The sequence below is a fragment of the Plectropomus leopardus genome, chromosome 17, assembly GCF_026936395.1.
Source record: "Plectropomus leopardus strain MGB_pleo_1.0 chromosome 17, ASM2693639v1, whole genome shotgun sequence".
Taxonomy (NCBI): Eukaryota; Metazoa; Chordata; class Actinopteri; order Perciformes; family Serranidae; genus Plectropomus; species Plectropomus leopardus.
The window spans coordinates 17,875,389-19,028,821 of NC_142192.1; the positions used below are offsets into that span (position 1 = coordinate 17,875,389).

The following is a 1,153,433-nucleotide window of genomic DNA, read 5'->3' on the forward strand; positions in this document are numbered from 1 at the left end:
GCACCCATTAAGTGAAAACTCCCAATTCTGCAAAATTACCAGCATGAATTTTTGAAAATGTCTCCTTCCCCATTAAAAACTTTTCAAACTAGTAGGACTAAACGAAGCAACATCAAGAACTGATTGAAAACAATAATTGGAGGGCGTCCGGTGGATCAGTGGATAATGCAGGTGCCCCATATATGAAGGCAGCGTCCTTGCCTTGCCGCGGGTTTGATTCCAGCTTGCGGCCCTTTGCACGTCATCCCCTCTCTCTCCCCCTTTCACGCTATCAATCTTCTGTCCTATCTAATAAAGGCAAACTGCCCAAAAAGTATTTTTTTAAAAAAAAACAACAATAATTGGAATACTGTAATTTTGCCTAATTCTAATTTGGCTGAATTTGAAAAACTCTCTTTGGTTGAACAGGTAAATTTTTATACTCTCAAAAACACACACAACACTCACCCAAACAGTAGGCAAGCACAAATCCATTATTCCTTGCACACTGAAATACAGTACAATGAGCTCATTGCTCTTTTAGGAAAAGCAAAAAAAGGGGCTAAATTTAATGCGACATAATCCTGACAAGCTCAGTTTTCCCTGTGAGAGGTGCAAAGAGCTCCCAGTTTCTTTAGTAGGCATGTGTCTATGTTAAATAGCATAGGCCTAACAACAAAAACTAAAACAAGAGCTCAAATATCAGACATGAAAACATTATAACCGTCCCAGTCATAGTAAAGAAATTATGTTTGAACTCCTTAACACAAAAACAGAGCCACTCGAGCTGGTTCATCATATCATGGGGTTTTGCCAAGGCACTATAATGAACATAAAGTGCTTATTGGAGACTGGAGGAGGTTAAAAAAACAACAACACAAACATGAAAAATGTATGGCCCTTTAAAACCATTTCTGAACTTCTTGAGATGGAGCCCTTGTTGGTGAAAACAATCATAGATGTGTGAGCTTATGCTCCTGTATTATGTTTGTCCAAATCGACAGTCTTAATCTAGTCAAATAGGATCCGTTCCATCAAGGGAATGGGGGGGCATCATGTCCTATTGCACCAGCTAATCACATTTGTTTCCTTAATACTCAACGCAGCTTAATAAAGTGTTCGGGTAAAGTGTGCTAAACACTGCCATGGGAGGAATGAATGAAGAGGGAAAGACCACTTCAAAGAGGCCTTAACGAAAACTAACTGGAATGTAATGAAGCTATTGACTTTGCTGAGATATTAGGAGCAATTTCAGAACAAAAAAATAAATAAATGAAATGCACAATGCAACAGCCACATAAAACTATGAGAACCGAGTAACAATGCCTTCAAGATAATGCCAGTGCAACTGCTCCTCTCCCCATGAAATCTCTGGGGTAATTCAATCGTTTCCTTTTCCATCAATTCACGACCAGAGCAGGCAAGGGGCAATATTCTATCTGTACTGTCGAGATAAGCGAGAGCTTTAAAAGTAATAAAATTGTAAAAGCAATTACCGACCCACAGCGAAACTAATTGAAGGAACAATACAGTGATTGGTTTCAAAGGCCTGGATTTCTGAGGGAAATTATCTACTGTAGGTGACTTTAAAGACTTCATTAAAAAACCTGTTGGTTTAAAGGTTGATTTTGACTGTAAATACATATATAATGTACACGCTAATGCACCAAAACAAATCCATGCAAGTCAAATTTTCCTCCTAAGTTCTAAAAAAGAAAAAGTACATAGTAAATCAAAGAGCCATGGATGTTTCAGACTGCTTTTTTTTTTGTCAGACACGACATAATTGAGGGTCTGTCCTGTCAATGATAATGGTGAGGTGAATTCAGGATTCGATATGGGTTCGACAATGAAGCAAGGCTAAATTAGAGCAAATTGCATGTAATGGCTCAATTTGCTGAAGTGAAATTCGAGCACTATTCACCCTACTCAGCATCCACAGGATACATAGGTATGGGGATAGTAAGTGGTAAGTAGCCGGGAGCAGGGGGTTTGAAATCCAGTATTCCTACGACTCATACACATTTTACACACACATTATAGGGGTCACAAAAGCATTAATATTTTAAATCCTGTCTTCTCATCAGGCATGTCATTGACCAGCCAAGGCAGCACCCTGCTGTTATAGCTGATGACAGCTCCCTCCTGAATCTCACTTTCACAGCAGTATTTTCGGTATATCACTCCTCGGTTGCCACAGATTTGAGGAGCGTTGGCATTCAAGGCATGAACACTTTTTTTCTTGATCACATTTATCATTTCCAATTTAATGCATGGGAGTAATCAGTATGCCAGCAGCTCCCCTGCTGTCACAGCTCTGAAGAAGCCTTTTGCAACATTTCCATGACGAGCATAGACAAAACAAAAGCAACGCTACTGCATTTTTAAAAAAAGATGGAGCTGTCAGAAGTTAACTTTGAGGAAAAGGCCTGAATGTAATCCAGAAAGAACACATCACTGACTCATCCATTCTTCAGACTCGAGCGCCTTCAGTTGAACATTTTCGAGGGAGTTCAAACATGACCACACTTTGATCTTTCGCTTTCCTAAGGCCAAGTTTAGGGAGCTCATACTGCAACTTGATCTCGAAGTAAAATACAGTACGAACCACCTTCAAGCTGTAGAAACGTGTGATCCAGGATTAAAAAGAAAGCCAAAAGCGGAGAATTTGACATCAGACTTGGAGAACAAAAATGCGCCATTGTTGGTGCTACAGCTTTGTTCAGGTTTTTGAAAATGAAGGAGGTAAAAAAAAAAAAGAAAAAAGATGTGGTCCCAAGGCATTAATATATCCGTGGAAATATACTGCATCACAGTAGCCATCCCTGCTTTGACCCAGCCAATGTCTTTTTCTCCTCAAGTGCCTCAGAGCGACAGCGGCAGGAAAGTCGTAACTGATGCTCATGTGAAGCAAATTCGAGTATTGCCTCTTGTTTGACATTTGATGTTGGTGCATCAGTTAGAGAGGTGGCTTGGTCTATCCACATGTTCTTTTCAGTCTCTCCCAGACACAAAAATGTAAAGTGATTGCACAGAATTTCTAGAAACAAAGAGAAAGCGGATGAAAGTTGGAACTAAAGACTGCCTTTAGTTTTCTCAGTGGATCTTTACATTGTCTGCATTTGTTCTGGATTGCCTTTTATTTTCTTGATGTCCACACATCCAAGTAAGGTGATAATCCTAAAACCAATCCTCAGAATTCCTTAAAATAAAGCAAATGTGAAGACATTTTGTCAACTTATCTGTCATGTGTTGAATGGTGAAATCTTTGGGGCCAAAACAGACAGGAGATATTTTGGGTAGATTGAAGAAGCAGCCACCAACAATGTGTGCAGAGATACACACACATGCACACGCTTTCTCTCACTCACATTTACACATAAATTCTCCGTACAACCTCACTAAGTGCTTTTTTTCAGCGGCCCTAGCTACTTTTTCACCCCTGCTCTGGACGAAGCTGCCTCAGCAAGCAGAATGTCACCCCTGCTTCAAAAAAAGAAAGAGAGACAAGCTGAAAATGTAATCATATAATGTGTGTCTCCAACATGGTCTTCGAAACTTACTGAATTTTTAATTCATCCTCAGCCAGAGACTTGGGGCCACTGATGAAACCTTTCAACAGCCTCAGGAGCAGACGGTTGGGGAAAAACAGGGTTCCCAATTACTCATCACAGAAAGCAAGCAGCGTATAAAAAGAAAACAAAAAAAGCAAATGAAAACAGAGAGAAGAGTGAATCGAAACAGTCCAGAGTGTCTCTCTGTGACTCACACAGGCCAACACGGAGCTGTCCGCCATACAGTTAACTTGCACAGAGATCTCTGTTAGCTACAGGTCAATTTCTTGACTTAAAGTTGACCATAAAATTCCCTTTGGGTTTAGGCGGAGGGCGGTGAGAAAAGTCATCACAGCATTGCTTCCAGCATTACTCCTGCCTGCTGCAGTTTCAGGTGGAAGCTTTTCCTCAAAATATGGAAAATGATCAAGAAACCATGTAAAGTTACAAAAAGCATTTTGTTGGCATTTGTTACAGTCATTGTTGTCTTCACATGGTTTCTTTTTTTTTTCTCGTCTCCTGCAGGTAGGAGCTTTTGCCACTGGAGATGTTTCTTGAATGTATTTCAGCGAATAAAATAATCTTTGTCTTGCCCTCTGCTCAAGGAACTATGGATGTCCTCTGTTGGCAGGCAAGCGAAGATGTGGTGCACTTCTCCTCCCCTAACTGAATCAAGGATGAATGCATGGATGTAAGGGGTGAAAGGTGTGTTGGAAAGGGACAAGAGATGGTAAACAAAAGGCAGGGAAAAGAGGAATGAAAGAAAATACGCATGGAAAAGCAAAAAGAAAGATGGTTAAAGGGGAAACAAAGAAAACAAGGTAAGCAAAAACCGAAAAAATGGAGATAAAGATAAGTGAAATCACAGAGGAGACAAGATAAAAGCATTTATGTAATATTTTCTTCAGAGTTTAGATAAAAACAAATACATATTCTCTATATACAGCAGAAAAAAACTCAAATTTTCTGTCTTCATAAAATTCTTGAGGGATGGTGTAAAATGTTTCGTTTGGATTCTGAGAACCTGGGTCTTGTTGCCTCAGCAGTTTTGATGCCTTGGGTGTGTGATTAGCTCAAGCCGGCTAAAGGGTGATAACTTTATCTACTTTCAGAGGAATGTGGATCCAAAGAAGCCTAAAAATCTACATCCTTTCTTAGTCAAAAAGCCTGATGACCTGCTAGCGTTTGATTCTTACCTCTGGAGGAAGCGGTTGCTATACAGCTGTGCACACTGTGCTGACTGTGAACTCTGTCTCGTTGGCCATGATGTCAGTGGGTTGGATGTTGCGGTCATACATAGGATTCTCAAATGTAGCTCGTCCATTAGTGTTCTCATGGCCCACGTACCCATTGAAGGGGACTTTGGGTCTTCTTCTGAAATGACATATATAAATATGATAAACAATGAGATCAGTTCACATCAGGGGTGAACAAAGAATACCATGTATACAGTAGAGATATGTGGAATAGGACTGCAACTAATGAATATTTTCAGTATTTGTTAATCTATTAGTTTGTTTGCTCTTTCAATTAACTGATGAATTTTTTAGTTTATAAAATATCTGCAAATAGTGAAAAACCATGATGTAACATCTTTAAATAATTAAGCAGTCCCTCCAGGATTTCATGGGCAGTTATTGGGATTGTTGTAGCCTGAAATGACTCATGTTAAGCAGCTTTTCTAAATAGTTGAAAAGCATGTTGCAATGTTTATAGATGGGTTTTTTCTCAAAAATAGTTGTGATGCTGTCACGAATTCAGAGCTTATTACTATGAGCATTCAGTGTTTCCCACAGAAATAAATTAAATTTGTGATTGTGTGTGTGTGTGTGTGTGTGTGTGTGTGTGTGGGGGGGGTAGCGACAGATGATCGCTGTCAATCAAAAGCAGCGTTGACAGACCATCCTAATGAGCCGCACTCCTGCTCTCTTTGCCCAGTGATCACGAGCTAACACTGCACAACATAATCTTATCCTTACTCATTATATTGTGCCGCTTAGTCTAACTCCCCGCAGCAGTGGTTAACATCCCACACTAGGCTGTTAATTTCCCACCAACAACGGAACAGATCGACTCTACCATTAAAACCTGTTAATAACCACTAGGTAACGTTAAGTAACGTTGTGACGCTAACAATTCGCCCTGTCACTGTGTGTGCCACTCTGTCTCAGGCACAGACCTCCAGTCCTGCAGCAGAAGTCTCACAATAAACAAAGAGAGGGGCTGAGTGTATCAATACACTGCACACAGCTCTACAATGAAATCAGATTTGACCAATATTAAATGATCAAATTTGCAATAAAGTTGCTGTGATCTGACAAAATTGCAAGGTTGTGCAGAATGCGTAGGGATTGGCTGAATTTGCGTGACTATTGTGATTGCAACATCATTGCATCGTCTAGTTTTGCCTGACAAACAGTACGAAACTCAAAAATACTAAATTAGAAATGACATAAAACAACTAAAAGATCAGAAAATAAACCCATCTGACAAGCTAGAAAGGGGCAAATTAAACCTTGAATAAATATACTTCCTTGTAAATATCAGCACAAGTTATAGTATGTTGCTTGCAGATGATGAGTATTGTAACATATATCAATGGTGTGAACCTTACCTGTGTTTGTAGAGGTACAGAGCGAAGCCTGCAATGATCATGGCTATAAAAGGCACTAGAATGGCTGCCGCCACTGAACTGCTGTTTGATGCAAAGTTGTAGCCTGGGTTGTCTCTGCTGGGATCTAAACTCTCTGGAGGAAAAAGAGAAAAGACATCGAGCCCTTGCTTTAGTGTCACTTCAGTGCAATAGGACTCCAGCAGTAGACATTATAATTAAATCCCATAAATACCACAATTAAAAGAAACAAAAGGGAAATTATCCTCCTCACCTTCTGCCAAGAAGTTGTGATAAAAGTTTAGGGCAAATAAACAGAAACAGCAGAAGAGTGAAATTAAAGGAAGTGTAATAGCTGAGGAGGGCTGCCAGGAACGCGGGCTGCCACTTATACATAATAGACTGAGCAGATAAGTGACTTTTTTTTTCTTTATTACCCCCTCCCCCCCCAACAAACGTCAAATTCCATTATTCTAACAATGACTCTTAATTATTGACATCAAAGGCCGACAGCTATTAAGTCATTTCAGATTCATCCTCTAATTTATGGAGGTGTGTGTCTCTGCTATAGCAACAGTGAGGGGAGTGACAGCCCACCTGTTTGCCACAGAAAGCCAAAAAAGCTCCAATAAAGGACGAGTGACAAACAAGAAGGAATTCAATTAGTGGGTTCTGTGCTGTTTGCCAATCAACCCCCTGCTGCATGAGTGCGAGCACGCAAACAGATGCACAAACACACTCGCAGTTACACCACTGAGTTAAAACAAAACTGGAAAACCTCAACAAATTGAGTAGGATTATTTCCAAGACGTCAAATCCCCCCTCCCATCGAGTTTCTCATACACACTTAAACACACAGACACATGAACGCCTTGGCACCAGCCCCAGCCCTCTGTATTAATAAAGAGCTGTTTGCTCAATCAGTGTGTTGTGGCAGAGGGGGGTGGAGGGGGAGGAGGGTCTGCACCTGCTGTTCAAGCACCTCTCTCATTACAGCAGATTTTCACATCCACTTTCGCTATACTCACATAACTTTCAGTGCGTATCAACACACTTTATCTGTGTTAACACCAATTCCAACTTGGTCAATTCCATATCTGATCTATTTTTATACCTACACTTCTGCTCTCCAGTCTGTCTTGCAGCCAATATGGAAGCCACTCCAATCTGGGCTTTCTAAAAGCTGCTAAATTCCTGTGAAATCTGTCACCCTTGCCAGCATTAGTGAAAAAAAAAAAAAACAGCAAAAGCAGCAGTATGAGCATTATCTGCTCAACTGTTTGCATGGATACAATCTATGTCACCTATGGAATAGAGGATAAAAAGTCAAAAAGTAGATTATAGCTTAATTTAAATTTAACTTTAGTAATATCTCACATAAACATGACAGATTTTTCCATTTTCCTTCATGTATAACATGCCAACCTGAACACAGTGTGCCACAGGGACTTAGTGAGGGTCCAAGGCTGTCAAGGCTACATGAAAAATGACATTTTTAATTAACCATCACTGATGGCTGACGAAGGCTTTCATACACATGAGTACATATTCAATCTAATGAATATTAGAGTACTCCACAAGCTTGTGTGTCCACTTAGGAGTGAGATTAAGTTTGGGATCTCAGTGAAAAACTATAGATTGATGGGGTGCCCGGTAGATCAGTTGGTAAAGTGGGCACCCCATGTACAGAGGCTTTGTCCTCACTGCAGCAGCTGCAGGTTCAGGTGCAAATCTGGCCCTTTGCTGCATATCATCCCCTCCTCTCCACCTTTCATGCCTAAATTGTCCTCACAAATAAGAACAAAAAGAACAACAAAAAGGAAAAAGAAAAGCTATAGACTGATGATAAAGATGGAGAAGACAGGACCTCAGTGCATCATGGTATTATTTTGCAGATTTGCAGCTAATGTTTTACACAGATCAATTAGCATGTTTTCTCCAGTTAAAATTACCATGGATGTTTTTAACTGGATTGTAACAGTGGGTGGCAGCAGTAAACCAATGTTGTGAACTGACAAAAATTATACAAAAACAATCAAATCCTTTTATATTTTTTTGTCAAAATTCCAGAGTTTAAAATGTACCAAATAAATGCATATCAACATAGGAAGATTAAACCTATAGAACATATTCTATACGTGTCATATATCATGTCTCTCCTCCATGTGTGCCCTATTTATTTCAAACAGAAGAGTGGGCAGTGTTTGCAGTTGCAGGTGCATCAAACCATGAGGCTAAAAAAAGAAATCACACACACACAACTGCCTGACTGCAGCAGCCATTCACATCCATAGAGTCAGGGTGTAAGGATTTGCTGGATACAGACAGTAGCAAAGAGGATCATATGGGTGGGATTTCTAGGTCACAAACATGAAGCAGAATATATGGATAGCTGCAGCCTTTTGAAAAAAAAAAAAAAAGTTCTGTATCTATGACAGCATAGCTGCAGTCGCTGAAGGAACCAAAGATCGACATGCAGCAAAGAATGGGTAATATTTAATGAATCAAAACTGTGAGATGTGGGGTTACTTGATATGGCACAGACTCCATTGGCATCAACACACATAATCGCAAACTCCTGAGGGACAGATTTTGCATAGCTGCAGTGTTTGTGATTGTAGTGTGGTGTGCCATTTTCTGAGTATTAATTCATGTTTGTGAGCAGCTTCTTTATGCTGGATTCACTGCCGCATTCTCCAAACGCATTTCCACATTTGTAAAAGTCAATAAATGATAAATCCTACAGAGGATATGACATGCTGAGAAACACCTTGCACCTTATGGACGCTACACATTTTTTAAGTGAAAGATTTCTGTGATAGAAATCTAGACAGGGAAAAAAAACCCACAGGCATACAGTTTTCCTCCCAGGAGACCACTTGGTCACACTGGTTTCTATGACCGAATGGACAGCTCACTCACCCAGTCTCTGGAGACCAAATTGGCCAAAGCCTTTTCCTCTGACAAATCCCTGGTACACAAAGGAGTTGGATGAAGAGATGTAGGACACCTAGGGAGAGAGAGGAATGGAAGACAGACACTTTATGTGTCACATCCAGGCTTTACAAAGGAGAGTATCATCAAAGTGTCAGCGGCTGGTGCACGCGGAAAATGAAATATCATGTCAAAGGAGCTGAGAGGCGCTCTTATAGCTGACATTTAATATGACGTTTTTCTGCTCAAGAGCACAAACATAAACACACTCAGCCACGCTTCTCACACACAAGCATGTTTCACAAGAGGAATACTCCACTCTGCTCAGCATGCTCGTACGCAAACACTCAAGTGCAGTGAGGCTTAGGAGACATGCGCATAAAAACCCACACGGTGGCACACACACATATACTGTGACCTGCTTTTTTAATTATATCTGGAGTGGGTGTGAATTAGAGGTGCCTGCGGTTGGTGGATAATGTGGGGGAGAGGAGTGGAGGGGGTCTGTCGAGTCCTGATTACCAGGCAATGATTTAACTGACATTTTAATTAAAGAGAAAACTCTTGGTGGGCCCTCCATCTCCCCAGAGTGACAAGGTTAGTGTGTACGTGTGCTCGTGCATATTTCACAATAAAGGGGTGTGTGTAAGTGATGTTACATATTTGCAGTTACAAAGAGCTGCTGTATTGAACCTGACTCGGGACTTGAACTTACATGTCCGTCTAGGGCCCAGTTGTCAATTTTGAACTTGTTGACAAAGATCTCCACAGGGCCTCTGATCTGGTGGACCTGCAGCAGCAGCTGAGCTTCCTCCTTCTTGTATGTACCTACAAGACAAAAAGGGTCGAAAGTTATTTGGCGCAACAGTCCCACTCAGACTAACTGAAAATGATTCTGTTATGTGGATATGTGACACTAGCAGCCCTGCTTTGTTACCTATAATGGAAAGTATTACTTAGTCTTGAGTGAAACTCAAAAGTACAACTTCTGTGGCAATACAGGTGCAGAAATTCAAGACATCTAGATCATGTTAATTTATTTGTCTATGGACTAAATATAAAGATGACACATCCCTACTTCCTTCACCATGGACAACATTTCGAAACTTTTCCAAGACTTTTTAAGGACCAAAAATATTTATTTTTTTGCCCCACTTGTCTTGCATTTTTCAAACTGGAAAATGAATAAATGTATGTGATGGTAAACAAAATGTCCCCCCCACACACACAGCAATGTTACGTTGATAATTTCAGTAATTAAATTTGTCATTACACACAAAAATTGCATGACTTTTCCAAAACTTTCAATGGTTTTTACTAATTCCATGACTTTTCTAGGCTTTTCATGTACGTGGGGACCCTGGCTGCCATCTTGCGGTGGTGACATCATTTGGAGCTAAAGTCTACACACCAGTAATCAAGGCTATTCAAAGGCGGCTGGGACATGCTATTTGACCCCCCGGGAGCTATAGGGTATGACGCATGGCATAAGTGGTACCCTTGGAAGGATGGCGCTCAATACATTATAGAATGTTTTTATAAAGAAAACATTTTGGTTTTGGTCTTTTTATAAGGATGTCTACAATAAAGGCAGAATTGTAATTCTTATCCATATCTTTCTAAGTGTATACCGACCCAAGGCCGACTGCGAACGCCTCAGTGAAATGAATCAATCATTCCTCGTGTTCTATGATTGTGCGCCAGCTATTGAGCCTTTTCAGAAAGCGCAGACCAGATTTTACTTCGCATGTGCTTTACCCCAATGATATGACACAATCTGATGCTATGACTTCACCTCTTTTCACCTCCTTGGTAGAAGTAAGGAATTTGAGCCGTGGTATTGAGTTCAAGCTCGTCCAACCCAATCATAAGCAGTGCCATTGATCGCAAGCACACTGACAGATACGGCTGTCAATCATGACGTCACACCAGCTTTTTATGGCATTAAATGACTAATTAAAAAAACTTACTTCACGTGACAGAAATCATCAATGTTCACTTGACATATACTTTGATCTTTAAGTTTGGCCTATGTTCCATCAGCTAACATTGAAGGGTGCGGGGTTCACAGCCTATGCTGAAGCTAGCCTCAATGGATCGATTGAGATGTTTTACTTTTACTTTTAGGGAACTACCATGTTGTCCATGTTTATATACAGTTATTGGTTTAATTGTACACAGTCACAAATCCGTGACTGTATTTCACCTTGTGGCTGCTCCATGTTTGCTAACTTCAGTAAAACTTTGCTAATGACTATCACAGAGGATAACCAAAGACTTAAATCTATTACATGACAATTTGTCAGTTGCTGGAATGAACCTTGTGGACTTACAAAGTAAAATGAAAGGATGATGCATGATACCAAAATGTATAATAAATGTATTGTATCCTATTTAACTTCTTTATTTACTAAATTAGTAATATGTCACCCAGTTCAGTAGTGTGGTTCATTGATGTGTCTTTGAGATCTTTGGACGAGTTTTTTGGACAAGAGTGAAGCTCTGTGGCACAGAGGAAAAGATAGGCTTTGTCTACAAATGGAATACTTGTTAGGATTCATCCCATGTTGGTTTTGGTCTTTTCATCCACATTTAGACAACTGTCGAGTATCATGGGACGTATCTTTTAAACAAAAAAATGTACTAAAGCAGCATCTGCAGAATCTGTATTTGTGAGACACAATAACAATAACAAGTTATTAAAGGCTTGTGAAAACGCTGAATTGTTTATCTGAGACTATTGTTTTATTCATAGAACATATTTTGGGGGAAAATTTGATGTGCAGATTCATACTGAATGATTTTACAATATTGTTATGTAAGTTGTATTTTGTGTGAACACAACAATAATCTAAAAGTCTGAACCAGCCATGTTACTTTCACGGGATAGTGAGGCAATTTGTAGCTGCAGAAAATAATTTTCACTGCACTGTGATAAAGATTGATGGCACCCAGGTACAGAGGAGTGAAGTGTCCAAGCCGTTACAGATGCAAATTTGTGTCTTAATGATCACAGCTGCAGAGTGATTATGCCACAGGGAAAAAAAAACTAAAATGTCTGCTGTTCTATAACAGCAGCAATGATCTACTCCATGCAGGGACCGCACTGTTTTCTTGTTCTTGTCCTCACTGGAATTTATCTGACACTGTCTGTTTGGATGAAACCCAACACAGTGGGTCTCTGGTATGATGAAGTCATGCATGAATGTGTGAGGTTTTTTTTTAAGGTTCTGACAATGACTTCTGCTTTTGGTGTACCAACCGGCCAGTTTGAGTTCCACTCCGCTGTGATCGATGAGTGTCCCGTTGACCCGGTTGCTGAAGGGTTCAAAGGCAGTGATGCTGAGCATAGCCGGCTGCTTCTTCCCCAGGTACTCGTAGGATCCCCTCCAGAGAGAGTTCTTGGCAAAAACACCACCAGGGACTGAGAAAGGCAGAAAGTGGAGTTAGACGGGACAAAGTAAAGCACAGATTAGTTTTTGTCAACAGCAAAAGCACCATTTGTCAGATGGCTTTACTAGTAAGTATACCTGTATGCTAAGAAAGCTAAGTAGAACACCAGTAAAATCAGAACATAAGTGAAGTAGGTAGTAAAGCAAAATCAAAGGGGACCTATTATGCTTTTCCATATTTTCCATCATGATATATATATATATGGGATCCTCTTAGCACTTTCTTGTTAAATAAGATCTATTTTGATGCTGTTTTATGCATTTTGGCACCTTACTAAAAGAAAAAAAAATCCCTGTGTGAATTGCTTTGTTTTTATTGTGAATCAGAAAATGGGTGGAGGGGGGGCATCTGGCACCATATGTGGGGCCAGATCTGACCTGCCGGCCATATGTTGAGTATCACTTCTCTAAACCATCTTCAAATTTCTGCTGAGAACCACAGACAAGCCAGATAACAACGTATGCAATACAACTTAAAGCATCTTAAAATGTAAAAAGGAGCAGCCTTACCTGGTAATTTGGACGGTGGCTCCTGCACTGTCCCCACTGGGCTCTTACCACTTGGGCGATTATCAGCTGAAGAGCACAACAAAACAGAATTAATTCAAACAATTTACAAGATTTTCCTGGAAACAGTTACAGTGTGTACCTCAGGAAGTGAAAATAGAAGAAACAATTTCCTCTTTTAACATCCCTAAAGGTAAGTGCAGTTGGAGGGTGTCACCATCAGCACTTCCTGTCTACCTCCATGACAAAAAAAACACAGTGTTGGACAGAGTGAAGGCTGCTTGCGACAGGACTTGACTCGTGCGTCAAAGAGCGGCCTAGTTGTCCCTGTGAGGCTACGGCTAAGTCAGAGACACAGTTTCACAGCTTCAAGGGAAGCACTTTAATAATGCCTTACTGCTCACACGGGGTCGCAGGACTACACCACAGTAGTAAACATACACCCACACAGGCAAACAGAGCGAAGAGGGCTTTACACGCAACTACAAACAAAGACAGGTATACTGATGGTAGTTTATGAGCACAAACATCACCTCAGATAAATGTATACAGACACAAACAAACACACATGCGCATACACACACACCCACAGCCTTGTACTTTATTAGCTGCCAGTCTTTTGAGCTTCCCTTCCATCACTGCACCCACAGGCGCTGTTAATATCCTGTATGTGCTAAGGCCAGTGCTCCTTCTTTCCTTCACTCTTAATGGCATGGCCTTAAAAATACCCATCACCCTCTATATTTCAGCAACGGCTTGGCATGGAATCTATCACACGGCTCTCTACTCTCTACTGCGTCTTTCTCTTTAAGCTATTAGCATTCGTCTACCCTAGATAATTGTGTGTCGATGACTCTATTTTTTTCCCTATATGTATTTAGGCCATTGCTTGGGGGTGTCTTAATAGCACTCTATTTGTCTGCTAGACCTTGTTAACACTGCCTCGCCATTTATAAGAGGTACTTCTGCTAACCTAATCAATGGGATGCATTGGCCTAATCAGGTTCTGCACCCTTGTTAATGTTTTAAAGCTTGTGTGTGTGTGTGTGTGTGTGTGTGTGTGTGTGTGTGTGTGTGTGTTGAAGTCTCTCTGTGTGCAATTCCATGTAGTGTAATTGTGTGATGGATGGGCCATCCTTCCCTGGCATGTGTCTGAGAATAAGCAAGTGTTAACACAGCTATTCATCAACATTAGCTAAATCCCCAATTTCCCAAGCGTAGTCACCAGTGAATCCCACGTCACCACAGACCCCAGTGGTTTCAGTAGAGATGGCTAATGGAAACTGCACATTGCAAATTTGAGGTGAAGTGTTTTAAGTGCTTAATACATTATGTGTGTACCTGTAGAGTGACTGTGTACACATGAGAAGCCTGTTGCACCAACTGGTCTTAAATAAGACTGGTCCTAACTGCTTAATCGGTGTTCATTAAGACCAGTCTTTAGAACAGGCTTAAGGTCGGTTGCACCAACCACACTTTAGTCTAGTCTTAACTAGCGTTGCTAGGATATAACATTCTCCAGCTGTCTTGCTAATGTAAAGCATATCATTTATTATGTGTAGCAATGTTATTATGGAGGATCCGAGAAAAAGAAAGAAGAAGAGAAAGAATTTCACTGACATCGAGATACAAAGATTTCATAGAGCTTTTTGACTGACAGCAGCAGGCGTGTGGAGCTCCGCGTGAAAGGAGAGAAAAGAGTAAGGACCAAAAGAGCGTCTGAATGGACCAAAATGACATATGCTGGTAAGTTTATATAACGTTACTGTCGCTTAATAAGCTGCTGCTGACCAGCTAATTAGCTTGCTATCTTGCTTGATAAAGGACATTAGTGAAGCACATTTCACTGGTCAGCGTTTGGTCACTCATTCATCAAGCTGAGGTGAAGGACAAGAGGGTGTTTGTATGTTAGCTCGAAAAAAGGACACTTTGGCAGGAAAGCTAACGTGGGTAGCTGTTCAACATTTGTGGCGTCCTGCTCCTGACTGGCACAAAATTTACACCTGGTCTTAGTGAGAAGAAGGCTTAAGCCCTGTAGGTGCATCCAGTGTAACTAGGAGTTCGGACTTAAAACGGCAAGTTACAACCCAGACCAGGCCTATGTCCTGTTGGTGCAACCAGCCTGTTGTCTTTTGAGGTTCGGGAAAAGCATCTATGTGCATGTTTGTACCCAAGCTCAAAGTCAAATGATGACCTATGCATTGGCATTCTCTCTGGTTTTGTAAGTAATGTTGTAGAAATGTAGCAGCTGCAAAAACAAAAGTGGTGCATGTGTGTCCCTGTATTTGCATATTTAATAACAGGCATTTCTCCATGTTCCCTTATGGATGTATTGTGACCATGTTTATACCTGCACAGAGTGGCGGTTTTCCTGTCCAACTCCCATCGGATCTGCAGGTCCTATGCTCTGATCCTCCAGCCAAGTAGAAGCCAGGCTGACATGTATAGATCAGCGTGTAGCCAAGGGATGGCAGTTCAATGGCTCTCACATCAGACTGGGCTGGCAGCTCTGGCTGGCTGCAGTGGTGGGCTGGAGAAAGGAAGAGAGAGAGGGATTAAAGAGAGCAAAGAAGAGGAGAGCGAGAAACAGGTTAAAGTTGGGATGAGAAGATGAACAGGGAGAGGGATAAGAGGGGCAAAAGATAAGAAAGAGAAAAATATAGTGGAAGAGAAAAGGTGAAGAAGAGAGCCAAGGTAGAGGTGTGGGGTCACTATATGGGAAGTGTAAGCATCTAATGCAAACTTTTGCTCAAGGTTACGTTTTCCACTTAATACATGTGTTTTTGCAATAAACCCAGACTATATACTTACCAATGCACTCAGGTTGAAAGCCACTCCAAGTGAGATTGGGCAGACAAGTGCGAGAAATGGAGCCCTGAAGTAGGTAGCCCTTTCTACAGCTGAAGAACACAGTGCTGCTGATCTGTAAGAGGACACACAGGAGTGTGTGAAGATGAGGACTGGACAATGAGCGTACATGTTGTGAATGACAACAAGCAGATTTTGCAAAAAGAATTCATGAAATAAGATTCTGAATATAAAATTAGATATTTTTTTGCTGTTGTTAAAATTAATTTATCAACTGTGTTTTTACTCTCTTAAAACTGTATTTTTATTTCATTATTATAAAGTTGCAGAACAACACAGCAGATGGCATCCTCTTCACACACTTATGTGTAGAGCTGAATCGATGAGCTGATTCATTAATTTGTCACAGAAAAAAAAATCTACAGCTATTAAGGGTAAATGGTTTATCGTTTCAGTCAGTTTTAAATTAGAAATACTGAAAACAATTGTCTGGTAGCTTTTGCTGTCCCTTATCATTATAAACTTTAGGTTGGTGAAAATAAGAATAAAAAAAAACAAACAAAAAAAACCTATAAAATGATCAATTTCTTAACTGAAAAAATAAACTAAAAAATGCTGCGGACCACCGACTGTGTCAAGTTTTCACTAAGTAAAGAATTAAAGCTAGAAGGGAGAAATAAAGCTAGTAGGGATGCACGATTTTTGCCGATATCTGATATATCGATATATAACAACTCATTTGGCCAATCACCATTATCGAGATATCATTATTTATCGAGATATCTGTTTTTTTCCCCACCTAATTTTAGTGATCATCAAAGTCTTAGTGAAATCAACATCAACTTATGCATACTCTTATCATGATGGCCCATCAGCAGATGAAGACATAAATACAACGTTTTTCAGTGTATGTAACATTCATTCATTGTGCAAAATAAGTAAAATACTTCAACTTAGAGCTGATACATGTTCACTAGCAGAACAGAACTAGCCAGCAGAAATCAGTCTGTTGGCTGATACCAGTACTTAATTTTAAAGCTGATATCGGCCGATACTGACAAGATGCTGATATTATGGTGCATCCCTAGTAGCTAGAATACTTTCTCCCAAGTAAAGGTAGTATTTGTTGTCTTTAAAGTTAATGTTATATATATCACAATATGAGTTTTTGTAAAAGCGGATTTGAAACAGTAATTTGTAATTAACTAACTATGGCTTAAGAAAAAAATATAAATATTGCTTCATGCAACTGTTTACAGTATGGTCATTAATCATAAGTGGCAATCTAACACAGTCTTTTTGACCATTCAAGAGAGGAGCTTGAGAATGGACAGAATAAAACCTGAAATGCTGCATAGAAATTAACTTTATAAATGAGCCTAAAAGAGGAACACATAATAAAGATGCTTTATGGTATCTTAAGAAAGACGGCTTTGAGCTGAGTGGTGCTGTACTTTCCCATTACATCAATACTGAGGTGGCCATTGATTCAACCTCGCAGTCCACATTGTGGTTAATTGTAAGATACAGTAATAATGGAATAAATAGACATTAGAGTACATAGATTAAAAGAAAACACACTTTCAGGCTTTAATGAAAAGTTTTGAAGGATTTTTTCTGTTCAATACATGACTTTTATTTCCTCTGTGACAAAGTATTCACACCTGATAGCCTTGGCTGTTGTTCTGATTTCCAAAGAGAGGAGTGCCAGGGTCTCCGCAGGTGGTGTGAGTGGGATCTGAAACACACACACAGCAGTTCCGTAAAAACTACTTTCACGTTAAAGCCGATCCCATCTAATATACATGTCACTCACAACAAATATATATATCACCTTAGAGACATTGTATGGGAAATGACATTTTCACAGATCTGGTGTGAAATACTGATTGTAGGAGCGAAGGCCGTAGATTACTGTAAGCAGACAACCATACGCATATACACATGCACACATGCACATTCATGTGAGCGAACATGCATCCACACACACTCACACAAATCCAACAGTCTTTTCTTGTGATCTGAACCTGCTCGCTACCCCACCTCAGACCAGGTTGTCCCACAATGACAGACTTCCTCATGAGTCATCATTCCCTGTTATCAGTCAAAAATTTTGCAAGAATGTGTTTCTTTACATGAACTCTTAATTTTCATGACTCTTAAAGGAATACTTCGCCTGCAAAATGGTGACATGCTTAGCAAAAACTCACGAATGAAGAATCCAAAAAAGCCCAATATTCTTGATGAATTTAACTGAAGGGGACTGCATTTAACAACAGCAAAACTACGTCAAAACTTCAGTTTATAAACTCTCACAGAATCCAAGTCTCATTTATCCAGTCGAATGCTCGGTACTTCTTAAACACATGCATTTTTGCAAAAGGTTACAGTATGAAACACTTGCATGCATGTCTCATGCAAGGACAAGTAGCGTGCCTGGTACTGGTATATGACTGATAAATGAGACCTGGATTATACACGAGCTGTGTGAGTTCGTAAACAGATGTTTTGATATAGTTTTGCTGTTATTGAATAGGGATGGCATTGACTTGTTTCATCATTTTTTTTGGATTCTCCATTCACCGTGGAGGTATGTGAGAAAGAAATATTCTTTTTTTTTTAACTTTCTGTTTTTTGCAGGTGAAGTATTAAAAGGTAACCCGCTGTGTCAGTTTTTCTTTGCAGCCTACAGTGGGGTTAGGACAAGCAAGGTAGTTTTATTCAGCTATAATCATTTAAAAAAAGTTAATTAAACTGAATTTAATGTTATTTCTGCACAATTTGCTTTAGAGGGGTTTACAACATAAAATAGCCTTCTTTCCTTCTGGCCAAGGTTAAAGGCAACATTTCGTACAAAATAAGTTTAAGAATGAATGAAATTGGTTATATTGGTTTCTACCAGAAAGTCATAGTCAAATCTAGAAGTTAAACATTAAGCCATAAAAGGCCATTTTTTTCAATGAGTTTATTGCAACAAAGAGGTGTTTCATAATAAAATGTAAAGCAACATCAGGGGTAGCTACATACTGTAAATTTACAACACAGGATCTCTTTCTTATAGATTACATTTCACTAAATCTTAGTTTAACCTTTCCCACATGGCAGGCACTATGGCTTTTCAGCAGTGGCCTAACAAAGTGGCTGATAAATGATGCACAGGCAGTGGAGTTAATGGTGACTTTTGGCTATAATGAATTAATGTTTAAACTAACGGTTATTAGGTCAAAGGCTCGGCATGAGTGCATATTTTACAGCACATCAAATACCACAATGGACCTAAGGGCTGGAACAATACATTTTACTTTATTTGCAATTTGTTTCTGACCACAGTGTGATTTCCTTGAGTGCTTCTAACTGCAGCATCCAAATTTATACCTTGTAACACAAATGGTATTACTCCTACTCGTTTAAAGAAGTTTATTGCTTAGGGGATGTTTATTGCTGCAGCGAACAATATTTCTGATGACACAGGGGCAAAACAAAAGTGTGATGTTTGATACTGGAGTCAGTTTCAGAAAAATGTTTTTGCGAGCGGTGCTTACATGCAGGTTGCAGTTTCACATTTCAAAACTGTTTGTCACTTGCAAATTGTAGATTGTATCCATGCATGGGTCACAAGTGCTGTGTTTGCTATGATAAGTTAAGTATGTAACAATTAACAAGAGACAAACTGATCTCATGTTGCAAGTCACGTCTTGCATGTTGCAAATTTGGTGAAATGGGCCTCTGGTGCAGTCTACACTACAGTTTATCCACATTATGCCTACATCCATGTTTATTCTGAAATAGTTGAAATAAATGTTTTGTTTTGGTTTAATTAATTACAACGATCAAAATGGAAAAACAGAATCAATATAGCTTGTTAGCTGGGTCAAATGGGTTTTGCATACATTATTCCTTGATTGCAAAAGGCAATTGGGACTGCAGGGGAGAACACGAGAGAGCAGAATGCAAGCCTGCCAACGGGAAGCTTCTCTCACACTGATTGTGGTGTCACAGCGCTAAATAAACGTAAAAGACATGTAGTACTCAATGTTCTGAGCTCTCGTTATAGAACAAGGCCACAGGGCATGCACACTGCAGCCAACAACCACCATAGCCCCTGCCTGTATGTCTTCGCTTTGATTATTACATCAAGTACTGTGGGAAGCTTTGCAGTGTGTGGAACCAGCCTTACGCTTTGACTAAAGTCAGCACAAAGATGTCATCACCAATTGCCTTGCCTTTATGTCTATGATTGTATTTATTATCTCACACTGATGGACTTTTTATGTATTGTGCTGTTTTATGTGGTGTTTATTCTCTTCTGTTGTTGTTGTTGTTTTTTGTCTACCTGCCCAGGGACAACAGATGCAAATTAGCTGCTAGCTAACTCTGGTGCGATTACTTTTAATTGTTGCTGCAAAAATAAAAAACAAAATAAAAAAAAAAAATAATTTTCACATATTCAATATGTTAGGAGGAATAAACAAGTAGCTCACCTATACAAGAGGGTTGTGTGCCACTCCAGGTGCCATCATATTGACAATATCTCCGAGTGGAGCCCACCAGGACGAGGGGAGGGTAGCAGGAGAAGGAGACCGAGGAGAGGTAGGTGAATCCTCGGTCCTCTCTCCTCCCCTGAGCCGGCATCCCTGGGTCTCCACAGAACACAGCTGTAAAGATGAAGAGGGAGGACAGAGAGAAACAGGGTGATGTGAGGTGACCTACTAACCATATTGTGTCTTAATTCAATTTTTTCCAAAGAGGGGTGAAATGTCACACAAGGGACATTGATAATGTACGTGCTTGGGTGAGAAAATTGTCAGAATGGCATGACATGTAATGTAATTATGCTTTCCAGCATGGTGCCACTTACGGAAGCACTGGGGTTTCTCTCCACTCCAGTTGCCGTTGCCCTGACATGTTAACACAGTGGGCAGGGACAGCTGGTAACCTTGGTTGCAAGAGTAGCTGATGCTTGATCCCCAGGTGAAGTCTGAGCCGACTACCTGTCCATTAGGGATGACAGGTGGTGGACCACATACGATCGCTACAAGGAGACAGGGAAATAGTGCAGGACTTAATGAATTGTGTTTATTTGTTTATATAATGTGATGCTTTTCAGTCTAAGTAAGTATTAGTGTCATGTAATGTTGTAAAACTATTGATACTTTGATCCTTTTTGATAGTTTTTTGATGCCACTTGTTTAAAACGATATCCATTTATTGTCTTTAAACAGGTTTCCCCCACATTTTCATGGACAAAATTTCAAAATTTTCCATGATTTTTAAAGAACGTGTAATTTTTTTTTCTTGCCAAATTTGCCTGGCATTTTTCAAACATATCCGATTAAAACTCTATTCAAACATAATTTCAGCTAGCTGCATACATTATTGGAGAGACAAAATTCAGGAAGGAAATTAAGAAACTTATGTGATAGTTAACAAAACATTGTAACACAACGACATATGTTAGATCTACGTTACGGCAGCTACAGCAGAAACATGTTACATGACACATACGGTTATCCTAAACTACATGACTTTTTCAAAATTTTTTAATGATTTTGACTATTTCATGAAATTTCCAGGCCTGGCCCGTTTTCCATGACCATGGGAACCCTATCTAAAATTATTTTTAAGTTCCTTAATTTGTAAATCCACAAAATGGAAATGGAAATGTAGCTCTTTACGTATTCCCCTGCAAAGATGAAACAACAGGGAGGAGAATAACCTGGGCCTAAACCTGTGGCTGTTACGGCAGTCTCTCCCCCTATGAACCCCCCGCATGACTGGAGGCAGAGGCACAGGCAGGCAGAATAATAATAATAACTTTTTAAAAAAGAATTCAATTATCTTATTTTGTGTGGCTAGGATTTTTTTTTTGTTGCCATTGTATCAAAAGAGAAATGTAGTATTCTTCTTTCCGACACGTATTATATTAAAGTAAAAATTCTCTGTTGTGTTTGAAAAATACCTGTAACATTCATTTCTAGCCTTACATAATGAAGGCAAGGCGGTCTTATTTATAAATTTCAAAGACAGAAGTAGGTTCAAGGTGCTGTGTTGAAAACAACATAATACAAAAGAACAACTCAACTGAATGTTAAAATAACACAATTCAAATTTAAAACAATATAATGTAAAAATGAGAGATAGAGAGATAAAACAGTTAAAGAATGAGCAAAAATAATATAAAAGGTTTAAATAATATAATGATAATAAGACTTTGGGTGTTAAAAACAGTTCAAAGCGCTTAAGAATAATAAGGTTTTCAGTTTCAATCCCTTCTTCATTTCCTGTAGCCTGTGCAATCATCTAGATTTATCTCATCACTCATTCACATCATCTTACACAACTTTACCTTTACAGTGCGGTTTGGTGCCATTCCAGGTGCGGTCCTTGGTGCAGATGAGAGCAGAGGCCCGGTCCGCATCCATGGTGAAACCAGGAGAACACTGGAAACTAACTGTGTGGTTGTAGGTGAAGTCATTGCCCAACCTCACCCCGTTGGCTGGCACCCCAGGGTCACCACAGTTGATTACTGCAGAAACAAAACAAGGTAAAGAACAGATGAATATGGGTAATATAATTCCACAAAAAAGACAAGCACAGTGGATAACATAAGGAACATTGTTTAGTCTCAGCAAACAAATATAAATCAAAAGAAAAGTTGGTACAGCTTGCTATTTCATCATGTCTGAGCTATGCTATTTGATTATTTAATTTGTTTGACATTTGATTGTACTCGTTAAAGCAGATCAATGTCACACCGTTAGGATGTAATACAAGCAAGTAAACAAACTATTTAACATGCACACTGAATAGAGTCTCAGAGTTAATGAACCGTTTTATGCACTTGACACCAGCAATTCACCTCACAAACAAAACTTAACAATCTAAAAAGCAATACAGTTGATTTGTCTTCACAGGTAATTAGCACTCCATTTATGGACAACCACTTTTGGATGATTTATATATTCTGTTTATATGCATATAAATATTACATCACTGACAGTGTTGTTTAATGTGTTTTATCTGTAAAAAAAAAAAAAAAGCCTAAACTGTCCCTGTACTTTGATGTCTCCAGTTTAGGGCTTTTAAGGTGCAGAGAGACTAAATCTTGAAATTGGTATCCCTCCACATAAGCTCCCCAAAGCTCCAAAAATGAACCACATTTCTTCTTGATCATACTTTTACATCCTGCGGGGGAAACAGTGTGATGGAGTAACAACAGTGAGAATTCCACAGTGTGACTCAGCAGCATCATAGCCCAGCTCTGCTGCAAATGTCTGAGAAAGAGAAATCCAGGGCACAGAAGGACAACTTGCGCTAAGTTGTCATGGGAAAAAAAAGGAATTATGAAATGCATCTGTACAATATTCCAGCAAAATTCCCAGTATGGTAAAGAAACTGGGTCCTTCTGAGTGTCTCCTCTTGACTGAGGCTGGTAAGATTGGGTTGCCGGGAGCCACAATGTCTATCTAGGACTGCATACCCTGTAACAATACCTACTGTAAAGGGCTGAGAAACAGTCAGATCACATCTCTCCTCTTGCATAACACTATTCTTAAGGCACTTTCACACCTGTAGTTAGGTTCATTTGGTCCAGACCAAGACGGGAAAAATGATACACCGTTGCATTTTAGTTCTTGTTCGATTCCTGTTCACATTGACTTTTTAAAAACCACCCAAGAGACATAAACATGATATTCTACTGACTGACAGGTAACTTGGACAGTTTTGGCATTTATCATTCTGTATCATCAGCACATCATCAGAGACCATGTGGGAAAATCAAAATCCAGTGACTGACAAAACTTAATGTAGCAGCACTTATAAAGTGTTTATATTTATGTTCTTTGGTGTCACAAAGAGTTCACAGAGAAATAACTGATTGTAGGCGTTATTAGTCAGCTGTTATTGGATTGAAAACCAATCACGTTATCAGGGCTGCTGCTGGCTATGTCTGTTCCCACAGCATATTGCTTCAGACATTCCTGTCCCATTTTTGAAGCAGGTATGTTTTAAGAAGCTTACATCATGAAAAAATTGGCTCAGCAGAGGCAACTGACTGGATTAGTAATTGTAATAATGTAAATGTAATGTCTCTGGCCTTCATCAGCATCAATTACGACATCGTGGACAGATTTCACAATCAGCAGGTGGATTTATTATTGGTTAACCTGTAGAAATCACAAAGGAACCGCACCAGAGTCTGTTTGGAAATGGACTGAGAGCCATCTTTTCAGGCCGTCTCAGTCCAGCTGTTTGGTCTGCACCAGGGTTTGATTGACAGCTTTCACACCAGCCCAAACAAACCGGGAGAACTCTATAGTGAAGTATGTGGACCACACCACCATCATTGACCGTATTACAAACAACGATGAAAGTTCATACTGGGAGGAAATCAACAATCTTGCAGAGTGATGCACAGAGAACAACCTACTGCTCAGCGTCAGTAAAACCAAGGAGCTGATTGTTGATTTTAGAAAGAAGGAGGCAAAGACACACACCCCTATCACCCAGGTTAAATCTAAGGAAGGCTAAAATCCAGAGCAAGATCCTGGTTAACTTCTACAGAGGAGCAATAGAAAGCACACTGAATGGAAATGCCACTAACTGGCATGGTTTGTGCACAGCCCAGGACAGGAGGGCTTGACAGCAGGTGATTAAAACTGCCCAGAACATAACTGGTTCCCATTCACAGACCAGTGACCTTGGTGAAGTGAGGTGTCTGCACAGAGCCCAAAGGATACTGAAAGACAGCAGCCACCCCAGCCACAGTCTGTTCACCCGGCTGCCATGTGGAAAAAGATACAGAGGTATCAGCTGCAGAACCACCAGACTACGGAGCAGCTTCATTGTCCAGGCTGTGAGACTCCTTAACTCCTCCTTCAACGCCAAAAAGATGTAGCAGGATTTAGGGTCAACTTTAATTTCTTCTTAAACCTGAAGTAAAATGACTAATAAATCTACCTTGTACCTTGTATATAAATCTGAGTTTAACTGCACCACACAGGTTCGGAGTGAAAGCACACAGTAAGTTATAGCTAAAATGCAAAGAGGAAACTACCAAAACTGGCAGGAATGTCAGGTAAATCTCTTTTTAGCACACAGTTTTTAACATATCAAAGGAAATCATTCAACTAAAAGTGGTCCTGTTCATGTCCTTCCCTCACTAAAGATGTTCTACAGAAGTGAGTCAACATGTACCCTTTCACTGCAATGGATTACTGAGTTCTGAAATCTATAATGGTGCTGCTTAAGGTTTATCCTCTCCATTCAGAAGAAACTGGTCCTCTTAGTGACCTCTATTTGCTGGGGTCTCCTGGCTCTGTACAGCAGCTGTGTGTCTTTTGTAAAGTCATGATAAAAGGCTGTCAGTCACGCTTGTGCCTTTTGAGTGGACCATGCCTCGAACCACTTTCTTCACACTAGCCCAGGGATCCTCGAGTTTGTTACAAAATGAAAATAAAATATTGTGTTATAAGATATTAGCATGACTTCCAGGCTTTCCTCCATTTCTTGCATAACATTAAATACACTGCTAAATATCTAGCTTTCCCCTCTGCTACATGGTCTGGATATGTATTCTGCTGGAAGTCAACAAGGTAACAGCTCAGAAACTTGTATAAGCCAAAGAAACAGTAAAGTGTCCTCCAACTGAAGCATGAATTTCAATTTAAATGTGGACGAAAAGATAAGCACAGAGCATAGATACACTGAGGCTCCATCTCTGTTAATTACCAGAGCACTCAGGCATGTTGCCGGTCCAGGTCCCGTTCACAGTGCAGTGTCGGGTAAGCAGGCCAGTAGAGTAGTAGCCCTCCCTGCAGGCATAAGTAATGGATCTGGAAAACGTCAGACCATCATGGATCAGGATCTGGGAATTCCTGGGAGTCCCTGGGTTGCCACAGGAGATCACTGAAAACAAGTGAGAAAAAGAGGGAAATTAGTTTATTCACTGCCTAATCCTGAGCAACCAGAGGAGAAAGTGTGTTTCAGATGTATGTGTGTGTGGTGTGGATTGGGAAGAAGGGTGGGGGTTAATTAGTGTGTTGGCACAGTACCACAGCACCCTTTGCTTCATCTAAGCATTTTTTGGAAAAAAAAAAATAGAGCGTAAAGCCTGAATTATAGATGAAAGGTTTTCCACACTCTTATTACTCTTTTCTCATTGCACTCCATTTTTCCATCTACTTTTCTCTCTATTTGAAAGGACAGTTCAATCCCAAGTTAAAAATACACTTTTTCCCTCTTAACTGTAGTGCTATTTATAAATCTAGATTATTCTGATAAGTAGCAAGTGTAGGAGATATTGACCACATAAATGAAAATAATGAAACCCAATCAATTGGCTTCTGGTGCTCCAGCTAAAATACATAAATGCAGGCTACATTTCATGTAATTATTTCATTTTAACTGAACTACACCTGCCATCTGTATCCCCACACAGAAGGAAGCGTGCATCAACAGCTGGCTCAACAAGCACCACTGAGCTAGCTTACATTACAGCTCAGCCGAGGAGGATACCATTAATGTTTACATCTCATGCAGTCACAAGCCTCCCGTCCATTAGTAGATATAAGCTTCCTTGTATGCTGAAATGAAGTTGGTGGGTGTAGTTATGTTAGAGAGAAAAGAAATCCTTCATGAAACTGCTCACAACAAGGTCTGTGGATTATCTTGAGTAACTGTCATGATTTCTGAATAGACATTGCTGTTGCATTTTTCAAATGTATTTTTTGGCACTTTGAGCACCATAACCTGAGTGCCATCTAGTTCCATTTTATTTGAGAGAAGATGGACATCTCTACGGCTAATATCTCCAACACCTGGCAACTCACTCCAAAACAAGCCTGATTGATTAATAGCGCTAGTGGTAAGAGGAAATGTATTTACTTTTGATTTGAGGTTTAAATATCCCTCTAACATTTCCAGCTACCAACTCAAATGCCCAAACGTCAAATTAAGTATTCAAACCCAGTAATGTAGAAGTAAATAAAATTGTTAAAAGTCATGCATACACCTTAATCAATGATCACTAAAAGGCATTAAACCACAAATGGAAATCTTTCGTTTTTCTGGTAAATATGAAGGTAAAGTTTCTCAAAACGCATTGATTAAGACTTTTGCACTGTTCTTTACATGTATTTAAATAAGACTTGTCCTGTAAATTAAACAAAATCTGGGCTGGTTCCCTTCATACTCCTTGATGTGTTTGATATTAGTTCCTCACTTGGTTTGTTTGCCCTTTCCTTCTGCTCTTCATCCGCCCACCCTACCACCATCCTCATCTTCCCCCGCGTCCTACTTCATAAGTAACTCTGCTTTGATGGACGCATCCTTTGCTCACAAAGTCCCTTGGTGTCTGTCCGGCCGCCAGCGATGGTTCTGTTCATTACAGTCTCCAGCTTGCCCCGGGCCCTCAGAGCCCTGTGGGCTTCGCCCTTTCGTAATGACCAGATGTGGCCTGGCCCTTGAAGTCTGTGCCAACCGAGAACAGGTGGGCAACCTCAGCTACTGGGCATACCACACACAGTAAGAGGGGATGAGACTGAGTGAGGCGAGGGAGGTGCCGGTGTGCCGAGAGGGGTGTGTGTGTGTGTGTGTAAGGGGTGTTAAGAGCACAGGTGAAAACAGTCTGGCAGACAGGATGAAGCTTCTGGAAATAAAACACTGTATGCAACGATGAGGGAAGAAGAGGGGCTGTGTGTTCATGGGGAGTAAGAAAAGGGCAAAAAATTAAAAACAATGTAAGTGCAGATAGAGCTTCATCTGCAACTTTGTGAATGCTAATTATTTTCGTGTTGCTGAAAGATAAGGAAAAATCCTTGGACACACCCTGCTGGCTATTTATGCAATAAAAAAATTGCAGATTAAAACACAAATACCAATTAAAAAAACTCACAATATTACTACTTATAAAGTTGATGTTGATATGAAAGGAAAATGGACAGGAAACATAATCCAAAAATAAACAAACTCTACACACTACTGATAGTAACTGATTTGATGATAATCTAGATCAAGTTGATCTCTTGTGATCATGAGACGGTGTCTTTCTATTATACTCTTTCTATTTGCTGCTGCATGCAAGATATTTGACAGTAGAAAAAGCAGTGCACTCTTTAGTTTTTTCACAGTTTGTAATGTCTTTGTCCTTTCTCTGCAATAATAATGGATAGTGTGGGGCCTGTAAGACCCAGATCGATCGGACGGATGCAAACACATTTTCAGAGAATCTGCTTTTTTAGGTGTCAGCAGCAGACTGGATGTTGCAAAAAGAAAAATAAATAAATAAAAGCCTTATGGTGTTTAATCAATAGAGAAAAGCATTCGCTGTTATGTCCTCTATTCTCTCTTGCTCAATCACTGTTTCCCATTTTTGCAAACACGCACAAAACACATGCAAATTTGCGATGAGCCTTTCATTCAATTTGCAAAGGCAGCAGCTAATTATACAATCATTGACTACAGTATGCGTCACACTCTATGGCTTAAAATGTGCAATTCAGTGGTAGGGTTTGTTGATTTGCTCTGAAAAGACATCAAAATGTAGAGAAGATGAAATATAAACAGTCACTTAGAAAAGCAACCACATTCTAAAACCTTTACTGAAGCCCCAATGAACTCCAAGTGAGGAAAATTATTTGGGTGTCTAGTAGCCCTGAAATTATTAGTTATCTAGAATTATTATATATTTATGGGAGTGATTAAGCAAACTTGTGAGGAAAGGAAGACGAAAGGAACTTTTTAAAAAAGGATACACTAAAGGAAAGACATCCTTAGAAATACAAGTTACTGAATTGAAATGTAGATGTCTTAATCACTGTCACGGTGCATTAGAAGTTCAGTGAAAATCAGCCTCAGTTACTGCACAGTCATAACTTAACAGCTGGCTTCTTTTTGTGTTACTAGATGGTCAAATATTGTGTTCATCCATCACTGCTCCTCAAAAGTCGGTCAAACCATTCATCCATTAATTTCCCACCAGTTATCCAGGTTTAGGTTGCAGTGCTAGCAATGTAATTAGTAGCCCAAGCATGACTTTCCCAGACAATGTCCTCCAGCTCCTCATAAGGAATCCCGAGGCGTTCCCAGGCCAGATGGGATATGTAATCCCTCCATAGTCTTCTGGGTCTGCTCCGAGGTCTCCAGTTGGACGTGTCCAGAATATTTCCATGGTGCACAGGGGAAGGCATCCTGATCAGATTCCTGAACAGCCTCAACTGGCTGTTTTCAACGCAAAAGAGCAGCTGTTCTACTCTTCACCGATATCCAAGCTGTTTACCCTCTCCCTAAAGGGTTGTACCCTTTTGGCCAATACCCAAAGCTCACAGCCACACGTAAAAGGCCTTTGCACACTGAGTTCGGTTTTTTAGATATGTTTTTTTCATACGTCATCCCAGAAAAAAAAAACCAAAACATTATGCAAAGAAACATTGCACACCAAGTCTGATGCATTTTATTATTCTATTTGTTGCGAAAATTTGCAATACGAGACAAAATGTAAAGACACATTTCCCTTTTATAAGAAAATCAAAGCAGTTCCAAAAATATTTAATGACTGATGAATGTTTTGGAGTCAGTGTGCAAATGTGATTGAAACAATGAGAGGTTGCATAAATTTTTAGATGCATGACAATTCTGGGCAAAACAATGGACCCAATGTGCAAAAGCCTTGACAGCTGGAACCTACACTGACTTCCGATTTGAGAGCTTCACCTTCGAGCTCAGCTCCCTCATCACCACAAATTGGCCGATGCCATCACAATCAGTCTATTGATCTTATCTTACCCCCACCTTACCAGACCCTAACATAAACTTCTTCTCTTGGGGCAAAAGCCTTGAGATTATAAAAATCACTTGATTGATGATAACACAGGCTCTGTAGCGTTAAACGCCCACTGTCAGTGTGCTTGTCTTGCCACCAAGTATGCGTACATGGGTCCCGCTTGGGTTACGTAAGGACCACAAAGTCAGAACCACTGATCTCAGTACCTCATGTTCCCACAGCCACCAACACAGAAAATACACCTGAAACCAGAGTCTGACAAATGGTCTGAGTCTCCTTCCTAGTGCACCGATAGAAACATTTCTGTGCAGCATGACCTGACCAGACCATGTTTGCCAGAGAAGAAGAAACAGTAAATACAGGTATACGTACCATGACACTCAGGTTGGGTTCCGAGCCACGTTCCATTGGCTAGACAAGTTCTCTCTGGCGAACCCTTCAGCATGAAGCCGGGCTCACAGCTAAAGCGTACAACGCTGCCCACTGTAAACTCTTCCCCCAGACGGATACCGTGCACGGGAATGCCTGGATCTCCACACAGCCCAGCAGAATCACCTGGAAAGTTAAAATAAAAACAAACAAAATGTGACAAATATAGCGAAAAAAGCTCATATTTTTGAAAATATGAGACTATCACTAATGTGGCGACACATTAGAAATGTACTCTCCACATTTTAACAACAATACCAACAGTAATAATAATAATGATGATAACAATAATAATAATAATTATTATTATTGTTATTATTACTATTCTTGTAATGGGATTACAAAAGGAACACAGACACTTGCATCCCCCCGACTGCCATCCGATAGGACATCACATCCCTCACATCACATTACGTTTCATTGTATCTGTTTGTTCAACATGCAGAAAATGTGCAACAGGATGTCATTTTTCATTCCACTGACCCGACATACATTTTGCTACTTGCTTCATAATTTCACGTCTTCCGTTTAAAAAAATCACAAACCATTTAGAACTGCTGTGTACTGCTCTTGCTCCTCATTTTACAAGGTGCTGGTGCACATCACTCCGATAGTGCATCGCTAAGAAAGTCGGGCAAATCTTTATAAAAAGGTTGTGTTTATTGCCCGTTGAGAGAACACTAGCAATCCCCGGAATATATGAATGTCATGAATTGTGACATTAAACTGTCAGCATGCCATTTTATTGCCAGCTTGTGGGTCTGCTGTGTGTGCCAGTTTGTGTTTCTGTCACTGTCTGTGTTTGCATATGTTGTGTCACACCTTTGTGATTGTGTTTGTATTGATGCCATGCACATTTGCATGTGTGGAGTGGACACCCCCGTGGCTTTTCTCATGTGTGTTAAGTATACTAGGAGGACCTCTGAGGCGAATCGCTGTAGGGGGACAGAGAGTATGAAGGCTGATGTCTTTATAGTGCTTCATAACCCTGCCGAGGTGTGGGCGTCCCTGTTCCTCAGTTAATATGAGCAGATTAAAGCAGTTTTATAGAGGACACTCTCTCTGCCCTTGAGGCCTATGGAGCAGACAGGCAGCTCCATCTTTGCTCTACCTACTTTGCTCATTACCTGCTAACAGCTGCCACCTAAACTCTTTATTTGTAAGCCTGGCATTACAGGGGCATTGGTGTGGCTGAGTGGTGGTATTACATCGGAATTAATCAATTATTAACAGCAGGGAGTTACAAAGAGAATAAGAAAAGGCTCTACACCAGCTGATAGATGTAAATATTATAGCCTGAATGTGTTAGTCCCCATCTTTTAATTCAAGTAGATCTTAAACAACTTAGAAAGCTTAAAAAACAGTGTAATTTTCAGTTTTATCTTTCCAAACTGTCAGACAGTCAATCTGGGTGTAGTTTTCCATACCGGAGCAGTGTGGCGGCGAGCCGCTCCACTGGCCGTCCAGCTGGCACATTCGCGTCGTGTTGCCGATGATGGTACGCTGGCCGATGCAGCTGTAGCGGATGACTGAGCCTACTGTCCGACGGTCGCCGGAGATCTGGGCATAGGGAGGCATGCTGGGGCGGTCACACAGCACCACTGTCCAATCAGAGCAGAGAGATGAGAGGAAGAGGCCAATGAGGAAGTGGAGCAACCCTAATGGTGAATAACTGATAAATACACCACATACTGAACAGATTGCCTTATTTAAGTAAAACCGTTCATTGTGATAATGTTGGGTGACATTCAATTTGTGTTTGTTAGCACTACATTTCACAGAATCAGACCCCAATTTATCAAAGAAACTTTCCAGACAATTAAGAGACTTTGTTCCATCAGACTGCTTTGTCAATTTATCACACGGAGTCTGTTTAGATTACAAATGCCAAAGATTTCCTGCACTGAATGGATGTAAACCCAGTAGGTATGGAAATGCTAGTTCGTTCATTGAGCAGGGGCTCAAAGAGTTAAAAAAAACAAACAATTTTCAACAGTTGTGATCAATTAATCAATTTTGTCTCTCTTTAAGGAAAATGCAAAACATCTGCTGTTTCCAGCTCTTTGAATTCTTTGTTTATAATATTACGGTTATATTTATTGGATATGAACTCTTGGCTAGACAAAATAAGTTATTTGATGACTTCGATTTCGGCTAAGAGAAACTGATGGGCATTTACCACTATTTTATTTTAATATGAAGGCTAAAACAGCAGGAAAAAAAGACTTTTGCTTTATGGAAATCAGTTTCTTATTACTTTTTTGCTTTTTGTTTTATTTAATGATGATTTTTTTTCAGGTTGGAGTGGTAGGTGTTGTCAGGCAAGATCACAGTTTTAGTGTCCTCTTCTTCAGTATATACTGTACAAAATATTGGAACTCATGCAGCGCCACTAACAACCAACCCCTGAAGTACTCACACAGGCACTTGGGCAGGGAGCGATCCCAGGTACCGTCCCCCTGACAGGAGATGGAGCTGGTGCCCAGCAGGTAGTAGCCCGGGTTACAGCGGTACGACACGGTGGTCTGGAAGCTGTAGCGATGAGGCCCGCTGGGCAGTACCTGTCTGATGCTGTTCTCTACATGACCCGGCTCTGTGCAGTTCACAACTGAAGAGAGGGATGCAGAGAAGGTGTAAGGAGCCAGAGAAAAAAAAGGCAATCTTGTGTAAGCATTTAGTTTCAATTAAATAAGGTTTTCGACTCGGACATTATGATTTACTGTTCTTTGATGATTATATGTAAAATGTTGCTGTCAGGAATGACAAGTGGGGACCTTTGATTGTGATAATACGCCACTTATTTTGATATAAATAAATGACATTCTGTCACACAGAGGCAACATGCCCAATTTACAAGCAGAGTTTTTGCTCTTGCTTTGACTCCTTTGTCCATGCCTTTCCTCATTTACTACTTCCACCCATCCAGCATCTATCCATCCACCCCAATCCAAATGAAGTAGGAGGCAGGCTCCGGAAATAAACATTTGCTTCATTAGAGCCAGTCTCCTGCTGGCCGCCATGGTGCAGAGATGGTGATGGATGGGGAGCTCACAGGAGAAGAGGCACCATGTCAGTTTAGCACCAGATGGAGAGAGTTAGGGAAGGGGAGAATGAGGGATGAGTGAGGAGCGAGGGACAGTGAGGGGGGCTGCTGTACAGAGTGAGACAGGAAGAGGCCCTGATGGTGCAGAATATATTAAAATTCATGACAGAATGTCAGGCTACGACTGCTACCCGCACCCATCCATCTTGAAGAGTCTCAGATACAAGACGCAAACCAAAACCTTACAAGGCTTCAACAAAGTCAGAGCACAGTGAGTAACACTTGCTGTCTAGTCTACACTGTGAACCACAACTAAGTATGTACTATGATGCCAGAAACTCTAATGGCTTCTAAAACACTATCCACACAACCATTATGCCCCAGTTTGCCTTGCTAGTGTTGCCCCGTGAGCGTGCCTTTGCCACAGCCAAAATGAACCCATTGTATGCTAATGTGCCTAAAAGCTTGCTCATTTTCATGCTCCCAAGCCGGCCAGCACAGCTAAATCACCCCCCAAATACCTATTATAATGTATTCCTTCCAGTAGAGTGCTGACCCATGGTGCCATCATTTACAACTTACCGCATAATAACACTACAAAGTGTATTTGAAGCAGTGGAGCTGCTTCAGCACGAGACTTTCCAAGCTTGGAATTCAGTTTTGAATAAATGTGCCCAGGCAACATGGGCTCAAAAGCGATCCAACAGTCATCTAAAACGACTGACCTCCTGGTGCATTTCTGTGTGTGGCCCAGTGGGCAGGCAGGGAGGAAGTAAAAGGATGAAAGGAAAAGAAGAATAAAAGTGAGAGGGGAAGAAGGGCTGAGGTAATTCATCTCTGTTCCACTCAGAAGTGGAGACCCCAGTCACCCTATCCTCCTCATGGCCGCCAAGTAACGGCCCTGTAAGTGGTGTGTCAGAGAGGGTTTTTTTTTTGTCCTGTGTCTCTTGCCTTTTATCCCTGAAAGACAAATAAACACACACGAATCATCCAAAGAAGGTGTTGTTGTGGCTTTGTTGCTGTGACTCAAATTGGTGGTGATTACAGAGGGATGGCAGACTGGCTGGGCCGGCGGTGCTCTCCTTCTCCCTGCATTATTGATGGAGCCTAAAGACTCTCGTAGTTAAAATCCGGACTGTGGAAATCATTACCTTTGTTTGATTGACTTCTAACCCACCCTTACCTTTTTTTTCCTGCCTGCTGTATTTATCCACAACAAATCTCCATCTGAAACTAGTTAACGCCACACCGTTGTATGCCTCTGCGCTCCAGTCAAGTAGCACTTAACAGTTTACAAAACATGAATGCTCCAAACACATCTTCCCCGTGGGCAGCACGGAAGACCTTTACAATTAGCACAGTTTCAAGGTGGGCACCCAAGGTTCTTGAGTTATGGCTAAAAACATTTTTTATAAGGTCACCATGACCTTGATCTTCAACCAGCAGATTCTAATCAGTTCATTCATTTGGACATTTGTGCCAAATTTGAGGAAACTCCCTCAGTGCTATCTTAAGATACTGCGTTCACGAAAATGAGATGGATTCAAAGTCACAGTGAACATGACCTTTGAATGCCTTATTCTTACCAGCTCAACGTTCAGTCTACTTGAATGCTTACATCAAATTTCCTCAAGGTGTTCTTGAGTTATCATGTTAACAAGAATGAGACAAACACCAGGTCACCATGACCTTAACCACTGACCACCAAAATGTAATTGGTTCATCTTTGAGTCAACTGAACATTTGAGCCAAATTTGAAGAAAATCCCTAAAGGTGTTCTTGAGATATTGTGTTCACAAGAATGAGACTGACAAGGTCACCGTGACCTTCACCTTTGGTGACCAAAATCAAGTCAGTAAATTGTTGAGTCAAAGTTAATTTCTGTGTCAAAATTGAAGAAATTCCCTCTGGGCATTCTTGAGATATGGCATTCACAAGAATGTTCCCGACAGACAGATGGACAACCCGAAAACATAATGCGCCGGCAAGGAGGCTTAAAAATGCAGATGGTTCGGCTTAGCTAAGGTGAGATGGACAAAGTGGATGTCATCCCAGCACGTATAGTTTTCCACTTAGAGGAGGAAGTACACGACAGACAGGAGAGCGTGCCTCACCAAATGTCTAGAATGCTGTAATTAAGGTGATAAATCTGATTGACAAAAAGACCTCTGAGGTACTTATGTCTCCACATCAACAGTGGGGATAATGTGCTATCAAAACAGATGCCCATACTCACCCACACACACAGTCTCACACAAAATGCATCTCAGAGTCAGCATCTGCATGGAAACAAGGCCAATGCTAATATGATGCCACTACTAGAGCGGAGCGATTTAAGACGTACGTCTGGCAGAAAAATCTTGCCTGCTTATGCATGCAGCAGTCAAATGTACTCCTATCTTTTTTTAACAACTGAAGGATTCCTGTGGGACTCGCAGCCTCCTCATCCCTTCATAAACGTCTAAAAAAAATCCCCTCTCTCCTCATTTAAAACAAACTCATAAGTCAATCCGTCACTGATTCTGTCACCGCCTTGTCACATACAGGGCCCGACCTTGCGAGCGGCCTCTTTCTGTGCCTGTCACAAAGCCCTCAGTTAGTGGGGACTAAGAGACAGACGTGGGTGCCGAGATACATTGCTTGTCGCGAAAACACTGCCAAATTAAAAGTCCTTGCCTCACTTCAAAGCAGAGCAGGGTACTTCTTATTCTGAGCAAAAAGCCAGGATGCTGGTCTCCAAAGGCTGCTGTCTTTCACACAAGCTCAAGGATCCTGTGATTGTTTTTGGCTGCCTCTGCCTGGTTATTAACTAGGTTTGTTTCCCTGACACACAGGTGAGCCTTAGGGTGGAACAGAGGTAGCTAGGGTAAGAGGAAATAACATCAAATGTAAATATTATCCGGAACCTCCACGGACCAAGTGGTTGAGACCGTGGTAATTAAATAATCCAGGGTTCTCTTTGGTTTTTCATTTCAATTTCCCCTAATATGCGTCATTTAAAACTCTTTCTCCCTCCGGGTGTCTCAGCGCTTCATCTCCGCTCTCTCTATGATTGGGGTCATCTGTGGTGGCAGAAGATATGACCTTGTACAATACAGAAGGTAATTTAATACATACTTACGCAAATGGATGAGAACAGAAAAAAAACATACCTCTACAGGGGAAGCACGTGGAAAGGAGCACATTTTTTGACAGTGTCATCACTGTGCATTAGCAATGTGTGTGATGTGTGTCATAACACGTGTGATGCTTAAAAATGTATATAAAAAGGTTTCCGCAGATTTTTACAGACAAAATTTCAAACTTTTCTATGACTTTTTAAGGAATGATATTTCTTGCATTTTTCAAACATATCAGATTTAAACTCTTTTCAGACTAAATTTGAGCTAGCTGGCATACATGAAGGGAGAGACGGAACACAGGAAGAAAACTGAGAAATGTACTTGATGATAAACAAAACCTCATGGATCGACACATAGAGCTACGTTACGTCATTCGCCATTAGTTTACATTATGTGGAAGGTTATCTGCAGAAGATTACTGTAACAATTTCATTGCACACAACAAAATTCCACGAACTTTCCAAAACTTTCAATGATTTTTACTAATTCTATGACTTTTCTAAGCCTGGGAAATGTGACTGTGAAATTCCATGAATTGTCCAGCTTTTCCATGGCCATGGGAACCCTGTGTATAGCAACATGTCACTGTGCTGTGATCATAAATGCATTTCAGCGATGATTTATGTCTAACTGCCTTCTGCATCAAAAGGTACAAACAATCAGGCACATACATTCAGTCTGTGCTGACTCTTTGCATTCATCATTCATTTGTAGGCATGAGGTTCTCCAAAAATCACACATGCATTATCCCTCTGGACCAACAGATTAGCTTGTGCATCTACTTGACACTTACTTTTACACCTGGGGAGGGTGTGGCTCCACTGCCCATTGGCCTGGCAGGAAGATTTCACAGCCCCCTGCAGAACATATCCAATATTGCAGACAAAGCGCACGGCATCATTTAAGTTGAACTGGGTTCCTTGGGTCATACCAAAGGTGGGGTTACCAGGGTGACCACATGTGATGGCTAAAAAAAAAAAGGAGAAAGAAAATCATGGTTATACATTTGCAAAGAAGTTCAATTAAATCTAAAGGTTTAATATCAAACACCTGAATAAAGAAGGGCTGGATTTAAAAAGGTATTGTTGCAATAACAACAACAATGCTGTACAGACACAGCACTGAATGTAGACGGTGTGTAAAGATCCAAATTCTTTTTGCTTAAAACATTCTTGGATGGTAATTTGTTTCACAGAGAAATACAGTGTTTATTTTGGAATAATTACCCCATCTTTAGAAATGTCATGGTAAAACTTAGGCATGAGACACAGGTGGAGTTAAGAGTGTAATTTAAGCAGAAACTTTCTGTAAAACTGTTCAATAACAGGAGTTAATGGGTGATCAGTACCAGATGCCTCAGTTCCAATCACACTAAATTAGCGATTGGTATCAGCCTGATAAGAGCATCCCTAGGTAATAGATGTCTGCAGTGATTACAAATCATCGATCAGCAATAGTCTCGGAAGGTATTTCTTTTTTTACACCCCCATACCTGCCTGACATTTCACAAGGGGATAAGGTACATGGTGACATTTGCATTAGAACAGACAAAAAGTAAAAGCTGAACTGTTGATGATAGATCTTTACTTTTTTAGTCTAACAAATTCATTTTAAAAAGTCACCAGTCAAATGTCTCGATACCTTTGTTTTTTCTTTATTACCAGCCTAACTTGTTAGTCTAAAGCCCAAATCTGTTCATCTAAGCAGGTGAGAAGTCAAACTATACACTGTACCATACACATACACTGTTTTACTAATAACCAACTGCTGGCACTTACGGACACAGACAGGAGTACGTCCTGACCACCGGTGATCCTGTTCACAGATTCGCACCGACACCCCAATGAGACGAAATCCTGGGTTACACTGGTACACAACGCTGCCTCGATAGTTATAATTCTCCCCAATGATCTGTCCGTTCACAATGGGCTCCGGGGTGCCACAATGGCCAGCTATTGATGAATGAAGAAGAAAAGTCAAGGTCAAGGTCAGACGCTGGTGTTAACTTCTGAAGCAAACTAAACAGACTTTTTGATGTTATAATCATTTATGGGTGCTGAAGATCTCACCTAGACACTGGACCTGTGTTCCACTCCAAAGCCCATTAGACATACACTCTCGTACCCGAGAACCCACCAATGTATATCCTGTGTTGCAGGAGAAAATGGCAGTGGCTCCATAAACAGTCAGTGTTCCAATCTTGTTACCATTTGGTGGTGTCCCAAGGTCCCCGCAGGAGATGACTGAAATGAGAAAACAATATCATGTGTTACAATCCCATACGGACAAAAATAATCAACAACACTAATTTGTTTTGTGTGGAAAATGGTTTTGTTGGCTTTCATTCATTTTGTTTTGGTTAGAAGATTTGTGACTGTTTAGTTATGTTCTTTTTCGTAATGTCACAGTGGAATACCATACATTTGGATGCAATTATTTTTCATCCTTGTCAAATTACTTTTTTCCTGGCAAAGGTTTTTCTCTATTTCTTAGTGCAAATGAGGGCATTAACTCTTGAAACTGTTGGAAATTAGATCATTATGTGCAAGTTACACTTACTGTCGCAGACTGGCCGTGGATCTGGGTAGTTCCAGGTGCTGTTGGCCTGGCAGCGAATAACCCTTTGACCCCTGTAGTAATACCCTGGGTCGCATATGAGCATCATTATAGCATCATATTGGTTTTGGGTACCATAGATCAGCCTCCATCTCCCATGTTCCACAGCTGAGTGGCCGATATCAGGGCAGGTTACCGCTGGAAGGTCAGAGGATAAACAAATGTCATTAACTCAAATAGCTGTTTATGTTTGGTGCCGACAAATGACAAATGGGTTTTAATCTCAAACCTGCAGAAAATGTTTGGAACTCGGTGTAGGTTTTAAAACTTTAAATATGTCAAGGTTTAAGACTTCTGGTGGTAATACTGCAACTAAATAAAGTGAAAGCAAGAGATGTACTCACGAATACATCTGGGCGGGGCCTCAATGGGACTCCATCTCCCAGATTCCTGACAGATCACAGATGTGGTGACAGGCCCGGCGAGACGAAATCCTGAATTACACTGGTATGTGGCCCTGGCTCCTAAAGAGAAGTCCTGGCCTACAATACTGCCATTGACCGGAGGCACTGGCATTCCACAGGACATGACTAGAGGATAACGAGGAATGTAGAGGGAAGAAAAAACATAAAAAATGTGTTTGGTAGACTGAAAGCAAAGGTAGTGGAGTGTATTTAAATACCAATTTTGTATGCAGAGTGTCAGCTCACAATAGGCTTCCTCTGCAAACACAGTCTCAGAGTCATCATTGATGTGCAGTAAACATTAGCTCAGGCAGCCATCTGCACAATTGTAAACAATCAAGTCTAGAGGGAGCACATGCAATTCAGGTAGAGATTACACCTGAGGCAGACTTGACCAGGCACTGAATGGCTGCCCTGCTGCTCTCAGTTTTTGCTTCAGCTGGTATTATTAAATCAAATTGCTAACTTTTTGTCATAGTTGCTGAAACTGTTACTATATACACATATTTATACGTGAGACAGAGGATCTGTGAAAAATATATTATTCTGGTCCCTCGAATTGCTTCTAATCGCCTTACCTCATGTGAACGAAACAAGCGATCGATCAGAGCCAAGGAGTGTTTAACGCACCTGTCAATCATGTCATTCACTGCTCAGGAACTGCGGCAAAACTGTCAAACTAGGCAGCACGGATCGAATATGAATCAAGATTCTGTTACTGCACTGAACATTTCTCACCTCAAATGTTTTCATAATCATATTTCAGTGTACTGTTTAGTTATAAAAAGAGAACGTTTACTCGGGGTGGTGGGCAGAGCACTGTTTCGGCTCAGCCATTTCCAACATGGTGGCTCAGTCAAAACTTTCTTATTTTACATCTAAAGAATGCACTAAAATGTTTCTTGAAGCAAGAAATGTGCAATGGAGTGACAGAATGTTGATTCATATTTAATCAGCGCTGTGTGACAGACATGATTGACAGCTGCACTACAGACTCCTTAGCTCTGACCAGCTGTTTTTGGTGCACCGTGGCTGATTCGAGTAAATGCCATCAAAGGCAGCAGGAGAAATAATGTGATTTTTTCCGACTATCTGTCTCATTTAATACTTTGTAGATGTTGTGACAGTTTCAGCAGTTACGACTATAGTTATTTTTATACAAGTTATCAAGTATAGCTTCAATAACTCTGGTTGAAAATTAGACTCTGGAAGAAGATCTTTCAGATTTAAGCGTTTGTGATGGAATATAACAGAATATCTGAACCCAAACCAATGGAGAACTCACTTAATATGTAAATCAATGAATGGCGCAACAGCATCACAGTGTTGTAAAATCTAAAATAACATTTTGTACAAGTTGTATGTTAAAGTGGATACATCTTGCCTTAATAGCTATGATTTTATATATACTTTTAACTTTGCTAATTTCTTGTGTCAGTCTCAGTTGAAAGAACCTAAATGCTATTGTTCTTTCAATCACTGAAAAAAGTGAGAGCTGTGACAAGCAGATAACTGTGACTATAATCCATAAGACTGACATATCAAACAATTCAGCTCAGGTAAACCAAATATCATTAATCTGATGCAATGTTATCTTCAAAGTGATTCTGAGGAATGGTGAAGTGAGCTTCCTTGAAGCATGCCTAAGGCTGAGGGGCTGTTGGTGATGGCACACTGTCAGCTGAAATCATACTTTGATCCAAAGCAAATGGATTCAGTGATCGTTTTTTCAATCAACTTAAATCAGAATGACTGAACTTACAAAATCCATTTTGCTACAGACATGTTTTTTTAGCTTAGTTTGGCATGAATGTTAAACTCTTGTTTTCAAGGTTCATTTCATCCCTTTTAAGATGTGCAACTAAATGCCAAATGAGCTCAGTCACAATGATATCAACAAAATGTGACTTAAGGAAAATTCTTGACAAGCTGAGCAGCATTAGCCATGTGAAACTGTCCTGCCAAACTCACCTAAATCAAAGGAGCACCTAACCCCCAAATGACCATTTGTGCATCAATTACTCACCCTGTATAACATTGTATTTGGGAAGAAAACTTATTTTTTCTCACATGCCTCAGGTGAACAAAGACTTCATAAATGGAGAAAATTCTTGATGAATTTGAGTGTTAGGGGCCATGTTTAACAACAACAAAGCTACATGAATACATCCATTTCAAAACTCTTACAGAACATGTGCAATATAATCCAAGTACTTGTATGTTTAGTACTTCCCAAAAGTGGCTTTTTGAAGGGGAACTCTTTTTAAAGCCAAACCCTACTGGTAAAAAACAAAATTGAACCTTACTGAACACAGGAGCTGCTGGTTTATTGTATTACTTTGGTGTTTTGAAAGGTTAGTTTGGATCACCAAAGTCACACAATAACACAAACAAATTAGACATCTAGGTAGTGGTAGACCAGCCGCCTCAGTTCAGTGAGGCAAAATTACTGTTTTAATCGACGGAATCTGGCTTTGAAGAGAGCATAGATAAGTTTCACTCTCAGTTCCCCATTGGAAAGGGCTGTCTGTTTGGGAAGTACTGAACATACAACTGAATAAAGGAGACCTGGATTATAATGCACACGTTTTGTGATAGTTTTTTAACAGATGTTTTGATATACGTAGTTTTGATGATGCCAAGCATGAACCCCTACAACTCAAGTATTTTCTCCTTTTTTGGATCCTACATTCATTGTGAAGGCATTCCAGAAAAAAAAAAAAAATTCACAAATTCAATGTCACACTGGGTGAGAAACTGATATGCAAATGATCATTTATGGAGTGAAATATTCCTTTAAGAAAACTTTCTGTGTCTATGTTTTTCTTCACAACTTCCAACCCTCTCTGCCTCCCTCATGATCTGCTACTATGATTGCAACCTTACCTTGGCAAAGGGGCACTGGTGCATTCCACTGGTAGGTCCCCTGTGCAGTCCGGGTGCATGTGGAACTGCTCTGACCAATAAGGCGGAAGCCTTGGTCACAGTTGAAGCGAAGTGTGCTGCCCAGCTTAGTGCCGGTCAGACTGTGCACTGTGCCATTCACAGGGTTGTTCGGAGGGCTGCAGTAGGCCGCTATAAAAAAAGAAAAGGTGAAGATATAAATAAGAGTACCAATAAAATCAAGAGCAACAAGCATAAAAACCCAATAATGATGCAAGATGATGCAAGTTTGTGTTGAGGAGGTGAAGGATTAATGCGCCCTCAGTAACACAGAGCCCCCAATCTCTTTTGCATCTGTCTTCTCTGCCTGGCGTGGTAAAGGAGGATATGTATTAATACAAGCGCTACAACACAATCTCTTTAAGGCAAAAACTGCAGACTAGAGACAAGGAAAATTGATTAAAGGAAACTAATGTGCTGCAAAGCGAAACTGGAGTTTGTCAGCAGCAGCAGAGGAGGATCGTAAAAGTGATGGATATATAATAACAGGAACAAAGTATCTGTTTTTGTTTGTTGGCTAAATTGGCCGCTGCAATAATCGTTTATCATCCCAAATGGTGGCAGCAACAGGTCCATGGTTTTCAAAGAAAGGGACACTCTGAGGCCTGAATTGCATTTTGTAGATCTTAAGATAACATGACATCACCACACACCTACTGGAAAATAAATAAGAACACACACTGTGAAAAAAGAAAACATTGTGATGCAACAGTACGTGGTTATGAGACATAAAATGGTTCTCATTGTGAGAAGAGATTAGGACTGAAGTGCATTATCCATTACACTTAATCACTATGACCACATTACAGTTCTATAAAAACGCAGATTCAGAGTCAAGCCACTCACATGTGGCAATGAAAACGGCCTCCCTTTTTAAGTCAGCGGGAATTTTTAGCACCATGCAATCAGATAAAACTCCTGTTCAGTATAAAAACTTACAGCCATGTCAGCGGTGCAATATGTATTCAGCGTTTTATGGGATGTTGCTGTCTCACACAAATTGTTCCAACGAGACAGAGAATGTGAGACTTTTCAAGTGAGCTGACAGTTCATTTTGTGGAACTGAAGTTAGATAAAACAGACTTTAGGTGGAATATGACACTGAGGTTCACCAAAAAAGAAGTTAGATTTTTTGGTAGATAAAACACAGTAGCTGTACTTGATGCTTTTGCCATTTTTTTTAAGTGTAGCATTCAAGTTTGAAGCACATGTCCACTCCAGAATCATCAAGGGATGAATTCTCATTAATGCCCCCCCTTGGTGGCTACGTGGGTAAAGAATTTAACACCCTTAAACTCAATGCTTCAATCCAATGATATTAAATACACCAACTGAGCTACTATATGTTTCCTGGCAAGGCCTTCTCCTGTCAATCACTGTGACAGAGCCACCCTTGAGTTCAATTCTTCACTTCTGTCTGTGTCTAACTCATTTGCTCCTCTCTCTGTGTTCCTCGCTCCTTCCCTCTCTGCCTGTTATAGTACATAGCTCGTCTCACTGCAATCAGCCTTGCAGCTCAGAGGACTAAGATCTACATTGGCAGGTGACTGGATTGGAATAGATAATAGAGAGGAGGAGAATAAAGGAGGGAGGGGGGTAGTGATACAGACAAAGGGAAGGACATATGAGCATAAGGAGACACTAAGGAAGATAGTGACAGAGCCAGACTTTGAGTGAGACGACAGAGGAACAGTGAGAGAGGCTACGGATGGAGTGAAAGAAGTGAAATGGCCAGTTGCTAGAGGAGGTGTCTGCAACTTGGTGATGGAAGACCGGTCCATGGAGAGAAAAAGACAGACTGATGAAGAACACAGACAAAAACATGACTCTGCCTGTGCCATCTGCTTCTTTCTCCCCACCAAGGTACTACAGAAGGCGACTCCATATTGACCACGGCAACTTGTGAGTTGTCAGCCATCACTAAGCCTGCTATGGCAAAATCCATCATGGCAAAAAAAAAAAGTAAGAGAGGCAGGAGAGGAAAAAAAAGGGCAGAAAATGACAGAACATCCGGTTTGGGAGACAGAGAGCTCCACTGAGAGGAGGAGGGAGACAATTAGTCAATCTGGCTGAGTGGTGTTGATATAGAACGGAGGGAGCCTTTTAAATATTTACACAGTCATAATTCAGAGCGAGTTATGCAGGTGTCGTATACCAACAGATCTTTCTTGGGAACAGGACAGAACAGAAGAATAATAAGCAATACAAGGAACAGCGTTCACTAATTCCCAGGCCCGAGCAGCACAGCGAGGAGTGCTGCAGATGTCTGCCGCCCCCGGTAGGTTGTCATGGAGATGGGTCATATTTCTAGCCATTTCAGCTGCGGTTGGCAGCCCAAATGTTTGTCTTGTTGACACAGTATGCTAAAGGCACCTCTGATGAGACTGAACATGCAACCATGTCTGGAAGTAACAATGTTCTTCTGGTAATCAATCCTAAATGAAATCACATTTTATAAAAATCTTCAGGCTGGTGTGTGCCTGGTCTTGACTCACCTGAGTAGCGTATGCGAAAGCCTTTGTGGCTGGTAGTGTGATCGAAGGACCAGTGCAGGTAGACTTTGTTACTGGAGCTGGTGATGCTCAGCGGGTTGGAATAGTTACCACTGAGAGTAATCAGGAGAGGGCTCTGTCTGGATGGACCTGAGGTGAGAAAGAAAGAGAGAAAAAACAAAAATATGAAGAAGAATCGATCTTGAAAAGTCTCATAAATGTGTCCATGCATTTGTTTACAGTATGCTTGACTACTGTAACAGTGTCTTTACAAATCTCCCTAAAAAAAATCAATCAGACGATTCAGAACGCTGCTGCTGCTCGAGTACTCACTAAGACCAAGAAAGTGGATCACATCACTCAAGTTCAGAGGTCTTTAACACTAGCTTCCTGTCTCTCAGAGAACTGATTTCAAAATACTGCTGTTGGTTTTACAAAGAACTTACGTGTTTAGGGCCCAAAATACATTTTTGACCTTCTGTGAATCCTCTCAGGTTGATGTATCTGTTTGTGCTTTACATGGATATGTAGTAGGCACATGTATACATATATACAGTATATGCGTACAAGTGATACATTTATTAGTGCGAATACTATTATTATCTGAGTAAAGCATTCTTTTTTTATTATTTATTATTTATTATTATTTTATTATTATTATTATTCATTTTCCTGTCTTACTTATTTCTGTATTTTTTTGGCCTTTTTTTTCTCTATTTATTGTACGACTTAGACATCACAGGTCATCCTAAGCGAGCCAGCGTGGGGAGGGGAGGGAAGGATTAGACAATATGTTAATTGTCCTCTTGGGGTTTCAATACCTGCAAAATTTGTAAAACATGTTGACACATTTGGATGAGATGCTGCTATGTCTATATATGATTTTTATTTAGTTTCTCTGCAGAGTATTAATAATAAATTCTGCAAAGAAACTAAATAAAAATTTGATCACAAAAATAGGAATCCTCTCAGGTTATCTGGGACGGGTCCGCTCTGTCTCCAGAGAGTCAAGACTAGACATGGAGAAGCAACATTTGCTTTATGTGCACCCCATATCTGACACAAGCTCGCAGAAAATTGCAAGTCTGCTGCAACTCTAAGAAAACTTCTCTGATTTCTGCTGTCTTTTTATTAAATCCAAAACTTAACGTTTTTAAACCGCACTGTAACTTTTATTCTTGTATGTCATACCTGTGATAATAGATTTTATAATTTGTTTTTATTTTCTATTCTCTAGCTCTTTAATGGCAATTTAACTGCATTTCAATGTCCTTTAAAATGTCTTCCTTTTGCACTTAGTCTCAGTGCTTTTGATGTTTTATGTAAAACACTTTGAATCGCCTTGTTGCCGAAATGTGCTTTAGAAATAAACTTGCCTTACCCAAAAAGAAAAGCGATAATACTTTTGTATAAACCACAACAAGCACTGGGTCTTCAAAAAAACAGTGTGTGTGTTCAATCATGTACACACTTAAATCTGAACACTAATTTGAATAGCATTTTCCTAGTGAATGCAAATTGATAGAATAGAGAATATCATTTATAAAAAAAAACTCATTTTGCACAGATTTATTTTTTTAAGTCTAAATTTTAAAATGAATATCATTTTCCCTAGCTGTGGCTTTTTGAAGGATTGAGCATTTTGTTACACTTGCAGTAAAATCAAAAGTTGCTAAGCCTAATTGTGGATAAAAGATTTCTTTCCATAATTGGCTTGGCAGCCCCAAGGTTAGCAAATGTCTGTTCCCCTCCACTCGGCACAAGATAAAAAGCACTAATCAGGAACACTAGTGTGTACGTCCGCCATTTTCTCAGAGCAGCCTGGCAGAGTTGCTGACTGTGCCTCTAATCACATGCAAATATACAAGGCAGATGTAGATGTTCTGTCACCATGAAAGGGAGCCTGTGTGTGATTCTCTGTTAGTAGATGCAGAGAGCTTTGTTAGGGACGGAATATTCAGCTGTCCGGCGTATTTCAGCCTTTAATTGTGGATATTTGTGAAAATTAGTCTTTGGCAATGGAAGTGTGAGGGGAGGTGGGACACATGGACATTGGGTCAATAGAAGAGAGAATTGTTGATGTAGTGGGCATCACTCAGACCAGGAGCTCGATGCATAAATGACCTGTGCACACAAAAACCGTGCACACTCTTTTCCCCTTACATTAACTGTTTTTTTTATAAAGGAGGAATGTGCGGTGAGAATGTGTGCACCTTATGCATACTTCAGAGCAGGCGTATACACAATTTTTACCGAGCTGCAGGTTAGATGTTAGATTAAATATAAATCGAGAGATGGACGACATTGTTTTTAGGATGTTTGCTAATTTCACTGACTGTGTTATTATTTTTGAAAGTTACACTCTGTTCTGTAAAATGTGTATCAAGTGCACATTTGTAGATTCAATTTTAAATTATTTTTGAGTGATTCATTTTATCATTATTTCTATTTACACCATTGCAGAAACTTGGTGATTCGACGCAGTTGCTGAAATTGCTCTCTCTTTACAGTATTTCTCACTGATAGGTCTGATGAGTGGTGAGGGGGCACAAGTATCAAGAAGCAAATGTATGTTTAAGGATGTTTCTGCATCCCTTCATGGGACGCAGTGATGAACATTTATAAACCAGAATGAGGCGTACACATCTTTGTAAATCTGATGAAAAGAATGTGTATGCACTTTTCTGCCTTTGTGTGTACACACGGTTTTAGTCGTGAATCTACACAGACTTCTATGCATCTGGCTACTGCAATGTAACAGGATGCTCAGTTCAACTCTTACTAATAAAGAAAAGTAAAATGTAAAATAATCATTATGCTGCATAATTAAAATACATGATACTGATGCTGAACAGATGAAGGGACTCACCATCAAAGATTTCAAGCTCATCAAACTGACGGCTGGTCTGGAAATGCTCTATAGTGAAGGTGATGTTGTAGCCAGGTTCCACTTTGACGACCCAGGAGCAGGACTCAAAGTGAGGGAAACCGCTGCCTGGTGACTGGCTCATGATGACACCTGTGGAAGCTGTTAGCACCTCATTCATTGGACAAGTCACTGTTGAGAGAAATAAGAGGCAGAGACCAAACAAAATCCAATTAATTGGAATTGTAAAAACAATGGTTTGTTGATGTTTTGCTGTTCTATGTTGTTTCATAATTGCACACAACCTCTAATTCTTTTTAGTGAATTTAATTTACCTTGAAGCATAAATTGGATTGGTTAGACCCATGCTGTTGCTGGAGGGCAACTCAATATGACTAAAAGCATAGCTAAGTTAATTGTCATCCTGGTCCTGATGCTGTTGCAGGAAACAAAGCTGTCCACACTAAGTCAGTCCAGAAATGACTTATGTATTGTATAACATTATTGAATTGCCATGAGCATATTCCCTCCTCCTTGCCCATTGTCAGTTTGTGACAGATGTGATGTTAACTTGCTGGCTAACACTCACATCTGCCTGAAAGTCCTATTACTGTAGCACGTCTGGGCGGACCACATCCATCCACTCGCCAAATTTACTCTGTGACATCCTTTGACATTTCCTAGTGGTTTCAGTCTGTATTATCAGACGTTACACAGCGCTCCTGTCTGTTGCGTTTTTGCCGCGATGCTGTGAAGCCAGCCTCTTAATCTGCCAGAGCTGTCTGCATACACAGTGGAAACCCCAAAAAACAAACTGCAACATGAAAGGAAGCCAATGCTGCAACGACGACACAATGCAACTGCTGCACAGTTTTTTCCTTCCCATTGTTTTTGCGGCTCACTTAATGGGGCTGAGGAGATGGACTGTGAAATAACTCTTTCCACAGCAGGGGAAGATACACGTTTGCTCTTTTTGTAGCTAAAATAGATAACATTTACTTACATGAAGTAAATTTTCTGTCTTAAAAAATTAACTGTTTTGTACTGTATATCACTCAGGGTTCCCACACATGTCCATAGACAAAATTTCCATGACTTTTCCAGGTTGTCCATGACCTTTGGAACCCTGATCACTACTTCCCATAAGGAAAAGAGTCCTAAGGGCCTACTCTGACATACATTATAGTATGAACTGTTTTGATATTGAAACCGTGCTGGAAGTCAACGCAACAGCTTGCTAAAGAGCTCTACAGTTAACAAAAGATCATTTCAGAAAAAAACTTTTATTTATCTTGTTAAACACCAGCCAGGGGCTTTACTTATTTTAATAGTAGAAACAACAGAACACACAATAAGATGCTGCAAATGTGATTAATGCCGCTTCAAAATGCATGTGACCAGGTGTTTTTGGCATGCATGTGCATTTTGTGTGCGTGTGTTTGTCAACCAAATATGGCAGAAAATCTAGTCAGGGGTATAAATGCCCCTGTTGTTTGCCACAATTTGAATACTGGAGCCTGTTCTGCCTCAGGTTAAGGCAGCACTTGGCACTTGCAGGTCCTTCATTACAGTGGTGAAAAAAATACTGAACGTTCGCAATCACATTCAAGCAGCACCTCCTTTGTGGGACAAAGTGTAAACTTGCTTTTGTGTATGTAGTTTGGGCCGTGTGTTTTTGTCAATGCACTGGTGTGTGTGTGTGTGTGTGTTTGTGTGTGTCTTGGCTTGTTCAACCTCCTCTCTGTGTGCTCATAGGGGAAGAGATTATTAAATTCACAGGAAAAACATTGTGGCACACAGCCTAGGTTAAACAGCATTTGCAAATAACTCTTAGCTTTGTTATTTTTACCTTGCTTGGTGTGTCAACTAGGTGGATTTACTGCCTCAGGAAATTTCAGATAATGTCAGGTTAGCTGTCACTCACAAGGTATGTTAAAATGAGGTATGTTTCTGTCAAATGCTTTCGCCGCATCTTTTCGCTGTTCATTGTATTTGTATTAACTGCAAATCCCAAACAAATATTGTCACAAGACAAACAAACACTAAATATCAGCTAATGATGGTCAAGACACTTTTATCTTAGTGGCTTTTATGCCTATATTAAAAAGTGAACAGTAGAAAGATCACAGTTAATGAGGGGAGAGAAAAATGGTGAATGACATGCAACAAAGGTCCCCAACTGGGATCAAACCCCTTGGGCACCAAGATGCCCCATGAAACAGTAGCTGTTTCTCAAAACATCTATTGCTTGCATATAATACAATTTTCATAGCACGCACAGTAATAATACTGTAGTACCATCTAGGGCTAACACCTTCTGTTCGGATGGTTGATTGGTTGGTTTATTGATATTGTTTTGTCAAATGAAATCTCATTGGTCAGACAATTGCTGGTATTGGTTCCATAAAGACATGTTTCCCCCAAAGTGTGTTTTTTGTTTGTTTGTGGTTCAGTACATTTGTGTGACATTTGTGGTTATGCCTCGCCTCTGCTCCCCTGTGTGAAGTGACAGTGACGAGTGCTTTGCTTTACAATGAGTCGCTGAACATTTTTCAAATCTGATTTTTTTAATAGGAAAAATTCATAAAAATTCACTGAAGACATTCAATGTTGGATTTATCATTGTGGATTTATTTTTACAAAGTCTTGAAAAAGACATCGTAATTCAAGACTGGATTACAAAGCATCTGAAAGGGTCAAGATCGCACCGGAACCCATGCTGAAGCTACATGATGGCTAACGTTTGCTTCTGGGTTGAAAAAATGAAAGTCTCTTGCACCCAGGAATATTTAACGTTGCTGTCTGTAGGTCCTTTCTGACAATGCAGACCACAAAGTGATCTTCTACAATGCCAAGTATTTCAAATTTTTTGATGCTTTGTGGCAAAACAGACTTGCCCACACAGATCAGCAGAAAAATACTTCGCTTCAGCAATGATGTACACAGTTTATTTTTTATATAACGTTACATTACACGTCCCATTTATTTTAACCTTTTGGACCGCTGCATAAGGCATTCCACTTCCCCAAACACAGACTTTACTTGCCCTGGGCAAATGTTAATGTTGAGCCCTGTAAAAATGCTTTGGTGGACACTCAACTCAATCAGGTAGAGTGCACTCAGTGCACTGTGGTGGATTTAGTTAATCTGGATATAATGTGCAGAATTTCTACCCGCCATCGACCAATCGATTGGTTGAGGAGTCCATGGAATTTAAGTCGACCAAGTTTTTCTTTGGTTGATAACAGCCCTAGTGCCATCATGTTGAATATGCAGGAACTACAAATATACGCTTTTATTGTCTTACTTTGGAAGCAGAAGTGACAGTAATCTATTCTCATCCCAATTCCAAGAAGTCTGTGAAATCATTTATAACCTGAAGCACCTCTGTGGATGTGAGTCAAAAAGCTTAAATCCATCACTGATAGTGAAACTGATTGTGCTGGAAAGTAGGACATAAAATCTGAGAGTGAAGTTCATTAACCAATCAATTTCCTGAGGATGAGATGTGTGTTGTCAGTGACCTTTCAGAAAGCTCCAACATGTTTTCAAAACTGCCTTCAGCTCGTCTTGGAGCTGATGGAGACAGACAGGCACGGGCTCTTATCGATAGGCTGCTACTTATTAAACTAATCCACTTTGAAATGAAGCATAACTCTGTTTGGCTGTAAACAAAAGGGTATTAGGGGACAAATCTGACAGCTGGAAAAAAAAAGGCAACTTCAACACGCAAGGTGAGATCAACATTGATAGGGCTCAAAATGAAATTTCCCTTTAATGAGACAGGGAATGGAATAAACTGGGAGCAGGAGTGGCAATCTGTGAGACATCCTCTCCGTTTGTGTATAAATTGCTTATGGTATGCAACAGCCAGCCTCCCAATAAAATAAGATGCTGTGGAAGGCTTCTGTTCAGCGACGAGCACAGATGCACACACATTTGCATTTGTACATGTACATGTGTATACTCCAGTATGGATGAGCACATGCATAAAGACCCAATACGTCAAGCTTACATCGCTGTTGAGACGACTTGACTCATGTTGGTATTTAATTAGCATAAGCCGTGGAGCGATAACGAGCTGATTGAAGGGGATGGGCCACAACATAAGCATTAGCGTGGATCAGGACCTAACAACTCTGAGAAGTCAGGAAGGACAATGAAGATGTAAAAAGGGGCAGCTGTAATCCATTCAGTGGGACTAAAAGAAAGGAGCTGGGGCAAAAAAATAATAATCTAGGGAACAAAAAGGAGACAGGCGGAGAGTCGAGGGAGGGCGAAAGGACCGAGTGGGATGAAGAAAGCGAGTTAGCTGGGAAACTAATGTGATGGGTGATTATGCAGGTTTTAACCAGAACTCTGTCTGGGGGATAAACACAGGGATTTTGGATCATCAGAGCTCATTGTGTTTCATTAATAAATTCAAGCAACACTTTGTACCAATGCCGTTGCTTTGTGTGTGTGTGTTTGTGTGATGCTGGAACTCCCCGTGGTCTCAGCCGACAGCAGATGCAGTCGAGGGCTGTTGGTCCAATATAACCATTTTTAATCAAATGGAAGGCAAATCAAATAATGCGCAAACCAACTGGTTGCTCCAAAGGCAGGAAACACAAGAGAGGCTAAACCCATTTGCCGTTGTGACTGGCAACATTTCTCCGTATTAAATAAAGAAAAAAAAGTGTCTGTCTGTGTGTGTATGGTGGTGGATTTTATCTAGTGTGTGTCAGTGATGGGAGAAAGCTGGGACAGAGAAAGACAGATCTGGGTATTGATAGACACCTGTGGGTAAAAGTGACAATACATTGCACTGTGTTGTTGTGTTTTGAACCCGCCTCAGAGAAAGACAAAAACAAAAAGACAACAGGGAATAAAGGGGAATGTGTGTTACATAAGAACAGAAGCTAGTGAGTCAGGGGAGGGAAGTGGTGAGTGAAAGGGGGGGGGATGCAGAGGATGAGAGGATACTGGAGCTGAGGGGCAAGCAACACTGCAGAACCGCCTGTAGGATCCAGTGCTGCTCTCTGGTAGACTATCACAATGACAGCAGCCACTGCTGTGTAACCCAAACACACACCAGACCAGTGTGTATGTTTATACAGTAAATGTGCAATGTGTGGAATTGAATGTGTATGCGTGTGGGGGGACAGCTAGACATGCCGGGAGGGCTGTCAGAGCTAGAAGTGGTGATTTGATAGGTGCAGCTGCAGCCGGCATGTCCCCTGCATTTCAATGAGCTGCGCACTTCGTCTCTTCGTTGCCCTCCAACTAAGTCTCACCCTGTCTCTCTTTCTCGCCTCCCCTTTTAACTCCTGTCCTACTCTCACTTACTCGCCATCCCTCTGCTCATTTAGCAGTCTCTTGGCTACCCTTCCAGACAGGCTTTTTCCTCAAGAATCCTGCTCATTCAGACTAATCTCAAACTTATCTCTTCTCTATCATACGCGCCAGTCTTCTCCTCTTCCTTCACATTAGCATCGGTCTGTTGTCTCACTGTCCTCTCTGCACTCAACTTCCTCTCACTCAGCTCCTTCAGCTTCTCCTCTCTATCACCCTGCTCTGTCTATGCAGGCAAAATGACAGCTTGCAGGCAGAAGGAGCATGGTGGAACTGTTTGTCCCCAGTACAAGAGTCTCTCTCCGCATAAGAGAAACAATTAACGGGCTACACAAGCCGTGAACAAAAAGTGCAGAACTGCAAGTAAATGCATTTAAATGTTACTGAATTACACTTGGACTTTTCAAGACACAGATTTGTTTCTCGTTGCAAGTCAAAGCTGTAAGCATGAAATTTTCAGAAATTCAAATACAAGGCAATGTCAGTGGATGTTTTCACTTGTCTCAACTGCAGATCTCTCCAGGTGCAGTGAAGGGTTAGCAGGCAAAAGGCAGAACTTCATAGAGTGAGAATGAACACACATACACACAAAAGATTTCCCTTATTGCTTTTTTTTCTCACTTCAGTTTCGATACTCTCAGCCGCCTCTGTATCCTGGTTACTTTGTTCCAAGTCTTTTATTAAGCTTCTCTTTCCCTTTCAATGTCCTCTTTCTTTCACCAACTCTTCTTCCTTTTTCCATCTCATGCTAAGAGCATTTGAATATTTTTCCTATTTAGCACTCCAAATTAGTTGCATTCATCAAAATCCGCCTACTCTCCTTCGTCCACCAGATAACCCAAACATACAAAACCACAATGACAAAGCAAGACAGAGGGAAAAAAGAATGAAGATGGTTTGACAAAAAGAAAGCAAGAGAGTCAACGATACATGGTTATGTGATATTTTGACGCAGAGAAAAAAAACTTAGGGACCCCTCTATAAACCCAGTCTCTTGCCCAGAGGAAAAGTGTTGCACATAACATACAGTATGATGATGATGCAGTGTGCTGGGAACACTGCACTCATTGATTCCTCTGGGAGGATGATATCTCAGCATGTAGAGAGCGCCACAGCAGCCATCCTCAGCCTCATGGGAGCCAAGTATCATCCACAGAGATGGAGAGTGCTACCAAACTGATATGTGGTTGCAGCTCCATGACTACAGGCAGAAAGAGCACCCACGGGAGCCAGAAATAAAGCAAAACTCAAACTACTGCATGAGACTGTGATTACAGAGAAATTATATTGGCTACCTATAACCCTGCTGAAAATAAACTCACAGGGTAGCTGTTTGGCAGAGGGACACAGTGTGTCACCTGTGTTGTGATATATTTGTGAAACACAATGACTTGTCAGGACTTGAAAATTAGATGATACATCTCAAGGACCTTATTCTGCAAACAATAAAATGTACTGACTATGTAGTATAGAGACAAAGTTGCTACTGTTTTTGGAAAGAGTGCATATGCAGCACTATATGGCAAGCCCATACAAACAGCCTTTATCCTGTGAGTAAGACTCATCTTTTAGTAATATTTAACAGCTGTATCTACTGTTTCTATGCTGGAGCACACAGCGGCCTGTACGTTTTGGACTTTTAAAGAGCCCGTTTGCTACTTTTTGATCAGCTACAATGCATTTGCAAGGAAGTTCAGCCACAGAGATGATACAGATTCACTTGAATACTTTGAATAATGGTTATTCTGTGCCATCCTGTTGCCCAGAGAGATACGAACAAAAGCTCTGAATTATTTTTAAACACGTTCCACTGTTCATTTTACTTTAAATGATGGCTGAGCATAATTTACAATATCTATCTTTACATATGTCTGGCCATAATTTTCTATTAATAACCATTAATTACTACTACTATTAAAACGTTGGAGCTATTGGGAAATTCAAACATTTTAGAGTTAGTTTCAGTTGTCAAACAGCAAAGTTTTAAATTAAAGAAAATATTCAAATTCACCATTTTTGTGAGATCATTTTGCTAATTTTTGGCTTTTTTTTGGACATCACACAAAATTGTTGCCCAGCAGCGGAAGGATATATGCACCAGCACATGGACAAACTACCTTTTAAGACTTTTGGGCTAAAAATACAAAAACACCAGTATTCATTTAGCATTCAACTACTTCTCACAGAGGACTTAAACTCAACACACAGATATTTCGCAACCTTTTTACAGTATTTGAATATTCTATTGATTTTTGGGAAGATCATAATAAAAACACAGCAGGAGGAGAAAAACATGTTAAATGTAACTTGGAGGGAATGCAGTGACAACATGCAAAAAGGGAAAGCTTATGACTGAAAGCATTGCAGGTTTGATCTCTGCACCAGCTGAAAATGGGGGGCAAAAGAGCAGTGCTTGCCTCTCCTTCACTACCACCACTGAGATGCTTTTGAACAAGGTCCTTAACCCCCATCTGTTCAAGTGGAGCTACTCCATGACCAACTGTATGATTGTGAATATGGCCTTCCTGAAAAAAAAACAAACAAACAAAAAACATGCCTTCCCTTGGATTCAAGTTTTCTAGCCGCAGGCAGTCACTTACCATCACATGAGGGTGGAGGCCCCTCAAACTCCAAGTGTGTCCCCAAACGGCAGGTCAGGATGCTATTTCCATTTAACTGGTAGCCTGGGAGACATCGGTAGCGTACTATATCACCTAAACAGAGAGAAATGGAGGAGGAAGAGATGGTGGAAACATCAATATGACTGTTACAAGCAAAAATGTCTTCATACACCAATCAGTGCTCCTTAGCCAGGACACTGATATAATGCAGAAGTAATCATGACCCATTGTGTGTCTCAGTGAAAGAAAACGTTAACAGTGGAAAAAACAGTAGCATAATAAATCCCCACTGGGGCTCCTATAGATGAAACACTATGTCAATGTTGCTTCCTTTGTGTCTCTGAATAATAATGCATCAAGGAGCTATGCAAATAAACAGATAAGGAGAATTAATCTCCATTGTCTTCTACTGGGGAAAATGAGAGCACCTGCCTCAAATCCCTCTGGCTTCTGATTATTTTGTCATAATCATTCATTTATGCTGCTGCCTCAAAATCCCCTGGGTTATGTTGTTTGGGGTGAGTGTGCATTGCCTTATGGGATGTGTAGTCAGTGAACACAGGGCAATGCAGACGGTCAAAGCCAGAATGTGAACTGACAGTGGGATTAACTATTAAATAGGCTACATTCCACAAGTCAGGATGGGACGGAGATCTAATGGGAAAAAAGTCAGCAGTGTCTAGAAAGCAGTGAGCGTGCGTGTCTGTATGTGTATGAATGTGCCTTTTTGTGGCAGCATTTCCACATACCGATTTTAAACTCTTTGCTTGCCATCAGGATCTCTGCATTAGGAATGATGGGGGGTGGCAGGCAGAACTGCAGTCTGTAAGCTTTATTGAGAGCATCAAAGACATGAAAGGAGTCAAACACAGAATGTGCCAAAAATAAAAATAACCATCAAGTAAGAATAGAGTAATATACATACCTTGATAGCTGATACGAAATAATCCACCTTTCTCTGTGTTACTACGGAAGCGAATCAGCACCTGATTGGACGTGCTGCTGGGTGGGTCATTGGGTTCTCCATCTGTAAACACTCCCAGTTTCCTGGCTGTCTCCTGTGGACCATCCCTAAAAGGAAAGAAAAAGGTCAACTATATCTTCTAATATAACTATACGCCGGAGTAAAGCGACGATAATTAACCATTGGGATTTTCTGTCAGCAGAATCTGCTCAAATGCTCACTCGGTCTCTAAACATAAAGTACCTCCAGGCTCTGTGACGCATATTTGTGAGAAAACCAAACAAAGCCACATGCCAGATTATTGTCAAGCAGCTTCCAGCAGGAGAGTATAACCAAGCTGCTCTCACTTCATCATACCCAAAGCAATTACTCTGGGCTGCTCTGGGTGATTATGTTGAAATAAGGTAAAAATTACAGATAAGCGTGGAATGACAGGTCTGGATTGCGCTATTCCTGCTAACTGCCATCCAATGGGAGTGTCTCTGGAAGCTGCGGCCCAGCCTTGGCAGTCCCCTGGCGTGGGCATGGCCGATTAAGCCAGCTCCCAGATTCCTGCCACAACCATTCAGCTTAAAAACCATCTGTCTTTGGCTGTCAGACTGGGCATGGGAGATTACAAGCAGCTCTGGAAACGGCTGGCTAGGGACTGCTGCCTGACAGCACTCTGGCCAAGCCGCCATTACGAGGCCCATTTCCTTGGCTCAGTAGTTCAGTGGATAGATACACAGCGGTGGTAACTGGAAACTGGGGAACATGATAGTCCCCATCTTGGCTCTGCATGAGCTTGTTGGGAAAGATCAGCACAGCGGGGTCCGTTTACAGAAGAGCAACAATACGCTAAAAAGTGGACATTTTGGCTCACTATAGCCATGTCAATTAGGTCATATAAACTTTCCATGCACTAAAAAAATCTTCACCCAAAATTCTACAAGCAGCCCAATCCTTAAAACATAGATGTCACCCCACGCCATGTGGACTTTTCATGTGGTCGTCAAGTTGCCAGGTTGGCTGGCAGTCAGATCTCCGGTCTCACTGAGAGCTGGGACCTTTGGAGCTTGTCTCAGGGAGAGGGGATCAACTGGGACTGGCAACCATCATGCATGCAAAATCCTGTCTTTGGTCGCACATATGGCAGGCCCAGTCGTGCAGTATGGAGGTGATGAAAGGAAGCTTTACCCCTCGGTTCTCAGTCAGGCAAAAAGACACACACCTACCGCTTAAATGTCCTGAACAAACATAAACACACACATTTCCACCTGCCAAAACCTACTCTCTGCCTCCCTTTTTCTAATACACACATATTTACGGAGGTGGAAACTGTGTTCCACCTACTGCTCTGATGATCCTCCATGGCTGAATACATTTATTACATGCCAGTGTTTGGTATTCAGGAAATATGAAATAAAACATATATTTTTCTTGCGCACATGAAAAGCCAAAACCCACAGAAGTATTTATCACAATCAGCGGTTTCTGGTGATGCACTGTAGGTTCGACATACATTTTAAAAAAAGGTTGAAGGGATTTAATGATTGAAAGAATACATTCAAAAGAACTCCCTGTGTTTCAGGAGGAGGGCACACAAGCAGGGAATGGTGGGCATGAAGAGAGCAGTAAGGACATGAAGGAAAAAGGGATAAAGGCAGAGGTGAGCTTCAAATCTGCAGCTCTTTGTGCCACTGTAATGGATGATAAAGATGAGGTACACATGTGCTGGAAAGCCATGCTCTACTTGTTAGATAGACAACAAGCTGCGGAGTCACATCAGGAGGGCAGAGAATAAAAAGAAAGGAGGGGGTACTAGAGATTAGCTAACAGGAGTTTTGTCAAGCAACACAGCAGAGGCAGATATGGGAAAAATGGGGGTGTAACAGGTTGAAAAGTAGGAGTGTGTGACAAGGAGCTGAAGAAAATGCAATATGGAGGTGATGATAATGAGAGAACTGAACTGCAAACAAATAAATAAACAAGGCAACATTTCAATGACACTTAAGAACATCATAAAAACAGGGTTCCCACACATTCTTACCAATGAATTTTCAAAACTTTCCCTTTAACTTTTCTATATCTTATCCAATTTTCATGACTTTAAGTACTTTAAAATAGGTAGGCCTACCGCAATGCAGCCATTCATTATTATACACATTTACCAGGCATTTGCGAATAAGCAAACTGCTTGTGACTGCAAACTCAACTTGCTTGTTAAACCTTCCTGCTACCAACTAGCTGCAAATGCCAATTGACCTGAAGGGCACATACATGTACCTCACAAAACATGAAAACCATGCCTCTTTTTTGGGGGATAGAAAACCGAAGAACCTACAATATGACACATTTGGATTTTAATTTTGACAAGTTTGATGCATTTATTTATTTTTAAACAAACATTGGGTGTATGGACATATCTAAGAATTGTTTTTGCGACCTTGCCTGATCCAGAGTGTCTGCGATACTGCAGACTTTGCAGTGGCATGATGCCGGTCTGCTCTATGCGTGTCACATGATAGTAGTGATGTCTGAGCTGGCATGCATAGGACTACATTTTTCAATTAGTAACACAAGGATTGATTTTACTTAATGTTAGACATCTTTGGGGATTTTTATGAAAATATTCAAACAATAGCCAAAACAATGTATATATTAAAAATGTTTTCATAACATTTTATTCATTGCAAACCATTTCCAGGCCTGGAAATTCGTTTTTCTAATTTCATAACTTTTCCAGTTTCATGAGCGTGGGAACCCTGTGAAAAGGTGTTTATACACATCTGCAGCAGCTGGAAGCAGTCATTTCTTACCAGACAGTGATGAAGTCGTGCGGCCCATGAACCTGCAGCAGAGTGAAGTTGATTTTGATGCCAAAACCATGCGCCACAGTAATCAGCCAGGAGCAGTCAGCTGAGCTCGGGTATTCCTCTGGGTAACCCGGGGAGAAGATGGTGCCATTTTCTGATGTGATGTTCCCACCACAAGGCACTGAGGGAGGGAAGGAAGAAAGGGAGTAAATATATTTATATCAGTGGGCCAGGAATATAACAGGAATGATCCATAATTCAGCTGCAATAGGTGGAAAAAGGGGATTTTTCATCCCCTTCTTCTTCTGCTTCCCTTCTCAGTGTCTCTCTTCCCCTCTCCTTCACTCTTCGTCTAGTGCCCAGGCGCTTGTCTGAGCTAAAGATTAGCCAGTAAAGCCTGTTAGCAAGTGGGGACTTGGATGGAGTGTTTTGCTAAGATAAGGCCTCAACCCTTTCCCACTGGGGGTGAACACAGAGAGTGTGGAGATGAGGCGAGGGGTTAGTGTGGACTGTGCTTTTTGAGGTGTGTGTATACAGTATGTGGATATGCATGTGTGTGTGTAAACTTGTTTGTGTTTGAGTGACAGCAAAGGTTAAAACAGCATGTCTATGTGAAAGCTGACAGCACTTGTTCCTCACATGCCTCGTATCCTTAGGTTAAAAATATCCTGCACAGCTTGACAAATACAGTAACACTCAGTCATACGCATGCAAACTAGTCTGCAGCCAGCCTCAAATCTGCATGCAAAGAATTTGTAACTATATTTCAAACATTCCTCGGGAACTCGGGAGGTTCTAACCAACTTGGCGATTAGGAAGCTTAACATTCCCGCTGGTGCCCTTAGAGAAACCCCATATTCACTGCGGTGGTGCAGGGAAAATCAGGAAGGAGTGGTAATCGCAGTAGTACAGGCATCTAAAGCAGCCCAGACAGGGTGTTCAGCTTAACGGCACACCCTTCGATGCCTGTGGGTATATGATCATTCCCAAAGCAGAGATTGCGTGTTTATCCTTCTGTCTCTCTCTCAGGATGTGTGTATTCATGTTATACAGCTGCCTGCTTTGGCCCTGTGGCTGATAGGCCCCTCTGCTGCTGGCTCACCTGTTAAATGAGCTATCGATCAGACCGATTGATTAAACCTGAACACTCTATGGAGATGTGTATCTGGCTGACGCCATCAACTAGCAAGCTACTTAAGCTTCATGTGTAAAAAGAGTGTTTGTTTGCTTAGGTGATAACAGAAAACTTTCACATTTTTATATCCTTTGCTAACAGCACCATCTTTGTTACATCACTTTATTTTAAAATTTACTTGCAGGATTGTTCTAATAAACAGATTCATCACCTTCTTAATCATCACTTATGACCCACTAGAAGTGTGTGGTGGTGTATTTATCTGCAGAAACTCTGCCCTCTGCCTGTATTTTATTAGTATTTTTCCGTGTTCAGGATGCTTTTGGGCTACACATTTTTGGCAGTGGGTGTGTAGCCCCCAGCCCATCAAAGCATGCAGGTGGAGTCTAAGTCTTATAAGAGGCTCAACTGAACAGGCTGAGAAATTCTTCTGTTCCTCAGTCTGTCAACCTATTAAATCAGACTGTGGCTTCTAAGTAACCTTGGTATACCTTAGTCCAACACTAAATGTAAAAGGTAATGAGTAATATGTTGCACTTCATCCACTTTTTGTAATGTCTGTGGTGATTTCTAGTGTTTATTGTATGATTTTGTTGTTTGGTTTAGTGTTTTTTGTACTTTTGTATTTGACAGTTGACGTTCTGGGACGCAAGACAAATTACAGAATTATGTCTGATAATAAAGTGAAATTAATTTAATCTAATCTACAAATGTAACATTCCTACAATAGAGCAGTAGCTTGCAGTGAATATACAATGCAAGCAGTGTAGGGAGGAGGAGCTTAGTTTGAATTTTTAGTTTATAAACAGTAGTTGACAATTCCTGCATTCCTGCCCCATCAACTATTGGTCTGACAACTATAAGCCTCTGGAAGCGAAGGTTAATATTTCGGGGGTATACGAGCCAAGACATTGTTTTCCATGTGCTGGTCAATCAGACTAATCTTGATAAACAAATATCTGCATATGAAAGCAAATATGTTTTCAAAAAAAGCTATTATGAAGCCAACCTGCAGTCAGACAACAGCTGATGGCTTCCCAGATTGCATTTGTACCAATGCGTCTCGCCTTTCTACAAGGATTGTTAACCTGCCGCTCAAACGTGATCAGTCAATACTATTTAGACTACAAACGCAAACCAGAGCACTTGCGTACCAAAATCTTGTATCGTCGCCTGCGGATTCTGCATACATATGCAGAATCTGATAACAAAGATTAGGTATTCAATGATCCAGAAATATACATTTGCACTGATCGCATTCTGAATTAAATAGTGCGGATATGCTGGTTTCAAAAGTATTGCATTACCACGATCTATTTCCCTGTGGAAGCCCTTGACAATTTGAGTCGTCACTACTTCCTTATTTGTAGCCTTTCCTTCTGCCACAGAGAGCAGGGAACTGAAAGTGGTACTTACTCCCCGGATAACCATATACATATAATACTCATCACAGAAATATATTTCTATCAAAACTGTTATATAAATATATAGGCAATGGAAAAGTGATGATGTAGTGGGAAGAGACGAGACAGTGAAGGTTAAGTGCAGAGAGAAGTGGAAACAAACAAATAAAGAAGGAGAGGGGACAGTGTCAGCATTTTATAGACACAACATGGTATTATGATAATGCCAAGACAAGTAGGTAAGTGGAGGCAAGGTAACAAAAATCAATGTCTCTCATCCGCCTCAGAGGAAATCTGTGCAAATACTGGAATGACAGTGAGAATGAAGAGCAAGTTGTATTGAGCTTTACTTGGTCATGTGGAGATGGTGCAACATGGTTCGCTGCCATGAAATAACAGCTATGTATTAGCTCAGGAGATTAGCAAAAAGGATCATTATATTTACTCTGCAATAAAAGACTGAAGTATGTTTTTTTCCCGTGTGCTTGCATGCAATAATCTGCAAATTAAAATAGCATTTAGCATTAATAGGGCAACTTTACTGTCCAAGATTTCTTTGTCCCTGTAACTGGGTAACTGACCAACCTGTGCAGAACATCACATGTGCATGGACGCACTTGTGCACACACACGTGCGGGCGCGCGCGTGCGCACACACACACACACACACACACAGGTATAATTTTCTAAGATAATAATTTTCCAGCTTTGATCTCCATGTGAATATTGAAAATCCCTATACAAAAAAATGTATCTCCCTGCTCGCCGATTCAAAGTTCCAGTGTCATGGCCATCACCCCTGTCTGTCATTTTGCCTGCCTTATTAAATAATCGACAGCTTGAGCGTGAGAATGTCGGTCAAGGACGAGGAAAGAGCACCCATTACTTTTCTTTTCAGTTCAGCCCCTCTTTTATTTGCCTCCATTTGTCTTTCGCGCAGTATTGATTTTTATTGAGGAGTACTTTGCTTTATTAATGGGGGATGATAATTCAGTTTCATTGCATTATTCATAATAGATAATCATTATCTCCCTAGCCGCACTTCGCACTAATGATGCTCAATATGTTCTAAACAGGAAGTTACCATGATATGCTTTGGAAAACCATTTAGTGGTCAGACTAATTTATTGTGTCATTAACTGTGTTAAATTTGCAAATCTCACATCCCTTACCTTCGCAGCGAGGAAAAGGGTGATCCCAGTTGCGGGTGGTGCCATGCTCACAGGTGAGGATGGAATATCCCATCAGCTGATACCCTGGCAGACACTCAAAGGAAATAGACTGGCCCACGTTGAAGCCAGCACCCACTACCACTCCATAACGGAAAGGCTCAGGATCGGGGCACTCCTGTAGCTCATAAGCTGAGGGAGAGAACAGCACGAACATCATTTTTATTCAAATAAGAATTCATTTTGCAATATGGCTGGATACTTTTATTCAGCCACTTTTCAACAGTCATATATTATTATGACAAAATAAAAAAACATCAAAACATACTGTAATCATAAAACATTAAATAGCATGTTTACATGCCTGTGCCCCTATATGCTCATTCCTTGTTCCTTCCTAAAGCAAGCAGCAAGCAGCAAGCAGCAATCAGTTCACACAACTGATTTGTTTCAGTATATAATTGCTCTGCTCACAGACATTGTTAGTATTACAATGCAGCAACCATCGAATTTGATGCACTTGGTGGATTTCTGTCATTTGTGCAATTGTTGCATTAGGCTAACGTGAAGGCCCTGTCTCACAATCAGCACAGCAGAGTAGTGGGAGAGGCGCTGCCAAAACTGCCGAAGAGGAAGAAGAGAGCTGTCTGTTTTTGGACCACAGCAAAGCGGGGACAAGGCCTTTAAAAGGGGAATTCAGTCACTGATTGACTGACTGAATGACTTATAAAATGACACCATTGGCTAGTAGGATATTGGTGTTTTCTTATTGGTCATCTCTCTTGCAAAATAACTGAGTGACTGAGTGAAGTGTTTCAACTGATAACAATTTTGCGACCAAAAGCAAACAAATAAATACATAAATAAATGATTTTTTTTTTTCTAAATAACCAAAGAAAACTAAACATTGCCACCAATCATATGGAACATGTAACGCCAATGAGGCCATTATTAGTTTCATTTTCCCTGCTGTTCAGTGGTTTTATATAGTTTTGCATCGCCAGCTGCTGTTTCAAAAATGCAGTTGCAAATAGGAGTTGGTGTTTATGAACATTACTCTGTGCGGCGGCATATTGCCTGAATGCTCACAACAACACCGGTGTGCGTCTGTTTACATAGGTGAAATGTACGGAAATTAAAGTTTATTTTATGTTCAAAAATTTTTTTGTTCAACTGACTTTCCTTCCTTTTTCTGTGTCAAATACAAAAACGCATACGTAGAACATGATATTACTTCATTACCATACATCTGAGAACATGGGTGCCAAAACACTAACAAAAAAAATATTTAAATAAATTATGACATAAAAAGGTTTAATAAGCTTTTCTATAAAGGTGTCTTGTAATTCGTCTTTAAATTCATTTTTTTTTCATTTTCAAAAACAGGAGATATATATTTGTGTAAATAATACTTTGCCAGCAGAATGAACTTGTTTTACAAAATAAAAGGTATATCATTATTTATGATCATGTTCTCAATTTCAAGGGATAGCTAAGCCATGTCATGGGATTTGTGACTTTAGTACACTTTGACAATAATACAACTGGGACCACAACAGAAAAGTGCAGATTAGCATTAAATATCCAGTGATTCACATTATAGACACCACCGACTCTCCCTGTAACAATTTGTTAAATAAGCTCACCGACCAGCTACTGTGCAGCGATACCAGGTTTCAACCTACTCTTATTTCCATACAGCAAAAATGTTTTAGGCTATATCCTGGCATTTTGTGGTTGTTCAAAGAAGTAAATATTGTTTTTTTTTGCATCCAAACACATTCAACTTCTGACAAAGGTTTCGTGAATTAACACTACATCCCATCAGTGTAATGCTGCTGTCACAAAGTAATGATTCATGTTACTGACCAGATGCTGTAAATTTGTCATTTCTCAAAGTATTGCACAACCACAAGAACAGGGCATCTTATTTTTTAATAAATATGTTTAAAATCATAATTTTATTAGATCATATTATTAATTATTAGAAACAAACATAAGTTGCTTGTAAAAAAACAAAGCCAGTTCAAGGCACGGTAAACCTGCATGTGTGTGCACATTATCAGAATGGCACCACCTCGGCAACATCTTGAGCCAGAAAACCCAAGGAGGGGAACTTTCTCTATTTTTATTTTCCGAATTTAATTCCCCTTCCACATCTATCTGTTGTTCTTCTTCCCTGTGCTCAACCTCCCACTTACTCCTCCGCCTCCTCCTCCGACAGGAGTTTTCAGAGGGAAAGAAAATGCCAGGGGCGGGTTTGACTTGTGCTGGAGGAGTATGATGCAGTCATCAGAGGTAGTGTGGGTAAATAATTCTTATTTCTCCTCTTGGATACAAAGGCAAAGCAGGCAGTGAACCTTGAAGAGCCAGGATATAAATATGACTAAAGAAATTGATTTCTATGGATCACAGCTTCCCTTTGTGGGAGATAACTCATGCAAATGCTGAAAAAGGGGGGTATTTGCAAATATAATGCTTGATTTCTATGCTAATGTACACATAATTATGTAAATGCACAATGCTACCTTTCGATTTGCCGGCTCGTTTGTTGAATCGCAAAATACAAACTTTGTGTGCCTGTTGTATTTGCAGACAAGTGCAATTTAGTCCTTGCAGCCATGCCGATATGCAGTGAAGCCTTTTATTGGCACATGCTGAGGAAATCCTTAAGTGATCAACAGTTTATATACAAAGATTTATAGATGTGGGGACTTTACTGGCTCTGTGGGCTGATTAGTGTGACACAGTCACTTCTAGGGCTAATTCAGTGATGTTATGGCTTTCCATGCACACACCTCGCAGTAAATTGACACTAATGGTACATAAGTCAGCACGAAGAAAAAAGGTAACACTCCCGCACATTATTATGTATCATTCCGCTTTTTAAAAGCATAATTCATCTCTGTGACTTTCTTTTTTATAGTGTACTCTGTGATTCGGTCACAGAGCATAGCCCTGACCATTATAGATGCATTCTCTGCAGATTGGTGAGCCACATTTCAGTAACAGCAAAGAAGGTTTGAAGCAGCCAAAAAGCTTCAGCCACACTGAAATAATTACTAGTTTGATCAAGCTCTGCAGAGGAAAGTAACTCATAATACTAATACTGGCTCAGCTCTGCAAGCCTTGGTGATTATCATCATTATTATAAACATATATTAGCAAAGTCTATTTTTGTCTGACACAATCCTGAGGCTGATCATAATTCGCTGTTTCAGTCTGCTGCATCTTTTACTGGGAGTACACTTACCCTGGTACTCGAATCTGAACCCCGGCTTGTTCTGCGAGTGGTCACTATGGAAATACACTGTGGTCTCATGGGAGGTGGTGAGAAGGGAGGACGGGATATCCTGGCCACTAAATCGGCCAATCACTGCGCTTGTGTCAAGGGGACCATTGCGAATCTCAAGGAAATCATGGTTGGCCTCAGTGGAGAAGTTGAGAAACTGAAGGTGGGCTCCTGGGAAAAGAAGAAAGAAGACATTTTGAGACAGAGATGGCAGGAAATTGAAAAAGAGAGACCATGCTCTTCCCAAGGTCCCCCTGCACAGACTCTCAGATCTCTATGAGTTACACCATATGAATCTACAACTGTAAATTCCACAATCCAGCCATACAAGTTGTGTAATTAAGAGTGTGGAGTGTGGAAAAGCTGTAAAAAGCCTTTTGTTAATGCTCACCATAACCAACTGGCAGGTAGATTCTCCAGGTACAGTCACTGTTGCTAGGGTAGTTGCCAGGGAAACCAGGGCTGAGAATCATGCCCTCCATCTCTTCCCGGATTCCTCCACATTGAGCTGGCAGAGGGCAGACGAGGCATTTTATTAGCATCTGCAAACGGTGATTCTCCCAGATTAAAATGAGTCTTTGTCTGTGATAGTGGGAGTCTTGAACAGCTATTATTCAAATACAAAGTACTTAGTGTTTTTATATGAGGAAAAAAGTGTGGTATAATGTCAGTAGGTTCATTTTGTTACACAACAAAGCAGAGGGGAACTATTTAGTCATTTTAAACCTGAATCCCAAATACCGTAAGGCTGAAGTTTTAACTAAAGAGTAAAGGGGAATGAAAATCCTCAAGTAACATTAAATATGTTTCAGGTTATATTGATTGAAGGGAATGTGTGATTGTTTTTAATGAAGGTTTATTTGCTCCAATACCTTCTTTGGGTCTGTATCCACATTGCGTTTTTTTTTCTCAGTGCCGGCATCTTTTTTCAAGTATTCCCTGTGAGGTTATTCCCTCCTGCTTTGAGGAGTGGGCATATAAAGCCTTCTGCAGCTTCCCAGGGAGAAAAAGCGCAACATCTTTTTCAGAGTGCTCCACCTTTTTTATGCGGATGCTCAGAGCACTTTTAGTTGAAATTCTATGAACTCTTCAGAAAGGTGCTGCTGACATCAGTGCCACTTTTTTAGCTAAGATTCTGTCAACCATCACAACAAACACAGAAAAGCCCATCTTTTGGGAGCAAATCGCCCAGCGGACACTGAATGTTCTGGTGATGAGTGTTGTGCTTCCATCACCATTTCCTTTGTAAGCTTATTGTTAATTGTGTAGTCAACCCTCTGTTAACACAGGAGTTATGTGAGTAACCTACCTAATGTTAGTGTCAAGATATTGTTATTATAGAAACATATTCATGTGTAACAGGTCATTTAAAAAAAATGGGTGTGCTTTTTTATGAAGCGCTGTGATGAAGCCCTCCCAAGCACCCTGTAACTGCTTTTCTGCTGAAGAAAAACACCATGTGGACACAAGCCCTTAATCGCAAATAAGCACATTCCCCGTACACACTAATCCTTAACTTTACACTAAATAATGTCATTATTCCATAGCCATTACACTAAGTAATCAGCATTTACATCATTATGATTTACAGGCAAAAACTAGTCTATTTCCACTTTAACAAAAGTTTTATCATTGCAAATGAAATTGTAACTATATTGATTTGATAAAAAAGAAGCCATCAGTGTTAAGATAGGTTCCTTATAAGCGTTGCTGTCACTATGCAATTCTGTCTGCCATCGGGCACAACCCCCTGGTAAAATGAAGGCTGGATTTACAACACAAACAAAGTCCTCCAACTACTGTGCAACCAAAATAAAAGAGAATAGTGCTTTTGTTTTCTCTGGTAGTTAAGTGGTAACTATCACCACTTACCAAAGAAAAAACTGGAAGCTATTTTGTTGAGTTGCCCCTTAGCGAAATGCTGGTGAATTTAAGTTTCCTCTGGTAAATAGTGACACAGTGTATAATTCTAGGGATTTTATTATGAGGTAAGACCGAAAGGAGTGAATCTGCATGAGCTGCCATTGACATTGTGCAGAGTAGTAAAGAGTTAGCCGTCACTGCAAAGCTTCTATGTTGTTATTTTATTGCTTAACTCAATCGTCTTTGCAACAGCAGCTTTAACAAAAATACCACATGACAAGGCCATAGGGAGAGGGGTAGATCTGTTGTCTGTTTCCAGAGTAAATTCAATGCAAAATTACCAAAATTGGAAAACTAATTAAATAGTTTAAATCAGTGGTTCCTAACTGGTGGGTCGTGGTCCAAAAGCGGGTCACGAATCCATTCTGAGTGGACCGCAAGTGACTTGTGAACATATAAAGTTTGCAAAAACACATTTTATTTTGAAGTGACAGTAAATCTCTGGCACACAGCTTTTTTTTTGTTCAAGTGCTGTTTCTGTTTAGTCTTGCAATATGTTTTATTTTTTTGAGTTCTATGCCAACATGTTGTCTACATTTTGTGAAATAAAATTGAATATGTGGTCATTTATCTAATGTGTGGACCGTGAAGTAACAACTAAGGAGAAATCTGGACCTCGTGGCTAGATCAGTTGGGAATCACTGGTTTAAAATGACATACAAAGATACGGCATCTCCACATGGCATTGTCTCTAATGGACAATTTATCTCACCACTAACCAGGAACCAGGAACTCTGGTTTAGCTCTTTTCTTATACCTGGGGTATTGAGGTTGCAAATGCTATTTGTTTTTTGCTGCTCTTTATCCTTCCCTTTTTATCTTAAAACCACAGATGAATAAATGTTTTCTTGACTAAAACAGCAGAAATGAAAAAATAAAATAAAATATGGAAACACTGAGCAAAAGCGATGACTGGAATCGAGAAAGATGAAAAGAGCAAGAAATCCTGACACCAAAATTAAAAAGATGAAAGGATGCTCAAAGTAATGCTGAAATAATTAGCTGACTAAAGGAAAAAAAAAAAAGAAAACTGAGGTACTGCACGGAAAACAGCGTAGAGGATTAAGAAATAAATGGGACAAACAGCCGACATCAGTCAGAGGAGAAATAAGCGAGGGGTTAAATGTTATCCTGTAGCAGCACCGAAAGCCTGAGGTAATCAGGAAACTGCTGATGCCTGTGAACACGATGAATCTTCCCTCGACTTCAACCAATCACGGTCTGAGATGGAACTAATTAGGCAATAGAAGGTTTTTCCAATAAGTGGGACCCGTTTGTCAGAGGCTCTCACAGGGAGGAAGACTGGAGGTGTTATATAGAGAGGGAAGCTAATGCTGTTTCATTCAGTGTGTGCACTCAGCTTTCAAGGTAGAAATATCAAACTCATTTAAAAGTGCAGGAGCTCTCATAAACTGAAACAAAAACTATTGAAATATAACCTTTGCTTTATTTGTTTAAATCTCCTATTTATTTTCTGATGGATTCAAGAGCTGAGTTTATGTCTACCATATCAAGAATTGCTGTGTGTAAGGTGTGAAACAGTATTGGAAAGGTATCCTTGTCACCTATAGCATGCAGCGATATGGTAATTCAATTCTGCTTTCATTCAAAGGCTGGTGAGGGAAGCGTCTTTGCACACAACAAGTCTTTATATGAGAGTTGCTCAGTATATAGGTAGCTGGTGTGCTTTTTGAGAAAAAAGGATCTCCAAGAACGTAGAAAGATGCAGATATTAAATAGATGGATGGCAGGACAAGGAAACAAATAAAAAGAGGATATTTTTACCTATGCAGAGAGGAGGTGGGTAGTTCCATCGTCTGACAGTTCCAGGCATACAGGTGATATGCGAGTTCCCCTGCAAGCAGCATCCATGCACCGATGTGTGCGCGCGCACACACACACACACACGCAAAGAGAAAAGAAAAACAAAGAAGAGGCGATGAATTAATTTGTTCCCCCCTCTGTCACTCATCTGTTGTTCCAATTATTTGAACCTGCTGCCTGTCTCCACATGACTTCATGTGGTGACTAAATGACTAAATCCATCTCAAGTGACAGAGAACAATAGAGGGGGAGCGTTGCAGGCATATTAAGATGATCACATTTTTGCACTACCAAAATAAGCAACGCACATTTTTTCTGAAAACTCGAAAGTTGAGTTTCAAAGCCAACTTGCCATAAAGATTTAAGTTTTATTATAAAAAAAAAATCTAATGTCAGAACATAATGGACTGACTAAGCTAACTTTCAAGAAAATGTGTCTATAATCACAAGCGGAGACAGCCTGGCACCCCCTTAAATCAGTCCATTACAGTCTCTACAACCCATATTTACGTTTATTGTTAGGTGACCTCTAGAGCAAAAAGGGAAGTCAGGTGATGCAATATAAAGAATGACAAAGTCTATATAGGGAGGAGATCGGGTTGGATGTGTGGGTCAAACAAACGCAGGACCTTCATCCAGGAGGCCACTGTTTGTGTCCTGTGTAAAACGAAAAAACAGCATTGAGTTATTTTAACTCATATGTAAATTGGCCTTTTTAAAAAAAAAAAAAAAAAAAAAAAAAAACTATGTTAATTGATGTATGAGTTTGTGCGCCTGTCACCGATACATGTCAATGGTTTTGGGGAGTCATTAGCTAACGACCTATTCTGTCATTTAGACATGAGGACATGCTAATGGGACAACATGGTGGTGAAGCCTTTTTAGCTGTTGTAAAGTACTTTCATGTCTCATTGATTGAGGACTGAAACTACAATGGTTTATAATGACTTCTGACATTTTTAAGATTAAGTTATGATATTTTCCCTCTTTGCCCTATCTACCTATAGCTGCAATCTGAATTTAGGACAAAGACTTTATTTATATGTGGGCACATTTAAATAATTCTCTTAAATAGCACCTCTACTGTAAATACCGGAAGCAAAAGCAATAATCTTGCCATTTAATGGCTGCAGGACAGTAGCACAAATTAGCAGTAATGGTATAAATTATCATTTGATTATTCAGAGGAAAAGGTTAGTTGACCTTAAAGCAAACTGACAGTATATATTTGAACAATTTTGATTATCTGGAAAGAAACATACAATTGGAGTAATTCCCTCAAACTTTTTTCTTTTTCAATAAAACTTGCTTCTTGTCCTGCTGCTATCAATCTTCGCCAAAACTCTTTGTCAAAGCAATTGGACAAGTCCTGATGGACTTGTGCAGCACGGAGTGGAGTGGGAACTTTCAAATCAAATTTGTGTGAACTACTGCATCTAGTGTGTTGTACAGATGTCACCATCTGTCTCATGAAGCCCAGTTGACTGGAGTGGATGCTCTGGAGGATGCGCAGCACACAGTCAACTTGGAGGCTTTGCAGAATTCTGAGTCTCCAGCACATCATCCTATAAATTATGGGCAGCAGATAGGATACCTGTCCTGATACCTAAATGTACTTTGGCTGTTTGAATTTGACCAACATAAGGGGAAAATTGTCATACATCCTAACGTCCTTGGTGGATAACAGAGATTTATCAAAACAATTATCCCTTAATCTATAAAACCACATAAACAATTTTTGCAAGGAACACTGAGCTCAGCACACACGTAATTTGGTCACAGGAGGAGAGATGCAAATGAGGCATATATATTCTCTAACAAGAGTCTATTAATGCCGAAGTTATTCGACTTACTGAAGTTACTATGTTTACACTGATTTAATGACATAATAAAAGCATACAGTTCACAGGGGCTGATAAGTGAACAGATAATTTGTAATTAAACCTAAAAATGAACGTAAATGTCTGTGTACATGATCCAGTCCATCCAGTTTATCCACTGCTTCAAAGTATGATCATTTCTTGAGGAGATAACTAAAAAGAGGGACAGGAGTGACACTGACACAAGCCAGTAAAGGATAAGCATCAATATGGTTTTATGATAACTTATGACTGATCTAGAGCTGCAACAATTAATCGGTTAGTTGTCAACTACTAAATCAATGGCCAACTAATTTTATAATTGTTGAATCAGTTTGAGTAAGTTTCTATGACATCTAGTGGTTTACTTAATCCTCTAAATTGAACTTCCTTGGGATTTTGACAAAAAAAAAAAAACAATTGGGGATTTAATTTGGGAAACAGATCAACATTTTCAAAACTTTCTGAGATTTTATAGTTTAAATAACTAATCAATTAATACAGAAAATAATGGACAGATTAATTGCCAATCAAAATAATAATTAGTTGTGGCCTTCTACTGAACAATATCTAAATCTGGGAGATGTTACCTGTAAAGTGTATCCAGGTTCACACTGGAAAGACACCACATTATTCATCTGAAGTCGTTCCCCAACCTTAATGCCATTCATAGGAACCACAGGCTCTGGACAGTTGGTCAGAGACACCGCTAAGAAATGGGTGAAAAAGATGGCAGGGACAGAACAAAAAAAAGGCAATTTAATAATTATGCAGAAACATAACAGAAAGGATTTAAAATCTGAAATTATAATACCAAACATGACTAAAACATTGCAGGAGAGACATTTTATCCTTGGAGAGACACAGACAACCAGCAGGTCTTTATAAGAAATGCACTCGTATTTGATTTAATACCTGTCCTCAGGGTGTTGATACTTAACATCAAGTGGGATGAACTGTTTTTTTCACTTACTTTTGTATTCCAGCCTGAATCCGGCTGCAGACACACTAATATCAGAGAAAAAGTGGAGGTAGAGTTGGTTGGAGGTGCTGTTGAGGAGAGCTGGGACCGTGGTGCCTTGGGGAGAAGATTAATAGTGGAGTTTAGCAGTGCTATCTCCTGCATAGGCCGACCATAACTAACTGTATAAGCTACTGGCAAATAGCTGAAAAGCTTGTTCTTTTTTACCTTTGCCAAGCATGTGTGTGTGTGTGTGTTTGTGTGTGCATGCAGCAAAAATGCATGCATGAATCATTGTGTATAGGTGTATTAGAATATTTGGGGACGTAGATACATAATAGTGTGACCTACTCGCTTTAACGAGACAAAATAAAGAGCTGTTTGTTTCTTTCAGTGTGTGGGTATGCACTCAGCTGATAATAAAGAAAACAAAAATCCATCCAAAAAAACAAACAAAACATAAACAATAAAAAATAGTATCACTTAATAAAATTGTATGATGTATAGAAACGGTCTGACCTAAAGTTGGTCTTTTAATAACTTAAAATTGTGAGCCTGGCATTTCTCTTTCATCTCTTTACTTCAGGGTACATTTAACATTTACTTCTGGTCAAGTTCCAAGCACAAACAAAGGGAGAATTCCCTGCTGCTGTATTGTTGCTATGAGAGGAGTAACACAGATACGCTAAACAAATGTTCACAAGTCCTCACAGAAAAGTCTAACCTTTGCAGAATTGGACTTTCCAGGGAAACCTCAAAGAGTTTGGAATTTTAAAACTTTTTCATGATGACACCAGGTGTGTTTGAATTTAATTTAGCAATGTTAAAACACCAGCTGTGCCCCATTTTTAGCAGTGTCCATACATATTAATTAAATACAGTGTGTGTACCAGGTTAAATGCTGATCTGTGAGAACTGATTAGGCTATTATGTTGCTTCGAGTATTCTTTTCTGGCAAGTATAGATGAGTGATTTTTAGTGACTGATTTTTTTATATGAAAAAACATGATTAAATACATGAAAGAAAATAAATGCACACATACAAACACACCACAGCAATACCTGAGAAGCTGCCAAGCATGGTGTCGGTGTTGTCTCCTCCGTCAAACACCTCCAGCGAGTCCCAGTTCTGCTCTGTGACAAAGCTGATTACCTGGATCTGAGGCAGGGAAGGGACAGACAAAAACAAGGATGGGATTTAGGAGGCAGAGCAGTAACAGCAGGGTCAACAGTGTGTATGCGTAGGGAAATAAGAAATGAGGTTGACGGGTTGAAGATGAATGAGTGGGAAAACACAACACGTTTTTGTTAAAATGGTCCTGAGACAATCAATAAATCAATATGTTTGTCGTTTTCCATGGAGGCATGCAAGATAAGGTTTTCTTCATAAACTAAAGGTAACACAGCATAACTACTGATTTACAAGTCGCCATTTTGTGGGTAAAATACTCCTTTAAGAGTAGCAGTTTGTCTCAGCCCTGACACAGAAAACTCCTTGTCAAAATGTCACCTACGTACATGCTATCCCCAGCATGACAACGCTATTTTTGTGAACAAAACAACATCCCAAAAGTCATCAATCTTTACTTCTGTAATCATTCAGTGTTTCACAGAACTAAAATAATTTAAATTATATTTTACATAGTTTGGCAGGATGCACTCAATTGTCTGAAGGGACCAGACAATTCCATTTCAACAACATTTCAGCTCTTGACCATCACTTATGACCCACTGGAAGTGTATGGTGAAGTATTTGTCTACACAGGCCCTCTCATCTGCACGCATTTTGTTATTTTCTTCTTATTTCGCTCTGTTCGAGAGGGTTCTGGGCTGCGCTCCTTGGGCAGTAGTTTGAAGCTCCCAGCCAATACCAGTGTGCAAGTGAGGTCAGGACTTTATACAGAGGTAGTGACCAGGAAGTAGCAGTGCACATTCATGAGAAAGCTACGGAAATTGCAGACGTGGTGCTGAAAAGACTTAAATATAGCAAAGCAATAAGCCAAGCAAACCAATCTTGTTCCAAAGCGACAGAGAACCTGGGATTGGCTTCCACTTTCACTTGGTGAGCGCTGAGTGAGACGATAAAGAGCGACGCATAGTTGACTTGTTTTGTGTTGGACAGGTTGCAGTTATTTTCTAGCTTGAAGTATTGGCTTTTCCACTACAACAAGTGTAACATACTTTCAGTAGCTTGCAGTGTACATACAAGCAGTATGGGAAGGAGCGGCAGGGTTTGAATGTTGTTTTTACAAACAGTAAGCAACCATTTCTGCATAGTGTAGGTAAAGATGCAAAGAGTTAAATGAACTTTTTTATTCTTTTGAAGCACAGAGTGAAAACATTATCAAAACCACGGAGCAATTCACAAATAGCAAAGTTCAGAATTCTCATTAGAAAAGAACAATAGTCATTTGTGCAATATAGTATGTCTTTGCTTTCTTTTCCTTATTTCAAACACCATTTTGGAAGGCTGTATTTAAGTGGTGGGAAATGGATTTGAAATTAAGAAAACTGTCTGACAGCTGCAGAGAACACTGGATATTCTTCAAAGTAATGCAGACTGTGACTCCTTACTCAGTGTGTCCGTGTCCTCCAACAGCAGTTACCACTGCTAATGAAAAAAAAGATATCACATACTGTAAGAATAGCTTTCTGCATGCCCAAAAAGATTGCTTAAATTATGGATTTTAAAACATATTTTGCTGTTGAATGCTAACCAAAGGAAGTGGGAGGCTTACCCCAATACAGAAAATTGCCAGAGCACTAAAAGATTAAAGTGAATGTGTGAAAGGGGCTACACTGTGCCATCTACTTTATCTTTGTTCTCTGTCTTCAGATAAAATTCGTCTATTTCTTCAACATTCTTTGTGTTATCAATTCTTGTACTCTCTCCAAGCCACCCGTTCTGTTCCCTCTCAAATCTATTCCTCAGCCCTCTCCTCTGCCTCTGATGGTTATAGATCGGATACGAGCCAATTAAAGGGGCGGTAGGGGCTCTGGCGCATCCCGGGGAGACGACGCAGATCACAGATTGATCTTTCATTAGGAGGGCCACGGCAAATGTGCCGGCAAGGCACCTCACTCCTTTAAGTTCTCTTCTGGATCGTGACACTCCAATCTAATGTGTCTCTGCTAGCTGGTAGATGGAGAGCAACAGAGAGAAAGACGATGACGGTGTGAATGAGATGAGGAGGCCTGGGAGAAGTAGGGATGAGGAGAAATCAGCCATAGTGAGTGTAGACACAGGGCACCAAACCCTCAACAGTCAGCATGTCACAGTGTGGTTTCACAGGCACTGACCCCTTCAGCAAACAAGGAAGTGTGTGTGTCTCTGGCTGTGCAGTGGTGGTCCAAAGAACTCTCCTACATCATTACCAAAATATACACGTCAGTCAGGTATATATACGTTCCACTGTCACGCTGTTTGCCTTTCAGAGCATGTGCACGCAGCCAGCTTTCTGTTCTTATTCTTGGTCTATTTCACCTCCAAGCTATTGCCATGTTAGTGTGTAGTGCAGCATGCTAAGTGTGCCTGTGGGCCATCTTGTGTATTTGACCTGCAAGGACAGTCAGCTGAGGTGGAGGAGCTAATAGCTGAGGGACTGCACTGAGGTCATTAACCACAGAGGCTGAAGCGTAAGCCTAAAACTTTCCATCAGGCGGATCCACAGGGACCCTGCACAGGCTCCTGGTGGACTTCCATCACACACGCATCAACGAATAAGAATATGCAAACTGAATTAACTCCCAAGAACAAAAAAGGAAAGTAACTGAAGGGGCAATTATATACAAATGTAGTTCAAATTGTGCAATCTTAAGTTTCTGGTATAGTGATCTGCCAAATTAAATTCGGAGCCTCTGAAAAATCTGAAGACTTCATCATTTAGCAGCTTTCCTGTACCCTGAGAACTGTAAATGCTATAACTCGATATACTGTGGGTTGCTGTTAATTAGCCCTGGGTAAGATGAAAACATATCACCACAGAGGAGCTTGTTGTCAATGCCATGCAGAGCTGTAAAGGCTACAAGCAAAAGGTAAATAAAATAAATGAATTCCTTTAATAGTCTGACCAGAGACCCTTTTAAGTGAACAGACACTCTTAATGTTTTAAGTGAACAGATACTGCAGGTCACTGCAGCTATGAAGTTCAGAATAAAGATGAAAAGCTAACAGTTCTTTAAATTATTCATCCAAATCTCCTGCCATTATATTGCATTCCTGTAAGTCAACAATAAACTGCATTAAGAAGAGCATTTTTTTTTTAAATTCTCTCTTTCTTTGGTTTTACTTACTAGCAACAGTCACATAGTCATCATTAGTTAAGCACATTTACAAAGTGAATAATTTTTTTTACAAAGTAGGAACACTAAAAAACAAAGAAACAGAACATTGGGTGTTTTACATTTGAGATAAATCAAAATAAAAACAAAGCGCTGAATAAACATAATCAAACAAAGGAAGGGCATTTTGGGGAAATATACATTTTCCACTTTTTTCCTAATTTCCTCAAATTTAGTTTCCTGAAGACTCTCTGAAAAAGGTAAATAATCTCACTTTCATATCAGGACAGTATGTCGATATGTCACATTTTTATATTTCCGAAGTCCACCTGCCAAAACTGGATTTCTCTTTCCCTTCCAAAAACAAAAAAATTGGATGTAAATGGCATCCTGTCTTTCCATATTTATGGACTACTAACGGAGAGTTACATCCTTGGGTTCCATGTGGTTTGGAAATATAGAATTGGATTTTGAATGAGTTTGAGGGCGCAATGTATTTACACTCTGATGAAGTGGAATCTGTCTCAGATTTACTCGGGGATCTAATCTGATTATCACAATTCTACCACCCGGGAAGGGTGCGGATGCCAAGGAGAAACTACAAACCTGGATCCCTGATCCTTCAGGAACAGTGATCTTCCAGACACAGTTGAGACTGTTGAGGTACGGCTCAGGAAAGCCAGGAGATAAGATGGTGCCAGTTCGGTGGGTCAGGTTGCCTCCACATGGAACTGCAGTAAAAAAGGATGAAAAGGGATGAGCAAGATGAAATGTACCAAATGTATCATAGCTACAGACTGGATGTACAAAGATGCAAGGATTGTAAGATTAGGTAGATGCGAACAAACACGCACAAATTGACACGCTGAAATACTACTTAAAATATGTTAACATTTCTTAATCTTCTTCCTTAATCTTTTTCTTCAAACACAGATGTAATTCTGCTGGTGGGATTAAAGAATTTTCTTTAAACAAGATTAACTCAACACTTTTTGCAAGCGGACAGAGGATCACACAACAGGTTAAGCAAAAGATAGGAAAAAAATCATTGCAAATAATTAATTACAGGATTAAGATTTTACTGATTACATACTACACTGCTCACTTTATCTATGTTTTCATTATTTATTTGATAGCCCAGTGGTATATTTATTCTAATATTATCATTTAATGATCACTGAGGCCTAAGTACAATAAAGAATCCTTGATCCTTAAGAAGTTTCTAACTTGATACATTTTTAGCTTGTTTAAATTAAAATCAGATAGACTCACTAGACTAAAATCCTAAACCCTTTTGAAACCTGAGCAAATTGGCTTGATTTCTTTCAAAAACATAGGAAGAAGGCAATGATCAGCTTAACAAGAAATGACCCAAATATTATCAAGACATCAGTAATAAATCTTTAAAAGTACAAGAAACTTACTTAAGAATTCTGTAATTCTGTTATGTAAAAATATATTTTTCCCTATCTCATTTTTAATACTTTTCTAAATCTACTAATTTCTTGCAATTTGTCAGACATTTTTTGCTGAATTCCTTATTCCCTTTATGCTTTTTGTTACCATGTTCCAGAAAGAAGTCAAACCCAACACAAGTATAGTGATCCTGCTCGATCCAGCATCCAGGTTTGAAAGGATGAACTATAACTAGAATGGAGTCTTAAATGCCTGGCCATACTAGCGCATACACACATGCACATTATACTACATCCACTGTGGCACTTATTAGGAGTGTTCACAGTCTAAAAACACTTCCCAGCTTGTTCTGCACATTTACACATCTGGTGACAGCACAGGAGCATCTGCTACAGCTGAATGTAGAGTGTGTGACAGTGCGCTTTTGTATATGCATGTGGATATCCCCATATGAGCACATGTGTATGTCTGTGTGTAGTTGTGACCCTCAGCAGGGCCTGCCACCTGTGCGCTGCATGGCTAAATCTCTCTGTATCGCTACAGGCAATGGCTGGCAGCCCGCATCTGTGTCGTAGTAACGAGAGTTTGACACTTGAGGCATCAAGTGGAAGAGACACAGAGTCAGAAGGGGAGATGGAAATAAAAGAGAATGAAGAAATAAAGAAACAAACAAATGAAGAAAGGAGCCAAGAAAGAAAGCAAGACAAACAAATAAACATGCTGACTGAGTGTTTGTGTCTGTGTTGGTGACTCTGTTGTTGGAGGTTCATTCCCTACCTATACAGCTGGGGATGGAGCTGTTCCATTGTGCCAGGGCATTGGGAACTGTCAAGCATTCAATGGCACTTGATCCCTCCAGCATATAACCTGGACTGCATTCAAAACGGATCACGGCGCCAACAGCAAAGTTGTTACCCATGCGGCGGCCATTGCGGGGCTCAGGAACTGAGCTGCACTGGGTGGCACTGGTTCGTGGCACAGCTTTAGAGAAACAGAGTGAAAAACAGGGTGATTACAGGTGTTGATTTGAAGTCACTATCTGTGACATTTCCAAGAAAATATAAGGCTGTTTCTCTCTTCTCCATTGGTGATTATAGCCAGTTCATGATAGATTTTACAATTAGTTCTCCAAACACGTTTTTCTAGGCTTTTCTAAAAATCTTAACACTTGATCAATGAAGTTATTTGTAAGAAAAGTTGCTATGGGTGTCATAGTCAGAATGATCACACTGTGTCCCAAATAAATAATACAAAATATGGTATTCGGCTTCTCTTTGCCTTGTGGTTCCTTCAGCTTACTTACAATAAAATACAAAACCTAAATTATTTATTCATTAAACTTTCTCAAGAGCTGCTATTGCCTTTGGATATCTGCAGCAAATGTCATTTCTGGTACAGTGCATTGTTTAAGGAAAAATAACAATTCAAGAGAAAAGTCCCTCTTAGGGGAATAGAAGAGCAGGGGAGTTTAAACACAACCTTTTTCAACAGACTGCTATACTTCTACAGTTTTAATGCTCCAGAGCACACACTTCTGCTGACACACACACACACACACACGCAAACACACACACACAAACACATCACAGCTCAAACTGTGGCTGAAGGTGAATCCTTTCGAAATAACTCAACAAGTTATCTATTATGGAGGGGAATTGGGCTGTTACAACAGAGAGGATCCAAAAGAAACAAGACAGCAGGATCTGTTAGTGTGCATTTATGTGTGTGACTGTTTGTTACACACTTACCCTGGTAGACCAGGTGGAATCCTCTAGAGCTGGATTGGCCTTTGGAGGTGAAGCGGATCAGGATTTGGTTGGAGGTTGCTAGTGGCAACGACTCGCCTGAGATGAGGAAGAGTGAAAGACACAGTTTGCAATCTTTTTAGCAAGGTGCAACCTTAAATTTACAGTAGTGTGAGAAAGTCTCAGGCCACCTTAAACTTTGTTATTTTAGCAAGGTTATAATAACCATACATATTTTTTTCTCAGTAGTTTCCTCAATAAAATACAACCACAACAAACAGGAACTATGTATACAGTATTAAAAACACAATATTGGAAGCTCGCTGCTACTGTACATATTTCCTGCATGTTCAGGTTGTAATTTAGTAAAGAGACTACAGAGAAATAAAAATGCATGATCATTACAACCTTGCTAAAATAATAAAGAATAGAGTGGCTTAAGACTTTTGCACAGTACTTTTTTTTTGTGTGTGGATGCATTAGCATTGTTTCTAACTACCAAACTGCCATCTGATCACCTACGCAGTTCCAACATCCGTCTGGTAAAATACAATTTAGGTGTAAATTTTAGCAGCTATTTTAGGGACTCAATCTGTGTGTCCAGCATGAAACTCCAGAAATTGCACATATAAGGAAATCTGCTACTGACTGTGTGAAAAAGGGCAAACTGAACATGGATAAATTTAGAAACTGAATTCACTTCCCGCAAGTGCAAAGAAACCTGACGTCAATGAAAATCAGCTATTTATTCCAAAGCAATGCTAGGCGACATTAGGCTTTCACTTGAGGACCTACTGTCAACATACTTATTGAGGCTATTAGAGACATACTGAGCATACCACAACATGTAAATACATAGTGATTATTAAGATTATACTAGTATTTTACTGTCATACAAGATTACGCCTGTCTGCTATGCTGACTGGATAGCAAACAATTTCCTTAACCCCCCGTGACTAAATGGAGGTCCTGATTATTGGCAGTGATAACATTGTGCCACATGTACAGCTGAGCCTCTGACCACAGCCTGCCTACATCAATTCATGTTCTGGGAGCTTAGAGGCTACTTTTGATTCACTACAAGCCTCAAAAAACATGTTAGCTCACTGTCATGTTTTTCCCAGCTCAGAAATATTATAATTTACGGTTAATTTCTTTGTGTTGTCCCAGCTGGACTATTGTGACTCTCTGTTCACATCCCCAATTAACAAATCATTACTGGAGAATCTGCAGCTGGTTTAAAATGGTGCAGCATGTCTCCTAAGTGCTGTCGAACAAGCTGCAGAGATCACAGCTCCCATCCATCCATCCATCCATCCATTTGCTACAGCTTATCCGGGGTCGGGTCGCGGCTCCCTTGACTTTATTTTATTGTCTGCTTGTGAAATACAGAATCAAATTCAAGGTTGGTTTTGTCACCTGCAGTGCAGTGCAGTGCATTTAGAGTCTAAACTGCATACTGTGCAGGCAGGACCCTAAGGTCACCCAACTGGGGCTTAGTGCCTGTCAATCCGTCAAAAATTCAAAGGATGATAAGCTTTTGTCATGTAAATCCCAGGTTTTTGGAAAAGTAAACCTGGTCAGTTGTATTTTTTTTTAAATGGCATGTGAAAACATCTTTGTGCAGACCTCAGAGACTATTCCTTGTCTGGATTTGGACTCTATAGTTAGTCTAGGGAGACTCAAGACTAGCCACTGGCCATAATTCTCTCAACTGTTTATAATAGTTATGTTCCCCTTTGTTAAGTTTTGTTGTCCTTGTTTTAACTGCGTGTCTATTTCTGTGCAAATTGTAATAACTTGTATTTTTGTATAGTCAGCACACTTACTTGGCTGTGAAAATTGATTTTGATTAACTGAAATGTAATTTGTTTCTGAGGTACACTGTACAAGATGCCATATCCATAAACTAAACATTGCATTGTGGATGGTATACTGGAAAATGTAAGGGTTGAATACTTGGGGCTGCTATATGTTAATAATGAATTAATTTCTCAAATTACATTAATCTCTGGCAAAATGTCAAATCTCTGACTATAAATCAGATCCTCATATTTCATCACTGAGGTTACTGCTATGATCACCTGTTATTCTCATCAGCTCATAGTGTAATTAAACTCAAGGAAACCCCCCTGATGTATCTACTGTGGTGGAAAACAGTTTGTTGACTGACGTAGAACATGATACAAAGTGTGAGCATCTCTGCCTTCCCTCTCTGTCTGTCTCTCAGTGTGCCGCTGACTGGCTCTCTGCAGTGGATCTCATTACTCTGTGTCTGCTTGCTGTCACACTGTAGTGGGAGGCAGACGTGCTTAACCCCGGAGGCAACATCTGTGTGTTTGTGTCAGTGAGTCTATCCTGTGCATGCATGTTTAGCTCACGTTTTAGAGTGTGTGAATATTTCTGCGCCTTTAAATGCAGTGTCCTGAGATAGCTCCAATGGCACAGTTTCTTAATGCGACACCGCCATGATTGCTCAAGTTCCACCGTCGGATCCCCAAGGCATGCTGGGTAGTTTATTAGAAGACGCCCTTGCTGCTGCTGTCGTGGTGACAGTGTTTCATAATTTGCTGTGCGGGGCAGGTATTCATCCAGACAGATCAAACATGTGTCAGCACGTAACTTATCAACCCTTTGGCCACTTTCCAGCTCCAAACCACTTTGCCCTTATAATGATCCTCTGTGCTGGCATATGGAAAACTTACAAGGACGGATATGACTTTGGCTGGAAGTCAGTAGTGCAAATTCAGTGGCTGTTGTCAGTGTGCATTGTTTTGGTATAGCAGTCATGGGGATCAGTGTTAGAATTTAACAATCCAGCTGTTAAACCACAACTCAAACAGGTTTAGAAATGAACATATATAATTGCCTCTTGGTTGTATGCCTCCACAAACCTCTCAAATTGTACTTAGAGCCATTATTGGGAAAACATGGATGCTTCACACATATGGACCTGCACTTATATAGCGCTTTTCTAGTCATTCGACTACTCAAAGTGCTTTCTCACTGCATGTCACATTCACCCATTCACACACATTCACATACTGGTGGCCAAGGCTACTGTACAAGGTGCCACCTGCTATTCTGAGGAAACTAGAATAATAAACTAGAAAAATAAATGAGAATAAAACTGAAGCAAGGTCACAGTGAGCTTGACTTTTGACTTCAAAAATCTAATGCATTCATCCCTGAGTCCAAGTTAATGTTTGTGCCAAATTTATTTTTTTAAATCCTTCAAACTGTCCTTGAGATATCATGCTCCCAAAAATGAGACAGACAAGCTCACAGTGACCCCTGATGATGTTTGTGCCAAATTTGGCACAAACGTCCAATTTGTGCCAAAACACCCCCTACTTTATGAATAACTATTTTAAACACCTTGCTTCTAGTGAAACAAAAGTAGCAAAAATTGGTCAGAGTAAAATGTAGCTGAAATGGACTCACTGGTCACACTTAAAATGATGGCCAAGAGAATGACAATTCAACCAATCATTCATTTCTTGACCCAGTCTTTTTGTCCTTTGCCTATGTGCTGTCTCCTTCTCTTTTCCAATTCTCACCTGTTATCATTCACTTATTCAACTCCCCCTTTCCTCTCATTTTATTCTGTCTGTCACCACTCCCTCAGAGCAGTCACAATTATTACCTTTTCTGGTGTGATTTGCCTCACCAGACATGACAGTAATGACAACACACTGCTGAATGCTATCCGAGAGTTTAATGTAATATGCTTTTCAGGGTCAGGATAATCATAGCAAACAGCCTTATGTTTTGAAAACTGTGATTTACCATGCTTGACAAATAATATCCCACCGACCACTAAAATACTCATTACCCAGCTATATTTTTGTGCACATAATGACAGCTTGTATATTTAGTCTGAATGGGTGAATTTCCAGCTTTATAAGCTTGCAGATGTGGATGTTTGTCAATTTATGAGCTAGCGTTTCTCTGTTTGGCAGATGAAGTTACACACTTCTAGGTTATGCCTAATTCATGCTAGTTATGCCTGTGTGCACTAGTTTTTCAGCGGCACCGTCTGTGTGGGCTAAAAGTCTCTCTTCCCTTGCCAAAGTGTGTCAGCTCTTTTTTGCCATGCCTGGTTAGAGAGCTCTGTGAATCTGCCGCCAGGAGTCCTCAGTTAATATAGCGGCCTGTTTATTGAGCCGTAAACTGGATTTTCAGAGGCTGCCCAGGACACAAACCAAAGTAATCATTTTGCTTTTGTCAAGCCACGGGGGGAGATCAGGTGGAGATGGAGGGCTGCCCTAAAGTCACACACCTTTACACTTCACCCCTCTTGAAAGGCTGAGAGTCCCCTTTTCAAGTTATTTCTTATGTTGCTCATCAATACAGTGGTGGCATTTATCACAAGCATCCACAATTTTACAACATAGCTACAACAGAAATCGTTTGTCCTCCTTCACCTCCTCACTTTTATCCTTACAGTAGTTATCCTTTTTGCTTTTTTTCGTTTTCACACATAACTGCTCCATTGAATTCTTCCATCTCTGTACGTGAAGTGTAAATCTTTTGAAAATCTATTAAAAAAAGAAGGTTTCAAAATGAGGGCTATTTGGGACACCCAAACTTCAACTAGGGACTAGTTTAGATTTAGGTTTAGGATTAAGGACAACATTTCTATTAGGATTACCCTTAAAAAAAAAAAAACATCAAAAGTTAGTTTTGGGTTGGGTTTTGAAGCTAGTGTGACAATTAGATTTTATCTAATCTCATTTCCCCGGCTTAAACCTGACACACAAGTGTTTGTGTGAGCACACTGGTTTGCCCACATAACTGCACTCGCATATATCATAAGGGTTGACATGTATTTGTAAAATACCAATTTAGGAGTATATGCATGCAAGTCTTCCTGAGCCTGCCTGCTGATACGTTATCCCTGTGACTTTAGGTTGTTGTACTCGCTGTTGAATTGTTTTACAGCTCATTGGAGCCCACCTGCAGCCACCGCAGCTCTGCCTGTGTCAGCAATTTGTCTCTGGGTTTAACTGGATCCTTATGAAAGGGATAAAGCTAAGACAACTTTTTTTTTTTTTAGTTCCCTTGTCATGTAAAAAAATAAAATAGCCAGGAGGTCATATAATCAAATCGCAAGTGTGTAGGTGTCATGTGCTCCCTACCTGCAGTTCAGTGTAAATTGCTGCAGATCCTCCATAGCAGCGACCTCACTATGTGTATGTATACATCTGAATGTGTGTTTTTCTTTGAGTACCTGTGTGTGCTCCAGAAAGGGAACTGAGAACCCGGGAATGCTGCGTTGCTCCATCATAAACCTCCACAATGTCATTCAGAGCTGTCTGGAAGAAGGCGAATTGACTGAAGACCACTAAAAAAGACAGATATGGAGAGAAAATTGACATCAGAGGAAACTGAAATTAGCTTAAATGAGTGACTGCATCAGTCACAGTGAAAACTCAAAAATCCATTTGAAATAACACAGAGAAAAAGAAAAAAGAACTCGGTAGTATCCTCATTCAAAAGAATATCATCAACAGCAATTTTACTCAAAATGCCTTCTTTAAAGCGAGGTGGATAATACTGCCAGTTATGACAACACAACCGAAAAAATGATATTACACGACTAGATCAGCAATCCTGTCTGGGCTTGATGGCTTGTCAGTAGATGAAAGGCTTTGGCAATGACAGCCAATCTGTTGTACAATGTGCAGCTAAAGCTCCATGATGGTTCTTTCATCCTTTCAACCCTTTCTCTCTCTATTGCCTGAACATATTCAGCCCTTTCACATCTCATCTGTGTCTAGTTTGCTTGTATTTTGTAGGTTGAGGAGCAGATGAGGGAGTGAGGGAGAGGGCAGAGGGGACAGTGCACAAGTGCTCCCCATTAGGTGATGGCAGGACCTTATCTTCTGAGTTACTCTTCAACATGACTTAGGGTCTGCCTTCTACTACTCAGCTTCAGTTGTTTCCTTCATTTGAACATCCTCTTCACCTCCATCTATGAGCCTAGTTTTTGAGCCAGGGGTAGCTGTAACACCAACCATGTCCTCTGCATTGAGGAAAATAGCCTATCATTAGGACTGGTGCATCAGCTTAATGAGTAGTGGCAAGAATGGAGGCGAGAGCAATTGTGGCTCTGCACGACAAAGTGTGTTGCCTTGGGCCTTGCTGTCATTTTCCAGGAAAAAGCTAATGTGGACTTTAATTATTTCAATTTCTTCCCTCGCTTTGACTCCAGAGAGTGAAATATGTTGCCGACAGGGTCCAAGAAGAATGGGCACCCAGTCACTCTGGAGAAGCGCCAGACCTCAGAATGGGCGTCATGACCTCGACATTCAAAAGACTGGGGTGAAGTACCCCGGGCCGCTGCAGTTTGGTGTAATTTAACGACGACAGGACTTGAGCTTTCCCTTAGAGAGGCACGACTCTGATAAATCATCAGAGAGACGAGAAAAGGAAGCAGGAGATAAAAAGAGAGAAAGACAGACAGGAAGTTGAGCAAGGAGACGCTGTGGGCAAGTAAGTGAAACATGTTTGCGTCTGTATTTGCATGAGTTGTGTCACACTTCTACATTGTTTTGCTTTCTGAATAATTTGCTGCTCCTACAGTATCAGATTACATATTGGAAGCAAGCTGTGACCTTTAAGATGGAAATGCCAAAAAGTAGTGAAACTCCAGGAACTCTGGATCTTCCAGACACCAATTATTTTTTGGTGTGTGTGTATCTGAGACAGACATATTGTAAGTCTGGCATGTAAGATAGTGATTAAATTGCTCTGCCAAAGTAATGTGAAAATATGTGTGCGACAATGAGGCAAAATTGATATGGGAACTATCAATCACTGTGTGATTTTTCTGTGTAGAAAAGTACGAAAAAAACATTCAGTAAAACTCTGACTGAAGCACTTTAATTGCAAGTTGAGGAGACGATGTGTATGTGGGAGCTTTTACAAGTTTTCTACAAACTTGTTGTCTCCTACACATCTGTCACTAAGTATATTGAAGTGTGGAGAAAAAGTTTGTCTGTTTTCCACCTTCTTTCACTGGTTCAACACTGAAAATGTACACAGAATTTAGTGAGCCACTTGAGCATGGTTCAAAGGCATTTTATACATTATAGCATAACTTAATAAATCCTAAAAAAATTCCGTATGGACATTGGTTTTCTTCTACAGCATTAAGCGACTTTAACAAGTAAACCCTTGAAAAGACCCTTTTTCAGAAACATGGGAAAAAATGTCACCCACTTGGTATGAAATGTTCCAAAAATTGCAAAAAAATATTATTGTAACCGACAACAAAATGACCTACTATATTTACAATTATTACAATAAAATATTTAACATTATATTCCAGAAAAAAAATACTATTACTATATATATTTATTATTTTGTTTAATCTTAGCACTTCTTCAGTTGAAATTCTGTTTCTGTTCCGTTACTTTTCACTTTTTTTCTTTTTTTTCTTGCTAACTTCTGGTATTTTCTTGAAACTTTTTACAATTTCTTTCGCTACTTCTTCAGTTATTTCTTGTTAAGTTGCTCATTGCCTTATTTCCATGATTTTGAAGATGTTTCAAAGAATTTGACCCTTTGAAACCCAGGTTTCAAAGGGTTAAATCCACATAATTAGCCACCTGTACACACTTGCAGACACACACTGAGATGCATACTTAGCTTGGAAAAAATAAACAAAAACGGTAATACAGTGCTCTTCCTTGGCTTACCGTAATCCTTGGGCACCACCACAGAGTACAGACAGGTCCGTGCACTGCTGTAGTTGCCAGGGTAACCGGGAGACAAGACCACTCCCTCCAAACCAGAGTACTGTCCACCACACAGAGCTAGAGAGAGACACGGAGATGAGACATGAAGAGACAGGGCAGACGGAGGAGGAAGGTCTAAAGCCAATAGTGTAGGATTCCATTTCTCCTCTACCTCCTGCTTTTCCATCCCCCCTGTTCCATTACTCCTAAATTACTTTTCTTGTCTGATTGGGTTTTGGTCGGAAGATGTCCCTGGTGTTTGCCAGAGTGAAATTACAATGTTTTCCAAGTGTCCCTCTGGGTTAGCCTGGCTGAGATGAGGCCCGAATCTCCTCTCCTGCTTAAAGCCCCTAAAAATGCTTGCAGCGTGCTTGCATCGTTGTGCAAGTTCAGATCCCACATATGTGAATATGCTTGTGTGAAAACATGCTAATGTGCATTCCACCTGGCATGCAACTGCGGCTTGAAGACGTGAGAGCCGGAGCTGGGGGTGCTGGGGATTTTTTTTCCACTTGTCAGGAGGAATATTCACAGTGCACGTCAGTCGTGTCATGGGAATGTCAGAGAGCAGCCAGGATGACTCAGGTTCTCTTATGTGTGTGAGGAGCAGATATGCAAAATAAGGAGCTCTCTATGAACTGCAGATTAAATTAACGCTACACTGTCGCATCTATTAACATTAGCAAAACCCACACAGTTCTGCACATATACCTGTAGGACATGGGCTCTGTGCAAAAACCACATAATCATACATGCATGTTTACATGTGATGAATCTATAAGCACTGATGTGGTTTGGTGTTCCTAACAACCGTCTCCAGATGTCAGTGTTTACCAATGCAGATGGGTTTGGGTTTGTTCCAGCTTGGCTTGCCGTCTCCCCCCATGATGCAAGTGAGGGTTGGGTCTCCCTCTAGTGTGTAGCCACTGTCGCAGTGGTAGGTGACAGTAGAGCCCAGCTTGAGGTCGGCGCCCACCCGAGTCCCATTGCGCACCAAGCCCGGCTCGAAGCAAGACTCCCTGGGGTTCTCTGTGGAGAAAGGTAACACGGCGGAAAATCAGTGACAGAAGGGAATGTGAGTTGGTATTCAATAAAAGGATTTTTGCATCAAGCTGCAGCGGTGACACTGGAATAGAAATTGTTTTCTGCCTAAGGTTCCTGATATTCTCAGGTTTTTTCCCTCCTTCCTTTGCCGCTTACTTTTCTTGTTCCCCTTTTCCTTCTACCCCGCGCTTCCCTCTTTCAGTAAATATATCTCACTGACTGCCACTTTTCTCTCTAGAGCTTGACGGTGCCCTTTCATCTGTGGCTGCTGGAGGTATGTATGGCTGTGGAGACAGACAGGCAGCTGATTGAGAGTGGCACTGCTCTGGCCCAAGGTCTGCTGACTGCACACAACCGCCTCTCACACAACACTTGGCTGTGCAGTCAGCTAGAGAAGACAATGCACATACGCAAGCTTTCTCCCGTGAACACACACACATACTCAGCCTCGACACACTCACACACTGTATCTAACCACATATCAATCACCACTCCTGAGGTCGTAAGAAAGATGTCTCGCTCAATCAACCATCACATTGTTCTTAGGAGGAAAATGTGCATGTGAGAGGAGGCCTGTCAATTTGGTGCACTTCACGCCCTTACAGCTAAAATAAACATAGGAAAAATGCCCAAAGCAATTTAGTTCAATCTTAAACACAGCTTACTCAAGTCTCACAGCAAACTTCAATATTTGATGACTTAACACGCACGTACAAGAGGAAAGGTGAGTCAAATACTTTCATTTATCAGGAAAACTTCTAGCTTACATTTCACTGCCTCACAAAAATGTGTAAGAGCCTTGGTTTAACTCAGTGTCAACCAATAGAAAGCAATCTTTAAATAGGAAACACTTTAAAAATGTTTATATTTGTAAACTGTGATTGGGATGCCAAACACGAAGCTACTTTTTCACTTCTTTCTCATGCCACTGGTATTTACACAAGCAATTTCATTACATGTCTCTGAATTGATAACGTTAACCTCCCTGGGACTGCTTTGTGTTCATTTTCTGTCTTCCTCTAAGAGGACCAACATGTTGGATTTCTACGTCGTTCTTGTTTTTTTTTTTGTTCCACCATCTGCCATTTAGAGATGGGGTTCAAATTGCACTATCAACAGCATTCTCCTGTTGTGCACTATCAAGCCATTTCCCTTTGTGTTATAAAACAAGCACATTTCATGCAAAATCAATCTTCTGTATGCACAGTAATTAGAACCAAGTCTGTGTCTCACTAAAGTTCTAATGATTTTTTGATGATAAAATATACATGTAGCACCCTGGGTAAATGCCTAGTTTCTATGCGAAACGCTGGGGACCTGCTGACCAGACAGGAGGCTGCCCTTCATGGCTGAACAGAGTGCTGGGACCGGGCATGTGCTCAGTCCGTCTGATCTCCTCGGGCACCTGTTCTAGACAGGTTGAGCCCTTTCGTGGGCTGATGTAGACCTGAACTTTCCCTCGCCGCCTCCTACATTAAACTGACACACCTGGCAAGAGACAGCGGAGGCGTGATGGATGTAGCGGGCATTAGGTGTGGACTGGCCCTGGACAACAAACTAGTGGTGGGAAGGTCGGTTGCTGCAGTGAAGATGGCCGATTTAACAAGCATTGCCCCAGGAAAATTGCGGGTGCAAGAGAAAATGGGTGAGTGGCATCATCTGTTTTGGAAAATACTCAAAGGATTCAAGTGATGTGATAAGAAGTGAAAATGAGTCGAGGAGTTAGTGAAGGTATTGGATTAGACAGACGTGAGTATGCCGGTGCTTCTTTGTGTGTGTCTCTGTCTATGTGTGTTATTCAAATGTGACTCAGGCATGGCAAGTTTTTGCCCACATATTTCCCCAGAGAGCCTAATCAGACATGGCCAGAGACACGGAAACAGAAAGACATAACGACTGCTTGGTAAAGAGGCTGACAGCACCTCCGGCAGACTTTGTAATGCAATTTTTCAGTGGCAGGCTGACCAAATACTAGCTGGGCCAACTCTTCAACTTGCTGCGTCCTCACCAACCAGATCCAAACCTGCAGCCAAACGTGCTTCTGTGCCATGATGTTTGTCTGAAACTGAGGAGGTAATTTATGTATTATTTGGTTATGGTTCATTAGTGTGGAGAATTAGAAGTGGGGAGAGGGAGTTTTTCGGAGCCACACACTGGGTCCATCTGCTCTACCAGATTGGCCATACAATATCACACACTCTATCACACACTGCAGAAAATATTGCTGGGAGTGAGTTAAGGGGTAGGCTCTGTAACACTGTCTTAACAAAACACTGTGCTTTACTTCGTTTATGTACAATTTGCAAATGAATCACAGAGATGCGGTGCACAAACATGGCATTCTGAAATCAGCTAAATTGCTTAAATAGATCAAATCCCACAAGCCAAAAATACAGAGAGCTCAGGGTCGATCTGGAATTGGTTTAATGTCTGATACCTTTAACATCTCTAATCGAGGTTGGAGATTTAGGAAGATTTAACATTGTTCTCTCAAGCAAAATCCTAAACGAAGACGCCCAGTCTAATTTAGAGCTTGTTCGGCGTCTGTATATTTGTTAGTAAAATGCTTTAACATGCAGGCACTGAGGCAATACCCAATGAGACTGAAACACAAATGCAAAAAACACAGATGTGTATCCTTAAACCAACTGGCTGCCTGTCAAGTATGGGATCATTCTGCACCATGTGTGCAGTACAGAGTGCCTTGTGTGAGCAAATAAATTTGGGTCCTTCAAACAGCATGCTGTGGTCAGCTAAGCTGAGACATGAGACAACAAAATGTTGTTTGCTCTAATTTATGAGGAGCCTTTTGTGCAGCTGCAAAGCACTGATCAAAAAGAGCTTAAGCACACATGCTGTCGGCTTTTCATTTTTATAATTCTTTGTGTTACCCCGCTACTAGAGGAGGTACAGATCAATAATGACGCCCAAGCAGGCCACGGCACAAATGGGAGCGTGGTGATCAGGACGCTGCAGCACAACCCCATTCTTTCTCTGAAGCAATTTTCACACCACTAATCTCACTTGCTTTGGACGGGACACAAGAGAAAGTTAAAAAGAAACAATCTGCAAGGTCGATAAGCAGCAGAGGGTAAATCCATTCTCACTCTGCCAGAGGAAGAATTTTAAAACATGAATTGTTTAGGGGATAAAACTTCACATGCTATTTAAAATTCACTGTTTTGCTCAGAATCTTAAGACGCTGGAGATGAAAAACTGATGATGAAAAACTCTTACAGTCACATAAAATCTAAGTTTCCACAAGCTTGATAGTTTTGTCCAATTAGCCAAATGCTGTATTTTTTTCCCCAAGTCTAATTTAAAAAGGTGCCCACCTGTGTACTGAAGCACAAATCCATTGCTGCTGAGGGATGCATCGCTGCGGAAAGCCAAGAAGAGCGTATTGGAGCTGCTTTCAATGCGATCTGGAACGTCTGTGCCATAGAAACTTCCCAGCAAGGGGCTGAGGGAGTCCGGCCCATCGTAGATGTGTAAGAAGTCATAACTGGGCTCCAAACTGAACCTGGTTACAGAAGAGCACATACAATTTACATAAACGGCTGCAGCTCACATGTGCTACAATAAAGTACGAGCACTTGCATTGGCATCATTTTAACATAAGATAATTCATAATGTTATTGTATAAGGTACTATGATAAATCATTATAAACATACATGGACACTCATAGTGTTTGTATTTTGTACTGTTGAATATAACAGATTAGAAATAGATACACAAATATATTTAATTCAAAGTCCATCACACATGTTGCTGTTAGTATGTGAACAAAGCTTACTGGTTGAAGCTAAGCGCAATGACGTAGTCCTGTGTGACAGTAACTGTCCAGTCACACTCTCTTCCATGGGGGTAAGGTTCAGGATAATCTGGAGACAGAATCAGTCCACTAGGACCTGTCAGGTTCCCACCACATGGAGCTATGGAAAGGGAAAAAAAGGTGAGTAAATGCAACTGCAAACACCACCAAAATACTGATTTTCAGCTCTTGTTCAGCAAAGTCTTGAAATGAGCTGATTGTCAACCAACTGAAAGAATTGCTAATTATGGAAACTGCTTATGGTGATCACATCTATCCAGGTCAAATTGATCACACTATATTTAGCCAGGAGTGTCCCATTGGGATACAAGATTGCATCTTTCAAGGTGTCCTGGTCAAGAAGGCAGGACAATCAACATAATCAGTAACAACAGTAAAACAATAAATTACCACCCAAAAATGCAAAATACAGCTCAGTGTCAATCTGGAATAGGTCAAACATGTGATACCTTAAACAGCTCTAATTGAGGCTAATTGACATTTGAGAATTCATCACATCAATATAAATGTATAAAACTGACAGCTTCGCTATTTGCTGAATTTTAGTGACTTTTTTAAATACAATACAGCTGTTTCATTATGGCAGCATTAGGTGACAAGGCGTTTTTTTCTGTATCAATCACTAGCAGCCATGAAGAGCAGTTTTATGCTTTGACGAGACTTGTTATGATTTTTTTTATTGAGAAAAACTGACTTTCTTGTTTCCCTCATGATTTCAGTGTACCACAACACTAGCTTCAGGTAGCTAACTGGAAGCTGATGGGTTCCCACAAAGCAAGCATTATGAGACTAAAGTAAGAGACTGTAGTTTTTCCATATGTCGTTATGTATGAAAGAAGCCAAAATGAACACTGTGAGCGGACTACTTGATTACTTTAAGCAGAATATTTAAACAGCATTTGTATTAGAATGACTCTGTCCTGAGCCTTTTGATCCATATGACTTAATTCAACTTAAAACAAGATCAACAAAAATAAAGCAGCGCTTAAAGATTATACAAGATGAAATAGGCTGCCATGCTACATACACCTGCCAGAGTTTTAAATAAACACCAACTTTCTAGTACACATTGTTCTAAATATAATTTATGGTCATCTGTTGTATGTGGTTTCCCACAGGACATTGTGGTGACAGACACTTAACTGAGACATAGTTAATGCCCATGGACACTGCTTACCACATTCTCACCTGTAACTGTCAAAGAACTGTCCCGCCCAACCCCCTAACCAAATTAATGTCAAACTAATTAAGCTAAGTAGTAATTAAACAAGGCAGCTAATTACAATGTCTTAATTGCAAATGTTAATTCACGTTGTTCTGCAGAGCACCAAGCGTGATCATATATAAGAACGGACTGTGGAAGAGTAAGAGGTCTGACTGAGAGGTCTCTGTTGTTACTGAGAGACAGGATAATCAGATCTCTCTGTCTGCTGCAGTGACTCCAGGAAACGTCTGGGGAACACGGCAATCGGGTTTGCCACTTAAGATTCACTTAAGGAGTCTGTTAAGTAATCATGTTAGGAATCTGTATTGTCTACCTGTTTCACTAAAGTCAGACCAGCAAGAGAGGTGATACAATAGACTGCATTAGAAAGGTGGTGGTCTGAAGTATAATTTAGAACTTTTATTTTTACACTTTTCTTTTCTATCTTTACTGATTACATCATTTAAATTTTCATAATCAAGTTATGTTTAGGCACACAGGGATTTTAGGAAAACACTGCATTTTACATTTAAAACACTGCATATAGTTTATGTTCTTATTATTCAGCAGGAGCAACAGATAAGTGAAAACACCAAGCTAGTTCTGATCATAACGTGTTTAGCATCATTAGCGTTAACCTATGCTTTCATGCTGTGGTAATACCTGTGCATGTAGGAGGGTCTGGCTGCCAGAAGAAGCGGCCATTGATCTCGGTGCAGGTGATCCTGTTGGCCCCCTGCAGGATGTAGCCAGGATCACACTGGAACACCACATGGTCCCCAGGCTCCCTGCTGTCGCCACCACGGGTCCCATTAGTAGGCATGCCCGGGTCATTGCAGGAGGTTGCAGTGGAGACTGAAGATGTAAGAGGAGGTTCAATCATTAAAATGACATGAAAAGGATCCTCAGTTAGACGATGAAAAACATAATAAACACAACACATAAAAAAAACCTGTGAGTGGTGATTTTTTTCTCTCTCTACAGCCAGTTACCAACCAGCCGTTTAACCCAGGTTCATCGAACATTTCTTACACCTCCCTCCTTACCAGAGAACTGCAGGGCAAAGCCCTGCTTGCTGGTGAAGAAGTCTGTGGTGAACTGCAGGCTGACTGTGTTGAAGGTGCTGTGGATGTCTGGGGGCAGAACTGAGCCACTCAGCTCCCTCAGCAGGACCCCTCCATCCTGGGGCCCATCCCAGATCCGAAGCACGTCATGGACCTCTTCTGTGTGGTAAACCAGGAAGTGCAGACTGTAACGGACAAAGAAAAGATGCTTTAGAGGCCATGAAAGCTGATAGATGATATTTTCTCCAATACATTCAGGCTTTAAACCTCCACAACCCTTTTACAATTCAGCGATACAGAAAGCAACCTCAGCCCGACAAAAAAGCTGTTTATGTTTTCACAGAAAAATTAAAGTAGGCTTTGACTATTGCCACCTGCTATTTGCATTTCAGTTTGTTCAAACACACTTTCGGTCCTTTTAATGAAAGTTAATTGTAGCAGAGGTCCATATCTTGCAGCTTTTCCATTAACAGCTTTGGTTAAAAGAAAAACTCTCAGCTCCAATTGTTCTGCCACAGACTGGGGGATTGTAAAAATCCTCCGCATCCTCCATCTTTCTAAAAGGTTAAAATCAAGGTTCAGTATTTTGTTTGTATTATATAGAGACTGAAATTAAATTTCATGAAAAAAAGCAGAAAGGTAAAAAAAGAGGCTTTTTCTAGGCTTTTAGCAAAAGAATTCATGATTTGTAAAATGCAAAAAAGGATGAGTCAGAGCTGAGGATCAGGAAATAATGGATTAAATCAAAAGTCTCAGTATTTATTAAAGAATCAATACACACAAAACAATTATGTGATTAAAGGAGACAATAATAACAGTGGAAAGACAACAACACAACTAAGGGCAAGTATAAAAGAAGGAAACAAATAGCATTTTAGTGAGCAAATCACAGACGCCAGATCCAGAGCACTCAGTGGATGTTCCACAGTGTCAGTCAAGCAGATACGTCTGCTACGGCATTTAATAGTTTCAGTCTAGACATCAGAAAGATGAGGCTGTCAAAATATCTACCCTTCACTTTGGCACAGACAGCTGTCAGCCAGCTGGTGGTCCACTAGATGGGAAATGCACTGTAGTTGTGTACGTGTGTGTAAGTGTGGCAGCCTCAGTGCGGTGGATTTATAATGATATATTGCTTTGAGTCTTGAGTGCGAGCATGAGTAAGTATGTGTTTTAGACAGGCTCAGCAGGACTAAAGGGATAGAAAATGGTAGTTTAGAACAAATGAAAGACCAGTGGTATTGTTGACATGGGCCACTTAATGTAAAGGACTTGTTTAAAGACAAACAGTGCTCTCAGCAGCTTTATCCTGCTGCAAAGTCTCATATACTTATATGAAATTATAGAAATGTTTACGTCAACTCATTAAGTTCGCTCCTTTGATTGTTTTCTCTAAAACACATTGCTGTCTTGCATGTTTTCGAAATAAGAGAAAACAGCAGAAAGCACTGACTGTGAACTCAAAATAAAGGAAAACAAATGTGTTGGACTGATCTTGACTCACCCGATACACACGCAAAGTGTTTATCAAAACAACACTGTTATTTTTCCTCTCAAAATTCATGACAGGGAAAGAAAACATTGTTTCTAATGTTGCCTCAAATGCTCTACTTGGATGATTTGTAACATCTTGCATGCATGTCACAGAGATACTTCAATGCACTGTGTGAATATGAGCTCAGTGGGGAACACCACTCACATCCTGGCACTGCAGTTAAAACACTGACAGCAACAAAGTCCAACACAAACTGATACAACAAAGGCATCCCTGCCTGATGGAAATTTATAACATTTGTGTTCTATGACTTTACATTGCATTGAAATGATTCAAAGCCTGAAAATCTATTGTGAAAAAGATTGCATTATGACAATTCAATTAAAACCATTTTTCCTAAAACCTAATTCGTGACTCTCCCTTCTGTATTTCAGTGTTAATATCAAGCAAACAACACTTATTGTTATAAAACACCCATGCAGCACTTAAGTAGGGGTGGCTTGTTCAACATGGGATGTATAAAATGACAAAAACAAGCATTATGAATGAAATGTCACATTTTTTTAAGCCACTGGCACAAACATGATGTGTCACATGCACTACTATCCAGACCACCCTTTCCTGAGCGTTAGCGTTGGAGGCAAGGCGAGTGCTTTGTCACTGCAAGACTTCAGACAGCAACCATTTAGTTGTATTTTGTGACCATTGAGCATCAGTGTAACTTTAAAATGTTTTTAATATATGGAGACTTGGAACTGGAGAGCTGTGTTTGTTTCCTGCTTACAGTGAATAAATCGCTTGATTAATGGTGTCGCTTTAACAGTTTAACTTTCCGCTAACTGCTAACATCTAACTGTTCACAGAAATTTACATCCTGCCTGAGACAGGTTGAGTGCTTCAGAATAAAAGCACCAGTGGTTCAGCTTTGATTCATTTCATTATAACAATACTATATCTAACATCATTAAACAGTAATTGATTTAACTTTGTTATAACAGTACTTTTTGTAGTTTATTGCAACAGTACTTCAATTTACTAAAACAATACTTAACTTTATTACAACAGTGCTTTGTTTTTTTTTAATAACTATACTTTTTTTCCTTTACTATAACAGTACTTATATAATATATTACTTACATACTACAGTACTTATATATTATATAATATTACTATAACATATACTTTTTTATAACAGTACTTCATTTTTCAAAACAGTATTTTATTTAACTTTATTATAACAATACTTTGTTTAAATTTATTCTAATATTACTTTAACCTTTTTATATTAGTACTTTACTTAACTTCATAATAGCAGTACATTATTTTACTTTATTGAAACAGAACTGTATTTAGCAGTTTATTGTTTTAGTAGTGAAAGATAGTTAAACGGGGATTTAAAAATATCAAGATTTGCACTGCAGTAAAGCCTAAAGATATTGCAGTGGTGCATTTATATATTTTTTGCTGTTATAGGCCATATCACTCAGACCCATACTTGTGTTTTTTTTTTCTTCTTTTTTTCAGAGACCTGTCTGGAAAGGTCTGTTTTGCCTATTGCTTTTGTCTAATGCTTTCACCTAGCTTATTATACATCTGTCCAGTAGTTATTTTCTCAAGGTGTTATTTTAAATTCAACGTGTTGAATGGCAATCTCTATCCGAGTCATCCAGACAAAATCATGGTACTTTTTGTGCTTTTAGCATTCTCATCCCTTTACACACATACACTCGCACACAGAGCCTTGAGCTACAGATGATGCAGAGGAGAAACAGCAACCCGCTGATATGTCGGGTTTAGCAACAAGTTCCCACCGTTTCTGCATAATTGGTGTCAGACTCTGATTCCCATACTGTCTGATGTGCAAGCAGCAGCCAGAGGCTACTTAACAATGTGCTGTGTGTGTGCATACTGTACATAACCTACTTGACAAGTCCTGTCGCAAAGCCTGTGAAGGAAGTGCACATAAAACAAACAGATGCAGGCAGGGCCACAAGTACACATCCACGCAAATGTACACTGATATAGGTATATTTGAAGGGTAAGCTGCATTACACACCCATACATAAGCACCCACGCCTGGTAAACAGATGCAGTGAGAGAGACATGCATACATAGAGAACATTACACACACAAACCTCCTTATCTCTGCAAAGCACCACATCGCATGTGTCCAACTTTAATCATCGCAGAACTAGCATGATACTAATCCTATTCTTTGCACCCTTTGCTCTGCTTACAGTTCTCTTGCGACGATTTGCTGAAGCATAGATAATACCCTGTGAAATACAATAAACACTTAAAGCTCAATGAAAATAATCACATTGCAAATTAAAAAACAGCAACACATTACTAATAGATATAAGCTGCTCCTAGAGGAGAACACAGCTGTGTTTCCTTTGTGGCACAGATTATCAAACCCTGAAGTGTTCAGCCTGTTAAGACTTAGAGAGGACACCCATTTCTTTTGTTTATGGAGGCAGCAGTTAAAAAAATGGGATAGATGGGTATCATCAACTCAGTGGTTTAAATCCAAAAATATTGGTTGTCAGGGAAAAAGGGATGTCAGTTTCGGATAATTTTGCTTTCGATAACCCAACACCCATTAACCAGTAACTAATTGGTTAATTTCAAGGAAAAAAAAAAAACCAATGCAAAATTCAGCAAAATTACTTTTGGTCCAGTGCTCCATTGACTTAGTGAGCTTTACTAGATTTTAAAGTGCTATCCATTAAGAGGTGTTGAAATTTTAAAAGTTTTTATATTTTATTTTCTGTTGACTTTGGGGACAGACGGCCAGCTTGCAAAGTTATCGTACAGAAAAATAGTGCCCACCCTCTGTTCTCCACAGGTTAGCTAGCCTTGATTGCTCTGAACTGTGCACCACCTGAATCATGTGGGAGCTAGCTCGCTCATTTACGATTTCAGAACAGGATTACTGCAGAAACATGTTGGCCCTTTGCAGGAAGGTTCACTTGATATATACACAGAGACAAATAAACTTTACAATAGTAAAGTTAAACACTGAGGAAAAATGTATAAAAGGGTTTTGATATTCGGCAAGGCTTATTCCCAACAATTCCTCACATAACTCTAATACCAGTCCTGGTGTACTATAACATTATATTAGAAACATAATTCCATCCCAGTATTAGTTATGGTAGTGAACCACTAATCTCCCATTTTCATCCCAGCTAGCCCCTCCACTTCCAGCGACCAAAGCTCACGTTCAAGGGCTTCCATCCCTGTCATGTAAGTGCCTCAGGCAGACGGATGCTTGTTATGCAAATGCTGTTATGAAACCCTCAGGCACTATGATCATTTTACCTATGCTCAACCTCCCCATAACCTCGACAGGAGATGGTGAGATGTTTCACAGGATTTGCCAGCATAGGTAAAACAAAAAGAGTATGTTTTCTAACACATGTATAGGTGTGTGCCTTCTGCATTAATGTGTGTATGCACAGTCTTTGTGCAAATGTATGTGTATAGATTAAGGAATTGAGGATGTGAGTGAGTAAAAGATGGATCTGAGGATTAGCATGAGCAATGTTGAAATTAAGCAGCAGTCACGTGTTGGATCCTTGACGGATCTCTTGTTCTAATACAACCTTCAGGACTGTCCGACACCCAATAGCATCACGTTCCACTTCCAGATTTATGTGTTAAAGAGAAGATGGAAAGCTGGGTGGGGAGGAAGAGGTACATTGAGCGAAAGCAGAAGGTGAGGGAGGGAACAAAAACAAGACCACCGTTAATCATTGCTGGGTTGCTGGAAGAAGAGGATGATGGCAGTAGGATAAGAGGTTGATGGAGAGCAGAGGAAGCTCTGAAGGATGTTGGGATTTGTGCTGAGCAGCCGGATGGATAGGATGGACGTGGGCTGCATGTTAGGATAATTGGCTCCTTTTATACAAGATCTAAATAGCCTATCTCTCCTTGTCACTTTCTGGGAGTGAAGGCTGGGTCGGATAAGGAGATTGTGAAAAAGAGAAGATGGTGAGAGGATAACAGTGATGCAGGAAGGTAACAAGAAAAGACGTAGATACTGGCATGTAAAAATCTATTTTTCTTTCTTTTACTTTGAGGTCTTAGTTGAAAACATGTAGGACATGCTATCTACACTATGGAGGGCATGCTGTCATTTTCAGGTTCATACTTGTATTTGGGGTTTCTACTAGAACATGCTTATGCGCTGCAATGTTGAAAATTGTGTTTTTCCTCACAATGTCTGTGCTGGAACCAGGGCCGACAATGTGGAGGTGCCAAAACTGCAGTTCCTTGATTGAGGCTGGCTCAAAAAGTGACATCAATCCCCATAGACCCCAGTGGTAAAATGCCCAACATAACAGCAGAAATTAACATGTTTACAGCCTGGTACAAAACAAGTGCTGGTCCCTAAACCAATCTCAACATTCAAAACAACTGTACAAGGCTGAATTTTTACATTACCTACCTGTTTACATTGTATTAGGGCTAAAGGTTATGCAAAGTTAAGGAGGAGGCCACTTTGAGTGACAAGTTTCCTGCGAGGGGTCACCACAGTATATGAAGACCCACCCTCTTGTCCAAAAATGGTCATTTCTAACCACAAAAATGATGGCAACAGATAAAAAAAAATATTTTTAAGCCTCCAGAAAAACTGGAGGCTTAAAAACAGGAGTCGACAAACCAATCTGTGACATGACAATAGCTATGTCCATTATTTTATCCAACCTGTGGCTGGAACAACTGTATTCATGCTCTGTTTAAAACACTATTCTAGTTTCTGTCTCTTTAAGTCCCCCTATCAAACAAGCCCTGTTTGTTCTGGTCAGGGTTTCTGGGTCTGTCACATTCATGGAGTCTCTGCACCTTAATCACAGGCAGAAAATGACTGTTACAGAGTATAGCAGCACTTTCTACTGTGAAAAATCACCAGAAAAAGCTTCTGAACCAAATTCTTCACAACAAGACATGTTCCACACAGAACAGGGTTTGGGGACAAATTAACAAAATTGGTAAACAAGATTACAAGTTTTTTTGATATTAGCATGTGGCTACATGCCTACACAGCAGTGTAGGCTACATAATGTAAACTCTTACAGAAGCATGCCTGGAGCAGGTGAAGACATTGTCATGGGCTGACATCAGCTTGTCTTGAAAGTAGAAACACAGTATTCAGAAAGCTGAGGTTTTGGCTCACTGGGATTGCTTGTGCATACTTTTACCTCATTATGTGACATTTTGTCCATGTTTAATATGAACACCTAAAACTATCACATTATATGTATGACAGAAACTAAGGAAAAGCAAAATAGCTCTCCTTTAATATACCAATCATTGTGGTAGCCTTTATTTGAATTTTCTTTCTGGCCATTTATCTTGCTTTGTAAGCGCGCTCTGTGATACAGACCCTGCGGTCACAGCTACCTATGAAACGTGTGTGTGAAGAGAGCAAAGTGTGTATACAGGTTCACACTTCATAAATGCGAACAAAATGTTTCACAGCTAGTCATCCAAAGTTGTTCACTGCAGAGGAACTGAGAGGAGAAGTGTTGCCTTCCAGTGGGGAAAGTCCATTTAAAGACAACTTCCCCACTTAACACAAATGCTTGAGGGGCGAGGTGGGGTGGGGGGGTGGGGGTGAGTGGGTAGGTGGTTTACATGAGGGATGAATAAAACTACAGGTCGAGAGAAGTGGAATTATTGTATGTATCGCCAAGGAATAGGGAAATTTGTGTGCAGTTAACGTTTTGTGGAATCATAGAAAGCCATGTTTTGAAGTTTACGGCTAAGGGCTCTCCTTTACACTTGTCCCCTTCTTAATGAGATAAAATAGCTCAATCAAGTGTCAGAGGAATCGCCGCAAGGAGATGAGAATGGGGAAGAGAGGGATGGAAAAGATTTCTCAGGTCTCTTTTGAATCTGCCTAAATAATTTTGTATTCATATGAGAGAAATAGAGAGAGAAATACAGAGTGCTGAGACTCTCACATGAATACAAAATAGCCTAGCTGCAATCACGAGTCCTGTGGGGAGTCTTCAGAGTACGTGTATGTGTGCGTGAAGATGATAAATAAGTAAGTATGTGGGGGTGGGTGGAGGGGGGGCTGAGGGGATGAGGAAGAAGAGAGATGTAGAGCAAACATACGCTTCCAACTATCAGCTTTTTCACAACTAGTAGAGATTGCGTGTATGAAGGCAATGTCACACTGAGCGCTAACCTCATCAATATGTGTGGATGTGGCCTCTGTGGGACTGTCCCTGTGGGATCATGCATCAAGGAGACACATTCATACCATGGGCTCAAAACGACACCAAGCGCACCAGACAGTGCGCCCAATATTGAAGGCTCTTCTGACACCTGAACCAAGCGTGTCCAGTTCATGTCCTGCAAGGCGCATGATGTAATAACATGTAAGCAGTGTTATTATACAGATTAAAGAACAGTTGCAATTATTTTCAGGCAGGAAAAGGTGTGGAACTGGGAAATGAATCAGTGAGATAAAAGTAAAGGTTAGAGAACACACACACATCCTTGTATGTCTGCCATCAATTTCCTATTTTCATTTCTTATCACTCAAGCAAATCCTTAACCACATCACCAATCTCAAATGTTTCTCCAACCTGAATCTAATTTATAATAACCAAAACCCAGCTCATTACTCTTGAAATACCTCCTTAAAGTGATAGCCTGGAAATTTTTTTGAAGTGGGGCTGTATGATATACTTAAGTATAGTCAGTGTATTACAAACAGTAGCTGGCTGTCGGCACACTCTCAGTTTCACCTACATTTAAATGATTCAAGAACTAACGCCAAACAGACAAAATATGGGTTTAAATGGCAGGGTCAGGTTTTCTGATCAACATGGTTGCAACATTTCTACTACTACTGTGGACAGAAAAAGACAACTGCAAAATCCCTCGTTCACTGCAAAATGACTCCTTAGTCGCAGATAGCTAGCACTGGACCTGAGAAAAATTCTTGTGCTGCTTTTGGTGTGCAATGGTTGATGCACTTCCTTTTGTGCTGTAAATCAATCTTTCATTTTCCCAGGGGGATCGTACCCAGAGGCAGGCAAACTCCCCTATATCGCACAACTCTCAGACAATATGCTTTGAAATACAGAGGAGCATTACTCTGGAATACCAGTCCTCATTTTATTAAAACTTGTCCTTCATTATTCTCATTTAAGTCTAACATGAAAAAACACCTGTGCTGTGGTTAATGTATTAGCTGTATTAATGTGTGTATGTGTCTGTTCCATTGATGGTTATCATAACTACCTGGTTGTCTGTTATGCTGTCATTTTAAGAAGAGAATTATCATTAATATTTATTATTTGAACAGATTGTAAATTCTAAAGGGGAGGTATTTACTATAAGCCCCTTCAGGTTTCTTACCTCTCCTGCACAATTATTACCACTATACCTACATTACAACTTGTGTGATAATATATTCAAATTCAAAGCTAGGCTAATACCATACTGATTTAACACAGTTTTTTCTACTATTCTATCGCCATTACATTGTGAAATCAACGTTAAATTCAGAATTAAACATTTAAACAAAATAAGTTAGCTCTGGAGGCTCTAAAAAGGGATGCACAAGCCAGTTCATCTTCAATATGTAAAGAGAATTCCTACTTTGAATGGTCCAAAATTTAAACTAAACTAGTTCTCAGGAAGATATAGAGCACACACATACACACATGAAGAAACTCAAAATACATAATATATGAAACTTTATTTTGGGCTGTGCAAACCCAGTGAAATATATGCGCATATTCATTTGAGGCTGGAGGCACTATTTCCGTGATGGTGCGTGACAAATAGGGAATGCACTGCATTGGAAAAGTGGCCCCTTAAAGGGAAAGTTCACACTAAAGAAGAATTTGAATAAAGTGTGTTAATTTTACGATTTATTTACCAGATTTGAACAAGTCTCACCTTAAGATGAACAGCACAGACAGCACTGATCCTTATCAAGATAAATCCCAGTGCTGCCCCATAAATGGATAGTGGAGCAACTACTAAGACACTACGACAGCTTCCTCTGTGATATACTTTGGATTTGAAGACATTCATGGGACTGTTGTTAATGGCTGTAAAGATGAATGCAATGTCCAAAATCACTGAGATAGTACGGGGAGTCTTTTCTAATCTCTATGAATGTCTTTATCAATAGAAGGCACTGTGATAATAATCAGTGGTAAAGAAGAATTCAACACATTGACTGATCCGGTGATGGATCTTGTATCTCTGGCTTCCCTCTTATTTCTGGTGAAAGTTAGCACATGTGCAGTGATGGCAGTTGATAAAGACAAAATGTATTAACTAAAGCTCAAGTGAGCATTCTAATTATCCTGGAAACAAGAGTTTAGGTGGGCGGCAACTTCAAATATGTATTGCATAGTTTTCCCCAAGTGTACTGTACTATGGGCAGAGTAAAAGACTGTGGGCCTAATTACAATCCCTGCTCTTCACATGCTGTGTAAGGCCATCTGATGCCTTGTGAACAACTGTCACAAAAGCACCATACAGTATCTGAACCCACACAGTGCAGCATGTTTTACAGCAGTGGATCTCTCAAATTAGAGGGCATGCTTATTACTAAATGCTAAAAAACAATTTTAAGATGGCTTCATTGCTCAGTGTACCATGTGGCCTAGATTCCTCCTTTGATCTCTGGAGCTGTAACCACCAACCATGTTCCATCGGTGAAATGGCTCATTGCCTCCCTTATCATCTCTATTCTTTTTATATTGTTACTATCTCTTTATGTCTGTATTCCGCTCTCTGCCTCCCACCTATATTCTCTTTCCATCAATAACTCTTGGCAAACCAGTCCGCAGGTTTTTAAGATGTCTGCTGTCATTCAGGCAACAACTCCTGGTCTCGCATAAACTCAGTGCGGTTTGATTAGAGTGCTACCTTCAGCTACAACATTTGATATACAAGGAATCCCTGGGCTAATGCATTGCAAATTCTTCTCAATAATGAATTGCGTGGGTAGGATCAAAGGCTTGGATATGGAGCATACCTTGCAGAGGAATGCCAGGGACCCAGAGGTAGTGAAGGCACTAATGAACCTAAACTAGTAATCATGAGAGACCGTGGCATGTCAGATGTGCAAGCTATGGGACAGCATGAACACACAAATAGATCCATGCAGACAGCTACATAGAGCTGTACAGTATTATGCAGAATTACATGGCGCAGTGAACATGAAAAGCATATAGCTCAGTCTGAAGGTATTAGGATGTGTTTTTCATTGTTTTGGATTTCCTCCAGCACATTGGATTTGAAATTAAACCGTGACCAAACTAAAGCTAAAACGTGTCAGGAACAAGCAAACACTGGCTGTGTTGAAAGCCAAAGCAAATTCCAAACTTCTGCTAATGTCTGTAAACATAATCATATATTTAATATGATTATTTGCATCAAATCAAGTCAAGTCAAACTTTATTTGTAAATCACTTATAGAAACAACTGCAGATGACCAAAGCACTGAACAGGCAAAAATTAAGGAGGCAGAACAATGGAACACAAGAAACATCACAGAAAACAGAGGCACCACAAAGCAGGATGAAGATGATCCAGGTCCCATGCTCAGATCAATCATATGCCAGTGAGAAGTGGTGGGTTTTCAGCATTGACATAAAAGTTTCTATGGTTTGAGCAGTTTTTATGTGGATAGGTAAGCTGTTCCAGTGCTTAGAGGCAGCCACTGCAAAGGCTTGGTCACCACTATTTTTATGCCTACTTCTGGGAACATCCAGGAGCATCAGTGGACCTCTGTGCTCTAACTTGGGTATAAAGAGACAAAAATTCTGCGAAATAAGGTGGTGCCAGACCATTTAAAAACCTTAAAAACAGACAATAAAATCTTAAAATCAATACTAAAATGTGCAAGAAGTCAGTGGAGGGGTGCCAGTGATAAGCATGTTCATGTATGTTTGCACTTAATTGTGAATTACTTCATGTCCCCTAAAATTGGTTCACTACGTTTATCGAATTTATAAAAAGTGCTGAAATTCATAAATGCTCCACTATGATGAGCATATGACCATCTAGGAAAAGTTAATCCAATTTATGAGAAGAGAGAGATTGAGAGCCATTTATTGTGTTCTCTGCCTCTTCCACATGTTCCTTCATACACACATGTACTTATGGATTTAACAGTATTCTCCTTGAACGGCACTTTTCCTCCAAGTACCTAGGCTTACAAGCTTATTACATTAGTTTACACCGGTGCTGCATGACAGTGCATAAACACTGTTAATATCCTGAATACGTCCAACACACAATGTTGGCATGTTTGTGGCTTAATGGCATTCCATTTCAATGCTGTCAAAACATAAGCATGCTGATATATGACTGACACATGTCTGCAGTCCTAAGTAGCTTAATGGATAGAGAATAACACTAACACCACAAGGGTGAAGGCTTCAATATTCACAAGGACACTTTCCTGTAAAAAAATGTATAATATGTGCTCGTGATGCTGCACTTCGGTTTAAGAAGTTCAGCAAACCTTGAATTTATATGTATAACAAATTGGATGATTACACAAGGGAGTGAGGATGTCCTTTTGGAAGGGCAAGTGTAATGGCTAGGACATGGATTGCTGGCGTGGATCTGGGTGACATGAGGTGAGGTAAAAAAAAAAAAAACAACAAAAAACAGCAAGTTGTTTCATTAAGTACAATTATATTATCTAATGAAATAATTGGCTGTTTGCATCAGTAACACTGGCAAAATAAGGGTGCTGTAATGTCTCTGTTGTCTCCTCTGAAAGCCACAGGAGTGAGCACAGCCACAAACAAACATTTGCATACATGAATGAATGTACCATTATCATTTATTTAATGTGTGAATACAAAATAGGCACGCATGAGCGCATGCAGAGTCGCTGGAAAAAGGCAAATTGAGCTGGATGGAAGCAACATTGTAGGTGATGGAAGCTGATGCATGAAGCTTATTATTCCCAGAGATGCATTATTCGAGTCATCAATTAAACTGGCACAGTGAAGAAAATTTCCTATTTTTTATAGCTGGTTGAAACAAGAATTACTGTCTTGCTATTGAATGCCTCCTTTGCGATCATGTCTGTGAAAACATGGATGGCCTCGCCCTCACAAACTCCCACCACCACCACCCAAAAAATGTCCAAAGCAGAAATTTCCCTAAGGTGTTTCTAAGATATGATGTTGACGAGAATGAGATGTATGCAAGGTCAAAAATACCTTGACCTTTGACCACAAAATTCCCAAATTCCCCAAGGCATCCTTGAGATATCATGTTCATGAGGGATGGACAACTCGAAAACATAATGTCTCTGCACCAGTGATAGCGATGGCTGTGCAACTCAATAATGATCCCAGGCGTCTCTCTTTAGGGTGTACCATCCACAGCACAACCCCCTGGGAATCAAAACCCTCAGGTTGCTCACATTTGACAAACACTTGGGGATCCTTTGGGATAAGCTGCGGGACAAAGGGTGGAAAAATGGACATCTGGGTTCCTTGGACCTGCTGCCACTACAACCCAGACCCTGATGAGCTGCTTAACAGTAGCAGGCCATAAAAGATGGATGTACAAATACAAATTATAGATAAAATATCTTAGTTCAATACAATCTACGTGACAGGAAATAAATCTGGTTCTAGAAAAGAACTTCAAGTTTAAAAAGGTTATCAACGAAAATCTCTAGCCAAAGCATGCACTTTGCAGGACGCTACTTGCTTACATTTAAATTCAAGAAAGTAAAGCTTATAAAACGCATATAAAAGCCAAACAATTGACTTTCTTGAAGCTCTGAGGTGGCATTTCCCCTCACCCAGTAGTAACTCAACTATTGGCCAATAGCAGCTCACTGAAGATTGATTACACAGCAGTCTGTGAAAGTGATGAATACCACTGCAAAAAGAGGGGGGCTAAATTGGAAGTATATTGAAAGGTGGTAGATTGAAAGAAAGCCTGGAAAAGAACAATGTAATCAGAAAACTAGAAAGCACAAACAAGGAAACAAAAGAGTGTTGTTCAGACCTAATAGTGCTCCCAGGGGCGGCATCGATGGTCCACATGCAGTGCAAGTTGTGCTCATATGGAGCCGGGTAGCCCGGAGACAGGATACGACCGGAAAGCTCATCTTTGATGGTGCCCCCGCACTCCGCTAGGAAGAGGAGGAGAAACAGAAAGATAGTGAGATAAAGGATGTGAGCGATGACTGGGAGTAAAAGAAAAGAAAGTGCAAAATAAGTACAAGCTCATCAATGTCCTGAAAGTCAAATTAATAAAAGGATACAGCAAGGTTAACATACTTAACATGCCAAAAAATACATCATCCCACTTCCAGTAAAGTGCATCACATCAGTTTCCTCTCATCATTATTAATTATTGACATAGTAGTCATATGCTTAAATGTGATGTGCTTCATCATCGTGTTTGCAATCTGAATGATAGGAGGGAGACTGGCCAACTCAATATACTCTATGTGTATCTCCTTGGCTCAGCGAAGGCAATCCACCATTTCGACCAATGACCTCATCCTGTTGCCTTTGGAAGTTGATAGACTTTTTTACTAAACAACACAACATTCAATACATTAGACTCAAGTTCAGAGTAACTTTTGAAGAGGATGTTTTGGCTGATATGGCAAAATATTTAAGTATATTTTTAAGGATCAATCAGAAAATACATACTAAATGTGTGTCCAGAACAGATACAAAGTTGCAATAATAGAGGTATTAATAATACTAGCAACTACCAGAGGTGTGGACTCAAATCACGAGTCAGACATAAAATTTGATGACTTTAGACTCGACAAAATAGACACAAGACTTGCAACTCGACTTTGGCTTTAACACCAAAGACTCGTGACTTCATTCAGTCTTGAGCCTTTTGACTTGAAAATATGTGATACTTTCCCCCAAGTCCAAAGATTAAAAAGTATGTTATTTAAAAAGTGTGACTAATCTTTTTATTTCCTTAATTAACTAATATGGATAGTGTTTAATCTCAGTCAACACTTAATGGCCCAGATGTTCCACTTGTTTGAACCAACAAAACAACATCCAATCAAGTTGCAGGAGAGAACCATGAAGAACTAACATTTTTTTACTCAGCACCAGTTGGAAAAAATGATACCAAAGATAATTTTGTTCACTTACAAAAACTACAGGTCAGAAATTACAAACGAAGATGGAAATACTTCAAATTTCTTTGCTTTTTGAAGTTGAACAAAGAACAGTAAGTTGAGGCTATTATTAACACAGTTAGCTTACAAATGCTTAGCTCTTGTTAGATTAAAGAATAAGTCAATTTAAGCCATATTAATGCTGTTTTTAAAAAGCATTGGCATTACTCTTATTTAGGGCTGTAAAACAACTTTTTAAATTGTGACAATTGCATTTTTAATCATATTTTCATTCATTCATTTATATAGCTCATGACCATAATAACATGGCATGGAGCACAAAACATATAACAACAAAAAAATATAAACCCATAGCGCATGGCATGATGAAAATACAACAAATATTGTTGTAACAACAAATATTACTTAAACAAGGGCAGGGCGTTCTTCAAAAAAGCACCTAATTTACAGATAACTTTTGGTTTATCTGATTGTAGTAACAGAATTAATTTAAACACAGATGGGCAGTTGACTTAATACTTTGGCAGGATACTATCTTCATAGTTCATTACACTCATATTTTTACATTCAAACAAAACATGATACTCTTCCCCAAAACAACTGTCATCACAAAGGTTACAAATCCAAAAATTTCATTGTTATGCATTAGAAACCAGACATAAAGTCCACATTGAAAAGGTAGAGCAATTCTTACCAAATTGTCTTCAATCAAATGACAGAAAAAAAAAGACTGCATGGGACTCACAAAAAAAGTGAGCTAAATTCTAGCTAAATATTCATCCCAGTACAGCCTCTTAAAGACAGGAATGTAAGCAGGCAATTAAAGTGATTAAAAAATAAATAACGTGTTTAGTACTGACCTTAATCACATCGCAATTAACGTGTTAATGCTGAAAGCCCTACTTTTATTTAAGAGCAGGGCTCAAAGTTGGTCCCACCTCTAGCATCTACTAGGGAACATTGTAGACAGAGGATCATTTCAAAAGAGTGGAAGACTTGTCACGAATCACTTGTTTGTGAGAGGAATGTCATAGAGTGTGCCTACAGGTGTGTTTGTGGCAGCGGTGGTAGAAGCAGTTGACAATATGATGGTTCTAGTATCATATCACGGTTCAATAGAAACCCGAGGTACACAACACACAACGAACATAAGCTCAGTCTCTCAAAAAACTGACAACAATAACACAAACAGGCATCTGTGAAACTACAAAGCAGAATCAAAGGCCAAAACATTTTGTCAAGAACAGTGGGAAGAATGGAGGCTTTTTTTCAGCCTCGAGTAATGAATTGCCATCAGAAACGCTCGGTGACTGAAAAGCAATTTCCAGCCCCCCTTCAGTTACCACCTCCTACTCTTATCCAAAAGTGAATGAAAAAAATGAAACGACAACATGAGACTTGAAGTGTTTTTGTTAACATTTTTGAAGCTATCTCAACTGACAAGAAGAGGGTAAAAGTGTTATTGTTGCTTCTCCTTCCACTGAGAGGAAAATAGCTCCTTCAAACGAGAGAAAAATGGAGGTCAAGGAATCATGCTGATGATGATGGTGATGATGACGGTTCTGAAATCCATCTGTGACAAACAGACCTGTTCTGAAATACAGCAACAATGGCAGACACACACTGGCATGAAGGAAGTAACCGACAAAGGAACTAACTGAATTTTCATAACACAGTATACACACACACACACACACACACACACACACACACACACACACACACAGAGGGGGAACACGCCATTAGACAGGGTCGAGCTGTGGTGTCCCACACACATCAGGCATAAACACTTTGAAACCTTCCATTTGACAAACATGCCCCATCCTTATGTTTACAGATAAATACTTCATTTGTTTATCTCCTCGTCTCCCTCCTTCACACTCTCCATCTCCCTCATGCATTATACATTTAAAGCAACAATAATCGCCAGAGCTGGCATCAGATCACTTTTGTTGCCAAAGCATTAACACGCAAAACAATACAGACACACTGTACTTGAGTTTATGCTTTGTATAAATAATATTTTAAAGATTTGATTTCATTTTTGCTTTAGCTATCGTGGAAGGAAAGGGCATATGCAAAAAAACAATGGAAGCATGAACATTAATCTTTACACTCTTGCTGAGGTTTTAGACTCTGTGAGTTTTTTTTTTTGCCCTCTGTTATACTTTTTTTTGAGCTGAAAGAAACTTGCTGTTTCATGGAGTGAAAAGAGAAGAGGGTGATCTATCACCGTGAGACAAAGCCATCTCTTTCTTCTAGCCTTATGACCTACGAAACTACTGCTCAGTGCTGCCATTGCAGTGTAACTCCCTCAGCTGCTCTACCCCTTCAATCTATGTCTCCATGTACACCTTTCTAAAAATCAACTCAGGCTCTTCCTTTCTTTTCCTCTCACCCCCGTCTCACTCCACAAGAAATATTGTATCAATTCAGGACATGCTGTTCGATATAAGAAAATAAAACATATAAGAGGCAATTCAGCAGACACATATATAAACAAACATTTAACCTAAGCACCACAAATCAAGTAGATATGAATGTGTAGAAATGTGTGCTTTGTAGGGCTGGAAGATGCGGACAAAAGCAAATATCACAATGTTTTTGACCACATACCATAATAAAGCAACTGGTAAGTTCCAAGAAGTTACATCATTTTACTATAATGTAGCCTTTAAAAAAAAAAAAAAAAAAAAAAAGATGACACAAAATTAAGATATCCAAAATCTAAGAGCATATCTAGTCTCATATCACAATACTGATATAATATCGATATGTTGCCCAGCTCAAGAGATTTTCTTTATAAAAGGCACTAAATGTACTTTTATCATATACATTAGATATGCACTATAATATTAAATGTGGATAAAAAAAACAGACATGCAAACAAAACTAAGGCAAAGTCACAAAGAATGGATTGCCGTTGCTGATGGGACCATGAATTCTGCATCTCTTGCAACTGTTACCTGCCCTGTCTCAATGTCCAATTTACAAAAGATATTGCATTAAAGATATTACATCAAAAACATGCCCATAAAGTTCTGCAGTTGAGTGCAATATTTGCTTTCTGAATGTGATAAAAAAGTAAAAACGTTGCCTTTGCACCAAGAACACAGTAGGCAACAATGGCAAAAAAACAGAAAACAGACTTTTCCCCAATGCAAGCTACAGGTCCTGAACAATGAGGTGCAGAGACAATCCTCAAAACTTCAGGCAAGGAATTTAAATGTGACAGAGAGAAACTGTATTTGGGATTTAAAATCCCAACTGTAAGTGTGTTACCGTCATCACCAACTCTCTGAAGACGCTAATAATTTCACTGTAACTACATGTGGCTGTTAGTGCTGATGTTTGTAGATTGGACTGATTTTGTAATGAGGCTCAGTTGCACAAAAAAAGGCAATATTACCGACATTTAATTACATGCAAAAAGCAAAGGAGCATTGAGATGCTACTTTCTTGGCAGCACAGTTAGGGGTGCATTTCCCCCTTTGCAGGTACATTGAGAATTGTTTATCTTTTTCTGTTTGTTTATTTGTCCAGGTTAAGCAGCCGCAAAAGCCTTTTGTGAATTGGCCCATACGTGCTCCAGCTAGAGCTGCTCAGGGATTCAACCTTGCAACTTTCCTCTTCTGTGACTTTCAGGATGTGAACTCTCTCAATTGTTTTCAAGTCAATTTCTTTTCACTTCCTCCCCCTGCTCGCTATACCCTTCTCATCTGTGCTCCGTGTGTCCCCGCTGCTAGGAAATGATCCCACCATTACAAACAGAAACAGTCCCTCATCTGCTCCCAAATTCACTCTGGCTGTTAGGCTATCATCTGCAGTGAAAGGGGCATGGGGAGGACAAACCTGTTCAGAGATATACAGTATGCTGAATGTTGTTTATACCCGGTCATGAAATTACCTGTCAGTTTGGGTTGAAATGGGAGCCAAGCAATATTATTCTAATCACCTTGGCTGGTGTCAAAGAACACCAACCTGCCTGTTTTCCCTCACCTCACCGAGCTTCTGGCTGGTTTCTGAAAGACTGTCAAAGTGTCGCCCAGGAGAAGACACAAAAAATTGCTTTGGTTTTTTTCCCCATGACACCATATAGGCGGTATGCGTATGTACGTATGTCAGTTTAACGGTTTTGAAAAAAATAATGCATACCATGTTTGTGTCAGGTGGCAACAACTGACAGATGAACTTTAGTTGAACTCCACAAAATGATGAGATGGATATACGCTCTGCAAAATTTTAATGGAGAAATTATCTCCATTAAATTGATTTTGAAAGCCTTCACACCTCAGACAGCGAGGGGTTAAAAACCTGCCTATGCGCTCGGCTGTGCTGTTGATAGGAGCAGAGTCTTATGCTGGTAAAAATAAATAATGTGAAAAAGGGGAAATTTTGCAATCATGATGCAATATGAATATAGAGAGCTGAATAGAGCACAGTCATTTCCAATGAGATAATGCACTGAATAAGGTGCTGGGAAAGCAACCAAATGGAAGCCCCAAAATAGCAGAGCTAAAACAAACCACAGAGCTTTCCTAAACCTGCAGTGGCATATTCACATTGTTATTAGGCTGAAGAACTAGGTCAGACAATTTAGTTCAGCTGGAAAAAACTAAAACTGGTTAGGATTAGCCGTGTGTGAGACAGGAGAGCAACTGCTGATACATTCTGTAATATAATGTAATACAAAACAATGCTATTTCATGCAACCTGAACTTTTAACTGAACTTGACAAAGCACAGTGTAACAGATAGTGATGTAAGGAAAGGAAATAACACACTCAGATGTTAGGCAGGATATCACAGAATAGCACAACATTAAATACCACTTGGTAACCACAGCTGACATAGCCAGTGGTGAAAAGTACATTTCCTCATGTCCTGCAATTTAATACATTTTTTAAACAACTGTCATTTCGTATTTCTCTTTTATGCTTCTTCTACTTCACTACATTTCTGTGACAGCCTTAGCTGCATATTAAGACTGTCTATATAAAACATATGTATATTTTTTAATTTGATGAGTTGTTTTCATTTAAACAACTAATCCTGCACCTGATTATGTTTGCATGGTGGTATAAATAACTACTTATGAAGGATCTGAGTACCTCCTCTGTCACACACAGCATGAAAAAACAAAGTTAAGTAAGACACTGAACTTAATATAATGCAGCGTACTGCAAGACACCCAACCGGCAGAGCCAGGGCTGGGCGATACAGCTTATAAATAGTATTTCAATATTTTTAGGCCATATTGTGAGACTATGCAATATATAGCTCATTATTTTCTAGATTTTTTTTCCAATATAACATAACTGTTTGATTAAACCCTTTCGGTGCATATAATCATAAGTATGTGATCACTCAAGTGGACTGGTCAGAATTTAGAAAGAACCGATTATATATGACATTTAAGAGGGCTTTAACTTTGAAATTCCACATTTAAAAGTCCTAATATTGTCTCAGAGATGCTCTAAAGCAGTGACTGTCATTTTAAAGTCCTATTGGTTATTCGAAATGTATGTTTTATTGTTACATTTGATTGATTATTCACAGAATTGAAATTCAAATTTTCTCTGGAATATATTTCTTGCGCATTAGTTGTTTTTTAATCATCATTAATTTTAGTCATTATTTATATAGTAATTTGTTTTTTTCAAATTAATGTATTTTTATCTATTTTTTTTAATTACTGACAGACTGACTGACTGCTTTATTGAATAAATATGAAATTGCCTATCATGTTCAATAGAGGATCACATTTATTTTTAAGTCTGTTCTTACACCTGGTATATACATGTACTGCAAAACAACATGGGGGCTAGTTTGGCGGCTGTTTTCAAAGTTGAGGCTGGCATGGCTGCAGCGATCTGCACTCTGTGCTATTTAAAGGGATACTTTACTGGCTTTTAGCCAGGTCTGTTTCAGCACAGGTTTGGGGAGTGTGCACATGAATGATGTACAGGGGCCGTTCTTGCTGCCAGTTACCAAAACTTCCTGCCTGGCTGCAGCCATAATCTGCCACAAAATGACACGTTTTACATCATCGGTCAGATTTTTGCTCACAGCACGAGTTCCCCACGTCGCTTTGACACAGACCTGGTTGAAAATTAGCAAAGCATCATTTAAGGTGTTAGCACAGATTCTTGGTACAGCTACCTTTAACAGCAATCGTGATGAGACATATTTTGCAAAAGACGGTAGTCTGTTCCAAATCTGCACTCCTGAAAACAAATCTCCTTCAGATAATAGAATCACTCTTGGACTTATCGCCATTTTGAATGGACATTAACTCAGGACTATGATTGACATTAAGCTGGTAGCTGTGATTAATCAGTCTGGGGTGTTCGTGAGAAGGAGAGCCAGTCCTCTGCATGCAAACACATCCTGTTTTTATGCATAAATAATAATAATAATAATAATAAAGAAAATAATCTGCCATATCAAAAGTAAAGTGATATTCAAAATTATATTGGCAAATATACTAATACTACTGCCAACAGCATGGACACAGCTGATCTCCAACTGCTTCAAGGAGCATCTGACTCACCAACACAGAGTGGGAGTGGGCTGTCCCATGCCCTCCTTTCTCCCCTCAGGCAGGTAAGTACCTCGGGGCCTCTCAGGGTGTAGCCTGGGTCACAGCTATATGACACAGTGCTCCCTGCAAAATGACCTTTGTCCTCTCGCTTGTAGCCAAACTGGGGAACACCTGGATCCTCACATTTTACCAGCTCAAAACCTTGCAGAGAGAAAGGCAAGAAAAGACAGAACAAAGATAAGGAGGGTTTTGAGGAAGAAAGCATAAATGTGATTTTTATCTGGCAGAGACAACAAAGAGGATTTGAAAGATATAAGTAAACAAACTATACTAAAATGTAAATATTAAATGTAAAGAAGGGTGGGTGTTTGTTACTCACTAATGAAGTGCAGTTCAAAGCCTTTACTGGTGTTATCCGAATTGCTGATGAACTCCAGCCACATGGAGCTGGAGGTGGAGTTCAACGTTGTCTCCAGCAGCTCGCTGCCGGTAAACACCCCCAGCAGACGAGCCTTATTACTGCTGCCATCAAAGACCTGGAAGGGAGAGAGGTAGAGTGGGAGGAAAGCATCTGAATTAAGATGATCAGGTCTGCACACACAAATATACTAACAAGGCTGGATACACACACACACGGGGAGGCTACCATTCCTCTAGCCCCCTTACTTTGAGTATGTCATCCTCCTCCAGTCTGAAGTCTCGTGCACGTAGTTGGATGCCTTTGCCAGGCTGCGTCTGGATGGAGTAGATGCACTCATGGTTGTTGCCGTAGTAACCGGGGTAGTTGGGTGAGAGCAGCACCCCTTGCATGCCAGTCACGGATGAGCCGCATTCAGCTAGAGAAAAAGAGAGGGAGCAGAGAGACAGACAGGCAGAGACAGAAGGAGAGAGGACGGGAGAAGGTGGTGGTGTTGGAGAAAGCAGAGGACATGTCAATCGCTATATGCTTGAAACTCGCAGTGTATTTATTCATGCTGTCATGCAGAGGGAGATTGGGAGAGGTGATGGGGAGAGGGATATCGCCGGTGACTATACCTGAATGTTGAGTGGCACATCATCATAATCACAGTGCAATCTCAATATGATTAACAGCAATTTCAGCTCTATTTGAAAATGGCCTTTTCTGAATCACATCAGGAAAAGAGTGGGAAAAAGGAGGGCAGAGTTCTTTATAGACAAATAGCTGCCGGAATTTAAATGACCACAAATGTATCCTAAATTTTATCTTATGCAGTGAGGTAGGATGAGGTGATAGGACCATCAGAGAGGTTTATAGAGAAAGTTTCTAAAATAAGGCTTCATATGACTACCAGAAGTGTGAAAGACAAAATGTGTCATCAGTGTCAACCTTTAATTGGATTCAACAACTAGCATCTCTATTCCTCCAGATAAATACACAATGAGAAGAGGAGCAAAAGAAGCATTGAAATAATGTGGCCTACTTAACACATGCCCAAACGCTCACAACAAACATTTAGAGACAAATCTGATATTACTTTTGTGGGCAATGGAAATAAATGTGCCTTCACTAACCTGTATTTACTAAACTGTAATTATTTATTTCCAACGGTGTCAAAATCTTAACACTTACAAATTACTTCCTAAGCGTACAAACTAAAAATGTGCAAGTAGTAAAAATACCCCATAAATTAATTAAAGCAGTTCACAGTTGTCTCCCATATGCAGTTACTGTCTAACAGTGCTTTGGGTATACAAAAGAGAGGGTTGCTGAAGACAAACACAAATAGGTCAATCATTGTCATGGTCTGTGCTTTACCTATAATTAGGACCATTAGGATACAATTTGTTTTCATAATAATACTCTAATGCATCTCTTAAAGGGATAGTTCAGGGTTTTTTTTAAGTGGGGTTGTATGAGGTACTTATCCATAGTCAGTGTATTACATACAGTGGATGGCGGTCAACACGCCCCCAGCTGAAAGAAACAGAGAGCCACCACGGAGGCTCAGCAATGAACTGCGCTAGAGGAGGGCAGCAGCAAAACATATTTCAGCCACCCTAAACAATCAGTAACAGTTAAAGTTTATGCAATATTTAGACTATTTTGACTGCTTTACCTTGCCTCAAGACCTTCTTGATGACAAACTGAAGTTGTTATATCCATCGATGATCTCTTAAAAGCCACCAGACACCACCACACAGAACATGGGAGTTGCTGGTCTGCCGCTGCATTAATCAGTTGGTCTGTTTGTCCTACTGTGCGACTTTGGTGAATCTGAACTAACCCTTTAAAACACAACACTCACACAATAACACAAACAAACCGATGGAGTTAGCGGTAGACCAGCCAATCCCGCATTCTGTGAGGTATGATGAGAGTTTCTGTCAAAGGAGGCTGGTGGATTTTAAAGAGACCATAGATAATGGCTTCAGTTATCCATCATAAAGAACTGTCTGATGGCAATGTAAAGCAGTGAAAATATTATAAATATAGAGCTGCTGTTAGCAGCTCACAGAGTTAACAGCGTGAACAGTGCTAACAATGGCAACAGTGCTGACAGAGCTCATGGTGTTAAGCTAGGGGGAACCTGGGGGATCGATGTTAAGCTTTTGCAGTTACAACGTCATTGTTACCAGCAGTAATTGCTGTTGACTGCCATATGAGTGCCATGTAGAATGGTGCCGATTAGCCATCTAGAGGGATGCACACCCTGGAACTAACATGCATGTACAGCCTGACCGTCTACCACAACAAAGATGGTAGGTTTCCATTGCAGATTTGCGCAAAACCTAAGTGATATTTTCAAAATGTTGATAAAACACAAATGCAAGATGACTCTGTTTCCACAGAGTGATGATGGTGATGGATGTTCAGAACATTAGCAGGTTTATTTCTATTGCAGCCACTGCAATTCCAGTTGAAGACAACATAGGCGTGTTATGCCAGCAATAATAGAAAGGCAAGCCCTTTATATGTGGGAGTGGCCACATATGAAAGATTTCTGGGATCTGATAGTCCACGATTTCACAGAGGAATTGTGGACTCAAAACTTCCCGATAATCCACTCAACGTTTGAGTGGATCATCGGTTATGTGATGCAATAACAGCTTTTGTAGGCCCTGCTGCATCATGCCCAAGGGAACCATTCTACCAACAAACACAGAGCCATAACATCATGTGACTTATAAAAGTAAACAAAGTGTTTCCATTGCAGTTTTGCGAAATATGACTTTGCCTAAAATACAACCTCTGACATAACTTGCAAACTTTTCATGGTAAATGGTAGTTTTTCACGTTTCCATGAGACATATTTCATGTTCTCAATTTCAGTTTGCACAATTTGAGGTTCTTGCAAACCCTCCTAGAGAAGCTCAGATTGCAACATACACAAACAGTTGGAGTGACTTCATTCTTTGTTTAGTACTCCAGCTCATTACTCCATTACATCTTTACACAGTTAAGAGTTTTTTGCTGCTATATTGACGTTCTGATTCCTTAACAATGGTATTGACTCTTTTCGGTGGGACTATTTTTCTGTGTCTAAAAAACATTTTAGTGTTGCCTCTGTCCACAGCAGTGCATTGTTTAGCTTCCATGGTTGAACTCCAACATCCATCTCCAAACTTACAACTGCTGGACACCATCTACTGTGGATAAGACACTGACTTTGGATAATTACCTCATACAACCCTACTACAAAAAAAACAAACAAAAAAGAAACCACTATCCCTCCAAGGTTTGAAGCACCATAAGATCAACATACTGACCCAAATCTTTGCAATTTGACTTGTCATAGTTCCCAGGCTTTAGCAACGAGCAACATCAATAATTAACATATTTCAGTTTTTTAATGTCATCCTCATTTGAGCTGCTGCTCTATATAATTTGGACAAAGTCTAAAAGGCTGTTTCTGGGAAGCTATCCAATGAGGAGATAAAACGTGGGTGGATAGAGAGATGATAATGAGGAGAATTGAAAGAGAAATGCCTCGTCTTCCAACGTGACTGACAGTTTTGTACATTTCTTAATGGGTGGGTGTATGTGAAAGGGCTAGTATAGCAACATGGCATAGTGAGAGGGGGTAGAGGGGGAGTGACAAAAGCCAAAATAAAGCATGTGACCACCTACCAACACACCTTGGCAGAGGGGAACTCCACACCCGCCTCCTGCCCCCTAAGCAAATCACCCTCGCCGGACCTTCCAGTCTGTAACCCGGGAAACAGGAGAAGATCAGGGCGTCGCCCACGCCGTACTGCAGCCCCTTTCTGGTACTGTAGGGTGGGATTCCAGGATCCTCGCATGGCTCCAAATCATATTCTGGAAAAAGGTGTGAATGCATATAAAAAATAACAGGTTAACCATGATGATTTTTTTCTAAATGTTAACATCATTGGTAATGCCATGTCTTGTGATGTCTGCATATATGGACGTGTTAATTAAACTGATTAAGACTTCTTTTATGCTTTGAAAGTTGAGAACTTTTTCCCGCTAAAAAACAGGAAGATGAATCATGCATAAATTAATCATATGACCTCAAGCAGCGATTACATCAAAACCATATAACATCATGTCATTTATTAAAATCAATAAACCATCACCTTTGAGGGGCCAAGTAATAACGTCCAATCCCTCAAACCTTATTCCCTTATTTTCAACACCCCCCTCACCCCCAACCCCCCGCTATTTTTTATTTTACACACACACACACACATATTTATATACTTTTCACTATTACTATTTTTTATTTGATCATTTATTGATTGATTTTTCAGACTGATACATGTGCCTAAAAATGGTTTTGTATGTACATTGTATCTATCCTGTTCATATATGTAGATGCTGGGGACCTGTTGTGTGAATGTATCTTGTTTATTCATTAAGTTATTTTATTTTTCTTTTATCTATTTGAATTTTCTTTCATTTTTTGGTAAAAAAAAAAAGTTATTTAATATACTTTTGCCATTTTGTCATTTTCATCATATGTACATGTTACTCTATTTGTCATAGTTTAGGTTGCTGTAGACATAGATTTTTTCTTATGGAAACAATAAAAAGCATGATTGAAAAAAATGGATAACCCATTAAGCCCCTAATACATCATTGGTAGTTGTCGATGCTGGTATTAATGTAAACAGATGCGACCAGTGTTGCGGGACTGGTATTTGGTTCTTCAAACTGCCTGTCTATAACAATTTGAGATATTTTTTTAACAGTGTCTTAGTTTCAAATCAAGGGACGCTGTGAGAGCAAAAGGAGGAGAAATTATGCTTTCATTGGGTAAAGGGCCATCTGTGGTCTTTTCTAAGTGATTCATTTAAAATCAATCAATTCTCTTGATGTTAACCATTTCATTATTCATTCTTGAGTGGCTGTGATTACATATTTCTAGCACACACACTTAGATAATTATTTGCTCCTTGTTTATGGTGGCCTCCTCCTAACTAAGCATCACTATTTGTGTCAATAACCCATTGAAACAGACCCTTGTAATTAAAAGGTAAGAGCAAGTCTCTATTCAATACCCTGGAGCCTGAGACGTCCACTCTCAACATGAACCATAAGTGCTTAATGGTCTAACTTTTCTTAACCCAACCTCTCTGCCTCAGTCTTTTCTAATGATTTGCATGGCTCAGTACTGTGACTGTGACATACTGTGACTGACACTTTTAGCTATCTCTCATTCTGTCTCTAATTGTTTTGAAAAACTAAATCCTTTCATACCGGAGAAAGTGATGTTGAATCCCTCGTAGGAAACAGAGAAGTCAGAAAGAAAACGGATCTGAGCCGTGTAGTTTCCAAACAGGCCTGCGCTGAGAGGTGGAGGCAGTGTGGAGCCCGTCAGTCTCCACAGGGGCTGAGAGAAGCTGCCATTCTCTGTCACCAACAAATGGTCATGAGGGCTCTCAAGGTGGAAAGTGTGGAAAGTGAACTGGACACCTGAATAACAGGGGAAGAAAGATACACTGATTCAAATGTGTTGTTTTTCCAATGTCTTTTAACCTATGCATAAATAAATCTTTAATCCTTTCTTATTATCACTAAATGCATGTTCAAACAACATGATGATGCAAGTTGGAGTTTGCAGTGAGCGACATATTTTACTGCTGGAAAGATCGTCTTAAAAAAACTGGTCTGTCTATGTAGTAGAAAGACGCATGTGCTTTTGAAATTGGTGCTACATTACTAGAAAAAAAAAAAAAACAGAGGAAAAGGGCTGTAAGCATTCACTTTTGCTCAAGAGGTAGAAAACCTACAACTTCCAGAATGCACTGTGCCACATGGGACCAATAAACACTCACACTGGTGGGTGACATAACCTGTTTCAAAAAGGAAACAATATGGCGGCTGACTGATGACAATAAATATCAAATTAAACAGTAAGCTAAGCTATATCCTTAAAACATTTGAGGCAAGAAAAAGGCCACAGAGTAACAGAATCTTAATGAGTATTTGATCAGTGCTGCTTAGTTTTACCATTTGATCTCAGTTTTTTAAGCCTCCATTTTCACAATACAGGAAACAGTATGGTGCCCACTTCTTGTTCCCAAGTTATTGTATCAGAGCCAAACAGTGCACTACAATAAGTTTCTGAAAACATTTTAGGCAAGAGATAGGCAATTCAGTAAAAAAATCTTGTTTTATTGGTATGGAGGAGGGAAGTTTACCATAATATGTTTATCCCTTTAAGTAAGGCAAATAACTAAATGCACAACTAAATCTCATATTCACTAAAAACAGGCTGAAGTCTTTGGATTAATATGAACACAATATTTTCAGTTTCATAATGCATGCAGCATCAATTCCCTGTCTGCCATCCCTACTACGTATCAAACACACCCACACAGAGAGTGCATCTGCAAATAAGGCTGTGTCAATTTGATGTGAGCGCTCTACCAAAGGTGACATGACTGGAGAATCGTCCCGTGGCACTGTAGCCCTAGGCCAGCCTCTCAGCGCTCCAGTCTCACAGAGACAGCTTGTTCGGCAAAATAAAAAGGCCACTCAGTGGGGGGAAATGACATTATAAGGGAAATTGAATTTGACTGCTGCATGTGTTGACACGGAATTTCTCAGCTAACCTTTGCCATGGGAGGTCTCGATTATCCATGTGCAGTTCAGGTTGTGTGGGTAGAAGTCTGGGAAGCCAGGTGACAGGATGGTGCCAAAGTTGCCCTGGATATAACCTCCACATAATGCTGACAACACAGGGTGAATGCAAACAACGGGAGATGGATGAGAGAGAGAAATGAGAAGAGGACAGAGAAGCTAAATCAGGGAGGGCAAAACAAAGTGGATGAAGACGGAAATAAAATTTCCCCCCAAAAACGGCAAAACTTGTCTGTGCATTTACAATGCGGTAAAATACATTTTACAAGAGGTGCCCTTCAAGACAGCATAAAAACGAGAGAGTGGTATCATCAATATCATTACAGAGTGGGCAGAAATCAATACTGTCCTTAAATATAAAAGCATTTACAGATGAGGAAAAAGGGGAACATCAAAGGGCAAGCTCATGCCCGTACATATAAAACATTTATGATGAAATGAAGCAGAAACTTTTAAAGTCTAAAACAAGAGTTGTTGAAAGAAACGTTATCGTCTTATATGGATTTTATAATAACTCTGAAATATAGAGCAATTTAAATGTGATGCAATATGAAGCAAAGTGCTCAAAACCATTTCTCATGTTTTGTCTGGAATAACATACAACAATGAATTTCGCTTTAATCCCTTCTATGAATAGGAGGAAATCTGGCAGGAGACTATTCATTTCTAGGTCAATATTATGGAACGTACCATCGCAGCTAGGCAGGGGCCGGCTCCACTGAAAATTGGGTTCACATTCTAAAGGCTCTGTGTCACTAAGTGTGTACCCCGCGTCACAGCTAAATGTCACCAAAGCGCCCACATAGAAGTCATTGCCGTGTCGCTGTCCGTTGACAGGTATACCGGGGTCAACGCAGTGATCTGACTGTAGCTGCAGGGCTAGGGAGGAAGGGGACAAAAAAGAAGAAAAAAAAGTTTAAGTGACAGAGATACTGAAAATCAACCTGCTTGCAGTGTAATTAAGCTTATTTCCCATTTTCAAAAGGTCAAGTGAAGGTCAAGACTTGTTAAAAGGCAGTTTGCTTTCCCAAAGCAATCCTGATAAATAATTTACTGGAACATGCTTTTTTAACAGGAATAAACCAATGAGAAGTTTCAGCACTCTTTCCCGCTCCACCTTGCATAGTTTCTGGCTAAGTGACGCTCGCAGTGAATAATTGAAGCTTTGCAGAGATTCGTTGCAGAGATAAGTTCAGAAGGTTACCAGCGTTAACCACACAGGTAGAAATAACTATTTTAAGGGTTGGATTTACAGCATGAGTGAAGACTGTGGTGTGTGGTAAAAGCTTTTGTGTGTGTGTGTGTGTGTGTGTGTGTGTGTGTGTGTGTGTGTGCATAAGTGGCAGTGTATATGGAATTTTGAGCATCGCAATGTGTGTCAAGGCAGCGATATCTGACAGAAAAATCTCACCCCATTTACTTTCTAATAATAGGTGTTTTAATAAGAACGACTTCATTACATGGACAGATCTTGAAGTAAATTACACATAATGTGCATGAAACTCACTCACACACTTTTTGGGTGTCTGAGAGCTAATCGGTTGCTTGTAGATCAGCTTAGGTTGTGGTACCTATCGGATGCTTCCTCAGTCATAAATTTGTGTTTGTAAAGCATGGTTACATGAGCCCTTCCTTTACAGTACATCTATCCTGTGTATTTGGCTGTAGGTTGGACTTTTAGTTATCAAGGTAAAAAAACCTCTAAGCACTTACTTTCATAACGAATGCGGAAGCCGATGTCCGAGTGGCTCTTGTCAGTTGAGAAGAGAAGATACAGGAAGTTGGAGGTACTGATCAGGAACTGGGGAACCTGGGTACCCTGGTAGCTACCGATTAAAGGTGAAGAGGGAAAACGTCCATCTCGCACCTCAAGGACGTCATAGTTGACCTCTGTGCGGAACCTGAGAACAGAGAAAGAAGTTTAAAAAGAGACACACCGAATATGTATATTAGTAACGTGCTATTCATATGTAAAAATAAGTCTTTAATCTATACACTTATATCCCACGTATCTATATGTGTCATATTCAACATCACAAACACACCAGTAAATGGGGTTATAAACAGTAGAAGGCAGAATGGAAGGTATTGAAAATGTCACAGTGGTTTCCTCTTGCTTACATCTGTTACTTTGTCTGCCTCTTTCTCAAGCTTGGTGCAGACTAATATGAAACAAAAAACAGACGGATGGAATTTTTGATTCAGATGACAAAGAATTATGGAATTTTCTGATGGTCGCTCATATTTCCATTACCGTTGATTGGAATTGGAGCCGATAATTACCTATAAATACTGCAGAGTCATTTGCCCTGTGAATGAATACCTATTGCAACATTTACCATGACAGATAAAAGTCTGATGTTAGATGGTGTACATATTCTAAATTAGCATTTCACCAAATTACCACAAACAAGGTCCCCCCAAGTGGGTTTATCTGCTTTTGTGCAAATGGGCAAAACTGAGTTATATTCAGAATTAATTAGGAAATTATAAAAATTAACCAATTACAAGACCAATGGAAAACTAGTGTGGAGATTTAGAAAAAAATATATTGATATGTTTTGGATGTTTGGCCTCAATTATAATCACAAAAGTCCAATTCCATGCAAACTGAAGAAAAGAGACTGATGCTTGAATGAAGCTTATTCAGTTGGATTGACAGTAATATAAACAAGATTTTGATGGTATGAATATCTTTATGTCAGTTCTGTATATTTAGCTTTTCACCAACATTCTAAAACCAGGAGGATTCAATTAAATTATTTCTGCTTTGCACATGTTGAGTTTTAGAGAATCCTGAGACATTTGGCACACTTTGATGAGTTCATCAGTTTAGCATGTATGCGTGTGTGTGTGTGTGTGTGTGTGTGTGTGAGAGAGAGAGAGAGAGGGTGTGAGTGCACGCATGCTCGCTGTGTGTTTCAGTCTTTGTTGCCGGAGCCCCTTCATCTTCAAAGCCATGAATAAATTGCTTGGTTTCAGAACCATGTCATCTAAATGAAGCGGTTTGTGATATTTTATTGATGTTACATAAAAATTAAAGAGCAACAAACATTTATGTTGTATTCATTTTGCATGGCGTGCTATCTTGGAGGGGACGAGGATGAGATGGGCTCGCAAGGATGAGTCTTAGTGAAACGCTAATGTAGTGTTTGATCCTACAACTGTATGTCTCTCTCTCACTCTCTCTCTCAAACATCAGGACAAATTATCTCCCCTCCAATCTCTCCGGTTCTCCTCCACAGACCATCTCCACTTACATACGCATGTACAAACTCTTGTCTGGTGTAGTTTCTTTGTGTGTGTATGTCTATTTGTGTGTGTATAAACTGTAAGGATATCTGTGGATCTTCAGGGAGGGGGTATCAAATGAAAGAATCAAATACTTATGAGCGCTTGCTAAATAAAACATAATGTTATCCTAGTTGGGTGTGTATGTTAATGTGCATTAGATCTACTGCATTACCACCAGAAAGCGAAGACAGGGAAAGAGATTAAAGGAAGTGATAGAGAGGAACAAAATGAATGCGAGCACATGTTGAAATCATAAGACGGTAACAGAACGAAATATTCAAAGCTTGCTCTGAGAAGGAAAAAAAACAAGAACAGTGACGCAGCAGCAGTTGCTATCTGACTCACTTGTCAAAGATGATCTTGATTGGGTAGCCTGGAGGAGCCTCAATGATCCATTCACAGTTAAGGGCCTCCTTATAGAGCTCTGGCCAGCCAGGGGAGAGGATGATCCCACTGGGAGCCTTCAGATCCCCTCCACATGGGGCTAACAGAGAGAGAGAACAGTTGGAGAGAGAGAAAGAACAGATAGAGATTGAATTATGCATGTCTTCTCCAGCTGATGTATGACAATATCCGTAGATGATCCCATGCATCAGCTGGGGCTCATCCCAGTTCTTTTAGCACCAGGGTCTTTTTAATGTAAACTGGTGCAGCTCACTTCAAGGTTAACCGTTTCTCCTAGGAACATACCTCTTTATTGTGCGCGTGCATGTATGCATGCGTGCACAAGGGCATGCATTACATATCCATGTGTATGCATGTTTCCTCCCGTGTTGTTGTGTTTAAATCTGTCACCAAACCCCTCCTACAAAGGTGCTGCTGTCATCCTCGTCAAAAGGAGAAAATGGAACATCTTTGATCGGTAGCACAAAAGACACTTGAGCACACCGACCCTTCTCGTGTACCCTCATCTCTGTTACTGCTCACTTCGCTGTGCAGCCAGCTCCTCACTCCCTTTGAAGTGGAATGATTTAATCAGCCAACTCAGCATACTGAAGGACATCTATAAAACGCATTACGCTACAAACGCAGGGGTATGATAGATGGTCTCAGAGGGATACAAAGCTGCTGTGGCACACAGGGGGAAGTGACATGTTTTCATAATGGTTTCTCCTTTACGTATTATGAATAGTGAGCCTGATTAGGCCCCTTAGAGCCCTAACCATGTCTGTGCTTAATGTGCTATGCTCCTGGTTTCCAAGAGCTTGAGCTGGTAAATGCCGAGCTTTGTCTTAGCTTTGCCAGCTTTATTGGCCTTTTCTGATTTGCTAGGAACAGTTTATTGATATTGAGTCAGAGAGGGGTATATAGATGGTTCAGCAATCTGCACGAAAAGCACAGCATGTCTGCAGCAACAGATACTTGAAAGAACAAAGCTTTTGTCTATATCATGAGATGATCACTGCTTTAAAAATCCATATTATTGATAATTAGTAATAATCTTTGCAACAAATGTAAAAGACATTAAATTAATGCATCCCAAAAGAAGCAGCAAATCCATTTTTAGATTGATTTCTGGTCCTGCCTTTTATCAACACATCCATTCATTATTTGGGTGTGCAAAAGAAATAATCTCTTTACAGTCCTGGGATGCAGTGATGCTTCATTACTGGCTATAGAGAAAAACATAGTCCAATTTTATCGGTTTATAACAGTTGAATATAAGCAATAACACAGTGGCCACCTAACTAATGAGATGCTCGAGCACGGAACAAATGCTTTCAGATGAAAAGATATGCCTATCCTCCTCTTAATGACTCAAATCCTCTGCATATTATTTACCCTGCTGACATCTGGATTTTTCTGAGCTACACAGCTAACTCTGCCAGCTGAAACATAACTACAGTGTGTGATATTAGATTAAAAACAGGAGAAAATATGAAATAAAATCCACCCATCTTGCTAATATTTACACCTAATATTATAAACTGTGTAGTTAATTTAAGAATGTAGGAAGGTTTCACAAGGCCTCATCTTATGCAACCTAATTACAACATTTATTGGAATATATAAGTAAAATGTTCACATTAGATAACAAACGTTCTACTAAAATAATTTACTATTTGTAGAAAATGATGATGTCACAGAGAAATTGACCTTTGACCGTGTTGGATATAAAATGTCATCACTTCATAATTTCACTCTTTTAAACATTTGTGTGAAATTTATTCTTAATTAATTTGCATATGAAGTCTTAAATTATGGCCAAAAACATATTTTGAGAGGTCACAGTGAACTTGATCTTTGACATGTAACCACTAAATTCTAATAAGTTATTCTTGAGTCCAAGTGGACGCTTGTGCCAATGTTGTGAAAATATCATCAAGGCCTTCGTGAGACAATGTGTTCACGATAATGAGATGAAAGCAAGGTCACAGGTTGACCTCTGACCACAAAATTCTAATCATTTTATTGTGAAATTCGTTTGTTTTGTGCCAAATTTAAAGAAATGCCTTCAAGGTCTTGTGGAGATATCACACTCACAAGAATGAGACAGATATAATATATAATAATATATATATATAATAATACATCATGACTTGACCTTTTCTACAAAAATCTGATCAGTTCATTGTTAAGTCCAAGTGGACATTTGTGCCTAATTTTAGGATATTCCGTCAAAGCGTTCCTGCCATATTGCATTCACAAGAATGGGAGAGATGGGCCTCCATCCATGGCTATCACTCAGAGTAAAAAAAAAAATGTTTGTAAGATGGCTGTTACTAAGGATAACCAGTTCTTTACTCACCCTCACAACGAGGAACTGCATTATCCCACACTACATTGCCATCCTTGAGAATACACGAGATGGTTTGCGAGCCGTGAGTCTTCACGAAGCCCTCCTCACACAGGAATGATATGGAACTGCCCAGCTGAAGGCTCTCACCAAAGCGTTTCCCATTAACTGGCACACCAGGGTCTGGGCACTCATTGTGGCGAAACGCTATTGGAAATAAAAAGAGGGGATAGGAATATTATGAAGGCAAGACATAGGTGTGCGAAGATTATATTAAACATTTTTTAAAGGTAAGAAAACACAAAAAAGTCACTGTCACATAACATTAAGTCAAAAAATGCAAGAAAAAAGCAAAAAAAAAACCCTGAACTTAATTTGGTAAAGTTCTTTTGAAATAAATGAAGAAACAAAGTGTCATATTGTTAAAAACACAAGAAAAAGAGCCACACCTGTAATTCTGATGGCATTAATCCTTGTCACACATTACATTTTCTGTGGAAAGATGCTAATTTCCATGGAGATTCTAAAATAATTACCCAAGTTTCTGGACAAAACTTTTTTCTTTTCTGCTGTCAGCATTTAGCAATGCCAGCATTTAACGAGAGGAAATTTGTTTCACTTAGTGAGTCACATTGATTTACCCTGCTGCAGTGATTACAGAGGGTGGGAAACCAGACCGTATGCAGATCATCAGCGCCAGATGACACTGTTGAATGATATGTGGAGTAAACAAACAGGGAAAATTGTTTTCATACATTCTCAAGATTTTATCTATCAGGCCTCTCAATGAAACTTCAAGCAGGAACCAGTTAGAAAGGCCACAAAGAAACGCAGTCACACAAAAAGAGGCATAACCCTAGAACAAGGCATGTAAACAAATACATCACCTGTGCCACTATCTCTCTCACTTACTCCCTCACTCGCACTCTTGTACACACACCCAGGTGGGTGACACATGTAGGTGTTGATGAATCCCTCTTCTGTGTCCATTGGACCCAAACAGAGTGCCAGCCATACCTCATCCATCATGATCATCTTATTTATTAACGTGCCAAAAATCCCCTCAATACAGTTTGGCATGTCTTTAATTAACATGAATGATGGAAATTGTCCGCTCAGCCCCACAACCTGCTAAAACAGTCGTGCAGTTGGAGGACACTGTGCTCAGGAACTAACCGTCATCTCCAATTAACTGCTCTTGACATTCATTCACCACGCTGCATTGGTAATTTATTTATTCATCTAACTTGCTAATTAATGCATTAGTCGCCATGTGTTGTCCACATTGTAGCTTTACAGAGGCACCTGGGTTGGGTTGATGACATGTCTGCAAATGAGCTGGAGCCAGGTCCTAAAAAAGCACTGTATGGTAGGCTGAGGCATGTCTGCTAGAGCAGAAATTGTTTTAGGATCTAGAAACAGAATACAGGATCAGTCCTCTGAGTATATTGTAATTTTACATACCAGCCATTACAGTTTAGTGGATAAAATGATCAAACAAAGACGATAATTTAGTTACTTAACTGCTGTGTCAAAGAGTTAAAAGGCTTAATATCCTAGTGTCAAAACTATGATCAGCCACAGGGCAATTATGTAATACAGCTCCCAGAAACATATTTTGTATCATATCAAATTTGTTATAAGGCCTAATTCCTACAAAAACAATTATACTAAGACAACTATTACTATTCCCATGATCAGATGAAGACCTCTAAATCTTAAACATAGGTGTTAGATGATCTGGGTTTTTAACGGCCTAAATGGCAACATCTCTGGATTAGTGAGGTTTATTTTAAAAGTATAAATCTATTATTTATTTTTCAAAACAGGTTGTAGTATAATAACTATGATGCTCAGTGCAAATTGTTTATGATGCACAAGGAGAGATGGTATATTAATAGTTGGTTCATAAAACTTACAAATATACTGGATCTGGACAAACAACTAGACAAAAGCCATAGGTGAGTGCATAAACTATAGGTTATGAACTTCTTTTCAATTTACAGAAATGTGAAATTAGAGGTTATCTTATCAGTATCAGCCATGAGAAGCAGATATTTATTAGTCATCTCTGTCAGCTAAAAAAAACCAACATTTTGTGCATCCCTAATTTTTGATGTCTTATAAATAGATGTGGGCTGGGCACCTGCATATGAATAATACAATAAATAACTCAGACTAATAACTATTGACACTGCGCCAAAGTAGACGAATAACTATACAATGCTGTAGTAAACTCAAGGTTAGAAGTACAAGTGACAACAAAAAAAATAATATTTTATTGCTTGTATTGAAAAGAGTCACTGCAACTAATTTCAGTATCAAATCACACTAACACAAACCATTCTACTGCACTCTATTAATGAAAGAACGTTTGTGGCTTTAAAGTGTTTGGGTTTGAGAATTTGTAAGGAGATATTTATTTAGGGATGTGAAAGAATGTAAAGATCGATCTCATTACATAATAATGTACATGCAATGAATGCAATAATTCTGCTGCCAAACTCTCACGGTACAGTACATCCATGAAATGGGTTTAGCAGCGTGCAGCCAACTTGCACTGCGTCAGAGCACTAAACCCATCTGGAATTTCCTCAGAAGTCAGCAGCTACCCAGAATAGAATATAATGAGCACTGCCGCAATGTATCTGTCAGGTAAGGATGCTGCATCTTTGTTTGGGTTTTATTTAGATGTCAAGTCTCTATTTAGACAATAAAGACAGGGTTTTTTTGTTATTTCTCTGTGACTGTGTGTGTGCAAAGGATGTGTTGCTTATGAGTGGAAGAGTTTATGCACTCTGTGGGAGACACAGATATGGTGGATGATTCATGCATGCATAAACAAATATAAACATACTGTACACACAGACAAATAATCTAGAATACAAAACATCCAATCAGCAGGTTTTCATCATAAGCTTCAAAGCTTTATCGCCTTTTACATTCAATGCTTACTTGTAAAAGTGATGTTAAAACCTCTGTCTGTGTAGGTGTGGTCAGTCAGGAACTCCAGTCGGGCCACGTGGGCGCTAGTTGTTATAGGAGGAGGCAGCGCGTCACCAGAAAAGGTACCAAGGATAGGAGACTCAGCCTGAAAAAAACAGAAGCATTCTGTGATGAGACCAAAGGTAGCATGAGCTAGAAATCGAAAGAAGCTCCAACAAGGAGCTGGACAGATAAAAAGACTAGTGAGTCTAATAACTGTTTAGCTCATACGCATGATTACACAGGCTGCCTCTCCTACTGACATACATAATGACTGAAAGACAGGTCAACAGTTGGAAACTGCAAAAGGATCTATTTAAATTAAATAGGGACAATAGCCTCTGATTCAACACCACCTTTCCACCATCTTTGATTGAGAGGAAGTCAAACTGTTTCTCCATGCTCAGGTCGTTGAAAGCCAGATTGATGCGGCTCTCAGGATTGGTGATGATCAGCCACACACAGTGCATATTGTTGCCGTACTCTTGAGGGTAGTTGGGAGACAGCAGCACCCCGGATGGAGTGGTAAAGTTGAAGAAACAGGAAACTGCAGAGGTGATAAAGAGATATAGATGGAGAGAAAGAGGGATAAAAAGAAATAAAACAAAACAACAAAGTGAGCTTTGTTTATGAGGCTGAAAAACATAGGGGCAGATTTCATTTACTTTTGCTGACTATGAGAAAATATGATTTGATTCATTTTATTGAACCACCTCACATCTTGCATACTTTAGAGAACAAATCAGGGACACCACTATAACCAGCAATTTGTCGTCATGCAGCATAAGCACATACAGGTATTCAATGACATGTAACTGTGGGCTTACAAAGGGCTCACTGGAAATAAAGAAATGAAAAAGAAAAATGTGTTGAATGTGATGAAAGTTGCCAATAATCTTACATTACAAAAAGGTGTTTTTGGCTTATAGTGTCAAGATTGCTCTATTTATCCACCATTATATGAGAGGAGGAACCCACTGGAAAAGGAATCTTATTTTGGTAAGCCCTGTGGAATGAAATGAGGATAGAGAAAACCTAAGCCTCAAAAATGTTGACAAGATGTAACCAGAAAAAAATAAATAAATCATTGTCTCAAAGCAATGTGTAGCTTTAAGGAATATGTTGGCAATAAAAATGAAAAATGGCTTCATCTCCCTCACTGACTACTGTCAAGGCTGTCACTTGATCCCAATTACTACAATGGATGTGCTTAAAGCGCAACAGCACAATGCCTTGATGTTACTGGGCAGATGTAGCCTCCCTTGCAGAGCCAGCTCACCATTTCTGCATTGTTCGTGATGGTCTGGCACGGCTAAATAAGCATATGCTTGAGGAAGGAGTCATGTGAAAATGGCAGCACTGTCAGTGCTCTCATTCACAGAGATTACTGATTGGACAAATAGACCACCTTTGGACTGTCACTAGCACTTGCTCCCAGTTCCAAAACGGCGGAGCTGTTATGGAGGTGATGTAATTTTTTTTCAACTACATATTATATAAATAATCAGTTTCTGAATACATTTGAGGTAAAAAATAAGCAGAATGGCAGTTGCAGGTATCTATTGACTGACAGGGGAGGTTTTTTTCAACACAGAATTTACGTAGATTGGCATTTTAAGGATGCACGTAATTGTCTGGAAGATCAGACGATTCCTTTTCAATAACCTTGAAGATATACTATGCTAAGTATCCTATTTGTTTTTTTTTTGTGTCTGTGTGTATGTGTGAGCGTGTGTGCAGGGAACTTCTGGGAATAATTTTTGTCCCCAGATTTCGCTGCACAGTGAGCGTTCTTGCGTTCACGCTTCTTTCCAATACAGGTAACAGCAGACACATGGTGAGTCTAAGAGAGATGAAGGAAGCTGCTCTGAGGACAAGAGGCTTCTCCCGATCAGGTTCTAACCTGACATTATCTTCTGTCTTCTACTTAGAAGTGATTAATTTATAGAAACGTAATACAATACAGTTTCTGACAGGTATCTAGTAGGGAACTTGTTATCTAGTGTCAGCAGGAAAAACTGTTGGTGAAAATTTCCAATCCATCATTGGCATAGTTAACACACATTAGTTTGGATGGCTAACTTAGTTTGATTACGTGAATGAAACTGAATGTCCCTCCAAACCTTGAAACCTTGCTCAAACTCTCACACTTTATAGGGGAAAAAAAAGAGAGTAGTCAGATAGTCATATTGAAAACCAAATCTGATTCAAATGACGTAAAAAGGTAGCAATCAGGTGTTAAAAAATACAAATACAGTTCAGCTTAATTGGAAAAGTACCAGCTTTTCCATGACAATATATGTCATGTTCCTACTAGAGTAGCTTGCAGTCTATGTTCAAGCAGATTACGGAGGAGGGGCCAAGTTTGAATGCTGTGTTTGCAAACAGTAACCGACAAAATCCTACATAGTATAACCTTTAAACTTAACTGCAAGCTAAACATCACCACCGACTAAGGATGCTTGAGTTCAGTGTTAATAAAGAAACAAGAAAAGGTTGTAGTAGGGTCTGTAAGATGACTTGAGTCTAAGTAACACAGAACACTACTTCAATTTACAAATGCATATGGGATAGATATTTAAATATGCAGAGGAGCTTTATATAGCCCAGTCATGCGAATACAACTATCAGAATTTGCAGTCTAAGCTGCCCTTTCATTCCTAAATAATCATTAGTCAATTCTTACCCAGCAATGCAGAAGCAAGGCGTCTTCCTTTTGCACTGATATTATAATGACATTATCGCAACCTTTTACTTAGTTTTGTGTCCATGTGTGATTTGTTTATAACTCCATTCTTCTATTTTTCTTAAGAAACTATAAGCTACAGGATGTGCAGTGACCTAGGCTGTTGGAACATGGTGCTTGCTAATACCTAATGCACATGCAAACAAACAAGGATGTTTCCCAAAACATTTTAAAAAGCAAATCATCTTATAAACATTATCAACTTCAATAACAAAGACAAGCTTACTGCGTTGTGTCTACATGACCAAAACAGATTGTTAAATGTTAAGTAAATTAATGTTTATTAGTGTTATGTGGCCAAATTTACTAAAATTTTGCCAGCATCCTCTGTGTCATTCAGCTCTGTGATGTTTATCTAGACACTGCAGCTTTTTGTCCACCCTATTATCCTATCAATAACACAACAGTGGGCATTATCTGCATGGTCAGCTCTCTTTTCCTTTTGCCCTCACTCTCTTACTCTCTCACTCTCTGTGTTTGTCGTTCATAGTGTTAATTAGCTAATAAGCACTCCCATTGTTTCAAAATCCACAGTGCTCTGCTAGGCAAACTGTGGGGATAATCTGCTCATTTATTATGCAGCCCTCCCTGCACTCATCTGCAAAAACATACATATCTATGCACCCACTTGAGAAGCACTGTAGTCATGAACATGTTTGCACAAAGTAGTATGTAGTTTGCGATTAAGGTAAGGAATCCAAGAACTTACAAACGCAGCTGGGTTTCTTCGCCGACCACTGGTTGTTCTTCTGACAGGTGATGTTCTTCTTTCCCACCAGCTCAAAGGCAGGCAGACACTCAAAGTAGAGTCTGTCCCCGTGACGAAAACCTGTCCCCTCCCGTTTACCATACGATGGGATTCCAGGATCTCCACAGCTGCCTTGGTCAATTTCTGTATGGGTAAAAATAAACACATAGGCAGTATTAAGTATGTAAAACTGACATTGATAAGAAATCATTGTTTCAAGAGGAGAAACATGAATAGTTGTAACAATAAAGACCGGCTTCAGTTACTTGGCATCATAGTTGAGATAAATGTAAAGGTTACAATTTAATTAACACAAGCCACCTTCCTGACTGTCCTCTCTTTAACCTTCATGTTAGAGTACTTTTGTTTTAACATCATGGAAAGCCATAGTGGCCCTGAAGCAAATGAAAAGCATATGTTACTTTAGTTTTCCCCAAAAAATGTGAGATGGATAGCTAGAGAGTGGGGGTGGTGCAGAGAGAAAGAGACATCTCAACTCAAGGTTATTACTGACTGTAGCCTCCAGCAGATATTGACAAGATAGGTAATAAGTGATATGAAGATGCAGGACCTCTACCTAAATCGAAACAGATAGTGCTGTTTCTCATTAAATCCAGTTTCAGGGAAAATGTGGGTTCAGCTTATTAACATAGAGTTACTGAACACTACTGATTTTGTAGGACTCTATAATGTGATGGGGGCAAAAGTCCTCGGACAGCGAACCGAAACACATTTTCCCCCAAACCCAATTTATTCACTTAGTTTTAAATTTACATATTTTTTTCTTCTGCTGAGTGTGAAAGCCTGCAAGAATAGGGCATTCATGTGCAGTCATGTAGATGGGAAAATGACTTTCCTTATCATTCTATACAGTACAATACTGTTCTGCAGCTCAACTGTGGATGTTGAAGCTTTCCACTAACACATTCCCAACCTTCCTCCCTCAGGGTACACTCTGAAAACGTTGCACTGCATCCACTTTTCATAATGTCTTTGGTGATCTGTGGCGTTTATTGTATGACTTTGCTGTTTGGTTTAGTGTTGTGTTTGTATTTTTATATTTATGTGAAACACCTGAGGTCCTGGAACGTAAAACTGATTTCAGAAATTATTTCTGACAAAAGTGAAATCTAACCTAATCTGATCTAACCTAACCTAACCTAACCTAACCTAACCTAACCCTGCCTAATCTAAAATAAATACTAATCTAAAATAAATACTATAAATACTTTCCACAATGTTTACCTCATTGTGAAAAACAATGACATAAACATTACATGCAGAATAGAATGCACGCTACAATATCACCACCACTTATTGCAGGAAAACAGCAGTTGCTGTTGGGGCCTCAGTGACTTCTGGTTAAGATTTTACATTTTGGTCAGACAAAGGCCAGGGTTGGGGCTTTTTACTGGTATTATTTGTGCAGCAGATGAATATGTCAGAAATGCCCGGTAAAAACAAATACATGCATTTATTTACAGCAAATTAAACAGACTAATACTGTGTGACCAGTAAGAGATGTTGCCAAACAGCTTGAATATTAACTTTTAACCCAAGTTGTACAGCAGGTTTGTCCAAAGTCCAGCCCTCGCCTGGACTTTCAAATTATACTACATTTGGCCTGCCACACAACATTGGTTAATCAGGCAAGATAATTTTGAATTTTCCACTTCAGCTCAGAATGGCAGGAGTGTCATACAGTTTGTAGACATGCAGCAGAAACTATGCAGGTTGAAGCGATATGTTTTTGTGAACAGACAGTAAACCGGTAAACAGAACTTTTACCGAACAGCAGACATCTTCTTCTAGGTAGCAGACAGGACCCCACCAAAGAGTGGTAAAGCTGATTGTAAGGACCCCTGATTTCAGGAGCAGTGGAAAGTTGAAGACTTGAAAGACTTGAAAGACTTAACTTCACCAAGGCGAGCTGGACAGTGGATAGTGGGCTTGATGATTCATGGTGACGCTTTGCGCACTGAGTCCTTTCCCTCTATTGTCTCTACCACTAAACTTCTGATGAGTCACTCTGTTCAATAAACAGCTTCTTTATTTAGCTCTTTTTGAGTTTTTTAATCTTAAGTATTTTGTTGCTGTTTAAATATAAGGCATTATATGTCTACTCAAAACATAATGTGGCCAGAAATCTGAAATATTAAAGACCATATTGGCAGTCAGAGAAAAAAGTCTAGCATTAACTTGCCTTGGGCAAGATGAGGAAGAAAAACCTACACAATGGAGAGAAAGCATCATGAGGTCTTTTGCTTGTTTTGAGTCTTTGTAGCATCAGAGCTTCTGTTTCAACCATACGTGAGGGTTGCATGGAGTGAGAAACCTTTTGCAACCGCCCAGCATAGCCTAAAATAAAATAATCTGAGAGTGCTAGCTGTTAGGGTCCAACAATAACCTCCAATGGGAAATGCACTGTGTGCATGAGTGTCCGGGGTCTGGTCATTACTTCAACAGCTCCTGGTTTTGTATAAATTTGGCATCAAAGCCATTCCTGTCTGGCGCCTTAGCTAAGACTGAATGGATAAAACTGCATGGATATTAGCAACGACTGACGAGAAGAGTTCATTTAAGGTTGACAAGATGGACTAGCTCTTTCACTTCATGACATCAAAATCAATGTGATTTTCCTATTGCCTCGTCACATATTTAATTTCAGGACAATTTTGTTTGTCACTAAGTAGTCTTGACTGTCTTTATTCTTCCAGGATGTTACTCACTAACGTTGCAAACCACCCTCTCATCTGTCTCTCTCTCCTGCTGCAAATATATCCCTCCTCTTACTGTGTGACAAATGTTCTTACTTGCATCGGAAGCTGACATGAGCACTTTCAGGTACATGCACAACACATACAAGCACCTCCATGAACACATGAACACCCTTCTTCCTTAAAACCACACGCCAATTTCATTATCGCAAGATTTATGCATCCCTCTGTCTTTCACTCACTCTTCTTTCTACTTTTCTGAGGTTGCAGATTGCAGATGGGAATGCTGAGGCATCCTATCGAGGCATCCGGATGGGGGAACACAGAGAGCGAATAAGCTCATCCATCCAGGAAATGATGGCAGGGCCTAATACGATTTTAAATCGCACCAGGGGCGATGCTGGGTATAAATCCATACTCAGCCAGCCCTAATGATGATCATCATTTAGAACACATATTTAGAGCTCACTGCTGTTTGGATGTATGGCTGTCCTGAGGCTGCCTCATTCACAAGACAACTCATTGATCTTACATGGAAGTCACCTTTAAAAGGGGGGAATGCTTAAAGGGAGTTTTGAGGTGGGCCTGAGAGAAAATTAAAGTGAAAGAAAATGTATAAAATGTCTGATGGAAAGCATGTCTGGAAGAACACGCTGACTGACAGACGTACAGACTGACACGTACACATACATGTGCAAATGCATACAAGCACACACATAATTCTATAATTTGTTTGCCGTTGTAACAGACTGACTGAAGAACTCAAACTCCCTGTTGTGCTTTTCTCGGATACAGTGTCTCTGCCTCATGGGCCCCTACAATCAGAACTTTAGGGAAACGGAGACAATAAATAAAAGCCTTTTGAAGTGTGTGTGTACATTTGCGTGTACATGTGTTTCATGGACTGTCTGTTGTCATACATGTGTTTTTGAATGTATGAGTGTATCTCTGTGTATGCTGTGTAAAGGGGAGCAGCCAGTGAATGAAACAGCATTTGATTCTCATGAATAAAGGAGGAGATGTAATGGCACATTTGTTGTTCCTGCATGTTTGACATTCCCAAGTAATCCAAGCATTGTAATGGGACCCAGACTCGCATTACTGTCAACAACTACACTGCAATCTCCCAAGACCTAAAACAACAAAAGGACTTTAATAGTCCAGTTTCTTGGTTTAACCACATACAGCATGCAATGTTTCAACAGGCTTTACAGGACAACATTTCCACCAACAAATCAAAGCCTTACATCTGAAGTATCCAAAACGTGCTAACTTCATGAGTACATGACAATATAGAAACAGGTACAAGTAGGGCTGTATCCGACTCAGAATTATGCCAGTCAAATCAGATTTGGCCGTATAATACAAATATCTAACTATTCTTTTTTTTTATAAAAGGTTTTAAAGTTTGAACTGGGCTCAGTGAGACTTTAGTTAACAAGATAATGGCGCTAATAATAGATCACAAATGTGCAACATTTTTGCTGGCAGTAGATATCAAACAAGAGAGACTGTGTCATATTAACTTACTGTGAGCTGGAAATTCACCACTTCTTCACCTACAGTGCAGCCTCTCTATTCCTATGTGGTGCAGTTTGCACTTCTGTAACTGCTTATAACAAAGAGAATTGTGAAAGTCAAGAGCATTCCCTCCGCAGAAAAATCTGGGGACTAAAACGTCCTCAGAAGTACAGCACAGCGCACTGACTAGCAATCCCCCCCCCCCTCAAAAAAAGCAGCTCAACTTGAAGCAATCTCTGTTGACTGACTAATGATTTGAATCTCCGACTTAAGGGGCAGCCTTAAGTACCAGCATAACTTTATCAGTGGGTACCAGCCCTACTCAAGCACTGACAATAACATCCTGTCAACAGATGGTTACACATGGCACAACATGTCCAAATTTCAACTGTAAACAGCTGTCTGAACAGGCTCTACAAACCTCACTCATACTGTTAAACAGCTAAATTTCAGTTGAAAGATTGAGGCCACTGCAGAGTGTCTGCAACCCGCACTCAAAAACATGAGTAAGGTGGGAGTATGTGTGCACTGGTATGACTGTGTTTGCAATTACACTTGATGATCAGGCTTAAAATACAAGTAATTGAGAATGCAAATTAGATTTTGGGTGCTCCAATCTGGGAGGTGAAGTGGTTCAAAGCGTTTCTTCCCCTTCATTAAGTAGAACTCATTGTTTTAATTACACTTTGGTTCAGCATGCTGCTCCACTTTCTCTGTTTATTTTTACTGATGAAAAATAAGCATCTGTGGGCAAGGGAGAAGACTCGCTGTGCTTCTGAGAGGCAAACGACAGACTTATCTAGAAGAAGAACCCTGGCAAACTCCCCGAACTCACATGCATGCACACAAAGAGGAATAACACGCACACACAGATTCACAAACTCACACTGTCAGTCCTCTTTGTCTCTTTGGTCTTCACACGTGCATGCAAGAACATACACATATTAAATCCCTTTTTTAAAGCTAACAAATACGCAAACACACACACACACACGAGAGTACACATGTACAGATACACACTAGGGATGGAGGAATGCATTAGCTATCTGCAAGAGGCTGCATCAATGTTCTTTGCCTGTTTTTGACAAATTTGTTTTTACCTTAATAGGTGCCCTTATTGTTCTCCCTTATTAGTGTTCAAGACATCGAACCCATATGCGCCAGCTTGGGTTTGTCTAATGACTTCGTGTCATGAGGACACTGTGTGCTCCAACCTGAGTTTGGACTGTTTTGGGTAGTTATTGCTATAATAGCTTGCAGATGCTGGGGAGGGTTCTTTCAACATGTGAATATCAACAATCGTGTTCTGTGATACGCTTCAGTAATATATACTAAAGGCCTTTCCTTTATGTCGGTGAATTTCTTTTCAGCCATCTGATTGGAGCAGGTATCTGGTCCATCTGCAGTCTCTAACTGAGTGATGTTGTGTACTGTCGAACTGCAATTACGCACAGCAGATCCACTGCTTATATTTTCTGCAACTAGCATCAGACTGTTGTAAAAAAAACCACAGACCCCCCCCATGCTTATATTCACATCAAACATGCTGTTTTGATGAATTATTCTACACAGTTTCTTCTACACATCAACAGGCGTGTTGGAGATGGGAGGCATTGAAAAAAAGTTCACACAGCTCCACAAAATATTGCGAATCTCTTAAAACTTCTCGCTCCACTTATAACTCTCTCAGGCCTGTCTGTTCCTATCAGTCTTTCACTCTGTGTATTCATCCTAAACATCAGTTAAGTGGGGTAACAGCTGCGCTTCTTTAAAAGAGACTGGCCAAAGTGTTGCCTGGAGCTCCATGTTTTTAATAATAATAATAATACAGATAGGTGAAAAACTGTGATGAGCAGCATGATGTAATAGGCATTATTCGGTTTCCAAACTAAAGTTTTAAAATTTCTGTCCCACTTCTTGTGAGGAAAACTCTTTGAACAGTTCCCTGTCAGTGTGTCATGCCAAGCATGTGAGAGAACTACGATGGCTTACGCAAACACGCTATTGGTCCTATCTAGAGCCACCGTTTGATTTGCCCATGCTAGACTTCTGTAGAACAACATGGTGGACTAAACAGAAAAGGATCTGCTCCATATTAAGATGTAGATGGCTCATTCTAAGATAAGGGAACACAATTATTTTTATTTTCAGGTTATTATAAACTAATGAAAATATCGCTATGAATATTAAATACAATTTCTGCCACTAGAAGCCCTTAAATGCTTTACACTAAATGTTAAAAGTATATAAAAATACTTGTAACATGTTGTGTAACATGGTTTTCCAACATAGTCTGAAAAAAAACTCTGAAAAGGGGCTGCTGGCAGATCTACTCTTTCTCGCTCTCTGAGGAAATCTGAAAAGCAAAAGAGAATGAAACAGCAGCATGCATCAAGATCGCTAGCGTTAGAAGAAAAATCGGAGAGATTCAGCCGTACATGTTTGAACCTAAGTCAGACCCAGACTCTGAGTCTCTTCCAAAATCTGCGACTAGGAGACATATCTGAATGATAAGTGTAGTTCTCTGTTCTTGAGGTTTTAGGTTTCTTTTCTGATGTTGTGTTAAAGTCTATTTCTCCATCATTGTGTGTTTCCTATTAGTGAGGTACCTAATCTAATTTGCCGAGTGAATGTTGGAGTCTTAGATTTAGTGAAACGAACAGTCATTGCCCTCTTCAGTAGAGCAATGCAAGAACATCTCCCTGTTGTCAAGCTTTGCACAAATGCAAATCATTATTGTCAATGTCAGACATTTTAGGGGACATAAAAATAAAAAAACTTTTTTTTTAAGTGGAGGGGGACTTTAATCTTACCAATAATCTACTAATAATTGCAAAGGATCCAGCAATACGAAGTTTTACTCATTGATAGTCCTTGACTAGACTGAGTCCTTGGTACAGTACTGTACATGTTTCATTAAGTGCTTTGTTGTCTAGCAGTAATTTGTAGATGCAGTATGCGATGCGGCAGAAGGACCTCACATGGCTGCGAGCGCCACGCCTGTTTTGTTATGACACTATTAAGCTTCATTACAAAAGTCTTAGATGAGACAGATGGAGCATCTCTGACCCCTATGCTCTTGAAACTAAACTCACAATGATGAATGCAGGGAAGGACAATAATGTTACAGTCAACTGAAGCAAAATGTATTCTGTCAGTGCCCATGTTGTCAACTTTGAGCAATGAGCCACAATGCACAAGGGTAAATGTCTGAAAAAAAGACACTTCATTCTACTTGAGATTGTCAAGGAAAGTTACTTTTTAAAATGCAGCCAGCAGGCCGGCACATCTCACCGACTGACAACCAAAATGTCTAAAGCACCCTTACCCTCATAGGAAACCTTGAATCCAAGGGAGCCACTGGTGTCGTCTGTTTTGAAGTTGAGCCACATCTGGTGACTGGTGCTAACCACAAGGTCTGGAGTAGTGGTACCAGAAAGGCTGCAGAGAGACAAGAAGACATTGTTGTTAATATGCTGTATGTTTGTGCTACAGTGTGACTGCAAGGTGTGTCACATGTAACACCTGGATTAGTTTTATTTTTTCAGTTATTATCAGCAGTGTTTGCACTTACTGCATGAAGAGCCAGAGGCCCTGTTTCCACTGCATCATTAAAAAACTTTCATGCAAGCAGCAAAAAAACCCAAAACAACACCTGAATTTATATATTAAACTATCTGCCTTTTCTCATCAAAGAAAAGTGCTCTAAAACTGTTGCAGGCAATCCCAGTCTTAGAGGACTTTTTTTTTTTACCCTAACCCTTTAATTCAAAACAGTTGGAGACAAGAAAGTGGAAAATGAAGGCAAGATCAGTCAATGCCACAGAAGTAATTTAATCCTATTTGAATAGTAATTCCCCCAACTCTAATTAGGAAGTGTATAGCTGTGGAGTAAGTGATTAAGGGCTCTAATTTTAGTGACGGCACTCAGAGGATGGTGGGAGTGGTAAAGAAGTAATGTCTGGATAGGTTCAGTCTCCGTTCTTGCAGTTTCTGTGAACTTGTCTATGCATATGTGGGAGAAAAGATGCAATATGTAGTGTGTACAAAGAAGTACAAGAGCACACCAGATTATGGGTTGGTGCCATTTAAGATAGTCTATCTGCTCCTGACAATTATGTTTTCTTCCCACACGAGGACATCATTTCCCCCATGGGAAAAATGTTTGTGGCAGGCTCAAACCAAATCGTTCTCTTCTATTCTCAAACTGTCAGTGCACGCTGTCTTTCAAGTGAAAAGAAGAGGCTTGATTGGCTGTGACTCGCCACCTATTAGCAACAACATTTAGACTGTGCTGCTGTAGGGTTATATGCCTTGACCTTAAAGTTCCAAAAAAATAATATCCTATAGCCTGTGCATGCTTGCCTGCACCACTGATTCACAAAAAAACCCTCTTACATTAAACTGTGCTGATAGCTGCAGTTTATTCTCTGGTCCTAAATTGTTCTAGTTTGTTTGTGTGCAAGAGCACGTCCGACCTCAATGACAGAATTGCTCGCTCCACTTTGGTATCATAAAGAAGTCCATGAGTGCAGAGGGAGTTCTTAATTGAATAGATTAGGTCATTTTCAGTGTTTGTTTGTTGTGCAAATATGTGCACAAAACTGTTAAAGTGAGGATCATCTTCACTTATCAACAAACCCCTCCTCCACAAATCTCTCCCTCATTTATCTCCCACCTCCTCCCAGTTCCTACCCAAGCGAGGCAGTCTTGCATAAAAATTGATCTATAAAAACTTTATTAAGGTGGTAAATTTCAGCACAATTAATAACAACATCCTGCGGATTGTTATGGAGCATCTGCTAGCGCAAACTCCATTAGGGAGCATCAATATGCAGTTCGCAATGCTGCACCACATGGCTGTGATCTTGTTTTTAACATTGAAAAGAGTGATGATTGACAATGTGGTGCAGCATCTATTTTTCATGCACTACTGCATCAGGTGGTGATGAAACGAAAGAGAAACAGTACAACAGAGAGCGAAGGGCTGGAGGGTAAAGGGAAGACAGAGAGGGGTGCTGCCCGCTGTAGGGAAGTTGAGGAGGAGAAAAGGCAAGTGTGCCAAAAAAGAAGAAAGGTGAAGAGGAAGGAGAAACTAAAAGACGGAATATGATTACATGGAAAAGGAGTAGCAAAAATGATGATGACTGCTCGAGACGGCGGTGCGAAGTAAAAGCCAGAAGAAGTTAGAGAACAGAGAGGGAAGATTAAAGGCAAAAAAATAGAGGTCAAAGGAGTCACTCACACGTGGAAGATGGTCTTCTGGTCTCCCACCACCTCGCCGTCTCCCACCGTCAGGGTGTCATACCCTCGCTCCAGGTCAAAATCCTCAAATGTCAGCTTGATCACCTGGACAACAGAAGGGACATTGCTAAGACAAGCGTAAACGACAGATGCTTGAATGCTCCTGACACCAGGTGCAGAGGAGAGACCTCTTCCCATCTGTGACTTTCTCTCACTCTGTCTATCCATCCATCATCTATCAATCTCTTTTAAATATATGTCTGGCACAATTCCATCGACACACATGCACCAGCTGTGCATATTATATGTTAACTTATATCCATAAATTGCTATGAATATATTTATTTTTCCGCAAATACTCTCACACTACCATAAATCTTCATCAGATTCCAATCACAACTTTTATAAAGTGTTTGTGCAAATGATCAGTTTGGAGAGTTTTGCTTAAGTATACATGACTGTGTGTGTGTATATTTTGCTACATCTCACTTCCTATCAGGTGATTATGAACTTTCCGCCACTAATCAAATATCTGATTACCTGCCAGACGGTCTGCATGACCCCTTCTCTTGCTCATCAAATCAGCAGGTCACAGAGGCCTCTGTGGCCTATTAAGCCAGACTTACAATGACTTTAAGCACATCAGGAGATGTGGCAGGGGAGTCTGAGGTTGTCCACAAGGTGAATCTATGCATCATAAAGGTGACTCAAAAGTTTCAAAAAGATTCATGTATTGGATTTTAAAAGTGAGGGAAAAAACAGACCTATTTATTTCATCTCATTTCTATGCTGCATGTGGGAGCGTGGGAAGAGAGGGTGGAACAAGGTAAGAGAATCAATATCCTAGCTGAAGGAAGCAAGGGGCAGTGCTAATAAAGACAGACAGACAAAAAAGGTTTGATTATGATAGTGCAAAATGTCGATAAATACAGACACAAAAGCTGGGTAATGTGGGAGACTTAAATATAAATAAATAAAAAAGCAAAACAAGGACTGTCTTTGTCTCCTATTGTAAATTGGCTGCCACTGATTTCCGCCAAATTCTTAATGTTTCCACAGGGCTGAGAGAGCCAGGCCTAATGAAAAAGCTTATATAAATGCAAATTGCATTCTGTCCTATGTTAAACCCAGTGCTTAATGAAAATTGCCAAGGTGGAGAGAGGAGATGGATGGTGTGTAGGCAAAATAGGTCAGATCACTAGATAAATAGAGTTTCATACCACAAACTCATCTCCCATCTGCCAGCCAACAGGTGAGGCACAGAGGGGGGAGACATACACAAGAAAAGAAAAAGAACAGCAGCCATATATATATATACACTATGTTATTTGCCATCCCTGACGTAATGTCTGGCATTTTGGATGTTTCAGACAGAGACCCCAGTGTCCCTGACACTGACAGATAAGCACTTAAAAGATTGTTGACAAAAAAAACAACTGCATTTGGTACCTTCAGGACATTATGAAGAGTCAACGCTTGACAAGAACCCACATTAGTAATGATGTCGCAGGGCTGCATATAGGTCTGGAAGAGTTGTGTCACGTCCTCCCGCCTATTTTTGCGGTACTGCCTCAGTCTCCTGCCTGACCTAAAGTCTCCTCTGGCTGGGCCTATGCGGACGGGCAGGAATAGAAGCCCATTACATCTCTAAACAGAAAGAACAGCCTCGCTCCATCTTCATCTCGCCCAGACAACAGCGCGAGAGACAGCCCAAAGTACCGTTGTCTGTTTCAGCAAGCTGCCTGCCGAGTATACCCAAGGGTGTCTATGTGTGTTTGTATGCATGCAAGCAAAGGGCGGGGTTGGGTGGGTGTGCACTGCATCTGACTACCCCTTCTGCCTCGCCTCTTACCTCACATAACCTCAACTAAACTGAAAACTGCACAATGAGAGAAGGATGTGTGAAACCAATTTGTTTGAGTTCAGAGAAGGATATTTGCCAGGAAAGCAGCTGGGTGGCCTTGAACACAACTCCAAAGTCAATGGTCTGAACAGAGTGGCTATGACACTTTCATGATATCCTCTGAGCATGCTCTCTGAACGTCTCCATTACTCCTCCGTCAGTTTTTTGCTCTTTTCGCCTCACTCTCACCACAGGTGTTTCTAACAACTCTCTTTGTCTTCTGTTGGCTCAGTTCCAGTGCTCCTTTCCCCCACTTTCCTTATGTCTCACATTTTTCTATGGGAGTGCTTCTGTCACACAGTTTTCCGCAGTCCCTAGAATGTCCTGTAATTATTAAAAATATAAAATGAGTCACGTGTCGGAGAAGAGCGTCCTCTGGAATTCCTCTCTAACATGTGTAAACACACCACTCACCTGATTTACATACTGCTGGAAAATTACAGTGGCAAGAGGCTAAATTATCATTGCACTAATGCTAAAAAGGACAGTGCAACCATGAATTAAAAATACATAGAATTTTTCCTCTTACCTGTAGTGCTATTTATCAGTCTAGATTGTTTTTGTACGAGTTGCCGAGTGTTGGAGATATCGGCTTTGGAGACGTCTGCCGTCTCTCGAACATAATGGATCTAGACGGCACTTGGCTTGTGGTGCTCAAGCCATCCTGATCAATTATATTCAAGGTAAGAGGAAAGATATGCATTTTAAGATTTTGAGGCAAACAATCCCTTTAAATCCTGTGTTTCATGACTTTTACCTTAGAGGTGTCTGTGGCTACGATGACCCAAGTGCAGTTAGCATTGTTGTCATACTGGACTGGGTAGTTTGGAGATGTGATGACTCCACTTGGTCCTCTCAATTGACCTCCACACATTGGTGCTACGAGGGAAAGACACAGAAAGAAGCAAATGTTTGACAGTTTGAACTTAAACTTTCTCATTTAAAAACCACAAAAGACACAGCATCTGTCAAACCCACTCCTGTACAGCATCTTGAATAAACAAGTCGTGCCGACAGCTAGTTGAGCCGATTCATTCTTTAGTCACCTCTGCCTCCACCTGATAAGCTCTCTTATTACTCATACTTGCGAATGTATTTCTTGTCTTGTGTATTATTTGTAATAAATCATTTATTTGTGTTTTCTAAAAACCCTTATGGGGGTTGCAAAACTCTCAATTCAATCTTTACCAAGTGACATGGATAGCATCCTGAGGAGAATCCTAATGAGTAGAAGTGTCAAATACGATTGTGTAATGAATCAAAATGCATTTGTCTAACTTGAGGTTCTGTCAGTGTTCCTGACTAAACTGTAAGCAAGCATTGCTAAGAGAGTTCAAGCTTTCTGGCAAATGCTTGGTAATGATGACTTGTCCATTTTTTTAAAACATCATCAAATCATAAACTAAAGAGCATTCAGAATAAACAAAACTGCTCTGTATCCCCTGAAAACACTTGTCTTGCCAATGTAGTGTGCCACCATGAAAAACAGACCAATAACAGATTCAGTCATATACATGAATTGTAGTTTTCCATCAGGTCTAAAATATACTGGGGAGTAAACATTGTCAAGGTAACTTATTATAACAATAAAAAGATGATGACATCAGACCGTCTTCATGATCCTCTAACACTGTTTCAATGTTTCAAAATAAATTTAGGCAGCCATAAATATAGTGCTGTGGACTTCATCCTGGGGAAAAATACATACAACAAAATACAAATCAAGGATCACACTGTGACATTCTTATTGAAAAGAGTAGGTGAGGAGTTAGTAAACCAAACTTTAAAGGACGATGTGACTTCTTTATCGAGGCCCGAGGGTGTCTGCATAGCAGAACTGTTTAAACACTCCTTCAAATTAAAGCAGAATTTCTACTGAGTACTTGAAGGAGAGTGAGTGTGTACGTGTGTACATATATGGGGGATAACCTGAAAGTATTTGAAAGGGCCTGAACCGGCTACCCAAATTTTAATGAGTTATGTCTAAGAGAGAGGTCCTTCGGGTGCTCAAGCCCCACTCAGTGGCTCCATGCTCCACCCCTCTCTCACCAAATCACCCCTATTAAAATGAAAAAAGAACTTTGGGGAAGTTAAAGGGAGAATAAAGTAATTAATTTGAGTTGTGCTGACAGTGAGGGTGACCTTAACGAAAATAATACAGCAGAGAAGATGTCAACTGAATTTACCACGTCCTCCTATTTTTTCTTAATCACAAGGATCATCTTGTCTGATACATCCCACTCTGTGTGTTCAGTGTTAGACATGAAAGTGGGACAGGCCACCTTGCAATCATACTCCATGAACACAAAGGAAGTACAGATGCAAAGAGAACCAAGAATTTCATGGAGAATGAATTTGCAGCCAGAGATGGATTTTTTTTCCTGTGCTAATGATAGTGCTGTACAATTTAATGATGACTAATGCTAATTAAGGATACAGAGATTCAATTATTCCTGGATGATGTTTAATCTTTATTGAAGCAGAACAAAGACACAGTGCCAAAGGTTAAATGAGAATGATGGAGTGAGATACTCTTACAGGGCAATTTCACTGACATTATTGTGGATGTTGTGTCAATTGCAAATGTTCTTTTACATAAAACACTCTCACAGGCTAAATTACTTTTTTGTGTGTGGGGTTTTTTTTTCAGTTCAAAGAAGAATAAAAGAAAAGAGTGTCAGAACAAGGCCTTCGTGGCTGTATTTGGTGTCACAAAAAACATCCTTTTGTTTTTTTTGGAAATACAGGTGACTGACAGTAGCTTGGATAAGACAAAGCACTATCAACCCCTACCCCACCTATATTATCCATCTGAGATCATGCCACCCACTCCGTAGTGCTGTAATCTAATTTTGGTGCAAGTGGATCAGTCCAAGACAAAAGAAACAATGGCGGTACCTGTGGAAAGCTGGATTTTTGAGAATGCATTAACTGAAGTGGAGTAACAACAGGGGCGTATGGGTGACGTTAGCTGCAAGTGATTACATTAAACAAATCCTCAGAGATGAGGGTGTTCAAAAGACCTGATGGGGAAACTAATATAAAATGGTTGACATAGTGGATGAAAAATTCTCCTACTATCTGAATTTATACTTTGATGAAAAACCTAAAGTTGGTGCAGCTCCAACGCTACTTATCCAAACCTCAAAGATAATTTCATATGAGCTGCTCTGTTGATGCACTCTCTCATGTTGTGACTTATCAACATCTAAATCTTAGAACTGCTGAGGAATTGTTTGGCCTAATTACTTGAAACACTTACAAAGCATTTTTTGGAGTAATGACAAAGCATTTTGTGCTGTCATATTTATTCAACAAGCAAACTTGTTAGCATGCATTTGCAAGTTTATACATCCAACAGTCTAAAGCAACATTATTATTCATTTGGAAATGTGTTTCTTTCACCTGGTGAATAGAAATTAAATATTCACTCTCTTTTAGCTCTGCTTTTGGTCTCTACAAATTCTTGACAAAAATATCTGGCCGCCAAACGGTCTTCTATCTTTAATGAATAATGACAAACTGTGTTTGTCTGCCGTCTTTTTTGTAACTTCTTTGCCGAAAACAGCTGCATGCTGCAGCCTAAAATGAATCTAGGAGAGCATTTAAAGTGAACAAAACCAGTAAAGTCACGGGCCAGGCAGCTGAACATTGAATTGAAACTCACTATGAAGCTCTGTCAAGCAGAGGAACTCCATTTATGTTGTCACATTGTTTTCACATTGTTATTTGATGCATTGCCATCACAGACATATCGATTCAGAGGCTTTCATGTTGGCCTGTGCTAAATGTCTAATTTTGTTAATTTTATAACACATTGTTTGTAGTTGTGTTACATACAGCAACGTTAAAATGCCATGGCTCATGCTTTGTTTTTTTGCCAATATGAGCTGCAGTCGTTACAAACAAGAAAGCCTTGCACTGATCAAAGATACTTCATTTGACTATTTCTCTCTGCCCGAGTGCTTTCAGATTAATACCGACAATCAGAACTCTGCTGAATAGTAACCAAAAAGAATTTCAACCAGAAGACAATGCCTTTAAAACACTTTGATATGTATTGTGCAGTCTGCAAAAATGAAATATTACAGTTTGGAACAGTATGCTGAACAAATTATTAATTGGACTTTGGGGGTTTCGGACTTTTTACATTTAAACTCTAAGAGAACACCACCACTAAGTTAAAGTCAAATATTAATATTTCCCGCTCCAATGAATACACTTCACAAATCAGATACTCATCAATTAAACCAATTATACAACACAAAAAAGTCCAAAATCAAATCTACTCTGATTAATTCGGTTCGCTGAAGCTGAAAACTGAATTTGAGGAGAATAAGAGCATCAGCGATACCTCACAGGGAGCCTGACCGCTCTTCCTGCCTGTCACAAAATGGTCAGAAGTGAGGAAGACATGACTGATGGGCAGCTCTATGCCAGCATGACTAAACAGCAGGAAGCAAAAGGATGTTGGCCAAAGGTCAAAGTCAGGCCAGTCACAATAAAACGGTGAATGCTTAATCCAAATAAATAAATAAATAAATAAATAAATAAATGGACTGGGCATCTTCACAAGATGACAGCACAAGCAAACATGTCAACGTCAGCGCACCCAAGTATGAATATATATGAAATTCAGGTCACATTAAGATGACCACCATTACACATGTGCACAGATGGACGACCGACGTGTCAATCCTTACCTCTGCATATGGGTCGATCGTCACTCCAGCCTACATAACTGTCTGTCACTCTGAGACAACTGATGCTCTTTGAGCCCTGCAGTTCATAACCCTCGTCGCAGGAAAAATGCACTGTGGCTCCTCGCCTGCAGTTAGATTGCATGCAGAGAAAACGCATTAGCATCACAGACCTTTCCCGTAAAAAACACCTTTCAGCAGTGGGAGAGCACATGAGGTGAGAGTACCAAAGAAAAATGGTCACTGCTGGAAAAAAAATACACATATTTCTTAGTCTACGCAGAGTGTGATTTCCAAAAGTGCTCCATGGTGGGAGGCGGATGATACCCATTTGTCTGTGTTATAGCTGACCACTGATAGAGACAATAGCTCTGACAGGAATGAAACTCTGTAATCCCACCGGTAATACTGCCATCCCACAGAGGCAGCCTATTAGTGTGCAGTGGCTCAAATGGTAGGGTATTTGTTTTAGAGCACACATTTCTCTATCAGGTTTGGTTGCAGTGGCTTTATGGGGCATGACATTGGGTAATGTGCTGTATGCTGAACACATTTCAAGATGCAGGCCCTGATTTGTTGCAGCACCCGATAGTTTCCTCCCAGCTCACTGCTGATTAAATCTCAACTGTGAACAAAGTTAAGATCTTCAACAGTGAACTGGGAGATCATTTTGGAATTACTTTGGAATTATTTTTAAAAAAGCCAATATTTCCATTTAATGTTGCCCCATTATACCAATAGTGCATTTTTTTTTAAACATTTGGAAACTAAATTTAAAAAGTTACCACTTTCAAGAGACATTGGAAGGGAAACTAATTAAAACTCTGGTGTTACTTTATTTAAACACAAGACAACTGAACTGACAATGAAAGTACGAGAAGTACCGTTTAAACAAGTTAATTAGGCTTAGACAATTAAATCATAAAACTTACAAAATTATAAAACTGAAAGCTTTGTTTTAAAGTTACTCAGTTGAAGAATCGTGACAAAAGTCACAAATTAGGCAAATGAACGCAATATCTACTTTAAAAAGTACAGAAACAGAAAGAAATTATCTTGACTTTTTTTTTAAAAGCCATATGCGTTCATACTGTATAGCTCAAGCCAATTTAGTAATATAGCTAATAAAGCCATATAGGGTCATCTTTTGTCTCAAAGGAAAGTGAGGTCTTAGAAACCTGATAATCATCTTTTCTTACTAGAACATACTGTCTATCATTCACAGTCTGTCAATCAGCCTGTTCTTGTTGAGGAATCTTTTATCTTCTCAGTTTAACTTGCCACCTAATTAATTTCTTCTGAAATCATTCTTCGGGTGCTATTACCTGAAGTCTGAGCCTTTTCTTTTTCCTCGATCTGGGATCCCCGGGTCTGGACACATGTTGTGTCCCTGCGCAACACCCATCTGAGACACTAACAGGAGAAGACAGAGAGAAAAAGAAGAGTAAGAAGAAGAAGAAGTAAAAACAGTGGAAAGTAAAGATTGCACAACAAAGGAAAGTCTATACAAAATTACTTATCTTGATAATGTTCCATTTTGCTGCATTTAGGATTATTTCCATACATTTTAGCATACCTATCAGTTTTTAAAAGATGGTTGTAGTACATTGCCTTGCCAGTGTGAAAATGGTTAATGGTGACAGACTTCCAACCACACCCCTCTATTTGTCCTCACATGTTACCTGCTGTTAGGTGTCCGTGCAAACTCTTTCAAGAATATTTTCCAAAAGAACAAAAACCTAATAAAGTGAAAAAAAAAAAAAAAAGCCTTATTGTTTCCTTTTTTTGTTGTTGTTAATTTTCTGCCCTCTGGTGGACAATAATCACTTCATCATTACAGAACAAATGTATGTACGGGTGATGAGTTTAAGCTGCCTTTCTTATTGTCACACAAGAGGTGCCTGATATTTACATGGCACTAGCTTTGCAATCCATCCATTCATTCATTGGGCATTAACCTCGACCATTTCCCTGCTTAACATTTATCACCAAGTACATTTTATTTCGGTGCACATTCCTGATGGTGCTCTGTCTAATCATGTCACTGGGTGCAAAACAGTGAAAGGTAAAAGTGCCAGAAGGGGACACAAAAACTTGGCCGACCAGGAGAGCCCATCTGACTGAGAGGGAGGGGTCAAAGGTCTGGAGGGCCTAAGCAGTGTGACACCTGCTCATTGGCCGGGGTCCCAGTCTGAGACAAGACAACAATAAATTTAAAGACTCACTGGTGTCAGCAAAGGCAATGACAAAAATAGCGTGAAAAAAATCAAGGTAATGAACTGTTTTACTTTCACTCAAAAAAGTATAAAGGTGCCTGCCTTTCAATTAGGAGTTACAGGCAGTCAAATAAAATAAAACAAAATACTGGAGACAGGGAATTTTAAAGCAGAAGCAGGTAAAGTGAAAATAAAAAGCATTAAAGCAATGGGAATAAAAGAAAAGACAAAAAAGTGAAAGTGAAGAGACGTGGATTAAAAGCAGAAGATAAAGTCGGAGGTAGAAGTGGATAAAATGAATTGTAAATGGCCTTGAGGCAGGATTACCATTAATGCACCTCTTTTTTGTTCGACAGGTTGTTCTTAAACCCTTCAACATCCCTCTGTGTCGCTCAAGTCAGGTGACTCATGGCTGTCAAGTTGTTAATGTTACAGATGTTCAAATAAAGTTGAATGGGATAATGAACAGCGAGCTCAGACAGAGGGTGAGTTGGAACAAGGGCAAGGAAGACTGCCATGGTGAAAACAGCAACCAATGCAATTACCGCTGTCCATTTGCTATTAGAACTGCATTTCTAGCACAGACTGTGTCCTTTGTGTCTGTGCCTCTTACAGCAGTCAGCATTTGCCCTGTTCTCTGGCCAAGGAGTGGAGGAAAAAAAACTTTTAAATGACTTTGAAGAAAAGTTGAGAGTAGTGAAAAGACTGTCTTGAATCTTCTCTGTTAGAAAGACAAACCAGTAGAGACAATAGTTGTTCCATTTTTTTTAAGACTGATGCTATTCACAGGGATATTTACTGTGTCAGGGTTGTTTTTTCTTGTATGGAGGTCAGGTCCCAGTGCAGCTCTACCTGCTGCTTATCCGTGAGCAAAATGTTTTAGCCCTAAACATCACTGCATACTCATGGCATGACAGCCACTGGTTTAATTCTGCAGTGTGGCGAGAAAAATAGTTACAGTGGTGGTGAGTGAACACCTGGTACCCCTGCCAAAATCTTCCCCCAAGACAAATAAGGATAAAAAATAGCTTGTTAAAATTAACATGATTAAACTACTACAGATTAGAGGTGAGAGATCAGAGGTGCTTTTCATTTGGCAAGGTAGATCTCAGTTCACAGTTGTTGTATAGTTTTCGTCAAAGGTGCTGTATGCAAAAAACAGCGGATATCTAGTGTTTCCACCAGCAGGTTGGTTTGGTTCGGTTCAGTTCAGTTCAGTTCAGTTTAGTTCAGTTTGGTACGCATTTTGCGTACCAAAAGACCTTTGCGTTTCCACTGTGAAAAGTTGTGGATTCATTCCCATTTTTGGTCTCCCCTCTGCTTGGTATATGTAGCATACAGATCTGGTATTAAAAAGTGGAGCTAGAAACGCTGCAATCTGTTCACTGGTCAGAGGAGAATCAACACTCTGTGCTCAGAGCTGAGCTGTGGCTGGTTTAACCTCTGTTCATAACCTTGACAAGTTCAACATGCAATAGTAAACTAGAACTATAAAATGAAAGGATGTTTGTCAGCTTTTAGCATCAGCTGTAGACTGAGAAACAACTAATGTCATTCACTGAGCCGACTGGCAGCGACTTAACTCATAATGTTACTCAATGCATGGGTTGACGACATGAATCCATCAACACACCTTAAATTTCTATATTACAACTTTGACTGTCTTATCTGTTTCCATCCCTTAGATGACATACACTTTTAGTTATGAGTGGATCTTCCAGTGTTTAAAAAATGTGAATATTAATTGCAACAAGATTATGTAAACTGCATATATACTAATCCTCACTTTGAGTAAAAAACTAGGCGGAGCAGCGTTCCAGTGTGCTCCGGTGGCACCAAACCCCTGCTCTTGCCTGACAAGCAGTCTATGCACAAACCCACTGTTTATCGAAACTGGCTAAGAGACCCTCATGCCAGCTTGTTTTTAATAAACAGGATAATCGGATGCAGACTTCATTTTGTATCACTGGTGGACAAGAAAATACAGCAAGTGCTGCTGGATGAAACAGTGGGTGACAAAAACGCTAAACAGATCTAGAGTGTAAGTACCTTTTCATAGTTGTTACTTTTGGTTCCAAACTTACTATATTGAAAGCTTTTGATGGAAATACAGCTTATGATTCAGAGTTGAGCTAAGATTGCCTCCACATGGCTCTCAACATGGAGGTGGCTGAGCCACGGCTAGCAGTGCTAACAGCATGAACAGTGCTGACAGAGGTAACAGTGTTAATGTATGGAGCAGCCCGAGGGTGGGCGTCGTGCTTGCACTGTGACAACGTTCTGTCACCATGGGTTGGGAGAGCGTTATCAGCAGTAACCGTTGTATGAGTGCAGTGTAGAGTGGTGGCATTTAGCTAGCCTATGGGATACACACACAGGGAGTCACATGCACTTACATCCATACCACAGCAAAGAACAGAGAGGGATTTCAGACCATCCCATTTGTTAAACATAACTGAGATTTACATTTTGTAACTTACACACTGATATCTTGTGGTGGTTGTCTTTGCTGGGCAACATCTTTACACCTCGAGACTTAAGTTCAGTCATCTTCTTCACTGTGGAGGAAAACAGAGCAGAGAAACCTGTAAGGCAGCAGGAAGTGCAATACATTCCATTACATCTTATTATATTACATCTGCCCACATTGCAGCAGATACAGTATATAACATCTATAATGTCCCATGCATCATTGCCTACACCCACTGCAGGTATGTTCATAGCAGTTTTGAGAAAGCCATTAAAAGCAGTTTCCAAAACTTGTCAAAATAAGAAAAAATGCTAAACTTTTCACAACAGAACTTTTTTACCTTCAAAGGATCTACTGCTAGCATTCATTTATTTTAACTTCCCAAAAATTGCAGATTTAGTATACATAAAAGAAGCTAATCAATGTACCATTTATTCACAATCTTGTGGATAGAAAGGTATAGGGAATAAGATCATTATCAAATCATTAGTATTAAAGAGCAGAGTATACAAGGAGCAAAGCCACAAAGTTTAATACAATAAAAATATGATGTTTAAATTATTAAGTTTGCTGATAATTGCAGAGAAAATAAAAAACGAAGCCATCATAGCAAAGTAAAAGGCTCATCTAAATGCATAGTTATTCACCAATTTCAAAAACACCATCAGCATTGTCTGTGCACCTCTTCACACTCATCCTATTTAATTACTTTGACGGTTCCTGACAATGGAACTTGACTTGTTTTGCATAAATGTGTTTTTATCCTTTGCTCAGTTTCAGCTGCATTGTAATTCAAAGCTAATCTGAGTTGTGTGTCAAAAAGTCTATTTATTACACGTCTGAAATAAAAATCATAATACACAAGCTCTTTTCAGATTTGAGATTAGAAAAGGAGGAAAAGGGTATTATTATGTTCCTAGTATCGGAACTAAGGTATTAAGTGCAGAGTTTGATAGGGAAAATCAAGGACACTGAAGAAGATAATATAATAGAAAGACTTATAGAAGGCATTCAACCAATGGCCATTTCATCACAACAAGATGCTGCTGCAGTGGAATCATGGGAATGTCATGATGAGAATAGCTGGTGGGAGGTGGGGGAGTGGAAAGTGTTTAATCTAATTAAAGTATTAGCCTCCACTCTCTCATCTTCTAAACATATTAATCTAACATTGGACCTGTAAACCCATAGGCTCATTCTCTTGTCTTTTCCATATTCTTTATCCCTCTCTCTCTCTCTCTCTCTATTTACTAACATTCAAGAGTCTAGTTAGAGCGCAGGTACTGCTAGAGTATAAATATTATGTTAAAATGGAGGGTTTGGATGCTTTCCGCGATTAATGGAATTATGAAGGTTTGGTTTTCCCTTTAAAAGGAAAATACCTTTGCAGATGTGTTGCTTTAATGAAACAAACTTTTTTATTTTTTTGGTATTTGGTCTGTGGCTATCTTGTTATTATAAATGTAGATTTTTTTTTATTTGAAGAAATGAGAGTTTAAAAACACTCTTTTTTGTCCCTCTCATATTTCTCTCCCTTCTTCCTCTTGTTTCATCGTCTCTGAGATTCCCAGCAGTCGGCTGAAGGTTATGGTCCTTTGAGATCACTTTATTTTGTGGAGGAACTCATCATTTGTCTGTGCTTATTCCCTCTGAAAGTTGATCCCTGAATCTGAAATGAATGCACCTGAAAGACTGAATTTTGTGTGCGTGTGTGTGTGTGTGTTTGTCTCAGTTTGTCATCCTTGCCTTCTCCCCTAATGTCCCTCCCACTTGAGATGTGAGTAAAAGGGGCAAGGAAGAGACAACAGGAGTAAAATTAACAGCAAAATGAGATGTCCATGCTTGGAGCTGTCAATTAAATATGACGTGTAGCACAGCTGAATCATGAGCTGTGTTTCATACTTCTATTATATGTCATGGGTAAGATAAAGACATTCACAAAGGATACACCTGTGCATCCTTGCTCATAGCTCCTCCAATAAGCCTTCTCTCTCCTTGAAAGGCATTTTAGGAATTGATAGCCTTTGGTGAGGTTGATTTTGATTGATTTCTGGGTCATAGGCAGGAGGACAGAGGAGGGAGGAGACGAGTAGGCACAACAAAGAAGAGATGAGGAGAGCCTCTTGTTCATTTTGTCTTGACAGTGGTGCAAAATAAAAGACACTGGGGTCCCACAAAGGTCACTAACAACACTTATATAGCTCAGGAGCAAGAATGTGCTCAGAAAATTCCACAGCAATATGCGTCTAGGTCATCTTCTGGGCAGTGCAAATATGTTTTATGTCAGAGCTGTCAGTGACTAGATTTTTGTTGTTTCTTGTGTAAAAATGATTCTGATTTTTGCAAAAGTTCAGTGGATCAGCATAAATATTAGGATTTATCCTAATACCAAGAATATCTTAATCGAATATGAAAATCTGGCAATTATTTGCTGATCCCTCTGTACAGTTAAACCTGACACACATTATTAATGATGTTTTTTTTCCTCAAATATCAAAACCTCTCTTTATCTTACCTTGATACTGGGCGCTGAAACCCTTCAACTTGTGGTTGCCATCAGAGGTAAAATGCAGTCGAAGCCAATTCTTGCTGCTAATGATGGGTGAGGGAAGGTTGGGGCCAGTGAACCTGGAGACACAGAGAAAGAGAGAGATGATGATAAGCATTTTAGCACGAGCGTTTTAACAAGCAAATACGAAAGAAGCAGATTACAATCTGCAGTAATATATAGCACATGCTGTACACTCATGAATGGTATGTACCACTGCCAACTGTTGCATCAGTCTAAGCACTGTTACATCTCCTTAGTACATGAACAATTGACAATGAATATGTCTATTTCAGGTACCCTTAATATTACTTTATTTATTTGTTATTATTTGACATTTTGTTTAGTTTTTCCAGGCATGGGCTTGTGAACACAATCAGCTACAACATGTTAGGTATATTGCATCCTGCTGTATGAGTTGCTGTAATTGGTGCATACATAATTTCTTCCTAAAGTAATTCCTCCATCATCTTTTATTCACTCTATCAACCTTCATTGTGAGAAAGAAATTGTGTTTGTGCTTCTGTTTTGTGCCATAAAGCAATTATGTAATCCATCAGATTTCCAATAAAGTCAAGCGCAATGGCAGACAATATATTATAGAGGCTGGCAGCTTCTGCCAGTCTTCCCGCTGATTGTCTTGTTTGTTTATGGTAATTATCCTAATGTTTCAAAATTAATGTGGCCTTGACTTTGAGATGTTAAAATGTTACACCTTTAAGATCTATTAAAGGGAGGGTCTGGTACTTAAGAGGGACTGTAATGTTAACGACTCTTAACCAAACTGTGGCCCAATAAAAAATGGAAGCAGGAAAGACCAGCATTGGCATTTGCAGAGAAAGGACACTCCTTTTATAGCTTTGAAAAAAGCAACGGTGAATTATACTTCACAAACACTTATAGTGCCTCCTGATCTGTATGCTAATGAGGGCTGTTGCTTACCAGGCACTTCTTCAGTTGTTAAAGCCAAAGTCATTTGGGAACACATCATGTTTTATCTTGAGATAGACGAACACAATCTCACACACACACTCTTGAACACACATATACAGTTTGCGCACCTATAGCTCAGGCACAAGTGTGTGCATTAAATCCAATTGCCCATCTGTAAATTACATTTCCCCAACTGTGTCCACCTCATCTCCCCAATCACCTAACTCACTCTATAGAGCAAACACATTCTGAGGTACACCTCCAACAAGCTCTCATTAATACCACAGGAAAATAAGCAAAGACAAAGAAAACTGGAAATGTGAATAAATAATTCAATAAAACTGAGAAAGAGACTGGAAATAGGTATGAGACATATCTTGCAAACTAATAACTATTCGTCTTTGAATGCAAAAATATTTTTGTGGACTGATGCCACAGGGACAAAAGAATAAAACAGCCTGAAGCATACAGCTCCAACTAAAAAAAGAGGGAAATCTACTATGAAGAGATACTAAGTCTAGTGAGGGTGTTTGCTGGAGATATAGTACGTGACTGACTGCAATGTAGAACTCTCCGAGGATCAATTAAAAAAGCATGTAAGATTCAAAATGTAGACAGAATTAGCTTTTATTTCGATAAAAACGTTTTTAAAGTAAGCTCTTGCTGCAGTGGGGCCTCAGCTTCACTGTACAGTGGCTAAACTTAGTTAATCAGAACACAAGTTCACCGAAAGGATCGGAGGGAGAGAGACAAAGAGTGGAAAAGACTTTTTGAAAAGAGTTTTGGGCAGCAAGCAGGACAAATCACAAGGGAGAGATGAGACGATGATTAAATGAGAAAGAGAGATGGCATATCAAAATGTCAGTGACTTGGCTTTTTCAGCCACACTGCGTGCAGACAGCAGGAAGAAGGAGCACAGTGCAGAAAAGAAAGCATGACACTGATGAAACTTAAGTGTGTCCTCTGCTGTTTGCCACGGCTGCTTTCAGTATAGAGCAAGAAGTGGTTGCAATTCCCTTACTCGTAAGTCGGTGACGTCAATGACCTCAACCCTTGATTGAGAGATTTTCACTGAGGCAAGCTTCACTAATCAAATGGTTATGTTCAAGTCACAAAAGGTTAAGGTCAGGGTCAGGAGCACGGTTGGTGATGACCCCTTACTCTCCAGGCGAGCGAGCTTCTTTTAAAACTTACGTCAGACTTCTTGATTAAAAGGGTAGAGGGCAAGTGTATGAAGGAGTGTGTATGTTTCTGTGTGTGTGTGTAAAGGTGAGTGTTGATCACAGTGTGTGTTCAACATGCATACTGTATGTCTGTGTACTTCACAAATTAACTTGAAAATCCACTTAGAATTTTCTCAGGAAATATTGAACTGAGACTTTTGTACTGCACTATCTACACCGGCTGTTTTGATGTTAATGTTAACCTCATCAGTTCATCTTGTATTTCCTCTACACAAACTACTTCTGCTGCCTTTATTAATTCAAAAACTACTCACTGTACCAAGTAGTGCTCACTCTGTAGAGATTAACCCTACCATTTTAAAGCAATAAAATTAAAGGTTTCACAAAAGGGCTTTATGTATAATCAAAAATCATCTTCTATATATGAAGACAGCAAAGATCAGAAAATCAAACATATAGTATACACCTGCCTTTAGGGTTGAGTGGTAAGGCTAAAATCTTCTTTCATAGTATAGGTAATTTTAAATTATGGTAACTGTATGTATCACAATATAGTAAATATTCTGTAAATTAAATTTAAAAAATGTTGAAAATATCCATATTGTACTTCATCACATGCAATTATGTTCTTTTATTGTGAACTTCCATGCAAACAAAAAAAACAAACAAACGGTAAACACTTGAGTTAAAGCCAAAAGACTCAAAACAGTAAATCTAAAATTGAAAGCGTTAAGCCCAAATCACATTACCTTATGAGGCAACTGGATTTGCAAGATCATGTGATCACACAGGAATCACAAGATCACACAAAATGCAGACCTAATTTGCTACATAGCCTGGTCTTAATAGCTCCCACAGTAAAAGCGAAATTGCCAAATCTCTGTCAGCGGACCCATTTCTATGGCAGGATAGATTCTATGGCATTTCACCCTACCCTACCTGTCATCTAGTGCGCCTTTCAAGAAACATGATGTCCAATGGGACAGTTTGTATAACTTTAAATTCTTGCACTTTTAGTTGTCCATATCTTTTACTAAACATTCCCAAACTACCCCTGGCTTTCAGCTTGGCCTCTCACCAAAAGCATAATGAATGGGAAAACAGTGTAAACTAAGAAAAAAACATAGAAGTGCCCCACAATAATTCAATCATATACACTCTGGTTTGCGTATAATTAAGTTATTTATCTGATCAGATTATTATTTGTCCCTTCATTCCTGTGTGGCCAGGAGGCTGCATGGTATAATGAAAATGAGGCAGAAACGTGAAGCCATGTCGTACCGCACTGGCCTTGATTTACAACGGCAAGTGCAAGACTGATAAAGCGAGTCAGCATGCCTCAGGAGGTGTTTTATCACTTCAGAAAAGATGAAACATTGAAGGGGATCATGTAGTGTCTGGCACATGAGCGTTTGGAGTGGTACTACTAGGACAGAGAGTGCCAGAATCACCTCTGGCTCCAAATACATAGCTGGGTCCTGAGAAGGCTCAAAATCCTGGTACTAAACCTCACACCTATAAAATACATAGCCTCCATGCACACACAAAGGCCTCCAAATACCAGAGTCAAGATTTTAATGCAAACAGCCCGGTCAGAGTAACTCCCCTTTCCACCATAGGGACAAATAAAAATGTCCTTTGAATTTAAGGGCAATTTGAGCTGGAATCAGCTTTCATGAGCATGCAACAAGCAAGCTAAAGACCCACAAGATTGTACTGTGGCAGAGGATAAGGGACTGATGGGTATGCCATTAAGGATTAGGAGATTAATAAATATGGGATGAGGGTTGAGCAGACTGACATAAATATCACTTTGACCTAGTGTCACCTCTGCCTTTCCCCATTTCACTGTCCGCCCCTTCTTTTTTTCTGAAAACATTAAAGTTTGAGGGTGAAAGTGACCATGGGGAGCAACAGAAAAAGTCCTGCGTGGGCTGATGGAGGTCTCCTGAAGGGTGTTGCGGCCACTTCTACAGTTCCTTTGCACCTCAGCCTCTCACTCGCTCTCTGTCTGGCAGACCATATTAGATTTTATGCGGAATTGTCTTGAGAGTGCAGCGCTAAATCAGTTTCCATTTCCAGGCCCCCAAAGCTCCTCAGTCTGAGTCAGACTTTTGATGATTGTCCAAGAAATGTATTTTTGGGGCAAGGCAAGGTGATCGAAGCAGTCAGTGGTGCTCTTAACTGAGGGGACTGAGCTGTGAACGACACACTGACACACAGAGCTTTCTGAGAAACAGCCAGGTTTCTATGGCGCTCTTTTACTTCCATTTACATTTTAGGTTATTCATAACCTGAAGACCTGAAGACCATAAGACCTGAAATGGTTTAACGGTTACACAACTCCACAAGCAACATCCGAATTCGAAGAATCTGAAGTCGGATTTGCAAATCCTTGTTGCTTAAACTTGTCTTTTCGTTGTCATATTATGATTGAGGGTCTTAGGAATATGCAAGACTCTTCAAAGCCTTTTACGTAACACCAGCACAGAGATACTTTCCATACTGATGAGATGTGACTCATTAAATAGTTAATGCCTTTCAGGATTTCGAACAAAGGTCGCCGTCATCCGGCAATTCAGCAACCCTTCCCAGTGGAATGGGTCTTTTTCCTGCTTTATATTCATCGTTTCATGTCAACGGTTTTCTTTTCGAGGGGGCAGGGTGTCAAATTACTCGATGCATAATCAGTGATGGGCGGAGTTTAGGAGTCAAAGGTGACTGGCTCCACATTAGGATCAAACACTTCAAATTGCCGTTCAGTGCATGAATTCATTGTGATGTACCAATCAGATGACCACATATGTGCGTTCATGTGTGGGTGGCTGCGTGTGTGCGGCGGTGAGATTCTGGACGAAGAACGTCCCCATTAATTGCAGCTACTTTGGTAGATCAATCAGAGCTCTGCTCAGTATGCAGGTCCTGGTGCTTACAGCAGACCGGGGGTCACAGTGACTTTAAAGCCAAAACTTTCAGCATTTTAATGAGGCTATGTGAGTTATAGCACCAGCGAGTCTATCCAGATGTACATGGGGACACAAACACACACCACCCCTGCACACATTCACACTAACAAACACGTACGCAGATATCTACAAATTCTTCCTTTCTCTTTCTAACACACAAAAATTCACATACACACAGGAAAATGCCTTCCGCAGGAAATCTAATCAGTGTATCAGACCCTTAAGTCCAGAATGGCAGTATTAAAGCCCTGGCAGTGGAGCTGCAGCTGTGACCTTCATATGTAACCGCGACTAGACGTACACCAGGGGTTTCAATAAAGTACCGGAGCCCCGTACTCCAAACAATAGAGAACCCTCAACACTGTTCATTCATTTCTCCAAACAACAATCACCCAGGCAGTAAAAACCATCACCCTTACACTGTAAGTTAAGGCCAAAGTATTAAGAGAGGCCTTGCGGGCAGTTATGTCTCATGGGTCCGGCTGAAGCTCTGAGCACAAAAATAAGGCATCACAGAGGAGGTTGAAACCTCCACCAGCACCACTAAAACTGCAGAACCCATCAGAGCCAACATGCCTACTTTTCCCTTAGAGTCCCTGTTCCAACTGAGCCAAAATGTCTGTTCTTTTCCTCTCTCAGCCCTCATGAATTATTCATGCTCAGACCTCTGGCCCCATCAGAAAGCCTTGTTAAAACTTCTGAGGGATTCCTTTCTTCCTTTTCCCACAACTCATTTTCTGCCCTCACAGAACATATAATATGGACACTGATTGAAAGAAATTTCCTTTTGGGAAGAACAACACCAGCCATCATCTTGGATCCCCATCCCTTATTCTTTCTTTTTTTTTCTCTTTTTTTTTAAACACTTACTTGAAGCTTCCAACAAATGCACTTTAATTGCTTTAATTTTAAAAAACAATGTTCAATAGATGCTTAAACCTGCCTCTGGCTTTGGGGTGACTCTATAGTAAAGCTGCCAAATGATATTTTTTTTATAATCATGATTAATCTCAGCATGTCAATAGTTAATATCCATTAACTGCATTTTTTAACTACATGTTCTCAATTCAATTATGTTGCATTGCAAAACAGTTATGAAGTCCATATTGACAGGGTAAAGCTATTCTGACCAGGTTGTCCTGATTAGATTACACACACACACACACACGCACACACACACACATAAAACAAAATGTTCTTGCTCTTTTTATTTAGGCATCTATTTTTTTATCCAATGGATTGCTGTTGATTTGAATATCATTATTGATTTTTCTTTTTCTTGTATTTATTTATATCATCATTTAATTTTATCAGAGGCTTTGGCAATATTGATTTACAAACATTCATGCCAATAAAGCAAATTGAATTGAATTGAAAATTGATTAGGAGTAAAACAACAACAAAACACTGCATGGACTAGCATGAAGTGGGCATGTCGGTAAAGGAGAAACTCATGGGTACCCCCAGAACTATCTTCATTCAGATATCTTGAGGTCAGAGGTCAAGGGACCCCTCTGAAATGACCTAGCTGTTTTCCAAACATTTTTCCAAAATTTAGCCTAACTTTATTTGTTCACCTCCTGAGAAGCTAGTACGACATGGTTGGTACCAGGGGCATTTCTAGGTACCACTGGATTTCTTAGGACCTCTAGTTTCAAATGATACCAGCTTTAAACTCAGTCGGGTACAACCTCTTCAAGATGAAAGGTCAGCCAGCGAATAACAAGATTTAAAAAAATAATGCATTACGTATGGACTTAATTGCATTGCATTTAACGCGTTAACGCTGACAGCACTACTCTATAGGTACAACTGCCCAATGGCGTTCCCATGACCCTGCCATTTATAACAATTATCATACACACAATTCCTCCTCAACCCTGATCTTTTTTCCCAAGAAAGGGAATTATAAGAGCAACTGAGGATATACTCTTCCAAATTTAATACCTATGTAAATTCTAACTAACAGCTTTGGCTTCTCTGCCATGCTGTTTCAATTTCTTCACCAAAGAGAAATGTAGAGTAGCACCCACACCGGCACAAGTCCCAAGCTGAAGAAGTATGAACTTCTTTTCCTTCCGAGGACATGATATTCACAGCAAACGATATGTCAGGTCTGTCAGGGACAACAGCATAGTTTAGGTCATAGTGATGATCTATCAAATTGACTGTGGTAGCTGTGTATAGATGAAGACTGTCAGGTGAAGAAAAGGTTTAAGTTAGCAACAGTTTTGGATAATATTGCTACATATAAAAGTTCACTGCTAGTTTTTTTTTTTTTAAGTCAAAGTAAAGCTCTTGGGAGCAACTGCTCTGTATATCTGATGTGCATCAATAAATCTATATTTTTGAGACTGATCCATCCTGATCCAAAGCTAATTTTGAGTGAATCTATATTAAAAGTTAATCTGCTCCTTGCACCATGGACTTTTACTGTCTAATAGTGTAAAAGTAACTTCCCGAGATATTCTGATAACAGCCAAAAAGGCACACAGACAAGCAGACGAAATAGGGCAGAAACATAAACTCACGCAGCTCAATTCATGGAAGTAAGGAATTTAGTGCCACTTGTTCTGCAATTGATTCCAGTGTCAGTGTGATTTATTACTCTTCTTCAAAAAGTCAAGGTGGATGTAGGCAAAGTCACAGAGAGCAAAGCATTAGGACGAAACTGCTATCGAATGGACTGTGGAACAATGCTGATGAGGAAACCATACAGAGCCTAATGGCTCAGATTATTGAATGTTTGCCTTCAACAAAATGACCTACACAGGCACAAATGACTTGTTTGACTAAGATGAAGCAAAACAAATACACAGAAACTGTCAAACCAGTGGCTTTTCTCTCCATTCCTCTCCTTCTGTTTAATTTCTGTCAAACCTAGCTCACGTGACAGTTCGCTATCATCGCCGAGGAAGATTGTGGTAAACACACACACGCCATAATACACAAACACAGACACCATCAATCACATCACACAACTGACAAAGAATGTGTTTGCACTTCTCGATGGGTGTAATCGTCTGCGGGCGGTATTGGATCTGTGGTTAACGGGAGAGAAACAAATGAGTTTCCAAGGTCACTCTTAAAAGCGGCAGTGATAATTGAGCCCTCCCTGTAGATCTATCAAACACAACAATAAACAAATGCCAATAATATCCTACGGCAGGGACAACATCCTCGTCTTCTGCAGGAGGCTTGAGGAGATATACACAGAGGAAAAAAAGGTGAGAAAGACACGGGGACATCACAGCGTGACAAAGAAACGTCAGGTGGAGAGGCACTTTGTGAACACAAAAGTTAAGGGGATTAATGAAATCATAGTGAGTCATTCTCAAGGTTGACACATACAGTGAGTGCATTTATTATGTATGATTCAGAAATCTCACCAAATGTTCAACCAGTTACCCTCCTCCTCCACCTGGAAAGCCCGTACCATGACTGTTCAGAAGCGAATGGCTTTTGTAAAGCATCAAAGTAAAAGCTACTATGACTCACCACTGCAAATGACTACATACACTGAAGCATCAGTTATTTATTTTTTGACGCTTCCTCGAAAGAAACCACATTCGTCAATGAATGGAATTATCCCACAAATAACATTTAGCCGGACTTGGTCCAAAGATAACAAAATCCGCCTACCAGCACATCTAAAGCTCATCAATCAAAATAATTACATCTTGTTTGTTTAATACAGGAATTTAATTACAAGTGTAAAAAACACAAACTGTGGGGTTGAAGGCTTCTGCTGGTTGCCTGGTAACTACATGTTGACATCAAGAATAGCCTAACCTCCTGTAAAACCACAACTTGTTTTTACACCTCATTTTTTTGGTTTGTACAAGACCCATGCCAATTAGTGAGCTTTAGAGGTGATGATACATAAAAAAAATGTTATATTTAGACAGAGCCAGGGAAGCTGTTTCCCAGGGAAGCTGTTTCCCAGTTTTCAGTCAAGCTCCTGTAACTTCAGACATGAGAGTGGTAGGCTTCTGACTTCCTCATCTGATTCTTGGCAAGAAAATGTGTAGGCTATAAACCAAATCACAATGTTAATTTCCATTAACTTACTTTGAAAAATTCACGTGACACATACATACAATCGGTTATCTCAAAGCCAACAGACTCAACATAAATAGTAATTTAGTACAGAAGTTGCTGGTCTATCCCTGCCTCAATTGGTTAGTGAGTAAGGTTAAGTGGAGAGATATACCGATATAACAAACACAAAAACTGACATAGATTTTTTTGAAGGTGTGTCAAGATGTAGGTGGCTAAAAACTTTTTTGTGTGTCTCCCGTGCTGATATATTCGCTATCAAAGCAACACAAAACAAAAAATAAGCACAGCAGAAACGTCAGAAAAGACGGACCACTGTGTTCAACTATTATGTCTTTGAACATTACAGTTATGGTTGAAAATGACAACAAAGATAAACCAGTTTCACATATCTCTGCAATAGAAATTAATTGCCAGTTGTCTACCCAAAGGCGATTGTTTTGTCAGTGTGACATCTTGATTTGTTTTATTAAACACAAAAACCAATTCCTTTAAAATGAATGCAAATTTTATAAATGACAAAAGAAGTTGTTTTTTTTTAAATCTAAGTGAAATGAGCTTCACTCTGCAGCTGCCTTCAGTTTTTATTCTAATATTAAGAACTGAAGCTTTAATATCACTCAGTTCAAGGTGGACATCTACGCTTTGGTGGAATTTTTCTCTCTCCGTCCTTTTCCCTATGTGTGTCTCTCTCTCCACCCCCCCCCCTGTGGTTTGTGTTTACGAGCTGTTAGTTTTTCAGAGTCAGTCTGAGATGACGCAGTATGTGAGGAGACAGGTGAAACCATGCTAATGATATTGAACCTGGCAACACTGTCAAATCCCCCAAACACAGCCGGCACATTGTATTCCCTTGATACCAGAGCATCCTAAAATAACTACATTGTTGTGCTCAGAGAGAAGCGTCTATGGGTTTTTGCATGCATCACTGTTTGTATCTATTTGTGGATGTACGTTATTGCATGTCCCTTCACAGTATGTGCCTGTTTGTTTCAACAGAAAACTTATTTAATGTTAGATGATAGCATATCCTTAAGAGACTGGCCATCGTATTTGCACAATACAGCAGCTAAGAATAATCTCCTCTTGTATGATATTATAATTACACACTATTTATCTCATTATTATCGTTTGTTTTATTCTTTTTAACCTGACACTGTAATCAGTCTTGCCCTTTGTCCCATATTATCTACAATTTCTTGTTGTTGACAAATACATTTCCTTCCATGCTAATTTTGATTTTTTTTTTTCAATAAAGTTTTTACTTGTTTTGATGACTCTATAATATAACTTAATTCTGCTGACGGACTACTTTTACATACACTTATCTCCTATAACTACTGTTGGTTTGGGGAAATGCCAAACACATGCATAATTTTTAAAAATTATTTTTGAGGTTCATGTGGTCATTAAATGCATGCATGATTTAACAGCAGCCCATTCGTAACAGCAACTTACTGGCATTCATAAAACTAAATGGCTTATAATCCTATGTTGCCATACAATCTGCTCCTGTGCACTTTTTATAATGAAGGCACTGAATAGTGCAGAGTCAGAATTTTTCCTTTTAAACAATAAGCCCCAAGGCTCCCACGTATTAAAGGGTAGTACAGTACATAAAGGTCGGCATAAAGTATAAAGCAAACTAATTAACTACAAGTGGGAAAAAATATGCAAAGTAATAACAGCCTTTCAAATCCATCTATGTGAGGAATTCAATGGATTATTTGTTTTATTTGACCTTTTTTTTTTTTAATACTTAAATCCTTACACAACAGTCTGCTTGAATCGGCAGAGAAAGAGAGTGAGAAAATAGACCGGCAGAGGATTAACGATAGGGAGACATTTTTACCACACCAAAGTGCTTCAGAAAAAAAAGATCCACCATGTCTATACTTGAACATCATTTCTGGATTCAGTAACGACCATCCGCACACTTCAGCTTTACCCTAAATCACCCACTCCAATATACAACTACTATTTTAGCTCTTACATCCACTGCAACGGGTCTCCTTATCTTTTACTATTGTTAGTTATGAGTGATTCCTTACTCAATTCCCACTGCACTGCCTTTTCTGGCATCTTTTCAGATAGGCTCTGAAGAGGCTGCCTGAATAGAAATAAATAATACTAAAACTCTTTGTGCCAGCGCTAAGTTGTCTATAGCACCAACACAGAAGCAGAGCCATTTTTGCCAGGTCCATTTTTTGTGCTTGACACCTGTTCCAGGATCCAAATGCTTCCCCTTGCACCAAGGTGGGTGGAGTAGAGCAACCAAGGCCGTGATTATGCAGATCAGGTGGTGCAGTGCAGTTTTTGAATGCTTTTTGGCAAAGAAATTGTGCTCACATTACCACCTACTCAGACCAAAACTCATCATAAAAGTACACAGAACAATTTTTGTGGCTTTTATTGGTGGATGGTATAAGGTGACCTCTCCAAAAGCATGTAAGAATCTTTAATGTATGTTGCATTCTGCAAAAATTTCATCCAATGCACTTGTAAATGATGATCAATACACATTTTAAACTGTACCTATGGCAGAGTCTGATTGGATGGCTTATTCTTAATGATAATTTTATTCACAATAGTGTGTAGGATGTAAAATGTTCTTTTCCTTTTACTTAATTAAACCCCTGCAGCTTTCATACGCAGGATGTGATACATATTTTTGCGTTTCCTTTTTGGCCTCCAATCTGATGGATGCACTGTGCATTACTGTACACAGCATATGTAACAAACAGTTATAGTTTATTGTACCACTAAGTAATGCAGTTGTTGTCTGTCTTCTTTTCAGTGAGCACATCATTACCCATGGCCAGGAAATGCAGTGTCTCCAGAAATGTACATCCAACTTAAAAAGAGACCTCATCTGCTCTTGGAGGCATATTTGAGGTGTATATTTTTGCCTTGAAACTCTGCTTTATAAGGATGAGATCTATTTTCTCCTCAGAGAAGTTAGCTTCCTCCAGCCCATTAAGAAAGTGTCTGCTGCTTTTAACCTGGATGAGAGGATTTCATTTGATTTGAGGCTGATCATCCTTCTCAGCCTCTTTTCCAGTTTGTGCTGTGCTGCTTCATGTGCCTCTAGCCATCAGATTTACAGAGTGGGTGATCATATTTGCATGCATCCTGCTATAGGTTTAAGCTTACAGAAGAACAAATGACTGTCATTTTTAGCATACACTGTATAAACAGGATTTACACACACTAGCTGAATATACAAAAAAAAAACAAAAAAAAAACCTTAAAGCTTTGGACTGGATTGGGTGAATTGAATTTCTAACATTCATCCCAATGGTAACATTCCTGAATGATAGTTTGACCATTTATAAAATAACCATTCAACTCAGTGGCTAGGTCTCTTTAGGGAAATGAGTCAAAGCACAGAATAAAGTAAGGTTTCAAAGCAAAGATCTGAGAAGTAAAAGCCTTCTACATTATGATGATCATTCAACACAGTCAGGGCATAAAGACAAATAAAAAACCTCAATGTAACTCTATTGATCACATAGCAAAGCCACAATGCCTGAAAATGCATGAGGAAATTCACTCTACAGCTGTGTAATACTCTGGCCTTGAGGCAGGACTCCAAGTATAAACTGAGCTCAGAAAAGTCAACTCTTCGTGTGATGGTCTTTCAGATGGAAAATCTAATTATCAATCACTTCAGTTTTGATGTCAGCGTGATACTAACAGCCACTAAAGGTTAAATTGCTTTCTCGAACATTTCCCCATGATTTTCTAATTTCTGTCCCCTCCGCCTTTAGTGCGTATGTTTGGAGTATTTAGACTGGAAGCTGGAGCCGCAGAGGCTGATTGTCTTAACTTGTAAAGTAAAAGTGATTTTCCTTTTCTGATTATTAAGCCACATGTTTGGCTGTCTCCTGCATGTGGTAATGAGCCACTCAGGCAAGCTGGATAAGGGTAGCAGATGAACCCCAGATAAACATCTGGTGTCCCAGTTGTTACCCTCTTTCATCTCATCCAGACTCTCCAGTCCCTTGAGGCACAGCTCACTCTATGTCCAACAATATTACAACACATCTCTTTTTCCCTTTCTTTTTTAAAAAGAAAAGAACTTTCGTCTGTTTTTCCAAGATTTTTCTGATTATGTATCATCTCACGGAGGCTGTAAGAATAGATACGAGCTCTGAGATTTCCATGACAGTCGAGAATGGCAAATGTGGGAGAAAGATGGCTTCATGGTGGGAGGAAGAATCAGGCAAGAGATGAGTAGCGTCAAGAGTACATAGGGAATGAGTCATCCAGGCACCAAGAGCTGCCAAAACGTAACCACAACTTCTATTTTCAGTGCCTCTTCTTCTGCATTGTCGCTCCTACTGTCCACCCTCAGTAGCTTTCTTTTTTTTACTTTTCCCTCGAGCTCCTCGCACTTGTTTTCATTTAATTAGTTTGAGGGTCGCTGACAAAGCCATTCTGTTGTGAACACATTCCAAGACTCTTCCTAATGCTTGAACTGAAAAGTATGGAATGCAAAAAAAGATAGAGAAGGTCTTTATTCCACTGCTGTGTTCACTGGCCCTTTGTTTGCCTTTCTCAGTTCGTTTTTTAAAGATTAGTGTTTGTTCTCCTTTTTTGTCATCGCTCCCTGTAATTCCTCCCTCTGTCTTAGTCCACTGCTCCATGCCTACTTTTGGGACAATATACAATGCAAATGGATGCCACATTCAGTATTTTCTTTCTCTTTCTCAAACACAAGAGTTGGAAAAAAAGGAAAGACGAGGATGAGAAATGAAATGGTGGGGAAAAGTGTGCCTGTTTGTGTCCTACATTTAAATGATTAAGGGTAATAGGTGCATACACACGCAGACAGTTGGAGGACAGATTGCAAAACTTTGATCACACAGGTGGACCCACAGAAAACGCCAATCCCAAATCCAGATGGCTGGCCCTGCTGAGAGAGTAATGCTGAAATCAAAGTAGTCAAACAACTATTGTGGGCTGGCAGGTGAAGGAGATGTGAGCTTTGATGACAGCCTCTTGGAGCAGTTTATGGGTATATTTGATAAAAATAACAAAACTTATTAAGCTTTGTACACAGATTTATACCCGAATGCATGCAGGTGTTCTCACACCACTTGGTGTTTTCTACAAGAATAGACATTCATATGGTTGTAAAGAGACGAATAAGACAAAAGTCCAGATGTTCAATGAAATGTAGAAAAATGATTGATTATGGCAAATTAATTAATATTATTAATATTATAACACAAATTGTATGTAAACACTCAAAATAATGAAAAGCTGCTCTCATGTCACATCAACTTATTTGGGGCTTGTGGGTGTGTTTTGCTCTCAATCTGTTCAAAGCAATCTTTGATCCTCCCTCAACATGTTACACTAAACTTCAAACAGGCCAGGTAGAATTAAGCCTTTAAGTTATCTGGGCAAAGTGGAAGTGGGCCAAGTTCTCCTCCATTATACAGCAGAGAGAGATTCACCCTGGCTGATAGAGACTGATCTCTTCTTCCATTAGCCTTTATTGGTCTTCCGGTCTAAAACCATTTGAGGGAGATAACATATGCTCATATAGTCTTTTATGGTTATATATTTTATTCACCTTTAAAGGTATTAATCTATTTCATGTGTTTTTGGTTTTCTTTTATTGCCCCGCGCAACATTAAGAGAGAGAGATCGCAGGTAAATATTAAAGTCATCAATCAGGTAAAATGGGAAGCGAAAGGATGGTAAACAACTGAGGTAGAAGGACTACTGTGTCTTTATACATCACCTACGACCATCACATATTTGTCATAAAACCACCATTTGATTAAAATGGGTCTCTCCATCTGCTTCCTCCTGAGTCAGCACTGACCTTTCAACCCCTCTCCCTCCTTACCCATGATATATCCACTGCCCATGCTCTCTGCAGGTGTGCGTTACAATACAGATAATAGAAAGCACCCATTAACCACCTGAGTTTATATGAACAAAACAGAACACAAGAAATGTAACAACAGCCTATACATTATATACTGTAGCTGTGTATGTGTGTAAGCATGTGTGCTTTTACTTACTAACTAGTGAGAATCAAAACATGTTTTAAACAACTAAATAAGGACAATTTTGAAAAGTGAGGACATTTTTGCTGGTCCTCACTTCTTCAAAGGCCTGTTTGAGGGCTAAGCCGTGGTTTTAAGGTTCAGGTTAGAATAGATTTTAGGTCAGGGTAAGGGTAAGAGTTGGCTAGAAAGAATGACTAAAGACAAAAAATCTTACCTATTCGGCGTGCTGCGGAATACATTATGTCCTTACAAAGACAGAAGTACAAGAATGTGTTTGTGTGTGTAACATCTAAAATAACAGAGCCACAGCTAGTCATACCTGAAGGCCCTTACTCTTTGTCAGTGTTCTCAGATGGTGAGCAAGTATGAGGAGTTATGTTGTACAACTACGCTTTACTTTCATGTCTTTTAGTTTATGAGCACAGACATGTGGAACAAAAACAGCATAATACATTAACTATACAAGGTTACTGCATGGACCGAGTCAAGGCTGGCTCTTTTACAGTTGTTTTTGCTGCTGTGGACTGGTTAAATATAGCTTGGTTTGAGTTAACAGTAATTGCCCGCCTAGAATTAACACATAAAACCTTGACCATGGGTCTTTCTGCCTCTCAGCTAGACATGTCATGCGCTTGTTTACATTATCCATCTTCACAGGTCTCATGATGACAATTCGCCTTCGGAAAAAATGACTGCAACTGGAGTTCAGCTGGGGACAGCTGTATAATTTTCCAGCCTTGCTGTGATTTAAAGCAAAAACTGGTGCAAAGTCAGCATTAGATTCACCTTTCACTGTCACTCCATTTTTCAAAGATAAATTACCCACTCAGAGATAAACGCATAACACTTGACCACACATTAGAGGTGGTGCTTTGAAGAGGTAAACATAAAGGGTTTATGCAAGGTGAAAACAGAAATATCCTGACGATAAAATACATATATAGGTGATATCAGAATGCTCTTCTAATGCTGTAAGCATCAACAGATGTTTCATAAACAATAAATAGAAGGAGAACTAAATACCCCATTGATCTTTCTTAATTCATTTATGTGCTTAACAACAGTGGGTCATTTGAAAAACAGTTCTTGATGTCCCCAACTCTAATCGATTCTGCTTTAAAACTACTGTTAAGAAGTAAAAGAAGAAATGCTACATAATGCAAGAGAGAAAACACTGAGGGCATCCTGTTGGCTTCTTTAACCTGGGCTTGTTTCAGACTTTTAATAAGGCATATTTCACAGATTTGGTATGCCTGCTGCTGCTGCTGATGATGATGAGAATGATAATTATAATGTGTCTGTGTGCATGTGTGCACTGTACACGTGTCTATGTACATTGATGCTGCATGCTGCTACTTTCAGCTGATCTCAGAGGAAAACATAATGCTCTTTCGCTGTCACTGACAAAGTTACATCCTTCTGTAGGATATATATAAAAATCTGGGTCCATGGAGGACATTGCAGTGGTTGCAGTATGTGGGCAGACACATCATCCCCATCCTCATTCCCTCACTGTGTGGATTAATGAAACCTTAATAGCCCATGTCATTAAGCTGGGTGGCCACTGACTAGACTGCAAAACCCTGGAGATTCTTTCATAATAATATACTGTGGGCCAATATAAAGACATAAAGAGAGTGAGCTCAGGATGCTGACAACATACAAGTGCTATTTTGTTCTGTCCCAAAGGACCTGTCAATTCAGAGAAGATATCTGTCAATCCAAGAGGAAATTTTAAAAGACAGTGAATCAAGCACAGCCTGTTCAACCTTGAATTTCATCTCCATCCATCTGATACAAAGACACTCAAAAAGGTGAAAACATGCCTTAATTTCACAACAATTACCCTACAGTTGTTAGAGCGGAAATACATAAATCATTCCTTTGACATGTACAGTACAGTTTGCGCGCACAAAAACACACACACAAACACACACACACACACACACACACACACACACACACACACACACACACACAGATAGACAAAAACTGGGGCCAGGAAGCCACACAAACACACTCACTCAGACAAACGCTCTCAGTGGAGGTTCCATGTTAAATGACTAGTATTAATCACCTTTCTCTGTCTCCGTGGTGATTATGAACACATTAATCAGTAGCACGTCTGCCAGTTGGAAGCAAGCATGCCAGGCCGAACAAGGGATGCAGAAAAATGAGTGGAGTGAGAAATACACTGGGGGGAATGGAGTTGGGTTTTTCTTTTCTGTAACATCAAAAAAAATGGTTATGAGTTGAAATAATAAAACGTGGACGAGTGTAATAACAGCAACCGTTCAAATATAGACAGAAGCTGCTTCATTATTCTAAGCAACCAACAGCAACCCTCTGCAGCCCTCAGCGACACTTGTGTTTGAGTGCTAATGCATCAAGATGCTGCCTACCAACTTCTGCCTGACAGAAACATGTAGTACATGTCCTCTTCAGGAAGGCTGAGGGTTTTGGTGTGTACAAAACATATCCAACCTTCCTAAATCAGACAACTTGCTAACAAGGGGTGTAATGATACAATCAGCTCACCATCTGGTACAAGTCATAATACAGGGCTCCTAGTTAGGTACAGTAAGGATTCTAATTTATTTTCTGTTCGGTGTAAACAGTGTTGGGGTCCTTGAGATTGGTCCTTTTGAAGGTTTAAGTCTCGTCTCACACTTGATCGCATTCTTCTCTTGGTCTCGGAAAAAAAAAAAAAAAAAATAGGATTATATTTCAAGACTGGCAAAGACAACAACTGCAGGGATATCACTAAATTACTAGTGCAAAAAGGAGTGTTGAATAGAGATGGTTCAGTTCATTACAGCTCCTTAGTGTTTGTGTATGTCTACCCAGAGAAAACAAAGGAAAATTCCCACATACAATCCACCATCAACATATTTCTTATGGTGCACTTATACATATACACATATGCACAGTATGGGAATAAAAACGGTTGATAAAAATAACTCTTGAATTTGACTTATCTCACAGTGGTCTGTTCTTGGTCTTGGTCTGGCCTAAAAAGCCCTCAATGTCTTGGTCTAAACTGTGTTTTCCATTTTCACCACTCATAACATAATCTAGAAGCCTTAGGCAGCTAAACCACTGTTTATATAGCAGATATTGGTGTAATTTGTGTCTGCTTGAGCTTTGATGCTATGGATAGATATTCGAGCTTGCATTAGTAATCGAATGTACACAAATAAAAACAGACCTTTCCTGATGCCCCCCGCCCCGCCAGACTTCTGTATTAAATCTGTCCTTTACTCTAATCCTTATATCTTGAGCCACAAAATCCATTGACACTCATCGATTTATGTGCACAAGCACAATGCCCTACATACATACTGTATGTATAGACATGCACCACCTATCCAAAGTTAATTACATGCACGTACAGGTACAGCTGTAGTTATTTGCACTGGTGTTTGCAGACAGCTGTCTGCTGGCTGTGCACCGCAGCACATCATTCAACTTCCATTCCAATCACTCATACTATTTCATTTTACAGCAGAGCTCTTAAGTCGTGCCAGCACTCATCTGCTGTACAAACAAACTTTTTATTTTCCCCTCTCAAAATAGCTCCACTGAAAGTGCACAATAATTGATATTCATTTCAACTTCAAAATGGTAAGGCACCTTTATGAGAATGGCAGCAGTAACATCAGTTAATTGGGACAGGAGTAGCCTAATGGCAGCGCAATGGCGGTGCTGTCATTAATTCCTCTCTCATTAATATTAGAGCCCCAAGCAGGAAGCACTTAAGAGGACTCAAATAGGTTGTGGGGGTGGATGTGTGGATGGAGTGGCTTTGACTGGAACTAAATCAGTATTCAGTGAATAATTCAGCTAATGAAAAAAAAATACTAAATGCACTTCTTTTGAATCAGAGACTAAACAGTAATGTATAGCAGAATGATAATTATTCTACAGCAATAAATCTATCAGCTCTTAATGTATGAGTCATACAGAGGGAACTTTATGCACTGCATATCGAATATCTTTATTAGCATGTAGATTTCACTGGCATGTGGCAGAGGAATCAGCAGATCTCCGCAAGGCCTTCACTTGTCTGTTAGCATGTCACTGTTGACAGCTGGAAAGTCAGAAGGATTGCAAAGACAAAATCAGGTCAAGAAGATGTATTGTTATTCTACCTTCAAGCTCTTTTACCCTCTGATTTAAAGAAGTGTAGCTGTTAGAGCTATTAAACATGGCAACATGGCTCAAAAAATTCTTTATTTACCATTATGTGAAGACGTGGAATAGTATGCCGTCTGCTGGAGAAGGCAGCAAGGTCTGCCGAAGGCTGGTCAATCAAAATATCCAATATCAATTTAAAATCATTAAAATTTAAAATTGTAGAGGCAGTTATGGAAACACTGCACTAGATATCCATAGAAACATCTTGTACATGGTAAAGCATGTACTTGAGCTCCACTACATTGAGACTACATTGTGGTAAATAACATATCTTTCATGTGTTTCATACCTCTAGGCCATCAGGGCATGAAAGACTGAGTATGCCTCAGTCTTTCCATGGAGAATGTGATTACAGTAGCTGTGACAGAGACCTTGTGTTTGCCGTCAATCAGCATCAGTCTTTCCCTGACAGACAGAGAGCCTGCGGTAACACAGTCACACGGGGTAAAGTACTGTATGTTGCTATCCTGAGTAAGAGGGACAAGGCCCAGAGGTGCAGCCTCTCCTGATTGTGCTACCCTGTAGTGAAATAGGTCAAAGTCACCAGAGGATAATTAGAAAAGACCAGAGTGTTAACAATTTGCCTCTGCCAAGTGCAATTCCCATTTCTCTTCCTTGGAATACTGGCAATTACTGGAGTCCAATGAACAAAATGTCCAAGAGAAGTTCATTTGAGACTGAAGGTGCAAGATACAGTGGATATATAGGCCCTTAAATTGAAATTGTGTTACAGGATTTTTCAATCGGTGATTTGTCTAACATAGAACTTGAATTATGATTCAGTGTTTTATTTTTTGTACCTACATTTCAGATTCATGTGTTTGCTCTGTGCTCTGTCTCATTGTGGCTCTTCATACTGCCGCTTGTAATAATCGCTGCAGTCTTGGAACATACAATGAAACATACTGGTTTTGAACTGCCTGTGGAAAAAATGAACATGTAAGAGTCAGTCTGTCCATTCTTGATTAAAGGCTCTGTTTTCGCTGTCTACTTTTCTCCCTTCACAACACACAAAATGAAATTCATTTTCTATGACTCTTATTTCTCTGAATGTTTTCTCTCATCTTGTTTCTCCCGTGTGTATCCCACTGACTCAAGTCGCAATGCTTATTATTGTAATTTGGTTGCTTAAGTAGCAGCACATAAGATAATAAAACATATACAACTGGTCTGTGCATGTTAAACCAGTTCCAAACTACTGTGCAGGTTAAAGTAGAAACGCGGCGTCAAAATTTTATAGCTTTGTTTGAGCTGGGTCTAAGAATTTGCTTTCACTTCGTATGCAGCAGCTCATAGATACTAATTTTGGGAAACTGAGTCTGGTCTTTTTCCTACAGGTATTCTAGGAGTTATTGCCTGAAAAGAACAGAGATTCTGCATGCAGAAATAATTGTTTTCAGAAGTCGTAAATGCGTATTATAGTCTTAGAATAACAAAGATGTGTAACAGTAAGATATAAGCACTCCGCACTAAAAATGAAAAGTGAAAAAGAAGATTGGGAATAGAAAAAACATTATTTTAAGCCACAGCAACAGCAATCAGCTATTCCACCGTACTTTTACAGTTCAGCTCTCAAGTCTCCTTTGTTAATGTATTAATATAGTAAAAAGGCCAAACAGGGATCTGTAAACGTGTATAGACAAACAATATCTCAATGCCAGCCTGCCTGTTTGAACCAAGGTAATCAAAAGGTATTCCATCACTGAGCAAAGCACAAGTCTGTACACAATGACTAATGTTGCACCTCTAAATGATATGACATGCCAGAATTAATACCCACTGCAGACCATTAACCACAACTGACATACTGTATTTTCACAGCAGGAATTTATTTTGTGGTCTCTGTTTAAAAATGTAATCAATACATTCATTTGCCCATGTCAGACTGTTTATAGAAATTTGTTTGAAACCTAAAACAAGAATGAATCAGTAATTGTGTGTAACATAGCGCCTGTTAGTAATAGGGAGGGTCAAATAGATGTGTTAGTATAAGTACATATTTCCTATGGACTGAAATCAAGAGTCAAAGTGGAAACAGACTGAGGCCTTGAACATTACATAAGATGCATGCAAGTTAAATTCTGTCTTCCTTCCTCCACCCTTTCTTTGCTCATAAAGAAAGCTCAATAACAACAAACAATCCCACTGGACTCAATTAGCTACAGTTAAATAAATGGTGTGACTTTAATGCCCTGCCCATGAGCACCCAAATATCTTCCCACTAAGATATATTTCTGTGTAGGTGTGTGCAAGAGTGCATGCATATGTGTGTGTGTGTGTGTGTGTGTGTGTGTGTGTGTGACTTTATGTTCACACATCCTCTGTCTTGGGATCTGCCACGGAGCTCCCTGAGCAGCAGCGTGTGCTTGATAATTAGCCTCAGATTCAGCACTTCTGTGAACACACGCCTGGCTGGCAGAGGGAGGGCTGCCTCAGGGAAGGGTGAATGCTATGAGTGACTATCATTCACCACCCAAATCCAGTGACACCAAAAAGAAACACACACACAAACACACACAGACACACAGATAGACAATGCAACAATTATCATTTTCCTCCTTTTTTATCAGTCTGATCCCTAAAATAGCTTCTGTGCAGGTTCAACGTGATAACAGGTAAACACACAGGTCAAAGCTATGAGCACCAAGTGCTACAGATCAACAAGTGACCTGGTTTACTACTATTATGGTTAACCTAATCAACACATTCTCATTCCAAGTCATCGTATGTTGCCACTTTGTCAAATAACTTCTGCGTCTACATATTATGAGTTAGGTATCCTTTTGTGCCTGATAATTACGTTCCGGGATGCCGCCACCATGATGTCAACAAATGCATATGATGGGATGACACTGCACGTGGTTATGTTTAAACATCTACACCACACGGCAACAAACACTGGAACTACAACAAACGCACATGCTGGCATGGATAGTTAGGATTAAGGGAAGCAGGCACATGGTAAGGTGATGTAAAAAAAACTAAAAAAACATAACATTCAGAAGGGAAGTGAACCCCAGACTACAACATTAAAGTCTGTTGGTTTTGGGACCCATCCATCATCCCTCCCACTCAACCTATAGGTGCCCTCGGGCTATTTATATTACGTCAGTACCGGCAGTGTTTCAACTTGATGCTGTCCAGCCATGTTTTATGCACATGCAACAGGTTCCATCAAGCTGCCTTCTCAAGTTACGCTGCCTGTGCTTGCATTGGGTGGACACGGAAGGTGCCATCTGGCTGTCCACCTGCATATAACAACACCACAACCTTTTCTGTCAGGCCGTTTTCTCAGCTGACGCCACCCAGCACATTCCATGCGCACGTGAAAGGTGCCTTTTGACACTGCTTTGTAAGTGTGTCGTACACTTTTGGTATGGGTGTGTGACACACTAACAGGGCAGTGCTTTTTGACAAGTGTCGGGACAACCACAAACACATTTTGTAAATAACAAGGGAAATGATTCAGCTAATTAATTACCAATTATCCAAATTGCATCCTGGATGCTGTTTTCTACATTTGTTACACCCATCTGTTAAAGATCTAGCAGACACCCGTAGTGTCAACCCTTTGAAAATGCAAACATAAATCCCAAATGCACAAGTGACTGACACATCGCCATTAGTTAGGTCCTGGATGATTCATCATTAGCTAAAAGCTATGATAATTTAACTTAACATAGCCACAGGAAGTGGTCATGTTCATATTTATCCATCTATCCAGCTTTATATATATATATATATACATATATATATATATATATATATATATATATATGTATATATGTGTGTGTGTGTGTGTGTGTGTGTGTGTGTGTTGTTTTTTTTCCCCCCTCTTCTATATGAGAAGAGAAAACATGTAATCATGTAATAATGTAATCATGCCTATACTTCAAATATTTTACTGTGTCTTGGCCACCTCTGAAACTGGATCAAATGAATGTGGACCAGTTAGCTGCTTTGGATAGGCAGCTTGCGATGGGATTCAGTAAGAAGAGATTTAAGAAGCCATATTGTCAAAAAGGATGACAATATTTTGCACATGAGAAAGCTGGACTCATTCACTTTGGATATCTTCCTCTTGCATGCCCTTGAAATAAAGTTTCACAGACAAAACACACTGTGTGTACTGAGGTTAAAAACCAGTTTAACCTTTGTTTGACTGCCATTCGATAGCTGTCAATAAAGAGAGTTGCCTCAAATCTGATAAAAGTATCGGCTTATAATCAGGGGCTGGAGTTTGTTTAATTCAGAATCGGCTATTCTTGGTTTCCATCCTCAAATGTTTAGTTTTGTTGGAAAAAATAAAAAACATCTAAAAAAAAAGCAAATATGACAAACATTTTACAGAAGGGTTTCAACTGCTGCTTGGTGGCATGCATGGCATGCATACAAACACATCATACAGAGGTTTTATTGAAAGCTTTACTCTCTATGGCATAGAAATTTAAGCTATTTCCAATATTTTGTACATGCTGCTCTCTGAGACTGGGCATAATGAAAGCTATCTTGCCATTCATGAGTTTTCCTTTAGATTAAAGTACATGTACACATTGATTATTTCTATTCAAACAAAGTGAGGACATGGGCAAAATATACAGTATATTTCAATCATGTTAGTAAGTAATTGCCCTCAGTTTAGGTCGAGAGAATACTGTTCAAATACTGTAACCTGTTAACATGTAAATATGTGATTGTTGTGCACTATAGTTATGTAATTTTCTATTCTATATTTACTAAATTGACATATGTACGTTACCAACTAAAATAATCAGATTTTGGATAATTAACATTTCATCAGCTCTGATCCAGTTTAATTCTAACAAGGAACATCAACTGCTTTGCTCTAAGGAGTAATATATATTTGGTGTTTAAATTCTGCTGTGTATACCCCCACAAGACCTAAGAAAATAGTTAAATGTTAATAATTGATAAACTCCGCTTTGAATGCGTTGTAGCACACAATATTAAGGGCTCATTGTGGGACTGCACAAGGATTTGATAAAAACAAAAGTTTACTAATCCAACTTTCAGTTACATTCTCTTAATTGCCCAGTTCTAAATTTGTGTGAGATGAGACAAATCTATTCGACCTATAGTAGACAAGGTAAAATAAGAAATGAAATGTAGCTGCACAAACACTATTTGACCTTGGTCTGATTGGAACAACCTGTGCCCATTAATTCACTCCCTCTATATCCAGTCTCCCTTCTTTTTAGTCCTGTTTGACAGCCTCTTCGAATCAACCTCCCCCCTGTTTCTGTGGCCCTTCATCCTCCACATCTCTTGTTCAGCCTTGCTCTGTGTCCTCCTCTCACCCCTTCCATATTGGTGCCAGTGTTTGCAGTCCTGTGTCCCTGCTCCTCTGCTGTTTCCCTCCTCTCCTCTTGCACCTTTGATGTCAGGACCACAGCTAAAGCCTGAGCTAATCTGCTGTGGGGGCTTCCTGAGCCCCAACCAGGCCAAGGGTTGGAACCAAGAACATGGCACAGGAGCAAAAGGAGGGAAGAATGAATGGAGTGAAAGGAAAACACTGCAAGAGATACATGTTTAATTCTCTTTAAATGTATTGTAATTCAGCGTTTAAAGCTTGTCACTTGAAGAATAATATTTTAAAAATGAAATCACAAATTTATGGATACGCATAATGTATATTTTAAATGATACACAAAACAGACTATAACCAGTGTTGGACAGTAAGTTAGTTTACTTAAGTACAGTTTTTGAGTGTTTGCACTTTACTTGAATATTATTTTTGTTGAAAACTGACTCCACTACATTTCAAAGGAAAATATTTTAGTTTTGACTCCACTACATTTCTTTTTATTCTCATGTCTGCAGAGGTTGTATTGTTTCTACAATGCAAAAGTACATCAAACTTCATCACCATCCACAAGAATTCACCAACCTGAGAAAGCATATCAATTTGTGTTTCTTTGGGCATTAAAAGTCTTCACAACATATTCAACAAGCTTTTCATTCTACAGGTTCCACAAGCATTGCATTCAAGTGCATTCATGGGATTGCTTTAGAGTACTTAGGATCAGTAAATGTATTGTGACAATATATAACAATGTGTTATGTAAGTATTTTTAAAACAAGTACTAAAGTACATTACTATCTATGCTTTGACTCAGGTAAAAGAGTTGTTAACTTTGTCAACTACTTGCTGTAGCCAAGAAACCTGAGAGAGCAGTGTGACAGTGTGTATAGTCAACGTCATAATCTATACAGTTTTTAGAAGTATTAATAAAAGGATAAATACAATAGAGAGGCTTACAGCAGGCCAATTAAGGGCCCTGGAGGAAGACTTTGCTGTCAAGGGAAGCATTGTTGTGAAGGATGGAGAAAAGATGAAAAAACAACTTGAGAACAGCGTTTGCTGTAATGAACTGGGAACGAAGGGAACTCGAGGAGGGAAAGTCCAAAGAAAGCCTGTGTCAGCAGACTTTATGAAAAAAGGAAGGATGCTAAGAGGAACTAAATGTATTAGCTTTGGTGAAGCCTATAGCCAACCCTCTCCTCCCCTCCCCTCCCCCTCCCCCTTCCCTCCCTGTGGCTTCCACACCGAGAGAAGAAAAGGCAGAATAATCCCTCAGCAACACTACTTATCTGCCTTGCTCTGATGGTACTATTTATAGCACATTAAAGGGGTAAAAATGCCTTTTCTTCACCTCTGATACATAACATAAAAATACCCTTCAAAGTTAAAGCTCTACTAACAGGATCAAGTGTGTAAGCAAAGGCAACTCAAACAAAAAGGGGTAAAAAAGAGAAAGAAAGAACAGAGCTCTCCAAGTCAGGGGTTATCCAGAAACATAGTCTTCAAATAAAATAATACTTTTTCTGCTTTATCAAAAAAGGCACATTTAAGTTAAGACCTCATTTAACTTGCACTGCAAAGAGAATTCATAACCACATAAAGGAAACAAAGTTTCTTCAAAGACCACCAACACTACTTTATGCTGACCTAGTAATTTCACAACAGTACTTTTTTAAACAACAAAAATCAGTCAATAATATTCCATAGAGATGTCCTTGTCCTCTCTGCAATACATTGTGTAGCTGCTGCAGCTAATAAGGGATTTTAATCATCAAGATTTGTTTATGGTGAATCTTTTCATTAATAAGCTCATATTGAATGCTGTAGATCCAATATTAACAAGAAGAAATGGAAAAAAATAAAGTTAAAAACAGCTGCACAGAATTTAAGTGATATATTAGTGTAGAATCTTGCTGGTCAGTTTAATTTTTATTTCCTTGACTCTCATGCATGTGCATAACATCTCCAGTAATTTCTAGAAAACAACACTGAAAAACTCCAAGTCTAACATACTATGCATGCTACCAACCTGTAAAAATACAAACAGATAAATCATACAAAGCACTTCATTATGCAGTGCGGACCCAGGGCCTGGCAAGGTAACAGTAATTAGCTTGACAGAACACTGTGGACATGAAGAGAAGGTAAAGCTCCCTACAGGGCAAGTTTTCAATCAATCAATCAATCAATCAATCAATCAATCAATTTATTTATTTATTACATGCAAATACAAATCTAGTGAAATGGTATCCTGTCAGTTCCTTCAATTTGTGCATTAAAAAAGAGTGTAATAATGAATAAGTGTGCATGATTGGGTGGGGCAGTCTAATAGGGTCCTCATTTAGAATCCTAGTAGCCTGAGGGTAAAGCTCTTCCTAAGCATCTCAGTGTTGGCCTGGTGTATCTGCTCCCTTCATCCCAGACTCAACACAGAGAGGAGGCCATTATCTGGGTGCCTGACCCAGCCTGCAGGTATGGCTACTCTGCTTCCCCTACTCCAGTGACAACCCACAGAGCTGAAAAGTGAAGGTAAGATCAAGTGCAAAAAATTGCAGTTCCTGAAATGGTCCCTGAAGGCTGGCTCCAAAATGAATCAATTCCCATAGACCTTCCATGTTAAAATGCCCAACTTTACAGCAGAAATGAACATATTTGCAAAACAAAAAACACAAGGGTTTACCACACACTCATTTATTTGTGGCAGCCAACAACGATCAGAAAATGCTAATCTGGAGCTGGACCATACATTAGGAGCGCCATCTGAACATGTAGACAGTTTGGTTAATCACCACACTCTCGGAGCACAGAGCATACTCTGGGCACAGAAGGAGCAGCAGAATGCCAGGCACAGTTAAAGTGAAACTTTACTATTCATACACTGGGTCTAAAAGTTTGCATTCACTCACCTCTGCACCAGCTGCTCCTCTGATCCACTGACCTGATCAGATTTCACCAGATCAACAGATCAATTATCCACCCGGCTACTCAAATACAACAAATTGCTACTGAGAAAAAATAATCTCACGAAAAAAGTCTGCTTCTGCTGCTTCCCCCGACCGATGAAAATATCCCAATTTAGAGAGAGAGGACACAGTATGATAAAAAAAAAAATGGGGCACACTAACGCAACTTAAAAAAATAGGACATTGGAGATCCAACGGCTGGTTCAAATATGATCACCTCAGGTCACTTCTGGCTCCAAAAATCCAATATAATTTAATGACTGTTTTTGTTTATTTATGCATGTGCACAGAACACAAACAACTTTGCATGTTTATACATGTATTTTTGTGCTGAGCAACAATATAGCCTCCAAAGCTGGCCTCCTGTCAATGGATCAGCTTCATCCCTGATCCATATCATCCATGCAAACAAGCGCACTAATTAGCCATGCTAAGACAAATCACACTGTTTTTCTCTGGTTCACTGGCCACAGCACCTTCCGTAATCCTCCGTTATCACACAGTTGGGGAGGATAGTGAAGCTAATAACACCGTGATATTAGCAGCACTGATCTGCAAGTGATAGAAACAGGCAGCGCTAGCCGTTAATTCTGTCTGCATGAGCCCCAGACCAGACTAATCCCTATTTTAATTATTTTTTCTCCTCACCCCCCGCCCATTCTTCTTGTCAATGTTCTCTAATCAGACCATCTAATTAAAAAAAAAAAAAAAGGCGGCCTCAGTGTCGAAAAGAAAGGGTGCAATGTTAGGAGTATATGAGGTTCACATGGATGAGACTGATAACCTGTGCTACAAGTTACAGGAGAATGAACTGCAGGTCTCGTGTACATGTGTAAATGTGTCCTCATTCATTTCAGAATTTAAATGTCACCAACTTTATAAGATCAACTGTAGAAAAATCTTAGCCTTTTAGATCACTTCACTAGCAATAAACCAACAATTTGTTAAAAGTGCACTTGGTGCACCTGCAAAGTCCTGTCATTACCTACGCATTATGTTAGAGCTTTGTCAAGATAAAACTTTTTTTTTTGCCTGTCTCTCTGTCTTTGCTTCTGTCTCATTCTGTCCATGGGGAAAGTAGGATTAAGAAAGATTGCAGTGCTGTGGGATCAATATGATGCTGACACCTCTCTGGCACTCTACAAAAATCTCTACCAAGCAAAAACCCACTTACAGAGGGGGTCTAATGGATCATATAACCACTATATCACTTTAGCTCTGACTTAACCCCTGATGAGGCAACAGCCTTGTCTGCATTGAGTGTAATCGGTTATTCAAAAAGAAAAAACAGGAAATATCTGACTTAGCCTCTACGCCAACAACTCATCACATAAGAACTGCTAATAATGTAATAAAAAATGCAATAAAAACCATAATTTAATACCCTTCCTATAATACATAATGCAATGACTTTTTTTAACCTATAATGTAATAAGTTGTTTCATTTTATGGTTAGTGCAGGTTATTATAGTTTGTGGAAGTTTTTCATGGAAAATGTAAAAACTGTATATATACGTAGGGCTGGGCAATAAAACAGTAACGAGAAATATCTTGATCTAACTTTACTCAACAGAAATAAAATAAATATTCAATATAGCTAAACCACCCATACGCCCACTGAGGCGGTAGTAATGCAACTTAAACGCCAGTTGCCACTTATCATTATTGTGTGTCAATTTCATTTGAGTGTTATCAAATGACATGACTAAAAGTAACATGAATGGAACTTTAATATATTAACTTGTCTATGAACATGGTTTCTGCCTGAGTCATGTAGGGAATGAATGATCCCAATTCATGATTTAATCAAAGTCCATCTTTCCTCATTGTCTTGACTGAGAAATGGCAACTGCATACTGTCTCTTTAAAACTTAAAAAAAAAAAACTGACTACAGCCTTTTATCCATTTCTTTTGTTAACACTGTTTAAACTGACTGCTGCTGACCGAAGTTAAGATTTATTTGTTTCTTTATTGATCTCTTTGTTTATTCTTTTATTTTTTCATGAATTGACATTTCTTATTATAATTTAAATCCACGTAAGATTTGTAAACTGGCAACTACACACACACACACACACACACAAATATATCCACACACATATACAGTCAAATATATATATAGTCTGCACAAAAAAGATAATCTGTCAGGACTTGTGGGGCTCCACAATATATACACCAATATCAACATTTTTTGCCACCGTCCAAACTAGCCAAAAAAAAGTTTTAAATCAAGACACCAACTGTCCTTCTATTTGTTTGACAGTGTAGCTGAGGCTTTTTACGGTGAGGGCCAGCATTGCCTGTCACCCTTTGCCTCACCACGTTTATTGATGCAGTTGAGAAGAGGTTTTATGGAGGCACGCTGCTGTGCTGCAAGTAATTGCCGGTCAAGGCACGTTCACCAGAGTTCATAAAGGTTCCTCTGTAAATATATTCAGGTTGGCCTGGTGTCACCTCATATGAAAAAAAAGACAGCCTCTGTCTGATGAATGGGAAGAAGAGGGGTATATCACCGCCACTCTGCACACACATAAACACATTCACAGTAGCACCAGATGAGTAGCGAATACATACTGACTGTACAAACACACACATGCACACGTATCCTGGCCCAAAGAAGATTAAGATATATTACACTTCGAACCAGCGAGCACGTCCTTGCTTTATTTCACCTTGCTTGTTCCCTTGTTTCCTCATTCATTACTAGCCACAAATGTGAGCTTTCCTACCCTAAAATACAAGGATATTTTGTAAATAATCGTGATTTCCGAATCTGTAGAGGAAGAACCCCACTGTGATGTGTCATCAAACATGAGGATGACTCAGTCTGTATGTCTGCTGCTTCAATTGTCTATATGATCCCAGGAGTCTGGAATGAGTCAGCCATAATAAAAAAAAAAGGGTTGATACCTGACTGTACTGCTGCTTGAATCTCTAGGTTTCTAATTTTAAAAATCAGAAAAGTTTTTTCTTCAGCCAGTGGGTTCAGGTGGATTCTACTGGTTTCCAAAGCAGTTTCACCTGTGTTAGGGATACAGTACAAAAGAAATAAGTGCCATTCTCTACAAAGCACATCACTCCACTAGCATCAGCACAACGGGGCTTGATTAAAAAAAAGCAGGCTGATTTGCACTGGAAAGAAGGGGGAATTATCTGACGCCTTTGGCTGATGTTGTCACAGTAAATTACTTGTCAAGAGGACTAGTTTTTCACAGGAGGCTACGTACTGTGTGTGGTGCACGCGTGTTTGTGGCCTTTGTTCTCATATTTGCAAGTTGTTTTATGAAAAAGGGAGGTTAGAGATGGAGAATAGGGATGTGTTGTGGTTGAGCAGTGACCTAGATCAGACAGTGACATCTCCGTCCACTCAGGGGAACTCAGGAACAAGATGTTCTGCTGTTACTGCAGCGTGGCCACCCTTCAAACACAGATCCACCTTTAAAGTCATTTTGTTTGGAGTTGGTCTATCTATTTTGTCTTTATCATTTCACCACTGAATATAGAGCAATGACACACATTTCAATAAAATATCTACTACTGTTGTGTTGTGTTGTGTAACTAATCAACCAACCTCAGAATGGACAATCTGCTTGCTGTTTAAACTGGTTCACACATGTCCAGTGTACCCAATTGATCATGTGACAGGCATTTTAAGGTGTGTTTATTCGGACCGAGATTATTTCTGAAACAGTGCTTAAAGACTTATGTGTATGGAGACTGTTACCCTTTTAAAATGCGGTTTTTCAAACTTAAACGTATTAGTGTGGACGAGGCCCGAACACTGGACTACTTTCAAGGACCTGTTGGACTTCTTGCCTTGCAGTAGGATCTTGTAAAGTGTGCACATACTCAAACATGCATGTGTGCGCCAGCGCCCGCCCACACACACACACACACACACACACACACACACACACACACACACACACACACACACACACACACACACACACACACACACACACACACACACACACACACACACACACAAACAGCATTACACAGTCAGATGCAATGCAATGACTTGGCATTAAAGGGCTGCGTGTACTCGTCCTCACCGCCCTGCGTTTACAATCTAACTGCCGTAGCCAGTGTCCTCTACAACAAACCACTAAGAGCACTGTGCTTTTGGCCAATTAATTTCATATGATGCTTTCCTCCTAAGCCTCTCCTCTCAGCTCTCCCTTTCCCCCCTTCCTTTTGCTCCATCTTGGCTAATTACTGTGATTGATTAATTGACTAGTGTGACATCCTTCACAGTCCTGTGAAGCTTACTGTGTCACCCCAATCACATTCTCAAAGAAAGATTGGGGGAGGCCAAGGTTAAAGGTATAGAAATCTGGCAGAAAACAGTGCTGTTGACCAAGCAAGGCACTAGAAAATCAATTTCCATACAGCTTCCATTCTCTTTTGATCACACCATAATAAAAAGCCTCTGAAGCAAGCCATCCTTCTTTAGATTAGCAGTACTTGACCCAGGATCTGAATTAAGGGATCAAAGCGAGCTGTAGGATGAAGCATCAGAGAAAGCTGCCGAACAAACATCAGTTTATAACAACTGTTTTCACTAAAGCGACAGATGATGAAAGACAACGAACAAGGGATTGATTGTAGTTTTGACTACACTGATCCTTGTTCTCACTGTATCAACAGTTCTGCAGCTCCTTTCTTAATATAATTAATCAAATAGTAGACGTACCGTAGTAAGACAGACAAGTAAAGAAGATAAACATACCCTCCGCTCCAGTGTCCGAAAGAGCAGGATTAAGCATTTTGGCGATTGTAGATCAAGAGAAAAAAATTGGATATGAGGATTACTCACAAATATATTTTCTAAATGTCATAAATGTATTACAGTACAGTAGCTACTGCAATATGGACACTCAGTATCCAAATTCTCCCATGAGGACACTGATGAAAGTCTTTCTTGCACAAATAAAATAATGTTTCTTAAAATTAAAAAAAAAATCAATTTGCACGCCCAGGGCGCCAATGTGCAAAACTTAAATATGTCTCAGTGTACAATCATAAGCCATTAGTGCATCTGTGGGACTGTTAAAAGCGACAGATTGGATCCCAATGGTGCAGTACTTAGTAAACACAACTAAAGAGACACCCAGTCAGGGCACATTGATCTGGGCCATTACCTCTAACCTCTACGTGTTCTCCGGTCTCACTGGGATGGGAGTGAGGTAACACATGGCTAGACATGCTTACACAGACACATTGCTCTCCAAGCTGCTTGCCTCGGGGGAGCTGGTTTATAGGTTTGACTAAATACTGCCTAGTAAATTGCTGCACCTGCTGTTTTTTAACATAACACAGATGATCAATGATCAATTAATGATTTGTAATAATGAAGAATAGATTGCCTTCCCTTTCTGTGCTTGCCGCAGTTTCATTTTGACAATATAACTGAGAACACACATGGAGGCCTGAAGGGTTGATAGAATACATGGGTCTGCTTTGGCCCATTTTCACTAACCTTGCTTCCTGCACTCCAAATCCCTTCTCCAGCTCTTAGCCTGAGCAATTTGACAGCGGGAGTAACAAAGTGTGGAGTGCTGGGGTGAGCCAATCTGCAGCAAGGCACCAGGTGTTTGAGATAATGTTCCGCTGGAGCATTTCTTGGCGGGTGGCGCAAAGTTCATCATAACTGCAGTTTTGATCGATGGCACGTTGCAGATTGAGTCCTCAACCAAGTGCTGCTGTTAATAAATCCTGACTCAGACAAACAGACTTTAAGGGCTGCGGTGGAGTGACTGGCAAAGACAGCTATTGATCCTATGGTCGAGCACAGGCCGATAAGCCAAACTGGTTTAGATGTAAAAAGCTGACACTGCAGAAAAAAGGAGGTGAAGAATAGAGAAAAAAAGACATCCAAGAAGACAGCAGAGCTGACTTTTTGAAATTCAATTTGTATTAAGTATCGGGGAAAGAAAAAAATTACAGTTGGTAGACCAAGTTTTAAAGACATCTAATATTCAGGTGAATCCTGACACCAATGCTTTACACAGGCTAACCCAGGATTAGTATTATTGTTCCTACCTGTCTGTTTGCACTATTGTACTGTGTACATTGTACATCTGTGCGTTTTTAATAGTGTAATGTATTATGTGTTTGTATCTACCTTTGCTGTGTTTAAGTGAAGCCAAAGACACACTTCCACTGAGGTGTACAATAAAGTCTATCTATCAATCTATTCAAAATACATACAGTATGAACATACATTATAGCTGTTCAGCAGAAAACCCAACAAACTGATAATGCTATGCTAAATTTACAAATTAGACATGATGAATTATTGATTTCCCTTTTGGTGGACACGGGAGGAGATCTACAATAGTGTGAGGAGCTTTACTGTCTTTGGAACACAAAAATTCTGAAAAATAATAGTTACTGTAGGTTTAGCTGTCATAAATATTTGTACAAGTACAGCATGTTCTCTTAGATTGAAGGAAAAGCAAAAGGTGTCAAAACCCCTTTAATGTTGTAAAAGCACTTATCACATTTACACTACATCCAACTCCCATAGTTAGAATTATGGTTTTTGCATGATTAAGCTTTTAAGAACCAAAGCAAGAACAACTACATGTCTGACAGCCATCTTCAGAGTGAAGAACAGGACAATATAAAGTGTTAGATGAGTCTGGAGAGTCTGTGGAAGTAGGCAGTGAAATAAAGAACAGGTAGGACAGAGAGAGACAGACAGGTATCTAGATCCAGTATGATAAGAGGATGTGATAGATGCGACTGGTAAATATAACCCGCTCATAACGCGATCTGGGGGCTCTTTTTTTGTTGTTGTCTTTGATGTGATGATCCTTGACGTGCGTCAGGGCTTCATTACCATCCCTCGCATCAGCCGCGAGACATTTCCATCTCAACCAATGTTTATCTCTGCATGAGCTTTCTCCATTGTAAAGTTCAGAGAAGTATAGTTGTGGGCTTTTAGATATGCACATCATCCCCATTGCAACAGACATGCAAAGTTAGGGGAATACATGAGTCAACAGTAACCGGTGTTTGTGAATGCACAAATCAAAAGAAAATCTTCTGTCATGCACTTGACAAATACCTTGGGCTGCAACTCAAAGTCTAAAATCTGGAAAACTTCACTGAAAGCAAAGCACGCTATTCATTATCCATAGTTTACTTTTGCTTTGGGATGATTTGTGTGTGTTTTTTACGACTAGAGCACTACTTACAGTAAATGACTATAGGATGTATAATGAAAGACTATAGACTTTCATTAGACAATCAGACCAAACTATCCACTCAAATGCTTTATGACACCCACATAGCGAGGAGAGAGAGAGAGGCTGACTGAGAAAGATAAAGAGAGACAGTGAGAGGGAGAGAAAACGCCAGAGTCAGACCCTCCGAGACGTGACTAGACTAGTGATGTTGTGGTGAATTACCGGTAAAGCTCCAAAGTGAAACACTTCCTTTACTCCATCAGTCCGTGTTGAGAGAAACAAGCCACAGCATAAGAAATAGGGGGAAAAAAATGTATTCAACATCCACACAGAAAATATACGCCCACTCAACAATCACACCATATCCATTTAAAAACACAGCTATGCAAAGTGCCCCTGCATATGCTGCCAATACTCTGTATTCCCTTGCTGAAAATAACTGCCTTAGCGCCCAAACGTACAATAAATTATGTTTTCAAGCAGGGGACTTTGGGGATTACAGGTGGGCAACTGCATATTCTTGTGCTGCCAGGCAAACAATGGTCAGAGGACATGTTGCACAATTACTCACTTCTGTACACACTCTTGCTGTGACTGTTTTATTACAGGAAATACTTAAAAGGGGGTAAATCTGTAGGCCTTTTGCTTGACATGATGAATGCCACTGTGGAGTCCATGAAGGAGTCCAGAGTACAAGCTTGTTACCCATGAAATAAATGGTATTTGCATGCACACAAACACATTCACATACAAGTGTAAATATACACACTTTAATCAGTGTATGCATACATATGTGCACACGGATATTCCCCTATTTTTCTGATTATGATAACATTATGAATTTCATACAGGTCTTGCAAACAGCAAATTCTGAGTTAGTCCTTATTCTGAATGTACCAGTTTTTGGGTTAAGACATTAAGATATGCCATAATTAGTCAGGTTTTAATATCATTAATTGGGCATGTATATGGCGCATTAGGAATATGTGTCTTAACTGTGGTTTTCACTGCACAAATACAACACAGGGCCTCTTGCCTTTAATGGTCAGGCCTGTGCATCATCATGGTACACAAACCAACTCCCAAGGGTTTGCAAGGCTGAAGATACATACTGAAAAGGACATTTCTGGTCAGGAGACGAAACACATATTTTTAAACATTATGCCAGACTTGGATATCAGCAGGTTTTTGGATATGTGCACACATCACAACACTGACCTTTTCAGGAACGGAAGTTATATAGTGTAAGTATAGACGGCTGCATATAAACAGGAATATTAGTGAAGTATTAATTTTCATTATCAATGGAAAAAGCTTTGCAGGAATACTATCTTTTCAAAATAAGGGCAAAAAACGAAATATTTTATGTACTGACTGATGCACACAAATCTGTTAAAGGATCACCTACGGTAAATTGGACCTGAATCTCAACTGCAGTAAACCCAAACCTAAATCTCCTGAGCCCCAACATGAAAAAACTTTACCAATCCCTTTGAAAACACAAAAACAAAAGTTGAGGCATTTATCTCCACAAAAATGAAACACTCATATTGCTGCAACTCCCATCGGAAACTGGAGAAAACAGCCCCTGGACTTAAAAAGCCGTTCCGAAGACCATTCACTCACTCTCAGGTGAGTCAACCTAACAGCCAATCAATATATATCCAGTGTTCTGTACTCTCCTCCAACAACTCTTTATCTCTTTCTGTCTCACTCACACAAACACAGACGTGCTCCCTCCACGGGTTGAGACAAGCTGACACATATCACCACTGCAGGGTAATCCATATGCTTGCTAAATGTTAGTGTCTCAGGTCCATAGGGTGTGGGGTTAAAAGGGAGAGGAGAAAGGATAGGAGGCTACCTAGAGGGATCAAAACTCATATGGCTCTCAGATCTTCTTACAGGAAGAAATAAGTTGCATTTACACAGGCAGCTTTGTGTCAGCAAAGGGTTGCATGGAAAAAGGAGAGGAAAAGACTACTCTCATGGGAAATATAGTTTGCAAAAGTTACCAGAACGGAAAATAAAGACAAGTTTTGTTTGGGAACATTTTCTGTAAAATGGTGCAATCAGTGAACTGTAATGCGACAATTTTTTCAACAGGATGATTTTTTTTTTTTTTTTGTAGAACCAAGGGAGTAATGGCAATATTCAGAATGCTTTCAACTCCAGATTCGGGGGCTTTATACTCTCTATTTACAGTATCCAAGGTGTTGCGAGAGCTGCTCTCAACATCTCGAGGGAGCACTATTGGAAGATGAAAATGCATTATGGTTCTTTGCAAAACAATTCAGCGCCAAAGAAAATTACAAGTCAAATAGTTGTGAGTTCCACTTAGTAGCAAGCAGGCGAATGAGCATTTGGCAATTGGCGAGCGTCAGGCGTTATTTACATTGCCTCAAAGTGGATGGTGATGGGGAAGAAAATCAATGTGGATGCAAACAGTGTAATGGCAGAGTAATGTGTTCCCCTGGGCAAGCAACACGGGAGAAGTCCTGCCGGGGTAATGCAGAGGAATTCAGTTGCCATTTTTACCAGCTCTTCCCCACTGCCACATTCAATCCGCATGCACATCTCAGCTCCTGAAGTCAGTTTTCAAGGCTGGGTTCTCCTGGTGCCTCTTCAGAATGCTAACTCTGCAAGGGCTGCCAATCAAGCAGCGGATGGTGCGGCAGAAAAGAATGTAAACGTGCAAGATCAGATTCACATATGCAAAGGGGTGATGTTGTTGATTGTGATTGATGTTGTTTACTCTGGTTCATTCTGTTCATCTCGAAACACACAAAAAGACGCACAACAGGAGGGGGGAGGAGGGGGGGGGGGTGTAAACTTGACCCACTTTCATTTGAGTTCTTGTGGATCGATCAGTGCCACGCAGTTTTGACCCTGATCCCTGGCCTCTCTTCTTCTATTGGAACACTCAACCTGTCAGTCAGGTATCAATCAATAGTGCTCCCAGATCACCCCACAGTTTGAATTAGGTAGCCAATGGGATAGTGGGATGCCAACAATTTACACAGTCTATAACTGTGAAAATATAAAAGCACAATAACACCTTCATTCTTGCCATTTGGTAAGGCCACAAGGATGTATGACATTGTGCCTGCTAACTTCGGAGAAGACATACGACCCATGAAAGCAGCAAATACATGGTTTTAGATGAGAAGAGAAAAAAATCCAATTCTTTTCTGACTATATATAATGCATATGTCCTTGTACAATAAGCTTAATGAGACAATGCTCAGAGGACCCAGCTATGATACTATCACAATAGGTCACGACAATATTATTGTAATTTCAAATGTTTTGCAATATGTTGAGTATTGCAAAAACATATATTCTGATATATTGTGATTTATTACCTTTTTTCAACTGCAAATAAAGCAAAAAACTACATTTAAATTTGTTTTTTCCTATTCAGTATTTTCATCCCACTTTAATCATTTTTATTGCAGATAAAATGTATCTAGTGGACTGAAAAAAACCAAATTGATTTTATTATTCTTTTATGCTACCAAAAGTTTTTGTATATGCAATATTAATAATATCTATAATAAAAAATCACTACTTGGTGTCTGTGCATTGATACAATATTGCCATACAAAATATCGCATTATTCCCCCCACCTCTGGTTATAATACTCAACCTGAAATAAAAGAACAGTATTTTAAATTTAACTATAACTTATCCCTGTGCAAACCAGAATGGATAAGTCACAGCCAATTATATGGTGTGTGTGTGTGTGTGTGTGTGTGTGTGTGTGTGTGTGTGTGTGTGTGTGTGTGTGTGTGTGATAGAGAGAGAGAGAGGGCCCACTGAGCCCTTCACTGAGATGATGTGTGCTTTAGGTCAGCACCATCATAGCATCCCACCTAACCTCTCTAATTGGCCACCAGCTGGGAAGGTGTTAGCCCTCCACCCATCTATCTAGTGTCTCACTTCCATGTCCATCCTCTACTCCGAAGGTCCTGCCCTCCTCTCCACCTCTCTCCTCTGGTGCCTGCTTGCTCCTACTGTTTGACCCTGTCACCCCCTTTGTCTGTCCTTACTCCTCCCTTTAAACTCCAAAATTATAGATACCACACCACTCAGACACCTCAGAGATAAAGTTGTAATGTTGAAAATAGGCTGGGGAGTTTTTAGGTTTTGGAAGGAAACCGCCAACACTTTTGAAGTCAACACTTTGTGCATAAAACCCAAGCTAGCATGACTAGAAAGAAAAATGAAACAATAGAGGCAAGCCAGCATGCCTGCATCGTGTCCCCTGTCCCCTGTGCTGCCTTTTCCTTGCAATGTGCACGATCAACTGTGACTTGCACTCTGCATCGCTTGCCAATAGCCCCTCTCTCTCTTTTCAAGACACTTTCTTCCCACTGTTTTCCTTTGCTCTTTAAGACAGTGTAGCCATGCTGCAGGGGCACCACCATGACGCCCTTGGCAACAATCGCCACAAAGATGACAGACTGTAGAAATTTGGGAGCCCAACGGGACAACAGAGACTATATCAAAGTCCGGGACATGAAGCTGATGACAACGTAAAATCTGCAATGGACGCATAGTCAGGCTGCCGTCTGTGGTAGTCTGGGAAGCAATCAACTCTCAGTTGGCCATCCAGAGATTCAAAGAGACTTGAATATCAAGCTACAAGGCACAATTCTCAGTTTTAAGACCGCTCAGAGTCTATCAAGTTCTTCTCAGGATGCGTTTTTGCTTAACTACTGAGTGAATGAGTGAAAGTGACACAAGTTTCCTGGGGCCATCTCACTCTAAGATGACTTCTCATATATTCTTTCTGAACCCTTTTCCTCTATCAACAGTTCTCTATCACTCCATCTTTCTCTGCGCGCGTCAGTTTGTTTCAAGTGTTTAATAGCTCAGCCGATGTTACTCTGTGTCCCTTCCTGCCAGCTGCCTGTGGCTGTAACTTCAAAGTCTCCTCTGTCTTCTCTTGTTTATCCGAACCGCCTGTCTCCTACATGATCCTGGAACTAAACCTGCACTTTTATATATATTCCAAAACAAAGAAAGTGCAGTTGATTTTGCCTGGTGTATATTAGGTGCATCCATCCACCTGTTTTCAATCTATGTATACTTTTCACGCTAACATCAGGCTTGTGAGCGAGAGAGGAACAAAGTGGCAGAGAGAGTGTGAAAAAGTACATCTGTTTGTACAAGTTCTCCAAGTGCCAGCACACATTTATGAAAGTGTGAATACATATGTGCACATGTCCGTTTCTGCCCATATGGGCATGGCTCTGTGTGTGCATGCGTGCGCGCGCTTGTGTGTGTGTTAAGTGTGGGTGAAACAACACTATACGGCTGGTGGTGGTAATCGAGCTCACTAATTACTTCGTGAGCTGAGAGAGTTGTCAGAGAGAGGAGGAGCTGCCACAGATGGTGAGAGACCCACAGTGACACCAGGATATCCTACCTCTTCATCATTAGAGCTGAGCATGTGTGTTTGTGTGAGACTGAGTAATTGAGAGAATGAGTGAGGCTGTGTGACCAAGATTGAGTGTTCAAATTACACTTTAAAACCACAGACTACATGATACACCCAGATGGGGGGGAAAAAAAGCTGTGAACTGCATATCGCATAAATGCTTTATCTCTGTATTTATTATTTTATTTCAAAGATCCCACCCACAGCATTTGATATTTGACTACCCTGATGTCTGTATTGATTCCTGCTCCTCTGCTTTTCTCCAGAGATATCTCAGGCCGCTATGGTCCAGACACAGTCACTCTAAGCTGGCTTAGTTCCACTGGACCAGCACAACACCCAGCCACTTCCAACCATACTTCAACCAGCTCATTCCTTCATCTACTAAAGTGCCTGTGGGCAGGTGGTGCACCAGTGGACTCCTCTTCCCTTTCTGTCCCTTGCTCAGCTTACTCTCCAGACAAATTGCTGGAGGCTGACTACTCACCACTGTGAAGAGCCCTCTGTGCCGCTGACCTCCAGTAGGTCATAGTCGTCCTCCAGCTGAAAGTCAGAGAAAACCAGGGCAATGGTGTCTCCTGGCTCTGCCAGCACGGTCCAGGTGCAGTCAGCGTTGTTGTTGTACTCAGCTGGGTAATTGGGGGTGGTGATCACCCCACTCTGGCCCCGCAGTGTCCCACCACACCCATCATCCGCTGCAAGGAGCACATGAGAGAAAAAAATGTTGAAAAGCTAACTGAAAGAGGGAGGTATAAACAAAGATAATCCCGGACTTGTGGTGCAGAGATAATTGAAGATGTACAGACAAATGGAAACAGTAGGCGAGGCAAGGCAGTAAAAGGCTAATAAACACAAACTGCAGTTTAACTGCAGCTAAAGGTCAGCTTTGACCCGCAAGCAGTCATTAAAATCCTAACTGGCTATTGTAAGCTTTTTCAAGACCTGTACCATAGTGGCCCAGCTATAATACGGCATTGATTATGTGAACCTTTTAAAGATAAAACATACTCACAGACTGTACAAAAGACCAATAATACGACGCTCACTCAAAGTAACAGGCTCACTCTGAAACACATGACCTAAAACTCTCTCAATTAAAAGAGACCTTCTGATGTCATAAACACGCAAACACATTATGTCATAACAAATAACATATAATTTTCCAAAATGTATTGGCTGTATATAGCAAAGTTTCCCACACATAATTTATTTGTGGTGGTCGCCATTTACTGATTTTATATTTTTGGAGCTGGAATGTTCAAAGGAGCGCTACCTGAATATATCAACTGTTCTGTTATTCGGAACGCGAGGCGCAGTGAAAGCGAAATTTAACTGTTATTGAGCTGAGTGTAAAGGTTTGCATTCACCCACTCTGCTGCAGCTCCTGTCATCCATCAATCTGATCAGCTCTAACTGGATCAACAGATCAATTAACCACCCTACAACTCAAACTACGGCTAAGGAACAAAAAGAACGAAGAGTTCCACCTGGGCTCTATTGGCTTAAGTTTGCGTTTTCAGTGGACAGCTCGCAAACTGCACTTTTCCTGTGCAGCCCCCATTAAATGCTGGCTCACCAAATTGGCACTCAGTCATCAAAATTTTGAGCAACCCTGAACTTAATGTATAAAATGTCCATAATAAGAGCATAATTGGACAGATATCGTATAAGCTCATTTAATATCTAGCTGCTTAGTAGCTTTGAGAATACATTAAGATGACAGATATGTTGAAGACTGATGAAACTGATGACACAGACCTAATGATTCAGCAAGAGAGGTCTTCCAAACTAAATTACACAGGCTTAACTTTGTAACTTTGTGGATGAAGTTTGACAGGAACCTTCAGTGCTTTCTAGCATTTTACGTTTTTTTCTGGCCCTAAATTATCTTTTTGCTATAAGCCAAAATGCAGACTTTTAAATTTAGTAACATGAAAATGTCTCATTGAGTTACAGCATATTGTTCCTTTGTCTGCAATTTTCGCCATAGGCCAGAGAGACATCAGTCATAGGGTTTCAAAAAAGCCTCGGGCTTTTACCATCAGCACAGAATGGTGTAGAGTGTGTGATGCAACTTAATGCAACGGGGGGTGGGGGGGGGTGATTAAATTCTGATTAATTCATATTTGTCTTAATCAAAGCAGCTCTTTCGTCCTTAAGACTTCTTTAAGTAGACCATTAAATAGCAAAACATGAATTTAGTGTGTTGCCAGGACAATTCCCTGCACAGCTTGTGATATATTCATTACAGAGCAGCTTTTAAAAATGCATATCTGAACTGCAATTCCTGCTTGGAAATACAGATTTGAAAATATGGTGTGTATACATCACTACAGTATGTATGGGTGAACAGAGGGGACACATCAAAAGAAGTCTGAGTAACACCTCTGCGCTGTTACTGCTTCTAAAATGATGTGTGTGTCTATGGGTGCGCCTCTGTGCTGGGGTGGTGGATTCATTAATGGGCAGCCAGCTAGCTGTGTGTGCGGTGTGTTGGAAGAGGGAAGGAGGAGCTCAGAGGCGCCAGGCCCTGTCCATCATCCATCCTACCTGTCACCACGGCAACCCCCCTAAGGGAGGGCAAGTGAGTGTACGGACGAGCAGAAACTTGTGAGGTGTGAACTTGAATAGGAGGGAAACCACGACAGAAGGGCGAGGAGAAGGGGATGACAGGTGACAAGCGAGGATGGGTGAGAGGAAAGTGCAGAGGGAGGGTGGACAATGAGGGAAGAGAGAGATGGCGAGAGGGGTGACAGGTGATTGTTGCAGTGGGAGTGACGGGAAGTAGAAGGTAGACAGAAAAAAGGATGACGAAGTGCATTGATATTCCACACAAGACAGTTTCTTCACACTTGAGGGGAACTCTCTGACTGCAAACTCTCTCCTTCACCTTGACTCCCTCCGTCGCTCTCTCCATTTTGTGGCTGCCACTGGTCGATGCAGGTGCTCTACCACAATAGAAAACTAAGTATCTATACCATAGACCGTGTGAAACCAAAAACTGTTGAACACGTCAGTATGTGAGGTGTGCATGTGAGGTTGTAGATGTCAGGATGCTTCCCATGGCTGAACAGTACATATTTTCAGGCTGTCACATAGGATGTCATGGTCTTCCATAAAGGAGCGGGCTGCTTTGATTCTTCTGGGTTTTATTGTAACCATGATATGGGGAAATAAAGGCAACGCATGCAAGCTATAGAAACATGCATGCCAGCAAAATGCATGTTCATATACACCAAACAGCTAAAGCTTGAAAAGTACATTTTAGGATTTTATTGGGACAACTAAATGTGAAACCACTAAAAATCAGGGTGCTTTTGAAATAGGTGGAATGAAGTGTGTGCATGAACCGTAGATAAATAGATGTGTGTGCATGTAGATGCTGTAGATATAAGCTGTGTGACATTTAGAACTTGTCAGTAGTGAGCCTTTTTATGGAAAAATATTCTCAGGGGTTAGGAAAAAGTGTCAGAAACGGAATAAAAGAGTGATGTTAAATCACTTATAAGTATGCTCATGACAACTGTGATGTAGTTTTTGAGATTATAGCTAAGAGAGCAAGTTGATGAGAATAAGAGAGGAAATGTAAAACATTATCTGTGCCATCAATGGCTGGCTATCATCTACGGCCAGACAGCGCTGGCACGTTTGCCCTCTCCTGAGTCCAGAAAGGTGACCGTGCCAAAATGTTCTCCCCTGCTCCCAAACTACAGCATCAGTTCTGCTTTTACACATATGGGCAGGCTCTATAATTGGAGTGACATTAACAATACAAGGAGCACTCAGGTGTACACCTTGACTTTTATGTGGCACTGGGAGACCTCAATTAATCGCAGGGGAAAATCCCAGTTTCTAAAACTTGTTGGCGTGTAATTTCTGCTGAAAAGGTGGCATAATCACATCCTTTAGTGCTGGGGCTTTTTTTTTTTTGCTTCCAGGAAGGAGCCTGGCTGGGCATGGAGGAGGAGAATGAAAGAGTCTATTTTATGTCTGAACAGCGAATTGTTAGTGAATTATAGAGAAAAGACAGAGGGAAAGCAGATGACAGAATTCTTCACAGTTTCTTACATAAAATGTACAATTGAAACCAAATCATGTGCATAATAGCTACGCATAATAATTACATATTTCAATGTGTTTAAATGGAGAACAGGCATGTGCATGTGACTGGGTGGGTGGGGAATGAGCTGGCGCGTGGTGCCCAGCCATGTGTGTTCCTATGTGGGCTTCCTGACTCCCGGCCTCACTGCAGATGGCACAGTGTCTCAGCGCTCTGCGCAGCAGGCACACTGACACAAACCATTGGCCACATGGCCGCAACAAATGGACATACGCGGACATGCAAACTGTCATCATACGCATGCATTTCAATCATGTGAAAATTAAATTTTATACAAATTCTGCAAAATTCTGTACAATAGCATCACATTTGCCCACAGTGAACCATTTTCAAGAACTGTGTCATGTTGGGTCAGACAACACACACTAGCAGGTGTCGCTGCCGCAGGGGTGCTTGCTAACTGTGAGGGAAGGACAACTGGCACAAGCACCTGACTGGGAGCTAACACATGAGGTCCTGTCATGGTAAATAAGATATCAGTACAACCACAGAAACCCTTGTGAGATCATGTGGAGGCCTGTGGAACTGTGTGTATGAGTTAAAGGATGGGTTTTATCAACTGGTGAGCTAAAGATGGCTGGTTACTCTTCATTTCAAAAACAACATCAGTGTTGTCATTTACAATACTGTGATTTTTCAGTGTATCAGATGCTTGATATACTAAATAACCAATTTCATTTACAAAAAAACAGAATTCATGAAGTCTCTTAAGTTTGTCTGTTAGATTGCCTTTGCTCAAAGAATAAATGCATGAGATTATTTCTCCTGATGGACAAGTTCCTTGGGTTTTTTTCCATGGTTGTCTACACTACTTAAAGACTTCCTGGATCCTATTTTTATGTACTTGTACCTAACAAACCTAAGAGCACTTGTCAAACAAGCCATTAAAGCAAATCAGCACTCCCTTCTTACATTGTAAATTATCATGTGTCACGTTTCAGTAGTGCAAGTCACATTTTTAAATGATGAAGGGATTACCTTTGTGCATGTTGACTGGGACGCTTGGTCCAGCCATTCTGTTGTCAGTTGGTATTATCCAGACTTGGCATATTTTAATCCAGTTTAAAAGGTGATGGCAAAATGGCCTCAATATTATTGCAGCACTTAATTTATCTTTGTTATTTATCTATTAAATAATATTAGCTATTTTAACAAACATTCACCAAACTTAAGTTGATTATGTCAGCCCTGAGAGGCTTATATGTCCCCACAAAGCCACTTAAATTGGATATGATAATACTATGTATATATATATATATATTCAAAATTCGGCCTTTTCTGATGAACACTTCCCCGCTCTCCCTCTGACATACCTCTGCAGTAGGGTAGAGGAAAATCCCATGCAGCAGTACCAGCTGAGGTGGCAAGGCAGGACAGGGTGGTGTGACCCTCCAGCACATAGCCCGGGCTGCAGCTGTAGCGGATTTTGTCCCCAATGTTGAACGTGGACCCCTGCTGGTGGCCGTTGAGTAACTGTCCAGGATTACCACAAGTGTAGCTGGGCAGAGCTACAGAGAGAGAGAGGGGAGAAAATGGACAGTTAATGAGACAGTCTGTGGCACTGCATCGAGTTAGAACTGACAAGAGACAGAAAAGCAGGGAAAAGTACAGAAGAGTCTGGTGACAATGACACACACACACACACACACACACACACACACACACACACACACACACACAGGGCCACCTGCTCATGTCAGTGTATCTGGGGGGGTTATTTTTGTTTTTGTATTCCCCATTTTGTGCCTGGGAAACTAAGAAATTACATCTGATGAGATTACACTTGAACACATCAGAAGAGCGTTCTGATTTAATCCTCGCCCAATGCTCATTTTTACCGAAGAGCTTGAACCCATCATATTGCAACTCAGCTTAACCTTTATTAGCTGAATAGCTCGATGTAACTTGCTCTCCTTCTGCCAATGTCAACAAAGATTTGTTATTCACTATGTAGCATTTGATGAAAACCACAGAGTAGGTCCTCTGATGCGTTGATAGTGAGTTTACTGTGTCCTTAGGCATCCCAGGGAAGATCTGTTCATCCCAAACATGTTTATATGTCTATTTCCTCAGGACGACCGGACATTCATGGTCTGGAACGCTGCTTTTTAGCCTGCACAAAACTGATGTGACACAACAGAAAACATTCACCACGGCCATCAATGAATGTCATCTTATTTTATGACAGACCGATGGCAGTCAACAAAGAAAAAATTGTCTGATACCGATGTGCGGTTAATAAAAGTCTGCATCACTAGCTTTGCACATCCTTGTGTATGCACACCCCTCTCAACCCTTTATTGCAAGTTGCCCTTTTGTAGTTTGTTGACGTGGGTAACTGCAGTAAAAGTACCATGATATGTAAAATAACACTATTTTTAGACACTGTTTAGGCACTGCAGGATATTTACATCTTCAGTTTCATTTCCCTATAGTGCTTCAGATAATCATGGCAGTCTCTCAGTCACTTATGGATACTGTGTTGACCAACCATCGCAGCATTTCCAATCATGTATTTGCATGCAAATAAGTGAGCCCAGTATTGACAGATCCTTGTCTAATTGTGTGTTATTATGCAAATCAGGTTCAAAGGAAGTTCAGCCAGTCTCTTTTTCCTGAACCTCTTGCCTCAGTCTTGCAGTAAAAGGCACACGATTGTAGCTTCTGTTCACCTTGATGACATACAGTAGAATGGCAAAGTCTATGTTACTATTTGCTCCAAAATACTATATAAAGTTGTGTAATGGGATAATTGTTTTGTTTGCTGCATCTCAAACAATAAATCCTAAGAGGTCTGAAAAAAAAACCAAAAACATGCAATGCACACACGTGCACTCTTGTCATCCAGCTCGCAGCCCCAGTCCCACACAGCGAGGGAGCTGGCCAGGATATGTGCTGGACTTTGGATGGAACTCAGTCTCTCCACAGGCACTGGGCTGAACAACGGAGAGGACAGAATGGCTTCTATACAGTAACACAGCCTACTGGCACCTCAACATCACACTCGATGCACACTTGCTTTTCTACCGTATCGGATGTCTCCAGCTTCATAATGTAGTGAAAAGATTAGAACATTTCAAAGGCAAGTAGATTATTTTGGTTGCACAGGAGAAATGTTTATCTCAACAAGAAACCCAACCCCATATTCAGTTTGGAAAATGTTTTTCATTTGGTTTATAGATAAATGAGGTTAAGTGAGTTTCAGCGATACAAAATGAATATTAAGATGCTTGGAGTCCTCTTTCCGACACTCTTTTTTGTATGTCTCATTTTCATTTTTTTTTTTTTTTTCAGAAAAAAAAAAAACGTTATTTTGTTTGTTTGTTGTCATCTTTTCCCCTCTGTAGCCAGCTAAGCTAAAACTTCCTAACAGCAAGGTCTAACAAGGACAAATCAATCATTTTATCCAACAGCGCATTCCACAGGGCTTGAGCTGTGGAATTAACTGGCTGGTAAATAAATCGACTACAAACAGTTTGTGTCCAGTCCACCATCAGACAACAAACATGACCTCTAGGTGCTTGATTTGGGATGTGTGTGTATGTGTGTGTGTGTGTGTAGGTTACCTTAGCTGTGAAGCTATGAGACAGCGTAAGCCTTAAGTGACACTATCTCACAGCTTGGATGGGATTTCTGACTATTTGCCTTCATATTTGGCAGTCGATGTTCATAGACGGAGTGTGTAGGGGTTCGGAGATGACAGTGATGTCCAAAATGAAGGCAATGTGTTGCTGTCGTACCAACACACAATGTCAGTCCCCATGTTTGGAAAATGCATTACTGACTGACAGAATACAAATTGGTATAAATATCAATTGTCAGAAAAAGTTTGTATCATCCAGTGTTTATACTTTGCTACTTATTCAAGAATTAGAAAAGTAGTAAATAAAGTATTAAAATGTGTGTCTGTGTGTGTGGAGACATTTGGGGATAATGGGAGTTGATTAATTCTCCCTTTAAATAAATTTGCACTTTGCGTTTATTTAATTTATTTTTTATTTAAGTTATTTTTTAATTAAAAATGTGTCAAAAATCTCCTAATTGATAAGCCAATCCATTGCCAAATCGTTTTTCATGGATTTTCCAAACTAAAGATATACAAACACAAACTAGCTTTCATCCAGAAATTTAGTCTCAGAATTGTTGGCCAACAGCAAAACATATCAGCTGAATGTTTTTTGTCCAGCAAAACATTTCCCTACTTTTCTAAAGAGGCTCTTAACCTTTGACAACCTGGTTCAACATCAGTTTTGTTGTGCTGCCATCAGACACCTTTCACGAGCATTTAAACCTCTGGAACCTGTGAAAAATTGGGTGAAAAATATTAGCAAAAGGTGAAATAAAAGGTGACAAGAAAATGAATTGAAAATAAACTGTGAGGAGATTATTAGATATTATCAAAAAAGGGAGAAAATGTTCAGAAAACTGTGTTATTATATAACACATAGTTATATATATATATATATATATATATATATATATATATATATATATATATATATATATATATATATATTTGACAGAAGAAAACTTTTTTTTAGCATATTTGAGGTCATGGCTCTGTTTCTTTGTTTTTTACTTTTCTTTTTTCTGTTTTTGCTAGTTTTAACAAAATATTCTTGTAGCTTTTTTTGATTCCTTGCTAAGCCATTTCTTGTAAAGTTTGCTCATTGCTTTCTTTCCATGTTTTCATATGTTTTTTTTAAAAAAAGAAATCAAGCCAATTTGCCCAGCTTTAAAGGGTGAGATCTGAAATACCCCACTTATGGCACAAGACTGCAGCTGCATGTTGCATTTCTAGCTACCACATCATTTGTTTAAGGCAGAAAACCTGCTCAGACTTTCTGCCCTTAATGACTCAGAGCGGGTTTATCTTTTTAAAGTACCTGGTTAGTACTTTGGCGCTCTACCTCTGGCCTAATCCTATGCTCTAAAGACAGACTGACTTGTCACTTTCAGGCTCCACTGTGCCATAGCCTTTATTTTGACCAGCCAAGGCCACCTTATTACAGCTCCCCCTCCATCACTTCCAGATTAACATATTCACAAGGACTTTGTCTGATTAGCATATGAGCTGCTGAGACTCAAGCGTCAATGCTGCACCGTGGCCACAGGGGGCCCTGGTGGCATGCAGGCAAATGCTTTACCCCTGTGGTTGTGACCATGTAAGGCTGGATCAACATAACTCTTGTGTCACTAAAGTTTAAGTCCGAGCAACATTCAAGAGATGTAAGGGGAGGAGGGTCAGCCCGGATAGAGGGCTGGAGGGAAGTGCAGGAACAGATGTTTTGACTTGTGCCAGTGTCAGGGCTCTTATATTGTACACGCTGGCTTACCAGCATGGATTACTGGCACGTCTTAATGGAATGGAGCCATCATTACTGTTATTAGTTACACCTGTGCTTTTTCCTGCAACAGCAAGTCAAAATGTCCACTATGACAAAAGCCTATTTTTAGGGTGGGAAACAAAAACAAAAAGGAAGAAAACAGATGTGTGATAAAGAGGAGATGTATGCACGGTTGGAAGAATAACAGGGGAGCTGCATGTGTGTGTGTAAGAGAGAGAGAGAGAGAGAGAGAGAGAGAGAGAGAGAGAGAGAGAGAGAGAGAGAGAGAGAGAGAGAGAGACAGAGAGAGATGAACAGGATGAGTGATTTTATTGCATTAGAACTGATTGAGGGCACCGCACTGTCAGAGATGTGTATGTATGGGCATGGATGTACTGTGAGTGTGTATGTGCATGTGTGTGTCTGTGCGTGCATGTATGTGATTTTCTCATCACACTCCCCATTTCAGGTTATTAGTTTGGCCAGTAAATTAGGTCTAAAAGTGCCATTACTGGAGCAATCCTCAGAACAGAGCTACGTCTGGAGCACTGAGGCGGCAAATTCTTGTTTTTTTTTTTAAACCTGCCTAAGTATCCTTTCTCTCTTTACTCCCACAATGTGAATTTATCTGTCACCGATAAACATCAAGAGTAAAATACATAATACAATACACCATATTTGAAGGGGGTGTTCCAGTCGGATTGGATGGATCAGTATTGGACCTGATCAAAGCATTTTTTAAGGGATCAGGATCAGTTTTTTTGAACACACGCCCTGCCTTATCCTTTGTTTTCACACAGACACTGTTAACAGAAAGCACAATTTGCAGCAACTATTAGGGTTTTATTGTAATTTATTGTGTATTGTAAATACACAATTGTAAATATTTTCATGTTTAAATAAAGCTGTTACACCACTTTACGTGAAATTGATTTTTTTTGTACATTTTTAGCGAACGACTTTTACTAAAATGCTGTAATAAGCAGAACTGTGACTGATTTTTATTTGCTGTGACTGTGAATGTTAAAGTTCAGCTATAACACTACTTTGAAGTGGAATTGTGATTATATTACTCATTTATAGTTTTTTGTACTTTTATTACAGTGCTACACTAAGTGCATTTGAGAGCAATTTCTGAAGGCACATTTTAGTTTGTTTACTTTAGGGTTTTTTGATTGGGAAAAGATTTCTGCACTAAGTGGAACTTTAGGTTTTTTCACCCGGTTATTTTATTAAAAATAAAAAAAAACAAAACAAATGCTGCACTAAGTGGAAATGTGATAAGAGCCATATAGAATATTTTTAGTTTGTTTACTTCGTTATTTTGTAAGAATTTAAAAAAAAAAACAAACTCTTAAGGAACTGCTTGGATGCAGACATTTTTCCTTGTATTGTATTGTGGAGCTATTAAACTGTCAAGCACTGTCACACACTGGATTGATTTTAATAACTTTGAAATACTTGAAGGGTTCATTGTACAGCTGTATCATCCAGTTAAAAACAAATATCAGATCAGGACTTGGTATCAGGAGATACACGTTATCAAATGACTTGGATCGGGGGCAAAAAACCTTGATTGGGACATCCCTACTATTTGATATACATCGAGGCAGCATGGTGCAAAATTAACCTGAAAATGAAGTTTTCCCTCCCCAGCTTTGTTCTCCAAAACTGACTTCATAGTGGTAGAATTTTGTATCAGACAAAATACAATTAATGCAAAGGTAATGTCTCTCTTTGCGTATAATAAAGCAAGAGAACCTGCTGAGAGCTGAGTATTGCCAAAATCAGGATACAAGCAGCGGTATACAGAATAAAAACAGCCTTTTTTTTTTTCACTGTGTGCTTTAAGCTCATTTATCTCAATCTATTCCATTTATTGCTGCAGGCTAAATCCTAAACAGAGAGAGAGTATGAAAAGCGAAATAGAGAGGAAGAAGCAAGAAAAACAAATACACACACACATAACAAGGAGCTTGAGAGAAATAATGAGAAAACAATTTTAAATATTTGCGAGATGACTTCTCATTACTCTCCATTAATTTCCTCTCTTGCACGTGCTTTCGTGCATCAGAATTATTTCAGAAATTATTCTATGAGCTTTATATCCTTCATGGGAAAACTTTCTGTTTTAGAACAGAGGTGGGTTTCTTCCAGGGGGTCTGGCTTCCGTCATCACGTGGACTATTATCACACACACCCACACCCGCAACAGCAACCCTTGGGTGTTTATCATGGCAGGTCCATAAGTCACTAGGATGGGAGACTGTGACACGGCCCATCCCTGGAGGCCCAGATGCTTTAAGCACTTCCACTGCTGAAACGGCAAAGGATGCTCCTCGTCCATCAATGCATCCCCCTCTACGGCACACACTGGCTAACAGTAGAGGTATATGAACACACTCAAGTGCGAACAAACCATGTGTGCACACACATTCACGCTGAGAGCAAGGAGCCATGCCATCCATCACACCCTCCGTCCCTCCGTCCCTCACATCATCTGCTTACATTCCTTTATTCCTCCCCACCTTTCCTCATATCCTCTCACTCCTGGTGTGAAGCTCTCTGAATCTCCTGTGGGATGACCTTTGACCCTGATAAGATGGATGCTCTCTCTTCCTGAGTGTCTTAAAGCCTATTTCTTAATTTGTCATCCTCTTCCTCTTAGAGAGAGGGAATAGTAATATACCCTTGCATACTGTTGAACCAATTTGTCACAAATGGTTCTTAAAAAAGCTTACTCTGCAAAATAAAGAGATTGTGAATTCCTTCGCACTTTGTACTAAGAAGCTTCATATATGGAAGTGTGTCAGTAGATACATAAATACATTTGCCAAGAAAAGGGTAAAAGAAGATCTGATTCGTGCTGTGTGTCTAAGAGCACATTTATTATAAATTGTTGTGTCTCTCGAGTTATAAGACTAGTTGAAGGAGGAGCCGAGTCCCTGAAGTAATGAGAATAATCAGAAGTAATACGCTTTGGTGGGGAAAAAGAGCACAAAGACAAGAACTAAAAGACAGTGTCGGAGACACAGAAAAAAACACATGGAGATGACAGCTGGGGAGACAAACCGGTGTCAATACAGTTGATCCAACATCACTCTCTGCCATGTATCAAACAGCTGCAGAAGATGTATGATTGACAGTCTAACACGGCAGGTCAAGTACTTACACATAAATATTCTTTGAAATGCACTGTGAAGGGGCAGTATATAACGCATGAAGCAGGGGAGAAATCTGTTCATTTTCAGATTTCTTTTATTTAACATAACTAACTAACTAGGTGGCTTTTTTTTCTAACTATATTTTTCTTCAATGTTCCATCTTTGCTTAAAAATTTGGAACAATTAAGGAGGGGGCAGTGATCAGGACTGACTCATATCAGGGTTTCGGTACTCACTTATTTGTAGCAGCCCGCCACAATTTAAACATCTGCCGCCACAAATACATTTTCTATTTTAGGAGCTGGATAGTTCATTAGGATTAGCTGTATGAATACATATATATATCGTTCGGTTATGCATTACATCAAACTCTCGGAGTGCAAAGCATACGTTGGGTACAGTAGAGCAGCAAAAGGTCAGGCGCATTGAAAGTAAAACTTAAAAAATTCTACTGGATCTAAAAGTCTGCAATAACTCGCAGCAGTTGCTCCTCTCATCAATCGACTTGATCTGATCAGCCCTGAATGGATCGCTGAATTAACTTTCCGCCCATGAGTCACAAACTCATGGAGAGCTCTGTCTGCACTGTGTTCACAGACCCGCAACAAAAAAAAAACAGAGGACACAGAATGATACAAAGTGATGCACGCATTTCAAAGAACAAATGAAAGTTTGCTGTTGTCGCCGTCCTCCTCCCCCCATCATCAGAGAGAGAGAGAGAGAGAGAGAGAGAGAAATCAACATACTGTAGGCAGATGGTAAGGACTTAACACATTCAAGGATGTTGGCAGAAACAGAGCTGTCATCAATAGGAAGGAGCTAGTTTTGCAACCCATGACTCTAAATTAGTTTCCAGCATAAGAAAGCCGGACACATGAAAAAGATGCCAAACATACAGTGACTCACATTTTGGTGCAAGTTGATAAAGTTTTATTTGTCTGAAAAAAATTCAACTCAGTTCACTTCAGAAGTAATGTTTGCCTTCACCTCTCTCTATAGTTTGGTTTATGCAACCACCTTTGTATCATCTCACATCACTCTTTTCCATCTTTCCTTCCAATTTCCCCTCTCTTCGTTATTTTTCCCATGCGTCTTCCCTTTCTCACATCTTCCTGCTATGCATTTGGATGTGACATTGCGAGATCGATCCCAACACACAGGTGCATTAGCTCAATAAGCAGTTTCTGCTTTGTCAAGCAGCAATTCAATCAATGCCTCCTGTTCCCTACACATGGGCTGGACAAAAGCTGGCAACTCCCATCACTTCTGGTTAGAGAGGCTGAGGAATGCAGAAATCCTCTCCTCTTTAGATCCAAGGAAGAGATAGTATCCTACGGCTGAAAGTGTTCACCTGTATTACTGCATTTAAAAAATATATAAAATTAATAATAATCTGCTAACAAAGAACTTAACTCAATTGATGTAAGACTTCTCGCAGTTAAATGTTCCCTGTGGAGTTTTAATGTGAACAAACAAAGCTATGTTTACATTCAGTTACTCACCAAAAGTGTCTATCCTTGAGATTTAACAAATGTAATGAATGTATTCCCTTCCTCGTGAAACAATGGAATTTTTTTTTGGTTTTTTAATTTGAAACCTGCATTGATCATCACATCCATGTTTGCTAGTGAGCAGTCTTCTTCATTCCTGCCCTTGTAAGCATATTGCTGCATATCTTGGCACAACCACCTGTAGATCGTTGGAATAGTCTGACCACCATTGATGGGAATGTGTATCTTATCACCTGCGTTCACATGCACATGCATCCTGATGCTCGTGCATGAGACAAACAAAATAGGACCCCAGGAATAGAAAAATGGCTTCATATCTCAACTCAAAGTCAAAAACTCAGGTTAACTTTAAATTCTGACGGAAAAAGGCTCATGATATTTACAAACTCGCTGAGCAATTCTCGCTGAGTTTTTTGTCATCATTATTAAGGTGTAGCTGACTGAAACTGTTCAGTATTTCCAAAGATAGGGATTCATCTCGATATACAGGGGTCCATATATTTCTATGGATAAAACTTTAAAACTTTTCTGTGACTTCAATGACTATGCTAAAAAAAACACTGACTGCTGATTTTGGGCTCAGTGGAAAGGCAGTTGATCTGAAATTGTATGTAAAAAAGAAAGTGTATTACTGTAGCAGTAACATATTGCTTCTGTAATTTGCTCTGTATTTGTTTTTGTGTGTGTGCCACATTGTGTGGTTAAAAAAGAAACAGTATGTATGTGTACACAGGGAATTCTAGTCTTCTTGTGCCTCACTGTTATCACAGAGCGTCTGTCCCTATTTAATCTCTACATGATATAAAAGTCCACTATTTTCAGGAGATCTGGCAGAAAGTTCAGGGAACAACTCTAATTAGATAGACAAGAAAGGATAAGAGATGTATCATATTGTTTTTAAGACTATAAAAGCAGGTTCACCGAATTCTATCATCCCAAGAAAGCCATGCACTAAATTGGTCTTATCATCATTTTATCAGTTGTAAGCTAATAACTGTGTTCTCGGCAGCAATAATATTTGGATTTTAAAGTAGTGGAAACACACACTTAGCCCAGCCAACTTACATTTAGATAGGAAGAGGAAAAACCTTATCAGAGATGCTGAGAGTAATCACATTTGGGTGTGTTTGTAAGTGTGTAAAAGTGTATGTGTAACTGTGTGTGCGGCTAATGGTTAATGTTGCACCACGTGTCGCAGCCTGAATGGTTTGGGGTCAGAGATCCAGCTTTGAAAATCCCTGTCTGATTTTAAGCTTAGCTGCAAATAAAGCTTCTCTAACTTGACAACAAGAGAAAATCTGGAGTGAGAATGAGGGTTTGAACCTCTGTACACACACAATCGCACATACACACACAAGAATGCATACAAATACAGACTGGTTTGAACTCCAGATATCCTCATTTCCCACGCACACAACAGCAGGTGCAGTAAAAGGGCCAGTTGCTGTGTGGGAGGCGCTGAGGTGTGAAAGAGAGCTCATACAGAATTGATGGCTACCGACAATGTCTGCAAAACGAAATAATGTGCCATTCAGTAGCCATTCACTATATATGAGACTAAACTAAGAGGGATCGCAGAGCATGAGAAGGAAAGCCAGAAGACAGATGACAGGGCTGGGGGAGCTGGGAAGAGAGATCAGCACATCTGTGTACAGCCTTGACTCTGTCTGGCTTGAAGCATCTAAATCCCCCTGGATTTTAAGGCTTATCGCTCAACTGCATTACTCTTTCAGACTAAAAATCACAAAAATCCTATGGTCACACCTGCAAGCCTGAGTACACAGGTACACAGAGATACATGTATCCAAAATCAGGGAGATTACATTTTGCAACCAAATTGCATTGGTTCACTTGATAGCTGTCAGTTTACTCCTGGGTCTGCTGATTGCTAGTGATACTACGGTACACTATCACAGTTCATCGTAATGATGATGTCTGATGCAGCAGGCTCTGTCTTGCAAAAAGTTACCTACAATACAATAACAAATAGATAATACAGAAGAGTCTATCAAACACTATCTCAGATACAGAAAAATTTCAGACAAACATTGTAGCAAGGCAATTAAAATCTGCATAATTTCGGAGAGTTTATTTAAATGTGCTAAAGTGTTGTTGGTTTATAGACTTCTCCAATTACAGTGCAGAAATTAAGTGTAGCTATGTGCCAATTAAGGCCAAAACACATGGCTGCCGAACGGCACAGATCAAAACAGCCGTCTCTACAATTCTTTATGTACAGCTCCACACTGGCAGTGGCTAAGTAATGCATCGGCACTTGCGGACCTATTGCCCCATGCATTTCACGCTACTGTCCTTTTTCCAGCCTAACCACCTCTGTCAAAACTGTTTTTCCCTGCTTGTACCTTCCAGCTATGTTTAGAGATAACTCGGTTGCTGTCTCTCATTTGTGTCAAAGAATGGATGAATAGTGACAACTTGTTGAGGTCAATCTTTGCCTCCTATTGGTGCTGGAGGCATCATATGATGTGCCATGTCAACAGTGTGCTTTCAGCTTTACAGTAAATGTCAGTCCTATGTTGGGCTGCACCTAACGATTATTTTTTTATTAATTAATCTATTGATTATTTTTTAGATTAATATATATATATATATATATAATTTATTTTATTGATCTTACTATTATTCTTTTATTACTCGATTATTATAACAACAAATTTACCGCAAATAACATCTTCAAACTTGTCATACACTGCAGGGCATTATTCCTCAACAAAAAATAGCCCAGTTTTAACTGCTAATCTGTGTTTTACAGTCTGTTATAAAGTCTCCAAAATAAATTTAATGCAAGAGCTCGTTCCACTCAAGTAAAAGGAATGTAGTGCAATCTACATTTAGCAATCCAACAGCAAAATAAAACAATGTAAAATTCAAGTCACTTACAAAACAGTTACTCTTTGTTACTGTCACAAATCTCAATTCTAGCAGTCCAACAAAACATCTTACAGTAAAATCAGCGTAATGTGAATAACACTATAACTTTTCTCTAACATAAGGCATACCGCTGCCTGCTGATATGAGTGCTGTATTTTCATATTTATAAGCACATATTCCACTCATTTATGAAGTTATACAAGCTCCTGCACAGCTGACAACCCCATCCTGTAATGTTTCAAAATAAAATGCATTGAATCAGCAACTGATGGCATTCTGTCCACAGAGACACAGTCAGATAGCTTGTGTTTTGAAAGCGAAGCAATGAAGTTGAGGTAAAGTATATAAAGTGGTCGTTTCTCTAGATGCTGCAGCTGACACACAGCTCAGATGTGCCTGACAAGGCAGCAGTGTACGCTCTAACTTGATACACGAGGGCAGTAACATTACGTCGACGCGTCGCCCCAGCCCTAATGCTATGCAGTGAGTAGGGTTGCCATGATATGAGATTTCATGGTATGATTACGGTTTCAGAAAATGGCACAGTTTCATGATGTCACAATATACTGTATTACGCAATTACTGGTAAGGATGAGTATCAAGAACAGGTACTGGTTCCTGAGTGGTTACTGATAAGCTCCTGGACACCTGGTGCTGCTGATGGTATTTATGTAATGTTCATTCTTTATAACATAGCTGTCATTTTCTAATTACTAACCAGCCCCTTATGATGACAAAGCTGCCGGTGTCAGACCATAACGTTTGACACTGAATTACTGCACATTCTGTGCTCTCCAATCATGGCTGACAGGGCACAACATTAAAAAGTATGGGTTTACTTCAAATTCAAAGAAAATGCAGCTAAGTGCAATATATGTTAAAAGGTAATAGCAAAGCAACTGCTTCACCTATGTCCTCAAAGCAGCCTCCCGTCTCCGATGCTAATGGCATTTGCCAAAATAAAAATGCAACTGTTAAATCCTATCCTAACAATACCATAGTTGTGCTTAGTATAAGTTTTTGCTTGAGAGTGATGGTAATGGAAAGGTCAGGGTCATCAAAAACATAAGCATTCATCCTCTGGGGAAAAAAAGCTTTTCCATAACAAGATTCATGGCAATCCAATCAGAAGCTGTCAGCATATCTTGTTCTACACCAAAGCATGATGTAAGGACAGTCAGACCAACCGTCCTTAGGTCCTGCTGTTAGGGCAAAAACTAGAGGCCGCCTACCCTGCTATCTTGTTTCCCTGCATTTTGTTTTGCTTTGCACACCCCTCAGCCAATCCTCTCTTCCCTGCTCTGCAGGTTGCCTTGGAAACAGTAAAGGCCCACCAGAGAGGACTTTGTGGAAGTGTCGAAGCGTAAACGTGCAGGTTTGCGGGGAATGTGAGGAAAACAAACGCACCTCTTTTCCTAGAATGCAGTAAATCTACAAAAAACCCTCCAACACACGCAATCATCTTTACAATGTACTCATTACTATTCAGTTTGTCTTTCAATCTTTGTTGGCATGTTTGTACCCTCTTTTCATACATCACATGAGGAGGATAAGGAGCTACAGGCTTAATCACATACATCTAAGAAGAATAAGTATTGGCCCAACATTTATTTAGAAGTATCCTTCACCTTGTCAGGTCAACAGGTCAAACGCCAATACAGACTGACATCCCATTAACCATGTCTCCTTCAATTCACTTTTGTTTTCCATCAGTTTAGTTATCTGACTTGCACAGATAATAGAGCAGCAGTGGCTTGATGAAGCAAAGGTGCATTGGAAAGATTAATCGATACCTTTATTTAACCTTGGCTTTGCCCCTAAATGTATCACTTTCTTTCTCTTTCTGTCTCTCTCTCTGTCTGCCTCTCTCTTTCTAATCACCTGCTGTGGTAAAAGATAAGGAAATTCCAGGTTCACCACACACAAAACTTATGAGTGTCTTTGAACCAGAAGCACTGACACTGACATCAAATGCATATCCATTCATGATGGGTTAAAATAGGCTTCTACAATTAAGTATTAGAAATTATTAATTTTAATATATCAAGGTACTAAACTTGTTCAAGCCTTATAACTGGCATTCTTTGAATAAAAAAAATAATAAACCAATCCAAAGATTACAAAAAGTTCATTTGTAAGGATTCCATTTAAAACACATGATTTTGTACAGACTTACCAATTGATAAATCATGTATTTTGTGCTGCATACAATGAATCTCATCTGTACTCACAATATAGCTTGATTCTGCATAAATGCAGTTATTCTACCATTTACCTGGCAACTGAAGAACGCAACACAGGCCCACTACTTACAGTCTATAATCACATTGTACAGCTATTGATGTCTAAATGTTCTGTGTTTTCATTACATTGTGTGTACACAAAGAGTACAGACACAAAACGGAAAACCTTTTCAGACACAATTATCAAAATTAAGTAAAAGACAATGTTGGTTTCCTACAATTCCTAATTAGACAGATAAAGCTAAATGCCAAAACCAAAGTCAGCCAAAGATTGGCAGATCTACTTGACAGATTTGTGAAGCCAAAAATGCAGCTAAAAGTGCAAGACTGAGTTGACTGATTCCAAGAATGCAGTCATTACTTTACTTCTAACTTATGTGCTGTTTTGCTAAGAAATGGCACTGACATCCGATGCTCAACATACTGTAATTTGCAGACCCCTACACCTCCACCACCCATGGGGCCAATAACCACAAATAAATTCTAACTTAAGGGGAATGCAGGTCAGTGCTCTGTCTGAGGAGCACAACAAAGCCGGTGAGGCCCAGAATCTATTTTCCTGGTCAGGCTTCTATGACCAAAGAATTGTTGGGTTAAAACTGTGAAAATACGAACAACTTCCAAACATGCACACTTTTCTTTTTGACATTTGATAGCTTCAAGTAATCAGTATGACAAATCATTAGTCTAATCATCTTATATTCTATTATTATTCTTTAGGAGCATCAGATTGTACTCTGGGCAGAAGATGACAAAAAGGGCAAGATTTGCAAACATTAGCGACAGACAAAAAAATAAAATAATTTTGAATAGTAATTTCAGCGTTCCATCAATATTAATTATTTTATTATTCAAATTATACTTGTCATCCAAAGGTCATTCCAACAGTCCTAACCAACACGCCCCTCCAGTCTGCCAAGACTAAAAGGAGCATTTCTGATATTTCCCAAAAGACTGCGATGACTAACTGCGGTTTCAGTTGGACTTTAACTGAATTCTATAAAATATTATATGTTAAAATGTTATATAGTCTACTTGCTATCATTGGCCCTGACTGGCTGAATGCTCTTCTCCAAAGATCGTGTAACAACTGGCACATTGTCACCACATAAATAAGGTGTTGATATATTATCAATATAAATGTATGAGTCATACAGATCATCTAAGGAATGCAATGCCTCACAATCCCACAAAGTCCTTCATGAACAAATGGTCAAAGGAAGTATTTCATTCCTATGGAGCGAGTAGCTTGTGTGAGAGTGAAGCGTCTCTGCTCCATGCAGTTCTGTTTTTGGCTCAACTCTAACTCACAGCACTGCCTTTATTCTGCACGCTCCGCTTCACCAGTTAAATCATCCTGTCATCCTTATTTCTTGTGCTCGCAATTTTTTTAGACCAAGTGCCTGATCTGCCTGTATGACAGCTGGCAATGCATTACAGTTTATTTTTAATAGAGTAGGGGCTTCAGTTGCCTTTACTACCACATAACAAGAGACATAAACTGAATTAGCAAAGAATTGGGAGCTGTGAAAAATCCCTGAAAAACAATTTGTTTATACTACCGTCGTTTCTGAGAGGAATCCAAATTTCAATGGACTGTTCTACCTCTATTACAAATGGTTCGACTGCTTTCATTTGGGTCTTCTGTTGCATGTCTAAAGCAGCCACTCTCATCGACCCTGCAATCATTATTAAGTGGACAACATTTAGATCTTTTCTAATATTATAATTAGCTTACATAGTAGCTACATTTGGCCTATTATTGAACTGTAGTTAGATGGATGAATCATGCAATCATAAAATCCATTAAATAGCCATGTTCTAGTACGTGGCTGGTGCTCTGTCGCATTATAGATTTCTTCATTTCTGACTCTATATTGTGACATCACAATATGATAATCCATTGGAACACGCCCCGCTCTCCTCCATTTCACCTCTCATCGTCTTTTCCCCCCAAGATTTAGATTTGTCACATTATTTCATGTAATAATTTACTTAAGGCGTTTTCTATAAGATGCATACTGTATAATCATCTCATCCAAACACTCATTCTGTAGTTTCTTTTCTTCCTTTACCCCCTCGAGCCCCAAAAGAATGACTTGATGTTAAAGGAGAAGTTTCTTGATATTACTGCTCCCTTGCTTTCCTCAAATCCCACCCTGTAATCCCCAAGATAGTCTTTTCTTTTGATTCCAGACCTAGTGTAGGGGTATAGTTCCCTGGGGACACACCAACCGAGAGCCAATGTTTGCTTCATCCTTTATGTTTCCTTTTAACTTGAGGATCACAGAGAAAGACAGTGATTTTATAACGGACACCAATAGATTTCATCCTCAAGGAAAGACTATGATCACATACATTATTCAGACCCTCCAATATCCAATGAAAAACTACATTGCAGAAAATCCATACACATACCATTCTGTATAGAAAGCTTTATGCGCAATCCTGCAGCTAAATCAAGTGGCATTTGGAGGTGATCCAAGTAAAACCCATAAATAAACCATGTGATCATCTCATTGTCACTCAAAAAACATTGTTCAGGAGCTACACAACCGTGCATACAGAGCATAAAGGAAACGAAGCAGAAATCCACTCTTGACTCGCACAAAAGATGCCAATTTTACTTCCCACCCACTCATACAAAGATGGCTGACCCAAAAATACCCACCAGCTCCTCCCTTTGACAGAACACCTCAGCTTGTTCCCAGTCTTTGCCTCATTACACTGAATGGCAACTGTGAATTAAGGCCTCAAATAGAGCACGTAGCAATGCCAAATGATGGGTGAGAGACAAACACAAAACAAACAGGTGTGCCTTCACTATACGCTTCAGCGACGGCGCGTTTGCACCGGGAGCTTGAGCAAGAGCTTGTCAAGCGCACACAGAGGCCGACAGCGAGACACACAAAGAAGAGGGACAAACAACAACACAAGGACAAACACAAATCAGCTAAAAGCACAGTTTCTGTGTGATTCGTGAAGATATTTGTCTTCTTCCAAGCAGTCTGTGGATGAAGGTTTATTTCTCCATGACACCTCCTGGTTGTCTCTCTTCCCTCCAGTAAATCAACCTTAAATGGCCTGAGCTGTTTCCCCCGCTGTCAGCGACAAAACAGTGGAAATCTAACTGAACACAGCAAACATTGATTCTCTATAAGTGAAGAAGAAGTTGAACAAACACAGCTGACCTATGTGATTGTGTTGAGGGAATGATATTGTGCAGTGCTTGTGTGTGTTTTGCCACATTTTGATTCCTGTCTTACCTGTCTGTTGGTGCTATTGGTTAAGATTCAGCACTGCAATTTATAACAGTATGGACTGAATTATTCACTGTCCAATACAGAACAATCAGCAATCCTATACCTAATAAGTAACCATGACTTCAAACTTATGTTTACATGAACAGCCAGAGTAATTCAATTACATTTGCACACTGACAGATTTAAATAATCATTAAAAAAAATCTTTACAAGGACTAAGTCAACAAATCTTTGACTACACTTCCCAGAACAAATGTACAAGACCTTAAATTTGACCTTTAACATTTAGGTGGCTAACAAGTGAAAACTCAACAGTCAATAAGGTCTGAAAGGGATGAGTGGAGGGAATTCACAAAGGCTGATCGATAGGTCCGGCCTGATGAATGGCTGTGCATTAGAGCAGCCTAGTAAACACAGAAATGATTAAACACAGCAGCCAAGAGGGAGCCGCTTGGCTGATATCAATTAAAGCGATGAAAAAGAATGCACTGGTTACTGTTCATAACCGTCGCTGGGTATTTCATCATCGGTGGTTACATGCATGCAAAGCAATCTTGATGATATATTAGATTACACAACTGCTTCATAATGAATGTGGGTTTATCAAAGTTGCCCATACACAAGTCTTCAGTAAATACACTTTACACTGTTAAAAGTTTAATTCCAATCAAACTAATTGAAAGAGGCAATTGAGGAGAACCAAAAGACTGCGCCAATACGACACAATAGGATGATTATATACTGTCTTTCCGAATAACTTTTAAACTCCAACAGCTGAGCATTTTCTGGATCAATAAACTGTCACGCCAATTTACCTGCAAGAGAAGGGGAGTAAATAAACCAGTAAATACCACACTGTCACAAACAATAGATGAGGAGTCTGATATGGTATTGCCAAGAATTTCTTGTGAATCTCGATAGTCACAGCATATCCGCAGACCTCCTCTCTCCCACCTGCTGAGTGTCTGTCACAGCGAACTAAAGCAGATCCCCCACTACTCGATCAATACAGATACCTCCTTTAATAGTTGTTTACGCTCTCTCCCTTTCTCTCTCTCTCTCCGCATCTGTGATGAGTGACTGGAAATGACATGAAAACATGACAATGCCAGCAGATCTCTTGTTCCTCACACCCTCACAGGCTTCCTTCCGTGTCAGTCTGACCTTCAATTATCCAAACTAAGTGGACTCTAATTCGCTTCAAATTCCAAGCTTTTCAACCCTTTTGCTTACACCTTGCACATACTGTTGCATCGACACTTGGCAGTGAGGAAGACAAATGCCAATTAGATAAACAAGAGGAGAGCACATAAGTCACAAAGCTTTCTGTCAGACACTACAAAGCTTACTACTTTTGCCAAAAAAAGCTTAATGTATAAGGAGATTCATCACCTCAGTCCCAAATGTGGATACACATTTAAACATACTGTACACACGCGCAATCATATTCAGAAGCACGTTCTTACCTCATCCCAGCTCAGAAACAATGACACCCTAATCTGAGGACAATACGGGCACTAATCCACACAAAACAGGGATTGTACGGAGAGACAAACGTGGGAGTGAGGGAGAGAAAGAGCTAGCACACTAACGAGCAAAGGAGGCTAATCCTGATGAGAGATAGAGGTTGAGAGAGAAGGATCAAAATCACTGTTAGAGAGGGCAAGACAGATGGAGGAAAATAAAAAAAAAATGAGTATGGAAGTGTGAAAACAGAAAGGAGAAGTAAATTTCAGACAAAAATGGTCTAGACTCTACAGTACATTTCATTTTGTAGTTTGGCGACAGCTGATAAAATCCACCAGTGGCATTTGGCAAAATCAATGGCTGCTGGCAAAAAATAAGAAGCCTTTGGACTGCTGATTTCCAATATATGACTGAAAAGAAAAAAAAAAAACTATAAACTACAAACTAAACAAAACACACACAATAAACTTGTCTTGCCTTCCCAGGGCATATATTTTCTGTCCCCTCTTTGGACTTTCTTTCTTTGATTTCATTGTTTTTTTTCAATGCCACTAGCAAAACATCAAACACGGGCCAGAGCAGTGTTTTTCCACTAATAATTATCATGGTCAAACTAGTCAAAACAAGTCATGGCTTACCTTACTGTTACTTGGAACTGGATTTATCCTAACAACCCTTGCTGAAAAGGGGCCCAGCTTCAAAAGGTGAACTATCACCCTGACTTAAAGCAAGTTGGCTGATGAGGGTTATCTCAGGCTGGAATTAATTACATTAAAGTCTACGATCCGGAGGGCTGAGCAGATGACATTTACAAGAGGCCAACCGAGGCGCTTAATTACACACTTTCATAAAGTGACAGAATTAGTGTGCCAGACTGGTACCAGGCATAAACAGTGAAAGAATAACAACACGAGCAACCTTTTGGAGAAGTCAAACAAAATAGGTAAAGGCTATGAAGTGTTTTGGGTGGCATTTTATGTGGTCAAAACCCAATAACTAAGTGCTATGTCAGAGGGGAAGAGAGAGCAGTTTGAGTTCGGAGTGCTTTTTGGGGGATGAGCTCACTGACTAAAAAATGCATGGCCGTCGAGAAGGGCGAGAGCTGTGCATGAGTAACGGTGCAGCAAATGTGCCGTGTGGCGTTCCTTGTGTTCCTCTGACCTGCTTTTTGGGATGATGGATCTCCAGCATGGTGGCAAAAGAAGATTCCCTCATAGCCTAATCCATTACCTCACAGCTGTGAGTCATCCTTGTCTTTCTCTCTATCTCTCACACTTAAATCATCATATTGCTTTTTCTTTTTCTGTTTCTGTTCTATTTTTCCTCTTCTCCAAACGCTCTACCTTTCAGTTATTTCAATGGCAGACCCCTCTCCACCAGTTGATGTCTCTTTTCCTGTGTCTCCCTCACAATCTCCCTCTCTCTTTGTTAGGATGCAGTGAGGGTAGGCCCTGTCAGTGTGCAGTCTGTCAGTGTGGAAACAGGAGGGAGCACAGAGAGCCTTTCACACAAGCCAAAATACAGACAGGCATGAGAGAAACACTTCAACGTTCACTCTTCCTGACTGCACAACAGACAACCTTGGATTTATGTGCAGTATAGAAGCGTACACAACCCTGCACCCTCACACCAGGGATGCCACAGAGAGGACATTTTTCCACCGGTTAATAAACCGGTGACAACACCAGTGTTAACGATTACACCAGACATTTTACAAGAAAAGTTATTCATTTATGACACTTAAAAAATGAAAAGCAATGCTGCTGCAGCTTCACAGAAAGGCATTGAACTGACAAAACACAAGTTGACTTTCAATGTGAAGTAATCACAGGAATTGCGACGTGTATGTCTGTTAGGTTAGCATTACGGATGCACGATATTAGGGTTTTTTGCCGATATCCAGTATGCTGATATATAACAACTCCAATAACCGACACCGATATAGATATATCCACTTTTTTCCCCACTTAATTTGCTGCTGGAAACACGCTGTAAACCTCCAACTTCTTAGTGATATAACAAACTACTTTTCCCTTATTTGCAGTATCAAGTTCCCTATTAAGCATTGAGTTCAAATCCAAAATATTGGCAAACAGGCGCTTTGCTTTTTGCTTTGACACCAAACCCTCCGCCATTGTATAGTCAGCTCACTGTGCTTATACTCACCACGTGACAAGCGAAATCTAAATTTTGCAACCCAGTTTATAATTTTGGCGTCAGTCGTCTAAGTATTGATGAAAAAAGCAAAACAACAGTGGTGGCAGTGGGCAACTAATGTAATCAGTGTATGACCTAACACCGTCTAAAGCCGCTAACACCAACTACCCCAACAAGTCTACCTCGGACACAAAAACAGATGCACAACACTGTCAACACATTCTGCCCACTGCCCCAGTATTTGCCTCAGTATGTCTGTCACTTTGCGCCATTGTCACACTGCTCACACCTCAGTTGCCTCCCCACAGTGGGACCGACTTCCTTTGCTGCCGATGCACCAACATGTGTTCAGTACGTTCTAAAGACAAACACACACACACACACACACACACACACACACACACACACACACACACACACACACAAGCCTTCTCATACAAGCACAACACACACACTTACAAGCTGTTTGCTCCAGGCACTCAGTCAACATCCCCAAACCACAGGGTCACATTTCCAGAGGGAATGCATGTTTTTCACACTTGAACTCTGTGAGAAAGACGGTTGGGTATCATCAGATTTCTCCAAAAGTGAGCGTACTTATTTTCATGTATAAACTCTTAATTGTTGATTTATAATTTGTTATCCAATGTGACACCGTGCAAAAGCTTACTTTGTTTTATCACATATAAACGTGTCATCTCTATTTTGGTGTGCAGATTGTCATTTTGAGGCTGCCGGTAATGAACATCCTGCGTAGTTTTGTATTACTGGATGAAAATGCTGAAAAAAAGCGAAGTGGTCTAAAAACAGCATATTTACATTAGCTGCTGTTTCACAACAGCTCGTGGAGGAGACTATATGAAATGAAATCTTTTAATTCAATAATTCATATAAACAGTCTATGCTATGCAAACAGCCTGCGTGTTTGCTGAGTTCTCTTGTGTGTATTTTTCTACACAGTCACGTCCCTGGTGAGATATACATACATGGTCACCCACGCAGGCAGTTATAGAGAACTGGTGTTATAGATGGACAAATAAACACACTTCTTGTGCTTCTCTGAGGCACTGCAAAAAAACTCACACAAATCCACGGGTTCACAGAGAAGGATGACCTTTCTGTACATGCTCCACTGCGCAGCGGATGCATCATGCTATGTTTGAGTGTGTACTCCTGTGTCCACTTGTGTGAATGGGTGGGCTTGAATGTCTTCTGTGCAGATGTGTCTGTGTGCAGCCGCGGTGTATGAGTGTTGTTTTTTCCACTCCTTATGTGGAGAGCAAAACAACAACTTGTCCTGACCGCAGACTAGACCCTGTCTTGCCGCCCATTCACCCAGAAAACAAATAGAGGGCAAGAAGAAATGAGGGTAGAGACCCAAAAAAATGAGTGTGTCTTGCAGTGCTGTGCAAAGTAGACATGCCTGGCAATGACTTGCAGGGCAATGGGAACTGTCAAGAGCTCTCTTAGCTCATGTCAGTTCTATAAAAAGAGAGTAAAAGAATAAAGAAAATATGAAAAATAATCCCCAAAAGGCTCAGATGTGGGATTCAGTATCAAATATTAACATAATGTGAAGCAGGGAAAGAGACGGCTGGAAGGATTTCAACAACTACATCACTCTCTTAACCCATCCACGCCAGTCATTTTAAGTTAAGAACAATATAATGCATGATTACACATGAACCAAGTCTAAGATGCTGGTGTTTGACTTCACTCACTGTAATGTTGAGTGTACAAATAATTTAGATCGTTCAGAAGTCAAAAACATTTAGCTGTCTCTGCGGAGAATACGAGATACAGAGAAATAGAGCCAGAAAAGATTCCCTTTCTCATAATATTTTTCCTAAATTATTGCGAAAAAAAAAATTGATTTAGTGCTTAAGATAAAATGAGGCTGCATTATAAGTTCCACAAAATTCATCATCAGGTCTTGAGATGTCTAAAAGTTTCTGCATTGTGCTGTGGAATATTAATGTAGACTGTTTGTTTGTGAAAGTCAGTGTGCATGCCAGACATGGTAGTGAATGACTGTGTGTGAGCAGAAACAGCCTTCATTAGACTGACAGAGAACTGCTGCACAACAATCAGCTATTAATTAAGTGTCAGAAGCATTTAACGGTCAGACACGCTGGCGGCCGATTCCCATGCCAGACACTAATAACAGCTACAATCTGCCAGAGAGGAAGCTCTGCTTACCAGGACGTGCCAGACAGCCTACATTTTCAAAGAAAATGACTAAATACATTCAGCAAAATTACATTCCATAATAGCTGGCCTTCCATTTAACACAACTTCGCTCTGGCTCTTGAACCCTACTTTAATAGGAAGCACTTGTTCCAGGCTTCTGGAGCTTAGTATCTCTGCCTGTCATTGAGCATTCTCCCTGGAGCAAAAGCTGCACCATGTAAACAAATAAATCCAATACACATAAAGGAACCACCTGTTGCTAGGAGCTGTTGTTGATTTATGTACATTGAACCTGCAGTCTCTCTGAAAAAACTTGAAAGGCATTATGCTGTTGTTACGGAAAGTGTGTAATTACCAGTCCCACCAGCAATGCCAGGGTTTTGGTGTTCAAAAATGACTGCATTTGCTTTGGCTTTTCCACAAAATTGTGGTGCATTTTGCAAACAATTACAACAAGTGAAGTAACATTTCATGTTCAAAAGCTTTACTGAAACTGGTGTTTTATAGATAACTGTAACAATATTCAGCAAAGGTTCAGAAAACTTAATACTGGCATTAAATTCAAATATGCTTACAGAAGTAATTGCAAAACAAATATTTTGGTAAAAGACTTAATAGAAGGCTTGCAAAGCTGCGCTGTTGAGGTAATTTTCTAAAAAGAATTACAGGGAGCTGACGGAAATATTTCTGTGAACTACAGGATTGTCGTCAGTGACCAACCGCACACAGGAAAACACATGCACAATTCTGTGTGCAGAAAGTCTAGGCGACGATTTCACCCATATGGTTTCATATAAAACACAACTGTGAGTCACTACTTGTGGGTGAGCAGACATCAGTAAACAAAAACTGAATCTTAATAGGCCTGTGAACAAACAAAACTGGAAAACTGGACTGTGGCCAAGTCTGGAGGCATCTACATGGCCCTAATCTCTTACAGTAGGTTTCTGTTCAAGGCTCAGGATTTACATCTACAAACCAAAATACAAAAAGCTTCGGTGCCGCTATGACAACTGTACAACTTAAATGACAAGCAAGTTTTGGGACTTGATGACCATTTGACCATTCCTGATCTGTCATTCAGCATCAGGTAGCATTATCAGGTAGCCTGATTGGGCTAGTGGTAAAAATAATAATTACATAAATAATTAGACATTTATTTTCCAGTGCTGGTGATGGAAGTGGCTAACTAGTGAGCCACCCTGCTTCCCTCTTTCCTCTGTTAAGAGTTGCACATGTGCAGTGATGATTTGGCTCGCAAGAAAGCTGCTGTTACAGGATGTGAGAGAGGCACTTATATATATTGTGCAGTTTGCCTCAAGTTTGAGGGCAAGGTGGATAAAATTGGGTTGTTTTTCATGAACATCACTGAACTTTTTTAGAAAGGCGCTAGTGATGTCACTGCCGCTCCCATAGCTAGGCTGCTTTCACAACAAAGACAGAGAAGCCCATCTTTGGGAGCAGATCGACCAGCTGACACTGGATGTTGCTGTTGTGTGTTGTGCTTTTATTACTGTACCATTGTAAGCTTGTTGTTAACTATGTAGTCAACCCTCTGTTACCTTAGCGTCACATTAGTTTCCTAGCTAATGCTCATGTCAAGATATCATTGTCAGAGAAACAAAACCGACAGGCATCGCGTCATTAAAAAAAAGGCACTGAGAGCATTCTTTTATAAAGCTGCCATTGCTTTTCTGCTGAAGAAAAGCATTAGGTGGACAGAGACCCTGAGGGCGATTTAAACAGTTACTTTCCTCAGCAGTTAGGGAGAGCAATGGTCATTATTGATCCATTCAGAAACTTGTTATCTACAATAAGTGTATGTTTCATCACCTGTGGAACAATGTTAAATGGGCAAAATATTTATCTTGGGATTCATTTTATGACAATGCCAATATGAAAAATGTGTCTCTGCTTCTCCTTTAATGCCCCCCCTTCAGACTCTCAGCATACTTACAGGCTTGCAGAGTTGTCATGACAGCACAACATGGCAATACCCCATGCCTAATTAGAAAAAGGTAAGTTATTATTATTACCTTTCCCTCTGTCCCAGCATCATTAAGACTAAATGAAGAAGTCTGAGCAGATGGGAAAAAGCAAACCTCAGTCTGAAAAAGGTGGCTACAATGTGTGAATAAAATGTATTAAAATGCATTCATATCCTGCCCGGCCCTGAAAGTAGCAGTTCATTCTAACCAACTCTATGCATAATTTGTCAACCACCAGCTTGAAACCATGTTGACATTTAGTGTCTGTGGCCTTCTCTGGGCCCTGACCTTATAAAGAACACATAAAAATAGTAACAAGGTAGGTGTCTATTTATCTATGTTTTGAAGTATTGAGTCACAAGTCTGTCGACACATATTCTAGTACTAAGCAGTAATTAAGCAATGTCTAAATTGTCTGTAAAAATTTCCAGTTTCAACGTCATTTAAACCTAATCTCAGTCATTCTAATTTCAAACCATTACATCCAACATCAGCAATTTCACAGGTGTCATCTATTTGTTATTGCTTTACAAGCAGAGACCAAACTACCTTCACCAGCAAACAACATTTGAAACATTTCAACATGTGATCAAATGTATGGCTGAATATTACTATTTCACAGACACACACACACACACACACACCAGAAGATTCACAAATTACACTTGTAGGCACTCTTATAGGGATATGATAGTTAGGATATGATAGTTCATAGGTTTTTACCTAAATGCACAGTTGGATTTTTTTTAAATTATATGATGTCCATGTATTTGTATGTCCATGTATGTATGTAAATGTATTTTCTTTTGATGTTGTAAATATTTTGGTTTTGCAAACAATTAATATCTCTTGCCATTTACAATGACGGGATGTTTACCTAATAAACTGACATTTCAAGAAAATGAAATGTTTACATAAAAAACAATTTTACATATCACAGAGAAATGAGCTATTCATAGAAACATAGTTGATCTACTGATAAGGCTATGCAATTTTCACTCACACAATATATTGAAAAAGTATTGCTATGGTATTTGTACTTAATTCAAGCCTCTGGTATTGAAAACTGCGATATACCCAGCCCAGTCATAAACCTCTAGAAGCACCAGTCTCACCTTAAACTAACGCTTAGCGATGCAGAAAAATCTCCACAACAGCAACGATAAACATGGGACAATAGAGTAATGCATCCATGCATAATGTATAGGGAATGGCCATATTCTTGTTTAAAAGCAAACCAGGACACACACACGTGCACATAATTATAAACAAGACTCATTTGCAGCTGAATTGATAAACTTTTATACTTATGGTAATTTGTCTACAGGTGTTACAGGCATTTGCCTTATGTTTGTTTTTGTTTTTTGTTCTCACGACAGTGGTTACTGGTCACATTTATTTAAAAAAGTAGACTATGTTAATTGTAGCCAAATAAGAATCTCATAAAGGAGGCTTTGTTGCTAATATTGTGAGAAGGTAGTACGCATCAATAGAGAAAAGACAGGAGTATAATATGGCTGCTGAATGATGCTGAATTTGTAATCAAAATCATTCAAACAATCTATGTAAATTGCTATTTGGCAAACAATCACTTTTGTAAATCTCTTCTAATCAAAACCAATTTCACCAAAGCAAGCAGCAACAACATCCAAAGAAAGTACCACTTAGGGGCTCAGCAGGTTATAAATCCCCCTCAAATCCTCATTTCAAATTACAGACACAAAAACACAAACGGGGCAATAATAAACCCCTGAGTAAAATGTGTGTATGTCTCTGTGGGGGGGAAAAATGCACATTTGGATTGTAGGATCTGAACCAGGACTTAACTCTTCGTTTGCCTCTGTCATTACACTTTCATTTGGCCAACTCCCCGACGTAGAGGGACGCCTCATTTTTCAATTAGGCACTAGACTCACCCATGCTTCACTGCTTTCTCATCACCTTCATCTACTGTGCCCCCACCTTCCTCTCTCATGCTAATAGGAAGGAAAGAGAGAGGGGGGCGGGGTGATCGAGGGGAAGTAGATAGAGACACTTTTGTAGATCAGCTCTGATGAATGCATGAGAGGGCTGTCACTGGAAGGACTCCCTCTGCTGCTCCTTAACTAGGAGAGTCACAATTTCGATTTTATATCAAAAATTTATCACAGCGTGCTTTTGAAATCAATATTTAAATTCAAAAGCGTGTACATCCGAAAGAAAAAAACAAGACTTCAAAGCTTAGCTTAGCCGTAGCCTGCAGCTGCACTTTTGCAGACGCTGCCAGAGTCGGACATGACGCAGAAACAACAGACCTGGAAATCAGCGGTGTGAAAACATGTTGCCTTCCCTGTTCATCAATGTAAACAGTGAAGGCAACCTTGACAGGAAAACTACAATTTGAAGGCTATGCTAATGAAATGAAAGGAAACTCAAGCTGTTGTAGAGTAGCCCTCTGCTATCTGATGGCTCTTCATTTTGTTTCTGCATTGACAGTGTTTGTTTAATTGACTGGTGACACAAGTTATTGATATTTATTACATTTTAAATAAATTACTTAAATGTGACCGTATGGCCTTAGTATGGTACATTCACAAAATGATAGGTGTTGTGGTTTGGTTATGTTAAAATGAGCTGTTTATATCTTCATATGAAGTGGGTCCTCTTCCACACAGTTGTTATACAGTAGCCTAGAAAGGACAAACCAAACACCGACTCTACATCAAGTAACAGCCACCAGCACTGACAAATGAAGCCAAAACAGAAGTGCTTTACTGGCTACTTTAGGCTGGCTCCAGAAGTCAGTCAGTCTCCATACACCTATGATATGTTGATCTTTACAAATCAAGACTCTGTAGTCTTAACAATGGCATAGCCTTAAATACTGAAAAAAAATGTTAAGATCTAAATAAAATCATGACAACCCTATCTTTAACTCACTTTCAGGAAAAATGTTATTGTTTATGGTGACTGATTGTTACACCAAATCCCGCATACATCCATCAATTCAAGGAGTCGCAGTTTAGAATTTCATTCCCACCCCCAGCCCCTTCATAATGCAGCACTACCAACACGTTGTTCAAATTCATTTATAAACCATCTTAGCCCCTTATTATCACATCTTAAATATACAGTATGTAATGACTGTAAAGTTGGAGTTATGAATACTCAAAACTAAAATGAATACTAAATTATTTCATGTTATATTGTGTGCATGCCACTTTTTCCTTTTTTAGACACCTGCAGTGACTTAATGCTGAGGAGGCAGGCTGCTTGAGTCGTGCGGCAGGGCTGGCTCAGGATTCTTTTTTTTTTTTTTTCGGCTGACCCAGTTGGGAAGCACATTGAATATGCAACTAAGACACAGACGGAAGAGAAACTTGGCAACACATGACTGGATAATCATCACAGTACTTCAATATTCAAGAGATAGAGGGTGAGCGAATGATAACATTAGGGAAGAGGCAACAAAATATGAGAGCCATGGAGGTTGATATTTGCAGACGTGCAGAGAAAAGGGAGAAGAAAGGAGAGAAGAAAGATGGAGAGAAGACTGGCGATGGTGGAGTGCAAGGAATGCAGTAAGACATGAAGAGATAAGAGTTCCCTCCTTTTTCCCAGCAGATATTTTCAGAAGCTCAGCAAATGTTTCTAATTCCCTTTGCCTCCGTTAGCCTCCTTCTCTATAGCTACAGATTAAACATGAATAAAGAGTTTGCAAAGAGATGGAGAAGAGAAAGAGGAGAATAAGACGGAAAAAGGGAGTCTGGTGGTTGCCATGGTGATGAGAGGGAAGAGATTCCAGAGTGGTCTCGGCCATTACGCAGTGTGTTGTGGAGATGGACTGTGCAGCACTTAGGCTTATTGCAGTGTGGGCTGAAACAGAACAGATATCTAATATAAACGAGATGGGCTCACACCAAAATGGTGGATGGTAAGCACAGTCCTAATAAAAAGAGGCTGTGGAATACGGAGGTGTTACTGCCAAGAGCTGTGCTGAGAAAAGCCAATCAGGCCGAGAAAAAAAAAGACATTTATCCCATTTGAGAAAATGGAAGGACATCCAGTGAGTAAAAGCCTCATGCACACATACCCAGTGACATCTACACAGAGACATACTAAGGCACATGGACAAATGTGCACATGCATGCACAAAAACATAGCCAGAGCTACACTGATCCTCTCCTACAACAGCCAAGTACAACCACTCCATTACAGCAAAGCCAAGAACAACAGTTGTTGTCTTTGGCTAGCGAGTGGGTCATGAAATGAACAAGGACAACAACAGCTAAAGATAGGACAGTGGTTTCCTGTCCCATCAGCCAGACATAGCATTAGCTTAATATAAAAGGAGCAAGATCGGAATCCAGAAACAATCTTTTGTCTGAAATAAACGGCCCAAAATTTTAGGCTTGTTCCTGTGCAAACCCACAATAACATTTGTTTTCTCTCAGAGCAGAGAGTTAAGATAAGAACAGTGGAAAAACATGCAATTTCTCCAACAATGACAACAAATTATCCACTGAAGTACCTAAATGTAAGCTTGTTTATATTTATGTTTTGCATTTTTATATTTACACAACTTTATTCCAAAAAGGCTGGCATGATGGTTCAGTGGTAAACACTGCAGTCGCAAGAAAGTGGTTCCGGGTTCAAACCTGGGCTTGCATCCCCCTTGTGTGTGGATTCATGTAAGCATGGGTTTTCTCCAAATTCCGATTTCCTCCCACAGTGGTAAGACATGTAGGTTAGGTTAATTCTTTACTTAAAATCTCTGTCAGTGTGAACATGAGTGTGAATGGTTGTCTGTCTCGATTCGTCAGCCATCAACCTATCCAAGGCATACAGCGGCTCTTTCCCAATGTCAGCTGCGATCGGCTTCGACCCTCCCACAACCCCTCAGAGGATAAGCAGTTTCAGAATATGAATGCATGGATGTCGGCTGAAGTTTGAAAATGAGCAAAACAAAACATCTTGCTGCTCATTTCTGACGCACTTTCATTGGAACCCAGACGAAGTCATGACACAGCGGCATCACAGCTGTGACGCAACCAATCTGCATTCTCGGTCATGCCCACCTACACACAGCTGGTATTCTGTACTTTGAAGTACATTATTCACAGGTTTACTTTCCCTGAGGAAACCCAACAAACTCCACTTGCACTTGTGTGTGGGATAAGAAACACGACCAGACAGCCAAGAGTAGCCTCTAAGAGTGCCACCAAATAGCATTAACATGAAAAATTGTGTTCACAAAGACGATAACGTACACAAATGAACATACTTTGACAGTCTGGTTAGGATATAACTTGGTCTGTGAAGGAGTGTAGCTATACTACGGATGAGGTGTCCACATACAGTATTACACAGTGCTTCCTGTCAGACAATAAAATGAGATAATCCAGAATTCCATTATGCATATTGTCTTTTAGGTGTCTATCATGAATTACGGCCATAAAAAGGGAGACTTCTGCAGTTAGAGAAGAGGACAAAGACTGGTCATGAGCCAAGTTATTTGTTTCCGAGTATCTTTGGGTCAAATGGAGTGTAACAAACTGCGCAAATAAATAACACTTGTGGAAACAGAGAAAGCCAACTGACAAGGAGAGTTCAATCTAAATTAAATTATTCTTAGAGAGATAACCGAGGGAGGAACAAATATCAGTTTCTACATGAGCACATTTTAAAAATTAGTACCTAGATACTGGTAACTTCCTGAAATGACACACAGTGGGATCTCTGATTATGTACAATCTCTGGTTGTTGCCTGTTCTCAAACTTGTCCCCTGCTGACCATTGTGCACTATTTCTAACTGTGAACTAATCAAATCAAAGCAGAACAGTGGCTCTGTGCCAGTGGCTTCTGGTCAAACTGGCTGCATACAAAGCGGCACAAAGCAGTGTGTCAGCTTCTGTGACATCTTCCTGGTGTTTCTCGGCTTCCTGGGTAGTTCAATAGCAGAGAAGTTATTTGAAACTTCATATTACTCCTGGCGACAGCAGGTATGAGACCGCCAGATAGCACAGAGAAAAAGAAAAGATCTATTGTGGGTATTAAATGGGCAAATTTAAAATTAAAACGTTAAATCTCCTTTTATCGCTACGCTAAATGTTTCCAACATTACAAGCATCAAAGAAACTGGCTAGAGTGGCATATTTCTATGAAAAACATATTTAGTGTTTGCTCAAGCCAGCATGGAATATACACAGAATGCATTTTTTTGTTTATTTGTTTACCTAGGCTGCTCTTACCATCCAGCAGATTTTATGCCTTGTGTTAATTTTAATCAGTAACCAGATAAAACAGGTCTAGCCACAGGGTAGTGGTTCATTATCTCTGGCCTTTGTGCCAGGGAGCTCTAGCGGGATTTCAGTGGCACAGAGAAGTCAAAGAGCCCATGTGTGCCATGAGGAAATTGCCAAAGAGGTTCAAAGATGAGGAGCAGAATTGAAAACAACAGAACAGAATGATGGGTAGTCAAAAAGGGATGCAGTTTCTCTTCATCTGAAGAATAAAAAACAGAGTGCTAAGATTCATATGTGTGCATATCCCATGGAACAAAGGCACACTGTGGGTGGTCCTCCATCAAATCAGTTACAGTGAACTGATGTTGTGCTTTGGATATCTTCTGTACTTCTCACTCTCCGATTAACACTTGATTAACACTCACTCTAACCTACAGGACAGCACCACATGTCAGCACAGTGGGGCTCTTCCCATTTCCCATGTGACAAGGGGCATTTGCAGTTGGTCTCACCAGTGTCATGTGAGGTGGGTGACAGGCAATTATGAGTTTGCACTAATTTCCCCTGGTGCTCAACAGGCTGATCAACCAGTCTCCTTGGTGTCAAAGTCACCACAAAATTTCAACAAGAAAAGTGCACTCAGTAGAGTGCAGATCTCCGCCAGGAGGCCAAGCAGCCACCAAGCTAATTGCAGCCATTCCAGGCAATTGTTTTAATTTCAGTGGACGAGTTTGAGAAGCTTCCAGAAGCGAAGGATAACGCGGGCCTCGTCTATTTTTGACGGACCCACAGCATAACTGGGCTTTGAATGGTATTAACTTTGTCGGTAGGCTACAGCACAACAAAGTAGGAAATAACAACAATAAACACACAAAGGAAAAGCAATGATATTATGGGAGCAGTGCAAATATCGAGGAAAATGACCAAATCAAAGAAAATCTGTAAGGCAAAAACAAATCAAGCAGGCAAAATGCTCCACTTCTGAAACAGTCCTATTAAGGTATGAAACCATGTGGAGGACGTAACATAAGCAGATTGCAGATTGAACGGAGGAGAGCAGCTACCTTACAGTTAAGATGGTAGTGCAAATGGGGTCCCCCAAAATGGGGGACTAAGTAATCTCGTAACATGCTCAACTATAATAACATACATAACATACAAGGTATTAAATTAATCCACAGACGCTCCACCAGATTTTTCTATGGAAGCCAAAATGTGGTCTGCAATAGACTAGGTTTGTTTTAAGCCACGGCGATTTCAAGAAAACTTGTAGCCCCTATCGGCCGGTAAAGATGAGTGAGGAGTCAGCAGACAAGGATAGCATAAAACACTCAATAAAACAGGATTTGCAACATTTATAAATCCCTGCAGCTGCAAGAGATCCTTAAACATATAGTTATAAGTGTGTGCACAAAATATTAGGTTTATTAGTCCAGTAGTGTGCAAGATAAGCTGCGGACAGACAGTTATGCACACACATGCAAATGGACAGCCAAACGTATGTTCCCCTCCATATTGACACCTAGCAGAGATTATTATTTTACTTTGTAACTTTTCTTTATAGATGTGTGTGTGTGCAGCCATGGCCTGTGCAATGTATGCATGTGAGTGTATGACTGCATGTAGTACAAAAGGAGAAAGTTGTGGCTCAAGTAACAATGTTCAAATTATTAAAATGAGAAATTCAGTGTAAAGGTACTATAGTTACCTGTCTTATTAGAGTTTTGCAAGCATATTAGAAGCAAGAAACAGTTGCATCATCCAAGGTCAGAAGCTAGACAAGTCTGACAGATTTTTTTTCCACCAGTGAGAAAGAAAGGCATGATGCCCCAATTGCCTCCCAGTGGAGTTAACAAACAGTCTCTTTGCTCTTTTGTCTTTGGTTATATCTAGTCACGCAATGTGGTCTTAGGCCTCCCGAGTCGCTTGATGTTGCTTCATCGAGCCACATCCCCACATTCACAATATCTCAAAAAGACTGACAAACTCCTGTCAGGTAATTAGCCTAATTAGTCACTCGCTTGTATTTCCTTCCCCTCCCTAAGCTCGCCTTTCCTTCTGCGTGGGTTTGAAAAGTGCCATCATTAATATCATCCCGCCATGGGTCATAAAGCATTCCATGTCACCCTGATAAAGGTCCCAGCCTTGGCCTGGGAGGGGAGAGATGATAACGTAGCTGGATAGAATGGCTTAAAATCAAACCGGATGTTACAATTAGTTCAGTGCACACTAGCTAATTTTGTACTGTCACAGTATGCACCAAACTCTCTCCTTCCTGCTTTGTTTTCTTGCTTTTGTTAGGATATTGGAGAGATTTTGCTCAGTAGCTCTGAAATGTTTTCTAACTAAGTGCAGAAACATTATGAGGAGCGGTATAACAATCCCACCATATCAAAACTTATTTGCATAAAATTACTGACATGAGAGCAATGTATAAATTACTTTTTACTTTACAGTACTTTGAGATTGATGTTAAATTTATCACATTTGCATTTATGCTATATGAAAAAATAGAAACACATCATCATTATTCCAATGGCTCAAAAAATAACATGGAACTTACCTTCATAGACAGCTTTAAATCCCTGCCCGCTGACCGCGTAGTCAGACAGTAGCCACAGTGTGAGCCTGGAGCCTGTACTCACAATGGGTGAAGGCAGCTGGAACCCTGTTAACCTGAGAACAAATGGACAGAAGGACAATAACGGTCAGACCCAAAAAAAAAAAAAAAAAAGATCCAATCAACAGCACAGTTGGTTGCAAGGTCAGGTATGAAGCCCACTTCCATCAAAACAGCTGTTCCCTCCGGCATTCAAGGATAACTTTTTGTATAACGAGGCTCTGAATCATCCACAAATTATTAAAATGCCAACATCCCAACAGGACAGAAAACCTCAACAGATTCCTCTCCATCAGCGAGGACAGAGTAACTGCAATCATGCGTCCGCAGTAAATTAGAAACACAGCAGCCAGTGAGGGAATGGACAAAAGTTGAACAAACAGCAAACATAAAATTGTTGGACTCTGAGTCAACAACCATTTCTAACCAACGACCTGTGCTTTTTAGTCATGCAACTGCGAGAGAACATATGTTTGCTATTAATATCTGTAGTTTCCATCTCACCTTGTCTCAGTTTAAAGACATAGTTGGTACTACATGTTCATGTTGGATGTCACTTTTAGGCTCGATTCACCATCAGTCTAACATTCAATTGAGAGCAGTTTTACTCATTCTTTTGTGTTTCCATTTTCCACTTCTGAAATTAATATCAATATTTTTACTCATCAAGACCTGTATTTATCAAACATCTCAAAGTATTAAATATGTCCAAACTTGCCCCAAATTACCAGACTGACGTGTTTGAGCCTGCTTTTAGACATAGGAGTAAAAAATAGTTTTGCAACTTTCTTAACCTTGGAATTAAGCTTATCTCTTTTAAGATTTAAGACAACAGTGGAGCCTGTCGGGAGCTCCCAAACGATGAACCATCATTGAAGAAACATGTACACACATTCCTACAGGTGTGGAAATACAAAATGGACATTTATGGTTTAGAATAAAAACATAATTTTGTTCTGGATGTAATTGGTCAATCCACCAAACTACAGCCACTTTGCTGAAAGTTTTTAGTGTAAAACAAGATTCAGCTCGGCAGTGATAATGGGACATAACAGTAATTATCGCACCTTGAACACCGAGTAGCACAGATGTTCAATTATTGCTCAATTATACACATGAATATAAAATAAAGCATTTTTAGCAAGTGGTGGTTTTCTTGGATTTGTCAGTGTTATGTATCTTAAACAGCTTTCAGCACATAATGTCACATGATATTATTACTTCAAGCACAGGTGAGGACACATGCTGGTTAAATCCATACCACAGTATCAACACATACTGGTAATGCATGCATGATCTTTGATGTTGTGGCCAAGTGGCCCAGGTGCACATGACGCACAGACACCCCCAAACCATGACAGCAGACCAGGCAGCGCAAAAACAGTGCCTAAATAATCAGTGCCATTGGGCCAAGGCACATGCACATTTAACCATTTAAAATCTGAGCAAATTGGCTTTATTTCTTTCCAAAATATGGTAATAAGGCAATGAGCAGCAAAAGACGAAATGACCCAACAGTTAGCAAGAAAACAACACAACACAGCAAAATTACCTGAAAAGTAATAATAAATAAATACTAAAAAATGGACAAAAGGAAAATGACCTGCAAAAAGGGCTTAAAAATTTAAATGATACTCTGACATATTTTTTATTATGCAATATGCAATAGGCTTTTTACCAAGCCTTTTTTTTCCTTAGACATTTTCCAATTTTTAAAAAATAATTTTTAAAATCTACTAATTTCTTGCAATTTGAGAAACATTTCTTACCAAGTTGCTCATTGCCTTCCCCCCACACTTTCAAAACAGATCCTACCAATTTGCTCATATTTCAAAGGTTTAAATACTTGTTTACGTTGTCTGAAGACAGCAAGAATAGTAATGTCGCTCCAGGTTTCAAAGGGTAAATAGGACTTCTTAAATAGCAAACACAAAACTAAAAACAGGGGAATGGCCGAAATGGTGCAAGATCTGTGCCTGGACTGAACTCATCTGGAAAACATTCAAAAATCAATTAAATTGTCATGTGTGTCATTTTAAGCAGTTAATTTCAATATATTTTAAGCATTTTCTAATGTTAGTTTCCCTATCATACGTGGTGCTGCTTATGCTTAATTTCTGAGTGTGTAAACACTTGTGTCATACGCTCTGAAAATAACTTTCAAGTGTTGCTTTGAGGTGAGACTATTCCAATAGGCCTTAGTCGACATTTTGACTATTTAAGTGCTCCAGGGAGAATGGCAGTGAGCATGCAAGATACAAGGATCCTGAAATCAAATGAGCTAAATGGAATTCAGCCATCATTTCATATCATTTACACCTGTGTTGTTCCAATGGTGACAGTCAAAATGTCCCCTGTGAAAAAGGCTTATTAACTGCTTTTCCAATTATTTTTTAAAGTACATACAGTTTTCTCAATGTTGACTATAAACAGTTAAACAGACCAAAACAAGTTGAATTGTCCAAAATAATATGTCCCACACCTACCATTCCTACTGTTTATGCTTAAATATTTGTCATTAGAGACTTTTCACAACTCATTAATACCAATATCTAATATGACTTTTACCACATGCTGACTTGACACTGAAAACTAAATTAAAAAAGATTAAGTCATAATTCAACTTAATGAAGCTTACCTTCATATAAAATTCCATGATGACTGTAGTGTTATTTTGCATAAAATGAGTGTTTGTTCTAAAAGACATTAACTAATGCTAGTTTTCGTGTATCTAAATAGCTGGAGCGCGTGTCCTTGTAGCGTTATTTAGACGATGACACGTCATGGCAGGAAAAAACATTCACCTTGGCTGTTGTCACGTTATTTTATACAGCTCTCCTGACAGTGTGTGTAAAGTTATCCCGAACCACACAGTTTTATAGAGTTAAAAGCACCGCGGTTTCTCTCTCAGTGTTTAGTTACCACAGCTAACCTGTGAGCTAGGTATCCCCCTTCCCAAATAGCTAACGTTAGCTAACATCTTAACTAGCATCCCAAACGGGGCTACTAGGTAGCAGTGGCACAGTATCTCATTTTTACCTCGATCATTTAAGTTTGTCACCTCTTAATAAAAGGCTCCGGGACTTTCAGCTGAGGCGTAGCTTGTCCTTTCAGTCTGTGAAACTCCACAGCAGCCAAGGTAAAAAGTAAAAGTTTGCAACAGTCCCGTGTTTTGCTTTCAGATGGTCACTTCCAAGGTTGATGCTGGAATGGATGTACGGAGGGAGGTGGGCGGGACCTCGACTGACGCCATCAAATGCTCACAGGGGACTCAACCAATCACAGCAGTGTGTGGTTGTTTATCCGTCTCATAGACATATAACATATATACATATAATATCTGTGTTTTTACATACAGCTTACGATCTGTCTGCATCATGGTCTGTATCATTACTGTTCAGCATGTCACACGTGACCTGATGGGCGGGGCAAGGACCATGCATAAAAAACTATCTCAAAAAAAGAGATGATTCATGCCAGATTCAGCTATTAACTAGTTTACATCTGGAGTCCCTAGGCAGGTACAAACAGGACAAATACCTCACACCAAAAACCACTTATCACACATAAATAAATATAATTGCACAAAGGTTTTTAAAATGATTGATCGATTTTCAAAATTCATTGATTTTTTTCATTTACATTAAACTAATTAAACTAAATAAATTTAAATACATAAACAGATAAATAAATAATAAAAATGTATAACTAGAGACCATTGTATAATGGGAGCACTAAAGCCAGGGGCTTAAACTTGGGGGGGGGCTGTTTTCTATTTAAGCCATCTTTTTTATTTTGTTTTGTGTGACAAACATGGTGACAAGTCCCTACAAGGTGCATATGTGCCGAAAGAGCGGCTAGCTATGGCTACACCACATGGACAATCAACGTCATGATCTAAATTGCATGTCATGATCCAAGTTTCATCCATGGATGTGATTCACACGTGCACCAATTTACACTCAAGAACAGCATGTAAAGGTAGAGATCAATTTATGCACATGCACAGAAGGTTTACTCTAGACATCTGCAAATGAAAAAAAAAGAAATACTCAAAACAGCTTGTGTGATAGTTTCTGCCACACTTAGTGTCACCAGGACCACATTTCATCATTAAAACCTACTCACAGACTCACATGGTGAAAACTGTACCTGCCGTCACATAGTTGTCAGGGCTGGTAATTATGGGTAAGTGTGTCTACCGTAATTCCCAAAATATCAAACATTTAAAATGACTAGTCTCAGTTACGTATAATCTTGCTTTAAAGGACATCATCACTACCTTTATTTTTTTCAATAAAACTATATATGTATTTTTTTTTAAAAAAACCTAGATATAATGCTGTTTGCTTCCCAGTCACTGTAGAGCAGTGGTTCCCAGTCCAAAAGTGGGTCGTGGTGGTTATTGTAAGTGGTTATTTTGAAGTACAGTCAATTCCATCACAAAGCTTTTATTTTGAAGTGCAGTTTCTATTAATTCTTGCAATATGTTTTTCTCTCTGTTCAAAGCCAATGTGTTGTTTACATTTTGTGAAATACAACTGAATAAATGGTAATTTAATATGTGTAGACCTTGAACTAATGACTAAGGAGAAAACTGGACCCTGTGAAATTATTATCAATTATCCTGATTTTCAGATGTAAGAGCAGACAGAATCAATATGTTTGGAGATGTTTATTAATTACCATAACAATTACTGTGGCAGTTACAACCTCGGAGGGACTATAAACCAATGTACTGAAATTAGGTTGGAAACAAGTTACATAGTTTTGAGTAATGAGCCTTGTCTTATTAGTAGCCTACCACTTTTCGACAGCAGCTTTACTAGGTTCAGCTATTGAATCCATTCAACGTGTTTGCCACCCACATACTGGCAATACTCACACACAGGCACTTTCTAATTAAAAAACAGGTGTCCATTGCTCATTTGTTGCCAGTCACCACAGGTTGATTCGTCTGTGTGTAGGCATGAACGTGTGTGTGCGCGTTATAGATCTTTGATTTACAGACTTTAATAAAGAACATTGTTGTTCGCCTGACTTTTCGCTCATCCTCAAAATTCCCCTTCCCAAGTGCCACTTTAATTTTCATTTTATGTTCCTACATGCACTCTCTCACCACATGTGTATCCCACTTTTTACAATCTATTACATCCCTTCCCTTTTATCTCTGGGTGTTAAAAGAGGCCTCGGTGTTTCACTTAATCCTTAAGTACCACACTGGAGGTGGGGAAAAATTGCAAAACAGGAGCATGGGAAAGATGAATTGGACCAAAAAGGAAAGAGGACTGTAATATATGCATGATTTCACTCCTCTCTGTGAGATTGTCACGGTGGGATATCAGCTAAGCGATGGGACACATGTTCATGCAAATAGCCCCTTCGCTGACCACAAATTGAGTTGGAAGGCAGCCATCTTGGTTCAGCAACGCACTGTCGGGAAAGGGGGGAGTGGCTGATAGAGGGTATGATGGAGGGGCTGTAAGGGTTTAAAAACTGGGAGGGATTCTTGCAGCATCCAAATTGTGATCATCTGGCTTACAGCCCCCAGAATTCTTTTTTCCAGGCTAAGAGGAAACAAAATGGATACTGTTAGAAAACACACCAAAAACTGGCTTCACATGCGAAGGGAGATTAAATATTGCAATGTGATATGGGCTGTGGCAATCTGAAGCGTGCAGACGGTATTGTGAAAAAGCCAGCTGGGGGATTGCCCGTTATCAAGGAAAAGATGCAAGATATGATTGCAAGTGAGCGATACAAAAGAATGGATTTGCAGCACAGGTGTCTCAAGTGAGTGGTAAATTGATGGAAGGAGGACAGAAAGCGGGGGAGAGAAGAAGACAGAAAGAGGGAGATGGAGAAGTTAAGAAAAATAGCACAGTTATGGGAAATCAGTGACTGTTGCTTCTCTATGGAAAGCTGCGTAATCCCAGAAATGAGGGCTCCTGAGGAGAAGAATAGGTGTGCATCGCTGTATCCACACTGAATAGTATATGCTGTGTGCAAGTGTTTGCATAAGTGTGTGTGTGCATGGGGAGAGCAGAGGTCTATTAAGAGGGCTTTCCACCTGACTGGCCTCAGCATCATCTCAATGAAGAACCTCTGCTTCCAATTATCCCACCACTACCCATGGGACCAAGTTGAGGGAGAGACAGACAGAGAGGGAGACAGAGCATATGTGCAAAAAGATGGCTGTATTGGAAAAAGTGGAGATATTGTAATGACGAGATGGCAGCATTGAAGAGCAGGTTGAAGGAGGGCAGAATATAATAAAAAAGTATTGAGGTGAGAGAGACACATCGGTACGTGGGGATGTACCAACTATAAGTTGAGGGAGGATGAGTCATGGTGAGAAACTCCTTCATTAGGCTTCACAGCTAGTCAGGGATCTGTGCTCACACACAAACATGCAGTTTTATTCATCTGAGCATTTGGTGCTTGTGTGTGTTTTGTGATCTCCCCCCTTCAAATATATGCGTGTTTACAGCTGTAAACAGACAGAGACTAAATCAGGTCATTCGTCCTTTAATCTTATTCACTTAGTGAATGTGTGTGTGAGTGAATGTTCTCAGGGTGGAAGGTATAAGCACAGTGCTGATACAGCTGATTTTCCCCCAGAAGGAGGAAAGAAGAAGGGGGTGGAGAGGGGGGCAGAGCGGGGGGGAGAAAAATAGATACAGCAGCAAGATTTTGATGGCTGAGAAGAGGGGGAGACATTAGCCAATAAATGATGGGTGGTAAGAGAGAGACAGGGAGAGAGGGAGTTGAAGTGCAGAGTCAAGAACTATGTGTGTATTTTATGTGTATTTGTGTGAACAAGTGTGTGTGTGAGTGATCTTACAGGACCCTGTACAGCTATAACTTGTCAGTGGTCAAGGCCAGGGGCTGATGCTCTGTTGTGCCCTGTAAGCTCTAACTCTCCACTGACTGCCTATTACACTAACAGGAATGCTGAGAACTAGTGCCCAGTCATTGCAACACACACACACACACACACACACACACACACACACACACACATATACGCACACACACACGCTCACACGCTTGTATTTCTATCTCCATAAGTACTCTGGTTGATATGCTGGATTCCTTTCCACCTTTCCTTAACGTTAACCATCACAACTAAATGCCTAATCCCAACCACCCTTACCCTAACCATAACATAAAACCTAGCGATGTTTTCACAATAAGTGAAAGTAATGACTGTTTCTGCCAGTCAGCTGTCACATTAGTAACATCATTTTGTGCCCGAGTACACTTGCATATGTTTACACTCCGATACAGTAAGTAGCTGTATGCACGTAATTGGTTTGCAATTCGTCATCACACGCAAAGAAGAATAAGCAACCACGTGCATTATCAACTAGGCAAATTTGTTTATGTTCTGTGTAAATGGGTCTAGTTCTGCGCGGATACGGAGGTCGGAAGAGACGGAAGGTGATGAGGAATGCCTTTACAACTTGACTCGCCGACTGCAACTCGCGGTCATTTGTAAGTGGATAAACAGACCAGTTGTTGACTAAAAAAGTCTACAGCAGCCAAGGTAAAAAGTAAAAGTTTGCAACCGTCCCATGTTTGTCCTGCAGACTGTGCTCAAGTCCACTTGAATTGTGCCCAAGACCCCTTTTTCAGGCAGACCCTGGCATGTTTTTTGAACCATGTCAGATTCCGGTACACTTTTGTATACACTGATCAAATGGACTGGACTTTGGTGTTGATTGTACTCGGATCTGGGCCTGCGTCCCTATAAAATGTGAAACCATCCTAATTGTAACCTAATCCCTAAACCTTATAACAGACATTTGAAGAAGTGAGGACTGGCCAGAATGTCCCTATTTTCCAATCCTCACTTAAAAAAAGGTTAAAAACATGTTTCTGTCATAACTATGTAGTATGTAGCCAGCATGTGTCTTCTTGTTGTTGTTTTTAAAAATAGCTGAAAACTTGAAAAAATGTACCCATTGAATTGAAACTGTTGCAGTTCAGTTTGTGTGTCTGTGTATGACTCATCCCTGGCTCTATTTAGAGTGAAAAAAAAGATGACCGTGTAGCCTAGCGGAGGTTAAAATGGCACTTCATTCCCACACACATGATTTGATTCCTCCGGCTAATAAGAAGACCTTCACAAGCAATTACACTGTATTTCTATCAGCCTCCTTATCCTTTCTTTTTTAGGGGTATAAGCTGTAATGTACCACGTCACTTTGCCCAAGGGCATGATCCGGCCTTGATGGAGTTTTATGGTTAGCCTTGAGCGCTCTCAATTTCAGTTTAAATCCCTGTTATGTAGTCTGAAAGCCTGCAAAAGTGGTAAGTAGTTTTGCAGGGGAAGAAGAAAACATCTTGCATGTTTACAATTATAAATGTGGACTTTATAATGTGCAGTATTTCTGCAAGTATGGGCTGTTCATTATCATATCACACAGTCCAGGTAGCATGCAGCTCCACAATAAAGGTGAACCGAGCTTGAGGCAGCAACACTTTGCAAATCTCATAGTGTACACAGCTTCCCGCAGATCCCACAACCCAACACCATTTCAAACAAGATTGACATCTTTTTGAGTCGAACCTACTTAATGTCTCTTCAAGAAAGACGGGCTGTAGCATGCAGTTGCTCATTAATATTCATACATGTGTGACATCACAAGGTATTTGCGCATCGCAGCTGAGTGGCAGGGGCGGGAGAGTCTCTCAGATGTCTCTGACGCTGAATGCTGATGGTGAGATAATCAACCGCAGTCAGCGCCATCTGAGAGACAAACTGCAGTGAAGTCATTAACAAGCCAATGTCTCTAGAGAAAGAGAGAGATGTGGTGAGTGAGTGAGAGAGAGAGAGAGAGAGAGGCTGATATAAGGGAAAGGGAAGAGTGGGAGGGAAGGTGAGAGGAGGAGTGGGAGGAGGAAAATATTAGCAATAGCTTGAGTAGCTTTGAACAGATGAAGCACTCCAGAGAGAGCAGGATCGGCTAAATAGAGGCCAAAAATGCGAAAACTTAAACAGCAAAATAATGGAACGTGAACTTCCGAGTGGGGAGAAATATAGAGAGAAAACCAATGCAATGATGAAAACAAGTGACTCATTTACAATGTCAGAATGGTGATAGGATGGCTTACTCATCAGCTGTGTTCATTTTGAGGCCGTAAAAAGACACGGGTGGCAACACTGGACTGATTAGCTGTCATTTGCTGAACAGAAAGTCATCACCAGCCAAATTAAAGGATGTGCGCATGTGAATGAGTGGAGGGAGATTTGGAGCACTACCAAAGGCTTTAACAGAGATAAGTGCTCCATATTATTACATTATATCTCTTTCTCAAATCTAATTCCACCTAAGGGTTGGAGTAAGGATGGAGTTATGGCACAGACATGCATGCATATACAACTTTACTTACTCTGGAGTGTCTACCGGTCAGTGAGTGACTGAGTGATGGTACTGGTTTATCTCTGAGCTATCTGCACTCCATTAACGATGTATTACATTGCCCTGATGCTATCTGCATCTGCTCAACACTGTGAATACCTGTGAGGCAACACAGAGGGCTGCACAGTCCCATGCCTTTTAGGATTACATGTTGATAGCCGATAGTGCAAGTGCAAAAGTCCGTATTGCTTGCATACTATTTCCCCTACCCCATACTTCAATCAAACAATCCACAGCAGTGCTTGTTTTGCTAAGAAACGTGCATTTATGGACATAATTTCTTTCATAAAAAGCCTTATAATTTTAAGCTTCAATTTAGAATCTGCAAATGAAAAACATTAAAGCCCTGACAGTAGAGGTAAAGAGGGAATAAAAATTGCATTCTTTGTTCATTTGTTCCCCCCGTAGTAGAGACATAAGTCAATTACGCTTACAGCAAACAAATCAAGGCTGACAAATGAAACAAGGTGACGTTCACAAGTCCAACGTGTTTCCCTCTGCTCCGCACAAATCGCTTTGCAATAATCCTCGGGCAGAAAACAATTAGGGATGGAATAAAAGTAATTCAATGTTGTGCCACTCTCGCCCCTATGAGAGTGACAAAGCTAAGTGGTAGCCATGAGATATGCCGTTGTTTACTTGCCATACCAGTGCACAGGTCTGTGTGTCTGTGTGTGTGTGTGTGTGTGCGTGTGTGCGTGTGTAGATGGAGCAATTATGACACACAAGGATGCAATAAATGATCAAGGAGAGAAGAAGGACAGATGTAAGAGAGCCAAATGAAAGCCTACTGGAAACAAGGTGAAAGAAATCCTTCAAGAATGACGACAAATATTAAAAATCTATCGATATTCAGTCATGTATGTTGCATTTTTTGGTGTCTGCTATTGATTTGAGCTTAAATATTTATACAGGATAGAGGGTGTTTTTTTAACTTCACAAATGAATAATTATCATTAGTTTGCTACTATTAGTAGTTGCAGCAGTGAATACAGATGTTTTGTAAAGAATCATCTATGCAAAAATAATACTAGTAGCAACAGTAGCAGTGCAAAGGTCCAGTAATGGCTAAATAAACAGGTTATATAACGCAGAGCACAGAAGAAGATCAAATAATGTGTCGGTGAGTCAGCCTTTACAAGCAGCAAGATTTTGATGAGTAACGGACAGAGTTGGCTTAGTGTAGTGCTGCGAGGAATGTGGCATGATGGAAATGTGAGTGATGAAAGAAACAAACAAACAAACCACTAATGTACACTTGGGTAACGGCTGAGTGCAATGTTGCCCTCCCTAAGAATCTCTCAGATTAAAAGGATGTGTTATTTAATAAGATGCATTTGCCACTTAGTAAAGCATACACCAAATCCCTTTTTAACCAGTCGAGGCTTTTGCTTGTATACTGTATCTTTCTTTTTCAGTCTGTAACTCATCGTCTCTCCCTCTCAACTTCTCTACTGCTGCATACTGTCAAAAGTATGTGGACACCCCTGTCTTCAAAGCTCTGGTAGATAGTTTCTCCATCTTGAGGGAAATAACCATCAGTGGGCCCATTAACAGTCTTATTTGAGTTACTGAGTAAATCTGAGATGTGGGCCGTGATTTGAAGGTCAAGGACCATGGGCTCATTTTTCATAGTTCATTTCAGTTAGAAGAAATCTGAATGCTAATGCATGCTTTAATGTCTTAGACAGTAGTGTACTTTTACATTCTGGCAACAGTTTGAGATAGCCCTTTCCTGTTTCAACATCCAAGTACCCCCTTCAGCAAAGCCAGGTCCATATAGAAAAAGGTTGTTGAGTTTGGTCAGAGAAGACTTGACAGACCTGTACAGATCCTTGACCTCAAAGGGGATCTATTATGCTCATTTTCAGGTGTCAACTTTAGTTTGTACTGGGACATGTTTACATGCTTTAAAGGGGAACAATGCCTATTTTCAAAGTTCATAACTCATAGCTATGGTCTAAAACAGAACAAAAATATAACAAGGAATGAAAAACTTCAGAGCCAAAACTCAAACTTATGATGTTGTAGGGTATAACATCTGGAGCTGCTTCATAGACAATGAATGATGAAAGATGTTCTGGATACACTGAGAGCACTGAGGAGAATGTTATTAGTATATGAGTACATTTTCTGTTGCAGAACTGAAACACTATGATAGAATAAAGCTCATTTGGTGATTAAAAAAAAACATCCTGTGAGTCCACAAAATCAGGCTTCCATTCATACTTATGTATAGTTAGTGTAGAACTCACAGTAGCTAGCAGTTGGCTCGCAGATTTGCAGAAACTGATGCACCCCAGAGCTATGCATTACATGCTGTATAGAGGTGTGGACAGCAAAATGTATTTTAGCCAATTTAAAAAAAAGGTTTACCTAAATTTCTTTTGTTGCTCATGTTTTCAATGAGATGTTCAACAATCACAGAGAGGTTTCTCATCCTAATGTCCAGATCATTTTAGTCCTGTAGCGTGTAAAGCATTGATTGTTTATAATAATGAATATAGATAAGGGTCATGTTTGCATGTATGTGCATTAATGCATGCCTGCACCACAAGGCTTTTACAAAGCTTAAAGTCTCCACCATTGAAGTTTCTTCTAAAGACATTTGGAAGGCTTGAAGCTTTGAATCTATCTTCAGAATTTCATCATTTGCACTGCTATCTCTTTCTCTCGCTTTCTCTCTCTGACTGTGATCTTCAGTTTCTCCGTCACTCCGCAGAGGGATGCCACTAATAAACTCCAAAACAAGGTTGGGCTGAAGATCTGATTAGCCAGCAGGGCTAACAGGGACATGGTGACCGATGGAGCACCTAACCAATGCTATTTACTTTCTACCGTCGCTCTTCTTTCATTCCTGTGGCAATGATGATCAAAGAGCAGCAGAGGGAAGGAGACAGCAAGGGAAAAGAGAGAGGAGGATGGTAGTCAGCAGTGTGTTTGTGTTTGTGTGTTACTGAAGTACAGCACTGGTACTGATCTAGAATTAGCTGCGGGCTCTCACAAACACTGATTTACTCATATTCCATTCGACTTGTTTCTGTATACTGCAACGGTCTCTCCTTTCGTCCCTCTCTGCCTTTAGATCTCAACATTAATGCCCTCTATTTATTATTTATGTCTTTTTGAATGGCGAGCAAATTAATCTGCCCTATTTCGTCCTCAGCATTCCTGCACTGTACTGTATGAATTGATATGTATATTGATATGTATATTATGTTGATGTATTGTCAGATTTACATCTTTTATGATGGAATCAAATATGTTTACAGGAGAATAAGGGGTGCTAACCTTCGCTTTTCCAGCAACAAAATAAGCGCAAGTGCAACTGGTCACATGCAACAAGTGTCTAATTACATGGCAGGCAATTCCTTTTGACACAGTACGGCTATTGTGCACGTATAGGATGTGTGCATGCGTGCATGCATAATATGTGTGCTTTATCCATTATCACGTTTCACAAGGTGTTTGGATAACTAATTAGACTGCTATGCTCTGTGTCTCCCAGGGATGAACAAGAGAAAACAAAGGGAAAGGGTGAAATCAAGGAAGAAAAACGTGACTACAGCAACACTGAGGGAAAAAACAAAACAAAACAAAAAAACCCCAGCAAAATCAACACAAGCTGCAAAAAATATGGCAGGGATTTGCCTAAGCCAGGGAACAAATGGTGCACAAGGAGAACGTCTGTGCTTCACAGTCACATAGATTGCAGCTATGGGAGTGTATTTTCTCTGTTTTTGGGTGTGTTGTTAGGGGGGCAAACATTATAGGTTCTATACCACCATATTGTTTTTATTGGCTTTCTTTCTGTTTGTGTGTTTTTCTGTTCTTCTCTCTGTGAGAGCAGGATATATGAGAAACTTTGACGGTTTAAAAAAAAGGACTTGAAGGGGCCAAACTTAAACTTTGGCCGTTGAAGTGGATAAAAAAACAAAACAAATTTCTTGCTGACTAATTTTAATTAGCATTTGTTCTATTAGAATACACAATATGTTTAATTTAAAGAAAAACATTCACATCTTATATTTTATCCTATAGTAGCAGGATATAATTTTAAAAATGAGCAGAGTTATTAGTTACTGATAACAGTGACTGCATTGCTTATGTGTCCCTGACACATCTTATAGACTTTTAACACCAAAATTAGCACGCATGTGCATTTTTTTTTTTTTTTTTTAAATGCTGGAAAATCCTTGCCGGTGGACAAGTATGCCTGTTTGTTTGTTTTTTTCCTCTGGTGTGTAAAATTCGATGTCACGGCTGGCCCATAAACCGCGTTAGTAAAACAGTGGGAAGCACCATGGAGGCCAGTGAAAATGTTACGGTGGTTATCTCTTTTTAATATCTTTTAATTTTTCACTTAATTTTAAACAAAGTTTGAGCACTGCTTGTAAAAAACGGGACACTATTTTGCTGCAGTCAGTTATTGAATCACAATAGCATGGGGCTAAAATTTGCACATCCACTTAGGGTCATATTCCATCACTGCTGATTGAGGCTGATTGGAGCTAAAACTGATAAATAATTTTGATTACTGCAGAGTCATTCATCCAAAATAATTCTAATCGTAATCTCTACCATTAAATACAAAATCTAGATGTTAGTGGGTCAGTTGGTGGGTTTTTGTCCAGTGGGAGGTGCTTTACAGTAATGAGAAACTATCTTTAAATCCCTACAGTTTGGTTAGGAGACTTCTGGCATTTATTTCACCCTGTTTGACTGTAAGAAATCTGGCAGTGAAGACTATCAGGAGGTGGGCTGCAGTTCTGCAGCTCTCCCTTCAATCAGAACTGAAATTGCCCAGCAGGTAAACAAGTCCTCATTGTATCAGTGTTTTTTGAGCTCTGCTTGATGTGTTTTTGCTTTTCTCCTGGAATTGCTGCATGCAGGTAAGTAAAAAGTTTTCTTATGCGGGAAAACCAGCCGAAAAGAACCCATGTAGAGCGACAATTAAGGTGCATCAACGAGATACTATTTGAATAACTTTTCAAAGGAATACATCAACAACATGCATGACAGAAAAACTGCAGAGTAAACTATATTATCTAGAAATAGAAACGTAAGAAAGAACTATCACTGTCATTTTTCAAATGACTTGGCTTCAGAGATGATTATGAATATTTGTAAAGTGCTCGAGAGCATGCATCTGATAGGTGTTAATCTCTATCTGCATTAGAGACAACATTACATATAAACAGCACAAGCATATTGGCTTCGAGTTTAGTTTAAGCTGAATATGAAACTCAGAACAAATCACTGCACCAAACAAAAAGCAATTACGTCCACTTTCACTGACTTCCTTAACCAAAATGTGAAAAATTGGACATGGTGCTCCTATTACATACAGTTTCAGAAAACAAAAACCCTTTTGCTACTGTGTAATTTGTACAACTGGCATCAGCAGACTGTTTTCATTTGAGAATTGCTCTCTTTCAAAAAAATTATAGATTGTCAAGTTTATCATCATTATTGAAAATTACACTCTTTTTTTTACAGCTTGATCAATACAAAATGACTGGAAACAAAGAGAAGTCAAGTGAGCAGTGAAAAATCTATGACAATACTGCTTCCCAGTCTGCTCTTCTCCTTCCACAATGCTAAACCAAGACATGCCTTACATGTTAAAACTGCTGCACATGCGCACTCGTGAGTTGTCCTGTGCCTAAGGTGTTGCAATAGCAAAATTGTGACTGACGTGATTTGCATAAGTTGTCATGCAAATCAACAAAATGAATTCCCTGCAGTCAGAAAAGCATAACATCCGCCTCCCACCAGCCCTTTGTTAGGTGGTGGTTATCAATTTAAATCATAAAATTCTTCCCATTGTCTTAGTTCCTGTCATATTATGTGGTATTGCTCTGTACACTGAACACCTGTCGTAAGTTCAACCAATTACTACAAGCATTTGTATAGAAAAATTGCAAATAAAGTTGCACTCATTAGGTTTTTGTATCCAGACTAATTGGATAATGCTCGTATCAGTCAACACATGGTCAGCTAAAATAAAGAAAAAATAATGAATATCTAACTTTAGCTGCATAAATTTGGGACCATTTCTATTATATGACCTGTTTTTTATGCCTCCTTTGCATGTTTACAAATGACAGCAGCATCATTCTGACCTGCTTTTCAGAACCAAAAGAGACGTGACGGGTGTCAAAGGCGTGATGAACACAATAGCGTCTGACTCTTGTGTGACATATATAATATATGCATTGGCAGCACTTTCTAAACAATAACAATGGCATAACATTACACAAGCATTTGCTGTCCCTGAACTACAACACGGCAGGACGGCGTTAAATGTGAACGTGCACACACAGCTGACACAGAGCAGCACGTGTGCACATGTGACAAGTTCAGGATGAGAATGTGTTGGTCATATTCAAAAGGGTCCCATGAACTCTAACCCCAAAATATTTGAATGATAATGGGTTCAATGGGTCCTCACAAGTCTCTCCTAAACTTGAGAAGGCTTGTTCCCCATATATGTTTTATTCCTTACATTCAAAGGAGCAGGATACCTAACCTAATAACATTGAATTCGATTTCAAAATGTTAACTGTATTACTCAATGCACATAAGATAATTTGTAATATTAATTGTAAAATAAGAAACCATAGTGTTTCAGTATATGACTCCTAACTCTATAAACTGACATATTTTTTAATAAGCCTATATTTGAGTACAGCATAAAGGAATTCTAGAGATTTTGTTATAGTTTTTGGTTGTTCAGTGGCCTCCATTTGGTCACCCCTGTGAAAAAATTCTTGGGGCACCGGTGTTTATCTGATCTGGCCAAGTCTAATTTTGGCATTGGCAGGAAGTCACTGCTGCTGTGCTACACATAGCTAATTGCTCTCAAACAAAATCAGTCCTAAGTAGTAAAGATAACACCAAGTCACATAACTTTTGTACATTTTACCATTTTCTTGGACAGCCTTGTTGTGAAATTAATTAACATGATTTGACTTAATTTGATGTTCTCCCTTTAAACATGAAGCTCTTCACTTAAAATCTGTCCAAAAAATCTTAACATTTATATATGATATTTTATTAATTGGGGCTGTGCAAGAGTAAAAGTATAAATAAATTCATTTTTTGAAAATGAGTATTGGATAAAATATGAGCATGGAGCACAACATTGGTGTAATTATGCCTCTATTTTTGGTGATTATGTTTTTCAACCCTGAAGCTTTAAACGGCTCAACAGGCTGGCCTCACTGAAATTTGGCACATTACTTTGACTCAAGTGTGACGCAGAGCACAGAAGGGCTAATAATGACACATCTTTTTGAAGGCTGCATATTCAATCTTTTATCTCGGCAGGGAAACATTTCATTTCATGCTGCTGCTGAAGTGTATCCTGTTAAGAACATTGGTAGGCCCAGGGATGGAGGAATGTCAATAAGCAATACGCACATTGAGTGATACACAGGGTGTAGGATATAAATTCATGGCCATCTAGTTGATTATTTCTCTAATCTAGGGTTACAGGGCCTAATAATTCTGCCTCACAGGTGAGCTGGGGCCATAAATCTGAACACCGTTTCACTTTTTCCCAGCATGAGATGATGAAAAACAAACTATCACTCTTCCTCCTGTTTTTAGCAGACTGTCGTTAAAGCTGGCGTTGATAAGTGGCAGTCTCTCCATTAACAGCCTAGACTCCATAAGTTCCATAAGGAACCATAAATCCTACAATGTGTGTGTGTGTGTGTGTGTGTGTGTGTGTGTGTCCCTGTGTGTGTGTATGAAGGAGTCTGCTTGCACATGTCCTGGGGTGTGTATGAAAAAAAACTATCTACATACATACATTGAGTGCATGTATGTGTGTGTGAATGATGTTAAATAAGATGCTCAATCGTAGCCAGCGCAAACAAATCAAACCACGCAGCCTTGAAGCCATATTTCTCACACGCACACACAGTCACTCCTCCTCCCTATTTGGATATGCACTCCTTGCATATGAGCACGTGTAGCCCAGGATGAACAGGCAAAGAAGAAACGTGCGTATGCAAACACGCGCTGAACACGTGTTCATCACAATGTTCGCTTACTGAAGTCATTTTCTCAAGTGTGTATTGTGAGAGATTGATGGCCAAGGCCGTCACTGACAAAGAAATACTGCTGAAGAATGTGCTCGGGCATGGAAGTGCCACTGAACGTCACCCACTCTCACCCTGACACGGAGACATAGCTCCTTACGAGCTTGGCTCATTGACTAACACTGAACTCGCTAACACATGAGGCGTGGACACACATAACACATCAAATGCTGGAAGAGACAGGTAATAATCAGTGGGAAGTGAACTTAAAAGTGATCAAAATACTAAACTATAGTGGCTCTAAACCAAATACAAGTGTTATAGAACATCAAACGTGCTGTGGGCTATACAACCTTCAGAGTCTGGGCTGGGATTGCCTGCATATGGCTTTCACCTCTGTTGTCACAAGCAAATATAAAGGGGGATGAGCCAAAATCTGCACTCAACAGTGCTAACAGTACTAACAACAGTTCTGACAGAGCTTCCAGTGGTAACAGCCCAGTCTCTCTCCCATCTCATCCAACACTGACGTTTGGTCAGTGGCCCATTGGCATCAGACACAGACGCAGAGAAGCACCCTTTAGAAACAGTATGAGATGATGCCATTTTTTAAATGGTATCATTTAAAAAAAATGATAGAAAAATAATGCAGTGTATCTGTAGCACAATAAAAAAAACTGTTACAATCATTTGTTACTAAATAGTGAAGATTAACTGCAGTTTAGCAAAGAGTAAATTATCTGTGGATATATATACTGTGTATAATTTTGGTATACAGCTTCCACTAACAATATTTACAATTACTGATTAATTTTTAAAGTGTTTTTTAAATCAGCTATAATTAATATATTTTATATTAATAATGGATTTGATAATTATGTGTGGTGTGAAATGGATTGATCACAGTGACAGACCCACAGAGAATCATCACTTGAATTATAACCCAAGCTTTTCTAGCATTTCTTAGCTTATTGTTTTGGTTTTCTGGTGAGCAGCTTTACCGTTTGGTTCAGCCTCATGGCTCTCATTGTCATTAACAGGAGCTACAGGCAGTTGTATATAAAAACTGACTGTGTGCTACTGTCCCAGCTGCAAACAACAGACAAACAAGGTTAGCAACTGGCTACCTTACATTACATATATTAGGTAGACTCAAGCACCACTCTAAATGAATGCAAATGCTGCTCTGCTGGATGTGTTACAAGCAACTTAAAGCTGAATATGTCTGTGCTATTTTCAAAACTTGTTTCTGCTGCACCAGTGTAGCCCCCAAAAAATCAGTTTTAGCAGACGTTGTTGTCTCCTTAACTACTGGACCTATGAGCCTAATATTTTCTGTGGACAGTCATGACTGTGTGCTCAAGGACATTGCAGCTGCTATGATTCACCGTTTTTGGAAAACCTACAGTATATAACTGCCCATTCTGTTTTATACCATCACTCACTGCTGACTCTTCACTCCTTGTAACAGGCCTGTAGGGACTGTAAGTGATCGACAACTGCTTCAGTTTGCAATTTTCTTTTCTGAAAATGTATGTGGCAGTCACATTAATGTTGGTGTGTTCATCTGTTGGCATTTTTACTTTGAAGTTGACATCATACATTGCTGGTGTTTAAGAATAGTTGCTTTCTAGTGAGACTGTAAGACAGTTTGCATTTATTTATGATGGACACACAGTCTGTCCTGCACTCATTGTTTCTAATCCACATGCCCCCATGTTTTGATTCCTATATTCTGCTGCAGAGTGAGTGCTCTTGACTTTCATGCTCCTCTTTGCAGCTGAGGACATGCAGGCAGTGGCACAGAGGGGGAGAGAGAGGGCACCATCAGGTGAATAAGAGGTAAATTTACAGCCCACAGCAACTTAATATGATACAGTCTCTGGGTTTTGTTGATGTTGGCAAAAAATGTTGTGCATTTGCAAACTGTCATTAGCACCATTAATTTGTTTACTATTTACATGCTTTCACACTGAATAGAGCCCTGCTCAGACTTTAAACTTTACATGGAAAACAAAACAAAACAAATTAATATTCATATTGCATAGCCCAATCCAGTTCAACTGGCATACTTCTAAGTTGGGTAGAGCCCTATTAAATTGTTTTCAACTAACTTTCTGACAATAAACTAGTTGACTATCATCTAGCCCCATTTTGTTGTCTGTTTTGTTGCTTAAAAGGACAAATGGCCAACCAGACACTCTCCCCAACATTTAGGAGTATTCCTTTAAATTCTGCCCTCAAGGCTTGTTTTATATGGTATATTTACACATCTCGAATCAAAACTTTGAACAACAAGCAGAGGCAACATGAAGGCAGGTTAATAATATTTTTCTCCTCTCATGCATATACAGTACAAACACTTGTGCTCTCAAGTGCTTGCCAAAAAGCAGCAACGTCTTTAAAACCTTATGTGTCTGAAAAAATTACAGTTTTCCAGCCCACCGCCGTTTACGCCGTGCCTAAAAGTATGTGTGTGTGTGTGTGTGTGTGTGTGTGTGTGTGTGTGTGTGTGTGTGTGTGTGTGTGTGCTTTTGAGTGTGGTGTTCATTTTATCTGTATTCCAATAAACCTTGATTTTGTTGACACTATTTCAGCTTGCTGGGATAGGCTGCATACTTGCCCAGATCCCCCTTTGTAAGCATAGTCTGATCACACATACACTGCCTCTCTCTCTTCCTCCTCCACACACACACAAACCCACATTGTGACACCCCAACCTCACAGCACTGAGGGCTGACTGTAGTGTTAATGCCACTCCCAGCACCATGCACTAGTGCTCCTTATTTAGGTCCTATCGAGCCCACAGGCTGAAAATCTGTCCATTCCATGCCTCCTCCTCCCACTCTCACTTCCCCACCCCTGCCAGACTGCCAGGCCTTAAGTCCCTCCGTTCCATCACTCCATCACTGAGAGGAAGGCATGTGGAGAAAGATGCTTTCACACACCTCATGGCTTTTCGCTCTGATGAAATGTACTCAGTGTTTCCCAATTGACAGTTACAAGGTGAAATGTGACATAAAAGTAAAAAAAAAAAGATTGCTTTTTACAACTAAGAAATGTAGGCTCTTGTACAGAGTGACAGTGAGTGAGCTGGTAGAGGTTCAGTGTCTCGCCTGAGGTCAATTTGGCTGTTGCTTTAGTCATGGGAAGCTCTGTCTGACTACTGTGCTAGAATACCACAGGCCCTGCTTAACCCAGGACACCAGGGTTACTGGTCTCTAAAAGAGATTCCATCACTGTCATTTTACTGCAAATAAATGACCACATAATCACATGATCTTGTAATTTTACTGCATTACAAAATGGAATTAATTATTGCTACCACTAACAAACTGCAAGATAGGGCAGTAATACTCAACTTATAGCCCACGGACCAAATCTGGCCCCTGATATGGTGCCAGGTTTCCCCAAACCATTTTCTAATTCACAATAAAGATAAACTGATTCACACTGGGAATTGTTTTTGAACTTTTATATGCCAGATTGCATAAAACATCATCAAAATACAACTTATTTATTTAAAAAAGGGGCTGGTGGAGGATCCTCTGCACCCCTTAACAGAAGTCCCAGCTAAGCCCCTAATGTCCTCAAATCCTAGAAACATCCTTAAATCCTATTTGTCCTAAAACCCTAGATATGTCCCAAAACTCTAGGAATGTACTAAAATCCTAGAAACGTCATAAAATCCAAGAAATGTCCTAAAATCATAGGAATATCCTAAAATCCGTGAAATGTCCTAAAATCCTAGAAAATGTAATTTTGCAGAAGTGACCCCCCAGGCAAAGCAAGTTGAGTATCCCTGGTATAAGGTATGGATAAAAGCTTACATTCAGAAAAATTTAAGGACCACACCAAAGATTTTGCAACCACAATTGGCAGCTACATTTCTGGTGCACTATACAGACCTTTTGTGAAAAGATGCCACAATTATTTCTATCTACGTTCTGCCTTTAATTTTCACTAATTCTATAACCTGTGCCTTCAAACCAACTTGCAGACACTACATGCAGGCAAATTAACACAGTGAAAAAAATATTTCCTAAGGTCCCACAATTGTCATGTGGTAATACACTCTGAAAATGCTTCATTCAGTTTATGCATTCAAAAATAATTCTTTAACAGGGACTTAAGGGTCAGATTCTGCAAAAGCGACACATTCATAAGCATTTATTCCCTGTGGACAAACTTCGAGGAATTGCATGGCTATTGTGTTGACAAGGTAGTGGTTTAGTGAAAGAGTATTCAACACAGAAAGTTTACAAAACAGTTTCTCTGCTGTGTTAGCACTTGACAGTTGTGTGACAATAAAATGAAGGTGGCAAAACTGGCTAATAACAGAGCCATTGCAAGTTGATTTTAAAAGTCTGTTGAAATAAATGGGAAATAAACAAAAAAAAAGACACAATTGTAAGTCAGCTATGTTAAACAACTGGATTGACATGTTGGGAAATGCCTTTATATGCTTCCTTACCAAAAGTTAGATGAGAGTGATATCTATCTGATGTTCTATAGTTAGGTATGTACAGAGCTGGACTCAGGCTGTTGATAGCCTTGCTTAGCATTTAGACTTGGGGCAAGGGGAAACAGCTGGCCTGGCTCTGTCCAAAGTAAGCCTAACAACATTTCTTAAACTCAAATTAAAACATTGCAATCTTGTTTATTTAATCGTAGACCTACACAAACCAAAATGCAAAAACTGAAACTTTTGGTGTTAGTGCGAGCTATAGTATTTGATGAAAGCCAGTCTCTGAGTTTTGTTGTTACAGAGAGGTGACCATTAATGCTGCACAGAACTCCTTGTTGAGTGAATTAACAGCTTTTTTGATAGGATACAGTCCAAGCATTCCCTCAATAAAACCACAAATTCTCATTTTCACATCTCTGTTGGTGGCGAGTTGAAACAAATGAGATACATGCTGATGAGTGCTTTAACTGTGCTGGAAGGCTACTTTGATGGCTATGGTTGTTTTACCCTGCTTCCAGTTGTTACACTAAGCTAGGCTAACTATGTTGTGACGCCCTCTCCATTTTAAAAGCACAGATATGAGATTGATGTCAATGTCATCTCTTAGAAAGAAACAACCAAAAAACATTTTTCCCTGATCGCTGAACTATTCTTTCAAAGGAGCTCTAGTAGAGAGGATATCTATGATTTAGAGGTTGTCTGCACATGGCTCTCAACATGGTGGCTGAGCCAGCCAGCAGCTAATGGTGCGAATAGTGTGAACAGTGTTAACAATGGCAACAGTGCTGACAAAGCTAACTATATCAAATTTAGGGGAACTGGAGGGAGGGCGCAATGCTTCCACAACCCTGCTGTCCTGTTGTCAGTGGTCACTGCTGTATGAGCGCAGTGCAGAGCTTTGGTCTGACTGCCGTCTACCGTCTACCACAACAAAAAATAGAGAAACTTGGATAACAACACACACAGAGTGAGTCTTAGGCTACTTCATTCCTGCTCAGGATGCCTTTACATCACTATATCTTTACATTGCAAATTTAGTTTGCTGCTGTATTAATGCTAATAGCTAAGCTTCAATAATTAAAACTAGTAGTGTATGGTTCTTCACAATCGGCTGTGCACCAACGATCCAGGTTAGGTTTCTGAAGTTTATTCTTGAATCATGTGTCAAGAGTGGGTTGCTGCCAAATTGTGTCTATTAAAAACACCTTCTCAACCTAACTGCAAATGGAAAATTAATAATATGCTTAAGTTGTTGCAATGAAGCCATATTTATTTAATAGTACAGATAGGTGGATAAGGAAATTTCTTTTACACAGCTAACATAACTGAACTACTTTTGTCAGCAAAACTTATTTCACCTTGGGGTTAGTTTTTCTGCAGTTCAACAACACTGAGGGCACAAGATGCACTTAACCACTTAAGCACTTAGTCACCATATCTGGAAATGAATGCTCTGCCTAATTAACAGGAATCATACACAGACAGCAGGTTGACTTTGTGATTCAGGACATATATTACTGCATATACATTTTCTGGTGTTCCATTTCAAACAAATGAAACTGTGGAATTTTTTCTATGCTCCCTTGGTATCAGTCGGGATCGGCAGTTTAATGAAATGCTGCAGCAACAGCCTGACTCATATGCATTTCCTAAGGAGAGACTGTGACTCATAAAGCAACTGCTGCAGGAGCAAGCACACTCACAAACACACACCAGGGTGCATAGCCTGTATACTAAGGAACTCAAGCACTTATAGTATGTAGCTGAACTGATTTGTAAGCCAGCTGACAACAACAATTTTCTCAGCTCTTGCTGTAACAGCGATGAATTAATGAATGGATAAATAAACAAATCTAAAGAAAAGTGACTTCTTTGAAAAAGAAATCAAAGCTGATCACTTGAACGTGACGAGCGGCAAAACATTCATTTTTGATGACTACTTTGAGATTAAACGCAATATTCTGCGCTCTACAACCTATGGCGTGGTATACATGAAAGGCTGATCAAATTCAGCAAACACAGTGCGCAGGACACAAAATGGGGAACAGGCGGGAGAGATAAGACATTAAAAAAAGAGGTGAGGAGGAAATGAGGGGAGGGAGAGAAAAATTGGAGGGGTAGGAGCAAGAGAGATGGAGAGAAAATTACTTTTGACACAAGCGGGATATGAGAGCAAAGGGAGGGCTGAATTATCAGATGTGCATCTTTGTATGTCTGTATGAAAACGTGTTTATGAACGAGTGTGTGTGTGTTTGTTTGTGTGTGTGTGTGTGTGTGTGTGTGTGGTGTAGGTAGGGGGTGTGAATGTAAATGCATGTCCTCACAGACTGCTGAGAGCTGCTTCTAGCCTTTCCAAGCTCACTCAAAGATAAAGCCAAAAAAATCTAAAAAAAAAAAAACAAACCCCAAAACCTTTGAAAAGAGAGGAACTCTGGTCAAAGACAACACAAGCAGAATCAAAAGGTGATCTTGTTCCCTACAAACTCAAGAGCACTCCTACTATTTCTCCATCTCTCATCCTGTCTGTATTTTTTATCTTTTTTCTCACCCCCATCCCCTCTTTCCCTCCCTTTTTTCCAAACTCATTTCTCTCCCCTCACTTATTTTCAAAGCGCTTACAGAGAGAGAGTGGAACGCTTTTCCCTCGTCCCGCCGGAGCATCAATATACAACAGAGCCCAGAGGTCCAAACAGGAGAAAGGCTGAGGAGAGCAGCGCAACACAAATCCATAATGGATTTTCTTCTCTTTCATTCGCTTTCTGCAGGGAGATGCAGTGGAGGCACCACTGGCACAGAATGAGGGATGTGGAGAGGGGAGGGGCCAGGGAGGAGGTGAGTGAGAGAGAGAGGAGGGAGAGGTATCGACGGGGAGAGGCCGACAGAGACTCAAAACAGTGTCAATAACAAAAGCCCTTAAGAATATTTCTCTCATCTGTCTCTGGAGGGCTCGCATAACATATGCTTTAAACTATTTGTGAGGCCAAGCTCATATCAGAAGGTGACAAGAATTAAAAGCAGCTTTGGTGTCGCTTCGACTGATCAGATGCAGTCGCTAATTAAGCCTGTAAGCGAGGGACTGCCAAGATGTCCGACAGATATTAGGATGTGAGCAACAATATCCCGAAATACATAAATGCGTCAGTGAAAAGCAGCTCTGTGGCTTATATTCAGAGCTATTACAAACAGAAGTCTGGCTCCTTAGAAGGCAATTCAGCCTATTGATATCTAGGGTGAAGTCATGTAATGTGGGACATCAGGTAAAATGGGACAAATAAGGTTTTACATCATGGGCTCTTCAAATATTGGCAGCCAGTCACCAAATATGTTCTTTAGTTGTTGCTACAAATGCGCTTTACAGGAAACAATCATTTTTATTGGTTTGAGATAACTATATTGGGCCATGCAAAGAGTCAAAAACTGACTGGTCCAAGAACTTGCTAGGAAAGCCATGCGACACGTTGTTTTATTCATGTTAGTAATAAGAGTTCTGCAGCTAAAACAACTGAAGAGTGTTTCTTTTCAATAACTGTTTGACCTCTTATCATAATATTTCCATGCCATTTTTTTATTTGTACGAGAAAGGGTTCTTAATGAGTACTTGATGCATTCAGGTAAAATAGGACACTTTTGAAAAACCAGCATGTTTTTAGGCTACAATGTGCCATAAAATCATGAGTTATGCTATTGTGTGCCATACTGTCACATTTCAGACGTTTCTTTTGTATTTTTGTCATGTAAATATGATGCTGTGAGTCCATGTCAGCCACATCACTTAAGAATTAGCCATAAATGTTACACATACATGCATGTCCATTGGAGACAATATGGCACCAAGGAAACAGGCAATAAAAGAATGGGAAAAGAATAGCAGAAAAGTTGGACAGTCTTTTTTAATGAATGCCACTGGTTACAGCAATATTTGATTAAATAATAACTGTACTGATGAATGGATTTCACCATTTAAAGTACAAACAAACATGACTGTCCCATTTTACCTTATTGGCTGTCCATTTCACGTAAACCTGGCATCGTGTTGTTTATTTGAAGGTTCGAAGGCTTGTAAATTATTTTACTTAACAACATATTTTCTTCATAGAGATATACCAGAAAACAATAACAAGTTATAAAAGTAACAGTTAAGATCATATGCAGGGCTTTAAGTGGTTTTCTTGGTAATCTACCAAAAAGTGTCAAACATTACCTGACTTCACCCTATTTCTGAAATCCTGAATGATTCAAAATGTGTAAAATTTAGTGAGCATGAAACTCTGAGTGAAGAATATTTCAGTGTGCAGTGCAGTGTTGGCACAGGGCAGCCCTCTCTGGGGCTGGTAAATTGACGGTCGGAGGGGAGGAGGATGAGACTGTTGATTCAGAAATTGTTTGTTTGAGTCTTCACACCCAAGTGAGCTTCATTTCATTTTGCTAGTAGCTCTGAAGCACAGAATGTACCCAGAATCTCAGTGAATAACCTTGGATGCTGTCACAGCGTCCACAGTCAGTCCTGTATTAGTCACCAAAGAATTTGCTGCCTCTGAATGCATCACTGATTACAGGCTTGATTATTGTTCTGTCTGTTTTCCATTTTCTAGTTCACAGCATTCTTCAACACCTTTAAGTTAAAATAACTCTATAAACAACGTTTTTATTTTAATATGACTCAAGTCTTAATTTACTGGTTTGGGCGATCTGTTTTATTAGTTACAATAACATTGTACTCACTGTAGTAACTGATGAGATCTAGGAAAACAATAACATCAGTACAACAAAATTTGATGGTGCCAGAGAAGAATAGTCGGACGAACAGACTGGTTGTAAACCGACGTTTAAGAGTCAGATTAGCTATCACTTTATATAGAGATAAAAACAAAATTCAGTGTGAGGCTGAAATATCACTAAGAAGCCCAAATTTTGGGCACATTCAACTACGGTATGCACAGTAAGTTCTACCAGGAAGATGGTTTGTTAAAACGTGATGATAGCAAGTTTTAAAAACAATGCTTTTTCTTCCACAAAAGTTTCTCTAACTTGGGGAGTTGTTAGACACCTGCCTGATTGTCTGAACGCTCATTTGTCTTGGCCTGTTTGCCTTTTTTTTCCCCCTTGGCATGATCACAGCAAGCCCTTTACCTCCCCTCACTGTTCTGCCTGTAAGATATGAGCACAATGTGAAACTTTCATGGACTAGTACAGGAAGTCGGACGCATATGTAGACATAATATATTTTCAAAAAACGAGAAGCTTCCTTTTTATCTTTGCAATCATAATGAAAAGGAATGCCCTATCAGATAAGATGATCCAGCAGCAGAGTAATCAACTGCAACCTTAAAACCTTAAAAATATAAAATATACTGTTTTCCTGGCAGTTTGGCAGGCAAACAATGTACTTTATATCCTTATGAAGTGTCTAACGATTAAAAAAAGTTGGTTTGGGGGTGGGGTGGCAGTGTCATTGTTACCATAGGAATAATTTCCATACCTTAAAAATATGTCTATTATTGTTTGAAATGTCTGAAAGTCTTAATAGGCTGCAGGGCCTATGGTGCCAACTGTTGATTTGATTAATTCATTATATAAGTACTTATTTTTAATTAATATCTATTATTGTTATTATTAAAAATGTCCTTAATATGTAAGTATTTCTTTAATATCTATTTTTTAATTAATATCTATTATTATTATTATTATTATTATTATTATTATTATTATTATTATTATTATTATTATTGTTGTTGTTGTTGTTGTTGTTGTTGTTGTTATTATTATTATTATTAAAAATGTCCTATAAATGTCAAATCGTTGACTACATATTTGAAAAAAAAATTGCTTTCCCATTAGTTTCATGACATTATGATAATCAAATGAGGCCATCATTACCTTGTTCGCAGGTTCCCTGGGCTGGGTGGCCCGTCATATACAGACAAGATGTCAAAGTCCTCCTCTAGGGCGAAGCCTTGAAACACCAGCTGTATCCGGTTGTGCTCTGCCGCCACGATCACCCATGTGCAGTTGGCATAGTTAGGATAACCGTAAGGGTAGCCGGGGCTCTCTATCGTCCCATTGGGACTGTGTAGTGTGTAACTGCAGTTCTGAGCTGTGAAGAGAGAAAAGAGAAAAAAGGCCGTTATTATAAAGGGTGTACGGCATGTTAGAATTGCTAGCAGAGAGCAGAAAGTATTAATAGAGTATTAAACCAAATAAAAGACACTTCTCTACATCCAAGGATGGAAATTATACAAATACACACACACCAGACACACACACACAGAGTTAAATGCACACCCACTGTCAAACAGTTTGCACCAAATGCTGCAACATCCATTATCACCTTCAGCGTGCAGCCTGAGCCATTAGTATAGCAGTGCTAAATGGCTCACCCTCTCCTAGCTTTCCCCACCTCCATCACTGCACACTTGTTCACTCACTGGCCCTTTCACCGCATTAGTAATAGGTTGCCGTGTTAATACATGACATAGTTGGGGAGGAGGAGATGAGAGGAAATACACACAAAGAGATACACACTTGACTAATACATTAATTCTACTCATCTTGCAATTTTGTCCGCAGCCACTCAAACCGCCTTCAATCTTAAATTTTAATAGGGTGTGTTGTCATCTATCAGTAAAGAGCTTGGGGTGGATGTGGGGAGCGTGGACTATGAGTGTGTGTGTGTGTGTTTTGAATCCCCTGGCTAAATGACTTGTCTTTGACTGATCTGAGCACAGCACCGACTTTTAATCAATGATAGGGATTTAACTGTAATTAATCGCTAACGTGGACTGATGTGTGATTGCACTTATATCTAATGTCCTGTTGTCAGTGTGTGATTTGAAAATCATTATGTGTGCATGTATGGATAATCACCCTGTGGTCTTACACATATTAAGGGGTGATTGTTATCTCATCCAGTCAAAAAAAGGTTCGTGTTAAAAGTACGTTTAGTTCATGGGGGCTAATGGGGCGGCAGTATTTGTATCAGGGTGGCCAGGTGAAAATGAATTAAAGCTGACATTTCTGTTTTAAGAAGCTGCTGCATGCTTGTTTTTATGCTCGCACAAAGATAGGGGTATCTTGTAAAACTAGAAAACATAAAGCACCCATTGGTATCAATTATATAGGCATAGCTTGTCATAAGGAGGCTGCAAAATACTCCAAAATTAGACAAAATATTGGCGAGGGAACAGCTGGCATGACCATTTTCAAAGAGGTCTTTTAAACTCTCACCCCAGGATATCTGAAATAAATTGTGTCCTTACTAAAATTTTAGAAGGGTTAGATTTTTTTAACATGAAACAGCTTTAGTTCTTTAGCTTAAGTGTTTTTACCAGTTTCAATCACTTGGTCCATTTGTCTAGGAGCGGAAGAGACCTCTGTGGCTAATTCAGCTCATACTACAATGCTCCTAAACCAGTGACTGCCAGCAGGAGGGTCACAGTCCAAAAGTGGGTTGTAGTTCCATTCTGACTTAACCGCAAGTGACCCGTGAATATGTCAACTTCTTAAAAAAAACACACATTGTTTTGAAGTACAGTGAATTTCCGGCACAGAGTTTGCATTTTGAAGTCCATTTCTGTTTATTATTGCAATATGTTTTTTTTTCTTTTTCTGGTCTAACCCCAATGTGTTGTTTACATTTGTAAAAAAAAAAAAAAACAAAAACAAAAAAACCTTAATATTTAGTCTGTTATAATCTAAAGACCTTGAACTAATGCCTAAGGAGAAATCTGGATCACATGGCTGGACCAGTTGGGAACCACTGTCCTAAAAAATGAACACTGAAGAAATTCTTATCTCAATGCTGGATACCACTGAATCCCCCCTGAATCTTACATATGTCTTAACATGGTTCTTTAGAATAGGATTGTTGTTGACCTCAAAATGCGAACTGTGCCAGTATTAGTCTATGCACATAAAATGACTGGCAATATTTACTGTAAAATAAAATAAAAAAAAAACAAGGTAAAATAAAATAATGCAATTCCTTACCTCTCTATATTGACATAATTTTAACCTAACTTTTTCAGTGGCTCTTGATGGCCACCCTATAAAAAAAATCCTGTGTGCTCCACTTAATCTTACATGTTATAACTTTTGAATGACACCACAGTAAGAATGGGACATGTTCTGAATCAATTTCTCTTTGCAGAAGGACATAAGTTATAGCCTCACAAAAGGAACCTGCATGAAAACATACAGTACGTAGAGGGATCAAATTAGACTGTCATGCGAGAATGCATGCTATTTATACAAACAATGTACATTTTCCCTTTTGTTTGCTTCAGCCACAAACCTGAATCACAATGCAGCCTGATTAAAACGTAATTAGGAGAGTATAATTGGAGGACATCTGTTATCTGCATAACCCACATAATTCAACAATACAAACAATCCAGCACTCACAGTAGATATGATTTTTGTTTTGTTAATTTTCATCCATACTCATAACAACTGTGTAAATGTCTGGAATAAATCATTACATCAAAATAAGCTACCTGAGGGCATTAAAAGCAGGGCATTAAAAAACAAGAATCTTGAGTAAACACACTGCGTCTTTCAAAACATGTAAAAGCTTTGTTAAATCCCTCCAGGGGGAAAGTGTATCCCTTATTGAATGCTTGTGAAACATACAGATTCTGTGCTGCTTTATATGCGCTCTCTGATGGGTAGCACAATCCCCAATGCTTAAAAAAAAAAAACAATCAGTCCAAATTTTTATTCTGAAACGTGCCTCATGTTTGAAAAAACAGCAGGGATTTACAAGTAATAAGGCACCATGCATGAAGACAAAAACAAAAACATTTTTTTAAGTACAGAGGGGAAAGAGAATAAATGACAAAAAAATACAAATGGACATGGATAATCCCTGGTTAGCCAGACGAGCGAGTGCTGCATTTGTTTTCACAGCAATAATCGAGCCCGTTGTTTAAGATTTCAGGGGCTACGTGCCACATCAGGGGTGTTTATGAATTCTGAAATGCCGCTGGAAAAACACTCCCTGACACACACAAACAAACAAAACCAATATTAGCTTTCTGTTCCAGGCAGCACAGCAAAAATGGTATCAAAATATGTGTTTTTTTGGGGGTAGGGGAGATAGTGTCAGGAGGTAAAGATCCAGACTGTCTGGCTGGCATCAGTAGCAGCGGGATGATAATAGCATCTCTAGTCAAAGTATATCCATCATGCCATTGTTGAATCCCTGGGGGCCTGTCTCCTCAAAAAAACGGCAGAAGCCTCTTTCAGCCGTCACTTTTCAGTACTTCATATGCGCTTGACCTCTTCCAAAAGACGCTAATCTGTGCGCACTTGAACCCTGGCCACTTGAATATGCTTTAGTCAGGTGTTCGACGTTGCATTGAGAGTTCTGCTCTTTATTTGCTGTAGTGATCTGCAAGTGTTACAATGAATTCTTAGGAAAAATACTGTGGGAAGACATGACCAAAATACTGTAAAATGAACAGTGAATAAATATGACCTATATGGTAATGGAGAGCTGAAAATAACTGAGGATCACTGTGCAAACTCCTGTTTCTTTTCTGTCCTCATCTCTGAAGATGTATTTCAATGCTAGAAAGAGGGTCTTTCATAAAATTACAGTAGAAAGATTTAAATATTTGAGATTGGTGCAACATGACCGGAGAAAACAAAGAGAAAGGGATGTGGCATTTGCTTTTGCTCAAGAGGTGGAAAACCTACAATTTCCAGAATGCACTGCGCCGCATTGGATCAATAAACGTTCCTGCTGGTGGACGGAGAAGGGTCTAAATCATCGACTACATAAAATAAAAGACGTAGCTACCATTATGTAACCCATTGCTTTGTGGACTCCCGTGTTAAAGCCTTGAATTCGACCTTTTGGTCATGACTAGCTTGTTTTTTTTGGAGCCACAAGTGACTATATTTGGACAAGAGGGTTGAGCTGCTGAGGACAATGTCAGGCAGGCAGCCTGTCAATCAAAGCATCCACACCATTAATTTTGTGCAACTGTAAGCATTAATAACATGTAAATGTGTGAGTTATAGAAAAATTCAACCCACATACAGCTGCCATGAATGTTGAAATTAGCAACTGTACCAGGTTGTAAACATGTTTATCTCTGCTGTAAAGTTGGGCAATTTAACATGAGGGCCTATGGGGATGGTCTGTAGCCCGCCACAAATGGCCAATAAAGGTACTACAGTTTTTGGGCACTTTTGTGTTGGCTTCATTTTCCACCCCAGAGGTTGCCACTTAATCGAGATACAGGCTTGCAGACTGCTCACTTCATGAGAGACACCCACCCCTGATTTTTTGCTAGTCCTAACCATGGTGTGTCTGCAGCGATAGCTAGACCTACTTGGGTACTTGGTAACGAAATGCAAGCTTGGTCGTTTCTGACATAGGAACCAATAAGGCTGCTGGCTGGTAAAAACTGATCTCATATTATAGTTTAAAGGCAAACTAAAATGTGTTTATGAAAACATTTTAGGTGAGAAATAGGCTACACAGTAAAAAAAAAAATGGGTGTGCATTTGGTCAGCACTGCTTAGTTTTAACATTTGATCTGAATTTTTTCAACCTCCATTTTAACAATACAGGAGACAGTATGGCACCAACGTCTTGTTAGCAATTTCTTGTATTACAGCCAAACAGTACACTAAAATATGTGTCTGAAAAGACTTTAGGCAAGAAAAATCCAAAGCAGTGACAGAAAGTTGGTTTATATTTATTAGCAATGCCTAGTTTTACTTTTTGATCTGAGTGTGAAAGAGATGGATGGAGAAAGATAAAGAGTAAGAGATAAAGACAGCTCTTTCTCTTGATCCACCCAAAACACTTCACGCGAAAATGTGGAAGTCCAATCAGTGGTTGAAGCTCTAGAGCCAGCTCATTTGATCTAAGAGATGAGCAGGGAGATGTAGAAAATGGTTAGATGGAGGGAAGTTTACCGCAGTGCATTTACACATAGTTCCCACATTGTCATGACACAAAGCTGGTTGAAAATTGAAAAAGCATCACTTTAACCAGTAAAAAGAGAGAAGACCGAAAAGGATCAAAGCAAGAGCTATCTCCATCTGATTTTGCATTAACACCTTTAAATGGGGCCCAGCAAGTGAGCATCCACCCTCCCAATTAACATCCGGTCAATACTATTATCCAGGTAAAACCTCCACATCCACCTCTCCTACCTGATTTTCATATCTACTGGTCAATAATCTCCTCATCATCTCCTTCATTACGAGGCCTCTATTAGACAAATGCCAATCAATGGCTCATACGACGGCCTGATAGCAGAGCTTGATAGAGGTCAGAGTGGACTGTGAACCTCTTGTACATAGGCAATACGTTAGGATGTGTGGGCTGGGATGAATTACAAAGCAATACCAGGCAGGGAAGTTGAGGCAACTGAATTGCTATTAAGCAGTTTCAGGATCGAATTGACATGCTGGAAGAAAGAAATGATTCCTTCAGGCTCAACAGATAAATCTTTCATGTTCAATATCAACATGTGAAGAGCATAATAGTCCTCAGCATTTGCAGCTAAAATGAATGCACTACAAAAGGACACCCAAGGAGCACATCTTGTATCTGAATTTAAGTGCTTCATATCTTCAGAGTTGCATTTGTTATTCGGGGATGGAACACGCCGTCCATACTGATATATGACAGGTGATCAACTAAGCAGAAAAGCATGCTCTGTGTTTTATGGGGACAATTAAGTGAAAAAAATCATGACACAGAGTCTGCCAGAGCCTGGCTGACTGCTGTTTCAAAGTGTGAGCACCTGTGCCAAGTGACCGACTCTTAAATCGATAATGATGCGCACAATCTGGGACAAAAGACTAAGATAGTGCTTTTAAGAGAGCTTGCTATTTTGGCTGCAGCCAGACAAGATTTGGTCTGTACTGAAAAATAGATGGTCAGAATTGAATTGGACAGAAACAGAAACATCAAAGTTTACTCCAGAATGCACTTCCTTAGACATTAAGGGCTGATTCACAGCACTGTCAAGTTAGTTTGATTTTCACATTACACAGTAATAACAGGGATGTTTGCCAGATGGCATTAATGCACTGTGTAGTCTTATTCATATGATCATTGGATCTTTGAACAGCTTCTCACAAAATAGTTTTGAACCATAAGATAAAAATCACTTTAGAGCAGTGATACTCAACTAACAGCACGCAGGCCAAATCTGGCCCCCGATGGCCCCATTGTTCCACTAACCATTTTCTAAATTACAATAGAAATAAAGTAATTGACACTGGGAATTTCTATTTTTACTTTTAGTATACATCAGGTGCCAGAATACATAAAACAACATCAAAAATGAGTTTGTTTATCAAAACAAAGTGTCAGCGGAGGATTCCCTGAACACCTCGACAAAAGTCCTGGCTAAGCCTCTAATGTCCTAAAATCCTAGAAACCTCTTAAAATCCTAAAATCGTCCTAAATTCCTTGAAACATTCTAAAATCTTCTAACCATCCTAAAAACATAGAAATGTCCGAAAATTCTGGAAATGCCCTAAAATCCTTGAAACATCCTAAAATCCCAGAATAATCCTAAAATCCTAGAATCATTTATGGGTTTGTTGCTACTGACTCCTGCCCTCCTTTCATTTTGCAAAAGTGGCCCCCAAGCAAAGCAAATTGAGTATCCCTGCTTTAGAGGTCCTCTGCCAGGAAACTTTGAGCCTCAAACGCGTATTTTCCTGCATTCTGGTAAATTATGCACCAATTTGTGCATTTCTGCATCATTTTAAGATGTACATGTCTCGCATGTCAAATCATCCTCAATACCCCCCCCCCCCCTCCCCGAAATTTACGCATATGTGCAAGTGCAGTTGAGGTAAACTGAGGTAATGTACATAGGTCTAGTCTCTCTGTTCTTTGAAAACCCAGAGCTTTTGATTAAGTAGATCCTTCACTCTGGGCTCGGCTGAATTATTTAAGCCTTGCTCAGGGTGCATTATGAAATTGGCTGCTGGGAGCCGGTGACCTGCTGTGAAGCCCCTCAATGTAAATCTGCAGGGAAGAGCCCATCGCACAGCTGACCCCAGTGATGCACCATAAAGACCCCATAAAGAGACTGCTGGCCATGCTGTTTTAGCCCGGTAGCCCACCAGCAAAGTAGAAGGTCATGTTTTTTTAAGTTGTTCAGGTGTTATGAATATTGAGTAGTAGCAAATACGCTGGTTCAGCAATTAGGGAAATTGCTATCATGTTTTTGGGGTAAGTAAATTCCATCCCTTAGTGTGGAAACTGTTTGCACTGGCTTGTACCGGAATGTTAACTATGCTAGATATCTGTGGTTGTTTAACAGATACGTTGTCCACTTACATAGCCCACTGTGCCACTGGCAGCATCTGCTTGGCAATAACTGCCTCCGGTGTGCACGTCGCCAAATGGGTGCACAGGGAGAGGTATGACCTTGCTGGGGCAGCACTCCAGGTTCTCCCTGTGTGTGTGTGTGTGTGTGTGTGTGTGTGTGTAGGAGCTATTGTTTGTTTCGCCAGGGCAGTTGTTTAGAAGCGGGCATACAGAGCTGCGGCGGTATGCTGTGACACTTTGATGAATCGATGGTCACTGTGCTGTACTCCGGCAGGACAGCAGCCCCTCAGAGATGAGGAAAGAGACCAAAGAGAGCGAGAGAACAAGGGCGACAGGGGCAGACAGACACAACATAGACTGACTGGCTGGCTGAATGTATGGACATGTGAGAAAATAGATTTGGGAGACGTGACGTGGGGAATAATAGAGGCAAGGGTGAGACAAGGGACATATGAGAGGGGATGAAATATAGCAGCAAAAAGGTAAGAAAGTGCACGAGAGAGAACATGTCAGAGGGTCAATGAGAGGAAGAGCAACAGCCAATGGGAGTTAATGAGGAAGACGACATAGGGTAGAGATTTTTCACCTATTTTCTTTGTCTCGTTGCCCTTCTGTGCTGAGGTCACAAACAGCCAGTGTGACATTCACAGTGAGATAGCGCTTAATCTGCACAGTTAGCAAATCCTAGAGGTCTATTTGGAGGGACGCTTCAGCAGTGTGTGTGTGTGTTTGTGCTGGCGTCAAGCATGCACACATGTCTGCACGTGGACATATCAGTTGTCTGTAGATGTATGGGTGTAATCCCTATACCCCAGGTGAGTATAGTGTCACATATCTGCATGTAACTCCTCTGCTGAGATGCAATTACACTGGCTACACTGGCGCTCAATGGGAGGAAATTTCATCTTGGCGAGCATAATCCCAACATCACATTCGCATAATACCATAAAGACACAAACAATACATGCAATACAAGAACTGAAAATCTGCTTTCTCGACTCTGATCTTTTATTTTTTTTTTTCTGTTTCTTTATCCTTCCCCGCCTCTGTCTGGCCGCCTCATCTACAATTCAAGTTTGCCTTTGGACAAAAGACAAAGATGCAGAGACCATCTTGTTCTTGCAGTCAATAATAGAAGTGCTGCACGTCTTATGTTGCGCATAATGAACACAACTGAAGAGCTGAGGAGAATGAAACTTATTGTTTGATGTTTGAAAGAGGCCCTCCAGAATTTTAACATTTCTTAGCATAGCACGGTGTGTCCGTGACATCGTCAATAAATGTAAGGCTTTAATGTATGGGAACATTAAGGTCAAGATGAAATGAAAAACGCCTTTTTAATCATTTTACATGACATTCCTCAACATATTGTGCACCTATTTAAAAACATAAATTCCTGCCAAAATGACAAAAAAAAGTCCATTTCTTTATATTCATTTAACAAAATCAAGTTATGGTTTTGCCTGTAAAATAAAATATGACATGTGCTTACATAAACTAGAACCAACCAATTTCATCTAATGATATCAGATCACATCAAATGTATTTATATAGCAGATTTAAAAATGTCCACAGTTGATCAAAGTGCTGTACAAATTCAAACAAATGCCACACAAAGAGATACATGTCAGAGAGCACAGAGCTAGTTAGCTCGTTAGAAACAGCTTGCTATGTGTGACAGCACTGGATTATGTGCATGCATTTTAAAGTGGACTGCTTCAGCAACCAACGTTACATGGGGAATATAATTCCCATTGTCTCTCTCTTCCTGACATATAGGCTACTGCTATCCCGTCAGTACTACACCGTCGAGGTTTCACTGTTACAATGAGCTTACCTTTTAACAGTCAAACCTTTAATTTCATCTTTGAAATATTCTAACTGATGCCTAATTCATTTATTCATTAATCTAATTTGTTCATCATCTCTCCCTCATCCTCCTCCAGATCTAAGGCCGAGGAAGATGCATATGGAGCCAACATGGGGGTAATAAGAGCCAATGGGACCATGGGCACAAAGAAAAGGGCCCCACCACCTCTCCCACATAAGAGCCAGACACACAGAAAATTTGGTAGTTTTGTATTCCTTAATGGTTATTTTTTTGTCTTGTAGTAATTTGAGTCTCTTTGAGGTAATTTTGTGTCTTGTTTGGCTGCTTTGTGTTGCTTTGTGCTTATTTTGTGTTTTCTGCCTGTTTTGAGAGTTATTTTGCATCTCTGTGGTTTCTTTCCATTTCTTTGTGATCTTTTTGTGTTTCCATGTGTTTTTTTTTTTAAATCCCTCCCTTGTAGGTGCATGTTAATTTGAGTGAAACTTTACAAGCGAAGGCCAGAGGCTCTCTCTCTAGGCCTGTGCCCAGTAGGCACGTCCAGAAATCCATCCATTTGAGCCAGCAGTCCGCTGTAGCTCCATTTTGCTTAACTCTTATCTTATCTCTACTCTTATCTGCCCACTTTTAATGGTCACTGGGACCTTAAAGAACATACTGAATTAATAAATCAATGCCACAGGAAATCACTGTGAAATTGTCCCAACTGTAGCCAAAGCATGTACAGCATCTATCTATCTGTCTATAGAAACTGAGGAAACCTTAGTCACAAGAATCACGCAATCAACCATTAAATTGGACCATAACTCACCTATTCCAGGTCTCCCCCATCACATAGCTGAAATACAGAGTTCAGCTCTTTCCTTATTCTCAAGAGAAACCATAAAGCCTCCATACATGTGGTCTATCAGGAGCAATACCCATATAAAATGAACATCCCATCGGAGCAAACAGTGAATAATTTCCAACCAAATAAGTGCCTCCCTTGGGATTTATCAAGTAACAAAGTTATCAACTATCACATATAACCACATATAACCAACCCCATGAGTAAACTTCAAACAACCAAATGTTTTGTGTGTGTGTGTGTGTGTGTGTGTGTGTGTGTGCCAGTAACTGCCTCCCTGGTGGGAAGATAAACCCTTCCGCCCCATAGATCCTCTCAGCAACACTATTTGTCTCTTGACGTGTCAGCGCATATGCGCGCCTTGACCGCATCATATCCGAATTAACCTCTAGATGGCCGCCATTAAAATGGAAATGGATGAGCTCAGCGATCCTGCTCGCCTCCATACATTAGGCTAATGTCTGGGCCAGGACGACACCGTCTGCCATTACAGACAAGCCAAATGCAGTGGAAGGCACTTGCGATAGGCTTGCTCCGACTTAGCCCTCCCCCTCACGGGTTGTTTCCACTGAGCTGAATGGTAAATGCTGTTTCTTTAAAAGGGCAGAAAAATGGAGCTTGCATCTCCATAATGGTGCACAATTGAAGCTTGGAATGGCCTCCTGCTGCTTGAATGTGTGAAGTAAAACTTTGATATGTGTATGCAAAGAAACACTTGAGCAAACACATATATGAAGGCATTGGCAGCAGTGGAGAAAGTACTCAAACATTCTACTGAAGTAAAAACAGAAATACTGCAGTGTAAAAATACTCTATTGCAAGTCTTGCATTCAAGATCTTACTTAGTTAACAGTACAGAAACATAAGCATCAAAATATACTTAAAGTACTATAACAAAATGTCCTTATTGTGCAGAATGGCACTTTGCAGAATTATATATTATATATGGTATTATTGGATTATAAATAGTGATGTATTAGTGTATGCATCACCTAAGTGTTGAACTTGGTAAAGGTGGAGCTTTTTATATTAATTATTAATCTAATTAATTAATAAGAAGGCAATAAGTAATAACAAAAGAAGTTCCTAAAAATGAGCAAGAAATTAGTGAAGAGTACAAGAAAATTGCATAAAAATTAGTAAAAACAAAACCAAACGAACAAACAAGGAAGTGACCTGGGAAAAGTACTTAAAATATATAATATTTCGATAACTTAATTTTTAATATGCAATTATGATTATTATAAATATAGCTTTTCCCTGGCTTTTTTCCCCCTAAAAATATTCCTATAGCTTTTTAAAAATCATTTTCTAGATCTACTAATTTCTTAAGATGCACCAATTTGCTCAAGGTTTACACTTTTAAATACTTGTGTAAATTGTCTGAAAGCAGCACAAGAAAAATGATGTCGCTTCAAAAGTGATAATGTTTCAAAAGGTTAAACTTAACTAAATAAGTTACATTCCAACGTTGCACTTTTGGCACAAATCAGACTCTGGCATTTCTTTAAAAGATCTGCTGACTCCCATGGTGGCACATAGTTAACACATGCACTCACAAACAAAAACACATTGTCACAGCAACATTGCTGGAGGGTGAAATGTGTGGAGTAAGAAAATAAACAACACCCACCCACGTGCAAACATGTAGCCAAAGATTAAAGCATCAAAGAAAGCGGCTGCATGATAAGAGGCGTGCATGCAGAAATGCACACTTGCATGAGTGCATGCGCACATATCTGGCAAAGAGAGGCACAATGGAGCATGTGTTCTCTCACTCAGACAGGGAGGAAGAGAAGGTGGGGGGAAGCCAGGCAGTTCCTTCCAGCTGGGTCATATTTAACCAGCAGTATCATCATGCCAGCCAAAACGACCTGCGACCTAGCCACCCACCCAAAAAAAGCCACCTACGCATTTTCACACAGCTCATCCCTAACACTACACTCAGTTGAAACACTGTTTTGAGACACAATTGTTTGTGTATTCTTTATCATGTTATTTTCCTCAATGCTTCCTCTTCTTATCAGTACATTATGGCACATTGGTGTTGCTGTGAGCTCCTCAGCAACCCACGCATCAAGGCTTCAAGCTGATCAATAAAATATAGCCCATTCAGAGTCAAAAGCATGTTACCGTTGATCTTCCTCCCTTTCAAATGGACTCCTGTCTTTGTGGGGGAGTTTATGAGGCGCTGGGCCTCCCACACGAAACACAGTGGGGTGAGATGCCTGTAGAAATGTGTTTTTGCAAGTCCGTCAATATGTTTGTGTGTGCTATGGCACTTGCTCTGTGAGCACTCAGCCATGCACCTTTTTATCTCTCTGCCCTGGTTTCCCCTCACCTGGAAACACTCTCCCCATGAGCCTGATGCTCAGTTAGTCATCTAGACAAAAAAAAGAGCGTAAATCAGTTCATTTTCATTGTGAATTAGAAAATGGTAAATTCGGCAGGCCACCTGGCACCCTATCGCAATCCAGGTTTGACCCATGGGTTGTAGATTAAGTATCACTGAGTTAGAGCATAAGGAGAAAAGCTACTACAAGTTATGCTGAAACTGAGGTATGTTGCAGTTGACTGATATTTAGGCTATTGCTATCCCGTCAGTACTACACTCAAAACTGTTTTTTTTTAGTTGTGCCTTTTTTCTGCTAGACTTGATAAGTCACATTGAGTAGGTGGATATGTCACACAGCCGATTAATTGCCATTGCATTTTGTGTTCCTAAAATAACCTTTTTGCATGTCTGTGTTTTAAGCTGTTTGCCTTAAGGCTTTTATTTTGTCATTTTCATTTGGAGCTCTTTGGTCAAAAATCATTTTTATGCTTTTTCAGTGGGGTGTTGTTGGCAGATCTCACAGAGTGCCTGCTGAAAAACTGTGGCCTGCCTTCCCCTGCATCAGGGTGGTAATTGCAAATTCACCTCCCTTTGGTTTGCTTTGTTTGGTGGTTATGCAAAACTGTTCATAGGTTTCTTGCAATCCCCAAAGCTGGCCCAATGCCATGAGGTCTATCCACATCAGTGCAATGTAGGAACTATTTTCTATTTGCCGGATTACAACCGCATCCCCGCACAGAAGGACGCTGACAAGGAAGCGCTAGCTCACCTAGCACTACTACGATACCTACATGAAACTGCTCAACTGATTATCATCAGTAAAAAGGTCATGATCACTCTGGAAAGAGACATTGCTGTTGAATCTTTTAAACGTATATTCTTGGCCATTTCAGCAACACAAACCGAGTGCAATCTAGTTCCGTTATATTGGACATCTCTACAGTTGATATCGTCAACATTTAGCAGCTCACATTGAAACAATCCATATTGATAAAGGCACAGGTAAGAGGCAAAATAGCTATTTTTTATTTATTGGTTGAACTGTCCCTTTAAGTCTCGGGATAAAATCCAAATCTCTCTAGAAATCTAGAATTTTTTCTAGCTTCTCAGCCTGGTTAGGTATTGATCAGTATGAGATGAGTAAAATAAAAATAGGAGAGAAGTTCAGTTCAAAGAGCCTCATTTACTGCTCGTGTCACAGAAGCGGTATGTTGTTTCCATGACAACAAGAAAACAGAACACGTATAAAAACCAATCCTCTATTATTCATTGCTGCTTGAGTTCGCCTTAACACTTAATCTCACGCGTACACCCTCCCTCGTACCAGCATGCATAGGCATTAAATGTGCAAAAATACACACTCATACATGCTTTAAATCATTTTAATTCTCTCCTCCTTTCTCCCTAATACTTATGGGAAGGCAAACATTTGTGTGTGACATTAATGTGTGAAACAGTTAAGCTCAGTTATCACCTAATTTTCATTCTGCTCACATCTGATAGCCAGGCTCTTTGAGTTATATTTGCCTTCACTAAGCAGCCAACCCTTAGTTACATCCTGCTCCGCACTTGCACTTAAATTGCACCGGAAATCAGTGGAAACTTCCTGGACTCTAACCAATCAATGGAAACAACAGGAGGTGGGGTAATGCAATTATGGATGTGTTAAATGTATGAGATCATCTGAGACAAGCATGTTGAATTGTGTTAGTGAGTGGGTATTCATGAACATTTCATCCTCTCTGAGCCGTTTATATTAAACCGAAAAGGAAGCCCCGGTGCAAAGGTCAGGTCATGAACGTCCCTGCAGGACAATTTCATCTATCACTGAGTGATGGATGAGCAGCAGCTGATCAATCAGCCTCACTTCAACTTACTGTAGTACACTTTAACCTTTCAACTCAGAGCCTAACTGCCCCCCAGGAAGGCTCCAGTGTCCACTGCAAGCCACAGTCATAATTAATGGGCTGCATGCATCACTCAAATGGATAATAATTTATTTTAAATGAAATATTGTCTCTGCATAGTGCGTTTCCTCACTGCTCAAAGCAAAAGACATGGAAATCTTGCATTGGCAGTGGATGTGTAAATTAAAGCCAATGTTGTTATTTTTTTCTCCAAGATGTTAAGATTGTAAGGAGAAACATAAACTGGCAGCGTGTCAGATTGGCAGCTACGTCCACAACTTACACATTAGATAATTTTTCCTGCTATATTTATCAGGCTCAAGGTTGCATCTAATTTACACAAAAAAACAGACTGGGATGTTTAATTAAAATTAGTCTCTTTGTTCTTGAATATCATTAAAAGTAGCACGGTTTTAAAAACAAACACAAATATTAGATATTAGATTTTGCAGAAGATAAAAAAATAATAAGGCTCATCCCACTGTGACTACAAAAGCCCAAAGGGAGCAGCGAAGGAAAAAATAGAGCTTTGCATTTAAAAAAAAATCGTCCTGAACCACAAATTCGAATTAATCCATTAAATCCTGGTGGGCCCTCATAATGTTAATAATATATGAATTTTAAAAATAAGTGTAGTTCCACTTTAAATACCCAGTATCCGTTAGTATCAAAACATTTCTAGATCTTTTTTTTAAAAAATATCTAGAAAAAAACAGCTACTTGTATTGTTTTGCTTGCAGCTAATCAAAACAAGCATTTTTCCAATTTAATGCTGCATGCCTGTTTTTTGTTTTTTTTTTGTTTGTTTTTTTCTTGTCCCCCTTTACCTTGTATTTTTAATTACATATTTGTTAGGGGTATAAATCACAAGTTCCATCTAATATTACATCAGTTCTTCAGACAATTTTTTGATATTTGCTGATTTCACAATGTCTACCATAATACAATTTTGATTTGATTTAATTCAGGGGACTGCAAATGATATAAGACTGCATCATTAAAAATCTCCTCATTGTCTTTTTTGTGGCTGCTTACCATTGTCTGTTAAATGTTTAGGGAAGCAGGTGTGCTTGGATGGAAATGGTGAAAAAATGTGCCATGGGAATAACAAAGTAAAGGTGTATCTTAAAGACGACAAAACCTATCATGGTTTTCAAGCTGTATTGCTTATACTGGATTGTTGATCACTGAATTGAAATATTGATCCAGATTGATGTATTGTGAAACCTTAATATCTGTTTTATGATATGATTAAATGTTTACTTGTGCGGACCTCAGAATGAGTTGTTGCTACCTTGGAATTGATTGATTGATGGGGATCCAAATACAGAAATACATAAAAAATGTAAAATGTGATAGGTCCATAATTACAGCAGCCAACAACCCATATAGTCTCTGTGTGTTGAAGTTCAATTTCAATTCATTCATTTCAATTTGCCTCAGAGGGCTTTACAGCATACGACATCCCTCTATCCTTAGACCCTCACATCGCCTAAAAAAAACTTCTGAAAAAGAACTGTAACAGGTGAAAAAAAATGAAAGAAACCTCAGGAAGAGCAGCTGAGGAGGGATCCCTCTTCCTGGACGGACAGACTTGCAATAGATTTCGTAAATAACAATTAAATTACAATAACAACAAAAAAGAAGGAGAAAGAGAGAGGGGAAGAGAGAGGGAGAGAGGGGAAGAGATGCACAGCAATAACGGTAACAATAACATGTCATATTACAATAATGATAGGTGTAAAATTACTAGATGCACTCTATGATAGCATGTGATGTTCTCAGCTGAGTGCAATGTATTAGACAGAAACGTTTCTTCAGTTTTTTAGCAAATGTTTAAATAGTTTGAAACATTTCAAGATGTATTTGTCTGAAACTTATTTGGATAGAGATGAGTAGTTATAGCAATATAGGAAACTGAATGCTCCCATTCACATGATGGGAGTCGAACTATGTACAAATAAAGGTACCAATTGATATGATCTATTGGTATGACTTTAAACTGGTATTAGCATTTTTAGACAATACTCAGCCCCAAACGCAACACTGTATTTCTTGACTACTCAAAAGATAACTCTGTCTGGTCTGTTTCTGTGGCGAAACACAAGACACTTTCTACTCATTTCCACTCATTAGAAATTTATTTTTCCCAGGTGGCAGCAAAATGGGTAACATGAGCCAACAGGTAACGGCTGTAACGTTAGGTTAAACTGGTTTAGACACCAGATACTTTTAGGGTGATTAACTCACGCAGACACACACTTTACACACACTTTAGACTGACTTTAGAGACTTCAGCAATGTTGTTTCTCCCTGTATCTAGTCTTTGTGCTAAGCTACGCCAACTGGCTGCTAGCTGTAGCCTCATATTTACGGCACAGATATGAAAGTGGGATCAATCCTGTCAGCGAACTCTCTTAGCCTCATCCTTAAAATATCAAACTATTGGTTTAGAGACACAAAATTCTTGCTCCAATAATAGACAGCATCAGCTTTTGTGAATATATGTAAACATATGGACCACCACTTTTTAAAATTGCCCTTAAAAAGAAAAACTACTGGGTTTATGCAGGCCAATAATCCTTTGAAACCTCAGCTGGTTTGATTTCTTTCAAAAACATGGGAAAAGGGCAATGAGCAACAAAAGAAAAAATGACCCCAATATAGCAAGGAATTAGTAAAAGTACAAGAAAATTACGTGAAAATAACAATGACCAAAAAGATAGTTAAAAAAAAAATAACCTTAAAGAAGGTCATGAAAAATTATAATAATTCTGTGACCTGATTTTTTTTTTTTTTTAAAAATCATGAATATAGGTTTTCCCTCTTCTCCCTTTTCTCCACTGTAAGTTTTCCCTTGCTTTTTAAAAATAATTTTCTAAATTTGGTTATTTCTTGCAATTTGTGGAACATTTCTTACCAAGTTGCTCATCGCCTTTCCCCCTATGTTTTGACAGAAATCAAACCAATTTGTTTAGGGTTCAAAATTTAAATACTTGTGAAAGGGGTCTAAAAAGCAGCACAACAAAACTGATGTCGATCCAGGTTTCAAAGGTTTAAAGCAGAAGCAATGTGCTTTCGATTCTGAAGTGAAAATGGACCTCACAAGTGTAGGAATGTGTGACAAACACACATCCTCACTGCCTTTCTCTGCCTCTTTCCCAGAAAAAGACCTCTGACAGATTGTCTATACATTGAATGGAGAGAGAAGCTGTACAGGAAAGCAAAAAAAAGACAAGGACAAGGACAAGATACCTCCTGCCTGGGATCTAATCTTCAATCTCTGGAATCAGTGATATCTGATAAGAACAGTGTAAATCAGGAAGCTAAAGAAACCCCTGCCTGAGCTTTGTGTCTGTACAAGACAGACAGGGCATCTACATCTGTCTCTCACTTTGTGGGGATTTACAGTAGATGGGGCAAATATCCTTTGTCTGATAATATTAGGAAGACGGGAATCGGAATCAAGATTGAGACTTCTGATTTACCACATATGGCTCAGGGAGACATAAGCCCTCGACTTTTTGTGTATGTATTTATTTGATTTATTTTCGCCAACAGTTATCAAGGGAAGATTGACTGAGAGCGTGTGTTGTTTTCCTGACATACTTTGGCTCGCAGCACAGCAGTTAGTAGCACATATTCACATCTGGGAGCTCGCCAATACAACCAAGTTGTTGTACTGACTTCTACTGGGAAACGTGGGTAGGAAAATGAAAACCAATTTCTTCTTGAGAATCAAGTTCTTGAGCAAGGCACTTTGCCATAACTTCACCATCCACCATGCTGAGTCTTAAATGGAGCTTAGCTGCTAAAATGCTAAGCTCCAGAGGAGCGAAGAACACAGAGGAGTTCACAGGAGTGTGTTGTGAGTGTGAAGCAAAGACACTGCCAGAATGGTGCTAGATTTATACTCCCTGGATAAGCAAAGCAGCCAAAGTATACATTTATTAATTTAACATTGCACTCAGGGACATGCTGAAAGCGATATTTGAGGTGGGACACTCCAGGTGAAGACCTTTTTTCTTTTTTTACCTCTCCACGCGCTGGTTAATTTGGAAATTTGGGCTATTGTGCTCCTGTTCTTTCAAACTACTCAAAAGAAATGATACAAAATACATATTTAGGTTTACTTAAGTTCAGATTTATGTCATGGAATTTTATGCAAAAAGTGCACATTTGATTAAATAATGCGAATCTGCATTTCAACATATTTCAAAGAAATTGCATATACAAAAAAATAATCGTCTTGATGTAAGTAATCAACTGGATCTCTCTTTAAAGAACACAAGTATTTCTCATTTGTTTTCACCCAGATTTTCTCTGATTGAATCAAATCTTAACTACTACTTTTTCAGCCACAGCCCGCAGATAGTATAATAATGTCTCAGATTGAATGTTTCTGTATCAAATTTAAATATTTAATGAAAGCTAACCTTTTTACCATGGCAATACCATCATATTTAATAGTTTAATAGATGAAATAGCAGAGGAAGCAATTGAATTGTATTGAAAATGAATTGGATGTTCCTCATCATCTCATTAAGTGCCACTTTAATCAAGAAATTCCCCAAAAGCTCATCTGGCTATAAGTCCAGAAGGTCTAATAGTCTAGTGTGTGTGTGTGTGTGTGTGTGTGTGTGTGTGTGTGTGTCTAAATGCATGAATGCATTTTTGGTGGGAGTCTGCGAGTCTGCATGAATTAGCGAGTGTGTGTGTGTGCATGTGTGCGTGTGTGAGAGTCACTGTAGGGCTGTGATCAGTGTGACGAAGCACAGTGACAGAGCTCAGGCCATCTGGAGACAGATGACAGTGTGAATCACCAGAGAGGAGGATGGAGGAAGAAAGGGGAGGTGGTTGTGGAGGGTGAGGGATGGGGGAGGGGGGGTGCAGCGGGAAGACAGTGAGAGGGTGACACATCAGCAGGTGGGTAAAATCAGGGTGCGCACAAGGACGAACTATTTGCATCATTTTGAAAGCAGCTCACGTGCACACATGTTCACACACACACACACACACACACACACACACACACACACACACACACACACACACACACACACACAGACACACACATATCCAGTCTCTCAGTGGCCCCTTTTGAGCTAACTAATGACCTGCTTGCCAACACTTTGGTCTAATCATCCTAGAGTGAATGGGGGTGGCAACTCACAGGCTCATCCAAACACACACAGACATGCACGTGCCCACGAGCTTACTTACACGCTGTTAGTTGTTGAAATAGGAGTCTGCTTGATGCCTGATAAGAAAATGAGCCTTCCAAATAGATAATTTACTAAAGAGAGGAAAATCACCCAGCACTCAAAAGCCACAGAAACATAGGGCCCGGATTATCACTCAGCTGGTGTAAGCTTATCACCCCACTACTCCAACAATCCTCTCCCCTCTCTGCCTCTCATTTCCCCTCACAGTAAATTCCATCCTGCTGTTTTGCTGTTTTTCTCTCCCTGCGCCACCGCTTTATGATCTCCATCTTTATTTTGACCACCACTCTCCCTCCCACTCCACAGCTGTTTCTCCTTCGCTCAAGTAGGAAAAGTAGCAATGCACTTCTACTTTGCATTCAAAACATTTCTTTGTTTTGGGTAAATAGATTATGTCATCTGTTTCTGAGCTCCCATTCCATCCTTTATTGCTCAACGGTGAAAACAGGGAGCAGATGGGAGATGGGACGCAATCGAGCGTGCAGGAAGTTGAGGATTTGAGGTTGGCGGTAGAAGGAAGACAGGTGGAGGTAAAGTGAGAAACAAAAGGAAAGTGAGATGCAAGTATATTCATCATTAAAGCACATATGGAAAACAGGGGAGACATGGGACTCTGTTTTTGCTACATTGGGATTTCAGGGTGGAGGACAGTGTCTGTTTTATGGACCTCAGAAATGCATCTCTGCTCTTTGCAGATGATGTTGTTCTGTTGGTTTAAACCCACAATGACCTCCATTCAGCATGCACTGGGCATCTTGCAGCCAAGTCTGAAGTAGTCAGGATAAGAGTCAGTACTTCCAAGTCTGGTTATCAGCCAGAAAATGGTGGATTGCCCCCTCTGGGTTGGAAGAAGGTTACTACCTCAAGTTAAGAGGCTCAAATATCTTGAGTGAGGTAAAAATACAGTGTGAAATGGACAGTGATGTGAGTGTTGTGCCGGACCTTTGTGGTGAAGAGGGAGCTGAGCTGGAAGGCAAAACTCACAATTTACTGGTCAGTCTATGTTCTGACTCTGACCTATGGTCATGAGCTTTGGATACTGACTGAAAAAATGAGACTGGACACCCAAGCAGCCAAAATGAGTGTACCAGTGAAGTTTTGGGGGATCTAATAGGTCTTTGGAGGCCCCATACTAATATAGTAATACTCTTATTTTAATGTAGCAAAGCAACCATCCCAGCACCTTAAACTTAAGAGAGAGTCTGTTGAAAATAACTTATTCCATTTTCATCTCTCATCCTATTCTAAAGTTACATGAAGACATTACATCGTTCATTACTCAATGTGTTTCTAAATAGGTCTCCCCAATTAAATTTGTATCAATCAGAGGTCTGAAGCCTTTTTCAATGCCTGGAGGTCTTCACAATGAAAAAGTTCAAGTTTGAGTTTTTTATTTTTTTCATTTGTGGAACTTCAAAAACGACTTTACACCGAGGTTTTTCTCCCCGTGTTATTGCCTGGAAGCATACACGCGCACGCGCGCTCCTTCGCCCCAAGTCTTCTTCCTCTCATGCGCGCGCGCACACACACACACACACACACACACACACACACACACACACACACACACACACACACACACTCTTTCGCCCGTCTCTTTCTTCAGGAGCCCCATGACTGTGCGAATACAAGCAAATGTCATGAAGCGAAAAAGATAAAAAGGAAAGGGGCATCAAGCCCTCCAGTCCTCATAACATTTCTGCAAGTTGCATCATGAGCACAACGCGGTGCCTTTGTATAAAGGCAAGTCTGAATGAGAGGAGCAAAGGACGACGACGAAGAAGCGTGAACTTGCGTGTAAATGGACATGCTGAGTGACTGTCTCATGCGCCGCTGACGAATGATCTAATACCGGCCGAGCTCGCGTGGAGTGGGGAGCCGAAACACGCAGCTGATAGGCAAGACACGTCATCCTCGATCTGCCTCCTCTGTCCTCCTCTGTCCTCCTCCTCTCACTCCCGGTCTTCGCATTCTCTCCTCTGCACGATTAAATGAATAGAGGTTGATTAGCGTTTATTGAGCGACGGCTCCACTGGGACAGCTGGTTTTGATCCCATGGAGACAGCGCGCTGCTCTCTTCAATATCTCTGTTAAACGTATCTCTATCTTTGACTGTGCGGCCCCTTGGGAATGATAATTGGTTACAATGCAGGCTGGAAATTGTTTAAAGTCAGACTGGTTGACAAATGACGACAGTGTTAAAGCACAATTATACATCTGAGATGTGATGCTTTTCAAACACAAGCTGGAAATGAGCCTTTTTGGTCAACAGGCAGCATCACACCTGTATCTTTTGGCTACTTTTGAGCATTAATCGCCAAGGCTTGATAAAGTATGTGAGATGCCACGGACCCCAGGTCCTGTCTTTCTTCCCTCTCCGCTCCGCCTCTCAGTATAGCGTGAGGCTCTGGTGCCGCTCAATGGGAGGATGGGGCAATTGCTGGTGGCTGCAGCATCACCAAGGGACTCGCCAGACCACCTCAACGCCGGCGTGTGGTATTCAAACATATTTATTGGCACAGTTTAAAGTAAACGTTGTTACAAGGGAGGGCAAGATAGATCGTCTGAGCCTTTCTTGCTCTTTGTAAATATGTGCAATAACTTAGAGTCGCTTTACTGGCTCCAAAACTCAAACGGCAAGAGAGTGGGCAATAAAAAAGCTCCCTGGACGCAAATAAAACAAGAAGCCTCCTACGAATATAGCCGCAATGAGATTTACTCCACATGAAAGTCGAGGGAGATTTGTCAGTATCATTGGCGCTGAGCCGTGCGCGATACATCTCACCAAAAACCATCTGGGTGGTTGATGACATAAGTTTGCTCAAAAGTGGGTGACAAGTGGGAGATATTTGGTGGGAGACATGAGAGGAATGACGTTTCTCTGTAAAATAGTAATGATCAAGCTCGAGGCGCACTGAAACAGCAGGAGACGACACGGCCTACTGTGCTTTGGTGGTGCTGAAAATGTGCCCAGTTTCCACTCACTCGTGGATTATGTGCTGTCCAAACCAAAAGGTATGAGTGGGCGAACACAGAGCCATGACTCACTGTCAAATTCATATTGTGGCCGTGGCAGTATTCTTGGCTTTTGCTAAAAATAGTGCCCGTTCTGTGGTGTGGAGCCAAGACAGTGATAAAACGGTCGGCTTTCTTTGCCAAAGGACCTGCTCGGGATGGCAAAAATCATTGCGGCTCTTCCCCCGAAAAGCTTGGGCTCTAAATAACACCACAGGCTTTTCGTGATGAGTGTCGAAATGAGGAAAAAATAACATGGATCAGTAACTGAGTCTCTTCTTTCAGAGACACATTATGTTGCGAAGACGTGAAAGTAAATGAATAGAAATGATAATCTGTTGAATGCCCAGCTCCGGTTGCAAGATTTCCATTTGCAATTAATCAAGGACAGAAAACCCAGAGTCAGTTAATTACACCCCCCCCCCCACACACACACACACAGACACATAGTGTAACTACACACACAAACACACAGACACACACATAGAAAGAATAGGGAGAGAACTGTGCACAAGATGTTTATTGGTGTCTACTTGAGCAAGTGAAGAATCTTATGAGCTGGGGAACTGAGAAAGAACAGTTAGAAAGAAGAACATCCCTCTCTCTCTCTCTCTCTCTCTCCTCACACACACACAGACACGGACACACACACACCCTTTTGGACTCTGAACAGCATAACAATCAGCAGCCTGCTTGACCATCTCAACTGATTTCCTCACGCCAACAGCACATGCCTTCTCTGTAAAACCTCCTCTGTAGGAAGCAGGAGTCACACATTTATTTAATCATCCCTACAGCTCATTAAACGCACGCTCATTTCCTCAGAAAACACCTCAGTCCTCAAACGCATCAACAGAGTCAAGGATGGACACAATTCCAGAGGATCCACTGTCACCAAAATAGCCACCCTGCCAGCCACCTCTCCTCTATTAATAACTTGGGGGTTCTGGAACAGCGACATCACAGCAAGGTTGATTCCTAAATGCGCCTTTAGGATGAGTGCGTGTTGCTGATTTGCATTCAGTGAGGGGATCGTGGAGGGTGGGCGGTGGAGAGTGGGGGTAAGGCTGCTGCATTTTGCATGTCTTGAGCGGTACAGATGGGGACTTACCCTTTACTGAGGCGGCCAGTAGCCCCATGTATAAGAACAGCACCCGGCTCCAGTGGTGCGCCTGCACTCCCGCCTTCATTAGAGCAAAAATCCGTATTCCGTCCCCTTTCCTGCATGCGCATTCCGGTCTCCTCGCGAGTCCCGTTGCTCCGTCCCGGATTGAAGCGGCGGTCATGGCAGGTGCTTTTTTTTCTCGGGTCTGGCAGGCACGATACTTCTCAGATGGTCAAAAAAGGGAGATTCACTCGGTGTCGGCGCTGAGAAAAATCCCAATGCATGGAGGAGGCTCGGATCTCGCAGCTGGACTGAACCATGTCATGCGGGGACCGAGGGGTTCAGAGTCTCTGTCTGAGAAGATCGATTTCACACCTAAAGGGGGAGAAAGGAGGGGAGGCAAACCAAGGGGGAGACGTGATTCAAGTGGTCACTGATCTACCCTGCACGCGTAAAAAATCACGAAAATCCCCTTGACCGCACCACATATGCCACTGATATTACCAGACACACGTCAAAAAAGACCCAGGAGATCCCTCCTTCAGTTTTGCTCCGCAGCACTTATCTGTCCTCTTTATTTTATCTCCATTTAACATTTGCGGTGCCGATAATCCACGTTCAAACTCGTCATTGGATTCGAGATTCAGATGAACGAACGGCGAAATGATGGAGAGCCACAGAGGTTATCCGGATCCAAGAGGAAAAATCGCCTCGTTATAGAAGTTCTCAACCAAATGTTGGAGTGTAGTCAAAGATCTGACTGTGTAGAGAGAAATATGCGGTATGTATGTATTCCCAGTATCGCAGCGCTTGGCCACAGCGTCGTCTCGGGTCTGTGCGACGCCAAGAATCAGACTGCAGACCTGCTCCTTCTTCTCTGCGCGTCTCTCTCTCTCTCTCTCCTCCTCTCTCTCTCTCCTCCTCCTCTCTCTCTATCTCTCTCTCTCTCTCCCTTGGTACCTTCTCCAGTCGTATCATATGCCCGCATTTTCAAAAGCATTTTGAGATATATCTAATAACTCCATTCACTAAACATTTTCAGCCATGAACTATTACTTTTCTATTAGATAAATATGCTCTATGATGATTAAAAGCATAGTTGTAGCATCAACACGGGCGCAGGGCACATGCCCCCCTCAATATTTAAGGCAGTGGACTTTTTTCTTTTCTTTTTTGTAACAAAATTACGGACATTTACACCATTAACCCTCTGAAACCTGAGCAAATTGGCTTGATTTCTTTCAAAAACGTGGGAAGAAGGCAATGAGCAACTAAAAAGAAATGGGGCCCAAATTTGCAAGAAATTAGTAAAAAGTTCCAAAAAAATATTGGGGAAATAGGCCAGAGAAAAAAGAAAGAAAAACCTTACCTTACCGTCCTTAAAATAACACTTCTTTTCTTTAACATAATTTTAAATACATAATTATAAGGATTTCAAACATAGTCTTCTGGAAATTTTCCCCTAGTTTTTATGATGCTATCCCCCCAGCTCATTTTCAGGTAATTTCTGTATAACCTTTTACTTTTTTATTTTATTTTTTTTGCAATTTTTGGGACATTTCTTGTAAGTACTCAATGTCTTTTCGCCCGTGTTTCTAAAGAAATCAAACCAAACCAAACCAACTTTCTCAAGTTTCAGAGGTTTAAATGTTTGTGAAAGATGTCTGAATGCACAAAACTGATGTCAGTCCAGATGTTAAAGGGTTAAAAAGGGTTAAATGATGCAGAGAAGATACAAACTGCTTCATAAAATTACCAGAATTAAGGAAATTAACTGTTTGTGAAACAAAAGTGACGGAGTACCCCCCCCCCCCTTTTTCCCCCATCGTTGACACAATAACTACGTCCTTGAAAAAAGGCTATATTTTTATTGATGAGAATAACAGTCATAATAATACTAACAATAGTGATGATATTGATAACGACGATGATAATAATGATAATAATAGGATATGACGCATTAAATGCACCCTGTTCCAATTTGTTATGGTAAGATTTAGGGGTCCATTGTCTCTATCTATTAAGACCAATCATCGGATTGCCCGGCAGTTTAACATAGATGTCCACTTCCTGCTCACTAAACGTGAAATTGATGCTTAACAGGCCGGAACCCCTCAACAGTAAATTTGAATGTCATTTCCACTTTTGCATATGACCGGCGTAATTAGTTTTCCGCAATGCGCCGTGCGTGGAAACAGTCGAGATAATGAAATGCGCGGTGGCCTTCAACCCCTAATACAAGATGGAGATCATAAATAGTCTCCCCGCAACATTAAATTAAACTTTGCCAACAGTGCGCTGCTCCTGTCTCTGCTGATCGGGTTGTTCTGGGACATAGTTTCAGCTTTTGTATATCCTAATATGGGTTAATGATTCATTTATACTATTAAATAATCAGGAAGTCCACTAAGTTTCAGGTTTGTGTGGACATATGCAGAAGTATTCAGTTACTTTACTTAAGTAAAAGTACTAATACCAACCTGTGAATTATATAGCTACTGTTGCAACTAAAAATCGTGCACTGAAAATGTTAAGTTCTTAAGTAAAAGTTAGTATAGTCAGGAAAATGTATTACAAGCTATATATATATATATATATATATATATATATATATATATATATATAAATTTGATAAACTTTAAGTTTTTTATGCAAAATTCTTAATTTTCAAAATTAAGATTTTAGATAAATGTAATGAAATTACATTTGTATGCCATATATATATACATGTATACACGTGATGCCCATTCATTCATTACAATATAGCCTACTACTAAAACACTATGACGGGAAGTAATTGCGGGGATAATCTGGACTGATCCAGAGCCCTTGTTTTTAGTTTATTCTAGTGCACTAGTGATTGATCTATGGCTGAATTATCATTCTCGAATTCCAACCGGTTGCTATGACAGATCGCGCCAGATAATGTTTTCTTTCAAAAAGCTGGTTCAAAACAAACAATTGAGCGCTGTCACAAGACTGTCAAGCTCATGGACAAGCCCACGCGTGTGAACAACACAGGGAAAATGATGCTTACAGATCCTCGCAACCGGTTCGTGAGTGCATTCGCACCTTTGCCGCGCTCCACCTGGATTCATCCGCACGTGCCGAAAGACAACTTTGATCATGTCTGCAAAAACATCTGGAGCAGAGCAAAGGAGGCCAAGGAGGCGCTCGGCGGAGGTCAAAGTTCACCACAGAGACAACAGATTAAAGACTGCAGGGCTCCAGACAACAAACCCAGTCACCGGTAAAGCTGCGCTGGACACAGACACACACACACACACACACCCACACACACACACACTTACACGCTCAATCAGGGGACCAAAGGCACCTCTATTATTTAACTAGTAGCACACAAAACGCTGCAATGTATCAATAGACACTCAACTTCATTTCACTGTGCAGTGCTGTATTGTATAAAGACAATAATAAATCCTTGCATCCTTCATAAAGACGGACTGTATCATTATGTACCTTTACAATACAGTCTGTCTCGTATGCTATGTCTATAAATGAAGCTCATGCAGCATCATTTTTTTCTGCTGTTGTATCATCGAAGGTTCCTCCCAAGAAAAGCCACTGTTGAAGTTAATATTCTAAAGTCAAAAAGTAGAACATAATCACTTTGGGCCGATACCATTATATGTGATATCATCCCCTATTTTCACTGTATTCATAGGTATTCAGTGTGTGTCTGTATCATTCGGAAACACTGAAATAAACTAACGATTATGGATTGATTTATTAAATGTCATGGTACAAAAAAAATATATTTACTCATGTTTAAAAATGATTTACCAATGTTTCAAAGATGAGGTATTAGTCACTGGTAGAAAGAGGTTTTGAAATGCCAGTTTGTGAAAAATCCTCTTGGCTGGTGTTTATTCTTGGTATGTTGTAGTAATGCTATAATGTTGATGATAAAAGATTATTAGCTTCCCAGACATTAAACAAACATTAAAAACAATAAATACATGGTCTTTTATTTTATTTCTTTACAATATATGGCTTGTTTTCCATTTAGGCTTGGGAAATATATACTGATTGACATTGTGATACAAGAATAGATATCTACTTAGATTTTGGATGTCATAGCATCGTAGTTGACTTTTCCTGGTTTTGAAGGCTGCATTACATTAAAGTGATGTCATTTTCTGAATTTACCAGACTGTTCCAGCTGTTCTATTGTTTGCCTTCTCCCACATATTCATTACATCCACATTTCTGAGGAATATTCATCAAAACTCTTATTGTGTAAATATTTTGTGAAAGCAAACCATACATTATAATCACAATATCAATATTGAATTATTTGATCAGAAATATTATGATATTTCATTTTCTCCATATTGCCCAGCCCTAGGTCCATCGTAGAGGTCATTCTGACATTTTTGAAATGTTGCCCCTTTACAAGTTGTTTTGCTGTCAACCACACCTACATAGTTCATAATATTATTTGCCTAAGTTGATTATGGAAATTGGATGTAAGAATAGGTGAGAAGTTGAGTTCTATGTCTAAGCTCGGGCTCAACATCGCAGTGTAGATCAGGTGGGCTGCTGTGCGGTCATAGACCCACTGTATAATGTTAATGAACACCATCTGCTCACCAGCCGCCCCGGAGCTTCCATGACGTCTACGTTATCATAAGCGTCCCATGTCCCACCGGACCGTCTGTTCCGCATCGTGGACTCGACAGTTGACAGGATGGTGACTAAAGAGTAGCCTCATTAAAAAGTCATGGTTTGAAGCGGGTGCCGCCAACACACATAGCCTACAGGATGGAGCCACGGAGCCAATGATTCATTCTCTTTGAGGGCAAAACACTGGGTTCAACTAAGTCCAGCCAAATGCTGAAATGAAATTATGGAATCAACTGGTTAACCTCTGGGCTAATGTTATTCATTGGCTTATAGATTAACCAGTTTCTACAATATTATGCACTACCAAAAAAAGATCACTTCTCCAACAGGTGTATTGTAAGTTCTTAAAACTGGATGTAAAATGCAGAAAACTCTTCCAGTGCCTCTAATCAAACCTCTCTGAGCATGGTCACGACACAAGTGACCTTTTCTTTATACAACATCAGATTTCAAAATAAATGTCACCTGTTTCTAAAACTCCTAAAAACCATACTGGAGATGTGAAATTATCTGCCACCACTATCAGAAATTTTGCTGTCTTTATGAAAAGACTGCATGAGCAAGTTAACCTTGTAGCGATATTGGTTTGATGGTCTATTAAGATGTGTTAACCCCGCCACACTCCCACACATGTCTGTCTCTCTCCTGGTCCAGGGCTGAGGAGCAGCAGAAAAGGACAGATGATTTTGGTCTGAATGCGCCATATGAGGAGGACAAGCAGCAAAACCACACTGACTTCATCCTTCCTTGCTCTTATCTCCCGGGCCACAGACCCTCCCATGTTGCTAGGGCTGCACGGGTACTGAACCCTGCGATGGAGGAAGAGATGAAACGAAATGAGGAGAAGCTAAGGGGGAAAAGATATTTGGTGAGCAGGATGACTTTGGAGAATAAATTTGTTTTGTGTGGTGGTTGACTGTAGTGCAATTAGCACACTGTTTTTTTTAGATTTTTTTGGGCATTTTTGCCTTCACTTGATAGCACAGCACAAGTGTGAAAGGGAGTGAGAGAGAGGGGGCAACATGCAGCAAAGGGCAGAGGCTGGAAATTAACCCGCGGCCTCTGTGGCGTGGACACAGCCTCTGTACATGGGGCGCCCGCTCTATCCACTGAGCCACCAGACGCCCCTCGCCCCATTTTTGAAACTATTATTATTACCTTTATCTTATTAAAAGCCAGATTATTACAGGGACAATGTGTAGAATTTAACAATGAGGACTGCTAAATGCAACCACCTGAAACTCCTCCGACATGGCGAGCGTGAACTTCCCGTCAGAATTCCTCAGTGTTGTTCCAACACATTGTCATCCCAAGTGTTCACATACAGGTCATATATTTGCAGTGGACTTCCACGTTTACATATTACGCTCTAGGTATCCTCCTGCATCTGCTATTGATGTTGCAGAATGCTGCTACCGTGATGACAAAACAAGCATGTGGTGGAATTACGCTGCACGTGGTTATTTTTAGGCAGCAAAACCACATGGCAACCAACAAATGATTGCATGAATGGTTAGGATTAGGGAACAAGGGTTATGGTTAGGTTTAGGCAAAAGGGGTACATGGTAAGGTGTAGAAAAAATATATAGACACATTCAGATGGAAAGCGAACACCAGACTCCTGCATGAAAGTCCGGGGTTTGTTCCAACCATCTCTAGCCCCTCCCGCTCACCCTACAGGGCCCTTCGCTCAAAAAGTTGCTTTTGGTGTAAGAATCTGATGCTGAAAGCACTGCAAAAGCGGTGGTAATTGACAACTTTAGAAACTCTTCAAAACAAACAGACTAGGGGATTTAAAGTGTTTTATATTAAAAATAAATGTTTTTTCAAATGATATCCGGCTTATTACAGGGGGGCTGGCAACTACGGTAGCCATGGTAAAAATGCAAAACAAGAATGGCTTTTCCAGAGCAAGTGTTTAGTTTGTCTGTTCAAGCCTACTGTAGAATCATAGCAGTGCAACATGGTAAACTGGGCGAGGAACTGATTCCTTTGTAGAGCTAACTCCAAAGAAAACATACTTTTTATAATATATTCAATATCTGCCAATATATCCCCCTAAATCCTAAACACTGGACCTTTAAGTGATAGCAATATTTTCAGTTGTTACTTATTCACTTTCATGTCAGCAGGAAGGTGTGGGAGATAAACGGAGTGTGGAATATCCCCTAAAGAAGATCTGGGTTCCCCAATCCGGCAGCACAGGAGACAAACAGAGCTTTGCACCTAAACCTCTGGCGACAAATCCCATCTGCTCTGCCACTGAGGTCCTTCCCCCACACCTGCAGGATAAAGAAAATCCTCCACTTCCCTCTAAATTACCTAGGGATACATGTGAGAGTGAGGATGAGGAGAACATTTCTGTAGCAAGTGACAGTTCTGACTCTACTTCTAGCCATAATGACGATTCTGTAACTCTACCTGCGGTGCGAAGGCGCGCCACTGATAGCAGTGAAGGTGACTCAGAGAGTGAAAACAATGACTGCGACGGAGAACAAAATGAAATTCCAAACTCATCTGACGAATTAAGCTCTGACAGCGAGCCAGATTCCCCATCTCCTAGCACAGATATGGACTTTCCTCCACTAGCTACCATCAAGACTGGCATTCTACCACGTCCCACAGTGCCTCCAGCCTCGGGGAAGATGCATAGCCAGTGGGAGATTCCCCTTTCATTCCACCCACATGACATCCCCACTGCCACTTTGGCAAGCGCTGTGACCGCCCATGCGCAGGCTCCTGTCCAAGGCAAAGCTAAAGCACCTCGGGCATACTCAAAAAACAACGCACCACCAGCAGCCCCAACACAGCAGGAGGCCTACGACCTCCTGGCTGACTTCCCGGCTCTGCAGCCCCCACAGAAACCTTTAGCATTGGGTGATGGGAATCCCAACACCAAAGGTCTAGAAGGGAAAAGACAGCTTACTCACTGGACAAACCAACGCCAAGAGAGCCGGGCCTCCCATCAGAGCAGGATGGAAAATGTGCCCCACGAGGTCTCCTCCATCTGTGCAGGAGATCAGAAATCAGTGCTGGACCTTCAAACATTTGGCTCCAACAGCATTTCTCCTACCATCAGCTGTGAGGAACTGAAGGCCAACAACCAGCCGCCTCCTAGAGGTAATAAATCTGCCATGTGTCTCTTCCTAGCCGCGCTCTTCATATGCTTCTCCTTCTTTCAGTCGGTACAAATAATCTGGTTATCATTAATATCATTTTATGCCATCCTTAACACCCTCTGGAGCTACAAACACACAAACATCCCTGTCTGAGAGACTATTATTGATATTAATGACGCCGTCATACTCGGCTAATTAAAGGCAGGAGAGAGGCAGCAGCACCTGTCCTAGACTCTGTGGCTCTCAGAAGTTGCTGAGTACATTTTTTTTTTTTTTTTGCAAAAGCCCAGCTCACAAAGTTTTACCCTTTTCTCCCAGCAATTTGTAAAACTCATGTAATAAACCTCTTTTTTTTCTGCCACAGCAGGCAGCTTAGCCTCACTACTTTGTTACTTTTCTGAACTTGAGACCGACTTCTGGAATTAAAAGCTTTGTCAATAATAAAATCCAAACAACCTTATCAACACTCTGTGCCAATTGTAATACCTGACAAGTCTGCCCACCAACCCACATCTAAATGTACATGTCCATGCAAACATTGCATCTCTCCATGTAGGCGTTCTGTCCGTAGCGACGTTTCAGAGAAGTACTCCCTCAGTCAGATGACTCAGTGGGAAAATGTTTTCATAATGAGGGGATAATTGTGCAGTGGCAAAGTGAATTATACGGCAAGCCTTCCACACTTGCTGTTAGTGCAGAATTGAACAGTGGACACAGATATGAATTAAGCCAACAAGCAAGATTGTACACTACATACAGTGCTACAGTGCCTCCTCCACACTTTGCAGTTGACCTTTGCAAACTATTTATGAATACAAATCATGTGTAACTTGGGCATATTTCCATGGTAAGACGATTAACAGCAGTGGACAACTTTCCTGCTTGAGTCAAAGTATAGATAAACCTGGCCAAATATTACCCCAATACAAGTAAAAATTGCTGAGTCAAAATAATACTTGAATTACTGGGGTGCTAACTTAAAAAAAGTAAGTAAAAAGAGTCTCAACATTTTGTATACTTTTACCAAATCTAATGACTAAAATAATATCTAAAATAACCCACTGCACTGGCTTGCTTTTAGAGCCCGTAGAATGAAAAGCTTGTTGAATATAGATGGCAAACTCTTGTAGGCCTGTGACAAAGTTTTTGCGCGGTAAACAGAGCAAACACTTAAAATGATATGAATCATTCTTCATATCAAAAACTATGGGGAATCTCCATCTGCTGCCGTAGCCAATACTAACATAACATAACCAAACACAACACTAAACGCTGCCGATGACCTCTCCTCTCTAACTGTCTCTACTGGTGAGCTGCCCAGTCTGGGTAGTGTTGCGGGATGCAGCATTATGGGAACACAATTTCAATAGACAAACCACACGCAGGACTGCATGATCACAGTTTATGGAATTTTACATTTTACAAAAGTAAAAAAAAATCATCCACTGATTTCAAAGCAAATGTAACAAATTACAAGAGCTTTCATAGAAATGTAGTAAAGTCAAGGATAGTACACATACTTAAAAACTGTACATAAGTACAGTACTTAAGTAAATGTGCTTTGTTACTGTCTACCACTGATGATGGATGCATATAAAATCATACAACTCATATTTAGCTCTGTTTGAATTCCCCTCAGCTTCTTGACAGGTGCACGGCTGCACCTGAAGCCAGCTCTGCTCTGCTCAATAAATGTGCATATGTGACACATACTGCTGGCTCTCCTCCAGCAGTTTGCAGTCGGTGCTGATATGATAGAATTACCTTCTGATAGCACAGCCCTGTTGATTCAATAGCACTTTGTCGATCCCCTGAGGGGAAGGGTGCTGCTGAAAAAAAATTCCTTTGCAGCGGAAAATAACACACTTCTATTAAGCTTACCATCTGCATCAAACTTAACATGACACAGGCCAGACAAGACGACGTGCTTGTGAAATGGGGATACTGCTAATCCTTGCCTCCTTGCTGTGCATATTGCAGTTGCAGGTACAGATGGCGTGGACGTTACTGCCAGGTCCTGGGCTAGTGCTGCCAAGGCGGGCATGAAGCAAGCAGCTGCCCCTCAGGAGAAAGCCAGACCTTTTACCTTTCAGCAGATAGTTACCATTACCAGAGCCAAAGGTAAGTTTATACCTTGGCATCTTTGTCTAATGTTTGTGTGTGTGTTGGGAGTTGTGTGTGCAGGGGAGGTGGTGAGTATTATGTTTCACGGTGGGCCGCATGAAGAATTCATCATGATCATCACCGGTTGAGCGCATTTATTTTGCAACAGCAAGTAAACTGATGGCTACAGTGTCCTTGTGCTCTTTATGCACTATGCTTCAAAGGTACTGTGTGTAGCCTTTTTAAACATCAATACATCATTGTCAAATTAATTGTGATATTTGGGTGTATTTATCGCATGCAAATGAGACTGCAGTAGAGGTGATTGGTGGTCTCCATGTCATGCCAGTGGTATTGTTACTGTTTGTGACATCAATTAATCTGTGCCTTTTAGCAAGCTCAACACCCAACACTGACAGATCCCTGGCACTCTTTGGTCTGAAATTGATGTGAATAATTAAGTGACATTTTAACAACACAGGCAAGTGATAGTTTAAAAAGCAGAGATCTAACAGAAATGTCTAGAAGAGGTTAAACTGTATACTATCACATCACATTTTCCATAAATTCTCCGGCTTTTTATAAGATGTTACCAGTAAAATGTGGCTTTACTGAGCATTTCCTATACACACGTTCTGATTCGTGACTGAAAAATGTGCAAACTTTGCTTACAAGCTTTGTCACTCATTTAATTTGGCTTGTCATACAGAGATTGTAAATTAGTTTAGACATACGTGTGCACAGCCAGCCTGTCAGATTTCAGATTGTGTTTTGAAATTTGACAGATCAGATTTGCAATTCTCAGTATATCATCACCTAGAGTTAATGATCTGGCTAGTTGCCTGTCTGGAGAATGTGCTTTTCTGATTCTGTATGTTCATATTAATGGTCTTAATGTCAGGGGATCTCCTTTTTCATCTGTTAAAGGGGATTTAAGTCTGATTTTTGCTATTTTTGTGTGATTGTGTTGCACTAGAAGACATGTTATGAAGCTGTTTGGAAGTTGCAGTTATGTAACTACTGGGAGAACTTTGCAAGTTAGTGCATTTAAAAAACAGACTGTTCTAAATGCACCAGTTAAATGCATGTGTATCCCATTGGGTGTCTTGGGGTATATTATTACTTTGTTATTAAATGGCATTTCATTTGGTGAAGAGTGCATTTTGACTTGTTTAGGACTCAAAACTCAAAGTTAACCCTTTAGAAGTTGGATCAACATCAGTTTTGTTGTGCTGCGTTTATATGCCTTTCACAAGCATTTAAACCTATCGAACATGAGAAAACTGGTTTGATTGAATTTCTTTTGCAAACATGGGAGAGAGGAAATGAACAGCTTGGCAAGACATGTCCAGAAAAATAATTTGAAAATTAGACAATAAAGACAACGACAATAAAGTCCAGAAAACTGTATTTATAATTCTTATAATATTTATTACAAATTATGTAACAAAAAAATTCTTTTTATTTTATTTTTCGTACATTAATGGGTTCATCTGGCTTTTCTCTTTTTGTTATTAGATTTTTCGTTATGTCCTTGTTTTCTGGTGATTTTTTTGTAACTTTTTACCAATTTCTTGCTAATGTAAGGCCATTTCTCGTTCAGTTGCTCATTGCTTTCTTCTAATGTTTTTGAAAGAAATAAAACCAATTTGCTCAAGCTTTAAAAGGGTTTAGGACTTGGGTCTTGACGAGGGAACTGACTTAGTTCCCATCTCTAGAAGTAACTACTGGAAAAGGGCTGTAAAAATACAAAAAAAACTTCTAATATTGTTTTCCAAATCTTTATCCTTGTCTTTCTGTAATCCTTTACTTCTTTTGTCCTTTCACAGCTGGGTATTCTGCCACTCCAAACATCACCAACAAAGGGACTCCTTCCCAGCGGGGATGGGCAGCCGCCCCAATGTGTCATGGCCCTCGACCTCGCAACCCAAACCAATTTGTTAGACCTCCTATCCATCAGGTAAATATATTATTTTGATTCAAACTGACAAGTACAAAGTCACACAACAAAACAAACAAATACACACTTCAATTGCTAAGCTGTTGTGTCCTGTATCACCATAATTTCCCATGTCCCATTGCATTTTTGCCTCTTGTGTTCTCTACATGTATTTCATTTGATAAAGCCCAGGACTGAGCAGTTTTAATGGCTACATCTATCTGGATTTCAATAGCTTACTGATTATGTGCATTTTTAACAGAACTCAAGAGTTCAGATCTTATAACAGGAATCAAGGGGGGAGATTTGCTTTGAAGTGGATATAACTTCGCAGTGACCCCCACCAACACAGCACTACTTATCCTGTATTATTGCTTCATTACACACCATTCACAGCTGATCAGAGGCTCACTCGAATATCTTTTAAACCCAGCTCTCAGTCCAACAAAGCTATTGTTGCTACACAGCTCTGCCTCTCCATGCATTTCACTGTAACTGAACCACAGCCTTATCACACTTTTATATTGAAAAATGTTGTTGCTGTTCCAGCCAGTACATACAGTAAATTCACTGAGTACATTTCTAGCCTTGTCCCATATAGGCGCTACGTACTTTGTGCTGGCTTTGCCTCTGTTTGTTGTATTTTTGTGCCTCTTTGCAGTTGTCAGCATCTTTCTGTGGTTTTGTGTGTCTTTGTGGTAATTTTGTGTGTACTCATGATTTTTTTGTCTCTTAGAAGTGTATGTGTGTCATTTTTGGTTGTTTTGTTTGTCTTTATAGTCTTTTTGTAGTTCCTTTACATCTCTTTGTAGTGGTTTTTTGTCTCTTTAAAGTCGTTGTGTCCTTGCGGGGAATATCTGTGTCTTTTTTGGTTGTTCCTTTACAACTCCTCTCAGTCATTTTGCATCTCTTAAGTAATTTTGTAAGGATATTTGTGTCTTTTTTTGTTGTTTGTGTTACTTTTTGTAAATGTTTTGTGTCCCTTAGTAGTTCCTTTGCATCTCTTTGTAGGTGTTAGGTGTCTCTTTGAAGTCACTGTGTTTTTTCAGGGTATATTTGTATCCTTTTTGGTCAATTTGTTTCTCTCTCTAGTTGTTTTGTGTCTCCTTGTGGTTCCTTTGCATCTCTTTGTAATTGTTTTTGTCTCTTTTAAGTTATTTTGTGTCTCTTTGATGAGTATTTGTGTCTTTTTTGGTTGTTCTGTTTCTCTTTGTAGTTGTTTCATGTCTCTTTGTAGTTCCTTTGAATGTCTTTTTAGTTGTTTTGTGTCTTTTCCTGTCCTTTTCCACATCTTCATCGCATCCATGGAGGCAGGACTGCTATGCCTATTAGTATAGGCATATGTATTGGTCTGTCTGTGACCAATTCATCTCAAAAACTAGTGGTTGGATTTTCGCGAGATTCAGTATATTTTAGCTCCCACCCATTGATTGAAGTGAGCCTGTGTGCCATCCTCTATCATTATAGGCCAAACTGTGTGTATGAAATTCCTCTGAATGTAACACCTCTCAGCCAGCCTTGAAAACTATTCTGTAATCCACCCAGTGCAATGTTGAGTGACAAAGTAACAACAAGCTCTGATGAATGCTGGTTTTGTTCTTAAGTGAAGAATGCTGCTTGTGATTACTTTACAACACAGCTGGCAGCCCTTGTGGTCTCTAGGATACAGGCGTAATAAGTTCAATGAGGCAAAGTGGTACTTATACACATGCATTCAGAGATTTATCAGGGAGATTCGAGTACCTTCTCAGCCAATAATGCTGAGCAGTCAGAACAGTGATATAACAGCATTTTGCTGACATGTATTCAATCAAGCCTGAAAGACCAGTTAAACTCCTGGTATTTAATTTCTGATGCGACAGAAACATCTCAAACTTGAGTCTATTGAAAGAGCCTGCTTGACTCTGAAGCAGCTCGGTGTAAACGTGTAATTACAAATAATAAGTATACCACTGGAGCCATCTACTGTAAATATAATGACTAAGCACAGCTAAACACTTTATGAGCAATGCAAATAAGTGATAATGCATTCCACTGTAATAAAGGTTTTGGCTTTTGCGTCACTCAATAACGGTGAGTCTCTCACAGCAAAAGTGTGTCAAGCTTGTTGCTGGGAGACATAAAATGGGTCTGCTTGAGAACTGAGCCACTACTGTGTAAACAATCAAAAAGTATAATGTTCATATTTATATATATAATGTTGATAATGTTCATATTTTTCAATGTATCTTCAAAATCACAATGTGCATTATGATTCCTCTCATCCTCAGCCTGAGCTGTCTGTAGCCCAGCACATGTGGAGATGGGGATCATTAATCTTTATACAAAATGAGCACATACTGAAATGGCAATCATTAAAGGACTAGCTTGGCATTTTGAAAAACACATGCATTTGTTTTCTTGCTGAGAGTTGGAGAACAAGATTGCTACCATTGTCATTTCTATTTGTTCAACTCTTAGCAAGGAGGGCCAGCAGGTTGTTAGCTTTGCGTAGCATTATTGACTAGAAATGGGGTGAAACAGCTAACCTGGCTTACCTTGTAAGGTAAAAAACAAACTTTCAGCTTTGAACAGAGCTTAGCTAATTGTTTCCCCATTTGCAGTCTGTATGCTAAGCTAAGCTAATCTTCTACTGGCACTAGATACATTATGAATGTAACAGCATAAAAGTGGTTTTGACCTTCTCACCTACTTGTCCAAGTGCCAGAAGAAAACAGTGGAATTGTATGTTTCTACAAACCCATTACATTTGTGCATTTCATATGCATTATGTAAATGTTTCCAAAATTAAGATGCATTGACCGAATCAAAATGTTTATTTACAATTACTTCCATCTAGAAAAATGTTGCATTACGTGAGCTACATACAATCAAATCAAATGACGCTGAGCAAACTCTGCCTTAATTGATTAGTTTTAAGCCACCTAAATGAGTGTACAAAAAAATAGTATCAGTTTCAGTGGATATTACATTTAGAATATTAGATTTGTATATTATATTTAGAACATAGCTTGCTGTAACATAGCCCGTACCGTTGGGGATTTGAAGCTGTTATATCAAAAACACCAGACTTCATTGAGAAAAACAGTTCCTTTGTACCACCAAACAGAGGAATTGCTGGTCTACCACTGCCTCAATCGGCTATTGTATAAGGTAAAGTGGAGCAAATATTCAAATATAGTGTGCACTTACGCTGATATAGACTGTTTTAGCAGTGTCAGCTTCAGTGTCAGTAGATTTGGTTTATCAAAGATGTTGGCAAAGCAACACAGGTGATAAAATAAGCACAAAAACATTAGATGGGTCAGGCCACTGTGTTTTTCTGAAGGCCTATATGTTTCAGCTACAACTGAAAATATAACACAAATAAACAAGTTTGCCGAATTTACATACCTCTGCAATTCCAAATGGTGTCCAGCTTTCTCTCCAGAATTGACTTTTCTTGTGAGCATGATGGCATGGTGATTCAATCTGTATAAGCTGTCACCTGGAGGTTGAGAGGATGGTGGATGGCACGTCGCCTGGTGAGCTTCAGACCACTGTTCAAAACAACAAAACCGGATGTGAGTTAGCGGGTCGTTGCTGTGTATCTAGCAAGTTTTTAGGCACATTACATAGGTAATTTGTAGCAGCTTGCAGCAGCTTTTTTGGAGACTGTTTGCTGTTATTCCAGCAACTTTTTAGACATGAGAAGTAGCTGTTTTTCACAGAAACATTGCTGCTTTTCTTGCAAGTATAGTTCCTCAAAGAGGGTTTTTTATGCCAAAATGTGATCTTTTCCTAACCATAACCTGGTGGTTTTTATGACTTAACCTGACTTAACATGCAAACCATGGCATCTTCAAAGCGTCAACGTGTGAAGTTTCAATGCATCCTCTACATAATAACGTGCAAATGTAACATATCTATTGTTTGCAGAAATGTACAATGCCATATTTTTTTTCGGGTAATTGGATTAACTTGCAGAAACAAGGCGAATTAGTATTGTTCAAAACTAATTTTTTAAGGTCACCTTTTGTTTTTTTTTCTATGACAAAGTATCGTGGTATTAATTTTAGCTAGGTAGCTTATGTGACGCTATGTAAACAAAGGGTTCACTACACAGTTAACAACAAGCTTACAAAGGTGCAGTGATGAAAGCACAATATTCTAGAGCAACATTCACTGTCTGCCAGCTGATCTGCTCCATCAGCACTTTTCTGTCTAGAAGCTAGCCTAGTTAAGGAAGTGACAGTGATGTCACCAGCACCTTTCTGAAAAGTTCAGATTTTTTAAGTAGAAGTGCTCAGTGTAGCCACACAAAAAAGTTGGAGCGCTCTGAAAAAAAGACGCTGGGTGCAGCACTTTTTCTCTCAATGTCCGCATGCAGCCACATACGCTCTCTCCCCATTGGGAACAATTCAAAAAAGATGCCAGCACTGAGAAAAATTCATGCTTTGTGGACATAGCCCCTTAGGGAGCACTTTGGAAGTTTACCTGTGACAATGTTGCAAAACTGCTCTCACTCAAATGATATATAAGAAAGGTTAAAAAATGGGTCTTTCAGTGCACTTCCCTGTTCTTTAAACTTTATTTCGTTTTTGTGTCGTGATTCAGTGGGGAGATTGCAGTGTCATTGTAAGCAGAATATTTTCTTCCCTCTGTGTAAAAACAGAATATATATTTTTACATCTCCATCTTTTCCCTCTTTCTCAATCTCTCCTCGCTCTGCCCTTTCCGTCTGTAACCTATTTAAATTTGGGTTGCACTTTCTTCTACCATGTGCGCTGGTGACAGTGACAGCAAGGCTTGCTGCACTCTGAGGTTTGCCCCTTTGGCCTCGGCACTTCCAATCCAGCAGGATAATTACTGAAGCTGCAATGCACATTCCCCTTGGGTGGAAGTGGCAATATGGGGGTCTCCTGGTGTCAGTTAAGAAATGAGATGCAAGGAGGCAAGCCTGGCTAAGAGAGAGATAGAGAGAGAGAGAGAGAGATTGTAAAATGTGTGATGGTGATGGAGAGAGACATTATAAAAGTTTTATTTTTGGCCACAAAACAGCTGATGCAGAGATGCAAGTAAATGTTTATAGAGAGTGTGAAAAAGTTATGAGAACTATTTCAGTCGCCAACACATTTTAAAATCTTTCTGTCTTTGTTTCTCCTTCTCAAACACTCATGGAGGCTCTGGCTCACATATCTGTTCGTGTTCTGGTGCTGACCATAACCTAAATATTCTGCTATTAAAGTTTTACAGGACAGAGAGAAAGCGCTAGAAAAAAATCATCTAAGTAGAAGCTAAAGAGCTTTTTATCAAGCGTAAGAGTATGGATGAGAATGCGCTGTGAATAGGTAATCATAACTATTTGGGTTTCTCTTTAAAAAGGCCTCGAAGGTAGAACCAAGGCCTAACATATGCCTGCATTCTGAATCCTGAGTGTTTTATTCTCTGAGCCTTTCACTCAGCCACCCTAACCATTGTTTATCATTGATTTAAACCTCCTCTGTCTCAGTAATCAAATCCAGGGTATTAGACACTGCCTCTAAGAGGGAGCAATTAAGTGAAGCTCCTTTTATTGTGTCAGGGAGTTGGCATACCTAGGCTGGCAGTTGGGTGCCTCAGCATCCAAACTAAAAAAACAAAAACAAAAAAACAACAAAAAACAACGCAACAAATTGACAATTAAAAATGTTCCACTCTTGGCAGACGGAGACAAGAAGCGAGTGGCCAAATTGTGTAGTTTAGCAGCCTGATCGATGGTCTGTTGCAAATGTGGGCTTGTCAGGAACACAGCATGTTCGGAGGGGCGTTAAAGGAGGATGGGGTTTGCGGGAACGGGGCTTGCACATTTGAGCCAGTGTGTCCTTCAGCTTGTGTAAGCGTGTGAGTGGCAGAGACACAGGCTAAAGTTTTCCCTCTTGCATTCCTCTCCCTTCTTCCAGCTAATAAGCCTGTCTCCGAGCTGTTGCTAGGCTACACAGGACTGTTGTTATTCTGTGGCAGGTGTGCTTTTCCTTCTCCAAGTGTGTGTGCGTGCATAAATTTGTGTTGATATCACCGTATGAGCCAAACTGATAAAGGTAAGAAGAGACGGAAAGAGAAAGTGTGAAACAAAGATGACCCTGAAGATCCATGAATTACATTAGTGCTACTTCTTCACCACATTGTTTCACATTTCTGCTTTATTTTGTTGCGTGTGTGTTTGCACATTCCACCTGTTCATGCAGGAGATGCTTTTGTGTCCATCTGACCACAAATGCGTGGATTCTGCTGATGTTCATTCGGCTGCAGCAATCTTTAAAGTAAGAAGCTGAAAAATCTTGTAACTAGGCAACAAAATATGGTTCTGTGTGTCTAAACGAAAAAACTTAAAAGTCTTTGAAGAAAATGAGATGGTTGTCCCTCCTTTGACTGTTGAATGAGAACGGAGTGGTACAAGAGAAGCCTACCAGTCTCTGAGATAGATCCATTGATTGGTTGCGGGGTGCAGAAACACAGACTTGGTTATTGGTTCCAATCAATGTGTATAATCAGGAAACCTCTGCCTCTCTTTTCTAGCCCCTGTGTTAACCCTTGAGTCTCTGTTAGATACCTGAGATTTCTGATATGTTTATTAAAGATCCAGTGTGGAGGATTGAGGCCCCTTTCTTGGTGTAAATGGTATATAATAATCATAATTACATTGTCATTAGTTTATAATAATCTGAAAATAGAAATATTGTGTTTTTCTGACCTTAGAATAAATTGATTATATCTACATTCAGAGCGGACCCGGTCACACTCAGTGCCTCGTTGCACTGCTGGCATTTGTAGTGTGACGTTAATATGCTGGCTTCAGAAAAAAAATGCTTTTCTGGACATGGCCCCTTAACAGAGCCTTTCTTGATTTCGTGTTCACCATAGTTCTCAGTCCGCAACCTCACTTCTAGATGCCAGTAAAACCCCCACACTGGATCTTTAGTATACACACATATATATATATATATATATATATATATATATATATATGTATATATGTATATATAAATATAAAGTAGAAACAGAAGCAGTTAAAGGAACAGTTCTACCCAAACATCAAAAATCCATATTTTTCCTATTACTTGTAGTGCTATTTATTAATCTAAATTGTTTTGAAGTGAGTTGCCAAATGTTGGAGATATCAGCCGTAGAGTTGTTTGCTATCATAGTATATAATGGAACAACTTGACACTTATGCTTTTGGTGCTAAAGGCTTAAAAAAACTACTTGACAGCAATGTTTCATTCCAGAAATCATAACCTGGTTACTCAAAATTATCCACAAGCCTTGCTGTGAGCAGTTTCATGTAGGAACTATTTTCTTTCTACTGAACTACCAGCCTGTTTTCATTCTGGACTTTGTCACATACCTCCGCTCTGTCAGTGCACCTATCGCGTGTACGTGGAACACAGCCGGCTGGCATTAGATGAAAACCTGGCCGATGGTGTTATTATTTGCCTGCAGCCAGCCGGATGGTGTCTGCGGCATCGGCCAAATACGGGCATGGGTGGCGTCATTTCAGAACATGGCTGGACGGAACCTGTCGCGTGCACAAAAAATGCAACTTTCATGCAGGAGTCCGGTGTTCACTTCCCGTTTGAATCTAATGCTTTTTTTTTCACCTTATCACATGCCTCCTTGCCCTAAACCTAACCATCCATAACTTGTTCGCGTAAACTAACCAACCATGCTGTTGTCACATGTTGTACATCATCCCACCATGTGATTTGTTGACATGTAAACAACAGACGCAGAAGGATACCTAAATTGTAAAATGGAGATGCGAAAGTCTACTAACAAAGCTGCAACATGTGGCGAGCTACGAGGACGTGTTGGAATTACACATGCCAACCCTATCACAGTGCACAAGGAAGCGTGCATCTACTTAAGGACAAGCCAAAGCAGCTAAATAAATAGAGGACATTTCATCAAAAAGAAACCTATTGTACTTCAAATTTTTTTTAAAAAAATGAAGAAAAAAGGACATTGAGCATATGCCACACAACAGCATAACAATGAAAATGATATGAATACATACCCATAATACCTAAGCACACACACACTGTTCTTCATGGTTCTGACAAAACAGATGGTTTATACATACATACAAGGTTTATCGCACACATGCACACACATACACATGACACTCCAATATTATTCATGAGAAAACAGGAAGGTTTTTGTTTTAGCTTTAAATGTAGATGCACTTGCTATGGATTGCAGCTCATTAGACGGTCCAGAGGGCAGGTCCGCAGCATCTTAACCAGCTCCTGATCTTATTCTGGGTACAACCAAAAAGCCGCTGTCTGAGGGGCTGATAGGTCTGATGGGGGTTAAGTCAGTGAGCAGGTGAGAAATATACTGGGGAGCTGAACCATGTAGTGCCGTAAAGACCAGTTAAGGGATTTTTAAGTGAATTCTGTTGAATGGGAAGCCAGTAGAGTGATTTATATACTTGAGTAATGTGGTGATGTTTTTTCTTGTATTGGTAATAAGAACTCTAGCAGCTGAATTCCCTTTGAGTTGAAGTCTTCACATTGATGTTTTGCTAATCCAGTAAAAAAAAAAAAAACATCAGCAGTAATCTAATCTGGTCAAAATGAATGCACTAATCAGTTTCTCAGATCAGTTTGTGATGTGATTTTTTCTTAACTTCTTGATGTGAGGCTCATGCTTTTGACAGTATGAGATGTAAACATTATTGGCGTCCTCCTCAGCTGAGCTGTAATGTTAGCTAACTCTATGAAACTCTTGAAATCCTCTTTGCCTCAGTGATCTGGACTGTGGAAGATCAGCGCGGTGATAGCAGGTGTAGTCCAGCAGAAACAAAATAGTTCCTACATGGTCTGTGGATTATCTTGATTAACTGGGACATGATTCCTGGAAGAGACATTGCTGTTGACTCTTACAAATACATTCTTTGGCACTTTGAGCACCACAAGCTGAGTGCCATCTAGTCCCTTCATATTGGAGAGAAGCCAAACATCTCTATGGCTGATATCGCTACAGGTAAAAGTAAGAGTAACGATATGTAATTTTAGTTTTTGGGGTGAACTGTGCCTTTAACTATACAATAAGTAAGATTCTCACTGCACCAAAGCATAAAATGACCATGACATATCCGCAGGGACTTGTTGAACATTAATGACTCAAAGATAACTTGCCAAGTGTTGAGGTTTTTGGCTCTCAGAGTTCGCTCTCCAGTCCACACTCTGTTTTTGATCAACCCCCTGCCCACGCTCTGGCATTTCCAAATGCTCAAAGATGGAGGATGGTGCTATGAGTGAGTTCCTGGCATCACAAGACATTTTAGTCTCCAGTCGAAATGCAAATGACAAAGCGGCATCATTATTATTATTATTACTGCATTGCTTTGCATCGTGATAAACTGCCTCTTCACTGCAATTATCAATTGCATCTCTGCTCTAATTAGCTAATTTGCTCATCTCCGTGGTGGAAAGGTGACTTTATGACAAATATAATTTACAGCCCATCAAAATATATAATACACCTTGATTAATGGTAATTATGATATAATAAGAGTGATTGAACTTTTCACTTTTTTCCACGATGTGATGGTGTGTTAATACAAGTCTGTAAAAGCAGTAAGCTAATCATTACTGTGCTGCTGTTTTTTTTTTAGGTTTATGAAGCTGTTGTCAATATAGCATAAAACTATAGTTTTGGCCAAAACAAAGGCAAACTTTGCATTAGGCATGACAATGAGTCTGAACGAAAATATGTTTCGAGTAACTCACACCACAAATAAATTTTTTATAAATAAATAAAAGTCTGGCAATTCTACATAGAGATATATGATATATTCAAATCCCACAAATAGTATCTGTTACAACATTGCAGTCAAACTGAAATTTGAATTCCTCTCACTGTGTAATGGAATATACAGTATGCTTTAGTGATACTGTCACTTTTGTACACATTATTCCTTTTGTCAAAAGGCAAGGCAAGGCAAATCTATTTACATTGCAAATTTCATACCGAAAGGCAACCTTAAGTGCTCTACTGATTAGTCAGGTCAAGTCAAAGTTCATTAAAGCCCAATCACAAACCATGCCTCTAAGGGCTGTACCAATAATAATTTCAATTCAATTTCAATTTTGTCTATAAAACCCAATATCACGAATCACAATTTCCCTCAGAGGGCTTTCCAGCATACAACCTTCTGTGCATAAACCCTCACAGTGGAAAAGGGAAAAAAAAGACAAACCATAATTGGACATGTTTATGAAAACAGTATCTAAGTCTCTGGGTGGGCACTTCCCATGGCATCAGTTGACTGATATATGAAAGCTGCTATTGCAGTAGTGCCCTAAACGTGCATTCTTTCTAATGGCCAGCAGGGGGCGACTCCACTGGTTGCAAAAACAAGTCAGTTGTCAACAAGTATATGAGAAAATAATCCTATTTCTCACTTAATTTCTTACCTCAGTAACCATTTTCCAAATGAGTTCATGGTCTCAATCGCTAGCTTTAAGTTCTCCTCCACAGCTCAACCCTTGTTTACAAATATGGTCACCTCTACTTCCCAAAAAACCAAGATGGCGATGACCAAATGTTAAACTTTAGGCTTCAAATCAGCTGTCAACAAATCCTACATCATCTCTTTTCATACAGTCTATATAGCCCTGTAGGTCCACACAGCCTTGGTTATGTATTTGTACTGATTTAAGCCTTTGAAACCTGGATCAACAGCAGTTTCTTGCGTTATGTTTGGACACCTTTCACAAGCATTTAAACCTTTGAAACCTGATCGAATTGGTTTGATTTCTTTTAAAAAAACATGGTTAAAAAGCCAAGGAGCAACTTGGCCAGAGATGCTGTGCAAATAGCAAAAAATAGGAAGGCTGACAAAAAAAGGAAAAAAGAGAGAAAGACAAAGAAACATATGAGAGAATTATTATTTTATTAAAAGTATTTTTCTAGGGTTAATTACTATTTCGAGCCATTTCCTTTTTGTTTTTTTTTTGTTTTCACTATTTTTTTTAAAACAAAGTTCTGTGCTAATTTTTAGGTTATTTTTTTATAACTTGTCACTAAATCCTTATTTGGAGTAATTTCTTGTGAAGCTGCTCACTGCCTTCCTCCCATGTTTTTGAAATAGATTAAACCAATATGGTCAGGTTTCCATGGGTTAAGCTGTTCCTTTATAATAGTAAATATTTGGGAGAATCTATCATGCTGGAGTTGTCAATATCCTGCACACTCTGTTTTGATGTCACACTTAATACAGTTTGGTGACGGCAAATGATCAGACTGTCAAAACTCACAGAAACAGTAGCCCTTTGACCTCAGCACTCTATACACCAATATTCACACCATGGAGTAACATAGATAGTGTATGAAACATGGGGAGTGCTAACATCACACATGGTACAAAGCAGTGACTCTGCTGGTTAATTCCCTGTGTACCAGCTAAAACTAAAGTGACCTCACGCAATAATCAAGTTACAATAGTGAGATTGTCAGTTAGAATCAGGAAAGTAATGTATTATTTTGTTGGTAATTATGATTTTGGCCAAACAAGTATTCCAGCCAAAAAAAAACAACCTGAATATACAAACTAATTTCTAAGCAGAAATATGTTTTCAGTCCAGTTTAGCTTTAATTTGGTCTCATAGGAGAAATGGTACCTTTTAATAACACCAAGAGACTCGAGCAGTACCCCACACTGTCATGCAAGACGACTTTATGGGACTTTACCGCACCATTGGCATTTCTGTGATATTGCAGTGTCGGTGTTTTGTTCCCTTTCTTTATGGGAGCCCTCAGAAGCAATTTGTCCAAATTGTTTCCCTGAAAAAGTTGCTGCATTTTTGCTCCAGTTCCATTGTGTCTCTGAAATATTACACACAGACAGTTCACTGAATTCACCTCTTAACTTATTCATTCCATTTGCCAAGGCACAGATGAACCTGGTGAGACTGTTTATCTGCGGAGGAAAACCTCAGACCATCTCCTCATTGACACTTTCTTGGCTTTCAAACTAGCTTAACATTGATTCCTTCTTTCTCATACTTGGGCATATTATTTATCTGTATCCCCCCTCCCTCTCCCTCTCTCCCTCTTCATCCTTCAATCACTTGTTTATATTCTTCTAATCACTTCTTATATCTGCTCTCTTTGTCCAGCATTTTGGAGCCCAGGTGAATCGAGCCAACTGTCCTCCAGGATTCAGATGTCCCCGTTTTCCGTTCCAACAGGTGAGGCCGCTAACAATCTCATTTTTTTCCCTCCTGTCCCTGAAGTTTGGAGCCAGTTCTAATCTGCGTCGCTGAATTTACGCCCAACTGTAATTTACGGGGGGAGTCTGTGCATGCACGCTGCAGCTGCGACTCGGTCCTCCATTGATTCTTATTCTATTTCATGAAACTGTCAGCTTGTATTACATATAAAAGTGCTGCCATTGTGCGATAAATCTTCCTCAGCAGAGATTAAACAATCCCCCGTGAGAATGATGCTAAATATAAGTCACATTAGATTGGAATGTGCCACACACATGTGAATCAGAAGTGAGAGCATGTGCGTGCCTCTATAAGTATGCGCATGTGCGCTTGTGTTTTTTTTGGCGGGTGTGTGTGCATTTGTGTGTAAAAACCTCACGCTATATAATTGAATATGGGGGGAAAAAAAGGGGTTTTATTTGTCCTGGTGTCACTCCTGATGGATGCCCCTCATAAGACAAGCACAATCAGGGATCATTCCTCATCCTTCCTCCCACTCCTTACACTTCCTCTCCATCATATTTTATTCCCTTAGCCGAAGTCTTACTGTTTTTTTCTCCCTTTTTTCTTTGTTGGCACTGGTAGCTAGTGGTGTCACAGTGAATTTCATGCTGCCACATGTTGTGTCTGTTCTGTCCTAGTTGAGAGTGAGGCAGGCTGTCTTTAATTATAAGTCCTATGACCACCACAAGGCGATGCAAAATGGCAGAGCCTGAGAACAGAAGGCTTTTTGCTTTTCTCCACCATCATATATATAATATTTCCCACTTTTAAGACTAAAACAGTCTGCACGAGGGAGATTAGCGAAGAGGCTCTTTAAGGTTACATTATTGTTGTATGATTTTTCAGTGGTTTCTTCCCTCCTTTCAGTGTCACGTTTTGGACATGAGCCATTTTTGGGTGCTGTCACAAGCTCTCAGAGTGGAGCATGTTTCACGGTGTGTGCACATTTTCACACATCGTTAGACCAGCACAGAAAAGAAACTATTCATTCCAGTAGAGGATGAATGATGGAGTGGTGCCAACTTGCAGCTGTTGGATTTGTTGGCCATCGGATCACGGATGTGTTGGATTGCTACAGACTGTGCGACCAACACTGACCATCAGTACATCCAGATGGAAGTGGATGAAAATGTTCTCAATTTGATTTCATAAAGGAAAAGTAGCTGTAGGTGACATTTAGAGCATTAGCAGCAAACAACTGCTGTGTCACTATGTAAAGATTCAGTTGAGTTATGGCGTCCTGAGCAGAGGATGTAAGTGTTGTAATGTGAGCTTCTTTGTTCTTTGTTGTGGTAGGCGGCCTGGCTATGCGTGTGTTAGTGCATGTGAGTCTCTGGGAATCGCTGAGTGCATGTAAAGCAAAAGCTAGCAAATCAAGGTGCTCTGCACTGTGCTCATTTCGTGACTATCACTAATATCGGCCCAGCGTTGTTTTGAAAGCACAGTGCCCACCCTCGCATTCTCCTACAGTTAAAACAGCAAGCTCTGTTTGCAGTCTCACCATTTGCACTGTTAGCACTGTTACCTGTAAATCATAGTTTGCTCTGAATGTTCAACACATTCTCATCCCAAGTTGTCAGATATCGTCACTTTGTCAATGAACTTCCTCGTCCAGAAATTACACTCTAGGTATCCTACTGTGTCTGCTGTTGATGTTCTGAGGTTATGCAACCAATGGCAGGTTGTCAACAAAAGTACATGGTTAGGATTAGGCTACAGAGTCACAGGTTTTTAGGTTTAGGCAACAGAAGCGTGTGGTTAGGTGAAAGGAATAACATCATGGTTTGGCTCCACATTCATATGGCAAGCGAATGCTGGGCTCTGGGGTAAAAGTCTGAGGTTTGTTGGACCCATCCACCACCCCTCCTGCCCAACCTATAGGGATCCTTGTGCTCCTTATATTATATCATTATGATCGCGTTTCAACCGTGCCGTCCAGCTGTGTATCATAAGGCCGTGTCAGGTTCAGTCTGGCTGCGCTATCAACTCACACCGTCTGTCCACGTATCATACGGAAGCACCAGGCGCTGTCCCATGGCATATCATAACAACATGAAAGGTTCTGTCCGGCCTCGTTACACATTGTTGGTGCTCAGTAAAAAGAGGCTTTTGCTATTGGTATCTTATCCAAAATCAATCCGTGAACAGAGGTTGTATCCTCGCCGCAGCAGTCGCGGGTTCGATTACGGCCTCGACCCTTTGCTGCATGTCGTCCCCACTCTCTCCCCCTTTCACACTTGGGCTGTCCTGTCAATTTAAGGCAAAAATGCCTGAAAAAATAAACTTACAAAATAAAAAATAAAACCTTGTCTACACTGGCCTTGCAGCAAAAGCAGCACATTAGCAGTACAGCTGTGACTTCATAGCTTCGACACCTTTCAACACCCAATGTATTATTAATAATGCTCACATCTATGTACAAAATGACTATATATATCCAGGCAAGCCTGGTGGAAAAAAAATGCTTTTGGTTGCACACATAAAAGTGTGAAGTACAAGCTGTTGCATGCTCCCTGTGAATAGCTGTATTGATTTATATCGAAGAGTGACTGTTTTGTTCGATTTGTGAGGTGTATATAGCCAGTAAAAGACATGGCCATACTAATGACATCCATGCCAAATTGCTTAGGTCAGCTAACCCAAATTACAAAAGCACACAATGTCTTATTTATCTCTGGTGGTATTTGACCATCCAGATAGTTTTCCCCTCAGGTTTTGAGATTTGTGAGATTTCTGGTGAATGTAATTTTGTTCTTTGTGCTCATAGGACCTCATTACAAAAAGTGGCTCAAATAAAAACTGTGCACAGAAAGTTTATGTATTATCTTGAGTAAGATAACCATTGTTTCTGGACAGACATGTTGCTATTCAGTGTTAATAGTATTTTTAAGTGCTGTGAGGACCACAATCAAAATTACGTTCACCCTCATTGTGTTGGAATAGTAGTGGCAAACAAAACAAAATCCGAATGGCTAGATCCCATTAGGGGTAATTTAAGAAATGTGTTAGTTTTTTTTCAATTCAGGTGAAGCAACTCTTGCATTGCAGCTGTGTGCTGATTGTTTTCACAATACAGCCAAGGAAACAACAGCAAAAAGACACGCAGTGTTTATGATGTTGAATGATATCCATAGCAAGAGGTGTCACCGTGCCCCCGGCTAAGTAGGTAGGCGACTGTGATCACAGACTACGGTACTTATCACCCATTTCTACCATGTTTCGTCTATAGATATAACACATTCTGCCCTCTTGTTAGCTGTGACAGAGAGGATGACAAATGCTTCCTGTGTGATCACAGCCATCCTGATTTTGATACTCATACAGTCCAATTGCCAGCTTATCAGCTACCAAAAGCACAAAGATGACACTAATTTTGTGTCTTCATTGGTGCGTCTCCGTTATTTAAAATAAAGCCATTTATCCGCAGCAGTAAAAGGCTCACAGTTTTTTGTTATTAATGTGTCTAAGTAAAAAAATCGAGTGCATATCTTTGAATCAGCTCACTTTCCACTGAGCACAGCGTGTATGTGAGTGTATCTGCGTGCAGCCTCCACCTTCAAAGCCACTGCATGCTGATTGTTCTCTAAATGATAACTCCATCCTAAAAAACGTGCCCTCACCGAGGTCATTTATATTCATAATTTGTAATTACTGTGAGTTAAAAGCTGATCCGCAGTGGGCTGCGTCTTTATTCGCGGTAAGTGTTGTCTGTGGTTGCGTCTGCATGTGTCTGCTTGTGATGCATCATACATCTGATATGTGAGTAGAAGACTTAGCAAGAACTCGAAAGCTGGCCTCATTCACCTTGTGTGGTGAACAGCAGTTGCCGGAGGGGCCCATTTCTCAGTTAGCTTCAAACAGATAGTCTAATAGCTGCTCAAAGGACACACGCGCTTCACGCTGTCTTCTTCTTTCCTCTCCTCTCCTTTTAGCGAGGCGAAATGTGCCTTGTTGTGGTGGAATGAGTAAAGATTTGACTGAGTCGATGCAACCCATTATTAATATTTAACAAAGCTCTTTAAACTTACATGGCACAATTGCCTAGTTGAACCAAACAGGAGGGAGAGGAACAACAGAGGAGTAATTGAGTGGGAAAAAAAAGGAGAAAGGAACGAAGCAGATCCTTTTGGAGAGGTTTTCTGGCTGCAATGTGGTTGGAGTCCTGGAACTCAGGAACAGATAGTTTTGGCTTCTAAAATACTCATCTACATTTGGATTAATGATGCTGTTCCAAATAAAGCCAAGGTAGAGCAGCACGTACTGCGTGGATCACATCGTCCCTTGATATTATCACATAGTAAGAGAGACGCTGACAGTTTCCTCATGTCTTGACATATTAAATGAGTAAACATGCACCCTGTGGTGCACACGGAGCACAGTGATAACAGCATATAGCTGAATGCTGAACGCCTCCACCCACCTCTTCACATGAAAGACAGAGGGGAGGAGATGAAGGCTCAGGAAGAGAGTGATGAGGTAGATGTGGGGGAAATGTGTAGGAGAGGAGGAAGAGAAGAGGGTGGGATGTTTAATAGATTATTCCAAAACAGTCTCTTTATCTGATGCTCTGATTTGCTTTATCTAAAGCTAAGTGTTACTGCAGTGTGCATGTAAAAAAGTTGGGCTCCACCAGCAACACGTTGCTTGCTTTGACTGTATTTTCCAGTGGCAGATTGTCCTATAGGCAACATGGGCAGCCACTCTGGCCCTATAGATTCAGAATGACTAGATACCAGATGCCAAGATGGCGCCTATTTATTCCAATCGAACTGCTTGTCTGGTGCATATGCCAAAAAACATTTCTTGCTTCTGGGTTTGCTTCTGCAGTATGCCGCCAACATACGTGGTGTTTCTCTTGCTAGCCCCGCCCACGAGTACTTGACTTTAAGGCCCAGACACACCAAACCACCATCAAAGAACTCTTAGCAACAAAGCTGTCTGATGTGGTCTTCAGCGCCTGTGTTTAACCGAAAAGTTGCAGATGAACACGTTGCAAAGACCACATCCGATGGCCGACCAGCACGTATGTTCTGCGCCTGCGTGACAGGAAATAACTATACAAACCAGCAGAAGTATTCCTCATTCAAAAAGGCAAACCGGTAGCCTGACAGGACGCTAGTTAGCCAGTTAGCACATTAACAACATAATCCAACAAAGCATATTTACAATGTGCCAGTGAACAACACAAACAGTTAGGAAACTTTTCTGCTGAAGAGGTCAATGTCTTAAGAAAAATAACCTTACCGCATATAATACAACTTTTCCAGTTTCTTTTGACTTTAGCTGTTTGTTGATTTTCCTCACTTCTGTTTCTCTTCTTGTGCTCTGAGCTTAATGGCCACTCAGAGTGATTTTGTTTCAGTAATGGCTGTGGAATGGAATCTGAGTCTGAATCTCTTTTATATTGGTGGTCAATGGGGAAAACTATTTTTTTTGCTAAAATACTACAAGTTGGCAGTGGAAAAAAATGAAAATATCATGGAGTGTTATTTCCAGGGACATGCCCCTTTTTTCTTTTTTCTTTGGACTTATAAGAAAATTAAACATGAGGGACATGGTGGCGTGGAGTGTATGTGGAGAGCTTTAGAGTAAGACAAAAAAAGAGAAAAAAAAGGCAAAAGCCATGTGGGTCATGGTACAAAAACAAGAAGACAAAAATGGCAGATCTACACATACTGTGTTCTTTTAAACCCATGAAAACCTAAGCAATTTTGCAACTTAACAAGAAATGGCTCAAAAATTAGCAAGAAAATAGTCCAAAGTTACAAGAAAGTTACCTGAAATAAAGCACATAAAGAAAAAGTTAAGTAAAAAACAAACCAAAAAAAGCAAGAAAATGACATCTATTAAGTGCTAAAATAAAATTAATATGTTTTTTTCCCTGTAACACAATTTTAAATATAGAATAATAAGAATTAAAAACAAAGTTTTCTGGACATTTCCCCTTTTTTAAAGAACACCTAATAACCTCCCCACAGCTAATTTTAATTTTCTTGCGTCCTTTCTCTGATATTTTTTTTGCAATTTTTCGGATATTTCCTGCCATGTTCTTTGTTGCCTTTTCCCCATGTTTTCAAAAGAAATTAAACTAATTTTCCCAGTTTCCAGAGGTTTGAATGATTGTGAAAGGAGTCTGAACACAGCATAACAAAACTGATGTCAATCCAGGTTCTAAAGGGTTAATTGGCAGGAAGCTTGCCAAAGGTGCTGAATGTGCTGGGTCTTTTTTTCATATCTGTCCTTCACTGATACTCACAAAGGATCTCATGTCCTCGGCACAGTCCCTTTACTATTTAATTCAAAAGGACTTGTCGGGCTAATACTGCATCGTCTTTGTAGATAAGGTCAGAAGCAAAACTGATGTCCACGCTAATGCAGGTTTATAGTTGTGCTTCATACACGCAGCTGCCTTAGCTGCACCGTAGCTGATGTGTGCCTCTGATGAGTTTCTGATGCCATTTGGGAATGTTGGCAATGAAGACAACATTCAGGAAAACTGAGGAAGGTAATCGTCTCCTTTGCAGAAGCACACATTAGCAAAGCCATTTTCACTGCAAACCTTCTACTCACCAAATTTATCCACATTTGCTGTTGATGCTTCTTTACGCTAAACGAACCAAAAAGCTTTTGTGCCAGAGGATTTTTCTATAAAACAGCCACATGTAAAAGGCCTTCATTCACTTTCAGATAGGTGAATCACTTCTAGTACACAGATCAATCAGCAGAAAGGCAGCAAAAAGTATTTCTTTTTACATGAAATGGATTACCACTTAAAGATGAAGGAAAAAGAACTAGGCCAAAAGGCAAATGTCCAATTGATTGTGTTGTTATGGAAGGTTAGTTTTGTTGCAGCATTATTTGGAGCAGTAGGATGTTTCATGAAAAAGGAATTGTATATACGAATCAATTCTGTTTTCTATCATCAAGTGAGGCTCTTTTCGGTTGCATCAAAGGCAGACAACAAAAAATGTCTTTGAAATGAAATATTTCAACCTTTTTCGATCCCTCTTAAATTGCGCAATGCCTTTCATCAACAATCTCTTTGTGGCAAAGTACGTATATTCTCAGAATTTCAAATGCCATTTTCTCCCTGCCTCCCTTTGTGTGCCTCCAGTGAGCATGTAGAATTGCGGCTGACGGCAGCGGGCTTGATAACCGGAACTCCACACCAAACGGTGGGGGTGACTATCGGTGTCAAACTGTCGCAACCCGATCTGTGTCAGACACAAGGCAGGTGAGAGGTGAGTGGTGCAGCATTTTATGGTTCAGCTGTGCCATTTTGGGAACACAAGAGAAAGAAAGGAAATGAAAAGAGGGCCATGGTTTTTTTTTTTACAGCCGTTGCTCACCTCAGACGACCTCCCTTTTCAGCTCCCTCACACCATTCCTACATCTTCTTCCTCCTGTCCTTTTCCTCAACAGCATTTTTGTCTCTGCATGTGCACATTGTGAATCTTTAGCCTAAGATAGCAAATGCATTATGAAAGCAGCATGTGAGTCAAATATTATTCCAACAGAATGTATTAAAGTTTGCTGATTACAATGTGCATACAGAAGGCTTGGTTTAGACAAGTCATTCACCTTCATTGGCCACATCCTTTTTGTGGCAGTTATGTGTAAACTGAATGCTATTTAACGGCATTAACGAGTAGTGGATAATGTTAAAAAAATGTTTTTAATACCACTGAATTGTCATAGTAACGTCATTGGTTGCTTTTCTCAAGTTTGCAGTTGTGCTACAACCACATGGAGCTAGATGTTTCAACTATTTAGCTATACACGATCTTTAACTGTTTAAACAATGTATCTTTTACTTTTGACTAAATATTTAATCAGTTTCTTTTAAGCCTAGTTTTTGCTGTGTATGCTATTTCAGCTGATTATCTTGTAATTCAAGTAAAGTATTTCAACTGCTCATCCATTACTTTCAATAGTTTATCTTTTATGGTACTTTTATTTTTTTCTTTAATTCTTTTACTTTTAGCTATTTTTAACTATTCTTCATGCTACTTAACTATGTAAATTGTTTATCTCTTACTTAAAGCTTTATACTTTACTTTTGACAGTTTAACTAGTTTCTTTTAGCTACCTCCATTGTTTACTTTTGCCAATTTTAACTGTTTATCCATTCATTTTAGCTAATCTCACTGTTACTTTTACATTTAGCCAACAACAAGTGTTTATCCTTTACTTTTAAATAATTTGAAGTATTTAAACGGTCTATCACACTTCCAGCTTACTATCTCAAAACCTTTTGTTAATGACTGTTGGGTAGCTATTTAAACCATGTATATATATCATTATTGGTAGCTATTTTAACTTCTTTGCCCACTTGCTTAGTTGTTGTCACACAAAGTCTCAAATGTAACACATTGAGTTCATTAAAATAACTGATTCAGGTTGATAGGCAGCAATTTTGTAATATTTATGTATTTTTTTCCTCTTTGCATAAATTTGTGGATGAGTGTTTTAGGCTTAATTTTGTATTTCTTTTCAGCTGAGTTTAGTGGAGGGAAGGTTGTTGTGCCCCCAGGCAAGTAACTGCAAAAGTAGCCCTGGTGTCCCTGGTGTAGGCCTATCACACGTTGGGATTCATGGTTTTAGATTAACAGAGGATACAAATATAGAAAGCTGATTTCAGATTTTATTTCTGACGCCTGCAATTGTTGGACAGAGTTAGGTTTTGGCAAGAGAGCTAGTGAGAAACAGTGTGGGATTTTATGTCTGAGAGGAAGTGAGAACAAGAAAGAGAGGATTTTTTTCTTCTTCTGTTGACCATCAAAGTGACGGCATAAAAGGCATATCACTGCCAGGCCAATATTTTCCTGTCATCCAAACAGCATCCAAATGTTATCCTCTCCTTGATATTTTTATTTGAATTTCATCGTTTGGACGTGAGCAAAGACACAAAGATGCACACAGCACAGCAGTGCACAGCAGAGCACAGCAATGCGAGCGCACAGAGTGACGTGGACGTGCACACACACATACGCAGATATACATATTTATGAGATCTCTCTGTCACAGACACAAAAATGCACATGCCCATACTGACATACCAGTCATCTCCACAGAAGCACACACATGGCTAATCACTCCCACAGACACGTGTGAACAAGTGCATGCAGCACCTTCACCACAGTGCAGATCACTGAGGACAATCAATCAGTAATAGCATCTTGTGACTGCTCCCAGATTTTTTCCCTTTGCCCTCTAGTGTCTTAAATATTTAGACTGTTTGACATCAAATGCATACATGAATGTCAATGAGGCAGATCTCAGTCCCCTAATCGCACGCACACACATACACACACATACAGACACGACTGGGCATGAAAAAGCAGCAGGATGCAGTCAGAAGCAACTCATCTCAGAAACCAAAGATGGGAGCAAAGGGAGCAAAGCCCTTTGTAGTTTATGGCTTGGTTATTGTACAGTCAAGCTCCATTTTTGGAGGCCTTGATTCGAGATAGGTAGAAGATTGCTTGTGGACACAGCACAGGCCATGAGTGATCTTCTGATTGTTACCTCAGAAAAATTGTCTCTCGTCTTTGACACACAGAGAGGGGAAAAAGCCTGTTTGAAGCATTCTTTTCATGGTGGTGTCTTATTCTCCTTGAAAGTGAAACCAGTAATAAGGCAGTCTGAACGCAGCCCTCTGAAGCGCCTGTCTATCAAGGATCTCATCTAAGATGGAGCCACACACTTGGTTTCTTTACACCCACGAATGAAACATCTGCCTCCATTTAATATGTAGTATCCATGAGTTTAGGTTTTAAAACAAATACCGGCCTTCATCTTTAGCTGCAGAGGCTTCTGGAGTTTATTCCTTAAAACATGCTGCTTTCCGATAACTTACGAACTCCCTGAGGGATTTTTTTAAAATTTGGCACCAATCTTCACTTGGACTCAAGGATGAACTGAATCAAATGTCAAGATCACTGTGACCTTGCAGATGTCTCATTCTCCTGGACACAATATCTTACAAAAACCTTGAGGGAATTCAGCAAAAAATTTCAAATGGACTCAACTATGTACAGATTAGAATTTGGTGGTATAAAGGTCAAGGTCACTGTGATCTTGTGTCCATCCCATTCTTGTGAATGCAATATCTCAAAAGGGCCTCAAGGGAGTTTCCTCAAATTTGGCACAAACATCCACTTGGACTTAAAAATAAACTGATTAGAATTTGGTGGTCAAAGGTCAAAATTCAAAGTCACTGTGAGCTAACAAAAATGTTTTTTGCCATAACTCAACAACTCATATGTCAATTCTGAAAAGAAAATACACAAATTTCTTATTAGACATAATAATAAATATCATTCTATATCTAAAAGGTCAAAGGTCAACTGCAATGTCACATCATAAAAAAAGAAAAAACATCAACTTTTCTAGCCATTACTCAGTGTCATATCTCAGGAACAGAAGGGGAGACATTTGGTCAGATACTGAATTGGTGACACTAATCTTGGGTGCTTGCATTGAAACTGTGCTGATTGTCTGAGTCTTATGTGCTGCCGGGGCGAAGATGCGTGTGAAGTATCCATGTTTTCATAGACATAGATGTAAACTGTCAGTGCAACTTAACTAGTGCGCAGAGGCATACAACCCTTAGGCGGTAATTGTAGTTTTTACATCCAGTGTTTATACTTCTGCTATGTCTGAATGTGTCTTTTGTATTGGAAATCACTTATTCTGTCTCAAGAGTGTTTATATAGTGTGCCCAACCACGTACATTCACAGAGTGACACACCATATAATCAAACCTGTAGAAAATAGATACTTCAAAAGTAAAGATTGTATTAAGTCGAACGGAAAATACCACCTTGCCAGACCTCTCAAAGTTGACTGGGATCTCTAGGAACTCCAGACAGTCAGCTCTTTTATCTGAATCTGTGGGAGATGCCGAGTCTAAAACCAGGCAGTGAGGAGTCACCCTTGTAAAACATTGAGTAGTGCACTTTAGGAAACCAGTCCCTTTAAAGAGAGGTGCCCAGGATAGACATGCTACATCAAATCACACTCCTCCCTGCACACTGCCTTGATAAAATTGTTTGTTTGAGCCTAGAGCATTTCATTGTTTGTGCCACTCTCAGTTAAGCACTGAGCTGGGTATACAAGTCCATAGCAAACACTGAGGCCTGTGCCTGTCAAAGTCATCCTGCTTTGACGCAGTTACTTTTGAAAAACTTTCAAAACATTTGTGTGCAAATAACACATCTGAAGTGGCGCTGATTTAACACTAACACCATGTGTGACAACTTTAACTTTTATTTGTGTCAGAATGTCTGAGAAATTTGCGTAGTATGTCCAGAACTGTTCACAAAAATGTCACCACTTCCAGTTTATATCATCAAATTGTGCTTGCTGATATAAAAACCACATAATACCAAACCAATTATCACTTATTAACCAGCCATTGCTCACTGCAAGCTGGAGAAAATTATTAGAGGGGGCAGTCCAAGTTATAACTGAATTAAGGTATGATTAATTTATTTTATTCATTAAATGTATGATCATAGTTTTCATTTATCAAAAAAAAACTTTGATTATTATTGTAGAAAACAAAATCTAACAACTGTGGTTTGTCTGTGGCCTGTGTTAGACTGCTGTGACTTGCAATTACTTCCAGTTATTTGTCCTTAGATGTGTGTTGTGCGTTGGCTTCTTGCCACTGAGGGTTCGGAGTGGTCAGCTAAGGAGCCTGCTGGCAATGACATGGCTTTGGCTTTCACATGGCTTTCTTTGGTCTCTGGTTGATTTCTGGTTGAGTAACACTTTTTAATGTTTTTTCAGTGACATGTCCTACCTCAACACTGTTATTAAAGAGGAAACATATCAAGTTAGTAAGTAAGATCATGTGAAATAAAATCATGTAAGCGATATGTTGGTTTGTGAACCTGTCCATACATTGCCCAAATTACCAATAATAATTGATTTTTAGAAGAAGCTAAGAGTGCTAATTTTTAGAAGCTAAGAGTGTTTTATACAAGCCAATGCTGCACTGGCACATGCACATTGGTAAGAGCTTCTTGTTTCCTCAACCGGATGCTGAATACAGTAACATGATAAAAACGAAGCCCTGACATTCCTCATGAGTTTCACATTGCCAATCTGTGCTAGACCTACAGCGTATAAGCTTATGGCAGATGATATGTGCACCATGAATATTAAGAAAAAAAAGGATATGGAAACTAAAAACAGCAAATGTAGCATTTCAGCCAGAAGAGATTAATATATCTTGTGAAGGTGGGAGAGGAGGACAATGATGAGAGAAAACTTTTTTCAAATTCAGCCACTAATTTACATCAAACATCACACCACAAAGAGCATCACTGACAAAAGCACGGACTTAAAAATAAAAAAGAATGAAACATTTTTGATTTAGTTTTTGGTTTCAGAGCTTTTTAGAGGAATACTTCACCCCCAAAATGATGACTTGTAAATAATTACTCACTCCTTGTTACGTTGAATTCATGAAGAAAACTCCACGGTGACCCAAAAATCCAAAAATAGAGAAAAGTCTTGATGAAGAAAGATGCTTTTAATGACAGCAAAACTATAAGAAAACATCTGTCGACAAACTCACACTACTTGTGCAGTGTAATCCATCCAGTTGTGTGCTCAGTACTTCCCAAACACACGCATGGAGCAAGGAAGGACTAACGAGACTGAAACAAAGCAGGTGTGTGAGAAAACATGCAGGAAGCAGACAAAGGTAGGAAGTAAAACAAGACATACTGCATGAGGATGTTCTACTTTAAAATAAAACAGGAAACAAACCATAACAAAAGCCTTGGACTGTGACAAGAATGAATAAGCAAAGTTTACATGCACACCCATATCCACTGTGGAAGTTTTTTAAATATTAAGATTTTAGCAAAAATGCATGTGGTTGGAAAGTACTGAGCATACTATTGGATAAATGAGATTTGGATTAAACTACACGAGTTGAGTGAAAATTTGTGAACAGATGTTTTTATATTGTTTTGCAGCTCTCTTTTAGTGCAATTCATCAAGAATTTTCTCACATTTTTGGATTCTTTGTTCACAGTGGAGGCATGTGGGGATGAGAAATAGATCTAAAAAATATCCTTTTATAGGGGAAGTACTCTTTTAACCCTTTGAAACTTGGACTGACATCACTTTCCTTGTGCTGCGTTCAGACACCTTCACAAGTGTTTTAAATTTTGAACCCTGAGCAAATTGAAAACATAAAAAGGGGCATTAAGAAATGGTCCGCAAAGTGCAGGAAATTAATAGATTTGGAAAATTAATTTTTCCCCCCACACCCTTTTTTTGGTATAATTTTCAGGTAATTGTCTTGTACTTTTTACAATTTTGTTGTCACTAGCTTTGTGTCATTCCATTTTAAGCTTCTCAGCGTCTTTTTTCCCTGATTTTGAAAAATAAATTAGGTCAGTTTACTTAGGTTTCAAGGTTTAAGATGCTCTTAGCCTCCTGTGAGTGGTTAACCTATGATTATTTCTAAAAGCATCTTAAATTATGCTTTAACAATAATCTTTGCCCCAAGATGCTTTCGGCAAACAGAGCCCAGGACAGTTAAATGGCAGTAAATAAAGCATTAGCTAGTGTATATTTATGTGTTTACTCAAAATACAAAAAGAAAAAAAGAGCGAGCCTGTTTATTAATGAGGATCACACTCTGTATTTGTGTGTAAAACACACAGAATTTCATGTACACTCAAATCTCTCCTTCTGTTTTTCAGGTCAGGGGTAACCCGCCAAGACACAGCCACGTGTGACGACATCCATGGTAACGCAAAGCAATTGTGTCACCACTGGACATTATAAAAATGCACTAATTTCTGTTATTTTCCCCTGTTAGCAGCCTAATAAATATATCTGTCATGCAATATTTTTATGGGTAATCATCAATATTTTTATGTTCTTTTGGGACTAAACCACAGTGAGTGGCAGAGGTAAGAGACATATCTGACACCAGTCACTGCTTTAGTTCATTAGTGAGCATCTGTATGCTTAACACACACAAGTTAGGCCCTAAATACAAAATGCAAACTGTATGCACTTTCCAAATGAATTGAGTGATGCGTGGTAATAACAAAATCTCATTGTGCTGTGGTGATAGTGAAATGGCGATTATTCAACAGTGCAGTCATTTTCGCCAGCGGACCTTCTCATACATAATGCATCCAAATCATTGCATTTTTCCTCCATTCTGGGCTACAATGCATATTTCATCAAGTCAGTGAAATATTAAGCACTCTTACGATTTGATATTCTCTTCTAAAGGGGATCTCAGTTCATATGTTTTCTACACATCACTCGTGTCTCCTCCTCCGGGACTGAACTTCCAGGGGATGTCTTTATTTGGCATGTTTGTTTACTGGAGAGATGTTTGATTGGTTCATGCCGGAGCAATGATCAATGAGGCAACCAATCAATTCAAGAGATTATCAAGGCTCAGGGGCCATTGATCTGTAAGAGGGCTCGCCACTGAACGGCAGGTTGGGCTTATTCCAACTGATTTGATTGAAATTAGAGGAGCTCAAAATGTGTGGCTTCTCTTCCTCCCTCTGCCCTCGAATTTTAAATGTCAACTGTTATTCAGTTGAAGAGATTGATGAGAAACTGGTGGAGGAGGAGAGGTGTGTCGGGGGCATTAAGTCACGAAAATATAGAAGCAAAGGTCTTCTTCTTACCCCTCAAACTTATATGAGAATGAAAAGACATGACAGTTAATTGTTCTGAAACCTCACCTACCTTTCCTGCACCTCTGTACTGTATTTTTATGGTGCTGTCTTGTCATAAAATGATCTCCAACTAATGAAAAGCGATCACTTTTCATCCAAATGTCAAAAGTTGTTCTTTGCTAAATATGAAAAGGTTGCTCGGAATAAAAGTTTCAGAAGATGGTGGTGGAAATCTGACATTTGTCTTAAACCTTTTTGTCATTTAAAAAGAAATCAGCCCCTGGCAGATGAGCAAGTGATGTTACTTTTAGAAGCTTTAAAACATGCAGCTGAGAGAACACATTTCAGGGAAACTAAAGGGGAGGTTTTACGCAATTGACAATGTCTTCTCGCAAGTAATTGTCACCACTATTAATAGAAAATACATCAATATTGCTGTTATCTCTAATTAATAAAAATAATTTTGAAACATTTAGGGAAATATAATGAGCTTTTTTGCCCACAGTTAGACAAGAAGATTGACACCACTCTCATTTAAACGGCTCCCCTAAAGTTTACTAATTAACACATTATAAATCCTTTGACACTTAAGACAATGGTATTGATCTGATCATCTCAATTTTGACAAGAAAGCAAGTAAGCGTATTTCTGAAAATGTCAAACTATTTATTGAAGAGAGTAATTTTAGAAACACAGTTCTTTATACCTGTGTCATTTTCCACTATCCTACAATTTGATGTTCACCAAACACAACAAAAGTGTCTTCTTCCAGACAGAAACTGAGCATTTTTGTGGCAGTCAAGAGTACTAAGAAGTACCTCAACACATCTTTTGCATTCATTCAGACAGCTTGCATAACAGGCCAAGGTCAGGTTTTCTTTAAATCCTTTTAAACACAGGCACTTTGCTGAATAATCTCTCAAATGTGTCAGATAGTTTCTTTAGGTTGTGGATTTTTCTATAAAGTCAAGTTGAGGGTAGTTAAAAAGTCTTTTCAACTCACAAACAAAAAGGACCCCACTCACCCTCTACATTATCAGTTTGGTTAATAAAATAATAGACTTTGTGACGACACCCACTGTTTTTTTAAAGTGATTTTTTAAATTTCAAGTCCAGCATTTTGGCCTTTGCCATCTTAGTTTGGTGGAGCCAGAAGAGACCAAAACTGGACAAGAAGGTGAAGCCGTGGAGGAGCAATGGGCGGATCTGACTCGTAGACTGTAGCGACGCTTTGCAGAGAGCCTGTCTCTCAACTTAATGAATAAAACTTGTACAAAACAAACTGAGTCTTAGAGAACTGCAATTTAGGTTGCCTTCATTTTTCAGCCCTGGAGGATTCTGCTTGGTCGATACTGATAGACTGACACCCAATCAAAACGAATGTTGAGACAAGATCCTGAAATTAACCAATCTCAATCCAATCACCAGAATTAAAGTTGGCATAGTACGTTCAAACTATGAATATTAACCATTTGTACTTTATTATGTAGCATGCCTTGTGAGATTAATGCGTTGAGTTTCAAGTCATGTTTCTTTATGTTTCAAAGTTTGTTTCACAGTTCTGGTGATACAATCATAACTGGAAATGCCACCGACGTCTTACTAGAAACACCTACTTTTGCTGTTTGTTAGTCTCGAACAGAGGTCTGCAGTGGTCTGAAGCTTGGCGGCCATCTTGCAGAGGTGTCGCGCTAACCACCATCCCACCACCTCCACCTCTCCACATCAGAGCCAGCTCACATATAATATGAACTGCGTCACTTTAGAAATGTTGATATGATACTTGAAATGTTCAAATGTAACGGTGGTTTACAGAATTGTACAATGCCAACATTAACTCCTGGCAACTGGGCTGCCACTTTTCTTCTGCTGCTGTAATATCAGGCCGATGCATGTGACCACATTTTTTAACATTATGGTATCTAATTCTTGAGTAAGTCTTTGTGCAATCATGCAAATAAGTTGGGTTTTTATCATGTATCATTTATCTTATGCCATTAATTGACCAGGAAGTGTAATTTCAAAAATATTCGAAGCATCTTTTGTTCAACATGTTTTATTATCTGGCCAGTGGTGTCTAAAATGAAGTTTATATTTTGACCTTTACTTTTAGCTCCCTCATTAGGTGTTTTGGAACTCTGAAACAAATTGCCAAGATGAAGTTTCCGTCTATGTTTTATCAAAATCAGATAAGATATGAGGAAGGTTTGACGTATCAAAGTTGGAAATTTCGCTCTTTAATTAGAGTTCCCCTCTCAAGGCAATTCCTGTAATGTGTTATAACACCAGATACATCGTCCCTCTAAGCTTCATTAAAGTTAGGCCTGTGATGTCTGTGATGTCACCTGAGATATAATTTCTGATGGTCGATTCACAGCCGTTGACTTTTTAGTATAAGAGGACAATATTGTATTATTAAATGTCTTTTTCCCCATATTTTGTCTCATATGCATCATTACCACCTGCCATAGAGCAGAGATGATGTAATCTGGTCAGAACTTGCTACAAATAGGACTTCAAAAAACAGTAAAGTTGACTTTTATGGGAAAAATGTTATCTGAGTTATGAGAGTCAATTGGTACCCAACAGAACAAATGTCTGACACATTTTGATTGACCTCATTGTGTCAATTAGGTTGTAAACCAATCTCCATAATAAAATCTAAACTTTCTGAGTAAGCTCTTGACAAATTGTGTTCCGTCTTGGCAATATCCATTTCATTACAGTGACACTTGTATTTGAATACAAACAAGGATGCTTTTGTCTCACAGCTCGGGATGCCAGCATGGCAGGTGTTCAAATTGATAATGTTGGAACAGGTGCTGCAGATTTATAACAACATGGAAATGTGTGACTGAAGCAGTTTCACACACTCTTCTCAAGTCTGAACTGTTACTTCCATAGTGATAGGAATGAAAGGGTGAGGTGCATGAGTGCAAACTAATTTTAATTTTTCATCATGTTAAATAATCAAACTTGAAATTTCTGTTGCAGGCACACCAAACCAAACCTCAACAAACCACCATCCCTGCAACCTTGGAAATAAACCCAAGGGACTGTTTCTTAAGTCTGCCTCATCTTTTTTCTGACTCCCAAGCTCGCAACATGGCACACCATTTAAGATCTCAGAAAAACATCTTGAACCTCATGACTAAACTGGACCATCTCTCACATATTAACTGAAAAAGCTTGTTGGGAGGTAAGTATGACCTTTCTGCAAATAAATTAGGTAGGATTCATTTGTTAGTTGCTACTTTTGCCCTGCTGACTTGGCAGTGGTAGAGGTATTGAAGATAAGAATGAGCAACAAATTGTACTTTAAGTATCAAAAGTAAAAGCAAAAACTGTCATTTGTCAGTATTACATTATTTTATTATTATTTTTTTTTAATCATTATAATTTAAACAGTACTTAATTGTTGAATTTAGTCAGCATGGAGTTTATTTTAACTGTTTCATATATTGTTGAGTAGTTTAATCTGTAACATTATGTTACATTATGTTTGATTTTTGCCTCAATTTCAATTTGTTTCTTTTTGTGTTTCTTGAATTTTCTATCTGTAAGTGTGTTTTAATTTATGCTGCTGCCTGTCTGGGCCAGGTCTCCTCAGAAAAAGAGATTCTATAGGATTTAAATTAAAGTCAAATCAAAATAATCACTGCAGTTTACTGCAAATGACACTATACAATAATTTATTTTTCTAATTTTTACTTTTTAAAGAAACTGATTAACCAAAATAGATGATAAGATACTTTTTTTTCCTTTACTGCTAGCATGGAGGATTAGCTGATGTCAAAAAACTACGTTTTTGCACAGACAACAAAAACTGACCCTTTAAGACAGTTTTTTGCAGCTTTATGAAAAACCAGCTTTCTAACACACTACAGCACTAACTTCATGCTATCATGAAAATTACACTTCACTGTGAAGTCAATCAGAAATGACCAGATTTCATATTTTCCCTCCGCTCTTTGTCTCCTTTTTACCTTAAGATTCGTGTTGTCAGGCACTACAGCACGTTTCACAATAAAAACATGTGCTTCGTAAATGTTAGATCAGTAAACAAACTTCATTCACTCCACGTATAATACACAATCTTTGATAATAACATTTCTGAGCATGTCGATAACACTTTAAGCGACAAAAGAAGTAGTGATTTCTTTAAAAAAAGGAGAGGAAGAGAATTGATGGCTTGTGAAGCTCAGTTTTAGCTGGCATTAAGCTCAGAGGTCAGTAACACACTTCTGACCACTTCTGAAAGGGCTATGAGAATCTATGAAATCGTCCATTGTTTGTCTGAAATGCCAAGTCATTTTTCAAGGCCAGCAGCTGGACTGTGTTTCAGCTCCTACTGCTGCAATTTATCACTGCTGTTGCACTGGTCAATTTTTTCTTTATAACATTTATTTGTAACTTGTAAGTCATTTGCTAACACAGTATGAGATTAATTTTAAGTTTCCTATTAAGATGTGTTGCAACATTAGAAGTTTGATAAATAGTTTCTTTTGCTTCTTCTGCATTAATGGGTTTTATTATATAAGGCTGTATCAGACAGCCTTGATCTGAAAGGCTTCATCTGTGCAGACTGAATAAAAAGCATTCTCTGGCTTACCACTGTCTTTCACCTTTGTATTTCTGTCACTCGAGCACCTTGTTGACATGCGATGTAATGGCAGTTCTCACTGTGGAGAGCGTAATTTGCAGAGCCACTCATGGCTGGTAAGCATGTAACAAGCACTTAGCCAATTTTCACTTTTGTTTCTGAATACATATTGCATAATAATCACTTCAATTACGTGGTAATGTACGTTAAATGACAAGTCCTGCGTTGAAAACATGAATTAACAGTCTCTTTTTAATATGATTAAAGCTAATGCCTTTGTTCAGCGGTGTGGTTGAGTAGTGACAAATTGACTGACTTGTTTGATGGAGACACTGGGCTGGAGATATTACTGATGAGATGCTGGAAGCTGGCAGGAATGATTAAGAGAGCCTTGGACGAGGGCGATTAAGAGTGTTTTTTTTTTTTGTGGACTTTTATTTATTTATCTATCTATCATCTCATACGGTTGACAGTGACAACGCTTGAGTTGTGCAACTGTTTACCAGATGTGAGTGTCAGCGTGTCTTTGAAATTTCTGGCTTTTTATAAAGAAAATAGCTAATGGCTGAATAGATTTTCTTTGAGGCGAGCACGGTGACCATCAGACTGCTTTGAATTATACAAGGAAGCAGAGAAAATAAATGGCTTCAGCTCAGTTCAGTTGTACCAAATGCTCTGAACATTAACATACGGGCTAATTGTTTTTCATGGTCAAACACATTGTAAATAAAGCAAAACTTTCAAAGTCTAACATCAGAGGTACAAACTCTCAATAGATGAAGGACACCATTTCTGATTTTGAATGTCAATGTACGTGCAGCGCTGTGCAGCAGGAAGATTCACAGCTCTGTTTGACCAGCTGTGAATGGGATGACTCATTGAGAGACATAGAGGATGTGAAACAGCAGACAGAAACATGATTGCAAAACATTAATACATCTTGTTTTAATTAAAAAAGTTTGAAATGGCAACAGACTGTAGAGAACTCAGCTGAGCCAAAAGGTATGATCACAGCACACTTTTTTACTTTCTTCACATTGGCTCCATTTGTTTTAAGGTTGATTTTAAGACCTTAATGATTGCCTTTAAGGCTATTCATGGCCTGGCTGCAGGTTATGTTTCTGACCTTTTAATCCCTTATGAACCTATGCTTAGTGTAAGATCCTTTGGCAGTGAACCTCTGTCTGTCACAGAGTCCAGGCCGAAGACTAAATTGGACAAAGTGTTTGAAATCTGCACTTTGGGACCCTGGAACCACCAAAAAAAAAAAAAACAAGGTGCCTGAGTCAGTGTCGTCTTTTAAATTACTATTATACTGTAGTTTTATTGGAAAGCCTACGCTGATTTTATCTGAGTTACCTGTTTATTTCATTGGTATCTTCTTTTAAAATTCTCTGTTTATTATTTGATTTTTCCCCTTCTTGTTTTTTTTTAATCATTAATTTGGTAATTTATCTAACTTTCTGTTGACTGTGTATTTTCTAATGTGGTAATGGGTTTTATTTGTTTTATTTTCTTTGTGTTTAAAATGTATTTGATTTGAATGCAAAGCACTTTGAAACTGTGTTTTAAAAGGTACTAAATAAATAAGATATATTATTACCATTATTAAAGAAAACAAAAAAGAGCAAATGAAAAAAGCAGCATGGCAATTTCACTGCAGTGAAACGGTTAGTTGGCTGTTTGTGTGGCTTAAGGTTTATGTGAGGCAAATTATTTTAGAAACATTTTTGTTGTATTTGTTGAAATTCCTATTACATCCTGATAGCAATCAATGATCAATCAAATAAATCAGTTGCTGAAGATGCGAGTGTAAGACCCCTGAAAAAAGCCTGATTTAATGGCGGAGAATCCTGCAGATTAAGTTGCTATATAGTGGTGCAGGAATGTAAGACGTGGAAATGAGATTCTTTTGAACGGGTTTTTGGTCATACCCGAAATAGGGTCTGTGGTTGACATTAGCTTAAGAGACTTTCATGTTTTGTTTTATGACATAAAATTTGTCAGTAAAAACCCCACTTATGAATTTTGAAGCATTTGCGTATCTTGTAAAAGCATTCGCTAACAAGAGGCTTAATAACACTACAGAACCCTTACAGCTTTACAGCCTTATTGTGGTGGCAATTTTAAAGTCATGCAACTGTGCTGTAGTTCTGTTATAGCCTAACGTAAGCTCTTCTGGTGACTGCATTTACACTTCAATCATAAAAGTGGTCTTTATTTGTGAAGATTATCTTGCAAAACAAAATGTAAGTACAGTATAGTATCATAAACTTTTGTTTTACAGCTTATTTTCTAAAAAAAAAAAAAAATCCAACAGCCAATGAAAAAACTGCACAGGCCATTTGTCAAGGGAACAATGGCAACTCTAACTTAAGCATCGGTCTTTAACAATCCCTCATTCCTGCACCACTCTATTTCACTGCAGTGAAACACTCGTTAGTTGGCATGTGTGTCCTCGGGTCTCTGTGTGTGTTAATCAATCAAAATAATCGTATCCTATAGATTACCTAATGAGTGCTGGGCCTTAAAAAGCTTGCCATTTCCAGCACCAGTTTCCCACCATGTGCATGAACTTGCTGATGGTTTCCAAAGGCTTTCCTTAGAAACGGATGCACCCAACAAGATGAAAGAGAGGTCGGCATTAAAGTGACTCTGCCGTCCTTTTTCCATCCTTATGTGTGTCCGTAGGTGTGTATTTCTGCGTGTGTCATTGTTTGTTTGCGCACCCCTGAGGCCTCATAAGACTGCGAGACGTGAGAGAACCTTTATTCATTAACTGGCAGTGTGCTACCTTGCGAACAAGAGAGGAGAAGGAGGGACGGGCGAAAAGAAGGGGATGATGGGACTGGGGGGCAGAACACGGTAGCATAAAAAGCATTCAATTAAGACATGAAGTGCAGGGTTCATTAAGCATGAGCAAGCCGATGAAAATGACCATCCATCAAGAGAGTGCTGTGGTAGAGCTGAAAAGCTCGTGCAGGCATGCGCACATACAACCGACTCAATTACTATGGAAATAATGCTCATCCTTGCCTGTTTAAAGTAGAATGGAAACTAATAGCACACATAATATCAGTGCTGTGAGTCATTTATTGTGTCTTTTAGACTGAGGCTTCTCTCTACTTAGCCTCATGTTCACTCTTAAAAAAAACCCTTTTCTTGCAGAAATATTTCAAGTAGTCCACCTGTTTATTCTTTCTACTTCGACAGCATTAAGTGCTGCTGCAAGACAAGGGGTGAATTTGAAAACGCTTTGCTTCTATGCAGGTACCCACAATAATAACAGTGAAACTGCACCTTAATACCAGTCTCAATTACTACCATTTTGAAAATGATATAAAACTCGCTACAAAAGCACCAAAGATGAATCTGTACATCCATCTCCGATCTCCAATCACCTCATTGTGTGTGAAGCATGCAGACATGCAAGCCTGAGGACATGCAATATGGAATATGAAGCAGATTGTGAAATGACGCTGTCAGATTAGAGATGATGTTCCCGCAGGTATAATTAAAAATTATGTCATATGAAACAATTACACTTGGGTGTGCTTACATGTTTTTTGTGAGGCTTTACTGTCTCACGTCATCTGTGTTCTGCTCACTTCCTTTAGCACCCAGGGCGCACACGCATACATCTAAGAGACTGCGATGCTGTGATGAGCAGTCTGCCCTTTTCTTTTGTGCATCTTTGCATCTTTCTTTTGTGTCAAGTTGCTGCTTCACTTTCAACAGAAACAAGAGTGTAAGGGCACATATGACATCCGCAGGTATGTTCTCAGAGATACAAATGACAGAAATCACAGTAATGGGAGGAAGTGGTCTTGTCATTATATATATATATATATATATATATATATATATATATATATATATATATATATACACACACACACATATATATATATATATATGTATATATATATATTTCAATGCTCTGAAAGGGCTACAGGCTTTTTCTTCATAGTAAGCAATCAAAAACAGCTGTTTGTAAGTAGCCTTGCCCTAAAAAACTCAATATTCTTACTCTTTTCACCCGTATCTGAGTGTACTCTGTGTTCTCAATCCGACAGCACAATCAGATTCTTTCAGCACCTTTTTGTTTATGCTTTTGAAAAGCAGAAGGTGCGCGTTGGCTTTTTTAAATTCTTAATTCTTTAGACTTCGGCATAGCTTGGGAACTTGTCGATCTCAGTGGGACATTCTGTGTGACTGCTTGTTACTGTATGGTGCCAAAGTGTATCTCTATTAATGTGTGCATCCACAGGCACTTTGCATTTGTGCATGGACAATTATGTGTGAGAGTGTCCATGTGTGTACGAGTTCCTTGCTGGGAGAAAAATGTCTGGTTTTAGAAAATGCATCTGCTGAGTGCTCTGAAAATAATTGAAATACATTTTTTTGTTAAAGGAGTCTTTATTTTCCATTACTTTCCTCAGTCCTCAGAGATCATGTGGCTTTCAACATGTATAAGCACCTGCACTCCTGCTCAGTAAAATGGGCTTTAAATTTCAGGGTTAAAAAAAAGAGAGAGAAAAAAATAGATAAACATGTTTTAACCGGTATGAATTAACCAGGATGAGTTTTTTGGCCTTTTCATGGGATTTGCTGACTGTACAAATTTAATAAAACTAAATGAACTGAAGTTTCACTTACAGTGTTAGTCCATGTTTATGAAAGCATAGATGCTTCGTACACATCTTCTCCCTGGCAGTACAAGAGATCTGTACACAAGGTGGGCACCTGAGGCAAGTGTCACTAACTCAGTCTCTGACCAAATGTCTCCCCTTCTGTTACTGTGATATGGCATGAATAAAGGCCAGTGACAATTGTGATGTCACAGTAAAGTTGAGCTTTGACCTTTTGGATATAAAATGTCAGAAATTAATAATTAGACATTTGTGTGAAATTTGATCATACTTGGTGTATGAATTCTTGAGTTGTGGCCAAAAACATGTTCTGTGAGGTCACAGTGACCTTTGACCACCAAATTCAAAGATATCATTTTCACGAGAATGAGATGGATGCAAGGTAATATTTACCTTGACCTCTGTCCACCAAAGTCTGATCAGTTCAGTTGTCTATAAGTGGACATTTGTGCAAAATTTGAAGAAATTCCATCAAGGCGCTTGAGATAACAAGGTCATAAGAATAGGACGGATGGACATAAAGACCAAAAACATAATGCCTCCAGCCATGGTAATTGCTGGGATTGATTCATAATTTATAAAAAAGACAAAATGATGCTAGTAAAAACAAAATATACCACTCACTGACAGTGCCTTTTCAGAAAAGTGTCAGAATCAGTCAGAAAAGTAACTGGTATTCAGTGGATATTGGTTACAAGTGGTGACCAGTCGTCCCTATCAGCTCCCATTAGCTATTGTTAGCCTTGCCCTCTGGCTCAAACACAATCACTGTGACTCTTGCGTGTTTTAACCTTCAAACCCTGATATTTACCTTACACTTCCTTTTAAGCAGCTTAAAGGTTAATTTGCTGTCCACACTTGCAACAATTAGTCCAGTGCCCTAGGAATAACATTTATAATGGACGACTCTGCAGGTAACGATTCATATACATTGACATTTAGCGTCAATGCAAGATGTACAGTGCCCTTTATGTAGGGAGTTGGCAATAAAAGGTGTGGAATTTTGCTCTAAATATTCTGTATCTGTTTGTTGTAGTGATTAACATAAGCTATATCATATACCAATACAGAGTGAAATGCTCAAAGCCAAGGCATTCTTTTATGTGGCCGCACCATATAAAATTGCAGCTGTCCTGTGATCACTTTTTTCTCAAACTAAGAAAGACTATCCTGTTTTCAGCTTTGCAACCATGCATTTACAGTATCATTTAACCCACATCATTTTTAATTGGCTTAAAGTAGGAGAATTTTTTTCAACCATTAAAGGAACACTTTAATGACGCTGTGTATCACCTCTAAGGCATGAAAGGAACCTGGTGAACACTGAGTCATAAAAAAAGTGAACATTCGTAATTGACTTAATCATAGGGTTCCATGTTTAACACCAGTGAAACTATATCAAAACATCCATTCACAAACTGTCTCACAATCTGAACAGTACAATCCACGTCTCATTTATCCAGCTGTATGCTCAGTATTACTAAGGCAGTACCTCCTAAACACATTCTTTTTCACTAAAACTTTACAATATATAATACATGCACTACAAATAGTGCAAATTCAATATGCCTGCGCCTGTGCATGCATATAAGCAGTTTTCAAAGTCATGTGTGCGTCCAGGTACTCTGCTGTACATTAAACTGTGTGTGCTGATGGGAATGTTTTGGTGATAATCAATGTGTTTTGGAAGACCTAAGCATACAGCTGGATAAATGAGACTTGGATATATACTATACTGCAGGAGTTTTGTTAGAAACTGTAACTATGATATAGTTTTGTTGTTTAAACTGGATCCCTTTAACTTCAATCCATGAAGTATGTTTGCATTTTTTGATGCTTTATTTATCGAAGGCATGCAAGAATATCAGTTTTCTTCAAGAATTCAACATACCAGACAATGAGTAATCGAAATACAAATAGTCATTTTGCAGGTGAAGTATTCCTATATAGCATAATTGCAGAATTCTTTGAGTAAGTCTTAATGATAGCTTACAGAAACCTTGACAACCGTTTTGCCGGTTGTAATCATTCCTCCTGTTCAGAGAGGCCATTGAGAGATCCATTTCTAGGAGTCCATTTATACTCCCTTTTCGTATGAAAATAAGAAACATTGTAAACACTGCTGTCATACTTCAGTATGTCCTTTATGATGGCAGAGATACAACAGATAGATGCCACTTGAGGGTAGAGTCAAAAGTATACGACAAACAAGGCTAGGATGGAAGAGGTCGTAATAATGTACCTTTTAGCAGAGGCAGCATTGTAAAAGGTGGTGGTCTGTGTGACTATTAATTTGATTGCAACATGTGGATAGAGAATGCTTTTCAACGTATCACTGATTTGTTGCTTTCTGCTGTTTTTTTAAATGTCCTTGTTGTATCTGTCATCTCTTCCCCGTTTTCCCTGGACAGTGTTTCTGTGATACAGCAATAAAGGGACTTTGAAAAAGTACCTTTGAAAGATAGCCTCTTGAATTGTGCCACTCAGACTGCTGAAGTGTCACATTTGCCCAATATAAACTCTCGAATGGGTTTTCATAGGTAATGAGGACTGTGAATTTTGTCACCCATCATTTACAGTGGAAGTACCTTGAGAAGGATGTTTTAATGGCCAGTATGAACAGGAGAAATGATTACAGTGAGATTAACTGATTGATTTCTTAATTTTGTGTCATGCACATAAACATGTGCCAAACCCTCATGGGTTTACAAGACACCATTGCAAAAGGTTCCCCTTCTAAAAAATAACTCAAATATTTCAGTCATCCACCCAAAAGAAATCAACATAAATGGGAATCATTTTACTGGAAAGTACACACCTTATATTTCAATTCCCCCCAAAACCCCTTTAACAGGGAAAAAAAATGTAGAAACCTCAGTAAGAGAGACTATCTTCGTATGCAGGACAGTAAAACGGAAAATAAACCTAATTCTCAATTTCTCCTGTGTCACACAACAAACAAACTTATCTCAGTGCTCATGTGGGCATCTGACTAAAAACAAACTTGAAAACCTGAAATATGACCCCATGAATCAGCTACAATAAAGTCTATCACACATATAATTTTGACATGTTTGGCCTTTACAGTGAAAAGATGTAATCGATGAATAGTTTACTGATAACACAAGTTTGACCCGGACTTTTAGAAGTTGACATTATTGATATATGCGCTGAATTAATAAATATAAACAGCAAAAATTGGGGCTTCCCAGATTCTGTGGTGTTTGCATTTTAATTGGCTGGCACAGCTAATGATAAAAGAGTGTAATTTAACAAATAAATATGACTGGGAACTCAGGCAAAGCAATTAGTATTCTCTAAATGTCATGCCTTTGTATCTGCATGCATATTCCACAAAATTTATTAGTCACTCTGTGGTCTCACAGAGGGACTCTTACACGATGTAGGCACACCTTGGGTACCTGTGCTCTACCACTGCTACCCTCAATTGCAGAGATTTATCACTTCAAGCAAAAACCAACAATCCCAAATGCGTCTGTTTCCACAGACTAAATATTCCCACAGGGAGTGTGAAGAGTGCACAGGAGTTGTCTTTTCTTTTCTCACCTAGCAAGTTCTAATGCACATGCACCTTAAACAATATATGACTACAGATAGGCAGAAAGAACAGTCGTAGCAGCATGCTCTGAAAGCATTTCCAAAAAAAGAAAAAAAAGAAAAGCTGTCCAAATGTTTCTTTTATACATTATCTTTTTGCCAAAACATCATTACTAATGGAAAAGTAAACAAGCTTAAAAACTCTCTCCTTGCATTTACTCAGGATTCACTCATTGAGGCGTTGATGTGAGATTAGTTCTGATGGCACATTTTAATGCTATGGGAAAAAGAGTGAATTATTTAAAAGATAACTGTCATAATTACAAACACAAGCTCCGATGATGGGCTTCAAACTTTCATTTGATCAAACTTGGGAGTTCTTGGCCTTGGTTCTCAGTAAATTCATTGTTGATAAATGGAAGTTATAGATCAAAGTGGGCTGGGAGAGAGGAAAAAAATAAATTGAAAGTGCCTCAAAAGGACCATAGAACAGGTGGTTGTAGTTCATTTGACAATGACATATTGAAAGAAAATCTACAATGTGTTACCTTCTAATGGTGTTTAGGGTCTATTATTAGCTCATTTATTGCAATTATAACACTTGGAGGGGAGGTAAACAAGATCAGAGTGTCATGAGTTTAAATAACACTCCCAGTCATCCCAAAGGTAATTACACAGAGGTCAATGAGCGGAGGATGACCCAAAAAAATAAATGGGCATCAGCAATCAATATTTCACGCTTACACACACAGACACGGGCACGCATCCACATACACACACCCGTACACGTCGTCCCTGCCAGGGAACGAGTGGCTAATCTGTACACTCCTCCACACTGCTCAAACAGAACGGGAGGCCCAAATTACATTTTAATGGCCTTTCTCTCTTATTAGCACTGCGCCGTCTTTTGAGTGCGCAAGAACAAAATGAAGCTTTCAACCTTTCCCATTCCTGTGTCGTTTCGCCTGATGTAATCAAGGCTTCCTGGCAACACATCTGCAGCCTCGTGCTCACGCTTGATTGATACATTAAGCCCAAAGAACAATCTAAGGCAAATGGTTGACAACATTAAACCTACAATATGTGTGAGATAGTTATCTCAATACATGATTCTCAAAAACATTTTCAAGTCCTGGTGTAATGACTGTAAAATACTGATACAGGAGCAGTGGCTTTGATGTTAAAATGTTTTGTTGTTAGTGAGTTTATTCTGTTTCCCAAAGTTTGGGGAAATTGGTGTAATAAGCAACAGGAGGAAGAGTGCCTTGCTCTATTTGTTGTTAACATAACTGCATTGAAAATGTCTGTATGTAGCTGAGATGTAGAAGAAGTACTTTACAGTAGATATCAGTAGACTCCCAGTTTGGAGAAGCTGCAGGAGTGCCAAATTGGAAGCTAAACAATGCTTTGGATGGGGTCTGCAACAAAACTAATTTTAGCCGCCTAAATAAGTCCAATTTAAAAAAAAAAAAAAAAACACAGAATAAGTGTATGTTAAATTGAGAGAATTTATAATATTTTTAAAAATATTTTTAATACATTTCTGTCATTCTTCAGCTGTTTCAGTTCCCCATATAGGCTCTCTTCAAAGCCACCAGACTCCATTGACAAAAAACAGTAATTTCAACACATTCCCTTCCCAAGTCTTCTGGGAATAATGCCACTTTACAGTGGACTTCTACGTATTTTTTTTTTTTTTTTTTTACAGTTTTTATAGAGTAGGGGAGGGTATGATTAAAATGGCTCCAGTGCGTGGCTCCAGTGCGTGAGTCCCAAAGTGAAGCTTAAACATCTCAATTGCCCGCTGGTGGTTGGCTGTAGTCCAAGCCATAAAGCCTGCCCCCTCCATGTTAGTTGATGGAACAAACTAAAAAAAGTACACACCAAATACATTTTTCCCAAAGATGATTTCTGTCATTTAAGTTAGTTTTCATCACCATGACGTTTGTTCAATTGATCATTTTCTGATACATTTAAATTTAATGAGTTATTTAAGTCTCCAAAAGTGGATTTTCCGCCAAAGTTGACAGCTGTGTGTGTGTCAATCCTTGTGCTCGCCTTCAGTGGCTCCCCTCATGATTGGTCGAAGGGTGTTTTGACAGAAACTTCCCCACAGCAGAGATTGGAGAGACTCTGGCTCTAAATGACATCAGTGGTAGCCATATCTGGGATATTTAGGCTTCACTTAAGCTTCGCGGGGGTAAGTGGGGACGCATTATCCATCTTCATATACAGTCTATGGTTGCAAAAAGAAGTCAGATTGTATGACCTCCACTTGTCTCTCCACCGATTACTTCAGTAACAAAGTTTATAGACTCAATTGCTGGCTGCAAGTCTTCTTCAAAACAGCATGATTTTGGTTTTGTAATTCACAGTCTCATTTAGAGTAAAATAGATGATAAAGCAGGGTATGCTTTAGGGTGTGACTACCATGTGATGAGTTGCCAAATATAGTTACTTTTGGTCTCAACAAAAACTAAGATGGCATCAGCCAAAATACCAAACTTAAGGCTTCAAAACAGTTCAACAGTTCATCCACAAACCAATGGGTGACATCACCGTGACTATGTCCACTTCTTTTATACAGCCGTTCTATGGTATGTACTGAGATGTCTTTGAACAGTGGTGTGCTCGCTCACTGATGTACATACTGAAGTGCATTTGACCGATGATGCGTTCACTTTCTAATGTACGTACTGAACTGCATTTAAATGGTGATGTGGAGTGAACAAATTGTGACTATGAATGTACTGAACTGAACAAAACGATTTAAATCAGCAAAGTGATTCATTATTCACACCTCTACTGTGATTAAACTTTAATCTGGGGAGACAGTTTGGTAAAAATGACTGACCTGAAAAAGGCTATGGGTGAACATGGCTGAAAAAATGAAAAAATAACTACTTCTTCTGCAAGGTATTTGCAGCCCCACGATTCAGTTTTGGCAGATTTATCTCCTCTGCATGCATGTCATACCCTACATAGACTTATTTTAGGTAAGGTATTCAAAGACTCACCAAAACTATCAAGTTTCATATTCTACAGTAGCTTGACCAAAAGTGTTTTCACATGGGAGTTAGTTTGCCTTCAAGGCTTTGGCTCTCTCTCAAGCTATGATACCAAACAGCCCTTCACGCCTGACTGCTTTTGATACTCTGTGACTCTGTAACTGTGTACTGGAAAGAGGTGAAATCTGAGATGAGCCAAAAATGGTTTGTGGTTAGATGCATTTTTTAAACAATTCTCAGCCTTCTATCCTTGAATATTCTTCTCTTCTTTTCAGCTCTCGCAGTTTTAATACACTGTGTGACATTAGGAGTGCTTTTAAGACTTAAGCTCTTTTGCCACTTGTTGTTCCAATACCCTGCTAAGCTCTTTGGTCCCCACTGTGCTTTGTATTAACTCAGTGAAGACCCTTTTACACTGTGGAGTAAAAAAAACACCCACTAACATCTGGCTTTTGTCTTTGGTAGGAAAGGTTTCAACTGGCATTCATTCCTGGGACAAATGATAATTTTCGTCTTTTCTGGCGTGACTGTTGGTAACTTTTGCGATTCTTTGTGATCTCAAATTCTGTCCATATGCCTCAAAGTAACACTCCAACATTGTTCCAAATTGGTCGGCACCATGTTTCAAAGCGAGACTGAAAAAATAACAGGTATAAAAGGGAAGTGACTACTGTAACATTTGCATTGGCTTCAATTCTGCTTTCTATCATTTACTAGCCCCTCCTGAATGTTGCGATGTTGAAATTGCAACTGCAATGCATATTCAATCAATCTCCATGAAATCTGTGAGTATTTCAAATTTTGTCTTGTAACCATAACTTTTCTGCAAATTTGGCTAATAATCACAGTTTTCCCTTTGTTTCACCAATCATGGCAGTCTGCAAACAGTCACCAAACTCACTTCCTCATTTCTGGTTATAAAGATGCAGAAATGTTTGATACTAATATCTCACATTTACCCATAAAAATTACTGCTAAAGACTGTGCAAGGCAATTCCCTGATGTTGCGAATGAAATTGTGGATGAAGTGTTTTGGACTGTGTACAAGGTTGTGGTGAAAAACACTTTTCACCCCATGCACCCCAACAGCCCCACACCTGTAACGGTTGTAATGCATGGACAACAGAAAAGACAGATTTACCATGACAGGGCTGTTGCATATAGATCTATTGCCGGTGTTGAAAGACTCATGGAGAGTCAGATTAAATATCCACAGATATTATATACAGTATAAAGTCGGAACAAACATATGATACTGAGAAAAGTTGCCTTTGATTTCTAATGAAATGTACAAAAGAAACTTTTTGTAATTTTCACTTGCTCCTGCAATTTAATGTAAAAAAAGAACTGCCCTAAAACTCTGATTGTGACTTTTTCTGCTGGTCTGACACATCAGCAGGAAAAGCCTACTGAACCTGCAAATACAAACTAATTTTGATGGAACAAGGGTATAAGCGTGTCTGATGATACCTGATCAGAGATTTTCAGTCAAGCACAAAGTCGACATTACTTCATAGTTGAAATCAGTGCACCATCTCAGATGCCATCCCTCCACAATGCCCTATTTCTTAAACTTTTGGAGTAAAAACATTAATTAAACATACTGAATTAATTGTACTTGTGATCATATAGCAGCAATTACGATTATTCTTGAAACGTTTAAGAACTCGTCTTAAGTAATACAATATTTTGTGGCATTAAGAGCGCAGGGTTATTTCAGCCCTGCAGTATGTAGGCAGGCAAGTGACAAAACAAGATAATGAATGACTTAATGCTGAGTGTGAATGATCAATGCGCTGCCCTATCGTTTGTCTTAAATTGGACCCAGTGAACCAATGACATTGATTTGCTGAACCTTTGACCTCAGTGTGGGCTGCAGCCCAAGTAAGTCTTTATTCTAATTGCATCTACATATTAATTCCTTGCCTCCATTAAAAACAAAACTGTATTTATTAAATTATATTTCCGAAAAATAAATAAAAGAATACAACCACACTGCTTGCTAGTGAGCCTTATTGGAATCTTTCTTTTACTTTTTCATTATCTTTCTTTCTTGTGTAGCATTTTACACATGGAGTTTAGCTGAGTTTTGCCATTTTGTGCATCAAAGTGATACTGTATCCACCCTTTTGACAGCCAGTATTATCTGTAGCTTTTCTTTGACAAGGAGGGTTGAAAACAAAGACATAAATGAGCAATCAGAGTGACATTAGAGTAGCTAAAGAAGGTAAGGACACAAATCCATCCTCTCATGTTCCTGTCATTCGGTGCTCCCATGTTACCGCCATATCTGGTGTCAAGGATAGGGAGTAACGCTTATTATGACAGGAGGAACATTTTCACCCACTCTCTCACCAGTAATCAGTAGAGAGAAGAGGGCCCTAATCAGAGAGCTGCTTGACTGCAGAAAAGTCTCTCCTGTAATGATTCAAACTGTTTCTGATGCTGAGATGGGTAGATAAGCTTAGCATTCAAGTGGAGAAGTTTACCTCAGTGTTTAAAAATTTGAATTCTTACATTTTGCATCCAAAATTTGATCACAAGAAAAGTTAAATTGCAGGGTTTAGCTGCTGGAAATGTAATGTCTTGGATACACTTAGTTACACTGTTAAATCACTTACACTGTTAAATCAGGGTTGACAGCAAGTACATTTTACAGCTTGTTGGAAATGTGATCCCAACTACCTGCATCATCATACAGCTAGAGAAAGCACCAAGTCACTGGGGACTTGACCTGCGTGGCTGGATTTTAACACAGTTGTGCTTTGAGCTCAGTGCTAATGTTAGCATACAGGTATAATGTTTGCCATGTCCGCAATCTTAGTTTAGTATGCAAACTTGCTAAAATTGCACTAAACACAAAGTACACACTCATGAGAATTAGTCATTAGTTTTGCAGGACTTTGTTTATATCCAAAGTATTGCATAAATTTAAACTTGACATTAAGATGGTGCTAAATGCTAAATTTCTTTGCCATGGTGATGACTGCTTATTTTGCTCAATATGTAAACAAGGTTAAAGACTTGATTTTCACTAGAGGGGTCTTTAAGGGATCATAAAAGTAAAGCCTATGGGATTTTTCCATTGGATTTGGATTATTGCAGAAAATAAGATGGAAAACAAAAGATTATGATGCTTACATGTTTTTTTTTTCAGCAAGATAATCTTCACAAATTTACACCAGTTTCACTTTTAAGTAAAAAGCTACGACTTACATTCCTACTGAAACAAGGCTGTAAAGCCATGTTTGGCACGATGACGTTCTGTAGTCTCATTTAGCTACTAGTTAGGAATTGCTTTTTTTCAAGACATATAAGCTCCAAAGTTTGCGAAAGTAACATGAAAGTCTTGTAAGCTTGTGTTAACCACAGACCTTCTAAAAAAAAACGTTTAAAAAAACCCATAAACTTTGAATTGAGGGAACCGGAAACACTAAATGCTAACTAATTTCTGGGTTGTAGGACTCATTCCTAGAGCACTCCATTACAATTTATCAGGAGAGCACATAAATGTCTCTGCCAAATTCAATGGATAGCTGTTAAATAATTTTTGAGGCATGTTACTAAAACAGAAATATCAACCACATGGTTGAGGAAAATTCACCCTGACTCTGGATCACCAGTCATTCAGCTTTATCCTCTGATGACCATGAATGTCTGTATAGAACTGCAATCCATCCAATGGTTGTGTTGAGATAGTTGACATATCAGTCTGGATCAAAGTGTTGGACTGACCAACCAACAGTTACCATCACCCTAAAAGACACGCTGATAGTGTGGCTAAAAAGATCTTACTGTGATTATTGATGAAAAATAACAATACAACTACTGATCCTGACACATTCAATTGAAACCAGTAAGAAAAAGCTATAAAAGCATTATCCTAATATAAACAGCATAGACTGAGCTGATCAGCATAGGATGTAAGGTTATTACTGGTATGAAATTGTATATAATCTTGCATTAAGGTGTCCTGATTACATTAGCATATAAACGTTTCATTGTTTTGTCCTGCTCATGCCTCAGTGTTCTCAGTTCTCAAAAGAGATTTATGCTTTGGGAACATATTTAATTCAATTTTAACATTTTTTTGTTTTACTTTCAATGATCACTCGTCTCTGATTGTTGCTGCTGACAACACCATCCTGCCCTCACCAGGAAAAATAAAAACTCAACCTTAGGGAGAGGATCAGCATGGCCAAATCCTCAACTAAATCACACCATGAAGATTTCTGAACTGAGGCAAATGGGAAAATCCCCTGAGAGAAAACATGGCATTTTAAAAGTTAGCCAACAACATCTCTGCCTGATTTCAGTGAAATTCAAATAGGATTAGCAAAAGATAGAATGACGTCTGGCATGACAATGTAGTCAGGATAGACACTTACTCTGAGTTTAATTTGTTCCCTCTTGATTTTATTCTTTGTATGATATTTATAGTAGTAAAGCAGATACACAGTGAAAAAACACAAAACAAAAAAAAAATGGTTTGCTAATCAGTGTCAACGGAAACTGTCACCATTTCTTCACAGCTGTCAGGTACAGTACTTTGCCTAAGGACATTAGTAGAGTTTGTTGTATCTGGATATTTAATGCTTTAATCAGGGAGCGTTGATGGCAGGAACTGCCACACAAACAGCTTCTCAGATATCTGAGGAGCAGATGGGAAATGTTGCATCGTTTAGATAATTTCTTCATTTCATGGCCATCCATCCCAAAGTACATACTGATAAAAATCTGTTTCTAAGTGAAGTGCACTTGAAGTGCTACAGATTTAATTAATGTGTGTGTGTGTGTGTTTAGAGGAGTGAAGAAGAACGAACACCTTGCTTTAAGTTCATAATTATTTCTTAAATATAAAGATGGCTTTTATTTTTTGTAATAAGTATATATTTTTTTTGGTTGGTATGTCCCTGTGATCTGTCCCAAGTGAATGACATTCAGTAAGTCCAAATACGACTAAAATGAGGTGAAATAATCTTTGTTCACACACACACACAGTATGAGGGAGGTTGTCATAATTCAACATACTAACACTCTTAAGGACTTATTCAACACATTCTCATCCCAACGTGTCACATGTTGTCACTCTGCAGCGGACTCCCACATCTGTTTATAATGTTTTAGGTATCCGTCTGCCTGTGCTGTTTGCATACTGGGATGACACTACCATGATGTCAACAAACTTGGACCCCAGCATGAAAGTCCGGGATTTGTTGTCATGTGACATACGTCCACAAAGTATGTTACACTGTTAAAGGTATACTATTCAGGATTGTTGGTTAAAGTTTGTAACTACACATGCTAGCAAATGCGAAAGTAAAAGCCAACCCAAGATTCATTCTCGTTTGGCATTTCACCTCCCTTTGCTTTTTTCAGTGTTGTGTCTCTTTGGTGCCTGCTGCTTACAGACTTGTACCTGGTCACTACCTTATTTTAAAGCATGGACGTCACCTAAGCATTGTGGGGGTACACGCCCATAAACACCCAGAACACAGAAAATAAGAAGACAATACGAAAGTATAGGCAAAGCCCGGCGGCATATTATAACACTAGAAAAGGTTCCATCCAGCCATGTTACAAACTGACTCCCCCCTGTGGCTTTGACGCTGGTATCTTACACCAGAATCACTGACAAAGTGGCGGTAAGTGAAGACCACGTAATGAGAACGAGCTGGACAGCCTGATGATGGAAAAAATCAGCTGCCTCTTCATAATAAATCAAAAATGGGCTATGACAAAGTGTGTCACGTTCATCAATAAACCTTTTAAATCCATAGCTAGTCTGTCTTAATTTACTAAAACAAATGGGAAATTAGCAAAAGTGGGCAAAACAAGACTCAGAGACACAAAAATGTGTGATGTTTGCTGTCTTGCTTCTAAGTTAGTTGATGCAGCACAATTCTTGAAATCAATACAGTAATAAAACCCTTCCACACTTTTATTACTGGAATAACCTAGTGAGCATGGTATGGGGGGTGATCATGCTCCCTTTTCCCCTGGAAATCCGTCTTCCAATCTGCTGATTACACATATGTATTCTGAACGACACATTTTGACCCCCGAGCAGTCCTCCTCCCTGCTTCCCACCCATCCCCCCCGCTAATCGATGAGGGACGGCTCTGCAGTTGTTTAACCTGCCTGGCTCTCCCTCTTGAGTGCGGAGCAGGTGACACATCACATTAATAAATAAATAAGCAGGGGGGAGTGAAGCACTCATCACAGCGGCAATGATGGGACAATTATCTCATGGCAAACAACGCTCTGCCATCACCTGCCACAATCGAAGGAATCAATAGGGCTAGGAGTGGAAATGAATAAAGGGAGGGGGCGTATCTGGGGTGGATGGAGGAAAACAGGTGAGGCAGAAGGAAAGAAAAGGAGCAAAGCAAGAGGGAAACATAAATATAAATATAGAACACTTTCAGGTGATAAAGCAGACCCCCTGGTGGCCATATTAGAAATTACCGCTCTTGATTACAATTGACTCGAAGAGGCTAATAACATCTTGGGTGCTGATTTGACTTTTGCCATAGATTTAAGCATAAGGTTAATTTTTTTTGCTGCTGAAGTGATGATTATTTCACTACCGAAACAACTGTTTAATCAAATCCATTGCAATGAAGCGGCAACATTTGGAGCTGACACATGAATCCCCAATTTCTCAGTTTTGAGATCAATAAAGTATATCTATCTATCTATCTATCTATCTATCTATGAAGCCAATGCGAAAGTCCTAAAAACTGCAATTCCTCAAGTGGCCACTTAAGGCTCACTCCAAAGTCAGTGCTTTAAGGCCCCATGTTAAAATGCCAACCCAAGCATCATGATAACCGTTGCCATTGTACATTTCTGCAAACCACAGAACCACAACATGTCAGCTACATAAAAATGAACTGATATGTTGAAATTTTACATTTCTGACATGTTTCAAGAACACTGTGATTAATGTGTGGTTATGTTTAGGCACAAAAAACACATGGTAGTGAAATTATTATTATTTTTTAAAAACAATTTTAATGGCACCATCGCTGTTGGAAATGCCACTGATGTTTTACTAAAAAACAGCCAGTTTTGTTGTTTGTCTGCTGTGTTACTTCATCCGTCAGCATCTTCTCCACCTGATGCAAAACTCAGCTCATTTAAGCCTTTTCTCATAAAATCTTTACACCTCCAGGTATAATCTCCTTTGGCCCTGTCTACTCCCATAGCTGTCAGCTTGACAGGCCTCAGTCTGTCATGTTGGTGGCATTTAACCCTTAGTGGACTTGGACTTCTGGAAAACAATGTCTGTTACATGCCACTAAAAATAGAAATATGAAATAAAAGGCAAGCATATTTAACTTAATTCATGCCTAATGACAGAACACTTACAGCTTCTTTTCAAAGCAGAACATCAGATAAATGTAAATGGCTACAAAGACGAGAAATATTCTACCTTATTTTGAAGATCTTCCATCTTTACCTTTTGACTTGTAATATTACTCAGTTGACCTACCACCCACACACTGCGAAAAGACTTTATTAGATATCTGTTTTTACACCTGGTTGTTAGAAAAATAACCATTATTTTCACACAGCAAGTGGAACTCCCGGAGAACGCCTACTGTGGTTGCTATGCGACACAACAGTAAAGCCTCTATACACATACAGACATAACTGTGCAGGAATGTACATGGGGTATAGACAGAACAATTTACAGAAAGCAGAGGCGTGACAGGGAGAATTGGATCAGAGAGGAGAGGAGAAAGAAGTGAGGATAAAAGATTAAGGTACAAAGATAAAGATGGACTCCAGTGGAAGAAGAGAGTCAGACTAACTAACAAAGTAGAACACTTTGTGAGCCACAAACCATAATCTTCTCTGCAGGTGCTCACGCCTATAGCCACAGACACACGTTTAATCCAGTCTTGATGAAGGTGAACAGAGTTTTAACAGGTTTCTGTTTGTTATAAATGGCTTCAAGTTGGGAACAGCGCTCTGTAACAGGCCGTTTTAAGAATTAGGGCCAGTGGGTGAATTTCTTTCTTTTATTCTTTCAGCCTGGGAACTTGGCAGTGATGAAGGGAAAATGACACAGCGGTTATATTGTCCCCTTTCACTGTTGCTTCCAATATATTTTCATGAACTCATAATATGCATCTTGTTTCCAGCAAGCTGTTAGGAGGTATTTAATAGTCATTAGGCAAAGTGCTCAACACACCAGAGTGCATACTTCAGTGCAGTTGGTACTGCATTAAAGTATGTCTGAATTTTCTACCATTCTTATTATTGCTAGTTTCTTTGCAATGTAAGTGAGTGAAGAAGAAATCTGATGCTATCAAGTGTCGTTGCCTTTTATTTTGGCACTTACAGTTTTTCAGTCAAGTCAGGCATTGGTGTAGATTTTAAGGAGGCACGCAGGGGACACATCTCCCTCAATATTTAGAACATGTACATTTGTAAGTGTATTGGGTGAACACACCAGGTGCCGTCCAGCCTCTTTTGCTGGTGTACAGTAACACTGTGATCTGACAGAGTGGCAGTATTATATTATTTCAAAATGAGAATGGGCTGAAAAGGCCAAATTAGTGCATAAAATCCACTAGAATGCAGGCAATTAAGTGTTTGATGCTCTTTTGTTTTTTTTGGGTGTAGGACACCCGTTTTATATGTGTCACCCACGAATGTTGAAACAAAACCTACGCCCTTGCAATATGAGGATAACTGCTACCAAATCAATGCATCCTTTTACAATGGTATGTAATCCTACAAAAGTGCACAGAAAACAGTTTATTTAATATCTTACGAATTAGCGCCCCAAGAATTAAGTTATGTGCTTAACATAAAGCTGCAGAGGTTAGGTTTAGGTAGAGCAACATGGCTGGGCATCTTAAGGTTTAGGAAACTAAAGTTACTGTGGTTGTTTTTTTAGAAAAAGAAACATGGTGATGATGTGCCTGAAAATGACTTTAAACATTCATTAAAAGTTCACATGCTTTTGAACACTTGTGCCCTGTGTTTTCTTTTGTGACCCATTCACTGCCCCAAACCACCAACGTCCAACCCTCCTGGACCACTTTCTTCCTTACTTCCGTCTGGTAACACAAAAGCAGCCTTCCCAAATATGTGGGTTATACACACATTACTTCATGGTTATGTAGCATATGTACAACTTTTGGAGCATTACTTTTCATAGGAAAACGTACAAACAGTGCATGAGAACAGCCTGACCTAACACAACATGTCATGTTATCAATGTGTTTCTGTTTCTCACACACTGTAAAATAAAACAAATTGTAAATAAAAACTGATACACATGATGATGTATATAAACTTCTAAGATTTTATAGTTGTCAGTGTGCTATTATTGTTCATTTGATATTGATAAAAGCTTAAATTAAGGCTGCAGACTTGGCACTTGAGTTTGCCTTCTCAAAGTCAGGCTGATGAGCCGTGAGGACTTGTCATTGTAATGAGGAAGCCTCATTATGAACCAAATCACCCTGTTCTCTTAGGAATTCAGCATGAAGAGCACTCTTTTAGGTAATTAATCCAGTACAGTGTTTTATAAATGCTGCAACTGCTATCAGTACACACACATCAATGTAAAGGGCTCCATTTGCTCATTACCACAGTGAGGGGTCAATGAAATGTTAAATGAGACCTTCACAGCTTCTCTAGGTATTGAAGACATATTTGAATGTCATATCAATTGTTATAACTAATGCAGATTAAAAACAAATGTTGAAGGGCTAGACTGAAGAAAGTTTTTTGTACGGGAGGACACCCTTGACAAAAACAGCAACACTGAACATCTTTCATTGTTTAAAAAAACATATGTACTCTAAGAAGAATGCAAAATATTTAAGTGTCAAGCAGGAGAGCTGTCACTTTCCAAACATCCATTTTAACTTCTCCCATGCGACGCCAATTCAGGGTATCATTCAAGCTGTCTTGTTTTGTTTACCCCTCCATGCTTGCCAGTTCAAATGACAAAAAAGTGATATGCTGGAAAAGAAACGCTAAGGAAAAAAAAAAATCTCTGCACTGAGAAAAGCTGTCATCCAGAGTGCTGATGTGAAAGTAAAGCAGGACAGAGGGGATTGTTACATGTTACGATAAAAGATGCATTTACTCCTAACATTAATGTTTAATGTGTTGGAGTTACGGCCACTCCGACTCCACTTTGGATTTAATTATTAACAGAACAGAGCTGTTGACAGCTCAGCTTCCTGTCAGATGTAGGGAAGAAAGGACCGACGCAGAAAGAAAGGTTCTTAAGTCATAGCTGGCGAGTCATTGGATCTCATGCAAAATGTGTGAGTGTGTGTCTGTGGAAATGGACGCACACCAGAGCGTGTTTAGATGGGGTTGATGACTGTGCTTGATGTGGTGGCATCTCCACACCTGCGCTGCCATCTGTGCCCCTGCACCCCCTGTGACCACTGTGCCTCCTGGCACACAACAAGTGTTGCACAGAAACCTTGATGAACACGTCTCACTCTCCTGTCCTCTGGAAGGAAGAGACAAAGACTTTCACTTTTTTCCCATTTCTGTATGGTAAATATGTGGCCACTAGAGATAGCTAGTGTTTCTAAAAGTAACAAAATCCACCAACCAGCACACCCATATCTCACTATTTAACATATTATATCTTGCTTGGTTACAGAAATCTGTACTGATATAAACAGTTAAAATGACAGACGCTGGTTTTACAGGTGAGCCAGACTACTTCTTGACCAGGAGCAGTTACCATGTAGCCAGCAAAGACTCCTGGGTATTATAGGTCATTTTGGTAACTTCTGTTCTTGTAGCTTAAACGAATGATACATAGCAATGTGTTAAATATTGAGTTGGATTTTGTTACCTTTAGACAGAGCCAATTTAAACCTGTTTCTAGAGGTTAAACTAAGCTGAAATATCTTCTCCTCTAATGCTCTTCAGAAAAAAAACCCCGAAACGTAACAAATAAACAAAAAAACACTTTACTTAATTAATACCGTGAGGAAAATTGTTTTGTTGCAGCAGCAAATAAGAGAGCAGCAACTGAATGAAATATTCGTTAAAAAGAGCAAAACATGTATAATATATATATATATGTTTGTGTGTGTCTGTGTACAAAGGAAGGCACTTGACATAGAATAAAATAAAATAGAAATAATAATAATAAAGATATGTACAGCATGCACAGAGAACAAACAAACAAAAAGCCAAAAAGATTGAAAAGAGCAATAAAAAAGAAAAAATGTGCAAGTGAGTTCAGTGCAGATGGTGAGTTCACCTGCCACACAGAGGGAAGCTGTTAAAGAGTCTTATTGAAAATGGGCGGGATGATTGTTTGAGACGCTCTTTGTGACGGCAGAGCTGAAGGAGTCTGTTGGAGAACGAGCTCTGCTGTCTCTGAATAGTTCATGGTGCTAACAAACGCAGCAATTGTGTTGACAGCGCTGATTGGAGTTTAGCTGGAGAAAACTGGAGGGTGGGCTCTACACTTCTGCAACGATACCGTCCTCATGTCATCACTTATCACTGAATGATTGCAATGCAGAATGGTGATGATTAGCTAGCCAGTGGAATATACACACCCTGACTCACATAACATGAACCACGACCAGACCATCTACCACAACAAAGCTTGGATTACAACACACACCGGGGTAACATGATAATTTTCTACTCAAGACGGCAGTAATCCACTACATATCTTATGCTTTGAAACCTGGAGTGACATCACTTTCCTTGTGCTGCTTTCAGACGCCTTTCACAAGTATTTAAACCTTTGAAACTAAGCAAATTGTTGCGATTTCTTTCAAAAACATTGGGAGAAAAAGGCAATGAGGAACTTGGTAAGAGATATTTCACAAATTGCAATAAATCAGTGCATTTAAAAAATGATTTTCAAAAAAGCTTGGGGAAAAAAGAGAAAAGCTAGAGAAAAACTATATTCATAGCTAATCATCATGATTCCATATTGAAAATGGTGTCACAGAATTGGTATTATTTGTGGTTCATTTCCTTTTTCAGTTTTTAAAATATTTATTTATTTGTTTGTTTGCTTATTTATTTACTAATTTTCAGGTCATTTTTCTTGTACTTTTTATTAGTTTCTTGCTAATTTTGGGGTAATTTTTGGGGTAATTTCCTCTTTCATTGCTCATTGCTTTCTTTCTGTGTTTCTGACAGAAATCAGCCAAACAAAAAATTTACACACACACATCCACTTGCATATGTAAAAGACACATCACATTTGGTAATCCACACGCTGTATAATCTAGCCTACTAATACAGATAAATCTCAGAAAAAACACAGATGAACATAGAAAGAGGAAGAGCAAACAAAAAGAAAGATAAGAGACAAAGAGAGGAAATAAAAAAACAAGGAGAACAGGCAACGGACAGAAAGAAAAGGCAAAAAGAAACTTATTCTGCTGGTTTAATTCATTTGAAGATATTTTCTGTGAAAGTGGTAAAAACCTCCTTTGGCCGGAAGAAAAGAGGACGTAATTAATTAGACAAACACACAGCATTCTTACTACACACGCAGACAATGCACACTAATGCGATGACAATGTAAGTATCTCAGAGATACCTTTGCTGTCTAACTCTGTCGCTACTAACTGCACCGTTTGATCAGCGCGGCATGGTGTCCTCCATGCATGCCATGAGGAACACGGAGGGGCCATGGATGGAGCATTTAGTGCTTCTTTGCTCACATCTACAATAGCCAAGAGAGCCACCAGAGAAGGCTCCCACCCCCTGAGGGGCACTATGCACCTCCTAAGTGGATCACTCTGCATTGTCACAACGTTTTCATAAAGCTCAGTGGGACGGAGCTGTGTACTCCTTTTATCACCAGCAAGCTTAAACGAGCTTTGTCAGGCTCGCTAATGCATGCTGGTGGCTCTGCAACTTTCGCTGAGCGTCTGCACACGTTCATGTATGTGTGTATACATCCTTTACTGTGTGCACACTCTGTGAGGAGGGGGGCCTTTAAAAAACATTCACCTTGATCTACTAACATATGAGGCTATCGTTAGCACCCGGTCTCCCCCCGCTGTTTGTTTGCACTGCGGTTCACAGTGTGGTCAGAGCTGGTCAAGGGCAGAGTTGGACACTAACTCAGCAGGTCAGCGGCTCTAATTGCTGCCGGTCATTGGTTAAATGTTCCCCCTGTTTCCCTCTCACGCCAAGAGGGGACATTGTAATGATGAGGGTGAGAGACTGAGACGATGGAATCAGGGAGGAAAAAAGGCGATGAGGTTAAAGTGAGGCGGAGGAAGAGGAGGCAGGGGAGGAGGTTAATCACGGGAGCAGGGAGCTTTTGAAGACGCCGCAACAGAGTGAAAACATTGGCGATGTGGAGTAAATCATGAGAATGATGATGATGGTTTACTAACCAGAGGGCTACAAGTTCAAATGTCCTGCGAAATCATCCTTTCGCACTCCGAAAGCATCGGCTAAATGTGAAATCACGATGAAGTCAAGGAAGGAAGCAAAAGGGTTGGGATTGTAGCTGATAACGAGAAATGTGACAGGTTGACTGAAAATACTGAGAGTAATTACGGCGATAGCTCTGATGCTTTCACTTCTAACCACTCGGTATTTTCTGCTCTCTATGGTTTTTGAGGTTTCCTGAGGTTAACGAAAATCTCTCTGATTGAGTGCATTACTCTCTGGCAGGCTTCGCATTAAAACACCTTTTTTCCTATTCTAATCTGCAGCCTCATTACAATATGAATGCATTAAAAGACGCTCATGTGGATCTCTGCTGCTCCAGCCTCTATTGAAGAAACTGACGTTCCAGCAGAGGTGTGGGAAGAGAGAGGGCAAGGGAGGGGGGAAGTTACAACAACACAGGGATAATAAGGGATACTGTTGTGGCTTTGATGTCTTGTACCTTTGCCCGTAATGGCCCATATGAACTCTCAGTACAGCATGTTTATACATATTGTCCCCCCATTATGTGTAATTATATATTCAACGATGCAAAACACTTGTAAATGTTGTCTTTGGATCAGGAGTGTGTTATCTTTTCGATACCCACATTATCTTTCCTTATACTTTCTACTTAAAAGGGATATTTTGCTGATTTCAAACCAGCTTTGAATCAAAACAGTGTGGGCAGTATGTGTAAATGAACTGTAGTAATTTAACCAGGGCCCATATATCTCCCTTTGTCCCATGGTGAAACACCTCCAAATGATGGAAATTACATCATTTGAAGGTGTTTCTTTAAATCTCGGGGCTGTTGTTGGAATAACAAGCAGTACTTCTGCATTTTAATATTACCCGCCACTTGCCGTCAACCCTGCTGCTGCCACCACGTATTCAGAGTATACAGCTGATTAACAGACAGACCCAACCCTCTCTCTGTCAAACTCAGACCAAAATCTGAACAAACAGTAAAACTAAGAAGTGCTGTTGGATTATAAATCAAGATTATGTCACGGCACTGCCATTTCCCCTAAAATGTTTTTATTAAAGTATTTCAACACTTGGTTTTGACATAATGTTGACAGTTTGTAAACAGGAAGTGGGCGTCATACTGCTTCCTGCACATTAAATAAGGAGGCCGAAAAACTGAGATCAAACTGCAGAACTATGCAGCATTGATCAAATATAAACCAAGATTATGTTACTGAGTTGCATATTTCTCACCTTAAATGTTTTCAGGAACATCTTTTAGTTTAGTTTACTAACTTTAAAGCGAGATCCGGTCGACTGCCATTGTTTCACGTAGACCACTCCACATTACGTTAGATGAATGTAGTTGTACGTTTGCTACCTTGTGAGCAAAAGCACCCTTGTTTCTGTGTTCTTTGGTGAACAGCACCAATCTCAAAAGTATTTGTGTCTCTCTACTCCATAGACGGCCCACTTTTATGTGAGGGCCTTTTTTATATCAGTGAAATACTTCTCTAACAACATTCCTCCCCTCATGCTCTGTTTTCTCTCTCAGACACACTCTACCTCCCTCTTTCTGATATCCATCTCTGCAGGCTCTCTCCTGGTAGGTGGTTAGACGTTAATCCCCTCTGGTGTCTGGGTCTGATCGCTCCCACCACACCGCACCCACGGCCCCTTGGCGTAGACTTGCATCCTTCACATGAACTTACACACATCCCCGCACACACACCACTTCTCCTTTCAACTGCCTTTTTTCAAACAAATTTCCTACTCACCTCTCATTCCTATCACCCAAATCCTCTCATTGCCACTCTTTTCCGCTCTTCAGCCTATTGCGGTTTACGTACCGCCTCCCTCTCCTAGTTTCTGTGCCCTGGTTCGACCTTAAAAATCACTGCTGAAATTACAATTTAAGACCTTAAAAATGTATTAGAATGTCTTGAATGCACTTATTAAGGACCTCATTTCTCCAGACTCAGTGACAGGATTATTTGTGCTGCATGCCCACACTTGGATAAATATAGAACAGGGTTCATCCTGTAGCACAATGTGGATTGTATCTGCTATATTAGTATTGTCGCACGCTGAGTGTTTTATCTGCTTTATTAAACACAATTGGACTTAACAATTAATTTCCTGTTATCATTTTCTCACTGTCCATTGCATTAAGACCGTGGAGCATCATTTTATGTCTCTATTGTGTCATTATTTTTTATGATATGGTTCCTTATTATGGTTGTGGATCATAAATCACACATCTGGTGCAGCCAAGTGTACTACTAGAACTGTAACAGTGTTCTTCAGCCATAGTTTCACCCCAAACTGCAACCTCTGGGGCTAAAAAAAAGGAAAACCACATGGAAGTGCCACAAACTGCAGTTCCTCTAATGGCCACTTGGGGCTGGCTCCAAGAGTGAGTCAATCTCTATAGACACTCTTATTAAAAGCCCAACTTTACAGCAGAAATAAACATGTTCACAGCCTGGTACAAAGAACAGTTTTGGTCTTTTTCAAATGTAACAGGTTACAGAACGCACAGGACAGAACTGTTCCAACAATTCAAAATGGCAAAAGCTAAAATGCCAAACTCAAGGTTTGAAAACAGGAGACCACAAACCAATGGGAGAGATTAAGCTGGCCACATCCATTACTTTATACAGTCTTTATTTCAACCGTATAGTGTTTGTGGAAACACTCCATCATGTACATGATCTTCTTCATGTAAAGGAGCTGTTGAAGGTTGACTTGTGTAATTTGAAGTCCTCTTTCCCTCCTCATCTTTTCATCTTCATCAATAGACATTCTGCTCTTAGTGGACTTTCGCTCTGATTTAAGTAGACTAATGACAGTCATGATTACCATCATTATTACATCCCTCACTCTTCAACCATACCTACCAACCCTCTCCAACCCTCATCCCTCAGCTCTCAGCTAATGGTACTTGGGGGAGACAGCAATAACAGAAAGAGCACTATAGGGCCAAAACAAGATTCCACGTCAGTACCAGTGCACATCTAAATATAGAACAAACATCTTTGTTTACACTGACTTAAACTCTGACAAACAGGACATCTGTCACTTGCAGTGATTGCAAGTCTGTATAAAAAAGGAGACATGCAAAAAAGTATTGTCTGAAAACTTGCTGACAAAAAAATCATATATTTTACATATAGAGGGAGCTATGTGGGAGTCCATTTGTGTCTCCACATGATAATGTAGTTCCTGGGTACACATATACAGCAGGTAAGAGCACTGTATGTGTGTTTTTGCCGACAGCCAAAGAAAGACAGGATCAATATGACTGCACGTATCCCTGTCAATGTCATTCAAAACGAAAAGCAGCATGATTTATGGCGCTTTATGTAAGCATACATATGTATTGAAGGAAAAATCTGATGCAAACGCATACATTTACAATGCCAATTTCACATACCATGTCCAAGACCACTGTTGAGATTTACATAAATTCCCTAAATAACAATCTCCTTCACACTTCAGCAGCCACAGATAGTGTTTTATTCTCATTTAATCACACAGAGAAAAGCTTAATACATGGCATTAAACAGCTGCGGCTCCTCAGATTTACATCGAAATATTCTGAACGAGACATGCACGAACTATCACATGCACACAAAGATGCAGCTGAAGATAAAAAGCAGATGAAATAAAACAATAACAGGCAGGTACAGAGTCACACTGTGCTACCACACAGCCAGTGTCAGTCTATAACTAGGCCTTGCCGAGCCCGTCTCATCTGCACTTGCACATGCACGCACACATGCACACAAGCAAGCACACACACATATACACACACACACACACACACACACACACCCCCGGTGGGTGATTTTAGCAGACAAAAGAACCAAGCTGTGCGTCAACTACCATCTTAATGCACCCTGACACAAACCAGCAGTTTTGACACAATACCATTCGATCACAATGTGTTTGTGTTTGCGTTAGCTCTGCTGCTTCAATCAAAGCCTCTTTGTCTGTCTCTTGCCATTTTGTCAGCTCTATGGGATGCTTCGGCACAGAACGATCCCACGGACATTCAGTGTAATATCTTGCAACCATTTCAGAAGTGGGCTTAGAAACATGCTGGGGACATTTCTATGGAGTTAAACTTCTTAAGTATGAAGGAAGTGAGGCAGGTAAAGATCCGAAAATGAAAGGTTGGGAAAGTCTCTTATTTTTCACTTGCCGCTGTTGTTTACTCCTCCAATGCAATGCATGGATAAAGAAAGCCATACATATGCGAGTACATCCACTCAAACACACATAAAGGCTTTGCAGATACTTGGCTACTGACAAACTGCTTACACACCTCTCTGGGTGCCAATGCCTTGAGTCAAATCATCCAACACTTTTCACACAGGGAGCGCTTACACAACTTTCTCCCTGCGGGGGCTACATTGAAGGTGTCCTTTTGCTAACAACACCATCACGGACACACACCTACACGTGCGCGCACACACATTGCTGAACGCTCACACACACTCGCAGGCGGACACGCGACTGTGCGCACACCGGTGGAGTAATTACAGACACTTTAATCACTGAACTCTACTCCTGTGGGGCACAGCAGACATAGCAGGGAGTGGGCAGAGGAAGAGGCCCTTGACTGATTTCAACCTTGGCTTAATGATTGTTGTTTGAGCCTGAATGCTTTGCTGCAGTTACTATGGCAGATGCCACTTCTTTTCAGGGATCCGAGGAAGATATTCCGGTGTGTTAAATGGGTTTAAATCGACTGAATGCAGCATTATTCTATTACAGAGAATAACAATGTGGGGTGTAATATTGGCCATGATATTTGAATAATTTGATAGATTCAGAGAATAATCGCCATCAACCGTATTTGAAAAGCTAGAAGGTTAGTTTTAAGCATTTGGCATTGTGACAAGATTGAATATAAAAAGGAACGAATGGTACATTTCATTTGTTTAATCAAACCCACATTTTATTAAAAAAGCAATTGTGAGGCTTGTATTGTTTACCTCCTAATCACACAGGATTTGCCAGTGAAATAGCTTAATCCAGCTAAAACCAAACCTCCAGCTTTAACTTTTCTGTTTTGGATGGCATTGCACAAATACAAATTAAATGACAATATGGCGGGAGGAATAAAACCCCCTAATCACTTTGTGTAACAATATCAAAAGTATATTACAGAGAGCAGGCTGGTCTCATGCACCAGCATTTTTTAATGAATAGTAATGTACCAAAATCTGCACATATCTCACATAATGATTAGCCAGTAATTTATGCATAACCCAGGTATTTTGGAAGGCTGTGATCATGTAACCAGTCTGTGATGATAGTAAAGAAGGAATTGGCCCTGAGTGGTCCAGTTAGAACATAAAGAAGATGAATCACAAAACACAAGACACAAAACACAAGACACAAGACAGGAGACCGGTGTTCGGAACGATGATAACTTTGAGTAATTTTAAGGTACGCTTTCACCATGTTTCTTTTTCTTTTTCTCCGAAACCATTTTCTGCATTTTGCTTTATATTCTCTTGCATCCTTAAAGTATTTACACAAGTCAGATAAAAGTACATTAGGATAATGCCAGTACAACATATTGTGGAAAATAACACAGAATGACATAAAGGAAGCAACCTCAAGTACTGATAACGTTCAATGCCACTGAAAATATTTATTTATTTGCCTAAACATATCCTCCTTAACATTAGGTTAATTGCATAATACTACGTTAGGACACAATGTTTGATATCAGGGCCCCTTGGCTCTGGAACAACTTGCCCGCAGAGTTAGGGCTGGTGGAATCATTGACTTCACTTCAATTCTCTAAAACCATTTTGTAGTCTAACCTTAATGTGATGTAGTATTTTCAAGTTGTCTTTTTTTTAATCTTCTTTATTTCCTTTTATTTGTGGTTTTATTGCTTTTATCCTTTCTTTTGTTGTTTTGGTCTATTTCTTTGTATTATTTTATATTGACATTATGCGTCCTGCATCTTCCAGTGTTTGTGCGCTTGTTTTAATTGCATCCTAATTCTACCCTAGATTCTTCTCACTTGTTTTCGATAGGACTGTTTGGCTTTCTGTTGTTCTATTGCCATCTATATGTCCCCTTTCTGTTTTGCTTTGTTTGTCAAAGAACTTTGTAAACTCTGGTTTTAAAGGTGCTATATAAATAAAGTTATTATTAACGTTATTCATGGGGCCTAGGATATCATACAAATCTCTGTATGACAGTATGTTGGAGAGAGACACTTACTGCACCAATTTTCCCTTAAAGTGCATTCTGCTCTAACTTTTTCCTAACTCCCCTTATCTAAGGTGGCATACTGGAAGCATGAAAAACAACGGCACTGGCTGCCTGGGATCATATCACCTGTGTTTTGTTCCACATTGGTAGAGGAAAAGGAGAAGTACACAAAGCCAAGGGAGTGCATTTTAGATTGCTGGGCCGAGCTCCCCGAGAGGACGAGGCCTCTCCTTGACCCCCCCTGTGCCTTGCAGTTCAGTAGATTAGCTGTAGCACAACAGAGGCCAGTGCTATCGCCGGCTTGCAGCCTCCTCAGCCCCACTGGCCACACAAGATATCGCTAACATACACATACGGATACACAGACACAGGCACACACAAATCTGTGCACGACTTGCGGCCACGCATGAGCCACCCGCCCACACACACACACCCACACAATATCTTTAGCACTCATTCCCGTCACTGTGCCTCAAGGTTCATTAGTGACACTGAGGCCACTTCAATAGGAGCAGCACTTTCAGGGCACACATTAAGTCAGACACGCTTTGCTGATTCTAAATATAAGAACATACATCTTTCTGTCCGTACTGCATGTATATGCCTTTGAGTTAACATGTGTACAGAGATAAAAGAGTATTTGTCTCTCTGACCTTTTTTCAAAGGGTCCATGTGACTGCAGTCCTGCACTTCGTCTCTGCAAGACTTCGTACTGTAAAAACTGATGTCAGGATCAACAATTCACTACTTAATTACTTCAAGGTCAATTACAGCAGCACTCTGCTTTGAAGTTTCGCAATGGAACATCAAAGGTGTTTTTTTTTTTTTCACCTCAGGATTTCAAAGCAGCAAGATGCAGAGGAGTAAAGTAACAAAAAAGGAAGGATGTGAAAATGAGGGTAGACATTCCAGTTACATGATTTCAATGCAAGGATGGGGAGAGAGGAACATGACAGAAAAAAAGAGAAACATTAGTCATATTTATTTTATAACATATTGCATGGGACTTGTCCTACATGATGCATAAGGTGAATGTCATGCTTGTACACCGGTCTCTTGATATAATTCTCCTGAGAGGAGGTCGACGTTAGGCAAACGGCCTGGGAAAATTACAGGAGAAAATCTAGGCTACAGTTACAGTTGAAGGATCATTAAATAATCCTGCTGTGATCAAATGTGACATGTGGTCTGTAATTACCACTTTCTTTTAGTCTTTTGGCTTATTTGTCATTTTCTAATGATGCCTTGCAGTTGACTTTCAAAAAGTACATGCTGAACCTCACAATTTAGAATCATTTTGAATCTAACCTCATTATTGTACCGTGTAAATTACTATAATTTGGAAGAAGAACTCATTGCAGAAGAATTATTAGGGGAGTGGATTTGTTCAAGTATTTCACTTTGGACATTTGCTCTATTATTAAGATTGTAATGTAATTTGTCAAATTATTCGTTTAAGTGGCCACGCTGAGGCTGTTCCTGCAGACTCAAAGACTGATGGTTTCTAGATCAGCTTCTGCAGGACATGATTATAATACCATACCCTTCAGGAAGCCACCACTGTGCTGAGTTTTGATAAAGACTGGGAAATTAGACAAATCACACAGAATCTGATGACAGAGGACGCTATCCTAACTGAATTTCAATGTTCAAAACCCAATTCTCTTGTGTTCGCAGGGGCCGAAAGTAATTGCACATCCCTGACATCTGTGTGCTTGTGACATTTCACATCTTGTTTCTAAAGGGGCTCATCTGCCAAGCTTCATGAAAAATGCTCACTTAATGTGAGCAAAATTACTAGTGGTGTCTAACAGTGTAACATTCAGAAATGAAGAGGGGATTCAACTTTTTCCAAGAGGTGCACAGTGTGCTGCACAACACGTACAAATAAATAATGTAGCTAACCTGCACACCAACGGTAATTGAGGGGTTTTAAGAACGTGAAAACAATTGATACACCGTTGTAACATGAGTCCAATCACATTGAAGGATTAAAAATCAGACTGCAAAGAAAGGCCTCAGCTGGGAAAAGAAAGGATGAGAATGAGAAACCTCATCCAGAGTGAGACATATGGCTACATGACACATTCTGTGTGAAATCTTACTTATTGTATACGTAAAGGTACAGTTCACCCCAAAATCAAAAATGCATATTTTACTTCTCACCTCTAGTGTTATTTATCAGTCTAGATCATTTTGTTGTGAGTGACTGAGTGGCGAAGATATCAGTTTTAAAGATGTCTGCCTTCTCTGAATATGATGAATCTATAGGGCATTTGTCTTGTGGTGCTCAAAGAGCCACAGATAGAAAAAAAAAGAAAAACAGAACTGCAAAGTCACTTACTAGAAATCATGACACCGTTACTTGAGATAATCCACAGACCTTGTTGTGAGCAGTTTCATTTAGGACCTATTGTCTTTCCATGGAACTACACCTGCCAACTGTGGATTTCCGGGGAAGCTGCCCATGTAAAAAAAATGTTCACACTAAAAGAAATGTCCGATTGTACTCTGCCAGTGCTGATTGAAGTCTTAACAAAGTATTTGCCGTAAAAACAGACAATGGTTTAATAATGAATTATGCCCAAGGCGCTGCAAAAAGAGCTAATATATAAGCTGTTTTATTCCCAATGACATGCACCCTTTTTTAGCTTTGTTGAAACTAAAAAAGTTCAACTGCATGACAGTGTCCCGGGAAACAACCTGTCGGCAACATTTCAGCAAAAAATGAATCTTTCATCATTAATCCTTTGACTTGCCAAAAATATCTGAGCTGAAACAGTATTACGCTCAGTCACCTTTAATCAGTTAGCAGTGTATTGTGTTTTTCCAGTGTTATTGTTTTGAATCAGAGTGAGGCACCCGTAATATTATCAAAAGATGTATGACGGAGCAACATATGGTGTCCACGACAACTGTTATTTAGAGTTCATTGTACAGACAATGAATGACTCGTCCTTTATACCAAGCCTGTCTCCACCTTTCGAACATCTAGAATCCACCAATCACATGGTTATTTACCTTCTCATTAGGCAAATGACAAGTCACTGCCACTATGAGAGTGTGTGTGTGTGTGTGTGTGTGTGTGTGTGTGGGAGAAAAAGCTCATGCGGTAGTGTGTATGATGAATCCATCTTCCTGCACCTCCCTGCATTAGCATTGCTAATGCCAGTAAGTGGTTTAGGAGTGGTGCCATGAGGAATACCAAGTCAATGTGGCCACCAGTGAATGTGTAGGGGTTGTCTGAAGCTAGATGGCTTCATGTTCACCCACACACACACTATCCTGAATGTCAATGAAAAACTGCCAACAACTCTGCTGCTCCTTCATCAGGGGTCATGCATGGAGAGAGAGAGAGTACTAACTAGAAGTGCAAGCAGGTAGGTGTTTGTATGTGTCTGCATCTCCCTGTGTGGGTGCGTGCAAGATAGCAATGCGCTGTTTGTGGAATGCAGCTGTTTAATAGACCTCGTGGGGCGCTGCAAGCTTTGTAAGGAAGTGTACAGAGGAGAAATGAGGGAATCCAGCAGCGTCCCCCTCTTGTCCTTGAGCGGGAAGCCTTCTTGTACCCTCACAACACGTTCCCTCTGCTCTTGCCATCATACCTGGAGGTGCGTTGTGACGCTGTCCCAGAGAGCCCAGATTGTCGCCTCTCTTTCCTGACAGCCCTGGAGTTTTTCAGCATCCATCACCCTTGACCCCCACCGCCCACCGGTGCCGCAAAGCATCTTCCCACAATGCAGCGGGGCAAGATGAATGAGCCTGTGTCGTAACACTCCATAGGGTGGCTGATTATCCTGTGAGCCGCCACACTTACGATAAGCAACTTCTGGAGTGCTATAGCCTAAAAGTGATATATGTGTTCTGCATATCGTCATGCAGCCAAAAACTGCGCAGATGTCATGCTGGGTGACTTTCAAAACCCATATTTAAAAATACATATATGTTTTCCATTTAAAACAAACAACGGGGGCGCCCACTAGCTCACTTGGTAGAGCGGACACCCCATGTAAAAGGTCTATGTCCTTGCCACAGTGGCCGCAGGTTTGATTCATACCTGTGGTGCTTTGCTGCATGCTATCTCCCCTCTCTCCCCCTTTCACTCTGAAGCTGTCCTATACAACGAAAAAAAAAAAAACTACAAAAAAAGATAAAGCCCCTAAAGTCCCAAATGGGGACATTTTTAAATGTTGTGTGCACAAGGTAATTATCATGTGGAAAAAAGTTAATATCTCATGCACACAAGAAAACATAGATATTTTTTTACAGCTTACTTATCTTTAGTTTTGTGCATAACTTAAGATAAATTAGTTGTTCCCACAAGATAATAACTTGTTCCCACAATATAATAACTAACAAGAAAATTATCATGTGGGTACAAGTTATTATCTAATGCGCATAAGAAAATTATTATTTTACAAGTTGTCCTCACAAGATTACTAACTTGTTCCCTACAAGATAATACCTTTCCCACATAATAATTATTCATTTCATGGGGACAACTTTTTTTTTTTTTAAATTAATGATGAATAAGTTGTTTGCACAAGATAATTAGGCTTTTTTCAAAGGATAATAACGCCCAAGTTATAAAATGTTAACCTTCAGGACTTTGGAAGCTCTGTGAAAAACTATAAAAAATTGGAATTTTATTGATTGTGCAATTTGCTATGCAATATTAAACCACTTAGGTAGAAAATGCAAAAGTAGTTTGTACAAAAGATTCCCATGGGCTCAGGCCCCACACTTCTCTGTCGGTGTGCTCTACATACACACATAATGTTTAAGTTACAGAGCAGGCACGATTAAACATCCTTTTAAAATGAAATGGAAGTATGGCCTATGTTCTGTGACATGATTATGGTAATCTTGAGGATAAAACGCGTAAAAGCAGTGGTGCCTTGTTCAGGTCTGACAGCTTCTTTTGTGGTGCAAGCTATCCATGTTGTAATCACCTCAATTCACACCATTCCCCAAGGAGAGAGATGTGGAGAAAGAGACAGGCAGGGAGAAAATGTAGGCTACCGTATGTGAGTGAGGGACAGAGAACAGAGACTTCTTTTATCAGCTGACAGCTAATGTTTAAAATGGTGCTCTGCCTGTCAAAATCTTGGTCGACTTCTCTGCTTCAGGTCTGATGCAAGATCTAATGTGAAAGAAAGCTAACATTACTGCACGCCTACACTATGTATGAAGCACTTTGTCTCTGTAGCTCTTTTTCAGCGAAAGACCTGTATCTCTTACACAACCTATATCCTTAGTGGCACCGCAAATCTACACATTTACATGTCTGCTGCCATATACCTTGACCTTCACTCAGCATGTAGAGTGTAAGTACAAGTGATTGGTAGATACAGCGGCGTGGCTGTCAGGGGGAGTCAGGGAGGTCACCAGTCTGCATGCATTATTTAACAGAGAAGGGCAGAGAGGCGGACAGGAGGTCAGGACCTGGTGGAGGAAGACCTGACGCTCTGTGAGGCTTGGCTTATTGCCAGCAGTCGCCCTCCTCCGGCCAGAATCTGAAGTGTGGGAGGTAATTCATATATTCAGTCTTTCACACAAAACTGTATGTTTTTTTATTGTCTAACAGAAAACTTTTGATTTGCTGTGCATGTTGCTTTGCTCTTCAAAAGCCATATTCAGCCTGACCGTAAAGTTATTTCAAGAGGACTACATATCATAGATTAAAAATAGGCAAGAATTTAACAAAAAAACTCAAGTTTTAATGCCGAGATGATACATCTGATGGTCAGCTAAAGGTTTAAAGGTCGGATTTAGGGAATATATTGGCAGAAATGGAATATGATATAATTAGCACGTTTCCTTTATCAATAAATAAGAACCATTGTTTTTTTGTTACCTTAGAAAAAGCTGTTTATATCTACATAGGCAGCGCGTCCTTGTCCACAGAGATCACACCACCATGTTTCTACAGTACCTCAGAACAGACAAACCCAACACTGGCTCTAGAAACAGCAATTCGGTTTCACGTCAGCCACTGCAGTTGGCAGCCTCAATGAACAGTGTCTGCAAAACACATTTTTAAATGTGAAACTGATTTGATTCAGTGTTTTTACTGTTTTAAATCACCAGGTCTGTTTGTTTAGGAGAGGAAAAATCCCAACCAAACAGTTTCGGGGCCTAACCCCCACTATGCCGCCATTATGTAATAGGTTGTTGGAGGTCCTGTTTTTATTGTTTTTACTGTTTCTAATTAATGTCTCATTTATAATTCATGTTGATTGTTGTGAAGTCAAGGATAAGTTTGGACACTATGGACAATAAAGAGTCTATCCAAAATTAGCAGCAGTAGTGGTTAAAGTTTGTGTTTGGTCACATTGCTAACTCCCTTATCAACTACATACCTCCAAGAACACTGCAGTCATCTGCTGCTGCTATATTTGAGGTTCCCAACAACAGCCGAAAGAAAATTGGGAGTGTGCCCTTTTTTAATTATACCCTAAAGCTACGGAACATACTACCTATAGATATCAAAGAAGCCAGCTCGCTAAATATTTTTAAAAGAAAGCTAAAAGGCATCTGTGCACTCTAGCCTTTAACTAGCTGTGGATTTCTGAAACTCATCTTTAGAATGCTGTGATTATTTTAAAATGTTGTATCTTATGATTTCTGGATTTATGTAATCATTTTAGGACTTTAAGCACTTCATTTTTTATTAACAGCTTTTAAATGTCCTTTTATGCTGAATTGCCTTGCTGGCCTGTTTTATGTTCATTCTGTTTTCATGTGACACACTCTGTGCCTGTATTGCTCTTACAGTATAGCACTTTGTGCTGCAATTTCTTTTATGAAAGGTGCTATATAAATAAAGTTTATTATTATTAGCATTATTATTACTCTTTAGTATATGACATTATTGTGTTATCAGTGCATGTAATATCCTGCTATTTCGACACACTCTATAGAAGAGATGATGGCAGCTGATCACCAAGAGAAGCAGGGGGCTCGAACGACTCTCACATAAACTGATTCATTAGATCTATAAGTCATCACAATGAATACACTGTGAGACTCAACAGTATCTGCACTTGTTAAAATTACCAAATGTGCTTTAGATGGAATAAATGAGGTCTGGATATTGCCTCCACATGAAGTGGACCATGTATCAAGTGAGGAAATGAGCAATATTCTGAAATTGGAGTTCTGAGGTGTCCCACACAACTATTACCCAAATGGGAGTGAAAGCTAAATCTGTGCACCCATAAATGATACATTGCCATGTGACAATGCAGAAGGAAGATGAGACTGCAAAGCAAGGCAGACATTTTCGTGTTAGGGGTGGACTGCAAATAAAGGAGGAAAGAGATGAGGGATAAGAAAGAGAGAGGGTGGAATCACAAATGAGGAGCAAAAGGGAAGAGCAGAGGCGCGCAGTGGCAGGAGGGCAAGAGGGGATGGGTTGAGAGGAAATGTGTAAGAGAGGAAAAGTAATGGGTGAGACAAAAAGAGGCAGAAGAGACAAAGGGTGGGTTCGAGGGAGGGTTGGAGGGCCTCGGGGGTTGTTAGTTTTAATTGGGCCTCAGGCTCGGGGACACGTAGCGACAACATCAAAGGTCAGATATACATCAAGCACTGCTGGGAAATGTCGACCCACGTTGGGAAGGGCCGCAGGGCAGAGAGGAAGAGAGACAGAGAAAGGCCATTGGTAGCAGATAAATTTTAGGGGAAAAAGAAGGAACTTTTCTGGACTTTCTAACAGATGCTGTAGGTTCTGTAGAGGAAGAGGTGGGTAATATGCTCAAATTTTAAGATAAGTCTGAAACAAACCCCATTAAAGGAATGCAGTCAAGTTACAGACTTTATTTAAATAAAATGATCAAGGAAATTCAATTTTTTTTTGCAAAAGATATATAAATTCATGAATTTTCAGTGGCTCATAACTATCTGTGTCACAAACTCCCACATGAAAGTCTGGGGTTATCATTATCATACTGAAGCTGTCCTGTCTCGTTTCATGCAGATGCGAAAGATCTGGCGGCATTCTCAAGTGACGTTGCAGGTGCTGTTGGGCCATCCGCTGGTGTATAAAACACTGCGAGCAGTTCTGTCCAGCTTCATTCTCACCTAATGCTGTCCAACAGCCTTCCATACAGACACAAAAAAGTGTGTTTTGAGTGTGATATTATGCCAGAAGCTCTGTCAAAGCAGCAGTATTTTACAAGTCTTTTTTGTCAAATCTGAGTCATCACATATAATTTGTTAGTCTGTACACCTGTACTCTCACTCTAATCTTTATTTCACTCAACTGTCTCACCTGACAGAAATAAGCTTGGAGATAATGGCAACAGACATGGCAGGGAAGTCTGAAACCTTTGAACCAAACTGAAGGTGCCAGTTTACTCCAACCAAAGTGCTTGCAGGATGGCTGAGCAACTTCTAAACTTCTCCTCCCCACGCTATGTCTATTTCTTAATCTCCATATGTCTCTTTTGTCTATGCCTGAACTATTTCACTCTCTGAATGAATGCCTTCCAGCAAAGAGTCTGAAAGTATGCACAATTACATCAGTATTGTTCTTACAATGTTCACACCTTGCCCCTGTCTGACAGCCGGCTTTTCACCCTCGTTCAGTACAGGAATTTTATTGAAGTTATTAGAAATCAAGAAAAAGCACTGATCCACACTTTTAAAGAGGATCACATACTACATGTCACTTGAAGCACACGCCACCAGTGCAATAAGCAATTTTACCATCTGAGATTAACGTACCTTATAATTTTCTAAATCTCCTGACACCTGGAGCACATTGTACTTAATACTATCACAATGCCATGTATTACTGAGGGCATTTAGGAGACCTTGGTGACCCATTTCCTGAGAGAACAAAATAAACTTAGCATGGCACTGGAATGGTGATTAACTGTGTTGTAGTTGTAATGATGGAAGCAGTGACAGGTTAGCTGCTCTCAGGGAGATAGTGAAATAGAGTTAATTGACAATGGCCTCCTCAATTACTCTCACGTCAAAATTATGAGATGTGAAAGTGTGTGTGTAGGTGGGATAGGGGTGTGTGTGTGTGTGGTTGTGTCCAATCACTTTGATGCATTCATACTTTTACTGAATATGTGTGTATGTGATGCAAAGTGTATACAGACAGGATAACATCAGGATTAACCCAAACTGACACCTTCTGATAGACTTCATGTCAGCCTCATCCTCTGCTTCATTACTCCCACTGACATACACACAGAAATACACACACACACACACACACACACACACACACACACACACACACACACACACACACACACACACACACACACACACACTCTCTCCCTGCTGCTGTCTACTATGTAGCTTTATAGGATTGGCAGAGTGAGCACAGCAGGAAGAGGTGCAGGGGTTGCGAGGAAGAGAGAGACGAGGCTGATTCTGCCTTTTATTCACTGCGATGAAATCAATCATTGCTCCCAGATGGGTATATGATTTATGATTAGTGGGAATCTTGGATTGTGTATTTGAAAGACGTACATGTTCTACACAGTCCTGTGGTGTATTTGTGACAATGACATATAGTTGGTGGTATAACATGACATTGATAGGCTCTGGGATGAATTTTATTTTTGGGGGTTGAGGGGGTAATTTGAGTTCCTGTTCTTTAATACAGTCGATGGTCTTGCTTGCTGGTGTGTGTGAGTCCCTGTGTGTGTATTGGCTAGCTAAACTCCATATGGCAGTGACTTAATTTAAAGAACATATATAATAAAGCCACAAATAAAAGGAACTTGCATATGAGGCAGGATAAGTACATATAAAGTGGCAACCTCCGTGACTAAAAAGAGAAGCCAAGATGGAAGTGCCAAAAATGCAGTTCCTTAAACAGCCACTTGAGGCTGGCTCCAAAAGCCAGTCCTCAAAGACACCCATGATAAATCACCAAACTTAACAGCAGAAATAAACACTTTTACACCCTGATTTGGTCTCTTTTTGCTTTTTTTTGTCATGACAAATGTAAGGGGGGTGAATTTCAATCGTCACGGTAGCTTCATCCATTATTTTTACAGTCAATGGTGAAAACGAGTGTTTTACTGGCCAACAGGTCTGTAAATTCTCAACCCTACAGGCAGACAATTTATAATACAGCACTTACATACATATTTACAAACTTACATGCCTTTTTTGTACAAAGACAGGAATTAATTAATGTATTGCATTTGCCCAATTTACATAGGAGAAATAATTTGTCATAGACAGTGTTTCAAAAATTGATAAACTTTCACTGAACTCAACAACTTTCAAAATGAAGTGATTTTTTCAAGGGAGTCTGTTATTTTTCAAGTGTGACAAATGAGTTTATTGCTGTTACTTTACTGTTTAGATTGAAAAACATAGAAGAAATAATATTTGACCAAACATCCTTTGCCAGCAGCCAACTGGTACGTTACAGGGGAGCTCTAAAAAGATCAACGACTCATTCATGTTTCTACAAGTAAAACCTAAAGTCACAGTGAAGACGGAGACAGACAGACAGCAGCAGATGATTGAGAGGTGAATAGTGCATGCTGTATGAGGTGAGTCTTTAAACTGTGTGTGAGTGGAAAAAAAAATCTATCTATTTCAATAAACGAATGTTAACATACAGCAGTGAAAGAAGTACTTTATGTTTCAATTATACAAATGTAATAGTAATACCACATTGTAAAAATACTTAGTGACAAGTAAAAGTCCTGCATTCAAAATGTTGAATTCAAAAGTGTTTGAGGCACGGATATTTTTAAATGACTATAACATGTAATTCAAATGAAAATAATGTGCCAGAGTGTATAAAAAGCAGCAAAATAGAGCTTATTTTGAAAAATAATAAAATAAAATTTGGGGATGATCTCCACAGGACCCCCCCACAGAGGTCTGGGTTAATGTCAAAATCTCACTCTAGTCAGGTGCCCAAAGTTGGTATTCCTGCTTTTTTATTACTAGAATTTCATTCACAATCCAATAAAATTAAAAGTATCAAAGAGCCATATCAGTACATTATTCATGACATCTATGCATGCAAAAAGCCAACGGGAAGTCAATTGGCTCAGCCAGAGGAAGTCTCTGTTGTGCACGCTCTCAACGGGCTTGGCTGGAGTTGGACTCTTGGGGCCTGGCAAATTAATATGGCAGGCCCTCTAAATCAGGTTAACAGGTCATATTATCAACATATAATTACAGTATTAGCAGATGGATGCATTAAGTAGTGTAGTGAGAGAGTGGGGCTTAATTTGAAAGAATATTTAATAAATGTGAGGAGAATAGGCGAGACTGTGGGATTGTAGGATTGGCCCTGTCCTGAATATGACTGGATTTCACAGCAATGTGTCTAATTTTGGCAAAAGTTAAGGTGTTTTTGGATTAACAATGAAAGATCTTTTTAAAAACAAACAAATAATAACAAAAAAAGTCTGACAGTGTAGAATTATTATGATGTCACCAGAATGTTCCAAAAAGAGTGTTCCATTATGATGTAATTTAGAATGTGTTTGTGGGTACACCAGAGAGCAGGCTATAGATCCAGTCATATGATCGATCTTCGACTTCGAGAGACATTGAGAGACATTGAGAGACACTGACAGACATTGAGAGACTTTGAAAGACTACGGCTTTGAGGGAAAACAGTTCTGTTTCTGAGATTTCGTGACAAATCAGTTGCACTTTTCTGACAGTCATGGCTTTTTCTCAGGAACTAAATACCTTCCTGCAACAGTGGAAGAGAAATACGAACTTTGATGAGGATAGCAACGTAAGTAACCAACTCTTACCAACCTCCGGTTTTCGGTTTTATGTATAAATATGCCCAGGCTAAATGGTCTTACAAGACACTGCAAAGTTATAGCACAGTCATGCTACACACACAACAAAAAGAAACTAAGTAAATTAGCCTCAACTGTTACAATGTTTTTGTTGGTAGTTCATGTGTCAAATAAAGATGTTAGGCTTATTAGTAATCTGTAACCTATTACATTTCAAAAGTAGTCTCCCAACACTGTTCGTATGATAATACAGTATAGTATGTTATGATACAGATATTTATACTATTTGTTAGAGTTGAATAAACTATAGACCGAATCACAATATTTATTTACAATTATATCGGTGCAGAAAACCTCTGCATAATGTGTATTAAAATACAACTGTTGCCTCAGTTGGTTAGTCTTTAGCCACCCAAAAAAAAGCTCACCAGAAAAAAACAAACAAAAAAAAACCCCAAAAAGAAATTCAATATCAGTTGAAGTTTACACTTTATTTAAAACATTTTCACTGCTTTACTTTGCTGGTGGACTACCTTTTCTGACAAAGAATTGAAGCAGTTATATCAAAACCACCAGACTCCGTTGACAAAAAGAGTAATTTAAGTTAACAGAACAATGGAGTTGCTGGTCTACTGTTATATCGACTGGTTAATGTGTACAGTTAAGCAGGGTGAATATTCAAATACAATGTACACTTACAGTGCCTTGCGAAAGTATTCGGCCCCCTTGAACCTTTCAACCTTTCACCACATTTCAGGCTTCAAACATAAAGAAATAAAATTTTAATTTTTTGTCAAGAATCAACAACAAGTGGGACACAATCGTGAAGTGGAACGAAATTTATTGGATAATTTAAACTTTTTTAACAAATAAAAAACTGAAAAGTGGGGCGTGCAATATTATTCGGCCCCTTTACTTTCAATGCAGCAAACTCACTCCAGAAGTTCAGTGAGGATCTCTGAATGATCCAATGTTGTCCTAAATGACTGATGATGATAAATAGAATCCACCTGTGTGTAATCAAGTCTCCGTATAAATGCACCTGCTCTGTGATAGTCTCAGGGTTCTGTTTAAAGCGCAGAGAGCATCATGAAGACCAAGGAACACACCAGGCAGGTCCGAGATACTGTTGTGGAGGAGTTTAAAGCCGGATTTGGATACAAAAAGATTTCCCAAGCTTTAAACATCTCAAGGAGCACTGTGCAAGCAATCATATTGAAATGGAAGGAGTATCAGACCACTGCAAATCTACCAAGACCCGGCCGTCCCTCCAAACTTTCATCTCAAACAAGGAGAAAACTGATCAGAGATGCAGCCAAGAGGCCCATGATCACTCTGGATGAACTGCAGAGATCTACAGCTGAGGTAGGAGAGTCTGTCCATAGGACAACAATCAGTCGTACACTGCACAAATCTGGCCTTTATGGAAGAGTGGCAAGAAGAAAGCCATTTCTCAAAGATATCCATAAAAGTCTCGTTTAAAGTTTGCCACAAGCCACCTGGGAGACACACCAAACATGTGGAAGAAGGTGCTCTGGTCAGATGAAACCAAAATCGAACTTTTTGGCCACAATGCAAAACGATATGTTTGGCGTAAAAGCAATACAGCTCATCACCCTGAACACACCATCCCCACTGTCAAACATGGTGGTGGCAGCATCATGGTTTGGGCCTGCTTTTCTTCAGCAGGGACAGGGAAGATGGTTAAAATTGACGGGAAGATGGATGGAGCCAAATACAGGACCATTCTGGAAGAAAACCTGTTGGAGTCTGCACAAGACCTGAGACTGGGACGGAGATTTATCTTCCAACAGGACAATGATCCAAAACATAAAGCCAAATCTACAATGGAATGGTTCACAAATAAACGTATCCAGGTGTTAGAATGGCCAAGTCAAAGTCCAGACCTGAATCCAATCGAGAATCTGTGGAAAGAGCTGAAGACTGCTGTTCACAAACGCTCTCCATCCAACCTCACTGAGCTCGAGCTGTTTTGCAAGGAAGAATGGGCAAGAATTTCAGTCTCTCGATGTGCAAAACTGATAGAAACATACCCCAAGCGACTTGCAGCTGTAATTGGAGCAAAAGGTGGCGCTACAAAGTATTAACGCAAGGGGGCCAAATAATATTGCACGCCCCACTTTTCAGTTTTTTATTTGTTAAAAAAGTTTAAATTACTCAATAAATTTCATTCCACTTCACGATTGTGTCCCACTTGTTGTTGTTTCTTGACAAAAAATTTAAATTTGATATCTTTATGTTTGAAGCCTGAAATGTGGCGAAAGGTTGCAAGGTTCAAGGGGGCCGAATACTTTCGCAAGGCACTGTATACTGATATTGTCTAGGTGGCTAAAATATGTTTTGTTGCAGCCCCCCGTGCACACCAGTAAATTGCCTGGATTCTGTGCCAGTAGATTTGTTTTATTGAAGATGAAAAGATGAGAAAATAAATCAAGTAAACAAAAGAAATGTCAAATCAGTCTTTAGCTATATATCTTTAAATGTTACAGTTACGACTGAACATGACAACAGAAATAAACAGGTGTGGTGATTTCACATATCTCCGCAACTGAAATAAGTTGTCTACCTGGAAGTGATTGCTGTTTGTGCAACTTAACATTGATTCGGTCTATAATTTAATATAAATAACTGCTTCACCTGTGTAATTACTGCCAACTGACTCAATATATTGTTATCACAGCTGCAAGAGACCCACAGCGGAGAAACTGGCTCCAGCATTCAGTCCAGGATCCTGGACATTGAGAGAGCTGAAAGAGCCGAGAGGGCTGCGCTGATTGAACGCACAGAGAGGCTATGTGTTTCACAAAAAGCCAACAGCGATGCTGTCCTGGAAAGAATGGGATTCCCCACCCAGCAGGACATCCTTCCCTCACTTCAGCCTCCACCTTCTCCAAAAAAGAGACCTGTATCCTCCCTGAGAGAAAGGAGGATCAAGACAGCCTTAGAGGAGGACAACACAGGTTGGAGGTCAAGGACCAACCAGACATTCGAAGAAGAGGACCGCTTCTTTGAGAGGAAGCTTCTTCTGGGCAGTCAGATGGCAGTATGTGCCTGCAAACTGGCTAAACTGACAGCCGAAAGCAGGAGCCCAAGTCCAGACTCCATCGTCAGCTCTGAAGACGCTTCCACTCCTACTGAGCTGAGAGACATTCCATTAATTGGACGTTTCACCCCGACTCCTCCTCCAGCAGCAATCAGGAGACCCTCTCGTCTCCCAGTGATGTCTGTTAAATATAGTGGAGCAGGTATGCTATCAGTGTAGAGATGAGTTTCTTTATCAGAACTTGAATGAAAATAGCCAATCCTAAATCAGTTTTCTTATGCTGCATTCAGAAACATTTTGCAAGCATTTAAACCTCTGAAACCTGGAAAATGTAAAAAAAAAAAAGAAAAAAAGAAAAAGAAAAAGAAAAAAATTAATAGGTAATAGGTTAATAGGTAATACAAATAAATTAGGGAAAATGTACAGAAAACAATATTTATAAATCTTCTAATTATGTATCTTAGAATTGTATGTTTATAATCATGTTAAAGAAAAAAACATATTTTTTTTTAGCATTTTCTTAAGGTCATTTTTAAGGTAAACTTTTCTCTTTTGTTGCTGATTTTCAGGTAATTTTCTAAACTAATTTACTTTTAATTTTTTGGCCAATTCTTGTTATGTAGCTTGTTGCCTTCTTCCAACGCTTTTAAGGAAACCAAGTGAATTTGCTCAGGTGTCAAAGGGTTAAAGATGTAAGTACAGCAAACAAATTTGACTAATCATTACTTTTGCTGTTGATCTAAACAGACAAGGAGGTAGAGGATGGCTGCAAGCTCCAATCAGCTACATCTAAGGTGGAAGAACTTTTTCAGACTCTGGAGAAGTTCCAGCTCATCCACTGTCCTTCACCACCGGCAGCCCCCAGAAAGACCCCGGTGGTTGCACCCAAGGCACCAGCACCTCCACCTAGACCTGCTCCGCCCAACAAAGGAGGACGTCAACACAGGACCCTGAAAAAGACCTCCATGGTTCCACAAAATCCGCCTCAACCTGCTCAGCCCAACAAAAGAAGGCCTCATTGTGACACCCTGGAAGAGAGCCCCAAGGTTCCAGCACCTCCGCCTAAAGCTGCCCCGGCCAAAAGGAATGGACCTCGTCGTGGGACAAAACTCTGTCCCCAAAAGACCATCAAAGATCAGGAGGTCCTCAAGCCTCTGGCCAACCCTTCAGAGAGCTTGTCCCTCTGCTTCACACAGCTTGACTCTGATGACTGGTAAGACATCACTGCATAGTGTCAGTTTAAAACACCACAGCCAGCATGACACAACAGCCTGTTCCAAAACCAATTACTAACAAAGTTGAATCATTTTTTTCATTTAAACAGGGAGAAGAAACTGGATGGACTAAGATCTGTTCGGGCTCTGGCACAACATCATCCAGACATACTCCATCTCAAGCTGCATGAGGTCTGCCTGGTCCTCGCAGAAGAGGTATGATAGACATTTTCCTATTTTTTCTTTGTTTTGCACGCAGTTCTCATCTGACTTCTTGTCTATGTACCTGTACTGTGTATACAGAAGTACTGACTGATTTTCTTATTTTTAATATAGGTAAGTAACCTGCGCTCTGCTGTGGCCTGTGCCGCCATGGACACAGTGGCAATGCTCCACATTCACCTGGGGAGGACCATGGACCCGGAGGCAGAGAGGACAGGCCGCGCCCTGCTGCTGAAGTTTGCCCAAACAACAAACGCCTTCATCCACCAGCAGGCCAACCTCGCCCTGGATGCACTGGTGGAGGGCTGCAGCCCTGGAAGAATAATTAGTGCTCTCCTTAATGCGGGGCTTAAGTAAGTTTGATTAGAATCTAGTAGGAAGTGTAGCAGCATCAAATTTTACAGTGAATGAAATTTTTAAAAAAAAACGTTCTCCTGTTTTTGTCCTTCTTCAGCCACCGTTGTGTTGCAGTGAGGGCAAGCACAGCACAGCACCTCCACCAGCTGGCAGACATCATCGGGGAGGACCAGATCTTTACAGCTGGGAAGACCTTCTCTGAACGTTTCCTGATTGCTGTCGGTAAGATGGCCGTGGATGGTGCACCAGAAGTCAGGTAGGTTACCAAGTCTTGCATGATCTTATGGTTTCTAGTTCCTGTGAATAATGCCTTTTTTTGTCTTATAACCTTCTTGCGCTTATGTACTAAATTGCTAAATGGGAATGTATTTCTGTACAGGCATCATGGACAGCAGATGCTTCAAGGTCTTGCCCACCAGAAGGAGTTCCTGGTCCTGTGGGATAAGGTCATCCCTGCAGCAGACAGGCATCCCCTGCAGAAGATTTTGCAGAAGATGAGGAAGTAGAGGCGGGGGAAAGGCGGAGGGAAAGATGTCTGGGCATCAATTTGGACTGGCATGGTGGTGCAGGGGTTAGCTCTGTCACCTCACAGAAAAGTATGGTTTGGCGTAACATCCTGCTAACCATTTGGGCCTTTCTGTGTGGAGTTATGTTCTCCCCATGCCAGTGTGGGTTTTCCCCGGGAGCTCCGGTTTCCTCCCACTGTCCCAAAGATATGCATATTAGGTTAATTGGAGACTCTAAATTGCCCACAAATTTGACTTAATAATAATAAAATGTAACAAAACAATTGTTACTATTAAAAAAACGTGCTTCTAATTGTCTTGAATGTATTGCAAAGTAGAAATGTCTTACTAATCTTTGTAATAGCAATCTTTATCTTGGGTTTTCTTTGCAGGTTTTCTGTGTTATGTTTATCCCAAACTATTCTCCTAATCTTTCACCAATAAGGAAAGACTTACTTAATTGTAGTAGAAAGCAAAACAAGCAAACTAAATGCAACAGACAGTGCATCTATTGTAGAGTTTATAATCTTTCATTTTAACATGGGGTATTATAGCTGTGTACCTCATCGATAAGCATTATCCACAGCCCAATGATTGTTATGACTTTTAACAAAGACGAAGTCCCTCTTTCATAATTACAATCTCTGGTCAAGTTCTGCTTTAAATCAAGAAAAAGTCCCTGGGTCATTAAGCCGAATAGCACTTAAAATAATTAGAGGAGAAAATATTCCCTTAAAGAGAAATGTAATAAGAGAAACAAAACCAACAGAAGCTCTTATAGCAGCATCTTTAAAGTTGATTATGTCACTTTTGTCCTTTTTTTTATGAAAAGTGAATGTTTTGTGAAAATTTAAGGATGAGCTTTAACTTACATTACTTTGATATACTGACACAGAATTAGATATTTCTCATTCTGTATCACCAAATGAAAGTTAATCAACTTTAACCAGTGTAGGAAAGCCTATACTATATTTGCACAGGTAGGTATGTATTTCTCGGGTAATACACAATCTCGAAGTTTCCATAACAAGCAAAGTGACAGGTCTTAACATCAATACCTCAAAGACGATAGTCGTGTGCATAAACTCCATCAGCTCTGAACCTTTCACTGTCAACGGTGAACCACTTGACCGTGTGAAGGACTTTGCATACGTGGGAAGCCTTGTCAGAAAAGACAATGGGGCATATAAGGACACCCAAGCAAGCCTCAGCAAAGCTTTAGATGATCTGGTAGTAGTGGTAAAAGGACACATGGACAAGATCAATGCCTTCCACAGTGGGTGCCTGAGGAAAATCATATGCGTCTTCCTGTCCGACAAAGTGTCAAACGAAGAGCTGTATCGCATAACTGGCTGCAACAGCATATCCATGAAATAAAACATCGGAGACTTGGATGACCAAGCTACACACTTGGAACGGATCAGGATACCAGAGGTAGGATTAAGATTGACACCACCTGGAAAACGAAAGCCTGGACAGCCAAAGAACACCTGGCACTGAACAGTTAAAGGAGAGCTGAGAGAAATGAAACTTGCGTGGGATGAGGCTTAGAATATATTAAAAAGATCGGGATGAATGGCGTTGTATCTTCAAAGCATTATTTCCCACTTGGGACGATCTATTGGTTCATAGGAAGTGCTGAGCGCAACAGATCAGGCAGCACAATGGCTCAACAGAAAAAGAGAAATGCCATCAACAGAAAGCTGGATATTACTAATATAAAATTCAAACAAAAAACAAACACATAACGTGCGATGAAATAAAAAAAAGCGTTTTTAAGCCTATTAACGCCAGGACATTCTGTGCGCCTGTTTAATAATATATGCAAAAAAAACCCCACAATTCAATTATGTTGTACAACAAAATATGGCATTTGCTTGCTTAAGCTAGCACCAATCATTTTCAAGCAATAATATCACGACATCCACCCATCAATCAGTCTGCAACTTTTGTCAACACAGAGCTAAGAATCAGTCAGCTAGCTTGCAACAGCAACAGTCATTGTCTTTGTTCTCCTAAATTGCCGTGGTTACAGGGGAGAGACATTAACTATTTTGAGGAGAGTGGAATCTGATACAGCTCCAGATTATGCACAAAGCATTTTACAGTGAACTGCATCAGCAACAGTAAAAAAGTTTCACGATTCCATTTCACTGGGAAATACAATCAAGTACAGGAGTTAAAGATGCTCTCACTTCCATGTCACTGGGACTTAAAGCAGATCAGGTGTCAATCAAACATCACAGATCCACATTAAATACAGTTTTCTGTTCTGCTCTGCTCATGTTCAGCTGGCAGCTAATGTGCATATACTATAATTTGCCACATCTTGCATGTGTGTCTTAGTACATACATTGAATTGTAAGGAAGTGGCAAACATTTTCTTTAACATTAACAAATATGTATTCAATATAATTTATCTAACAACAGATTGAAATTTTTTGCAATTTTTGTTCGGCAGTTGCTTGAAACTTTGCACGCACAGAAGACATTCTATATCAGCCTTCAGATGAAACATCAGAAGGCTGATGTTTCATCTTATTGACAAAAAAAAACCCTTTATCAACTGAGTTTAACATTACTGTAGGAGCTGCATTGTTTAGCAGGTAAGTTTTGGTTAGTAAAAAAGACAGAGCCATACCATGTGACAAGATGTGGAAGAATTAGATAACTATTATTACTATTACTATTACACTATTTTATAAACCTTCTAAACCATTTAAATGTTGTCTGCACTTCTAACTGATCTTTATTTACAGCCCCATGCTAGCTTAAACAAATCTTAATCACACAGATTTTAACAGATTTGTATGATCTCTGGGAAAAGAAGGAAAAGATCTTTTTTTTATACATTTTTCTTTGTTTTATCAACTGCGTACTGCTCAGTAGAGAACAGACACCATCTTCTTAAGTAATGTAGACTCTGGCAAAGTTTAACATCCCTAAGGTAAAGCAGTAAAGTGTCTCACCCTGAGTGACTGACCTAAATTTTGTTTTGACACATCGTAACACTGTGATGATACATGTAGCACCAGGGGAAAAAACAACCCGTTTACACAGGATTTTTTAAAACTTTTTTTTATTTCTCTCTGCATCTAAGTTAGAGATACTGCAGTGTCGCAATTGTTTTATTGCACTTTTTAAACACTTATGAGTGCAAGGACTCACAGACCTAAGTCAAACTTTTAACATACTGTGTCAATGAAGCAGACTCATATAGTATGTAGTAGTAGAGTATATTGTGTACTGTGTACATCAAGCACAGAAACAGATGTGAGATGTGACAAATGAGTCAATAGAACATTTAACCGCGTTAACTCTGGAGCATCCTTTGCATCACCCTAACAGAGCAAGAGTAGCCTCTTGTGTAATGTGTGTACTGTAAATGTGTGCAGAAATCATGTCTGTAGGTGCCCGAGGATACTTTACCATGAGCTTTCTTAATGAGGTGCCTGATGCAGATCATTATGCATATTAGCCATTATCACAGCATGAACAAACAGACTATGAACATGACAAGACTGACTTCATCAGTAAGAGATAAAGTCGATGATATAGATGCTGACACAGCAGGTGTAGTATTTGTCCAGCTCTTTTTAATAGTGTGGAAATAATGATCACTGATGTTTCCCTATCACTCCATTACTGTGTCTCAGTTAAACCAATTGTAGCTTGCATGGCAAACAATAGAGACAAGTTGAAAAGGTTTGCTGTTGTAAATATGAGGTGCTTGTGGCATAAATATAAGCATTTGTGAGATGTCGAAGCACAGGCAGTCTACGTATTTATTTATGGATGGAATAGATTGATTGGAGTGCACAGTGTGAAAACATCACTACTCAGTCCATTATGGCGTTTTATAAGAATTGAGCTTTTGATGGAGGGCAGACTAACACCATCCACAATTGGACTTTATCCTGTAATACACTTTTCGCTAACTGCTTTAAAAGGTTTAGAAACACTCCAACAACTATTGGATCTAACTGCTTACAATACAGTATGTGTTGTGAAGGTGACAGAAGACAAATGATCTATGAGATCGCCGTTTTTGTGTCATTGTCTAGTGCCAGAGAAACAGTGCACACCAGAAGTGAGTTAGACTCATTAGCCCTTGATAATTTAATCCTAGATTGATAATTAATGTGATTATTAATTGTGGAAGCATTGTGGGTACCGTCCAACAGTGAGGCGCGCATTTCAAATTGATATCAATGTCATTCAACCAATTAAAAAACCAGGATTGGTGAAATTTATTTGTCTGGATGTAATTCTGCTGTTGAAGATCGACACATCACTTGAGTGAACTGCATCCTGAGTTTCATTATAAGGCAGAGATTAGGAGGAATGTGAAGTGCTTTAAAATATAGAGTTTGGTGTTTTTTTTTTAGATTGATGCACAGTCAGTTCTCTACCTTATACTTAGAAAATGCACTTAATTTTACACCAGAAACAGTCTTTAATTCTTATGTTTTATAGACTGAAGAGTTTAGTATTTGATTGCTTCTTTTCCACAGATCAGTCATAAAGTAATTCAGGCCATCTTTTGCTCAATGACCTCAATCCCCAGGCCTGCCATAAAAGCAAAATGGGGACATTGGATAAATCATACGCAGGATTGGATATATTAAAAAGAATCATTATTTAAAATCTTTTTTACTACAGAGTGTGACACTAAGGAGGTTTGCGAGGACTAATGTTTTGACCTCCTCAGCAGCCAGCAGCTATCATGACGCAGCTCTGTTAGTCTGCAGTTCTCCCTGTCTCTGAGCATCTCCATCCCAGCAGGGTGCTGGGTGTCAGCAGCCACTTCACAGCTGGAGACTCGAGTCAGTGTCTCGAGCACCAGCTGGTTTGTGACACTCTTGGTGCTTTCCAGAGAAACCTGTTGGTCATCTGGGGACTAGATAACGAGTGGAGGAGAGTAGAGAGTGCAGTACACAGAGAGGCGTCATGAGGCTGCTGAGGAAATAAACAAACAAGATTAGCTGTGTACAAGTCCTCAGCCAGGCTGTGGTGATCATCAAGGGAAAAGGATGAGAAAAGGTGTTTTTGAAACTAAGCAAAGCCACATCTGAGTCCATGGGTGATGTTGTGGCAACAGAACAAATAAAAGCAAAAACAAACCACTTCAAATACCCCTCACAGTCACACCATTCATAGATGGTTTCATGACGTCACCAATTGCACTCATTCACTTTTCTTTTCTGTTTTTTATGATGAAGTGCTACCACTGCACAGAGACTTTATCTCTATTTATTACTGCCTGACATTTTCAATATGGCAGAGATCGGCTGTACAGCAACAGCTGGTGGGGCTTATCTGTTTATTGTGTGTATAGAAATAAGTTGTGAACTCAAATCCATCGTAGAAAAAGTTTGAAAAGTGTTGCAGGAGTTCAATCTGAAGTTAACTTCCAAATGTTTTTATTTTCAATACCTCACCAACATTAATGGTTGATGGACTGATAAACACAGCCAATAATATGTTTGGGGAGTTTTTATTGCATATTAAAAAGGGTTGAAATATTTTAAAATGATTAAAATTACAGTCCATATATATAATTGACTAGTATATTTAGTTTTATTTTTGATAAACTGAACATAAAGAGTCATTTAATTGTTTTTAAACTGTGAATGTGGACTCAGAATTTAAGAGTTAAGTTTTTTTTTATGCTGAATTTGTTTTCGGATTCATTATTTTATTTTTTCACGAGTGTCAGGCTTGTTGTGGGTTTCAAGTCCATTCTCATTCCAAACTTCCTAAATACCGTCACTTTGACAGTGCTTTCAGCATACAATCCCATTTTGCATGCACACGATACGCTGTTGGATGGCATCAGCTAAGAACATGGTCGGACAGAACAAGTCACATTGTTATTATAAGTCGCCGGCATGGACGGCGCCTGCTGCATCAGCCTGATACGTGGATAGGCATTTTTTCCTACACCTTACTTTGTGCCTCCCTCCCCTAATCCTAATCAACCACTTTTGTTGTCTGATCCTTACCATCTGTGCCAGCATGCGCATTTGTTGACATCCTGGAGTTGATTGCCATGTGCTTGTGTTGTCTAAACATAACCAAGTGCCATGTCACCCCACCATGTACATTTGTTGACATCACGGTAGCAGTGTCCCAGAATGTAAACAGCAGACTCACAAGGTTATCTAAAACATAATATCTAGACATGTAAGTCCACGGCAAAGCGGCAGCATGTCACGACTTGGGATGAGAACATGTTGGGGTTTTATTTGTTGATATTGACAAAATCTTAAACATTTATATTTATACATGATCCAAGCAGCTAACTACTGTTAGCTCAAGTGGGTAGCTGAAGACTCTGTGGCCTTTAAGAGGATTTCACCCAGAGAACTTTTAATAAAAATGTAATTACTTCACAGCGTCAATGGCAACCCGACCTGGGGTCTTATTGAGACAAGAGTCAAAAACATGTAGCCAAATATAACTAGTAATGAGAGGGACTTGATTAGGACGCCAAAAACTCATGAGAATAACTCACATACAGCACTGAATGAGCACATACATAAGCTTTTCTATGTAACCCTGTCCTCTAGAAATTAAACTGCTGGGCCAAATACATTTCTTAATTTTATTGTTGTGACGAATGTAATCACTGCCTACATAATTTTCATAAACATTAACAAAGGCTATCAAAAATAATGCTGTAATCACTACAAGTATAGACTGTATTGCAAAACTGCCTACTTTTGCAGAAAACAACTGAAATACATTGTTAGTGAACATTTTGCTGATAGGTCTAGCATAAACATTTTGCAACTTGCCAGACACGGTTATTAGTGACGTTTCCTCATTATTAAATTAGAAAACATAATTTGCTCAGCCTTATGTTTCTCTCAAAATGTATTTGCTGTTTCAAATAAGTTGTATACAAACGTCATTTCCAGGAGACACGGCTGTTTTGAGTTGTCATCTTTTACTTTTGCTCCACTATATTCAGAAGGAAATAATGGCTGTTTGTGTTTTGCCAAAGACAGATTTTTAATGCATACATGATAAGCTCATTAAAAATGATGCATTGTCAAAATTTAAACTACCCAAAAGCATGCCAAGCATTTAGACCACCAACAACATTAAAATGCATTTTTACAGATTACAGCATCATTAATCCACACTGAAAGCTGCAATTCTTCAAAATGAACGTGAAGGGCTTTTGAACATTTTACCACTATTTGCATGATTTAAAAACAAGTGTGAGAAGTGATATTAAAAATTTCAGTATGCTTTCTGCCACTGAGCCCATGCATGAAGAGAACATTAATATTATAATGTAGAAGTGAGAACAGGCTGTACTCCAACATATCTAAAGGTGACTAACAAATGAAAAATAGCATTTTTGTTCAAGTGAAAGGCATGGAAGACAAAAACAGCAGCGAAAACAAAACCTAGAGGGCAGAGGACAACCAACACACCTCGAGCCTGAAATCATCCATCAGAAAATTCTAGTCTGAGTTTGAGGGGGAAATTATGAGAGGAAAGAGAAAAGCTATGGATATGAAGAAGCTGTATCTCATGCTTGCAATACCCTTTGACATCTAGAGACACCTAGGTCACTTAACACGACACAAAAAGTATTTTCTTTGAGTTGGTAACAGTGAGAAATGTTTTGCCTGAATCGATTTCTTTTTTATTCTTAAAAGTTGTGATGTTTGTGTGGGAACATTTTAAAAAGGCCGTCTATGTACTCCTTAGACATCTTTGTAAAATACTGTATGACGTCTTGAATCAGAAGACCTTCGCGTTTGTATGATATACGTAGAGGTATAAAACGCTGATAAAGACATAATAAAGTGTTTGCCCATGCAGAGACATACGCCCTCACATTCACAAATGCATTCAGCTTCACACAGCCTTGGCTTTGTTGGCTGTTGAAAGGAAAGACACTCCAGGAGCATGTGGCCTGTATACTGTAAGAATAGGGCGATTGTGAGCGAAGAAATGATGGTCAAACCTCATTGTCCCCTCTCTTTCTCACAGACTCTTTAAAGGATGGATTTGGGAAAGATTTAGAGGGATTCCAGAGAGGGTACTGAGAGATCTGAGCGTCCTCAGGGTTTGTTTGAAAAATGCTCTTTTCTGGGGACTAGCACTGGTCTGTTTTAGATCATATTCCCGCCCCCCCTTTCTACCCTACCCTCCCTTCTGCACTGGTTGTCTTTCTCTTTACCTGTTGTAACTAACATCCTTTCTCTTTCTAGGAAATTCATCTTCAAGATTTCACTTTGCCCTTTTCCTGAGGCTGTCTTCACATGATCAGTGAGTTGCTTTGCATTGGTTTGAGCCATCATTTTTACCACGCAAATGGCATGGGTTTGTCACTCTACTGAGCAGTTGGTTGGAGGGACTGTTATAACATTCGGTACAGATATCCATGTTGCCCTTGGATGAATCCTAACTTTGATGATCACCTGACCTTCCTACTGTCACCACCATGCGGTTCACTTTTGTGGTTTTGACTAAGAAATTGTAAATAATTATTAAAAAACTTCAGTGAAATTTGGTACAACCTTTAATGTTTCCTTCAGGATAAATTTTAATAACTAGTGATCATGGATGTCAAAAGAGAACTGGATACAGCCTTAAAATTGTTTAGTGGCACATGAAGCCAAAAAGGTCTGACCGCTGCGTATAAAGTTACATGGATGATCTGCACTGGTTCTGCACTTTGTGGACCATAGAACAGGCAAACCAGAAACTTCTCACCTTTATTTTGCGATAAGCGCTAATTGACGAATGTTAGCATGCTACAATGCTAAACTAAGATGGCAAAGATGACACCCGCTAAACATCAGTATTTTAGCATTGTCATTTTAAACATATTAGCATGCTGAAGTTAGTATTTAGCTCAAAGTACTGCAAAAGCCTCACAGACCTGCTAACATGGCTGTAGACTTAAAAGTGTCCTATATGGACATTTAAATTATAATGCTTTCAATTTGCAATTTGATACAGTGTGACAGTATGAAAGTGGTTTCCTGTAGCGATGAACCTACAGAGAATTATCACACAAATCTGCAGCTCTCTTGACTTTAAAGAGCTTTATAGCAGAGTTTAGCTCATATCTCATAGCTCATCAGTTTAGCTCTGTGGTCCACAAATGTAATATTTTGAGTCAAAAAAGCTCTCACAGCATTTTTTTCAGCTGAGACAAGAAGTTGTTTATGGTGGAAAAGCTTGGAAGAGCCACTGTAAACAACCTACTAGCATTGAGTGGCTAAAGCGCAGAATACCCCCACAAAATAAATAAATAAATAATACAATAAGCAAATAATATTTACAAACAAGTTTAGAGTATCAAGGTTATAATATGTCAAATGTTGTGTTTCTAACTTTCTGTTGTCACCCAGTGCCCGAACAAGCAATTACTGCAGGTTTAAGTTCTGAAAAGAGTGAAAAGAACTTCCTGTCATTACTACTTTGGGAGTTGGGAGTACTTTTCCAGAGATGCAACAGTAGTCTAAATTAAAAACAGGTGTGTTACTGGTGTTTCAAGAGCAAAAATCAAATTTTTAAAAAGGTTATAAATTATATAAATTACATGATGACTCATTAGTGTTAAGCTGAGCTCTCGGCGCAGACTCAGCAGGAGCAGCTCAGTCTGCTTATCATGTGTAGACAGCCTTACCTGTCATCTTTTCCGCTCTATGATCCCATGAGCCCGTTCTTGTGCTTTCTGCATATTACCTCGCTTACCTCCCTTTTCCTGTTGTTTCTTCCCCGGCACTGATCCTCTTTCCCATTTCACCCATCACTCTTCATTGTTCACATGTCTGTGGAAGGTCAATTGATCTGGTTTGGGACTGTGGGAAATGTTTCAACTGATTGTTCATGACACACACGCACACAATTTGTACGCACACACACACACGGACAATGGGCCCTTCACTTTATCAAGGGCGGAAGATAAACAACTCTGGATAGGGTGAGAGACAAGGTGGGGATGTTAAATGTGCTGCTCTAAATGTCTTCACACATCGCCTGTTAACTGATGCTGAATAAGGGCATCTGTCCTTCTCACGTAGATCCTGGGGTGTGTGTGTGTGTGTGTGTGTGTGTGTGCATGTGCTTGTAAGGGTGCACATGACCTTTGAAGACTTGCTGTGTTTGCAGTACTTTTCTTTGCGACACAATCGACCAATTAATCAAGAGGTCAATTATGCAATTTATTACAGTTAGAGCATGTTTGATCTGAGTTAGAACAACAGTGATAAAAAAATAAATAAATAAAAAAAACGGATGGGGAATTTTACACCACAACTGAATGCATGCTATAATTTAATATATAGTTTCCTTAATTTTACACAAAAAGTACCAATACTGTATCTGTTCTTGCTACACAGTGGCATTAGCAGACCAAATCCAAAGAAAAGCAGCCATTAGTCATGGGTGTCAAACATGTTATTTGAAAGGGCACTCTTTGACCAAAAATGTCCCACACACCCATGCTAACAACTGGTGTCAATTGCAGTAACTCTAGATCAATTAATCAACTTGTACTGACGTGAACAAAGCATGAGTGATTGCGATTTAGTCTGTAACCTTGTCACTCTCTATAGCATACGGTTTAGCCCCCCCACCCCGCTTGACTAAAATCAAGATGGAAGCGTGGACGAAGGTGGTTTAAATGCAAAGTGTTTCAGATTAATGACGAATGAAGAGTTCCTTATAGTAACCGATGAGGCCAACATGTTCTCATCCAAACTCATTACATGTTGCTGCTTTGCAGTCTACTGCATCTACATATAACGTTTCAGGTTTTCTTGTGCATTTGCTGTTTACGGTCCAGGAAGTCACATACACATGGTGGGATGACACTGCACTTGTTTATGTTTAGTCGCTGGTAGCACATGGCAACACCAACAAACACACAGGCATGGCAGGGATGATTAGGATTAAGAGCGAGAAGCACGTGGTAAGGTGAAGAAAAAACAGCGTACATGGGGTTGAAACCAAATATGAATGTGCCCAGAAAAAAAGGTCAAGTGAGTCATTACAATGAAAATGCACAATGTGCAAGTCAACTGGACATCAGTAGACCTTTTTAATAGAGATGGCAATTTTGACACCGAAAATCGAACTGTTTCAGAACGTTCTGTCACTTCCGGTTCCAAAACGTTTCAAAGCAATGGTTTAAAAGTACTAAAACTTTTCAAAGTTTCGAATTTGCCATCTCTACTTTTTACATCCACCAGTCAGAACATATAAATAAAAATACCTACTTCCTCCTCCTTTGCAACCCACTATAGTACCACCGCATCAACTACCACTGAAAGGACTATAAGTGTAGAGAAAGAAAGTGGAATAAAAACAGCAAATCCATGTTGAAATCAACATGAGAGCTTATTACTGTTGCCTCTGAGCAGCCGGTTGCATTGAGCTACACTGTGATGCGACTAAGCTCTGTTCAGTAAAAATTAGCATTGGGCCACGGTTAACTGTAAAGTTCTCATGATTTCATCAATGTAAACTTTAAGATGTAGATTGTGGGGAAACACTTGAATAAATACAGCTGTTCAAAGGAGAAATTTGTTGATGTTCCCACAGGGCACCAAAATGTTCAATTTACAATTATGTAAAACTGAGAAAAGCAGCAAATCCTCATATTTGAGAAACTTAACCTGAGAATGTTTGCAATTAAAGCAATTAATTAACTTGTTGACAATCCATTTTCTGTTGCTTTTCTAATTCATCAATAAATTTAACACTTGTGTACATTGTAAGTGAATCTCTGTAGTTTGAAGTTTCACTCTTTATGTTCCTGTTTGTACCTTCATCAAACAGATATGTGCCTCCCTTGATTCCTTTCCCTCATCCAACTCAGAGCTGTTACTTCTGTTGTTTTATATTAACAGCTGAACCACTGGGAGGCTTTTATTGTGAAGCACCTATTTAGAAAATGCAATAAATTTGCTGCTTTGTTAGGGTACTGTGGTTTAATAACAACCCACCTACACAACAAGATATGTTAATATTAATAGTAGTACCAGTGGTGAAGTGATAGTTTGTGCTCAGAGGGGAATTCCAATTGTTCTCTGTGTGACATTGTCCGTTTGGCTCTGAGGCAGAGCGAAGAGAGATGAGCAAGGAGGAGGTTAAAGTGTAAAACAGTGACAGAGGGGGTCAGAGACAGGGAGAGAGGAAAGGATATCTGAGGATACAGAGTGAGGTTAGGGATGGACAAGGACAGAACGAGGGCTGATTGCTTGTGTGTATGTGTGTGTACCTCTTCTGCTGTACATTTAAAAAGTGTCTAGCTCCAAGGTGACCTCTGTCACACATTTAGAGGGAGAGAGAGAGGGAATGGATATAGATGGATGGTTTCATGGCCTTTGCTGTACACTTGCCTGCAGGTCGGGCCAAGTTTTTTTTTCCTGGTGCTACAGAAAGATTGGAGGGAGGACAGGAACAATGCCCTGCTTTGGGGGAAACAGGGTCATGTTAAGAGAGCAAAATCAAATCCACTCTCCATCATTGGCTCCCTGGGTTTGGCACCTTAAGTGCACACATACAAGCATTTGTACCACATTATGACCATATACAGACTAATCTTCTGGCTGATGTGTGTATTGAACTCTTGATATTTTAATACAACAGATTGTTTATGTTTTTTCACAGTCTGTGCAGGCTTTGGATGACAGTGTAACAGTGGTTTACCATTTTGTTTGACCTCAAGTGGAAAGTGTAGTAGCAGCTTCATCCATTATTCATATCATATATCATATCCAGATCTGCATTCAGATGAAATATTTAATATGGTTATATATAATTGCGAAGAATTTATTTATTTAGAGGCATTTATTTAAGATGAAGCCCAGGTACTTTTAATATGAATAATAAGTCTCCAGCAATGCTAGCAGCTCTGTGAGGCTGTAGTTGAACACAGCAGTGATTTGAGCCACATACTTACATCTGATGCAGTCATGCTGTCATATAGAGGGTATAATGTTGGTGCAAAGGCTGATGGAAATGCCATTTTGTGTGTATGACATTTGTTCTTAAAGCAAAATATTAAGCAAGTGATTTTAAGTGATCGCAAATGCTCCTAGTCTTGCTGCGGAAACATGCTATAACATTACACTGTGCAGAGCGGCTGCAGAGCGACTGCAGTGCGGCGCTGCGGCGTTCAGGAAGAGCGACCATGCGGTCGTCTTGCTGAAGTCGGGATGTGGGGCCTGTTAAATCATTCCACAAAAAGAAACCATGGATTACCAGAACTATCCAGGAAACATGGATAATTACAAAGCAACAGCTATCAATGTAAGAAAATGCAAAAAGGACAAAATTACAGTGTACAAAGTAAAGAAGCTGATTACTAGTAGTTTAAAAATAATTTAATTATGAATATGTTCAAATATATATTTTCATTTATTTGTTTAAGAAAATGGGTTTATATATTGAAAGTATACTTTATAAAAGCATGCTTCTAAAAACTTGTTACTATATAAGTTTTAATTTAATAATACTAATTCCTGCCCAAATGAGCTTTTGTGCCCCCTCCAAAAGTCTCAGAATTAATTACATTATAATAAAATTCCATATGACAAACATGTATTGATGAATAATTAAAAGTATTATTAAAAAATCTATATATATGCCTTGGTTGTTGACCCATTATACTCAAAACCACAAATTTGCACCTGATGGTGATGCTAGAAGAAAGGTCAGAGGTTCACTCAAGTCAGAAGGCGTCATCCTTTGGGAACCATAAATGTCTGTACAAAATTCCATGGCAATCCATCATATATTTGAGATATTACAGTCTGGACCAAAGTGGTGGACTGACCAACCAACTGAATGACCATGCATCACTAGAGCAGCACTGCTAGGGTGGCTAAAAATGACTTGACGGAGCAGAGACTGTATTTTTTTTTCTTTTTTATCCCACAGTGACATTTATTGTTAGACCAGGTGATAACTGCATGGCCAAGTAAGCCTGGTTTTGGTTATTTGCAGATATAAAGACACCTAGGAGTCTACAGTGCACCATTTTGGATGACTCTAAAAAGCTGTACAAAAGTGAAATTCCTTACAAACGCAGATACAATGTGTTGTTTTCCTTTAAGTAAGTTTGTCGTGACTGCTGACTGTTAGACGCTGTAATCTAAAGCTCTATCCAGCCATATTTTAATACTAACTTTGAATCTAATGACTCCCTGTATTGTAAAAGGTTTCCTAGAACAGTTGAGCCCAGTGAAAATTGTCCTCACAGCCTGCAGATCTATGCAGTTTTCAGTCACTTTCAGGTCATTGGTCCATTATTTATTTTAAGTACTTCATTGTTGCAATGAATTTGTTTGTTGTTGTCTTCAACTTTTTGCCACCTAATGCAATTTTAACTGTAAAAAAAACAAACAAAAAAAAACACGTTCTGCATTGCTCAGGAGTTGCCAAGGCCAAGTATTCTCTTGAGAGCTGACATTTCTCACATTCTGCATTTCTCCCTCTCTTTCTCTCTCTCTTTATCTATCTGGCTTGTTCCTGTATCACTCCACTGCTCGCTCCAAACCAACAATGGGTGTTCGAAGCTTCATCATGCAGAAAGTCCCCCCTTATGTCTACCCCTCCATCCTTCGACAGTCTGCTGATAACAATCCATAGGTCCAGCACTCTCCACATTTCAATTCTCCACCCTTATTCTTTTCTTCAGTATAATTTCTTTTTATGCCTCAACATTTCCTACCTTTTCTTCTCAGTTTGTCCATCCAGTCACAATGCCATATCCACATCATCCATAATATTTAGCTCATCATTAGCCTGCACGCTGATTCGTCCAACCCAATCTCACTTACAACTCAATACTGACACTGTCAGTGGCTCTTGGCATCAGATACTGAAGAACCCTTAGCGTCGTTATGATATGTATTGAGCTGCTTCATTTTCTGATGCTCCAAGTAAGTGCCATAGTATGAAGAGAGAGAAAGTCTGTAAAGGGTGGGTGGGTGGTGGAAGGTAGGTGATGGGTCAAACAAACTCAGGACTTTTGTCAGGAGACTGCTGTTTGTGAAAACAAAAGTCATCACTGTTACTTTAATAACAATGTAGCGTAATATGCCTGAAATACTAGAATACTGGTGACATATGCCACTTGATGTTATGTGAATAGAAACGTACTTGCTTTAAGGCAAACCCTGATGTTTTTCTTTAAACCTAACTGTACTTTTGTTACCTAAATCTAAGAAAATACATGTAAATACAGTAATCTTCTTTTACTGTAATGAATTATAGTAAAATAAGTCAAATTAAGTTTATTTTGAAAAGACAGTGCAAGTTCCAAACATAATTTGAACATAACTGAGCATCCAAAATTGATGCTGTAGTCTACAGCATCATAGTTTGACTTGAAGTGCCACTGACATGTGTCAGTGTTTGACATGTTCAAAGAATGAATAGTCTTGGCTTATAAATGGATTAGAAAATGAAAAACAGCCAGTGGCAACCAAAATGCAGGATGAGACCCAATGCTGTTCCTTCTCCACTCTCCTGTCTCTATGATAGCTCAGTGTTTTGGCACCATGCATTATTCAGTTCAGTCAAAACCTCCTCTGTAGGTCAGTAGAGAAGACAAGACAAACAGGAGATGAGAATTCAAAAAACAAGAAAACAAGAAGAGTGCCATGTGTGAATTTTAAGGCCTTTTACAAGGTAGAAAAGAAATATTACAAGATAATGGAAAAGAGGTAGGAAGCATTTTCTCCCCTTACAGTATTCATAATAGTTATTTAGTCTTCGAGACATGACATCAAAACATGTCTTGCAAGAGCTTGATGCTTGCTACTGCCCAGGCCTACTAATAAGTAGACAGACAGCGAGATAGAAATATATAGAAATAGAAGTTAGGGCTCATTTATGTTCAACGTTAGATTCATATATAGACACTGATGGAGCCTTCCGCCCATACTCTCCATTCATTTGGTCTGCATTTGTGCCAATTTCTGAAAGTTTACAGATATAGATAGAACAGAGCTGTACCACTAGAGATTGTGGTCGCAGTGTAATGTAGTTAGAGTGAGATATGACTGTAGTCAAGGATGAAGATGTTTGAAAAATGGCAGAACTGAATTAATCAGTAATACAGTGAAAAAAAGTTCTCCTTTCACGGAACGCAATGTATTTAATGGCATTACAGACCACCGCCATCTACAGTGCTTCCTCAGTTAAAAGGTACATCATTACGACCTCCTCCACTTTTTTGTTGTTTTGTGAAACTTCTGACTCTGCCCTCTGGTGCCATCTGTTGGCTACATCTGTCTCTCTCTTAGATATCATAAAGGACGCATGGATATGAGGGCAGAAATGTTTTTAATATTTGAAACGGACGAATCTATTTTCATACGTAAAGGGAGTACAAATGAGCCCTTAGATAGACAGCTATTTAATTAGCTAATAACTAGATCTTGAGATAGATAACAAGAGGAAGTAAGTCAAAGGAGGACTTAAGAAGAAAAAAGATAGGTAAAGACAGCAAGGGATGAGTGTAATACAGCTGTGTGTTGTGTGCGTGTTCTCACTATCCGTCAGCTTATGGTTTACACAGGCTTTTCTAATGCATCAGTGCCCTCAGCCTGTCATAGCTTAGCAACGTGCCTGCCCTTAAATATATGAAAATCTGCTCCCTTCGAGCGTGCAAATCAGCATTTTTGGAGCACGCACAGGCAGACACGAGCGCATGCAAACATGCACACACACAGGCGTGCGTGTACATACACACACACACACACACACACACACACACACACACACACACACACACACACACACACAACATTTTGGCCATTGAGAGATGCACATTCACACGCTCACCAGCATTACACACACCATATCATGCACACGCACACTCTGAAAGTCACATTGCGATGGCTTGAAATGCCTTTTATGCAGATTGAGTACAAGCCTTCAGCTGATCAGAATCTAGCCTTGAATTTGATATGCAACTGAAAGGAGCAATGTCATTCCAGCTGGGCAAGAGCGCCAGTCAGCCCACACAGCTGCCACTGTAGCCAGCGCTAAGCCAAGCAATTGACTTTCATTCTATCTGTTACTTACTTCACATGCGTGTGTCAGTTAAGACATTTCACTAGTTCAGACTTGAGTTGCCTTGAAAGTTAGATTGAGATGAAGGAATTTAAAGACTTAATGCATTTCATGGTCCAGTGCAACTATATATGTGCATGGGCTAATATACTAATACACGCACATATTCCAGGTATTTTTTATCTATAATATAAAATTACATTTGCTCATGCCCTGACCTTCTAACTTTGGTCCCACAGCAACAGATGTTGGACACATGTGAGACTGAGCACAACAGGCTCACACACACATGCTGCCGAAAGAGTGATGACAAGGCCTACGCAGCAATATGCAGCTCACTTGTGTGTAAGACCCTCTTTGATATTCTGTGCATGACTGCTGGCTGAGGTTAGCAAGCGGATCACATCTATTACCTTGCTAATTCTACAGCTTGGCCTTTGCATAATAAGATGCATTTTCTCTGAGAGAGTGAGAGGCAGAGAGAGATGAGAACGCAGGAGAGAGAGATAAGGAGAGAAAAGAGACAGGGTAAGTAATCAAAATATGTTGGCAATGACTTAATGAGTGAACCTCGCCATTGTAATATTGGCCTCAGATGGTAATTGGGTAAATGAAAGTGTTTTTCACTGCTTTGGATCCTGCCTGATGACAAATGTAATGTTTCCACTCATTTGCACCATCCTCTACTGAGACATTAACCCTTGCTGCACACGCCAAACATGATTACATCCAAGGACCAAGTATCTTATTAATAAGCATGTTAACTGTGGGTGACTTTTTTTTATCACTGATTCTCTCTAAGTTGACACAACTCTAAGCTGTTTCGACCTATTTAAAATGGGGGGTGGAAATTATACATGATTCATCAAATGTTCTCAACATCTGCCAAGGTACACCTAAACACAAGACACTGTTTAATTTACGCATGACACCCAAAATTGCTAAAGCCAGCATTGCTACTTGAAACTTTACTGAGTTAAACCATAAAACTGATTGTTTTTTTCAAAAATTGTTTTTATCCTTAATGACACACCAAGCTGTTCTTTTTCACTGTTTTCACTTACACCTACATAAAGTAATGCACTATAATTCAAATAAACCCACGTAATCATGATCATATGACCGGCGCTGCAGGATATCCTCCATTATATGATGGGAGCAAAGGATGAAGTCATGCAACTTAGGATGTAGAACAACAAATCCATATAGGGAGGCAGTTGGGATAAATGGACAGGTCAAACAAACAAAGGACTTTAAGCCAGGAGGCTGGAGTTTGTGTCCCATGTGAAACTAAAAGCAAACAAGACCAACCATGACTCTTTTTCTAAACCTAACCCATCCAGTAGAGGTGCTATTAACTCAACACGAACCACAGTTCAACATGACCAGAAGTCAAGCTCTCGAGTCTCTCCTTGTTGCCAAGACTTGCCAAATCACATTTTAGTTCATGATAATGAGGCAAACATGGTTGTTAGCCTTCATGAGAACAGCACTAACGCATTTCCATGCACCTGTGTGGTGGTAAAAAGCTGGACAACTTTTCCATCTCTTGGGAAAATCCCATTTGTCCCTCTGAATCTCAGATAACCATGTTTTTTTAAGACCCTGATGTACAACAGGTTTTCCTAGGGAAGCTGAGCTGTGTGATTTTACAGTAGTTGGAACACCCCTCAGTTCCTGTTTTAGAAAATAAAGACCAACAACCCTGACAATGAAAGGGCAAGTTGCCCAGATCCATGCAACACTGACTCATCAAGCATGATAGCCCAACAATATCTGAAACCTTTACGTGATCAGGGTGACACACCGGTAGTTACTTGCGTATCTTTAGAATCACTAATATATTAAACATGAGTACTGCCTACATATGTATGTCCAATTGACAGTGACACTCCTTGGCTGTAATACCTGCAGGTGGGCTGCAATATGAGAAGATTAACAACTCCCGCTTCTTTCTCTTTAATACATGTATTATGTTACTGCTGATTGGATGCATGCACGCTTATTTGCACACATAGCAACCTCATTTATATTCTGCGGCTTTCTTTGGCGGATGTTTACCTGAGAAAAAGTTCAGCTTCAGATTACAACTGATTACCTTCTAATCATCACCACAGATGGTATAATCCATTCTTCCAGGTAGCTAATAGAATATCCAAGAGCAAAAAATATACTTGTGTTCATTTAAAATATTCTGAAATCTTTCAAAGTATGTTTTAAATATACTGACACATTTATGTACTTTCTTAAAATATGTTAAAATCATCAAAGCTTGAAGTAAACTTTGATCACACTTAAAGTTGTAATTAGTTTATACTTTTACTAAATACATTGCTGTGAAGTACAATTTTAGTTGAAATTTACTGTATTTACAAGTGTTTTTTTTAGGATTCTTGTTTTCATATTTATTTCTTGTACATTTTCTGTAAATATGTAAAACAAATAGATTATATTGTGCTAAGGCGGACTTAAATAAAACTAACTTTCAATATGTTCTAAAGATGCTTTACTTGTATAATATTCATTATTTTTTTTAAAAAAAAAAGAGTATTTCATTAATACACTTGTTAAAAAATACTTTAAAATATTCCCAAGTGGTATTAAAATCATGTAATTATGGATATCTTTGTATAACATAAGGAAGGAAACAGAGCCTCTCAAGTGGAGTCAGTTTTAAATACAAGTAATGTCAAAAACAGGCCACGAAAGTTACATAATGTTGCTTTAAAAAAGCTTGATGTGGAGAAGGTGCAGGCCATAAGACGTAACCATACATATTTGTCAAAATAGTCTTTTCCCATTTATCTTTCTGTAACTTATTATTTATCTTATAATTTCAGTTTAAATCCTTGTTATACTGATAAAAATGTCACATGGAACAATGAAAGGCTCAGTTAAGGGATGCACATGTCCATGCAGCTGCTTGATCAAGATTTGGTCCCCATATTATTTCTTATCTGTTTTCCTCTAACAGAAGCAGTTATGGAATAATTTCCAAATTCATCAGCCTCAGAGACGTGGGCTGCAATAGAGTGAAAATGCAACAATAAGAAGTTTGCAAAGAAAAGGATAGAAGTTTGATTTGAATGACATGTTAACTTTTTAAAATTTGACAAAATAGTTTGAACTAAAGGGGAGTTGTTAAATGATTTGTCATATTTTTCAAAGATTTGTGACTGCTGTCAGAATATTCTTTGTTCTAAAAACAAATAGTTTTTTTTTTAAATTGTATTTTTAGGTTAAGCAGTTTTCTTTTAATGTGGATTTAACTCAAGGACAATTTGTTCTGTTTAAAGAGCAGCATTATTTTTTGTATGATTAAAAGCCATTGATGTCTATAATGGGGAAAAATTGTCATTTTTCATAATTGATGATGGTATTTTCAAGATGCATTTTTAAAATGTATTGTGTTAACTGAATTTAGAATATTAAATAATTAATTAACATGTACTTTTTTATGAACAAAGTACACTAATAGGGATGTGAAAGTACTGTGATTCAGGCTCACTTTTTTGATTCTTCCAAACTTCCAAAAATTAGATTTTTCAAGTGTATCTGCTACATATTTCAAAGTGTAGCTGAGTGTATTGGAGTGTATTTTATGAGTGCTACTAGTTCTCCTCTATTTTGTTAATTTGAAGTGTGATTACAAGTATGCTATTAATCAAATACAAATATATTAGTTGTCTATTACTAGATTTGAGTATACTTAAAGTGCAATGATAATGCTATTGTTTTACTCATAACATGTATTTTAATTTCACTGCAAATACAAGCACAGCACCTCTGAAAAAATACACATACTTTAGTAACATAGAGTAGTATAAAGACGCTACTTTTTTCACTAGAGTAATCCTGGCCAAGGCCAACTCCTCCATGCATCATCACACGATTAAAGAAATACAAAGAAAAGAAGTATAAATGAAACCATTTTAAAATAGCTTTTAGATTGGCTGCAGTGTGAAACCTTTTGAAAAAAAAAATACAATAAAAAATGGTAGAGTGGGTTGAGAATCGCCACCTTTATACAGCATGATCAAAAACAAACAGAGAGGCAGACAATGGTAGAGTAAAAGCAAGGACAAAGAGGCTATACCTCTTTGATAGTGAAAGGAAAGACTTGGGGAATGTTGATAAAGTGAGAGCTTGAAAACTGAACTTTTTTTTTTTTTTTAAACAGGGCATAAAGAAAAGGGGAGGAGAAAATAGCTGCAAGGAAAAACAACCAGAAGGGTGAATGAGATCCAAATGTGCAAATGTTTGATGTGGTGCATTTATCTGAATCACAGATATGCTACATAGCGGGCCTTGTATGAGGACTGCAGCCTTGACTTCCTGCCTGAAAGGAATCTGCAGACAGATGTTGGTGTTATTTTGACGCGAAAGCCTCGACCCCCGCCGGGCCACCTTGATTTGTGAGCATGATACATTCTGCATGATGAAACCTTGGAGAAAAAAAATAACTTTTGCAGAAAATGAAAATTTCATGGCCCAGTGCATCCATAGCTCTTCCATTTCAAGTCCCCACCCTCAAAAAAATAATCGTGTTCTTGGAGAGGAAAAGGTTTGGTAAAAAGAAAATCTCACCTTCTGTCTTTTTGCCCGTACTTCTTTCTCATCCTATCATTCTGCCAACACTATACACAAACAGTCAAACTATGATCCTTAACAATCTCATGCAAATAAAATGAAACACCTCTCCCTTCCCATATTTTCCTCTCCAAAAGGTTTTGACTTCACTGTCCAATTATGCATCTTTCAAGCACTCAAAATGTCTTATAAACAGTTTAAAAAGGGATGCGTATTTGTTCTTTATCTAAATGGCTCTGTGTGAGAGCAATTTTGATGCCATTTCATGCTCCAAACAAGAACATTGAGGGTTCAGCACACATCACTTCTGTCTTTCTTCTTTTAAATCAACAATTAGTTGTTTAAAGTCATGGTTTGACATCAGATTGGAAAAGCAGAGAGCAAACAAAACAAGTAGCAGGCCGCTATTCAAGTCTGAGCGAGTTAACAGCAGGACAAACACAGAAAACAAAAATTGAGAAAAAAGGAACAGAAAAAAACAGAAAACGAAGACAATGCATGAATTTTTTAAAAGGACAGACTGAATAAAACAAAATAAAACAAAAATAGGAGAACGATTTAGTGGAGGGTAAATACATATAAATGTTCAATATTGCTCCCTTGCACTTTTACTGTATATTATGGGATTGCTTATTGTGTGCTGCTCTGAATTACAGAATCTTAACTTGAGCACAGAGCAGCCATTCACCCAGCCCTGTGAGATCAGACATTTCAGTATTGGCCCATTTTTATGGCCTATGTTTTTTAAGTTCTCATCCTTTTGCTACATCTGTGCATAGCAACTACAGTATAGTTAAGATTTTCTGGAAAGATTTTGGTTATGGCAGATAAATTATGGATAAGGTATAGTAAGGGTGTGGCAACAAGAAGTTGAATTTGAAGAGAAAGATCATAGTTACAGTTAATAAAAGCACACATACTGTAATGCAGATCTGGAACAGGAGGGAAGTCCAGTCTCCTGCATCAATGACACATTGTTATGAAAGTTGCTCAGTGTTACAGAATTTAGAGTATTCATTACAGAATTTCATGAGCCATGCGGCTAACTTCCAGCTCAGCCCAATGCTACCTTTAATGGCGATAAAATGATATAATCACGTTGCTCCTCTGGACTTTCATAATGTTATCGGACCAAATAGATCAAATCTGAATAGTGACGCCAGTCATTTTGCACTTAAAAAAACAAACAAAAAAACCTGTCCACTGTCTTTTTCACAACGTATGGCCAGTTAGACCTGATGGCTTGTAAAGACGTTCAAGTAGAAACCAAAAATACAAGAATGATCCTTAAAAATGGGCATAATAGGTTCCCTTCAAAGTTTCTATATGTCATTTTTCTGCATTAGTCTTTTTTTATTTAGGTACTGTCAAACTTCATATAGCCTACTTGTTTACAGCATATAAATTGAGTTTGTTTGACGAAAAAGGTATTTTGTTTTTGGTCTGTTTCAGTCCATATGTAAATACCCACCCAATGACATTCACAGATTAACATTTCTTAAACAAGTACAATTAGTCTAATTTTAATGGTGCTGGTTCATTCGAATCTTCATTTTTACACCTGCATATTTTCGTGAATACAAATGTTTGAGTCTTAGTGTATTACTGAGCATATTTGTCAGATGCCTGAATGAAGCCAAGATGAGGGCTTAGTAATCTACAAGGTCTGAAATGGGCTTTACTAACACTTGTGAAGGACAATATAGGCTGAGAGAGCGTAAAAAACAGGACTAAGAGGAGAGGACAAAGGAGACATGTCAAATATGTGAACCAAAGCAAACAGGCTGCTGCTTAATCCTATCAAGACCTTGCAAATGAATGAAAGAAAAAGAAATCACACAAGCTGCTGCCTTGAATGCGTGCCTTCATATTTTACTGAAGCGTACTCGCTTCAGTATATCTTTAATCATCCCTCTCCACAGTGAAATCAGGTTAGCTGCAGTGAAGTCATGCATTTGTCCTTGACTTATCAAGCAATCATTGGCTTCTATTGATCACATTGATCTGATGCTCGCCTCACTTACATTCTCTGACCTCTTAAGAGTTTTAGTCTGAGCTTCCTGTCTGGTTCTATAGCTGCCTCTCTGCAAGAGACGTTGCAAGCCATCTACAGCCCTGAACACTTCTGACTGCAGAACTAGCCTCGGGACGCCCGCTGTGAAACTATGTCGGCCCTCGTCCTTTATGTTTCCATTCTTCTGTTTAAAAGGAAAAACGCTAACAAGCAGGAATAAAGGGGAGACGTGGAGAGAGGACTACTGACTGCACAAAAGACAACAAAAGGAGACAAGGCACGGCAGAGGGAAGAAGAGTAGAAGAGAAACTGAGAGAATAAGACAGTAGTCAAGGCCAAATCATTTCAGATCTCCTCTTGGTCTCTTTAAAGCCAGCTAAATTCCTACAGCCAGTAAAGCAAGGGATATCAGGGAGACAGATACAGTGATCCAGTCAGCATGAAAATGACTAGCAAGACAGGCCTGACAGAACCAGCGAAATAAAATAACAAAGAGTCAATATGGGGCCAAACGTACGTGAGAGTGACATTTAGGCGGCAGAGAAACTGAACAGAGATGGACAGAATGAGCAATCAACATCCATCTATATCACCACCAGCCATCCCACTCACAACATCTTTGCTCCGTATGAACGGTTACTTACTCTCAGTATCTTTAAGATACTTGAAAGATTTTTAAAATGATATAAAAATGATATAACAGTTTATCGAGCAGTCCTCAAGACCAATGGTTTGAGTGTTTGGAACACACTGAGCAGCACAGAGTTATATAGGCAATTACCCATTATCCTTAAAAATAATAACATCACTCTACAGCAAAACCACAGCCAACCGAAATATTTTACATTATTCTTTACAGTTTTACTAACTAATTGCATTATTTGTTACATTACTTTCATTGCCCAGGTCTGTCAGTGCATTTCAATATCAAAACTACCCCATTGTGTAATCTGTATTTAACGTGTAGAAATAAGATTAGATTAGACTTCCTGGTCCACCTCAGTAGAAATTTGTTCATACAGCAAAGGTCCATTCAAACACATAACGCAATACACCATTAAAAATGCACAAATGTACAATATAAAAGATCCGGTTGTGCGAACAGGTAGGTAATAACAGTACGTTACGGAAATACTAAAACGAGATCTCATTTTACAAAACAATAGCAATCCCTGATACAGCCATTCTTTGTTCATTGCCTTTATGGCATAGGGAATAAAGGACTTTGTATTAAATGTTAGAACTGGTTCCTTGGGATCCCAAAACAATGCTTTGTGGTACAACCATTGCCTCCCATAAGGGGGTAAAAAATGCTTTCTGGCCCATGTTGGCCAGCAGTATTGATGTTCATCCAAAGCAATCGTTACCAAATTTTATTTGAAAACCAAAATATTTCCCTGTGAGTGGCCACTTGAACTTTGAATTACTGATCTAATCTAACTATTAGCTAATGTTGGGATAAATGTCCTTGCTATGCCAGGACCTGTACATATATATTGGTATGCCTCCAAAGAAAGGAGAAGAAAAAGAGGGAGCTAAAAGGGGCGTTAAACCCGATTTATAATCTGATGGCAAACTTTCTTCATTCAGCTCACAAAGCTTCTCTCAGCGAGGCTGAAGAGGCAAATAATAGCCAGGAGGCCAATGTTACTGAGCAAGAGGTAGGCTGATATAAGTAAAGCAGATTTGGGAAGGGCACATTCATTGGACCTTTTCAAAGGCCAAGGCATTTCTATAGGCCAGTTTGTACATAGACAGCTAGCCTACAGTTTGGTTTTGGTGTTTTTACTGACTGACAACTGATAGCTTAGTTCCAGCAGCTCCAGAGGCCACAGTCTCCAGAAGTTTCAACAGCTTTGTTTGCTTTGCAGGGGTTCCCCTTGACTTGGCAGCTGGACAGGCCTGTGCAGTTATATGGGAAACACAGTGGGCTACACAATACCTCCTCATTTTGCAAAAACCTAAAAAAACCTAAAAAAAGGTGGCAGCTGGCAGATCGCCAAGGAGCTAAATTATCAAGGTCAATGGCCATTGCTATAGCAACCTACTTCCTATTGGCGATATTGTGTGTCCTTTCCAGTAAATATCGCTATATAAAACGTGTGTTTTCTGTTTAAAAATTACAAACTTAGAAAGATGGCAGTGGCCTCCTCACCCTTCTTTGAAATTGTTTAGTCTGCAGTCTGAACTCTATCACACAAGCAAATTGGAACATTGTTATGATATACCAAAAGTGCACATTTCAGGGATTCAGCCTGTGGACAGAGTGTCTGGGGCGATGCAATAGTTTTCTTGCTCTCTGTTAGGACCATAGAATGAAAAAAAAGATGGACAATGCGTCTCCACTTACCCTTGTTATACAAAAGTGAAGCGAAGAAGAAGTGAAGAAGAAGTGAAGTCCGGATATGGCTGCTGCCATCTTGAACTGGTGACTTCATCTGGAGCCAAAGTCTGAAATCAGAAAATGAACAGTTGAAGAAAAACATCAGAATGTCAAAAACTACTTTAAATAACAGAAACCATTTTTGGAAAAAAATTCATTTGGCATGTATTTTGAGTTTTTAGTTCGGCCCATGTCTCATCCATTAACATGGACGAGGCGACCTTTATGACCTATACTGCAGAAGGCCACCAAGAGGCAATTGAGATATAGAACACATTTATAAATAAAAAAATAAACAAATAAATTGAAAAATACATTAAAATGCTTCTTTTTTTTTCTTACTGTTTGCAACTTCTGAAATTCATTCCAGCAGCACTACTGTGTAATGTGAATGCCATACTGCTTCTGTTTACATTATGATTGATGCAAGAAAATATAAAATTATTGCTTCACTGGTAACTCCCAAGAGCAGTAAAATTCTTTTCTCAGAGTAACACAAACTGCTGAACAGGGTTTTGGCACCAAAAAACTTTCAAACTTACGAATCTATTACTAAAACTGGACTTTTTGGAGTGCCCTCTCTGGAAAGCAAGGAGTGAATTATGCGCAGTAACAACTTGACAAGTTTCTACAGCTGCCATCCTCCATCCATGATGGAACAAACTACTAACTTTTTTTTACAGCCACCTTTCAAGTCTACAGGGGGTGAGTGTTTGATATTCCCAAGATTATTGCTTCAAGATTTTAAGTTTCCCGTGGCTTTGAATTAATAAGCACATTTTGATTAGTTGTTTTAGTGGCACATAATTTAAGAAACGGGGACCTTGGCGAGCCTAAGGGTTCAGCTATATGACACCCCTCTGTGAAACTGTTTAAACGGGGAAGAAATAGCTTGGGAAATGTGGATAGATGGAGGGAAGCAGGGAATTTCTACAAAGGCAACCAACCACTGTATCATTACAACATGAAAGCGAGAGCCTTGTTAAAGGTTGCCGTCTGCCACATGCCCCAGTGGTCCTCGTGCTCCTGTAATCCCCCATGCTGGGCTTGTAAATTCCCCTTTAATTAGAATGCAAATACCACTAATAAGGTTAATATACCAGGACTTGTTTTCCTGTGACCAAGGCATTGAATGGGAAGGAAATTAAATGATCCCGAGAAATTGAGCGGAGGTCCACAAATGTCACGCACAAGGCAGAAGTGGATGTATGTGTTCTCTTCATAGTCTTTGTCAACAATCTGCTCCGTTGTGCTCTTATTGGAGATTAAAGTGAAAGTAACAAAGCTTAATAGGGAGAGAGAGAGAGAGAGAGAGAGAGATTAGGGGGAAACATAAAGAGAATAAAAAGCCAACAGGAAGCGATGGGAGAAATTTGAACATCAGTCATGATTAGAGGCAATAAAACCAACAGTGGTCCATCAGCAGTAAAATATAGCCCACAGGAAGGTTATGCTCATTTTCTTCTGTCTGTATGTCTGCATACATGTGTGCGTGTGGTGAGTGCATTCTGCCACGCCATCTAATATTATTGAATTTTGTCTCTCCTGAATATAAAGCATCGTCAGGCTTCCAAAGTGTGATGGGATGTCATATTAGGATGTTTTGGTGCAGATGGAGGAGGCCTAGAAGAGGGGTGTGAGTAGCGCTGATGGGAGGAGAGAAAGTTTAAAGCGATGCTTTAGGATCCATTATGGACTGTCTGATCAAGAAAATATGGATGGTGCAAGTATCAGCAGAATGACAACTGTGAAATAAGAGCAGTGACAAGATAAACACTGACTCAGGGCTCATGTAAAGTTCATAGAGTAACAATTGGGAAACAAATCGCTGAGGCAGAAGTGCATTGTGCCACAAGGTTACCGCCACCTTCATGAAACTTTAAGGAGGCATTGATGTTTAAAATATGAGTTTTATGACGCGCGATTACACCTAAATAAATGCAAAGCTTTGTCAGCCAAATGTTGGGTCAATCAAAGCTAATGTCGTCAACTTGCCAGATTGTTTTCCCCTCCTAACCCTCTTGTCTTTTTGACATTTTTCCCAGATTGATGTGTGTGTTGCAAGGTAATATCTTTTAATCGTGGGTCGGATTTATAACCCAGCCAATCCTTTTTTTTTTTTTTTTATTTGATATCCTTGTCATGATTGATAGATATCGTCAAAATTAAAGGCTCAACTTTGAGGTCAGGAAGAGTGATTTGCTGTCAGGGCTTCTTTAATAGTGAGAGGAGAGCCGGCGAGTCGTTTCTCTTTGGGGACAGTGGGAGAAAGAAGAAGAAGACTGGAAGGAGGAGGAAGGGGGGAAAGGAGGGAGGGGTGGCGAAGGATGAGAAAGGTGGAAGAGAGCATCTTATGAGGTTATTAGGTTTTAATCAATATGGTATATGGCCAGAAGATGATTGGAAAACAAACCTAATCTGGGAAGCAATACGTCTCTCATTCATCTCCCAGGCTGTCTCTCTGGTGGATCTGCCTGGCTCCTATTGCCACCTTTTTCTATTCAATACACATCACAGCGAGTGGCGGATTCCTGTTTATAACAACCATTTCCACAAAGCAAACAAACGAACAAACAAGCCTCTGTGACATCTGGGAACCTTGCAGTTGATGTGAACATGTGGTTTGTGTAGATCTCTTTTCTAATTGACATAAAGAATTTCAAATCCTGAAGAAATTATTCTTCTTGTTGACATTCAAGGCCAGATTCGCTAAGACTTCTGCGTCAGTTTTTTTAGAAGATCACATGCGGTGTACAAAAGGTATGAAATAGGCACACAAATTTGAAGTCAAAGTTTTTGTGCCATTATAATACCTCTTTGCAAGTTGCCTCACTCTTTTAAATAAGAGGTGTGTACGTTTAAAAGAAGTTAGTGTATTTTCCTGGATTTACTAAGGTCATGCAAAATCTGGCGATGAGTTTTGTGTGGAAACTTCTACACCTGAACAAAAACTTTTTTACCATCCTGATGATGTGAGTTCAACACTCGCTCTCTGTCTCAGTCTGAATTCACTGCCACCACCAACACTTTCAGTGGGCGGGAATACTTGCCTTGACAGACAAACTCCTTTAGCTAATCCTGATTATTGAACTAGCCTCAACTACAAAAATATGCTTTTGTGTAAGACAGTGAAATATCTAAAAAAGACTATTTATTTATTTTTTACCACTTGTGTGTGACGTATAACTTGTCTACAGTGATCCCCATGAGGTTTGTGGGATATACTGGTGTTAACAGCAGGTTTCCCCTATATCTCATCCAGCAACCAGCTGCCTCTGGACTACTGAATATCCAAACCTGTTGTCATTCCAAACTCATTAAATAGCGCCGCTTTAACTGGGCTTTTGGTGAAAGTTTATGTGCTTGAAAGCACCTATCGCATCTGCAAGATATACTCACAGGTGGCATCACTTGAGAACGCGGCTGAATGGAACCTGTCACATGGCAGGACAGCGGCAGGTTGAAACACTGCCAGTAATGATGTCATATAAGGAGCTCAAAGGGTGCCTAAAGGGCAGGTGGTCAGGGTAATTGATGGGTCCCACAAACAACAGACACTGATCAGGTGTTTGCTTCTCATGTGAATGTGATGGTTTTTTTTATACCTCACCATGTGCCTCTTCCCCCATAATCCTAAACATGCGTGCCAGCATACCTGTTTTTTGGCATTCCCGCGTTGGTTGCCATGTGCTGTTGTTGCTTAAGCACCTGCTGCATCACTGCATTATGTGAATTTGTTGGCATAATGGCAGCAGCATCCTGGAATGTAAATAATAGATGCAGAAGGATACCTAACTTGTAATATGTAGACGTAGAAGTCCACTGAAAAAGCGAATGTGATGACCTGGGATGAAAACCTGTTGAGAAACTAGAATTCATTGGGCATTAATATATATTCTAAAACTGGTCTGAAGAATGGGCTTTCGGTCCAATGGGATATTTTTCTGTCTAATAGGGTTTTGGAATTTTGGACCATCTGAACAACTGCATGGTGCCCTGATTTACAGATTATTTTTGTTTTCACAAATTATATGGTGAATACAAGGTAAGGGCTCATTTGCTGGACTGGTTTTCACACTACCACAATGCCATGTGAGAGGCTTTGCTGGTCAGTGTAAACACCCCAGGGCAGACTCAGGACATGCTGGAGGGACTTCGTCTCCCATCTGTCCTGGGAGCACATGGGTTTCCCCCAGTGGAAGCCAGAGGTAATTGCATGGAAAATAATGTCTGGACTGCTCTGCTCCCCTTTTTGCAAGCTGTCATCCATAATGAATATTCAAAATGGATAATCAAGCGTAAGCACATATCGCTAACTACAGCTTGCAGGAACTTTAATTATACCTTTCAAAAAAAAATTTTTTACACATATGCCGAACAGACAGACACACTTGTTCCTAATTACCAATAATATGCAATATGCAATTTAACAATGCTGTGTTGGCTAACAGTACTTACACAACATTTAACACTGCTGTCCCAAATATTTCACTATATGTGAAAGTGTATCTTTATTTATATGATCGGGCTGAAACTGTTATTATTGAGGTTTGACAGCATGGAATGATTGGATTTTCTTTTATGTATGTTTTCTGAAAATAAACATGACACTGAGTTCAAGTGACAGCATCGTGGTTGGTTCTCAGTTCCATTTCATAGTGTACACACACACACACACACACACACACACGCACGCACACATGCCCGTGTGGATGGAGTCACTCATGCATAAACACAGCAGGCACTGCTGCATGTACATTAAATCAGTTTTGCTCCTGCCATCTTCTCATCAACAGGCCTGTAGATCACACAAGATGTATTTCTACGCAGCATGAAATGTTATCACATTGTACATGACATTGGGGAGAAATGTTGAATGCATAATGCACAGCTGGTTGCAAGACATCTGGTGTGTGTGTGTGTGTATGTATTTTTTAAAGTCACAAACAACCTCCAACACACTAGTTGTTTAAATATATGCAGTCATACCCATTTGCACCTGGCTGGTACAATACTAACACTCACATTGGAGCAGTTGGGGGCACAGTGCCTTGCCTAAGGGCACCTCAGTGGGAGGTTTCAAAGAAAGAAGGAGCATTTAATAACTTTTACCCTGCTACTTCCCCTGTGTATGCCAGTGTGTTATATCTGCATGTTTGTGTGCACAGCTGTGGATGTGACAGTGCCCTTTTCTTCACAAATTGCCACCAAATCACCCCTTGGTCTTTCCACATTGTAACAGAGCCCAGAAGAGGGATGCTGCAACAGAGCATGACTAAATATTTCAGCAGAGCAGATGGCCAGGACTTTGTCAGAACTCACGACAAAATGGAACAAAATCCAATCCGACACTGGATTCAAAGCTCTCAACAAGTTGAGAGCAACATTTTGTCCGACACAGTGTAGGTAGTGTAGGAGTTGGTTGATTTTTAGGGATGTCCTAGCCCATTAAGATCTAGTACATGGCTTGACCATCTATGAAACATTAGAGGGCTTTTAATTTGAAACAAGACATAAGGGCATTCACTTGGTCATGGACTTTCACATTCATAGGGCTGTCCCCGATGTTGCTGTCCTGCAGAAAAATCATGTCAATAGCTATATCTTCAAATGAAGAACAATACACTCTGGGGGTGCACCACTGATGAAACTTTTTTCTCTATTTAATGATGTACATCCCCAGAATGGTGGTGGCTACTCAACCAGCGGCTAATATCTGAGACAAAGTTCTGCCAATAACTATAGTTTCCAATACATCCTATCAGCACCAATAACTCAGCAAAACCAATAAAACGGTTGACCCCCAGTTTCTATGCCTGTCAAGGATCCCATTTGTCACTTGGCATATATAGTCTGCAGTTTACAATGATAAACTGACTGAAAAATAAAATGAAAAAACAAACAAACATGCAAACCGTGTAAAAACTCACTAAAATTGGTTCAGTCTTAAGACATTAACAAATGTCCCTGCCACAAACTGGCATTGTAATAAAGCAGTTGTAAGATGACCACGTACCCCTTTAACAATTAATCCAAAAAATGAAAGCAACCCCAAAAAGCAAAGAGGAGAGCAGATATACTAGTACTATATACTGTACAGTAAAGTACATGCACCCAGGAAAATAGTGTCCCAGAATAAGATGGGCTGTAAGAGACTGAAGACAGCAGCAGCTCTGCCCGAATATACAGCAGGAATTCTCAACTGTTAATCATTATTCCCAGCTGACACAGTTTCACAAATAAATCAGGCTCAGTATCCTGCAATCCAGGACTTCAGTACACATTGCGGAGCCTCAGTCTCGCTCGCTCTCTAAGTGACTGGAAATATGGACAGTGTGTTGTATGAGGTGCTGACTTGTTCTCTTATTACTCCAGTCTGCCACAGCTGTGTGTTCGCTTTGAGCGGCTCTCTGGCAGACCCAGGAGAAGGCAGGGAGAGCAGGTGATCTGTCTAAGCACAGGAGGTACTCACAAAAGAAATAATACCTCATCCAGCTGTACCGCAAAACCTGAACAAGCTACATGAGTTAGATCTTCGATTTATTGTTTGTTTTATGATTTACTTTTGATGTTTAAGAAAAAACTTTTTAGGATAAATACTACTGTTTTTGGCAAATTTAACACATGTTACTGGAACATTAACTTCCCGTAATTCAAATAAATGCCAGGACAGAGTTACTAACTGTACAGTTTGATAGCATCCTGAACCAGACTTTACAGAGGAAAAGTACTTCACAGTAGATGTGCTACAGTGAAAAGCTGTCACCCCACAAAATATTGTCGGCCGAGGTGTAAAATGCACCTTAAAGTCTGAGTAAAGCAATTTCTCTTCAGCACATGATATTGGAAAATACTTGCTGAAAATGTATCGTAACCTCTCCCCTACTATATAAGAACTATGTTACTACTCGTTAGAGCACAGCCCATCCGTGTCATTTCTTTTGACCAAGCCCCAAGAAATAATGGCGGGCTTTGAAGCAAATTTTACATAGTGGCAAAAAGTGAAATTACACCAAAAACTTTTACCTATTGTATTACATTGGGAAAAAGACGTCTGTATATAAGTGAACACATTATTTTGAACCTCAAAACCTCCGCAAAATGGATTACATCACTATCAAGATTTAATTCATTCAGTTTCATTAAATTTGAAAAGTCTAAAGCACAGGATTAAATTATTTGATTGCCATTCAAAATAGCGGAGCACGAAACCAGAAGTCGGCTGCAGTGGAGGTTAGCTGCTCATGCACACTCAGCCATGGTAAGTCTCTGGTGCACATGCCCTTTGGGCCCTATGATGTGGAAGATTCAGGTACTTTCATAACACGAAAATAGAGCGTTTTTGCTTCATGGGCTACTGAGTAGCTCCTATAGGAATGAACGGGACCCTGCCTCCATTCTGTATCCAGGTATATTTAATACATCCTTTTGCCCCCTGGTAAATTGTTACCTTCCACAAGCTATCTTTGCTCTGTCAGTCTATGTAAATAAACATCTTTGTTTAATGCAACAATCGAGCACAAGCGAAAAAAACTGTTATTGATGAACTTTTGACTTTCAGCCAGAATCGGCTACCCAGTCGTGCTGTAGGTGTGTGCTTTATGATGAAATTGGCTGCTTTAACTGCTTAACGAGAAACTATCATTGTCTTTGTTCTTTGGTCTTGAAGGTGTTTGTTGTGCTATCATATAGACTGCTTGTGCTACTGGATTAGCTGCTAACAAGCCTGCTGGTGTGCGGCGGCTCATTCTTCAGATCGCGGGGTGTTGCTATGTTACTGTGTTACTTAGTCAGCGGCTAACAAGTCTCGTTGCTTCACAGTAACTCTAAAACCTATTTTAAATATACCTGACAGTTGTTTTAATCATTGTCTGACAAACTTACCAAACATATTTATTTGTGCTTTACTTGAACTTAAACCTTGGAAGTAATGCAAGTTTACAACTGGAGGTCCCTTGCTGAACATGCTAATGACTGCATCTTATATAAGAACAAATAAACCGCATTTAATTTTTTTCTTAAACCACGTTTAAAAAAAAATGTGACTGGATGATCTACTTCTGTAGGTGCAGATCAACATGTCTCTAACAAAGGCTTATGTCTACTGAGACTCAGCAAAGTGAGATATGAGACCACAATGGTTGGCCTTGCAAGACTAGTGAGTTAGTAAAGAAAAAAAAGTTAGACAGTCATATTTAACATCAGCTATAAACGGAAATATTTTAAATTTTCTAAATATTGCTCCATTCTGATTTTGCTGTGCTGTTTGTTTCTTTTTGCACCTGATGCTGATCTGGATGGAAGGTACACACATCATCTCGTATTTTACAGCAATTTGTCGGTGCCTTCTTCATGGCTTCTCCATTTAACTGAAAAATGAAATATTCATTAAACAAACACAGCGCCTCTTTTACTCATCTCAAAGCCCTGGATAACAAGTATGTGAGGAGAGAATGGGTATGTTAGGGAGCCGGAGCTGTGATTAAGCATCAAGTTAAAAGCTTTTTTTTAGTCTCAGTCTTTAAGTGGGAAAACAGCGAAAACACAAAAATGGTTGTTTGTGCCCAGGTGTGGCCCAGACAACTCTGAATTATTTAATGATGTCCTTCTGCTCTCCTCTTTGAAAGGTGCTAATGCATTAATACCATAGGAAGGTATTCAATTAGACTGAAGTTAGATCTGTGGATGTCATTCTGAGCATCACTTAATCCTGGAGGGATAACTAATTGATTGGATTAGTTATAAAGTCGGTTTTGGTATTCAACTCTATGACAATGCAAATATGCAATTGGGGGAAAAGTGCAATATTGTTTAATGCCATATTTCCATAATTAAATCTTTTTTGAAAATGATGGATTTTATCAGTGGCAAATCAACACTTCACATGAGCATGAGCGCTCTCTCTTTCTTTCTCTCTCTCTCCCTCTATCTCACACACACACACACACACACACATGCACGCGCATACACGCATTCACAAGTGGACACCCCAAGTGATGGAGCTTTCCGTATTTGGAGGAGGCCCAACTCATTAGGGTGATTGTCTGAGAAGCACCTTTGACCACAGATCATGAAGTGCATAATTGGCCCTGGATTTGGAGTGAAGAGGGAGAATGTGTGTGTGTGTGTGTGTGTGTGTGTGTGTGTGTGTGTGTGTATGTGTGTGTGTGTGTGTGTGTGTGTGTGTGTGTATGTGTGCGCGCACGTGCGTGTGCATGTGTGTGTGTCTGACTGTCTGAGTGAGTATTTTGTGCTTGAAAGCAGGATTGAAATGTAAGTAAATCCTTTTTTTGCCATAATTATAATCTCATATTTGTACAGATGATGGATCTTAGATCATAATTTTCAGGTTATTAGAGACGGGCTGGGTCAGTGATCTTTAATCTGCATTTCAAGTTCAGAGAAGTTTCAAACCAAAGTTGTCAACACTTGAATTGGTGCCGAATATATTATTAAGAATTTTTGGAGTACGTTACTTATTGAATACCAAATTCCCTTTGAAGGGCGATGGCGTTTTAATGACTCACTGTAAAATGCAGCGTTTGCTTTAGTGGACAAAATGACTGATGATTCTGTGCGTTACAGGACAAAGGAAAATTTCCAGCAAATTTGCTAACAGTTTTGTGTATGATGCCAAAATTAATAATGCAGTTGCCTCATTGGCGGAGATAGATATATAATGCATTAGCGCAAGGCAGGGGGTCAATGAATCATAAATAAGACTTTGAAGATCAGCATCAGCAAGTGGGATCTATCTCTTTGCCACTGCCTCTTAACCTCTCTCCTCTTTTCTCATTCAGAAAAGCACACATCCATTTCCATCTTTCTGCTCTTAAACTGAGGGCTGGATAATGAAAAAAGAAGATGGAGGACGAAAGACATGCAGCAACGGTTTAGGTGTCAGGATAGGAAGAGATACAGGCAGAAGAGAAATGGGTAAGCACAGGAAAATTAGAGACAGAGAGATAAAGAGGTGGAGTTAATAAAACTGCATTAACACTTTCTTAAAGCTGCTTTACACCCGAATGGGCATCTCTGCACCTTGATACATTGATGCTGTAATTATCTGCATCATTGAGGTTGATTGATTGGCCCTAATATGTCACGCATGGCTCCAATTTAGCAAAGAAACCAATCTGTGACAGCTTTTGTTGGCAACCCGCACACTCCTTCAGGATGTTAGAACCTCCATTTATGTCTCCCGTTCAAAGTCAGTTCGACTTGAGCCAACTTGTGCTGTTGAAATTCATGGATGACTGAACATAATCAAATCTCGTAAATAACTTGGAAGCACTCGGCCTTTTTTCCAGGATGAACAATGATAAGATTTGTAACAGTAATTAATAGTAACAAGTCTATTTATTAGACGAGAGAGGACTCGCAGTGTTCAGTCATGTATGAAGTGATCTCCCACTCACTGCCTTCATTGTGGGTCTGACAAACAACAGGTGACAGGAATCAAATGGCAGATGTTTGTAATTAAACAGGAGCATGCCAGCTGGAAATTGTGTTTACATCCTGGCATTTTCTCTGGAAAAATCAGGAATGCACTGTTAGCGCTGAGGATAATGTATCAATTATTTGAAAGGGCATTTTAAAAAAATAGTACATGATTAATAATTTAAAGATTTAATGAAAAAGTCTCATATATAATACTGTATGGGTGTAATCTTCCTGATACCAAGTACGATACCAGAACTTGTGTATCAGCCAATAACGAGTACCTTTTCTGGTGCCATTTTATTAAAATAAGAAAACTGTTGTATACTACTAACTCATTTCAATGTCAAGAAGTCAAATAAAATGTGTAAAAATAGATCTCCATCTTATATTATATTTTATTATTATATATTACATATCCAATAGCCCATGCTCTAGGCATGCTTTCCAAGTGCTCAAAGAATAATCTACACAGTAGCCTATTTATTCCACTCATGATATTCTCCTTAATATTTTTAACAGCACAGATTTACTAATACTAGGACGGGGTGAATGTCACGTCATTCCATTGCGCGGCCATTTGGGACGAGCACTGTTACACACAAAGCAACACAGCCTCTAATTCGTTAACCCATTGCTTCAAGGGGTACATTTTGCACTCAACAGGCTTCAGCTAATGGCCAACAACAACAATAACACAATAACACAACCATAACACAACAACAGAAACAAATGGATAGATAATCGCAGAAGACATGCTCTGCTGATTTATTTGCTTTTCAAAAATTGCTAAAAAAAACACTGCTGAAAGGATACACTTGTATTTAGAGCTAAGACAGTGACAAATGGGAGGCCATTTAAAGTGTGTTTCTAGATCAGAGCATTCCTAAGATATTCTAAAAATACCTAAAACTATAAAACAACAATGTGTTAAAGGTCCGGTGTTTAAGGTATTGGGGGTTTAGTGACATCTAGTGTTGAAGGTTGTATACTGCAACCAGCTGTAACTTCTCCCTGTTAGATTTCCCTCAGTGTTCATTGTTCAGGTTTTTAGCAGGAGATAAAATATCTGCATAGGTCCCTTCTACTCCAAGACAAATTGACCCAGTGATACTAGTAAAAACCAGTAAAACACTGAATAAAGCAGTTTCCCAACTCACCCAGGGAGGCTTCAAACTACAGTGGCAAACACAAAAAACATGAATGGCCCTATCTTGAGCCAATGTTTGGTTTGTCTGTTCTGGGCTACAGTAGAAATGCAGTGGGGCAACATGATGATCTCCACAAACAAGGACCTGCTCCCTATGTAGATATAAACGGCTTATTCTACAGCAACGAAAACATTAAGATTCTCACATTCAGGTGATTAAACACTTAGGACAACATACTTCTATTAAATTCCCCTTCTGCTAATAAATCAACCTAAATCCTACACGCTGTACCCCTATAGCTCATTAATAAATCATGTGGTGTTCGATTGTTGCACTGACTTGTGTACTTGCTTATACCTGATTCAGCATTTTAGGCAGGAATTTCAGACACTATTATCGGTATTGGTATCTGTATTGGAACAACTTCAATTGTAAATGGAAGTGAATTAACATGGTGATTGCTCCAGGAAAACAAAGCCCCAAGAGAGAAAATTGAGACTAAACAATGGCATGACCCTAGTTTAGCTCATATTTATTCTAAACCTAAGGCAAACTAATGTATATGTTCAATGATATTCATCTAAATGGATCTAGCATCTGACTGTGGGGTGCAGGAAATGTGCATTTTGTATGTCCACCACATCCCCTCGCCCTCTAGAAACTCTCTCTAGAAACTCATCACATTGCAGCACATTATAGGAAGGTTGCATCCAGCATACTGCAAGCCTTAACAAGAAATCATTAGCATTAGATGGACCACATACCGAGGTTCATGCCAAAGTGACCTTGTCCAGAAGAAATTATGGGAAGTATGTTTTAAATTCATGGAAATAAACACATAACAGAGCATGCACACACACATGTACTTGCTCATGTGCACATACATGCCTGCAATAAACTGCACTTTAGTGAAGTTGCGGGTTCCATTTGACCGAGCACCAGTCACCTGTGGAGAATGAACCACTTTGCAGGCGATCACCGGCATCATAAAACACGATGAGCACGTGTACTGTAACACCCAACCTTTACCGTGATCGTATCAGAGACAGAGCGTTCAGGATAGCGTTGCGAAGGGCAAATGGGTCACAGATAACCTGTAGTGACCAATGAAATGTGTTACAGCAACAGAATCCAATGTGGTCTCTCCACTGGACACAGCAGCGTTTTCAGGCTTCAATCCCCTGCTCTGCCAAGATTGACGATGAACATGAAAATATATTTGCAGTGATTTTGTAGGCAGTAAAAATGCTTTGTGAAAATAAAGCAAAATGCTTGTACAGCAGTTCTTGGGCAGTCGGATGGCGAGATGTTGAATGGAGTGGACATGTGGTCATGCATGGAGGGGGGCCAATCTAGAGAGACTTCGCGGCTGGTGAGTAAATCATTTAACCGGCACAGGCACACATACTCAAACATGTTCATGGAGAGGAGTAGAAAGGGAATGAGAGTCCAAGAGAGGGCTATGTAAAGGAAGAGCTGTAAACTGTGAGTACACCAGGGGAGTGTCTAGTGACAAAGTAAATAAAAGCTGAAAAGCACAAACATTCAAACTCAATAATGTAGGGAGAGTCTTTTTTCCAGTTTTCATCCATGCATACTCAAAAATATGAACTGGCATACATGTATGTGCATATGGACAATAATTCAAAATTCAATGTTGTGGAACTCAAAACTGTTCTGCATTACCCTAACACGGTAAAAAGAAATTAGTATTCTAACATTGCCCATTCAAACATCAATCTTCCAAACTCAAGATGAGTGGGCTTTAATATAGTTGAAATACAATATAATACAATATTTCAAACTCATGCAATAGCTCAGTGAAAAGCTACACAATAAGATTTGTATTATTGTTTATCTACATATTTTTTCTTCTGGATTGAATTCTACGCTTATAAGACCATTTCATGTGCTTGCGAGTGGATGTCATTCAACTTATTTCAGTTTTGATGGAAAATTGTCATAACGCCAAGCTCTCGTGAGTGAAGAAAACATTTCTGAGCTGCATTGTAATGTTGTTGCTGTTTTTACATTGTGTGCATATGTCCAAAAAATTCCCTACATGAATAGAGATGCCTGATGTATCTGTAATAATCTCCCACTCTGCTGTAATTTCATGCACGGCATGGCTAAAATACACTCAGATGTGCCAGATCAATAGTGCACCCCAGACGTCTGTCGCTGTGTAATTGCGGACTGAGTACTCAGAGTAATTTCACATTAGCAGTACGAAACCACATCTTCTAGTAAACACATTAGACCTCAGTCAGATGACACATGCATATCTTCAGGTCCACACTGCGTTACTTAAAGGTTATTTGACTGATGCATGACTTCACAAGCGTACATGATTATACATAAAATGAAGTCCATTAAGAGACTTTTACAGCTAAAACTGAAAAAGAAACAACATGCCCACACAATGCATGACATTAATATGCTCACAATCAACTACATGTGTGCATCAATTGTCTCACATTCTTAAAGACCTTTTCAAACCTGACAACATAAATGTTCTAAATGGGTTCTTTGTATTTCCTGTTGCGACATCAGCCGACACAACGTAAACATAGACCATGGACCTGCCTAGCAATGAAATTTCAATGAAATGAGCTATTCAACGCAGCATACAGACATGCAGTTGGTGGACAAAATACAGTTTACAGTTCAGCATAAAAAAAATCTATTGGCAATTGGCATCAAGACTAAAGGCCTATAGTGCTGACATGTTTCGCTGAATACATGAAAGCTTTGACTTTGCTCCTGGATTGGTTTGCTGTCCTCTTATCATCAGCTCTTGTTGTAAATCTAACAGCTCACTTAGAAAGCTGCAGCACAGCTCATCTTCATCCTCCCTAAGTTTCTACTTTACCACCTTTTTATTTGCGCTCCAGTTGCTCCCACTAGGCGCTACAAGTCCATTCAAAACATGGAGGTCACCCTATGAAACAACCGAGGCCATGATTCAATAACACCAGATCATGATTCACCTGCACTCAAAGCCCAGTCCCTGTGCTCGCACACCAGCTAACATCCATCGCTCTGCTTGGTCCCATCTTCTCAGCGCCTCACCCTCTCAATGGTGGAATTGTTTTCTGACCTTAAAACAACAGTCCTTCATTTTTTAGCACGGGCCAGAAACACATGTGTTCTGCTTCCACCTTGCCCTCTCCGACATCGAGTCCTTCACCCGGTGAATTAACCGGTTTATAAGGGTCAGCACTCATCCAACCATGACACACACAAATATCTGTTATTTGTAATTGAACTTTTAACAGGATTTTTTTTCCTCCACGTCTCTCGATTCATAATGCACTTTTTGCGGCACCCTGAAAACTTGTTTTTCCTTGTTGATACTTGAGGGAAATTTATGCATTGCACTTATTGAGCGAAGCCGATTTTAAGAAACATGAGGCAATAACAATTACAATGAGGACAAATAGTCAACCAGTGAAAAGGAGAGCAGTCTGCAAAATCATCAGTGATCCAAAATCAATCTAAATCAAAATGAAAGGGCTAGATGGAGCCATTTGAGGATAGTTGTGAAACATGCTATTACTACAGAATTGAATAAACAGTCATTATGTTTGAGACAAAATGAACCACAAATGTATATCATAAGCATCATAAAGCTGGCATTTTATGGCAGAGCAGTCATTCACAGACGGCATGCATTCTAAAACAACTCGTAAAAATGCACAAGGAACACAAGTGTGGAGAACACACCTGGGGCAGAGATGATCTACTGAGATGTTCCTGAAAGTAATCACTCAGTTTGATGCCAGAGATATAATGACAAAAACCAGAGCAAGAAAAGTTGACAGACTCATATCTGAACTTCAGCAGCTAAGCCAATAACTAAGGCCCAAGCCCATTTCATATTTTTACCCCAACCCTCATTGGAATGGCACCTTGCCCCTCAGAGCAGAGTTTAGTGTTCCCACGCATTTTTTATGATCAAACTTTCAACACTTTTCCCTGACTTTCAAGGACCAGTAATAAAATTGGATGACCATTCACGACACAAACGTGAACTGTATGGAAAACTTTACCCAAAATGTTAATTATTGTATGAAAACTAATCAGCAATGTTTTCCAGTCCCTAATAGTTGGTTATGTTTGATACATTTTGTGTAAGGACATCCACAGAAGCGTACTGTAACAATTAATTCCAATACACACAACAAAGTTCCATGACTTTTAAAAAGCTTTTGAAGATTTTTTACTAATTCCATTACTTCCTCAAGCCTGGAAAAAAAGATGAAATTTCTTTTCTGTCCCTGGTTTTCCATGACTGTGGGAACCCTGGGAGTTACAACGGGTAGTCGCTGAAATCTTGTCTTGAGGGGTTGTCCCAGTCAAAAGAGAAGATTTCAGCGACTACCCGTCTTCTGCTTTGGTGATTTCTCAGGAGCCTGTTGCGGTTGTAAGGAGGCGCGCAAATTGTTCACAACTTAAGTTTCACACTATCAACTGAACAAACTGAAATCATTTTTTTTTTTTTTTTAAAGAAAGAAACTGTTTCATTACCAGGCAACTAGCGGTGCTCTGTAGGCTGAGGGAATCCAACATTAAAATGAAAACACTTCACCCTTCTCCTCTATCCCAACAAGAATCAGGATGTGCTACCTCTAGATGTGAATATGCAATACGGAGGGGTGATGGCTAAGTGGTAGGGTAAAGAGGTGTATTTGGATTGGGCCTAAGTAAGCATTTTATCAGGGTAAACAAATGTAACTGTGTCATTTCCCAAAAAATATAGTTTTCTCATTCAAAACACTGCTGCCTGAGTCCTGATGTGAACCAAGAAAACTTAAGATGTTATGCCTGTTCTTAAATCTTTACAAAGGCTAGTTACAGAATAGATTTTTAAGTGTGGCTGATAGTTTATGAATCACTCAATATTTTCGAACTAAAACACATTTCTCATCTCCTTGAAGAATATAAACCCAGTGGGGCCCTCAGATCTTTAGGAAGCAGTGAACTGGAAGTACCTCGATTCAGAACCAAAGCGGATGAAGCTGCTTTAAGCAACGATGCTGCAAACAGACAAAAGCAACCTTACTGATGATCTCAAATGAGTCACAACCCTAAATGCTTTCAAATCTAAATTTTAAAAAAAGGCTCTTGTCCTCCTTTGCCTTTGACTGATTGGTTTCTCTAATGCACTTTTATTTCCCTAGTTGCTTTTGGAGCAACTTACAACTTATTATGCACTCTAACTGCACTCTTACTTTATTCTTGTCTATTCTATTTGTATTCTATTTCATTTTGTGTATTTTACTCATTCTTATTCTTTTCTGAATGATCTTAATTGATATTATTCTGGTTCTTAATGATTATTGTTTTTAAATGTAATTCTGCTACTTTTCTTTGACTTTGTAAAAGTACTTTGCATTGGCTCCGTGTTTGAAATATGCCATATAAATAAAGCAGCCTTACCTCCCCTGTCTTTTTTTTTTTTGACTTGATGCTTGAAGAAAGGGAAAGGAAACTTTCACTTCAGTTTCTGTGAGCCAAAGTCAGACATGTCAGTGGATCCGTGATGAAGTCAGTAGGTTCAGTGTTTGCTCAGCGCCACTGGATGACAGCCAGTTTTTTACAAACAAGGTTCAACTCAGGTGACAATGCCACATGTTTCAGCACAGTATTACCACATTAAAAAATGATAATGCTTTCATAAACCAAAAATTATTAAAAAGGGATTTTATAAATACCAAGAAAATATGAAACACCTGTCTAGGCCTCCCCAATCACTGCAATAAATCCTCATTAAATGAATACTCACTTATCTCCCTAAACACACTTTAAACTGAATGACCAATACCGAAAAGACTGAGGATAAACTGCAGACAAAGGTAGCATAGGTATCGTAAGACAGGTTGTTTTGCAGGAGATTGTCATTATTTTGTCTGCCCCTTTGTATGCATCAAAATTTGTATTATTTATGCATTGCAACTATGACAGTATGTACTCTCACTTGGGATTTGATGGCAAACAGAAACACAAGAAGACTGAGAGAAAGAGAAAAAACTGTGAACTGCAAAGAGGCATAGAAACCAAAAAAGTACAGCAGAAACACAAAATGCATATATCACATAATGCAGACGCTGAAACATGTGAGAATGAAAAACTGAAAATCTCTCCAGACTTTAGCATATGAATCCCATTATCCAATACACTGTACATCATACAAAAATACAACCACCATTACCATAAAAAGATCTCTTTGATTACTGTAAAAATAATCCATGAATGTGAGCGTAGAATTCCAAAACTGTGGGAGAGGGTAAAGTATCACCAAAATACAAGCATATTCATATGTTTACAATAATAACCTGAAATTACATGATCAATTGATTGATTGTAGACATAAAGCCTTTTCATTTGCAGGCAACAAAGAGTTGTGACATTTAGTAACAGCAGACCCCTGAGTTGTACATTTTGCAATTTTGTTTTTCTTTTGCAGACATCATTTTTATAGGCTGAATATCATCTTCAGAAAATACATCTCAGCCACAAATTCACAGCCGTCAACGCTGAGTAAACTCTAAGGAGCAGGGAACAGTAAGAACAAAGCTGGAGGTGGTCAGAGGCTGCTTGAGAGAATTATTTTAAGAACACACAGTTCCTAAAAATGTATAAGTATTTTGCCCTCAGCTGCATCTACAAAAAGCCCATGTTTTGTTTTGTCCCTCTGCAAGGTGTGATGGTGGACTGGGAGAGAATACAGATTTACAGTCGGGAAATGGATGGAAATCTGACCTCTTACTGGAAGTTTACAAAACTACGGCACAACGTCTGCATCTCTAGGAATGATGCAGGGTTTTGCAATCACAAGCCTACATACGTGAGCACATCTATATGTGGACTCAGTCACACATTTATTACATTTTCACACAAAGCAAAATTAGCAACAGCCTGGTTTCTGCATTTTGTGCATCCACTGATGTTTTGTTCAGAGCTCCCTATGCAGCCGATAACATCTATGTAACCAAGCAACTACCATACTCAGAGGGTATGTCCGCGCATATGGGAGCCAATTCTAGGCTTCTAGGCCCGAATAGTTCTCACTTTGAGCAGTTATTGTCACTAACAAAAACGGCTGTGTTGTAATTTTGCATCGTCAGGGAATGCAACGAGGGCAAGACCTGACCAATCAGAGAGTTTACAGAGATCCAGTGTCAGAGACTGTTTCCCTGTCCAGTACTGCAACAAACCAAGACAAACTGACAGAAGAGTGTACTGCTGTTACTGCTACTGACGCTTTCTGTCAGAAGTCACGTTACATCACATTACACAAAATAAGCTAAAAAAACAGGAAACACATTCGTTTTACGACAAACAGCTGTGGAGTAAGTACAGTGCAGAAATACTCTGTTTTCAGTAAAAGTCCTCCATTCAAAATATCATTCAAGTAAAAGCACAAAAGTATTTGAATTAAAGTATACTTGAAACAGCCTACCCGTATGAGCATTTATTATGTAGAATGGCCCATTTAAGATACTATAGCCCATATATTATAATAATTGATGCATTAATGTGTTTATAGGAGCTGGTAAAGGTGGAGCTTATTTTAAATATGGGCCTACTGCTGGGTAGATTAATCTATATCAATACATCATAATGTATTAGTTGATTTATATTTTGGATTAATAATCTGAATCTGTGAAGTAACTTAAGCTGTCACATAAATATACTGCAGTAAAAAGTACAAGATTTACCTCTGAAATGTAGAGGGGTAGAAGTATTCCCCAAACTAGCATAAAATGTAAATACTCAAGCGCATGAACACTAAAATTGTACTGAGGTACAGAACTAAAGTAGATTGCTTAGTTACATCCTAACATTGTAAATATTGTTTAATGAAAGCAGTTTTGAAGTGCCCCCAGTTTTGACACATTTCAACTTTCCTAAGATTACGATGTGTTTTTTTCACAGGGGAGGATCCCCTGGACCCCCCTACTAAAGTTAGGTCTAAGCCTTAAATATATCCTCAATGCCAGCATGATTGCATAAAGTCTTAAAGATGAACTCATGTTACCCTCAAACATCTCTCACTGCACAACCCCCCAACCCCACCTCCACCCCCATTCAAAGCCTTCTAGAACCAGGCCTGATAAAAGTCAAAGAAACTACAGGTTTTTTAGGGTTTTCCTCACTTCCCCTATTCTTCCTTTTTACAGGTAAGATTCCCTCCTCAGGGTGAACCTTTATTCATACACCGTCTACACATACAAATTATGCTGTATATTCCAAAACTACTAATTTGTCTTAAAGGGGTTTTATTCTCATTTACAAAAAGAAAACGGTACACCCTCTTGGGCAGAAAAGGCACAGATTTCAACTCAACTCCAACAGAAAAAGTTGAGAGGAGAGAGATGGCCATAAAGGCAGACCAAGGGCAGAATGTAAAATCCTCCTGCAAACAGCATTTCCCAAAACATCCAACAACCTCCTCTCTGAAGCTTGGGAGCTCTCAGCACTTCAGCTGCTTCTTTATCACATTTTGAAGTACATTCAAAAGTGAGACTGTTTAAAATTAGAATAAGTTGTATTACGAAATACAAAACAGTGTTTGAGAAGTTATTGAATCTAACATTTTTTATACTGCATGTACTTTTTGTTCTGTAGCTGCACAGCATTTGTCAATGAATTATTGACAGATTATCAGGTAGATTAGTACACATTCACACAAGGAGGTGAACTGTCGACAAGGAGAGACATCTTATCAGCTTATATAATTAGAAAAAAAAAAGCATGATATTAAATAAACAATAGATGAAAAAACAACATCCCAGATGTATGCTTTTCCAATAAGATTCCTTCATTATTATCTCTCCAATCAGAAATTACAAACAGAAAGTAATGGTAAATGGTAATCACCCACTCACCTCATCTTCCTCCTGATTGGAAAGTGAAGCGGCTACTGTCTGCCCGCAGATGATAAGATATTGATCAACGTCACATCTCTGTCACTCGGACTATTGGACCTGTGATGAAGGTTGGAATAGATAACAGGAAGGGATTATTATGACAGGCTGTAACATTTTTATTAACAATTAATCTTTGCTTGTGTTGCTGCTTTGATGAAAAACTTTACAGCGTGAGGTATGGACAGAAAAAGAGTTTAACAGTGAGACAGGCAGAAGATGAGATTTTGTGTGTCGGAACATATAGGCGTGCCTTGGTGTTTAACATCCATAACAGCAACAAGGACATGAGCGCCTGAAGTGTTTCCTCTCTTTGCCAGTGCCCTCCCTCCATTCAGCTTGTTAAAGGCAGCCCCATGTAAGCACCCCACCAGCCTGTTAGGGGAGGGATAATGAAGTAATCCATAGTCATTACTCAACCATCACCATTGGTGTGCACAGGCCACTGTGGACCACTTAGCTGAAGGTGTCGGTGTGCGTGTGTGGAGGAAGGCAGCCAGCGAAGGCATTAGTCGAGCGGAGGGTTAGAGGAGGCCGGTATGGGACACGGGGACGGCATCCACAGGGTGTGCTGGGATGTGGAACATACTGGTTGTACGTGGCGCTGTTGTGGTATACTTTAATTACAGTTGAAGGATAATTTGACCACTTATTGATCCCCCTCCTATAGCATAACAGGAGGATTTCTCTCTGTTGTTATGACCTGCTGGCCTAGAGGGGGACGCATGGGTGAGGAAGGTGGGAGAAGAAGGGAGGAAAGGTTATGAGGACAATAGGACGAGGTGGTTGCAAGCTGGCGAGGAGGCTTTATGTGGCCATAAAGTTCAATATTATCACCCCGGCCACCCTTCCTGGGACTAAACTTGTAAATACAGCAAGGCGGCACATGCTACATTACTAAGCATGCTGATTTAAGACTATTTGTTTTGCCTGCCTATTTATTTTGCATGATGGCAAGCAGGGTGAGGCATGCAGGCCTGATACAACATCAAACACAACAGCATGACTCACAGCCAGACCCAAAGCCAATTCCCAGGTATTAGAGTGCTTTAAGTTTTATGATCCCCCTATCACCAAACCTAATATAATTACCCCGCAAGGGCACTCTGTCTTTCAGCTATGGGGGGTGAAATGGGATGCTTGAAGAAAGAGGGTGGATGCAGCAGTGGGCGGATGCTACTTGGGAGCTAGAGAGGGCATATGACTTATTTTATCTTTATGCAAACCCGAGCCCTGCACCAACACATGCTCTCACATGCGGAGCCTCTCAGACGGTCTTAAGTGGTAGTCCGCCATCATATGGGCAGTGACCTTAGCCGTGTTTTTATTAATTGCCTTATTATTTTAATTAAGGAGTAACACCCTGTGTGAAGTGGAATCGACAGGGCCGCCTAAGAGTCTGTGTAATTAATAGAGTCCATTGTGAAGGTCAGTCCTTGGTGTATCTGTAAGAATGAACACTGTGTGTGTAGAAGTGTGCGCGGCCCCTTCCCTTCCTCTATTTTATCATCCCGCATGTTGTTGTATGAGACTAGTATGATTAGCTCCTGTCACACCGATCCCATAAGTCATCCCCTCCCTGACGCCTCAATCTCTACTCGCTCCGCCGAAATGTGAAATGTGTCACTGTGGTCACAAGTGATATACACAGCCATTATGAATAAAATAACCATCGTTAGGATGTCCAATACTGCATTATCTCTGTCCCTGTCTCTTGGGCTGTAAGACTCCACAGCCACAAGGTCACGCTGCAAGTTCAGAGTTTATGTTTTGTTCTGTGTTCATCCTCTACAGAGGTCAAGAAGCAGTTTCCCGCAATAACTCCATCGCCCCTTTTTGGCATGCTTATCCTCTGGCAGGATTCAGAGCGTCTCTCTCCATCTCTCCATCATCTTGTGTTCTTTGTGGCTTCTGAGCTTGTTTCAGCCGAGTTTGTCTACCTTGCAGCTTCAGGCTGACGTGAGGGACGCATAAAAAATTCATGCCGTGGTAGAACCACTGAGATAGACGGGAGCGAGAGAGACAGGAGAGCAACGTCTGGGAGAAGAGCGGAGAGAGAAGGTTAAACTGGCAGCTAAAGGAGAGTTTGAAATGAGGAAAGTGTGCATCGAAGTTGAAGGACTGATAGTAGGATTTACACAGCAGAAGAGGATGGCTTTGGTAGTGGTGTAAACAGTTAATGGCTTGGCAGGATTCTTCTCTTAAAAGGTTAATTACATCTAATCTGTGCACAAGAAGCTGTGTCAGAGAAGGAGACATTAATAAGGCATGACAAGAAAGAGGAACAGGTAGGGCAGCAGTCTGGGGAGTGGAGGGACAGGCAGACATTGCCATCCACTCTTGGCTATACCAGCCAATTAACAGGACCAGATAAAAAGACCAATCAGTCATCAGAGAGAAGAGAAGGAGAGGAGGAAGATGATGAGAGAAGTAGGATCCATACACCTTAAAAAATAAGGTTTCTGTTGGTAATACAATTGCCGCTTCTGCTTAGCTGCATTAAAATACCATTTCTAATTTAGAGTATATCTGCATTATGATCTCAAAGAGAATTTTCTGTAACAAAGGCGCTTTTTGTCTTTGAAACGTCTAACTCAATTCCCTGCACCTACTCTGAAAAGACAGCCATCTGATAATGTTGCATCCCTTTGGGGTAAAATATTGCTGGGAAGTGAAATCCAAGAAAAGAATGCTGAAAATAATCTCTTAGAAAATCAAAGCAACATAAAGGGAACAGAAGGAGCCTGTGCTCCTACCGTGCATCAACATAGGAGCAAACTTATGTGCATTTTGCACATGTAAGAAGCGCTCTTTCAATGCAAAATGCATACGGGTTGACGGTGATGTATTTGTATTCAAATGTACACATTCAAACAGAAACCAGAGAGCACAGCAAGACCTGGTTCTGTCAGTGTCACTGAGTCAAGTCTTGTATCAAAGAAAACAAGATCTGAGTCATCTGTTCCACGGTGAGGCTTTGTTTTAAGTTCAGACAGAGAGTGGAAGTGATGGGTGTGAGACAACAGCAGCGAGACATGCTCTCTGCAGAGACACTAATCCTCGTGATGGCATTATCATCCACACATCAGCCCACCATACAGTAGGCAGGCACGAGTGTAGGACGCGCTGCTTGCTGTGACAGCTGGGGTCTTTATGCTTGGGAGGGAGGAACAGCTCATTACTGGAGATGTTTTTCACTGTTTTGATGGGTAAATAGAAAAACTGCTATCAAAAGCAAGCACTGACAGCCACTGCATTGCCTCCCACTTAATCTGGATATGCATGAATGAGAAAAAGGATAATATCATCAGCATACCGTCATATCTTTTTCTTTTTTTCTTTCTTTATTTATTTATAATTTTTTTTACAAATGGAGGTGGAAATATCGGCTGCCCCTTTTTAAATCAGTGATTTGTATATCAATAAGCAGCTGTCAATGCATGCATTTTGAAGTGGCAGTTGGGAGATAAGGACTATAATTAGCCCCTCGCTTTGAGGAGGTGAATGGAGCTGCAGGTAAGGAGAGGCTAACAATATCTTGTGGCTCTCCCCTCCTACTCCTTCTGCCGCCCACTTCAAAGATTGAGATGAGAAATCAGTGGGTGTAAAAGTCAATTGCCTCCAACAAAACTTGTGGCGGATGGTTGCAGTCTGACTGCGGCGCGGTGATTGCGTTTTATCGTCCAAGTGCTTCAGTCTTAATGCGTCGCTGTGTCATCAGCTGGCAACTCACCCTTGTACCCCTCACAGATGCTCCAGGCAAATTCATTGCTCATCAATCCATCACATGGATTTTTATTTGCTTTTTTTATTTGGAAGGATTCAGGAGACAGGAGGCATTTTTTCTTTTCTTTCTGCATGGGAGTGAAAGCGAACTGTATTGGTTTCTAACCAGACATCAGGATATGAGGACTGCTGGGTGAACCACTACATTTCTGCAGTGTGTAGTTTGTGTGCTTACAGAAAATTCAGATGCGCTGCATTATAGCATGTTGACTCCAAAATTATACAGGGATTTGAACTTAATTTGATCTGTTGTTCTTTCAATTAACTTCTCATCTTTGTTTTTCGGCAACTGCAAAAAGAATCTCTTGTTGCGTCTTTAAAAGAGGTTCAACAGGCTCTCTTATGAAAAACAATTGGTAAAGTGACTTCATTTCTATCATCTGAGTTGAACCAAATCATGGGACACAACCCTTGGCAGAACATTCAGAACTCAGCAAATGAATCACTCGCATTTTCATCACTGACAGCGCTGCCAGAGTTGAGGAAAAGTGTAAGAGGAGTAAAATCCTTTTATAAAGGGCATCCCTCAGAGGTCTGATTAGGTCTTTCCTGATTGGCTGCATAGATACAGTAGATGCAAATTTTGATAAGGAGACACAAGGGCTGGATGGCCTGACATTCCCATTAAACAGTGAAACCTGTGTGGAATAGAGCACTGCCAGAGAGCACTTTGCTGATATACGCTCTTCATTTTTCAATTTTTCTCTCAGACTTTTAAACATTTAAACATTTAACACAAACATTTAAGGTCAAAGAAGTACTGGCATCAAAGGAGAATTTAGGTTGGTCTGGTTTTAAAGAAATACCTTCCCCACAAAATGATCATTTGAATATGAATTAATTACCTCAAGTTACATTGAATATATGAAGAAAACTTTGTTTTTCTCAAAATGATGGTGAAAAATCCAAAAAAAGGATATATTCGCAATGATCTGGTGTAAAAGGGGGCTGAAAACTATATTAAAACATCACACAACGTGTGCAGTGTAATCTAAAGGCTCGATTTTACTGCACAAACAACCTGCGAACACCCATTAACATCTGGCTTTTTAATGCAATGGGAATGCGTACGATCAGCATTCACACCCGCGCCAAATGACTCTGCAGTAGACATGGGTATTTATCACCTCCAGCTCTAATCAGCATTGATGGGAACACAGCACCTGGGTAAACGTGGTAATTTAAGATCCCTTACTGGCGAGATGCAATGACGCGCCGTCAGTAATTACCCCCCGTCTCCTCCTATGTAGCACTAAAACATTGATCCAAATACATCAGCACTGAGTTTGAAAGAGAGACTGAATAAATAAGAGATATCTAAAGAGAAGAAACCACTGAAATGTTTTCAAAGACCTCTGTTCCTGCTACTGTCTACTGTTCACCTGTTCTCCTGCCTGTCTGTGACATCACACGGGCACACCAACAAACCCCACACACTAGGGCTGGGCAGTTAATCTAAAATCAATCAAAACCAACATTCAGAACTTTTAACTGAAGTAATCTTGCCCATGTTTGTTATTTTGGTTATTTTACAAATCTTTCCCCACTCGAGTTGCCAACTCCCACCCATCTGCCGTGAGTCTGTGCACACATGTTTGTGGAGATGTGTGTGTCTTTTACTTGGCAGCAGAGTTTAGGTCAGATCAGGCTTTAGACCATGCACTTTGTTCTTGGCTGAATGACAGAGGCCCCATTTGCTGGATGCAAATTAGGAGCATTGTCAGCACTCCTAATTCAACACAGCTCGTCTTCCTTTAAAAAGTGTGGCTTTTCACAAAACTGTTAATAGACGGGTAGCTCTCCATAGTTAAAGTGATTCCTATTGAAGATAAGAATGAGTAACGTCACTAAAGGTACCCTGCACTCAGTGGGTGCACATGAACTGAAACTCATACACTGTAGTGTTGACTCATTAAGATGTAATTCATTTTGAAAAAAAATTAGTGAATGGCCTCACTCTGATTCACACAATCACTTTTCTGCCGATGAGGAAATATACAACAAAAGAAAGTCAAACGAAACAGATAAGCTCCAGTGTCTTTCTGTTGAGTAATCAAATAACCAACTGAAAGTAGGAATAATGTACAGTGTAATGTGTTCTTTTCACAAATGTAATAATCCCAGAGAATGCACAAGTGGGAGGTATAACCTAACTTAGAAAATAGTTAACTGCAGCAGAATTCGACAGATCTCAAGTGATTTGTTGCAAAAATAAATCTTAGAGACAGCACATCAGTGAGAAATAACCCATATCCATTTGCAAGGCAAATTTTTCTCCTCTAGAGAAGTAGCCTAATGTACAGTACAGAAACTTGATGCTTTTTTGTTCAAAGTGAAAAATGACACAACTAAAAGGATTCTGCAGACGTCAAACAGTGTTGCTTTAAATGTTGGATGGAAACAAATTTTGAGGTGTGCCAAAAATGGCTTAAAAAATACTGTTTTTAGATTCTTCAGCATACATTACTGCCATCTTTATTAAAATACAGAAAAAGCTCCCTGTTGTTCATAGTCCTTACTTTGTACATCCCTTCTTTTTTTTTTCTGTAAATAATTCTGTCGGAAACACTGCGTGCTCATAAAAACAGGTTCTGAAACCAGCAACTATTTTTGCAAATATCACTTGCCTCTTCAATTCCATAACAAAAAAAATGCCTAAAAACATTGGAACATGCTTTACAGTTGTTTTAAAATGCTGCTGTGAAATCACTAATTTCCTGCCTCAACAATCCTCCAAAACAGCCCTTGAAATCCTGGATTATTGACAATTACTACATTTTGACTGAACATTTATATTTTCACCAGCGCCGCATTTCTAGCCTTTATGGCACTAGTTTAGTGATCCGGGAAGCTCACAGTACAATTCGATGCATTGTTAATCATCTTATGTTATATCACTCAGGCAATCAAATCTGTGTATTCTGATAAGCATTGTTACTCAGTCGAGGTAGATACACACAGGGGAAAGACAAGATAAGAGAAAACTGGGGAAATAAGAGAGAAAGAAAAAAGTGAACTCACCTGGCATGTTCTAAAAAGAGAAAAATAGACAGCAAAAACAGAGTTTTTAATAAAGAACGGACGGACTCTTACATGTTCATTCTTCCCACCGGCAGTTCAAACACAGCATGTCTCACAATATTCTCTAGACTAGTTGTGGGGGCAATAACACCAGGGTGAGTAGAGTTAATTTGAGGCAGCATGGGGAGTGTATATGACAGCTCATCGTATAGTATGGCTGAAGTGGGCTATATGTGGCCACTGTAAAAGGGACATTGGGAATTAGCCTGCAGACTATCATACACTGTTCCTGGTATCAACTCAGCTAATTGGGAAAATTGGGTTACTGCAAACCATATAAATGCTTTAATCTCATAATCTGGTTATCCAGTGCAGCCAGGTTATGGTGTGTGTGAAAATATACTGAGTTTTGGCTGACTTATTCCAGCCAATTTAATTCCTGTCATTTTTGTGAGGCCCTTCTTAATCAAAGCTTTAATGTCATGACTGAGCTCACGGAAGAGGAACAGGCTTAATGACGACTGGCCCTCTCCACTATTATAGCGACAATCCCCAAGGAACAAGCACTTGGCAGGTACCACAATGACAGGGACAGATTTATTTGTTTTCTTTTTTTAAATGTCTGTCACCATCACATTAACAGAACCACATTTGTTTGTTGTATATGGGACAGGTGTGACATACTGTTTGCTGATTACATGAAAGAGGCAGTCAGTTCGTTCGCTGTGTATGATGTGCTACTGCTTCTGTCAGGATGGATAGCTTCCTACACAGCCTGGTACAAACGGTTTTGGGTTCTATAGATAATTTCTGTGTTTGTGATAACTGTACAGGAGACAAATTCAGACAGACAGTTCAAAATTACACATGATAAGGGTGTGGCTGCTCACCTCTCACCCAAATACAATCACTTTTGTCTTCAAAAAGCTTAAGGCCACAAATCAGGAGTCCACAAACGAATGGGTGTTGTCATGGTAGCTATGTCCATTATTTTTTATATTCTATGTTTGTTTTATTTAAATGTGTTTTTTATTTCAGTTTTAGCAAATTATACAATCATATTTACAATTTTGCCTACAGTTTTGATACATATATTTTTAACTGTATCTATATGGTTTATGGATAATAAAGCAAAATGAAATGTTAGAATGTTAGAAATAAAGGATGATTAATAAAAAAATAAAAAATACAAAAAAATGTGAATGGGGTAGGGGTCAGGATAATACAGTCTATGGTTTTTACATGAAACTTTTGCACAGAAAAACCAAGGTATAAATTATTTGTTTAAACGAATCTAAAATATTAATATCCTCTAAATTTAGCATCTGTGTTCTGCAATATTTTTTTTTGTTATGCAATGTCGGCTATAGATTGTTATCTCTGCTCATGGTTTTCCAAATGAATACATTTGTTTACCACTAACATGTGCAGTCAGCCGCATGAATAAACTCAAAAAACGACCTTGATTGACTGTTTAATACTCTGTGAATGATTAGATTGTCGACCACGCAGCATGACTCTATTCTAATGCAGGCGACTTTGGCAACTAACAACATTTTTTCACAAGTGCCTGTTGTTTTCCCCATGTTGCTTAAACAGATGTGTATTGCGAGAATCAATTTTCATTTGGATATAATTCAGCATGTCAAAAATGTCATATGTATGCAGATGTGTGAAACTCATTTTGGTTCATTTATTATTTTGTACTTACTGCATTTAATGTATACAGATTAATCAGTCTTGCTGCACGTTCATATGCGTTTTGATGAATGCATGCTATGGATCCGACAGATCCTTTCACAAGGGTTGACAGTGGGTGGTGGGAGGGGGTTGTTTCCTTCGTATGTGCACATGAGAGCGAGTCTCACAAAGTATCAGCCAGCCACTTTCTGTGTTATTTCTCACTTTAGGGAGAGAGATGGGGTGACATGACTAAAACCCTGCCTTGCTCCCCAGGGTGGCACATGTCAACCATCGTCTGGGGCCTTGTCAGAAGCCAAAAGGTTTTAATGGAACTGTGTTTTGGGATTTGCACATGTCGTCCGTGTTGTTCAAGTGACAGAGAGTGTCAAGGGGGAAGGAGAGAGGAGAGACCTCTTTGAGTGTCAAGCCGCTGAAAGGAGACACGGCGTCCGTCGAGAGAATAACTGCTTCAGTCCTCTTATCCTTTCCCGCCAACGCACACAGATGCAAACTCACATCGTCAGCTTCTCTCCCAGAGATGTTCTCTGTGAGCGTCGGAGCCAGAGATAGGCCCGGACGTGTGGTGATTGAGCTGCTGGTTGTCTATTCTGGACTACACATCTTCATTTAGCTGGATTGAAAACCTGCTGCGACTGGGATACAATTGAGTTTTTCGGGGTTCTGTGCTTCTACAGCCTGTGTGCCAAAGTTTGACTGTTTTTGTATTTGATCTGGTATTAATCAAAATTTTTTTACTGGAAGCACATTTACAACTGGCTGTTAACCATTTTCATTTGAATGAAAGACACATTACTTTAAAATGTCAAAATTAGATGGTGAAGTCTCACATGAAGTTTCACATGAGAATGCAGCATTCCATCTGTTTATATTGTCTTAATAGCATTTACTAATGTCTGTCCCTACTGTCCCACTGACATTTGTGTCATTAAATCTGAATGATAGAATTTATTCAAACTCCCTACTGAAAAACAGCTGTATGTCACATTGGGCACATTTGGTCATGAAGTCTGATTTTAACATACTTTCATGATTTAAGTAGAACACACACACAGAATGTTGACTGAGAAACAATTAAAATATTTTTTGAAGAAAAAAAATGTTCTCCTGCAGGCTTTTATTGTGAAATTTTGTAGTGTGTCTCCTAATGCATTCAGCTTTTTAGCATTTATCATAGCTCTAAACCTTAAATAATAAAGGATGTCCTACCATCCCTGCATGAATGCATCATTAATGTTGTAATGAAAGTATTATGAATGAAAAAAAGAACCAGCTGACAGCAGATGAAAGTTGCTGTCAAGAAATCACAGATTCCCTCATAAAATCTTTGGATTTGCCAACACATGGAAACAAGAGGTGAATTCACAGCAATATCCATTGTTACTTTCTTCGAGTTTTGTTTTTTCACATTCTGCTTGAAACTTGTAAAACCAAGTTGGGGCCCTCATTTTCCCATGTGACCCCATATCGGTCACCTCAAAGCACTACAGCGTGTGGGTCCCTGCGGGCACTAATTGCTAAGCATTTACACAGCCTGTGTCCTGTGTCGGCCATGGTGTCTGCCCAGAAAGACTGTTGCTGCAGAGAATACCTGTGAGTTATACTGTAAAAGGAAACCAAGTTAATAGAAATTAACTCAGAATAATTGCCACTGAGTTATGTTAAAATTCTCAGGGGAAATGCTACATCAGTCTGTCATCCTAGGGAGGCATCTGAGTGTGATGACCACGACCTTTTATTTTCACGTTATGCGGTGCCAGCAAGTGTAAAAATTACATGCTGTCACCATGGAAAAAATGCCAATAGAGAGTCAATTAGGATCCTTGGTTGTGGTGGGCACCCATATTCCCGGGGTTAGTGATACCGCAATGGGTGGTAGTTAATGTTACAACTGATTGTGTTGGGAGCAGGTTTGGGATGGTGGACAGGTCAAAGAAACACAGGACTTTCACCCAGAAAACCACTGTTTGTCTCCTATGTGAGAGTAAAAGTCAACACTGACTTCTCTTAACTTTACACATCTACACCCTTCATGTAGTTACGCAATGTTACATGACGTACCTTTGTCTCTTTAATTACTCGTGTCACACACACAACATTGGTAGTTATTTTTTTGAAACACATCATACTTTTATAAACCTAACAAAATAGTTTTGATGCCTAAAACCAACTGTGCCGCCGCTACATTATACAATGCCACATGTGCCACCACCACGCATTGCAGTGTTTAGAGGCTGTGGTTATGCATGTATTTCTATGAGATCACTTTGCATTGGAGAGGCAGAAACTAACAATGTGGCTTTTTTCACTTTCAAGACAGAGTTGTCTGAATTGTTGTTAAAATATTCTTCTTATTGATTAATCAAATGATCGCCTAATTGTTTTAGCACTATTTGTATTACACTATGAGGGAAGTTGAATAATACACGTAGTTGTGAGATGGTATTTATATGTTTGGGCCAAGTGGACTGTGTTCAGTTGCTTTTATTGTATCATTAGGTTGGTTTTCATCTACTTGTTTGCATAGGCCACTGTAAGCTCTCTTCAGCATCTCTGGCTGACATTTTAACAGGCTTACTTAAGCACACAGGACTGCTACCACTCTTCCAACAGCACAGAGCTGCAGTGTTAGTTGTCCAAAACTCCTACTCTCTGTTATCTTACATAAATAGTTTTTCCTTGTTTGAGGTTTGACTTGCACTCTTTTTCACCATCTCAATGTGACTTCTTATTCTGCAATTGTATATAATGATGCCTGACTTGAGAATTATTAATTATTAATTATATCGATGAATTAACTTTCTACATTCGCATAATAGCAGTGGATGGAAAAGTGTGTACATTTTATTTATATTTTGCTAATATTCTAAAATTTTGTCAAAAATTTCTGCAACATCTGGATGGATACCTAACTATTGCCATGAAAAGGAATAGGTGTATTCAACAGAATTTTATGATGCCCAATACAATATAGGCTTGAACAACATTACATTATGTCTTATTAATGCTTAAATACTTACAATAGCACAAATAATACGCACACTCTATTCATACATTCTCAAGGACGAGACAAAATGCGAGCAACTATCAGGTAGGGTCATCAGAAGTTGTATATTACTCTGCTTCTCTGGTGGAGTGGGAATAACTTCCAGCACAAATGCAAGGTCTTTATATCAATCATTCTTACCCTCTCGGGCATCATTGTTTGATTAAAATTGTTTTCAGAAAGCATTCTTTGAGGGAAAAAAAGACATTCTGTACAAGGGAAACAAACTAAGCAACTGGGAATGAACAACTTCCTCATGTGCTGTGCAGTGGCTATGTAATAAAACTGCACAGTGTAGTCCTGATGACAGAGGCACTCACAGGGGTCAGTGTGAGCATTTTTGCTTTACATTATTTTGGTTGACCTACTGACCTTTTCTTTAGTGCAACCATTAGGTCCAGTTTTCCCCATGAGTTAGACTCCTATCTCACAAACTAATCAATGTATCTCCACAGATTTTTCTATTGATATTCATCATCTCCAGAGAAGGAAGCCATATGTTTTGGTGACCTCCTCATTCCCTCTAACAAAACCATAAGAGCAAAAATCCCGCTTGCACACTAGACATACAGTATTAAAATCAAAATGTTGTAATGTATTCCCTTGGGGCTGCTGACAGGGCTCTTGATTTTGCAGCTGTGGTCAAAGATGAAGCTCTATCATTGGGACATAGAAACTTACTTCCCATAGCTTAATATTAAATCAAAAGGTCACTTTCAACCCAGTAAATATTGCTCTGCTCCTACTGTGAATCTGAAGCAGCGCACATACTTAGTGCCACAGCACCAAACCTCCCTCAAAAATCAGAGACGCTTACCCAACTTAATGTCATAATCCCTTCCACTTCATCAGAGCTGCAGAACTACCACCATGACGGCTCAGCTCGCTTACCCCGTGGAGAGAACACTCAACCATCCAGCCTCATCAAGTCTATTTATCAGAATGATCTCTTTAAAGTCAGCTCTCCCCATCCCGTCGCCCTACTTAAAGCCATGTCGTGTTAGCGCCCATAGATCGTCTCCCTCATTCACGTCGCCACATCACTGTGCTTATTCTCTCATTATAGAGCACGGGGCATCAACTCGGTCTGCGCTGGGATTAATGTAACCGGATACTTTGTCAACATGTATGAACATCTCCATTGGAGAAACTTCACTGCCATTACATAACCCTCATTTATCAAGCAGCAGTACTTTTTGCTGCTGAAAAATGGGGTTAAAATGATTTTGCTTTTTTTTCCCAATCCATTTCTGATGTAACTGTCAAAACACTTTCTTAAAAGCACTCTTGCATAATTTAGGGCTCAGTTAATGATGACTGATTGTCACTCTAGCAGTGTGACTACATGTTTCTCAATTCTGGATGAGATCAGAGTGTGACTTTCAATTCATTTGCTGCCCATGTGACTTGCTCTGTTGTCCTTTAACAATACGTGCTCCCCTTTCCTTTCCCATTAGGCCCAGACATTCCTAAATGTAATCCTACAATCCTGTTTTACCCAATCCGCCTAATTACTCTCCCAGAGGATTCCAGTCCTTGGAAGAACCATGGTTTTCTCCTCTCGCTTGTTAAATATGCTTTTCCCACATGGGGGGGGGAAACAGTACTTTGGAAGTCTCAGAAAAGAGAACATCAGTGATCTTGCAAAATCCAATGCTGAAAACAAGGCACTGTCCCACATAAATATGCTCTGCCGCTGTTCACATTGGCTGGATTTCTACCTTACTTATGGTAAAATATTGATTCGCAATAAAATGTGTCTAAAGCCATTTGTTATTCTATTTGTTTTCTATCAAGAAACATACAGAAAAGAACCGAGTACACTGTTCTATTTACACACTAATGCTCCTTATTACTCTTTAGCAAGCCTTAGAGAGAAGCATAAAATGTTGTACTATTGAATTCTGGTATTTCTGTCCATGCAGACATAGGGGCCTGGAGGATTGTTTCATTTTTTTACATTTCCATGTTTACTACTATAAACAGTTCTCTTTAGGCTGGGAAAAACACTGTTCCTAAAAAGGTCACTGAAAACCAAGGTCAAAGGTACCCATATATAAGCAGAAGAAAGCTTGATGAGGATGATAATCTTATGCTCAATGGGTGTTTGTAACTCCAGGCCAAATTGCATATAGGCCATTATGTAATGTAACTCATCATAAAATACCAATGCACGCTATTATCAGCAAATGAAAGTATCAAGGTAATTTTCTAAATAGCAACGGGATAATGGAAAACCCTCTCATGACAGAAGAATCCTATTTGTCTATGATGAAAGAAGTGAAATGTATGTTTGACACTGTTCAGCTTTAAGTAGTTCATGCATTTTTTCCCCCTAAATCAGTTCTTTTTTCCACAAGTTTTGGACTAACTTCTGTGCAACTGGATTTACACTTGAATGGCACGAATTACTAAAATCCTTCCAATCAGGCAGATTTGCAGCATTGAACTGACACAGGCACTGAAAAACCTCCCTCAGCAGGTTTGCCTCATTTAACTTAAAGCTGTTGCTGCTGTTGTCCAGTCAGGTACCAGTACAAGTACGTGACCGGGATGGCTGCAAGGAGGTAGAGAGGACGTCTACCATTCGGAAGGTCAGAGGTCCCTGGCTCCTGCTGTCTACATGTTGTAGTGTTCTTTGACAATATACTAAACTCATTGTTTAGTATATTGTTTAGAGTATATGTGAATACTTTTCTGATGAGTAGGTGTGCACCTCCCACAGTAGCCTTGGCCATTAGTCAGTACATTTACATGATGTAAGAAAAAGTCAGATTACTGTGTTAGTCCGTCTAAAACTGGGCTTTTAAAATACATGTAAACATAGTCTGACTGAAATTGGACTAAATCAGATTTTTCAAAGTCTGACTAGCATACCCAGATTATGTGATTGGAAGTGTTAGTCTGGACTAGGTAATCTGCAAACGCTCCTAGCTGCACTGGCCTCCCTCGGTGGTTTGGGATTTTGCCTGTTCATTAATTATGAGGGGGTGAGGGCTGCTGCAAAATGGGTAAGGCAATAAAAACGTGTAAGCACTGAGGAGGGACTGGCTTAGGTGAGGGATATACAATCAAAATGGTAGTATTTTATATTTATTTTAATTTAAAAAAAAGTCACACTCCAAAAACTGCAGCTCCTTAAATGGACACTTGAGGCTGGCTCTAAAAGCAGATCGATGTTCTTAGAACCCAGTAGGGTCCGTGAACTCCTTTTCGTCGGAGCAGAGGACGAGATCAGCTGCCATTTAACAGAGATGGTAAAAGATTGTTATTGCAATATGATGCCATTGTAAATGTTTATAAAGTGCAGCAAACACGCATGTTATATGTCACACTTGAGACCACTGCTGTTGTGTTATATGCCATGGCCGTCAGACCTGTTTTGCTTCAGTGATGCCAGCATGCTATCTAAAATCACAGAACCTAAAACTAAAAACACTAGCGCGGCATGATGCTGCCGTTGTTTGGTTTGGTGTAAAAGTGTGAGGCATAAAGAAGGGACATCATATTGGCCCTCTAGCGTGATTTCTGTAAAAAGAACTTCACATCAACCCCTTGCCCCTCCACAGCTCCATCCTCTCATCCAAAAATTGTTCTTTCTGGCGCCAAAAAAATTCAAAATGACAACATCCAAAATGCCAAACTTGAGGCTTCAAAATGGGAGTCCACAAATTAATCAGTGACATCACAGTGCCCACATCCATTATTTCATACAGTCTATGGAGGATATATTCACAGAATCAGAAGAATCTGCATTAAAAGGGGAACTTCGTGCACCTGAAGGCTTGTGTGAAACATTTAAAATGCAAATGAATAAAAAAAGGTAAAAAAAAAAAAATCAAAGTAGCAGAGGTCTAGATATGACTTTAAATTCCTTGCACTGTTTATGCCCCAAAAATCCTGCATCCCTCTTTTCCTATAATACAAGTGGATGGCATCTCATTAGACCCTCCCTGTCTGACAGACCTCCACATATTTTAACCTCCACATCCACCAGTATGCAACACAGGCTTTCTGATATGCATTTACCATCACTGTGACACAGTTAAAGTTTTTTTGAGAAAGCTCCTCCAAAGTCACAGAGGACATTCCAAACTGTCGTCACAAGCTGAGCAGTACCCATGATGACCTTTTTGAGTAGAACCAGTGGAGGGCTACTTCAATGAGCTTTCAACTATATTGTTAAAACAAAATTTCCATTTTCAATTTTTAAAAACATGTACTTGTTATTTGTATTGAATAAAACCTGTTCAGATAGCTTCAAAACTGCAGGCCATCTATGTTTATTTCATCAGTTGTCCTTCAGATTTAATTAATAGCAAAAATGAAATTATGTTTTGCAGTCGACTAAATACAAGAAGTCCTTGATGTCGGACATTTCCTGCAGAATGGGTACATATAATGATTCTTCACTTGATTACCTTCTAAATAAGGTCCACCCAATAGCAATCCAATAGTATCAATAAAAGCACTCTTCATAACTTGAGTTTGTATGACATTTAGTGTCAGTGTTCTTGAATCTAAAAAATATTTTGTTAGGAAATTTCCAAAACTACAGCACATCCTACCAGTTAATTAATTAAACACTGCTGCCTAAACAGTGTGATGCCTTTTCTCTGCCTGTAACTAAGGGGCAAAATACAGTTGGAGAGGGGTCACCATCCCCTGCACCTGCTCTGGCTAATCACCCACTGTGAGACTGAGGGGTGAGAGGGCTGAGGGCTGAGGGCAGAGAGCACACACGCACGCGTGTGCCAACCTAACCCCCCATTTCACCTTTCTGCCCCTGTCTTTTTCTTACCTCCCCCACGCTCTCCCCCACCACAGCACTCCCACCTCCCCTTCCCTGCAGCCTTGCTGCCGTTTTCTGCTTTGCTGCTGCAGCTGCCCTGGAGTGCCAAAGCCATCATCAGAAATTCAGATGACTCTGCCCCACCATGCACCACACTGCGCTGCTCTGTCCCTCGACTGTGACTAACTTTCTTGTCTCTTTTTAATTTGAATATATGTAACATTTTGCGACTGAAGTTTTGTTTCACTCACATTCCCTTGTGTTTATTCTGACTGTGATCATGATTCATTTTCTTTGCACATGCAGTAGGATAACACATATACTCATAAATGTGATTTAATCAGTGGTGGAAGAAGTATTCAGATCATTGACTTAAGTAAATGTACCAATACAACAATGTAAAAATACTCTATCATTAGTAAAAGTGGCACCTGTGACAGTTATACAACATTACATAGGTACACACGTAGCTCAAGCATAATCCCACTTGGGTAAACCCAACCATGTGGGCAACTGGCATATGGCCATTAAAGAACCAGTGGATAATCCCATATAGGGCCCATGTACTGGGGTAAAAAGTAAGATATTTATTATAGTAAAAAGCAAAAATAGTCATATATATATATATAAAGCAGCATACAGTAATAGTCAATTAAAAAAGTAAAAAATGATAATATAATAATAAAAAGTAAAAATGTGTTAGAGAAATTTCTCTAAGTATAATCAATTAGTTTCCATGGCCGGATTGAACTCTTCCCCTGTCTGTTGCAGCTTTGTCTCCAACAATTTAAAAGAGATCGTGGAGGCATAAAACTTTAGTGGGTGCATTAACTTGCTGCTTGATTAACCAGGTTGAAGATATTGGAAAACTGTCATGGGACCCTGCCCTCTTCCCTGAGCTTTCACTACCTCTCCTCAATACCAAAGCACTAACATGAATTATGTAGATAAGCAGCAGAGTGATAATAGAGGACAAATCTACTATGTGCATGTGGGTGTGCCTTGTAAAGACTGACAGATTATGCTTTGCAACCCTCTGTCTGGGCAGGGAACTTAAGACTTTTCTTTAATTCCGCTTAACAAAAGACTTTGCTATTACTCTTGTTAAACAATGGAAGACAAAGACTTCAGATTTATAGCAGAAACCAAAACCCCACCTGTGTCTATCCATTAAATCAGCTGCGGGGTTTTAAAATAAATCCCTGGCAGAAACAAAAGGTTTTCTCACATTTGTTTTATTTTTTAATTTTAATCAATAAAAGTAAGATAGCCTTAAGTAAGGGACTTATTTGTGTTTATCAGAGGACTGGGTGACTGGTGACTCCCTTTTTGTTCATATGTATGTACATAAGTATTTATTTATTTATTTTTTATCTTGACCCTGCCCAAAGCTACAATTAGTTTTGCTTGAGCCTCCCTGAATGACAGGGGGAAATGCATGACCCTTCTTGAACCATAAATAGGCCCCTTTTTTTTAAAAAAAAATTTACATAAAATGTAGGAATTAAAGCCAATGCAACAAACAGTTTGGTAGTGTGAGTTATCATCAAAAACAAAAAGCTAACTTCTTAAAAACCACTTTATTTCACAAGTCTGTGTGCACTTTAGCAGAAAATGTGGCAGTAACCTAATAGGCCTAAACAGCACACAATCACATGCATCACAGTGCACGCACAGCCAACATTAGCAACATGCATAATGACTGTTTCCAAATTAACTGTGGCAGCAGTGCCCAGCAAGAATATCAGAAACATGTTGGATATCATTAGATTTTACAAGTTTTTTTAAAGTCAGTATTTAATGGGTGTCACTCATGAGAGAACGCACAACATAATGTTTTTTAAAAGCCCATTCTCATTCCGAAGTTGTCTAATATCGCCGCTTGGTCTGTGATATCGGTGTCAGACACTGACGCCATCCGACGTCAGTTTGTAACACTACAGATAACAACATAAAATAATGAGCTGAAAAGTCTGAAAAGGGCAGACTGAAGGGTGGGAGATGGGTCCAAACCCTGGACTTTCACCCAGGAGCCTACTGTTCTATTTTTTTTTTCTTTTAACCCAAAGCACATGCTTTTGTTGCACAGGAAAATACACCTAAAAACAAGGTATTTCACTGATGCTGTGAGTGTATTTGAAAAACACTGTATGCATGAAACAAGCAGAGGTTGAACATTTCTTGTGAAAAAGTAGGTGCATTTTAAAAAAAAAACCCAAAAAACAAACAGTGCATTTAGTAGACACAAATTGACATGCCGTCCCAACAACAGACGCAGGAGGATATGTAACACGTCATATGTAGATGTAAAAGACAATGACCGAGCAGTGATATTTGAAAAGCTGGGATGAGAATGTGTTGTTGTTGGAAGATCTGGTTAGTGCAAAAGGTTTATTTTTTTGTGAAATTTAAAATGAGACATATAGACTAAAGTGATTTTAATTTGCCCCCCAAAAAAATTTAATTTAAAGCTAAGATTTATTTCCTGAAAAAATCATTTGTTGTGCATTATGTGTCCGTGAACCATAAGAAATCTGAATTTGTGATGATCATTTCTTTTCCTTTTTTCTACAGTTACTTGCTATAGTAAATTGTGGGGTTTTGGTGATTTTTAAAGAAAACACGCCTTTGCTCTGTTTTTGAGGTTCAGATGGTTTTTAAAATGAATATAAAATATAGCCATTTAAAGTTATAAGCACGTCCCCTAAGCCAAAATAGAAAACCTAGGTCCCCTCATCCCACTGCTTAAAAAATTATTTGACTTCCCTCTTATTTAAATGTTTTGTTCCACTCCCTTCCCTCTCATATATGACAGTCCCTTATCTGAATTTATCAAAGTTGTAAATGTAAATAGCACAGAACTCAATGCAATCAATAATGTAGTGGGTGTAAAGATCTTGCACATAGCCTCCAGTAATTGTCCATGGAGATGTCTGAACATTTCCACAGGTTGTTATTATTGATATTTGTTACATATTGACTCCAGATTGAAATGGGATAACAAATGACTACCATCATGCTTTGCAATTTTAATATTGATCCCTGCGCATGAACAAATGGCGTGAACACAAGCCTCCCATTTGTTCAAATTAAACATGCTTTGATCTTTGCATTTTGTAGACTTTGAATGAAAACTGGTAGCCGACGCTGCTGGTACGTCCTGACAGCGCTGCTAAACATCAAATGGGCATTATGAGGACAGTAAGCTACGCAGCGCTTTTGAAAGACTTTGCTGATTCTGACAAGCACACAACATGAGCCAAGAAACTTTGAAATGAAATGTATCTCATTATTTTCCTCTGCACAGAAAATCTCCACCTCAACAGCCCACACTAAAAATTTGTTTGGTTTCGCCCAATGTTCCCATTGAACAAAAAAACATTGATCATGAAAGGCAGCCAGGGCTGTGCACAAGCCTTTTTCTACCTGCTCTTTTTTTATCACACACTTTGCTGCGGGGAAGTTCATGGATCATAAATGTGGAACGTCTTAATGCACCCTATAGCAGGCTGCGTTCATGCTCTGAGAGGCTGCCTTGGAGCCATTCATGGCTGGTTGGAGCAGGTCTTGAGAACAAGAGCATAATTTCAATACAGTAACACCACAACATACGCTTGAAATGTACTGGAGATGCAGTAGCCGGCAGCTGATGGACGACATCTCCACGCCACAAATGGAGTGGCAGTGAATTATTAAAAGGGAAACAGTCGTTTTGTGAATGATGAGTGTGATAAAAAACACCTTTTCATACCTTCACAACAAATTCTTGAGGGCTTTAAAAGCTAACATCCTGCAGGGATGGACAGGTTCACTGTGAAATAAAGGGGCTGTTAAACCTGCCTGCAAAGTCTTGCCCACTGGGCAACATTAGTATTATATTCCATGTAGAAGAAATGTCGCTCTGTTCACAAAGGGAGTAAAAAGGAAGGGAAAGAGAGTGATGTGGAAAATGCATGACACTGAATTCATTGAATTAGAGAGTGTGTTACTGTAACTCGTGATTTTCCATTTTTATTTTATTAATTCTTTGTAGCTTAGAGCTAATACAAGTTTATGACCATTTTTAAAAAAAAAAAAAAATAGGTCTACAGGTGTCGTTAATTACCTCTGCTTTAACATGTGTACTGGCCTAACAATGACACAGCTGCTCCCCTTCGTGGATAATCTGCATTTCATATAAACGAGGGTTGGGCCAGTGTACACATTTTTAAACAGTTTTAATACTAAGCCAAACACTCAGCTGGACTCGTATAATGAATTTTAACTCGGCAGCGTCTGACACCATGTCTCAACAGCAAACAAGCATATGACTATCCCATTGCATCGCATAACACCATAGCTCTCTGTTCACACGGAATCCATTTAATATGATTCTGTTACGTCATATAAAGAATCAGCTATCAGCTGTGTGCTCGAGATCAGACTGGAGACATAACCGCTTTAAAGATGAGGGAATAACCTTCCTGCGTTCTTAATGCTACCTTTTACACAGAAAACAGACATTTTATGTTGTAATATTTACTGGAAATGACATACAACATAGCCAACAGGAAGTTGCTTGTTATCACTGGTGGTCATTTACCAGAAACTTTCAGCTCCATGGTGATCGCCCTCCAGCCACCTGCCACCTTATTTTCTGCCTACCTATTTGCCACCTGTTTTTCTGCAGTGAAATAAGAAGGTATGAGAAAGATAATTCTTCATTTTAACTTCATGGATCAAGTGTTCCTCGACTATTGCCACACTTTCAAAGCAAGCGACGGGCATAAATAAAAACAAGGCTTCAGACAAAAGTTCAGCTCAAAACAGTGCACAGCGTTGCTCGCAGATATTTAGGGCAACTCATTTCTCAACTTTGGTCCAAAATGTTGCCATATATGTGCAGTTTTAGTTTCATGAGACTAACTGCCATTTTTGTCTAGTCACCTCAAAATTCACAAGAACTTCCTAGTAAACAAACACAATGTGCACCGCTTGTCACCCTCTCACTTCGACTAAAATTTGATCTCTTTTATGTTGCCACTGCAGCTCAGAAGTAAATTGCACACAGCTTGTCAGACACTACTGACCCTGTTAGTCCGTTTATACACGTATTATCATGACAATCACAGTCAAATTGCTTCTTACTAATGCAAGACAATTTGGATTTAGTGCCATGCCGCCATCAGCACAGGTTGCCAATTTAAATTACTTTTTAATTCGCCAAAACGTGTCCTGATGACACTTTGGGGTCGTTTCACTTAGTTAGGAACCCTTCTCAGCAAAAAGGACTATTTGACCACAGCCAGTGTCCAACTTCTTATGGGGCCACTGTTGTGACCCTACACCACAACTTCCTGCATAATTCATTTTAATTGAACTTTTAGAAAGTTTTAGCAATCGTATGCCACGTAAAAACCCAGCTGAATGGCGATGCCATTAAGAATTGGCATTCTTAATGGTCTAATGACGCCACTCATAAAATGTCCATGAATCAAGAAGCTGGCATCATTCACGGTGGATGACATTTTTACTTTTTACGGTTGAGGATAAGAGGAATAAGGAAAAAAAGGGGGAAAAAAGACAAGAATGTGATTGAGTGTTTAGTGTGTTGCAGCATATCACCAATCACTGGCTGGAGTGCAGTATTTCTTAATGTCTCTGAGAAGCAAGAATAAAGAAACTAATAGATTTAACTAGATTGATTTGTCGTACATATAAGATCAATGCAAACGCTCAAAAGCTTCAGGCAACACTGAATAAGGGAGTGTTTATTGAACGCTTGCTGTAATCAAAATACCCCAATCACTGACACAACATCCCCCATGTTCTGAATCAACATTTATCTGTGTGTTTTTCACGCTATAACAGAAATTGTTTCGCTGAATGTCATGGTAAAATGCCACCCAGTCAATGAAAGCGCATACAACACTGTTACTGGTCAATGGATAACTATTAAGTCATTGCATGTGGCCTGAATGTGAGATATATTTTCATTTGACTCCTTTAAATGATTTTCTGATTTGGTGGAAAATATAGACTGAGGGAAAATGTCAGACTTTTCCGATAAATCTGACCAAGGAACTGCTCTGGTGGAATCGCTACTGTATATCCTCAAATGACTCTGAGATGCTGTGGATTATTACAAGGGGGTATAGAGGCACAAATTGAGTCATGATGGGAATTATTGCTGTAATATTACACAATATAGACGGGAACCCTGAACTCGAAGACGGGCCATGAGGGGTTGACATTTAAAAACTGTCTTGAGGGAGGACCCATTGCCTCTCACAGTGGGGAGCCTTGGAGACATCCTTGGCTGCTTTAACGATCCTTATTCATCTTTACCTAACTCAGCTGTGTCACAGACACACATACACAACACACTCATTCCCGTGCACACACACAGGCACACATTTTACCACAGTGGACCTGGCATCAGCGATACTTTATAATCTTTCTGTATATAGCTGACATAAATTCTAAAACAAATGGGGATAAAGAGCTGTGCTACACTCAGGCTATCTACATTTCTATTTTTTTTTCTCCAAACACATTCTTTACTCCACTGGCTTTGAGAGCCTGGAAGATAAGTGGAGATGTGTGGCACTTTATATCCATGTCAGGATCCTCTTTTTCCACTTGATTGGCCTTTCATCACGCAGCATGTGGTGCAGACAATGAGGCAACAGGAAGCAGATACCAAGAATGGAATGCATAGTGGAGGAGATGAAACGCCGACATGGGATGAAGGGATGAATGGGATTTGACCTCTGATGATCTTTGATGAGGTGTCTCTGTATTCACCCGTACATACATGCATATAAGCAGCATTTAGGAAATGTCACTTTTGGTTAATTTTGGTTTCCATAGGCACTCATTTTCCCTTTAAAATATAGGCAAATTGGCTTGATTTATTTCAAAAACATGTGAAGAAGAAATGTGCAACAAAAGAATAAACAACCCCAAAATTGGCAAGAAATTAGTAAAAAGTACAATAATATGACCTGAAAAGTAGTTTAAATAAGTGAATGTTTTTTAAAAGGACATGACTGGCAAAAAGTACTTTAAAATTTCTAATAATTCTGTATCATCATTTAAAATATGTAATTATGATAATTAGCAATAATTATAGGTTTCCCCTAGCTTTTTCCCCATGAAATTTCCCCCTGGATTTTTACAAATAATTTTCTAAATATACTTATTTCTTGCAATTTGTAGAAACTTTCTTACAAAGTTGCTTATTGGCTTTTTCTTTATGTTTTTAAAAAGAAACTGCACCAATTTGCTGTGGGGTTCACAGGTTTAAGTACATGTGAAAGGTGTCTGAAAGCAGCACAAGAAAAGTGATGTTGCTCCAGGTTTCAAAGGCTTAATCATTAACTAGCCAGTTAATTATTAACTGGAAAGGGGACAAAAAGAAATTTAAGAGGCCTCTCCTCACTCCAGCACTTTCCATTTAGAGTTGGTGAAATTTGAATGAACTTTGATGTAAATTTCTTATTTTATGCTAGCTTTGCTGACAGACAGCTGGGCAGCTGCGTTAACATGTGGAAACATATCCACAGACCAATATTTGTAACCAAACAGAAATATTCTAGGCGATTAACAGTTATTTGTTGACATCCCTAATGGCATTGTTAACATATTTCGACATTGTGCTCATTTGTAAAAAAGATGACAATTAAGCTGTATGAAAAGTCCAAGATGGCAACAGCCTTGACGTCCAGGAGGAGAGAGAAAAAGCTGGCAAACAACTCATCACTAACTGCCTGTCATCCATTTCCCTTCATTTGTTTTATAGAATTAGCCAAATCAGAAAAACCTTCATGTGGAAAAAACTTTCCCTTCCTTCCTGTCTCTTCATTTATTCCGGCTTGTCAGTACGTTGAGACTGTACAAAAAAATCGGTTTAGCAATTCTAAATCCTTACGTTCAGGTAATCTACCCTGATACCCCAATATGGCAGAAAAATGGCAATGTTACAAGCTGTGCTCCTCCTTCATGCTTCCATGTGTCCAACTTTCTGTGTCAACAGTATGAGGAGAAAAATCAAAAGGCAGAAAGTTGAGTGGGATGTGGGGGTGGCTGCTTATTACAACTCCCACTGGAGGATGTTCAAAAGAGCTGCGCTTTGACACCCGATGCGCTGGGTTTGTTGCTCTCTGTTTTAATCTAGCCTAAAGATATATGTTTATCAAAGTGAATTTTCAGTGTCTGTTTTTTAAGGCTTTGCCAAAGCTTTCAAATCTCCCAAAATTCAAAGGAGGAGGCCAGAACATGAAATGATGAGCGATCACCAGCTCGAACTTAGCGAAATGCAGTAACACAGCGCAACGGCAAATTGCTACAGAAATGTGATGACTCTGTGTCTGTACATTGATATGAGGCTGATGAGCAAGAGACGCGTAGGAGGGAAAACGCTGCTATCAGTGCCAGCAAAATGCTTTCTTGTGAAGCTGCAAGAAATTTGAGTTCACAGATGCTGATGTTGCACACAACAGGTGTTACTGTTCCCTTTGAAAAGACTGCATGGAGACAGTGAAGGTTTTACTCATGGATTTGATGCTGTGTTCACTTGCCATAGTGAATTAACATATATATATATAAATATATATATATATATATATATATATATATATATATATATGTACATATTGCAACTAACAAATATTTTTAGTGTCCATAAATTTAACTTTTTTTTGTATTTACTGATTTGTTATTTGGTCTATAAAATGTCTATAAAAAAAACTACTGGAGTTAGTAAAATCGATGCAATACCTTGAAAACTACTGATATTTGATACCCCTGGGAAAAATTGAAAATATGAGTAAACAATTTATTTTTCATTAACAGATAACTATAACAAGGCTATAAAATGATGGTGGGGGCTTGTGTTTTCTTGGTTAGTAGCAGAGAACACGGGAATGACTGTAGTAAACATTAACTATAAGACAGAGCAAGAAAGTGCTGCTGGTACAGTGTGCCAACACAAATGAGTACTGAAACAGTTTCAGATATTGAGCATCAATTCATTGATATTGTTAACAATACTAGGTAGCATACATTAGGGTTATCAGAGGGGTTGCTTCAAGTACCTACAGCGATCTGCAACTTTTTACTCTTACAGCCCGCTTTCTCGACCCGCAACTATCTCAAACTCTCTTTTGATATCAAATACACACCTATAAAGTTTCATCCCTGCATCTCGCACAGTTGCAATGCTTTCATGTTGACAAAATCTGTCTACAGACACATAGACATAAGCCACTGCCCAAGTACCCAAAATGACTTCTGTGGTAGTTACAATAGGTGTAAGCAGGACCACATTTCACAGACTCACGAGGTGAAAACAATAAAAGCCACTATGATGTCGTCCCAGACGGTAAATACAAATTACACCGACATAAAAGTTTGTCAAACTGCATCTCAGCCACCATTATCCGAGATACACTTGTTCAAATAAAAAGCCCTGACCGAAATAGTAATAGTATTCCTCCTTGTTTGCTGTCGGAGTTTCTGTTGGAGTGTCTGGGAACGTCTCAGGTTTCTCAGGTTGCTTGTGGAGGTGGTGGAGGGAGGATTACACCTGCTTTGCCGCTAGTGACTCTGATCTGGGCAAAAAGGAACATCTAGGCAAAAAGGAACAAGTTTACATGAATGAATTCTTGTCTTTTCAGCACCATGGACAGCGGCCTCAAGAGGCTCACATGTGTAGGTACCATGGACAGCTCCAGAGCGGAGGTCAGTCACACTGCAGGTGGATTGTAGCTTACAAGGACCCCTAACCTCCATCTCCTCTGAGTCCCAGTGTGCACCTAACCTTTTCCCCTGTGCGTCCATGTGTTGTTTGTGTGTGTCAAACAAGTGTGGCTCACTAGTGAGTTCTCTATCTTTGTTTCCTCTAATCTCATTCCGACAGTCGGAGCCTTTTTTCTCCCTGCCCCCCACTGTGCCATTTGCAGCGCAGCCCTGCTTGTCATTATCAGGCCTTTTAATTAACTAGTTCCATTTGTAGCACAACCTCGGTCCTCGTATCCTCATTTGTTTAACACAATTAACAAGATTGTGTTTGTATCATCTGTTGGTACTTAGCATACTTTAGATGGCATTTGAACTTGCCACTGTGACATTTTGTACTTCTGTTAGTAACACTTTAATGCTTTGTACAATCCAAACTTAGATATTACAATTTAACTCTCGAGATACATTTTCATTTTTGTAACTTGAGTCTTTTTAAAATAGATTTCAATAAGCTCATTTTTTCTTTTTTTTTTTTTTGTTTTTGTTGAGATTTCTTTTGAATAAATTATACTTACTTCCAAAAAGTTGCATTTTACTTCTTGGCCCAGAAAATAAGCCAAATCTTTTCACCACTGGTTGAACAATACCACAGTATATACAGCACACACTATTTGTAGAGTTCCCAGGTGGTTCCATGCTTTGTTTGATTAATTATCATTTCTTGATTTTGTACTTATGATCTGTAATGAGATGCATGCCTCCTCTGAAATGTGGAGTTCAAAAGAGATGAGACAAAACGTTAGTTTGGAAGTATGCAAAAGCAGTATGTGGAAAAAGCTCAAAGCTCTGTCCTTGGCACACAATCTTGCATCTTATCTACAGAGTGCATATAGAAAGGAAACACCAAATCTGCATTTTTAAGTAATTAATCTTTACATAAATGCATGTAACCATTTTACCTCTGCTACTGTTAGTTTACCTTCAGGCTTTGTGTAATTTATTTTAGCAAGTGTAGTTTTAGAGGTCTTTTAGACAACTACTCAATATAGTGGCAGTGGTACAACTAATTACTGCCCCCTATAATGTCCCCTGGCAAAAAAGATTGCTATATATTAAACTTTTTGAAGAATAATGAATCACCTAACATTTAGATAACATATCAAACCATCAAATCCCCTCTGAAAACATACCTTTTCAAGCTGACATATTTGGTCTGATCTTGACTTTTATAGTTACTCAAATATTTTTTTTATTTGCTGATAATGACTTTATAATGATGATTTAATACCTGTTTTTATGAATATGATTTCTGCCCCAATTATTTTATGAAGGTGTTTTTGCTTTACTGGGTTTTATTACATTGATACTTTAATACATTGCTGCTGTCTTGTAAGGTGTGAGTGCCAATACATATTATAATTTTTATCATTAAACCAGGGTTGTTGTGGAATTCAAAGTATTAACTACACCAATAGCAGCATAGCTCAATATAACATTAAATTTGTTCATTTTCTGATAAAAGCATCAAATTTGGCAGATCTGCCGCTAGATATATTGGGAACAAACCTGGGCATTTGACCATCACACACTCGGATCCTGGTGGCTGTGGCAAGCCATTTTTTAAAATGGCTACTAGAAGTTGGTTAAACCTTCCTATCCCATTGGACCCAAATGCAATAATGGACAAATTCTAGATCCCCTACAACCCTACAAACCCAATAAAATACTCACTTATAACTCTGTGGATATATATATTATTATTTTAAAGTGTTTTTGAATTATTTTGACAGATGGCGGATAATACAACAAATGTGGCAAGGAGGATTTTGAGTATTACTCAATGTATATCAAATAATTAGGAAGATTTACTGTAAAATAGGAAACCACAGTATATCCTTATACACTTCCTCAACTCTCATATTAACCTAGATACTTCAACAGCATAATCAAAAACCTGAAATTCAGTTACAGGTTTTAGATGTGGCCGTGCCGGCACAAGATTTTCAGTGACCCATCTGGCCACCCCTACGAAATTTTTCAGAGGACACCACTGTATTGTGGCAGCTTATAGTCTATACCTGAGAGACGAAAAAAAAAAAATCTATGAGATGTTCTGACATAATCTACAGAGTGAGACCCTTTTCATGGTCATTGAACCATGTATGTATTCAGCATTTTGTTGCCATCTTAAGTTGTTGTGTTTTGGGGTTTTTTTGTTGTTTTTTGTATAAAACAGATCCACTAATTTGTATGTCTGATTCGTTGATTCGCATTTGTGGGTGGTGTTTCTTGTCTGTCATGCAGACTCCTACTACTACAAAGGGAATGAAAATATCTTGGAGCATCATTTTGAGCGTCAGACATTTCTGCAGTAAAGGATGCATCTTATTCTTACCACAGAATAGTAGAATAACAATTGCAAAACATTTCCATTATTCAGTGTTAGCTTAAACCACTATTGTTATAAATTCGCAACAAAGTGTAGCACAATAAATAATAACACGAGAATGAAAAAAATCTATATTTGTTATATACATACTAATGAAAAATACTAATGAATGTATTTTTTCCACCACACTGGACAGGCAGTAAGAAGGTTTGTTGTGACTATGGCCAGGTTGTCTGGTTTCTATGCGTTTTTTCAGCCCAACTTTTCCTCAGAGCATGACATGTCAAAGGGAACACGTCAGCGTCGACACGTCAATAATGTTGTTAATAATTTAATGCTAGTGGCAGATAGACACAACAAGAGAAAGCCACTAGGAAATGTGGTTTTAAATTTTTCAGTCCTTACTACAGTTATGTCAGTCTATCAACTGAAAGCCGATTTCCGCATGGTGAGAAAAGCAGGTTATTGCAAAGGATATATTACATTCTTTATTTGTTGAAAATTATGCATGAAATAACGGCTATTATATTGTAGATATTCATTAAATATTTGGTCATTACTGGCTCCAATTATCACCTTTTTTTTATAGAAAGATTTAAAAGATTTAAGGTCTCTCATTTCTTTGTCATTGTCAAACTACTGAAATACAAAAACTTTTTTTTTTTTTGCTTTAGCTTGTGAAAAAGATGCTAATTCAAAACTACATGGTCATCTTTGAACATAGATTGATGGTGCATGGCATCATATCATGAGGTGTGTGTTTTATATGACACTTTTTAGTCGTGTGCATCTGTTAGGTTTCTAAAATAAGGAGCTGGTGTGAGTGCAAAGTTTCTGCTAGGGCTGCAACCAAGCTGCAACCTCGGGGGCTAAAAAATGAAGCCAACATAGAAGTGCCAAAAACTGCAGTTCCTGGAGTGGCCACTTGAGGCTAGTTTCAAGAGTAAATCAATTCCCATAGATACCCATGTTTAAATGTTTACAGCAGAAATAAACATGTCCACAGCCTGGTGCAAAAAACAGATCTGTCTTTTTAGCTAACTTCCACATTAATGAAGAATATACAGGGGATGAATTTTGATATAACTCACCCATTCACATTTACTATAGCTTAAAGTTACGCATATTTAAGGACATGGCCACTATGAGTTACCGACTGTACGCAAGGCATCACTACAGTCAGATATACCCCTCCCTCACCTTTCCACAGTTCCGACCTCTCGCCCAAATATGGGCTTTTCTGGCTTAAAAAAATCCAAAATGGAAACAGCCAAAATGCCAAACTTCAAAATAAAAGTCTGCAAACCAATGGGTAATGTCATGGGAGCTACGTTCATTATTTTATACAGTCAATTTTATACAGTTTTATCATTTGTTTAAATTATTTATATAACTTGATTGATTATTTAGGCTAAATCATGTCAATTATTAGCACAAATGTCTATCACATTTTCCAAGAGTGCTTTGTCTCACCAATAGCTCAAAACAATGTTATAAAAAAAAACAGTAAATTCTCATATTAAAGATACTGGGACCACAAAAACAATAATTTAAGATTTAAAGTAAAATAAACAGTAGTAAACACTATTGAAATAGTGACAAGAGTAAGTGCCACTATTCACAGGAGTTTATTATTGCGGGGACCTCTTACTGTGTTGCCACGGCCACTTGACCCACGGCTCAACAGAAAAAAAGATAATCAGTAAGGAGCTGCCATAGCAACAGGGAACCACCTCTTCCTCTTGAAGCCCTCGGGATGGCGATAGAAACGGAAGAGGAAGGGGTGATGTTTTCAAAGAGAAGAGGGAGCATGGTAGGGACATTTTAGTTAGAAACTTTTTAATTGCCACATTTGTTTGACAGAATTTTAGAGCGCTAATGAAAGAAAATTAAAAAAAATAAAAAGTTACATGCATTCTCTTGGAAAGAGTAGCAGAGAATAGGGAGTTAATCAAAGAGCTTGAAGGGCCATCAGGTAGAAAGAGGAGCAGAACTGAAGAGCAGACAGCAGGAGTCAAAAGGGGAGAAATGGCCATCATGCGTAGAAGCCGCTCCTCATGGGAAATGATAACGAAGCGAGATGCTATCTAATTATATATATCGCTTACTAAATCGATTTGAGCCAAAAACAACAGCAAGTGCAACAGGCAAAAAATCTATTCCCAGTGCAGCAAGGAGCATAAAGGAATCACACAGCAAAATTGAAATCATCAATGACCGTCAGAGAGAGTGGATGGTGGGGTGGCTACTGGCAGACCAGTGGTGATCAGAGTCTTATCTGCACATCTGCTAGACACCAATCTTGAACAAAAAACCTGGAAGCACTCCCAGTCCCTTAGACTGAGAGGGTTTGAGTGTAGCAAAACAAAACCGCAGGTAATCCATTATCTCCCAGCACGTTTCTCAGCAATCTACTTTCTTTGAAAGTCTAAAGAACACAAAAAAACTACATTTTTCTACACTGTGGAATGTCAAGAAAGGAAAAAAATAATGCTTTTCTGACAACAAAACATCCCCAAATAGAAACAACATCCATACTTTCTTTTCTAGAAATAAACTAATTAGCGGAAGTGGACAACATCTGTCTGACAGGCCTGTCTGCAAGTATTTAAATATACAATGCCAGGCCGAGGATCTACCTCAGAAAATCCCTGAGATGTTCGGTTTAGGTTAATAGAGTCAGGTTTGTGTGCCAAACATGTATCAAACATGAAATGCTGTCTCTCTCCTAAGCTTTACCAAGAAGCCAGTGTGAGCTGCTGCAGCTGCCGTGTGTTCAGACTTTGATGTTTTATTCATTTTCTTGGTAGCATGTAAATGTGTCTTTTATAGCTATAGAACATGAACCCTGAGTCTCATGGTGCAGAAGCATATGAAATGGAAATGCATGGTTGTTACAGTTAATTTCGCCTTGCCTGTTTTACAGATTGGCTCAGAATACTCGTCTTTATACAAGCCTATAGTGAGGTAGACATGGAAAATGAGTTGTGGAGTAAATAAAGTGACAGAAAAGACTGATACAGTCTGGGCAAAACAAAGGTTGAATTGAGGTGAATTTGTTTTTAAATGAATCTTTTGCAGAATGTTGTTTTGTTTGGCTGTTCATCTGTCTGAAAAAAAATGAAAAAAATGAATGAATGGAAGATGAGCCTGTTTGTCACTTTTTTTGTTTCTCATCTATTTTATTTTATTTTTTTATAAGACAAGTGATACTGTCTGATTGTCCCCATGGTCTCCCAATGCTACTTTCATGCACTTATTTATCATGACAGAGCAATACTTCTCCTATGTTGTGTTTACGCTGATAGCAAAGTGAGCGTTTCACATGGTGAGGGTACATATAAAGTCAATGTAAAGGCACAAATTTTTGCAAGGCAATGTAAATGACTCAATGAGAAAGACCCCAAATTTGCTGTATTTGGGAACATTAATTTAATTAAAAAAATAAATTAAATAAAATTCTATTTAATTATCTTAGTTGTTTTATTCTTTTTAGTTGTATTTTATTTTTTAAGTTTTTTTAAAAGAGGTTTTGGTGTGTGTTATTGATCATTTTACCTGGGAAAAATTGTTTTGAGTAGGCCTACTTCTTCTATAGCTGCCAACAGCTTGCCAACATTCCCAGTTAGAGAAAGGTTGAAAATAAGGCAATGTGTCTGTGGCCCCCGGCCCCCAAATCACTACATCTGCCCCTGGTAATAATAATGACAGCTCAGCGTGAGCGGCTGGATGAGACACGGAGCGATGTGTCCTGGTGTTTCTAAATAATTCCATCCAAAGTCTGATTAAACCTGAAACTAAAAGAAAGAAGTCTGCATAAGTCTAAAGAAATCCCTTTCCACCACTTAATATTTGGTTGTTGTTCATTCAGACACTTTGGTGCTGAGAGGAGAAGCTCTGCTCCATTTGTCTGTCTTTCTCACTGCACTGCTGTTGGACAATCAGCTGATTGAGCCACCATCACGAAACGCCGCTCGGTACTCAAATAATCAGCTGTATTCTACAGTCAAAGTTGTTCACTGCATTACATGATTGTTCAACACTTCTGCTGTGGCAGTGACTTGGCATGAGATTTGCCTGGGCAGCGTGAGAGTGCGAGACTGGCGGTGAAAGCATGTGTCACACGCCTGAAAAATTTAAGTGCAGCCAAGACCCATTTGAAGTTTTACTAAACCAGCTCCAGAGAGCCAGATGTTGTAACTGCTGTTTTTGGAGTCATCAGTCTGAGCAAAAAGATGTGTTTGTTTCACCAAGAGACTTTCTGTCTGCTCACTGAAATGACATTGAGAAGAAATTAAGACCACATTAACACATGTTAGTATTCACAGAGAGGGAGGTGTTGGTGGTAAGAGAAAGACCAGCAAGCAACAAGGAAAATAAGTATAGACTGAGGAAAAACAGAGAAAAGCCACTCTATTTGAGTGATGAAAGAGGTGAAGGGTAGGAGACACAGCGAGGAGGTGATAGATGGAGGGAAAAGAAGAGTCGACGCTGATGGCAGACTGCTGATGATGAAAAGCTGTGTTTGCTGCGCAAGTGTGGACCCGTTAATGAAAGGGAAACAGCAGCATGCATTCCCATCGTTAGCCCTCATTAGCCCCCTCTCTGGGGGGTCCGTTGTGAAACACGGTGAGGAGGCGGCTGGATGGAGGGGAGACGCACCAAAGACGGGTAGAAGGCGTGGAACGGAAGGAAAACAAAAGGGGTGGGTGGGGGTGGGAGGTTATTTGAGCTTTGTTGTTGTGAATGCGTGCGTGTGAAGATGATCTGAACTTAATCCAACATGCAACGGAGTACATAAATATGTAGCTGCCTCGATTTCAGAACATATGCATGTACTACACAGTACATCTCTCATCATAAAAAAAACCTTGATATATTTATATATTTGTATGAGACATCCTGGTACAGTAGTGTGACTAATTATCTGCTGAAACACTATATTAGTTGCATGATTACCAAGCTCCTCTATAGCTAATTACATAGCCTGCTCTTGCCTGACCTCTGCCAGCATGATACATTACTCTGCTTCTCCATCTCCCACTCCTTAACCCCCCCCCGCTACCCCCCCACCATTTTCATCTTTTTAAAAGTTCACTTCAAATCCCTTCACTCCAATGACCTTTTATACCTTATCTTAACTACCCATAAAATATGGCCGTAAACCATATAAAAGAACATTTTAGCCCTGAAGTCAAAATCAGCATAACCCACTACCCCAGTTAATTAAATGAACTGTGTAATGGGTAGAACGTCTGCTACCTGTTTGGTTGCTGTCTCATAAGCTTATTTAAACCAAGATCTACTGCATAAATACATGATGTTAAGCCAGCCGGCGGTGTGCATATCCAAGTGGTATTAGAGGATATTTGCACTAAATAAGAAGCTTTGGTTTTCTTGTGAAAGTTAAAATGCAATGCTTTCAATGAATCCAATTTTTATTTATTTATTCGTGCAACAACACTGAAGCATTTCCCTCCCTTTTAACTGTCAAATGAGTTTTTAAAGGATTTTTTTCATTTGCAATGCAAGTTGTACCATCTTGTATTGGCAGTGGTAAAGTGCGGGAAAATAAAATTGTGGGTGGACAAAGTTTCTCTAACGGAAACCTTGGATGGAAAAGATTCAAGCAAAGCATCCAGGATCAGTGTCCAAATAGTAAATCTGGCATCCCCCTTTTGTTCCCCCATCCCTCAAACTGATTTGATATGTTTCACAAGGTTCAACTGCTCATTTAATGCCAAGTGTCAGATGTATTGATGTCACCTATCAAACTTCCTTTGGATCAGACCAGAGAAGAAAAAAGGAGGAGTAAAAAAAAAAAAAAAAAAACAGGTGAGACTGATGTCGGCTGGAAGGGTTGATGTTAAGATTATCCCAACATCCCTGTGTTGATATATACACCGAGCCATATTTACCGCCCTAATGGTTGCCTAATGTTATTTAGTTTGGATCAAAGTGCTACGTTGGCTAAATGTGAAGTGAATTGCCTTCAGGTATTGGTAATGGCTGTTTGACCTGAACCCTTCTGTGAGAAGAAAAAGGACCTCCACGATAAGTGAGCACTTCTGCAGCTGGCAGATCTCCAGGCGTAGAGTATCTCATTGTGCACTGGCAAAGTTCATTGTACGAGCATATTGTCACTCTACATACAGGACAAGTACCACACTGTGGCAATATATAACAATAAACCATGAGAATTTAGCCGTAGATAAGGGCACTCTGAATGCACCTGTAGTATATGATGTGTGGAAACTCCCTTTGTTTCAAGTTTATATTTACTGATTAAATGTAATTTTCCCCACAAGGCCAAATTTTAAATCTCTACAGCTGCTCTCTTTCTTGTGAATTGTTACACAATTGTCTACCTTGCAAGTGTGCTAAATATTTGTCTGAAAAGCAGTAAAGCAATTGTAGCATAAGATTTCAAGATAACACAGAAATGTGGCCGCAGCTCACTTAAATGGGTTCCAGACATTCTTTGTCTTATACAGAAGATTCACTTAAAAGAAAAAGAAAAAGAGCAGCTGTATACTTTACTAATTTTAATCGCCTGGCCTGTTTGTTTTGGAGAGGAAAAGACTAAGCTTAGTTGGTACCGTGGTATACCAGGATATTAAAAAATACAGAAGTTATGTTTTTGTATACTGTTATAAATACAGGCGCTCTTCTTTCGGTTAAACTCATTGTATGTAGTGCACAGCACGCACCACCAGAGCTTCTTCTCTGGTCTTTGCTGGCGGGACAGGCAGCTGAGCTGAAAGACACACGATACCTAGTGGAGGGACAAGTTACAGGGCTGTAAAAAGCCAGCGGCCAGCAACGGCATGTTTCTTTTTACATCTAACTTGGTGGATTAAGAATTTATTTCAACCAAATCAGAGCTGGTTAGAGAGTAACCAAGATAGTTTGGGTGAGTTTTGTTTTGTATCTGTTGTGTTTGAATGAAGTGTGTTTTATGATGAGTTAACAGGGCAATTAAGCCTCATCAGTTTTCGACAATCAAGAGAAATCTGATTTCAGAAAGTATATAGTTGTATTTTTCTGTTTAATACGGAAACTTGGGATGAGACTATTACTTTTCTTAACATTTTGTGGGTTAATATTGTATATTTATTAATCTGAAAAGCTAAGAGTAGGAAGCAGACACACACACCTATACCTTCATACACCGAATACCACAGTGAAATTTCAGAAAGTGTAAAGATATGGAATATTACATACCCCACAGGCTTATGAGATACCTCTGCAAATCATTCATCTCCCAGTAAAAATGCCTGAACAATAAACACTGAAAGAATTCTCACCAGGAGAAGTTTCATCAGGTTGCAATCTGTGGTCCTCACTGCTAGATGCCACTAAATCCTGCACACTGCTCCTCTGAAAGGAAAAGAAGTAGCTGAAATATATTATTCTTTCTCCTTATATCCAATTATACAGAGTATATCAAAGCGTTTTCAATACATCCAACCTCACAGACTACAAAAGGTGAAGTATAGCATTAATTCAGAGTCCTTGTGGCCATCTGAAGTATGCACCATCTCTTTGTTCCACCTGCAGACTCTGATTGATGTGGAGGATGTTTTCAAAATGCTGCACAATAATGGATGTCTCATCCAATGTTGAAAGCCCGAATAAACCTTGTATATCTGACAAACAAGTAGAAACACACCAATGGTTTTCACTACACCAAGCCCTCAGCATCCCAAGTGTATATAGTGCAAAGCAGTTTAGAAGCTGAACTGAACTGTCAGGACAGGCCGTTCCCATCAGTCCTTTGTGTCTTTGTACAAGACGGCTACAGTGCTGGTTGCAAGAACCACATAAATTACGCAGGCTTTGTACGGAAGTATGGTGTGGCAGAGTGCCACTCTCCTGAAAAATGGGAGAAATAATCATGAGAGTAATATTTCCTCAGTGTGAACTTCACTTGAATGATTTTGCAAAAGCATAATCCTAAAATAGAGTACATATCCTATTCAAGATGTAGTACACAGTATTTCCCAGATACATAATTCTCACTTTCTCAACTACTACAGCTAAGCCCAAAGTAGCTTAAGCTCAGCAAATGCTCTCAAAACTCAATAAAAATTCAGTTCATGAAACAGATAACAGATATGTCATCATGTGTGCAAGTCACAGTTGGCATTAAATGGTCACTTCACTCTGGAACACCAGATTGTCTCAGGTACAAAATAGGTACTCAGCTCACACAAGAACTTTTCTTTTGAAAAACACTCCAACCCACTTAAAACCTCATAAAAACAATCCTGTCACTCTTAACATTTTAGTGAATTATTATGGCCAAGTTCACACTATTTGATAGTGACAAAATACCTTAAAAGAAAGAAAGAAAGAGTGATGTTCCTTCATGTAAAATGATGAAATGATTTTTCCTTCATGAAAAATATTTAGATTTCCACTGTGTATATGGGTGAAGTAAATGACAATTGAGGCCAGGCTAGCAAATTAAGACCACTTTGCAGAACACAGATAAACCCTTTTTACTTTAAATCAGACTATGAAGAATAAAATAAACAATGCAGCACCCACCTTAGACAATGGGTCGAACAACACAGTCTGCAAATAGTTGGCTGTCTAACGGGCTATCTGAATATTTGTTTTAAATTTTGAAAAGGTATCGTCCTGCATCTTCTGTTGATGTTCTGGGATGCCAAAACTAATGCTGGGATGTCAACAAAAGCACATTGTTAAGATTAGGCAAAAAAAGCGGGTGGTTGAGTCTTTAAAAAAACCATCATGGTTTGACTCTACATTCATATAGGAAGCGAACATCAGGCTCCAGAGTGCAAGTCCAGGGTTTGTTGGTCTGTTCCAACACCACTCCTGACCGCCCTATACAACCCTCTATCTTGTCATATCATGTTGTTATTGGCAGCATTATCAGCTGATGCTGCACATCCACTTTTTCTAAAGCTGCACCAGATGTTGTCTGGCCATCCGGCAGCATTAGATAACACCGCAAAAAGTTCCATCTGGCCACATTACAAACTGTTTTTGGCATCGGTATCTTTTGTGCCAAGATCACTCACAAAGCAGAGGCATATGAAGACTTTAGAATTAGAACAGGCTGCATGTACACGAAATCAAAACTACGTCATTTAAGAAACGCTGATGTAATGCGCATATAATGTACTAGCATAACGTATTCGTGGTTTGCAGAAAGACACAATGCCAACACTTTCTTCTGGCGACTGAGCTGATATTGGAAGAGATTTAGCATTTTTATTTGAGCCACTGCCTAGGATTTCACCTTGAGACACAAGATCAGTTTCCACTTACTGGCAGCCTGTCTGGTGTCTCCTCTCCAATTATGAAAATGTCAGCACACTGTGGTGGTGATTGCTCTAATTTTAAAGGAGGGGAACTGATTTGATTGGCTGTGATTGATGCCAGCTTCTGACACAGACGGACACTTAAGTCATCCTCTTCTAAAGTTGAGTGCCTCAGTGACACATGTGGTCACATTACTACCAAAAAATGTGCCTGAGTCTCTGCACTTTGACTGACAAAAAAAGGCCAGACCCTGTTTAACAAGATCACTTCTTCCACCCTTTGAACCATGACTGTCCTCTCTTGGGTGCTAATGAAATCGGTAGTCATTTAGAGGACAGTTTATGTGATCAGCCGTTTCTGGTGGTCTACTACCTAAGCTGCAAACAGATAAAGAAGGTGGCTCTTCTCTGCCTCTTCTCCTTCAACTCATTCTGCCAATCTTTTTCCTCCACAAAGCTCTTTTCCCTTCAAAAGCTTAGCGGCTTTGGCTGCAGCAGCGGGTCTGTGTGATTTTATCGTGTAAAAAGAGGAGAGATTTTCATCTTCTAGTTTTCACGGGCTTCAGATATACGCTAACAAGGGAGGAAGTGAAGGAGGGAAGTATAGAGTACCGCAGACAGACAGGTAGTGACGGACAACAGAGAAAGGCAAATGAGATGAGGAGTCAAATGGGATGAAGTGCGAAAAAAAAAGACCTGAGGATGGGTCAGAAATTGACTGGGTGTGTGGGCTACAGTTACTTAAGGAATGCAATTAGCATGTGGTGTGGTGTATGCGAACAAGGCTATGGGAGAGAGAGACAAGGAGACAAGACAGAGAGAGAGAGAAATGAAAAATCCCTGCAGGCACGTAAAGCCACCAGGGAGCATTGCCTGGAGGAGAGGGGATAAAAAAGAAGGTGATTGACATTCACTTTAATCCACAACTCACCACATGTCATCCAATTTTTTTACACCTGAAACACGAAAAAGAGCTATAGACTACCAGGCAGACAATGAAAGTGGACAGCAGGGAGCAGAGAGAGAAAGAGGGCTGAGAAAGAGAGAGGGAGGGAGAATGACAGAGAGAGACTTAATTCCTAAGACTGGCTGACATACAGAGAGAAATTGCAAGAGACTAAAGAAATTTGAGACTATTTGGGATTTAAAGCACCAAACAGGAGATGAGAGATGTATGAGAAATAGCGTGAACAGAGGAAAAACAAGAAGTTGCAAACAGGGGGTGGGGAGATAAGTCACCTAGGTGCAGGATGAACAAAAAAAGAACAGTAAACTAGTGGTTACAGCGCTTCTAAAGACCTGCGCAGCCCATTGTGCACAGTAATTATTCCGCCGCTAATGACACTAACACGATGTGAGCAACTCCGTAGTGTTTAATTTGGGACATCAGAGAGCAAATAGGAGGCATCATGCTGATGCTGTAGATAAGCCACAAAGGAAAACAAAGGAGTGGGACTACCCCACATGAATGGTTCATCTCAAAAAATGAGAAGCTAAAGCAATATTCCAGGTTAAAATTAAGGGTTTCCATCAGTGATTGATAGCATATGTGCTGCAAATACCAGGGTTTTCAGTTCATTTAAGGCAACAGTGTGTATCTCGAGGTGAGTAGGTTGCAGGTTGTAAACAGCTGAAATTTCTGCTGAAATATCTCCTCCTCTTGAAAACAAACAAACAAGGTGATTAAAACTAATAAAAACACTGAATAAAGCAGCTTTACTTAACAAACCAGTTTTTTTCTTGTGCTGTTTGGTACGTCACAAACATGCAGCTAGCTCAGCACCTGCTAACCTTTTTTTTTCTCTGAGAACTTAATGTGTGTTCACCTCATTTCTGATCCAGATGTTTGGAAGGTTTTTACCATGAGCCAAATTATCCACAGGGGTCTCATCCACTCCAAAACAAACTGATACGATATTTTAAACTCATAAAAACACCAAGTGAAGTAGTTTCAAATAGCAAATCAGTCAGTGTTTCTCCGATGCTGCTTGTCGCAGAGGGGCTACTCATTACAGCGACTGACATGAAAATGTGAATGGCTCTTTCTGGAGCCAGTGTTTGGTTTGTCCATTCTGGGCTATTGTTGAAACATGTTAGTGCAACATAGTGATCTCTGTAGATGAGGACTTGCAATGTAAACAGACAGAAATGGCTCATTCTAAGGTCATAAAAACACAACGATTCTTATTTTCAGGTGATTATACAACAAGGAAAACATATTTATTATATTATACAGTATTTCTGACCATATATCCTCCTAAATCCTACACAGTGGACCTTCTATGTTTGGCCAAACAACATGCTCATAAATACCATACAAGCAGTCAACTTCATGCTGTAGTAAACAGGGCACTATCACTAATGGTAGTGTTGGTCATCAATCTTTTACCTTAACTTTTGCCCATACTGTACAGTTCCACATATGGCGCCATTATCAATTTTTCATACAGTTTGATGTTTTTGCTCCAAAGCTCTTTGCTTTTATATATATATAGTCAGGAAAAAGTCTTTATCTAACAGTGGCAACTGTAAGAAGTGGTTACCTTTAAACTTGCCTGGAGTCTATGTTGAGGGAGGAAAGGTAAGGACGGAGTGCACTGTAAGTGATATGTTGATTTCTTTCATTTTTCTTTGAGTCCTTACAAATTAGGTGAGGACCAACCTTGAGGGATTCTTGCTCTTCTCCTGGCTGAATGTGCTGGTTACATTTACAATGCAAACACTGCTCTCTCATTCTCTCTCTCGCTCCCTCGGCTCTGACCCTTGTTGCAGAAGCTTTTTCTCTAATTAAAAAAGAGGAGAGAAGCTGCCAAGCAACTGTGGGTGAAACTGCAGACCGCTGAGCTTTCCAGGCACACACACAAACACATGCACACACACACACACACACAAACACACACACACAGATAGACATGTGCAACACATTGCACGCTGACACCTTCAAACAAATCTGTTCCCAGGACATGTTGCCCCTGACAAATCACTTCACCCGACCTGTCTGCATACCCTATGTGCCCTGTATCCCCTATGGAGAAGACTGATAAGAAATGAATTCCATCCCTGCTTCCTCTTCGCCTCAGGTAGCGTCACCATGGTGAATTTTCTGCTGTTTATATCTCATTAGCGAATGAGCTGTATCAACAGTGCAGTACAGTAGCTATAATAGACTAAATATATACAAAGAGGATGCAGAGATTCTACTAAGATGCTTCAAAATCATGAAGTATTACTTTTTTATATGATCAGTTTGAAAGCGCACACATTGACTCTCTTAACTGGCTGATCAATGTATCAGAAACAGAAACCAGAAACCAATAAAAATCAGAGATATTATGTTAATGCATTCATCTACTTAGAAAAGGACTGAAAAATTATTTTTGACAGGAAATTACAAAATGTGTTAGCAAAATAATCTCAACTCAAGGTCCGTTTAGTTCTGGAGCTTTTGGTCATTTCACCTGACTCTTCACTATCAGCAGATGGGGTTGGACTCAGCTGTCACAGAAATTTGGGGTGTTTAAATTTCCTCTTTTCCCCCTGAACACTTCAATGACTTATCAATTAGCTTCAAAGTTCTAGCACATCATGTGATATAATAAAAAGCTACAGAGCAACCTCTAACCGTACATAAGGGGGTGGGGGGAGGGGTGGGCAACAGACTGTTTGACAGATTAAAATGTATAATAAACCGTTCCCAATTATTTCTGCCAATGTCAGACTTCATTTACATACATGGACCACATTTCATGTTCGATCAAAGTCTTGACTAAGACAGTTATTAGAGCCTGTCTGTATATTAATGTGGTCCAGATAATTGGCCAATTAAAGCTCATCATAGATCAGAATATCCATATGGAGGTTTTGCATGATATCTAACAAAAAGTTAATAAAACAAATGATTCGTAAATCTTACGAATTACCATTTAGAATAGTCAAAGTCATGTGCTAGGTTGACCTGTCCACCAGGTCTCCATGAACAGCGCTGTAATTCCTGGAGGCGACACAGTGTGAGTGCATCATGTGATGCCACGAGGCCCATAAAGATTTCTTTCCATAGACTAACATTTGTGAAAAAGGCATTTGTAAATTGCTGGTTTTTGTTGTTTGTTTTTTTTGACTCATTTCACTATCAGAAATGGATCCATTCAGTCTGACAACACCTGAAAAGTCTAGAAGAGCCACGCAATTAATCCATTTTATCCCCATTCAACTTAGCGGTGGGCTAAACTGCCAGTTAACTACTGGTTGGAGGAAGTTACTGGTGTGCTTGCTGTATGGCCCCTGTTGTAGAAGATCGGGGTAAGTTTATACCAAAGAGGTCAAACGTTTTCACAGCATAACATTATTACAGTCTAACGTTACATCATGTGTCATTATAATCATCTCTTATACATTGTCATCCTCACTGTCAACAAGCTCCTGCACAAGAAGCACTATATCTTGTATCATATATATCATATATATCAATGAAGGAAAGTTTGTCCTTTGTCCATCTTAACTTGACCATTTGTTAATTTATGTAGAAATGGAATGCTGTCTTTCTTCAAACTATAGCGCTCTTATTTTGGAGTGCTGGACGCATCCCTTGTATTTCCTGTTGGAATATTTGTTACTGCAGTAACTGATGGGAAGTAAAAAAGGACCAAAACTGTTGCCTTGGCAACAAAATAGCGGTAAAAAGGTCTATAGGCTACACCTCTACGGGGGTCAGCCTGCAGCCCATAGGTCATGCCATCTCAGCCCTCTGGCTCACGGTATCATAAATTATGCATTATTTTTGGTAGGTATATGTACCAAAAGTGAATGAGAACAGTCTGCACCAATATTTGTATTAGTGTACTGAAAAAAGGAAAATAGAAGATCCTTGTAAAGAAACAAAACAACTTTTAAGACAGAACCACAGATTTTTTTCTCCAATGTCGATATAAACATTTGCCAGAAATATCTAGAATTGTTTGAACTGTAGGCTCATGGGTATATTACTTGGATTAAATAATGCAAGAAAAAAATGTTAGTTGAAAAGACTTGGCTGTGTAACATTCAACAAAATAGTGTGGTATTTTAATAATCGCATTACATTTTTTTTTCTTTGCAGTATCAAACAAACACAATTGGCCTTTGACAGGCTCATGGTGCAAGACTGTTATGTAACTTACAGTATTTCAAGGTCCTTTCAACTTGCATCAGCCTGGTGTAAAAAGTTTAGTTTAGAGACAAATCCAGTAGCTTTATTGACATTTATAGAGCCGAAAATCATTCTGAACCAGTGTTCAAATTCATCCAACAACATGTAAAGCATTCTTTACGTTTAATTTAAGTGTCCCAAGATATTAGCAGTGTGAAGATACGGATGATTATGATAATGTGTTGAACACCCGTCAGTGAGGGGAAGTACTGACATCTGATTAAAGACTGGCCTGGATCTGGGCTGAATTATTTAGACGAACATTGTGACGGAGAGGAAGAGAGAGGGGGAGAAAGTAAGAGAGAGAGATAAAGAGAAGGGGAAAGATAGTTCAGCAAAAGCTCATCCACCCAAGGGACAACAACCACATTACTAGCCCATGTACATATGTGGGTGTGTGTGGTCATTCACGCATGTAAACCCATTCTATATCCTGAATACCCAGCTTATTAAACTAAGCGAGCACAATTCCTGGACACTGATTTCTTTCCGAATCAAACAAAGAAATGGTCTCACTTCCTCAGTATCGGCCCGTCGTGTCAACACTGCCGATGGCTAAGAGATTAAAGGACCCTCCAGACAGCCCTTTTTCCACACTCTGACTATTTTGGGGGACAAACTAATCCCTATAAATCTTATCAAGGATATGTGAGAAACCCAACCATATGTGGAGGAGATTAGTGTGGAGTTTTGGCCCTTTTCTCGATTTCCTCACTTCAGATAACAGGGGTGTCGGACACGCACATGCATTGCCCATCCGCGCGCGTACAAACACACAATCAATTTCCAACATTTACCATTGTTTTCTTTGAAACTTTGAGAGGTGATAAAAGGCCCAGTTCAATGCTTAGGATTGATAAGGATTTTGTTGAGAATGAAACACACTTCGGAGGACACGAAACGCTCACACAATTTGCTGACACACACACTCCTCTGCTTAAACTATCTCCTCCACTGAGCTTCCCATGCTCCGCGCCGTGAGGTTAGCGTGGGGGTTTTCGGTTGCTTTGCTCTCCCGACTCGCGTCGTGTCATCCCTCATTACCTCCAAATGCCAATAAAAAAGAACCCAATCTACTGACGCCTTTTGAAGTATAGAAATGGAAAACTGAGCCTTGATACAAGGAGACAAAAGATGAGCAAAAAGAATAAGAAGGGAGGGAAAAGAGTGGAGAGAAAGAAAGAGGGAGGCTGGGGGGAGAGACATATAGACTGAGCAATGGATGGTTTGAAAATGAGACAAAAAGGGAGAAGCTGAGAAGTAGATTATGGGTGTTCTGATTTGATTTCTATGGCAGATATAATGATGGTTAGTTCTCTATTCATCTTTCTGGCTCAGTGGGAGCACAGTAGGCAAATCGGGTTTTAGGATCTGGCCAGTGGGCAATGAGGAGGGCTATTAAAGGATCATTACCATCTCCTGCCATTACCGAGCTGTTGCTCCGGAGGAATTACCTTGGTAATGAGACCAACCTGAAACTGACTGCTTGCGGCAAGCCTGACGTACATTACACGGGAACACTGTGAAACACACACATATTGATACACACACACACACACACACACAGTTTGGATTGATAGTGCTTGTTGTTAAGTTTCCCACCTATTAATGACTGCACATCAGAGCAAGTTCATTGACAGCTGCATTTATAACAAAACACCAACTCATGCTTGCGAAGAAGCGTAGGCGTCCAATTAATCCTTTTGACAGTTACTTGTTTTGTCTGCTTGACATTACTGAGCTGCCACTTTTCTTCTATTTCATTTGCCCCCTCTTACCGAGGTGCGTGTGTGTGTGTGTGTGTGTGTGTCCAAGCATTTGCTCCCTTTCACATGTCAAATGTTCTCTGACACTGTTACTCCTGTGTGCACTCTAGAGCTGGTGAGCAATGAGCAGTCATTAACCTGAAATGCTATCTTAGAGACACATTCCCTCACTGACAGCAGCAAAAACCTTTTTGCTGTTTGCCATCATGTAATGGAAGGTCAGGAGGAAACAATTCAACAAGCAGACATCATGCCATCTCATGAAGAAACACTTGTAGAGCGACTTTGATTCAAGTGTTCTATTTTGAAATTTCTGACAATATTTGAAAAGAAAATTTCTAATTGAAATGAAAGTCTTTCTCAAAGTGACATTCCACCCAAAGACTGTCTTTTCACTACCAAATAACCAGTGCCTTTAGGTCCGGAAAAGTGGTTGTTACTGCAAGGAATAGCAGCTTTGTTAAGTTCTAATGGATTCCAATGTTGTCAAGCTTTTACGGTGGGAAAACAAATATCAGAATATCCACAGAAACCCCTAAAACCATCCCTGCAGTGTAATACAGTCCCTCACTGTCCATCTATAAACTCAGTATGCGCTCAACAATCGTGGTTCAGTGGACCTTCAGGGCTAAAAATGGGGCGATACCGTGATTTTCTCAGTAATGAAGCACACAAAGTATATTGATTGGCAACAGAGAAGTTGTACTTTTTCTTGCTGTGAAGACTTGTCCCTGGCATCGGGACTGCTCTTTATGGAAGACAACAGCACATACTCTTTCAAGCCAAGAGGGTGAATAGTGTTTCATATTATAAAGGAAAACACTGGACGGTATCACTTTAATCACATGACAGTCACAGTACAATAATCGTGCTGGTATGGAGCTGGTGCAGTTTCCACTTTTGCCAGTAGGATCCGGTATGCAAGCTTAAACCTATTTGATTTTATGCAAATCGGCTTAACCAGCATTTGTTATTATGACATGTTCTGGTAAATTACAGGTACCCTATAACATCAACCTGTGCCAGTGGTGTCATGGCACCAAATACATTTCCAGGCAGATCTTGAGTGCACAGCTGATAGGTAGCCTAAATGGTTTGTTTACATGATGTAACAGAAGTTCTTAATTGACAAATTTAGTGTGGAAAGGAAGGTCACATATTATATTATTCAATGCTATGGTCTGTTGCTTGTTTGCTGTTAGGTCACGATGTCACATGGGAACGCCTATTGACTCAAAATTAACACCTGGTGATAAAATTCGATATACCAGTCATGTTCTGTCCAGCTTTTAACATCAAACCAATTTTTCTACTGGCCAAACCCCACTGGTTAAGCAATTTATAATAAAAAAGTGCTGATGAAGAGGGAGGAAGTTGAGAAGACTGTTAACACAATATGACAACACAAATTCACTTTCGAGCCACAGTTTGATATGCAAGCAGTCCAAATGATGTTGTGTTTGTAACCATAAAGATAGCTGCTGGAGCCGGGGCTCCTCTAACAATCGACTTAACATAAGAGGGCGCACACACGCACACACACTAATACTCACAGTACCTTTCCAAGGGCAGAGCCCATTCCAGCTTTACGACGGACCTAAAGACACGCTGTGGGCAGCGAGGGCTTTGGCCAAAAAGGCTTTATAGCATCATAAACACAGTTATACCCCATCTCACCAACATAAATACGTGCTGGAGATTTACCAAGAGGACAACTTGAAGTCACGCCTGCTCTCGGAAGAAGGGAGGCGGCATTCCTATGAGGAAATTAAGAGAAGATGCCAGACAGTACTGTACTGATTTAGGGCAACGGCAATGAAATGAGTCACAAGGTCTATTCACATTAAAGTTCACACCCTCTTTCATATGATGCTCCTTCAGTTTCTCACTGATCAGACTTTAGAGTTGCCTCTTTAATGCTTATTATTAAACTTTCTCGTATTCGTTCTTGAGTGGCACTACATCTGCTGTGTCAACTGTGAGTAATCTCAATATCATGTTTCTGTTATGTGACGGCAAAGGCCAACAAATGCAACATATGTGGACAAGTCTCGACTGTGGTGGCAGCCTGTGGTTTTCTTGTTCACTTAGTGAAGCCCAATGCTGCCTCTCTAATTAAAGCCCCTCCTTGTGATAACAGGGTGTTCAGCCGAAATGAGATAGTGTCAGGTTAAGGACAGTAAAAGGCATTAAGCCTCAGACAGACTGTGGACTTTTAGCAATCTTAATCAAGTTTACTGCAGGCTACATTGTGCAACATGGATCCAACAAACTGCATACATCATGCAGACTGTAACGATGGCAGCACCTACTGAATCATAGGCTATGACGTATGTCCATTGATGTCAATACACAAGAACAAAAAGTCATCAGTTTGCATCATCTATCTCCACCGGTGTAGGAGTAAGAGAAAAATTTAAACAAAAATAAATAAAGCCCTTGCTATTGTGGCATTTATAAGTGTTGAAAAAAGTCTGAAGAGGAGGAGAAGGAGACTGTTGACCAGGGTTTGGCTGTGAAAAAGATGCCAACCATGCCAATTTTGCAATGAGAGCTCTTAGTATTTATTAGCATCTATTAGCATGTAGCAGTGTTGCACTGATCACTGCGTGATTTCATGCTGTAATTTCAGTAGACATGATCGTAACAGCAGTCACACAGTGAGACGCTCACCCCAAATTTCTGACACTTTTTATCCCTGGCTGTCTTTGATCACAAGACCGTGGAAACAGCCTTCCTTGAACCTCTCTCACTGTGCGACAGGGCCACCGTTTTAGAGCCATGACCGCAGATATCACCACGTTTCCTTGACATTAGTCATTTTTCATCTGGAACAGTCAAAAATCGCACAGTATATACTGGGCTTTAGCCTCAGGAACACCTCTGATTATTTATAGAGTTCATCTGCATTTGAAAGAAATCACAATCACAAGCAAGAGTATGAACATTTGCGTTGCTGATTAATTTTCTGTCGACTGACTGTGCTAATCATTTCCCCACCAATTATAGTGGACGTTAATGAGATATATAACAGTTGCATATTTGCAGTGCATGAATCTGATGTCAGATTCATTCGAGTCCACGTATAAAAAAGGGAAGCAGTGCCTAATGAAGAATCTACAGCCTGACCTGGATTTGGGTTTTTTTTACATAAGCAATACTCATTTTCTCTCTCTCTCTCTCTCTCTCTCAACGCCATCGTCTGTCTGCCTCGCTCTGCCTTCCTGAGATACACTAACACTATGGCAGAGATTTAAATACACACAATGGACAAAAGGGATTGGAGTGTGAGCGCCGGGTGGAGGGAGGTTCTCAGAAGCAGACTGAGACAGAGATCACCAGTCTGTCAGTGTGAAACCAGCCATTCAGTCTGAGAGGCGTCAAGCATGATAATCCCAAAGGAGGGCAGAGGTGTGTGTGTGTGTGTGTGATTGGGTAAAGTGGTGTGTGTGCGATCTAGTCTGCAAACGGGTTTATACGATTATGTGAGAATATGCACATGGAAATTATATCCGCATGTGAGACATGGCGGGTCAAAGCCTGAGTATAATTTGTTTGGCGTGTGTATGTGTGTGTGTGGGGGCGTGCATGCATGGATCTGGCAGATAGTGGTTTGTAAAGCAACGTGTGAAAATCTGCAAACAGGGTGGTGAGGTTGCACAGGTAGAGAATGTACTCTGCTCTGACAGTATGCCATAATACAATGTGATTTGTGCTATAGGGTAAAGAGTGAAAACCTCACAACATCAGCTTAATCCACCAACACTTTCCCCAACTTTCTAAGAAATAATATTTTAAGTTTCTAAGCCCCTCGCTCTGCAATGCACTAGTGGTATGGATCTAGAGAGGGAAATTGGATTCCTGTTGCGCTTATGAATTCAAGTGAACATGACCAGCTTATACATCTCCAAAAGCCCTCAAGAGTATGGCTGGCGGATGCTCCCCAGGGTGAAAAAAGGAGTCACCTGGCATGTTTGGAATAGGAGATGTCCTTGTGAATATCACCTCGCTTTCTCTCTCTCTTGCTCTTTATCTCTCTTGTGCTCCACAAGAGTGGAGCAGGTGTGTTGTATTACTCAAACACGAGAAAGTGCCGCGGAGCACCGAGGTGCGGATTGTTTGCTCTCTCTCTATCTCTCTGCGTGCCTTCCAGCCATGCAGATAGCGAGTCCCCATGATGGCAGGGAAAAGCAAAAAGGTTGTATGTAGCATAAGCATTGATCCACACCATCACCACAGTCGCCTCAGCGTCCCTCACCCCTCTCTCTCTTTAAGTCCTGCGGTTCCTTTGCTCACCTTTCTATCCCCTTTTTACCTTCTGCTTGTCTTGACTGCTGTTGTTTTAATGCATAGCAGATGCTGGGCTCACATCTGATGGCCAGAGAATACGAACATAGTATCAGCTTTGTGGTTAAAGGTCCAGTGTATAGGATTTAGGGGTGTATTGGAAGAGACAGAACATAATTAGTATATTTTCTTTCGTGTATAATCACTTTAAAATAAGAAGTTTTGTTTTTGCTATTTTAGAATGAGCATGTTTTACATAGGGAGCGGGTCCTCAACCACTGAGTCTGCCAGTTTGCACCTCCTTGTTTCGTCAATGGCCCAGAATGGACAAACCAAACACTGGCTCTAGATAGGGACATTCGCATTATCGCTTAAGCTGCCGTACTAAGCAGCTCCTCTATGATAAACCACATCCAAAAAAAAAAAAATGATTTTAAATGTGATACTGCTTAATTCAGGGTTTTAATTTTGTCTGGTTTAAATCACGTGGCCCGTTTGTCTTGGCAAAGAAGAGACCCCTGCAGATATTTTGGCTAACTATAAAAAAAGGTCTTATCAGAGAAAAAAGGTGAGCACACAGTAGCAGGTGTTGGGCAAGCGGTCTGTCTCTGACATGCCGAACAGCATAGGGGAAGTATTAGTTACGTGAAACTGCTCTATTCAGTGTTTTTACCTGTTTAAAACACTAGGGAGCTCATAGATAAAACAGTGCGTAAGATCCATACTACATGTGGACAAAAGCTAAAAATGGTGTGTGCCAAAAAGTATTCTGATTTATAAAACCTTGTGTACACCTGCCAGTGTGCATTTTCCTTTTATAAATCCTAAATCAACTTGGAATCGTCCCAACGTGAACCGGCCTCATGCCCCGCCCTCTCCATGCCCACATAGGACCATAAATGGTCAATGAAAAGCACTTTGTGAATGTTGATGTGTAGAAATAAACCTGCTGATCGATGGTTCTCTTACGGTGAATGAGTTAAGTATTTATATGTTTAGCTTAACAAAATAATGGCAACAGTTTGTGGTATCCAAAATGTTTGCATGCTGGAAAAAAAAATGGAATCACATGTCTCTAGTATTGGCCTCCCTCCACTGGCTTCCGGTCCGTCTTTGGGTTGATTTAATTGATGGCCGTTAAGGTTTTACCCGGTACCACCTTATCTAGAATAGTTACTGTATCTTCATATTCAAGTTAGAGCACTGGGGTTGACTGATCAGATGCTCCTGTATGTTTCCAGAACTAGGCACAAAGCCACCAGCAACTGAGCCTTTGTGCTAGCTGCCCATGAACTCTAGAACAGCTCATCCATACAAATAAAAGTGCTCCAAAAAACAGAAACTTTGAAATTGCTTCGGAACAACCACCTCTATTCATCGGCATACAATTGATATGAGCATGACAACTTATTTCATCTTTTGTTGTGCCTCATCCTTTGTTGTGCTGCAATTTGCTCTATTATGTTAATTCTCTCTTATGTTCCTGGTGTTTGCTTCAGCATTTATCCGTTTTGTTATTTATGTTTGTGAAGCACTTTAGTCAAGTGTATTTTTTTATTCATTTGTTTTTAAAATTTGCTCTACAAATAAAGTTTGAATTGACTTGACTTAGCATGGGTCAAATTGTCAGGTGTGCATATTCTCCCATCAAGTTTCATTTTATTGATCACAATGTTTGTACTTTTGTACAACAAATGAGACCCCTGGTCGATTTGTTTTGTAGAGGAGACCTATGCAGATAAAATTGGCTCCCAGTAAAAACCTCCTGAACAATTAACACAGAAGGAATTCTAACTGGGAGCATTTTAAGCTGGTTGCAATCTGCAGTCCTCACAGCCAGCTGCCACTACATCTCCCTAAATCTTTCATATTCAAATTAGATTTAAAAATATTTGGGTTACTGCCACTATTTCACTCAAAAAGATCTTATTATGGCATTCCCCACACATTCCCCCAAGATTTGTGTCCTCTAAGTGTCGTTGTTGCCTTTATTTTTATGGAAATTGAAGCACTATTATCTTAAAGCCTCTAATTCTGCAGGCCCTTCACCTTGATCTGATAAAACTGAATCAAACATTTGCAAGCACACCTACTTGCAAACATTTGATCTAACCCGTTCCTCACAGATTTGCTTGGATGGGAAATGCAGTACAAGACAAGATAAGGAAGCCCCGTTAGACTGTGGGGATGCTCTTCACTTTGCCAGACTGTCTGCTGGGAAAGTGGGAACAGTGCCATCTAGTGAGATGTATGTATATGCATGGTGTTTTAAGCATCTCAGCCCTTTTTGTATTGACTACCTGCTTTAAGAGGAACAAGTGAGCATTTATATAATGCTCAAAGACTGCTCAAAGACCAGACAAACTGAACAAAAGCACTTGCAGCCATTTGAACACAACCACATTGAGCAAGTAAATGCAGCTTAGCAACAGCTGCCCTGGAGCCAAACATCTCTGTGTGACTCGATACAGACATAATGTTGACAATGTGTGTTTCTTGGTAATCTAATTGTTCTTCTGACCCAGACTGCCCACACCTCTACCTTGTTAATACCCCAAGCAGAACCCGCCAAGGTAGTTCATCCTTTTAGGTCACTAATTTAATACGCTCCTGATAACTTCTTCTTGACCTGCGACCCCTGATTGATTGCGTAAACTATCAGACATCCTTTTGGGAGAGGTGTTCTCATCAATAAAGCTGACAGGCAGAAAATCAGCTACAAGCAAGAGGGGTCGGGGCTTTTTCTATGTGGACCTCAAACTGACCAATAAATTATTTCAGCGATCAAAAACAATCATTTAAACATGTTGTGCTCGTGGATTAATGGAAAAACATGAAGTTGAAGAGATCCCCTGCGAGGCAAACAATGTTCTTCTAAGTGACAGGATGTTGAATAATGTGAAAGGCGGGGATGAGAGAAAAGAGTGATGATGGTGTGATTCAGGGTCAAGGATGGATATTTGTGCTGTGGCAGCCTGGGTGTGGATAATGGGTGGTGTGAAGTCAAGAACCATTTAACTTGCTCTCCCATTTGCCCAATGCAAGACCTCCATTTAGATTTTGTCTTTTGGGGCTACTTAAGATAATTCTTTCGTAATTGAAATGGACCGCGTCAAATTGAAAAGCCATTACAATCTTTAGAAATGATATCTCCTAAAATACACAGAATGAGGAATGTAATACCTTGTTTAACTGAACGTAAAGTGCTGCAAAAAAAAGACATAAAGGAGGTGTTCCCTCCTTTTCCAGTGATAACATTTCTTGGAGTAGACCAGACGTGACAGCCACAATTACTCTACACTGACAAACACATTTGAAAAAATCCAACTGAAACGATCCCCATAAGAATCAGACATCCACACACAAAAAGAGATGATTATCAGTGAGATAAACTATGATGCATAGCATCTCTGTATCTGTCATGACTTCAGTGTGAGACAGATAAAGCGTCACATATGACTTTTAGATAAGATGTGTATCTCGAGAAATATCAAATAAAAATTACCCTTTTAGGGATTTTCCCATCCCTTTCAAACCATTTGCATTTAGCGTAACCCGAGCTAAATGATTAAAACCAACCAAATCCTTCTGAATTGAAAGTAAATCATATCAAGGCTGAAATGCTACTGCACTTACACTGTGAAGTGCATTCTGCAATGTCTGATGCTCTTACACACTGAGAGGAAAGTGGACATTGTCAAGTCACTTGAACACTTGAAGGGAGACCAGAGGCCTTGGTCGCACATAAAACGCACTGCGGAGACAACCGTTGCTGAGGATTACTGACAGGAAGCGATAAAACAAGTGTATTATTCACTCTGTGTGTGTGTGTTATTGTGTTAGTGGATGAGTGTGTGCCCTGATACAACCAAACTGGCCTCTGCTCACCAGTCTAATGTCCAAGTCAAGCTGGCAGCAGTGATATGAGTAATGCCCACTATCACAGAGAGGCAGGGAGTGGAACAATTGGCTTGTCAAATAAGAGCCACTTGACAACTTCTCAAAGAAGATCAATTATGGTCTATGTTTGGATCAAAGCAGTGCCGTGTGCCGTGTGGCACGTGGCAGCCAGAGCTGTGCTTGCATGGTCATGTAAGAGCACCCTAATAGTCTTGGTTGTTTTACAGTCTCGACGACAACCACTGATTGCATGACAAATTATGAAATGATATGATGTGCATATTATAGTAGCCTGTGACTGTAAAGGCAGCTGTGCTACTCAACCATCTGCTGCAAAACACAATTACACCTTAGCTCATGTGGCAGGAAATGGAGGGAGGTGGACACCCTGCAATAATGTGATGTGGGTAAATTAAGAGGTTAGGTGAAGACATTTCTGTGGTAGAGTGTTACTCAGATATAGCAGCAAACCCCCCCCTCCTTCCACCTCCTTGCCCCCACAAGCTATCCTCATGCCTGGGAGATTAGGCTGGCACCACAGTGTGACAATATTTCAGGCAGGTGATGTGATTACCAGATCTTAATCGGCTGTAATTCAGCCGTCATCCCTGTCCTTAATATGCGGCTACTGTGCTCCGTTGAACCCAGACGCTACCGACATCGGCTCCTCAGCTGACAACATTTGATCCGCCTCACGGACATTGATGCTTCTTAATCATCGAGACAATGGAGTGGGGGAGCTAATGGGGAAAATACTAGCCGGCCAGGTTAATTTGGGGTTCATCAAATTACTGCGTGAATTAGCACGATGTCATAAATTACAACAGGGGCCAGTAATGAAGAAATGGAAACTTTGAGGAAAAGGGAGGCTTTCTGCAGCAACAGCAATATGCCTCCTCCCAGATAATTAAATAGAAGCACAGCTCACCAATTAGAAAGGCTTTTGTATTCGGAGAAGAGAGGCTATTCTGTGTGGCTGTAAAAATGAGAATGACCCGTGCGTGGCCTGGAGGGGAAGAGAGGCAAGAGGAGAGATCTCTACTGTTTAAATCTGTGAACATGCAGAGAGCCAGGCAGAATGGAGGGGTGGGGGGGGGTCATACAAAAGAGTTGGTAAATGGAGGACAATGGTAGGGCAAATTTTATTGCGGGAATTCAAAACAAGAGGTAGCGCTGGCAGCGGCGAGGGAAAGCGATAACGATAAGCTAAAGAATGCAGAGAGAAGTGTGTGTAGGGGGGGTGAGCAGGGGTGAGACAAATTTCACTGCACCCCATTTCTCTCTGACATCCCTCAGCCCATCTCCCGAGCCCATCCATCTTGGATGACAATAGCGTCCTGATTTGCATACCAAAAACGCTTTCCGATATGCGCCTTCCCAGTCGTTGCGAGAGATTAGAAAATATTGACAATTATTGACAAAGCCCAAAGGCGTGGGCAACATTCCATCTGGAATATTGCATCTACCATTTTATTCTCTTATTTGCTCCTTTCCTCCTTCTTATGAGGGCACGTTATTGGCTTGAATATCTGATTGCCACTGCTGAGGCTTATGAGCAGAGATGGGTAGGTGTGCGCCGTGTTAGCTTGTTGTGGAAGTGGCTTTTGCTCTGGATGAACGGTTATGTTGTTATTGCATGTTTGTGCGCATTTCCCAATGACACAGACTTTAATTAAGATAATCATCGCTGTGGCATCCCGCATGGCTCTACAGTAGGGCCTATGCAGATTAGGCCCCAGTCTGTGCAAACCCTGCGCCATCAGTTATTCTGCTTACAGGCAAACCTTGTGATTACAGTGATAAATACATGACATAAAAGAGAGGAGAGGGATAGAATAGAGCCAAAATTAAAGGGCCGTGGAACAATTGCCGTGATCATTCCAGAACTCGTGGAGAGACAGGGGAAATTAACGTCATTAATTGAAAAAGACAGACACCATAAGGGATGTCAGTTATTAAAAATCCTAAAATATTACATGCAACCCAGGCTTAAGTGTGACATCAGCATATGAAAGAAATTGGGAGCATTGATGGGTAACTGAACAGGCCTGCCAGATACAGGCACAGGGGCCCAATGTGTCAGCAGGCCCCTTAGCCTTTACCTGCAAAACCAACACACACCAGCCAGGAGAAGACTCAATATGGCCACAAAGAGACACAAAATTACCTCAAAGAGAGACAAAACAACCAAAAAAAGACAAGAACAGCCACAGAGACACAAAACAGGCAAAACCATTAGAAAGTCTGTGGATCTTGCACCTATGAGGTGATGAGGTCTTCAACATGTCTGTGTACAGGGACACGCTGTCTCTTTATCTATCCATGTTTTGAGGAATCAATTTCATTGTTAACAAGAAAAATAAATATTCAGAACAGTAAATTGTTTTGAAGAGCCCATCCCTGCAGATGAGGCTGTGTCTATGATTAGAAATGGTACAGAACAAGATCATAAATTTCCTCATGTCCCTTTTCCTGGCTTTAAAGTCACTCTGAGCTCTACACTGCGAGGGCAAAGATCTTGTTTAGAGGTAAGAAAATCTGCTTAGCACCGGAACAATCTCCGGTCCCCAGGTAATTAAGTTTCTCATGTCCCAGCTATTTGTTTTGTCTAATGAGAGCACTCTGCACCCCTCTTGTGTCCTGTACTGTAATTAATGGAAAATGGGGAGATGACGAGGTGGAGGATGAAGAGCAGGAAGAAGGTAAAGTGGAAACTTGTCCTGTCTGGTGACCTGCTGGTCGCCCTCAGAGGCTCTCCCTCTCTCCCTCTCTCTTTGTATTCCTCTCTTAACATGCTGCTCTTTTTCCAGTGGGCTGTTTGACAAGCTGCCAGTTCTAATGCCCTCAGTGCAATGTCCCTTGTCAACTCTCATAAACTCTTATATCTATCAGAGCTTCCTTTTAACAAAAAAAGAAGCTTCCATTATCAAAGTGATTAAAAATGATCTTTAATTTCAGGGACAGCCAAGGGTACGGTAAGTTTAGACAAAGAGCCAATGGCAATAAAGTCCGACATCTGCATATCTTTATTATATGCTTTTCTTGTAACCTGTGTCTTGTCTTTTTTTTTCCCGTCACTGCTCTCTGTATATCTGCTCCTCTCACTGTCGCTTCCTTCACATCGATGGGAAGTGCTGAATGTTGCTACAGTAGTGTACACGGGTCAATTGATCACTCTGACCTTGACACCAAAATGTAAATCCTGTTGTTAGATAATGCCTTCTATAGGAATCCACTCCATTACATGACAACAATAGCTTGTAAGCATCTAAATCTGATATGATAACTTGCATTTACATGTAATTATATAATGAACAGACTCTTAAATCAGTTGGAAGTCATCAATAGTCTGGGAACTCATTAAGACATTAAATTCCATTTAATAAAACGTAATTATATTACACGCTCTCCAATTACTGCATTCAAATGAGCGTAGAAAATATGCAATGTCGTCATTTCTTAAACCTCCAACCAAGGTGAGATGAAATAGCGGGGGATATAAATGTGATATAGTGCGGCGAATAAAAAGTTGTGGTGATGGTGAAATACCTTTAGAGCATAACTCTGCCATGCATCAAAAGTACACGCTGTAGAACTTGCTAATTTAATCACCTAAGTTGTGTTGGGGATTTTGGATGGCTGAGGAGGTAGTTAGTCTCCGTGCCAGCGGAGGCCACCTCTGTGTCACCCCGGCTCCTCTCGCTCACTGGCTTCCTCGCTCCCTGTGCGGATACGCTGCCAGGCCTCTCGCAAGCACTGCCTCAATTACATTTCCGAGGTGGCAGAGGTAAGGGGTGTGAAGAGGAAAAGGAGACGGGGGAGAGTGAGTGAACGGAGGTTTAAAAAAAAAAAAAAGAGTAGGCGCCAGTGAGAAAAAAGAAAAATGGGTTTTGGATAAGGGTTTTGGACAGCAGAGTGAAATGCAGGAAAGCAAAATATGCCAGGACAAGCTTAATTAGGACTATTACAGGGTGGCCATATGGGGTTCACAGGGTCGTCCGTTAGTCACAGCAACAGCATATGATTAATCTAAACCTACAAAGTAATGAGTACTAGTGCCAAGAAAGAAGGGTGAGAGAGTTTAAGAGTATATCTGACAAACAAGAAGTGGCAAGGTGCTGCGCAAACAAATCACCATTTTCAGATGGTGCCTTCAGATGGGAAATTGATCTAAGGACTTTTGCATGCAAGAGATGGAGGGATGCAGGAAGAGAAGACGGAGGACGGAGTTGTTTACTTTCAGGGTGCGTCAGAGGGATGAGAGCGCAGGACAGGAAGGGGACGGGACGTGATGAATTCTCCTAAAGCGCAGTACTGGACATCAGACAGAAAATGTGATGAGGCACAAAGGCCTTCCAGCGCATATCAAACAGATGATTTCAGCCTGAGTGATGTTGTCTTGGCATTATCGACTGTAGTGAGACTGAATGATAATGCCAGGGGCTGAAGAAGAGGAAAGGGTAAGAAGAGGTACTCGGACGAATCTATGACTTCGTGCCTAATGCATACCAAATCCTCTGCTCTGCACTGTGTACTACTTTCTAGTTTCACACTCACTTGGCTTGCATCACTCCGTCTCGCTGTCTGTGTTTATCTCACCTGTTTGAGTGAGTGCCAGCCTCAGGTGGTACACTGAATTTGTTAGTATTGTCTGGTTTTGCATCAGAACTCTTTTACTGTAAGTACCACAACTAAACTTCCACTTTGTCTTGCTGTTTGTCTTCATGTCACATATCAAAGCTTCACCAAGGTATTTCTATAATTGATATCTGAAAATGATATTACATGCCAACTGAATGCTTATTGTAACAATAGGGATGAGAAAGCCAAAATATATCTGGAAATCTTGCCCTCCTGTGTAAATGGGATCCTTTTTTTTTATTTCCAAGCAAATCAAATAAATAAAACTCAATATAAATATACTCATTTGTGTCCCCACATCACTAGAAAATCTATGTTACCCCACTGCAAAAAGTGGCTTAACCTATTGCCAACATCTGGAGCCACTGGCTCATGACAATTTTCAGATCAAGGTTTGGAGCGGGAAAAAAACTGTTAACTGAGGTTATTTGCTTCCTTCTCACATGAGTTGATTAATTCTTTTTCTCCGTTTCATACAGTATCATTTTAAATTGAGTTTTTGACTGTTGGCTGGTCAAACAAAGCAATTTGATGACTTTGGCCTCATGAGCAGGCATGTGTTCCTTCAATTTAGCTAGAAAGTAACTAACACAGAGAAACAAGGCACCAGTCAAAACCTGCTCATACTTTTTTCCTCAAGCAATACTTTCATTAGCGGGCGGCTATGACTACTGCGCACAGCACAGCAAAAAAACACAAACCTGCATGCTCACTTCATCTTGTAAAACAACGCTACACCTAACGAGGGCTTTACAGAATGTATTTGACTTTCAAGTAGCGTTAAAGCTGGCGACTAGCTAGTTGGCTGGTTGATGACACTAACTAGTTATTGCTGTTTACCAGACAGCTAGTGCTTTAAAAGCAGGTAAATTTCATTTTAACCAACTTGTTTTCATCGCTGCGTTTAACAAATCAAATTAAAAATCCACAGTTAATGGTCTTCTTTTTAGCGTGAAGACCTAAATATGTTGAAATGAAAATCAGGTTGACGACATGTTAAATGTCATGTTGTGTGGACGTTAACATTGTGATGTTTTGCAGATGGAGGTGTTTTGTTCTACATACCATACTAAATAATATTCTACATCAAGATGACATTTGGAAGACTTTGGATTTTCGACACTTAACAACACAACTTCAAACAAAAAGAAATATCAATGTCATCCGTCATAAGTATTCTACGTCAAATTGACATTGGTATTAGAAATTGTCCTGACAATGCATTTTGTCATCCAATGTCACCCCCTAATTTCAAGTAAACATTAATTTCTAATGTCACAGGGGGCCAGCTGGGTTATATCATGTGCACTTGAGGGCTATTGGAAAGCATCATCAATTAAAGGGGCAACGGCTTCACACTGACACACGTTTCAATTATGGGGAGTATTACATTAATGTCTCCTTATTGGTGTGGTATTCTGTTTGACACTTTTTGGACCCAACAAAGATCCAACTGGAATGAAATATCTGTTTGAATGGTGATTTGTGTTTAATCCTCAGAGTGCAGGCATTATTCATTTCATTGATGCAGTTTCCCAGTAGCCTCGCATTTCCATGTGATGTAGTTATAACTATACTACTTGTATACTTCTATACTACTATAGTAGTTTCTTGCAGAAAAACTTAGTATCAAAGTATCACGTGTTGTAGTCGGACATATGGTATGTCTTTAAGCATTAGGGCTTTTGAGTCAGTGTTTCATCAAGGCGTCCCATTTTCCATCTTCTTTTAGGGGCATTCATATTTTCTGGCTTTGGTTTTACAACACAGTGAATGTTCTGGATCTCAGTAAAGAGGGGATGGAGTACTTCTCTTTTTTTGTTGTCCCACTTTATGATTTGGGCTGTCCAAAAAAGTTTATTTTTACATAAAAATCTGACCGAGTCCAGCTTAAATCTTTAAAGATGACTGACTACAAACTGACTGACCGCAACTCTTCCAGCGCGCACTAGTGAAGCATGTTGTAGTGTTTATGGGAAAAGATAATCCCTCTTTGCTGTGGTTTTAAACCCCTACCCAGGAGACACAGGCATATTATGAAGCTGATGGTTTGAGTTTGTGCCCCCGGGCTGCTCATGTCTGCGTAAGTGAACTTCCATGTCTCCTGTCAATGTTCCTGCTCTGTGAAACATTAAAAGGAGCAAAATTATTTGGCACACAAAAACAAACAGCTGACTGACGAGGCTGCGAACAGAACGAGTGGGAGAGCAGGTGGCGGCGAGAAACTGACATAAAAACATGCAGGAGAGGAGGAGTAATAGGGCATTCAACTCGGGGAGAGAGGGAAATGAGGAAATGAAGGACGGCTGAGAGGGAGAGGAGAGTCATCACGCTGCAAGAGAATTAGAGGGTCTCAGCATGAGAAGAAGAAATGGTATAAAGAGAGAGGGAGAGCAGGGTAGGGAGAACGGCCGTATAACACTACAGCCCGTCACAAAGCTGCTGTAGCTTTCTCAGCGTAACAATAGCAGCAGATTGAGTTGGACAGGGTTCACAGGCCTGAATACAAGCCAGCCAGACAAAGCTATTGAGTGGTTCGGCTGTGCTATCTGGCCCGCCGCTGAATACTCCCCCTTCTGCAGAGGTGAGCAGGCTCAGGTTACAGCGCATGCTGATGGGCTTTAGTCCATAACACTTCCCTCTCTGTTGAGCAGGAACTTTGGGGCACGGCTCTGTGATGCCGCATCAAGGCTACACCGAGATCCAAGGACTTCAGTGGAAGAAAGACAGTTTTTTGGTTTTTTTTTAACAGACTGACACAGACAGTCGTGAGAAACTGGCTGTATCATGTGAAATATTTATGTGAATTTCCTTCAGAAATCAGCTGTTTGCTCATGTTGTCACTGTAAATCATCCACAGCTCAACAACAACTGCTGCAGCTTCATCTATTGTTGGCTTGTTTTGTTCCGTCTGATATACGGATTTGTCCTCAGCCACATTGTCATTGACCCGTGCATTTTCTAATTATCCAATTCACAAAGGACATCGCAACAGCTAACTGCAGTACATGATCCCCATTATTTCTCCATGAGATGTCATGTTTATAATGGAAGTATTATCTCATTGATCACAGCTGCTATTGTTATCATCATAATTACTACTACAGTGTCATTTAGATGGTAATTTGGGCATTTCTTAACAAACATCGAGCTATTCATCATATTCATAGCGTCCTATGGGATTGGCTATTGTTCTTGAAGATAAACAAGACTTGATGAGATTGTTGATAAAGCGACTTATTGTACTTGTAGGATGATCTTGGTTGTCAGCGCTGCTGGAGAACGTTTTGGACGAAGGGATTTACACCTGGTTGACCTTTTGTCCAAGGCTCTCCTTGCTTCTGGCCCTGCCTCTACCCTCCGAGTGACTCTTGTCACGGAGAAGGTCTAATAAATATGGATGCCTTCTTCTCGAGGCCGTGATGCAATTTCAGAAATAGGAGGGATTTTTTTTCTTTTTTTTTTTTTACAGTGGGTATGAATGTTCAGTTGGGTTGCGAAAACTGGACCTGCAGACATTGCCAAGGTTGAGTCTTGATATTTTTTTATCTTATATGGTGACGTTATTTATTTATTTCTGCCACAGCCTGTGTCACTGCAATGCAGAGAAATCTGATGGAAGTGGATAAAAAGAGAATGAAAGACCTTTACTCTCTCTTCTGCAACTCATTTTATATGAGCTCTGGAATAAACAAACCTGTGAGTATCTCTTAAAAAAGGGATAGTTTGATGTACTGTGCACTTTTTCTGCTTAACACACAGGATATTGCGCTGTGGTTATAAATTATAATGTGAACTTAGTTGTGCAGGATTTGTCCAAATTGGAACATCTAATAACTTGTAAAGATTTTCATTTAGCAATGTAATGGCTGAGCTATGCAGGAAGCCTTAAGGTGAAGAGGTGACATGCCAGAACACACAAATGCCGCCCAGAGACAACCTGGGACACAACAGCCTCATGCGTCAAGTCTCTGAGTGCACTATAATGTTAATATCAAAGCTTGATGTTTCTACATGATCCTGTATGTATTTTAAAGGCATATCATCTAAGGCTTGATATCAGTACTAGGTATCCTGAAGGTATTGACTGAAAAAACCCGGTACCAAGTAGCATCTAAACATCTTCAGTCAAACGATATTCTATTTTTTTTGCACCAGAGGTCTGATGAGGACAGTTGTGTTTTATTTGACAGATTTTACAATCCAACATGATGAGATGTCACAAAAAAACATTCAAAAGTATGGCTACCAGTATACTACATACCTTTCTATTTACTTTATGGGTATTGATTGAAGAACTTCAGTGATGCAATGTTCATAAAATGAACATAAAGCAACAAAAACTGCAATGACATCCACCAAGCAGTGCAGCTCTCTGGTGACACATAGCACACCACACACACATGTAGTGGAAAGGACCAAGTGCTTTAGAAATGCAACATGGGGCCAAAGAAGTTCAACTACATGGGCCCCTTATATGCCTAATGTAAGGAGACAAAAGAAAAAGTTCTTATCATGTTGCAGTGACATTGTACCCACAGATGTTTCTCCTCTCACTGATTATTATGCTCATTTTCCAAGAGCTGTTGCCACTTGGAAGAAAACCAATTTTTTGTTACAGTCTAGCCTGGTTAGCTAGCATATTGCAGCATAGCTAGAGAAAAATGAGCATGATAGGCTACCAATAAACCATGCAAGAAAGCTTAAGTTTAATCTATAAACAAGTAGGTCAGATATCATTTTCAAGGAGGTCGAAAATCAACTTGATTTCAACATGTCATTAAAAAAAAACAAGAAAAAAAAACAAGGACTAAAGAATAAATGACTTGTGGAGACCCACATTACAGAGACATTACGGAGACTTTCGCCAGAGACTGCTGCTCCTTTAAGAAGCAGAGTTCGGAGTTGGGAGAGGGGGACTCTGGGAAATGGAGTTTGAGGGTTGCTGTTAACGTGGCTTAGCCTTACCGGCTCATTTACTGCGAGTTTGTCCTGATTTTGTGTTGCTGCTGTTTTAAAGTGACAGTAAACAGATTCGACTCGACTCAGTCTCTTCCTCTCATCATTCCTGCACTCCCACAGACTCCAGCAATGTTTTTTTGGAAAAATTGACTTGCCTTTAAAAAACGATCTCATTTTATTCACCTTGCCCCCAAAATTTGTGGCATACTACGCAGTACATGTTGGAGTTCCACCCACATTTTTGAACGCCATCCAACAAAACTCCCATTTCCAGAATAACTGAAATGCTCGCTTGAGCTTCACCTCATAGGTTTTGTATCTACCTGCCACCAACTTCTCACAAGTGCCCAGCCAGTACTGCGCATGTGTACCTCGCAACAGAGAAGAAGGAAGTGAGATAGCTGGCTCCTTAGCTACTTCCACCATCAGCTCTGACAAAATGTTCTTAAATGTGTTAGTTATTTTTTACCACTGACCAAATTGGGCTATTGAGTTGCAAGATTTAAAGGCTGGACATGGCACTTTACTTGAGCTGCGCAATTGGGCAATCCTTATTGTTGTAATTTTGTCCACTTTGGATGAAATAAATAGCCTGTGGATTGGGCAGCAGCAACCACAGATATTTAACATACAGAGCAAGAAGTCAGTGGGTTCCCAGGCTGCTCGAACATAAATCCCCAAAGGTTCTTTTTGTTTCTTTTGCCACTTCTTTTTGTTTTTTTTTTCTTTGAATTAATGATTCAAGCTTCAGTTGGCAGGTGCCCTCTTCAGCTGTGCGTTCCATATGGCAATAGGTGACATGTTGTAACGGTGAAACTGAAATTGTAAAGCAGTCACAGCTGTGTGTTTATAGAGTTTATAGAGTTTATTTTATAATGGATTCGAACACGGCTCAGCCAATCATACTCAAGAACTGGAACTATCTGTTTTATTAAAAAAAAAAATTAAGTCTGTTATGGGAAATTATTTCTTCATAGTCAAAGTCTTAACAAAAAGGCCATGTTTGATTTATGGGACAATTCTGACTTGTCCCAAGAACATGTTCCGAACACCAAGATCCTTTTATCACGTTACCTCCTTCTTCATTTTTGCTCCTGAGGTGCATTTGACAGTACACTGTTCAGGGACCAGGTATTTGGCACTAAGTGTCATGATTCTGCGATCAGATGTTTGACAAGAAACACGTCATTGTCGCTCCACGAATGTCTTTTACGCAAGACTGGCGTCACTACATGGCTCACCCCACCCTGTCACATCTCCTCCCTACCCCCAATTCATCCTTCAGGAGCACATGGTCACACACACACACACACACACACACACGCACACAATGTACATCTCATTCAGGGCATTTTGCACAGAGCTCATCAAGAGGAACAGATGTCATTATCAACAGAGATAAAGAATCATTATTTTGACAGCTTTACAAACAGCGGTGTCACCGTGAGTGTAGAAGATAAATGACAGCAGGTTGTCTCGTGATGATCTGAACTGTAATTTTTGTGCACATGCAAGCACATACAGCCGACTTTTACTGTGCAGTTGTTATTTTCGGAAAGTTGCCTATAACCAGCGCTAGCGGTACCCTTCATGCGGTTGGAAGCACGTCCTTGGCAGTGATACCCACTGGGGGGGAAGAGGGAGACAGCAAGAGCGAGAGAGGCTGACAGAAATTGAAAAACAGAAAGAGAGATAGAGCGGCACGCTGAGTGAAGAAGGTAGAGGCCGCTTTATTGTCTGAAGCTTGCAACAGCATAAAAAGCACTGGATATAGTCGGCAAAGCAATGAAACTAACATGCATAATACACCTGTACATAAAATAAATGCAAAGATAACACACTCTAAACCTGCAATGAGAGAAAATTAAACAAGCCTTCATATGTCTCTCAGCAATATCCTGTCACACATTACTGAACCATAATGAGGTGAGATTTGATTATGGAATATGTTTATCAAATATAGAAAAAACACTTCCACCACTTAGTGTTGCATCTTTACTGTAATTAGAGAGAAAATTAAAGTTATTAAATACTGCTATGTTGTGAAGGTCAGAGACACAGGCTAATGTGTTTTACACGTTATATGTTGTCTTAATTGTGTCCAAAGTAGTGGACAAACTAAAAATTTGACGTAATAATAGTACAAGGGGAAAAGTGACATTTACAGTATAATTCATCCTAGGTGGGCATGAATGTGTGAACCAAGTATCATAGCAATCGACCCAAGATACGTAAGCTTTGTGATGGCGATAGAGGAAAATTCATCAACGTCATTAGGATTAATCATTTTGTCACTGTTAGTGTGGCTAAGAATATACGTACATCTAAACAGCAGGTAACCATGGAATCACACTGGTACAACAATAGCATAACGGTAAGAGTAGATGATGACTGGTTTTTTTCGATAAAGGCCTTGTTGAACTTATCTTGGGAAATTGCAATTGCTATGATGCATGGTTTTAGGAACTATTTGTTTTTCTTTTCTTTTTTTCAAACGCCGTAGCAGACCATAAAAGAAACTCCTCGTAGATGCGAAAGGGAAGCTAACAGGTGGTCTAGTGCTAGGACCCAAGCAGGGATCAGAGTCTATAAAAATGGGTCTGGAAGCTCACCTGGGACTTTCCTCAGCGAGCCTGTCATGCTAGTTTTTACAATATTTCCTGCTTTATTGGCAACTGTTTTTCGGCCAATTCAGCGTGTTGAATCAATGTCAGAGATGTCGTAGTCTGATTGGATGCTAAGCTCAGTGCACAAAAAAAGAAATGAGAGTGAGGAAAGCAAACAAACAAAACTAAGGTCAACAGGGTGAAAGACAGAAATAAGGATTTTTTAAAATCTTTTTAGCGATTGCGTGCTTTAGCAGAAACCATTTGTGTTTGTTTGTTATTGTTCTTTAGCACATGGTAAATATAATTTGTTCCTTCAACATCGCACTGTTTTGGTTAATGTGCATCCCCCCTTTTGGTCTTTGAGTTTCCCTTGTTGAATAATGAATACAGAAAACCACCGCCTGATGCCATGGAGAGTTATTTCTTCTCACACAGGTGCAGAATAACATGCGAGTTGCCCGTTTGCTGTCTTTGCGATGTGTTCAACTTTTTGGCTGAGCATCACGCAACTTGAGGCGGCATAACAGTCAGCCTTTGCCGCCACTAGTTCTTTGATGTTGGTTTGGTTTGTCTTAAGAGAGCAGCTGAGGCCAGCCTTTGTTTGGTTTTTCTGCAGACTCCCTTTATTATGTTTAAAAAGAAGATTTTAATAATGAAACTCTGGTACCATAAAATATTTCTTTGAACTTATAAAAGATTTGTCAAATAATGTTAAAAATGTATTATTTTAGTACTGAATTAAAGATTTGTTAAGAAACTGTTAAAAGTGTATAATTTGTTAGATTCTTCATGTTTTGTGAGGGACTATAACTTTGATTGACTGCTTAGGCGACAGCCAAAAAACAGTGATGCTCAAGGTGAACAGAGGTGGCTTTAATTAGGTTTTTAGTCCCTTTAATACAATATTAACATGGTTCTTTCTATGAAATATAGATTTTAGTCTGTCTCCAACTGAGGGAAGGGTCCAGTCTAACAAGGTATGGGCCTAATATTTACTTTTACAATGCTTACATTCTGTAATGCTTCTTGACCAGTTAGTAGTAGTATATTAGAAGTAAATTATTGTGCTTCTTGTTTCTTTTAGTTTTTTAAACAAATTACAACTAAAGGAGCCAACCACTGTTATTCACAGACTTACTTGATTTCAGTGTGCCTTCAACTAATCAACTGAATTGGCCATCTTGCATGTGTGCTTTTCTTTTTGTGCCAATCTCCTCTTTCTTCTCATAACTCAATATGAGCCTGTCTGAAAGTGCAGTCTAGCCCCACATATTTATGTTTTTTTCCTGTTTATTTATTGTTTGGATTCATGCATTAACTGTACAATTTACTCCATCCCTCCTTTATTATGGCCTGCATATAGGCATTTTATTGAAACTCCCTTTCTGCCACTTAGTTGAATGGAAAATGTATAAGTTTGGTACAGCAGTCTCTGGCATCAGTTGGATCTTGTTTATTAAGTATTACCTGTCTGCACATATCCTATCATTTGTGGATAATAACATACATGGAATATTTATAGCCAACATTGCTGAATGAACCAGCTTAATCTCTTTCTCTTATTTTTCCTTTTTTGCTTATTATTGTGCTTTCCAACCATTTTGGATGCTTGGCACACATAATATATTGTGTATGTGTGTATGGAATAATATTAGGGACTAGGTGATTGCTTATATCCTCAAGATTGCTTTTCTGACACCACATGAAAAATCACCTAAATCACTTTCAAAGATGGTGGGAAAAACCAGGCTGGTGTGACAAATACCACGGCAAATTGAACATTTGAACAAGAATTACTACACATTTAATCTTAATAAAACTGAAAAAATGGAGTGTATCTATAATGTTTTTTGTTTTTTTTAGATTACTGACAACGCAATGGCTTATTGATTGGATAATACATAAGGAAGGACTAATTCATATGTAATTAAAATAACCCATGCAATGTCATTTTGTTTATACGTGCCTTCACTCAGTTTTTACAAAGAATGCAGTAATAAAGTTCAGTGACAGTGGCACATTTGTTTTTGTAATATAGCCCAGCAGTAATTTGCAATTATATACATCCCCATCAGATGAAAATTGAAAAAAACTGTAGCCATTTTCTGCATTTTTTAATACAATTTTAGGAGACAGAATGCATTTGGATGAGTTAAAATAGACTTAAATTAAGTCATCATATTCAATAGTTTCTCTAAGATCCTTTTCATTCAATGACTGGCATCACCAGACACCTGATATCCTCCCTGGTGGTAATGTGCCAGGCCTGTGCTGGAGCCATGTTCATCTCTTGCTTGTTCAAGACAGTGATTCCCCCTGCGGGATCCCCCAGCAGGCCAAAAAAATGTATTTTATATGCCAAAAATAACATCAAATATCCATTCCAGCACACTACCGTTACTCCTTCAACACTGCAAGTGTCTGTGGTTAACATGTCTGTAAAAACAGGCGGACAGTTGAGGGTCTGTTCTCTGAACTACTAAAGTCTGTTGAACATGTGGCTTGTGGTAAGCGACTGGTTACAAAAAGGTTCGGTAAAGAATGACAGATAAACATCTTGGTGTTGATTTTGTATTTTTAGCTGAGCTTTAGACCAGAGAATATTCAGTTAAAAGAGATCAGTGATGCTGTTTTGCCCTCATTGATCTCTGTTTATGAAAACTCAACTCCTGGAATTTGTTATTGGTTGCCTATTGTCAACCACTGTTTTGGAAGAAGGAAATAACTGAAGTAACAGGCAAACCAGCTTTAAAAGTGATGTATTTTATTGTCAAAGTGCTGCACGGTTGATGTCAATTATTCCAATATAAAATATGGATGTGTTGGATTTTTAAAAAAGTAACGGATATATCTTTGGGAATGTAAAAACTTTTAAATGTTTAAATAAACTTTAAAGTGTTAAATTTGAGAACTTGTTGTGGCGGAAGGTGTTAAAATGAGGCCTAACCGCCAAGCTAAAGCAGTCAGCCCAGGGGAAACACCACAAGGCTTCGTCTTCAGAGATAAAACACATGAAGTGTAAGGAAATCCCACAAATGCTTTTTTGGTGTATGAACCCCATTGGCACCGGTATCCAGTTCTCTGTAATCCAACCATGGTTGCACCATAAAAATCATGAAATCTCTTCACCAGTAAAAACTTTAGCAATATCTATATCTGTTGCTTGGAAAAATCTGTAGCGATGTCAAATCAAGCGCAACCAACTGTGTCCCTGTAGTATTACAAGTGATCATAACTTCCTGATCTTACTGTACACAGGATATATATTTTGTGCCTCTGAAACAGTAATTGCTTCATTCATGTCTGCATACTTGATGAAATATCTGTTTCAGAGTAAATAATATTCAAACAGTTTGTCATGAATGGGGAAATGTCTGATTATGCTAACCCAACTGACGTTATTTTTTCACTTAGTCAAAGGTTACTAGCATTACATTGGTAATTTGAGGTATGTTGTGTTATTTTTGTGACATCCAATTTAAAATATTTAAGATTTACATCATTATTAAACCATTTAAACCAAATTTCAGGTCAAATACGTTGACAACATTCCAAATTTCCTCTTTTACTCTTCAGTCCAAATGTTTTTGCAGTGTAACCCCATTTAATTCACTCATGGGTGAAGCTTTACTTAACCTTGTTCAAATTTAGTGTTTAATAAGTTTGAACAAACAACCACCTGGTGCAACTGCCTTAAGGTTATTGACAAGAGACAAGAGCTTCCCAGTTCCTTTGCACTGTTCTAAATTGGAGAATACTGTAAACTGATAACCCGTTAACCACACACTTAAAACTAAAAGTCAGCACTTGAACCTTATTGTTTCTTTTTAAATACAATATGCTGTAGGCGAGCCAAAGCAATGGTTCACACAACACTGCCCCCAAAACCTCTTGACTGTTCCCACTGAAGCCAAAATGGTAATGTCAAAGTGTACAGTACAACATGTTCCCATTCTGCTGTGTGATTCATGTACAAACGTAAGCTATATTGTCATGCTGAATCCATGCTCCCCCGCTCTTCTCCTGCACCCACTCATTTTGCTCTGACATGGTGTAATAAAGTTCTGATTAGGGAGCATGATATGATTTCATCACAGTGAAAATCAGTGTAAGCCAAGGGAGGGTGGAGGTTGGAGGTTTCTGCAAATGTTTTTCCTGGTAACCCAATCTTTCCCAGTCCTGTGTGTGTTAGAATTGGGTTCATGTGTTTCAGTGGGTCCCGAGAACTGTGTGCTTTCCATTTTGTTTGCTATAAATGCTGGTAAAAGCTTAATGCAGCATCATTGAAATATGTGCATGTGTTCAAAATGACATAATTGTGGCTACAGTGTTTCCATCTGAGCTTGTATGAGTGAAAATGGACAGGGTCTACCAACAGATTCTGCTGGGGTTCAGTGGCATTTCTGGACCATTTGTTGCGGCCAGTTGATACTTTGGAGAGGACAATTAAATTAGCCCTGAAACAGAGCGCTCATTTTCACACCAGCCAGACGCGGGAAAAATTTGGAGTACAATGAGATGGGTCGTCTGAGACATTCAGCATTGTTGTTAAACAAACAAAATTAACCTGTTTGGACCTGAAGTGCCATAACACAGTGGCAGAATGCACAATAGCAGTTAATCATAGTGAAGCACAAGATGACATTAAGGTGACGTTAAGGTGAAATATAAATCTATACACATATGTATGGATTGTAAAGAATTAGTAAAGTCCCTCTCCCCTAAAAAAATGACATCTTGTCAAGATGGGACAGGATTATAAAAGCTTATATGATTACATGAAATAATGCAAAATAGACTATTGGTTTGGAGGGGAGGTAGATCCGTGTGTGTGTGTGTGTGTGTGTGTGTGTGTGTGTGTGTGTGTGTGTGTGTGTGTGTGTGTGTGTGTGTGTGTGTGTGTGTGTGTGTTTGCTGGTATGTGCATGCCTCTGGATGAAGTGGGTGGGGGTAAGAGTTGGAAAATTGGATGGATTAACATGAAGGCAAGACACAAAATTTAGGTCAGGAGCTAAGGGTTTTTGTACAAAGTGCTGGACTAACATGCACAATTTTGCAAATATTGTTTAGGCTTACATATATTTTTGTATACCTTATATATTATGCTGATGCACATATGTTTGTTTCACAGGACACAGGAAATGTATTACAAATGAAGTCATCCTTTTTATTAGAACAACAATTGTGTGAATGACAAAGAAGTCCTGGGTTTTATTGTCTTTCAAGGAAAAAAAAGTCTGAAAGGTATTTGGAATATGAGGCTAATTTATCATCTTTAAAGCTCTTTTAAGTTTTACATAACGATGGGGAGTGTTTTAAAGTGCTGGTCACTATATGAAATACATACTGTTGCTAGGCTTAAGAAAACTGTGTTATCCCTGGTCAATCGCGTGGCTGATTAAGACAGAATCACCTTTAACCCAGCGTGCCGAATGTGTTCTATAAATATATATGCAAGGGGCTTGGGTGAGCCGATAAGCATGTGGGCATGTATAAGATCTGTGCTGCATGTTCGTATGTGGTTACAAGAGGTCATATGCTTTGATGTCCTCCTTTTCTTGTTAAATGTGGTTGATATTGAAGGCAGTAAAATCTGGCCGGATAATTACATTTTACAGAGCATTTCTGGAAAGGTCTAGAACAGGCCTTTGAGACAAGGTTTCTTATTCTCCTTTTGCCTAAAGAAGTTATTTATCTATAAGTGAAAACTTTCCAAAGTTTTAAACTTAAGAATTGTCAGTGTTTGATCAATACAAGATCAATGAATAGGGTAGAGTGGGGTCAGTTGGAACATTTTTGTTTTGACATGAAATAGCCCTCTATTACTCACTGAATACTTCGACAGTTATTAAAATAATTTGATCCCTGCATAGATACAGGTGTCTGCTACAATTAATAACGATTTTGGGAATCCAAACCAAAGTGAAAGACACAATATTGTAACATGCAAAGTAGAGCATTTTCCCAAAATTCAACCTGTTGGTAGACCTTGCTCTGGTCGAAAAAAAAAAAAATTCAAAATGAAAAATTGCAGTCAAAAAATTTTAAAGATGTGGCATTTTAGACATATAAAGGCTGTACAAAGCTTTTGAAATCAATATAAGAGATGGTATGTGAAGTTAAATGCCAATAAAAAGTATATTTAAAAAAATGCAGTCTAAATTTGAACACATACTATTTAGACTGTCACTTCCTGAAAGTAAGGCCTTTAGTCTTCAGTCTACATGGAGTATATCAGTTTGTGAGAGCCATTATAGAGATCAATATGTACCTTTCAGTTGTCCAATATTTTTTATTATGTTGGCTAATAATGTAGTTCAAAGCTTTTCTTATGAAGACGGCTTACAAGGCTGCTGCTGGCCTACAGTGGAGAGAGGCTCAAGCTTAATAATGTATCTGTAATGTGTTTGTCTGCCGGCGAGAAAGTTGGAAGGAGGAATAAGTTCCTCTTGTTTGTGTTTTCCTCCGTGTTCCACACTGAAAAATAACCTACGTGGGCACTACCTTTCTCTGCATATAAGACTCATAATAAAGCATGAAAACCTCACTGCTGTAAGGCATTGCTTAGCTTATATGCTTTATTTGAAAACTTGGGGAACTTTGAATCAAATTTTCCACTTGTTAGCAGCAGGTAATTGATTTCACACCTAGACTCAGCAGTCTCGATAGATGACTGCGCAGCACACCATCCTTTAAATAAAGTCATTGAGATATTTGTCTAGTCTTTTAACGGTTATCACATATAATCTTTGCCTTCTCTCTACAGTTTTTAACACGTTTTCATTTTGCCAAACTCGCTGAGTTTGTAATAGAAATGCAGCTTGAAATAACTAAAGAAACAGCCTACTGGACAACACCAAAAAAACAAGATGAACACTTCTTTTCCTGCAATATTTTACCCTCATGACTCATTGCAAGCACTAAAAATGATGCATTTCCCATTTTGCTGTTTTAAACCTGCAGCAAACTTAAATAAAGTGGGGAGGAAACAATGAAACAAAGCAGAAACACAATCAGCATAAACATTTTTCATTACCGTCATGGGGGGGCTAGAAATAACTAACTTTGTGATTAAACCAGCCCAGAAAATTTTGCAGCACTTTTTGTAATGCCAAAGTCTGGACTGGCAAAACTCCAGCATAAGTAAATCCTTCACGTCTTGGCAACAGAAATCTCTGCATAGTTGAAATCTTGCCCACTCTGCAAGGATTTTGCACTCTTCTTTTCTATACATTGTTACTACTTTGTATGCTACATGACCTGTTTTATGGGTATTCATGTGACCCGACCCATTTCAGTAGCAAACAGAAAAAAAAAGAAGTTTACACCTCACACCCCTCATTAGTTGAACTGTTATACTGTATCACAGGGGGGCTGATTGTCTGAGCAGTACTGTTTGTTAATCTGATCATGTTTGTGTTTGGAGCCGAGCAAACAAGCTGCCATAAACAAGCTGAAATAGTGAGCCAGACCTCACTCTTGCTCTCCGATGCTACAAACTACACACACACACAGACGCAGGAGCGTCAGCCTCTTCTCCGGGGCTAAATAATGAAGAACGGAGGCACATCGCTTAGGTGATTAATTATCCATGTCACCAGATGGGACGATGAGCAAAAAAAAAGTCAGATTTTCTTTTTTTTTTCCTAAATGCATTTCAGAGTGAGGTTTCGATTGGGGTAATGACAGCCATATGTTGATGGATGACCACGGCCTAGCATTAATCAGAAATACAGATATGGGATGTTACCAGGACAGAGAACTTTGTGTGTGTGTGTGTGTGTGTGTGTGTGTGTGTGTGTGTGTGTGTGTGTGTGTGTAAAACCCTATGGAAACCATCAGAGAATCAGTGTTTAAATCTACAAAAAGCCTCAATTCACAAAACTTGGAAATAATTTAGGAGAAGAAAAATAGATAGTGTAAGCCCGTAGATTTTACATAATGTATTTTAGTAATTAATTTATGTAGAGTCTCTCTTTAGGAATACATTTTTGACTCTTTAACAAGCCATTTTGGATTTATCTATTAAAGTAATAGCCCATTTATCACATTCAGTAAATGCAATATCAAATTATTTCAAAATGAATGACAGTTTTACTTTTTGCCAATTTTACTGCCAATTAAACAATTTCTTCACCACCATGACTCCAAGTAACTAATCATAACTGTATCTCATTCACAGTCAATTTAAAGAGTGCCTAAAGTCAAAGAGTACTATTACGATCACTGAAAAATTGCCATTCAAAGCAGTTGAAATCAGTCATTTGCTATAATTGCCATCTGTTGTATTAAAAATTCTATCGGAAGAAAACATTACAGCAGACATTTAAGCTGCGAAAGTGCGTCAATTTTTTATTAATGGATCGGCCATTTTTTGTCTTCAGACAAGCTGAGGTCGAAAACACAGAAAAAGAGGGGATCTTGCCTCAGGGATGGTGGGTACACATTGGGGACCACTTATGTAGCCTGGTCAGGCGGAGAGAGTGGTTCAGGTCATTTTATCCCTCATTACATGGGTATACATGTCAAAGATGTGCACCCTAGAGCCCCAGCATTTTTTTCTTTTAAAGCCAGTCAAAAAATTCAGCCAAAATCTAGAGTACCACAGCAATAAGAATACTGTAGGAGGACAGTGAAAGTGCAAAGAGAGGAAATTAGCATACGTTTCCTAAGTTAAGGCAAAGTTGAGTCTGTTTGACACTGTTCTTTCACTTTTTCAGAGGATTTCTTGAGATAACAAAGATGATATAAATTTGCAGAATGATCCCGTCAGCACCAACTTATCATTCAGAGCCTGACCCCGCCGCCTCTAACCTGAAAACTTAACATTCACATATGTGTCTGGTAAACATTTCCCATCAGTTGCCAATGGCTAATGTACGCTAGGTTAAGAAAGTGGTTGACCTAAAAAAAAAAAAAAGACATACTGCTGCATACTTTGCAAAATTGTAACTTTAAAACTGCATCACATATGGCAGTTGCCCTTTTCTGCTTCTATCAATATTAAGTGCTGTACTTCAAAACAGAAGCTGTACAGTTTAAGTTGGGTGAATGCTGCAATATGTCATCAAATTGAAGACAGCCAGCCTTCAAATAATAGTAGGCATGAATATGAATGAATATAATCTTGGGTTAGAAAAATACTTGTTATTCAGTCCTTGTCCCGCAAGAGCCTTTGTTCTTTTTAAACCACTTACTTTAAAGCTACAAGTCCATGAAGATCTTAATTCAGTGTGTTTTGAAAGAAGCTCTCATGTCAATACAGTTGTCTTACAGATGACAGAAAAATAGCATTTCTTTTAAATCTTTAAAACAGAGCTGTGATTAGAGTAGAAGCTCCATCTGTGTGGTGACACTGGCTAGGACGATGTGTTATATTTAAAACTAAAGCAATATTAGTTCACTCCATGCTAATGTGTACACAGTTTCCTATTCAAATGCAGTGGCGCTCCCCAATGGACCAGGGGCTACCCTGATACAATTGCTGCCCCAAAGGCGATGTGAAGATGGGAGTTTGTGGCGGCCCTACAGCGCGATCTCTTTGTAAAATGGCTTATGTCAGGCTAAATAGTGCTCCAAATAGTGGCTAATTTTTGGAGACCAAACAACGAGCATGGTTATTTTCAAAGGGTCCCTTGAACTCGCACCTCAAGAAATATGAATATGGGTTCAATGGGTACCAACAAGTCCTCCATAAACTTGAGAAGACTTTTTCTCAATAAAATTTTGTTCCTTACAATCAGTGTATTGAAGAATAGCTAATCATCTAACAAGTGGCCCCATTTGACCAACCTGATGAAAATTTCTGGGGGGACCACTGCTCAAACGGGGGCCTAATGTTTGTGGCTGAAAACTGGTTGTGGCCCGGACATAAAAATGAAGAAGTGTTATGTATATGAGGTAGAAAATGAAATGCAGTTGGGTGGCAGGAAGAGTGACCTCTTCACCTATTGATTCCATTCTGTCTGGATGGCAGATCATCAGGGTGTGAGACGCACATTAATTTTGAAAAGTGTTAAGGCAGCTCACTTTGACAAACTTTTGACATACCTCTCACTTACTGAGACTTTGTCAGATTATTCAAAGCTTTTTCCAAGAGTCCTCATTTTTGTTACTTTTCCACCTAAAATACATGTCTGTGACCTTTTTGTGCTTCTCATATTATGCTAACCGTCCATAGATCACATTTGATTTGTCTCTGGATAAAAGCATGATATGAAATACATGACTGAGTGTTAGCGTGATATTTCTAAATTACAGCCATAGCGAACACTGTGGAAAGTTACTGACATGCATTTACAAGGATAGAAATATGATATATGATATAAAATATGCTTATCCATTTTCTTGCCATGAGAGAAAATAGATACCACTCTAAGAATAAAATCGGAAACAGCTAGCCTGGCTCTGTCAAAAGGTAACAAGATCTGCTTACCAACACCTCTAAAGGTCATCAATTAAATCTTATTTCCAGAAGTCTGTTGCCTGGCAACCTATGGTGGCAACAAGCCTTCAGGAAGTTACTGCTCCTTGCCAAGAAATCTGGCATTTAGCCCTAACCACAACTTGTCATTGTTACACATCGGTTCTTGCACTCATTAAACAAACAAGACAAAACGTGTTAATTAGTGATCTTAAGATGGGCCGATGGGCAGATTTTATTCGGACAGAGCCAGGCTAGCTGTTTCTACTGGTTTCTAGTCTTCACGTTGGCGTGGCTAACTGGACAGATATTGATATTATCATCTAAGTCTGAACAAGAAAGTGAGCAATTCATAATCTAAAAAACAAAAAGATAAGTGACTAAAAAGTATACTTTCAAATCTGTGTATGCTACAAATGTGCTCACTTGAAAAAAGACAGCACATGAGGAGAAAATAGCCAAATAAAATGTGCCAAAAGGTGAGCTTTTAAAAACCAGAAATCACAGCACTTACGGTGAGTAATCATTGGCTATGCTGCCACTGTACGTGCCTGATAGCTGTATTTACCACTGTGTGGCTGTGAGGTTATCCTTCAGCTTGTGATAAACCCATCCTGACAGCAACTTTGCACACTCTTGAGATATTTATTCCCTTTAAGTGAACCACTTACCAGTGTAAAGTTCAGATTCGGGTCGCCACCCGGAGTGCAAAACTAGTGGGAACAACTAAGTTGGAAAGACAGCGACTAAAAATTTTAGGATGTCATATCCCACAAACTCTGTTCAAAGCTCAAACATTCTTAATACAGCTCAATGAGTCAGAGAGTGTAAAGGAGTACAGCTTTGTGGTGTTCAGATGCACCTGTCTAAGTCGGTTGTCACTTTCCTTTATACCCAAACTGTGTGAACTTTGTCGGATTTAGTCAGCTTACTCCTGTGAGGAGTGACATATTAGGTGCATTTACAACAGCTGCAGTGTGAACATAGTCACTGAGTTATTGGCTTGGATCAATAACCTTATCAAAGCTCTGCAGAGCTGCAGCCATTATGTGCTATGAGACAGAAAAAGTCGTACTTATTGTAACAGTGACATTTCTCAAAGAGGCAACAAGTAAATGATGGAAAAATAAAGCGTATTGTGCTTGCTGTCTACTGCAGGTATTATTAGTCATGACTCATTTCACAAGTACCTTTACAACACCCTAATAACTGAGATTTTCAGCATAAAAAATGGCTTGGGTAGTAAAAGGAAGCTTTCTTTATAATTTTTCAAAGATATCATGGTAGATTGATTGCCGTAATGCACTGTTTGCAAACACAAACTCAGTCACCAATCAGAGTCATGTCTCTTAATGAATTCTTGATGAAAAATGTGTAGACGTGAGAGCAATCAGTGTTTGTTTGGGCTGAAGTCAAGCAGCTGGAAGGATAGATAAATGTCGGAGAGAGGGATGGGTATGCTGTCCTGAATTTCTGCCTGACAGCCACAACAATAACAGCTTTTGCTTGTTCCCCTGTCACTTACTGTAGCTGACAAGTTGTTCTCAAATCCAACACTAACAACGCAAGACGGCTGCTCAAATTCAGCTCTGTCACTTCAAGGCTTTTACACATTCTTGACATTATCATCACACAAGCACACGCCATTTTATTCACCACAGTTACATGGAGAGAAAATATGTAAGGCCAATAATCGCAGTGAGAAACATTCAGAATGTACACACGACAAATACCATATGCGCATCAATGATTTTTCCTTCTCTGGTTAATTTCTTCTCTATTACCAAACAGGGGTTGCAGAGTCTACAGCAATGCTAACAGCTCACCTCGCCGCACTTTGGCAGAGCATCCAAGATGTGCTGCATACATCTGAACGTGGCCTCTAAAGTACCCCAGTACTTCAGTTTGATTTGGTCCTTTAGACAACTGAACTGTATAGCCTCTTCTGAATAGGGATAGAGGAATACAAAAGCAGCTAAAAATAAAAAGATTGCTCTGTGAAGTGTAGATCATGTGGTGGATAAAGGGAGCAGCAAGTGGTGGAGAGGGAACACTGAAACATATAGGGAATAAAGAGAGAGAAAGAACAATTACCAAGTGTATGTGATAGTCGGAGGAGCAGTAAAAAATAACACTTTGTTCTATTTATACTATTTGTTTTCCTTATTTGGATTCTTAGCACATTTTAGTTGCCTTTAGCTTCAGCTGTGGTGCAAAATCCCTCTCTAACCTTATGAAAAATCATCCATTCCTGTTTGTTGACATAACGTTAGTTTCATTTACACAGGCAAGTCAGTTAACAACTTCTGTTTTTACTGCTCAGCCATGATGTTGTTATTGCTTTGTTTCAGTGGATACACATGGTGAATCATGCTTTGAAAAGGTCCTTATTTCCCTGCAAAACCACTGTGCTGAGTAAGATCTGAGGAAGGCAAAACCAGGCTGGATTTATTGGGGCCTGCAGCATTAAATGTAAATGAGAGAGTAAAGTTATAATAATAATAGGGTTCTGGGAGGCATGTTTCGCCTGTGTGGTGAATCCAGAGCCTTAGCTGAGATGCGCCCAGGAAGGACTCAAAAACCAAGAAAAACAGTAAAAGACTGATCTGGGCCATTGTTTCTGTTGAAAATAAGTTAGGATCGCTATCACAGACTAAATGCACATAATCGCTGGCTTGATTTGCAAATTACCAGGTGGAGGGAGGGTGTGCTTGCCACTGAAATATATAAAAAGAGAGAAATTTTAATCTAGAGCACCCTGGTGCTTCAACTGGCTTAGGCACATACTACAGAAAACAGAAGGTCTCCAAACGAGGGCCATGGTGTGACAAGAGTCTGCAGATTTTCATTTATTTTCCTCACCACACTCCTGCTGATTGTACTGATTAGTTCTCTGCCTTTGGTTTGATTTGTGCTAATTAGAGAAATCAGCTGCCATAGAATTTAATTGGGAAAAAAGCCACCGATTTGGTGGTACCGTAATGCCTTGGTTTGAGTTTGGATGACTTCTGTAGAGTGACTGAAGTTATTCCTGCAGTGTTATAAAGCAGAAGCAGGAATGACTATCTCCTCTAACATAAGAAGAAATGCTTTCACTTCATTTTACTGCTGTATAAAAATTAATCATAAAAAAAGACATTTGGTCAAAATCTGTCAGAACAGACCAGACCAAGAACGTCTGTTTATCCAGCAACCTACTTGTTGAGATATTTCAGTCTAGACCAAAGTGGTGGACCAACCAACCGCCAAAACTAACAGAAGCCCCTTTCCCGCATGCACTGCAAACATGACTTTACCTTGAGGAACTATATGTGAGAGCTCAAATGTCCAAATCAGTTGGATCAGGCATTAGACGGACTTTACAAGATAGTATTGGAATCCGTGTTATGTCCTGCCTCCTGCATGCTCAACCCTGACACCACCCCTCGCCTAAACCTGAAAGAGTATTTCCGGTAGGTGAGAGCACATCTGACACATATGATTTTCTGTTGTGTGCTACATTTGTGAAAAAAGAAACTGTGCAATGTCTGGACCTGATTTTCTGGACACTGTCCACAGTTCCTGCTAAAAACGGCCAGACACTGCCAACCTCTAAACCATGTCACTAGTGTGGTCACAATAATCTTGGTAAAACCACTTACACCGCCTCCACATGGGTCACTAACGGGGCCTGAATGTGTTCCTAGGATAGAGTTTGTTTGAAAATGAAACTGATACAACTATAACGGTTTTGGTTTCAGCTTAACAAACAGCATCCACATCAGTGCTTCTTGTCTCCATCATTTCCTCCAGTTGATATATGACCACCGTGGAGGAGAGCAGGTCTGTTCCAAGTCCTACAGACAAAAAATAACCGAAGACACACCCACATGGGGAACATCGGGGAACATGTGCAGACGTAGTGTGTGAGTAATGGGGTTACCTGAGTGGGGTCAATGTGGCATTTTCACGCTAAACGTACCCACTATTAGCCAATGCCAGAGGGTCCGTCCAAGCCCCCTGTACACTATTAACCCACTTGCAGGGCCACTGGACTGGGAAAGTAGCAAATAAGGGGATTTAGCCCAGAGGAATACCTCTGTGTGTCTGTGAAGGTACATGTGTGTGTGTGTGTGTGTGTGTGTGTGTGTGTGTGTGTGTGTGTGTGTGTGTGTGCAGTATCAGCATAAATATGCAGAGCCAGATAAACGTGCGACTTTTCTAGTTTCGGAGAGTGCTCAAGTGTGTGTGTGGTTATGTTTCCATGTCAGCAGAGGCAAACAACTTACCTGGAATGTGTTCGCACATGCAGTCAGATGAATGAAACTAAGGGGTCGGAGTTGAGCTGCGACAGTGGCAGCTGTCAGCACTGTGGTGTGTGTGATGTATGAGCTCATCCGTCACTACAGCCCCTTTCTGTGGAGGGGGGTGGAATAGTAATGTAACATCATTTCCAATTCTTCCCGCGGACAATTCTCATCTTGTATTGTATCTAAGTTTTATTGTTTCTTGTTCGTTCTGATTTGCATTTCTTGTCTTTTTTTTCTTTGTTTATATGTTGGCAGAGATGAGTGAGACTGGGTAAATATTGGTAGTTTCTTCATTGGCTCTCTCCATCTTTGTGAGTATTATGATGCAAATGTTTGCCTGTAGATGGGCTAGACAAGTGAGAAAACACGGGCATGCAATCACAAGATTAAAACTGGAAAATGCATAACTTCAAATCCATTTCAAAGACATATGAGTCATTAAAACTAACACAAAAAAATAAGCGTCTGTTGCAGATGTTGGCGAAAAAGATTCAGATTTAAATATACACAGTTTCATGACTCTGTCATCTGGATAAATTAAATGAAAAAAGCAGACTCATGGTGAAACACTCATAAACACGCTCCATGGCCAGTGTGCGTGCGACAGGGACTGAATACCAGGGGGCACACTGGTGTCACAATGCCAACAAGCTGCCACACCTGAGTCAAAAGCCACAGAGGACGAGACACAGCTGCAGAGCAGAGACACTACGACAGATATACATGCTGTGTGAATATTTATGTTTGTGTGAAAGTCGGAGATAAAGCCCAGTGGATACAATAAAAGAAAAGAATGCTGACGGGGAGAACTCAAACAACTCAAAATAACAAATTCCTTGCAGGCCAAAGTTGCTGATGCTCGGTGTACTCCACCGATCTATACTCTCATGTCATGAGTATTAGGTAGTTAAAATAGATCTGCGTATTAAATGCAAAAACAAAAAGTTTCTCAAACAAGTGCAGCTCAGCGAGGGCACACTTGGTGTCTCTTCAGACCTCCAGATATCCACGGTGTCTGATACTCCGTGCGAGACAGATTAATAGCCTTGTGAAAGGTACGTCTTTGAGATTAAGTGCAATAGTAGGAGATGTGTTACCTCATGTCCCTTTACTTCCTCCCCCCTAAGGCCCACTGAAACACATTGAGCAGTCATCACTGGAGTCCCTTTATGGCTGTCCATTCTGTCCTCATGAATTACATCTCACATAATTTCCACCTTTGTTCATGCACAGCGTTGCCAGGAGCCCTATGTCTGACACGTGAATAAATCAAAGAGCGGTTCACCATTTGGATTCAGGTTGCCGGATACAAGGCGTTGTTGGAGTTATGCTGTAAAGTACGGACATGAGCGCTCTCCATACGCCGTGCCAAATGCACATGCTGAGCCAAATCGCGAGGCATGACAAGTGCACATAAGAATGTTTTATATTGCTAGTTTTATGCCTCACCGTGTTTACATCAATCACGTTAGAAGGGAACATGCCCTTCAACAGCAGTGTGTTATTACAGCAAGCTGAGATAAAGTTGGAGCGCAAGATTTTGTTTTTCTGAGGTTAATTATACCCCCCAAAATGCTACATTTGCTTACCGTGACACCGAGCGAGTCCAGGAATAACAACAAATATGCAAATAAATCATCTGTATTGAATCTCTTCCTCTTGTTGTGATTATTTGCTTGTGTTGTTTTTCTTTGTCCTCGGCAGAAGGTTTTTGTGTCATCCTATGGGGTTCCATTTCACCAAGTGACAGAGCACTTTGTTTTTGGGTCGCATTTGGAGGGCTACAGAAAAAATACCACCCACACTGGCTGTGAGTCATGCAGCAAACACATGTTTGCATAACTCAAAATAATTGCATATCATCTATCTCCAAAAATCTGGTTATACCCTTCGCTGCCTTTTCTCTTACTCTCGTCTTTTTTTGTCCCCCACAGTGAAAGACACAAAAGAGAAAACCAATAACGCGCAGGCCTTGGAGACGGGAACAACACGGCTACACATCATGAAATGATATTAACAACGCCAACCAATTCTCTTTGAAGCGAGTAAGCTTACTATGCAAAACCTGCCACTTATAGGGAGAAAGAAGTAGGAACCACAGGGCCACTATCTGGGGCCAGTATCCACAGATGCCCAAGATCCTACACGACTCTCCCCCTAATTAACTGCATTCTCCTCAACAAACAAATACTGTTTTTTGTGAAAGTGCTGCTTTCCTTTCTTGATCTTGCTTTCCGCACATTACAGATTTGCTTCCAGCCGGTTTAATGGCTAGACCGAAGTGTGGTCACTGTGATCCTCCCTGACCCGTCTCTTCATCGTGCCGGGTTAATGGGATGTTTCCATTAGCAACAGCAGCAACTCTTTTGCATTGCAAGGAGAAAAAAAAAAGAAAGAAGAAAGTTGTGGGCTGGCAGCGCAAAATGGGATGTGGCAAGGAGGGGGATGGCAGATGCTTCACAGCGTTCTGCTCTGTGCCGCTGCTGTCAAGTGTAGGTGTGCATTTTTCTTTTGTTTTAAACAAGGTGTGTTGTTGAAGGCCGAGTCATGGAGTACATTTAGATCCCAAAGGCCATATAACGTATTTTACTGTTGGTCCAGGGTGGCTGAATTCATTATATTCTGGATCCTTCAGGCTTCTCGTGTCTCTATCACTCTGTCTTGCGTGGGGCTGATGGTCTCCGAGGCAGCACAATTCAGTGTTAATGCATCACTACCACTTGTCAGGCCTGTTGGAATAGATTTTGAAGAGGATGCGAGAGGACACAATGCTAGAGGAAATGAATAACCCAAGACCCACACTATGGCCTTATTGACAGACAGTACAAATCCTTCACACATCTCTCACAGCCTTTCTCGTGCTGTCTCTCTGTCAACAAACATAAATACAACTACCACCAAAAAAAAAAAAAAAAAAAGAGGAAATGTACTTTGGGATTCATAACATACAGAATATTATACAAAATGTGCTCTATGACAAATTTTGTAAATGTGAATAACAATTTTTTTTTTAAAATTTTGCTAAATACCTCAGCTGCAAAGGTGTAAGTTTGCGTATGGGTGGTATTTTGGCCAATATTTTAGAGGACAGACTTGTCCCTACCAATATTGGAGTGAACTGCTTTGCATTATACCCATTACAACAGTAAAACATACAGGACACATTGTTTCATGTATTAATGCTGTATTATAGCCTACACTGTAAAATATGATGAGTTGATTGTACAACAAAAAAACTAAAACACAGATTGCCTTGAAAAATGTGAGTAAATATAAGTATTAGTCTAAATTGTTGTTTACTTTATATCTAATTGTTAAGTTTACATAATTTCTAGTTGTATTTATTCAGATTTGTGAAGTTTTTAAAACTTAAAAATAACATTTTTAATTAAATCAATTTTTCTAAGTTTTAGCAATTTCATTAAGCAAAGTTTACTATGCTATACATCTGTATTCTGTAAACTAGTCAATCAGATTTGTATTTTCTTAAACATGTTAACAAAACAGAGCTCACACTAACCTCATTAGTGGCAAAATCCTTTTGTCATTATCAAGTTAAGTCAGACTAACTTGGCTTACTGAAGTTGCTAACACTTAAACAGAACAATGTAATTTCACTTGTCAATTTTAAGTTGCAACAACTTACAAAATTAATTAAATTTAGTTACCATAGTTACCATAAATAAAGATTATATTATACCTTTCAAGGCAATGGCCTTCCAAGATTATCTAAATTAACATTAACTTGTCAGTTTTTTCAGTTTATTTCTATATTTCAAATTGTCACCTATCTCATCTCCTCCTTTGTGTATTTCTTTACAAAAAAAAAGACATTTTGACCATAAATTAGTGCATAAAACTTCATCAGAATGCAGGAAATTAAGTATTTGATGATCAAAGTTTCCTTTGGGAGGAATACATACCTTCTGCTTACTATTTGTCTCCACCAATTTTAAATGAAATACTTTAAAAAGCTGGCATTACATGCATCCAGCTGTAAATATCTGAATTATTAACACTCATGCTGTGTTCCCTCAGAAATTGAAAATTCAACTAAGTTATCAGCTCCAAATTCACTAATTAGATGGATTTTGAGCCAAAATTAGCCATACACTATCTTAAATTATCAGTCATGAATGTTAATGCCTCAGATTCACATTTGTAAAAAGTTTTTGTTAAAACTGTGCAACTCTACAAAGCACAGGAGAAAATTTCACAAAAAAGGCGGACGGCATGACCTTTGAAAGTCCTGAGGCAGCCATTTGATTGGCTTTGGATGGATGGATTTCCAAACTCCACTTAAAGGATACAGTAGGAGACTTTAATTAAACTGTTAAAAGTATCTCTGTTCATCATTTTTTGTTTGCGGACTTTTCTGTGAGTATTCTAACTTGCATGTCAGCAGTGGCCTAAAGGTTAGATAAGTGGGCTTGTTAGAGAATTTTTATCCCCTCTGCACAAAGCTAGTCCTACTCAGTTTCTATTCTTGACCCTTGTCAGTATCTCTCATTGTAATTCTGTACATTTGTGCCGGTCTTCCTCCATCATCCTAAACTGTCTCCACTTGACTCTCTTGCCTTTCTTTCACCAGAGCCTTTTGTCCTGCCTTCCTCCATCATGCTCTCCTCATTTCTTTCTCAGTGGCTTTGTCCCTTTCCATCTTACTTCTCAACTTGCTTCAATTCTTTTACCGTGCTCCATTTCCACTTCCTTCAAATCTCTATATTTTCTCACTTCTGTCTTTCCTTTCACAGTGAGTCCCATGCATCTCTTCAAAGTCCCCATTTCCATTTCTTGTCGACTTTTTTTTTTTTTTTTGTCTTGCCATTGTTTTACTCTGTCTATACTTTTGTGCTTTAATCTGCTTAGTCGATTTCTCCTGTGTAGCTCTCTGGGGTCTGATGCCACCAGACAGGAGAGCTTGGTGTATTTTTGGGAGCCTGTGTTCTAACGGGTACGTAGCCTTCCCAGTAAAGCATTGTGTAATATCTTTGCTTTAGACTCCTCTTACAATGCCAGGTAGAGTTAACTTTTATAGATTTGGTGGGTTTATAATTGAGTTTTATTTTGTCAACTTTAAAATAGCTAAAAATGCAATATTTTGCTTAAACTTTTTTTCACACATTTTCAAACATTCCCTTAGGTGCTCTCAGTTTTGTCTATAACATCTTTCCTAATTCATTATCTCCACCAGGCATCAGCCTGGAATGGATCATGCATTTGGTTGTGTGTGTGTGTGTGTGTGTGTGTGTGTGTGTGTGTGTGTGTGTGTGTGTGTGTGAGAGCATATCTGTCTTTCTGTAGCTAACCTTGCAAACTATTGGACCAAACACCCTTATATTTTGTATGCGCATTTACGACATTTATCACAACTGCTGACTCCTCACTTGCCTCAACAAGACAGTGGAAGCTGCAGTGTTTTTGGAAATTGGCTCCATCATATTGATGAATGAGACGAAGCACTGCTGTAGGAGTGAGTAAACACAAACTTTTAGACCCAGAGCAATTAATGATTACATTTTACTCCGCTTGACATTCTTCTGCTCCACTTGTGCCCAGAGCACACTCGCTTGCACTCCTGTGTGTGGTGCAGTGAATAACCGAACGGTATATATATATATATATATATATATATATATATATATATATATATATATATATATATATATATATCGAACATTCCAGCTCCAAACAAAAAAATAAAATTATATCTAGCGGCAGGTATTTTTATTGTGTCAAGCACCCACAAATAAATTGATGTATGGCCTGTTAGCAGGAAAAATGCATCTGCTCTGTGCAACACAAGGTGTCTCCATTAAAAAAAATAAAAACAGTATGTGTTTTTTTAGGATGTTTCTGAAATGCGTTGCTGCATTGCAAGAATTGTAAGTGGCTGCAACGAACCCAGCTGCCTGACAAAGATATGCATTGTAGGAGCAGTTACAGACTTTATACTCTCTAACATTACAAATTTAAGTTTTAGCACTCTAGTTTTTAGATTTGGGGAAAGGTAATTCATGTTGACTAATATTTTTTGGCTGTCATAGACTATAGGAATAACATTTATGAATTTTAAAATTGGCATTGTTCCCCTTTAAGGCGTTTCCATGTGACCACTGTGTTGACACAGCAAGGGTGCTGATGCAGAGCGTGAAATGTGAAACCACATTTGTTTTTAACTCAACATATTTTCAACTGTCAATAGATAGTCATATTTATTTTCAATGTTCGTTTTTGCTAATTTTCTGTATAGTGCATATCATATCCCTCATATAACCACGCAGTAATCTGAGAAACTGTTTCAGTGGATTGGGTCCTTAATTTTGTTCTCTAATACATTTACGTAACAAATCTCTTTTACATAACTCTTTTTATCTTGTCTGAGTGTTTCATTTTCTATCATTCTGCATACCTCTACTGTTTTATTTAATCCTTTATTTAAAATGCGTAAGGTCTTCGAAATATCACCCCAGTATGCCCATTTCACTAAAACGTAGTTTGTGTACAAACTAATGAGAAAGCAATCTTAAAAATAATTGTCATAAAAATGGATCATGGACCAAAAAATGAGCTCAGGTTATACTGTTCTTTATTCATGAATTGTAAAATGGGAAGTTACAGTATTTGTGTAAAATTTATGAAGTAAGATTAAAGATAGTTACAGAAAAATGATGCTAAACTTGAGCTGTTGTTTCTATGAACCTGTGCTGAGAGTCTGGTTATGCACTGAAGGTGTATGGCTGGTATTTACTTTCATATTTACAGCTGCACTTATGTGGTAATTTACAATTCTGGCCATGTGTTTGCCTGGTGAATCACGAATAACAATATGATTAATTTTTCAAAATGTCAGAGGGGTACAACTCTGTTAGAAAATTATGCTAATTAATTATAAAGTAAAATTACAAAGTTAAAGAGCGGCTCACTAGAAACTCTGTGCAAGTGCTTCGAGCGAGATCATCTTATGCATGATGCATAAGATTATGGTATGCAGCCGTCTTTAATTATAACTGAGGTACCCATTTTGTAATGTCACTTGTAAATCACTTGATCTTTGATACATTCTCCAGCACGCCTATACCATAAGACTGTATGTTTCTACAAAATGTTAACCAAGGTTTATAGCTGCTCAGGTATATTTCATTTCCTACACAATATAGATTCATTAGTAGATTAGTGAGAACATCTGGTGCTGTGTACTGAAACAATAATTTGACAGGAAGTTTTGGGTGTATTTTCATATATGTTGACCTAAGGTGCTTAATTTTTCTTCAGTGATACTTCAGCAACACAGTGATGCATGTCACCTGAGCTCAGGTTCTTTATATAACTCACTGTAATTCATCTGAAATAAAGGGTAAGATTGTTATTTTTTAACCTGGACCCTATTTCTCAATGTTTTTGTGTTTCTAATGTGAACAACAGTTTTCACATTGGTCCAGTACTGAGCAAGAAGGCTGCACCATTCAGGCATTTTCGCACTGTCAGTATAAGTCCACTAGAAGTGCTTGTTTTTGCCACTAACAGGCTCAAAATCTTAAATGTCCGACCAGCTTATGGTAAAGATCCCTACTGAGATAGACATCTTTGTTAAAGAGTTGGATCCTTTTTGTTTGACCATAAACAGAACCCACTGCCAAACACACCAGACTTTATCATGGTAAAACAGGGCTTCATTTGAAGTTGACAGAAATCAAATAAAACTCTCAAAAAACATCTTGGTTCATCCCTCCACAATTAGCAACTCTGGTTTGGTTGAAATTAACCCTTAACTCACGTAGCTAGATAAATAATATGCTGGCTCAACACACACTAAAAGTGCTCTTTATTTAAATGAAGTCTGGCGGGTTTAACGATTTCAGTGCTGTTTCTGGTTAAACAAAATAGTATCTTACTCTTTAGCAAAAAGGTCTAAGGTCTAAGTAGGGATCCTTTGGTTGTTAGACAATAATATTTTGAGCCTATCAGTAGCAAAACAAGCACTTTTAGTGGGTGTAAATTGATGGTGCAAACATGCCCTAAGTTGTTAAATTGCAGCCTGTTTTGCCACTGCCAGCTGCAGCACTTTTGCGCAATACTGGACCAATTTAAAAAAATGTTGTTCCAACATGCATGCGGATAAAATATTAAAAGTAGGCTACTGCTTTACTGTAAGTGCAACAGTGTGTTTGTACATGTGAGAATTTCATGACATCTAAAGATCCAATCTTCTCTGTCATTCTCTCGTTGCCTGTACAGTATCTCTGTGGTGGCACAGGGCATCAGTAAGGTGCTAATTAGATGCTGCAGTGGAGCATGGGACAGAGCTAGTGGACAATCACCACGGTGAGAGATAATTTCACACTCTGTGCCCTGATAACTGTCTAACGGCTGCTGGAAGCACAACTGGCAGAGAGGCCCCGCTCAGTAATCTCCCTCCAGACTAAACCAAAGCAAAAAAAAAAAAAAAAACTCATACTGTACAGGCAGGAAGCAAGTATGTGTGAGGTCTTTCACTGGCATTATTCATCCCATCAGGAATTTGATCATAACAAGCTCCTCCAACTGATCTGTGTTACCCTGTCATTTGTGGAACAGCTTCCTATCACCAATATTTGTATTACTGTCAACATCATCAGCTCAGCAAGCTATCTGAAGGGGCTTACAATACCAAATCCTAACTAAATTTTTTTTAGCCATCAGTGAATGTGATTATCAGCTAGAAATTACAGTCCAGTTTGCCAGGAAGCCTACTTTCTCACCTCTGCACGCCTGGCAAAAAGGGTGTGAATTGGGTGTGAATGTCTGACTGTTTAGGAAAGTTACAATTGTGGGACACAGACCCCATTCTCAACCCAATGCAACATCAGAAGGTTGCGGGGGGTGTCTGAAGCTTTTTAACCACCTGACCAGTGGTTCTGACTAAGTATACCCGTAACTTTATCCTTACCTTTCACCAAGGTTATTCATAAAATGAAGTAAAATCTCTCAAGCTGGGAAAAATAAAATGACTAAGAGTCAGCTGCTAGCACTCACTCTGGTGCATAAAGGGGAACGTTCAGGGCTCAATGAATCACAGGTCGTAAGGGGAGAAATGCATTGAGTTTGCAAGGATCAAACCTTCAAGAACACTGAATTGATTTTTCAATGTAACACGTGAGTCTTTTTTTTTTTTTTTTACCCACCAATCTCTGATTCAAAATGATTCTAAACTACAACATGCCTCAGAATTTTGTACCTTTGCCTTTTTCTCTTCTGCTATCCATCAGCACAGGCTGGGACAAAAGACAACAGAGGGACAGAAAGAAGAAACTGATAGAGACAGTAATGGAAAGACTGAGAGGAAGAAATATTTTTGGTTCCATTTGGACAATCCTGTAATGGAGGTTTGCCCTGTTTGAGTGATAGGTACTTGTTGGTTGTTTGGCCCTTTGGCAATTTCCAAAATCACACCTGCTACTGCTTCACTTGCCTTGGCCCTCAATAGTCTTGACAAAAATAAGTTTTAGAGAAACACACACACACGCAAACCCACAAAATGGTCCTCTGACTTTGCTCCCTTGTGAAAGTGCAGATGTTAGTGATTAGCCTTGTAATGATGCTAAACCGTTTCTCGGCTTCTCATCTCTCTCTCCCTCTCCGTCTCATTCTCCATCACTCACACTCACACATTAGACAGGTCTAGCCATCCTGTGATGTTGTTGCTGGGTCACATTATGTGTTAGAGTCCCTCCGGCCATTGGGTTCAGCTCCAATTAGCCCTGTCCGCTTCCAGAGGATGGGCTGTTTATACATGTTGCCAGGCAATTAAGCACTTGTCCGACACTGGGGTTTCTGGTGAGGGCTGACGGCATCATCGCGTGTCATACAAGGGGATGTGAAAACATGATAGGTTGCTGTAGGAAGGCAAAAAGGGGCTTCTGCTGCCTTCCTATCCATTCTCCTCTTTCTTTTACTTCTTAGTGCCCACCAGTGATTACAAGCAACAAGGGCAGAGTACCAGACTGTGCCCTCAGAACTAATGTTCAGAAAGGTTCAGAAATAACACCCATTTCTCAGATGACACCACAGACAAAGTGTTTTCCTCCGAAAAATTGTTCTAAATGTTGATATCTCAGCTAGAATGTGTCAGACAACCAAATCCAACAAGCTATCCTTTGGACGATTGCAGGAGCCTTGCGAGCCAGAAGCCTTTGTGGGTTGATCACACACATTAGAGGGCTGGGTGTAATGCTGGTCCAGCCACACAGTGGACAGACGAATCACAGTTCTGGAGGCTCATATTGGGTGGCGTGTAGGAGGAAGACTTAACCAAGTTGCAGCACTGCAGAAACAAACAGCACTGGCTGTGTCAGCCATGGACCTAAAGCTGTGTCTTTTATAACACAGAAACATTTTAAAGATGGATCTATTGCTAAATCAAATTACAGAATCATTTCAAATCTCCAATTCCTGCAAATCTATGTTTAGACTTCTTACTTTCAGCACTTTCAAGTTACTTAAACTGCCAATAAGCCCACACTTTTTTTTTGGTAACATTATGAAGTAAATGTTGATTGTACAATGTAATGCCTATAGAATAATAACACCATCAGTGGTTAGGCTAAATTGGTTATCTATAAACCTTGCTTTCACTATGAACTGCTTCCTGCCACAGGGTATAAAATCTCACGTGAAAATGGACTGGTGATCCAGTCGAGCTGGCAGCCTGGCAACATCTCTATCTGCTTTCACGTTTTACCTGAGAAACCACAATACTATGTGATGCTGGGAGAGGTCAGGGGTAGAGGCTTGAAACTTACCACCAGAGAGGGCAACAAAGCACATTAAACACAACACAATACAAATGTGCTCTTGCTATTGAATGCCAATTTTAGAAACATTGTTAACTTTATGTCTTGCAACAGTCAATCATTCCAAAATTGCTTGTAAGTGCCATAAATCAGTGACAGGCCTGTGGTTATCTTCTCAGTCCTTGGTGTTATTTTTTCTCACTGCTATGAGGACGATTTCAAAGCTTGAAATATGAGGTCTCACTTTAGCCGCTGATTGTGGATGTGTTTTCTAAACTGCTCTTCCAAATTTGCACTGAGACTGGAACTTAAAGATGTACTATGCAGGATTTTCCTTAAAAAACAATGGCAGCTGTAGGTATCTGTTGAAAGGCAAAATTGAGCATATACTGCCTTCCGATGCATTATCTTTTTTGCTTTTCCCTGTAACATGTGTACCCGGTGCCCACTGCTGATTACAAACAAAAAGGGCAGAGAAGAAATTGTGCCCTGAGAGCTAAAGTTCAGAAAGGTTCTTCTAAGACCCAATCCTGAGATGATAGCACAGACGTAGTGTTTTCCCGCACAAAATTCTTCTCAGCTAGAATGAGTCAAACAACCAAAGGCAACAAGCAGAGATATCCTTTGGACGATTGTTGCAGCCTTTCGAGCCAGAAGCCTTTGTGGGTTGATCACACACATTAGAGGGCTGGGTGTAATACTGGTCCAGCCACATAGTGTACAGGCAAAAAACAGTTCTGGGGGCTTATATTGGTTTGTGTGTAGGAGGAAGATGTAACTAAGGTGCAACAAAGCAGAAAAACATCACTGACTGCCTTTTTTTCCTTTGACTTATTTTGAGCAAATGTTGATTGCACAAAATACTTGCTGTAGTATAATGACATCATCTTCAGGCTAGGTTGGTTCCCTGTTAACCTCACTCTCACAGTGAAACATTGTCTGACACCCAGAACAAGCACGTAGCATCAAGTGCACTAAAGTAACCAAGGATTCTTGTCAATCAATCGATCAGTCAATCCATCATTTGTTTGCCATGTGAAATCACACAAGGAACAACTAATGTGAAATGAAACACTGGTAGTTCCTCCACCTTGTGCAAAAAAACCCCTTGTGTTCGACCTCTGAATGGCACAGCAGTGACTCACACCCACCTCACACTGTCACACTAGTCCTAATTCACCATAAAGCACACACCTCCTCCCCTTCTCTCTGTCGAGTCCTCTGACTTCTGTCAGATCGGCATATGGAAAAAAAGTCACCTGGCTGAATAGCACTGTGCACTATTCTAGTTCAAATTTTATTTTAGTTTCAATGGAAATTGATGCAGGGACATGGGAGTCCAGTTTATTATCCAATGCCTGTACAATTGCTGACAGGATGCTAGTTAGGCTGGGGCCAATAACTGTTGTATCTGTTAATGTTAAAATTTTAAAACCAGAACCTACAGTAGCCGGCTAACAGAGTTACAAAAGGAGAGTTAACAGACCGGTGAGTTGATTTCCTCCTCCCAAACAGTGACTCACGACAACACGCCACCACCGTCGACTGCAAACTGCAAAAAGTAAGTAAATGTAACAAGCTGTGTCCTCTGTGCCAAAGTTATTGTTGTGGTGTAATTTGAGTGTTTTCTCCTCCAAAAATACTGGGGGCATTTGTCACTAATCAAGTATTCAGGCAAAAACATGTACACAGTCAGAAGAGGACACATCATTATCAAAAAAGCAAAGTGCTACGATGCTAAATGCACAACAGGCAAAAAACCTGTCTGGTTAGTATACCACAGATTAGTCATAAGTCTAATCACAACAGTAGCAAACCACTGTTTCCCCATGCTTTCTGTCCTTTAGCCTGCCTCACTACACCTTGTTCATGCACACAATCACCCCTTGTCACATCGGTAACAGGTAATCAGTCTTTTGTGGAAACATGCATGTTTGTCTCAACAACTTATCATTGATTATAAAGGCTGTCTGTGTGTGAGGACGTCACAGTACAAATCTGACATGTTTCATTTGACTTTCAAGCCATTTTGATTACCCTGTTCCTTTTCCACACTCACACTTTCTTCTCACACACAAAAAAATACACGCTTGCACGTCACCTCGCATGACTGGCAGACCCCATGCCTGCTCCCCGGGGCACTGTGGTCCCTTTTATTAGAAATGTATTCTATCAGTGCTTTTAATGTAAAAATGCAATAAAGTCATTTCACGCCATGTTGAGCAACTTTGCCACATGATTGTTAGGTCTCTGTGGCTTTCTACGGTGGGACAAGACCCACATCTACACACACACGCACACAAATACACTGATATTGGCAACCTCGTGTACCTCCTCTGTGACAGGTAGAGGAATAGAAATGAACAGATGAATAGCTCAGTAAATCTCTGCGTACACTGCTGTTGGAGTGGAGTCAGTGTTGAGGGAATAAGCCTTGTTGAGCCTTGCAAAGGTCGGTAGCATATGGATTTTACTGAGATGTCACAACATTAGCTACAGTATAGTGACAGCTCATGATGGGGTTCACAGTCAAAAAGCATCAGTTTGCCAGTGCTGTCTTCACTAAAGAATAAAACCATCTCATGACATTTTAGGGTCAGTTTCAAATATTTTGCTTTAGGTAGGATGACACCTATGAAGCAATAACTAACCGGTTAATGTTATGAAAAATGCATATGTTAATGACATTATGTTAATGTCATCATGTCTCAGCTAACATAGCTAACATTAGCCTAACCCAGCAAATACATCCACAAGACACCTTATATAATGACTAACATCATTCCCACCAACAATCCAAGTCAAATTATGGCATTTTCTGCATCAAGAAGCATCAGTAAAGTAAACAGACAGCATGACTCACCATTGGAAAAACTGTTGGAGTTGAGAGACACTTGAATTTGGCCCGATTCCCTGTGTGTGTCCTGTTACATTATAGCTGCTGGACATAGGGACACCATCAACATCTTGCTGGCTCTTCTGTAAAATTAAGAGCAACAGAATTGGCTCATAATGTCAGGCCGGTTGATGATATTAGCCTTTTCTTAGAACATAAACTAGAATTTTTAACCTTGCTCTGTCCTCACTGCTTGTGTAATGGCTCCTCTGCCCCTTTGTCATATCCATTGAAGTAATCCCCAAACTCTAATTCTTCCATCAAAACAGCAAAAAAGGTGGACCTGCACCCTGCACCTACACTCTGTGCCTGCACCGCCACCAGGTGACACCGAAGATTCAACACGTGTCCCACCTGTCAGGCGCTACATGACATCCTGTACATTTGTGCGCGACTCTGCTCGACTCAAAACATCTCACACACTGGCCATAAAAAAAAGAATGTCAGAGAATAAAATACCCAAGCTCAACAACTTCTACTGATGAACAAACAGACAATAAAGACAAACCAACCCTGTGGCATCACCAGCTAGCCAGTTTGAAGATGGCTGCGCCCAGCTGGCAAAATTGTAAAAATAAAATCTAGTCTAGCACAATTGTTCCCTACTGGTGGGTTGCAGTCCAAAAGTGGGTCACAAGTCTATTCTAAATGGACCGCAAGTGACTCATGAACATGACAAGTTTGTAAAATAACAATTTTATTTTAAAAAACAGTGAATTTCCTGCACAGTGCTGCATCTTTTTATTTTTGCAATATGTTTTATTTATTTGTGCTCTAAGCCAACATGCTGTTTAAATTTCATTTAAATAAGCATGTGGTCATTTATCTAATGTGTGGACCTTGACCTGGGAAACACTGGTCCAGCAAATCCAGGTGGATATCAAGTTAGTGTCATATCTCGCCTAAGGTAAAATTCATACAAACCACAGTCATATTGTTTCGTGTTCCATGTCCCCTGTAAAATGCATGTGTTCTCACAGTTTCTTCTGTCTTTCTGACCTTTCACTCATTCAGTTGGGATCAAAAATGGCTTTGTCACTATGTAATCTGATAAACCCGTCATGGTACTCTGGTCAGGACACATTCAGACACTACAGATAATGATCTGCGAGCTCTGTTTTTCTGCCTCAAAACAGCCCACAGAAGCACCAAACTTCTGCTTGCAAACTTTGCACAGCAGGTACTCCTGGGAGGGTGCAAAAAAGACAGTAGTGAAAGCTGATGAGTTACGCAATCAGACCAGTCAGGGGAATGCTCATTATTGTGTGTTTTTTGGTTTGTTTGTTTGTTTGTGTAGCCCCCCCCTTTCTCTCCTGTTTATCTCTCAATGGCAAAGCTGTGTTGTCTCATCTGAGGGCTGTTCATCTCTTGGTGATATCGCACTCCTCTCCATTTGATATGCACACCATCTAGCTGGTTCAAAATGTTCTTCCGCACAGTGCCAAGACTGACATGGCAACTTATCAATGAGGGTTCAAATCAGTGAGGCTCTATCCTCTCTCCTATTCATCCGGCTGCTTTGTCAAAAGCTATTTCCTCGTGAGGGATTCTCAATGGCCACTAAAGGGGGAAGGCGGTTTTGGATGGAGGTTTGAAAGAAAAAAAAAAAAGCGCATAAATAGAAATGTGAACCTTACAATATAATTTCTTTAGAGAGTTCAATTAGTGTTTCAAGAACTGATGGTTAATTTGCACCTGGCACTGTCTATTTGGCTGACAGGCCCATTTCTGTTAATCAAAAGGAGCTATTTGACCACTTTGCTACTAATTTGGGATAACAGCAGCCTGTTCCTTCTCAAAACAAACCTCTGCCCCCCAAAACAAGGCATGTTTCCTAAATCTTACTGTGTCTGTCCATCTTTCTGACACTGTCTCCGGGCTGTTGTTTTATGGCAGTGTGATGGCTGGTACAACCAGCACTGCAACAAGTTTTTTATCTTCTTGGCCTTAAAGGAACGGTGTTTAGGGTTTAGTGGCATCTTGCAGTGAGGACTTTAATTAAAACAAAGTTTTAAATAAAAGATTTTTGACATCAGTCATTTCTACTGCAGCAAAATGTATCTAGCAGACTAAAATTCTTACCAGCTACCAAAAGTTAAATTTCTATTTATCGAAATTATTAATTTATATAATAAAAAATGTGTCCTGCCATCCCTGTATAGATACAATATTGCTCCACAAAATAACGCAAAACTACGCTGTATTCATTTTTTCCCCCCACCCCACTACACAAATGAGTTTTTCCCACACTGTTCGGCTCATCACAGATTGGCTGGTAGCCCAGAGGCCTCTTCCTCTTTAAAACAAACGGACCCAATGACTGAAGCCGTTAAAAACAAATAAAAAATGAAAAAAATTTAAATTTAGAAAAACACAAAAAGCAGTTTCGGATTCTGTGTTTGTTGACACTGCTCATCACGGAAGTGGCTACTAATCATGGACAACAAGGCCCCAGGAAAGCCACTCCGCCTTGAAGCCAATTTTTCCTAGTTTCAACTCGCAATATTGCAGTGAAAAAAAATCTTCTGTGGCCCAAAACATATCTTCCCCATAGACCACTATTATAAAAGAGATATCTTTAAATCTGTTGGCTGGACACATTGAACTGCAAACAAGGTCAATTAATTCTATCTATCGTACATTTTTGATCCATGAAGGTTTTATATTTGTAAAACTTTCCTGGAGCCAAGAAAAGTGTAAAAATCTGTGACGTCAACACACTGTAAATTCTATGAGCCATGTGGGATGGCCAGCAGAAGAAACACCACTGCGGAAATTCAGTGGGCCGCATACTGTTAAAGTAAACGCAGAAATAAAAAACTTCTTTTGGTGTATGCGCAACACTATTGGAATGAAAAGGCAACATCTTGGCATCCAGTATCTAGGTATTATTATACAACTCCATGGCAGACGCAAAAATAAAATAACCCTATCTGGTGTTTGGTTTGTCCATTCAGAGCTACTACAATTCTTATTTTTTGGTAATTATACACCAAAGAAAACATTTTTTTTTTTAAATTACATTACATTTCTGCCATTTATTCCCCTAAATCCTAAACACTGTACTTTTAAATGTGTCTGCTGGTCACTGAAGTATTTCCATGTCTAAAGCAGTGCACAGTACAATGACGGACACAAATAGATGACAGATCATGCAGATAAGAGTTGCAAATTGAGGTGTTGTAGTGAAAGCTGTCTGCTTATAATTACATAGAGAATCCAAGGAGCAGGTGTTTTCAGCACAGTGCCATTCAGCTGATAATTGCCGTCTCTATCGGTAATAAGAAACCAAGTACTTGACAAAAATGCATAGCAACTACAAGCTCTTAAACACTCTTCAACCAGCATCAACCAGCATCAAAAATGTTTAATGCACTCAACTACGTCTGCTCTCTGACTGCATTTAAGCCTGCGCCTTCAGCTGATTGAATCCCTACTGCCACCTGAAGGCATCCATTGTTATCTTCAATCATGCACAACCTGGCTGACCCAAAATAAGCACACAAACTGCTGTGCTCCAGCAAACGTCCGACTCCGTTAAAACTCAGTATCATCCTGATTTATGTGTGGCATCCTGGGACACAATTAAAGCCCATAATGAAAATTCCTTTTCACTGTTGACTATTAAAAGTCTATTAAAATTCTCTCTCCTCTGCTCTCCTTCCAAGAAAGCCATGATGCATGTAACTGTTGCCCCCAAACAACCCTGTCCCATGTTGCTACCTTTCCAATTTGTCAAAAGTAGTGTTCAATCTTTTATTTTTAAAAATGCATTTTTTTCATTGATATGATGTTGTACCGGATGGCTCTCGGTTGGATTGTTGGTAAGGTAGTTTGGACTATGTTTCCTCCGTGAGTCAATAACTGTCTGATAGTCATGCAAATAGGATTATAGAGATGTGTCGATTAATGCAATCATAATCAGCTTAAACCAACTGCTTCACTTAGTTTTGGCAGCAGTGGTGTTATTGTCACATGGAAATGTTGCCAAATCTAATTAAATGCTACCGTATTAGTTTTAGTAAAACAATTTAAATGCAATCAGGGTTCTTTTCTTAATTTTTAACTTTAATTGTACCAATGTTCACTTTGCCTACAACCGAGTCTGCATATGACAAATACTGTGTGGATAATTCAGTTGCAAAATGTGGATCAACATAACATGCCCAATCTCAACATTTCCACAAATGTAAATTCAATTTTGAAAAAGGCACATCAGTTTAAATTGGATAAAGAATTTGCAGTGCCACATGTTCTGATCCTCTCAGACAATATTATTTTCCTACTTGCAGTTCTCTCCATTATGTGAGCCAACCATGTTACGCACCACTGTGATAGCCACAAGTGTTAGAAATGACAATGAATGCTGAGAGGATACTGATGATTCATAACGCTCATATATTCCAGCTCAGACTGCTCAGTGTGTGAGAAAAAGAACAGGTGTGCTTGACTTCACTGACCTTGTTTAAATGATCAAGAGCTTTACGCTGGTCTTGCATTTACAGAATTAGCCTACAATAGAGCTGTCCATGTCTCAGCTAGAGAGCCGTACCATAGGCCTAACAGAAGCAGACAAGACAACAAATTGCTGTGTGTCTCCGTACATCAAATGTATTTAAAGCTTTTCCTGTGCATTCATTTATCAATGCGTGTTGCACAAACATCTCCACTCCACTGTGTGATCATACTGTACACTGTCGGTGTCTGTCTGTGCGGATGCACTTGTGCCTGCTGTGTGTGCGCTGCTGCAGTGCTGTGATCGTCCTGACCTAGAAAAGCACTGAGACAGAGAGCTGAGACTCTCTGCGCTGTGACAGAAGGAGGGGGAATCCAAGCGCCGGTGCTCAGCTTCACTGAGCCAGGCGGCAGTCTCACTCTGTCAGTAAAGCACCGACTCCCCCGCTCCCACCCACACCCACCCCACTAACCGAAGTGATGCTGTGGAACGCCGCTGCTCCAGGATGAGGATAGGCACCAATCAAAAGTTCACCGTACCCCTTGGAGGAACGATTTTTGAATAATTTGAAGACTGCTTGCGTCGCACTTGTCTGCTGCATCAAAGCTGTTTCTCAGCAGTAAATCAAACACAATCATGCTCGCCGTTAAGCTCACTCTGATTCACGTTGTAATGATATAAATGCTTTAAAACGCAGTATCTTTTAAGCACTGTTTATCAATCTTAATACCAAACATTCTCCCTTAACACCGGGTTGAAACACTGTGTCCAAGCGGCGTCATCTTTCACTGACTTATGTTGCAAAAGAGCACAAAGGTAGCAGCGGACAATGCCTAACACTTTCAAAAGCCTGTGCCAGATAGCAGTTTTTAGAACTATAATTGAGCCTGTCCTTTGCTGGAAAATACTGTAAAAGAGATAAGGAAGGTGAGGCAACAAGGGAGCACATCTGCGATGTATCATGGCAACCGAGGCAGATGGAGGAGAGGAGTGTCATAGGAAGGCCATTCACAGCTGCACAATGGATTAGTCACACGCTCTCACAAAATACACGCCAGCACACATTATCCTACAGCATCAATCAGGCAAGAGGCAAGCATATTGTCTTTGAGATGAAAAGATCCTTTACTCCACATGAGGAGTCAAATTAACTTTCTTTAATTACAGCCCAGGCTCCCCACTGTGCACAACAAAGACAAGTGGCCTGTACCCCGAGCATCCTGCCTGTGCATTATTCACCGCCTGATAATGACCCCTGACTTTTATTCAGTGGGAGTAATGTGACACTGAGGGCTCAGGTGGTTTTTCTGTATGAAGGAGCATCCAATCAGGCAATCAGCGCTAGCAGCATCTAACTGAAATAGCATCTTACAGACTCATCCACTCGTGATAATGTCAAGTGCTTCATGATTTTCGGACTCTGAGATTGTTGCTTCTCAAGGTAACTTCCTAATAAATCAAAAGTGGTTCAGAACATGTCATTTGACAAAGAAAGACAAAGAACACAGCATGAAAATACAGTCTTCCAGCTGATGTCAGATATAATGCAGCCTAGCTTGAACTTCTTGACTCCCTCGGGGCATTTAAGACTTTTGTTCTTCAGAGATCAAACAGTCGGGCTAAACTGCTGCTCTGTCCAACCAATTAACATCCTCTCTTTCCACAGACAGGATGAAAGTTGGCGTTCTGGTTATGTTTGGTTTGCGGCAAGTGTGTTGATTTATTGCACCATCCTACCCACTTAGGCACCCTTTAGCCAAGCCACCGAGCTAACCGCAAGCAGGGAGAATAACCCAAACACAACACAAGAAAATAAGATATGATAGCCTTTGATATGTCTCATGGATAACATCTCTAACTCGTCACACACTATGTTTGTGTGCTTTGCTGTAAAGTGCATCACTTGTAGTGCAACTCCTGACTTGTTCAGTCTCCATGCACAAAAAACTTTTATTTTAATTGAGTTGGCTTCACAAAAACAGATGCATATGATTTATGTGTGAGAGAGGTGATGACATTAATTAAATCCAGGGTCATTATTTTCCTTTGACGTTATAGGCATTTTTGCATTACGCTGCTAAAACAGAGTCTGTTGGTGAGGTTGTAGAAGGTTACCTCAAAGCTAAAAACCCTGGACTGGGTTTGTTTTATTTAACTGGCAAAAAAATGTGTTACCTCTGTATGTCTGAATCTGACATACAACATAAATATGCACAAAATATCCTTATGACATTAATTACATACAAACTCAATGCTGTATTTTACACTGTGTGCCAGCAGGTCGGATTTCTCAAGAAAAGAAAGATAACCTGAGTTCATTAAGGGATTTTGCGTTACGGCACAAAGCACAAAGAGAGCTGTGTTCCTCCAACACACACAGAGCTGAAGCTTGCAGAGAATCTGTCAATATCAGATGGTGGAATGAATGAGACAAACAAAAATGTTCCTTTTAATAAAGCAAAATAGGAAGCAAATGCACATGAGGAAAGTATATATCCTGTTTGTGACAAGTTTGGGAATAAAGGAATTTTAATCATAGAGATTTTAAGAAATATGCTAAAACACTTCTCTACCAAGAGTTGCATTAAAAAAGATGGAAAAGATGGCCAGAAGCTGGTTTGCCTAGCTTAGCATAAGGACTGAAAACAGAGGGAAACAGCTAGCCTGGCTCTGTCCAAAGGTAACATAAACTGCCTAACTGTATGTCTAAAACTCACTACTTCACACAATTTCTAAACAACATGTTGTGCTTTTACAAGGGGGTTATGTGCCAGACTATTTCTTGGCAAGGCGTTAGTGACCTCCTGGTTTCTCCACTGGCAACCACCTGGGTTCAAACTATTTTCTTTAAAGAAGTATTTCACTGATAAAAAAGATGGTATTTTCATAAACTGGGCTGTCAAAACAGTAGAAAGACAAAAGTACTTTTGACATTGGTGCCAGAGAAAACAGTGGCAAAGGGCTGTAACATCTGCTCATGTTCAGGAAGAAAAAAATCCTACAACTACCTGAATGCACTTTTCCGCAGGAGACCTATAAACAGTCTCACTGGTGGGTGACATAAAGCAAGTTTCTCTGTTATTTCAGAGGAAACAATACGTCAACCAGCTGGTAACAAACAACCTTGAATTACAGGTTAATGGTACGCTAAAATATGTTCCTAAAAAACATTTTAGGCAAGAACTAGCCAATGCTGTTACATACTTTTGGTTTATATTGGATCAGCAGTAACTAGTTTTACCAGCAGATCTCAGTGTTTTAAGCCCTTTGTTTTGATAATATAGCAAATAGTATGGCAAGAAACAGGCAATGGAGTAAAATAATTTTGGTTTATATTTGATCAACACTGCCTAGTTTGACAGTTTACTCTGACTTTGAAAAAGGGGAAGTTCTCTCTACCGCTTTGTTTATAGCTTTTGTGTCCGTCGAGGCGGGCATTCAAAAATGAGAAAGTGTAATCTGTTGTTGATAAAAATCAGCAGAGTATAGTTGACAGTTAATTATTCATTATTATTATTTAATTGTCTGTCTCTTTATTTTATCTTATATTACCTCCTTACTCATTTATCTATTTATGTATTTACTTATTAATTTTGAAAGTGCATTCACAGAGATGTTATGTGTTGTACTTATTAAAATGAATAACTACATCCATTAAAGTAAAAAGACAATCGGCATAGTATCCCTATAAGAATCATAAGCAATAGAGCTGTTGATGAATGCAGTTAACCGTATAATGTGGAACAGACTAATTATGTCAATACAGAGCTGATATTTATCATCTTGTCTTTAGGCTCTGACCTCGTCACACCCCACTCTCCTAAACACAGCTGGACTGGGGAGTGGCAATAACAAACTTACCCCCAAAAGCAACACTGACAGCATGTTTGAGCACAATCTTCAGCACTTTTAGCCATTTGAGTGATATACTAAGATAATTAAAGCCAAAACCACCTAATATGCAACAGCAAGCTAAGGCACATCAATTAAACAGCACAGAATAATTAACTCAAGCATTTTAAACACCACATATGGCTTGGAGCAAGCAGACGGCCTCTTTTTATGGAAGGTTGTGTTGCACTGATAAGCATCAGTACATGGATATAAGCTTAAGGTTGGCAATGAGTGCAACAGGGTGTAGAGCCATGTAGAAGAGGAGCTCAGCAGCTTAGATGCAATTATGATATGGAAAATAATAAAGCAAGCTGACATATAAACCCCTTGCTCTGGGTGAAATATTTCTCTGATGCTTAATGCTAGCTAAATATAGCTGGATGATGTATGTGGAAATACCTTCTTATCTGACATGCTAAGTTTCCTGTGAAGCTAACATTACAGGGAAATGTGACTGAACTGTGCACAAGATAAAAGTGATGCTGTTGCAACCCCGAAGCCAGAGCTGGCATTAAGCTAATAGGTCATCCCTAAAAACAACCACAACAACCAAACGTGACATGGAAATATGTACTCATAAATATCCAATGAATATTCATACTGTGCTTATGCATAAATTGTCAACAGAAAAACCACGGCACACGTGCCTAAACAGCAACCAAAGCAAAATAACACAGCCACAGTGGGTTTTTCCGGTTTTCACAGAGCCAGATAGCAACATGACAGCAGAAAGCTAGCAGACACCATGGCACGGCCCAGGAAAAGACCCAGGAGAGCAAAACAAACAACCAGCAGCTTCAGCAAACCTTGTAGCATAATACCAAACACGCAAACACCGACTGAACAAAGCCAAGACATTAACACACTCAATAGAAAACACTTACCTTTGTGAAGCGAGGCTGTGTTCCCCAGCAGGTCAGCAGAAATATATCCATTTAGAAAGAACCACAGGTGTGCCAAGGTGAAGAAAGGGTTAAAAATCCACTTCCAAGTAAAAGCGCGCGGTTAAAGTTAATATAATTAACTTTTCTAAAGAGCTCCTTAAAGGCAACAGAATTGGACTTCAATAGAAAGCAGGGGAAGCAACAAAGTCCGTTAATTAGCGGTGCAGCCGCCATGGATCCAGCAGCAGCAGGTGTGACGGAAGGAGAGGGGCGGAGCTTTTACTCTGACGCTTTGACGTTATTTTTGTGCTGCGTTCAGAGGCCTTTCAAAAGCTACGTGTTTGACCCTGTGACACTTGAGCAAATTGGTGTGATTTGTTTCAAAGACATGGGGAAAAAAGGCAGTAACCAAATGTACCACAAATTGTCACATATATGTGACAAGAAAGTTACCTGTCTTTTAAAACATGCCTGAAATATACTATATGTATATTTTTTTTTACATTATGTTTCAAATGACATAATGTAAAAACAAATGACAACATATATATGTGTGTGTGTGTGTGTGTGTGTGTGTGTGTGTGTGTGTGTGTGTGTGTGTGTATCAGCATTTTTTACATGCTTCCTTGTTTGTTTCTTACTAATCATTTTACTTACTTTTTGTACTTAACATCAGGCCATTTTCTTTTATTTTTTAAATTTTTTTTACAAATTTTCTGCTAATTATGGGGCCATGACTTGATAAGTTGGTTGCAATTAATACGCAATATAATTAATATTCATCAGTATATATAATTAAAAAAAATTGTCTGTTTTTAACCTTTAGACATTTGCTGTCCTCATTTATCTTTGCCTAAAGGTAAACCCAATCCCAGCAACCAATCCTAGCAGCCAAGCAGAGGTCAGGGCATCATTCAGCTTTATTTAAACACAAATAGTGGTCAGTTGAATTCCCAGTGGTGTTACGCAGGCGCACTGACATTTAATAAGGTGAGGTTTAATTCAGTTCAGCTCATAGAGCTTTATTGGCTTGGGGAACATGTGATTACTTCGCCAAAGCGAGTTTGAAATGTAAACAAAATATGTAAGAACAATAATGCGAGATCTTCTAGACATTTATTTATATACATGTCGCTGCTGATGGGGTAACAACTCTGACATACTTACCAAACAAAAGAAGACACACTTTAAAGCCAGATGCACACTGTTTCACATCTTTATAAAGAAACGTGATTTAGTACGGAGGCTGTGCACACTGTTTTAAGATTAAACGGGCCCAAGGTGTGTGCAGGGGCATTTCTAGAGGTTGAGTGCATTCAAGACTTAGCCCAGATCTCTATCAAGGTGCAAGCATTATTCTGATGCTTTTTTATGTTCTCTGACACCTTATTTACATTCAAAGTACAAAAAAAAAAAAAACTCAAAGAAAATCAAAATTGAAAATAGGATCTATTTTTTTGTCCAGCCTATTTCTCCTCAACATTACTGAGCTCAATATAACATCAATGTAAGATTTTGACCATTTTCTTAAATTCAGCTCCTGAGAAATAGCCTTCCTCTTGTCTCAGGTCAACCCTTTTTAAGATCATAAAATGTTCTTTTTCCTCTCTTGGTGCTGTAATCTTTGTTTGTCTGAAATGATCAGCTCTTGAGATAACAGTACGATCCAAAAGAAAACTTACACAAGCTTTAACTCTGTGTATTTTATCTGATCTCAGAATTAAGAAACCTCTGAGAAGTCTATGAGCGCCTGCTGATTTATTCTTTTGCCTCCTTATTTGTTTTATTTTTCATAAAATATCAGCTTGTTAGACACAGCAGTAATAAACGCCTCCTCCTTAGGAGAAACCTATCCAAATTTTGTAATCTCCAAGTAAGAAACTAATTTATTTCTCAGACACAGAAAAGACTGACAAGTCTCTGGGCCAGTGTGAATCAGCAAATTTTTGTAACTTTTATCGGTAGTCTAGATCTACGATACGTGTCTTCTGACACCACCAAATGCACACACTTGTGAGACATGTCTTTGTGCCAATTAAAGTGTTCCACATCATACAGAGTGGACTGCCATAGAGCCACGCCCCCTATTTTTAACAAGCATGGACAACCATGAGGAAAGAAGGTAGAAGGTAATTTATTAGTCACTTTTTAAAAAAAGTTTAAAAACAAAATTACATATGTCCTTGATACTGCTACATTTTAGGAGTTGAGGGATGAGTTGATTAAAACCAGCATCTACTATGAAGATTCCATCTGGTTGTTTGGCATGTTGCTGCTGATGGCATTATGCAATTCCTGCAGTGCTTTTTTTTAAATTTGCATCAGAGTCTTGTGTCTTATGGCTGCGAAAAAATAGAGGTCCGCACACCGGGGAGCTCCCCTTAAAGGATTTTATTCTGCGAAAATAAGTGACATTTCAAGCCAAAATGCTCTTCCTCATCTCATACACTTTATTCTCATGTGAGCAGACATCAGCCAGAAAAAGGCTTGGTAGAGGAACAGCTGTCAGTCAAAGTCAGGTCAGCCTCACCCTGATGCCGGCTCTCCTCCCTCTCTTCGTCTGGCGTCTGGAAGCACAAGGCACCTTTCAGTCTATAAATCACATTGTAAAACTCCAGAAACTGTGTTTAAAGAGTTTTTAAAGTAAAGTAAATGTTGTATTTCTTATACATGTCAAAATTAATATTTAAAGCTTTTGCTCAAGATCTTTTTCAAAAATATTCATCCATTAGAATTGACGGTGCATCTGAGTGTCACTTGAAAATGAATAGGGGAAATATAGTTTAAATAGGAAAGTTCTGTTCTGATTTGATTTTCTAATGATACAATCAGTTTTTGATGTATCTTATTGATTATGTTCACAGGCCCAATGACATAGAAACAGCTCTGATCATTAAGGTAATTTCATCATGCAGAAATAGAGCTTTTTTAGCTTCATATGCCACTGAGTAACTTTCAAAGGAATGAAGAGGGTTACCCGTTTGTGCTGTATCCAGGTCTCTTAATATTTCCATGGGTCTAACAAAGAAGAGAATCTAACTTCAAGAAGCATCACCCAGCCTGGGACAATTTATAGCTGGACAACTCCAGGCAACAGGGGGCACTCAGAGGCAAAGTGTCAGCACAGCTGCACACATATTTATCCAGCAGCAGCAATTTATAGGGAGGGAGGCACATCACCAGATGTGACCCCATGGGACGTGGTCTCAGCTGGGGAAGACAGCAAGGGGACAGCATGGGGAGGACGGGGGGGTGTAACACAGAAATTAGTGGTCAGAGTAACATTGTATGTGAGAGGGAAAGAGTAAAAGACAAATGTCTGGAATATGAGAATATGCTTCTCTATCTGTTTCTTTTGTCTTTCTCTCGCCCACGCAAGCCGACACACACACTCACAGTACAGTAAAATCTCTATGCACTGGGGCCGTCTCACTGCAGGGTCAGACTGAGAAAAAGAAAGGAGTGGAGGGGGAGGGAAAAAAAGCAATAAAAGATTCCGATAATGAATCCATGCAACAGAATGATAAATGATCTCAATGAAATCAGAACTGGTTTAATGACAACATAATGAAGATGGGTGAAATTGAGGGTGCGAGGGAAGAGTTAGAGAACATGAAAGTCAAAGCAGAGAAAGAAAGCGCCAAATGTAATGAAAGTGGCAGTAGGGAAAATCTATACAAGACAGAGCGAACAAGAGATGGAACGGTAGTCCTCTCGGCTGCAATAAGCCTCCAGCGGCGAGGGTAAGAGGCAGAGAGGCCAGTATTCCTGACAGAGCCTTATCTCATCTTCACCCTGGAATAAAAACCCATTTTCCAGCCTCGAGACAATAAAGCACAAGGTTACCGAACCTCGCACCCATGACACCCCTATTTAGAGAGGGGCCTCGGCCCGACATAAAAATGCATAACACCATCACCGCGCTGAAAGGTGTACACCAGGCCTGAGCTGGCTATGTCTGAGTGTGTATATGTGTGCTTTATGATAATGCAGAAGTGTACAGATACAGTCTATTGTAGTAAGTAAAGACACTCCAGTGCTTACATGCTTGCTGTTAAATTATTCTTGCGTCTACATACTAAGGGTTAACTTAAGTGCACTGTTCATAACCTTGAAGAGCTGGAGAGAAGTGGCATGTGTGTGTGCATGCATGCATTTAAACAATTGAATGTGTTTACACACCCGCAGCATACATGTTGGTGCTCCTCATCATCTCTAAGTGGATTGAGCTGCATGATGGGCATATCAGGCACCCTCGGGAAAAAATGCCACGCGAATCATGTAATGTGATTCTCGCCTGTCGTAATGGGTGACAAGTGTTTCCTGTCTGTCCACCCACCATCCCCTCATCCATCCATCCAAGAGCACTGCCTCTCCCTAAGCTTCGCCCGAGGAGATGTGGAAGCAGAGACGATAAGATGGAGAGATCGACAGGAGAGAGTGAGATGAAGGGGGGGTGGGGGTAAGATGCCTGTGCGCCTTGCTCGAAGCCAGGAGATGCCCACGAGTCTTCAAGTTTCTTGTCTCATTCACTCACAAAGAGAAAGTAGAAAAGTGAAATGTCGGATGTGACAGAGAAATAGACTCTGGCAAAGGAAGATGCAAACACAGGGCGGCTTAGGCTAACATTTGCCCACAGCTAACGCCTGCTTGATTGAACTTTTTGTATATCTCATCTTTCTTCCTCTCTGTCTGTCTCACACATGCATAAAAAAAACGCATTACCCAAAGAGATGCAAAGAAAAAGAAGTAGCACACCATCATGTAGAAAATGTAGGTCTGCTCTGTTTTCTCATAGCTACGCTAATTAAGTCAATTAATCCAATGCATGTTTGGCATCATGGAGCAGTTTGTGCAGTTCGCGGAGCATAAGCAGCCATGTCATGCTAATTGCGAGTCTGTAGCAAATTCATGCTCAGACATTACCGTTTGGCTCAGATATGGGTGCAGCTTAGTCTCCTGCGTGGCCTTACCTTTCTCATCAGAGGGAGACATGTAAAACTGGCCCAGGACCAGCCACCACCCATTTGAGGGAGAAGGCTTCTCTGGCTCGCTCATTTAAATGAAATAGCATTGCCGAGCCAGGCTCTGGCATTCACAGCCTCTTTTAATTGCTCAATACACTATAAAGCGGAAAAAGGAGCTATTTGTCTGGAAAGTACACTTATCTAATCTCTTTTGAACTATTTCGCTTGGAAATACAGCACAGGGAGAGGCGAGACAATTAGCACCTTTTAGAACATATTGAGATGGATCTTGGGCAAATTTCAAAAGGCGTTTAGGGATGATGTGATCATTTGAGGATTTTTGAGTTGTAACTTGGCACTGCTGTTAAACATACTGAGATCCTTTCCCGACTTCTGAAGATGGAGATTGCAAAGGGGACATCCTAACAATCAGGACTGTAAAGGTCATGGGGCAGCTCTTACAACTAAATTATTTAAAGTAAGCACATGTGCACGTACATCTATACGCTATACGAAATCTACAAATGTCAAATAGTTTCTATATAAGTCAGAAAAGCTATAGTCAATAAGAAAATCTGTTCATGATCATTTCCCCCTAAATATTAGTACAGTCAATAAATCAGAGGTATGGACTCTAGTCAGACTTCAGTCACAAATTTGATGACTTTAGAGTCAAAATCAGCAGCAACCCAATTTGGAGTTGACACCAATGACTCGTGACTTCACTTGGATCAGAGCCTTTTGACTTGAAAATAATGGATACCTTCCCCCAAGCCCAAAGATTTAAACGTATATTAATTTAAAAGGATTATAAAAATGAATTTATTTTTCTTGATTTTTCTGAATCAACAAGTGTTCATGCCATTCATTCCAAGCAAGATATACAGTATATATATATATATATATATATCTATATCTATATCTATATATATATATATATATATGGTCTACAAAAAAACTAATTGCAGCAAACGTGCAGGTCGAAAACTGAAGAAAGAATTAAAAATATTAATATAGCTGATTAGGTAATGTTATCTTAACAACTGTGAAACTTTTTAACAAACTTGTTGGAATAAATAAATGCAATTTTTAAAAGCATTTGTGATTCATGTAAATTTTATACTGGAATTACAATTGTTAAAGAGTGCATTATGACTTGTTTAGGACTCAAAACTCAAAGTTTAGGACTTGGGACTTGACTTCAGACTTGTCAGTCATAATTTCGGAGCTGACTTGGGATTTGAGTGAAAGGACTTTGGACTTAATATTGACTTGCAAACCAATGACTTGGTCCTACCTGTGCTTTAAATAGTAATATACTTTTAGCAATACTTAACCTAGATAATTCTGCACCCTATGTTGCTCCACCCACGAAGGTAATCAAAATCTACAAAAAATGTTTTAAAATGACAAGAAAAATATATAGAGATTTTTTTGGCTTCAGTGGCTTGGCTTTTGTCTTTTCCCTCTTTCTCTAATGTCTCCACCATACCCATCTATGTCCTAGCATATTCTGGACATGATTATCACTGATTGATGAACACATTGAGGTGAACTGCATTGCCAAGACTAGAAATGGTACGCCACTGCCTTTTATTCATTTAATATCATGTAGCAAAGTCTCACAATGCCTTGTAGAAAATAACAAAACAACTTCACAAACGCATCAGTGTGAAAATGAAGGAGTTTGTGCCACCTTTATTTTCCACGATACAAGATAGAATGCTGCAGGCGCCACTGATCTCTAAAGTACCGTAACAGCCATTAAAAATTGACTGCTATTATTGCCTGATCCATTCTCTCATTATTGCCCATAAAAACAGCTCTTGAATGCATGATATACTTGTGTTCCCATCGTCTGCATTCTGAAGTAAGAGCTTACAAAGTGTACTTGAAAGCAGCACCACCACAAGGCAATTTGCAGTGTGAAAAATAGCTATACTCAGCTAGCATTATTTGACAATGATGAAATGTGAGCTCTACATTTTCCTTTAGGTGTTTGAGACAGTGCAGAAAACTGTAAAGGGGTGATGGAGGCTTAACTCCTTCCCTAGCATTAGGGACTAAGCCCAGCAACTTGGTGTGTTTCTTTGGAAGTGCACGAGTGAGTTTGTGCGAGTGTGTGCGTTCTAAACGTGTGTGTGAGAGTGTGTGTCTATGTGTGTGTGCGTACAGAAGCCCTTTATCAGATGCTGGCAGAGTGGAGCACAGGGGGATCGATAGAGCTTTGGCCTGAAACAGGGAGACAGTACCTGGATCTCAGCCGGCCTCCACCATTCCTCTCATTGATCTTCATTACCTCCACAGACTGGAGCTCGAGCAAAAAGGAGCTGGACGCAGTGGCCCATACACACAAGAACACATACTGTACACACTCCCACAAACGTATGCACACACAGACCGCACAGTCACAAACAGTAATTTCTTTGACTTTGTAGGGACCTGAAGTGAACTGAGGCAGGACACACCAGCACTAATCTTTACACCCAAATTACCCCTTTGAAGGCAAAGTGGCCTGATTTCTTGCTTAAGATTATAATAATTTTAAATATGTCATTATGATAATTATAAATGTATTTCCCCTAGCTTTTTTCCTTTTTTTTCATTTTCACTAACTTTTTCAGAATAATTTTCTACCAATTTTTGCACTTTGTGGAGCATTTCTTATCAAATTGCTCATTGCCTTTTCCCATGTTTCTGAAAGAAATCACACCATTTTGCTAATATCTTAATAAGGCATCTGAAAGTAGCACAAGAAAAAGGGATGTTACTTCAGGTTTCAATGGGTTAAATTAAGGAGCATATAGCATGAATGTGGCTTAGACTGCATCACATTAAGGCAGAAAACCCCACTATGTATCTATATAATATATATTGTAATTTTCTGTAATACATACCAAGTATAGTACTCATTTTAATTTTAATTCCCAGGAATAAGTTAATATGAATGAGTCTGTTTTTAATGGAATGAATATAAATGTAACCATAATGTAACCGTAATGTAACCATATAGGAAGTAAAAGTACTTTTAGTTTAAGTAGACCTACATTTAATATCATAAAATTACTTTTGATTCTCAATTACAGTAAATATCAGATTCTTTAAGACTTTTACTTAAGTAATTGTAAAAAGTAAAAGTAATATTCTAATAAGTGATTTTAACTTTTACATAAGTAAGATATCTGTACTTTAAGGTACTTCATCCACCACTGCTTTGGTCTTATGAAAAAGATTAAAAAAAAACCAAACAAAAAAAAAAACTTTTGGGTCCAAAAAATCAGGCTCCCATTCATTGTCTATGAAGCAGCGCCAGACTTTATACTTGAAAACATAACGAGTTTGACACTTACTTCTCTGATTTCTGGCTTTGAGAGAGAGTAGCTCCTAGACCTTGAAATAACATATTGGAGCTCTTAGTTAGTTATGATGATGTTCCCCTTAAGGTCTCCACATCAAACAGCAATTTTCTGCAGATTAAGGATTTATAATTTATATAGAATATTTACATCTGCATGCTTCATTCTCATATCAAAGCAACAACAAACATAAAATGATAAGCTATTATGTTTACAAGCTGCCTGGAAAGGTTGAGTAGAATGTAAAATGCAGCTAATTACAATAATGAAACCCTAAATTATTAAATGCTACACATATGACACAATTTTCTATTTAATACTGGGTTAAAGTGATTATGGCTGTCGACCTTGTTGATTAGGCAATGTCTTGTTTGCACACGGCTCCATATTTTAGTTCCTCATCACAGTTAGCTGCTCAATTTTGGGCGTCATTTGTATCTATAGGACTCTCTAAAAAAGGAGAGATATCCTGCTCACAACATAAAGTAAAGGTTAACCCTTTGAAACCTGAGCAAATCAGCTTGATTTCTTTCACCAAAATGAACAAAAAATAAGTAAAAACAAACAATGAAAAAATTAAAATATTATTATATATTCTGTAACATATTTTAAATATGTGATTTTGACAATGATAAAAATACAGTTTATGGATATTTCTCTCTCTCTCTCTCTCGCTCTCTCTTTTTTTTTTTTTACATGCTCATTGCTTTTTCCCATGTTTCTGAAGACCTTTTATACCCTTAAACCTTTATGCTCAGGTTTCAAAGGCTTAAATACTTGTAAAAGGTAGCTAGAAAAGGTGGCAAGAAAATCTGTTGTCAGGTTTCAAAGGGTTAAACAAAAAGGGTAAAAAAAATCTTTTTCTGTGATGAGTCTGTTTAGGAAGCATTGTTGTTTCATGTCCAAATAATGTATCCATATTCATTTACAGTACTTCCCAAGTGGGCACCTTTTTTACTTTATTTTTTCTACAAACAATAACACCAAAATTGGATGTAAACACATTTCAGGTTATAATTGAGCTCCTACTTTCAATTAAGCCACTGAAGGTTTTGTCCATTTAAAGGGAGTAGTATTATTACTTTATTCAATTCAATTATTGAACTGAACGTCCTTGACAATGGCAATAACAAACAAGCAAGCAAAAGATGTTTTTAGTCAAGGAAATTGCTTGAAATACCCATGATAACCTTTAAAGATTTTTAAACACTCACAATCCTAGACAATGCAATCCACAAAGGCGTACGTGTCCAAACAGCTGATGAAGACACCAGGTTTGGTGCATGGATCACACTTTGTTTGTGCATTTGTGTGCATTTGTGTGTCTCTGTTCACCTTGTCTCCGAGAAGCCAGGCATTTAATGCTCACATGGGAAAGTGAGTTTAAGAGAAAAAGCAAGAGAAGACAGCGAGTGAATGAAAGGTGGTTTATTGAATAACCAAAGCTCTCAGGTGCCATTCTCCCCTTGTGACTTAAGTTAATTCAGTTTCGCCCCCCCCGTCCCATCAAGCCTCATCTGGAAGGTAGACAGCATCAAGGCAGAGCCGGAAAACACTAAATGATTCTAACTCAATTGTTGCTGCAGCCGTCATTGATTGTTTGCCCGGAAAGAAGTTGGAAGAGAGACAAGACACTTATTTACTCCACCTCTCCTACCCTCGCTAATCACTTTTGGGATGTGTGTATATGTGCATGTTTGCACCTATTAGACTGAAAAAGCTTGTGTGCCAAGCTTTCACCTGTACTTGCAAGGTATATGCACACAAAGCACTAATGAAACACAAGGTAATTACAGATAAGGGGATAAAAGTGCATGAAAAACAAAAAGCATTATTTGGTCACACACATAAACAGATATTTAATTAAGTACCCGGCACCTTTTTAATGCTCTCACACACAGAGACTGCCACTCTCTCGGTAATGAGAGCGTGGCTGAGCTGGGGTGAAGACAAAAATGAAATTCCCTTTATGTTCCTGAATTATTTCCTTATCCAACAGCCCAGCTTTTAATGCCTCAGTTGTGCCTTGTTATTAGGGATATATTTTTCAAACACATTTATCAATAACATGCAAAACAAATTCAAAAATATGTGAGTAAGACCTGCCTGTGTGTTTTTAATGGGCACTTAACTGATTTCACAGATCAATTTTACTTTACTTATTATAGGGAGTATTATTCAGCTGTGTAAAAAGTGTGTAATGTCTTCTGTGGCTCCAGAAGATTTTTTTTCTGAAGTCTAAAATAATAACCCTGATGAAGTTGTGCAATCCAATTGTAAGAAAAAATGATGGCCCTGTACGTTTCTACAAACCACCCATATGTACGTTACTACACAGTGGATATATTTAAAATCTCTCTTTATGAGTCAACAATCAACCCCTTTAATTGCATGTACATCTGCATACCTAACACTCTATAGACCTCACCTCTTTTACATCCATTTGATAATGCTCAAACATATTTTTTACACAGTAAAATACATCAAAAAGCATCCCCTTAAATGCTCTTGTAAGCTAAATGTAAGTCTACATGGAAAACAGAGCAAGTAAGAAAGATAAAGTCAGAAAACTTATCGACAATAAGTTTGAGCCACTGCTTAATGAGGGTCCTCTGCAGCAAAATGTTTTATCTGACACGTTTACAAGTGGCTCACCCAAGAATAAAAGAGCCCAGCATGGGGCCAGGAGACAAATCCTGTGGAGGTTTTGTCACCTGTAATAAGAAGTGTGCCACAGGTGACGAAAAAATGGATTGACCTGAAAGTGATTGCAAAAAGCGGTATTGCAGAACACAAAAGAGATGTCAGTGCCTCAGGAGGGGGGCAGAGTACCACTTCAGTGTTATCCATAGCTGACAAAATAGCAGCAATTATTGCTGAGGCGTCTCAGAAAGCCATCATGCCTGATGGAGACTCTGAGAGAAGAAAAAGAACATTTCGTCAGAGGAGGCAAGGACCATCAACGTATGGGATTCATAATACAAGTTTAATGTATTGTAATAATGGTATAGAAACTTAAGAGTTCATCATAAATGTATAATAATTAAAAGTGAATGTTTTCTGGACACTGCTCCACAAGTCATGCTGGCTTGGAAATCGCTGTGTGCATACTGCTGGTCATCAGTATGTAATTAAGGAGGTTGATTTAACCCTTTGAAACCTGGATTGGCATCACTTTTTTTTGTGCAGCGTTCAGATGCCTTTTAAAAGCTGTTTAACCCTTTGAAATGTGAAGTTGGTTTAATTTATTTCATAAACATGGCGGAAAAGGCAGAGAGCAGCTTGGCAAGAAATGTCCCACATATTGCAAGGAATTAGTAAAAAGTGCCAGGAAGAAGACCCAAGTTTTTTCTTTTTTAAAAAGAGAAACTAAATTTTTTAAATTTATATTCATAAATATTTACTTAAAATTATGTTAAAGAAAAATAATACACTTTTTTTTCAATTTCTTGTTTGTTTCTACCTTTCCTTTTTCTTGCATATTTTCTGGTAATTTTCTTGCAACTTTTTTTTAAACTTATTTTTGCTAATTCCTTGGCTATGTCTTTTTGTGTTGCTCATTGCCTTCTCCACATGTTTTTGCAAGAAATGAAACCAGTTTGCTCAGGCTGCCAAGGGATAAAATCAAAATAAATATATTTAATGTTAAAAGGTATCATTTCTTTGTTAAATTAAGGTTTAAAGTTTTATCTGAGACTTTACATTATCGATCGAGAGAGATGCTACTTTTTATTCTAAATAAGACTCACTTGGAAAGCTCATCCCTGTGACTTCAGCAACACCTGGTAGAAGTTGCGCGTTGCCTGCAGACTTGCCTGACATTAACCCTTTAAAGCTGAAGATGTTCATCATGCTGATACACCTGGTGTTAGTATAAGTGATTATTAGTAATTTCTGCAGACACACAAGCACACACAGGTTAATCAACAAAATTAGCACAATTTATAGAATAAAATAAAGCTAACTTGGTGTTCTCATGGAGTACATCCCTGAAAGTGCCTAAAGGAGCATGACAAACCTTGAAGGACAGTACGAGTCACTTGTGGTTTGGCATTAATCTTGATTTTTTATTCTATTCAATTATTTTGGACTTTAAAGGACACAGATGTATACCTGATTTTGTTATAGCACCCACCAGCACCCTCCAAGTCCCAGATTCCCTCCCAGCTCTTTGAAATTGAATTACCAAACACAAGCACTGAGCTGGGAGGAGAGCTGAGGATGGAGGGTTGTTAGCAGAGGACATTTTCACCAGTTTACTACAGCCTGAAAAATCTAAAATTGGAAACTAGTCAAGGATGAGAAAGTGGTATCTAGCATTACTGAGTGTGATAAGCTGTCAGTCACTATTTAGGTGATAAGTCAATGTTAAGTCTGTTTTTTTTATCTGTTCCAATGGGGCTGCATCTCTAGGACCTTGAGCAAAATATTTAGGTAAAGCTGTGATATATATATTTTTTAAATATATTATTCCAGCACACAATACAAGTTGTTGCACAAAAAATTCTCGGTGAAACCCAAATGGGAGATTTCTTAGATTCAGCATCTAGTGGCCATGACAGGAACTGCAGCTAATGGTTGTTGAATATTGTATTCAACAAATTGTGTTTGTTGTTGCCAACTGGAATGAGACTGGCCGTTGTGGAAGGTTCACATAAGAGGATGGAAAATGCTCTTTGGATGGAGCACCAAAAAGCCAACAGCAATGCTGACACGTCTACCATTTGCTATTCCTGTCGGCTAAATTCTTCTATTTTTCTGTTCATTTAGTGCCAGGCATAGCACACCTGGTCCCCCTCCAACCATTTTTTTTTTTGCACTGTGGGCTGGAGGACTTTTGCCTACCGCCCATTTCCTTTTGGCGCTCATGTTAAGCAATGGGGCTGTTCATACAGGAAGCATTGTGGCCCTGAGGTCCGTGGCTGGATGCAATTTGCTGTGATAGAGGACCATAATCACTTGCTGACTGGTGCAGAGAAAAGCACTTCTGGTATGAATGGCCAGGTGACTGCCGACAGCCGGCTGCGTGACAATTCACATATCAGAGCCCTTCTGTGTCCAGTGTAAACATGGCGTAATGCTTTCCACACATACTCCCTTCTAAAATACCCATCAGTGTTCTAGCATCAAATCTGCGGCTCATGTTTGATTTTTTATTTCATAAAAAAATGTGGGGTGGTGTTGCGGACGGCCGATGCCACTGCCTCTGTGTGCAGCAGCTTAAAAAGAAGAACAGTGGTCACACATTTTATGGTCTGAAGGCACAAGCAGAGGTGATGCTGCATAAGAAGTTGTTTGTCTGTAATGACAAGTTTTATAGAACAAAGAGGTGAAATTATTATCTGTCATTTCCTCAATTACCTAAAAGACTGATGAAGAAGTTGTCAAAGAGGAAGGGGTGGGTGATGGGAAGTATCTGAGCAGACACTGTAAAAAAAAACAAAACAAAAAACAGAGCATGTCATTCCTGGGCTCTTTTGACAGGTGTTAATGCGTTATTCATTGAAAATAAATTTGTGCTAGAGAACTCGTCTGTCATAAAGTTCTTTAGCTTGATTATTTCAAACTGGGTTGAAAGCTCTGATTCTTGTTTACTTGCTCTCCCGGCTTTGTTCTCTTCATGCCGCTCCATTGCACGTATGGCATCTTGCTGAGTCACTCGGAGCCAAACAGAATCACAACTGAAAAGTCATTACAAAAAAGACCGGAAAATAAGAGAGGCTGACAAAAGATATGAAGAGAGTGGCAGTGTTCATTAGCAGCAAAGTTTTAAAAGTCACTGCAAACTTTTAACAAAAAAAATAAAAAATAAAAAGAAGAAGAGGAATGTCCTCTTTGCTAAATTTACTCTGACTCCTATGTGGCCAAAATTCACACCGATTAAGGCAAATTTAATCATGTCATTTCACATCTGCAGTAATAAGAGTGCTGTGTGAAGCCAAAACGTTTAGGACTGTCTCGCTGTCCAAACCCACATTAACTGCCGATGTCTATATGAACATCAAAGTTTCTTTTTAAACATCCATGCTAGATTAATGATATTTCAAGCTTTCTCTTTTTGGCTACATCTGTCTCGTTAGAAACAGTGAAAAGGTCACTCTCATGACTCAAACTGCTGACACGTTTAATATCCCTCTGAATAGGCTACAGTGAGTCATCCAGAGCGTTCTTTATGTGGATCACGGATATACTTTTAGTATCATATGTGTGTAGCAATTTGTGAACAAGTTGATCTACATTAGATGCATTTCCAGGACTTGACTACAACTCCTCCTGACCCTCACCAGCATGGGCGGATCATGAGACAGTGGGCCCCTGGGCACAGATACGCAAAAGGCACCACCACCTCTCCTACACAGAAGCAAGGTACACAGACTTTATGTTGTTTTTTTGCTTCTATTTGTTGGTGGTTATGCATCTTTATGGAGTTATGTGTCTCTTTATGGTCATGTTGTGTATCCTTGTGGTTCTTGCGTGTCTCTTTGTAGGTGTTCTTTGTCTCTTTGAGGTAATTTTGTGCCTCTCTGATGTAACGTTGTGTCTCTTTTAGGTCATTGTGTGTATGCTTTAGTAGTTTTCTTTTTTTTGTTTGTAATATTATGTCTCCTTGTGGTTGTTTTATGTTCCTTTGTAGTGATTTTGTGTCCTCTTGTGGACATTTTGGTTCTCTTTATGGTTTTTTTGTGTCTTTTGAGGTATTCTTTTGTCTTACTGACATAACAGTATCTCTTTGAGGTCATTTTGTGTATTTTTTGACATTGTTTCTTTCTTTATGTGCTGTTTTGTTTGTCTCTTTTTGGTTGGTTTTTGTCTCTTGTTTGTGATTTTGTGTCTCTTTGTAGTCGTGTCTTTGGAGTAATTTTGTGTCTTATTGTTATTTACTTAAGTGTGTGCCAATTTGAGGTAATTTTGTGTATTTTGTGGTTGTGTTTTGCTTCTTTGTCATTATTTTGTGCCTCTTGGGCAAAACCTTATGTCTTGTTGGAGTACCTCTCTGTCTCTGACATAATTTTGTGTCTTATTGAGGTAACTTTGTGTCTCTTAGCTTATATCGCATATTTTTGGTTGTTTATATCTCTTTGTAGTTATTTTATGTTTCTTTGAGGTAATTTTTGAGCATTTTTCATTGTTTGTGTCTTTTTGTAGTTATTTTGTGTCTCTTTGTGGTTGTTGTTTGTCGATATGTAGTTCTTTTGTGTCTTATGGAGGTAACTTTGTGTCTTATTGGTGTAACTTTGAGATCATTGTGTGCATTTTTTTGGTCGGTGCCTCTCTTTGTGGTCTATTTGTGTCTCTGAGTCTTTTCCTGGTTGGTACGTATTGATTTAAGTGACATTATGCAGAGTATAGGCCAAGTTGCCCCCCTGACACTTTGGGCCACTGGGACTTTGCCTGGTAGGCTCATGGAGTAACCCATCCATGCTTAACAGCCTGTCTGAAAGTCATCAGTCCGTCAGCTTTCACTCACTCACACACTATTAGTAGTTACAATCTTTTGGACAGTATAATAGCCTAGCTCCACTGAGCATCCTATGGTGATTAAAGAGCACTGCTCTGACTGACAGGATCTGACTACCATGAGTGTGCATGCTTGTGAAAGTCTGCCTGCATATGTTATTTCTGCAGTAGGGACCCAAAGCTGGACTGAAGAGGGATGGCAAAGCCCTTCCATGCTGTTTCAACCACCTCTTCTTTGTCATGATGAGTCAAGTCATTTTTCCAGGTGGCAACAGTTTTTCAGAAAGTGAAATATATCAAACATATTTTAAAAATTTGAAGCGCAGACAGTATCAGCAAAATCTGAAAGCTACCTTTAGTGTGACTGTTAAAAAAATAACCTGGGATACTTTAGATGCTGAACAGGAGTCTACTGGGGTAAAAACTTGGCTTTGGCCTCAGTGCCTGATTGGAATGCTTTCCAAAAAGCAAGCAAATAAATTTATAAAAATAGCTACCCTCAGAGATTACAGACACAAAAGAGTACTTAGAATATTAAAACAAAAGCCTCACTTAAACTTACATTACACCTGTTTAAAGGATCATTATGGTTCATTATCAAGTAAAAGGCAAGCCAACAGTGTAGCTTCATTATCTAGACATTTTTATTTGGAGGTAAAAGTGAGACAAGCAAAGTATGTTGGTTAAATACCCTCACGGACTGAGTTGGACAGTTTGGATAAGAATTTTAAAATTAAACTGAGGTCTTTCTTTCACATGAGGCTAACATGGGGGTCTGTACGATCATCTTAATGCTGCTGTTGTATCTTTTTAGCTAAGTCACTGGCAGGGGATCATTATCCAGGGATGAGAATGTCGGTCTGACGGTTCAAGCTCCAAATGACTATTGGATGGACTGACATTAAATGTTGCACAGATGCTGATGGTCCCCAGAGGATAAATCCTAACTATTTTGGTGAGCCTGATGACTTTTTCCTCAAACAAAACGATGAGTTTGACATTTTTGTTTCTCAGTGAAAAATTTCAGCAAATATTGGATGAACTGCAATTTGTAGAGACAGCCATGATGATCCCTCCAGCTTCAGTAGCAACAAATTTTTGTCAAAGACAAATCACTTGACCGGCATAGTCATGAAATTTGTTACAGACATTCATGGTTCCTTCAGGGTGAATTGCAGTGACTTCGATGACCCCCATTTGACTTTGGTGTTAAAATGGAGGCGTGACAAAGTTTTCTGCTAATCTGGAAACATACTAACACCAACATATAGGCCTATATGGGAACAATGTGACAACAGAAAATGTCTGCTACAGGAAATGAGTGGCATTCCCTTATTTGCCTTGTTTTATAACATTTAGATTTGTTCATAGTTTGCAATGTGCTTTGGTACTGAAGAAAGCAGTGATAGTGATGGTTCTCAGCCAAGTTATGAAGCACCTTTTTTCTATGATTTCTATGTAGGTTGTTCATTCACAACATGGAAACTCTTTCAGAAGGTGTAAGTCATGCTGAATGACGTAACTGTGTTTCATGTCTGTGTGTTTAGATTTTTGTCTTGTGAAATGTCCATATCTATTACAGACCTGGAGCAATCACTTACATTACAGAAAGACATGGTCCCTACCTCCCTCTGGGATGTTTATTTAATCCAAATAGGGCTTAAGAGTCTGATTATGAAAACCAAAACTATTAAAAAAGAGACCTAAGTTGTTATAAATGGAAACCATCTTTACCTTCACAGTGCACTTACATTTTATACCTGACAAGATTGAAATGCATTGTTATGCAGGACATCAGTCGGCCTCTTGTAGGATGAGATTAATAAATGGATGTTTGTGGTATAATGATGAATATGACTCCTCACAGAGAAGTAGCCAACAGAAAAGAAGAGGAAATCCCCAAAGGAGTGGCATCTAATCTGCACAAGATCTACCATAATATCACTTGTTTTGCATGCATTCCCATCATTTGGCATCATCCTACACTGCATTGTTATGCAGGGTCACAGGCTAAAGACATCACTCTATCTCCACTACAAATGAAGATCATTTCTGAATGTCATGCATTAATAATATGAGAGGTTTCAGAATAATAGATTTTTAATCAACTGTGTTCTTTTTATATTTCTGTTTTCATAGTGTTAATATAAATCACACAAACAATTTAAGTTTGAAGAACCTAAATTAACAAGGTCAACAGTTAACATCCAATTCATAGTCTTCCAATTATTAAGAGACAATAGACACCATAGACTATTCACTGCTTAATCACTAAAACCAGATTGTGTGCTCTTGCAGACAACAAAACAATGTAGTATAGTTTTACATGCAGCTCACTGCTCCCTCAAACACCACAATCACTGCCAGACTCACATACAAAAAGGAACGGTTGCTCTCAGGAATAGCAAACTCTGACCTACTCACTGTAGCAGAAAAGACACTAAATGGCATACGCTACCACAGCACCACCAAACTTTTCTTCACATCTGTCACACGTATTTTAAATGTTATTGAATGTGCAAAAGATAACTTATCAACAATAGATAGAAACAGAAAAAAACAGTGGGTCTTAGATTTCACACAGAAGTAAACAAAAGCAGGCATCTCATTAGCCAATGACTTTTATTTTGTTAGCCTAACTTTAGTGTAAGATGTTGAAATGCTAAAACTACAACTGTGAGCTGGTTGAAATCTCTATCTCCAGCTTATTTTTTTTTATGTTTTCAGCTTATTAGTTGTAATTAAAAATGAGAGGCCTGTAAAGGGGGCCTTAAATGTGCACATGTTGGATACATGCATGTATGCTAAAAAACTGATGATAAAGCTATATGCCCTGAGGGCTAAAGGTCAGTCTCAAGAAACCTGCCTGTGCTCTTGCTTGTTTTATAGTATGCTGGCAACATGTTTATTTCCGTAATAAAATATCCCTTTTCTCTTAAAAATACAACTTTACAGTCATAAAATTACAACTTTTTTCTCTTTAAATTACAACTTTATCCTTGTAATATTATGACTTTATTCTGATAAAATCATGACTTATCTCTCTTTAAATTACAACTTTTTTGCTCACAAAACTATGACTTTATTCTCGTAGTAGCTATTACGACTTTTTTCTCATGATATTATGACTTTTGTTTTCGAAGTCTCAAAAAGTAACTTTTTTTCCTTACTGTGGCCCTAAAATTTCGTCACACATTGAAAACAAAGCAATGTCTCAAAAAAAAAGAAAAAAAGAAAAAAAAGAGCTGGTTAGCTCTGGTAGTACAACATCATAAAAAAAAAATGTCATCCGTTCTAACATGAGCCTTTAGGTTTGGAATGCTGTACATCATCGTACATCGTATGACAAAGATGAGGTCAGTGAGGCCATGTTTGTATCTCTGTTTCTGAAAAACCAGGCACAGTCTGTGGAAATGCTTAGTGTAAATGCTGGTTTCAGAGAATGCACAGCCGGCTGGACCAGAACTTGAAAAAAAGATTTTGTTTGTGCGCAGTGTGTTGTTGAGTAAATTACATGTTCATCTCTGTGAAAAGCATAATTGATTGTTATCCCAGCGGTAAGTCAAGAACATATGGAGTCAAGCAATCAGACACATTTTTAGTACAACTTTGACTCATTTTGTGCATTTTATGTGGAGCTCAGTGGAGTATAATTATTGGCTATTTGATTGGCTGTAATCAGTGGCTCTCAGTGTAAATCATCTCTCAGACACTTATGTGTTTTTCCAGTCAATCCCTTTTGACAAACCTTTCTTTCCACTGACCAGCATCCCATTGAGTCAGTTTACTGGGCAGAGAAAGACAGGAAGAGAGTGACAGAGAGAGAAGACGGTGACCTCCTCGAGGGGGCATCCTGACATCATCCACAGTGGCGGTGGAGACATGGTGCTGTCACAACACACAGCGAGGGGGGGCCGGCTCGGTGTCACCAGCTCTGACACACTGGGGAATGACCCAAGCTGGAGCAGTGACTGTGACAGTAATGGGACAGGTCTCTGGGAAAGGATTGCGTGGTGGTGGTGGTGTTGGGGGGGGGAGAAACAAGAGAAGGTGGACGGGTGAGATGTGGGAGGGTGGTTTGTTGAGGATGATCAGAGAGACAAGGCATTAGAGTCGACAAGATGACTGTGTCAGCATGGATAGATACAGCATTGTTTGGATATCTGAAGTAAAACGCTTTAGACCTGACGAGTGAAAAGCTCTGTGTAGCATTTTTAAACATCAGTGTGTCAAATTAATAGTCATAGTTTTGTAAAAAGACAACGTCAAGAGAATGAACCCTTTTTCGCCTTTGCCTGTTCCATCTTTGTTGTTTGTTGGCAGCATAAACTATATGTTAGTTTGTTATAATTAATGGACTTAGCTACCATATACCACAGACCTTATTTCATGCAAAAACTATATATGTTACATATAAAATGGACATAGGCATCTTGATGCACCCATTGGTTTGTTGACTCTCATTTTGAAGCCTTAAGTTTGGTATTTTGGCTGTCAACATCTTGGCTTTTCGGAGCTAAAAGTGCGCATATCTGGGGGAGAGGAGCTGTGGAGGAGCAAGTTGTTGGATAGACCGTAGCGACACCTTGCAGACAGCACCACCCTTAACCCTTTGAAACCTGGATCGCCATCAGTTTTCCTGTGAAAAGTAAACAACCTGAAAATCAGTTCTTAAAAAGACAGAGAGAGAAAGAGAAAAATGAGGCACTTAACATTTAACATCATGACGTTTTGCAGATGGTGGGTTTTGCTCTCCATTCTTTAAGAAAAAATGTCCTTATTCTAAGTCAAGATGATATAAACAAGATGATATTAACATAATCTATCATCAGTTGACATTAGCATCAGACAACGTGCTGATACTGAGTTCTGGTAAACCAGTGTCACAACCTACAGTCAGTAGGCCAGTTGTATAGTTATACCTGTATAGTTGTCATAAATGTTGCAAGTTGTTAAAAAGACCAAATCAGTTTTTTAGCATACATGTAAACATCTATATTTCTGCTGTAAAGCTGGGAATTTTAACATGACATGGGGATCTTTGGAGATTAACTGGCTTCTTGGCCTCAAGTGGACATAGGAATCGCAGTGTGGGTCAATTCCATGTTAGCTTTATTTTTCAGCCCGGATGTTGCCACTTGGTTGTGACAGACAGAATCTTGCAGTCTTCCTGGTGAGGAGCTTAAATTTCTCTGTATTTTTCTTAAATGTCTCAAAATTAAATATCTCAGTATGCTTCAATTACCAAGTATAAGGCCTTCATTTCCTTTGATTTCCCATGCAGATAATAAACTTGTCCCCCAGTTTTATTTCACACATTTCTAATGGGACTCATTTAGTAGCTCCAGCATTACAAGAATATGCATGTGCATGCTCAGCCAATCAGTCTGAGCCCATTTAATCTTTCAGGGTTCTGCCCTATAAAAAGACAGAGGCAACGAGACTCCTCTATGCATCTGGGATTGCCAGCAGGCATTGTGCAGACTATCCAGGGTGCAGGGGTGTAATCCACCATTTCAAGATACACAGCCGAATGGTGTTTTCCACCAGCAGTGTGGGAGAGAGGTGTTCATCCAGTGATTTGCTCATTTGGTTCAGCCTCATTTCTACAACGTCTGCACTTTCAGGAGGGGTTTGAGGAAGGTTGCTGTTTGGCCACCCTCAACTAAAATGTTTTTTGCTATAGGAAGAAAACATCCTGTGATATATTCCTCTACCCCCTCATTGGGAGTAGCTTTTGATTCTTCAGGCCCCGAGAATACTTGTGAACCCACATTTTCAGGCAGGCCTCTCTTAAATTGTTGTCACTAAGTCTGCCCTGCAGACTCACTAGAGTAAGTTACTTGTGTATTTTTCAGTTTATTTCAGATATCTTCAAGTGAAAAAAGAGCTCTGAATCACATCCCTTTCAGGCAAAATCTGCACTGCCTTCACAACTCTTTGATTTAAAGCAGCTACAAGGAGTTTTTAACTGGTTATGAAACCATCTCAGTTTAACACTGATGCTTCTATGTGACCTACATAAGCAAATGAGACCATCAGTGAGAAGACTGACTATTTCTATATAGTAAGTGGTGTAGTGAAGGGTATTTAATACTATACATGGGGTTTACCATGTCTGGTTTGGAGTTACTGAAGCTGCCGACGGGGGGTCCATCTCCGGAGCTGCTGCCTGAGGACACACAATGATTCAAGGCTCTAACGTAATCAACGCTTTCTACATATGAACAGGTACTTGAGGCAGAAACCTATAGCCTATGGTTCTGGTTAGTAGATGGCTAAACTATGAGCATTTATTGTTTTACCTCTGAAACACTTCATCAATATTTACATGTTTTGTTTCATTTATTATCATCATCTCTCTTCAAACTGCATTTGATATGTCCGTCTTCCTTTTTTTTTAAGTTGCTTTACAGTGTCTACATCTGTTGCAAATGCAGAAATAACACATTTTTCTGCAAGATTCTCTGCCATTGTATCAGACCAAAAGAAATGCCCTCTCTTTGAATGATCTGTGATTGGTCAGTCTCCCGTCATGTGCTAGATTTTCCAAAACCCGAAATCAGAGCCAAGAGGAGGTACAGAAGCCTTGTTTTCTCTCAGTCCAGTTGAATTACACTGTGCCTAAATTTATCATGGGATTTTTGCCCAGTGATGCCACAGTGACACTTCCTACCCCATCTTTAATCCCTGTCCCTGGGTCTCAATCCCACTGAAATCAGACAACGTAGACTGGGCAAAGTTTCACAGTACGTAATATGTTTTAATGAACAAGGGGAGATTTTTCTCATGAGAATTAAAAAAGAAGAGAATTATTTTTGTTATTATGGATTTTACTGAGGCAGGATCAGCAAAAAGTGAAAGAAAATAATTGGCCAAAGAGCAACGACAACAACAACAAAAAAAAACAAACTGAAAGTGACAACGATGGAGCACAGATGAGGACATAAGTCAACCTTAATGGGTCATTTAATAGACGGAGAGAATTGCATGAATTAAAAAGCATCAGAACTGATCCTGAATAATATGTCTATTTTATTTATGAACTACATTGTGAGACATGGTTATCCTTCAATAACCAATATGAATTTATGTTGGTAGCTAAAACAAAGTTGGCTTTGTTTCATTATTGTAATATTAATCAAACACAGCCACAAACAGATGCATTAGCTCATTGCTATGCATCCCGCAAACAACTTTGGGTGTCCAAAACAGTTGCACACACTAGCCAGATCAAGATCTTTATGACAAGTGAAGGCAGTGCTCATGGGAGATGCAGTCTTTTTTCAACAGCTTTTGCCCATAGCGGCCACCAGACTCAACACAAAATGAACATTTCTTTTAGTTGCTTTTAGGAGGAGTCATCTTTGCTCATCTGTGTTGAGACAGGTGCATTGGAGAGTGAGTAATGACTCTAAGAGGGTTTGCTTGACCAAAACGTATAATAAGCTGAAAGCAGTGTGGGAGCTCATTTAGTTCCTTAGAGTTAATCCAGGTCAAGGATGAATCAACCAGATGTTTTCTGGCTCGTTCCACATAACAAAAAGAGCAAAAAGAGACTGCGTTGCTCTTGTCTCTTTCATATTGTTTATCAGACTGTGTTATGTGGACTGCATGGCTGAGTGGAAGCACAAACAATAGAAATGGTGTGTCTGATTGCAAGTATGTGTGTTGTCAGCAGTGTACCATTCCTTAGCCATTTGTGATAACTCTAAACATCTTTTTATGGCTTTGTCAGTTTAAGCATCCATGTTCATTCTGTATATTCATTGTTTATTGGATCTTTTAGAAGTTTATACACTGTGACGCAGAACATGTGCTAGGGAGCAAGTGTAGTTTGCAAAAATATCTGGTGGTATGTAGATCCACTGTAGCCAGAGATCTGTTCAAGTCATACTGGGGTCCAGTTTTTGTGTAGTCAGTATTACATTTCAGATTAAAGAAGATCCAAATTCAGGCCTCCAGACAGGCTATTGATTTCAACAAAAAGGGGAGCTTTAAAGTAGCTGGTCAAACACCTCCAAACAAGCAGACAGCAAATCTAAAAGTGCAAGAAAAAGAAGAATCAGAACTAAACTGAAAACAAACCAGGATGTAACAATAAATTAAAAAAACAGGGTTGAATTCAATGAGGTAATCCAATACACAACACAAGAGCCCAACACAGGCAGGGAAAATGGAGCAATGGCACATAAAACCTTAAACCATAAACACAGACAAACTGACCAAGGACAAATGAAAAGACACAGTTATATATACACAGAAAACTAATCACAAGAACAAGACACAGCTGGAGTAGGCGGGCACGGGCAAATGGAGGGAAACACAGGGATTGGCTGACAACAAGGGTGTGGAGGGGAACACAAGGGTGGAGCAAAAATGACTTACACAGATCAGGTGTGCATGGAAAACTCTGGCTAATGAGACCAATAGAGAGCAGGTGTGTCAGGAAACAGGTGACGAAAAAGACAAAGGTAGGAAGTACAACAAGACATGACACATGAGGAGATAACCTACAAAATAAATCAGGAAACAGGAATGTGGATGAAATCATGAAATAAAGAAAAACACAGAAACAGAAAACCCCCAAAGAAGTCCACAAGATATCAGACTACAAACAAAAACCCAGGATCATGACAGTCAGAGCTAATTCTGTAGTCCTACTTCAAGAAAATGTATTTGTCACATTAACATTATTAGTGGCATATTGAACTGGTTGCAAGAAAATAATGAATCATATAATATTTTGACACTGAATCATCTTTGGATGATTTCTATTTGGATTTTTCGACGTTCATTGGCGATGGACAATGGCGATAATGATATCCTCGAGTACATTGCTGGGTGACGTAAAATTTATAAACAAGATAAAATGCTTAACAAATGTATGGGGAGAGAGCACTGAAAAAAAGCTAAAGCTTTTACAGAAGCTTTTACTTGCGGCACATGACACCCGTCACCAGAGAAAAGTGTCAGGCATCACTTTGCAGCTTCACATCACTGGCTTCCATTGAAAATGACTTGTAGCATGTTGCCGTGTCGCTGGTAGGTTGAACACAACATTAATATGCACCATTTCACAGAAGAACAGAGGCATCAGCTGCACCCAAAGGTTTGGCTCCATCTCAGTGTATGCAGTTTAAAGTTCACCAGAAACAACAGTTTTGAATCGGGACTGGTTTAACGAGCAGATGCAAAGACACTTTCCAGGATGTTGTGGCTCAGGAATGGAAGGAAAACTTCAGCATGTCTAGGGAATCACTCGTATCTATTAGGGAGCTCCTTCATCCTTACATCGATTGGGAATCAAAACAGTGATATAATTTCCAGTAGGTGTTTTGCAAAAGGTAATGTTAGCCTGTAGACTTCCTTTGTGACAAGGGGAGGCTACTGAAGACTGATAACGGCAGTGAGTGTTTGCGGCTGTTTTTGCTTTTTAGTGTGGCTGGAGATATTTTGTATAACTGAGGTCATGATGTTTTAAAACAGAGTAGGAAATATCAGCTTTTAAAAAATATCTGTGTATGTGTATACAGGGCCTAAAAAAGGGGTTACTGTGATTGGCTACGCATGAGCTGAGGTGGGTGGCTGGGTGAAGAGAGCCCTGATGAACTACAAGTGGCGCTAAAACGATGCTATCATTTGTTTAGCCTCATCAAAAGGTTGCTGCTTTTTTTTAAAAAAATATTTAATCTGTTGCTCACACCAATTAAATCATCTGGAATAGCCTGTATTTAGACAGCAGTTTCCCTGTTGACAACCAACACTGTAGCTTTTCTTGGATGCTGCCTCTATCACAGATGATGTGGCTGCTTAGTTTTAATAGGGGAGATGAGATCTCTGCTTCTCTGTCTGCTTAACATTTTTCCTCTCTCCCTCCGTCTCTCTCTGCCCCCCTACGTCTGACAGGAAAAAAAAAAACTATAATAAAACGATGGAGCATCAGCATTCTCTAGAGGCCAGTGAAGGGCATAACATATTCTTTGTAGAGAGACATTCATCTTTCTCTCTGTCTCATCTCGCTCCTGTCTGCTTCCTCTCAATGCATGATATTATAATATCTATTGCAGGATACAGCCTTGTGCAAACTGTACTATTTTGATTCTGACACTTTTTTTTGAGAGCCTGACTGGCATGATGTAACAAGAGGAGCCAAATGAGAAAACCGGCTTGTGAGGAAGTTGCAAGTAAGGTTGTCTAACATCAGTTTGGCACACCCTAACTGAACTTAATATTTACCCCGAGGTCTGTTTTTCTTTCCCATTGTCTCTCTCCCTCTCACTCACATAGTAACAGCACAATTTTGACATTATTCTTTGTGTTTCCACATGTATGTGTTCAAAAGTGCACATTTACCTTTGTTTACCTGTTTGCTACCAGTTAGTGTACTCGCTGTATTGATAACATTCACAGTCAACAAGTGGGTGTGTCAGTAATGGGAAACTAGAGAGACAGAAACAAACAATAAAAAAAACATCCCAGTCTGAAAACCGCTCCCTCCTGTGGAATGTTTGCCATGAAGACACATCTATTATCTATTTCCCACAGGGATTAGCTTCGGTGTGTTAATGTTAATTATGAGGTTGAATAGAAGTAAATGTGATTCAGACCTGTTAATCTAAATATGATCCCATAGAGGATTTTGGATGTATTTTTTTGTTTTGTGTGTTTGCTGACATTAATGGGCCGAATATATTTTATATGTTTTTGTTTTGTTTTTTTTTATTTTAATTTTAAATTTAATGAATCGATGTAATTTCCCCTCTGTCATCTCTCACATTTTATTCCGAATTACTGTTTAGATATTTATCAGACTTTCATTCTGAGTAGGCTCAGGAGGACAGTCCATGAGTCAAATGCAACCCTCACTCCTTCACAGCTCCACCCTCTTGTCCAAATATGGCCACCTCTGACAACCAAAATGCCAAACTCAAGACCTCAAAACAGCAGCCCTCAAACCAATGGGTGATGTCATGGTAGCTACATTTATTGTTTTATACAGTCTACATTCCTTACAAAGAAAATAGTTCCTCTGTGAAACTATTTACAGCAAGGTCTGTGGATTATTTTGAGTTTGACCTCGGGAAAGAGACATTGCTATTATGTTTTTCAGATGGGTGTTTTAACGCTTTGAGCACCACAAGCTGAGTGCCATCTAGTTATTTAAGAAAGGGAAGACACCTCTACAGCTGATATCTCCAACACTTGGCAGCTCACACCAAAACCATCTAGATTGATAAATAGCACTGTAAGTAATAGGAAAAATATGCATTTTTGATTTTGGAATGAATTGTCCCTTTAAATGTCTGAAACCAGCACATACCTAAGTGTTCACACAAACTGATGTGCATCAGTTCCACATCATATACAATACCATGCAGGTCTGCCACCTGTCTGGTTCGCCACCTGTTGCTTAACTTTCCTTCTGGTCTAACTATCATTATTATCACATCATTTTCCAACCGTCTGTTACACTGTTTCGTTTTTCTGACGTTACCTCTGTCACTCCTCTGTCTTCCTGCATAAAATACCCTGAGGCAGGTCTGCTCATGCAAAACAAGTCCAGATTGAAACTGCCAGTGTATGTCAGTATGCGATGCTCCACCCGTCCCTCCCATTCCTGACTCTTCCAGCAGGTCCACACCTCAAAGCCAACCCCCTTCAAACATATCCAGGTGAGAGAGAGTTAGTTAGCAAACGCACAAGGCCAGCTGGACACACACACACTTGACGGGAAACTTATCACTGCTTTTCTGAGTCTAAGGTAAGGAGATTTGTCTACATGTTTAGGAAAATCTTAGATCAAGAAATTAGATGCAATCCAGATACATTTCATTTTGAAATCAGATGACTAGAAATGATTCAAGAGGACAAAGGACAGTGTAAGAAAAAGGGACAATAAAAGGGCAATAAAAGGGCAAGAATGTTGTTCATTCTGTTCCTTTTCTATCCCGCAGCGAGGGAAGATCTTGTATGTCAAGGAAAGAGCTCAACCCTGGTGTGTACAAAAGAGTGAGATTTGTCAAGACAGATAACTGGAAGCAGTGTGAATATAACTATACACGGATTGCTTGTGCTTTACTCCTCCGGCTGATACGTGTTACCTTGAAAAAATGAAATAAAGTCAGGTTGACGGTAAGAAAGGCAAGATGTGTGAATGACAGGGAAAGACAGAAAAGCAGAGCTGGGAAGAAGAGGAGAAAAAAGCTTTACAAGACAACTTCAACCCCACCTTGTTAGCCAGGAGCATTGACTCATACAGACACTGTAGAGTTGGTGGATAGAAAAGTATTTGCAACTAGCTCAACCTGTAGAGCAAGTCACACTGAAGAGTGTCAGATGAAGTGGTTATGCACACAGGGAGCGAGACAGAGCTGTAGACATAATGGAGATCTGCACTGGCGATCAAGAGACTTCAAACATGTGTAAAGGAGTATTTTCTAACTATCCCTGCTGATGATGCCAAACCTGTTAATGTGATGCTGAGAATGTTTATGGTCACTGAGAACCCAGTGATCGCCATTTTATTTGGCCCAATTCTGGGGGACTTGGAATAAGCCTGACTTATTTCTTCTAGGGTACCAAGTTTGGGCTGATATTGGGCAAAGTCATTTTTGATAAGGGCGTAGTGGTAGCAGTGTCAGAAGCCACAGTCGTTCCAGTTTATGTGGCCCGATTCAGGGGTGTCATTCATCCCGAGTCTTAGCTGCGTCAGGCAACAGGATGTGGTCCAACCCTTTTCTACGGCGTGCTGAATTTGGGCCGATGCTGGACCAGGTCGTTTTTGATAATGACCCACTGATGGTAATGCTGACAGCCAGAATCGGGCCCATTCATTTGAACCTTTTTGTCTAAGTTGGGCAACAGGACGTTGCATGTTACAGCATGCTGAATTTGGGCCAAAGCTGGGCCGGGTCATAGTGGCTGCCTGTGAAAACTCTTGTGCAGTGTGTTAAACACTTAAATAAAGCCAGTGAGTATGAATTTCAGAATCAAATGCATCACCGAACCTTAGGTTTCTTAGTCGAGAAAGCATGATACTATGTCTTGTCTGTCAAAACAAAGAGAAAGACAAACACACGGCAAAGAGATAGACGAGGCCCGCTGCTGTCGGCAGGGAAGGCGACATTGCAATCTAGAGCAAATAGGAAAACAAATTGTGGTCCAGCTTTGCCATCTCCCTGAGACAAGATATACTGTTGTCTCTGAGGTTGTTTTTATTTTTCCTATCTAGGCTGAATGTCACCTCAAAGTGTGTATGCATTTTGTATGAAAATGAGGGAGAAATCACACTGATAAATGTTCTATATGTTTGTGCAAAAGCAATGACTGATTAATACCAGTGGTTGTATTAGCCACTTAGAAGGAAAAGGAAAGTGCAGGCAACATCAGCAGTGATTGAACGCGTCTGGCTCTCAGTGGCCCATGTTGTGATTCTGAAGGCATTCAGTTGGTCTTTTTATGCTGTGTAATTTAATAGTCAGAAATGTTGGATGAAAGAGAAAATAGCATCTAATTTGACAGCTCAATACGTCTACAGTGATGTCAAAAAATGCAGAAGGAAAAGTGTTTCTGAATTCAAATACTCTGGATTAGACGCGACAGAATTGAAATGGAACAGTGGACAGCGAGGCCGTTATTCAGCTTGTTCCCTGTCAAGCTGTGAGCATTCATCAGAATGAGATGTGTAAGAGGAGCTGAAGAGGAATTCTTGAGCAGGCTAGACCCTCCTTATGTTTAAAATTACGTAACAACATCAAATATGTATTTGAAGGATGTTTACACCCCTCACTTAGCAATCTTTTTGGCACTCATTCTGCATATGCATGCACACACCTACATGCAAACACTTCATTTACACACCACCAAACCCCAGAGAGAAAAAGAGACAAATGGGAAGAGGATACACTAGCAGCCCACAGCTGAAGAAATCTGAAAGCACACCCACACACAGAGAAACACAGAAACCCAGCTAACTATGCAGGTCATCCATAACAGCTCCTTCTTTAAAGTCTGCACACGTTCAGACCATTAAATCCGCATGGTGATATTTTAACTAAAATCGCCTTTCGGTCTCAAAGCACGGGTCCCACGGTACCATCAAGACATGCTTAACATTCACAAATGAAAGGCTATCCCTTAACAGTGCTTTGAAGAACCAAGACTGCAATAAGCACTTGGGATTACAGAGATGGCGGTGGCGGTCTGATCAGCCACTCTGTTCAAACAGCTGACTAATAGAGTTAAGAGTGTTGGTTTGTCTTTTCAGCATAGGGAGGCTCCGCTGATGACTCACTCATTAATGTATAAGGAGTCTGTTGTAAGAAGGCGGCTCTGTGTGAATATGGATCAGTTATGACAGGGAATATGTTTGTGAAAATAATGTATGGTTATTTTGTTGCCTCCCAACTGATTATCACTTCGCAATTGCTTTTTTGCTTGTGATTGTTTCTTCAGCTTCTTGTGGCTGTGGAATGACACAATAGAAAACTGCTACAAGCTTCTTGTAGTTACGCTATTATCTGGTATTACAAATAAAGCATATACAAGAAAGTTTTATTGACATGTGAATGTATTTTTTTAATAACTGTATAATTATCTAATAAAGTTTATTGCAACCAACATTTTCTCAAAATACAGTTTGTATGATATCCTATGGAAATGCATGCAGAACAATTGGTATATCATACAAATTAGCATCCCCCAAAAATGACATTACATCCTTAACATGCAGTTAACTAATTAACACACAGATATGGAGGTTAGGCCTTGGAAATAGTTACTATGGTTAGGATTAGGAAAAAGAAACATGGTGAGGACATACCTTAAAATGACTCAAAACTCACACAGTTTCAAATATATGTCTTCAGTGAAACGTTTGAGGGGAAAGTCCAGATTACCCATCTACCATCCCAACCTGAGTCCTAACAAAACTGCTCAGGACTGCATCCTTGTTTGCGACTGTAACTGCATTGATCAAGTGACCGCAGCCTTTCAAAATACATGGTACAAGTATGAAAATGGGTGCATTCATTTTTCATAAGAAAACGTACAGTGTGTCGGTGTGCCTTTTCTTCCTTTATGGACAAGTTCTTTCAAAGCACCTGGCTACAAGTTTTTGAAGGTGTGCATAAGCCTCTACATTCTTATGATATTTTCTGATTTGAAATCAACCCCGAGTAGCTCATTTCCAGGTCTTAAAACACCTACACTTTGTGACACTCCTTAGCGTTTTGTAGTGACACACACAGGGCATCCTTTCTGTATGATGCACAATTGTAAAACACTGTAAAGGTTTATTTACGCTCTTTTTCTATGTACAAAAGTAGATTTGTTCATTTCAGATGTTGTGACTGTTACTGCCCACACACTTCCATGTTTCCTATGTTGACATAGTCCGTACATGTATCTAATGTATCTTAAATGAGCCATAACACGTGATTAATGTTGTGAAACTTTTCTGGTTAGGTTCAGGCAGCAAAACTACTTGATTGGGTTTAGAAAAAGATTATGTATTGGCTTCAACTGAGTATTTCTTTCATGTAACATAAAGGCACCAAAGATTCCCTTTGGCATCTACATCAGACACCAAGGGGCATTACAAGGCATTGGTATTTGATGCCCTGGGAATGAGAACAGGCTGGATTACTATATGTTAGTGATGGCATTTTTGAAGTCAATTGAAAAAGTTTAAATAAGTAAAGGGCACTTCATCAAATTTACATGTCATGATGAGTCTGTGAACACACTTGAATAATATCTCATGGGGCTCTGAAGGAGACTCTATGAACCAGAGGATATAACCCTGATGGTGTCATACTGGTGTCATCAAGGTCATGTCATCTTGAATTTAGAGAATACAGATTCAAATCAGAAAGTCTGAATAATAACCTGGCAATGTGAAGTTTAAAAGATGTGGGAGTTTACCAGGCAGGGGGGCACAATAAAGGAAATCTGGCTGCATTATTATGGGAAATGTAGGATCCAGGATTGTATCCAATTTTAGGGATATAAGTCGGGATATCTCAGTTGCTGCATTAATTTTGACCCTTCCTTTGCCTCAAGTTTTAGGGAGGTGCAGTATTAATCCATTTAGACCTTGCTGTAATCCTTGTTTTATAAAATGAAATGAAATGTAAGTGTGACCTGGTCACAGGATGACAAGACCGGACACAGACTAGAATTTTATGTGGGTCTTTATTCCCTGTCTGAACTTATAAAAAAATATATAAGAACTGCATTAGTACTTTAAGTTGAGAACTGTAGACATAGTGCAGTATGGTGTACTTTTCCTTCTAGTTTCAATACAAGAACTCCAAATCATTCACTCCAGCACTCTGATAACAACAGTGCATGAACTCTCTTTGACAAATATACACCTTTAAAATGGCTGTGGAGCTCACTTTCAAAATAGACAGGACTTTCATACTATCCTACAATAACCAAAATGGACTAATTAGACCAAGGACAAAATTATATAGAAAGGGTCTCTGTTGACAAATGTGCTATAGACAACAGAAGTGGCTTGCTCCTAAACAAAGGAAACAAACACACAGTACAAATCAATACATTTCTTAAGCCACAAAATGTACATTTAGAAACAGAATAATGCAGACTCTAAACTGAAAACAATTTTACAAGAGTCAAAAAATAAAGTCGCCAGATCATACAATCACTTTTGACTCCACTCCACAGCTTGCGCGCAAAGACACACACACTTGGAACCCAACACGGCATAGTAAATACACACATTTCAAATGAACAGTTAGCATATAGCACTGTGCCCTTTAACCTTTACTTCACTCATTATAATTAATCCCCACTTATGCCGCCCTGCTGTGATGGAGAGATGGCACCCAACATGTTTTTACAATCTACAAGATCATCATAACATCAACATGGCTCAGCTAACTATATTTTCTCCTTTGTTTACGAAGATACACACCTCCGTGGTCTGACCACGGGTCTGATGTTTCGCGGTTGTTTTCCTTTTTTTCACTTCCATATGTCTACAGTCTCGTGGGTACCCCGTGTTCTCGTGATTGTGCTACCTCAGCAGGAAGAAGCAGCTCTTGCATTATTAATGCTTTAAGTCCATCATATAGGTTTCTCAAAAGCACATACAAACAATCTTTAGTTCACCTGGCTACATATGAAAAGAAAAATGTACAGTCTTCTTTATCTACTAAATATAAAGAAAATGTTTCACTATGTGCTTGAACCTTTTTCCAAATTAATTTGTCTCTCTTTAACTGCTCAGGTTCAGATCACCAAGGACCTCCTCCCACCTGGTCTCTTGAGCTCTTTCATCCAAGGCAGTAGCCATGAACTGGTCTGCATTGGAGGCACTCCTCAGCGGGGTCAACAAGTACTCCACCGTGTTTGGCCGAGTCTGGCTCTCCATGGTTTTTGTGTTCCGGGTGATGGTGTTTGTGGTGGCGGCCCAGCGAGTGTGGGGCGATGAGAGCAAGGACTTTGTCTGCAATACGGCCCAGCCAGGCTGCAACAATGTGTGCTACGACCACATCTTCCCCATCTCTCACATCCGCCTGTGGGCCCTGCAGCTCATCTTCGTCACCTGCCCGTCACTGATGGTGGTGGGGCACGTCAAGTATCGTGAGAAGAAGGACATGCAGTACACTGCCGCACACAAGGGCAGCCATTTGTATGCCAACCCTGGGAAGAAACGCGGGGGGCTGTGGTGGACGTACTTGGTAAGAACAGAGGATTTTAAAGTTTACATCTGTCCCTACTGTAGACGTCATATGTGGATAAAGGGATACAGCTGTGCTTTAGCTTCAACCAAACTGAATTAGTCAATGTTGGAAATGTGAAATATAATAGGCGTGGTTGAGATGCGATATACAAAAGGTGGGAGAAGACATTTGTGTAATTATAATTGATTTGTTTTGAAGAACCAAGTTTCACTGTTTCCTCCAAACTAGACAAAAGCTGTATGAGTTGCGAGCTTGGAATAGGTAAAAATGTTGATTTTTTTAAATTATTATTTTGAACCATGCATTAGTTCAGTTATCTACCTCAAGTTTTCATCAACTGGATATTGTATAATAGATGGACAGGAAAACTGACTTTTGACTTTTGAATCCCAACCCTTTATTTTAAACTTCCTGTTAAATGTGGCTTTTTTTTTTTTTTACCAAGTTCTTCATTGCCTTTTTTCTCTACATTTTTTAAAGACATCAAACCGATTTGCTCAGGGCTCAAAGGTTTAAATATTTGTGAAAGGTGTCTTGAATACATCCCAAGAAAAGTGATGTCCATCCAGGTTTTAAAAGATTAACTCTCATTTATCTTTTTATAGGTGAGTCTGATTTTTAAGGCTGGTTTCGACGCTGGCTTCCTCTACATCCTGTACTACGTCTATGAAGGCTACGACATGCCCCGCCTTTCCAAGTGCTCCCTGGCGCCCTGCCCTAACACGGTGGACTGCTACATATCGCGTCCCACTGAGAAGAAGATCTTCACCCTCTTCATGGTTGTCTCCTCTGCCTTCTGCGTCTTAATGTGCATCTGTGAGATGATTTACCTCATCTGCAAACGCATCCAGAAACTCTTTAAGAGGAAGACCGAGGCAGAGAGGAGGTTGTTTGCCGAGAATCACGAGATGACGCCACTGGCAGCACCCAGGTCGGAGTTCAGGTCCAAAACTTCAATCAGAGTGGATCCTACAGCATCAATCCAGAATCTCAGTAACATCAAGGCTGAAGAGGCGCCAGCTAAGAAAAAATGATGTACAATAAAGCAGCTGCCGTGTTGGAAAAAAAAAACTGAGCAAAGTACTGAAGGGGCCACTGCAAGCAAATGCATTCATCAGACTCTGTAGAGAACTGCTGCACAACACCAAAGAGATAGCCATCAAATTCAGGGATTTCTGAGGCAGCATTTTGTAAATATTATCATGTCTGCAGGAAGTCACACCTCTTGTATGCAAATTTATCCCTCAAAAAGGAGGATTACAGAGAAAGTTAAAGGGTTTAGAATATTTTTTGGAACTGGTTTGTGTGTGTGTGTGTGTGTGTGTGTGTGTGTGTGTGTGTGTGTGTGTGTGTGTGTGTGTGTGTGTGTGTGAATGAATATGGATGTTTGCATGTCTGTATTTGTGTTTTTGTGCCAGAAGTATGTTTAAACTGTTATATCGGGTACTTTGTGAATGACAGTATAAAATGTTGGAAGACACTAAGTGATGTAAATACAGTATCGGGAGCGAACCTTTTCCCTGAACATACACACTCTGCCCCAAACTAAATACAACAATCTCAAATAAACAATACGCACTTTCTTGGGGGCAAGGCAATAATCGGATAAAATCTCTTGAGGGGCTAATTATTCTCAGATATGTAATATGAAGAAAATGCTCTTAATTGTTGTCCCGTTGAGATTTTGTGTTCATGTGCTATGCAATGAAAAAATTTCTTAATGAAGGTATGACATATGTATGAACGCATTCATACCATTGAACAAATATACAAAAGACATTTTTTAGGTGCATATTTTTACCCACAAATTTGGATTTTTATTAAATGAAGACTCCAGATAATTTATATGTATATTGTATTTATTGTTGTGATCTATAAAGTTATTTCACTGTAAAAATATTTCTGCCTAAGTGTCCTTTTTTTTTTTAACTTATCACAGTTATCACACATCAAATAATTTGGAATCAGAATCTGCTTTGATATTTATAAGTAGGCTTATGTATACACAAATACGGAATTTGACTTTGGTTTAATATATAGAGTAAAGTCAGGTAATTTGACGACATTTAGGTAGATTACCAAACAAATCCCCAAAAACTGAAAACACTACCTTAAGGGTTTCTTTTAAAACTTGTTTATGGATCTTAGCTATATTTCGATGAGGAAATGTGTGACAAAATAAACAGGGGAAGAAGATAATGAGCAGCTTAAGAAGAAATCACCCCCAAATTAGCAGGAAATTAGTAAAAGTTATGATAAAAAATAAATAAATAAAAATTACCAGGAAATTAGGGTAAAAAAGTGTAAGTGGTAAAAATAAAAACAAATAATGCTGTAACATAATTTTAAACATGTTATTTTGATAATATAAATACAGTTTTCTGAACATTTTCCTTTGCTTTAAAAAAAAAAAAAAAGAATTCAAACCACTTTGCTTGGGGTTCAAAGGTTAAAATACTTGTCTGAATGCAGCACAAGAAAAATGATGTCCTTCTAGGTTTCGAATGGTTAAGCCAGAGTCAAATTTCTTGTGTGTGAACAAATACTTGGCCAATAAATCTGGTTGTTATTTAGTTTTGGTGTAAGGTACGGGACAGCCTGAGTGTGAATATACTGCACGGAATAGGACAAGAGCCATTTTGTAAAAAAATGAATAAATAAAAGAAGAAAGAAAGAGAAAAATACAGTAAAATTATACAATAATTAAGCATTAATAAGAGTCTCACAACAGTGCTTTGTGCATTTTAAATTTTTTGTTAATATTTCATTTAGTACTGATGGATCAGATAGAATAAAGTATTATAAATGGACTCCCAGTAAACCCAGTATCTATAAGAGAATGACACAGCGAGTGATTAACTCACAAAGTATTGGGTTGTTTTCATGAGAGTGATTCATACTGACTTGTTCTGACGTCATCGCTTGTTCACTCTGCCGTCCAATCAGAAGCAACACACGCGGGTGCGGCTGTGACGGACCCGGAAATGCACCAATAGCTACCCTGAGCAGCCTGACGGTGCTGTATCCGCCTACACCGCTGCTGCCTTGTTGTAGGAAGTAAAAGTCTGTCAAACATGAGTTTTCACTACGGACAGGTACCGAAATACTGCATTTTGTTTTGTCTGTGTTAATTGCAATAACATGTTAATACAGCTAAATAACTGTACTATCTGTCGTATTGCCGTAATATAACGTAACTAATGGTTTATGACACAATAGCGCAAGTAACGTTAGCCAATCATCTGTTTGCTATGGAGAGCAGTAAACAACGTTAACTGCTGATACTTGATAATAACTGTCAATAGTCTATGTTGTTGTGTGTTTTACTAACGAAATATGAAGTGGAACTACGTTAAGATTAATGTAGTTATAGTTGAACAATGTGTGGCTGCTATAATATCCACGTTTTTAATTGAGCAGAACAGTCTTGATCATTTCTTGTGCATTGTTTTAGTACTTTTTCTGAGCAAAATATCACTATAAGGAGTACTTTGAGTGGTGGAAGTAGGAGTAAGTTCCCTCTAAGTGAAATTAACAATGTTTCATTGTAAATATGTTAGTCCCGCATTCAAAATTTTACAGTAAACTGAATATTATCAGCAAAATATGAAAGTTCAAACTATGGGAAATGGCCTCATCTAGAGTCTTATGTGAAGCTTTTATGTTATAGTTGGATTATCATGCATTGATCTGTTAGAAACATTGACATGTTGAATTGAGCTAATTTAGCTTTCTTCATACCCTGTGTACATGGTCCTGTATTTTACTTTGAACTAATAACATGTTTTTAAGTTAAATTGTATCTGCCAGATACATGTAGTGGGCTGAAAATAGGATATTTCCCCCTGAACTGCATTGTGTAGCAGAACGTGAATATAACATGGTTGAGTGCAAGTACTCCAAATTGTAGCTGATGGACTCTCTTGCAGGCAGAGGCCGGCTCGCACAGAATGGACGAATTAAAGCAAACATAAAACATCGTAACAACAAGTAATACAAGCAGACAAATACAAATTTAAGCTAATGGTGTCTTCCAGTACTTTCTTTGGGTGCAGCTCTTGTGAAAAGGCCTATTGTTACCTCAAAACTGTGTTTAAAGGCATATTTCTCTCACAAAATGACCATTTGTAAATCAAGCTATTATAAAAGTATTGGAGTCTGGCTTTGTAGAGCGTATAGATAAGAGTCACTTTCAGTACACTTTTGTATTGTGATGTTTTAATGAATGGATGAGTTCATGAAATACTGAGCATACGACTAGATAAATGAGACTTGGATTAGACTGCATAAGTTGTGTGAGCGTTTGTAAACATATGTTTTGATATAGTTTTGCTGTTGGCTGCTGTTTAAGGGGGTCCCCCGATCAATCAACAAATCAATATGTTCACTGTTTTCTTATGAGGCATGCAAGAAAAAACGGCAGGAATTCAAGGTAACGCGGCCTGACTAATTTATTTTAAAATTGTCATTTTGTTGGTGAGGTATTCCTTTAGGTATAGTACTTGAGTAATTTCTCAGGTGCTTAATTCATCTTAAGAGAGAGGTTGTACAAGGATCCATCTTGCCACACCAATTCATTTTATGCTTTGTACTCATACAGTGTTGTTGAACTTGTCTTGTCTGTCACTGTAGGGCTATCCAGGAGGAGGGAACCCACCTCCACGTGCTCCATACGGGGGAGGCAGTGGTCCCTATGGGCCTACCCCGTCAGCTCCATACGGAGGTCCATCACATCAACCAGGAGTTCCTCATGGTGCTTATGGAGCCCCTGGTCAAGGTGGGCAGTATGGGCATGGACCAGGAGGTGCCCCCGGTGGGTATTATGGGGGTTACGGGGGACAACCTCAAGGAGGACATTATGGCCACCATGCTCCTGCAGGTAATTAACAGCTGGAGCTTGCTTCTGCGGCATCTTTGCCTGTGAGATTTGAACAGGCATATTCTGCACATGAGCAGACTGCAGATGGGCTCTCATTCTCCCTTCTTCATTGCCACCTTCTCATTTTCTCTCCCCCTCACTCTCTGGCGGGATGACGGATAGAAAATGACTTGCGTTCCCAGACAGTCATGTAGAGACAGGGTTCAGTTTGTGCCCCTCAGCAGGATTACACGGCTGGAGTGATGACTCCGGTAATACTGAGTGAGGGCTAAACAGCGTAAGAGACAGATGGGTAAAGAGCGTGCTGTGTGTGTATATGTGTGTGTGATTACACTACTTCCTATAGCAGCTCAGTCAAAGTCAGAACCTGAAATCCTATGTTGATATCACTTCTCGCAGGGACAGACTCCATCAGGGTTTGGCTTGAGGTGTCACCTGTACCTCTCTTCCCTTTCATTTCTCTGACGATCAACCCTCCCTCCACTCTTCCCCTCATCTCACACCTTATTTTCTAACTCAGCTTTTCTCTTCCACCATGTTTTCACACTTATTTCCTCTAGCTTAGATCACTTTCCCTCAACCCTTGTCCCTGCAACTACGCTTGTGGTCACAACCTGTGCCCTATGAAACACTGAGCATGTGTAACTCAGGTTGGGGAGGTATTTTTTTTAACAGAATAGAAACTGGTTTCACAGCTGTAAGGAGTTTAAAGAGTTTGAGTCACAGGGTGAGTAATTAGTCCGTCGATCCGGTCAGAGCTGATCAGATAAATGAACGAGAGCAGCAGCTGATGTAGAGATGTGTGAAAGCAAACTTTTAGACCCACCTCGATGAACGAGTTTCACTTTCACTGCACTTGGCGTTCTGCTGCTCCGTCTGTGCCCAGAGTGTGCTCTGCACTCTGAGAGCATTGTGCATTGAATAACCAAACAGGATATATATTCCAGTAGCACTCCTAATGAACAGTTCAACTCCAAAACTATAAAATCAGTATGTGGTGGCAGATGTTTTAACCATGGTGGGCTGCCACAAATAGGTGAACGTGTGGGAATAATCAAATGTTATTTAGCTGTCCCAAACCAGTCAAACTGAATGAAATGTTCTTGTTGTTTTGTATATATCTCTTGTCAGCACAGTGCAAGTCACATGTAAATACTGTATCTACTAACTGCATATAAAACGTACTTAGTTGTCCGAATTATATTTCTGCATATCACTTCTGTGTAAAGTATATACTATATTACAGTCATTATATACCGAGCTGTTTTCCAAATCAGTGCCTTCATAACAGCAAGGCTAAAAGATTGAGTCAAGCCGAGATGTATTCTTTTTATGCTCAAGTTTCTGCTTAACAGAGTCAGCACAGTTTCGACTGTCAGACAGTAAAAGTGTGTTTCTTCATCTCTTGATAAATAAGTAATTGTTTTGCATCGGAACGAGTCAGTTGCTTCATTTCCAAGAATCTTTTTCTTGGCTCTTCTTCAATTTCTTTTTTCACATCCATTACTCATCAAAGCCTGAGAGCGTCAGTGAAATAATAACTGGTAAAAAAAAAAAAATGTAATGATGGGAAATAATAAAGAGAATAAATCAAGCTATTAGGCTCAGGCAGATTGAAGAAGAGGAGGTGAGAGAAACAAGCACATGCAAAGAAATCAATCTTGGGCATATTTGGAGTCAGTCTTAGCCCTCCTTTCTTTCAACATCCTATTACGACTCCTATTTTCCCTCTCTGCAGGTAGCATCCCTCCTGGTGTTAACCCAGAGGCGTACCAGTGGTTCCACAGTGTGGACACAGACCGCAGTGGCTTTATCAACCTAAAGGAGCTGAAGCAGGCACTTGTCAACTCCAACTATACTGCTTTTAATGACGAGACCTGCCTCATGATGATCAGTAAGTCATACAGTTGTAGCCAAATGCTCAGCAGTGCGAGTGTGAGGCAGCTCTATGTTTATAAATTGCTTTTTGAAAGTGTTTCTTGAGGCAAAATGACAAAATGTTTAACTATGTAAAAAAAAAACGACTGAGTCATGTTCGTCTTGGTACCTGTTAGTTGCACAAGTATCCAAACATTCCAGTTGTGTTCGCCAGGCAGTGACTAATGTGTTCCATTACCATAATGATATATGTGTGACTCCTGTGAGCTACACAAGGAGATCCAATGCTGAAAATGCACTTCATGTTTGTGTTGTGTTTGGAAAGAAGGTGGAGCTATAAGTCAGTGTTGTGCTTTGTGTTTCCTGTTAGACATGTTTGACAAGACGCGGTCGGGTCGAATCGACCTGTTTGGCTTTTCAGCGCTGTGGGACTTCATACAGCGATGGAGAGCGCTCTTTCAGCAGTACGACAGAGACCGCTCAGGCAATATCAGTGGCACGGAGCTACACCAAGGTATACATGTTTGTGTGTGTGATGCTACAATTAAGTAGCATTTGGGATCATTTTGTAAAAAACAAAAAAAGGAAAAAACCATGACTGGAGCATAAGATGATTTCAGTGTCATGACAGCAAATTAAAGGAGCAGAGCACTATTTGGCTCATTGCAGAAAGGCCGCTTTGCCAGCTAATGTGTGCACACTTTTTTTCTCTGACAACTTAAGATCCAGAAGTTCAGGAAGTTTTAAACAGGAGCTGAATTACCTGCAGAGGTCTCTTCCTTTCCAAAACAAACAAACCCTGTAATTTTAAGTAAAACCACTAAATAAAGCAGTTTCAAGTTTAAAAATTCAGTGTTTTTCTGATGCTGCTTATTGCGGAGTGGCTGCTTACCACAGTGGCCAATGCAAAAACGTGAATGGCACTATCTAGAATCAGTGTTTGGGTTATCACTTCTGGGCTACTGTAGAAATATGGCGATCTCCACAGACCCGCTCCTCATGTAGATATAAACGTCTCATTTTAAAATAACGAAAACACAACAATTCTTATTTTCAGGTGATTAAATACTAAATAAAACAAACTTACTATATTTCATATAGTTCATTTCTGCCAATATATTCCCTAAATCCTTCACACTGAATCTTAATACGGAAATAAAACCCAAGATTCTCAGCAGAGAAACAAAAATGAACTCCTGTGTTCTTTCCCCAGCACTTGCTCAGATGGGTTACAACCTGAGTCCCCAGTTTTCTGAGCACTTGGTTCAACGCTTCGCCCTGCGAGGCGCACGACCCGGCATCCAGCTGGACCGCTTCATCCAGGTGTGCACCCAGCTCCAGAGCATGACGCAAGTCTTCAGAGAGAGGGACACGACCATGACGGGCAACATCCGACTCAACTATGAGGATTTCCTCTCCGGGGCCGTCACCAGGCTCATGTGAGCCTTATTGCTTTGGCCACTCCCCCTGTGCTGTGAATTCACAGTATCATTCCATGTTCAGGTCATAGTTTTGCTCAGTGCTTTACCAGAAGTGCCCCTGCCTGTCAGTGTATGTACAGTATATCAGCCAGATCAAATTATTCCATGGCTTGTTGCTGTAAATAGATAATGCTTTAGACCATGTACTTGAAATAAATCAATGGTTATTATAAAGGCAGCTGAAGCCTTTACTAGATGGCTTGACTTTCACCAGGGGGTCAGTTCAGCACGTCATTGTGAAAGCGATCATTTAGAAGGCGACCGATGTCATAATTTTACCACATATGCCTTAGTGGCAAAGTTTCTTGTTTACGTGTACCAGTATTTGATTAAAACTTTGAATAGTTTACCTGAGATACAAGAGAGTAGACTCGATTACACATGCCCCGAAAAACCCCACTTACCACATATCTGTCATGTCTTTATCAGTCTTTTTTAGAGAAGGTGACAGATAATTAGTTAAAGAATGAAAAAAAATACACCAGAAAGTCTCTGCATTCAACTGACTGACAATGATTGTCCTGTGAATTTGCTCACATGCAGCATTAAAGGGTAACTTCCTTATTTTTCAACCAGGACATTTTTCATGTTTCTTGTGTGTGACTAATGGGAGCAAGCAAGGTGGAAAGGCACTCAGATCCAGAGGGCTTTTACAGGTGCTGGATCAAAAAAAAAATCAAGGCAAGAATCAAACAAAAGATCGGTACACTGTATGAAATGCTCCTAGTAACTTTTAATTGCGCAGCATTTTGATGTAACAGAGATCTTCGTAAGGCATTTTCAAATCATTATCACAAAGCAGAGCAAGCAATATAAAGACAAGCACATTCATCTCCCAGGTGATTGTGATCCACTTGATTGAGAGACAATCCACTTTCAGGCTGAGACAACCAGATTGGACCAATGAGAGCAGGGCTGACAGGCACACTCTGACACTCCCACACGGAGGACTGAACATGTCTTCATGTGACCAATGGGAACATCAGGAGTGCTGGAGCTGGAAGCAGTCACACAGGCTGCAATATAACCACTTGGGGCATTTGTGTACCATCAATTTACATCCTCTAAAAGTGTGTGTTTTTGTCACTGACAGGCTCAGATTATTATTAAGTGTCAAAAAGACAATGCAAAGGATCTCTACAGAGATAGACCTTTCTGTTATAGACCTTTCTGAGATAGACCAGGACGGCTTTTGTGATTTTTATTTTTTTTCTGTCAACTTTGAATGAAGCATGTTTTGCAAAGATAGACATACTTTTTCATTAAATGGATTCTGGTTGATTTGGCAATGGCAATTTTGGGTCTGTTTCCGGTTAGGGAAAAAGGATCTCACTGTTTGACAAAAAGCTCTGTCTCTGTAGGATTCTTTCTGTTATGTTGTGAGACTTTTTATTTAATAATCTGAGCCTGTCAGTGGAAAAACAAGCACTTTTGTTGTAAGTAAATTGATGGTGCACAATTGTCTCCAGTGGTTACATCGCAGACTTTTTCATGCCTCTTACTCAGTACTGGCCCCATTTCAAAAACTGTTGTTCGCATTAGTCACCCAGACACAAAAACATGGGAAAATAGGGTCCAGGTTGGAAAATACCAAAGTTACCCGTTAACAAATTAATATGCCATTAAAACTATTTTCCATTGAAGCTTTTAAATGTATGCATATCAATATTATTCAGCATTGAGGGTATTTGGGCTGAGGGTATTTCCATGCAATAGTTGCACATTGTATTTAATATTCCATTATATTATAGTATGTGCAATTAAACAAAATGGGGCCACATTTTATAATATCATAATAATGCTACTCCCACACATAGTTGGGTGTCACTGTTTTTAAGTCAAATGAATCTGCCAGATACATGTAGTGGGCTGAAAATAGGATGAATTGCATTGTGTAGCAGAACATGAATATAACATGGTTGAGTGCAAGTACTCCAAATTGCAGCTGATGGACTCTCTTGCAGGCAGAGGCCGGCTCTCGCAGAATGGACGAATTAAAGCAAACATAAAACATCGTAACAACAAGTAATACAAGCAGACAAATACAAATTTAAGCTAACATAGTTGGGTGTTAAGAATAAAATGAATTTATTTTTTGATAAATTGCACCCATGTGAGCCAGTTTCAAACATAAATAAAAATATGTGACCAAAGAATAAGTGACCCAAAAGCAATAAACATGTTCCCTATTATGTTTGCCACTTTGTCCTCAAAAAAATGGGATCTAAAGTGATTGCAGGACCACTACTTGAGGAGATAATACACTGAGGTTAATGATCTGAAAATCAGAAAAAAATGCCAAAATGATTCTTCATGCCAAGAACAAATAAATGCTTTTCTATCACATTTTGATGTTTTGATGTCTTGATTGAAAACGGCAAAAGAACAGTAACTGAGAACTTACACAGAGTGAAATCTCTTCAGAATTGGTATTTTGTCTCAGTGCAGTTGTCATTATAGTGGGTTGTATTTTCTTTAACAGCAGCAACTAGTTGATATCCAAACCCTGCTCATGACCTTTGACCTCAAAATGCCCCAGATTGGTTACTGATTTCTTCCATGTTGAGCAGATTGGCTGCACAAAAGAGCAAAAGAGCCTCTGTCTTCCCCTTTCACATCTGGTGCTTCTTTCCCTCCCCATCTGTTGCTCTGCTTGATGGCAGTCTGTGTCAGGAGTCCTCCTGCTCCTCCTCGTCTCTTTCCAAACCAGAGGCAATCCATCATATTCTCCTGTGCATCTTTTTTGGTCATATCTCCCATCCCACTGCTCCTTAACACTTGCCCTCTGTCTTAATCTGAGGCTAGACTTAGCTGTCCCAGCTCCTTAACTCTTTCAAACCTGGAGCAACATCCCTTTTCTTGTGCTGCATTCACACACCTTTCACAAGTATTTCAACCTTTGAAATCTGAGAAAACTGTTTAGCTTCCTTTTGAAAACATGGGGTAAAAAAGGCAATGAGTGATTTGGCAAGAACTGTGCCACAAATTATAATAAAGCAGTAGATTTGGAATTTGGATTTAAAAATGTCCAAAAACTTTATAATTTTATAATTATTATAATTATATATTTAAAATTATTTTACAGAACTACTTTTTTAGTGTGTTTTTTTCAGGTCATCTCTGTGTTTTGTTTTGTTTTTTGTATTTTTTTTCTTTTTTTCTAAGTATTTTTCTAGTACTTTCTTTATGGAAAAAAACAAACTTATTTCTGGGTCATTTCTTCTGATGTTGCTCATTGTATTTTTCCATATTTTTGAAAGAAAACAAGCCACTTTTCCCAGGTTTCAAAGGGTTTAGCACACTTTGTGTCACATTCTCCCTGCTGTCTGACAATAATCCTGAACATAGATGCAGTCTATGTCTTCGTGTCTGGACCGCTTTCAAGTTTGGGCACTGAAGAGTTTGGCCAAAAGTGCACCATGCTTGTAGGTTTCAGCCCATGGAGAGCACTTCAGCAGCCCTTTCCCTGGCTCATGTGATTCAGTAGTGATTTAACCAAAGTCCTGATTGTCATTTCCTGTGTAATGAGGAAATTTCTCACCACTGACCATGCCTGACATCTGTAATTAACTCGGGCAAACAGAGCAGGCCTGCAGGGCTCCAGTTAGTGAGGATGTAACGCTCCACTCTGTCAGCCCCAGTTTGTGATTGAGATTGATAAGATGGTTGTTTTTTTCATATAAAACTCTTGGCTAGTGCAGCTCTAAATCTCATTTACTAATGAACAGGAGCTGATGAAATAATCCTGGCACTGCTGAGGTCGTTGGTAAAACAGAACTGGCACTAGTAATGTTGTTTTCCCGCAGGGGGGATGAGCACATTTCACTTTATCTGACAGGACTGATCAAATGCCAGTTCTGGCAACTAAAAGATGGACAGCATAGAGGGAGGAACTGCTTAAAAGAATCATTTTGAAGCATGAAGCAGAATCACCCACGCAGAATCCTCAATCACAATAATTGAAACAGTCATTTGAAGTAACATGAAAATATAGATAGAGCTCTTTTTTTTTTTAACCCTCTGCACAAATGACCAATGAGTCAGAGCTGGTCATCGCTTCATGATAGGCTGCATTCCAGACGCTATAGATCAGCCCGGCGCTCTGCATGGTATAGTTTTGTGGAAAACTTTTGGGCCTGGGAGCTGAAATATCAGTGTCATCAATCATATGGAGCCTTGCAAAGAACGCTTAACGATTCAGTACCCAGAAACTACAGTAGCATATTTTCTTCCCCCGATAGTCAACACTGCAATTTATGGTTTCCTGCTGGGTGGCTGAAATGTACACAATTTCTTTGCATCCCTCATAAGCAGTTAAAGTAAACAAAAGCAAAAACTTCTGAAACTGTTTTTGTCTTCATACAGTTTACCAAGCCTCTGAAAGTGTATCTGTCTTTATATGCCAAACGGCGCTTTCACAACTAAAAGAAAGAGGTTTGTCATCCAAGAGAGGTAGCTCACGCCCTGTCGGTGTATGACACAGTACTAGTGACAGATCTGACAGCCTTTCATGAGGATTTTATGCAGGAATGCCGCTGATGTTTGAACACAGAAAGAGATGGTATTTTTTTAAGGCTTCGAGAAGTCATAGAGGGGATAAACATGCATGTATTCAAGAGCACCCTTTGACTGTACAGTCACAAAGCACATGCTTCGATGTTCATTCATCCATAAACCTTTTGAAACCTGGGTCTTGTGTTGCATTCAGAAGTATTTCAACATTTGAAACACAGTAGTTAATCCTTCAAGGGAAAAAGAAATTGAGCAACCAGGTAAGAAAAGTCCCACAAATCACAAGAAATGTCAACAAACTATATTTATGAATAGTATATATGCTTTAGTGAGCATTTTATCCTGGCTTTTCAAAATCTACTGATTTCTTGTGGTTTGTGGGACTTTTCTTCTTCTTCTTCTTCTTATTTGTATAATTTTTATTTTATTTTTTTTACTTTCCATTTTTCTATAGATTTTCAGGTAAATTTCTTTGTATTTTGGGTCATTTCTTCTTGGGTTGCTCACTGTCCTCTTCAAGTTTTTGAAAGAATTCAAGCTAATTTGCTCAAAGGATTAACCAAAAGGGTGGAGGAGGCTGGAGCCTATCCCAGTTGACACTTGGCCAGAGCAATGTGCACCCTGGACAGGTTGCCAGACTATCACGGGGCTGACAGACAACCATTCATGCTCACATTCAGACCTACGGGCAATTTAGAGTCACCAATGAACCTTGTCTTTGGAGTGAGGGAGAGTGGAGGAGAATATATTTGAATAATATATAACTTATTCTCGTGTAGAAATTGTTATTTTATGGAGCTAAATCAGGGCCAAATGTTTTTATAATTTAAACAAAGAAACTGAAGTTGAAAAACTAAAATTTGACACTGAAAAGTTAAGTTTTGGGTTTTAATTTTGAAAAATATGAAAATGTATTCAAACTAAAAATAAGTGTAGGAAAAGGCTTTTTTCAGTTAAATATAATTTTTATTCAGTTCTGGAATTCTTTTGAATTAATTATTTATCTTAACTTTTCACTTTCATGCATATTTTAACATTTTTTTTAATTTTTGACATCTTTTTTTCACACTCAAAGGACTGACTTTTCCCACCTCCACATACACTGTGAGCGCAACGTAATATCACCTTGTGATGGAGTCTGCTTCACCAGGACAACATGCCGACTCCAGCGCTCAGGTAAGAAATGTAAGCTATTTTTGAACAGATACTTAAGGAAATTATAATTTTTGTATGTAACCAGACTGAGTCTGACCTCAATCTCATTTTCTGTTGCAGTGAGTCCAGATTTTAATTATCTTAAATAAAATTTAGTCTACTCTACATAGGTTTATTTTTTACTGCCTCTATAGTATTTATTTTTAAATATTAATTATTTATTCGTATCAACCAGAACCAGTTGTAGTAGCATGTTAACTGTTTGAAACCCAGGTAAATTGGTTTAATTTCTTTTTAAAAACATGGAAAGAAGGCAACAAGCAATTTCAGAATAAATGACCCAGAAATTATTAAAAAATACAAGAAATTTGCCCTTTTTAAAAAAGAAATTTAAATCTACTAATTTCTTGCAATTTTCTTTTTCATTTCTTGCTCATTGTTTTTTTTTTCTCCATGTTTTTGAGAGAAATTAAACCAATTTGCTCGGGTTTCAAAGGTTTACGTGTATATATATGAAAAGCCATGTGAAAGTGATGTCAATCCAGGTTTCAAAGGGTTAATCTTCTTTACGTTTCCTAAAACAAACAGGAAAAAATGTAGATGCATGTTTTGGCATCCCTGATCTTGAAGTAGTGCATTATTTTAACCACTGGGCGATGCTAAAACCTCGAGAAATGCAGGTAAACCTCCAAGCAAAGCTCATCAGCCAATCAAGTTTAACCAGGAAGCTTGCACGCCGTCGCACAGATATTGCGTTATTACACTGCTGCACCAACGTGCTAACGGTAAAGGTGAGTGAAGACTAATGAATGAAATTAGTGTCATAATTGAAATATTACAGAGATAAACACCACACGGACTCTTTTGTAGCAGACGTAGCACGTGCAGGTTTAGTTTTAGAGTGTCACTAGTCGGTTGAAACGCTTCTTATTATAAAGTTACCTTATGGTAGCCGGTTACAAGCAGTTTCGAGTCATGACTTTTACGCAATAACATTTGTTACACAATTAAATACCATGCTTCAGTCACGATTTAATAGTTATGAAACATTTTTTTTAATATTTCGGGACGCTTTGTGAGTTCATTAAAAACCCCCGTGCCTCGTTATTGACTTGTTATGTTACCGGTTAGCCGACGCTATGCCAAAGTCCATAGCAAATTTTACAATTTAATGTTTATTTCCGATGTATATAGTGAGCTCTATAGTGTAGGACTTAAATAAATACACTTTTCAAATCGAGGCGAATCGCTTCTCATTTCGGCTAGAAGCAACATGTAAACAAACGCATATTGACATGTATTTTTAACTTATAAATGTAAAACCACAGCTTTATTTTCCTTGAAAGAACGTAGCGTTTAGCGTTGCTAGTCATATTAAAGTTGACAGTAACGTTAACGTTATGCTGCAATGCTAATATAGTGTGTGTTTTAGCTGTTGACATCTCTTTAGTTATCTGCATTCGGACTTAAAACGTTTGCACTGTTTTGCTGTGGGCCTTTCCATTGAGTCCGCCATTAGTTTTGTAAGCTATGTACTCTCTGCTGTTGTTGGTTAGCGAAAAGAAAAGGTGAAGAGGGCATGAGAAGGACAGATAGGCCTTTATGTCTGGGATCTGCTCGACTCCCTTTGGCTGGCCTAAACCCAATACAACACATTACATAATGTATGTATGTGTGGTTACAGTCAATTTCTGACATCTTTGCTATCAACGCTATATAAAGAAAGGCCCTTTGAATTCATTTTATGACCAATAAAGCCAAATTTTACCTCATTAGATTTGAAATTATGATTTCAAAATGTTAAAAACACTTTCTTTGCAATTTCTTTCTCCTGTGTTTTGAAACCTGATGCAACATAAAGTGTTATTTTTAAGACTTAAGTACTTTTATATGGGTAGTGGTCTGTTATTGAATTCTGTTGTTGAATTCTTCTGTTAACAGAGGGACATTTGAGTAGTTGTGTTATGTATTTATTTTAAATCATCCTCTAAACCCCAAAACCTAAAGTAGGTTTCAAAGGCATGTTTTCTCTAAAAATCTCCAAAGTCGCACCATTTATCATAGGAATTTGTGAAGTATGGTTATTTTTGGTGAAGGGAGGGTCATGTATTTTATCTCAGTCACTCAGGGAGGCTCAAGAAAAAATATCTGTAGCTCCGGGGAGGGTCATGATATGCAAAAAAAATGTCGTGGCACCCCAGCCACCACCCTTCTTTTATAAATAAAGTACCGTCTCTAACATGTTGTTAGTATAAAATGAAAGCTTTGTTATGTGCAAACAGTTTTCCACATTTTTCCTCTTACTGTTGTATAACATTGCAATCAACCGTTACTGTGAGCTAAAAAACTTTTTTTTCCCCCTGTGGAGCTCCCGGCAGCCAAAGCGGACTGCAGTCATGTGGCCTGTCGTTTGGACAGCGGTACGGACCTATGCTCCTTACGTCACCTTCCCCGTGGCCTTTGTGGTGGGTGCAGTGGGCTACCACCTGGAGTGGTTTATCAGGGGGACCCCTAAACCTCGGGAGGAGAAGGGCATCCTGGAACTGAGGGAGGAGAGGAAGCTGCAGGAACAAGAGGGTATGGACAGCACCCAGGTGCTTAGCCTCAAAGAGAAACTGGAGTTCACACCTAGAGCGGCTCTGAACAGGAACCGATCTGAAAAGAGCTAACCCCCCATTGGTGTGAGAGATTTGCGTTTACCCTTTCTCGACAGGACGATGACGGACAAAAACACGAATACTTCCCATTCACTTCAGCCACGCATCCTCACTCCTGCATCACCTTGCATGTGTAAATATCCGATACTTTTTAAAAGCTAGTGGCTAATTAAAAAAAACTCATATATTTGGTCTTTTATGGAGTCAAAATAGCTTATATGTGCTGGATGTGATTCTTTGACCTTGTGCCTGTTCATGCATTGCTCAACAACTGTGATTACAACACTTGAAATACGGACTCAAGCTTTGAACTGATGACATGATTGGGTGTTTTCTTGTTTTATTTATATTTAGTTGTGGTATATGACACATGTTCTCATGTCTTAGCTGTTAAATCAAACACAGATGATGCAAGACAAACAATCTTCATGTTCCAAATCTGTCAAAAAGTGTTTCTCCTTTAATCATTTCTGTATGTAGAGAGAGGACTTTTTGATTGTGAACATAAAAGCGGAGGAAGAGACGAGAGAGATGTCTTTGTTGTAGTTCTTTTTATCTCATGTAACCTTTGATGGTATGTGACAACGTGAGGCAACGGTGTGGGAGGTCTCTCAGGAAGTTTAGGCTGCTTCGTCCTATTGTCTAGAAAATGTACACAATACTTTCATTTTAGAAAGTATGGATGGTTTGCACACCAAGTTTTAATTTCGTGTGAAAACTATAATGAATAAAGGAAATTTGTCTGTTTGCTGAAAGTGCACATTTGAGTTAATGCTTGCATCTTCCCTCAAGAACCGTATCAGCGAATTTATGATATCACCAGCTCCTGCCTCTGGTTTCTTCAAACAAAGTAATAAATCAAAAGTTTCAGTTTTATCACATTTGTTTAGGCAGCATGGTTTCACATTTACTTTTGAACAAATACCTGATTTCAGTCGATTATGAAACAGCACTGCTGCCAAGGACAGAATGTAACATCAAAGTTAAAGGAAGGAAGTAATGACTCCGCTTGTTCAGCTTCAAGAAGGAAATGATTTTCGAGGGAACGCAGTAGACAAAGCAATGATAAATAGGGAAACGGACAACTCATTCCCATTAGGATTTTTATTTGTTGAAATTTTTGTGTTCTCCCTCTGGTATGACATGCAACGATGAGAAAAAGACCAAAACCTATTAAAAAATCTGGATTTTTCAGTCCGTCTGTAAGCAGAAAATCCTGAAGCCCAAACCTCCAAAAGGGTTGATCAAAATAGGGTAAACCAAATGTCTATATTGTTATAGGTATAATGATGATGGTATAATGATTTTAGATGAGAATTCATCAGGTACTGAGAACCGTCACAATCTGTGAGGGCCATTATCACAATTTAATTTTCACTATAAAGATTCATTTTCCTGTATATGATAAATGTAAAGCAGTCAGTGCTCTTTAAAAACAACCTTAAACCTTTGTTAAAAGGTTAAAAGGCCAATGGAACCATAAAACATGACATACTATGAAAGACTGTAGGTTGCTGTTTGTAAACACACTCGCCCGTAAAAGTAAAAGCTAAACCCAGATTCACTCTGGTTTATAGTAAATGGACTTGCATATTCACCACCACATTTATAGGCTATTATACAAGTCATCAGGGGCAATTTGGGGTTCAGTATACAAGTATACTTGGACATGTTGACTGGAGGAACCAAGAGCCATACCTTTTAGTGTTTCACCTCACAATATTAGCGTCTTTCAGCAGTGTCTCTTGGATGCCTGCTGCTTATCTTCTGACAAAAGGTCGCCATGGTTTTATGAAATATGACGTCACCTAAGCAATGCTGGGATACACACCCATACGTCTGAACACAGAAAATAAAAAGAGAATGAAAAAATACAGGCAGAGGGCAGGTTGTTTTTTAGGAAAATACTGCTTTGTATATTTTTAACTATCTTTAACTACAATGGCCATTCAACATTTGAACATTGAAATGTACGATTTGTGGTAGAGAGTATATTAAGTTGAAACCGTTTATTGTATTTGGAATAAGTTCATTTGAGAAGGTGAACTACAAACTAAAATTGTCTACTGAAAAATCATTGCTGAAACTCCACAATGTACAACTGCATTCGCTAACAATAACTAATTGCTAAACAACAGTAATACCAGTAGCAATGTGAAAAAATGGACACTTGTGTCCATTAATCTTTAACCCCAGTGGATCCTAGGAGGCCAACCAGCTCATTAACCTTACGCTAAGTGCTGCACTTAGTCATTAATTTGTGCCGAAGACATTCATGTGTACTCTCATGTTGATTTCATTTCAAACAAGGAATGCACTGTTTTTCCTGAGATTAACCAATCAATCCTAATCTCCGTTTAGACAACCCATTTAGCTAGAACAAACAATAATTTATAGCTGATAACAGCGCGTTAGCCTGGATTAGTTTAGCAGTGATTGAAGAATAGGGTCTATCACATGCAAACAGGCATTTGCGATCAACTTGGGTGAAGCTGTGATTGTATTAGCATAATGTGCAAGTTAGTGTTGCCACAGTGGCTGACGAGTGTATGAGCAGCCCTCGTTGATGCGTTTGTATAGAGATCCATGTTAGTCTTGCTGCTATTTGCCAATTTTGTTAATTTTATCACTAAAGAGCTTCAAGTACAAAAACACAGATAGTTCTGTGAAAACATTCCTGATACGAGCATCAGCAGAACAACACAACGATAAAATTAACTTTTCCTTTTAAGGGCAGCATTGCTTTCTCTGTCTCACTATCCATCAATAACAGATTTATATTGTAGTCCAACAAAAACAATTATTCACCTTCTTAGCCTGGTGATTTCTGTTTTGTGATGATTGAAAATATGGTATGCATATATGGAACATTACAGTGCTGAAAGAATATGTAGGACGACTTTTTTTTTTTTTTTTTTACATATATACAACAAAGTGAACATGCCAGGGGTACATGCATAAAGAAAAAGATAAAAGAAAAACAAAATTAAGATTTCACCCATCTCCTCGTGTGGATGTGGAATTTTCCCACAAGTCAGAGTAATTGCACAAAAAATGATGCATTTTATATTTTTACCTCCTAGCTTTTGATATACATAAAAATGTCTTTATCCTGCTATTGAATTATTTGTCCAGTTTTCCATTTTATACAAATTTGAACATCCACTCAAAATATTCTGGTATACATACAGTTATAAAACAAATGACAGATTGTTTGTTCTTCTAATTCACAAGAATTAAAGTGAGAATATTCAATATAAAGCCTAAATCTCACTCAGTGTCTTTTTGCTGGATATATTTGATTGATAGTTTAAAGAAAACCTCTTTAACTTTATTATTAAAATGTTTCCTTAACTAACCAAACTTGTACGAAGTTCTTATTTGGTTTTTTTTGGGTTATTTTTGAATATTTATTGTGGTAACATCAACTTCTCTGATGAATATACTTTTATTAGATGAGCTGATGGTTAAATCTTTGATTACCTCTCAGAAGCTGCATCACCCCCTTGGCAAACCAGCAAAAATGGATTGCTGAATTTGGATAGGAATTCATTATACGCCTGAATCTCTCCCTCAGTATTAACAAGTTGTCTAACCAATACAATACCACTGTCATACCATTTCCCAAAATAAAGAGACTTATCATTATATTGAATATTCTTGTTAATATGAAGGATGACTGTTGCTAAACTCGTGCTCTTTAGTGATGTTGCCTGTATGACCTTTGATCTCCCTGTGTAGGCAGGAAGAGGGGAAAGTTTCCACGCATCCAATCAAGAAAATCTTTACCATCCTCATTATTAAAACAAGAGTAGTGATGTGGTCACACAACAAAGACTTTAATAAGAATTCAGCATCGATTGAAGACGAAGTTACTGGTGTCGTAAAAAGCCACGAAATGAGAAAACTTTATGAAGCTTTTTAAAACCAACACATGATAACTCACACACACTTAGAGAGAACTCTAATGATTGTTTTGTTGACACTTTTACTCCAGTCCTGCGGCCGTTCCTGTGTTAAATAATGAAACAGAAAAGGTCCATCTCTCCCGTGCCGCAGGAGCTCTCTTAATGGATGATAACCTTTCCAGTGTGCCAGGATAAGTTCTGCTACGTTACCCTGCCAGCTAGTGAATGGGGAACGATTATGAGGCCCAGATTTACATTGGCACCGGAGAGGAGAATGCTTTGCTATCGGCAATCATCAGCTTTTACTCCCCTCTTAAGTTTGCTATCAGTGGAACGACCGGCTCCACTCGGGTGACCCCGCTTGTGCACGTTCAGAGAGGCAATTACTGCAAGCTGGTGGAAGTTTCCATGTGAAACCATGTGAGGATGGAGGTGGAAGTGCAGCTAAATTATAGTGAGAGTTAACAAGCAGTGCGGTGTGTTTAGGTGTGTGAAAGGTGTGTGTGTCCTCCCGGGAACAATCAGAGGACAGGTCGGCTGTCTAACAATGGTCCAAAACTGGACAGTACTGTGGGAACTGAGCACCGAGGCTCCTGGGAAAGGAGGGGGATGTTGGAGGTGCTCCATTGTTCTTGCTGGATGATGGGGATAATGGGTGCGGGTGATGCTGGCTTTTCCTTTTTGTTCTTTAAGGAGGTCCAATCCAACATCCTGAGTGGACAGGCCGGAGACGGTGTTCCCTTTGCTGCAGGAACAATAGAGCCGTCTGCCTGCTGGAAGGGCACCACATCCCTCATTAAACAACCACACACACACACACACACACACACACACACACTGAATCCAGGGATACCTTTACTGCTGTATATCAAGCTTATACACATACAAGAAGCTTTAACGTAAACATATAAAGGATCTCACACTTGTAGGGGAAATCAAGGTGAAAACTTTTGGAGGTACATATATTTGCACATGAATTATAAAAAATGTAAAACATTCCACTAAACTTACATAACATAATATGTTACTCAAAAATCAGATATAAACCACATTTTGTGTTTAGATGGTGAGTTTTAACCCTCGTGTTGTCCTGGGGTCATTCTGACCCCAAATGAAATCTTTTGCCATCAAAATATGTTTTTTAAACATATGTAAACAAGGTCTATTGGCCCTAAATTCCAAAACGAGGGGAAAATGTAAGTAAAAATGTAAATGTGAGACTAAAGGTGTAACACAGAACTGATTGACAATTTATACAATATGCTTTCAATAACAGTCAAACCAGGCGGGGTCATTTTTGCCCCCAGAGGACAAAAGGTGAATGGCAATCAGGAGGCTTTTTTGGAAAGGTTCCCATTCTGTAAAAAATCTTTCAGTTGTTTACTTTAAATAAAATAAAAAGTGATGATCTTCCATTCATTTCCAAAGGTGTGGACTTGAGTTAGATGATTAGAATTTAAATCAGATTTGAGTCACTAAATTTATGATTTTACACTTGAAAAAAATAAAAAAAGACTTGCAACTGGACTTGGACTTTGGCGCCATTGATTTGTCGTCACTTGGACTTGAGCCTTTTGACTTAAAAATACTTGATACCTTCTCCCAGACCCTTTATTAGGGGACCCTAAAAAAAAAGACCCTAAATTAATTCACATAATCTCCTGTAGCCACTAACATTTGAGGAATGCCTCCACAAAATGACAATTTGTAAATCAGTAATGCTCTCATTTATCCAGCTGTGTACTCAGTACTTCTCAACTACATTGTGTTTTTGCTGAAACTTATCTATACTCTCATTAAATCCAGACTCCAATAGTTTTTCAGTGAAAATGCATGTGTTTGGGAAGTTCTGAATTACATAAAGCCTTAGTTTTGCTGAAATACTGGCAGCTTTTTTAGTCCGTATTGCTACATGGTTTTCTGGGTGTTTATATGTGACTTGTGGCATCTTTAAAAAATCCACAAGACGCTACCTGTAAATATTAATTAGTGCAACTTTAATTTAAAAAAACTCTGAAAAGATCACTCTATACTCAAATCACAATTGCAATTCAATAAGTCCTCAAAAATCTACCTGTAATTCATCTTGACAACGAACAGCTTAAGAAAGACCACAAATAAACATGTTCAAGTGTGCCTTGTGCATGCTCCACCCCACCTCACACACACACACACACACACACACACATACACACACACACACACACAGACGCACTCCTCAAGCTATAAGTGGTACCAGCCCTCTTAATTGACTCCAGCCGCACAGCCGGCACCGTGCCCATTTCCCTCACTGGCCTTTGATGGGGCGGCCATGACACCGGGTCAACAAAATATGGGCGAGCTGGGACACAACAATGCAACAATGCCCACTGCAGCCCAATTGTCAGGGTGAACAATCCCAAACGACGATCCCTGGGGAAAAACAATACTGGAAAAGGAAACAGATACAGACCTGCTTCCTGTCCAGAGTTTAAATTTAGGAACAACTCAAAGCAGTTTTTGTCTTGTTTTGTTGTCGCACAAATGACGAAATTAAGGTCTGGGTGACTTGAACGTGACATTGTTATTGATACAGAGAGGGCTGTGTGTTGGCATTGTGTGTATGTTGAGTAAAACAAAGGGAGTTGGCACACACAACATAAACACTAAACCCAGAAAAGTGGTCTTTGCTGCATGAGGCACATTATTTCCAGTTACAGCCGAATATAGAGATCTTGCATAACTTTGACAACCTTGTTCACCCTTTAGCTATTTTAAGCACTGCTGGTCCCTTGTTTATGTGTCTGGATGTAAGTAAGTGTGTGTGTGTGTGTGTGTGTGTGTGTGTGAGAGAGAGAGAGTGAAAGTCTGAGTTTGGTGATCTGAGGTCACATTGGTCATTACTAACTTCTTGAGTGTGAATGCCTTCTCTGCTTATACAGTGATCTTCCCAGAGATACGCAGGGCTTTCTGCAGTACAGCTGGCAGGAAGTATGACAGCAGAGTGGCTCATTTTGGAGACGCCTGGCATATATACAGTAGGAGGGCTCTTTGAAGATCCCCCAGAGCCTGGTGAAGGGCACAGCTGTAAGACCTTCCCTAAAGGATAGTTGCCTCTTGGCATGACCATCGACCTTTTGTAAGACTTGCTAGAACCCGCAGGTGACTTAACAGCTCTACAAAAGCTTGTGTACTGCAGTGCTAGGCAGTAATTATAATACATATTAAAATATGTGGGTAAATCAATGTCAGACACTACTGTGTCTCTATGTGTCATTATGTTTAAATGTGTTAAAAAGTAGAAAATTGGAATGTAACATGATTGTTACATAGGGTATATCAGTGTCCCAGATGAAGGGAAAAAATAAAAAATAAGATTGCTTCTTGTTCCAGCCCTTGTCTCATAGACGTAACTGAGCTCAATTTAACATTACTAAGATTTAGACCCTTTTCTTATACGTCTTAAAATTTATCTTGTGAGAAACAGCCTTCCTTTTATATCAGCCTGATTCTTATTTTCTTGACACCAAAAGAAAACTTCAAGTCGTGTTTTTTATATGTCCTCAGAGTTGAGAAACCTCTGAAAAGCCCATAAGCACAGCAAAAGAACTCCTGCTGATTTATTCTTTTGCTCTGAATTTCTCCTCAAGAGGAAAAAAAATCTGAATTTAGTAATCTAGGTTATAGTTTTTTTAAAGTGTGAGTATGAGTATGAGTATGAGTGTTACAAAAAAGTAGTGTATCAGTGACGGATCTTCCTTTAGATTAGGGCACCAAAAAAAAAAAAAAATCTCTTGGATCTTGTGATTTTTGTCTAAAAAAGCCCTTAAGTAGTCAGTTTAACACTTAAGTTTCACCAAACTGAGATGGTGCCTTTCTTTGTGTGTGATCAGCAGCATGTGGCTTCACCAATAGAGTGAGGAAATGCATCAGCAGTAACTCCAACAATGTCAGGAAACACAGTCAGAATGGCAGCAGATCCCAGAGGTTGCATGTATAACCGTTAAGGATGACCTGTCGCACAGATTGGGGTCTTCCCAGCTCATGAGTCCTTTTATTGGCGCAGCTTTACAAACAAATAGCTCCATTGTGAGGTTTTTATTAGGATATCCTCCGAAATCAGTGTGTGTCTGAGATTGGGAAATAGTTTAGTCGTGACTATTAGCTACTCAAACCAATGAAAGTGAGAAAATTTCACTAAAAATCTGTTGTCTTGGCAGAGGAACATATGGTTAAAACATCTAAAATGTCACTTTCTCCTGCATTGTTAGGAGGCTTTATAAGAGGGCTGCAGTTTCTCTGCAGGGTAGATATTGACTGCAGCAAAAAAAAAAAATGGCTGTTGGAGCAACAAATAATCTGTGATGTTGTTGTCCTGGAGGTTTATATTTGCTCCACTGAACAAGAGGTAAGAGTTTACACTGTGCAAAGAATGGAGCAGGGCACTGGGTTCCTCCAGCTCAATCAGCTACAAGGAAGATGGATGTTAAAGGGAGCTCTGCTGTTCCGCTGTTGGCTTTAGTTGGCAGCAGAGATGCCGATATGGATCGCACCATGCAATCTGTTCTGTGACCCCCTGCTTTTTTGTGGAAACACATACATGAACAATCACGTGGACGCATGCACGCACATGCACCCACCCACCTGCACTGAGATAACAAGACTGCAAGGGAATGCCAGCCAAGTTCTGTGAACAGGCAGTGAACTGGGCAGCTTCTACGGGCTCTGTTTGGATTGTTCTCTCAGCAGTATCTGCCAATTTATTCTTGACACAGGGACAGGCTGCCCACAATAAACACATTCCACTCTGAGGATGGAGCAGTCTTCCTATTATTATTAAATCATAAAACATTTTGATAAAAGTGCTGCAAAAGAGGGGGGAAAAAATTCATTTCTGTTTTAAGCTGCTTGTCGCAGTTCTTGTTTGGCCTCACGCAGTTCAGTTTGTTTCATGAGAACCTGTCTCACTTGAATTTCCCATAAACCTCCTTTTCCTGCTATAGATAACTGCTTATCGTCATGGAGACAGTTAGGTAAATTGCTGGAAATGTGTGCCGTGTAGCAGAGCACTGCAGCTGTGGTCCTGAAAAGACATATAGCTGCATTCATACAGAGTCAGGTCAAGCACCTTTGTTGGCGGTGCTGGATTTTTATCTATTTTTCTGCACAAAAACAGCCATAACAGTCAGGACTCCCCAGGGGATTTTAAATAGAGCCAGCATTAAGTGCTGCTCCACCTCGTATGAACTTTTACTGGCATATAATTGATGGCTTTCTGAGCTGTACAGCCAGAGCTACGCTTTTGAAAACAGCCATTGAATTAAGGTTGTCTCCCTTTATTTTTTCCTCTCAGAAGGTTCTGCTCACGATACCCTGTAAGGCTTATCCACTTCTCCACACCTCCGTCTTTCTACCATTCCCAAAGTGCTTTCTCTTGAGCGATTCAGTGCCTCTGTATTGTGACAGTATTTGGATACCGGTTCGACGCTGAAGGTAGACACAGCCAATCCACACTTCAGAAACACGGACATTTTGTACCTAGAGTTACAAGAGATCGACTTGTATGGAGATTAGTCTCAGTAAACCATCTTTAATACACTGACAAAAAATATAAATAAACACTTTTGTTTTTGCGCCCATTTTTCACAATTTTAAATGAAATATCTAAGATTGTTTTGTGCACATAAAAGACTTATTTCTCTCAGATTTTGGTTTCAAATGTGCAAATGTGCATGTTATTGAGCACTTCTCCTTTTCTGGGATAACCAATCTACCTGCCAAGTGTGATAATCAAGATGCTGATTAAACAGCATGAGGTATACCTTGGGCTGGTCATGTTAAAAGGAAACAAATGTTTTCCAACGTCGACAAACTGCTGTCAGGTCAAGATCACAGTAAGGACAACAAGCACACAGCTGGACTTCCCTAAGACATTTTTTGACATTCTTTGCCATGCAAACCAATTGCTGGATGTGGAGGTCCTGGGTTGCTGTAGTTATATGTGGTCTGTGGTTGAGAGGATGGTTGCATGTAGTGCCAAATTTCTCGCAACGACATCGGAGATGGCTCATGGTAGTGAGTTGAATATTCAGTTAACTGACAACGCCTCTGGTGGCCATTCCTGCAGTCAGCATGCCAATGGCACGTTCCCTCAAATCTTGCAAGATTGTGTTCTGCGATTAAGTGGAACATTGTAGAGTGGCCTTCTATTGTGTAGTAATTACGCTGTTTAATCGGGTGTCAGTTAGATGGGTTATCGTGGAGAAAAATTTAGCACAGATTTCAACAAATTTGCAACCAAAATTTGAGAAACATAAGTCTTTTGTGTGCATATAAAACGTCTTAGATCTTTAACTTACACCTGTGAAAAATGAAAGCAAAAACAAAAGTGTTGGGTTTATATTTTTGTTTAGTGTATATTTTGTATAACACGAAAAATGCTGTATATAATGTGATTTATTGATAATGGTTGACAATAAAGCCAAAATTTAACCATGTCATTATATGCAACTTTGAAATTTATTTTTCACAAAATAATAAATAACACTTCTTTTTCATAATACTCAAAACATCAAATACAGTTCCCACATAATTAGTCATTTCCTTTCATTTAGTTAGCACATTTCTGTACCGCTTTCAGTCCATTCCATGTGCAATCATTAATACATCTTGTGAGATCTCTGAAGCTCTCGAAAAAGGTTTGATTTTTCAACTGGATGCTTGTCGTTCTTTCATTATTCAGCCCTCATAATCCAGTATGCAGTGGTCCACTCTTTCACCCTTTCTTCTTAGCTTAATGACTATGGTTACTGGCTATGATAACACATTTACAATCCCAGAATTCCTCTGGTTTTGGCTCCCCTAAGTCTTCCCCCTAGTTCACATCCCCAACTCGAGTGACCGACACTCACTGGGGGAAAGGGGAAAAGTACATTGCGTGTGTGCATGCATGCGTGCTTGGATCCACGCAGCCATTATCCTCTTGGGAGCAGAGCAGGATCCAGAGACCAGTACATTCCGCAGTGTGGATGGAGCTATGGGAGAGAAAGACGAGGAGCAGGGGGGCTTCGAAGCACTCCAGCGGTTACAGTGCAAATCTCAGAGGAATATGCTTAAATCTGGTTCAGTTGAAAACTCTCCCATATACAAGAGCCCTAGATCAGGGATACTCAACTTGCTTTGCTTGGGGGCCACTTTTGCAAAATGACAGGGGGGGCCAGAGGCCAGGCGCAGCAGCCCCATATGTGTTTCTAGGATTTCAGGACATTTCTAGGATTATAGCACATTTCTAGGATTTTAAGATGTTTCTGGGAATTTGGAACAATTCTATGATTTTAGAATGTTTCTCAAATTTTTGGATGTTTCCAGGATTTGGGGAATTAGGGTTTTAGTCGGGACATGTGGCAGGGGATGCAGGGGTTCCTCCACTGGGATTGTTTTTGGTTTAAAAAAGCTCTACTTTGATGCTGTTTTTTGCACTCTGGCACCTTATGTATACTAAAAGTACAAAAACAATTCCCAGTGTGAATCACTTTGTTTTATTTTGAATTAGAAAATGGTTCTGGGACCACTGGGCACACTGTTAGGGTCCAGATTTGGCCTGTGGGCTGTAAGTTGAGTATCACTGCTCTAGCCCCTCTGCAGACCCCCAGTTGCAAAATTGTTTTTTTTTCCACGGTCACATTCAGAATCAAAATCCATTAAATGTAACATCTTATGACTGTAATCTTCTCTCATTGTGGACTTTCATTTTCTTTGCCTTAGGGAGTGATTATAAAATGTTTCATTTTGAGTATGCCCATTTATCTGGTAAAACTCTGTTTGAATGTCTGCCTGCCTCTGAGGCATCGAGTTCACAGTGCAATAGTTGTTTCTCTCACGTCTGATAGTCAAGTGTCTTGAGCAGGATATTATTTATACCAAAAAGTAGAGGTGGAAGAAACCAAACAAAGCTTTCATGGCCATAAGCAATGCGTCACCAAATCTGACTGCGTCATACATAATGCTTGTGCTTTGAGTGTCCCTTAATGTTTTTCCCAGTGTGGTGTGTGTGTTTCTTATAATGGACTTGAGGGGAATGTGTTGTTTTCATAGCCCCCATGCAGTTCATATAACTGGGGAGCAGGTCATTCCCATTCTCCCCTGGGCCCCAGTTCACTTCAATCGCTAAATCCCGGTAGCTCTCACAGGGGTTGGCGTAGCACCCAGCCTCACCCTGCATGGGGATGTTGATATGGCTCCCTGCTCTGTAGGACTGTAATCCATCTGTTTGGAGTTCTGGAGCCTCCTGTCGGGCTGGTGCCTGCTCTGACCGAGGTAGGTAGTTTTGCTGCTGGGCACGGTAGCGTTTCTCCAGCCGATGGGAGATGGCAAGCTGAAGGAGGTGGAGGAGCTCAAAAAGGTTGAGGAGCAGAGATACAGCGGCGATCACCTGAGTGTAAATGGTGAAGATGGTCTTCTCAGTGGGTCGTGAGACAAAACAGTCCACCGTGTGAGGACAAGGCACCTTTGTGCACTCAAATTTTGCTGAAATGAAGAAGCCATCGTAAAGGAACCACAGCCCTACGATGAAGCCGACTTCCAGGAGGACTTTAAGCAGGATGCTGAATGCGTATGCACACAGCAACCTGCCTTTCAGTTTTGGAACCTCACACGGAGCCTTAACAGCTTTCCTACCTTTCCCAGCATCCTCCTGTTTCTCCTCCTCTACATTGTCTTTATCCACATTGTCCCTTTCTATTGCTTTTCCCCCTCTTTTACCTCCACCACCTTCTTCTGCTTTCTCCCCATCCTCCTCTCCTTTCTTGTCCCTCCCAGCCCTTATAGCCACATATCCAAAGTAGAATATCGTCGGTGTAGAGACAAAAATTACTTGGAGGACAAAGTAGCGAAAGTGGGAGATGGGGAAGGCTTTGTCATAGCACACGGCAGTGCAACCAGGTTGTTTTGTGTTGCAGACGAAGTTATTTTGCTCGTCATCCCAGGCAGATTCAGCTGCAGTTGCCAGAACCAGCATACGGAACAGGAAAAGCACGGTGAGCCAGACGCGGCCGACGCCTGTGGAAAACTCCTGGCCCTCCTCCAGCAGGTGCTCCAGGAAGGACCAGTCAGCTCTGGACATCCTCTGATCCTAAGACCATCAGTTATACAGATTAGGGAGAACAAGAGATTGTTTGAGAATTAAAGATTTGTGGCACCCAGAAATGTTGGAAAACAGCATTTTTCAGGCTGTATCTGTTTAAGAGCTCTAAATGTGACGTGGGTACCTGGACCCTATCATACCTGCCTGTACGTATATGCACTGCTCCACTGTTGAACAGACTGGCTTCAATTTCCCACTTAACACCTAACTGGCGTAGTTTATTTCCACTGCAAAATTCTCAAGGGTTTTTTCGAACGCAAAGCTAATGCACAAGTGTTTAACGATTTCTATAAGCAAACAAATGAGCTAACTCTCTCCAACCTTTTTAGTATAATCTTTTTTTACTGGGGAACACGTGTCTCTGGCTGCAGCCCCCCCCCCCCTATTAGTTTTTCCATGAGCTCACATCATCGTTAGGGTGGGCTACAACTCCCCATCATCAAAATATGAAAAAAGGCCTCCATACACTAAAATGAACTAAAGCAAAAACACATGGTACTAAAGCTGACATTTAATATGAAAGAAAAAGTGTTCACCATTAAGAGTAAAACTGGGGTGAATGAGTCCAAGAAAGGCCACTTGTACTTTTACATTATACAACGTAATTATATACAACTGCGCAGATTTTTCTAATTAATCAATTGAAGCTGAATCAAATCATACAGTGACTGATTTCATAAATGTATCGTGTATTAAATTAGGGCTGTTAATGATGAATGAGACAGTCAGTGACTTGTTGGGGATCTCAGTTTGTGTGTGTGTGTGTGTGTGTACACACATGCACACACACATCTGCATAAACATCCTGTGAGGGGGAGTTCAGGCACCACTTTGACACTTGTCCACTTGTTTAGACTATTTATGTTTTTTGTTTTTTCTTCCCCTCTGAGAAAAGAAAATGTCCCATACAGTGAAAATACAAACTCTTCTGACAGGATGAGATAAGACAATGGATTGTCATGGATTCTGGCCTGCCGAACAAGCCCGAAATTGACAAGTGGACCAATCCATATAATGGAAAAATGATCCAAAGATCTCATGCTAATGGCCAGCCTGTTGTGGGGGTACCAACTGTCATCCTGCAATTCAGTTAACCTTAATGTGTTCACCAGTGAGTGATCATCACAGTCAGAACATGTAACAGAGAAAATAAGAAGGCAAAAGCCATCTGGGGTCCAGTGTAAAACAAAGAAAAAAATGAATTATAAAGCAGACAAAATTAGGAAATTTTCACTTACAATTTTAGACTATGGCATGTTTTTTGTTTATTTATTGCTTTGTATTGTTTATTAAGATGTTAATTTGTGTTTATTTCTAATTAGGTCTTGTTTGTTTAAATATATATATATATATATATATATATATATAAGTTTATACTTTATTCGAGCAGGGTAAACTTGCCCAGGGCACCGGATCTGCTCTACAATAAAACATTGACCATAAAAAAAAAAAAAAGAAAAAGAAAAGAAAATTAGTGCCACAAGTCACAACAGGCTTTTCAAATGATTAGTCTACTTCAAAAGTCATTTTATTATGTTTAAAGAAATCATGTGCTATTAGAAAAAATCTACAATAAAACAGGGTAAAAATAACCAGAAAATGTAATATTATAAACCATATTCACTAACATTTATATTGGAGGACTAATAGTGTCAACTGGACTTTAAAAGGTTTACCCTGTAAGTCACTAAAAGTACAGACGGTGATAAAATAACACAAAAGTAGCCCAGTAACCTCCCAAAAGTGAATAAAAAGTATGTTAGGCACTGGAAATGTAATACTTTGTGGGGTTATAAACAATATCAGATGTAGCCTATAACAGTCCAATCGCTGACAACCACTGAGGACTGCACGGACATTATTATGTCCTCACAATATTCACAATATAACTGCTGTTTTTTGGTCACATGAACAACAATAATCTGTTTTTTTTTTGCTCCTAATTAGAAACGATGCCTACCTTTCTCTCTCGTGAAGCGGGGTTCGTCTCTGTCTTATTGGCGCAGCCTACTTTGTTTCAGCACTCAGTGTCCTCTGGACGTCTCCCACAGTGGCGGTCTACAGCTCGAGTTTTCTTTAAAAAGAACCAATGTAATCGGAAAAAGTGGGGAGAACTTTCCCATGCCCGCTTCTTTGGCCCTCCCTCAGGAACTACGTCCAGGAAATGGGATGGATGAACTCAAAGTAACTCTGGGTAACTGCGCTCGGGCGTACGAGCTCCAACTTTGCATTAATTAAATGGGAATATCGCCTTACTTCCCTTATTAAAGGTTAGAGGTAAATAAGATTAAGATGTCGAGGCAGGAAACACATCTAAAAGAGTGAGATGGTTTAAATGCCATGTTTTCAAGGGGGAAATGAAACACTTTAATTCAGTCAGTGCAGCACTTTTATAACAAATAACCCCATAATTACAGCAACATAATTAAACCAAGAACCGACTTACACGCATTTTTTCCCCACTGAGAAAATAGACCAGCCTCTTATCATCCGCTATAAACATTATTTAAGTTATATAGGCGCGGCAGCCAAAGAGCACTTATCAGCTCACTAACGGGACTATATGAGTGCGATGCAGACTCGTGTAATTTTCCATGATGCCACGCAATGGCGCCAGTCACCTTGTTTCCGAGAAGCACATGGCGCACCGATCAATGGCGCTCCATACATGCCTGAAATGTGATACAATTCCCTAAACTCCTTCTACGTCATCTGTATTGATGATTTGGATGAACTCACAGCTCATCAGTATGATCAATTTTGCTACTGTCTTCTAGCATATTAAATAATCAAACTGTAACATGTGGAGGAATTATGTTTAAGTCAAATAATGTTTAGTAAAATCAATGTAAAAAATAAAAAAGGATGAGGCAGTGGTGGAAAGTAGCCTACACTACTAAAGTATTGCACTTGAGGTAGGGTACTTTATTTGAGTATTTCCATTTTCTGCTACTTTACATTCTTTCTACTAAATTCTGTGAGAAATCTTGTACTTTTTACTCCCATACATCCATTGCACAGTTATGGTGATTAGTTTCTTTTCACTTTAAAATTTGGAAACAAAATATATCATAATTTTATGAAAAAAAATGATTGTAGCTGTAGTTGAAACCACCCAAACTTACGTAACACATTTAAAATTAGCTCCATTTCTGCCAACTAAAGTAGGTGAGTCTGGATACAGTTGCAACAACGGACTACTTGTAACACCACCACTTTCACCGCTTGGCGTGACCTAAGAGTTATGTAATGAGAAGCATAATAGTCACACACATCCAAAAACTGTGTGAGGCAGATGCTGGACAAGAAGAATAGCATTGAAAGAAATGTGCATTTTATTTACACATCCACATGCACCGAAGGGAGCTACAGTCTGCTGACTCTTTTCATGTTGTTGATTATGAGTTATGTAATCGATTTCTTGTATGAAAAATTCCGTCCTGACCTTGCACCTGAAATTTCACATTGAAATTGCGTATGTGAAAGTAATTTTTCCGAACCGAATCTATAATTTGATTGGTACGGATACTGTTGATATAAGAAATATGTCATTTATCGGATTAGACAGTAGCCTCTCCACTAAAAAGTGACGTATTTCATCTTTCTAATTTGAAACCACCACACTGCCACAGCTACATCAACAATGGCTGACGGGGGTGGGGATGGCTGTAACAGATTTTTAAAAAGTGTTACAACTAACCCCAAGGACAACTAAACAAATTTTCTCTGTGTATCTTACTCCTTTTCAGCATGCCAGGAGAGCTGGTGGGAGTATCTGATCGAGTTGTGCTGGCACACATTTTAAAGGTAGCATCAGATGAGGTGAGGCAGGGGAAAACAGTAAGGGTTGTCCCAAAATAATACTCTATCTGCTTTGTGACACTAAGCAGACACTGCAAGAAATTACAAAACCTCAGAGAAAGAGGATCAACACAACTCTGTGTAGGCTGTCACAGCTGACAAAAAGTTTTCAGATTCCCTGACTGGTTACTTGACTGAGGCAGCAGACTTGACAGCTTTGGACTCACTCAATGAAACATACAATACATCTGACAGGTCCAGGTTAGCAAATTAGACCATTGTAGGAATTGATTGTTAGAGTACTACATGTATCAGTTGTTTTTGTCATTTGATTTTTTTTTTGTAATTGTATATTATTAAAATACTTAACTGTTATTGTTACAACTTACCCCAGCAGTGGGGCAAGTTGTAACAAGATGTGGCGGTTAAAACTAATTCTCCAGATTTTAGCTGGTCAGAAACCAGTTTCCAACCACATAATATAATATATTTATATTAGTTTCACATGTAGAAACTAATATCATGAGATCCTTCATAATGGAAAGAACCTCCTCAGAGATAAACAAATGAATATTTAATGACAATGAATGCGTTTTTAATGACAAACAAATGTGTTTATATATGGGGGTAGGGGTTATCGAGGGGTCTCGTGATTTAAACCTAGAAACAAAATAATTGTATTAAGCCTACGGATGTTGGGTGATCATTAGGCAAACACTTAAAAAAAAATGTCCCCCTTTATTTGACAGGACAAGTGAAAGGGGGAGAGAGTGGACGACATGCAGCAGAGTTGTGGGTTGGAATCAAACCCGTGGCCACTGTGAACAGAACATCGCCTGTGCACATGGGGCACACACCACCAGGTGAGCTACTGGGTGCCCCAGCAAGCAAAATGTTTGCACAAAAACATGAAGAATTGCCTAAATGCAGGTGACCTCATGTAAAGAGGTTTTAGAAGGCATAAAATCGCTCTCAAACAGGGTGGAAAAGACAGTACTAAAGTCTTAAAAGGGCTCAGAGACAAGAGTTTCTGTCTGCTAACATGAGGTCTACATTTGATTGATCAGAGAGCCCTAAGTGTGTGTTTCCTCTCCTGTCTTAAACCCTTAGGAAGGTTGATGTACCAAGCTGCTCTCAATTCATAATTAGGAGTCAGTACCCACACCCTGCGCAACAGGTGCAGGTGCCTCCAAATCAACTCTGGGAAATGGTAACATCCAGCTAAAATTAACTGAAAAAATGGAAATAACAGCAAGTACCAAATAATGAGGGACTGATACAAATAAAAACTCCTTGTATTTGACATCAATTTCTGTGATATATTTAGAGGTGGGAAACATATTTATTTGTTGTAAACAAACTTACAAATGTACTTTGTGCAAAAGGAGAGCTGTAGTACACACACACATACCACAAAGTTAATAATAAAGAAGCTGCTTGGTAATACGAAGTACTGTATTTAGTTGAATTAACCTTCCATAATGGTTTACAGTGCTATAATTTGATCACGTCAGCAGTGGCCAACACAGACTCTGGGGTGGGGGCAGGCAAAGAAGCCCATCAAGGCCCTGTACTTTTTAAATGTACCCAGCTGTTATATGGAAACAGAGGGGGGGCATTTTGGGTTTTTTTGTTGACATGGCAGTATACTGTATAGGGCTTTTATTAGAGGATTAAGGGGTTTGAAGTTATCATTGGAAAATGTGCCAAGATGAGTGGCCATCGGGGGCCCCGTTTTTTCCCAAAACTATTTTTCGGGGGGCCCATAACAGTTATTATTTGCCTCTCCTGATGGTGCACCCCTACAGTGATTTATATTAAAATATGCTTATCAGAAAGAGCTCTGTTTGCTAAGCAAACTACACACAGAGATCTAGCTTTGTTTTTGTTCTGATTGGAAAGTCTGCAGCCGGTCTAGTTGTCTTAGGCAAGGCCCAGACCCCTGGTGGTGCTTTGTTTACAGATGTGTTGTTGTATAGCTAACCCAAAAAAGCCCTGGATATTGCCATAATTCAGATTCTATGTTTTTACTGCTTATTCTGTAAAATCGCGATGATGCAAAACCTTGAGGCACATCTTGGCAATATACTAGATAGAAAAGTTCACATTTTAAAAACAAGCCAATCTCTTTTGGGAGATGCAAAGAGTTTGAGGTGTGAATAAAAGGTTGCTTGAAGACTTGATTTCATATCTTAAATCAATTTTGACAAAAGTGAGGCTGCACACTGCTGTAACCATTAAACCCAATGGCTTTCTAATGCCGCCAAGAGATTGAAATAGTGATTGATCATAAACAAGTATTTTATTCAAATGCATTTACCGTATGATAGCGCAAATTTAAAAACAGCCATGGTAGCCATAACACTTTTCAGCACCATATCACATGTCATAACACAGTCTATACAAATCCAACTGCTAATGGCCAGCCCAGTTATCAGCCTCTGACACCGCACTCAGTCAAATTAAAGTCTTTGCTGAGAAGTCATCTCCTCATAGTCGTTCCCAATCAGCCCTGCACCATCATATGTGTCAATATGCAGATTGTAAGAAGAGTTAGGGGGCTGGGTCCATCTGCCTGACTACTGCACAGAGAAGAGCTTTGTAAAAAGCCCTGTAAATTGACAGTGAATCATCCTGACGCATAAGCGTCTTTCTCTCTCTTTGGTCATTACATTCATAGATGAATGGCGAGGAGAGAAGTGAGGACAGCTGACAGAGAGTAATGGGACTGTTTCCATTCACGAGATGTGTTATGCCTTCCTGTGTTCGGTGTGTTCCTTTCCGCCGGTACAGTTATCAGTGAAACTAATTGCCAGTTTCAACTTCAGTTCCTCACTGTTGGACACATGCACTATTGTACTTTATGACTTATTCAGTCCCAAGTGTACATCAGAGAACTTAATAATTCAGGTCCAATTGGGGAATGGGAACATTGAGAGATGGGGTGGAACACCAGATTGGTTAAGAAATTATTTTATTAGTGTGAGGATGAAAAATCGCTGGAACTTTTTGTTGTCATTTGATAAAACCTGCATACTAAAAGCACATAGGCGGGTGAAATGAAACCGCATGAAAAACAAGAAAATGACTGGATCTATTTACTTGACATCTAAGGTCCCTTTAGAAAAAAGAAACTACTGACAGCCAACAAATCATGGCCATGTTTGTGATTTCTTTTTACATGAATAAGTAATGGTGGGAGTGTTAAATCAACCTTACCTTGCTTTGCTAAATGATTAACTGCACCCGTTGCCTGTAGGAAAGCAGGCTGGAACAGATTCTACCAAGTCTTTCTTTATGCACTGACATAAGGTGGCTCTAAGGAGTTGAATATTCATCTTTAGAGAATTGCGTGTCGAAACCCATCGTTTTATTAGCCAGCTATTCATTTCGTGATAGAAATGACAGTTGGTCCACCACTTTTCCAGATTGAAATATTTCAAAATCTATTCAAGGAATTGGAATTAAATTTTTTGCAGACATTCATGGTCCATAGAGGATTAATCTTACTCATTTTGTTGATCCTCTGCCTTCTGGTTATATCCTCTAGTACCACCAATAGAGTGCCCCGGGGATGTCATTTTTCTGTAGGCCAACATGGAAGCTCTGGTTCCCTTGTCAAAAAACCTATGGAATTTCTCCACTGGATTTTGGATAATTGCAGAAAATAAGCTCTGTGGTCAACAAAAGTTTGTGCTTCTTACACGTTTTGTTCAGCAAGATAATCTTCATACATGAACACTACTTTCAGGTTTTTGAAAGCCTAAATGCAATCACCAGAAGTAAAAAGCTATTGCTAAAACAAACTACACTACGTTTGCGTTGCCACTGCTACAAGGTTGTAGCCGTGTTTGGTGCGGTTTGGCGTGATGACCCTGTGAAGTCTCATTTAGCCACTTTTTAGCAACTCTTTTATATGTCTTTTTAAAGACATATAAAAATTTCAAATTTTGTGAGTGGGGTGTTTACTGACATATTTCATGTAGTAGAACAAAACATGGAAGTCCCTTAAGCTTGTGTTAATGACCTTATAAGGCTTAACATTCAAAAAACTTTGAGACGAGGGAACCGCACAGTATGCTAACAGATTTCTTGGTTTTAGGACTCATTACTGGGGTTATCTAAGCAGAAAAAAATGGACCTAGCTACTGTGAAGTCAGCCATTGGTCTTTGGCCTCCAGTTTGGAAGTCTTAGATTCATAATTTTGGCCCTCACAGTTTGGGATTGTTGAAGCCTTATGTGACCATATTTGGATGAGAGGGTGGAGGTGGGAGGTGTGACAGGTGGACATGGAGCATGTCCACCTGAAATTCCTGACCAAAACCTTTTTCTTCAGTTTTTTGGTACTTCCACATTGGCTACATTATAAAGTGTCACAGGCTGATATTTGTGGTCTTTAGTGAAATGTATAGAAAACTATTGGATGTCTTGCCATGATATTTTCTTCATGCATTCATGGTTCCCAGAAGACGAATCCAATCAGGTGAAATATCCAATATCTACTTGATGAATTGCACCAAATGTACCAGCATTCATGATTTCCAGAGGATAACTCAAAATGACTTTTGTGATTTTCCTTGAACACCATGAGGTTAACATTTGTGGTCTTGTGAAATATCAAAAGAACTATTGAAGATGTTGGGTAGATTGCCATGAAAAATGGTAGAAACATTCCTGGTCCCTCAGGATGAACTGGTGATTCCATGACGTTTCCTCTTGCAAAGTCCACACACTAGATCATGCACCTTTGAATGTTTAACATAAGTACCACCTATGTGACATTTGGAGATACATGCTCTTCATCAAACTGAAAAATAAAAAAAAGATTGATGAAGAGCATGTAGCTTGAAACATCAACTTGGTGGTAATTATATTAAATATTCATGGCATCATTATCTAGTGTGCGGTCTTTGTTTTTTCTTCCCCTGTATTATCTCTTGTCCAGCACTACCTGTTTTTGTCGTCTGGATGTGTGTGCTTCTGTGAAGTTTTTGTGTGTCCTCTTGTACCATCATCAGGTCAAAATTTTAATTGTCCAGTGCTTTAGTTAATGACTAAATACCTGCAAATAGAAAAATATCCCCTTTTGCTACAGCTGCTATGTGTGTTTACATAGCAATTGTTAGCATGATAGCACACTAAACTAAGATGTTTAACATGGTAAACATTATACCTGGACAACATCAGCATGTTTGAATTGTCACTGTAAGCATGTTTACATGCTAATATTAGCATTTCACTCAAAGCACCACTGTGCCTAAGTCGCCTAGCTGCTAACATGGCTGTTGACTTCTATTTATAATCACTTCATTATACAGCTATCTCAGCTCTTTTGCTCCCCAGATGATCAGCTGCCTTCATCTTATCTATGAGGAATAGCAAGGCTTCAAACATGGGAACACTGTATTTGCAATGATGTACTCTCTCATATAAAATGAATTCGTCTTAGAATGAAAAACAAGTTTTGGCTGATTTTGCATACAAAGAAGTCTCTGAGGAACAGGGAAGTTCTTCTGACATGCTGTATCATGTTTAATTAATCTGCAAGATTAAGTAAAGAATATCACTACTTCTTCTAGGGGTATATCACGTGATCAACTGCTGTGTGCCTGTATTATGTGGGTGTGTGTTTGCATGGTACAGCACAAAAATCGCTCCTACTCTTATTCTGTCACATTAACTGTACATTTTTGAGCACAGAGAGCGGTGTGTGTCTATCAGTGCTGCCTGGTTAGTAAAGATGTCAAAGCTACATGAGCTATGGGCTCCTCAGCCTTGCATGTTGTTTGATGAAATATGCATGACACTGGCAGAGCTGTAGATCTTCTGAAGTGATGGATAGATATATATATAGCATGTACTGAACCATGGTAGGCCTATGTGAGAGTGGTGATATCACACTACACTAACGGGGTCTATGACATTACCATTGTGCCAAAAGAAAATACAGCTGCACCCTGCATCTCATACATTTTATATCAGGTTTATCCCCTTTTAGTGGACAAATCAGTGTCACCGCTGGCTTGTGATTTTTTAGTAAGATTCATGTTATCTTATATTTATGCATGAGCAATTCTCTTCTTTTCTCTTCTTCTTTTCCTCCCCATGTGTAAACACAGTGTCATGTCTCACTGTAGAATTCAGAGTCCATATCCAATCAGAGTGTTGCCTAGATCCCCCATGTGGTCTACTTACCATGTGTCTCCCAGCCTTATTACGCCTCGGGACCCATCCCTGACAGGCGCTATTGATCTCAGCCAGCTTGGAGTGATGCCATGAAAGTGCACATTGGCAGCTGATGACAGCTTTATTAGAAAAGGAGGACACGGCAGATCAGCAAGTTTCCCCACATCAAAAGGCCCAAAGGGGATGATCCATGGATAGAGCTCATCACATTTGTTTGGGAATCAATTGAGTGGCCATTTTTTTGGAAGGTGATCAATTTGTTTTGCCCAGTGGGGTTAATGCACTCTGACCACAGGTAAACATGAGCCATTACAGAGGGAAAACCTTGGGTATATGTGATAATGCAATCGGTACCTTTTTTTTAAACAAATGTCATTACTTTCTTGTTCATAACCTCTTCTGATTTCATTGTGCCCATTTTGCCAATACTTTGCATACTTGGTTTCTGTAATATCATTCATTTATTCATTCATCGAACTGCTTATCCAGCCCGTTCTCATTCTCATCAAATACTGCTGCTTTTGCAGTGTTTTCGTAAGATTGTGATGCCAAAAACCATGTTTCATGTCTGCATGAACCACCGCTGAACTGTGTCAGGTAAGAAGGCAGCCAGACAGAAATGTTGTATCCTCATGATACGCTGCTGAACAGCATCAGTTTTAAACACTGCTGGTAACTACATAATATAAGGAGCACGAAGGTCTGTGTAGGGCAGGCATTAGGGGCGGTGGATGAGTCCAACAAACCTCAGACATCATGTTCCTTTGTTGCCTAAACCCCATCATCTGTGCCAGTATGTGCTTTTGTTGATGTCCGGGCATTAGTTGCCATGTGCTTGTGTTGTCATAACATAACCACGTCCAGCATCATCCCCCCATGTGTATATGTTGACATCACAGTATTGCCATTCTGGAATGTTAACAGCAAATGCAAAAGGATACCTAGAGTATAATATGTAGACATGGAAGTCCACTGCAAAGTGTTAATATGTGAAGTTGGGAGGAGAATGTGTGTGCTTATCCTAGTAAGAGTCTTCGGGGAGGGGGCTGGACAGGTCGCCAGGCTATCATAGGACTGCAGTGGTGGAGGAAGTACTGAAACTCAGTACTTAAGTAAAAGTACAGATAACCAGCAAAATATATACTCAAGTAAAAGTACAAGTACTACATAACAATCCTACTTAAGTAAAAGTAAGTAAGTACTTACTTTTAAATGTACTTTAAGTATTAAAAGTAAAAGTACTTACACAATGTTTTGTCTCTTAATGTTCAGGCCTATATTTCAATAAAAACATAGTATGGAGCTGTATTACCCTGTTAGATAACAATAAACAACAGAATTATAAAATAGAGTGTGAAATGAATCACAGAGGGTAAGCACAAGTACGCTAACCTTTACAATAAACAAAAGTTGTTGCTTGTAAATATTACTAATGGCATCTGCAGAGGTATAAGAATTACTAGTAGTAACATCTGCATTTTCTAATGTCATTAGGTAAAACCAATAAAGAAGACGGTTATATATTAAAATCATTTATTTTATTATAAATCTATTCAAAGCAAAACAGACTCTGAATAATCTTTCGATAAGTTAGCCTATTTGATCAGATTTTTTGTCCTATAATGCAGCCAACAATTATTCTAATCAACATCTGATCAACACAACAATTCAACTGTGAAATTTTCTTTTAAACCTTTCTTTTCTTTAACTTCTGACATGTCATGAACATGAGAACTCAACAAGTCTTAATGCTGGCAAGGCTCATCTATAAACATGTTTTTTTTTCTCTGCACAACAGTTTTAAAATGGCAGTTTCATTGTCATTTGCATTACCAGAACTTTTTGTTCAGTTTCAACAAGAGTTGGTTTTCAAAGTTTTTTGAGCCTAGTCTGCCTCTTTTTGAAGAAAAAATCTGCCCGGCTGAGCTAAAAAGTCTTTCACATGCTGCGGAGGCAGGCAGCGGAGTGTTGACTTTGAGGACAAGTTGAGAACATTGGGCACTGACTTGAGGACATTCATGGAGGTCGTTGAACTGGCCAGATAGGGTGTCCAGCTGCCTTGTGGTTTCTTGAACGTTTCCCCTTCATAAGACCAAAGAAATCCTCCTCCTCTGACCCTGAATGGCTGCCTGGTGATGGGACTGACTCTAGATCCAAGTGGGCCTTGATGTAGTCCATGCCTATAAAAAAACAATTTCCAGACAGGAATAAAGGAAATGTGTGAAACCAATAAACATGGACTATATAACCATAGACTATACAGAACGGCCTATCATGATAACTAGGTCATTGTGCTGTTCCTCCTTAGTGACTATTAACACATTTTTCTGATCAGTGTTATATCTTACTATGATCAGGATCTGCCTTTTACAAAGGTTTAATACATGAATAATACCACTCCCTGTACAACAGCAATTGAGGAACCATCTCAGTGACTTACCCGATTTCAGCAAGTCTGCATTGCTTGTCCATGAGGTCTTGAAACTTTGGAAGCAAAATGGCAGCAACAACAAGTTCAGGGTCAGAAAGCATGTCTCCAAATCGCCGCTGTATTCCTTCTTGAAGGGCAGTGATCAGTGGCTGGCAGAACCTAGATGAGTCTTCAGGCGGTCAAGCTTCACATTTAGGAGGGTTATAGTTGGCACTAGCCATCCCATGTGGACATCCTTCTCTGCCTGCAATATGTTCAGTGCCTTGGAGATTGGGCCCATGGTTGCAACATACATTCAGTCAAGAAAGCAAGTTCTGCAGGGCTGCACCTGTAAGACATGGATGAAACACCAGAATGTAGAATATCAATAAAGATCAAAATAGTTGAAAAAATCTAAGTATATTAGAATATTCTCAAGTTGAGTGCAGAAATTATGATTTGGCATTTTTGATATCAGAAAGTAGTCTATATTGAACATTTCAACATGTAGTCTATAAGCATAAATCTGAAAACAACATTAATGTCACCAATCATGTTTTTACAAGAGTATGTGTTTGGCTGTGCAATATACTTATACTTATGAAATGCTACTATCTCAAATTAAGATCTAGTTCTAGAAACATGAAACAGATGGTTGATAAGATGATAATGTTCCAAATTATCTCAATGCAGTTAATAATAGTTACTTTAACAGCAGCCCTGAAACTAGGGGTAGATGGTAAGTCAACTACAATATTACTCAACTCGTACATGTGTATCTGCTCCCAGCCACACTTACATGGGGATTTTTAAGTGCAGTGGTCACTGCTCTGATGGCTCCTTCTCCACTCTCTCTAATTATTCGCAGTATCCGTTCAACAGAAAGAAAGAAAAGAATTCCACCGAGTGTCAACTGGTCAGATGAGTTGCAGCTTGCATTCCCTCTCAATGACCTCTGCAGCTGTAGAGGATGAGAGGTCCTATTCCAAAGTGATGAGCACTTAGCAAATGCTGCGACGACTTATTTTCTTGTAGATGTCGTTGGAGTTGGCATTTTGGGCATCAACGCTGTTGAGATCAAGTTAAGGAGATGGCACTAGCGGTGATGCTTTGGAAGCTGATATTCGGCACACTCGTCATCTTCTTCATTCATTAAAGCTTCCACTTCAACAGCCTCTGTCTCCACTTCAGGATCTTCTTCTGGAGCTTCTTCTTCCTTCTCACTATCATTCACATCTTCACACCCCCCATCAGCAGCACTTTCTTCATCACACCCATAAACCCTAAAAGCCTTGATGAAATTGGAGGCATTGTCAGTTGTAGTTCTGACAATCTTTTCCCGAATATTGTATTCCATGTGGATGTCATTCAGGGCTTCAGCTAGTACATCATAGGTATGTGATCCTTTCATTCTTGACATGCCAGAGCAACAGAACATCTCTCCAGGCTTTCTGGCTCGATCCAGTGGGCAGTAACACCTATGAAGCTTTGGCGATGGGCGATCCAACAATCTGTGGTTGTTGAGATGTATTTAATGTTCTGCATAGCATTCTTCACTTTTGCTTTCATTTGCACTGTTTTTTTCTATCCTGTCTCTTAAAGTTGTCCGTGACATCACTGTGTAATTTGGGTGAATATGCTGCATTAAAGATATGAATCCAGGTTGCTCCACTACTCCAAAAGGTGCAAACCCTGAACAACAAAGTTCATTACTGCAACATCTGTGGTCTTCTGAGAAGCCTTTTGTGTCTGCCACCACCAGTTTCTGCTGCTTACTAGTTGAAGGACCTTCGCCAACAGACAAGCTTCCCTTCCTTTTAGTAGGTATGTTGCCGTCAGGTCCATATAGCAGCTGGAGATGTGATCTGTGCCTTCTCTGAAAATAAAACAACAATAATGATAATTAATTAATTAATCTTAATTCTAGGGCTGGGCGATATTATCTAAGATTTATATCATTGTATATATCATTGTATAATTATTTTGTGACTGTAGTACCTGTACTACATGAATACTCCACTGAAAATATGATTCTACCTCTTTTCACTCTATCAACAATATAGTAGAACATATCCTATGAAGAGAAAATATATATTTCTTAAAACATACATAGATTCATTATAAACGCCTCTCTGCCACATAATAACTTTTTATTATTTGGAGCTGTGCATCTCATTCCAAGTGCCCGTTAGTGCCGATGTTATATGCTCCGATACAGACTGTAGATGGCGCTGTGGCTTTTAGTCTGTCTGGAAAACCAATGGCGGGCCAATGGTGGTGCTAAAAGTTGTGGGCTCAGACTCAGAAAAAAAGAAAATGCACAGCATTGTTTTACATTAATTGACTGGACAGTGTTGGTCCGCAAACTCACAGCCCCCCACCAACACTCTTGGAACCGAACCGGACCATATTAAGCGTGAGCGTTGTAACCATTGACCGCTAAGCGGCTAAAGTAAAACAAAGCGAGCTTGTGCCTGCTGACAAATTACTTTCACTAAAGTGTTTGTTTTACCACCGACAGAGTTCAAATTGTTACTATGTGTAAGTGCAAACTTGTCCATTCATTCAAATTTCCCAACAAGACCCTATATTACATTGTAAATGACGAGCTAGCATGTGCTACAAGCTAACCTAGCTTACCACCTTACGTTCCTATGTAGGTTAGCTAAATAATGAAAACACCGTTGTACTCTTTTCTGGCGATTTCTGTAAATTAACGTGTACTCTGCTAGATTAGAGCATTTATAACATGATGTCAGTAAACAAAAATAATATAACCTTGGCTAACATGATAAGCCCGAGAAAATAACTTAGCGTAGCAAGAGCTCTGCTTACCTCAATGTGTTTCTTCAGATTTGACGGGGAATTCTTGAAAGCCAGTAATTCCTTTTTTTGAGGAAGACAGTTGAGACACTGGAATTTAAATGATTCATTCCTGGAGCCCGTAAACATGAACATCTCTTTTAAATATGGCCAAGGATGGCTCGGCTCAGGGGTCTCAGTCTCCGAGTCCATATCGACTGTTGTCCAAATCACACTGCCGCTTCTAAATGCACGCCGCGCTCTGCTGTCATTGGGCGTATAGCAACCTGATTGGTTTAAAACTTCCGAGGTCAAACGCATAACCAATATTTTTTGTGAAGACAGCATTTTGGTGACTGATCAACCATCAAATGTAACGTGGTGCATTTTGGAAATGTAGTGGAGTAGAAAGTACAGAAAATAGCTGTAAAATGTAGTGGAGTAAAAGTCAAAGTATACTCTATATTTTTTACTTAAGTAAAGTACAGATACGTGAAAAATGTACTTAAGTACTGTAACGAAGTATTTGTACTCCGTTACATTCCACCACTGTAGGACTGGCACATAGAGACAGACAACCCTTCACATGCATATTCACACCTACAGCTAATTTAGAGTCTCCAAATAACCTAACCTTCTTTGGAAAGTGGGAGGAAGCCGGAGAACTGGAGGAAGAACATACAAACTCCACACAGAGGGGCTCAAGCCGGCCTGCAGGTTTGAACCCAGAACCCTCTTGCTGTCAGGCGACAGTGCTAACCAATGCACCAAATCACCTCTTTAATTTTACAGTACTGGGAAATCCTGGATGCTTGCCATGTACTTGAAGTGATGCGTGGATTTGTATTTGTATGTGGGAATGTTGTGCAGAGTTGATCTCACTACAGACTTTGCATTTCCCACAGAGCCAGTGCGAGAGAAATATGAGGATATGTTTTTACAATTGACTTTCATTGATTCTTATGAAAAATACCTCCATTGCTAACCCTTGGACTCTGAGAGTATGTAAGAGGGTGGGGGTGTGGTGGGAGATATTGATTTTTCAAATAACATCTGTCGAATGTTTCTAGAGCAGAAAACAGCATTTTAAATTTATTGTGGCAATTTTTGACTTTAATCTCAAGATTTGCATTAAAGTAGCAGGTTTTGAGAGAGAAAAATTCCAAATTCTTCTATGATACAAAACTGTAACCTGTGGGTTGCCTTAATTTGGAGTTAGCCCAGGATCTGGTTCTTTAGACATCTGGTTTTAGCATAGTTTGGACGAGTGCTAATAAAGATACAAACAGTTCTGCTGACAGGCTGTGAAGCAGGTGGCGCGAGGCCAAGCTGTAAACGATTCTAGCCCAGTGATGAATGCCCTGCCACATACATGAAGGGTAAGGGCCTGTGTTGTGTCATGTTGAAAATGCGGATATTACACCTTGACCCAGTGAACCAATAAATATTCATTAGGCTGCCTTCCATGGAAAGAGAGAGTGCACAGTTACATCTCAGTGGCCTGGTTATGTAGGAAAATTGTGTGCCATGGCTAAGCTGGAGTGCAATTGACAAGGAGAGATGCCACAAACATAATAAGGCTAATATACTTAAGCATTATTTTTTCTCCTATACTTTCCATGAGCATTAATGCATTCTTGGGTGAGTAAAACACACTTGCCTACAGCACAGCTTAGGCCCCAGGGTTGCATGTTGATATAATAATGTCAGTGTGGGAGGCTGGCATGTTTAATACACATAACCCTCTCTCTGCAATCACTTTGTGATAACTAGACTTACTGCTGGGGTTGGAGTGTGGAAGCACGTGTGTTTTATGGCATGCATATCTACATCCTTCCCATTTAGGCAGTTACCAGCATGATCTGAAACATCACCTTATAAAGTAATGAAATGCAGATGTGGTCACACTGTGTTCTTGGAATTAAAGACTAAGCAGACTTTGACTAAGTCCAAACTCCCTGATGTTGACTTGATACTTTAATTCTGAAAATCAACACATTTATTTTTAGTGTCAGTTTTGTGGTGTGGTGTGAGCAGTTATTAAACCTACACAGTCGCACATACACACACACACACACACACACACACACACACACACACACACACTGACATCACCAACAGTGGACTGTCGCTGCACCCTGACCAAATGTGGACTTCTGTTTGTGGTAATTTTGAAGACAACAAAAATCAATTAGAAAATTTAATTTTGAGGTTTTCTCCAATATTGTCACTGCACAAACACACACACACACACACACACACAAATACACACACACAGACACACACACACACTAACAGTTTCACACAGTGGTGTTGTACCAGTGTCACTGACCATGGTGCTGAAAATAAAGGCTGCCAATTTAACCAAGCTGTTCCTGTTTCAAAACTTTCACTACTTTTAAAAGAAAAACAGAATTATTCATGCAAAGGATGAAGCATTAAAATACTAGGAATAACTGAAATCCACTCACAGGATCACTTCCTATTGTGACAGAGTCCTTAACAAGATGTTGAACCCTCCTGAAAAAGGCTGCAGCAGTAAATTAAAGTGTGGGTTAAAATGCTGTGTGATCGCCTATGGGTGAAAATCACAAGTTATAAAGAAAAGCAATTCATTATATTCAATAAAAACATCTGTTTTTTTTTCTTACAAGATATTGTAGTCATATTCATTTCGAAAGTACTAAATATCATGAATATCTATTAGCTGCTAATGAAAGAGGGGAAGCTGAGTTTTAGAATAAACTCAGCACTATAGCCTACATCCCCTACTGGACAGTTTTAGATAAACTAAGAGAAATGATATGGAAGTTGTCATTTACCCTCCTGTAAAATTCTTCTTCCAATATGTTTAAATCAATGCTGGACAGTCAAAAAAAAAGCCTTTATTGCTGAAGATAAGAAGCTTGTAGGGTGGATCCTGCTGTAGCTATTGACTACCGAAGAGCCTTTATTTTTCTGTGTCTGTGGGTGCAGCAGCGCTGAATGTATTTACGCAGCATCATGAGAAACTAACACCAAAGGCGCCAAATGATGGTCCCCTTTAGGAACTGACATAAATAAAAAGAAAGCTTCAATGCCCTCTAATGTGCATATGCACACCTGTTCAGACTTCTCTTCCTCTCATACTGTAGTATATGCACAACGCTCTATCCATTTTCAGCAGCTCAGCTAAAAGTTCAGGAAAGAAATAAATGTTGGTCATTACCTTTGTTATTGTTGTTATTATTTGCAAGTATCAGCCCACTTAATCAATCGTGAAAGAAAACACTCATGTAATCATGAAATGACCTTAAGGCCAATTGAAAACTACTCTCAGTTTCCTCTCTCTTTCTCACTCTGTCTCTCTGCTCTGACCCATTTATAGCAGCTACCATCTAAGTTAAGTGCTTGACATGATGGTGTATTCAGAAAGGGCGGCTAAGCTACAAAAAACATCATGGGTGGAGGTCTGTACCACAGAGTAAGGTGTAGTCTGCACCGTAGTAATGTTGTGTGTCTATTTGGATAGGTAATCCATTTTCATTTGATTCCTCAATCATAGCATTATACAACACACAGCTAAAGAAACACAATAGGACAGAAATCTCAAGCCCCAACAATCATAACAAGTAAACTATTACTCTCCAGCTGTGGCTCTTCCTGTAGGCGATAGGCAGCTGCCTAGGCTGCCTATCAGAGGGGGTGGGGAACCAATGACATATGTCACATGTTGTTAGTAACAATTGTACTTATTTTACACCAAACTGCAATGTTTTGTCTAAACCTAACCATATGCTTGTTGGAAGTAATACTAAAAAACAATGCTTTTTTTTAAATGTACGTTATAAGTTTATTTTGAAAAAAGACTGTATGCATGTTAGTAATACACTGTCCCTCAATGTCCAAAACTGATGCAGGACGGTACCTACCATGTCATATTCTGACATGTAGATCCACTGACAAAGCAGCAGTATTTGACAAGTTGGGATGATAATGCATTATTATGACATCAACAGCATTTATGGTGGAGGGGAGTGTATGTGGAGAGCATTTGAGTAATACTCCTTTACCACCAAAAGTAACACAAGCATGCAAGTTTTTTAAAACACGCATAAACATGCTAAAAATAGGCTATAGACTGCTCACCCATTGCCAGTAGAGCAGAGCTGTGTAGACAGCTCTGCAGCAGACAAGTATGCATTTCAGTGTGTGTGTTTTTGTTGTTTTTTCATTGGTGTGTCATGTTTGACATCACGGACAAGCTGGAGAACAGGTGAACAGTATGAATGAACAGTTTGAAGCGCACATTGACAAGGTAAAGCAATTCTTATCAGATTGTCTTGATTAGGAATCAAATGACAGTAAAAAAGGCTGCTTGGGACTAGCATAAAGAACATGGCTGGTGCCACTGGATTCCCCTAGTCTTCTAGTTTCATTTGATACCAGTATCATTGCTCTGACTTTAAAACTCAGCCCAGTGTCTTAAAGATGAGAATGTCAGCTGGCAATTAACATGATAAAAAAAGAAAGAAAAAAGAATGGGTTATGTACCTGCCTGAATCGCATCACAATTAACACATTAAGGCTGACAGCCCTACCATTAAGCTAAGCTACTATAGGTCCACTTTCAAAATAGGTATTATTAATACTTTCAAAAAGTATTATTTATTTATTTTGCACTCAAATGCAACCACATTGGAAACATGTGGCAGATAGTAGACTATGTCTGAGAAAAAAAAATCGAAATTTAAAATAATTTTAAGAAATCACTTGGCATTTTAGCTAAATGGCTTGTAAGATTGATTCATTTGTAGAGTGCTGGCCTTCTCGGTCCTCTCGGTTTTATTTTGCTCCTCCTAGAGCAGAGGAGCGGGGCGATGTGCATCCCGTGGACCAATCGGTTGCCGGTAATATTTTAATGGGGTAGCCCTGCCTGTGAACCAGAGAGCGAGAGAGAGAGAGAGAGAAAGAGAGAGAGAAAGAGAGAGAGAGCGAGAGAGACAGAGGATGAAGCACCGCTGGTTCTCACTGCTGCTTCTGCCTCCTCCGCTCTCCTCCACACAGCGACCGGGGAGCTGCGGAATAGGCGTGTGTATCTGTCTCTGTTGCTCCAACGAAGATTACATTGAGTGAAAACGTCGTAAAGAAACCTCGACTTTAAGGTAGGACTCTCATGCAGCGCGTGGATTGCGGAGTGAAACGGCTGGAGGTGCAGGTGCTCCTGTGCACAGCTTTGATCGCTCACTACCCGTGCATGCAGCGCGACCAGGCTTTTGTGTTTTGTGGAGAAGATACTGACTAGATATTGGTGTGTATCGCTGCAGCCGTCCATTAAACAGCAGTGACAGGTCGGTGTGCTGTCAGCTGGGCTCTCAGCTGTGTCAACTTGACAGGAGAAAAATGAGAAGTTGCGCCATTTGCGAACGCAGGACGACCCCCTTCTTCACATAGGCTACACACACACACACACACACACACACACACACACAACACACGCACAACACACAAGCACCTCTTTGGCTGGCAATTTCAAACACATATGGAAAACACTCTGACATGTTGATGATCGCCGAGTTTCATTCGTGCGTAAATGTTCACTGACCGTGAAAGCGCGCTTGTGCGTGCATGTGTGTGTTTTGTGTGTCTGCGTGTGTATGTCCCGGAGAGGAATTCGCGGCTGCAGAAGTAGCGCGTTTACACTGCAAAGCAAGAGATGCACAACGGCTTAATTAATCATACAAGAGCCGCGTACACCGAGCACGGCGCTTGGGACATGGAGGAGATGATTCCTCAGGACCACCCCGGTCCAGGAATCCTCGAGGGGTTGCGAGGTGGGGATCGTTTAGGATGCTGCACATTTATTACTCTACCTGTGTACTGTGAGGATGATTATAGGGTTGACGGAGGCGACTTTTTACAGCGCAGTCGTGCTGTAATGCACGTTTGGCGCTCCTTTGAAAGATAATGACCAATCTCTTCCTTAACATCTGGTTTCACATGAATTATCTGGCCTCTTTTCCTATATGCTACGGCCATACCGCTGCAATACAGCACTTCTTATGGCACCGCCTTACTGTATCTCACGGCATTAGTTGGATTATTTGGATGTGGGATAGATATGACATGTAGAACATGGCTCATCCACACCACGCAGGTGTGGTTTGATACTTCTGCCTATAGTGTGTGATGTGGAATTTGCCTACATGAAGGATGATTGTGGGAAATTATGGTTAAACCACAGACTGCGTAAGCTTGATTTGTGTTCATCCAATGCATTTGGAGTTAATTAAAGGAACCTGAGTAGCGTTTCTGCCTCTGATTACTGGGAATCAAGGCTGTGTCTTGCTTAGTGTGTGCAAGTGCATAGGTGGCGGGTTGCCTTAGTTAATGTATTAAAGGGCTCTGATGTTGTGTGATGTACATTGGCTGAACGTCCTTGCATCCAGCACCATGTGCCTCCAAAGCCTGATTACAAAAAATAAAATGTGTTTGGATAACAAACTGACTGACCACTCCACTGTAGTTTTTTAGTACCAGTGGGGGGAAAAAAGAAAAAGAAAAAAAGATTAAAGCCAGGGGCATAGATTTCGTTTCACCATCGGGAGCTGACACATGTGAAATGGTTATTTGAGGGTCAGTGGGTTTTGAGCAGCAAACACCTACTTTCCTGCATTCTGGTGAATATTTATGCACATTTTGTGAATTTCCCAGCCTATTCTCATTGTGAACTCATGATATACTGCTGCTTGGTCAGTGATTTCAGACACCAATGACCAAAGGCACATTTTGTGCAGGTATGATGCCACTGGTTGGTGTCAGTTTTTAATGTGGCTGGACAGCATCTTTCGCGGCATTAGGATATGTTGCTAAGCAGTTGAACAGCATCTTTAGCAGCAGTATGATATGCCACTGGGTGGCGTCAGTTTCTAATGCAGCTGGATGGCATCTTTCACGGTAATATTATACGCTGCATTAGTTTAAAACACTGCCAGTTAGGACATAATATAAGAAGCTTGAAAGTCCCTATAGGGCAGGGTCCAACAAACCCTGAACTTCCACCTGCAAACCCACTGTTTGCTTCCTGTATGACTGTTGGAACAAAACATGATGTTTTTTTCCAACCATGTTCTTGTGTTGCACGAGAAATAAATGCAAATAAGAGGTGTTTTACCGGTATTGTATGTTTATTTCGAAAAAAGACTGAATGCATGTAATGAGCAGAAACTTTACATTTCCAGTGAAAAGAACGACACAATTGAAAAAAGACAAATAAAAAGTTAAAAAAAAAAAAAAAGAAAAGAACGACACAATGCATTTAACAAGCATAAATTGAAACACCGTCCTGTAGCGTTAACAACAGACTCAGGAGGATACCTAGCACGTCATATGTAGACATGAATAGTACTAATGAAGCGCTGATATTTGGCAAGCTGGTATGAGAATGTGTTGCATTTTGACATCTATTGATGGTATAAATGTCTTTAATTTAGTCATGACAAAAGTCCACAACTGGGTGAGACAAATGCACGTGTTAGAAATATTAAGGGGGATGTTTCCTCTTGCATTGGCATTAAACTCTAAGCGCACCGGCCCTAACTTCTGGGAACTGTGCTCCCTTAAAATGACTCAAATCTCAAGATTATATTTTTTTAATTTTCTTGTATGGTGAGCAAATGTGCCACATCCAGCTGACTTCCTCCCAAATCCTCTTGGTTTCCTCTTGAGTCTGTCCTACTTGCCCACTCAGTTTGCAGAAAGAGTCAGAGACACTATCAAATCAATTGCAGTTTTCTGCCTGCAATCTGTCAGATTTGAAATTGGTGTGATGAAACAGCAGGTTCTGTTGTACGGCAGGACACACTGCTCATTTTGTCCATCAAATGGAAAAGAAGGGTCTGTTTGACAAAACCATGAATGATTACACAGAAAAAAAGATTGTTGTTAACGTGGAAATAAAGTTGTTTTCTTTCACTTTGTTAACTTACATACATCTAGAGGAATTGCAGTATTTATATCATATTTCAATTTTTAATCATAACTCCTTGTGCTGTGGGCGTAAATAAAAACTCCCAACAGCAAATAAATTCCCAAGCCTCTTCTGACTCATCAAACTGTCTCTTCTTCATTCACCAGGAAATACAGGGCATTAAAAAAGCAAGGTGCAATCAAAATTCCAGTTCACTGTGACTTATCAAGTCTCATTCAACCTTAAAATTGATTTTCTTTTCTTGAATCAAAGAAAAAAGGATAGACAATATGTGGTGGACATTTCTTGCAGTGTGTAGGATTGAATTTGCCAGGGCTCATTTTGGTGCATCAACACACACTGCACAAATCCCATTATTTCTTTTCACCACCATATAAAAGACTCGGTAATGATGCTCCGTTGTGATGGTTGCATGAAGATTAAGTGCCATGTTGGCATCTGTTTAAGATTCCTGCATACTGCATACTAGAAAAAGAGAAGCAGTAAGTAGGAAAGGCAACACCTTGGAAGATCCATGATAATATGACGGACACCGAAAGGTTTCAGTTCATTATCCTGCATAATCGCTTGAGAAACAAACAATGTCTTGGCACAAAGTGACACAATTTCCAATATCTAACAGGATACATGATTGGTCAGTGTCAAACAACTTAGGATATTAACTTATTGTGCACAACATTGATTTGATTTTTGCGTATACAAACACAATAACAAGATTAGGTATTTACAGACATGCTAACAGCACCGTGAAGCTGTGCTTTGAGCTAAATGCCAACACAGGGTTTCCTACACATGCAATAAGAACATTTTCTGTGGAGACTGGATTGTTATCAGATATAATGTTTATACCATGTTCAACAACTTAGTTTGGCGTGTTAGCATGCCATAATTTCTAATTAGCATTGAATACACAATATTGCTGGGGCTGATAGCAGTGTCATGACTTTTGCAGCTATTTGGTCATAAACCAAAGTATTGGAGAAATTTGGAATTTTTACTTCATGTTGACATAAGAGCAAAAGCAAAGAACTTACCAAAATCACCAGAGTTCATATTAAGGGTCGGCTTAAATGTGTCTAGATAATGTCACGCCAATTCATCCATCCAACTGTTTAGATATTGCCTGATATTAGATAGAATTGTCCCCTCACTACACTTTGTTTACATCTTCATCTCAGATTCAGTTGCCATAATTTTTTCGCAACTGAAATATCTCAACAACAACTGAAAAAAATTTGTTTTGAGCTTTTTCAGCCTGTTCTCATTCCGAATAGCAAAATGCTGCCACTTTGAAAATGCTTTTGGTGTAAGATTGCAACTCCAAAAGCCATCTTTTGTGTGCGCATATAATGCTGCTGGACATCATCAGCTGAAAACTCTGCCGGACAGAACTGTTTGCCGACAGACAGCCGAATGGCACCTGCCGCCTCTGCATAATAGGCGCACAGGTGACGTCACTTGATAATTCTATGGACAGAACCACATTTGCATAAAATACAGCGTCAGGTTGAAACGCTGCCGATAACAACGTAATATAAGGTGGTGGTGGATGGGTCCAACAAACCCCAGACTTTCATTCAGGAGTCCAGTGTTCCCATGTGGATAAGGTTTTATTTTCTACACCTTACCATGTGCCTCCTTCCCCTAATCTTAAAGATCTGTGCCAGCATGTGTGTTCATTGACGTTTCGGCGTTGGTTGCCATGTGCTTGTGTTGTCTAAACATAACCACATGAACGTAAAGAGCAGACACAGGAGGATACCTGAAATGTTTTGGGTAGACATGGAAGTCCATTACAACATGTAAAGACTTGGGATGACAGTGTGTTAAATATTTTAGTGTAGACAAAAGTGGTGGACCAACAGACTGACTTGCCATCCCAATAGCCATGATGCAAGTATGGTTAAAACTACTATCTCCGTTTGATAAAAGGACTATCCTTACAAAACCAAATGATGCCAAAACATGCCAAGGTTTGTACTTCCAACATTTTTAAATGATTTCAGACTTGAAAGGAAAACTTTATTTGGTTTTTTTGGGCTTGACAAAAGGTGTGCTTAATGTATCGCACTGAGCATTGAGAAATGTAATGTGGACCTTCTTTAAAAAGTCAAGCAGTATTACATATCAGATTTCTCTGCCATTAATAGCTGCTTTGGAGTCAAACCTTTCAGAATCCCCATTACTTTATCCTCCCAATACAATCTGGCACTGATAGAGTATCCCTTTTCAACAAAGCACTTTGTTATCATCGCACAGTATATCAAAGCTCCGTGCTGAAATCCTGCAGTGGTGGGAAACCAATACTGGTCTTCATGACGAGGTGAAGGGCTTTGTGGGTTTTCATATTGTTACAGTTGCCTCTATAGCTGACCGCTGCATGAAACCGTAGGGCAGAGGAGTGTTATTTGAAAGAAAACCTCTCCATGTTGATACAGTGCATTCATTTAAAATTGCTGCCGATATGGACAGTTTAGGGAAAGCAGTGGCTTGCTGTGCACATATTCCCTCCCTGCTTCTCTTTCTCTTTTTCATTTTCTCTGCTCATCTCTCTGCCTCTCCTTCCCCCTCGGCCCGACTCTTATAAACCACTCTGAGTGTTAAGCCATAAAGAAGCCATTTTGCATATTGCATATCAATAAAGAGCATTCAACTCTAGCACTGGGGGTTTTATTGGGCTCTCACAGGCACAACCAACAGATCAGCAGCTATTCATGCGCAATATAAGTATGCCATGTTCTGTCATCTATGTGCTTTATGGAGGTGAGGTAAAAATGTTGTCAGGTTGATCAAGACATTAACCATTTAACTTTTATTAATATGGAAGCTGTTTTTTTTTTTTTTGCAGCCATATCATTAAATGTCCGATGATAAAATGGTAAAACAAATCAGAGTACAATAACTATGACAGATGTGAAGTAAACTACTATCTAAGTGGATAAAGTCAGCTCGGAGGATAAGATGTGGAGTGGAGTGATAAGAGCATAGGCGTAGTTCTTGATTTGAATGATCAGGATGCTGATTTTTTTTTTTTTTTGAGTGTAATAATCAGCCCAGGGTCTTCAGGAGCCACCATGACTGATTCATGGTCTAATCTGACTTGCTTGCTAATATCCTTGTGGTAATTAACAGTATAACATTTACCTTTGAGTTAATCAGTGGATGTAACATCAGTCATTTCAAATGTTGCCTGTCCTGCAGCTGTTTCTTCCTCACAGAGCCAAACAGAAGGAAGGAGGGAGATTACTGACATTATGAAACGCAGGCCGGCAGAGATGAAACGATTAGATGCTGCAGACATTATTGAAGCTAAAATAACCAGGTGCATGCATGTTTTTTCCTAATGCAAAGTGGAGTCAGTGTTGGCTAAATGTTGCAGTAGATGAGTATCCATAAGCTTGCATATGCAAACTGAGGCAGGTGTATCACTTGGTGCATCACTTATGGTATATCTCAGTTATACAGGTAGAATGCATCAGTTATGTCAAACATTTTTAAGGCCCCACTCACCTTCTCTGTGCCACATCAATTAGGAGAGACAATTTGAAAGAAATGCTTAAAGAGTTTTCAGAATTAAGTCACCAGCACAAGATGTCAGTGGCGGTATCTCAGATATTTGGGCTTCCCTTTACATAGCTGGGGTACGTGGGGATGTGTCATCCATCTTCATATTCAGTCTATGGTACCAAACACTCAAAACACTCAAATGGTAGCAGTATCCATCTGCAGCAGCCTCTTCTACACTGTAGCCGAGTTGTACTCGGGCACAGTGTGAATCTATTGCACCAAGAAAGTAAACGCCCTGAGAGTAACCCTGATGATTTTGACATTGGCCTGGAGACTTGAAATGTATGATTGAAAAGCCTGCATTAAAAACTAGGGCCATTTGAAAGGATTGTGCTTACACCAAACAAGAGTTTGACAAAAAGACACTTTTGGTTGCTGTTAGAGCCATTTCTAGTGGGCCTTGAATGCATCACCTGACCTGCCACCTTAGGATCCACTCATTGAAGGTAGGTGTGTGAAAATAGTTAATAGGGAAGACACCGAAGAGGATACAGCCTTAAACTGTAGTGTTTTTTGGTTTAATCTCAGTTTTATTGCTCGATACATTTTGTTCATTTAACCCGACTGATTTGATTTCATAAAGGCCCGTTTATTTTGGGAGAACGTTCGTTTTGGTTTTTTTTTTTTAATTCTGACAAATCAGTTCAGTGTTATATAGCAAAATAACATATAAATTATTAATTAATATTACAAATTAATTAATTATTAATTCATTATTGATTATCCTGCATATCAGTCAACACCCAAAGAGCCCTGGATCATCAATCAAAAACAGTGAGTACAATGAAATACAGTGAGTTGGTCATATCTGACTGTGTCTGTGGGCGGCTATTTCAAGCTAATCTAGAAGCCGCAATAGTTGCTTTAAGAGGAATGTAGGATCCAATGTTTTTTAAACTTGAGCTCTACTAGGGACAAAAAGTTAGGATAGCTTGGTCTTGATGGCATACTGATCAACATACACAGTGATTTAGCAAAATAATGACTGTCAGCATGGTCAATATAATATTTCTAGAGGCATTGAACAGATGTTAAGGTTGTTCCAAGTGTGCTTGATATAACCCTGACATTTTCTAAGTGTGTTTGTAGTAATATTACTGCTAATCTTTTCCCCTGTCAGAAGGGCTTTCTCTTCCCGACTCACTGTTGGCAGGCTCACAGCATTGGCGACAAAACAAACATTAATAAAAAAGGGAGGTCTGTTTTGTTAATCCAAGTTTGGTGGAGTGAAGGCGTCACACATATGCATATGGATGTATTTTCATATCCTTCACACACTCTTAACCCTTTGTAACCTGGATCAACATCACTTTTCCTGGGCTGGGTTCTGACATCTTCACAAGTATATTAATCCTCATAATCTAAGCATACTGGTTTGCCTTCTTTTGAAAACATGGGGGGAAAGACAATGAGCAACTTGGCATGAACTGTTTTGCAAATTGCAAGAAATTAGTAGATTTGGAATTTTCTTTTGAAAAGCTCAGTAAAATCTTCCACAAAGCTATATCTATAATTATTATAATGCTATATTTACAATTATTTTCAAGAATTATTATTATTATTTTTATGCACTTTTTTTAAAAAAAGTTAATTTCTTTGTTTTTGTTCAAATTTATTTTGTTTTACTTTTTACAATTTTTCTGTTGTTGTAATTTTTGGGTCTTTTCTTCCTAAATTGCTTAAAACCTTTTACCGATGTTAGACATCAAGCCAATTTGCTCAGGTCTCAAAGGGTTAATTGTCAGCACTCCCCCTCATATCCATAAACCTATTGCTATAATGGAGCTGCTCTTACTGCAGAGTTAGCACCTTGTTTTGACACTCCTCCCCCCTGCCCAAATGCTGCATGTTTGATCACACATACTGCAGGATAACGGGTCAACCCAAACCAATAAACGCCATCCGAGAACTACACACTCACAATAGAATTGCAGGCCACTCAACATGCTCAAAATGATGTAATGGAGAGAAAGATACCCACCCAACCCCCAACACTCCAGTACAAACTCAGTATTTGAATCGTCTTGTGGATGGGACCTGAAACAGAGCTTGCAGGCGAGCGGCAAGGTTAAAGAGGCGAGGGTAATTGCTGTAACCTATCTGGGTGGAAAAATGTTTGCTCGTGTTCCCAGTGTACTCCTCTCTGATGCACTTGGGCATGAAATTGTTCCCCTTTCCACCCTAGCAAGCCCCAAGCCCAAGTCCATTGCCCATTTCTAGCCAGGCGAGTTGGCCTGTGGTGTCTTTAAGCGGTGGGGTTGTCTGGTTGCCTTCGCTTGCTTGTGTGAGTGTTTGTTTGAGTGGTTGTTGATGTGTGTGTTTGTAAGGGGGCTTGGGGGGAGGATGGGTGGGTGTTGGGTGTCAGCTGGCCCTCTCCATTCCTCTCTGACTGACAGAGTAAGTGAGCGAGCGCTGCAGTGATTATGGGCTGCATGGAGAACTGCGGCAGAGTTATCACTGAGCATTTCACGCTAAAATCAGTGAGAGAGAGAGAAAAACAGAGCATGAGAGAAGCTGATTTGAGGACTGTGGCTCAAGTGCTTCTGGAAATGAATCATATTAGCATATGTTCATTCATATATTGATGGAAAAATGTGTGTTTGTGTGTGGATGGGGGTGTTTTCAATCTTGCCTTCTTTCATGATTGATGAATTGATGAATTTGGTGATTGATGACCGTGAGTCACAGCCATTCAGTACATGGGGAGTTCAACAGTATGACCCCTCCCTGTGGGTGTGTTTGTTTCTTTGTGTAAGTCCCTGTACTCACAGTAAAAAAGCGTATGGTGCAGGTAATACTAAACATACTTCCTGTGGAGTTGTGTGCTTGAGAAAAGCAGCCTGGGATATGTGTGTTTGCATTGCATATTCTAACTGTATATTCTGTTGTAATTGTCAGGGGAAATACATGCTGCTCAGTGTTTCCCATGACGATTGTGTGCAGGAGTAATAATATAAGTAGTTGGCACCCAGTTGTGAAATGCATTTTTTTCCTCTGCATGACTGTTAGGATGATAGGATTGCTATGAAAATGTCATAAAATTATTGTTATCAAGGCAGAATGAAGCATCTATATACTTACTGTGCACAATAATCTGGTATTCTGGCAAGTAAAGTAAACATGTTTTTTAAGTGTCATAAAAATGTATATGTATAAAAAAACATATGGTTAGTCATTCTCTACTGCTGATGATGTTGAAAGCTAATAGAGTGCCCCAGGGATGACGTTTTTTACGGAAATTAACGTCACTATGGTTCCCTCGATGAAAAGCCAATGGTATTTTTTCCCAGATTATTTATTTCATTTATTTATTATATTATTGCAAAAAAATAAGCTCTGCGGCAAACAAAACTTTAAGATAATTAGGCCTACAGGATTTTTTCACCAAGATAATTTTCACATATAAACATCACTCTAAGGATTTTTAAAACTGAAATGCAACTGCCAAAGGGAAAAGGGAAAAGTTTGGTTTTAAACAGTCTCTTCATTGCAGTCACATGACTTAATGTCACCACCACAACAAAGGTGTAAAGCCGTGTTCAGCATAATGATGAACTGTAGTCTTATTTAGCTACTTGTTAGCAACCGTCTTTTCTTAAGACATGGAAAGGCTTCAAAATTTACAAGAAGCGTATTTCAGCTTGTGTTAACCACAGACCTTATTTCAGGCATCTAACTAAAATCCCATTAAAAAAAACACTGACTTCAACAGAAGGGAACCCGGAATGCTAAAATCAAGGTTTTAGGAGTTACTCCAACACCAGTCTATTGTCATCCATACAGTTAAATTAAAACAAAACGTTAGTTCACTATTGTGTTTAGTTAGCTAGTTAGCCAGGGCAGCTAACAGCTGATGTTAGAGCAGATAAACAGTTTTTAATCACTTTCTTTCAATTTGACTCTGTTTTTGCTTTTGGTTAAGCAAAAAACGGCAAATGGAATACATGTTCAAGACTGATTCATGGAAAACCCTTGAAACAAGCTGATTGATTGGATATGAAATTATCTCTCCCCAGTGGGGAGTAAATTGGAACGACATCAAAAGACTTGATGCCAGATTAAATGACGTGTTAAACTGGATGTTTTTATGGTCGAGGCATGGCTCTCCCCTCACAATGACACCATAAGAGGGATGTGTTTTACCTGAAGATGATCAGAGGATGGAGGAGCGGGAGGGGAAGAGTAGGAATAAAGGAGGGTGGGATGATGGCCTAATGGAGTGGATGAGCAATTGCGTCGATGACTCAGGATGAAGGGATGGCAGTGATTTGATGAATGGGTGATGGAGGGGAGCGAGGTGGGAGGGAGTGAGACATGAAATGATAGAGAGGAGTAGTCTTTAAATGCTACATCTTACGGTAGCTATTCATTTCATTTACCCTCGTTCTCTGCTCAAGGTGCACCACTTTTTAAAATGTCTTTCCCCTTCTTTTGCTCGGTTCCTTCCTTCATTTCCTCTCTCCTTCTTCTCTGGCTCCCGTCCTGCTTTCTGTCTAGTTTTCCCTATTCTTTTGGCTTGTATTTCTCACTTTGAATTCCTACCCTTTCATGCTTCCTCCTTCCTTCCTCTTTCTTCCTTCGCTTCATTCATCATCTCATTCTCTCCTCTCCTCCCCCATCTCATCTTCTGCCTATTTCCCTAATGCCATCTTAATATGTGCCTCCATCACTTCGTACCCTGCCTCCATTTTCTCGACTTTGTCTCCCATTTTTATTTCACTACATTTGTCTAACCTCCCAGCCTTACTCTAATAGCTGTCATGCTTAATTCCACCCCCTCCTCTGTCCTCATCTCGTTGCGACCTCTACCTCTCTGCGTCTTTGTCACCCCCACCCCCCCTCAACAATAACATTTCGGGTTCTCCACCACTGTCCTTCTGCATGTTTTCCTCCCTCGTTTACATCAACCGGTCCCTTGCCTCCTCTCTCCAGCCCTCTCAATCTCTTGTAAGCGGGGCAGGTGGCGGTGCAAGAACACGCTTTCAGTGGGACATGCCTGCACTCAGATTTAAATAGATAATGGCAGAGCCCTTGCGCTTGTTGGGCTGTCTGAATAATGCAGGAGATCCTGAAGGCATTGTTGCCAGGCATCGCTGATGGTGACATGCATACGCTAGCCCACATGCTTGCAATATTGATATCAAGAGTAAGGAAGGGACTCAGTGGCAGTTATTTTTATTTTTCCCTCCCTATATGCCAGCTTTGTTCCTTATACTTAAAGTTGACCCTCAAGCTGAAGAGAGTCAGTACATTTGCATGCACAGTTAAGTTGAGTTACAGAAGCTCGATTAGGCCATTAAACTGGACTACTGTCCTTGTCCCAGTATACAAGCACTGGGGGAGAATCGATTTACTGATGGAAGTATGTCCATTATGTAGTATGTCTATTTGCCATTTGACCTTCTTATTGTTGATCTATTACGTCACCAAGCAACCAGGCTGCAAGTTGAACGGTGAAAACATGGATACATTTTTGGCGCTGTACATTTTGTATGTATACACTCTACTCGATACCTTCGTCTTGGTTTGTTTTCCTCCCCTTCCTCTTCATATACATGAGAGAGTAAATCAACCCTCAATCGCGTTTTTTAGGTGTGTTAGTCCGACTTTGAGAAATTCGACTCAGTCCGATCACAGTCAGACTAACATATTATATGTATTTTAAAACTCCAGTTTTAGTTGGACTAAGAAAAGAATTTGACATTTTCCAACATTGTTTAAATGTACTGAGTGTTCTTCAATGAAAAACAACATTGTCAAATCCCCAACAATGACATATGTTTATGTTTAGGTGACAAAGGCTGTGCAAATTATGGCTTGTGTCCACTGGGGGATGTGCAGATTACCCACGTAACATGGCCACCCTGCTTCACTTAGTAGTTACATGATCTAGTTATCTATTTAAGTCATTATTATAAGGTGACATGAGGCCAGGGATTGCTGTGGCACTTAAAATGGTGATCTGCTGTCAGTGAATGGATGTAACTAATAGCAGAAACATGTCGTTTTCTAGTCACACTGATGACAAGACTGTATTTTATAGTATGAATCAGTCAAATTATGGTAGTACAAGGATGAGGTCGGGTGTAGTTCAAATGGAAAACTGCTGGTTAAGAGCATGGATTTTTGCTCAAGCCTAAAAAACCCTCTGTCTGAAAACAGAAGAGTCCAGCCATGAGTCATTTTTGTGCATGATTTGAGCCCTCAAAGGCTGCAGGTGCATGCTATGCAAGCTGCTGGTTTGGGTGCTGGTAACTTGTAGCAGTGCATAGTGCAGGTGACATAGTCAAATTGTCTATTACATGCCAGTGCAAGGGGGTCACACAGGGGGTGATCACACCTCAGCACACCCCATTTGAGTCATAACACTCACAGGTATGACATAAGGATAGTCTCTCATTTTGATTTTGGAGTTGTGTTTGATTTTAAATAATCAAAGTCTTGGCTTTCAGAATATGAACGTTTTATCACCAAATTCAGATGATAATTGAACCCTGGTCCTACTGGACATGCCCCACATTGTTCGATTAGTTAGATCTTCCACAGTCCAATCGTTAATTTCAATATGGAAACGGTGAGCACCAAAGTATAATTTGTTCAGATTTCCTGGAACAAGTGCATGGAGAACAAGAAGGAGGGGAAAAAACTGTGGTGACTCCCTAACTTTGACGTGGTCCTAAAGTCCAAATATGCATCCAATCCTCATTTATTTAAATAACTTTAGTCCAAAAGGGTGCCCTGGCCAAAAGAATCAAAAGGGTTTTGCATTAAAATGAATCAGTTTAGTGAATATTGTTGTTTGAAGTCCATCGCTAACTTTATGTTCACTTCAATTGTCAAACGGGCCGCAGTTCTTCTCACATAAACAGAAGGGACAGCCTGTGCTCCCAGTTTAGAAGGCCAAAGGACTCTGTCATGTATCTTTGCGGCCACTGTACTGCAAACTTTAAAGGCCTTTTTCTTAAAATCATTGTTTGGTTCCAGTCATCAAGAAATTTGACATATTTTCTATAATATTTGGAGTACAAAACAATGAAGCAAAGACAGCTAAAAATTTTGTCTTTCCAACAGTATCTGGGTCTGGACCTAAATGAAGAGGGGTGGCAAACCTGAGCAAAGTGTCTTGATTTCTTTCAAAAAACATTGGAAAAAGGCAATAAGCAACAAGACAAAATGACCCCCAAATTAGCAAGAAATTAGTATAAAGTACAAGAAAATTACCTGAAAATTAGCTTTACAAGAAGACAGAAAAACAGAAATTATCAAATAAAAAAAAGCACTTAAAAATAATTATTTTGTAACATAATTTTAAATGTTAAATGTTTAAATACTTGTGAAAGGCATCTGAAAGCAGCACAAGAAAAACGATATAGCTCCAGGTTTCAGTTAAGAAGGGAGGAGGGGCGCATTTTGGTCCTTTTGCTAACAAGCGGGATGCCGAACCCCTTGTCCCCTCTCAAATTTCCTACTGCGTCTAGGTGTTGCTAGTGTTCAGGAGATAGTACACCATTGGTGAACTACTCATTAACCACTGAAAACAGACCACAAAGATAAGATCATGAACACAGTTCTCTCTATCTCCTCTTCCCTCGGAGGCCGGCTGATCTTGTCATTTGATCTCATGTCATGCTCTCATGAAACCTAATCATAGGGGTGATTGTTTAGCTTTCCCACAAGCCACTGCACTAATAACTATCAGTTTTATCCATTCTGTTGTAATCACTAATCCTCTGGACTGTTGGGCAGCTCATCTGAGATTGGCTGGTCTATCCGAATGATTTGTAACACCGACAGTTAAAAGATGGAGACTTTAAAGACTCTTCTTAAATGTAGGGATTTATTAGCCTGTGGCTTTTTGGGCTTTTCACCCTTTTCAAGGTTTTAGGGACAGTGTTGCAAAAAAAGTCGGGACAATATCATGAAGGGAGAAATATGTGAAGCTGTAAAAAAGACAAATATGCCCCACTGTCTCCTGGTATCCTTGCTGCGAGCTATGCACTGGGGCTTGAGGAAAGAATAGAGAGAGGGAGAGAGAGAGTTGTGTTTGTGATCTTATCTTGTTATTTTCTCTCTTGCTAGTTATTCACTACTTTTTCTGTAAAGCCTGCTCCTGGAGGGCGCTTCCTCTTTTCAAGAATACAGGGTTAGTCCCTCAGGGGGGCATTTTAGGGAGCGGTTTGCGTGTGGGCGCCTTCGACTGTCTGTCAGAGAGGAAGGGAGATGGAAATGAAGGAGAGGAAGGACGAGACGGTGTTTGATCAGTGGGATGCTGAGTCACACAGGGATGTGATGGAGAGATTGGTGCTTTGCGACGCAGAGAAGGAAGTAAGGAGAAAGAGACAGATTAAATGTGAGTTTTTAGGAGTAATGCCTCAGTGGTCTCCTTCCTCCGTCAAGGTGTCTCTCATAAAACAATCACACGTGTAGACACATATGCGCAAGACTTTTCTCTCTCTTTTCCTGTCTCTGTCTCTGTGGGGGTCTGTCTTTGAGTCGGAGTGTAATCTGCGAGGTAGATGAAGCAAAAATCCTGTCATATGTTTCGCCATCCATCAGAGGTGTGTTACTGTGTGCAAGAGTGAGTTTGCTGTCAGCGGTGTTCTCTCCGGAGCTGACAAATGCGGGGCCCTAAAAGCTCCACTTTTACACCTCCGACAATGCCGAGCTTCCTCTGGAAGATGTTTTGGGATTTGTTACTCTGTAGTCACAGTGCATGTCACCATAAATACATGAAAACATATTTACATTTACCTTACTGCCTATGCTCCTTTGCAGCTCCACGCAGCACAACACTTGGTTTGGATTTAGTCCAAGCTTTTTTTGTGATGAATAGAAGCTGAATTTTTGTTATACAGGGGGCTGGCAAAAATTCAACAAGCAATACAGTGGACAATACATCCATCAACTGAATTATATAGGTTAAATATAATCATGGCTATAAAGTGGGGATGTGTGCTGTAAGTTGCCTAGTCAATTAAACCATCGCTAGTCAGCACTAGAAATAATAGTTTATTAAAGTTAATAATCTTATTTCATAGATTTATATGATGTATTTACATAATTTGCTATGAAATACATCTGTTAGCTACTAATGTTATCAACGTCTGATTTAAAATACAAAACAAAACAAAAAACCAGTGAAAAATTAAAACAACACATTGGTCAGTTTGCACTCCCCCACAACTAGCAGGGTGGGAATTTAGATAAAGATGACATCTTGTAAAACAAGTGTGATCTGGCAGTGTTTTGATTGTATTTAGTCAGCTGTTGTCATGTTTTGTAAGATAACATGCAATGTTCATAATGCACGGTGCAAGGTGCTGCACATTTCAGTTGCATTTGAAATACAATTTGGTGAATGAACTATGTGATTAACAGTTTCAAATGACTCTTTTTGTCACAGTCTGCTCTGCCTCTCCTGCTGCTGTGGGATTTTTTTCAACTTACTCCACCTCCACCTCTCACTCCACCCGGCCACTCCTCCTCATCAGCCTCATCACCTCCACCTGGTGCTCCCAGCTGCACTTCATCTCCAATCAAGCCAGTATCGAAGCAGCCTCATTCCACTCACTCTTTTCTAGATTGTCTTCGTTTCCATGCCTGACCTTCCAGCACTCACTCTCAGACTGTTTTCCTGGTTTTGACTTGGCTCACCTCTGACACCTCTCCTCGTCTCTGCCCCGGTAAACCTTACAGCCTTCTGTCCCCGACCATGAGTCTTGCCTGTGCACTTTTTGGTTCTCGTCTGCATGTGGGTGTGCGGTGTACTGATTCGGCTTTCGGAGAGCGAAACATCTCCTCTGTGTGAGTGCCGCTGGTGTTTATTGTTCTGATTGTACATCGATTCCCCACCTGTCCTCGTTGATCCTGCTGCGTGCTCCTACTGGATTTGTGTCTGCCTGCTTGACGCCAACTCTGCTTCTTCCTTGACCACAAGCCCTGTCTGCCACTCTGTGGAGTCCCCACTTTCCCCACAAACTCCCTGCTATAAGTCTCTCTCGACGAGCTCTGCTTGACCCCAGAACTGATAACTGTACCTACATACCTGCAACCTGATTATACTCACCTTTGCTCCATTCAACCTGCCAAAAGATTAACTAAAGGTCATTACCAACTACTCACCTGCTCTATTGTGCTGTAATTGGGTCCTACCACACCCTGTTACCCTTGTAATATATGCAGTATGTTTTACCAGACAAGGTTTAAACTCATAGATTACATTGTTCTCTTTTTTGACTGTTTTCTGAATGTTTTCTGGACTAGTCAATTTATTTTAAACTTCTGTTTCAACCAGGGATCTTAATCATTTTTCAAGTCAAGGACCACTTAAGTCAGGGAAGTCAGTCTTTAGCAACATCTTAAATAGAAGGCAACATGCTCGCTACTTTGTCTCCTTTGTGTTGCAGGAGAAAAAAAAAATCCCCCAATTACAGAATTTTAAAGACGAAAAAAACCCCCAATGAATTCCCGAATACAATAATCAATTTTGCATTGATTTATTTTACAAAAGTAAAATGGTCAGTCACAAGGACCTGTCTCAAGACATATTCTTATTAATGCTTGTTAAATATGTCTTGAGAAAGAGCTTTGTTACCTGAATTATCAATACTATTAAAATAAATTTTCTTCTTTTTTGATAAATTAGTTTTATAGTAGAGTTTGCATGTTCTCCACGTGTCTGCGTAGGTTCTCTTCGGGGTCTCCAGCTTCTTCCCACATTCCAAAGACATACAGGTCAGGTTGATTGGTGACTCTAAATTGCCCTTAGGTGTGACTGTGTGCGTGAAAAGTTGTCTGTCTATACCTGTCGGCCCTGCGATAGTCTGGCAACCTGTCCAGGGTGTACCCCGCCTTCAGCCCGATGACAGCTGGGATTGGCTCCAGCTCCCCCTCGCGACCCTTGCGAAGACAAGCAGTTATGGAAAATGAATGAATGAATGAGTTTTGTAGTACTCAAGACCTCAAGACCACTTTTTGAAGGTCTCATTCTCGTCTCAGAATTGAACGCATTTTTATTTAAATTTGTCATGGTCTTAGATAGTAAGGAGTCTGGATTTTATTTCAAGACTGGTCAAGACCACAACTGTGGGATTATCACTGACCTGCCTGTGCAAAAAAATGCATTGCATATACTACACTTAATTGTAAGTGCGTCATGCAGTGTGGGATTGGTCTGGTCTTGGTCTTTACTTGGTTTCAACCCCTCAGAAGTCTTGGTCTTATTTTGGTCTCAATGCACACTTTGTATCAGATGAGATGGTCTTGACTGCAGCACTATCAATAAGCTAAACATAATGGTTAATCCTATTGCACAACATTTATAACAGAATATTATTAAGTCTCAGTGAATACGTCATTAGTTAAAACATTTTACTATTGCCAAAATACTGTCATCTGAAGCTGGCAAGAAAAATGGCATAAGCTGAGACCTTATTACAATAACAACTTGTCCAGCGCTAATCAATTCATGGCAGAGTTACTCCATTTACTTGTTACTTTTTGAATAAGCCAAACACAGCATTTATTTAAGCCTGTTTATTTGATTTTCCAGATGATGGAATTCATCATTTAAAAATAATTTGTCAGTTGAATGAAAACAGCTTGAACATGGATAAAATTGCAAGTTTGTCATATTTTAGCTCTAAAGTAAAGCTGTAAAAACTCTACAGCTTGTCGTTGTTACAGCAATGCTCATTTCCAGTCAGGGCCAGTTTAGGTTAAATGTGGTGCGTCTGGAGCAGTGCCAGAGGCAGCAGCAGCTGCCAGGACGAGAGCAGGAGGGGCCCACAGCTGTCACACAGCTCTGACCTGACTGCACACAAGGGGAGCAAAGGTCCAGTGGCTTGACATGATACTGCAGGGACCCTGACCTCTGCCTGCGATGTGACGGCCTCAGCTAATGAGGAAACACAATATGACTCATAATTTCAGTGAGAATAAAATTGAATACAGGGGTGAACGAATCTCTTTGCTTTGAAAGCGATAAAGTGAGACAGTATTAGTAGTAGTGTCACTTTTTATTTCAACGAGTTGTAATAACACTTACAGTAAAAGTTGCGGATGTTCAATTTTCAGCAAAAGTCGCTTAATACTGACCCCTTGCTGTGTAACCACTGGTCGCAAATGCAGTGCCACCAGCAGGCAAGAGACAAGCTCCACAGGGGGGGCACACTGGCAAGGTGCGTGCACACGCGCACACACACACGCGCACACACACACACACACACACACACACACACACACACACACACACACACGCACACACACACACACACACACACACACACACACACATACACTCCTGCCACTGTGACAGTCAGTTGCATTTGTTGGATCACCGGAGGGCTGCAGGACTAAGGCCATTAGAGACTGAGCACAGCCAGAGTTCTGGTACCTACAGCATCCACTAATGGAATACATTCCCCACCCCTGTGTGTGTGTGTGTGTGTGTGTGTGTGTGCATGCATGTGTGTGCATGCGTGTAACATTTCAATGTCAAAACCTTCAGTGTATGTATATGTGTTTTTGCAGTTAATGAAGCCCACGCCTGCAAATGCATCAGTGCATTCCCGTCATACTACTGGTTTCTAGCTCATCCTCAGTGTTGGCTGCACTCATCACCAATTCACCATCACTCTCGCTCTCTCAATGATCACGCAGTGTTAAAGATAATTGCCTGTGGCCATTTTATGAAGATTGGCACCATTGTTCAGTTTATTAATAATTTCGATAAATGTTTAAATCATTAAAGTGATTAATCATGGAAGAATTCAAACATTTTGCTTGTTCAAGCTTCTGAAATGACAGGATTTGCTGCTTTCACTGCTTCATATCATATGTTGCATTGTATTTTAAAAATAATTATAGCCTGGAACCAAATAACGGTTTGGTTACAATAGCTAATTTCAGCATTCATGACAACTGTACAGGGGGTGATTATTTTATAACTTACCTTTTTACATTTTATTAAGGCTTACAGTTGTCCATATTTAAAGTTATGTCACTTGAGTGACTAGCTGTCTGATAGCGTCCTCGACTTCTCTGTCAGATCCACCCCTCACTCCATCACAGCGCCAGCCTCTCGGCCAAATATGTTCACATTTAGTTCCAAGAAATCAAGATGATGATGGCCAAGATGCCAATATTGAGGCTTCTAAATGGGAATCCACAAACCAGTGTGTGATTCCAGGGTAGCTGCACCCATTATTTTTACAATGGAAGGAACCTGTTTAGTGGCATTTTATTTGTCGAGCTTTGGAAAAACGAAAAGGAAAGTTTGGAATCTAATATAGAAGTTCTGGTCTTTTCTGATAAACATTTCATCATTGCTACAATAATTTTTAGCTTTTTATGAGTGCATATGGGCTGGGCACTTCAATGTGCAATACAGTGGGTTGAACAAACAAGCTATTTAAAGTTGTCAGTTTGGGAATTTGTGATGGATATTTTTTACATTTTATGCTTCTGAGACTAAATGATCAATCAGGGAAATGTCAGATTCATCAATCATTAAAGTAATCATTAGCTGTATAAGTAGACTCAGTGGGAAAAGCTTTAATCTACCTGAGCCAGTAACACCAGCTGGATTGGATTGCAGTCTTTCTGTCCATGTTGTATCTTAAATAGATGCTGAGACAGATTGTGCTCTCTGTTACAAACTGAGACTGTATAATCTCATATCAGTAGACTGATGTGGTTCATGCTCAGAATGCATCGGCAGGTTGTGAGCCCCAACTGTTTGAGCGTTCAGTTTCGTTTCAAAAGACGATTAACTGGCTGATCTCCAAATTGTTTGCTGAGCAGAGGTTAAATTATGTTTATTGTACTCTGTTTTGGATTTAGTTTTGAGTGAAAGCAGCCAAGAATTAAGCGAGGAATGTGATCATGTTGCACTGTGTGTGTGTGTGTGTGTGTGTGTGTGTGTGTGTGTGTGTGTGCGCGCGCGTGTGTGTGTGTGTCCTCTGAGCTCACTGTGCCGCACCCTGAGCAGCCCAGTGTGACCATTTTCTTTGACAGCTCTTGTGGACTGGTGTGTGTGTGTTTGTGAAGGTACAAGTGTGCTTGTGTGTGTGTGCACTTTGAAAATACATCCCATAACTCAAATCTATATGTAGCTAACGCTTTAACTTCTATGATTCCGCCTGTCACTCATTCTTGACATTTCATAACGTCCCTTCTCGACGCTCTCCCCTTCTTCCAATCTCCTATTTTCCCCTCCTCTTTTATTTTCAGCCTTACATATGAGGGTCTCTGGGTTTGGAGGTAGATGAGAGACAAGGTAAGGGTCAAGGTGAAGCCAATGGGGAGTTTAAGAGAGGGTGAAAGAGAGGAGATGTAAGGGTCAGTGGTGATGGAGAGCCTGGGAGATGAGGAACAGCTCGGCAGAGAGAGGTTGGACGCGGGTGCTGGAAAGGAATGAATCAAGGAGGGAGGAGGATGGTAGGGGTGAGGGTTAGGTGAAAAGGGACGATGGAGAGTGAGGGAAGGACAGAGGAGGAGGGGAGGCGATATTAGGGTGACATGCTAAAAGGGGGAAGGAGGGTGCAGGAAGCGGGGATAGTCGGGGGAATCAGTTGCAGCAAGACCGCGTTCGCTTCAAGCCCAAGGACCATATTTTTGTGTTTGCAGTATCATTTCTAAACAAAAATGCATAAACAAAAACAGTTATTTTTTACTCCCTCCCAACGGAGAGAGATTATTTCACTCCACCAATGCAAATCAACTTGTTTGAAGGATTTTCTGTGGCATAGGTTCGATAGAAGTTAAGTGATCTGCAGTACTGATGCTTGTTTTAAAGAAATTTCTGTAGAACGGACTCATTTGCATTAGAAGTAAATGGAATTATTTTCTAGCCCTGAAAAGTTTGCCTCGTGAAAAATACAACTGCATTTAAACCTTACTTTGAGAGGGACATCTTTTTAAAGGAGAAATTCAACATTTCATGGGAAATAAGCTAATTTGTGTCCTTGCAAAGAGTAGTTAAAGAGGTCGATATAAATCTCAGTTAGATTTACAAATTTAGTTAGCCAGTCGTCTAATAGATCATTATGTGAATTAGGGCTGGGCAATATGGACAAAATCAAGTATCACCGTACTAGATATGCCTCTTACCCCCCAAGGCGAAACAGCAGTGTTTCGCTTTGGGGGGAGGAGGCATACCTAGGCACTTGTTAGATGGAGGGAATTTACCACAGTCCATCTACACACACTACCCACATTGTTTTGATACAAATCTGCTTGAAAATCAGCGAAATATCCTTTTATTACTTGGTTTAATATTGATATCTCTCATCTTACGCTTGAAAAGAAGGTGTAGAAAGAACTTTCTTCCCAAAACGTTTGTACTCTTCCTTTAAAATTGGAGAATCCCGCAGATGTAGAAAAACATGACTGTCAAATATAATCATGTGGTGTTTATGATGACAATTAGCCTCCATGGTGTTCATTTAAACCCATCCATTGAAACAATACTACACCAGGTTTAGGTCATTTGTCCTTGTTTCCCCTCTGCCCTTCTCTCTCTCTCATTCCATATTCAGTGCAGCCATTCAGGTCACTTCTAATTACTGGGGTCCAATTGGAATTGGCTTTTCAATTTTTGATGCTGCCGTGGTGGAAATCACAAGGTGCCAGTGCCAGCCTTCTCCCACCCCCACCCTGCTGCTCAGCGCCCTCCTAGTATGACTTAATATGCCTGATACATTCACCTCACTGCACCAACTCTTTGCAATGCAGTGTGACTGTGTATGTTTGTGCAAGTGTGAGCGAGAGAAAGAGAGATGAGGCTGTTACTGTAAGTCACTATAAGGCCAGCCAGTGTGTGCAGCAAGAGCAGTGTGGTTAGACAGTGAGGATGTGAATATGTGTGGGTGAGGGAGAGGGTAAGTGTATGTGTACATCAGTGTGTATAGAGGAAAATCGAGGGAGAGCGGCAGAAAGAGAAAAGGAGGCATGTCTGGGAAACGAAGGAGGGATGGGAGTGGCAGAAAGAGCCTGGGTCTCTCTCTTCTGTCTTTCCTTGGGTCCGCAGTGCAGGAGAAGAGAAGATTAAAGTGGAGACGCTGCTTTTGAAGTTGGGCAATGTAGAAGAAGCAGCAGCTACACACACACACACACACTCTCACCGACGCAAGCAACAGAGCGGCTTCTTCCTTATAGCCTAGTAAAGTGAAGGAATATCAATGCTGCTCAGACAGCCTTTGATTCAAACTGCCGTTATGTGATCCCTCACAACGTTTTAACATTCTCTCGCCTCAACCGCAAAAAAACACCCCTCCAAAAAATCGAATCCCATCCCATTTAAATGAGAGCAAGGTGATAGAGACGTAAATTCGATTAAGTCCTGACTGAGTTGTGTTTGTGGCCGATGCGGGGATTTGGAGCCTGGGTCCACACAGATACACCAGAGGCCCCAAAAGCCCACTCACTATCAAAGACAGGGATGGAAATTACAGCTGTAAATGTTTGCAGTGGTGGTAAATAAGAGGATTAATCGTCCACTTTCAACACACATAGAGACGCACTCACACTCGACTGAGCCCAGTGAAAGAGGCCTAAATATGAGTCTGATGCAGAAATGTCAAGAGGTAATTGTGGGAGTAATACTCAGACTGGTGAAATGTCAGACTCACCCTCCCATTAGTGAGTAGACTCAACCACCACCTTAATGCCATTCATTACAGGCATATGGATGTTTCCTAAACACACTGTAAAATCTGACAAATTGATTTTACTTAAAAAGTAGATTTGCCGAGAAAAATGTACTGAAATATAGCATAAGTCTCAATTTACTTAATATCTAAATATTAAGGTCACTTTAAATTTTGCAGGGTTGGAGCTGAATTTTTGGCTATTCAGCTATTCATTAATTGGGTAGGTTCATTTTTTGTTGTTGTTAGTTTGTTTTTGTTTTTTTCTTTCTTTTGCAGAGAACGAGTGTCCTGTCATTGTTTGATTTATTTGGGTTAGTATTTCTGCTTCTGTTTCACAGGGCTTTGTCGTTATGAGTATTTTGTAGGTGTATAATAATTTTTCCTGATGATAAAAATTGTCACAAGCTGTACAATGTCACAAAATGTGCATAGAAAGGTCATTGAACCCAACAACTTGTGAGTTTTAGTTGATATTTTCAGCTTCCCTCTTTTCTTTCTGTTAATCATGATCCTGCTGCTGAGCCTGTCTCACACACAGTGACAGAATGATCATTTTACTCAACAGTTTACAGGTTTACTGACTGAGTTGAGCGAGTTGAGTTGAGTGTTCTCATCAATGCTGATGGGAGCCAAAGGCGATATATACCTGTGACTGTACTGCAGAGTCATTTGACCTGTGTGAATGCCGAGCGTACGCATATGCATTGCACCAAAAAGCTAGATGTTAGCAGGTGTTAGCATTTTTTTGTGCAGTGCGAATGAGGTTTTATCCTCACTTTCACATTCCCCCAACAAAACAGAAGTAGCAGATCTCCTAACTTTGTCATTGGGAAGCTCCTCTTTGTGATGATCAAGTTAAGTCAGACTGACTTGGTTTACTGAATTTGCTTACACTTAGAAAAAGGTCATTTCACTTGTCATTTTTAATTTGTAACAACTTCACAAAATTAAGTGAATACAGCTAAATCTTGAGTGAACAAAAGTGAATACAAATAAGTTAAGATTAACAGTTACATTCATTTTTCAAGGCATTTGTTTTTCAAGAATATTTTAAATAAGATTGACTTGTCATATTTTACAGTGCAATTATAACTGATGACCTCCTGACTGAGTTCATCTACGTGCGCCTGAGAAATAAGACGAACGGGCACACCTACTAACATTTCTGTGTGCATGTAGTCACATCCATGCCCAGCTTTCAGATCAATCTGCATTTATGGACATTGACATATGCCAAGCAGTGATGAAGACTGATCAGGCTCATACTCCATACTCACTCAAAGTGACAAATCCCAAATAATACTGTTGATGACACTCCAGAAGAGCTGCCTTCAGCTCGTAAAGCAATGTGTGTGTGTGTGTGTGTGTGTGTGCTGTATGGGGAGGAGCTGTCCAAAATAACCTCAGAAACGCACAGGCCTCATAATCTGAATAAATTGGATTTTAATGTCCTTGTCAAGTCGAATGGTTTCCCATTTGAATTCTCTGGACGCTGGTACAAGCGCACTCTGTTACTGCTTTCCTACTTGACCTAAAATCCCCTTTCCCTGCATGGGGAGGGTGGGGAATGGTGCTAGCCTTTCTTGTTTTCTGGCTTCATCTCTTTGCATCATTCCCTTTGACTGCTCCTCTCTCTCGCTCTCTCTAGAAGCCTCAAGACACTGGAAGATTTAACGGATTTACCTGCTTTATTCACACGCAGCATTAGTCGGGATCTGCTTGGTGTGTTTCAGTTTGCATTGTCCTTTCTTTTTTTCTCCTTTCTTTTTCCAGTCTCTTTGCTTATCTATGCAACCATCCATCTATCCAACAGTATAGGTAGAATCAAACTACTGTGAACCAGGAGCAGGTTGCACCACCTTTTGTAGGTTCAAATTTAGCCTTATTATAATAATAAATGCTTACTATGTGGTGTTTTACTAAATCAAAATGAGTATTCACACCCGCTAAGTGTGTAGCTAACTGAACTGACAAAACTAATATTACCTTGCTACTATATGACCTGTGTAAATGAGATAATATAGCAATTGGTTGATACATCTGACCAGATAAAAACGTTAATCTTATCTGATAAAATGCTGAAAAATAATAAGATTTTAAATATGTTTTTACAATATTAATACAATATACCCCACAGTAATAGTTCCCTTTTTTTGTTTACAGCTGAAGGGGTAGATCAAACTTTCTGTTGCTGCCATCACACAGGTGATAATCTCTGCTGTGCCGCAAGTGTAGTGACGGCGGGGTGCGCTCGCTAGGCAATTCTTGTCCCATTTGTGGTGTGATTAACAGAAAATGTATCAAATTCAGTGCCCTTTAATGTGATCTTCCAAGCTACTATACTTGTAAAACTTTGCAGGGCCTTTTTGAGTGTCACTTCCACAGCTAGTTTAATCTAAAGGTTTGAAAAAATTATATGTGATATAAACAAATAAATGACCACATAATGTTTGCTAAATCAGCATAATCCGATATTTCTCCACTCATTTTAAGCTGCTGAATATACATTTCTCCGGATATGGAGATGTAAATAAAAAGAAATACAGTGCATTTACAACAGATTGTCAGGGAAGTGTAATATACCATTTGCCCCCTAACCTGTATTTTTGGAAGTTGTACTTCAGGTTGTGATGCTACAGTGACTTCCTGTTTGCATAACTGATTGCTTTTGATTGGACTGCACTACAGATATTCCTTGGTCACCAAGGATATTCCTTGGTGACCAAGGAATATCTTTTAACATGACTGAAGTCTTAAGTAGCTAAGACATTTCTGCAGTTTTAATGGTGCAACATAAATAAGTAAATAACTAGTTTAAACTGGCTAGTTATGACTTCTTCTTTCTGTTCTTGTGTCTTCTACACTTGTAGTTTTCAACCAGGGGTCCTTGAAGGAGTTTCAGGGGTCCACAGAAAAGTTTATTTTCTCTATTTTTTCACTATAGAAGTAAGCCCAAAGTGAGTGGGAGTCATGAGAGTGGTTGATCTAATCAGAGGTTTCATTCCTCCAAGATTATCTCCTCAACTATCATTGACAACTACAGAATTCTAGTCTTAATCATATCTTAAAATCAAAATCTTTTTAGATGGAAGTCCCTAAACTGAAATCTTATCAATGGTGGTCCATGACTCAGTGTCTATCAATTTGGGGGTCTTTGATATGATATATATATATGTATATATATATATATATATATTTAAATTTAGAGACCCCACACATTCCTCCTGCCTACATATTCACAAACTGTCCCGCTACCATCTACACGCAGACAATAGAACTGCAGCTAGAACAGCCTACAGTATCTACACACTGACCACACATATTTTAAAATAGATGCATCCGAGGCCCCGCAATCCATTTCTTCGTCTTTAAACATGCAGAGCACTCTTTCTTCACATGCATGCACACTCAAGCACACACTCTTCCATCAGTGATGTTCAAGCTTTCAGGCTGGCGAGTATGTGTCTCTACCTCACATACTGTACGCCAAGAGAAAATCCGCTTAAATTATTGAAGGCAGAAGGAGGGAGATGGAGAGTGAACACTGAACTTGTGCATGAAGGAATGAGAGAGAAGTGGACTGAGGAAGTGAACTCAGGAAGAGGGAAAGAAGGAGGAAAACATGGAGACACATTGGGAGGGAGTATAGAGGGTACACGGAAAATGCATGAGAGGGTGGAGATGCAGAAGGAGGCAGAGAGGAGAAGGAGGAAGAAAAAGAGAGGTGGAGGTAAGTAGAATGTGTTGTTTTCCCTGTGGCTTGCTTGATGTAAAGCGGAAATGGCAAGATCAGTGGGGGCTTTTACTTACACTGCGTTTAACTAGTTGCAGAAATACATGCGTTCCACCCATACGCATAAAAAGTCCCTGCCCCACGGGACTAAAGGAGATGAAGGGAAAGAAAAACAGACACAGTGCTGTAATGTTTTCTTCATGCTCAGGTTACACTACTCAATAGAGCTGCTGAGGCTGTTGGGTATTTTGCACTTTATTGCTCATGTCACTGTTTAAGTGTGTGATCTTTTACATATGTGTGTGAGAGCAGAGAGGGACATACTGTATGAATGTGTGCCATAAACTGGCAAATCAACGGGAGCTCTGACTTCCCCTAGTGCTGGCTTTGGTTCAGAACCCAGCTGAACGTGGCTGCAGATCAATGTCATCTCAAACACAGACACGCACACACACACACACACACACACACACACACACACACACACACACAAATCCACACTTGGACTTGTTTACAGTTTGAACAGCAGGTGGCACAGATAACAGCCACTTAATCTGCAGCCATTTGGACAGCTGAATATGATACCCACAAAGTTTGTCTTCTCTGAAATATTCTAGTTCTTTTGTGCATTTATTTTGCAGGAGTGATTAAACTTTTGTTCACCTTGCTACAGTGACATACAGGTGTACATTTGGACATCACTGTTTGGTCTGGTTGCAGGAGCAACAGAACGTTCTTCTGACAACACCTGCGAGTGTTGTGGAAGACAGAACATAGGATTCGAAAGGACGAAAGATTGTCTGAAGTTATCAAAGTCGAAATGTGCAACACATTCTCACTTCAAACTTGTTACATGCTGTCAGGACCTTCAGAGTCAACCTATGACGTCTTTGGTATTCTTGTGTGTCAGCTGTTTACGCTCCAGGATGTTGTTACGGTGATGTCAACAAATGCACGTGTTGGGATAATGTCAAGGTGGAATGAAGCAGCACGGGCCCTATGGTTACCACACAGCAAAGACTATTACAGTGGTTGGGATTAGGCAAACAAGGCACATGGTAAGGTGTAGAAAAAAAATCACACACACATATCCACACCAGAAGCGATCGCCGAACTCCTGCACGAAGGTCGGTTGTTTGTGGGACCCACCTACCTCCCCTCCCACACATCATAATGGCGCCCTTGCACTGCTTAAATTAAGTCGTTACCAGCAAGGTTTCTACCTGATGCCACCCTACCGTGTATCATGCATATGTGGCAGGTGCCATCCACCAGCATATAATAACACTGCGACCAGTTCTGTCTGGCTGCATTCACCTAACCAATCCAGCAGCATTTTATGCACACGTGAAAGATGCCTTTTGTGACTTACACCAAAAGCATTGTCACAGTGGTGTTATTTTATGGGTTTGGACTGGATTAGACTGCACAAGTTGCGTAAGAATCTGTAAACTGATGTTGTGATATAGTTTTTCAGTGCCAGCTAAATCCAGGGTTTTGCAGAATTGTCTGCCATCGACATTCTGTCAACAGGACTGACAACAAAGAAGTGACACATAAAGAAACTGAAACTTCATCAGGGATAGATCTATGCCAAGAAACCCAACAAGACCAATCATATTGTTTGCTCCGAAACACAAAAATTATAAAGACATTGCGTTTATGTAAATATATCCAGCATAAGGTCCTTAATCTTTTTATTCACTGCTGCATTCTTGAGTGCTGTGTATTCACAGACAACGCGGTGATTAAAGCTCAAGTATGGGAAAGTTTCTGGTGAGGTATTTCTTCTTGACTGACAATGTTGCCTCCTCATTGTGAAAGCTGTCAGCCGGCGTGTATTTACTGCCGGCCAGCTGTGATGACGCTCACACACACTGCGCTGGGCTGCCATTCAGTCGCTTCTCCTGCACCCCTGGCCAACACAGCAGGATGACTTTCAAAGCCATGTGTGTGTTTGGGGGGGTTGGGTCGGGGGGTGTGTATGTGGTTGTGTGTATGCGTGCATCCATACATGTAAAGTGTTTATTGGCGAGGCCTTCTCCCACATCTGCAGATCTCTTATCCTCAGGGAGGCCTCCCCCTCGCTTTCATAAAGCTGCATGGAAAAGTGGGAAATAATTAGGGGGTGAATAGAATGAAGTGGAAAAGTATAGACGAGGTAGGAAGTACAGTGGCACATGAAAGAGGAAAAGAGAGTGAGAAGGCGAGCGATGGAGCTTTAGCTAAAGTTAGGAAAGCGAGCGAGGCTTGTGGCGCGGTGAAGGCTCTACCGGTCACCATGGCAACCCTTTAAAGGCCGATCCCCAATGCAATTAGAGTGGCTTTGAGGCAGCCAGTCTGAGGGCAGAGAGTATGAAAAATAATGGCAAGAAAGAACAGAAAGACGTAAGGGAAACAACCCAGCTGAATGAATGAAAACCAGCTATTAGTGTGTCACTGATTGCATGGGAAAATTGTGGGGAGGCGTCCATTCTTCTACACTGGTTGTGGGAATTTTAATAATGAAAACGCCTCTGGCAAGGCATGTTTATGGGTTTGTGCGCAAGTGTGCGTGTGTGTGTGTGTGGGTCAGCTAGTGTGTGCACACATTTGTGCATGTCTGTGTGTGAGAGAGTATGCAGCAGGGGGAAAAAAACGCTGTAGGTTATTTACTGATACCTTTGACCGCAGAATCCATGAGCAAAAGCAAACTTTACACACGTAAGCAATACTTCAACAAGAAAAGACAGAGGGGAAAAGAGAGAGAGGGGAGGTAGAGTTTGATTCATAGTAGCACAGAGGAATAAAGGCAGAGGCTCAGGCCACCAAGGTGATATTATCAATGAAATTAAACCTCAGAAATCTGTAGTGTTATTGCCTGTAATCCTCTAAAGTCCGATCAAAGCCCATTAAGCACAAAAGAGCACAACATATCCAGGCACAATAAGTACCTTTTTCCTACAGACACAAGATCTGCTCCTTACGTACTGCTTAAACTAACAAATAGCTGCTTCTTCTAACAATTCGTGCTCTACCTTTATATCAATCACAAAAGCAACATGAAAACTCAGCTGAGAATCTGAATTGTTCATATACAGAGACTGACTATAGAGTAATGCTACGCTAGAGAGCTGTTAAGGGCACTTTTTAGCTGATTTCAAGCCCAAACTGAGAAAAACAACTGATCCTGACCAGGCTATGTCTGCAGCATAAGTTACCACTGCAACCTAGCCAGAAAACATAGAGCCATCTTCGTAGGACGATAAACCCAGCATTGAACTCAACATACCTCGCCAACACACTAATCTTACCTCATGATACAGCACTCAGCCCAGCTTGCTAGAACAGGAGAAAAGCTTTGTCATGAGCGGGGATGTAAAATACCCTGAATACAGACCTGATGATGTGGGCTCTGCTGCCCATACATGCAGTGAGTCAACAGTAACTCCACTCCTTTAGGGAACGCTTGGAAGGGAAGCGATGAGGATATTTTTCATTGCACATCCAGGGCAAATTGATGGCTTGTGTTGCGGCCATAGCCTACTGAGTGTTTATAATGTAGCATTTGCACTCCACTGCCCCGATCCTGCGACCCCCAGAGGGAAATGATTTCTGCCGCTCCGCTGCCCTTTCACGTCTCTATCTTCTCTCTTTGTTTTCCCATTCTCTCTCATTCCATCTTCATTTTCTTCCATCCTCTCTTCCTCCCATCTCCTTCTATTTGTACTTTCTTTTGCACACACACCAATGTCCTTATATTCTGCTCTGACTTCATCTTTATTCGTCCTTCATTTCATTCGCTCTTTTGCCCCCCTCCCTGCCTCTGGCTCACTTGTCAGGCCTGCTTGTTTTATTGCTTCATACAGTATCTCAAAGCCTCCAGCTACAGCCTTCGCTTCTCGATTTCTCCCCACACACTTTGTTCCCAGTTTCATCTTTTGCCACTGTCACTCTGTACTTTCTCCTTCCTCCTTCTGTCTCTCCTGTGTTTACACCCTCCATCTGGCTAACCTCTCAATCGTCTCCTTTCAGTCTTTTCTCCCTGTTTGTTTTTTCCTCTTGTCTTCTACTTCTTATTTCCTACCCCTCCGCTCTGTTTGCGCCTCCATCGCCAAGTGTTATCGCTTCCTCCTTTTCTCCGTCTGTCTCTGTGTATTGGGTCCTGTCCTCAGCCCACAGCTTGGTTGACAAATGGATTATCTCACCAAAGACACCACATAACTGTCTCCGGAGCTCTTTATTTAACCAGCTACAGCTATTTTATAGCTGTCACTTTTGCAGATTGCTACTGGCGAGGTGGCGCTCCATGACAAACACACATATACGCATATTTCACTGCTATTTTTTTTTTTATCCCTTAAAAAAGTGCTTTCACATAATCTCATTCTCAATCATATATATGTAATCTCTGACTAACGTGACCCCTCTCACTTCAAACTCACATAAGACATTTACATCATAATTTGATGCAGAAAAGGTAGAAGTTTGTGCATAAAAATTCACCAGAGTGCAGAAAATTAAATTATTGATGTTAAATATTTCCTGGTGGAGGACCCACCAATGTTGAAACAAAACCTACATGCAAGCCAACATTTGTATGAAGGCCCACGTGGGTGGTCAGTGGACTGAAAAATGGGACCTATATGGGATTGTCCACCGGTTCTGTAATGCCAATTGCCAAATAGTTTACAAAAACAAAGAAGAAAAAGAAGAAAAACCAAAGTCTGCACACTAGATTATGCTCCCATACATATTTAATACAATTGCCACTGAGGTGACATTTCGAACTACATGCTCGACATCAGACAAGTTACTATGCAGACACATGCCTTCAAATACTACTACACCTAACCGGTTTACCTGACAGGTCACCTGGTGCAGCAGGCTCCCATTCATAAATACATATTAGGACCAAAACCTTTATAGACAAGAGCTTAACACAATGTGGATTAAAGATGAAATCACAAGGAAAAAGAAAAAAACAATTAAGATGTAATCGCAAAAATGTGTATAAACACTATATATACGTATGCCCCATTGAACAGTAGGATATATAGTCCCTACAGCTAAAAAACTGGAAAATCAACTGAAAAATCACATGAATAGCACTCCTTTTAGATAAAAACCTAGTTCACAGTACCGAGAGTCAATCAGAACAACTTGGATATCATGTTAAAAACATTCATTTCTGACATTAAATGTCATTTAAAGTCAATCAGAACAACTTGAATATAATTTAGAACATTTGTATGTCGCATAAAAATATATCTAGTGTACAGTACCCAGAGTCAATATGAAGAATTTAAATATCATGTAAGAAACAGTAGTTGTCGCACTGAATGACATCTTCTGTTCATCTTTTTTCTTCTCCTATGCCAAATGCCCACATGGGGGGGTTTACCCAAGTGGACCCAAATGGGTTGTGCTAGGGCTACCTGGGAACCATGTGAGTATGGGTCCAAAATGGGCATTTTATCTGAACCCACCTATGTGGTCAATTGGTGTGGGACCATCATGGAACATTATGTACAATCCCATAAAGAGCCAATTTTTCAGCCAATTAACTAGCCACATGGGTCCCACACAAAAATTTTGGCTGGGGTCTTTGCTGGAAACATCCAAATTGTCTCATTTTGGAGCTTGAATGGAAAATAAAATTATTTCAAATGATAAATAGGTGCAATTGTCTTATCCCGATAATCTCTCTATGTATACAGTTGTTTTGTCAATTAACATTTTCCTCTATGATTGGGCCTCTTGTTGACACGCAAACAGAGCTTTAGGTACCAAATGAAGATTTTTTTTTTTTTTTTTTTTTAAAAAAAACCTTTTAGGTGAAGATTTATCAAAACTCTGGGTACTGTTTATGTGTAAAAGTGAGAGTTTGAGAAATGATGACGCTGGCGGTTTTCAGCAAAAATAGGCACTGAAAATAGTCTTTTTATAATCATATTAACATCGTACCACCTTCTACTAGTTTCATTTTTTTTTATATTAGTCACAGATATAAGAAAATATAAAATATTATTTTTAACTCCACACTTTACAATCCTTCAATTCTTCCCATTGTGAAGTATATGCAGGACTGCATTGTTGACAGTGCATTGTCTTGCACAGCTACATAAATGACTGAATGGCGTACTGGCTTTTAACTTAAGAACTGCAACACTCATAGCAGCTGACAGTAGCAATGCTATTTATGTGAACACTGCATGCTGGTTAGCGTTTGGAGTCGTTTTTGTGTTGTGTTATGGCAAGAGATATTTTGTAAAATGAAAGTCGTGTGGAAGCTTTTATTTTGAAACGGTGGGAAAAATTTCGTGTTTTATAAATTATATATGTATGTATATGTATACATATACACAGGGCTTAAGGAAAACACATTTCTTTCACATTTTTTTTCTGCCTTCACTCATATGACCTGGAGTGACTTCCCTCTCAATCTTTCTCTCATTGCTCCGCCCAGACCCAAATATTAATGTCAAGGAGGTCCCAGGTGGGCCCTTCTGGTATTAGAGACATATTAGCTTTGAGGTGGGCTAAAATGAAAGCATATTATTCAGTGTGAGCTGTGACTTGCCTCCTGTACAATATTGAATAGGTTAGCTCCTGCTTTTCAAAACTGCCCTTTTGTGTGAATTATTTAGCATTTTCACAGTGGATGCCTCCAGTAAAGACTCGGGGCGTCACACCTGGCCCACATTTCTGTCAGGATAAAGTTGTATCAACGGCATGACTGTGAACTTTAACCGTGCCACCAGCTGACCTGACATTTCTCAGAAGCTGCATCAGAAAGTACATTAAAGACAAGTTTTAGAAGTAATGAAATTAGAGATTTGACCTTTATCTTCCTAATGATGGCATTTCTTTATTAATTTCACGCTATATCCTGTGTGTGTGCAGGGTATTATAGTATAGCCACCCTGTCTCGCCTAGAATTTTGTTAATGTAACAAGTAAGGTTTTAGGCTTGTGGAGTTTTAGAGGAAGAGCAGTTTACCCTCTGAAACCTGCACTGACATCTTTTTTCTTACCCTGTATTCAGGCACCTTTCACAATTATTTCAACCTGTAAAACCTGGTTTGATTTATTTTAAACATGGGGAAAAAGGCAATGAGCTGGGCAAGAAATGTCTTGCAAATTGCAAGAAATCATATTTAGAAAATATGTTTCTTAAAGCTAAGTAAAAAATTTTTAGAACTGTATTTCTAATTATCATAACAATATATTTAAAATAATTTTAAGGAATTATAATGATTTTTAACCATTTTTTGGTTATTTTTTACTTTGCTGTTTATTGGTTGTTTTTTGGTTTGTTTGTGTTTGTTTTTTGTTGTTGCCAATTTTCAGGTGATCTTCTTGTTCTTTCTTTTTTTTTTTTTTTAACAATTTCTTGCTCATTTTTTGGGTAATTTCTTCTTATGTTGCTCATTGCCTTTTTCCCATGTTGTTTTGAAAGAAATTTTATAGCAATTTTATATGGTAGCCAAAAATGGAATTACAACATCATGTGATGGCATAGGGCCCTAAAAACGTTTCCTCATTGACTAAAAAAAGAGACATTTGTAAATCAGTTTTTTTTAATCATCAAACCCCCCACAAAATGACTCGTTTCACTAAGAACCTGTTTCAATAAAGAAACAAGCAGTTAAATATTTGAGAATTATTTTGTTTACTTCTTCATTACATTCATCACCTTATAAATGGAGCCTATAATAGGCCCACACTTAGTATAATAATAATAAATATTAATAAGTATTAAAAATAGGTATTTTTTACAACTTAAAGAATTTAAAGAACCAAATCCAGTTTTTTCTTACCTCCCATTCCTTCAGTCTTTTGTCCATGCCTTCCTTTTTCCTCACGTCTTTCCCTATTTTGAGGTAAAACTGCTGAGGGGAAATGTAGTGGAGTAAAAGTATATATTTTATGTACAAAATGTACTGGTGTAAAAGTGAAAGTTGACAGAAATATGTAAACTCAAATAAAGTACAGATACAGACAGTATAAGTACTGTCTGTAAGAAAGAATTGTCACTTGATACACGCCCCCCCCCCCCAAAAAAAAGTCGGGACGATTGTAAAGGCATCCCCCCTTCAAAAAAATAAATACAAATTTGAACATCATGATTTTTGTTTTCAATAGAAAATTATTAACCATATCACCATTAACATTAGATCAAAATGTGCAAAAATAAATACAACCAGTTTTCTTTTTTTTCGGCAAAAAAGTAAATATCTAGAAAAGCTCTGTGTTGCACCCTCCCCCCTCTGTTTTCATGAAATGGTTCGGTCCTGTGAGTAAACCTGCCGCAAACAGCTGAGTGAGGAGCGTCGAGTCCAAAACCAACGCTTTCAAAGGAAAAGTCTGCCTACCAAAAACGAAAGAAGGACAGGGGAGAGAAAAAAAGACCGACAATGTGTCGCCCAATTCTTCACAAAGACAGGTGGGTTACCGTGAGTGTTGGAAATTAGCTCGTTAAGTACATAGTGAAATAGGCTACGCTTGCAATCGTTTTCTCCTTTAGCCGCCATTGAATCACTACACGCTTAGGTACTTTTAGAAAACCATTCATACTACAACAGTTGTCCCTGTCCCACAGTACCATGCCCAAGTACAGCTGCAGCTTCATCCCCAGCAACCGAGTCTCCTCATACCCCAGCACCAGTACTCCCACCTGAGGACAGAGGTGAGCAGCATCCTGTCAAATGACATGTTAGCTAACAGTCACTGAAAGTTGGTTATGATGTTATCTGTCGTGGAAGAAGTACTCATACTTTTTGCATAAAGTCAAGTTACACGGTCCAAAAGTACTCGATTACAAAAAAGGGTCATGGATTTCAAATGTAGTAGTAGTTCAGAAGTTTTATCAGCAAAATGTACAAAAGTAAAAAACTACTCAGAATGAAAAATCTTCTTTTAAAGTTTCATAACCATAGAAATATTATTTTTATGATCATAACACAAGTTCCTGGGTTATCACAGAAAACTATACAATACAATATTCTGTTTGCATGTAAAAGTATTTTATTGTTGTAATTTGTCAATGTGTAGCCACCTTAAGATGCGTTGTATTAGGGGTGGTTATATGGCCATTAAATCATATCACAATATTTCAGGGTATTTGGGGATAACAGTTTCCTTCATGAAATGACAAAAATGTTGAAAATATTCTATTATTATTTTTAAGAACATACAATTGCAACAAAATAAGTGCTATAGTTGTATATGTTAATGTATTCTGTAAGAGCTGAGCAAAAATAATCCCTCTGTTCTTTTGTTTGTAAACAGCGGTATCTCATAGTGAGATTTAAATTCTTGATAAAATATAAATATTACAACATAAGTAAAATTTAAAAACTTACACATGTAAACAGTTGTCAAATATCTAAAAAGACTGTCTTCAGTCTTTAGATAGTACATATATATGAATGGCTGAGTTGTTTTCTCCACCTGGATGTATTTGCGTGGCTGTTTCTCCTCCACTCCGCTGTAGCGTGTCACTCAGCACTGATGATCAGACACCCTCGCAGACAGACAGACCCGCATTTATTTTGATAGGCTGTTATGTTACAATGACTATTGCAAATTCAAATATACATATAGTTTTTTTTGTCGTGCTTTGAGCATCAAGTGGGTTTACATTAGGATGAAAAAGTACAGTATTGCAAAGGTATTTAAAGCTTTGAATGGGTTGACAGGGTTCCTGGAGGTATGGCTGCAAATTTGCTCCATGCATTTTTGATGCGAGGGCAGTGCTATAAATACTGTATCTGAAATTGTGAGATGCACAAATAAGGAGAGTCCAATTTGTTTGTGTGTGTGTGTGAAGGGATGAATTCTTGCAAAGTGCAGCATCAGTAAGTTCACGCTTTCTCTTTGCCATTTAATCTCCATGTCATTATCGAGCCACCCTTGCTTGACGTATGTGCGTCCCCATGTGTGTGTGTGCCTCTGTGATTATTACATATTGCATACGTTAGAGGATGGATGACATGTTACCGTGAGAGATTCACAGCTGAGGGAGCAGGAATCACATAGGAAGAGAAGAAGATGGATGGAGGAGCATACAGGAGGCACCGCAGAGGAGCAGAGGGGAGAAGAGATGTGAGATTTTCTTTGACGAGATGGGTGGGATGCCGTGTGACGGGACACACTGAGAGGAGTATGACACATGTGGCCCAGACAGGTGCTATGGTCGCAGCCACAGAGTGAGTGAAAGACAGAGGCAGTGTGAAAAATTGATGTGCCCTACTTACAGCGACTGAGCAGAGAGAGGAGAGGGAGGGTGGGAGGCTGGAATGATGTTAGATTTTGGAAGCGAGCAATCCATGTTGTGTTTTTTTTTTTTTTTTTCTTCCTCTGTGCATTACATCACGCCAATTTGTTTCTGGGTGTGGGGGTGTGTCTGTAACTCGTTTAGCTTCATGTTCAGCCAACATGCAGTGCAGCTTTGTTGCTCTGTTGTTTTTTTGAACATTTTTGTGTGTGTGTGTGTGATTTGTTTTTGCCCTATTAATTTTACAGGCTTAGCTGTAAAATAGCCAAAATATAGAGACTTTATCTCTTACACACACACATACACACACACACACCACTCCGGGAGCCTGGGCCACACAGCTCTCATTAGCCCATCTCACATTCTCAGGCACTGTTTGACCAAGTGGAGCCCTTTATCTGCTCTGCTGCTATTTTGCGGGGAGAAGCGGCTGGTCCCCAAATGAGTCAGCAGAATGGAAACCGCCGCGCGTTAATCAACGCTTCCAAACTCCACACAGGAACAACTAAGGAGCTGTGCCGCTTTAGCCTGTTTACTCCAAGGAATATCTTAATGACCAAAAAAGATTTATGGAGGCTAAGTTGCAGGCCACCCTGGCGTTGAGTCTTTGAATTTATGCTGTTCTCAGCAGCCGGCCTAATGCGATGTAGTGACCATGACTCACCTGAGGGCTGAGATAACTATTACAGAAACCTAACTCACAGCGCTTAACTCTCACCAACCCACTTGTTAGTTGGGTATGTGTGATATTGAAGGAAGTTAAGGTGCTTTGAAGGTTTTTGCCTCAGGCAGACAAGTCTGTGGCATGTAAATCAGACCTTTACTTTATCCTCCTCCTGCTTACTATTTAGCTTTTTTTTCTTTTTTTCTGTCCAGAGCTCCTTGGGCGACAGCATTCCCATTTGATTGACAAGCCAGCCTCTGCCTGTTACCAGGGAAATGATCTCAGAGATATGACAACATTTAATTATCCCTCTAAATAGCTTATGTATATCGAGGCTATGGATGCACTGTAATTCATGCTAACACTCGACAGAGAGAGAGACAATACCTCCAGCCTCAGTTGACAAATCGATTCAACATGTTCGAAGCAATAAAAGATAATTGCATACATTGAACATGCTGTCATTCAAGATTAAACATAATGATTACATGCCGTGATGGATAAATGTGAATATATGAAGCTTTGACTTGAAATCGGGGTTAGAAATTAACTTTTTGGAGGATACCAAAATCTACCAGCCAGTCAATAGATTCCCATTTTTTTTTTTTGGCTAGTGAGTGAAGATAATGTAGCAGCCACTTTCATATTTTACCAGCTTTTGGTTTGGCAGTTGGTGCTAATTTCCAACCGTGGTTAAAATACACACTCGTAACATGATTTGGTATTTTAATGGTCTAGTGTTTGATAGGGCTGCCCCTTGAAAATGGAGATTCAAATTATCAGTTGGAGACCCTCAGGCAACTGAGATAGCTTCAAGTCGAGGTTTTTGCTAGTCACCGTGCTGTGCGGTGTACTTCTGGGGACATTTTCGTCAGCAGATTTTGCTGTGAAGTGAATGTTCTTGACTTTCTTGCTGCTCTTTGATACAGAGCTGCAGACACGCAGCAGCGGCACAGATGAGGAGAGAGGACAGACCTTTTGCTCAGAAGTGGTGAATTTACAGCTCAGAACAACATAGATGCAGTCTCTTGCTTTTGTTTGATATCTAGTGTCAGCAAAACTATGAGCAAATTGGTGCAATTTCTTTCAGAAACATAGGAAAAAAGGCAATAAGAGGTTTGGTAAGAAATTTCCACTATATTACAAGAAATTAGTAGATTAAAAAAAATCTTTTTTAAAAAAGCCAGGGGAAAATGTCTTGAAAAAAAAGAAAAAAGTAAGGGAGAAACTTTATTTGTAGCTAGTTATCATAATTATATATTTACATTTATATTACAGAATTGTTATATTTTTTCAGCTCTTCCAGATCATTTCCTTTTTCAAATCTTCTATGTTTTAATTTAATTACATTTTTTTAACCAAATTTCAGGTGATTTGGCTTGTCTTGTACTTTTTACTAATTTCTCGCTCGTTTTTGGGTAATGTCTTCTTTTAAAAAAATTATGGAGACTAGCGTGCTTAGTGTGTTGAGTTAATAACGGTAAAACAAGGTGCTCTGTTGTGGGTTAAATGCTTGAAAAAAGGGAGCCAAAAAGAACCAGCTTAACTAGACATGGTGTAGTCGTCTTTTGGAGTAGTCAAAGGTACTAGTAGGAAAAAAGGCCAACGCGTTTCAGCACAGTGGCCTTCGTCAGGGCGTTGTGACAGTACAATGACAATGCCTTTCATTTCTTTATTCGTGGCTCATTTCTCCTTTTCCATGTTCTTGAAAGAAATCAAACCAATTTACCTGGGTTTCAAAGGGTTAAATGGCCTCCTTTCGAGTAAAGTATCCCAGCTTTGCACTATTTTATTGAAGTAAAGCTCTTGCATTGAAAAAAAAAAGCATATTTTTACTTTTGCATTGGAATTCGATACTCCGCCCTGTAGTTGTGATGACGGCAGATTCAATACTGCCTCTGCGCTGTTGCCTAACTTTGTAGGGCAGTAGGTTATCATGCCAGCTCCCACACTGGAATCCTGGGGTTAGAAAACGAGCCAGTTTGACTCCTGACCCAGACAAATACATAATGATGCCATGTTTCTGTTTGACATATCCATTAAAATAATAAGGCATGTCCCACAGCAAAATTTTAGTCTGACAGCACTGACTGATTAGGAGCACATTCGGTCAACAACCTGAACACATATATGCTTTGTCTATTTTCAGATAATCTCATTACTGACTTGTACAACCTAAGCAGCAATATTCCTGTGGTAACAATGCTCCTAATGAGGTAACCTCCACAGAAGTTACATAGAGTCTAGAGCTCATGTGGCTAAAAGGATAATTTTAGCACCTGTCCTCTCTTCCTAAAGTAAGTCTTTATCTGTATTTCATGTTTGTCCATCTGTCTCTCTTTCACAGCGCTCATTGAATGGGCTCATTTCTCTGTGGGAGCAAGGCATGCTGGGTAATTGAAAGGGGGCAACTGGCACAAGTCAAACAGATGGAGATGTAGTGTGCTTCGAGTGTGTGTGTGCGCGCGTTTGTGTGTGGGGCGGTGTCTGGCAGGAGTCAAACGGCTGTGGATTTATCAGCTCCCCAACGAAGGCCAAAAGAAATGCTTGCCAGATCCCTCACTCACACACACTCTCACACACACACACACACTCCGATAGTCCTCGCTCTCTTTCTTACGCCTGTCTTCATCTAGGTATCTCAATTTTGGCGGCTAGTCGTTGTAATGTTTCCATGCATTCTTCCGTTTTCCCCTCCATCTTTTTGTAGTTTCCTGGAAGGACTCTGAACAGCACCCGTTACTCCTTTCTTCGGTTATCCTTCCTATGTCCTCACATCTCTCCCCCAGCGTTTTTTTGCTCCTTTGTCTTTGCCATTGGCATTCCCAGTAAGTGACAGATGCCGCACAGAAAGGAGTGAAGGAGAAATTGGGAGAAAGAGAGAGGAGAAGAAGAAGAAGAGAGAGAGGCTTGATGTTTTGTTGCTTGTGTTCTAGAGGAAGGTCTCTCCTTTATCAACAGTCTAACAGGCTGCTGGGCTCAGTCATCCTGCTTTTTCTTCGACTGTTTACTGCTGGGTGTCAGGGCCTTCACAGTTGGTGCCATGCACACACTTCTTTCATGCTTCAATGTGCACGCGCAAACACACACACACATACACACACAAACACTGACACTTATTTCAACAAAAAAGTGCTGTCAACTGAAACAAACGTTGACAAATATTCACAGTCGTTTTTTTTTTCACAGCTGATTTATTCCACAAAGCATCTCTTTTTTTGTGAAAATTGGAGGTCACTTTTGTTGTAGCGATATTAGCAGGAAACATTCGGAATGACTCAGAAGAAACCATTTCATCTCCAGGTCTTTTCAAGCTGCTGTCCTCTCCTTGACTGTTCATTTTAGGATTTAAAGGAGCTTCTTCAAGGCGCGGGGGAAGTAATCCAGTGTTTCCATAATCCTGCGTGGATGTATGCGCTCAACCGGTCACTTTCTCACACACACACACACACACACACACGCGCACACACACACACACACGTATTCAAATGATCACACCAGCGGACGCATACATACATATGCTTGCTGCAGGTGTTCCGGCGTGTTTCTGATAACCCGCAGAAACGGTGCGCCCGTGTGTGACAATCATTTGCCGTCTTTATTGCAATCTTTTCGGCTCTGTACCGACCAGGATTTGTCACATGTGAACTGAATCTTTGATGGTGTCCACGCCTTTGAAATACTCTGAGATCTTTTGGCCTTTTCATCTCCTCCAGCTTTTTCATTTGAAAAGAAAATGAATAGGGTTGTCAATCAGCCTTAGCGAGCCACCTGGAAATCATATGATTAGGTTTGAAATACTTTGTACGCTGTCGCTTTGTAGTGCAAAATGAGTGATTGAAATTGTGATTGAGCATGTGTCACCCCCCCGCGACTGTCATGCGTGTGAGTGACATGCTGCCACTGACAAAATTTTGTCATAATATCATGAAACTACAGCTACCGACCAGTGGTTGTATGCCTCCGCCAACAAGTTGCAGTTTGCATCTGTGTCCACACTCTTATTGGCAAATGGAAGTTATCACAATATTGACATGTATGATTTTAGTAAATAATTTTCAGTGAGACACATGCTGTCTTCTCTTAGAGAGCTTCACTTTTTACAGAGTACAGATGTCTGTAAAAAAAACAATGAGCTTGTGGTGGACTGCCAGAGAGACAGGATAGTTGAAGACATGACAGTAGACCGAAAGGCTATACAATTTCATTGCTTCCTGAACTGATTCTATTAGACGTTTGCTTAAAACGTTGTCGTAATCAGTGACAGTAACTCTTGATTTTTTTTGAAGGTCACCGTGATCTCGACCACTACATTCTCTTCTGTTTATCCTCGAGTCCAAGTGGACGCTTGTGCCAAATATGAAGAAATTATCTTAAGCCGTAAGGAGCTAGAACAGTGGCAGTAAGTTTTGGCATTGGAAATAAAATTTGACATTGAAAAAGAAAACATTAGCAGACACAGACATTAAAAAGTATTATATTTTCTTTTTTTTTGCATTCTGATATCTTTCACTCTTTTTTTCATGTAATGTTTTAATTTTTTTTGCTGACAGTTTTTTTAAATACTTTATTTCAGTTTTAACTTTCTATCAGTGATTTGGTGTGGATAGCATGGATGTATTAAGAAACTCGGATACAGCACTGAAGGTGGGGCCCCATTCATTCCCATGAGAGTTGGTCAGTGGTGCATGAAGCCAAAATGGCTCAACTGCTGCAAAATAACATTTTGTGTATTATCCGGGGATTATCGACACTACTTCCGCACTGTGTGGCCCATGGAGCATGGACATTAGAGACTTGGTGGTGGTCGAGTGCTGCTGAGTGCAGCCAAACAGCTAACTTCCTATTTAGCGCTCTGCTAACTAAAATGGGGAATAAAACATATAATCTTGCGACTCTATAAGACAATTGGAAAAAGTCTTTCGGGGCCTCAGAGCATGCACGTGATCATGTATGTACACTGTTTGGCCACTATGAATATTGGCTTCAAAGAAGAGCAGTTTAAGGGGAGGTGGCAAGGACAGCTTGATTTACATATAATCAGTGTACAAAGGAGAGAATGGCTCTTCTTGACACCTTCAAGAGTGACACAAAGAAACAAGTCAAAAGATTGTTATTGAAAAACACATCAGAATGCAAAATTGGTCAAAATGCCAACTTTTATTTTTGATGCCAAAACTTATTGTCACTGCTCTAGCTCCATAATGGTATCCCTGATTTTCACATGGATGGGATTGACGAATGTATTTACGCAGGCACGTGTGGATGTACAGACGGACAATGCATAAACATAATGCTATCAGCCAAAGCTGTTGCTGCTGCAGAGGCATTAAAAAAAAATATATATATATATATTTTTTCCACTAAAATTTTCTTCTCTAATTTAAATTTTGATATCAACTTCACAAAACTGATTTGGACTTGTTCTTCCTACTTAGTTGAAGGTGACTTTTGCTTCCTTTCCTCAGCCTAGTTGTGAGGATGAGCTATTTGGCATCATAAGAATTGTTTTAATTTCTGTCTGTAGTTTGGCCGAGCTTCATGGATAAAACTCGGTATGAGGACAACAAACAGCTTAATATGTTTTAAAGTGACTCCAGAGAGGATTGAAGACAAAGACAGAGGATATGAAAAGCCCTCTTTTAGGTCTCTGTTATGCCATACTGCACAGGGATAGAGAGAGGGGGAGGGAAGTGGGCTGTTTTTTGCTGTCTCATACCTTTTAAAAGTTTTGCAGTTTCACAGTCAAACAGGAATCCATCCATTGCCTGACAGAAATGCCAGGATGGTATATCCTGAGTGTGCAAGCACACACACACACACACACACACACACACACACACACACACACACACACACACACACACACACACACAGAAAAATACCCCAGATACCCCAGAAAGCAGGCAGTCTGAGTGTCAGAGTTTAGAAGTTTAATTGGCCAATGTGTCAGTAGAGGAACAGGGTGTGAGAGAAGTATGGACAACTGCAGAGAGAGCGCATCGCCCTCCAAGCTCTCTGTGATTTACAAGATGTTACAGCCAAAGATGTGCTCCATTCTGATTGTCAGATTCCTGGTGTCAGTGTTGCAAGTGAGAAAGGTGTGTGTGTGGGGCTGTCCCTGTGTTAGATGTGGAGCTATTTAGTGTGAGATAATTTTGTGCTCTCTGGATTTGTAATGCCTGACTAGCAGTTAGTGCTCTTGAAAAGAAAATGGACACTTTTTAATTTGGGTGAAGCGTCAGCTAAATTAGTGTAGGAGTTAGTGTTACGTCAAACTAAAGTGGCACAGAAAAATGCAACTCTAGCTAAGCAACAAAGTGTCCAAATATCGTGCCCTAAAACCTGCAAATAAGTAAGTAAGCATTCCAGCACCTGAGACGATTCCTCGTCTCAAAGTCAATGATTTTTTTGAATGGCTTTTTGGTTAGATGTCTGAAATAAGGTCTGTGGCTAACACATGCTGAACAAACTTTCTTGTTTTGTTCTATGACATAAAATGTGTCAGTAAATATCCCACTCATGAATTTTGAAGCTTCTTTTGTGTCTTAAAAAGGGCAGTTGCTAACAAGGGGCTAAATGAGACTACATAGTGTCATCACACCAAGCTGCGCTGAAAACGGTTTTCCAGCCTTGTTGCGGTGGCGCGTTAAGTTGTGCGACTGCGGTGTTGCTGTTTTTATAGCCTAACATTAGCTTGTTACTTCTGGCAATTGAATTTAGGCCCCAAAAGTCCTAAAAATGGTGTTCATTTGTGAGGATGATCTAACTGAACAAAATATATAAGTATCATAAACGTTTGCATACCACAGAGCTTATTTTGTACAGAAATCAAAAATAAAAGTAAACAATCCCACAGGCTTTTTGATGAGGGAACTAGCACAAAGCTAACTTCTGCATCAGCCTACAGAAAATCGTCATCGCTGAGGCACTCTATGCACAGTGTGTTGTTATGGGGGCCTGGTGATGTAGTGAGTTCTCGCAGGGTTCATCGATGAACCACCCGTACGTGAGATAACCTCTAACACACTAGCCAGCCAGGAACGTTCTAGTGCTGGTCAGTCACAATTGCAATCTGAGCCTCTCTCTTTTGTCCCCGTGCTGTTCCATTTACTCCCTCTGGCAGTTTGTTCACAGGATTGTATATAATTTCATTCAATAAAGAGTTATTGAAGGGGGATAAAAGCTATCTGAGCAAGCAAGATTGTGTGCTAACTGTCAGCAAGATCATTGGCTGGGTCACTAGCTGGACAATAAGGTCACAGAGTTTAATTCCAAAGACAAACGTGTGCTGTTGACCCCTCATAGTTGTCTGTTCACCGTTGGTCTTTTGAAGAGGAGTTTATACTCCAACAGAGGATGTTGTAAAATTGGATGGTAACACTCAGCTAGCTAATAACCTACGATAGCTTCCTCCATCTTGGACATTCTGGCCCCCGTTTCCTCAAAGGTCAGCACTGTCAGGACGGTTATGGCCAATAGTTAGTCTTGCACATCCTATCCTATCTCGTACTGTGCCAGTGTTGGAGAAAGGTGTGGCTGAACCAGTCATAAATCAGGGTGGTTGTGGCTCAGGAGGTAGAGCAGGTTGTCCACTAATTATAAGTGAGGCGGTTTAATACCCGGCTTCCGTCAACATGTTGAAGTATCCCTGGACAAGCAATTAAAACCTAACCTTGCTCCAGATGCTTCCATGGTGAGTGATTGTGTATGAATGTTAAAAAAACTGAGTTGCAGGTGTCACTTTGTACGGCTGCCAGTGTATGAGTGTGAGTGTGTGTGTGTGTGTGTGTGTGTGTGTGCATGCGTGCGTGCGTGTGTGTGACTCGTAGTGTGAAAGCGCTTTCAGAAGTTGAAAGACTATAGACTTGTATAGCGCTACACAAGTGCTGGTCCACCTATTTACCAGTTTTGCAGTATAGGAAAAAAATCTCTGGGCTTTTTTATATTTCTTTAACCCTTTGAAACCCGAGCAGTTTGGCTTAATTTCTTTGAAAAACATTGGACAAAGACAACAAGCAATGAAAAAAGAAACGACTAAAATAAATACATTTGCATGTCAACTTTCACCAAAATTGAACTCCAGGCAAAAACTGTTTTCGGCTATTCTTCATCACCAGAGTGAAATCTTGTCAAGAAATTTCTCCCTTTAAATGTTGTTGTGACCAGTCCTGTTAGGTAAACGTTAGGTTGTGCACGTGGTGATGAGTGGTATTAAGGTTAGGTGTTGGAGATTTGTGTGAGCATTTCTGTGCAGGCAGGAGGAAGGGTAGGAGGACTCCCTGAAGGAAAGACCTCATTCCAAGGCCTTGCCTGTCGATATTACAGCTACAAATCAGACCTCCCACACCGCTGAGAGCAGCAAATAGTACACACTCGCACACACAAGCACACACTCTCACAGACTCCATTGACTAAGGGAAAGTTTTATTACCAATCTCTGCCTGATACAGCTCCCCTGCTACAGTTTGGACTGTGTGAGATTCGTTCCAGTGCTTTCTGCTTTGTTTATCTAGTGCGTGCATGATGTGCTTATGCATGCACATGTGTGTTTATGCCTGTATTTTATTCATTCTTGTGCATGTGTATGTACGTTTGTGCAGTTTGGCCTGTTTGCTCAGTTGGATTGCTCACTATCTGGACAGAGATGTGCAGTGTACATCTCAACAACAGAGGAAACCAAACTAGTCTGAATCAAATGCATCACGCTGCTGTGTTTGACACTGTTGCCATTTACAGAGCCTTTAAACCTTAGAAAAACCCATGATGCATTTCTAATACTGTGTGTGACCTTTTGTGTATTTTGCTTCCGATTAGGATTGTCCGCGACACTTGTTTCTTTAGATTATGTAATGTGCAAGAAACAAGAGATCTGTGATGTTCTTTATAGTTCTGATGAAACTTTGTTTAACCCTTTAAAAGCTGGATTGACATCACTTTTCTTCTGTTGCATTCAGATGCCTTTCACAAGTATTTAAGCCTTTGAACTCTGAGCAAATTTGTGTGATTTATTTTAAAAACCTGAGGAAAAGCAATGAGAAACTTGGTTATAAGTGTCCCACAAATTGTAAGAAATTAGTAGATTTAACAAAATATTTTAATATTTGAATTGTGAGAAAATCGTATCGTGAGACTATAATGAATCGTATCGAATTGTGAGTTGAGTGAATTGTTACATCCCTACTTCTAATAGATCTCTTTTCCATACCCCACATGTTGTCTGCAAAAATAGAGCTGTGATCACTAAGCCTATTCTCAGTTATGATAGCTGCTCATCCCATCGGCGGATCACACCAGATCCACAAAAGATCCATCGCTAAATCTTGGGTGGTTCAGTTAAAGACTTTCAGTCATCATCATCCATCTGTTGTAGATTCACCAGACCTCAAGTGTATCTCTCATCTGACTAGACAGGTTGCTTTATATATGTGGGTACAGGGGGCGAAAAAGACTGTTAGAGGAAGAAACAAAAGGTGCGACTGATAGAGAGAGACAGACAGAGACCACTGAGACCCGAGTCTCTTCCCACCAGCAGTGTTAATGTGACTGGACGGAGAGAGGGTGTGAGACAGACTGATGTCACAGTCGTGTCCATCATATGTTCTTCCCTGGAGTTGTGAAGTTTGACACCCAACTTGAACTCGCACATGACCTCTAAAGGGATAGTTTAGATCTTTAAAGTGGGATTTTATGAAGTACTACAATCCATAGTCTGTGTAAATAGCAGACGACAGACGGTACGCCCCCACTTTGGAGAAGCAGGCAGGAACACCTACATGGAAGCTAGGCAATATACTGGTACATACATATATCCATATTTTTGCCATCTAAACAAAAAAGTCCCATCTAAAACATCAATATCATTTATCCCTTTAACACCTAGATTGACATCACTTTTTTGGATGCATTCAGATGCCTTTTACTAGCATTCAAACCTCTGAAACCTGAGAAAATTCATATCATTTCTTTCAAAAACATGAATGAGCAAATTGGCAAGAAATATTATGCAAATTGCAAAAAATGTGGAAAAGGTGACAAAAAATGATCTGAAAATTAACTATGGGAGAGGGGATATTAAATATCATCACAAAATGGGGGATTACACTTCCAGAAAACTATATTTAAAATTCCCTTAACTGTATTTTTAAGGTTTTTTTTTTTTTTTACTTTTCTCTTTTTTGTGTGTATTTGCAGGTAATTTGCTTGTGACTTTTTCCAATTTCTTGATATTTCTTGTTAAGTTGCTCACGACTCTCTTCTCATGCTTTTGGAAGAAATAAAGCCAATTTCCTCAAGGTTAAAGTGTTACTATATTAGGAATGTTTTCATTGCTTAACTCTCTTGTCAAAACCACCAGACTCCAGAGAGAAATAGTCATTTTCATTCTTTGCTGATAAAGTTCTATAATTGTGATTTGCCTCTTTTTCTGAATTATATTGTTTCCTTGTGGCCCATTAGAAAATGTTCTGCAAATACGGAACTGCCGCTGGAGACAACAGCAAAGGGATGCTGCAGTGATGAAGGCAACCACATCCCAGATCACATCAGAAACATTTTAAATTGACAAACTTGCTACCCTTAACATCATTCATGCAGAAACAAGGAAATGTAGTTTCCTATAATTCATTTTGATGAGTGAAATAGTGGACACTATTGAATGACTTCCTCGTTGCTGTTTAAGCTGAAGCGCCATACATTAGGGCACTGTATGTACTTTGCTTTGCCAGCAGTAGCCTAAATATGGAATGAGTGTATTGTGTAGTTCTCATCCCAAATGATCAAACCACAGAAAAGTTCTTCCCCGGCTCATTGTCCACTGGTTTTTCTAATAGTTCATTTTCCATTGCACAGCCACTGTTTTGTTCTGTGTTCTCATTTAAAAAATTTCGGACAGTTATGGACTGAACTGAATGACTTGTATTGTTGAATTGATTTACACACACACACACACACACACACACACACACACACACACACACACACACACACACACAGATCTGCACCCTGGTCATGCGGCATAAAAACGTATAATTTAAACAGAATAATTCATCGGTTGAAGCACTGTCAAATCTCTGCCTGTTTGTTTACAGAAGCCTGTGATACTGTTCATAGTCCAGTATGCAATATTTTTATGAATACATTATTATCTCTTCTCTCTGTGAGTCTGTCTGGGTCACACCCACACCAGCCACTCAAAACTCATATCTCTTATAAATGCAGATAAAAATACTCCTGGGCTCCAGGAATGAAAGGGAGATGACCTAACTGTGTCTACTCGGGCTGAGCTCAGGGTTCATTCGGCTCTCTATCAGCCTCACTGCTTCACCAGGCCTTGATCCGCGGATAGAGGGCTGTACTTTGGTACTGCAGCAGTCTTCCTCGAATTGATTTGGCTAAGTGGCCATTTATCTTAATTAGCTAATGAATAGACCGGTTGAATGGGATGGACGCAGGGTTGTTTGACTTGATCACATTTAGAAAGCAGCTATAGAGCCCGGTTTACTGGAGAGCAGTTCCCCTGTTGCAATGAATCAAGCAGTGCACCCTGCTGGGTTTTATTTTACAGGAGATACGAAGTGAGTGACAGATGAAATGCAGAAGTTAAAAAAAGAAAGATGCAAGACAGAGAGCACAACAGAGGATGCTTCCAGACTTTTAAAGCCGTCTTTAAAGTCTGAGGGATTGTCGTGACTCCCAGCATGTTCTCCCGTCTCATCCGAGGCTTTTCCATCCTTCTGACATCAGATTCATTTTTCAAGCCATCAATATTTTGTGCACTCCTGTTACCACAGGAGTCTATGTCCTACCACAACCTCACCAAAACAGGAAGCAATGGACCGATGAAGTGGCTCAATGCAATATTCAAAACAGTATGAGCTGCCTGCACATCATTCTCAACATGGAGGTGGCTCCACCTGTGGCAAGCAGCTAGCAGTGCTAACTCCATAAACAGTGCTAACAATGGCAACAGTGCAGACAGAGCTAGCATTGTTAGCCTTAGGGACACTGGAGGCCCTACACTTGCACTATGACTCCATCCTGATGTTAGTGGTAGCAACTGACTACAGATTGGCTGCAATTGGCTAGCCAGAGGAATACAGAGAAGCATGGATTACAAGCATATAGAGGTTGCATCTTTTCATAGCAAATAGTGGTTTGTGGATAATTAATGCTTTTAGCAAGCAGCTAAACTCATGCACTCAATGTTACCCCTGAAATCTGATTGGCCAGGTGCCACCCCATTATGAGTGGCTTTCTGCCCAGTCCGTTTGAACAGTTTAATGAGTAAAGTTAATTTTCGTTCAACTGTGCAATTCAGTCTTAAGCTTAACTTTTCACAGAAACACACTGCAACATTAGAAATTGATTAAGTATGGGTAGTTGAGATAAAAATGGTAAATTAAAGCTATGCTGACGTGTGTGCACACAGCAGCCCTTGTACTTCCACCCCTGCATAAGTCACTGCCCCACTTGGACCACCTCAGTAAAAATAACTCTGAACACGACACTGGAGAAGAACTTAAAGAACCTGCTTAGATGCTAGGAACATCATTAGAATTACAGTCAGTTCCCTCGTCTATTATGTTCTGTAAACAGAGTCAGCGTAACACACCTCCCATAGATCTGGCCGTTCCGTCTCGAGAGGTAAGAGTAAGTTGTTAGACAACGAAGACTAAAGATTGGAAATGTCAAGTGTGAAACCTCGAAGCCCTCTGTTGCACAAGCCCGTTAGCTTTTAAATTTAACCAGCTGTTCTCTTTAGGTTGACAGAAGGTGTGTGACATAAGAAACTTGTAGCATCATGTGTTAGACTTTTAAACAAGAACTGAGAGAGTATGCTGTCCTCTCCGAAGCCAGGCGTTTATTCTCACCTACTGAAAGCAGATGGTTGACAAAACAAAGGCTTGGCAGGGTTTTAGATAGATTTTCAAAAAAAAGGGTAAAAAAAAAAGAAGCGTCTGTCATACCTAAAAGGCGTGCTATGAAAAGCTCCTTGATCAAAACCAGCAGTTATGCTCCAGAGCTCCAGCTATTTGTTAAATTAAATAGCAAGATAACATTGAGCTTAAGCATTTTAATTGCAGCCAATGTTGGGACAACCTAATTTTGCGAATGCAGGCATAAAAATTCATGACTATGCTTTGAATTTAGTGTTGAGCTACCCTGGACAAACTAAACAAAACACAATTAATGATCAGTGGAGCAAAAGGGGTGGGGGGTGGGGGAGGTCGTACAACGTTATGAAGGAGAAGGCAAAGAAGAAAGAGAAAGCTGGCGAAACTCGAAGCAAAAAGCCGAATGGAGAGGCAGGCTTAGCATAGCAGATGGTTTCCGCATTTTTGCCCAAGGCGCTCCATCCTTACACAAATCACTACAAGGAGGGAGAGAGAGATGGAGAGAGATGATGAGTTGAGCACTAACTACACATCTGCACTTCCTCTCCTCCAGTGCTTCAGAGAGGGGAGAGGGAGAACTAGAGGGGTTTTGACAGGCATCACCAACGCTGCGCCACATTCAGTAGCCTCAGCATTCAGAGCAATCACAGTTGACACATGGCATCCATCATCTCATAATATGTTTTACCAATTTCTTTACAATTTGCACAACATATTGGATATTCTCCTTTTTTTCTGTCAGGCAGATGTACTGCTGCGACTTTGAGACACATATATTTTTAAAATGTAGTTCAGTGTTTGTGGGGGCAAACTGAAATGACCTGAAATCCTGCAGCTGAGCTTCAACGTGCAGGCCTGGCTGACAGCCAATCTCCTCAGTGTCGCTTCACCTCAAAGTACACTGTGGACAAACACACACACACACACACCTATGCACTGCCTGGCGAAATGAATGGTGAATGATGGAGTGTGAGGCTTGGCAGTGTTGCCATCTGTTCCGACATGAGACGGAGAGAGTGGAGGACTCATGGTTCATTGAGCTTCAAGCCCATCACAGTTTTCAGCTCACCTACTGTATACGCTCCACTGACACCTGGATAGATTTGTGTGTGACTGAAGGAGAGTCTACTGTATACTCGACCTATGAAACTCGCATTACTTAAGCAGAGCATTTTAAATATGGTAATATCTTGACTGCATGAGTCCATAGTCGCACCAGACTCAGAAGTTGATCCAAAATCAATTTTCCACTGTTTCTTTTCTCATTGAGAATCTCTCTGCGTTGCACTGCCACACAGTCAATTTTCTCGTATTCGGCTGTCTGCGCCTCCTTGCGCAAATGTGCCCCCTAACTGCCTCCCTCTGTCTCTATTACAGGCCCTGCAATTCTCTCTTTATACCATGATAGCCACTCTAAACGCAATTGCCACTGATTGCTTCATATCTCCTTTTTTTGAGTTTGGTGCAGGTGAGGAGTTACAGGTCTGTAGGATTGATTAAGAGACATACTGTAAGTGCTGTTTTCAGTTTGCGCCGTATCGTCCGACAGGCGATGATTCACTCACACACAGTGACAAAGTGTGAACAGCCACCCCATTACAAAACGATCAACAACATGACAAAAGCCTTGGAAAGTCACAAGCTGCATATCACAGTGCCATTTTGGTGCTTTATATGCTGTTACAGTGTGTGTGTGTGTGTGTGTGTGTGTGTGCGTGTGTGTGTGTGTGTGTGTGTGTGATACAATCCCTCTCTCTCATCCACTTACCCTTCCTCCTGGTGACTGGAAGGTTATTGTGGGAGTGTCATACCGAAAAGCCAGCAGACAGCTTTGCCCTTTACAACAAAGGATCAGTGCTAATTAGAGACTATGAGTATGTCACTGGACTTAAGTGTGTGTGTGTCACTGTGACCATCCATGCATGGCTGTATCACTCTCTTGCATTTCAACACAGGAGTAACTTAGTCCCACTCATCATTTCAATGGGACTTTTGAGATCTGATCCTCAGTGTTATCAGGCCACATCTCTGAGCGGCCACACATGGCCTGAAAATGTCAGTTATTCATCTTGCTGGGATATATTTATTTAAATATCTATCCATAATACCTTTCCCTGTACTCCAGCTTTGTCTCTGTGTTTGACTGATATGCTTGTTTGCTGTAGTTCAGTTCAGACTGTATGGTTACTGCTTAGCTGTTGAGAATCATCACTCTGTTTTAAGTTTCAGTCCGGTTGTTTTGAGAAATCGGCAGTGTTGCAGAGACTCATTTATCATACAGTTTAAAGGCTCTGTATGTGACATTAAGAGAATTAATATAGCAGCAAACCACTATTTGAAAGCTATAGTAGAGTACTGGCATCCAAAGCAGAGAATGACATCATGCAACTTTGGTGTGTAATATCCAAGTTTCTCTGTGGTTTTTTATCGTAAGCCAGTCTGGCCATGTGAGCAGTTTGTGTGTGTGCCCCACTTGCTAGAAAATCGCAGTCGCGTACCACTACACTTGTACACTTGTTTCTGCTGGTATTGTGATGGCGTCGTTGCAGAAGCCAAGCGCCCACTCTTTGGTTCCCCCTGGTTACTGTTAGCTCGGTCAGTACTGTTGCCACTGTTAGCAGTGTGTGCTGAGTTGGCGCCGTTAGCTGCTAGCTGCCAGCTCAGCCACCTCCATGTGGAGAACCATAGTCAGACTACTCATAAACAAACAGAAAACACTAAACTTCAGCCATACTAGATGCTCTGTTAGGCTTTAATGCGATACTCTGAGAGAAATGAGAATGTTAGTGAACTAATGTTCTTGCACACACTGATAATTATCAGGTAGCCTATCTCTGAGGTCTAAATGCAATTGCCAGAAGTAAAAAACTAATGTAAAGCTATAAAAAACTACACTTGGTCACTACCACAATGGGGCTGTAAAGCTGTGTTTGGTGTGATGATGTTCTGGAGTCTCTTTTAGCCACTTGTTAGCAACCACCTTTTTTAAAACACATGAAGTTCACGATTGGGGGTATATATACTGATGTATTTTATCTCATAGAATAAAATGTGAAAGTCTCTTAAGCTTGTATTAACCACAGACCTTATTTTTAAACAATAACCAAAACCCACTAACTAACCAAAAACCCATTCAAAAATCCATTGACTTTGAGACGAAGTGGAGGTGCTGAAATGCAAAATCATTTCCGGGGTTTAGGAGTCATTATTGGGGCACTCTATAGCATTTTAGGTTGACGTGTAAGCATGCTAAAAGTTGATAATGTGATTGGCACTCGACACAGCAAAGTACAGCTAAGGTTGTTTGGAAAGTCATTCGTTTTGCAGGTATTTGACCATAAGTTAAAACAACTATTGATGGTACTAAATGAAAAGTTAAGGAATCACCAAAGACATCATCAATAATCCATAAAGAGGAGAAAATGAATGTCTGCACCAAATTTAAAGCAACCTATCCAATCGTTGCTGAGGCATGTAACTAAGAATTAAAGATGACCCTTGAGGAAAAATCAGGGGGTTACTAAAGTCAGTAGGATTCAGCCTCTGGGAGACATGAATTATGGACCAAGTGACAGGCCAATATTGCCAGCCCTGCCCCTAGCGTGGCCAAAAAAATCTTTAATTTCTTTCATGTGTTTATCATACTCTTACCAGTAAGCATATTTTGTGGTCCACATGAGTTAATTGATTGGGATTTCCATGCATCTGATTTCAGGTGTAGGGTCTTAAAAATGTTCAGAATCTGCACATTTCTTTGAAAAGGTGGACATGCTTTGATTTATCACTTGAAATCTATACTGTCTATTACAGGAAGCAGCATATCCATTACTAAGCTTAATTCAAGGGCAGACCGATGAAAGCACTAATGCACAGCACTTCAAAGCAAAAAAGTACACACTTGCAGAACATTCACCAACACAAAATGTATATTCAACACAGTCCAAGTGATGCAGTTTACTTTTTTGGTGCATCCAATTCCCCTTAAAATGCATGTCTATTTCAACTGGAGTTTTATAGAGAGATGTGAGAACTTATCTAGCCACGACAAAGTAAGAGCTGAGAGTCTCCAGACTCAAAAATACACAGAATCTCTTGTGGCCACAACATTGTATGCTGTTATATTGAGAGGCTGCAAGCAGAGCCTTTTGATGGCACAGCTATAAACACTGGAAACTATTTGGAGAGATAGAAGAGGTAGAAAAACATTGAACAATACAAAAGGGCCCAACAGTGCAAGATCCATCATTTTGGGGGTGGATTTATCTTTATGAGAAGACTTAATTGAGCCCATAATGATGGTATTGTGTCCAGCTTTATACAGAAATTCAACCAGGCCTCCTCAAGATGACATGTGGCTCATTGGATTACAGTTCATAGTGTTTGACAGCACCTATAGCTGCCAGCAAATGCATCCTGGCTGAATGTTAACAATCCCTATTGAAATGGTGTGAAGACGCGCCCAGAGTGAGGGCTTTTGGCATTTTAGGATGGACTCTCTCACACTGTCTCATGCTTTTCCAGGTGAACAGACTGGAACTGTAGTGCACGCTCGCTAAATGTGAGGCAGATCCTCGTTTCATCACGCTCCTGTTCTTTTGTGTGAACCCATCTCATCAGGCGCAACCTTGTCTCAGCTTGAGACTTAAAAACTGCTGAAAGGAAAGGAAATCACTGATGCTAAACTAGAAAAAAAAAAAATCAGGATAAAAAAGGCAGGCGGCAAGGACAGAGGAGGGGGTCCCAATCTGGTAAGTCTCAAACAAGAATGAGAAACTTCCACCCCTCGCAACACCTTTTATGATCGTAGATATAAGAGAGGGCATGAATTGGAGGGATGTTGCATACAATATCTGTTCTTTATCCTTCTAGATGCATTGAATATATGGTCCTGGTGAGGGATGTCAACAGTTAGCTAGTTAGTTAAAAAATATTTTTGACTGGCTAGACACTGGCAGAGCGTCTGACTTCCAATTCAGTGCTCTTCAAGCTGAATGGTGATAAAATAATTAAGTGTTGTGGCTCTTTCCGAACTGTTATCGAAATGTTATTGAAGTGAATGGATTAAATCTAGGTGGTTAAATGAGTCATTTCTCAGAGGTTTTGACACTCACAATTATTTATCCACTGATTTGCAGGCATAACTATTGAAATTATGTGATCAGTCGCGATTAAAAAAAACAATGGTTTTACAGCCCTAAAAATAAGATGAAAGCCAATACATGTTCACTACAAAACAAAAAGTTTTACCACCATGTCATTTTGCCTTAAAAAAAGGGAAAAAAAGCATTACCTTAACTGATAACCAAAACTGACCTTGTTTCTCGTCCCGGTGCAAAGTTCACTGCACTGAAAACCATATAGCTGTGCCAGCTGCCATATGCATATTTGATGGTCTTGATATCTCGAGGGTGAGGGGTCGAATATACACTCTCTCACCCGGGACCCACGGACACACTCTGCCTGCTGGCACTCTGCCTACAACCTCAGGGCATGAGAGGAGAGAAATCCAAGCAAAAAAAAAAAAAAAGCAGAAATAGCCGACAAGGTTAACCAAAAGTGTGAAAGACAGAAAAGTGAAAAGTTTCAAATTCAAATATGTACTCTGAGAAACTGTGTAATATGCTACATGCTGTTTTTTTAATCCTCAGTTAACCACTTGGTCTTTCCATTTTCCTAACTCGCAATAATTCTCTCCTCCTTCATTTAGGCTCCATCTTTTCTGCTCGCTGATGAACATCAGAAGCACGCTGAGTTTAGGCAGTTTCTCTCTCTGACTCTGTCTGCAGCGCTCCTCTCCTGCGATCTTCATCAGATCAGAAATAACCGAGATTCTAGATTTGTTGTCATGTAAAGGACAGCGGGGGAAATATAACTATAGTCTATTTGAGATACGCTCCAGCTGTTAGCGCAGCGCATGGTGAATTATGGTTTGTGAGGCTTGCAGAGCACAGCTCCCATTTGATGAATTAATAAAACTACAAGAAACAGAGGTGCTATCTGGGCTGCAGGGGCCAACCCTTAACTTAGGAACTCATACTTTATAATGAGTGATACTGTGTGTGTGCAGTCATTCTGTATGTGCGTTACATATGCATGTTTCTGTATGTGTTTTTGTGAGAGGTTGTATGCATGCTCGTCTGCATGTTTGACTAGTAGGCTAATCAGCAATATTCTCATGCAATATGGATGTCACTGAGTGCTCTGAGTGGACTTGAAGGGAGCGTGCAGGGATGGGCAGCAAAGCAAAACCGCAGTAATGTTATGCAAGGCTGCATCTCGTGTGAAACGGTTTTACAGTATGTGGTTTAAGGAATACACTGTCGTTTTTGTTGTGAGCTTTTCCAGAGAAGTTTGTTCAGCGAATGAGAATTGCATGAATTTCAAATAAGCAGCAACATGCACAGATGCACACTGTGGGCACGGACAGAGATTTGGTCTGACAGATTTCTTTGGCCAAATATACATATTGTATTTGTTTATGTTTTGGGGGGATAACTTATATCCCAAACAGATTCTAACCCACGCAAAAAACAAATTCTCATGAGCATCAACTTGGCAGGCCAGCAGGAACAGCTGTGAAAATCTTCAGTATATTCAGGGAGGCTGTCATATATGAAAATTTGATTAGTAAAATGCCACATGTCATCACATTAGATATCTAAGGCGTTTTGACGTCTAATGGAAGCAGATATGTCTCCTGTGAGTGACACATATGGAGAGGGAGTGAGTTTTGGTGTGCGTCTCTTTTTGCGAGAACACGTCCCTGTGTGTTGGCACTTTGTTCCTGTGGAGATGCTGACAGCGTGTGGATGTTCTTGCTCTGTTTAATGAGCAGATCTTAGGATTAACACAGGATGATAATGAGAAACAGCATCGCAGGAAGAGACTGAGAGTGCCAAAACAGTTGTTCAAATTTTCAGCACCCTGCTAGCTCTGCTGCACATCAGACTGACTCGTGTTTCCATAACATGCTCACGGTCCGAAAGGAAAGCCGAACGGATAAAGCAGTTACCGGTTGGCTTCATGTGCTAATTATGATCTACATTTCACTTCCTTATGAGTGATCACCACTAGAAGCAGCTGTCACCTGTGTAAAGCTTTAAAATGGCTGAAAAACGTTTCTTACCTGTTTCATTGTGTCTTTCCGCATCACCTCCATTTTATCATCTTACTGTTTAAATCTAACGTCCATACCTCCCTATTGTGTCTTTAGTATCTTCATTGGATTGTATGTAAAGTGACCCAAGGTAACTACTCATCTACTACTCACCAAGTGAAAGGTCAGCTGTCTGCCCACGCTGGGCTGACGGCAAGCACAGTGCCTTTTGTCATTGTCATTGTGAGCATGTTAGCATGCTGATGTTAGCATTTGCTCAAAGGACCACATGCCTAAATATAGTGTCAAAAAGCCACTCAGGCCCCTGGGAAGTGCCAGTTGTTGTAGTGGTAAAACAGTGGAATTACAACTCCATGGTCCAACATGTGATGCCATTGGGCCGAAAAGACTTTTTGCTGTCGACTTACAATGGGAAAGAGATGTCTGTAAGTCAGTAGATGAATGTTTTTGAGTGTCACAACCCCTCACTCTCAGAATCCATTTGGTCTGAAAACATTTGAAAAGTCTAGAAGAGCCACAAGTTTAAATCATTTTATCCCCATTCAAGTGAGTGGAGTGCTTAACCGGAGGTAGTCCCTAGTGCATTTGCTCTATAGGCCCAATGGTGCAGAAGCAGTGCCGATCATTTTGGTAATTTCATACCGCGGACAAAGAGCTTTCTTTTTTTCATGCGCCACTGAGCAACTTCCATAGTAATGAACAGGGCCCCGCTGTGAGTGCTGTATCCAGGTCTCCTAATACATCCATGGGCTTTGAAGCTAATTTTTGGAGTGGCCAAACAGTGGAATTAAATCCATCATGTGAAGCGGCTCAGTGTGGCTCAAAAACACTTTTCCGAGAGACTGTGATGAAATAGATGTCTGCAAATCAGTGAATAATTTTGAGTGATGAGTGTCACAACATCCATAAATGACTTGTTTCACCTTCAGAATTTGATCCCTCCGATTCAGTAACATTTTAAAAGTCTAGAAAAGCCATACAATTAAATAATTTTGTCCCTAATCAAGTTAGTGGAGCACCAAACAAAAAGTAGCCATCTCTAGTGTGTCTTGTCTATGGGCCACACAGTGAGTAAGCAATGTCGATTCTCCAGGAAATTGTATACGCAGCAGGTGAACCATGAATCTTTTTAGCTTCAAAAACAACTTAGCAACTGTTGTGGAATGAAGAGGGCCTCCAATGGTGTATCCAGTTCTCTTTATTTATCAATGGAGCCACTAGCATTACTGACTCTTGTAAAACGTTTAAGTAGAAACAGGCTAGCTGTTCCTGCTGCCTCCAGTCTTTATGCTAAATCAATACAAAGAGTGATATTGAACTTCACTTGTAACTTTTTTGGATGGAGAAAGTCTTTTTCACAAAATGTTGAATTATTCTTCCAAACATAGTTCTGTGGCAAAAATAAAAAAAAGCGTTGAAAGGCAAAAAGTTCATGGTTGATTTCCAGTCACATTGATTGGCTAAGCTATGATAGCCAAATTTAGTACAATCATGCATCCCAAATCCAGTCATATCTGATATGAGGAGCATAAAAGCATGAAGAACAAAAGATAACAAAACCTTGACCAAACAACAACAACCTGAAACAGTAACATTAAAGCCTGCTTTTTCCCCCCCGTACAAATTGCAGCTACATTTGTTCCACTCTGAAATGCAGACAAAGAAAAGTGAAGTGTTTTTATCTCTCATATCATCTTTCAAGTTAAAGCATCATAATCAATGGTATAAAGAACAGAAAAAAAACAAACAAAGGCAATGGATAGAAAATAACCTTTTAAATACATTCAGGGGAAGCAACAGCAAAACTTCCATGTTACTAAGTAACAGGGTTGTAGTCAGATCTACCACCCAGCGGTGTCGAACAGAAAATATGCTCTCAGTAAGCCTCTGCAGAATAGCAACAAATGATTAAACAGCAATCTAATCAACAGAGAATGCTCCCTTTCGAACATAACAGGTAATAGTTAAAGTGAGTCGTTTTGCTTTCCCAAGTTGCCAGGTAACATGTAGGTAACAGCAACCCTTTATTATCCAGTAATCCTTTGACATTCTGCAAAGGCTGAGAGAGATCTTACACTATGACTTAATAGGCCGAATCCTGTAGCAACTGTTTGTACCGAACACCGTCATCTCTTTGTTTTTCCTCGCTCCTAACAGAGCTCTCCCTCAGGTCTTAATGCATTGAGATAGATTCTTTTAGATCACAGCCCCATAGTACAGCAGGAGCTTCACAGAACAAATTCTACGCTAATCCCTGTATTGCTTAAGGGCTACAAGCCAAGCAGTAGAGATGGTGTTGCACAATTCCACAGCCCGTAGATGATTCTCAGTTGGAGAGAAAATGAGTTATCTCTCTTTTTACTTTGCTTTTTTTCTGTTCCTTTCGCCCTGACTTTGTGTGAAGTCTCTAACTTTCTCTTTTTCTTTCTTGGTCTTTAAATTTTCCCACAAGCAGACATATGTGGACATAAACACACATAGGGAGCAGCTGTGCCGTGATGTGTATGCTTAAGGATGGGTTGAATGTGCAGGGCAGATAAGTTACAACCGTGTGCAGGAGGTACAGTTGAGAAATTAACAAAAAAGTCTGAAAATTGACACATTTATAGAAACAGTTGGAGGGAAACTGCATGGTCACCAGTGTATTTACATCAGCGTACGGAATAAGATAATCAGATCCCTCTAATGATGTGGCCGCTCATTGCTGGGGGCAACCACAGCCCATGGCACTCTGATGTTGACAGTCACCACTCATGCGCACACACACATATACCAGACATGCATCAAGGCGCTTACAAGCGTGACAGCCAATTAATGAGAGGGACGGGATGGAAGAGGAGGGAGAAAGGGAAGATTCGGAATTACGACATTCCTCATTGTCAAAACTCTTAGCGCCGCTTTGCTCCCATCTGCTAATTAGTGTCTAGATGTCCCTCACTTTCTCTCTCTGCTGGGTGTGCATGTAGGTCTGTCTGACATCTACAGTGAAATTCTAGTCTTTGTTGCCTCTTTTACTTTTAATTGGTAAAAGCTGGATATACTCTGTGTCAGAAAACGGATGTTTAAATTCAGGCATAGTTTCCAAATGGGCTTTGTCGTAACTGTGTTTTACATCACAGAACATGTGAAATGAAAACATAAGGGCAGTTTGGTGCGTTTGTCTTTCACACAAGCATGAAAAAAAAAACAGTTCCTGCATGCGTCTGATGTGTGAGACAGATTCACTGGATGCTTGGTTCCCATGCCCTCAAAGTGGGGAGGTGGCTGGAGTAAGACTTGTTATTTTATCTTTTTCTTTTTTATGATGACCCTCATCAGAGCCAAAAATATTTTTCCTTGAGCCTCTCTAAGTGACTGCAGGAAAATGCATGGCCCTCCCTTTACCATAAATAACTGTTTTTCACAGTTTCTGGTTATGATGTTGGGTTTGATGTTGGAGATTTTTAAAGAAAATATGCTTCAGGGTTCCCACACAAAAGTTATACAGTTAGAAAAAAACTATTTTCTGACCTGAAAATAATATTTTCGAAAAGTTTTAAATTGTTTCGGATAATGTTTAAATACCCCAACATGTCTTAATATTACGTGAAATACTTTGTATTATTAATTTTGAATTTCTTGCTGCGCTGTGTGTTGGCTGAATGGGTCTTCATTTTCAATAAAAAGTGTAGTCTTGGTTTAGGAAGTACTTGTGTGCCGTTCTGATCTATGGCATATACAGTAGATCATGCACACCTGTTTGGTGCGCAGCGTGGGAAACTGAAGAGTAACAAAATTAACTAACAGACCAGAATTTGTAACTCGTAGCTAACGTGGGCTTGCAGTGGGCAGTGTGCGCTATATTTACACGTTTCCATGGCAAGCTGGCTATTTGTCAGCAAAGCCAAAACAGAAAATAATGTTAAGCAAAGACATTTCCATCACAAATCATTAAATTTCATCACCTCTCACATTAAATGGACTGTGCCTTGAAATGTGGCGCTAAAGCTCATAGAGTCAATGGAGCACCAGACTTAAAGGAAAGGCCTCTTATATTTCACTACATTTTGCCTTTTTTCTTAAAAAATTAAATGCTTAGTTACTGCTTAAAGGGAATAAAATAAACCATAACTGACATCCCTAGTCCATATGCATATGGTGAATATGTGCAGCAGTTACCTAGAGACTCACAAAGCAGCTGTGACAGTACTGGCCTTTAGCAAAGCTTCATGTGACGGAGGGTCTTACATGCTCCAACAATAAGGTGACTCTTCAATTTGCAAAAGCAATGCATTAACCCAATATGACACTTAGTGTGTGGTTGTACCTGTGTGTGTGTGTGTGTGTGTGTGAGAGAGAGAGAATCACTGCAGTTTCTCCTCCCTTCTTCACGTAAAGGTCACTGGATCATTTGCTTTAACAAGACATGCAAATAAACACAGACACATACATACACACATACTCACGTACACACTGCAAATGACTGTTTAGATCAAGTCTGACTCCCCAAACAGAACAGATACGCAAGCAATCAATTTTGATGCTCGTTATACAGTAATTAGACACACAAACCTATGTGCATTATGCAAGCAGGAATATGCAAATGGCAGCTGAGGCAGCCAGTCCATGACGAGTGTTATGCTCGTTGGTTCTGCTGGTGCTAACAATGACAAGTTGATGATGATTTTAAGATAGAAACTCTTGTGTTAGTTTAGTTTTGTCTCTCTGTCTCTCACTTTGATGAAAAATATGTATCAGATGTAAATAGTGGGGACAGCTCAGCAGGTGAAAGAAGGATACATTTCCATCCTCTGTTTTGATGCTTTCCTCCCTCCCTCGTCCTCTCTACCTCCTCCGTAATACTCGTCATTGTAATGGGGCCGTTTGATGGCACACTTTTTGATGATGTGTCCTTTTCCATGAACAGCATCTGACCACAAGTGCCGTGCGTTTCTTTGAAAGGCTGAATTTCAAACTCAATTAGCACATGTGCACATAAATACACACACCTACTGTATGCTCACGCGCAAGCACACAAAAGCCGGCTCGGTTTGCACACTCTCTGGGTACTGGCACAAATTAGACTGAAACACACACACACATCTGCGCACACACACACACACCTGAGTGGTGGAGCTAATTTGCCCGAGCGAGCCTGAGTGAAAGAAATAATGAGGCTTTGATGACTTCACTCGAATAGACTCGCTCCACCGTGACATCATCTGTGACCTTCATGTGACCCCTACACTTTGCTCTGATTCATTCACCCCCTCCTTCTGTGGAAATCGGCACTTCTGATTGGCTGAGCTTTGCTGCATCTTATGAAGCGAGATGTGGAAGATTGGTGTCGCCTCTTACTTATTTAGCTGCACTTTGGTCAATTGAGAGGACAGCCGTAACAGCTGATGCTCCTTTGCTGAAAAAGAAACCTGAAGTGTTCTTGAAAATGTGCAAGGGCTTTAAATCAATAGGCTTGTTCATTACGTGTAAATAAACTCCCATGGCCGGTTGAAAGACAAGTGAAATGATCCAATATACTCAGGAAGGTGTCCTTTTATGTGAGATGTACAAATGTGGCCACCACAGAGGTCCCGCTTATTCTCATGCAACAAGGACCTATTGGAGAAACTAGACAAAGGCAAAAACGATATTCAGGTGGTCACACAACAGTTGATTTTCTATAGCCATTATTTGGTTAAAATGTCAGTCGAAGTTGAGGCACCAAAAAGGTTTAAAGGGTATTTTGACCTGTAAGAGCCAAGAACAACATTTAACAACAATATTTTAGGACATTTCTAGGGTTTTAGGAAGTTTTTAGGATTTTAGGACATTAGCGGCTTAGCTAGGACCTATGTCAGGAGGTGTGGGGGATCCTCCACTGGCACTTTTTTTGATAAATGATCTCTATTTTGATGCTATTTATGTATTCGGACACCATATGTATGGTAAAAGTACAAAAACCAGTATGAATCAATTTATTTTAATTGGACTTTGCAAGGGCATCATCGCTGCATGTTTGCTAAGCTCCACCCAAAGTGACTGTGACTGGAAAGAACAACACAGAGCTTTTTTCCCCCTTAGTGGGGCATAATGATGGGTTAAGCCAGACCTTTCTGGGGAGTTGAGGGAGTTTTGTGAACAATTTATTACCAGATTCCAACAGAAAAATCTCAAATTGTAATGCAAATTGTGCACCCCAGGTCTGAAGTCAGAACCACAGCCACATTAGCAATGAATTTGAAATGAATACATCTACTTGAAAAATATGGAAGAAATTAACTTGAAGTTAGTTCAAAATTCAAGTTGTGAACTATGAACTAAGTCATTTTAAGCTGTGTGAACTGAACTTTGAGCTCCCTCTTGTGACCTGTGGAGTAACACTGAAACTATTCTAATGAATTACATGAGATGTGAGAAAACATTTTACTTTATTAATATATATATATGGTATGGTATATACATATATATAACTAATTCTAAAACAAATCAAAACTGAACTGAAAAAACTTTTTAAACAATAAAACCCACTGAAAAGAAAAACTAAATTGAACTGAAAAAAAAGAAAAATCCCAAACTCTAATAACTCTTGTGAGGACACTAATAACAATTTTTGTTTCGTTCCTTTTTGTTTTTTCTTTTAAATTTTGGTCCTTTTTACATGTCTGTGCAAAAACTCTCCCTCTCACTCCCAATGTTGAATTACAGGTGACCTTGAGTGGAACCTGATGACGTGGTTCAGGATGATGCTGTAACCCACGTGTCGTATTACCAATAGTCTGCCGCTAATGGACGTCCTATTCATTGCCTTGAGTCTGCATCTCTACACACACAATTGCAAGTGCACACATTTACGCACACACAATGGGGCAAAACAGCATGCATCATTCATTTCTGTAATCAGTGCGCCGTCAGTATATTTGTGTAATGATCCATAATGCATTAGCAAGCTTGGAACTGGCTTTTGGGTGAAGGGACATGGACGAAAAATTGCATTTAGAGATTCGCACATGCATGTGCATACATTTCAAATATGCACTAACACCCACACAGAAAAAAATCTTTCACAGGTCTGACTGAGAATAATGAGAAAGATACTGATTATTTGGATGCCCAGGGGCATCACTGCTGCTGCTATATTCACCAGCAGCAGTGAAATGAATTAATCATAACTTTAGTCATTCTCCAAATTGCCCGCTTGTGACTAGCGAATAACGGGGAGGTAATGTGGGGCCACGTTGAGCTCTGCAAATTTGTTTTCAGGTTGTTGTTGAAATGTTGTTGCCTTGTTTTGTTCTGTTGTTCCTCATCATCCGTAGTGTCCTAGGAGAGCAGAGCAATTTAGAAAAAATAAGGAAAGGATGAAGGAATAGCAATAAATGAAATGGGTCTGGTGCAGGTTGCAGGTGAGGAAAAAGGAAGGAAGCAAGGAGAGGTTTCAGTTGTTCAAGTGGAAGTGTAGTGAGAGGATAAGAGGAGTGAGTCAGAGAGGGTGAAAGATTGATTGAAGGGGGAAGAAACACTCACTTACTGTATCCAGCTGCTGCCAAGGAATCGCCTAATGAGAACCAAGGGATCCTTAAGAGTCGAGAGAGAGAGAAACAGAGAGAGAGAGCAGAGGAAATGCTATGAAAAATGGTGAGCTGTCAGCTGAGGACTGGAGAGGGAGCTGGGCTCTAAGTGTTTTGCCCTGACCACTGAGAATATGTGTATGAGTGGAGTGTAAAGCAAAGCACAGCTGCGTCGTTGCACACATTCATAAAATCACATGCATACACATTTACAGTACATACAATTAGGGCTGCACGCTTCTGACGCGAGTCATGATTTTTCTCCCTAACAAACCGAGATCACGATTTTCTCACACGATTTTTTAACAAAAATATATATTGCTCAAGCTCAAGTGTTCTTAATTGCTCAAGTGAAAAAACACATTTGAGATGCTTGCTGCCCAGACAGAGCTTTAAAGAGATGACATTAACATAAGACATATCAATAAGTGCTGGATTTAAACTTAAAAAATGTCTCTTGTAACAAAAAATACTTGTCTCTTATTATTTCTTAGTTCAGAACATCACACTGGTTAACTTCAGTGTGATGTCATGTTTCATTTCTTATACATTTTTCCCAATAAAAGTCCCATGTTGTTTTTTATTTAATAGCTTTTATTGTGAAGCAACCAAAACAGGAAAAATCGTTTTTTAATCTGCAGCAACTTAACACACATGCTTAGGGAAATTAGAGCAAGTAAATCATTGTCATTTAGAAATGAAATCGCATGGACGTGTGAATCGGGATCGAGATTTGTTTTGCGACAAATCATGCAGGACTCTGCGCAATCCTGCACGCAGGCACAGATGCAACAATAACACATGGCACACTTTTATGAAACCAAGAGAAACAGGAAGCAGACTTTTGTCCTTTTTTTTTGCATAATTATTTCCATGATCCATCTCAACCTTCCCCATGTGACCCTCACACACTTTATTTTTTTTACCTTCCTTTCAACCACCCCATGTCCTTCTTTCCCTTTACCTCCTCTGTTCGGCTCAGTGGTGCTCTCTCTGATTTATGCATGCACTTCTATGCCAGCTTAAGAGCACCATATCACCACCACCTCCCTCTAATGTGCAGTGTGTCTGCAGGCGTGCCCAGAGCTGGTACATTCATTTGATTTGTGTACAGTCAGAACAGAGTCTAAAACCCATTAAGACAGGAGATGAGGGGTGCTTGTTTTGCATCCAATTGCCAGTTTGTGTGTGTGTGTGTGTGTGTGTGCGTGCGTGCGTGCGTGCGTGCGTGCGTGCGTGCGTGCGTGCGTGTGTGTGTGTGTGTGTGTTTGTGCGCGTGCTTAACAAAATCTTTGTCCAGCTGTTCGTGTGGATAGGATCTGGCCAGGTGACAGTCCTGATGTTAGAACAGGTCATGTGGAGGCCAACAATGGTGATTTCATAAATTTCATGCAACCTTGATTTTAATGCAAAAAGAGGTTCAAAGCATCCAGAAAGGTTATAACAATCTGAATAATGTACAGGAGCAAACAACAGTTCTGTGTTAACACCTGAAAGAAATTTGTTTTTCTGACACTATTTTCATTTCATTGTATGGTCATGATGGTACATTCTCTTCCTCAGAAACAGGCAGCTTCACTGTGTTTGAGCCATTGATCCCAGGTATTGTTGCCACCTCCTCGCTGTATTTTTTTCAGTGGCGTTCTAGCTACTGATCCCGGGGGTTTTTACTGAAACTTTTCGGTGCTTCCCAGTGGTGCTTGAGCCATGAAACCAGTTTTTTTTTAAGCCAAAACATGATCTTTTTCTAACCATAACAAAGTGGATTTTGTGCCTAAACCTAACTACACATTCATCATTAGGGCTGGGCAATATACACGATACATACCGTGATATGAGACCACATACCGTCTGAGATTTTGGATATCGTCATAACATGATATCAAACAAGTGTTGTCTTTTCCTGATTTTAAAGGCTGCAGTACAGTAAAGTGTTGTAATTTTCTAAACGTATCAGACTGTTCTACCTGTTCTAATACTTGTGATCACCCACTTAAGTCATTAAATCCACAGTAGTGATTATAATCAAAAATCTTATTGTGTTAATGTTTTGTCCAAGTACAAATAGTCCTCCCTAAAATATTGTCACACTATCAATATCTACGTATTTCATCACATGGTGACATCTGATTTTGTTGCCCAGTCCAGAATTTATGAAGCTTTTGAGGAGATTTAAAATATAGTGATATATATACAGTATATATACCATGTACTGTGATATGGCCCAAAAATATATATTATATACCAAATTTTTAAGGCCATACCATCCAGCTCTATTCATCATTGTTTAGAAACATAAAGTTTCAATGTATATTCAGCAAAATAATGAACAAATATAAGGCATCTGTGGTTTAAGAAATGTACAATGCGAAAAGTTTTTTCTGGTGGTTGGGTTGTCAAACTACATAAAGTGTGTATTTTTGGACAAATGAGACTTCGGCGCAATGGGCATTTGTTTAATGGACATTTTTTGGGACCAAAGGGGGAAACCTTTAACACGATCACAGCTATTTATCACAGTTTAAATAACATAGCGTAGAATAGTCTCATGCTCAGTGAAGAGGCATGAGGGACAATCCTGGTCTTTTTCCTCTGTGAGTAGTAAAATATAAGGGGTAATACGCTTGGATTACATACAATACATTCCTCTAGTTGTGGTGATGTTATCAATTCTATGCGTCAACTTTATCCGTCTTAAGTCTTGAACCATTAAGGAGTAGTTAAGTACAGTTAATTTCTTTTTTTTACCATCCACCCTTCACTGTCTTTTCTACCTCTCTTATGTAGCAGTAGCGACTGGTAACCATGCCACAGCTCTTTTGTGGAGCAGTTTATACTCAGAAAAACAGGGTTACATAGAATTGCATGATATGACAAATTCTATAAGAACGTTAGACTTTGCAGTCCTCTCAAAGGTCAGCACCGTCAAAATGTTTGCTATTCAGACTGAGGTGCACATCTTTGTGTCATACTTCTTGCCCCTACTAGCGAATGCTTGCACATCTATTACTTGTAAAAATTCCATCGAAATGCATTGATTTTTGGTGTTATAAATGTTGGTGCATTTATAAGCTCAACCCTTAGCCTGAATTTGTTATGTAAAAAGCAGCAAAAATACCTTTCTGTTCATTTTAGCTCATGAACTTCACCATTCTTGCTTCATTCCATTAACCTTTCCCTCTTTTATTGCTTTTCTTCATCCATCTGCTACATCTGAAGCACTCTTCCTGTCCTTGCTTTCTTCCTTTAACTATTTTTTCTTCTCTCCCTGAGAAACCCTGATCCATACATCTTAAGCTCTGTCATCTCGTGCAGCTTAATAGAGATCCTTTCAGCAGGCAGGAGTTTACAGTATAGACGATCTCCTAGAGATGTTCTTAGCATGATTTTTAAAGTACATATGTGTGATAGGCATGTTACTTAACTGTATGTCTTACTGAAAGATTTGCATTGATGGGGTTACTTCATGGTATGGAGTGAAGAAAATCTGAACAGTGTACACTAGCTATATGGAAGGAATACAAGCAACTGTTATTAAACTTTTTCCCCTCTGTTAAGCTGACGGAAATCCCCTATAGGGTGTTTGCAGAGCTGAAGTCAGTGTTCTGTTAATAGGATCTAATTGGAAATGGCTGGTGTTAAGGAAGTTGCTTGGGTTGTCTGAACCTAATCCTGTGGAAATCCCTAAGAAGTTAATAAGAATCTATGTGCTATGTCCTAAATGTAGGACAGTGGTTTGCAAACGGAACTAAGCCTTCGGGCTCTTTGGGTTTAGCAGTTTCTCCAAAAGTTGAGAATACAGCAATACAATGCTCTTTATAAAGGATCTTTAATGGGGGGGGAATATTTAGTTGTGGTACACGTCCAGTCCATGGACTTCTTTCCACAGGAGGAATATTTTAACACATTCCAATTGCGTTCTCATTTCTGAGAAATTTGTGTGGCTGATGGTTGGAAACAATCTGTAAGGTCAACAGTCTTCCTGTTTTAGGGTTAAGTGAGTGTGGTCCTGGGATTTTGTGGGCCTAGAATGCAAAGGAAGATAAAAATGAGGAATGAGGGGGAATTGGAATGAGTACATTGACTGTCATTTGCTGTTAATATACAGCTAGCGTCAGATTATTCTTTTGAAAAACGAGTGAACAGCTACATTATTATTACATTTGCCAATATCATCTTAAAGGCTTTCCCCCCAATAATATTAAAAGTGAAAACATTACATTTTAATATGTACACCAAAAAATATATAAGCTAAGCATCAGAACAGGTTTTGTTAGAATTGATTTCACATTCATCCTTATGATACAAAGAAAAGGTAAAAGAAAGACTAATTGCTTACTGTAATACAATAGATGTCTTCGAACGATGCTGAATCTTTGCCTGGTATCTGCATCATGAGCATCAATCTTCTAGCACAGTATCATGCATGTGTATGACACATGATGTAACATGATGAAAAATGTATTTTTGTAGCTGCGACCCTAGTGGGGCAAGAAAAAAAAGTACTTTGAAAAGTCATGAAGTTTGGAAATTTTGTCCAGAAACATGTATGGGAACCCTGTGAAAAGTAAAATTAAAAAACGTGAAAAGAAAAAAAAAAGTAACAGTTATGATGACTGTCCCCTACCCAAAATCTTTTACAAAATATTACAACTTTCTAGTGGAATTCATCACTTTAACTGCACTGCTAGAAAGTTGAACAGACATATCAACAGTAACAAAGGGGGGCGGGAATTAGACAACTGTCAGTTCACTCAACAATTTATCAGCTTTCAAAATAATACCAAGTTTAAACAAATGAAAAGCTGTTTATGACAAATACTACAGTAGCCAGTTTAATAGAGCTATTAAAGTTAAGCAGAGCTGCTGTAGATTGTTGTGCGGTAACCACTGTCTCTGTGGTCTCTCATTGTTTCCTGATTGCAGTGGGCAGGCCAAACCTGTCCTCCCCTGGCCTGGTATGAACTGGCCTTACTGCTCAGCCCTGTGGGGAATCCTTGGTGCATGTCTGGCCCTAATTAATGCCCTTACTGCAGTCTCTTGTTAGAGAGAAAGATGGAGAGAGGAAGTGAAAGGGGAGGAGAGAGTCGGTAGAGAAGGGGACTATCAAATATTGATTGTATTTGCATAAATAGCCGCAGTTGTTAAAAGCCCTGCATGATCCCACTTACTCGCTTTGCACTCTCCGGGCATGCGTAGGGAGAAAAAATAAAGAGAGGCTGAACGAGGAGGAAAAGTGGTGATTAGAGTCAAGAGAATGCATGGATCTCCCGCAATGCGACATATCGTAGGCATCTCAATCAAGCCATCCCAAAGGCTATGCCATGACTTGTTCCCTTTGTAATTTGCACCAATTATTGCCCCATTAGTGAGCTCCCTGTAGTAAAGCAGACAGAAGATAATAATGCTCTTCCGTTGAGCTGGCCATCAATAGAGCAGGTTGAACAAAACACCTGAGGAGGTGAGGTAGTCACTTTTAGTCGTACTCTGTACATCTGCGGTGGTACTAAATGAATTTGGCCTTTGAAACAGAGGGGCAACAGAGTAGTGCATAGAAAAAAACCCAGAAAATAATTGCTTTTGTCCCCTCTTACCTCGCTCCTCTTCATCCAAGCTGCTCTTAAGGTTACATCCCATCAAGCTCCGCAGGCTTGGCCCCTTCACACTCGGTGAGGTGACCTCTGGTGATACTGTGTGAACAGGTAGTGGCTGGACTATATCTGATACTAAACGCTGGAGTGGAAGTACAGAGAATGAATCTGAGCATGCAAAAAAGTGCAACACTGCATGTATGTGTATAGTAGGCCTGCACAATTTTAGAAAAAAAAATGTTCGATTTACTATATATTGCAATGCTAAATTATATAATTGTATCTGTATATTGTTTATTTGACAATATATATTCATATTTGGAAATAATTGCTCATTCTTGAAATATTGGGGTGACTTTGAAGGGGATTGCATCTGCATTGGAAATAATAATAATAAAAGCTGAAAAATGACACTTCTCTTAGTGGGATAAAAAAAAATAAAAAAAGATGCAAATCTGTGTGGACTTTTAACACCAAGAGAAAGAAAATAAGAGAAAGTTTTCCAATATGTGATGAGTTAAATACAGACAGGACAGTAACATTAATTCTGTTTTGGTACTGGTTAATAGTGCTTAATGAAAGTGCAATATCAGTACTAATTTTTTATGGTTAAGTTCAGTTGCACTTGTTTGAAAAGGTTAGATTTATTAGTCATTTTTTAAACAAAGTGTAAAAAACAAAGTTAAGAAAAGTTTAAAAAACAAAATTACATTTGTCCTTGATGCTGCTACATCTTTGGAGGTGAAGGATGAGTTGGGTAAAATAAGCAGCTACGATGAAGATTCCATCCGGTTCCTTGGGCATGTTGCTGCTGGTGGCATCATTCAATTCCTGCAGTTCATTTTTTGAATTTGCATCAGAGTTTTGTGTTCTTATGGCTCACAACAAGGTCCGCCCATCCAGTGCAATAGCTTGATCTGGGATGTTAGGGGTTAACCATGTCTCTGTGAAGATGTGCGCAGAGCAGTCTCTGATTTCCCGTTGCTGAGTTAGCCTCAGTCGCATCTCATCCACTTCTTCTAGTTTTGCCTGTTGTTGATGTTAGTGTGTGTCTCTTCCTGGTCAGTAATGGCAATTTTATTTTTGTTGCATATTTCATTACACGTAAGCTCAGAGTGCTTTACATTGAAAGACAGATAAAAGAAAATATGAGAACATAAGTAGTATAAACATGTGAGCAGTAGTTATCAACATAACACTGCACTGACACTTTGGGCCCCTGGGCCTGTGCCAGTGGGCACATTCAATAATCGATCCATGGCACAACAGAGTTCATTAGCCTTACTTGACATTACACATCCTTCGATGCAACTATTGCACATGTGCACATCACAATGCAGATGCTGAAACTATACTGTATACTGTGCAGCCATAGCGTGTAATATTTGCTTTTGAGAAATTATGTATGAGGATATTGAGGATTTACTGTTTATTTTGTTACATGTTACTGTTACATTTTAAGAGGTTATATGCAGAGGAGAACTTTGAGTCATCAGTTGTTGCCAAAGAACAAAGTGTTCAAATAAATTTGCTCTTTCAGCTATGTTAAAAGAAAAAGAACAGGGAGGATAAACTCACAGAAAAGCAAAAGAACAAGATTTCAAGGCACTTACTGGTAAATAAAAAATCTGTTAAATTCCTCGGTTCAGAGTCCAAACAACCTGTCATACTGTATAACTATGAAGCTTTATGTAACCAAAAGTATTACATGATATGAAATGTTATGATACTGAACCATAATCAACAGATATGTTTGAAAGAGTCACAAGGTGACTTCACACAATCAGAAAATAAGATTTATTCACTTGCTGCACCCAATATTAATATAGTGTTTGAGGTACATGTATTCATTTACATCGTAATACCACAAATGACTACAAACTAATGTAATTCTTATTTCAGAGTATTATACACACATTCTACTGTCACAGATACTAAGCTAAATTTCCAGTCTGGTATTGATTTTGGAACAAGTGAACAAATTTGCATTGACTTCGTCTGGCAATATCTTCTTCTGCTGTGAAGAGCTTGAAGTTACTCATTTGGACTATCTGCTGCATTGGTGAACTGGGCAGTGTGTGGGCAGGAGCTAGAAACTGGTGGGCAGATGAAGCTGTGAGCAGAGTTTTTCTGAACTTTCATATCCGTTGTGACTGCCATCATTAGGCTGTATTGTGGATATTTACTTGCATGTGTGCCGTACATATGAACCATCAACATGCCTCCCCACGTGTGTGTTTGTGTGTGAGCATATTTTGTGTATGAGAAAGCTAGCAGAGCTGATCAGTGTCCATGCTGAGGGCTTTGTCACAGCTGACCTATATTAGATGAAAGCAGCTGGATCAGTGGCCTGCAGGGACAGCAAAAGAGTTGTGTTCTAATTATCTCTGCAGCTAGCTAGCGTCACATCACCCCCGCGCACACACACACACTCGCGCAAGCACACGCTTTTTCGGCAAATCAATGGGAGCTCATGAGAGCATCTGCCATTCTCCGCTTGACGAACGACAGCGGCAGATCCTCCATGTAGGATTGGCGAGGACACAGCGCCTCGAGTTACACAGTGCATATTAAAATCCTTCTGTGATCATGGACTTCGGCATGTGAACGTGTATGACACAACTCTATTTTGCTCAGCGAAATATAATTGCCAGGTGATACGCTGCTAAAATGAAATCAGGCTCTTGTTGTGGCATTTGGGATTTGTGGGAATGCATCCAGTCATCTTAATGTAGACGACTCCTCACATGGATTCAAACTGTGTAAATGTAGTCTGTGCACTCGCCACTGATGTCATGAAGCCTCAAACTAACACACGCTGAGGATGTGCGTTAGCTGTAATGAGGCACAAAATGACAAAAAGAAAACAGCCCAGGGAGCTAATGCTAACAGTTAATAGTAATCACTGGACTAATGCTAATGCTAGTGGAAGGGTAATAAAGTGTGTGGAACCACCCGTGGCGTGCTCCAGTGCCAGTTAGCTTTGTAGCATTTAGCATTCAGCTCACTCAGACACATCAAGGACAAACTTTATTTTGTCTCATCTTGCCTAATTATTAGGGGTGTAAAAGTTCTAAGGCCGAGACCAAAGGCTTTGAAACAAACAGCCAGTCTCATGTTGCAGTTCTGTCTTTCGTGTCTCAGTCTCTTTGTATACCATAACACACCTACTAATTATGCTAAATGGGAAAGGTTGCATGATTTAGTAATGGCAAAAAAGGACTTCTGGACATGGAAACATACATTTTAAATCCAAGTATAAACATAGAGCTATCTCCTGATTTTGACCATTTTTTTTAACATCATTTTTTTAAGTTATGCTAATAAGGAAGGGTTGCAGGACTGCAGGATGGTAGCAGGTAGATTATCACAAACATGGACTTAGGCCTTCAGATCGACTTTCTAAGTTAATCAGAAACAAAATTATACTCTTTTCTACATGCAAGTTTTGGCAACCAAGTTGAATTTCATCAACAAAGCCTATAGATGATATTTCAATCATAAAGGTTTATAGAAAACAACTTTTTTGGGTCCACGAATATTCCAGTAGACTAGATCTCTGTTGATATGAACACATTTACATACAGACGTGTTCTGACATTAGGTGACACACTCACAGCGTTATTTTTGTGTAGACCCCAGTGAGTGTGGTTTTTGTTTTTATGAAGTCCAAGTGATTTCACACATTCTGCTACCTTTAGGAGGTAATTGGATGCAGCACACACTCAATTAAGCCGTTAGCCTCTTAGTCATCCCCTCCTCTGTCTCTCTCTTCTTTTGCTCTCCTCATATGCTCCTGTCTTCCTTCCATTCGTGCAGGGCCTAAAGCGCTCCAAGCAAAGGAGCTAAAGCCTCAGTTAGGCGGTCAGGGGAGCTCCTTGTTTCGGGACCAACGGGCTCAGCCGCACATTTTCCACTACATTGCATCTTCAGGCACCGCCGGGGACTATTTTACAGGTCGGAGCTTACGGGGAGGGGAGCTTTCCCCAGGACGGAGGGAGGGATATTGTAGAGGAATGAAAGAGAGACAGAACTTAATGCTTCCTGCCAGGTATATAGTGTTGCAGAAAAATGAGCTTTTTTGCAGTTTCCCTGATGTTTCTCTTGTTGTCTCTTTCTCTCTGCAGAGTGACTGAGAGCGACTTATTTTGCCGGCTGTTTCCACCTGACGACATGGAGCACCGTTTCCTGATGAGACTGTGGTAAGCAGAGAGAGCATGTGCACACACGTTATTCCTGCAGCTGCTCGTCACCTGTACCCTCACACATAAAAATCCCACTTCTTTCTTGTACGTCCTTGAAATCCATCCCCTGGAGGAGTGCGTGAGGGTTCCCAGTGGAACCTCTCAAGGATTAACCCACGTCAGTGAAGCAGCTCTAAGCGGGTGCGGATCAGAAACGTGCCACTCACTCTGTTCTCTCTCCTCAGTCTCCAGTGTCTTGTGTTTGATCTCATGTGTGAAACAGTATTGATTGAGGTACTGGCTGTTGATGTTTTGCTCTAGAAACTCCACATTCGCTGTCAAACACTACGGTGTGAGTTACCACACGGTCGGGAATGTGGCTTGCTTGTTTCATATGAATGTTGATGTTGACCTCAGATTTTGGGAAATGACCGATGGAGAGACTGATACAGAAAGAGAGAAAGATGGCAGACGAGTGCTGGCTGGCACAGTAGTAACGTCAAAAAATAGCATGCAGGGCCGACCGATTGTGCTGGCCCGAGGTTGTACTTCTATTCTTAGCCTCAGTCTCCTCCTTTCTTCACTCACTTCTCCCTCTCCCCTCCCTCCTTTCTCCAGAGTCTTTTGTTACTGCTGTGACGCCAGCGCTTCTCAGTCCATCTGGTGTCTGGAAGCACTCTGGATCTATCTCCTCTCCCTCTCTAATTGGCTAAAACTACTTAACTGTCTTCCATTCATCTACCTCCCATCCATTTGTCATTTTGTTTATTTATCCTCCCTATTTATCTATTTATCTATCACCATCTCTGCTGATACAGTCATGCATCCCTCTTTTTTTGTCTAGAGTTGGCTTAACCAGAAAAATATGGAGCGCTGAAGCTTCCACTTATTTATAACTGAAGAGAGGACCACTTAGAGACAAAGTACCCTGTGTGTGTGTGTGTGTGTGTGTGTGTGTGTGTGTGTGTGTGTGTGTGTGTGTGTGTGTGTGTGTGTGTGTGCGTGCGTGCGTGCGCATTTTCTCTGATGTGATGGCAGGGCAGGATTGGTTTTGATGTTCTTTACAAGTGAAATAACAGAATCATCAAAAAATAAGAACCGGAAATCTTCTGTTCTCAACCTCAATACAGCTTTGCACGGTTGCCACGGTGATGTGACATGCCTGTCGTTGCTGTCAGGGCGCGTGCTGTGCAATTTACTTCTGACAGGTGTGTGTGTGTGTGTGTTATGAAAGCAGTGACACATTATGAGGTGTCTTGATATAAAGAAATAATGGACTATATAGGTGATGAGTGAAACAAGTTTCAATATGGAGACATTTCATCCTACTTATACCATAGCCACTCACTATAGATTGTATTCAGTTGAATTCACAATGTAATTAGGTTTAATTGGTGAAGCATAACTTACATTTTACAAGTTCCTTGCAATTTAATAGCCTGTAACTTATGAATTACGGAAAGATAAAACTGCAGGGTGGTGAGTTGATTAATGGAAGGGAAAAAGCAGCAAAACTTTTCCAATAATGTTTTTTTTTTGTGAAATTCTGAATCATTTTAAATGAAATGAAATTATGTTTTGAGGGGAAAATGCTCTTTGGTAGAACTGCTGATTGTCATTCCCTGTAACTGATGTTTATTGTAGTTTGTTTCAGCGTGTTAGATTTAACATCATTTTTCAGTGCAGTGAAGTCTTTAAAAGGCTTTAAATTGATGTCATGTGAGCTGTATTTTGCAGAGATGAGTCACCTTTCTCAATTTTTTCCCCTTCACTCCAGTTCCACTTCTGAATGGGTGCTTGTGTGGGTGTGCATACATTATTGCTTGCCTGTGTGTATCTGTACTTACTTGCTTGCTTGTGTGTATGGCTCTATGGCACTGTGCCAGTCATTGTGCACAAGAAAACAGTAACTGGTCAGACAGTTGGTTTGGTCTTTTTTCAGGCTTTTTAATGCAACAATATATTCATATTGAATAGTTCATTATTATGTTAGTTCACATAAGACTACCATTAAATGCTAATTTACTGTATATTTTAATGATTAAACTTAACTTGATTCAGTCTGTGTGAATTAATTGTTATTGATTCACACTTACAAGTTCAGTCACTTGCAGCCAATTATTTATAAGACTAGCAAATCATGCTAAAGTTCACATCACACCTTTCATGATGCCTCGCCCTTCTGTATAAAAGATACGATCCCAGAATAGGGGGGACAGAGTTGACTCGCCTGTAGGCTGGAATCAGAGGTAGTAACGCCGCCGATGCGGTGTCTGTATGAAAGCGACAGCTGGCAGGACAAGTGTGATGTTTTGACGACATGCTATGAGTGAGTATTTAAAAGCAGCTTGCAGAAGCCAGCGGCTAACTAAAGAAGAAGAACAGCATCTTGTGAGGTTCAGAAGGTCCCTACCCTCTGATCAGAGACAAGATCAACTGCTATTTAAAAGAGACGATAAATGATTGTTATTCAGCATAAGCCATTGTTTTTGTTAAGGAAGCACTGCTGTTAAGTATGTTATATGTCATTCTATAGACTGACACTGTTGTTTCTTTGATCCTGGCATGCTGTCTAAAATCACACACTGGAGTGGCGTGATGCTGTTGCTGTTTGGTTCTGTGTAAAAATACAAAGGCGGTATAAAGAAGGGACTTTGTAGCGGCCCCCTAGTGCAGTTGCATGGTAAAAAGGACTACAGTTACACAATTTAAATCCAGTCTATTGGATCCCCAGCATAGGTTGTACTTAGACTATATTATCAGAAACTGAGCCAATTCTTTCGGACATTACATTTTACCTAGTTGGACTTCAGGGATAGAGGCTCATCCAGGACATGCGCAAGGGACTCAGTGGACCCACCATGCTGCTGGGTGTGTTCTGTGCCCTGTGTCCTTGCTTTCAGCATATGGTTTCTGAGAGAGTAAACCCTCAAACAGCAGATTTTTGTGGCAGTGAAGGACAGCATCTCATTAGGAAGCACATCAGGATGTGTGTAGTATGGTTGTGTATCTGTGAAGAAGAAGCAGGCTGTAGCGAGCCTGCAGGAGAACAGGTTATCAATTGTGCTTCTTGATTATCTGCAGTGCAGCTTATCAGGAGCAGATAAGAGAATTAGCCTGCGAATCATTTTCTCTATAGCATGCCTGCATGCTAACCCTGTTCTCAGCAACTTAATATGAGAATCATATTATTTGATGTACTTTTTATATTGCACTCACTGGTAGAAAATAAACTTTGCTTTTGCTATTATTCCTGTAGGATTTTGTAAATTTCCAAATCAAAAATGTATTTACTCTCCTGCTTCCCCTTCTCTGAGCTGCACAGATAGATGGCCATCAAAATAGACACAATAAAAGGGAGATAACAAAAATCATTTCAGAAATGTGTTCGTTAGTTTAACCCATGGGGCTCCTACATGTCTTTTTAAATCTAATTGTGTTGTTGTCCAGTTCAGAGAAAAGGCAACAACTTAAACTCAGCGGACGGCTAAATTCAGAGTCGGAAAAAATGTTGAACAAAATGAATCCTATAAATGATTAAAATGATAAATGGAATTGTTCCAAAATGTTCTCACTCATCAGACTTTCAGTGAAAAGATGGAATGAGTTATTTTGTGTGGGAAATTAGCATTTAGCAAATATTATTAGTTTGAAAATGACTGTGTTGTTATATTCTTTCTGTCTGTTTCTCTGCATCTCTATCTCTCTAACTGTCCATCCATCTTTCCCTTGTCCTCCTCTCTCGGTGTCACTCATTTTCTCTCTCACTCTTTCTCTCTTCTTCACTCACTCCAGATGATTTATGGATATCTTTTATCAATGTTGAAAGCAGGGCTCATCTGTTCTGAACTACTCAAGTCCCGTATCATATGTGAAAAAAAGGCAGACTGAAGTACAGGGATTTCAGCCTCTGTAGGTGTGTGTGTGTGTGTGTGTGTGTGTGTGTGTGTGTGTGTGTGTGTGTGTATGTGAGTGTGAGAGAGACAAAGGAAGAGAGAGAGGTGAGGGGGGAATGGGAGGTAGAGGGAGGCAGTGACTGCTTTAGCCTTCATATGATTTAATCAAAGCCATCCATCACAGCTGGATAATTAGACAGCAGCGTGGATCGCATGACCAGTGCCCATCGGTTAGAACACACACACACACACGTATATTCATTCACACCCATCCAGATCTCTCTTTCTCCACAAATAAGCCAGCGCCAGAAAGCGGCAAAGGAGGGTCCCAACACAGACTGAGGTCCAAAACTGTCTCACTCTATGCACTCAGGACGATCCCAGCTAAGACACGTTGGCACAAATTTCAGGCATAATCAGCCAGCGATAGTGTTGGGGGCAGTTTTTGCCAGTCAGTTAAAGTTTGGGGTTGTCGGTGCTTGATAGCCAATTAAATGTGTAAAATTAGTGCTGGCAGTTGGACAGCTCTGTTTAAAGCCAGATAATGACCAGAAACCAGAGGCTCTCTGCAGAAAATGTCAACAAAAAGGCATTCAGGTTTAAGTGATGTCTTAAAATTAGTCATAAAATAAGTGAAAAAAAGGATGGAATAACATTCCTCTTTTTTGGCTGTCAGTTGGTTTTCAGTTGGCTTGTGTACCACTTTGGTTAAATATCTCAAAAGGCATTTGAATGGATGAAATTTGGTACATATTGCCCAGATATATATTGAATAAATATCTCAACATCTACAAGATAAATTGGCGCAAAATTTGGAAAAGACATTTCTGGTTCCCAGAGGATGTATCCTAATGACTTTGGTGATCCCCTGACTTTTCATCTAATACCATGAAGTTCATATTTTTAGCTTTCAGTGAAATGTCTTAGAAACTATTGGCTCAATTGCCATGGAGACAAGGAGTGTGCCGTATCATATTTTCCTCGATAATACTGGTTTAATTTTTAATATAATAAGAAAGTATCATTTTGTGATAATGGCAATATTTTGTCTTGTTGACACAATGGTATCATACTGTTACATACGGCAACAACAAGCATGGCTGAAAGCAAAATTGCTACCAGCCAAGAGCAACTTCAACACTGTGGAATCAGTGGTTTGGGCATCCTTAATGTTTTATGTACAGCCCCGGAGTCTCTTCGTGACTTACTGCTCAGCAAAACTGTCAGCAGCTTCGAGCAGCACAGTGCCTCCCTCTTCTTTGTCACCATGTGCAGACTTGAATCTCTGTCATCAGGTCATTTTGTCATAAAGCTGTGCTAATGTCAACCTACACAACACTTGTAGCATGAGCAAAAAAACTATATACATATGAATGTGCGATAGTCAAACAAATGCAGGTCTGTGTGTGCCACATCCCATCCATGTCCAGGTGGAGAAAACAACTCAGTCATATATATGTACAGCATATATACTATTTATAAATTGAAGGCAATGCTTTTTTTTTATTTGGCATCAAGATGTGTAATTTTTTTTCCCTCTAAAGAACTGAGAGATCATTTTTGTTTAGTTTTTACTGAACATTTGGAGGTGAACTTTAACACTTATATTTCTGCAATTGTATGCCTCTTGAAACTAATAATAAAATATTCTCAGTATTTTCATCATATTGTCAAGAATATAACGATCCAAAAAATATCCTGAAATATTGTGATATTATTTTACGGCCGTATCGGCCACCCCTAATGGTGACCTTGAGTTTTGGGGGATTGCCAGAGCACTTCGTTTTGCCACCGTTGTTGTATGGCAAGACTGACCTCATTAAATAACTGAGAAAATTGTTGTTGTGTTTTTTTACCCAAGGCTGTCCAGACATCATTATCTCATCTGGATGGGTTACTGTGGTAACAGTGTAGGCATCAGTGATTACAAAGCTATGCTGGTGATGCAGCTTTCTAATGCAGAGGCATGAGAAATCGTTTTTGCCCTTCAAACAATTGCGCTATCAAGTCATGGTGCAGGACTCCTCTGTTGCCATTTGTCCACAGACTGTTGTTCTTGATGTTTTCCTTGCAATTGCGCTGCTAGTAGCAGCATATATGCTCAGCACTTGTGTCGCTCTTGTTGTGTCATGTTTTAAGTAATGCAAAAGAGGCTTTGAAATCTGCCATAGCTCTGGAAGTAGAGCAGGTCGTCCAATAATCTGAATGTAGGTTTGATTCCCGGCTCCCTTAGTCGGCAGGTCAAAGTATCATTGAGAAGGATACTGTGCTGTCATGGTGTGGCACCTTGTACTGTAACCCTGGCCACCAGTTTATGAATGTGACATGTAGTGTTAAAGCGCTTTGAGCAGTTGGAGAAAAGTGCCATTTACTAAATCTGACATGAGCAACCAGCGAAACCAAAAATCTCTTGTATTTATATCAGTTGTTACAATATAATCTTTCATTACTGTAATGGCAAAAGATTATATTTGAATTGATAAAGTGCCATTTGACTGATATTTGGCTTGGCATCTGTAGATAAGATGAAACTGTTCAACAATTTTTTCCAGCACTGCTTGAATGTGCGCCAGGCAAACTAAGGTAAGATGCTGGTCCTGATATGTTATCATGGTCAGGCCCTTCCTCGCTGATATATGGCCTGACACATCTGCATCACAGATTCAAGTCTTTGCCAAGGCTTCCTTTATCAATCTCTGTCATGTCCTAATATTCCAAAAATGAATACACGTCTCGGTGCTAAGTGTTAACGTTAATTTATAATTTTGATGTGTCTCAGTTGATTGCCGTGAGAATTTTCCGACTGTAGTTGTATAGCAAAATTCTTTGTTTTTTACAAAAAGCCGTTCCAAACCTTCCATGCGAAGCAAATTTGCTTTGATCCTCCTGTGTGAATGCTTAATATGTAAAAGACACTCAATAATGACTCTGCCAATTACATGCACATCAGAGGATATGAATTGCAACTACAGATTAGCAGTAATCCTGCCAAGATGTAATTTTTTTATTGTGTTAGCTCGTAATCAACTAACAATGCTGCTCTTATGCTTGGAGTGATCCTGTTTTAATGGTGAGTTTGTGTTTATGTTGATTTGATGAGGGGGAGTTTGGTGGATCCATGGGCTCTGATAGGATTTAAAACAATATAGACTAATGAAAGTGTGCACATTGTAATGAATGCAAGTGCTTATACTCTAAGGGTTGGTCTTGGGCAGTAATGGCAATCTTTCTCTATCTCTGCTGACTAAGAACAGTGAGCCCATCTCGTCTTTTTTTCCCTCTTCTCTATTCCTCACACATTCTCCCATTGATCATGCGAACAAGTGACAAGAATGCAGCGTCGAGATTTTCAAGGGAAGGTGAAAACTTCCCAGCATTTTTTTCCCCTTTTTCCTCTTTCTACCTCATCACTGTTACAGCATCTCTTCTGTCTTCTCTTTCTCTGCCACCCTCCCCCCCTCCCCCACCCTCCAATAAACACCCCCCCCCCCCTCTTAAAAAAAGAAAAGAAATTCACATCCTCATTTGTCTTTATCACCTCATCAGATGCAGTCTTTCTCACTGCATTTCATTTTCAGTTTTGACGGAGTTGTCGGTGCAGGTAATAAGAAGGTTTGAGCCTAAAACAGATCAGATTTGTCACACAAAGCAGCTGGTAAAGTGAAGAAGGTGCAGTTCTGAAGCTGTAAAACTCAACAGATTCAGGCTGTGCACACAGTGTGTATTTTTCACACATGAGTGACTATGTGTGTATTGTGTCTCGGGGGAGGCGGTTGCAAATTCTAGTCACTCGCAGCATTCATGCTCCCGCAGTGACCTGCCTTGCCAGTCACAGCTGAAACAACATGTGCTTCAAGCAACAAAACACACACACGATACGCACACACAGGACACGTGCACACTGAGTAATGTGAGCATTAAGTGTTTATTCACTGATCTAAGAAGAATCGTAATATGGCCCACCTTATGTCTTTGAATTATGCATTAATGTGTACTTGCATCACTGCTTATTCACTTGTGTGTAGAAGTAAATGTTCCAACCATTGCAACCTCATTACAAAAGGAAGTCCCAACTCAAATCTTACAAGTGAAAATAAAAATGAAGAATAAAACTATTAACTAACCTTCTTGTTGACATGTATCACGTGCCATTCTTCACCTGTCTCCCTTATTTCCCGTCATCTTTTACTGTTGGCTCAACAATGCTCAAAACACACTTACCCTTTCTTTATATGCATTTCACTGTGATAAAGGCCCTGAACTTAGTATATTAAGGCTTTAGTTAATGGCCAAAACACTGTATAAACTTGGGACATTTAACAACCCTGGAAGCAATGTTGGCATTATACATAGAACCCTGTATGACACATCATAATTGTTGATGTTTTTGCTCACAGTCTGGCTCTTACACTGAAAAATACAATCATATGTGTTGCACTGGCCCTGTAAATCATGTATGAGTCACATTTTAGCTCTGGAAATGTATACATTAATAAGAGACAGGCATTACTAGCAAGATTGGTGGGAGAGACATGGTGAATGTAGCCATGTAGACACTGTAAATGGATGTACTGAGGTTAAATATGTTATGTGGTTACCATGGTGAAAGCAGCCTATAATAGACAACCTGTTGGGTGAATGCGGAGAGAAGACCTAGGTCATAGCCTTGAGCATGGTGCATATGTACAGGTGGGAATACTTAAATAAGATGTACATGTAAGAAGTACAAATTTATTGATGAAAGATATATTATGCAACATTTTTCTAATAAACAATGTATAGAATACAAAAGTACAGCAGTGCACCATCTGGTGTAGTAAACTAGGCAAATGTTGGAAAACCAGCCTGTCCCGGCTGATTTCGTCCTCTGCTCGGAGGGTAAGGAGCTCCCAAATCTAATTTTTTCCCAATTTGTGGACATTTATGGTTGCTGTTTTTCTTGTATGAGTTAGGCAAACACTGCTAGCTTTTTCTTTTTTTAATCTCCTGCAGTGGGTTGCACAGATAACATGCCTTCAGAACGTCAGGCCCCTCCCGTCAATAGGCCCATTCTGTCCGCTGTCTTTCTTACAAAAACGTCAACCTCTGCTGCCAGCTTATAGGCGAGAAACCTCTAATCCCCTATTCCCCATTGTCCCTCTAAATTGTATTTGACATACAGTAGTTGGTTGAATTTAGTGGATATAAAAATATAAAAAAACTGTTAAACTTAGTTTTTAGTTTCTTTTAGGAAGACACAAAAGAAAAAGAAGGTAAAAAGGAGGATTTGTATGTGACAGTGAAGAGGGAAAGAAAAGTGTAGGGCATACAAAATGCATCAGTGATCCGCCTGCCTCCCTGACACTTGACTTTTTCTCTTCTCTCACACTTATTTTACATTCTATCCCTTGGCATCACCGCCACATTTCTCCCCCCATATCCCCTCGTTCTCTCCATCCTCCGTTTTTTTATCTCCGTTCCCCTGACTGTGCCCTGACACTCCAAAGCTCTGCTCCCCTCATTAACTCTCTTTCATGGGGCTGCAGATGACAATAATTGGTTTGAAAACAGGAGACAATGGGATACAAGGATTATCCCCGGCTCACACCCACCACCACTGCCACTACCCTATACCCACTCCTTGAGAACATCACTGCTGTGCATCCTCCCCTTCACTTTCTGTCCTCGCCTCTCCTGCAGACGCCAGCTCCGCTTGTCCTTTCTTCTTCTTGTCCTTTGTTTCATAACTGCTAGTCGGTCTCCTCTCTTTCACCCTCATCACTTCTTAACCCCTTTCAAACTTTTTTTTTTTTTTACTCTCTTGAACTTTACAACATGCACACACACACTTTGTTATCGGCTCTCTTTTTTGGCTCCCCCCTTCTCTCTTCTTTGCTCATATTTTCTCAGAGATCCGTGAGATGAGTCCCCATAGGGATAAATCTTCTGTTCCTGCCAAGAGTGGAAGTGACATTACTGACACACACACACACACACACACACACACAAACACACGCATGCCCAGAAAGAGAGTTCTGTGAAATGATCATGACATTTGATTAAACACTGTGACTAATGTGATGTCATCTTTCCAAGGAAACCATGAACCTGTGACAAAGTGATGAGAGGAAAATGGAACAGAGAGAGGGCAAATATGGGGAGGGGTTGGGAGGTGAGATAAGAACAGAATGGGTGAGGAGTGAGAGGTGAAAATAAAAAACAAATCCAAAAGGTACACCGTCAGCCAAGTTCACCTCATGTGGAGTGGCAGAGAAATGTCAAGAGTTGACGTTCCACTCCTTCTCGCCGCTCTCCATTGCCGTGTTTTTCCCTGTCATTCGATCCCTCTGTCACCTTCTCCCCCATCTGTTTTCTCCTCATTTCCATTTGTCCTAAAGACACTCTCTCCGTTGCTCTGGCTTATCCCCCTCTCTCCGTTAGTACTCTCTCCATCTCTACCCTCTGGTGAGGGCTCTCAGGTTTCGGCTGTAACTGCTTTAACGCAAGGGGTAATGGTTCGTAATTCACTCCCAGCTCCTCTCTGCTGGTCAGGAGGCCCACTCATGTACAAGCAGAGAGAGGTAATCAGTGTGTCTGTGTGTGTGTGTGTGTGTGTGTGTGTGTGTGTGTGTGTGTGTGTGTGTGTGTGTGTGTGTGTGTGTGTGTGTGTGTGTGTGTGTGTGTCTGTGTGTCTGTGTGTCTGTGTTTCTGTGTCTATGTGTCTGTGTAAAGAGAGGGTCCTGTAGATTTTGGATCACTTTTTTAGCAATACTGCCTGTGACTGTGTGCACAGGCAGATTGTGTGTCTTTCTTTCTGATTGCATTCATTCGAATACATGCATGTGTGTGTGTTTGCATTATTTCTGTGCTAAATAAGAGCCTTTCAGCCTACCTCCTTTTGTGTGTGTGTGTGTGTGTGTGTGTGTGTGTGTGTGTGAGTTTCGAATACACAATCTGATGCTGTATTGGGATCATCTAATATGTTACGTAACACCATGTCAAAGTTAAATGCCCCTTCCATCCAGAAATAATGAGCGCACACACATAAATTCGCACTCTGATGATGCAGAAACACCCCCTTCACCCCCCTCCCACTGTGGCACCATGGTGCAAGACTCCAATACTCCACCTCCCTGGAGTATGAATAATAGAGGGATCCCATATGTGTCAGCTTGTAAAACTAGATCACCAACTGTGGGCCTGAGGAAGCTTGGTAGGCCCAGGGGTGCCCTAGGGCCTCTGGGGTGGGGATGGGGGGCATTGGTTGGGGAGTTTCAGTTGAGGCTAAGCAGGACCAGGCAGACTGTCCACCGTGCGGTGCCTCATCTCAGAGTGACAAACACACAGGGGGACTTGAGCAACCGCTTAAGCAGGCCAGTAGCATCGCAAACCACTGCCCTTTTACTCATCATGACTAGGGTAGAGTGTGACTGGATTGAGGTTTTATTACTGTCTATGTGTCCTTTTTTTGTTTTTCCTTTTTTTAAAGAATATATTTATTAATTTTAGCAAGTACAATGAAATGTGACGAACTTTAAAGACACATTTTTTAAACATTTTTTTGCCCCCCACCCACCTACCCCCCATGGTAAATAAACAAATAAGGGAACAAGTATGTGACTCAAAGTAAAATAAATGAAAATGATACAACAAAATATATATACATAAACAAAAATAAATCTTTAAAAAAAAATCAATCTTTCATTTTTAACATCGTAGGTTGGTCACTGATAAAACATGCAAAACAACTGCATTGTTAAATATTTGTGAATGCAAATATGGCAAATTTATGTTTTGAAATAAACTGACTGTGATTCAGCATGACCTCATAGATCCATTTGCATGATATCCTACAAAACTTCACACAAAAGTTCTTACGATATTCTATGAATTGCCTTCCGAAAAATTATGTTAGTCCTTACCGTAAAGTTACGTTATGACCGTAAAGTTTCGGAGGTGAGGTTCAGGCAATTAAAGTTATAGAGGTTAGATTTAGAAAAAGACACATGGTTGCGCTTCTTTAGGTTTACTGTGGTTAGGTGTAGGCAAAAGAAACAAATCAAAATTTACTCAATGTGGGTTATGTACAAGTTACTGGCTCATGATTATGTGGGATGTGTTCAAATTTGTACATTTTCCTATTAAAAGTAATGCACTCAAACAGTTTAAGAGAACAGCCTGGTGTCCTTTGTGTGTATGACGTGTTGCATACATGCTAGGCTTGGGCATTATCTATTTTTTCATACCTTCATAACTTTCTGATATATCACAGGGGTATAAGGTATATGACAATATAAGTGTGCAGCGCTACATACCACCCCAATGTACGTAGTTTGCTACATTGCGGGAGCTCTGTTAGCTTTTTCAGTTAAATAAATAAACAATAGAAACTCAAAAATTATGAAGAAAGGTATTATTGTTACAACTATTTCCCCTATTAAACAAATAAATACCACTGTACACCTTCTCAATTCAAGTTTCTCGCTTTCACCGAAATAAGACTGACGTTTACTGAATCGCCATGGTAACTCATCATTAAACACTTATCTTGTTAGTTAGTCCACTAATCCAACAATCATCATTTCTGGTTTGGTCAAAATAAACTATTAATTCACTGAGTTAGATGTGAAAATATATTGTTTCCCTGACAGACTCTTTCTGCAGTTGTGATTGTTAACAGTCCTGTAACTTTATTCCCACCACTTGCAGCTGTCATGTCTGTCAGCTCAGCTACCTGTTCTACCAGCAGGGACTGAACTGTTGTGTCATGTGACTACAGACAATGAGTTTAATGAAGAGAGAAGTGTCTTTTTAGTGGCAGTATTGAAAATCAATTTAGTTTTACTGATTAAGACTAATGCACAACCATTTCTCTCTGGAATTTAACTCAATTTGTAAAGAAAGTTAATATTTTTCAATATTTTTTATACAGCTATTTGGTTTATGGGCCAACAACTTCACTGTTTTAAGTGAAGTTGTAGGCCTTACGTTTTATTTTATTTTCATTTTTTATTTAAATCCATCTGTTAACAAAAACATGACTAGATTTGAATTCTAATGTTTCATAGATTCATAATAATTAGCTGCAAGATAAACATTTTTAATATAATTACCTTAAATGTTAATAATATGTCATTGTTGTATTCACAGCACTGGCCCAAACACCCAAAGTGTGTCAGTACACAGCAATAACACGGATACTGCTGAGTTACGGTAGCTTTCTACCCAAACAAAGTTATCCTTGTCAACCATTGTAATCTCAGAACACTTTGGATACCAGATGGAGTCTGCTCTACATATTATTTCTTTCACCATGGTTGAATATTCTAAAGAACTGAAGTCCACAGGGACCAATTTGTGCTACTTTGGCTATTTCTGTAATTCAGTCATTACATTTCAACCTGCAGATGTCAGACAGGCTGTCTGCCAGTGAAAGTTCGATGTCACTCTGTCCAAATGATTTTCCGATATACTCAGAAAGTGACTGGTACTGTCACTCTGTTTTTAAATAAACGTGCCCTCTTCACTCTGAATACTTAATACTACTTTGTCTGCACATATTGGTCAAATTTAAAATTCAGCATATTGAGAATACAATTAAGTTTTTGCTCTATTTTTTTGTACTAGTAAGGTCAAACAGTACGCTTATTTCTGAAAAATGTTTTTTAACTACTTTAGAACATAAAATGGATCGAATGGAAAGGTTTTTTAGTTGGAAAAACACATTTAATTGTGAGCTGACAAATAAATATAAAAAGGGTTCTTTTTCAAAACTGCATCAACAAAAAGTCCAACAATAAAGCAAGGGCAGTTTTCTGGGCTTTTTAAACAAATAGTTCAACATTTTAATGAATGCACTTATTCGCTTTCTTGCAGAGAATTAGATGAGACGGTTGAGACCACTCTCATATTTGTGTGTTAAATTATAAAACTAGAGCCAGCAGCCAAGTAGCTTAGCATAAACACTGGAAATGATGAAAAAGCTAGCTAGACTCTGTCCAAAGGTCATTTTTACATTTTGGTTCTTGTATGTTAGTGGCACCCACACACACACACTTGGTGAAAATAATTGGAGACTGACGTTACTGGTTTTGAGAGAGTGTGGCATGCTCATCTTTTTAAGCTAGAGAAAATGTGGTATTTTATTAATCTATTTTAGGTGAAATTTTGGAGAGGGAACAACCCAAAACGGCATGACAATTTTAATGAATGCTTTGTTTCTTACAATCAATGTATCCTTAAAATAAAACTTTATATTTGTCTTGTTAAGGATAAGGACAGAGAACTAAAGCATAAGTAATACATGTATATATTGGTATGTGGTTCCTTATCTCTTATATTGATGTTGTTTTCAACTAGTCTATATGCTTTGAAAGCATAATGGAATTCCTGAAATTCAGTTATTCAAGATTTTCAGGGGCACCATCCAGACCCCCCTAGGAAAAATTTCTGCAAGCACCACTGGAATGAACCGAAAGACAATTTTTCAGACAGCCCGGTCCTGAAAGTAAACGTTCAGGAATGTAAATGGGCACATTTTTGCAAAAGCACCACTAGAAGAGCCAGATCACAGGACCGTGACCAATCATACAGTGCACCAATACCTCCCACCTCACTGGTCCATTCAGCTACTCCACTGCACTTTTGATTTACGCCCCCAGATTTGTTTTCTTCCCAATAGATACTGAACTTATCTGGCTCTGACATGGGTGTGTTGTCGCTGTCACGGTGTTGGTCCTTCCCCCTGTTGGCAGAGAGCTGGAGAGTTGCGTTGTTTGTCGAGATGTGCTCGGCAATTCAATTTCACAGCTCTGTCTCAGTTGAGAGGTGGAGGAACATAAGGAGAGAAGGGACAGTAATTGAAAGGCAGTGGAGCTCATCCTGTGTCCTCTTTTACTTTTATTTCTTTTGTCTACATCTCTCTTAAATGTGAGGGGGCATTTGTGTTGCCCCCTTTTAATGTCATTGTGTCATTATTGCAGCAGCAATGGTCATTTTTGGATGCTCCATCCACTTAATAATTTATTATGAACACAGCTGACATGGTGCTCTCCCTGCCTTTGTCCCTGCTTTTGTAGGCGGCAGAAAGCTGTTCCAGATTTGTCCCAAAAAATGTGTTTTGATCTCTACCTTGCTTTGAATCAAAGCCTCTTTCTTTAATCAATAATTGAGTTACCTGTGCTACAGCAGAAATAATCATTGTAGCCACATGAAAGAATTTAAATTTGCATGGAAGAGTACATTGTTATACTAGTGATCCTTCACTCTTTCATTTACATTTGGGAACACATCTTTTATTAAAGTTTAAAACAGGGGTGCTAAAACTGAGTTGTTCAATCAGCGATTAAATCAAAAATAAACTTTATTTATGCAGTATTCGGGATGACGTTGTGAAGCGCTGAGAGTATGTAATTATGCGATAAAAGATGAGATGAGTTTGTCCTTAAAGTCACTCTCAGTGACACAAATTCAGTTTATATATTATAACCCATTAAATAACAAGCTTGCTTCTGCTTTTGCACATTTATTTCAGCCACCAAAAGCATTGAAATAACATCAGAAATGAAAGGTAATTGCACATTTGATGTCCTTTTTAAAACAGTTTTTTGAGTGATCTGGACATGGGCTCTCCTCAGTGTGTCACTGCCGTGTGAATCAAGAAGGACTTTTAGTAGAAACTAACTAGGTCTGAATGAATGTTTTGGCTATGATTTTGGCGAGAGAGGGAGAGTCACCCTGCATAATACAGAGTGGATGGGAGATTATGCACCATCTGTGTCCATATCCCAGTGGTCCTGTCAGAATTGATCCACAACCCTTGACCTTTTCAGATACTCGGGGTGTTTTCCACCCACTCTGCTGTGTGCAATGTGTTAGTGTGCAGGCATGTGTGTGTTTGTATTTCTGTGTGGTTTGAGCATGAGTCAGCCTGCTGCTCGCTAACCTTTCCGCTGGATTACAAAGTGCAGGTCAGACACACACGAGAACTTTTTCTATCTTTATTTTGTTGTCGCTCAAATGAAAGGTCAAACATTTCTGCAACAATGCGGGATATTACTGACACTAAATACATCATGTAAATAGGTAATATGAAGTCTATGTAACTTTTAGGAAATATGAGTATTTGCGCCTTGCAGAGAGTTACATGAGAAGACCGATACCACTTTCATATCTGTATGCAAAATATGAATCAAAATCCAGCAGGTGGTTGTCTTAACAATTACACCGAATAATGACTAAATGCTGGAAGAATGGAGAAACTGCTAGCCTGTCGTCTCTGTGAGGCTGCCAGACAGAATTCATTAAGTCCCTGAATGGGGCCCAGGAAAAGCATGCAACACCCTGTAAAATCTCAACCTGTCATTTTTACATTTTAGTTTTTATACAGATTGAAACAGCCAAGATAGAGCATCTAAATTAGAGAGCTTTACTAAGAGAGCTTTAGTACAGAGCCAGGCTAGCTAACCATACGAGGACCTTTGGGAAATCTGCTTATTTGCTTTGCTGAGGGATAGATGAGAAGATTAACACCACTCTCATATCTGTACAGTAAATATGAGATAGCAGCCCGTTGCTCGGGCCGCTCATAATTCCGCAGCCTCAGTAGTCTGAAAAATGTCCCATTTGACCAAATTGATTCACGCTGGCCCAAACAGAAGCTTCAGGCTAATTATTATGCAGAATTTTGTCACAGACCTCCCTGCCCTACTCTCCTTCTGACTGGCTGGTACTCGTTGCTGTTGATGGTTTGGTTGGTTAGGTTTAGGCATGAGGAATGACATTTGTAATTGCAGTGGTAAACTTTTTCTATCATGGCCCCCCTCAGAAACGAAAAAAAAGTTAATGCCATTGTACTATTATATTATACTGTGACTTAACCAGTCACAGCTCAGCCCAGAGCACAGAGTGTTGATTCGCTACTGTCCAGTGAAAGCACTACAGCGTTTCTAGCACCACCTCTTAGTTCCATATCAGTGTGCTAGGTACACCAAGCAGATGGCTGACAAAAAATGGGCATGGTTCCAATGGTACTAAAGGTACCATCGGCAACATTTTACAATAGAAACACAAAAAAATGCATACCGAACTGAACTGATCTGACCTGCTGATGAAAACTCGCCATCTGTTTCTGCGTGAAAAAATAATAAATAATAAAATGTCACAAAAAGCATTATTGAGACAGAACTGTGGGATTTAGCCTCCTGCTTTTGACTCCTAGTAAATATGGAAAGTATATAGACAGTCCAGACAAAGGTCTGGAGGAATAAACTAAATATTTTGTGTTTATGAAGAGACACCTGCTAATGGTGAGAATAAAGGCTGATAACTGAGATGTTGTTATGCATGATTAATGATTGATATTATCAAGAATGTCATTATCGCTCTTATACCCTGAAATATGGTGATATTATTTAATGGTCATATCATCCACCCCAACTGGACAAGCAGCCTGCTGGTAACTGAACTTCATTTTTCCATTTCTTGGCTGATCAGCATTGGGTTCCATTTGCAAATCTTAACGAGAATATTGCACAAAATACTCTAAACTCTAAAAGACAAGCTTGTTTTTTGTAAATTAATCTCTAAACTGCCACCACATAAGCTAAACTAAGCTGACCTGCTTCCCTTTTCTTATCTAGTGTACAGACATTTGAGGGGTATTGATCCTCTTAACTTTTTTAGGAAAATTTTAAAAAAGTTTTTCATTTTTATGAAATTAATTCAGGGATCCATTGTGTTCAGAGCTCTTTTGCTGTCTTTGATCGCTATGATTCCAAGACTCCATAAAGGTGTTGTGCAAAGTCTTTGTGTAAGCTGTGAATCACTGACCATTTTGACAAAGCAATGGGGAAAAACTCATGCTGTGTGTTCTGTTGCTTTGAAAAGAAACATGTGTATCTTAGTCTATTCAAAGAGAATATTGCCTTAATGGTACAGTACAGAACAGTACATGGTGGAAGAATATGGCAGAGTGATGGCTGCTGTGAATGCATGGCTTTGATTTGAGATTTGAGCCCGCAGAACATCAACACAGCATGTGCTATTCTCCTCCTATTCCTACCTCTGCTGGTGCACACCATCAGCTTTCCTCTATACAGTGCCATCATATCTTATATAAGCTGATAGAGGTGTTGTGGTCTTACCTATTCACTCCACGAAGTCATCATGATGACAAACATGGTTACTAATCATGTTCTTTGTGAAGTTCTGCTTCATTTCCATGAGACAGGTGTTGCAGATTATATTGTCGTCATCAAGTTTGTTTGTCGCATTAGTGTTACATAATCTAAAGTGGGTCCAACTTTTGATTAAAAATATGCCTCTCTGTCTGTCTTCAACACTTTACCCAGCAGTCTATTGTGCTATTTTTTTTATTCTTCATACTAACTTGCTCTCTTTCGAAAATAATGGCAAGGAGTCATGAGGAAGTGACTCTAAGCCAAAATGATGGTGGGATAATTTAGAGCATTATCAATACTTGGCACAAGTGTATCAGTAGCATAGTACAAGAGGTGATATATGTCAAGCTACTGTGGTGAAGAAGTGTCTTTTCCACAATGGATTTCTTGGTGGAGTTGGCCAAATGATGAGCCCAAGATTAGTGTTTGGCCGGTGTGAAAGTTTTCAAACCAGTTTGATCCTGATTAAGTAAAAACGCTGGACTGGATCACATTTACTGAATTTTACCAGGTGTCCCATATGATTCAGTAGTCAATAATGCTACTGTGTGCCAACAGAAAGTGACTGTCACATAGCATTGCAACAACACTGGAGCTCTCTGGCCGCACTGAATCCGTGAAATATTCATTCTGTCACTTAATGTAAATAAACCACATAGCTATCAGTTGTGCGCTCGAGAACAAACTGGAGATACAACCATTTAAAAGATGAATGAGAAGCCTGTTTGCTATCTTCCTATGTTTATAATGCTTACTAATGTGATATTTACTGAAGATTACTAATATAGCTAGCAGCAAGTAACATAAGCTTAGCTTGTTTTAGCGATGGTCATTTACCAAAGCAGAGAATATCAGCTTCCTGATGATCTCAGCTGCTGCTGCCAGCTGACACTGTGTTTAGGTTTTGAAGTGAAAAAAGTAGGTTTCGTATAAATAATTCCTCATTTCAACTTCATGAATCAGCCAGTCCTCTTCCACTGCTGTGCTTTTAAAGCGAGCATTAGATATGAATAGAAACACAGCATCTGACACAAGTTCATCTCACAACAGCACTTGCAGCCAGTAAGGACAGTTCTTTCATATGCTTCAAATCCAAAAAGTTGTCATATTGGTGCAGTTTTAGTCTTTTTAATCGAAAAACTCTGGCATGTCTTCAACTTCAAATGTCATCAACCCATACAGTGAACAAACTAGGTGCGTTGCCCCCATCCATCTTGCCAACAAGACCACCTTAACTCAGCAGTAAAGTGCACATAAACTGTATGACACCACAAACATGATATTATATTAATTACTGTGTCATATTCTTTATTATGAAGGCAATTTTAGTTGGAGTTAGCACTGTGACTTAGGCTACTTTTAAAGTTGCCCGAAAGTGACGGAATGACAAATGCCATTTCAGCCAATTTGCATGAATCAAACTGGTTTAAGATTGTACACCAGACCAGACCGGCAAAACTGGATATCGACCCAGCTCTACCCAAGATGAAGTTCTTGCTTTTTGACTCTAAGAATCTGAAACCGAAATCAAACCAAAATAAATCATGTAAAACAAATATACTTATATACTCCCTCCATTAATCCACACTTCAGTGTTTTAAGGTGGAATACCACTCCATTTTCAGCCTCATGTTCCGCCTGTAGATCAGGACAAGCCGATCAGAAGCAAGCCTCTCTCTCAGAGCAAGCAGTTTCAGTCTAGAGCACTTGACCATGAGTGGAAGACTGTCAACTGAATAAAGCACTGACCTTTAGATTCTACGTTTTGCTTTTTATTAAATCTATTAGCTTAAGGAAAATGGACCTCTGGATCAAGAAATTACTGCATACCCTTTTACCACTATCTAGTTCTCTGCATTCATGTGAAATAGTGGGGAAAGGGCAAAAGAAATATCTGAATACTGGTAAGAGTAGTATGTTCAGGGCACAGCAGCAGAGGAATTAATACACCACAAAAATATATTATACTTGATATTTTCCATTTGTATTTTTTTTGGTGCTGTGAAATAGATGTCCTTTGTTGAAGTGGGCGCAGCCTTAATATAAGCACAGTCGAATGCCTCTATAGAAGCAAATCGGCTGCGTGTTGAGCTTGAACTAAATGACTATCTTACTGTAATTCTCGCCAGGGTTGGGATGCTTGAATACAAAGTACGACATGAAAGACCGGGAGCCTCCTCTCTCACACAGCACACATCAAAGAGCAGACAGGCGAACGACACCAAGCTTCCCTCTGATCCTCAAGCAGTCAAGAATGGGAACGAGTGGTTGACAGTGCTCCTTAAATCGCTCCGTCTCCCCACCCGAGCGACTCTCCCGCCTCTTCTCACCCACTCTGACTCCCCCCTCTCACTCTCATTCTCAGCTTTTGTGATTTTATCTTTCGTTTGATTGACTCCAGATTTTTTTTCCCTCCTCGTCACAGTTGGCTGAGAAGTTAAGGCTGTTAGGGGTTAATATCGATGTGATGAGTCCAAATAGTTTCGCTTCCATGGTGCCCTTCAAACTTAGTGAGGTCGCATCACAGATGCATCTACACATCGAACAGTATATTGAGGGGAAAAAAACACTCTACTTGGAGTCAAAGCTACTCTTTATATTTGTGTGTCTGTGTGTGTGTGTGTGTGTGTGTGTGTGTGTGTGTGTGGTGTGTGTGTCTGTGTGTGTGTGTGTATTTGTGAGAAGTCTAGGTAGCGCTTATGTGTTGTAGATTCCGCTCTGATTGTGATTAATTAGATGATGAGAAGTGTGCACTGACAAGCCGCTTATTCTGATTAGAGAGATCAACTTCCTGTGAAAGGCAGAACTAATGAGGCTCGTGAACCTCGACACCAAACTTTCTTAACACATCTGCACCTTGTCTGCACTCACACTTTCTTCCCTCAGCTTGAGTTTTCTGTCACTCTCTCAGTTGACAATCTCTACTACATTTAAATCCGTCCCACAATCTAATCTAAATTGAATCCTTGGCCAACAGAACAACATTTACCTGGTTATATTAGATTTCTTTAGAGAATAGCATGGGCTTTTTAGAAAACATTCGGGACGGACGCCCCTGAAGAGACCTCCCTGCTCCTCCTCTGGTGCTAAATAGCTTAGCTTTGCAATAATTAAATAAACATAGTCAGCAAAGTTCAACGGCTACACTGGAAAAAACAAAACAAAGCGAACAAACATGAAAGCAATATTTTTTAAAAATTGTATGTAAATGTGCATTTGCACTCAAAATTAGCAAGGCTAAAAAGGAAGTGGGTGGAGCTTTTAGAAAACTCCCAACCCTGGCAAGAATTTCAGAAAATTCTGACGGTTGAGCTTATTAAATTGCCCAACAGACTTATGGACAAACCACAGTTAGGTGGTAATTTTGTGAAGGCATGTCACTATCAGGTTTCATACACACATTTAATAAAAGAAAAAGCATCGACAGTACAGCTTTAAAGCAACAGAAGATAATTTAGTTTGATTAAACATTGTGGTGTGCTACCGCGGACTAAAAAAAGCTCACGAGGCAGTGTTTTTACACTGCAGTGCATCACTTTATACCAAACAGAACCTCTTAGCTGTTCTGAAATCTCTGTAAAGTACAAGACAGAGAGGTTTATTGGTTAAAAGAGAAGGTCTTTAGCAATACAAGAGGTTCATCTTACAATTACAAGTGAGAAAAAATGTTACATCCGCCCTCGAAAAGCTCTGACATCTCTTAGCATTATCTTAGAATATGACTCCGTCGACTGCTTGGCAGAATCCTTTCTATTAAAAAGTTGGACCACTTGGACCTCTAAATGAATCACCGCTGTTCAAACACTTATGAGTTGTTCTATGCACCACCATATTAAAACTAAATTGCTCTGTGGTTCTGGGGTTCAGCAGTGGGATTACATGAATTACAAGTGGATTTAATATTGACAGAATTATTAATGAGTCATTTTTTAAAAGCTTTTCGGAACAAATAAAGAGCTACATGCTTGTACAATGGCTGTACACAACTTTGGGGAGTTAAGTGTTTCCTAATAAAGAAGAGAATTTGCGAATTCTTCCCTGCATGGATCTGCATCCGTCCCTATAAAGCTTGTATAATCCTCCTCTCCCTGTGCACTTCATTCGACCAAATGGCAGGTGTCCAGGTTGTTTTCCAGGAATGTGAAGAAAATTAGAAAAGGCTAAGCCTGAAAAATCAATTGCATTACATTTGGACAACAATTCATATTGGACATTCAGAGGAAGCATTACTTTGTCCTTTGTTCCTGCAAAGTTTTTACCATTTGAATTTGGACACACCTTTGGTGCTCAGTGCTCAATGCACCAACACACAATAGATTTTTATGCCTCAGTGCCAGTGATGGCTCTGGCCAAAACTATTATGTTTTCAAGTTGTCCGTCTACCTGTCCATGTCCCAACAGGGGTGTGCCATAACATATAATTCACAATAATACCGCTATAATTTTTAATAAGATTAAAAAAACATAATCAACATATCCTGATAATGGCAATATTCCAACTTGCTCGCAATGATGACAACAATAAGCATGGCTTATGCTACCGGTGACTGTCATTCTTAACAAACTAAAGAAAAGACAGATTTTTTTTTTTACTGAAAATGTCAAACTTTTATGTTTACACTGACATATTTAATTCTAATACTTGATGCAATTTTATTTTCCTGTTTTTAGGAATAAAAATATATTTTATATTTAGTAGTAATAAAATATCCTTTATATTTTTTCAGTATTTTGTCAGATCATCAAGAATATTGTTATTACAAAAATACCCTGTAACATTGTGATATTATTTTAATGCCCTATCACCCACCCCTACGTCCCATTTTCATGAACCCTTTGACAGAAGTTCTTTAAATTTTGAACAAATGTCCACCTGGATTAAAGCATAAACTGAAATACTGATTTGATGATCAAAGGTCAAGGTCACTGTGACATAGCAAAATATGTTTTTTGCCATAACTGAAAGAATTCAGATGCTAATTATGACAAAATTATACAGAAATGTGTAATAGGATATTACAATGAAGTGATGACATTTTATATCCAACAACATAAATCTAGTTTTCCTTTACCTGGAAAGATCAGTTGTCCTTTTAAGAAAAAAAATATGTTTAAAGGTTTACTAAAAAAAAAAAAAAAAAGCTTGATTCCATCATAAAGATATCCGCAGCAAATGGGTAGGCTTCTCTACAAATTTGTAAATTTGGGTTAAGGTGGATTTTCCTGAATATAGCTTCACCATCTGTGTAGGAAGACTTTCTCAGCTGAGGCTGTCTTGCTCGTCTGTTTCCCACAGATGGCTTGTCATTCATTCTGTCTCCAACTCACCAGGGATCCAAAATTCCTCAGAAAGTTTCGCTGAGCGTGTCCCTCTGAGTCATCCCAACTCTCTGTGTTTCTCTTCTGGATTATGGATCTTTCTCTGACGCTTCATGGCTGTCCTTGATTGTCTCTATTAATGGGTGATGGACAGACCATCCTCGCTAGCTCAGTGACACAAGTTTTGCAGGCCTGTGAAGCTGTGTGGCATTGAAAAAAATGATAAGTCCCCCAGCAAGAACACAGACAGATTAAAAAGACAGTTAGTCAACAGAGTGCAGAGGCATACATTTAACTTAAGCTTACATACACGCTGTAATTTACTGTTGGAAACACACTAATCATGGGTACATTGTCTTCCATTACTGCAAGTAATCAAGTGGCTATTTCCATGAGTTCTCTCCTCAATTAGCACTCATTAGCGTTTTTCCCTCCACTCCACTACTTCCATGATTCTAACCATCACTGGATCTCAAGTTGGCTCTACAAAAACTCTTAGACAAGCGGCAACAGACCTCATTTGCCCTGTGAGCATGCAGCCAGATTTCATTACACTCAGCCTTTGTCTGAGGTAATTAGTATTTATCAAATAGATTTTTTGATTCTAAATGAGGTATCGGCTGCATTTAAATCTGTGACCTTTTAAACTTAGTAAGCTGATTTCCTTCAAGGCAGGAAAGACTCACACGGTCACATTTAAAATGGAGATCCACTGATTTTACACATCAGGGGCATCCAGTTCAGCCTGGGGAAACAGTTATACAATGTCTTCTGTTGCTTGGGAGATACCATTTTTCAGCATTTTTAGCTAGCATCAAAACCTAGGGGTGTGGACTTTGGATGACATGCACATTTAACAGTGAGGAAGTTGGCTTTTGATCTGCATTATAGAAGGTGTATAGGATCTATTGTTTCTGGAGCTTGACCGGTAAAAGGGATGAAGTCTGTTGTTAATGTCCTGATTATATTAAGGCACAATCTTAAATTACCAGAACACTTCTTTAAACTATATATTGTATATACTTTGTACTATTAAAGGGATAGTTCACCCCAGAATCATTTTTTTTCTTCCTACCTGTAGTGTTATTCATTGATCTAGATTGTTCTGGTGTGAGTTGCAGTGAGTTCGATGTATCAACCATTAAGATGTCTGCATCTTCTCAAATATAATGGAACTAGATGGCACTCGGCTTGTCGTGCATCTATTGTTTTGTTGTTTTGCACACCACAAGCCGAGTGCCATCTAGTTTCCTTATTTTGGAGACACTTCTACAGCTGATATCACCAACACTCAGCAACTCACACCAAAACAATGTAGACAGCATTACAGCTAATAAAACAGTATGTATTTTTGATTTGGGAGTGAACTGTACCTTTTTGTGTATGACATAGCGAGGAATTTAGCCAATACGGTACATTAAAGGGTGCTACAGAGGTGGGACTATTATTCTAAAAAGTAAGACATGTTAGCTTCAACCAAACTTCTGAAAATGCTTTTTTTTTTTACAGAGCAAGGACATGGACTTAGTCTCCCAGCCCTTAAATTGGAATTGCATTAGATTGTGACCTCTTTATAGCCAGTAGGAACAATTACAGCAAACATGTTATTAACATTGCATTAACTATATATATATATATATATATATATATATATAGAGAGAGAGAGAGAGAGAGAGAGAGAGAGAGGTATAGAGAGGTACACCACAAAAATATATTATACATATATATTATATATATATATAGAGGTATATACATATTGGCATGTGTGTTTTTTTGACAGACATGAAAAAATGTGAACCTTTAGTACTGCACATTTACAGGCAGATATGATCAGATATCCTTTTATTCAGAATACAAATGTCAAACCTGCTAAATCTTAAAAATAAAGCTCTCTGAGGTCATATAACTCAGCATGTTTCCCCTTGAAAAGGAAACAAACAGGAGCTTATTGTTTTTACCTCTCAGCAATACTTACTCCCGTGATCACAGGCAGACATTCTCAAGATAACAATCCTGGCGATGTAACTCCCACTGTGAGACATGATACAAGCCACCGGTACAAAGAGTAATTGAAACGGAGCAGGTGGAGGTGACACTGTCCTTTTTTTAAATGACATTTATTTGTGAAATACTGTTCAGTGATTTCGGCAACTTTCAAAAGAAGACTTTATCTTCTGTTGAAGCACATTGCATTTGTCATTCTATTAAGGGTGCAAAATTACGAACTGTAGTCCTTGGGAAATTTTTTAACAAAGCATAAATTGATGCTTCTTAAAGTTTAATACATTCATGTTCATATTTCTTTTTTTCTATCACTACATCACTGCAAAAGATCATCTCTGGCTCATTAGATTGTCCTTAGTCTCCACAGCCATAAACAAAATGAGCTTTCCTGCATTATTCATCCCGAGTAGCCTGTAGTGAAACCTGCAGCTTTCCCTGATCTTTTCTTTGACAATTTTATTAGATCTGCAAACTCATTTTCATTGCATCTGACAATTTTATCTCATTAACATTTTATTGAAATGGCAGTTTTCATTGTGATAAAAATCAAAGGCACAGTGAGCCACTAACAGCAGGGAGACAGTGGCGTTCCCTTTGCAGTTGCATTCAGATCCTCCTGTTCTACTCCATTGAATTGATTGGAAATCTAGCGTACACACACCGCCTGTAAATTTTGCCCGAGGCCGCTGCGTGAAGTGTGTAAAGATTTTTTTCAGTCTCGCTCTGGCAAATGTCTTCTTTCAGTGTGTAGCTTTACGGATTATGACAGAAAGTGGTAAAGTTTCCACAATCAGGCATTTTTAAGGACATCGCAGCAGTGGAATTTGTATTGGTTTCAACAATGGCATGATAAATGAGGGCTGGTATCAGCGCTGATTAATGAAGTCTTCATTATCTCCTGTTTTCCCGCTTCTTTTCATTCCCACTCTGGTGTGGTCTCATTGTTTTGCCTGGTTAGATTGCGCTGATTTTGTACTCAATAATGAGACGGGGAACAATGGCAAAGTACTTTTTCACTTCTTCTCCTTCGCGATACTTGCTTCTTTTGTCTGCATCCTCAATGAATGACTCCTGAATGTCACTCTCTCTTTTTTTTTTTATCTCTCTCTCCCTCGTTTTCTGTGAGCAATTCTCATTGATTCTTAACTATGAATGGTGACAGGAATGAATGAGAAGACCTTTCCATTTATTACACTGCTGACTTTTCACTGTGGTTTGTGGGCGGCTTTAAACCAAAACACCAATTTATAAAATTCAAATGTGTGTGTGTGTGTGTGTGTGTGTGTGTGTGTGTGATTTTGAATGACATGACTAAATGTCAGATGTTGACAATGTTAGGCAACTATCTGTGTTTTTGAAGGAACTGCTGTTGTAATGCTACATGGCAGTGTGCATATCCTATTTGATAGTATCTATTACAGAAATGAAATTACCCTCAGTTAATTTGATTTGGATAATATTAGGCTAATAGAAGTGTGTAGTTCCATGCTGAATATGAATTGAGTGAACAGGATTTTACAGTCATGTAGCATACAGTTTCATAGGCTGGATTTCAAGGCTTTTTTTTTTTTTTCGTCCTTTGCAATTCCTCCTTCATTTGCTCTCTCTCTCCCTCCTTTTTTTTTCTCGGACATTATCTTGACACAAAAAGAGTACAGTAATAACAAAAGCCAGCCACGGTGCAGCGCAGACGAATTTAACACTAAGTGAAATAGATGACTTTTGTCTGGCAGTGCAGCATGTAAGTGAGCAATAATGGAATTACATACATCGCTCATCCCCACCGAAAGCAAAAAAAAGAAAAAAAGTCTAGGTCATGCTTGGCTGCTTGGGAGGCTTGCAAATGAGAAACATTTTCGGTGACAGACATATACAATGTTCTGGAGGAGTTATTATTTCTGTGACGAAATGATCGCATGTTTTTTCCTAACACCTTAGACAAAATGATACATGATCATCCAATGGTGAAATGTAGCTAAGAACATTTAGTCAAGTGCTGTACTTAAGTATAAATTTTAGGTACTTGTACCTTAATTGAGTCTGTTCATTTCATCCCACTTTATAATTTTACTACATTTCAGAGGGCATTGTAGTACTTTTTACTCAAAAACATTTATCTGACAGATTTAATTACTAGTTACTTCACTAATTAAGATTTATCCATAAAATATGTATTTTATTTATATATATATATATATATATATGTATAAGGGGATGTTTTATTATAAATTATATCCAACTGTTCATACAAGTACAGTTGAAATAATTAGTCTATTAATAAATTAGGCAGTTGCCAAAAAATTAATTAGCAACTATTTTTGATAAATATTAAAGTCATTTTAAAATTAAGCAATATCACACAACAGGGAGTGCTGTTGTTCTGTATATCATCTCGGCTGTGAATCGGCCACCAGGTGGCCACCCAACCATTTTCTAATTAGGCAATTTTACACAAGAGGGTGTGCTTTAACATCATTTGAGTACAACAGTCCAGAGTCCTTGAGTGTAATATTGCAATTATACAACTATTGCCAACAAAATAAAACTTTTTTTGGGGAGTGTAATCCCCGTTTCCAAGGAAAGACACAGATTCTGACTAATAACTGGAAAACAATCAGTCTAGTCAGTAGCGTCCTACAACTAATGCAACTTAGTTTACTACTCCAGCAAGTAGATCCAACCTTAGTAACAACCTAGCGATGGACACATTTTCTAGGCCCTGTTGAGTCCGCTGGCCAAACTTGTGCTTACGCTTTCGAGAGTTTGCGGGGTATCCCAAACTAAATAAATACACTAGATATAAATGCAGAAATACTTAGCTTGCTCAGCCCTGTTCTGACTAGGATATCTGCTGAAAATAAGATTTTTCCATCTACAGACTTAGCTACTACATCCGCAAACTTTACTTGTATTTTTATGCTAGTAGCTTTGTGTCACCGGCACAGCTGATGGGGGATGCCACAAGATGCTAAACATTTCCAGTAACTCAAGAGCAAGGTAAGACCAAAAGTCCAAATTAATGAAAAAGGATAGAGGTGTCATAATTTCCAAAATTCAAAATCCTAGAAATGTCCTAAAATCCTGGAAATGTCATAAAATCTTAGAAACATCCTAAAGTAGAAATGTGCTAAAATCCTAGAAATGTCCTAAAAGCTGCCTTGATTATGTTTCTGTCTTGCGAGTATATTACAAACATCTGTGCAGTTTTTTTTTGATATCTCTCGTTTACAGATTTTGCCATGTCAAAATGTAGAATTTAAATTATAAATGTTAGATAGTTTTGTTTTCAAGTGTCAAATCAAGTCAGAATGTTATAGAGTCAAACTTCCCAGCAGTCAAGATCTAAAGCCAAGTTAAAGTCCAAGTCTTAAGTGTTATAGCTCCGCTCTCGTCTCACATCAAGCATTTACTGCATCAAAATGTGAAATCGAGGCAGAAATGTGCAACTCAGCACTGATTTGGTGTAAGTATCCAGGAAAATACCACTTCAATCATAAAAAAAAATACCTGGCTAAGCTGCTGTGTCCTTCCTGCAGAGCTCTGTGCTGACTTCTGAGCCTCTCTGTGGATAGTGCACATGTGTGTCTGTGTTTGATCAGTACTCGTGGTGGTAGATGGATGGGGGGGGTAAGCTAGTAGTACAAGCACAGCCTGCAGGAGAAGGTAGCACACATGCAAACTCTAACACACAAAAAAACAGTGTTTCCTCTTCCTGCCACTTCTCACCTATTGCACAGCTGTGTCCCTCTTTACCAGGAGAGACACAACACCTCTCAGCACGACATCGTTTTCATCTTTTGGTGTCTATCCATACGCTCCTGCGTATGTGTTTTTCTACCTGTATGTGTAGCGACTGTGTAAAATCCAAACAGCTATTGATTCATGCTGCATGTGGTGCAGTGGACAGTGAGCCCACCTTTTAACTAAATGATGTAAACACTTCTCGTTTAGCAGAGATGACTGCTAAAATATTTCCTTTGCACTTTAATGAGATTAAGTGTTATTAAGCCTTTCTCCATCTGTTTCATATTAGAGTTCTCCCAACTGTACGCTGTACTTTTAGTTTTTATATTAGTTTGCTTTAATGACAAGTTGCAGAGAGGAGAGGAGAGGAGAGGAGAGGGGAAAGGAAAGGAAAGAAAAGGAAAAAAGGATGGGGGAAGTAAGAAAAGGAGAGGAAAGGGAATTAAAGGAAATAAAAGCAAATAGAAAATGAGAGCAAAGGAAAGAAAGGAAGGAAAGAGAGGAAGGGAAGGGAAAGCAGGGCTTAACACTAACTTTTTTTCCTCAAGCAGTACATGTACTCTCAAATAAAAATAAAAAATTAAGGAGCACAGTTCATAGTGTTCCAACACGGAGTTTATTAAACCATTAATTGAATACATGCACATACTATACATGCATGTGTGCTCCTTCTCCTTGTGTATTGCATTAGTCCTGCGATAAAGATTTTCTTTATTCGAGTGACTTTTTGATGAAAAAATCCACCGACCAAGCATATTTTTATTACCAGCCTAATTGATAATTTGCCTTTTTTGTATTGCTTCACATATACATTTGTTTTAGAACATTTCATTGAGATGATAATAAATTATGTTTGGAAGCAAACTTAAACAAGAGCCCATAGCAAATTCTTTAGTAAATCATTAAATATATTGAACAGCTCATCAAAACAGTTCAGCATGTGAAGTTTACTCAGGTAAGCTATGATGCTGTTTGTCTCAGGCTTTTATTGTTACCGGCGGCAAGTGTGTTTAGCAGATCAGCTGATGTCCTATATGGTGAATGGTGCCACAGAAGTAGAAGTACCCGAGATGATCAGGTTTCCCCTGCACTGGACCCTGCTTGCGAATATCCCTCACCCAATTCCACTTTCTCCTCCTCTCTTTACCGAAAATAAAAACTAATGGACTTCTTTTTTATCCACGATGTCAACTATCGTATCACATATTGATTTTATGGGACAATGGCGAGTGAATTGCTCGCACTGTAGAACCCTGGAAAAGAAATAAAGGGAAAGGGAAGGAAAGGAAATTGAATGACAGCATTTGGCCCACCTCTGCATTGGCTTTAGCCCTCAAAGCCAACATGTGAGGCAATCCCACATCAAAGCAACAGCATAGGCAACCTCTCACATACACACATATATTATGCAAATGCACATATACATTTTGCATGTGTGCTTTATTTGCATTGCAAACAGGCTTATGTTTGTATTAAAAACATATTCAGCTAAATACACGCAAATAAACCTTAATCTTGGTGCATGCTGACACGGTTGCACCTTTGGAGAATGAGCTGAGGCTGATGAGCATTACAGACCTCAGACAACTGTACTCTCTCTCTCTCGCTCGCTCTCCTATGGTGTATGAACACCCATGTGAGATTTATGCAAATATGCTCTACATGTAGTAATCTAGTTCACCAAGTAACCTAGCAACACTAGTCAGCTGGTTAGAAGTGTGTGTGTGTGTGTGTGTGTGTGTGTGTGTGTGTGTGTGTGTGTGTGTGTGTGTGTGTGTGTGTGTGTGTGTGTGTGTGTGTGCGTGTGTGTATGTGTGTCCATCCCTCTGCTTGTCTGTGATTTGCATCGGTGGACACAGCTGCAGCCAGTATCCATGTATGTGCAGCATTTGGAGGAGTTAGAAGTGACTGCGTGCTGGGAATCCGTCTACAAACTGGTAAAGTTATGAATTACAGCTCTGTCACACTGCCCGATGTCAGTTTGTGGGTTATTTCATTTTCTGATATCTTCTTTGCTCTTAAATACATCTTGCTGTGATTTTTCTTTCTCTGTGATCACCTGTCAGTAAAATGTGGGGTCCAGAACCTCATCAGCATTTGAGTTTTGAGAGTGAAGCTCAAAATTCTTTATCTTGGAAACAGTAGTTGCAGTTGAAGCTTTTTCTTGAGCCTTTGATCATATCACGTGATCCTCTTCAACGGATCGATTAAGCCCAGTTGTCATGGGTGGACTTTCATATTGCTTCACATTTTTCTGAACTCTTTAAGGACCTCTTGTCCATGTTGGCAAAGTTGAGGCAAAGATTTTCATTTGGCAGCAAGACAAGTGTGTGTGTGTGTGTGTGTGTGTGTGTGTGTGTGTGTGTGTGTGTGTGTGTGACAGAGAGATAAAGAGAGAGCATAAGAGAAAATGTTAGAAAAACTGAAAATAGATCATTCATGCTTGGTCACACAGTTTGAATGTTATCATCTTAAATGGACGTTATTTGTTTTTAGCCTAACAGAAGGTTAGAAGGGGCCTACCATACCTACTATTAGGTTCAAAGGCCATTTTTAAGCCAATTGAATGACTGTTTACCTGCGAACATTGTGAAACAGTAACAGTTTTGTCAGATTTCACTCTCACTTTTGGCAGGGTTAGGCACAAAAAAACAATTGGATTGGTTTAGGAAAACCTCAATTAGAACAGCCATCTTTGGTTAAAATAAGTTAACACTGCATTTGGTTTCCACCCACCCAAAGAGGACTTTCTCTCCATACTACAGCTGACTGTCTCTTTTGCTCCTGTCATAATTATACAGCCAAGAGAGGCTGGCACTTTACAGTAAGCATAAACAGTCATTTAATCCTTTAACACCTGGATCGACATCAGTTTGCTTGATTGCTTGAGGCCAATTTCTTGTTTTTGTCTGTTTTTTTCTGTTTTCTTGTATTTTGGTTTGCCTTTTTTGCTTATTTTCATGTAATTAAAAAAAAAAAACTTTTTACTAATTTCTTGCTTGCTTTTTTGGACCATTTCTTGCTAAGTTCTTGTTGCTTGCCACCCTCTTCCAATGTTTTTAAAAAAATTCAAGCCAATTTGCTCAGTCCCTCAGTCCCTCTAAAAATCTAGCACTGATGAATTCCAAGTTAAACAGCACAGTCAGGTAAAAAAAACAGAAGGGTTTAAAGACCATTGCACATTCGTTGACACTTTAAGGCGACCAAACTTTATGACAGTGGGAAAACACTTCGAGCTGCTGTTCTATGTGTGTGTGTGTGCCAGTATCTGTGTCTTGATTCTCCTCTGAGCTGTGGTTTCTGCATCTACCTTTGATTTTCTGTCAGGAGAGTTTGTAATACAACACAACACGAGCGACTAGAGAGATGTGGAGAGAGAGAGGGAGCGAGGGATAGACACAGCGAAGGAAAGAAGATTGTGAAGTGACAAGTAAAGAGCTGAGGAGATGATGATGTGGATGTAGGAAGAGAGAGAAGGAAATGGCAAATAAGAAGGAGAGGAGGATATATACACTCCACCTCAGTGTGTTACAGACACGTAAGGTGATGCCACATAAGGGCATGAACACTACAGTGTGTGTGACTGTGTATATGCTGAACCCCTACAGAAAGTCAAGGCCTAATGTCTAATGACTGGCCCTGAATGAGCCTGTCCTGCTAGTCTCTCATTTATCTCAGTTAAACCCCGTCTTCTATCTAGTGTCTTCCCACGTTATCCGAGGAAGAGAGGGGAAATGTTGGCCAATTACAAGCGACTCTGCTAAGTGGTGTTGGTATTTTCCCTCTCATTAAGTCACAGTCAGAAGCCTTCTCGGGTTGTTTTCAGAGACGTAAACATACAGCTTAATGCTTAATGTGATTCTTCATCATGCACACTGAAGACAAGGAAATCCATTTTGATATTAGTTTGATTCCATCGTATGCAAGAATAGAAAAGAAGAAAATTCAAGTTCTGTTTCACTTGAGGAAATTTAATCACATCCCATTCACTTCTTGATATTCTTGGTCAAACATGGTTTTCATGCTCTGCAGTTTTCTGATAAGGTGTTTTTTTTTTTAAACTAGAGTGCCAATATTCATTTCAAATTTGTTAAATACTGCAGCTTTGTCAGTGCTTTTGGCAAAAGAGCTCATAAAAAGGTACCTTTCGTGTGCGCATAATACTCATTAGTTGACAATACAGCTGGACAGCACTGGTCATGTTGTTATTATACGCCGCCGGATGGCACCTTGCAATTCAGCCTTCAGCCTTCTGGGAAGCACCATTTCTGGGCCAAATCATCTCTGTTGTTTTTTCATCATACTTTCCTTCTTTGGACGGTATGATTGTAAAACATGTATTAAATTGATTTTTATGTGGTATTAATAAAGATGGCATGACAGCGGTGCTTAATCAGACATCATATTGAAAGCCATGAAAAATGTCGTATTTTGCCATTTAGGTTTGAAGACCTGAATTTTTCAAAGCTGCTACTTGCAACAGTTTGCAGAGCAGTATACTGTATATATTGGTGTTATCTCAAAGGGATTATTATTGTCCTGTATGGATATAAAGGAAATTGAAGTCATTGGCCTCCATGCCAGCAATAGCCATGATTGGAGGCAGTATGTTTTTGGCTTGTCAAGAATTAACTGATTACATTTTGGTTACTGTGGTCACTGTGACCTTACATCCTTCTCGTTCTTTTGAACACAATATCTCAAAATTTCATAATGGAATTTCTTTAAATTTGGCACAGTGTTCAGTTGGACTGAATGATGAATGGATATGTTTCAAATTTACTTGATTGTGTGTTTTGGTCTGGATTATGTGCAGCCACCAAAACTAAAATCCCTTATGAAAAATAAAGTCTTTTATTTGAACTTAATTTTTAAAAAAGATTGTTGTGCCGACCTTACAAGTCCTGTAAACTGAATGGGTTCAGAATCGTTTAACTACCGCACATCACTTAATTAAAAAATCCTCAATGGTTGTTTTTGTTAACATGTGTTGCAAGAGGAGTAAAAGTGAAGGACTTGAGTAAGATTATGATGGAACAAGCAGGATGTACAATAGAATGTGGGAAGGATGAGAGATGGAAAAACAGGGCAAGAGGAGGAGGAGACTAGGAGAGAAAGATAGAGGAATTGCCCCCTAGGCACTCTTCAATTTTGCCCTTATGATGGGAGCATATTTCCCCTGTGTTGTGGCCATCATCTCGCTCTCTCACACACATTCACTCTAACACTCTCTCTGCCTCTCTCTTCAGCATTTCCTCTCCATCTTTTTTTTTCTGCATTTCTACTACATATTTTGTCCCCTCTTACTCTTTTCCACTCCTCATAGGCATCTCACGCAGTCAGTTTTCAGCCATCTTCACCAACACCTATTTTTATATCCAGCGTGTGTGTGAGTTCACATGCATGTGAGATTAGAGGTGCAGGGTACCCATCTGCACCACCATTTGTATATTAACTCTTGTCAGTTCCCACCTGAAAGGGTGCGGCTACAATACCATACAAAAGAGATATAAATGTGTGTTCCAGGCCGATAGGGTGTCTGGTACTTTTAAAAACCTAAGCTATTATGTTTTTATGCCTCTATACCAGCGATTGCAGAGGCCAGAGGCATTATGTTTCTGGGTTGTCCATCCATCTGGCACATTCTTGTAAATACAAGAAGAAAACCATGAGGGAATTTTTGTAAATTTGACCCAAACATTCACATGGACTCAATGATCTGCTGATTAGATTTTGGTGGTCAAAGGTTAAGGTTACTGTGCCCTTGTCAGTTTCATTCTTGTATCTCAAGAACGCCTGAAAGGAATTTCTTCAAATTTGGCACAAACGTCCGAACAGACTCAAGGATTAGCTGATAAGATTCTGGTGGTCAAAGGTCAAGGTCATGCTCACCTGGCATTTGTACCAATTATGTGAACCCGATACCTTAAGAACACCTTGAGAGTATTCAAATTTTGCAAAAACAATTGAGTGGTGTCGATGATGAACTGATTAGATTTTGTTGGTGAAGGTCATGGTAACCTTGCATTTGTCTCATTCTTGTGAAAGTGATATTTCAAGAACACCTTGAGGCAATTTCTTTAAGTTTGGCAGAAGCATTCACTTGGACTCAAGAATAAACTGATTAAAATCTGGTGGTCGAAGGTCAAAGGTCAAGGTCAAAGTGACGCCATGAAACATGTTTTTGGCCATAAATCAAGAACCTTGGGAATCCACCTTGAAACTTTGCTGATTGTATAGATCTTCTGTGTTTCCAGGGAGAAGATGTGTGTGCAGCATCCATGTTTTTTTTTAAATTTATTATCGACATTGAGGTAAACTGTAACTGCAACTTAACTGGTGCGCAGAGGCATACAACTGTGTGGCGTTATATCTAGTCTTTATATTTCTTTCCACTTATTCCACATTGGACTCCCTCTCTGTATGCACAGAGCTGACATGCTGCAGCCGCCCGGCCTGGCGCTGCAGTCATATTTTACGGGTCTTCCTCCGCGGGTCATCCTTGAAATGTTCCATCTTTCCTATCATCCTTGATTCTTTCTGGATCACAATGGGTTAGCCACGGCAGTGGCCCGGCTGCCAGAGAAGTGCGTGTGGCATGGTGTGTGTCTGTGTGTGTGTGAGTAAGAGAGGAGGCAGTGGAAAAATGAAAATAGATCATTCATGGCTGAAAGCTGAGAAGAGCAAATCAGTCCTTCTGCCAGTTTCCCAGCATGCATGTCTCTCTGGCTGGCGGAGAAGGAAGTGCAGGCCAACACAGCTGAGCCAATCCCCTATTATTTCCATTCCCATTTTTATATGTTTCACTATTGTCTGTCCCACTCTCTATTATGGGTGTCTACAGCTCCAGTGGTTAATAGCATCTTTGAAGTCTACTGTACTGCCACATGTAGACAGATACCAGACTAATGAAAACTTTCCCATTGTCTGACGACAATTCTATAAGGGCTCGGTGCAGTTCCACTTCTCGTGTTCTCAAATGAGTTGACATATCTGGCCCTGACCACACTGTGGCTTCATTCATTGTATCTGCAGTCAAACAAAGCCAGTTTTTAGGCACACAATACTCGATGCCTTGCAGCGTTATCCCATTTCAATAGAAGCCAAGACTGTGGCTGCCTTATCCAAATGATTGTCTGTTATTGTCTCACATATGGTAGAAAAGTAAAACCCCATTTAAAGTAGCACAAGTAATTCATGACATTTTATGTATGTTCAGTATATGCGAATAGTTTAACCGTTTGGTATAAATACTGTTACTGTCAATCACTGTCTTCCTGAGAGTTTTGAGAAGTGACCGATGACTTTGGTATTTGTTTGGATGATAAGTGCTGAGCTGCTGGCTGTATTCTTTTTGTTTACCGTACAACTATGACAATGTTGTCAATTTTCTCATCTAACTGTTAGCAAGAGAGGAAATAAGCATTCCCAAAATGTTGAACTATTCCTTTAAAGGGACAGTTCACCCCAAATCAAAAGTACATAGCAGGGGCACCTGGTGGCTCAGTGGATAGAGTGGCACCCCACATACAGAGGTTTTACATGGCACTTGGCTTGTGGTGCTCAAAGTACCAAAATAAATACATGTGAAAAACTCAGCAGCAATTTCTCTTTCCAGAAATCATGATCCGGTTACTCAAGATATCCACAGACTTTGTGGTCAGCAATTTTGTGCAGGAACTACTTTCTCTCTACTGAGTGACACCCACCAACTGAATCACTGCAGGAAGCATAAATCTGTTCATGGACACAGTAGTAACTTCATGAAAATCTGTAGGGCATTTCTGAGCTATCCTGCCTCAAGATGGACAACAAACATTTGCTTCATGAGAGAGATGATATTTCATAATGCATGTACCATTTCTGGTATTTCAGCTGTTGAATTTACATTATCTTGCTGACGTGAAACCCACTTTGACCCACAACTCACAGAGATGGCAGAGAGCGGGCGCTCAGATGTTAGCAAAGTGGGTCAGAGCAACTGGCATGATCGCATGAATATTTAAAATGAAGCAGCTCCAGACTGAAGCCTCTGTAACAATCAAGTTGATGCCAAGTGGTGTTAAACAATGACAGCGTGTTGTACAGCTCCAACTCCCTACTGAGCAGCTACAGAATAGTTCTGCCTACACAGACAGGAGGGGGTGGGGTGGGGGGTTACCAAACAGGAATGAAAATATAGACAGAAAACAAAAAGATGTGGAGCGCAAAAGAGAAAGAAGCAGGTAGGGTCAAATCAAAGTCTGCAGTACGTACAGATTTGAAAGCTCACTGAAAACACACAGAACAAAAGAAGCACCTATTGTTTGGTGAATAAAATGTGTGTACAAAATTACGTAATATCCCAATTATCTAACAAGAAATGAAGAAGAGAGAACACTGATAGATGACAGAGAGATCAGTGGGGGCCAAGAGATGAAGAATGGAAATAAACTTTGTAATTAACTCAACACAGTGAAGTGCTGACAGGCAGATAGCCAGACGGACTGACAGGTTAAAAAAATACAAAGAAAGGAGGAGAGCATAGGGAGGAAGAGACATGACTGGGGGATGGATAGAAATAGGTCAGGAGGAGAGACTGAGAGGAGAGGGAGACATGTGGAGAGATGGATAGACTGAAGGAAATAAAAGGAAAGAGACAGCCAACATTCGGCTGCTTCTTTTCTACCTCTATCTTTTCAGTTGTCTGTCTGCAGATTGGTCTTGTCTTTTTTTTTAATGTGTTGCGAGGGCAACCACACATTTGGGTATGTGCGTGCGTGTCACTGTGACTGACAGCTCCTAGCCGGCAGACTGCTCCAAAGCCAAAGACTTCATAATAAACAGAACATGCTTTAATTTACGGCTCCAGGCAGAGCGGCGCTGCTCACTTTGCTGTCTATTCATAGATGGGGACACACACATGCAGGCATGACACACTGCAAAAAATATCAACCACAAATAATCAGTTGACATATTCATCTTTATTTTTTTGTCTGTATTTCTAAGAATTTTGAAGCTTCACTGAAATTAGATTTTTTTCCTCACTGTCTTGCAAGGAAATAGAATCCATAATCATACAGCAGTTATTCTGCATATTTCTCTAGTTTTCTAAAATAATAAAATTGTTTTGTTTTTTTTAAATACTCAAAGAAACTATTTCTAAACTTCATAACAGGGGTTGACAGCAGTTGGCTGGCTTGCCTGCCGTTGCTAGTAGATACACTTTTTCAACTGTGATGCGTTTAAGAGCATCCTAGCCGGTGGTGCCACCAGAAATTTTTCAAAGGAGCGACTAGATGGGGGCACTGCAAATCTTGGGGTCACACACCAAGGGCAAAAGCTGAATTTCAGGAATTTTGAATATGCTGTTGTGGTGTGAAGGCAAGTTGAAAACTATGTAAATATGAGGGTTAAAGTCTAATTTGGCAGAAAACAGATATCACTTTTACTAGATCCACTTTTTTTTGGAAAATTATGCATCTTTCCTTCTCGAATCCTCTGACTGAATATACCTCTTTTTCTGTATGGCTATAGCTCCAGTTTACCTTTATTTATAAATTTATATTCATATATTTACTCATTTATTTTGTCATTAGTTTATCTGTTTAATTTCTGTCAGTTATATTCGTACATACCTTGTTACCTGTGCTGTGTCATTTCACAGATGTTTTGTACATATTGTCGATTTAAAAAAATAATTATTTTTTCATATTGTCAGAAATCAGCATTTTGGCCACTTTCAATATTTTATTTTAAAGCCAAAGCAATAGCCCCCCTAACCCCCCTTTTGGACCTATCCACGTGTAGCCTACAAACTAGACACAGTCACATCCACACAGGTGCCATGGCTGTCAGAAATCTGTCCACGGTGGGACGCTGACTTGGCTAGGCCCGGTCGTCACGGCTACACCAATGACACGGCTGGATGTGGATGTGCTTCCTGGGTGGCGGCTCTCATTCAGCCAATCAAGGCAAACAGGCCACGCTCTATTTAATGATTATCCCAGCATCTGTGCCCTATCTCTCATCTCTGTGTGAGAGCGGGCAAACACGAGCACAAATAGACTCGCAGGAGCTCAGTGAATCCCATCCAGCAGAGCGGCTCGATTCTCGGCTTTCATTGACTAATTTCATCTCAATTTAATCAAATCTAGAAATGACGGGAAATGCTCATGTGCATTATAAAGAGGCTTCCCGCCCTTGCTTCATTATATAGTTAGCGGAGAACATGGTTAATAGAGGATGAGATTACAGCAGCAGCAGCAATTAATGCCAGTCCAATAAAATACATGATTACCACATTTGGAATGTAATCTCAGTGTTTATCCATGTGCTGAAAAGAAAGGCAATACAAAGACAGGCTGTTTCCATTCTGTTTACTTTTACTTACAGCAACCAGAGTGTGTGGGAGATAAGGTTTACATTGTGCAACATTGTTGCTGCAGCTTGGCAAGGTGTATTGATTTCATTTCCTGCATTTGTTTTGTGGAGATGATCCCATCCTCTTCTGCACTTTTTATCCTTTGGAAGCAACACAAAAGGGTTAGAGTCTGCAGGGTCACCTGGATATTGTGAATCATGTTAATGTTCAGATACTCAAACAGTGAATTTGCTCTGTAATTGATAGCATGGGGGTTTGTGAATTTGCTTTGGATGCCTGCCGACGCTCTATATCTCCCCTGCATTAGGTTGCAGGTGATCGATAAACGCACTGTTTTCCTCAGCTGTAAATCATGTGAATGCTCTGAGACTCCCCGCGGACATGGATGGAGGAAAAAGAGACAGACAACAAGAAGCGCCGGGCTGATGAATATAACGATAAACAGGAGAGAGTAGCGGGAGGTGCTAAATGGGAGAGCGAGGCAGAAACTGGAGAGACATTGTGAGAAAGAAAGAAAGGCTAATATTCTTGATTTATCAGCCCAGCAGCCTCTGAGATGAATGAGGAGAAGAAAGCTGTCTGTGGCCCCCTTATTGCAGCCCGCAGGATGAATGCTCACTATTGCACTGTTTGTCTTTGGTTGGGTAAAAAAGAATGAAGTGCAGCATCAATAAAAATGTTAATCAGAATAAGAGAAAAGAAAACATTGTTTTCTCTTTCAATTTAACAGGCCACTTGATAGAAGACAGAAAACAATCTGGACATCAATCTACAAAGTTTATTTCTTTTTGTTGAGATTCATATGGAAAGTCATAACATGAATTACACTTCACTACACATCCCACCTTTTTGTCTCACACAGACATATACAGTGCAGACATCAAATAAGTTACTCAAACCTGTATGCAGTCTGAATCATATTTTTAAAGGAATGTACCACTGTTTTGTCACGTTATAGCCCATCACATTCTCACTTTCATCTCATCAACAGCCAGTGTTTTGTCAGTTGCCCTACACATCAAACTATGACGCTCTAGTAACCCCTCAAGCGTCTGTTTTGGACATTCAGGAAAGGAGTGTCAATTTACACTTGTTGTGTGTATTGTGTATTTTCAAAATAAACTTACACTGTCATGGGAAATGTACAGATCCCGCCCGTTCAATGCATAGACTAAAAATAATGGGCGTAGCTACAGTGACGTCACCTATTGATTTGTGGAGTCATGTTTTGAAGCCTCAAGTTTGGCATTTTGTCTGCCACCATCTTGGTTTTTTGGAGCCAGTAGTGACCATATTTGGGCGAGAGGCTGGAGCTTTGGAGGAGCAAGTGGTGGATCTGATCAAAAGCCGAGGACACTATTGGCCTGTCAGCTAAAGCGGACCACCCTTAATTATGTGTAATTTTAAGTCTTAATCAAATTTAAACCAGTGATATAAGAATTCACCCCGTGTACAGTTGTCATGAATGGGGAATTTGCTATAGACAGCAAAACTGGGTATTTTTTCATGCCAGACTGATAACATGTTTTATATCTGCATGCAGTCTCTTTTTTAAAAAAAAACGTAAAATCTTTGTTTTTCGGTTTAATTCCTTAAGGCAGGCATGTCTAAAGACCAGCCCAGGAACCAACTGTGTCCCTTGAACCACTTTTACATGGCCTCAGCTTGACTTTCAAATTATACTACATGTGGCACTTGAACACTTTAACACTAAACAATGAAACAGTTGCGTTTGTCTTGTTGCTTTCTTTCTTTCTTTTATTTCATCTATTTGATAGGTATTTTTCACATTAACCTATCTGACCCCATTCAAAAACATTTGGACATCTCTGGTTTAAGGCAACAAAAGTATGCAGTAAGGTTTTCATTTAATTTTTCCTGTTTAAAAAGCTTCAAATCTCAGCAGATATTAAGGTAATAGAAGAGTTAGTGCAGTGATCAGCTACACTTACTCATATTCTCACAGTTATTCTGTGTAATGAGACAGTTCAATATTACTGATTGCAAGACTGAACTCTTGATTCAATTATTTGGTAAGAATTCTATTATTATGCATAAACACGGTATGTTCACTCCTGTCTCCTGCAGATACAAGATCTAAATTTTTTCTCTTTTTTGTGCCCTTAGGTGAGACCGGTGCAGCCCTGTCACGCCCACAGCGCCCCCTTTCGGCCCGGACGGCCCACCACGCCCCGGCGCCTGTGAAAGGGTACCATGTCAGCCGTAGCATGTCCCAGCATTCCTCCGGTGGTGGCGGAGGAGGCACCTGCCACTGCACTCCTGAGGACTGTGATGGCCCAGGCAGAGACTACTACCAGGGTCACAGCGACGGCCACTATTATCCTCCTGGTGCAGCTGAGGCATTGGCGCTGGAGAGGCACCATTCCCACTCCCACTCCCATAGCCATTCTGGAGGGGGAACCTTCCCGCGCTCCCACCCCAGCCAGCACCCACCTCTCCAGTCGTTTGACTCTTGCGAAGAGTGCCTGTCCTCAGGCCACGGAGGGAAGATGCACCGCATTCCCCCAAACCTGATGGACCAGTTTGAGAAGCAGGTGCCCTTTCATCCAGATGGCTTCCATACACTGCAGTACCAGCGCACAGCTAGTGGGGGTGCTGAGCCGCGTAGCGAGAGCCCCTCACGTATCCGTCACCTGGTCAACTCTGTGCAGCGCCTCTTTGCCAAGTCCCATTCCCTGGAGGCACCAACCAAACGAGAGTATAACGGCACAAGAGGAGGTGGGGACTACCGTGGTGAGAGAGGAGGAGGCCACAGGAGTGGAGGAGAGGACGGCGGAGGCCACTATTCAGGTCACCAGCCCCGCTCTACCCGGAGAAACAAGTCTCGAGAACGTAGCAAGAGCGGAGACTCGAGGCACGAGTCAGGTAGGCGCCATAGGAGCAGGACAGCCGGCTGGTGGAGCTCTGATGACAACCTGGACAGCGACAGCAGCTTTCTGGTCAGCGGGGGCAGGCGGGGGTATCCCAGTGGACACGAGAGTCTGGATGCAGCCATCCAGGAGCTCACCATGAAGAGGCCCAAGGAGCGTGGTGGTGGGCCAGGACCTGGGGAGTGCATGGCCTGTACCACAATGGCTCTGGCCGGGAGCGAAGGAGGGGGGCACCACGGGCATCATGGCCACTCCCTGAAAAGGAGCACCTGGTCAGCCATGACAGTGAGTCAGGCCAGGGAGGTGTACCCCTCCACCAGAGGAGGAGGCTATGAAAAAGCCCTTGTGCCCATGGAGAGTAAGCTGAAGGAGAGGACCTTTCACTACCTACAGGTTTGTGTTCATTTGCATGTCAACCAATGATTTTGCATTTTTTTTGCAATGGAAATATAGGATATCGGTGACATACATTTAAACAGTGTGTCCCCGACACACTGATACTCTGGCTTCTGATAGGGTGCCCGGTGGCCCTCCAAACATTTAGTCATCTAAGTCACAAAAAAAATAAAGTGATTCACACTGGAAAGTGTTTTTGTATTTTTAGAATACATAAGGTGGCAAAGTACATTAAACGGTATAGGCCTCGTTTATCAAGACCCTCAACAGAGGTCCTTGCTAAGCCCCTAATGTCCTAAAACCCTAGAAAGGTCCTGAAATCCTAGAAAATCCTAGAAACATCTCAAATGCTAAAAACTTCCCCAAATTTGAGACATGTCCAAAAAGCCAAGAAATGTCAAAAAATCTGAGAAGCATACAAACAAAAATGGGACTTTGAGTATGCACTGTGATGTGACGTCACATCACAGTGCATACTCAAAGGGTTTAATGTCCACCTGGGAGACCACATGGACTGTCATTAAACAGTGATTGTCCCCCACGCAGATATTTAATGTCTCTCCTAACACTCTGTCTTCGGTCACCACACTTGATCTCCGAATCCAGCACTGTTCCCTCTTCCCCTTTGTCTCATTTTGTATACATGATTTCCCCTAAAATGAAACGCTAATGGCTCTTACAGTGCACCTATGAAGTCAGCTGAAAGAGCACAAACACACACACACACACACACACACGAATCTCCAGCTGTGCGAAGGTAGAGCTGCCATGCAGGCTGTGTTTCTACGGAAACAGCAGGTAGCCACAGGGGTCCCTGGTGTTTTTCCAACTCTCATCCTTTAGACACAGCTGAGGTCTCCTGATAGAAGAGACCGAGGGTTGTGTGTGCTAGTGTTTCAAAGGACAAAACCCCAAACAATTTGCCTCTGTGCTTCAGGCTACCATCACATACACACCTTAGGACACAAAATGAACTTAACCACTGCAGCTTCTCCCATATCTACAGGCATCACTTTCAGTTTTCTGAAAAGGGAGGGGGACAATGTGTGGAGTGAGTGAATTTGTGCTGCACTTCGATTTGATGAAGTCAGCCAGGTTGCTCTGCGGCTTCAGAGCAGACAGCCTTCTGGAGCTGCAGATATGGAGCTGTTTAGGTCGACTCCAGTGGAACTCGACCTCAGGACCAACAGCAGCACAGGTCCTAAACGAAAGCAACAGCTCTAAACTTAAGACTTGTTCTTTGGAGGATGTTTGCTGCCAGACAAGTGTAGTCAGAGTTTGTAAGGATAGGCGTTTAATAACTGACCAAAGGTGATGTGAAAAAAAGTAAAATTTACGGGATTTAGGGGATTTGGTGGCATCCAGTGGTGAAGATTGCAGATTGAAACCAGCTTAAACTTCTCCCGGCTAGAATTCCTTCACTTTTCATTGTTCCTTCCTCACTAAAACAAACAAACCAGCTGATTAAAGCACCAAATGAAACAGTCAATCCATGACACAGTTTGGCATCTCAGGGACAAGCTGCTCGCCCATAACACACTCACTCCCTTTCTCTCAGGAGTTAGCCTGGTTCACCTTTGATTTAGATGTCCAGGAGGTTTTTGACCATGAGCTAAATCATCCGTAGGGGTCTCTTGCTTTCCAAAACAAAGACCTGGTGATTTTAAGTTTACAAAACTGAATAGAGCAGTTTCAGATCAAGAATCCATGTATTCCCCTCTCACTTTGCCATGATGCTGCAGGCTGCTAGTCCAACACAGGGTCAATTGTTTTCTCCAGTGACTTAAGACATTCGTTCAAGAGGTTTTCACCAGAAGCCAAATAATCCACAAAAGTTACTTCCTCTCCAAAACAAACCGATCAGGTGATTTAAACCACCAGAAACACTTAATAAAGTACTTTCACATTACAAACAGTACAACTCCGACCCTGTTCAGTGTAGATGGGCTTCTAACTATATTGGTCAACGTGATAACGTGAATGGCCGTATCTGGAGCCAGCATGCGGTTTGACATTCTGGGCTACTGTAGAAACATGGAGAAGCAACATGTTGTTCTTCGTAAACAAGGAGCCATTCCTTATGTAGATATAAATGCCTTAAACCTTCAAACTTTGTATTGGAAACCCAACTCATCATCAAATATTAGAATTGAACAGCCAAATCTGAATCCACTGTCATAACTGTGAGTTGGGTACAACCTTATAAACAACAGTATCGCCAAGTTTGCTAACTTGTGTTCATGTATTTGCATTGCAAAAATGAGTTATGGATGTAATAGTCTTAAACAAGGAAGACAGTGTTATTCCTCAGAACAGAAACATAAAGCATTCAGTGTAAATACAGAACATTTCAGATATGCGATTACTTCTCCTGTGAGCAAGGGCAGATCTACCAGTTACATGAAAAATGCCTTGCCACTCCTAAAAAATGCCTCTGCAGCCCAGCTGCATCCAAGTTTTGGACAGTCTAATTAGAAATATATGAAAACTTGTGGCTTGTCAAAAATGAAAAAGCTAGAAACTATGACGTCGGAGTGCAAGTTAATGTAGCAAGAGCTGAAGTTCCCCAACTGAAAAAACACAATCAATTGATTTTTAATTTCCACTTTGGGTTTTTCTGTTCCACTCATGTGCCACAGTAATATAAAGTTTCTGAGTTAAAATAATTTAATTTGGCTGCTTTCCCAGGCAAATCTAGATACTTATGTATGATATGTTATTTTTTTTTTTAGATGAAATAAACATATGTATGTTTCTGCCACTCCTTAAAACGTCTCTTTGCCACTCTCTTGCCACCTCATTAATAGTTCTCTAGATTCACGACTGCCTTCAAAGGTCCTTTGTGCAGAATAAAGGCTAGATATATTGGCAGAAATGGATTGTGTTTTCATGACCTTAGAATGAGACATTTATATCTTCATAGGGAATGGGCCCTCGTCTACAAGATCACCATGTTGCCCTGCCTTGTCTCTACCGTGGCCCAGAATGGACAAATTAAACACTGGCTCTAGATTGGACCATTAGCATTTTTGTGTCAGTCACCTTGGTTGGTGGCTCTTCAGAGACAAGCAGCGTCAGAGAAACACTGATTTGTAACAGGAAACTGCTTGGTTTGTTTTGGAGAGGATAAAACCTCTGTGGATAATTTGGCTTCTGGTAAAAATCTCCTGAATGTCTGGATCAGTAAAAAGGTGAGCACGCAGTTGCAGGTGCTGGGCTAGCAGCCCTTCTCTGAAGGGCCGAAAAGCATCAAATAAACACTGATTTGTAACTTGAGAGTGCTTCATTCAGTATTTTTACCTGTTTTAATCACCTTGTATGTTTGTTTTGGAGAGGAAGAGACCTCTGGGGATAATTTGCCTTCCAGTAAAAAGCACCTGAACAATGAACACTGAAGGAATCCCGAGTGGGAGAAGTTTCAGCTGGTTTTCCATCTGCAGTCCTCACTGCTATATACCTCTAAATCCCCCTAAAGCTTACACGCTGGCTCTTTAAGTCAGAAAGACACAAAACATATTACCAAGCTACCCATTGGTATTTTTTAACATTAACATGTGCATACAAGTCCGCAGTGGGTCATCACTCACATTTATCACACAAAAGCATGAGAAAAAGTGAAGCAGCTCAAAGTGAAAATAACAACAACAACAAAAGCATCTTCACAAGTCTGAATTACTGTGGTCAGAGTCGGAGGGACATGTGCAAGGTTTTTCTTCCCCATGGTGTCAACTCCAATCCCAACATGTGGCATCAGAACCCGGCGCTCTCCATTCCATAAGCCCCTCTCTTTCCCTCGGCCTGTGTCTTATAGATAAGGAATGATAAAAACCAGAATATGGAGTCAGAGTCAAATGAAGACAGAAACAGCGAGGGAGAGAGACAAAGATAGAGTGGCAAAAGAGCAAGGTAGAGGGATACAGAGATAGCAGAGCAAGCTGAGGGATAGAAAAGAGATAAAGGAGGTGATGGTAGCCAAGGGGCAGAGCGAGAGGAGCAGAGAAAGAGCAGGAGGAGAAAATGAGAGAGATAGTAGAAGGCCATGGGGATCGGGAGATTAGGCTGAATCATCTTTTAAGTGATGACCTTAAAAACACACACTCAGCTGGATGCCAAACCCCGGGGGCCTTGACTGTGTGTGTGTGTGTGTGTGTGTGTGTGTGTGTGTGTGTCTGTGTGTGTGTGTGTGTGTGTGTGTGTGACTGTGTGTGACTGTGTGTGTCAATGTGTGTAGGTGTTTTTATTTGGTCACTTGCTTGTGTGAGACTACACACCTAACAGAATTTGCAAAAAACAGAGCAATCGAATGCTTTCTGCACAAGCAGATGCTATCACAGTACTTCCTGTTTAATGGTACAACGCCTTCAACATACTGGAGGAGAAGTGGGGTCATGGTACCCTCACATTTTAACAAATTGAATCGAGTGGTCCTCCGCAATAATAGAGTTCTCTATACAGGGTTGATCTTCATCTGCTACGATGCCAACTAAAGCTCCACTTGTCAGTTACTTTTATGTTAAGAATGCATGAAATTAATGTTTAATCTGAAAGGCATCAAGTTAACCTACAGAATATTTTTACCAAATTTTAGCATATTTTAGTTCATTGTTTTGGTTTTCTGGCCCACAAAATGTGATCTCATCAAATTCATTTCTAAATTCAGATAAATCGAACGTACACTACCTGACCAGCACCAGATTACACAAACACTTTCTCATCTCAACTCATCAAGTATAGAACCTTGGTCGGCGGCTCTACATATCAACATATGACGCACTAGCTACCTCTTTAATAACATTAATAATAATAATAGACAGTTGAGTCTGTCAAAAAGGAAGATCAGCCCACCGGGAAAGTATTGTATGCCAGATGGCCAAAACACCCCTAGCTAAAATGAAAATGGAACTAAAAGGTAATTACTTCTTAACACATTTTCAGCCTTTTTATTTAAATATGTCATTTAGTTTTTGGTTGTCCTGCTGCAACCAAAAACTAAAAAAAAAACTATGGCAGCTTTAAAGACAGAAGCTGTAATGTGTTTCATTGTTTCTCTTCACAGCTTCCTGGCTCTTTATTTTTCATTGCTCGGGTTCCCCACAAATCATGGAATGTTTTGGAATATCATTGAATTTTAGGGGCGTATTACAGGCAGAGACATTTTGGAAATATTTCAAAGCTTCAATTTTCCTCTGAAAAACTACAACAGACCAGAAAGGGGTAACATTTAAAGGAGTTATGAAAGGATTATGACATAGGTATGAAATGTCATACATTTTACATGACGGCCACAGAGGGAACCTGTCAATGTAAATTTTTTTTGTTTCATATCATCACTGATTCATCAATTCCCTGTGTGTTGTCTCCCTTCTTCATTTCTTGTCTTGACTGTGTTCCTGTGTGTGTGTTTTTCATTTTGTTTTCTCATCAGACTCTCATTCATCTGCCCATCTGTCTTCCTGCTCTCTGCTTGCTTAAGTCTGTTATCCAGCTTCTCTGCTTCTCATTTTGCCACCCTTTACATCTGTCTGTCTCCTTCCTGTCTGTCCACTCGTCCTGTCTACCTGCTTTTTTGTTCACTGCTTTATTTGCTCTATGTCTGTCGGCTTCCAGCTTACGCTGTTTCTCCTTCTCTGTGTCAGTGTTTCTCCAGCTGTCAGAGTTTCTCTCTTTCTGTAAGTCCCCTTGTCCCTTTCTCCATTTCTTTAGCATCATCTCCCATGTACTTGCATGTGTGTATGTGTGATCTCATTGTGCGCATGAGCATGCTTGAGTGCTCTGTGCCGGTGTGTTGGCGTCACACCGGGTGCACGTGTGCCATGACTGTATGTATGAATCATCGCTCTCCTTCTGTTCGAGGTGTGAAATATTTTTCAGATATGAAATATATTTCCGTTTTGACAAGTCCTTTGACTTTAGAAGCAGATATTGGGAAGAAGCTGCCAACAGAGCAGTGAAAACATCTTCAATATCTCAACACTAATTAATTCACACTGTGATCTATTGCTTCTCCCTTAACAGTTGGTGTAGAAGAAGAGTGCACACTTACTTAATTCATTTAACAGTGTTTAACTCATTTACAGAAAGTCTTACTAAAACCGTTCGACCATGTATATGTTCTACATGGTTGTACTCACTATAAATTGCAGTTGATTAATACTAGTTATTTTTATACTTATCTGTGACTATGCAAATGCTCTATGATTGTGTCTCAGGTCCCTTCAGAGGACTGGGGTGGTGGATATGGCAGTGGCGGTGCAACAGACAGCGGAGGGGAGATTCCATGCCGTCGAATGCGGAGCGGCAGCTACATCAAGGCCATGGGCGACGATGACAGTGTTGACTCTGACACCAGCCCAAAAGCCTCACCGAAGTCCACCCTAATCGCCCAGAGGGATGCCTTTAGACGATCGATCAGCATGGATCAAAGGTCAAATGGGTGTCCATATAAATGTCCCTCAGCTATACATGCTTCTTTGCACAATGCAATGTAAATACCCATTCTAGTGTGCAACATGAGTGCAAACATTACAAATCCAATCTTTTTATCACATCAGCACAGTTTAATTAGGTCTTAAAAAAAGACACAAAACTACCATTTAGTATACAGTAATGAATAACTTCATATAAGCAAGTTCCTTGGAAAATTAGGTAGATTTAATTTCATTTCATGTCATTTTTGTATGTGCTGCTCATGTTAATGCACATTTTAATTAATTAAACGACTAATAAACATTACATGACCAAAAAGGAACAGGGAGAAGAAAAAAATCTTATTTTACCTGCCCCTCTCTTAAAATGTTTATAAAGAAATAGATGATCTATCAATTACAGTTACTTAACAAACAATACTTGAAGTAAATTCAAATAGAAAAAATATATTAATAAATACTGGTAAGTCACTATCAACAAGGGGACAGATTCTACCCAACAGCTTTGTGTAGTTAAATTACTTTTCCTTATATATACATTTTCTTAAAGTAAAAAAAAAAAATAAAAATTTAAAAACTAAAAAAAAAATCTGTAGAGAATTCCAGAGTTTGTTGCCAACCACCGAAATACACATCTGTCTTAATATAGTCTGTGCAAACTGGTGCTTAAAGTAATATTTCCCTCTATGGTCCTCATCCTCAGAAATTCAAACTTTTGGCTATTTTCTGGTAATACTCTGATTTTTGCCCTATACTTTACTAATCGTTTTAGAAATCCAAATAAATCTGTAAATTTCATTAATCCTGATGTAATAAACAGTCTGTTGGTATATTCTGCGGGTACACCTAATAATTCTTACCGCTCTTTTCTCTGTTAGGAACCATTGCTACGTGTTACTCATTTATGTGTTGTCCCACACTTCCACACAATAACACACATATGGCAAAATAAGTGAACAGTACACGATTCTCATTGCCTTGTAATCTAACATATACTTTGCTTTGTTGAAAACAATAATATATTTCGATACCTTGGTCTTTACATGTGCTATATGAGATTTTCTTAACAGTTAAACATCCATTATCACACTCAAACATCTAAATTGAGACACTCTTTCTGTGTAACCATTTCACTTTTATTTTGACTTGCAAAAACCAAAACTTAGTTTTGCTCACATTTAACTGCACTCCTGCATAACCAACATGAAAAACACATTCACTCAAACACTCAGAATGATTTCAAATAAGATACAAATGGTAGTCTAGATGTGACGCAGTGCAGTTTTTCCCATGTGACATGGCAGTGCAGCATCATAACACTCAAAATGACTCCAGCTGGCATAGTCATAGAGCATGACTCAGTGACATTTTATTTGATAACTAAATGTGCGCTGCTGCAGTGAGTTTTTGACAAAAATAGCACAACTGAGGATATCACAGCCAGAATATTTTAGCAAGTAAGGAACAGCTGTGACGTCAAACACTGTAGTTGTTTCAGTCATTACTGATGCTGTGTGTTATGTATTTCAGGTACTCATGTAAGCAGTGCACAGACTCATACCCCAATAGCCGAACTACACCTAAAACCCACACCCGCGCCCGGAGTTACACCCGCTCTCTGACCAGCTCACAGGTAAGAAGCTGGGATTTGTTTGTGTGAATTATGCATTTGTATATATTGATAGGATGTGGAATAACTCTCTCATGTTCCCTCTTCTACGTCGTCTCCCTCTTCTTTAGCTGGGAGACACATTGAACCGCCAGTTCGAAGCGGTGTGTGAGACCATGTTCGGGGAAGTGGAGTCTCAAGCCGTCGAGGCCCTGGACCTTCCAGGCGTGTTCCGCACTCGCAGCCACAGCTACGTCCGCGCTATCCAGGCAGGCTGTTCCCAGGACGACGACTGCCTCTCTGTCTTTTCCATGTCGGGACCCCAGGGAAGCATCAAGGGAGGGGCTGGTGAGTGTGTGCATGTGCGTGGTTCGGCATAACAATAAATACAAGTCTGCGATGTCTGCAAAGGGTGCGTGGTTGTCTTTTATGTGGAGGCAACCTGGTGGGAGACTCAGTAGGACAGCCAGTGTGAGAAATCATTTTGTGACAGCTTGTTGTCTGCTTACCTCAACAAAAGCAAGTTTAAGCACACACACAAAATCTGTACCCTAACTCACTGCACAGCTGCGCGCAATGCGTGCATCCATTTTTATTTATTTTTTCCTTCTCTATTCCTTCAGTCTGTATGATCTCACTTTTTCACCCAGACGTTCTGCAGAACTTTCCTTGTGTTTGTGTATACGTATGCGTGCTATAAGCATCGACTTGTGTATGTTATTGTGCTTGCTCTTTGTTCTCTTTCATCTCTGTTTCTCATTTCTCCCATCACCCACCCCAGTGTGATCGCAGGTTTCTCAGGCTCAATAATGGGTGCAGGAGTGCTTAGGATTATGATGATAGCTCAGTGTCTCCAGTTGCTTCTGTTGGTCCGTCTGTCTGTTTGTCTTCCTGGTTTTGTCTTGTTCTTTTGCTGTCTTGTTCTGTATCATTCTTTATTTGAAACATGTATTTTATGCGTTTTTATGTTTTTTTTCTAGTAATTTTTAGTTTTGTCTTTAGAATCATGCTCTTTCTCATTCCTAGTATAAAATCATTGCTGGATTATGAGACAATAGGTCCCTGTGCACAGGCATGTTTTGTGTCACTTTGTGGTAATTTTGTGTTTCTTGATTTTTTTTTTGTGTGTGGTTGTTTTTTCTTTTGCTTGTAGTCATTTTGCATCTGTTTGTAGTCATTTTGTTTCTCTTCTAATTTGTTTTGTGTGTTTTTGTTGTCATTTAGCATGTTATTGTAGTCATTTTGCATCTCTTTGTAGTTATTTGCATGTATTTGTAGTCATTTGTGTGTCTTTGTAGATATCTTGCACCTCTTTCTAGTTTTTGTGTCTCTTTGTAGTCATTTTGTTTGTGTGTGTGTGTGTGTGTGTGTGTGTGTGTGTGTGTGTGTGTGTGTGTGTGTGTGTGTGTGTGTGCGCGCGTGCATGTATGTTTGAAGAAAAATGTGGGAGCAGGAAGAGACAGAATCTGCGCCTCCCATTTTAATATTTCTCTCAGGAAATTGCTTTATCTTCCTAAGAAGCAGAGTTAAGTTAGTTCAAGGGAAGAGGTTTTCAGTAACACTTTCTATGAAGACCACATCTACAGTGCATAATGACAGCATTAATCGTGAATTTTACTTTATTCATAATGCTTTATTAATACACTCATAAACACAAATGATGTTTACTGATGCACTATAGCAATAGTCATAAACCATTATAGGTGTGACTTATAATGATTTATAAGTGGCAAGGGTTTTATGGATGCTCTTGACTTGTTATAAACTAGAGGTTGACATCTGGGGTTTGTAATGCATTATAAATATCTATACTCACTTATTCACACATCAACAATTAACTGTAGTAATGACAAATAGTGTGATGAAACAGTCCATACTGTATCACAAGTTACCATTATATGTGTTCAGTAAAGACAACATCTCTGCCAGCCTGGTCCCTCATCAGTATGCTTTCAGAATCAACAGATCCACAGAGGATCTACTGCTCTTCACTCAATTTTCACTCACCTGGAGAATAAGAACAGCTAGACTAGCAGGATGCTGTTTGTTGACTTCAGCTCAGCATTCAATACTATCTCTCCTATGAAGCTGATTGGGAAACTTAACACTCTGGGCTTTAATGCAACACTCTGCAACTGGATACTGGACTTCCTCACATGCAGACCCCAGAGAGTTTGAATTTGCAGTCACACCTCCTCTACATTCAATAATCTTGCAGAGTGATGCACAGAGAACAACCTACTGCTCAACGTCAGTAAAACCAAGGAGCTGATTGTTGATTTTAGAAAGAAGGAGGCAAAGACACACACCCCTGTCTATATAAGTGAAGCTGAGGTGGAGCAGGTGAACAGCTATGGGTTCCTTGGAATTACTATCACTGAGAACCTATCTTGGTCATCACACATCATCACCCAGGTTAAAAATGCACAGGAAAGGCTCTACTTCCTACGGAAACTTAGAAGGGCTAAATTCCAGAACAAGATTCTGGTTAACGTCTACAGAGGAGCACAAACTGGCATGGTTCATGCACAGCCCAGAACAGAAGTGCTCGACAGCGGGTGATTAAACTGCCCAGAACATCACTGGTTCCCATCTACAGAGCATTACTGACCTCGGTAAAGTGAGGTGTCTGCACAGAGCCCAAAGGATACTGAAAGTCAGCAGCCACCCCAGCCACAGTCTGTTCACCCGGCTGCCATCTGGAAAAAGATACAGAGGTATCAGCTGCAGAACCACCAGACTACGGAGCAGCTTCATTGTCCAGGCTGTAGGACTCCTCAACTCCTTCAATGCCATAAAGATTGGATTTAGAGGATTTAGGGTCAAATTTCATTTCATTCCTTCCTAACCCACGTTTAAGAAAAATGACAATGAATCTACCTTGTACTACAGTTGACTGGTGTGTGTGTGTGTAAGTGAGTATAGATATTTATAATGCATTATAAGCCCCAGCAATCAAACCCTATTTTATAACAAGTCAAGAGTATCCATAAGACCCTTGCTACTTATAAATCATCATCAAGCCACATCCATAATGGTTTAGGACTTTTGCTGTAGTGGATCAGTAAGCATTATATGTGTTTATGAATGTATTTATATCGCATTATGAATGCATTATAATTTACTATGAATATCTTCATAATGCATTATAGATGTGGCCTTCAAAGAAAGTGTTACCAGGTTTTCTTTCGTCACTAATGTCATGTCTTTCTTTGCGACTTCGTCGCTCCTTACCTCTCACAAAAATTCACATCAGAAGCTGATTTTTTTGTGAAAAGAAAAAGAGCTTTTTAGTTGTGTTTATGAATCTTTCTCTTACATCTTGCATTGCCATTATGATTTAATGATTTTGTTGTTTTTTGTCTTTCTCTCTGTATTGGTTTACCCTCTTTTCTGCAAAAAAATCCCCTCTTTTCACTGTTTCATTCCTTTTACCTTCTTCTCCAGTCTGTCCTTTTTGTAAGTATCCACCTCCCCTGCTCCCTGTTGATATACCCATTTTGCTCTTAACAGTCCACTATGCCTCTGTCTTCCTTTCTCCCGCTCTTCTGACACTTCAGTCTTTCCTTATCGTAAAGGTGCTCCTCCCCCACTCCCACCTCGCATGTCCAAGTCTTCACTCTCTGTGCGAGCCCAGAGCAGTACCGAGTCCACCCAGGATGCCTATTTCCAGAGCAGCGGACAGTTGGCCTCGAGCTCAGGCCCCGGGCGCCCCAAGCAGCACAGCAACTCCGTGGACCTGGGCAGCTCTGACGGCCCCTTGGGTCGCTCCTCAAGAGGAGGATACTACTCCGCCACTGGCCCTGGACGTTCCCGACAGCACAGTAACTCGGCAGAGAGCCTAGATGGGGTCAGGGGTTCACGAGAGCTGGTGCCCTACGGAGGGGGTCCTGGAGTTGGGGTGAGGGCCAAACACAGCAGCTCTGCTGACAGTTTGCTGGAGGGGCCACCGAGGCCGGCCAGAGAGAGGGACAGCAGGGTCGGGGGCAGCCTTGGGAAGTCAGTCTCTCTGCCTCAGAACAGTATCGTGCTGAGTAAAGCTGGGGGGCAGGACGAGGGACGTGGTGGGAGAAAGTGGAGGCCATCCATAGCCGTGCAGGTGAGTGAGGACATTTTACTCTATCCAAATAAGGCTGCAACTAATTATCTTCCAGTCAGTCTATGAAAGTCTTTATTCTCATCTGAACACCACAAATGAAAAATGAATAAATGAAACTGTCTAATTGTTTCTGCAAATACCTCTGCGCTCTGACTGTGGTGTTTTATGTCTTCTTCTGCTCCAGGTGGACAGCTCAGAGACTCTGTCAGATTCTGACGCAGAGGGTAAAGCTCTTACAGAGGTCCACTCTATAGGAGTCCAAGTGGAAGATGACAAAAGGTAATAGTAAAACATCTTGAAATAAAATCAGGGGAAAAGTTTTTTTTCTTTGAAATCTTGTCCCAACTTGAGGTGTTTTTATTCACCCTGACATTTAATTTGCCTTAATTATGGACACAAAATTTCAAACTAAGATGTGTGTTTGTTTGTTTGCTGATTTGAATTTGCCCCAAAATGTGTGGCTTCATCAAGAGCTTTTGGTCTGTGCCCAGGAAGTTATGTGAATAATTTTAATACATAATTTGAAAAAGCCTTCGTCTCCCGGGCGCCCTACAGTGCAGCCACCTACAGTATGGTTGATTTCTAGGCGAGATCCTATTATTTCATTAAACATTTCATCAGACATCACAGCTTGAACTCACTAACACTTTGTTCCAAGAATGTCTTGTTTTTCGACTGTAACCATGACTACTGCAAGTCATACGCTCGACATGACTTTCACGCGTGACACAGCCCTCCTCCTAATTATATCCAGCATCGCTTACGGGTCAGATTCGCATGTATGCTTGCAAGAAATCACAACATAGCATACTCCCGAACCTCGAGCGTTATGTGATTGTGCACCTGTTAACAATGTCCCCCATCTCCTTCAATCATCGAGGATGACAGTGTGACGTCGGGAGAGAAAAGAGAAGTGCAAAAAATGAAAATGTGAGTCACAACTCACACCTCATCAGACAGCAAAGACATGAGGGGAGGTGGGGTATAAACTTGTAATAGAGTAAACACTCATCACTGAGTCCATTGACATGACATTTGAACATACTGGTGCGTCATATGCCAGAGGATTTAGCAGGGCTTATCACAACTGAGTGAGTTGTTGTGACTGCAGTGACTATTCCTGCTCCGATAGGAATGTGCAATTATCAGAAGAAAAAAAAAAATGATTTGAGCGTTGCTTTTGCATGCGATACTCTGCGTGACTCGATGCCTCTGGGCCTGCTGTGACTCCCTGTGTTGCAGGCGGGCTCGTTTCAAGCGCTCCAACAGCGTGACGGCGAGCGTGCAGGCCGACCTGGACCCCGAGGGTTTCCCAGGGCTCAGCATCGCCGTGCCAACGCAGGACAAGAGTCTTCAGTTTGGCTGTTCCTTCCAAAGGCACTCGTCAGAGCCAGAGTCAGCTAGTCAGTACACAGAGTGCCATCGCACCGTTCACACACAGGGACAGTGGGCTTACAGAGAGGTAAGTCTGCAGTGATTCACAAATACTATTGTACTGTTTGTTATCATTCAGTAGCCAGTGACATTTTCTTCAAGTAGATTAGTATTTGAAGGAGTACATTCATACCTAATAGTCAAATGAATTGCCTCTGGCCTTAGACATGAAGATTGAGGATGAGGTGTACCAATTATTAATTGTTCAAATACCGGATGTATGGACCCAAGTCACATGACTTGGACTCAAGTCAGACTCAAGTCATACATTTAATTACTTTTACATTGAACTTGAAAAATTCAAAAAAGACTTGCAACTTTAACTTAACTTGCAGCTTTAAGAGAGTTGCTTTACCAAGAAACAGTGAAAAAATGTGGCGGCAGGACACATCACTGACAACAGAGGAGCAGAACGCAGAGTATCTTTTCATAACTCAAATGGCTCACTCTTAATAAGTCAGCAAGTGATATTCAGGTGGATGATGATGACAAGGAGGAGGATGAAGACCACACTCAGAGAGAAAGCAAAAGGATGGAGACAGAGTGGAGGACAGTTCGGTCCCTTCATGTAGCTGTGGTGTCAAATGCAAGACACGGGGAAAGAGTGGCATATGCCAGGGAGATACCTCCAGTGGAGAGAAGCAAGGGAACAAATGTGTCTGAAATTGAACATTTTTCACAAGGAATAGAACAATGAACGCAACAGACTCAGTGTGTGAGGTTTCTGTGCTGTTAAAATAGCATGACATTTGGTGAAGAACGTATCATGACGTGTTTAGGACTCAAAAGTTTAGTTTAGGGTCTTGGGACTTGATTCAAGACTTGACAGTGTTGACTTGGGACTTGACTTGGGACTTGTCAGTCTTGACTTGGGACTTGACTCTGAGCTTTTGTGTCTTGTTTTGGGACTTGACTGCAAAGACTTGAGACTAACTTGTCACTTATATAAGAATGGTCCCACCACTGCTGAATACTGTGTGCCCAACAGTTCTCTCTTATGTTAACCCAGGACTTTATCCAGAGTGGCTATACCACTGAGGCCTGCCAGACTGACCCACGGCCCCACCAGCACCCACTCTTGCCTCCACGTTCCCACTCCCCTCTGCCTATCACCTCTGAGAGAGCTTGGGCAGGGACGCCATCCCTGGAGGGCCCCCGCAGCCTGCCCGACTCGGGCCGAGCCTCGCCCTGCATGAGAGACGGAGAGTTCTTCTTGCGCCTCCTGCAGACAGAGGTGGAGAGGATGGAGGGCTGGTGTCAGAGCATGGAGAGAGAGGCAGAGGAGAATGAACTACCAGAGGAGAGTGAGTTTGGGAAGAGGATAGAAAAGCATCAGAGAAAAGGACAAAAAAATGAATGATGTCTAAAACTTCTTGTGTGCTGTTTCCTCCCTAGTTCTTGAGCTGATACGAAATGCAGTTGGCAGTGCCCAGATGCTCATGTCTCAGAAAGTCCAGCAGTTCTTCCGCCTCTGCCAACAAAGTGTGGTGAGTATGTGAGATTGCATGCAAAATCATGACAACACACATTACATTATGGTGCATGGTTTTGCTAAGATTCACTTTTGCTAAAGGCAAAATTAGCTTGGCTGCAAAAAACACTGTTGCAAAAAAATGCCCTGTTATTTTTTGTCTTTCTTTCACAATTGTATTGCTTTATCACCCTTAACATACCATGTCCCGTCTCCCTTCCCACCCAGGACCCATCAGCGTACCCCCAGCCCTCCTCTCAGGACCTGGCAAGTTTCTGGGACCTGCTCCAGCTCAACATAGAGGACGTCAGGGTCAAGTTTCAGGATCTCCAGAGGGTCAAGGACTCTGGTTGGAGGCTCCCACCTGAAAAGAAGGTGAGAGGCCCTGGGGTCCACACAGCCCTTGTTTCCCTAGAGCACTCCCCCAGAGCTAAGATGACAGTGTGCAGAAGAGTAGCGCAGATGGTCGTGCCCTCCAAGCCTTTGCAGGCTGTGAAAATACAAAACAGTAAGAGGGACTGAGCTGCTGACGAGATGATGGAGTCTGAAACTACTAGAAATTTAAATGCATATCAGCTTCTTTTTTTTTGCATTTATTGTGGCTGGATAGACAAAAGGACGTACTTGTCTGTTCTATAAAGGTTAGGCTACTCGCTGTTCAACCACATTGTTCTTGATAACAAACTAACAATTGTTTCTCTTTCCTCCCTTTTCTTTTTTCCTTTATTTTCTCCCATTTCATTTCCCCTTGTGTCAAAATGATGCCAATGCATGAATTTTTTTTTTTGGTTGTGGTTAACTGTCTCACATGTCTTGGCCTGTGATTCCCATTTGAATTTTACCCTTTTTTTCGGTGGTTTGGTACTTTGGTTTGTCATTCTCATTTTGTCTCCCACATTTTTCGCATGGGATCTCTTTGGTTCAACAATTCAAAACCATTTTTTCACCAACTGACATAATAAATCCACTGTCCATGTCCATCGTATATCTACGTCTTATTCCCGGGGCAGGAGGATAAGAAGCTTCCTCCTCCCTTACCAAAGAAGCCAGCAGGTGGGGTTAGTGGTAGCCTTCGGGCCGATAGTGTGGGGGATGGGGGTGCCGGAGGTGGGTCCGGGGGCCTGGTGGTGCCTCGCATTGGTGGACATACCCTACCCGTCAGGGAGAAGTCCCTGGACCTCGGGGACCGTCAGAGGACAGAAGCGAGGAGGAGGCTGCTGCAGACCAAGCGTACCGCCTCCTTCAGACAGAACTCAGCCACAGAGAGCGCAGACAGCATTGAGATCTACATCCCCGAAGCCCAGACTCGACTCTGAACACAAGACTGAGGTGTGTCCCAGGACACCTCCTTGCTCACCCTCACCCCTGCGATTCTGACCTGAATCTCAGTCTTTCTCTGAGTCCAGTTTTGGATCTTTTGCAGGTCATCGTCGTTTGTCCGCTACCCTTCCCTTCAGCATTTCCATCACTTCACTTACTGCAAAGTCACTTCTTTTGCTCATTAAACAAGCAATGACAGCCATTTTAGTATCTTGAAATTTGGACATTTTACTGACACAGAGGCCTAGACCTGAAGTGGTAGCTAGTGGACTTTTTTAAGAATTCTCTGAATTTCTTTTTGGCTGACAAACAAGAAACAGTCCACTTTTGTAATGGTTGTCAATGGAGGTTCACGCAGTAGTAGCATGCCTGTGCGTGTTCACTTAGCACTTCTCCATCACTGAAAATAAAGGGCTTAACAGGCACAAAACCTCTGTGGAGACAAGGAGATAACAGAATCTCCCTATGGACCCCCTGTTGCCAACTCCTGAATGCCATTTGCAACAGAATCAACTCCGATATATCTTCACCGATGCTACCAGTATGGATGGATAAACACAGCTTCATTTCTCACCATCAGTTTAAATGCCCTTAAAGTCAGATGGTTGGCAGTCCCCAAAGAACATCCTCCAAGCATAGTCAGTCAACTACAGCTGGCACTTTCATCCAGGTGCCATCTGTCCACCCAAACACCAAGTCAAAGAACACTCTTCACTTCCCCATGTATCCATCGACTACCCTCAGCATTCAGCAGTGAGGCTGTTTGAATGTGCAAGTGCTATTTGTACATAGAGTGCACACTCATGTTTGCCAAAAGGAGCTTTTTTTGCGGTGTAGCAACACAGCCTTGACAGCTAGAGAGCATCACAAACAAAAAAACACAGAGCCGATTTGCTTTTTATGTAGTCTCTCTGAAGTTTCAAGTGTTCAGGGGTGGGGTGCTGGGAATTTTTAGGGGAATATATTTTGGTGGCTTTTCAAGACTTTACTGAGAAGGCCCCCATTTCACTGTGAGACTATAGCACCACCAAGTGGTCAAATGAAGACCCACACCAACAACAGTGGTCTGTCGGGAGTTCTTTCCACCTCAGTCAGGAATTAACAGACGCCCTGATGAAACAGCCATGGAAGGAGGTCAGTTTATTACTTTATTACTTCTTTCCCAGATCTTCTCTTGAATACCAAGAGTAGACTTTGCCCCGATATATTTGTATTATCACAAAGATAAAGCAGTGGATCACAAAGTAAAAGGGGAGAAAGCTGCCAAAGTCTTTAGCAGAATCTACTCACCTAACTTGAAGTACAATCCCCTCGATTTCACACACCGCTGATGAAAGAAGAAACATTTTTTTTTTCAAAGGGAAAGAAAACAAAAGGAGTCATATTTAATGTAGCTCCCTCCAAAGCCTGTCCAAAGAGTCATCAAACAGAGGAAACCATCTGTTGTGAAATGATAGAAAAGAAGCAACTTGATAGAGTAATTGGTAATTATGATGAGATTTAAGGTACTGTATGTAACTTTTTACCTGTATTAATTGTTTTAGCAATGAATGAATTCATTATAACATTATTCAGAAAATGACAATATGGATAACTTTTCGGCGCTGTCGTTCCATGCATATTGTGCATTTTACTTGGTACTTTTGTCTTGTTTTGTTTTCTTTACACCTTCTTCTTCTTTTTGTTTTTTGTTTTTCTTTCCTGGCTTTCTTCTACAAATTTATGCTGTTTGACTTCCGATTTAAAACCTAGCGTGGGGACTGTGGAGCATGCACACAACGCCTAGGCCAGTTCATGTTCCATAGAGGCGTATGCATGAAAGAGTAAATCAACTCCCAAATGAATTATCTAGGTGTGTTAGCCTGACTTTGAGAAATTCAACTTAGTCTTTCAGTCAGACTAACATATGTACATGTAGTCATGTTTTAGTTGGACTAACACAACAATTCAACTTTTTCTAGCATCATGATAACATACTGGCTGTCATTGTGGCCAGTGCTCACTTGTGGCTATGGAGAAAATGCTGACTGCAGTTCACTTAACGACCTCAGAGAGAAAGGAAGGATTTTCTTAAAGTTACATACAGAACCTTTAAGTAACACTCGTTATGATTGAAATTATACTGTATGTTTGTTGCACTAAGTGTTCCTCTCCCTTCCTCTTTATTTACTTCTTGAAATCATACTATCTGGTGTTTCCACCAAACAAAGTGTAGCATGATTTTAAAAGCTTTGAAGGGGTCTTATTCATTCATGTCGGAACAGATATTTATAATATAAGTATTTTGTATGGATGGTGTGTATAGGCTTGTGTGTGTAGTGTATACATGAAGGGCTGTGTGTAATAAGGGTCATGTGATAAAGCCCAATGAAAAGTCCAAATCAGCCGTTTTAAAGAAACAAAATTGAAGAATCTTTTAGCATGATCTGTTTTTTCTTTTTCCTTTTTCTAACATTTGGATGGAATGTGTCGGCAAAATGGGATATTTTAACAGGAGATGTATATTTTATAATATAATCTACATTTCTAGATTAGTAGAGACTACTGAGTACAGTATATGTACAAAAACAGCATATATCAAATGTGAATTACTACAGTATTATTATAATAGATTATAGCATTGTGTGATACTACAGCTGTGTGGCATATCCAGACTCAGTACATGTGAAAAAGAATTTATAATGATTATTATCTTCAGTTTGTGAGTGCTGGGTCAGGTTCACAGGGTATAATTGGCAAGAGTGTTATTTGCCAAGTATGATCCTCCTTAGGCCTATTGTATATCTGTCTGTGGTTCTAACAACATATACTGCTGTATCCCATCCCTGTACTCCCCCTTTAGAACCAACTACATGTGCCTAACCAGCGATATGTGGAGGTTTCCTTTGAACACAGTTTACAGTATACATATATATATATATATATACATATATATATATATATATATATATATATATATATATATATATATATATATATATATATATATATATATATATATATATATATATATATATATATATATATATATATATATATATATAAAGATGTGTAAATAGAAAAAGTATAAAAATCTGCAGAGACTATTGTTAAAGAAATTGTTTTTATTGTACTGACATGCCATCCTTTGTCTCCCTCACTTTCACGTGCAATACCCACATAAGACTGGCAGATTTTGTTGATGTTAATACTGCATGTTTTACGTGGACCTCCTTTGGAAAAAATTAGCAGGATCTCATTTTTGACTGACAAAAGCAAAGCAAATTTTGTAGCTTATGAACCTTTTTTGTGATTGAAAACAATTGACAGGATTTTACAACGCCATTATTTCGATGAGTCATGCCTTTGTACCAAGATGATATCCTTGGAGGACAATGAAACTGGCAACCTTGAAACAGCAATCAATGTTTTTGATTTGAATCTCAACAGATCAATTTAACAACCTCCATGTAAAACAAGCTGCCCTGGCAATGGAAAAAAGGGCTGGGAATCAGACTTCATGTTTAATTCATTTTGCAGCGGTGTGGGTTGCAGAGCAGCCTTTTTATCCGCTCTTCCTTCTCCTCTGTTACCCTCAAACTTGACAACATCTCAGTGGTGTTTGACACAGCCCTCATCAAACAAAGCACAAATACCTGCTTTTATACTGTTACTCCACTGTGAAGGCCTCTTGACTCCACCCTCACAATCCTCAAACCTACACGCAGAGGGATGGCAAGGTCTTTCCATTACGAGACGTCCTTGAGGGACACCAGGAATCAAAGAGGCTTTGTTGGATGCTTATCCACCGTAGCAACTACTACTTCTTCAACTCTCACTGACTTTCTCCTCTATACTTTTGATCACAGGTGTTAGCCAGCCACCTTGCCTTGAAACAGGTCCATTGCAAACACATTTTTGGTGGTTTGATTTCCATACTTTGTGTGCAGTATTTTACCCGTCCATCCGTCCGATATCTTCACAGTATAAATACTGGAGCCTCAGCTAGAAATAGCACCTGGGTGTATAGTTGTACAAACATGATCTGAGCACTCACCAACACACCAGACAGACTACTATACGAACCCTTTCACCTCTTTCTAGAAGTGCAAAAACCCCTTTGTGGACAGCCAGACGGACAAGTCAACTCCGAGTACCTCAGTTTCTAGCGGCAGTGTCTCCAACCCCGACCCAGGCCTCTGTCCTCAGGGGATTCTCTAACACCACACAACCGATGGACCCTGATAATACAGGTCCAGATCAGTCCCGCAGGAATGTTGTCCATATTCTCTGAATGAAAGGGGAAATCCTCTGAGCCCAGATTCTCTAGTAGCCATTTTTCTGAAACTGGAGAGCAGCAGAATCACTGGCAGTGAAAGAAGTGGTGGCTGAGGCGAGCTCAATTGTAGCCAGTGTGTGTGGGCTGTATACTGTGCTTCTGCAACAAAGTGGAGCAGGAGGGATGCTGTAGCAGCAGATTTGAGTTTTAGTTATGCAGACATTTCTGAGAGGCAGAGCTGCTCTGGGGGAAAAAGCAAAGTTACTAGTTGAGCTAAATCTCATAGGGAGAAGACGAGGACCTACATTGTCTGGCTAAGAGTTTTGAGCTGTGGCTCCTTCATCTTGTTCACTTACTTCCTGCAATATTTATAACTGATCCACTGAAAAAAAAGAACAGAGAAAATTACCATATCTTGTTTTGTAGAGGCATTTGTTTGAAAAACAATCACATCCGCCCGCTGTTTTAGCAGTTGAATGCTGTTAAGCAAAAATATGAAATTTTGGGTTAATATTAGCAGTGACTTAAGAAGGACCATTTCAAACTTGACAACAAAGACACCTTAAATGAGTCTTTTTGTATTTCCTGTTGGAATGTTTTCCAGTATATCGGAATGGCATCAGCTGACAGGAAGTGAACATGAACCCAGTCTATAGGACGAATCACAGTGACGTCGCTCCAATAACAGAAATCAGTTCTGGGTAGAAAACTGGCCACCGTTTTGATATGTAAATTTGGCAAACCTGGATATTTTTGTTGTCATTTTCAGTCGTAACTGGAACATGTAAAGTTATAGAGTTAAACACTGTGGTCCGACGTTTCTGTTGGGCTTACTGTATTAACTATGTTGCTTTTCTAACATCTTTGATGAACAAAATCTGATCGAGGCAGCACTAGACCGGCAACTTAGCCATTAGGTGGAGTGTAAGAACTGTTTTTCTCAATGATTCTAGTGTTTTTGATATAACAGCTTTAAATCCCCTCCGGTAAGGGCTTTCTTACCGCAAAGAAAAGCGGCGAAAATATTCTAAATATAGAGTATACTGGATAAAGAGTAAACTGATATTGATTTTTTTAGGTGGGCCTTCTTTTCCGGTGGCTTTAAACTAATCGACTGTGGCAGAGTTTACTCAGCACTGTTTGATTACTTGTACCTGACAAGGCAGTTATTGTAAATAGACATTGTGATGCAGCTTATTTTTGAATGACATCAGCTGACAGGAAGTAAACGTGGACCAAAGCTGTTGCCCAGCAATGTAATTCAAATTAAACAGTCTATACAATGAGGCTGATATCAATATTGATCAAATAACACTGGATTATTCATCAGGTGTTTCCTGTAAAATTTTCATGTAGTGGATGACCCCCCAACAAACACTGAAAACTACCACAAAGAAATTACAGATGATAGATATTGCTATAAACAATGCTAACCATTTACAGCATCAAAAGTTTTGATTTCATTAAAAAGTTAAGCATTATATCTTTACTACTTATTTATACTTTGACCAGAGTCCTTAAAATTAATGTATTGGTTCTCCTCTTGCTCACCTCTGCCTCCAGAGCAGCTCACACTCAGAAGATATTTAACTGAAACTCCAATGTGCCTTTAGCTCTGAGGTGTTATTGTGTTTGTGTGTGTGTGTGTGCGTGCGTGAGCGTGTGCGTGTGCACATGTATTTAAACTGTAATGTTGCTTTACAGTATACACACAGGTAACCATGTGGGTCAGAGACAACTGAGCAATTACTGTGTAATTAACAAAAAATAATAATACCCTGCCACCCTCACGTTTACAAAAATGTAAATACCTGTTGCCAATGGACATTGCTATTCTCAATATTACATATATTGTTATTACAATATGATTATTATTAGTATGATTATTGTCATTAAAAGGATTAATTATTGCCATCACTCTCATTATTATAAATGGTGTTGTTGATTATAGCTATGGGTAAACATTGTTCTGTATTCAAGGGCGAGTGTTGTGTACAATAACAAAGAAAAAAAAAAGACAAGTCTTAAATCGCTGCTGCTAGGGAGATGGAGTAGAAGTAAAGCAAACTGACAATAACTCTAGGACGACATTTTTCTCTGGGATCAATGATGGACACTCCAATGAGGAGTGAGAGATCACGGGAGGAAAGAAAGCGTTGAACAGATAGATGGACTGAATGGAAGATCCAAACATGAGACCGTCTTTCTCCGTGTGCATTTATTCCACTCTGAACTCTTAGTTCTGCCAGAGGAGGAAAACAACATGGACATCAAACTGATTCAGACTCTCTGTGTATTCTACTCTATAATGTAGCAAAAACTAAATAGCCCCTCGTCGACTCTCTCCTCCTCGTTCATGCATTGCTCACTGAACACCATGATTTTCAATCAAACGGGTTTGATACAGCGAGCTTTTCTGTCTTCAAGCTCAGCTTTATCTTGAGTTCTCTTGTTTTATACACGTTTGATTCAGTGCCAAGACAGCATATTGTACATATAACATTAAATGCTTTTGGGTTTTTTTCTCCTGTAAAAACAATTGACTGGAGCATATAGCAATAGCGATGCCATAAGACATGAACTTTATTTCATAAAGCCACCAGTGGATACACACGATGCATGAGAACACCACGGTGATGGGGGAGATGCAGTCTAATACATGTTGGACGGCAGTAGAGGGTGTTGCACAGTGAAGTGTAAATCATGATTCTGTTTGTTGTGGTGTGCTACTCATTTTGTACATACAAATTTATTTATTGATCTTGTATGTTTTATGGATCTAGATGTGTTAAAGGAGCACGTCTGATAGCGCTGAAGCCCAGAGAGATGGCACACTGTGACGTGGTTTACCCCAACACAGAATGTAACACTGTCAACGTTGTCAAAACATTTTCTAATGGCTAATATTATTACTATTAATATGATTATTATAAAGCTATTTTAGCGAGTTAAATGAGGGGTGCTCTGTCTCCTTTGTCTTTCTTATGTGTTAATTTTCTGACTGCATTGAATGTTTTAATTGCTGAATTCTTAAGTCACCTAACTCTGAATCAAATTCTTTTTAAAATCCTAAAAAGAAAACCTTCACATATTAAATATCACTCTTTTACGTGAAAAATTCTAAGCTAAGCTAACAAGGCCACCACTGTCACCATTTTTAAATTCAAATGTTGCTAAACTCTGATTGGTCCATGGAAATTCGTTCACCTCACTCTTCAAACTAGTTGGTAAAGCAAAGACTTTTAAGCTTTTTAAAGCAAACTTTTAACATTTTGAGAAATAATGATATGTGACAAATATTCTGAAGCTGGGCTGTTGCCAGGCAACCAATTCAGACTCCAGGAAATGTGCCTGGCTAATAAGCAGTCCTGCGCATAATCACTGTAAAATGGATCATTGTCATATTTACAAATATTCCTAAAATGTTGAACTGTTTCTTTAAGAGACAATTCTATTTATGCAGGACCCTACTATTGTTGCGATTTCTTTCAAAGACATAATAACCATAATACATAATAAAGCATTGAGCAACTTTGTAAGAATGTTGTAAAAATTGCAAAAAAAAAAAGAAAAAGTACATTAAGAAAATTATTTTTGTAAAAGTTAGTGAAAATGTCAAAGGGGAAATAATCTAGAGAAAAACAATATTTGTAATTATCATAATTGCTTTATTTAATATTACTTTGCAGAATTAATTTTGAGATACTTTCTCCAGGTCACGTCCCTGCTGTTGTTTTGTTGTTATTTTTACTGTCTTTGTCTTGTTTTATTTTATTTATTTATGTATTTGTTTATTTAATTGTCTTTTATATTCAGAAAACTGTTTTGTGGTCATTTTCGTATACTTTTTACTAATTTCTTGGAAATTTCTGGGTAATTTGTTCTTTCATTGCTTATTGCCTTTTTCCCATGTTTTTGTAAGAAATCAGTTCAATTGGCTCAGGTTTTAAAGGGTTAAAAAACTGTGCAAGTAGAGTAAACTTGATCTCATTTACTACGACCTGCCATATTTTACCTTGTTTTAAAAGACTTTTTCTCAACTGTTTCATATTAATTATCCTCAAAGAAATTAAGAGCATCAGATACTTTATTCCTGAATTTATTTGTGCCTTCTCTGAATCAAATTATGATAGAAATACCATAGATACCTTTTCTTGTTTACATTTAAAGAAGATAACATCTTCATACATTTTAGCGACATACTGTATGTCGCTCAAAAATCATCAAAAACGTCATAATATATAGTATGTAGCTCGAAAGTAATCAAAAATGTCATAATTTATCATGTCTCTCAAAAATAAAATATTTTGCCATACTATAGTATAGTATTTTATAGTATTTTCGTTTTTTTCGACATGCTATATTATGGCATTTACAGCCGTTTTTGCAACGCCCTATGTTATGACTTGTCTCTGCATGCTATTTTATGCAGTTTTCAGCTGTTGTTTGGACATGTCATATTTTGACATTTTTCCCAACACTCTAGTATGGCATTTTGGGTGTTTTTTTTTTTTTCAACATGCTATTTTATGATGTTTTGGGCCATTTTTGCAACATCTTATGCTATGCTGTGTCTCTGCATGCTATTTTATGTGGTTTTGTGTGGGTCTTTTTTGGACATGCCATAATTATACATTTTTCCCAATTCTATTTTATGGTGTTTTGGGCTATTTTTGCAGCATCCCATGCTATGGCATGTCTAGGCATGGTCTCTTATGTGTTTTTTTGTGGTTTTCAACTGTTTTTTGGACATATCATATTTTGACATTTTTCCCAATACTATAGTATGGCATTTTCATTGTTTTTTTTTGGACATGTAATTTTTTTTAATTTTTTTTTTTTGGTCATTTTTGCAACAACTTATGCTATGCTGTGTCTCAGCATGCTATTTTATGTGGTTTTATGTGGATGTTTTGGACTTCATATTTTGACATTTTCCCCACTAATATAATATAATAGCATTTCTGGTGGTTTTTACAACATGCTATTTTATGGTGTTTCTGGCCATTTTGCTATGGTGTCTCTCCACATGCTATTTTATGTAGTTTTATATGGTTTTCAGCTGTTTTTTGGACGTCATATTTTGACATTTTTCCCAATGATATAGTATAGCATTTTTTGTGTTTTTTACGACTTGCTATTTTACTGTGTTTTGGCCATTTCTGCAACATCCCATGCTATGGCTTGTCTCCACATGCTATTTTGTGAAAAAAGAGGTCAAAAAGGCCAAAAACATCATTATTTATCATGTCCAAAAAATGGCCAAAAGCGCCATAGTATAGCATGTTGAAAAATGTCAAATTTTGACATCTTTATTTATTTCATATGTATGTATGAATGTATGTATTTATTTAATATAGACTTCAATGCCGTTCCATAGGGGTGGATTCCATACAGTCAAGATTTAGTTAAATATAAAAAAGAGGGAGATTAAAAAGTACAGTACAAGGATGTGGAAATATATTACATAATTCAGTATATGCAATATTTAAACAACTTCAGTGCTTTGATGGCACAACAATAGTATTGCCAATGTATGAGTTCGAAAATACAACAATTCACTGATTTAACACAACCTCCGTATAAACCACAGCCACTCTCAGTATCCCGGTATATCAGTATATGGACATGGACATCTCTATACACCTCTTGCACTTGTATTTCTGCTCATGCTTTGTGCAAATGCATTACTGCTGTATTAATTTACTGCACTTACTCATTGCACTGATTAGCCTGCAGCACTATTTCCATTCAGGTTTTACACCCTTTTATCCTTGACACTGAAATATTTTTTGTCTCTAATATTATTTTGTTTATATAACTACAACACATGACTGATAAACTTTAAAGCAAATATCTACCAATATCTCCTGAAATAAAGGTTGACAATATAGCAAATATTAACGTTTCTAATGCAAATGGGCAAAATGTTTTAATTGTGTAAATCTGAGCTTCAAAAACAATAGTTTCCTCCAATTTTCCTACAGTTTTCCTGTTTAGTTTTTATCTCCATTTAGATATAGTACAGACTTACAGGCAGAAGCTGAGCAGAAAGGATGGAAAGCTAGGGTTCGCCCAGTTGAAGTGGGATGTAGAGGATCTGTAGCTGGATCAGCTACCTCTCTCCTGGGGGAACTGGGAGTAAGGGGACAGCGCTTGAGGAAGACAGTGAGGGAAATGTCAGATGAGGCGGTTAAATCCAGTCAGTGGATTTGGATTAGGAGTGTTTGGGCTGCGTAGGAGCAGTGAGAGCTGGTACCAGGGGAGCGGCTTTGGGACGCCAGAGTTCACAGCCAAACCTCCTGGAGATGCTCTGGGACCAACTAGGTGAAACACTGATGAAAGGAGGTTCCCACCTGATGACCCGAGAGATGTGTTAGTCTTCACTGCTCTCTGACCTTTATATTTAAGCCATAATAGCTGATTGGTGACCCTAGTTTCTTTAGTGAGCGCTTATTCTTTTCTGGAGCGCAAGTTTCTTGTGTTCAGTTGAAATTCCAGTCCGTGTGACGGGGAGGGGGAGGTTGCAGAGCTTTCGGCCCGATCCGACGGGGGTGGTTTTTAGTCCGTTCAGACCTGCCACCCTGGCTCTGCCTCCTCTTTCTTTCTTTCCTATTACTGCTCTCTGGCCTTTATATTTAAGTCTTAACTGCTGATCAGTGACCCTAGAGTCTTCACTGAGTGCTTATCCTTTTCTGGAGCACAAGTTTCTCATGTTTTAGTTGAAGTCGTATAACATAATAGTTTTCTCTGTGATATGTTCAAGGGCAATAAAGACAGAAAATTGGTCTGAAACAGAATTATATCAGGTCACTTTAGTCAGGTTTATTCTTTTGTCTTTTTTTAAATAGCCATATAGTATAGATGAAATTACATGAAATAAATAAATAAACAAGCAGGGGATGTAGAACAGCAAATTGGCCAAGAGAGGGAGACTTCACACTAACAGCACACATGGCGGTAAGACAGTCAGCTGATGCAACAAAGCAAAACATACTGTAAGGAGCAGGCAAGGTATCCTGCACATGATAGAGAGTCCATGACAACAATGTTTAAGGAGATTTTACTGGTAAAATGTTCACTGACCACAACTAATGGGATAATAAATCCCTAATACAAGCACTCATCCAACTGTGGTATATAGTGTATTAAAGTTCATTCAGTTAAACTAGTTAAAGAGTGCAGATAAATACTATTTTGCCATTATAATAAACAAATGAAAGCTAAAATAGATCAATGTCTGTAGTGCTAATATATTATGCACCAAATAACTTAATAACTGACAATCAGTAACTTCATTACCTAATAATAATAATAAATAGGCTTTATTAATTTATGTTCTGAGTCAAACTGAACTTTGCCCTTTTGCTCAGTCAATGCACTTGATCAACTGCCTATAATCCTCAAATGATTTACAAAACATATACTCTACCTCTCCAAGTGCTGATGTCTTATATAATGAAAGAAAGATTATCATTAAGTCATTTGTTAAAGCCTGGTACACACTAACTGTAGAAGATTGCAGAAATTATGTTACCTAAACATGTATCAGTGACTCCATCAGTCAATGTCGCTGACATTGGTGGAGCTGAGAGAGTAAATTTGCATGTTGAGGTAGATACTGTTAGTAAATGGGTAAGAATATATAAATAAGTATTGATTACCAACAACACTAAATGTATTGTATTTGGTAGAAATGCTCTCAACTTGTCTACAGGTAGTATATCAGCTGATTGTGTCACTAAAACCAAACTACTGGTGTTAAATCATTTCAAGTCTTGGTCTGACTAGACTGGGTGAATGTTTAATGTAGTGTGAAAGAGCTTTGAGTGGTCAAAAAGACTAGAAAAAGCGCTATACAAGTGCAGCCCATTTAACTTGTCAAATATGGGAGATTGGTTAGTAGCCATACGCTTCAAATTATGATGCTTTAGGTTCCCCACTTAGTCGTTTTTAGCATCATCCTGGGTGAAAGTCCTATGTTTGTTTGATCCTTTCACATCAAAACATTTTTTGAAAAACTCAGATTTGTGTAGAACAGAGCAGTCAAGATTCAAGAGGGAATGAGGTCAAAACAAACTTGTTTTATGAGGTAAAATTATTATTTTTCTAACCATTGACATCCTCAGAAGAAACAGTTCATAATTAGTTGTATGACTGGTTCACTAGTGCATGGTAAATATCTTTTTTTTCTTTCAGCATTTGGTTGTTTGGCCATTGGATGTAGTATCTGCGTTGCGTTCAAGTTCCAATGCCACTGGCGATGCAACAGATGGGTTTCCATTAAAAATGTGTGCAAAACTTAAGCAATATTTTTGAAATGTTGATAAAAACAATTGCAAGATGGCTGATTTTCCATTGAGTGATGTTATGCCTCTTCTCCTCTTGTGATAACATTCCAAGAAGCATGGCAATGATGTTCAAAACATCAGCAGGTTTATTTCTATTGTAGCCACCGCAGTAGCAGTCATTATTTTCAATCGAAGGTGACATACTAGGCATGCTAGCAAGCGATGATGGAAAGGCAAGCCCTTTTACATGGAAGCGGCCACGTATGAGGGATTTCTGAGAAGTGCCTGCTGCATAATGCCCGAGGGAACCAGTTCCTACTGACAAGCGCATAGCCACAGCATCATATGGCCTATAAAAACAGTGTCTGAGCCTTTACTTCCTTCCAAGGGCAGAATGTGCATAGTTTTACCATCGTGTTTGATATGTGCTAAATGTGTTAAATGTATTAATCTGGGAACATGCGCAATGCAAGCACAGCACTGAAATAATGACGTTCTCAAGATAGAGTTTGACTTAAGGACCCTCTTCAAGGTGGGGCCTTAAGATTAGATAACAAAGCATGACCCGCCTTATCAGCTTAGCTGATATTGTGTTTTTATTGCTAAATCCCAAATAAATTAGCACAACCTGTGGAAACACAGTAAGGCCTGGACTTTTGGGGACCTCTGGAGTTTTTGGGCCCTGGGACAATTGCCTTATGTTAGAGGGAGTTTGGCAAACCCTCTGTTCAGCAGCTCGCCTCACATAATCTGCCCTAATATTATTGGAGCACCCACTGTGAGATGGGTGCTCCAATAATTTGTTATCTGCCTCATTATCAGCCTCAGGGCCACGCAACAATATGACCATAGGAGGGTGAGTTTCAAATCAGGCGAAAGGTGTCAAACTTCCTGGAGCAGTGGATTTAATCATTCATGTGGTGACTACCGTACCATTGTATTATTTGTTTAATGTTTGATGAAACTGAATGACTGGTAGTTTTGAATAGTGGTATAAAATCAGAAATGCAGAGTATGCACTGGCTAATCTGTGGATTGCGTCAGATAAAGAAAACGTCCATAAACTTGCTTCAGCATTGTAGAGTGCGTACAGTAGAGCCCTAACTTTGAGTCCAAGAACAACAGTGTAACATCTCAGCCTCTGAAGGTGCACCATGAGACTCTTAATTCCTAATCCAGGGCTGGAAGACAGGATACTTTCCTATGACGATCTGGAAAAGATGGAGAAGGAGCAGGCCGAGGACAGACCCCAGTGGGACAACAAAGCTCAGTACATTTTAACCTGTGTGGGCTTCTGTATTGGGATTGGCAACGTGTGGCGATTCCCTTACTTGTGTCAAAGTCATGGAGGAGGTAAGCTCAGATGAAAATAGTAAAGAGACATTTTATGGTTATGGTCTGTCAATTCATGAATGATTGATAAATTATAGAGTAGTTGAGTTACTAAGGACTACTCTATCATTTTGGTTCCCCGGAGGAACTTATTGCAGTGGTGCAGAACTATAATAAAAGGGCCACTGCTGATATATGAACTTTGAATCCTTTTACTTTCACCTGTCACTTGTCCTTTGTGTGCATAAACTCTGGAGCTGCTTCACAGTTTGTTTTCTTTTTCATACCAAAATGATCTGCATGTTACTGCAGTGTTCTCAGTCCTGAAACAGATAATGAACTAATTTCCTTCTATATATTCCCAAGTGTTTTTAGTGTCATCTGTAATATCAAATTGATTGTCTATGGCTCCAGACTCTAGACCTTATGATATCAGAAATTTGAGTTTCATTTCTCTAGCTTTTGGATTTGGGAGAGAGTTGTACTTGTTAACCGATATGTTGCACTGTCTTAGATCAGCGGTTCTCAAACTTTTCTGTGTCAAGAACCCCTAATTTAATACACATTAGCTGGATGACTCCCATTTGATTAAAATTTGCCTCAGGAACCTCCATCCATCCATTTTGTGGTTAGATATGATTAAGACCAGAATTCTGTAGTAGTCAACTACAGTTGAGGGGTTAATTTTGGAAGAAGTGAACATTATGATCAGAATAGTACCTTTTATGACTGTTATTTTCATTGAGCTCACTTCTTTAGTGAATTAAGAAGTGAAAATAAGTAATTATCTATTCTTGGGGTGCCCTCTGGAACTCCTTGAAGGAGGAACATGTTCTTATCCTAAGTCGTCACATGTTGCTACTTTGCAGTGGACTTCTGCGTCCACATATTACGTTCTAGGTACCCTTCTACAATTGCTCTTTACGTTTCAGAATCGCACCATATGATGTCAACACAAGTTAGGATTAGGGGAAGGAAGCGCATAAAAAAAAAAAACCTGGCGTTTATAAAGGAAGCAAACACCAGACTCCTGCATGAAAGTCCAGGGTTTGTTGGACCCATCCACTTCCCCTTCTGTCTGCCCTATCCTGGCATGTGTCATGCTGATGCAACAGGTTCCATCCAGCCGCTGTCTGCAGGCACATAATAACACCACGACCCGTTCTGTCCTTCTCCCTTTTTCCGTAGAGCAGTGTTTCATGCTGATACAAAATGTGGCTTTTGGTGTTGCAATCATGCATATGAAATATAGCTGCATACTGTGATTTCAAAGGCTGATCAGCTGGCTCCAGCGATTGTTTAACTTGTTGTTCCAGCCCTTATACCACTTTGACATCATGGATGGTGGAAATCTAAAAGATTATGGAGGTTGATATTACTGAGTGTTCGTTAACAATAGATACCAACAACTTGAACTCCAATACACATCCAGAAACATAGCAACAAGGACAGTAAACAAAATCGTCAGGTATGGATTCATTCACTTATCCTAGTAATATAAAACAAAACCGACTGTGGCAATATTTTTAAATATAACATTAAAATAGTGCTGTTGCCTGGATTTCCAGAGCTCTCTAAAAGGGTATATGATATATCTCTGATTTATGTCAGAGAAAAACAATGGCTTAGAAATCTAGATCAAAGGCTGCATGCACAATTGCTGTACTAATAAGCAGCCAGTTTATCAGTCTGAGTCAATCCACCCGACTCGACTCCTGCCACCTGCAGTCAGAAACCACAGCAGAGCAAGACAGGCAGGCAGAAAGGTGATGTCATCACTGGGGTTATAAATGTTAGCTCACATGAGGGACCACGTGAGACTGCTTTACAGCCTGAACAGTATATTAATTAATCAACATTTAGTGTCCAACCTTTTTAAAAAATACCTAGGGACCCTCACCATCACATCATATGAGTTACATTAAAAGAAACCACATACAATTGACACAAATGCAACGCTTTCATCTTTAAGTTAAACAAGTTGTGTTTTTCTTTTCATGTAAAAAAGCATCTTGTTGCTGCAACGTTTTTGCCTATATTGGACTATGGTGATCTTTTGTACATCCATGCCCCTACTCAGTGTCTCCATATGGTTGATACAGCTTACCATGCATTGCGACCCGTAGGCTCTTACATTGGTACACCTTTATTATAAGGCAATTCTTGGTCTGCTCCCACACTTATGTGTTTTCATCACGCAGAAAAAAGCCTGACAGCACTCTTTGCATTCTTAGGATTTCTTTATGGTTTCTGTCCCAAACACTTGGACAGAAATTTGGAATAGGGCTTTTGGGTATTCTGGACCCTCAGCCTGGAATTTGTTGCACAATGACATAAAAACTCAAGGAGCTGGTGCTGTTAAATGTTTTTAGCATATCTGGTTGTATAAATGACTTCCGGAAAGTTCTCGTTCAACTCATAGAAAGTTCTATTTAAATGCTAATTTTAGTGCTTGTGAATTGTCTTTTGTCTCCCATTGTGTCTCTGTCTGCAACTCATTGTTCTCACCGCTGACTATCTTGGCCAGGTCTCCCTTGGAGAAGAGATTCTTACTCTCAATGGGACCTAACTGGTTAAATAAAGGTTAAATAAATAAATAAAATGTGAAAAAGTACACAACATTCCAACACTCCTAAAAACGGCAACCCTTGCAGGCGACATGCTTTTTTGCCATGGCCATGTCTGCTAAGTTGCAGGTAATATCTGGTGAGTGTTTGTGAGCTTATTTACCCTCTTCTTATTAAAACACAGTAGCACGTAGTTCCTGCTTGGTGCATGTCTTCAAACTGTATTGTCCTGCATCATGAGTTGAAAGAAAATAAATGCAAAGTTATCTTGCCTGATGAACCAATATTGTGTTTATCATATAGTATATTTTGAGAGACAAGCCAAGGGCCATTTAAAAAACAAAATGAAAACTTTGGACGTGGCTGATTTAAGCTTTCTTTGGCTACAAAAGTACTTATTTATGCCATATTACCATAGTACCATATTTATGCCTATAATTGTCATGAATGCAACAATATGTATAATTGTACTACTGATCATGCATTTTTCAGGTGCTTTTTTGATTCCCTACCTGATCCTGCTGGTGCTGGAAGGACTGCCTCTCCTGCTGCTGGAGTTTGCTATCGGCCAGCGTCTCAGGAAAGGCAGCGTAGGAGTATGGCGTGCCATCAACCCTTATCTGACTGGTATTGGTAAGTAAAACAAGCTGTGAAACAATTTGTCCAAAAGCAGAGGTAAAACAAACAAATGAACAAACAACAAAATCATTTAATGATTCTGTCCCACTCAGGTATAGCCTCCATGCTGGTGTCCTTATTGATTGGACTGTACTACAACACCTTAATAGCCTGGATCATGTGGTATCTCTTCAATTCCTTTCAAGGCCCGCTGCCTTGGACTCAGTGTCCTCTAAATGAGAATGGCACAGGTATTTGATTATACACACAAAGATGCTCATCCAACGCTCCAACTTTACTCATGATTAAAATGAAGAGGACTATTTCTTTCCCCTTCAGGATATGTACCAGAGTGTCAACAGAGCTCCACTGTGGATTATTATTTTTACCGGGTGACTCTGAATACCACGGCCTCTATAGCTGACTCTGGGGGAATTCACTGGCCCGTAGTGCTCTGCCTCCTAGCTGCCTGGACAGTCATGTGTGTCTGCTACATCAGAGGGATTGGCACTTCAGGCAAGGTTTGTCAAACACAAACAGTATGCTTTCCCAGCTCGTTTTGATTTCCAATTTGTAAAATAGCGCCGCTTTGACAGTGCTTTTAGCGCAAGGTTGTGATGCCAAAAAGCACTTTTTGCGTACAAATGAAATGCTGCTGGATGGCGTCAGATGAAAATGTGCATGGAACCATTCACCGTGTTACTATACACTGGCAGATGGCAGATTGGCACCTGCTGCGTCCGCATGTTAAGCGCATGGGCAGCGTCACTTGAGAAAGAAACTGGACATAATCTATTGCATCTGCAATAAAAATGTCAGGACGGCATCAGATTGAAACGCTGCTGTTCGTGATGTCATGTAAGGAGCGCCAGGGGGCCTATAGAGTGGGTAGGAAGAATGGTGGATGGGTACAACAAACCCTGGACTTTCATGTGGGAGTCCAGTGAATTAGATGTTTTTATCTCTACACCTTACCATGTTCCTTCCCTTTATTCTAAGCATCCTTGTCAGCGTGTGTCTTTGCTGACGTTCCAGTGTTGGTTGCCATGTACTTGTGTTGTCTAAACATAACCACATACCATGTCATCCCACTACGTGCATTTGTCATGGTAGCAGCATCCCGGTACATAAACAGCAGATGTAGAATGATACCTTAAACATAATATGTAGATAGAAATGTCCACTACAAAGCAGCAGCAGCAGGTGACTACTTGGGATGAAAATGTGTTGGCTTTCCTGAATCACCACTGCCAACGTTATTTAATGTTTTCTTTTCTTGTCATGACCTCAGGCAGTGTACGTCACAGCCATTCTACCTTACATAGTGCTGGCCATCTTCCTCATCCGAGGACTGACTCTTAAAGGTGCCCTGACTGGAGTAGAGTTCCTCTTCACACCAGACGTATGTTTTAAATTGCTATCATTATAATAAGCAAATTATATACACAATTAATCCAAGTCATACTGTATGCCTTATTCTTGCAGATTAATGAGTTGAAAAACCCAACAACTTGGCTGGATGCAGGCGCCCAGGTCTTTTATGCTTTTAGCTTGGCTTGGGGAGGCCTCATCTCCTTTTCAAGCTACAACCCTGTTCAGTAAGTGACATTTAAAGAAGGCCTGTCACTATGAAGGTAATAGCCATTCTCAGATGTGGTATGTCCTCAATCTTTTGTGTTTTTTCTCTCCAAAGCAACAACTGCAAGCAAGATGCTATGATTCTAACAGCCATAACTGGCCTGACCTCCATCTATGCTGCCACAGTCACCTACACCATCATTGGCTTCAGGGCCACAGAGAAATATGACAATTGTATCAGTGAGTGAGTAGTCGCAGTATGCAGGTTTCAATGTTTTTGGAACAGAGTAGTCCTAAAAGTACGTAACTCTTTAATATGGACTTCAAGACATCACTCATATATGCTCATATGTCAGATGAACGGGCTATCATTCTTCCTGGGAGGGTCCTAACTGTTTTGAATACACAGTTGACAATCATGGCGGGAAATCCCCTTTTTGTAGAATTAAATAACTTATTAAAAAACAAACTTATGAATAATCACTTGAGCAAACCTCAGGGGGAAAATGTATGTTGCGGGTACACTGAGTTTTTAGTTTGGCCCATGTCTCATTTACTAACATGGAGGGGTTTTATGGCCTGTACTGCAGCCGACTTCTAGGGGGTGATCAAGATATTTTGGCTTCACTTTGGTGTAGCTGTCATGTTGTCCATGAGTCCGACAACTAAAGCCTTGTAAGATACATTAAAGGATGCATTTGTGCATGTTATTGAGTCAAATTAGTAAGGGGTTAGTAAGTCCTTTACAATGGACAGGAGGAATGACTACAGCAACCAGTAATTCTTAAAATGTTCTTATGGGCATGTGAGCATTGAGACTTTAAAAACTGTAATTCATTGCTTCATGTAAATTTCAATAATGCTACATTATTAATCAGTGAAATATTTTCCTCCTAGAAACATCAGGATATTATCAAATGCATTTGAACTTCCTGAAGACAGCATAACTTCAAGCAACTACGAGGACGCCTTAATTCATTTCAACAGGTCCTCTCATGACATTGTACTTGGATTGGACATCAAAACTTGTGATATGCATAAACTTCTCAGTGAGGTGATTTTTTTGATAACTATCTGTCAGATTCCCTAGTTCTTACAGTTTTTTTCTCTTCTCTGCATTGTGACTAATGTTTGTGTTTGTGCAGGGAGTGGAGGGAACAGGTCTGGCCTTTATTGTGTTCACAGAAGCCATCACCAAGATGCCTGGTTCTCCAGTCTGGTCTGTCCTCTTTTTCATCATGCTACTCTGTTTGGGAATCTCAACCCTGTTTGGCAACATTGAGGGGGTGGTGGTCCCACTGAAAGACCTGAATATTTTACCAAAAAAATGGCCCCAAGAAGCACTGACTGGTATTGTGTCTTGTAGTTTAAACAATTTACACAATGTCTTTGCAACCCCAGATAAACTGACTCTGATTCTTGTTTAAATATTGCCTTGTTTTTGTATGTGTTTCAGGATTAACCTGTGCTATCGCCTTCATCATCACGCTCCTGTTTGCGCAGAATTCAGGGTTTTATTGGGTAACTCTCTTCGACAACTTTGCTGGATCTGTCCCACTTCTTTGCATTGGATTTTTTGAGATGATAGCTGTTGTTTACATCTACGGCATAGACAGGTTAGTGCTTATTCAAACTATTTTTAGCGTTTGCTTTGTTACTTATCTTGATATTTGCTGCAAAATATTCCCACAGCATTGACAGCATCATGCTGTGCCAGTTACTGAGCTAAATTACATGGTGATGGCTGAACTTTTTAAGTCCTGTGTAACATTTTTAAAACTTTTTCAGGACTAATTAAAACCCTCTTGTGAGGCAGGTTCAATGAGGACTTGGAGTTCATGGTTGGACATAAGCCAGGCATCCTCTGGCAGATTTCCTGGAGGTTCATCAGTCCGGTAATTGTTCTGGTTATCTTAGTTTTCTACCTCGTTACACAAGTCCAAGAGGAGCTCACCTACTTAGTCTGGGATCCAAACTCTGTAAGTACACATGTTCATGATGGTCATCTGTGTACATTTATATTTGGGTGTATGAGTTCTGATTTCAGTGTCAATATAACCTGGATGTACAGAACCATATGTCCACAGAGTTTTGAAAAGCATTGCATACAATGCACTAATCATAATGGTATGTGGTCCACAGGAGGACTTTCCAGCTCTGGCATCAGTACCGTACCCCTCATGGATTAATGCAGTTATCTTTCTGTTGGCGGGAGTCCCCAGTCTGGCAGTACCAGTGTATGCATTATTTAGGCTTGTTTATGTCAGCTGTAAGAAAAAATAAAACCAGTGAAAGAATTGGCTAAATTTTTTGATTTAAAAAATCATACATTTCAGTATAATAAAATAAAATGAGTATTTAATCTGTTGTGTTGCTCTATTAATACAGTTTCTGTTATTTAAATTACTACTGCAAACAGTTGTTTGCCTTTCTATATCCGTGTATATGTTTGTAAGGCACAATTCTAAACTTCTATTGATGCACTTTAGCGAAATGCTTAAATTTCTACTCAAGTTTTATGCAGTTTCATGCCTGCCTATCTTTTGTTAGAGACAAAGGCAAACTGTTCTCCATGTTCTGTACCTGAAGCAAGTCACAGAAACGTGTAAAATAACTTGTTCATGAGTTTTACCGTTAAACTATTTTTGTCTCATTAAAATTTAACATTATAAACTTAATTTTATATATAAATTGTACCTATAGCTGGTGTATATAGACTTCTAACTTTTAGACCTGAGATGATATGATGCAAAGTCTGTATTTGTCGCTTTGAGTGATTACTGGTATTAATGTAGAGATGAACAACTACATCTGTGCGGAGGAGAGGAGGGGGAGGTGGCAGAGCTTTCAGTCCGATCCGGCGGGGTTGGTTTTTAGTCCATTCAGACCTGCCACCCTGGCTCTGCCTACTCTTTCTTTCTTTTCTATTACTGCTCTCTGGCCTTTATATTTAAGTCATAATTGCTGGTCAGTGACCCTAGGATCTTCATTGAGTGCTTATCCTTTTCTGGAGCACAAGTCTCTTGTGTTTTAGTTGAATTCACCTAAACCTGTGGTAAACACAGGCTGGTTAACAATTCAAGGGATAACAAGAAACCCTGAGTTCATAGTCACAGGCAGGGAATACAGACATGATTGTTTATTACTGATTTTCTAAGCTGCAGATAAGAAACATAACTAAACCTCATTCTGTCAAAACAGCACAAGGTCAGGGCTTTTTCACCCTTCAGATTAAAATGTGCATGCATCTGCAAAATTAAAAAAATATCAGCATTGAATTAGTGATATAACTGTCATGGTGTCTCTTTATTGACTCCATTTGAATGGTTGACTTTAGGTCAGCATAACACTAAAACATCATCACCACGTTAACCATTAATCTGTGTCTGAGGCACACTCACTCTAAACAAACAGGGAGGTTTAAAATGTTTCCACTCCCTTCAATATGTAGAGATTTCTTCATAAAAAATCAGCAAAAGCTGTATCTTTGGTTTAAAGCTGCACCTTATGATGATGATAGTAATAATTATTATAATTATTTTGTATTTATAAATCATCTTTCACAATCATTAATCATTAAGTTTGGACCACAACATCTGCCCTTTCTTTAACGCCTTCACCTGCCCACCAGCAAGTCCCTAAGACATAATGGCAGAAGTAATGAAAAACTATCTGTTAAAAGGTGATAAAACAATTGGCTTACATTTAAATCTACAGTATCATATTTCTCCATCATCTTCTATGCTTAATAAATCTCTTTGTATTTGTTCTAAATACGGATTTAAAACCTTCTCAAACAGTAACGGATATGTCAGTAACAGCATTAAAAACAAACAAACACATATAGATGTTGATTATATGTGCCTGAGATGGCACAGAACATTTTTCTGAAAAGTAAGGCTCTACTTAATCCAAATAAGGGCTTAAAGACTTTTAAATCTATACTTCAAAATCAAACTTTAAAAATGGAAAATGGCACATTTTCAAATAACGACCCATATTGACACTTCTTTGTGGATTCATACACAAAAATACTGCATCAAAACTGGTCTCTTATAAAAAAAAAACAAACTTGCACTTGATTCTCACTGCATATTGGTTGAGGGGAAAACATCTTTATTCCTGTAGTTGTACTTTGCTTTCTGAACTCCTGTAGACAGCAGAGGTCACTAAAGTACATGTATCAACTACTGCTGACTAACTGCTAACTGTCCTCAGTTCATTCACTACAACACTATTGCTTTTTTGCTCCCATTTTTCACAGGCTTAAGTTAAAGATCTGAGACATTTTTTCCCTGTTACATATGTGTCTCTCAAATCTTGGTTGTTAAATTGTTAAAATCCATGTTAGTGAGCACCTCCTCTTTTCAAGATAATCCATCCACCTCACAGGTGTGGCACATCAAGAGGCTGATTAAACGCCATCATTACTTCACAGGTGTGCTTTGTGGTGTTCACTATAAAAGGTCACTCTAAAAATGCGCAGTTGGGTCAAATGAGCCTATGAAAAAATAAGAGCACATTTACAAAGCTAAGGCCCCAAAAAGGCACATTTGGAGGGTTTAGGTTACTTTTTATCAACCCAGCAGTTATCTTACAGTTTAAAGCAAAGGTTCACAGCACACACAGCCATGCCATACATAACTATGGAAGATCTGTTTTTCTTATCCACTATGAAATGCAAGACCAGCATTTTCATGTATTTGTTAAAGACTGTTTCTGAGATGCTCCAGTTTAGTGCGTGGAAAAACATTGCTCAGTGTGGTTACAGGGCCAAAACAGAAAGAGAAATGTTTTCAGATGTAGACTCTTGAAAATGTCCATACTTATTCTTCTTTGTGAGTTGTGACTTCATGTATTTTCACAGCAGGTCAGAGCTGCACAGATTTTGTTTTTAACCAGTCACTAAATGATTTAACAACCAGCCATGCGGACAGTTCAGATATACAAAAGTGAGGACTGAAAAACAGCCCTTTGCCCAGCTTGTACTTGCAGACCTTTTTGATTGTGCTTTAAGAATCTTTACTGGTTTCCAAAATGAGAAGATGAGAACACATTTCATTTCAGTGAGTCTGCTTTGCCTCTGCAGGGTCTCCATTAGTAAAGATGATCATCAAGGCACAGTTTAACTATCAGCACAACATGCAACACTTCTATTCTTAGACATCCTCAATACAAGCACATGCTGTATGTTTTTATACATGCTACCAAGTGAGAGCACACGTGCTGTTTATCTTAACATGAAAATATTTGTTTCTTCAGAAGTACATGCAATTAATTGACAAGACATAATAACTTTACATTCTCCTGATGAAAAACATTGTCAGCAGCTGTGCACCCAGCACCCATCCTGCCTCTTCTTTACCTTTTTACGGCCTGACCAGAGTGTCGAAACCATAAAAGTGATCATATGTACAGTAGTGGATCTAACACTTCGTACATATTTTCATATTTATTAGGCTATTTTCATGAAATCATATTCATGTATTCATGTGTTCATGACAATAAATATGAGGGAAAGGAGGGTGAGCGTGAGCAAGTATCTCGTGTGACAGTTATGTTTTACTTCTGTGACTGGGAGCCAAATTCCTCTTTATTTTTAATCCTCACCTTGGTAATGATGTAGCCTATCATTTTTCACCGGGTTGTCCTCATTTAGCCTTTATAAGGAGCATTAAACAACATGGCGAGTACGCACAGAGCAAAGTAGGCCTTATTAAGATTAGAATGATAACAATAATATTTATTATAATAATAATTATAGACTAGTCATGATCATAATATTAATACTTAGTGTTTATAGCACACTTTTAAGATCCACATTACAAAGGGACAGATGAAGACAGTAAATAAAGTTTGTAAAAGAAAACACAAATAAAACAATTACCAAATAAAACATTTTGCTGCATAAAAACCAATCCAGTGAGGATGTGCTTTTTGTAGTGTTTTATGTGCTTTTTTCATGTGAACATTGTAGTTTCATCACAACAGACCCACGTCAATAACATCCACCATCGCATCATCACAGAGCCGAGGAAAAGTGCATTCGGATTCTCTAAACGTCTTTTCCTAAGTCCTTGTGATTTCTCCTTCACATCTTTCCTTGACCTCGTGGCGTTTTCTGTGGAGGTTAAGGAAAAGTGGTTAGGAAACGAGATTATTTGAACTTTTCGACCGCAGCCAGTGTTATAATGTCCCACTCAGCATTGACTGCTGAGTCATGTTGGACACTTGGTAAACTTGTCTGGTCCCATCCAATGTTTGTCGTAATATGAAACCGGTTTGAAAATGTTCATACTGGCCCAACCCTTTCCAGCACTACTGCACAAATTAGTTTACTTACATGCCAAAGGAGAAACATCTCTCACTTCCTGATTTTGGACACTTTTTCTTTCACTTCTGCCTCCTCCCTGGATCTTTTCCTCTTTCATCAGTCTACACCGCGCACCCTCGCCTCACATGCACACTCACAAACCGGCGTGCACTTCCCTCCTTCTCTCCTCATCGTTCCCTCCCCTCCTTCCTCTCTTCTCCCTCCAGCCTCCCCTCCCCCGTGGGAAACCCAGTGCAGTGTGACTGTGGTTGTCCTTCCTGGAAGCTGTGGTGGTGACTCTGGCTCCTCCACTCAGAGGCTAGAATAGTGCCAGCCAGCCTGTGTGTGTCTATGTTTGTGTGTTGTCTCTGTGCCTGTGTGCCTGTGTGTGTGCATGCATGCATGCACCCTCCACAAACATTCCACCACCGTACCGTCCGTCCGACCGCCGGCCGGCCTCGCACGAGAGCCACGCCGCCACCGCGGTTCAGTCCTGACGCCAGCCATGAAGACTCACATTACACACACACACACACACACACACAGAAAAGACATGGGTGCACACAACACCACATAAACAAAACACTTGGCGAGGCACAAACACACACACACTCACACACGGGGCAGCGAGCATATGAGACTGACTTATGCACACACTAGCACACTCGCTCAAATAAACAATATGCACTTTGCGGAACACACACATTTTTGGACCGCAGACCACAGACATTGCATCCTGAAGTAGATCAAAGCGTTTTCCAGCAGTAAACACACACAAGGCTCTTCTCTGCTCTCTCATCCCCGCGGAGCCGTTTTTGGTGAGGCACGGCACAATTATGCTGATCTTCTTGAGAAACAACTTGTTGTGACTGTCATTCATCATCATTTGGGGTTTCTCGCGCACCCTGTACGTGCTGGCCGACTCTGGGTGATTCACACCATTTCTCTTCCTGTCCTTTTAAACCTTCCTCTCATCTCTCGTCTCCTGCGTCCCTCCCACCCTGTTATTGAACGTCTACGCCAAATCAGTCACCCAACCACAGCCCTTCAGATCTTTTTCTTTGTTTTCCCCTCGCTCCATCCTTCCCTCTCGCCCTCGTCTTTACTGTCTGTCCATTGTTGAGGAGACAGTGGCGCAGACAAACCGGGAGAGAAGATATCCGCTGGCGTACCGCAAGATTGGAGAGAAAGAATGGCAGAGAGACAGCAGAGGAGAGGAAGATACATAGACTGATATGAGGGTAAAGTTAATTACAGGGGACTGCCAATTAGAGGGCAAAGTGATGGGTCTGTTTGCCTCGCCGCGGCATCCCAAAAACATCACCAGCTCCCACCATGTTTATCCTCTGCAGCCACAAGACCACAGCTCCCATCAGCCATCACTGGAGACAGCTTCGGTACAAGGGGGGGTTACGGCTGGAGAACATGCAAGCAGTGTTTGCAGACATGGCTAATGTGGATAAGTGGGTAACATGTAGCTTTCAACCATTCATGTTCTGTTTGCACTGATAGCTGCAAGTATACTGTAGAATCTGACAAGTTAATTTTACCTAAAAAACAACAACTAGGAAACTGACTGCCTTGAAAATAGCATGTAAATATAACAATTAATCTAGATTTATGTGTACTTAATATCCAATTGTTAATTTAATTAAAATTTATTTAAATTTATTTAATGACAAGTTTAATGAAATCAATATTTCTGAGTTTTAGCAACTTTAGTAAACCAAGTTTACTGTCCTATATGTCTGTATTCTGCTAGAGGAAAACTACTCAGTTATATTTGTATATTCTTAAAGAAGTAAAGAAAACAGAACTTGCAGATCTCCTAACTTCATCATTGCCAAAAACCTCTTTGTGATGATCAAGTGAAGTCAGATTAACTTAGTCAATCTGACTTCACTTGATCATCACAAAGAGGAAGTTGCTAACACTTAGAAAGAAGAAGGTAATTTCACTTGTCATTTTTAAGTTGCAACAACTTTACAAAATCAAGTATATATAACTAAATTTTAAGTAAAATTAACAATTAGGTATAAACATAAATTAAGATTAATAGTTATCGTTACTGTCCTTTTTCGAGGCAAGATTATTTTAAGTAAAATCACCTTGTCAGATTTAACAGTGCACATGTTGCCATAATACAGTCAGAAAAAACACACTGAGAAAAATGGACAAAGGTAAAGGCACTTAGTCTTTATAAAGATTTTTGTCAAACATTCTTCAGACTTGGAAAATGTAATCAAATGTATAAATGTTTTGGAAACAAATATCACAGTTAAAAGATCAGTAAAGACTCAACCACACTCGGTTGAGTGTTTCATATATACGTATGGCTCTGTTGGGCACTGTGTATGTGTGTATTTGTCATGCGAGATCCTGAAATTTATTTTCACATTCCTTCATTGTTGCATTACATATGATTGTTTGGGATTATCTGAAACTTCACCCACAGTCTGATATGGCTTTTAGAGTCCCTCAAAGGCAGAGACAATCATAAAAGATTCAATATTTCTTTAACAGTTTCATATCTGCTACATGGTGCACATGGGAGCTCCATGTCCACTGAGTTCATTTGGAAAACCAGAGCTCAGAAAGCTCCGATTTCAGTCCCCCATCCCTGGGCCGACTTGGCCGGTCCGCTCAAGCCCCTGCGCTGGGCTGTGGGAGACCCCAGAGGTGCGAATGGCCTGAAAGAGACTTGCAGCTGGGCGGAAGATGATGAAATAGAAGAGGAGGAGGAGGTAGAAGGAGAGGAAGAGGAAGGGGTGGGGAGGGGAAGAGGCGAGGCCCTGGTGGCGCTGTGAGGGGACGGCTGGTTTGGTCTGGAAGGGGCTAGGGCCGGGGATGCTGCAAGGGAGGGCAACCTGTGGACGGTGGCCAGGGCTGTGGGTGCAAGCAGCGGAGGTACACCCTGTTGGCAGCCAGCCAGGGGGCCGAGGCGGAGGGAGGCGGGTGGTGGGTAGCTCCCTAGCAGAGCCAGATCCCTTCGCCCACTGGGGAATGGAGGTGAGGAGGAGGCCGGTGAGGTGGGGGAGATCTGAGGAAAGGATGCCCACGGCCAGGGAGGAAAGGGCAGGGTTGAGGCAGGGGGCGACTGCAGGAGCAAGGGGTCTAGCTCACTTGCACAGTGGGAAAGGTGGGAGACCAGGCGGGCTCCAATGGGGTCCGGGGACTCCCCATCAAGGGAGCTGAGGTACCGCACCACCTCTCCAACACACTCCCTAAAGCCCAAGGTCCTGTAGTCAACTGCCAGAGCCCTCGCATCAAAGTAACCTTAGAGAGAGAAAAAGAGCGTTGAGTCATACAGTGAATAAAACTAATGGAATGCAGTTAGCGTGCACGCTGTATGCTTTGTCTCTTGTCCAAAAATGATACTTTCCAGTCATATTCCAACAAGGGCTATCAGCGTTAATGTGTCGATTCAGACAGGATTAAGGTCCGTACAAGTTTCTTTTCTAATTGTGATAATCGCCGACCAACACTCCTTTCTTTAAGAGGCTGTACCGGGCTGGATATTAAACCTACAGCGATGATACTGATATCATATGAAACTAGAAGACATAAAGGATCCAGTGGTACCATGTCACGCACGTTTATTCGGAAGGGGGCTAAATAACATTCAAAATTTAGGCTGAATTTTGGCAATGGAAAACCGGCATGGCCATTTCACAGGGGTGCCTTGACCTCTGACCTCAAGATATCTAAATGAAAAATGGGTTCTGTGAGTACCCATGAGTCTCTCCTTTATAGACATGCCCACTTTATGCTGGTCCCATGCAGTTTTTTGTTGTCATTTGATTCCTACTCAAGACAATCTGGTAAAAAATTGCTTTACCTTGTCAATATGGACTTCAAAACTGTTTAAAAATGCAAAATAACTGAATTGTAAACATGCAATTAAAAATGCTATTAATGGTGATTAACTAATGAAATTCTGTGATTAATCACAATTTTTAAAATTAATCGCTCAACAGCCCCAATTCCAACAGAAAGTGAATTGTTTTGCAAATAACAAACTCTAAAGGCTCACCTTTTCCTCCCATGGCATGCAGAAGTTTAAGGTGGTCCACAGTCATCTGCAGGATCTCTGCTTTCTCCAGCTTAGATGAACCCTGCAGGAGCGATGAGCAACATTTTACTCAGTTGTATCAGATTTTACAAAGCTGGTTTGTGTTGTTAAATTGTGGATTCATGAGCAGTCACCTGTTTCTCAAAAGCACTGGGCACCAGCCTCCTGAGCTCTGACAGGCTGTGGTTGATCCGGTCTCTGCGCCTCTTCTCTATGATCTAGACGGCAGGAAGAGCAGAGGGACAGTCAGGGCCAACCAAAACGACAAGACTGAAAAGATTAAGATCCAAGGCTATAATCGGCTCACCCCTCTTCTCTTCTTTCGGGCCAGAATCTGCGAGGCGCTGCCAGGAGACATGGACCCGGTGACTGGGCTGTATCATAGAGAGAGAGAGAGAAAGAGAGAGATGGCACAGAGAGAAACATGTTAACTTTGATTCTTCTGCATATTGTTATTATTACCCTCCTTAATATGACACAGAGGCGGGATGGCACATCAGCTCCCTTCAATCTAATTTGTTTTTTGGGCACAGAACAGCGTAGAAGTGCCCGGGAGAGGAGGGAAGATGAGATTGTTTTTGGTTTAATGCGTTTCTGGACATTAGTCTCAGTGAAATGACATGCTGTTCTCCTTTCCATCTGAGCGAAAGCACTTTTAGAAAGATGATTATATAGCCTCGGGGCGATGCTCTCCCTCGCATGGGGCTCCAGCGTGCAGCATGGGATCTGCTCCTCCTGAGTACAGTCACTCAATATGGATTGTGTTTGTTTGTGAACTCTCATCTTACAAGGAACTGAAAGAGGCTTGACAGCTTAGAGTTCCCTTCAAACTGCCCCACCAAAGACTTGCTGCGTTTCTATTAGATTTTAACATGAGGGCTGCCAATTTAGCTGTGTGTTTTTGTTTAGGTTTATGTTTGATGGGGCTGACTTGAAAAGGCGGCACTATCTTCTGTTTGCACGTCACATGGCAATTTAATTTATCCAAAACCCTCTTTAGTGCTATTGGCTCACTTTGTGTTTCTGATGTAACCAGCAGTACTGTGAATGTGTTTTTATGTATTCTAAATGAACTGTTACAGATACACTCATATGAACACTCCCTTTTATCCACTTGATCATAACTCTACAAGAGGAATTTGACAAATTCACCTAAAAAGCGAAATAGTATAATGATTTGTAAATAGCGTGTGTAGTGTTAGGAGTAATTTAAACACTTATCAGACATTTTCCCACAACATTGAAAAAAGTTCTACATAATAACCTGAAGTTAAACAGTTAGATATTATGGGTCACATTTGCATTTAAAGGTTCAAAGGATTTCTTTCTGTCAGATAAAAAGTAGCCTTTTACAGTTTGTAGAACATATTTTCCATCTTATTTCTTAGAACTCCATATATTAAAATATGTAAATAAAAGAAAAAGATTATTTTTCTGCATATATAACCTTGACACCACCAAGCTGAAAGTAATAAGTATTAACATTTATTTTTTCAAAATGTCAGTATTTTTTTGACAGTGATTTAAATCTCAAATGAAGCTAAAATGTTTGTTTGTCATACACCAAAATAAAATATTATTTCATTGTTTTCATTGTGTGCATCAAACGCCACAGAACTTGTCAGTGGCCTTTTTGGTGGGGAGCTGTTCTTCTCTGTTACTTTCATGTTAACAGTTGATTTATTTATATTATATATTTATATTATGTTATGATGTGATGTAAAAGAGTTTATGAACTGGATAAAAAATGGAATATTGCTGCATCACAAAATTTACAATTATTTACAAATGCAAAAATATGTGCTGAATAAATTGTGAAACAAGACTCATAAGACTATTTAAAATGTATTTGATCAGAGAATATCTTCTATATTTAATGCAATTCACATTTGAAAATTCTGTTCGTGATCTCTGTCTCCATATTTCAGACATGACAGGCCTAACAGTTTTTTTTACCAATACTTATTGCAATCATGTCATGCGTGCAACGACGATTACCAACCTCTGCATTTGCTCACGTGGACATGTAAAAGGAGCAAACATGAAACTGTTTTATTTAGAGGAGAAATGCAATGAATGTTGGTGAATAAGATTTTCTGCCAAATAAAGTTAAATTTTAAACTGTCAGCTCAGGTTTGTTGAAGGGTTGTCAAATTACTTTAATAAATTTGTCCAAAAAAATCAAACACTGAAGCCGAATGCAGAAAATTTTAAAAGTAGGAATCACTGTTTTTTCTGTCTTGCTTTGTAATCTCTCTGCAAGACACATCATTGTCTGAGACTTGAAAAATAAAACCTTTACTGCAGTCTTTCAACTTGGTAGCAATTTCATGCATGCCAGCAGTTTTAAGAGTCACACTGCTTGTAAAACCCACAGTTTACTGCCAAGTATGTTTAGAACAAATTTCTTTTGAGCTACTAATTTCAGTTACACGTACTTTCCTTTAAAGTGTGATTGGAGGTCATGTGCAACAACCTCAGGTGTGGTTTTGCGGATGCTCACCAATAGCTGTCTTCTTGTCCCACGTCAATAAACTCATCTGTGTCCGAGTCTGGGGAGCTGTAGTCGTGAGGTCTCTTCATGTCTGTGTCCCTTCCTCAGTGACTGGATCGATAACAGACTGATGGATTTGGGCGATCCTGTCGGCTCTCTGCTGCGTGGAGACAACACGCTGAAGACCGTGTCCCCCTGTGGATGAAGCGCTCACCCTGTGTGCCCCTCACTCTCTGTTTCTCTTGCGCTGTTACTTATAAAAGCCTTGTTGTCCTTAGTTACTTCTTGTCACTTGTGTTTTTTGTTGTTGTTTCTTCATGTGTCTCCTGTCCTCTTGTCTGTGAGTCAGCGGTGCCGCTTGATCGACCCCCCAGGGCCCATGACAACTAAGAAAATTCACAAGCTGCTTTAGTCTTGTACTCTATCACTGCCATCCAATCACAGTCTCTCTCTCTCCCTCTCTCTCTGTTATTTCTCTCTTGGCTCCCTCTCCCTGTCACAGTCACCCAATGACAAAATAGGAGTTTGGCAGTTAAGGCAGGGTTGCCAGTTTTGGCTCCCCCGCCTCTTCTCCCTGTCCCTCCTCCCTCCCTTTAATCTGGCCTTCCTCAGCTTGTCACCCTGCCTCCCCACCCCTCCGAGCCCCATCTTTCCACCCCTTTGCTCAGTCATCCTCAGTCAATTAGCCTCCAATCTCCTGCTCTCCTTCCTTCCTTCTTTCTATCCTCCTTTCTTTCTATTTGTGCTTCTTTAATTACACCGCTCTGCAGAACAATGGCAGCGGGAGGGAGGGAAGGAGAGAGGTGAGGAGTGTGGGAATGATGGACTGTGAAAGCGCTCCATCATCCACAGGGGAGTGTGTGACAGTGCATGAAGCTTGACTCTCACACAATCGCACAGGTGACTTGGGAGAATGGAGTTACTGAACTACTTTTTGGGAACGAGTGTGAGAGACAAACAGCAGTGATGGATAGAAAGATGGTTAACCCATGACCTCTACACAGCTGTCAGTGATCAGTAAAGAACCAAATACTCTATACAGTATATAATATTGCTTTAACCATTTGAAACGTGAGCAAATTGGCTTGATTTATTTAAATGTTTTTTTTAAATAAATCAAGCCAATTACAAGTAGTTAGAAGAAGTTACAAGTTAAAAGAAAATCACCAAAAATTCAGCAGAAAAGACAATAAAAATGTAAAAACTAAACTAAAGTAAATCTTCTAATCATTCTCTCTCTCTCTCTCTCTCTCATTTTTTAAAACTACAATTTGGTCTTTTTTGCTCCTAATTTCTTGTAATTTGCAGAAAATTCCAAATCAGTGATGTTTTAACACTTTGTGATCACATTAATATTGTTACATTTTTTCACTCAATTGAAGTGTCAGTGTATAGTTTGTATTGGCCTTTGCTTTTAAATACACAGCCTACTAACTAGTTATAACAGAGTGGCAGAAGCTAGACATTTTAATCATATAATTCATGACTTTTAACGTTTACTAACTATTTAAACAGTTTATTCATTACTCTTTGGGTCATCATTTAAAGTGTAACTTTATTACTTTAAGATAATGGTAACTGTTGACCTTTTTGTGGTTACTTTTAACCAAGTATACAAATGTTTAGCATTAGCCATCACTTTTAGCCTAAGTATTGCAGCTTTTCATCGTTTACATGTTCACTATTCTGTATATGCAGTCATTGTTGATCAGTAGTTTGTTTTAAACCCTTTAAAACACCAAAGTCACACATTAACACAAACAAACCAACTGATCGAGCCAGCGATAGACCCACAGCTCCAGTGCTCAGTGAGGTAAAATTACTGTTTGTCAAGTCTGGTTTTGAAGAGAGAATATGTTTAACCCTTTGGTTTTCAATAGTAAGATTTTAGTGAAAACATGTTTATGAAGTATTGACTGGATTAATGAGACTTAACGAGATTATAACCTACTGCAAAAGATGTGTAAGAGTTTGTAAATGGTTATTTTGATATAGTTTTGCTGTTTTTAAGCGGGAGCCCTATGATTTCGATTCATCGAGGATTTTCTGTTTTTGAATTCCAAGATCCTTGTTTTCTACATAAATTCTGCATAACACAGGGCGAGTGGTCTGACTGATATACAAACAATCATTTGGTGGGTGAAGTACTCCTGTAACCTGGCTAACTATTTCAGCTCTGCACAAGAACGCCTAAGTCACAAAATTTTGCCATGATGATTAAAAAATTGTGCAAATGCTGAGCTGGATTTACAAAACAACTTTTGACACAGATTTAGCAGGGAGTTTTTTTTCCCCCACAAAACCATGACATTAAAAAGTTCTGCTAATTAACGTTAACCTTTTACCCAGCCTCTTCCAAACTTGTGTGTCAGTGTGTGCAGAGATGAGGGCAGATAAAGGGGTCAAGAGAGGAATCAGCCCAGTGAGTGTCTGAACATCTGGGCTCTTCACTGGACAAGATAGCGCTCCCTGTGCACTCACACACACATATCACACAGACACACTTACAGACACAGTTGCTTGTAACCCTGAGCGCTTGGTTCCGCTGCCACCGTGGGAAGATTGCTGGTACAGATTGCCATGGAAACACGAGGCCCGGGCGCCCGTTGTTAGGAGTGATGCCTGACTTACCCAGCGGTGTGTGCATATGTGTGTATGAAAGACGGAGAGAGGCCAAGTGGCATGCCCCCTTCCACACAATGCCCAGCTGAGTGTGTCTCTTCCTGCCTGGCAGACTGGAAGGGTGTGTTAGTTTAAACATACTACAATGTGGGACAGCAAGATCTTTGTGCATGTTTTTTGAACAAGTTCAGTCTTTTTATGTACTTACTGTGGTCCTGCTAGTTGCGAGAAGCTCTTAAAATATCAGGTATTTATTTTTTAATGTATCTTATTCCAGATGTTTCTTTTTCTTGATGTGCTTTTCAACAACTTTGTTTTTCTGTTTATTTCTTTTGCAGTACATGTAACTGAGCCCTGCCCGTCTGCATTTTATCATTACATATACGTGTAAAGTAATAAAATAACTTAAAACATGTGTATGTGCGTGTGTTTGAAATATCCAAGTGTCAGTAATCAGTGTGACCATCACCAGGGGGCTTAAAGTGCGGTGAGTATGAGTCAGGACTCACAGAAAAGAGAAATCCTCTCTCTCTCCCTCCCTCCAAACAACACCCCTCCTCCACATATCCTTTCATTACCAATCATTCCTTAATTCAGATCTGGATCTCATTTCGGCATCAGGGAAGAAAGAGTCTGAAAGAAAAGAGACATCTATGAAGTCAGGCTTCAGACTCCTCTCTGTTGTTATTTTTATCACCCACCCACCCTTCCCTTCAAAGAATAACTTTCTTCTCTGAATCACCAGTTTTTCATGTTTCTTTGTTGTTGTTTTTTAAAAATCACTCTGGTTTCACTCATCGTTGGCCCAGGATGATGAGGCAAGATGCATAAAACAACAGGCACGAAGTGGAAAGTAATTAAGAAGATGAATGAATAAATAAATAAATAAGTTAATTATGAAAATAGTTTCATGGTGGGGGTGTGTGAGGTTTGTGACGGAGAGAAACATAAGAGGCAGAGAGCTGGCACTGAATGGTGGGATGGAATTCTGGGAGATTTCTGGCGATCTTGGTCGGCCACTTCAAGTCCTCTCCCTCCCATCCCTCCAAACCACAACAAGGGGACGTCCCTTATTGAAATTAACAAGCTCATACTTTTACAATTTGCACACACACGCACACATGCGCAACTCGAATGCAAACGTGTGAACGCTCAGGGACATACGCACAAGTGATTCATACAAACGCACGCACACACGCAACTGCTTCACACGAATGTGGACAGTGCATACCCACAATTTATAAGGCACAAACACTCAGCGGCAATTATTGCTTCTGATGCATGACTATTGCTATTGTTTGAGAGTCTGTGAGATGGAACCAGCTCAGCAAGATATTTTGTTTGTGACTTTTCTCCCTGCATTCATGTCAAACTGAATAACTGGTCAGATATGTCTCACTGTGTGGTTGACTTTGATTATTTGTACTCTGTTTTTCAGAGACAGAAAACCAACTTTTAGCAACATTTTTTCCCTAAAATGTAGTTACTCCAGTATAAAGGACACTCGACGGTATTTAACAGTGAAAAGAGGAAAATAAGTAGAACCATGAAACATGAAAAAGATACAATGAAACAGGCTTTTTAGTGCATTTTATTTCCCACATTAATGCACAATTACAAACAGTAGCTGTGTCAGTACATCATGTAGAGACAAGCTTGTTGACAGCACTGACATTGGGCACACAGTATCTCATTTATGTCTGTAGCCATAAAACATCTTTTGAAATACATTTTTAAAACTTTTTTTATCTCTTACATTATTCTCCTGTATTTATGTTGAAATCACAAGATAATGATGCAGGAGGAAAAACTTTTTTAAAAAAAAATACAAATTGCAAATTGAAGGTTCTGGCATTGTCTCTCATTTATGTTTGTAGACGATAAAACATTTTTTTAAAGACATTATATAAACCTTTTAAAAATAGTCTCCTATTTTATACCTATATTCTCCTTTGTGTTGAAATCACAGGTGCAATAATTATGATGCAAGAAGAAATACAAAAAATTCAAAAATTCCAGAAGGAACAAAGCCAAGATAGTGAGCCACTGATTTTATTTCTTATTTTTTTAAAACAAATCTTGCTTGTCTTTTATATAAAAAGACATTAAAATTATGTTAATCACAGTTTTGTTGTATTTGGTAATTGCAATGTACTTTATAACCATGGTTTTAATTCTTACCAGCTGGTTGAAAGTTGAAAGTGCTGATATTAGACACATCTCCTTTATGTCTGTAGAACATTTTTAAACTAATGGGGTTTTTTTTAAATCTCCTACATTATTCTCCTGTATTTCTGTTGAAACCACAAGTGTGTTAATTATGGAGCAAGAGGAATTACAAAGATATTTAAATTCATGACAAGAGTGAGCACCACTGTATTGTTATTATTATTATTATTATTATTATTATTATTATTAATAATAATAATAATAATTATTGTTATTATTATTATTTTATTTTTTTTGGTAAGTGTGAAGCACTTTACAACCATGTTTTTAAGCCTTGAAAACATGCACACACACACACACACACACACACACACACACACACACACACACATTAATAAGAATGACTTTGTAGTATATCTCTTGAATAACATGGTACCCCAAAATAACTCCTCAGATCAAATAGTATTAGTCAAAAGGAAATGTTTGTTTACTGTCTAGAACCCTGACCGAGTATATATGAAAGGCCAATTGTGGTCAAAGGAGCCCTGCATGGTGCCTTGCTGTATGCAAGTGCTGTTGACATACCCCACACACACACACACTCACAAAAAAAATCGGTAGATTTCTTATTGGTATGAGGCCTCCCGAGTAGTCCGCCTGTGGCTGTGTGTTCAGTCACTGGGGCTGAGATTGGATTGGCATGGGAACTGGCACCGGAGCAGCTTGGCACTGTCTAGGCTGGACCCATGAGGGAATTATCTGCCCTTCAGACACATAAGGAATGCCTGGGACCTGTGGCACGGCCTGTCTGGCCGTCTCCACCATTCACTCAGAATAACCTGGATGTACGAGGCATTCCTGGGAACGCCATATTTGTTCCTAAGGGGTGTCTCCAAAGAGCCGCATTGTGTTTTTTATGATCTGATTGAGCTGATATGAGGTGTGAATAAACCTCCCAATAAACAGGGTTAGACACAGTCAGTATATATGTTTGAGATAGTGGCTGCTGTGATTTGAGGTGTCAAGAGGGCAGGAGGGCTGCGGTGATGGGTCATGCTGCCTGTCAGAGAGCGAGAGACACAGAGAGAGAACAGAGAGAGAGAGAGAGTCCTCCCTCCTCATCCGGCTCCCCTACACACAGATAAATAAAGAGGCTAAAAGCCGAAGAGAAGAAGCAGAAAGGAACTTTTGTGGCTTCCGAGTGGGGTCCCTTTCATGGCGGTTCCCACAGCACTAGGCCTGTGATGACATTCACCATGTTTCACAAACACACACACACACACACACGCACACCCTCACTCAAACACTGATGGGCCCTGTGACTGCGGTGACTTTCGCTGGTGCCGGGCCCCAGACGGGATGGCGAGGGCCCCGAGAGCCACAGGCAGCCATTGTGCTGTCGCCGCGGAAACCAGCCTCTTTATGTCAGACATGTTTTTCTGTTTGTTTTCTTTTTTATGTCTTTAATGTGGGCAAGGGGGAATGTCCCCTCCTCCTCCTCCTCCTCACTGCTCTGCGTTATTTACCCCCAATACCCATCTTCCTCCTCCCCCTCCCACCAATCCATCCACATTTGTTTCTCCTCTTCTCCTCCCTCCTCCTCTTCCACTCCCTTATTCCCTTATGTTTTCTTCCCCCCTTTTCCCCCTGGAGATCGTCATTTGTAAAGCTCTTGCTTAGACAGCCCATATCTTTGTCGTGGTGTTGCGGCCTCCCTCTCACTCAGCTCCTTTTTATCTATACTTCATGAGGTTTTGGCACAAACTGGCACTTTTTCTTCCTACGCTGAAAAAAAAAACGAAACAAAAAAACAACAATGCGCACAACTCTAAAACAACAAAACCTATCCCCAAAAGAATTCTGCCTTTCCCACGCTAAGCCAATTTTCTTCACAAGATTAAACAAACTCCCAATAACAAAATGAAAGACATGGGGAAGGGGGGGGGGGTCTACAAAGAATCTGGTTATGATTCCAGTCTCCAAAAAAGCCAGCAGAGGATGCCCCAAAGTCCTCCAATGAAAAAAACAAACCTTAAAAAAAAAAACAAAAAAAAAAAAACAGCCAACTGTTACTATTTTTAAGTGGTTGAAGAATGTCGTTCTCTGCCATGACTCAAAGGCACGCCGGCCCTCGTCCGTAATCAGTTCATTCTGACTGCACTCCTCCGCCACATCACACACAGGATGCAATCTTTTATGAGCCGCAGAGAGAGAGGAGGAGAAAAAAAGGAGAAAGTGAAAAATGAAAGCGTTCAAGGCTAATCCACCATGTCCCCTCAGCCATGCATGCAACTGTGCTTCATTTGGTGACTGGGGGTTTGAAGACTCAGCTAATATTAGCCACTGTAAAACTACTTTTCGCTCAGGCGTTTTGACTTGGAAGCTGACTATCATTCATGTTTATGAAGGGGGGACTAATTTTTATTGCATGTGTCTAGCGATGCTTAATTCCTTTATCAGCTTCCTATTTTTGTATCAAGATTATCAGTGTAGAGGCAATGTGAATGCTAATAAAGTGGGACACTTTCTGACAGTTATCTTCTGCGTCATTTTTATGAACTCCTTTATGCTATACAGAAGAAAAAAGAAAGAAACATGGAAGAACGGATAGATGACTCTTCCTGATACACACATTAACACAAAACCACATTTTACCCGGCACTATTCTTACAGTGGGACAATTTTATTGGCAAACTCAGACACTTCAAACACATTTTGTTGTTATTTAATTCTGGTCTTAATGAATTAAATACACAATAATAAAATAAACAACAACAATATGCATAACTTTTTTTTATGGAGGGGTGCAGGTACAGCAGTTTCACCATGTCATTTTACTTTTCACCACATTTCACAGCAAAGTGAAGAACTCATGTATTTTAATCAAATACTTGCTAATGATGAACTAAGGGTTAATTTTTAGTATTGGAGGTATATATATATATATATCTATATAAATGATACAGCTTAACCGTCCTATTTTACCCATTGTCCCACTTTACCAGTATTCATGCTATTTAAACCAGGTTGGTTCAGAAGAGCGCTCACAGAGCTGTAAACTCAGGAGATGGTGCTCCATCCTTGGCCGCTGCTCTCTGACAGCCTATCACTTCCCCAAATCCCTCCTATAACTTTACACCTCAGATTACGGCCTTATCATGGAGGCATCCAGCCAACACCTCATCCCGACAGCAGCTCGGAAGAGCAGGCATAAGCCCCTAAAAACCAGCATAAAAACTTGCCGCCACTGCACTGCTGGGTAATTTTTAGCGTTCTCAGAAAGGATTTATGGTGTGTCTGCAGGGAAAGAGAGGAAGACTGGAGGAAGGACGAGGGTAATGATTAACAACATTACTGGCTGGTACCACTTTTATTGGTCTTCATCGAAGCTTTCATAATTAAAATGACCAGAACTATGAAAAAATGATGCACTGAACATTCATTCTTTTATTTTTTTATTGATCAAAGTCTGTGTTAATCAGTAAAACTAATGGATTGGATCAAATGCTCATCTATAAACTTGCATTCTGTTTTAGTGTATTGGGGGAAAAAGTAAAAAGTCCACTGACATTTTGATAAGATCCCAGTGGTTCTACTTTATTTCTGCCAATCCCCACTGCTTCAAATAGCCTATCCTGCCATTGTTCCAAATATATTCTTTTGAATGGATTATAAACGGTATGTTATTCAAATATGTGAATAATATAAAACTAGTTGTTGTTACATGTTTTCTCAAATTTTTTAACCCTTTGACATTAGAGCAAGTTGGCTTGATTTCTTACAAAAACATGGGAAGACGGCAATGAACAATGAAAGAAGAAATGACCCAAAACTTAGCAAGAAATTAGTAAAAGTACAAGAAAATGTGAAAACAAAACAAACAAATAAACAAAAAGGGGCAAGCAAGACTTGGCAAAAGTGGCTAAGTAAAATTCACATGGTATAATGTTTTAGTGAAGATTAATATTTGTATCATCTTGAAGAAGACACTTTATTCATCCCTGAGTTGAATTAGATTTTTTCACTCTGTTGTTTCATGTTACATATCTAAAATATACACACATGCACAAAAAGGACCTATACACACACTTTAAATGGAGAGCTGTCAGAGCAGGGGGGTTGCCTGTGTACAGGGGCCACGAGCCGTTGTTGGTTGGGTTCCCTGCTCAAGGACAACTCGTCAGTGCCCAGGAGGCAAACTGGCACCTCTCTTTCACTAACCATTTTTCTAGTTTCTTCATCACATTTAGCTTTCTATTGTTTATTTATTACTTTGGATAGCTATTTCAACGTCTCTGTTGCTTGCTAACCACATTTCAACACTCAACTGCACATGTGGTGTTAGTGTGGTTCCACTGACTTTGATTGGTTATTGTAAATTTAATAAAGATCAGCATCACACCACTTTGTAAAGTGGATTTCTATTTCTAACCTTTGCACAAACATGTCATGTTGTTTTTTATTGTTTTTTTAAATAAAAAAACAATAATAACAATAATAAATACAATAAAGAATTCTCCTTCTTCCTCTTATAAGCAATAAAAAGTGCAACACAATTACCTGAAAATTAGCAAACAAACAAAAAACCATGGATGGATGGACAAAAAAAACAAACGGAAAAATAATAATAAAGAAGAACAACAAAAAGGAAAAGGACCTGAGAAAAACTAAAAAACTAAAAAACTAAACAAAACTAAAAAAAAAAATGAAATAATTCTGTAATAATATAACTTTAAATTCATCAATATGATAATTGGAAATATAGCGCTCTACTTATTTATTGCAATTTGCAGGACTTTTCTACCAAGTTGCTCAATGCCCTTTTCATCCATGTTTTTGAAAGAAATCTAATAAGTTTGCTCAGCGTTCAAAGGTTTAAATACTTGATTTTTATTATATATTGATGAAGAAAAGGCACACATTGGTACATTATAAACACTAGAATGGAGGAAATTAAGTAAATGAGTAATTGACATTCAAAATTTTTTGGCAGAGGACCCCCAAACCCCCAGTGTGTACCCCCGAGTATTGAAATGAACCCTATGCCCTTGTGGTTTGGAATCACAGATAGATCAGATCAAATGTGATGTTAACTGTGTTCGCTGACTGCCAACTTCCCAACAACTTCCCAGGCCACCACTTTGTACATTTTGTTTTTGCATAAACACAAATGTTGTCATTTTTGACATCAAAAAAATACAAAACAATGCCATGACAAAGCAGTTATAGCATGGAGATAGATGGATGCAGTCAGAGCTCTTCCGCACATTCAGATAAGTACACACAACAGATGTTCATGCAGAACTGCCTTGCTGAAAGGCATACTTGCGTAGTGAACTAATTCTATACGCTCTGCATGTGGCTCATGCACAAACACACGCCGTCTTTCTCAGACAAGAAGACTTGCTTGAGGTCAACGCTTGAGGACGACTAGCTAACTGTATATAGTACTGGAGGCTTTGAAGTTTGGACTTGGCTGTGGCAGAGACAGCCAGCCAGCACTGAGGCTCTGCACTGCCGGAAGCTCGTGGTCTGGGACGGCTCCATTTACTACTCTGCTCTGGTGCTAAATTTACAATAATAAAAAGGCTGGCAGATTTATTTCAGACTGCGATACTTTTCCTCTCCAGCGAGGGAAGAAAGGACTGAGCAAGAGACAGATGTCTCCAGATCACCGAAAAACATTAAGTGATAATTACAGAGAGAGATAGACAGAAAGAGAGGGACGAGGTTTCCCCCTCTCGCTTTTCTCTTCCTCTTCCTCTGCCACCACAGAGGAGAGTGGCGTCTCCAAACTAAAGAGGGGCGCCCGCTGTATTAGACTCCCAATGATTGGCTGTGATTGCATTATCTGATCCCATGAGGGATAAAAGGACAGCAACACACACACACACACACACACACACCACATGCCTGTATTTCATTGCTCAATGATCACTGCCTCCTCAGAAGTCAAACATGTTCTTTTTTTTTAACATCTTCAGACATGTAGCCATAAAAGAAAATATGATTCAAATTCAAACATTGTCTTTATCTTTTCAGTCAGTATTCCAAAGCCTGCGCACACACATACACACACTCCCCTATGTATTCGACTTCACCACCAGTCCACCGCACTCCTCTCAAAGCTCTTTGATCCCCGGTCGAGGGTCCTCTCCGCGGTGCCTCTGTCTGAATTCCAGAGATTCTGGGATAATTCAAACGTTTCACGGCACATACTTGGTCCCCCCAGGAGACAGCGGCGGAGATGGAAAATGCCACCACGGTCTCTCTCCCTCCATTGTCCCTACTCTTTAATCAGGCCCTCTCTGTGGCTCGCGCTGCCACCGTGGTGTGTTGTCTCAGCCTGGGAAAATGCCGGCCTAAGTGGCTGTTATGTGCTGAGGCGCAGACCACAGGGACCCAGAGGGGTGCTGCTGGAGCCCTCGGTGCCAGCCATGGGTCTCACAGTGGCTAACACACACAATGAGTGAGGTCCCAAATCTGGATGCAGCCTTACATAACAACTACATCTATTTACTTTATAGACTGAGCTTAGATCTGTAAATCATGCGGCATCATAATCACAGGCAAAACCTAGTCATAAATCATGAGTATTATTTGTTCCTAAGGGGTTGATGGGTGTGAACCAGCATTAAACTGCCACACAGATAGCGCAGTATTGTAGAAAGTCCAGTGTGACTGCTTGGCTGTGAAAGGTCTGTGCAGAGGGAGTTTCCTGCCCATATGTCAACAAAGGACCAAAACAAAGGCCTTGTGTTTCCCTGAGTCAGAACTGGAAGAAGGTCAGCCATCAGTGCTACCTCAGAGCTCAGCCCAATTCAGTATTGGGATTGACTCGTGTTAGGGCCGGGCGGCCGGGTCAAATGACGGTTGGCCTGCCTTAAGCCGGACACAACGCTCCATCAGGTCAAGTTTACGAGGACTGAGTCAAACCCTGCTGCTTTATACTAGTTTATATTTAGTGCGTATGAGCGTGAATAGAACTTTTATGAGGTGCCATAAATTTCATTTTCAAAAGAGGGTGAGTATGGAGGCTCATGTACGCCTACCCTGTGGTTTCTCCAGGCCACCACGAAGCCTTTGTATTCGTCCTGTTTGCCATGGGAAAATAACTGAAACAAATAAGTCGCTCGGTCGGCACCCATCAGTGTAAAAAAAACACTTCTAAGAGCTGTGGATTGTGCTGAGAGGGTGTGGCGCACTGCTGAAGGAACTACTTGTTTACTCTCGCCGTGTCCGAAAATAAAAAAAAAAAGGAATTATTTTCTCTCCGAAATGGAAAGCAAATAAACAAGTATTCTTGGGCAGACAATGTGGGCAGGCGCAAGCTGCCTGCGGCTGTGCAGCGGCATGCTGGGCCTGGTATGAGAAGGAGGGTGACACTTTGATGTTCTTCCACACAACATCATCACCATCATCATCATCATCATTGTCATCATCGCTGTCATCATCATCATCATTGTCATCATCATCATCATCATCATCATCATCATCATTATCGATGATGGATAAAGGCGGACATAACCCAAACTTCAAAGAAGTTTAAATACAAGACAATATTGTTATTGTCAAAAACAAATAATTGGAAGAACAATCCATACACTTTGCTCCCATGAATATTTAATATAATTACCACTGAGGTGACATTTTGAGCTACATGCTCCTCATCAAACCAAGCTGTAGCTTAAAATGTTACCTCAGTGATAATTATATCAAATATTCAAGGAAGCATCATCTAGTGTTCGGACTTTGTTTTTTCTTCTGTTGTTTTATCTCTTGTCCTATCTATCATCTAGCCTTTTTGTCGTCTGGAAAATATATATATTTGTGTCATTTTCTTTTTCTTTTTTAAGAGCACTGTGACAGGATTTTTTTTTTACTTGGGTCAAACCAAGTACTTAACCATATTTTGTGATCTTACCTCTAGTTAAACCTTTTAAACCTAAGCAAACTGGTATGATTTCTTTCAAAGACATGGGGAAAAGGCAATTGGCAATTAAAGGAGAAATTGCTGAAAACATTGTCAAGAGTTAAGTAAAAAGTTTCAAGAAAATGACCTGAAGATAAGCACAAAACAAAACAAAAAAGTATGACATTAGAGTGCTGTAAATAATATTTTTAACATATTTATAAATAAAAATATAAGAATTACAAACATGGTTGTATGCCCCCACCCTTTTTTTAAATAATATTTTATTATCTCCCCACGCTAACTTTAAGGTAATTTCCCGTTACCCCTTTTTTTCAAATTCTTTCTCTGCGGGGTTTATAAAGTATTTAATTTCTACCCTCTATCCTCACGTCACACGCAGGAGCTGTGACGCCTCCGACGTTCACTGATTGGTCAACGGAAAAACGTCACTGAAGCCTGAAAGCGGAAGTTGCTATGTGGACACGGAACAATAAACCGTGCTAATCTGTCTTTGTGTTATGACAAAGATTTTCCCGCTTTCAGTCGCGCAATTAGGTGAGACGGTATTATAATTCATTTTATCTCACGTGTGTGTGTGAAAATGCTTCGTATAGAGTAGTCGGTGTTGTTACGCTGCCGTTTTGTTTGACAAAGTATCAGAAACTGGCTACTCGGCGCTAGCAGCATAAGTTAGCTTGTGAGCACATACAAAGTGTCGTTGGAGCTATCTGACTCTTGCCTTCTCGTTTTGTTTACTCAGTCAAAAGTGTATCTAGCGTAACGTTTGTGTGTTTAAGCTTTGATGTCTTTGGGGATATTATACGTTCTCTAATGTCAGTAAATTAACATGTAAACAAACCTAATGTCTGTTAGCTCATCAAGTGAACTCAGTAGTGAAGGTTTTCCTCTTTTCCCTTTACCCATTTTGACTTAATACTGTAGTAGTTACATTTGTTCACTGTAAGGAAGTGGAGAACTGTATCTTTTTTAAAAAAAAAAATCATTTAGTAATTGATTTTACCTTGTATATCACATCTCTTGTCTCTTATATTTTATTTTTATTTTCTACTACTCTGTAAAGTACTTTAAATTGCCCTGTGTATGAAATGTGCTATATAAATAAAGCTGCCTTGCCTTGCCTAAACAAGACATTACAAGACACACAAGATCATTAAATGTGTAGTAAATTTTAAATCAGGTGTTTGACACCACAGAAACAAAAAGTCCATCATTATCTATTTACTTTTCCTCTCTTAAATCGACACACACTGAACTTATTGTCTTTCTCTTCCCTCTCTCTGGCAGGGCTCACTGAAGTGTAGACATGGAAGTGCCTTGCTACATGCCCAAACTACTGTTTGAGCTCAATGAGCAGCGTAAGCGGGACTTCTTCTGTGACTGCAGCATCCTCGTCGAAGGCCGTGTCTTCAAGGCTCATCGTAATGTGTTGTTTGCTGGGAGCGGCTATTTCCGGGCTCTTCTGGTTCACTATCTGCAGGTGAGAATAGCTCATATCAATGCTGTGTTCCAACATCCATACCACCATACTATTCAGGATGCTGGAAAGCTTAGTATGTCAAATGCAGTGTGCCAAAAACACCACAATGTCCTGCTGCATCAAGTGATGTTTTGCTGAATGCAAGTCAGCATGCTTTTTTGGTCAATCTGACCCACAATCCTCTGTGCAGCTGAAGATACGTCACAGCGACTGTTCTGCAAACAGATGATAGCTTGACAGCTCACAGACAGCTATCAGAAGCTGCAATGACATGACAGCACATTCAAGTGACCAGTCAATTAGATTTTAATAATAGGAATAAGAATAGTTCAGATTAACAAAATTATCATAAACAAAAGAAGATAACTATGGAAAAAGTAAATCTCATACTTTGAGATGACCCCTGCCTTGACCAAGTGATATATTTTATGGATATTTCATATTATATCAAATGCATAACAATAACAGTATATAATAACTGATTAACTGTACAATTAATGCAAATAGTGAATGTTTTAACTGCAGGAAGTTTGTGTAAAACCAGTGATTTGGATGAATTTTGAGCAGAATATTTTCTGTGAATATTGCACCTGTGGTGAGTTTCCTGGTATTTTTGAGGATTTTTTATGTGTTTCTCTGCCTGTACTAATTTTTTTTTAGACAGCCATACTAACTTCAAAAATTTATTTTTTGACAGACTTTGTGTTTTCTTCTCCCTGACACTTTGCCATTGATCTTTTAGCTGTTTGGTTGTATCAGTGCAATTGTTAATATAGGACAAGACCTTTTAGCAGAGTGAAGGCTCTGGTAAAATAGCTTGTGTTGTGGCCTTCATCACGCCCATATCCTGTGAGAACTTTATATCTTGAATAATCACCAATCATCAATTTAAAAAAAATAACAGTTTTTTATTTTCTTAGTTCTCTTTAGTTCTATTTCTAGGAAGAAGTTCTCTTTTTCCCAGAAATGAATGACATGCTGAGATATAGGCTACTCTGTAGTTCTTACACCCCTTAAAGTTAAGACGACTTCCCAAACTTATGAAGCTTTGGCGACCCCTAGTGGAGGTTGGGACCCCTAGGTTGGGAACCAGTGAAGTAGTATGTAAAGTATGTGTACACTCCATAAACAGATCATACTTTGTGATGGCAGCTGCAGTACATACTGATAGCATAAAGCAAAAGTAAGTGATTTGAAATGCAGATCATAATGTTGTTGTTTTTTTTCTTGGAGCGGTAAGAAAATGCTGGGCGTGGCTTTTGAGGAACAAATGTAGTGATATGCCCAAGATAATGTATTTATTATGGTATTATCAAGTACTACTATAATGCTTTAACATGTTTAAATAATCCATCCATGTCTAGATAATCCAGTGAACCTTCTTTGATTTGTACTATATGTCTTTTCAGGATAATGGACAGCGCTATAGCACAGCATCGTTGGACATTGTGACAGCTGATGCCTTCTCCATTATCCTGGACTTCCTTTACTCTGGCCGCTTGGCACTAAACAGAAGCAATGTCATTGAGGTGATGTCAGCAGGAAGCTACCTGCAGATGACTGATCTGGTAAACTTCTGTAAGGGGTACATCCGCTCATCTTTGGAAATATGCAACAAGGAGAAGGAGAGGAACACTGAGAAGGAGAACCAGGCACAGGATGGAGCCATGGGTCCTGCAGACAGCGGCACTCCTGCTGCAACAATCTCCAGTGCTGCGGGGGCTGCAGAGCCTCACTCTCAGGCTGCAGAGGCAGAAAGAGGGTCTGGTTTAGGCCCAGAGTCTGTGACCTCGGCTAGAACCCCCTTGTCTATCCCTGTCACCACAACTCCGGGCGCCAGCCGGGACATGGACAGCGACTACCATTCCAGGGAGGAGTTTGCATCGGGGAATGAAGGACAGAAAGGACACATGGATCAGACTAACCTCTCATCCTCTTCATCATCTGCTTTGACCCCAGAGTTAGTGCACCCCAAGATAGAGTACGACCCCGATGAGGAGCTCATGGAGTCCCCTGACACCAAAGACCTGGCCTCATATCCTGGGCCCTCTCTCCATAACCCTCATCATAGCAGACTACTTCCTCCCTCCCCCTCCAATGAGCGCTCTCCCTTGGGATACAGCCCTTCCTATAATGCCAGGCAGCTGATGGAGATGCTGGCCAGAGGTGAAGGTCCCAGTCCTCTGGGGGAAAGAGTGGGGCAGCGTTTCAGCCAAGGACTGGGTGGCAGCACAGGAGGTCGAATGGACGAAGGTTTAGGGTTTGTGGGATCATCTATCATGGAGATCCAGTCTGATTGGCTTGGAGAGGACACAGGTATTTGGCAAGATTCATTTAAGCTTATGAAAATAACTTAGGGGGGATACACGTTTCCCTGTAGCCTTAAGAAAGTCATCTTGAAACTAATACTATGTTTAATTTGATTGATTTTCATGCAGGAGAGTAATGCTGGGTTCATACTGGGCGCAAATGCTGCTGACCCGTGTGGAAAAATGTGCTCCTGGTGTGAGTGTCCAGGCGAACGCTGACGGGCGGCTGCGCTTCAGTTGACATAAAGGGGTTTTGCATCCAGTGTGAACCCAGCATGAGAAAACATAAGCTGCAGTGCTGTCCTATTGAGGTAAATCTAAACTATAGGTCTCTCCCTCTTTCCCCCTGCAGGTGATGGTTTGGTAGTACCAGTGAAACTCCACAAGTGCCCATTCTGCCCATACACTGCCAAGCAGAAGGGAATTATGAAGAGACACATCCGCTGCCATACAGGAGAACGGCCCTTCCCCTGTCCCATGTGCGGCAAGAGGTTTACAAGACAGGAGCACCTTCGCAGCCATGCCCTCAGTGTAAGAACTGACTGCATGATAATCAGCCTAGTTTTACATTATGTCATGCTAACTAACCTGCTTTTTGATATTCAGCCTGTATTGTTATTCGTCACCTGTTATAATCTAAAAGTTAATTATGCCTGTGTAAAATGATTCACAGGATGCTGACACTGTAACTGTGGTGACTATTGATAGGTCCATAGGCATTACTGGCCAGTGTCATGTAAAAGCTGCAGGCGAACCTTCACTGGATCCAGCGTTTCACCAGGACTCAGACGCTTTGGCATCTGCGACAGCTGCAACTGCGTGACCACCACCCATGATGATTCCGCCTCTGTTCACACCGCCAGCCAACCAGAGCCCATGGAACGTGCAGACGGGGGTACAGATTGGTCCAGTTTTATGGACGACGTAGATGAGGTGGAGGTGGGTAGAGTGGAGGACTTGGTAGAGAAACAGATGCTTGAAAGGCAGCTGGCTGTCTGCACCGATGTAGGTCACACACTGTGAGTCTGAGGCTCACTGCACTTAGAGAAGAAAACCATTCCTTGAACATTGTACTGTCCATTTAATTGTGGCCATACTTTAATTGATGTTAAATTATTACTGTAAAATGGCCTTATTTATTGACTCATTTTTAACCAGGAAATGTGTCCCAACTGTTTTGCGTGGAAGCAAATACTCAGTGTTTTTTCTCTTCATTTGTCATCATAAATGTGTTTTTAATATTCCTTCCTTTATTTGCACAATTATTCAAATCCAGTTTTGTCTGTATGTGCTGCACATAAAGACGTGGCTTTTAAACTTTACATAAGATATACAAAGTAGCTCCTTACATATTATGTTTTATTCTAAAAGATTGTCGTTTGCAGATCAAATTAGCTTGGTTATGCTGGGGCCATAAGTACTGTTACAATAAATGTGTTGTGTAATTGTGGACATACATTTATCGCAATTTGTAAGTTTATGTGCTTTTGTACATATAGACACTTTCTGATGTTGTGTACATTAATCTGCTGCTTGTCATTGATTTGCATCAGCCTGCAGTATTGATACAAAAAGTGCCATTTGACACTCTAGTGGTTTAACACCAACAAGTCAGTAATTACAATTGCATCCGGTTGTCACTGAGGTCACAAGCTTTTGCATTGAGGAAGCAACTGACTTCGTTATAAAGTATAAAAAGCAAATTTTAAATGCTTTTATTCTGTTTGTTTTTCATCGCAATAGGGGAGAGCGGGGTTGGATGCAACATGTACAATTGGGACAGTGCCTTTTTAACAATTTAGAAAGCAACAATACCCATGCCGTTCACTATGTTCATACACAGCAACACACTCTTCACTTTCAACCTCAAAGTGGAGACCTTTTGACTATTCCTTACATTTTATTCAGTTTTGAAATCTGCAGCATCAGTCAGTTTCAACTTGTGCTAGTTTTAGATTGTCTGAATTTTTGTTGGTAGCCAGCAGAGGAGTCAAAAGGGTGTCTTCTCTCACTGTGACAGTATTGTTTATAATTCCTACAAATTAACAAAAAGTGGACAAAAACAAGACAAAGGCTTTTCCTACTTGAATAAGACCCAATGTGACATCACTGAGTGAATGTTTACTGCATGAACCTAATAAAGGCCAACATTTCAACCCCTGGGCATATTTTAAATGTTCAACTATTTAACTAGTTATATAGTTATATATAAGTTTTTTTGTTTTTGTTTTAAATGAAACAAACGTAACAGGCTATGTTAAGCTCATGGTTCCCACAGCTGATAGCTCCCAGCTGAACTGCTGCCACTGAAATGAAGACTGGGAAGACAGCCAAATTACATATCACAGTAGATTATGAACAAATAATAATATCGCATATGTTTATGGTTTGGTTTTTTGGCAGATGTTTTTTTTTCTCCCCAAATAAACGTGTGGCATCTTAAATGTAGGATTTTAAAATTTGGACCGATTTTTTTTTTCAATGTAAAGTATTGATTGATTGATTGCTCAAAACAAGGTGTCCAGATCGACCTCACCTGCTGTCCCAACCATCCCGGGAATTAAATGGGTTGACCTGAGCACAGTTACACTGTAAAATCACACAAGTTGATCTTAAAGTAATCTTGAAATTGATTGTCTCGAAAAAGGAGAGCAAATGTAACTATTTATTCTAAGATATCTTTACTTGATATATAATTGTCAAGTTTACTCAAAATGTTACTAACTAATTTTGTGAAGTTGTTGCAAAGGTCAAAGGTTTTAGCAGCTTCAGTAAACCAGTTTAATCTGACTTAACTTGGCAAAGAGGGTTTTGCAAGCGAAGTTAGGAGATCTGCAAGTTCTGTTTTATTAACATGCATTAACAGAACATACAGTTCTGACTGAGTAGTTTGCATCCAGAAGAATACAGATGCATAGCTCAGTTAACTGGGTTTACTAAAGTTGCTATAATTTAGAAAGATTGATTAAATCAAACTTGTCATTTTTAAGTTGCAACAACTTCACAAAATCAAACAAATACAGATGCGTTTTAAGTAAACTTGACAATTGAATATAGAGTTAACATAAATTAACTGATAGCTATATTTATTTACATTTTCCGAGGCAATTAGGTTCCTATACTTGTTTCCAGTCAAATCAACTTGTCTGATTTTACAGTGTGCACCGTTTGCCCGTCCCACGACAGCATTCAGGTGTAGTTAATGCAAATGTTGCAGACAGGTCACCTGGCACGGCTGATAGGCTACAAGTAACAAGCCCTTTTCAATCTGCATAGGACTACAGTACAAACCCTCCCACGAGGGATAATATTACCTCAAATGGAGCCCAAATGTGTAATATCTTTGTTTTTTGTACCTCTTCTCACGTGGGTACCTGGATGCGCAGCGCGTTACGCAGCAAACTGGACCAGTTTGGATGCCAGACCTCTGCCCCAGTGGTTCGACGAGGCGAAGATCGGGATTTTCGTCCACTGGGGGGTCTTCTCTGTCCCTGGGTTTGGGCAATACAGTGAGTGGTTCTGGTACTGGTGGCGGACAGAAAAGCGCGCAGAACAAGTTGAATTCATGCAGAAAAACTACCCGCCGGGATTTAAGTACGTGGATTTTGCATCTGAGTTTCGCGCAGAATTCTTCGATCCGGATCGCTGGGCCGAGATATTTAAAGCCTCTGGAGCCAGGTATTAAGATCAACTCTCTTCCTGGTGCCACACAAATGCGCACAAACCTGCCATATTTGTACTGAGTTTTGGTGACTGCAGCAAATCCTTTGTTTCCAGTGTTTGCTCAGCCACAGCCACACCTGCGTCATGTATGTCCTACACATGTCTGAAAAAAAGGAAGTGAGAGGGTTTTCAGTGGAAACTATACTGATCTGCCCTTTGAAAGACACTGATCATCACATTTGAAATAATGATATTGTGTCACTGATTTTGAAACCAATAACACGTGCTTTTACAGGTATGTGGTGTTCACGTCCAAACATCATGAGGGATTCACAAACTGGCCCTCAATAAGCTCTTGGAACTGGAACTCAGTGGATGTGGGTCCTCACCGGGACCTGGTGGGAGACCTGGCTGCAGCTATCAGGAAAAGGTGAGGAGATGTGGAAGAGATATGATGTGAGAAATGATTCAGTTGATTCACATCTGCAGGGTAGCACCCAATAGTGGGATGTAACAGAAAACATCTAATATTGGCATTAGTTTTTTTTAATCCTGAATGAATCAGGTTGAAAATAGTTCATTTAAAAATGACAGGCAGGGGTGGAGCCAGATGTTGTAAACATCTGGAGCTCAGCCCAAACCTAGGGGGATCTGGGGCCCTCAGGAAGATTTTCTGACCCATTTATGGCAGGTACATTTTATTTGTTAAGCCATTTTTGACAATAGGCCTAAATAATAAACAATAGCCCATAAATATGTAAATCATTTATGAAAAACACAATAGTTGCCAAGAAGAAAAATCATCATGCAGAGTCTTCATCCTATGTTAGCATTACTAATCCTAAAAACTGTTTTTGTTATACTATGCTGAGTAAAGTTCACAGATTGAATGTTGAGCTGAAAAATCTGCTGCACTTAATTTTATGCCATAATAATGTAGGTTGCTGTAAGTGCAAATTGTGGTTCCCAAACAGTGCCAAATAAGGGACTGTTCTTTACTTGTCAAACTGGGGAGTATCTGGGGTGTGATTTTTTTTTTAAACCATCCTCAAAGCTTAAAATGTTTTTCCTTGAGCCTCCGTGAGGGACTGGAGGAAAGTGCATAACCCTCCCTCCACCACAATTTATTTATTAGATTAAAAAAAGATGACCTTTTGATGTTTGAAAGTTAAAAGTTAAGGACGTATCCTGGAGTTGAAAAAAGCGTGGGTTCTTCACTCTTGTCGTGTATGCTGGTTAATCATTACAAACAGTAAAATACAACAATTTTAAGCTCAGATGTGGTTATACTCTTTCTGATGGAAGTATTCATTTCACATGATGTGTCCAAGGACTATCAAAAATTTGGAAATCCAATGACAATTTCTGTTCTTACAGTTTCTCGCTATAATACATTGTGTAATTTTGGCAGTTTTGAAAGAAGGCAAGTATTCTTAAAAAATCGGTATAAAAAAATACAAAATACAACCATTAAAATTTACATCCCTCCTAAGCCAAAATAAAAAACACAAGTCCCTCCCCAGTGAGTTTGGCACCACCCTCTCCCCCCTCAAAATTTACAAACAGTCCCTAAATGTGGTCTTCAGCACTGATTATTATTCCAACAGAAGTCATTTCTGTAAGGAATGATATAGAATTGGGAGAAAATATTTAGGGCTAGAGCCCCAGAGGCCACCCCTTTGCTGTGCCCCTGATGACAGCGCTAACCTGCTTTGTTTATTCACTAATTCTTCTTTGCCAACAGGTCCCTGCGCTTGGGTCTCTACCACTCTCTATATGAATGGTACAATCCCCTTTACTTGTTGGACAAAGCCTTCGGATTCAAGACTCAGGATTATGTTGCCCGTAAGACTCTTCCAGAACTAGTAAACCTTGTGATGGCGTACAAACCTGATCTGATCTGGTCTGATGGGGACTGGGATGCACCAGATACCTACTGGAACTCCACCCAGTTCCTGGCCTGGCTCTACAATGACAGCCCAGTCAAGGTGAAACAGCATTTACAGCAACAGGGTTCATCAAAGCCATGCTCTGTCAGCACTATGTGTGGGAAAAAAACAGATTAGCAAATAGCAGCAGTCTTTTTTATTGCAAATAATAACTTGCACGTTTCTTCAGGATGTGGTGGTTACCAATGACAGGTGGGGTAAGGGCTGCTACTGCAAACATGGTGGCTACTACAACTGTGCAGACAGGTACACACCTGGTAAACTTCCAGATCACAAATGGGAGAAATGTCAGTCCATTGACACTCGTTCCTGGGGCTACCGAAGAGACATGAAGCTAAGCGAACTCATGAACCTGTCATCTATTATAAAGGTAAAGGATATCACCTGCAACTGATGCATGTCCAGGTATTTTGTGATCAATTATTTAAGGATATTAGCATTAATCTCACACTCTCTTTCCTCAGGACTTGGTGTATGTGGTGGCAATGGGTGGAAACTACCTGCTGAACATTGGGCCGATGGCAGATGGCATGATTGCCCCGGTGTTTGAGGAGAGGCTGAGGGGACTGGGTGCCTGGTTGGGGATAAATGGGGAGGCTATCTATGCTTCCAAACCATGGAGGGTCCAGACAGAGAACAGCACTGTCACTGTCTGGTGAGACTGCGTTTTTGTGACATTTAGTGAAGGCCCAGACAGTCGTCTTCCTAGCAACATCTTGTGATTTTGTGGTGTAAATTAAGACACTTTTTGCTCCTATTTTAGGTACACTGCCAAAAACAGTACTGTTTATGCCATAATGCTTGGCTGGCCATCCAGACAACAGCTTCAGCTCACAGTCCCAAGGACCACTGGAGCCACAAAGGTAAGCCTTACAAGCAGAGATACTCAACTTGCTTTGCCTGAGGGCCACTTTTGTAAAATGACAGGAGGCCAGGGGCAGTCTCAGCAGCTCCATATGTTTCTAGGATTTCAGGTCATTTCTAGGATTTTAGGATGTTTCTGTGATTTTAGGATGTTTCTAGGATTCCAGGACATTTCTGAAAATTTAGGACATTTCTAGGACTTCAGATTGTTTTAAGGATTTCAGGACACTTCTAGGTTTTTGTGCATTTCCAGGATTTACAGACATGTGTCCCTGACAGAGGGCATGTCATGGCGTCTGTCAGGGATGCCGGGAATCTTCCACTGGCACATTTTTTTTTATAAACAAGCTCTATTTTTATGCTGTTTTATGCATTCTGGCACTTTGTGTACACTAAAAGTACAAAAACAATTCCTAGTGTAAATTACTTTATTTCTAGTTGGGATTAGAAAATGGCTGGGGGGAAACCTGGAATCAGGGGCCAGATTTGGCCTATGGGACGTAAATTGAGTATCATTGCCTTACACCATTATGCCTAATAAAGTTGAATCCCAGTCACCATTGTGTATCATAGCCATAAACTCTGCATACTACTCTTTCACATCCCCAGGTTACACTTATGGACTATCCTGACGTACCACTGAAGTGGGTGCCAGTGACACCAACAGCTGGACTGATGATTCTCATGCCTGCTATGCCAGTATCTCCTGGAAAAGCCTGGTGTCTGAAACTTGAGGGAGTTGTTTAACTTTAGAGAGTCGTGCCAAAATCAAGTCCAAATAGTCTTTGGACCAGGGGGCATAACTCTTACACTTAATAATAAACATTAAGTGACAAATTGGATTAAAGAGTCAGGATCACATATGATTCACCGTGCCCACGGTAATAATTAAAGGCTTTCAAATCTCATAGCAACATTTTATGGTCAGTCACTGTGAGCCATTTAAGTCCCTCAGGCATTTATAGTAAGGATATATAAACACACACACTGTATATAATCTTCATGTGTCCTTAAAAATGAGAAAAACATATGTCGGCCTATTTGTTGGTGAATGGGTATCTTACCTTTTACAGTGTATTGAAGCCTAAGGGCAGTTTGTGTAAATGTAGTTACAAGCCTATACAGAGTTTCCTAAACAAAGCTAAATTGTGTGTAAAGCGCACTTTGTGTGTGTGTGTATGTGTAATAGTAAGTTTATTTCTTGTTCAAATTAAAAATCTATTTAAGGCTTAAATAAAGTTGAAAATAAGTCCGAGATGGGATTTTAAGTTATCTGTTGAAAAAATTCAAACTTTTTTCTTTTTTTTTTTTCAAGGATAAAGATCAGTGACAATGTTTGCGTGACACTGTAGGAAAAGTGAACATTTCAAATTTCTAGATTATGATTTTATGTATTGGTCACATGGAAAAGTCATATTGACAAAGTTGAACATAAATACAAGAAAGTTCTGAATCTATGGAGACGCTTGACTGGGAAGCTGATAGACTTGTTATAAAAAAAAATGCTGCTTTAATTAGATCAGTGCTAGACTATGGCTGCACTGTATGTGGATGATGGAGAAAGAGAAAGATGAAAGAGGAGAGGAAGAGGTCGTGCTAGATACAGATAAAATGTAAAATATATCAAATAAAATATCTGCAGCTAGGCTGTTTGGTCAACTGAGGAGGGCGCCAATACGCCTTGGTTCAGTGTACTGTGCCCAAAAAACAGAAAAGAAGAACAGTTAAATTACGACGTTAGCTGTGTCCCAATCCAGGGCCTGCATGATTTATTTTTTGCAGAGAGCATATTTTGGGCTCTTCTGAAGTCTCCGTGGGATATCACGTTGACTCATGGGGAAGTCGCGAGACCTCAGTGAGTTTGAGCGTGGTATGATAGTGGGAGCGCGGCGCGCGGGCTGCAGCATCTCAGAGACGGTGAACCGGCTGGGTTTCTCAAAGACCGCAGTGTCCCGGGTTTACCGTGAGTGGTGTGAGAAGCAGAAAACCTCCAGCCAGCGGGGGTCCTGCGGGAGGAAACGCCTCGTCGATGACAGCGACGAGAGGACGATGGAGAGAGTGGTGGAGGCGAACAACCACGCCACGATCGAGCAGATCCGGGTGCTGTACAACAGCAGCGTGCAGGGGAAGCCCATCTCCCTCAGGACGACCCGGCGGACCCTGAAGCGGCTGGGGTACAGCTGCAGGGCTCAGCGACGGGAAACACTCGTCCTGGCCGGGATGGATGCTGTAGCGGATTACACATCTTGCACAGAGCAGATTAAGACCTCCAAGGACTTGACAGAGTGCAGCAATAAGAATGACCCGGACTCAAGTATTTCTACTAAGTCGGACTTTGTGAGCAGCAAGGAGAATGACCCGGCATGACATAAAGAACTGGATAAGCCATCCAAAGTTGCTCACTTGGTGCATTTCTTCATGAACAGAACTTTATGTAAAATTTGTAAACAAATGAGACGAAGAAATATATATATATTTAACAAATTAGTTTGTCACCTTCCTGTCACCTAGTACATGCAGGGACGAAGCATCAAATTCTGGGATATAGGCTATATTTCTCTGCCTTGACCAATGCCAATTTTTATTTATTTTAAGATTATTTTATGGGCTTCTTGCCTTTATTAGACAGGACAAATATAATCAGAAAAAGGCATAGAGAGGATGGCATGCAGCAAAGGGCCAAGGCTGGGATCAAACATGCAGCTCCTGCAGCAGGGACACAGTCTCTACACATGGGGCACCCCCTCCACCAACTGAGCTGTTGGGCACCCTTATTTATTCATTTATTTAAATTACTTAGATACTTAAAAATAATGCAGTTGTGCCAACAGGTGTAGCAACACATGAACCGTTTAAATCAGTGGTTCCCAGCTTGTCAATTGACATTATATTGGGATGGCACGCTGATTAATAAGAACATTTAAAAATGTAACTCCATATCAAAAATGTTGCTGACCCCTGCCCTATGATATCACAAGTATCACACTTTTTTGGTTTCTGGCTTTGAGCGAGAGTAGCTCATGTTCACCAGTAAATATTGTTTGAACTCTCCTAGGCCATGGAAATAACATACTGGAATTCCTCATATAGCTTGTAGGGCATCAGAAAGTTCACAGTGTGCTGCATTCAGACCCCTTCAATTAGCATTTAAACCTCTAAAAATGAAGAATTATTTTTTCTTTCAAAAACACAGGAAAACGCATAATGAGCAACTTGGCAAGAAATGCCACAAACTGCAAAAAAAAAGAGTAAAAGGTGACTAAGGAATGGCGTGAATAGTCTAGTAGCTTGGAGGGATTATTATAATTATTGTAATTATTATTACTAAATATTCTCAAAAAAATTCTATTATTGATGACATACTATGCTATGGCCTTTTTATGCTATTTTGTACAACAAACTACACTTTGCCTTTTTCCTCAGGTTTCAAAGGGTTAGATGAAGTTGTAATAATGTAAAAAGGAAAGAAAGTTATCTCTCTCTTCCACAGGATTGCTGTGAAGAGATTTAGAGTGATACCAAGACTGACCTATGAGTGGCAGCAATATGCCGCGAGGCATCAAGCCTGCCGGTAATCTAAAAGAAGAAGAAGAAAGTTATCTCTGGAGCAGTCACTGATAGAAATGAATGACGCCCTGCACCCACGGCTGTATCCAGACTTCCTTATAATACATGCATGGGAGCAGTGGAAAAGAGATGGCAAATTTGACACTTTGAAACGCTGCAATACTTTTAAACCATTGTTTTGAAACGTTTCAAAGCCTGTTCGCTCTACAGTGGTATCTGCTGGTAGAAGCTTGTATTGCACCCATTTACTATTGTTTTTGTTGTAAGCTCCCTTTTCCCCAGCCCAAAAGCCTATATAGCTATAATATAGTTATATGTATCTATATAAATCTACATATATATGTGCGTGTGTGTATCTATTTATATATATTATATTATTATATTACATGTATGTATCTGTCAATCTATGTATCTTCCTATCAATGGAAAAAAAGAAGTCCTTAAACCTTCTTAAAGCGATAAAAGCACAGAAATTATATGATATCTTAAAAGATTTCCCCACTGAAATGATCAGCTGAAAATAACATGAACCCCCCGTGATATCAATGATTCTTATCTTGTTACTTTACTATATTATTTTAATTTTAAGATATGATTAGGTTTAATTCTACCTCATATTTTTACATTGAAGCACCGAATGTATTCGTTATATTTTGAGATGATTTGCACTAAGCTGTTGTTCCCTCGGCAATCTCTTTATTTTATTACAATGTCTGTTAAATGTAAATTGCCATACTTGTTTATACTTTGTTATTTTGTTCTTTATCAATAAAGCATTACAAATTTAAAAAAAAAAAAAGAATCAATGGAAAAAAGGAAACGGGGGGGTCACGTGATAATTCGCGTGTCATATGATAGGAAACCGTGTCCGGTCACAACAAAAAGTGAAATTCGCGGCTGTCTGCAGTGAAACAGTTTTACATGAGCAAAGGCTGGTTTATTAGTCTCTAAATACATATACAGAAGGACGTAGCGTCCTCGTTACGGTAGCATTAAGCTGTGCAGTGATGCTGGTCCTTGTTGTTACCGTCGTTGCTTTGGTTTCTCAAACGGCGGCTCGGTACACTCCGGACTGGACCAGTTTGGACGCCAGACCGCTTCCCTCATGGTATGACGAGGCTAAGGTGGGCATTTTTATCCACTGGGGTGTGTTTTCTGTCCCCGGGTTTGGTAGTGAGTGGTTTTGGTGGCACTGGCAGGGCCAGCAGCCCCCGGACCCGAAGTGTGTGAGCTACATGTCAAAGAACTACCCGCCCGGGTTCAGCTACCCGGAGTTTGCGCCCCAGTTTCACGCGCAGTTCTTCAACCCGGAGGACTGGGCGGACATATTTAAGGCTTCTGGTGCAAAGTGAGTGTATTTCTTTACAGAAGGACTGGTAACCGTCTGTTTCACTGGTTTACTGGTGTTGTGGTGAATACTGTTTCCCCATCAATGTGTTTCCTCGACCTTAACCTGACCCAAAGCCTCCAAGGGACTGTACCAAACTTATCAGGCGAGGGGAGTGTGACGTTTTTTTTTGTTTTTTTTTTTACATCCTGACCCTTGCTGAAGGTACAAATGTTTTTTTCACTAATCAATCACTGTCCCTCCACCATTAAAAACTTTTGTAGTAATCACATCAAATGTAGGTAGTATTGGAGCCAATGCAAGTAACAAACAACAACGCCAGCGTTAGTTTTCTCAATAACAAACATATAATTTCTTAAGCAAAATGCAAATTAGTTTTAAAAAAATAATTCTGAATTGTATTTTTTTTATTATTGTCTTGACCCTTTCGGAAGCTATAAATGTTTTCCCAATCAATCACTGTCCCTCCACCAATCACATTTTTTTCTGTAATCACACCAAATGTAGGTAGTATACTCAGGTGTTAGTTTTCTCCAAGACAAACATCTAATTTACAAATATTTTTAATTTTTACTTTTTTTTATTTTAGCTTGACCCTCGCTGAATGCTTATCCTAATCAGTCACAGTCCTTTTGCCATAAATGGAGCCAATACAACAAGCAAATAATGTGGTCGATAGTTATCTCCAAGACTAACATCTAATTTCTTAAGCAAAATGCAAATGACTTAAAAAAAAAAATTAAAATCTTGACCCTCGCTGAAGCTATAAATGTTTTTCCTAATCAGTCACCATCCCTTTATGATTAACTCTTTCTTTTTTGGAATTGCATTAAGTTGCATTAAACTTGTATGCATTAACTACCTCCTGCACCGCATGACTGGCAGCCAGTAACGGCAGCTCAAACCTTTGTTTTCCCATGAATATTTTATTAGATTACCTCCACACGTGTGACGTTTCGGGCCGTAGCCCTTCCTCAGACATGATACAGGACGTAATATGGGATGTAATATGGGCCATGCGCTGCTTGAACTTTTCTCCATTTTTTTCCCTTCTTGCATTGAAACATGGGTATGTTTCTAATGTTTATTTTATTAATTTTTTTTCTGAGCTAATGTAATGTGAATTTCCCCAGTGTGGGATTAATAAAGTCCTACCTGAGACAAAATAAGAAACACAAGTCCCTCCGCATTGCTTTTTTTATTTTTATTTTTTTCAATGCCTTACCTTTTTTGAGCCACGCTGTCCTCCTTCGTAAGCAGCGAACAGTCCCTAACCACAGAGATGCGTTTGCATTAACAGCTGGTAAACACTATTCAATGGGGGAACACATTTACACACAACACCGGCCATACTGCATGTTATACACTTCCACATTATCTTTACTGCAGATATGTCGTCCTCACTGCCAAACACCACGAAGGATTTACAAACTGGGGCTCTCCTAACTCCTGGAACTGGAATTCAGTTGATACTGGTCCTCACAGGGACCTAGTGGGAGACCTGGGAGAGGCAGTGCGCAACAGGTAGGTCATCAAGTGTCATAAAGTTCATGGAAAACATTTATAGCTGGTTCTTAAGTGCTGACGTGAACGTTACAAAAATGCAATTAACGGTTGTTAAAAACCTGTTCTGGCCATGTGACATTTTAACTTCTGTGCAGTTAAGACACTGATGAATGAAGATGGTCTGTTGGTTAAAAGCTGCTCAGCTCTCTACTCACTGACCTGGAAATCTGGACTTTGTGACTTGTTTTTAATTTGACAAGCATTCATTTGTGGTGCACTGTTTTGTTAATCTTTTTTTCGTGTGTGATGTGCTTTTTTGTGTAGTTTTATGTTGCATTGTCTGTCTCATGTCTTCTTCTTTGTATCACATTATATTATGTGTTATTGTGTGTATTTGTCTTGTGTGTTTTTATTTTCTCTGTCCTTTTTTTGTGCAACTTTATATTATGTTATTGTGCTGTTTTTAATCTGACCTGAAGAGGGACGACAGATGCAAACTAGATTTAAGCTATAATCTGCAGCAAATGGTAAAAAAAAATATGTTTTAATCATAATTAATGGTTTAAATATTATATTTAAAGATCTATGGTTTAAATAAAAGTAATAAAAATAAAAAGTGTGGTGTTATAACCAACCTAACATTTGCTGAAAACATGATGCAGTTGGAAGGTTTGCTGTTAAGAGTGGGTTGAAGTACTGTGAAGAGGAAAAGTTGTATCAGTGTCTCCAGATATCAGTGAAATATACAGCACTTGAGAGATATGATGAAACAATGTAAATATTTTTTTTACTGAATGTGTACTTTTTGCATTTATATAATTCAAATGACTCGCTGTCCTTAGCTTTAATGCCTGAATTTTGGTTAACAGTCTCATTGATTCTGATTGTCGACAAAGACAGATTTTTGGGGTTTATTATTTCCTTGTTCAGGTCATTGCACTATGGGCTCTACAACTCGTTGTATGAATGGTTCCACCCTCTCTACCTGACTGACAAGAAGAATGGATTCAAAACACAGGAGTTTGTGATGCATAAACTGCTACCAGAGCTTTATAACATGGTTGTAAGGTATGCAGCACTTCAGTTACCTCGTCAGCTGATTGCAATACAAAGATGTTTATTGCACCTGATGATAATAATAATAAAGTCAGATATGATGTGTATGAGATGCAATAAAGTTAATAAAAGCTCCCGGCAGTATGTTTCAACCTTTGCCTTCCTGTTCTGCAGGTACAGGCCTGAGGTGATCTGGTCTGATGGGGACTGGGAAGCACCTGACACCTACTGGAACTCCACACAATTCCTGGCCTGGCTTTACAACGACAGCCCTGTCAAAGTAAGTGATTTTATAACAAGGAAGTATAACTGTGTTAACTGTGTAAATAAGCTGTATATAGAATAGAGAATTGCATTTGATATAATTTCCATATTTGAGTACTCACATTTTATTACTATAGAGTACTTGAGTAGGGGGCTGCATCTTTTTTTCTCAATTTTTTCAATTAGTCGACTAATCTAACAACTGATTCATCGATTAATCTAGAGATTATTTTTCATACTCGATTAATACAAGAATTCATTTAACCAAAGATAAATGTGAAAAACAAGTCTCATTAATATTTACATTTTTTTAATTTAATTGTCTTCTCAAAAAATAAAAAAAAAGATAGATAGATAGATAGATAGATAGATAGATAGATAGATAGATAGATAGATAGATATTTGGTCCTTGAAAAGTCATGGAAACGTTTTGAAATTTTGTCCATGAAATGTGTGGGAGCCCTGGTTTGAGTGTCTGACTGAAAATGTTTAATGTTATGTGCAGATGTGCAGATCTATCATTTTTGCTAAACAGATGTGGCCACTCTGTCCTCTCCTAATAGATAGCAGTAAGCAGAAAACACACATATACGTGTGTGCGTTTGAATGAATGTGAATTTTTTTACAAAGCAAAAAAACAGTGGTTACTCTATATATTGAATGAATTCTCCCATCTAAATAAATGCCCATGCCCATCCCTAAGTGTGTTATTTATTTATGTTTACTCAACTTTGAATTGTTTTAATATGGCTGCATGTACTCACCAGAGCTTCCTTGTTTTAGGATACCATTGTGACTAACGACAGATGGGGAGCAGGCTGTGCCTGTAAACATGGTGGCTACTATAATTGTGAAGACAAATACACTCCAGGCCAGCTACCCAAGCACAAATGGGAGAAGTGCACATCTGTGGACACGTTTTCCTGGGGTTACCGTCGGAATATGAAGATGAGCGAACTAATGGACTTACCCACTATCATAGAGGTTAGGATATGTGATAGTATCATGTTTTAAAAGTTCACCAAATCTGTAATGATAGGCCGGCTGGTTCCACTTCTGTGTGAGCCTTTTATGCATATAGAATACAGGTCAGTTCTGCTCTTGTGTGCAGCTGCCACGGACACATCTTTGTAACTGAGACGCATGATTTATCAGTCTAATTTTTCACTGCTCAAAAATGTTTATAAAAATGATACTGAGGTGAGGAGTCTGTTTCCTCTGACTGGTCGTCCTCCTCACTATGCTTCTAATGCAGGATCTGGTTCGGACAGTGGCTTTTGGAGGTAATTACCTCCTCAATGTGGGTCCTACACCTGATGGGATGATCCCCGCAGTGTTTGAGGAGAGACTCAGGGGTGTTGGAGCCTGGCTGGAGGTTAACGGAGAGGCCATCTATGCTTCCAAACCCTGGAGGGTCCAGACCGAGAACACCACTGTGCCAATCTGGTAAGAAGCAGAACGAGAGCTTTATCACCAGAAGCAGTCTGTCTTATAATTGAGGTTGATGCATTCACATGTTGTATAGAGGATTTAGGTGCACTGAAAATAGCATCAATGTAGTCAGCATTAAGTTTGGTTTGCTCAGCCAAATCCCACTTAAAGATGGCATTTTGAAAAAAACTCAAATTTAAATGCTTTTTTATACCTCCGTGCTGGCGATAGCCAATGCTTGAGTCTGTATTCCAAAGCTTTACCTCTAAATAAGCCATCAGGACTTTGGTGAAGTTGTGATGTTACGGTGCCATTACAGTCATTTCGCTGGCTGCAGTGACGGCGCAGAGACACCAGAAGCGCAGATGTCAAATACCTGCAACACCAACCATTCAGACCAGACTAGGCTGTTTCAGTCGGGGAAGCTTAAAGAGACAGGCGATAGAAGCAAATAAGCAAACTCAAGACCTACCTTTATAGCCAGGCTTTTAACTGAATTTTACTTTATTTTCCTCGTGTGTTTTATTGATTTATATATTATCTTATTCTATATCAGTTTTATAATTATCATTTAGCATGTTACTATCTAATTTTATCATATTTTGCTGTTTTTTTGTGTTTTATTATCTTATTTTAGCATATTTTACTGGGTTGTCTTTTATTATTTTATTTTATTTTAACATTTTAACCTTACATCCAGTGTTTCCTTAGGAATTTGTGGTGTGGGGTTGTGGGGTGGTGTGGGGGTTGGGGTCATATATTCTTTTTTGTTTTATTTTTCTGTTGGTATGTAAAGCTTTGATTGATTGAGAAAAATCATGTGTTTTTTCAACATTAAAGCATGTAAATATGGTGTTGTAGAAAGCCAAAATACATGTATAAAAATGACTGTAATATGGAACATTTTAATACCAGAATAACATTTGCTCTAATCATCTATGAGTCACTGATTTATTATTTGAAAGCTGTGGGATTTTTTTCCTTTTGATAGGTGAGATAAGGGCATGAAAATGCCAGGAGAGAGAGGATGTTGCAATCGTGTGATGTGTTTCCTAATCACTAGGCTACTGGATGCCCCAAAATTGACATCATTGATGAAATGATTATTTCTATTTTTATAGGTATACATCTAAAGGAACCACTGTTTATGCCATCATGACAACGAAACCCCCCAAGCTCACATTGCAACTACTGGGACCCAAAACATCAGCAACCACCAAGGTAAGGAAACTGAGACATAGTTGTCTGTGTTGTTTTTACTGATCATAAAAAACCCAAACGATAAGCCTTAAATGTAAACATAAAAATGTAAACTTGCTCAATATTTAAATCCACTTAGGTTTTAATGCCTCAGTAATAGCTGTGGCCGGAGGCATTATGTTTTTGGGTTGTCAGTTCATCTGTCACATTCGCATTAACGCAATATGTCAAGGTCACTGTCACCTTACAAAAGATGTTTTTGGTCATAACTCACGAATTCAAATGCTAATTATGACAACATTTCACACAAATGTCTAAAAGGATATCGTGACGAAGTGATGACGTTTCATGCCCAAAATGTCAAAGGTCAGCTTCACTGTGACATTATAATGTTCTGCAAAAATACTTTTCTGGCTCCTTCTCAGCATCATATCTCAGGAACAGAAGGGGAGACATTTGGTTGTGGGAAATGTATTTAAAGTATCTCTATGTCCATGAAAGTTCAAATCCAGCTTAGCTCAGCCAGTATAGTGACGATTTATTTATAGAAGGGATGTAGGTATGATTTCTCATCCATGAAATGTAAGAATACAAATGATTGATTTTTGTCCCTCATCCAGGTGACTTTGTTGGGAAATCCAAACCCACTCCCCTGGGCCCCAGTCCACCCCAGTGCTGGCCTCACTGTCCTTCTGCCTGAACTGCCTTATTCCCCCAGTCGGGCCTGGACGCTCAAACTGGACAGTATCCAGTAAGCCATAAATCCCTGAAGAGCTCTATCTTTTTAAGACAGAATGTTGAGAATGACTTTATCTCAGGTTGGCATTTTATTGGTAGGATTAAGGGGAATATTGTGCACTATGGTTGAAGGGATGGTGCTTATGTAACAAATGAGATTTTTTTTGCCAAAATGAAAGACTGAACACTCCTCTTCAAAGATTATTTTGTAGCTCTGAGGACTACAGATATAATGTGTCACTGTCTCTTATGCTCTCTTTTTTTATAGCTGATGGAATGATTATGAATGAATATTAGTCTTTTATTCAGCTTGTTAAGCTTTCCTGGCAGAGTCACAGCTGTCTTATTGCTGTTTTAGAAATGACTCACTTTTAAGTGGATTATTGGAGAATGAGCTGTTAACATGCAAAGCACTTTTTAAAAAAAATACTCTAATGCTTTTGACATGGCTGAATAAAAGATTTGATTTTTTTTGATGAATGGTTCAGTTGTGTCGTTCAGTATATTATTAATGTTATATTATTTATTATATTATATTATTAATTAATTATGAGTGTCACAAAAAGTCAGTATAGTGTGTCACAAAAAAACGTAAAATCACATAGTATAGTATGTGGAAAAATGTCACAAAAAGCCAAAGTCATAGTATAAAATGTGACAAATGTAATTAATGTACCCACCAGAAAAAAAAAATGTAATTTAAAGGTTTTTTTACAAAAAAAGTTTCAGCCACACTGAAGAAAAAAAAATGAGACTTTGAGAAAAAAATAGTAACATTTCAGAAAAAAGCTGGTATTTGTTGACAAAAAATAGTAATATTAGGGGGAGAATAAAGTCATTATATTACGAGAATAAATTCGTAATATAAATAAATAAAAGTTATGATGGAGGATTAGTGCCATGTTCAAGAAAAAACTAAATTAGATTCCATGAATAAAGTGATATTATGAGAATAAAGTCAAATTAAGAATTAAGTCTTAACTTTATGAGAAGAAAGCCGTAATATTTTAGAAAAAAAATAGTAATATTATGAGAATAAACTCAATATTACGAGAATAAAGTTGTAGTTTTATAAATTGATCTCCTCCCAGCAGAGGAGTCTCACAGTGAGGCAGAAGGAGCACTGCAGGCGATGCACCAGACTGAAGCCTGGCTCACTGTAGTTTGTATGGAGGTTGCTTATGAGCTGTGGGACAGAGCGAGGCAGCTGAGAAAAGGTCATAGTATACAAACTACATACTATAGTATGATGTTTAAAAAAGTCTTAGTATGGTACATTGTTAAAAACAGTATAAAAAAGTCATACTGAAATAGTCATCCAGAATAGCATAAAATAGTAAAAGTATAGCATGTCATCAAAAGTGGCACAAATAAGTCATACTATAGTATTACTATGGTACATCGTAATAAACTATGGCGTTTTGGCCATTTTTTGAACATGCTAAATTATGATGTTTTTGGACTTTTTTGACATTTATGTCCACTTTGTATACTAGGATGCATCACTACAAGGTATTAAATGTCATTTTCAGCCATTTTTTTGAGATGTCAGAATTGGACATTTTTCGACATACTATACTATGGCATTCTTGGCCATTTTTTGGCCATGCTAAAAAATGATGTTTTTTGGCCTTTTTTAGTCTTTATTTCCACTTTGTATACTATGGCTCGTCTCAACAAGCTATTATATGTCATTTTCATTCTGATAAAGGATGAAATAAACATATAAATAAATGTAGATATTTAAATTAATATATATGAATAGATTTCAATGAAAGTCCGTATAGTAAAATAAATAACTAGGTTTATAGTTTTTTAAAAGGACATTTTTTCAGGAAGCAGCACTTGTCATGTGATGCAGAGCAGGTGAACCCAAAAGCAGGAGCAGCAGGCAACAGGAACTCAAAAAGATAATGCTTTATTCCAAGGAAACTGCACCTGAACATCACATGACCAAATCAAGGATCCAAGAAAGACTGAACTGAAAACCACGACTTAAATAGAAACTGGAATGACAAGGGAATGAAGTGCAGGTGGAGAAAAAGGGTAGAGAAGCTCAGGTGAGGGGAATGAGGGGATAAGGCAGAAGAACAACCAGAGAGTTGAATGACTGAGAAAAAGTGAGTTGCAGGGAAGGACTGACAAAGCTGGTGAGGACAGGTATGTAGCTGGGCAAATGACAAAAAGGCAGCACAGGAACACAGGAGGAGAAGAACACAGTAAACTATAATAATAAACCAACTACGTGAGAACAAGGTTGAGAGCAACAAATGAAGACAATTTAGATAAGTTTTATACTGACACTTAGTCCATTTTTCCCAAAAGTCTGAATGCATAAAGACACAGCAGACTGTGACACTACATAAATCCTATATAAAACAAAATATTCAGTCAAGACCTCAAATTACTTTTTTCCTTGCCCCACTTGACCAGCATTTCTCAAACATATCAGATTCATATTTAGACATAACTTCAGCTAGCTGTAACACAGAATTCCAAAATTTCACTTTTTAAGAAAACTTGCTCATTTTTCCCTGGATACTCTTTTTTTCTTGCAGCAAACAAAGAGCAGCCTAAATAACGCATACACAGGTACTGCCAGACTGGGGACTCCCGCCAATAGAAAGATAATCACGTAGATCCATGCAGGGTACAGGACTGATGCCAGAGCAGGGAAGCCCTCCTGTAACCGCAAAACACTATGATTAGTGCATTTGAAATGCAATGACTGCCCAAACTTTCCTGAAATATGTTTGCGTACTGATAAGTTGCTGATTATATCCACAAATACACAGGATCAACATCTACCCGACTATGTCATATAATTTGTGTAGTTTGCAATGACAGAACATTAGAGAAAAAGGAAACATAAAGACGGGATATTTAGGATGATATATTAGCTGATGACAGAGTGTGTTGACTTACAGAGTTTGGATCCCAGACTAAGTAGGTGAGCTCCTCTTGGACTTGTGTAACCAGGTAGAAAACTAAGATAACCAGAACGATGAGAGGACTGATGAACCTCCAGGAAATCTGCCAGAGGATGCCTGGCTTATGTCCAACCATGAACTCCAAGTCCTCATTGAACCTGCCTCACAAGAGGGTTTTAATTAGTCCTGAGAAAGTTTTGAAATATGTCATGAAGTCATTCCTATTAGACAAGACTTCAATATGTTGGAGACATGATATGGAAAGAGAGAGTCCGACAAGTCTGTCACTGGTAGGAAACTGAAAAGTACTATTTTGATGCAAATGAAAAGTGGCTCCAGCTCTTCTTCTTCTTTATATTTTGAGTAATAAACGACATGTTAAGGCATCTTAATCGGGTTATGCACGCTGCATGTAAACAGGAATACTAGTGGATATTCATTTTCATTAGACATGTAGGTAGTATTGTCGAGTATTGTCCTTTTTGGAATATGGGCAAAAAACGCAATATTTTGTGCATGTATATGTACAAACTGTGTAGATAGTTTGAATAAGCACTAACCTGTCTATGCCGTAGATGTAAACAACAGCTATCATCTCAAACAATCCAATGGTGAGAAGTGGGACAGATCCAGCAAAGTTGTCAAAGAGAGTTACCCAATAAAACCCTGATTTCTGCGCAAACAGGAGCGTGATGATGAAGGCGATAGCACAGGTTAATCCTGAAACATATATGTTTGCAAAGCGAAGGCAACGTGTGAAATGAATGTCAACCAAAAACAAACTCTGAGGATGTTTCAGTAGAATATAAAAGATGAGGAACTGAGTGGATTTTTAAAACCATGTTACCTGTCAGTGCTTCATGGGGCCATTTCTTAGGGAATACATGCAGGTCTTTCAGTGGGACCACCACCCCCTCAATGTTGCCAAACAGGGTTGAGAGTCCCAAACAGAGTAGCATGATGAAAAAGAGGACAGACCAGACTGGAGAACCAGGCATCTTGGTGATGGCTTCTGTGAACACAATAAAGGCCAGACCTGTTCCCTCCACTCCCTGCACAAACACAAACATTAGTCACAATGTAGAGAAGAGGAAAAAAAAATAACTAGGAAATCTGACAGATAGTTATCAAAAAAATCACCTCACTGAGAAGTTTATGCATATCACAAGTTTTGATGCCCAATCCAAGAACAATGTCTTGAGAGGACCTGTTGAAATGAATCAAGGCGTCCTCATAGTTGCTCGCAGTGATGCTGTCTTCAGGTAGTTCAAATGCATTTAATAATGTGATGATGTTACTGGGGAGAAAATATGGCACAAAACAGTAACTCTGCATTACTGGAAAATACGTGAAACGATAAATTCAGATCTTTCAAGTATATCTTAATACAGTACTCACATGACCATGTCTACATTGAAGAGTACATACTTGATGTAAAGTAACCCCTGGTGGAATTTTAATGTAAAATATGGAACAGCATCCGCATACCTTATTTCATGCACAACCATAGATTGTGCAAAAATAATGGACATAGCCATGTGTGATGTCACATCACCTATTGGTTTGTGGCCTCAAGTTCTGCATTTTGGCCGCCACCATCTTGGTTTGTTGAAACCAGAAGTGACTAAATTTTTACAAGAGGTTGAAAGTCTTTAGGCCTTAATGAAATGCAAACAGATGACTTATATAAAAAGTCACCCTCTGTACAGTTGTCATGAATGGAAAGATTAGCAATACAGACCAAAACCCTTTTTTTGTACTCGGCTGTTAACATGTTTACTTCTGCTGTTAAATAGGCCCTCTCAACATGGGGATCTATGGAGACAGAACATAATTTGTCATACTCTTAAAACCATATCTAAAAACTATTCACACCACAATATGCAAACAAGGGCTGAAACGCTAACAAAATGCCTGTAGCTAGCTAAAAACATGAGATATCAGTGTGTCAAAGGATTATTTTAGCAGTTTATGTCTCCCCGAGAGTAAAAATAATGGTTAACGAGAAGCTCTTCAGTTTGTCTGGTCAAATTAACAAAATACTTGCTGCTCAGGATCCCACAGTTTCCTCCCATAATCCCCACTGATCCCTCACTTCTCTATCCACTTTTGTCCTTAACAGCTCTGTTTTTCAGTGCAGCTGCTTATAAAAACTTAGTTATGGGTTCCATACTCTGTTGGTAAGTGCATCCCATCACACAGCAGCTTTTAGACATTTTTCTGTCGTTTGAAGGCAGAAAAAAAGGAGGCACCTTCAGGCAATACAAAGTCAGTGGAGAGTGATGGATTGTTTTCCCCCTTAGTGGAGGCGGGACCTAAATTCTGACTCAATAAGGATTTACTCGCTTTTGGAGCCAGCCTCAAGTGGCCATTAGAGGAATTGCAGCTTTTTTGCACTTCCGTGTTGGCTTTATTTTATCTGCCGTGGAAGTTGACGTTTGGCAAAAAAGCTTTCCTAAGAGGCGCTAGAGCGCTCTGCTTTTATGCCTAAAAGACTATTACTTTGATGAACACCCTCCCAAGAGAAATGACAACCACAACCAATAACTCATTCAATTTACATATGAGCATGTGAGTATTGTATTTGGGATAGACATGGAAAAACAATCTAAGACAGGCTGTAAAAACATAGGATATAAAATTGAAGTGTGAGGTATACATACAAATAAAAAAACAATATTTTTGTGTCTCTCATTCATAGGTACTAACCTTTTAAAACCTTGAAATTAACTGTACATGAAGTACAACTTTTAGGACTACTTTGTTGCAAAAATATTGAAAACCCACATTCTGTGACTACTCACTCACTGATACAGCTGTCATATTTCTCTGTGGCCCTGAAGCCAATGATGGTGTAGGTGACTGAGGCAGCATAGATGGAGGTGAGACCAGTTACAACCGTCAGGATCACAGCATCTCTCATGCAGTTGTTGCTTGGAGAAAAAGTAAAGCACAAGAACAAAGACACATGGACTTTGGGTCTGAGAAAGGCTACTACCTTTTTTTTCAATTGAACTGAGCAAAATGAAACTCTAGCTGTAAATTGGAATAAACCACCGGTCTTCTAAATGTCACTTACTGAACAGGGTTGTAGCTTGAGAAGGAGATGAGGCCTCCCCATCCCAAACCAAAAGCATAAAAAACCTGGGCACCTGCATCCAGCCAAGTTGTTGGTTTAATCAACTCGTTCACCTGCAAGAGTGAGGCACAGATTGTGATGTGGCTTTGAGTTATAAGACATTACTTTTTCTTTATCAAGATTTGAAACTTACATCTGGTGTGAAGAGAAACTTTAGTCCACTCAGGGCACCTTTAAGCGTCAGTCCCCGGATCAAGAAGATGGCCAGCACGATGTAAGGCAGAATGGCTGTGACGTAGACTGCCTAAGGTCACAACAAGAAAAAATGAAATCAGTAATGTTTCACAGCTGACCATTTGCTATACCCCTCCCCCAAGGCAAGAGTCAAAAAAAAAGATTTGCATGCTGCACCAAAAGCTCCCACTAAATTTTAATTTTGCAACGTTTCAATCAAAGATCTTCAAAGTCTCCAGTGCGCCTGCTCCACGGGCCACAGTGGAAGCTGATCATCCAAGTAATATTATAAGCAGCAGTTACACTATTTTGGTTCCATGTGCTACTGCAATCAGACTCCTAAACTGCTGACAGGAGTTCACACAGCAACTACCTCACATACACGACCTCATAACTGTACCAGACAGTTTACTATTCCGTTTGCACATGCACAATTGCACTGTTCGAATTTGCACGGTACTGTTTTATTTGCACTGTTCTTTCTACTTCTATTGTAAATTTCTAAATTTCTTCTATTGTAAATTTTTAAATTTCTATTTCATATTTCTTTTATATTTGCTAAACGTTAGGCATTCTGTGGACAGCAAAGTAAGGATTTCATTGCACAGGGAAACATGTTTCCATACTGTGCATATGACAATAAACACTTTGAATCTTTGAATCTTTGAATCTTGAATCTACTGGGCAAGTTTTATAAAAAATAAGCAGGTCCCCAATTCGAACTCTGTATCCAGTTTTTTTCATGCATCCATGGTAACTATGGGAGGCTGGGCTTACATTTAATCAACTGAAGGTTCCACAAACCTTGCCTGAAGTGCCGATGCCTCTAATGCAGCAGATAGCAATGATTGTCCAGGCGCATAACAGGCAGAGGACCATGGGCCAGTGGATTCCCCCAGAGTCAGATATAGAGGCCGTGGTATTCAGAGTCACTTGGTAAAAAAAGTAATCCACAGTGGAGCTCTGTTGACACTCTGGTACAAATTCTGGAGGAGCAACAAATATACATAAGCAATAATGTAATGTGGTTGCTTAGGTGCATAATTGTGGGCTGAAAATGTGTTTTCAAATACCTGTGCCATTCTCATTGAGAGGACACTGGGTCCAAGGCAGCGGGTCTTGAAAGGAATTGAAGAGATACCACATGATCCAGGCTATTAAGGTGTTGTAGTATAGTCCAACCAATAAGGACACCAGCATGGAAGCTACACCTGAGTGGGACAGCATCATTAATTGTGTTATCAGAGGAAGCCGGATACTTATTGATAACTTGTGTTGTTGCAGTGCCAAGGGGTCTTCTTTTGCCTTTCACTCACCGACACCAGTCAGATAAGGACTGATGGCCCTCCACACCCCCACGCTGCCTTTTCTGAGACGCTGGCCGATGGCCAACTCCAGCAGCAGAAGAGGCATTCCCTCCAGCATCAGCAGGATGAGGTAGGGAATCAAAAAAGCACCTGGAAATGGAAGTGATAAGTGGTTCTGAAGGTTGGGAATTTTCCAAATCTTTAGTATTCAAGTGGCACACTCCTTTTTCTCTGAAACATAAATATCTCTGAAAACTGCAAGTTCTTGGTTGTGTAGTGTGTAGTGGGCAATCATGAGCTGACACGAATGTGTTTCGGCTGAAGAGCCGCCATCAGCATGACAAACCAATGAAGGCTCTTCAGCTGGAAGTGACAGTGTTTCCATTTGTTTTGCTGATCGTGACCGTAACCTTGCACCTTTTTATATTAAAGATTTTTGGAATTACTGTTTTTTTAACAATTTGCACAGACACATGAAGGCATGAACAGCCCTACTAAGCCTCTGATTGGCAAGAATTATTGCCATTGTTGGTGGACTGGTTAAGGCTGGGGTAAGAATATCAAGGTAAGCAATTCAGAGGTAGAGTACTGCAGGTCATACTGTCCCCAATGTAGATGATGTAGATCATTCTGTGTAATAATTAGCAATGTAAGTCTGTTTGGGAGATTGTGAAGTGCATTTTTGCTACCATTGTTTATTTCAGTATAAGGCTGTTGGACAAATGGGCTTTTGGTCCATCAGGACATTTTTTAAACATTATACAAGGGAGACACCAGCATAAACGTTAGGCCAAATTGAGTTTGAGTTCTCTTGAAGGGTTATTTAGTCATTTTAAATAGGGTTGTGACCCTTATCATTGTCCAGCTCTCTGCATTTCAAGGTTTTATACTGGTGTAAGTAGACTTTGGACTATGATCAAGTTTGCAGATGACAACATGAAATGGCCTATTGGCATTTGGACAGGGTTGAAATGTGGCATGTATATAACGTGTTTGATATCAGTTAGGTGTTAACTAAAGTAAAGGTTACAGATTTGTTATACAATGCTGTGATAGGTTTTGGCTTTAATTAAGTACAAATATTAAAATCTAGTGAGGTTTATATCTATAAAAAATAAAATGCAATTTCAAAACACAGCAGACTAAAATGCAACACTGATGTTGTCACACTGCTGTAAGTCCTGACAGGGACTATGGACAGAGGTTTTGACGGTGTGGGATGGGCCCTCTAGTTAACAAGTCACAGAAAAATTACGGATTCTACTTTTAGACTATGCATGCCTTTGAAACCTGTCCTGTGGATTAATTTGTTTCACTCTTAAAGAATAACCGAACACCAACAACCACATACGCACACACAGTTAAAAGATATATTCCTAGCATTCTTTGTAAGTCAAAAAGCTCTGTCTGCAGCTCATATGCCGTCCTAAAGATTAGCCATCACACCAGAAGTCATCTTGCGCTTGAGAATTGTTTGCATAACCTGCTGGTGATGTTATCACACTCTCTTCTAGCCATGAATGAGTGATATATTTAAAATAGCGTGAGCCCGCTAACCTTAGTCAGGAGTGGTGATTTTACTGAAAACGACAGAGCTCACAGTTAAGACGTATGAGAGCAAATATACATACACCGTAAAATGCCATCAGTTCACACTAAGATTATAGTAAAATTACGTGTGGTTACTTTACACTCTTATTTGTCAAACGCATATTTAACTACTATATTTCTTACCTCCTCCATGACTTTGACACAAGTAAGGGAAGCGCCACACGTTACCAAGTCCAATGCAGAAGCCCACACAGGTTAGGATGTACTGAGCTTTGTTGTCCCACTTGGGCCTGTCATCGGCCTCCTCTTTCTCCATCCTGTCCAGATCCTCATAGTTAGGAATCCGGAGATCCAGTCCTGGGTTTGGGAGGACCAGTTTCATGGTGACCACATGTGCACTCAAAATGTAAAGTGTCCACTATATGGTTGAACCATTAGTGAAAGTGAGTAGACGTGTGATCCAAACAGGAGCACTCAGCAATGCTGAGAGAGGTTTATGATCTTTTACTTTATCTGTTGCTGGCCACAGATTAGCCAGTGACTGCGCACTCTGTACTTTTGTCCTTTTTATAGTTATTCAGACATTCAATTTAACATGACAATGTCAAACATTTTGGCTATAAAAGATTTAAAAGGCCCTCTTGGAAAAAAAAAAAAAAAAAAAGATAATTAAGCTTGGCCACTGGGCGTCCTTTATTTCACAAGTGAGATGAGATCATACCCTAAAATCATTAAGTGCTGCAGGAGTGAGCTCTAAACCGCAGATATGAGTTAGCATTTCTGATTGACTCGTCTATTGTTTTTTTAATGGGTTTTTGGTTAGATGCCTTTGATTAACACATACTTATTAAATTCTAAGGTTTTGTTGTACAACATTAAATACACCAGTTAATATCCCTCTTTTGAATTTTGAAGATGTAACCTGTCTTAAAAAAATTTGTTTCTTATAAGTGGCTAAATGAGACTACAGAGGTTGTCTATGACATTAAACAACATAATACTTAACACAAACACTGTGGTTGTGACAGTGAAGTTGTGGCTGTTGGATAATAGCCTAATATTAGCTCTTTTCTTCAGGCAGTTGCATTTACATGGGCATGGTGGTGCACTGGTTAGCACTATTGCCTCAAAGGGGTTCCAGGTCTGAACCTGACAGCCGACTGGGGCCCCTTTGTGTGGAGTTTGCATGTTTTCTCTGTGTCAGTGTATGATTTTTGACATGCATGTTGGGTTAATTGGTGACTCCAAATTGTGAAAAGAAGTTGTCAGCACTCACCGATAATTGTTTCAGCCCTAAGCTTTCTTTGGAGCTGAAGAGAGGCAGACACGTCCATTTTGTATCAATAAACAGTATTAAATGCTTATCGGTGAGTGCTGATGACTTCTTTTTACAATTGTGATTTCTGAGTAAGCACCCAGGATACTCTAAAGGATTTTTGTGTGAGCACGGCAGCTCTTATGTTTGACCCCAAATTGACCATAGGTGTGAATGTGAGCATGAATAGTATGATGTGTGAGCCCAGTGATAGTCTGGCGACCTGTCCAGGGTGTACCCCACCTCCTCCCCAGTGTCAGCAGGCATAGGCTTAATTATGTCCAAGAACCTTAACAGGATGCATGATCACAGATAATGATCGAATGATTGCATGTATACTTCAAAAAAACATAAGTGGCATTTATTTGTGGAGATTATAATGTTGAACAAAACATGCAAGTATCATTATTTTATTTTTCGCCAAAGAGCTTGTTTTCTGCAATAACCTTAATTCCGAATAAAAACTACTGCTGACTTTTTGTCAAGGAAACAAGACAAAGCTAACCAGCTTAAAAAATGTATTTGCTATAAACAAATTCATATGTGTGCCTCTTTGCAACAGTTGCTAGGTAAAATCCCGACCCTCATTATGTTGCAAATGTTTTATTTTTACAGCATGTATTTCATCAAATAGTAACCATTTAATTCTGCTCTTATGTCTCAGCTGGTGAGAAGTTTAGATTCTTACACAAGAGTTTATAGCTGTGTAAGTGCTATGCTGTGACATACAAAAACATAAAAAAACATCAACTTCATAAAAGCCATTTACAATAGGCTAATAATAGGCTAGTAAATGTACCACACTAAAAGAAGTTATACATTTATGAAAACATAGCATATATTTATTATCATTCTCTGTCATAAATCTTCTCATCTAACTCTTGGCAAGAATGCAAATAGCAGAATTTTCCAAATTTACCTAAATGCACTTACATGTGAGACATGACACAACAATTACTCTTCTCAAAAAGTACATTGTTTTACAAAAACATACAATTTAAATTTCCTTTCACTTTTGACAAATAAAGTCAGTAGGCACCAGTGTGCTCTCCAGTCATTGTATGGGGCTTTGGGGGAAAAAAAGACATAAGCATAATATACAAACGACAAAAAAATAAGTCCATATTCATTTTGTTCTTAAATATTTTGTTATAAAATGTAAGTAAGAGCTCTCTAAATTGTCATTTTGTCACTCATTTGTATTTTGGCAGAGATAGTATCAACTGTGTCTTCTCTGTCCGTCTGCTTGCAGCATTTGCTCTGAATGAATTTGAAGAGGGCGAACACTGGGATGGATAAACTGGGAATTCCAGCGAGGATGAAGATGATGACGTAGATCCAAGTAGGATACGGACGCGGTTCAAGGGTGGGGAAGCCCTCCTAGAGCCAGAGTGGAGGAAATGTTAAATTTACAGCAACATATGACATACAAGATGTCTAAAAAAGGCACATCTGAAAAGGTCTTCAGGTTTGAATTACTGTGATGGGCACACTTACCGCCTCCTCGTCCCACACCAGATAGGTGAGACTTTTGGTAACTTGGGTGACAAAATAGAAAACCAAGATGACGACCATAATGAGTGGACTGATCACCCTCCAGGTCGACTGCCAGAAGAAATTGGGCTTGTGGCCGATCATAAACTCAATGTCCTTGTTAAACCTGTTTAAAGCAATAACAGGAAGACATAGTGTCAGCTGAACAGTATAAAAGCATCCATAAAAGACAACCTTGCATGTTTATTAGGGGAAACGGGAGGATTATGACATCTTAAACTGCACCTATCAGAGAGGAAACAGAATCAGAAAAGCCTGCGCGTGCTTTTATGGTGATCCTTCTCTGCCTGCCAATGAACAGACAGGTATCATTAACATGTCTCACACTTGTCGAAGTTTTGTGTTTATAGTTGTTTAATTATATGATAAAAAAGGTACTAATTGTTAACCCTTAGAACCCTGAGCAAAATTGTTTGATTTCTTTATAAAAACATAGGGGGGGAAAGGCAATAAGCAAATTAACAAAGGAATTCCCAACAATTTGTAAGAAGTTAATAGATTTAGAGAACTGTAAAAAAAAAAAAAAATCTCTAGAACACTATATTTCTAATTACCATAATTATACATGAAGATTATGTTACAGAATTACTACTTTTGCAAGTGCTTTTTTCCAAATAATTTCCTTTTTCCTTTTGCAGTCCATTTTTTCCTTTTTTGCTAATTTCTAGGTCTTTTTTGTTGCTAATTTTCAGGTAATTTTTTCTCAAGTTGCTCACTACGCTGTTGCCATGTTTTTGAATTAAACCAAGCTGAATTGCTCAGATTTCAAAGAGTTAACAGATATGAAAACTGATAGAACAAATATAACTATATCTATATTTTTGGAAGTTAAGTGTGTCTTTAGTATTTATATGAAGGTATTGAGGGTGTTGTTACAGTCACCCCAGCACATGAAGGCAAATGTAACATTTGACCTCTTATGACTCTAACATCGTCTGTAAAAACATTTAATGACTGTCAACAAGTAGAATACAGCTAAAAGTTATCTATATAAAAATTGTATCCAAATAGTTCAAGAGGTTTTTGAGTGATGACATCAAAACGAAAACTTGCTCCTGGTGTCCTCTCCAGTACATAAAGGCTCTGTGTGTGTTCAAAGCGTTAAAGCTGCACAGTGAAATAAAACTCCACTCTGTTACTTTCGTAACCTTGTGTTATCGATGTTGAAACATTTTATAACTTATATAGCTGCTTTCGTCAACAGTATCATTGAAACTCGGAGAAGAAAACATATTTTCCACATTCCTCACCAGTCTTGTAATATCATAAGACAGACTGTACTTCTTTATCTCTCCTTCAGAGACTGACACATTATCTCTGTCCCAAGGTCAGAATACAATGCCCTTTTTTTCCTTCTTTGTTTCAACTGCATAAAGACCTCATCACTGAGAAGATCCCAATCGAGCCCCCTTCCCATTTTTGTCTTTGGTGGAAAAGGTTACAATGCCATTCATCCCCAGGACAAATTACTTAGTAGTCACAGGTATCTATGGGCTCCAGCTCCAACTGACTCCTTATTAGCAGCAATGGAAACGTGACACCCAGGTGGACACGCTAATTTTTATCCGTTTTGCAGGTAGATGCAATGACACTCTGACACAAATTCTGCAGCACTTGAACATCGCTCAAAATTAGTCAGCACCAGCGTTAAAAGAGGAACTGAGGAGTCCACCTCTGCCTCTGGGTCATTCGTTTTTTGAGGGGCACTGTAATGTTAGTCATCTCCCAGGAGCAATATCATGGCATTACCCTGATGACAGCCTGAGCAGCAGCAGACTCCTCTGTCTCACAATTTTTTAACAGTTTCACGGATAGTGTTAATCAGTCAAAATTCTTAAAAAATTCTTAAAAGTAACCTGCTGTGTCCATATGTAACTCGGCAGGACAGCGTCAGGTTGGTTCCCCTAATCCTAACCACCTGTGCCAGCAGGTGTGTTTGTTGACGTCCCAGCATTGGTTGCTGTTGTTAACTAAACATAACCACATGACATGTCATCCCACCATGTGCTTGTGTTGACATTATTGTAGCGGCATCCCAGAATGTAAAGAGAGGAAGCAGAATTCCTAAAGCATAATATAGATGCAGAAGTCCACTTCAAAGCAGCAATATGTGATGATTTGGGTTGAGAACATGTTGGACTCACCTGTCTATGCCATAGATGTAAATAACGGCAATCATTTCACACAGTCCGATAACCAGCAGGGGGATAGAACCAGCAAAGTTGTCAAAAAGTGCTAGCCAATAGTTTCCAGAGCGCTGAGCAAAGATAATCCCAATGGCAAAAGAGACTAAGCAGGTCAGACCTGAAAAAAAACAAGACACAATGAAGAAGTTAAGCTCATATCTTTGGATCAAATGTGCTTGTCCCAACATTAAAAAGTATTTTACATGTAATTTAGAAAATTACCACAAAAAACTTCTTTGGGCCAAGTTCGGGGCAGCAAGTTTAGGTCCTGCAAAGGAACCACCACTCCCTCGATGTTCCCGAACATAGTCGACAGGCCGAGGCAGAAGAGCATGACGAAGAAGAGGACAGCCCACAAGGGAGAGAAAGGCATTTTGGTGATGGCCTCTGTGAACACGATGAATGCCAGACCTGTTCCCTCAACGCCCTGAAGGAGTGCGCCAAATATTTTAACCATTGACCTTTTGCTGAATCATTTCAGTGAAATTGAAAACTGATACCTCATAATGATATCTACTGACCTGACTGAGGAACACCTGCATGTCACAGATCTTTAAGTCTAATCCTTCAATTATAGCTGGATTTGTCTGGTTGAGGTGGGTCAGAACATCTTTATAGTTGCTTTCTGTGATGCTGCTTTCAGGATAGTTGAAGGCATTCATCAGCTTCCAGATGTTGCTAAATAAGAAAAAAGACATCAAGTTCAGTCTACATTAGTGAATCCTCATTAAGCTCTTCGAACCCTTTCAGAAACATTGGAAGAGGGCGACAAGCAACTTGAAAAGATGGCCCGAAAATGAGCAAGAAATTAGTAAAAGTTACAAGAAAATAACCTAAAAATAAGCACAAAAAAGAATGGAGAGAAAGACAAGGTAAACAATGAAAAACAAAAAAAGGACCTCAGTGAAGTGCTAAAAAATAGTAGTTTGTGGTATATTTTTGTCAAATTGCTCATTTTGTTTTTTCATGTTTTTAAAAGAAATTGAGCCAATTTTCTCCAATTTCAGAGTTTTCAATGCTTGTGAAAGGTGTCTCTGTGTGGCACAAGAAAACTGATGTCAATCCAGGTATTAAAGGTTCTTTTGCGAAATCCCGAACTCACTCTGATGTGCAGTCGTCAAAGTTTTGCATGGCCCTGAAGCCGATGATGGAGTAAATGACAGTTGCAGAGTACACTGAGGTGCAGCCATTGATGATGGAGATGAGAACAGCGTCCTGCTCACAGTTGTTGCTAAAAGACAGTTATGATCAAGTGAGGAGAAGAGTTCAAAAGAAGCTACATTATATGACTGTGCAGTTTAGGCAGTTACTCACTGAATAGAGTTGTAACTGGAGAAAGAGATGAGACCTCCGAAAGCCAAAGAGAAGGAATAGAAAACTTGAGCACCAGCATCCAACCAGGTGGATGGATTCATTAACTCATTTACCTTAAGGAGAATAGAAAGTACCTCTTTAAAACAGCACAGCGGAGCTAAGATTCCTATGATAATTATTTCCTGTTGTGATATCTACCCCTCTGAACTGATGGTAAACACTCCCCCTGTCCTTGACAGTGTTAATAATTAATATGTGATAATGTACACCAAGATCCAGTTTGTTTTATCTTAAGTCTTGTCTCCCAGGACATGCAATAAAACCATCAGATGAGGAAATCCAAAGTTAAATGTTTTGTTAGATCATAAAAAGTAAGTAAGTGTTTGATTGATCAATTGAATTTGAAACAAGTCCAAGACACAACATGAGTCAAAAAGTAAGACTTTCCAGCCCATCAATGCTTATATGAAAATTACAATAGCGCAGTGGCCAAAATCACATCAAATGCTTCTTTTTCCCACAGGACATTAAACAATAAGTTGTAAGTACTGAGCACAGTCCATATTCATCAAATAGTTTAGCTAAGTTTGTCTTTAGGATGCCATACCATGCTTATTTTTTAAACTAATGAAGTGAAGTGATAAATTGACAACCTAGACAACCTATGGCATCCATTGGTGCTAACCGTGTCAGACTAGTTAGTCCGAAAAAGGCTAAATACTGCTCCAAAATAAGGTGAAATTTGGCGGATATCCACATCTCCATGTTATGTTTTAGTTATCCTTCCGCATCTGCTCTTTACATTCCAGGATGCCACTACCGTGACGTCAACACAAGCACATTGTGGGATGACATGGCACATGGTTATGTTTAGACAACAAACAAAACATGGCAACCAGTGCCACGATGTTAACAAACGCACATGCTGGCACAGATGGTCAGGATTAGGGGGAAGGAGGCACATGGTAAGGTGTAAAAACAAAAACATTACATTCAGATGGGAAGCAAACAACAGACTCCTACTTGAAAGTCTGGAATTTGGTTTTGGTGTGCCACCCAAAGATTTATCACCCATCCAGCTACTCGTATGAAAAATGTCTGTTGTTGCTGATTATGAGAGTGGTATGTAACACACTGAATTAGTGGATTTTTCAAAATGTTTGACTATTGTTTAAAAATGCATGATATTAATTATACTGAGAAATGTTGGTGCATACATCTGGTGTGAAGAGGAACTTGATCCCTTCTACTGATCCTTTCAGAGTCAGTCCTCTGATGAGAAAGATGGTGAGGACCAAGTATGGCAGAGTAGAGGTGATGTACACAGCCTGAGAAAAGAAAAAAATGACAGCACGACCCAAAGATACACCTGTTTTTTGAACGAACATAAATATACGAAGCAGGCATCATTCTCACAGATTATTCAGATGTAATGTGACTTTCAGACCTTTCCGGTGGTCTCGATGCCCCGGATGCAGCAGACATAGAGCAGAGTCCAGGCGGCCACCAGGGCCAAAACCATCCACCACTGTAGACCTCCAGACTCATCAATAGCTGTTGAAATGTTTAGAGTTTCTCTGTACCAGAAGTAATCGACAGTGCTGCTCCGAGCACATTCCTCCACCAGACCTGCAAAGGACAGACACTAATGGTCAACTTTGGCAGCCTTAGAAAGAAATGTGATCATAGACTGAACAGCAGATGTGAGTCTGTTCAATTCTTTCTGTCTGTCGTCTTTATGTATGATGGACTACCTGTCCTGTTAGCATTGAGGGGACATTGGCTCCAAGGCAGAGGATCTTGAAAGGAGTTGAAGAGATACCACATGATCCAGGCCATGATGGTGTTGTAGTACATGCCCACCAAAAATGATGTAAGGAAGGATGCAATACCTGTAACAAAATAAAACAATTAGCCTTGGGGTGAGGATTTTTTAAAACAAGATTTACGGGGAATCTCCAATGGAAGCGAGTGAGCGGTGTGCTATTTAATTCACAGTCGCACTGTCATCTTTAAATGTCTCAGCCATCTGTCAGCAGCAGCAGCTCTGGGGGAGCTGAGCAGACAGCGCTAACAGCATAAAATTTACTGAACCAAAGTAGTTTTAAATGTCGGTTCCACTGGAAGAACTCAACAGTTTTTTAATGTAATGATTCATTGTATTTATTTTCTTTGTGAGTGAGGGTAATTACCAGGTATTGAAACAGGCAAGCTCACAGACAGATTGGGAGACGTAATCAGTCAATGTAGATACAGGTAATTTGTTAAAAACACATATACAGAGTGATATATCTGTGATTTAAACAGCTGACTGTTCAAAATATGCTAAACACAATAAAAATGGACCTTAAGTGTAAAGGATTATGGATCAGTGTGGACTGAGACAAACGGTATGTTGAAATTATGTAAGTAAAGTATGAATTATTGTGTTATTCTGACTAAAGCTGGACTTTTAAAATGCATGTAGACATGTCAGTCTGACTGAAATCGTACTAAATCAAATTTCTCAAAGTTGGATTAATGCACCTAGACATCAAATGGATATTAAAGTATTTAATTAGATGTAAATATTTGTTTAGATATTTCATTCTTGGAGTCATGTGACTGGCATGGGCAAGAAAAAGAAAATTGATAACCTAATGTGTGTATTTAATAGTGCTGGGCATAGATTAATTTTTTTAATCTAGATTAATCTCACTGCAATCCTGTAGTTAATCTAGATTAATCTAGATTAAAATTATAGATTTGAATTTTGCCAAAGACATTCAAAATAATATCTATCTATCTAAATGATGAAAATGCATCACAAAATGCTTGAGAAAGCTGTTCTACTATAATATTTGGTAAAGAAAAATAATGTTCCATAAGATTTACTTTGGTGTTTAACTTTTTTTTATTTTGTCAAACACAGACATTTAGGAACAGGTTCTGTCTCCATGTGGAAAAAGCTTTTTCCTGCTAACTGGAATGAACAGCAGAGGGCGCAGCCTCTGATAACATGACCCTAACTGAACTGTGGGCCTACATTAGAGGTCATGAAGAAGACCATTAACCGTCAGCAGCTTTGTGACACGGCTTGAGCCTAATCACTCCAGTCTCTGCTTCTCCTTTTTCCACCAGTCACTCAGGCAGACCAGCTTCCGCCTTGTTCACGCCCCCTCCGCGTGAACAAGGCGGAAGGTAGGTATACATCCGCGCTTAAACAACAAAGTGAAATTGGTGCCTTGCTCACTGTATAGACCCAACTTAGTGAATAGTTTATCGCGCGATAATTTCCTTATCGCGCGATAAGAATCCCGCGTTAACGCAGCACGTTAACGCCGTTAACGGCCCAGCACTAGTATTTAAGTTGTCTTTTTTTTTTTTTTGTTACCCACCAATTCCAGTCAGGTATGGATTGATTGATCTCCACACTCCCACGCTGCCCTTCCTCAGGCGCTGGCCGATGGCGAACTCCAGGTGCAGCAGTGGGATTCCCTCCAAAACCAGCAGGATAAGGAATGGGATCATAAAGGCTCCTAAAATTATAGCAATCACAATGTTATAATGAATTAACAATATGTTGAGTGATTTACTTTAACTTGCACTTAAATGAAGTTGAGTTTTTAAGCTGTTGGCTTCATTTACATGACTGTTACAATAAAGACACCCATGAAATGTTAAAAGCATTTTACACATTTTATTACCCATTAACCACTAAGACTAATTCACACACAGTGAGAAAGTCAAGAAAAAGTAAGTAACTCCTGTAGTTTGAACCAAATGAACCAAAATTTCAGTCGGTATTAACAAACAAATTTAAGTTCTTATACCATTTAATGCCATTTAATTCCTTATGTGATTTTTAATTTTAAGATGTCAGTATAAAAGAAAATGAGCATTTTTATTTTTTAGCTTGTTAGGAAGCAAAATTCAGGTAGTCTGACTGTGTGTAAAACTCTTTATCTCTGCAGTCTGTGAACATCTTACAGCACCTTTAAAGAAAATTTAAATTAGTTACACATATGTAAAGATGCATTAAATTGTTTTTTAGAATTCATGAAAACACCTAATTTTCAGGCAATTCACACACCCTGTCTCATCACAGCCTACCTCCTCCATGGCTTTGACACAGGTACGGGAACCTCCAGACATTGCCAAGTCCCACACAGAAGCCCACACAGGTGAGCAGATACTGGGCTTTGTTGTCCCATTTGGGCCTGTCCCCAGCCTCCTCCTTCTCCATCTTCTCCAGGTCCCCGTGAGACGGGATCCTGTCTTCCAGTCCGGGGTTTGGAATCTTCAGCTTCATACTGGCTTTTTGTAAACGTCACCAGAATCAGAAAATGTAAAAATGTAGCTTGTAAGTCTTCTTTGGCAAGCAGTTTTTGGTTTTGCTACTTTCCTGTGAGCCTTTGAGGGGCTGCGTCCTTCCTCGTACTGTCTCCTCTGTGGAAACTGTTACTGATTATCTGTGGACCGTCTCTCTCTGAGTCCTTTTCCCCTACTGTATGTCCAGGGCAGGGGCACTGAGGTATTCACTGTGACCTATGGCACCTGCACTTCAGTCAACAGTGGCTCATTAAAGTCTGTGTTGTATTATGTAATGTCAGCAAGGTTAAAGGGAAAACAGTGCAACCTTCTTGAAAATGGTTAATACATCACATGTGGTGCCGCCGCTAACACTTTTGCCAGAATGATGAGTTTAGTATTCATGAGTTTGTGTGGAAAATAGAACGTTAATTTTATCATTACTCTCAAGACCACAAGATTTTATTGATGGCCAACAAGCATATCCAACAGTGTGTTGCATGAACTACATTTTTTAATGTCACTTTTTATGACAGAAATAAAGAAACCCTTTTCAGCAGTGGTGAAGGAGGTATTCAGTTCCTTTACTTAAGTAAAAGCACAGTTACCATATTGTGAAAATACTCTGATAAAAGTAGAAGTCCTGCATTGAAAATGTTACTAAGGTAAAGGTAAGTAATTAAGTAAGGAAATGTACAGAAAGTAAAAGTACACAATACACAAAATTAAAAAAAAGTCAAAACTGTTTAAAGAAAAATAAAAAGACTTAATCTTTTATCAAAATAGTTGCCAATTAATTTTCTGTCTATTGATAAATTCACTAACTGCCTCAGCTGTACTTTTATAAGTGTCTGGGTTTTAATTAATTTCTCATGAAACATTATATTTTATAGACTTTTAATATTTTTTATGCTAAAATTTGCTAAGATGTGTGTAGTAAATAATAACTGATGCTGTCAGATAAATGTAGTGAAGTAAAAAGTACTATATTGCCCTCTTGAATGTAGTATGAGTATAAAGTAGCATGAAAAAAGCACACCATGCTTTACAGTAAGAGGCAGCATTATCCATTATAACGCAACACATCCATTATAGCTTATCTTAGCTATAAGGCCACGCCTTTTCCAGTCCTTGAGAAATCCGATTGTTTTATTGCATTAGCTTATTAGTCCATACAGGCACAGTTTCTCTCTGATTTTAAAGTCATACTCTTAACCATGCTTATGTCAATTAGTTATTGAATGTTACAGACTAGAAGACGGCATTTGTTTATATATTGTTTTCTGCAGTATTGCTAACTGTTAAGCAATTCTGAGTTCATATACATCTTATCAGTGTTCTTTCCTAATGCAATTATTAACCAAAGAAAGAACAGTGTCGGCATTTACAGAGTGGTTTTTAGACTGGTCATCTAAACCAGCCATATCAAGGGTTATTTTAAGGTTGTCGAAAAAGATATAATTGTATGTGCACTATGTGCGTCACTCCAAATTACATCTACCTTTGCCTCCACCCATATTACACAGTATTGTTGAATTTGCCTATTCTCCTTTTCTTAATGTAATTGTCCCATTGGATTAGAAATAAATGCTTATCCAAGAGGGTTGCAGGGCACTGGAGTCCATCCCAGCTGACACTGGGTGAAAAGCAGGGTACACCTTAGATAGGTCACGAATCAACCATAGGTTGACACATTGATGTTTGCACTCACACTCACACTATGGGCAGTTAAGAGGTGGTAATTTGCCTAAACTGCAATCTTTAGGCACCTGGAGAAAATCCACACAGGCACAGGACTTGTATGAAATAAACTCGGGACTTTCACCTGTGAGGTCGCTGTTTATTTGAAACTAAAAGTTAATTAAGTTATTTTAACAACAAAAGAATGTTCTAGTATGTGTAGTATGCTAGTTTTGTATGTCACATAAAGCATGTAAAGTATGTCACGGGATGTTACATCATGTTAAAATAAAGGTAGATTTTTTTAAGCGAAACCATGATGTTCTCTTCTAAACCTAACCATGTGCTTTTGTTGCCTAAACTATGGTGGTAAACCTAAAAACAACGTGTTTTACAAACAGTTGAAGGTTGTTTTTAAAAGAGTCTGCATGTATTTTGCAACCAGAAACAGTAATTTTCCTGTGAAAACTAAAATTTATTTTGAAAAGACACAATGCATGTAATGAGTATATATTGACATGTCATCCTTGGGCCCTGGAAACCGATGTTTATGACGTACCTAAACCTATTTAGGTCCACTGACCAAGTGCTGGCCTTTGACAAGTTGGGAGTGAGAATGTGTTGGCTGTTGTCGCCTAAACATAACCACATGCCGCGTCATGCCACCATGTGCATTTGTTGACCTCAAGTAGCAGCATCCCGAAATGTGAACAGCAGACTCCGAAGGATACCTATATCGTAATATGTAGACACGGACGTTCACTGCAAAGGGACAACATGTGATGAGTTGGGATGAGAAAGTGTGTGTGACCACCAGTGCTATTTATTATTTCCGTATCAAGTGATTTCCACCACACCATGTCATTTCATTGTAATGCATGCTTTTGGTGATGCTTTAAAGAGGAACTGTACCTAAATGCAAAATTATAGTACATTATTAAAGAAATGGCTTAGTATCCAAATGAGGAAATCAAAAACACTAGGGAAAAACTCCCAGCACAAATGATATTCACAAAGAACACGCACAAACTGAAGGGGGGAAATACAAAGCTTCGACACAGGTGGAACTGATTATATCATGTAAAACAGGTGTGGTAGAAAACAGGAGGGAAAAACACACAAAAGTAGCACATAAAACAAGACACAGAACAGGAAACAGACTACAAACAAAACCAAGAATTGACATTTTTGCACAAAATACACATAAATGTAATTGTCACACAAATTATGTTTTTTAATATGAGTATTATAGTTAGAGTTTAAAAACATCATTATGCAACATATAAATACATTATGTGACTCAGCTTAAACTCTTCAAAACAATGGAAAAGTAAAACCTTTTGTTGTTAAAAATAATTGCTAAACAATGTCATTGGGACAAAATCCAGAGATTTCTTTGTTATGCAAAGGATGCTATCAACGTTCCTGTGCCAATCCCAATTTTAAGTCAGCGGAAAATGAAATAAAGTGAGATCGAGATATCTGAAACCATTCATTGCAGTTCCCCCAAAAGATATAATTATAAATATCTATACTTTTACAAACACTTCAACACAATACAATATCTCAGCAAAATGAAATTAGTTCAACAGACTAAATTTAACAAAGTACAACAAACTCAACCATGAAATAAATAATCCTTATTGCACTGGCCTCTTGTTTTGAATGAAGTACACACCAAATCTGGAAGCGTCTATCCCTCATACCCTAAAGCCATCTAGCTTTTGTCTATTTTAACATGTGTTCACATCTATCAAGCTACAATGTAATGTACTCTGCAATCTAGTGAGTGTCATTCATGTTGATTACGGCTGATGTGGAGTTGAAATTTTGTTTGTTGATGGTTTTCTTGCAGCAGCATTTTTGAAATAATTTGTACAAAGCAAATCCTGGGATAAAAAGACTGGGAACTCCAGCCAGAATGACGATTATGACGTAGACCCAGCTGGGGTAGGGTAATGTCTCCAAAACCGGGAAGTTTTCCTGTTAACATGACAAGGAAAAGATTTCAGAAATGATACAGATCTAAATCTTTTTTTTTCCTTTTCTTTTTTAAGTATGCAACATACTCTCACTTCCAACTCGTCAAACACCAACACTTGGTCAATGGCCTTACACGTCAAACCATGATGCTGTCTGTACTAGTGCGCTAGTACTCAAGATCAGGTCTAAACTTTCTGGTCTTTCAAATAATGTCACCATCTACTGCATCTCATACTGCTACTAAAGGGTGCCTAAGTGCATCAATATCTGATGCAGAGGGCCACTGACCAAGCATGTGTATTTGATGAGTTTGTAGTGAAAGTGGGTTGAAGTAACACAACAACAGTTAGGAAACATACCGAATTTGGATTCCAGGTGATGTATGTGAGCTTGGCACTGACTTTGGTGACAAAGTAAAATACAAAGATGACAAACACAATCAAAGGGCTGACCACTCTCCATGCGGCCTGCCAGAAGATGTTGGGTTTGTGTCCAATCATGAACTCAATATCTTTGTTAAACCTGTCAAAAAAAGCAAATTGGACTTAGTACTCAGAGGAATAATCAAAATTGCACGTATACAGATATGCAACCCTGCAATGAGCAACTTAAGAAGAAATTACCTCAAAATTTGCCCCAAAAAGTTTTAAAAATAAAAGAAGAAAAAAGTACAAGAAAATTACCTTAAAGGTCACTTAATTTAAAAATACTACTAATAATAATAATTTTATTAAATAAGTTAAATATATAATTATGACAATTATAAATTTAGTTTTATGGAAAGGTTTCCCTAGCTTTAAAAAAAATGTAGTAATTTCTTGCAATTTGATGATCAGCTCTTGCCAAGTTGCTCATTGCCTTTTCTCCTGTGTTTTCATAAGAAAGCAAACCAATTTCCTCTGATTTTAAAGGTTTAAATGCTTGCGAAAGGCATCTGAACACAGCACAAGACAAGTTATGTTGATCCAGCTGTCCAAGGGTTTAACTCAATACACAGTTAATAAATGTAAATTATAGGGATTCATTATGGTAAAATTCACTTACCTATCCATTCCATACAGATAGGCTACAGCAATCATCTCGCAGAAGGCGATAATGAGTAGAGGGATGGAGCCTGCGAAGCTGTCAAAGAGTGCTAACCAGTAATCACCAGACCGCAGTGCAAAGATGAGCGCAATCAGGAAGGAAAAGAGGCATACGATTCCTACAATTCAAAACACAAAGTAACTTAAAGTTCATCACCCTTATTCCACTGTATTGTCAGCACACATGGTACCGTAAGACCAGTTACCTGTGACCACCTCTTTAGGACATTTCTTAGGAAAGATATTTAGGTCCTGCAGAGGAACCACAACTCCCTCTATAGCTCCAAACATGGTGGAGAGCCCGAGACAGAGGAGCATGATGAAAAAGAGAATGGACCAGAGGGGAGAAATGGGCATCTTTGTGATGGCCTCTGTGAACACAATAAAGGCCAGACCCGTTCCCTCCACTCCCTGGAAAACAAATGCATTATCGCCATTAATGCTCAATGGACTTATTTTACTGAAAAAGGTGTAAAATCATCTTGATGCCTCCAAAAATATCATACATCACTGAGAAAAGACCTCAGGCTGCAGGAGCTGAGGTCCAGCCCCTGAATTATCTCTAATCCTGAGACTGTGCTGTTGAGCTTTTGCAGCATTTCATCATAGTTGCTCTCTGTGATGGTCCCCTCAGCTAGATCAAATGCATTCAGCAGCATCACAATGTTTCTGAAAAAGGAGATTTAGAATCAGCAAAAAAAATGTGCACTACTTTTGCCTTAGTTAACTCAAATAAATCGATGTAATGTTGCATGCACATACTCATTAACGCAGGCATCGAACTGCTCTGTTGCCCGGAAGCCAATGATGGAGTAGATGACAGTGGCAGCAAAGATAGAAGTTAAGCCATTAATGATGGAGATGATAACAGCATCTTGCTCACAGTTATTGCTAGAAAAAAGTGAAAAGGTGTACAGTTTTATTCCACATTTTTGCAAAGTAAAGCATCTTAATTGTTAAAAAAATGCAATATATTTGGATATTGCCCCTTTGAACCTGAGCAAAGTGGAGTTATTTCTCACAAAAACATGGAAAAAAGGCAATGAGTGCCTTAACAAGAAATGACCCAAATCTGCAGGAAATTAGTAAAAATCTACAAGAAAATAATCTGAAGTAAGCACAAAAAATAAAGAAGAAAATTATTTTAACATAAATACAATAATTATACATGTAGTTTTCTTGATATTTTTCCCTAGGTATTTGATCATTTTCGAAAGATTCTCTCTCTCTTTCTCTTTTTTAAAGCTAATTTTCAGGTCATTTTCTTGTCACGTTTCACATTTTGTTGTAGTAATTTGCGGGACATTTCATGCCAAGTTGCCATTTGCTTTTTTTTTTACCATGTTTTTGAAAGAAATTGAACCAAAAATTTAAATTTTAGTGAAAGGCATGTGAGTGTGGCATTTTTGATTCAGATTTCAAAAGGTTAGATATTATATGAAATATGTACCTCATGGCACTTAATTCTTTATCTCAGCTGAAAAGATTAAATGCCATGCAGACTTAACATGTACTTACTGAACAGGGTTGTAGCTGGAGAATGCGATGAGACCTCCAAAAGCTAGGGAGAAGGAATAAAACACTTGGGCTCCTGCATCCAACCATGTCGATGGATTCATCAACTCATCCACCTAGAAATCAATATCATCATCAGCAGAGTGTTGCATCATACATGGTAATGGCAGAAATAAAGTTATTTTAATGATAACTACACTAACATGTGGTGTGAAGAGGAACTTGATTCCCTCTACAGACCCTTTCAGAGTCAGTCCTCGGATGAGGAAGATGGTGAGGACCAAATATGGTAAAGTGGAGGTGATGTACACAGCCTGAGAAAAAGGAAAGACAAATCTTAAAGACGCAATTTCTATATATTAAAAACACATATGTAAGATAGTTGACCAACTTGTATGGTTTCTGTAAGAAACATTATGTGCAACATCAACATATAGACAGTGCGATAAAAGGATTTATTTTATCTGATTGTTGAGTACAGAGCAGGATGTCTTCAGCAGCTAAAATTTCGCCTAGCTTAGCCACCCTGTTCTCTTTCCGAAGTTGTGAAATACTGCCACTTTGTCAGTAATTTCGGTGTAAGACACAGACGCCAAAAGCCACCTCTTGCAGCATGATATGCCTCTGAGCAGTGTCAGTTTGTAATAGGGGCTCCTTTTGTGATGTTATAATACACCACTGGTCAGCCAGATGGTGACTAGCGTGGCAGCATGATACTCGGACAGGCAGAATCAGTTGACCGATGGAACCTGTCACAGCCATATGATACGCTGCTCGATAGTGTCAGGTTGATTCACTGCTGGTTACAACATAAGGAGCTGAAAGAAAGGATGGTGGATGGGTCCAACAAACCCTGGACTTTCAACTGGAAGATACGTGCTTTTGTTGCCTTGACATAACCATCCGCTGTAGTTTATTTCCCGGCATTAGTTGCAGTATCCCGGAATATTAACAGCAGAAGCAGGAGGATGCCTTGAGTGTAACATGAAGACGTGAAAGTCCATTCCCAAAGCAGCGATTTGTAACGACTTGGGAGGAGAACGTGATGACTAAGCACAGGAAGCTGAGGGACAAGGCTAACCTGGCTGGTGGAAAAAAAACCTACCAAGTCTTCCAAGGGTCACTTATTAACACAGAGAATTGTGTAATCCACTTCCCAACAGAAGCTTTTTTTTACTGGGTTACTTTCACAACTTATTGGCAAACGGCTGGGGACAGTGACTGTTGCCAGGATGGTATCATTGTGCCTGGACAAAATAAGTGATTGTGCATATCCTGTAAAATGCACTGTATTACAGTATCAACTTTGAAAACTATAATATTGGTTCAGATATATGGTATATATAGGCCCGAATAGTCTATGTTGCGTCCTTCTGCCCCTTAATGCCATAGAGGTCATACCTTGCCTGTGGTCTCAATGCCTCGAATGCAGCAGATATAGAGCACAATCCAAGCTGCAACCAAACACAGCACCATCTGCCACTGCAGACCTCCACTCGCTTCAATATTCTCTGAGGTGTTCAGTGTTTCTCTGTACCAAAAGTAGTCCACTGGAGAGCTGCGTTTGCATTCTGACACTAGATCTGTAAGAACAGAAAGGGATAAAAACAAATTATATGTACTGATCATAAAACATTAGACTGAAATTGAAGATATTTTACCAGAATGGTGACTTGCCTGTACGATTATCATTGAGAGGGCATTGGCTCCATGGCAGTGGGCTCTGGAAAGATTGGAAGAGGTACCACATCACCCAGGCGATGATGGTGTTGTAGTACATGCCCACTAAGAATGACACAGTCATGGATGCAATACCTGCGACAGAAGAAAAAAAGCAACAGTGTTACATTTTTCACCACAGAAATTTCTCATGAATGTCCCATGTTTTTAGCTACCAGAGAGTAATACTGTATGTAATAGTGGACTTCCACATTGGTGCAAAGCATCAAAATGTTCTCACTCACAGTTTGTACATAGAGGCCTACCTACGAACAGGAATGCATCACAATTCGGGAGGTGGTGTATTCAACATTTTAATTCAAGACCAAAAAGACAGATTTCAAGCAAGATCAAAATCACTCATTCATGCACTCACCAACTCCAGCCAAGTAGGGGTTAATTGCAGCCCAAACCCCTACACTGCCCTTTCTAAGGCGTTGACCGATGGCAAACTCCAGGTACAATAGTGGTATCCCTTCCAGGACGAGCAGGATAATAAAAGGAATCATAAAAGCACCTGGGAATACACAAAGGTAAGCTCAGATAACAGGAAGGATATGTGGGTGTTACCATAAAAACAAACCACATATTTACTGTGTGAATGTTGCAACATTGGATACACTTTACAACACCGCAATACATTTAACAGTATATATATTCTGTCACAGAACCTCAGTCCCTCAATGCACAATGAAGTTATACACTAATATTTAGGCTGCAGTCATGTCACTTGAATGTACAAATAGTGATGAGACAATAAAGACAAAAGAAAAAACAAGACAGAAAATGAATTTTACAGATCTTTAGTGATAAATCACCCAAAAATATTATGTACAAGCTTTTGCTGCTCCTAAGTGTTGGGGAGCAGAAAGTAAAAAATAAACATTATAATAACTATTATTGTTCAAAAACTGGATACACTTTTCAAAAAAAAAAAAAAAGCTCCATCGTTTTTTGTTTTGCAGTTGTTTGTGTATCCCATTATCTGTGCCAATCTGCAAAGCATCTCCTCTATGTGATGCTGCAGAGGGCCACATCACAGTCCTGACACTTCAGAGAGGGCCCTGATTCTCCTGCCTGCTCTGCCTACAGTGAACAGAGTTTACATCCATATGAGGCCCTGCTGCTTGTCCGTCTCCTGATTTACCCTTGTCTCATTATTATTATTATTATTATTATTATTATTATTATTATTATTATTATTATTATTATTATTATTATTATTATAGGGGCTACCAGAGTTTATTCTAATACATGAGGCACTACCAATAACAAAGAGCGATAGACACAGTTAGGATAAAGCCAATCACAGTGCAGTTTACTTCTGATGACGTATGGCATACGTAAGCGGATACAAAGCGTCGGACAGTCTTCCGATTGGACGACAAAACCTAAACAAACCTCTGACGTCTCTCCAAAGGAACTGTGGGAAACCAATATGGCGTTTAGCATCGATGCTAATGTGCGTTTATCGTCGAAATATGGATAAAATATGGACGGAAAACACCCAATTTCAGATCTATCATCACGGATTTCTTCCTCAAAGGCGAAAAAAACACCCAATATCCAGGGCTGAAGGGAGAGGAGACACCCCTCTGCACGGCACAGCCGGGAGCTTTCACCGGGAGAAAAAAAGTAAGACGATCCGACGAACGGTCACATAGTTAGGGCAGCTTACAAAAGTGGAATACATCTTAGTCGCCGTCAAAACATCAACATCATGTGAAATGATAACTCATACAGTATAAGGGTAAGACAAAAATGGACTGACAGGAGTTTTTATTGTCTTCATTATCGTGCATGTCGATGCTGGTAAAGCAAACTCAGGGCTGAAGGTTCACTCTGCTATCAGGACGTTTTCCGATTGAAGGCGCGATCTAAAAAAGCTGATATGATAAAGCTGAGCTGCAGTTTGTGTTTCTAGTTAATAATTGTTGTGAATTCTTGGGGCAGAGTTGTTGCATTTTAATATATTTTGGCATAGGAGCCGTTCAAATAAAGTAAATGTCATTACTTAGAGATACTTAGGGAGATTAATATGGAGAGTCTCCTGAATGGCATCCCATGCTTTACCTTGACTTCAGTGTAACATAGATTGTCTGGAAACCAGACTTCCTCCTTTGAAAGGTTTTCGGCTTATCTCAGCATTGTTTTGAGGGTTCACAGCAAGTTTAAGATGAAAATGGGTCTCCCTTGTTTGTTAACTATTTTGTACTGTTTGTGTTTAATCTTTATTAGTAGCTTAACCCTCATATGTATTCAATTAGTTTAAATAATCTAAAACTACTGTCCTGGTATCAGTGCTGCTCTGGCTGATAATTATTAGTGTTTGTTCACTCGAGATATGCTGGGTCATCTGATAAGTAATGACTCGGGCAACACCTGAGCTAAAGGCCAAGTTTCTGTTTACATGTAACCCTGCACTGGCAGTCAAAAGGTAAAGTTCAAGGAATCTGCAAAAATAACTTCCTTCACAAAGCCATTAGTCACTGCTTCTTCACCTTAATCACGTTGGTGTGTTAAAAGCTTGAGAATGACCATGATAAGTGGTTTAACGCATCAGTGGTTATCTGCTGTAAAATGAACATGTTAGCTTCATACAGCAATCTCTATCCACTTCTGTGAGTTAATATTTTACCTCAAGCACTTTAAGTGCAGATGTTAAGCTCATAATGGTGCATCGTGGTTTTATAGTGTCACTTAAGAGTATGTTTGCTCAATATGTACCATCGTTTAAAGTTTTATATTTTTCAACTGATGCCAGAGCCTTATGTCTTTAACAAAAACATAAGAAAATTATGAAGAAATGCCCCAGAAATTGAAATTAGTAAAAAGTACAAGTACTTGAAAATTTGCACACAAAAAACAAAACAAAAAAATAAACAGGAAAATTACCTGAAAAAAACCTACTGAAAAAACTGAAATGATTCTATAAAATAATAAATAATATTTTAGAATTACGATAATTATGAGTGTAGCTATCTGGAAATTTTTCCCTAACTTTTTAAGAATTATTCTTCTAAATTTACTAATTCCATGCTTTTTGGAGGACATCCCTAGCCAAGATGCCTTTTTTTTTTGGCCTTTTTTTGAAAGAGATCAAACCAATTTTCTCATAGTTCAAAGGTTTAAATGCTTGTGAAAGGGGTCTGAATGTAGTACAAAAAAGCAATGTTGATGCTGAATTCAAAGGTTTAATGTAAAACTGCTATTTGATGACACTTGCATCATAATACTCTTTTTGCAAACACCATATGTGCATCTCTGGTGCTGGTTTTCAGTTTCCCTTATTGGAACTGAGTTATTATTAATTAACTTTCTAGCTCCAGATAAGAAAAACCTACCTCCTCCATGACTTTGACACAGGTACGGGAACCTCCAGACGTTGCCAAGTCCCACACAGAAGCCCACACAGGTGAGCAGATACTGGGCCTTGTTGTCCCATTTGGGCCTGTCCCCGGCCTCCTCCTTCTCCATTTTCTCCAGTTCCCCATGAGAGGGGATCCTGTCTTCCAGTCCGGGGTTTGGAAGAGCCAGTCTCATGGTGTCTGTGGAGTCAGTCCAGTCTACAGCTTATCGACAGGTTTCGTCAGTAGTCTGGCACGCCGAGGATGTAAATGACCTTCTCATTCTGTTTATCTGTCCCTCTCATCTACCATTTTGAAGGCAGAGTGGACATGGGTGTCACCATCATAAAACATCCCTGCCAATCAGACAAGGATCAGGGAGTACAAGTAGGGACCATGTGGACCAATTTATGCAGATATGTTAACATCAAATAATTAATTAACCATGTGGTGCAATGTTGGAAAAATGTTAACTCATTATACTTGATATGACTACAGCAAGTTCAGATTAATATTAAGAAAGTTAACAGACCTGAACCTGCATGCACTCCTCATTTCCAGTAATATTTTAACAATTTTAATGTAAATAAGCAGTCACGTTTACTAACAGCTTTCACCTCATCTGTAATAATAAAAATGTATTTGCATGTTTGTTTAGCTTTGATCGTGTCCCCGTCCAGGGAAACACTTAGTAATCCGTCTTTTTACGTTCTGCACACATCTGTAAGATATGTTGCACTATTTAATACATCCAGTGGTGGAATGTTACTAAGTACTGCACTTAATAATGGATTTGAGGTACTTGTACTTTACTTGAGTGTTTTCTTTTCATGACACTTTATACTTTTACTCCATTCACATTTCAGAGGGAAATACTGTGCTTTTTACTTCAACACATTTATCTGAAACCTTTAGTTACAAATTAAGCTTTTTGGATTAAAACATAAGGAGAGTTTAGGAGAGTTTTAATAGGATATTTTGTTATAGATGAAAGGATCAAAAATGTATACAACTACAGCTGAAACTATGAGTTGATTAATAAATGAGTTGATTGAAAGAAAATTAAAAAATTTTAATAAAAATTTAGGTCTATATTTGTTATAATCTAGAATTTTCTGGAGTTTTAGATATATATATATTTTTTATATTTTTAATTTTATTATTTTTTGGGGGGGTGTTTTTTAGTTTTGGGTGGGGTTTTTCAATTTTATATGATAATTTATATATAAATTATATATATATTTGTATTTATTTGTGACATAATAGTTTTTTAAAATATTTTTATTAATAATCACCACATCATTTACATCAGTATCTGTAAGACACGAGCCTCACATTTATTTCAACGTTATTAACTAATTCATGTTTAATAATACTGTTTTTTTTGCACCAGGCTATAAACATGTTTATTTCTGCTGTTAAGTTTGACATTTCAACATGGAAGTCAGTGGGGACTGAAGTGTTTTTGGAGCACGCCTCAAGTGCTCTGATCAGTCAGGCAGCAGCTGCAAACCATTTACAATCTATTCTCCTTCATAAACCCGGCCTCAACTCCAGCACGCCGCAGTTCACAGACTCAGCTCCTTAGTCAGTCTCGTTCACGCCCTTTTGTTAAAACTTGTTTCTTGACAAGCTCTTGCTAATACCTGTATATCAGCCCGTTCTTATTCCAAACTCTGGTGCCAAAAGCCATGTTTCACGTCTGCGTGAAACACCGCTGGACGGTGTCAGGTGAGTGTGTGGCTGGATAGAAGCAGTCGCACACACATGAAACACAACAGCACAGCATCCGGTTGAAATGCTGTCATTAAAGATGTAATATAAGGAGTGCGTGCCACGTCGCCCCACCATGTGCTTTAGTTGACATCACGGTAGCAGCATCCCAAAACGTAGAGGGCAAAAACACACAAAGACACAACGAGCATAATATGAAGACAAGGAAGTGTTTGCAAAGCGGCAATATGTGACAAGTTGAACGAATTGCTGTATATGAATATAGACAATATTAAATATAAATATAATACTTTTAGATTTAATATTATGTTACAGAAAAAAATACACAAAATACTTTCACATATTTTTTAGGTCAATTTCATGTTATTTATTTTTTGTGCTCATTTTAAGGTAACATTCTTATAACTTTTTTTTTTTGTTTTGTTTTTTTAGTAATTTCCTGCTATTTTTTGGATATTTCTTGTCAAGTTGATGCTGCCTTCTTTCCATTTTTTTTTTTTTTTTTGTTTTGTTCAAATCCATTTGCTTAAGTTCCAAAACATTAAATACGCTAACTCGTAGCTAGTGGCTGATGATAAACCACATCACCTAATAATTTATAGTAAGCAACCATCAGCTTATGTTTAGATTAACGAAGGCTGGTAATTCTTAACCGTAGCAGAGAGTGTCACAGCTTCAGATGACAGAGCATGACGTGAGTGGTTGTGGGGGTGTGTGAAGAAATGTTTGCACTTTGCTCCTCACTTTACAACCGGTTCTTGACTTAAGATGCATAATATTATAATGTGAAGCTGGTGTGTTTTTCTAAAGGTTTATCAGTGTTGAAAGAGGTGTTTTTCTGCCCTCCAGTATTAACAAATTATTAGTTATTTTATTGGCATAATTTCTTTCAAAAACGTGAGAAATGGCCCAAAAATCAACAAGAAACTTGTAAAAAGTTTAAAGAAAAATACCTAAGAATACGGGGGAAAAAACTAAAAATTCAACAAACAAAACAAGAAAATTACCTCAAGAAGTGCTAAAAAAATATATTTTTGTTCCATAAGATTATTTTAGATATATTAAATAGAGTTTCGTGGACATTTTTTCCTTGTTTTATAATATCTACTATTTTTTTTCTAGTTTGCTGGGCATTTCTTGCCAAGTTGCTCATTATGTTTTTCCTGTATTTTTGAAAGAAATCAAACTAATTTTCTCATGTTTCAGAGGTTTAAATGCGAGTAAAATGCATCTGATTGCAGCACAAGAGAACTGATGCTGAACCAGGTGTTAAAAGGTTAATGATATGTTAAACAATAGATTGGTTATTGGTAAAAGGTCCAATTGATGGACCTTTTACCAAATGTGCTGTGCTTATATTTTCAAGAGATAAATACAGTGTTTTTTTCTGTTGTTTTGATAGTTGGTTGTGTATATTTTGATTCAAAAATAAACTGTGGTTATCACTGCTTAAATTTAGCATGAACTTGAACATGTCTCTGTCTGCAAGTGTGACTTTTGTCAGATATCCTGTTATTTATTGCTGTCACTCTCTTTAACAGCGTCACAATGAACGAAGAACGGTAGATTCAACTTAAAAGGGTGAGTTATCTGCACAACACCTCTTCATTTCATGACAAAAAAACCTAAATTAGGTGGCAGCTGGCTGGAAGTAGATCACCAGGGAGCAGAAAGTTTCTGTTAAATGACTGTTGCATAAAAAAAACTTGCTATTGGCTGTCATTTCCAGTAAATATCAGACTTTAAAACAAATGTTTTCTGTTAAAAAAAAACCCAAAAACATAGAGAAATAGGAAGTACTCATCCATCTTTGTTGTGGTTGTTGTTGTGGTTACATCTCCAGTCGAGCTCACCGCTGACAGGTAGCCTCTTTGGTTTGTTTACATGACATAACAGAAGCACATATTTAACGGAGTCAGTGTGGATGGAGAGCGATGTTTCCTGCTGTTGGGACACGGTGTAAAATTCACATGAGGCACGCATTTCCCATGATTTTTTTTTAAGTGTTTGCAGTGCACCTGCCACACAACAATGGCAGAGGAGATGCACAGCCAGGATACTGTCATGTGTTTTAGGCATTGAAAGGTAAGACCTGCATAAAATGTGCCCAGTGAGATTATTTTTAGTTAGTAATTAGTTTTGGTAATCTAATCACTTGGGGGCGCCACTGCATAACAGCAAGTGGTTTGAAAGGCACAAGACCGGAGAGGATGGCGGGCTGATGGCCTGCGTTCCTAAGAGAATACAAAGGCCCTAATTCAGTTCAATCACTCTGCCAGACTAAGGCCTACAGCGTATGATTAAAAGGTCATTTAACATTTAAAAAGCTCTCACACTTCTTATGTTTCCATCTACTATAAACACACCAGTGTGTTCAGGGGACATTGTCTACAGCTACAGAAATACAGCAATTTTAAATGCATCAGCAGATAAAACTATTAACAAACTGCAGCTGCATCCAAACAGAAATGTCCCTTCAGAAGATGATAGTAATTGTGGTATTCAGTGCACTGTAATTACTACAGTATTCCTATAAAGAGACTCATTAAGACTCACTTTTCAACATTTAACCCTTTATCAAATTGGCTTGATTTTTTTTTTAATTTAATTTATTTTTTTGACAAAAGGGAAGAAAGCAATGAGCAACTTAACAAGATATACCCTTTAAAATTAGCAAGAAATTACCTTAAAATAGAAACAAAAAAGAAAAGAAAAAAAAGGAAATTACCTCGAGAAAAGGCTAACAAATTCTTACAATTTGCATAACAATTCTTGCCAAGTTGTTCATTAACTTTTCCCCTGTGTTTTGAAGCTTAATCACACTAATTTGCTCAGGGTAAAAATGTGTAATAGTCATGAAAGGCGTCTTAACACAGCACAAAAAAAGTGATGTTGATCCAGGTGTAAAAGGGGTTAATATACTACAGAAAGGTTACATTAGTTGCTCCATGTTTGTGGAGGCTGGAAATACTGTCGCTACCTGCAGTTAAACGTTATGGCCACTAGAGGTCAGCATTGATCAATATTGCGCTCTAAAGCAAAACTCTTAACAGGAAATAATTTTGTTCCTGTAGGCTATTACTCTGATCTGAACATGTCTGTACTGAGCTTACACCAAACGTGTTGGCACTTTCTGCTTTTTAAAGTCATATAATGTTGCTTTAGATGAATATTTACAGTGGTGAAAGAAGTATTCACTTCTTTTACTTAAATAAAACTACTAACACCACTCTGTGAAAATACTCTGCTGAAAGTAAATGTCCTGCATGACAAATGGTACATAAGCAAAAGTAAGTATAATCAGGGAAATGTCCATAAAGAATTAAAAGTAGCCAAGGCAGAAAAGTCTTTAAACCACACACACACACCTAAAAAAATAACAAAAAGAGAAAAAACAACAAATTATAACCCCCCCCCCCCCAACTCTTTCTTTTTACTAGATTTTTTTTTTTAAAAAATGCTTATCAAAACAGTTGGCAGTTAATTTTCTGTGAATTGACGGATTGTTTAATCAATTAATCATTACCGCTGTACTTGTTAACTGTGTGGATATCATATTTTATAAACGTTTTCTAAACTTGTTTTGTTTGTTTGTTTGTTTGTTTGTTTGTTTGTTTGTTTTGCAAAGATCTTAATTGGTAAAGTAGCCTAACCAAAGGTGCCAGTTAAATGCAGCGAAGTAAAAAGTACAAAATTTCCCCCCTGAGATGTAGTGGAGTAAAAGTATAAAGTAGCATGAAATTAAGATACTCAACTATCTCAGATTCATACCTAAGTACAGTACTTGAGTAAATGTACTTAGTTACCTTCCGCCGCTCATAGAGTAACACCCATTAAAGGTGCTTCATGACTCATTGCTTCATATGTATTTACGTTTGTGCGGTCATATATTTAACGTTCATGTAGGAAGCCGCTGCTAAGCCGCAGACAGATCTGAAGGGAGGGGGAGGAGGGAGAGATGAGGCAGAGGGGAAAATAGATATGGGGGGAGGAAGGGGGGTGGATTTACTGGGACTCAGACAGACAGACAGCAGACCGGCTGTCCCAAGCTGCGCTGATCCTTCACCCTCCGGCAGCGAGCTGGAGTCCCCTTTATCACCGGCCACCTGCCTCTCCGAGAAACACGTCAAAAAGCTCCGTGCGAGCCCAACCAGGAGAGACTGAGAAGACACTTGTCAGGCTCCTGAGTGCCACATTTTCCACCACTCACACACCCCCTCCCTGTCTCTCTTCTACCCGTGTCCTGCGGGAGGACAGGCTGCGCACAGGAGCGCGCTAGGCGACCCGGGTTTGTTGTCGTTACCAGCAGAGGAGCGCACAGCCAGCCGAGCCATAGCTGGTACAGCTCTCATTCAAACCGGGCTGTCCCTTTCGGAGGAGACACTTGCATGGATGCAGCATGGCCACGTTTGTCTGCAGGGTTCAGTTTTTAGATGACACCGATCCGTTCAACAGCACCAATTTCCCAGAACCGACGAGACCACCGCTGTACACCTTCAGGGAGGATATCCCACTCATCAACCAGCTAGCAGGCGTCCACCGGCTCCTCAAAGCTCCACACAAGGTAGGATTACCAGCGTGGTCCACGATTTAGGATATTTTTTGTTAGGAATAACACCTTGAGATGTACCATCTCGTTTTTCTAGGGAGAAAAGAATATAACTATACATAACATTTAACAGAAAAGGAAGAGTATCAGGATAACTGAACAACATCAAATATTATAAAAACAAATGAAACGAACAAAAAGACTAAAAAAAAGTCAACAACAAAACAAATTGTATGAAGTAATAAGACACAAAATCAGGAAAACACACTACAGATAATCAGTCGGTGTCAGTTGTAGAATTAATCAATAAAGTTATAAAACAATTAAACAAAATTATAGAGGCGTTATTGTGGACTTGAACACCTGATCCCATAATTAGAAGACTGGAAATTTTTTTTAAAAAGTTTTTCTGAAAGGTTATGTGTATTGAATATTTACAGGTAGATTATTCCAATCAGAAGGATGCAAAAAGTGATATATTTTAAATAAAGGGATACGAGATCACTAAAAACTCAAGTACAACCAAATATCTTATAAGCCTTATAAATATTTTTTATGTTTATATTCAAACATGCATTAATGTGAAGGTACAGGCTTAAATCAGGGCTGCATGAGGTTGTTTTGCCTGCTGTTTTTCACTTCAACCCTACTGCAAATTCAGAGGCTATTTTGAGAACACATGCAAGCACAACTGATTGGCTGTCCAGCCTGAGGACTGAAACAAGGTTGCAAATGTTTCCCTCAAAGCCCACAGCAACATTACACATGGACTTCATTTGTTTTGGATGAAAATATTCAAATTTAATCCCATGTTGGCGTACGTTTGCTGTGCTGAAATGCCACTGCTTCTCCACCAGGTCCCAAAAAAACCTTTAACCTTTGACCTCTCTGTTGAGAGGCTAGAATGAAGAATGAATCGCCTTCTCAAAGTGAATAATCCTTTCTTATTTTTCAAAGCGTTTTGCACTCTGTCACAGTGGCAGGTGTGCAAAGGCGTCAGTGCGACCAGATATATCCCGAGTTGCCTCATTCATCTGTGAGTGACAGTCAGGGACAGCTCTGATGTCCCCCGAAAAAAGCCCGAATCACAGATGATCACATTTAGTGGCGAGTCAGATTCCGATGGGTGTGTGATAGAGAGGAAGCATCTGTGTATGTTTCTTGGTGAATTTCAGTATGTAGAGCAGTGATACTCAACTTGCTTTTGAAAAAATGTCAGGAGATCAGGGGCCAGTCGCAACAGCGCCATGCAAGTTACTAGGACATTCCCTGGATTTTAGGACGTTTCTAGGATTATAGGACATTTCTAAAATTTTATGTTGTTTTGAGGATTTCAGGACATTTTTAGGATTTTAGGACATTGCTACAATTTTATGATGTTTCTTAGATTTTAGGATATTTCTGGGATTGTAGAACATTTCTAGGATTTTAGGACGTTTATAGGATTTTAGGACGTTTATAGGATTTTAGGACGTTTATAGGATTTTAGGACCTTTTTAGGATTTTATGATGTTAGATATCAAGACATTTATGGGATTTTGAGACATTTCAAGGATTTTAGTCTCTTGGATTTTTGGACTTTTCTAGGATTTTAGGACATTAGGGGCTTGATAAACAAGCTCTCTTTGGATGCTGTTTTATTCACTCTGGCACCTTATGTACACTAAAAGTGCAATAACAATTCCCAGTATGAACCTCTTTATTTTTATTGTGAATTAGAAAATAGTTGGGGGGCCACGCAGCATCCTATCGGGGGTCCAGATTTGGTCCGTGGACTGTAAGAAGAGTATCACTGATTTACAGAAACCCACATTTTAAAAAAAGAAACACTGTAAGACATTCCTGACAAGGTTGAGTCACACCAACACACCCAGAGGGGCTGTACAAGTGGTGCAAACAACCTTGTTTTTAGTCTTCATTTGCAAATAGATGCTTTGTAATTAAAGCTGAAAACACTGAATAGATCAGATTGAATCTAAAAGTGAGACATAGAGAGAAAGGGAGAGTTCCAGCACTGGCACACAACCCTGACAGCAAACCAGCGTTCAACAGCAGAGTGGTTTTCCAGACCAACTAGATCTCTTGCTGCCCCATCTTTAAAAGCCACAAAACAAATGAAAAATGGCCCACAGCACAGAAAAGCTTATGATTACAACCTATACACAGACAGATGGCACAGCCTATGTCCGTGTTTGCAGTTTTGCTCACATCAGAAGAAAGACTGTGTGCGCAATGGCAACTGGATATTGTGTTTAGATTATAGGGATGAAACTGAACTGCTGCAAATTTGCCCGTCACACTGTCCTGATCTAAAAGCTGCTGTATTATGTTATTGGAAAATGCCAAAGCTAGCAAGAGTTTGACACTTCCCTGAGCTGTTTCTCAGTCTGTCTTTGTTAAAGCAGCCCTTTTTTCTCTTTTTGTCCCTAACCTTCTGTGCTCTTCTCTGAGAAAGGCCTACTGTATTATTATGTTGTGATGGTGGAGCTCTGTGTACGGCTGGCTGGGCTGCATGTAAAGTATAGGTCACTTGTCCCAGAATTCCTGCGGCCGGGGCCTGGATCCCTACGACACTTTGTTCTCCTCACTTTGGGTGCCGTGGTTTTCCTGACCTCTTCCTCCATCTCCTCTGCAACCTCTCTGACCATGCACCAGTTTCTAGACTCAAACACAAACACACATAAACACACACATACGGTTAGGCTAACATGCCAGGGCTAAATCAGTGCATCACTGGTTTGTGTGCATGGGATGTGTCATTTTATCCAAGCTGCTGAACAAAGAAGTTTCCTTTTGATTCTCACAGTCACAATGACTAAGTTTATGTGCACAAAATATTCTTTTGTTGCCTTTATACAGACAGTAAAGACAGTATTCCTACTCTGCTGTTTACATGGCTATGGAAAATCATCGCTGCCTTGATTGGTTAGTGTGTAAGGTAAAGATGAGATTATACTCCAAATGTGACACACACTTACACTGATACTAATTTTTTTCAGGTAGGTCTTCAAAGATGGTTAGAATGTGTTTTGCAGCAGTCCCGTCCACAGTGATTATGCAGCCTATGTTTCACCAATATTCCCATATACATGCTGCTGTGCGTACTCGATTCATTTTTCCATGTCAAAATGTGGAAAAGTGGAATGACTGGAGCCGCTTGTGCCATTTTGCTTCATTGCATCATGATAGGACTTTTCTTATTTTCCATCAGTGGTGGTCTTGTTTGATAGTACGAGCACAGCCTTCCTCTTTCGGTCCTTTGCTTTCTTGAAAAGGTCTGTGTTGTTGGGCACCCTGGTGGCTCACCTGGCAGAGCATGCACCCCATATAGGTTGAGTCCTTAATGACAGCTCAGTTTTGAGTACGTCTCACAGCCCTGTGGTCTATCTCTGTTCTAACTCAACCATAATCTTTTAAAAGGAAAGGTTGGCGTCATAATATTTGCACATATCCAAAAACCTGTTGATACGCAAGTCTTTTGTATTGTTTAAAAGTAGGTGTGTTTCTCCTTCCAACCCAAAATGTGGGCTTTTAAAAGGGTTAACGATGTAAAAACGTAAATACTCTTAAGTTAAATTAAGCTGCCACCCCCCGCCCCCCCAAAATAACACATAAATGTTAAGCTCAATGCAGAAGCCTCACCATCAATCAACAGCCAGTTTTGCAGAGAAAAACTCCAATTCCCCTCAAAAATAACAAAGCCCACACTCCACAGCTCAACTTTTATTTCATTACCAAAGGGTTCCCATTAAAGCAACACTGGGAGATTTAATAGCGATGTAGTACACACCCTCCTCCACGCTCTTCAAAGAGCCCTGATTCTCCGTGGCTCTGATTTTGACACAAAAAGTTTTTTAAAAAGTCATCATTTAAGTTACGTAAGGGTATTGTTAAGTGTCGACCCGCCGTGATCGCCAGCAGGCTTGGTGTTGTTTTAATGTGGAAGTAATTATTCCCCTTCCCCCACTTTTTTTCTCTCTCTGCTTTGCTCTTCTGGGAGAATTTGATTAAATGAGTGTAAAGTATACTAGCCACTAAGTGTTTCCCTGGCCCGTCTTGGAGACTTGAGTGTGAAGAGCTTGCGGTTCCTTCTGGAGCCACCTCGCTGCCGGCTCCGTCCAGCATGATGTGTTTTGTTATGTTATTACTACTATTACCCAAGCGGAGTGTTTTAGGAAAGAGACACCCTTTGGAGGCTGAGCTGTTAACGTATTGTGTTACAGACTGGTGCGGGGCTCAATTCTCGCTGTCCAAGCAGTATTTGTATGATTGAGTAATGTGTGTAGATAAAGCGGAGCAGCAAAAGAAAGCAGGGAGCTGGAGGTGGAAGTTGTGGTGCTGCTGGGGCTCCGTCTTGGGACACATGTTAGGCAGAATGGGGATTTTCAGAGACATAAACAAAGCCTCATTCTAGGACAAGACGTACTGTATGAGTTGAAAACTGAAAAAAAAAAGCTGAATAATGCTTGCAGAATGGGCACAAGAAATGCTTTTGTCTTATTCCTACATAAAAAGCAGGGCAGTGGGACAGGGCATGATTAACCCCTTCACCCCCACCAACCGTCGCCTTAATCAAAAGGAGAAAGGACAACTTAATCAAGACTCAATCACCAAATCTCACAGGCCTTATTGACATGATAACGATGATGGCATTGCACTGGGGTTCAATAACTGGGGTTAGACTACAAAGATGGCCGTTTTGCACTGGAGTGTTTTTTTTGTCTTGATTAATGGATATTTTTGGCCTTGCTAGCAGCCGAGCAGGTTTTATGGACGGCAGAGTTGGTTCAGTAGTTGGCGAGTCCATCACAGTGATCCAGACTGAAATATCACATCAACTATTAGATGAGTCGGCATCAATTTTTTTCAACATTTGGTACGCACATTCATGGCCTCATGAGGATGAAATGGTGATCCCTCAAATTTTCATCCATTTGATTAAAATTCAGTTTGTCTAATACTGTGCTTTATGACAAAATCCCTGAAAGACGAATGACATTCCCATCAGCTGTTGTTGTAGGGGAGACCGGGGATGGTTGTAGCATTTTTGATATTTCTGTCCGTTTACGCCAATGTAATACAAAGTAGTTATGTGTCCGCTTTTTAAAGGTATTGCTCAAACACAAGCAGTAAAATGTTACAATTCACCCTCGTAGTTCTGGTTAGTTGTAACAGCCTGGGGTGAAGTCTAACATTATAAAGTAAAGATTATGAGACAAACTTAAGCTTTTTATTCAACATTCAAATGACTTTTTAGCATAATTGGTGGACATGTCTATGCAGTATATAAAAATGTTACTTTGGTAGGTTGTTACATTTTCTCACATTATAACTATCCCTGACTCTTGTAGCCATAGTAAAGCTTACCTTACAGCTAACAGCTAAAACATTAGCGCAAACAACTTGCATGAACGATATCTGCATTGACGCATAATGAACTAAGTTTGATGAATCTAAGCATGCATTGCTATCATGAAAATAAATATAGTAAAACATTAATATCTTACCTTAAAATTATTTTTTTTCTTTTCTTGTAAACTTTGCAGTTCACATTAGGAATAAGGACTAAACTAAAAATGTAAATAGTGAATCAGGTGATCTGCAGCTTGTTCCTTGTTGGAGAAATTGAAAGTGTTACAACTGTGCTGCACTTACTTTCTAACTGTCATTTTATTCTCTTTTACTGTGAAAATTAATGTATATATGTCAGCCTTTTTTTTATCTCTATGTATTTTAGCACGTAGCACTATTCTTATTATTGTTTGTACTACATGCCTCGGGAGATGCTCCGCTATTTCATTGTTTTTATGCAACAACAAATTCAAGATTCTATTTTTTATTGTCACTGTGAGCATCTTGCTTGTAAGTTTAGCATTTAGTTTAGTAAATCTAAAAGTCCACTCATGGAGCTTTTACTAACTTTTCTTTGCTGTTAACTTCATTGTTTGAGGTTCTTACTTTTTTCTGTCTAGACTTAATCATAATGGTCTATGAAAATATAGTTATGGCAGTATTTTAATGTACCTAACTGGCTGAATTGCAAACAGGGATGTGTCCAAAAACTGTGTTTGGCTTTGCGGATTAGCCATTTGGCACAGAAGGATTAATGTTGTTGTGAGGGGGTGAGGGGAAACTGGAGCAGAACCCAGAGTCACCTCATTTTGTCATGTTGCATGATTCCTTGCTCTTAGCTTTGGATTGCATGTACCATTGCAGGTTAGCATGGTGCTGCAAAGTTCACTGCAACATGGTGGACTGTCAGCTTCTCCTCTGCAACACTTTGGCCTTGGCAGTGGCCCCCCCCTTTCACTCCCAGCCCCTGCCTGCGGACACACCCACCCTTGAGCTCCTGTGTGCATGCTGCCTCAGTGCTGAGTAAATATAGCAAGGTTATATTTATGCTGTGAGTCCATCCGACAGTCCGTCTCCCTGTTTCCCAGTGAGAAGGAGGGACAGACAGAGAGCAGCAGCAGGTCTTGTGATCTGCGGTCTCTGCTGGTCAGGGAGTGTCGTCATGCCGCTCGCCCCAGACAGCCAGGGGGCGTTTGGCAGCACACCAGAGGCTAGGTTAGGCCTACAGATGTTATGGAGGTGCTAAATGCTAACTGAACTCATGACTCTGATCTCATTCAGCGACTTTAACAATAACATACAAAGCTCAGAGCTTACTGTAACAACAACCCAATGATGCATGTTACTTTTTAAGAGTTGTTGCTGGGATAGTGGCCTGCACCTGCTATCAACTTGTGACTGAACCCATAAACATCAATGCCAGTGGTGTGCAGATATATTACTGTGCACCTGGCCTCAAACTCAGCAGGGTCTCTCATTACACAGCATAGCCGGACAATTCTGACATAGCCTGCTCTGCAGTGCTACCTAGATCATGCAACTGTGGATAGCATGGGTGCAGGATCAGTCTGTTCTTGAAAAGAAACAGAATTTTTGGTCATGTGCATAAATATGTGCATGCAGTGCCAGACGTAGCACATTCAGTGCTGGAGCCTGCCCTCCTTGTGGGTTTGTTTTATTCAATTGGATTTGATTTTTATTTTCTTTTTGCTTTCATTTTTTATCTCATTTATGTTGTTTTACAAAAAGAATAAGAGTGACTGAGAAATCAACACAAATAAACAACTTAGCAATAGTAACAATAATAAATAAATAATAAATAATACAGTGTGTACATTTGCAAATTTTGCTGTCTTCTTTTCTGTATTACGCCTTATGGCTTTGCCTTTTTATTTTCGCTTACTTTTTTGCTATAGCATCATGTTTTACACAATCTTAAGAAAACTAAAGTGTTATTTTTCTGAGGATGTGCTTTAGCGTTATTTTTCTGGCCTACACAGTTTTAAGAATATTAGAGCGTTATCTATCTGGATATGTGCTGTAGCTAAGTACTGTACACAATGTTAAGACTATTTAAGTGTTATTTTCCTACAGCTGTTATTTAAATGCACTAAAATCTCTCTGTCTTTCTCTGTGTTTCCCTCTGGTTGTGGTTTCATGTTCTGCAGCCTTTATTGCTACGTCTCTACTTGTTAATTCCCTTAACAGATTTGTAATGCTGAAAGCAGAGCCGCATGTCTCTCCCATTTTTCATGGATCACTGTACACACTCATGTTAAAATCTGTGCCCCATAAACTGGCTTTATTTTACAGGCTCAAGTTGTTTAAGAAAAAAAGGGTGTGAAACACATGCAGAGGCAGAGTGAGTGTGTATTAAAAATAATGGGCCCGAGACCAGTGTCATTCCTGTGGGTGGTTCGTGTACATACATCATAGCATGCCCAGTGAATTTTCACATGCCACCCTGCATGTCCAAGTGCTCCATCATATTTTCCATACCTAATTTAGGCATGAACGACAATTTTTCATTTTGCTCAATGCAGTTAGATCCAACTGAGTATCTTAGTTCATGTCCTTTTCATTCTTTTCCATAGCTTGATGACTGTACACTGCAGCTCTCCCACAATGGCACCTATCTGGACCTGGAGTCCTCTCTGGCTGAGCAAAAGGACGAGCTGGAGGGCTTTCAGCAGGATGACACAGGGTGAGAATGATTCCCATCTATACCCTTTGAAACAAGACTTATACAGTACAAATACACTCACTCTTAACTGTCAAAATATCATAAACCATATGGAGCAAAGTCATGAGTCCCTTTGCCCTTTCTATACTACACACGCTTAAATGTCTTTACTGAGTTTTATGCATTCTTATAAAAGGCAAGTATCACAAGCTGCTGGATATGGAGTTCTTGGAAGCACAAGTTCATGGAAAGTATGAAGCGCTCTGGAAAGCAGGACAGATGTGCCCTCCCTTCCACAGCCACAGCTCTCTCACTACGTTTTTACAATAACTGATATTCTGATCTGCCTTGTGACAAAATTTCACAGTTCACAAACCTGTCAACTCTAAAAGAAACGGCTTGATCAGTTTGTAACAGCACTGCCGTGAAGTATTTCCAGTCTCTCATATATCCCAGCAGAAAAATTAAGCAAGTGTCTCTCTTTGAGTGAACAAGAGAAATGGAAAATGGAAATCTGCTACTATAGGACTTAAGATTTCTCAGAGAAATTAGCATGGTCATGGTGGTTATCCATCTAGATCCTGACATAACTTGTCTTGTGATTAATTTGGGTCGTAGACTGCAGCCTAAACAAGATCCTGGCCTTTAATACCAGATGTACGATGATCTGTATGATAATTCTGCTCTTTTTATAATCAATAATAATTCAATTTCAGACAGTATTTTTCAGGTTATTTCTCTTTTGTTATTAATTCTATTTTTTTTACTTTCCTGATAATTTTTTGTGCTAATTTTCAGGTAATTTTCTCGTACTTTTCACTTACTTTTTGCTAATTTCTGAGTTATTTCTTCTGAAATTGCTCATTGCCTTCTGCCCATGTTTCTAAAATAAATCAGGCTAGTTTGCCCAGGTTTTAAAGGGTTAAAGAGAGCTCCAAAGTGCAGGCGGTACGGGAGTTAACTAAGCATACACGTTTGCTGTTGTGTAAATTCAGTGATTTAATATGTCTGTTGCTCAATTAGCCAGCTGACCAAGTGTTCTGACTGAAGCTTATGAGCCGTATGAGAAACAGGTGAACTTGATCTGTTATTTTCACTGGTGTAACATAATCAGTGTCAAATTAGTAAATTACCAGTACCAAAAAAGTAGATGAACTGTTTTCAGTGCTGCTGTTGAGAAGGCTGAGTCACATCTTCAGATATACATTTTGTCCTCAGCTTGTTGCCTCCAACATGAGTGACAAAGCAAAGTAACATCCAGCTCCGAGAAATACGCAGTGATGGCGTCTGGCTGTATATGTAGGCTAAGTGTGTGTGTGTGTGTGTGTGTGTGTGTGTGTGTGTGTGTGTGTGTGTGTGTGTGTGTGTGTGTGTGTGTGTGTGTGTGTGTGTGTGTGTGTGTGTGTGTGTGTGTGTGTTTGTGGAAAGCTGTGGTATGTTGATCCTTTTTGAGACTGGGGGACGGCGTCATGATAACGGATGGCAGACCCACAGAGCTCGGTTGTTATCTGTTTGTGTGCAGTTGTTTCCATGTGTACACTTGTTTTTTTCCATGTATGTTTTTTTATGCCACCAGCAAGCCATGTGACAGATGATGGACAGGTGTAAAGGCCTGTGTGTGGTCCTGCAGTGATTGATATCTTGGGGAACTGGTTGGATTGGACAGGCCTGTCTGTCATTCTGTCAGACGGCTCTTACCGGGGTCATACTGCACTGACAGTGGGAAATGAGTCAGACATTGGGCAGGTCTGACCCTTTCTTGGCCTAAATTCACATCGGTTGAGCATAGATGCTTCTGACAAAACCTGTCCTCCTTCTGTTGGAAGAACACCACTTACATAGTGTCAGAAATGAATAAGCTAATCATATTCAACATCTAGTTTTTGACATCTTAACCCTTTGAAATCTGGAACAGCATTTGAAAACAGCACAAGAGAAGTCATTGTGCTGCTTTCAGATGCTTTTCACTATATTTTATAATTATCATAACTACATACTTAAAGAAGGGTCCCCAGTGATCCTTAAAAAAAGTCTTAAAAGGTATTGAATTAATCAGTCTTAAAATTAGCTTTAAGTGGTCATAAAATATCTTAAATGAATTTTTCCTAAGTCTTAAAAGTGCTACGACATTATGAACCTTTTTCCTGACATTGCATCGTTAAATCTCAAAATAATAGGTAACTTAATAAGAAAAATTCACAGAATACCACTTGCATTGCCATCACCCAGGTCATGCAGAAATCTCCCTTACCCTAAGTAATTGGTGCCTAGGTCTTTTTCTTCTTTTTTTTTTCAAAATTTTCCTCCCAATTTTGGTTATAGTGAAATCAGTCTCAGTCAGATTTTATTCTGAGTGGCACTGAAAAAAGTCTTAAAAAGTCTTACATTCCCCTTGCTGTCAGATGTAGGAACCCTGTTAAAGCTATGTTGCAAAAATTTTTTAAGCACTGTTTAAAACTTTTTGTTTGTTTGTTTACTGATTTAAGGTAATTTCTTTCTTGTACTTTTTTATTACCCTCTTGGTAGATTTGGAGTTATTTCTTCTTTTAGTTGCTCATTGCCACCGTTCCATTTTTGGTTACAAATTAAAAAAAAAATGTAAAAGGGGAATTTACTCAGGTTTTAAAGGGTTAAAAGCATATTGGTTTTAATTGCTGGGGATTGACTGGATGTGTTTATTTATTACTTCATGGTACTGTTGTGTATTTCAAGCTGTTTTCCGCATATTCACACACGCACCGTCTGAAATGTCTGAAACCAAGTGCTGCAACTATCTCACAATAATCACAACAACTTTTCCTCGTCTCTATGCATGGCCATGAAAACCTGCTTGTCTGTATCATCTACTCTTTTACTTTCAAACCTGAAATGGAAAACTGATGGCCAAAGTGTTATAAAGAGTAGGTTGCTCTCTGTGATTTTCACTCAGAATTTATGTTCCCACGCTTCCAAAATATGGTTTGATTCCAGCTGCGGCAGGACACTGTTCACCACAGTTGACAGTAAACAAAGTCCTCTGATGACGAGGACAGCTCGGAGTGTGCTTTCACTAAAGGAAAAGGAATTTAAAAGATTGGGAGGAAACTGCTTAAGATTATAATGCAGGGTAGCCTGCATTATAAGTTGAGTAATGAAATTGTTACAGTAGTCTTCCATGGATAACATTAACGTAGTTTAACGTAACGGAAAATTAATTTTTTAAGCTGTCTATGCCACGTAACTTTCATATGCGCCGATGTGTGACAGGTTTTGTTGACCATCACGTTCATTTCCTTATTTTCTCCTCATGTGCTGTCTCCTCTATGTATGTCAGCCAGCTGAAATTATGTATAAAAAGATTTTAATCAGATATGTTTGAAAACATTTGGTTAGTACAGCAAAATAAATGACCACATTATACATAAATATAATGGAAATCATGGAAAAGTTTTGAAATTTTGTGCATTAAAATATTTGAAAACCTTGTATTATAGTCTACGTCTGCCACTTTTCCCCCTAAATCTCACACATTGCACCACTGAGTTTAGTTTTCCCTCCGCTGCTCTCTGACTGACATAAACCCTCACTCTGCCAGAGTCTCTCATTTAAGTGTCATTCTCACACAACACATTATCAGACAGGTGGAGCAAGAAAAAGGATTTTGCAAGAAAAACACAGGTCTATCTCAACAGATCATTTTAACATTTTGCTCTATTTCCGAGCAAAGCTGATAACGGAGAGCTTAACAGAAGAACAGGAGGCCAGCTGGTCTCTGTTTGGGTGTGTTATCCTTACTGCGTGTTCTGCTTCATGGGTGTATTGCAGCGGTGTCTGTTATCAGGGCCGTGCTTTCCCTGCTTGGATTAGATGCCATATCAGCATTTTAGTGATGGAAGTCGGTGATTAGATCCTGCAGATTAGAGGCTAACTGAGGTAAGGAGAGAGTTTGATTTGCTCTCAAAATACCGTCATATTTTACCTTTCTGTTTGTGTGTGCTCATTTTGTTTTCCCACTGGAAATATGCTGAATGGCACGGTGGTGTGTGGAGGTATGTGTTGTGTCTGCACCTGCACTTTTGCTGTCTTTCCTCAAGGCCCAGATGTGTATCAGTATAGGGGTACAAATCCAGTGCAGGTCACTGTTTGTCTGCACTATTCCCATCATGCCAACTGCCTCTGCATTATTAATCCTTTGAAAACTGGAGGGACATCAGTTTTCTTGTGAGGAATTCAGACGCTTTTCATGAGTATTTCAACCACTGAAGTGTGAAGAAATTGAAACATGGGGAAAAAGGCAATCAGCAACTTGACAATGTCCCGCAAATTGAAAAAACTATATCAAAAGGTGACTTGAAAATTACCTAAAAATTACCTTAAAAATTGTTTTTTTTTAAAGAAAGCTCATCATCATTAGAAAATAAAAATTACTAGGGAAAAATATATCAAGAATACTATTAGCTAATAAAGCAAGATTAATATCATTAGAAAATGGTCAAATAACAAAGGAAAAATATCAACAAAACTATATTTATAATTATATATTGAAAATTAGGTTACAGGAAAAAAAAACATTATTTTTTTATATTTATTTTATTTTAGCACATTTTCAGGTCATTGCCTGTTTTTGTTTCTTTTTCCTGTCATTTTGTTTTTTGTTTTTCTATCTAATTTTAGGCAATTTATTTCTAACTTTATACAAATTTCATGCTAATTTTTGGTTCATTACTTCTTTCATAGGATGAATTTTTTTCAGATGCAAGGAAAGCAAGTGATGAGCAATTTGCTTATGTTTCAGAGAGTTAAAAAGCTCACTTATTAGGTCTTTACCTCATATTTTGTCTTAAAATCTAATTTTCCTTGACACAAGTAACAAAAAATACTGTTAACAGTAGCCAACTGGGTAGATAATTGCCCTTTTATTCCAGTGCTGTTTTACTTGTTGCAGGATATTCTAATCAAGCCTGAATAAATGTTGAAAATGCAATAAACGGACACCACACTCTGCTTTCATTCATGAAGATATTTTTGCTTTTCTCTTTGTCAGGTCCAGAGGAAAAAAGCACAGTGTTATTCTACGGACCCAGCTGACCGTCCGTGTACACGCCTGCATCGGTGAGTGCTGGGTGACATGTTTATATATGTGTTTAACATGAGTTTCTCCCTGGACACACACACACACACACACACACACACACACACACACACAAGCCCTGTCAGATACATCAGCAAGCCGAAGAACACGTTGTACTACACGCTTAGATGGCTGTCCAGGGGTTTACACGTGGTACATGCTGGGGTCAGAACTGAGACCTCCCACTCAGAGGCAGGTTTGACTGCCATGTGAAATCTCTGGAAATTCAGCATGGTATTGTGATCATGTCGGTATTTTGCATTAAATATATGGGAGCTTTTGCACGGTTTAGAGAGAGAAAAGTGAATGTTAGCTTTTATGTGTATGTGGCTGCAAAGTTGTTTTTTTTTCCTTTCTGGGACTGCTGAAGTCTTCTAGGTGTGATGCCATGAAGTGACGAGGACGAAGGAGCTGAGACAGAGGGAGGAAGTAGTGAGTGTCATTAAAAGTCAGAGGGCATGTAGAGAAAAAGATGGCAGCAGCAATAGGATGAGTAGGAAGAAAAGACTAACTGAAGGAAAGAGTCAAAGGTTTCAGATGATAACAAACGAGGCAACAGTGAAGGAGGTCATAATGGTGTCCCTTTTTACGGAGACAGCGCTGTAGATGGCAATAGACTGCAACGCCATTAAGTACATCATGACATGTGGACGGAGAATTCACGATATTACCGATTCTCTCTGTTCTGCCATTCTTAAAATGTCTTTGCTGTCTCTTACATTTTTTTTGCTACACAGTGCTACACTTCACTATGCTATCACAAGATCTTGTGGTACTGCTTCATTCTGGCCATATCTGTAAGTTCTCTGAAGATGTGCACAAATGAGGACAAAATGACAGAAGGCTCTATCCATGTCTGTATACGTATCTAACGTTGAGAATAAATGATAAAACACACGCTGACACGCTAAACCAAGATGGTGAACATCATTAGCTCAAAGCATTTCTCTACTCATGTGCAGCCATCATGTCTTGTACTCACAGAACAGGCCATTTATCATTTAAAATAGTTCATAATTTAGCCTCTCAGCTGCTACAACATGCTGATAACAGATTACAACATTAAAGGATCTTGCAGTTGAGGGTTTAAAATAAAACAAAATGTACCACTGCCACAAATCTTTGCATGCCAGCTATTATTAAAAATCACTACAGAGTTTTTGAGAGTCTATAAAACATAATATCAGACAAAAAGTTTGCCAACAGCCCAATGATATAACAGGCAATGTTCATTGCTCATTCATTTTTTTCTGTCTAGAACTTACTATCTCTTTATCACCCACTACTTTCTTACTCTCTCTTCTCTGATTCTGTGCTCGCTCTTTTCCTTCATGACTTGTCTGCATAGTCAACATTCTCCGTGCCAGTGATAGCAGCGCTAATTCTGGATCCTAGAATCGGTGCCCTGGATTGGTCGAGAACGTGACGAGGTGAAAGGTCAAAGAGAGCTTAATGATGTTACGGAGAGAGAACGTGCAAATGCAGGGAAAAACAAATCAATTTCTCAATTTAAGATGAGATGTAACTATCATGTTTTATTTATAAAATTAAAAGAGCAGACTTAGAGATAAGAAAAAAAAACAGTTGATTCCAAAGTGTTATTACACAAGCAGCTTTAAGAGATATTTTTGCAACATGCTATAAATAGCAGTTTGCTTGACCCAATCATAGAGACCTAAACCCCTGAGCTTGCTCCATATTTCCCTCCTTTATAGATAAATGGACATATTGCTCTTGTGAGCAGTATGATAAAGTATCTCTTTAATCCCACAGACAAGCTCTGCTTAAAATCTTACATAAATTATGTATTCGTACAAATTCGTCATGGTCTGGTGATCACAGTCAAGTGCACACAGTTGCAGTTGTATTTGTGTATACTACACCTAAAATGAAACCAAAGTTCACAAGAGCAAATTGTGATTTGTGATGATGGACTTTATAAATAAAATTGATTTGACTTGACTGACGTGCGTTCAGCAGCATCAGAGTCATGAATAATGTTTGGGTGCTTTTAATGTTGAATATATATCCGTGGTGGAACTAATTGAAACACTCCTCCTATTGCACAAGTTTTATTTCTTACTGTTATATGTAATTTGATATTTTCAGTTTCATAGCATAACATGTTGGCTTTCAGTTTTATAGCCTTGTGTGACCTGCTGCCTTTCAGTAAAGTGTTTGTTCAGTGCTGATCCAGTGTCATACAGAAATGTTTGAAATGTGTCTTGTTTTTAGAATGAAACCCATTCACCAAAGTTGCCAAGAAAACTGTTATCTCAGTCCCCACCAGAAATATTCTGTCCGTCTTTGACTTACACTGCTTTCTGTTTAAAATGAACGAAAATATAAATGAATGCACAATGTGCTGCCCCTGTTAAATGGTAGCTTGGAGTTATCAGTTGGAGACCCCTCAGTCGACTGAGATGACTTTGAGTCAGGTGGACTTTTTTTGTCTTTTTTGCTCATGAGTGTGCTGTGAAGTCAACTGCTGGGGACACTGTGGTCCTTAGATTTTGCTGTTGGGTGACATGCAGCGGCACGGAGGGAGAGAGAGGCTGCACCGTTGTACCGGTGAATAAGTGCTGCATTTACTGCGTCTGCAAAACTTTTGTTGCGCATTTGCGATCTGTCATTAGCAGCTCTATCTTGTTTACTGTATTACATGAACACTGCCGTCACTCGAAATGCTCAGCGGAGCATGTTCAAACTTTAAAACTTTATATGAAAAAAAAAAAAATTTCGACTAGGATAGTTCTTAGATGGTTACAGCCCTAAATGCACATGCATCTTTCATAAACGGCTGAGTGAGTTAAGTGTGAAGTAGTGTAAGCTAAATCTTTCTCTCACATTTGCACATATGTAATATACACACCCACACAACCAAGCTCTAAAGAGGGAACTTCCCATGGCTCATCCTAACTTGAAAAATATAGAGCTGGCTATATTTGCTTGTCTTGGCATAATTTGAAAAACAGAACTTTTTATTGGAGAAAAGGCTGCATCATCACCATATGAGATGCATTTCTTTTTGAAGGGGATGAGTGAAACTTAAATTTTGCCTGGTGCCAAGGCTTGATGACAGTGTTTGCTCACCAGATTGCCCACAATCCAGATTTCATTCAGCATGGCACAGATGCTGAGCAGCAACCAGATCCTGACTGGAGATGATACTCTGGAGTGGCACTTTGTAATTCTGCTGCATTAGACAGACATATAATCAGATAGCGTGAGCGAGTTGGAGAGATCCATTCACTTTAGAGATCTACGGACCATTTTCCACCCCCCTCTTAGCGTAGTTTCATTGAGTCCACTCAGCTATCCACTCATCTGCCAGTTTAACGCTCTCTAATCCTTCAGGGACTTGACCTTCAAATCGTCTGAGTAGTGGTCAGCATACTATCCACTAAATGAAAAGTCTGTCACAATCAAGGATACAAAGTGCTTGTGGTATCAAGTATCTGTGACTCCTATGGAGTTGCTCAGTACAGTAGGATTGCATGTCATGGCTTTGAATTGAGTACATTGATTGCTAACAGTGCCACATGCATGATAATTACTTGGTTTATGTGACTTAAATGCAGGAAAGGATCAATTCCTTACAGATTTTTTTTCTAATCTTGCTGCAGGATTTGATTGCATTAAGGTCAAATGTCAGGGAGATCTTAGGGTTTTTGAAGTTCTTCAGCCGTTCATTGATCTTCTTTCAAGGCCACGAGGTTGACTAAATGAGTATTACTATGAGAAATAAAGCTCTCCTTGGTATTTCTTGGCATCACTGCTAACCGAAAGATCAAATTACATTCAGGCTTGCCAACTTTGGATTAAGGATGCTCTGTGGTGTGTGTGCGTGCATGTGTGTGTGTGTGTGTGTGAGAGAGAGAGAGAGAGAGAGAGAGAGGGTGTGATAATGTGTGTGAGTTCATGAGTTTTTCTGTTGTATATGAAAAGGAGAACACGCTCGCATGGTCAGCAAAGCACTGACTTTGTCTGCTGGTGTAAGCAATACTCTGTGGGTAATGTGTCTGTGCTGCAGAGGCCTTCGTGGCACTTTAATGATCCAACTCTTCTCAGTACTCACTGCATTAACCCCACCAGGAGATTGGGGTCAATTTAACAGGAATTTAGCTTTTTTTCACACAGGCCAGGTGTCCTCATTGTCCTCAGGTTTGGCCTGAGCCTCATTATTTTGCCATCTACTTTTTTGTGTCTTCGGTTTGTTCTTTTATCTGTCATTATCTACTTGTGTGTCCTGTTTCCTATATTTCCCCCCTTCTATCAGATGTCTGCAATGTCTGCACAGTCTGCAATCAGAAGCTCTTGTTTAAGGGTTAATTTTAGCAGTCTTCTTTGCAGCAGATTTGTTGTAGACCGTAGTTGACGGGTGGAGTGAGGTGGTTTAGGGGTGGGGGTGAAGTGGAGGTGTTATCTTTAGAAAGTGTTGACAGCACAGAAACATGTGAAGAAGGCAGCACAGTGCTAAACTCCTCCTCACAGTTATAAGAGGTGAGAGGTGCGAGAAAAAGGTTAATGGAGAAAGATGGAGAAAGGAAGGAATAATGCTGAAAGTTAGTGCAAGAAATGATGTAAACTCTATCTTTGGTTGAACAACTATTTCAGCCAGGAGAGACAGTCGAATAAAGTAAAGATAATGTTTAATACAGACTATGGATGAACAATTTAATAGATGGTTTGTGCTGATAAAGATTTAACATAAGTCTTTGGCGCTTGTACAATGAAGTGAGATGGTTTTGAAAGCAAGGGACATCTGACAAGACCTTACTATGAAAGAAAGAGAAAGCATGACCATGACCAGGGCCTGGCAATATGAAGAAATTCAAATATCATATCTTTGACCAAATACCACAATATCGATGTATCATGACTAATGGTGCTTTCACAATATATTTACACAATGAAATTTTTGATAAATTATCATCAGTAATGTGTATATAATGACTACGTGGCTAAAGGAAATAAAAGAAAAGCTGGGACATTCTGTTAAGTTCAGAAAATTACATCACTTTGCTGTAATGCAGCCTTTAAAAACAGGAAAAGACAAACCTTAGGATACCACGACATCCAAAAATGAAGACAATTTCTTGAGAAATCATGATATTTATATAATATCGATATATTTCCCAGCCCTCAGTGTAATCTGCATATTTGTAAGCAGCTTGACAGCTATTTTTTGATGCAGCTTATGTGGAAAAAGTTTATCCTCTTGCAAGCGTAAATGTGCTCTGAACATTTCCTTTTCCTGTCTGTCACAGAGAAAAGGTCAAGGTGTCATCTAAAACATCAGGATTTATCATGTGGTGACCACAGTAACCTTAGATACTGGATACTGATTTTAAGAGTTTAAAAATTGAATATTTATATATATATATATATATATATATATATATATATATATATATATATATATATATATATATATATATATATATATTTTAAATATATATATGTTTTTATAAGGATCACAAAAATGTTGTTGTAAAGAATTAAAAAAGCCTAGATTTTGGAGTTAAAAATGAAAATTATGACATACACTGTTTATAAACCACCTCAAAACTAATTAATTCAGTATATTGGCCCGGGTAACAGCAAATTTCTGGCTCTTTAGTAGCTGAACGTTCTTCTATGTTCACCAGATAGTTGCAAGCTGCATAGAGCATAGTATAGGTTTTTAGAGCTTTTAAGCTTAAAACATATGTCTGCTGTTGCCAAAAAGATTCAATGAAATTGGTGAAAGTTAACAAAAGTTGTAGGATGGAAATTCAAAACAATTAGCTAAAAGTTGCTATAATAGTGCTATGGGAAATTGCAGAGTCAGGTGACAATTCTTTGTGGGAACCGTTGCACACAAGTGGTCATAAAAACTATTTTTAATATAAAAGTATTGAATATAACAACTTTAAGTATTGTAGCTTTTTTGGTTGGTTTGTTTTTAGGATCTTCATCACCTGTTACCCTGGTTCATTAACTTTACACATAACCAGAACAAATACACTGATGCAAAAAGAAATTATAAATTAAACTCCAGACTCTGAACAACACTTAAGATGAATAATAAAACCACATATAAAGCTGCATTGGCTGAGTACAAAGTGTATTTTTCTTCTTTGAAAGCTGTTTGTCAGGACATTTCTTGACAGAATGTTCTCAGAATCCCAAAGCTTTTGTTTCCATGTGGCCTCATTTCCCAACCTCCTCACAAGTGAAAGGATATGTAGCAATTAAATACAGTTTAAGTTATCAAATATAGAGAGGGTATGCTATCTGACAGGTAAAGCTCCCTGTAATGAGCTGTACAGCAGGTGAAACAAAAGAGCCAGAGTGCAGAACAAAAGACCTTGCATGTGTTTTGGAGCCTGTTCAATCCCTTGGCACTTACCTCTGGAATTTAGCCCTTTAAAAAAAAAAAAATTGGCGTCTGTACAGCTGGATTTCTGCGCCCCAATTATCCATCTCTAATCACCCCCCGCAGTACTGTAAAAGAGAGGCGGGGGCTGCAGGTTGAGGTGAGTGAAGGTTGACTTGCTTTGATTTTCTCCGGTTGTGCTGTTGTATAACAAATTAGCAGCTTTTTGAAAACAGTTGAAAATTGTGTTGCATCAGTCTGTCTTTTCTGTCTAAGTTTCAGCTGTATGTTTGTATCCTGCTTTCACTGGATGAAAATAATAATAGGCCACCATACAATTGTGTGAATACACTGTACAGAGAAATTTTGAGGACTTTATGGCATCAGTGAGAGTTACACAAATCAAAGTCTCTGTCATTTGCGTCTACTGACAAGTGAAAAGGCAGTATAGTCACTATTCAGTGTTGCTTCACAGACAGGGGTGCGCTGCTAGTGACAGCAGTCTGGCCTTGAGATGCTGCAGAGAGAGATGACTACAGCTGGTTCTTACAGTGATTTACTGTGTTGGTGTCCCCCCGCTGTTGGAGATAAGGCCTGGTAATGGCATGGTGTGACAGGGAGATAATGCTTGGTAATGGGTAAGCTGGGAGGGGGCAGTGGTGTCGGACATCTGTGGCTGTGTAGTTGTAAAACTGAGGACATTTTATATGGCTTTGCTTACATACTGCACTCTAATATCTGTGCTAACCTTAGCCAACGTGCTCTAACAACTCTCAATTTGGCATCATTCCTCCTTCATCCTCTGTTAATCTCCTTTGCTCTACATTGTCCCTTTGTCTCCATTTCTCCTTCGCATCTCCTGACTGGTTTCTAGGGCTGATTTCAACCAAAGAAAATATTGGTCGCCTGATATTCCACTAACTCTTCAACTGATTGGTCGATGGAGGAACGAACCTGTATGTTATTTCTAGATCGGGGATACTCAACTTGCTTTGCCTTGGGGTGACTTTTGCAGGCCAGGGGCCAGTCGCAGCAGCCCCATGCATGTTTCTAGGATTTTAGGACAGTTCAAAGATTTTAGAGCATAAGGGGCTTAGCTAGGACCTTTGTCAGGGCAGTGTGGGGGATCCACCACAGGCATTTATTTTTTTTAAATAAACAAGCTTTATTTTGATGCTGTTTTAGCACTCTGGCACCTTATGTATATTAAAAGTACAAACACAATTCCCAGTGTCAATCAGATTTTGCCCAGGGGCCATAAGTTTACTGCTTTAGATTAACTAAATCCCCAGAGTGCACTGAGTGCACTTTACCTGGTAGCATTGTGTGTCCACCACAGCATTTTTTCCTGTAGCAGGGCTTGGCATTAAGACTTATTCAGGGCAAGTAAACTCTGTGTTCAGGAAAGTGGAATGCCTTGAGTGAAAAATAAATGTGACCTCCAATGTGATATTATACGAAAATAAATTACGAACAGTTACGCTTCCACCTGTGTTGTGTGCGGGAGTCTGTCTCACCACTAAGCATTGAACAGGACTCATGAGATAAATCTGACATACTCGACACTATAAAAATTAATGTTGGGGTTAACAATGTCATATACAACTAGGGTTACAGCGGTATAGTTTCAAGGTGGTATTAAAATTGACAATCATCATTAAATGTGCATTTTCTTATCTATAGTATTGAAAGAATGCAACAGACTGTCCGTCCAATCGCAGTGGAAAAGAGGCGGGACAAATACGGCTGTGAACAATTGTTACAGAGGACAAATACAAGGGCTGAACAACAATAACTGACATTTCCAGCTGGGAAAAGATAGACTTTAGTGGACACATGGCTCTTTTAAAGTAACAGCAGAGATTGCACGTCCACTGAGAATTTTGTCTAACAAGAGCATATCGACCAACCAGTCAACCTACAGCTACAGCCCTACTGGTTTCATTCAAACACCCTCTAATTCTGTTGTTTAACCCCTGTAACCCCTTTCTTTTCCTGGCCTGCCTGCTCTGCTCCACAAATCTATATTTACTCAGCTCAGCTTCACATACTGTTCGTGACTCTTTGTTCTAAAAGACACCTGTGGCTTTGGCTGAAGTAGTTGTGCCTTATGATCTCCCTGTCTGCACGTGTATGAGTCAACAAGGATATTTTGCCATGAACTGTTTGCTTGCTCTTTGGCAAGTTTAGACCTGTCACTCAATCTGTTTTATCTGTGCATAGCCACGATATCATCCATGCAAATGTGTGTTTATGTGTCCGTATTTTGTTTTCACTATCTCTCCATCAGCAGTCATGCATTCAGAATACGCCCCGCTCTCTGTGTTTCGCAGAGAGAAAGAAGGAATGAGAAAATCACTCGAATAGTTTCCCCTCTACCCTCACCAGCAGCTGAGACCCCGAGGAGCTACTGAGAGCATTGCGCCCACATGAGTCATGCCTTAGTTACTGCTGTGGGAGATGAAGAGATGGGCTGATGAGGCATTAGGGATGGAGGTGTAGAGCAGTGGAAGTGGTGGAATAACTTTACAGCATTAGCTGCTGTAGAAAAGCCTGTAACATGCATCTATCCTGCAGCTGTTCTCCATTCCTACTGCAGTAGCACTCTTTAAGTTGTCTCTAACTGTAAATAACTTCTTTCTGACTCTAACTTTAGTCGTACATCCGGTTGTAGAGGTGGACTCTGTACTTAACAAAGTTAAATAGAGTAGTAGCTGCTTGGTCCAGCCACGGGGTCCGAATTTCAGATTAGTTTAAGGTCCACACTTTAGAGAAATGATGATATTTTCAATTGAACAAAGTGTAAAAAACATGTGGGCTAAGAACACAATGAAATGTACTGCAAGAATAAAGTGCAATTACTTAAAACATAGTAAATAAATAGTCTGTGCGACCAAAAAAGTGTGTGTAATTGTTTCAAGACCAGTGACAAAAATGCTGCAAAGGCACAGCATGTTAATTGGCCAAATATTACCAAGGTCAGGAAGAAATGGCACTTCAAAATAAAGGCTTAGTGCCAGAAATTCACTATACTTTAAAATAAAGGTTTTTTTTTCCCCACATTCACATGGGGTCCATTCAGAATGGACCCGCGACCCACTTTTGGACCACAACCCACCAGTTGGAAATCACTGAAATACAGGAAGTCATAAGCAGATAAAAATAACTGAGCCACTGCTTACACTCAGTTGTCAGGCTTTACAATTCTATATTATGCAGTAAAACTACAATGTGATTATTTATGGCTTCCATGGTTTTGCTGTGCAATCCAGTTGTATGTTGCAGCTGTGTGTTTATAGTCACGGTGATCAGTTGCTGCTGTGGTGGATCTGAATGCTACAGTGTCTTGCCTTCTGTGGATGTGGCAGGGTTTTCCCTGGGCTCCAGTTACGCTGACAAACAGGAGCAGCCCAACTGTTGTGTGGTGGCAAAACACGCTGCTGTTTGAGGTTTGTTTTCCCAAATCGCAGTGCTTTTACTGGAAGAAAGTAAGAAATATATCACTACATATGTGCGTGTATGTGTGTGTGTGTGCCTCTGAGTGTTACGTCTGGGCTTGTTCTTATGTGCAACTGAGTGTGCCTGCAAAAACCTCTGGCTGGTCTGTTTTAATCATTTTGAAACTATTACATAATGCAATAAAACATTACAATTACCACAAGCTAAACATCCAGAACACACACTGGAGAATCTGCGGGCTTGGCATCTCATCCAGCGTTGGGTTTAAGAGATGATGGGTTTAGGGGATGTGTGGAGAGAGATGGGGAGAGGGACGATTTCCAGGGAAATGGTAGATCACTTAGGGAGGGAAACACAAGGGAAAAACAAAGCAAGGAGGAAATGCACCTGCCAGACAGAGCAGCAGCTCCACAAGTTATGTCATAGCTCTGTAGTCTGCAAACTTACAGGTGAGAAGAGTGAAGAAAGAAAACTTTGGTTCAGTTAGTACAGTTCTGCCATTTTCTACTTAGTTTAACACACACTGTGCTTCTTAAGTCTCCGGACTTCAGACCAGAGAAGTGAAGGAACTGTCAGTTTAATTTAGAGAGTACTTTGGTTGCACTGCACATTTGTATGCACTTTTTTAAAATCTACTAAGCCATAAACATTACAAATCATCAATATAAACGCATGCACTCTGCAGTATTGTACAGCAGTTTTATATCTTGTCTTTATTTATTTCATCTGCAGGTTAATTTCCCATTTGATCCAGAGGTTACTTAGAAAACAAATTTTCCCCCATTCTGTAGTTGTACTCTTTTATATCTGTCTCTCTCACTCACACACACACATACAGAATTAAAAGTCAAATATGTAAGTTTTAGGGGGATTTAGTGCCATCTAGCAGTGAGGACTGTAGATTGTAATGAGCTGAAATTCTCCCTCAGTAGTCATTATTCTGGTGGTTTTTGCTGAACGCCAAATAAGCTACAGAGGTCTCCTCCTTTCCAGAAATAAATGACCAGGTGATTAAAACTATTAAAAACGCCGAATAAAGCAATTTCACGTTACAAATTAATATTTCTCTGTTCGGTCCGTCAGAGACTGACCATTTGCCCAGCGACCCCTAATGCTTGTGCTTTTCTCTTACAACTTAAGATCCAGACATTCATGAGGTTTTTAACAGGAGCCAAATTATCCGCTGAGGTCTCTTCTTATCCAAAACAAACACACCCCTTGATTTTCAGTGGTAAAAACACTGAATACAGCAGTTTCACGTTAAAAAAACTAGAATGGCCCTATATAAAGCCAGTGTTTTGTTTGTCCATCCTCGGCTTCTGTAGAAACATGGCAGTGCTACATTGCAATCTCAGTGGACGAAGACCCCGGGTCGATATAAACTGCCTGTTCTAAGGTAATGAAATCAAAACAATTATTTCTTTTCAGTTGATCACACACTACAGAAAAGTACTTATTATTATGTATTCCATTTTTGCTCATACTTCCCTCTAGATCATACACGCTGGACTTTTAAAGGGCTTTCTAACCTCATCTATACAGTGTATACTGTGTGCCAAGACCAACAGACAGAACAAAGTCTCAAAAATTGGAACTGATTCGGTCTCTTCTCTGTCTGTAAATACACTTAACTGTGCCAGAACTCGCATATACAGTAGCTTTTGTTATATTTTATCATGTCTGCTGTATTAGGGTCACAAACAGAAATAAACTCTCTGCCAAGCAAAGGAGGAGTGTAATAACAGGCAAGTGTGGTATGAGTCAGAGCAAGATTTCACTCAGCTAATCCACTCAGCAAGCAGCATATATCCTCCAATATCCTCTCTATTTACTCACTCTGGCTGCTGTTAGTCTTACTTTGGATTCTGTGTCTACTGTGTTTGCTTTTCTCACTCTCTCTGTCCTTCCTCTCTTTTATGTCTGTCTTCCGCTGTCTTTTTATATAAGCTCCCCTTTTCTGTGTACTCAATCCAGCCAGTTTACTCTGACTTTCAAAAACACTGCCAAGATACATTTTCAAAGCCATTAAAAGAACAGTTTAGACACTTAAACCATCTTGAAATGATGATTTGGGGATCATTAAATAATTATTAATCATATCATAATCATTATATAATTACATCATCATCAATGCTCATTATACTTTAAAAACTGAGAACATATACACAGAGAAAGCTCTGGTTTCAGTTAAATTGTCTGCTCATCTGACTTTTTTGTCTTATTTCTGACACTGAATGTCATTGCACATGCCCAGTGAATCTCCATAACAATGCACTGTCATAGCTAATATGCAATTATAGTGCAACTCTGTGACATATTGTCATTTGCACGCAACAGTTGTAAAAGCTTCTAAGCTAAGCTTCGAATTTGCCATAAAGACATGAGAAGTATCAATCTTCTCATCCAACATCTCATTTTTTCAGTCTTGTTGCTGACATAGACTGCCATTGCACATGTCCAGTGGATCCAGTCAGTTAACGATGACATCAACAGCCAGCGTGAGACGTGAGAGAGGAAGAGAGAGACAGGGGGAGAGCGAGTGAGACAGGCGGGCAAAGGGTGAGGGAAGAGAGAAGGAAAACACTGGACGCTTGTTTCACACGTGCAGACTAGTATGTGGGATTGAGCAGCACAATATTTCCCACAATCAGCTATTGTGTCTGACTGCAAGCTGCAGAAAATCGGGTCACACTTTAAAACAATGCATTATCATAGATAAACTCCATCACATAATAGTTGCATGCAATAGCTTTGCAAAAGTTGAATGAAAGGAATTTAGAAGTGTTAGACAGTCATCATAAAGAAGTATTTTTCATCACTGCAAAGTTTTTCGGCTTTGCACTTTGGCAGTTTTGCTTACAAATGAATATGTTAAATCGATATACGCTTGCTATCTCCAGCAGTAATTCCTCCTTTAGCCCATGTCTGATGCTGGTAGCAGAGACTTTAGGAAATATATTGTGTGTTTTATTGAGTTTGGAGGTGCTGGTAGATGTTTTAGTTACTTTTGAAAAAAGGCAGGCTAATTATTTCCCTCTGTTTCCAGTCTTTATGCTAAGCTTCCTGTAGTTTAGCATATGCCGTACACATGTGAAAGTAGTAATATTGATCTTCTAATCCAACTCTCAGCAAGAAAGTGTACGTGCTTAATATAAGAATGTGCTTTAAAATTATATGCTACCATAGTTGGGGAAAAATAAATCTGAAGCATTTATGAAAAAATGCAGTAAAAATAATTTCTTGTAAACTTATTCTAAAAACTATTATTGCAATAACACTATGACATAGAGGCGACAATGATCTCCACTATTAGTCTTATTTTTATAGGATTATTATTGAGGCTTCCATAAAGATTTTAGCCTGTTTTCCAACAGTTACATAGCTTAAAATTCATATCCAAGAATGATAGCCTAAGAAATCGGGCTGTAACAGTATAAGATTGTCATGGTACGATTATTATTATTATTATTATTATTATTAGTGGTAGTAGTAGTAGTAGTTGTAGTAGTAGTAGTAGTAGTAGTAGTAGTAGTAGTATGATTCAGAAAAAATGAAAACAGAAGGGTTAGTTTTTGTTGAACAAATATTTTTCACTATAATTAAGACTTGACAAATTTTTTTTAAAAATGGAAAATAACTGAAAAAAAGCTGACTTTTATATCATGGTGTACCTTAAAGTATATCACAGCAACCCTGCTAAGAAAACAAACTAAAAAAAAGAAGTCTTTTTTTACTTATACAGTGAAATGATGTACAATGATGTCAATATTGATGTGTGCATGTAATGAGTCTTCACTGTCCCTGTTGATACAGCATAGTTACTAAGATAGACTCTGTGTGAATTTAGACTGTGTAGCTGCTGTCGGGATCAGGCCTGTCATCGCCGTGATAACACATGTTGCCTGCAATAAAAGTTGGGTGTATTTGTGTTTGTGTTGTGGTGGCTATTCCTGTGTGTGTATGTGTTTGTGAACTAATTCGGAGGTGCCAGGTGCACATGAAGGGCGCAGGGCACGTTCTGCTCTTGGAGTATGTTGGGATGTACTGTTGTGAGTGTGAGCGAGTGTGTGTGTGTGTGTGTGTGTGTGTGTGTGTGTGTGTGTGTGTGTGTGTGTGTGTGTGTGTGTGTGTATTTTTATGTTTATGTGGCTGTAAGTTTCCTTCCTGAAGACATCTGCGTCTGAGCTTCTCTCACAGCTAATGACCTTCATCAGGGTTCAAGGTTACAGTCTGAGAGATATTTAACTGCATGTGTGTGTGTATACATATGATAGTGTGTTTGTATGTTGTATAGCGCATATCAGTGTGTTCACTATAAAATATAGCAGCCGTTTGTTTCCACAAGGTGGATTTATGGGAACCATATAAAAGTTTGTTTTCGCTTACTCCCAAGTCTTTCCATTCACAGTACGTTTGCGTTTAGGCCTCTGTTGTTGTACTGTATGTACCTGTGGACGTCCACACACACTTGTGAGGGTACCGCATGTGTGTGTGGTAGCTCAGCCTAATGTATTCTCTGTCTACGTACGTCGCCATTCTTTAAATCTCCCGAATCCTACAGTGAAACCTTGGAGGTCTCACTCTCCCTTGCTCTCTTTTTACAAACACACAGAGACACACACACACACACACACTAAGCTCATGGGGCCTCTATCGTCATCTGTACCATCAGTCTCCAGTACTCATACTGTAGGCCAAGACCAACAGACAAAAAATAGACAGTCGCAAAATAACTGAGTTATCCTCAGCAGTCTGGCCTTTGCTGCCTGCCAACTTTTCCCTTTCACTTCACTTGACATGAGACTGAAATCATGCATTATTGTCCAAACAACATTCGATTATGACAGATTGATGGAGTATTTATTCTTGTAACTACAGATTAATGGACATGCCGCTGCACACATTTGTGCACACGAGAAAAAATACCTCCCAACAGTTTGCATATGAGCTCTGATATGAAATGCAGACCCACACTGAGAAATATTAAAAGGTCAATTTTAAAGGGATAGTGCAGATTTTTTTGAAGCGGGGCAGTACTTTTCCATAGACAGTATATTACAAACAGTAGATGTCAGTCGACACGCTCCTTATTCTGCCGTCAGACAGTGACAGAAAAATGAAGCTGTTGTGTCGCTCTCCTCAAAGCAAGACTCCATTAAGAAAAGCAGTAATTTAACTGTGAACATGGAAGCTGCTGGTTCACTGCAGTCTGGATCGGTTAATATTTTGTGTTGTGTCGCTTGGGCCTTCAAAAGGGTTAGTTTGGATTCACACAATAACACAAACTAACTGATCAAAGCAGTGATATATTAGCAGCTCCCATGTTCAGCGAGTTAAAATTATTTTTTATGTCAATGGAGTCTAGTTGCTTTGACAAGAGCATAGAAGGCGAACTGAAGCCATTAATGGCTTCCCCAATCTGACGGGAAGGTAAAATGGTGAAAATACTCTCAGTGGCTAAATATTTTTTGTTGTTGACTTCCGTCAACAGCAGCACATTGCTCGTTGGACTCCAGCCTGCTTCTCCAAACTGGGGGGAGGGGGGCTATCATCTACTGTATGCAAAACACTGACTCTGGATAAGTACCGCATACAATCAACCCTCAAAACTTTTAAACTATCCCTTTAAGGCGTCATTTAAGTTTTGCATTGAGTTGCCTTAAAACAAATCTGCCAATAGTTTGAAATTCCTTGTTTTCAGCTGGAAACAAAATTTTTTTCCTGACACGGCTAAAAATTTACAGCCAATGAGAGAAATTGTATCATTCAGATGACTCAATTTTTCCTTGATATATAGAGCTACAGGACAGCGCGCAGTGTGCACTGCATGACCCGGGCAAAGATTGAACCCAGTATCTGGGCTTGATACAGTATGTTGGATACCCAACCCGCCTATATTTAGCATGATACCAGCACACAGAGGGAAAGACTTCCTAGGATTAAATCAGGCTCTGCGACGTGCCTTTACACCTAATGCTCCTCTCACTTCTTTATTTTAGATCCCACCAAAGGCCTAGTCTGAACGCCAACTGACTGATTGGCCCAGACAGCCGTGTGGAGGCTTTTTTAGAGGGGTGCAATGAAATCCTCCAGAGTCAGCGGTTATAACTGGGCTTAAATGCAGGACCACCAGCTGTGTCCCACCCCTCTCTCGCCTGACCCATAGACAGTTGTGCCATCCTGAAAAATATTACCCTTGGTTGACCTCAGTGCATGCTTATCTGTAAATTTCCTGTGACCCCAAAGGATGTGTTACACTGAAATAATTCCCCCCCCTGATCAAGTTCACATATGTTGAACCTTTCCCAAACCACCCCCTACACCCTCTCCCTACCCACTGCCAGTCCGCCACATGAAGTGCTGTCTGAAACCAACTAGCAGGGAGTGGAAGTGGGTTATAAACCCTGCGACAGCTAGACTGCCGCAGTGCCGACTTATTTAACACATGCAATGCCATATTGTGTTCATCATGATGATGCTTCATACAAATAAAGGCCCGTGTGACTGATTTTAGGAATGTATACTGCTCAAAGACAGACATTTAACATTGTTATTTAGACATTAACATCTTAAGTGCTGCATTGTATAGTAGCAGTCATGTTTATTTTGCAAAAACTGAGCAAATTGTTCCAGATGAAATGAAAATGACAAAATGTTTACAAAAGAAAAAGAAATGTCTCTGGTGAATCTCAAGACTTGTTTTATTACTATTTATTTATTTTTATGTATTTTTATGTAATGTATTTGCTTAGGTTATTTATTTCGTAATTTTACTATTTATTCTATTTTTATTTTTTTTAATGGCAAAGGGATAATAAAGCCTACCAAAATTCCAGTAAACTTTAGCAAAGCCTGCAGATCAAATAAAAGAAAAACATCAAATAGGAGAAAGCTTTATTTTTCTGCATGGTTACCAAATATTATGACAACTCCTTTTTCCAGAGGATGGTTTGTCCCAAAGCTTGCTGCTGTAGTTACACCCTACACCCTGATGGAGGGTGCTTCATTTAATTTAAAAAAGGTGACTACAAACAAAGTGACACAGAGTGGGAGTGGATAGCATTCGGTTTTGGAAAGGCCCTGTAAGTATTAGCTGCTGTAGTAGTGGGCCAATCACATGTGGCATTAAATCAAAGAATGTTTGTTGGCTGCAAGCAAAATCATACAAATACTTATTTTTTCTAGATCCGGGTACAGAAAGGAGAGAATGCAGCAATCGTTTGACAGGAGAAATTTCTATATTACTCTGTACTAGGTTATCTTGGTCAGTACCTGAAAGGTATCAAGTACAGATACCTATCTGTATCTATAATGCTTATAAATGACTGTGATGCTCTTGTAATGAATGCCAAAAATTTTTATTTTTTTTTCTCGATGTGTCCTCGCATTTTTTTGTCGTCAGTCTGCAGAATCTCACCTGCATTTCACCGTTTCCGTAACCAGATTGACTTTAAGAAACATCTGCTGAGCTGGCTGCCTATTGTTAAATCTGAGGATTAAGCATAGTCGCACTAAACTGTTGCTGCCTTTTGCTGACGCCAACTAAGCAGAGTTAGACCTCAGTCAACTGGGGACACTGGGATTTTGCATTTGATGTGTAGCAGCATTACAGCAAAGCACAGTACAGTTTTGAGTGTAATTGCTGTGGATTAGGCCTAATGTAGCCTCAGCTGGCCTGCGTGTTTTTCTGTTTGGAGATGTGTAGATGGTACAGTAAATGTTGAGGGATTAGTCAAAGCTGAAGGGTCACAGCACTAATCTCATTACGACAGTAGGGGAAGGAGGGATCTGACCACTCCTGAACGACTTAGCAGACAGCCTCTGCACCGGGGGAATCCCTGTTTCACAGCAGAGGACACTCCCACGCACAGATGCGCACATGTGCTAATGCACATACACGTTCTTCCAGTGTGTTTTTCTGCTATATTCTGAAAGAAATGCACGTGGTAATTAATCCATACATCAAATCGTTTTAACAGGACTTTACAGAAGATGCAAGTAATGACATATTATTATTATATATGTGGGATTTTAACTTGTGGTGTTAAGGATGTAATAGACTTTTTTTTGATAAGGCTTGAGAAAGCCCACAGACACTTTGTTTACAATTTATAGGTTTTGTGTGTTGTTAGATATCATTAGAGATGTGCGTTTTACATGAATCAATTGAGTCAGCCTTAGAAATAAGTGGAAATAACATTCTTATTCTGCTGGCTGATTTTTTTCTCCCCCGCTTTAAGAAAATTAAAAAAATTTAAGATGGAATACGGGACTAAATGACTCGTTAAAGGCTCACATATTGCAGTGCGTGTGAGGTCATGGTGAAACAGTGTGGACAAAAACTGCCAGTCGTCCAAAACAAAACAGTAAAACTCCAAGCAAACCTATAAATGAAATGTGCCTAGCTGTCTTTCCTTCATCTGTCTGTCTGCAGTTAGGCACTGGCTTACACATGGGCTTGTGCACACACACATATGCACAAACCACAATGACACATCCCAGTGAGTGTTTCAGCTTTTCTTGTGACAATAATAAAACCTAGGGCCAGGAAAAAAGGAGAATGACCAGCAGAAGACACGTGGACAAATCCGCCCTTTAAAACCCATCTTTTTGCAATTCTTCTCTCCTTGCTCTTCACTTACTCCCATATCGACTCTTCTGTCTCTTAGTCCAGTGAATGGCATTTGATAAGAAGTTTGTGTTTTGCTATTATATCAGTCTCCCTTTATAGAAATGCAGACATAAAGTAGTGTTGTTAGGCCAAGCTGTTTGGCCCGGAGGTTAAAGGCCATTTGTTTGAAGTATTTCCAGCTTGAATGCACCATCACTCCAGACCCGCAGTGATAGGACAGCTGGAGACTTTGTGCCAATGGGAAAGTGGCCCATTGATTATTTAGCGTGTCAGATTCTGTTTACTCTGGAGAAGAAGGGTAATTATGTTGACGAAACTCTGTTAGCAACTGTCAAGTGATTACAGGGTATCGCCAGGACAACATTCATGTTGGCATGAAAGACTGTTGGTTGAACTGTAAAAAAACACTTTAATAGGTTAAATAAAATTATTGAGGAATTCACTCACTGTTTTTGTATTTAGAAAATGAAGACATTTGATTAAAGAAAATCTATGATAGAAGGTTTTTGTCTTTGGAAAAAAAAATAAAATTACCTCACCCAAGTGGCAGAATTTGTCACTTAACTCACAAAACAATATGTAAATATTATAGTAATATAATATTATATCATAGTATAATGGTATTCATTCCTATAGTAGCTTAATTATGAAGGTGGTTAATTTTCATATAAAAACAGTGTGATGGTGTTGAAGTTTTGTTTGTTATAATGTGACCTGACAGCTTATCACATACTGTACAGCATCTGTATCCAGCGAGGATAATAAATCACTAGCAGGTCCTTAATTGGTCCTATGCATATTACTTGACCAATACGCCTAATATTTTTTGTGCACATGTGTGACTGTACACTGAAGAACCTCTTGTTGCAGTGATTCACAATTTTTAACATTTCATACCGTCATTGACTGCTCACTTCTCTGGACTGGCGTGTAGGGACCGTGTGTTTTCCGGAAATCGACTCGGCTAAACGAAACAAACCCTATCATCTGTCGCAGGTCACATTTTGGCCTTTGTTGTTGTTTAAAGCCTGACATTTATATAAAAGTTTGGTCCCTATAAATACACATAAAAAAAACAACTGCTCCACTTGAAGGAATCTCAGTCGACTGAGGGTCTCCGACTGATGATTCGAATGTCCAACTTTTGAGAGGCAGCCCTTAAAAAATACATTCATCCTCATAATTATTTTGTATATGTCACATACAGCGCCTGCTAGCAGGAAAACTGTCTGCTCTGGGCTCTGTCAAAAGCAGACAAGGCATGTATTTTTATTAGCTTCTGGCACTTTTGTTATTATTTTGGCACTCTTTTGGACGTTGAACTTGTCTAGTGTGCCCGCAGTCAGCTCAGGCAGGTGCGTCTCACCTGGAACACGGTCACTTGGCAGAGATCTGAGTGCACTTTTCTCGTCAGTGCGTGTTTATTTACATTGTTGGTAGTTGTCCCTCTAAACTCCAGCTAATTATAATGCCCACCTTTTCACACCTGACTGCATCATCAGCAGTACGGAATGAATCAAGACAATTTTAAGGCTTATCGCTGCTGCTGACATGCTCCTGATGGACAGCAGACGTTTTGGTAAAGGTTACCCTGACAGCCACACTCACAGGCGGATGAAGAACATGAACATTACACGTGACTGACTGAATCAAGCGTCGACCCTCAAGGGTTAGACAGAGTGTTCCCCGCATCAGTGAGTGGCCACTTGATTTCCAGGGAAACCTTGAGAAACGAGAGCGAGGAAATCAGACCAGGAGTTAAAAGCTGAGCCAGTCTGTTGTGATTTGTCGAATGAGGTCATTGCACCTGCCACCAAATAACATTAAACCGAATGAAAGGTCGTATATATGTTTGGCTAATCATTGTTTGAGCAGATAGATTTTTGAATTTAACAGAAGATTTTGTGTTTAAGTAAGCACATTGTGGTTGTTTGTCCCTTTTAACCCCTTGAAACACGTAAATAACTTCAGAAGAAATTACTCAAAAATTAGCTATAAAAAAAGAAGTAGTACAAGTAAAAGTAAAAGTAAAGTAAGTAAAAGTACAAGAAAATTGCCTAAAAATTAGCAGAAAGAAAAGTACAAAACAAAACAAAGACAAACATGTAAATATTAATAATAATAATAATTCTGTAAAATAATTTAAAACATACAGTCATAATTATAAATCTAGTTGTGGAACATTTTTCCCTAGCTTATTATAAAAAAAAATCCAAAATGACCAATATCCTGCAATTTGCAATGCACTTCTTGTCAAGTTGCTCATTGACTTTTCCCCATATTTTCAAAAGAAAGCAAACCAATTTGCTCATGGTTTGAAGGTTTAAATACTTTTGAAGGGGTCTGAACACAGCACAAGAACAGTGTCAAAGTTTCAAAAGTTAAAGGGTTAACTACCAGGCTTTCAGCTAGACTAGCTTAGAAAATGTTAAAAATCAACATTTTATATTATTCAAAAGGCATAGCAGAGACATGTATGTACTTTGTGTATTTTTGGAAGGGGACTTCCACGATTTAGGCTCTCTCATTGGTCGCCTGTGCCTTCATTACCCAGAAGCAATTGGCTTTCTTTCCTCAAATCAAATCCTGGTCTGTTCACTCGGTTACCCCGTTCCTTTCCTTTTTTTTCTTTTCATTTCCCTCCTTTTCTTTTCTTTTTCTGTCCTGTCTGTCTTAATCTTAGTCCCCCTCTTTCATACTGATTTTGTTTCCTCTATTCTCTCCTACCGTAGTTTTTGCTTTTTTATTGAGTTTGGAGTCACTTCTTTCCTCACATTGACACTCATCGCCAGTTCATTTCATAAATGCGGCTGCTGAACTCACAGAAAGGGTCCTGCAGATGGAGAGACAGACTGGACTGTAATTCTTCGTCTGTGTGCAGAATAACGATTTTGACCCCGGCCTTGGGTTAGCCTCGTCTAGCTTAGTGACAGTTACCACTGTGCTCCAGACAGCAGGCCTTTATCTCTGCACACTTTTAACCCCCTCCTGATGCACTGAAGGATTTGTCATCAACATGCAAACTCTGGATTTACACACACAGACTCCCAAACCCCCTGCTGACACAGAGTTGAACACACAACTGTTCATACACACAAACGGACAGTATGAACACTCAACTGAGCAGACTTGCAGACTTGCTGAGCAGATTGAGCTTAATGCAGAGCACTTAAAATACTTGTATATGCAGGGGAGCAGAAAGACAAATGATGGAAAGTATAGTAACATTTAGAACAACAGTGTTAAGTACAGCCCCATTTTTCAAAGGTTTAAGGTTAAGGCTTTTGTATGCACTCAGTAGATACATTTCTCTCAAATTTTGGTTGCAGATTTATTAAAGGTTGTCCTAGTCAGCACTTCTCCGTGTCATACATCCACCCTCTCACATCCAGCGTCTTTACTTGTAAGATCATCTGAGATCAGCCATCAGAGCAGCTGCAACAATTGGTTCGTACAATTGAAGATTTTTCTGCACAGAACCAGGGTCTTGACCTGACAGCAGCTGTGCAGTCGTTAGGCCGTTTGGATGTGCTGCCAAATTCAATGAAACGATATTGGAGACAGCTTATGGTAGTAAAATGAACACTCACAGCCAACAGCTTTTGGGGACACTCCTCCAGTCAGCCTGCCAATTGCCAATCCCTCAAAACGTGTGACATCTGGGACATTGTCTTGTGTGATCAAACTGCACTTCTCAGAGTTGCCTTTAATTGTGACCATACCGAGGCACGCCTGTGTAGTAATGATGGTGCTTAATCAGCATTGTGATATGCCACACCTGACAGGTGGATGGATTATCATGGAAAAAGTGCAAACTAAAAACAGATTTTAACAAATTTGTGATCAAATACATGAGAAATATATCTATTGAGTGCATGAAAACAGCTTTGGGTGTTAAACTTTAAACTGTAAAAAAGGGAAACAAAAGTGCTATTTATGTTGCCATAAAAGATACGAAATACCTGGTACAGCTCAGAGTCGCAATTTACAACAGTTTAAGAGTCTGTAATATGATAGAAGTATATTAATAATGTCTTTGTGCTGAAGGATAGAAATAATAAAGGCTAAATGTCAATGTATACAAGCTCGTGGTCGTTGGTTCTGAGTGCTTTCCGTGTCGTGACCTGAATACCTCACCGTTGAAGTCCGGCCAGCAGCTCATTAACATTCCAGTACAACTCTAATCACCACTGCAACGTGTGTGTGCGTCCCTGTGTGTTTCTGTGTGTGTGAGAGAGAGACCATGCACGTGTTGCTCAGGGAGTGAGGACGCGGCGAAAGTGTGTGATGAAGTGCCTGCCTCAGGTGATCAGAGCGCAGCAGTGTGATTGGTTCCATCGACTTATTGTGCAACTTTTGCACAGCTGAGACTCATTTTCCTTCCAAGTTTTATTGATCTCGTCATGAAGCACATGAGGATTGTTGAGAGATGAAAGGTGCACAGGGGAATACAAACAGATTGTGACAACAAGGACTTGTTTCAAGATCTAAACATTTAAAAAAAAATCATCTTCACATTTTGTATGAGCTTTATGAAATGGGTTACTCTACTAAGCCTTGTTACAGTTTGTTCATTATAGACAAATAACCTCTGCTTTGTTTCTCTCTCTCCAGAAAGACTGTATAACTCCAATGGACGTGACTTGAGGAGGGCTCTGTTCTCGCTAAAGCAGATTTTTCAGGTAACACACACATAATTCACATGCAGCTACTGTCAGTTTGTTGTTGTAATATACAGTTAGTGATTGTGGCCACCGTGCGCCTCCATGATGACAGGGATCTCCATCAACGTGGCATTTCTCTCCCTGTGTGTGTATCTGTGTGGGTGTGTGTAAGTCTGTGGGTGTGGGTGTTTGCATTTGTGTTTGTGTGAATCTTTATTTTAAGATGAGAGGAGTCCGTTTCTAGAGCACTCATGCACACACAAGGAGACACAGATATAGTTCAGCAAAAAACAGCAATGTGAGAACTTTATTTTATAGATATTACAGCAGCATGTCATTTTACTTGTTGGTATCACAGGTACAGTTTGCACCCACTTTAAAGGCCCCAAAAATGTGACCATGTGACGGGAGCTTGGAAGTAAATGATGGCAAATGCAGTGACATTGATTTACCAGTTTAATAAAAACACCCATTACATGTCCTCATCATTTCACTGCTGCTGCATAAAGCTTTGGTCAGATACAATACAATACTTTATGTTTCATGCTTAATTTTAGTGCACCTGAGTGCAATATTAGTGTAGGAGTCAAACAACTGCCTCGAAGGTTTTGACATAAGAGATGATCTGTCACAAACAACAACAAAAAAATTGTTGTTGTTGTTGTAGTGCGTGCATGCATGCAAGCTGAACCGGTGGGGGATTGAAAGTTCCTGTACTGTCAATGGAAGTCCTGGTCCTGCACATTACTGACATCATGTGGTAACAGAAGAGAATGCAACAGGAGTACAATTAAATGCAATTTGGAGTTGTGGGGGGGATTTTATTTGCATCTTTTTAAGTGTGCTGCCAGTCTATATTCTCATAAGTCAAGTCAAGTCAATTTTATTTATAAAGCTCATTATCACAAAACACAGTTTGCCTCAGAGGGTTTTACAGCGAACTACATCCCTCTGCCCTTAGACCCTCTCATCATCTAAGGAAAAACTCCTGAAAAAGAACTCCCGTAACATATAAGCTCCATTTTTTTTTTTTATTTCAGGATGACAAAGATCTGGTCCATGAGTTTGTGATGGCTGAAGGTCTGACGTGTCTCATCAAGGTGGGAGCAGAGGCAGACCAGAACTACCAGAACTACATTTTAAGAGGTATAGTTTCTGTCGCTCTCTGATCACTATAATCACACACAGGATTGCACATATAAATGCTGGCATGTATGTCAAATGTATGTATTACATTGCTAAGGTAGCGAAAAAACAGTACATATTATATATGTGTATATATATATATATATATATATATATATATATAGTTATTTATCTGTAGATCTAAACAAATAAGCAAATATTTGTGGAAAAAGATTAAATGCAAATGTTGTCAGTGACTTGAAAGAAGAAAATATAAATGATAGCATTGTCATGAAGAACAGGAAACCAAATCAAGGAGAGAGTTGCACTACAAAAGTTGGTTTTCTAAATACTGAGCTCAAACCTCATTCAGTGAGAGGAAACCATATTTCACAAACCCAAAACATGTTTCTGTGAAGGAAAATACAGTGAAAAACTATTCCATTGAGGCTTGAAAGGAAAACTATTTCGATATCAACTTTATTTTCTGCTGTCTTTAGATCATTTGTCTGTTATTAGGTTTTAAGATTTGCCTCCTTGATCTGTGCTTGTACTTATACCTCATTGTACAAAGAAGGTCTGTGTTTTCTTTACTTTAAACCGTATCAGCCATTTGTATTATAACTTATATGCTCAGCACAGTTTCACATAAGGCACATTTTTTTTTCAGCCAGCAGTTAAACTGTTCGAAACACCCCAGCACCAATAAAACACTGACGGGAAGAGAATTCACAAACCTTTATTCATAGTAAAATCCCAAATGAATCATTGATACACATTTTGCAGGTTTAACAAGGAAATTAAATTACGTTAATTTAAAAAGAATTTACTGTGCAGTATATCATCAGTGATTGATTTTCTTAATGTTTGTAAACCACAAGACTCTACAAATATTTCTCATTATAGCTGGTAGTTATTAATGCACCTAAATACTTGGTTGCAAAACAGTGATTCTCTATAACAGAAAAGAGAGTAGAAACATATTTACTTATTATCTCTGTACAGATTAATGTTGACACACAGTAATAACAGAAAACAGTGTGTTCATATAGGACCCCCATCATTCATAGTTAGAAATTGATTGATTAAATGAAACTTCAGACCTTTAACATAAAGTCTGCTTATTTACTAAAGCTAGTGTGTTCTGTAAGTTAAGTAAAAGTTTTACTGTTGATGATTATCCAATGCAGCAGTTTGGGACACAGCTTTGTTAATCAGGTTATACAATGGATTGAAAATCAATGTAAATTTTACATCATGAAGAGAGTCGAGTTATAGACACAGGAAACAGGAGCTCTTGAAAGCCCCCTGAGCAACAATTTGACACTTGCTCTGGCTCTATTTCAACAGTGTTAGACATGAAGAATAGAACAAATGAAGAAAACCACCAGGAGAACCAGCATTGTTAAAACCGTCATTATCAAACTCTCCACTGACTTTTGTCCTTCTGCTTTGTTGTGACTTCTGATGATGCCTGAGGCTTCATCCAAGCTTGTTCCATGGTAGGAAACTGGCCTTTGTTCACGTACAGAGCGACCCCTCCATCCATCTGTGCCTTAGTAGACGTTAGAAAACAAATCATCTTTAGTATTTATTTAAAGAATGTGGACACATTGATTCACTTGCTCTGGCTCTACTTAAATGTCCAAACTGCTGAAAATAGTGAATGAAAAAACCTTCAGGTGAACCAGTGTTATGGATGCTGTCATCATCACTGTCATCATCACTGTCATCATCACTGTCATCATCAAAGTTGCGTCCATGGTTGGAAACAGACAAATCTCCAGGTACAGAGAGACTCTTCCGTAAGCCTGCGCCCAAGTAACAATGAGGAGACAAAACATCTTTAGTTCTTATTTACAAAGAGATTAACAATCACAAACTCAGTTAATTGTCTTATTTTTTCCCCATCAGTCTTAGTTATTTCAGACAAACTAATCTTGTGTAAAATCACAGAATTATTGTAGTTTTGTAGTAAATTGTGTGTTCATGTAAGACCCTTATAATCCCAGTAAGAAGCTGAGTTTTCAGACCCTAAATAATGCATTATTAAATCTGTTATTGTATGTTTGAAACAGTCCTTTAATGTGTAAGTGTTGCTCTTTCATCACAATGATTTTTGACACAGCTTTGTTAACTAGTTCCTCCATTGGATTGAATGTCAGTGACAACTTTGAATTGTGAAGACATTACGATAACAGACACAAGAAACGTGAACCTCGAAGGGATCACAGTGGAAATAAGCCTTTGGGCTTTATTGTCATACCTGACTTTTACTTTTTTTATCAATTGCAGCCTTGGCTGAGCTGGTGTTTCTATTCTAAAATTAAATTATCCAATGAAATCAGTCAATCTGAATTATGATCGTGAAAGGTGTTACATCAGCAGACAATAAGACACCTGCTCTTGCTCTATTATTTAAACTGCAGAGTAGAATGAACCAATACCGTCAACAGCATCATGGCGGTTGCTTTTGTTGTTGTTTAATTCCTGTATCAGAATGCCGTAAGGTCGAATGGAGCTCTCCACGATCTTCTTCTCCTTCTCAGCAGACGTTCCTTTATCAACAGGAATGAGCCAGTAGTTAGATCGTCGGCAGATCTTTCTCTTTTTAGGATTAATTCGATTTTGCAGGATCACTTTGTAACGTTTCCCTGTCGTCTCTGATAGAAAGGTCATGGCATATGCCTCTCTCTCAGCTACATCTATGTATGGTGTTGAGTAGATTCCTCTTCCATAAAACTCTCCAAATCCTGCTTTGTAGTGACTCCTGATGATGCCTTTGGCTCCACCTAAGCTTGTTCCATGGTAGGAAACAGGCCATTCTCCAGGAACGGAGTAACTCCTCCATCCGTCTGTGCCCAACCAGGTGTCTCCGTCTGGATATTTACCTTTGACCTTTAAGGCCATGCGGTACCAGCCTTTTGGACGCTCATATAGCTCCTTACCTCTCAGGCACACAGATGAGTCAGAGAGATTTGTGAAGTCAAAGTCATACATTTCATCGAAAAATTCTTCCTCATCGATGAAAAGTTCCTTCACATAAGCCTTTCGTTTCCCAGTGATGTTGTAGAGATGGAAGTCGTCAACTGACAAAATACTTCCTGTGGCTGTTTGTCCTTTCTTGTCATAGGGTTTAACAATTTGTCCAAGAATTGACGACAAAACTTCAGCTTTCAAATTTGAGTCCAAATACATGGTTGTGGAGGATGACAGCAAAGTTGTTGTTACCTTCTCTTGTTCACGGTGTGTTTGAGCTGACCTCTTTTCATAGAAACTTTTATAAGAGAGTTATTTTCACTTTCAATTTGACTCATGGTTTGAATCTACGTTGGATAACATGCTCAGCAGAAACCGGAGTTTCATGTTTTGTCCTGTTTGGAGTGTGGAAAATTCAAGAGATAATGGATGTTAGAGGGTGACTTTCCATCAATACCAGAAAATCTGGTTAGACATTACAGAAGGAGTGGCACTGCAAATGTTGTTTTTGTAAATGTTGAGCTCAAAGGTCATTCAGTGAGAGGAAACTACTGTATCTCTAATGTACAAAGAAAACTAACAACCTGCTCATTTATGTGATAGAAAATACAGTTAAAACAACACCACTGAGGCTTGAAAAGACAATCATTTCTATAAAGCAGTATTTACTTTCTTATTCAGATCTTTTTTCTGTCATAAGGACTCAAGAATCCTTTTTAAATCAAATCTTTTCACAAAGAGGTCTCTGTTTTCTTTACCTTGAATTTTATCAAACCATTTGTTTAAGGACTATGGTAAAAGCACAATAACAGAAGACACCTGCGTGGTCTGTGTCAGCCAACAGCCAGTTTTATTTCAAACTTCACTCACTACATTGTCTCACTACATTCTGACACTGGTTACACAAACTTTACCAAGTTGATTAACGGTAACATGATTTGCGCTGCCTCATTTGAATGAAACTCACAGCACAGAAAATGCTTGACATAGTACGAGCGGTTACAGTTTGAATTGCTTTTTGTTTCAGACATTGTTGAAATGAATGAATGAATTGCTTGAACTCATAAAGCATGGTTTCTTGCCTTGTGAACTTGCTTTCGTGAATCTGAAAATTTGTCATTATAATTCTAAGATTAATCATGTACCCAGCTGTTTTTCTATGTATTTTTTCCAGGAGAGCAAAGAACACATTCCTTAAAAGCAAGATAAAACTATCATCAATATTCTCAGTAATAAAAGCACAAATATTTTGCCAGAAATTCTTCACAATTCAGCAAGGCCAAAATAAATACACAATCGAAAAACATGATAAAACCTACAGTTCACATCAATACGCTTTCAAATCAGTCAGCCATAAATACTTCAGTGTTTAATACAGCATTTTTGTAAAACTATGGAAAAAGCTTTGTTAATTGGTTTATACGTAAACATTTACTGCCAAACTTAAGATGGACGCAAGAAAAAGCAAGTAATCATACGCAGAGAATAAAGCAACTGAGAAAACGATACCTTGCTCTAATTAAACAGCGCTACAAGCACGAAGTTCAAACGAGTATATGAGTAATTATATCGTCACCAGTAGTGTCATCATTTCTGTCTTTAATGTTCAAGGGGTTAATTTATTTTTATTCTACCACACAGGGTGGCCGAATGAAACGCAGTTGTACTGAAATGCAGTTGTATTCCTTTTCGAGCTACCCCCCCAAAAAAACAATATTTTATTTTTGAGTGGATGAGGATACAACAGACTTGAGGTGTCTCTTAGCAGGCACCAATAACTGCCTCTTTACTCTGGGGACACTGGTTTTGCCTGTTGGATGGATGCAGGGTAAACAGGCTGTTGCTAGGATGTGTTTTATCACAGTTACCATCATCGTCGCTTATTTCTTTAATCAGAATGCCATAAGGTCGAATAGAGTTCTCCACTAGGTATTTCTCCTCCTCCGCAGTCACTTCTTTGTGAACACAAATAAGCCAATAGTCAGATCGCTGGCAGATCTCTCGAAAGAAAGGATTAATTCGATTTTGCAGAATCACTTTGTAACGTTTCCCTGTCGTCTCTGATAGAAAGGTCGTGGCATATGCCTCTCTCTCAGCTACACCTATGTCTGGTGTTGAGTAGATTCCTCTTCCATACAAATCTCCAAATCCTGCTTTGTAGTGACTCCTGATGATGCCTTTGGCTCCACCTAAGCTTGTTCCATGGTAGGAAACAGGCCATTCTCCAGGAACGGAGTAACTCCTCCATCCGTCTGTGCCCAACCAGGTGTCTCCGTCTGGATATTTACCTTTGACCTTTAAGGCCATGCGGTACCAGCCTTTTGGACGCTCATATAGCTCCTCACCTCTCAGGCACGCAGACGAGTCAGAGAGATTTGTGAAGTCAAAGTCATACATTTCATCGAAAAATTCTTCCTCGTTGATGAAAAGTTCGTTCACATAAGCCTGTCGTTTCCCAGTGATGTTGTAGAGATGGAAGTCGTCAATTGACAAAATATTTTCTGCGGGTGTTTGTCCTTTCTTGTCATAGGGTGTAATGATCTGTCCAAGAAGTGAAGATAAAACTTCAGCTTTCAAATTTGAGTCCAAATACATGGTTGAGAAGGATACGGGTTTCTATCGTCTTCTCTCAGTGTGTGTAGCTCTGTTCACTTGTCACAAGAACTTATATTCAACGTGGTAAAATTAGATTAATCTCTTTCACTTTCATTGTGAAAGTTTGGATGGAACTCAATCCGTCCTGTCTTTTGAGATACAGCAACAGCAGGGACTGACTGGAGGACAAACGCAGTTGCTTTTCCTTTAAAAGGGCATGAAGTATCATCAGTATCGTGCACTGCATATAGTGATACTTCTTCGCTATCACAGTTAATGCTTTTACGTTTAATACACTGTTATTTAAATAAACCATTGAAGCCACTGAATTTTATTTGCGCACAGGATGGCAGACAACAAATTTCTGCTCAATTCAAATGAAACATCGCACCTATCGCACAGAACATGATTCAAACGCCTCTCCTATCGGTCTTTTTTCCATGAAATCTTTTAGATGTGTGTTGCAAGGCTTTTTACCTACTTGGGCACTAAGTAAAGTCCCAAACATACTAAACCAACACATTCACGTTTCATCAAATCTTCTCTGTCTCATCCAAAAAGTTGCACATGAAAACACAACCACGACCAAAGACTACAGCCGGCAGCCAACCAGCACGTATGTTCTACACCTGCGTAAGAGGAAATAACTCTCCGTACCAGCAGGCAGCGATTGTCTGTAAACACCATAAGAAGAAAATATAGAAATTAAGAAAATATAAAACACTGAGTGAAAAGGTTATTCAGCACAGTTACGGTGTGTGCTTTAAATATTTAGCATGGAAGAAAAACAACTGCTGAGCATATAAAACTTATGACATGCTTCTTTCTGTGATGGGGAAGACCTTAAGAATGAATGCCACAAAGGCTTGAAGGCAATTACTTTTCCAAATAATTCCTTTTTTTGCTTTTTGTGATATTGCCTTAAAGACTCCAAGCGTAAAAAACGAAACTTAGTCCTTGAAGGTTTCCCCTGTTATTTATAGCTACGGCTGCACATAGTTGTTGGGTGTGCTGAGTTTGTTTACAGCAAGTGTTGAATCATCTTTCTGTATTTGGCCCGTCTCTCTCTAACTTTTTGTTTCTCTATTATCCCTCTTTCTCAGCTCTGGGGCAGATCATGCTGTATGTAGACGGGATGAACGGTGTCATTGGGCACCCTGAGACAATCCAGTGGCTGTACAGTCTTGTTGGCTCAAAGGTATAGCCGAGCATACATACAAAAAACAACCTTCACACACACACACTCACACACACACACACACACACACACACACACACACACACACACACACACACTAACTGCAAGCAGGCTGTCATCACAGCCATTCATTGTTTGGTGAGCATTATTTTTAGCTTTTATACCCAGAAACACACACAAACACATCTGCTACTGATTGTATTCTGTGTCCTGGCCTGAGGGTGGTGTCTTTAGTTGGTTTTGTGGTATTTGTGAAGGTTCAAGTCTGCTTTGCACTAAAAGTATCAGTTTTGATTCCAGTGTCTGAAGCTCAGCATTGAATCGTTTCTGTGTCTTAAGTTAATTTTCAAAATGTCTTTAATTTGATTTATTTTCAGTGTGGATATATCTTGCACTTTTACAACAAATGCACTCCCTGTCTCTATCTGTCCTACATCAGAGAGTTACATCTTCATAGATATCAAAAAGCTCACTGAAATTTCAAGGGCCTCAGAATGGGAACTTGCGGTTAAGAAACAATGACAACACATTCATAGATATACACAGATACAAAAACGAATAATTTTAGGTCTTTTTTAGGTATTTTCTGGTTGCCAGTATTGCTATATGTGTATCAGGTGAATTCCAACTATTTGTCCAGAACAACTTAAAGAAGTGGATGATTTAAAGATGTATCGTGATATGAGGACATTGGGGAAAATTACATCACAGATTCCCAAATAGTCGTTATAGGAACATTATAAATTCCGTAGTTTGTCTTGTTTCTTGTCTCTGCGTGAGTTTCTAACTTTGTTTTTTCCCCTCTCAAGTTCCGTCTGGTGGTAAAAACAACTCTGAAGCTGTTGCTGGTGTTTGTGGAGTACTCCGAGTCAAACGCCCCGCTGCTGATAGAGGCCATCACCTCTGTGGACACCAAGAGAGGTATAAATAAGTCAACATGCCACCAGCTGCAGCTACTTTTTCTCATTTATCATTCTGTTAGCCTGTGCGTTTTGCTGAAACTGTCTGGTTTGTTACCTATAGGGAGGGGTGGCTGTGTACAGAGTAACAAAGTTAGTCATGTTTCTGTTTGTAATGGACTGACTTCCAGGATGCAAGCCATGGTCCAATACGATGGAGATCTTGCATGAGAAAGATGGAGTGGACACAGAGCTACTGGTCTACGCCATGACCCTCATCAATAAGGTGGCAATGTCCCTAAATACTGAATGTTTATGTACCTTTATTATTAGTTTTGTATTATTATGTAGAAAAAGAAAATACATTTCTTACATATAATGCCTTTCTTTCTCATACTGTTTTTTTTATTTAGTTATGCTCAAGATATCCAAGGATGAACATTTTTGAGCAGCCAAATGTTTAAAATCAAATAATTTCAAACCTTAGTTATACCATCATGTCTTAAAGGTCTCCTTTTCTTTTTGCAGACGCTCGCAGCGCTGCCTGATCAAGACTCATTTTATGATATGGTGGATGGTCTGGAGGAGCAGGGCATGGAGACAGTGTCCCAAAGACATCTGGGACGGAAAGGCACAGATCTGGACTTGGTTGAGCAGCTCAACATCTACGAGGTTTGAGACACTTAAAAGTAGGATCACGAGTAAAATAATGCATGCTGATGTATTAAAGATCAAAGTTTATTAAGTGTTGTTCACATCCAGTAAATATGACTCTGTACACTATTTATAGTGTCTGTATGAAGCACCTGTTACAACTCCACTTCACACCTAATCAACTTTTCCCCCAGATGACCCTACGGCATGAAGACGGCGATGATGACAGCCAGCCTCCACCATCGGGACGCCGGGACCGCCGACGAGTCAGTCTTGGAGGCGGAGACAAAAAACATGGCCTGGAGAGAAGGCGGAGCCGCAGGGCCTCTCTTGGGCGATCTGGTCACGCCTCCCCCTGCAGCCCCGCGTCCCCACAGAGAGCCGGCTTCCAGCCTTTCAGAGCTGAGGACGTGAGCGAGAGGTGAGAGGAGGGGCAGATCAGGGATTGTCAAAATGAACAAGTTACAGGGTGACCAAAAAAAAGTGTCAAAAAGGGGTTGATTTTAAGCAGGTATAAAGAATGATTGTGAGGCCAAATATTTAATGATCATATTTGAGACACACATGTTAGGGTCCCTATGAAATTCCTTTAAATTTCTCAAAATCGAACTGTTTCTTCCTTTTGTAAAATAAGGAGCTTGATATTGCTTTGCTCTTGTTTTTTTGATTACTCTTCCACATGGCTTCATGGTCCAACAATAGCATTAATTGTTCATTTTATCCCATCAGAGAATATAGTCATTTCTCTCGGTTGTCAATTTAGTGAGATTTCTCAATTTACTCATCAAATTAATCTTATTTCCACAAGTATTTACTCTATATTAACACCTTATTTTGAGAAGCGGACAGAGTAATTGGAGGAGCTAAGCCCTGCCCTTGTTAAAACAGAGGACAGGAGCAGCGTGCCCTTACATGACACCAAACATAGCAGTTTTTTTCTGTTCATTCAGCTTAGGTCAAATTATTATGGTAAGGAAAACCCCTGTTTTTTTATAATTTGCATCCACATTTGGGCGAAATCCATGATATTCTGTGGTTTGCATGGTGGAAATCATAGGGCCTTACATGTGTTAACTGAGTCCAAGAGAGAAATTCTGACTGTGTTGTACCAATACTTTCTGCTCCAGAGCATTGTCAGGTTTCCTTCCATCCATGTAAGTTCAAAGGTCTCTTTTATAAAAAAAAGGTCTGCTGCTGACTTCAGTGGCCCGCTGCCTACATTTTCCTACCTCTGCTCCTCACTTTCATGCTGTAACAGCTACTAGTGTGTCTCATCTCACATAAAGCACTCTGAGTGGGGTTTTTTGACTCTGTAGTGAATCACCGGTATGGACTTTTGCTCCACTAAAAGAAATTAAAAATATCTCAGCAGCTGCGCAAGCCTTCAGGTTTGTAATTCTAATACAAGCTTACGCGTTATTAAACCAGCACAGGCTTATTTCAGTGCTGTGTATGCACACAAAGGGGAATTTTGAGCTGGCTGTAGCTGTTTACCAAAGGTAAATCTTTCCTCTTTATATCCTCCTCCCTTCATCTCTTTATCCTGTCAGTGTGTAACGTGACTGAAGCAGATTATGCCCCATGCTGCCGCTAGTATTAAAATGCTGGTTGTGTAAAGGAGTGTGCTCTCTGGCATACATTTGTATCTTGAAACAGGAGTGAAAATGAACATAATTGTGCGTGAATCCACTATGTTTTTTGAATGAAGTTACAGGTTAAAGTTGTTTGTCAGAGACTGTTTCATATTATGAGCGCACGCGCAGAAAAACAAACATTATTGTCCGCCGTTCCCATTTGACACACACATGGCTCTGGTCTTGTGGAACGACACCTGGCAGCACACATCGAGTCGGCTGCAACAAGGTTCATCTGGTTTCACTAGACAAAAGTGTTTGGTGACACTGATCTCACGGCTTATTCTCCTCACATTTCTTTTTATCTTCCTTGACGTCACATTTTTCTACTCCTGCATGTAAAACTACTTAACTGGAGGCATGCAGTGAATGGGAAACATTCACCCCCCCCCCCTTTTCATTTTTGTGTTTTCTCTTGTCTTAATCCCTTTGTTTTTTTTATCACCTTACCTCGTCTGATAGATGTCATGTCCTTGTTTGTGTCTGTAAGCGTCATAAATGTTTGTGTCGTTCAATGATGCAGCAGTAAACACTTTGTCTACACGTCAGTCATCATCTCTTTGTTTTCATCTCTTAGTTTCTTTAAGTGTGGTGAATTTCTGTTTGCATGCTTATCTCATGTATCGAATGGTCTCTTCCTCCATCCCTCCCTTAAATGTTCCACCCATCTATCCATCCACCCCCCTGTGCCTGCACAGAAAGGAGGAATGTGAGGAAGGGGTAGAGGAGGAGGAGGAGGAGGAGGAGGAGGAAGAAGAAGAGGAGACTCCAGTGACTGAGTCTGACTCGGATGAGCAGGAGGGGGCTGATACAGTGTCTAAACTGACCACCCTCAGGTATTTTAGGACATCGTGGTAAAATGGAACTGAAGTGGTCTCCAAATGTATCTAGGGGTCAATGTATATGAGGCAACAAAGCTATGGTCACTGCTTTCAGTTGTGATTCTTGTCGGTTTGATCTCTGTGTGTACTTGTTTAACCCAATGAAACCTGGAACAACATCAGTTTTCTTATGCTGTGCTTAGATGCCCATTCACAAGCAATTTAACTCTTGAAACATAAGGAAATTGGTTTGATTTCTTTCGAAAACATGAGAGAAAAGGCAATGAGTAACTTGGCAAGAAATGTCCAGCAAATTGCAAGAAATTAGTAAAAGGTGACGAGAAAATGAATGATTTTTTTTTTCTTTTTAAAAAGAGGAAAATGTAAAATTCTTGGGAAATATATCTGTAAAACTGTATGTATAATTATTATAACCATATTGAAATTTATGTTACAGAAAAAAGTAAACTTTTTCCTGTTTGTTTGTTTATTTATTTATTCATTTATTTATTTATTATGGGTCAGCTTCTTGTTCATTTTTTACTTTTCTTGTTTCTGTTATTTTTAGTACATTTATTAATTTACTAATTTCCTCATAATTTTTGGCCATGTCCTGTTGTCTGCCCATGTTTTTGAAATGAATCAAACCACGTTGCTCAGGTTTTAGAGGCTTAGGGCTCCGGTGGTGTACATGTGGTTCTACTTCGCTTTCCCAGTTGCATCCATTTATTCCTCTCAATCCACTCCTCTGTTCCTAGCCCGGCCAGACATCTTCCATCCATAGTTCACCGAACAACCGTCCAGTCCATCACCATCACTTCCAGAAAGGAGAATATAAAAGAGGAGGAGCAGAGGAATCGGACTGAAGCTCCTCCAGCACCCACCCTCCACTCCCCTCTACCCCCACCCTCTCTCCTCCTGTCTCCTCCCCCCTCAGCCCCCCACCCCAACCCCCCCCCCCGGCCTCCCTGCTGGCCAGAAAGAGGTCAATTGTCACTGTCCCGGCCGCTAAGGAGGTCAGCCCGTCATCACGCGGCAGCTCCCGTCCCTCCCCCGAACACCTGCCTTACCTGCCCCACTCCCCCTTTCACCTCTTTTCCTACGACCTTGATGAGGAGCCGTCGCCCCCGGCTCCACCCAAACCCAGTGAGGAGTCACCTAAAACGACGTCTCCCAGGTCAGACGGACAGCAGAACTCAATTTCCCACGAGTTCAAGAAGCACAGAAATCTTTCCTTGTCGCTCTTCGACGTTCCACTTTTCCTTTTTTTCCACTTTCTGGCTTTTATCTTTTCACCAGCTTGGATCTCTTTGCACCACTTTTGTTATTCATCACCTTTTCTTTTCACCAGTTCCTTTCACCTCTTTGACTGCATGGCTTCTCACCTTCAGGCTGTCAACTCTCTTTTTATCACCTTTTGTTCCTTCACATCTCTTTTTCTTAGTTCTGTGGATGCCTGGATAGTCTGCACTTGTTTGCAGTCCTTGCTTTGTTTCCTAGTGCCACAGCTTTCCCCTTCTTTTCAAGAACAAGTAAAGTACCTGTATATCTGTATAGTCTCTCATCGCTTCTTAGTACAATTGTTTCTGTGGAATTTTCTCATCTTTACTTTACATTTACATGGTATACCTTACCAGTATATATTATGTTGTGACAACCCTACACTTAGATGCTGAGATGTTGCATTCAATATTTCACCATTGTTACTATGTTGTACCAACAACTAAACTAACATACACTGTAAACTCTGATTTTAGTTGATTTTACTTAAAATAATCTAGCAAACCCACTGCCTTAAAAAAAGGAAAATTAATGTAACTATAAATCTTAAATTATGTTTACTTTATATCTAAAAGTTCAATCAAACTTTATTTACGTAATTCTATGAAGTTGCTCCAACTTGAAATTGTCAGCTGAAAGGATTTTGCCAATAATGAAGTGAGGAGATCTGTGAGTTCTGTTTTGTTAACATGTTTAAGAATATACAAAAATAAAACCAGCAGCATACAGATATATAGCACAGTAAACTTTATTTACTGAAGTTGCTGAAACTTTGAAAGATTGATTTAATTAAGCTTGTCATTTTTTAGAAAGCAACAACATCGCAAAATTAAGTAAATACCACTCAATTTGAAGCAAACTTAACATTTAGATATGAAGTATACATAAATAAAATTAATAGTCATATTTACTTACTTTTTTTAAGGTAATCGGTGTCGTAGATTTTTTTTTAATAAAAGGATCCTGTCAGAAGTTAAAGCGTACCAGTAGCTTAAAAAAAGCTGTCGCCTGCTATATGACTTGTCATGGTAAATATATTTTAGCAGTGGGTCTCTTAGATTTACATATGACTGTAAGTGAGGAGAGACACCTTGCCTGGAATTTTCCAGAAACATAAGGGAATAAACACCGCAGCCATTACAAATTAGGGTCACTCGAGTGTTGCACTAACAGCATTCCTGTTATGCAACAAGGTGTCACATTCGTTTCTCACCACAAGTTTCGCAGTAGTCGATGTGGTGTCGTGTAACTGGTTGACCGCAGAGGTCACTTACTGTCACCTGTTTTCTCACCCCCTCTTTCACCCAGGAATGGAGGTCTGACGTCCTACTCCTCCCTCAGCAGCCCGAGTACGCCCACCAGCTCCAGGTGAGAGGACTCAACCAAACATGTTTCTGCACACACACGACAGCGTCTTTAAAATACACAGTGGTACACTACAAACTATAAACATGTTTGCACACAAGTACACTCACACGTATGACAAGTACGGACTGCGTGCAGCCGGCAGGGAATTCATGGTGATGACATACTGAACTTAAAGTGATCTCAGCTCTCTGGTTCCCCAGTTACCGAGCTGCTCCTGTTACCTCCATGGAGAATACAGTCATTAAAACAGCATGTTACATTCATATTAACACACATAGAAGCTCTGTTTATGCAAGAGGCATGAGCTGTTATGTTCATGAACAGATTTAGCTGTGTATCTCATCAAACTAAATCTTTTGTACATGCTTTTGGAAGATTTGTTCATGCCGAAGTAGACTGTTTAACAAATCCAAATGATGCTTGAGTATCACAGCATTGTGCTAACCGTCGGGCAAATATACAAAGAATGGATTGTGGCTACTGATAGCACCGTAAAATGTGGATCACTTTACAACATCAATCTTCCCTGTCTCAAGGTACAGTTCACAAAAGATATTGCGTTAATGATATTATTGCACAAATACGCCCAAGTATAAAGAAGTATTGCAGCTAAGTGCAATTTTCCCTTTTTTGTTGCATCTGATTGCAATTATTAATGTGGGAGAGTGGTGTGAATGGCATGAAAGTTGCCTTTATGCCAAAAATGCGGAAGGCAATACAACACCAGAAACATATCAATCAACGTGCTTCAGTTACTGTTACCTAACTTTGAGTGGCTGTTTGGGCTAATCTTTGTGGATTTGACTGTTTTTGAAATGAGGCACATTTGCATAGAAAGTAGCCATTTTTTTTACCAGATGCACACATATAACCTAATTTAAATACATGTAAATAGCACAGGGGCACCAAGACACTATTTGCTTTGCAGTGCAGTTTGGGGTGCTTTGAGAATGACACAGTTTCTTTTTGTCTTATTTGTGCAGGTTTAGCGGCTGCAAAAGTCACACGGTCCTTTTCTGAATTCCACCACCTGACTGCAATAGCGTAGTCAGACTGTTTTTTCTTTCTTTCCTTCAGGCCTGCTTTGGGAGGTCTTCTGTCTTCCTCGTACCGACAACACCAGGAATCTCTGGCGGCCGAACGAGAGCGCCGCCGCGTGGAGAGAGAGGAGAGACTGCAGAGGATAGAGAGGGAGGAGAGGAACAAGCACAGGTGAGGCGTCGCTGGCTTTGTTATTTTTTTAAAGAGTACTGAAGTAGAACTCAAATAACAATTAATATACTGTAAACCTGGGAAAGAAAGCATGACTGCACAAATGAAAGTATAAAAACATAATTTACACAATGATGAGCAAAAGTGCAGAACTATAAATTAAAACATCCAGGTTTGATTCATTTATAAACAACAAAAAAGAATAAGTGTGCAGTAAAATCAATGTGCAGTAACACATTGATTTTACTCTACCAAACATGTGAGAAAACACATGAAATTACAGCAGTACCTTACCTGCTTGTGTGTATGATGTGTAAACGTGTCATATTCACACTGGCAGGTCTGCAGAGGAACGTTCTGCTGTATGATTATCATATTTTAAAGATTTCTTTTTGTGTGTCTCTCACAGCCGCGACTATGTGGATAAAATGGAAGAGGCCAGGCTTGCGCGGGAGGAGAGGTAAGTTTGTGCTCTAAATCAAAACAACACGGAGCAGCTGAAGCCGCGGGGAATATGTTTCAGCCTGTGGTTTGGGAAGCTCTGTTACAGTGTAATTGTTTTCAGGTTAAAAAGGTCGGGGGGGATACTGAACTGATTTTCTTTGCTCTGTCGGCCTGTTTTCTCTTTTCTTAAGGAGCTGTATTTTAACTGCCGCACTCTGCCAAGGGCTTGATTGTTTTGGCTGCATGCTGTGAGAGAATCAGATTCCAGGATTCGTCAAGCTTTTCACGCTGAATGCACGTGCACATTCGCAGACACACGTTTTACGCATTTAAAAACACACACAAAGAATTTTCATGAGGCTAATAAATAAATGTTTGTGTGCAAATAGGAATCACTGGAAACAGGAGATTTTCTCAAGAGGGTATGCGAGGTCACAATCAGAATCAGGGCAGATTATACTTGATACAGTCATATTTTTTATTATTAAGCGGTTCAGTATATACCCCACAACGTTTTAAACCTGAAAACAGTTACACGACAGCATAATGTACTGTGCCAAGTGCTGTCCCTTTTTCTTTAGGCTCAGGCTTAAACATCATTGATTCAATAAGACACTGTGTCAGAGACAGAGCAAAAGGAGAGGCTGAGAGCAAGAGAAAGAATAAACTAAGAGCAGTTTGATTTGACAGAAGACAGACGAAACAAGCACGAGACAGACAGAGGCGGAGATGAGCTGCTGCGTGAGCATGTTGGAGATGTTTCCAGTGGAAAGGTTGATGTATTTATGTTGTAATTCATAGTTATCAGGAAAACATGAGTTTGTTACCCAGACTCACCTCCCTGAGGGACACATCTGTCTGCTGCGATGCAGCACTGTAACACCTGGACAAAAAGGGCTTACATGAAACATGATGGCCTTAAGTCCTGATGCATGTAGCAAATAATTCTGGTTTGTTTCTCCCTGGAACTTAAATCTATGCAAGCTTTAGTTATTTGAAGCAATAAAAAGGGCGTTTGACCTCATGATCAAAAGCTGCTTATGCACCCATCCTCTCCTTTGATTGGAATAATGAGGCCTCCACCTCCTCCTGTCACGGTGTGTTCACGATCAGTAGTGCTGATTGTACAGACCGGTGTATGGGCAGGAATTCGATTATGCTGGTACCGCTGTGTATTTGTGATATTTTGGCTTCATTTTTGTACAATGGGAGGAATTTGAGGTGCATTTTCATCTTAATATGCAGTCAAGGATTCTAGGAGGATTTATTGTCACATACAGCAAACGCTACAGTGAAATTGAGTCGCCCCAATCCACCAACTGGATGGCTGATAAAAAAAATAGTTTAAATTTTAATAAACAAACAATTAAAACACCTAAACAGGAAAATCTCTATCAATGAAATCTACAAAATTGAAAAAAACTGTATGCAAATCTGTGCAAATGTTTGTTTAAAAAAAAAAACAGTATGGTTTATCTTCTCATAACTAGATAATGTGCAAACTTTAGTTTATAACCCTTGATGGCTTGTGGAAAGAAACTCCTCCTTTTAAATACTAAATAAATCCTCACAATCCACACTGTATCATCATCATACATGGTAATACTCATATCACTCCTGACTGGCTGTTAGGGTAGGATTTTTAATACAATGGCAGTATCTGGTAAATATCTCTTAATGCACAGATATATTATTTGAGTAAAGCTTAGCAGACACAGAGTTTAAAAAACATATCAAATACTGATTTTATATATAATATATATGTATATATAGAGTGTTGACAAACACTCAACAAATCACTCTCCTTATCTTTTTACATAAATCTGCAAAGACATAGAACATATTTAGGTTTTTGGTCCATCACAACACACAGTTTCCTTGCTCCATTTCACTGTTAATCACCTGCACACGCACACACACACACACACACACACACACACACACACACACACACACACACACACAAACCCCCATATATTGGTATCTGGTTTCCTCAGTCCTCTGAAGTGGCCTGATGCTAATGAACTCTGAACAGAAGCTCCACACATTCATGGTATGGAGGGAAAGAGGAGGTGTTTGAGAAAGAGGGAGAGAGAATCGACTCAGTGCCCATAATCTGTTCTGGCTGGCAGGTTGAGCGGTAAAGTTTGGTACGCGGAGAAAAGAAAGGAAAAGGACGAGGGAGGAGAGCTGATGGAGGCACATCTTGAACAGGTTTGCTCTGATTCACTTCTGATGTTTGGTCTTTAGCAGTCAAACCAACATTAACTTCTCCCCATCTCTCCCATTCTTCTCTCCTGTCGCTCTCCTCGCCCCCACTCCTGAGTATTTGGCAGGAGAGGAGAGGAGAGGAGAGGAGAGGAGAGAGGAGGATGGTGGAAGTCTTGCGTGCAGTGAGGAATGCACTGAATGCTTTGTGGGTGATGAATGGGGAGAGGTAGAAGAGTGGCACAGCAGCTTTTGAGGGTTTTTAAGATAAACAAAAAGGTTTGCGATCAAGTCAAGTAAATGGGCAGAGAGAAGGGAACTAGATTAGTTTAGGGCAATTTGGCAAAGACCAACACTGAGAACAGCTCTGCTGAGAAGGGCAAGACAGAAGGTGCATTGTTTCTGACTCTATTTTTGCTTCTCGCCTCCTCTGATCCTCCCTCTCTCTCCTTCTCTCTCAGGTATAAGAACGTGGAGCGCTTGGCGGCGGAGGAGTTTGAGAGGGAGCACGTCCGGGTGTCAAGGACTCGCCCTGACCTCAACCTGACCTTTGAACCCTCGGAGGCCTGGCCGTCATCATCGCGCAGCAGCACCCCGTCATCCTTCGCCTCCCAGGAGGACGCAGAGGCTGACCTCGAAGCCGGGACCCCCGCCACCCCCTACACACCCTCTGAGGCTGGTAAGAAAACTGAGAGTAATGTTTTATGGAGTAGCTGTCATGTAATGACACAATGTGCACAGTATTGACTAATAACATGCTGTCTCTGTGGGGATGTGAGTCACTAACAAGTCAGAATTGCTTAGATGGCGAGATGTAGTAAAGGGTTCCCGCTGACCCTTAAAAAGCCTTAAAAGGCATTCAATTAATTCATCTAAAAATAAAGCCTTAATTGGCATTAAAGTGTCTTAAATCAATATTTGAAAAGTCTGAAAAATGCACAGGGAGGAAGATATTAGGGTTTATTTTTTCAACAGAAATGGCCACCTTGCTGAAGAGTTTTCTCACTCTTGTTCCATTACTACCCATCAAATTGATCCACTTTCAAAAAAAATGCAGAAATGACCATATATTGTTTTATAGAAGTATTCAGATGCAGTAATGCTGGCTTACATACACGCACTGTTTCCTGTTTGTCCCCTTATGTGTGAAGACAGTCTGAATCCATTGGTGAACAATGAAAATTACTACATACAGATGTCATTGCTGAATGTAAATATGTTGAATGGCAACTTCTGAAAAATGTAAACATAAATAGCATAAAAACAGGGGGGTCGACTTAATGAATATCTGGAGGATTTTAACTTTGAAGTTGTGTGTCACAGCACTTGTATGACTTTGAATCCTAATACTTCGGGGACTTATAATTAAAAGCAGAAGGTCGCCAGTTCAAGTCCCAACAGTGCGCCACAAAGCAATCATTCTTATCCTTAAATTGTTTCAGTTTGCAGTCTGACATTTGAATTAGCACTCGGACCCGAGCAAAAGAAGGGGAGGCGAGACAGTCTGTGGAAAAAACTGAGGGAGAGGAGGGGACACCATCGGGGGTAGGCAGAAAAAACACATAGAGAGGATATGGGTGAAAGGGTCGAATGGGTTTTGAAAGACCTTTTTGAAAGTGTAATGCCAAAACATCTTGTGCAAGAAAAAAAAGCCTTGTTTTGGAGCTGAGTGCATGCGTAGCTGTGAGCTGAGGTACTGTAGCTCACTCAGGCGAATGTATGAGGCCTCACAGTGTGGTGTTATTCTAACCCTGCCTGCATCGCTGCATGGACTGTACTGTTGAATTACGTGTTTGTGTGTGTTTTGACATAAACAGGAACTTAATTCTTCATTTCCTGTTCATATCCTGGTCCTGCAACAACCTGGCTTTCTGTACCTGCCATATTGTTTACATTAGTGCATGGGTGTGTGATGTTGTTTTTTATTAGCGTGTGTGAATGTGTGTTGATACAGGGGCGTGCAGGGATCAAAAACAGACATGTCACATGTTTCAAATAATACTTCATTGCAGATAATAAACATTTTATTTTAGATACAAAAGTCACAGATTTTTTTTTTTTATGTGACAGGAGAGGCTGATGACTCCAGCGCCAGTGTAGAAACAGAGGAAAAAGAGGCCACTGGTGAAGGGGAGGAAGAACAGAAAGAGGAGGAAGTTCAGGAGGAAGTACAGGAGGAGGCAGCAGCAGAAAAGGAGGAGGAAGGAGAAGAGTCCGAGCAGGAACCGGAGAAGGAGAAAGAGGAGGAGGCGGAGGAGGACAGCGGCATCCTCAGTGACAAAGAACGACAGAATGAGGAGGTGAATGAGAAGGACAACTGCTCGGCCTCCAGCATCTCCTCCGCCAGCAGCACTCTGGAGAGAGAGGAGAGGGGGAGCAATGAGAATGGTGAGTACTTTTTACTGCATTGTGAACTAACAATCAGTTTTTGCACATTTGCCTACAGAGCATGTAGCCCAGAGAAGCGTAATTCTAGATTTAGAGTTTGAGTCACTGTATGTCAGGCCATTAAGGAAATTAGATCAAATTTTGTGAAAATCAACATGGGAAAACAACGCAAGGGTTGCAGCAATACACAGGTTTCAAGGTATACCATGATATGAAAGTTGAAAATGATCTATCCATATTTGCTTATCTACAATATAGAAAAAAAATCCAACTGGACAGAGAGGGAATCAGATTTGGCAGAAACGCCCACTTGGAATCAACCATTAATTTATTGGATTTTGGTGTTCAAAGGTCAAGGTCATTGCATCTGTCTCATTCTTTTGAAAACAATAGCTCAAAAAGGCTGTGAGGGAGTTTCCTCAAATTTGGCACAAATGTCCACTTGGATTCAAGGATGAACTGATGAGCATTTGGTGGTCAAAGGTCACTGTGACATCACAAAACATGTTTTGGGCCATAACTCAAGAACTGATATGCTAATTATGACAAAATTTCACACAAATGTCTACAAGGATAAAATGATGAAGTGATAACATTTTATATACAAAAGGTCAAAGGTCAACTTCAGCGTGACATCATAATGTTCTGCAAAAAAACATCATAACTCCGTCTAACAGAAGGAAAGACATTTGGCCAAATACTCACTTGGTGATACTAAGCTTGGTTGCCCAACTTGAAACTGTGTTGATTGTATATTGTGCTGCCGGAGGGAAGATGTGTGTGAAGCATTGATGTTTTGACAGACATCGATGTAAACTGCACGTGCAATTTGACTTGTGCGCCGGAGCATAAAACTGTGTGGTGTAATTCTAATTTCAGATTTGAATAAAACTCCCTCCAGAACCAGAAACAACAATACACAATTACTATCAACCATTTTAGTAACTACTGTTTATTATATCTTTGTCCTTTTAACCCCATCAATCTCCTTCTCAGGCTTTAAGGAGGCAGAGGTGAACGAGCAGTGCAGCAAACTTCTCAACAGCAAGCTCTTCATGCTGGACATGCTGTACTCCCAGAACAAGAAGCCCAGTGATGAGGAGGAGGAAGAAGAGGATGCAGAAAAGGAGAAGGAGAAAGGAGAGGGGGAGGACAAAGAAACCCAGGAGGATGCTGATGCACAGCTGGGCAATAACCAGGAGAGCGGCCACAAGGCTGACAAATCAGAGCACCACGGGACCATCCGACCGTTCGCTGAGCGGTTCGGAGACTTGATCAAGGACCTCGGGTCGACCCACCCCCACCTGGATGCCCCAGCCAACGAGCCTCCTCCTCCCCCTCCCAAAAAGGAATCAGACACGATCTGGGACCAGCTCCTGGCCAGCCCTCGAGAGCTGCGCATCGGGGACATCAACTTCACCGATCTGACGGAGGACGATGACAAGGACATTCTGGATGCCGTTTTGATGGGAGGATGCGGCGACCTCCCGCCCCCGCCACCTCCTCCACCCTGTATACCCCGCTTCCCTCCACCCCGCCCATGCCAGGCAGCTGCCCCCACCCCTCCTTTAATTGGAATAATGAGGCCTCCACCTCCTCCTTTCATTAGTGCCCCAATTCCAGGGCCTCCTCCCCCGGAGCCGCCACTCTTCAACAAGAAGAAGAAGACAATCAGGCTCTTCTGGAGCGAGGTGAGCCAAATGATGACTACCGTTTCCATCAGTCATATCCAGCTGTCACAGCATTTATACAGAAGATGATAACTGAAGGACGACTGTCACGCAACTTCTCAAAATTCTCAAATTGACGTAAATGAAGTTTTTGTTAATGACAATAAACAGCTTTACTATATAAACTGAAACATAACAGGCCAAACAGGCAGGCTACCACTTTCTCTCTGTGGCAAGAGGATTTAAATCATAATACTGTTTTGGGTTTGTAAGAAATATTTGACCTGTATTGTTGGTTGGGCAGCAGTTCCTGCAGATCAAGAGCTTGTAGTAGACGACAGGAGAGCCCGACCGATACTGGATTTTTGGGGCCCGTGCCAATACTGATATTTGGATTAGTAGTAAAAGCAAAAAATTCCGATATTGATATATATTGGTTGATAGTGTATATATATATATATATATATATATATATATATATATATATATATATATATATATATGCAATGGAATTATTCCTAAGGTATGGTTTTCAAATACTTGTGACAATGATATGTAATGGAAGTAGGATATTTTACATACTAACATTCACCTTTTACTGACAAAGTGCACTGAAACAGTAAACTTCTTGGGAATTTAATTTTTTATAAATTATTCTTAGCATCTGCATTATGCTCTGTCAAGAAAAAATTTTCATATCCTGCCTATCGGCCAGCATAAAAGCCAATACTCATAGAACTGTGATGGGCAAATATTGACCGATAAAATCGGCTAACCAGTATATCGGTTGGGCTTTATAAGACAGCATGTTTTCATTAGGCGGATACGAGTAAGGAGGATAAGGAGTCATCACAAACATGATGCTGTGATTTGTGGTTCTTTGTGTTCTCTCATTAACCTTTTATTGCAGGAAACAGGAGTCTTCTAATTTGGTCAAATTTTGCTCTGTTTGTGATCAGGTGCGTCCAGCAGACTCTCAGTACAGGGACTACAAGTGGAGTGAGGACTCGTTCTGGTCCAAACTGGAACCAGTGAAAATGGACACAGCCAAACTGGAACACCTTTTTGAGTCAAAATCAAAGGAAATGCCAGTTACAAAGGTAAACAACCAGTTCTTCAGGGTTTAGAGAGGATTTGGACACCGGTTTTATCATCTCTGTATGATTCTGAACTTATGCTTTTACTAACCCAACCTGCAACTACAGGAACCGTTGTTAGTCACACATGGTGGACTGACCAGTAACTGGGGTTTGACAGAAACTGACAGGGGTGAACGCCATTGGCCATTACATCTTACATTTTTTGATATGTTTATATCATTATCATTGGTTCTCAAAGCTGGTGGTACCACACCAGATTAAAACACAAACATCTTGTCTTTGCCAGCCACAAGGGCTTGATGTCCATGATCTCCAGCACATGGAAGTCATTGGATGTTTTAAGGGTTAAGTGATGTCACGTGTGGTCTGATCTTGATCAAACAAGGGAAGTTTGAATCCTTCATAATTCTCTCAAAGCTTCTAAATAAGAAAAGTATGGTCTGCTAAGGTGGGGATCTAAAACCAGGCCTCTGACATGGTGAGCTCTTGAGCCACTGCTTCAAAGTCACAACTTCTGTAGAGCCAAACCACTTAGTAACTAACGTGGACTCGGCTTCTGGTCTCCTCCTAATGTGACAGTATGATGGTGGTCTGCAGCTCGTATCAAAACAGCTCCAGTAAAGCTGTAAGTTCATTTGAGAAAACAGGATTTAGAGGACCACCAGAATACTGAAGCCATCAGAGGTCAGTGCAAGCGTCTCTGTTCCTTTCTTTAGGTTCTGTGGTTTCTGTCGTACGGATCAAAATGTAAAGTATGTGTTTTAGATATTTAAGATTCGAGATTAAAAAGGGTCAAGCCAATTTCAATGTAGGTTTTCCCCAATGTAGTTTGTATCATTTGGTTACGTGTATGTAAACAACCATCAGTCTGCTAGTTTTTCCCCTCATTTATTCATCCACCCAACATAAACACAAACATTATTCTAGAGCTGCAAAAAATAGTTAAATTAATGTATTAGTCAATCAACAGAAAATTAATTGGCAACTATATTTATCATCAAATAATTATTTTAGTGATTCAAGCACGTCCAAACATTTGCTGGCTTTGATGGTTCTTAAATGAGAATTTGATTCTTTTCTTTGTCATACATGACAATAAACTGAATAGCTTTTGGTATGTCGGGTGGTCACTTAAAATCCATTAATTCCTGTAAATTGCTCAACTATAAACATTAAATATAAGCATTAGATATAATTTTTTTATATAAAAATGTGAAAACGTTAGTACATATCACAACACCATGAACAGTAATATGTAACAACCCAATGGTGCCAAATTCAAACTGTAAGTGTAGGTCTTCCAGTCTCCATATGGTGAGCATATAACTTCCCAGTGGCAGTAACCAGATCTTAGCACCTACTCTGTTACACTTTTATGTGCTGACATATTACGACTTCCTTACATTTACAGCCTATAATGGCCTCGGGTGCTGGTGAGGTCATATGTTCACATGCAGTGACAATATGACTTCAGACTTATGCAAACACCCACATAAACACACACACACACACACGCACACACTGTAAAGACTTAACTGTAATGGTATTTCCGGCTACCTCACCGTATCGTTCCCACAGCTGCAGTCAGTGTAACAGGAGTGACGATCCTTCTAATCTGTACAAACCCATAAAGCAGACCACACAGAAAAAAGAGAAAGGAGAGAGGGAGAGAGACCCGGCGTTGACCCGCGATGTATTTTTGTGTACCAGAAAACAGCAGCAGACGGCAAACGTCAGGAGATCATCGTCTTGGATTCCAAGAGGAGTAACGCCATCAACATCGGTCTGACGGTGCTGCCGCCTCCTCGCACCATCAAGACGGCCATCCTTAACTTTGACGAGTATGCGCTCAACAAGGAGGGCATTGAGGTGAGAGATACAGATGATGATGAAAAGGATGTAAAACTAGATCCTGTATCTTGTACAAGACACTTGTCATATGTATATATACTGCCGTCATCTCTTATTCCACCCTGTTCTTGCCTTCAGAAAATCCTGACGATGATCCCAACAGAGGAGGAGAAGCAGAAGATCCAGGAGGCCCAGCTGGCTAACCCCGATGTCCCTCTGGGCTCAGCAGAGCAGTTCCTCCTCACTCTGTCCTCCATCAGCGAGCTCTCGGCCAGACTCCAACTCTGGGCCTTCAAGATGGACTACGAGGCAACCCAGAAGGTCTGTACGAACCCAGACAGTGCTGCTGGGATTAGATAAAACTCTAACAATTTGAAAAAAAGAAAAAGTTAAAAAGTTTTCATAAATATGTAGAGGAGGGAAGGCCAAATAAAACGCACATTTAAAATTATTCTGAGCATGTAAATGCGTTATTGTATCATCCACTCTGCAGAGACTCCAGTGTTCTTGGCCAAAATAACTGTCTTTAAGAGGCTTTAACTGGCAGGGGTTAAATAATGCTGCAAGGTTAGGCTAAATTTTGGTGAAGGAAAAACTGGCATGTACATTTTCATAGATATGAAGAATGAAAATGGCTCTATTGGCACCCACAAGTCTCCCATTTACAGACATGCCCACTGTATGCAGTTTTCTGCATGCATTAGAACGTGTTATTTTCACCTTTTGTTTTTGAGTATTTCTGCTTACAGTCTTGGATTTGCACAACTTGGAAATCTTAGACTCTTTTTAAATGTACATCACTCTGTAAAATGACCTATTGTGACCTCTAAGATCACAACAGCCTCATGAAACTTTACAACCACAAAGCAGCATTTAGAGCATGTCTGGCTTTCATGTTGATAATAAAAGGATTTTTGAGCGATTCCAGAACAAAAGTACTCGCCATCCAGTCTCTGTAAAATGCAATTCTTACATAAATCTCCAAACATGAAACGCTGTTGACACCAAATCACAGCATGGATTTTGCTACACAGTCCTTGTGTCTTGATGTGGCATTGTGGCAGGATTTTTGACCATTTTTATTCATTCTTGAGTGGTAAAAAAATTGCTTAAATTTAGCACCAAATCTGTGAAACAAATGGTATCAACACAAAAGTTGCTGCGATGACTAATGAAACTACTAAGCAGAAACAGACATACACATACAAAGCCAAATGAACTTTGCGCTGTAATGGTTTGAGCAAATGTGCATGGCATGTGTGCATTTGTGTGTGTCTTATGCCCAGTAACTATCAGCATCCCTAGTGGTACAAACAACATCCGCGAAACATCAACATAGTTGCATCATAAGATCATAACAAAATATGCACGCTTATTAGCAGCACCTTGTCTTCCTCTGGCACACCATGTTTTACTCGGGCGAAGAATGCATCCAGGAGAAGTTCAAAGTCCAATCCCAGAGAATAAAAAACACGCCGTCCCTCCATTTCTGTCCTGTAAATTTTATGGCTTTCCACAGGATGCTTTTGTCTTTAATCTCCATGAAAGGCACAATTCCTGACCGCACGTTCAGTTGAGCGCCGTTCCCGACTCAACTCTGTGGGACGGTTTGATAGTGGGAGGCTTAATGGTGGGCAACATACCCTGCAGGCACACAAACACATGCACACGAGAGAGACCTGCTGCACGAAAACAAACGCATCATGTAATCGGAAGCACGTTTGAGAGCGAAGGCTGACCGAGACAGCAACCTTTAAACAACCTGCCCTGACCCCAAACAAGCTCAGATGATTTGTGTTGAGAGACGAGGTGCACCTGTTCACCACTTTTATAACTCTGTTTTATGACTAATGAAACACGTGTTTTTTGTCATCCTAATTGACTCAACTAATGATGTGTGTTTGTGTGCGTGTGTGTGTGTTTCCTCCTCTCAGGAAGTTGCCGAGCCGCTTCAGGATCTGAAGGAAGGTATGGAACAGCTGGAGAAGAACAAAACTCTCCGCTACATCCTCTCCACTCTGCTCTCTATGGGAAACTTCCTCAATGGCACCAGCGTGAGTCATGACCATTACAGGTTCATCACACTGGGACGTAATAACAAGCTTCTCTTGTTTGCAGTAGTTTGTCGTAATTGTACAAATAGCCTCTAATTTTTTTTATTGAAAATTAATCACATAGCTGTTATAAGTTGGTGAGAACACATGTACCTTATAAAAATACTCCAGACTTATTCTTTGCATTTCTGTGGCTGTTTGTCCAGGCTAAAGGCTTCGAGCTGACGTATTTGGAGAAGGTTCCAGAGGTGAAGGACACGGTTCATAAGCAGTCGCTGCTGCATCACGCCTGCTCTCTGGTGGTGGAGAACTTCCCTCAGAGCACCGACCTCTACTCCGAGATCGGAGCCATCACACGATCTGCAAAAGTACGCTCCGCTCTCACTTACGGAAAACTTGTATTTGTCCAGCAGCAACCTGCATGGCTGAAAAACTGAGTGAAAAGAACTGCAGTTCCTTGAACGGCCACACAAAAAATAGTTTTGGTTTCTATATCTAATTTACATAACAACTGTACAGGGGGTCCATTTTTATATAATTCACCTTTTAAAATTTAATTAAGGCTTAAAGTTGTGTATAATTACGGGGATGGCTACTCTGGGTGACAGGCTGTCTGCAAAGGTTCACTTAAGCTAATTAAAAAAATCCAAGAAGGTGACGGCCAAAATGCCAAAATCAAGGCTTCAAAATGGGAACCCACACAGCAGTAGGTAACATCATGGTGGCTTCCTCTGTATTTTTTAAAGAATATATACTATTTTGTCTCCCTACACTGTAAAAAAACTTCCACCTGGTTCATCCTAAAACTTAACGCGTTGCCTTAAAAATTTGATTTACAGTAACTGAACTCAACTTGAATAATTTGTTTAAAGCCAGCTCATAAGCCCGGGTATTTTGAAACTGAGTTACTAAGAAAACATTAAATAAAATTTAAGTTGAAATAAATTTAAATTAATAAATAATTTAGTCCAATTACATTACTGATAAAAGATCAGGTCATTATCAACCACTTTAAAAGAGGGAATCCACACCAAAGGGTTTTTTTTTGTTTTGTTTTTTTTTTAAGGAATACTCGAGCCCTCCCCAAAATGACCGTTTGTACATCAATTACTTGCCCTAAATGGCGTTGACTTGGGCAGAGAGTAGTTTTTCGTATTGATCAAAGAATCCAAACATGTGCTGTTCATGTTAAAGTGTTTCAAATATTAAGGTTTTAGCAGAAATGCTTGTTTGTGAAGTACTGAGGATACGACTGAAACAATGAGGCTGCTATGATACTGATGTTTTATAGTTTTGCTGCTGTTACATGAGGATCTTGTTTAGTTCAGTTCATTGAAAAAAAAAATCTATATTTTTGAAAATTAAGTTTTCGTCATTGCTACAGTGTAACACAGGGTGAGTGACTGATCGTTTTGGGGGGAATTTTTTAAAAGTACCGTCCCTTGGCAGATCTTTTATTTATGTCAACATCTTCTGTCAGGTGGATTTCGACCAGCTGCAGGAGAACCTGTGTCAGATGGAGCGGCGCTGCAAAGCCTCATGGGACCACCTGAAAGTGATCGCTAAGCATGAGATGAAGCCCCAGCTGAAGCAGAAGATGTCCGATTTCCTCAAAGACTGTGCTGAGAGGATTATTATTCTCAAGATAGTTCACCGCAGGATCATCAACAGGTAGTTCACAATAATCTCTCTTCATCCGTGTAACAACACAATATTTTCTCCACACACGATTCTGAACATCTGCTACGAACTAGAGTAGTAATTAACCCCTCGAAACCTGAGCAAATTTTCTTGGATTCTTTCAAAAGCATAGGAAAAGGGTGACTAGCAACTTAACAAGAAATGGGCCAAAGTTGTCAAAAAAAATAGTAAAAAGTTACAAGAAAATTGCCTGAAAATAAGAAAAGAAAAAAGTAAAAGAAACTCCAAACAAACAAAATCTAAAAAAGAAAATTACATCAAAAAAGTGCCAAAAAATAAATAATTTTTATTTTCTCTGTAACATAATTTTTAATATATAATTAAGAGAATTGTAAATATAGTTTTCTGGTCATTTTCCCTCGTTTTTTGATCACATGTAACAACCTTTTACACATTCACCTTTTATTTTATTTTTTTGCAGTTTGGGGAAATTTTCTTGCCAAGTTAGTGTTTTTTCTTGTGTTTTTGAAAGAAGTCACACCAATATTCTCGGTTTTCAGAGGTTTAACTGCTTGTGAAAGGGGGTCTGAATTCAGCACAAGAAAATAACTGATACCGATCCAGGTGTTAAAGGGTTAAAATGTCAAATTTCTAGTGTTCAGTAAAACTGAATGAATCTTTAAAATACACCGGCCTGTCACAATTATAGAAAATACTGTTACACCTGGGAAATCTAGTTTCCCACAAGGACTTCAATTCAGTCACTCTTCCTCTCTGTTCCTCCCCCTCCTGCGGCCAGGTTCCATTCGTTCCTGTTGTTCCTCGGTCATCCGGCCTACAGTGTGAGAGAGATCAGCGTCCACAGGTTCAGTAAAATCATCAGCGAGTTTGCATTGGAGTACCGAACCACAAGAGACCGCGTGCTACAGCAGAGACAGAAACGAGCCGACCACCGTGAACGCAACAAGACCCGAGGAAAGATGATCGTGGACGTCAATGCTCCTGTGAGCATCACACACACACACACACACACACACAAAAAAAGACACACTCTGACCATAAACTCTATTTTCTCATTCTTCTCTTTCCAAATCTGCCACAAACCTTTTTTTCCATTCAGTTCTTTGACTTTCACTCTTTGTTTCCCCTGTAGTCTGATGATGAAGAGGAGAGTGAGGTATAGACATGTGTGCTTCCTGTCTGCATGTTTGTGTGTGTGTGTGTGTGTGTGTGTGTGTGTGTGTGTGCGTGTGCATGAAACTAAGCCTAACTGTACCTCAGACTTTTCCTTTTTACTGAGTTTAATATCTGAATGAATCTGCATTAAAATCTCTTAATCTAATCCACATGTTGGATGCTTTCCTTGTTTTTTCAGCTTTGTCGTGTGTGAGTCAAAGCCCAAAGCACTTAAAAACTGCCAAATTCTTACTTTCTACCACACCGTCTCTCCCCTCAGTGTGCTCGGTACGGCCCCAGCAGCAGCAACAGCGCTCCCAGTGGCAGCCAGGAGGTGGAGCAGCATCAGGGTCTGGGCCACGCCGAGGATGCCGCAGAGCACGAGCATATGAAAGCCGTGCTGAGAACCAGCCTCAGCGGGGGCGAAAAGGAGGCCAGCGGAGTCCTGGGGCTTCGGACACGGACAAGATCCCGGCCAGGAAGAGGAGGTGAGGGTGTCAGGAAGTTCCTCACAGAGAAGGCATCAGCAAAACAAGAGCCACTGCACTTTGAAGGGTTTCTGTATTCATGTCTTTGTCTGATTTGTTCAGGTCGCACAGTGCCAGCACGGACCCCACCCGTGGAGGACGCTTCGATCTGTGGAGACGACGCTGCAGACGAGATCATGGAGCGTATAGTGAGGTCGGCCACTCAGGGTCCAGGAACCAGAGCCCAGCCCAGAGAGAGGAGGAGGTCCAGGGCCAACCGCAAGTCATGTATGACCTGAAAGCTTAACCTCTGTCCCAAATCAATACCGCATACTTATTCTAACAGTATTTAACAGTATTTGCTTATGTTGTGTGTTCACACTGGGATGATCACAAGAGTAGAGGTGAAATAAGTATTCAGATCCTTTAAAATTAAAAGTGTCCAATGCAGAAAAATCCTTTTGAAAAAGAAAAAGAAATCCAAAAAACTCCAAAAACTTTACTTCCATAAAACGGTTTTGTTAATTTAATATATAAGAAAACATCATAATTTTCCTAATAAACAAAGTAGACCACCGCACACTGAAAGACTTATTCAGAGCGAGCGACAGTGACCAAACCTGAAGAAGCAGCAGGCGAAACGCGTCGCTCGCTCTGAATAAATCACAGTAAAGTCATTCAGTGTGCAGTGGTCTACTTTGTTTTCCACTTTATATGTTCCTGCTACCAACCAGCACCTGACGATCACACTGGCTTTGCATGAGCAGTTTTGCTTATTATCATAATTTTTCTTTTTCTTTTTTCCACCTTACTGCCTTTCAACTAAGCCAAAGATATTATATTCTCCTGATGGTGTTTTTTTGTGCTTATTTTCAGGAAATTCTCTTTTAACATTTAATAAATATCTTGCAAATTTTTGGGCCAGCTCCCTCCGTTTTTAAATAAATCAAGCCAGTTCGTTTAGGTTTGAAAGGGTACAGTCACAGGTGTGTTTGAGGAGATTTATGGTCACTTTTATAGTCAGGATGGAATTGGGACACCGATCAGTTAAATCACAATAACCGTACTTTAACTTCTCTCCTCACAGTGAGGCGGACTCTGAAGAGCGGTCTGACCCCAGAGGAAGCTCTAGCTTTAGGACTAACCGATTCCCCGGATGCACAGATGTGATCATCGCCGTGGAAACACAGCTACAGTTGTCAAAGCGACATCTCTTTCAGCCGTCTGCCTTCGCCAAACTTCACAGAGTCACAAACCCCTTTAGGTTTTTGCCAGCTGCTAATTTTGCCTGACGTGTCTGAGTGATGAAGCTGCAGCCGTGATAGTGTGTTTTAAATGCCGCACCAAGAAAAAATCTTTGAAGTGAAGAAAAACAATTTCGTCGAATGAGGACTGATGTACTCAACAAGAAGAAGAAATTTAAATTCAGTCACGCTGCCTCGACACTAAAGTGATACTTTTTTTTTTTTTATATAAACGTGCATTTGACATGTTGCATTAGTCCGATGGGATGATTATAGCTTGAGTTTCTGCAGCTGTGACTTCACCATTTTTTCATTTATTGAAGCTGTGAATTTTCATTGTAACGATTGATTTGTTGTCAAAGAATCCCAAGAGATCGCCACAAAAAAAGAGGCTAACCGGGAAACGAGGGAAACATTTGCTTCTGCAGCTGCACGTTTGACAAGTGACGACTGTTTAGTAGGATTGTGGAAGGTTTTCAGTCTGATGTGTGCCTTTCATGTAAAAGGGACAGCGTTGTACCTTTTCACCATCTCGTTTGAGTCACCTCCTACTTCTCAGATAACTCACAAAAAATGTCACATTCACAGGCGCGGTGTCGTCGAGTGTGACTGTTGATTAGAATTTACTTTTTTATTTTGGCAAAATATTTATTTGCAAAGCTCGGAAATGTTGCACCTTACTCAACATTAATAGTTTCCAATGCTGAAATGAACGACTGATTCAAAACACAAACAAAAGGACGTATTTATCTCAGAGGAACTGTTTGTAAAGTGTAAAAAGACAAAAAGATAAAGACATTTTTTTTTTTTTAATTTTAATAATCTATTTTGAAGGACATGCAGATCATTCTGCATAAAATGTGTAAATGCCCTCGTCAGCTGCCAGGTACAAAGTACTGTAGTACAACAGTGTGCATGTTTAGTGCCGTTCATGTGATGTATTATTTTTGTAATTTCTGTAGAAACTTGTATTATAGTCTGAGAGAAAAGGGTAAAATGAGGCTATTCTGTGAATTGTAATAAAAGTAATAATAAAAAAAACTGAAAGATGTGGTCATAGCTGAATTATATGTTCTCAAAGTGTTGCTCTGTGCTGAGAGAGGGGAGCAATATTTGGGCATTTACTTTGAACTCTGTGGTCACATTGTACTTGAAAAGGATTGTGGGTAATGTAAGTGTCAGCTGAACCATCCGCTCCCCTCACAGCGCACCAAAAAACAGGGAAATATCGCTGCATTAATATGATGTGGTGAGCTGAACATACACTTTCACTTGAAATGCTGTGTATACACACTCTGCAATAAAAAAACAAAAACCACTGAGTGAAACAAAGAAGGCGCATGTCATTCTTCTTCACACAGTCAAACACATGAATGTGCTTTTACTGACCAGCCTTTGGATGAATGAGATGCCATAAACTGATCAACTGCTGCTCACTTTATTTGTGCAGTTTAATGGTGAATCGTGTCACTTTGTTTCTTTGAGTTAGCGTCTGTCTCTGCAACCATGGCCGAGTCGGATGGCCTCCCTGCTGGAGAGTTATGATCACTCTGGAGGAAAAGAAGCTGCAGGGCTGCAAACACAAGCTGCTGTCTTTGGAGAAAGAGAAGCACAAAGCCCAGGAAGTCTTGGAAATCAACCCAGAGGACAGCTGGGTGCACTGTGGCATGCACAGGGTGATCGCAAAGACAGCCATGCTTAAAAGGATACTTCACCCTCAAAATGATCATCTGAATATTAAATACTCATCTTGTGTTTGAATTCCTGTGTGTGTGTGCATGTGTGTTGGCACAGGTAACCATACCTTACCTTATGTAACCTTAAAAAAAGGCAAAATGCAGTGGATTAATTCAAAGTGAATAAAAATAATAATTAGAGGATGTTTTTAATCGACTTTTTTGGTCAAATTGGCTTAAAGTAAAGCTATGATGACGGAAGATTATCAATACTATGAGTTGCATTACCTCACCCAAACCAGCAGGTGGCAATATGTGCTATCATAATCGCTTGAGATGCACATGAACTGTGGAAAGAGTTAGAATAAATCCGTTGTTTGGTGTGCACTTCACTTGTCTCTTCAGCAGCAGACAGTAACAGGTGTCGGAGTTTAGTCCAGTCTGATCTGAAACCATGGCCCAGGACATGACTCTGCTGTGGGGCTCCGGCTCTCCTCCCTGCTGGAGGGTCATGATCGCTCTGGAGGAGAAGGATCTGCAGGGCTACAACCAAAAACTGCTCTCCTTTGAGAAAATGGAGCACAAGTCCCAAGAAGTGTTAGATATAAATGCCAGAGGACAGGTATGGAGGTGCTTAAATCCACCGTAATCTGTAAAATGATAAAATAACGTTAGGCTGATAATTTACCCCGAACATTTCCCTCCCCGATGAATAGCAGCATCTTGTTTTAATACGAAACGCAACCTACAATCTGAGCGTTTTAATGTCCCTGTTAGATACGTTATATAAGGCGACGCCAAACTCCATTCAAAACCTCATATATTATATGATTTTCTGTATACCGGCATAAAAATAAACTAGCTGAAACATAACTGAAGGGTGTAGATGAATCATGTGGATGTGACTATTAATGCGGCATATGTTAAATTCACCAAGCACCATGTTTGTTTTAGGAAAAAGCACGAATTTGTATCAGACTATTTACTGAAGTGACACAAACGCACCACAGAGGGCGGTAACGGCACCGCAAAGCATGACAGACGGAGAGGTTTCTGCATGAGGTTTACTATCAGCATCACAAGTCTTGTTGTCACAATTAAAGTGCTTTTTTCTTGATTTATGTGACATGCATTTTACCAATAAACTGAATAAGATTTAATCCTTTGAGACCTGGATTAACTTCTGCTTTCTTGTACAGCGTTCAGACACCTCTTACAAGTATTTTAAAACTTTGAACCTTTGAAACCTGAGCAAATTGGTTTGAATTTTTTAGATTTTTCTTAAAAAAAAAAAAAAAAAAAGCCGAAAAACATGCAATCCGCAACTTGGCATGACATGTCCTGCATTTGCAAATAAACTGTAAAAGGTGACAAAGGAAAATAACTAAGTTAGCTAAAAAATAAAAATATGAAAAAGAGAGTCTTTAACTATCAAGAAAACTCTAATTAGGATTATATATTTAAAATTGGAGTTACAATAGACGTATAGATTTGTTTTGATTATTTCTATTTACCTTTTTTAGCACTTTTTAGGACCTGTTTTTTTTTTTTTTTTTTTTTTGCTTATTTCAGGTAATTTTCCTGCAACGTTTTGTTAATTTCTTGCTAATTTTCGAGTCATTTCTTGTCAAGTTGCTTATTGCCTTCTTTTCATGCTTTTGAAAGAAATCAAGCCAATTTTTCATAGGTTTCAAAAGTTAAAAGAAATACAAAATACGACAGTTTGAAGTTGTGTGTTCAAGTCCCTCCCCGGCGCTTAAAAATGTATTTGACATTCCTCCCCCATTTTGCTCCCTCCATAAATAACAAAAAGTCCCTAATAGAATTAATTCAGACGTGTTTTTCCCAGTAAGCCATGTGCAGCAGTTTTTGTTCCCCAAGAGTCTCTGTGTGGTGTAGTGCAACAGGTTTTCTTAACTGCTCCCAGTGCCGTCTGTGCTAACAGCAGTAAACCTTGAATAGTCTCCCTTGCTCACATTATAAGCTGTTTTATTTTTCAGCTTCCTTCTTTCAAACATGGAGACATCATCGTGAATGAATCCTACGCAGCCTGTTTTTACCTGGAGGTGAGTCACTCTGTCCATCAACTAACAAATATCAATTTAAAAGGCAGTTTAACAAACACTAAATTCAGCATTATGAAGTGTGACATGTTGAAATGTTTGTGTCTTTTCTGTCTACGTTGCAGAGTCAGTTTAAGTCTCAGGGGAACAAACTGATCCCAGACGGCCCGGCAGAACAAGCACTGATGTACCAACGCATGTTCGAGGGCCTCACATTCTACGAAAAACTCAGTAAGACAAATGAATTAATAACACTTTAAAAACACTGCATAGAGTTTCTCGCAGTTATCGCACATTATAATTAAAGGGTAAAGCTTGTAAGTCCACCCCTGGTGGAAAAACTTATTTTTTAAAATTTTGGCACAAGCGACAGCAGTTCAACTGTCCTGCATTTTGACGTAGTAAATGACCTGCTTGTGTTGAGGTTAATCAAAGTACTCGCAGCTGCGTGAAAGAAGTATGTTACTGGAATATTAGTTATAATTTGCAGTGTAAACAGCTTAGTATGAATATTGGCTTTTTTGGAATGAAGACAAAAATCTGACTAAAAGCCTTAAAATAACCCCGATCAGATCTGCTTTATATTCCCATTTGAGTAATGTTGAACACTTCAGTGCCCAGCGTGTCAAATCGTGTCAAATAATGTTGCTTTGTCTTTAAACAATAAATGATTGATGCTTGATAATGCTGCACTTTTAGCAATACTTGATATGCCAAGGAAATAGGATCATACACCCAGTGAAGACACTATCCTTTGTTTGTGTGTGTGTGTGTGTGTGTGTGTGTGTGTGTGTGTGTGTGTGTGTGTGTGTGTGTTTCTAGATTTAGTCATCTACTACGACTGGTTTGTCCCTGAAGGAGAGAGGCATGACTCAGCTCTTAAGAGAAACAAAGAAGCTCTGGCCACTGAACTCAGCCTGTGGGAGGGTTACCTGCAGAAGGTAGTGTGTACAGTACACACATAAACACAAACGAACGACATTTGCACATTTAACCATTTGAAACCTGAGCAAATAAACATAATCATAAACATGGTAAGAAGGCAGTGTGCAAAAAATAGCAAAATATGAGTAAAAATGACAAGAAAACGCCCTGAAAAATAGCACAAAAAAAGTTAAAAAAAAATGATTTTTAAAAATGATCTGTAAAAATAGTGCTGAAAAAATAATTAGAATTCTGTAACATAATTTTAAAATTATGATAATTATAAATTAAGTTTTCTGGACATTTTTTACCTAACTTTTTCGGGGAGGTTAACGTCAGGGCTACAAAAATAACAATATGCGATAATGTGAAAGATAAAAATGTATAATGACATTAATGTTAATCAGCGTTCCTACAGATAATCCTTTTGAAACTTGAGCAAAAACATGGACAAAGGCACTGCGCAATTAAATAAAAGTGCAGTTGGTGGATGAACTGGAAGAAAAGCACTAAAAAATAATGATTATTGTGTAACATAATTTTAAATATGTATTTATGAAAGTAATAGATATAGTTTTCTGGACATTCTTCCCTAGGTTTTTGAAAAATGTTTATATAATTCAATTTTTTTAATAGATTTTTCTACATTTGCTGTATTGCCTTTTCCCCCATGTTTTCGAAAGAATTCTTTCTTGGTTTGAATGAAAGGCGTCTGAGTTCAGCACGTGAAACGTGATGTGGATCCAGGTTAAACATGCTTTATTTTCCACCTGTTTCTTTTAAGCTGGGCTCGAACTCTTACCTGGCAGGACCATCCTTCTCTCTGGCAGATGTGACTGTTTTTCCAACTGTTGGTACTCTTTTCAGATTTGGGTAAGTGAATAAAGAACGGCTGTTGCATTTTCTACAAGTAACACAGACAAAATACGTGAAGTCTTGACACTGCGGTTCAAATGTCGTCCACCCTTTTGTCTGCAGGTTGTCTGCTGAGCGTTACCCTAAACTGGGAGAGTATTATGCTCTGTTGAAGGAGCGGCCGAGCATTAAAGCCAGCTGGCCTCCTCACTGGCTGGACAACCCAAAGGGACAAGACACACTCAAAGACATCTGAGATCCACACACAGGTTACAGCCACGTCTGACCGTCATGTTGCGGTTTTCATAGAAGATGCTTTTGCTTTTTTATAACCTTTTGAAATCTGGAACAACATCACTTTTCTTGTGCTGCAGATTTAACCTTTTAATCCTGAGCAGTTTCTTTCAAATACACGGGAAAAGAGCAACTGTGTAATAAAAGATTGACAAACTGCAAAAAAGAAAAAAAGTTAGGGAAAATTGTCTAGAGAAAAATAAAATAGGTAAAAATGTCTAGGAAATGAAATGAAAATAGCTGGGGGAAAAAACTGTATGTATAATCACAATTCCATAATTAAATTTATGTTGCAAAAAAAATTTAAGCACTTTTTACAGGCAGTTTACTTTTTTTGAAACATTCCTTTTTCGTCTTAAATTTTTTTGCTAATTTTCAGGTAATTTTCATGTAACTTTTACAAATTTTGTGCTAACTTTTGGGTCATGACGTCTCGTGTTGCTCATTGCCTTTTCCTGATGTTTTTGAAAGAAATCAATCCAGTTTGCTCAGGTATGAAACAGCTAATATAGTTTCAGCTCACATTTTGTCAGATATGATCGAGCTTTTTTATTTGTCTGATTAAAAACAGGGAAAAAAGTGTTGAGATTGCCAATATGTTACAAATATATCGGTGTCACTAGGGCAGAAATGTGCTCCTTACTTTTTATTTTGTCAAACTGACTTTCATATTTAGTTTGGTGTTTTTTGTCCGTTATGTTTCTGCCAAATTATTGCCCAAAAAATCAGTTGATAAACACAGGCTACGTTAAACTGCAACATGTGACGGTTTGCAGGGTTTCACATTGTGATGTTGTTGGCATAGCAGCGTTTGTTGCTGAGATACACGGCGTGTATATCTAACGGCAGTGCCGTTGACTTATAAATGTACAAGTCACTATAACAGCAGTTTGTTTGCATTTAGAGTCTTCCTTGTGAAGTCAGTTGTTTTAGTTGTTTCTTGTTCTAATTAACCTCCATTACAGCCAACATGTCTTTTAGGCTTTAGCACTAACTACAATGCAAATAAGAATATTGGCTCTACAATTGTACTGTAGCAATGGCCAAATAAAATGAAGAAGAAGAAAAGGATGTCTGAGAGTTTATATTAAAGTTTAGACTTAACTATTGCTGAGCTCAACATTGCATTAACCCTGTAAACCCAAATAATCAGAATAAGCCTAGAACAGACTTTCGATATCACATTTTAAAAAAAAAGGTAGGTGTGTTTGTAGTGATATGATCGTATGGTTTATTGTTTCTGTGGTCACGCCAAAACCTGTTTGCCCTGCACAGAGGTAAGTCAAAAGTGCTGCGTTATCATGACTTTGCATGAATGAGATTAGACTGTTTCCATAAAGTGCAAATGGTTTTACATCGTATGTAGAGTGCACAGCTTCTTAGATACACAGCAGCTGCACTGCATGATGGTCAGTGTTACCTTAATTTAAAAACAAAAGCATTGTACATTACTGTAAAGGGGCATTTTAAATACTTTTAACTTTGAGTTCAGATCCTGCACACAGTACCGGGAGTAGAGCAGCTTAAGAAGCGCCAGAGCAACGTTTCTCAAACATCTCCTTGAATACCACTTTTCCTGCATGTTTTAGATCTCTCCCTGCTCCAACACAGCTGATTAAAATGATAAACTTGTTGCGCTTTACAACAAGCTAAAAGACTTGTGCCAAGTGACACACTGTTACTCGTCTTGGCCCAACACAGTCGCCAGAAAATATGCTGGCATTGTACGTTTATGCAAACCACAGATAAGTTACATTCACATGTCATTATGACACAGATACATCAAAACGTCATGTTTCAACAAGTGTGGTTAGATTTCAGCACAAAATGAAAATCTGGTGAAAGTAATAGAGTATGTTGTGACTTAAAACACCCAGTTTGGGCAGCACAATCCCTGCTGGAAACGCAGTGGTGTCTTAAAAAAAAATGCTTTTCGAGGCACTACACGACTGGGAAAAAAAGCAACGAGCCACTACAGAACACCCACATTTGGTACTTAAAAAGCTGCTGGAGACACAGCATTGACCCACTAAATCACAACCGTTTTTGTTGTTTGTCTTGAACAGTGGTCTGCAGTTTGGCAGGAGTCTTCCCGAGGTGATGTACCATCCACCATCCTCTAAACGTCCTGATTACAAAGTCACCTCAGGTACTGCATCACTCAAGAGACATTGATGTTTCATGTATAAATCTTGCAAGTGTAACATATTCGTGGTTTGCAGAAACACACAATGCTGTCATTATCTTCCGGCGACTGGGCTCCTTTTATCACACACTACCTGTTGCATATTCTTGATCTTTCTTCGAGTCTTTAGTCCTGGTACTGTTGACTTTGGGCTTCTACTGTTTTGCACCATCAGCTGATGATTACAGAAGCAGTTTGTATTTTATGTGAAAGAGATAAATCAACTATCATGGGGCCGCCAAATCAAGCCAGCAACCCCTGCTGCCTGTGCAACATGAGCAATGCACTGTGTGTTTGTCAGCAGCAGTTAAAAGTTCACACACAAGGAAGGAGTATAATGCTTACCGTGAGAACTATTATCTGATCAGGTAGTGTCTTCCTATTCACCATCAAACCAAACTGTTTCCTGCAGGACAAACACTGAGTTAGATCCATACATGCATCAGTATGTCAGGAAAGTCTGCAGCCACAGGGTCCACTGGTGTGCTTCTTAGGGGTGGATTATCAGACAATGGATCCCACCACCTCACCTACACAGGCACGTGACACAGACATTTTATAACTTTGTTTCATTTCGATGTCAATTTTTGTTTTATCAAGGTAATTTTGTGTCTCCTTGTGGTTGTTTTTTGTCTCTTTGTAGCTATTTTGCCTATTTTAGCTGTTTTGCTTAAGAAAATGTAATTAGGAATTAGAAAAAGCGACAAGAAAATTACCTTTGAATTCATTTAAAAGTTACAGAGAGAGAAATTAATAACAATTAAATGAATAATAATAATGATAATAAAAATATGGAAAAATGTCCAGAAAACCATCACTATTATTATTAGTAGTAGTAGTAGTAGTAGTAGTAGTATCATTATTATTATTATTATTATTATCATTATTATTATTATTCTTTTCATAGATTTCAGGTAACTTGTTTTTGTGTTGTCAAAAAGAAATTGAGCCAATTTGCTCAGGTTTCAAAGGGTTAAGTGACATTTTGCAGGCAAAGGTCTGGGCCTGTGCCTTGTAGGCCTATTCATTAATCCATCCATGATGTTGTTGTATCAGATAACTTCATCCTTGTTACGGAGCCACTACATTTAAAGGAAAAACTACAACCAGTATTTTTTTGTGTGTGTACTGTACTCATTCATCCAGCCTTTATTTAAAAAACAGGATGGTCCAGTTGGAGCAGTCCAACTTTGTGGGCACTCTGTGTACACACAGAATTCAAACCAGCATACTGAATGTTAAAATGCACTAAGTCATGCATGTAGAGCAGAACCAGTATCAGCCATAGTGCCCAAATAACATAGAAAAACCAGTTATATTGTAAACACAATTGCTTTCTGTCATTCTCAATATGCTTTGTCAACAGAAACTGTCTACCTCATGCTCATCAAGCTGATGAGCTGACTAGCAGAAGAATTTTAGAATGACGATAAAACGATATGAAGAGGGGGAATGTCACCGGTGCACTCAAAGTCACAAACGGATCATTTACAGACTACCTGCTCTGACTGGTTTACATTTTGATGCAATCTTTTTGTCATGCTTCTCAGGAAAAAAAAAAAAAAGTGTTCAGCAGCTGAATGAAGCGCTGGAAGGAACAACCTTCAGCACCACATGATTTCCATGTGATTTCTGAAGCTTTCTTTCATGCAACAGGTTTTATTGTGATTGTAAGTGCAGAACATAATAGCAGAGATAGAGACTGTGTCAGAACACATGACCACGTTGATACAGGCAAACACTCAAGTGCACGACAACAGTTCAATGACTGACTCCTATAAAGAGGCATTAAGAAACCATTTCAGTGAATCGGTGATCTTTTTAATGTCACACATAAATGCTCATGCTCAAATGATAGATTTAGATACGTGTTTTTTTTTTTATTGCATTCAGTCGAGTTGATTTTTTTTAGTCTTAATGACTGTGCCAGAGCTTTGTTCCTGTGTGTGCAGGAGTGAGTGAAAAGTGCTGAGTCACTGTGACTTTTAAACTGTCAAATTTCAGGATGCCGTTAGCGCGCACCAGGAAATAGTAATGTAAATCACTGCAGGAGGTGTTTATATAAATGAAAACATTACATCAAGATGACATTTCCTCATCCAATTCAGATACATTTTATGCAAGATGACTAGTGATTGCTGGACTGCCAGTAAAACCAGTTAAGTTCTAACTTCAGTGAATAGAGCCACTGTTGATTACAATTATAATGCATAGATGTTATTATTTATTTGTCTTGAGTTATTCTCCATCAATGCACAAAATGTATTGTTATTTCAATTTTGGACTCTTTTTTTTTCTTTTTAGTTATACCATGGTCTGCATGGCTGAGAGCAAAGAGTATTCAAAGCAAGAGAAGTCCCTCCTCCTCATATGTCACTTTGCTAATGCCTGCGTATGCAAGCAGCTAAAGCAATGGCACTTAATTTATGGCCCACGGGCCAAATCTGGCCCCAATAGGGTCCTGAGTGATTCACAATGGGAATTTTTTTTGTACTTTCAGTATATATAAGGTGCCAGAGTGCATAAAACTGCATCAAAATAGAGCTTGTTTATCAAAAAGAGTGCCAGTGGAGGATCCCCTGCACCCCTGAGAGGTCCTAGCTAAGCCTCTAGTGTCCTTAAACCTATAAACATCTTAAAATTATTGTTCTAATAATTGTACTGTAATTATATGTTTTAACATTATGTTTCAGAAATAATCTTTTTATTGGAATTATTATTTTTATTTTTATTATTAATTGTTTGCGCTTATTTATTTTCTTTTTTCCTCTTTTAACTGGTTTTTTTTTGGTGATTTTCTTGTAACTTTTCAGTAATTTCCTGTTAATTGCTTATTTTGGGCTCATTTCTTGTTATGTTGCACATTGCCTGTTTCCATGTTTTGAAATGAAATGAATCTAATTTGCTCAGGTTTCAAAAGGTGAAGCACTGAAAATATTCTAAATATAGTTTACAATCAAACTAATGTGGACTTTTTTTAGGTGGCTAGAATGCATTTTGTTGCTGAAACCTCCACAGCAGCACATTGCTTAGCCTCCATGTCCGACTCCAGCCTGCTTCTCCAAACTGGGGGCGTACAGACGGAGAAGGTGAAGTACGTTATACAACCCCAGTTCAAAAAATCTGAACTATCCCTTTAACAGAAGGTGGCGTTTACATGCTTGGACAGGGTGTGAACTATCTTAAACATCTTGAGTCACAAATCTTTGGCAATAACACAAAAATGGGATGGGACTTAATCCCACCAATCCGGTTGCAAAGGGCCGGACTTGTTATAAAACAGGCATCTGCCACACTGTTGCTTCACTCTCCAGTTCCTCCACCACTCACAGCTGTAGGTATTCTCAGGTGTAGCAGCTCACTTTGAAACCATGGCCCAGGACATGACTCTGCTGTGGGGCTCCGGCTCTCCTCCCTGCTGGAGGGTCATGATCACTCTGGAGGAGAAAAAGCTGCAGGGCTACAACCAGGAACTGCTCTCCTTTGAGAAAATGGAGCATAAGTCAAAGAAAGTCATGGACATGAATCCCAGGGGACAGGTAAGTTCACTTCAGACTTTGCTCTTACAATGTCACTCTGCTTTTACTTTATATGCACACATTTAAGTTTATTTCTTACAAAAAATGTTACTTAAAATTCCCTTTCCACCACTCTTTCTTTCTTAAAGCTTCCCTCCTTCAAGTACAAAGACTATACCCTGAATGAGTCCTATGCTGCCTGCATGTACCTGGAGGTAAGCACTCTGCCAAAGCGCTGAACTTGGGCCGCCTTGTAAAAAATTTATGCAGCAATATTCCACCAAGTAGTTAATAAGTAGGAGGGTTCATTGTGCTGTGTATGACCAACAATGCCTCATAGACAAACAGACACCCTACACCTCAGAGGAACAGAAACCGGAGCGCCATGCAGCCGTTCATAACAGTTTCTCTTTTCATGTCTCTTACAACAGAGCCAGTTCAAGTCTGGAGAGAAGCTGATCCCTGACTGCCCCGCTGAGAAAGCAATGATGTACCAGCGCATGTTTGAGGGGCTCACCCTCAACCAGAAAGCGGGTATGTTAACACCAACATGCAAAGCTGTATTCTACAGCTGTTTTGCTAAACCAAGCTGTTGGTCCTGTAAATCCTGCATATTATTATTAATAAATAGTCATTATCTTTGAGACACTTGGATCAACCCTTTAAAGGCACAGCAATTGGTTTGATTTCAAAAACATGAGGAGAAGGCAATAAGCAAATTCAGAAGAAATGACTCTAAATAGCACAAAAATTTGACTTAAAAAAAAATGAGAGAGAAGTAACAACCTGGATGTTAGCAAAGAAAAGTAAAGTTTAAAAAAAACAAGAAATGTACCTAAAAATTTGCAAAAAAAACCCCACATAAAAAGGAAAGGAATAATAATGTTTCTGTAGCATACTTTTAAATACATAATTATGATAATTAGGAACATAGTTGAATGGACATTTTCCCCTAGCTTTTATTTTTTAAAGTTGCTCTATGCGTTTTTATGTTTCTAGGGAAAAAAAAAACAAAACAATTTGCTCACAATTCAAAAATATAAACAATTGTGAAAGGCATCTGAATGCAACACAAGAAAACTGATGTTGATTCAGGTTTCAAAGGGCTAATGCTTTGTCAGGTTACCACATCTTAGTAATAACCTTTATGACTCGGCTGATGTTGTTATGTAGCAAGAGAAGACTCGCACACAGAACAGAAAAAGATTCAAACTTAAGTCTGGGATTCAAATATCTCTGTTTTACTTGTCGTAGGGCTGTACAGACAGTGGGCAAATGTGCAAACATTTAACACGGACTGAAACATTTGCACATTTTTTCACTGTCTGTCCAGCCCCACAACATGTAAAATAGATATTTGCAATTTCAGTCTGATTTTTTTGTCGTTCCTTGTGCAAGTCAACAAACAACAAACAAACATGGGACAGTTTTTTTAAGGCGTAGCTCATGCCGTGCCAACCATTTGGTTTATGTTGCTGCAGTTTAGAGTTCTGCCTTATGGGACTTTGAACTACAGTGCTCTTGGCAACATCATACATCAAGCTGCCACCTGGGACCTCATGTCTTTACTGAAGCTCCTCAGAGGACTTGAGTTGTTCAAAACACACCCCATGCACTAATGAGCTGTGCATCCATATTATTAAGCTACGGCACCATGCATAATGTATATGTGGTGCACCCCTTAAAACAGGGAGTGATGTTTAGGGGTCAAATGTTAATCCCTCAAAGGATCACATGCTCAGACTAGCTTGCATGCAAGTCATGAGACAGAGTAGTATTTGGGGAGGGGTGCAAAAATAAAAAGCAGTTTTTCCAGTTAAATACAATCAACTTGTGCAAAATTAGAAATTGGGCTTTTAAAGTTTTCTAAGTAGGCTCCCTCAAACTTTGTTTTAGCTACTTTTCTGTCTTTAGTTTGACACTGTTGTTATGTAATATTGTCTTTACTCACCCCTATCGCAGCTACTAGACTATGTCTAACTAAGAAGTTACATGCTCACATGCTTCTTACATGCCTCCATGAGCAGCCGTCAAGACTGAAGGCCTGTTTTGACATTTTTAGGGGACGTTATCTACTACAACTGGAAGGTCCCGGAGGGAGAGAGGCACGACTCGGCTATAAAGAGAAACAGAGAGGCTCTGACTGCTGAGATAAAGCTGTGGGAGGGATACCTGCAGAAGGTAAACAAGAAAAATTATAAAATACTTTTCCCTCAAACACACAAAAGATACTGAGCTGCAGAGGAAGGCTTTGAACTTAAGTGACACTTGCTCATGAAACATTGCAATTACATGTCGGATGTTCTGTTAAACTTTAGCAGCAGCAGAATTTTGGGAGATACCCTTATTTGATTTCTTTCGGGGAGTTTTAAAGAAGATTCATGTAATTAATATCTGTATGGCTGGTTGGTTGGTAAGCTGGTTAGTTTAGCTTAGCGCAAAGACTGGCAACAATCGGAAACAGCTAGCCAGGCTCTGTCAACATGTAACAAAATACACCTATCGCCAACTCTAATGCTTACTAATTAATGTTTTTTTAATCCTGCTTTTTTTAGCTGATTTAAACAATGATTGTAAAAATATGTAGATGTGGTTTTACAGAGCCAAAGTTTCCCCCTACTTACAGTTACACTAAGCAAATCCTGGCGGCTGGCTCCATTCTTATATTTAGTATCCTGACACCAGCACGATGTCAATATTTCATAAAATAAACTAAAAAGTCATAAATCAAACAAAAAATCTTATGTGTAAAAGTGGCATATTGTGGTTTTACGTCAAAGAGTGCCCCAGGGATGACGTTTTTCTGTAGGCCAATCCAGAGGCTAACATCGCCCTGGTTCCCATCACCAAAAAACGAATGGGATTTTTCCGTTGGATTTCAGAATGTAGCGCAAAATAAGCTACAAACGTTTATGATGCTTTTTAATATTGTAGTGACACCCACAGTTGCCATCATGCCCAGTGCTGTACTGAGTAGTTTGCCGTTTATGTTACACTACAGAAATGTCACTTGTTCGTATTGTTAAAAATGTGTTTGTTAACAACATGGTGGTTTATGTCGGTTATTGTCATTTTTGTGTTAGTTTATAGTTTAAACCATTAGTGAGTTGGCTGTTACACTTCATCAGTCCAGCTGTATTTTCTTGCTATCATCTTGTAAACTTGCTTTGTACATGTTGAAAAATATAGATTTAGTTACTTAATGTGAAACTGCTTGCCGTTGCTACCTGTGCATATTGTAATGATAGTATTAATTAAGAAAATAAGTTTTATTTTCCAGAGTTTGAGCCCAGCCCGACACTGTCTGGCTTTTCAGGACTTTTCAGCAAATAAGTGCATTTCTTAAACTATGGAACTGTTTCTATAAAGGCATAATTGATTTCATTTTGGCTAACTAGTGTATACTGTAGCATCCAGAACTGCTAAACTGTAGTTGTAAATAGGGATCATAGTACATATATGCAGCCCTGTGCAGCAGCTGACTTGAGTATCTTGGTTGTTCAGTCTGCCCACCAGCGCATAAATGTGACCCTAACTCTTTTGTTTCTGTCCTTCAGGGACCAGGCCCTTTCCTGGCAGGAAAGAGCTTTTCACTGGCTGATGTGACCGTTTTTCCAGGCATTGCTTATCTCTTCCATTTTGGGTACGTGGATGAAATTACTGAAAGTAACTTTAAGCTGCTTGAAAAAATAAATGCAACAGATTACCGAATGTAACAGTTTTTTTCTTTTCTCCCTTCTGTAGGTTATGTGAAAAGCGTTATCCTAAACTGGCGGCCTACTATAACTCTCTGAAAGACAGACCCAGCATCAGAGCTACCTGGCCTCCTACCTGGAAGGAGAGCCCACAGCCACAAGACCTGCTGAAAGACATCTGAGAGTCAAACACACATTAGCTGACACTATGGAAATGTTCCTGTTGGGTATATGTAACCACTCCTTGCACTGCACTACTGTTGTTGGCTGAATTTATAAGAAATATACACTTGCTGTTGCTGTGGTTGTTATTTGCTTGCATAATTTGTTTGTGACCTAAACAGCAGATGATTATTTTTGTGCTGTTAACAAAAGCAATAAAAACTGACTTTCAGATTTGTGTGCTGTTTTAATTTCTAGACCAGTGTCCACGGACTCCTAGTATATATTTTGCAGAGGTCTATGTAACTGTAAATTGTAGATCTCTGCACCTAGATATTTGACAGTTGGCATATAAACTGGTCTTTCACAGTGAGTTTGAAGTTTTGACAGCAGAGGGCACTAAACTCAAATAAACTACTGCAGCTTTAATTGTCCTTTGGTTTAGTTTCTCTCCAGAGAGTCCTAAAACCTGGAAATGATTTAGTATTTCAGCACCTCCAGTTCCCTCGTCTAGAAGACAATGGTTTTTTTAAATGGGTTTTTGATTAGATGCCTGAAATAGGCTCTGTAGTTAACACAAGTTTAAGAGACTGTCATGTTTTGTTGTACGACCTAAAATAAAGATGGTTGATAACAAGTGGCCAAATGAGAATTCAGAACTTCATAATGCCGCACTGTGCCAAACATGGTTTTACAGCCTCATTTTGGTGGCAACATTAGATCATGCGACTATGGTGTAGTTAATTTATAGCCAAATATAAGCTTTTTTTTTTACTTCTGGTGATTGCATTAGGGTTTTAAAATTGATAAAAGTTTTTTGTTTTCTTTTCTTTTCTTTTCTTTTCTTTTCTTTTCTTTTCTTTTCTTTTCTTTTCTTTTCTTTTCTCTTCTTTTCTTTTAAACTTCAGAACTTATTTTCTACAGTGATACAAAATCCAATGGAAAAATCCCACAGGCTTTTTGACAAGGGAACCAGGGCAAAGCTAACTTCCAGTGACATAAAAGTTATACGTAAATTATCCCTAGGACACTCTATAAGGTCTGTGGTTGACACAAGCTTAGGAGACTTTCACATTTTGTTTTATGACATAAATATGTAAATAACGTAAATACTCCACTTGCAAACTTTTTGAAGCTTTTATGTGACTTAAAAAAGGTGGTTGCTAGCAAGTGGCTAAATGAGAATACAGAACGTCATCATGCCAAGCCATGTCTGACTTGGCTCTGCAGCCTTGTTGTGGTGCAGATGTCATATCCTGCAACTATGGCGTAGTTTGTTACAGAGAGACACATTAAAATTGCATAATTCCAGGGTACATAGCTGTGGCCTCGGACCCTGGCTTTTTTGACCCTAAAAACAAAGCAAGTTAAACCATCATCATTTCAGGTGACAATTTTAGGCCTCCCAAAGCAACATTTCAACCACACTCATAGTGCAACATAATACTTTTAAGAACGCTTTTAAATCATGCCACGTAAGCAAAAAGTGTGTTATGAAGAAGTGAAAATCTAGTGCAATGATATGACTCAACAGACCATAAAAGCAACAACATTGGGAATGACACAGCAAAATGACATTTGAATTTGAAATGAGGAATAGGTCAGCAGAGTTAAAGTAAACAGAACACTGTTCCAAAGTCCTCAACATCCCACTGTTTGTCTTAATCTGGACCCTGAAAAAGCCAATAGACCTAATGGGTCACAGTTCATATAGGGTGTCCTTAAAATTTATAAATTGAGAAACAGTCTTTTGACTGACCTGCAGTTGCAGCACCAGCTTGTTATCTGCAGTTGTGCTTCAAGAGTCTGTTCTGGCATCAAAACTGAGAAGATGGGAGCGTATTTGATTTTGGTGGGTCTGCTGTATATCTGCAGCCTCTCCTTTGCTCAAGGTAATCCATGTAATTTCAGCACTTATGGTAGAATGTATTTAAACTTGTATGTAAAAGTCAGACGTTAACATCTTATGTGTAAAAGATAGACATTATTAACTAACTAACTAACTAAACAAGTAAGCAGATTTCTTCTTTATTCAGACTTTTCTCATAACTGAGCTCTCAAGTTATGATCAATATCCGGTTTTAACAATTTTCTAATACTTGTTAAATACATCTCTTGAGAAAAAGCCTCATTTTAGATCTTGAAATGCTTTTTTTCTCTCTCACTGCATTTATACTTATTTGTCTGAAATAATCTGCTCTTGAGGTTACAGTAAGACTCAAAGGAAAACTTTACTGGCTTATAATCAGCTTGCAGAATTTCAGAAATTTGTCTCAGTGATCAAGTTAAAACCTTAACTCTGTATTTTATCTAGCCAATGAGCACAGCAAAAGAGCTTCTGATGAATGATTCTTTTCCTCCTTAATATTGTAATATCCAGATAAGAAAGTGATTCATTTCTTAGAGAAAAAAAAAGACTGCAAGCAGCAAAATTTATCTTGTGTGCATAAGATAAGAAACTATTCAACTCCTGGGACTTCGGGGGCTTTGTATAAATGTGTGTGTTTTCTTCTCCATTTATTTAGACTGTAATCAACAGCTTCTGGAGAATGTGGATTTCCCAGGAACAGACATCACATCTCTCTACTCTCCCGATGCTGAGCACTGTCGGCAGCTCTGCACCGAGCACTCCTCCTGTCTCTTCTTCACCTTTATTCGGGCTGACTGGACCAGAGATAACAGGTACCGAACAAGCAGTACACGTTATTAGATGTAAGTAAGTGACACTAATCAAAAACAAATTCCTATTTTTTTTAATACTAAACTACCATAAACTGGCAGAAGTCAGGAAAGTGCTGGACATAAAAAGCAAAATGCAGTTTAACTGCAGTGCAGTTTATGACTTAAGCTCTTTTGTAGACAGAAAGACAGTTAATAAATGTCTGTTATAAGTCTGTTCGTCTTTAGATTTTTATTGTCTTAAGACATTTAGATTTTAGTTTTTCAAGGTTCAAAAGTAGAGTATTAATAGACATCAAGGTCTTAGCCTAGAGGAAAGAGTGAACAGAATCTGTTTGTATGACAAAAAATAAACATTCATAATTTAAACACAGGAGTGTGCAGCACCTTTTTTAAAAAAATTATTTATACTCTTTAATGTGTTTTTAATATATTTAATAATTATTTTAAAATATGTTCTAACATTGGGCCACATGTAGCTGATAAATCTGGGTCTATAACAGGGTTAAAGCATGGAGACAATATTTAATGTTCAGTGGGTTAGAGGTGTTCTCTTTTAGAATTGCAGTGCAATGTTAAAACCATATCTGTTTTTGCCACAACTGTTCTGACACATTGTCCTCTTCACTTCAAAAAAATTAAAGTCAAAGACACAAAAAAACATCTGCCCCTCTCTGCAGGCATTTCTACTGCTACCTCAAGAGCACTTCCACTGGACAGCCCAAAGTTCGGACATCACTGCTGGGTGTCACCTCTGGATTTTCTCTGAAATCCTGCATTCACGAGTCACGTAGGCTTAAAACTGCTTTGAACCATTATGAAAACCAGTATTTAATAAGTGATGCATGGTCACATTCCTCTTTCTTCTCTCTGTCTGTCTCCCAGAGCCTTGTTTGTCTAAGGTGTATCAGAATGTGGACTTCTATGGTGCAGACTACCAAGCCTTGTTCACAGCGGACTATGAGGGGTGTCAGAGAGAGTGCACACAGGATCCTGCCTGTCAGTTCTTTACCTTTGTCAATGGGGTCTTCACACCAGAGAAGATCAGGTAAAACTGGATCGCCTATTACACAGCTGTTGAAATTTCGTAATTTTATCCTCTCCCACTAGTTGTTACACACATCTTCTGAGGCACTGGGACAAGTCAGCAGTGATGGTTCCTGAGGGTTTCAGGTCAAGAGTAAATAAAGGGGTGTTTCCACTAGCAGGTCGGTTTAGTTTAGTCCAGTATGCATTTTTTTGAGTTTCCATTGTGAAAAGTTGTGGATGGTACCTTTAGTACCTTTGGAACTATTCCCTCTTTTGGTCACCACTCTGCTTGAGGTACCTAGCACACTGATCCAGCACTAAAAGACAAAGCCAGAAACGCTGCAATCAGTCTCTTTGATCAGTAGAGAATCAACACTCTGTGCTCAGAGCTGAGCTGTGACTGGTTTAACCTCTGTTCATAACACGACATGAAGTTTTATATACATTAGTAAACTAGAATTGCAATATAAATATATTATAAAATTTCTTAGATGACATACACTAAGAGTAATGAGTTGATTGTTAAGGATTTAAAAATGTATATTAATTGTGAACTGATTATGTGAACTGCATATATTCTACTCTTCACCTGGAGAAAAAAAACTTGGCAAAGAGTCGTCATTCCTGTGCAATCCAGCACCACTAAACCCCTGCAGCCCCACTCTGTGAACGATTAATGTGGTGCAGACTTCACTCTGTATCACCTGTGAACAGAGAAGTACAGCAAGTGCTACTGGGGGGAACAATGAGTGACAAAATCCCCATCCACGTATAAGAATTCTGTCTGCTGTGGAAATGCTCAACAGATCTACGGTCGTGGTACCTATTTGTAGGCGTTACTTTAGGTCCCTAAGGTATTATACTGAAAGCCTTTGGTGGAAACAAAGCTTTAGACTTCCCCGGTCGCCCAATCATGCTGCCTCTTGATCCACAGCCCCTCCCTGCACACACACAAAGTAGCCAGTTGGTGAGAGAGCGGCGACAGGGGGTTGGTTGGTGATGAAAGCTGGCTCCTGCTGCTGCTAGGATCAACCAGTAGCAGAATTCAAATGCAATTCTGAGATTTCAACCATTAGAGGGCAGTCATGATGCTTATTTGTAACACAATGCTTAAGATTAGATAAGATAATCCTTTATTAGTCCCACAGTGGGGAAATTTGCAGTGTTACAGCAGCTATGAGTTATAGAAACAATATAATAGCCAAAAATAATTACAAATATTAAAAAAAGAATAATAAAAAACAAGGTGCCAAATAAATAAGAAAACTTAGCACTCAAATGTCAAGATTTGGTCTTGAATAAATCAACAACACCACTAAATACTCATATATATTGTTTTTTTTAGCTGAAAATTGGTTTGCAGCTTGAGTTACTATTTAATTCGACTAATGAGAAGGAAGATTTTGCTCAGCTGGCACCTGCAGGGAGGTGACTTGTTATGGGCACCACAATTCTCTAATTATGATATTTCTTGTTGTTGTTTTAGGTACAAGTGCCACCTTAAATTCAGCTGGGCAGTTCCAAGGACTCCTACTGTAGAAAAAAAGGCTGGAGTAATATCTGGATTCTCCCACAATATACAAATGTCTCAACACACAAACACAGGTACACAAACAGTCAAAGACAAAATATTAACAACTTGCCTTGCAGGTTGCTATGCATGCTTTTTTAATTGTATTTCATGTGTTTTATGCAGCATGTCAGGGCAAGCTTTTTCCAAGCACTGACATCCCAGGAAGCGACCTCTTGGCTCTGCCTGCAGCCTCTCCTGAGCACTGTCAGTCATTGTGCTCTGCTCACCCTTCATGCACCTACTTCTCTTTTGTCAGGTACTGTGAGTTTGACAAAACCCTCTCAGAGTGAAAGAAATATTTATATAACTTTATTCTCTGTCATGTAGCAAATTAGGCAATGAGTAATTATGAACTGCTGAATAATACTAGCCTTTTTGTTGTTCCGGCAACTTACTTACAGTAACTATCCTACTGTGGTTAAATATACATTTTCAGTCACCTCTGCTCTTTGTATATTATTAAAGCTTTCATCTTCTTTCTCTTTTTTTCAGTACTAACTTTAATTGTCACCTGAAGGGAAACAAAAATGACATGGTGATGGTAGCTAAACTAGGAGTCACATCTGGGCTACCAGCACACTTCTGTCAGCTGAATCACAGTAAGTATATTAAAAACATCAACAATATGACATAAAAAGGCTTTAAAAAGACACTCTGCCAAAGCTGGACTTTTTGTTGTCATGTTTTGTCTGTATTTATGAAAGAAAACTTTCATTGAAATGCAACATTGTTCAGTAACATTTTTTTTTTCTCATGTTGCATTGTTAAATGTCAAAATCATAGATATCATCTTTCTTTTTTTTTCCAGAAAAAAAAGATTTTTTGAATGCCTCTTAAATTAACATCAGGCAGATCAGTAAAAAAATGCAGTAATTATAAGTAGTCATAATTTTAAATAAAATGCCACCCTTTATGTTATAGTAAGAATTTGGGTAAAGTTGTCACTTATTCTGATTAATGTATATCATTTCATGTTTATTCCTTCAATTTGGGTCAATGTAAAATTGGTCTTAAATTAAATTTCGATCTATATAAAATGTCTTAAAAAGTCTTGAATTAAATTTTCCTTAAGTATGGAAACCCTGAGAAATTTCAGAAACAACCATTAACCAAATCACAGCCATTTTTCTTTAACATTGCATGAAGCCTAAATGTTGAATGAACATGTTGTTATTTTCAATTTGGTTATCATGTGATCTGAAATTACAAAGACTGAAATAATTAAGCACAAATGAATGTTTATGTATTTATTCTTTCAGTTTAGCCAATAGCAGCAGTCTAACCCTGTTCCTCTCTGTTGACAGGCTGGGTTAAGACCGTTCACGATGGAGTAGATTTCCGAGGTCCAAGCATTCGCTATGAGATGGTGGACGATGCAGCCACATGTCAGAGGACCTGCACTGACGATCCTAACTGCCAGTTCTACGCCTATGTCACTGAAAGCTTCTTTGACAGAAATTACTGGTACAGTGTTCTTCATGCATGCAAACGTGCATTAACACAAATGTTGTTAAAAAAATGCCCCATTTTATAATATGATGACAGCTGCATTTGTGGACCCCAGTGTAAGATGCAGTTTTGGATTTTGTGTTGCAGGCGCCGCTGCTATCTCAATCGTGTCATCACCATGCCTAATCCTCCTAAAATTACCAAACTGGACAATGTTGTGTCAGGCTTCCACCTGAGGAATTGTGTGTAGAGTGCTACACAAACACACACACACACACACACACACACACACACACACACACATATACAACATTGTTTAATCCTTTAACACATGTAGCAGCAGGGCATGTAGATGCAGCAGCCTGTAGCTGCTCAAAGCCCTGCTACTTTTTTGTTATATTTCGCTATATTTTTCTATTTTTTCGGCACCATGGCCCCTTCTGCTGAAGCACGACTTTTCTACAATAGAGAAGTGATTATCAACATCAGAAGTTGTGAAGTGTGAAGTTGTGATTATATATTTTTTTTTTTTGGTGCTTATTTTCAGGTAATTTTCTTGCAAGTTTTTACATTATTTCTTTTAGATCTTATTAATATGTTTTTGAAAGAAATAAAGCCACATCGCCTGAATATGACACACACTTTGTCCTGATCACTTCACAAAAACAGCAAAATCTGTGTCTCTGGCTTAAAGCTGCACCTGATAGACATTTAGAGGATTTAGGATTCATTTTTTCCCCTTTTTTTGTAAATGTATCATTTATCAAGGAATAAGCTTAGATATTGCATTAGTTGGTGGCACCTTTGGCAGCAGCTACAGCCATAAGTCTTCTTCTGCATGACACAACAAGCTTTGCACACCTCTCCTTCATGGACAGCCATTTTCAGGTCTCTCCAGAGATGTTTGATTGGGTTCAGCCCGTGGACGGGCTGTGCCACTCAAGGACATTCAGAACTGTCCCTAAGGGACCTCTGCGTTGTCTTAGCTGTGTGCTTAGGGCCATTGTCCTGTTATATGGTATGTGCACTATGATACACACGCAAACTGATTACAAAAATGTGATGCCCACCACCGAGAGTTGGTCAGGAGACAATACTGAATGTATTTTCATTGGGTTTTACATTTGTGGATGAGAATAGATGTGTATATACTACGGTGGAAACAATCAAAAAAGTGAGTCTAACCAAATGAGAAATGACTTACAATTTACAGAAACACAAACAAATTCAGGAGTAAGGTTAATGCTGATAATAACAACGCAACCACTGTGGCACAATATATGATAAATATTTGAAGTGAGATTTGCAGGAAAACTGACAACAGAATAAGATTTCCTTCAATACATATTCAGTACATACCAGTGATGAAGAGAGGATTCAGATCCTTTAAGTTAAAGTGCAAATACCAAACTGTAGAAATACTCTGCTACAAATCGAACATTTTACCTGAGTAAAAGTTAGTAAGTATGCTCAGGAAAAAAGTTTTTAAAATATTTAAAATTGTAATTTTAATTTAAACCAAACAACCAACCAAAAGGAAGAATTATTTTGAAAAACAAACTTAAAAATATTTACATAAATAAATTTAAAAAAAAAATAGAAATAAAAAACACCCCCAAAACTCAGAATGATCTACAAACAATACAAAAGTCACAAAAAAACGTATTTTTTAACACCCCCAAACTCAAAATTATAAATAAAATTTTAAAAAATCACAAAATGATTTAAGAAAAGGAAAAAAACTACTACAAAACTCAAAATTATTTAAAGTCAAAAAAAGACTTAAATGTTTATCAGAAATAGTTGTAAATCATTTTTTCTGTCAATCCACTGATTAATCAACTTGACATATAAAGTATTTTTAAATGATTTATATGCAAAAATATTAATATCACTAAAGCATTGTCATACAGTGACATCTGGTGGCTTTATTCAGACAGCCAATGACACATCAGTTAATTAACACAGCTGACCACAAACGGCAAACTGAACATGAACAAACAGCGGCAATTTAACAGTTGTTACGACCATTAAACAGTAGGCAGGAGCACGACTGAAAATACAGTCTGCCATGTGAAGTTAATGGTGAATAAAGTCAAGAAAAGGGGGAAAGTTGCGTCAGTCAGGTGGTACGATGATAAGCATTGCACCCTACTCTTTGTGGTGGGTAAAGACGGACAATATTCTTCAGACTCTCTAACAAGTACAAGCAAGAAACTGCACAGGTATGTCAAAAACTCAGTCTCTGTTGTTCTGAGTGTAACATAGACAGATAATATAAGTCTCACAGTGTTCTGGCACTAAACATATTTTTATACTGAGCACATTGGCTTGATTTCTTTTTCAAAACATGGGGAGAAGGCAACAAGGAACTCAACAAGACATGGCCCAAAAATTAGCAAAGAAAAGTTTTAAAAAGTTACGGTTACAAGAAAATAAGCCTCCCATCCTCAAATAAAGAAAAACAAATATTAAAAAATGCTGAAAATGAAAAAAAAGTGTTTTTATTTTATTAGTTTTTTCCTGTAACACAGCATTAAATAAAAACGTATAAATATTATTATGATATTATCAATGTAATTTTCAATTAATTTGATTAATTAATCAATTAATTTTTAAAACATTAATTTTCCAATCATCCTCTCCTATTTTTAAATTGTTTCCTTGTCACCTTTTACTAATGCATTTTTATGCATGATCCTTTGTTTGAGCCTTTGTTTTACTGACAGCCACTGACTGAATGTGTCACCTACAAGTCATGACACGTGTCAAATATAAACAGTCATTTGACCTGTATTTAACTACCTGTTGGATAACAGTGATGTTTAAAGACATTAAATTTCCCAGGCAAAGTAAATACATGTATGATCTGGAAAGTGACATAATATTTAATAAATGGGCAGGTTATTGTTTGAAAGCATAAAACATGCATGTTTGTTATTTTAACCTCAGATAGAGTTACTGAGAATTAATCCTTTTTGGCAGTTTGAGAAGTGATGTTCAGCAACCTGTGACAACTGTCACCTTATAACCTGTTTAACCACTCAGCTTTAAACAACCCTCAGGAATAACTTGGAGGTCTGGTGGCTCCTCCGGTGCATTCTGATATAAAAAAATTAAAATTTCAAACTCACAACTGTCAAACATTTCCCTGTTTTACTCATTGTTGAACGTTGACCTCGGTGCATAAGCCTTTCCCTCCTCCAGGCACTTCTACAGCGACGCCCTCTATGGTACGTACTGTGATGCCAGTTAGGAAAAAAATGTGGTGTATTTTTTGTCATAAAATAGAGCAAATAGACATAATCTAAAGACATTTTCAAAAAAAAACCTTTTTTGGGGGAAACTTTTTGGGGTACGTTGCCTCAAGGCAACACTGTACCATTATGGTAAGTTATGAAAAAAATGTATTTGAAACACCTGAGAAAATATTTAGTTAACTCAACAGGTTACAATGTTACTATTTGAAATGTAAAAAACATTTAAACATTTAAACATAACTCCTTTTATAAGATTGCGTGTCTGCATGTTGCCTGCAGGCAACATCATACCATTGTGGAACAACCTATTGGAATGAATACGTCGAAGAGTCTAAGCATGTTTTATTTAAATTAATATGAACCATTTAACAAAGCAAACTATCATAACCTTATGCAAAATAAGAAAGTTATGTCAAATTCCAGTGTTTGATTTCTAGTGTGTCATTTGAATGCTTGTTTTCAGTTTCATTAGTATCAACAGTAATGGGCAAGTCGGGCTGTAATAACAGTTTGTTTGTCATCGTATTAAATAATTTAAATTAGAGAATATTTGTACAGGATTCAATTTCATTAATTGTTCTTAGTCATGGAATCATTGATGACAGCCTACGTGGCGATGATGTTATTGAAACAGGATGTTTACCCTCAGTAACGGATGTGCTGTTCAGACAGGAAGCAATGGCACCCATGTGTAGAGTGTCATTGACATGGCATCTCTGGATACACTGCCTGGCCAAAAAAAAAGTCGCCAACTGGATTTAACTAAGCAAATAGGTACAAGCCTCCTATTGGATAATTACTGCATGGGCGATTATCTTTCAGCTGGCAACAAGTTATTTAACCCCAACTGGTGCAATGAGTTGCTTCTCATTTCCTAAACAACCATGTCAAGGGTCAAATCATTGGCATGCATCAAGCAGAGAAAACATCTAAGGAGATTGCAGAAACTACTAAAATTGGGTTAAGAACTGTCCAACGCATTATTAAAAACTGGAAGGATAATGGGGACACATCGTCTTCGAGGAAGAAATGTGGCCGGAAAAAAAACCTGAAGGATCGTGATCGGCGATCACTTAAACGTTTGGTGAGATCAAATCGAAGAAAAACAACAGTAGAACTCAGGGCTATGTTTAATAGTGAAAGTAAGAGCATTGCCACACGCACAATGCGAAGGGAACTCAAGGGATTGGGACTGAACAACTGTGTAGCCTTAAGAAAACCACTAATCAGTGAGGCTAACCAGAAAAAAAGGCTTCAATTTGCTAGGGAGCATAAAGATTGGACTCTGGAGCAATAGAAGAAGATCATGTGGTCTGATGAGTCCAGATTTACCCTGTTCCAGAGTGATGGGCGCATCAGGGTAAGAAGAGAGGCAGATGAAGTGATGCACCCATCATGCGTAGTGCCTACTGTACAAGCCTGTGGGGGCAGTGTTATGATCTGGGGTTGCTGCAGTTGATCAGGTCTAGGTTCAGCAACAGTATGTGCTCAAAGAATGAGGTCAGCTGACTACCTGAATATACTGAATGACCAGGTTATTCCATCAATGGATTTTTTCTTCCCTGATGGCATGGGCATATTCCAAGATGACAATGCCAGGATTCATTGGGCTCAAATTGTGAAAGACTGGTGCAGGGAGCATGAGACATCATTTTCACACATGGATTGGCCACCACAGAGTCCAGACCTTAACCCCATTGAGAAACTTTGGGATGGAGAAGGCTTTGCGCAGCGGTCAGACTCTACCATCATCAATGCAAGATCTTGGTGAAAAATTAATGCAACACTGGATGGAAATAAATCTTGTGACTTTGCAGAAGCTTATTGAAACAATGCCTCAGCGCATGCGTGCTGTAATCAAAGCTAAAGGCGGTCCAACGAAATATTAGAGTGTATGACCAGCGTCGACACAAGTTACACACCATTATTTTTAATTTTCAATTGTTTGAAAACATGCCAACCTGGATAAAAAAGACTTGATAGGCTCAGAGGCATACGACTGAGATGGATCAGACAATTTGGAATTAGTTCTATACTGGAACCAGTTCTCGATTCCCATCCTTTTTACGTAGAATTACGAGATATAAAAAGATAAAGTAAATGTTGAACGTGTTTTTACTCCCATTTCAATGTTTTAGAGGAGATTGGCAGCAAATCACACCGGTCTGAACAAACTGCATTAAAATCCAGCTGGTTATGGATGTTAAAATAACCTTTGACAGGGGCTCTGGCCCCTTATATATTTAGTTTTAGAGGTTTTTAGTTTAGTTGATTGAGAAATATTTTCCTTCAAATGATGGACATGAATTTGCAGAGATATCAGCAGATGAAATAAGATCCTTGCTGGTCTAGCTGGTAGGTTGGTGTTACTTTGTTATTGCAGATGGAATCACAAGGACAGTGGTTACTGCCAAACAACTGTCACTATGGGTGTCGACAATCAGTCGTGCAAATCAATCAGGAGTATAAATGTGTCCGTTGCAGTGATACTTTTAAGGCAATTCCTGCAATTGCTGAAGAAGTTTTTTGACCACAGTTGTGGCTGAAGAATCGCTTCCTGGCTTCAAAACCTTAAAGGATGGGAACACTTTTGGTTTTGGTGGGTCTGCTCTGCCTCACTGGGGTCTCCATGAGTCATGGTAATATATCCACTTTTTCCTTGCTCTATGTAGTCAGATATGTGAGTGTTGGTGTATATCTTACCACTTAGTGATGGTTTGCTGATGTTATTTGAAGAGTATCAGCTTTCGCAACACGTGGGAGAAATAGAGTCCCTCAGGCTCGACTCAACAGGTTGAGAAATTGAGAAATGTGGCTTTTAAGTAGCCTCAGTGTGTCCGAGTTTGACACTGAATGTAATAGTTAATGAATAATAAGTTGCACTGCATCCACTTTTCATAATGTCTGTTGTGATTTGTAGCATTTATTTTCCAATGTTGCTCTTTGGTCAAGTGTCGTTTTTTTTATGTGTATTAATGTGACAAACAAACAAAGTGAAACAAAGTGAAATCAAGTCAAAATCAAATCAAATTGTTTAGTAAAATCAATATTACCATATATGTACAGGTAAATGCGTCTGTGTTCCTCTTTCTTTTTTTGTCCAGACTTGAATTTAGGCCTGTGTAGACGGGAGTTTCTGCAGGATGTGGATTTCCCCGGATCAGACGTCGTACAGCTCTTCTCTCCTGATGCTGAACACTGTCAGCTGCTTTGCACCCAGCACGCCCGCTGCCACTTCTTTACCTTCCTTCGTGCGGACTGGAAAGGACGTGACAGGTACAAAACTAGAAACTGATAAAGGAGTGATTAATAGGTAATATATTTTATTTAAAATACTTTCAGAAACATAACACTGAAAATAAATCAGAACTGAAAGTTCTAACAAATACACAACCTTCGTCTAACCACAGCTGCCCTAATGCCTTTGCCTATCTTGTTAAATGCCTGCTGTTGACCTCAGTACACCTGTCTTTATCTCCACCAGGCACTTCTTCTGCTACCTCAAGGCTGCTCCCTCTAGAAAGCCGCAGGTTCAGAAGAACCTGCAGGGTCACACCTCTGGCTTTTCTCTGAAACCCTGCAACCCAGACCCAAGTAAGTGTAGAACCATCATGAAAACCATTAGCAGTTACAAATGATGTGTGGTGAAACTCCTCTTAACTCTCTGTTGGGCTGTCCATCTGCCAGGCCCCTGTCTGTCTCGGGTGTATCATAACGTGGACTTCTACGGGGCAGACTACCGAACCTTGTTCACAGCAGACTACGAAGAGTGTCAGAGAGAATGCACACGTGATCCTGGTTGTCAGTTTTTCACTTTTCTCGAACAGGATTTTCCACCTGTGAAGTACAGGTAAATATAATGACCCCCGTGTCCTCAATAATCATTTGTGTTTAACAACTAAAGCTGTGTTTCCAACAAAAGCTTTTGGTATAGTACCTTTGGAACCAAAAATAATCTCTACAGACATGTACCTAGACCTTAGATCTGTTTAGCATTTCCACCGCACACAGGTTGTTGTCACTCGCTGCTCCGTCCAGCAGCACTCTCTGTGTTTCCTTGTTCAGTGGTGATACAGAGTGAAGTCTGCACCCTGTTTATCATCCACAGAACGAGACTGCAGAATGAAGTAAGAGTCTTTCTCAATGGGAAGTTTAAAAAAGAGCGTTTTGCACTGACTGCAAAACGCAATAGCAGGGATTTAGCCCTGCTGGAGTGCAGTTGACCGACGCATTTGTAATGCAAAATAATTACGTTGAAAACATGATCAAAAAATGTCATTAATTACGAATACTTTTTAGTTAATACTATTTCATTTGCAATTTAAAAAATTAGTATTAGTATTATTAGTATAATATTTCTTTTAAATGCTCCACTAATTAGTTATCCAAAAGAGACAATAAAAACTGATGGAGTGGTTGACGTCGTTGTATTGAAATTTAAGGTGTGTTGATGGATTCACATCCTCATCTCATGCACTGAGTAACATTATAAGTAAACGTTCCACCTTAAAAGTTGCCAGCAGTTGGCCAAGTGAATTAAAAATAATAATAATTCTCAGTCTACAGCTGCTAAGTGTTAACTGGTTAAGATAAAGAGGCAGCAAAACATCCTTTTATTTTATAATTATAGTTTACTTATGTATGTAGAACTTGTCATGTTATGAACAGAGGTTGAACCAGCCACAACTCAGCTCTGAGCACTGTGTTGATTCTCTACTGACCAAACAAGCAACTGACTGCAGTGTTTCTAGCTCCACCTTTTTTACTGGATCGGTCTGCTAGGTACCTCAACAGAGGGGTGACGAAACATTGGGACAGTAACGAGCAGTTTCATCGGTATCATCCACAACTTATCATAATGCAAGTGTAAAAAACTGCATATCGGGAAACACGGATATTGGTGGAAACAGGGCTAAAGGTTTAATTCCATCAGTAAGAATGCCACCTTGGTATTTTGTAATAATATTGTTTTTGTTATGTACAGGTTCAAGTGCCACCTTAAATTCAGCTGGACATTGCCAAGGACACCTAGAGTGGTATCAAAGCCTGATCGAGTATCTGGATTCTCCCACAAACTACAGATCAGTCAAAACTTTAACAGAGGTAATCAAACACTTCTAACAAAGGTAGCAGCATTAATTGGAGTATTATCCTGCAAGTTGTTTTTATGCATCTTTCTTATTGTTCTGCTTGTTTTATACAGTATGTCATGGAAAAATTTTTCCAAACATTGACATCCCCTCGCAGGACATCCAAGTTCAATCCTCAGCTTCTTATCAACATTGTCAGGCACTGTGCTCTTATCATCCAAAGTGCACCCACTTCTCCTACGCCAGGTAAAGTGTGCTGTCACTGGTGTTGTGCATGAGAAATGTAGAATGACAACAGATACAACTACATTTCATTTATAAGAGTAGAGAAATATTTCTAAGTAATCTTAGTCTTTCCTCCCGTTAGGACAACAGTTAAACATTAATCAGCCCCATCAGGCATCAAATTTGTGAGTGCTTTCATTGAGTAAGGCTGTGGGCATGCTCACTGGTGTTTTCTTACACCTGGGGCACTTGGCATTGCGCAAGTGGGGCTACACCAATACAGTGGCCTTTTGATCGAAGTGCATTAAACTGTCCAGCCACTGACCTTACATTGTAGAATAATGATAGCAACGACTGAGGATGTTTCATGTCATACATTATTTTCTAGGTTACTCATTACGGTTAAAACACCACATTTTTTTCTGCTACCAGCAGGTGGGACTTTGCCGCACTTGCTGCAAAGTAACCTGATCCTATATACACAACACTGTAACTGTCACAATTTCTGCCAACCTACTCTGTATTATCTGAACATTACTAAACCTGCATTTACCTGTGTTGTTATGTTTGTGATGTTTTCAGTCAACATTTTAAATGTTACCTGAAGAATTACCACGAGCTGAACAAAAGGTACAGAAAAGGATTCACATCTGGGCTACCAACACGCTTCTGTCACCTGGATACCAGTATGTACCACATCCCAGATCTGTTCCATCCAAAACATTTGAATCATTTAACAATTATAAGGCTGTATGTGTGTATTTGTTGTGATAACTGTGTTGTGTTGAGTTTCTGCAGTGTTGGCTAACAGCAGCAGTGTAACCCAGGTTGTCTCTGCTGACAGGTTGGCTGTTTCAGCGTTATGAAGGAGTCGATTTCCCATTTGATGACATTGGCAGAGCTCATGCGGCTAGTGTTGAGGAGTGCCAGAGAATCTGTGATGAGGAGCCCAACTGCCAGCACTACACCTACGTCCCTTCCAGGTTCATTTACTTTTCTTAGGTTCATTTAGTTTTCTTACAGTTATAGTATGCCATCAGCCTCCAGAAACCAGCTACATCCTCAATCAGATGCTATTGTTTTTGCTGCTTTGTAAATTTTAATCGGGCAGATTTCTGTTTTTACATGGATTTTATCATGTGATATCACTGAAGATGCATTTGTTGATTTTGTGTTCTAGTCACTTCTGCTATCTCAAGCGGGTCATCACCATACCCAATCCTCCCAGGGTAAACAAGTTGGCCAATGTGGTGTCTGGCTTCTCCCTGAGGAGCTGTCAGGAGAAATGCTTGGATTGATTAATCAATTGCATTAAACAGCCAGTGAAATAAACACATAATCAGTGTAATCCATATAACACTATACACACTATAATCACTATACTATACTCACTATACACTATAACACTATAATCCAATAAATGATTCAGCAGCATGCAATCTGTGTGAATTAATTTATTTTCATGTAACACTTTTCTCTGTTTTCTCTCACTTACATTTGTCAAACAGTTAAAAAAAAATCAATAAAGTTCAACTCAGTTGGCTTTATTGGCAGGACATTTGACATGTGTTGCCAAAGCACAATTACAGTTAAAATACAGTGAAAGGAATTAACAACAGATCACATTAATAAAAATATTAGTAAAATAGAGTTAAATAGGTTAAACTTGTAAAGAAAATAGAAAAATATATGATTAATGTTTGTTTTAGGTTACAGAATCAAGTGTAAGAAAAAAACCTAAAACTCATGGAGAAGAGTAAATAGGGTAAATAAAATCAAAAGGCTGAGTGTGAGCGCCGAAGAGATTAACTCCAGCTGTTATGTTTTGTTGTGTTTGTTGTCACTTTATTATTATTATTATTTTGTCTCAGCACTGCCCCCACCCTCCATAGTGAAAATTAATTTCATCATTTAGAAGAACCCAAGACATGAGGGGCATAATTATATTAAAATGTTTATGTGGACGTTATGTCTCTTACAGAAAATGTTAACTTTAGATTCCCAGTCTTTCATTACATTTTGGTTGAGATTGTCCATGTAGTTATACCTTGACTACTGCACTAAACTGTAAGTATAATATTTGCATATATACATATGTGTGTGTGTGTGTGTGTGTGTGTGTGTGTGTGTGTATACTGTATATATATATATAGTCACCTTCAGTGCTACACAGCTGCAAACATATCTAAGCAGCCATACATCTTTACTGTAGAAAAGCTGCTGGTTTCAACCATTATTTAATATTTAGTGATACTCTGTGACTTTCTTTAGTGTCAAAGAGAAAAAAATATATAACATTCACCTTTCACAAGATTTTTTTTACCTACATGTTTAATATTTTCATGCAACAAACGTACATGTGTCTGTTATCAAAATCCACTATTTCGACAGTGAAAACAAGTTGTTTAATTAAACCAAAACTGGACACAGCTTGATAAAACAAATGCACAACTCTTGATTGTAACAGCGTGAGTTACAGTAATATTAAAAAAAAGTCAATTAAAAATAACAATATTTCAGTCAAGAAACAGGTTTCCATTTATTTCATACCAAGCATGTGATCATATAATTACGACGGAGGATTAGGGCCACATTAAGGGAAAAAATTTAATTATTTACGAGATTAAAGTCATTAGTTACGAGAAAAAACTCATTATTAACGAGAAAAAAAGTCATTATTAACGAGAAAAAAGTCATTATTAACGAGAAAAAAAGTAATTATTAACCAGACTAAACTCATTATTAACGAGAAAAAAAGTCATTATTAACGAGAAGAAAGTCATTATTAACGAGATTAACCTCATTATTAACGAGAATGAAGTAATTATTTATGAGAATAAAGTCATAATATTCAAACCTGCTGCTTTTGGAGACCATTGTCAAAATGAGGGCTACGGAGGATTTGTTCCTTGAGACACAACGAAACCCCTCTGAATAGCCCATATATGCATCCAACGATAACCCTGCAGTTGACCAGTTCAGCCATTTCCCCCTCCAGAAAAGCAGCAACACCCTCCAAGTCCGACTGGTTCTTTCGCCGGAAAAGATGCAATTTCTTGCATATTCTTTTTAAAGTCCTGATACTTATGATAATGTGATGCTGATGTGCCAAAAGATTAAGTATCTCCTTGTTTGTGAAACCTATCCTAAAATACAACTCAACCAAATCCTCCGTAGCCCTCATGTTAACAAGTGTCTCCAAAAGCAGCAGGTTTGAATATTATGATTTTATTCTCATAAATAATGACTTTTTTCTCGTTAATAATGACTTTTTTTCTCGTTAATAATGAGTTTTTTCTCGTTAATAATGAGTTTAATCTCGTAAATAATGACTTTTTTCTCATTAATAATGACTTTTTTCTCGTTAATAATGAGTTTAATCTCGTAAATAATGACTTTTTTCTCATTAATAATGACTTTTTTCTCGTTAATAATGAGTTTAATCTCGTAAATAATGACTTTTTTCTCATTAATAATGACTTTTTTCTCGTTAATAATGAGTTTTTTCTCGTAACTAATGACTTTAATCTCGTAAATAATTAATTTTTTTTTTCCTTAATGTGACCCTAATCCTCCGTCGTACTAATCCTCCGTCGTAACAAACCATTATGAAATTATATATAAAATTGGAGATCCAACTAAAACTTGTAGGAGTTAACTTGCTCCAGGGGGTGGCAGTAATGCTAAAGGTGCAAAAACTGCCAGCAGGCCCGAAGAAGAGGAGGAGGCGGAAGCAGAAATCGGCAGCCGCAGTTTCACGGGGAGCCGGGCTCCACAATTCTCCTTGGATTTTTGCATTAAATTATCAAAACGTCGTACGCAATGAGGTGATTATATTTCAATACATTTATCGCCAAACTCAGTGTAATTTTACCCTCTTAAACAGCCCGTGTATTGACCGTAGCTCGGTGGAATAATCTGACATGCAGCTTGCAGCGTGCATTGTTTGAACGACGGCTACCAGCTAACGTTAGCATGCTAGAGAGGTAGCTTAGCCAATTTATTAGCTTTTTTTTTTAGTATTCTGTGTCGGCAATGTAAGCGTATTTATGTAATCATTTTTTTATTTGTGCAGGATTTTGTATTATAACCGGACAGTGTGTTTATGTTAGATAAATCGCTTAGCCATGTAGCTAACGTAATAATGAATGAATGATGGGGACGTGACGTTACGTTGGCGAGATATTGTTATCCTGTAAACCTGAGCATTCAGTCAAAAATCAGTCTTTTTTTTAACATCACCTCTTTCTATTTGAGCACATTTTTCCCAGTTTGAAAGAGAGTTACAGTCTGGTTTTATTAACCGCAATGACCAACCATTCAGGAGACAGAGGCCTCAAAATTGACCCATATTGGACGTGGATGTTTTCTTTTTTTTTTTTTTTTTAATAATCTGAAAGCTAACAAACTTGGTTTTCCCCGATATCAGTACTTTTTTTAATAATATTCAAACGGGGGAATTTAATTTGTCTTTAACCATTTGAAACCTGGAGAAGGTATTTATTACATTTAGAATAAAGAAGAGAAAAAATGAAAAATATTTAGGAAAAACAAAGCTATTGAAAAACTGTATTTATAATTATCATAATTGCATATTTAACAATATGTTGCAGTATTACAGATTTGGTGATAAGAACTTTTTCCTAGTCTTGCTTGTCTGTTTTTTTTTTTTTTTCATTTTAAGGTAATTTTCTAGGGCTTTTTTTTTTTTTTTACTAGTTTCTTGCTTATTCTCAGGTCATTTCTTCTTTCATTGCTCATTGTCTTCTTCCTATGTTTTTTTTTAAAAACATCAAGACTATTTTCTCAGCTTTCAAAAGGTTAAATCCTAAATTGGAAAAAAGTCATCTCTGTAGTAGACAGATGATGAATCCACAAAGCTGCACTTGATTTTAGGTTTCATCTCAAATAGTTGTTTGCATTTCACATTTGTTTGCCATCGTGACGAGAAAGCAGAAAATTAAAGTGAATCACATAATAAGGAGGCCCATCAACATAATTGCGTAGTGCAGAGTCATGAAAGATGTGCAGAGCTTTAACAGTTCTTATATTTTAAAGTCAGTGGTCACAAAAATGCCTCATTTGTACATTCATATGTTTTAGAAACAAAGATCTGAAATTGTTAGCTTTCTGATGGTCAAAAAAACTATACTCTTGTTCTGTTGGATTGCCCCAGAATTCATTTTTGCACTGGGACTGGGACAAATGGTCCCGTAGCACAGCATCATTACTCATAACGTTACATGAGCATATGTGAGCAGTTCTGACATGTCGCTGTGTTTGTGTGCAGAGGGGACCGCGGCAGGGGCCGGGGAGGCCGCTTTGGGTCCCGTGGAGGTCTGGTCCAGGGGTGAGTCCAGCCACCGAGCTGCTTTTCTTTTTTATTCATTAACATATTAAAGGTATCATGATTGAAACAGCTTAACTGCATTCTAGGTGAATTTAACATCATCATGTTTCCCTACAATGACACAGTATTCTGATTTTTGGCAACTCTCTGAAAACATCCAAAGCTATGTATGTCCTAGACTGAGTTTAAATCAGTCATTGATAGCAGACGGTTTAACACGGGCTGGGTTAAAATGATCATAAAAAAAGAATAAAAAAATGTTTGAGGTAAAGTATAGAAATTTGGCCCAAAGATACCATTAAACCATTTAACTAAGTGCTTAGTTTCCTTTAGTAATTTCTGTTAGCTTTTGTGCATATTTTTTGTAGATGGGCTTTTTATTTGATTAGATGTCTTCTGTTGTTGTGTTTGAGTGTGAATGTAGCTGCTGTAGAAAGCAATTTCCTGTAAGGATCAAAAATAATCCATCTAAAACCTCTATAAAAGACACTATAAGCAATGTGTAAAATGCAGGATGCAACAAAAGTTCTCTACATCATGTTTTTTTTTTTTTCCAGTTAGACTTTTTTAACATATTGTGAGTGTATTAAACCTTTTCGAGCTGTTTCCGAAATCAAACACAATTGTGTTAAACCCTTAATTATATTGAAATGTTGTTGTGACAATAATGACACTAACATTTGTCCATTACACCCACCACTATTTCATTGTGGTATAATATCATTCATCCAACTGTACTCGATGCCTCAAATAGCTTACATCAGATATAATTTTTGTAGCCACTGCTGGAAGTCCGGATTACAAAATTTTAAAACTGTTTATCTTTTCCACTTTCCTGTCTAGGTACCGTCCATTTGTCCCACACATCCCATTTGATTTTTATGTGGTGAGTAAAAAAAGGAAAAAACTACCTTTGGTACATTTTAACATGAGTGTCAACACATAAACTGCATTTAAAGAATAATTTAACAGCAGGATGGAAAGCATTGCTCAGTCGGTTTCACAGCTGACTGCAGCCGAAATCACCAGATGTGGTCGGGTGTAGTCAGAAGGGCTCTCCTTATTTTAGTGTATAATCACCTGAAAATATGAATTGTTGTGTTTTAATTACCTTAGATTGAGCCATTTATATCTGCATAGGGAATGGATCCCTGTCTGCTGAGATTGCCACATTACACTGCCATGTTTCTACAGTAGCCCAAAATGGACAAACCAAACGCCGGCTCTGGACAGGGGCATTTGTGTTTTTGTGTCGGCCACCGTATTTTGCAGCGCCTCCACAACAGTATTAGAAAAACACTTTTTTCTTTTTGTGTGAATCTGCTGTATTCAGTGATTTTTGCTTGAGTTTAAATGCATCTGTTTGTTTTGAAGAGAAAGACACCTCTGTGGATAATTAAGCTGTTAATCCTCCAAATTTTTAAGTTAGCAAAGAATAAAGGGTGAACATGTTTGCAGAGTGGCCCGGACACTCTTAAAAAAAAAAAAAACAAAAGGCTGTTTTTTTATTTCAACATTTGACGAAGATAATTAACTATTTCAAAGGACCAAAAAAAATCATGTTTTGTCAGCATTATCATTAGAGGATTGATCATAAACTTAACTCTGACTGGCATTAAAAAAAAGTTAAAAATTCTTAAATCTTCTTTGCCTTAGGCTTCAGGAACCCTAACCAATACTCAGTCCTACAGTATTGTCATAGTATCGGTATCGGGGTCTTTGGTCAAAAATATCATGATATATGATTTTCTTCATATCGGCCAGCTCTGGAAGCGTCTCCTAATTTAACTAATGTAGTAGTGACACAGTTCAGAGTACTGAAGTTGGCTGTTTTTTTATCACAAGTGTGAGATGGCCTTCCCCAGAGTGAAGCCCGCACCCGACGAGACGGCTTTCAGTGAGTGTCTGCTGAAGAGAAACCAAGACCTGAGCCCCACACCCGCAGAGCAGGTCGGTCGCAAACCTACGCCGACTAGATAACAATCAGCCTCACCAAATTCTGTTGTGGTTTGTTCCTGCAGCGTGTTGCTTACGTTCATTGTCAGAAGCAATGTTTATTTTTTCCCTTCTGTGTTTAGTCCTCCATCTTGTCCCTGGTCACAAAAATCAACAACGTCATCGACAACCTGATTGTTGCACCGGGCAACTTTGAAGTGGTGAGTCGTTTTTCTTTCACTGCGCCATTTAACATCCTCAGTGACTCTGTGACCACTGGTGTTCAGTTTATAAAGATTGTTATGAATTGAAATGTCCTGATAGAAAATCACAGGCTCCGTTATTAACACTTTGCCAGTGTGAACAATGTTGTGTTGTTGTTTTTGGCAGAAATCAAGCCAATATGCTCAATTTTCAAAGCGTTAATAATGCTAATACATATCCTGTCAATCATGGTGTATCCGTCTCCTCACAGCAAATTGAAGAGGTGCGTCAGGTGGGCTCTTATAAGAAGGGCACCATGACGACGGGACACAATGTGGCCGACCTGGTTGTAATCCTCAAGATCCTCCCTACATGTGAGTGATGTGTAGAAAGTGATGCCATCGGCTTAAAATGGAATAGGCTATCATTAGAAAAATCGAAAGTGTGAAAGAAAGCTGCTGCTTATTTAGTAATTTAGTTTCTTGTAATTTGTTGGGGTGGGGGGGTTGCTAATTTTTTTGGTAATTTCTTCTTATGTTCTCATTGCCTTTTACCTATGTTTTCGAAAGACATCAAACCATTTTGCTCAGGTCTCAAAAGGTTAAACAAAATGAAAATATAAGTGGAAATTTCATGTTTAGCTTTGGGTATATGACAGTGCACATTTTGATTTGTCTTTAAAAAAGAATCAAGGTAATACAGTATTCATTTTCCAACTAAACCGTCTCGAGTTGGACGATGTGAATGGCAGCACCCTTCCTTGTTAAATTGTATGTTTATTATATTAAAGGCCTCAGTGGATCAGTCATTCAAAAGAAAAAAAGATCTTTATTCAGAGCCCATGGTGTTTTAGTGTCTGTAGTGCTAAAAGATGTTTTTTTTGTCTTTCACAGTGGAGGCTGTCGCTGCTCTCGGTAACAAAGTAGTGGAGACCCTTCGCACACAGGACCCTACTGAAGGTAACTCAGAGTGAATCATTGATCCCTGAAGTGGCCAACAGTTATCTGGTAATGTCACATTGCTAATCTCATTTTGTGTGTCTGCTGATTTCAGTGCTGTCCATGCTGACCAATGAGACGGGCTTTGAGATCAGTTCAGCTGATGCCACAGTCAAGATCCTCATCACCACCGTCCCTCCCAACCTGCGCAAGCTGGACCCTGAGCTGCACTGTATGTGCTTGTCCACATGTCTACAACACACACAAACATACACACAGCATTTAAGCTTATAGCTCGGTTAACGTCGCCACATCTCCAGTCTAGTCAGGGAAATTGTTTACAGTCATCTCTCTGCTGTCTGTCATAAAAATGCCAAAAGATTAGACTCAAATTTTAGACCATTATGTTCTATTTAAATGGGAAACAAACTTGGTTTCCTTGTGTGAACAGTAGAGCCCATCAGTGCTGGAGGTTTCATTTAGTCACGTTTTGGTTTTAAGTACTAAAGGTGCTGTAACGCTCTTGAAATAGCTTTTTTTCTGTCCCAAAAGTAAACAAGTCACAAATACCAAAAATAACAGAACTCACAGTAGCACTTTTACATGTTGGTCAGTAACATATGAACCCTATGCGATACAAACAAAACACTTTTCTTGGATTTATGTTCTCCTCTCTTTGACTATGGCTATTTTCATGCACTCAGTTTCCCTACAAAACTTTAAGTGTCTTCAGCCTACAAAATTTAACCTAAGCCTCACCAAACTCTCTTAAAAAGTCAGTGCCAGCCGCACAAAAGTTCGTCTTTTTTTCAGATAGGATATGCCGTGCTATGTTGCTACAATTTACATTCAAACTTGTGGGAATTTTGCATATTTTTACATAAATTCTCATGAAACATGTTTGCTTTGAGGGCAAAATACTGGGACATTTGGCCTCAAGGGGGCACCACAAGCCTAATTAATAACTGTTGAGGCTTGTTTGTTTTTTTTAACATGATCTGTCCTTGTCACCACGTGTAATTGTGAATAATTAAAGTGTGGGGAGTTTTTAAATAAAAAACTAAAAGGTTTTGTAAGACTGTAAGCAAAATGTCAAAAATTACAAGGTCAAGGAGACTTCAGTCTTTTTGCAGCACAACTTGAATTTTATAAAGAAACGGAAAAAAACGTATACAGCTGATCAAGCTGCCTTCTGTGAAAACAGAAAAAGCACGTGATCAAATATCAACTAAGATTCTGTCACTTAGTTGCCTATTTCATGCCTGAAATCTTTTCAGAAACATGTTTTAGCTTACTGTTTAACTGTAACAGGCCATCACAGAGTGTCATTGTATACACACGGAAGAGTATTTGCATCTTTCTACTACAGAGCTGGCCCTGTTTTATTTGAGGACTCTCTTTATATTTGTGAAATACTCCTTTTATGGTGTTCATTATGAGCCACAAGGGCCCTTTAAATCTAGATGGGGATGTTTGGGTTAACTTGTGTTTCTTTGTTTCTTCAGTGGACATCAAGGTGCTGCAGAGTGCGCTTGCCGCCATCCGCCACGCCCGCTGGTTTGAGGAGAATGCCTCTCAGTCAACGTAAGAGTCTCTTTTAACACCCATTAAGCCATTAACCCATTAATGCTGTTATCTATCACCACAGCTCCTTCATGCATAGGCACGCTCATAAATTTATTGGATTATTTGATGTTTATAATCTCAAGGGTGAAAGTGTTGATTCGCCTGCTGAAGGACCTGAGGCTGCGCTTCCCTGGCTTTGAACCCCTCACTCCCTGGATCCTGGACCTGCTGGTAAGACCACAAGTCAGCTGCTTCACAAGTCCTGACATGTGACCCAGAAACACGGCCAGATTAACAAACAAAATGTGCCTGCATCTACAACTCAGGCCTCGGATGGCACACTGCGCTAGGTGTTGTAGTTGATATTAGGTGGTAGTGTTGACGCTGGTGTCCGTTGTGTTTCAGGGCCACTCTGCGGTGATGAACAACCCGTCCAGGCAGCCCCTGTCCCTCAACATGGCCTACAGGTCGGTTACCAATCACCTCATTTTATTCTTTGGATACGGTCACTTTTGGTGGGACGTTATTGTGAGATTTGCGTTGGCCTTGTGTGTTTTAAGGCGCTGCCTTCAGATGCTGGCTGCTGGTCTCTTCCTGCCCGGCTCTGTGGGGATCACTGACCCCTGTGAGAGTGGAAACTTCAGGGTGCACACAGTCATGACTCTGGAACAGCAGGTAGGTCCACACTGTATGATGTTTTTCTATAAAAGTTGTACTCCTTATCGCTGCTCTTTTGATGGAGTTGGGGCACCCCCAAAAAACAATTTGTGTTTTTAAATAAGGTTTGAGGTGTTACAAGTCTGACCTGATCAAGTTTTTTTAGCCCCTGATCCGAGTCATTTCATATTGAGTATCTGCTTATACTTAGTCCCAGTCTGATTCTTGTATTTACCTGGATAACAGCTGCACACTTCAAGCACTTTTAAGTTATTAAAATCAATACAGAGTATGTGCTTGACAGTCAAATAGCTCTGCAGTGCAATACAAGAAAAGAAGTGCATTCGAATGGTTCCTCAAGGTTTTTATTTATTTTTGATTTTTTTCAAAAAAAGTAAACAAACTGAAAATATTCTTATATGGCTCTATCACAATTCCACATATACAGCATTTCTTTTTTTTAAGTAAACTTATTGTAGAATTGTCATAAGTACAGAACACTATAAATGAGTAACATAATCATAATTATACTTCAAAGTAGTGTTACAGCTGAAACTCTGACATTCCCAGTCACAGCTAATAAAAATCGGCCACAATTGCACTGCAGCAAACCAGTAAAACTATTCCGCTTAAAGTGGTGTAGCAGCCTGAGTTGAAAATGAAAAAAACTCTGTTTCTACTTACTGGAGCAGCAGCATTACAACAAAACCTGATTATCTACCACAAATCATATGTGACACCTGTGTGACGGTGGACATAAACAAAGGATCTGGAAGGGCGCACGTTCAAAGTAACCGATGCCCTTCAATTAATAAATGCATTGATCCAGCCTGATACTGATCCTTCAGATCCAATCAGGGCATCCATAAATATTTTATCAATCAAAGTGTTACATGAACCTGATGACAGTGTGCTAATGTTGAGGTTTTTTTTTGTGCAGGACATGGTGTGTTTCACAGCTCAAACACTGGTGAGGGTTCTTTCTCATGGAGGCTACAGGAAGATCCTCGGCCTCGAGGGAGACGCCAGCTGTAAGATCATGTCATTCTTCAGTATGAGAAGTATAGACGGGTATCCTGTTTAAAGGTCCAGTGTGTAGGATTTAGTGGCATCTAGCAGTGAACTTGCAGGACTGAAGCTTCCCCCATGTGCCAAACATGTAGGAGAACTAAAGTGGCCAAAATGAAAATGTGAGTGGCCCCAGCTAGAGTTAGTGTTAGATTCATCCGCTCTGGGCTACTGTAGGAACAACACAGCGGACTCTGTGGAAGAATACCTGCTCCGTATGTAAATATCAACAGCTCATTGTAAGGTAACGAAAAGACAACAGATCTTAGTTTAAGGCGATTATAAACTTTTGTTGTCATGAATATTATACACCATTTCTACCACTAGATGCTCATAAATCCAACATAGTCGACCTTAAAAGCATGGGGTTGGAAAGCGTATACATACATACACGCATGCAACGCACACTCGGGCTTATCATCTGAAGCTTCAGTCATAACTTGACACTCGAATTCAAAGTCAGAATTCGAATGCTGACCTTTTTTGTTTAAATTCTAAAGGTCAAAATGTGTTGAAGAAAAAAAAAGAAAAAATCATGCTGTGAATTCTGGAAATGATACATCTAGCAAAATTTTCCACTTTATTCAAAATTTGTTAACATTTACAACATTTAAACAAAAAACCTTTTCACTGCTGTCAACAGCACCCTAAATTACATGTATAACTTACATGTATACATCATAAAAAGTTGATTTGATAACAAAAAGGCAAACGAATCTAATGCAAAAAATCACTATTCGAACTAGCTGTGTATTGCTGTGTGCGGGACATCCATTTGCATGTTGATATATTGAGCTGTGGTTCTCCAAATGGTGCTCGCATACACAAAATGAATAAATAGGACTAATCAGAGTGTTGTGTGTCTTTTGTTGCAGACCTGGCAACAGAGATGTCTACATGGGACGGTGTGATCGTCACTCCATCAGAGAAGGCCTATGAGAAACCTCCAGAGAGGAAGGAGGAGGAAGATGAGGCTCTGGACGAGGGAGGAGACGGAGAGGACGAGAGCATGGAGACCCAGGAGTGATGAGGAGGAGTTCAGGTACAACAGAGGTTTAGCAATTCTGATATTTTACACAGGTCCTATTATATTATACATTATTTCCTAGAAACTGTCGCAAAAATTGAACATACATAACCATGCCACTGTTACTTTGGTAATAAAAAATATTATTTAAGTGACATAACTTAATATGATGGTTTTGAGTTGTGTAGTTGTGTGGACAGTGTCTCTTTTTTATTTTAAGATAGAGGAAATTTCATTCATTTTTAATTCTCTTTTAAAGTTCCGCTTTAAAAACACAAACCACCTCCCACTCTCCCCTGATGCAGGCTTTGAGATCTGCCACTATAATACAGACGCTTGAGTAAACTGACCGTCACAGGTTCACTGACACACTGCTCTCTTTCCACAGTCGATAAGCCTATTGAGGAAGTCCTTTTTAGCGGCTGTGTTGTGTACTATGGATGTTACCTGGACAGAAACACCAGCAGGAAAAATGTCCCACCCGAAAGCCACTGGTCCCCTGACTGGTATCATTTATTTTCAGTTTTTATTATGTTTTTACTTTCCCTTTGTTTGGTTTTTACGTCATTGTTGTAACAGTAACATCCTTAATTAAACTTTTTTAATTTTATTCAGTCTAAGTCTTATTTTTGCCAAAGTCAGAGCCAATCAAAGGTGAAAGTAGACCAAACAGTCCAGTCACACGTGCTCTTTATCGCAAGCGGTAATAATTATCAAAATTGAAGGATTTCAGTACACAAAAACGTAGTTTTGACTGATTCCAAAATGACAACATAGATTTTAGTGATGAAAAGTGAAACGAGTGACACATTATCTGAACTTTAAAAAATGGCATTAGATCATTATTTTTAATAAATATTTACCACCAAATTCTAATCAGTTCATGCTCAAGTCCAAGTGGACATTTGTGCCAAATTTGCAGAAATTTCCTCAAGGCCTTCGTGAGATATGCCATTCAGGAGCGTGAGACGGACGTATGGTCATAGAGACCTTTGACCACCAAATTCTAATCAGTTTATTGTTGGGTCAGAGTGGACGTTCACGCAAAATCTGAAGAAATTCCCTCAAGGCGTTCTTGAGATTGGGTTCACAAGAATGGGAAGGACCCAAAAACATAGCGCTTCTGTCCATGGCTGTTGTCCAGTAAACCTGTCTTTGGCTGCCCCCATCAACTATGTGACTGACACCTTGCATGTTGTTGTGGTCCCATGAGATTATTTACTAATTCTTGGATTCTAAGCATAAAGCATGTTAATAACCAGAAATACACATTCAGTAAAAGTATTTATTGACAGAAGTCAAAAAGATTCACATCCTGACTATCACGTTGTATCCCTAAACCGTCCCAGCTCGCTGTGTATCTCTAAATAGTTTATCCACTCAGGCTGATAATCCTGCTCGCATGTCCACTTAGCGGTTGCACTTCACTGTGCTGTAGAGAACGCTTTGATGCTACTGACCATTACATGGCCAAAGTCACTCAGCTGCTGTACCTGGGAGCTAGCTGTGAAGTCTGTCGAAAAATAGACGGTGAGAGAGGTGTGGGATCATCCTAAACAGAGCCAGTTCAAGAACCAGAACGAATTTGGTGGAAAAGGGGCATTAGTAGCTCCAAAAAATGATAATTCAGGAAGAATGTTGAAAAAAAACAACAAACTCACTTGGTTTTACTCTAATCAAGTTTATATCAAAACGTGGCTAAAATTTCAACTATTTTTTTTAACGCTGCAAAAAAAGTGCAAATTTTTGTGCTTTTCCGTCAACTCCTGTTAATCAAATAGTAAGTGTTTGAGATAAGCAGTGTTGGGAAGTGTTTTTTTTATGTAATAGTTTACAGATTACTAGTTACCCTGTTAAAATGTAAATTCTGAAACTTTTAATTACCTCAAAGTAGTGTAACTTATTACATTTGATTACAATTTGATTATTTTTCTAACATATTTTAAACAGGGCAATAAAGCTGAAAAGACCTTAAAACATACGTGCATACATTTTGTGCTGGAATTTGTCTCAATGGCTTTGCTGACCTGCGTTGTCCAAAAATATTCCAAAAGTAGGCATTCTTATTCTGCAAAAAGATGTAAAGCAACAGAATAAATGTTTTATTCAAATTTTTTTTCCTGAAAAGATTTGTTTTCCTGTGGAACCCCTTTGTATTCACCAACATTTTGATTGGTAACTGTAATTTAATTATATGATCTCTCAGTTACTGTAACTGGTTACATTTATTTTGTAATTTAATTATTGTAAATGGTTACATGTAACTAGATACTCCCAGCAAGGGTTCCTGCACATCCTTAAAAAGTCTTAAGGCATCACATCCATGAGTTTAAATATAAGGCCTTAATTGGCATTAAAATATCTTAAATCAATCTTGAAGTCTTAAACATGCTCGGACATGTGAGGTAGGATTTTTATGAAGCGTTTGTTGTCTGACATTGCATTGCAAAAGCTCAAAATAGTGGGTAACTTTACATAAATAATAATAATTTACCAAGTGTCTCTTGCATTAACATCACCACAAGTCATGTTTTATGTTTCAAGATTTATTTCAAAAATAATATTCTCCATGACCATGAGTAAAGGATGTTGGTTTATGTTTTTTTCCGTAAATATCTGGTACTGCTGATGTAAAATTAGTCTTAAATTTTATTCCAGGTGGCAATAAAAAAAGATTTTAAAAGTATTAAATCCCACTTGCTCTTAACAGTAGGAACCCTGCTCCCAACACCGGCCGTCGTTATGTGAAAACATGTACATTTTTATTTTTCAGCCATCTAAAGTTGTTTATTTTCACCTTTTAAGCCACCAAGTCTTGTGCCTGTCATCGAGTGAGTTTGTATTTTCAGCAGTCTTTCTGTTAAGAGAAGTATTAGATGTCAGGACTGGGTATGCTGATGGTACAGAATTATGATATGTAGAATTAAATCATGAATGAGGGCTAGCTATAGAAATTGTGGGCTCTGTGCATCTCAAGCATGAAGCTGTAACTTTGATCAGTTCAAACATGCAGGTCAGTAATCAGCTGAGAGCAGTTAATCACTACATGGTGCAGAGTCAAACAAACTCCTCATGGATGCGACCTGTTAGCGGATATTTGATGAATTACGAGTCCCTGCCACTACTCCAAAACGTGATCACAGAATGATCTGTGTGTTAGTTTCACATGTCAGTCCTCCTTGTGGCCCCTCAGATGGACCCCTCCACTCTGAGCCGGGGGTCATGGCTTGAGCTTGAGCCAGGGGTGGACCATAGTGAGGATGGAGAGGACGGAGGAGGCCAGGCCACAGGCCCCGACGAAGCCTGACCCTGTGGGGTAAATCCCCAGCCGGTCTAGTGGTATGAAGATGTCACAACTGTTCTTCATCAGGTCCAGCAGCAGCGGCGGGTTGCTGTACAGCACCGTCACCAGCAGGTGGAACTGTCTGCGAAGCGGCGCTAGCATGACGGGCAAAGTGACAGCTCCAGGCGTGGAGGGGGAGGACAGGTGGTCAGCGGGCAGCGTGGTGTTGGGGCTGGGTGAGGGTGGGGATTTGGCGGCTCTTTGACGCTCCTCACACTCAATGAGGAGGCGGAGCTCGTAGACATCTCGAGTCAGGTTGAGGATCAGAGCAAAGAGGTAGTACCTGCAGATTTTAACCACACAGTTAATGATGCTTTGAGGCTCTACAGCAGGGATACTCAACTTGCTTTGCTTAAAATTACAGGAGACCAAGGGCAAGTTGCAGCAGCACCATACATGTTTCAAAGATTTTAGGACGGTTTAGGACTCTCTGTCTCTGATGTTACAAAATCTCTGATTGTAGGACATTTCTGTGATTTTCTGCGTTTCTTGGATTTTATGACAAATTTGATTTGAGGACATTTGTATGACGTTTGTAGGATTTTAGAACATTTCTAGGACTTCAGTATATTTTTCAGATTTTAGGAAATTTCTTGGATTTTACAACATCTCTGATTGTAGGACATTTCTAGGACTTCAAGATATTTCTAGGATTTTAGGACATGACTCTAATTGTAGGACATTTGGGGCTTAGCTAAGACCTCTGGCGTGGGGTGTGGGGATCCTCTACTGGCACTTTTTTGGGATAAATAAGTTCTAAGCAATACGGCAACAGAATTGGTTGCCCTAAGTTCAATATTTTTGGCATGTGCGATCTCATGCGGATGATGCTATCAAACTTATGTTGTTGTGTAATTCCATTTAAAAGGTGTCACATCAACCTCTGTTTGTTAACTTCACAGAGTATAATAATGTTACTTGTAAAAGTGCTTCAGATGCATGTGTCACTAAAACAACGAAAGAAGGAAACTTGCCTGAAAGATCTCTGACTCCATTTTTGCTGGTCCAGTTTGGAGATGAGGCCTGTTTTTCCAGCCCACAGGACATTGTCACAAGCGAAGTACATGGCTCTGTTGAGGTGGCTGATGGTCAGGCAGAGCCTCAGCACGCTGTCAGAAAGGTGTATGGCTCTCTTGGCAGACTCCAGCGCTTCCACTGAGTTGCCCAGACGCAGCACTGTGGGACACAAACACACGTCAACCACAATCCCCTCAGCTTTGATGCTTGGAGAAAAGCTCGAAAGCCTGCTTCACTCACACTTTCTTGTTAGGCTCATGTGTGCTTCCAGCTGACTGACGGTTCTGCGAAGTTCAGCCGCCGCCCCACCTTTCTGCAGAGTGTAGCCCAGCAGGGTGCAGGCATACTGAGCAGCCCTGTAAGTGTACAACACACACGCTCATCAGCTTGTTTGGGTAACGTTTTGGTTGACCCCAAAATCAAAAATATGTATTTTTTCCTGAAGTGTTTTTATCAATCTAGATTTTGTTGTGAATTGCTGAGTATTGGACATATCAGTCATAGAGATGTCTGCCTTCTCCAAAATATAATGAAACTATACTGGAGAGATGGCAGACATCAATCTTCAACATTCAGCAGCTCACAACAAACAATTTTGACCAACACATAGCACTACAGGTAGGGAAATTTTATTTTATTTTTTTAAATTTTGGGGGTAAACTGTGCCTTTAAAGTACTAGTTCTTTACGCAGGTAGTTAACTACAAATTTGTATCTAGATCAGAGTGATCCAAACCCAATGTTGATTTGAAAACAGGCACAAAAGTAAAGTGGATTAGCTGATCAAGGATAGAAAACCAGATTAAATTCATTGAGCAACTGGGCCCTGATAACAAACCCGTCTAACAGGCGATCTTGCTTTATGAAATACCCCTCAGGGGCAAACTCCCCCCTCTGGATGTTTTAGTTGAGCTACAGTTAAAGATCCAGATGCACCAACAGCGTCAAAACAACATGGAGAACTCGCAGATTGTCTCCACACTTCTTGACATTCAGATCAGTCCCCTAAAGTTAGCTGAATGTCAGTCTTAACTTAACTGTGAGCCATAGTGGACTTAACAGACTGATGACAGACTTTAATTACAAAATCCAAAATGTAAACAAACTCAGAGCGACTCAGTTTCAAATGTTAACCTGTAAAGTAGAAATTAACGCTTAAACCATCAAACTGACCAGTTTGTTAGCAGAGACGTTAGCCAACTAGCGACTGTTGACAACTTAAAATTGACACAAACATTTGCTGCTGACCTACAGTGAGATTTCAAACCTTATCGTTATTTATAATAAACATTACCTTATAACTCTCTCCTTGGCTTGGCTCTGGGCGTTAAACCGGACCCAGGAGTCCATACTGGTTTCTTCTTGTCTCTGGCCTGTAACGGCTGCTGCTACACCACTTAGCTGTCCACCTGCTACCTGTTTATACCAGCGACTGCTGAGCTGCGAGTTAGCAGCTAGATGTTGCAAGTATTGTCAAAAACAGTATTTAAAGGAAAGCTGTAATGACAGACTTAAGTATTTACAGTCTCGCTAACCTCGCACACGGATATGGATCCAATCCCTGCAACCTCTTCTTCTTCTTCGTCGTATTTACAGGCAGTCGAAAACTTCAAACTGGTTTTAGGTGCAACACCGCCACCTGCTGGACTGGACCAGAGGCTTGGCGTCAAAGGGAAACTTGTGTCTCTGCTAAAAGTTTCTTGAGGCAATTTAAAATTCCTATAAAAAAAAATATGAAAAAAATGTTCATAATTATGAAAAAAATATAAAATATTATGGAAAATGTTGTTGAACCAATTTAATTTTTACTAGTGTGTGTGTGTATATATATATATATATATATATATATATATATATATATATATATATATATATATATATATATATATATATATATATATATCAAAAGCAACCTTGCCTGTCTGATCTTCAAGCTCGTATCCCTTTGATATGTTGTTTTTAAAAAACAGGTTTAAATTCATAAAATGTATTATTAGTAGTTAACGAGACAGATAGCCAATATTTGTAATCGATATTCAATCATTAAAATTACCATACAGAAAATTTGCAAAATGCTAAATATCAGCCCCAATTATCATCCAGGCTGAGAATCTGTTGACCCTTATTTTGGATAAGTCCTCAATAACTGTTTCTTGAACATACAAATTCCTCTCAAATCGTGTGGACTTTCCTTCATTTGAATTAACTTTTGGATATAATTAGGCAGTAGACGATGTTTTGAGGGTTAATGGAAACTATCACTGAACATTTTACTGTTTGTAAGCACTATGACGTTTGCGGTGGGCGGGGCTTAGCTAAAAGCAAAAAAAAGAAAAAGTTGACAGACGTTAGCTATCACTAGCTAGTACGTTTTTTGGCTTGTTTTTCGACAGTGGAGGAGGATATTATAAGTCACTCACTCTCCGGGATTGCGACTGTTACTGGGATAAGTTTACAGCCACCTACAGGAATTGATTATCATGATTTAAGTTTTGTGTCGTGTGGTCTGAAGTTCCGCCCAGTGAAGACACAGCAGCCTACACTTCGCATCAGGTAAGGTAAAAAGTACCGTATTTACTGCTGTAGGGATAAATAATGTGTATGTGTTATGTGTATTTAGGGTTATCATGTCCTTCTTAATCAGAATTGGGAGCTGTTGTACGAGTATCATTGGATTTTAACGCTAACATTTTTAGCGAATTAGCTAACGTTAGCTTCGTTAGCAAAACAAAACGGAGGAAACTGTTTTAAGTGACACACGCGCGTATGTCTGTTCCGATTACAGACTGTAAAGTTTGACGACTTGACAGATCCTCAAATTGAAGCCAAAACAATAATATATGGCTTTGCTGATCGCGTCCGTCAGTCCCGTCGTATTATCTCATTTAACCAGTGTTTGCAGTGGCGGCCGGTAAACGATAAAAATCATTCATGCATTCATATTTGGTTTATTTGCTCATGTCAGTGTGTGTAATTGCCAGATCAATAGCAAAAACCCATGCCCATTTTTCTCATAATACTTCTATGCTACACATGCCATAAACAAGCAGGAGCAGGAAGAAAAACGTATAATTCCTGCCCCTTTCTTACTAATAACAGAAGCTACTGTAGACAGATACAAATGACCAACATTTCTGTGTTTACCTTTCTTTTTTTTTTTTTACAATCATATTAAATGTAGCAATAACAACAGAAACATTAAATCACAGTCATCTTAAAATTACTGTAACTCAGAAAGTTCATAATGTCCTAATAATTTTTTCTTGATACCTTCTATTAAATTGAATAATATTTGAGCTGCATTTGAAGTCATTATCCAGAGAATTCCAAATTTTGACTCCATATACTGAAGCACACATCTACTTTAATGTAGTGAGAGCGCACGGACTTGAAATGAAACTTTCTTCTGTGATCCTCATCATTGGATCTTAATATGAACATCCTTTGTAGATTTTCTGGTAAAAATCTGTTTCCTCTATAGCCTACAACCCTGTCGTGGTGATTTGTGCTTCCTCGGATTTATTAGAGACCGGTGTTCCATCAGTTTTCTCAAAAAAATACAAATAAAATAAAATCTCCATATAATATTTGACAAACCAAATGTATGAAAAAAATCAGGTAAAAAAAAAAACAAGAAAAATGCAGCATACAAATGATAAAGATGATACAGATAAATAGACAGATGAGGAAATAAATAGGTAAATAAATAAAAAGCAAAAAACAAGACAAAACAAAAAAAAAATATAACAAGAAAAGAAATGGTCAAACATACAAATACACAGTAGTAGTACACTAGTCAGAGGACTCAGGAAGGACAGTGGTATAATTTTCCCAAAGCTTGACACTTTTATTGTTATTAATTAAGCTGACTGACTCATTGAGAGCGTCCAGTTCTGTGTGAAAAGACACATATTTAGGAGTTGACTTAGGAGTTTGTGAATGAAAAATTTAGCGAGACGTCATTGTGACTTCCATTGTATATTTTAGTATTTGTAGTTTAATATCCTTTTAACCATGAGTGCTAAGTGTGAGGTCGTCTGTAGTCAGACAAACTGCAACTGAAACTATGTGAATAATATATGATATATAATGCTATTTATGTAATGGTGCGTGTATAAATAACACACTGTTAAACCTATGGGACAAAAATAGATTGAGAAAAGTGAGGGGGACATGTCTCCCTTCCTCACTGTCCTTAATTGTTACAGGTGGACATTTTTTAATGTGTGGCAATACTTCATCGACAAAGTATAAATACTACAATACCATTTGTTAATCTTATTTTAATATACAGTCAACATTACAAGAGCAGCACATCTTTACAATAAAATATCTACAAAATAAAAAGAACAATATTCTAATTTAGCCAAATTTAATTATTTAGTACATACATTGTTTTAAGTATCAGAGTAAACATGTTTAATGTTTTATGAATGGGATGATGAAGGTATATATTTTTTTCTAAAAATGAATTACAATGGATCATCAGTGGCTTTGGTATGGGATGAAATCAGGTAAATAAGTAGATAAAAATAACTTTATATTTTAATTTGAATATTAAACTCAAACCTGTTCTCAAAAATGTAGTTCTATTTGATTTATTAATATGTTAAATAGGATTTGTCATTTTCCAACCTCCCCTGACAGACATTTTAACTCCCTGTGATATTTTAATATGTGCAAGATAAAGTCTTTATCCAGCCCTCAATCTGTGTACACTCCTGTGTTATTAATCAAAATTTACAGAGGATTATTACTTGAATTAGTAATAATTGGCAGTTTTCTGGTTAATTTTAAGAATAAAGCAGCAAGGAGATGCATTTAATTTCCCCCAATACAATGAAACACACAAAAAAGACGCCAAGAGCTGGCTGTGCACGCGCCCCTACGAGTTACATCTCGCAGCATCCACTGTCTACATCCTACCCAGAATGCAACACTCTATGTAATTATAGGGAACACCACAGTTTATGGTAAGGATGTGCAGCTATAGGCTGTGAAGAACCGACAGTAAGGTGGATTTTAGGACATTTCTCAGATTTTGCGTCATTTCTTTGATTTTAGGACATTTCTAGGATCTTAGGACATTTCTGGGATTTAAGTACGTTTCAAGGATTTCAGTAAATTTACAGGATTTTACGACATTGCTAGAATTTTGGTATGTTTCTGGGATTTTAGGACATTAGGGGCTTAGTCAGGACCTCTGTCGGGAGGTGCAGCGGTCTATTTTGATGCTGTTTTATGCACTCTGGCACTTTTGTATACTAAAAGTACATAAACAATTCCCAGTGTAAATCACTACATTTTTTATCAATAACTAGAAAATGGCCGGGGGGGGGCAACCCGGCACCCTGGGGGGCAAGATTTGGCTTGCAGACCGTAAGTTGAATATTACTGCTATAAAAGTTATCTAATTAATTCAGTAGAAATCTTGGTAGAAAGAAAATAGTTTCTGCATGAAACTGCTCACATGATTTCCGGAAAGAGACATTGCTGTTAAGTTTTTTTTAAATGAATGATTTTCCCCTATTTTTTGGTCCTTTTTTTTCGCATGGCGTCTAGTTCTATTATATTTGAGAAAAGTCAGACACCTTTATGGCCGATATCTCCAACATATGGTGACTCACTCCAAAACAATCTAGGCAAATAGCACTAAAGACAAGAGGGAAAACTAGCATATCTGATTTGGGGTGAACTGTTTCTTTAAAACTGTATTCATTTTGGGACGCACACTTTGCTGTGCGTCCCAAAATGGCCAGTCACTGTTCGAGCCCTGTACATGAAGGATGCTATCATTGTAAACACAAAGACACTCACATTAGAACAAGTGTCATCTATGCTTACACTAAAGACATTTGTCATTATTTATTTTGGTCCATGCAGAAAGATGCCATGTCCTCATACAGCAGTGCCTGCAGATCGACACCATCAGGCTAAAATGATTGCATTGAACAGTCAAAGTATATATATATGTATATGTATGTCAGTTTTCAAGTGTTTTTATTACAACGCGTTTTATACTGATACATAGTCTACTGTATTCATTCTATCAAACCACAGAAGTAACAACCAATCATATTCATCAACCAATGGTGGCTCTGAGGTGGACCTGCGAATGCTTTCTTTACATCAAAGTTTGAAGTTTTGAAGAAAGCATCCTCAGGTCTGGAGAAACTGGAATGCTTTATTTAACGAGTCATCATTTCTGAGGCGTTTCCTAGAGAGAACTGCTGTACGTCATTTGGTTGTAATTATATGGAAAATAGAGACAACCTTCAATTGACCGATCCTAAGTCGCCCCAAGTTATAGTTGCTAACTCGGACAAGCTAAACAAAAAGAAACATGGCGTGCTGTTTCCACTTACATGGTGCCACGTTGTTAATTAGATCTCGGCATCAGGCAATATGGCTTCAAGAAGCGAGTAATACAGACTATGATGCTGACCAAACATAAGTCTCTCTTTACTGTAGAAAGTTTCGTTAGCTTCTGGTGGCAGTGATCAAAAAGGAAACATTAGCCTTGATTTGGCTAACAATAATTTGGCTAACCATCTGTCCTTTTTCAAAGCTTGTTATGTAACCACAGAAATAAGGAGGAAGCAAATCAGTTTCCACAAGAGTTCAGTGAATGAAACATTGGTCCTTCTGACATTAAAATAATGACAATCGAGATTTCGCCGCGACAATGATTTTTAGAAATGTGACGAATCAGTGGTAGAACCTCGCTAATGCAACGCATTCAGTAAAACCGCACTTTCTTTACTGTATTACTTATTGACAGCACTAAATGGTGGAGGGGCACACGTGTCAATATGAAAACGTATGTTTAAGGACATTTCTATTTCCATTTTTGGTGAATTGTGGAAATAAGGCTCATGCCCGTGCGCCCAGCGCCACAATGAATGAGATTTATAAAACAGAATCAGGTGAACACACGGCTTTATAAATCCGATCAAAAGACTGCATGTGCATTTTTCTGCCTCTGTGGGTGCACACAGTTTTAGTCGTGAGTCTATTAAGAGTTTAATGCATCTGGTCCCTGGTGTAATCCAGTGTTTTGTTTTTAGTTGGTACGCAGCAGTTCAGACAAAAAATGGGGCCTCTGTCTGCAGACAAGCAAAAAGTCCATACATGGAGAATAAAGAGCCAGTAATCAACAAATAATGAATGGTTAACGTGTTTAAATAAAGAAAATCCTACTTTCCCTTGAATTGGTACCAAATAAAACAGTAAGCTACTTTCTAGGAAACTTCCCTTGGAATGATTAGAAAATGACTCATAAAATAAAGCATTCATTACCCAGAAAAATTTCCAAGTGGCCCAAATGCGAAAGGCCCAGACATCAGTAAGATAAAAAACAATAGTCCTGCTAACAAACTGGATGGTACCAGTTCAAACTGCAAGTTCAAAAGCAGTAATGACGAGATGAAGCGTGGTTTTAGTTGTCCAGATATTTTTTACGTACAAAGATGCACACATAGACAGGTGGTGAATGCAAATCATTTCTGGGTGCATTATGGGGGTGGTGTGATGTGATTCGATTGTAGAGAGATGGGGATAATCCTCTGACGACAATGATGATGATGAGTTTGCACAATATCTGAGAAAGCCTACTTGTACCTCCCTGAATATGAGCAGAAGAGAACAGATAAATATGACATCTATTTGTGTTGTCCATGCTAAGATTAAAATAGTGCAAAGCGTACTCATTCATATTTTACACTCACAAGAGACTAAGGCAATAAATAATACTACTCAGGTATGATGAGTGCTTTGTTAATAGTTTTTTCTATTTCTAAAAACCGGTTGGACACGTTGTGATATCGTCAATAAACTACACAGATACCTGAGGGAACCACAGAATACCGTCAAAAGATTTTGAACAGCTGAAAACCAAATCACAATGTGCAACATGAATCTTCACGTGTCGAAAGACAAACCCGCGTCTGTCTCACAATCCAGTGTTGGTGCGTCTACGGTTGATAACAAAAAGGCACAAATCACAAATATGCATATGGCTGATGTTTGTAAAAGCAGCTCAGTCAGACGACAAATGTCTCATCTTATCCGTCCACAGATAAACTGGTTGGTGCATTTATTCACATTTGGATCTGTATCAACAAACAATATTCCCTGTGTAGCACGGTTGGATTTGTCCAAAGATTGTACCTTTTGAAATTGATTATATTTGTACCCTTTTAATTGGGGTAAATCTGGTGGATGCCACAGGAGAGCAGATCTCTGTCTACATGGTGCATTCAACCTACATGCTATCTAGGATTAATTTATTTGAACTCTGGCGTGTATCCTCCTTCAGTGTGAATCTTTTTATTTTATTTTTTAAAATAAAAATCTGATCACCTCTTATCATGGCTGCCACCTAGATACTTTCAGGTTATTTAATTCAGTTAGAGCCCTTCCTAAGAAAAACAAAGACTAAACCGAATCACAATGTTTATTTACAATAACTTTCGGGTAGAAAACTACCATGGAGCGTATATATAATCAAATGGCGCTGAGCAAACTCTGCCTAAAAAAAGGTTCACCTAAAAAAAAAATCAATATCAGAAACGTACATGATGATGAACAAAACTTAAAACATTGATACATATTAAAGCTACTTTATGTCAACAGCCGAGGAATTTAAATTGGCTGTCTTGTTACATTATGTCGAAGGTTATCCACGGAAGATCACTTTTCAATTTCATTGCACATAACAAAATTCAATGACTTTTCCAAAGCTTTTGAGAATTCTTACTGATTCCATGACTTTTCCAGTCCAGGAAAATGTGAATTGTGAGTAAGTCAATGACCTTTCCAGATTTTCAATGACCATGGGAACTAGGTGATACTGATTTTTTTAGATGGACCTTTTTTCAGGTGGCTTAAAACTGATCAGTAAAGCAGAGTTTGCTCAGCGCCGTTTGAGCATATGTACTGCGGTTTTTAAAATGGAAATTATTGTAAATAAACATTGTGATTCGGCGTGCAAACGGCTCATTCTAAGGCAAAATAGACATATAATGTGTGTCAAAATAGAAAACCCCAGTAATGAGTCCTAAAACCTGGAAATCCATTAACATTTCAGCACCTCCAGTTCCCTCGTCTCAAAGTCAGTGGGTTTTTTGAATTGGTTTTAGGTCAGAACAGAGAGACTTTTACGTTTTGTTCTATGCAAAAAAATGCATCAGTAATATACTTGCAAACTGGGAAGCTTTTATGTGTCTTAAAAATGACGGGTGCTAACAAGTGGGCTGAACAAGACTAAAGAACTAATTGCATTTAGGCTTCAAAAATCCTAAAATTGGTTTTAAGTGTCATAAAGGTTTGTTTACCACAAAACTTATTTTCTGCAATGATCCAAAATCCAATGGAAAAAAATCCCATTTTAATGAGGGAACCAGGGCGACATTGGCTTCCGCGTTGGCCTACAGAAAAATATCATCCCTGTGGCAGTCCATATACTGTTTAAATAAAATAAAGTAATAGCGTTCCTAATTAAGTAAACATTATTAATCACCATTTCATCGTTTGCGCACAGTAAAAACAGTTCTTAGCCAAAGTTTAATGAACAACCAAATTCACATTTAGAGTTACCAAACAGGGTTCTGGAGGTAATAAAGACAACAACCCAGAGTTCAGATAAACTTCTTAGTGCCCGTCGGGAGTGAATGCACAGTAGGAGATAATATCCTCAACAATCAGACCAGAGAACAGAGATGTTTCTGTCTTTGAAGCTTACGATGGTTGTTTTCCATGAATCAAGTTACTGTCACCTTGTTTCTGCTGTCAGAACTGTAGAGTTTAACTAATGTTCCACATATTGCTCAACTTATCTAGTACTGCTACTGCACATCACAGCACGGTACGTTATAAACCTAAATAAATACAAAGCGTAGTGAGAGTCCGGATCCTATCAGAGGGCTGCATTGATTGACTTCAGCCTGTAAGTGATGAGTGTGTGTGCGCATTTGGCGGAAAACTTAACTGTGACTTTGCACTGTAGTTATGAGGTATTTTGGCTTTGGTGATTCACACCAACCATTTGGTTACATACAGGGTAGCACTGTTTCATTACAAAGAACAACAACAATACTTTAAAGCTAGATGTTTTTGGCTTTTTAGTCTTTTGGTACAAAAATAATATAGCTTGAGCTGAGCGTAATAAGAGAGCTAACCAGCTATCGATTGCTAACAGTTAGATCAACGTACAGTGAAGAGCGCAGTACAAGCACAGAGATGACCTAACACTGGTTCCCTTAATTCATACTTCTACATCAGTTCAGTTTTTGATAAGAGAACGGTAATGCTGTTTGTGTTCAGTGTGAATTTACCAACAGCATTTTCCAGAGGTATGCGGTTCTCTTTCTGGAGTGGTTTTCACTTGTGGATAACTTGTGTTCGTGCAGGATTTGTACGTGTCTGTGTATATCCCATGAATAAATGTGCAGAACGCTCCTACACTTAGAGGAAGTCCAAATTGCATATAGGGGAACTGGATTTGTGTAACACATCCCTGGATTTCTACAGTGCATACAAATGTCTTTAGGTAAAAGACAAGTTGGTCAGAATTTTAACCTTCAGAGCTCCAACTCCCTTGGGTGTTTGACTTTAGATTGTAGAGTAAAGCATTAGAAAAAAACAGCACTTTTATGTCTGTGTGGCTACAGACATTTTGGTTGCAGAGTGTGTGTTTATCTGTGAGGCAGCATGAGTGAGTGATTGTTACAAGCATAATGTGTTGTTGGTCATTTACGTTCCCTTGATTTGCTTTGTGTATCAATTGGCATATTTGGCAACTTGTGTGTGTGTGCGTTGTGTGTGTGTGTGTGTGCACATTCAGAGAATCCAGATTGGAATTTCGAACATGGTCTTGGTCCTCAGTTAGCAGGCCCTGGGTCTGCTAGTGGCATAGTGTGCAACACCTCATCCAGAAGCTGCAGAGCGCGGTGCAAGTGGACCTCCACCCAGCAGGGCGTGTGTTTGATGCTCTGCCGGGGGTAGTCGGGTCCCCAGCCCTTCACGAAGCTGAGCCGCAGGATACACAGGCGCCTTAGGTCATCCACGCCGATCCCTGCTGCTGCTGACAGACCTGTCAGAGTGAAACCAGATATGATATCTGATTGTGCTCAGTATAAGAAATCATGACCTGGTTAGTCAAGATAATCCACAGACTTTGTCGTAGATAATGGTAGTGGTGCTAGGTGTGCTATCAGAAGGTGCACGTACCCTTCTGTCCGATTTTTCGTATGGCAGGTGTAGTTAGGTAACAAGAAAATAGTGCCTATGTGAAACTGCTCACAACATGGTCTGTGAATTTTCTTGAGAAATTGGGTCACGATTACTGGGAGGAGACTGTGCTGTTGAGTCTTTCAAATGTATTTTTTGGTGCCTTTAGCACAACAAGCTGAGTTTCTTTCATGTCGGAGATTTTAATCATTAGTTAGAGACCCCTCAGTCGACTGAGATTGTTTAAGCCGAGCAGTCGTTTTTGTTATGTTTTTTGCTAGTCAGTGTGCCGTGCAGTGGTAACTGTGGGAACCAACTCTGAGAACCAAAATGTCCCCAGAGTTTGGATCTGAGTGAGCGCTCTTGACTTTCACACTACTCTTTGGTACAGGCTGCTGCATAGACGCAGGCAGTGACACAGAAGGGGAGGGCTCTGCACTGTAAGGCTCTGAGAAAACATCTCTCTTCTGCTGAGAAGTGGTGAATTTACAGTTCACAGCCGCTTAATACGACACAGTCTCTTGCTCTTGTCTGATTATAGTGTTGACAATAATGTTGATGCACACTGTCAATCTGCTGTTAGCTTGTATACTATATTATGGGAATGCTGCTGTTACACTGACTGTCCCACCGAGTCCGGTTCAAATTTTAAAATTTAAGATGGGGAAAAAAAGATTAATTGTTGAATATTTGTATTGAATTGCTGAATCTGACTCGGCTGGCACAATTCTGAGTTGGGTTCATCCCTAGAAGACAGGCATCTCTATGTTCAATATCTTCAAGGCGGCTCAGCAACTCACACCTAAACAATCTAGACTGATAAACAGCTCCTCTTACGGATACAAATTTTTTTTCATTGTATCTGTTCACAATGTCGTCCCCTGTATCCGAGCCAGTAGAGAAGATGTAAATATATATACATAAACTATACCCTAAACCTTGGACACTACACCAAACACTTTGCCTTCTATTTGGTACCCACCATGTATTGTTAATATCAAATGAGTGTCAGCAACACTTACTAACTGCAGGTGCGATGCCTCCGACGCTGCCTGGACCGGGAATATTTCCTGCCACAGCAGCTGCCTGTGCAGCAGCAGCCGCCTGAGCGGTTGCTGCCTGCTGCTGCATCTGTCTGTGGCACTGCCGCAGGTCAAACACCTGGCAGAGACACAGGAAGCTTACACTACAACAATCGTATATGTGTGTGTGTGTGTGTGTGGTGTGTGTGAGAGAGAGAGAGCTGGAATCAGACCTTGATGTAGGCTCCGGGGTAGATCTTGTGCACTGCATCACCTGGCGCTCGGCCTGCCTCCCTGTCGAGGTAGTAGCTCTGTACAAACACAGCGTGGTCGCTCATACAGCGCATCCACACATCACCCTCACCACGACACTCCAGCTGCACGCCTTTACCTATGTGCAACCTGGAACACACAAGAGGATAACATCAGGACAAACAGATGTGAAACCTCTGTTATCCTTTTTATCAGTAGTACAAAAAAGCCTGCAGTGGAAGTTGACTCAGCTGATGTCACAGGACAGTTCATTCAACCACAGTGGGACCACGACAGAAAAGATCTTTGGTCAAGATGATCGGGCTTATCTTAAATCTTTTTAAGAGACGCACCTGGCTCTCTCACTTGCATCTGTGCGGTGGACGTTACTCAGCTGGCCGAGGCAGAAGCGATCGCCTCCTGACGGGTCAACATAACCGTCCACGGTTACTACAGGGCAGCTGGAGGGCACCTTGAACATCTCACCCACCTGAACGTCCATTTCGAAGTAGGAGATAGAGCACCAAAACTCTGGTCCTGCAATGAAAACAGAGCAAACACTTTGTGACAAAACTGTGGCTCAGATTTTCTGAAACCTGTGTGTCCTGATGTGAGACGTTCTGCCTCTCACATTGTTTTTATCACTGTAGATAGTGGAGTTAAATTCCTGATATGTCATCAATGAAAGCATGTTGATCAAAAATTTTGCAACTGTGGGGAAAATCTGGCCCCCAACAGGGTGCCAGGTGGCCCCCCAACCATTTTCTAATTCACAATAAAAATAAAGTGATTCACACTGGGAATTGCATTTGTACTTCTAGTATACATAGGGTGCCAGAGTGAATAAAACAGAATCAAAAAAGAGAAAAAATTGCCAGTGGAGGATCTCCTGCACCCCCAACAGAGGTCCTAGTTAAGCCCCTAATGTCCTAACATCCTAGAAATGTCCTAAAATCGTAGAAAGAAACATTTATGGGGCTTCCGCTACTGGCCCCTGGCCTCCTGTCAGTGGCACCCAAGTAAAGCTAGTTGAATATCCTGGTCTTACAACTCACAGTGCACAAGCTTCACTATCCCCATTTTCATAGAAATGAATGATTTCTGTCTATACAAAGTAGCCAAACAGAATGTAAATAGTAACAAAATAAAAGTGAGCTTTAGTTAATTGCCAGTCGAAAAATACTGCGTGGAATCTGTGGAAATGTTGTCAGTTCAGTGTGTAGTCACAGTGTAATCATCTCTAACCTGGATGGTTGGACACAGACGGAGGGAAAGAGGTTGAGCCGTGGTGCTGTGACCCTGAAAGCAAAAGGTATGAGTTCATTATTGTGAAGCAGAGAAAAACAAATCTGTACCCAACTGTTGAGTTTTCTGAGCTGAACTTATTTGGGCGGCGGGGGGGCATGAATGTTTTCAAAGTGTACCATATAGGCTTAGGGATTTATACAGGCATTTTCCCTGTATTTGCATCGGCACATTGATGCTCCACATGACCGCTTGACAGTGTAGCTTTGACTTAAAAGTTTAGACTTTGGTAACGCATTGAGCGCCGTAGACTGTATGGATGGATGCAGAGTTCAGCTACGTTTTTAGTGTTGCATTTATTGAATGGAGTATGGTGTGCGCTTATCAGTAAAGACCCTTAAAGGGACAGTTCACCCCAAAATTAGAAACACATTTTTCCTCTTAGTGGTGTTTATCAATCTAGATTGTTTTGGTGTGAGTTGCCAAGTGTAGAAGATATTGACCGTAGAGATGTCTACCTTCCCTTCAGTATAATAGAACTAGATGGCACTTGGCTTGAGGTCAAAGTACCAAAAAATATACATTTGAAAAACTCAACAGCAATGTCTCTTTCCAGAAATCATGACCTGGTAGACTTTGTTGTGAGCAGTTTCATGTAGGAACAGTTTTCCCTTTCCCACAACAGTATCACCGCGCAGAAAAAACTACCACGGGGTACTCCAGACATTGTGGCTTTATACTGTAGCTAATTAACAGTGTCATAAGCTCTGGTTTAATTCAGCAACTTAAGACCGTCACAATATATTAGAATGAAAGAATTCTTAGCTAAGCAGAAGATGAATAATGATTTGTCTGATTATCTCAGAACTACATGTACTGTAACTATACTTGGAATTTTCCACACAAACAAAGGGATCCAAATTTAACTCTCCGTTTGATCATGTTGAGACTTTGTGCCAAATCATTCCCTGGGACAAACTTGCAAATATAGAATGGACCTATTTATACCACAACAATCCCACATTTGGACAGCCATGATCTAAGTTATTTGATAACATGGTGAGTGAGTCAATTTTCTACAAATGAAAAACATCATGTAAAATATTAAATGTAAAAGGCACTTTAAAGGGGGGCAGTGTGAGTCTGGTTGTGTCAAAATTAAAGTGAACATCATGTGAAACCTTTTAGTTGTAAATCATGTCTTACAGTGGTGGTTTGGATGATGCAGTGGAGGTTGTGGGTGAGCACGACCATTCTGCTGGGGTCCTACAGGAGTGTAGGAGGCTGTGCTGCTGCCTGTCCAAACTGCTGAATAACAGGAAAGACAAGAATGATCAGTGTGGACATACCTTATTGATTGTTCTTTCTGACTACATGACAACATTTTTCGCATACTGCTTTTAGCAAATATTTATGAGCTGACAATGACAATAACTGAGTAAAATGACATAGTATGTATTCAGGCTGTTCTCATAAAGTGTCTGTACGTTTTCCTACAAAAAGCAATGCATCCAAATTTGCACATATCCCATGTAGTATTTTGGAAGGCTGCAATCACCTGACCACCATAACTTTACATTAATAACATAACTTTGCTCTAATTCCGTAACTTTACGTTAAGAATGTCAACTCATTCGTAGGCGCTAATTCGTAGGGTGTTGTAAGAACATATTTGTGTGCATTTTCATAGGATTTTATATCATTTGATTGATGTTTTATTTAATTTTCCCATCTACTGGGAAGCAAGATAAAACACTGATTTTAAACAATTTCCACCATTGTATGTGTGTGAACTCACTGTGGAAGGCAGCCTGGCTCTGAGAGTGTTTATTGCTGCTGTATCCGTTCTGTCCGTGCGAGTGAGAAGGAGGTAGGGAAGGTTGTTGGGGGTGGGGGGCCTGTGAGGATTGCTGGGCAGCCTGTTGCTGAGGAGGGGGTTGTGTCGGGCTCGGGGGTCTTGGTGCCGGGGTCATGACTTGAGCCTGTGGAGATGCAGTTTGGAGACGGCCGTCACCGAGACCGCCCTGCAGTGGTAGCATGGGGCCAGAGCCAGTCACTGGAAGGAGAGCAGAGGAACAAATCAGGCCTGACTTCAACTATATCACCTGAATATATATGTATATATCAGTGACACCCAACTCATGGCCAAATCTAGCCCTCGATAGGGTGCCGGGAAGCCCCCCAACCATTTTCTATTTAACAATAAAATGAAGTGATTCACACTGGAAATTGTTTATGTACTTAAAGTGCCAGAGTGCATAAAACAGCATCAAAACCGAGCTTGATTATCAAGAAAAGTGCCAGTCGAAGATCCCCCCAACCACCAACAGACATCCAAGTTAGGCCCCTAATGTCCTGAAATCCCAGAAATGTCCCAAATTCCTAGAAATGTCCTAAAACCAATGAAACATTGTTAAATCCTAGAAATGTCCTAAAATCTGAAAAATGTCCTTAAGTTATTGAAACATCCTAAAATCCTAGAAATGTCCCTACAATTCTTTAAATGTCAACAATGTCCTACATGTACAGATAATGGAGAGCTGACCTTTGGGTGAGACAGGCAGGTTAGTGTATCTGGTGACAGGTGGGGGTCCATGAGGCTCTGAGGACAGCTGTGGGGGAGGCAGGGGCTGGCCATAGTGTTCTGGGGGAGGAAGCTTCAGGGCTGCTTGGTGGTCAGACAGAGGCATGCCAGGTGGGAGGTCCATCTGTATACAGTCATGGATGTATTCCTCTTTGATCAGGGCACCTGGTGCTGCTGCAGGAGGTACAAGGAAGAATGACTGTGCTGTATTGCAATAATAATACTGTGAGATGTGGTTGATAACAGACTAAATCAGATCATCAACAAATTGAATACAAACAGCACCTGAAAATCATCGGTGCTCAGGCAATTTATATTCCAACAGTGTGATAAAAAAAAGGCCATTTTTGGATATTTATAGTCAAGTAGGGGCTTGTAAGGGTTCATTAAAATGACAATTCACACCAAAATCAAAAATACATATTTTTCCTCTTACCCATAGTGTATTCATTGGTCTCAACAACAATGTTTCTTTGTAGAAATCATGACCCAGTTATTTAACATAATCCACAGACCTTGTTGTAAGCAGTTTCATGTAGGAACTATTTTCTTTCCACCAAACTACTCGCGCCAAGTTAATCACTGCACAGAAGAAAGGACCTTCTGCGAGCTCACCTAGCACCAACAGCTCAGCCAAGGAGTACACCATTAATATCTCACACTCTCATCAATGAGTAGAAGCAGACTTCCTTCTGTGCAGTTACAGCTCATCAAAAACAATTTGAACATGAGGCAGTCCAAACTACAGTGTAAAGTCACTTGGTGAGTTGCTACTTGCTTCTTAAACATTTCTTTTTATAGCAATGACAGCAATAAAACTGTTGCACAGGGAGGTCAGGGTGTATGCTTTTAATCAGTGGTTCCCAACTGGTGGCTCGTGGTCCAAAAATGGGTTGCACTTCCCCTCATAATGGACCTTGAGTGACTTATGAACATGTCAAGTTTGTAAAACACACTTAATTTTGAAGTACAGACCTCCAGACTTTGTTATGGGAGTTATTCATTATGCCAGCCTGTTTTTTACAGTACAGCAACAAGTTTATTGCCCTGTTCTTATTTGGCCCATTAACATGCTGTGGCTTTGCAGCGTCACTGGTCTTGAAACAATTTTATTAACTTTTTTGTTTGCCGTGCTATTTATTCACTAAGTTTCAAATAATTGCACTTTGTTCTTGCAATGTTTTATTTCATTGCGTGTAAGCTCATGTGTTTACATTTTGCAAAATAAAATGAAATATCTGGTGATTTATCTCAGGCGTGGACCTCGATCTAATGACTAAGGAGAAATGTGGACCTGAGGCTGGACCAGTTGCGAACCACTGCTTTAAATTATGATGTGGCGCTGTAGAAATGGAACTTACCTGTATTTTGAAGGCTGAGACCAACTGTCGAGAGATGAAAACATCAAACAGAGAACAAAGCATCAGTAAAAAACCTCACCTCAACGGGATGAGTTTCATTAAGTTTGGTGAACAATGTTTACAATTATATCTAAGTGATAAAATGAGACACTTTAGCACAGATGTTGAATGAAGTATGAAGCTGTCCTACCGATGCCTGGTGACACCACCCTCTCATAATGGTAGGGGTTGACACACACATTGTCGTACTTCAGGTCAAAGGCGTACTGGCAGAACTTGACGTGCTTGAGTTCATTTTTGTGGAGGTCAGGCCAGCGCCACAGCCGTGCATAAATGACGTGAGGAAAACCTTTCCTGCCCGCCACCTGAGGACAGAGCACAGAGTTATTACACCCTCTGTCATGCTTGATGACTCTTAACTCTGACTCAGCTGAGAGGATTGATATTTGTATATTGATGCTGCATGTTGAAGGTGCACTGACCTGCAGCCGTCCGTCCAGCGTCCTCTGGATGGTGACACACTTGCTGGGATGGACACCATTGGTGGTAATGGCGGTGATGAGCGAGTCCAGCTCGTCTTTCTTCTCCTTCAGCTTCTTCACCAGGCTCTCGATGGCCCGCTTGGCAAAGCCCTCGTTCTCGCCACCCTGCCGGTGGCACATGAGGCTGTGGACGATGCTGAGGCAGGCGTCATTGCTGCTTGGAGGGTTGACCGACATGATGCTGCTGTACACAAGACACAAGAGGAAGGCTCGTTACACTTCTTTAACAAATTTTATCCACTCTGGTCAGCTCAAACTGGTTCATTATAGATCCTCTGATATGAAGGGTAGATTCTAAACATTCCTCTCTGGAAGTAAATCTCATTTGCTGGTGGAAATGTGGTGGAGTAGTTTTTTTGGGAAAATTTCTACAACATGCCTCTGCATCAGGACCAGTGTGTCCCAGACATTTGCAACACAGGTGACTGCATAGAGTGGCAAGTATGGAAGGAAGGAAAGTCCCCAGTCTGTCAGTGCCTCTGTCAAGGATGCTTCCTTGGAAGGACATGTTCTTCCAAGTGGAGTCCTACAGAGACGAGGCAGAACTCCTTCCTAGCATTTGGTGAATGCACATTAACAGGCTAGCGAGTGTTCATTGAACAGGCCCCTCCTTCAATTCTGGCAAATCATGTGCAAAGAATTGTGGATACTTCATGCCCGCTGAGGATACACATATGCATCCTTAAAAATTCTCTGAAGGAAGGACTCGGTCCTTGGTAGAATTTGAAGGATCCTTGACATTGGAACAGTCCTTAAGCGGGATTCGATGACAAAACCTCCTTGAACCTCCTTTGTCACAGAAAATGGAAAGAAAATCTTACAAATGTGTTGTTTTCTTTGCCTGACATCAGACAGAACTGTCAACTCACTACGCTCTGTTTCAATCTTCAGTCTGATTCCATGTCCACTCTAAACGATTTGCATGGCGTAGAGGGATTTGATTTTCCCCAACCAATCACTCATTAATCTTACACCTTAATCTAACGCCATGAGATGAGTTACATGATGAGTTCAGCAGAGCAAAGTAAAAAAATTACAATGGGGTGAAAATTAGGCATTTTTTCTGGCACTATGTGGCAAAACAAAGGGACTTTTACCCTGTAAGATATAAATGATAGGGGTCTAAGATAATTTTTTACCCGAGTCATCTTTCTTCTATTATATTGAAGGGATATCATGGTCCCTTCAAAGACACTCAAAGATAGCAGAACATTTATATGATGTAGGTTTTGTGTCAGATGTATACAAAGATGCAGCTAAAGACTAGATGCCATATGGGTATCATTAATATTTGGATTATAGAGCACATAATCTTTCGTAAAACAATAGAAACCACAAGGAAAAAAAGCTGGAGGGACATTTCTTTATCTTTCCAAAATCACAGCAGTCAGCTCAAGCCAATGGCTGAACATATTTCGGGTCTTACAGCAGCAAAAATCTAATAACTTGATGGCCCATGTGACTGTATAGTTAACTTTATTTAGAATTGGCACTCTATGTAAATGATACAAAAGATAAACTATCAGGGCTCCCGCGGTCATGGAATTCCAGGAAAAGTTATGAAACTTGAAAAAACTGTTTTCCAGGCCTGGAAATGCTTTCGAATTTACTGAATATTTTGAAAAAGTTTAAAAAAGAAAAAGTATATATTGTTTTGGCTGTTGTTTAAAATATTTTCCTAAAAATTCTATATCATGTCTAATGTTACATGAAATGCGTCTTATTTCTTGATAACGTAGTGCTGCGCTGCTGTGTGATCATTGATTGGATCTTCGGTTTTCTGTCCCCCAAACACAGATACAGCCTGGACGTTTTGTGAAGTACCCGCATGTGCCGTTCTGGTCTTTTGGCTTATCAAGCAAGTTGGCAGCAGGAACGTCTAACGTGTGAGTAAAGTGAGCAAGAGCTAGCAGTTTTCTTATTGACAAAAGTCTGGGTGCATTTATAGGCCTACCTGTTTTAATCTACTTGAAGAAATGGAAATGGGATAAAGTATTATGAAAAAGTTATGGAAGAGTTTTGAAAATTAAATGGTAAAAGTGTGGGAACCCTGAACTATAGAAAGGTGTAGTAAAACTTGAAAACTTGTGTAAAGCATGGTGTTCTGCATTACATCACATATGTAATAATGTTAGCTTTCATTTGGACTGCTCCTTCCACTAAGTACGTACCATGAAAATCATATACTATTGCAACACTATTTATTACAGCATGTTTTGATACGTTTACTCGTAGAATACATATATTTTTATCTAAATAATGGATCCCTTGTAGTTACACCACAGATGCCGAAAGGTTCTTGGACCCCAGTTGAAAAACAAAGCAATGGACAGTGTTTCAAATATGGATGTTGCTACAAAGAAGCTACAAACTGTAAAACATAGATGCTTCACACACATCTTGAACCTGACAGCACAGGAGAGCAGTACAGTCAGCACAGTTTCATGGTGGACGCCCAAGATTAGTGTCACCCATTCAGTATCAAAGCAAATATCTCCTCTTTTGTTCCAGAGTTATGACGCTGAATAATGGCCAATAATATTGCAGAACACTGAAGCCCACTTCTGACCTTTTGGATATAAAATGTCATTACTTCGTCATTTAATCCTATTTGACATTTGTGTGACATTCTGTCACAATTAGCTCTTGAATTCTTGAGTTATAAATGTGTTTTGTGAAGGTCACAGTGACTTTGACCACCAAAATTCTTATCAGTGTATATGCCAAATTTGAAGAAAACACAATCCTGAGATATTTTGTTTACAGAACAGAACGGATGGACAGATGAACAACAAGAAAACATATTGCCTCTGGCCGTGGCTGTGGTTGGGATGGCAGCATAAAAACACCTTCCGCAAATGGTTTACTTACAAAACATTCACCTTTCAGAAACGCAACCACTGTCTTATTCATGTGGGAAGCGTAAAAAATGTTGATCCACTTTATATTCGACAATGAGGAACCTTAACTACATGCCAAAGGGACAGGTGTAGCGTTTCCCCTGCAGAGTGGGATGCCATCCTGCACCCAAACAAATAGTCGAATGATCAACTGTTTCTTGCACAGATTAAATTAAAACAAAAAGAAAAAGAAAGAAAGACAGAGTGCATTATAAACTCTGATGGAATGAAGGATAATGCAGTCAAGCCTCATGCTGATTTATTGTTGAGGTTTGACTTGGTCATACTGCTCTGCTGACCTTCTTACAAGGATGTCAGTTGCCGTGCAACAATGAAACAAACCAGCACTCAAACAAAGCCCGTGAGATTATGCTTTCATACAGTGATCCTGATGATACAAGGAAATGAGTGACATTTTTATGACTACACGGCAGTGATCGCTGAGGCCGGACGCATTATAGTTTCAGGTTGTCCATCCGTCTGTTAGGACCATTCTTGTGAACGCAGTATCTCAAGAACACCTTGACTCAACAATGAGCTGATCAGAATTTTTAGTGTTTAGAGGTAAAAGTCACTGTGACTTTAAATCCCTCTCATTTTTGTGAATGCAATATCTTAAGATGGCCTTGAGGGAGTTTCCTCAAATTTGGCACAAATGTCCACTTGGATTCAGAAATGAACTGATTAGAATCTGATAGTCAAAGGTCAAGGTCACAGTGACCTCATAAAACATGCCATTGGCCATAACTCACTAATTCATATGCTCAAATTTCACACAAATGTCTCACAGGATGTAATGATGAAGTTTATTTCATATCCCAGAGGTCAAAAGGTCAACAGTGATATCACAATGTTCTGCAAAAACACTTTTCTGGCCATATATAAACATCATCATCCAGAAACAGAGGGGGAGATATTTGGCCAGATACTGAATTGGTGACACTAATCTTGGGTGTCCTTAAAACTGAGGTGATTTCATAGATCCTATGTGCCACTGAACATTGAAACATTGAACACTGAACATTGAAAATGTGTGTGAAGCATCCATGTTTTCACAGACATGAACGTAAACAGTAAGTGCAACTAGACTGGTGCTCGGCAGAAACCACGACGGCAGAAATGGTGCATTTTAGCCAATCTGATGTTATATTCCCACTTGTGACATACTGTAGCTTATTTCAGTATTAAAGCCCAGTTTTCAATTTCATGTTGAGATAGAAACACATTCTTTGTCAACTCACAAATAAAAATGAAAAGTCATTCAACTTTTAATCGCTAAGTCCTTACAAAGCTGAGATGAAATATGGACATCTACAGTTCAGTTAATAATTATTTAGTTACATTATGGTTATTTCACACTTTCAAACCACAGCCAAGCAGTGTGTCACACTCATGTTCAACCCATGATGAGGACAGGGTTGAGGATTTTAGGACAGCTGGAGCAAATTCACCCACTCAGACCAAAGCTCACAGTGTGAAAGCCAAAAAACTTGGCAATACTGCCATACATGTTTGCTGTCAGGCTTACCTGGTATTAAGTTGGTCAGCCAATGAGTGACCAGAAAGTTCATTGGCATCATGATGGCCCAGCTCTGAATCAGTCCCTGTAAGCAGAGCGCGAGATCAGGATTTAGTGGACACCAGTTAAGTGTGAAAATTCAACAGAATAGAAGAAGTATCATATCGTTTCCTGCAGTCAAAGTTGTAATTACACAGAAATAATAATAAATATACTGAAATGTCACAGAGAAATATAATACATATATGCAAGTCAATTAGGCTATTCGAAAGTGCACAGTAGGGGTCGACAGATTGTCAGCCTGGCTAATTATCGGGGCCTATATTTGGCATTTTGCTGATTATCTGTATCTGCGTTTTACTTTAATGATCACCGATACAATTAATTAATGAAAAGTGTGAGTATTACACTCAACTAACACCAGGGAAAGCAGTCTGCAATACATGCAATTAAAGTGTCAGCATGGGGGCGGGGGGCTTTTACTTTGTAAAACCTCAGGGAGCTATTTTTATTCATTAATTTTTTTTAATAAATTTTCACTGAACTTTATAAAAACAAAAAATGGCTGTATCTTGCTGTATGTGATGTTTAAAGTTTCAGTTTTGATTAAAAATTTGCTAAAGACATTTTTAAAAAGTTTTTTCTTGGAGTTTGTGACATTCCAAATTCCGAATTTCGTCAGAAATATTTTTAATTTTATTGTAAATACAAATCGGTTCCAAATATCATTTTTTTGGTCTCACTAAGTACTAAATATCTGTATCAGTATCAGTCCTGAAAAAACACTATCCGTCGACCCCTAGTGTACATTACAGTATGTGAATAAATGTCCTCAGTGACCTTACAGCCGAATGAACATGCAACATACATGCATCTCATTTGAACAAAGAAACTTTCTCTAAGTTATTTTAATCCTGATAATTAAATTTACAACCAATTAGACTGTACAGGGAGATCAATTAATGGTATTGGATGTCCTGCAGGCTGGGCATTTTATTACAGCTTAATAAATCATGCAGCACATAAGCAGCCTATATGCTGAAAGTCACAGGTAGGCCTAACTGTTGCTACATACATTCACACTACACACCTTCCGTCCATGTCCCCTCTTAAACATACTGTATGTCATACTGATAATATAAAAAATAAATAAATAAATAAAACTTCCAACAGTGTGATTGATCAGGAGGCTGTGTGCCTATCTGGGCAGTGATCAGGCCATACATTCACTGACATCCCAGACTGGTTAACATGCGTCACGAAAAACCCTCTCCCAACATGTTCAGCTGTTCTAATAAATACATTCACAGCCTTTAAGACACACAATCTACCTGTATGTGGACCCGTTTATCAGGCTGAAGTTTGACGAATAGAAGGAGATAATATGAAAAGGCAAAATTCACATCTCGGCCAGTATGAGCGGGTATCATTGAAAGACTGAGACAGCATTTGTTGCGGATAAAAAGCAGGTTACAGTAAGCAACAATTTAGCGAGCTAATGTGTCCCCCTCATATTCTCGGTTATCCTGAATGGTGAGAGCAGGAGAAAAGAAAAGATGGAGATACATAGTTTGTACTTACACATCAGCCGGAGTGGAGAGAAGAAGTTGGACAGAAAGACCGTGTTGTATGTGTTGACCAGAGCTGCTATCTGTGTTTTTACTCCTTTGTATCAGACCTGTGTGTGTATTTCTCTGCGTTTTCGGGGCTAATGCTCTCTAAATGACTATAACGTGATGAGCTAATGTTTATTTCGCATACGTTGTACAGCGCTAGCTTGATGTTTCTCGGTTGTTTTATCCTTTTATCAGCCCCACTGTCTCCGCGTGCATCCTGTCTGCTCCCCCTCGCGCACGCCACAATAACAATAGAGGGGAGACGTCGTGCGCGTCAGTGTCTCGACATGCTGCAGCCAATGGGCGCGCGGGTCTCACAGGGACCACCGCTGTCGGCCAATCACGGCGCGGGTCTCACAGCAGGGCCGCGAGCCAGGGTCTGTCTGGTTCGTCTAGATTGACAGGTCCGCGAGACTGTTTTTTTAAGGTGGCGCCGCTGAGATTACCCCCCCAACGCGCGCGCGCGCACACACACACACACACACACACACACACACGTTCTGCAACTGTTATTTGAGCAACACTCCTCTCTTTTATGGTCAGAGCCAACATGCTTAAGAAAGCGATGACTTGTTCTGTGTTTTCCGCACTAATACACAGTCTGTGACCCTCCATCCTCAGTTCAAGTGTTAATGGAGGAAATATATTAGTTCAGTCTTGCATATTTTACAAATCTACGAAAAACAATGCCTTTTGCATTGTGACTCACTCAGACCGGTGGTAGAAGCATTCAGATCCTGTACTTGAGTAAAAGTATGAATAGCCTACCACCCTGTGAAAATACCCCATTACATGTTAAAGTCCTGCATTGAAAATTATTCTTAAGTTAAAGTATAATCAGGAAAATGTACTATTGTACTAAATGTACAAAAGTATTTGAAGTAAAACCTAATGCAGACAAATCTTTCTTTAAAACACCCCAAAAACCTCAACATTATTTTAAAAAATATATAGAAAAAACACCACAAAACTTAAAATATTTTTTTAATACACAAAAAACACCATAAAACTCAAGATTATAAAAAAGGACAGAAAAAATCATTTAAAAAATTCAACACACCACCAAACACATTATTTAGAAAAAACAGAGGAATGGAGGAAGTAGCCCCTATTTAAAGTATTAAAGTGAAAGTACCCAATGCAGACAAATCTAAAAAAACAACCCAAAATTATCATTAAAAAAAACACCCCAAAACTAAAAATTATTAAAAACAAAGAAAAATATCATTTAAAATGCTAAATCATAAGACTTAGGGAAAAGACACCCCAAAACTAAAAAAATATTTAAAAAAAAACAATAAAAAAAGACTTACATGTTTTTTAAAATAGTTGGCAATTAATTTTCTGTGAATCCATTGATTGATTGAACAACTAACTGTTGAATCTCTACTTGTGTAAACTGTTTGGTGATTTTATTAATAACAAAACATCATATTTTACAAGCTCTTCTCGTGTTTTTTATGCAAAAATCTTAAGTAAAAAGGACAATATTTGCTGCTGAAATGTAGTAGAGAAAAAAGCATAAAGTAGCATGAAAAGAAAATGGTAAAGTAAAGTACAAGTACCTGAAATTATACTTAAGTATTCAGTATATTATTAAACTGATTAAATAAACTAGATATAATTGGCTGACAAGGACATCTGTGACACCAGAATAACTTAAAAGGGACCAGGGAGTGTATGTGATGTAAATTGTACATTTTACCAGATCTTTTTCACTCTAGATTTACACCCTGATAAACATCATATACTTCTGAACATCATTGTTTCCTGAGGTTTTTGTTTGCTACTAGCAAAAAGTTATATCACGCTCTTGAAAGACCACCAGTAAACCAACATTCGTGAATTGGATTAAGAAATTGCCCACAACTCTACTTTCGGAAATAATCACTTACATTATTGAAGGTAAACAACCAATCAGCATTATCCTTATTGTATATCTGCATAATGCTGAGCTACAGTCAGTGATGTGATGAATGTATAAGTGGCCCTCTGAACTGTTTGAATTCACTTTCATTTGAACCAGGTCTTTAATGTGATGTACAAATAAGGCAAATATGAAAATAAAATAAAATAAAATAAAATATGGAAATACCATTTTTTAAAAAAAAAAAATATTACTACTAATAATACCTTAATTTTTTATATGTCTTACTCCTGTAAGATAATTTTAAATGTTGTGTGTGTTGTTTCCTTTTTACCCCAATTAATTTCTGATGCTAGAGACAGGATTACTGATTACTGGAGAATGACCAGGTGTTAAACCTGTAGTGACACCACTTTTTGTGCTGTTTTCAGGCGTCTTTTAAAAGTACTGAAACCTTTGAAAATTGGTTTGATTTCTTTCAAAAACATGGGGGAAAATGGCATCAGTAATTTGGCAAGATTTTTTTTCATAATATTTTCATAATTACATATTTAAAATTATGATACAGAATAATTATTTTTAAAGCCCATTTTCAAGTCTTGTTTGCCTCGTTTGTTTTTGTATTCTTTTTCATTTTTTTGTTCATTTTTTCCCAATTTTTTCAGGTAGTTTTCTTGTATTATTTAATACTTTCTTGCTAATTTTGGGTCATTTCTTTTTTCGTTGCTCAATGCCATCTTCCAGTGTTTTCTAAAGCAATCAAGCCATTTTCTCACATTCCAATGGATTAATGCACAAGTCCAGAGCCCGCAGGACGATGTGTGGTCAGTTTGACAGTTCTGGTGAAGTGACAGAAACAAATGATCATGTACATGTACTGTCACACCAGTGCAATTTTAGTGTAAGCTAATGATTCTGCAGTAGAATGCAGAAGTGCTGCAAACAAATGTGTATTTGATCAAAAATATTTACAGCAATATTCCTTAATAATACAGTCACAAGTGTAAGTAGATATGTCCTGTCAAGATAGAAAAATAAGGTTTCAGACTGGAAAAAAAACGGAAAAAATTACTCACTGATTCACCAGGGGTACGTTATCAATTGTCAATGTTGTGTCATCACAGTGCTGTCAGGGCCAAGAGGCTCAACAATTGTGCAAACTCTCTTACACTTTTGGTGTAACTGCATTTACTTGTATTAACAAATTTTACAACGTAAAAATGTAAACAAGAATAGAAATGTTGCAGAACACAATGCAGATCACAAAAACACCAGTAACAGTGCGGCATCACCAGTTAAATGATAAACAGTTACCAGTACTCCAATGCATTCTGGTTAGCCATTAGACACATCTTCTGATGCCACTTAGAATCAATAATTTCTCATTTGGCAGTTTCGGCACTTTCATTCTCACTTCTCTCACTCACTCCCTTGCTAGGAGCAGCCAAGATGAGAGGAAGACACACAATTGACGTTAGTGGGGAGGAGACACGTTAGCATGATGATAACAGGGTTCGTACAGACAGGGGCGAATCAAATTCAAGGATTTTCAAGTACTTTTTTTAAGCACTCATTTTTATTTAAGAAACTGTTTTCACCGTAACTATCTGTTACAAGAAAATTGTGCAAATTTGTAAATGGAGCAAACACATGCTACCAGTGCCTAAAATCAATTTATTATTAATAATTGCTGCTTATGCACTGCCAAAATACAGATCAGAACTCATGCTAACTGCTCACGCTGCTTCAGTATGACTGTTTTGCAGGCCGGTGCCGAGTATTTACTGCTGTTAACCGACCCATTTGCACTAACACAGCATTAGAAAATAACTGCAACCACAGCTTAACACAATTATCTAATACATTTAATAAAATTATTCATCATCCTGTTTTCCTCTCAATTATATTCAAGTACTTTATAGATAGATAGATAGAGTGTCGAATTCAAACACTTCAAGCACCTTGTACGAACCCTGTGAAAAGCACCTGTAAAGCTGATTCTATTGTATTTTGCCATTTTGCAGCTGCCTAACGGTAAACAGATAGCATCCAGGATTTTTATTACGACAACATCACATAAAGCAGTGCAGGACATCAGTACGTCATTAGACAAACGGTTAACTAAATGGCGAAGAAAGACTCATCATGTTACAGTTTCCTGTGTCCCTCTTCACAAAGCAGAAAGCAGCGGCTCAGGGTTTACTGGGGGAGCGGGAGGTGAACACTCCTGAAGCCTCCAGCATGGTCTTTCTTCGCGCTGTCTCCTTGGCCACATTGTGGTTGAGTCGCCTCAGACGTTCCTGAGGGGAGAATATTTAGGTTATTTGATTGTTTGCATATTGTTTTACTGTTTGTCTGCCCTTTTTTGTTTTTAAACTCGAGACTTGGACATATTTGAACTGGAGCTGCGGAGGAGCAAGAGGTAGATGTGAACACATGGAAGCCTCGCAGGCAGCCTGTCACCTAGAGCAGCTCTGCTCTTGAGTATGTATAACTTACAAGTCCTGATAAAGTTTAACCAAGTGAGTTTTACCCCTTTCCCCCCCAAATTACCGCCTGCACACAAGTTTTTTAAACATGGGTAAAAAAAAAAATAGGCCATGAAGTACATTCGCACTGCCAGTAGGAGACATGTGTACGGGGCACTGCAGCAGACGAGTCTGCCTGTGTGTGTGTGTGTGTGTGTGTGTGTGTGTGTGTGTGTGTGTGTGTGTGTGTGTGTGTGTGTGTGTGTGTGTTTGTGTTATTGACGGGCAGCAGAACAGGTAAACAGTAGAAAGCAACAGGAACTGATGTCTGTGAAAACTTCAAGGTGGTTTCTTCTCTTCATATATCTCTCACTTATTCAGTCTCTCTTTAAATCTCATTACAGACTAACTTGGATCGAGGTTTTAGCGCTGCTCTGGAGTGGACACACCGAAATTAGTGGCAGCGTGTCACTGCATCTCGCCGGTTAAGGAGCGAAGGTTACTGCATTCACCTGGGTGTTGTTTTCCCATTAATGCCGGTCTGGGCCAGAGGCAAGATCACGTGAGTATTGCAGTCATGTGACGCAGGTGTGAATGAAGATTGGGAGGCAACCATAGTGGGAATGAACAGTTGTCATAAATGTTGAAATTGGCTATAGGGTGGGTTTATGGGAGCTTTTTCTCTGACAGCTGCCCGCTATAAATCAGATGGATTAGAACTGAGTTTGCAGGCCAGACAACCAAAAGTTTAAATTGTTCAAAAATACTGTTCAACCAAGAGTAATGTGTTAAAATGTTTATTAGTGCAGCTTTTTTTTTTCCCAAACCAAAATCTTGCCACTGACCTGAGCATTCTGTAGTATGTTGTTTACTAGCACAACTCTACGTCTTGCATTCAGCAGCTTCTTCACATAAGGATCCAGGTCTAAAGCCACCTTCTGATGCTCATTTATCCGGCATAACTCTGCAAAGAGTGCACATTACAATACACACAAGATCAAACCAATGGATAGCAAACATGTTATTTAATGTACTTAATACATTTATTTAGAAAAAAAAGTTGATCTTAAAGGTCTAGTGTGAAAGATTTAAAGGCATTGAAGGGTTGAGGTTGCAGAACTCAAACTTCTCCTTTAGGCCAAACGCTGGCTGATGCAAAAATGTGATTGGCCCAATCTAGAGTCAGTCAGTATGTTTACATGCACAGATAAATTGGGCTACAGTTATAGCTTAATTAGGCTATTTAACTGGACTACCGCCTGTTTGCCAGTATACAAGCACTGGGAAAGAATCGATTTATTTACAGATGTCAGATTCCTCCATGGTAAGTGGGAATATGCCCCTTTTTGATCGTTGCAATTCGACCTTCTTCTGGTAAATCTGTTATGTCACAGCCAAAACAAGTTAGCTTGCAGCAAACAGTGAAAATATGGAAGACTTTTCAGTGCTGTATATTTCATTAATCATCTTTGCTTTACTTTTAACATTTGTCTTGTTTTGTTTTCTTCCCTTCTTCTTCTTCTTTGTTTTTTTCCCCCCATCTTTCTTACAAATTTCTGCTGTTCGACTTCCGGGTCAACACAGCATACACAGAACACCTATGCCAGTTGAGGCGTTACTGAGGTGTATGAAAGACTAAACTGAACCCCAACTGCATCAACTAGGTGTGTTAGTCCGACTTTGAGATATTCAGCCGAGTACAGTTTCAGTTGGATTAACATGATAAATGTATTTTAAAAGTCCAGTTTTAGTCTGGCTAACACGATAATCCGGTCAAACGTCATGTAAACATATTTGGGGTTTGATTTGTTTTTTTCTGGGCTACAATAAAAACATACTGACGGTCTCTGTGAAAGAGGACTCGCCCTACTTGTAGAGCTAAACATCTCATTTTAAGGTAACAGAAACAAAACTTAGCTTCAGTTTATTTATGCCTACCATATACCATATCTGCCAGCATTTCACCCTAAATCCTACACTCTGGACCTTTAATTTTGATAAGAAAAGAAATAACAAAACACCACAATTTGGGAAAAATACATAACAGATGTTCTACAAATTACCTGTGGCCAGATTATCTATGTGTTCTCTTAATTCTACCTGGCTTTCTCTGCAAAGAAGAAAAGAATCACATTAATCCAGAGGATAGACAGATGATACAGTAAAGAATATAATGCAGTTAAAGAGCAGTTTTGTACAACATTTAAAGCTTAAAACAAAATGACATATAATTGCTGAAACGACAAAGGCTCACGTGGGAGAGTTAACTGATATGCATCAAAAGTAAATTCTCAATATTTTGAATAAAATAATAATAAACACCATCGGGCCCCAAATATTGTGGAGGGTCACGAGACAGTAAAGGGACGGCAGACAGGCGGGATGGTTAATGCAAGCCAATACATGACGTCATTTAGGATTTAACACAAAATTTACCTGACTGAGTGCACGTGCAGGTCGAGCTGCTGAACAGCCGGTCTCAGGAGGTCCAGCAACCCCTCGGCGATCGCATCTTTGCCCGAAGAAGTCGCAACTAGAGCCGCTGACGCCATTTTAGTAAAACATCAACACGGGCAGACCGGAAGCGACGTCTTCGTGACGTCGGAGTCAAGAGCACCTCTCCATTTTCTTCCCGGGGACAGCAGTCACTTTAGCTAGCAGCACCATTTTGGGGAGACGCGTTAAAGAAGCCTGTCTCCAGCAATTTAGGGCTATTCAGAGAATCCAGCTAGACTTTGCACGTTTCTTCATTATTAGTTAGCAGAGTAGCACATTATAGGTTATATTTAAATTGAAAATAAGGACACACCACACGGCCTCACCGTGCCGGTCACCAGCTAACGCTAGCTAGCTACTAAAGCTAATCCTAGCTGGCTGAAAGGCTTTTTTTCGACCGACGCAACATCCACTGTAAGTAAAAAAAACAAAATGCGTTAAAATGTTATTATAGGCGCTTAAATTGCTATTAAGTTTCTTATATGATTTACAACAAAAACTACATGTCGAATTAGCAATTTGTTCTGCTTGTGTGACTCAGGGCCTAGTTAACCGTTCAAAACCTCAATATCAGTTTTCTTGTGAAGATTTTTTTTTGTTTTCTATCAAAAGTTTTGAAAACATTCAGTTGTCGATACTAAAATTTACAAATGAAAATAATGAGACAAATTGGTACAAATCAGGATGACGCAAGTATAATAGACACGATTATAAACACCAAATAAGTTATATAGTAAAATTGTAATATTAGGATTTGCAGTTTTTATTGTTTTGATTTTTCTAACTTTGATATTGTTTTAAGGCATATGTATAGATAAGATTGTTAAAGATAAAGTTGTATATGAGGGCAGTTTCTTTTAAAAATTATTTGATGAATGTGAAATTTAGCTAAAATAATGAGCCAAACCAAAAAACTTTATTACACATGAGAAGGAAAATACTTGTGCTGCATATGTTTCTCTGTGATATATGACCAGGCAGCTGTTGAAACATTTCACCTGCCCTAATGTTACCCAGTGGCCTAATGATTATTGCAGCACACCATCTTGTTATTAGGTTCGCGTTCCTTGTTCAGGGATAGTTTTGGCTGATGGAAAAAAAGGGTTAATAATAACGTTTGATTTATAAAATAATCCAGGCCAAATTAGAAACATCCTCATGTGTTAAAGGGCTTTCTAAGACTGAGAGAGACAACCAAACTGGCAATTGTGGTTGTAAATATTTCTTGGTTAGGGAGGGGAAGTAACACTTTTTCTCCAAAGGTAATTCAAATTTCTGAATCGTAAACACTGCTTAACCTTTTGAAACCTGCTCAAATGAGCTTTCTTTCAACAACATTAAACGTTAAAGAAGGTTATAACCAATTAAAGAAAAAACACCCCAAAAATGACAAGAAAGTCACTAAAAATTACAAGAAAATAACCTGAAAATTAGTTGGTTTTTTTTTTTAAATAGAAAACTGGTAAAACAACAAAACTAAATTGAAATACAAAAAAACAAATAAGTGAATGACCTGGAAAAAGTACTTAAAATGTGTAATAATTTGTAAAAATCATTTTTGATATTGAATTATGATGGTTGTAAATATATTTTCCCTAGTTTCTCCAAACATTTTTCCCTAGCTTCATTAAGAATTTTTTTTTTAAATCTACCAATTTCTTGCAATTTGTGGAAGATTTCTTATAAAGTGGCTCATTTCCTTTTTTTCCCCCCAGTTCAAAGGTTTAATACTTGTGAAATGCATCTGAAAGCAACACAAGAAAAGCCGTTCCAGGTTTCAAAGGCTTAAATCACCCAGATATTTAGAAATAACCAAACAATACCATTCAGTATGTTGTTTGTCAGATGATTTTTAATTTCTCTCTAATTATCTTTAACCCAGCAATTGTGCTTACAGCATAGTCAGTGTTCGATGGCGTTTTATTCCTTTCAAGTGCTTTATCTATTCTAATTATGTTTTGCTTCCAGCATGTTTAACTCTTCTATTGAATATTTTGCTAACAACCTTGAAGAACTGATCCAGCTTTTGTTGTCTGATAAGGCTGAACAGTGCTGGGTGTCAGTATCAAGCTACTTAAAAACAAGATGAGCTGCTGAAAATATGGAATTTTAATTAAATATATATCCAACAAATTAAATATGTACATATGTAGCCTACTCACTTTACATCTCATGAACATTTTTCTAAAAACTGTAAGTCCTGATTTAAAATTACGAAGCTGATTGTCTTATAGTTGACATATATTGTCTTAAAGTTTTATATAAGCTTAACCAAGAGATTTCCAAAACTGATGTCTCTGCTGTCTGTTTCCTTAAAGACAACTTTTACTCTATTGGACCTATTAAAATATAAAAACGTACAGTCCATTAGACATTAGAAGATTGAATAAAAGTTTATTACTCGGATGCTTTCTTAAATGTTCTTTGCAAATCGATATAGCAAAGAAAGAAATTATGTTCCAAAATTAAACTATCAGAACCAAGCCTGTTTGAGAATTATTGTTCATTAAGTTCAGAATAAATAATATCAACAGTAACCCTATCTCAGTGTTATACATTTAATGCAATGTTAAGTCAACTGTCCTCGCCGATACCATATGTTATTGCAGTCTAAATGTTCATCACATCCCTTATTATGACTACAAGTTGACTGTTTTTGTTATTTTCTGTCCCGTTTGTTTCCAGGAGCCTGCAAGCGAAGTCTGTCAAAATGAGCGCACCCTCCTCCCAAAAAGTTGTGCTGAAAAGTACCACCAAAGTGTCCCTAAATGAGCGGTGAGGCGCCACGCACCCTGTCAGCAGTTAGACACCAGATGCAAGGGCCAGCCTTGGCTTGTGAAGGTTCTAGTGCTCCCTACGGAAGGCTACTGTTGGGGACCGGACCCGACATGGATGCTATTCTAACTGTCCCCAGTGTGTGCGCTGCTCACTCAACTTTTTTGGTTCTGTCGTCGCTTCTCTATGCAGCTGCAAAGTTAAATGTGATTGTAACATGGAGCAGAATGGGCTTGCATGGGCCAAATATCTTGTGTGAGCAGTGCACACATACAGACAAGGGGAGAGGGTAGTGGTCATACTGGGTAAGCCTTGGTAAGCCTATGCTGGACCAGACCACTGTCCTGCAGATGCCCTGGCACTCCTGCTCCCTGTTACTTAACAGCACAGTATACAACACGTATACACCTGTAAAGGGGAGAGGAAAGCTAATGCTAAACAAGGAAGACGGGGCACATCTTTATCCTTTCTGCCTCTCTCAAATCAGTGGAAGTGAAGCACATGCTCCTTTATCTTCCTGTTTTGTCATTCTCTCTTCTAGAGTTGGGCGATAATAGCTAAAAAAATATTATCACGATTTAAAATGTTCATATTAGTCGACATCGATAATTATCTACCTAATAAGCCACATCATTATTTCTTAAAATTTTAAAGACTGATCTTTGCTCCTAAGTGAAGGTTGGAAGACATCACAAGGTTAACTGTGGTTTAAATTGTTATTTATTGTCCGAAAATGACAAATTTGACAAACAGCAGAACATTTCACAAATCTGATTCATAACAGTGATGATCAAAATAATGTTAATAAATGAAATAATAAACAGACGAAGAATATTAATCCTGGTCAGCAGCATGTCAAAGAGATGGTTTAAAATATGTTTGTTTTAGTGACAATGGAAACGGAGTAAATAGGCTAATTTTAAAAAACTCAAGTGTGGTCAGCACTCGCTGCACAAGTTTTACACCTTCAATTTCTGCCATTTCTTAAAACAATAACAAAAGACAGACTTAGATCACATTGCAAAGTAGCCACAAAAGTCTATCCTATGTGACCGAGGCGGAAATCATCTTTACAGGCGTGTTAATATATAAAAGTTTATTTCAAGTTACCTTCAGTCACATTATATCATTATATGAAAGTGTTTAACTTGCTAATATATTGTTAGAATAGTTGAGTAATCTTTAAAGCAACTGTAGCTGACGGTATGTCTTGAATTCAGTCACAGCGCAATATTATCCAGGGTTTAAACAGTCATGCCAAAAATAACTTAATGAACGTTTAATGTAACATTAAAGCAGTGCTGAACACATCAGTGGCAGTTTGGTTAGTCACTGGGTCTCGCTGTCATCTTCTACAGCTGCTGCTCTGTCTTCCTCTAGTTAATGACATTGCATTACTGCCCCTCTCTTCAGGCATATGGGTGGTTTAATTATGTGGAGGATTCATCAAACATTTACTATATCGCTATTGAGGAAAATTAAATCGAGATAATTACCATTTTATCGCCTAGCTCTACTTTCTCCTCTCTGCTCCAACTCTTTAAAAGACCAGGTACTCAGTCCTAGCTTGGACGTGACAAAGAGCTCACCATTCCCCCTCCCATCTCTCCTTCCCTTCTGAGTCTCTTAGTGGTTAAACCACAAGTCACGGTCCATGCTGTAAGTGGCTGGGTGGCCAAGCACTCCTCACGTCCAGGGCCTCTGCTGCTGCAGCACGATGACACCCCAGCCAGTCAGCTGGAGGCCTGTAAGTGGCAAATTGCGCTCTTCTTCTGGCACCTTCTCTCTGCCTCTCTCCTTCAGTCTGTCTCTGCACTGTGAGTTTCTCTTCTTTATCTTAGTTCGCCTTCCTTCTTGTGCTTGTTTGTGCTAAATTCAAGTATAAATCATGCTGGATTGTCATGTGATTGAGAGAGAAAATGAGTGCCAACATAAGTGCATAACAAAAGAGCCACCACAGTGTACGTCGTGGCTTCATCTGTCAGTCAAATTACTTGATGTGGAACCCTGCTTCCTCCTCCTCTGTATATCCCCTTTCCCCTTCTTTTACTTCCTCCCTCTTTTTCCCTCCCACCTCTAAAGCTTCACTAACATGCTGAAGAACAAGCAGCCCACTGCGGTAAGCATTCGAGCCACCATGCAACAGCAGCATTTGGCCAGTGCCCGCAATCGCCGGCTGGCCCAGCAGATGGAGAACCGGCCCTCAGTGCAAGCTGCTCTGAATCACAAGCAGGTGAGGCCAATGATCAGATGTGCTGAGTGTCAGTGGACCTTTCTACCATGTAGAGCCACGTTGTAAATTAGAAACATGGAAAGAGATAATGAAAGAGGAGTGCATGAAACATCAACTTTTTACCTGCCTTGGACAAGAATTCTCAGTAGTGATGCGCAGGTCAACCCACAACCTGCAGGTCAGGTTGCTCTGGTAGTTTCGGAGGGGTCGAGTCATAGAATGACAAAACAGCATTTTGACTAAGTGTTAAAATTTACAGAAACATTGTGCAATAATCCAGTGTACACCTTCATTTCCTGTCTTAAGGTCTGACACATCTCTCCGTTCATAATGTCCTGTTAAAATATTTCCCTCTGCAAATATGTAGGCCTGACACTGTGTTCTTAAAGCACGCAAGAGTCTCTCTGTCACAGTGAATCCGTTAAATATGCAACTCTGTAATGTGTTGAAAACAAACCCATGTACCAATCAGCTGTGCGTTCATGTAAACAAACCATATAGGTTATCAGCTGTGTGCTAGAGATCATGGGCTTAAGACATACCCTCTAAAAAGATTGCTGAGTGCCTGTTGTCTCTCTGACATTTTAACAGAAAATGCTCATTTTATGTTTTGATATGTACTGGAAATAGCACATAATATAGCCAACAGCAATTAGTTATTAGCAGAACCTTTCAGCTCTGGTATGCAAGTTTGCAGTTTGGGTTCAAGTCATTGATCAATGCACTGCTGTACAGGACGAGCAGGTCGGGTTGGCTCTCATAGCGGGCTGGATTCAGTCGGGTCTTAAAACCTTGACCCGTGCATTACTTCTCAGCAATGCTAAGATTAAGAATGTGAATTTGGTTCTATTTGAGTACACAACCCAACCAAACACATCCAACTATCACCCAACTCTTAAAGCATTTTTTAAACATTTTTTCTTATTATTTTTCTTTACTACCTCCAGATTTATGTTCATAATAGCTCTCATCAGTCCTTTGTAGACTGCTATAAACCTGCTACCTGTCCAGCCTTAAAATGCTGGATTATACACTTAGCAGCTGAAAGTAATTTCAAGACCAATCTGCAGCTCAAACCGAAGCAAGTACCTGAGCCACTTTAGTATTGATTCCCCGAAAGTTGTGAGATGTGGGAGAGAGATTTTGGAGGGGGCTGACGGAACTTGATTGTTAGTCGGAGTAGGGGCCAGATGCAAAAAAAGTTTCCCACAATGTATTTTTTATTAATGGCGTCTTTTGTCACTCTGTTACTACAACTGTTTTCACAGGCTGAGTAGGTCTATACATTTTTAATTAGACCTTGGTAAAGTGAGTTTCAGTTATTAGAATTAAATTTGTTGAACTGGCAGAGTGGTGTGTCTCCTGGGTTTGAAAGCAGGCCGGTGTTTGCTCAAATATTAACTTATAATAGTGTGATATGGTGGAGCGTATTTTGATGTTTTTCATGCTTCCTCGTGGATTCATGCAATTTATAACCAGATATAACAGTGTTTGACATAGACCTTAGTTTCAAAATGTCTTTACAATGATTGTTTGGATTAGATTATGTAGAAGTGCACACAATTGTTAAATAGTCAAACTTATTTCAGGCTTCACAGTGCAGCTGAAACATGTCCCCCCCATGAGGCCCGAGAGTCTGTAGCAGCGTGGCTGACTCATCAGGCTCGGAGTAGAGATTCAGTCTGAAAACTGCCCTGAATTCTAACAGCAGGAGCTATGTTGATGTGGGTGTGATGTTACAGTGAGACAATAAAATCTGATTCAAAGTTCGGTTGGAGTAAGGAATGTGTTAAACGGATTATCAGATGCTGAACCACTGCATAATGTTTATAATACATACAGAGAGTTGTCATTGAAAAAAACTTAATCTTAAGTCATGACAAAGTCAATGGTAGAAATACAAATTTGTCCTTCGATGTATCTGATGGGCCATTAAGGTGCCTCACTGGATTTACATTACAGCTAAAGTTGACCCTGGTTTAACAACCACTGTACTGATGAACATATCTCATTTCAATTAATGAGAGACCTGCTTTTTCACTCAAGGTTACGGTCATTTGAGCGTGGCTTTAATCAAGTGCCTGTAACTTGTTGGGTGATTTTTTTCCCCCAAAAATTACCACCTTGTCTGATTTCATATTTTCATAATTGCATTTAAATGACTTGTGTCAGAGCCTGAAGCAGCGCCTGGGGAAGAGCAACATCCAGGCCAGGCTGGGCCGGCCGATGGGGACTCTGATGCGTGGAGGACCTGCTGGAGGAAGAGGAGGGATGCGAGGAATGACCAGGGGCGGCCTGCGAGGACGTGCCAGAGGAGGAGTAATGAGGGGAGCGCTCTCCCTGAGAGGTGTGTATCCACAACCTCACACAACGTCTCACCTATGGCTGTGCAGTTTCCCACAGAGTTACAGTGTACATATGGAGGTAGCTGACGAGAGAGGGGGTTGTTATTTTTTTTAATAATCATATATGTATATCACTCTGTGTTGTCACACACAGTTTCCATAACATTGTTTTTGCTCATGGTCACAAAGAGGATAATTGATTGATATATAAATAACTAAAAATGTATATATGTATTCCAGTAGCGCTCCTAATTAACAGTTCAGCTCCAAAAATCTATTTGTGGCGGGGGGATGATTTAATTGTGGCGGCCCGCTACAAATAAATGATTGTCTGTGAAACCTTGATATTGCTGTGTACTTTTTTTTGTCTTCACTGTTCGTCCTGCACTGAGTGATGATGTTACTTTGTGTTGCACAGGGAAGCGAGTGTCATCTTCAGGTGGCCCCATGCGGGGTCGTGGCGCTGCTGGCCGCCTGGCTATGCGGAGAGGAGGTCGCCACCGTGGAGGACCCGCTGGCAGAGGAGGAGCTCTGTCTCGAGGAGGAGCACGAGGAGGAGTAGCCAGAGGTCAGGGGATGACAGTGTTTTACTTTTTCTATTTAAACAGGGAAAAAGACTATCAGGGTTTCTCTCTTTGATTTTTTGGGGGGTGATTTTTATAGAAAACGTGGAGATTTTTTAGAGATTTGTTGGGGGGGGGGGGTCACAGAAAACAGACATTTTGGGCTTTTTTTTTTTTTTTTTTTTCCCAAGAACACTTGTTTGGAAGGTGTGTTTTCTTTAAAATCAACAAAATGACACCATCTATCACTGCCAGAAACTGTAGAAAGCAGAAATTATTTTTGGATTTTCAAATTTCAGACAGCCCTTAAACATTTTTTGTGATATGTGTGTATATGTTTGAAAAGCGCTGGGCAAGTGCGGCTGGAAAACTTAAATTATTTTCAGTCCTTGAAAAGTCATGGAAAACTTTTGAAATTTTATTCATGAAAATGTGTGTGAAACCTGTTCTACCTTGAACTGAATGATCATAGACATTGCTTTAAATCATCACTTTGTGTGTGTGTGTGTGCGTGTGTGTGTTGGACAGGCCGCGGTGGACTGCGTGGCCGTGGTGGTTTTGCCGGTCGAGGTGGTCGCGGCCGCGGGCGGGGCCGAGGTGTTGGCCGACCAACTGTGACCCGTGAACAACTGGACAACCAGCTGGACGCCTACATGTCAAAGACCAAAGGTCACCTGGATGCGGAGCTGGACGCCTACATGGCGCAGGCGGACCCGGACAGCATGGAGTGATGCAGAGGGAGACACGTGTTGACTCGCTGCAGAACTGTACCGCTGAACTCACACATACAGTGTAGTTTTCCACCAGACTGACGGGCCGAGAAATGATCGTGTTTATAATTTAGATGAGAGTGGTGACAGTCCAGGACTCTTAGCTTGGAATAGCAGCAAATCAAGGTTACACTTGAATGTGCTTTGACCACTACTCAATTCTGCATCAACCTGCTCCTGCACACCCCTTTGAAATCTGGAATAACTGTGTGAAGGGACCTTTTTAAACAATAACACGCCCTGCTATCTATAGATGACTGATTTTATTTTTTTTATTATTACTTTTTTTTTCTTTTTTTTTTTGTTAATATATGACCTAAAACACACCTTAAACATTTGGGATGGATATCTGTAATGACCCAGTTGATGTGTTTAACCTTCTGTTGAAACCAATTATGAATCACACCTGTTTTGGTTTTTTTTACGTTTATTTTGAATGTGATTTTAGCATTAGCGTGCTCCGACCTTAGGGAATTCATTGGCTTATCTTGAAAACATTTGCAATGCAAAACTTTTCTAAATTATTTGTCAAAAGAATGTAAGCAAAAGTGTTCTACGCCAAGTATCCACTTGTCATTGTTTTGTATTTAAAAGATGTAGTACTTTGAAGTTTTTGTTTCTCTGTATCTTCCACCTGTCTGCGTTCTTCAGTGGATCGCTGACAATCTTAACTTGTACTTGAGAGCATTTGTATGACATGATCCAAAGCAAGTAAAATAGGTTTTAATTAAAATGGAGATGATTTCCCTAATTGTGTCAATTGTATGATTTTTAAAAGACCATGAGTTGATCACAGATTAAATGGAGTCAGTTGTAATGTTTTTTTTTATTTGATAACGAATATTTCAATTAGCCAGTAATGGCAAAGTCAACAAAAAAGAGCTCAAATTTGGTTCTTTTTCCACAGGACAGAGATGATTGCTAGACATCTCAAGTTATTCACAACCTTATGGCACCCTCATTGGAGACTTGTGCACATTTTCAGGTTCACAATCAATCATGGGTTTCTACCACAACATGAGTTAGTTTAAAAAAAAACCAACATCAAAACATGCTTAAAAATTATAGCTTTGTAACAATTTTAGATATATAATCATGATGATAATAAATATGTGTTCCATGGCTACTAATTTTTTTTTACATTTGTGAGACATATTTTGCCATGTTGCTTATTGCTTTGTTTCCCATGTTTCTGAAAGAAGTTTCACCAAGCTGCTCGGGTTTAAAGTTTGAAAGGCTTTTGAAAGCCACACAAGAAAACTGATGTCACTCCAGGTTTCAAAGGGTCATTGTAAAAAAAACAAAAAAACAGAAAACGACAGTGAAATCGCATGAAATTTGACATGGTCATTGTCAGGGTCATCCTGAACAAGATGACCCCTTTTTTGTTATTTGTAATTTGAGCTGACTATACCTTTAATTTCCTAAAGAATTCTACAGTAAAATCATATGAAATTTGACATGTTCATGGTGAGGAAGCTTTTTAGCAGAAATCCCTTCTAATTCTCAGTAAACCTGGTGTGGATCCCTTTTGATTATATGAGGATTTTTGGGTGATTATTGTGGTATGTGACAAACGTGTAGGCTATAAGTGTCAATTATTATTAATATTTATGACACATTCAAAACTTTTACTATGTGTAATGTAGTATGTTATAAAGTTGCTTTATTTGGTATGTAAAATTAAGAAATTAATGCAAGTCGAATGTTCTTTGTTGGCCCCTCAAAACACCAGCGCCATATCACCACAATTAAAAAAAAAAGTAAATAATTAAATAAATTCAATGTTATGAGGTAACCACCCTAGGAAATATTCAGCCACCCTTTGCTACATGACATCCCCCCTCTGTCCCCTATTCACACTGTAGCTGTCCTATCAAACAAAGGCAAAAAAGGCCCAAAATAATAATCTTGAAAAATATTAAAAAAAAGAAATAAATTTAAGTTTATTGAGTCCATGTTCCAGATATTAATTGGCCCACAAAATATAATACACAATTTAGAAATTATGATTACAAAATAGGTGTGTGTGTGTGTGATTGTAGATCAAGTAAATGTATGGAAAGAAACATAATGACAACAACAAAAAATATATTTAAGTAAACACGGAAGGCTATTGAGGGCCAGCCTCCTTATACAAATACCCAGATCTGAAGCAAATTTAAATGATCAAATATTTTTTGTTCGTTTGTTTTGTTTTGTTTATTTTGTTTTATTAATTTATATTATTTGGCAATAATGTTAGAGTTTCCCATTTGCAGTAGTAGTCGATCACAAATGCATAAATCACACAGAAAATCATTAAAAGTCCAGCCCCTCTTGTGATCAATATGCGTCTCGATTAAAAAATACGGCATAAGAAACTGTTACAGGATGATTTCGGATTTCCGAGTGTCATTGAATGCAGAATTGGTTGTCGCAAAGCGGTTTCAACTGACGTAACTCGTCTTATAAATGAGTTTGCGGCACGTTGCGTGGTTCTCTTCTTGTGCTGTTTGACGCGGGTGTGGTGCTGCGCGTGAGGTGTCGCGCTCTCCTGTATGGAGAACATGCAGGTAATTTACTCATTCATTCAACAGATACAGCACATACTCACACTCACTCCTGCCGTGAATAAGCAACTTTACTTTAATATGATTGTTTTTGACATTTTAAACGAAACGTTTTCACATTTTGGGGCCCACGCTGTCCTCGTGGAACCCGGTAGCCTAAAATGCTAACGTTAACTGCCAGCTAGCGTGATGCTAAACACCTGAGTTTAATGCTTTGGACGAGTAAGTGAGTGTAGAAAGCAGGACTAGCCTAAGAGGCTAGAGGCTAAGAGGCTTTTATTTTGTAAAATTTGGCGCCAACATTATTAGCCAAAATGTTAAAATGAGTTGTAGGTTGATGCCGTGCTATCAGCGGCGTAGCCTCGAGTCTGTGGCCTCGAGCACAGAGCAGGAGGCGGTTACAGATATCCTGAAATATTCAAACTTATCTTCAGCCCTAAGACGTCACTTGTGTCCAATATTTAGTACATGATTTAAACCTTCAAACGCCTGGATCGACTTTAGTTTTTTGTGCTGTGATTCAGGCTGCTTTTGGCTTGATTTCTTTTAAAAACATGAGAGAGAAACAACAATGTGCAATTTGGCATGAAATAAGTCACAAACTGGAAGAAATTAGTAAAACATGACAAGGAAATTATCTGAAAATTGAAGAAAAAAACAAAGGGGAAATGTCCAGAAAACCCCGTAATTTGCTCTTTAGTGTGTATTTAAATTTATTTTACAAGATTTGTTGAGCATTTTCTGGAAGTAACCTTCTCTTTTTGTGCTTTTTCCTCTTATTTTCATGCTTTTTTTGATTTACCATGTTTTTATATTTTTTTTAGCTGTTTCTCAAGTTGCTTGTCACCCTCTTCCCAAGTTTTTGAAAGAAATCAAGACAATTTGGAGAGGTTTCAAAGGGATACACAGGGCTGCAACTGTTTTTATTTTCAGTCTTTTTAAGTATTCTCAATTGATTAGTTGTGTCGGCTACATCTCATGTCTTGTCCACAACCCAAAGATAACCAGTGTACCGTTATAAAGTTAAGAGTTGAGAGTTAAGAAACTAGAAAAAATAATCACATTGTAGAAGCTGGAATCAGAAGTTTGATTTTTTTCTTTATTAATTAGGAGCAATTAATCGCCTATTAAATTAGTTTATTAAATAGTTGTCCCTGCCGGTCACCTCGTCCTTCACGGCAGTGCCACAGTGCAGACTGTCAGTGGGATTGTCCTGTGCAGTGGGCTGATCCTTGGACAACAGTGGCTATAAAACATCAGGTTTTGCTTTCACCCCTGCACTGTTGGTTGCAGAATGGTGACAATGAGGCCTGGCACATTCTCCAACAGTTTACTCATTTAGACATACATGAAATACCCTGAAAATATACTGCACCTTTTACTTGGATATATAAAGAAATGTCAAGATTGAAATCTCTTATATTAAACCAACCTCTCTTTTGCAGGACATGGCCGTAGTGCTGGATGTGATGCTGATGGGGAAATTGTTCTACAGCTTGTACTGCCCTTCTGGGACATGAGGTTAGTTTGTTTGTTCTTAGTAATCAGTTTGGGAGCCCAAATTTAGTGCCAAGATGTCATCTGGAAGAGAGTGGAGAACAGTGGAAACAAGAACCCAATAAAAAGGCAATTATGTTCCAGTTTGTTGGCACAGTATGAGCTCTGGTCCTGTCCAGTGGGCTATAGTGCTCATACAGTGCACAGAGTAATTAATTCTCTTGCAACCCACTGCTGTGCACTCTGCAGTAGTGTTACTTATGGGAACTTACAGCTGTTATATTTTAAAATAATCGTTCTGTTTTTGCACCTCTTGTCTGCACTTTTACTATTGTAATGGTGATTTAAAAAAATAATTAATGATTTACAACATCTTTTCTTACTCCTTTATTGTAATTCTATATTCTAAAGCCCTTTTAATTGCACTGTTATATGAAATGTGCCTTGCCTAAAAGAAAAAAAAAAATTATTATTATTTTTTTAATTACAGTGAATTTAAACAATCCTGTGACTGCGTTGGACCTCAAGCCAGCTGGGTAAGTTGTGCTGGAGAATAGACCTCCTGCTGATCAGGAGTTGTCATGATGATTGGCTAAATATGTTCAACTGCTCTGAAGTGTGATTGACAGCTGCCTCTCTGAACAACATGCAGTGCTGATAGCTGAGTATGTGGATGGTTCTGGAAACACACTCTCACCTTGTTCTGCCTCCTGCAGGTTTCCTCGCTGCCTTGGCCTTCAGCACCTATGCAACAACAAAAAGTGAGTAACATTGACATCACTTTTTCCCATGATGCACCCCACCTCACTCCCACAGAGTAGTTTTAACATTTGGCTGCTATAAATGGACAAATGCGATACAATGACGAAACTAAACTTGTAGATAGAAAACACACCAGAATCAAGTTGATCTGTATGATATACAGGGCAGCCAGTGAACAAGAAACGACTACATCATGGCAGCACTGTGTGGTATCTGCAGCCAGTTGCTCCATCAGCTGGTTAGTTCAAAAGTCAGTGCTAGACAAACTCAACATCTGGCATCGTTGGTCTCCATGCTGCATGTGTTTGGAGTCCTGGTATGTTTGTTGAAACACACTCATCCTCAAAAAAAAAAAAACTCTTAAAGAGAAATATAAAAATCTCTTGAGAAAAATCAATGTTGTTACTCTGCATCTGCGCTTTGCCCTGAAGGGACAGTTCACCCCAAGATACAAATTTACCATTTAATCTCTTACCTGTGTCACCGACTTAGGAGGATGCTATTATTGTTTATCTTGCTCTGGCACAAGCTCTTTCGCTCTTTTGAGTAGATGCACGTTTGCTCCTGCAAGGTGATATGGTTGGCGGGTGTATTTTGCAAGAAAGGAAATGGTTCCTACACGAACCTGCTCACAGCACGGTCTGTGGATTATCTTCAGTAACCTGGTCATGATTTCTGGAAATAGACATTGCTGTTTGGTTTTTCCAGTGTATTTTTTCGGTACTTTGAGCACCACAAGCCGAGTGTCATCTAGTTCATTTTACTGGAGAGAATCCAGACATTTCTACAACGGATATCTCCAACACTCAGCAACCCGCAACAAAAAAACCCAGATTGATAAAAAGCACTACAGGTAAGATAAAAATATATATTTTTGGTTTTGGGGTGAATTGTCACTTTTAAGAAGCATTATAACACCACGGTGCAGTGTCTTCCATCTTTAAACTAGGGCTCTAATTGTAGTGAGGACTGAAAAGTGAAGGTGTGCAGGGTAGAAATACAGTTGTGTGAAAAGGATCACACAGATCCCGCTGTCTCCCCACGCTAAAGCCACTACCTAAACTGGAACGATTCTCAATAACATCTGATATCTTATTTTTAATATCTAGTATATTTATTTTTGCATAGCATATTCTTTATATTGCATAACCCATAGATAAATTTGATAAAGATCTGCAAAAACCATACAGATGTCTCACTCTGCTGCCTGACTTTTTTCCAGGTTTCTGCTGTAGCGGAGGATCGCCTCCTTATCTCTGGATTCAGCAGCTAAGGTGAGCATTAAACTGAAGGTTGCTAGAGACCTGTGAAAGCTGAGGTCTGTCCCGACGGTCCTTTTGACTTGTAGGGCTGTGTCGTTGGAAATACCTCACAGAGTAAATCTGTGGTTTCGCTTTACCCACATGTTCACTGCCATGAGCCTTGTGGGATATTACTGCAGAACACATGAGCACTGACGTGACGGTCTTCTGACCGTTTCAGTAGTAGCATGCAGGGTCCCTTTAGTTGAGTTGGTGGTTGACGATAGGCTGGATTTGAGATGAACTGTGTCTCACCTGGAAAGTGGATGAGAGCAGGAGGTGACGACTCAATTCTGCGTTCGATTCAGGACAGTTTTACAGTTTCAGCAGCCTTCAGTCCGTCAAGGACCCACATGTTAGATTTGATTCAGATTCATTTAACTGTTATAAGTCACATCAGTTTGTTTGCAGCCTCCAATTGTTTTAATTATGATAGAGCAGCCTATTAAAATGCGACACAGGCGATCTGTAATTTCTTGTCATGGTTCGGTCTTAATTTATACAGGAATTCTCGTGTTTATCGACATATTTAAATCAGCTGAGCATACCTGTCACCCTCAAACTACAAGCATGAATAAATTAGCCTAATAGTCAAACAAGCAACTGCTTTTTGTAAAGATCAGTAAGACAGCCCATAGTCAGGGCTTCACATCTGTACGGACATTATTTTAAGAATCACCACATCTCACGAGACTACTTACCACAAGTGTTGTGCTGCTGAATACCTCAAGAATTAGATCAGTTAATTTACAGTGGACTTTGTATAGTTCATAATGAATGTCTTTAGTCAGCAACATGTTCTGTTAATAAACCTTCAAACCAGACAAGTAAAATCAAAAGCTCTAAAACAACAAAATGAAAAGTTTATATAAAACGTCATTATGTCAATAACTAAAACCAGTCAGCTGTTTGATCAGGTGAGAGCTACATGTTTGCCGTCATGCCGTCGTCCACGCTGCCTTGCTCTCGAGATTATCGTGTCCGCTTTTGCATAACGGCAAACACAAATTTAACGGGCATGCATTGTGCTGCAATCAGCAATAATAGCATCTGGGTAAGTCTAGCTCATTTCGAATGAGCGTAGTATTTGCAAGACTTGTGTCAGCTACAGGAACCTGGCCTTTGCAGAATAAAGAGGTTGAACTATACTTGACTCCACATGGAAGAATACAATAAAAAAGAATAATAAAGAATAATAAAGAATACTAAAGCAGACAAGTGTTGAGGACTAGTTGACTGGTTGAGGGCAGAAAAATGGTCTTCATGAAGATGAACTATTAAGATTCATTGAAATTCATGTAAATGTGATGCTCATCTAGTAAGCTAACAAGATGAGACAAAAATGTTGAGCTGGTCTGATTTTGGGGTTAGGTATGTTCTCATTTTACTCAAGTCTTTATTTTATTTCCAGCTTGCTGTGATGGGGGAGTTGTATGACTCGTGAAGTCGTGACAGCGGTAAGTGGGTTCCCACAATTTTAATATCTGTCCAGTGACTGGGCGTACATAGAAACAGCACTGTGTGGTATCTGCAGCCAGTTGCTTCATCAGCTGGTTAGTTCAAAAGTCAGTGCTAGACAAACTCAACATCTGGCATCGTTGGTCTCCATGCTGCATGTGTTTGGAGTCCTGGTATGTTTGTTGAGACACACTCATCCTCTTATAAGCAGTCAAACCTTAAAATGCCGATTTTGTGTGAAAACGTCCACGCTGGTGTTTCCAGGTGGGTTTAGTAGTGACTACAGTGAGACACCTGACAGAAACAAAGCATGACATCTCGCCCTCTCTTCAGTCGACAAACAATTCTGCTTAACAGTCAGGGCGGGCAATATGACCATGAAGTATCCCAATATTTTTAGGATTTGTTTGTTTTTTGCAATAACAATTTTCTTGATGATGACAAAAATACTGAGAATATTTTATAACTTTCCAGAACACACAGCTGCAACAAAAGAAGCTTTATAGTTGTATATGTAAACATAAATGGAGATTTCCTTCAAATATTCAGTAAAAAATTGAACAGAAATCTCAGAGTCAAATCGTTATCAGTGTAAAATGACACGAGGTGGGTCAGGTGATGCTATTGGGTTACGCTACAAAGTTCGTCTCACTGAGCAGCTCACGTCATCGCTGCCACTCAAGTTTCTTCCTGCGCACGCTTAACTCATGCTGGTTAAATGTGTCCCGATGTGTGGTAAAAGACCCATGTGAATGAAGTAGTGTGTTTGCTGATGGTCATCACATTTCTCAATTAAACCCTGATTATTGTTCTTCCAGGTTTCTGCTGCAGTAAAGGATCGCCTCCAAATCCCAAACTCTAGCAGGGATTCAGCCACAAAGGTGAGCGTTGAACTGAGAGATTTTAGAGATGAGTGGTGTGAACACTGAGGTTTGTCCCGACAGACCTTTAACTATAGGGCCATGTCGTTGGAAATACCTCACAGACAAAATCTGTGGTTTCGCTTTACCCACATGTTTCACTGCCATGAGCCTTGTGGGATATTACTGCAGAACAGTGATTATAAAAAAAAAAAAAGATAAAATCACAGAAGTGAATCAGGTACTCTTCAGAAATTGATCCAAATTGTTCAATTTCTATGCATGAAACTGTCTTCGACAAATCACTTCGTTTCTGTACTTTGCAAACAAAGTGTTCAAAGATGAAAGAAACCTTAAAATATAAAATATCGGCTGGATGAAATATTAGAAGATGGATGTACTCAAATATTGATCTTGTTTGTTTCAGAATCCTGAAACAATCCTGGAGGAGAGAAGAGTCGTCAGCAGCCCTTCACTGTAGGTAATGTGCTTTCAGTGTCTTTTTGTTTGTTTTTATTTTCCCGGGTTGGTCATATACCAAGGCTTTCAGGACTCTCCGTACCTGACTTGCTGTGGAATTGACCAGAAAGCAAAAACCATCCCATCGGGCTTCTACAGCAGCCTGCTGAGATGACCTGAGGGGAACATGACACCTCTTTTTTTCCTTTTCTGACACTTTTATGGCGTCTTCTGTAAACAAATGTATGGTAGTGTGCATCACTGACAGATGAAAGCGATGATTTGTCAGAATGACTTGCACGTTGGACGTCACTGTTGAGTGTAACACCTGAACTGTCGTCTTGTATTTTCAGATCGATGCCGAGCCATCAGTAACCAGCTGAGAGCACAACGGTCAGCAGTTTGATCAGCTGTCCCCTGCTCCGGAGTAACGACAGACCTTTGTAATGGCAGCTGTGTGTGTGTATCCACAGCATTAAATTTTGCCTTGTCCTTTGTCTATTGTGTACCTGATAAATAAAATATCAACAATTAACCAACTCTCCGCTTGTCTTTTATCGTCCTCTTAATATCTATGAACAAATGAGTTAAAAATGTGTCTTACAGAGTTCAACAGTCATGGAAAACTTGGAAAAGTCCTAAAATTTCAATCACATTTTCACATCATGGAAAAGTCATTAGTTACAGTCACTGACAGTTTTGGAAAAAGACAAGGAATGTGTTGCGTGTAAAGAAAATGTGAGAGTGATCTGTGGAAATGTTCCACCTGGTGTAATGTCCTGCCATGTTATGGCAAATTTATTTTCTGTATTTGTCAACATAATTATGCTCTAATATGCATCAATGGGAAATCTTTATTTTACAATGACATTTCTTGATTTTTTTCCTCTGCGTTATACCTCTCCCTTTGTGTGCCAGCCCGCTGAAATCATGTTTGAATGCTATATTTGAAAAATGCTGGGCAAGTGTAGGAAGATTTTTTTATTTGTATTTTTTTTTTTAACTGTTATAGGTCCTTGAAAAAGCATGACAAAGCTGTGGAATTTTGTCCATACAAATGTGTGGGAACCCTGTTATTAGCATTTTTATTTAACTGATGGTTTTATTTTTTCTTTTTTGTTTTCTCACAACTTCCCAACTCACTGACCAATTTTTAGGGAATAATACATTCTTTTCTTTGCCAAAATGTGATCCATGAAAAATGATCACATAGCTGTTTCTGTTGGTCCATTTGAGTAGATTCATTGTCAGATCCATTTCCCTGCCAGTAGGGGGCAGCAGCAGAGTATTTAACTAAGGGAATGCCTTTGAACAACGAACTGCAAGCTTCAGGTAACCTATTCTTCATTTTGTGATAAAAGCACCAAATTTGGTACAAATATAGCTTAATCTCATTCGAAGAAATCTGGATATGTTACTGGTATATAGCACTTTAGCCACCCCCGAGCTGCTGTTTCCATGTTTTCAGCACCACAAATATTACATACAAATTGAATTGAAAATATGTTACAGTGTAAGGCAATAATAAATGAAAGAAATACAACATTTTTAATATATCCATCAACATGTCTGTCAAACTTGGTGCCTTTATCACAAAATGAACCAGTGTCATGATATGTTGATTCATGTCGCCCCACTAGAGGGTGAAACAATTCATAATAGATTTGTGACAAAAGTCATATCCAAATATTGCAGGTGGATGCTTCAGTGATTCCAATCACAGCAGCTCTTCCAGTTGTCTGATTTTGCTGACTCAAAGTGGCCTAAGAATCAGTTCTTGCACATTTCAAACCTCCTGAGTCTCCAACCTTTTAGTTTACTTTTATGCAGTATGAACATTGTTTAAATTAAGATGGTTACATAAAACTGCGGAGGCTTGAATGACCTCTTTTCAGGGGTGGCATAAATCCTCAAAAGGAAGTGTGATTTTCAGACAGCCTTTCCCGAAAGCAAAACACAGCCATGTTTTTTTTTTTTTAACTGTGAAAAAGTGCAGAAAACAACTGAAGATGGTGGGAGCACTTTAATCTCATGTCATTTTTAACCAGTTACTTGCAGATTTGCACTGATATCTGCCCTTCACCCGAAAGCAATATCAATATCAAAACATGCATTTACTATAAAACCAGTGGGTCTTAAGTGCAAAGACATCACAGGCAGGAATTTCAGACGGACGCCCTTTTAAAAGAAATTAACTTTTACTGAGGGTAACTGAAGGGTTCATGCCATCACATTAAGAAACTTGACACATTTTGCTTTCTTGCATCAGCTTTATTGTTTTTGTGCAAAGTCAGGAATTAAATGCAGTCTTTCATATTAATATGCAACAATGTATACATGCAAAGGTTTTACCACTTTTATGCTTTTATGCAGATCAGATGCAAGTTAACTGCAGCCGCATATTTCCTCCACTAGTGAGCAGTATATTTACAGTAGCACAATGACTTCGCCCTGTTTACGAGTTCAGGATTAATTTACCACTTTTTTAAGATAGTTAGGGTTAGAGTTTTTCCTTATCTAATGCAAGTGTCTAGAGACAGAGGGTGACATAGATGTACAGATTGTAAAGCCCAATGAGGCAAAGTATAATTTGTAATATTCAGCTTCATACTGTGAATAACTTGAAGTGATTTTACTTGAAGAGTGTTTTTCCTAGTTCGATCTCTTTTTACTGCCATTCCAACAAGAAACATTAACTCTCAGTTCACAAACAAACTCTTGCCTCAGGGTTCATGTCTGGTACGCTCATTGAGTAATCAGTCCGTGAAGGAAGGGATGATTTATCCTCATAGATCGAGGATTTGGGTGGGACATTCCTTGGTTTTATGGTGGAAAATTCTCTTGATGGTATAATAAAAGAAGTGGGTGAAAGTTCACAGAAGGGAACATCGGATCCAAAACAGTTTCTATTCCAAGCCCTGAGCAACAACAGCGGGCTGTGCCGTCACATGACACCATGCATGTGAATTACAAAGGAAATGTCCTGAGCGTCACACACTTTCAGAAACTGCTCTTAATCGTTCTGTTGCATAGCTCCAGTATTTATTGATTCGTAGCCCAATTCTAGTCTTATGAACATCGTTTTTGAGTTGTTGTTTTAATGCATTTATTGTGCTGCAGTTCCTCAATCTTTAAGTACAGGGTGTGGACAAAATGACAAAAATACTTGTCTATATGATGCACTTCAATACAGCAGTCCATTAGATACTCACTTTGCAAAACTGAAATTGTTCATCTTCACTTGCATATGCATATTTTATCTTTTTACTCAGTCATTTGTACTCAAAAATGTAATCTGTAGTTGCAATCAGGTTTTGTGATGCATCCAGGAAAGCTATTGTTGTCTAAACAGGCAGGGAAACATCAATGACTGACACTTAATTCAGATTTCACATGGGCTGGGCTTTCTCACAAATATATATGCATATATAATGCAAAAAACAACATTAACCTTAGCTGAACATGCCCATGAGCACCATTGTTATAGATTCAAGACTTTGATATACCATTTTCTCAGGTCCAAATGTACAAAGTGATATTCTTATGCGTGTTGTTGGTTGCTGAATGAATGTGTGGCTAATAAAAGGCTGGTAACTGTAATAACTAACTTTATGGGATGGTTGATTGATTGGCACTCACAAAGTGACCCATTTTCACCAAAAATGGGCAAATCACATGAAGAACTGTGATACATTGTAATATTAGATCTGGTATTAATAATAATGGCAATTTGTTAAGTTCATTGGTGATTTTGAAACATTTTCTAATAATAATCTTGGAAGCATGTTGTAGTATAGCTATAGAATAGCCACGAATTTCTGTGGGCCGATGTGAAAGTTTGCGCCACCCTGGTTCCCTCGTCAAAAAGGCCATGAGATTTTTCCATTAGGTTTTGGATTACTGTAGAAAATAATTTCTGTGGCAAATAAATGTTTCATTTAGCAAGATAGTCTTTACAAATGAACACCACATGTATGATTTGTAAAGCCTGAATGCAATCGCCAGAAGTAAAATTCTAATTTTAGGTTATAAGCAAGCTAAACAACTTTCACATCACCACCACAACAAGGCTGTTAATTTGTGTTAGGTGTGGCTTGGCTTGATGACATCTTGTAGCCACTTGTTAGACACTAACACTAGTTAAGACACTTGTTACTTGTTAGACTTGTTAAGACACTTAAAAGCTTAAAAGTGATTATCTAACAAAGGGCTGTATGTCATAGCATATCAATCAGCAGTTTTTTTAATGATGATTATTTATCAATATATTGGGAGGCATTTTGAACATAGAAATGTTGGAGAGAATGTATGTTCTCCCCAAATATTTTAATACTGCCTTGATCAATAATGTTTTATCTTTTTTTGTCATTTGGAGCAAAATGAGTCCCAAATAGGTTTCTGTGTACAGCTTTTGTCTGCCTGCCTGGCAGCTGATTGGCTGTGTGGAAGATCAGCCCTTACTGTGTCAGATGTTGTGCTTCAGGGGTGTTTATTCTGCAAGAAACTCTCAACTAAATTAGCACAGTTAACCCACATTGAACCTGGAGCTTTCCAGGCTTCAGATTCCTGTCATAGGAAGGGATTGCATTTAAATACATGCTTTTAACAAAAGCAGCCCACTTGCACAACTACAAGTCACCATACTGTCAACTTCCGTTCTTAAGGTCATGAAGGAACTGACAACTTTGAGGGGCATCATGGATATGATGTCCTTAAATGTGCTCAGAATCAAGGAAATGGCTTCTGCTGTTTCATTACAGTCAGAAGCTCCAGAACGTGTCAGAAAGTGGAGTGGAGAATATGTTTGCTTAAAGTGAACCATACCTTAACTACACATTGTTTGTCTTGTGTTGTTACTGGGAGTGCCCGAGTGCAAAGGGTTGGCAGTGAATGATATGCAGTAACGATGCAGTATTAACAGTCTCTCCTAATGTGTATGCTGAATCAAATGTGACTGACTGGTATTTATTCTAAACATGTAAAACAAAACAAAAACAAAGATAAAAAACAAACTAAACAAAATAACAATAACTGAAATGGATGATATTCTTTTCACAACTCAATGATTAGATTCCAATAATCAACAAAAAATAGGTCATACCTGTTTGAAAAAGAGTAGGAGGAAATACAGACTTGATATTTCCATGCACAGGTACTCCTGAATTAAATTTATGCACTTCATCTATATCATATATGTGTGTGTGTGTGTGTGTGTGTGTGTGTGTGTGTGTGTGTGTATAAAACTCACATACACACATGAACACCTACATATATACTGTACATTCCTGCGAATCTTCACACACATGCAAGCACATGCATACAATATAAACATATTTTGTATGCATACATACCTGCATGCATCTGCACACACACACACACACACACACACACACACAATTTATAACCAGTAATTCAAGTTGTATGTGTAACTTGGCCAAGACAAAGACTTGATTGCAGTTACAGCCTTTCCTTATTCTTAAACCTCCTGTAAAATAATGTTTTTGTGCATCTCCTTGAACTGAGTGATGTTTGTGCTTAGCACAACTGCTCTCCCTTTCAAATAATTTTTTTTTTGTATTACCTGGCAGTAAAATATTTATTGCTGTATACATTTTTGTTCTGTCTTTCTACTAGGTCCATAAACTTCAAGGCATTACTTAAAAATTACAAAGTTAGTGTGTGCACAGAATCCTACATCATACACTATCCTTATGACCTTTTTTCAGTATACATAATGGATGTAAAGTGCTTTAATAGGTGTTACCCCATGCTTCCACACAGTAACTTGAGTAAGGTGATACAAGTAAACAATAAAGAATTAACAGCACTTTATGACCCAAAAACTTTATGCTAGATTTTCACCAGATTTTCCTGCTTGAAATCATGCCTAGACATGTATTAACATGATTGAGAAATTTCCCAAAAAATGTAGTTTAATAATGCATTATAGCTGCATATGAGCAAAACTCCCTAAGGGATAAGGGATAACGTGCAGATAGCTAATAATCTGTACTGTTAAATCTCAAATTAAGGCATAAAAATGCCAAAACATTGATTATACTCATTTTCAGGGTTACTGAGGATTCTTAAAAGGTCTCAGAAGGCATTGAATTCATTCATTGAAAAATAAAGCCTGAATGGGTATTAAAATGTCTTGAATTCATCTTCCAAAAGTCTTAAAAATGCTCAGACAGGGGAAGTAAGATTTTATGGATCGTTTTTTTCTGACATTGCATTTCAACATTGCAAAATTGCAAAATAAAATTGCAACAAGATTGGTAAATCTATTTTTTGTTCAATAATGTAATGAATTCATCGTCTTAAACTTGTCATGATGGAAGTACAAGCAGTGGAATCTCAAATGCCGATTCAATAACACAAAATTGCCCAGAGATGCCGGATATTTATATTTCACACTTCTGTTAATAAACCAAAAACTAACCTGCTTTTATGATAAAATAATATAATATTGTTTGCTCATTGTCTTCCATGTGTGTCTTCCAACTTTTAAAAAAAATCATAATTTATGGCACAATAAACATTTTGGGGGAAAACAATTTGTCCTTCAATTTAGGTTGTTAGAAAATTGGTCTTAAATTAAATTCCGAGTGACATTTAAAAAAGATCTACCTTGCATTAAGTTGCAGGAACTCTTCTGGATTTAGTATGTTGTTATAAAGACTCTATCAAGCTGTTGCCAACATCCACACCCTATTTTCCATAAATCGTCAGAATATACCTTTATATCTGTATCTAGATAGATGGATGGATGGATGGATGGATAGACAGTATGTAGATGGACGGATGGATAGACAGTATGTAGATCGATGGATGAATAGACAATATGTATATAAACTGTATACATGTATAGGTATGTCTGTATATCATATGTATATGTTGCCTGTGTCCACCCTAATCCTGGTGATATTGATAATGGACTGTAGGTGTTCAGTATCAGGATGATAATTAATCACTTGTTAAAAAGACTCTATCAAGCCGTTGCCAACATCCACACCCTATTTTCCATAAATTGCCAGAATATACCTTTATATCTATATCTCGATAAATGGATGGATAGATGGATAGACAGTATGTAGACAGATGGATGGATAGACAGTATGTAGATGGATGGATGGATAGACAGTATGTAGATGGATGGATGAATAGACAGTATGTATATATATATACTGTATATATGTATAAGTATGTCTATGTATTGTATGTATATGTTGCCTGTGTCCACCCTAATCCTGGTGATACTGATAATGGACTGTGGGTGTTCAGTATCAGGATGATAATTAATCACTCGTTAAAAAGACTCTATCAAGCTTTTGCCAACATCCACACCCTATTTTCCATAAATTGCCAGAATATATCTTTATATCTATATCTCGATAAATGGATGGATAGATGGATAGACAGTATGTAGGCGGATGGATGGATAGACAGTATGTATATATACCGTATATATGTATAAGTATGTCTATATATTGTATATATATGTTGCCTGTGTCCACCCTAATCCTGGTGATACTGATAATGGACTGTAGGTGTTCAGTATCAGGATGATAATTAATCACTTCCACTTAAAAGATCGCTCATGAGTCAGATCGGTATGTAACCGTTCTCGGTTTTGTTTACTATAACAGTACTGTTCTCTCTGTCTCACTCCGACTTCCTGTGCTCGCATCTGCTGAGCACGCTCGACATTCCCTCAGCCATGCGGTGTCCACGCGTCGGATTCGCGCTGTGATTGGCTGGTGCTGACACAAACAAAGGATTTCCACCAATGGGAGCGGTGTGCACGCGCTGAGCCATGCTGCTCATTCTGGCTAGTCATATAAACCTGCAGTGCTCCTTTTGTTTACAGCAGAGTGAATTAGACACCGGAGAACTTCGTTAAACAGCCGAGAGCTCCTCAGCGGCTGAAAAGTACACTCACGAGGCTTATATTTTTTTTATCTCTTTTATCGGATAACCTGTATAAGCAGTCATGGTGGCTATGGCGAAGAAAGTGAAGACCTTTCAAATTGTCTTTACGGACCCTTGCAAGACTTTCTACTGCGGCGGGGATAAAGTGTCCGGTCGGGTGGAAGTGGAGGTGAACGAGGTGACTCGTGTGTCCGCGGTGAAGGTGCTGGGTCTGGGCTGCGCCAAGGTGGAGTACGCTAAAGGCAAGCAGCGGTGCCGACAGGAGGCCGAGTACCTCCGATATGAAGAGGTTCTGCGACTGGACGACCAGCCTACAGGTACTTTTTCACATCATCATCCTCTGCAGTCGCACAGACAACTTTATCATCTGCTGTAGCTGAGTAGCATTTGTCAGTGTAGATTGAATGAGCTGCTAGTTTCTTGTTTTCTGTAACGTTTAGCATTGTTGCTCCGTGACTCTTACACGCACTGGTGTTGAGGAATGACTGGCACTGTGTGCACCATTATTTCCTCTGACACATTACTTTTTTGTGCTGGGTTAGGGTTAGGGTTTTTTAGGAAATTAAAAAAAAACAGATATAATGTCTAATAAAACAGTAAAAATGGGAATAGTTTTATATGTATTGTATTTTTATCTATATAATTATTTTCTTGTTTTTTGTTCTTAATTTATGTGCTAATTTTTAGGTACATTTCTTGTGACATTTTGACAGATTTTGGCCATGTCTTGTTAAATTAGAGTTGCCTCCTGGCTGTGTGAAAGAAATCAAACCAAGCTTTCCAAGTGGAATTCCCCAGATTTCCTCTTGTTAGATCAGACTGGAGGGAGTCTCCCAGAGTTGACTTAACATCATTCTCCCTCGTGTTTCACGCCTTAAATTAGTTAACAGCATCGTCAAGCCAAAAGAAACAGTAGTTAAGACAAGGTATTAAATTATTCAATTTTCTCTTCCCAGACTCTGATGGATCGGTTGTCTTGAGGCCTGGCAACAAATACGAGTACACATTTGGATTTGAGCTCCCCCAGCAAGGGTAAGTTGACGATTCTTACTTCAAATAATATGATGACCTCATTTTTGGATTAATGGCTCCTCACTGATTATCTAATACTTTCGGTTTTAATTTTCCACATGTGTTCTTACAGGCAGCTGGTGTCATCATACAAGGGGAAGTTTGGATATGTCCATTACTATGTAAAGGCCAAGATGGAGAGGCCACACCAACCTGTCCTTGAGTGTAAGAAGCCCTTTGAGGTGGAGGAACCCCTGGACGTCAACACCCCTGACCTGCTGGTGAGTTCACTGACACTGAACAACAAAAGTATCATTTATATACAGTTTTTCAGCATTTTGCCTCAGCCCAAACACGGCATAACATATGAAACATAGCTCCTTTCTGTCTGTTCGTTATAAATTTATGATATACTGCTGAATGAGTCACTGGTAGAGTCTTACCATCCTGTGTCTCCTCAGTCTCCCACAGGTGGCATGAAGGAAAAGAAGGTCACCTGCATGTTCATCCCCGATGGCCAGGTGTCGCTGAATGCAAAAATCGACCGCCGTGGCTTCTGCGAAGGCGAAGACATCTGCATTAACGCAAAGTTTGAGAACACCTGCTCCCGCATTGTGGTGCCCAAGGCCGCCATCATTGCCAAACACACCTACCAGGCCAACGGCCGCACAAAGGTCTTCCGCCAGAAGCTGTCTTCAGTGCGTGGTAACCACATCATTTCTGGCATGTGTGACGCATGGCAAGGAAAGACAATCAGGGTGCCAAAGATCAAACCGTCCATGCTGGGCTGCAACATTATTCGTGTGGAGTACGCGCTAATGGTAAGCTGTTAACTAATGCATGTCGATTTTGAGCTTTTACATTTTGAGAAATGAAAATCAGTGGTTTTATACATGGATTAACATTTCTTTCTGATCCCTCTGCCAGATTTACATCCACATCCCTGGTAGTGAGAAGCTGATCCTGGAGCTGCCTCTGGTCATTGGTACAGCCGGTCTGGGCAGCCGCAGCAACAGCGTGAGCAGCCAGGAAGGTTCAGTCAGCAACGCCTCCCAGAGCTGGGTGTCTCTCAGGATGCCCTCAGAGCCTCCCAGCTACTGTGACATCACCCGTGACTGCCGCCTGGATCAGCCCCTCACGCCACTCCTGGATGACTTTGACGGTGACGACAGCCCCATCTTCATGAACGCGCCATCCTTCCAATTCCCACCACCTCCAGCATACACTGAGGTAGGTGTCTCAACCAAGTTGTTTCAATAAGACAGGGTTCCCACAATCATGGAAAACCTGGAAAAGTCATGGAATTTCCCAGTCACATTTTCCATTTTCCAGGCCTGGAAAAGTTATTGAAGTAGTGAAAATCATTATTTATGTTCTGTAGCTGAAATATAACATAGCTGTAATATGCATCGACACGTGGCTTTTTTTCTGTCTTTTTCTCTAAGACAATGGGTTTGGAAGGCAGTTTCTTTACAATGTTATGTTGATTTATTGGATATATTGATGGATTTTTCAAGTTTCCGACAGTGCTTGAACACTTGTGGGATGCTAAAATATTACAAAAACAAAATTTTTTACAATGCGTGGGAACCCTGAATAAGTTTGCATAATGCTCTCCGTCAAGCTAATAAATGATTCTTGCTTATAGTCTTGGTAATAAAGCTATAATTATTTTTTTCCAGGCTGAGGAGGAGTACAATGGCAATACTCGCATGATGCCGGTCTGCTGAAGTCCAGCAGGGATTCGAGAACCGTGGTCCAGCTCTCAGGGACCATTCTTCTAAAGCACTTGAAAAGACGCAGAAGGTCCAAACTCCAGATGACACGTGCCAGATGGAGAAGTAAAGCTAGAAATGTGGAAATGGGACAGAACGAGGCTCGTCTGTTCTGTCCGCTGTCTTCCCCTCGCTTCATCACCTACGCTGATCTTGAGTCTTCCTCTTGGTGCTCTGAAGGTTGCACCACAGCGGCTGTGGGGCGCTGCATTTCTGAATAAGCTGTTCCTTCCAGAGACTCAGACTTTCAGGGTCTCACTGTCCATTCACAGACACTTTATGACTTTGTTTTTGGGGCCAAGCATTATACAAAGCTGCCCCCAGCCTGCTGTGACAGCTTTGACATTTAAGGGGTTTGTCTTATCCTCATGATGCTTTTTCATTCCTGTTAAACTCTGATTTTAAGGGATTTCCCCAGAGGAACCATCTGTTTCGTTGACTCCAGTCAGCTTGTGTCGCTGTATAGACTGTGTCAGGAATGTTTTTGCCTTTTGAGAATTACGTCATGCAGAATAATCTTCCTCGAATGCTAATAGTACCTCATGCAACATCTTTATTTTCCCATGTACCAGTGTTTGAAAAAAATGTTTTGTTCTTGTTTTTTATTGCACTTTTCGATTGATGCATTTTGCTCTACTACTGCCTATGTGAGTTTCTTTTTATGTTTTGTTTGAACGATGTTTGTGATGTGGAGAGTGCAACGCTGTGGTTACCCACTCTAAACTTATTGGAACCTCAACTTAGATTTTCAAATCCCAGCTTGGTGATTGGCTGTAATTTTTCGACACTGCAAGTGCCAAACATTGTCCATATAATTTAAACGCTCCGATATTATGGGACGCACCTTTTGTGAGGATAATCATTGTATCTGATCTGCAGTTGTCAAAGACAACATTTCACTGGTGGTTTCACAACATCTGTTCTTTCAGGGCGCATGGAAAATTGCAGGTAAAGACTGATTTGTGAGAAAGTATGTTTGCGATGCATCCTTGATACTTACAAGTATTTTTTGTATGAGACCCTATGGGTTTGTTTTTTTAAATAAAGAATTATTGGAAAATATCCAGCATCCATGCTCATTTCATTGTAACTTTGTTTTCAGATCAGCCATCTGTAGTTCATTGTGGTTCAGATTTCACTTAAGGACCAGCAAAGTGTGTGGAAGAGGCAGGCATCACTCAGTGTCGCTGAGTGAAAGTATACAGTTTAGACTGAAAATGTAAGAGTTGACAGAAATATAAAAACTTGTTTACAGATGCTCCCAAATATACTTAAATACTGTAAAAAAGTATTACTACACTCATAACATTACACCGCTGCAAATAAGAACTGTTGAGTTCACTCGTACCAAAAATTCTCATGAACACAAATGTCAGTCATGATCATGAAATGAGTAATAGTATAATGTAGTATGCGATCTTGGCCCAGATTGTAGTAAAAGTGCAATAAGATAATCTGACCATAACTGTTTTTATCAGGTGGTACGTGTATATTGCATGTGAAACTGATCTAGTGATGCGTTCTTGTTTTTGGTTGTAACTTGGAAGTAGAGCTGGTGAAGGATTGGAGTTGTTTTGGATCTGAGAGTAAAATTTAATGGCTAGGTGTTTTGAGTAGTTCTGAAAGTTCAGGGTGCATACTTCAGAATAGCTCAAGCATTGTTGTGAGATGTGCGGCACGAAGCCTGTGCATGTTTTTTTTCCTTCTTAAAGTATGTTCTCCGCTCTGTTCTGCTGACGTCTGGTAACTGTTGAAAACAACCGATAAGGAAGCTGTTTATCTGTGAATCACTCTGAGACGGGGGCTGGTGCTGCGGGCCTGTAGGTCGCTGCAGGCTGGAGTGTTGCTTCACAGCAAGAATGGTCTTATGGAAATAGATCTCAGGCCAGGAAGTTTACTGAGCACATTCCTGCTCTCCAATGGATGAATACCAGGAAGAGAAAAAAAAGGCACTATCCATACTGGTAAGGTTCTAAGTAAGGATGTCCCGATTATGTTTAGTTGCCCTCGACCCAGATCCAAGTCATTTATTATTGAGTATCCACCAATACCGAGCCCCGATCTGATATTTTTGTTTCTTAGATTATACAGCTGCACGGTGCACGCTTTAAGAAGGTTTCTTTAAAGTTATTTTTAATAATACCTGCATCCAAGTTGCTTATTATCTGTGTTACAAAAAAAAGTTTTAAATGACAAACCCTCCCTCTAATTTTGTTGACCTCCCTGCATGTCTCTGTACCTTTCAGAGTCCAGTGTTTGTCGCTTCAGCAGCCTGTGTCTCAGTTACCTGACTGAGCTGTATTCTGTTAAGTGTTTATTTTAGTTTTCCGCACATCTTTTTGGTGAATTTTTGCTGTCCTGCTTGCATTGGCGAGCGCAGCTGTGGTTCACTTAGCATCGCTATCTGTCACTCTTCAGAACAGGGCGGAGAAACGCAGCAAAAAGGCAAAATGCGCGACTCTCTGACTGAGCTGAGATGAAAGAAGTGCTCATAACTTTAGTATATCATGTAAATGAACAGTCTCATTAATGGTGTGGGGTGTTTTGACGTGGGCAGGGTTCAGCCCCACCAATGGGGAGACAGATGGCTGAATGGAGTAGAGGGGCAAAGGCTGCCTGCAAAATGTAAAAACATTTGTGTGACAGCTGATGTAAAACAAAAGACCGGATGCTGTGTGAGCTAAATGCTCCTGATCCCGTTCAGTCCTAAAAATGCCTTGATGCCTTATCATGATAGTCATGGACAGCGGGTGCACCTTTACACATCTATTTAGTCTTATGCATTCTCTCCTTTTATGGAGTTCATACTGCCATGTTATTATCTCCCTCCCATATTCTGCTCTGCATACTTGGCTTCTTATGGCATGGCTTACCAAAAATATATCTGCTGTAATCTACTGTACCCTGAAAATACTCCACCCACAATGCAGACACATGCACAAGTCTTTATTGCTATGTGGGAAGCCAGAGAGGGGTCTTGTCCTGGTTGCTAAACACTGTATGAGGGGGTTGGGCAGGGTCACAATCTGAGACACTTTCAGCAGGTGTGTAAAGTTACTATGGCCATGTAGAGCAAACATGCCTTCTCAATTAGGAAAGTGTTCACGGCAGCAAAATGTTGTGTTTCCCCTGAGTTTAGTGTCTGTGCAAAAAAAGATGAACAATGTAAAATATAAACATGAAGAAGAACAGGTGTAGAAATTAGGGGAAGGGGTGAAGCAACATGTGAAAGTGTTGAAAGTTTCCGAGTGTGCATGGTGCCACCAGTGTGTGGTTGGGTGGTTGAAGGGGAGGAGGGTGCAGTCACATGTAGAGCGAGTGTCAACAAATGGAACGGCCAATGTCTGTTTGACTGACATGTGCATGGAAAATAGTCAGAATAGTGTAATACATCACAGTGTCATCTTGGCAAGGACAGAAAGCAAACTGTAATCATGACCAGACCGACTGGTATTGCATGGGATCTGGCAAAGATGGAAAAACACAAAGATAGACTGTAAATTTTGTATGCAACAACAAACCATAAAACATGTACTGATGGAATCCAACCTGTGCAATGAACAAAGAAAACAACTGTATGCTGCTGTATCAGACACCAGAATCAGAGTAACATTAAGTTATTTACTAAATCCCTCTGAAAACCAGTTACAGACTGTGAAAGCAGTGAAAGCAGTAATACCAAGACCTACTTGTGAGTGGCAGCAATATGCAGCGATGCGTCGAGACTGCCGGAAATTCAGAAGAAGAAGAAAAACTGAAGGCACGTTGTGAGTGCGAGCATCGCGAGATTTGGAAACTGGCGGCGAGATTCAACATGGCGGCGCACTGCTACTGAGGGAACACAACAAACGCGTAAAACTAAAACCTTAAAATAAGAAATTAAAAGACAATCTGATTCAGACTGCATGCTTCATCCATCCGCCACCTCCAACCCGGAACAACGCATCACCACAGCGGAGGATATAACCGAACTCGAAGCATTCATTGACCGCTATTACAACCTGCAGACCAGCACGGACCCGGACTCAACCAACCCAAACAAACCACAAAAGACAGACTCTTCAGGGGACACCGATGATCTACAAACCACCGAAATCGAGGTGAGTGAACTAGCAAGCACTAACTACAAACTCGACCTAGTAGCTTTCTAGTTAAACTACGATGAAATCAGACATCCGCAGTAGCCTGGAGTTAGCCCACCACAACATCGTTCATTACAAAAATCAAAGCAGGGCTTACAATCCTCCGGAAAAACACAAATAAACTGAAACTTATGAAAGAGACTAACCTTAACCCCTAAAAACCTTTTCCATGCGCGACAACCTCACCCTCTCTCTGTCCTTTTTCATTTTGTTGTTGTTATTGTTGTTATGTTTTTGTGTCTTCGTCATTTTACGTTTGTATCTTATTGAATGTCTGTGGTTGGTTATGGTACATGCGCAGACAGTGTATTGCCTCCACACACACACACACACACACACACACACACACACACACACACACACACACGCACACACTAATACATGCACACATGGATGAGGATGAGCACCCCCTCCTGAAGGGTCTGGGGGTCGCTCATCATGTCATCGACTTCTTCCATCCCCTCAATTCGGCACAATCCGTGTCAATCTGACACAAATAACCAATATTAACAACAAAAAGACTGTGCACAGGGTGGGCAAACCTCCTCCCGAGGGTCTGGGCGTTGCTCACCTGCAGCCTGCTGTTGATGAGGATGAGCACCCCCTCCTGAAGGGTCTGGGTGTTGCTCATCATGTCATCGACTTCTTCCATCCCCTCAATTAGAAAAAAACAAATTTCACACATAACTCAACCAATATTAACAAACAGACTGTACACCAGGGTTGGCAGACCTCCTCCCAAGGGTCTGGGTGTTGCTCACCTCTGGTATACAACCAAGATGAACTTTATGGTTTTTTTGTGTTTTCCTGTTAATCTAATGAATTCCTGTTTGTCATTTGATTCATGACTTAATTATTTACAATGATGTATGCAGAATCTGAAGGCAACGAGACCAGATTTTGATATTATTAGCACTCTGTTTTCTGTTTGTTGTAGTATTTGTTTTGTTTCTGCCAAACAGCTTGGTTCACTTTAGTTCAATACACATAGGCACTGTTACTTTTGCCTTTCCATTGTCAAAACTTAAGGATGGTACTAATAAAACCAGTCCATTCAGTCCAGGTTTGTAACCTGTCTGATGAGGTATCATGAGCACTGATCTAATACTAAATGGTGGAGCTTGAAACAAACTTGTTGTATAAGATGAGATGATTTTCTTTTGGTATTTAGCTCCTTAGCAGGAGCAGTTTAGAACTGTTTGCTAACACAGAGTAAATATGCTTTATTCTTTCAACATTGGATTGTGTTGTTACCGCACTGCCTGGCTAACTGGCGTTGATGAATTTGTCATGTCGGTCTTCCAGATTCCTTTTTAGATGACGAACAGATTACCAACACCTCCTGGAATGGAGAGTTATTTTCATTCATTCATTCATTTATGCCTGCTGCTTAGCTATGACTGTAGTCTTTGCAGTGTGTTCAAGTGCAAGTTTTTGGCAGAGACACAAGGCGATGTGAGGTGAGGCAACCATCAACCTTCATTACTGAGTGTGTCTGGGCCCTTAAAGTGACCCTTAGTTGAAAGTGAACCACTGAATATGTTATCTGGATATTCATTTTTTTTCCACAGACTTGTCTGATTATTGAATTTACAGCATTATTTGCTCTGACTTATTAATGGGTGACAAAGTACAGGAAGAAACAGTTAGTGTTTTGGTAGGGTGTGTACTCTGAATACCTGAACAACACACTTTTGTTGGCCCACCGAACAGTTTAGTACCCCTTGTCCTTAATTCTCCAAGTGTGTTGGACTCTATGGTTGAGGTGATCAGCATTCATCCCATAGATGTTCATTCATATGATGTTGTGATTGAGCGCTGTCGGCTGTCCACTTGTGTTTTCCGGATCAATGAAGTTAATCAAGTACATATACAGGGTCTTTTATCAATTTACCGGCATGACAGGATGAGTTCCGATCGAAGAGTCGAATTCACAGATATAGATAAGATTTCTTGAGATAAGATAAGAAAGTTAATCCTTTGAAACCCTTTTTTTTCAAAACATGGGAAGAAGGCAATGAGCAACAAAGAGGAAATACCCTCCTCTCAGGGGGAAAAAGTTGCAGCAAATCAGTGAAAAGTACAAGAAAACTACCAGAGAATTAGTGAAATAAATAAATAAATGACCTGGGGAGAAATTGTTTAAAAAATATTATAATTCTGTATTATTATTTTGAATATTTGATTATGTTTTTCCCTGTTGCCCCTTTCTCTCTACACAGTTTTTCCTACCTTTAAAAAAAAAAATCTAATTCTACTAATTTCTTGCAATTTGTATAACATTTCTTATCAAGTTGCTCATTGCCTCCCCCCCATGTTTCTGAAAGAAATGACCAATTTGCTAAGAAAAGTGATGTTGATTCAAGTTTCAGAGGTTTGAAAATGCAGCACAAGCAAAAGAGGACAGTCTCTGGTTGGTTGGTAAGTTCCTCTTTTTTATGTTTCATTTCCTTTCTTAAGTATTTCCTTTGACTGAGAAAACTGGAAGAAAACTTTGGGGTGACTTGCAACAGAGGTCGCAGAGTGAACAGAAGCAGGTTGTCATGGTTACAGCTGTCCCAGGTCGCCAGAGCAGGCCGTTCTTATGCATATTTTAAAGATTGATGCTTCATTAAATGAGTAGCCAACGGGTTACAGTATGTTGACCGGATAAACTTAACATATAGGTCATATGTCTGTGTGAAGTATTGTCATACAGCAGAGACACGCCCTGTACTTTCTGCATTCTGAGCTCCTTAAATAAACCTGGAACATGCTCTGTTTAAGGAGTGTGTGTGTGTGTGTGTGTGCGTGTGTGCGTGTGCATGCATGCTTGGGCAAAAACATAATTGCCATCATGTCATAATGCTTACCAGCATGCAGCATGCCTCGCTCTGTCCTCAGACAAGGCCTGTGATTGGCTGAGGCGGTGGATCACTCGCCTCCTCTTTGGCTGAAGCAGTTGTTCACGAGGGTTAGCATTCGAGAACGGCGTGTTCATACACACACACACACACACACACACACACACACACACACACACGGTCTGTGTGGTGTTATTTCCTCAACCTTCCTCTGTTTGTTCCCTCAGTGATTCACAGCAGAAAGTTCATTGCTTGCACAGCAAGTCCGGTCACGAGCCAGAGGTCAAGTATGATTCAAAGCATGCCTCGGTAAAACAGAGAGATGTTGCAGTAGCATAAAATGTGCTTTTACTCATACAATAAGAATTAAATCGTGTCTTTACACTCTGTAATAATCCCGTCAGCATCATGTGTCCCAGATGTTGTGTTTCATACCACTTGTGTACTTGAAACTCGTGATCATGCAGAAGTGTCCCACCCCGTTTCTAGAGCCATCTCAGGATTTATCATATCAGGACATCAAGTCAGACAGTGTCTTAAAATCAGTTTAATGAAAGTCTTACTCACACAGAAAAAGCCACTCCCCAAAACAAAGAAACAAACAAAGAAACAAGCAAAAAAAGAAAAAACAGCTTACCAGCCCTTTATTCCTATTTTTGTCTATGTAATGCTGCCTGATGGAGATGCTTTATGTGACAGAAAGGGCCGTAAGTTGAATATCACTGAACTTTTCTATTCTTTGGATTTAATATCACATTTCCATAAAGTTGGGGAACTCACAAGAGACAAATTAAAAAGAGAATGGTTAAAATAAAAGCAGCAGAATCGGGGACTGCCTACATTTTAGTCCAGGTCAAGCTAGAAAAACCACCAAATTACCCATAATTCAGTTATAGTCACTGTCTTAACACGCCCTGCCAGGGAAATACTCACATCTGTCAAACTCCACTGCTTCAGTTTGAACAGTGCCTTGTTGGCCCAAGCTGAAGAAACCCTGATGACACCATCCTTGTGATGACTCCCCAGGAGGAGACTCACCATGACCAGTACACTCACTAACTCATTACCTGTCGCGACGGTTGTTTCCACCTTGTGAGTCTTTGTGTGTCATCATTGCAAAATGCGGTCCTGCTGATACCTGCTGTAACAGAAACTAACCCTGAATACATTTACATTCAAGTGTGTCAGACTCTGCCACAGAAGGTGGTGATATGCTGTCTTTCAGCTAGCTGCTATTTGACCTTCCTCTGGTTGACCTATTACGTCACATCCCAAGCAACTTCGCAAGCGGCAAATAAGCTGCAAGTCCAGTGCTGCACATGTAGTGCACACTTTGTGCCTTTGTCTTGTTTTGTTCTCATCCCTTCTTCTTTTTCTTTTGTTTTTCCTCGCTGTCCTCTTTGAATTTATGCTGTTTGACTGCCCAGCATAGGGACAATGGAGCATGCGCAGAATGCCTAGTCCAGTTCAGGTCTGATTGAGGTGTATACATAAAAGAGTAAATTGACCTCCAGCCGCAGAAATCTGAATTATAGTTGAACTAGAACTTTTTATTTCTAATTGTGGTTAACTTTTTTAGAAACAGGAGTAAGCTAAAAGCAGAACGTAACAAAAAAAAGACGCTCAAGTGGAGCTCATCAGTGCAGATGGATTATAAGCATGACCGTAACTTCACGGTGCAATTAACATGAAGGGAGTTCCATTTGTCTGAATGTACAATCAAATTGTCAGCACTTCTCAGAATCTCAGAAGTTTGACAGGTTTCCCTACTTCTCTCTATCTCCGCTGTTACATCCATCCAAAAAAAACAGACTCTGGAAACCAGCAGAGCACCCATTGGCTGAAGTCTGCTGCCATGCGTTCTGTGATTGGTTGAAGTTCTTGATCATGCACGGGGCATGCAGGCAGATTATGTCAGCATCCCCTGGAGGAAGTCTGTTGTTTTCTTTTTTATAGCACTGCTCTAGTGAGCTGGCTTCACGCAGGCGGGGATTTCTGCTCATTGCTGCTGAGACTGCTTTCACTGTTGGAATTTCCGTGTGTAATAGGCCAGTTATTAAGTCCCTGTTTGGTTCATAGAATTACACCTGTCCCCTCTATTGTTTTTCATACTTTTGCTGAAGTTGGTTTCACTCTGAAAAGTAAACTGTGTGTAAAGTAAACTGAGTGTTGCTGCCCCGCTTAAACTCAATCTGTCAAAGAGCTAACAGGTTCTTGTCTGAGGACCTCAGACTGTGCAAAGACTACATTCTAAGAAATAAAGATGCAAACTAGAACCATAGAGGGTTCTGTGGCTTGTTCCCGTAGGAGAAACCTTTTTCGTTCCTCATGGAACTTTTCATGCGTTCTGCAGAAGGTTCCACCCAGACCCCCTTATGTGAGGTTGTACAGAGAACCCTTCTTTGGTGTAAAGGCTCCACCCAGAATCCTTTCTGGGGGTTCTCACTAAAACCCACCTTGGAGGTCTTACAGAGAACCTTTTCATATACCAAGGGTTTTATCTATGGTAGAATTCAACAGGGGGACTCTATGGAGAACCCATTTTTATTCCAGGGTTTTAAATCGTAACCCAACAGAGGGTTTGACCAAGAACCCTTTCATATTCAAGGAATTTGATTGAGAACCCACCCACAGGACTCTACTGAGAACCCATTTACATTCCAAGGGTTTAAACTAGAACCTTCCCAAGGGAGTCTATTGCGGACCCTTTTGTATTTCAGGGGTTTCATCTTGAACCCACTCTGGGGGCTCTTCCTCAGAATCGTCACCTGACCGCTGTGACGTGTCCTTATCAGCTGTTCTTCCCAGGCGTGGTCAGCCTGACGGACCTGACAGGTCTATCTGGCAGACCACGCCCCCCGCTGGTCTCCGGAGGAGAGAGTCCCAAGTGTGGGAAAGCATGAAGGCCCCCTCGTCCTGGTTGATGGTGTCCTTGCTCCGCTTTCTGATTTCAATAGCCTCTTTGATTGTTGGTCTCTGATCCAATAATCCTTGTGTTGTCTGATATTGCCGATTTTAAGGTTTTCTTGTTCTGCCTTTTCTTTTTCTGTTCTTGTAAATTGCCTCGCTGTTTCCTTCTCGCTCTCCTGCTGGTGTAAACAGTCTTCCTTTCTCCCCCATGTATGTTTTATTACATGACCTGCATGATATTTCGTGTATTACGTTGCATTTTTTGTCTTGTTCTGTCTTTTCTTTAGCGTGAACCAGAAGCTGTCCCAGTTTAGTATGTGGTTTATTGCCATTTTGTGTTTTTTCATGAACCTTTGTATTGGTTCTGTTATCGCCCAGATATATCGTATGGGCACTGTGTTTTTGAAGTTTGTTTTTTGCATGTCTTTTGCTTTTTGTTCTTTTGGTTTATTTTCTTTATTTATGACCTGCTGTTTTCCTTTGTTTGTGGCCCATTTGTGGTATTGACAGCGCTCGAGTGCATGTTGTATGTGTTTTTCCTCCTCCTGTCTATTCCCCTCGTCCTTTATCATGCTGGCCCGTTCATATAAATTTCTGACAACTGACAGTTTGTGTGCGGTGGGGTGCTCGGAGTAAGTTCTGATCAGTGTGTGTAGGTTTTCTGTAAGCTGTTATTTTTATGCTGCCATCATCTTTGTGGTGGATTTTTATGTCCACAAAAGCTACTGTCCTGTCTGTTTCCTCTTCGTTGGTGAATTTTATGTTTTGTTATGTGAGTTTTATGTTCTTGCGCAATGTGTAGTGTGACATCAACGGGGGTTTTTGTGAATAATGATAAGACATTGTGTGAAATGAGGATCTTATGTGTTTCTACTTTCATGTTTTTGAGTTCTTGTACCAGTTATTTTAAGTTTTTGCAATGGTGTTCTGTTAAACCAGGAATGGGTTTGAATATTTCAACCAGGGCTTTTGATAAGTTGTAGGTGACTGATCCGATGCTGTCTACAATGGGGCACAGAGGGGAGTCCTTTTTGTGTATTTTGGATGTTCCATAAATTCGTGGGGGTGACACTTGCTGTGGGTATTAAGCTGTCATATGTGTCCTGTGTTATTTTTTTGGACTCTAGTAAGAGTTTTAGGAGAGTTTTTTTTTCTTTTCTTCCGTGGGATTTTTTTTTTCAGAATTTCATATGTGTTACTGTCCCCTAATATAGTTTCCATCTGTGTTTCATATGAATTGTGTGCATGACCATCATCGTCCCTCCCTTTGTCTGCTGGTAGAATGGTGATTGACTTGTCTTTTTTTAAGTCTATTGCTTTTCTTTCTTCTTTTGTGACGTTGCTTTGTGGTAATCTGGCTGAGTTGACTTTACCTGTGACCGTGTTTTGTAATTCTGCTTTTTGTCCCGGATCCTGGATTTTATGATGTGCCAACTCTATTGCTAATCTTGATGTAGTATTTTTCCTGGTGTAATGGCGAAATGGCGATATAGTGCAAAGGCACCACAATATGACTTGATGTGCACATTAAATTAAATTGAGGTTAAATGAAAAAAAAAATCTTAAAATGAATATTCGTATATCAGTTACTCACCCTGTGTTAAATCTGTGCAGAAACCTTTTTTTTCTAGCATTCCTCCGCAGTGAACAATACTGCAAAAAAAGAGTGATCTTCAGTGGAGTAATTATTGAAGTAATTATCTTGTAATGTGTCATAGTTACAATATGCTATCAAACTATAGGTCACACAAGAGCAAAAGAAAAGGAAAAAGAAAGGAACTCAGATGGTGGGGTTATTGTTGAACATATAAAATACAGCTTGTAATGTAATCCGTGGAGGAAAAGCTACAACATATTATTAAACATAATTATATAATGATAAGTATGACTTTGATTGTGACCTAAAAGCAGCTCAGTGATTGGTTAGAGGGAGGAGCAGGGAGGTCAGTTGGAGGTCCTCCTGTACTCACGGAGAAACTTGTTATGCAGTTAGTTTGCCGAAGGTGCAGCCAGACATTCCACACTCCCCGAGTCTGTTTACTTCGTCCTCTCTGCGGTCTCTCCCTCGTACTCACAGGCCCTTAACCCTTTGAAACCCTGAGCAAATTGACCTGATTTCTTTCAAAAACATGAGAAGGCAATGAGCAATGAAAGAAGAAATGACCCAAAAATTAAAAAGAAATGAGCGAAAAGTGCAGGAAAATAACCTGGAAAGTAGTCAAAAAAGAAATAAAGTAAAAAAACAATGAAGAAAAAACAAGGAAATGACCTTGAAAAAGTGCATTAAAATATAACATAATCTTTAATGTAATTCTGATAATTATTTCCCTAGCTTTTTTCCTTTTCGCTCCACATTTCCCCTAACATTTAAAACAATCTTTTTTTCCCTTAAATGTGTTTTGCCTAACATTTTTCTTTTTTCTCTAGACATTTTTCTATAGCCTTTTAAAAAAATAATTTTCTAAATTTACTTTTTTTTTGCAATTTGGAAAACATTTCTTACCAAGTTCCTCATTGACTTTAATTTCCTCATGTTTTTTAAAAAAAGAAATCACACTGCTACTGCAGGTTGGTTCATGTCCTGCTTATTTCTGTGAGAGTGTAAAACAACATGTTTGTGATGCACGCTCCACCGCATTCTGGATATGATTGTACTGATGTGTGTTCAGGTTGGAGGCTGTTTATACAAGTGAATACAGCATGGTTACAGAGAATCTGTGTGTTCGGGTGGAGGAACACTGTGTGCAGATGGAGGTGGAGCAGTGGTGTGTGCAGGTGGAGAATCAGAAAGAAGCTGTGAGTGCAGGAGGAGAAACCACGTGTGTGGGTGTGCCGAGTGCCGAATGTGGCTGGTGGGGCTTGTCTCTGAACTGTTGATCCAGTTGGCTGTTCCAGTTGGATCCTTGTTTCTCAGAATGGGCATGCTCAGACTGTTTCTCTGTATCTCAGTCTGGGCATGCTCAGACTGACGGTGAAGGCGATGTTTTTGAGCTGATAGAGATCTGCTCTGCAGATAAAAAAAAAATACATTATGGTTTACACCAAAAAAAGCTGAAATTTTGTAGAATATTTTAGTTTTGATTTATTTTTCATATAATTTAACATATGTAGAAATGAGGTCTGTGCCTAACATAGGCCTTACAGTTTGATTTTGTTGTTCCAAGAGACAATTTTAATCCTTTAAAACCTAGTTTAACATCAGCTGTCTTGTGCTGCGTTCAGGCACCACACTATTTAACCTTTTGTCCCGTGTTGGTACTCGTGCTTGCTCTTTTCAAACTGGGGGCATGTCAGTCAACTCTTGCTGAATGTGCAACACATTCTCAAATGGAAGTAGTTGCAGTGGATTTCCACGTCTACAGATTATGTTTTAAGTATCCTTTTGCATATGCTGTTTATGTTTTGGGAAGCCGCTGCTGTGATGTCAACAAATGATCATGGTGGCACGTGGTTATGTCCACAATACACATGCTGGCATGGATGGTTAGGTTTAGAGGACGAAGGCAAACGGTCAGATGTAGAAACAAAAACATAACATTCAGACAGGAAGCGAACACCAGACATTCAAATCAAAGTCCAGGACTTGTTGGATGCATCCGCTGCCCCCCTCCGTCCCTTATATTACATTGTCACCATCAGCGTTTCAATCTGTCTCTGTCCTGCTGTGTTTCACGCGCATGCAATAGGCTCTGACAAGCCACGTTGCCCATGTGCGCGTTATGCGCCTGTTTGACCGCGTATAATAACACCGCGGTCGGTTCTGTCCACCTGCATTCTCAGCTGCGATGTTTCATGCACATAAAAGAGCTGAGAATGAGAACGAGTTGGTGTGTAACACGCTGACTATGATTATAAGTATCTCATACAACTTCACATCAAAAAGCAGAACCATCCCTTTAAGAATATCATTTATTCTCCTTTCCTTGTTGCCCCCTTGATTCTTGTAGTCTTGTTTTCTTGTAGTCTTGTTTTCTTGTAGTCTTGTCAGTTGGAAAAGCTATTTTATACAATGACATTACAATGGAAATTGTTGGCTGTATTATGAAGTGTTACCGTTCTTATTTCCCCCAATTCCACTTGTGGACATCACAAAACAATATGAAGTATGGCAGGATCGGAACTGGGATTTCACTCGTGATATGACAGCCACATCAAAAATATGGTGCTCATTTATATAACGTGACAAATTAAGACCAAACACTTGGCCAGGACACTCTTGAACAAGATTTTTTTCTACTTTTAGTTTTTTTTTATCTGGTTTAATAAAGGTTAAATGATTATTTAAAACAAAAAACCTAAACCAAATAAAAGGACCACATGGAGATGAGAGAGGGTCAGTAGTGACGCCTGCAGCCTCATTAACACAATGCTGGCATACGTTCGCTTCGGGGAAGTTGTGTTCCTTGAAAACCTTTTGGAAGGTCACATTCGAGTTATATCACAAAGCAATTTTAGTTTCAAACTGTCTTGAGGCTTTTCAGTAGGTGACTCTTCTGCAGTCTGTGGTCATTTGCAGCATCATTTTCCATGATGTTCAGCACTTCTCTAAAATTTGCAATGACCTCCAGCTGCAGTGTGGTTGTCCTTGAAGCAGACCTGGGTAAACACTCAGAGGACTTCACATTTCACAAAATAACAGTGCGTGAAATGCAGAGTGCCGGCCCCACCTAGTGTCACATATTGTACGCTAGTAACGCCTTCACCTTGGCCATGCTGTTTACAGCCACACTTGGCAGCCTTTGTGTTATGTAACGTGTTTTTCTCTTGCAGACAGAGAGACAGAGGTGCAGCTGTTTGTGTTCCTGGAAAGTGTTGAGAGCCTGATGAGCCTCAGCATGTGTTACTGGAAAGACGGCGCAGAGAAACATCCTAACGTTTGAAAAGCAATAACAGTACAAAACAAGCAGCCAAACTGTGAAAAGCTACAGCTGGTAACTTTTATAAAAATAACTTCTTTGCCAAATTTGCTGCAACTGTCACTACATCCACACAGCATGAGACAGATAATCTGTGAAAAAAATGATGCCTGTAATGGCATTTGCCACAATATACCATGGCTGAAGGAAATCAACCAATCAGAAGTGAGGAGTTTCTGACGCAGCTGTCAGTTATGTTAATAACTGCTTGTGAACTAAGACTAGGCAGGGCCGATCAAATAAGAATCAAGATTCTGTGACTGCATCGCCTATTTCTCACTTCAAAAGTTTTCAGAAACATATTTTAGTGTACTGTTTAATTGTAAAATGAGAATGTTTGCTCTGGGTGGTACTAGGTTTTTGTTTGACTGCTGGCCAGTTCACAAATGTTTTCTTTTTACAGCAAAACGGTGAACTAAAGTAATTTTCTGAAAACATTTAAAATGAGAAATTGGCAATGCAGTGAGAAAATCTTTATTCATTTTGGTCAGCGTTGCCTAGTTTTACAGTTAGACAGCAGTTCATAGCTCTGATTGGTTGTTTTCACTCACTCATGATGGATTCTTGTAAATATCACCAGAAGCGCTATTAGGAAGAGAAACTTAACAATGTCTTGACTGTATACTATATTCTTTGGACTTGTCTAATCTTAATCTTCTTGTCATATTTAAATGAGATCTGTGTGTGTTCAGCAAAAGCCTACATAGAGGAACAGCTCTGCTATACTTGGACTTTTTTGTGTCTGTTTTATGCTTACTTTACTATGACTTTTTCTTTTTTGAGTCTTTTTAAATTTTTTTTTCTTTAATTTTTATTATGACATACTTTACCATGACCTTTTGGACAGACTATACTATGACTTTTTTGACATACTATTCCATAACAATTTTTGACATGGTGTACTATGACTTTATAAAAAATACTAAAAACGTTTAAGACATTTTTTTTCATTTATTACGACGACTTTTATGACAAGCTATATTAATGTTTTTGACATTTTATAATGACTTTTTTTTTTTTTTTACATGCGAACCAAAGATGTTTGTTTTACATTCCATATTATGACATCTCTGATAGCTATACTTTGATGTTTTTGATGATTTTTGAGCTCAAAAATCATCAAAAATGCCATAGTATAGTATGATACTCAAAAATGATCAAATTCATCATCTAGTATGTTGAAAAATGACAAAATATGACATGTCCAAAAAACAACTGAAAACCACATTAAATAGCTTGTCGAGACACTTCATAGTACAGCATATTGAAAAAGTGACTGGTTAGCATTGATTTATCGCAGAGTGGCCAAAAATGTCTTTGTGAAGTTACCAAACAGTACTCTCAATTTGGGTTTTTTACAGATGTTTATGTATGCTCTCAAGGTGTAATGTTGTCATCACCACTCTTTTTCCGCGTAGTTAGCTCTGTGTTTACCACAGTTTCTGTTATCAAACGCCTGCAGTGCTTAAAACACTTGCTACTGTTTTTGTTTGTTTTGCCAAATCGAAACTGCTGTACATAAGTTTTCATAGCAAAAACCATTTATACATCTGCTGATTATTTATCTGTCAACGTGCAGGCCGCGGTTGTTGGACTGTCACAGTTGTAGTTGTGCCACTGTTACTGTAGTGAAATGGCAAAATACATCTGGTGGTGAAAAAAACTGTCAGACCACATTTCTAAATATTTCTGCTCATCCCTCAGACCCTACGTCACCATCAAGAGAAAGGCTACACTTTGCATCAGGGAAATCAAATCTTCCAGTACTATTTTTTAACAGATAATCTTATCTTTTTTTTTAACATATTATAGGCTTGCATTTATATTCAACACACTTTGTGGCATGATGAACATATTTTTAAATAATCTTTCTTCTATTTAATTTTTTGTTTTGGTAGTATAATGCACATATTTTTGAATACTTCAACATTTTTAGGTTCATTATTCTCTTTGCTTATACATGGTATTAGAGCAAACAGTAAAATGTCACATTTTATCCTAAGGATCAACAAAGTATTTATGATTCTGATCCACTCCTAAATTTGCTATTTACCCATGTATCAGCCATCTATCAAATAAAACTTGAAAATATGTAAGGTTTCATAATTTCTGTTTTCATACGCTTCTCAGGTATTACTTTTGAGACATTACATGTCTAATATTGAATGTGAATGTCAATGCCACACATGCAGATCTTTATATTGTTTAAAAACTGTTCAAAAAGTATTGTGATCATATAATATGGTAATGTGCTGTTTGATTTATGCAAGTAGAAAAAAATGTGCTTTGTAAAACACATTTAATTATAGAATAGTAAAGTTGCATACATTTCAAAGCAATTTGGAGATATGAGAGCTGGCTAAAACATTTTTGCTTGTTTTGTGCTTTTGCAGCTCTGAGGATACTACTCATGATTACCAGCCTGATCCTGATATTTTCTTTCCTTAAAGGTGCAGTTGGTAACATTGAGAAGAGAGAAATTTTGTACGAGTACAGCCTGCAGGTCCCTTCTCCTCCCTCTCTGCTTCACTGCACCACCTCCACAGGCTCGTAACCATGGCAACTGATGTGGCCACGGACACCACATGGTGAATACACTGGTAAAAATTAAATACAAACAATTAAGACATAAATAGTGTGTTTTAATATAACTGTAGTTACTGTTTTTTAGCTAGAGATGTGCTCTTCATCACATTATCTGTGTATTTATAAATTCCAACTCAAATCAGCTTGTGTGATGCCCGTAACATTACAGTGTTTCTGAATGTATGGTAGCATTCGCTTGATATTGAATTGTTTAGCTAATGTCAGCTAACACATTAGCTGCCACAGCCAGATAGAAGGTACGCTTGTAAATTAGCAGCTCATTTACATCTGTCATGCAATGCAAACTCACTGACATGTTGTATGTATTGATACAGTTATTTTGAGAGTGTGGCTCTGGACTCCGCTGAAGAAATCACCCCCACAACTGATACAAGGAGCAGGTGGGGAGAGGAGGGAGCCGGGGCGTCTTGTGGACCAAACACAGAGGACCTCGGCTTTTGCAGGAGGGATCCTTGCGCCTGATAGGGGGCCTGTAACCAACTCTCCAGATGCAGGGGAGGACAGCAGACCACCATAAATCTACGTCATGTTACATGGCAGTGTGGGACTCTCAAAAGTGGTGATACAAGGCCAATGTGTCTTGTCAACCCTTTACCAATTTCCAGCTCGGACAATACTACTACAGTAAGCCTTGTTACATGTAAATAGTATGAGTATTTTATTGTAAATAGAAAGTATGTTGAAAAATGTAAAAATATTACATGTCCAAAAAACAGCTGAAAACCACATAAAACAGCATGTCGAGACACATCATAGTATATAGCATGTCAAATAAACACCCCAAAATATCATTATATACAGTGCCTTGCGAAAGTATTCGGCCCCCTTGAACCTTGCAACCTTTCGCCACATTTCAGGCTTCAAACATAAAGATATCAAATTTAAATTTTTTGTCAAGAAACAACAACAAGTGGGACACAATCGTGAAGTGGAATGAAATTTATTGAGTAATTTAAACTTTTTTAACAAATAAAAAACTGAAAAGTGGGGCGTGCAATATTATTTGGCCCCCTTGCGTTAATACTTTGTAGCGCCACCTTTTGCTCCAATTACAGCTGCAAGTCGCTTGGGGTATGTTTCTATCAGTTTTGCACATCGAGAGACTGAAATTCTTGCCCATTCTTCCTTGCAAAACAGCTCGAGCTCAGTGAGGTTGGATGGAGAGCGTTTGTGAACAGCAGTCTTCAGCTCTTTCCACAGATTCTCGATTGGATTCAGGTCTGGACTTTGACTTGGCCATTCTAACACCTGGATACGTTTATTTGTGAACCATTCCATTGTAGATTTGGCTTTATGTTTTGGATCATTGTCCTGTTGGAAGATAAATCTCCGTCCCAGTCTCAGGTCTTGTGCAGACTCCAACAGGTTTTCTTCCAGAATGGTCCTGTATTTGGCTCCATCCATCTTCCCGTCAATTTTAACCATCTTCCCTGTCCCTGCTGAAGAAAAGCAGGCCCAAACCATGATGCTGCCACCACCATGTTTGACAGTGGGGATGGTGTGTTCAGGGTGATGAGCTGTATTGCTTTTACGCCAAACATATCGTTTTGCATTGTGGCCAAAAAGTTCGATTTTGGTTTCATCTGACCAGAGCACCTTCTTCCACATGTTTGGTGTGTCTCCCAGGTGGCTTGTGGCAAACTTTAAACGAGACTTTTTATGGATATCTTTGAGAAATGGCTTTCTTCTTGCCACTCTTCCATAAAGGCCAGATTTGTGCAGTGTACGACTGATTGTTGTCCTATGGACAGACTCTCCTACCTCAGCTGTAGATCTCTGCAGTTCATCCAGAGTGATCATGGGCCTCTTGGCTGCATCTCTGATCAGTTTTCTCCTTGTTTGAGATGAAAGTTTGGAGGGACGGCCGGGTCTTGGTAGATTTGCAGTGGTCTGATACTCCTTCCATTTCAATATGATTGCTTGCACAGTGCTCCTTGAGATGTTTAAAGCTTGGGAAATCTTTTTGTATCCAAATCCGGCTTTAAACTCCTCCACAACAGTATCTCGGACCTGCCTGGTGTGTTCCTTGGTCTTCATGATGCTCTCTGCGCTTTAAACAGAACCCTGAGACTATCACAGAGCAGGTGCATTTATACGGAGACTTGATTACACACAGGTGGATTCTATTTATCATCATCAGTCATTTAGGACAACATTGGATCATTCAGAGATCCTCACTGAACTTCTGGAGTGAGTTTGCTGCATTGAAAGTAAAGGGGCGAATAATATTGCACGCCACTTTTCAGTTTTTTATTTGTTAAAAAAGTTTAAATTATCCAATAAATTTCGTTCCACTTCACGATTGTGTCCCACTTGTTGTTGATTCTTGACAAAAAATTAAAATTTTATTTCTTTATGTTTGAAGCCTGAAATGTGGTGAAAGGTTGAAAGGTTCAAGGGGGCCGAATACTTTCGCAAGGCACTGTAGCATGTGGGAAAAAAATGACCAAAACGTAATAGTTTAGTATATCCAAAAAATGTAAAAAATATTACATGTCCAAAAAACACCTGAAATGTACAAAAAATAGCACGTTTAAGACAATTCATATTATAGAATGTTGGAAAAAAAAACCATTGTAATATGGTTATGGTTTGGGGGGTTTGTTTTCTAGTTTTTCCTTGTTTCTAGTTACTGTTATTTCCTGCTTTATTTTTTATTTTTACCTTTTGTGTCTCAACTGTGCTTTTTCTCTGTGTCTCTCTGTGTCTCCCTCTCTATCTCTGTGTCTCTCTATTCCCCTAATTCTGTGTCCCTCTGTCTCTGTTTCCCAGATTAGTTTCACCTGTGCTATCAGTCTTGTCTATCCTTCCCGCTCAGTCTCCCCTGCACACTGTTTCTGTTTGAGCCTCATTTGCTCCAGCCTAGTGTTCCCAGTCGCACCTTCCTTAGTTAACCAATCCCTGTGTTTCTCTCCTGCTCCCGTGTCCACCTACCCAGCTGTGTGTCACTGTCTTGATTAGTTATTTTCTGTATACCTGTTTCCTTTCGTACTTTGTCAGTTAGTCTGTTGTCCTTGCTGTGTTCCTGTTGTCCCTGTCTGTTCCTGTTGCTTTGATCCTCTGTGTTTCACCGTCTCGTCACCTGAGTTCCTGGTTTGTTTTAGTTCAGTTTTTGAGCATGTTTTATTTTGTACTTTGTATTTTTGTTCACCTGTTGTTTTTTTTGTGAATGGATAATTTTCAGCATTAAACCTCGCTTGCAGTTTATACTTCTGGCTCCCTTTTTGTTCATTCTGCATTTTGGTTCCTTATCCTGCCTCACACGGGACAGAACAAACTGACCCAATCATGGACCCAACAGAACATTTTTTTGCCACTGCCTTCTCCAATCCCATCTGGGGAACCTGCCTGGCCTTGGGGGGGCACGTCTTAGGTCCTTAAAAAAGACTCCCAAGCCACTCAAGAAGAAGGTCCCCACACCCAGCTTACCAGCCGCCAGTCTCCCTGTCAGCCGGCTAGCCTCCAGCCTTCTCCTGACAGGAATCCAGTTCCGGCCAGCTGACGCTGCAGTTTGCTCTGTTGCTTCTGATTGGGTCAATGCCACACTCTGCTCTGCGCCTTCCGGCTAGGCTGATGCCGCAACCTTCTCCACACTTCTCCACACTTTCCGGCTGCGTATGTACCCAACGTCAGTTCAGAGTACCCGGCCTTCTTGGAATCTCTGGGCGGTGCCCTGGAAAGGGTGCTGACTACTTCTTCTGGGGGACTTCAATGCTCACGTGAAGAGAGGAGCGGCGCTGTCAACTGCTCACCACCTGGTGCATGTAGTGAAAGGGGAACTGGGAACATCTGGTGAAGGCAGAGATCTTCAACTCACTCCTCCAGAAGAACTTTTCGTGCATCCTGGGGGAGGTTTGGGACATGGAATCTGAGTGGTCCTTGTTTAAAAGCTCGATTGTATAGGCAGCTGCTAGAAGCTGTGATCAGAAGGTCGTTGGTGCCTGTCGTGGTGGAACCAAATAACCTGCTGGTGGAGACCAGGCTGAAGAAGGAGGCCTTCCAGGCTTTTTTGGCTCGGGGGGCTCCCGAAAAAGAGGACAAGTACTAGTTGGCCAGGGGGGCTGCAGAGGAGGTGGTCACCAAAGCAAAAACTTGGGTGTGGGAGGAGTTCAGGGAGGCCATGGAGGACTTTTGTTCGGCCTCAAGGAAGTTCTGGCAAACTGTGAGAAAACTCCGAAAGGGAAAGCAGGACTTGTCTCAGGCTGTCCTCAGCAGGAGAGAAGAACTGCTGACCCAGACTGGGGATATTGTCAAATGGTGAAAGGAACACTTTGAGGAACTCCTTAACCCTGCCTTAATGTCCTCCGTGGAGGACATATTTGTGGGAACCCTCATCCATATCCCGGGCAGAGGTCGCCGAAGTAGTCAAAAAGAGACATGAGATTCGCCCTGAGATGCTGAAGGCTCTGGACATTGTAGGGTTGTCTTGGATGACACACCTGTTCAATGTTGCGCGGATGTTACGGTGCCTTTGGAGTGGCAGACTGGGTTGGTGGTTCCCATTTTCACAAAAGGTGACTGGCTCCAATTATTGCGGTATCACACTACTCAGCCTCCCAAACAAAGTCTACTCCAGGGTGCTGGGAGGAGACTCTGTCCAGCTGTCGAACCTCTGATTCAGGATGAACAATATGGGTTACGTCTGAGCAGTGGATCAGGTCTTCACCCTAGCGAGGCTGCTGGAGGGGTCGTGGGATTTTGATCATCCAGTCTACATGTGTTTTGCGGACTTGGAGGTTATGGGGTGTCAGGTTCGCTTCTGTGAGCCATCTAGTCCCTGTATAACCAAAAAGCTCTGTCTGCAGTGTCATAATATGACATGTTCCATAAACCGCCTAAATCTGCCTAAAATAGTGTGCCGAGACACGCCACACCTCGACACCTAGCATGGGTTTGGGAACCAGTCTTCTCGAGAGGGGTTGGACTCTTCCACTCTGGAATTGCCACTGGTGAGAGGCACCAGGCAGGGGTGGCAATACTAATTGCCCTCCGGCTAAGTGCCTGTATGTTGGAGTTTACCCTGGTGGACGAAAGGGTAGCCTCCCTCCACCTTTGGGTGGGGGGACGTATCCTGACTGTTGTTTGTGCCTATGGTCCAAACGGCAGCTCAGAGTATCCACTCTTTTAGGAGTCCTTAGAGGGGTGCTGGAGAGTGCTCCTTGTGGGGATTCCCTCGTTCTGCTGGGGGACTTCAATGCTCACATTGGTAACGACAGTGAGACCTGGAGGGGCATGATAGGGAAGAATGGCCCTACCAGTCTGAACCCGAGTGGTGTTTTGTTATTGGACTTCTGTGCTCGCCACAGATTGTCCATAACAAACACCATGTTCAGGCATAAGGGTGTCCAAATGTGGACTTGGCACCAGAACACCCTAGGCCACAGTTCAATGATTGACTTTGTAGTTGTGTTGTTGGACTTGTGGCTGCATGTCTTGGACACTCGGTTGAAGAGAGGGGTAGAGCAGTCAACTGATCACCACCTGGTTGTGAGTTGGCTCCGATGGTGGGGGAGGACACTAGTCAGACCTGTCAGACCCAAATGCATTGTGAGGGTCTGCTGGGAACGTCTGGCAGAGTCTCCCGTCAGAAGGACGGACCCACCTCCGGAAGAGCTTCAACCATATCCCACTGACATGCCTTCCGGTGAGGAAGCAGGGTCTGGGGACTCGGGAGTCGACTCTCCCATCTCTGGGGCTGAGGTTGCCGAGGTGGTCAAAAAGCTCCTCGGTGGCAGGGCCCCGGGGGTGGATGACGTCTGCCCATAGTTCCTTAAGGCCCTGGATGTTGTTGAGGTTGTCATGGTTGACATGACTCTGCAACATTGCGTGGACATCGGGGGCAGTGCCTCTGGACTGGCAGACCGGGGTGGTGGTCCCGCTTTTTGAGAAGGGGGACCGGAGGGTGTGTTCCAACTATAGGGGGATCACACTCTTCAGCCTCCTTGGTAAGGTCTATTCAGGGGTACTGGAGAGGAGGGTCCGCCGGATAGTTGAACCTCAGATTCAGGAGGAGCATTGCAGTTTTCATCCTGGTCGTCGAACTGTGGACCAGCTCTGGACCCTTTGCAGGATCCTTGAGGGTGCATGTGAGCTTGCCCAACCAGTCCACCAGTGCTTTGTGGACTTGGAGAAGGCATTTGACTGTGTCCCTCAGGGAGTCCTGTGGGGGGTTCTCCGAGAGTTTAGGGTATTGGATACGGGGCATCCGTTCCCTGAACGGCCGGTGCCAGAGCTTGGTCCACATTGCCGGCAGTAAGTCGGAATCGTTTCCAGTGAGGGTTGGACTCCACCGGAGCTGCCCTTTGTCACAGATTCTGTTCATAACTTTCATGGAAAGAATTTGTGGGCGCAGCCAGGGTGTTGAGGGGATCTGGTTTGGTGACCTCAGGATTGCTTTTTGCAGATGGTGTGGTCCTGTTGGCTTCATCAGGCCATGTCCTTCAGCTCTCACTGGATTGGTTCGCAGCCGAGTGTGAAGCGGCTGGGATGAGAATCAGCACCTCCAAATCTGAGGCTATGGTTCTATGCCGGAAAAGGGTGGAGTGCCCTCTCCAGATGGGGGAAGAGATCCTGGCCCAAGTGGAGGAGTTTAAATTCTTCTGGGTCTTGTTCACGAGTGAGGAAAGGATGGAGCGGGAAATTGACAGGCAGATTGGTGCAGCGTCTGTAGTAATGCAGACTCTGCACTGATCTGTCGTGGTGAATAGGGAGCTGAGCTGAAAGGCAAAACTGACAATTTCCCAGTCGATCTTTGTTCTTACCCTCACCTATGGTCACGAGCTTTGGGTAGTGACCGAAAGAACAAGATCATGGGTTCAAGTGGCCAGGAGGCACTCGGGGAAAAGCTGCTACTCATCCGCATTGAAAACATCCAAAAACCACCCTCAAGCCAATGAAATGTTAAAAAAAATGACCCAAAAAACAAGGCTATAGTAAGGCAAAAATGTCGAAATTTGAAATGTCCAAACCAATAAAATAGCATGTTGAAAAAACGACCAAAAAAGCAAGGCTATAGTAAGGTGAAAATGTCAAAATTTGACATGTCCAAAAAACAGATGAAAACCACTTAGTATAGCATGTAGAAGCTTATTATAGTATACAGTGTGGAAAAAACATCCAAAAACAGCCCCAAAAACAATAAAATAGCATGTTGAAAAAATGACCAAAAAAGCAAGGCTATAGTAAGGCAAAAATGTCAAAATTTGACATGTCTAAAAAACAGCTGAAAACCACTTAGAATAGCATGTAGAAGCTTATTATACTATACAGTGTTGAAAAAACATCCAAAAACGGCCCCCAAAACAATAAAATAGCATGTTGAAAAAATGACCAAAAAAGCAAGGCTATAGTAAGGCGAAAATGTCAAAATTTGACATGTCCAAAAAACAGCTGAAAACCACTTAGTATAGCACATAGAGGTGCGTTTTCATATACAGGTTTGAAAAAACATCCAAAAACGGCCCCAAAACCAATAAAATAGCATGTTGAAAAAATGACCAAAAAAGCAAGGCTATAGTAAGGCAAAAATGTCAAAATTTGACATGTCTAAAAAACAGCTGAAAACCACTTAGAATAGCATGTAGAAGCTTATTATACTATACAGTGTTGAAAAAACATCCAAAAACAGCCCCAAAACCAATAAAATAGCATGTTGAAAAAATGACCAAAAAAGCAAGGCTATAGTAAGGCAAAAATGTCAAAATTTGACATGTCTAAAAAACAGCTGAAAACCACTTAGTATAGCACGTAGAAGCTTATTATACTATACAGTGTTGAAAAAACATCCAAAAACAGCCCCAAAAACAATAAAATAGCATGTTGAAAAAATGACCAAAAAAGCAAGGCTATAGTAAGGCAAAAATGTCAAAATTTGACATGTCTAAAAAACAGCTGAAAACCACTTAGTATAGCATGTAGAAGCTTATTATACTATACAGTGTTGAAAAAACATCCAAAAACAGCCCCAAAAACAATAAAATAGCATGTTGAAAAAATGACCAAAAAAGCAAGGCTATAGTAAGGCAAAAATGTCAAAATTTGACATGTCTAAAAAACAGCTGAAAACCACTTAGAATAGCATGTAGAAGCTTATTATACTATACAGTGTTGAAAAAACATCCAAAAACATTTAAAACCAATAAAATAGCATGTTGAAAAATGACCAAAAAAGCAAGGCTATAGTAAGGCAAAATGTCAAAATTTGACATGTCCAAAAAACAGCTGAAAACCACTTAGAATAGCATGTAGAAGCTTATTATACTATACAGTGTTGAAAAAACATCCAAAAACAGCCCCCAAAACAATAAAATAGCATGTTGAAAAAATGACCAAAAAAGCAAGGCTATAGTAAGGCAAAAATGTCAAAATTTGACATGTCTAAAAAACAGCTGAAAACCACTTAGAATAGCATGTAGAAGCTTATTATACTATACAGTGTTGAAAAAACATCCAAAAACAGCCCCAAAAACAATAAAATAGCATGTTGAAAAAATGACCAAAAAAGCAAGGCTATAGTAAGGCAAAAATGTCAAAATTTGACATGTCTAAAAAAAGCTGAAAACCACTTTGAATAGCATGTAGAAGCTTATTATACTATACAGTGTTGAAAAAACATCCAAAACGCCCAAAACCAATAAAATAGCATGTTGAAAAAATGACCAAAAAAGCAAGGCTATAGTAAGGCAAAAATGTCAAAATTTGACATGTCTAAAAAACAGCTGAAAACCACTTAGAATAGCATGTAGAAGCTTATTATACTATACAGTGTTGAAAAAACATCCAAAAACGGCCCCCAAACCAATAAAATAGCATGTTGAAAAATGACCAAAAAGCAAGGCTATAGTAAGGCAAAAATGTCAAAATTTGACATGTCTAAAAAACAACTGAAAACCACTTAGTATAGCACGTAGAAGCTTATTATACTATACAGTGTTGAAAAAACATCCAAAAACAGCCCCAAAACCAATAAAATAGCATGTTGAAAAAATGACCAAAAAAGCAAGGCTATAGTAAGGCAAAAATGTCAAAATTTGACATGTCTAAAAAACAGCTGAAAACCACTTAGTATAGCACGTAGAAGCTTATTATACTATACAGTGTGGAAAAAACATCCAAAAACAGCCCCAAAAACAATAAAATAGCATGTTGAAAAAATGACCAAAAAAGCAAGGCTATAGTAAGGCAAAAATGTCAAAATTTGACATGTCTAAAAAACAGCTGAAAACCACTTAGAATAGCATGTAGAAGCTTATTATACTATACAGTGTTGAAAAAAAAATCAAAAAACAGCCCCAAAACCACAATAAAATAGCATGTTGACAAAATGACCAAAAAAGCAAGGCTATAGTAAGGCAAAAATGTCAAAATTTGACATGTCCAAAAAACAGCTGAAAACCACTTAGTATAGCATGTAGAAGCTTATTATACTATACAGTGTGGAAAAAACATCCAAAAACAGCCCCAAAAACAATAAAATAGCATGTTGAAAAAATGACCAAAAAAGCAAGGCTATAGTAAGGCAAAAATGTCAAAATTTGACATGTCCAAAAAACAGCTGAAAACCACTTAGTATAGCACGTAGAAGCTTATTATACTATACAGTGTTGAAAAAACATCCAAAAACGGCCCCCAAAACAATAAAATAGCATGTTGAAAAAATGACCAAAAAAGCAAGGCTATAGTAAGGCAAAAATGTCAAAATTTGACATGTCCAAAAAACAGCTGAAAACCACTTAGTATAGCACGTAGAAGCTTATTATACTATACAGTGTGGAAAAAACATCCAAAAACAGCCCCAAAAACAATAAAATAGCATGTTGAAAAAATGACCAAAAAAGCAAGGCTATAGTAAGGCAAAAATGTCAAAATTTGACATGTCTAAAAAACAACTGAAAACCACTTAGTATAGCACGTAGAAGCTTATTATACTATACAGTGTGGAAAAAACATCCAAAAACAGCCCCAAAAACAATAAAATAGCATGTTGAAAAAATGACCAAAAAAGCAAGGCTATAGTAAGGCAAAAATGTCAAAATTTGACATGTCTAAAAAACAACTGAAAACCACTTAGTATAGCATGTAGAAGCTTATTATACTATACAGTGTGGAAAAAACATCCAAAAACAGCCCCAAAAACAATAAAATAGCATGTTGAAAAAATGACCAAAAAAGCAAGGCTATAGTAAGGCAAAAATGTCAAAATTTGACATGTCTAAAAAACAACTGAAAACCACTTAGTATAGCACGTAGAAGCTTATTATACTATACAGTGTTGAAAAAACATCCAAAAACAGCCCCAAAAACAATAAAATAGCATGTTGAAAAAATGACCAAAAAAGCAAGGCTATAGTAAGGCAAAAATGTCAAAATTTGACATGTCTAAAAACAGCTGAAAACCACTTAGTATAGCATGTAGAAGCTTATTATACTATACAGTGTTGAAAAACATCCAAAAACAGCCCCAAAAACAATAAAATAGCATGTTGAAAAAATGACCAAAAAAGCAAGGCTATAGTAAGGCAAAAATGTCAAAATTTGACATGTCTAAAAAACAGCTGAAAACCACTTAGAATAGCATGTAGAAGCTTATTATACTATACAGTGTTGAAAAAACATCCAAAAACAGCCCCAAAAACAATAAAATAGCATGTTGAAAAAATGACCAAAAAAGCAAGGCTATAGTAAGGCAAAAATGTCAAAATTTGACATGTCCAAAAAACAGCTGAAAACCACTTAGTATAGCATGTAGAAGCTTATTATAGTATACAGTGTGGAAAAAACATCCCAAAACAGCCCCCAAAACACTAAAATAGCATGTTGAAAAATGACCAAAAAGCAAGGCTATAGTAAGGCAAAATGTCAAAATTTGACATGTCTAAAAACAGCTGAAAACCACTTAGAATAGCATGTAGAAGCTTATTATACTATACAGTGTTGAAAAACATCCAAAACAGCCCTTAAAACAATAAAATAGCATGTTGAAAAAATGACCAAAAAAGCAAGGCTATAGTAAGGCAAAAATGTCAAAATTTGACATGTCCAAAAAACAGCTGAAAACCACTTAGTATAGCACGTAGAAGCTTATTATACTATACAGTGTTGAAAAAACATCCAAAAACGGCCCCCAAAACAATAAAATAGCATGTTGAAAAAATGACCAAAAAAGCAAGGCTATAGTAAGGCAAAAATGTCAAAATTTGACATGTCTAAAAAACAGCTGAAAACCACTTAGAATAGCATGTAGAAGCTTATTATACTATACAGTGTTGAAAAGAAATCCAAAAACAGCCCCAAAACCAATAAAATAGCATGTTGAAAAATGACCAAAAAGCAAGGCTATAGTAAGGCAAAAATGTCAAAATTTGACATGTCCAAAAACAGCTGAAAACCACTTAGTATAGCATGTAGAAGCTTATTATACTATACAGTGTTGAAAAAACATCCAAAAACAGCCCCAAAACAATAAAATAGCATGTTGAAAAATGACCAAAAAAGCAAGGCTATAGTAAGGCAAAAATGTCAAAATTTGACATGTCTAAAAAACAGCTGAAAACCACTTAGTATAGCATGTAGAAGCTTATTATACTATACAGTGTTGAAAAACATCCAAAAACAGCCCCAAAACCAATAAAATAGCATGTTGAAAAAATGACCAAAAAAGCAAGGCTATAGTAAGGCAAAAATGTCAAAATTTGACATGTCTAAAAAACAGCTGAAAACCACTTAGTATAGCACGTAGAAGCTTATTATACTATACAGTGTGGAAAAAACATCCAAAAACAGCCCCAAAAACAATAAAATAGCATGTTGAAAAAATGACCAAAAAAGCAAGGCTATAGTAAGGCGAAAATGTCAAAATTTGACATGTCCAAAAAACAGCTGAAAACCACTTAGAATAGCATGTAGAAGCTTATTATACTATACAGTGTTGAAAAACATCCAAAAACAGCCCCAAAAACAATAAAATAGCATGTTGAAAAATGACCAAAAAAGCAAGGCTATAGTAAGGCAAAATGTCAAAATTTGACATGTCTAAAAACAGCTGAAAACCACTTAGTATAGCATGTAGAAGCTTATTATACTATACAGTGTTGAAAAAACATCCAAAAACAGCCCCAAAAACAATAAAATAGCATGTTGAAAAAATGACCAAAAAGCAAGGCTATAGTAAGGCAAAATGTCAAAATTTGACATGTCTAAAAAACAGCTGAAAACCACTTAGTATAGCACGTAGAAGCTTATTATACTATACAGTGTTGAAAAACATCCAAAAACAGCCCCAAAAACAATAAAATAGCATGTTGAAAAATGACCAAAAAAGCAAGGCTATAGTAAGGCAAAAATGTCAAAATTTGACATGTCTAAAAACAGCTGAAAACCACTTAGTATAGCATGTAGAAGCTTATTATACTATACAGTGTTGAAAAAACATCCAAAAACAGCCCCAAAACAATAAAATAGCATGTTGAAAAATGACCAAAAAGCAAGGTTATAGTAAGGCAAAAATGTCAAAATTTGACATGTCTAAAAAACAGCTGAAAACCACTTAGTATAGCACGTAGAAGCTTATTATACTATACAGTGTTGAAAAAACATCCAAAAACAGCCCCAAAAACAATAAAATAGCATGTTGAAAAATGACCAAAAAGCAAGGCTATAGTAAGGCAAAATGTCAAAATTTGACATGTCTAAAAAACAGCTGAAAACCACTTAGTATAGCATGTAGAAGCTTATTATACTATACAGTGTTGAAAAACATCCAAAAACAGCCCCAAAACAATAAAATAGCATGTTGAAAAAATGACCAAAAAGCAAGGCTATAGTAAGGCAAAAATGTCAAAATTTGACATGTCTAAAAAACAGCTGAAAACCACTTAGTATAGCACGTAGAAGCTTATTATACTATACAGCGTGGAAAAAACATCCAAAAACAGCCCCAAAAACAATAAAATAGCATGTTGAAAAAATGACCAAAAAAGCAAGGCTATAGTAAGGCAAAAATGTCAAAATTTGACATGTCTAAAAACAGCTGAAAACCACTTAGTATAGCATGTAGAAGCTTATTATACTATACAGTGTGGAAAAACATCCAAAAACAGCCCCAAAAACAATAAAATAGCATGTTGAAAAATGACCAAAAAGCAAGGCTATAGTAAGGCAAAAATGTCAAAATTTGACATGTCCAAAAACAGCTGAAAACCACTTAGTATAGCATGTAGAAGCTTATTATACTATACAGTGTTGAAAAAACATCCAAAACAGCCCCAAAACAATAAAATAGCATGTTGAAAAAATGACCAAAAAAGCAAGGCTATAGTAAGGCGAAAATGTCAAAATTTGACATGTCCAATAAACAGCTGAAAACCACTTAGTATAGCACGTAGAAGCTTATTATACTATACAGTGTTGAAAAAACATCCAAAAACAGCCCCAAAAACAATAAAATAGCATGTTGAAAAAATGACCAAAAAAGCAAGGCTATAGTAAGGCAAAAATGTCAAAATTTGACATGTCTAAAAAACAGCTGAAAACCACTTAGAATAGCATGTAGAAGCTTATTATACTATACAGTGTTGAAAAAACATCCAAAAACAGCCCCAAAACCAATAAAATAGCATGTTGAAAAATGACCAAAAAGCAAGGCTATAGTAAGGCAAAAATGTCAAAATTTGACATGTCTAAAAACAACTGAAAACCACTTAGTATAGCATGTAGAAGCTTATTATACTATACAGTGTTGAAAAAACATCCAAAACAGCCCCAAAAACAATAAAATAGCATGTTGAAAAATGACCAAAAAGCAAGGCTATAGTAAGGCAAAAATGTCAAAATTTGACATGTCTAAAAACAGCTGAAAACCACTTAGTATAGCACGTAGAAGCTTATTATACTATACAGTGTTGAAAAACATCCAAAAACAGCCCCAAAACAATAAAATAGCATGTTGAAAAATGACCAAAAAAGCAAGGCTATAGTAAGGCAAAAATGTCAAAATTTGACATGTCTAAAAAACAGCTGAAAACCACTTAGAATAGCATGTAGAAGCTTATTATACTATACAGTGTTGAAAAAACATCCAAAAACGGCCCCCAAAACAATAAAATAGCATGTTGAAAAAATGACCAAAAAAGCAAGGCTATAGTAAGGCAAAAATGTCAAAATTTGACATGTCTAAAAAACAGCTGAAAACCACTTAGTATAGCACGTAGAAGCTTATTATACTATACAGTGTTGAAAAAACATCCAAAACAGCCCCAAAAACAATAAAATAGCATGTTGAAAAATGACCAAAAAGCAAGGCTATAGTAAGGCAAAAATGTCAAAATTTGACATGTCTAAAAACAGCTGAAAACCACTTAGTATAGCACGTAGAAGCTTATTATACTATACAGTGTTGAAAAAACATCCAAAAACAGCCCCAAAAACAATAAAATAGCATGTTGAAAAAATGACCAAAAAAGCAAGGCTATAGTAAGGCAAAAATGTCAAAATTTGACATGTCTAAAAAACAGCTGAAAACCACTTAGTATAGCACGTAGAAGCTTATTATACTATACAGTGTTGAAAAAACATCCAAAAACGGCCCCAAAAACAATAAAATAGCATGTTGAAAAAATGACCAAAAAAGCAAGGCTATAGTAAGGCAAAATGTCAAAATTTGACATGTCTAAAAACAGCTGAAAACCACTTAGTATAGCATGTAGAAGCTTATTATACTATACAGTGTTGAAAAACATCCAAAAACAGCCCCAAAACAATAAAATAGCATGTTGAAAAATGACCAAAAAGCAAGGCTATAGTAAGGCAAAATGTCAAAATTTGACATGTCTAAAAAACAGCTGAAAACCACTTAGTATAGCACGTAGAAGCTTATTATACTATACAGTGTTGAAAAACATCCAAAAACAGCCCCAAAACAATAAAATAGCATGTTGAAAAAATGACCAAAAAAGCAAGGCTATAGTAAGGCAAAAATGTCAAAATTTGACATGTCCAAAAAACAGCTGAAAACCACTTAGTATAGCACGTAGAAGCTTATTATACTATACAGTGTTGAAAAAACATCCAAAAACAGCCCCAAAAACAATAAAATAGCATGTTGAAAAAATGACCAAAAAAGCAAGGCTATAGTAAGGCAAAAATGTCAAAATTTGACATGTCCAAAAAACAGCTGAAAACCACTTAGTATAGCACGTAGAAGCTTATTATACTATACAGTGTTGAAAAAACATCCAAAAGCATTTAAAACAATAAAATAGCATGTTGAAAAAATGACCAAAAAGCAAGGCTATAGTAAGGCAAAAATGTCAAAATTTGACATGTCTAAAAACAGCTGAAAACCACTTAGTATAGCATGTAGAAGCTTATTATACTATACAGTGTGGAAAAAACATCCAAAAACAGCCCCAAAACAATAAAATAGCATGTTGAAAAATGACCAAAAAGCAAGGCTATAGTAAGGCAAAATGTCAAAATTTGACATGTCTAAAAAACAGCTGAAAACCACTTAGAATAGCATGTAGAAGCTTATTATACTATACAGTGTTGAAAAAACATCCAAAAACGGCCCCAAAACCAATAAAATAGCATGTTGAAAAATGACCAAAAAGCAAGGCTATAGTAAGGCAAAAATGTCAAAATTTGACATGTCTAAAAAAAGCTGAAAACCACTATGAATACCATGTAGAAGCTAATTATACTATACAGTGTTGAAAAAACATCCAAAACAGCCCCAAAACAATAAAATAGCATGTTGAAAAAATGACCAAAAAAGCAAGGCTATAGTAAGGCAAAAATGTCAAAATTTGACATGTCTAAAAAACAGCTGAAAACCACTTAGTATAGCACGTAGAAGCTTATTATACTATACAGTGTTGAAAAAACATCCAAAAACAGCCCCAAAACAATAAAATAGCATGTTGAAAAAATGACCAAAAAGCAAGGCTATAGTAAGGCAAAATGTCAAAATTTGACATGTCTAAAAACAGCTGAAAACCACTTAGAATAGCATGTAGAAGCTTATTATACTATACAGTGTGGAAAAAACATCCAAAAACAGCCCCAAAAACAATAAAATAGCATGTTGAAAAAATGACCAAAAAAGCAAGGCTATAGTAAGGCAAAAATGTCAAAATTTGACATGTCTAAAAAACAGCTGAAAACCACTTAGTATAGCATGTAGAAGCTTATTATACTATACAGTGTTGAAAAAACATCCAAAAACAGCCCCAAAACAATAAAATAGCATGTTGAAAAATGACCAAAAAAGCAAGGCTATAGTAAGGCAAAAATGTCAAAATTTGACATGTCTAAAAAACAGCTGAAAACCACTTAGTATAGCATGTAGAAGCTTATTATAGTATACAGTGTGGAAAAAACATCCAAAAACAGCCCCAAAACAATAAAATAGCATGTTGAAAAATGACCAAAAAGCAAGGTTATAGTAAGGCAAAAATGTCAAAATTTGACATGTCTAAAAAACAGCTGAAAACCACTTAGTATAGCACGTAGAAGCTTATTATACTATACAGTGTTGAAAAAACATCCAAAAACGGCCCCCAAAACAATAAAATAGCATGTTGAAAAAATGACCAAAAAAGCAAGGCTATAGTAAGGCAAAAATGTCAAAATTTGACATGTCCAAAAAACAGCTGAAAACCACTTAGTATAGCACGTAGAAGCTTATTATACTATACAGTGTTGAAAAAACATCCAAAAACGGCCCCCAAAACAATAAAATAGCATGTTGAAAAAATGACCAAAAAAGCAAGGCTATAGTAAGGCAAAAATGTCAAAATTTGACATGTCTAAAAAACAGCTGAAAACCACTTAGAATAGCATGTAGAAGCTTATTATACTATACAGTGTTGAAAAAACATCCAAAAACAGCCCCAAAACCAATAAAATAGCATGTTGAAAAAATGACCAAAAAAGCAAGGCTATAGTAAGGCAAAAATGTCAAAATTTGACATGTCTAAAAAACAGCTGAAAACCACTTAGTATAGCACGTAGAAGCTTATTATACTATACAGTGTGGAAAAAACATCCAAAAACAGCCCCAAAAACAATAAAATAGCATGTTGAAAAAATGACCAAAAAAGCAAGGCTATAGTAAGGCAAAAATGTCAAAATTTGACATGTCCAAAAAACAGCTGAAAACCACTTAGTATAGCACGTAGAAGCTTATTATACTATACAGTGTTGAAAAAACATCCAAAAACGGCCCCCAAAACAATAAAATAGCATGTTGAAAAAATGACCAAAAAAGCAAGGCTATAGTAAGGCAAAAATGTCAAAATTTGACATGTCTAAAAAACAGCTGAAAACCACTTAGAATAGCATGTAGAAGCTTATTATACTATACAGTGTTGAAAAAACATCCAAAAACGGCCCCAAAACCAATAAAATAGCATGTTGAAAAAATGACCAAAAAAGCAAGGCTATAGTAAGGCAAAAATGTCAAAATTTGACATGTCCAAAAAACAGCTGAAAACCACTTAGTATAGCATGTAGAAGCTTATTATACTATACAGTGTGGAAAAAACATCCAAAAACAGCCCCAAAAACAATAAAATAGCATGTTGAAAAAATGACCAAAAAAGCAAGGCTATAGTAAGGCAAAAATGTCAAAATTTGACATGTCTAAAAAACAACTGAAAACCACTTAGAATAGCATGTAGAAGCTTATTATACTATACAGTGTGGAAAAAACATCCAAAAACGGCCCCCAAAACAATAAAAAAGCATGTTGAAAAAATGACCAAAAAAGCAAGGCTATAGTAAGGCAAAAATGTCAAAATTTGACATGTCTAAAAAAAGCTGAAAACCACTTTGAATAGCATGTAGAAGCTTATTATACTATACAGTGTTGAAAAAACATCCAAAACAGCCCCAAAACCAATAAAATAGCATGTTGAAAAAATGACCAAAAAAGCAAGGCTATAGTAAGGCAAAAATGTCAAAATTTGACATGTCTAAAAAACAGCTGAAAACCACTTAGAATAGCATGTAGAAGCTTATTATACTATACAGTGTTGAAAAAACATCCAAAAACAGCCCCAAAACCAATAAAATAGCATGTTGAAAAAATGACCAAAAAAGCAAGGCTATAGTAAGGCAAAAATGTCAAAATTTGACATGTCCAAAAAACAGCTGAAAACCACTTAGTATAGCACGTAGAAGCTTATTATACTATACAGTGTTGAAAAAACATCCAAAAACAGCCCCAAAAACAATAAAATAGCATGTTGAAAAATGACCAAAAAGCAAGGCTATAGTAAGGCAAAATGTCAAAATTTGACATGTCTAAAAACAGCTGAAAACCACTTAGTATAGCATGTAGAAGCTTATTATACTATACAGTGTTGAAAAACATCCAAAAACAGCCCCAAAAACAATAAAATAGCATGTTGAAAAATGACCAAAAAGCAAGGCTATAGTAAGGCAAAAATGTCAAAATTTGACATGTCTAAAAAAAGCTGAAAACCACTTAGAATAGCATGTAGAAGCTTATTATACTATACAGCGTGGAAAAAACATCCAAAAACAGCCCAAAAACCAATAAAATAGCATGTTGAAAAAATGACCAAAAAAGCAAGGCTATAGTAAGGCAAAAATGTCAAAATTTGACATGTCTAAAAAACAACTGAAAACCACTTAGAATAGCATGTAGAAGCTTATTATACTATACAGTGTGGAAAAAACATCCAAAAACGGCCCCCAAAACAATAAAATAGCATGTTGAAAAAATGACCAAAAAGCAAGGCTATAGTAAGGCAAAATGTCAAAATTTGACATGTCTAAAAAACAGCTGAAAACCACTTAGTATAGCATGTAGAAGCTTATTATACTATACAGTGTTGAAAAACATCCAAAACAGCATTTAAAACCAATAAAATAGCATGTTGAAAAAATGACCAAAAAGCAAGGCTATAGTAAGGCAAAATGTCAAAATTTGACATGTCTAAAAACAGCTGAAAACCACTTAGTATAGCATGTAGAAGCTTATTATACTATACAGTGTTGAAAAAACATCCAAAAACGGCCCCAAAACCAATAAAATAGCATGTTGAAAAAATGACCAAAAAAGCAAGGCTATAGTAAGGCAAAAATGTCAAAATTTGACATGTCTAAAAAACAGCTGAAAACCACTTAGTATAGCATGTAGAAGCTTATTATACTATACAGTGTTGAAAAAACATCCAAAACAGCCCCAAAAACAATAAAATAGCATGTTGAAAAAATGACCAAAAAAGCAAGGCTATAGTAAGGCAAAAATGTCAAAATTTGACATGTCTAAAAAACAGCTGAAAACCACTTAGAATAGCATGTAGAAGCTTATTATACTATACAGTGTTGAAAAACATCCAAAAAAGCCCCCAAAAACAATAAAATAGCATGTTGAAAAATGACCAAAAAAGAAAGGCTATAGAAGGCAAAAATGGCAAAATTTGACATGTCTAAAAACAACTGAAAACCACTTAGTATAGCATGTAGAAGCTTATTATACTATACAGTGTGGAAAAAACATCCAAAACAGCCCCCAAAAACAATAAAATAGCATGTTGAAAAATGACCAAAAAAGCAAGGCTATAGTAAGGCAAAAATGTCAAAATTTGACATGTCTAAAAAACAGCTGAAAACCACTTAGAATAGCATGTAGAAGCTTATTATACTATACAGTGTGGAAAAAACATCCAAAAACGGCCCCCAAAACAATAAAATAGCATGTTGAAAAAATGACCAAAAAAGCAAGGCTATAGTAAGGCAAAAATGTCAAAATTTGACATGTCTAAAAAACAGCTGAAAACCACTTAGAATAGCATGTAGAAGCTTATTATACTATACAGTGTTGAAAAACATCCAAAAACAGCCCCAAAAACCAATAAAATAGCATGTTGAAAAATGACCAAAAAGCAAGGCTATAGTAAGGCAAAAATGTCAAAATTTGACATGTCCAAAAAACAGCTGAAAACCACTTAGAATAGCTTGTAGAAGCTTATTATACTATACAGTGTGGAAAAAACATCCAAAAACAGCCCCAAAAACAATAAAATAGCATGTTGAAAAAATGACCAAAAAAGCAAGGCTATAGTAAGGCAAAAATGTCAAAATTTGACATGTTCTAAAAACAGCTGAAAACCACTTAGTATAGCATGTAGAAGCTTATTATACTATACAGTGTTGAAAAAACATCCAAAAACAGCCCCAAAACCAATAAAATAGCATGTTGAAAAAATGACCAAAAAAGCAAGGCTATAGTAAGGCAAAAATGTCAAAATTTGACATGTCTAAAAAACAGCTGAAAACCACTTAGTATAGCATGTAGAAGCTTATTATACTATACAGTGTTGAAAAAACATCCAAAAACGGCCCCCAAAACAATAAAATAGCATGTTGAAAAAATGACCAAAAAAGCAAGGCTATAGTAAGGCAAAAATGTCAAAATTTGACATGTCTAAAAAACAACTGAAAACCACTTAGAACAGCATGAAGAAGCTTATTATAGTATACAGTGTGGAAAAAACATCCAAAAACAGCCCCAAAACAATAAAATAGCATGTTGAAAAAATGACCAAAAAAGCAAGGCTATAGTAAGGCAAAAATGTCAAAATTTGACATGTCTAAAAAAAGCTGAAAACCACTTAGAATAGCATGTAGAAGCTTATTATACTATACAGTGTTGAAAAAACATCCAAAAACGGCCCCCAAAACAATAAAATAGCATGTTGAAAAAATGACCAAAAAAGCAAGGCTATAGTAAGGCAAAAATGTCAAAATTTGACATGTCTAAAAAACAGCTGAAAACCACTTAGAATAGCATGTAGAAGCTTATTATACTATACAGTGTTGAAAAAACATCCAAAAACAGCCCCAAAACCAATAAAATAGCATGTTGAAAAAATGACCAAAAAAGCAAGGCTATAGTAAGGCAAAAATGTCAAAATTTGACATGTCCAAAAAACAGCTGAAAACCACTTAGTATAGCACGTAGAAGCTTATTATACTATACAGTGTAGAAAAAACATCCAAAACAGCCCCAAAACAATAAAATAGCATGTTGAAAAATGACCAAAAAAGCAAGGCTATAGTAAAGGCAAAAATGTCAAAATTTGACATGTCTAAAAACAGCTGAAAACCACTTAGAATAGCATGTAGAAGCTTATTATACTATACAGTGTTGAAAAAACATCCAAAACAGCCCCAAAACCAATAAAATAGCATGTTGAAAAAATGACCAAAAAAGCAAGGCTATAGTAAGGCAAAAATGTCAAAATTTGACATGTCTAAAAAACAACTGAAAACCACTTAGTATAGCATGTAGAAGCTTATTATAGTATACAGTGTGGAAAAAACATCCAAAAACAGCCCCAAAAACAATAAAATAGCATGTTGAAAAAATGACCAAAAAAGCAAGGCTATAGTAAGGCGAAAATGTCAAAATTTGACATGTCTAAAAAACAGCTGAAAACCACTTAGAATAGCATGTAGAAGCTTATTATACTATACAGTGTTGAAAAAACATCCAAAACAGCCCCAAAACCAATAAAATAGCATGTTGAAAAAATGACCAAAAAAGCAAGGCTATAGTAAGGCAAAAATGTCAAAATTTGACATGTCCAAAAAACAGCTGAAAACCACTTAAAATAGCATGTAGAGGCATGGTATACTACACGGTGTTTAAAAAACATCCAAAAACGGCCCCAAAAGCCATAAAATAGCATATTGAAAAAATGACGAAAAAAGCAAGGCTATAGTAAAGCAAAAAGTCAAAATTTGACTTGTCTAAAAAACAGCTGAAAACCACTTATTATAGAATGTAGAGGCCTGTTTTAGTATAGTGTTGAAAAAAACATCCAAAAATGGCCCCAAAACCAATAAAATAGCATGTTGAAAAAATGACCAAAAAAGCAAGGCTATAGTAAGGCAAAAATGTCAAAATTTGACATGTCTAAAAAACAGCTGAAAACCACTTAGTATAGCATGTAGAAGCTTATTATAGTATACAGTGTGGAAAAAACATCCAAAAACAGCCCCAAAACCAATAAAATAGCATGTTGAAAAATGACCAAAAAAGCAAGGCTATAGTAAGGCAAAAATGTCAAAATTTGACATGTCCAAAAAACAGCTGAAAACCACTTAGAATAGCATGTAGAAGCTTATTATAGTATACAGTGTGGAAAAAACATCCAAAAACAGCCCCAAAAACAATAAAATAGCATGTTGAAAAAATGACCAAAAAAGCAAGGCTATAGTAAGGCAAAAATGTCAAAATTTGACAAGTCTAAAAACAGCTGAAAACCACTTAGAATAGCATGTAGAAGCTTATTATACTATACAGTGTTGAAAAAACATCCAAAAACGGCCCCAAAACCAATAAAATAGCATGTTGAAAAAATGACCAAAAAAGCAAGGCTATAGTAAGGCGAAAATGTCAAAATTTGACATGTCCAAAAAACAGCTGAAAACCACTTAGAATATCATGTAGAAGCTTATTATAGTATACAGTGTGGAAAAAACATCCCAAAACAATCCCCAAAACAATAAAATAGCATGTTGAAAAAATGACCAAAAAAGCAAGGCTATAGTAAGGCAAAAATGTCAAAATTTGACATGTCCAAAAAACAGCTGAAAACCACTTAGAATAGCATGTAGAAGCTTATTATAGTATACAGTGTGGAAAAAACATCCAAAACAATCCCCTAAAACAATAAAATAGCATGTTGAAAAATGACCAAAAAGCAAGGCTATAGTAAGGCAAAATGTCAAAATGTGACATGTCTAAAAAACAGCTGAAAACCACTTAGTATAGCATGTAGAAGCTTATTATAGTATACAGTGTGGAAAAAACATCCAAAAACAGCCCCAAAACCAATAAAATAGCATGTTGAAAAAATGACCAAAAAAGCAAGGCTATAGTAAGGCAAAAATGTCAAAATTTGACATGTCTAAAAAACAGCTGAAAACCACTTAGAATATCATGTAGAAGCTTATTATAGTATACAGTGTGGAAAAAACATCCAAAAACAGCCCCAAAAACAATAAAATAGCATGTTGAAAAAATGACCAAAAAAGCAAGGCTATAGTAAGGCAAAAATGTCAAAATTTGACATGTCCAAAAAACAGCTGAAAACCACTTAGTATAGCACGTAGAAGCTTATTATACTATACAGTGTTGAAAAAACATCCAAAAACGGCCCCCAAAACAATAAAATAGCATGTTGAAAAAATGACCAAAAAAGCAAGGCTATAGTAAGGCGAAAATGTCAAAATTTGACATGTCCAAAAAACAGCTGAAAACCACTTAGTATAGCATGTAGAAGCTTATTATACTATACAGTGTGGAAAAAACATCCAAAAACAGCCACAAAAACAATAAAATAGCATGTTGAAAAAATGACCAAAAAAGCAAGGCTATAGTAAGGCAAAAATGTCAAAATTTGACATGTCTAAAAAACAGCTGAAAACCACTTAGTATAGCATGTAGAAGCTTATTATAGTATACAGTGTGGAAAAAACATCCAAAAACAGCCCCAAAAACAATAAAATAGCATGTTGAAAAAATGACCAAAAAAGCAAGGCTATAGTAAGGCGAAAATGTCAAAATTTGACATGTCTAAAAAACAGCTGAAAACCACTTAGAATAGCATGTAGAAGCTTATTATACTATACAGTGTTGAAAAAACATCCAAAAACGGCCCCCAAAACAATAAAATAGCATGTTGAAAAAATGACCAAAAAAGCAAGGCTATAGTAAGGCAAAAATGTCAAAATTTGACATGTCCAAAAAACAGCTGAAAACCACTTAGTATAGCACGTAGAAGCTTATTATACTATAGTGTTGAAAAAACATCCAAAAACGGCCCCAAAACCAATAAAATAGCATGTTGAAAAAATGACCAAAAAAGCAAGGCTATAGTAAGGCGAAAATGTCAAAATTTGACATGTCCAAAAAACAGCTGAAAACCACTTAGAATATCATGTAGAAGCTTATTATAGTATACAGTGTGGAAAAAACATCCCAAAACAATCCCCAAAAAAATAAAATAGCATGTTGAAAAAATGACCAAAAAAGCAAGACTATAGTAAGGCGAAAATGTCAAAATTTGACATGTCTAAAAAACAGCTGAAAACCACTTAGAATAGCATGTAGAAGCTTATTATACTATACAGTGTTGAAAAAACATCCAAAAACAGCCCCAAAACCAATAAAATAGCATGTTGAAAAAATGACCAAAAAAGCAAGGCTATAGTAAGGCAAAAATGTCAAAATTTGACATGTCCAAAAAACAGCTGAAAACCACTTAGAATATCATGTAGAAGCTTATTATAGTATACAGTGTGGAAAAACATCCAAAAAACAGCCCCAAAAAACAATAAAATAGCATGTTGAAAAATGACCAAAAAAGCAAGGCTATAGTAAGGCAAAAATGTCAAAATTTGACATGTCCAAAAAACAGCTGAAAACCACTTAGTATAGCACGTAGAAGCTTATTATACTATACAGTGTGGAAAAAACATCCAAAAACGGCCCCAAAACCAATAAAATAGCATGTTGACAAAATGACCAAAAAAGCAAGGCTATAGTAAGGCAAAAATGTCAAAATTTGACATGTCTAAAAAACAGCTGAAAACCACTTAGAATAGCATGTAGAAGCTTATTATAGTATACAGTGTGGAAAAAACATCCAAAAACAGCCCCAAAAACAATAAAATAGCATGTTGAAAAAATGACCAAAAAAGCAAGGCTATAGTAAGGCAAAAATGTCAAAATTTGACATGTCTAAAAAACAGCTGAAAACCACTTAGTATAGCACGTAGAAGCTTATTATACTATACAGCGTGGAAAAAACATCCAAAAACAGCCCCAAAAACAATAAAATAGCATGTTGAAAAAATGACCAAAAAAGCAAGGCTATAGTAAGGCAAAAATGTCAAAATTTGACATGTCTAAAAAACAGCTGAAAACCACTTAGAATAGCATGTAGAAGCTTATTATACTATACAGTGTTGAAAAAACATCCAAAAACGGCCCCCAAAACAATAAAATAGCATGTTGAAAAAATGACCAAAAAAGCAAGGCTATAGTAAGGCAAAAATGTCAAAATTTGACATGTCTAAAAAACAGCTGAAAACCACTTAGAATAGCATGTAGAAGCTTATTATACTATACAGTGTTGAAAAAACATCCAAAAACGGCCCCAAAACCAATAAAATAGCATGTTGAAAAAATGACCAAAAAAGCAAGGCTATAGTAAGGCAAAAATGTCAAAATTTGACATGTCTAAAAAACAGCTGAAAACCACTTAGTATAGCACGTAGAAGCTTATTATACTATACAGTGTTGAAAAAACATCCAAAAACGGCCCCCAAAACAATAAAATAGCATGTTGAAAAAATGACCAAAAAAGCAAGGCTATAGTAAGGCGAAAATGTCAAAATTTGACATGTCCAAAAAACAGCTGAAAACCACTTAGTATAGCACGTAGAAGCTTATTATACTATACAGTGTGGAAAAAACATCCAAAACAATCCCCAAAACCAATAAAATAGCATGTTGACAAAATGACCAAAAAAGCAAGGCTATAGTAAGGCAAAAATGTCAAAATTTGACATGTCTAAAAAACAACTGAAAACCACTTAGAATAGCATGTAGAAGCTTATTATAGTATACAGTGTGGAAAAAACATCCCAAAACAATCCCCAAAACAATAAAATAGCATGTTGAAAAAATGACCAAAAAAGCAAGGCTATAGTAAGGCGAAAATGTCAAAATTTGACATGTCCAAAAAACAGCTGAAAACCACTTAGTATAGCACGTAGAAGCTTATTATACTATACAGTGTTGAAAAAACATCCAAAAACGGCCCCAAAACCAATAAAATAGCATGTTGAAAAAATGACCAAAAAAGCAAGGCTATAGTAAGGCAAAAATGTCAAAATTTGACATGTCCAAAAAACAGCTGAAAACCACTTAGAATATCATGTAGAAGCTTATTATAGTATACAGTGTGGAAAAAACATCCCAAAACAATCCCCAAAACAATAAAATAGCATGTTGAAAAAATGACCAAAAAAGCAAGGCTATAGTAAGGCAAAATGTCAAAATTTGACATGTCCAAAAAACAGCTGAAAACCACTTAGAATATCATGTAGAAGCTTATTATAGTATACAGTGTGGAAAAAACATCCCAAAACAATCCCCAAAACAATAAAATAGCATGTTGACAAAATGACCAAAAAAGCAAGGCTATAGTAAGGCAAAAATGTCAAAATTTGACATGTCCAAAAAACAGCTGAAAACCACTTAGTATAGCACGTAGAAGCTTATTATACTATACAGTGTGGAAAAAACATCCAAAAACGGCCCCAAAACCAATAAAATAGCATGTTGACAAAATGACCAAAAAAGCAAGGCTATAGTAAGGCAAAAATGTCAAAATTTGACATGTCTAAAAAACAGCTGAAAACCACTTAGAATATCATGTAGAAGCTTATTATAGTATACAGTGTGGAAAAAACATCCAAAAACAGCCCCAAAACAATAAAATAGCATGTTGAAAAATGACCAAAAAGCAAGGCTATAGTAAGGCAAAAATGTCAAAATTTGACATGTCCAAAAAACAGCTGAAAACCACTTAGTATAGCACGTAGAAGCTTATTATACTATACAGTGTGGAAAAAACATCCAAAAACGGCCCCAAAACCAATAAAATAGCATGTTGACAAAATGACCAAAAAAGCAAGGCTATAGTAAGGCAAAAATGTCAAAATTTGACATGTCTAAAAAACAGCTGAAAACCACTTAGAATAGCATGTAGAAGCTTATTATAGTATACAGTGTGGAAAAAAACATCTAAAAACAGCCCCAAAAACAATAAAATAGCATGTTGAAAAAATGACCAAAAAAGCAAGGCTATAGTAAGGCAAAAATGTCAAAATTTGACATGTCTAAAAAACAGCTGAAAACCACTTAGCATAGCATGTAGAAGCTTATTATAGTATACAGTGTGGAAAAAACATCCAAAAACAGCCCCAAAAACAATAAAATAGCATGTTGAAAAAATGACCAAAAAAGCAAGGCTATAGTAAGGCGAAAATGTCAAAATTTGACATGTCTAAAAAACAGCTGAAAACCACTTAGAATAGCATGTAGAAGCTTATTATACTATACAGTGTTGAAAAAATCCAAAAGCCCCAAAACCAATAAAATAGCATGTTGAAAAAATGACCAAAAAAGCAAGGCTATAGTAAGGCAAAAATGTCAAAATTTGACATGTCCAAAAAACAGCTGAAAACCACTTAGTATAGCACGTAGAAGCTTATTATACTATAGTGTTGAAAAAACATCCAAAAACGGCCCCAAAACCAATAAAATAGCATGTTGAAAAAATGACCAAAAAAGCAAGGCTATAGTAAGGCGAAAATGTCAAAATTTGACATGTCCAAAAAACAGCTGAAAACCACTTAGAATATCATGTAGAAGCTTATTATAGTATACAGTGTGGAAAAAACATCCCAAAACAATCCCCAAAACAATAAAATAGCATGTTGAAAAAATGACCAAAAAAGCAAGACTATAGTAAGGCGAAAATGTCAAAATTTGACATGTCTAAAAAACAGCTGAAAACCACTTAGAATAGCATGTAGAAGCTTATTATACTATACAGTGTTGAAAAAACATCCAAAAACAGCCCCAAAACCAATAAAATAGCATGTTGACAAAATGACCAAAAAAGCAAGGCTATAGTAAGGCAAAAATGTCAAAATTTGACATGTCCAAAAAACAGCTGAAAACCACTTAGTATAGCATGTAGAAGCTTATTATACTATACAGTGTTGAAAAAACATCAAAAAACAGCCCCAAAAACAATAAAATAGCATGTTGAAAATATGACCAAAAAAATAAAAAAAAAAACACACCTCTACATGCTAAAATTTGACCTGTTCAAAAAAACAGCTGAAAACCACTTAGTATAGGACGTAGAGGTTTGTTTTCATATACGGTGTTGAAAAAACATTCAAAAAGGGCCCCAAAAACAATAAAATAGCATGTTGAAAAAAATGAACAAAAAAGCAAGGCTATAGTAAGGTAAAAATGTCAAAATTTGACATGTCTAAAAAAACAGCTGAAAACGATTTAGTATAACGTGTTTTTGACTCCATTGTTTAACGTCTCTGATGATTTTTGCAACATAGTATACTGTTTTTTTTAATTAAATTCTTGAGCAACACACTATACTATCATATTTTTGATGATTTTTGGAAAATGAGCTATAGAATGACATTTTTGATCATTTTTAACCAAAATACTATATCACATTCCTGATTATTTTTTTTAGTGACATTATATACTATTTACCATTTTTTAAAACCATTTTAGACAATTTTGATGATTTTCCGATGACTGATGTTTTTGATTATATTTTAGCGAAATACTGTAATACAATGTTTTCAATGACCTAGTATACAATTCAATACACGTTTTTGATATTCGAACAGCAGACTATACTATGATGTTTTTAAACACTGTATGATGACAAAGATTTTTCATGAAATAATATACTATGATGTTTTTAGGCCATTTTGGATGACATACTATTGTATAATACCTATACGCTTTAATTTAGTCGACACTTTCTTATGCAATTTTGGAAGACATCTTGTAGTTTGACTTTTTTAAGGTACTTTGGAGGACTATACTATGTGTCTTTTTACTCTTGTTTTGTGACATTTTGGACTATCATATGATTTTTTACCCTTTTTTGGATGCCATACTCACAATATTCAAAGTACTCACTCTCATTTCACAATTTAAATATTATAGAATGTGTGTTTTTAAATTTTTTTTGGATGACAATTAATAGTATGATTTTTTTTCTGACATTTTGTACAACCTACTATATTTGCCTTTTTTACACCATTTTGGATGACAGAGTATGGTATGACTTTTTTTTTTTTTAACATACTATCCTTTGACTTTTTACAACCTTGTTTGGAATGCTTTGCTTCTTTTAAAATTATATACTATGACATTTTTTGACACGTTATACTTGAAGAATTAATATTTAATGACACTTTTGATTATAACTTTTTTTTTTTTTTACACACTTTACCAAACACAATGCAATGAACTTTTATAAACAACCATACTGTTACTTTTTAAATTAGTTTTTAAATGACATACCATACTGTAACAAAACTGCATAGTGGCTAAGCCTAAACTTAAAGCCTCTGGGGGCTGCCTAGACAGGATATTAATTGATGCTCTCGCCAGTCTTACGTCAGCTGTTGGTTTTGTGAAAGCAAGACTCCAATCTTCTTGTGTTTGATGCTGTTTATTTGTCACCATCGTGGTCTTCACTCAACACGCAAGAACTCAACATCTGTGTCCACAAACCTTAATCAAAACACAGCTTTTTTACCATTACATTCGGCATGACATGACAGCACATTGCGGTTAAAAACTGTATGTGCCCTCCGTTTGACAACAACACCTCGCTGCATGATAGTTCCTACCTGAATAAACACACACCCAATTCCATGACAGTGACCCCTAAAGGACAGGTAATGTACATGTATTCACATTATGAATGGCTCTTATACACCAGCCTCTTATTGTCATGTTCCAAACATACAATTCAAAACTTTGAAACTCTGGAGCCATATGCTTTACCACATTATTTTCCTCAGTCACATGTGATATACATTGTTATGTATGATCTGCTATTCTGCACATTCATAAACCAAGCAAAGTTTAGTCACTGGTCCTTCAATGACACTCGACTTGGTTTGTAGACAAACTGAACATACAAGTCCATTCTCGTCATGAAAAGCTTCCAAGACTGTTGGCCATGACCACAATATCTCCAGACATCAGATTTCTTCTTCTTTGAGTCCATTTTTGCCTTTCCTGCAGCAAAGGTAGATGTTCCCGTACCCATCGTTCCCAAAACTGATCAGCAAATGTACTGAACTTGTCTCCACCGTCGTTTTATGTACAGATCATGTGGCTCGGAAAACCCAGGTGGCAGAGATGGTTGTCCTTTGATGAGGAGGATATGGTTTGGAGTGAGCGGCTCCAGGTCATTTGGATCATCAGACACTTTAGAGATTGGCCAGTCATGCAAGATGGCTTCAGCGTCACACATGACAGTATGAAGTCCATCATCGTCCAATCGCTGCTGTCAAAGAACTGAAATGAGAATCTTTCAAATTATACAGATAACACGCTCCTAAACACCACCATGTTGTGAGTCTGCTGGAGTAATTAAGCACCAACAGGCCACATCTTGCTGCAACACTCCTTGAATCTGTTCATGATTTAAAGATGAAAGAGCCTCCCTCAACTCTCTCTGTACCAGTGAAGTTGGTACGATTGTCAGATTGGATGTGAGCAACTTGACCTCTTCTGCAGATGAAATGACATATTGCATTAATGCATGCATCTCTATCCAGGGAGTTGGCCACGTCCAGATGGTCTGCTCTGTTGGCAAGGCAGGTAAGGCAGGCTTCGCTGTTCCTCGTCCCTCTTTTATCACAATTGGTCCAAAATAATCAACACCAACATTTGTGAATGGTGGACTATCAGGAAGAATCCACTCTTTTGGCAAAGCTGTCATTTTTTTGCTCCACCATTCTCCCATGGTGTCTCCTGCAGAAGGATCACTCTGCTATAACCTCTCTCCCAGTTGAGTTGGCACTTGTGACCCAGTATTTTCTTCTCAATGTGGACAGTGTATGATTGCGACCACTATACGCAAGCTGTTGGTTAGTGTGCTTGATGATGACAGTGGCTACATGTTGATCTTTGACAAGGATGAGTGGATGTTTGTTTTTCTCAGGCAAGGTGCCTTTTGCCAAGTGTCCTCCAACTCTCAGGAGTCCGTAATCCAAATAAGGATCCAACCTGCGCACCTGTCCTCAAAGAAGCCACCATCACTTTGCAAAGGATCATTAGTGACAGAACCCAGTGCTGTTCTTAAAGCGTATGGTCCATCCCCGTGGCTACTGACGGCCTCCCAAGGCTCCAACATCTTGGGTGCATTGCTTCCAATCAACAGGTTGAAATAGCCTTAATGCTGGGAATACTGACCTTTGACAGATATGGCCACTTTTCCAAATCTCCTTCAGTTACAATGTTGTCAGTGCTTACAGGCATATAGTTTTGTGTGAGGACTTCTGGGAGCTTGTAGAAGAGGTTAGTCTCTAATCCACCCATTTCCAAATCTGAACACTAGTATGCAGGTACAGTGCTTTCCTGTCCCATGGTTTACGGGAGAACATTGGTTCGTCTAACAGCCAGATTAAGTCTCCACATAAGGTGCTCTGAACAGAAAGTAGTGTGCCACCATGATCCAAGAATGCATATGTGTGCACTGTGCGATCTCCTTTGGTGGACTTGACTTGGACAGGTAAGATAGAGAGAAAACTGCAATCTTTTCAAGTCCCTGTGTGACCGCAGGTTTCATGACACACTGTGCTGTTGCATGCCACTGGCTCTTTAGATTGGTCTGTGTGTTTCTTTGACGTCTCTCCTTTGTCAACATGAAGCATGGTGGGATGGTTTTGACTGCATGTCATGTCATGTCATGTCATGGCGGTACAGGTGCAACAGTGGTGGCAAAGCTGTTTCCTTAAACTGTATTTGCAGGTTGTGACTTTGGCCTACTGACAGCCCTTGAACCAACTTATACAGAGGGTGAGTCTTGAATGTCACCAAAAAGAGGGTCTGACAAAATCCTGACCTGTTTCTCAATGAATACAACCAGATCTTTGAATACAGCTCTGTGAATTGAGGTTTCCGGGATGTCATGTGCCACAATCTTCCAGCGCTCTCTCAATAGCCTGGATATGGCAGCTCCCATGTTGCTTGGCATATCCAACTTGCATATACTGCAGCTTCTCCATTAAGTTACAAAATGAGCACAGAAAAAGAGCGTAGCCTTGCAATGAATTTACATCTTTGGCTTGGATTGAAGTCCACTCCAAGGCCTTTTCAATGTATGCAGTAGCAACTCTGTAGTCATTACTAAAGTGTTCTTGTAACAGCTGTTTAGCTTTTGCATAACCATCATCAGGAGGCATATGTTGGCAGCCACGCACCAGTTGCATAGGCTGCCCAGTAGTGAACTGCTCAAGGTAATACAAACAATCACCTCTGCTGACTTTATGCTCCACACCTTTCCCAAATACTCTTTTAAATGAGATGTGTTGATCTCCATCAAACACCGGGATGTTTCCTGCTGGCAAAAGCATTAAGTGTTGATGTTAAATTATGGCTGCTGTTAATTCATTTTGCCTTCGCAGACATGTCCACAGCATTGCGCGCATCCACAGTTCAGTTTCCTTTCTTTTCCAAACATGGATAATGTTTGTACACAATGCGCACAGTCTCACAAAGTTTATACAGTCAATTGTAATCCGACTTCGATCACCAATGCGTTGGATTTACGCCCCGTATCAATGACGAGCAGTGTGCACACAAAATATGAATGGCCATTCATAAAATTTGTAGCGCTACACATACCTCCTGCTGGGCGCCGTGTTGATGCCGGGGAAAGACTCCCTACCACAGGGGTGGATGATCTTGATCCATGGGAGGTGACAACCAGGAAACTAATTTCCCCTCTTTTTCCAGCATAGCTCACGCAGAAAACTTTCGTTGTCTACGTGGGGTACTGCCGCGATGATTGCGCCCTCGAAGCAGTTTAGCACAGTTTCTGACTTAATGTATAGCGGCTAAGCTCGAACTTAAGGCCACTGAGAGCTGCACAGACGCGCTTGACGGTCTTCTGTCAGCTGTTGTCTGGTAAAAACAAGACTCCAATCTTCTTGTGTTTGATGCTGCTTATTTGTCACCATCGTTGTCACCAAAACACGCAAGAACTCACCATCTGTATCCACAAACACTAATCAAAACTTGTTTACCATTACACCCAGCATGACATGACGCGACATTGCGGTCAAAAACTGTATGTCCCCTCCGTCTGACAACAACACCTCCCTGCATGATGGTTCCTACCTGAATAAACACACACCCAAATCCATGACAGTGACCCCTAAAGGACAGGTAACGTCCTACATGTGTTCACATTATGAATGGCTCCTATAGCCTAAACTGTGTTTACAAGCGTTTTGTTAGTGTTCCCACTTTCGTCACTGTTAGATCTGCTATTATTCAGAGACAGTAGTTCAGACAATGTTACTGCTGAAGCACTGAGGTTTCCAGAGGTCAGCTTACACACAGTAAAGCCTGTCTGCCAGCTACCTATGAGAGGGAGCAGCAGGAGTTAGCACACCTGTAAATGGGTGGGAGCTAAGGGATGTGCTGTCATCCTTGAAAGGCAGACAGGGCCGTTAATCTTGGATGTGGGAGGTTAAGCAAGTGACTGGTGCAGAGGATAAGAGCAGGATGTTGCAATAGTATGACTTTTTGAAATTTAATACTTTGACTTATTTATGACTCTTTGGTATATACTTTTGTATACATGCTAAATTATGACTTCTTAAGACATGCTAGATTAAGAGTCTTTCATGACATTTTCCTGCCTTTTTAATAATCTTTTTGTGACATATTTATGACATCCTTTACAAAAATAATAACAGTTGACTAAAGCACATGCACTTGTAGTTCACTGAGACAAACCCATGGCTATATCGGGTGTAAACATAAAGCTGACTGTTTAGTGAACACGGAGCTATGTTTGGGATCAGACTGTGCTCACGATGGACAGGGCTTGGAAATATGTAAAGCATAGTGCATTACGTATACTGTAGACTATGTTTATATATATATACATACACATACATATATGCACATACGTACATATATGTATGTATATAAATATATATAAACACATACATATGTGTACATATGTATATATATATATATATATACACAGAATTTAGTTAAAATTTTATTTAATTTATTTGTTTCATCCTAGTTTCAGTAGAGGTTTCTGTCTCATGTTGTGTTCCTTTAAACCTCAGAAAAATTCTGCAAGTCAAACTTAATCCTGCCATCTAGTGGCTGATAGAGAATCCACACAATATGTTATTAAGTCCGGACTGAAAACACTGAAGTTCTTTGCCACAGTTAAGAAAATGTCTATTTTAGGTCACTCTAATGCAGTCAACAGTGCAGCCTCGTGAAGTGGAGACTTTAATATTAAGAAAGGTGATCCGACTGTTTGGTCACTTCAGAGGCTAAAATGAACTGTAACACTTGCAGGTGTTTCTAATATCCCACTCCATTTATATCAATGAGTGGACTTGAGCAGACCCTCAATTGGTAGGATTTTCTTTAAAAAAATGTTTGAGATTTTACGTGTCAACAAAGGAAAGATTTACAGGAATTTGCACAGTGATCGGAAGTTGTGGCCAAATGCTGCTCAACAACTATGAACAAAATCGTCTTAATTGAGGCACAATAATTAAGCCCCCCCCCCCAAAAAAAAATACACTTTTGGAAACACAAGTCAGACTATAAATTAGAATTTTCTTGTCCAATCATTTCAAAGTTACAGCAGCCCTGACGATTCAAAACACTACAGCATTTCAGAAAACTATAACATTTCCCAAAATGCTAAAAGATCAAAACAAAACATTTGTTCATGTTGTAATGTTTTGGGAAATGTTATTTTTTTCTGAATTGTTTTGTTTTGGAAAATGTTTTTTGGAGATCTGAAATGCTGTTTTGTTTTAGATGTTATTTTACTTCCTGACATGTTTTGTTTAGGTAAATGTTATTTTGTTTTCTGAAATGCTGTTTTGTTTGGGGGAAATGCAGTTTTTTTCTGAAATGTGGAAGTGCTTTTTAAAATGTTATACTGTTTTGACTCTCAGGGCCACGGTGCAAAACTCAAGAGACGTCTGAAAACAATCTTGAAACACGTCTGTAAAACTATTTTGAATATGCTCAATAGGTGACAGCACAGTTCCAAACATGCAAATGGACCTGACACAAATTTAGGCCATAAATCCATGACAATTGTCACAAACAATGTAAACGGCGTACAATGTATCAAAGATACATTGTACTCAATGTATCTTTGTACTGCTACATGCTACTGCTACTACTACTACTGAAGCATGTTCCGGAAATGCTTGCACAAATGACCATTTGCCAAAGAACTCTGTAGCCCAGCGTAAATTTTGTCATAAATGAATAAATATTTAAAAACAAAACAATCAAACAAAAACCATCACACTTAAATCACAAAAAAATAAAAACACCATCCGAAATTAAAATGTATGTTAAAAAAAGCACCCAAAAAACTAAAATTTACACAAAAAAAGACTTGGGGAAAAAAAAAACACTGCCCAAGATTCAAAATTATGAGACAACTGTACAAAGACTCAATATTTATTAAAATAGTTGGCAATTCATTTTCAAGCAAAGCAAGTTGAGTATCTCTGCACTACAGTTTGAAACACTTTGGAGTTTCTGATTGAATTGAGTTTGTTTTAGTCTGATTACAAAAAGCTTAATGAAGTCACACTTGGAAGCAAATTGTTTCAACCTTTATTAAACATAGCTTGCAAGAGATAAATATTACAAAGTTATTTCCTCCAAAATTAGCTTATTTTTTCAATCAATGCATAATTGTCAATCAACTGGCAGTATTCAAACAGCATTATTTTCTTTTACTTTTTTGAAGACCGTTAAATATCAAGTATGTGCAAAAGGTCAGGATTGATGTAAGCAAAAACAAAAATAAGGACTTCAATTAATTTCCGGTTGATTTTCATCGTGTGTTTGCGCTTCCCCAGAAGTTTTTTTTCAACATTGTCAACATTGTACAAAAAGTCAACAAAAAATTTGAAATTAATTTTGAAATTAAAGGATTCCCTGCATTAGCAACGACAACTAATAGAAGATAAAGCCAAACGGTAGAGGACCATACGTGTTGTATGCTGGTGTTGGCAGGAAAAGTGATCACTGATTCAGGGTCAGTTCTTCTCAGGTCGAGCAGCGGCTGCGGCCATTAAACAAAAAACAAGGTCCGCTGATATAATAATATCACGGGCCAAACTTCTGTATAAAATGGACTTTTTAAGCCAAAAATTTTAAGTGACGATGTAAACCATGGTGAAAAGCTGGAACCCTCGAGAAACTCAGGTTTGGATCGCGTCAACATTTTGTGTGTTTAAGCTCAATCAAAATCAATGTCCCTTTTACCCGATACAGTTGTAACTAATTTCTGAGCAAAAGTCTTCAGAATGTTCTTCAGAGCTCCGGGGACACTGGAAACCACGTTAACTTTTTGAGTGTCATCTTTTAACACTGCGAGTGGCAAAAATGATTCAGCACCCGCCCTTTGTCCAGCAAATTCAAGACTCAAAGGTTCACAGAAAGCCAGTGGCCGCCTGAATATGTGGACATACAATCAGCAGTAATGTAGGATAGACATGATCTGCACGAACGTGCAAAAACACCAATCCGGTCCTTTTCGTGAGAAGCCAAACTGGCACATCGGTCGGACCCTGGATCGAACCGTTAGTTCAGGAGGGTCCCTAACTTCTGCCCATGTAACCCGACACACAAACATTCAAAGTGCTTTTAACTAGAGCAAGTTCAGGAGAGGATTCTGTAGGAAACAAAGTTATTTCAAGTTTCAATGCTCTGAGAGAAAACAAAAGAAATGTTCAGATGTGTAATGGGACTGCAGACCCCGTCTGTCTGAACCAATGAGCACCTTCCTGCAAACTCTTAACTAGTCCCCGACCAAAGCGAATGCATCCAGGGAGACCTCTTCAAGAAGCAGAGGAGGGAAGGGGGGGAAAAGAATCCCAAACATTTTGCACATTTGTTACACAATAATACACAGTGATCACAAAACGAAATGACAAGCTTCACAATATTCATGGCTTTTTGTTTGCTTTTCTACACAATATACAACCATTTAATTTCTTTTTTCAGTACAAGGGAGGAGAAAATGCTTATGTACAATAAGTCATTATTACTTCAAACCTAGCAAATATCGTGTCATTTATTCCATAGTCAATACATTTGTTTATTTTTTAAAACTGCAATAGAAAGAAAACGGAACTCAATTGAGACGTCAGAAAAAGAATGACTTCAAATTTTACGCTTTTCTTTTTTTTAGATTTCAAGAAAGAATCCGCAGTCCAAATACAAAGGTGTGTGGATGCATCTGCAAAAGAGCAAGAGACAGGAGCATTTTTTTGTTTTTCTTTAACTTCAGCTTGGCAGCAAAAGGAGATGCATGACAAAAACATTGCTGAAATCAAATCGTGAGTGGCAGTAAAAATTTATCTGACATTAGAAACACATGAAAATATATCTCTACATCCAATTTTAACTGTTCAACCAAAGTGATAATCGATTCATGGTTTTTTTATATATAATTAACAAAAATGATGTTTTCCAAGTGTTAACTCTAATTGTAGGTAGTTTCATTGTCTTGGCCTAAGTCTTTCTTGTCACTGAGCTGTTAATAATCAGATCGCTTTGACACGCAGGTCTGAACCAGAACACATCCATCTGACAGTCGGGCTGGAAAAAAAACACCACCAACCAACCGCTGCGCACATGTGGACAGGGTGGACTGTAACAATGCAGAGGGTAACAGTGACACAGATAAAAAATGACAGGAGATGTGCAGAGGCTGTGCAGTTACACAACAAATCTTTCACCCGTGTGGAGCTCCATCAAGGACATCCTTTGCAAAAGTGTGTTTAGTTTTTAAATATAGTCGTGGCTGCAGAGTCATCTAAAAGGACTGCTTAAACAATACAATAAAAGGTGAGCAAGTATCTATTATTCTTTTGTGTTTGTCACACAGACTGTATAATAAAGATGGAGATGTGGCAGCTCCCCAAAAGTGAAGCCAAAACATCTCGAACACCCCCTGGTGGCTGGCTGCCATATAGGTCATAAAGCCCGCCCCCTCGACTTTAGCGGATAGCCAGCTTAGCTTTGACGGTGCTTTTGGGGTACCATTGTGACGCCAAAAGCCACCTTTCGCAAGTGCATGGATCGAGTTGGACAGCGTCAGGTGAGAATGCCACTAAACAGAACTGGTCACAGTTTTATCAAATCAAAATACAGGTAAAATAAATTTTTCCCAAATATGAATTGTCATTTTGGGGTTGTTGTTTTTTTTTTTTTAACACGCAGATATTTAAGTGTTCCTTTGTTTACCCTTCTATTGTTATTTAATGTTATAAAAAGGGACATTTGACATCATGTTAAGGGGTGTTGTCCATTTTTATATAAAGTCATTGGTTTGTCCAAAATTGTCTTGGCCTACGACATGGAGCTCATGGACTGAAGTCCATTCCCCTTTTTTAAGCTAGCCTATGCTAAACTTGCGTTGGTCACAGGGTGCATTTTTCCCGTAAAAGCTTTCTTTTATTGGTTTTTCAAACTACAACACATTCTGCAACCACCTAAGTTAGAGAAAATGGAGCACTTCATCTCTCAACAATGGACATTTATGTTGTTGAAATGATGATTTCCAAGTTAAAACATTGATTGTTCAGGTTTTACGAGCAATCTGAAGAGCTGGCACAAATTAAATTTTAAAAAAGGACAAAAAAAACCCCAGTCATTTTACAGCTTTTTAGACTTAAATGAAGATAGAAACCCTCAGTGAGAAAAAATGAAAATGAGAGGGGCTCGTTAGCCAGCTTAGCTAACTAGCATTGGGCTAATTCAACATAAACAACAGCTACTAGCTCGTACTGCTGTAAAGTCACCCACTCTTCAAAATAAGTGCTTTAGTTTATTATCCCATTTCATTTTAGTGAGAAGCTAAAACTTTCTATCTGCTTCAAAAAACAAAACAAAACAAAACAACAAAAAACATGGTTTCAAAAAGGGCTTTTAAGTGCCGCCTTAACTTTTCTAGCTTTTAAGCTTCATCTTACATTTTTGCATTACTTGCTGTTCAGAAGAAAGAGCTCTGACAAAATTACAAAATTAGGAGCCACGATAGCTGTGTGGCCTTACTTAGCATAGCAGTGCACTGGCTGCAATGTCAGGTTACGTCGCAGGTATGATGTTTATCATGTTAGCATGCTAACATTTGTGAATTAAAACTAAACTTAAAGTACAGCTGGAGCTGATGAGAATGTCATTAGTTTTGCAGGTTTTTGGTCATAAATCAAAGTGCCTGACAAAAAACAACATTTCTGGAACGTGAGTGTCTGCGCAACACTGTGTAGGTGGTTTGAAGATAAAGAGTGAGTCCAGAAGGAGCCGAATGTAATGTAACCAAACTAGGGATGTCCTGATCGGATTCAAAAGATCAGTATCAGCCCGATAAACACATTTTATATTGATCGGGTGGCGAAGCTGCTACCCCACTTTAAGTGGAATTGAAATTTTTAGAAAACTTCTGTTATTGTAATACTGTAATAAGCGCAATTGTGACTGGGAATGTTAACGTTAAGCTATAACAACACTTTGAAGCGGAACTGTGATTATATTACTCATTGATCTGGAGTTTTATTACAATGCCACACTAAATGGACTTGAGGGATATTTTTGAAGACATATTTTAGTTTGTTTACTTTGTTGAGTGGATTTGTGATAATATTTTTAGCTAGAGAGAAAAAAAAATCTAATAAAAACCCTTATAGATGACGACATTTTTTTCTTGCATTGAATTGAGGAGCTATTAAACTGTCAAGCATATACGCTTGATTGAATTTATTAACTTTAAAGTACTTGGGGTGTGCACTGTGCGGCTGTATTATCAATTATGAAAACAATTATGGGATCGGGACTCGATATCAGCAGATTCTCTACATCAAATGACTCGGACCGGGGGCAAAAAAACGTGATCAGGACATCCCTAATCCAAACACAAAAATAAAGGGTGACTGTTCCATTCACACATATGAACTGCACAGAGACTGAGGGATAAACATGTTGTCAGAAACACATCGGCTGTTGCTCACGGACTAAAGGAATCCAACATGGCTGCCAGAACATGTGTCGGCCAGCTGCGACCCTCTGCGACAGTGTCGGTCTCATGTCAATGATGAACCCGTGCCACGTTGTTTCACCAAACTAAAATCTGGATGTTCGCCATGAACATGCACCTGCCTCGCAGGATGTAAGACGTGGATAGGCATCATCCTAATTTTATAATTTCTAGATTTTCAAGTAACAACAGTTGACAATTTCAGACTTTTTGTAAACTTCCCCTCTGACTGAAATGTGTCGGGACAGTTCAGAACTGTGAATCTCTACACCTAAACTGACGCCATCACAGCGCCCGTCTCCTCCTGTAAGGAGTCACCGTGTTCTGTGAGTAATACTGCACTTTGACTGAACACTGCTTGAAATGCCTGAGCTACGACCTCCGCTTCTGAAGTGTTGTTAGTACATGTACATTAGAGTGTGTGTGTGTCTGTTATATAAAGTCAGCTAGATGAAGCCTGAAGTTTATGGGTTCGAGCTGTAAACCAGTCTTGGCCTTTGAGACAGGGCGGCCTCCTGTTTATTAGTGGGAAATGTTGAGGAATCTCTGGGACACATTACTGCCTCTAAAGCCGGGCTCAGACTACAGGGGGTTTAAAATCCTGATTTTGACGTCAGGTAGCTCTTCAGGAAAAACGCCAGATGTTCTTCTGGTGCATCACGTGCCATAAAAGGGAGCATAAATGTACCACCTCAAGTGATGACCTGAGGAGGCAGATGTAAACAACATGGACATTGATGTAGTTGGACAACTTGCTGTAATGTTAGCAATGCTTTTCAATGAGAAACAAAAAAAGCAGAAAGCTCAAAGAGTCTGGATAAAAAAAATGATCAAGGAGACGCAGACAACACAGGTTGCCTTTTCTTCCGTAAGAACTCGAGGAGAGATTTTCAGTTTTAATATCTAACAATAGTTGAATGCTACCTAACGTTAGCATCAAGTAGGGGTGGGGGTAAAAATCAATACAGCATATTACCATGGTATTTTGTGTGGCTGTATCTTATTTATAGACCGTCGCTAAGAATACATTTTTTGAAATTATATAAATTAATTAATTTAATAATTAATTAAACTTTCGGCAGTCTACTAGATTAATAAAATCAGTTGCTATCTCAGTCCACTAGATACATTTTGAGGCAATAAATATGGCTGAAGTGAGAAAAACAGTATGAAAACTTTTTTTCCGATAAAAACTGATTCTGACAAAGATGTCCTTTGGGACATTATTTGTAGTTGAAAAAGGGAATAAATTGCAATATATTGCAATAAATTGCTTAGAGATTTTCAGCACTTTGCAAAATGTCAAAGGGACAAATCGGTCCAACCCTCCTGTAGTCTGAGCCCGGTTTAAATGAAATATTTATGGAATAGACTGAAGAATTCATTGAATTAAATGTGCAAATCAAAACAAATATCAGATTTTCTGTGGCTGTGACACGAGCCAGTACCTCAGAAGAAAATTCCATATGGAAAAACTGAAACAACAGGCTGACTGTGCTGCTGCAGCATCTAATGGTGTCCCACTAAACTGAAAAAAGGGGTAACTGGGTTTTCCCAGTTAATGGGACCCAGTGCTGACGCTGGTATGTCTACTGAAGCAGCTTACACACAACCTGCACTGTTAAATCTGACAAACTGATTTTACTTAAACAAATCTAGGAAAACAATTGCCCTGATAACTATTAATCTTCATTTATGTTTACTTTGTATCTAATTGTAAAGCTAACTTAATTATATTTTATTGCAACTTAAAAATTATAACTATTTAAATCAATCTTTTTTTTTTAAGTTTTAGCAATTTCAGGAAATCAAGTGTACTGTACAAGTATGTTTCATGTGCTTAAACATGTTAGAAAAACAGGACTTGCAGATATCCTCACTTTATTAGTGCCAAAATGCTCTTTATGATGTCAGGTTAAGTCAGAGTAACTTGGTTTACTGAAGTTGTAACACTTAAGAATGAACAAGATCATTTAACTTTTCATTTTTAAGTTGCAACAACTTTACAAAACTAAGTAAATGCAGCTCGATTTGGAGTGAACTTGACAATTAGATAAAAGTTAACATAAATTAAGATCAATAATTATGTTAACTTTTGTTTTTCAAGGCAATTAGTTTCCAAGATGATTTTAAGTAAGCTCAACCTGTCAGATTTCTCAGTGTGGGTGTAACCCCAGCACACTGGGCACCAGGGATTTGGAAACTGACACTTGAGGTCCAACATTAACAGAGATCAACACTGGCAAAGTAAAATGGGATGAAACCACTCATCAACACACACCTTGATGCAACCCACGATACTCAGGACATCTCCCCTGGCTCTCTGGTCGGCCGTCAGCCAGCATGCAGACCTTAGCCATGCTCAAATGTAACATTCTTTTCCTCTTTTTAAAAAAAATGTGTTTCCAATTGGAAATATGCAAAGTGCTCCTCTGGAGTGAGGCAACTTGTGCGCAGAGCATGCACACAATGATTGATCCATGTCTCTCCCATAAAAGATATAATCCACATCCTTTTTTTCTCCCTCTGAAGCTAGGTATCTATACATAATCCATACAGATATTTCAATAGTTTCTGTTTTTAGCTATGTTGATTATTATCGTCTCCGGGGGCTGATACCTCTCAGGTACGCCACCATTTCATTAGGAGACGCCGCAAAAAATAACAAACAAACAAATAAAAAAAAAAAAAAACAAAAAAAAGAAGGGAAGGCTGGGTGGGGGGAGGTCAACAATCAGAAAACTAAAAACCCAAATATAACAAGAAAAGGAACCCAGATTTTCTAGGTTTATAGGTACAGAATCTGTGGTTTGGAAGCAGAAAACGTGCCTCCACCTTCAGATTTAAGTTCTTTTCACTTTCTTAAAGAACATGTGATGCCAAGAGGGGCTGCTGGGTAAAAAGGGTTCAGTCTGTGCATACTGGATAAAAAAAGGTATCAAGGGGGGGGCATGGAGGGGTCGGTGGCAGGAAATGAGATGGGAGGGAAAACCAACTTGCTTCTCTCTGAGTGGACTCCGTCGTCCCCCTGTGAGTTTATCGACGACGTCCTCCAGCCCGTCAGCTCCCTCCGTGCTTAAGTTTTTATCGACTTGGTCTGCTGAAGGTGCAGTAGTTGCGTCCATCAGATTACTAAAGTACGTAGTTAACAGTTACATCCATGTGGTAAGAGTTTAAATCCGTAGCAGGAGCGACCGACGTCTGAAATGAGAGTTTGATTTGGAAATGGTGGGAGCCGACTGGAAAAGCAAAAGGTTTTCCGAACTGATCACATAGGATTCTCTTTTGTACACATATGCACCTTTTGTCAGTCATGTCAGTTAATTAGCTCTGATGGTGGCTGGGTGTCTCCTCAAAATCGGTGATGCTGCCCCGAACCCAAGTTGTCGGAGCTGCTCTTGAAACTGGCCCTTTCAACGAGACGATACAAATGCGGGTGCTCTGCTCGCAATTTCATTCGCATGCCCCCCCCGTTTTTGTTCCTGTGAGTATTTTCCACTTTGTTACTCCAAGTTAGCGAGCTAACACTTTTTACAAAGCTTCAAAGTTGTTAAACTTTATGTTGCATAGCAACCAGAATGCACCCTGTTGATCTGTTACTAGCAATAGTTACATCTAAGCTTTATAATCGCGTGGAGAAAAAAATCCTATATGATCGCGGCCTAAAGTGGCCCTACGATGATTCGCTGTCACTGCCCGAGGTAAAGGAGAGACAGCAGAGAAACAAAAATGGACCAAACACTTATAAAAAGAAAAAAGCATAATGAGTAATCGTAACTGAAGCAAAAATGGTAGTTGCAGGTATAATAATAGTGCTACCAACAGCGATAATAATGGGAATTATAATTGTTAAACAACGCTGACGAAGAAGATTTTTACTATAATAACAACATTTGAGATGCACTGACAGTTTAGTGTCTTTGTCCGACTTGGTGGGTTTTCATGGGTTGGTTTTAAGTAGGCACACGGACAGGCACTGCATGCGATGGGAGGGTGGGGGTGGGGATGTTGGTCGATCTGGGAGTGCTTCAGTATGGGGTAGGAGGGCGGGATGGGGTGGGGGTGGCTTCAGAGGGGCAGAAGAGCTAAGGGGCGGGGCTCATTTCTGTCCGGTGATGGACTGCGATATGGATCGAGGTGGAATCATGTCCAACAGGTACTCTCTCTGCCGGTCCGCTAAGCTGGAGCTCTTATGGGCTCCAACTGCCGCTGGGTTCAGATAGGCAATATTTAACCCTGTGGGAACAAAACAGACACATGAAGAGGATACTGTAAAGTCCACCCACAGTTTGACTTTAGGTTATCTTAAGAGATCGAGGCGGCTGCAGTTTAAAGAGCCAGGTGCTGCAGATGCTCTCCGCTGGCTGCAAGATCCGGGCACGACGGGAAACGCCTGGCTCTCTTTAGTTGAATTACAGACATTTTGTTTTCATATGTCTGATTTGAAGATTTATTCTGTCCAGCGAATACGTGCTGTGGCTGATGGTGATGTTTTGAAATCAGAGAAACTAAATACAGGCTATTCAAAACACAAATCATAAACTATACAGAGTGACGTGAGGAATAACATCTGTACAGGTGTGACGCCCTGACTATATCTGACTAATCTTAAATGAGAGCTGACGTCTTGTATTTCTTTCTTCTGTGTTCGACTTAGGCTGATATTTTTAATTTATTTATCTAGTTTACGGTGGGCAGGTCTGCTCAGCTGATTTATATACAGCAGCAAACTGATATCATGCAGATTTACATAAGAATTAATGTAAAATGAGTTGCTGAACCATGAAAAAAAACTACAGACCGCCTTTAAAGTACTTTTTTTAAGCTACAGGGTCATAGTTGGAGACTGATATTTGAGTCTGATAACATTTTAATAAAATGGAATAAGATCTAAAAGGATGTGAGTGTTTCTGTGACTTCCTGCACCTTCCTACGCCTCCTGCTGCAGCCACCTACTCTCGTCTGTTTTCCAGGTGAGGTGCAGTTAATCTAAAAAAAAAGCCCATTGCTTCAAGTCGAGCAGTCATTTTTGTCTTTTTTTTTGCAAGTCATAGTGTTGTGCAGTGTGCTTTTGAGGATGCTTTGGTCTGCAGATTGTGCTTCAGAGTGTGCACTCTGGACTTAAATGATATTTTTTAGTTCAAAGAGCTGCAGACGTGATGCACCAGCCCAGAGGACGTGTGGCTCTGCACCTTTTGTCAGATATCTAGACTGGAATTGAACCCGCAGGAGATGTGGCAAGGACTCAGCCTTTGTACACAGGGCACCGGTTCTACCAGGTGAGCTACTTGGTGCCCCTTTGACTGAGAGAATATTTCAGTCAGGTACAGCCTTAAAAGACAATTTCAAAACTTTTCCATTACTTTTCAGGGACCCCAATTTTTTTATTTATTTTTTCTCTTGCCCCACTTGCCCTGCGTTTTTTAACACGTAAGATTCAAACTATTCAAACCTAATTTCAGAAAACTGGTAACGTGAAGAGAAAGACGGAACGCAGGGAGAAAATAAAGAAATATACGTTATGGCAGATTAAACGTCACACACACAACAGCGTTACGTCAACAGTTATCCAACATTACATGAGCACTTACCATGAAAACTACTATAACAATTTCATCACACACAACAAAATTCCATGACTTTTCCAAAACTTTCAATGGTTTTTACTAATTCTGTCACACTTCCGGGCCTGAATAATGTGTTTGAGAAGTTCATGACTTTTCCATTTTTTTTTTTTCCAGGTGTCACATTCTTCCAGTTAAACTTTTGTTCATATATCAATAATTTTAGCTGATGAACTTTATAGTTTTGAACCAGGACCTTTGGTATTTGATCAAGTTGTGCCAGATTAAGTATCTACAGCTGTTATTTTATGTATCGGATGCATATTTAATGTAAGCAAAAATGAACGTCAGATTGGACAGATAGGTGTCATGGGCTAAAAATATGTTCTGGAAATCCCTGATGATCATGAGTTGATTCAGGCACACACTGTGCAGCAGGTACCTGGGATGTTGTAGATCTGACGACGGCTGTCATGCTGCAGTCTATTGCTGCTACTGCTGCTGCTGCCTCCACCGCTGCCACAGTGCTTGGCACTAGTCATTCCCATGAGGCTGCTGGCCACTGACAGCTGGGAGGCCTGGGCGAAGTTGGACAGGACACCTCGCGCTGAGTTGGACAGACCTCGCTGCAGGGAGGCCTGAGGCTGGGGAGCCTGAGGACAGTACAGACATCCCATTAAGTTCACCATCGCTGCCACACGGTGCACAGTGGTAGCAGATGCATTACTGGATTTAGTCAATTATCAAACACAAATACCAGAGATTTACTGGTCAGAGCTTAAAAGAAAGTTCAGCTAGAATGCAATTCTTTGTTTCAGGCAATCTTAAGTGATTATATTTGTTAATAATAGCACTTCTTAACCATTTAAAACCTGAGATATGTGGCTTGATTTCTTTCAAAAACATGGGAAGATGGCAATGGGCAACGAAAGAAGAAATGACCTTAAAATTAGCAAAAAATTGGTATAAAGTACAAGAAAATTACTTGAAAAAAGTAAAAAAAAATAAATAAATAATAAATAAAATAAAATAAAAGTTTAAAGGTTTAAAAAGGAAAGTTAAAAAACAACAACACAGAAGTGGCCTGGGGATTTTGTAACACAATTTTAAATATGTAATTATGATAATTATAAAAATTGTTTTTCCCTAGCTTTTTAAAAATATTTTTTTAAATCCACTAATTCCCTGCAGTTTGTGAAACATTTATTACCACATTGCTCACTGACTATTACCCATGTTTTTGTAAAAAATGGCACCAACTGTCTCACAGCGGTTTAAATACTTGTGAAAGGTGTCTGAAAGAAGCACAAGGAAAGTGATGTCGCTCCAGGTTTTAAAGGGTTAATTTACATGAGGCATTAATGTGAGCAAATGTACTCACACTACAATTTCAGTGAAGGCATGTGTAAAGCAGACTGTGAGATTGCATGAAGCAGAGTACCTGGCGGAGTGCATGATGTCGGATCATGGTGTCAGTCTTGGAGGCGTTGGGGCCAGTAGCGGCCGAGCTGGGAGAGAGGGCCGCCTGCTGCTGCAGCCTCTGTTCGATCTCCTGACATGGAGACACATTTAGGAAAAACGTGCATTAGCGCACTCACATGCATCCATTTCATCTACTCCTTATTGCCAATACTTATTTAAAAGTTGCAAAACAGTTGTGCTGAAAACACGGCCAGGTAACCTCGCTACCAAAAGTGTTTGGGAGGTTTTAGCTGGATGACAACATTTTCTAAAAAGGTCAGTGTCAGGCCCTGGGCAAAGAATGCATGGAGTACACTGTGCTGTGTGATCATGGTGCTTTACTACCTACATCCTCTCACTGAACCATGTGCAGTTCGGAGGTGTTTCTCCTACGTGACTGCACTGTTTAAAAAGTTAGTGGTTCACCCATTTCTTAAAAGTGGAAATGTGCACTGAACATGGTAAAAGTAACCGTGACTAAATAACAAAATATATAATCTCACCTGAATGTAGGGCTGTGTGGTATAATTAGGATGATGATGCTGTTATGATGTAACTTTATATTGATATGAATTTAAGAAAGTGGGACAGTGGTGCTGACCTGCTCCTGCTGCAGGGCCTTCACAAAGGCGTTCTTCAGCCTGTTGGTGTGCTCCGCCTTCAGAGCTTTCTTCTGATTGGAAGTCATGCACTGCTCACAGAGGATTCGCCCGCTCTTCTCTTGTTTCCAGTGAGGGGTGAAGTCGGTTCTGCACTGGGCGCAGAAGAAAGGCTCCATGCGGGCCAGCGTTCCTCTGAGTTTACCTACAGAAAAGAATTTTGGTGATACTTTATCTTTCAGTTTGACCTCATATTTTTTTTTAAATTTTAGACTATAATACTGTTTTTTTCATCACGGTGTTTTGTTTCTCTGCTGTATGCATGTTTGTACTTTAGATATTTGCTTTATTTTACTGTTTCATGTTCACACTTGTACAGGAGACTGTTAAGTTGTTTTGCTGCTTCACAATAATGCTGCTTACATAATACAATAACAGGGGACTTTTCATTGTAAAGAATCTAATGGGAAATAAACTACTAATACCATAAAGAGGAAAGTAAAAGTAGAAAGATCCATAGTGAGATGTTAGATGCAGAGCTGTAGACAACAGGCTCCTACTGCTCCTCTGCAAACAGCTCAACATCTGACAGGTAAACTTCTTTTACCTGTCTGCTGTGCAATGGAAAAGCACAAAAAAACCCCACAAAAATAACAATAATAACTTTAGCTCGCTACTTGTAAACGTCATCACGCTCATAAGTTAAAGACACACCTTAAAGCCGGTAGCCATGTTGCAATGGAGAAGCAAATCCCTGTGAAGCTGGGTTTACAGACTGAACCTGACCAAACCAAGCCAAACCAGCCCAGGACTGTCGAAAAGCAGCATAAGAAAATGATCTGAAAGTGATGCGCGTTTCCCTGACTTACCCTGACTGTCGAGCACACTCTGCACCACCTCCTCCAGGCCCACCATGTAGATGAACTCGCTGTTGGCGGCAGAGGGCAGGAAGTGGAGGAGTGGGGCGGGGGGTTTGGGTGGAGGGATCTCCAGCAGGGTTTTCTCCAGCTGCTTCCTCAGCGCCAGCTTGGCCGCTGCCTGGCTGCTGGCCTGGTCGGCCATGGAGCTCACCCCTCCGCCAGCCGAGCTGGACATGGTGGATGGGCTGACGGCCGAAGCTCCGCCGAGGCCGCCGGCCACCCCGCCAGCCCCGGCCACTGCCGCTGCCTGCATGTGGGCCAGGTTCATGTACATGGCACTGGAGCCAGAGCGCTGGGACGCTGCCACCTGCTGGCTGGCCTGCAGGGAGACACACATTCTCTCTTGCTTAGCAACGTAGAGTCACATTTTTACGCAGTGGTTAGAGAAGTATTCTGGTCTTTTACTTAAGTAAAACTATTAATACCATGATGTGAAATACTCTGTTAAACGTAACAAAATGCAAATGTTACATAAGTGAAAGTAAGCAAGTGTTATCAGGAACATGCACTTAAAGTATAAAAAGTAAAAAGTACACATTGCAGAAAAATCTTATTTAAAACAACACCCAAAACTCAAAATTTTAAACAAAGAAAAGACTTAAATGTTTATCAAAATTGTTTTGGCAATTCATTTTCTGTCAGTCAACTGATTGATTACTGTTTTTTTCATCCATACTTAATAAACTATATGGTGATTAAATGTATAACAAACATCTTACGTTATCAACTCTTATGTTTTTATGCAATTACTTAATTTGAAAACTAAAGCATCCAGATAAATGTAGCAAATAAAAAGTATAATATTTCCCTCAGAAATGTAGTGGAGTAAAGGTATAAAGTGGCATGAAAAGAAATACTCAAGTAAAGTATCTCAAATTCATAATTAAGTGCAGTACTTGAGTAAATGTACTCAGTTACATCCAGCCACTGTTTTTTAGGTGTAAATCCTGATGTCACAACCTGACACTAAAAAAAACATTTGCTGCCCAGCCTTGTCAAAGAAAAGTCATGTAAAAGACGTTTCTGATGCACAACTACAAAGAGAGAAAAGTTTGTGACTCGGAGCGTTTAGCTGCGTCTGGTGTGAACATACCTGCTGGTAGCTGACGGCATTGGCCATACTGCTGGAGCTGGAGCGAGACATCCCAGGCTTAGAGGAGACCCTCTGGCCCTGCAGCTGGGCAGGGTTTGGGGCTATCACTCTCTGGGACATCAGCATGGGTGGCAGGCTGGCATTGGCTGCTGACCTGATAACTGTATGACCCTACAGAGGGGGAAAAAAAGGAGGTTTATGAAGAGAAACGACTCAAAGTAAAGGGGACATATCATGCAGTCCAACATTCTGGTTTAATCGTAGGTTAAGTTTGTTATTTTTGACATCGACCATATTTTCCTATGTTTTTGTGTATAAGTGACACAGCTGCACTGTGACCACTCGTGAAGTGTTCGCACCATCAATTAATGTCCACTGAGAGAGCTTTTTTTTTTTTTTTACTGACAGGCTTAAATTGGTATTTTAAGTGTCTGGCAACATTATGGAAAGGACCCCTAGAGAGACAGACCTCTTTGGTCATGAATGAGATCCTTTTAATTTACCAGAAACAAACCCATCACACTCAGTTTACAGGGTTCCCACATGTTCATGGACAGAACTTCAAAACTTTTCCATGACTTTTCAAAGACCTATAATATTTTCTTGCTTGCCCTTTCTTGTTTATTTATCATCACATTATTCATTTTCTCCCTGAGTTCCCTTTCTCTTTTTTCTTACTTTACTGTGCTGAAAGACTGTAAAAGTAAAACAAATCCAATGTAAAATATACACAGATGTATTTATGTATTTATGTTTGACAAATTTAAAAAGAGTTATTGCATCTGAATTTCTCTGTCACTGTATAATCCTTCACAAGCTCTCAGATCTTCTGAAGCTGGGTTTTTAAATATACAAAATTATAAGTACAAGAAAAACGACACAGCTTTTGTTAACTATGCTGCAAAATTATGAAATATCCTTTTAAAAGCTATAAAAGAAGTAGGCTTTCAGAACATTTTTAAACGACACCTAAAAATCTCTTTATTTAGTCTTGCTTTAAATTAATGTGTTCTTGTAATTATTATCTTATATTAATTCTCTCATTTTTACTGTTCTCTGTACTTTTTACCTTATCTTTCATATTTTGTTTATCATAGACTGTCTTTTGATTGTCTATTCTCTATGTAATCCCTTGTATTAAAAGTGCACTATAAATAAAGTTTATTGTTATTATTATTATTACCCTTTCAGTTACTTTGACTCAGTCTAATCCAGCCGTCCTGCTAATGCTAATGTTCAACTTTATGGTTTTTCAGAAGTGTTGATTTGTATCACGTTACACTGAGAAATGTTTCTAATATTTAGTCTTCCAATATTTTTATAATTTACATGTACAAAATATTAGAAACACCTGTCAGTATACAATAGAACCAAATAAAATCATGAAGGGAGGATTTATTGCAGGGCTGTTGTGTTAGCCTGCATCCGTTTGGGCGAGGTGGACCTAATGCACCGACAACTGAGACTATAACACTGCGTAATGTAGGAGGCACTGATGTTGACATGTTTTACCGCAAACCAGGTTTAATGAGCGTCCATATTAAAGGTGGAGTTCTCCCTTCATGTACACACATCCAGTGTTTGGACAGATATTATACACAGTGTGGGCAGCAGAGGGCAGCAGCTGCTTGGTGAGTAAACTAACAACAAACCAGGCGGAACATCTCACACACACACACACACACACACACACACACACACACACACACACACACACACACACACACACACACACACACACACACACACACACACACACACACACACACACACACACACACACACACACACACACACAGCCATCCATAACCACAGAAATCTGCTGAATATTTAACACCAACTCAACATGTAATGGAGGAGCAGGGCTACGTCACGCAAGAACAAAGGCTTCCAGCAGGAGGCTGTCTTATAGTCAGAGCGGGACCTTCTACCATTCACAGCATTCCAGACTAAATCCAGTCTTCATGTTAATCAACACCAGCTCTTAAATCCCAATTAAACCTGAACCTTTACCCTGACTTCACGCTGCAGAATTGTTGTCTCACTATACTCACAGAGGGGTGAAGCAAATATTTAAAAACCTGGGATGAGACCTTTGGAGTACCTGAGGCTAGAGGCGTTCATCTCTGGAAAAGGCAAATTTGTCTCGATTTCAGCTCGAATGCCTCCAGATGGAATTTCCGGATTGTATTCAAAACCACTTAATTCAAATTCAAGATAAAACAAGGCACAGTCTAATTTTATGAGACTCATGAGAAATACAGGGTTCCCACACATTTTCATGGACAAAATTTTGAAACTTTTCCATGACCTTTCAAGGAGTCCAACATTTTTTTCCCTGTCCCACTTGCATGGCGTTTTGACAATGTATAAGATTCAAACCCTGTTCAAACATAATTTCAATAAATGATCTATATTACATATATTACATTATAATATTTTATTTTCTCAGGCACCGATGAAAATTTGAAAATCCATCTATGATTCCTGTTTTTACAGTTTTTATTATAAATGGTGTCATTTTGGCAGTTTTTAAAGAAAATGTCATCAATCACCCGAAAAAATTAAAGAAAACCTGTTTTCTTAAAAACAAAAAGAAAAACAAACAAAAATCCAAAATTTTCCAAAACAAAAAAAAGCATAATGCCAAAAAAATCAACAATAAGAAAAAAACACCACTGTTTTTTTTTTAAAGAAAACATGCCTCCAAAAGGCAAAGGTTACAGCAAAATTACATCATCAGCTACAAAAAATTAATTTACCGTTACGTTACACACTGGTCATTTAACTCCGACTGTGAAATTTCATTACTTCTCCAGGTTTTCCATGACCGTGGGAACCCTGGAAATAAAATCTCTGGAGGTGTAGATGTGAAATGGTGAATGGTTTGCATAAGAACATATGAAACACACAGACCTGTGCAGTGCGGAGGTTCTGGGGCTCAGGGTTGTGCAGGCCCGGCCTCACAGGCATCTTCCCCAGGCCGGGAGAGCTGTGGATGGGAGGAGGCTGCACAGAGGATGCAGCGTTCTGGACCACTGGGACCTGCACACAGACATCAACACAACATTAACAGTGCAACATGATTCCTGCACAGAGATCGGTGTTAATGTGTTTACTCTGGTACATATACTTGAGCATTTAAAAAAAAAAAAAAAACTGTACCTCTAAGAATAGTATTTATGCGTAATTCTTTTTACTCTTACTCGAGTACGCTTAAAATAAAACACATTTACTTCGACTGCATTTACATTGGGCTACACACGTCTCACTACTTTACTGATACATTTAGTTAAAAATAACCTCAGTATTCATCTGAGCTCACACTCATAATGGCAAGTGTCCAACAGCGAGCCATTAGATAAAGACGAGATAGGATCTGCAACAGCACCTAATATGGAACGGAAGTTTATGATTTGGACACACGATAGAGACAACATCTAAGCCTCTCCTTTGGGGATAAATATTTCTACTTATTTCATGAGTATTTTTCCTTTAACTTGAGTCAAGATAATCATAAAGTAGTGATACTTTTACTTAAGCTCTGTTTTTGTAAACGCTACCCGTCACGGTACCAGTAATACTAACATGTACTTGTAACCCTGAGGTTTTACATCATACTGCAGTACCAAGTTACAGCTTGAACATAATAACAGCCAATGAAAAGAGCATACCGGTGTCTTAAGATGTTTTGCCTTTTCAACACTGATCACAAAACTGACTTTGAAATGCTGACAACAACTTTTAAAAACACACCATCATGTTCTGTTTGGTATCAAAGTCAGTGTGCAGACACTTGATACTTGGTTTAGTTTTGCCGAAATCACTCGATGTAATATTTTTGTCTAAAGAGATGGTTACTGAGTCACAGAATCATAATCTCCTACCATGAACAGTCTTGCGTGTTGACGAGTGGTGCACCTGGGCCAATGTGTGCATTTCACTGAAGTCCCGCCTCCCATCTTGTTCACTGACCAGAAGTTTTGACGTCACGCACTATAGCCAGTCACTTCACGTGATGTAAGCACCGAAGAGCATGGCGCTACTCGTATGCGAAAGTGTCTTTAATTTTAATTTTTAAATAGTACAGTTCAAGTGACAAAAAAAACCCCAAAAATCGCAGCCCCATTGTACTACAATTAATCAGGAATTTTCTCTTTTCTTGGATTCTTCATTTATCAAGGAGAAAAACGTTTTCTTTACAATGTCAACGTAACAGGGCGAGTAACTGATTTACAAATGACCATCTAGTAGTGGAGTATTTCTTCAATCTATCATAATTCATTATAATTTATTGGTTGATTTTTTTAAAAAATTAATAATATGTCACTGCAGCTGTCAGATATATGTAGCAATGTAAAAAAGTACAATATTTCCCTCTGGTAAAATAGAAGTGTAAAGCAGCATAAAATAGAAATTATTCAAGTAAATTTATAGCACACAATTATACTAAAGTACACCGCTGGAGATAATGTCCTTAATGACAGTGAATCACAGAGAGTCCAGCAGTGTGAAAGTGTGGAGTCAGCAGCACTGACCTTCTGCACCACATTCTCCTTCTGCATCTGACTCTGTCGGAGCTTCTTGAGCAGCACCAGGCGAGCCTCCTCCAGACGTAGCTCCTCTCTCAGAGCTTTGATCATCTGCTGCCTCTCCTCTCCTGTCTTTCCCTGAAACACACATACACACACACAATATATATAAGTGATATTTCAACACTTAAGACAACTTATTACACCTCTGAGGGAAATAACTTGCCCAAATACATCTTTAAAATTAGTTTAAAAAGTTCATCTCAAAGGAAATGTCTCTTTCATTCTAATGATGCGTTTTGTGAGTTATTTGTGATCATGCACTTCATGTTTCTCCAAAACATGCCTGCCTTCTGTTAGTGACTCCCAACAATGAATTTTAATTTCGTACAAAACATTTCTTGTATCTTAATTCTCGTATTTTTTTTAACCTTTTTTATTTCATTGTTTATGATTCCCCCCTATAGCTTCTTATGCATTTATTTTGCTGATTATTGACGGACTGTCGAGACTTCCTTTTCCTTTCGATCTGACATGTCATTCATGTTGAAAACAGCTCTACAACACATTCAGAGGGACTGCACCATTTCCACGCCCGCATATGCCTGCGGTGCGCTGAGTAGGTGGGATCTTCACACCGTTTGATGGGTATTGTAGTCTGTGTATACGCTGGGTTCGCCGCTAAATTTGAGTGACGAGAGTGGTGTGTACGTCACTACAACCACATGTCCAGTACCAACACAAACAAGGGAGAGTGGTAAAACAGCGAACTGTTGGATGTCGTTCAGGCTTGAATAAAATCATATTGTGAACCTTTCTGCACGCGCAGGCAATTATTTGTCAACTAAAAGCTACCATGGCTTTTGTCCTGTTGACTGACGTTGTTTATTTTGTTTTCTGACAATTACATGGTTGTTGCCACTGGCTGAAAGATTACACTCTAATTAAACTGTTACGTGTTGAGCGGTGCACCGGTGCACTGAAATGAAGCTGACCCACTGTGTTTCAAGTTTTACCTTGAACATGTCCAGGTTGGCCTGGTGCAGGCGCTCCTCAGGGCGAGGTGTTGTTCTGGGACTGGACGCCTCGTTGTCTGACAGGATGATGACGTCTGGAGACGGAGTTCGTCTGTCATGGTCCGCATCACTACATGGGCAAACAAGAAAACAACGTGGACATGAAGCTTTGAGGCTGACTTTAGAGTCAGTATGTCAAGCACAGTTCACTGTGGAGGCGTTAGATGTGAGGAGCACTGCAACCTCTATAGGAGTATCTAGCAGACTGTCAGGATGGCTTTCACTAACTATTCTGAGTCTTTCTGTCTACATACTTAAATTCAGTAACCCCTTAAATCCCTCTGGTCATTGCAAACTACTGCTGTGCAGGCTGTGCAAAGGCTTAAGGTTTAAAGGGACTGTCAACCCTATAATCAAAAATACATGTTTTTATCGAGATTGACACTTAGCAACTCACACCAAAACAGAGTTATCAGCTGTAGAGATGTCTGCCTTCTCTCAAATATAGTGGAACTAAATGGGACTTAGCTTGTGGTGCTCAAAGTGCCTAAATAATACACTTAACAGCAATGTTTCTTTACAGATATTATGACTCTGTTACTCAAGAAAATCTACAGACCTTGATGTGAGCAATTTTATGTAGGAACTATTTTCTTTCTGCAGAACTACACCCACCAACTGTGATTGCACAGAAGTAAGAGAGCATCTACTCATGAACAAGAGGATCGTGCCTGTGACTATGTAACATTAATAGCGTTCACCTCAGCTGAGCTTTAACGCTAGCTAGCTCAGTGTGAGCTATCAGGAGATGCAGTGCAACCTGGTCCCATGATGTTAGAAAGAAGGCAGACATCTCTACAACTGATATCTCAACAAAAAAAAATTAGACTTATAAATAGCACTACAGGTAAGAGGAAAAATATATATTTTTGATTTTGGGGTTGAGCTGTCGCTTTAAGGCATATACCTCCGAGTCCGACCACTTAATTTGATTTTAGGAATTGTTTTGTTTGTCGTACAGACAGAAATGCAAGTAAGAGTGCACACATGTTCATAAATTTGGCTTGACTTTTTCTTGTTTTTGTTGTTGTAGCACAGGTGAACTTTTGGGACAGATCATATGTACACTTTAAATGAGATTTCAGATCTGTCTGGGGGAATTTTAGGGAAATGTGTCAAACAATGCACCAGTTTTGTGGAATATTTCCATTCTTCAGAGGCTGTTACAGTGACCTTTAGAGAAAATGGTTGCGGCACTGCACTCCTGTCAAGTCAAAGCCTTGTTCAGGGTTTTATTCCCTCGCCCATTTCTATGACGTCAACAGAAAGTTTTGGTTTTTGAATTGTGGGACTACATACACAGGTGTGTGCCTTTCTAAATCATATCCAATCTATCGAATTTGCCGCAAGGAAGTTGTAGAGGGGTCTCAAAGATAACCAGAGATAACAGGATGCACCTGAGCTCAATGTGGAGAGACAGACCAAAAGCTCCAAATATATTCATAGATTTTGGTTTTTTGATCTTGAAGAACTTGAAGTGATTTTCTTTTGATTGAAAATTAATTCTTCCCCTTCAATAACTTCCCTGCTGATATCAGACTGTATTATCCTTCCGGTGGGTCGGTCTTTGTCTCAATGTATCTATTAGCAGGACAGTTCACCCCAAAATTACAAATACACATTTTTCCCTATACTTCTCCAGCTATTTCTCAATCTAGATTAAATAAGAAGTGTGCATCTAATGCTAGCTAACCTAGCATCACTTAGCTAGCTAACATTACAGCTCAGCCGAGGAGGATGCCATTAACGTTTACATCTCACTCTGTCACAAGCCTCTCGTCCATGAGTAGATGCATGCTTCCTTCTGCGTGGTGATAGCGGGTGTAGTTTGTTCAAAATAAAATAGTTCCTGTATGAAACTGCTCACAACGTGATCTGTTGATTATCTTGAGTAACTGGGTCATGATTTCTGAAAAAGAGGAATTGCTGTTGAGTTATTCAAATGTAGTTTTTGGACGTTTTCAGCACCACGAGTTGAGTGCCGTCTAGTTCCTTTACTTTGGAGTTAGGTCAGACAGCTCTACGGCCGAAATCTCCAACAGTCAGCAACTCACACCAAAAAAATCTAGACTGATGAAGAGCACTACAGATACGATGGAAAATATGTATTTCTGACTTTGGTTTAAACTGTCCCTTTAAGCCTTGTATTTACAGTCCATGTTAGTCCTGCTGACAAGAGTACTGTCTACTTTCTGAATACACTGCGTCTCTCTAACTCTGTCACAGCTTTCTCTCACTCTCCTCATCACTGAGGCTTCTCTGAGCATCCGCGTCTATGTTTACAATCTATCTATTATTTTGTCATCTTGATTGTCTACACTGTAATTTTATTATTTTGACATCTATTGCACATCTGTACTTCCTGGAGAGGGATCCCTTCTCTGTCGGTCTTTTAAAGATTTCTTCCATATTTTCGTCTCCATTAAAGGGTTGTGTGGAGAGTTTTTCATTATCTGAGGGTCTAAAGCACAGAGGGTGTATGCTGTGTAAATTGTAAACCCCAAGAGGCAAATTGTGATTTGCAATATCGGGCTATATAAGTAAAATCCCCATGACTTGACAGAATAAAGTGTGCAAAGGTGAATACTTCTCTCAGGTGAGCTGATGAAAACATGTTTGTGGTGAGTGGAGCAAAATGAGATTCAACCCCCAAATGTTTTAATCATTCTGAGCTGCCGTGAGACACGACATCAAATCCTCTCTGCAGCACCAAGCCCAGCCCCACAACTCTGTATCCACACAATAACTATCCCAGCTTTTGTTAGCAAAAATACATAATGCAGACCAGCTTTTCAAAAATAAAAATAATGAGGAAAAAACATAGTAATGAATCATTCATTTTGATTTCAAAGAGTGCAATTATCAAACCACAGCCTTATGGTTTTTGAATATAACCTGTGGTTTTACTAAAGTGTCAGTCGTGAAAGTCCTCACTGGCCGAGAAGAAAACTCTAACTAGCAAATGATTTGATTTGTTTGCTAATTAAGGGCCATCAATTGGCCAAACTACAAACTTAAATTCTTTGTACATCTGTATTTGTACTTTTAACACTGCCAAAAATTATTCTGTCAAGTAAGAAGAATCACTCTGTATCACTGTGACATACGAAAGGATAGCAGGTGGACTGCGTGGCTTTGTTGCACTGAAAGACCAACAAAGGATCTTGCTGGTTGCATCACATCACTTTCAGACAGCTATCAAGCAGCTAGCTCTGTAAGACAGCTGGAGGAGAGTGAACATGATTCAGGGCTGTGCAGTTATTTGTTCCGTCTATGAAGCTAGTGTTAGCTTTAGCAGCTACAGTTTAGAGCTTTAAACACTGACATATTAATCATCAGTAACATATGTCAGATACATTACTTGACTAAGCATTATGCCACTATTAAAGGTAATTAGTTGTTAAGCGGTCATACTAGCCTGGAGTAAAAATGCAATATTTTGGGCATGTTTCCCCAAATGTTTAACACAACAAAAGACTGTAAGTCAAAGTAACTAACGGCAACTCATCACTGAGCCGTCAACACTTCCTGCAGGTGAATATTTAAAGGAGGAAATGGCAGACTTCTGCAAATTGGATGGTGAGGTAGCATGGTGTTGTGTGGTACTGGGATGTAATAAAGAAACATGTGGTGATTGGGTGTCTAGAATGGCAGCACTTTTCAAAGTGCAGGATGCAGATTGATCACACGTATCAGACCATAGCAGGGCTTAACAAGAGAGTTTCAAGGTCAGGAAAATAAAAAAAAAAAAAATGGTAAGGACGCTGCTTTGATGGTCGTACTGCTACTGAACTCTTTTCCACACGACACATATTGACACGTAACGGCAGGAAAAGCACAGGTAAAAGCAATCAAATGAAGATGATTTTCAGGGTCCTGATATTGTTCGTGCTGGCTCATTGTCATGGTTGTTGGTAACACTTGTACTTTTCCCTCTATGTCAAATCAAAGTGTCTGCTTTACTCTCTAGGCCACCGTTACACTGGATTCACACTGGACGCGGAAGCGCCGCAAAGCATGCCGATTTCCTGTGGAGCGCTGCCCACTTCATTTTGCCATATTAGTCAGTTAGCCTGAAACGTGTCTTTGACTGCCGCTTTGCCTTCGTGTCATTACTGTGGTGCGTTTCAGGATCCTGAGGATTAATGTTAACATCACTGGCGCTCTTTGTGTGTGCTGGACTGTCAGTTGTCTATCATGTTTACATGCCTTCAACTTCACATCATTGAAACCTGTGTGCAAATGCTACAGAGAGTGTGCCGGGTGTGTTGTTGAGGGCGGAGGTCAGTGTCCGATGGAGCGTTCTGACCAGTCCTCCCTAACTGCACCAGTGCAATCATTCACTGCAGTTTATAGACATCTCTGTAAATGTTTTGGGGGATTTCCTGCATTTTAAATTTTAGATATGCTGGAATTGATGAAATTATGCTTAATGTCCACAATCCCGCTTTGAAATTTAGGCCTTGTGTTGACATTGGACACGCCACGGTGACAAACTCTGCAACCAGCTCACAATCTGCAGAGGTAAGTTTCAGCGTCTGGTCAGTTTTTTTTAAGCAAATCTAGCAAAAAAACCAAAACAAAACAAAACACTGATAAGCTATTATGGACTATATAAAGGATATATTACGATATAAATGATCTGATTCTTGTAAATTATAGAATATGCATCCCATGCTCACTTTTTCCACATTTTTGTCAGTTGTGTATAAACAGAGAACGAGAGAGATGAGCACGCAAACACATGCAGGCGGAGAGAGACAGGGCTCTCTCCACACGTCGTAGAAGCAGGCAGAGCAGCACAGCCCAGAGAAATGCTCTTCTGCTGATAACGGCCAGCCACCTGCTAGCACGACAACTGACAAATCTGGGCGCTTCTGCATCCAGCGTGAACCCCGGTGTTACAGAGTCACTGATTCTTATGTGTAAATACTTTATTCTCACCATCTCCTCCCAGCGCTCATATCCACCGGCTCATCCATCATGTTCTCCTTCCCATTCTTACTGGGTCCAATATGGCTGCCATGGCCTCCAAGCCTCATACTCCCATTCAGCTTCTCCTCATAAGCAGCACCCATTAGGCTCTGGTGGTGGAGGCTGCTGGCTCCGGGCCCCTTCCCGTCTCCCAGAGGCCCTGCAACCTCCAGGGCTGCTAAGTCAGCTAGGTCCTTGCGCTTAAGTAGCGCCAGCATCTTGAGGCGCTCCATGGCCTCGTGGCCTTCCATTTTGAGCCGTTTGGCCAGCGCCTCCTCCCGCTCACTGGGTGACTCCAGGCCTCGCTTCAGCAGGTTGAGCCTCAGCGCCTCCTCAGACATCCGCTCCATCCTGTGAGAAAAGAGAGGACAGAGGGGTTAGCAGAGCCAAATCAAACATCAGCTATCAGGATCTCTAACCCCCCCCGAAGGGTGGAACAGTTTCAGATTTGGTGGGCTGTGTGTGACAATTTCGGAAACTATTCAAACCGACAATATGACATCATAACCACCTTCTCCTGTGATTGGTCAGCTTTGTAGAGGGGGGAAATCTTGTGGGATTTGAATTTCTCTCTCTCTTTTCTATTCCTCACACAATCCTTTCTGTCATTTTTCATGTGAACAACTGAGTAAGACACACACAATGTCTTCCAGGAGAGACTGTCTGACAGTGTCTATCACACTGACACTGGTCTGTAACTGGACAGGGGAGAAATCACATATTTCTCATGATTTTAGGGTAAACAAGGTGTCAACAGGTATTAGACACTTAAATTCAATGCTCTGCTTGAAATTATTTTAGGCCAACTTTATGACCTTTTTTTATTATTAAAGCACTGCAGGTAAGTAAAGAGATTATTGTCCTGTCACCCGTGCAGATGAACATTTTATTCACAGTGGTTTTAGAGTGAGCTACTTTAATCAATGTTTTACCAACAGTTAAGTGTTAATATAAAGCAAAAACACAGCACTACTTACAGTTGTAGGTTTTGAGAAATGTGGACTTTCACATAGGAGAGCTTGACTCATTTTGGCAAAAAGAAATTAAGAGATGGATGAATAAAATAAAATAAAATGTTTACGGCAAGTAAGACCTCACAAATTCAACTTTAAGCCCATTTGATGACCTTTAAGGCCTTATATTTATATAACTGAATTAAAGACATTCTCAAGCTTTTTAAGGACCTGCAGACACTCTGGATGAGCTTTACTGATGAAAACATCAGTAATAACAAGGAATATTAAATTTAAAATATTACTTTTTTAAACTTTTTTTATTAAAAAAACAAAATATACCTATAAATAAGATAAAGCAGGAACCACAGGCACATGACAATGCATTAGACTGAAGTGCCAAGAAGAGTCAACCCTTAATATCCTCAGTTGGGTGCAGTCAGGTACACTGTCAGTGGGCTTACTAAAATCCTTAGGACTCATCCTCTACAGACCATAAAATGAATTCATATTGAAATGTGACAAAGAGGCAGAGCAGGGAGCGTTTCATATCAAACACCACATGAGTCAATTAAAGGAGCAGTGTCTCGGATTTAGAGGGACCGATTAGCAAAAATGAAATAATTCTATGACTATGTTTCCATTAGTATATAATTACCTGAAACTAAAAACTGTTGTGTTTTTGTAAGCTTAGAATGAACCTTCATATCTGCATAAGGAGCGGGTCCTCTTCTAGTTCGCCATGTTACACTGCCATCTTTCTACAGTGGCCCAAAACGGACAAACAAAACACTGGCGCTAGAGGGCTTTTTGTTTTTTTATGTTAAACTACCTCAGTGAGGGGTGAGCAGAGAGGTTTTCAGTAGGTTGCAACTAGGGATGTATGATAAAATCGTCCTGTCATCCGTATCGGCTGATATTGCTTTTAATTAAAATGAAATTCTGGAGTCGGCCAACGTGCTGATTTCTGCCAATATGACAAACCTTTTTTTCTCTCTTTTATTTTAAATACTCAAATTGAATAAGAAGAAAAGATCAGGTAAATGATACACCAAAGGTAATAAAACAACATATATGAAAGATATACAAGTATAATACAATGATAAAATCAGCGTATAAAATACAAATACAAATACAGATTGACGGGTACAGGCATTCAGATTAAAAAAAGTGGATATATCAATATCTGCATCACTTATCAACCAAATAAGTTGTTACACATCGGCATATCAGATATCGGCAAAAAATCCAATATCAGGCATCCCTATTTGCAGTCTGCAACATCATCCCTAGATGCCACTGTATTCCACACGCTGCTCCTTTAAGGCTTGTGACTAACCAGAATAACCTCATTGACCTGCGGATCAGTGAAGTGAAATGCCGGGATGCAACAAGGGATAAATAAATAATCATACAATATGAGCAGCTGATTGTGTGCTCATTCAGATGGAAGTGGGTTAAACACAGCGGGCTAAGAATAGCCTGGATCTCTGTACTTGATGGTGACAAATACATTTGTGAAATGTTTGATGCCTCTGCGTTTGTGTGTGTGTGTGTGTGCGTGATTCATACCAGTAAGGAAGACTGAAAGGACAACAACAAGCCAAGTCTTATGAGCATTAACTCGGTCATGTGACTGGATTCAGCGTGGGGGCTGACAGCGCAGTCAACCAATCAAGATGCTACATCAGAGCACAAACTGGAGGAAATGACAAAGCAGAAACGCTCACTGTAGACTTCCTGCTGGCCCATTTTTAAATCCATGACTTTTAAAACCTGAAGATGTTGCAGATTGTTGAAGGAAACCTTCAGTGTGTATGAAGTGTCCATAACCTCTCGCTGAAATAGGGTCTCAGCTGGACTTGCAGTATTTCATTACACCTGATGCTTGGGCTCTGCAGTTATTGCTTCATGGTTATTGTTCAGCCAGAAGCACTGTTTTTTCCAACATTAAGTCTCACCCAACAGTTTTACAAAATTCATCACTACAAGGATAGACAAAGTAACAGGAAACTCTGTACAGTAAAGTGCAATCTATTTGGCCAACCCTGCAATTAATACCTTCACAACTTTCAGTCACACAAACACCCTAAGAGGCCCTAATATATTAACCCTAATAAGTGCTAATATAAAATAAATGAATCTAATATTTCTGAGACAACAAGCGACTAAACACTGACTTATGCTATCCAAATGTCAGACATGACGTGTGTACAGGTGGCTAAAGCTCACACTACGCGATTTTCAAAGTTGTCAGATCTGTTCACACAACACAGCGTGCTGTCTTGAGATCAGGAGTCTAGCGGTCATTGTGGTTTTCACAATACATGACTGTCCAGAGACAGGGGGTCACACTACAAGATCTTTCACTAGGAGGAATCCCCAGTGAGTATGCTATGTGTGATGCATGGATAGACAGGGTGGGCTCAAGTAAGCTTACTAGAAAATACCAGGGGTTTGGAAGGGCGGGTCAAAGCGGCATTCCCCGTAATTAATTAATAACATACAAAAACACTGCATGCAATAGTCCACCTTCCACCTTCTCTTGCCCTCTCTCTGTCACTCACTTTCTCCCTCTCAAACACACACCTTGGACAGCATCGTGGGGCTCAATCCTTGTCTATGCCCTGAACTTGTCTACTGCACTCTCATTGGTTGAAGCTCACTAACAAGGTCCCCGACAGGTCCAGAAGTCTGTTAGACATCTGGAGTGTGTCTGCCATGTATCAGCGAGTCTCTCGGGTCACGTCTTGGAACAGTTCACACATAGTGCTTGAGAGCCGATCTGCCTCTGATCTGAGTTCCACCTGAAAAGGTCAGCTAATCCAGGTCTCACTGGAAATGCTCATTGTTTCACTCCCCCTTGAAAATTTTCAAAACACTTGATGTCTATGGCATGCAAGGAAACACCTCTCAATAAATCAGACGGCTGAAATCTTCTTTGCAGAGCTCAAAGTTCAAGGAATAGTTAAGACAAAATGGGGTCTGCTCTTATATAGCTGGTGGTTGGTCTGAAAATTACTCAAAAACCATGACTACAGCTACAAAGAATGGCAGACAAACTGGACCAGTGGTGAGTATCATCATCGTACTGGATTCAAACTTTTGGAAAAAGAAAACTCAATTTACCCATCAGTGTCACAATGAAAAACTAAACTAAGCATTTTCTGAACACCTATTAAAGATATATATGCAGGATTTTTCTAAAATACAACATAAAGACTCGTACAGAAGTAATCCCTCTCAAACATCAAGTGTGTGGCAGTGTATGTTTCTACGTTTTTCTTCTTATTTTGTGTCTGGGACATTTTTGTGCATGTACCCTGACAGTGCTCAGGTGAGGTCTTGGCTTTATATAAAGGTAGCGCCCATGTATCAGACATCCAAGAGACATCACTGAAAAAACAAGCAAATTAACAAAAAACACAAATATAATGAGGTGAAATGTTAATGAAGAGTGAATCTGGGTTTGGCTTTAACTTTAACTTTTGCTTGCAAAGTTATGCAAACCACAATAACCGCAAATCCTGCATAGTATACCTTTAAAATAAAATCATATTTTAATAGGGGCAAAACACACCTGCCATGTAGCATGGATGTGGCTTGTTTTGGTTCATTTTCTATAAATCATAAGTCAGTTATATCAGGGTGGACTATTGTGCAAATCACAGATTTTCTTTTATTTCTGTGCTTCATGAAATCAACATTTTTGTCATGCCGTATTGCTGTGAAGACTTCTCAAATGAATCTGCACTTGCAAAGATATTGGAACTTAAAAATACTTCATGTTTACTGTGATGCATAACACAACTCCAGCAAATTTCAGGAGTCTGCCAAGAAAAAATATGAATGGAAACGTGTGTATACAGTATATGTGACTAACATTCTTCAGAAAGCATTGGAAATAGTCAGCAGTCATGTTAGGTTTTCATGATTTGTAGCTATACCGTGAACACATTTCCTGTTCTTCATGTTTCTTTGGTAAAAATGAGTCGTCTTTCTACGTGTAAACAACTAAATCCGCAGTCTTCTCCCCCATTATGACAGACAGTGTGTCATGTGTGTGGCCAGACAACATGCAAATGGATGCTTTCATTTCCAGCATTGCCCCATGGCATTAACAACACCTGGACCAACACTGAATTTGGCAAAAATGTCATGTACGGCCGAGCGTCAGTGACTGTAATTCAGACAGAGATTTAATTGGCCCGTTATCACTTAATCAGCTTCCTATTAGCAGATTATTCCTGCTGGTGTCGTTCTATCGTTTCCCCTCATCTATTGTATCGCTCGTGCCGTGGCTGCCTCCGCTCTAATCTGTTCATTCTGTCCTTAACGTCTCTGTTATCCATCACATCTACAGCAGCCTCTTTAACACAGGGAGGAGTCTTAATGATCGCACAGTACGGCCCTCCCCGCCACTTCTTCTCCTTCTTCTCTAATTAATTTGTGACGCAGCGGCGGAGCCCAGTCGTCGCCTCCATTTGCTGAGAGAAAAACACAAGCAGCCCCTGCAACCTCTCCGCCGAGCCTCCACCTTTAATGAGCCAGAAAGCACCGCTGAGAATGGCGCTGATGAGCCAATCAGGGTCGGCCTTGTGCTGCGCGTCAGTAACTGGCACCTCACACCCTTCCCCTCCACCTCCCTCCCTCCTCCTCCTCCTCCTCCTCCTCCACCTCCTCCCGGCCACTGCCGCCGCCGCCTGCCTTTACATAATATAATGACTGTTTCAGTCAGCTGCTACACAAGCCACACACTCTTTCTCCCTCTTCCCCCTCTCCTCTTTAATCCCTCCCACTACCTCCTTCCCGCCCCGCCCCTCTAGCTTTGGGCGCTCTGCCAGGCCAATGCAATAAAGGAAAAGAAAAGAAAAAGAGACACTGCAAGAGAAAGGTAGAAAGACAGTTGATGGAGGGCGAATGCAGCTCCACCTAAAGCCAGACGTTACATAAACCCGAGACAAACTTGGACAGGTAGACATCTTTGTCAAAAAGATGACAGAAGACTGCCAACACTGTGCCACCAAAGTGTAGCGCACCAAGTAGAAGTCGCTCTCAGTCGTAAAACGGCACATCAAAAGTGTCCAGACAACCACGTACGGCGCAGCATTCCAACAGAAGGCAGGATTTTGTAACCCCCTCTCCTGCTCCAGCTGTACAGTACCACAAAGAAACCCCTCCCTGCTCCTCTACCCTCCCCCAATTCCTCAAAACCCTCCGTCTTTTCCTCCCCCCCCCTCTTTCACTGTAAAAATAAACACATGCTTACTTTCAGGGGCCCCTTAAATGTAGCCAGAGCTGAGAGCTTCATTTGTTAATATTACACCAGCCAATCAGGAGTGGATATGGAGCCTGTGTAGGCATGTGTGCATGTGTGTGTGTGTATATGGGGGGTAATAAAGGAGTGACACAGCCAAGATAGACTGAGAGCGGAGGGATTTTTTTCTTCATCTTGCGTTATCCTCGCACAAGTCTTTGTGTGTGTAGGCTGTGTGTGTGTGTGTGTGTGTGTGTGTGTGTATGTGTGTACAGGGCTAGAAAGGAGGCAGAGATGGCAGCTCTCTCCTGATGTAATGCCAACTCTTAATTCCCTCCTCCCATCCCCCAACGCACACACACACCCGAGACACACACACACACACACACACACACACACCATGTTCTTTATGCACAGAGCTGTCGATCAGATGGCTGCTGCTAAAATGTCCTCCTCAGAATTAAAGCAGCGGCCTTTGTCACGCAGTCCTCAGCAGAGTGTGCCCTTCTGTCCTGCCCTGTCCTGTCCTGCTCTGTCCTGTGTGGCTCAACACCAGGTTAACACCGTTTGCCAAACCCATTGCCAGCTGACTGAGTGTAATGGTAATAAGGCCGGCAAGGACAATTTGCAACTGCACTGTGGAATCTGCTGCTCATTTCACGCACGATCTGCATCATGACAATTCATTTGGCTGATGCAACTCCACTCCTCCCAGTCCGCCTTCTGTCTCTCCACCACCTCCACCTTCTCCTCCTCCTGGACTCTGATTTTTTTTTTTTTTTTTACACACGACCAGGGAAGCGTTCTCTCTTTCATTTTTCAACAGTTTGATTCATCGGTGGATGTCAGGCTTATCGCTAAGGTGCAGGAGCCAGATGTGTCAGCCCTGACTTCCCTTCTCTACCCAAAGACAAAAAAAGAAGACACAAAAAGTACAATTACTAATCCGAGGCTGCGAATCACCCATCGCCTCCATTTGTGCCATTAATCCTACCGTCAAAATGGTGGTGATGGGTGCAAAATGGCTGCCGTGGCACAAAACTGGCAGGACCCTGAACCCCAAATCAATATCATGTAAAGCTAGACACGCTATCTCTTCAGTTGTTCTCGTCTTTTATAGATTTAAATCATCGTTTTTCCAATTACACACTGGGTTTTCTTTTTTCTTTTCCTTTGAAAGCACTTTGCGACTATGTGAAGAAAAGGCACAGGTAGTATTGGTAAAACGATTTTCGGTCTAGGGGGAATTCATTACTGCTGAGCCTTATGGCTGTACCAGCTCCTAAGCGGGGAATCAGACAGCAGGGGGGCTACATTGGTGGGGGGGCGTGTTGTTTAAGGCTCTGGTGAGACAATGAAATACAATGCAGGAAGTCCAGTCAGAATAGCAGATTGTTAAAAAGGCTTAATGGGCACCAAAATACTGCACATGGGCTTGTGATACTTAGTCTTTTACAATTTTGGAGCACAGGAGCAACTAGGAGCAAAAGGTAGCACTATGTAATCCAGGGTTCCTTCACATTTTCACTGACAGAGTCTGAAACTTTTAAATTACTTTTCAAGGGCCAATAATAAAATTTTAATTTCAGAAAAGCGTGTGTGCTGGCCTGGTTACATTATTTTTCTCTCTCACACACACACACACACACACACACACACACACACACACACACACAATCAGGTGAGTTTCGCTTCCAATAACAAATGCCACCACAGGGTTGGAAATGAGCACCAGCCAAATGCTGGTAAAATATGCAAGTGGCTGCTAAATTTCTTTGGATCACCAGCCAGTAAACCAATGGTAATCTGTAGAGTGGCTGGTAGATTTTGGAATCCATCAGCCACAGTGGCAGGTGGACAAAAAAAGTTCATTTCCAACCCTGCGTCACACTACACGTAACCTGTCTTAAAGATTACAAGTCTCTCTCGAGCTGTAGTCTCATGTAATCTCACTGTGTTAATATTTTGTGAAAGTATCAGCAGTTAGCCCTATGACAGTCACAATATCATAGAAGTATTTGGTCAAAAATATTGTGATATTTGATTCTCTCCAGATTTGGCTCTCTGTACCACCACCCAATGGTACCTTTATTTTCAGTATTTTACTGTTTCTGTAATAACAACTAGTAATTTTAGTTGTAAAACATAAATCCAAACTTCCAGCTGCTGGGCAGAAGCGAATGGAGAGTCTGTGGGACTAGAAACTGGAGCAGTGTGTGCTGTTTTTGGACAGAGGCAGAGCCTTGGTTGCAAAATGTAGATACATATATGAATTTGGTGCCTTTTTACTGGGCAACAACCTTTACAAGCATATTGTCAAGGGACAAAAAAGATTTAAAGCTTGAATAAACGCTTCAGGTTGCAGTTATGGCCAGAGGATGCAGCTAAGACGTAAACCTGCACCGAGCCAGTGCAGAAATGAGAGTGCGTCCTATTCGTGACACATGCCATTGAAAAATGCTGACACTCTTTTGGTCTAGATATTGGGACAGTTTCCATCTGTCGCACAGTATTGTCGAACAGTATTGTCCAATTGTCTATTGTCTAGAGTGGCCATGATCAGCTCTGACTGCTACGTTGCACTCTCTCAACCAGATGCACTCTCAAGTGCGTAAATCTGGAACTGATTGATTTAACGTGAATCACTTCTCAGTGGGACCAACGTAATTTGGTCGGTGCCCTTAAAGCTGCGTTTTCATCAAAGGCTTTTGGTATAGTATCTTTTGAACCAAAAGTAACATCTGAATACAGGTACCTCGACCCTTGATCTGTTCAGTGTTTCCACCATAGAAAGTACTCTTAGACATCAGCAGCGTTGTTGTCACTTGCTGTCTGAACCCCATTTATCGTCCACACAACGGGGCTGCAGGATGGAGTGAGTCTCTATATGGGACATTCAGAAATTGCGGGTTTGTGCATTGACTCCTTGTCAGGCAAGAGCAGGGGTTTAGTGCTGCCTGAGCACACTGAATGAGGCTCCGACATGTTTTTTTTTTCCACTGAGTGAGGATTTGAGTATTACATTGTAATTTATACAGTACATTGACTAATACTTGAATGATAACAGCATTGTTTCCAAATATGATAAAACAAAAAAATCTCAGCTCATCTACAAATGAAAGGTTTAAAGAAAGACACTGAGGGAAATATATCTGCAAGCTGAACCTTTATCATTAAAACATGTTGTCATTTTATTGGTCCAATCATACAGTGTGACTATTGAATAGACGAGAAGGTTTAAAGTTTGAATGGAAGAACAAAATGGCTGCCATGGACAATCCCTAAGATCCCCTAAGATGCATGATGCCTCAGTCGGTATCATATAGAGCTGCATGAGGGCAGCCATCAGCAGTTCTTACTGCTGGTATATAGGTCATGTTAATCGTGGCAGCACTGAGCTTTAGGCTGTGCGTACACTCGGGCTTTGTGCTGAGGTCATATAGGGTGAGCAGCAGGAAGCTCTGCTCGGTCTCACTGCACCCAATGTATACAGCACCCTGCTGAGCTCCCATGTCCACTAGAAATGTTTTAGAAGCAAAAGCACTGGGTCAGAAGACATTTTTTACAACATAAATATTGCAGCTCACTTAACAGGTGCTTTTTGGCTGTACTGAATGTGTCACTTGTAACTTTTTCAGTCATTTCAAGTGCCGGTATAGTCAATCTCACTGCACAGCTACTGCCATTAACCTGGATTCTGCTTTAATTTTGATCATGTCATGAGCAGAGATCATCAAATGATTTTATCTGCAACTTGGCAGCTTGGTAATAAAACATGGTGGTCAACACAGCTTTTTTTGAGCTGCGATTAAATCTTTTATTCCTGTTCAGTCTCAGGCAAATTCAGTTTTGGTGTTTCTCTCTAAATACAAACAAGACAAACACCTTTTGTTGTGTATGTGGTCAGGCAAAACTAAAAAGAAAATTCATTATTAAAAATGGATTTTAACCCAAGTGCCAATAAAGTCAGGCATTTATATACATTCACACTGAATTTCATGCACTTGTTGGTTTGGCAGAAGCGAACCCTGGGATCACATGAAGCTCAATTTCTAAACAGGGTTCACGCACTCTCTAAAGCATAAAATTCGAGGACCTTTTAAGAGCTTTCCAAGCCCAATTCCCTAAAATTCAAGGACCCAACACAGCATAGTTTGAGACACAGGTCGGAGCAATTACTGTTATAACATTTAGAATTTTTATAACGAAAAGTAGAGGACTCTGCAGAAGCTAACAGACAACAATTGTGCTATGTTATCCGAAGAACCTTAATGTCTATTTTTGCACAAAATATAAAAATTCAAGCACTTTCGATGAAGAATATCTATTCATGTATATTTTTAAAAACTTCAGGGCAAGATTTTTCCCTCAAATTTAAAAATATTCTTAAGGACCCACTGGAGCCCTGTGTAAATCTCAACCACTGTGGAACTTGCACAAGACTTCCACTCTCTCCACTCCCACAGCTCGCCATACATGGAGGTAAGAACCCCCTTGAACATCTGTTTGTATATTGATACCTGTGCACCGATCACTACACCTCTTGGTGAGATGATCCGCAAGGAAGAACAGTTTTACCGACTGTGTTATTGGCAAGGTTCTCCAACAGAGCAGCTGTCTTTACACACAGCTCAGGCTACATAAAGTGCTGTGCCACTAATCCATAACATGTACCTGTAAACTCTCACTAACGGTGATGTCTCAGTCATCATTATGAAGCATAAGTAGTTAGTAAGTAATGTAAATAAATAGAATGCTAAAAAATAATCACTTGGAATCATTTAAAGTTGAACATTTAAATTTGCATTTGGTTGACATTTTACAGAGCTCTCTGTAGCCTGCAAAAATAATAGCACAATCAGTGAAACAACCAAGACAAAGTTTCAGTGCGAGGTTACATCTCTCACTTTACATCATGCCTCATCATCCCACCCACAGCTAGACTCAATTAAACTGTGTCCAGACTAGTCTAAAGTATGTGTGACCTTTTGCACATTCTCACAGCTAATCTTCTTAAATAAATATAAGTTATATGTGGAAAAAGGGATGAGCATGATTTTTTTTTTTTATCATCGAAAAACTTTGAAGATGACAAAAAACGACACGGTGTGGCTTGCTGGTAGCCTGCAGCTGCACTTTTCCAAACAACATTGCTGCTGCTGGAGTCAGAGATGACAGAGGAATAAAAAAGAACTGGAAAATCCTCCTACTTCCCTGAAGTTAGATATTGTGAGTTATCTTCCCTGTGACTTAAGTGAATGACGAACACTTCCTTAACTAGTTTATAGGCTGTGCCAGCTAAATGAAACTGTCTTCTGGCAGGTGAGAAAACTCAAGCTGTTGTTAAGAAGTATCCTTCTGCCATGTAGGGGCTTTTCCTTTTGTGTTAACAGTTTGTTCAATTGATGACTGGTGAAAAAACTTGTTCATTACATTTGTTGTACAGTTGTCCTTGGTGTGGTTAACCCCCTCACAGACAGGTATATGACAATAATATATGTCACTTGATAGCATGATGTCACTATCATTTTAAAGAATAGGAAAATGTAAATGACCTTTGCCTTTGATCTTTACAAATCAAGACTCAATGGTCCAACAATGGCACAGCCGTCAGTACTGAAAAAAATGTATTAATTAAAAGTTGAATTCCATGGTGACCTTAATATTTAAAGTCTAATCAAATTGTGCATTTGGAAAATCTTAACACAGTCCCCGTTTATACATGTGGCCCCTGGTGTATAAAGATAGTAGAGTGAGATGCTCTGGCGAAGGACTCTGTGGATACACACACACACACACACACACACACACACACACACACACACACACACACACAGACACACAGACACACAGACACACACAGACACACACAGACACACACACACAGAGGCTAGAATGACAGCGGCCCCAGCAGCCACAGCGCAGCTGGATGCTGTGTACGTTGGAAGAAGAGAGGGAAGTAGAAAGAGTGTGTGTATAGACCAGTCAAAGAGACTGAATGGACCAAGGGAGAGCTAAAACTGAACTAGTATTTGGTCATTCTAGGTCAAATTCAATGTTTCTCTGGATTATCAGTAAAGAGGGTAAACTACACTGTTGACAGTCACTGCTGATGCTGACAGTCAACGAAAATCCTGATGCAGTGGCCTCAAATGAAGAGGTCCAATAAAGGTGGAACCAGGTTGAGTGGACTTGTGTCTCCTACATGAGAGATATAAATGAGGTCCTGCTTTGATCATAACTCTGGCAAAGATGTGAACAGGAAACTGATAATCATGACCAAAAAAAAAAGGTTGTATTGATGGGATTCATGCCACAGCTCAACTTTGTCCACTGTGGACACCTAAGACGTGTGGAATAGTTGTTGAGGTTATTTACATTATCTATGTGGTGGATTTCTTCTGCATACAGTGTTACACAACTACCATCACAGCGTCTGGATTTCAGTGAGAAAAGTTGGATTAAAACATAATGTTTGATTGCTAGATGTGTGCCAGTTGTCACCACATAGTCAAGATAATCAGAATTGCAGCGCCTCTTGTTGTAGTTTGTAGTTGTGTTCAAGAGCTGCCAGCTTAGACAGCAAAATGTCTTTTGAATGAGTTTTACAACAACCAACTGCAGTGCGTTGCTCTGGTGTGATGTTATTCACTGGGAAACTTTGAATATAATCAAATTTTACCAGCCATTCATGTGAAAACCACTGTGTTTTGGCTGTTGAGTGAAGCAAATCTACCAGCCTCCTGCAGATTTTACAAGCATTTGGCTACTGGATGGCGCTAATGTTGTACTGCATTTTGTTTCTGCACAGCCCTCCATCAAAGTGTTCATAATGTTGCACAAACTAGGGTTTACCCCAGATTCATTTATTTACAGCAGCCCACCACACTATCAGCATTAGCCACCACATACACATTTTCTACTTTTAGAGCTGGAGGATTAATTCTGAATGCTGTTGGAATATATACTGTCCGGTTATTCAGAGCAGCACACTCTTGAACACAGTGTACTCTGGCCAGACAGAGAAGTAGGAGATCAATCACAGAGAAGGGGTTAACCCTTTAACACCTGGATCAACATCAGTTTTCCTGTGCTGCATTCACACTATATTTTAATTCTCTTAATTATATCTTTAAAATGTCACAAAAAAGAATAGGTACTTAGCACTAGTTTTTTGTGTGTTATTTACTTTTACTTTTTTTGCTTATTTGCAGTAATTTTCTTGTAACTGTTTTTTTCTAGTGCTTTGTGTGCATTTCTGCATTTTTCTGTGCGTTTGTACACATATCTACAAACGTGGATTATACAGTACATCACTAGCATAACATAGTGGGTCCATTTTTTATTAAGTTGCCCGTCACCATGATGTTGTTCATGTTTTTGAAAGAAAATCAAGCCAATTTGCTCATGTTTCAAAGGGTTAACCGTTAAATAATTCATATAAAAAATAGACTGCTCTATTTTTTCTCCCATACTCCCATTTAAGTGTTGTCCATACATTTACCAACCTACTTCCAATAAAACTGGCTGCATGCCCATGGAAACTGCGCACCCCCTGGTCCAGCGCTGGGTCTAACCTCAGTGACTGCAGCAGAAGAAACTTTGCTCTGACTCGCCTCTGCAGCAGTTGCTCCTTTAATTCACCGATCTCATCTGATTAACTCCGATCGATCTGACAACAAACTGATCGAGTGATCAATTCTCCACCCTGCAGCTTATACTTAAACTGCTGCAGAGGGGGTCTCTGCCTTCTCAGATCTGCAAAAACTGCCAAATTCAGAAAGGGGACACAGATCACAAAAGGATACACACACAAAACTGTGTATAACCCTATAACAGAGAGTGTAAAATGATTGTTATTGCCAAGTTATGCCATTGTTAGTGTTCAGAAAGTGCTGTGATATGTACGTTATATGTCACACCAGAGGCCAATGCTGCTGTGTTAAACTTTATGCTCATCATGTCTCTTTTGCTTCCGCGACGCCGGCATGCAGTCTATAATCACGCACTGGAGCAGCATGATGTCACTTGGTTCTGCAAAGGTGGCAAAAAGAAGGGACGCTGTAGCTGCCCTATAGAGTGATCTCTGTGCTACAAGGGGCTAAAAACAAACTGCAACTTATGAAGCACCAATGCAGCTCCGACTACAACTGGTCCAAAGTCAAAATGCAAACCAACTGTTGTTCCAAGTGCCCATAGTGTAAGCAGTCCAATGATTCCCCACAGACCCATGTGGTTATCAAAAAATAATGCTCTCCACTAAAGAAAACTCATTAGCCTCAGCATTGTGTATTATCTCTGTATGTCCACACAGCTCATCATCTAACCCTTAAAGAAAACAGTAAATACAGACCGGCAGCATCACAACACACGACACACTGGAGCACGTGGACCACCTGTATCATGTTTCAGTGATGCAGCAGCACCTTTGTGAAGCAGAAATAGAGTCCTGATGGGCTCATGCCCTGTCCACAGCAGAGAAGCTGCTGTGTGTGTGTGTGTGTGTGTGTGTGTGTGTGTGTATGTGGTGGAAGGACCTTGTTGCCAATCATCAGCAGTCCTTCAGGAAACCAGCTACCATCTGGCTTCTTTAGCCAGTGCTAAAAAAGATGGAGAGATGTCATGGAACAACAAACCCCTCCCCGTGCCAACAGGAGGCAGTGGTTCAGCTCTCTGGTCCAGCTGACACACTGGAACAGCATCTCAACAACAACACACACACACACACACACACACACACACACACACACACACACACGAACAAACACACACACACACGAACACACACACACACACACACAGTCTGCCTGGCTGTAAAGGATGTTGATGACAGGGCTGCTGGGAATATGACCAAAATTTGCATATGGCCAGTTTTTGACACTAATGAGGCCAATCAGAATGGAGCTCATAGCAACAGAGTTTTAATTGGTTGTGTGGAGCTGCTTAGGAGTTTGTGTTCGTGGGATGCAGATTCAGACGGCGGCGTGTTGTTGCGCCGACTCCGAGCAGAAGTCACATCCAGCAGGACCACGGTGTGATAATTACACACACCTTACCGCAGCACGAAAGGCAGCGCACACACACACACACACACCTTCCACCTAGTGCTCAGACACAACGCTGCTCTTTATTAAACTAGACAACAGCTCATTGTGGGCGTTGCTATGACAACCAGTCGTCTATTTTTAAGCCGTGCCACTAATCAATTCCTGTTCTGCTGTCGCCTGAGGGGTGGGGGTGTGCATGTGCGTGTGAGGGTACTGATGTGGGGTGGGGTGGGGTGGGGTGGGGGCAGTGGTAGGGGGCAAAGGGAGGAGGAGGGTGAGTGTGCAGTTGGAGACAAAGAGCATGGCAAAAGAAGTGGGAGAAAAAAAAATTGTCGAGGATTCATCTCATACCAACACACAGCAGAGGTCTTTATCCATATTACTGTCTGAATGCTCACACACTAACATCTACAAACAAATATCCGCATATCTATGCATAGTGTTCAGGCAACGGGACAAGATTTCAGCATCAGAAGTGTTCTGGTTTACATCTGTAGTTTGTTTGTAGTCCGAGTAGAATTGACCAGTCACGTTTGACCAAGTTTTGGTTTCCTGCAGGTAAACAGTCTGTGTTGAGAGCAAAAGAAGAGGAATGCATTGGCCAAAACACAATCTTGGAACCCACTAGCTCTCGTCTGAAAAGAATTCAGCTTTTTATTGAATGTATCTGCATTCATATGCAGTTATCTGATTATCAGGGCTGGGTATCAGTATCCAACACCTTTAAGGTATTGACCAAAACAACTCAGTACCAAGAGGCACTGAAACATTTTCCATAGTCAAACAATACGAGGGGCACTGGGGGTCTGATCCTGGACAGTTGCGTCTCCCCACAAGCTCAGCAGACGTTAACCACATTTACACTGCCTGTTCAAGGTAGGAATATCATGCCGTGATGCCGTCTCGCCGCTCTGTATGTTATGTCTGATTGCAAAAAGGGGGGACAGACTGACTCGCCTCTGAGCAGGGACCAGAGTTGGTAATACAAAGAAGAACAGTGGTTGTAAATGTCTGCAAACTAGGAAAAGAATGAGATTTGGGAGCTCCTTACCCTCTGAGCAGAGGACGAGATCAATGATAAATGATTAAATGATTGTAACTGACATATTACACCATTGTTATTGTTTAGATAGCGCTGTCGACGCATGCATTATATGTCACACTAGCAGGATGCCGCGATGCAGTGTATAATCACACACTGGAGCGAAAGGATGCCTCTGTCGTTTTGTAAAAATGCAGGGGCGATATAAAGAGGAACGAGATCTCTGTGTAAAAGCGTCTTTTATTGGAGCTGTGACGTCCGTGGCGTACCGTGGCGTAAAACAGACCGAACAGACTCTGACACTGAAACAGCCAACAGACACTGAAATGGTACAACCTTACAGCATAACGCTAAATCAAAATGAAGACAACTTTTGATTGTTTTTTCATCAAGAAAAACACTGTGGGGGTGCCCAGTACCTCAGTGGATAGAGCGGACACCCCATGTACAAAGGCAATGTCCTCACAGCAGCAGCCGCAGGTTCGCTTCCAGTCCGTGACCCCTTGCTGCATGTCATCCCCTCTCTCTCCCTTTCACGCGTCCATTCTGTCCTGTCAAATGAAGGCCAAAATACGCCAAAAAATAATCTTGTCTGTTACAGCTGTCCCCTGCCAGGAAAGACCCAGCAATTATTGACTGCAGTTGCAAATAACCTGTTTCCGAAGCTTATCCTGGTTATGATAATATTTGGGATATGAAGTTTACCTGAGCACAGAGAAATCAAGTTATTCATCATTCCCGTATAAACCCCAGTTTCTTTCAGAGTACTCCAGCTAGTGCATTCAGGTCTCTCACAGAAGGAATATGGTGTTTACATGCTCAAACACATAAACAGAATACCCCAAAAAAAACCATCATAAACGTGTTATTCATGTCAATGTAAATGCACTAATTGATGGAGATAACCATTCCACCACTGGTCTACCCTGAACCAACATCTCTGATGTTTAAAATAAGTTACATAAATTAAAACTTAAGATCAGCCCACCATCCTCGGGATGGGAAAAAATGTTCAGGGATGATAAATAATCGCTTTTTGAGACATTGTGGGACGAAGGTTAGATCCTGCCTGACAAAATACAACTGTGACTAAACCATAACATTAGTCTCCGAAAAAGCTGTCAATGTAGAACTACGAGAGAGTACACAATTCAGGAGTGCACAAGCACTTTGTTACACACGCTGATGCACACGCACACAGAGATAATGAACTACAGAGATGACCTCTGAAAATGGTGAACTCCAACCAGACTCTCTGTCTCTGTCACTGGAGCACGTCAGACAGGTGGTTTTCTGATGTGCACAAACACACAAACACACACATACACATATGAGCACATCCACAGGGTTTACAAATATGAAGTAATGAAAATGTATACCCAAATGAAGCAAATGTTTTTTTTTTTTAATGTGAGCTAATTTATGATTTAATTATTCCCATGGTGTTCTATTTAGGCCGCACATCACTTTTAAATATGGAAATAGTTTTTTGTAGAAAAACCTTCATTTTTTATTTGAGGTGGCCAGCATTTACTTTCCGACGGTTTAAATTGCACTTCGGGGTGTTTTAGGACAGTGGTGAAAAAAAGGTTAAGTTTGTGCTCAGGTGTTAAGAAATTACCAATGTGTATGGGAACTCAAATATAAAATAAGGCCTCATTGCAGGGTCAAAAGGCAAAGTTCAAAATTTTGGGTGCTGGTGCACCAAATGAAAAAGTTAGCTACACCAGTGCAATCAATGTAGAATTTCAGCTGGGGCCCTGATTATGGATATTTAATCAATATGTGATATCTTCTGTTGCTCATCTCATTTTCAGGTTGCAGCTACAGCCTGTCAACATTAATTAGGCTGCAATTAAAAACTGTTTCTGCCTCTCAGGCAACAAAATGTGATTACAGATCTAAAGTCAGCCTAAATACATTTAATGAGGGATAGGAAGGATTTGAATTTGATACACATATTTGATCATTTATTCAGATTCAATAACAATTTACCAAAACCCAGCCCTAGTCACAGCCTTTGCCATGCCAGCAAGGGGGCCAATTAGCAGGGGTGCCGGTGCAATATAATACAAGTATAAGGGGTGTTTATCTACGTCCCTCACATGATTTCATACATAACTCAATACATCAATTCAAACGATTATAACAAACTTGAATGTGCTCAGTAAATCGCATGGCAATCTGCCCATTAGGTGTTGATCAATTGGCAATATAAGTCAAATAATAATGAAAATGGACAGAGATTCCCAAGAGGAAGGGTTCACAATTTCAATGCAAAATCACATGTAAGTGGAGGTTGCAACAGAGAGAAGTTTCATTGTAGTCAGTTGGATTTGTTCCCTTATGAATATTTACATGACATTTTATAGCGAACCAAGAACAGGACAGTCAGACCTGAGGAAAGGTCATGGGGGGGGGTCACCAAAAACATCAGGAAACTACCCAGGAGCAGATATCACCACCCAAAAACTCTTGGGAGAAATCATCTCGAAAAAATAAATGCTAAATCTGAGCCATCCCTGCGCCATCCCACCAGCAAAATCATGAAGTGACTCCATCCCATGAATCCAAACCAAACCCTACATCTTACTGACTGTCAGGATGAAGGAAGTGTCTTACGGAAGCTATGGAAGAAGAGAAAGTTGGATTCAAACAATCCGCAAGTTTCAAATCATCCCAGTGTCAGGGACAGTGCTACTACAGTCCAGCAATCCAAAGTAAACTAACTACTAACTAAAAGTTTGCATTCACTTGCCTCTGTAATAACTGCTCCTCTCATCCACAGACTCAAACTTCGTAAGTGCTGCCAAGGAAAAAAAAATAAGAGTTCAGCCTGCGATGCATTCACAAACCCACTTAAATGTACAAATTTAGAGGAGTCACAGAATGATAAAAAAAGGACACACCGATGGCAGGAAAAAAAACGACACAGGTAAAGCCAGCAACCTGCAATTTCTCTGTCCAAATAGGCAATGTTGTTGGCAGCTTGAGTATGCTGTAATTAATATAACTAGTTTATAAGCTCTCTCATTCTGACAATACAGAAATATCACTCAGTATCATCTAAAAAAACCTACATAGCCTGACTCTTAATCTACATAAACTATGTGATTTTATCATCTAATGTTCTGACAGTTAGCAGAATGTGATGATCACTGAAAATGTAGCAATGTCAAAACCACTATTATAAAAAACCACTGATGTGAAGAGGGCTGCGTTGTTCACTGCTTTCCTGCTGAAAAAAGACTGATTATGCTTCATACAAATTTCTCTTGTTTAATACAATTCAGAACATATATAGTTTTACAGTACAGTTATTTTATTTAAAAAAAAAAACTATGATCTGTTGATCACAAAGCCGTCAGGTGGACCACCGTGATCCTTTGTTAGAAAGAAGTATTCTCTTTGTGAAAGGCAAGAAATAGAAAAACAACACGTAGAAATGTAAATGGTGTTCTTTTTGTTCCCTGAGGTAAAGTCAGAGAAACTACTTACAGGAAAAATGTCACTAATTATTCCTTATTGTAAGACAACAGTGTGTGTTGCCCGTTGTTGCTGTGACACCCCTGCTGCAAATTAGCCTCATGTTCCTTTAAAAAGACACAGACGTAATATTTTCTCTGTTTTTTTTGGGTTTTTTTTTTTTTGCCCAGGGAACAGAGCATAGTCAAAACGCATTGAGCCAGTCTGAGCCGGTTTGTGACCTCAGGGTATGGAATTATCTCTTAATATGTAGCCGTTAGTGGTCAAAACGTCACACAGAAAGACAGTCAGAGAGAGAGAGCCAGGGTGGGAGGTGAGGAGGAGGAGGAAGAGGAGGAGCAGTCCCGGTGTTTTCAGAGCAGAAAGAGGAAAATATCTCCCTTTAAGAGCTGGCACTTTGACAAGAAAAGACGGAGTGCAGAACTTCAGACCACAGGGTGGAGCAGACACGGTTTCACCAGCCAAACGAGAGAAAAAGAAGAAAGAAAAAAAAAAGCAGCGGGAACATGAGACATTCAGCCAGAGCGAGGCACACAGAGGTAGCACAGACATCTTAAAATGGGGCCGAATGTGGCAGTCAGCAGGAGTATCAATACACAGCAGAGACGGAAATATGCCAAAGACAATCAACACAACGCTCCTCAGCACGGTGATATTAGCTACACTAATCCCTGACACTGAATTACACATCCTAACTGTCACAGCACACTGCATTCTGGGTATTTCAGGGGCTAATGCATCATTGTTGGATGCTGGTGTTTGTTTACATATAGTGCAAATGCTGCTATTTTTAGTTAGGCATCCCACAACATCACAGGAGATCTGTGACTCAACAGTGAAATAGATGGCGGGTAATAAAAAGTTACATTTGCTTCATTACGTGTACTTCAGTATGTTTTTTTCAGTAAAATTGTACTTTTGGTATGATTTTAATGCAGCTTACTATAAGGGATGTCCGCCGGATCAGAAGGATCTGTATCTGAACTGCTCAATGCATTTTTTAATTGAATGAGATCGGTTTTTTTGAGCTCGCACCCCACATGATATTCTCTTTATGTCCGCTGTCATACAGGTTTGTTCATGTTCAACTCAAGGTGCTACACTACTTTATGTGGAATTAAATTTTTTGTAGTTTCACATTCATGCTTTAATAAGCTGAAATGTGATGAATTTTTATGTTTTGTGACTGTGGATGTTAAAGTTATGCAACAACACTACTTTGAAGTGGAAGTGTGATTATATTACTCATTTATAGTGTTCTGCACATTAATTACAATGCTACACTCAAGCCTCATTCCCACTGCACAAAAAAACCCCGCTAACATCTGGCTTTTTAATGCAATGGGAATGCGTAAATTCAGCATTCACACCCGGGTCAATGACTCTGCAGTAGACACGGGTTTTTATCGCCTCCGGTTTCGTTCAGCATTGATGGAAACGCAACACCTGGGTGAACGCGATAATTTCAGCTCTTTAACAGGTGAGACGCAATGACGCGCCTTCACTAATTACTGTCTGTGTCCTCAGACGCAGCGCCAAAACACCGACTCAAATACTTCAACGAGTTTGAAAGAGGGACTTAATAAGTAAGAGATAAATAATGAGAAGAAACAACCGAAAACTAAAAAACCTCTGCTTCTGCCGCTGTATGCTGTTTATCCGTTCTCCTGCCTGTCTGTGACGTTGCATGGACAAGACAACGCACAAACACGCACGCACGCCAGCTGACAGAAAGGCCGACTCGCTCTCCAGCTGTAAGTTCAGTGGCAGTGGGAATAAAGCCACTTAGCGGGTTTACCCATGTTTAAAAAACCTGCTTGCACCCGCTAATTGCAGTGGGAATAAGGTATCAGTAAATTTGAGAGCAATCTCTGAATTCCCCCCTTTTTTTTGGTTTACTTTATTTTGTTGAAAAAACAAATGCTGCAATAGGTGGAATTGTGATAAGAGCCATATAAAAATATTTTTGATTTGTTTACTTTGTTATTTATGTAAAAAAAAAAAAAAAAAAAATAAATAAATATAATTAATTAAAATTAATTTAATAAACTTAAAGTCATGAAGTGTGCATTGTGCAGTTGTAATTTTCAAGTAAATACAAGTATCGGATCGTGACTCTGTATCAGCAGATACTTATTATCACATGACTCAGATGGGATCAGGGGAAAAATACTTGATCGGAACATCCCTACATACTATTTTTACTTTTTACAGTTGGATACATGAGCGGTACCACTTTTATTTACTATTCTGCATTCTTATGCATTCTTTCACATTGTCTTAAAAAGCTGTTGGTCTGCTGATCCCAGGACTGCTGCCACTCTGTTACCCCACTGCAGCCACTCCCCTTCATGACTGTGTCCATAGCAGAATAAGGGCTGAAGCTACAGCGGGAGATTCAGATGACACAAATCCTTGGCCTCACTTTTTCCAACGCTGTCAGAGTATGGCTTTCAAATAGTGCTATAGCGGCTAATTTTAACAGGCCACACTGCAGCGAGCTCCAGTTGTGAACGCTGGTCTGAGGTCAGTTTATAATCGGAGAACTGTGCTAACACTGACCTGTGTTTGTGTGTGGTGGTAATGCTAATGGTAAGTTAAATACTGTATTAAATCACAGACCAGAACTACTTCTAGACCTGTTTTCTTTCTCAATGTAAATACAACAGCGTGTGACAACACTATGAAGGATCAAACTGGCCATACACGGAGAATGACAGAAAAGTAGAGAAAGAATTATTCAAATGGAAAAAATAGAGACCACTTTGATTTTCTATGGATGTGACTGGTAAGTTTCCACCACAGATGGTCTTCCTCATGTAAAAGAGAAGAAGTGAATGCACCTGTATTTAACAGACAATTCTGAAATGTCACACAAGTCTTCTGATATGAGAACGTTTCTTTAAAAATGTACGACCTATCCTTGACCTTATACTCTTATTTGGTTAAGACATGTTTTAACATTTTCTGCATCCTTTGACAGGCCCCGTTTATGTTATATTCACATGGGAATTTGTTATCACACTTGAGCGATACAGACTGGGAATGACTTCACGAAGAGCATCTTTGGTTGAAATGATGTCAGCTGTATCCACATCAGGTTGGAAAAACAGACAAACTGGCCAACTACTAGAAGCATTTGTTTTTTGTAATTACTTTTGTACTTGAAGGTAGCCTTTTAATAACTAATTAATTAGTTGGCTAACAGAAAATTCTTTGACAACAACCTAGATAATCAATTACTCACATAGTTCCTAAAATAGAAAATAGTGGACAACCTAATCAGCTGAAGATCATGTGATATGATCAAAAAATCCTGCTCACTTACCAACTGGTCCTTGTGGTGAGATTGCTTTGTAGGCTAATGTTTCCAAGGTCAGGTTTTGTGTTTTTTTGTTTTGTTTTGTTTTGTTTTTGTATTTAAAAGTGTGTGAGTCTCTTTGTATCATTCTGTGTCTCATCTGTAAATTCTGAGGGTTTTTTACGGGACCATTAATGCAGCACGGGCAGAGCTCTTTATGAGTTATTATGAGGAGAAGCTGCTGTGAGTAAAAGCAAACTTTTAGACACAGCAGAACTAACAGTTAAGTTTCTCTTTCAACTGTACCAGGCGGTCTGCTGCTCTGTCTGTGTCTGTGCCCAGAGTGCACTGATGAATAACTGAATGGTATACATATTTCAACAGCACCCCTGATGAAGAGTCCGGCTCCAAAAACGGAAATCTATTTGTGGCTGCAGTTGTTTTAATTGTGGTGGGCCACCACAAATAAATGAATGTGTAAACCCCGTACACTGATAATGACTATTCACACATCTTATATGCCTCAAATCTTAGCCTAAAGCCTCGGTTAACCTGCTACATCACCGCCTTTTCGCCATTTTCCTGTTTCTTGTCCTATGTGGCAGCACATTTCTTTCTCCCAAAAGGGACTGAAGCCTTGGCAATTGTGCTGGTCTGGTCTATGTGCATTATGTGGTACTTGTAACAGTTGAACAGCACTAGATTTGAAATAAGTAATACAAAAAGCATATTATGTGTAATGTTAGGCATGTTTTGGGATTATTATGAACATATTTTACACAATAGCCATAAAAATGACTATTCCAGTTTTTTTCAAAACATTTTGTTAATTCCAAGCCATTGCCAGACCTGGAAAACTGTTTTTCATTTTCACTTTTTCAGTGATTTCAAGACCGTGGGAGCCCAATGCCAACCCAGTGGAAATTCAACGCCAACTTTGAACACTTTTATTGCTTGGTGCTGGTGTCTGAAGCTACCTTAGGACCAACAAACAACTGCTAGTTAACCAGATCCTCCTCAACTGACCAGAGAAGCCACAACAATCTCCAACTTCAGTTTCTGCTGACATTCGGGCGCACTTTAAGAATTAAAAAATTATTTGACAACATGAGTCAGCTTACTGGTGTGCACAATTTATTAGTTCAAGAAAAGCAAACTATGAATTTTTGGGCAAAAAAGAATATTAATTTCTTTTCCCTGACATGCACCTGCTTGTCTCCATCATTTAAAATAGTTCTGCTCTGTAACCTATTTAAAACCAATATGATTTACTAGTACATGTATCGAAATAGCACATGCATGCTTATTTTAGGTAGGGGCAAAATAAAGTTGCAATGCATGAGAAATGCCTTTTCAAACACTTCCTTATATTTAAATGCATTCTATGTATGGCTCATGCTCCTCTTCTAAAAACACTAAGCATTTCTGTGCACATGTATGACTTCATTCAGTGTGCAGAAAAGAACATCAATTGTATACTAAGAATCACATCTTAGTATTATAGAACTAATCAAAAACATCTTTCATAAGGACATCATCCATGTTTCTCCATCACAAGAAAATACTCATTTGTAAAGATTCCATCAGGTATCACTGCAGAAGAGCCCTGATCCCAGCTGTGTGCAGGGAGCATTGGGACGATTGCATTCAGACAAGTTGACTGGGGTGACCTTGTGCAGCACCTGGCTAAATGCAGCACAGCAATGCAGCAATGATCTGCACACTGCTTATTCACTGGCTGGATTAGTCACAGCTGCACTGTCACTGACTGCTGGGCCATTTCTACAACCGACTCTGAGAATAATGAAACAGCAAACATTTCCCCCAGTCCCCTTTTCACTATACTACAGTAAGAACACAACACTTCCTGCTATACCAATTCATTAAATATCACAGACATCAACTAATGCCACGTTACAGGTATTACCCATACCCACTCAAAACATGTTTTTTTTTAATTAAGAGCTTATAATGCAGATTTGTCTGATCTCAAACACAAAGCAATGCAGACAGACTCCTCTGCGCTCTTTGCAAGAGATCCAACTGTGACGCAGCAGGTCTTAAGAGCAGACACACAACAAAACTTTTTAAATATTATAGTAATAAGTGTGTAATTCCATACATTCCCACATAATCACATGTTAATCAGGTGCATAAAGTAAAAAAAAATAGTAATTAAGAATTAAAAGAAAACTATCCATCACGTAGAGGCCCTGATCAAAGCCCTTTAATATCGGGTATCTGCCATTACTGATTCCTATCCAAAACTTATACTTCGTAGAAGCAGAAGAAATGCAATGTTGATTAAATGTGTACAACACAATACAGCCCGCTGACTTTGGAGCACTTTGTTTTCTAGCTTCCAGATACTGAGGGTTCTGATTAAAAACTATAAGTTGCGATGCAATCTTGAAATGCAAACTTTGTTGGAGTTGCTACTATAGAAACACTCAGTCCACTCTGAATGTGCAGTGGTAGGGCTCTACAGACGGACATGGGAAATGACCACACTAACTTCAGTGACAGTAACTTTATCACGCAGTCGAGGACAGGCCATTTGTACCTGCAAAAAACAGGCAGGTGAGGTTGGGTTAATAAAATTGCAGACACAACGCTAAATATATATTACGCTAAACAAATATTTCCAACCTTCAATGTACATCCTGCGGTGCCAAAATCATTTTTCACATTCCTACACTAAACACTTGACGTTTGAAGAGTACTTTAAGACGCATTAGTCGATATTTTTAGATTAGCAGTGGATTAATGAGTGTAATGGGAAAGGTGTCATTAATAGTATTTCAGCCTCTTCTACCTAGTTGTTCTGATTGTACTGCCCAAACCTTCTGTTTCCAGCTACAAGCTTTAAAAACTTTACTGTACCTGCTCAGCTTCAAACTGCAGACAGGGTAGTAACTAGCTGGTGAACATATGGAGCAGCTAAAGAGTCTAGAGCGAAGCCATCATTCATGTTATTAGTAACACCTGTGCTGTTCCTACTATGACAAGTGAAAATATCTGCTGTGAAACAGGACTATAAAGGTTGAGAGGAAACACAACTAACAGCACTTCAAACACAGTATAGTGCTATGCATATTTTATCATGAACCTGCAGCAGCTTTCTGTGGCTTCATTTAACACCATTATCAACTATCACCTCCTCAGACAACTGGTCTGCATGAAGGTAGGGTAACATTAGGTAACATTTTGTGGCACTTCTCCATCGGCAAGTTGAAGCAAGTCATCATCTCATAACTTTTGAATGCAGCATGATGGAACAATAAAGAGCCAGCTTGTTAGATGACGACACGCATGTGTCATGTACTTAATACAGTTTGAATGAATGTCAAACTTCCAACATGCAACCAAAGTAAATGACACACTTTATGGTGTGTTCCTGGACCTGACAGCCAATGATGGTGCTGCATGATGGAAGAAACCTAACATTGTGTTCTTTTTTTCCCCCCGCAATTTATGTTGCAATACGAATAAAATACATGAATTTCACCAAATGAATTGAATGCTCAATCCGGAAATGATTTATCATTCTATAATTACTGGTGTGATTTTGTTAAGGAGTGAATCTGCATAGAAATAAAATTAAAAATAATACAGGCTGAAAAATGACTTGTTGATCTGAAGATTTTGGCAGTTTAATACACTAATTGTCTCACCTAAGCACCATTGAGAAGAACCCCAGGAGTCCTAAAACCCGAAGGGAACCAGGGCGACGTTAGCTCCCAGGTTGGCCTGCAGAGAACCGTCATCCCTGGGGCACTCAATACTCTTCTTTCAATCCAGGTTAAAGTCAGTGTTCTAACATGTCATATTAATAATGCATGCTGCTTACCCTAAAATAAAGGGACCCCTTATTCATTTTTTCTTCGTCAATATGTGTTTCCACCAATGGAAACCTAACCTAAACCCTTAGCCCTGACCTTTACCAACAAGGGAGACACTACACATTGATACAAGGGAAACACTATTTGATGAGGAAACGCATTTCAACACAACACCGACCTATTTGGGCACTTTTTGACACACCCAGGGCAGTCTCACGTCCTGGGACAAACGCCACATATACCATATTATATAACTATTTGGTTCACCAACAGAAGTGGGAAATATCTGGCATTTCTGGATGGTTTTCTGGCCAGTTCTGTGCTTCTTAATCTGCGTGTGAGATTGCACTGCTTTGATTTCCATCATGATGAGTTTAAGAAACTGAATTTTTAAAAAATGTTTAATAAAAAATGGTTGCTACCATTTATTTTGAGATTTTACAATGCAATGTCAGAAATAAACACTTCATAAAATTTACTTATTATTATTTTAAATCTACTTCCCATGTCTGAGCATTTTAAGACTTTTTAAAGACTGATTTAAGTCAATTTAATACCAATTAAGGCCTTATTATTAGATTAATGAATTCAATGCCTTTTAAGCCTTGAGCATAAAAGTTGTAGCATGACATGCTTGAGATTTTTTTTTTTTTGCATACTTGACATCGCACATCCTGCAATGTGACTATTGCAATAACAATGCTGAAAGGATACATCATGCAGCCCTTAAATACATTTTTTAAACCCAATACTTGACCCAAAGTCTGAAGCAAATGTTTTAACATCAAGCACGCTTGCTTGCGTCAAGCACAGACGCATGCACACACTGGCGAAACATATAAAATTCTCACAGATAGAGCTGAAGATTCTTTCATTCAGTGCTTTGCATTTTTATTTGCCACCATTTAGTTTTAAGAAACAATCAACAAAAATCATACACCAAACCAGCCAGCGAGATCTTGGCTCTATGGAGCTTGAATTTCTCTGCTTGGCAAGATTCAGGTTCTGCTTTTGGAACACTTAACTCTTCTTCTTTTGGGCTGCAGCCACCTAAACACCGGCCAATTCACAACGGTCAACATTGGAGAAATTTAAGAGTTCCGAACGCTTGAAACGAACTAGGTTGCAAAACATGTCATTTAACCTTGACATGTCTAAAATGTTTTCTAAATGCCTGCAGTCATAGCCTCCACCTGGCTGGACCCCGCTGTGTCTCCAATCTCTCTCCAACAACTGTGTCTTTTGTGTGTCTCTGTAGTAACAACATTATGAATAGTACACACAGGGAAAGTAGCACATCCCAGTCCCTCCTCGAAGTCATTCATAGTGTTGCTCTCGCTTGTTTACACGAAAAGTGACAGAAATAGGTTCTAGTTGTGTGAAGAATGAAAAAAAAAAAGTTCAAACCTCACCTACTTTCACACGTCCACGCAGCTTGCAAATCACTGCAAAGGAGTGCGTGACTGTCAGTTTCTGACCTTGGAAAGGACGTCCCAGATGCTGTTTGATGATCTGACAAGCACTTGGTTTTAAGCATACTGATGTGATGTCCACTCTGACCATTTTACAAATGTACTAGCAAATTTGTAATGCGCAAAACAGATGCACGCTTGCTCCCACGATTATACTGACTTTCAAAATCCAATGCAATAACTTGCTTCATGCCTCCTACACCTCTTTATCTTACATCGTACAGCCAGATCTGTGAGACTTCACCATCACAAACCATTTCTTGTAAAGAACACATAGGCTTTATCACCAGTCTACCCAGTGTAATGGCTACATGGATAGCTGGGGAACCGTCCATACTCTGTCAATCTGTCAACACATTGTGCCACTTTTCTGTGTGTGAAAGTGTTTTCCACCACGCTGGGAGGAGAATCCAAAAAGGCCAACATTATTCATTTATTGAAGTAAGCAGGGACCGTGTTTAACAACAGCAGAACTATATCAAAACTTCCATTTACAAACTCGAACACAATTTTTCCAGTCCAAGTCTCATTAATCCAGTTGTATGATCAGTACTTCCCAAACACATGCACTTTTGCCAAAACCTTACAATTTAAAACACTTTCGCACTTTGAGGCACGCTACTTGGCCATGCATGAGACTGTACTGACGTGTTTTAGGTCATGTTTTAAAGAAAATCCATGTGTTTGAGAAGCACTGAGCATATGACAGGATAAATATGTAAATTTTGGATTCTTTGTTCACTTTGGAGGCATGCCATTTTCATATGAATTATGGAACAAGTAATTAATGTAAAAATGGTCATTCTGAAGTATTCCTTTAAGGATATTTTTCTCTTGAAACTTTAACTACCATTGTTGTTTGTGTAATCATTTATTGTTCAACAGAAAAGTTTTGCAGCTACTTTAAGTCCTTCCATGTGCAACAGTCTGGAGAGTAAAGACTATATTATCTCAGAGCCTTCGGTGCAAAGCCTCTCTTCCCCCAAGCAGTTGCATCGTGTCCACAACTCCCTGTACCAAAGAGCGGTGTGAAAATCAAGAGCGCTCACTCCGCAGCAAAGTTTGGGGACCAAAATGTTCCCAAAAGTACACTGAAGAGCACACTCACAAGCAGAAACGATTGCTCGACTTTAAGCAGTCTCAGTCAACTGAGGGATCTCCAACTGATGATTCAAATCTCCCGACTTTCAAGGGACAGCCCTACCTTTGCCTGCATTCATCTGCAAAACATCCTCTTAAATACATATTCTTTCTTTGAAATTCTATAATAAAATTCTGTGATAATTAAATACAATTAATTAATTTAATAAATCAAACATATTCCTCATAAAAATGTTTATGTTATCTTAATACTGGCTTATTTACTATTACAGTTTTCAATAGCTGTATCAGCTTTACTAAAAAGTAATGGTTCCAAAGCCAAAGTGGGAAACAGTGTTGTGGCAACAAAAAAGTAGGTCCAGGTACATATGTTACAAACTACAATATCTGCATTGTTTCATTGAGGACAAGCTAAATTATTTTTTAAAAAAGATCGAACTATAATTGTACTGATATCATCAGAAACTACACCATAACCCTGAATACACCAATACCCTGAAGGTACTTCAGAAACCTGTCATAACAGTATGGCAGTCTTCATCTGTATGCTACTGGGGCTGCCATGGGACTCAGAGTTGGAAATAGGAAGAGGAAGGACTCCATCATTGAGAATACTACAGTTCATTCACACTCTTCAACAGCAGGGACCTTTCATTCATACAGACCCACTATCACTATGTGAGTGGAGGGGCTGAGTGTATCAAGGTCTGCCAACTTTTATCTCAGAACCAAAGGCTGTGGGGCTACTTTACTTTGCAGACAAAAAATTGTGAAGTGATGTCCTAAATTTAATGATGGAGTACTTTGTTGTGGGGAAGGTGTTATACAAATAGCACCAGAGAGGAGATGGGGACTATAAACAAACAGCTGGTTTAAAGTGATACACTCAGTACATTTACATGCACAGTCAAGTCAAGCTACAGTTATATCTTGATTTTACTGTCCTTGTCCCAGTATACAAGCAAAAAGGTCCAGTTGAGGCGTATAAACGAAAGAGTGAATCGACCCCCAACCGCATTATCTACATGTGTTAGTCCAGTGGTTCCCAACTGGTGGGTCGTGGTCCAATAGTGGGTCGTCCATTCTGAATGGACAGCAAGTGACTCACGAATGTGTTTATAAAAAAAAACCACTTTATTTTGAAGTATAAACCTAGTGACTTTGTTAAGACTTCATTTATCACATCAACAAGTTTTTATTAAGTACAGCAACTGTTTTAATGCTCTGTTCTTGTTTCAAAGCTTTTCTATGACTTTTCAAGGACCCCAATTTTTTATCTGAACCTACGTGGCCAGCCTTTTTCAAACAAATCAGATTCAAACTATTCAAACATAACCTCAGAAAGCTGGTATTCAAGAAGAGAGAGACAGAACAAAGGGGGAAAATAAAGAAACGAATACTACACATATTTGAATTTAGACAATACAGTCACAAAGAGAAGTTATACCAGTCCCATGTGAATCCATCTGCATGTGACTCATAAAAATATGCAGGCCAGTTTATGTCTGACTGAGGTATACACATTGAAGAGTAACCTGACCCCCGCAACCACATTATCTAGGTGTGTTAGTCTGACTTCACAAATTTCTACTTAGTACTATTTCAGTAAGACTAACCTGTTTGCGTGTATTCTAAAAGTCCCATTTTGGTCGGACTAATACAATAATTTAACTTTTTCTAACATCATATTCTGAATGACAACCTGTTTCCTGCTGTCTGTCAACTTTATACGTTCACAGACAGTTTTTCTGGGACAAGAAGTTTTTTATTGCCAAAGCTGGTGTGAACAACAAAACTACACTATATCTAAAGTTAAACTGAACTCCTGCAAGTGTATTTTTATAGTGTAGGAAGGTAACATTAACATTATTTGCCAATAAGCATCTCAATACTGCACATTTAACAATACGATCACAAAGACAGTTGCTGAGGAGAGTGAAATGGTTGAAGGTTTCATGACAATAAGTGATGAAGCAATGACAACCACTTTCTTGCTGTCTGACAACCTTATACTTCGACGGACAGTTTTCCTGGGACAAAAAGTTTTTTATTGCCAAAGCCTGTGTGAACGACAAAACTACATCTTAATTTAAACTTAAACAAATGTCTTTTTGTAGTGGAGGATGGTAACATTAACATTATTTTCCTATTCGTCTCATTTAACCATCTCAAATACTGCACATTTGGATTTAAACAATACAATCACAAAGGCAGTGATGGGAATCCATCTGCATGTGACTCATGTAAATCTTGAGGAGCAGTGCAGCAACAGGGGAGAGACCAATTCTGGTCAACAGACACGAAATGAGGTCCTGTATACTGCAGAATAATAGGCAGCACACATTAAATATTGATCCTCGTTTGGTCTCTAACGTCATCTAGACATCTACCTCCGTTAATCCGCCGCTCAGGAAACAACCAGCCGCTCGGCCCGTATAAAGCCTTGCCCTTACAGTAAAATGTTGGTTCTGCTGTCAGGCGCCAGGCAGCCATTTAGGTGCATATGGAGCCAGTTGAGTGTCTACGTAAATGGCTGATGCATTTCGAAATTTTTCTACCTAATTGCTGAGAGCCATCAGCGACCCCGGCCTCCTCCTGGCGCCTTTTAATCCACCACTTCACACAGCTTTGCTCCAATAAAACCGTCCTAACGTCTCATCTAATCCCGGTGCTCTTTAAACGAGCGTTAACAAGTATTTGGAGGACCTTGGCTCTGCTTTCTCCAGTCTGAGTTAACCCCTAGAGACTCTGGATCAAACAATGAAACGGATTGGAGGCATTCCGCACAACGTTTCCATCACAATGTAATCGCAATATCGTCGCTAACAGCTCGGTTATTATCAAAACATTAACACACAGGGAGTATTAAGACACCCAGTAATGTTTCAGCCGTGACTTCAGACCTTTAAATGTAAATTAACAGTTCCGAGGCGACGGCTACTGGTCGCCAACATGTCAGCCCGCATCAATAAATAGCAAAGCAAAGCCGCTCTATTGTCTATCAGCGTATCCACCGGTAGCAAAACGACACAACAACTAACCGACATGAATCCCGCCGCTGCCATTTCAAAACAATCTCCCGTCGGAGCCAGGCCCCGCTCACAGCCTCGGACTCACCTGTGTCTCCTTTTCGCCTCAGTGTGTACCGTCTCCGGGTTCACGGTCCGGTCCTGACGCGCTGCAGCGGCTCCTCACCACCAGTCCCCGGCACCGGCAGGCAGCACTGAGCCGCTGATTGGGCCTCGGCAGACGCTCACCCCCTCGGTGCAGCCAGACAGAGCGCTGATTGGCCAGGCGGTCACTCCGTGGAGCCCAGACAGACTGCTGATTGGCTGTTGGTTTCCCTAGCAGATCCAGACAGATAGCTGATTGGTTCTCTGGCCGTTGTCACTGGGAGCACTCAGGCAGCTGATTGGTCATTTATTTCCGCGGCGGACACACAGAGAGAGCTGATTGGTTGGTAGTAGTGTTGTTGTCTGTGTCTGGATGGAGAGCCATGTTAACTCCAATGGGGCTAAAGAAACAATGTGTACGTTTACATTCATCAAAGTAATCGAGTCGTTTTATGCGTTACATTAATTCGTTGACATGGATTCACCATTTTCTTTGACTGGAGTCAGGCAACGAGATAAACGTGGTTGTTACATTATTACTGGAGACCAGTTTTGATGTTATACCGGGTTACCAGCGGGTTTCTATGCACGCAGGTGCGCACGAAGCTGAAGTTAGCTTCCGATTCAGCAGTTAAGCAGTGCTGTCAAACATGCGACCGGCGGGCCAGAACCGGCCTCCCAAAGGGTCCTGGATTAGCTACTTTGCCAAATGTGGAATTTCAGAAAAGTCATAACTATTTAGAGCCCAGGCGACTTTTCATCGCAGACAACTGAAAAAATACATACTACAAACCTGTGAGGAAAACGTATTTAGTCTTTGACTTTGGGTTGCTGAAAATAAAAAAAACATAGGCTAATCCTGATAATGACTTGTACAAGGACATTTCAGACTTAATAGCCACAGACACATTTTTTTTTTTTTAATTTTAGGCTATACACTTAGAAATATTCCAAAATAGAAGTGTAAAAGTCACACATTTACATTTTGACATGACTTCAAATCTGAAAATCAAGTTGCAACTAAAAAATTTTTAAAAAATCACTCCATAATTCCTGTCAACAACTGAAACAGGTGAGTTCAAAACCTCCCAAGCCCCACTCTTACTGAAATTCAAGCAATTTTGTTGTATCAAAATTTGTTAAGCTGTAAAATATCTGTTGGTTTTACTAGTCTAGCACACTTGACATCAAATTGCGCTGTATTCAGCAGCTGAACTAAAATAAGTTTGACACCCCTGGGTTAAGAGTGAGGTTTTAACCTTATATATATATATATGTTTAACATTTAAGATGAAGCCTCAAGTCTGTCTGAAACGCACTTTGACATTTATAAAACCTTTATTCTATTCGTGAAAACGCCAAATTTTCACATTTTCATATGTTGACGACATTAGGAAAAAAAAACTTTGCTTACACAGGTCAAACCTGGGTTAGATTATCCCAGGGAGATTCAAGGTCGATTAAAACACAGTTTCAGATATGTGAAACCTGTATTGTATTTGTTATAAGGCAAGAAAAGGAAGATTTCATGGCATTTTTTAAAAGTAGACCACATTGTACCAGGTCTCTGTTAAAAACCACAATACCTAGACTGGTCAAATCTGGACTAGATTAGAGAGGCTAAGTATTATTTAAAAGACAGTTTCAAATTTGTGAAATCTTATGAAAATAAAAAAGGAGGATTTCACTGCTTTTTTTCACATGTTGACCAAATAAGAAAAAAAAAAACAATACACTTTGACAGTTCAAACCTGGACTAGATTATCCCAGAGGTGCTCAAGGTTGATAAAAACACATTTTCCGATTTGTGAAACCTTTATTCTATTTGTGAAAACATCAAAAGGGTAGATTTCATTACTTCATACACAACAGGTCTAATCTGGATCATCCCAAAGAGGCTAAAGGTTATTGAAAACATTGTTTTTAAATTAGTAAAACCTTCATGCTATTTGTAAAAATGCAAGAACACCAAAAAATTAACTGCATTTTTCAAAAGTAGACCACATTAGACTAGGTCTCTATCAAAAAACACTATACTTTGACAAATCAAATCTGGACTAGATTAACGCAGAGAGGATAAATATTATTTTGCACATTGTTTCAGATCTGTGAAACCTTTATTCTATTTGTGGTAACGCAAAAAAGGGAAGATCCTACTGTGAGGACGAAATCTTCCTGCCCAATCGGAAGCTACGAATCGAAAGCCAACTTCAGCGTCGTCATGTGCATGACAAAGACCCAAGACGGGGCAAACATAGCTGTGACAGCAGTGCGGATAGCAGATAAGAAACGTCATTACTCCTATCAATACGACTGCACTCTCTGTAGGCTGCTGTCTGCTCTCTGTGCACCAAATGCTCTGATAAAGAGAACTCTTCAGCCTGCAGCGTCATCGCACTTAAAATGTGCCAAAAACATTAGCAGGGACAGGAGAGGAATGTGATCAACTGTGTACAACTCCGTGTTTTACCGTAACAAAGATATTGCAGTGCGTTATCCTGCTCTAATCCGTGTAAGCATATAGACAGTGGAAGGATGTAAACAACTTGGCTTTGCTCGACGTTCATAAACAGTCAGTGACAAGATTAAGAGTAGCCTAACGAATCGAGGCGTTTAAAAGATGAAAACTGAATTGCCATTTTTACTTTTGCGTTACATAGACACGTGAAGAGACAATAGAGAGCATCATGTCGGTGGACTTGCTGACCTACTTTGCATGTTGACAATGGAATTATCTATCTCCTATGTCTATTTAAGGGATTGGACAGGATATACCCCACATCCGATTTTGTTTGAAGCACCACCGTTTTTTCATTATAGGTGATCCCTTTGCTTTCCAGCTTCAGTTCTGGCATGCAGCACACTGTAGGTCACCGGTACAGTAACCTATTATAATATTTCTATGCATGCCAAGTTGTTCACTGTCTATCAAAACCACAGTGTAACCTGCAGGTAAAACATTGTCATCTGCACGATCAGACCATGCTGTGATGCACATTTTTAATAACCTGGGTCTCAGGCTGCAGACAATGAATGAAGTTGGATGTTGCTGGTAACAGCTGTTCATGTTGACTAACCATGGAGACTGAGCCCTCTAGTGGCCTCACAGGTTTCTAACTTCACTTACAGTAGGTCTACATCTTTTTATTTATTTTTACTTACTCCACTTATTTATGTTTTATTTATTTCACTTCATTTTCCATTGTTGCTTTTGTTGTTTTTGGTCTTTTTTTATGTGTATTATTTCTTCCAGACATTTTGCATCATCTTGCATCATTTGTCCTTTTGTTTTAATTTTATGCTGACTCTACCTTAGTTTGTCGCACTTGTGCTCAGTAGAACTTTTTGGCTTTCTGTTGTTGTATTTCTTATTATGTATCCAGTTATTGCTTTTGCTTATTATTATTATCATTGTTATTATACAGTGTGAACTGTGATGTTATTGTTCATATATTTATGTATTTAGTCATATTGTTTTTATGTTATGGATCAGTAATCAATAATATTGATAATCAGTAATGTTAATTAAACTCATTTATAAAAAGATATTAGAATAATCCACTCAGTATAAGTGCTGCTTTTACTGCAAATCCAATATATTACAAACAAACAATGAAATAGTAAGACAATTACATTCTATCAAGCAGCTCTAACACTCTGTTTATCAATTTTTGGTGTCCATATTTAAAAGCCTGTAGAGTTTATTACCTTGTAGACCCTTCCCGGTGATTCCACACAGTGGATCAGAATACTGGCCCTTTAGGTGTTAATAATGACTTAATAAATGGTTAATAAATCTGATGCTGTACAGATCAGTAATAAACAATCAATAAGAACTTTTGAATTGCCAGGTTTTAAAAAAAAATTCCCTTCGGCTCCTGTTTAGATTTCTCTAGTAGAACAAATGTTTCATCAGATAGACTGCTCCACTGGAATAACTAAAACTAAAAATCAATTTATTAACAATTCAATAACATTTCCAACTGCAGACTTGATAGACTGTCACCCTTGTTAGAGAGAGTTAGGGTTATATGGCTGCCTGCTAATTTGGCATGTTTGACAGTGCTTCAGTTGTGTTTTTACTTGTTTTTACCTTTTCATTTGGACTGAGGTTTCCGATAAAAGTGCCTGTTGAGGACAGGTTTTTTTTGCAGCACTTCATCAGTGAACAAGCATAATCATCCAAACAGCAATATTAACAATACATCATGACTATCCTGCCACTCCCCTACACAAACATGTGACCTGCAAAACATTATAATCAAGATCAAAATACATCATCAGAATCGTAAACAGCATAATCAGAGATCAATATGAGCATCATTCTACAAGTGGGCGTATACTCCTCTGTTTTTCTTTTAGAAGGGGAGTGGCTGTGGGGATGAATAGGTGTTTTTGTCTGTCTTGATTGAAGGGAAATCTGAAACGGATGTCAGGGGGTTGGGATGATTTATAAAGAGGGCGGGTGCTGTCAGACTGGATGGAATTTTTCACCATCTGACTTTCATACAGAACAGACAAGCCACTCTGCTGGATACCTGCTGCTTGTATTCACTATTTTAGCCAATGCATTTTTGGATTTGGTACTCAGTAAGGCTTAACAGCAGATGAGGGAAAATGTAAAAACTGATTAATTGTAGGACTTGTAGAGGCGAGCCATCAGAACATGCCAGCATGACACAGAGTTTCCTTATTATAGAAAAGTCATTGTTGACCTCTCCTACAAGCCATTTACCCCTTGAAGCTTGGATCTACATCTAACCCATTAAAACCTGAGCTAATTGGTTTGATTTAGTGTCTCTTTAACATCATGTTGTGTCCTAGATTTGTGTATTTTTGGCCATTTTGTGTCTCTTCGTAATTCCTTTGCATCTATTTGTAGTCATTTTGTGAATCTTTAAAACCATTTGTGTCTCTCAGGGATATACTTATTTCATTTTTCAGTTGCTCTGGCTCTATTTTTACTTCCTTTTCATATCTTTGTTGTTGTTTTGTGTGTCATTAAAGGCCAATTTGTTTCTCAGATTTTCTGTCTCTTTTGGGTAAATCTGTGCCTCTTTGGTAATTTTGTTGCTATTTGTAGTTGTTTTGTGTCTCCTTGTAGTTCCTTTGCATCTCTTTGTAGTCATTTTGTGTGTCTGGGGTATATTTGTGTCTTTTTTTTGTCATTCTGCATCTCTTTTTTCTTCCTTTGCATATTCTCATTTTGTGTTTTTGAGTAATTTTGTATATCTTTTGGGTATATTTGTGTCTCTGTGGTCATTTTCTTTCTCTTTACAGTTGTTTTGTGTCTCTTGAAAGGTCAATTTGTATCTCTTTGGGGTAAATTTGTGTCTTATTTTTCTGTCATTTTGTATCTCTTTGAGGTGATTCTGTATCTCTTTTGGGTGTATTTGTGTCTTTTTGGTAGTTTTGTTTTTCTTTGTAGTTCCTTTGCATTTCTTTGCAGTAATTTTGTGTCTTTCTGGGGAATAATTGTGTCTTTTTTTTAGTAGCTCTACATCTCTTTGTTCATCCTTTGCAAATATTTGTTGTCATTTTGTGTCTCTTTAAAGGTCAGTGTCTGTTGTTTTGTGTGTCTTTGTAGTTTCTTTGAATATCTTTGTGGTCATTTTGAGTCTCTCTCTGGTTGATACTTGTACATTTGAGTGACATTTTACAGATGAGGGCCAGGTGGGGCCCTGACACTTTGGGCCTCTTGACAGGCCCTTTCTGTAATCCATCCATGCTAGTAGATGTTTGAATAAAACAAACCACTGTCCTGTTCAAGATTTCATGTTTTATTATTTTCTCAAAGGACTTCACAACAAAGGAGGTCAAGGAAATTGGCCTGTAGTCATTCAGTACTGTTGGTGGTTGTTCTTGGCAACAGGAAACACAATGCACTGTTTCCATAATTTTGGAACCCTCAGCTGGCTCAGTGACAAGATAAAGATATAATAAAAATGGGACCTAACTGTTCTGCACAACAGGTGAGCAGGTGTTACCTGGGCCAGGGTTTGTGTCACGTTTGCAGAGCTTAAAAGTGTTGAGTTCATCTAAAATAGTGAGAGAGAGAGTGAGTCGAACTTGAGATAATCTTTAAATATTTTCAGTCTCTGGCTTCTCTCCTTTGCACTTGCCAAATACACCTAAAAATGCCAATTTCGATATCTCACCTAATAACGTCTTCACTTAATGCTCTCTGTTTGTGTCCTGATTCATTTTATAAGCATCTATCTCTGCACAGGTCAGGTCAGATGTTGTTTTACATTTTCCTTGAACTTTGAGGGAAATATTAGATTATTTTATAGGCATATTCACTCTGAAACTATCTTTTTTTCAGACAAGGACAAACATTTCCATGTATTCTGTCTTGGTACTTCATTTAATTTTACCCAGTAGCATCTATACTGATGCATACAGCTCTCAAGTTCATCTCCCATTTGTTATGTTTAGTTTAAGACCTTGATATGGGCCTTGTTGTTGCTGTGATCTTCTTTCTATTTGAATACAGACAATTTCCTATCAGAGACCTCAAAAAAGTGAAGCAGGGAAGCAGCTAATAACAGGATAACCTGCAGAATACTGTAATACTGTAAGTAGTATAGGCTTATAATAATTGTGATATACCCACACATTGTAATGATTATTTTGGACAGTAAGACACACACGCACACACACACACACACACTATATATATATATATATATATATGTATGTATGTGTGTGTGTGTGTATGTGTGTTTGTGTGTGTGTGTGTTCATATATAAGGTTATGTATACACATACACATGCGCGCGCGCGCGCGCACACACACACACACACACACACACACACACACACACACACACACACACACTTTATACACAATACTTACAATAATATTAATTCCTAGATAGGATTAGATAAGGTAGGATTCTTATAAAGTAAATAGATACATATTACTTATAGTTAAATGACAGTAACCATGGTTAATGATACCAGACAGGTAAAGAATGTTACACATGCAGTCACACACGTTAACATATTTAGTATTAACTGTGAAAATTGTAATTAAATCAAACAGGATCCTCGCAGAGCCTATCATCTCTCCGCACCTGCACAAAGAGCCCATAATGCACTGGAAATTCCCCAGGATGTCTCGCTGTCACAAAGGTGGCTGCCGCTGCAACACCTCGCACGTCACCCGCTCTAATTAACCAATCGGCATTGATTCTTGTGGCTCCTCGTTCATGCGGTATAGAAATTTACTGTAGAACACTGTGTGTGTGCAGGGGGGCTGATGGGACGAGCGGGGGGATGCGATAATTTCAAAAAAACATCCCACTGATATGGCTGGATTTTGGTTGATTTATGAGATTGTGAAAAAGTGTGCGGCCAGAAGACAGAGAGCAGGGAAAGTGATGCTTCAGCACGTTGGACAGCTCCGCTCTGCTCTCCTCTCTATCTGACCACCAGTGGACTCATCACATCCATCTGCAGGTAGGAAAACATCTGCTGCTTGTGTCTTTGAAGCTCAAAGTATTATATTGTTATAACAGATACGATTTAGTGTGTTTAAGTCAGCATGAGTGTGCGCAGGTCGGTGGGGGATGAGGGCGCGTCCCCCCCAGTGTCGAAGTAATGCAGTCTAACATATGGAGCTAAGAATATGGGGGTGAAAAAAGTGATAGCAGGAGACACTGCATCCGCTCAGATCGTTATTATGGAGACAAGAGATGAGTTCTGTTCAGTTTTATTGCATCTACATGAATACCTTTATTATAATACCTGTGCGTCTGAACGGGCTTAAAGGAGCCATACATTGCCTATGTTGAGTTCTTTGGTGCATCGACACATGAGGAGATGCAGAGATGCACCAGCAGAGGACGCCCCTGCACCGCCTTACACTCGACCAGAGTTAGGTGCATGTGGTGGCTAATTACAAATTACACTTTACATGACCTGTGATGACTTTACAAAGCATGTTGTTTGGCGATTTCTCCAGTTTGTTTTCAGAAGCAGTCATCAGCGTCTATAGCCTTTACAAGAGGTTGTCAGGTTTTTTTCAGCCAAGGACAAGACACAAAATATGGCAGGGACCCACTTATGTCTGTCCCTTGGAATAATTTGACATAGGCATTTTTTTCTTTACACTTTTATTGTCTGGTGAAAGAACAACTCAAGTGAAACATAAAATATATTAGACATGAACTGAACATATTGGTACACTCTAAGAGTTTTAGATATGTTAGACTGAGAGTTTGGCACTAAACTGTGAAGATAAAAGAGGACAGCCTCTTTATTAAGTGTTGTTTTTGGTCTACACCGACTCCTGAATGAAATATTTGTCTGTTTAGCTGCTCACTGCTCCACAGCTAGCCTCTAACTGTGTCTGTCTGGTGTTAACATCTGAGCAGGGAGTGTACAGTGGGTTTGTCAGAGCCTTTTCTCCGAAAACAGCTGCCTACTGCTGCCTATTGCAGCTAAATAATGCAAAAATATTTTTTTATGGATGTGCTGCAACTTAATAAAACACATGCAAATACAGAAAACACAAGAAAATGAAGCAATTATCTGGTCCAACTTCTGTAAACCACAAATATGTAAAATGTGTACCTTTAATATGTATCATATCAACATTTCTAAAATGACTCAACATATGAGCCACTTTGTTACTGGGAGGTGGAGAAGATGGAAAATGCTGTGTCACTTAGACAAGATGTGGTTGCAGACCACTGTCTGAAACCAAATAACAACAAAATTGGTTGTTTTTTTAGGGTGTCATCGCTGTGTTTCCAGTGTTTTATAGCTACCTCATGTTTGGTTTGTAGCATCCCATCCTGTTTTCCACCAGGATATGGCTCAAAAATATGTTTGTGCCAACAATATTGTGTTTTCTAAAGCCCAAACAAGATCTTAGTCTTACCATAACCTATTAGTTTTTGTACCCAAACCACATTAGCCACAGTGTAGTTGGAAGTTTTACTTTATCTGCTACATAATGACACGCAAATGTAAGATATCCATGGTTTGCTAAAACATAAATTGCAAAAAATTCATATGCCAATTGGGTTGTGTGACAAAATTTACAAGTATGTTGGAAGCGTTGTCCCTCTGAGGCTGCTTACATGTTTCGTGTTGACAGGTCATTTCCAGAATAAGAATGGTGCTTCATGCCATTGTTTTCTCCCTCGGTTACAGGATGACAGACAACGTGTCTCTGTGGGTTTCCACACCTGCAGATCCTTTACAGAACGTCTCTGTCTTCTCCCTGCTGAACTCGTCTGCTCCACCCTCTCCTCCACCCTGGGAGGCTCCATCCTTCACTGTGGCTGCCCGCTGCCGTGTAGCTGCCACCCTGGTGCTGTTTGTCTTTGCTGCTGGCAGTAACCTGTCGGTACTGATCAGTGTGTGCTGGGGGCGAGGCTATCGCCTGGCAGCACACCTCCGCCCGCTCATTGCCAGTTTGGCATCAGCTGACCTGGTGATGACTTTTGTGGTCATGCCCCTGGATGCCATTTGGAATATTACAGTGCAGTGGTATGCTGGGGATGTCATGTGTAAGCTGCTGTGTTTCCTGAAGCTCTTTGCCATGCATTCAGCAGCATTCATACTAGTGGTGGTAAGTCTGGACCGCTATCGGGCCATCCTGCATCCCCTGGATTCTCTCGATGCTGGGCTCAGGAACAGACACATGCTGCTGGTGGCCTGGACTCTGAGTCTGCTGCTGGCATCTCCACAGGTACAGTAGGATACATGCTGAGCTTTAGGGCCATTATCGTTTTCATCAGCTGGTGCTGAGTTTAAGCACACGTGATTAACACCAGATTAGACTTGTAGTTCCACTTACATTAGATTCTAGTCGTGTTAATGATTACCAGACAGTAACAGATTGGACACACATTTTTTTTCACCTGTTAATCCGTTGAAACCTAAGGAAATTTGCTTGATTTCTTTCAAAATGTAGATTGTTAAATTAGTACAAAATACCAAAAATTACCTAAACATTTGTTAAAAAAAAACAACAACCCCAAACTCTTGGACAGGTCCAGTGTGACAGACAAACTTTTGCTGCATTTTCATGCATGCCACGGCATCCACAGACAGAGGCTACAGGCTATCATAGACAGATTTGAATTCAGTGGGAAACAAGGATGCTTATAGTAACAGTCAATCATATTCGAAGACAGCATTGTAACTATTTTGCAATATTCACTTTTTTTCCCGCAATTCCATACAAGAAGAAAAAATAAAAAATAGACAGCGTCAAAAAACATTGTAACATACATTTAAATTTGTTTAGGAAGTTTGCTGTGAAAACAGGCATCACTCCCAAAAAAAGAGCCTGCAAATCATAGAGGGACAGTGAGGCTTGAATCTTGGGCACGTAATATGGAACAGATAAATAAGATACATCAGGCTTTATTGCACACCTCATGTGTGAAGGGTGTGTCACTGCTGTTGTAAAGAACCTTATTTGGAGTAGATGTGGTCTGTTTGTTAAGTGTTTCTCTTCTCTGACATCTCTGCAATTATTCATGTGTTCACCCAAAGCTCTGACACTAATAACCATTTAATGCACAATGGTTCAGTCTGAGTGTAATCAATTGCACAAATCCATAAGCCATCGAGATAATTCCTAACCAACGATGCAGCCCCAGCATCATGTTGAAAAGTCTCATTTAACAACCAGCTCACTGTAGCTTCATCACCTGTTAACAAGTGTTGGCCTCAGTGTTACGTTTTTGACATGGTGTAATTGGTTCACTACAATGTGCATTCAACGGACTTGCACTACATGGAGTCGAAAGACCTCATGCATTGTGTGGATCTTTGTGTAATTTGTTTAATACAAACAAACTGCACTTGTGTTTTTCTGTGACTGCATGAAATTCATTCCTCATCTCTTTGCACTCTCTTCATCCTCAGCTGTTCATCTTTCGGGCCATTAAAGCTGACGGAGTGGACTTCACTCAGTGTGTAACCCATGGAAGTTTCCAGTATCTCTGGCAGGAGACGGCATACAACATGTTTCACTTTGTGACACTGTATGTCTTCCCGCTACTTGTCATGACTTTCTGCTACACCCGCATCCTCACCAAGATCAATGGCCAAATGCACAAGAGCAAAGGTGTGTGACTCTCAAAAGACATTTGGAGGTTTGACTAGGGGGACAACAAATTACATGTACACTCATGAATTAAAGTTTATTTTTATGTACTTTAAAATTTGTAGTGTTTTTCAAAATCAGTAATTGTTATTGTATTTTTGTTTTTTGTTTTTTTTTATCTTATGTTTCGTGCTTTGCAACACTGTCATGGAAAAAACAGTGTCAGAACTGAACAAAAGAAAAGGAGATAAATGAGCAGCTGCAGCAGACAGGAAGCTGCAGGTTAGAGCTGCTTAGATGTTCTGACAAATTTTGCTACCACTCAAAACGACCAACCAATACAATATGTGTTTTTGCAGTGTATTTAAGAGGCCAAAAAATAGGATTACACAACAATCCATCAGAGATAATGACAGGCAGAGAAAATGGAGCAGGAACTGACACAATGAACACAGGTGAAGACAGACAAACTGAAGATCAATGGGAAAGACACAAGTATATATACACAAATAACTAATCACACTAACAAGACACAGCTGGAGTAGACTAACAACATGGGTAAAACAAGGGACAGGAGACAGCAAAGCTAAGGAACAGGTGAAACTAATCAGGGCAGGACAGACAATCTCAAAGGCGGGAAAACACACAATGGCAGGAAGTAAAACAACACATGACACATGAGGACCTCGACTTTCAAAGTTAAACAGGATATAAACGGCAACAAAATCTAGGAACATAACAATGGTAGGTTATTCTCAGCAGGTAGTTCAGTTTGTCAGGATACTGGACCTTGCAGTTTGTGCACTGCACACACAACAATGCAATAATGTCAAGGATGATGTCATTATGGGTAATGAATAAGGCTAACATCATTGCATCTTAGCACTGGTGAAAAAAAAGAAAACATAGTAAATTGCTGATTTTATGCACCACCCAATGAGCACTTTGCTGTAAGTAATATGTATGCTTTTGGCTGCAGCCACTGCCGAATTTATGTTGTCTTTGCATGTCTGTGTTGGCTGCTTTAGTGATCCTTTATTCTGCTTTTGATTCTATAAGAAGAGTCTTTGTCCAGTTTTATACAAAATGTTGATTAATATTTAATCAGCATTGCCTAGTCTGACAGTTTGACGGCAGTTCACAAGCCAGGCTTGACATGATTGACAGCTGTGTCAGAGACACTCCTCGGCTCCACATGGTTTAATTCATTCATGTGCGGTCGATACCTGCAAATGCTCTTATAAGAACCATGAGGAGGCAGAGAAAAATGATTTTTTCCCCAGGCATTATCCGTCTTATGTACTACTTTGTGAATATAGTGACAGTTTCATGGAATTTGAGGAAAATTATTATTTTTTAAATACAAGTTACCTACTATAGCTCTAAAGTAGTTTATCACCTATGTCAGTGATACTCAACTTACAGCCTGTGGGCCAAATCTGGACCCCAATAGGGTGCTGGGTGGCCCCAAAACCATTTTCTAATTCACATTAAATATAAAGTGATCCACTCTCTAGTTCCTAGAAATGAAAATCCTAAAAATGGGCTAAAATCCTAGAAATGTCCTTAAATCTTAGAAACATTTAGGCCTCCTGTCATTTTGCAAAAGTGGTCCCCAAGCAAAGCAAGTTGAGTATCCCTGGCCCATGTGATTATGTTTATTGAACATATGCTATCCTATATTTGAGTTTGTCTCCATGTTGTGTTTCTGCAGATGGTGAGCACTGCCTCAGACGTAGTGGAACAGACATGATTCCAAAAGCCCGGATTAAGACCCTAAAGATGACAATTGTGATTGTTAGCTCCTTTGTCATCTGTTGGACACCCTACTACCTCCTGGGGATCTGGTACTGGTTCCAGCCAGCCATGATCAAGCACACACCTGAGTATGTGCATCACATACTGTTTGTCTTTGGCAACCTAAACACATGCTGTGACCCAGTCATCTACAGTTTCTACACGCCTTCTTTCCGGGCTGACCTCGCTGATGTGTTGGCATGCTGCCGTGGTCGCCGATTCAACAGTGCCTCACCTCGCTCTGTGGATCGTCTGTCTGCCCGAAGTGGTGGAGCTGCTGTGGAGATGGAGTCTGATCTGAGCTCAAACCAGCACAGTGGGAACCCTGGTTAAACAGTGGTGACTCAGGAAATAAGTTTTGTGACAAAATACCGTTACAATATGTTCTTAAGGCAGGTGTTAGCTGTTAGATGATCATGCATGAGAACATTATGGGAAGAACTTTTCTTGTCCTTTATAAAAACTGTGGAACTGTGATCCGTCAGCAAGAAATAACCTGTTGTTATGTATGCAGTATATGATCAACATATGTGCAATTTATTTATAAAAATGTATTTAATGGGTGTGTAACAACATTATTATTCAAATTGCAAATGGGTGTGATGTAAAATATCTATCTTATATAATGTATGCTCAATAAAGTTTAATATCATTGAGAACTATGACAGAATTTAAGTCTTGTGTGTTACAATAGGGTTCTGAATAATTTGCAGTATTAAAAAGTGATGATACATCTGGTTCTATATCATGACAGATGCGGTGAACAATATTTTCAGACTATTTTTGTGTTTTATATAAATCACATCTGAGGTTTTCTCTCCTTTAAAAGAAAATATTTTGTGTTTGTCCTTGTCCCTTTACAAAGAGGGAAAATGCCTGCTTGATGATTTTGTGATCACCAGTGCTACCTTAACAATACTAGGGAAATGTGGTTACATTTGAATGTACTTCCCAACAGTCCCGATCTTGTACAAACAATTTTCACAGACAAATGCTGAATAGAGTAAATAAAACTCACATCCTATTAAATATCACCTGCATGTTGAAACATGCCTCCTTGCGGTGCTTATCAAAACATTTAAGCTGTGTTATTTATTGAGGTATTTGCTATGCTGCAAACCACCTGTTGCATTTATTTCTACACCAGAGTATCTGATTTTGGATTGGAAAAGAATGGAAATAAAATCAACTGAGACTGCCCTCCTTGCCATGACAAGGACCACACTCAACAAGTTACCTTGGTTTTAATCTGTGTCTGATCCCTGAAGCTTTACTATTGGGGTTCCTCAGGGTATAGTTCTTGGTCCCCTCCTCTCTTTTTTTCCAACGCAAAGCTTTTCCTACCACAGCTACACAGATCAACTGATCCTGTCTTTTCCACAGTCTGTACCCCAAGAACAAATCTCGTTTTGTCTGACATCTGGCATCTCTCAGCTCTTTCCAGTTAAGTTTGTAGAATCGAGCCCAACGAAACTTGGATGTGCATATGTTGCTTTGATGATTATACCAACAAGTAAGGAGGGGTTATAGCCAGTCCCACAGCTCATTCTGGGCGAAAAAATCCAGAGCAGGCCTCACTAAAACAGTGGTCAGAATGCCAGTGTCCTGTTTGGATTTATAGGCTTAAAGGAGATGTTTGTGATCGATCTGCAAATCTGAGGGATAGCAGCACACAACTTTTGGATGCTCATAAAAGTAAAATAAAGAAACATTTATTAGCAAAATCTCTTTATTTGGTTTTAGGCATATTGGAATGTGATCAAGAAAGGAGAAAAAGCAGAGGTCAGATCCAACATTAATATAGAGCAGTCTGCAGTAACCAAGAGACCAAGCTGTTTGGCAGGAATTAAAGAGGTAGCTGATAATTTTAGCTCCTCTCTTCAAGGTTTCTTAGTTATAACGATCATATTTTAATAATAATGTAAAAAGTTCAAATTTAACAACAGATCTAACTCTTAACTCTTATTTGGATTATATGCAGCTCTAAACAGAAAGAAGACTTTACTTCGAATAACATTAGTTTATGGACACTAAGTACTGAGTACCATCATATGAAACAGATATCATATGAGCATATAAGTACTGGTCTTGTATTACCTTCACAACTTAAATACTTACAACAGAGGCCCTCAGCTTAAATAAATAAATAAATAACACTAAAGGGTCAGTTCAAACAAATAACCCAAAATACATTTCCCTCTTACTCCTTGTGGTGTGTCAAAAAATGTTATTTCTTCTTTCAAAAGTTACATAGTCTCATTTTAAGCTATAGAGATTCCATTGACTCTTACTGTACCCAGTTATTTACATACAAACCTCTATAAAACATTAACTATGAGGGTTTTGTTTTCATTTGTTTGAACTGATACCATTTTTGTGTATATGTACGACATAAAATGTACTGCGCAAACCCTTCCTTGTCACAGCTTGGTCTCTGTTTCCAACTGCAGGTTATCTACAATCAGTCCGCTAACTCCAAACCTTTTCATTTTGGCCAAAGACTGAGTACAGGACCTCAGTCACAACGGTTTAAAGCTTTAAGTTTTCAGTTGGCTACATTACACCAGTGGAAAGCTTAGAGAACAGAGAAGCACTTATATTCATTAAAGCATTGTTTCTCGTTGGTACTAGCAGCCAGTTTCTACTTTTCCTACATTTTTTTTCCATTTTAGTGGTTATTTTTCTTCTAGTCGCTGGCTCTTTAGGGCAGAAAGTGAGTTTGGCTTAAAAAAATTCCAGCTTTAAATTAAGTGTCTCTGGAAAACTCACATCGCTTGCTCAAAGGCCATCACAAAGTATTCCTAACAATCATATCATCCTTACACATGTCAACAAAAGAAAACCTTTGAAATTATCATAATTAATGTTGTGAGATCTAATAATAATAATAATAACAATAAAAACTTTTTTTAAAAAAAGCAAACATTTGCTTTGGCAACTTTTCCTGTGCACAGCAGGAAGAACAAAAGACTCAAATGAAAAGAGACAGAGAAATGAATCGTTCCAAACAGAAGCAACAAATGCTTTCCATTTTAAAAACTAGCTTAACCACTACACACTTCACACTACAAAAACACGTAGACTTTTTAGGTCTTTCATATCAAATACACTTTTTGGTATCGCATTGGTTTAACAGCTTTTAGTTGTGTCAAAACGGAGATGAGGGGGAAAGGCCCTCATTTTTATACTGTTCTGCTTTGAGTGAAAACACTCATAAAGTGTTAAGATAAACCTTGAGGACCATTAAAGCTTGAGGCAAAACTTACTTTTGGTCAACAATATGTGACCGATGGTTAAAACCCTGGTTCAAAGCATTTTTTCAGGTTTTTAGTTAGGAAACCTTTTTAAAGGTCATCTAAAATCACAATCAATTATCTGTTTTTGTAGTCCAAATTATATTAATCTATCTTTAAATCGCATTGTTATTATTTTGTGTTTTATCACTGAAAGTAAGTAAAGGGGGTATGTGGAGATACATAAGAAAGGCCAATTCAGCCTGCAAACTAATG

The 1,153,433-nt window shown here is 39.5% G+C and overlaps 32 protein-coding genes, 2 long non-coding RNA genes, 5 other non-coding genes and 1 pseudogene across 47 annotated transcripts; 27 read left to right on the forward strand and 13 right to left on the reverse strand.

Annotated features, from left to right (window-relative positions):
* Positions 1–395: 395 nt before the first annotated feature.
* csmd2 (CUB and Sushi multiple domains 2) lies at positions 396–530,996 on the reverse strand. Its single transcript, XM_042506230.2, has 76 exons — positions 530,810–530,996; positions 428,053–428,151; positions 407,535–407,635; positions 305,424–305,569; positions 290,229–290,597; positions 266,526–266,742; positions 238,645–238,757; positions 204,968–205,162; positions 200,022–200,229; positions 159,202–159,314; positions 156,697–156,774; positions 153,326–153,413; positions 152,004–152,128; positions 148,058–148,179; positions 145,399–145,502; positions 143,482–143,594; positions 135,877–136,059; positions 132,778–132,968; positions 132,392–132,527; positions 129,449–129,643; positions 127,045–127,183; positions 125,119–125,306; positions 124,096–124,284; positions 123,378–123,494; positions 122,020–122,235; positions 120,427–120,615; positions 117,003–117,172; positions 116,716–116,872; positions 116,346–116,537; positions 108,683–108,809; positions 95,140–95,342; positions 94,757–94,948; positions 92,851–92,989; positions 92,389–92,576; positions 88,844–89,038; positions 87,971–88,087; positions 85,498–85,611; positions 80,268–80,363; positions 79,297–79,500; positions 77,710–77,834; positions 73,885–73,981; positions 72,835–72,939; positions 72,452–72,570; positions 69,964–70,033; positions 66,647–66,763; positions 66,217–66,426; positions 62,967–63,155; positions 59,261–59,438; positions 56,424–56,569; positions 56,248–56,328; positions 55,478–55,591; positions 47,547–47,735; positions 44,681–44,827; positions 42,129–42,317; positions 39,183–39,368; positions 38,782–38,976; positions 38,292–38,465; positions 38,001–38,174; positions 37,016–37,189; positions 32,477–32,665; positions 31,485–31,658; positions 30,001–30,183; positions 25,578–25,754; positions 22,192–22,371; positions 20,704–20,877; positions 20,327–20,500; positions 17,510–17,583; positions 15,849–15,960; positions 15,388–15,567; positions 13,041–13,106; positions 12,341–12,502; positions 9,794–9,906; positions 9,067–9,154; positions 6,148–6,280; positions 4,730–4,907; positions 396–4,199 (listed from the first exon to the last, which is right to left on the reverse strand). The coding sequence occupies exons 5-75, from the start codon at positions 290,401–290,403 to the stop codon at positions 4,748–4,750; spliced, it is 10,806 nt and encodes a 3,601-aa protein (XP_042362164.1). The 5' UTR covers positions 290,404–290,597; positions 305,424–305,569; positions 407,535–407,635; positions 428,053–428,151; positions 530,810–530,996; the 3' UTR covers positions 396–4,199; positions 4,730–4,747.
* Positions 293,198–328,119, forward strand: c19h1orf94 (chromosome 19 C1orf94 homolog). The gene is made up of 7 exons (XM_088090082.1): positions 293,198–293,468; positions 295,517–295,737; positions 296,999–297,989; positions 299,969–300,109; positions 301,921–302,051; positions 314,177–314,248; positions 328,003–328,119. The coding sequence occupies exons 1-7, from the start codon at positions 293,213–293,215 to the stop codon at positions 328,036–328,038; spliced, it is 1,848 nt and encodes a 615-aa protein (XP_087946208.1). The 5' UTR covers positions 293,198–293,212; the 3' UTR covers positions 328,039–328,119.
* On the forward strand, positions 376,066–381,513 carry LOC148186635 (uncharacterized). Its single transcript, XM_088090515.1, has 8 exons — positions 376,066–376,140; positions 378,852–379,416; positions 379,962–380,104; positions 380,261–380,427; positions 380,539–380,644; positions 380,765–381,003; positions 381,105–381,263; positions 381,387–381,513. The coding sequence occupies exons 1-8, from the start codon at positions 376,066–376,068 to the stop codon at positions 381,511–381,513; spliced, it is 1,581 nt and encodes a 526-aa protein (XP_087946641.1).
* A 27,234-nt stretch (positions 530,997–558,230) lies between the features above and the next one.
* gjb9b (gap junction protein beta 9b) lies at positions 558,231–566,206 on the forward strand. Its single transcript, XM_042505990.2, has 3 exons — positions 558,231–558,354; positions 563,851–564,304; positions 564,913–566,206. Exons 2-3 carry the CDS (start codon positions 563,915–563,917, stop codon positions 565,339–565,341), a joined length of 819 nt encoding a protein of 272 aa, XP_042361924.1. The 5' UTR covers positions 558,231–558,354; positions 563,851–563,914; the 3' UTR covers positions 565,342–566,206.
* Positions 566,207–567,267: 1,061 nt separating this feature from the next.
* Positions 567,268–574,891, forward strand: pef1 (penta-EF-hand domain containing 1). Its single transcript, XM_042505992.2, has 5 exons — positions 567,268–567,402; positions 568,940–569,186; positions 570,925–571,080; positions 571,435–571,578; positions 572,278–574,891. Exons 1-5 carry the CDS (start codon positions 567,382–567,384, stop codon positions 572,505–572,507), a joined length of 798 nt encoding a protein of 265 aa, XP_042361926.2. The 5' UTR covers positions 567,268–567,381; the 3' UTR covers positions 572,508–574,891.
* A 3,971-nt stretch (positions 574,892–578,862) lies between these two features.
* smim12 (small integral membrane protein 12) lies at positions 578,863–581,629 on the forward strand. The gene is made up of 2 exons (XM_042506873.2): positions 578,863–579,003; positions 580,581–581,629. The coding sequence occupies exon 2, from the start codon at positions 580,609–580,611 to the stop codon at positions 580,879–580,881; it is 273 nt and encodes a 90-aa protein (XP_042362807.1). The 5' UTR covers positions 578,863–579,003; positions 580,581–580,608; the 3' UTR covers positions 580,882–581,629.
* Positions 581,630–591,256: 9,627 nt separating this feature from the next.
* gja4 (gap junction protein alpha 4) lies at positions 591,257–596,008 on the reverse strand. The gene is made up of 2 exons (XM_042506334.2): positions 595,859–596,008; positions 591,257–593,886 (listed from the first exon to the last, which is right to left on the reverse strand). The coding sequence occupies exon 2, from the start codon at positions 593,875–593,877 to the stop codon at positions 592,750–592,752; it is 1,128 nt and encodes a 375-aa protein (XP_042362268.2). The 5' UTR covers positions 593,878–593,886; positions 595,859–596,008; the 3' UTR covers positions 591,257–592,749.
* An 8,972-nt stretch (positions 596,009–604,980) lies between these two features.
* On the reverse strand, positions 604,981–607,707 carry LOC148186636 (zinc finger BED domain-containing protein 4-like; annotated as a pseudogene).
* A 6,380-nt stretch (positions 607,708–614,087) lies between these two features.
* Positions 614,088–751,302, forward strand: dlgap3 (discs, large (Drosophila) homolog-associated protein 3). 2 transcript variants are annotated; one of them, XM_088090574.1, is made up of 14 exons: positions 649,214–649,446; positions 649,603–649,689; positions 689,222–689,296; positions 730,891–732,047; positions 738,260–738,474; positions 740,006–740,108; positions 740,216–740,432; positions 743,645–744,183; positions 744,368–744,462; positions 745,426–745,645; positions 746,627–746,921; positions 747,013–747,104; positions 747,317–747,463; positions 748,099–751,302. In XM_088090574.1, exons 4-14 carry the CDS (start codon positions 730,992–730,994, stop codon positions 748,402–748,404), a joined length of 3,285 nt encoding a protein of 1,094 aa, XP_087946700.1. In that variant the 5' UTR covers positions 649,214–649,446; positions 649,603–649,689; positions 689,222–689,296; positions 730,891–730,991; the 3' UTR covers positions 748,405–751,302. The 2 variants fall into 2 exon arrangements, with proteins under 2 accessions (XP_042362620.2, XP_087946700.1); XM_042506686.2 differs by lacking the exons at positions 649,214–649,446; positions 649,603–649,689 and adding an exon at positions 614,088–614,242.
* A 10,664-nt stretch (positions 751,303–761,966) lies between these two features.
* LOC121957681 (sodium-dependent neutral amino acid transporter B(0)AT1-like) lies at positions 761,967–769,414 on the forward strand. Its single transcript, XM_042506416.2, has 12 exons — positions 761,967–762,310; positions 765,349–765,489; positions 765,588–765,725; positions 765,814–765,995; positions 766,766–766,876; positions 766,960–767,072; positions 767,168–767,296; positions 767,950–768,106; positions 768,198–768,402; positions 768,509–768,668; positions 768,869–769,031; positions 769,195–769,414. Exons 1-12 carry the CDS (start codon positions 762,112–762,114, stop codon positions 769,333–769,335), a joined length of 1,839 nt encoding a protein of 612 aa, XP_042362350.2. The 5' UTR covers positions 761,967–762,111; the 3' UTR covers positions 769,336–769,414.
* Positions 769,415–775,546: 6,132 nt separating this feature from the next.
* Positions 775,547–780,465, reverse strand: heyl (hes related family bHLH transcription factor with YRPW motif like). The gene is made up of 5 exons (XM_042506721.2): positions 779,941–780,465; positions 777,745–777,811; positions 777,572–777,655; positions 777,399–777,480; positions 775,547–776,641 (listed from the first exon to the last, which is right to left on the reverse strand). Exons 1-5 carry the CDS (start codon positions 780,018–780,020, stop codon positions 775,956–775,958), a joined length of 999 nt encoding a protein of 332 aa, XP_042362655.1. The 5' UTR covers positions 780,021–780,465; the 3' UTR covers positions 775,547–775,955.
* A 12,576-nt stretch (positions 780,466–793,041) lies between these two features.
* Positions 793,042–798,600, forward strand: zbtb8b (zinc finger and BTB domain containing 8B). The gene is made up of 5 exons (XM_042506512.2): positions 793,042–793,192; positions 793,943–794,135; positions 795,545–796,451; positions 796,797–796,975; positions 797,153–798,600. Exons 2-5 carry the CDS (start codon positions 793,962–793,964, stop codon positions 797,465–797,467), a joined length of 1,575 nt encoding a protein of 524 aa, XP_042362446.1. The 5' UTR covers positions 793,042–793,192; positions 793,943–793,961; the 3' UTR covers positions 797,468–798,600.
* An 807-nt stretch (positions 798,601–799,407) lies between these two features.
* Positions 799,408–804,169, forward strand: LOC121958077 (tissue alpha-L-fucosidase-like). The gene is made up of 7 exons (XM_042506939.2): positions 799,408–800,122; positions 800,403–800,537; positions 801,852–802,095; positions 802,226–802,426; positions 802,521–802,711; positions 802,820–802,919; positions 803,530–804,169. The coding sequence occupies exons 1-7, from the start codon at positions 799,764–799,766 to the stop codon at positions 803,665–803,667; spliced, it is 1,368 nt and encodes a 455-aa protein (XP_042362873.1). The 5' UTR covers positions 799,408–799,763; the 3' UTR covers positions 803,668–804,169.
* A 3,157-nt stretch (positions 804,170–807,326) lies between these two features.
* Positions 807,327–814,510, forward strand: LOC121957622 (tissue alpha-L-fucosidase-like). Its single transcript, XM_042506307.2, has 8 exons — positions 807,327–807,835; positions 809,225–809,359; positions 810,272–810,409; positions 810,572–810,677; positions 811,445–811,645; positions 811,917–812,107; positions 813,214–813,313; positions 813,913–814,510. Exons 1-8 carry the CDS (start codon positions 807,495–807,497, stop codon positions 814,045–814,047), a joined length of 1,347 nt encoding a protein of 448 aa, XP_042362241.2. The 5' UTR covers positions 807,327–807,494; the 3' UTR covers positions 814,048–814,510.
* A 1,422-nt stretch (positions 814,511–815,932) lies between these two features.
* On the reverse strand, positions 815,933–824,279 carry LOC121957624 (sodium-dependent neutral amino acid transporter B(0)AT1-like). Its single transcript, XM_042506309.2, has 12 exons — positions 823,315–824,279; positions 821,590–821,730; positions 821,347–821,484; positions 821,078–821,259; positions 820,233–820,343; positions 820,040–820,152; positions 819,765–819,893; positions 818,101–818,257; positions 817,808–818,012; positions 817,521–817,680; positions 816,956–817,118; positions 815,933–816,713 (listed from the first exon to the last, which is right to left on the reverse strand). The coding sequence occupies exons 1-12, from the start codon at positions 823,511–823,513 to the stop codon at positions 816,555–816,557; spliced, it is 1,857 nt and encodes a 618-aa protein (XP_042362243.1). The 5' UTR covers positions 823,514–824,279; the 3' UTR covers positions 815,933–816,554.
* On the forward strand, positions 821,572–834,349 carry LOC148186637 (uncharacterized). The gene is made up of 3 exons (XR_015779475.1): positions 821,572–821,710; positions 825,699–825,788; positions 832,887–834,349. It is a non-coding gene; the product is annotated as an uncharacterized LOC148186637 (long non-coding RNA).
* Positions 824,788–833,791, reverse strand: LOC121957797 (sodium-dependent neutral amino acid transporter B(0)AT1-like). Its single transcript, XM_042506576.2, has 12 exons — positions 833,593–833,791; positions 832,878–833,018; positions 831,255–831,392; positions 830,948–831,129; positions 830,718–830,828; positions 829,501–829,613; positions 829,289–829,417; positions 828,708–828,864; positions 828,409–828,613; positions 828,145–828,304; positions 825,944–826,106; positions 824,788–825,826 (listed from the first exon to the last, which is right to left on the reverse strand). Exons 1-12 carry the CDS (start codon positions 833,789–833,791, stop codon positions 825,620–825,622), a joined length of 1,905 nt encoding a protein of 634 aa, XP_042362510.1. The 3' UTR covers positions 824,788–825,619.
* Positions 834,350–836,279: 1,930 nt separating the features above from the next.
* Positions 836,280–845,328, reverse strand: LOC121966531 (sodium-dependent neutral amino acid transporter B(0)AT1-like). 2 transcript variants are annotated; one of them, XM_088090411.1, is made up of 12 exons: positions 845,117–845,328; positions 842,149–842,289; positions 841,731–841,868; positions 841,455–841,636; positions 840,257–840,367; positions 840,057–840,169; positions 839,301–839,429; positions 839,045–839,207; positions 838,745–838,949; positions 838,498–838,657; positions 837,813–837,975; positions 836,280–837,453 (listed from the first exon to the last, which is right to left on the reverse strand). In XM_088090411.1, exons 1-12 carry the CDS (start codon positions 845,313–845,315, stop codon positions 837,253–837,255), a joined length of 1,905 nt encoding a protein of 634 aa, XP_087946537.1. In that variant the 5' UTR covers positions 845,316–845,328; the 3' UTR covers positions 836,280–837,252. The 2 variants fall into 2 exon arrangements, with proteins under 2 accessions (XP_087946537.1, XP_087946538.1); XM_088090412.1 differs by lacking the exons at positions 836,280–837,453; positions 837,813–837,975 and having other exon boundaries at positions 838,494–838,657.
* A 5,529-nt stretch (positions 845,329–850,857) lies between these two features.
* On the forward strand, positions 850,858–920,721 carry LOC121957789 (FH1/FH2 domain-containing protein 3-like). Its single transcript, XM_088090257.1, is given in 31 exon segments — positions 850,858–851,417; positions 859,349–859,458; positions 864,461–864,528; positions 887,614–887,681; positions 888,704–888,809; positions 895,466–895,560; positions 896,370–896,481; positions 896,651–896,745; positions 896,988–897,131; positions 897,308–897,534; positions 898,241–898,267; positions 899,446–899,583; positions 900,327–900,457; positions 900,460–900,745; positions 902,158–902,217; positions 903,295–903,429; positions 903,839–903,889; positions 906,543–906,760; positions 908,152–908,469; positions 909,466–910,160; positions 911,099–911,239; positions 912,950–913,108; positions 913,229–913,411; positions 915,025–915,144; positions 915,351–915,512; positions 916,625–916,815; positions 917,585–917,789; positions 917,939–917,962; positions 918,242–918,449; positions 918,552–918,716; positions 919,516–920,721. Coding segments are annotated over 31 exon segments (4,890 nt in total). The 5' UTR covers positions 850,858–851,252; the 3' UTR covers positions 919,599–920,721.
* On the reverse strand, positions 889,512–892,073 carry LOC121957790 (uncharacterized). The gene is made up of 3 exons (XM_088090225.1): positions 891,236–892,073; positions 890,465–890,599; positions 889,512–890,343 (listed from the first exon to the last, which is right to left on the reverse strand). Exons 1-3 carry the CDS (start codon positions 891,984–891,986, stop codon positions 890,141–890,143), a joined length of 1,089 nt encoding a protein of 362 aa, XP_087946351.1. The 5' UTR covers positions 891,987–892,073; the 3' UTR covers positions 889,512–890,140.
* On the reverse strand, positions 892,607–894,386 carry LOC148186638 (uncharacterized). Its single transcript, XM_088090321.1, has one exon. The coding sequence runs from the start codon at positions 894,360–894,362 to the stop codon at positions 893,529–893,531; it is 834 nt and encodes a 277-aa protein (XP_087946447.1). The 5' UTR covers positions 894,363–894,386; the 3' UTR covers positions 892,607–893,528.
* A 1,008-nt stretch (positions 920,722–921,729) lies between the features above and the next one.
* LOC121958101 (glutathione S-transferase A-like) lies at positions 921,730–930,809 on the forward strand. 3 transcript variants are annotated; one of them, XR_006106818.2, is made up of 8 exons: positions 921,730–921,970; positions 923,349–923,414; positions 923,537–923,642; positions 924,234–924,352; positions 925,120–925,208; positions 925,314–925,459; positions 927,551–927,633; positions 928,082–930,809. XR_006106818.2 is itself a non-coding variant. In XM_042506975.2 (7 exons), the coding sequence occupies exons 1-6, from the start codon at positions 921,803–921,805 to the stop codon at positions 925,444–925,446; spliced, it is 681 nt and encodes a 226-aa protein (XP_042362909.1). In that variant the 5' UTR covers positions 921,730–921,802; the 3' UTR covers positions 925,447–925,459; positions 927,551–930,809. The 3 variants fall into 3 exon arrangements, 2 of the variants coding, with proteins under 2 accessions (XP_042362909.1, XP_042362908.1); XM_042506975.2 differs by having other exon boundaries at positions 927,551–930,809; XM_042506974.2 differs by lacking the exons at positions 927,551–927,633; positions 928,082–930,809 and having other exon boundaries at positions 921,731–921,970; positions 925,314–926,552.
* Positions 930,810–930,959: 150 nt separating this feature from the next.
* On the forward strand, positions 930,960–935,276 carry LOC121957839 (glutathione S-transferase A-like). Its single transcript, XM_042506627.2, has 6 exons — positions 930,960–931,208; positions 931,337–931,402; positions 931,619–931,721; positions 933,250–933,368; positions 934,745–934,830; positions 934,932–935,276. Exons 1-6 carry the CDS (start codon positions 931,041–931,043, stop codon positions 935,062–935,064), a joined length of 675 nt encoding a protein of 224 aa, XP_042362561.1. The 5' UTR covers positions 930,960–931,040; the 3' UTR covers positions 935,065–935,276.
* Positions 935,277–936,777: 1,501 nt separating this feature from the next.
* On the forward strand, positions 936,778–942,409 carry LOC121957411 (coagulation factor XI-like). The gene is made up of 9 exons (XM_042505976.2): positions 936,778–936,936; positions 937,570–937,726; positions 938,404–938,513; positions 938,609–938,771; positions 940,239–940,357; positions 940,449–940,581; positions 940,818–940,924; positions 941,630–941,789; positions 941,922–942,409. The coding sequence occupies exons 1-9, from the start codon at positions 936,876–936,878 to the stop codon at positions 942,022–942,024; spliced, it is 1,113 nt and encodes a 370-aa protein (XP_042361910.2). The 5' UTR covers positions 936,778–936,875; the 3' UTR covers positions 942,025–942,409.
* A 147-nt stretch (positions 942,410–942,556) lies between these two features.
* Positions 942,557–951,788, forward strand: LOC121964504 (coagulation factor XI-like). The gene is made up of 10 exons (XM_088090176.1): positions 942,557–943,999; positions 947,519–947,673; positions 948,139–948,310; positions 948,519–948,628; positions 948,722–948,884; positions 950,019–950,137; positions 950,238–950,370; positions 950,932–951,035; positions 951,194–951,332; positions 951,530–951,788. The coding sequence occupies exons 2-10, from the start codon at positions 947,613–947,615 to the stop codon at positions 951,645–951,647; spliced, it is 1,119 nt and encodes a 372-aa protein (XP_087946302.1). The 5' UTR covers positions 942,557–943,999; positions 947,519–947,612; the 3' UTR covers positions 951,648–951,788.
* A 2,236-nt stretch (positions 951,789–954,024) lies between these two features.
* Positions 954,025–963,704, forward strand: ilf2 (interleukin enhancer binding factor 2). Its single transcript, XM_042506551.2, has 15 exons — positions 954,025–954,176; positions 955,640–955,699; positions 956,543–956,585; positions 957,545–957,649; positions 957,778–957,855; positions 958,110–958,212; positions 958,732–958,797; positions 958,892–959,008; positions 960,282–960,360; positions 960,486–960,573; positions 960,748–960,809; positions 960,903–961,017; positions 961,940–962,030; positions 962,943–963,109; positions 963,483–963,704. Exons 1-14 carry the CDS (start codon positions 954,172–954,174, stop codon positions 963,092–963,094), a joined length of 1,164 nt encoding a protein of 387 aa, XP_042362485.1. The 5' UTR covers positions 954,025–954,171; the 3' UTR covers positions 963,095–963,109; positions 963,483–963,704.
* Positions 963,705–964,365: 661 nt separating this feature from the next.
* pex11b (peroxisomal biogenesis factor 11 beta) lies at positions 964,366–969,053 on the reverse strand. The gene is made up of 4 exons (XM_042506552.2): positions 968,748–969,053; positions 967,695–967,810; positions 967,412–967,613; positions 964,366–966,720 (listed from the first exon to the last, which is right to left on the reverse strand). The coding sequence occupies exons 1-4, from the start codon at positions 968,801–968,803 to the stop codon at positions 966,315–966,317; spliced, it is 780 nt and encodes a 259-aa protein (XP_042362486.1). The 5' UTR covers positions 968,804–969,053; the 3' UTR covers positions 964,366–966,314.
* Positions 969,054–969,777: 724 nt separating this feature from the next.
* On the forward strand, positions 969,778–996,602 carry LOC148186639 (uncharacterized). Its single transcript, XR_015779581.1, has 3 exons — positions 969,778–970,006; positions 987,486–987,574; positions 996,463–996,602. It is a non-coding gene; the product is annotated as an uncharacterized LOC148186639 (long non-coding RNA).
* smad10a (SMAD family member 10a) lies at positions 974,890–991,975 on the reverse strand. 3 transcript variants are annotated; one of them, XM_042506361.2, is made up of 13 exons: positions 991,689–991,975; positions 990,117–990,192; positions 985,629–985,869; positions 985,337–985,511; positions 985,147–985,170; positions 983,747–983,959; positions 983,000–983,257; positions 982,408–982,509; positions 981,202–981,255; positions 980,310–980,493; positions 979,938–980,106; positions 979,705–979,843; positions 974,890–978,545 (listed from the first exon to the last, which is right to left on the reverse strand). In XM_042506361.2, exons 1-13 carry the CDS (start codon positions 991,690–991,692, stop codon positions 978,334–978,336), a joined length of 1,851 nt encoding a protein of 616 aa, XP_042362295.1. In that variant the 5' UTR covers positions 991,693–991,975; the 3' UTR covers positions 974,890–978,333. The 3 variants fall into 3 exon arrangements, with proteins under 3 accessions (XP_042362295.1, XP_042362296.1, XP_042362294.1); XM_042506362.2 differs by having other exon boundaries at positions 982,408–982,506; positions 985,629–985,872; XM_042506360.2 differs by having other exon boundaries at positions 985,629–985,872.
* Positions 994,762–998,648, reverse strand: snapin (SNAP associated protein). Its single transcript, XM_042506365.2, has 4 exons — positions 998,495–998,648; positions 998,122–998,168; positions 996,904–997,022; positions 994,762–995,890 (listed from the first exon to the last, which is right to left on the reverse strand). Exons 1-4 carry the CDS (start codon positions 998,608–998,610, stop codon positions 995,783–995,785), a joined length of 390 nt encoding a protein of 129 aa, XP_042362299.1. The 5' UTR covers positions 998,611–998,648; the 3' UTR covers positions 994,762–995,782.
* chtopa (chromatin target of PRMT1a) lies at positions 998,648–1,007,991 on the forward strand. The gene is made up of 6 exons (XM_042506364.2): positions 998,648–998,968; positions 1,001,240–1,001,329; positions 1,003,412–1,003,562; positions 1,005,735–1,005,909; positions 1,006,326–1,006,475; positions 1,006,999–1,007,991. Exons 2-6 carry the CDS (start codon positions 1,001,265–1,001,267, stop codon positions 1,007,199–1,007,201), a joined length of 744 nt encoding a protein of 247 aa, XP_042362298.1. The 5' UTR covers positions 998,648–998,968; positions 1,001,240–1,001,264; the 3' UTR covers positions 1,007,202–1,007,991.
* A 248-nt stretch (positions 1,007,992–1,008,239) lies between these two features.
* Positions 1,008,240–1,016,664, forward strand: LOC121957383 (uncharacterized). The gene is made up of 10 exons (XM_088090756.1): positions 1,008,240–1,008,261; positions 1,009,700–1,009,795; positions 1,011,238–1,011,313; positions 1,011,780–1,011,825; positions 1,012,006–1,012,050; positions 1,013,274–1,013,325; positions 1,014,764–1,014,809; positions 1,015,629–1,015,691; positions 1,016,098–1,016,151; positions 1,016,483–1,016,664. The coding sequence occupies exons 1-6, from the start codon at positions 1,008,240–1,008,242 to the stop codon at positions 1,013,322–1,013,324; spliced, it is 336 nt and encodes a 111-aa protein (XP_087946882.1). The 3' UTR covers position 1,013,325; positions 1,014,764–1,014,809; positions 1,015,629–1,015,691; positions 1,016,098–1,016,151; positions 1,016,483–1,016,664.
* Positions 1,011,864–1,011,936, forward strand: LOC121958337 (small nucleolar RNA Z40). The gene has a single exon (XR_006106824.1). It is a non-coding gene; the product is annotated as a small nucleolar RNA Z40 (small nucleolar RNA).
* LOC121958340 (small nucleolar RNA SNORA8) lies at positions 1,012,250–1,012,389 on the forward strand. The gene has a single exon (XR_006106827.1). It is a non-coding gene; the product is annotated as a small nucleolar RNA SNORA8 (small nucleolar RNA).
* LOC121958347 (small nucleolar RNA SNORA18) lies at positions 1,013,364–1,013,499 on the forward strand. Its single transcript, XR_006106834.2, has one exon. It is a non-coding gene; the product is annotated as a small nucleolar RNA SNORA18 (small nucleolar RNA).
* LOC121958339 (small nucleolar RNA SNORA8) lies at positions 1,014,866–1,015,005 on the forward strand. Its single transcript, XR_006106826.2, has one exon. It is a non-coding gene; the product is annotated as a small nucleolar RNA SNORA8 (small nucleolar RNA).
* On the forward strand, positions 1,015,735–1,015,869 carry LOC121958345 (small nucleolar RNA SNORA18). Its single transcript, XR_006106832.2, has one exon. It is a non-coding gene; the product is annotated as a small nucleolar RNA SNORA18 (small nucleolar RNA).
* Positions 1,016,665–1,023,987: 7,323 nt separating the features above from the next.
* On the forward strand, positions 1,023,988–1,027,909 carry txnipa (thioredoxin interacting protein a). Its single transcript, XM_042506856.2, has 6 exons — positions 1,023,988–1,024,378; positions 1,025,018–1,025,093; positions 1,025,206–1,025,353; positions 1,025,534–1,025,893; positions 1,026,000–1,026,302; positions 1,026,755–1,027,909. The coding sequence occupies exons 1-6, from the start codon at positions 1,024,123–1,024,125 to the stop codon at positions 1,026,800–1,026,802; spliced, it is 1,191 nt and encodes a 396-aa protein (XP_042362790.1). The 5' UTR covers positions 1,023,988–1,024,122; the 3' UTR covers positions 1,026,803–1,027,909.
* A 51,868-nt stretch (positions 1,027,910–1,079,777) lies between these two features.
* On the reverse strand, positions 1,079,778–1,137,184 carry gatad2b (GATA zinc finger domain containing 2B). The gene is made up of 11 exons (XM_042506021.2): positions 1,137,059–1,137,184; positions 1,104,411–1,104,791; positions 1,099,407–1,099,536; positions 1,098,397–1,098,528; positions 1,096,775–1,096,903; positions 1,093,859–1,094,029; positions 1,092,715–1,093,084; positions 1,091,848–1,092,050; positions 1,091,227–1,091,337; positions 1,090,228–1,090,438; positions 1,079,778–1,088,457 (listed from the first exon to the last, which is right to left on the reverse strand). Exons 2-11 carry the CDS (start codon positions 1,104,788–1,104,790, stop codon positions 1,088,321–1,088,323), a joined length of 1,974 nt encoding a protein of 657 aa, XP_042361955.1. The 5' UTR covers position 1,104,791; positions 1,137,059–1,137,184; the 3' UTR covers positions 1,079,778–1,088,320.
* Positions 1,137,185–1,144,310: 7,126 nt separating this feature from the next.
* On the forward strand, positions 1,144,311–1,150,571 carry gnrhr1 (gonadotropin releasing hormone receptor 1). 3 transcript variants are annotated; one of them, XM_042506809.2, is made up of 4 exons: positions 1,144,311–1,144,517; positions 1,146,219–1,146,759; positions 1,147,947–1,148,148; positions 1,149,842–1,150,571. In XM_042506809.2, the coding sequence occupies exons 2-4, from the start codon at positions 1,146,220–1,146,222 to the stop codon at positions 1,150,255–1,150,257; spliced, it is 1,158 nt and encodes a 385-aa protein (XP_042362743.1). In that variant the 5' UTR covers positions 1,144,311–1,144,517; position 1,146,219; the 3' UTR covers positions 1,150,258–1,150,571. The 3 variants fall into 3 exon arrangements, 1 of the variants encoding a protein (XP_042362743.1); XR_015779448.1 differs by lacking the exons at positions 1,144,311–1,144,517; positions 1,146,219–1,146,759; positions 1,147,947–1,148,148 and adding an exon at positions 1,148,455–1,148,871 and having other exon boundaries at positions 1,149,842–1,149,980; XR_015779449.1 differs by lacking the exons at positions 1,144,311–1,144,517; positions 1,146,219–1,146,759; positions 1,147,947–1,148,148 and adding an exon at positions 1,148,878–1,149,077 and having other exon boundaries at positions 1,149,842–1,149,981.
* The last annotated feature ends 2,862 nt before the right edge of the window (positions 1,150,572–1,153,433 follow it).

Excerpts from the sequence above, each read along its gene's own strand:
- csmd2 (XM_042506230.2), bottom strand. The coding sequence starts at position 290,403 with ATGACCGCCGCTTCAATCCGGGACGGAGCAACGGGACTCGCGAGGAGA. Across the intron at positions 80,364-85,497 it reads CCTTTCTGGAGCACACACAG|GCGAGTCGTTGCCACTAGCA; the intron begins GTACTCAAAGAA and ends TCCTCATCTCAG. Across the intron at positions 72,940-73,884 it reads CATGCTTGGCAGCTTCTCAG|GCACCACGGTCCCAGCTCTC; the intron begins GTATTGCTGTGG and ends CTTCTCCCCAAG.
- c19h1orf94 (XM_088090082.1), top strand. The coding sequence starts at position 293,213 with ATGGACAAGCCCACGCGTGTGAACAACACAGGGAAAATGATGCTTACA. Across the intron at positions 297,990-299,968 it reads CAACCAGCCGCCTCCTAGAG|TTGCAGGTACAGATGGCGTG; the intron begins GTAATAAATCTG and ends TGCATATTGCAG. Across the intron at positions 314,249-328,002 it reads CCCGTTTTCCGTTCCAACAG|GTCAGGGGTAACCCGCCAAG; the intron begins GTGAGGCCGCTA and ends TCTGTTTTTCAG.
- LOC148186635 (XM_088090515.1), top strand. The coding sequence starts at position 376,066 with ATGGCTTTTTCTCAGGAACTAAATACCTTCCTGCAACAGTGGAAGAGA. Across the intron at positions 376,141-378,851 it reads ACTTTGATGAGGATAGCAAC|CTGCAAGAGACCCACAGCGG; the intron begins GTAAGTAACCAA and ends TTGTTATCACAG. Across the intron at positions 380,645-380,764 it reads GCCTGGTCCTCGCAGAAGAG|GTAAGTAACCTGCGCTCTGC; the intron begins GTATGATAGACA and ends TTTTTAATATAG.
- gjb9b (XM_042505990.2), top strand. The coding sequence starts at position 563,915 with ATGAACTGGTCTGCATTGGAGGCACTCCTCAGCGGGGTCAACAAGTAC. Across the intron at positions 564,305-564,912 it reads GGCTGTGGTGGACGTACTTG|GTGAGTCTGATTTTTAAGGC; the intron begins GTAAGAACAGAG and ends ATCTTTTTATAG.
- pef1 (XM_042505992.2), top strand. The coding sequence starts at position 567,382 with ATGAGTTTTCACTACGGACAG. Across the intron at positions 569,187-570,924 it reads TGGCCACCATGCTCCTGCAG|GTAGCATCCCTCCTGGTGTT; the intron begins GTAATTAACAGC and ends CCCTCTCTGCAG. Across the intron at positions 571,579-572,277 it reads TGGCACGGAGCTACACCAAG|CACTTGCTCAGATGGGTTAC; the intron begins GTATACATGTTT and ends TTCTTTCCCCAG.
- smim12 (XM_042506873.2), top strand. The coding sequence starts at position 580,609 with ATGTGGCCTGTCGTTTGGACAGCGGTACGGACCTATGCTCCTTACGTC.
- gja4 (XM_042506334.2), bottom strand. The coding sequence starts at position 593,877 with ATGTCCAGAGCTGACTGGTCCTTCCTGGAGCACCTGCTGGAGGAGGGC.
- dlgap3 (XM_042506686.2), top strand. The coding sequence starts at position 730,992 with ATGTCCCAGCATTCCTCCGGTGGTGGCGGAGGAGGCACCTGCCACTGC. Across the intron at positions 738,475-740,005 it reads TCGATCAGCATGGATCAAAG|GTACTCATGTAAGCAGTGCA; the intron begins GTCAAATGGGTG and ends TATGTATTTCAG. Across the intron at positions 746,922-747,012 it reads GAATGAACTACCAGAGGAGA|TTCTTGAGCTGATACGAAAT; the intron begins GTGAGTTTGGGA and ends TTTCCTCCCTAG.
- LOC121957681 (XM_042506416.2), top strand. The coding sequence starts at position 762,112 with ATGAGACTCTTAATTCCTAATCCAGGGCTGGAAGACAGGATACTTTCC. Across the intron at positions 765,726-765,813 it reads TCTAAATGAGAATGGCACAG|GATATGTACCAGAGTGTCAA; the intron begins GTATTTGATTAT and ends TTTCCCCTTCAG. Across the intron at positions 769,032-769,194 it reads TAGTCTGGGATCCAAACTCT|GAGGACTTTCCAGCTCTGGC; the intron begins GTAAGTACACAT and ends TGTGGTCCACAG.
- heyl (XM_042506721.2), bottom strand. The coding sequence starts at position 780,020 with ATGAAGAGACCTCACGACTACAGCTCCCCAGACTCGGACACAGATGAG. Across the intron at positions 777,656-777,744 it reads CCCGAAAGAAGAGAAGAGGG|ATCATAGAGAAGAGGCGCAG; the intron begins GTGAGCCGATTA and ends CCTGCCGTCTAG. Across the intron at positions 776,642-777,398 it reads GCATGCCATGGGAGGAAAAG|GTTACTTTGATGCGAGGGCT; the intron begins GTGAGCCTTTAG and ends TCTCTCTCTAAG.
- zbtb8b (XM_042506512.2), top strand. The coding sequence starts at position 793,962 with ATGGAAGTGCCTTGCTACATGCCCAAACTACTGTTTGAGCTCAATGAG. Across the intron at positions 796,452-796,796 it reads TTGGCTTGGAGAGGACACAG|GTGATGGTTTGGTAGTACCA; the intron begins GTATTTGGCAAG and ends TTCCCCCTGCAG. Across the intron at positions 796,976-797,152 it reads TTCGCAGCCATGCCCTCAGT|GTCCATAGGCATTACTGGCC; the intron begins GTAAGAACTGAC and ends GACTATTGATAG.
- LOC121958077 (XM_042506939.2), top strand. The coding sequence starts at position 799,764 with ATGGAGCCCAAATGTGTAATATCTTTGTTTTTTGTACCTCTTCTCACG. Across the intron at positions 800,538-801,851 it reads GCTGCAGCTATCAGGAAAAG|GTCCCTGCGCTTGGGTCTCT; the intron begins GTGAGGAGATGT and ends CTTTGCCAACAG. Across the intron at positions 802,920-803,529 it reads GGACCACTGGAGCCACAAAG|GTTACACTTATGGACTATCC; the intron begins GTAAGCCTTACA and ends TCACATCCCCAG.
- LOC121957622 (XM_042506307.2), top strand. The coding sequence starts at position 807,495 with ATGCTGGTCCTTGTTGTTACCGTCGTTGCTTTGGTTTCTCAAACGGCG. Across the intron at positions 807,836-809,224 it reads TTTAAGGCTTCTGGTGCAAA|ATATGTCGTCCTCACTGCCA; the intron begins GTGAGTGTATTT and ends TCTTTACTGCAG. Across the intron at positions 811,646-811,916 it reads ACTTACCCACTATCATAGAG|GATCTGGTTCGGACAGTGGC; the intron begins GTTAGGATATGT and ends CTTCTAATGCAG.
- LOC121957624 (XM_042506309.2), bottom strand. The coding sequence starts at position 823,513 with ATGAAACTGGTCCTCCCAAACCCAGGACTGGATCTCCGGATTCCTAAC. Across the intron at positions 821,731-823,314 it reads GTGTCAAAGTCATGGAGGAG|GTGCTTTTTTGATTCCCTAC; the intron begins GTAAGAAATATA and ends TTCCATTTCCAG. Across the intron at positions 817,681-817,807 it reads GCCCCATGAAGCACTGACAG|GATTAACCTGTGCTATCGCC; the intron begins GTAACATGGTTT and ends TATATGTTTCAG.
- LOC121957797 (XM_042506576.2), bottom strand. The coding sequence starts at position 833,791 with ATGAAGCTGAAGATTCCAAACCCCGGACTGGAAGACAGGATCCCGTCT. Across the intron at positions 831,393-832,877 it reads TCCATACCTGACTGGAATTG|GTATTGCATCCTTCCTTACA; the intron begins GTGGGTAACAAA and ends ATTTTGTTACAG. Across the intron at positions 831,130-831,254 it reads CCTCAATGCTAACAGGACAG|GTCTGGTGGAGGAATGTGCT; the intron begins GTAGTCCATCAT and ends TGTCCTTTGCAG.
- LOC121966531 (XM_088090411.1), bottom strand. The coding sequence starts at position 845,315 with ATGAGACTGGCTCTTCCAAACCCCGGACTGGAAGACAGGATCCCCTCT. Across the intron at positions 840,170-840,256 it reads AGTTCCTCTTCACACCACAT|GTGGATGAGTTGATGAATCC; the intron begins GTTAGTGTAGTT and ends ATTGATTTCTAG. Across the intron at positions 839,208-839,300 it reads TTCGATGCCTGCGTTAATGA|AAACATTGTGATGCTGCTGA; the intron begins GTATGTGCATGC and ends CTCCTTTTTCAG.
- LOC121957790 (XM_088090225.1), bottom strand. The coding sequence starts at position 891,986 with ATGTATTTGGACTCAAATTTGAAAGCTGAAGTTTTGTCGTCAATTCTT. Across the intron at positions 890,600-891,235 it reads CCGCCATGATGCTGTTGACG|GCTTACGGAAGAGTCTCTCT; the intron begins GTATTGGTTCAT and ends ACTTGGGCGCAG. Across the intron at positions 890,344-890,464 it reads TAACACTGGTTCACCTGAAG|GCACAGATGGATGGAGGGGT; the intron begins GTTTTTTCATTC and ends ACGTCTACTAAG.
- LOC148186638 (XM_088090321.1), bottom strand. The coding sequence starts at position 894,362 with ATGTATTTGGACTCAAATTTGAAAGCTGAAGTTTTATCTTCACTTCTT.
- LOC121958101 (XM_042506975.2), top strand. The coding sequence starts at position 921,803 with ATGGCCCAGGACATGACTCTGCTGTGGGGCTCCGGCTCTCCTCCCTGC. Across the intron at positions 923,415-923,536 it reads CAGCCTGTTTTTACCTGGAG|AGTCAGTTTAAGTCTCAGGG; the intron begins GTGAGTCACTCT and ends TCTACGTTGCAG. Across the intron at positions 923,643-924,233 it reads CACATTCTACGAAAAACTCA|ATTTAGTCATCTACTACGAC; the intron begins GTAAGACAAATG and ends GTGTGTTTCTAG.
- LOC121957839 (XM_042506627.2), top strand. The coding sequence starts at position 931,041 with ATGGCCCAGGACATGACTCTGCTGTGGGGCTCCGGCTCTCCTCCCTGC. Across the intron at positions 931,209-931,336 it reads ACATGAATCCCAGGGGACAG|CTTCCCTCCTTCAAGTACAA; the intron begins GTAAGTTCACTT and ends TCTTTCTTAAAG. Across the intron at positions 934,831-934,931 it reads GCTTATCTCTTCCATTTTGG|GTTATGTGAAAAGCGTTATC; the intron begins GTACGTGGATGA and ends TCCCTTCTGTAG.
- LOC121957411 (XM_042505976.2), top strand. The coding sequence starts at position 936,876 with ATGGGAGCGTATTTGATTTTGGTGGGTCTGCTGTATATCTGCAGCCTC. Across the intron at positions 936,937-937,569 it reads CAGCCTCTCCTTTGCTCAAG|ACTGTAATCAACAGCTTCTG; the intron begins GTAATCCATGTA and ends CCATTTATTTAG. Across the intron at positions 940,925-941,629 it reads CTTCTGTCAGCTGAATCACA|GCTGGGTTAAGACCGTTCAC; the intron begins GTAAGTATATTA and ends CTCTGTTGACAG.
- LOC121964504 (XM_088090176.1), top strand. The coding sequence starts at position 947,613 with ATGGGAACACTTTTGGTTTTGGTGGGTCTGCTCTGCCTCACTGGGGTC. Across the intron at positions 948,629-948,721 it reads ACCCTGCAACCCAGACCCAA|GCCCCTGTCTGTCTCGGGTG; the intron begins GTAAGTGTAGAA and ends TCCATCTGCCAG. Across the intron at positions 951,036-951,193 it reads CTTCTGTCACCTGGATACCA|GTTGGCTGTTTCAGCGTTAT; the intron begins GTATGTACCACA and ends CTCTGCTGACAG.
- ilf2 (XM_042506551.2), top strand. Across the intron at positions 955,700-956,542 it reads CGTGGAGGTCTGGTCCAGGG|GTACCGTCCATTTGTCCCAC; the intron begins GTGAGTCCAGCC and ends TTTCCTGTCTAG. Across the intron at positions 959,009-960,281 it reads GCTGGACCCTGAGCTGCACT|TGGACATCAAGGTGCTGCAG; the intron begins GTATGTGCTTGT and ends TTGTTTCTTCAG.
- pex11b (XM_042506552.2), bottom strand. The coding sequence starts at position 968,803 with ATGGACTCCTGGGTCCGGTTTAACGCCCAGAGCCAAGCCAAGGAGAGA. Across the intron at positions 967,614-967,694 it reads CATGAGCCTAACAAGAAAGT|TGCTGCGTCTGGGCAACTCA; the intron begins GTGAGTGAAGCA and ends TGTGTCCCACAG. Across the intron at positions 966,721-967,411 it reads TGGAGTCAGAGATCTTTCAG|GTACTACCTCTTTGCTCTGA; the intron begins GCAAGTTTCCTT and ends TAAAATCTGCAG.
- smad10a (XM_042506360.2), bottom strand. Across the intron at positions 985,873-990,116 it reads GCTGACCAACTTAATACCAG|CAGCATCATGTCGGTCAACC; the intron begins GTAAGCCTGACA and ends TCTTGTGTACAG. Across the intron at positions 985,171-985,336 it reads GGTGGTGTCACCAGGCATCG|TTGGTCTCAGCCTTCAAAAT; the intron begins GTAGGACAGCTT and ends ATCTCTCGACAG.
- snapin (XM_042506365.2), bottom strand. The coding sequence starts at position 998,610 with ATGGCGTCAGCGGCTCTAGTTGCGACTTCTTCGGGCAAAGATGCGATC. Across the intron at positions 998,169-998,494 it reads CTGCACGTGCACTCAGTCAG|AGAAAGCCAGGTAGAATTAA; the intron begins GTAAATTTTGTG and ends TCTTCTTTGCAG. Across the intron at positions 997,023-998,121 it reads CATAGATAATCTGGCCACAG|AGTTATGCCGGATAAATGAG; the intron begins GTAATTTGTAGA and ends CACTCTTTGCAG.
- chtopa (XM_042506364.2), top strand. The coding sequence starts at position 1,001,265 with ATGAGCGCACCCTCCTCCCAAAAAGTTGTGCTGAAAAGTACCACCAAA. Across the intron at positions 1,003,563-1,005,734 it reads CTGCTCTGAATCACAAGCAG|AGCCTGAAGCAGCGCCTGGG; the intron begins GTGAGGCCAATG and ends GACTTGTGTCAG. Across the intron at positions 1,005,910-1,006,325 it reads GGGAGCGCTCTCCCTGAGAG|GGAAGCGAGTGTCATCTTCA; the intron begins GTGTGTATCCAC and ends TGTGTTGCACAG.
- LOC121957383 (XM_088090756.1), top strand. The coding sequence starts at position 1,008,240 with ATGGGTTTCTACCACAACATGA. Across the intron at positions 1,008,262-1,009,699 it reads GGGTTTCTACCACAACATGA|TTTGCGGCACGTTGCGTGGT; the intron begins GTTAGTTTAAAA and ends CTTATAAATGAG. Across the intron at positions 1,011,314-1,011,779 it reads CTGCCCTTCTGGGACATGAG|TGAATTTAAACAATCCTGTG; the intron begins GTTAGTTTGTTT and ends TTTTAATTACAG.
- txnipa (XM_042506856.2), top strand. The coding sequence starts at position 1,024,123 with ATGGTGGCTATGGCGAAGAAAGTGAAGACCTTTCAAATTGTCTTTACG. Across the intron at positions 1,024,379-1,025,017 it reads ACTGGACGACCAGCCTACAG|ACTCTGATGGATCGGTTGTC; the intron begins GTACTTTTTCAC and ends TTCTCTTCCCAG. Across the intron at positions 1,025,354-1,025,533 it reads TCAACACCCCTGACCTGCTG|TCTCCCACAGGTGGCATGAA; the intron begins GTGAGTTCACTG and ends GTGTCTCCTCAG.
- gatad2b (XM_042506021.2), bottom strand. The coding sequence starts at position 1,104,790 with ATGGAGCGGATGTCTGAGGAGGCGCTGAGGCTCAACCTGCTGAAGCGA. Across the intron at positions 1,099,537-1,104,410 it reads ATGAGCGCTGGGAGGAGATG|TGATGCGGACCATGACAGAC; the intron begins GTGAGAATAAAG and ends TTGCCCATGTAG. Across the intron at positions 1,098,529-1,099,406 it reads CCAACCTGGACATGTTCAAG|GGAAAGACAGGAGAGGAGAG; the intron begins GTAAAACTTGAA and ends TGTGTGTTTCAG.
- gnrhr1 (XM_042506809.2), top strand. The coding sequence starts at position 1,146,220 with ATGACAGACAACGTGTCTCTGTGGGTTTCCACACCTGCAGATCCTTTA. Across the intron at positions 1,146,760-1,147,946 it reads TGCTGCTGGCATCTCCACAG|CTGTTCATCTTTCGGGCCAT; the intron begins GTACAGTAGGAT and ends CTTCATCCTCAG. Across the intron at positions 1,148,149-1,149,841 it reads CCAAATGCACAAGAGCAAAG|ATGGTGAGCACTGCCTCAGA; the intron begins GTGTGTGACTCT and ends GTGTTTCTGCAG.